This window comes from Bubalus bubalis, chromosome 8, assembly GCF_019923935.1.
Source record: "Bubalus bubalis isolate 160015118507 breed Murrah chromosome 8, NDDB_SH_1, whole genome shotgun sequence".
Lineage (NCBI taxonomy): Eukaryota > Metazoa > Chordata > Mammalia > Artiodactyla > Bovidae > Bubalus > Bubalus bubalis.
In genome coordinates, this window is record NC_059164.1 from 86,021,007 (window position 1) to 87,174,439 (window position 1,153,433).

A 1,153,433-nucleotide genomic window follows, 5' to 3' on the forward strand; every position below is an offset into this window, starting at 1 on the left:
CAAATTTCAGTAGTACGTCTTATCACTTTAGGCAAGTCATTTAACTTTGTGAGACATATTTTCTCTTCTGTAGTCAGAGCTGGCCTAATGATAATTTTGGTCTCTTCTCTATAACCACTTTACGACTCTCCTTATGGAGCAGATACATCCATGACTTGCCTGAGAGGCATGGATCCTTGAGTCTTCCAAATGTATCCAAAACATTGAAAAATATCTCCGAGCTAAAAATATCATTATCTTTAATGTAAATTTCAAGCAAATTGTTATTGAAAAGAGTATTGCAAAAAAAAAAAAGAAAAACTAGTGTTTTTGAACATCTACTAGACATCAGGCTTTTACATTCTCTCAGACCCTTTATAACCATGCTATGGGTTATTGTTGTCCTCAATTTATGGAAAAGGAAAGAGCTTGTATGTGGTAGAAACAATCACATTGCTTCTCAGAGGAACTTCTAGTGTCTCATGAGTCTAGGACAAGGAAAACGGGAAATATAAATACCAGTTTTGTCTGGAGGCCAAAAAAGATAGAAAAATCCGGAAGATGTGAGCATTAAGCCTATCAAAAGCTTTAGACCAGGGATTCACAAATGTAGCTCAAGGGCTAAATGCTCATAATTGTAATCTATCCATCCACCCAGATCCTACCACCACCACCTTTACTACTAAAATCCTTGCTGGACAGCTTTAATTGGAGGATAATTGCTTTACAATGTTGTGTTGGTTTCTGCTGTACAACACAGATCAGTCATAACTATATATATATATATATATATATATATCCCCTCCCTCTTGAACCTCCCCCCATTCCGCCTCTAAGTCATCGCAGAGCACTGAGCTGACTCCCTGTGCTACACAGCAACTTCCCACCAGCTATTTTACACACACATATATATATGTCAATATTACTCTCTCAATTTGTCCCAGCCTCTCCTTCCCTGGCTGTGTGCCCACAACTGTCCTCTACATTTGTGTCTCTATTCCTGTCTTGCAGATAGGTCCATCAGTACCATTTTTCTAGATTTCACCTGTATGCTTTAGTATATGACTTGTTATTGCGAGCCAATGCAGTGTTTCTATCTTCCTTTACTCAAGCTTACTGACGTTTCCTTTTCTAGCACTAGATCCCCCTCTTCAATCCTACCCCCTTATCACTTAAAGCCCAAACCGTTGCTATGTTCTCTTAGTGGGTTCCCCCTCCCACCCTAGTTCCCTGGATCCCATGTCATCTGAGTGCTCTTCCAGACTGCAAGCGGAATCAATGCAACACAGCCGTTGTTGATGTTCATTGCTCAGTCATGTCCGACTCTGTGACCCCCTGGACTGCAGCACGCCAGGCTTCCCTGTCCTTCACCATCTGCCGGAGCTTGCTCAAACTCATTGAGTCGGTGATGCCATCCAATCAGCTCGTCCTCTGTTGTCTCCTTCTCTTCCTGTCTTCTGTCTTTCCCAGCATCACAGTCTTTTCCAGTGAGTCAGCTCTTCACATCAGGTGGCCAAAGTATTGAAGCTTCAGCTTCAGCATCGGTCCTTCCAATGAATATTCAACACAAGCGTTATCTCCTGATTATATTAAAATCAATGTTGTAATTAAAAAAAAAACTGCCATAACAGATATGTCTTTACTTATTTATAGATTATTGATCTCTACATAATTATTTTTGACAAGTGGGACCAGGCCTTAATCAACTTTGATCCTTTTCAAATAGCATAGATATTTTCTCAACTGCCATATGTCCCAAGTATCATACCTGTTTATTTTGACAGCAGAATTAGTTTCATATGCCAGAATATGAGCACAGTCTCACAGAAGGTTTAATTTATATCCCTCAACATAAGCATTTTTCCTTCAAGGAGAAAAATAAAGTTTAATTTGTACAACTTGATAAATAATTCTCACCCCATACAATTCACACAAAGTGCACAGTTCAGCAGTTTTTAGTATAGTCACAGAGTAGTACCTCCATTACCACAAAATCAATTCTGTAACATTTTCATCATCAGCCTCCCCAAAACCCCAAATTCTTTAGCAGTCACTCCCACTTCTCCCCAACATCCCCCAGCCCTAGGCAACCACTAACCTACTTTCTCCATATAGAGATTTAACAATTCTGGACATTTCATACAAATCAAATCACACAATATGTGGCTTTTCCTGCCTGGCTTCTTTCACTTGAAGTTTATCCATGTCGTGGCATGTATTAGTACCCAATTTCTTTTTAATTGCTTAATAATATTCCATTGTCTGGATATGCCACATTTTGTTTATTTGATGGGTATTTGACTTGTTTTTATTTCTGGCTGTTATGAATAATGCCACTATAAACATCTGTTTACAAGTTGTGTGGATGCATTTTCATTTTTTCCTATAGCTAAGAGTGGAATTACTGGATAATATGGTGAAAGTGAAGTCACTCAGACGTGTCCAACTTTTTGCAACCCCACTGTAGCATACCAGGCTCCTCCGTCCATGGGATTTTCCAGGCAAAGGTACTGGAGTGGGTTGCCATTTCCTTCTCCAGAGGATCTTCCTGACCCAGGGATCGAACCCAGGTCTCCCACATCGCAGGCAGACACTGTGCTGCCTGAGCCACCAGGGAAGCCTCACCCTTCACCAGGGATAATATGGTAATTCTATGTTTAACCATTTGAGGAACTGCCAAACTGTTTCTCCAAGCAGCCATACCATTTTATATTTCCACCAGCAGTTTATGAGGATTCCAATTTCTCCACATTTTCACCAACACTTACTATTTTTTCACAATAGCTATCCAGGTGATGTTGAAGTGCTATCTCATTGTAGATTTAACTTCTATTTCCCTGATAGCTAACATGTGTTAAGCATCTTTTCATGTGCTCAGCGGTCTTTTGTGTATCTTCTTTTGAGAACTGTCAATTCCGATCCTTTATCCTTTTTTTTAAATTAGGCTCTTTGACTTTTTATTGAATATAATAGTTCTCTATCTATTCAAGTTCTTCTCTTACCTGACATATAATTTGCAACATTTTCTCATTCTCTGGGATGTCTTTTGCCTTTTTGATGGTATTATTAAAAGCACAGAAAGTTTTAATCATGATGATATCCAATTTATCTATTTTCTTCCTTTTGTTGCTCGTGTTTTGGTGTCATTTATTTCAGAAACCATTGTCTAATCCAAGGTCAGGAAGATTTACACCTGTGATTTCATCTAAAAGTGTTACAGCGTTTGCTCTTATATTTGGGTATTTGGTCCATTTTAAGATAAGTTTTATATGTGCTGTGAGGTAGGGAGTCCAACTTTATTCTTTTGCATGTGGCTATCCAGTTGTTTCAGCACCATTTGATGAAAATACTATTTTTCTCAACTGAATTAGCACCTTTTTCAAAAGTCAATAAGCATTATTTCTGAACTCTCATTCTATTCCTATTCTACACTTTTTTAAGAATTCTTTTCTTAATATCATTTTTGCTTTATTCATTGATACTGTGTACCAGTACAATCAGTTTTTGAATGTTAATCTTGTATCCTGCAACTGATGAACTCATGTATTAGATCTAATGTTTTCTTAGATTATTCTTTTGCATTTTCTATGTATAAGATTATACCATCTGCAAACAGAGATAGTTTTACATCTTTCTTTCTAATCTGGATGTCTTTTATTTCATTTTCTTGCCTAATTGTCCCATCTAGACCTACCAGTACAAGCTGAATAGAAATGGCATGAGTGTACATCTCTGTCTTGTCCCTGATTTCAGGGGAGAATCTGTCAGTCTTTCATCATTGAGTATGATATTAGCTCTGGGTTTTTCATAGATACACTTTATCAGGTTAAAGAATTCCCTTCTATTCCTAGTTTGTTGAGTGCTTTTTATCACAAAAGGATGTTGAATTTGTTAGATTCTTTTCCTGTGCCTAATAAGCTGATCCTGTAGATTTTGATTTAATCTTACCTATTCCTTTTCTCAACATTAAAGAGGAAACTATCAGAAATGTAACTTTCTTAAATCATAATTTTACAAAAAGGCACAAAATAGCATTATTGCAAAAGCTTGTAGACAGGTAATCTAGAAACATTCAGCTGAATCAGTCTGAAAAACAAGAGCAAAACAAAAATAAAGCTGTGTGAAGAAATTTTCTTCTTACTAAAAAGATAAAACTTCACCTGCTAATTATAGGAAAATATATTCTTGTAAGAAAAAAAGTTGCATAATAAGTTAACAAGTAGTACAAGCATTATCATTTTTACATACACATGAAAAAAATACATGATAGAATTACTAAAGTTCTCTGATAATTACTGGCATCTCTCATAACAAATGTTTTCATATTAAAATAGAGATTTATATTTCAAAAACACCATTGTATTGACATATCAAAACATATCATGCTTTATGTTTTAAAATATCACATTAACAAGCATGTTTGCTGCACAGAAGTTCAGAGCTGTGTTGGCTGGGAAGATAAAAACAAAATATAATTCTCAATTATAGTTTGATTGTGCTCTGTGTAGTATACATAATGCCTTCTGCTTTAATTCGCTCCAATATTGGTCCATAGATCTCCTTTGAAAAGGGTCCCATCAGGCCTTTAGCTTGAATTTCACCTAGAAGAAAGTAAGTTTGAAGTTACCATTTGTGGTAAGAACAGTTAATTTCTACAGCAAGAATCACCATATAGCAGTAAACTCCAAGTTAATGAATTGTTGGCAGCCTAGGGATTTTTTTTTAATAGCAGCTTAAATATCTCTTACCAAATTATTACATAATCAACACACTGTAAGGAAAAGGGGTTCATGGATAGCACAGCTGAACTTAGGGGCTGAGTCTGAATTTATACACTTAACTGCATTAACTACCAGATCAGAGAAAAAAGTATAAGAAGAAAGAAAACTTATAAACCTAACTGGTCTGATTTGCTGATGTCATTTTTGAACACCAACACAATGAAATTACCCCAATCTGAGGGAATTCCCTGGCAGTTCAGTGGTTAAGACTCCACACTTCCATTGCAGGAGGCGTAGGTTCAATTCCCAGTCTGGGAACTTAGATCCTACATGCTGCACGGTGTGGCCAAAAAAATATATATATATATATGAAACCAATCTGGTAACTTGGGCACTGGCATCTGTTAGGATGGCTGGAAGAATAAATTTGGGTACTTTCCTTAAAGGCCATGATGACCTCATCCCACATCACTTCTTCACTATAGTTCCTCAATAGCTAGTAGGTAGTTTAACTGGATATAGACTAACATTCCTGGTGGCTCAGTGTTAGAGAATCCACCTACCAGTGCAGGAGACACAGGTTTGATCTCTGGCCTGGGAAAATCCCCTGGAGAAGGATATAGCAAACCACTCCAGTATTCTTGCCTGGAAAATTCTACAGACAGGTGGGGGGGGGGGGGGGTGGGCTGCAGTCCATAGGGTCATGAAGAGTTGGACACAACTTAGCAACTAAACAACAGCAATATGCTACTAAAGATATATCTTCTGTTTATTTCACATTTATATGCTTTGATGGTTTTTATTCCCTTCACACCTTTACAAGGACAAAATGAGGTGTTATATTCAGAGATAATGCTTACTGAAAGCATATATGACCATAAGGAAAGTTGAAATTTGAATTCTTTTAGTTCAAAACATATACTGAGCATTGATAGTATGTTGTGATATGAGGATTAATAAAATATGGCTTATATTTTTGAAGATCTGGAAGTGACTACCCTTTACTATTTCAGTGTTACCACTCCTAAAATACAAAAAAGAAAAAAAGGAAAGAAAAGAAGGCAGTTAATATTCCCTGGGGACCCCTTCTATGTGATAGGAGGTTTATGTATTATTTCACTTCGGTGTCATCAACCCTATGAATCAGTGATGACAATTTCCCCACTTTACAGATGAAGGAACTCTGAGGCAGAGATTCTAAGTAACTGGCATTCCATCACTCAGCCGTCTTGGGGCTTACCTGGAACAGAAATCAGGTCTAACTCCAAAGCCCATAATTTTTACTCATCACAAGGTGATCTCCCAGTCAGCCAGAACTTGGATCTTCTGAACTGGCTCACTTTTAGTGAAAGCCAGTGTCACACTGAAGACTAATTATTTGATTAGTCTTGGTGTCATCCCGGTGTTGAATGACTTGGAGATAATATGGAGACAGACTTGGCCCTTAAACGAAAGAACTTACCATCAAGTAACATCTTGGCTGCCATAGCAGTGGGTAACCCCACAGTTTTAGCCATGGCTGAAAAACCATTGACATCCCCATAAACCACAAGATCAATAGTTTTATTTTCCAAATGTCCAGAAGGATGTCTGATTCCAAAGCTGTCTCTCATCACAATCATATCTTTCTCTCCAGGACCTTAAAATTAATAAATATACATTTGAAAATGTCATTATCATTACAACTCCAATACCATATTTCATCCCCTTGCTCCTCCCCTTCTGCTTTCAAGTTTTCCTTCCCATTATGTATATCCTTAAATAGTTAGATATACTGCTTTGTAGCCCAAGGAACAAATTAAAAATTCAAGGAAATGATAACTCTGACCAGATTCCCCTGTCCAGACCGGTCTCACTGTAACCCAGTCACAGACATGAGAGTACTTCTGGAAAGGCCATCCTCTCCTCCCCAGAGTGCTGCTTCAGCATTCCCTTAATGCGTCAAAAATTAAAAGCAAAACTAATAATGGTTTCCTTTGCCATATTTTCAAGTTCACTCTTACTTAGTAGTTCTCTTATTCTTCCCTCTGGAGAAATAGCCCTAGTGCTCTTTCCCTCATATCACGTTTGTCCATTCCCACTGTGTGACTCCTGCCCTCCAGTCTAATTCACTGGCTCTTAAGATCCTTCTGGGATGTTTAGCTCATAGCCCATGGCCTACCATAGGAAAGTTTCACGGCCAAATGCTTGGAGAGGGCATCCACGAGAGACTCGGCCTGAGGGACTTGTTCATCCCCGAGTAGGCCCAACCTGAGAAGAATAAGAGATGGCTGCGTTAATTCCAAGTCCTACATATACGCTCACCTGGGAAGCAGAAGGGAACACTCATTGGATTTCATCTTGAAAGGGCAGAATCATAAGATGACAGCTCAAGTTATAGGACTCCCAAGTTACTGTTAAATAATAACAGTAATGTTTTCACCTCTAGAATCATCCCCAGACTCTTCCATGAGTGCTGCCTGGAGCCAGACCTGACTCAGTCAGCGCGCACTGTTGCCAAGCTTCTGAGATTAACTTACAGGTTGGTTGTCCTGAAGGATACCAGCAGAATGTGTCACGGCCAGGTGAATAAGTATTTTAAAGTAGTTAAAGAAGAGTGGGAGAATCTCCTAAAGGAGAGAAAAAATGCCCCACCTTTCTGGAAAACTGAGTAGTGATGTTTCTCAAAAATAAGTATTTCCCAAGTTATAATTGCCATTGAATTCCTCTCTCTACCTACTTTTTAATCCCATTATGAACATAGTATGTGGTAATCTCTCTACAACGGGCCAACATTAGAGCAGCAAATTCATCAAAGACAATGTGAAATGTCTGTTTCTATCCTGACCTTTCTTCGACTAGAAAGAACTAAGTGATCATTGATCCAGTGTTTTGCTCTAGGTTGACTGGTGCGTGCCTACCATTCGAGAGCCTCCAGCTGGGTTGTGTCTCCTCCCAGTTTCTTAAAGACAGCTTCCTTAAGCACATCACATTTGAAAGAGGATGAAATCCCAACTAGATCACAGAGGAGTTCTTTCTGATTAGAAAAACAAAGATACAACTTCTAAGTTCCAAATAGAATAAAAAATAAATTTAGAGATTATCCTAGGAAGACACGGGACCTCAAATTGTAAATTAGAGATCATTAGAAACAGTAAATTGTGGCGCACACATGTGCATACATATGTCTGCACACCTACACATCAATAAATGGATGGTATTTTAGCATGATATTTCAGCGATAAAAATGAGTCATAACACCAAATCAACACCAAAAGAGTAATATCATATTTGTGATCACTTTGCCTGCCTTTGCAGATCCTCTTCATCACCTTTCACCCATTATCCCTCGCCCTCCAGAAGTCTAGGATTTGGTATTCTTGTTTTGGCCAGGATAGAGTAAAAGGATCTTTGCTGTGGTTGCTAGTAGCAACCACGATTCTTTTGTAAGTTCAGGAAATGAGGGAGATTGTGCAGATAATAAAATCTCAAAGGAAGAACAGTTAAATGGTGGTCATAGCTTTTTTCACTTTCTAAACAAGACTTTCTCCAGGCTGTGCTCTAGATTAAAGATCAACAAGCTTGCTCGGCAAGGGAAGAAGGTGGACAAATGGGGAGAGTGGATATATATATATACACACACACACACACACACACACACACTATATATACACTACCATGTGTAAAATATACCTAGCGGGAAGTTGCTATATAGCACAGGGAGCTGAGTTTGGTGCTCTGTGATGACCTGGGTGGGGGGATGGGGGTTGGTAGGGAGGGACAAGAGGGAGAGGATATATGTATACATGTAGCTGATTTACTTTGTTGTACAGCAGAAACTAACACAACACTGTAAGGCAATTATCCTCCAATTAAAAATCACAAACCTTCCCACAAAGAGGGAAAAAAAACAAACAAACTAGTTCACAGACCAAATTGAGCTCACCATCTGGTTTTGTAAATAAAAACTTTTATTGAAACATAGTCATGCTCATTTTTTTATAAGCAGTCTGAACTGAGTAATCTGACAGAGACCATGTGACCCATAAAAGCCTTAAAAAGTTACAGTCTGGTCTTTGACCGAAAAAACAGTTTGCCAGCCCCTGTTCTAGACTGTAGCTGCCAAGATAAGGGGACCAGCCCCAAGAATGCTTGTACCAACCTTCCCAATCAAATTGCCTCAATATCAGATTCATTCCATGGATATTTATTCACTTCTGTCCAACAAGTTAATTTATGAAAGCTGAAACTTAGATTGAAAAAACTCTTATATACACAAAAAATGAGAATTTAAAAGCAACCAGCTAACAAGAATACCACAGCTTCACTGGGAGACTTATGGGATTAGCAGTACAGATTCTTATCTCCTTAGGACAGATTTCTGGCATCTCTATTGAAATATGGGCATGTTAATTTAAGTTGGACAACCAGTTGGTAACAAATTAATTCTTGGCAGTTAGTGGAAGCTTTATTTACATTCAGTTCCAAGTCTCCAGGGCTTCCCTGATAGCTCAGCTGGTAAAGAATCTGCCTGCAATGCAGGAGACCTGGGTTCGATCCCTCCGTTGGGAAGATCCCCTGGAGAAGGGAAAGGCTACCCACTCCAGTATTCTGGCCTGGAGAATTCCATGGACTGTATAGTCTACGGGGTCGCAAAGAGTCGGACACAACTGAGCGACTTTCACTCACTCACTCCAAGTCTCCAAAGTTCCTTCTAACCCTGAGACTGTAGGATTTAAATACAATACAGATATGTGCATAAACTCAGTACTTAAAAACTCAAACTCCTCATGGTTACAAATGGTCAAATGAAAGACCTAATTTGGGCATTGGGAATCAGTTCTGGAATACCACCAGGAGCTCTCCTGCCTTCCCAGGTTCAGGAGGCCCTAGTTTAACTCTCGTCAATGGGGCCAGCACTTAGACAAGCGGCAAAGCTCAGAGCCTAACACAGAGGGCAAGCCCATTTCTGCTCAGGGCTGAGGGGGCAATCAAGTGGTACAAGCTGCCACAGGAAATAGGCCCCATGGGTCAGCCTCCATGTCCCCTCCATCCTCCCAAAACAGTGAAGGGAAAGGGGGCTTTGGAACTAGGACTTAACTTCCTGCACATATACCATAGGATGGGTTCTTGCTAGTCAAAACCCAGGTTCAAACCTGACCATTTCAGAAGGCATTTCTGAAGAGCAGCAGACAACGTGTAATTCCAGAGTCACTCACCCAGGTGAGCGGATTGGCATCAGGTTGAAGGGCAGGAAACGCATCTCTGTTTATGAGACCCAACTTCACAAATCCACTCAAAGCTTTGGCATACCCCTGTAATGAGAGTTGGTAAGCAACACATGAAAATGTCTTTAAAAATTTTTTTTAATTCTTTTGAAAAGAAGAATCTATCTTCATAGTTCATTTAGAAAACTGGCAGAAGATAGCCATTTGTATTGCTAGCATTGATGCAGCCACCCTTTGGTTCAAACCAAAATCAGTAGCGTAACAACCATTCCACCGGTTTACTTAAGAGAACAGGGTCTTTACTTTTTCTTGGTAACATGTGAGTGGTGCTTTTCTGACAGCATACAAGCAAATTTCCTCTTGTGTTACACACTCAAGTCAGCAGAATTATATTTAACAGAACAGTTGTCCTCTCTTTTGTAATGGAAGAAGGAGCATGTAAGAATACCCCCAAAGCAGAAAATCCATTCTACTCCTTGAGTCATTATTCTAATGCAAATAAGGAGCAGGGGGAAAGGTAAGAATTTGAAATTTCTAAAATGTCACCACTGATAAAAATTCCTCATGTGTCCTTCATTCTTGTAGGACAGGCCAAAGTTCTTGGCATGAAACCCATGCCAATACACCCCTCCATCCTGACTCACTAATGATCTTCTCCACCACTCACATTCCCTAAATAAGCTGCTGGGCTCTTCCAGAGACATGGGCCTTGATGCACACTGTGCCTATGCCTGGAATGTGGTAACACCTCTTTCTCACCTATGAAATGTTTACTCTTAAGACCCAGTTCAGTGCATCTGAACTCACCACTAGGTAAGTGGGCACTCCCTTCTGCTCTGGGTTCCTGCAGTATTTTGTGCATACCTCTACATGGCACTTAACACAAACTGTAATTCACTGTCTATTCAGCTGCTGAACTGAAGGCATAGAAAGTATGTGTGTCCTTCATCCCCATGCCTTCACCCTATTATTCATCATCCGGTATGCTAAAAACGAATGGCAGCATGCATGGATTCTGAATGATAATAAAGTGAAGGAAGATCATAATGTATGTTTCCTTGTGAGCAAATCATGGTGGGGGGAGGGTGCAATGAGAAAGTCAAAATAAGGGGCTTTATAGCCACTGCAGTTAGAGAGAGAGAAACAGAGAGAGAATAGAAGGAAGAAGAGGAAGAAGAGAAAGGCAGGAAATTATTTCAGAAAGCAATAAAGTTATTAAGATATAGTTTCTGTTGCCATTGGATATTTCATCATTTAATGTGTGGATTTTCACATTTCTGAAAAGCTGTACCACCCAAACTGTTCAAAGGTTACTAATTAAAGAATTCACACTCATTTGCTCTAACCCAATGTAAATACAGTTCAAAGAGGAGAAACAAAACAGCAGTAATTCCAGCTTGCTTCTAGGATCTGATAAATGCCGGAGTGCTTTTCTTCCAAAATCTCAGATACTGAGACATGTCTGAGCCATTTCTCAATCTCAGAAATATATTTTTATGGTGACCTCTTGAGATGAATTTATTATGTGTATTCCTTTATCAGTAAGTCCTTAGCAAATTGCTGTGCTTAGGGCTGAGGCCACAGAGATGAAATATGCATTCCCCACCCATGAAGACACTATAGTCCAGGAGAAGGCTCAGATAAGACAAATGAATAAGGCCTGGTCCGTAGAGAGCAAAACCACGACCACTGGGGACTGCCCTACAGTGGGCTATCATAGCTGTGGGAGCACCAAGGAGAACTCACACAGATGTGGGGGAGGGGAGTCAAGGAGAGGAGTTAAGATCCCATGAGAAGGTGATATTAAGCTGGGTCTAGAAGGACTCATGTGATAAGCAGGTGCAGGGAAAAAGTCAAAGTCTCCCAATCATACTTGGGTGACAGGGTCTCATCTCTAACACTGGAAAGAGCATTCTGGCTACTTGAAGGGTTACTGACATTGCTCAGGGTGGTGGCGCTCATGAATATGAACTCTGGGAGCTGATTGTAGCTCAGATCATGAACTCCTTATTGCCAAATTCAGACTTAAATTGAAGAAAGTAGGGAAAACCACTAGACCATTTAGGTATGACCTAAATCAAATCCCTTATGATTATACAGTGGAAGTGAGAAATAGATTTAAGGGCCTAGATCTGATAGATAGAGTGCCTGAAGAATATGGAATGCAGTTCATGACATTGCACAGGAGACAGGGATCAAGACCATCCCCATGGAAATGAAATGCAAAAAAGCAAAATGGCTATCTGGGGAGGCCTTACAAATAGCTGTGAAAAGAAGAGAAGCGAAAAGCAAAGGAGAAAAGGAAAGATACAAGTATCTGAATGCAGAGTTCCAAAGAATAGCAAGGAGAGATAAGAAAGCCTTCCTTAGCGATCAATGCAAAGAAATAGAGGAAAACAACAGAATGGGGAAGACTAGAGATCTCACCAAGAAAATTAGAGATACCAAGGGAACATTTCATGCAAAGCTGGGCTCGATAAAGGACAAAAATGGTATGGACCTAACAGAAGCAGAAGATATTAAGAACAGGTGGCAAGAATACACAGAAGAACTGTACAAAAAAGATCTTCATGACCCAAATAATCACGATGGTGTGATCACTCACCTAGAGCCAGACATCCTGGAATGTGAAGTCAAGGGGGCCTTAGAAAGCATCACTACAAACAAAGCTAGTGGAGGTGATGGAATTCCAGTTAAGCTATTTCAAATCCTGGAAGATGATGCTGTGAAAGTGCTGCACTCAATATGCCAGCAAATTTGGAAAACTCAGCAGTGGCCACAGGACTTGAAAAGGTCAGTTTTCATTCCAATCCCAAAGAAAGGTCAGGAGGGGCCAACCTTGTCATTTAAGAATGAACTAAAGCTCTCAAGAATGTGTAGGGGTGAGAACCATCCCACCGAACCTGAGAGAATGGATGTTACAGAGTTCATATTCATGAGGGCCACCACCCTGAGCAATGTCAGTAACCCTTCAAGTAGCCAGAATGCTCTTTCCAGTGTTAGAGATGAGACCCTGTCACCCAAGTATGATTGGGAGACTTTGACTTTTTCCCTGCACCTGCTTATCACATGAGTCCTTCTAGACCCAGCTTAATATCACCTTCTCATGGGATCTTAACTCCTCTCCTTGACTCCCCTCCCCTACATCTGTGTGAGTTCTCCTTGGTGCTTCCACAGCTATGATAGCCCACCTGACCTGCCTCTTGAGAAACCCATATGCAGGTCAGGAAGCAACAGTTAGAACTGGACATGGAACAACAGACTGGTTGGAATAGGAGCACATCAAGGCTGTATATTGTCACCCTGCTTATTTAACTCCTATGCAGAGTACATCATGAGAAACGCTGGGCTGGAAGAAGCACAAGCTGGAATCAAGATTGCCGGGAGAAATATCAATAACCTCAGATATGCAGATGACACCACACTTATGGAAGAAAGTGAAGAGGAACTAAAATGCCTCTTGATGAAAGTGTAAGAGGAGAGTGAAAAAGTTGGCTTGAAGCTCAACATTCAAAAAACAAAGATCATGGCATCTGGTCCCATCACTTCATGGCAAATAGATGGGGAAACAGTGGAAACAGTGGCAGACTTTATTTTTTGGGGCTCCAAAATCACTGCAGATGGTGACTGCTGCCATGAAATTAAACGACACTTACTCCTTGGAAGAAAAGTTATGACCAACCCAGATAGCATATTGAAAAGCAGAGACATTACTTGGCCAACAAAGGTCTGTCTAGTCAAGGCTAAGTTTTTTCCAGTGGTCATGTATGGACGTGAGAGTTGGACTGTGAAGAAAGCTGAGTGCCAAAGAATTGATGCTTTTGAACTGTGGTGTTGGAGAAGACTCTTGAGAGTCCCTTGGACTGCAAGGAGATCCAACCAGTCCATTCTAAAGGAGATTAGTCCTGGGTGTTCATTGGAAGGACTGATGTTGAAGCTGAAACCCCAATACTTTGGCCACCTCATGCGAAGAGTTGACTCTTTGGAAAAGACCCTGATGTTGGGAGGGATTGGGGGCAGGAGGAGGAGACGACAGAGGATGAGATGGCTGGATGGCATCACCGACTGGATGGATATGAGTTTAGGTAAACTCTCGGAGTTGGTGATGGACAGGGAGGCCTGGCGTGCTGCAGTTCATGGGGTCACAAAGAGTCGGACACTACTGAGTGAATGAACTGACTGAACTGACTGAACTGACTAACTGATCAGAAAGTCCTAACTTCTGAATCCCCTGAAAAAAATAGTCCCTAATTACTGTCTTAGAACAAGAAGTAAACAGAATCAAGAATCTGCCAGATCTGGGGAGGGCATGACTTCAATTTCCACTAGAATTTGTCCTGTGCCTAAAGGCTTATGAAACATCCATGCTTCTTCTATCTACTTAAGATGTTATCACTGACAATTCATTTAGTTCCCAGTGAGGAAATCATATTCATGAGAGCACAGGTACCAGGAAATCTCACAGGGCAGTGAGATCTGAAATCAGATCCCTAATTTTTAGAGATCTATGTATATTAGGTATGCTAGTAATAGAGGGTTGAATATGTACCCGTCATAATTCAGGGCCACTCAGGACCTCAAAGACCTCATGTAAATCTTTGCAAATGTAATTAGTTAAGGATCTCAGTATTTAGGGTGGGTCCTAAATACAGTGACTGGTGTCCTGGCAAGAAGATGACAGGACACAGTGACATAAGCAGGAGAAGATGATATGAAGATGGAGGCAGAGATGGGACCAGTACGTCTACAAGTTAAAGAACACGAAGAACTGCCTGCAATCACTGGAAGTGAGGCGAGAGTGGCACGAGAAGGTTTCTCCCTGGAAACCTCCAGAAGACACAAACCCTACACACATTCTGTTGAGAGGATACATTTCTGTTGTTAAAACTTTCATAGTAATTCATTATACAGCCCTAGGAAACCATTATACTGATTGTCTTAATCTGGTCACACTTGTAACTATTCTTCTGTGATTCAAAAATGTGTACTGGACATTTGTATTTATGGTCCTAGTATCTACACTCTATTTTGTGGCTAAAAAACATTTAAGATTTGCTCTGGGGAAGGTGACACTGACTACATTATCAGCTCTGGGGATGAAAAACAGGGGCCAAAGCCGATTGGCACCTTTTTTTGCACTGATCTCAGGGGCCCATGAGATTAAAACTCTACTTCTGACTGTGAAGATGTAGTTTTTCATTCTCAGTGGATTTGAACCTAAGATCTGCTACCATCCTGCCATTCTGTGAGGCAGGGGACACAACCAAAGCTTGAAGGAAGAGCTGAGAGGTGGAGAGAAACCAAAGTCCCTGTGAGGTCACTGGACCCCCAAACCTGAGTACATCTGAAGCTGGCCCTTCACCTTCCCCAATTCTCATGAGTCAAAAACTCCATTTTTGCTCCAGCCGCGTTATCTCCTGAAACAATCAATCCAAAGAGTTCTCAGAAAACAGATTCCAATCTGGTTTATCATCTTAATTATTTTGATTATGAAGAAAAATTACATGCTTGCATTACTTACATCAAAACGGGCAACCTGTTCATCTCAAATAGAGCCACTTACCTTGTACCTCAGTGTCCCTCGTAATAAAGTGTGAGCAGATGGAATGCCATAAATCTCAGCATACTTCGTACTGTCTCTGTTAGGATAACCTTCCAAATTTAATCCAGGGAAATAATCCATGGGAGTGACTGCATCCAGAAAGGAGACACCTCCTACAGCATTCACAACCTGGGAACATTGAAAAGGCACATGTGGAGTGAAAACAGTGGATTCTCTCTTTGGACTTATCTTCACCCTTTGTATACAAAAAAAGAATTAGCTTTTACCAAAAAAAAAAAAAAAAAAAGCAATAGGTGATTTGAAAAAAATAATGGCTTCCCTGGTGGCTCAGGTGGTAAGGAATCTACCTGCATTGCAAGAGACCTGGGTTCAATCCCTGGGTTGGGAAGATCCCCTGGAGGAGGGCATGCAACCCACTCCAGTATTCTTGCCTGGAGAATTCCATGGACAGAGGAGCCTTGTGGGTTACACAGTCCATGGGATTGCAAAGAGTCAGACACGACTGAGGAACCAACACTCACCCTGGTCAACACCCCATGTTCAGCCTGTTCCACTAATAACTTAATTCACAAGGGCATTGTTCTCCCAAGCTTTAAAATCTGACTTAAAGCATTTCATTTTTTACTAAGATCTTGTTTCTGATTTCCCCTAGCCCCTGGATAAGATGTCACTGGATTATGTCCCCTAGAGTTCTGTTTTTAAATAGGCACCACACTATACGAACAGATATTCAAGGTGCCTTCTGTGTTCACACAGAAATGGCCACATTCTCACTCTGTTCTTTCTCTTCACTCCCATCCCCTGTCTTGAATGCTCAGGTACCATTCACATCCATTCACACCTGGCATTTACAGAGCACCTGCTATGTGTGTGCCAGGATGTCACCTGGGAATAGGAGAGTGATGAATAAGACTCAGCTCCTGTCTCCACACAGTCCTTTCTTCACTGAACAAACCTTTACTTAATGTCCATCAAGATCCAGGAGCAGCACTGAGCAGCATAAGACACTCACAGCCTAGACCAGTCAACCAGCCTGTGGATGTCGGGAAAGGGAGTCGGGGAGACGCCCTCTCACAAGGACAATGCAATGAACACACAGTGAGACTCCAAAAAAAATAAATAATAAATAAATAAAAATGCTACCTCCTGATCTTACTGCTGGTGAGAAATCACAACACTGATCCCAAGCTCTTCTGGTGTCCTCTTTCCCACACCTCTCCCTGCATCACACACAATCAAGATGCAGTGAAGGATTTTTTTCCCTTTCATCTTGAATAAAGGGCTAATTTCTTCTTTCAACTTGTGAGGCAGGTGATCATCCCTGAGGTCATGGAAAACATTCTGGATGAATACAATCAGAACTGAGCATCTTGGAACTAGATTCGGTCCTGCTCCCACCCCTGGAAGTAATCTCTGACAACGTCTGAGAGCTTCACAAAACAACACTGTTCGAGGCAGCTGGCGATGGACCTTTGGATGGAGTCTGGGGAATTTGCTCAAAGGAGCCTTTGGCTAAACGTAATGCTTCGTGAGGTTTATTTGTAGGGAAGTTTGACGTGTGTCTTGGTATGAAGGGGGAAATGGAAACATATGCATATAGGACTGAAGTCTCAGGAGGAAATGGGCAGTTCTGACCTCAGAGTCAGGCCTGGTGGGGTCTCCGCAGTCAAAGGCTCACTTTAGGGGCTTCCCTGGTGGTCCTGTACTTAAGACTCTGCCCTGCCAATTCAGGGGGAAAGGGTTTGATCCCTGGATGGGGAACTAAGATTCCACATGCCATGAGGCATGGCTATTAAAAAAAAAAAAAAAGCCTCACTTTAAAGAGCATCAGTTCAGTTCAGTTCAGTCGCTCAGTCGTGTCCGACTCTTCGCGACCCCATGAATCACAGCATGCCAGGCCTCCCTGTCCATCACCAACTCCCGGAGTTCACTCAGACTCACATCCATCAAGTCAGTGATGCCATCCAGCCATCTCATCCTCTGTCATCCCCTTCTCCTCCTGCCCCCAATCCCTCCCAGCATCAGAGTCTTTTCCAATGAGTCAACTCTTCGCATGAGGGGGCCAAAGTACTGGCGTTTCAGCTTCAGCATCATTCCCTCCAAAGAAATCCCAGGGCTGATCTCCTTCAGAATGGACTGGTTGGATCTCCTTGCAGTCCAAGGGACTCTCAAGAGTCTTCTCCAACACCACAGTTCAAAAGCATCAATTCTTCGGCACTCAGCCTTCTTCACAGTCCAACTCTCACATCCATACATGACCACAGGAAAAACCATAGCCTTGACTAGACAGACCTTTGTTGGCCAAGTAATGTCTCTGCTTTTGAATATGCTATCTAGGTTGGTCATAACTTTCTTTCCAAGGAGTAAGCGTCTTTTAATTTCATGGCTGCAGCCACCATCTGCAGTGATTTTGGAGCCCCCAAAAATAAAGTCTGCCACTGTTTCCACTGTTTCCCCATCTATTTGCCATGAAGTGGTGGGACCATATGGCATGATCTTCGTTTTCTGAATGTTGAGCTTTAAGCCAACTTTTTCATTCTCCTCTTACACTTTCATCAAGAGGCTTTTAGTTCCTCTTCACTTTCTGCCATAATAGTGTTGTTATCTGCATATCTGAGGTTATTGATATTTCTCCCGGCAATCTTGATTCCAGCTTGTGCTTCTTCCAGCCCAGCGTTTCTCATGATGTACTCTGCATATAAGTTAAATAAGCAGCGTGACAATATACAGCCTTAACGTACTCCTTTTCCTAGCACCATCAAAAATTCCAAGAGGGAGAATCAGAAGGAAGTGAGGAATGCTTTTAGTTTAATTTTCTTGTGAAACTCTCCTGAACTTCACAGTAAACATTTCCCAAATGCACTTTTCTTTAAAGCAAACTTCTTCTATCAGGATTCTAAATTTTTTTTTAAGTCTAATAAATAGGCAAATGTTAACTTTTAGAGTCTTCTTACCTATCTCTCTTCTACAACCTATGACAATTCTAAAATTTGGTTACATGTTTGAAAGTTAGGGATTTTTAAGAAAAAGTCAATAAAGAGCACTATATTCCAGCACTGTACTAGTCAAAAATAAATCAGCTGGTTCCTAAGTCTGTCATGAGATCCTTATAAGGAAAATAGGGAAATATAAGCTGAATGGTAATGATCCATTTATTGATTGAAATGGAAGCAACTGGACCCCAACATTACTGGGTAATTTGGTATCAATTCAGAGTTGTATTTCTAGTGACCTATCATGGGATTCATTCAGAAGGCCTTTTCTGTATGACTTGGACAAGAAAGAAACATACTTATCTATTTGGCAGAGAATATGCATTTTTTTCTGACTCGACAACAATTACATCCAAGATCCACTTCCAGCAGAGACACTGGCTCATTACTCACGGCTGGTGTAGGCTGCTCTAAGTGCAAGACTTCCCCACATGTCACCCACACTGACATGTCTCCCAGCCACTGAGGACCACTGACAATAAGCTTGACTGCTAAACCAACAACACATTTAACACAAGCAGTATGCAGACAAGCATTTATGCAGGGCCCACTGCGTGCCAGGTGCCTTATATACATAACCTTTAATCCACACAAAAACCCATTTTTCAGAGGTGAAAACTGAGGCTGAGACAGTCACTCAGAGGCAGATTTAAACACAGGTCTATTTGAATTTCATTTCATGCAAAGATGGGCACAATAAAGGACAGAAATGGTAGGGACCTAACAGAAATAGAAGATATTAAGAAGAGGTGGCAAGAATACACAGAAGAACTATAAAAAAAAGATCTTCATGACCCAGACAACCACGATGGTGTGATCACTCATCTAGAGCCAGACATCCTGGAATACAAAGTCAAGTGGGCCTTAGAAAGCATCACTACAAACAAAGCTAGTGGGAAATTCCAGCTCAGCTATTTCAAATCCTAAAAGGTGATGTTGTGAAAGTGCTGCACTCAACATGCCAGCAAATTTGGAAACTCAGCAGTGACCACACGACTGGAAAAGGTCAGTTTTCATTCTAATCCCAACGAAAGGCAATGCCAAAGAATGCTCAAACTACTGCACAATTGCACTGATCTAACACGCTAGCAAAGTAATGCTCAAAATTCTCCAAGCTAAGCTTCAATAGTACTTGAACTGTGATCTTCCAGATGGTCAAGCTGGATTTAGAAAAGGCAGAGGAACCAGAGATCACACTGCAAACATTTGTTGGATCATTGAAAAACCGAGAGAATTCCAGAAAAACATCTACTTCTGCTTTTGAATATGCCAAAGCCTTTGACTGTGTAGGTCAAAACAAACTGGAAAATTTTTAAAGAGATGGGAATACGAGACCACCTGACCTCCCTTCTGAGAAGTCTGTATGAAGGTCAGAAAGCAACAGTTAGAACTGAACATGGAACAACAGACTGGTTCCAAATCCAGAAAGGAGTACATCAATGCTTATATTGTCACCCTGCTTATTTAACTTATATGCAGAGTACGTCATGAGAAATGCTGGACTGGATGAAGCACAAGTTGGAATCAAGATTGCTGGAAGAAATATCAATAACCTCAGATATGCAGATGACACCACCCTTATGGCAGAAAGCAAAGAACCAGAGTCTCTCAATGAAAGTGAAAGAGGAGAGTGAAAAAGCTGACTTAAAACTCAACATTCAAAAAACTAAGATCATGGCATCCGATCCCATCACTTCATGGCAAATAGATGGGGAAACAATGGAAAAAGTGACAGACTTTATTTTGGGGTGCTCCAAAATCACTGCAGATGGTGACTGCAGCCATGAAATTAAAAGACGCTTGCTGCTTGTAAGAAAACCTATGACCAACTTAGCATTATTAAAAAGCAGAGACATTACTTTGCCAACAAAGGTCCATCTAGTCAAAGCTATGGTTTTTTCCACAGTCATGTATGTATGTGACAGTTGGACACAAAGAAAGCTGAGTGCTGAAAAATTGATGCTTTTGAGTTGCTGGTGTTGGAGAAGACTCTTGAGAGTCCCTTGCACTGCAAGGAGATCCAACCAGTCCATCCTAAAGGAAATCAGTCCTGGGTGTTCATTGGAAGGACTGACGCTGAAGCTGAAACTCCAATCCTTTGACCACCTGATGTGAAGAACTGACTCATTGGAAAAGACTCTGATGCTGGGAAAGATTGAAGGCAGGGGGAGAAGGGGATGACAGAGGATGAGATGGTTGGATGGCATTACCAACTCGATGGACATGAGTTTGGGCAAACTCCAGGAGTTGGTGATGGACAGCAAAGCCTGGCGTGCTGCAGTCCATGGGGTTGCAAAGAGTTGGATATGACTGAGCAACTGAACTAAACTGAAGTATTTGAATCCAACATCCGTGTTCTTTCTACTATACCATTTGTTGCTGTTGTTTAGTCACTAAATCGTGTTTGTCTTTTTTGTGACCTCATGGACTATAGCCCACCAGGCTCCTTTGTCCATGGAATTCTCCAGACAAGAAAGCGGAGTGGAAAGGTTTCCATTTCCTTCTCCAGGGCATCTTCCCGACCCAGGGATTAAATCCATATCTCCTACACTGGCAGATGGATTCTTTACCACTGAGGGATTCTATAGGGATTCTATACCCCTACTATACCGTGCTGCTGCTGCTGCTGCTAAGTCGCTTCAGTTATGGCCAACTCTGTGCGACCTCATAGATGCCAGCCCACCAGGCTCCCCCGACCCTGGGATTCTCCAGGCAAGAACACTGGAGTGGGTTACTATACCATACTGTCCCCTTAATGGTGCTCATTTGTGGATCAGTGTTTTGAGAAGGATATTGATGAACCAGGTATAGCATTCCTGATCATGCCACTGGTGATGCACCTGAAAATTACATTAAGAATGGCTGCAGGCAGTGGAGAGCTGCAACTACAATGGGGAGGCAGGGTGCTGAAATCAAGAGAGTGGCAGGCAATGGAAAAAGAGGCAGGAAACCCATCTCAAAGCTGTGTTTGCAGAACAAACACAATCCTTACTTATAGTATGTGTTTTGCTTGTGAGTGACTTGGAGAGGAGGCTGAAGGAGATGATGGCAAAGGTCTGCCACGTCACAACCAGATGCCATCAATGTTCCACCACCCATGGAGAGAAGACAACTCAGAGAAGACACAGTCACTGTCTCCAAATGTGTGCAAGGAAATCAGATGTGTTGGAAACAGGATTAGAAGTTAGAAGTGAACAACAGTACTGGTAATAGAGCTCATGGCCCTACATCCTTGTGGTAATTTCCAGTGAGAAACATCTTAAATCTTAGGCTCCTCTCTGAGTTGCTGGAAAAGTTTAAGGTTTTGATTTCAAGCAGAAGCCAAAGAAGCCACCTGGCTCTGTCGTGATGATTCTGTGAATTATGTAAGACCTGCTCCATGGCAGAAGGTGATGGTGACGGACAGGATGGAGGGACAAGAGAGGCTTCAAGAAGTCTAACAATCCAGGTTAGGAGATAGACTGATGCACTTGAATCGCTGAGTGAATAATACAGCATCCGGGAAGTTCTTAGACACAGACAATCAAAGTGTGGGAGTTCAGACAAGAGAATAGCTAACAGGGCCTGGAGTGGTCAGGACAAGCTGCAGTCACAAGAGGAGACCTTGAGAAAAGTATCGTTTTAGCAAAGAAAAGAAAGGCATCGTGTTTTCTCTTGGTGTCCTCCACAGTGTCAGGGAGATGCAAAAAGCACTCCTCTTTTACAAAAGGAGTTCAGGATGAAAGGGGAAAACTTCAAATTCAACAAATACAACTTCTACTGCCTGAAAACAACTCTTGCTTTCCCTGAGTTCTCATCACCATTTATTTCTTTATGCAGCTAATATTTGCTGGGGACTTAAGACATGCCTGACAATCTGCTGTTAAGCAGAGTGTAATTTATATGACCTCACAAAGCCCGACTGCAAGAACCCTGCAAGGCTGGTATGATTATGCTTATCTTCAGGCAGGGAACCCAAAGCTCAGAGAGATGAAATGATGGCTTGAGTACTGCCCAGCCAGCAATGGCAGAGCTAGAGCACCATGCCAGGCCCCATGGCATCAGGCTCCCTGCCCTTTCTGTTGCACATATTGCTCTCCACTGACCTCCTTGCTATAATCTTTATCTGGCCATATAATCTTTATATAGCTTCCTGATAATAAGCATTTTGTGTGACTGTAGCAAGAATTCTTCTTGCATTCATATGTAAGTTTATACCAAGTGTGGGTCAGTCTCTGATCCAACAGGAGATCGGCAGTGGTGTAGAAAAGGATGTGTGCCTGGTAGAATCTCAGACTGGGGCCCAAACCTTCATGATTTGTAGACCTGGGGAACTAGATGGAAACTTAGTGCCCACCATCGGGACACTGATGCCCAGTTGGCCTTTACAACTGCATGGTCTTTGGTGACACTCAGGGATATCAGCACTTGGACCAGAACCTAGGGGTCCTGTTTCATATCCTGAAACATGTGAATGTGTCTTTCCAGAATCAACATAAAGTGTCCTGCTTGCTCTGTTATGTTTTAAGTTCAGCTTTGGTCCTCTGGTCATTAAATCAGTTCACCTCAATTTCAGCTGCACATTAGAATCATTTGGGAGGTTTTTAAAGATCCCCAAGCCCAGGCAAATCAGAATCTCTGGGGAATGTAGCCCAGACATCTGTATTTTTAAAGTGCCTTGGCAATTCCAGTTTGTAGGCAAGGCTGGGAGCCACACTCATCATAGGTACAGAACCTAGTGGTTGATAATAACATTCACCCTAAGAAATTCTTTCAATTTACTTTTTTCACATGAAATACATTTAGATCACAGATACACTGAGAACTTATAATACCGCTGCCAGAATAATCTTTTTTAAGATCCACGTCTGATCACATAATTTGTCACTCCCTGTAGAGGTAGGACTAGCATGAGGTGAGTGAGGTGCTTGGGGCACAAAACATAAAGAGGAACCCTTGGTCCAGTTATATTTGTTCCCAACTGCGAGTCTTTCCTTACAGTCAAGAGCATAAAGTATCAAAGCAGATCAATGTGATTTGGACACTGGCAATCCCTGGTGGCTCAGATGGTAAAGAATCTGGTTGCAATGCAGGAGACCTGGGTTCGATCCCTGGGTTGGGAAGATCCCCTGGAGAGGAGAATGGCTACCCACTCCAGGATTCTGGCCTGGAGAACTCCATGGACAGAAGAGCCTGGGAAGCTACAGTCCATGCCAGGCTACAGTTCATGGGGTCACAAAGAGTTGGACACAACTGAGCAACTTTCACTAATGCCAATTGCCATCTCTAACTGAGGCTGAGTTAGCGCTTCTTATGCCTGTTTCTATCTTGGAAACCTCATCAGTTCAGTCGCTCAGTTGTGTCCGACTCTTTGCGACCCCATGAACTGCAGCACGCCAGGCCTCCCTGTCCATCACCAACTCCCGCAGTTTACCCAAACTCATGTCCATTGAGTCAGTGATGACATCTAACCATCTCATCCTCTTTCGTCCCCTTCTCCTCCTGACTTCAATCTTTCCCAACATCAGGGTCTTTTCAAATGAGTCAGTTCTTCATATCGGGTGGCCAAAATATTGGAGTTTCAACTTCAACATCAATCCTTCCGATGAACACTCAGGACTGATTTCCTTTAGGATGGACTGGTTGGATCTCTTTGAAGTCCAAGGGACTCTCAAGAGTCTTCTTCAACACCACAGTTCAAAAATATCAATTCTTCGGCGCTCAGCTTTCTTTATAGTCCAACTCTCACATCCATAAATGACCACTGGAAAAACTATAGCCTTGACTAGACAGACCTTTGTTGACAAAGTAATGTCTCTGCTTTTTAATATGCAGTCTGGGTTGGTCATAACTTTCCTTCTAAGGAGTAAGCATCTATTAATTTCATGGCTGCAATCACCATCTGCAGTGATTTTTGAGCCCCCCAAAATAAAGTCTGACACTGTTTCCACTGTTTCCCCATCTATTTGCATGAAGTGATGGGACTGGATGCCATGACCTTAGTTTTCTGAATGTTGAGCTTTTAAGCCAACTTCAGTATTCAGTATTTAAGCCACTTCAGTATTCTTGCCTTGAGAAGCCCATGAACAGTATGAAAAGGTAACCTTATAGCATTATTGTAAGAATTAGATGAAATTGACACTCAGCACAGTCATGAGTGGCAGTGTCTCTGCCAGGCTGGCACCTTCTTAACCCTCAAAGCTGAGTACATCTCTTCCTGCTAATTTTCCTCTTCCCAACCTCCTCACCAAAATCAAGTCAATTCCTCTTTCATCTGCGTCACTGTGACATGTTCGCATACTTTGGAACTTCTCTCATTGAATTATACCAATTTTTCCAGTGTCTGCCTTTCCTGCCATGAAGCTATCTGGTAAAAAAGGGGGTAAAAAGGCTTAGACCTGGATTTGAATCCCAGCTAAATGGCTGTGAACATTCTCTTTGAGCCACAGTTTCCTTATAGTAAAATGATGAAAACAGTACTAAACTCAGAGAGCTCTTACATTCTGCCACACAGCAGCTGGGAAAGAAATGTTAGTTTCTTTCCCTCACCCACCAAATTCTCCATCCCAAGAGCCACCCCATTCCAGTCATGAGTTCTCTGAGATCAGGAACTTCATTCAGCATGATAACCTTTAGTGCCTTGGCCCAAGTCTAGCACATAATAGGGACTCAGTAAACATTTGTCATGCTGAAATAAACTGCAAGATGACCAGCAGATACACATGCAGAGAAGCCGAGTGTTTAAACTGCAGAAACAACTTGCAAGAAGGCAAAGAGGAAAGAATGAGCTTTGCTGGGGATGGTGGGGAGAGCACACTGAAAAGAACAGAAAATACACGCCGGGAAACACTGCAGGAGGAGGAAATGAGGACAAGCGGCACAGCCAGCACTGAAGGGCCTTGGAATCAGGGAAAAGGATTTTGGATTTTCTTAGGCAGTTATTTTGGGTTTCTATCTCTAAAGCTTTGATGAGCCTCCTTCACCTTTCCATTGAGCAGGTAGGTAGCGGGCTGCATTATGTTCATCAGAACTCCCACTGGACTCCAGCTAAATTTGTATCTCAAAGGATTGTCTGAACATTCAGGAGCTGGAAGGCCACCGCAGTAGGAAACATAAGATTCAATCTGTAAAATAAAGAATCAGCAATAAGATAGAATAATCTATCCAAATAATTAAGTACAATGACACAAATCAAGTAAACTTGTTAGAGTTTCTCCTTTCTTAAAGTTACAAAGGCTTTCAAAAATACATCCTTAAAGCCAAACACCACTTAAGTCCATTATATTTATATATATATATTTTTTTAATCCTCTAGATACTGTGACTAACATTTTGCTCTATTAAAACTCCAACTGTTAGTTCAATTCTGCTTGATCATTGCCTCCTTTTAATTCAAATTATATATTTGATTATAATTTGGTTATGTGTGCATAATTATTCATACTGATTAATATGTTAATATAAAATATTGTTAATTATATGATACAGTTTAATTAATTAGAATTTTTATTTGATTATATACATATATAATCTATTTTAGGTTATATATAATCTGATTCATCACATTTTATGTCCAATAGCTCCTTCTTATGTATAAAAGATACTTTACATACCAACAGATTGATAATATTATAAAGAATTTTTCTCACTTTTAAAAGTCAAACCATACTACAGAATTTTCAAAGCAGTCTAAAGATCAAAAAGCAAAATATTTTTTGCTGTAATTTATGTCAAAGAGTATTCTGCTGATGTTTTCCTTTAGAAGTTTCATGGTTTCTGGTCTTACACTTAGGTCTCTAGTCTATTTTGGATGAAGTAGCAGTCTAAGTCTTTTATCAAACCAAAATATTATAGTAGCATCTATTTCTCTAAAAATTTATGCTAAGACTTGGAGTGTTTTTAACTACACAAATATTTCTGCAGTTTCAAAATTATACTTGAAATTTCTAGTCACAGTATGAGTTAGAATGCAGCAGCTTTTTCTCAAAATAGACTGAAGACCCAAGTGTGAAACCAGAAACCATGAAACTCCTAAAGGAAACACAGGCAGAACACTCTTTGACACAAATTAGAGCCATATATATATATATTTGGATCCATCTGCCAGTGCAAAGGAAATAAAAGCAAAAATAAACAAATGAGACCTAATTAAAATTTAAAGCTTTTGCACAGTAGAGAAAACTATTGACAAAACAAATGACAATCTACTGAATGGGAGAAAGTATTTGTAAATGATATGACTAATAACACGTTAATACTTAAAATATATAAACAGCTAATTCAACCCAACATCAAAAAAACAAACAACCTGATTTAAAAATGGGCAGAAGGCCTGAACAGGCATTTTTCCAAAGAGGAAATGCAAACGGCCAACAGGCACATGGAAAGATGCTCAACATTGCTAATCATCAGGGAAATGCAAAGTAAATCACAATCAGAAATATCACCTCACACATGTCAGAGTAACTATCATCAATAAGAACAGAAATAACAAACGTTGGAGAGGATGTGAAGAAAAGGGAACCGTATACACTATTGGTGGGAAAGTATATTGGTACAGCTGCTGTGGAAAACAGCATGGATATTTCTCAAAAAACTAAAAATAGAATTACCATATTACATACCATATATATCACTCCTGGGTATATATCTGAAAAAAATACTAATTTAAAAAGATGCATGCATCCTAATGTTCATCACAGCATTATTTATAGTTGCCAAGATACAGAAGCACCTAAGTGTCCATCAACAGATGAATGGATAAATAAGATGGGGTATATGTATACAATGGAATACTACTCAGTGATAAAAATAATTAAATCTTGCCATTTGCAACAACATGGATGGACTTGTAGGGTATTATGCTAAGTGAAATAAGCAGACAGAGAAAGACTGCATGATATCACTTATATGTGGAATCTAAAAAAACTAGCAAATATAACAAAAAAGAAGCAGAGTCACAGATAAAAGAGAACCAACTAGTGGTTACCATTGGGGAAAGAGAAGCGGGGAGGTGCAGTAGAGGGGCAGGGTATTAAGAGGTACAAACTATTATGCATAAATAATACCTAGCACTGTTTATTGGATCACCACTGGTTTCATAATGTAAATACTATATATTGAACAAATTAAATGTCAAATTTTTTATTACCATAGTTCATATTACTAGTGGGGTTTTCAGGGGTTTAGAGATTTCTTTTTGGTTAACATTCAGTGCAAAAGTACTAGATGGTGTATAACTCTAGAGTTGAGTTTTAAGGGATTCCCTAATATGTATACTATCTTTTTATCTGAAGTAATAAACTATGATTTTGAAAGTGCCTGAAAAAAAAAAAAGCTATAAGGAAATATTGTACAACAGAGGGAACATAGCCAACATTTTATAATAATTATAAGTGGAATACAACCTTTAAAAAATATAGCCGTTTCTTTAATCAAAGTTGTAGAAAAATTATTTCCGTACACAAAAATCTAGACCTCTTAATAATTTCCTAAATGGAACTTTGGGTGTCAATTGGGCTCACCGTGGCTCCCACTTCTTTGGCCTTATCTATTGTTTCCATTGCCAACATATGATCAAGACCAGGGTCCAATCCCAATTCGCCAATGACTGTGATGCCAGCATCTTCGACACTAAAAGAGGTAGAAAGAGAAAGAAGGAAACTTCGGATAGAAAAATTTAAAAATTCCATGGAGCTGCTGAAAACTGACTGACACTTACCTCTTTTCTAATTCTTTTAGCGCTGGGGTGATGTAGCTTGCAGTGATCATGTTAACTTTGCTTGCGATGCATGCCTTGGCCACAAGAGGATGCAATACATAAGGCAGTAAGCTTAAAAACAGAGGGAGAAACTCATCAGAACTTTCTTTTCCAACTCTCCTTCCAACACACCTTGACCTGCACTGAAGTGAAGCATCACGCTGATAATTCTCTCAGAGATGATCAATTACTCCTTGAAGACTATCGAATAAATTCATCCTGTTTTTGTATTTAAAGCTCTTCTCAATATGATCTTCAGTTCACCTTTCCATTTTTCCTCCCTTTATCTCCTTTATAAACTATAGAAGCTATTATAATTCTCCACTCACAGCCTTTACTTTTCCATTTCTGAAACTACTTTCACTATATTTTCCACTTAAAATTGTCCCTCACCTGCCCATCCCCATCCAGGTCAAACCTTCCTTAAAGAAAAGTCTGAAAAGGTACATCCTCCAGGAAACTTTCCCAGATTTTCCCAAATCCAGACCTTCCTCTGTATGCACTCAGCTATCCCTTTATAACATTTAATGGAATTTATTTTACTTATCCTTATATTTCTATGATTTTCTGTCTTGAGTTCCCTAATAAAAGATAAGGTTGCTATTCTTTTTACCTCCAAGTATTCCAAACGGCTGTCATTAAACTAAGTCAAGGTAATCCATACTACTACTACTACTAAGTCGCTTCAGTCGTGTCTGACTCTATGCGACCCCACAGATGGCAGCTCACCAGGCTCCGCCATCCCTGGGATTTTCCAGGCAAGAGTACTGGAGTGGATTGCCATTGCCTTCTCCGAAGGTAATCTATACATTACATTAGAAAGGAGAGTCTAGGCAAGGCCAGAGGAGAAGGGGATGGCAACCCACTCCGGTCCTCTTGCCTGGAAAATCCCATGGACGGAGGAGCCTGGTAGGCTGCAGTCCATGGGGTCGCTAAGAGTCGGACACGACTGAACGACTTCACTTTCACTTTTCACTTTCATGCATTGGAGAAGGAAATGGCAACCCACTCCGGTGTTCTTGCCTGGAGAATCCCAGGGACGGTGGAGCCCGGCGGGGTACTGTCTATGGGATCACACAGAGTTGGACACGACTGAAGCGACTTAGCAGCAGCAGCAACAGCAAGCAAGGCCAGAGAAGGAAATGAGTTTTAAGGGTATTGACTGTTGTAAAAGCTATCAAAACAGCTAAAAGTTTATGCACGCGTGCTACGTTGCTTCAGTTGTTTCCGACTCCTTGCGACGCTATGGACTGAAGCCCACCAGGCTCCTTTGTCCATAGGATTCTCCAGGCAAGAATGCTGGAGTATGATGTTTGGCAGAAATCAACAAAATTCTGTAAAGCAATTATCCTTCAATTTAAAAAATAGATAAATTAAAAAAAAAAAAGAAAAGAAAAGAATGCTGGAGTGGGTTGCCATGCCCTCCTCCAGGGGATCTTCCCCACCCAGGGATGGCACCCGCATCTCTTATGTCTCCTGCATTGGCAGGTGGGTTCTTTATCACCTAAGAAGCCCTAAAAGTCTATATGGTGAGCAAAAACAGAAACTGTACTCAAAACTCAACTTTAAGTTTTCTAAGCATCTCGCTCAGATGTTTTACTTTGGTGCTGGGACTACACAATCACAAAAAAATGACTTTCCACAAATATTGATATATATTAGTATATTCATATTCTGCTGCTTCTGCTGCTAAGTCACTTCAGTCGTGTCCGATTCTGTGCAATCCCATAGACGGCAGCCCACCAGACTCCCCCATCCCTGGGATTCTCCAGGCAAGAACACTGGAGTGGGTTGCCATTTCCTTCTCCAATGCATGAAAGTGAAAAGTGAAAGTGAAGTCGCTCAGTCGTGTCCGACTCTTAGGGACCCCATGGACTGCAGCCTACCAGGCTCCTCCATTCATGGGATTTTCCAGGCAAGAGTACTGGAGTGGGGTGCCATTGCCTTCTCCATTCATATTCTATCCAAGGACTAATAAGCATCCTATCAGTCACATAACAATAAGTTCTACTAGCTTATTACCTATTTGGTAAAGCTATCTACACAGTATAATGAAAATATAAATACAAACTTATAAACATTATTATAGTGTATCACTGTTCTTGTTGCGTTCATCCTGTTTATTTCAGATTTTTTGCATTTCACATAAAATCAGACAATAAAATTACCTCTTAGGCACTTATCTCTCCTCAGGTTAACAGAACAGAGTACTGTTACTTAGATTTATTACCATGCAGAACAGAATTATGTACATATCTTGCCAATGACAATATGAAAACTCTTTATCTCTGTATTTCAGCTTTTTTAATCAAAAATAATTGTTACTGAATATAGTAACCTTTCAAAAGCCAATGTACCAAATATCTGCAAAACTCTTTGTTGGAAAAGTATTAACAGAAAATGTTCCATGGCATCATCTTAGGGGTTAAGTGAAGTGTTTCTTTTTTTGTCACATTCTTCACAATGAAAACTTGCCTGATCAAAATTTTATCAAGATCTAAGAATATTTTTTAAATTTTGGCATTATCAGCACTAATCACTAATAATCACTATATTAATCACTATAATCACTAATATGCTGAGAACTAGAACGATAGGACTTTGACTGGTGGTGCCTATATAAGACAAAGGGATTAGAATTCATAATTCGTTATGTATGTAAGACAGCATCTATTCACCAGCACATAACTCAATCCAAATAGTTGGAAATGCCAACACTTGTGCAAACATAGACAAAATATAAATCTAATTCTCAAAGTAATATATCAAACTCAATTATGACTTTTCATTAGCTCATTAAAAACTAAAATGCAAAATACAACCATAAGAACTTGACATATTATTACAAAATCTTGTGAAACATTCTCCATACATTTTACTTTGATAGCCCCTAACATTTTACATCAAAACATTCTTTCTCCAAATTAAAAAATAAAAAGGTATTTAAGAAACACTACAGGATAGCAATGTTTAACAGCATTTCCACTATTCAGCATAGAAACTCAATCAACTAAGAAAAATTAAATATAAAGCAGATTTTGCTAATGTTAAATCTTATTAAAGGTCACAAGTTCAATGAATTTTAAAATTTATACCTATTATTAGCTTATTTTCTGTGTCCATGATTTTGTCATATTTTGCTTCCAATTTTGTTCAAAATGTGTTTTATTATCTTTTCTTTTTTTAATCAAACAACAATTTTATATTTAGGTACCTATGTGTGGCAAAACAAATTCTCTTTATCAGTAGGCTACAATATTCCATTTTGAATAAGGGCTTGCTTTCATAATCATATCCTGAAAGACAAGGTCTATTGGTTATTAATAAATTTTTACTGAAAAATAATTAATGCACATTAAATTTTTATAAATTGAATAATGCTTTTGAGTGTTCAAAGTGATCCTATATGAAGAGATAATGTGAAAGTTCCACTTAGAATTACCTTTCATTGGGTCTGTTTTCCAAGCCCCCCTATCTTTTTTAAGGAGGACATCATAGAACTTCTCCCAAAGATATCATTTGAGTTGGAACTATGAAAGTGATATAATTATGAAAGAGCAGCTTAAGTTCCTTCTGTCTTCTAGGAAAAAAATATATTCTAGGAATAAACAGCTTATTCTCATCACTTTGGTAATTTCAAAATGAAGTATCTAATATCATGTAGCCCTATATCTAGAAGTTAGATCTCTATTTGTATTAGATAGTAATAAATTATATATTTCAAGGTCTGTTTCTCTGCTAAGGCTAAAAATGGTCACAGGGCTAAAGAATCTACTCACTCTAATTTAAGCTTTATAAGTCCAAAGGTTAAAATAGCCACCAAAATATGACTCATGAGTGCCTCATGACCCAGCAATTTCACTTCTAGGTAAATATCCAACAGAAATGCATATATATGGTAACCAAAAGACAAGGACTAAAGTGTTCATAGCAGCACAATTCATAATAGCCAAATTCTGGGAACAACCTAAACATCCATCACTAGTCAAATGGATAATAATAGTATATTCACATAATGGAACATTACACAGCAAAGAGAATAAACTACAGTTACAGACAACAACACAGAGGACTCTCACAGTCACAATACTGAATGAAAGAAGGCAGCCACAAAAGGGGGCACACTGAAAGATTTTGATTGTACAGAATGAAAAGTAGCAGAAATGCATCTCTATGTTAGAAGCCAGGACAGTGCTTACCCTTGAAGGATGGGACTAGTAATAAATAGAGGCACAAGGAGAGCTTCTTGGCTGCTATTATATTCTGTTTCTGATGTGAGTGATGGTTACATGCTGTGTTCACTTTGTGAAAATTTATGGAACTACCTAGCTCTGTGCACTTTCCCAGATGCACACTTCAATTTAAAAGTTTATTGAGAGAAGAGAAAAGGAGAAGAGACAGGAAGGAAGGATAGGGGGAGAAGGGGAAAGGAGAAGACAGAAGAGGAGCGAAACTAAAAAATAACAACGAGACATATGTCAATCATTTCTTGCTACATACTAACCTGATGACAAGATCCTGTGTTGCCACCAAGGAGCTCAACTTCTCTTCTTGTTTACCAACGTGCAGGCTAACAGGATTAATATTATATTTCTTGCCTAATTGTTCAATTTGATTCTTCATGTCAGAACCTGTTTCAAGAATTAAAAAGTCCAAGCTTTAGATTTCCTTTCAATAATCAGAGAGTAAAACACACTTTAACACCTCCAAAAATAATTTTTTGAAGTTTAGAAACAAGACTGTGATTTAAAATTCACAGAGTAACATGTTTTGAAACCAGTTTTACTTCTTCTTCTTTAAAAATCAGGGCTTATTTACCTACTGTGATTTCAATACTGTCATCTCTCAACAGGTATTCCAATACAGGCTCAGATACGTAACCAGATCCAAGAACCAAGACCTTCTTCTTGGTGCCCATTGAAAGTGACTGAGCATGTTCCCTATAAATAAAAGGAGGGGAGAAAATATTAACAAAAAATGTTTTAAATAAAACATTACTGTCCCCAAACCAAACTAAAACTTAGACTGTGAAGCAGGAGGCAGTCCGGAGGCGGTCCTAAGGTGGCGGAGGAATAAGGACGTGGAGACCACTTTCTGCCCCACAAATTCATCAAAAGAACATTTGAACGCTGAGTAAATTCCACAAAACAACTTCTGAATGCCAGCAGAGGTCATCAGACACCCAGAAAAGCAGCCCATTGTCTTCAAAAGGAGGTAGGAAAAAATAAAAATGATACAAAGAGAGACAAAAGAGATAGGGACAGAGATCCATCCTGGAAAGGGAGTCTTAAAAAAGAGAAAAGTTTCCAAACACCAGGAAACACTCTCACTGGTGAGTCTGTGGCAAGCCTTGGAACCTCAGAGGGCAACATAACTGGGAGGGAAAATAAATAAATAATTAAAACCCACAGATTACGTGCCCAACGGTAACTCCAGAGAAGTTACTGCTCTTCTCCAGCAGAGAAGCAGCGCAGACGCCCGCATCCGCCACTAGCAAGCGGGGGCTGGGCAGGGAGGTGTGGGCTGCATTGCTTAGAGTAAGGACTGCTCCTGAATGCCCCAAGGGCAATCTGAGGGAACTAACTTGAGATAGCAAACCAGACTGTGGGATAGCTACTCCAGGAAAAGCCCTAACCTAAGACACTGTCAGGCCCGCTCACAGAACAAAGGACTGAGAAGAGCTAGCCGGCCGTGGACCGGCCCATCCCCCACTGGAGACAGGCAGGCGGGGGCAGCCAGAACCAGAATGGGGCAATTGCAGCCCTGGAGAGGCATCATTCACCAAACTGCAAGCAGGCTTCATTGCTAACCAAGACTTCTTGGGATTCTGGACGGTCGACATTCACCTGAGAAGGTGCGCCAGTTGTACACCCAGAAAACCGAGCGGCAGGGACAGGGGAGGCAGTAAGTTGCAGCAACTGCGCTCGCCAAACACTGGTCACCTGAGCTGCTCTGACCTGGGAAGGGCACAAAATGCAGGCCCAACCGAGTCTGTGCCTTTGAGGACTACCCGAGTCCCTGAACCTGAGCGGCTTAGACCTGGGAAGTGCATACAACCCAGGGCCAGCCTCAGACAGTTCCCGGCAGAGCAACTTAGAGCCTGACCAGTATAGACAGGGAAAGCACAGACGCCATGAGCGGGGGCAAACCCAATGTGGCCGAGAGTCTGCGAGCACTCCCCACACATACCAGTGTTATTTGTTTGCAGCGTCCCTCCCTTCCCACAGCATGACTGAACAAGTGAGCCTAAAAAAGTGTCCACCACCGCCCCCCTTATGTCAGGGCGGAAATTAAACACTGAAGAGACTAGCAAACAGAAGCTAAAACAGAGGGAACCGCCTCAGAAGTGACAGACTGAGAAGTCTTGAGGCTACTGTAAGAATAAGACTGAAAACCAGAGGAAGGAGGCTTAAGTCCAAATCCTGAGAACACCAGAGAACTCCTGACTCCAGGGAACATTAATCGATAGGAGCTCATCAAATGCCTCCATACCTACACTGAAACCAAGCACCACCCAAGGGCCAACAAGAGCAAGACATACCACACAAATTCTCCAGCAACACAGGAACATAGCCCTGAGCTTCAATATACAGGCTGCCCAAAGTCACTCCAAACCCATTGACATCTCATAGCTCATTATTGGATACTTCATTGCACTCCAGAGAGAAGAAATCCAGCTCCACCCACCAGAACACCGACACAAGCTTCCCTAACCAGGAAATCTTGAAAAGCCACCCATCCAAGCCCACCCACCAAGAGGAAACTCCACAAAAAAGAGAACTCCACAAACTGCCAGAATACTGAAAGGCCATCCCAAATGCAGCAATATAAACAAGATGAAGAGGCAGAGAAATACCCAGCAGGTAAAGGAACAGAATAAATGCCCACCAAATCAAACAAAAGAGGAAGAGCTAGGGAATCTACCTGATAAGGAATTCTGAATAATGATAGTGAAAATGATCCAAAATCTTGAAAACAAAATGGAGTTACAGATAAATAGATTAGAGACAAGGATTGAGAAGATGCAAGAAAGGTTTAACAAGGACCTAGAAGAAATCAAAAAGAGTAAATATATAATGAATAATGCAATAAATGAGATCAAAAACACTCTGGAAGGAACCAACAGTAGAATAACAGAGGCAGAAGATAGGATAAGTGAGGTAGAAGATAGAATGGTAGAAATAAATGAAATAGAAAGTAAAAAAGAAAAATGAATTGACAATCTCAGAGACCTCTGGGACAATGTTAAACGCCCCAACATTCGAATCAGAGGAGTCCCAGAAGAAGAAGACAAAAAGAAAGACCATGAGAAAATACTTGAGGAGATAATAGTTGAAAACTTCCCTAAAATGGGGAAGGAAATAATCACCCAAGTCCAAGAAACCCAGAGAGTCCCAAACAGGATAAACCCAAGCCGAAACACCACAAGACAAATATTAATCAAATTAACAAAGATCAAACACAAAGAACAAATATTAAAAGCAGCAAGGGAAAAACAAAAAATAACACACAAGGGGATTCCCATAAGGATAACAGCTGATCTTTCAGTAGAAACTCTTCAGGCCAGAAGGGAATGGCAGGACATACTTAAAGTGATGAAAGAAAATAACCTACAGCCCAGATTACTGTACCTAGCAAGGATCTCATTCAAATATGAAGGAGAAATCAAAAGCATTACAGACAAGCAAAAGCTGAGAGAATTCAGCACCACCAAACCAGCTCTCCAACAAATGCTAAAGGATCTTCTCTAGACAGGGAACACAGAAAGGGTGTATAAACTCGAACCCAAACAATAAAGTAAATGGCAACGGGATCATACTTATCAATAATTACCTTAAATGTAAATGGGTTGAATTCCCCAACCAAAATACAAAGACTGGCTGAATGGACACAAAAACAAGACCCCTATATATGTTGTCTACAAGAGACCCACCTTGAAACAAGGGACACATACAGACTGAAAGTGAAGGGCTGGAAAAAGATATTCCATGTAAATAGAGACCAAAAGAAAGCAGGAGTAGTAATACTCATATCAGATAAAATAGACTTTAAAACAAAGGCTGTGAAAAGAGACAAAGAAGGATACTACATAATGATCAAAGGATCAATCCAAGAAGATATAGCAATTATAAATATATATGCACCCAACATAGGAGCACTGCGATATGTAAGACAAATGCTAACAAGTATGAAAGCGGAAATTAACAGTAACACAATAATAGTGGGAGACTTTAATACCCCACTCACACCTATGGATAGATCAACTAAACAGAAAATTAACAAGGAAACACAAACTTTAAATGATACAATAGACCAGTGAGACCTAATTGATATCTATAGGACGTTTCACCCCAAAACAATGAATTTCACCTTTTTCTCAAGTGCACACAGAACCTTCTCCAGGATAGATCACATCCTGGGCCATAAATCTAGCCTTGGTAAATTCAAAAAAAATTTAAATCTTTCCAAGCATCTTTTCTGACCACAATGCAGTAAGATTAGATCTCAATTACAGGAGAAAAACTATTAAAAATTTCAACATATGGAGGCTGAACAACACGCTGCTGAATAACCAACAAATCACAGAAGAAATCAAAAAAGAAATCAAAATATGCATAGAAATGAATGAAAATGAAAACACAACAACCCAAAACCTGTGGGACACTGTAAAAGCAGTGCTAAGGGGAAGGTTCATAGCAATACAGGCATCCCTCAAGAAACAAGAAAAAAGTCAAATAAATAACTTAACTTTACAACTAAAGCAACTAGAAAAGGAAGAAATGAAGAACCCCAGGGTTAGTAGAAGGAAAGAAATCTTAAAAATTAGGGCAGATATAAATGCAAAAGAAACAAAAGAGACCATAGTAAAAATCAACAAAGCCAAAAGCTGGTTCTTTGACAGGATAAATAAAATTGGCAAACCATTAGCCAGACTCATCAAGAAACAAAGGGAGAAAAATCAAGTCAATAAAACTAGAAATGAAAATGGAGAGATCACAACAGACAACACAGAAATACAAAGGATCATAAGAAATTACTATCAGCAATTATATGCCAATAAAATGAACAACGTGGAAGAAATGGACAAATTTTTAGAAAAGTACAACTTTCCAAAACCGAACCAGGAAGAAGTAGAAAACCTTAACAGATCCATCACAAGCACGGAAATTGAAATTGTAATCAGAAATCTTCCAGCAAACAAAAGCCCAGGTCCATATGGCTTAACAACTAAATTCTACCAAAAATTTAGAGAAGAGCTAACACCTATCCTACTCAAACTCTTCCAGCAAATTGCAGAGGAAGGTAAACTTCCTAACTCATTCTATGAGGCCACCATCACCCTAATACCAAAACCTGACGAAGATGCCACAAAAAAAGAAAACTACAGGCCAATATCACTGATGAACATAGATGCAAAAATCCTTAACAAAATTCTAAGCAATCAGAATCCAACACATTAAAAAGATCATACATCATGACCAATTGGCTTTATCCCAGGGATGCAAGGATTCTTCAGTATCTGCAAATCAATCAATGCAATACACCACATTAACAAATTGAAAAATAAAAGCCATATGATCATCTCAATAGATGCAGAGAAAGCCTATGACAAAATTCAACATCCATTTATGATAAAAAAAAAAATACCCCTCCAGAAAGCAGGAATAGAGGAACATACCTCAACATAATAAAAGCTATACATGACAAACCCACAGCAAACATTATCCTTAATGGTGAAAAATTGAAAGCATTTCCCCTAAAGTCAGGAACAAGACAAGGGTGCCCCCTTTCACCACTACTATTCAACATAGTTTTGGAAGTTTTGGCCACAGCAATCAGAGCAGAAAAAGAAATAAAAGGAATCCAAATTGGAAAAGAAGAAGTAAAACTCTCACTATTTGCAGATGATGTGATCCTCTATATCAGTTCAGTTCAGTTCAGTCGCTCAGTCATGTCCAACTCTTTGTGACCCCATGATTTGCAGCATGCCAGGCCTCCCTGTCCATCACCAACTCCCGGAGTTCACTCAAACTCACATCCATCGAGTCGGTGATGCCTTCCAGCCATTCTCATCCTCTGTCGTCCCCTTCTCCTCCTGCTCCCAATCCCACCCAGCATCAGAGTCTTTTCCAGTGAGTCAGCTCTTCACATGAGGTGGCCAAAGTATTGGAGTTTCAGCTTTAGCATCAGTCCTTCAAAAGGACACCCAGGACTGATCTCCTTTAGAATCCACTGGTTGGATCTCCTTGCAGTCCAAGGGACTCTCAAGAGTCTTCTCCAACACCACAGTTCAAAAGCATTAATTCTTCGATGCTCAGCTTTCTTCACAGTCCAACTCTCACATCTGTACATGACTACTGGAAAAACCAAAGCCTTGACTAGATAGACCTTTGTTGGCAAAATAATGTCTTTGCTTTTCAATATGCTATCTAGGTTGGTCATAACTTTCCTTCCAAGGAGTAAGCATCTTTTAATTTCATGGCTGCAATCACCATCTGCAGTGATTTTTGGAGCCCAAAAAAATAAAGTCTGACACTGTTTCCCCAACTATTTGCCATGAAGTGATGGGACAAGATGCCAAGATCTTAGTTTTCTGAATGTTGAGCTTTAAGCAACTTTTTCACTCTCCTCTTTCACTTTCATCAAGAGGCTTTTTAGTTCCTCTTCACTTTCTGCCATATAGGAAACTCTAAAGACTCTACCAGGAAATTACTAGAGTTAATCAATGAATATAGTAAAGTTGCAGGATATAAAATCAATGCACAGGAATCCCTTGCATTCCTATACACTAATAATGAGAAAATAGAGAAATTAAGGAAACAATTCCATTCACCATTACAACAAAAAGAATAAAATACTTAGGAATATATGTACCTAAAGAAACTAAAGACCTATATATAGAAAACTATAAAACACTGGTGAAAGAAATCAAAGAGAACAGTAATAGATGGAGAGATACTGTGTTCATGGATCGGAAGAATCAATATAGTGAAAATGAGTATACTACCCAAAGTAATCTATAGATTCAATGCAATCCCTATCAAGCTACCAACGGTATTTTTCACAGAGCTAGAACAAATAATTTCACAATTTGTATGGAAATACAAAAAACCTCGAATAACCAAAGCTATCTTGAGAAAGAAGAATGGAACTGGAGGAATCAACCTGCCTGACTTCACGCTCTACTATAAAGCCACAGTCATCAACACAGTATGGTACTGGCACAAAGACAGAAATACAGATCAATGGAACAAAATAGGAAGCCCAGAGATAAATCCACGTACCTATGGACACCTTATCTTTGACAAAGGAGGCAAGAATATACAATGGAGAAAAGACAATCTCTTTAACAAGTGGTGCTGGGAAAACTGGTCACCCACTTGTAAAAGAATGAAACTAGAACACTTTCTAACACCATACACAAAAATAAACTCAAAATGGATTAAAAATCTAAATGATAGACTAGAAACTATAAAACTCCTAGAGGAGAACATAGGCAAAACACTCTCCGACATAAATCACAGCAGGATCCTCTATGACCCACCTCCCAGAATATTGGAAATAAAAGCAAAAATAAACAAGTGGGGCCAAAATTAAAATTAAAAGCTTCTGTACAACAAAAGAAACTATAAGCAAGGTGAAAAGACAGCCTTCAGAGTGGGAGAAAATAACAGCAAATGAAGCAACTGACAAAGAATTAATCTCAAAAATATACAAGCAACTCCTGCAGCTCAACTTCAGAAAAATAAATGACCCAATCAAAAAAATGGGCCAAAGAACTAAACAGACATTTCTCCAAAGAAGACAAACAGATGGCTAACAAACACATGAAAAGATGCTCAACATCACTCATTATCAGAGAAATGCAAATCAAAACTGTAGTGAGGTACCATTTCACGCCAGTCAGAATGGCTGTGATCCAAAAGACTACAAGCAATAAATGCTGGAGAGGGTGTGGAGAAAAGGGAACCCTCTTACACTGTTGGTGGGAATGCAAACTAATACAACCACTATGGAGAACAGTGTGGAGATCCTTTAAAAACTGGAAATAGAACTGCCATACAACCCAGCAATCCCACTTCTGGGCATACACACTGAGGAAACCAGAATTGAAAGAGACATGTGTACCCCAATGTTCATCACAGCACTGTTTATAATAGCCAGGACATGGAAGCAACCTAGATGTCCATCAGCAGACAAATGGATAAGAAAGCTGTGGTACATATACACAATGGAGTATTACTCAACCATTAAAAAGAATACATTTGAATCAGTTCTAATGAGGTGGATGAAACCGGAGCCTATTATACAGAGTGAAGTAAGCCAGAAAGAAAAACACCAATACAGTATACTAACACATATATATGGAATTTAGAAAGATGGTAATGATAACCTTGTATGCGAGACAGCAAGAGACACAGATGTATAGAACAGTCTTTTGGACTCTGTGGGAGAGGGTAAGGGTGGGATGGTTTGGGAGAATGGCATTGAAACATGTATATTATCATATGTGAAATGAATTACCAGTCCAGGTTCGATGCATGATACAGGATGCTCGGGGCTGGTGCACTGGGATGACCCAGAGGGATGGTACGGGGAGGAAGGTGGGAAGGGGTTTCAGGATGGGGAACACATGTACACCCGTGACGGATTCATGTCAATGTATGGCAAAACCAATACAATATTGTAAAGTAATTAGCCTCCAATTAAAATAAATAAATTTATATTAAATAAAACTTAGACTGTGAAGCAATCATTTCCCCCCCACATTTCTTACAATAAGAATCTCATCAGGAGTTCCCAATACCAACATTTTACATTAATTATTTTATATCCCATATAATGAACAATAGATCCAGACATCTTTGATAGGTATGAATTCCCAGTACCACTAGTGAGGTAGAAGTGTTGGACCAATGCCTGGCTGTTCACAACTGAGTCACTTGGTCTCACACTTTATCATTCTAGGGAAGGACATTGATTCAAAATCATGCTAGGGGCCTTTTATCAGAAACCTATTTACTCCTCACAACAATCTGAGGATACTACAATCTGAGCAGGAAGTTATTATCCATATTAGACACAGTCTTGTGATTTATCTTTCAGGTCACTTGAAACCAGTGAAAACCATTATTTTGTTTCTCTCTCTCTTTTTTTTTTTCCCAAACTCTAAACTTTTTATTTTGTATTGGGATATAGCTGATTAACAACGTTGTGATTAAAAAAAAAAAAACAAAAAAACAAAGAAAAAACAATGTTGTGATAGTTTCAGGTGAACAATGAAGAAACTCAGCTATACATATACATGTATCCATTTTCCCCCAAACCCTTCTCCCATCCAGGCTGCCACATAACATTGAGCAGAGTTCCATGTACTACACAGTAGGTCTTTGTTGGTTTTGTTGGTTATCCCTTTTGAATATATCAATGTGTACATGACCTTACCAAATTCCCTAACTATCCCTTCCCTTTGGGAAACTGAATGTTCATTTTCTAAGTTTGTGAGTCTCTTTCTAAAACTATAATCTTGAAATCACAAATGGAATGGGTTAAATGTAGAAACCTAAGATGAGTCACTAGGCAGAACTCTAATTCTTGAATTTCTTTGTTGTTGGAATTTGTACTTGCCTGACAGTTAATGATTTGTCTTTCGTACAAACTCTGACCTCCAAGATAGTGACTAAGTCTTCTCCATCTTTATAAGCCCACTATTGCTCATTGCATTCTGTCTTAAAGATACTCATTAAAAGTCTTCTGAATCAAATTCCCAGATATCAATACAAAACCGTGGAAATGGTTTGGTGCCAGAGACTTAAGCAGAAGGCTCTGTTGCTGGAATCTTTTAGGCTAGGATGTCTCTCAAGCTTTAACCTTAATTTTATTTCACTTAATTTCATTAATTATAAGTAAATAAAAATAAATGTAAATATAAAATTCTCCCACCCCTCTTCACCCCCAACACTCCTATCACTGATGATGGGAGCTTTCATTTAACTTCCACCTCTATCCCATTTCACCTCCCAGAAGGAAGCACTATTATTGGCTATTATAGATCCTTTCTAATAACACCTTCTGTAGTTTGGGTATATGAAACACATTATTTTGATCTCTAAAAAGAAAATGTTCAAAATACATTTTAAAAAACATATTTCTAGATATTAATATTATCTGCCCCATCAGCAACCCCAACTGGTTAATAATTACTGTGCTAAATAAAGGGGCTTCCCTGGTGGCTCAGATGGTAAAAGAATTGCCTGCAATGTGGGAGACCTGGGTCAGGAAGATCCCTTGGAGGAGTGCATGGCAACCCATTCTGGCATTCTTGCTTGGAGAATCCCCATGAATAGAGAAGCCTGGCAAGGTACAGTCCATGGGGTTGTAAAGAATTGGACACAACTGAGCGACTAAGCACAGGACAAGGAATAAAGAGAACAAAACAATAAGGCAGGAATTCAAGGAAACTCTAATTTCCTTCCAAAATGCAATCTTCATTTTCAATCTCTTGGCACAAGATTCTACCTGGGAAGGAAGGCAGGAAGTCCTAGCAGTCACACCTGCTGCTACATGGAATATGGTGTATAAAGTGGGACTAGTCATGTTAGACATGTCATTGAGATTAGTCATGTAAGAAAGAGATCATCAGAATGAAAATCCAAAGATAAAACTATGAAAAACAAATATATGAAGTTTCCCCCAGAAGACACTCACCTATGGAGTTCTATAAACCAATTGCTTTTTCATTAAAAAAAAAAAATTATATACCCCTGGTTTCACGCCAGAATATTTCACTAACACACAAAAGTAAGTATAAGCTAACAAACACACATGGAAAAGGCATAACAATAATACTTGATCTTTTATTTACTTCTTATAGGTGGAATAACAGAGAGAAGATCAGGCAGTTTGTTTCTAATTTTCCCACTCTGGCTTCTCCTGAGAATTCAATGCATGGGTCATTTTGTTAAATGTGAATAGACCAATAGAGCAGGTATAAACACAGACCAAGTACAACCAGCTGGAGACCAGAACATTCCAATGTCGATGTTTATGTTTCCAATTTTGAGTAGTAACGCCAATTATGGAAACCAAGGCCTGAGCTAAGTATCTTCCTAAGAGAACTGTTCTCTCCAGTGGATTTGTCTCATTACTTTTTGACACTTTCCTCCTAATAAGAACCCCAGGGAAAACTGACCTCTCACCATTTTCTTTTTTCAGTACTTTTCTTAATTGCTAACCAAGAGTCCAGTTTGCTAAATATTATCCTAAGCAAAAGAGAATCCAAATCCTCAACTAGAAATCAATCTGAACGTGCCAAGGAAAGGGTTAGCTTGCTCATTTTCCTTTGAGAGAATAGTTGAGACATTACAATATGCAAAATGCTAGAGAAAGAACAGGGACTGAGCTTTTGAAGTTTTGCTTACCTACACACAAGTCTACATGGATATTAGAAAGCCAAAATGATGCTACAATACTGTTCAAAGGAAAATAATTCACATTGGTTTCAGCCAGTCACTTCATTTGAAATTCCTAATATTTACAGACATTAAAAAAAAATACATATTGCATATCCTAGCATCAAGAACTCATATGGAAGCATTTAAAAAATACTCATGAGATCCAAGAATAAATGTATTAAACAAGAAGTTGTAAATGATGCTTACCTGTTCTCTCGGAGTTTCTGGATATATTTATACTTGTTAGACAGCATGCCGTTAGATGCAATCACTGCCTGAATATATATGATACAAGACAATTCTTTAGTCAGCACATTTAGTCCCACAATCATGGGCTCATGACTAACAGAGAAAAGAGAGAGTGACAGAGATGGAGAAAGACAGACAGGGAGGGAAAGAGGAAAAGGGATCAAGGAAAGTGTGGAAAAAATACATTCATGAAAAGAAATACTTTTCATAACTTACATCTCGCACCACAGGAGAAAAATTCTGACTTTCAAGAGGCTGTGTCGCATCTGATAGTATCTGAAAAGGAAATGAAATTGGAAAAAGATAAATGATGTTGCAAAGAAGGCGTCTTGCAATTTTATCTATATTAAAATATTAGTCAAAGGAAAAAAATGTTTAGAAAAGTTTTTTGAAAATCACTGAATTGTATAATTAATTGGCAAAAGGAGTCTTCTGCAAGCAATGAATTCTGCCCCCCAAAACATGTTTATTCAGTACAATTTCCAATTCCAAAACCTTAATCACATTTGCTTACTGGAAACACAAAAAACTTAGACTTCCCCACCAGTTAGATGTGTCATATTGAGTTTATGTTGTTTAGTCGCTCAGTCATGTCCAACTCTTTGCTACTCTTTGAACTGTAACCTGCCAGGCTCCTCTGTCCGTGGGAGTTTTCAGGCAAGAATACTGGAGTGGGTTGCCATTTCATTCTCCAGGGAATCTTCCTGACCTAGAGATCAAACCCTCATCTCCTGTGTCTCCTGCATTGCAGGTAGATTCTTTAACCCCTGAGACACCAGGGAAGCCTGTGTCAAGTTGAGCATGCTGGCAAATATCACCACAAGCTTTATCACCACAGTCCTCACTCTGAGGACCTCCATCCCATCCCAAAGGTTCAGCCTGTTCTATTAGCAATAGAAAATGGGGTATGCTACCATTGGGAGTCTCCCTCAGGTCAGCAATGGTTCCATATATAGACACATCAGCATTTCAGAAGTGTCAAGGAAAATGACTTGACCCAGTAGACTCAAAAAATCCTTCATACCCTGCCCATTATCTCACAAGCATGAGTCGATGGCCAGCAACAAAAGCCACACCTCATACTGACACCCCAGCATTCCAGTCCTTCGCATTTCCTCCAAGGCATCTAACTTTTGAATAGATGCCAAGGGGTAAAGATCTGATAAGTATGACTGCTTCTAAGGGGTGGGGCCTTAAGGCCAATGAGATAATCAAGACCCTACAGTACTCACCTAACTAAGAAAGTGTTAAATGTACCTACCGGATGCTGGCAGAACAGTATTTATTTACTGTATTAAATGAAATACAAAACTACTTTCATGTATCTAAAACATCAGATACCTAGGCTCACTATTCCTGGGAAAACAGCATTTAAAAAAAAAAAAAAAAAAAAGACAGGTATACATATTTATAAGCCAGGCATTCTTAGGGGAATCAATGAAACTGACACTTGGGGTCTTCCCACTGCCTCTTTCTCCCAGCTACCTTTGGAGTATTTCCTTCTCAAGCTGACTCCTCCACCTACCAACCCTGTCAACGAGGCAAGAGCCATTTATAGATAATAAAATGAGTTCATATCTCACTCAGTATATGGTTAAATCACTCAACTCCTATGTATCTTTTTACTCTCTCTCTCTGCTCTTCATCTCTAATACTATAGCCTTATGTAGGCCTTACTGGGACCATGGGAACTACCTCCCACATCTCTTCCCTCCATTTATCTCCAATCTGAAAAACAAATCTGATTGTTTGTATTTAAACAGGCTCCTGTGCTTGTTTAAAATAATTCAGTAGATTTCCATTGCCTTCGAGTTAGTCTCAAGCTCCCTCTATAGTCTGGCTCTGCCTCTCCTGCCTCAACCCCCGCATTGGCCTCACACCCAACACTCCAATCATGTGAACAGCCTGGAGCTGGGTATCCACATCACATCCTCACCTGCCTCTTGGCCACACCATGTAGCCAACTCACACGTTACTCTGCTGCTTCCAACTCCTTCGCTTTGTTCTCCGAGATGCAGCTGAAGAACTGCCTTCTCTGTGAAGAGAAGCCTTTATCAAAGTGAAAGTCACTCAGTTGTGTCCACCTCTTTGCAACCCAATGGACAATACAGTCCATGGAATTCTCCAGCCCAGAATACTGGAGTGGGTAGCCTTTCCCTTCTCCAGGGGAATTCCCAGCCTAGGGATTGAACCCAGGTCTCCCACATTACAGGCGGATTTTTTACCAGTTGAGCCACAAGGGAAGCTTATCAAAACCTGCCCCCTAACAGACCTGGAAAGTAGGAACTGCACTTGGCATCTTGCTATAAGGCTACTAATTGTAAGATGGCAAATATTCAATAAATATATTAGTGGATACATGCAGTCTTTATTGAAAATTCAGAGCATTTTTTCCCCAAGAAACTAATAATTGTCACAAGTCCACCTACAGAGAGACAAATATCAAACAAAGACAAAAGGTTGCTTGGGGACTTCCCTGGTGGTCCAGTGGCTAAGACTCCCCCTCTCCCAATGCAGGGGGCCTGGGTTCGATCCCTGCTCAGGGAACTAGATCCCACATGCCGTAACTAACAGTTCACCTGCCACAACTAAAGATCCTGCATGCCGCAACAAAGATCAAGATCCTTTGTGTCATAACTAAGACCTGAGACAGCCAAATAAATAAAATTAAAAAAAAAAAAAAAAAAAGGCTGCTAAATTACTGCATTTAACTGTTTCCCTTGCTAGAATTCATCCAATACAAAACTGCAAGCACAGCCTCCTGAAGCATATGGTAGGTATTGTCACTTTCACATACAACACTTTTGAGGCTCATCACTCTTTTCTAAATTAATTTCAAGCTATTTTCCCAGTGTTAAGACCCCTTTTAACATGGAACCAATATATTTACCTTAATTCCATCTGATCTGACAGTACACAGAAACCTTATGTTAAATTAGCTCCCACCTTTGCTCCCCCATCTACATCACACAGTATGCCTCCTACTTCCACTGTCCCGACTTCCTCATCTGGACAGATCCTCTCCCTCCACAATGTCATTAGCATCTTCCTGTGACTATCACATTCCATCTTTCAGTAGAATTGCACACGTGTTTTATGCCCTTCTTGGACCTCATGCATCTATAGATCAGCAGCTGTGTTTAAATTCTCTTCATTTAGATGTCTGCCTTGTTCCAATAGACAATAAATATCTACTGAATTCAACTGAAACAAAACTTCCATATTGGTTCAAAAGGATATCCTATGCCCTGGAATGCTATAGGGTCTGTCACGTCAAAAAAGAAAATCAGGGGGAAACAGGACAGTGCATATACAGCTATATCTTGTTTTATTGTGGTTCAACTTACTGTCATTTACAGGTATTGATTTTTTTCTTCATTGAAGATTTGTGGCAACTTTGTATTGAGCAAGTCTATTGGTGCCCTTTTTCCAACAGATTTGTTCACTCTGTGTCTCTGTCTCACATTTTGGTAATTCTCACAATATTTCAAAATCATTATTTTTACTTTTGTTATGCTGATCTGTGATCAGTAATCTTTGACATTACTATTGCCAAAAAGATTATGACTCACTGAAGGCTCAGATGATGGTTAACATATTTTAGCAATATTCTTTTTCTTTTTTAAAATTGAACTATAGTTGATACGGGCTTCCCTGGTGGCTCAGTGGTAAAGAATCTGCCTGAAATGCAGGAGATGCATGTTCGATCCCAGGGTCTGGAAGATCTCTTGGAGGAGGGCATGGCAACCCACTTCAGTATTCTTACCTGGAGAATTCCATGGACAGAAAAGCCTGATGGGCTACAGTCCATGGGGTCACAAAGAATTGGATACAACTGAAGCAACTTAATTGGAGAAGGCACTGGCAACCCACTCCAGTACTCTTGCCTGGAAACTCCCATGGACAGAGGAGCCTAGTGGGCTGCAGTCCACGGAGGAGCCTGGTGGGCTGCAGTCCATGGGGTCGCTAAGAGTCGGACACGACTAAGCGACTTCACTTTCACTTTTCACTTTCATGCATTGGAGAAGGAAATGGCAACCCACTCCAGTGTTCTTGCCTGGAGAATCCCAGGGACGGGGGAGCCTGGTAGGCTGCCGTCTATGGGGTCGCACAGAGTCGGACACAACTGACGTGACTTAGCAGTAGCAGCAGCAGCAGAAGCAACTTAATACACACACATAGTTGATATATAATACTGTATTTCTTAATTAAGGTATGTATGTCATCTTTAGACCTATGGTTATTGTACACTTAACAGACTATAGTATAGTTTAAACATAACATATATGCACTGGGAAACCAAAAAATTTGTGTTACTCATTTTATTGTGATATTCATTTTATTGCAGTGGCCTGAAACTAAACCCCAGATATATCCAAGGTACTTTAAATATAGCTTCATACTGTTATCAAAAGAACATAGATAATATACTTAATTTTTTAGTGTCAAGCAGGTACACATATTATCAAGACTACACAGAGATAGTCATCAGTTTTCACATATGTCCAGTGCTGAGACTGATGCCTCCAAGACAATCCCACCACCCTGTTTGGAAGACCAATCTTCCAGAAAAAGAAATGGCCACCCACTCCAGCATTCTTGCCTGGAGAATCCCATGGACAGAGTAGCCTGGCAGGCTACAGTCCATGGGGTTGCAAAGAGTCGGACACGACTGAAGCAACTTGGCAGCAGGGACATATAAAAGGAAGAAGGTGTTAAAATTTAGAGAAGTTGGCTGTGTCAACAAATCTAAGCACTTTTCTTAGATGTAGCTGCCAATGTGGAAGCAGTGGCTGGGATGCTAAGCAGAGAGAAACTGAGAAGAGCTTGTGGCTGACCACAGGGTAAAAAAAAAACACTGGAGTTTAAGTTCAGCTGAAGGGGATCCTAATAAAGGCCAGATTTCCATTTGGGATCCTGAAGATTATATTCTAAATAAAGGGTCAACTGAAAAATGTAGTTCTCCAAAGGACCAAGACTCAGCTTTGGAATCACTTCCATTCTTAACTAAACGGAGGTGATTTTCTCCTAGCCTCCTTGCCAGAAACAAAGAAAATCTTCTCTGTGACACACACACCACCATCCAGAGCCTATTCAATAAAAAATAAACAGGCATATTAAATAATAAGAACGGACTAAAAACCAAGAAAAAGTAAAACAAAGAACATTAAACAGACCCAAGAAGTTCATTGGAAGTATCAGAAGTGTTTTTAAACTCTGATTCATATGTTCATAAAATAAAATTTTCCCATAAAAGGCACAGCTAATCCAGTTATAAGTCAAGACACTAGGTCCCTTTAGGAAGGAGAGTCGGGATAGTGCTGGGAGAGGCACAGGGGATTTCTGGGATGTTAACCTTGTTCTCAGAGAAGGCGATGACACCCCACTCCAGTACTCTTGCCTGGAAAATCCCATGGACGGAGGAGCCTGGTGGGCTGCCGTCTATGGGGTCGCACAGAGTCGGACACGACTGAAGGACTTAGCAGCAACCTTGTTCTAGTTTTCACCTTGTAGCATTCACCTGCATGTCTTTGTGATCATTTATCATGCTATATACTTAAGTATCACTTATCTGTGACCCTTTAATATTGTATACTATCATATAATGTAAAAAAATTGTATTTGTTCTTTAATAAAATTTTTTTTTTATTTAAGGACTTCCCCGGTGGTCCAGTGGCTAAGACTCCATGCTCCCAATGAAAAGGGTCTGAGTTTGATCCCTAGTCAGGAAACTAGCATAGAACATGCTGTGGGTGCAGCCAAAACAAAAAAAAAGAAAATTTCATTCAAATTTACTTAGCCCTCATCAGTTACATGGGCTAACTCTCAAACACACTTTACTAAGAATTTCATTGAATTGGCTTGTTTTTCTCCTAACATCTGTATGAGATCAACTGTACTCAATGAAAGGCAATTTTGACTAAGGACAATGAAAAACTGTGGTCTAAGGTCCAAGAAAAATAAACTTGTAATTGAAATTTTTAAGCATGATCATTTGTGAATTGAAAATGGCTAGTAGCAACTTCTTAGACGGTAAATGGTGTCAGAACAGCCAAACAAAATGACATTTCAAGAAATAACAGTCAAATCCTTTCATAAAGGCTAATTAGTATGCAACATTTTCCATAATTTGGCCTTAAAGGCTAAGCATTGCACAACAATGCATACCGGAAGGATTCGAAAAAATGAATTAAAGTCAAAAGCTAAGGCTTGCCTGGTGGCTTAGTGGTAGAGAAACCGTCTGCCAATACAAAAGACATGGGTTCAATCACTGGTCTGGGAAGATCCCACATGCCGTGGAGCAACTGAGCCCATGCACCACGGTTATTGAGCCTGTGCTCTAGAGCCAGGGAACAGCAACTATTGAACCCATGTGCCCTCAAACGCATGCTCCACGAGAGAAGCCACAGCAATAAGAAGCCTTCACACTGCAATGAAGAGGAGCCCCTGCTCGCTGCAACTAGAGAAAAGCCCTCACAGCAACCAAGACCCAGCACAGCAAAAAATAAATAAAATTATATTTTTTAAAAAAGGAAAGAAAGCCAAAGGCTCAGCAACAGCTCTTCTAGCTACTCCAAGACTCTGCTGGAGTCAAGTTGATCTAATCAATGCATTATGACTGACGGGTTCTATTTCAGGTAGGGACGAAGTGCTAACTATCCCTTCTATACAGCACAGCTATAAACTCTGGACAAAATACAAGCAAAACTAACTACATGACAGTTTCAGAGAATGAAGAAGAGCAGGCAGTTTAGGGAGAATGTCAAAACTCAGAAGAAATAATCAGTGCTGAAATTGAGCGTGCGGTCCTTTTGGGTATTGCCCTGAGGAGGGGCCATGTGCTGTGAGGAAGTAGAATCAGGCAGCAAGCTCACTGACTTTCTGATCTAAGGGAACAGGAACGAAACCCTGGGCACCACAGCCTGCTCTAGAGTGTGAGCGGCAAATGCCAGAAATGACAGACTCAGATAAAAGTGAAGCCCAGCTTCCATGTCAGCTCTGGGCCGAGTCTGGAAGGACTGAGCATGTGCAGGTCAGACGACAAGCAGCCCAGAAAGGATGAAAAAGCTGAACTTTTACTTGAGATACCTGTCTCAGGTGAGACAGAGTTTTCAGTTTAAGTCTAGCCTCATTAATTGTCTGCTTAAAAAAAAAAAAGCCAAATAAACCAAACAAAATCAACACTTTACAGAGAAATGTAACAATCTGGAATTTCCACAGCATGAGTCTTCACTGTATCCACAATGTACTTCAAAATTATTCAGCTTAAGAAAATCAGAAAACTATGACCCGACTCATTCTCAGGGGAAAAGACAATCACTATATTTCAAGCTGAAGTTTACCCAGAATTTTGGAAATAACAGGTAGACCGTGGAGTGGCTTTTACAACTCTGCTCTATGTGATAAGGAAAACTACACTCAAGATAAATCAAAAGAAATTCTCAGGAGAAAAAAAAAAAGAAATTTTAGAACTGCAAAAAAGAAAATCTGAAACAAAAAACTCATGTAAAGGGCTAACAAAAGTTATTGATTCTTCAGGGAAATGATCCCAGAGGGAAATGAATGAGCATCCCTGCAAATAGTAAACATCTGGGTAAATTACTTTTAAAATATATATGTGCCTTTCAGCCACTTAGACATTTACAGTTACAGAATGTTAGAACTGGAGGGACCATTAAGATTATGTATTATCAGGACTTCCCTAGTGGTCCAGTGGTTAAGAATCCGCCTGCCAATGAGGAAGACGGGGGTTTAATCCCTGGTTAGGGAAGATCCCACATGCCACAGAGCAGCTAAGCGCAAGCGCCACACCGAGAGAAGCCCACATGCCCTGGATCCTGTGCTCTGCAACGAGAGGAGCCACTGTAGTGACAAACCTGAGCACCCAACTAGAGAGTAGCCCCGCTCACTACAGCCAGAGAAAGCCGGCCCGCAGCGACAAAGAGCCAAAAAGTAAAAATAATAACGGCAAATACATTTTTAAAATATTTTTAACGATTAAATATCATTTTATAGGTAAAATATCCGAGGTGCAGAAAGCAAGTGAGTGCTTGACTCAAGGCCATAAAACAAGTTGACGTCTCCAGTAAAATTTGACATTTGTACTATCCTTTCTCAAGCTACTTTAACTCCTCAGAGTCAATTCCAGACACATCACAAGTCCAGCACCAGATGCGTCAGCAGCCCTTCTCAGCCTTCACTTCTTCGTGTGCCTCAGTTTTCTAATCAGTAAAATAGGTTGATAATGGTACCTACCTGAGAGGGTGATCATGAGTATTTAAAAATTAAAATATATAAAGTAATTTGGGGACATCCCTGGTGGCCCAGTGGTTAAGAGTCCACCTTGCAATACAGGGGATGTGGGTTCGATCCTTAGTTGGGGAACTACGATCTCACATGCCACACAGCAACTAGGCCCTTGAGCTGCAGCTAGACAGCTCGTATGCTGCAAGTGCTGAGCCTGGGCGCTCCAGAGCTGAGTGCCGCAACCAGAGGGCTGGTGCACTGCAACAAAGGATTCCCTTGATGCACCCAAGACCCGATGCAGCCAAATAAACAATCTGAACACTGTCTAGAACATAGTAAGTGCTGTACAATATTGTTTCCAACCATAATAATGCCTGCTACCTGCATTTTCTAAAGCCTGTTATATCTCCCTGCTGACATATTCCAGGAGGAAAAATAAAGGGTCAAAATAGAATAGTAAGTGAAAGAAGATAGACTGGAAGCTGCAAGTATTCAGGCCACATTACCTATTGCCCCATCTTAGTTTGAGAGCTCCTGGGTGAAACTATGGATGAAAAGCACAAGAGCCACTCTTCAGACCTTTGGAACCTTGCCAGAGGCAGACAACCATCAGCAACAGAAATAAAGCATGATGGGTGTGAATGTTTAGGATAAATAATGAAACAAGAAAGCCTTTTTCTGACAGAGAAAGTGGAATTTAGATAACACAATACTGGGACTTCCTGGTAGTCCCATGACTAAGACTCTGCTCCCAAAGCAGGGGCCAGGATTCGATCCCTGCTCAGAGAACTAGATCCCACATGCCTGCAGCTAAAGATCCTGCATGCCACAACTAAGACCCGGCAGAGCCCAATAAATAAATAATAAAGGTAAATTATTTTTTAAAAAATAGATAAACCCAGTATTTCAACAATCACTGATCACAGTGAATAATACATGACTAGAACATAGGCTGTCATTTAACTAAGCATTACTGATTAAACTCCAACAAAATATTCCATTTCTGATTTTTCAAATCCATGGTGCAGTGGTAAAGAATCCTCCTGCCAGTGCAGGAGATACAGGAGACATGGCTTCAATCCCTGGGTCAGGAAGATCTTCTGGAGCAGGAAATGGCAACCCACCCCATTATTCTTGCCAGGAAAATCCCATGGACAGAAGACTCTGGTGGGCTACAATCCATAGGGTCAAAAAGAGTCAGACACAACTGAATGACTGAGCGCACACATACACACACACACACATCCAGTCACAGTACAGTAAGAACGCCCTAGTATGAACTGATCTAGAAAGCAGAAGAAAAGTGGAAATAAAGTAAACCTCATCTCCAATGTCAGGAACATTCTTAATAAAGTATGCATAATGAGAGGCAAATGCAATTGTAATGAAGCATGATGGCAGTTACATAATAACATTTCCCATGAAACAAGTAAGAAGAATGGGTGAAATAAGAGTGTCAGTAAGTGCTTTGGGGAAGGGCTGGCATTTCATTTTACAACAGATTTCTTAGGTACAGAAGACCAGAATGCTCATAAGATCACTCCAAAGTTCTACTTAAAGCCACAGAGATGTTGCTGATGCTACCAGTCCACTTACCATTTCTTCAACATAAGGGTAAAGCATGTCTCCAAAGTATTCTGTAGATTCAATTGGAAGCTGTGCTGGCAAATTGTCAATGGAACACATCAGAATCCCAGAGCCTTCCACACTAGGAGAAGCAACATGTTTCATTCAGATGGACAAAATTTATGTGTAAGTTCTAACTTTTCCAGATGTCTGCTCTATTATATATTTGTAATTTTGTGCCATGGTATATAAGAAAATAAACAAGCCTTTTCAAATAAAACCTTTCCCTTCTTCAGCAACCCATTTTGAAATGCAGTACATACATACATGTGTGTGCATTTAAGTGCTCAAATTTGTATGTGGTTTTTCCACCAAGTTTTTAAATATATTTGAGCATATCTCTGGAAACTTGCATTGTTGTTGTTGTGCTCAGTCACTCAGTGTGGGTATTTTAGAGTAGCATATCAAAGGAAGTAAATGATATATTGTTATGTATCTCTCCCCATCTAACCGCTTTAGCAAACTCACCTGTCATGAATAATATGCTGATCTGCATCATACATGCAAAAGGGACGCTCTATGGTCGTACACTCAGTCATAAACTCAATGGATCCTCCTGTGTCCGCTGAAATGTCACATATTGCCACAAGTCTGTAAATAACATCAATACTTAGATGAGAGCATGGATCTCTGGAGTTTCCAACAGAATTAAAAATGAATAAAAATGAAAAGTGCTTAGAAATTTTTTAAAGTAGACGGCAAATATTTCTTAGGCTCTTAGCTCTTTTTCCTATGGCTCATTGTTCAGGAAACAGATCTTCTGGGGTACAGAGAATCTTCCTGATAGGAGTTTTAGTCACCACAAGCAAAAAGAAAAAGAGGAAGACAGGAAACGAAAAGAGATGAAACAAAAAGGAAAAGTCCCTTCCCCATAAACACTGCTATATATAAAATAGATAACTAGTAAGGACTTATTGTACCATGGGAACTCTACTTATTACTCTGTAATGGCCTACAGGGAAAAGAACCTAAAAATGAGTGGATATAGATATATGTGGGCTTCCCTGGTGGCTCAGCAACAGAGAACCTGCCTGCAATGCAGAAGCCACAGGAGACGTGGGTCCAATCCCTGGGTCAGGAAGATCCCCTAGAGGAGGGCATGGCAGCCCACTCCAGTATTCTTGCCTGAAGAATCCCATGGACAGAGGAGCCTGGTGGGCTATAGTCCAGAGTCACAGAGTTGGACAGGACTGAAGTGACTTAGCACGTATGCACACATATGTATTGTATAACTGGTTCACTTGCTGTACACCTGATGCTAACACAACGTTGTAAATCAGCTATGCTTAGTCACTCAGTCACATCCGACTCTCTGCAACCCCATGGACTGTAGCCTGCCAGGCTCCTCTGTCCATGCAATTTTTTTTTCCAGACAAGAATACTGGAGTGGGCTGCCATTTCCTCCTCCAGGGGATTTTCTCGACCCAGGGATAGAACCCATGTCTCCTGTATCCTGCATTGCAGGCGGATCAACTATACTCAATAAAAAGATTTTTTTAAAAAAGCTTTCCTAGAGAAATCACTGACAACAGCCTAAAGCTGAACTACTTAGTTAACTTTAAACAACTTAGATTTTTCAATTGCACTACCTCCACCCTGCTTAGTACTGTATAATTTTACATGTTAATACATGGAAATCTCTGAAATTATGAACAAAAGTTTCAGCCCAGGATTAGAAATCCTTTAGAGGTTGACCACAATTTTCCTGCCCAGTCTCTAGTTTCCAACTGCCCATATAAACCCTATCCTAGGGCTAGACTATCCCACTCACTGTCTTAAATTGTGCTTTGGTGTTTCCATATTTATCAAACACCAACCCTGTGACTTGAAATCCTTGTTCTTACTCCTCTCTAAAGACTTTGCCAAGCCCACACCCCTTCCCACTTTCTTCTAAACTCCTCTGATGTTGATTGCTCCCAGCATTACCGTGGCATTTACCTGATGCCAGCTACATGCGTGAGGGTAACAGTCATATATTTTCTTTATCACTCAGCTTAGCACAGTGCCAGGAAGACCAGGTGCTCCACAAATATGTATGGATTACTTAATTTATTCAACATTAGTTATTATTTGAATGAAATTTGTACTTCAAACAACATACTGGATATCTGTGGTCAAGATAAATAGGGCCCTTATCCTTAAGGAGATTAAGTTCTAGTAAGGCAGGAAAAATCATAAATACAAGAAAATTTAAAATCATAAGCAAAAGAATTCCAGGGGAAAAAACAGTAGCAAACTGAGGAGAGATGGGAATGGGGAAGCAAGTACAGACCTCTCTGAGGAGTTTAATTTTGAGCTACATGTGGATTCATAGAAGTTAAGAGAACAGAATTTCAAGAAGGAGGGAAGGAAATAGACTCATAGACACAGAAAACAAATTTAGGGTTACCAATGGGCACAGCAGGTGAGGGAGGGATAAATTAGGAGTTTGGGATTAACAGATACACACTACTATATATAGAATAGATTTTTTAAAAAGGACCTACTGTATAGCACAGGGAACTATATTTAGTATCTTATTATAACCTATAATGGAAAAGATTCTGAAATAGAATATATATATATATATATATATATATATAACTGAATTACTGTGCTTACACCTGAAACTAACATGGCATTGTAAATCAACTATGCTTCAATAAAAAATAAACTGGCTGCCTAGGGCAAAAAGAAAGGAAGAAAGAAAAAGAAACCTTGTTATATCAGTTCTCCCTAACATGTTATCACAGAGTCCAGTGATCACTTAACACAGAAAACTAAATACAGATCACTTAAGTCCAGAACACTTCTTCTAACTTTGGGGATGTTGCTTTATACATACGTATAACTGAATTACTTTGCTGTACACTTGAAACTAACAACATTGTAAATCATTATACTTCAATTTTAAAAAAAAGAGACAGAGAGAGAGAAGGTTAACTGTCAAATATTGCCAGGATATTAAGTAACGTGGAAGAAGCACAAGCTGGAATCAAGATTGCCAGGAGAAATATCAATAACCTAAGATATGCAGATGACACCACCCTTATGGCAGAAAGTGAAGAGGAACTAAAAAGCCTCTTGATGAAAGGGAAAGAGGAGACTGAAAAAGTTGGCTTAAAGCTCAACATTCAGAAAACTAAGATCATGGCATCCAGTCCCATCACTTCATGGCAAATAGATGGGGAAACAGTGGAAACAGTGGCAGACTTTATTTTTGGGGGGCTCCAAAATCACTGCAGATGGTGATTGCAGCCATGAAATTAAAAGACGCTTGCTGCTTGGAAGGAAAGTTATGACCAACCTAGATAGCATATTCAAAAGCAGAGACATTACTTTGTCAACAAAGGTCCGTCTAGTCAAGGCTATGGTTTTCCCAGTAGTCATGTATGGATGTGAGAGTTGAACTGTGAATAAAGCTGAGCGCGGAAGAATTGATGCTTTTGAACTGTGGTGTTGGAGAAGACTCTTGAGAGTCCCTTGGACTACAAGGAGATCCAACCAGTCCATTCTAAAGGAGATCAGTCCTGGGTATTCATTGGAAGGACTGATGCTAAAGCTGAAACTCCAGTACTTTGGCCACCTCATGCGAAGAGTTGACTCATTGGAAAAGACTCTGATGCTGGGAGGGATTGGGGGCAGGAGGAGAAGGGGGGACGACAGAGGATGAGATGGCTGGATGGCATCACCAACTCGATGGACATGGTTTTGGGTGAACTCCGGGAGTTGGTGATGGACAGGGAGGCCTGGTGTGCTGCAATTCATGGGGGTCGCAAAGAGTCTGACACGACTGAGCGACTGAACTGAACTGAACTGAAGGCAGATAACCAGTTACTAACAGTCAAGTCCTGTGCTATTTGGATCCCTGTGTGATACCCTCCCAGCGGGCCTGCTGCTGAACACTGCTGTCATTGCTGAAGTCCTTACTTGTGTGGCAATGCAGGGCAGCCTTCAACACCAGCAACTGGGGACTTGCCTGGAGCCAGGAGACTCTGAGCATCTTGGCGGGTGAGTAGACGAGGGGTGTTCTGTTCCCAGTAGATCCCGTTAATTAAACAAGTTGTATAGGGTGCAATCTGGAAAGGAAATTCCAAGTTCAACAAGATAGGAAATAGCCCTTTTCGGTGCAGCGTGTTGAAAGAGAACTATCAGTAAAATTCATGAGAAACAACATTACCTCTAACTGACTTTGTTATTTGCGAAGTCAGTGGCTACATTTTGAAGCAAAGGCAATAAATATCCACCCAGATTTTGGTGGAGAACTACCTCATAGAAAAACATATGAACATAAATATAATCAATATCAGTGTTCTACAATATACTGCATAGCCGATAAAAGAGAAATAGAAATTTAAGCAACCAAGAGTTCTATTTCCAGCTCAGCCTCTAGTAGAGTATGATCTAAAGCATTCTACCTCAACTTCCCTGGGTTCTGTTTTCCTTACCTGCCAGATGGGGATAATACGTACCCCATTCCTCAATGGAATGCTGTGAAGATTAAATCAGATAACATCTGTAAGCTCCATGGACAAATGTGCTACATGCATGCATACATGATAACTAGGTCATTATAAGTTTTAGGATGCATCCAATCACCAATACTTCTGTGATTGGGGAAAAGAGAAGGGACGGAAATTTACTAGGTTCAAAATTTTTCAATTTGAAACTAGTTTTTATAATTCCTGTTTCTCAAGCATCTCAAGCATTCTCAAGGTGAAGGTAAAGGTCCTTCTTCTATAACATGCTCTACATGTTATAACACTGAATTTCATACCAAAATCTATAAATGCTATATTTGTTCACACATTTAAAATTATTTAAAACCTGCCTTTCCACAAGAGGTGCATGCATTTTTGTTGGCTGATTTTGAGGAGGACGAATGCATAACCAATGACTACAGAGCACACATATATTATCCCTTTTACAAGATGAGACCATTGTGTCCCCAGCAGAAGGATGTGAATTGGAAGTAGCTTTTATACAGTGGAGACCATACTATTTCACGCTGGTTCCCTGTAATCAAAATGTATTTCAAGATGGCTGGCAGAGATTATGATTGCAACTTGTGGTCATAGAAATGATGGACCAATGTTGAAATCAAAACTCATCCACATTGTGCTTTGTCCAAGTACTAACTCACGATAAATACAGAAAACAGTAACCCACAGGAAATGGTTTAGAGCTATTAGGCATGTGCAGACCTCAAGTAGAAAGGAGTCAGTGAAGAAAAGGGTACACCCACAGAAGCCACAAAGTTACCAGGCAAAGGCCTCTCCAAACATCAATAAAAGCCAACAATTCCTAAGAACAACTCATAATACCCAAAGGACTCACAACAAATCAATACAGGGAACTGAAAAATCAAGGTACACATTCACAATTTCTTGCCTTAAAAACAGCCTAACTATAGTGTATCATGAGCAAGTGACTCAAAAGCTAGGTCTGATACTCACATCAGTATTAAAACGGCTAATGTAGCGCTCGGGGTATTTGTCATACTCTACAGGGTCATATACACCATCTGTTTTCCTGACAAGATGATGATGGCGACTTAACACTGTCCCGTACACTTTTCTCAGGTCTTGCAGAGGAGAAAGAAATTAGTAAAGTGGGTCACAAGTGATATAGGTTTATGATGATAAAATATTATAATGCACAAACTGTTAAAAACAGTCAAAGATACATACACAGTCACTCTCTCCTCCCCCCTCCTCACCTCCATTTTGGGAAACTTCTTTTAATTCATGTGGCTCCACATACTCACAAGGTAATTCATTGAAGATTTCTTGGGCTCCCTGTAAATAATGCATGAGTGAACATTTTAAAATCAATCGGAAAAGAGCCAATATGTTTTCCTCATTTCCTCAAAAGGTTCCAACTCACTTTCCCCACAGTTACAAGCTCTACCTGCCCTGCCCTGCAGCTGGGACCACAACAGGAAAGTACAGAGGAGCTTCTTGCATACGGCCTGCAAACCATTTAAACACCACTCATTGGAGGGGGGGCTTCCCAGGTGGCTCACTGGGTAAAAAAAACATTGCAGTACAGGAGACACAGGACATGTGGGTCTGCTCCCTGAGTCGGGAAGATCACCTGAAGGAGGCAACTGGAGGCAACTTACTCCAGTATTCTTGCCTGGAGAATCTCATGGACAGAGAAGGCTGGCAGGCTATGGCCCATCGGCTCACAAAGAGCTGGACACAATTGAAGGGACTGAGCACGCACGCATGCATGGTGGGCTTTAATTTTTTACTTAAAGTTATTCAGCACAGACACAAAAGTGTTTAGAATTGAGAGTACAATAAAAATATTTCTATTTAACTTTTGTTCCATTGCAGAAATTATTTGAAGTGGGGAAACTGTATTTCCTACCAAAAAAAAAAAAATCACATGGCTATCTCACAGTATACTATAGCGATGTCCTGTTTGTAAAACAGTCTCATGGAAGAAAGATCTATTTTACAATTATAAGTTTCTCTGCTGCTGCTGCTGCTGCTAAGTCGCTTCAGTCATGTCCGACTCTGTGTGACCCCATAGACAGCAGCCCACCAGGCTCCCCCGTCCCTGGGATTCTCCAGGCAAGAACACTGGAGTGGGTTGCCATTTCCTTCTCCAATGCATGAAAGTGAAAAGTGAAAATGAAGTCACTCAGTTGTGTCTGACTCTTAGCAACCCCATGGACTGCAGCCTACCAGGCTCCTCCATCCATGGGATTTTCCAGGCAAGAGTACTCGAGTGGGGTGCCATTGCCTTCTCTGATAAGTTTCTCTAGGGGATCACAAATGCATTCTCAAAACTACCCCAGAAGGAAGAAAATAACAGTTCTAGTCTTATTAGTTTGGAGAAGGCAATGGCACCCCACTCCAGAACTCCTGCCTGGAAAATCCCATGGATGGAGAAGCCATGGCTGCTCCCATGGCTGCGGTCCATGGGGTCACTAGAGTTGGACACGACTGAGCGACTTCACTTTCCCTTTTCACTTTCATGCATTGGAGAAGGAAATGGCAACCCACTCCAGTGTCCTTGCCTGGAGAATCCCAGGGACGGGGGAACCTTGTGGGCTGCCATCTCTAGGGTCACACAGAGTCGGACACGACTGAGGTGACTTAGCATAGCATAGCATAGCATAGTCTTATTAATTATAAGACTATATATATAGTTATAGGTTATAAGACTTATTAATTATGACATAATTATAGCTATAAGACTTATTCTAGTCTTGAATTAAGTTTCTTAGCATCTCATCTTGGGGTTACTTCTAAATTTTGGGACATCTCAGTGACTGAGGTAAAATAGAGCACCCTAAGAACAGAACTTTTCACTGCAAGGAATTATCTGTCTAAAAGGAAAACAAAAAGCATTCAAAGCCCCTGACCGCTTGGAATCAACTAAAAGCAAAGAGAGTAAGTTTGGACCAGTACTGTTCTTTACTACAGGAAAAGTTCATAGGTAAGAAAAGTACCAAGAATAGAATGCCCAGTCATGGAAAAGAAAGGCTCTGAAACATCAACAAAATGCCCACATCCTTCAGGTTAGTGCCCGAGTTCCATACTGCTTTACGGAAAGAAGACAATTGGAATTTACCTTAGATACATTACCAGTCCCTGTGAACACAAATGTTAAGGGCCCTATTGACCTCGGCATCAAACCCAGAGATATTTCATAGCCAGCATCGCGGACAGCTTGCACAGCCTGACCACTGTTCCTGTAGTTATGAGCCATGCCAATGTGCTGCAAACAAGCATATGTGATTCACATTAGTGGACCACCCATGACACGTTTCTATGTTTAAAATGTGACGTGCTTAAAAAAAAAAAATGAGACACAATAAACATCTCACCATAAAAGGTGTGTGATGTCCCAAAGCAAGGAGCCTTAAACCCATCCCATGAAGAATGTTGATTATCCCTGTTGCAGAATCAGACCGACAGAAAGACGGTTAGTTAGGAGAACTGGAAACTCTTCTCTCCGCCAGTTCTCCAACCTGCTCCATGCTCTGAGGAAGCACGGACCACAGCATCTCAGGTTTGGAAGGGGCCCTGGAAGTTATCTATCCATTCCCTCAAATTTCTGCCATCAAAAGTATTAACCCAGCTGCACCCCCCTCCTGTCCCCTCCACTTCCAATCCTGCTAAAATGGAGTGTGCCTCTTCTTCTCTAAGGTTAATCTTTCCACCTTTGCTCCAGATCCCATCCTTCCTGTCTCACTCAGGAATTTACTCTGGAATTATGTCCTCTTTCTAACCCTCTCTATTGGTTAATTCTTAACATTTAAACACATCTCCATTTCTCGGGTACCAAAAACAAATGAACATGTGGAAAACAAAGTCACCATTAACCTTATGACCCCTCCTCCCACCCTCAGCTATTTCAGTGACCTACACAGCTAAACTCGGTGGACACTTTGCAGACCTTGACTTACTTGTCAGAGGCATTTGGCAATGTGTACTTAGTCACTCAGTTGTGTCTGACTCTTTGTGACCCCATGGACTGTACCCAGCCAGGCTCCTCTGTCCATGGGGATTCTCCAGGCCAGAATACTGCAGTGGGTAGCCTTTCCCTTCTCCAGGGGATCTTCCCAACCCAGGGATCAAACCCAGGTCTCCTGCATTGCAGGCGGATTCTTTAGTCTGAGCCACCAGGGAAGCCCAAGAATACTGGAGTATGTAGACTATCCCTTCTCCAGGGGAACTTCCAGACCGAGGAATCATAATGGGGTCTCTTGCACTGCAGGCAGATTGTAGAGCTTCTTTTTGTTGGAACTCTCTTCCCTCAGCGTGCCTGGCTTGAACACACCATCACCCTAAATTTCTTCATGCTCCTCTTTGCATGCCTATTCTTTGTATATTAGTGTCCCCTGCCCCTTGCTTAACACTGTCACCCCCAGGATTTTGTTCTAGGCTCTCTTCTCTTCAATCTTTACATTTTTATTTTCCTGAGCTAAATTCATTCATTCCTAAATTTCAAGTATTCTCTGCATGCTGATGACTACAAGTCTGTATCTCTAACACAGATATTTTATTTCAAGACCCAGTCAACTACCTCATGGACTTCTCATTTTGGATGTCCTTCAATAGCAAAAACTTAGCATGCCCATAGTGAGGACCTCAGCATCCATTCTCCCCTTCTTCTTCCTCGGAAGAGAACTTTCCCTCTCCATATCTCTGACAAATTTTCTTTGATCTTTTTTCTGATGTTTACTTTTAAGGAATAATTTATACACTATAGATCACACCAATTTAAAGTCTAAACTTTGTTAACTGTTAACAAATGTACACACCCATATTCCCACCAACGTAATTAAGATATAGGCTACTCCCATCACCCAGTCAATCCTCCCCAAGCTTTGGTTCCGAACAACTGATTCTATTTCTGTCTGTGTAGCATAGTTTCTTCTATAGTCGCACACAAATGAAATTTTAAATATTTATTATTCTTTTGTCTGTCTACTCTTACTCAGAATAATGCTTTTGAGATTCATGCATACTTTATGTGTATAAGAAGTTTGCTTCTTTTTACTGCTGAGGAGTGTTCCATTCTATGGCTATACTGCAATTTATTTATCCATTCCTCTGCTGATTGCCTGGGCTATTATGAATGAAGCTACTACAAATAATTCTTTACCAATAATAATTTGCTTCTCTTGACAAATGCCTATAATTTATTTTGTACATTGATATTCAAGAATTTTATTTCTTCGTGAGTTGTGTCTTGCAAGGATTTACCTATTTTGTCAACGTTGTCGTATTTATTGGCCTATCCATAATATTTCCTTATCCTTTTAAAATCTGTGACGTATATAGTGATAATTCCTGTTGTACTCCTAATATTGCTTTTTTTAAAATGTGGCTTCTCTGTCTCTTTTCTTAAAAATTAATCTAACTGGACGTTTATAAAATTTACTGATTTTTTAAAAAATAACCAGCTTTTAGTTTTTGCTTTCTTCTTTTCTAATAAAAGGATTAAATGCTATAAATTTCCTTCTAAACAGCATTTTACCTGCATTCAACAAATTTTTGTGTGCTGTTTTAATTCTTCATTCAACTAAAAATATTTCCTAATTTTTCCTGTGAGGTCTTCTGCACTCATGGATTATTTTTAAAAACATGGTTTATCTTCCAAATATTGGAAATTTTCTAGATATCTTTGCATTATAATACCAAAATCAATTTTATTATAGTCAGAGCACATACTCTATGGTTTTTAAACTTTTGAATTTATTGAGGATTGTTTTGTGACCCAGCACATGGCCCATCTAGGCGGATGTTCCACATGACCTGAAAGGAATGTTTATTCTGTTCTGCAAGCTGCTAGGTGGAATGCTGGGCGCGCAAGAACTGTCACTGATGTCACGGTGGTTGATAGTGCTGTGTGTTCTGTTCCTTACAAATTTTCTGTCTACTTATTCTGACAATCACAGACCTTCAAGTAGTCTGCTGCTCCTGCTGCTGCTAAGTCGCTTCAGTCATGTCCGACTCTGTGCGACTCCGTAGATGGCAGCCCACCAGGCTCCTCCATCCCTGGGATACTCCAGGCAAGAGCACTGTAGTGGATTACCATTTCCTTCTCCAATGCATGAAAGTGAAAAGTGAAAGTGAAGTCGTGTCCGACTCGTAGCGACCCCATGGACTGCAGCCTACCAGGCTCCTCCATCCATGGGATTCTCCAGGCAAGAGCACTGGAGTGGGGTGCCATTGCCTTCTCCGATCTTACCTCTCCCATTTCTCCCTTTCTTGCAACCATCAAATTTCTCATCACCAAACTGACCTCTCTTTCCAGCTCCCAAACAGAAAAATTCCAAGCCTATCCATAGCTGTTGTCCTTCTCTCTGTTCCTTTTCTTTATCTCTGTAATATGTGTAGTGTCTCATTTTAGTCCCCTGATATTCATCATCCTTACTCACACTCCCCCATATTTATTTTTATTGGTGGAAATGAACACTCCCATCCCCTTGCCACAGAAAAAACAGTTACTTTTCAGGCAAATTTAGAAAGTGAGCGATGTAGCAGCCTTGGATACCTACCTGCCACACCTGCCCACTGTCCAAATGCCACCACCCGTATTCCTCTATGATCCACCATTTTCTCATAATCAATAAGTCGGATTTCCTGAAGAAATGATAAAAAATGTCTAAATCATCCAGCTTAATTTCAATGGGTAGAACACATATATGAGCAAGTGGGTATTTCACATTTTTCCCTCTTATAAAATATATCTTGACTTGCTAACAGAAGTTACCATGAGGTACACCATGAAACACTTAGAAAATGCTGGGTCGCAAACCAAGGATAGGTTTGCGATGAGAAATGAAAGAATGCTCCTAGCGGGATGCTAATGTCCCTTGATGGCAGGCAATAAAATAACAAAGGCATGATATCTTTTAACTTTTAGCCCAGCACCATCAACCAATATTTCTACATAATGCCCCACTCATCCTCACATCCTTCCCTCTAGTCTCAAAAACAAGTCCTTCCTGAGACTAATCCTTGTGAGCTAGATCCCAGCTTTTTTCTGTGTCCTCCAAGACCACTCTTGAATTTATTCTCATTCTCGCATTGTCTCTCTTTACTGTGTTCCTTCCCCTCAGCCATTCTAAATATGCCCAAGTCTCCCTTATACCTTAAAAATGACAACAAAACACCCTCTCAAGTCCGTACACGCAAATCTATCTCATTCTCTCTCTTCCTCTTCTTCTCTCTCTTTCTGACTCTCTTAGTATCTCTTTCTCTTTCTCTCTGTTTTCTCTCTCCAGGCTTTCACGAGCAAGCTTTATTTAAAAAATAAAACAAACTGCTTGTTTTTCACTTCCTCATTTTCACTAAAATCATATCCTTCCCCTTTCCTTTCCTTCCAAGAAAAGGGAATCTTCCCTTTCTCTTGGAAATCCTCTATTAATTCATACTTAAAAGCTACTAACATATTGTAATTATAGAATGTCTTAAATACTCTATTTCCTCAAAGATAATATAATTTTTACCATGTCCATGTATTTAAGAATATTTAATATTCATCCAACTCCAAGTAATTTGTTTCAAAAATGTTGCCCCAAAGCAGCCCTGCTGGGTCTCTTTTCATTAATTTTCTTGAAATGAACAAAAGTTCATACAACCCAAAAAAAAAGTTTCTGAAGTACTTTTTGAGGAGTTTATCTGCTTAACGTGAAACATTCTTATTATTTTCATTAATTAGTTTTTGAATTTGTTCTTTTGAAACACTACAAATTAACTGTAGTCTCTGTTTAGTGAATTTGAAAATAGTAAGGATGTATTCTGGGTACCTATATAAAATACATTTTCCTCTACTGCTTTTACTGTTCATGAAATTCTCCTGTCCTCTGCCTACTGTCAAATGCTAGTCTAGTTTCTAAGGGCCTAATATCTTTACTCCAGGACTTAGACCTTGGACTTCTCCATCCACACTTACTCCCTGCCCTCATCCAATCTCATGGCTTTAGATATCTTCTAGTCTCTGACAACTGTGTATCAGGAGGAGCTGGCTTCCTGAACTACAGATTCACATTCAATGGCCCACTCAGCTTCTCCCCTTCAATGTTTAATGGACAAATTAAACTCAACAGGCCCTAAACCCAGCTCTTGATCCTTCCAAACAAGCCCGTTCCTCTGGCAGTGGCATCATCTCAATCTAAGGCAACTCCTTTAAGTTACTGAAACCAAAATCCGTTACGAGTCAGCCCTGACTCCTCTCTTTCTCCCATAGTCCACACTCGCTTCATCAGTGGCTCCTGTGGGCTCAGGCCTCTAAAATACACGCAGGTTTTGTCCATGAGTCACAGCCTCTGCTTCTGCCACCTCTGTGCAAGCCACCATCATCGGCAGCCTAGCATCTGGACTAGTCCAGACTAACAGTCTTATTAATTTTGTTCTCCTCCTCTCACTTCCAACTGTTATTCACATAGCAGGCAGAAAAAGCATCTTAGAATATGATTTTCTCTAATCCTCTACTCAAAAAGACTGTCAGGGCTTTGTATTACTATTCTCTTAGCTTAGCAGACTTTGCCCAGATGGATATGGCTTGACCCTTCATCGCCAAAGGTTTGCTCAGTTCCAACTTAGCGAGGAGGCTCTCTCTAGCCATCCTATTTAAACTAGCATTGTCATCTCCCCCAGTGCCCAGCACTCCTTTTTTTCTATTGTATTATATTTACCTCCATTACATATATCACCAAGCAATGTATGAGGTGTCATTTATTTATCATCTGTCTCCTTCCACTCAAATATAAGCTCTGTTCATTGCAGTGATCAGTGTCAGACACAGTGTAGGCACTTGGTAAATACTTGCTGAGTGAATACTCTGTAATTTAAATAGATGCTAGTTTTTCCACAGTATTAATAATCTCAAAAAAGTTTTTTTTCCCTTATGAATATGTAAAAATAAATGTAAAAATAGTCCCCAGTCCAGTTCTGGTACTACAGAGCATCCTCAGTCAATTTGCTTCACCTCTCTGGGCTCCATCTGAAAAATTAGGGTGGTGGGTTGTATGATCCCTAAGGTTCTTTTCAGCTCTTAAATTCTACTCGGCTATATTTGACCAACTAACCTTATAAATTAATGATCATTTGGGACAAATGCTTCTATCATTCTTTGCATTTTAGAATACAAAAGGAATGAAATATGTTTGATTCTTCTTTTTATGACCCTGCCCTGCAGAGGAGCCCTAACAGCAGCAGAACTATTCAAGCACTATCTTACAGATCATCTTTCCTGTTGAGGTGAATAACATGATGTATTTCCTAGATGCTAAAAGAAAACTAAAACTCCACTTGACAGTTAAAAGCAAAAAAAAAAAGTTTCAGTGTTAACATTTATGAATATTGCCCACTAAATACCTGTTTTAGGATCTCATCCAGCAAACCCATATTGGCCTCCTGAGCCTTTATTGTGTGGGAGAAGAATGCATAAGTCTTCTTGGGCATTAATTTTTCCTCTGGCGGTCTTTTAACTCCCAAAATTAGACAAGCTTCAGAAATATCCTCCTGGAGAATGCCACCAGCTTTGACATATTCCTGGGAATGCAATTTTGACTGAAAGTTATTCCCCTGATTTGTTGTATTCATATTTTCTTTACCAAATAAATTTAGCAGTTAAAGACACAAACTTTTGAAAGAATAAAACATAAGGAACAAATAATGGGAAAACGACTTCTAAAATTCTTACTTGCTGACTAAAGACGAATTTAACATGTTTGACTTTTGCAGCAAAAACAAAAATCAGAAAATTCAGCACATAATTTTATTTGAGAACAGTTGACTCATTGGAAAAGACTCTGATGCTGGGAGGGATTGGGGGCAGGAGGAGAAGGGGACGACAGAGGATGAGATGGCTGGATGGCATCACTGACACGATGGACGTGAGTCTGAGTGAACTCCGGGAGTTGGTGATGGACAGGGAGGCCTGGCGTGCTGCAATTCATGGGGTGACAAAGAGTTGGACACAACTGAGCAACTGAATCGAATTGAATAGCCACTAACACACTAGAACACATGATTTAAATATACTTGTAAAATACATGTTTTTCAACAATGCTGTGAAACATGAAATGGTAATAGTAATTTATTGTTGTTATTGTTGTTTAGTCACTAAATTATGTCTGACTCTTTGCAATCCCACAGACAGGAGTCTGGCAGGCTCCTCTGTCTGCAGAATTTCCTAGGCAAGCATACTGGAGTGGGTTGCCATTTTCTTCTCCAGGGGATCCTCTTGATACAGGGATTGAACCCATGTCTCCTGCATTGGCAGGTGGATTCTTTATCACTGAGCCACCAGGGAAGCCCAGTAATTTATTTCTTTAGTATATTTTTAAAAGAAAGACATAAATCTGCAACATTTTCTTTTCTTTCTTTTTTGGGGAGTGGGGTTCAATTAGTATTTACTATTGTCCTACTCTGTATAGTGGATTGTGATAGAGATGAGATAAAACCCAAAGAAAGACAGACAAGCTTCCTCCTGTAAATGAGCTCACAAAATATTGTAGAAAGAATCAGAGGCACAATATATTAGGTTGAATTCAAAAGAATAGTATGATTATTCTTACTTAATATGAATAATCATTACTTAATGATAATTAGTATGATTATTAATAATCTAAATGATATATTAATTTAACAGATATTGAGATAACTCTCAATGGAAATACAGAAATTTAAGTTAATCTAAAAGGCTGAGTTGGATTTGGAGGAACAGAGATAGGAAATACAAGGTGGTAATACCAGTAAGAGGCATTGAAGAAACACATACAAATATTGAGATGGGAAAGTAAGGAGATGTTTAGGGCATAATAAGTGAATCAATTTAGAAAAGTAGATTGAATATCATCATTGTGAATATGAGCTTTATTAAATAAAAATTATAATCATTGATATTTATTAATAAATTACTGTATGCTTTGCTAAGCTCTTTGGGTGAATTATTTAATTCTCAAAACTCCCATGAGGTAGATGCTATTATTATCCCCATTTTATCAATGGGAAACCCGAGTCTTACACATTAAACTGAGATTTCATAACTAGTACATAGAGGCAACAAAGAATTATTTCAGATTTTTAAATAAAGGGGTAGCATAATCCCAGGGATGGGGGAGCCTGGTGGGTTGCCGTCTATGGGGTCGCACAGAGTCGGACACGACTGAAGTGACTTAGCAGCAGCATGATCCAGGCAGAATTTTTAAGGTATCAGAGGTGGCAGTTAAATAAAATGAAGATAAATTTAGTTAGGAATCTACTTGAAAGGAAAGCATAAATCTAGAGGAGAGACAGTAAAAGTAATAAACATGTTCATGTCTGGTTTCTCTGAAAACAATCTGCCCATTTATAGTAGACTGGTTAAATACATCATGATAAATCAGAGAGCAATAATAACAGAGTAATTACTACATAGACATTAAACAGAATGAAGCTGATTTCTATGAACTGACATAGATAGATTTCCAGGATATGCCTTCAGTTCAGTTCGGTTCAGTCACTCAGTCATGTCCAATTCTCTGTGACCCCACGGACTGCAGCACACCAGGTTTTGCTGTCCATCACCCTCTCCCAGAGGTTGCTCAAACTCCATCCATCGAGTCGGTGATGCCGTCAAACCATCTCATGCTCTGTCATCCCCTTCTCCTCCTGCCTTCAATCTTTCCCAGCATCAGGGGATATGCCAAAGAACAAAGCAAGGTGTGAAGGAGTATATACAGTATACAAGGTTTGCATAAGATTAAAAGGAAAATAAGAAAACACATAACACACATTTTTGTAAGAAGAAACAGGAATGATAGATCAGAAACTAATGAAAACAGTAGCCTACAAGGTAGATAGGAATGGGATGGAGGGGATAAAGATAAGAGCAAGACTTCTCTGTGTTGCATCTTTTTATATGGTTTTAATCTTTACGGAGAAGGCAATGGCAGCCCACTCCAGTACTCCTGCCTGGAAAATCCCATGGGCGGAGAAGCCTGGTGGGCTGCGGTCCATGGGGTCGCTAAGAGTCAGACACGACTGAGCGACTTCACTTTCACTTTTCACTTTCATGCCTTGGAGAAGGAAATGGCAACCCACTCCAGTACTCTTGCCGGGAGAATCCCAGGGTCGGCGGAGCCTGGTGGGCTGCCGTCTATGGGATCGCACAGAGTCAGACACAACTGAAGCGACTTAGCAGCAGCAGCAGCAATCTTTAAAGGGGCTTCCCTTGTGGCTCAGCTGGTAAAGAAATCCCCTGCAATGCAGAAGACCCAGATTCGATCCCTGGGTTGGGAAGATCTCCTGGAGAAGGGAAAGGCTACCCACTCCAGTACTCTAGCCTAGAGAGTTCCATGGACTGTATAGCCCATGGGGTCGCAAAGAGTAGGACACGACTGAGCGACTTTCACTTTCACTAGGTGGCTCAGCACTAAAGAATTCACCTGCAATGCAGGAGATGTGAGTTCGATCCCTGGGTGGGGAAGATTCCCTGGAGAAGGAAATGGCAACCCAACCTAGTATTCTTGCCTAGGAAATCCCATAGACAGAGGAGCTAGAGGGCTACAGTCCATGGGGTCGCAAAAAGTCAGATACGATTTAATGACTGAAAAACAGCAACAACATCTTTAAAACTTATAAATATTTAACTTATTTAAAAAATAAAACTAAATCAAAAAGGATTTAAAAGCAAATGTTAAAATTTAATAGAAACAAAAACAAATAAATCCAACTGGATATCACATTGACATGTAGCCACACAGAAAAACTAGTTCAGATATGTTTTGAACACAGCATTCTGAATATTCTTTGTGAGATGCAGTCTAAAGACAAAAAAAAAACATTCTTCTAAGAAATATTAAACTCCATTCAATGTCCTCTTACTGAGGACAGAGGATGAGATGGTTGGATGGCATCACTGACTCAGTGAACATGAATTTGAGTTGGTGATGGACAGGGAAGCCTAGCGTGCTGCAGTCCACGGGGTCGCAAAGAGTCAGATATGACCGAACTGAACATTATATTCATTTCAGGTATATACCAAAGTTAGTTTCAGGTGTATACATTGCAAAAGGATCACCACAATAAGCCTAGTTAACAATAAACCTAGTACTGTTCTAGATTAAAAGAACTAAAGATACATAATAATAAATTCAATGAACCTTATTTAAACCTTGCTTAAAATAAAAACCATAAAAGACATTAGGGACAAGGGGAAATTTGAAATGGGTATGTGTGATGATCTTGTGGAATTATTAATTTCTTAGGTGTGAAAATGAAACGACAGTTATGGTTATGTAGAAAGACTATTTATTCCTAGGAAATGCATACTGAAGCATTTAGAGATAAAGTGTCATTGTCTGCAACATATTTTCAAACGGCTCACAGAAGAAAAACCACATTCGCGTCTCTGAAGTAAAAATAAAAGTTAAATCTGTGTCCTAAGATTATGGTGAAGAATGAAGAGAATGATGAATGTGAGGTGACTGGCAAGGTTAGGACTCGTGAACAAACTCTTCGTAGTAAAGCATTTCCTGGAGACATCGGTCTTCCCAGTCCTAGAACCAGGGTCGCACATGAAAGAATGATGGGAAGGATGTCATCCCTAAACTGGAGAAAGCATGGAATAAGTGAAAACAATACTTATTGGCTAAATTCTGGCTCAAGAAAGTATTCTAACTAGAAGTCGCCTAACTATATAATCTCACTACAACCAAAGTAAAGAAATACTGCTGTGTGGTCCTTAACTGACAGTAGCAAACGTTTTGAGCTTCTCTGGTGGCTCAGACGGTAAAGAATCCACCTGTAATACGGAAGACCTGGGTTTGACCCCTGCATTGGGAAGATCCCCTGGAGGAGGGCACGGCAACCCACTCCAGCATTCTTGCCTGGAGAATCCTCATGGACAGAGAAGCCTGATGGGTCACAGAGTTGGACACAACTGAGCGACTAAGCAAAGCACAGCTAACATTTTATGTTCACTCAGATGCTCTGTAATTTTCATACATAGAGTCATTTCACTTTCACATATCTTTACAAATTGGAAATATTACCTTATCGTGAATGGCTCGCCGATTGGAAGGCTGTATTAAGACCTTGTACCCCAGGTTGGTGATCCCTTTGACGTGCCGGGGAGCCAGAGGAGCCCGCCTTTCCCAGGCATTCACATCCTCCCGCCTCAAGGCCATCACCGCCTTGTGGTGAAGCCCTCTGGAGAGGCTGGGGCTCAGCCTGCCCAGTTTGGTTCTGGACACTTGCAGCATCTTGAAATCTGGTGACTGTAAAGACATTGTAAGAGCAGGACAATGAAAGGCAGGAGGGCTCACAGGTCAGTTCTGGTCTCCTGAGAAATCTGTTGTAAAATCTAACCAACCCAGGTGGTAACACATTCCAGGTGGAGAAGGGAGAGGGAAAACCTGGATGACATTACAGTGTTCCTTTACCCAACCAAATCTGAACTTTCACAAACAAAAGTAAATCCAAAATTAAAAAACAAAGAGTCCCAAGCACTGACAGGACACTAATCAATATTCGCTGTGTCAAAATCATGTTTTTAAAAATATATGTTTTACCAAACCATACATTCAGCACAAAGGTTTTAAGCAAGTTAATCTACAAATACAGGAAGATCATTCATACCAATTTTAACAATGAAAAATTTAGAATCCTTTCATAATGTACAAGATCCTTGACAATCTAGCTCCAACCTCTTTCCAGTTTAATCTCTGATCATTTTCTAAACTGGTTCTACTCAGTGTGTTTTACAGCCTGTTGTCGGTCACCGAACTGCTTTTTACTGGTCCAGGATGAGATGTGTACAGAAATAGAAAGTAGGCACTTAGAAATCTCTATATGACAGGATCATTTTTTCTAGTAATTCATTGGCATTGAATTTTATAAAAGCATTGGTTCTGGCAGATTGGAAAACAAAACAAACATGTTTTTACCACAGGTGTTAGAAGCTGGAAAGCATGCCCCTAAACCCCTGCCCCTCCCGACACCCCTCAGCCTCACTTCGCTGACCCTGTTGTTGCTTTTCGCCTTTCCAACCTGTCCTCTACCCTACCACCCCTCCCTGCTATTACATTAAACCCAGACCTGTCTTAATCAGTTCTCTAACTGCTGTCCCAGATTATATAACTCTATTCATTTGTTCAATTAAGAAATATTTACAAGAGGCTTACTATGTGTCAACACAGAGTAAATTGTACAAAAAATTTTAAAGCATAAATACTAAACAGTTTTCAAATGGGAACATAAACTTAGTCAGAGGTTATTTCAGATCATTTGGATGCTAAACCTTGCTTTTCTATGTTTAAGGTTGGCATCAAAATATAGATCTAAATGATATATCTTCTGGAAATTCCCTAGCATATAGCAAAATTCTTATGGAACACATTGCTGTTACATCAGACTGCAATCTCTAAACCAGACCCACCTTAAAGAGATGGAAGCTTTGTCCAAACAATGGAACATACAAGAAATTTCCTAGAGGCGAACTACTTATCACCCTAGATAGAAAATTTGTAGGATAACTCACAACACAGAGTAAAAGAATAAAGCAAACAGCAAGGAGTCCAGCTAAGAAGGCTTTAGAAGAAGAAGGGCAGGGAGAGAAAACACAGCACACAGCAAGTAAACAGTCTGATCATGAGGAGTTCAGGCTAACTTTTACTCAGGCCAAATACAGATGATCAGCATTTCCGTAAGACTGTTACATACTCTATCTAAGGCTTTGATTTATATATATATAGCTTTATTTTTAAACAGACTATGTTAACTCCAAGCCCATAACATTTATTCTCCCTCAAGCCAAAGGAAAATCGGCAATATTTCATAGAACTTGCAACCATATGTTTACGAATGAAATCAGTTCCAAAGACAAGTGATTTTTCTCAACATACTGACAAGCCCACAAACAGTCCCATCTTCCCAGCAGGGGTTTTATCTCACATACCATGGGTGACCAAGTGATCCTAATCTTCTATACTTAGTAGCAGTTCTTGGCACAAAGATTCAGAAACCTATCCAAGTAATTCAGTCTCTCTCCTCAGCCCAAGTTTGATTTAAAACCACAGCTTCCCCTTTCTCAGAAACACTCTTCTGCCTTCTCTTCCTCCATACCTCCTTTGTTTGGAGTTGGGGGTACGGTGTGGGAGGAGAGACACAGACATATACACTCACGTAATATACACATACGTGTTTGCAAAGGCAGACTTTCCTGGGGAAGAGGAAACGAAAGTAGCAGAGGCTGACCTTCTCTGTTTTATTTAGGAAACTACTTTCACTTTCACTTTTTGTAGGGAATCCTTGAATCCCAATTCCCAACACTTTGTTTCTAAAGAAATAGAACAATAGTTACCACTGATTTAACATTATATGTCAAGCACTATGCTGAGCACTTTATAGACAGTATTTCATTTCCTCCTTGTGGCAGTCTAAGCAGATACTATTATTCTCGTCATTTTACAGATGAAGCAACTGAAATGAAATCCGACTAGCGTGGTTGCTTTTAAGCCAGAGAAGAATCCCTACGTTAACAGTTAACGCTAGGGATTCTTTGCCAAAGCCTGCAAATGCATACCTCTTATATCCGACACATGTTACTCCTGCCAGCTCAATTCAGAAAGAAATCAGATCCATGTGGTATTGGCTATATGACCAGTTCCCCCACAGCATGGGGTGCCTCCATCAACCCCTTTCCTACATGTCACCAAAAATCCATCCTGAGCCCCGGCCAAGGTAAATTTTAAGTTTCTGGATGCTTAGTAAGGAGATGATTATAGAGAGTCTGATTATATCAGTAACTGCTTGAGCCTTGAACCTTGCTCTCAAGTATAGAACTTTCTGGGACCACCATTCATTTCATTCTCAGGTCATCAAGAAATATGTAACAGTGAGAATTTCTGAATTGCTCCAAGATAGAATATGCACAGAGTCGGACATGATTGAGCAACTGAACTGAACTGAGGGTATTATGACTCATTAGAAAAGACCCTGATGCTGGGAAAGATTGAAGGCAGGAGGAGAAGGGGACAACAGAGGATGAGATGGTTGGATGGCATCACTGACTTTATGGACATGAGTTTGAGCAAACTCCGGGAGATAGTGAAGGACAGGGAAGCCTGGCGTGCTGAAGTTCGTGGGGTCGCAAAGAGTTAGACAGGGCTGAGCAACTCAATAATAAAATACAAAACAGAGTTAGGCTTGCTAAGTTGCTTCAGTCGTGACCGACTCTCTGCGACCCCATAGACGGCAGCCCATCAGGTTCCTCTTTCCCTGGAATTCTCCAGGCAAGAATACTGGAGTGGGTTGCCATGTCCTTCTCCAATGCATGCATTCAGGCTAAGTCACTTCAGTGGTGTCCGACTCTGTGCGACCCTATGGACAGCAGCCCACCAGGCTCCTGTGTCCACAGGATTCTCTAGGCAAGAATACTGGAGTGTGTTGCCATTTCTTGGCCCCTTCTAATTTCTGTTGCTTTCATTGGGATATGTAAAAAGGATTACACGCTCTTTATTAAAGAAAATTTAAGGCCATATCATCTATCTCTAGCCCCCAATCAGAAATGTGCTCTTTGTCCATATATTTTAGATCTTTGAAATAATTCCACTAGAATACAATCCAGTGACTCACACTAAAACCACCAAATCACAGGGGGAGATTTCTCAATGTCAAGTTGTTTGCATACAATCAGGCATACATTTTGGTTAAATTCAGAGTGACTAAGGATGGAGTAGCCTTCAGCTGACTAAAATAAATAAAGGGTGAGAAATGCAAATGATTTATACCCTCACTTCCAGTTTATTCAAAACATGCAAGTGTATTTAAAAAGCCACGATGGGACTTCCCTGGTGGTTCATTGGCTAAGACTCCAAGCTCCTACTGCAGGGGGCCCAGGTCTAACCCCTGGTCAGGGAACTAGACCCCACATGCCGCAACTAAAGATCCCACATGCCGCAAAGAAGATGGTAGATCCCATGTGCTGCAACAAAGACCTGGCCCAGCCAAATACATAAATATATTTTTTTAATTAAAAAAATAAAAATAAAAGCCGTAGTTTCCCAGGAAGCCCTGATATAATAAAGGCAAGCAACTTCATGACCACGAGTCTTCACCCACACTACATATTTGGCATCCAGACCATAATGATCCTGAAGAGGTTCATAAGAGTTCCAAATTAACAGAACACCTAGTGATAGCCTAGAACTCCCCCAAGTACCTCCCAACCCCAAGGCTTGTTAGAACAAGACTTGAACATGAACATGAACAAGGCTTGAATGAGGCATGACCATGAGGCTTGAACGCCGTCCTCCATATACTTCTATTTCCTGTTGCATAGCTATATTCTTTTAATGTTAAACTGGTTCCAAAGTGAAAGTTAAAGTGAAGTCTCTCAGTCGTGTAGGACTCTTTGGGACCCCATGGAATATAGCCTGCAGGCTCCTCCATTCATCCATGGGATTTTCCAGGCAAGAGTACTGGAGTGGGTTGCCATTTCCTTCTCCAGGGGGATCTTCCCAATCCAGGGATCGAACCCGGTCTCCCATATTGTAGGCGGACGCTTTTACCGTCTGAGCCACCAGGGGAGTCCAGTTACAAAATAGTTAACTAGAAGTAAAAACAAGTAGACTTGGAGGGAGAGGCATATCTGTTAGTGTTAATTAACCTGATCTAAGATTATCATGTGTTCTCAAGTCTATCAACTACTCAAAGTCATCCAAAGATAATACCACCTACCAGTCTCCTGGTCTTTAGCCTACAAATGTAGCTTCACTGAGATGGAATGCAAAGTTAGTTCTGAATTGGAGTCTTATCCACAATGTTTATTTGCTTAATTTCTCTCTTTGTTAAACTCTATAAATTTTTTGAAGAAATGAATTGTTTTCCTCATCTCTATATTTCTAGTGACTTCCCTACAGGAGAACTTAAATATTTGGCGAAAGAATAAATAAATAAATGAGCAGATTTAAATGAATGTCATAAAGACCAGCAAAGCAAACAAAATAGACTCATGAATAAGAACAGGATTTCATATTTACCACTGGCCCAACAAGGCTCACAAAAGATCTAATCTCCTGTCAAGATCTCATAGATCAATGAATATTATGAAATACAAATAAAAATGGTATTAAAATCCAGATCTGGTTGCTGAGACATATAACTAGATATGGGACTCCTTCCTTGACTTCAATTTCATAATTCAGGCTGGAATATAATGCTAACATCCTTTTCAGCTTGAATATGCTGATTCTATTAAGTACAGTATATAGAGGATGAGATGGTTAGATGGCATCACTGATTCCGTGGACATGAATTTGAGCAAACTCCAGAGACAGTAAAGGACAGTCCATGGGGTCGCTAAAAGTCGGACACAACTGAGCAACTTCACTTTCACTTTTCAACTTTTATGCATTGGAGAAGGAAATGGCAACCCACTCCAATGTTTTTGCCTGGAGAATCTCAGGGATTGGGGAGCCTGGTGGGCTGCCGTCTGTGGGGTGCACAGAGTTGGACTCGACTGAAGCGACTTAGCAGCAGCAGCAGCATAGGGTTATTGAGAAGTTTATTTGCATTAATAGGCATAAAGTGCTGAGCATGTCATAAACACTCAGTAAATACTAAGCAAAAGGCTGCAAAGCTGCCCTCTCCTCAAAGGTAAACACAGCCATCCATCACCCCTGACAGTAGAACATCACTTTCCCTTCCTCTGGGTCACACTGTGGGGAGGCCTTCACAATGACTCTATGTTCATCCCTCCCTCTTCTTACTTCTTTAGAAAAAAAAATTTAAAAAGCCCAGTAAGCCTTCTCTTTACCTTCACCCTTCAGGCATGAGGGTTCAAGATAATAAGTTATCATTTTAATACTATAATTCATCAAATTTAAATTACTTTTTTTCACATTTTAGCATCCTTGAAAGGAGGATACATCTTATCATCGACTATATCTTAATTCTATGAATATGGTAATAACATTGTTGGTTACTTTCCATTCCAGATATACAGCATTTCTGTGATTCCATAAATTCCATAGAATTTTTTGTGGCCTCACCACAGAAACTTGTCACTGTTTGTAGTGTTATCTCTATGAGAAAATTAATACAAGAATATTTGGAAAAAATGAAAATTTTGTGTTAAATGGGATTGGTTACCCACCAAAGATTATTTCCAAAATCCTGCTAATGCTTGAGGACTGGTTAGTTATGGGATAAATTTTCAATTACAAATAAATCAGAGTTCTGATGATGCTCTCACCAATAACAAGCGAGGCTGATAACAAATAGGATTTTCTGGAGAATGGGAAAGTCACTTGGGGACATTGACTTAAACCTTTGTCCTCCTAGCTCATTTTGCAGAAGGGGCCACCACATTACACAGCTAGAACATTCTGTGGCCCACAGGTTCACTCCTCTTTATAGCAAAAAAGGGGGAGGGGGAGTGAGAGGAGTTCACAACACACATACATATATAGAAGCAGTCCACACCAAGTATCATGGTTGGTTTTTTGTTGTTGTTGTTGTTGTTTCAATATAGAGCATATGAAAGCCATATGTCAAAGTCGATGAGCGTTCACTCCTGTGCACAGCTAGGTCGCCCTAATCAATTACATTTTCACATCCGAATAACTGACGACCCACAACATCAAAAAATGTTCGTCTTCGTTCGAGTTATTAAACACACTCTTTCCCTCTCCCCACGCCACAAGCCACTTCCACTCTCCTAAAATCAGTACCTGGAAAGCATATTTCTTCCAGAAGTAGCCAGGGCATTTAGCCCCATTGAGTTAAACAGGGTATTTAACTGCTTCTAACCGCGCCCCCTCCGCGGGCGAACTCTCCCACTGACCCGCACAGCGCCTGCGGGGTCTCAGAAATTCAGGAAACGCTGATATCCAAACATTCAACTTCCGCACTTTTCCTGTCTGTCAGAGGATGGAGGGGGATGGCCCCCATCCCAGAGAAACGTCAGGTCCACATGGGCATTGTGAATAAGTCTGTGATCCGAATTTGTTTAAGCAGGCCAGGGGCTGAAAAGGTCAACCAGTAACTGCGCCGAAAGAAAGCCTGGGGGTGCGAGCGTGCTGGGCCGGAGGGGCGGTGCCCGCCGCCATCCGTCAGCCACCCGCCGCAGCCGTCTATCTAAATAAGCACACAGTCCAAGAATTAAGAGAGGCTTTGTTCTACAACTTCAATACCAATTCTTTACTCCCCAGCAACCGCCACCCACCTCAGCCCTGGCCAAAAAAGAAATCCACATTGCCATCCCTTCTCCTGCCTATACAGCAATTCCGGGGCTACGCCCACTGCTCCCGACTTCCCACCCCTCGTCCGCAGGGAAACGCTCGGAGAGAGGCCTGGAGAGGAGGCCCGAACGCTCTTCACGCTCTTCCCCACTCTTGTCCCGGCAACGGCTGGCGTCCGCAGAGTTCCCGGGTCCCCAGCGCCGCAAGGAGGAGTAGGCAGAACACTCGCCCGCACCTCCCGGCGGATAGGCAGAGCCCCGCCAGCGATCTCCAAACTCATCTCACAGGCTGAGCCCACTGCCCATCAGCTCAGCTCCTCCTGGCACCCAACACGCCCTCACCTCGTCCTGTCCCAGCTGCCTTTGAGCTCCCGGGCCCTGGGAGGGGAAGCTCCAAATTCCCAGCCGAAATTGGGATGCAGGCTGTGAGGAGGAGATGTTTGCTCAACTTCTTAGGACGTCATGACTCCTCCTCCGCAGCCAATCAGCACCCGCCCTGAGGGAACAACCTTCTTCTCCTCCAATCGGCGGCGCTGCCAGGTACTAGTCATACCCTGCCCCAGCTCCACCCCGAAAATCTTTCTGCCTTTTCAGATCTCTGACCTACGTCTGTAGCCGGGGACCTCACGTCCTTCCAGAATGGTTATTGACCAAGTTTGTAACTGTCCGCAGCAGGGGACAGGCGGAGACGGTGAAGGATATAGTCCGAACATTACACGTTCAACAGATGGATGTATCTCCTTGGGGGAGGGCGCGGGGGGAGGGGGAGTAGTTTCAAACTCGTGTATATCACGCTCCTTTAGCAATATGCACTTCTCAAAACATTTTCACAGCCTCACAACAAAATTGCGAAGCCTGGTGACCGTTCTTAGAGCAGTTGTAGAGTCCAGCAAACGGAGACTGAGAAATTAAGTGTTGTGTGTCCACATTCAATGAATATTAATTTTCATTAATGAATTTAATAATTTCACATTGAACTTTATTCTTATAAATAGTGTGTAGGCCCAGAGGTTTTTCGCTCAAATCAATGAGATGATCAGAGTTGCGTGCTTAAGGGAATATGGTCTAGGTAGTGTATAGCAGGGATTTGAGTAAAAATGATAGTAAAAACTTTAAAAGGACAGTCAACACTACGGGTAAGGATGACAGGTTAGAGGAAGAACTGAAGCAAATTTGGTGTTTCAAGCTTGGCTAAGTGGTGATTAGGAAGTGGATGATACTGAGAACAGTGCAGAGAAACATAGCAGGAAGGAAAGGCTTTAGAGGAATGATTAGGAATATGATCTTGGCTATGTAAAGCTAAAGATGCAGAGGGAAAACTCAACTTCCAGAGAGGGCTCTAATTTTCTTCGTAATTGGAGATATGAGTGGAGTTTATAAAAATGTTATAGGTTCAATATTGTTGACATGAGTGTTTAAACCCAGATGTGGCAGGTATGAGAAAAGTACATGTTGGAGAAAATTTTCAAAACAGAAGAAAATATTACCCTCTGGCCACTGACACCCTAGGAAGACCACAGTTGGACTTCGTTTTTCAGCTTCGAGAGCTGCAGCTAGTCTTCACAAAAACGGATATTCTCCTGTCTTCCAGGGCCAATTATCCAGGACTTTCTTTTCTTTTCTTTTTTTGTCTGTACTGGGTCTTTGATGCCCACAGGCTTTTCTCTAGTTAAGGAGAGTGGGGCCTACTCTGTCGTTGAGGTACATGGGCTTCTTCTCTTATTGCAAGCATGGGCCCTAGGGCTCTCAGACTTCAGTAGTTGAGGCACGAGGGCTCAGAAGTTGTGGCTCCTGGACTCTGGAGCACAGGCTCAATAGCTGTGGCACACAGGCTTAATTGCTCTGCAGCATGTGGGATCTTCCCAGACTAGGGATCAAACCCATGTCTCCTACACTGGCTGGCAGATTCTTTACCACTGAGCCACCAGGGAAGCCCTAGTCAGGGCTTTTAAAGAACACTGGACTTTGTCACATATGCATGAATTCTTAATACTCATTGGGTGTGGATATGCTATACTTAATCTTTCAGTCTCAGTTTGCTGAACTCTTTAACTGTTCTGAGCATTGTCTTCTGGCTTCACAGGCTTGTTATGAGGCTGTGAACATACTTTGGAAAGTGCATATCACTAAACAAATGTGATAGTCATGAGTTCAAAACTTTTTTCCAGGAGATACACACATCTGTTTAGTGTATCATGCCCAGACTCTTTTGCCCACCGTCCTTCATACAATGTTTGAGTTCCTTCAAGATAGGGCCAAAATCAGCCATCTCAACTTTATTTCGACAACAACACCAGCCTGAAAAGAATAGTGAACCACAATCTGTCCTTTGTTATCTCCTAAGGATTAAGAGCCTGGATCAGAATCCTTACTTTTCCTCCTCGAAGTATAAGTCAGGAATAAGCTACTTAGTTTTCAAAAAAAACCTAGGTTTCCTTATCTATTAATAGGAAAATAATAGGGACTACTTCAGGGGTTATTGTGGGGATATAAAATGAGATGATGTCCAAAGTGCTCTGCCAAGCATCTAGCTAAGAAACAGACAATTATTATTTATTTTCCCAAAGTCTCTTCTTGTCTATTTATCTTCAGTTCTCTGTTGTTTCAGTTAGGTAAATTAGGAGACATGAAGGGAGTGTATGCAGGGATAAAGGAGGGCAACAGATAAAACATGGTGATGCCCACTTGCTCCCCAGGACTAGAAACAGTGAGACACCTGTAGGCCTTAATAGGTCCAGAGGAAGAGACAGTTACCAGAACACAGAAAGAGCTCTACCTGGGCTGTTGCAGAAGCTATAGGGAAAGCCACCAGACAGTGATGACTTTTGACAGGAATGGAGATGCCTAAGGAATCAATAAGCCTGCCCAGAGAGGGATTTATCTAAAGCAAGGGTCAATAAACTCTTTTTTTTCTGTAAAGGACCAGAAAATTAATATTTTAGGCTTTGCAAGCCATTAAATCTCTGTCACAATTCACCAATTCTGACATTTGGAGACTAAAAGCAGCCACAGACAATACTTAAATGGATGAGCATGGCTGTGTGCCAATAAAACGTTATTTGTAAAAATTAACTGCAGGCTAGATTTGGACCCAGGGTCATAGTTTGCAGAACCCCAGCCCATAGAATGAATAACCTGACTTCCTTCTCCTGCCCTCCCACCTCCTGCTAGTGCTCTCTACAAATTTGACACAAGGAAAGCCAGAGGGCTGGTACAGAGCATAAAGGCCAACCCTTCAGGGACAGAGCAGGTACAGAGGAGACAGGAGTTCTAGAAGGTTCAAAGGAGCATATTCAACACAAAAGGTACTCAAGACATGCTTGTTGAAATGAATGATTGATCACCGTGAATTACCCTGCAAATGGTGGAACACTTATGGGAAAACTATCAAAACTGCATCCCTCAATGGGCACAGCCAGGAAAGGCTCCTAGATTGTGGTGATTCTGGAGCCTGTGATGCTCCGTTAGCTCTCTCTGCTTTATTTTGAAATCCTGTGCACTTCTGACCTGGTAATGAAATATTAACCTGGCCGGAAAAAAAAAAAAAAAAAAAAATCCTTCCTTTGAATTCCAAACCATCACTCAGATGTTTATGGTGCTCAAGGATTTTGCAAAATAGGCACATGATAAATACTCATCCTTAAAATGGGAGAATTCAAAGGTTTTTCATCATAGTGACTGTTGTAATAAGTGTGACAGGTATCAGAAATTTCTTCACAATTGAGAGACAATAGATGCAAGAAAAACAAGGCTTGGATACACCTAAAGTGCTTCCAGAGGACTTCTGCGGTCAATCCTTCAGACTCCTTCAATAGGGGAGAACCCTTCTACCCATGTAGGGTGCTAGGTCAATACTCTTGAAATTGGAAAGTTGGATCTAGGCCACTCAAGTTGCCTCTCTTTCTCCACATTCTTTGACTTTCTTCCCTTGTTCCTTACTTTGGTTCTGTTCTTCCTGAGAGGCCATAAGGGTAGTAGTTAGGCATGTGAGCATTGCAGTGAGCCGGACCTAGATTTCATCCCTCCTTCACCAACTCTCTAGCAAGTCATTTTCCCATCAGGACATTGGGAAACATGATAATGTTCTCAAGAAGTTTAAGTGACGGACATACTCAATATGCATGAACTATTATTGAGATTTACTGTTTTACTCTGTTTCATGCACTCCTTTCTTTGTATTCAGAACTCATTCTCAATCTTATGTGAATTTTGCCATAAAAAGAAAAGAGGTGGACATTTGATCTGTTGATCTCTCAAGACTATATTTCTCACATGAACAGTAAATTTCACAGTATCACCTATATCACTCACCCTAATAAGATATTCAACTTCTTATAAATAAATTTCTTACTGACAGAAAGTACCAAGTCTTATGTTGTTTAAAATAAGAAGTAGTTTAGGAAAGAAAAATATCTAAGTGACAATTACTATTGTTGCCTAACTCCCAAATTATCCTGGGAAGGAAATGTACCTCCTTTACCACCAAGGAATCTAAAAATCTGATTAGGTAAGATAAGAGCAGGAACCATCCACAGAAAAATCACAATTCCTGCAACAGTTTCTGGGTGAAAACAGTGATGTCCTAGGGGATTATATTTGCCCCCACCTTAGATGAATAAAGCAGATAAAACTACTTTTTATTTCACCTCCTCTGCCATTACCATTATCATTATTTCAGGAGCCTTCCTGAAAAAAAGAATTTTTAAGAAAATTTCAAGGCCTAGGATCAACATTTGTTGGTTTCACAAAATCCCCAAGAGTTCACAACATCCCTCAAGAGTTGTGCATCAAGGCTTAACTCACTGGACAGGTTTGCTGCTCACCATCATCTGCTTAGTAATTGTTATTATAAGTCTACCATGATCTCTAAATTTCCAGTTCCACATCTCTGCATTTTATAAATTGAGTAACAATTATATGCTATGGTAATACAAGCAAGTACTGCATTTTGGACTATTTTGTTGACCATGATGGCTACTCCATTTCTTCTGAGGGATTCCTGCCCACAGTAGTAGATATAATGGTCATCTGAGTTAAATTCACCCATTCCAGTCCATTTTAGTTCGCTGATTCCTAGAATGTCGATGTTCACTCTTGCCATCTCTTGTTTGACCACTTTCAATTTGCCTTGATTCATGGACCTGACATTCCAGGTTCCTATGCAATATTGCTCTTTACAGCATCGGACCTTGCTTTTATCACCAGTCACATCCACATCTGGGTATTGTTTTTGCTTTGGCTCCATCCCTTCATTCTTTCTGGAGTTATTTCTCCACTGATCTCCAGTAGCATATTGGGCACCTACTGACCTGGGGAGTTCCTCTTTCAGTATCCTATCATTTTGCCTTTTCATACTGTTCATGGGGTTCTAAAGGCAAGAATACTGAAGTGGTTTGCCATTCCCTTCTCCAGTGGACCACATTCTGTCAGACCTCTCCACCATGACCAACCCGTCTTGGGTGGCCCCATGGGCATGGCTTAGTTTCATTGAGTTAGACAAGGCTGTGGTCCTAGTGTAATCACAGATTACAATCTAGAAAACTAGATTGACTAGTTTTCTGTGAGTATGGTTTCAGTGTGTCTGCCCTCTGATGCCCTCTTGCAACACCTACCTTCTTACTTGGGTTCCTCTTACCTTGGACGTGGGGTATCTCTTCACGGCTGCTCCAGCAAAGCGCAGCCACTGCTCCTTACCTTGGATGAGGGATATCTCCTCACTGCCGCCCCTCCTGACCTTCAACGTGGAATAGCTCCTCTAGGTCCTCCTGCGCCCGTGCAGCCACCACTCCTTGGACGTGGGATAGCTCGTCATGGCCGCCGCCCCTGACCTCCGACGGGGGTAGCTCCTCTCAGCAGTGCTAGGTGTGCTGGTCGCAATCTCAAAAACGACAGAACGATCTCTGTTCGTTTCCAAGCGAAACCATTCAATATCACAGTAATCCAAGTCTATGCCCCAAGCAGTAACACTGAAGAAGCTGAAGTTGAACAGTTCTATGAAGACCTACAAGACCTTTTAGAACTTACACCCCCAAAATATGTCCTTTTCATTATAGGGGACTGGAATGCAAAAGTAGGAAGTCAGGAAACACCTGGAGTAACAGGCAAATTTGGCCTTGGAATACAGAATGAAGCAGGGCAAAGACTAATAGCGTTTTGCCAAGAAAATGCACTGGTCATAGCAAACACCTTCTTCCAACAACACAAGAGAAGACTCTATACATGGACATCACCAGATGGTCAACACCGAAATCAGATTGATTATATTCTTTGCAGCCAAAGATGGAGAAGCTCTATACAGTCAACAAAAACAAGACTGGGAGCTCACTGTGGCTCAGATCATGAACTCCTTATTGCCAAATTCAGACTTAAATGGAAGAAAGTAGGGAAAACCACTAGACCATTCAGGTATGACCTAAATCAAATCCCTTATGATTATACAGTGGAAGTGAGAAATAGATTTAAGGGACTAGATCTGATAGACAGAGTGCCTGATGAACTATGGACTGAGGTTCGTGACATTGTACAGGAGACAGGGATCAAGACCATCCCCATGGAAAAGAAATGCAAAAAAAGCAAAATGGCTGTCTGGGGAGGCCTTACAAATAGCTGTGAAAAGAAGAAAAGCAAAAAGCAAAGGAGAAAAGGAAAAATATAAGCATCTGAATGCAGAGTTCCAAAGAATAGCAAGGAGAGATAAGAAAGCCTTCCTCAGCAAACAATGCAAAGAAATAAAGGAAAACAACAAAATGGGAAAGACTAGAGATCTCTTCAACAAAATTAGAAATACCAAGGGAATATTTCATGCGAAGATGGGCTCGATAAAGGACAGAAATGGTATGGACCTAACAGAAGCAGAAGATATTAAGAAGAGGTGGCAAGAATACACAGAAGAACTGTACTAAAAAGATCTTCATGACCCAGATAATCATGATGGTGTGATCACTCACCTAGAGCCAGAAATCCTGGAATGTGAAGTCAAGTGGGCCTTAGAAAGCATCACTTCGAACAAAGCTAGTGGAGGTGATGGAATGCCAGTGGAGCTATTTCAAATCCTGAAAGATGATGCTGTAAAAGTGCTGCACTCAATGTGTCAGCAAATTTGGAAAACTCAGCAGTGGCCACAGCACTGGAAAAGGTCAGTTTTCATTCCAATCCCAAAGAAAGGCAATGCCAAAGAATGCTCAAACTACTGCACAATTGCACTCATCTCACATGCTAGTAAAGTAATGCTCAAAATTCTCCAAGCCAGGCTTCAGCAATATGTGAACCGTGAACTTCCTGATGTTCAAGCTGGTTTTAGAAAAGGCAGAAGAACCAGAGACAAAATTGTCAACATCCGCTGGATCATCAAAAAAGCAAGAGAGTTCCAGAAAAACATCTATTTCTGCTTTATTGACTATGCCAGAGCCTTTGACTGTGTGGATCACAATAAACTGTGGGAAATTCTGAAAGAGATGGGAATACCAGACCACCTGACCTGCCTCTTGAGAAATTTGTATGCAGGTCAGGAAGCAACAGTTAGAACTGGACATGGAACAACAGACTGGTTCCAAATAGGAAAAGGAGTACGTCAAGGCTGTATATTGTCACCCTGCTTATATAACGTCTATGCAGAGTACATCATGAGAAACGCTGGGCTGGAGGAAGCACAAGCTGGAATCAAGATTGCTGGGAAAAATATCAATAACCTCAGATATGCAGATGACACCACCCTTATGGCAGAAAGTGAAGGGGAACTTAAAAGCCTCTTGATGAAAGTGAAAGTGGAGAGTGAAAAAGTTGGCTTAAAGTTCAACATTTAGAAAACGAAGATCATGGCATCTGGTCCCATCACTTCATGGGAAATAGATGGGGAAACAGTGGGAACAGTGTCAGACTTTATTTTTATGAGCTCCAAAATCACTGCAGATGGTGACTGCAGCCATGAAATTAAAAGACGCTTACTCCTTGGAAGAAAAGTTATGACCATCATAGATAGCATATTAAAAAGCAGAGACATTACTTTACCAACAAAGGTCTGTCTAGTTAAGGCTATGGTTTTTCCTGTGGTCATGTATGGATGTGAGAGTTGGACTGTGAAGAAGGCTGAGTGCTGAAGAATTGATGCTTTTGAACTGTAGTGTTGGAGAAGACTCTTGAGAGTCCCTTGGACTACAAGGAGATCCAACCAGTGCATTCTGAAGGAGATCAGCCCTGAGATTTCTTTGGAAGGAATGATGCTAAAGCTGAAACTCCAGAAGTTTGGCCACCTGATGGGAAGAGTTGACTCATTGGAAAAGACTCTGATACTGAGATTGGGGGTAGGAGGAGAAGGGGACGACAGAGGATGAGATGGCTGGATGGCATCACTGACTCGATGGACGTGAGTCTGAGTGAACTCTGGGAGTTGGTGATGGACAGGGAGGCCTGGCATGCTGCGATTCATGGGGTCGCAAAGAGTCGGACATGACTGAGCGACTGAACTGAACTGAACTGAATACAAGCAAATCGGGGAAATGCAAATTTTGGAATATATTTTGGAATATATCTCCTTGGCAAATAATGAATCTAATATATTCAAATGTAACTAAAACATATTCAAAACAAGGAAGAAAAACCAGTGTTCCTCCTCTCAGCCTTGTTTGAATGAAAATCTCTGAAGAGAAGATCTCTTAAAGGACTGAGAAAAGATTGGAGAAAGGAGAAAGAATTTAAAGCAAAAAGAAAATACGAGTGCAGTTTTTCTGGAGTCATCATCAGTGTAATTGAGCTGGAGATAAACAGAAGGCCAAGATGAGGAGTTAAGAGGGTGAAGGTTTTCTCACTCTAGCCCTGGTTTGGGTTAGAGAAAGGATGAAACCAATCCTTTACTGCAGTCATCTCACTCAAGAGACAGGAAGAAGAAAAGAATATACATATTGTTTTCTGCAGTGTAAGAAGCAGCAGCTAGGAAAAAGAAACTCAGCATAGACAAGGTCACATCAGGAAGCAGGAAGTCAGGTGGAGAATGTATCCCTGACATTGAACTGACTCTCATGATCCTTGCCATCTGTATAGCTCCCCAGAAACAAACACAATAAAATTTGAAAGGGAGAAAGAACATCAAAGGAAGGAGCTCTCATTGAATGGTGTAATGTGGACATTGCCCATGACAGGCACAGGCTTGTCCATCATTCTCATTTATCATTGAATGACCTAAAACAAAACCAAGGCAAAAGCGTGAAAGACAAGAACTTGCTCCATAAAGAGATTATTTCCTGGGCCCATATATGCGGGCTAACTCCAAATATTTCTTAGCTACTTTGTAAACATAGTTTAAATAAACACAATCCCTACCCTAAGAGGCTAAATGCCCAGTGTCAAAGTTGTGTCAAGACAAATACCACAGCAATGAATAAACTCTTAGGAGTCTAAGACCTGTGCTCTGTCTGTGGAAACTTCCGGTGTCCACTGCCGGCTCTACACCCACTTGGGTCTGAGGGGATCTGTGCAGTTTTGTGAAAGAAATAGATTTAGACCAAGGATGAAACAGGAACAAAATGAGGAAGAGTGGAGAAAATAAGGATAAAGAATGAAGTGGGTAGAAAGTGAGACTCAGGAGCAGAAGGCTTAAGGCAAAGTTTACTCATTGGGCACAAGTCCAATGTGAGGGAGACCGGAGAATGAGTTGCCACAGAGAACAGAAAAGAAAGGGGTTTCAGGAACAACAAAGATAGCAAAGGCTGGGGGATGATACCCACATCTTAGAACACCTCTGTTGAATTTTAAGAAGGAATTAAGTTCAAGAAAACTTTCACTGCTAGAAACCACTTCTGCTTCTTTCCTGCCTCTTTCTAGGGCACAGGCTACCTGGCCTGCTTACATACTCAGCTTCTTGGCTGCCATGAAAGCTCCATGGCTGGCAGATGCCTGGCTGTGCCACCTGCGGAGCCCACAACAGGGAAATACCATCTCTCTTGTCAGGGAGGGAACTGCATTCCTAGCACCTAATGGAATTCAGAGTTTTTGTAGTGGATTGAATGGCACCCTCCTGCCCCAAAATTTATGTCCACCCAGAACCTTGAAATGTGACCTTATCTGGAAATAGAGTCTTTACAGATAAAAAGAAGGAAAGAATCAAAACAAGATCATACCTGATTCAGATGGCTTAAATCCATCACAATATGTCTTTAAAAGAAAAGGGTACAGGGGACTTTCCTGGTGGTCTAATGGCTAAGACTCTGGCTCCCAATGCAAGGGGGCCCAAGTTTGATCCCTGGTCAGGAAACTAGATCTCACATCTCACATGCCACAACTTAAAAAAAACCTCATGTGCCACAACTAAGACCTGGAACAACCAAACAAATTAAAAAGAAAAAAAGGAAACATTAAGGGAAGAAGCCATGACAAACAGAGGTGAAGTTCTAGTACTGCAAGCCAAGGAACCCCAGAAATGACCAGGAACTTGAAGAAGCAAGGAAGTATTCTCCCACAGTGCCTACGGAGGGACCACAGCCTGGTCAACACCTTGATAGCAGACTTCCGGTCTCTAGAGCTGTGAAGCAATAAATTTATGTTGCTCTAAGTCCCCTTGTCCCATCACTTCATGGCAAATAGTTGGGGAAAATGTGGAAACAGTGGCAGATCTTATTTTCTTGGGCTGCAAAATCACTGTGGATAGTGACTGCAGCCATGAAATTAAAAGATGCTTGCTCCTTGGAAGGAAAGCTATAAGAAATCTAGACAACGTATTAAAAAGCAGAGACATTACTTTGCCAACAAAGATCTGTATAGGCAAAGCTATAATTTTTCCAATAGTCATGTACAGATGTGAGAGTTGAATCATAAAGAAGGCTGCACACCGAAGAACTGATGCTTTTGAACTGTGGTGTTGGAGAAGACTCTTGAGGGTCTCTTGGTCAGCAAGGAGATCAAACCAGTCAATCCTAAAGGAAATCAACTTTGAATATTCATTGGAAGGACTGATGTTAAAGCTGAAACTCCAATACTTTGGCCACCTGATGTGAAGAACTGACTCATTGGAAAAGACCCTGATGCTGGGAAAGATTTAGGGCAAGAGGAGAAGGGGGTGACAGAGGATTAGATGGTTGGATAGCATCACCGACTCAATGAACATGAGCTTGAGCAAACTCATGGAGATAGTGAAGGACAGGGAAGCCTGGCACACTGTAGTTCATGGGTCACAAAGAGTCGGACACGACTTAGTGACTGAACAACAACAACCCTAGTCATTGCCACTTTGTTACAGAGGGCCTTGGGAACCTAGTACAGACTTAATTCATCAAACAGCCAGATTGTCCCCCAATATTATGGTGATTGCTCATGTATCACTGAGGACCCACACAAAAAAGTAAAATCGTGCAATGAATGAAGAAGGTAGAAACATACAATAACTGTATCGGCAGCAATTTAAATCAAGATCACTTCTTTAGATTGATCTTTCAAAGGTTGTTTGCTCTAAATGTCTAAAGAAGATGAAACTGAGCTACAGCTTCATTGTGAGCTCTAAAATCAACCTGAAATACAGGTACACTGAGACCGGTTGATTCTACTTTTAAAAGACATACGCCTATGGATTTTGAAGAAACGCCCTTATATCTGCATTTTCTACAGACTCATTAGCAAAAGTATTTTGCTTACAAAAATGCCTATATGAAAAGGTGCCAGAGTCCAGCTCCCCAGCAGCCAGGGATTCAACCTGAAGGGGTGAGTGGTGTCGGCGAGAGAGAAACTGAGGCAGCCTCTCAGTTTTCTTGGACTGCCTGTTTATTTCAAGCTTATGATTCTTTTTTATACTTTTACAAAAGCATTAGGTCAGAGGTTTGATATTTTTAGTTCCCATGGACCCAGATTTATTTTTCTCCAAAAATCATTGTTGCCCCTCAAAACAAGTTCCTTCCTCAGTGATTCTCGTATCTACTTTTTCTCATGTGTCCTTGTGAATACACTGTAACTCATGCTAATGTCTGGGCTGCATACCACATTCCTCAGTTTAATTCTTATCTTTCTAAGTCCTGTTTACCCCTAGTATCCTAAGCTCCCTATTTCTTAGAAAGGGCTTCTACCTAATAATATCTCTAAAGTCCCTAATTTCTATAAGCTATAGTAGAATATGCTAACATTACAGCAATCCTTAAATCTTTAGCTTCTAACTATTTTAATTATTCCTAAGCCCTAACTTCAGCAAACTCCTTTGCCATAAACTTTTCTCACAAAAGGGCTTCAGATAGCAATCCCTCCCATGACCTCAAGCTGCGGCCTGTGTGCTCACCCTGGAACACTTTTTTGTAAAAGTCCTTGAACAAATGTCAGTGATTAACTTTATGAATTATTCTTTGAGCACAGCTGCAGAAGGCTTTATGCCTTCTCATGCTCCTCTCAAAAACAATAAGCACCTTAATATTCTCTTCAGTCAACTCAGCCCAAGGAAAGGGAAAAACAAGTCAGAATCACAAAGACTAACTTCTTCATTCTGGGTCCATGCCTACGGAACAAAGGGAGGGGGTTTAGGGCCGTGCCTCTATTTTGTCATAATGCCTGATGCAGCTCCCGACAAAAAGAGAATGGTGGAAACAAACATTTTTAATCACTCATCTCTGACAAGTCTTCTGTAACCCATGCTTCTTCATGAGGTAGATTGACAAAAAGCATATCAAAGTTTTCACTGGTGAGTACTATCTTGAAAATGGTAGTGTTGCTATTATTACATATGGTATACTGGGCACACTAGCCTGACAACATGAGTAAAAAGACAAGGATCACCCTCCAATGAAACAGATGACTAGCACCAAAAGGGAGGTCTTCATTGCAGGGCGTGGGCTTCTCACAGAGGCGGCTGCTCTTGTGGAGCACATGCCCTAGGCTCTCTGGCTCAGTGGTTGTGGTGCCTGGGCCTCGTGGCTCCTGGGAATGTGGAATATTCCTGGACCAGGATCGAACCCATGTCCCCTACTTTGACAGGTAAATTCTTAACTACAAGACCACCAGCTAAGGTGTAGGAACTGTTTTTAAATGAATCACTGAAGGGAGTTTCCAGGTCCCTTTCAGGAGAACCTGTTTTCCTCTCTAGATCTCTATAGGATACAATCCTGTAAACAAGCTGTAACTTGATTGCTTGTTTTCTGCCTGAAGCAATGAAACGATAACCCCAGAACGAGATGCATGGAATCAAAAAGGTAAACAGAATCTTGCCCATGAAAGACAATCATCTGGTCAGGCCAGCAGTGCCCAGATCCCCGTGTTAGAGACGCAGGGACAGATCCAGATTTGGGGGGAGCCTGTTGGAATTTCTTAAATAAAAAAGACAAAATTATAAATTTAAAATTAAGTACAATAATGAATTCTTATTTATACTAAGAAAAGAATTCATGATGAATTATTAGGGGCTTGAAAATTCAGGTCCCATTCTTCTGAGATTTCTTCAGGCAATTTACCAAAAATGTTTACACAGAAATACTTCCTGGTTTCAACTCTGGCTTCCCTTCTCTACTGGGAATAATCTCCAGTTCCCAGTCAAGCCCAGGACTCACAGGGCTCAAGTAAGGGAGGGGCCAAAGCTGAAACCGATTTTCTTGATGCTACATTCAATTCTGTAGAGAGGGTTATGTCCAGCTATAATCAGACTTCCCTGCACAGGACAGAATACACTGTCAGGCAATGACATGTGTATCTTATAAAAAAACAATAATAAATTGACATTTTTGGCTTTTGAGTTCAATCTGTACGAGTCAGTCCCTAAGATCCCAGAGTGCTGATAACAATGATGACAGCTTGAATGTGGAGATTCTTACAAATAATATCATCCTGAGAATCCGTGGTTGAGCAACTAATCACACACTATGTCTCGGACATCGCCAACAAGCACCACCAGCTCCATATATACAACTTAGCAAGAAATACTGGACTCTTCTCCTTCCTGGATATACACAAACACGCATACACTCCCCCCACAATATACAGCTGACTCCTTTCTCTATGGACCAATTATGACCACAGTTTAGGAAGAATTTATATCTAATACAGTAGTTTCTCAACCTTGGCTGCTCATCAGATGCATAAGTAAGAAAAATCCTCTAATAAGAATGTGTACAAAACAGAGTTTAGAAAAAAAAGAAGGACTGATTCCAATGGGCCAAGGGGTCAACTCTGAAACAAGGTCATAGCCATGCTGCTGTTCATGAAATGGAGACTGGAAGAGAGTTGTGCTTTTTAGAAAATAGGGAGTAAGGTTGCATGCATATCTAGTATGAGGTACCTACAGGATATACCCAGAAAAAGAAGTTTAGTAACCAAGTACTAGTTACATTCATACATGTCTTCAGCTCCTGGTAAGTTGTGAATCCCATGAAGTAAGATAATATATTTTACACACATTTATTTATAGCGTTGGTGTCCAACTCAGGACCTGCAGTATAAAAGGAATTCAATACATATTTGATGAATGGATGAAAAAACAAGCTAGTGTATGAAGTAAATGAACAGTGTTTGGTAATCTGTTCAAAAACTGTCATCAAAACCAGAGCTTTTCTGTGCACTTGCTAAGTCCCAAACAGAAATGAGAATTCTGATGCCTGAAGCCCTGACGCCTGAAAATCCTGATTCATTTACTTTGTCCACTTGGCTAGCAGGTTCTTCCAGAGACTAACTTCACTTGGATTCTCACCTCCTTTACCCCACATGCCTATCAGTTAACACCACTACTTATTGCTATGATCTATAATGCTGACTGGTATTCATCTAGAATACCAACTGTTGTCTGTGCCCATATTCTCTGCATTCTCAGCTCTGTTCTCCTAGCCACGTTTTCTCCACCACTTGTAGGTGCATCCCACTGTCAACGGCTATCCTTATCAAGTCCCTCTCAATTTTTTTTCTTCCTTCCGTGGTATATTGTTGTACTAGCAGGAAAGAAATGGCAAACACAAAGACTGTAACTGAAAGAGTTCCATGAAAGAAGTATGGGCAAAGCTTAGTGAAACACTTAGGGATCATCAGCAAGAGTGGCAGATCATTGCTACTTCACAACCAAAGGGACAAAAATGGGAATAGTGTCTCCATAACCTAGAAAAGGTTTGGGACCATAGAAGAGGAACTGAAGGACCAAAGCTGTAGCTATAGAACACAGCCACTGCCACAACTCTGGCCAAGCAAAAGTAAAGGTGCAAAGGGAATAAGTAACCCAACGTGCTTTCCCTTTCACCTCCCAATACCCTGTTATTGTCTCCCTTTGGCCAAACCCAGCTAGAGGCCAAAGGACAAGGGAAGCCTGATAATGGAATCCAATAGAGGTCAGTGTCTGACACACAGAGGGTAAAGAGCATGGTATGGATCAAAGTGTGAGGTGGGGGTATGCAAACAGAGAATAAAGCATACGGTCCATTCATTTTGCTGCTCAGCTTTTACCCTTGACCTTTGCCTAAATGAAGACCTTGTGAACCCTGCACAGGAAATACACAAAATCTCATCAGCCGTAGTGTCATGGTTGAGTGATATCAGTTCTGTCATACTTCGAACCCCTGGAATCTAGACTGTGATGTTAGCCACCACTGACAGTCTTCATAAAATGTAAGAAGGAAAAAGAGGAAAGCAATTCACTTAAAACTGCTGGGAAAGCTTTTTGTAGTTGGCTACAAAACCAATAACAACAGCTTATGTGTTTTACCACTCATTCCTCTACTTTCTACCAGCATCTTGGCTGAACAGAATTCTTTATCTGGTTGAGTTACCCAAACATTTTTGCCTGCAAAATCTGAGTCCTTGGTGTTTCAGGTTTATTGAGCTATTGGAATTTTCCACTGACTAGTGTTTTGAACTGGGAATTCTAGACTTTATCTTTTAACGTACACTCTCCAGAGTACCCAGAAGTGTCCAGTCCATTCCACAATCCACCTCACGGTTGCCATATCAACTAAGTGGAAGACTATTTGGTTCCTCACTACTTTGTTCGCTCCCTGTACTCTATTACATACATGCGTGCTAAGTTACTTCAGTCATGTTCTACTCTTTGTGACCCCATTAACTGTAGCTGGCCAGGCTCCCCTGTCCATGGGATTCTCCAGGCAAGAATACTGGAGTGGGTTGCCATGCCCTCTTCCAGGGTATCTTCCCAACCCAGGGATCAAACCAGAGTCTTCTAAGTCTCCTGCATTGCAGACTGATTCTTTACTGCTGAGCCACTGGTGAAGCTCCATATTCCATCCCATGCCACCTTTAATGATAATTTGAGTAATGTGATGTTATTGTATCCCGTATCCTCCCAATGAGGATGATATCTATGCATTCAAGTATGTGAATGTTGCAATGTGAGAATTCCATTTTGAGGATCACTCTTGAGACCAGCATAAGTCAGGGTCTCAGCCAGGGACTCTAACTCAGAGTCCCTTGATATATTTTTCCTGTACTCCAAACTTTGGCCAGAGTAGCTCATCAACCCAACTCAACAGGAGATCTTAGGGCAAACCCTGGGAATGAAATCCATAGAGGTCAGCCTCCTGGGCCCAGATCAAATAAGAAACCTGGAGAATGGATGTAATGTAGCACTCAGATAATAATCAGCATCTTGGTCACATCGACATTAAAAAGAAAAAAAAAAACTTATTTTTTTAAGTTATAACTCTTGAATTATAAAATTTAAGGTTGGGAAGAGTTTTTAAAGCATCTTTATGGAGCAAACATCAATATTTGTCCCTCTAAATCAATTAACATGAAAGACTAAATGAACGTGTGTATGTAAGACTCTCTGTTATAGAGGCTTGGTACCCTACTGTCTAAATCCACTTCTAAATGGAAAGATTATTTAGCAAATCCCAACATGCCTTGTAATTATTTTACTTTGATTATATTTTCCTTTTGAGGTTTAATGACTTTTAATAACATGCTGATGCAATTTTGTTAGAATCTATCAATTTTATAAATAATTTATTAAAATTATATTTAATATAATTATAACTGGAAATATTCTTCAATAATACTCTACTTGTTTGCCAATGTCATTTGGAGCAAACAAAATTACCAGAGCATATCTGGACATTTTTTTAAATTTCCTGGCACTAATGAATATTCAACTCTTATCCTTATGATAGTAACAGTCCTTGGAACTGACATTCTCTTTGTTGAATTTTTGTGACCTGTTGCTGCTGCTGCTGCTAAGTCACTTCAGTCATGTCTGACTCTATGCTACCCCAGAGACGGCAGCCCACCAGGCTCCCCTGTCCCTGGGATTCTCCAGGCAAGAATGCTGGAGTGGGTTGCCATTTCCTTCTCCAATGCATGAAAGTGAAAAGTGAAAGTGAAGTAGCTCAATCGTGTCCGACCCTCAGCAACCCCACGGACTGCAGCTTTCCACGCTCCTCCGTCCAGGGGATTTTCCCAGGCAAGAGTACTGGAGTGGGGTGCCATTGCCTTCTCCGTGTGACCTGTTATGATGGCTTATAAAGTTGGGAATGATAGGTGTGAGTTATCCATGTAAATAAGGTTAAAATACAGTGTAATGTAAACACTAAGGAATATTTACAGTTGCTAATGAGTTTCAGTTGGAGAATTTATAGAGCTCTGCTACTGATGGATGGAAATGCAGTTTAACAGTACTGATTATACTTAGCCTTGAAATGGAGCAGAGAAGTGGGGAAGTAGAGAGATTGGAAAAAGTAATATTGGGAAAGGAGAAAGATATGTAATTGGAGGAGCTAAAGAATCACCAAAATAAAATCTTATTAAGACTCAGCATCCGGCTCCCCTGGTGGCTCAGTGGTAAAGGATCTGCCTGCCGATGCAGGATACACAAGTTCAATCCCTGGTTCAGGAAGATCCCAGATTCTACAGAGCAAGTAAGCCCATGCATGACTACTGAACCTGTGCTCTAAAGCCTGAGAGCCGTAATTACTGAGCCCACATGTTGCAGCTACTGAAGCCCACACACCGTAAATCCTGTGCTCTACAACAAGGGAAGCCACAGCAATAAAAAGCCCCCACATTACAACAAGAAAGTAGCCCCCACTTGCAGCAACTGGAGGAAAAACTCTCACAGCAAAAAAGACCCAGCACAGCCAAAAATAAATAAATAATGAAATCGGGAATTAAAAAAAAAAGTCTCAGCATCCTGGCTGAAGAACCATCATTTCCATTTAAATGATTTTATCTGTATAATCTAATGTGGACTTGGTTTAACCTTAAGATCTCCAGACTCAGATATAATGGAAAGCATGTAGATTTGTAGAAATACCCCAATATAAACTTCTAGGGATTTGAGCTCTTTCACTTTAATTCTTGTCATAGTATTCCTAACAATATTTTGATGGTTGGCTTATGTTACTTTCATTCCATGGAGAAGACTAATTCCTGTACTGATGTATTTAAAGCGGGAATATAGGAAAACTATTTACATAAACACAGATAGCTAATTCTTACATGAAATCAATGAGTTCCTAAATATTTTCTATAGGATATCAGTGAAAAATATGCAGCAAATGATCCTAAAGTACATGAAAACCATAATCTGAAAGGTTTCCATTAAATAAACAAACAAGTATGAACAACAGAGTAGTGAAAGTAGAGGTCAGAATCTAAGAATATAATATATACTTTAGAAAGTCTTAAAAGAGAAATACAATTCATATTTTATGACAAGAAAAATTTGAACATAAAAATTTTTTCTTGGTCCATTGGCCTCCTCTCCCTGCATCCACTGTGCGCTGTGTATCTCCCTTATGCATCAGCAAAACCTCCCCAGAGGCAGAAATACCTGCTCAACCATAAACAGCAACATTCTCCTAGCACCAATAAGATAATCCTTTAAAAGATAACATTCCTTCTTCATCTTATAAGGGGTCACAATGACCCACCTCTGTGTACTTACAGATCTAGGATTGTGTCAGCTGTCAAGAATATACCATTTAAAGTACAGCTCTCTTCTCAAAAAACTTATATCACTGTGCTTTGACCTCTAATGGACAGGACAGTTCTCAGAGTGCTCTGAGATGCTGTTCCTGGGTGTGTGCTCTGTCCTGTCCAACTCCTTGCAACACTATGAACTATAGCCCAACAGCCTCCTCTGTCCATGGGGTTTTCCAGGCAAGAATACTGGACTGGGTTGCCATTTCCTTCTCCAGGGATCTTCTGGGCACAGGGATCAAATCCACTTCTCTTGCACTGCAGGCAGATTCTTTAGCTCTTGAATCACTAGGGCTTCCCACTGTTCCTGGGTTATAATCTTCAATTTGGCTTGAATAAAATTTTCCTCTTCTTTCTTAGATCAATCAGTTAAATTTTTATTGACACGAGAAATACATTTAAAATACAAATGTATACAGGGGTAAAATGCAAACAATGTGGTAATTATACGGTAATAAAATGGTAATCAGAAAAGTACCATCTTTGAACACCTACATGCCAGATATTGTGAAAAGTGTTAAATCTATGACAGCCCATGCAAGCCATACACTATCCCATGAGGTAGATATTAATAGTCACAATCAATTTGAGAAAACTCAGACTCAGAAAAGTTAAATGAAGACTCACAGATCCCTGCTGAGGAACTAAGCTTGGGTCCATTTCCTGGTGGACTCCAAAGCTCAAGCTCTTAACCACAATGCTGTTATTCTCAGAAAGAATAATTTGTGAATTTGAACCTGGATTAGTGATTAATTTTAGTAAGATGACTGCCTTTCTATACAATTTTCTATCCCAGAATTTGCCTGCTATAAGGTCCTGAAGCATGAAAGCTTTTATCTTCTCTGGGTGGCAGCCTCTCTCACCTTCAAAATCAATAGAAAATATAATCTGAATATACAAGATGATCTATTTATTTCCAAGGCTGTAGACGTCATGGTGTCTGAACAGAAAGAAATGGATAGATACAGGGTAGGGGAGAAGAAGAAGCTGTGTTTGTAATAACCTCAAGGAATTATTTATAGATGGACCAACAGAGAAATTCAGTGCTGTCAATAAGGATCTTTGGAGAAAATGTAGGGAAAAAAGCAGAGGTGTTTGGCTTCTTCTGTGTAAAAACAGCAAATGGCGGATGACGCCGCTGATGCCACGGCAGTACCTGGAAGCCCCAGGGCCCTGGAGCACATTCCTGCCTTTTACACAGTGTGGTGTACACAGTGTGTGTTTTAAACCGTCCTGGGCTTCTCCTTAAACCTCCGCTTCTGGGAGGCTTGGGCACCTGTGTCCATGCCCGGGTCACAGCTGAGGCCAACGCTGCAAAGCTGGCAGAGGCAAGGCCAAGGACATGGACTGGCCTTGCCGCCCCCCACACCCAGCCATCCCACTCCTGCCACGTCACCAAGCTGGGCCACTTGGTCACGACATGAAGATCGAGTCCCTGGAGGAGATCTATTTCTTCTCTCTGCCGATCAAGGGATCTGAGATCACTGACTTTTTTCCCCAGGACATCCCTCAAGGAGAAGGTTTTGAAGAATATGCCTGTGCAAAAGCAGCCCTATGCTAGCCAGTAGACCAAGTTCAAGGCATTTGTTGCCATTGGGAATTACAAGGGACATGTCAGTTTTGGTGTCAAGTTCCCAAGGAGGTAACCACTAACATCTGTGGGGCCAGCACTCTGGCCAAGTTCTCCATTGTCAGTGTGCGATGAGGTTACTGGGGGAACAAGATCTGCAAGCCCCATATTGTCCCTTCCAAGGTAGCTGGTCACTGGAGCTGTGTGCTGGAACACCCACTTCCCTGCCTGCGTCCAGGGGCTCCTGCCTGGTCTCAGCCCCTGTGCCCAAAAAGCTTCTACTGATGGTCGGAATTGACAGAGTGCTAAACCTTTGTCAGGGGCTGCTCCACCATTCTGGGAAACTTGGCCAAGGCCACTTTTGATGCCATTTCCAATCTATAGTTATCTCACTCCTGATCTCTGGAAAGAGACAGTGTTCACCCAGTCTTGGTATTAGGAATTCACTGACCATCTTGCAGAGACCTGCACCAGAGTTTCCATGCAGAGGACCCAGGCTCCAACTGTAGCCACCACATACTTTTCTATGAGAAAAATAAAGTGTACACCCGTGGCGGATTCATGTTGATGTATGGCAAAAGCAATACAATATTGTAAAGTAATTAGCCTCCAATTAAAATTAAAAAAAAATAAATAAATGGAAAAAAATAAAGTGAATGAAACTTGTAAGAAAATAGAGAGAGAGAGAAAGAGATTTGAAGATTGCCAGTAGTGCACAAATGAAAGTAAAATTAGAGTTTTAAGAGGCAAAAGGGCTGGGGAGGTGGATGGGTAAAGCTCAGATCAAGTAACAGTTTGGGTCATACTTCGGACATATCAAATATGAAATGGTGAAGAGATGAAATACTTGAGAAGAAGGAGATTGGGGACCAGTAAAGTGGTTGGAGAAGTTGCGTAAAAACAAACCAATACTTTAATTTTGCCTAAATGAACATAATCAAGATGAGATGTGTGTAAAATAGAATAAAGTACTCACTGCTCATGGACTTCTCCATACCCCTTCACCCCCACCAAATCTGACATCCCCATCAGAAGGAGTATCTGCAGCACTTATCAAAATAGAATAAGCGGGAAAGGGGGGAGGAGGAGAAGAAAAAGGAAAAGAAACATCACTAGATTCAAATTCAGAGGTTTGAGATAGTTCAGAAATAAAGGATGGGACAAGCCATCACAAGGTATGTTGTAGCTCTTGGCTGCCAGCTTCTCACACGTTTAACCCAAAAGCATTAAAAATCATTTTGAGGGATTTGCAGAGGAGTCCCATCACTCAGCAAGGATGGCTTTCTTCCCAGCCATTCATATCCATCTCACAGAGCCAGAGAAAAATTTGAAGAATAGTGGGCAAATGCTTCATCTCTTGTATCTCTACTGTTGCCCAGTGCTGTTGTTCAGTCACTCAGTCTTGTCTGACTCTTTGCGACCCCATGGACTGTAGCATGCCAGGCTTCCCTGTCCTTCACATTCTCCCAGAGTTTGCTCAAACTTACATCCATTGAGTCAGTGATGCCATCCAATCTCATCCTCTGTCATCCCCTTCTCCTCCTGCCTTCAATCTTTCCCAGCATCAGGGTCTTTTCCAGTGAGTCAGCTCTTCACATCAGGTGGCCAAAGTATTGGAGCTTCAGCTTCAGCATCAGTCCTTCCAAAGAATATTCAGGGTTGACTTCCTTTAGGATTCACTGGTTTGATCTCCTTGCTGTCCAAGGGACTCTCAAGAGTCTTCTCCAGCACCACATTCCAAAGCATCAATTCTCTGGTTCCCCATAACTGTTCATTCTGAATCAACAAGAGGAAGCAGGAAAGAGGTGGCCTGTGTTCTGGCTACTGCTGCTGCTACAAAGATAGATAGATTCGTTTCAACATATGTATATTTAAAATGACATTAGCATGGCCAAATTATTACATGTATTATTAGCTCCAAAAATGGGGGGGAAAAAAGAGATGAAAGTGGATAAATGGAATTTCCTTTTTGCTCTACTTCATTATGATTATCCAATTTGTCCAGGGTCTGATGTTTCCCTTGAGGCCTGATCATTAGTATTTATACTAGTTTGTGTGTGCTGTGCTCTGCTTAGTCACTCAGTCATGTTCAATGCTGAGATCCCATGGACTGTAGCCCACCAGGAACCTCTGTCCATGAGGATTCTCCAGGCAAGAATACTGGAGTGGGTTGCCATTTCCTCCTTCAGGTGATCTTCCCAGCCCAAGGATTGAATCAGGGTTTCCTGCATTGAGGCAGATTCTATACCAGCTGAGCTACCAAGGAAGCCCTTATACTAGTTTACAGCTCTCACAATGAATGCATTCCACTGCCTTTGTGGATGGTGTACTAGTTTGCTAGGGCTTCCATAACAAAATACCACAAACTGGGTATTTTAACCAGAAATTAATTTTCTCACAATTCTAGAGGCTGAAAATCCAAGATCAAAATGTCAGCCCATTTGATTTCTCCTGAGGCCTCTTTCCTTGGTTTCCAGATGGCCAGCTTCTTACCACGTCCTCACAGACTTTTGCCTGCACACGTACATCGCTGCTATCTTTCTGTATGTCTAATCTTATCTTTTTATAAGGACACCACTTAAACCAGATTAGGGTCCACTTCACAAGCTCATTTTAACTTAATTATCATTTTGAATAATCTTTAAAGTTAGTCACATCTGAAGTTTAAGGGTTAAGGGCTTCAGCATGAATTTTGAGGTGGGAACAAAGTAACCTCTCAGTTCCGTTCAGTTGCTCAGTCGTGTCTGACTCCTTGTGACCCCATGAATCGCAGCACGCCAGGCCTCCCTGTCCATCACCAACTCCCAGAGTTTACTCAAACTTATATCCATCGAGACGCTGATGTTATCCAGCCATCTCATCCTCTGTCGTCGCCTTCTCCTCCTGCCCCCAATCCCTCCCAGCATCAGAGTCTTTTCCAATGAGTCAACTCTTTGCACGAGGTGGCCAAAGTATTGGAGTTTCAGCTTTAGCATCAGTCCTTCCAATGAACCCCAAGGATTGATCTCCTTTAGAATGGACTGATTGGATATCCTTGCAGTCCAAGGGACTCTAAGGAGTGTTCTCCAACACCATAGTTCAAAAGCATCAACTCTTTGGCACTCAGCTTTCTTCACAGTCCAAATCTCACATCCATACATGACCACATGTATGGTCATGTGGTCATGTATGGAAAAGGAAGAACCATAGCCTTGACTAGACAGATCTTTATTGGCAAAGTAATGTCTCTGCTTTTGAATATGCTATCTAGGTTGGTCATAACTTTCTTTCCAAGGAGTAAGTGTCTTTTAATTTCATGGCTGCAATCACCATCTGCAGTGATTTTGGAGCCCCCCAAAATAAAGTCAGCCACTGTTTCCACTGTTTCCCCATCTATTTGCCATGAAGTGATGGGATCAGATGTCATGATCTTAGTTTTCTGAATGTTGAGCTTTAAGCCAACTTTTTCACTCTCCACTTTCACTTTCATCAAGAGGCTTTTGAGTTCCTCTTCACTTTCTGCCTAAGGGTGGTGTCATCTGCATATCTGAGGTTATTGATATTTCTCCCGGCAATCTTGATTCCAACTTGTGCTTCCTCCAGCCCAGCGTTTCTCATTATATACTCTGCATATAAGTTAAATAAGCAGGGTGACAATATACAGTCTTGACATACTCCTTTTCCTATTTGGAACCAGTCTGTTGTTCCATGTCCAGTTCTAACTGTTTCTTCCTGACCTGCATATAGGTTTCTCAAGAGGCAGGTCAGGTGGTCTGGTATGCCCATCTCTTGAAGAATTTTCCACAGTTTATTGTGATCCACACAGTCAAAGGCTCTGGCATAGAAATAAAGCAGAAATAGATGTTTTTCTGGAACTCTCTTGCTTTTTCAATGATCCAGCGGATGTTGACAATTTCGTTTCTGGTTCCTCTGCCTTTTCTAAAACCAGCTTGAACATCTGGAAGTTCATGGTTCACATATTGCTAAAGCCTGGCTTGGAGAATTTTGAGCATTACTTTACTAGTGTGTGAGATGAGTGCAATTGTTCAGTAGTTTGAGCATTCTTTGGCATTGCCTTTCTTTGGGATTGGAATGGAAACTGACCTTTGCCAGTCCTGCGGCCACTGCTGAGTTTTCCAAATTTGCTGGCAAATTGAGTGCAGCACTTTCACAGCATCATCTTTCAGGATTTGAAATAGCTCAACTGGAATTCCATCACCTCCACTAGCTTTGTTCGTAGTGATGCTTTCTAAGGCCCACTTGACTTCACACTCCAGGATGTCTGGCTCTAGGTGAGTGATCACACCATCGTGATTATCTGGGTCGTGAAGATCTTTTTCATACAGCTCTTCTGTGTATTTGTGCCACCTCTTCTTAATATCTTCTGCTTCTGTTAGGTCCATAACATTTCTGTCTTTTATCGAGCCCATCTTTGCATGAAATGTTCCTTTGGTATCTCTAATTTTCTTGAAGAGATCTCTAGTCTTTCCCATTCTATTGTTTTCCTCTATTTCTTTGCATTGATCCCTGAGAAAGGCTTTTTTACCTCTCCTTGGTATTCTTTGGAGCTCTGCATTCAGATGCTTATATCTTTCCTTTTCTTCTTTGCTTTTCATTTCTTTCTTTTCACAGCTGTTTGTAAGGCCTCCTCAGACAGCCATTTTGCTTTTTTGCATTTCTTTTCCATGGGGATGGTCTTGATCCCTGTCTCCTGTACAATGTCATGAATCTCCGTCCATAGTTCATCAGGCATTCTGTCTATCAAATCTAGTCCCTTAAATCTATTTCTCACTTCCACTGTATAATCATAAGGGATTTGATTTAGGTCATACCTGAATGGTCTAGTGGTTTTCCCTACTTTCTTCCATTTAAGTCTGAATTTGGCAATAAGGAGTTCATGATCTAAGCCACAGTCAGCTCCTGGTCTTGTTTTTGCTGACTGTATAGAGCTTGTCCATCTTTGGCTGCAAAGAATATAATCAATCTGATTTTGGTGTTGATCATCTGGTGATGTCCATGTGTAGAGTCTTGTCTTGTGTTGTTTGAAGAGGGTGTTTGCTATGATGAGTGCATTCTCTTAGCAAAACTCTATTAGCTTTTGCCCTGCTTCATTCTGTACTCTAAGGCCAAATTTGCCTGTTACTCCAGGTGTTTCTTGACTTCCTACTTTTGCATTCCAGTCCCCTATAATGAAAAGGACATCTCTTTTGGGTGTTAGTTCTAAAAATTCTTGTAGGTCTTCATAGAACCGTTCAACTTCAGCTTCTTCAGCATTACTGGTTGGGGCATAGGCTTGGATTACTGTGATACTGAATGGTTTGCCTTGGAAATGAACAGAGATCATTCTGTTGTTTTTGAGATTGCATCCAAGTACTGCATTTCGGACTCTTTTGTTGACCATGAAGGCTACTCCATTTCTTCTATGGGATTTCTGCCCACAGTAGTAGATATAATGGTCATCTAAGTTAAATTCACCCATTCCAGTCCATTTTAGTTCACTGATTCCTAGAATGTCAACCTTCACTCTTGCCATCTGCTGTTTGACCACTTCCAATTTGCCTTGATTCATGGACCTAACATTCCAGGTTCCTATGCAATATTGCTCTTTACAGCATCAGACCTTGCTTCTATCACCAGTAATCTCTACAAGATGGTATATTTTTAATGTAACATCAGTTGTTACAGAATGCAAGTTGGTGAGCCCAACACCATGAGGCCAAACAAATCTAAATGTCCAAGTTTGGAGCAGAGAAAGATTTACTTCAGGGCCAAGCAATGACAATGAGTAGCTTGTGCTCAAAACAAAACCCAAACTCTACACTGGTTTTCAAAGGAGTGTTTTCACAGACAAAATTTGGGGTGAGAGTTGTTTGTTTCCACACTATTATTTCTTGACTATTTCTTCTTCGTTTTTCCATTTCCTCCCTTCCCTAATTAGTAACTTTTGGAATCTGCTCTTTAGAACTCAAGGAAGTTCTGGGAGGCTGAAGCTTTTTTCCTATGAACTAAAAATGGTGGACATGGAAGGCTTTTGTACCTGGGAGGGTCTCACAGGGTCTGACTTAGTTTCAGTCCCTCCTTTTCTTTCATAATCCTCAGTCTTGAGGGAAACAGGTATTAGACAAGAAAGAAAATACTGTTTTGGACAGAGAGTTTAATTATAAAGATGGCAGAGGAACTCAGTTTCAATGCCAGGCTATAGTTACATCTCCTTTCCTTCTCCTCCTTGGCAAATTTTCAGAGTTAACTGACAGAAGTTTTTTTTGTTGTTGTTAAAGTTTGTGATGAAGTAGTCTAGTGACAATATATAATTTTCTGAACTCTCTTGGGATATGTTGATACCTATCAGAAATCACCTAGTCATAAAATTATTGGCATGGGGCTTTGACCGTGTAGATGGTAGAGAACCCTGGGGGAGGCACTTGGACTAGTAGAGAAGAAAAAAGGGGCAGCATGTGGTCTGAAACTAATAGGAGCCAATACAAGAGGAGGCTTGAAGTAAGATAAATAAGAGTGAGCCTGAAGAAGTTTCCAAATCAAAACACAGACAGCTGAAAAGGTATTCTTTCAGTTCTCATGACCACCAGCATGGATATACCTGGGGCATTTCAGAAGCAGAAGAAAAGTACATAGACATGGAAAGGAAGATTACATTGATGAGAAAGATAGTACAGAGGTAGAATAAATAGAACATTGAAAATGCCTGGAAAAGAGAGGAGCCAGAAATAGCAGAACTGGAAACAGTAGAATAGAAGGATAGTAACTAACACAGAGTAGGTGGAGTTGAAGTGTCGGGTTAGATAAATTGAATGCAATATTCCAGCAAGATATCTAAATGAAAGTGTATAGTAGGAACTTAGAAATTAAAGACTAGAGCTGTTAGAGCCTGCTGCTGCTGCTGCTGCTGCTGCTAAGTCACTTCAGTCGTGTCCGACTCTGTGTGACCCCATAGATGGCAGCCCACCAGGCTCCCCCGTCCCTGGGATTCTCTAGGCAAGAACAATGGAGTGGATTGCCATTTCCTTCTCCAACGCATGAAAGTGAAAAGTGAAAGTGAAGTTGCTCAGTTGTGTCTGACTCCTAGTGACCCCATGGACTGCAGCCTACCAGGCTCCTCCATCCATGGGATTTTCCAGGCAAGAGTACTGGAGTGGGGTGCCATTGCCTTCTCCGTGTTAGAGACTAGAGTTGTTAAATACTAGGTTAAAGCTCAGACAGGATTTGGTATTAGTAAGTATAATCAGTGAGGGAAACCACTAAACCATTCAGGTATGACCTAAATCAAACCCCTTATGATTATAACAGTTGAAGTGAGAAATAGATTTAAGGGACTAGATCTGATAGACAGAGTGCCTGATGAACTATGGATAGAGGTTTGTGACATTGTACAGGAGACAGGGATCAAGACCATCCCCATGGAAAAGAAATGCAAAAAAGCAAAATGGCTGTCTGAGGAGGCCTTACAAATAGCTGTTAAAAGAAGAGAAGCAAAAAGCAAAGGAGAAAAGGAAAGATATACCCATTTGAATGCAGAGTTCCAAAGAATAGCAAGGAAAGATAAGAAAACCTTCTTCAGTGATCAATGCAAGAAATAGAGGAAAACAATAGAATGGGAAAGACAAGAGATCTCTTCAAGAAAATTAGATATACCAAGGGAACATTTCATGCAAAGATGGGCTCGATAAAGGACAGAAATGGTATGGACCTAACAGAAGCAGAAGATATTAAGAAGAGGTGGCACAAATACACAGAAGAGCTGTATGAAAAAGATCTTCACGACCCAGATAATCACGATGGTGTGATCACTCACCTAGAGCCAGACATCCTGGAGTGTGAAGTCAAGTGGGCCTTAGAAAGCATCACTACGAACAAAGCTAGTGGAGGTGATGGAATGCCAGTGGAGCTATTTCAAATCCTGAAAGATGATGCTGTGAAAGTGCTACACTCAATATGCCAGCAAATTTGGAAAACTCAGCAGTGGCCACAGGACTGGCAAAGGTCAGTTTCCATTCCAATCCCAAAGAAAGGCAATGCCAAAGAATGCTCAAACTACTGCACAATTGCACTCATCTCACATGCTAGTAAAGTAATGTTCAAAATTCTCCAAGCCAGGCTTCAGCAATACGTGAACTGTGAACTTCCAGATGTTCAAGCTGGTTTTAGAAAAGGCGGAGGAACCTGAGATCAAATTGCCAACATTCGCTGGATCATCAAAAAAGCAAGAGAGTTCCAGAAAAATATCTACTTCTGCTTGATTGACTATGCCAGAGCCTTTGACTGTGTGGATCACAATAAACTGTGGAAAATTCTGAATGAGATGTGAATACCAGACCACCTGAACTGCCTCTTGAGAAACCTGTATGCAGGTCAGGAAGCAACAGTTAGAACTGGACATGGAACAACAGACTGGTTCCAAATAGAAAAGGAGTTCGTCAAGGCTGTATATTGTCACCCTGCTTATTTAACTTATATGCAGGGTACATCATGAGAAACGCTGGGCTGGAAGAAGCACAAGCTGAAATCAAGATTGCCGGAAGAAATAGCAATAAGCTCAGATATGCAGATGACACCACCCTTATGGCAGAAAGTGAAGAGGAACTACAGAGCCTCTTGATGAAAGGAGGGAGAAAAAGTTGGCTTAAAGCTTAACATTCAGAAAATTAAGATCATGGCATCTGGTCCCGGCGCTTCTTGGCAAATAGATGGAGAAACAGTGGGAAAAGTGGCTGACTTTATTTTTGGGGGGCTCCAAAATCACTGCAGATGGTGATTGCAGCCATGAAATTAAAAGACGCTTACTCCTCGAAAGGAAAGTTATGACCAATCTAGATAGCATATTAAAAAGCAGAGACATTACTTAGCCAACAAAGGTCCATCTAGTCAAAGCTATGGTTTTTCCAGCAGTCATGTATGGATGTGAGAGTTGGACTGTGAAGAAAGCTGAGAGCTTGAAGAATTGATGCTTTTGAAGTGTGGTGTTGGAGAAGACTCTTGAGAGTCCCTTGGTCTGGAAGGAGATCCAACCAGTCCATCCTAAAGGAGATCAGTCCTGGATGTTCACTGAAAGGACTGATGTTGAAGCAGAAACTCCAATCCTTTGGTCACCTGATGTGAAGAGCTGACTCATTTGAAAAGACCCTGTTGCTGGGAAAGATTGAGGGCAGGAGGAAAAGGGGACAAGAGAGGCTGAGTTGGAAGGATGGCATCACAGATTCAATGGACAGGAGTTTGAGTAGGGTCTGGGAGTTGGTGATGGACAGGGAGGCCTGGTGTGCTACGGTTCATGAGGTCGCAAAGAGTTGGACATAACTGAGTGACTGAACTGAACTGAAATATAGACAGCAAAAATGAGAGGATACATCTTGTATAGATTCAGGCAACCACCACCACAATTAAGATAAAGAATAGTTATATCATCCTCAGAACTCCCTCCATGTTCATAACATCCTTTGTAGCAACATTGTGCTCCTGTGTCTAACCCCAGGCAATCACTGATTTGCTCTCTGTTGCTATTTTTTTATCTTTGCAGGAATGACTTCCCCAGTAGTCCAATAGTTAAGACTCTGCCCTTCCAATGCAGGAGGTGTGGGTTCCATCCCTGGTTGAGGAACTAAGATCCCACATGCTGTGCAATGTAGCAAAAAACAAAAACAAAAACAAAACCATACAAATGGAATCATATTGTATGCAATTTTGTGATAACCTTCTTCTAGTCAGCATTATATATTCAGAAAACATCTAAGTTGTAGAGTGTATCACTAGTTCATTCCATCTTATTGTTGCATAATATTCCATGGTATGTATGTACTACAGTTTATCCATTCACTCACTAAAGAACACTTCAGTGTTTTGACTCCTGGCAGTTTTGAATAGAGTTGCAAATATCTGTAGAGGTTTTTATGTTTTCATTTTACTACCTAGGAGTGGGATTGCTAGGTTTTAGGGAAATTTAACTTCTTAAGAAACTACCAGGACTTCCCTGGTGGTCTCGTGATTAAGAATCTGCCAGCTAAGGCAGGGGATATGTGTTTGATGCCTGGTCCAGGAAGATTCCGCATACCGTGGGGCAACTAAGTGAGTGCACTGCACCTGCGGAGCTCCAGAGCTGCAGCTACTGAAGCCTGCACGCCCTAGGGCCTGTGCTCGAAACGAGAGAAGCCATCGCAAAGAGAAGCTATCAACTGCAAATACAGAGTAGCCACCGTTTACTGCAACTAGAGAAAGCCTGCATGCAGCAACAAAGACCCAGCAGAAAGAAAAATAAACAAAAAAGTTTTAATTTAATAAGAAAAAAAAAAAAACTGATAATCTGTTTTCCAGAATGGCTCTACTGTGTTTTATTATCACCAGTCCAGAAGAGTTCCAGTTACTCTGCATCAGCATTAGGACTTGGTATATTTACTCATCTTAATTTTAGGTATTCTGATTGAGTTACTATAGTGGTATTAAAATTGTGGTATTAATTTGTGTTTTTCTAGTGGCAAATGGTGTTGGATATCTTTTTATGTGCTATTTATTTGCCTTCTACATAAGCTCTTTAGTGAAGTGTCTTTTCAAGCATTTCCACATTTTTAATTGGGTTGTTTTCTCTTCACTTTTGAGATACTTTATGTATTCTGGTTATAAGTCCTCTGTAGAATATCTGAAGTGCAAATATTTTCTTTAAATCTATAACTTCTCTTTTTTTTTCCCTGAAAAATGTCTACCACAGAGAAAAAGGTTTTAATTTTTATGAAATCTAATGTGTTAATATTTTTATTTTGTGGACTGTGCTTTTGATACCTTGTCCAGAATTCTTTGTTTAACCCCAGTCATGAAGACTTTTCCTAGGTTTACTACTAAACACTTGTAACACTCTTTTTTCCATATACCATGATGTACAGGTTAAAACACCAACCCACTCCAGCAGTATTCTTGCCTGGAGAATCCCATGGACAGGGGAGCCTGACAGCCTGCAGAGCATGGGGTCGTCAAAGAATCGGACACAACTGAAGTGACTAAATAACAATAACAACGGGTTAAAATGGTCTCCACCTGGGGTATTGTAAAACATAACTGTGCTTTCATCAGACAAAAGTCAAGATTTTGCTGAGAAGGGAGGTAAAGGGATTGTCTGGAGTATTTCTGAGCTTGTTGACAACAGAATATCAGTTGAAAGGAAGAGAGGAGCTGTCGTCAGGGGGAAGTTCAAGGAGGCCTGAGAAGGAGGCACAAGAACAATTAAACTGAACTGGATAAAGATGACAAAATGGTGAAAACTAAACTAGAGGGTTTTCAGCAGCATTTTAGTTCCTGTAACTGGCCCCTCCTCACTTCTGGGGCTGCCTGGTGAGAGATGATATTATGAAAAATCAAATAGCTAAGCAAGAATTTATTGCCAGTTTTGTTAACAGGAGGGCAAGTATTCTGTATCTCCATGGTAAAAGATGGATGAGAAAGTCCAGTTTAGCTTTAAGTTGATTTGAGATCTTCTACATGGGAGGACGTTAAGGGAAGAAAAGGCAGGTAGAAGGCCGGTGGTTGTGCAGAGCATACATCTGATCACTAACCCAACCAGCAGCATGGATGAGAAGAAGTGGCCCTACCTCATCTACCCAGTCTTCTGCTTGTTGTGAAGACACTCCAATTTATCTAATTTTTGTTTAAATCCAACAGCATATCAAGCTTAACTGGTAGCTCAGACAGTAAAGAATTAGCCTGCAATTTAGGAAACCTGGGTTCCATCCCTGAGTCAAAAAGATCCTCTGGAGAAGTTAGTGGCTTCCCACTCCAGTATTGTTGCCTGAAGAACTCCATGGACAGAGGAACCTGGTGGGCTACAGTCCATGGGGTCACAAAGAGTCAGACACGATTGACTTAAAACTTTCGCTTTCTTTCAACAGAGTGTCAGAAAGCTGAGTCTGTGCCACCAAAGGGCATTAATTTAGCACAGTGACTCAGGCTCCACTAAATCAGCCTACCACCCCCAACCCACCTGCCCTGCCCTGGCACCACTACCACCGCTACCACAACTGTGGAGAGGAATGCTTATGGGGTGGAAAAAAAGAAGGCCAGAGGACTCACTTCAAACTTCCTGGGAAGTTAAGTATGGAGTAAAGATGAGACCTAAGATGTAGTGAGTTTGGTATTGAGAGCCAAGGACCAGGAGTCATTGATGAGATAACCTCTGGTTAGATAGAAGGCAAGAACAAGATGCTGTCTGAATTACTTAGGAGATAGTCCCTAAAGAGAGCCACCAGGCTTCCATTTATGATACATCTTATTTGTTGCCTTGATCCATTTAAAGAACCTAGAAAACGACCAAATCTGGGACTTAGACATCCACTTGAAGTCCTAAAGACACAGTGGCTGAGCTCTAGTCATATCAACCATGCCATGCCAAACACCCTAACTTTTCACCTGTTTTGTTTCTATGCCTCCCCACTCCCTAAGGTGAAACCCTGTATTAGCATTAACAGGTAGTAGGGCCCTAGTTTAACTCCCCCAGACTTTGCTTAATGGACTCCCTCCATTGCCTCCCCACAGATCTGTTTCAAACCATCTATTGAGAAAGGTAAGGAAAAAGACTTGCTCTAGCTTCAGAGGAGGCGGTCACAAGTTCACATCAATTTATGTCTCCCATAATTCTATTTGTTTCCTTTGCATTAAGTGTTCCAAGATAATAAATACCTCCATAGTAACAAAAGTCTGAAAATAAACTGTTACCTTGATTTTCACATTTTCAAAGAAAAATCCCTCAATGGCAACCAAACCAGAAGTCTCAGCAATGAACATGCAATAATGGTTACAAGGTGAACAGTGTTTTTTATTCCATTTTTTTAAACAATACCACTGAGTGATTCTCTTAGAAAGGGATTTAGATTGGATTAGGTGATTTTTTTTTTCAGCTATATAGCATGTTATTAGCAGTTAACTATGCAGTTACTTTTAAAAAATGTAGGTGATAAGTGACTTTGAAGAACATTTATTATATTGTGATACAAATGCTTTATAAATGCAGTTTTACTCTAAAACTTCCATCCTTTCTGTTTCTCTGGTTACAACTGTCAAAGTATTCTGAAAGCAGAAAGAATGTGCATATCTGGGAAAAAAGTACAAAACATTTCAGACATAATAAATGTCTTACAGGCTTAATTCAAAGGACTACTGTTGCTGCGCTTTTTTTTTTAAACCAATCCCCTTTTCTCTGTGCACAACGTATTCCAGGGACAACCTCCCTTGTACTGTGTGAAACCAGAAAACACTTTACAATAAGCTATTAAAATTTGGAAAGACTCTACCTATCACCCACTCCGCTACTCTTGCCTGGAAAATCCCATGGATGGAGAAGCCTGGTAGGCTGCAGTCCATGGGGTCGTTAAGAGTCTGACACAACTTCACATTCACTTTCACTTTTCACTTTCATGCATTGGAGAAGGAAATGGCAACCCACTCCAGTGTTCTTGCCTGGAGAATCCCAGGGATGGGGAAGCCTGGTGGGCTGCCGTCTATGGGGTCACACAGAGTCGGACACGACTGAAGTGACTTAGCAGCAGCAGCAGCAGCATACCTATCAACCATGAGAAAATTGAATAGGGCAGACAGCAAAGAGGAACAAAAGAGCCTCTTGATGAAGGTGAAAGAGGGAAGTGAAACAGTTGGCTTAGAATTCAACATTCAGAAAATGAAGATCATGGCATCTGGTCCCATCATTTCATGGCAAATAGATGGGGGGGAATGGAAACAGTGACAGATTTTATTTTCTTGCACTCCAAAATCACTTCTGACAGTGACAGCAGTGATGAAATCAAGACGTTTATTCTTCTTTGGAAGAAAAGCTATAACAAATCTAGACAGTGTATTAAAAAGCAGAGACATCACTTTGCTGACAAAGGCCTATACAGTCAAAGCTACCGTTTTTCCAGCAGTCATGTACCAATGTGAGAGTTATACCATGTACCATGTGAGAGTTGGATCATAAAGAAGCTGAGCATCAAAGAATTGATGCTTTTGAACTTTGGTGTTGAAGGAGACTCTTAAGAGTCCCCTGAACTGCAAGAAGATCAAACCAGTCAATCCTAAAGGAAATCAACCTGAATATTTTTTGGAAGGACTGATGCTGAAGCTGAAGCTCCAATATTTTGGCCACCTGATGCAAAGAGCTGACTCATTGGAAAAGACTCTAATGTTGGGAAAGATTGAAGGCTGGAGAAGGGGATGACAGAGGATGAGATGGTTGGATGGCATCATTGACTCAATGGACATGAATTTGAGCTAACTCCAGGAGATGGTGAAGGACAGGGAAGCCGGGCATGCTGCAGTCCATGGAGTCACAAAGAGTCGGACACAACTTAGCAACTGAACAACAATTGCAACTTAAGTTCTGGCAATTTTGAGGGTCTGAGATTCCCAGGGTTCAGCAGCGATATCTTTGTAAGAGTCCAGCTGAACACCTCATATTGAAAAGTTGTTGCTGAGCCTTGAACAACACGGGGATTCTTGGCCTCTGGAGGAGAGGAATTCAATTTGGGGCCAATGACGAGGCTTGATTGCGCAGAGCTTTTCTGTGATAAAGTTTTATTGAAGTGTGTAAGAGATAGAGAAAGCTTCTGACATAGACATCAGAAGGGGGCAGAAAGAGTGCTCCCCCTGCTAGTCTTTAGCAGGAAGCTATATACCTACTGCTGCTGCTGCTAAGTCGCTTCAGTCGTGTCCCACTCTGTGCGACCCCATAGACGGCAGCCCACCAGGCTCCCCCTGTCCCTGAGATTCTCCAGGCAAGAACACTGGAGTGGGTTGCCATTTCCTTCTCCAATATACCTACTAGCAGGCTTCTAATTAGAGAAAGGAAATGTCTCAAAACTCAGAGAGTGGCACCACGCTCCTCACCCACAAGATGCATTTTGAGATAATATTGGCACAAGGTGAGTCATTCCAGGCCACGAAACAACTGACATGAATCTTGAAGAAAGTCAGGTTTCTAAGCAAATACATTAACATAGCTCAAGAAAAACACTTCCATAAGAAAAACCGCACTGGTTAGCTCAAGGTTTGAGAAAAGTTAAGTTCAGGTGGAACCAGGTGTTGTCATGGCAACACAGAATTTTAAAAGAAACCTCCTTTTAACTTTGTATAGAGAAGGGGGGAAAAAATATCTGGCACTTGTAGTTTGTTTCCTCCTGCCACTTAAGAGAGAGATAAAAGAAAGTCGGACACTTGCAGCCTATTTCTTCCATTTGGAGACCCCAGGCCTTCCTGCCTGTTACCCTCTCAATGTAAAATATGGGCATGTGCAAATCAATTCCTATAAACTGAGAGCTTCAGTGAGCTCAGCGTAAGTTCTGAAAGGACAGCTCCCTAAATGTCTACACTGGCTGGATTGGATATAACCTTAAAAATGAAATACTCACATTTATTTCAATGCTCTAGGCCTTGTGATTGTAGCTTAAGAGAGCCAAAAAATATCACTCCACTCTTCCCTACCCCAAGAGATGCAGCAATCTAACAGAGACCAAACCATGATCCTTATTATCAATAAAAGATAGAAGGAGGATGTGGCTTAAATGTTCGACCTCAATGCACTTCCTTACACTTTGTCGCTATGTTAAATTTAGACCCTCTGTGGTGATGGGTGGAAACTGTCAATGGAAAAATTAATCAATCAGTCTAAGAAAGAAATGAGAAACGTTACTGAAGCCAAACTGAGGGTTATAACCTGAAAACAGCCTCCCAGAAAGTTCTGAGGACTGTCCCACCCGTTAGCAGTCAAGAATCATTTATATAAGTTTTTTAAGACAGAGAGCTATACTTTAAATGATGTGTTTTTGAAAGTTTACATAATCCTAGATCTGTAAATATGAAGTGGTGGGTCACTGTGACTCCTTACAAGATCAAGAAGGAATGTTATCTTCTAAGGAGTTACCTTGTTGATGCTCAGAGAATGTCGCTCTTTATGGTTGATCAGGTATTTCTGCTGATGGGGAGGTTTGGTTGATGTATAATGCAGATACACAGTGCATGGTAGAGGGGAGAGAAGAGGCCAAAGAGCAGGAAAAAAATGTTTTGCTTAAATTTTTCTTGTCTTGCCATAAAATGTGAATTTAATTTCACAAAACTAAATTTTTGGTGGTGAGACTGTTGTAGCCACGCATTCTGGGAAACAAACTCACTCAGAAGGACAATGTAGATAGTGGAGTGCAGTTTATTATACCAGCGGGCCCAAGGCAGAGTCTCCTCTTAGCCAAGGACCCTGACCAGTTTTCCTGAAAACCTTATATACCCTAAGTGTACGTGCCCAAACCCACCTCCCCAAATTCCCTGAATCTAGTCTGAACAAAGGAAAAGAAAGATACAATCAAAGTTAACCCGTGATTCATATGACTTAAGCCTCCGTAGTTAACAGTGAACTATTATCAATAGGCCTGTGATCACACCCCAATAAGCATAATAGAATTTATGATTCTATTCGGTTACACAGATAATTAGGGTATTCTTTTAGGCAACAGAAAGTCTAGGTACGAGCCCTGGGGCTCTTCTATCCAGGGGGTCTGGTTTTCCAGTTGGTATGTCATTTCCATAGATACTGGGCATGTAGCTCAAAGTCCACAGTCCGGCCCAAGATGGAGTCCTGCTTTCAAGATGGAGCCTGTTCTGTCTGTTTCCTCCTTCATTCCCTCCTCTTGATGCTCTTAACTCATTCAGTTCAGTTCAGTTCAGTTGCTCAGTTGTGTCCGACTCTTTGCGACCCCATGAATCACAGCACGCCAGGCCTCCCTGTCCATCACCAACTCCCGGAGTTCACTCAAACTCATGTCCATCAAGCCGGTGATGTCATCCAGCCATCTCATCCTCTGTCATCCCCTTCTCCTCCTGCCCCAAATCCCTCCCAGCATCAGAGTCTTTTCCAATGAGTCAACTCTTCTCATGAGGTGGCCAGAGTACTGGAGTTTCAGCTTTAGCATCATTCCTTCCAAAGAACACCCAGGACTGATTTCCTTTAGGATTGACTGGTTGGATCTCCTTGAAGTCCAGGGGACTCTCAAGAGCCTTCTTCAACACCACAATTCAAAAGCATCAATTCTTCGGCGCTCAGCTTTCTTCACAGTCCAACTCTCACATCCATACACGACTACTGGAAATATCATAGTTAACTCATAGTATGAGCATCATTCATAGGGATTTATTGCACCCTGACTCTCCGACCTCCAATTTGGGAGAACGACATCAACCTTTGGGTTACAAAGTTCATAATACATTGTAAAATAAAGGGTCCACAAAGCAGAACTATCAAGGCAACTATAACAATGGTAAATATAGTTTTCCACCAATCACCCTTCACCCAAGATAGGACCAAAGTCCAAAAAGGAACATTATCCTCAGACATAACTTTTACCTGACCTTTCATGTCATCTAGGGTGGCTGATATATAGCCAGATAAAACAGTAATATATACACATCATTCAACTTTAATTATAGCACAGGTCCCTCTTTGTACTGAAACTATGGTTAGTCGCAAGATGATACCAGCAAGTCCTTGAAGCAGCAGTTGATTGTAGAGCTTCATCTCTTTTTCTTCTTTAAGATGATCTTGGTTTCACGGGGATCAGTGGGGTCCTTTTTTGTAGTCTGCTCGGCGTGCCCTGGGTCTGCATGGTATATGCCCTCTTCACCCTCGTGTGGAGGATCCAGGGAGTGACACCTGCAACTTTAACTGCCACAGAGCTGGTCAGAGAAACAGGATATGGACCCTTCCCACGAGGGGCCAAGGAGTCGTCTTGGCCTTGACCACGCCTGATCCCCAGGCACAAATTCGTGAATCTGTTCCCCAAGGGGAAATGACACCCTTTCTTGCACAAACTTAGCTACCTAATTTATTACCTTACCCAGTTGTTCCATATGCTGTGAAATCTCATCTCCCCTTACCTGAGGCAAATTTGTTGACACCTGCTTTATTATGGGAGGGGGCCTCCCATACACAATTTTGTGTGGAGAAGAGCCATGGGACTGTGGGGTCATCCTGAGTTTGAGCAGAGCCATCAGAAACAAGTCCACCCAGGAACAGTCAGTCTCTAAGATCCACTTGGAGGGTGTCTCTTTAAGTGTCCGGTTGGTTCCTTCCACCATCCCAGAACTCTGGGGCCTATATGTTGTATGTAATTTCCACTTGATGTTTAAAGTTTTGCTTACTCGTTGTACTAAATCAGCTACAAAAGCTGGGCCATTGTCTGATCCAATGCTGGTAGGAAATCCAAATCTGGGAACTATCTCCCTAAGCAAGCACCAGGCTATTTCTGATGCTCTTTCAGTCTGTGTAAGAAAAGTTTCTACCCACCCCGAGAATGTACGTACTATGACCAGCAGGTAATGGTAGTGTCGGTGAGGTTTCATTTCAGTGAAGTCCACTTCCAGGTGTTCAAAGGGCAATGTGCCTTTTAGCTGAATCCCTGGAGGTTTCTGTCTGTGCCGAGAGGCAGCATTGACCTGTGAGCAGGCGGTGCAGTTCTGAGATTCTGTCCTGCATAGGGAAGAGAGGCGGGAAACCAAGAAATATTTTCAAATTAGCTCTTCCAGTTTATCATGGCCTAGAGAGTCACTTGGTGTGTTTGGCTTACCAGAGTGGGTGCCAGCTCCTCTGGTACCAATAATTTGCCACTTGGCAATTCCCACCATCCCTTTTCAGTCTGGATGGCCCCTTCTGCTTTGGCTAGTTGGTTTTGGGCTTCAGTGTATTTTGGAGAGTCTAGCGTTAGCTCAAGTAGCTCCGCCAATATGAGAGCTTTAACAGGAGCTTCACTTGTCACCCCCAAGCCCTCGGCTGCTAGTGGTCTTATCTGCCAGTCTGTTCCCTGAGCCCGGGGGGAATCCTCTTTTTGACGTCCTCAGGAGTGTATGACTGCAACCCTTTCTGGTTCCCAGGCAGCATCTAATAGGGTCTTAATTTCTTCTTTATTTTTCATATCTTTTTCACTAGCTGTCAAAGACTTCTCTCCTTATACAGAGCCCTGTAGTGTGGCAAAAGCATACCTGGAGTCTGTGTAAATGTTTGTCTTCTTACCTTTTGACAGCTGGAGGGCCTGGATTAGAGCATATAGTTTGGCCACTGAGTGGAGCGAGCCTCAACGATGGTTTCTTCCATGACTACTGCATATCCCAACAGTCATTGTCCTTGTTTCACCAGGCTGGTGCCCTTGGTGTACAGGAGCAAATCTGGGTCCGGGATTGGCTGGTCTCTCAAGTCAGGTCTGCTGGCATATTATCTTACAATAAGGTGAGGGGCCACCTTCTCCCACAAGAAAGAGAGTGGCCAGATTCAGGGCCTGACAAAGCTCAGTAGTAACATGGGGGTTCTCACATAACAGTCCCTGGTATTGAGTAATCCAGGATGTTGACAGCCATTTATGGGGGTCCCCTTGCAGGAGAGTATTGATCTGATGCGGGACTTTTACGAACAAATCTTGGCCCAAAGTCAGCTTGGTTGCCTCCCGGACCAGTAAGACAACTGCAGCAACTGCCCGTAAGCACCCCAGCCACCAGTGGCAACATTGTCCAGCTGATTAGAGATAAGTCACTGGTCTGTCCCATGTCCCCATAGTCTGGAACAACACTCCCATAGCCACCTTGTCCTTTTCAGTCATGTAAAGAGCAAACAGCTAAGCAAGGTCTGGCAGGCCCAAGGCGGGTACTGACATACTTGTACCAGGTTTGAGTTCTATTACCAGGGGGACTTGTTTTGCAAGCCTGGGGGTGGTTGTCTTCCACCCAGACCTCAGGGAATGGTTGAGTTAACTCTCTCTCTTGACTGTTTAGCCCGTCCGGTTTCCTTTCCGGGAGATTGTGCAACCTTCATTCATCTTGAGGGGTTACTGAGAGGAAGAGTAAATAGGTGGTTGAGCCCACTCAAACTGTGGGTCTTTCGTGGGGGGAAAGGTCACTTGTGCCCCCAATTTAGACAGCAAGTCTCTTCCTAAGAAAGGTACTGGGCATTCAGGGATGTATAAAAATTCATGAGTCACTTGGTGTCCCCCCATCTGACATTTTCAGGGTAGGCTAGAGACACAAAGGCTGCATTTATCACCATCTGAGACCCAGCAGCCTCTGGCTGGGTCTATTGGCGTATAAAGTCTATAGGCCTCGCACAGTCTTTCGCAGAACTCAGAGGGTGATTTGCTTTCCCTTTGAATCACTTCAGAGGGTTTTGCAATACTCATAGCTTTTCGGGCCCCCTTCCTGAGACCTTGTAAAATAGTCACCCGATATCTCTCCAGGTGGCCCTTCCCTTCCTCTGCGTTACAGTCCCAGCTGGGCCTCTCATCGGGGGTGGCTAGTTCTATCCACCGCTGCGGGTTTGTAGTACCCTCAGGTGCCATTTCTCTTAACCATTTTCTGGCCTCAGTTAGGATCCTGTGTCTTTCCTCAGTGCTGAAAAGGAAGACTAGTAGTTGGATTATGTCATCCTATGTCATCCTCAGGGCTGTAGGCTCGAAAAATAGTCTCTATTAGCCTAATCATGGCTTGTGGCTCCTCCGAGTATGGTGGAGGGTGTCTCTGCCAGTTTAATATATCCATAGAGGAAAATGGCTGGTAATAACAGGCTACAGGGGGCTGATGGTAGTGCCCCATGGGTCCTGAACTGGAGGCTGTTGTAGCTCTCTGAGGGGCATCTGTAGAGGGGTTCTTTCCCCCTGTTCCTTGGCAGAGCGCAGCCTCTGTCTAACTGCTGTGTTTTCTTCCCCCTTCCCATCAGTACTCAATGGGAGAGGTGGATACAATCTAGGAGGTCCAGCTGAGGTGGAATTCTGGGGGCATTGACCAGAGGTCTCCATTGCTGGGATTGGAGACTACCAAAACGGCGGCTCTATGAACTCCGGGAGAGCTGATGGAAGAGCATTGGCTGCTGCAGGAACTTCACCTGGCCCTGGATCGGGCAGTAAGGTGGCCTCCTGTCCTGGTGGATCACTGGGAGGCAGGCGCATCATTATCCAGTATGGGGGAGGGGTCAGGTCATCCCCATCCAAATCCTGTAGAATTTCCCTTTTTATCATCAGTCAACTTTTGTGCCATTAATATTTTTCTCTTTCTCTTCTGAATAAAGAACCTTGTCCAAGTAGGAGGGTCTTGAGCTAACCCTAGCCATGAGGAAATATATGGATATTGATCCAGGTGTCCTGGTTCTCCTGTACTACTGTATAGACTGCTTCCACTATTTTTAAGTTCATGGTGTTCTCTGGTGGCCATCCTACTTCCATAGGGGGCCATTCGACCTCACAGAGTATGTGGAGGCGGTTAGGCTTCATCTTCACCCCATAGTCTCCTCCAAATCTCTTCTTTAAATGTTTAATCATGCACTCCAATACAGTTGCCTTAGATTCACTTCCCCCTATCTTGCTTACCTTCTCGGACCTTCTACTTTTCCTTTTCGTTCTGTCTACAAAGTTCTCAGTACCCTACGTACTTCTGATATTTCCATTCAATGACACTTAAATTGCCATTCAGCCTCCTTCCTAATTGGGGTGAGAAGAGCCTTACCTGCCAGATCCCAGAGGGAGAAGGGGGGTCAGCGTGTCTTCACCTGCCCGTCAGCACAGCCAAACCAGAACACCTCATGATCCAAGACTGTTTCTCCCTTAACTTTTAAAGTCCATTCTGCCTTGGTGGGCTTGATCAGGTGTGGATGAAAATACAGATGGGTTAAATATCCCACGTCCCAGCCATCTCCGGAAAAGCCAATTCGTACTCATTTATGTATCCCCCTCCTTCTAGCCTGACAATTCCGAGGGGGTCAAGAATTTCATAGCAGAGAGGACACCTCCTTGGGGAGGGCAGAATACAAGCACAAAAAAACCAAGTTTCTTCTCCTAAAAATCCCCTAGCAATTGCTTGGTAATAATTTTCCCCAAGATGGCGTGGACACCACCTCCTAAATGACCTTCACATATTTCCTTCCTAAGCCCTAACACGCTTGTCAACCTGTGTACCAAGCAATCATTGCCACCTGGCTATTCCAGGCTCCTGTGGGTCTGTGCCCCTTCTAATCCCTCCCAGGGGGCTGATCAGGCCCCCTCTTCCACCCTACCGGGTGGGTTCCTCCTCACCTGAGCGCTCAGTTCCCCTGCTGCCGTCCACTACCTGCTAACATGAAAGGTCCGGGCATTGAGAAGCAGAATCCTTCCAGAAGGGTAAGGCACCTTCCCCCCTCTAGGAGATTCGAGCTGGAAGGCCTCGGAGTAGTCCCAAATGGGACTTGTCTCCTCAAAGTGAGGAGTTTCCCCGCCCATGCACCAAATGTTGTAGCCACGCGTTCTGGGAAACAAACCCACTCAGAAGGACAATGTAGATAGTGGAGGGCAGTTTATTACACCAGCGGGCCCAAGGCAGAGTCTCCTCTTAGCCAAGGACCCTGACCAGTTTTCCTGAAAACCTTATATACCCTAAGTGTACGTGCCCAAACCCACCTCCCCAAATTCCCTGAATCTAGTCTGAACAAAGGAAAAGAAAGATACAATCAAAGTTAACCCATGATTCATATGACTTAAGCCTAGGTAGCTAACAGTGGACAATTATCAATAGGCCTGTGGTCATACCCCAATAAGCATAATAGAATTTATGATTCTATTCGGTTACACAGATAATTAGGGTACTCTTTTAGGCAACAGAAAGTCTAGGTACGAGCCTTGGGCTCTTTCATCCAGGGGGCCTGGTTTTCCAGTTGGTATGTCATTTCCATAGATACTGGGCATATAGCTCAAAGTCCACAGTCTGGCCCAAGATGGAGTCCTGCTTTCAAGATGGAGCCTGTTCTGTCTGCTTCCTCCTTCAAGACTACTGTAGTGTATACGAAAGCAGAAATATAGTGTTGAACACATGAAACTTATAGAATGTTCTAAACCAATTCTACTCCAATTTTTTTTTTTTAAGATATTCTCTAGAGCACAACAAAGGATCCATTGTACTGAGAGGTGAGACTGCACCTGGACACTTTGAGCGCCTCATGACACTGAATCAACAGGCAGAACAAGAAGACTAGAAGGTACTCTAGCAAGTAGTGCTAAAGGCTGATGCATCCTGAGAGAAGAGGGGGAAATTGAAATTATTAGTACACAGTGAGAGAAAAAATCCTCTGCTGCTGAGTCGCTTCAGTAGTGTCCGACTCTGTACGACCCCATAGACGGCAGCCCACCAGGCTCCGCCGTCCCTGGGATTCTCCAGGCAAGAACACTGGTGTGGGTTGCCATTTCCTTCTCCAATGCATGAAAGTAAAAAGTGAAAGTGAAGCCGCTCAGTCGTGTCCGACTCTTAGCCACCCCATGGACTGCAGCCCACCAGGCTCCTCCATCCATGGGATTTTCTGGCAAGAGTACTGGAGTGGGGTGCCAAAATCCTCTAGGACACCTCTTTATTTTATCATATCCTGTGAATAAAAGGGGCTTCCCAGGTGGCTCAGTGGTAAAGAATCTGCCTGCCAATGAGGAAGACACAAGTTTAATCCCTGGGTTGGGAACATCCCCTGGAGTAGAAATGGGAACCCACTCCAGTATTCTTCCCATGGGCAGAGGAGCCTGGCCACAAAGAGCCAGACATGACTGAGCCACTGAACACGCACACACCCTGTGAGTAAAGTCCATGGAAAACAGCAACTATCAATTCAAGCAGAACTTGTAATGATTCAAACCCCTCAGAAATGCAATTTGGGGTCACCTCACCAGGCAAAGATTCATGACAAGTTGAGATAAATTCTCAGGACAAATGAAATATGGAAGGGGTAGTGCATGGATGTCACCATAAATATTAGCTACAATCATGTGACCTGTTGCAGAAAAGAGGACTGCAATAGCTATGAGTGTTTTTACTTATTTTTATGTGAATATTTTTGTTTTCTTACCTCTTTCACCCTTTATTATCTAACATAAGTTGTATGAATAGTAGAAAACTAAGTGTTTAAGTTAACAGGCTATGAAAGAGGGAGTGTAAATCAGATAGGAGAAGGATAAAGATCCAAAGACAAAAAAGAGACTTGCAGCCTCTCCTCAGAAAAGGGTTAGATGGTTTTTCAGTTATATGTGATAGAGTTACAGCAAGTGAGGTGGAAGTATGACTTTCTTATTGTCACAGTTTGAGATTAACTTTGCTTTAAGAAATGTATTTGCATGCCAAGTAAACAGGGATTGGACTGTGATGGTTTGTTAACTTAGGTAGGTTGAATAATGTATCCCAGAATTCTTTTTTGTGTAAGTTTTTGATTAGGGTGGGTCCCAATAGAGTCTTGTGAGAGACATGAGAGCAGAATGATATATGTATATATCTATCTGTATATGGATAGCTATAAATATATCTTTAAATATGTATATGGTTATTTATTATAAATAAATCTCTATATAAATATAGATATAGATCTTCTCATCCTGACTGCCTGAGCTGTGGGCTTCCAGATTCTGTATCAAATGTGATGACGATGATTTTGTATACACCTCTTAACCAGCTCCACAATTGTTTTATAAGGCCACTTCCTTGCAACAAATCCTTCTTAGGTATAGATACAGACATTGAAGGGTTCTGCCTTTCTAACTGAATCCTGATACATTTCAACAATGGAATCAACAGAATTTTCTGAACATACTGAGCTTAGACTACAAGAGGAAGAGAGGAAACAGGAATGGTTCCTAAGTTTTGGTCTCAGAAATTTAGAATGGAGCTGCCAGTTACTATGGAAGAGAAGGCTGAGACTGAACAGACCTAAGGGAGAAAATCAAGACTATGTTTCTAGTGATGTTATTTTTGAAATGCCTTCTAGATAGCTAGATGGAAGTGTCAGGTGACCATCTGGATGTACAAGTCTGAAGTGGTGAGAAGCCCCGAGATATGAGGGCTTCACTGAAGACAAAAATCTTTGGGAAGTCATCCAGTTTTTAAGTACCATAGATTACTTAACCCATGCAAATGGATAAACGCACCTAGGGAGTGGATTTAAAGAAGAAAGGTGATCTGGGAATGGGAAAATGACAGAGGAAAAAGAGTTGGAAAAATGAAGAGGATCCACCAAAGGAAATTAAGAAGGAGCAACCAATGAGGTAGAGAAAGTGATGGCAAATGCTTCTGATAGATCAAGATAAATGAGGACCTAAATATTCCACAGGATTTAGGAATGCTTCTTCCCTGGTAGCTCAGCTGGTAAAGAAGGCAGGAGACTGCTGCTCAATTCCTGGATCAGGAAGATCCTCTGGAGAAGGGATAGACTACCCATCCAATATTTTTGGGTTTCCCTGGTGGCTCAGGCAGTAAAGAATTTGCCTGCGATGCGGGAGACCTGGGTTTGATCCCTAGGTTGAGAAGATCCCCTGGAGTAGGAAATAGCAACCCACTCCAGCATTCTTGCCTGGGAAATCCCATGGACAAAGGAGCCTGGTGGACTACAATCCCTGGGGTCACAAAGAGTCAGACACAACTGAGACTAGGCACAGCACAAAGATTTAGGAATGGGGGGATCATTTCTAACTTTGAGTGGAACAACTCTGAGTACAGTCATGGGAATGAAAGTCTGTTATCATTGTTCATTCGCTCAGTCATGTCTGACTCTTTGTGACCCCATGGACTGTAGCACATCAGGCTTCCCTGTCCATCACCAACTCCTGGAGATTGCTCAAACTCATGTCTATTGAGCCTGTGATGCTATCCAACCATCTCATCCTCTGTCATCCCCTTCTCCTCCTACCTTCAATCTTTCCTAGCATCAGGGTCTTTTCTAGTGAGTCAGCTCTTTGTATCAAGTGGCCAAAGTATTGGAGCTTCAGCCTCAGCATCAGTCCTTCCAAGGAATATTCAAGATTGATTTCCTTTAAGACTGACTGGTTTGATCTCCTTACTGTCCAAGGGAATCTCAAGAGTCTTCTCCTTGAGCAGATTCATGGGAGAATGGGAGGAAGGGAAGTAAGTGTAAACGCTATTAAGCACAGGTTCATATGCCTGGTACACAGTGAAGCCAAACAAACCAAACATCAGAGTTTGGAGGAGAGAAAAGTTTACTGAAGGGCCATGCAAAGAGAATGGGCAGCTCATGCTCAAGAAACACGAATTCTTAAATGTTTTTAGGGGAACTGTTTTTATAGGCAAATTTGAGGTGAGGGCTGCAAGATGTGTAATTTTTTCCTGATTGGTTGGTGGTGAGGTAACAGGGTGGCACTCCAGAAATCTTGTGCTCTGCCTGAAGTTACCATCCTCCACCCAGGTGGGGGCCTTAGTTTCTGCAAAGGAACTCAATGATATATTGTTAAGGTATATCTCTTGAGGAGGAACCAGGACCCTGCTTTGTCTCTGCACTGTTGATCTTGACTGTTCCTCCTGACTGTTCCTCCTTTGTTTCTGTTTAGGGAGGGCCCTTCCCTAATTAGTAACTGTTTGAATCTGCCCTTTGTAACTCAGGGAAGGTCTAGGAGGTGAAAACCTTTTCCTGCAGACAAAAAATGGGGGATGCAGGAAGATTTTGGAACCCTAGAGCCCACAGCATCCTGCTCAGTTTCACTACCTTTCCGAGAAATGTTGTTATCAACAGGAGCAGAGACATGGCAGAAGCCAGTGGAAGATGTGAGATCCAGAGAAACTTATTTTAGATGAGAAATATTACCATATGTTATATACTGATGTGAATAATAATTATTAAAAGAGAAGGGAAGACTTGCTATAGTGATATCCTTGGGAAAGTGAGAAGAAATGGAATTCAGGACACAAGAGGAGAGAGGGACTCAAATGGGACCATAAGCTGTTCATCTCCTTCAAGGGGTAGAAGACAGTCACATGAGTTTGGGTATTGATGCTTTAGTAGATTAGATAGTGGGATCCTGTGTAAATCCTTTGTTAATTACCTCATTTTCTTAGCAAGGAATAAAGCAGGGTCATTAACTGATCATGTAGTTTGGGGAGGGAAAGGTTGGAAATTTGATAATAGAAGAGAAGAATGAAGTGTTCACCAATGAGTAGAAGTGTGACAAGACTAGAAAAATGTGGTAGAATCACTGGGAAGCACTCAGGTCAGTCAGTTCAGTCGCTCAGTCATGTCCCACTCTCTGTGATCCCATGGACTGCAGCACGCCAGGCCTCCCTGTCCATCACCAACTCCCAGAGTTTACTCAAACTCATGTCCATTGAGTCAGGGATGCCATCCAACCATCTCATACTCTGTTGTCTCCTTCTCCTCCTACCTTCAATCTTTCCCAGCATCAGGGTCTTTTCCAATAAGTCAGTTCTTCACCTCAGGTGGCCAAAGGATTAGAACTTCAGCTTCAGCCTCAGTCCTTCCAATGAACATTCAGGGCTGATTTCCTTTAGGATGGACTAGTTGGATCTCCTTGCAGTCCAAGGGACTCTCAAGAGTCCTCTCCAACACCACAGTTCAAAAGCATCAATTCTTCAGTGCTCAGCTTTATTTATAGGTTAACTCTCACATCCATACTTGACTGCTCGAAAAACCATAGCTTTGACTAGATGGACCTTTGTTGGCAAAGTAATGTCTCTGCTTTTTAATATGTTGTCTAGGTGGGTCATAGCTTTTCTTCCAAGGAGCAAGTGTATTTAGTTTCATGGCTGTAGTAACCATCTGCAGTGATTTGGGAGCCCAAACAAATAAAGTCTCTCACTGTTTCCATTGTTTCCCCATTTATTTGCCATGAAGTGATGGGACCAGATGCCATGATCTTCGTTTTCTGAATGCTGAGTTTTAAGCTGGGTTTTCACTCTCCTCTTTCACTTTCATCAAGAGGCTCTTTAGTTCTTCTTTGCTTTCTGCCATAAGGGTGGTGTCATCTGCATATTTGAGGTTATTGATATTTCTCCCAGTGATCTTGATTCCATCTTGTGTTTCATCCAGCCTGGCATTTAACATGATGTACTCTGCATATTAGTTAAATAAGCAGGGTGACAATATACAGCCCTAATGCACTCCTTTCCTGATTTGGAGCCAGTCTGTCTTTCTATGTCCAGTTCCAACTGTTGCCTCTTTACCTGCATACAGATTTCTCAGGAGGTAGATCTCTTTAAGAATTTTCCAGTTTGTTGTGATCTACACAGTCAAAGGCTTTGGCATAGTCAATAAAGCAGAAGTAGATGTTTTTCTGATAGATGTTTTTCTTGAACTCTCTTGCTTTCTTGATGATCCAACGGATGTTGGCAATTTGATCTCTGGTTCCTCTGCCTTTCTAAATCCAGCTTGAACATCTGGAAGTTCACGGTTCACGTACTGTTGAAACCTGGCTTGGAGAATTTTGAGCATTACTTTACTAGCGTGTGAGATAAGTGCAATTGTGCAGTAGTTTGAACGTTACTTGGCATTACCTTTATTTGAATTGGAATGAAAACTGACCATTTCAGGCCAGTGGCCACTGCTGAGTTTTCCAAGTTTTCTGATATGTTGTGTGCAGCACTTTCACAGCATCATCTTTTAGGATTTGAAATACCTCAATTGAAATTCCATCATCTCCACTAGCTTTGTTCATAGTGATGCTTCCTAAGGCCCTCTTTACTTCATATTCCAGGATGTCTAGAATATCCTGGATGATCACATCATTATGATTGCCTGGGCCATGAAGATATTTTTTGTATAGTTCTTCTGTGTATTGTTGCCACCTCTTCTTAATTAATATCTTCTGCTTCTGTTAGGTCCATACCATTTCTGTCCTTTATTGTACCCATCTTTGCATGAAATATTCCCTTGGTATCTCTAGTTTTCTTGAAGAGATCTCTAGTCTTTCCCACTCTATTATTTTCTTCTATTTCTTTGTACTGATCACTGAGGAAGGCTTTCCTATTTCTCCTTGCTATTCTTTGGGACTCTGTATTCAAATGGGTATATCTTTCCTTTTCTCCTTTGCCTTTTGCTTCTCTTCTTTTCTCAGCTATTTGTAAGGCCTCCTCAGACAACCATTTTGCTTTTTTGCATTTCTTTTTCTTGGGGATGGTCTTGATCACTGCTTACTGTACAATGTCATGAGCCTCCGTCCATAGTTCTTCAGGCACTCTCTCTATCAGATCTAATCCTTTGAATCTATGTATTACTTCCACTGTAAAGTAAGCAATTTGATTTAGGTCATAGCTGAATGATCTTGTGGTTTTCCCTACTTGCTTCAATTGCAGAAGACCTGGGTATGCCATGAGCCCTCTTGGAGGAGGTTGCCGTTAACCCCACCATAGAGCCACCAGAACTGACATAGGACTGGGGAAACAGACTCTTGGAGGGCACAAACAAAAACCTTGTACACAACAGGACCCAGGAGAAAGGAGCAGTGACCCCACAAGAGACTGACGCAGACTTGCCCTTGAGTGTCCAGGAGTCTCCAGCAGAGGGGTGGGTCAGCAGTGGCCTGCTGCAGGGTTGGGAGCACTGAGTGCACAGGACCTTTTGAAGGAGGTCTCCATTATCTTCATTACCTCCACCATAGTTTGGTCTCAGGTCAAACAACAGGAAGGGAACACAGCCCCACCCATCAACAGAAAATTGGATTAAATATTTACTGAGCATGGCCCTGCCCATCAGAAGAAGACCCAGTTTCCCCCTCAGTCAGTCTCTCCCATCAGAAAGCTTTGATAAGCCTTTTATGCTTATCCATCAGAGGGCAGACAGAATGAAAACAACCATCACAGAAAACTAACCAATCTGATCACATGGACCACAGCCTTGTCTAACTCAGTCAAACTATGAAGCATGCCATATGGGGCCACCCAAGACAGACACATCATGGTGGAGAGTTCTGACAAAATGTGGTCTGCTGGAGAAGGCAATGGCAAACCATTTCAGTGTTCTTGCCTTGAGAACCCCATGAACAGTATGAAAAGTCAAAAAGATATGACACTGAAAAATGAATTCCCCAGATCAGTAGGTGCCCAGTATGTTACTGGAGATCAGTGGAGAAATAACTCCAGAAAGAATGAAGAGACAGAGCCAAAGCAAAACCAACAGCCAGGTGTGGATATAACAGATGATAGAAGTAAAGTGCAGTGCAGTAAAGAGCGATATTGCATAAGAACCTGGAATGTTAGGTCCTTGAATCAAGGCAAATTGGAAGTGATCAAACAGGAGATGGCAAGAGTGAACATAGACACTTCAGGAATCAGTGAACTAAAATGAACTGGAATGCGTGAATTTAACTCAGATGACCATGATATCTATTACCATGGGCAAGAATCCCTTAGAAGAAATGGAGTAGTCATCATAATCAACAATAGAGTCCAAAATGCAGTACTTGGATGCAATCTCAAAAATGACAGAATGATCTCTGTTTGTTTCCAAGGCAAGCCATTCAATATCACAGTAATTCAAGTCTATGCCCCGACCTGTAATGCTGAAGAAACTAAAACTGAATGGTTCTAATGAAAACCTACAAGACCTTCTAGAACTAACACCCCAAAAAGATGTCTTTTTCATTATAGGGGACTGGCATGCAAAAGTAGGAAGTCAAGAGATACCTGTAGTAACAGGCAAATTTGACCTTGGAGCACAAAATTAAGCAGGTCAAAGGCTAACAAACTTACAGACTTTTGCCAAGAGAACACACTAGTCATAGCAAACACCCTCTTCCAACAACACAAGAGAAGACTCTCTATATGGACATCACCAGAGGTCAATACTGAAATCAGACTGATTATATTCTCTGCAGCCAAAGATGGAGAAGCTCTATACAGTCAGCAAAAACAAGACCGGGAGCTGACTGTGGCTCAGATCATGAACTCCTTATTGCCAAATTCAGACTTAAATTGAAGAAAATGGGGTAGCAACAGCAATAGGGAAAACCATTAGACCATTGAGGTATGCCCTAAATCAAATCCCTTATGATTATACACTGGGAAGCACTGGAGCTTAGCAGATCTAAGTGAAGGACAGTGTTGATCTTAGTGTGCTGCCCTGTGGATAGAAGACCAAGACACAGCTCCTTTTTGCACAAGCAGATCTGAAAAAGAGAGAATGTGACAGGGCAGAGATAAGCAGATTCAATTCCAAAATGGATTAAGAATTTGTTACTGTTTTGTTCAGTCACTCAGTCATGTCCGACTATTTGCAACCCCATGGACTGCAGCACGCCAGGCTTCCCTATCTCCTGGATAGTGGATAGTCCTCCACTATCTCCTGGAGTTTGCTCAAATCCATGTCCAGTGAGTCTGTGATGCCAACCAACCATCTCATCCTCCATCATCCCCTTTTCCTCCTGCTTTCAAACTTTCCCAGCATCAGGGTCTTTCCCAAGGAGTCAGCTCTTCGCATCAGGTGGTCAAAGTATTGGAGCTTCAGCTTCAGTAACAGTCCTTCCAGTGAATATTCAGGGTTGATTTCCTTTAGGATTGATTGGTTTGACCTCCTTGCTGTCCAAGGGATTCTCAAGAGTGTTCTCCAGCACCATAGTTTGAAAGCATCAATTCTTCGGTGCTCTGCCTTCTTTGTGGTCCAACTCTCACATCCATACGTGACTATTGGAAAAGCCATAGCTTTGCCTATACACAGCTTTGTCAGCAAAGTGATGTCTCTGCTTTTTTAATACACTGTCCGGGTTTGTTGCAGCCTTTCTTCCAAGGAGCAAGTGTCTTTTAATTTCATGGCTGCAGTCACTGCCCACAGTGATTTTGGAGCCCAAGGAAATAAAATCTGTTTCTGCTGCCTCCAAATGTGAGTGGTGAAAAGAATCCCTTTGGGAGGACATAGAACTTCCAGTCAGCCCAGAATATACTAGCTGTTGGCCACGGTAGAAAAAGTTATGATTTCTGTCCAACAATAAAACGGTCTCTGCCTGAGACCTTCAAATGACAAAAGCAAATGTTTGGGCATTTCAATGTAATCAAGTTATTGAAAGACAGCTAACAATGAAAACTGTTAGGATATATGTAAAACCAAAGGTGTAAAATGGTAGTTCATTTTATTGTGTATGTTCTGTTTATAGAAGAGTATATTGGTATTATTTTTGCACCAGATGTTTCATCAGGAATGGAACTTTCAGTAGATAAGAGAGTCAGAAGCAGAGTAAGACCCATTTACCTCATTTGCTTCATTTGCTTTCAAAGGTCAAGGGCAGAGAAAGCTAGGGATGAGAAGAGGAGAAGGGCAGCCATCAGAGGTTATGAGATGGAAGCTGCATGTTTAAGGCCAGAGATAGATGGAGTCAGGATCCTGGATGATTGTAGAATGACTGCTCTAAATTGCCTACTCAGACTTTAACATGAGAGAGATCTGTATCTCTGTCTTGTTTAAACTAGTTATTGCTGAATGTTTTTCAACAGCTGAACCTACAATACAAGTCCTAACCAGGTCATTGTGCTATAAATGAATGTCTCATTGAAAAAAAGGATTTTTAATACATATGGCTATAACTCAACCGGTCCTGGTACTTCAACAGAATGCATGTGTCAGCAGGCAGAGTCTCCTACACAATGAGGACTTTCACTCTTATTTTTGGCACCCGGGGAGAGGGGTTTCATATTTTTCCTATGGATGACCGAAAATTTCAGATTTCTGCAAGGCTCGTGTAACTTGAACTAAACATTTTAGAAAGATTTTCAAATTCACAAATATAAAGATTTTATTTAACAGTGCAATATAAAAATCTTTGTCTAATACAGTTGGTGCCAAAGTATAATATGCAAGTTAGATCTTTAAAAAATGTAAGCTTTCCAGCTCTTAGCCATAGTGTAGGAACATATTCCCATTTTATAAATGAAGCAACTCCAGAACATGTTTACCTTCTCTTAATTCAATATTTTTTCTATATTACATTATGCCATATTGCAGTTAAATGTACTTCCAAACTTATGCCATGTTTTTCTTTTATAGTTGCTGGTGTCTCTGTGGGTTACAGGAGATACTAAGGAACCAATTTAGTTTCAGCATGAAATTCTCCTCACAATTGCTCTTATGTGGCAATTCACAATTTTGCCACTAGATGGCACCAAATTTTATCTTTTAAAGTTGCTTTTTTTTTTTTCCCGTTGAAATTGATGCACAAGCAGTAAATATTTAAGTTGCAGAACTTAAATATTCATCAAAAACTAAATACTTCAATCAAGTAAAATCATACCCTAATCCTCTAGTCAACACTACAAAATAACATTTCTGCACCACATGTTTGTAACTGAAGAAACAAAATACGTGTACAAATGAACATAACAATTTAAACTTGGTGACTCAAAGCAAATTGTATGTAACAGCACCAGTGAGGGTTTAAACTTGCTATTACATTAATCCAAAGAAAACTGTTCAAACAAGCTAGGTCACAGCAAACTTGAAGAAACTTGCAATACAGACACAGAAAGCAATGCAAATATGCTCCAGAAACAAGAATTCAGATTGGGAAATACCCAAAGCTTATGATAACCACCTATTTTTCCCAACAGTCTGCTCTAGGAGCTCACTCCAGTGTTTCGTTCCTTTGGTGGATTTTCTCAATCTTGCTGTGGTCTATGAAGTCATCCTTTGATGTCCCCATCAAAGTGACCTTCTCTTAAAGGCAGTGAACCTTCAAGTTGCTCTTGGTTCATGTTTCCAATTTCCTCTGATGGTAATTTACACATCTAATCCACAATTGTACTTTAATCATTTTTCTATGTATGCGCATGTGTGTGCACGCATGCTCAGTGGTATCCTACTCTTTGCTACTCCATGGACTGTAGCTGCCAGGCTCCTCTGTTCATGAGATTTCCCAGGCAAGGATACTGGAGTGGGTTGCCATTTCCTCCTCCAGGGGATCTTCCTGACCCAGAGATCAAACCCACATTTCTTGTGTCTTCTGCATTGGCAGGCAGATTCTTTCTCACTGAGCCACCTGGGAAGCCCCTTTGCAATATGTATTAATATCAAATCATGCCTTAAAATTCCACAGTATTATATGTTAATTATATCTCAAGAAAGCCAGGGGGGAAAAGGTACTTTATCTACTGACTGGTTGGGCATATCATAAGCAGATGCCCACATACCGCCAAGAAAATAATATGCACAGAAGAAAGAGGAAAACTAGAAAAGGATGGTGCTTGAAAGACAAGAAAAAAGTCTTATAGGACAATTCCTTCCTTCCAGTTGCTCAAACCAGAAATACTTGAAATTATCCTTGACTCCTCTCTTTTTCTCATTGAATGTGTATTCAATTCAGTAGCAAACTCTTATTTTCTCTACCTTCAAAACACATACAAGTCTGCTGTGGTCTGAATGTTTGTATCTCCCTAAAATCTGTATGTTGAAATGTCCATTGTGATGATATTAGGAGGTGGGGTCTTAGAGAAGTGCTGAAGTCGTGAAGGCAGAGCCCTTATGAATGGGACCAGTGCTTTTATAAATCAAACAGACAAAGACTTTCCTGGTGGTCCAGTGGCTAAGATTCTCAGTGCAGGGGGCCTGGTCTCTATGCTTGGTCAGGAAACTAGATCCTACGTACTGTTCAACTGAGACCCAATGCAGTCAAATGAATAAATAAATATTAAAAAAAATAAATACATAAAATAAAACAAACAAAACCCACAAAGCTTCCTAACTTATTCTGCCATGTGAAGATACAGTGAGAAGTGTGCAACCCAGAGAAGACCTAGAAATGGAATTACTGAGTCATAGGGTAGAAGAGGGGCTTCCCTGGTGGTTCAAATGGTAAAGACTGCAATGCAAGAGACCTGGGTTTGACGCCTGGGTTGGGAAGATCCCCTGGAGTAGGGAATGGCTACCCACTCCAGTATTCTTGCCTGGAGAATCCAATGGACAGAGGAACCTGGTGGGCTACAGTCCATGGGGTCGCAAAGAGTCAGACGTGACTGAGCAACTAACACTTTCACACTTTCAGGGTGTGAGAGACATAAATTGGCGTCAGAGCCTTGCTTCTCATAGTTGCTACTTCCCTATATACCTTTTCCTAGGAGGAAAAGCTCCTAGGAGCTTCTCCTAGGAGCACCCCAGTTCTCTTGGGGTCTACATGGAGATCACAGTACCTTGATATGACCCTCATGTCCCCTGGCCACAGAACAGATGATCATTTCCACCTTGCAAATGTGAGAAATGAGTCTCTAAGAGCTCTAATAAGATTCCACACATTTAGTAAGTACATAAAATGAAAGTCAAACCTAAGTCTGCATGACTCCAAAGCTGTGTTCATTTTCCTATACTGCACCCTGACACAAATACAAAAAATTCTGAATATGGAAGCTAAGTGGATTTTCTAGGACTCAGCATCTTGACCCTGGTTGGATCTGTGTTGTTTTCTGAGCAGCAAGAGAGGGGGAAATCCCCACTCATCAAACATTGTGTGGCATCAAAATGTTCTGACTCCACAGGACCACACATCCATGCTTCCGGCTCTCTGGACATGGGTTTTGGTAATACTACAACATGGACTGAATGTTTTCTATTTTGTCTGGGTATTTAGGGGCTATAGAGACCAACAGAATCCGATTAAGTACATACAGTGTTCAAAGTGAGATGCTCTGATAATATTAGCATTTCTGATTCAAGGACTGAGGAAAACTGCTATCAATAAAAGCATTCATTTATTTGGACCTGATAAAGCACTCAGATATTATTGATATTTATATGCTTGTAGTGATAAGGAAAAAAGAATGAGGTGGGTAATTTCCTTGAATTGTATGGAACATGTTTCAGTAGCAGATGTCTGTTTCCCTTTGGTACAATTCTCTCGTCTTACTCTCCTCTAGCCTTACTGAGGTCCAGAGCATACATAGCTTTTACATTCCTCACCAGATCCCCATCAGGTTCTCCAGTGGACAGTGCAACCCTAACAGAACATACTTGCCTGAAGCAAACCTGGGAATTAAGTCATGCTACCTTCTTTAAAGCATCTGTCTTTCCTGTTGTAATAAAACCAGTCAATAGCAATGGTGATGAAGAGGACGTGATAACAACAAACATACATTGAGCATCTATGCATACGCTCAGGCTCCATGGTCTATGGCCCATTTTTATCAAATGTTCTTAATGTCATCGGAGGTAGGTATTTTTTATTTTATTTTATTTTTAAACTTTACAAAATTGTATTAGTTTTGCCAAATATCAAAATGAATCCGCCACAGGTATACATGTGTTCCCCATGTATAGGTATTTTTATTACCCTTTCTTAAGGAAAAGGACACTGAGCTCCTAGGAACTGCCAAGGGAAGCGATAGGGCCACAACTCAAACGTTGATCAGACAGGTTCTTCACGCCCTTGTTCTCACAGGCCTCCTATGTAGTCGCAGCAAGCCAGAGGCCACCATAACTGATCCTCCTCTGGATTCCACATTCCATCACCCCTTCTACTTTACTCAGATTAGAACTTGCCAGTTCTGTGCCTTAGATCTTGGCTGGAAAATTTTATTAACCAATCTCAAGGGCAAAAATGCCCTTGGTTTATGGACTCTAGTATCTATTTTAAAAACTATTATAGGGACTTCCTTGGTGGTCCAGTGGTTAAGACTCCACACTTCTACTGCAGGGGGCACAGTTTTGATTCCTTGTCAGGGAGCTAAGATCCCGCATGCTGTGTGGTGCAGCAAAATAAAATAAAATGTCATGACCATAATATTCAAAATGACATGACCTAAAAATACAAAATAAACACAATAATATGTCTTAATGTAATTGCCTTAATTCAAAGATGTTATTTCTTGAAGCAAGAGTTGCTGTGCTCTCTGGAAGGAGATGCTGGGCAGGCAGAGATTTCTAGATTTGCCCAAAAGATATTCCCAGTGAAAGGGAGGGAGCATCAGGGGGCACCAGAAGGAAGCCTCCACTGTGGATCCATCCTACTCCAGAACACTTCCTGTCATGCCTGCCTGCATGCTCAGTTGTGTCCCATTCTTTGCAACCCCATGGACAATAGCCCTCCAGACTCTTCTGTCCATGGAATTTTCCAGGCAAGAACACGAGTGGGCTGCTATTTCCTAGTCCAGGGCCTGACATGCCTAAACATTATCCAACTAGGCCTCAATCCTTCCAATAAATAAATTCTCTCTCTTTCTATTTTTGTTGTCCTTTTCAGGACTTCTCCCCAAGGAAATATGCTGAAACTCTAGGATCCACAATACAAGTTAGTCATAAGAAAGAAAATTTCTTCACATTGAATCTTGGGCTCCATTATCAACAATGAAACCTAAATTTCTAAGGATACTTTTAAAACTTATCCCAGTGCCTACCATTTCCTCCCCAAACTCCTCCCTAGTTTGCATGAATCAAACCTGGAACAGTTAGGCCTAGAAAGAGGAATGGACTTTTCGATTTCCCAAGAAATTAGCTGATAGTTTATTTTACTTGGTAAGCTTTCTTGCATGTTTTCCATGTCTGTATAATATTCCTATATGGTTACAAATCTTAGTTGAAATGAATAGAAAAAAAACTCAAACTAGCACAAGCCAAAAAGGTAACTAGGAAGTTTAAATGATGAACACACAGACAAAGCTAAATTCAGAGGCTCCAATGATGGCATCAACCTTGGTCTCTTCCCTCCATCTCTCAGTTTTGCTACCTTCTACTCTGGCTTTCTTCTCAGGCATTTTTTGTTTGCTTTCTATGAGATGACCCATTGGCAGCCTCAGGTTTAAATTTTGCTAATATAAAATTCATTCAAAGGTTTTCTTTTGCAATAACTCTAGCAAAAGTCTCAGAATTCAGCCTTCCTTGGTGCCTCAATGGTAAAGAATCCTCTTGCTAATGCAGGATACACAGGTTTGATCCCTGGTCCAGGAAGATCAGCCCATGAGCCACAACTATTGAGCCCAGGAACATCAACTACTGAAGCCTATGGGCACCAAGAGCCTGCAACAAGAGAAGACACTGCAATGAAAAGTCCACAAACTGGGCTCTTTAAAGAGCAGCCCCATCTCGTCATAACTAGAGAAAAGCCTGTGCAGCAATGAAGACCCTGCACAGCCAAAAATAAAAATTGAAATAAATTAGTTAATAAATAAAATTACTTTTCAAAAGTCTCAAAATTCACCTAACTAACCTGGGTTCCAAGCCCAGTTTTGAAGCCATCATAATAGTTGGAAAATGAAACTCTCCCAAAGACCAAGCCTGGGACATATATTCCTACTTCTAGGTAAACCCCAAGCCAGCACATGAATTGAGAGTCAGGTGGTCAAGTCCTCAAAGAGTAAGCAAAGACGTTGGATGAAGTTTCCTATACCTTCTGTGTCTTAATCAGACCATAAGCTTATCGAGCAATGACTACATCCTATGATTATTTGTATTCCCCAGATAGAACTCAAAACAGTGCTATACATGAGAGCTCATAAATAGAATTTTATTTACCAAGTTTCTAGCTGCTTGAATACAATGGATTAAAAGGTGCCTTTATAATATATGGCAAAACCAATACAATATTGTAAAGTTAAAAAACAAAAATGCCTTTGTCAAAAGATGGTGACATCCTTCTACTCCCAAAACAAACAAACAAACCCATGAAATTAAAACAATGAAAAGGATTGCCAAGAGGCAGTTGAAAAGATGCTCAACAACACTAATTATTCGGTTCAGTTCAGTTCAGTGCTTAGTGTGTCCAACTCTTTGCGACCACATGAATCCAGCATGCCAGGCCTCCCTGTAGTAATTGTTAGAGAAATGCAAATCAAAATCACGATGAGGTATCAACTCTTACCAGTGAGAATGGCCATCATGAAAAAAATCTACAAACAGTAAATGCTGCAGAGGATGTGGAGAAAAGGGAATCCTGTTGTACCTTTGGTGGGAATGTAAATTGATACAGCCACCAAGGAGAACAGTATGGAGGTTCCTTAAAAAACCACAAATAGAACTACCATATGACGCAGCAATCCCACTCCTGGGCATATACCTGGAGAAAACCATAATTAAAAAAAAATACATGCACCCCAATGTTTATTGCAACATGTTTTTATGATAAATCAGAGACAAAGATACATATATAAATTTATACCTAAACAGTTGACTTTTGAACATCACAGGTTTGAACTGCATAGGTTCACTCATAAGCAAATTTTTTAAAAAATAAATGTAACTATAGCACCATATAATCTGGGTTTAACTGAATGCTCAGAAGCAGAACCACAGATACGGAGGGCTGACTATAAAGTTATGTGTTGGTTGCTCAGTCATGTCCGACTCTTTGTGACCCCATGGACTGTAGCAAGTCAGGCTCCTCTGTCCACAAGATTTTCCAGGCCAGAATATCAGAGTAGGTTGCCATTTCCTCCTCCAGGGGATCTTCCCAACTCAGGGATCAAACCTGTGTCTCCTGCATTGCAGGCAGATTTTTTACCCACAGAGCCATTGGGGAAGCCAGAATACTGGTGGGTTGCCGTGCCTTCCTCCAGGGGATCTTCCAACCCAGAGATCTAACCCAGGTCTCCCACATTGTAGACGGATTCTTAACCATCTGAACCACCAGGGAAGACCATGTACGAAGTTATACATGGATATTTTTACAGCCTGGGGGCGTTGGTGCCCCTAACCCCACATTGTTTGAGAGAGAGAGATATATATATATATATATGCACATACATACAGGGCTTCCCGGATGGCTCGGTGCTAAAGAATCAGCCTGCCAGTGCAGGAGCCGCAGGAGACACGGGTTCAATCCCTGGGTTGCGAAGATCCTTTGGAGGAGGAGATGGCAACCCACTCCAGTATTTTTGCTTGAAAAATTCCATGGACAGAGGAGCCTGGCGGGTTACAGTCCATGGGGTCACAAAGAGTCAGACACGACTGAGCACACACACACATACACACACCCCTCCAATTGGTTCTGTTTCTCTGGAGGACCCTAACACACTATCATTATTTCAAAATAATACATTAAAAAAAAATAAATATATGCTTGCATACTGAGCAAGTTTGGGTAGGGTTTTTTTTTTTTTTTGCTTAAGTGTTGTTATTGTTCAGTCGCCCAGTGGTGCCTGACTCTTCATGACCCATGGACTGCAGCACGCCAGGCCTCCCTGTCCCTCACCATCTCTCAGAGTTTGCCCAAGTTCATGTGCATTGCATCAGTGATGCTGTCCAACCGTCTCATCCTCTGTCGCCCTCTTCTCCTTAAGTTTTCCATGGAACAGCAATGTCAGCACTGTCCAGGATCTGAAACTGACAAAACTGCCCTGAAGCCCCAGTTCCTGCTCTGCCAGCAAATTTCTTAACCCACAACCCTCAGTTTCTCATCTGTAAAATGGACTTTATAATAGCTACTGCTCTAGGGATACTGTGAAAATTAAATGAGTCAACTCCTTTAAGCACACCACCCTGTGCCTGTAAAACTGTAAGTATTCAACATATTTAGTTACAGTTAAAATTATATTCATTCATAGTTAAGTATATTATATATCCATGCCCACATAATTTTTTATTTTTGTCATAGTTTTAAACCTGGTACAAATATAAAAAAATGTTATGGGGAGCTATTTTCAACCTCATTTTTGTGCTAGAAGATAATTTATGAAATCTTTCATGGGAAACCTTGGGAGCTTTAATTTTCTTCATTCTCTATTTCTCAGCATGCTGGAAAGTGTATTATGCCATTGGCTATTTAGTCTTGGAATTTCCTTCACACTGTTCTCAGGAAGTGTTGCCAAGGAGCAAAGATGAAAATCAGAATTGAGAGTCTTTCTTGTCCACATCCCACTGCTAGCTTCATCTCTGATGGCTGATCATATAAAAGACTAAAGTAAGTCTAAATCTGACCTTTGGTTTGCATGATCTTTTTATTGAAAAAAAAAAAACAAAACATTATTTACTCAGATGGCAGCTGGGAGCCCAGAGCCCATGGCTTCTTACAGCATTTTCTAATACAGGCAATTTTCTGCCCTAGAAATAAGACATAAATGGACCAGATACTGGGATGACCAACGGTGGTGAGGGGTCAGAGAGGTATGACAGAAAACTAGGTAAAGGATAAAGACACAATTAAATGTCACTGACCAGTGTCACTATCATCAGAACATCAGATTTCCTGGGGGCATTATTTACATAATCAAATACTGAAAGCTGATTGGTTGAAGATGATCACCACTGGGTAAAATGACAGAGGAAAGAAAATTCAGGAGGTTTAAAATTCTTCATGTAACAAAAGAGACACTGATGTATAGATCAGTCTTATGGACTCTGTGGGAGAGGGAGAGGGTGGGAAGATTTGGGAGAATGGCATTGAAACATGTATAATATCATGTATGAAACGAGTCCCCAGTCGAGGTTCAATGCACGATACTGGATGCTTGGGGCTGGTGCACTGGGACGACCCAGAGGGATGGTATGGGGAGGGAGGAGGGAGGAGGGTTCAGGATGGGGAACACAGGTATACCTGTGGCAGATTTATTTCGATATTTGGCAAAACTAATACAATATTGTAAAGTTTAAAAATAAAATTAAAAAATAAATAAATAAAATAAAATTCTTCATGTAAGTCAATCAGCTTATCAGTCCAAACCATTTTATGACTAAATTTTAAAAAACTGGAGTTAGAATTTGTATTTTTGTTTAAAACTTCAGACAAGAAATGCAAAATATTGATGAGATTTAAAATTAAGTAACTGTCAAAGAGTACATTCTAGGTAATTGAGGCAGAATTTTAAAGCTTCTGTCCGGAACACCAGGAGACTCTAACCAAAGGGATGAATTCTCTGATCAAAGAGGACAATTTGCCTTGAGAGTGGCCTGCAGCAAGAGCAGGGGTGTGATGTCTCAGCTCTAGTAGCGATTATTCCGTCATCCAGGTGTTTGAGATTTGCCACCTCTGATTTGTAAAAGTTGTTAGAGGTCCCCTAAAATCTGATTTACCACAGCTGATCTGAGTGTTATGGTCTTATTAAGGACCCAACTGTGGTCATTCTGGTTAAGCTGCCCTGGGCGCTGCCCCCAGAGCCCACTGAACAATGTCTCTGGTCATGGATGACTCTTATTATTTCCTAATATTAGTCAGGACTCTTCTGATTGTGTGTGACAGGGCTGTTACTCCAACCAGCCTAAGGAATAAAAAGGAAATACATGGGATCATCCAACCATTAGAAACTAATGTTTACTTACTACTTGACCCACTTTCTCATTCTTTCCCCCTTTAATATATAAAATGTCAAAGTTGCTTGATTATTATTCACCAGAATTTTCTATAAATATATGGATTAATTACTTATCATTATGGCATACATTTAGTAAACTTAATAATGATAAAAACTATAGTAAAAGCCCTATAGTAAGCAACTGATCAAAGGGGATTAAAAAAAAGATCTCAAGTAATTGACTCAATTCAGTCCCTTGCCCATCCTAGGCTAATCACGGTGACTAGAGTTGGTACCTGTCATTCTGATTGGCTGTGTTCAAATCATGTGCTCCAATCATGTGCTTCCCAGATGGAGAGGGAGCTGCTAAAACAGACCTAAAAATGTTCAACTTTAAACGTGGCTATCTTAAATGTGCCAGGCATTATAATTAAGATGAAAATAATTACTATGATTATACTTACATATATTTATATAAAATACAATAAATACATCATATAAAATATATATCAATTATTAAACATATTTATAATTATTCTATTATACCTATATTTATATTATAATATATAACAAATTATATATATATACTTATATGAATACTATAATTATAATTAATAAGCATTGTAGTTATAAGATTGCTTCTATCCCTTACCTCACTCCTCAAGAATTAGGTGTTATTCTTACTTTATAGAAAATAACACTGAGGATTCAAGAGTTTAAGTGGTTTCCCAGTCTCACTGCTGGTGAGTGGAGGTGTATGGGTTTGAACCCACACAGTCCAAGTTTCTGCTGGCCGCAGAGTCACAGCCTTTTTTTCCTGATACTTCTTTATCTGGTAAACATCTGCAAGCCTCTGATCTTCAAATATTTGATTTTCCCCTTTTCTTAATGAAAGACTGAGTTCATTTTAGTAGTCAGATCTATCATTATTCAGGATATCATGGCAAGGAGGGAAGGCCTTCAATTACAGAAATGAGGAAACCAAAACACTAAGATGTTTAGTAAAGACTGGATTCTTTTGTCCTCTCAGCAGAACAACACAGAGCTGAGAGCTCACAGAGGCATGAAGAGGGTGTGATAGAAAGGGCCTCCCAACAGCAAGTCCAGGTTAGGGGTAGAACAGTCAATGGTAGTATGGTGGAATAGGTCTTGCTTTCCGATATAATTATTTGCCCAGCACATCCATTCTTGAACTAGCCTGTCCATATTTGTACCCTAGTTCACGCTGACATCAATAATATAGCTCAGATTCTATAAGGCAAAACAGCTCTAGTCTTTTCATTACCTAAGCTTCCCAAACTCATGACTGCTGAAAATGGAGTCAGCATACTGATAATTTGCATCTTGTGAATCAAAGAATTGATGCCCAGGGCATCATAAATAGCACAAGGAGTGGATAAATTCAACCAGAGCTTCCTTGTGGTCAGTCTTTGATCATAACACTGATGCTCATAAGACATGTGAAGGAGTTATTCTCTTATCAAAATTTTCCTTCAATTGTTGCTTCTATTAGCCAATTCTGAATTGGCCTTCCAGAGACGGAAGTATATTTTACTAAATGCTTGTATAGAGCTATAAATTTTATTCAAAATATATGCATAGTAAGGTGATAAATGACTTCCTCAGAAGTGCATCCAAATTAAATTAACATTAGGAGTGAAGTCTTCATTTTCAAGAGAATCCCACACAATCTACTGCTTTCCCCCTGCTGAGAGTGTTAATTTATTTTTTCTTAACTAGAAAACCATAAGAAGATCTCTCTTAGGACTGGGTTTTCTATTTATTAATTTCTTTCATTGATTCTAAGATACTTTAACAACAACTGGGCATCAATGGTTACAGTATTTTCAAGCTATTTAATGTAATGTCAGACAATATGTTTCATAGTAGAATCCCTTTGGAGTGTTAGGCAGTCTGCCTCCCTGTATAAAGCATCAAAGGACAGAGGCAAGTATTTATCACAGCCTCAGAAATCCAGTGATTGGTTGGAATTCTTTGTTCTACAACAAATAGAGATAAATGTTAATATTCCAAGCATTTTATTTAGAAACCAATTCAGGTGACCATGTCCAAAGAAAGTACTTAGTGTTATTAGTGGTTGTCTATGACTTCTCCCTCTATTCACTTAGGAACTCAAAAACTCAGAAAAAAACAGTACTGGCACTGCTCTGCTTGTCAAAGGTAATTTCTATTACAACTATTAAGTAAAAACACCTAGGTTAAATGACTTAGCTATGTCCTCCATACCTAAGACTCCAATTCAAAAACTGTTTCTGCTCTAAAATTAACTTGTAGCTTTAAATATTGTCAGGGTAGGACAGTATAGCTGCACTGATCTTGGGCAAAAAACTTTGTTTCTCTGAATTTAGTTCTTATGCATAAAGGACCTTTCTAGCTTACAGGATTATTGTAAAGATTTAATAAGATAGCAAATGCAAAATATTTAGTATACCTCCTAGCAAACAGTTGATGTTATATGGAACATAGCCCATAAAGGGCAATTTGAACCATTTAAAAAATTGAAAAAAATTATATAAATTAGTATCAAATTCTGGAATAGAGAATATGCAGATTGTTTTTACAAGAAAATTTCTCACTGAAGATGAACACATAAGTAAAGTCCACAAGTAATAAGTATACTGCTCAATAAATTTAAAAATATAAACACATCAAGTAACCAAATCAAGAAATAGAACATTACCAGTATTTCAAAAGCCTATTCCTGCGTTATTTCTCCCAGTCTCTACCCCACTTTCAAGGTTAATCAGTATTCTGACTTCTGACACTCTATAATGGTTTTGTCCATCCTTCAACTTTATACAAATGGAATACATGGTATGTACTCTTGTGTCTGGCTTATTGCCTTTCAGTATTATTGAGATTAATTCCTGTTGTTGTGTGTATCACAGTACTTCATTTTCATTGCTCTTTTATATACATATACCACAATTTACTTTTCCATTCTAATGTTGATGGATTCTTGGAACTATTATATTATGAAATAATGCTATTATGAAGATTCCTAACATAGTATAATGAAAGTAAAGTTGCTTAGTCATGTCAGACTCTTTGCGACCCCATGGACTGTAGCCTACCAGCCTCCTCTGTCCATGGGACTTTTCAGGCAAGAGTACTAGATGGGTTGCTATTTCCTTCTCCAGGGGATCTTCCTGACCCAGGGATCAAACCCAGGTCTCCTGCATTGGAGGCAGACACTTTACCATCTGAGCCACCAGGGAAGTCACTAGTGATAGTATAGAATAGTGTTAAAATGGAAAAATTGAATTTTTCAATTAGAAAAAGCTATTAAAGCTTCTGAGATTATTTGAAAATTTTTATTAGGAATTTGAAGCACAGAATTGATTTAATCATAACAAGCTTGCCCTTTTTATTTTATCTCAAAAACGTAATGAACATTTGGAATTTCACCACCTAATGCAAGAACTGGAATAGTAATAGTAACTTACATTTAGTACTACTAGTGATTAACAGCATGTTAAACATGATTGAAAACAAACTGAAGGACCAAAAAAAGAGAGTTTAGAATTTACCATAATGCCAAGGACCTACTGTATAACTCAATACCCTGTAATAATCTATAAGGGAAAAGAATCTGAAAAAATATACATATATAAGTGAATCACTTTGCTGTACACCTGAAACTAATACAAACCACAGGCAAGACTCAAGAAACTTAAAGAATTGGCATTGTTCAGGCCACATATCAGAAACTACCAAAAGTGACTGAAAATAAGAGTGTAACTAACAACATTTGGAAGATGAAAGATAAGGAAAGAGCTAAGGGAAAATGTAAAATGCAAATTTTCCTATTTCTTTCCAAAAGGAATAGTATACCTTAAATTTGCCAAATTATAAATTTGGAAAATTAGTTCCAAATTTTGGAATATTAATTCCAAAAATTTGGAATATAAAGTTATAAGGGTAAGAAGATGTATCAAAAGAAACCAAAAATTGTCAAAATTATAAAAAAAAAAACTTGCACACATCAAGAAATTCATTTAGCAAAAGAAAAATTATGAAGTATTAATACTTAGCATGACAAAAATAAATAAATCTCAATATATTTGTTATAATAAATATAAACTGTAAATTCATCTGCTAAAAGAAAAAAATTTATATTTGGTAAATTTTTTAAATTATATATTGTATGTAAGAGACACATCTAAAACAGTGTGATTCAAAGTCAAGTGTTCAAGTAAAAATTTTTTTCAGTGAACTATCAGAAAGAGAAATTAAGAAAACTACAATTTACAATTGCATCAAAAAGAATAAAATAGTTGGGAATAAACCAAGGAGATGAAAGATTTGTATACTGAAAACTGTAAGGTATTGACAAAAAAAATTGAAGAAGATGCAAATAGGTGGAAAGGTATTCCTTGCTTGTGATCCAAATTCTACCCAAAGTTAGCTACAGAATTAATTCAGTCCCTATCAAAATTCTAATGGCATTTTTCACAAAAATAGCAAAAAAAAAAAAAATCCTAAATTTAGATAGAATCAGAAAGTAATTTTGAGAAAGAAAACTGGAGGCATCACACCTCTTGATTTCAAACTATATTACAAAGTTATGGGCTTCCTGATGGCTCAGATGGTAAAGAATCTGCCTGCAATGTGAGAGATCTGGGTTTGATCCCTGGGTCGGGAAGATCCCCTGGAGAAGGGAGTGCAACCCACTCCAGTATTCTTGCCTGGAGAATTCCATGGGCAGAGGAGCCTGGTGGACTACAGTCCATAGAGTAGCAAAGAGTCAAACATGACTGAGCAACTAACACTGTCCCTTTCTTCACAGTAATTAAAACAAAATGGCATTGGTGTGAAGATAGATATATAGATAAATGAAACAGAATAGAGAGCCCAGAGATAAACCCATGCATATATGGTCAGTTAATTTTCAACAAAGGAACAGAGGATATACAATGAGGAAAGGATAGTTTCTTCCTTTATAAATGATGTTGGGAAACCTGGACAGCCACAAGCAAAAGAAGGAAACCGGACCCCTATCTCACACCATACACAAAGATTAACTCAAAATGGATTAAAGACTTGAATGTAAGACTTGAAACTACAAAATTCTTGGAAGAAAACATAGGGGGTAAACTTCTTGACATTGGTCTTGGTGATAATTTTTTGGATTTGACACCAAAAGCAAAGCAACCAAAGCAAAAATAAACAAGTGAGACTGTATCTACTAAAAAGCATCTGCTCAGCAAAGGAAAACATTAAGAAAGTGAAAAGGTAAATTTTGGATGGGAGAAAATACTTACAATCCACATATCTGATAATGGTTAATATCCAAAATAGACAAAGGAACTCCTGCATCTGAAAAAAAAAAAAATAATGCAATTAAAAAATGGGCAGAAGACCTGACTAGACATTTTTTTCAAAGAGGACATACAAACGGACAATAGATACATGAAAAGGTTTCAACATCACTAATCATCAGGGAAATACTAATCAAAAGCATAATGATTATCACTTCTCATCTGTTAGGATGACTACTACACAAAACACAGGAAATAACAAATGCTCTCGAGCACTGTGGAGAAAAGCAAACCCTTGTACACTGGTGATAGGAAGACAAACTGCTATAGAGGTTCCCCAAGAAATTAAAAACAGAACCACCATAAGCGTGTAATGAAAGTCACTCAGTCGTGTCTGACTTTTTGCGACCCCAAATGACTATACAGTCCATGGAATTCTCCAGGCCAGAATACTAGAGTGGTTAGCCTTTCCCTTCTCCAGGGCATCTTCAACCCACCATATGATCCAGCAATCCTACTTCTGAGCACGTATTCACAGGGAGCACAACCACTTTCCCAAAGAGATCTCTTTGTGGCCATGTTCGTTGGTAGCATTATTCACAATAGTCAAGGAATGGAAACTAAGTATCTATTAATGAATGAATGGATCAAGAAAATGTGGTGTGTTTTTACAATGTAGTATGCTGCTGCTGCTGCTAAGTCACTTCAGTCGTGTCCAACTCTGTGCGACCCCATAGAAGGCAGCCCACCAGGCTCCCCCATCCCTGGGATTCTCCAGGCAAGAATACTGGAGTGGGTTGCCATTTCCTTCTCCAATACATGAAAGTGAAAAGTGAAAGTGAAGTCACTCAGTCGTGACTGACTCCTAGCGACCCGATGGACTGCAGCCTACCAGGCTCCTCCTTCCATGGGATTTGCCAGGCAAGAGTTCTGGAGTGGGTTGCCATTGCCTTCTCTACAATGTAGTATATTCAGTCATAAAAAAGAAAAATTTTATTTGCGACATGATACAACATGATTTATAAGAAATATATATTTGATCTTGGGACTTCCCTGGTGGTCCAGTGGCTAAGACTCCATGCTCCCAATGCAGGGGGCCTAGGTTTGATACCTGGTCAGGGAACTAGATCTTACAGGCCTCAACAAAGAGTTTGCATGACCCAACTAAAAAAGATCCTTCATGCTGCAACTAAGACCTGGTGCAGCCAAATAAATAAATAAAATAAACATCTTTTAAAAGAAATAAATAGTTGGTCTTCATCCCCATTCTGAGCATAGAGCTCCTAAAACCCTTGGAACTTCAGTGATGTTGCTCTTCAGTCGCCAAGTCGTGTCCAACTCTTTTCAACCCCATGGACACCAGGCTCCTCTGTCCTCTACAGTCTCCCAGAGTTTGCTCAAATTCATGTCCATTGAATCAGTGATGCTATATAAACATCTCATCCTCTGCTGCTGGCTTCTCCAGTGATGAGAGCAATTAAAGTGTCTTTTGTTATGTTAATGAGATCACTTTTGGATAGCTTGTTATCAGGGCACACACCATGTGATTGGAGACTGAGAAACTTTCAGCCCAACTCCCTTGACCTCTGGGAGGGGAGAGAACAGAGGCTGATTAACCACTGAAGTCTCTGTAATGAGGTCTCCATAAAAACCCCAAAGAACAGGGTTTGGAGAGCCTTCCAGTTGGCGAATTTGCGGTATTTGGGAAGAGTGATATACTCAAAGAGGGCATGGAAGCTACAAATCTTTTCCCCCTTCCTTGCCCTAAGTATCTCTTGACATGTGATCCTGTGCTTTATCCTTTTTGTAATAAACAGATAATCTGGTAAGTAAAATGTTTCTCTGAGTTGTGTTAGCCACTCTAGCAAATAAATGAAACCTAAGCAGTGGGTCAGAGGAGCTTCTAATCTATAGTCCATCAATCAGAAACACAGGTGACAAACTTGGACTTTTGATTGGCATCAAATGGGTTGGAGGTTGTGGGACGGGGGGTGGGGGGGGCAGTCTTCTAGGAGTGAGCCCTAAAGCTATGGAATCTGATGCTACCTCCAGGTAGATACCGTTAGAAGTGAGATGAATACTGCTGCTGCTGCTGCTAAGTCACTTCAGTCGTGTCCAACTCTGTGTGACCCCATAAACCCCACCAGGCTCCCCCGTCCCTGGGATTCTCCAGGCAAGAACACTGGAGTAGGTTGCCATTCCCTTCTCCAATGCATGAAAGTGAAAAGTGAAAGGGAAGTCGCTCAGTCGTGTCTGACTTTTCGCAAGATGAATACTAGGACACTCAGTTGATGCCTGAGAACTGCTTGATGTGAGGGAAAAAGCCCCCACACAGGAACTGGATGCACAACTGGACATGTCTGAACCAGGAGGGCTTTATGCTAAGTGAAATAAGCCAGGGAGAGAAAGGCAAACACTGTGTTGTCACTTATTTGTGAAATGTGAAAGAAAGGAAGGAGGGAGGGAGAAAAGGAAGGAAGGGAAAATTCATAGAAGTAAAGAATACAAAAGCAGTTGCCGAAGGTGAAAATGAAAGTCACTCAGTGGAGTGGGTAGCCTTTCCCTTCTCCAGGGGATCTTCCCAACCCAAGGATTGAACGCAGGTCTTCTACCTTGCAGGCTAATTCCTTACCAGCTGAGCCACAAGGGAAGCCGTGCTGGGGGTGGGGGTCCGGTAAATAGGGATCAGTTGGTAAAATGGTGCCAAGTTTCAGCAGTAAGAGGGATGCGGATCTAATGGATAACGTAGTTACATTGTTGATTATACTGTATTGTGTAACTGAAAGTTGCTAAGAGAGTAGAACTTAAATGTTTTCATTCAAAAAATCCCAAAAGGTAATTATGTGACGTGATAGATATGTTAATTAACTCAGTGGGGAGAGACCTTTCACAATGTATATGGATATCAGGTTATCATGTTGTATACTTTAAACGTATTACAATTTTGTGAATTCGGCCTCGATAAAGCTGAAAAATAAATATCTGTTTTACATAAATAAAATTATTGTTCACATTTACTAAATGTTATATCAGAAAAGTATGTAACATAGATAATACATTTAATTCTAAAAACAACCTCTGAGGCTTATTGGCCCCATTTTTATGCAAAAGGAGTTCCCTGGTGGCTCAGATGGTAAAGAATCTGCCTGCAAGGAGGGCTTCCAAGGCGGCAATAGTGGTAAACACCCCGTCTGCCAGTGCAGGAGACTTAAGAGACACTTAAGAGACACTGGTTCGATCCCTGGGTCCAGAAGATTCCCTGGAGTAGGAAAAGGGCACCCACTTCAGAACTCTTGCCTGGAGAATCCCACAGACAGGGAAGCCTGGAGGGCATAACAAAGAGTCAGACAGGACTGAAGCAACTTTGCACACACAGATGCAGGAACTGAAGCATGAAGAGATTAAATAACTCAAAGTCACAGAACTGGTCATCAGAGGAGACAGGATTCCAATCCCAGTTTCTGGCTCTAGAGCTTCATTGCCTAGCAGCCCCATACTGTCTTAACTACAGTACAAAAAAAAAAAAAAGAACTTTTAAAACATGTATTTTTATATGCTTAAGACATTTTCCAGGAAAAATAAACTAGAAATTATGAAAATAATAGTTCCCTTTAAGTTAAGTGCCACATTATGGAAGAGATTTTTTCTTTGTTTCAATCTCTTTATTTTCATTGTTGTTTATTTATTTGAGGGAGGGCTAAAGACCATCATGCATCCAAAAGAATATATGAAACCTCTATTATGAAGCATAACAGTAAAATGAATCCCTGTGAATCACGATATTAAAAAGTATGTTTAGTCTCTCAGTTGTGTCTGACTCTTTGTGACCCCATGGACTGTAGCCCACCAGGTTCCTCTGTCCATGAGGATTCTCCAGGCAAGAACAGCAGAGTGGGTTGCTGTGCCCTCCTCCAGGGGATCTTCCCAACCCAGGGATTGAACCCCAAGAATACTGGAGTGGGTAGCTTATTCCTTTTCTAGGGGATCTTCCTGACCCAGGAATCAAACCAGGGTCTCCTGCATTGGAGGTGGATTCTTTAGCAGAATTCTTTTATTTATTTCTGGCTGTGCTACAAGGGAAGCCCTAACAAACATTCCAATACTGTTACATTTAGACCTCTATTATAACTTCCTACTCATGTAAATGTAGTACTTTAATTTTTTAAGTAAAAAGTTCAACTAGAAGTGTTTGGATGATCAACAGTATCATTTTTCTCACTGGCAAAACCCACTAACATTTCCCAAGAAATAAAAATAGAATCTGGATACTAAAATTAAGTCTAACCAAGTCTAACCTCTTTTTTTTCTTTTCCTTTCTGGATAGTCTAGTTTCACTTGCTCATCGGGTGCCTGCTTCATGCACAGGCCACGCAGCCCACACTTCAGAGCAGAGTTCCTAGCATGAAATGGCTTCACCGACACCTGAGCTGGGCAGGCTGTGCGATGAAGCGTTGCACACAACACTGCAATTCAAGATGGTGGGAGGCAGGCCATGAGCAGAGAGGCTGTGCCCTGGGCCAACCTGGCATTGCAGTCTTGAGCCAGGTGCATCACACATGTGTCTGCACAAAATCAGCAAGGACCCAGTCTTTCCCCCTCCCTAAAAACAGCCCCACTCACAGCCTGCCTGGGGCTTCAGTAAGATCACACCTCTCCATTCTTTTTATTTTTTTTATTTTTTAATTGAAGCATAATTATGGACTTAATTATGGACATAATTATGGAAGCATAATTTACAGACTTTTGCTGTTTTCTGTCAAACCTCAGCATGAATCAGCCATAGGTATACATATATCCCCGCCCTTTTGAACCTCCCTCCCATCTCCCTCCCCATCTCACCTCTCTAGGTTGATACAGAATCCCTGTTTGATTTTCCTGAGCCATACAGCAAATTCCTGTTGGCTATTTATTTTACATATGGTAATGTAAGTTTCCATGTTACTTTTTTCATACATTTCACCCTCTCCTCCTCTCTCCCAATGTCCATAAGTCTATTCTCTATGTCTGTTTCTCCACAGCTGCCCTGTAAATAAATTCTTCACTATCATTTTTCTAGATTCCATATATATGCATTAGAATATGATATTTTTCTTTATCTTTCTAACTTACTTCACTCTGTACAATAGGCACTCGTTTTCATCTGCCTCATTAGAACTGACTCAAATGCATTCCTTTTTATGGCTGAGTAATATTCCACTGTGTATATTGTATATGTACCATGACATCTTTATCCACTCATCTGCCAATGTACTTCTAGCTTGCTTCCATGTTCTATCTATTGTAAATAGTGCTGCAATGACCAATAGGATACATGTGTCTTTTTCAATTTTGGTTTCCTCAGGGTATATGCCTAGGAGTTGGATTGCTAGGTCACATCAGCTGGATCATCAAAAAAGCAAGATAGTTCCAGAAAAACATCTATTTCTGCTTTATTGACTATGCCAAAGCCTTTGACTGTGGGGATCACAATAAACTGTAGAACATTCTGAAAGAGATGGGAATACCAGACCACCTGATCTGCCTCCTGAGAAATCTGTATGCAGGTCAGGAAGCAACAGTTAGAACTAGACATGGAACAACAGACTGGTTCCAAATAGGAAAAGGAGTACGTCAAGGCTGTATATTGTCACCCTGCTTATTTAACTTATATGCAGAGTACATCATGAGAAAGGCGGGCTGGAAGAAGCACAAGCTGGAATCAAGATTGCCGGGAGAAATATCAATAACCTCAGACATGCAGATGACACCACCCTTATGGCAGAAAGTGAAGAGGAACTAAAAAGCCTCTTGATGAAAGTGAAAGTGGAGAGTGAAAAAATTGGCTTAAAGCTCAACATTCAGAAAACTAAGATCATGGCATCCAGCCCCATCACTTCATGGCAAATAGATGGGGAAACAGTGGAAACAGTGTCAGACTTTATTTTGGGGGGCTCCAAAATTACTGCAGACAGTGACTGCAGCCATGAAATTAAAAGACGCTTACTCTTTGGAAGGAAAGGTATGACCAACCTAGACAGCATATTAAAAAGCAGAGACATTACTTTGCCAACAAAGGTCTGTCTAGTCAAAGCTATGGTTTTTCCAGCAGTCATGTATGGATGTGAGAGTTGGACTATAAAGAAAGCTGAATGCCAAGGAATTGATGCTTTTTAACTGTGGTGTTGGAGAAGACTCTTGAGAGTCCCTTGGACTGCAAGGAGATCCAACTAGTCCACCTAAAGGAAATCAGCCCTGAATGTTTATTGGAAGGACTGGTGCTGAAGCTGAAACTCCAATATTTTGGCCACCTGATGCAAAGAGCTGACTCATTTGAAAAGACCCTGATGCTGGGAAATATTGAAGGCAAGAGGAGAAGGGGACGACAGAGGGTGAGATGGTTGGATGGCATCACCGACTCAATGGACATGAGTTTGAGTAAACTCCGGGAGTTAGTAATGGACAGGGAGGCCTGGCATGCTGCAGTCCATGATGTCACAGAGAGTCAGACACGACTGAGCGACTGAACTGAGCTGAACTGAACTGATGGTGGTTTTATTCGTAGTTTTTTAAGGAATCTCCATACTGTTTTCCATAGTGGCTGTATCAATTTACATTCCCACCAACAGTGCAAGAGTATTCCCTTTTCTCCACACCCTCTCTAGCATTTATTTTTTGTGGACTTTTTGATGATGGCCATTCTGACCAGTGTGAGGTAATATCTCATTGTAGTTTTGATTTACATTTCTCTAATAATGAGTGATGTTGACCATCTTTTCATGTGCTTGTTAGCCATCTGTATGTCTTCTTTGGAGAAATTTCTGTTTAGGTCTTTTTACCACTTTTTGATTGGGTTGTTTGTTTTTCTGATACTGAGTTGTATGAACTGCTTGCATATTTTGGAAATTAATCCTTTGTCAGTTGTTTCATTTGCTATTATTTTCTCCCATTCTGAGGGTTGTCTTTTCACCTTGCTTATAGTTTCCTTTGCTGTGCAAAAGCTTTTAAGTTTAATAAGGTTCCACTTGTTTACTTTTGTTTTTATTTCCATTACTCTAGGAGGTGGGTCATAGAGGGTCTTGCTTTCATTTTGGTGTTCTGCCTATGTTTTCCTCTAAGAGTTTTATAGTTTCTGGTCTTACATTTAGGTCTTTAATCCATTTTGAGTTTATGTTTGTGTATGGTATTAGGAAGTGTTCAAATTTCATTCTTTTACATGTAGCTATCCAGTTTCCCCAGCACCATTTATTGAAGAGTCTGTCTTTGCCCCATTGTATATTTTTGCCTCCTTTGTCAAAAATAAGGTACCCATATGTACATAGGTTTATTTCTGGGCTTTCTATCTTGTTCCATTCATGTATATTTCTGGTTTTGTTGCCAGAGCCATACTGACTTGATGACTGCAGCTTTGTAGTATAATCTGAAGTCAGAAAGGTTGATTCCTCCAGATTCATACTTCTTTCTCAAGACTGCTTTGGATATTCAGGGTCTTTTGCATTTCCATATGAATTATGAAATTTTTTATTCTAGTTCTGTGAAAAATGCCATTGGTAATTTGATAGGGATCACATTGAATCTGGAGATTGCGTTTGGTAGTATAGTCATTTTCACAATACTGATTCTTCCTACCTAAGAACATGGACTATCTCTCCAACTGTTTATGTCATCTTTGATTTCTTTCATCAGCTCAGTTCAGTCACTCAGTCATGTCTGACTCGCTGTGACCGCATGGACTGCAGCATGCTAGGCCTTCCTGTCTATCTCCAACTCCTGGAGCTTACTCAGACTCATGTTCATTGAGTCAATGATGCCATCCAACCATCTCATCCTCTGTTGTCCCCTTCTCTTCCCACCTTCAATCTTTCCCAGCATCAGGGTCTATTCCAATGAGTCAGTTCTTCACATCAGTTGGCCAAATGATTGGAGTTTCAGCTTCAGCATCAGTCCTTCCAATGAATATTCAGGGCTGATTTCCTTTAGGATGGACTAGTTGGATCTCCTTGCAGTCCAAGGGACTCTCAAGAGTCTTCTCCAACACCACAGTTCAAAAGCATCAATTCCTTGGCATTCAGCTTTCTTTATAGGCCAACTCTCACATCCATACATAACTACTGGAAAAACCATAGCTTTGACTAGATGAATCTTTGTTGGCAAATTAATGTCTCTGCTTTTTAATATGCTGTCTAGGTTGGTCATAGCTTTTCTTCCAAGGAGCAAGAATCTTTTAATTACCAGTCACCATCTGCAGTGATTTTGGAGCCCCCAAAAATAAAGTCTGCCACTGTTTCCATTGTTTCCCCATCTATTTGCCATGAAGTGATGGGACCAGATGCCATGATCTTAGTTTTCTGAATGTTGAGTTTTAAGATAGCTTTTTCACTCTCCTCTTTCACTTTCATTCAGAGGCTCTTTAGTTCTTCTTCACTTTCTGCCATAAGAGTGGTATCATCTGCATGTCTGAGGTCACTGATATTTCTCCTGCCAATCTGGATTCCATCTTGTGCTTCATCCAGTCCAGCATTTCTCATGATGCACTTTACATGTAAGTTAAATAAGCAGGGTGACAATATACAGCCTTGACATACTCCTTTTCCTATTTGAAACCAGTCTGTTGTTCCTTGTCCAGTTCTAACTGTTGCTTCCTGACCTGCATACAGATTTCTCAGGAGGCAGATCAGGTGGTCTGGTATTCCCATCTCTTTAAGAATTTTCAGTGTCATAATTTTCTCTGTACAGTTCTTTTGTCTCCTTAAGTAAGTTTATTCCTAGATATTTTATTTGTTTTGTTGCAATGGTGAATGGGATTGATTCCTTAATTTCTCTTTTTTATTTTCCCTTGTTAGTATATAGAAATCCAAGTGATTTCCGTGTATTGATTTTATATCCTGAAACTTTCTATTTTTTTTAATTTTATTTTATTTTTAAACTTTACATAATTGTATTAGTTTTGCCAAATATCAAAATGAATCCGCCACAGGTATACATGTGTATATCCTGAAACTTTCTAAATTCACTGATTAGGTCTAGAAATTTTCTGATACTGTCTTTAGGGTTTTCTATGCATAGTATCATGTCATCTGCAAACAGTGAGAGCTTTGCTTCTTCTTTTCTGATCTGGATTCCTTTTATTTCTTCTTCTTCTTTGATTGCTATAGCTATGACTTCTAGAACTATGTTGAATAATAGTGGTAAAAGTGGCACCCTTGTCTTGTTCCTTATCTTAGGGGGAATGCTTTCAGTTTTTCACCATTGAGAATAATGTTTGCTGTAGGCTTATCATATATAGCCTTTACTATGTTGAGGTACGTTCCTTCTATGTCCATTTTTTGAAGAGTTTTAATCATAAATGGGTGCTGAATTTTGTCAAAGACTTTTTTTGCGTATACTGAGATAGTCATATGGCTTTTATTTCAATTTGTTAATATGATGTATCACATTGCTTGATTTGCATATACTGAAGAATCCTTGCATCCCTGGAAAAAATCAAACTTGATCACGGTGTGTGAGCTTTTTGAGGTGTTGCTGAATTCTGTTTGCTAAAATTTTGTTGAGGATTTTTGCATCTAAGTTCATCAGTGATATTGGCCTGCAGTTTTCTTTTTTTGTGTGTTGTCTGAGGCTGGATTTGGGAGTAGTAGGCTGGCTTTGGTATCAGGGTGATGGTGGCCTCGTAGAATGAATTTGGAAGTGGTCCTTCCTCTGTAATTTTCTGAAAGAGTTTTAGAAGGATAGGCATTAGCTCTTCTCTAAATGTTTGATAGAATTCTCCTGTGAAGCCATCTGGCCATGGGCTTTTGTTTTGGGGGAGATTTTCGATCACAGCTTCAATTTCAGTGCTTGTGATTGGTTTGTTCATAATTTCTATTTCTTCTTGGTTCAGTCTTGGAAGATTGAACTTTTCTAAGAATCTGTCCATTTCTTCCAGGTTATGCATTTTATTGCCATATAGTTGTTTATAATAGTCTCGTAATCCTTTGTATTTCTGCATTGTCTATTGTAACCTCTTCTTTTTCATTTCTAATTTTGTTGATTTGATTCTTCTCTCTTTTTTTTCTTGTTGAGTCTGGCTAAAGGTTTGTCAATGTTGTTACTCTTCTTAAAGAACCAGCTTTTAGTTTTGTTAATCTTTACTATTGTTTTTTCCATTTCTTTTTCATTTATTTCTGCTCAGATCTTTATGATTTATTTCCTTCTACTAATTTTGGGGTTTTTTTTGTTGTTCTTCTTCTTTTTCCACTTGTTTTAAGTGTGAATTTAGGTTGTATATTCATGTTTTTCTTGTTTCTTGACATAGGATTGTATTGCTATAAACTTCCCTCTTAGAACTGCTTTGCTGCATCCCATAGGTTTTGAATTGTCATGTTTTCATTATTTGTTTCTAGAAATTTTTTTATTTCCCTTTTGATTTTTTCAGTAACCTGTTGGTTATCTAGAAAAGTATTGTTTAGTCTCCATGTGTTTGTATTTTTTACACTTATTTTCCCCTGTAATTAACATCTAGTCTCATGGCATTGTGGTCAAGAAGATGCTTGATGCAACTTCAATTTTCTTAAATTTACTGAGGTTTGATTTGTGACCCAAGATGTGGTCTATCCTGGAGAATGTTCCATGTGCACTTGAGAAGAAGGTGTGTTCTTCTGCATTTGGATGGGATGTCCTGAAGATATCAATGAGATCCATCTCATCTAATGTATCATTTAAGACTTGTGTATCCTTATTAATTTTCTGTTTTGATGATCTGTCCATTTGTGTGAGTGGGGTGTTCAAGTCTCCTACTATTATTGTGTTACTGTCAATTTCTCCTTTTATGTTTGTCAGTGTTTGTCTTATGAATTGAGGTGCTCCTAAGTTGGGTGCATAGATATTTACAGTTATTATGTCTTCTTGGATTGATCCCTTCATCATTATATAGTGTTCTTCCTTATCTCTTCTAATCTTCTTTATTTTAAGGTCTATTTTGTCTGATAAGAGGATTGCTACTCCAGCTTTCTTTTGCTTCTCATTTGCATGGAATATATTTTTCCATCCTCCTTTTTTCAGTCTATATGTGTCTTTAGATCTGAAGTGGGTTTCCTGTAGACAGCATATATATGGGTCTTGTTTTTGTACCCATTCAACCAGTCTGTGTCTTTTGGTTGGAGCATTTAATCCTTTTACATTTAAAGTAATTATTGATATATATGTTCCTATTGCCATTTTCTTAACTGTTTGTGGTTGATTTTGTAGATCTTTTTCTTCTCTTGTATTTCTTGACTGTATAAGTCCTTTTAAATTTGTTGTAAAGCTGGTTTGGTGGTAATGAATTCTCTTAACTTTTGCTTGTCTGAAAAGCTTTTCATTTTTCTATCAATTTTTGAATGAGATCCTTGTGGGTACAGTAATCTTGGTTGTAGATTTTTCCCTTTCAGTATTTTAAATATATTCTGCCATTCTCTTCTGGCCTACAGAGTTTCTGCCGAAAGATCAGCTGATAAACATATGGGGTTTCCCTTGTATGTTACTTGTTGCTTTTCCCTTGCTGCTTTTTAATATTCTTGCTTTGTGTTTAGTCTTTGTTAGTTTGATTAGTATGTATCTTGGTGTGTTTCTCCTTGAGCTTATCTTGTATGGGACTCTGCACCTCTTGGACTTGATTGATTATTTCCTTTTTCATGTTGGGGAAATTTTCAACTATAATCTCTTCAAAAATTTTCTCATCCCCATCTTCTTCTCATAAACTTCTTCATCTGGGACCCCTATAATTCAAATATTGGTGCATTTAATATTGTCCCGGAGGTCTCTGAGATTATCCTCAGTTCTTTTCATTCTTTTTACTTTATTCTGCTCTTCAGAAGTTATTTCCACCATTTTATCTTCCAACTCTGATTCATTCTTCTGCTTCAGATATTCTGCTATTGATTCCTTCTAGAGTATTTTTAATTTCAGTAACTGTGTTGCTTGTCTCTGTGTGTTTATTCTTTAATTCTTCTAGGTCTTTGTTAATTGATTCTTGCACTTTTTCCATTCTGTTTTCAAGGTTTTTTTTTTTTTATCATTTTTATTAATCATTGTTCTGAATTGTTTTTCAGGTAGTTTGCCTATTTCCTCTTCATTTATTTGAACTTTTGTGTTTCTAGTTTGTTCCTTAATTTGTGTAGTATTTCTCTGCCTTTTCATTATTTTTTTTAAACTTATTGTGATTGAGGTCTCCTTTTCCCAGGCTTCCAGGTTGAATTCTTTCTTCCTTTTGGTTTCTGCCCTCCTAAGGTTGGTCCAGTGGTATGTGTAAGTTTTGTATAGAGTGAGATTTGTGCTGAGTATTTTTGTTTGTTTTTCCTCTGATGGGCAAGGCTGAGTGAGGTGGTTATCCTGTCTGCTGATAATTGGGTTTGTATTTTTGTTTCATTTGCTGTTTAGATAAGGCATCCTGTACAGGGTGCTTCTGGTGGTTGGGTGATGCAAGGTCTTGTATTCAAGTGGTTTCCTTTGTGTGAGTTCTCACTATTTGATACTCCCTAGGATTAGTTCTCCAGTGGTCTAGGGTCTTGGAGTCAGTGCTCCCACTCCAAAGGCTCAGGGCTTGATCTCTGGTCAGGAACAAAGATTCCACCAGAGATTTGTTATGGCATTAAGTGAGATTAAAACAAGTACCCAAAAATGAGAAACCAAAGAGAAACCCCAGACAAATGGCAGTTACAAAATCAGGCAAATAATAATTAAAATAATGGAATATATACATATACCCATAAGCAAAATCAAAACAGTCCAACAAAAGTAAAGTAGGGTAGATTGACCCAAGGAACAAAGGAAATCAAACATTATATCTACCAGTTAAGAACAAAACCAACTAAAGTACAAACTGAAAAACAAAACTAAAGCAAGGTGCCAAGTGGGGAATAAAGCAACGAAAACAAAACTAACAAATATGTTGAAAGGAAAGGAAAGAAAAAAAAGAAAGAAAGAATAGATATGCAAAGTTAAAGTAAAGAAGATTTATATACATCAAAGTTAACTGCAAAGGGAAAAGAATAGTAGGAAAAGCAAACAAAGGAATAAATGTAGAAAAATAATAATAGGTTTTTAAAAATTGAAATTAAAATTAAAAAAAAGAGAAGAGAAAAGAAGAAAAATAGGAAGAAGAAAGGGAAGAAAAAAAAAAAAAAGGAAAACTCCACAGAACTGCAAAAGCACAATGTAGAGGCAGAGGTTTATAACAATAATAAAAAATGAGGGGAAAAAAGCTCAAAACCTTAAATAGATTTCATAGTGCCAATAAAATCAACAATTACAATTTGGGGGCGGGGAGGGAAGAAAAAAAAAGAAAAAACTAAAAAAAATCCAAAAGAATCTACAGAAAAGTCAAAACATAAGAATAATAAATGTTTTTCTTGAGTCACTGCTCTTAGAGTTCTTTCCCTTGCTGGGAGTCACAGTCCACCTCACCTCCCTAGGATGCCCTCCAACACTGTGCTGGTCTCTGGACCTGCTGTGGGGGCAGCTCAGCTTCTAATCTGGTCCTACTCCTGTGTGTTCTTGCCTCCAATGTCCGCAGCTATCAGAATTAGTGTGTTTTCTTTTGTGGGAGCTCCCAATGTCCTTTTATATATTCCATAGACACAGAGTCTCCCCAGTTGATCGTGTGGATTTAATCTGCAGCTTGTACAGCTGGTGGAAGGTTTTGGGTCTTCTTCCTTAGCCACACTGTCCCTGGGTTTCAATTATGGTTTTATTTCCAGCTCTGCATGTGGGTTGTCCACTGGGGTTTGCTCCTGAGGCTGCCCTGGAGGACTTGGGTTTGCCCCAGTGAGGGCCAGGTGTGGAGGTGGTGCAGCTGCTTGGGTTGTAGGGGTTCTGGCAGCACCAGGTACTCAGGGGAGTTGGTGGCTAGGGCAGCAGAAAATACAGTGCTCTAGAAGGGTATGGCAACCAGGATTGGCCAATATGCTCCAGTATTCTTGCCTGGAGAACTCCCCTGACAGAGAAGTCTGGCAGGCCACATTATGGCCTTATCAGAATCTTTTTTCGAGCCTCTTGTAGCTGGTGATCAAAAGGCCTCTTTGACCAGTCTTTCTCTGTAGTTCCGCCTGTTCAGGCACGTAGAGGTCTCCCTTGCCTGGGGTCCTTCTCTATTGTTCGGTGCCAAGCACATAGAGGGGCCCCCCTGACTGGGGTCCTACCCTGTAGATTGCCATGTCAGACACTTAAAGGGCACCCTGGGTGGGATTCTACTCTCTAGTTCAGTGTGTCAGGCTTTTGATGGGCCAGCCTCTCTATTGTCCAGCTGCCGATGCTGGCACGTGGGGAGAGAGAGGCTATGGTGATGGCTCCACCCTCTACACGTGACTCAGCAGTATCGCCTTGCTTCCATGGCTGCCTGGCTTTCCTCCACAGGCATTTCCCGCCATAATCCCCTCCCTCCCATCCCCTCTATCTGTCTCTGCACATTCAACAGCAGCCCTCACCCTGGGATTGCTCCACAATCCCTAAACTCCAGCTCCCAGCCACTGCGCATTCCAGGGGACCTGTGTCCCTCTCCAGAGTATGTATAGCTGTGGCAAGGACTGCCTGATTCTCATTTCATTTAGGCTGCCACAGATCAGCTCTTTCACTCTCAGCCTTAAATGTTTCTCCTCTGACTCAGACAGTTGCCCCACTGTGGGGATCGGAGCCCTGCTTCAGTTCCCCCACCTGCCAAGGGCAGGTCCAGTCCTACTAACACTCGTGTTTCCCCCCTTAGTTCCTTCATCCTACCGAGTTTTGCGTGGTTCTATATATTCTTTTCTGCTGGTCAGGTACCCCTGTCCACTTTCAGCTGGTTTTCTGCATGCACTTCTGTGTCTGGAAGGTGTATTCCTGATGTATCCCTGGAGAGAGATGTACTCCACATCCACCTACTCCTCCACCATCTTGTTCTCTCCTCTTTTTTTTTTAAGTAATTTTATTTATTTATTTCTGGCTGCACTGGGTCTCCTCTGCTGCATGGGCTTTGCTCTAGTTGCAGCAGGGGAGGGCTACTCTCTAGTTGTGGTGCACCACATTGTGGTGCTTCTCTTGTGGAGCACGGGCTCTAGGGTGTGCAGGGTCAGGAGCTGTGTCACAGAGGCCCCATTGTTCCGTGACATGTGGGATCCTCCCAGGTCAGGGATCAAACCTGTGTCTCCTTCATTGGCAGGCAGATTCTTTACCATTGAGCCACCAGGGAAGCCCTCCTCTCCAATCTTTCACCAAAGAATTAAACATTTCTTTGCTTCTGAACCAACCTGGGTCTCCTTCTAATGGAGAGAGCAACACCAGGCAGAAGAACCCTTGTTGGGTACTGACTTGGGAAGGTCAGTAAGACTTTTGTCTTCTTTATACATTTCTAAATATTTTTTAAGGAACCAGAGAGTAAAGTGGGGAGGTGAATCAGAATGTCACATGTTCAAAAATGTAGTGGCTTTGAGTTCCAGTCCCATCCAGAGATGCGACAGCACATGGAGCCTCTCAATGCCCTTGATTAAACCCATGTATACCTCACTTGAGGCAATGTGAAACACTGTTGAAATATCCATTGTAAGTTTATGTAACAGGTTATTTTACAACCTCTGAAAGGGAAGTGAATTCCAAAGGGGGAAAAAAGCTATTTTATGCAAGTACTTTGCTTAAAAATAATAAGTGTATGAAAAAAGCTACCCATGGCTAAACACTCTTATCACTATTAAGGATAGCATGAGAACTCATCTCCGCTGTTACAAGCAGCCTTTGTCACAGCACTCTTTGTCTCTGCCAGCATCACTTTTGGCTTAAAAAAAAAAAAAAAGAAAAGAAAAAAGCACCTGAAAACCTTGAAACCCAACAATCATTCCGACATGATTCTGGGACAAACAAACAAGTATTGTTCAACTGCTCCATAAAAAGGTTAAGGACCTTTAATAACAACGTCAGCACATTGACGATTTTGTCAAAAGCTTTATTCTAATTCTGAACACACAGCAGAATAACTTGTGTCATTGGCGCTTTTAGGTGTTCTTTCAGAAACGTTTAAAACCTGGTAGCATACGAAATCTTAGCACTTAACGGACAAATTTCAATTCTTGAAAATGCTAGTTGCATGAAATAATGTTTTTTTTTTATTAGTAAATTGAGCACCAACAAAAATTTGGAAATAAATTCAAGTTTCTTAGAAATACATTTTATATAATATATCCTTTTCAAGTGATAGTTTGCTTCTTTCATTTGAACTGTTGAAGGGACAGCTCAGGAAATTGGATGTGAAGATGCTATCTGAAACACTACACACACACACACACACACACACACACACACACTCAAAACCTATTCTTTAACATAATCTTAGCACTGTTGGCACAGGTATGACTTGAGCAGGAGGATCTGAAAAATATGAGCCAATGTAAGCCATGTTTCTAAAATAATCTATATGTTAGATAGATAATCTGACACATTCCCTATTGCCCTCCTCCTAGCATATATCTACCGCCTTCACCTTCTCACCCCACATCTGCTTCTTGCTGCTTGGTAGCAGGGTAATATAGTGGCTAAGAGCTTGGACTTTGAAAGCAGACTTTTGGGAATCTAATCCTGACTCTGCAATTTACCACCCTTAGCTCTATGATGATGGATGAATTATATAACCTCTCTGTGCCTGTTTTGTCATATGGAAAACAGAGATGATTGTATTATTACAGATATTAAAGGTTCTGTTCAGTTCAGTCACTTAGTCATGTCTGACTCTTTGCGACCTCATGGACTACAGCATGCTAGGCCTCCTTGTCTATCTCCAACTCCTGGAGCTTACTCAGACTCACGTCCATTGAGTCAGTGATGCCATCCAACCACTTCATCCTCTGTCATTCCCTTTTCCTCCTGCTTTCAATCTTCCCCAGCATCAGGGTCTTTTCAAATGAGTCAGCTCTTCACATGAGGTGGCCAAAGGATTGGAGTTTCAGCTTTAGTATCATTCCTTCCAAAGAAATCCCAGGGCTGATCTCCTTCAGAATGGACTGGTTGGATCTCCTTGCAGTCCAAGGGACTCTCAAGAGTCTTCTCCAACACCACAGTTCAAAAGCATCAATTCTTCGGCGCTCAGCTTTGTTTATGGTCCAGCTCTCACATCCATACATGACTACTGGAAAATCCATAGTTTTGACTAGATGGACCTTTGTTGGCAAAGTAATGTCTCTGCTTTTTAATATGCTGTCTAGGTTGGTCATAACTTTCCTTCCAAGGCGTAAGCGTCTTTTAATTTCATGGCTGCAATCACCATTTGCAGTGATTTTGTGGCCCCCCAAAATAAAGTCTGCCACTGTTTCCAATGTTTCTCCATCTATTTGCCATGAAGTGATGGGACCAGATGCCATGATCTTAGTTTTCTGAATGTTGAGCTTTAAGCCAACTCTTTCACTGTCCTCTTCATTTTCATCAAGAGGCTCTTGAGTTCTTTTTCACTTTCTGCCATAAGGGTGGTGTCATCTGCATATCTGAGGTTATTGATATTTCTCCCAGTAATCTTGATCCCAGTCTATGCTTTATCCGGCCTGGCATTTTGCATGATTTACTCTGCATAGAAGTTAAATAAACAGGGTGACAGTATACAGTCCTGATGTACTCCTTTCCTAATTTGGAACCAGTCTGTTGTTCCATGTCCAGTTCTAACTGTCGCTTCTTGACCTGCATACAGGTCACTCCTGTCTCTCCCGTAATGACATATCCACTATTCCTGCTATCATCATGATCACAAGTTTATTAGGAAGAAAACGAACTTCTTTGGACTTCCCTGGTAGTCCAGTAGTTAAGAATCCACCTGCCAATGTAGGGGACACAGATTCGAACCCTGGTCTGGGAAGATTCCGCATGCTGTGAGCCACCACTCCTGAAGCCCATGCACCCTAGAATCCTTGCTCCTCAACAAGAGACATCACCACAATGAGAAACCCATGTACCACAGCTAGAGAGTAGACTCTGCTCACAGCAACTAGAGAAAGCCCACGCACAGCAATGAAGACCCAGCACAGCCAAGGACAACTTTTTTTTCTTTCAGAGAAAACACAAATAACAGCACTCAGTTATTGCATTCAGAAACAAAATCTACCCCTACTCCAGAATATCCCTCTCATGGGTGTTCCTTTATATCCATCCTGGCCCTGACTCCATTTCTCAGTCTTTCTCTGGGTCCACATGCATTTCCTCAGACAACTACAGCTCTGTTTCTTTCAAGCTTCAGCTAGGTGTTGGGTTCTTTGGATTACTTTAAACTCACCACTTGTTCTCCACAGCCTTTAAAGTTTCCTTCATCACTGTAGTGCCATCCTGTCCTATGTCCCCAGTACCATCTATTCTAGGTGTCTGGATGAGCGAGAGATAAAGGCCAGAGAGGGTTGTTAGGTAATCACCAACCGTCTTTGGCAATAATTTTGTTTTCTTCCAATCAATCATAGATTGCACACCACCGTATTCAACCATATTCAACAGGGTTTTTGTTTTTTTTCCAATTCATACCATATTCTCTAATGGTGACCTACCACAGATGAACTTGTTGGTCACAACTTGTTAATTACAACACAGCTTAGTTCTACTTCTAACCTACCCCCGGCTTAGTGACCAGGCCATCTCCTTCAACTCCCTCAGTAGAGAGAGACTCAAGGGGAGACGCTGAAAGAAATTTTTTTTAAAAATATTTATTCATTTATATTTAGTTATTTGACTGAGCCAGGTCTCAGTGGTAGCACACAGGGTCTTCCATCCAGGGATCAGAGCAAGGCCCCCCACGTTGGGAGCAGGGAATCTTAGCCACTGAACCACCAAGGAAAGTCCCTGAAAGACCTTTCTATTCCAGTTCACCAGGTTCGTTAAGACAACCTTAGGAGTGATGGGATTGAACTTTCTGCTTGCCTGTAAGTTCTAGGCCTGTAGAGAATTAAAGTAAACCAGGTCTTTGGATGGTACCTGATTCCATGAAGCATAGACAGTCCCTTTTCACAGGGGATTCTGATATGAATTCAATTAGAAGCTGCTTTTTCTGGGATCGGTTGTAGATCATCTTGAAACAATTTTAATGAAGTTTCCAATAAAAATCCAACAATACTATTCCTAACTTTAATTGACACTTCTAAGTGTTTAAAAGACATTCAGATATTGAGGAGTTAATTAATTCAAACTCCTAAAGGAAGACCCTTAATAACACTTTAATAACAAGAAAACCTAGTAGACCACAAATCTCCCAATTAAGAAATATGTAATATGGGAAATACATAATATGGGAAAAAATGTTACATATTTAGTAACAGAGTTTATTTTATGTTAACACATTATTGACGGGGGGATTTTCGCAGAAACTAATGCCTGTGTTCAGTGATTTGTTATGCAAGTGAATACTGAAATGTCTCCAGTCAATAATGTTTGGGAAAATGAACTCAAAGTCAGCAATGGAATGAAGCATAAATCTCCCAAAATTAGGTTATCACCTTCCAGCAAATGCTTCATATAACCTGAAATGCAACTCAGGCTCTTTCTTTGATAATTCTTGTTAAACAGGATGAAATGGGAAATGTTTAAATGAGCAATAAAACTTGAACTCTTGTAAATAGATATGTATGTATGTACATATTTATGCATATATTTAAAATGAGGGTAAAAATAAATTCAAGCAATATTTTTTAACTGAGACTGAGTCCTTTTCGAGGTATCAAGACAAATAAATGCCAGAAGATTTTAATTGTAAGCTTTTATGACAATGCACGGACAAACAGCTGGTCTGACTGAATCGTGCCTTAATGGACTTGCTTGACAAGTAAACAGCGAGGTTTCCTGCAAAGTAGATACATCTTGCTGCTGCTGCTGCTGCTAAGTCGCTTAAGTCGTGTCCGACTCTGTGTGACCCCATAGACGGCAGCTCACCAGGCTCCTCAGTCCCTGGGATTCTCCAGACAAGAACACTGGAGTGGGTTGCCATTTCCCTCTTAGACTTTCTGAAATTTTCTACTTATTATCAAAACTACTTTTTAACACTCTTTCCAGTTGCTTGTTTACTTTCCACACCATTGTACACAGCATAAGGAGGCAATATAATGCCAGTTTCCTGCCACTATTTCTTCATGCAGTGTAAAAACTGGCATTGAAAACAACTATATTTTATCCTGAATATAACAGCTTCACTTCTGTAGTCCAGTTAGATAAGTCATGGTGTCTGATATAAGTTTTCCTGCTAATCGAATTGGTAACAATTAAACTGCATCAGTAGGCCTATTCCATATTACTTTAGAAGGTACCATCCAATTTAACCACAGGAAATAGTGCTGTCCTGGAAAGGATTCTCAAAGACAAGGCTACTCTGCAATTACAGGACAGCTTGAAGCTTCCATCTGTCTGCCCTTCTGTATTCAATAATCACAGTCCTTGGGTTTCAGCCAGCTAACAAAAGACAATAGAGTGCCATCCTTCTTATTAGATTATGCTGTTGACAGTATGATAATCCATGTGCCTGAGCGAGGCTGAAAGGACCATGAAGGAGCAGAATTTTCTTTATTCCCAGCAAGCCTGTGAAGAAAGTCATTTGAATTTTGGTAAAAGACACTGCCCTAAGAGCATCCTTAGCTGTCCTTCGGCGTCTGCACTGTTCAGATTGTATCCTCAGAACATCTGCTTTATTTGTTTGCGCCCTGGCTCCACCCCCACCCCATGTTATCAGCTTCTTGGAGGCAGAAAATCCAGTGTGCATTCCTCTGAGATCCCTAGGGAAGTGGTGATCTTCTCTGAACAGTAGGTAATCAATAAGGACTTGTTAGGCTAATTTGTTTGCCACTCCTGTTTGCCAACAGCTCACAGCTACTTCACATTGCTTGAAACAGTGCTTCAGTGAATCCCTTATGAGTCCTTGTAACAGTGTCACATAATGAAATAAAGCAGGGAACAGAGAATTCTAATACCTGGATTTTGGTCCAAATTTGCTGCTAACTTAGGTGTGGGAGATGCTCGGAAAAAATGCCTGTCCATGGGGCTTTCAGATTTTGGGTATCCTCCCACAAGCACCTTTAATGTAATCTTTTAAAAAGAGGCCTTTCCTAACTAGCTTAGTTAAAATTAACACCAGGGCCATCCCTGGTGGTCCCATGGTTAAGAGTCTGCCTTGCAATGCAGTGGACATGGGCTCAGGCCCTGGGTGGGGCACTAAGATCACACGTACTACTAGAGAGTCCGGCACCACAGTGAAGACCCAGCATGTGGGGACTAGGACCCAGTGCAATCAAATAAATTAATTAATTAAAAAAAATTAAAACTACTACCAACTCCAATCCAGAAGCATTTCCCTTCGTCCTTCCTTTATTTTTCTCTGTAACATTTAATTCCATTTCACATATTAATTTATTTTTTACTACCTCCCCTCATTAGAATGGAATCTCCATGAAATCAGGAGCTTTCATCTCCTTTAACCAATGTATTTCCAATATTTGGGACAATGCATGAGTGATTGTAGGCATTCAATGAACATTTGTCAGTAAGCAATAAATAGCTACATTTCACTCAAGAGGCGGAGACGGAATTAACAGATTGGGACTGGAACTAGGATCCATTGCTCTTTGTGGGCTCTTTTCCCAGAAGATAGGCTTCCCTGGCGGCTCAGATGGTAAAGAATCTGCCTGCAATGCAGGAGACCTGGGTTCAATCCCTGGGTCAGGAAGATCCCCTGAAGAAGGAAATGGCTACCCTCTCCAGTATTCTTGCCTGGAGAATTCCATGGACAGAGAAGCTCAGTCCACAGGGCCGCAAAGAGTTGGACACGACTAAGTGACTAACACTTTCACTTCCCAGAAGATAGGCTGTATATTTCAGCAAAGGAAGAGAACATATAATATTGCAAATTTTCTATCACAAGTCCCTGCTTGTTTAGAAATAATGCAAACCTACTCTTGTTTCTTCTGGACAATAGGTAGAAACTTTCCCTTTAGCATTTAGTTTAATAGAAAGTATCAAAAATAATGTGATGATTAGATTCCGGGTTACATAAAACATTTGCTGGAATTTGGCATCCCAGAGAAAGTTAACAAAAACAGATCATAATCACTCCTTTGGGAGACAATACTTCAACACATCAGAGACTCAACTGGAAGTTTCAAGAACCTCTGCTTGTAGTTCATCTCCAATTCTGAGGAGATAATGTCATCTCATGGCCCAGAATCCTTCAGTAATTGCAGAATCCCACCTTTAGGCAAAAGACTGGAAGCAGCAGTTAAACATCTCAGCATTGCTTAGTATCCTATTTGACAGGAAAAAAATGGATTGAAAAACTCTTTAGAATGTTACGTCTCTTGGTGCCCTGCAATTTTCCATTTTATCATCATTTGAACGAGTGAGAAAATAATGTAGTCCAGAGACAGACAGACAGAAGTGCTGTGAGAAAGAGCCTTGCAAAATTCTGGCAAGTTATACATGATAATAATTCCTCCAGTCCTTCCCCAAAGGGTCCTATAGCCAGTTGTTTGGGTGATTGTTTACTGAGGAGAGAGAATGCAAAGTTTGTTTGTTGTTTTGTTTTTTCCTAGGACTCTTGGACAAATGGTCTGGGTTGAAGCTGATCTTCAGAGATCTGAAGTGCCATTAGACCCCAGTTGCTAGAGTGGCGGAGTGGTAAAGAACCTGCCTGCCAATGCAGGACACTCAAGAGACATGGATTTGATCCCTGGGCCAGGAATATCTCCTGGAGGAGGGAATGGCTACCCACTCCAGTATTCTTGCCTGGACAAAGTCCATGGATAGAGGAGCCTGGTGGGCTACAGTCCATGGGGGCACAAAGAGTCAGACACAACTGAAGGACTTAGCACAACAAACACAGAACTAACATAGTAATTCTTTGACATGCAGGATAAAAATGATTGCAGAGAAGAACACCAGGTAGAAGCTTCTGAATCTTCCCTTTTTCTTGCTGACATAGTGGACAAAAAGCAAGAGACTTCCACTTGCAGTTAGAATACAGAAAGTAACAAGAGACCACTGTTCCAACCCTATTGTCAACCAGCTGAAAAAGCTAACCTTCTGCAAAAAAAAAAAAAAAAAAAAAAAAACAACGAGAAAAAGCCATGACATTAAATCAGGTCTTATTTATCATGACACTAAATCATGGCTTTATTTAACAACCAGAGAGCTGACGACACAAAGAAACCAAAGTAAACTAAAAAACATAGTAATGAGTTTCTTCCATCTCTTGCAGAGCAGAGGGAAGAGGTGGAAGGCACCCTTGGCAGTGGTAAAGAGTGACCAGTTGAATCTTCAACAAGCTTCTGGTGGCAGCACGTGTAGATTGGAACTCTAAGGATCCCAAGCCAAGAGTGAATCTGTGCCTACCCCAATTTTCCTATAGGTTTTCACCCAGTACAGAGGGATGATACACAAAAAGATTGGTTACATGTAGGGGAGCCAAGAGAAATATCTCCTGAAGTGCTCTTCAACAACCCAAAAAGCCAGCAACTAGGCTTTAGAGCACAAAGATCTCCAGATATTTGGTAAAAGGGCAACCTTGGTGACTCAGACGTAAAGAATCTGCCTGCAATGCAGGAGACCCACATTTGATCCCTGGGTTGGGAAGATCCCCTGGAGAAGGGAATGGTTACCGACTCCAGTATTCTTACCTGGAGAATCCCCATGGATTCTGGGGAGCCTGGTGGGCTACAGCCTGTGGAACCACAAAGAGTCGGACATGACTGAGTGATTAACACTTTAACTTTTCTTTCAGAAACGAAGCACTGCTGAAGAAAAGTTCTGATGTTGCCCCCCAAGATATTTAAACCAGAGATGAATTGAATGTAAAGCTGCAACAAAGTTGAGATTCAGTTCAGTTACAGATGAGATTACCTTAGTGTTCTATACCAGTAGCCTGCCAGAAAAGATGGGATCATTATATCATTTACTTTAATGTCTACTGTTCTCTTACATGTATATGATATCTGACCATACAATCAAACTATGTAAGACACAAGAAGAAACAAAAAAATACCGTCCATGGCCAAGAGAGGAAAACAGTGAATAGAAGCAGATTAAGAGATATCTCAGGTCATAAAATACCCCATAATTATAACATAGTGATTTTAAAGTAACTATGATAAATGTTCAAAAGATTTAGTATAAAAGACATTGTGTATACATATATAGACAGAGAATGTTAGAAGAGAGATGGAACTGTAAACAAAAATTAAATAAAATCACTAGAAATTAAAAATATGAATCCAAATTAAGAATTCAAGCAATATTGGTCAATTAAGCATCAATAAAAGTAAATTAATTTAATTTTTTAAAAAAGAATTCAAGAAATAGTCTTAACAGCACACTGGGTACTACAGAGGAAAAATAAGTAAACTTAAATATGATGGTGGTGGGTTAGTGGCTAAATCAAGCCCAACTCTTGTGACTCCATGGACTGTAGCCTGCCACGCTCCTCTGTCCATGGGGTTTTCCAGGCAAGAATACTGGGGTAGGTTGCCATTTTCTTCTCCAGGGGATCTTCCCGACCCTACACTGCATGCAGATTCTTTACCACTGAGCCACTAGGGAAGCCCCAAACTTGAAGATAAATCAATAAAAAATATTCGTATTAAAATGCAAAGAGAAAAAAGGTAAAAAATAAAACAGAGCATCTTAAACGTCTGGGACAATAAACATATAAATGGAGTCAAATATACATATAAATGGAGCACCAAAAATAAAAGAGTAAGAAAAGAAACAGAGGAAATATTCAAAGAAATAATGGTAATTTTTCTCTCAAATCATAAAATATATCAAATCATGGATCCAGGCAGTGTAGTGACCACAAGTCGAGTACAAAACACACACACACACACACACACACACGTATAAGTTAAACTGCTGAAAAAATAGAGATAAAAAGAGGATCTGAAAAATCGGCCAAAAGGAAAAAGAAAAAAAAACTGGTGTGGGTTATGACTTACTTCTCATCAGAAACAATAAAAAAAGCTAGTGAAAAGGACCAAAAGAGAATGAAAAAAAAAACTTTAAAATGCTGCAAGAAAAAAATTCCTAGCCTAAAATTCCATTTCCAGCAGAATTATCCTTCAAAAATGAAGATGAAATAAAGTCATTCTCATTAGTGACCACCTGAGGAATTTTGTCTCCAGTAGACCTTTACAAGAAACACTGAGAGAAGTTTCTCAGGCTAAAGGAAAATACTGTCAAATGGAGCACTGAATGAGGATGGGAAAGACAAAATAATATATATATGTATATATATAATTTACTTAAAAGACTTAATTATGAAAAACAATAACTGATAATACTGGGGTTATAGACTATACAAAAATAAAACCTAAAAGAATAAGAGAACATGTGTCAGGAGAAAGAATAAAAGCAGTTGTATTATTATACTTTTTCATGAGGTAATACAATGCTATTTGAAGGCACATTGTGAAGTGATAAAACATATTGTCATATTAATAGATGGTAAGAAAGTATTTGATATCTTAACAAATCAAAAAAATGTATTAATGATAAAAACTCTTAATCATGCTAGAAAGAGAAGGAAATTTCCTAGAGACGCAGAAGTAGAGAACAAATAAATGTATGGACACCAAGAAGGGGAAGGAGGAGTGGGGTGAACTGGGAGATCCTGGGATTGACATATATATACGCTGCTGCTGCTGCTGCTGCTAAGTCGCTTCAGTCGTGTCCGACCCTGTGCGACCCCATAGATGGCAGCCCATCAGGCTCCCCCATCCCTGGGATTCTCCAGGCAAGAACACTGGAGTGGGTTGCCATTTCCTTCTCCAATGCATCCAAGTGAAAAGTGAAAGGGAAGTCGTTCAGTCATGTCGGACTCTTAGCGACCCCAGGGACTGCAGCCTACCAGGCTCCTCCATCCATGGGATTTTCCAGGCAAGAGTACTGGACTGGGGTGCCATTGACTTCTCCGATATATGTACAAAATAGATAACTAATGAGAACCTACTGTATAGCACAGAGAACTCTGCTCAGTGCTCTGTAGTAACCTAAATAGGAAGGAAATCCAAAAAAGAGGGGATATATGTATATGTATAACTGACTCACTTTGCTGTACAGCAAAAACTAACACAACCTTGTAAAGAAACTATGACTCCAGTAATAATTAAAATTTAAAAAAAAGGGGATTTCCTTTTGATAAAGGACATCCATAAAGTACTATTGCTAATGCTAATGCTATACATAATATGAAACACTAACCTCTCTTTCACTAATACTGGGAATGTTGCAGGATGTCTGGTCTCACTTCTTCCATTCAATATTGTACAAGTTCTAGCCAATGTTTCAAAGCAAAAAAAAGAAACATGAAGGGCATAAAAATTAGAAGGAGGAAGCATAATCATCACTACTCTCAGTGAGTGAAAGTTGCTCAGTCGTGTTCGACTCTTTGCGACCCCATAGACTGTCCATGGAATTCTCTAGGCCAGAATACTGGAGTGGGTAGCCTTTCTCTTCTCCAGGGGATCTTCCCAACCCAGGAATCAAATCCAGGTCACTCGCATTGCAGGCGGATTCTTTACCAACTGAGCTATCAGAGAAGCCCACTACTCTCAAATAATGTGCAAATATACATAGAAAACCCAACTGTATCGTCCCAAAGTACTAATAAAATAAAATGCTAATAAATAATGCTATTAAAAATTACTACTACTAAGGAATTTATTAATTTGGTTGAATAAAAGGACAGGATGCAAAAATAGATTGTAATCCAAAACATTTTAAAATTACTTTTTAAAAATATAATTTGCAAGTCCATCAAAAACACCATATAACTAGGAATAAATCCAACAAACAATACAAAATATACCAACATTGGAAACTATTGATAGAAAGCATTACTGAAAGAAATTAAAGAAGACATATACAAATGAAAAGACATAACCCAATTATGGATTGAAGGATTCAATATCATAATATTTCCTCTCTCTCCAAATGCAATGCAATCCCAGTCAAAATTCCAGGAAGGAATTTTACAGAAATATACATACTGATTCTAAAATGTATACAAAAATGCAAAGGACCTACAATATCCAAAGCCATATTTTAAAAGAAGGACAAAGTAAAGAACTTATTCTGCCTGACTCATTGGCTTTATAGCTACAAAAATAAGACATTTATTAAATATTTAATTGGCCTAAGCATCAATGAATACACCAATGAAACAGAATAGTGTCCAGAAACAGATAAACACACGTATGGTCAATTCAGTGGGAAAAGGAAGTCTTTTTAACAAATGATTCTGGAAGGGGATAAGCATGTGTAAAAAAATGGACCTCTACCCCTGAGCAGCCACACACAAAAATTAACTTGAGATAGATCATAGACCTAAATGTAAAAGCTAGATCCATAAAGCTTTTAGCAGAAAATATAGGCATATATCTTCATGAATTTGTAGTGGGAAAAGTTTTCTCAAATCTCAAAAAACATTCATCGTAAAAGAAAAAATAATAGTTTAGATTTCATTAAATAAAAAAAGTTCAGCTCATCAAAGTCACCTTTAAAAATGAATAATCAGGCCATGGTATTCTGGGGATATGCTTTTAAAAAGAAATCATGGCCTTGCTATATTTTTAGCAACTACTACAAACCAACAAAAAAAGAAAAAAAATCCCCCCTTTTTTTTAAATGGGCAAAAGACTTGAATAGACACTTGATAATAGAAAATATAGGTATAGCCTATATTACAAGAAAAAGTGCTCAAAATCATTAATTATTAGGGGAATTCCCTGGTGGTCCAGTGGTCAGAACTCAGGGCTTTCACTGAGCGCCCAGGATCAATCCCTGGTGGGGAACTGAGATCCCCACAAGCTGTGTGGCATGGCCAGAAAAAAAAAAAAAAATCACTAATCACTGAAAGTGAAAGTGAAGTCACTCAGTCGCGTCCGACTCTTTGTGACCCCCTGGACTGTAGTACTGGAGTGGGTTGCCATTTTCTTCTCCAGGGGAATCTTCCTGACCCGGGGATCAAACCTGGCTTTCCCACATTGTAGGCAGATGCTTTACCGTCTGAGCCACCAGGGAATCCCACTAATTGTTCATTTCAGTTCAGTCACTCAGTCTTTGAGACCCTGAATTGCAGCACGCCAGGCCTCCCTTTCATCACCAACTCCCGGAGTTCACTCAAATTCACCACGTCCATCGAGTCGGTGATGCCATCCAGCCATCTCATCTTCTGTCGTCCCCTTCTCCTCCTGACCCCAATGCCTCCCAGCATCAGAGTCTTTTCCAATGAAGTCAACTCTTCGCATGAGATGGCCAAAGTACTGGAGTTTCAGCTTTAGCATCATTCCTTCCAAAGAACACCCAGGACTGCTCTCCTTTAGAACGGACTGGTTGGATCTCCTTGCAGTCCAAGGGACTCTCAAGAGTCTTCTCCAACACCACAGTTCAAAAGCATCAACTCTTCTGCCCTCAGCTTTCTTTATAGTCCAACTCTCACATCCATACATGACCACTGGAAAAACCATAGCCTTGACTAGATGGACCTTTGTTGGCAGAGTAATGTCTCTGCTTTTGAATATGCTATCTAGGTTGGTCATAACTTTCCTTCCAAGGAGTAAGCATCTTTTAATTTCATGGCTGCAATCACCATAAAGTCAAATTAAAACCACAATGAGGTACCATATCCCACCTGTTAGAATGGCTAAAGTCAAAAAGTATTCCGTTATCAAATTCTAATGAGAATGTGGATCAATTGATCCTTCCACATAGCACCAAGTGTGAGTGAAAAATTAGTAAAACCACTTTGGGGAATTGTTTGCAAAGTTTTCTAAAAGAGCTCTAAGTCTGGACATCCCTTGTGACATGCCATTGGCCACTCCACCAACGTTATCATGATAAGTAAAACAGAGGAGCAAAAGTAGCTAGTATGTTGAAAGTTTGGGTAAAGCACCTGTATTTTAGAAGATTTAAAATAGACCTTATGGGACTTCCTTGGTGGCTCAGTGGTAAAGAATCTGCCTGCCAATGCAGGAAGTTCAGTTCAGTCACTCAGTCATGTCCGACTCTTTGTGACCCCATGAACCAAAGAACGCCAGGCCTCCCTTTCCATCATCAACTCCCAGAGTTTACCCAAACTCATGTTTATTAAGTTGGTGATGCCATCCAGCCATCTCATCCTCTGTCATCCCCTTCTCCTCTTGCCTTCAATCTTTCCCAACATCAGGGTCTTTTCAAATGAGTCAGCTCTTTGCATCAGGTGGCCAAAATATTGGCGTTTCAGCTTCAACATCAGTCCTTCCAATGAACACCCAGGACTTATTTCCTTTAGGATGGACTGGTTGGATCTCCTTCCAGTCCAAGGGACTCTCAAGAGTCTTCTCCAACACCACAGTTAAAAAGCATCAATTCTTCTGTGCTCAGCTTTCTTTATAGTCCAACTCTCACATCTATACATGAGTATTGGAAAAACCATAGCTTTGACTAGACAGATCTTTGTTGACAAAGTAATGTCTCTGCTTTTTAATATGCTGTCTAGGTTGGTCATAACTTTCCTTCCAAGGAGTAAGTGTATTTTAATTTCATGGCTGCAGTCACCATCTGTAGTGATTTCGGAACCTAAAAAAATAAAGTCAGCCACTGTTCTGTTTCTACTGTTTCCCCATCTATTTGCCATGAAGTGATGGGACCGATGCCATGACCTTAGTTTTCTGAATGTTGAGCTTTAAGTCAACTTTTTCACTCTCCTCTTTCACTTTCATCAAGAGGCTTTTGAGTTCCTCTTCACTTTCTGCCATAAGGGTGGTGTCATCTGCATATCTGAGGTGATTGATATTTCTCCCGGCAATCTTGATTCCAGCTTGTGCTTCATCCAGCCCAGTGTTTCTCATGATGTACTCTGCATATAAGTTAAATAAGCAGGGTGACAATATACAGCCTTGACGTACTCCTTTTCCTATTTGGAATCTATCTGTTGTAACACAAGTTCAATCCCTAATCTGGGAAGACCCCACATGCCTTGGGGCAACTAAGCCCAAGTGACACAACAATTGAGCCTGAGCTCTACAGCCCGGGAGCCACAACTACTGAAGGCTGCTCGCCCTGGAGCCTGTGTGCTCCCCAGCAAGAGAAGCCACCACAGTGAGCAGCCCCTGCACGACTACAGAGTAGCTCCCTCTCGCGTCAGCTAGAGAAGTTCTCTCACGGCAACGAAGATCCAGCATAGCCAAATTTCAATAAATTTCAATAAATAAATAAACCTTAAGAAGCCTCAGAAGTCAGCCACATCAGTAAAAGTTGTTTAAGATTTTAGTGGTCTGAGGTATGCCAGGATTATCACATGTTAGGTTCTGGAGACAGCACATTTCACACTTGCAAATGCTGCTCCAAACCATTTACTGGATGACATGGAAGGTTGACAGCTTTTAATAAGATCCAGAGAAGTAAGGGGCCCTGGGGCAGGATTAGGCTGTGGGACAAGCAACCCTGTCACTGGGCTGTATAAGCCAGCAGACCCTATGGTCCTAGAGGAATCCGTGATGGAAAAGATGTTGTGTGGATTTATGGCAAGATGCTGTGGGAGAAGCGAAATGTCAGACATGTACAGTTCTGGAGTAAGGCCATGGCATCCGCAGGAGAGAATGAGCGGGAACTAGATGGAAGTGGTGCATTAGAGATGGGGTCTGAGCAAGGCCAGAGGCACAGTTAGCAGTACCAGCAACGGCCCAGACGCCTGTGACATCCATTACTAGTGCAACGGTGCTTCCTGCTCAGCTCACACGTGTAGCTGAGTGTGAGCATAGGCCCTGAGGACAGAGGTGACAAGAGGTCAAGCTGCAGTCGTAGATGAGTTGGCTCAGTACATACACGCAGGACAAAAACTGGCTGCAGTGTCACTCTCTCCTCACCTGGAAGGAGAGGAGGTGCCCGGAAGAAAGTGGCAACAGGAAAATCCTCCCGAAAAGCAGTCTTGCATGTGGGCTGCTCCTGGGGAAGAGGTGTTGGAAGGCTCAACCCCTCACCTCCATTCAGGACATCTCTGAAGACTGATCCTAGCTTCACAGCACACAGAGGGGTCGGGTGAGGCTTCTCTTGGACTGCGTTAACAGTCCAACCTCTCCCTCTGCCGGGTCCCGCTTCCCTCCCATCTTTATAGAGGTTATGCCCAAGAATACATCTCAAGTATCTCCAAGTCAGCCTGTTTCCCAGGAAACCCAACTTGCAAACAGTGGATTTAAAAAATCAGTGAGATAAGTCAGGCTTAAAAGTTCTACATTTAGAAAGTTTGTGGGAGGCAAGGAGGATTGTTTGTTCTGTTTGGAAACTTAAGTTATCAATTTTGAAACTTTTTAAAAGTATTTATCTATTTATGACTGCGCTAGGTCCTTGTTGCTATGCACGCTTTCTCTAGTTGAGGCAAGTGGGCGCTACTCTCTAGCTGTGGTTCGCAGGCTTCTCGTTGTGGTGGCTTCTTCTGTGGAGTATTGGCTCTAGGACACTCAGCATCAGTGGTTGCCGCTCACCGGCTCCAGAGCGCCGTCTCAGTAGTTGTGGCGCAGGCTTAGTTGCCCCATGACATGTGGAATCTTCCTAGATCAGGAGTCAACCTCTATCCCATGCACTGGCACGAGGACTCTGTACCACTGAACCACCATGGAAGACTTTCAACTTGTTTTTTTAATTCTCTTATTTCTGATGGTGGAGACGTACACCTCGACTAGAGCTCTACTAGAATATGGGCTTGGTGAGCGTCCCAGCAGGACTGTCACTCCACTACCTGACAGTAGAGGGCGCTTTTGCCTGGAACATGTGAGAACAAATTTTTTTCTCACTACTTTTCTGCTGCAAGAGGAGGGTAGTTTCCCAAAGGCTTGCTGATGGAATTGAGAGTTCTCTAGTGATCTATCCATCTAAAGGCAAGGTGAATAGTTAATGTCCAGTACTGGGGGGAAAGTGCAGTATGGGAGCAGCCAAGCTTGGAGTATATTACTCAAAGGGCAAATATATATTTCTTTCCTCTTTTCCTTTATCAGAATTATTTTTTGGACATCAAGCACAGATAACTGCACTAACCATAATCCTAAATTCATAACAGGCTTCTATCAGTGATATGCAAAAAGCTCCTATTTATTTATTGTTCATTTGTCAGTTAATTGGTTTCAATAATATAATAAACAATTGTGAAATCACCATCTAAGAGAAAATTTAAATGATGACAACTCACAGTCACATGAGATCTTCACCCATCCTGTGTCCTTGCCTCTCCCCTTGAAACCTGAGTTCATTGTTGTCTTTCTTTTTGATATAATTATATTAAACTCAACTGTATTTATTAATAGCATAAAGTTTTGTTTGGTTGTCTTAAAACTTATAAAAGGATCTCTTTATTCATTTTTAGTGTATTATATGTCACAATGAAAAGGATTATTTAAAGGCGTCATGCAAGATGTAATCTCTGGGCACTTTTCACTTAAAATTATACTCCAAAAATTCACCTATGGATGAATTGTCATTTATGGCTATTGTCATATGTAGCTGTGTTCATTTATTTTGTTTACTGATTTTTTTTCTATCTTAAAGATAATGTGAGAACTTCCCTGACAGTCGAGTAGTTAAGACTTTGCCTTCCAATGGAGGGGGTGAATGTTCCATCCCTGGTCAGGGTGCTAAGATCTCACATGCCTTGAGGCCAAAAAAGCAAAGCATAACACAGAAACAATATTGTAACAGACTTTAAAATATTGTACAGACTTTAAAAATGGTCCACATCAAAAAAAAATATTAAAATAGATAATGTGTTAATTCTGAACAACACAAAAATCTCATCCATTTCTAGAAATGCATCTACAGACAACATCTTTGTCTGCCCCATGCATCCTCATTCACTTTCCTGTGGATCTCATATGTGCCCTGCTGCTTCTTTTTCCAACATGGATTTCAAGGAACCCTGGCATGGCTTGTTTAGTTTCAGGAGGAGGAGTGCTTGTTTTCCTAGAAAACCAGAGCAGAGAAATTCAAAATGCCTTTAATATAAAGCCACATTTGAATGCCCCCTGGGCCAACACATCAACCTTGTTCTTGTAGGTCCCTTAAGCCCACCTGAGACTTTACACCAGTTGAGCTGTTTGTAAAGATTCATTTGATTGGGTATAAAGAAATCTCCCGTGGTATTGAAAACACATCCCTCAGAGAATAAAGGACCAAGCTGTTGGGCATAATGAAAATCAAGTATTAAACATAAGCCCTACAGGCACTTCACACACCTGGAACAACAGCCTCATGGTTGGGAGAGACAATGACAGAAAACAAATCTCATGTGTATTCCAGATGGTTCCTAAGGCTCACAGACAAAAAACGTTCGTTCCACCCCCTTTCAGAGCAGCTCCAATGAAAATGTCCTCCCACTCTCAGCGAAATAAAAAAAGTTAAGTGGTTAAATAAACCCCTGAGTTGTGACAGGTTATCTTTATCCTCCCAACTTGAATATGAACGTGAAGTCATCTTGCAGGAAGAAATGACAAACACCCAAACTACCACGATCACACTGACGTTCCCCAGTGGACACGATGACCAGCAGAACACACAGATCACGATGCTGAGATGGATACAGACAGGAGTTTAACATGTGCTGAGCCCCACGGCGCTGGACAGGCAAGGGGTAGGGAGAGAAATCCCTCGCTATGCGGAGTAATAGCAGTGAATGGTGCAGCCACATTTCTGCAGACAGAAAGAACGCAGTCCCACCATTCACAACAGCTTTTAAAAGAGCAAATATTTTCTATTCATTCTAAAGAAAATTATGTTTGTGAGACTGGCAAATTGTGTGGATGCAGATTCTCCAACCTGGTAATTAGCTCTGCTCCATTTCAATAAGTAAAGGTTTGGGGGGGATTATTCACATCCGAATCATTTTCACTGCTTTATATTTGCAGAATAGATTGGAACTGTATGAATAAAAGACCTTCAACTCCTATTAACATTTTTGCATGCAGTTGAGGCTCTCCAGAAATTAAAAAGACAAACATTGGTAAATCAATAAAAGAAAACATTATTTTATTTCACCTTGGGCTCAGCCACCCACTGCTTAGCTTCTCTCCATCCTTGGAAATTTTTCTTTTGCGCTGACCCAGCTAGAATGTAGACAGGCGGTGAGGAGGCGAGGGTGAGGGAAGTAGGGGGAGCATGGAGGCCGAATGGAGCTGTTTGAACAAAGGTGAAACTTCATGGGGGGGCAGGAAGTGACTTCTTTGGCGGGATTGAAGGGTTCTCGTGTGGAAGCAGTTATAGAGCAGGCACTTTGTGGAGGAATTTGGATGTCACGATAACTGGAAGCCACAGAAGCCATGGAGGTGAGTGAGTGAGCATGTTGGGGAGGGGAAATGGGTGTTGTCCAAGGACTTGGACTGATAAGGGATAACCATAAGTGGCAATGGACTATTAGAGTACTGTAGCAAAACCTGAAGGCTTTGTGTCAGATATACTGCAACTAAAACATTGTCTTAGCCTCTTCCTAACTCTGCCACCTTGGGCAAATTACTTATCTAAAGCAAAATTACCCCCTCTCCAAATGGGGATGATATTAACAATTCCTAATTCATGGGAGTGGTTGAGAGGATTCAATAAAATCATCTCCACAAAGTACTGGACACATTGTAAGGTTAAGTATAAATATTAGACACGATTGTTATTATCATCTTCAGTGTTATCATTGCTCTTTCAGGAAAATTAATTCTCTATGTGAGATGGGATGAGATGAGAAGTATCAAGATGATATTTATCAAAAGTACCAAAATGAGAAATATGCATCTACTACTGCGCACGGCTCTCATAGGGAGAACCCCATTTTTGGCAATGCTGTAAAGCAAGTAAGATACAGGCTGTTTTCATTTTGAACAGCCTTTACACATATACTTCTCAGAATAAAGAAATTCCTTATTAAAAATGTCCTTAGGGCAAAGTGAACTTCACCTCTTTAAATTGCAAACATTAAACACAGGTGAACTTCAACTTAAGTGTCTCTGTAGATTTTTTGTGGGGAAAAAGTTGGCCCAAGTCTAGAAAAAGAAAGAACTAACTTACATGTTTAAGGCAAGTTGGTGCAAAAAACACACAGTAATGGCTGCGTCAACCAGGGCATCACCTCCTTCCCTCGGGGAGGAGCAGGGGAGCTACAGATTGTAGCAGAAGGGGATTATGTTTTCTTTGTTTAGTTTCATAGGTCTGAGGCCAGAGAACACGACAATTCCATACCCACCTAGTGCCTCCAGTTTTCTTTTTATGAAAGGAATGAGGAAATTCAAAGGAACAGCCATGCTTATTTTCTAAATAGGCTACTTAAAAGTCAAGATTTATGTTACCTATTTAAGCGGGTGGCTGTGTGAGGCAGAGGAAAACTTATTGACATAGACATGGGGTAAGTGAGATCAGATTCCATCTCTTTATTTAGGGGGAGAGAGAGAGACAATGTACAACTTCATTTGTAAGAAAAAGAAAGGGTTTGAATTAGATGATCCAAAAGTTTCTCCCAGGTCTCAATTTCTGATTCTACATTAGCCATATTTTACACAGCAGGGTCTCTGAACTCCTCCAAACCAGATGTGATCTTTCCCTCCATTAAAAACCTGGAGAATTTCCCCTTCTTTTAGAATACTTGCTATGCTCCAGCTTGCATTATATTTAAGAGTATACCTGCCTATTTCTCCCTAATTGACTATAAGATCCCTTAATGGAAGAGATATTTTTATTCATATTTGCATAAAACCAATAATGTTTAGAAAGAATTACACACTACAGCCAAGTGGGACTTAGTCCAAGTATCTAAGGCTGATCCAACATTAAAAAATCAATTAATGTAATCCACCATGCATGCGTGTGTGTTCAGTCAGGTCTAACTCTTTGCGACCCCATGGACTGTAGTCCGCAAGGCTCCTCTGTCCATGGGATTTCCCAGGCAAGAATACTGGAGTGGGTTGCCACTTCCTCTTCCAGCGGATCTTCCTGACCCAGGGATCAAACCCATGTCTCTTGCACCTCCTGTGTTGGCAGGTGGATTCTTTACCACTGAGCCACCTGAGTAACCTCTGCAATCCCCCATGTCAATAGTCTAAAAGAGAAAATTATGTGATCATACCAGTTAATGCAGAAGGAGCATTTGGCAGTATCCAACACCAGTTAGTAATAACTCTCAGCAAACTAGGAATAGAGAAGAACTTACTCAACCTGATAAGTACTATCTTTAATAAATCTACAGCTAACATCAAATCTACTGATGAGCAACTGGATGCTTTACCCCTAAAACTGGGAACAAGGCAAGAATGTTCTGTTTTACCATTCTTCTTCAGTAATGTTCTAGAAGTCCTAGCTAATGCCTGGAACATCTTGCAGCGCCACTGTAAAAAAGTACTCAAATACACACACACAGGCATACACACACACATACACACACTGACAATAATGGGATTATGTGTCAAAAGGACCCAGGAGCCAACTGAAAGAAGTTCCAATTGGCTGAGACAATCTGAGCAAAAAATAAAGTGGTGTTTTATTATAACCCAAAGTATAAAATAAACATCCATCAGCCTATACTGATACATATATATATATATATGTATGTATGTGTGTGTGTGTGTGTGTATATATATATATATATATATATGATTAAATAAATAAATAAATGGGGAAAAATAAATCTCTCATGCGGAAAATTTCCAAATAATTTATGCAGCTACTTTGCCTTCAGGGAGGTGGAACTCCCCAGCTGAAATTGAAACCAGTTGTGTACCGTGGCATTAATCCACTCAGTTTTGTGGTTTTCTTTAGCAGTACTTTAGCAAACTGTGTAGTAAGAGAGAAAACAGGAATATGAATTGATTCAAAGTTGAGGCTTGAAGTGGGGGTACAATGAAATAGAAGGAGACTAAGATGCTGAAAATGCTGACAAGCACGTGGCTGAAGTCATGCTGGCTGTAAAATGCTGAGGATCTGGCTGAAGAAGATCGCTGGAATTAATGAATGGCCTGAAGGATGAGGATGACTTTGTGTAAGAGCAAACTGACCAGGCAGACTTGTATTTTGACTATGGCAGGGGATGAGGAGTGAGAGAACAGCAGGATGGAATGGTCTTAAGGCTAAAATTTTAAGCAGGCTGGATGCAAGCTTGAGGGGTGTCAACCACTGAGCTCTCCCTATCCTGGATCCCCCACCAAGGAAGTTATCAATACGTCTGTAGTTTAGTGTCACAAATAGAAGGATAGTGAGAAACTACTTGGCTGTTTTTGAAAAGTTGCAATTGGGAACTTCCTATTTTCATCCACTTCTGAGAAACTGGATATTTCTTGAAAGCATTGGCAATGTCCATCATTGACTATGAGTCTGAGACTTTTTTCCTTCTACTTTATAGAGGTATGATTAACAAATAAAATCATACATATTTAGGTTATACAACATCATGTTTTGATAAACATATACATTGTGACATGATCTCTGCAATCAGGCTAACTCACATGTCCATCACCTGATATAGTAATTCTTTTTGTGTGTGGTGAGAAAAGGTGAGATCAACTCACTTAGTAAGTTTCAAGGATGTAATACACTAACTATAATCATCCCGTTGTATGTTATGTCTCCAGAACTTATTGTATCTTATAACTGAAAGTGTGTACCCTTTGACCAGCATTTCCATTTTCCACTCACTTTATAGCCTTGGTAATCACCATTCTCCTCTCTGTTAATATGAGTTCAAATTTTTTTTTTTCAGATTCCACAGATAAATGATATCATACAGTATTCATCTTTCCTTGACTGGATTATTTCATTTAGCATATTGTCCTCTGGCTTCATTCATGCCATTGCAAATGACAGAGTTTCCTTCTTTCAGGGCTGAGTAATATTCATATATATGCACATATATATAGGATCTTCTTTATTCATTCATCTATTGATGGACACTTAGGTTGTTTCTATATCTTGGCTGTTGGGAATAATATTGCAATGGACATAGGAGTGCAAATTTTTTTTGTGATAGTAGTTTCCATTTCTTTTAGACATATACCCAGAAGTGGGATTGCTGGATCACACGGTAGCTCTGTTAATTTTTTGAGGACCCTCCCATACTGGAGAGTTATCATGTTTGTCTTCGTGTTGAAGAGGCTAAGAGAACACCAGTGTGGGGGTTATGGAGCAAATGAGAGAGGATGTGGCAGACAATTTAGGTGTAATTATTTCACCTTTGATGTACTGGAGAAATATCTTAAGAAAGACAAAAAATAGCTGTTTAGAACTTTCAGAATGTGGGAATAAAGAGTTCAGAAGTCCTGTTCTCCAGCAAAACAACAATCGAACTGGTAAAAACTATATATTTTATATATGCTTATGTAACATATTATTAAATTATTATACTGTATATATTAAATTGGGTTTCCCATGTGACTCGGTAAAGAATCCGCCTGCCAAAGCAGGAGATGTGGGTTCGATCCTTGAGTTGGGAAGATCCCTTGGAGAAGGAAATGGCAACCCACTTGAATATTTTTGTCTGGAGAATTCCATGGACAGAAGGAGCCTGATGGGCCACAGCCCATAGGGTTACAAAGAGTATGACACAACTAAGCAACAACAAATACATTAAATTATATATGTATTCAGTTCAGTTTAGTTCAGTAGCTCAGTCACGTCTGACTCTTTGCAACCCCATGAATCGCAGCACGCCAGGCCTCCCTGTCCATCACCAACTCCCGGAGTTCACTCAGACTCACGTCCATCAAGTCAGTGATGCCATCCAGCCATCTCATCCTCTGTCGTCCCCTTCTCCTCCTGCCCCCAATCCCTCCCAGCATCAGAGTCTTTTCCAATGAGTCAACTCTTCGCATGAGGTGGCCAAAGTACTGGAGTTTCAGCTTTTGCATCATTCCTTCCAAAGAAATCCCAGGGCTGATCTCCTTCAGAATGGACTGGTTGGATCTCCTTGCAGTCCAAGGGACTCCCAGGAGTCTTCTCCAACACCACAGTTCAAAAGCATCAATTCTTTGGCGCTTAGCTTTCTTCACAGTCCAACTCTCACATCCATACACGACCACAGGAAAAACCATAGCCTTGACTAGAGGGAGCTTTGTTGGCAGAGTAATGTCTCTGCTTTTCAATATGCTATCTAGGTTGGTCATAACTTTTCTTCCAAGAAGTAAGCGTCTTTTAATTTCATGGCTGCAGTCACCATCTGCAGTGATTTTGGAGCCCAAAAAAATAGTCTGACGCTGTTTCCACTGTTTCCCCATCTATTTGCCATGAAGTGATGGGACCAGATGCCGTGATCTTGGTTTTCTGAATGTTGAGCTTTAAGCGAACTTTTTCACTCTCCTCTTTTACTTTGATCAAGAGGCTTTTAGTTCCTCTTCACTTTTCTGCCATAAGGGTATATACGTATTACATATACATATATAGATATAGATACAAAATAATCACTTAAAATCTCTGGAAATTATTCTTAAGGGTACATGAGAAGTGCAGAAACATTCATTTAAGAAAATGAACCAAATCCTGTAATTATAGTGAGAGTCAGGGGTGGTTGAACCATGGCCCAGTTCTTTATCATCCTACGCTTAGCTCCACGATACAGAAGCTCAGTCCTGGATCCCTGGGTGCTCTATTGCAGGCAGATACAGTGAAGAAGATAAGTGTTACCCTCTCTCCCACCCCCATCCCCAGCTCCCAGTCTAAAGTACTGGTTTCCTCCTGGAAGGTGCAAGTTGCCTGTGCTTCTCATCCCCTTCTCCCAGGCCCAGGCTGCAGAAACTGGAGATTCCAGGCCCCAGAGTATGCACCCTCCCCCACGCAGCCCCCATCCATAGGGTAGAAGAGCTTCCCCAGGTGCAGCACGGCAGAGAATGCCAGGGATTGGGAGGTGGGGGAGAAAGTGAGTGAGCACCTGTAGGGGTGGGGTTTATTTTTGTGGGGACAAAATTGTTCTCAGCAGTTTTACTAATGATTACATAACCCTATGGATTCACTTTAAAAAATTAGAGTGTATGCTTTAGATGAGTATTTTATATAATATATAAATTATATTTTAATACAGTTGTTGAAGAAGTCAAACTGCTAGGCCCCCTCAGCTGTACTTTGACATTTTGCCAATGGCCCAGGCTGAGCAAAACTACACAAACCAATTTTTAAGAGTTAAGTGTTTACTCAGACATTTTTGAGGATGAAATTCACTGCATCCTCTCAGTGTCTTCTCTCTAGGAAGACCTACCCGTGGAAATTCCTACCGTGTCTCACTACCAGCGTAGTATATTTCTTCCCGACAAATCTTCCCATAGATACAGTCAATCACGACACTGATGAGTTCTCTCTTTTCATGTTTGCTTTTTGAATGCATAAAACAAAATTCGTGTCTCTGTGCCAGGAAACCCCTAAGATCTGGCTATAAGTTCCAGATACTAAACCTAATCCAGGCTTGATTTTATGTTTCCTGCCTCCATTTTCTCACCTGTTAGCTTTAAACTTTATTTTCTTATCATATGTGTGTATTTTAATAACCTATTTTTAATTGCTCCTGGAACAAAACAAAACAAAAAAATAGTTCCCAATACCCTTAAGGAAACCTTTCTTGGAATGTATTTCCAGCTAAATCAAATGAAAATTGTGAGGGTAATTCAGGTGGCCAAGTAGGAGGAAAATGTGTTTCATCACCAGGGTTCTCCTTTAAATGCTACTCTTCAACCTACTCTACCAGTCGTCATAGACTGTTGCTGTGGGGAAAGAAAGAAAGACCTTTTGTAACTCATTTTTTAAGGCTTTTTGATGAGCCTTGAACCTCTAATCTGGGAAAGCTTAGATGGATGGGTAGAATAAACACCCAAACGCCATTCTCTGAGAGGCCAACATGGGATTTCTGGCTGGGATTCATTGTTCTGAGATATTAGCAAAAGGACCCATGGCTGTGATGGAGTCAAGTGTCTAGCACAACGATGCCACTGGCAGCATCCTAGACAGAACCCTGGCTATGCCTTGCCTCCCTTTGTTTCTTTCTGAGTTCAGTGCAAAACTCTGTAACCCAAACTGTGAGCAATAGGATCTGTAAGCCAAATGAATCCTACTCAATAAATTCCTTTTCTTTTCAGATCTACAGATCCAGGTTTGTGGGCTCTTCTCAGAAATCTTGACTAGTACACAGGGCCACTCTCATTTTCTTTCTTTTTTTAATCAATTTTTATTGGAGTACTTGACTTACATCCGTTGGATCATCGAAAAACAAGAGCATTCCAGAAAAACATCTACTTCTGCTTTATTGACTATGTGGATCACCCAAAACTGTGGAAAATTCTTAAAGAGATGGGAATACCAGACCATCAGACCGGCCTCTTGAGAAACCTGTATGCAGGTCAGAAAGCTACAGTTAGAACTGGACATGGAACAGCAGGCTGGTTGCAAATCAACAGGAGTATGTCAAGGCTGTATATTGTCACCCTGCTTATTTAACTTATATGCAGAGTACATCATGAGAAATGCTGGGCTGGATGAAGCACAAGCTGGAATCAAGATTGCCACGAGAAATATCCATAACCTCAGATATGCAGATGACACCACCCTTATGGCAGAAAGTGAAGAAGAACTAAAGAGCCTCTTGATGAAAGTGAAAGAGGAAAGTGAAAAAGTTGGCTTAAACTCAACATTCAGAAAAGTAACATCATGGCATCCGGTCCCATCACTTCATGGCAAACAGATAGGGAAACAATGGAAGCAGTGAGAGACTTCATTTTTGGGGGCTCCAAAATCACTGCAGGTGGTGACTGCAGCCATGAAATTAAAAGATGTTTGCTCCTTGGAAGAAAAGTTATGACCAGCCTGGACAGCATTTTAAAAAGCAGAGACATTTTGGAGCTCCCCCCTCCAAATAAAGTCTGTCACTGTTTCCACTGTTTCCCCATCTATTTGCCATGAAGTGATGGAACCAGATGCCATTATCTTAGTTTTTGCAATGTTGAGTTTTAAGCCAACTTTTTCACTCTCCTCTGGAGTGTGAAATTCTTCAAGAGATGGGAATACCAGACCACCTGACCTGCCTCCTGAGAAATCTGAATGCAGGTCAGGAAGCAACAGTTAGAACTGGAAATGGAAGTTCCAAATAGGAAAAGGAGTACGTCAAGGCTGTGTATTGTCACCCTGCTTATTTAACTTTTATGCAGAGTACATCATGAGAAATGCTGGGCTGGATGAAGCACAAGCTGGAATCAAGATTGATGGGAGAAATATCAATAACCTCAGATATGCAGATAACACCACCCTTATGGCAGAAAGTGAAGAGGAACTAAAAAGCCTCTTGATGAAAGTGAAAGAGGAGAGTGAAAAAGTTGGCTTAAAGCTCAACATTCAGAAAACTAAGGTCATGGCATCGGTCCCATCATTTCATGGCAAATAGATGGGGAAAGAGTGGCTGACTTTATTTTTTGGGGCTCCAAAATCATTGCAGATGGTGATTATAGCCATGAAATTAAAAGATGCTTACTCCTTGGCAGGAAAGTTATGACCAACCTAGACAGCATATTAAAAAGCAGAGACATTACTTTGCCAACAAAGGTCCGTCTAGTCAAGGTTATGGTTTTTCTAGGAGTCATGTATGGATGTGAGAGTTGGACTATAAAGAAAGCTGAGTGCAGAAGAATTGATGCTTTTGAACTGTGGTGTTGGAGAAGACTTTTGAGAGTCCCTTGGACTGGAAGGAGATCCAACAAGTCCATCCTAAAGGAGATCAGTTCTGAATGTTCATTGGAAGGACTGATGTTGAAGCTGAAACTCCAATTCTTTGGCCATCTGATATGAAGAACTGACTCACTGGAAAAGACCCTGATGCTGGGAAAGATTGAAGGCAGGAGGAGAAGGGGATGACAGAGGATGAGATAGATGGTTGGATGGCATCACCGACTCAATGGATATGAGTTTGAGTAAACTCTGGGAGTTGGTGATGGACAGGGAGACCTGGTGAGCTGTGGTCCATGGGGTCACAAAGAGTCAGACATGACTGAGTAACTGAACTGAGCTGATATATAGGTATATATATACCTCTACCTCTTGAGCCTTCCTCCCCACTCCTATCCCACCCCTCAAGGTCATAACAGAGCACCAGGTTGGACTCCCTGTGTTATACAGCAGCTTCGCACTAGCTAGCTGTTTTTCACATAATAGTGTATATCTGTCAATGCTACTCTCTCAATTTGTCCTACCCTCTTCTTCCCCCACTGTGTCCATAACTCCATTCTCAAGGTCTGTGTCATCTCCACTCCATCCCTGCAAACAGGTTCATCAGTGCTATTTTTCTGGATTCCATATATATGCCTCAATATATGATATTTGTAAAACCTTGTTTTTTTTTTAAACTTAACTTTGTAAAATTCCAACCACATTCTAAAGTCCTTTCTCATTTTTTGATGATTTCATGGTTTTTATTATATGAACAAAGTACAGTAAATTTAACCTAGTTCTAAGCATAGATATTGGAGAAGGCAATGGCACCCCACTCCGGTACTCTTGCCTGGAATATCCCATGGATGGAGGAGCCTAGTAGGCTGCAGTCTATGAGGTAGCTAAGAGTTGGACATGACTGAGCAACTTCACTTTCGCTTTACACTTTCGTGCATTGGAGAAGGAAATGGCAACCCACTCCAGTGTTCTTGCCTGGAGAATCCCAGGGATGGGGGAGCCTGGTAGGAGGCTGTCTATGGGGTCGCACAGAGTTGGACACAACTGAAGCGACTTAGCAGCAGCAGCAGCAGGCATAGATATACAAGCTGTTTTCAGTCTTTCCTCTGATAAGTTATACTGAAATAAATTATATAATAAGAATTTTCCAAATATGAGATAAAGTCATAGAAGTAGAATTGTGGTGTCAAAGGCAATGTGCAACCCATAATTGGAATGGTGTTGTCAAACTGCCCTCCACCCATATTGTATCAGTAGTAACTACCGCCAGTAATGCCTGAGTGCCTGTTTCCACAAACCTCACCAACAAAGTGAGCTAAATCTTTGCTAATCAGATAGGTGAAAATTGCTTCATTGAAGTTTTAATCTACAATTCTCTTAATACAGTGAGGTTGAACATATTCTGATGTTTACCAAACATTTGTATGTTCTTTTTAAAGAACTATTTCTATAAACACTTGTTAAGTACATCCTTTTCATAACAAATGTGTCAGGAACTCTCCTTCATACAGCAAGGATATTTGCTCTATGTTTGGTTTTTAAGTTGCAAACATTCTCCCAGTTTGTGATTTTCTTTTGACTTTGCTTCCTTTTTTTTTAGATGTGCATTTTTTTTCATATTTATGAGGTTAGTTTATACACATCTCTTTAATGTAGTCTGAATTTGTTGCCATACTTAGAAAGTTATCCTCACTACATGAGTATTAAAAAATATTCCATAATTTCTTCTATTTCTTTTATGGTTACATATTTTTCATATAAATATTTGTCCTTTTGCAATTTCCCTTGGTTAAGGCAGGAGGTATGAACCATATGTATTTTTTTCCATGACTACTCAGCTGCCTGTGTAAAACACAAAAAAAACCTGTGGAAAATTCTTCAGTTTAGTCGCTTGGTCATGTCTGACTCTTTGCAACCCCATGGACTGCAGCACACTAGGCCTCCCTGTCCATCACCAACTCCCAGAGTTTACTCAAACTCATGTTCATTAAGTCGGTGATGCCATCCAGCCATTTCATCCTCTGTTGTCCCCTTCTCCTCCTGCCCTCAATCTTTCCCAGCATCAGGGTCTTTTCCAGTGAGTCATTTCTTCACATCAGATGGCCAAAAGATTGGAGTTTCAGCTTCAGTATCAATCCTTCCAAGGAATATTTAGGACTGACTTCCTTTAGGATGGACTGGTTGGATCTCCTCGCAATCCAAGGGACTCTCAAGAGTCCTCTCCAATACCACAGTTCAAAAACATCAATTCTTCAGCACTCAGCTTTCTTTATAGTCCAAGTCTCACATTTACACATGAACTACTGGAAAAACCATAGCTTTGACTAGATGGATCTTTGTTGGCAAAGTAATGTCTCTGCTTTTTAATATGCCGTCTAGGTTGGTCATAGCTTTTCTTCCAAGGAGCAAGCGTTTTTTAATTTCATGGCTGCTGTCACCATCTGCAGTGATTTTGGAGCCCCCCCCCCCCAAAATAAAGTCTGACACCGTTTCCACTGTTTCCCCATCTATTTGCCATGAAGTGATGGGACCAGATGCCATGATCTTCATTTTCTGAATGCTGAGGTTTAAGCCAACTTTTTCACTTTCCTCTTTCACTTTCATCAAGAGGCTCTTTAGTTCTTCTTCAGTTTCTGCCATAAGGGTGGTGTCATCTGCATATCTGAGGTTATTGATATTTCTCCTGAAATCCTGATTCCAGCCTGTGTTTCATCCAGCCCAGCATTTCTCATGATGTACTCTGCATATAAGTTAAATAAGCAGGGTGACAATATACAGCCTTGACGTACTCCTTTCCTGATTTGGAACCAGTCTGTTATTCCATGTCCAGTTCTAACTGTTGCTTCTTGACCTGAATATAGATTTCTCAGAGGCAGGTCAGGTGGTCTGGTATTTTCATCTCTTTAAGAATATTCCCTGAGAAGGAAATGGCAACCCACTCCAGTATTCTTGCCTAGAGAATCCCGTGCACAGAGGAGCCTGGTGGGTTGCTGTCCATAGGGTCGGACAGAGTCAGACACGGCTGAAGCAACTTAGCATGCATGCATGCCTTGGAGAAGGAAATGGCAACCTACTCCAGTATTCTTGCCTGGACAATCCTGTGGACAGAGGAGCCTGTTGGGCTGCTGTCTATGGGGTAGCACAGAGTTAGACACCACTGAAGCGACTTAGCAGCAGCAGCATCAAGAATATTCCAGTTTGCTGTGATCTACACAGTCAAAGGCTTTGGCGTAATTAATAAAGCCGATGTAGGTGTTTTTCTGGTATTCTCCTGCATTTTCGATGATTCAGCAGATGTTGGCAATTTGATCTCTGGTTCCTCCAGCTTTTCTAAATCCAGCTTGAACATTTGGAAGTTCACAGTTCACATACTGTTGAAGCCTGGCTTGGAGAATTTTGAGCATTACTTTACTAGCATGTGAGATGAGTGCAATTGTGTGGTAGTTTGAGCATTCTTTGACATTGCCTTTCTTGGGGATTGGAATGAAAACTGACTTTTTCCAGTCCTGTGGCCACTGCTGAGTTTTTCAAATGTGCTGGTGTAATGATTGCAGTGCTTTCACAACATCATTTTTTAGGATTTTAAATAGCTCCATTGGAATTCCATCACCTCCACTAGCTTTGTTCGTAGTGATGCTTCCTAAGGCCCACTTGACTTTGCATTCCAGGATGTCTGGCTCTAGGTGAGTGATCATACCATTGTGGTTGTCTGGGTCATGAAGATCTTTTTTGTATAGTTTTTCACTGTATTGTTGCCACCTCTTCTTAATATCTTCTGCTTCTGTTAGGTCCATACCATTTCTGTCCTTTATTGAGCCCATCTTTGCATGAAATGTTCCCTTGGTATCTCTAATTTTCTTGAAGAAATCTCTAGTCTTTCCCATTCTATTGTTTTCCTCTATTTCTTTGCATGGATCACTGAGGAAGGCTTCTTTATCTCTCCTTGCTATTCTTTGGAACTCTGCATTCAAATGGGTGTATCTTTTCTTTTCTCCTTTGCCTTTAGCATCTCTTCTTTTCTCAGCTATTTGTAAGATATATATGATGGATAACAACAATTATATGCATTGGATTTCTTAGGCATTGCAAATTTCTTTGTACTCACTGGGTGCTTACTAGCCTCATTTTCTTGCTGTAAAATTTCTTAGCCTGAAAATTTAATGTGATAGAAAAGTAAATGAGGAATTTAGCAAATCCATAAATGAAAGTGCTGGCAAAAACACTATGCACAAGAAAGACAAATCTATGTACAGAATATGTATCTCTTCCAGCCAAAAACAACGCACTGTCCTTCAAGAGGAAGGAGTCCAGTGTAATCAATGTACCAGCAGCTAGTCATCTGGTCCCATGGTACCATACCAGAGGCTCCTACATTAGGTCCTATATTAGCAAGGAGGTCTTTCATCCATTTAGATCATATCAGTCTTAGTGAAAGGGAAGTCTGTTGAGCCTACACACAATTTTCTGTTTTCCAAGATAAAATGTGAATTCCAGGAACATAAAAGAATATGAGTGTTAATTCTTATTGGATACCCAGACCCAAGCACTTTGAATGAATCAATGAAATAATGAATGAACACTGGTTTTGGTTTTGGTTTTCTTGGTACTGAGTGGCTACACAATGCTGAGGTTTCCCTTTTTTGTACTACTTTTCACTTAACCCTTGCATATATATATTTCTTCTGACTATCTCAAATATCTTAACCAATATAATCTTTCAATTGTCATTTACTCTCACATTTTGCTTCTTTGGAGAGTAGATTCAGTGGTTCTCTTCCTTTACATTCTCTTCCACAAACTGACAGTTATGTAATTGCTTTATTGTAGAATTATTTAATTCTACAAAATGTTTAAGGTTTTCTATTGTAATGGTATTAATGCTAGAATCAGACTAAAAAGAACAGCATAGACAATTAATGCTTTATTCAGATACACAAGTAACACTTTCAGGTGATAGGAATAGGAGTGTTTAGGGAGAAAATGTTTTATGATACAACTTACTGTAAAATATTTTTAAGTGAAAATTTAAATTTAATCAAAGTATTCAGGTTGTATAATATAGTATTGTTTATCATTATCCAGCTTCAACAAGGATTAATTCATGGCCAACGTTACTCATCTGTACTTATACCCCTTCCCTTCTCCTGCATTATTTTAAAGCAAATTCCCGATATCACTTCACTCTTAAATCATTGAATACAGTTCTAAAAGAACTGTTTTTTTTTTTTTAAACAAAACCACTATTCTTTTTTCATATCTCAAAAAGTAAACATGATTTGTTAATTTTATTAAACAGAGTTCAAATTTCCAATTGTCTCAGATGTTACAAATGACTTTCATTTTTACAGTTTATTTAATTTGGGGTTGAAATAAGATTTATATGTAGCAATTGATTATTAATAGCACTATTTTAGCAACTGTTAAATAGCTATGTTAAAAACATGGCAACCATCTTTAAAATCTCTTTGGGGACTTACCTGGTGGTCCAGCAGTTAAGACTTCCCCTTCTTGCAACTCACAGGTTCAATCCCTGGTGGGGGAGCTAAGATCCTTCATGCCTTTGGGCCAAAAAGCTAAAACATAAAACAGAAGTAATATTGTAACAAATTCGAAAAAGACTTTTAAAAAAATGGTCCACATTAAAAAAATTTTTTTTAATCTAAGTGATAGCTGTTTTCCTCCTTGCCCTCATCCTCTTCCTCCTTGCCCTCAGCCTTTCTACAGGTCCCCGTACCACTTGCTTCTCTTTTTCCGGCTCTCCCTCCCACTCTCTTACTATTGTTTGTTGAAGAAACTAGGCTGTTTGTTCTATAGAGGTTTCTTGCAAACTTTAGTTCTAGCCAAAATTTTAAAAAATGCAAATCTTACTCAGAAATTTGTGTAAACAATTTACATGTGTGGAATGTTTCACCAATTCCAGGTTTTGTTCACGTTTAACTGACAGATTACATTTCTACGTATGCGTGAGTGCTCAGTCACGTCCAAGTCTTTGCAACCCCGTGGACTGTAGCCCACCAAGCTCCTCTGTCCATGGGATTTCCCAGGCAAGAGTACTGAAACGATTTGCCAGTTTCTCCTCCAGTTATATTTCTATGTGGGCTATCAAGAGATATCTCAATATTTGCTACTATGCTTCGAGGGTTCTGCATTGGTCTGAACTTTGATATTTCTCACATAAAAAAGTGTATATTATTGCTATCAAGAAGAAGAACATTCAATCAGACTGGAAATCTGTTCTTCTCTGGGGAATAGATTTGTAGCTTGAGTGAGGAACTGGTACATGATACTGTTTCTCCCTACTCCCATAGCTTTGTACCCATGAGAAACATTTGTTTGTTTGACAGCAAAATACTAGCCCTGGAGACTTGTATTGACAGAATTTTATTTCATCTTTATTTAGTAACTTGATCTTCATAAGACCAATAACAATATGATTTCATTTGACACCAATATCACCTTGGACTTGAACAGAAAATGTATATGGTTATTTGTGATATTTGAATGGTCAAATGCATGATGGATTTTGACTTTTCTTCAAAGTTCATTATGAGCAACATGTTACAATACAAGCAGAAAAAATACAATAGCAGAGGTAGCTTTTCCTATCAAGGTCATTTAAAAACCAAGCTTCCTCTTCTTTATTGCCTGGAGTAAGTAACCTATCCTGGCTTGAACTGGCAATTGCTTCAACACCAAGAGAATATTAATGACCAGTGGGTTGATGAATGTATCTGTTTTTAGTCTGCCTAGAGCTGGAATGGACATATGAATAGAGTTCTAGAAACAATGAAATCTATAATAAGGTATCTTATAATTGCAAATATGATTTATTTTTTGGTCTTTAATTAACCTAATGGAAACAAATTTCTTGTGTGAAAGTAACATGTGTTTTTGGCAAAAATATAGAAAAAGGCAATGTTTCCTGGGACCAGACAACAACTGCATATTCTTACCCACTGAGATTTAGGTTTGTGTTTAATTTTCATGCTTTTGAAAATATACTGTTTGTAACAGAGCAAGTCATGATCCCTTAAAATCAAAAACTTTATGCATCATAAAGGTTTTACCTATTAAAAGGGTTTATAAAGTGACAAAAAAAATGTTTCTATAAGAAATAAACCCTAATTTTGAATTTGAGATCATTTGTATTTTATACTATATATTTGGGGATAAATATTTTGCAAAGACAAAATGTTCCATTACAGTTATAACTTAGTCAATGCTTTGAGTTGTCCCCACATTTAACAAAATTATGATTTCTGACTTATCTGCCACTAACTAAGGGGCAACTGTTTAATACAGTGTTCACATTTCTGGAAATTAGATTCCATTGCACCTGTGGATTCATTCCTTTCACATTTAGAAAGAAGCAAAGTTCTACAAAAAACTCACTAAGTTGCAAACTTCACGAACAAATAACTGCTCTGATGAGCCCCTAAAAATCCTTCCATTTACTATTGAAAAATTGACACTTCAGTCCTAATCTTGCACAATAACAACTTGTTCTCAAACTAAATTTTTTAAAGTTGGAACATTTTATATCCTTTGAAAAGAGATTATTAGAAATCAGAATTTGGGATCTGGATTAAAATAAAATTTGTAGGTGTTAATTACTTATGTTATTAATTCCATTCTACATTGTGATTTCCCAAACTGAGCAAAACATAAGGCCCCAGATCAGTAACTTTCTAAAACTGGTTCCTGCAGTCTGATGGGCCACCTTTCCCTGTACCCAAAGTTATTAATAACTCCTGCTGAGAGTTGAAGATAAACCATTCCCCTCTGCAGATAATCAGAAGAATTTAGGAAGATAATCCTTCCTAAAGGAGAGAATTTGCTGGCTAAAGATAGTGGATTGAGATGTGAGTCAATTTGTGATGCATATCATTGGGGTGCCTATCTTATGAATGAACACAAACATTTATATAAGCACACACAAACACAAACATTCAGGTTAGATAGTGAAAGGGCACCTTTTAATATCTGTTGGAAGTGGGAGAACTGTAAGGTCTTCTATTGACTATTAGCTAAGTAGCCCTTTTCATCAATTTTCAACACCCCCTTCCCCAGCGGCCACCACTCCAACTAATCTCTAAGCTCATCCTGTCTTTAAAGAGATTCTCCTTGATGTTCAGTGAGTTCTAACAGCTTTGTCATAAATCAAAGTTCATCGATGATTCACCTCCTGACAAGTAGTTCTCCTGAGTGCTTAGTTTTGAGAATTTCCTTTTGGCTTCTCCTACTTAATCATCACTACTTCAGGCTACTGAAACCTGTGACCAGACAGACAAGGGTTCCATTGCCTGTCTTCTCTGGAATGGCTGCCCCATCCCAAATCAGACCTGCAAAAGGTCATTCAGATTACAATAACAGATCCTCTATACATCGGCCCCCCTCAACAGACCAATTCTATCCTTCCCTAGAAGACTTCTTTTTCAACACAAGTCAAGGTACACTGGCAGGGGCTAAAAGATGGGAGGACCACTTATAAATACTTCCTAACTATAAGTGTTTTATGGCTCAGTAATTCTCCTCAAATATGCTCATTTTCTTTTCCACCAGTAAAACTGTGTAACCTTGAAAGTCTGGGAGAATTACATCCTGGTTTTGAGAATAAGTTCAAATACTTATTGAGAATAAATTCAAGAGGCAAAGGCCATTTTCTGCCCTTTATAATGACCTTTGACTTCATTCTGTGTACCTAAAGAGAACAAACGCTTTCAAGATTCGACTAAGCCACCTCGATATTCCCCCCAAGCTCCCTGGGGCTCAGGCAGCTGCTCTGAGGGAATGTGGCCAGCACCTCGGACAAGATTTTCCACTTGGCTGAGATATTCAACAGGAATGGCCGTTCTGCCAGCCTCGTAGATTCAGAATTTACCCACCTATGGAATTTCAAAACTCTCCATCTCTTTCTGAAGTTAAATCCAACAGGGATCTAGTCTCAGCAAAGGATAAGGGGAGGTGTGGGGAGGTCAAGAAAAGAGAAAGTTTGGGATTCGATTTCTAGATTGCCGGATTGGGACTTCAGAGTCCCAGTGCCCCGGGGGCGATGGGGTGACTGATGAAGGGCGTGCGTCCCAGCTCAAGGGCTGGGAAGTCTAGACCCGACCTCTGCACGCGGAACCAGGAATTCCTTACTCTGGGAAGCTCTGCTGTCCACTCCGTGGCCGGAGTCTTGGGCTCCCCAACCCGAGAGGGGTTTCAGTGGAACTTGGCTAGGGTGTCCTGTGGGACCCGCTCACCCACTCGTCGGTGGTCGCCTCACCCAGGATGTCTACCACCTCTCTCACTCTTGGACCGCAGAGGAACCCCTCGGGTCGTCGGCTCTTGGATCCTGGAAGCCGTCAATCCTTCCACTACCTGGAAATGCAGGGCTCTGGTTGACAAGGAAATCGCCGTCTCGCCGGGAGGTGTCCCCTGCCTATCTTCCCTTCCTCCAGCCTGTCGTCTTTCGCCGCATTTCCTTCAGCGCCCCTCACGACTCTCTTTGAGGCCTGATCAAAAATTTAAACTCCTTCCCCGAACCTCTCTTGCGACCGTCGAGGCACTAGGAGGGCCGGGAAGACCAACTTGCCCCGGTGCGGGAGGGGATCCTAAGCTCTTGGTGAGGATCCGCGGTGGGTTCTGCATCAAAGCCTGGCCTAGCCGGAGCGCCAGGCCGAGGGAGGGGCCGAGATGCACCCCGAGGCTCCCGGGGTTACAGGGACCCCTGCTGCCCACTCCCCCCACCCCCAGCCTCTCTCCCTAGATGTGGCCCCGCTGCAGCAGGATGGCTGGGCTGGGCTGCGGAGCTTGTCTGGCAGCTTCTACCGAGCAGCTAATAGTATAACAACCCGGCTTTGATAAATCTGAACTAATTACCCCTCTTAATTAAAGTCTTTAGCAGTTGTTTCACTGTTTTGGCAAGAAAACAGGAGAGACTTGCAGTTAGAAAACACCAGAGCCCGAGCTCACAGCGGAGCTGCTGATTAACACTTGAAGCATTTCAAGGACCTGGCACCCGCCACAGTTTGGTTTTCATCCACGTTTCCTCCTTGAATGGAGGTATATTCATCTACAAACATACATAGACACATAAAAACATGCAGGCTCCCTTTGCCAGCTGTGTACAAGTCAGTATGTGCCTTCAGGGTATGAACAAGAGATCCCCCATTTACAAGGCATCCTTGTAATCCTGTGTGAAGGTGCGTATTGCATGCACCTTCTAGATATGTTGTTCCCACTTAACTTTGCACCACAAACACATGTGATGGTCAAGGACAAAGATATGCTTCTGTTAGAAAGCCCACATCTTCTGTCTTTGAACTGAATCAAATTTCCTTACTTTACCAAAGTTGTAACAATTTGCTGTTATTTGGAGAGACTATTATTTGCTCTTGGTGAATTGTTTAGAACATTGGGCAGTACTAATCCATGGTTGAACATTTTAAAAAAGGAGAAGGCTGAGGGGGTCAGAATCAGTGATCTTTAGCTGAAAAACAGCAACAGAACCCTGAAGGTTGTTGATTAAATAAGCATGTTCCAAGGATTTATTTCCAAAGGTCAATGAAGCAGTTTTCACGTGCAAGAATCAAAACCAAAATTTCAACTTCAAATTCATCCATTATGAACCACCCTTATCTAACGTGTATGTGTGCATATGTGCATGTGCGCTTATGAATGTGGCATGTGTCTTAACAGACACACACACATCTATGCGTGTATATATAACATACACACAGAGTTTGTTTTTGACCTCAGGGAAAGAAAATGGTAATAAACAATCGGCAGGCATCTCGAGATTGCAGAATCAACACAATGGGAATATATACAATAATAAAATTAAAACGGTTGCAGCAAGCCCGCGTAGGATAATACATATCTCAATAAATACAGCAGAAAATTTGTTTTAAAAAACAAAAGAAACAACATCTCTCCACCCGAGATGAAAGTCTTTCCAAATTAAAAAAAAAAATCAGAACACAAACAAACCCCCAAGTTTTCTCATAATTGTTAGTGCCTATATAGCATATAATACACGAAACCATGTAGCAGGTGCATGCAAGAGGCGAAAAGACCGGGGAATTCAGAGGCTTCTGGTTGGCGCTAACGCGTGGGGCCCAACATGCCCTGGGTTCTACAGACGAGTTTGGGTAGAGAGGTCCAGCTCTATTCCGCCAGCTGCTTCGGGAGTGAGGACCCCGGCTGGGGCGGGGAAGAGACTTTGGCCTTGATCACTGGTGGCCCGGATGGAGCCCAGGCTGCAGGGGCCCCGGGGGCGGCAGCGGCGGCGGCAGAGGCGGGAGCGTCGCGGGCGGCGGCGGCGGCTGGAGAGGGGGCGACGGGTCCGCACCTGGCTCCCCAGCCGACGGGCGCGGCAGCCCGAGGCCGCTGTCGTGTAGCTTCCGGACGTGCTTCTTGAGGTCAAAGTTCCGGCAGAAGCCCTTGCCGCACGTGGGGCAGGTGAAGGGCTTCTTGTCGTTGTGGGTGTGCATGTGGAACGTGAGGTTGTAAACCTGGTGGAAAGCCTTGTTGCAAATATTGCACTTGAATTGCTTCTCCCCGCTGTGGGTCAGCTTGTGGTTTTTGTAATTCCCTGCAACAGACAAACGACAGGGACGTGGACCTGAAAAGAGAGCTTGAAAAGGGAGAGGCAGACGATGGAAGGACCAGGAGGCGGGAGAAGAGGGGCCACAGATCCGACAGCCCCGGGCAGGACTTAGATGCCCACCTGCACTCGGCTCCCCGAAGTTATTTTTAAATATCGACAATGAGGTCGTTCCCGCCACATTTCAATACAATAGTTATTAATTCATTTCTATAAAACGAGAACAAGAGGTTAAAAAGAAATATCCCCTCTGTGTACGAGCCATGCCTTTGTCTAATCCCACTTACAGATAGGAGGTTGGAAAGGCAACGCAGGAGCTGGTAACTGGGTGCACTTAGAACACATCTTCTAAAACAGCCCCCAGAACTGAGGGCTTTCGGTAAGACTTACGCGAAAGACAACGCCTTCTGGGTTCCATACCTTTTTGATGAAATCCTTTGCCACAGAATTCACACACAAACGGTTTGTAGCCTGCGTGTATTCGGGTATGCGTGTTTAAAGTAGAACTTCTATTAAACGCTTTGCCACACTGGTTACATTTATGGGGTTTTTCCTAAGCGGAAAGAAGGAACAAGCAGAGAAGTGAAGCTACTTTGTTATTGAGTGGAGTCTGAAAAACTCAAAACACTGTCATGCTCTCCCTCATGCTTTTAAGCAGAACAAAGGTAAACAATACCGGCATTTCCCCTTCGTCCAGCCGGCACATTTCAAACAAACCTTAACTGTAGGGAGTTAAGAGTTTATCGGCCATTAAGACAAAAACAAAACCGTTCGGAAACAAACCAGGTGAAACTGACACAGTCGAACACACCTGGGTGTGAATGATCTTGTGTCTGCACAGGGTGCTGGCTTGCCTGAAGCCCTTTCCACACACTTTGCAAACGAAGGGTCTGGCTCCTGTGTGCACCGGCATGTGACGGGTTAAGTTATAGTGCGCGTTAAAGACCTTAAAATTAAACACAAGTACAACAGGTTAGCCCAAACAGCCCTTGGAGATCATCCCCGGGTAGAGGAAAGCGAAGGAGGTGACAACATTCTGACAAGTGTATACAAATAATTACAAAATAAATTCAGTAGGAAGGAAGGAAAGAAGACTCACCGCCCCCGCCCCCCGCCCCCCAGTACTTGCCTTTCCACACACTTCGCAAGTGAAAACTTTGGGCTTGGTGTTAGGAGAGCCTCGGCTGAAGTCAGAGGTTTTGAATGCTATTTTTTCCGACAGAAGCTGGGCGCTTTCTTTCATGTAGTGCTGCAGCTGAGCCTGAGACAAGTCTTTGAAAGCTACTCCCGAGGGGTACTTCTCCACCGCCGGGACCACCAGTTTATTCCTTTCGGCTAAATACGTTTTTGGCTGCGGGTGCAAAGGGGAACTGAGGAAGTAGGAGGCCACCGGGTGGATGTTGACGCCGGCCGCCGGGTGGCACGGGCCGTCACCTCGGTTCAGGTAGCACAGGGCGCCCATGGCGTGGAAGGAGGAATGGTTGACCACCCGCGGCCTTACCAACTTGTACTGCTGCAGCGGCAGCGCGTCGCGGGCCAGGTCACTCTTGAGACTCAGCGCGCAGTTGAGCAGGTCGCTGCAGCTGAACGCGGGCGCCGCGGGTGCTGAGGCCGGGGCCCCCGGAGCCTCGAGACTCGCCTTTCGGGGCTCCGCGCCCGTCATCCCCGCCTTGGGGTTCGTGTCGTACGCCACAGGCACGAAGGGGATCATGCAGGGGATCGAAGAGTTAAGATGCAGCGAGTGCTTGGGGTCCCCTTTGGGCACGGCTCCCTGCAGGAAGTGGGGGACGGGCAGGGCTTTGGGCTCGGGGGTGCGTGCCATGATTCTTTCGATGGAGAAAGCCAAGGGTTTGGAGGTGTTCATCACGTTGCCCCGGGTCGGAGCAGTCGCTAACATTTTGGCAGTCGCGTTGTGGCAGCTACTGTCCATGTCGGAGTCGCCAGCGTCCGTCGTCAGCCGGGGCCGGGTTGCGCCGTCGTTGCCTTGTTCCCTGCTTGTCACAGACCTGCGGAGAGGGGGACGGGCACCATCACCACCAGCAGCCTCTTCCTCCTCCTCCCCAGCATCACCAGCCGAACCTGCCTGCCCAGCCCAATGGACTCCTGCCAGCCCATCGCAGAGTTCTTGGCGCACCAACGACTCGGGGACAATCACTACTTATTTCTATCAATAGAAAGTGTTGTGTCAATAACGCAGCCAAGATCTCGCCAATCGTTAACTTCCAAGAGGAGAAGGTAAACTAGATAATTGCTCAATTCGCTTCCAACAGTCAACAGGAAAACTTTTTCCCCCACCTCGGCAGTCAGTGACTACTTTTCATTGGTGAGTGAGGTTCCCCCGCCCAGAAGAGGCGGGGGCGCTCTCCTCCGCGCGGCGGGCCCTCCCCTCAGCGCACACACTCTTCGGGCGCACACTTCGGTCTCCTCCGTCCGCCCCCCCTCCCCCGCTTTGCTTTTTCCTCTGTCTTTTTAATTCTCAATCTGCTTAACCAGGCTTTAGAGGCCAAGCAAATCTGAGATCAATTTTCTCGTTTAGCTCTAAATGACATCATCTAAAATCATTGTGCAAGGGCTAAATAAGGAAACAGACTCTAATTCAGGGGCAAACGCCAGGCTATATTTATCAAACGCCAGGCTCTAGAAAGCCACGGCCAGGAAGCCTCCGGCAGCGAAATCCTAGCCTTCCCCGCTTGGTTTCTCCGGGCCGGTGCTGGACCTGGGTGGGAGCCGCGCTTCCTCCTCCGCAGTCTCTCTCTTCCTCTGGGGCCCGGGACCGAGGGCTCCCGGAATCCCGAAGTCTCCGCGGCCCGAACCGACTCTGGACCCTTTGGAAGACGCCAGCAGGTAACTGGCCTCCCTAAATGCCTCTGAGAATTAAAGGCCTACCGGAGGCTTGTTTTATGTTTGTGGTTTTGTAAGTGCGATGCCACGACAAAAGCTTGGGAGAGACACACTCCATCCACAAAGTTAAGGAGGAGTTGCAGGGAATACGCGAGAGTCACACCAAAAGAAACTTCGGCTAGGACCGAGTCCACCCCCACCCCCCTCACACACAAATATACGCGCGCGCCCTCCCGGAACGAGTCTTTCTTTAAGTACCTACGCTCAACTAGAGCTCTCTCGGAGCATTTAAAATAACTGTTGGGCAGAGAAGGGGAGCAATGTTATTGATTCCTCCTCCAATCTTCTGATTGCTGGTGTCCGTACGCCTCCCCAAAGAAGCACGGGCGACAACCAGGGTGAGTGTGCAGGGGGGCAAATGGGGGCGATGAGCACAGCGACCTGCCTGCGCTCCGGGAGTGGCCTTAGCCGCGCTTCCGCCTCGGAGAGAACGCTTGGAGACTATGTCCTGCAACGCCCCACTTCCAAGCATCCTCTGGGTGTGGCGTCTGGGCCAAAACTCCCCGGGAGTTGTTGCAGAGCGTAAGGAGTGTTCCCGGAAGACTCCAGGGCCAGCGACTCCGGCAGCGCGGGTTTTCACCGCTCAGGCGGGCCGCGGCCAGGAGCGTTCCGGGAGCAGCGGTGCGCACGATCCTGGTCCCTCCCCTTGGCCAGCCTGCGATCTTGCAGAGCTTAGCCTTGCGACCAGATGTGCTAGTGCCAGGCGTTTACTAGCCGCTGCACCGGGAGGATGTGGGAGCCGGGAGCCCGCGCCGAGAGGCAGAGGAACAGCGCAGAGATGCCAGCTCCCGGGTCTCGCGGCCTGCAAGCCCTTGTGAGTGGCCACCCGCAGCAGCCCAGGGTGCCATCTACCTGGTGAGTTACCCCGAATGGGTGCGTGTAGAACGGGTGGTGGCGGGTGCCAGACATCGGGCCAAGCGGGTGTGGGCGTCCTCTTCCGGTAGGAGCGATGGAAAGGGTCGGCGGTGGGAAGCCGGATGCAAGCAGACTAGAAACCCTGGAACTGTTGAGCCGCTGATCAATTACACACCGAATGCAAAGTTGGACCCCAAGAGGAGGAAATTGACCTCATATACTCCAAAATAGTCCCTTTTTCATACCCCATTGCCCAGAAGAAGCTAGGAGCCACTCCCTCTGTCTTTTGGGGGGGGGGATCTATCCCGCCTCTGCTCGGCGGGCCAAGGAGAGGGGAAACCTCGAGTCTGGGCTGGGAGAGCCGGAGATGCCCAGCCGCGAAACAGAGCAGCTGGATGGATGGGGGTGGGGGTGGGGTGGGGGAACCCGATTGCTAAGGAAATGGGGGAGGAGGCGTGAGTCTTATTGGAAGTTGAAGGTAGCCGAAGGGCCAGGTGGGAGGAAGGTCCAGATGCGACCGGCCTTAGCCACTAGGCCTGCAAGTGCCGGGTTTCAGGTCTCGAGGTGGCGCCGGGCTGCTGAGAGGACAAATACAGCGGTAGAGAAGTGCAGAATGGGGCGAGCGCAGAACGCGGGCCGGGGTTCTGGAAGAGGCACCACGCCCCCGGGGGCACTTTGGAGCGGTCCTTGACCCAAGCGTAGTCACCCAGGGTGTGCCCAGGCTGGAAACTGTCTTTCCGTTTGCTGTTGGGGCCGCCGAACTTGTGTCTTCTCCCCTGCTCAGACAAAGAGCGCCGGACGGCTTTGCTAAGGGAAAGTGGGGGTGGGGGTCCCACGACAGATGGATCGTGGGTAAGACTTTAATTGCTGCCTTTTGGGGGCGGATCAGGTTTCCTTTCCTACCTGCCGCTTCTCAACATCGAAAAATCCCCTTCCTGCTGCACGTCTCCGATGCAGTGCCAGTTTAAAGGAAAAAGCAAAGAAGCACGAAACTGCCCGACTCTGGAAAGCTTTGGAGCGCTTAGCTGACATGTACAACTCACCCGCTTCCAGAACGTTACCTGTCTCCTAGGCTGAATGCCACCAGTTTGTTTTACGTTTGTCGCGTGTCCCTCCCTCTTCTTCCCCTCCCCCACTCCCTCCTCCTTAACGGCAAAGAGCCTTGATTTGACCCCGGTAAATTTCTCCTTCATCGGACACTGAATTGTAAAGGAAAATTATTGGCTAAAGTATGTGTTTGGTAGGGTTAATATTTCAGTGGTTTGCTTTTCACTGGTCTCTTGAAGATCTGTCCATTTGACAAGTGTTGTCTGAAAGTATAGTGTCATTTGAGTAACACAAATATCGCAAAGTAGCAATTATACCCGTCCTTTACTAGACTGGATCTTCCTTACCTTAAAGACTGAGGAGGTGCTTTATAAATCCAGGTCTTGTGATTCTAATACTCCTTGAATATTTTCCATTAAAAAAACTAACCTATATATTAATTTTTAAAAATCTCTATTAAGTTAGGGATCTCTGAAACAAAACGCACAAATTCAGCAAATTCTTCCATTTTATTAACAAATCTACCCAGTACTTTGGGTTTTTTCCAAGCACATTTGGAAAATAACAACAACAAAAACATCACCAATGAAAGCAGAGCTTATTTGACAAATTTAGAAGCTTCTAAAACAGTTCAACACTTTAAAATTGTTTGTTAAAAGAATGCAAAGGAGACCTGTTTGTTTTGTTAATGGCAAAATAGAAACTTGGTTTCTTTGGATTTTCTTGGAGAATCCTATAATCCCCCTTTGCTCACTAGAACTGACGATTAAGTATCCCTCCCCTTCCCAGCCACAGAAAAGCAGTATTCATTTGCCCTACTACTTTAAATCCTCATGGAAGGTGAATTTCAAATGGGTGGTTTATCTTGCATGAGATGTGGAAGCAGAAAAACCTTTGGTAGGAAGAAACCAGATAAAAAACTCTTAACTTAAGACTTTCTGAGAAAAGAAGAAAGAAGTTCTGTTTCGCAAAAGTAATTTAAAAGTTCTCTTCTGTTTTCTAGGGAATCTGATTTTCATCTCAATGCTTCCTAACCTGTGTTCTTGATATTTTTCAAGAACTTGCATAATTTTCACAGGCTTTTCATTTACGTACCTGTCACAAGGAAATGCCATTATGGGTCATGATTAGTGCAATCTGCAATAGAAGACAATATAATAGCACCATCAGTTACCAAATAATCCACAGTCTTTAACCTCTTCTTCTTTGATGTCACAAAATACTGCTGAATATTTAAAAACTAAAAAGTAGACTGGGAAATATTATAATGTACTCATCCTCCTACCAAGTGCCCTATTTCATCCCCAGTCACATTTTTAAGGTTTTTAAGATTTTCAGGGCTTTCCAACATCTACCACCCCCACCTCTTCAGCAAAAGCAACTATCCAGTTTTCTTTTTGCTTCTTATTAGTTACTGAAAGCTGAAAAAGAGAGAAGAGATTAAGATGATGACCCCTTACACTTTCCCAGGCATTTAGATTCATCCCCACTTTTTTCCTATTTAATAAGTAGTACCAAGGGTAATAACATTCATAAATTCTCCTACAGTTTTGCTCAGTCTTTATCTCTGACTGGTCTTTTGTTATTTCTTGTGTGTGATGGAGGTGGGTGATGGAATAGGACACAAATAGGAAGGGTCTGCAGAGTTCAAGGAAAGAGCCTGTTGTGTTCCTCTGATTAGTTCAGGAATATGCTGTGAGAACTAACTTTCCAGGACATTAACAAATACACAGGCCAAGAGTTCAGATTTAAGGCTTCTACTTTTGCTTTAGGTTAGTTTGGTAGCAAATAAGGAATTCTTGCTAATTTCATATAGCACTTGAAAGGCAGTAAGTATCCCAGGTTAGGAGTATAGGAGGTTAGTTAGCTGGAAGACCCCTCCTTTCTTTTGAGGGAGGAGGGGTGGAGATAGGGCTTGTTTATCCCTAGGTCTTTGTTGTTACCCTTTTTTTCATATTAGGGTTTCCCTTAAACCAAATGAAATTACTCCTCTCAGAACAGCATTTGCATATTAGGTCAGTTTGTCAGAGTAAATGAAGAGCCCCAAAGGTGAGAGCTGGTAATGAGCTGGCAGGACACCTGCCCTGGGTTTGTTTCTGCCCTTCCACTAACGCTGGGCTTTTTCTCACCCGTTCCCACAGGCCTGTGAGGTGTTTTCCCTCCAGACTACCAGGCTGCAATTCAGGGTTGGACTTGATGGAAAATGAAGTTTATAAACAAGCAACCCAATTTCTCCAACATATTCGAGGAGCTGCCTAGAAGTTAAGCAACAACAACAACAAAAAAAAACAGCAAAGTTTTGCTGGTAATTTACAGCGATGTTACCGAAACCCGGCAAGTGAACAATGAGAAGAAGGATACCTCAAGTAGGCTCTCTTGTCCTACACTGGTAGTACGGTTATGCAATTTGCCGCTTGGCGTTTTGCCGAGTCGGCATATTTTTTTGAAGGTGCTTTTTTGGTCAAAATAAAAACTGTATTTAACACACAACGCGAACCTTTCCTTGATATTACGCACGAGGTTTAGAGCAGTTTTATTGTCCAAGTTTCTTCCTTATCTCTCACGAAATAAAAGTCGACAGTCACCATTCAAATAACACAGAGCAATGAACGAGCTTAGAAAACCGGAGAAGCAATCGAGGTAAATCAAAATCTTTGGGCGAGACAGAAATCTCTGAGAGTCGTTTATAAATTCAGTTACCTCCCTGGACCCCGGCCGTCCGAGCGCCCCGCGCCGACCTTCAGCGCTCGGGTGCCTGGGCCTCCATCACCGCCTTGACAGTGCCTTGGGGGTGCCTTGGCGCCCCCAGCCCCGGCCTCCGAAGGGGACTGCCTCCCGGTGGCGGTGGCGTGGGAGCTCGGGCGCCGGCCTCACTCCCGACATACAGGCCGGAGCTGAGCCAGGTGATAAAAGCCTGAAGTGAAACACAAAAGCTGACCCAACTCTCCCCGGCCGGACTCTCCACTCATTGGCTCTTGCTCAGAAGTCCCAAACAGTTCAAATGACGTTAGCGAGACCGAGGGCGACCGGGCTCCCCGCGGTGGCCTTGGAGAGGTCTGGGGGCGGTGGCTCCGGCCTCCAGGAGGGGGCTGGGAGCCCGGGGCCGCTCCGACCGCTCGACCCTCCCTCCCCGCCCGCCGCGCGGTGCCGATGCCAGTCCGGCCGACTCCGCAGCCCCGGCTCGGCTTCCTGGGTGCGGGGTCAGCCAGCGCCGCGCGGTCGCCGACCTGATCCCTCTGACCTCGGGCCCTGGGGACCACCACCAGCCCTGGGGGCCCCGCGGCCCCTCCCGGGCGTGATCACTCGCCTCCCTCTCCCCGCGCACCCCAGCGGATCCTGCAGCGGCTGCCCTCCCTCCGGGCCCCAAGGCTGCGAGAAGAAGGGGGGGGGGGTTTCCAAAATCTCCAAAGGATTTCGGGAGGGGGAGGGGGTGCTGGATTGGGTTTAAAGACCACGTTAACAGATGGCAGAGAAATCGTGTTTGTAAAGTTTTTGAACAGAACATTTGCTAATAGACTTGCTTTGACGACTCAGAGTGTAACTGAAGGGTCATTGAATCTAGTTGTCAGGTGAAAGAAAACAGGCCTGACGCGGTGACACGCCCAAGAAGGAACTAGAACATCTTTTTATTAGTTTTGCCCATCATTTTGAGTTTCCCGGAGAACACTTTCTTAAGCCAATTTTATATGGAGACGGTGGGGCGGGGGTATCTCTGAGTTCTCCCCCCAAAACCTTTCAGTCCATTGTCCTGTACTGCACTTTTGTAGCGCCCTCCCCCTCCCCCCCCCGCCTGTCCCCACGAAGAGTCCCTTCGGGCCCTTTTGCTTGAGCTTAGAATGAGTTCGTGTCTTCTGACGGTCCTGGGGAATGCTAGGGAATTTTCCAACTAGATTCTCCTGTTTTAAGACAATTTCCTTCTACCTTCCCCTCTTGCCCTCACCCTCCAATTTGTCCTTTTATTCCGGGTCCTAAACTCTCCCTGTCAAGCCCCTCCTTTTTTCTCCCCTCTTCACAGGAGATGGGACTGCTGTCCACAAAGCACAATGCCCCCGCGGCCGCCTAAAGGTGGCTTCCCCAGTCCTGAAGCTGAGGAGTCGCTCAGCTACTGGCCGGCCCCCTTTTCTCAGTGGGGGCGGACGCTCTTCTGTGATCCCCGCCACCTCCCTCCCTAAGGCCTCTCTCAGACCAGATCCCACAGCTGTTGACCCTTTTCCAAGAGTTGAGCTGTAACACCCACGCCGGGAAGATCCCAAGATGAGGCTTGATCCATCCGTCATTAAGGAATCTGACAACTTTTACCATGTTAGGTTAAATCATTGCCTTCTTAGTTTGAACTCATTTGGAAGTCATTTTTCCTTTTCTCACCGTCTCTTCTTTAAGTTCAATTGAGCCTTTGAATTTCACGAATAGTGGGGCTGCTGCCCTCAGAGATTCCTCTCGGTCTCACAGAGGAAGAGGGTGCCGGAAACCCCGCGAAGCTAAGCCAGCCTCCCGCGTCCATGCGGACCTTGGCCGCAGAGAAACAGCATTCCACGAACCGCGGTGACCTCGACGGTCGGCTGACGTCCGGAACGCGGCCCTCCGCAGCTCCTGGGCCGGGTGGGCGGCTCTGATTCTCTGCAGATCCGCGAGGTCGAGGGCAGGGAGGCAAGCTGGGTCCGGATAAAAAGCAGGAGGAAGAAACAAGGCTGTGAACCGTTCAAAGGCTGAATGGGGTCGGGTTCCTGCTGAAAGTGGAGGCGAGGGTGGAGGGGGGACCCTCTTCTGTCTAACCCTGTGATTCACAGCTTCTCAGAAATTTACATAATACAAGGGCGTCGATGTAAACCTAAAGGACAAAAATAATAATTCGACAGCACATATTCCGTTTTTCGCACCATGGGCCTGGATATGTTCCCGGTGTTGGCACAGTCGCTGATTCTTTGAGCTTTTTGCTCAGGCGGGAGAGTAACTGAAGTTTCACAACAGTGTTGAAAGGCAAGGCAGAGAGGGAGGGAAAAAAAAGGAGAGAAATAGAGATTGGCTTTAGTGATGTTGATTTAGATTTCTCATTGATGGCAAAAGAGTTCTAAAAATTGAGAGCATATGCTGTGTTCAAAAGGCAGTAGACATGATAGTAATTGGGGTCCCTCATTTTCCAAAGGACCTGTTCCCCTCTTATTTGGCTAATGTGGGCCTTTTATTCATAAGGCAAATTCATTGCCCTTTAATATTAATATTAATAGGAAATTTCAATTTATTATTACCCTAGATAAGTGAAGGCCCCACTGTCATCGTGGCTCCAACTGACCAACATAAATGTAAGAGCCAAATGCAAAACACAGGAACTACAAAATATATATAACTGCTGTCTTACCTTTTGGATTAGGTTATTTTCTTTCTGCATTTGAACTCAGATGTGCGTGTTCAGTGGCTCAGTGGTATCCAACTCTTTGGGAGCCCATGGACTGCAGCCCACCAGGCTCCTCTGTCCATGGGATTCTCCAGGCAAGAATACTGGAGTAGGTAATCATTCCTTTTTCCAGGGGATCTTCCTGACCCAGGGATCAAACCCCTGCCTCCAGCATCTCCTTCATTGGAAGGTGGATTCTTTACCACTGGGGATTGTTACTGTTCAGTCTCTAAATTGTGTATGACTCTTGGCGACCCCATGGACTGCAGCATGCCAGGCCTCCCTGTACCTCACCGTTTCCAGAGTTCACCGAAATTCAAATTCTGGAGCCCTACTGGAGGCATTTTCTTAATGATTCCCTGTCAACACGAGGCAAGGGAAAACCTAAGGACAAGGTTTGTGGGATCCCAGCATCCCCTTATTTTAGCAGGTGCTCTTTGGACTGGTCTATGCCTCTGCCAAGTGCTTCCCGCCAGGCAAGTCTAGTTGGTCTGTGGGTGAGCAGTGGCATGCTCCCCTCATGCCCAGTTGCTGAGGTGGTTGTCATTGGAAATTGGCAAGAGGAAAGGCCTTTTTTTTCTCCCATCTCTGCCTTTCTGCATCTGACTGTTATTCCAGCCTCCCCTTTCTCTGCAAAACCTGTGTGCAAAGTTGGCCACATTCTCTAACATTCAGTCCAACCCATTAGCAGTTTACAGTTATTTTAATTTCTAGAGCTTTTAGTTAAACCTGTATAGACAGGAACTTAAGAGGAGAAAACATCTACTTTTTCAAGTATGCAGTGAATTCTGCCTCCACTAAGCGCCCCCACCCCATTGCTGCCCCATAAAGGGTAAATAATAATCCTCTTTCCTTCTCTTTGTTTCTTTCTATCCTTTTATAACTAGTTTCTTCAATTAGCCATTGAAATTGAGAAACTTTCCTCCCCTCTAAGAAACTTCTTTGTAAGTACTCCTACCGATGTGTCCCAGACATTTTCAGGGCAGAAATAAATGATGCTAGTTTGGCGTCCTGCTTTGGCCTCCTAGCCCGGGAGTGCCAGCTTGGGGAGGGCCACACAGCTAGTGGACTCCTTGTTAACCAGAATGGATGGTGGCAGCTCCTCTTTGCCTTGAATTGTTTTTCTGTAAAATGGGACTAAATCAAAGCCCACTTTATTGTTGGGAGGCTTTGAGATTGAAAAGAGATTTCAAAATAAAACTACTTTGCATATGAAAGGCTATCCATCACCTTGTTAAAAAGTTAAGCTATAAACTTTTCCCAAATGTTTTTCAGACAACTGTATTTTAAAACAACTGTCCTGCTCAATGATTTGCTTTCTGGTTATAGACATGGAAATGCTAAAATACACTTGAAGAATCCCATTTGCTAAATTATTTTTTCACAACCTTGAGGACTTTCCTTATCCTTGGGGGCCTCCTCTTCCACATCCAGCCTTGAGTTCCCCAGAGGACAATTTCTTCTGTAGATGTGCGAATTAACCTTTCACAAAAGCCTTTTAAAAATCCCAATTTGATTAAAGCAGATTTCATCTCTTTAGAAGCTGCTATGCATTTCTAAAGTGAATCAAATTTCTGATAGACTGTCCTAATTATATGAAAGAACACACCTAGCAATCACCCAATGTAACAAAACTGCACAGTTTGAATAAATGACTATAAGTAAGCTTCTTCAATATAGCAACTTTGACGTGTGTTTAAAAAATCACTACCCAGTTCTGGGTTTGTATGTGAGGGTTGGGGAGGGATGCTTAACAAAAGCCCTCCCCTGATACAATCTGCTGCTACCCTGGCATTTCTCTGTTTCACTTTTTGACTTTTTGAAATCGAGTCCTGTTGAGTTCTGACCTTTTACTAATATAACCCCTTTTAATGAATTTTTTTTTCTACCTCCCTACCAAAATCTCCTTCCGAAGTTACTATTAGCTTTGCTTCCTTGGCATTTTAAGAAAATACCCTTAACAACAAACTTCAGCATTTAAAGTTTTCTTTCTGGCAATCATACCCAAGAGAGGTGTTACCAGTTGGGTGTCAGAAAGGAGGTGGTGTTAAAAGGCAAACCAGGGACTTTCCTAGTGGTCCAATGGTTAGGAATCTGCTTTGCAACAATGCAGGGGTTCCATTCCCTGGTGGGAGAAATAAGATCCCACAGGCCAGGGAGCAAATAAGCCCACATGCCTCAACTACTGAGCCCAGGTGCTATAACTGGAGAGTCCGTGGGTGGCAACAGAAAATCCTGCAAGATGCAACTAAGACCCGATGCAGATGAATAGATAAATAAATAATTATTTTAACAAAAGAGAGAGAAAAAAAAAGGTAAACTGGAATTGACAAAGTAGAAAAAGAACTTGACACACCACTTTCAGTTTTTCCAAAGGTGCATACCTTGTAGAGGCTTCATAAACAAGCCTGTGCCAGGGCCCAGGAAAGAGTGCCTGATTGTGCTTGAGTTTGAAATCAACTCTTCACTTCCTCTCAGACCAGAGAACCACTGATCCAAGGGATGGACAACACGAAAGGAGATTTCAGACAAATCTAGAAGACGATTATTGGCTGATTTATTTTTTAATCACACTGCAAATAAGCACACAAATAAAGCTAACTTGAATATAAAATGCAAAGTAGGGGAGATAAAAGTCACCGTGGCATTCCGGAGTGGGAAGTTGGAGGTGGGACCATGAAATCGTGTTCCTTAGGTCTGTAACTCAGAAAGCTGCAAGCAGGATATCTTAAAGGGCTGAGGGGACCGAGGAACATCCCTCCAGCATTAAAAAAAAAAAAAAAAAAAAGCAGTTCTAGTCCCGGCACTTTGGTGAGTGATCGGTTTCTACCTCCTCAAGGCCACTGCGTGCCTGGCCCCGGCATCACCGGGGCTCGCGTCTCCCCCACCATGGGCATCCTGGTTTATGACCCTGGGCGCACCCTCGCCCCACGCAGGGTCTCCACGCTATTGGCGTTTTTCCAACAGTCTACAAGAGCTGTCAGTTCAACGCTCGGGGCAAGACTCCATGCTGTCAGTCATCCTAAACGCTGCCGTTTATACTTGGCTGCCAAGGCTGAGGTCACGAAGGCCGAGGTTGGGACGGCCTTTGACCTCCTCTGCCTCTCTCTTGATGCCGCTTCGCATTTTCCAAGCGCTTTCTGTGAGAGCATCTCTGGGCTGACTCAGGACGTCATTCTAGCCTCCTTAAACTTTGGAAAACATTAATGAACAGCAATTTGTCCTTGAAAGTCTCTTGAACTCAACCTACTGGGCACAGGCCGAGGCCTGGGATTCCTTGCTTGTGGTTTGACACCCCCAGATCGGAACCGTACAGTTCCGGAGGCCTTGGCCAACAATATACCCATGTGGACCCCAAGACACGTCTCCAGTGGCCTCCCCTCCCAACAGCGAGGCCGAGGGATGCTGGCGCTCTTTGGAGACAATCGAGTTGACCCACCCTGTCTCCTCCCCTTCTACCAGGCTGGCCGTATAAATAACCCTGGAACTGGATGGTTCTAGCCAGTCCATGGACATGCCAGGGACAGGGCTAAAGGTCCACCGAGACGACTGTGATCTGGAAGGACCCTGAGCCAACCCGGAGGAACTGGGCTGTGGGAGAGTGGTCGTGTATACTGGCAGAGCTGACCTCCTACAATTTTTTCTGAATCCACACCTACATTCAGAAATAGTTAACAGGGGGACTTCCCTGGCAGTCCATCCCTTGAGACTCTGCACTTTCACTGCAGTGGGCCCCGGGTTCAATCCCAGGTCAGGGAAATAAGATCCCACATCCCCTGTGGTATGGCCAAAAAAGAAATTAAAAAAAATTAACAATGGTCACAACTTCTTACATGCCTCTAACTCTCACAATCACCTTCTTTACAGAGAGTTTAAGTAACTTGCCTAAGGAGAAGAGCTTGGACGAGGGGACAACGTGTAGCTGTTGGGATTCAAATCCAGATTTTTCTAGCTCTAAGGTCAGTGGCTCTTAACGGTTTCCTAAAGCTGTGTCACGTGCATTCGCTTCTGGGCAGTTCTTTACACCGGGGTCTTTTTCACCTGGGGAAACACATCGCATTGTTGCCTAGCTTCCTTTCTCTAGGTACATACACTCCAGGGTCTCCTTCTCCCCTAAAACGGTCACGTATTGCACCCCGATTGGAGAAGGCGATGGCACTCCACTCCAGTACTCTTGCCTGGAAAATCCCATGGACGGAGGAGCCTGGTAGGCTGCAGTCCATGGGGTTGCTAAGAGTCGGACACGACTGAGCGACTTCACTTTCACTTTTCACTTTCCTGCATTGGAGAAGGAAATGGCAACCCATTCCAGTGTTCTTGCCTGGAGAATCCCAGGGACGGGGGAGCCTGGTGGGCTGCCGTCTCTGGGGTCGCACAGAGTCGGACACGACTGAAGTGACTTAGCAACAGCAATTGCACCCCGATAGAGGCTGTGGTTGACCCTCCCTGTGACTTCTGGATAACCCCGTTCTCAGAGCTTTGTGCTCACAGCGCCTCTGTTCTCTTCAAGTGTCTTACTTCAACCTTACAGAGATGAAGGCAGGTGCGCTCCGCAGCATCTTCCAGCCCAAACCGGGGTGCGGGTGGGGGTAGGGCACTTGGGAGCTGTCCCTGCTGCTGGGGTCTACCCCGCTCCTCTTTTCGTCTGCCAGGGCCCTAGGCTTGACTCCATCTGCAGCGAAATACCGGGGCCAAGTGAGCCGTCGGCCTTTCCAGAAGGTTCTTGCAGGTCCAGAGAGTCGTACTTGAAGGGAAAAGGAGACCCCCGCCCACGGCGTCTCCCTGCACAGCACCGGGGAAGGGGCGACATAGGGACTCAGCCCCACCCTTCCAAACACGCTAGACCTCGGAGCTCCCGGCTGAGCCCGCGGCGGTGGGATGGGTGGAGGGTTGTCGGCCGGGCGGGGGATGCGGGGAAGGGCGAGCACAGAGGCTCCGGGGGCCAACGGACTACGCGATCTCCGGGCGAGTCGCCGCTCTGCTAGCGGCGCGTGAACAGTTCTCGGGAACATCGATCTGTCACCTCCCTTTAGGGATCCGGACCGGGAAATTTCCATCTTCTGTGTCGGGAGGAAGAAATAAAAGCGATCGAGCTCTTGCTCTAATTTCTTCCATCGGGCCTTTTACCAAAGGCGTGGCGGAAGGGTCTCTGGGAGGCCGCGCCTGGGGTCTCCGCGGGCCTTCGCGGGGTGGCTGCCGGCGCGCCCCTCTTGCGGCAGAGGGAAGAGGTTTCAGGGTTCAGGAATGGCGATGGCTGAGTGGCCGCTTTCCCACTAAGGGCACCTTCCTGGAGCTCAGGGACCCCCTCACCCTCAGTCGCCGCGGGGCCAGACCGGCTGTGCCCCTGGGGGCGCGGCGGGAGTCCCGAGTCGCTTTGCCCGCGTGCTTATTGCAAAAGTAGCAGGAAATCCTTTCTCCAGAGCGAGGGACAATGAACAAGAACTAAAGGGAATTCAAGTGGAAAAATCCGTGAATACAAGAACGACCCACAGCTGGAGCTGCGAGATTTCCATTAAGCTCTGTGTGGTTCTTTCCCTTTCCGGGAAAAAGGCATTATTATTATTATTTTTCTCCAATAAGTGCTTGGAGAAACTTTCCCTCTAGATGTGTTATTTAATAAACCCATTCCGGCTGGATATTAGACTGTATTATTTATTTTCTCCTGTAACAGTCACCGAACTGTCCAAAGGTTTTTTAATCCCCCCGCCCTTTCTCAAGACGTTTAGGAAGGTAGAGAGATTCCTTTTAAGTTAAAAATTATTTTCATTTCAAAAATTGTGCTACATTTGTTAGATTTTCAATTAAATTCTTAATTAAAAAAAAACAACACTTGGCTTCCTTTTAATAGACAGATGCTTTGGCATTCACCTTCACAGTTACACACACCAATGAATAATAATATATGAAGTTATTTCAAGCAATCTGCAGTTATATTGAAGAGCATTTCTGGGCAAAAACCCCAAAATAACTTTTCATTCTTTTTCAGGGTAACTTTATAAATTTCTTTCCACACACCTTTCTGTGGCTCAAAGGTGAGTCCACACAGTCCTTATAAAACCGGGAGCATCTCCACTACCTGCCCTGTTGTCCTCTCTGTGCAAGCCATGGAGACTGGAGTTGGGGAGGAAACTTTCAGAAATCTCCTGGGTGTAAAAGGTAAGAACACCCAAATTGGAGAGAAGCTACAAGAGGCTGACCAGCAAAGAAGGCTAGTGACCAGCAAAGAAGGTGACATAGGTCAGGTCAGCAGTGAGACCCTCCTGGTCCCAACTAATTTATTTCCCCTACAACACATGCTTTCCCCTTTATTTCTGAATTCTATCAGCTAGATAGTCCTTGAATATATATATGGCTAAGAGAGTGGGGTCATCATTCATTTTAGGACAAAATGTACCAATTACTCTTAGATATGCTGTTTCAAGGATTAGTTTGGTAGCTCAGTGGTAAAGAACCTGTCTGCCAGTGCCAGAGACTTGGGTTTGATCCCTGGGTCGGGAAGATCCCCTGGAGTAGGAAATGGCAGCCCACTCCAGTATTCTTGCCTGGGAGATCCCATGGACAGAGGAGCCTGGTGGGCTATAGTCCACAGGGTCACAAAGAGTTGGACAAGGCTTAGCAACTGTGTGTGCTCAGTCATGTTTGACTCCTTGCAACCCTTAGGACTGTAACCCATCAGGGGAAGTTCCCGACCCAGGGATCGAATCCCCCTCTCTTGCTTCGCAGGCAGATTGTTTACCAGACTTAGAGACTAAACAACAAACAAGGTGTGTCAAAGAAACAGGCATTTGACATAAAGGAAAAGAAGTGTGAATAATTTCCAAGTAGAGAGCAATCTGAGCTGTGCAGAGCTACCTTGGGGAGGGTACCACTGGGAATTTGAGGGTAGCATGACTGGACAGTCAAGGACTTGAAAAAAGGATAGTATTGGCATGATGGTGGACAAGAAAGGAAAGGACAGCATGCCAAGACAGACAGACTGCCTGTCAACATAAAGTGGGTCTCTAATCCAGGAAAGAAGAAATTTCCTGTCCTGTTTACCTTGTATTATAGGGTCTCCTAGCCCTAGGACCCAGCACTGAACGAATACAATATTTTACAGTATTTTAACTGTGGCCTAGTCTAGGTCAGGCACCAGAATAAATGTGGAGAGCCAAGAAGTTGTTTCACTTCCAATGCTTCAGAAATTATGTTTACACAACTTCAGGGGTACCTTCACTTATTCTGCATTAACTTACTTCATTTAAAAATTATTTATGGGGACTTCCCTGGTGGTACAGTGGTTAAGACTCTGTGCTTTCCACTGCAAGGAATGTAGCTTCGATCCCTGGTTGGGGAACTAAGATCCCATGTGGATAACATGCAGCCCAAATTTTAAAAAATTTAGAAATTACTTATGAATGAATGCTGACATATTTTTGAAAAAAAAAAAATTCAAAGATAAATAGTAATTCAAAATTATAGCCAGAAAATATTTTGGAGGAAGAAAAAAATGTTGATTACATGTCAATTGCTAGTTAACATTATTTGCATTTCTAGTATTACTCATTATTAACACTAATTGATAATGTTAACTAGTAATACATGATATACGAGTATGTAGTCAACATTACCTTTGCTATGGAAATGTGCTGTCATAGTAACTAGTTCTTTGAACAAGTGTGTGTCTACTAGGTGGAAAGCAGTGTTAATATCTCATACGCATTTGATTATAAATAAACAAAATAAAAACACAGAGCCAAACTGTTGAGATGTTTGTAATACTGCTAACATTTTTTTACTGCATTTAATTTAAACAATCCTAATAAATACAGAGGTGGTTAGGGCCAAGCAGACTTCCACTGCCTGCAAGCTGTTACACCGAGAAGTAGAACATGGTATGTTGAAGGCAGCACGTTTATTACCCACACTTTGAGATTTTTTTTTTATACTGGAAAGAAGACATATTCAGAATGGAACAAGACACAAGTCCATTGGATAATCTAGTCTATATTTGGGTTTGGCAATCCTTTAAGCCCAGGAATACACCTGCAGACCAATTTGGAGTGCTAAGAGCCAAGGTTACACATCACAACAATGATAAATTGACTAGGAGACAAACCTTGCACATAAATGATAAACTGTCAAGTACGCCATTTTAACAAAGGTACGTAAGATGGGACCGGCACAGTGATTAGAAGTGGCTTATTCTCACAATGTTTTATCATGAGAAATACATATCTCACTTCACAACACAGGACATGACTTTGATGTTATTACAGAAAACAAAGGTCAAATCTTCTTCAAAAAAAGATTCATGTTCCAATCACAGAGCCAGCCAAAGGTCATCATTTTAGATCAAGCTACACAAAAAAAGGCTGTTTTTAAAAAAATACTTGCATTTTCTCCTTTAACTCTAATTCCACATTAACTTTTTAACAAGCATTTATATTTGATCCAAACAATCAGTGTAATTACAAGAACAGGTACAAAATAAAGTCAAGGTCCTCCTTCCTTCTGCAGAGCTTCGTGTCATCAGCCTTCTTCTTCTTCATCACTGTCTTTCATCGTGATGCCCTGAAGTCCTCCTCCTTCTGAAACAGAAGCTGTAGCCTCCTCTACCGTTAAACGTCTGTGTAGGGTGTCATAGGTCTTACTGTTCAGGGTGCCTTCCAGCACACCCTGCAGTCGGAAGTCCCTATAGGTTTTCTGGATGAAGGAGAGAGAAACCACTTAGATCCCTTACAGATCATATGTATGGATGTATATGTGTGCATGTGTGCTAAGTTGCTTGAGTTGTGTCTGACTCTCTGCGACCCAATGGACCGTAGCCTGCCAGGCTCTTCTATCCATGGGATTCTCCAGGCAAGAATACTGGAGTGGGTTGCCCTGTCCTCCTCCAGGGATTTTCCTGACTCAGGGATTGAACCTGCGTCTCTTATGTCTCTTGCATTGGCAGACAGGTTCTTTACCACTAGCGCCACCTGGGAAGCCCCTATGGATGTATATGTGTATGTCTAAATGTATATATACTCAGTTGGCATTTCAAAAATGATCTGGTACAATTCACTAATGGATTCAGATTGTAGCTGCCCATGCCAGTCATCCTGTAGGTGTAGTTCCAGGGAGAAAATGAAATGAGAGACTTCTGATAATGCTATTCAAACTAGAATCACTCTAAGTAGATCAAAATGTTGTGACTGTCAGATGACAAATGAGCTTTTTTAACCAAAATATTACTAACTGCACATTTACTATTTGAATAACCTGTAACAAAAGTAAAATGATAAATACTTATGTACATTTTCAATCTGAAGGAATTCTTAGTTTTTCAAATGAGGATTCAAAAATACATTTTATAAACTGCATTAGGTTTTGGGGTGTGTGTGGAGGGAAGAGGATTAATCCTATTATCACTAAAATAAGTCTGCATTTTTAGCATTTGTGAATTATAAAGTTTATTTATAGGTATACTGGGTAAAACTCTGTGAGCACCTAAATGTCCCTATGAATTTTGCCCTTCTGAAATTGCCTTGGAATGTGAAGTGCTAAATTCCAGCATTACGCTTCCTTTGGTTGGCTAATGAAAGACATATTTACACTTTTGTGAAACAGTAAATTATTTGGTGTATTATGTGTCAAAAATAGAACAAATACCATTTTATTGTTTATACAGTGCTTCTTAACAACAGAAATAACTACACAACTCTGATTTCTGTGGCTCTTAAGATATGTAAACTATAGAATTTTCCTTATTTTACTTTTCCCCTTAAGTGAGACTTTCTTCACATGTGACTTTTTTATGACTAAACAAGACTGGCATTTTATTATTGATTTTTAAAGTTGTAGTCAGTTGAATGGGGGATTCTATAGAAACACTTCCAAGGCCATTAAAATGCTGCTGCTGCTAAGTCACTTCAGTCGTGTCCGACTCTGTGCGACCCCATAGACAGCAGCCCACCAGGCTTCCCCGTCCTTGGGATTCTCCAGGCAAGAATACTGGAGTGGGTTGCCATTTCCTTCTCCAATGCATGAAAGTGAAAAGTGAAAGTGAAGTCGCTCAGTCGTGTCTGACTCTGTGCGACCCCATGGACTGCAGCCTACCAGGCTCCTCCGTCCATGAGATTTTCCAGGCAAGAGTACTGGAGTGGGGTGCCATTGTCTTCTCCATTAAAATGCTAAATATCTTTAAAGTTTTTTTTTTCTGTCCTATGTTAGATTTAGAATACTAAACAGCCAGGTTTCAGTGGATTGTCCCAGAGTATCAGTACATATCCATTTGCCAGTTTTTTGTTCTAAATGATTGCTAAAAGTCACTTTTTTGGGAGTTGCAGTTAGTAGAAGAAAAAAGTCAAAGAAGAAGAAGGAAGGTTGTACTTTCTGGCCCAATGTAACAACTCCAATAGCTGAAACATTATGGGATGCCTGATTTCACTCAACACAATTAGAAGGAAAATATAATATTCAGACAGTTGAGCTGAAAGTGCTTATTCACTTGAGGGCGGAAGTGCTGATGGATGGCATCTTAAGCCCCTGCATATATACACCTGGTCTATGAACTTCTGGGAAGGAGCAGAACCATTACCAGGTAGTGGGGTCATTGGTATTTTCACAGTTTATCTTCGTGTCATCTAAGATTTCATTTATGCCCTATGGTATCATTCACATTTCAGAAGTGATATTCTCTTGTCATAAATAAAATGCATATTTGAAAAGTCTACCACATGTCCAAAAAATAAACTGAACTGTGAGGAACACGGACTGTATCTGAGGTCAGCATCTCAACAGCAAAAAGAGTTTAGTGTTTTTTTTTTTTTCTTTAGATGACCAAAACGATTCTAATTTGATTTTAATATTTTATATTAAGACACATAAAACCTACCATCCTCATTGTCTCTTTCTAAACCATTCTGGGCCACTAGAGAAGCCCTCTAAACCATTAAACCTTATGATTACTATGGTGATATTTCACACCAAAGTTTATGTAATTTGCTCCAGAACCCACAAAGTAACTCTGTTAGGCCAATTTTGTCTAGAAAATCTGGTACTAGTTTACATAGTATTGCTACATAAGAGATTTTTCAAGCCTCTAACAATGGTCTAACAGGTTAAAAATATATCAAGCATACAAAATATTCATCTACAGATAAAGCATCTGAAATAAAGTATTATTATTCCACTGACAATTATATACTGAGTTTGTGAGTCCTACTTTATTTTATTGGAATGGCTTTCTTTACATTTACTCTAATTATCAATAAGTTGGCTAGGACAGAGCTATAGTGTGGATTTGCCATATTAAAGGCTTTGTAGTTTGTATAAAATTGGATTCTGCTTCCTTATTTTATTAGGAAGTGATAAGCCATTAGGGGAACTGCAGGGCAGGAACCCTTGCAATCTCTCTCTTTCTCTTTTTTTTAGAATTCATAAAATGTTATTGACACGTAGAGATCCTCTGTGGCTGCCAAGAAGGTCTGCTTGGCTCTTACTTAAGACAAGTGCCTGCCGCGGGGTGCTGCTCACTTGTTGTCTTTTCTCCTGGTAAAAGAGGCAGCTCATTTATGTTAACTGCTTCAAAACGTCAAATGGCCTCTAGGGAGAACAGCAATCCATCAGCCATTTTATTTGAGAATTCTATTTTACCCTTTCCCAAATAAATCATTCTGATATTACAACTTTGTTAATTTCTTAGTCCTACATCTTCTGTGAAAATTTTATTGCAATTTGTTTTTTCTTAGTGAGCAACATGAATGAACCAATGGCTGTCTAGGTGTCTTTGTGGGGCAGAGTTGGTTATCATATACATTTTGATGGCATCCGGGTCTCCATGGGCACAGAAGAATGACAATGCTTGCGAGAACCAGGTTTCTAGGGTCTAGTAGCTGGGCTCCTGAGTAGAATGCACTACTCGGCTGTAACAGGCAGGTCCAGTCCATGTGATGTGGATGGAAGGACAGCCTACTCAGAGCCTGCACAACTCTGTATACGTGCTGTTTAATAGCTGTGTAAATTCACTGGAAAATGAACATTACAACTATATAGGTTCCAAAGAGTGATGAATCTATGTATGAAATTGGCTAGTGTCTGCTTATATTCAAAGTAGAAAAAAAATAACTAGAATACTAAATTAATTCATCCCAATTTTTATTGTAAAAATAATCACTTTTAATTATTAAATAAAACACTAGGACTTGATTAAATGCATCAGCCCAAGAAAGTATTGACTGAGTTTGGGGGCCTGCTTGTGAAAAATAATACCCGGAAAGTCAAACATATATACATGAAATTTTAATCTCATATTATCAGTCTTGATTGCTGGTAGCCATAATGAACACTATATTAAAATAAGATTAAAAAACAAGATAGATTGACTTAGAATAAAATGGAAATGTCACCCTATAATTAACAAAATTATTAATCATTTTTCCTGCTAACTATGTGAACATTAGAATAGGAACGACTTTGAAAGAAAAAATGATGGGTTAATAAAACATGAAGATTCTTATTCTAAAACCAAAAGCTTACCAACCTATCAACTAGTATCAGTTACCTGAGTTTGTAATTTCTGACATCCTGAATACAATATATATTAGCTTGAAAATATGGCTGATCCTAAGGGATATTAGCTGATCCTAAGCTAATCCTAATATTAGTCATATTATTGACTGCAGTCTTAACATGTACATATATTTAGAACATAAACACAGATTATTCTGATTCTCTTTTATGAAAAACAAACTTCATTTGAAAGCTCTCCAAGTCACATTTGTAGAAACAAGGAAGAAATCATAGAGGAGCTAAAGCAAATATGAACATATCGTGGTGTGTTTTCAGTTTTTTTGTAAAATAAATAACACCTGGTAAAAACTGTTCTAGATCAAAGGTAGTTTGTTGATTGAAACGGAATGTGTTTAGTGTATAAAAGTTACTGGATGGCTATAACTTTACTTGCTGTTTATGACTAATCATGATTGCTATCACTGTGACATCATAGGTCTGGTTCTGTTCTAGCAGATTTGCCAGTTTCTGACTTTAGAACTTTCGTCTTGGTGGGTACTTTAATCTATGATAACTTCTGTGTCTATGGTACAAAAGAATCTGCAATCTAATGAGACTGCAGGAACCAAGAGAATGGTGGAAAATATTTTAATATGAATAAAACTTTTAACAATGTGATACAATGGTTCTTCTCAAACTTTATCATCTATCAGAATCCTCTGGAGGGCTTGTTCATGTGCAGATGGCCAGGCGCCGCTCTCAGACACTCTGATTCAGTTGATCTGGGGTGAAGCCCAAGAATTTGCATGTCTAAGTTCTCAGGTGATGCTGGTAATGTTATATCAGGAATGACATTGTCAGAACCACTGCCTAGATGTGTGTATGTACACATACACATACGAATATACATACATATGTATATATGTGCATAAAGATACATGCAAATATATAGGCACACACACGTATATATAAATATATGAGAGTGAAGTGAAAGTGTTAGCCGTTCAGCTGTGCCTGACTCTTTGCGACCCCAAGGACTGTAGCCCAGAACTGCTGATTTGCAATAGCTTAGAGTTGTTTTGGGCCAAAATGTAGAATTTGTCTCAATTTTAAGAAAAAGTTATACCTGTGGTACATTCTGCATTTCTACTAGAATTTATAAGGTGTGAAAAATCATGTGAGTTTTAAAGGTGTGAATAAGATATTATCTTAAAGTCCCTCCTAAGTATACTCTTGAAAAGCATAAGTCAAGACAGCCTTGGTGAACCGAGATTACATCCGTTGGTGGTTAGGGATGGTCCCCAATACTCACACTGATCCTCTCTCACATATTGGGGTATGCTTCCAAAAGAATTCAGGCTGTGACAATGTTTTACTTTCATATCAGGATATAACAAAAATAATGGAGATTCTCCTTGTCCTAGGGGCAAATATAATTAAAAATCCTTCTAATGATATATTAATAAATGTGAAGGAAATGTATGAGGAAAAAACACTGCTGTACCTAAGATAATTAATACAAAATTATTATGGACTTAGTACACTTAGGTAAATATGGTAGGGGCTTTATGTATATTATCTTAAAATGTGATTCCTTTATGGTAACAAAATACTTTTTACTAGTGGAAACACGATTTCGTGGTCTCACTGAAGATGGAATAAACAGCAGTGCATCATTGCCAGCAGTGATGTTTTTAAAGTACTTACATCCACTCGGTTCTATTAAATATGATTTTCTTATATGTCAGTATCCTGCCATTATTCTTTATAGCTTGGTGGGCAATTCACGTCTCAACACATTTTGTTTACCTTCACAATCTTGATGAGTGTCTTCAGTTGGTAAATATGAAGCTGAAGGTCTAATCTATCAGCCAGCCACACACAGATGACTTTCATGGAGCTGCTGTACCATTGCTGCAAAGAAGGATGGGGGCAGAAGGCAGGAAAACAAAACAAGAAAACAACCTCTGCAGTACTTATTTAACAGATTCGGTAATGAGGGGGTAATGAAACACTCCAAAATGACCACAGATAAGCACTTGAAATCAATAATGCTATAATTTTCTGTTAACAGAATTGTATGTTTTGCTAGAAAATCTGCTAAGTTGACCCAGGCTATTCTTTATATGAATTAACATTACAGTCTTTCAGCTGCAACATATTCATGGGAAACAGTATTTTTGCATTTGCAGCCTAGCAGCCTGCTTTGTAATTTATAGGTAACAATGGGTACTAAATACATAATATGGGAGTGAATGGACTGCCAAGCAGCAGGAAAAAAAATGGGTAAATTATTTTCAAAGGGAAATTTCCCATTAATCTCTAGGTTATGTAAAAATCAGTAGATGCCATAATGCATGTAGGCAATACCTAGAAACAGCATTTTAAAGGAGGGATAGCAAAAAACATCTTCAGTTTACTAACCTCTAATCCCCCAAAACACCTTTATCTATTACTGGTTGTTAAGGATTTGCCAAGATGGCTTAAAACCACCTAAAATAAAGATTTCAGATCTTAGAAAGGAATGTTATCAGGATGGAATTCTTGTGTCTTATAAGAATTACAAAAACACATGTCAGTTGACCAAATTTTAAAAGAAAACAATCTGTTTCATTTTGCAAGTGTTTTCGGAGGGTTCATGTTTTCTGTTTATGAAAACTCTCTTGGGAAAACTGAAATTCTCCTCTAATGTACTTTCTTGCTCCTATATAATGTCTGTGAGTATTGTAAAAGAAGAAATTTTGTTTCCATTTTCAAGAAAATGCAATCTGCCATTAGTGATGACATTTTAAGGGAATTGGTACTCATATGCCAGAGCTAGGTTTAGGTAATACTGTAAGAAAATAATGCTATTCATCCAGATAAGTGCGAGAAATATCAATGGCCACGCAGCATTTAGGAAGTGACGAAAGAGTTTTTGAGAGAGAAGGGATTTTGTGCCTTGCTTGAATATACAAAAACAGTGACACCACAGATCACATATGCATGTGCATATGTTAGGTATTCAAACAGAAAAAAATTCTTCATATTTCTTCCACAATAAAGCAGTAAATTCAAATTTCTAAAAGAAATCTCAAGCGATGTAAGTCTGAAATTCACCTGGACTTGTATTTTATAACATGTGCTAATAAAATTTAGTGTAAGGAATGGTAGTTTAAGCCTAATGTAAAAATGAATTGGTTTAAGATTTCATCAGGCTTGTTTCTTATAATCGGTAGATATACTGGACACACATGCATAAAATGAGATAAGCTATTTGAAAATGAATAACTGATCTATTGAATACTGTGATGTCAAATGGATGAATGACCATTCCAGTTTTTAAACTGTGAGATGGGCTAAGGTTTTTTTAAAAAGTGTTATTCATGTACCCAATTTTGCTTTTTCCTAATGATTACTTTCCTAACTTTCAGAACGTGTAAAGGTATCAGATACAAGTTTTATAAAAACAAGATAATCCTAAATTCTTAAAAAATAAACTAATAAATTCAGTACTTCAGCTGACATATTAAATCTTAATAGATTAGTATCTGATATTTAAATCCTCTACTTTCTTATTTTAAATGATAGCCTCAACTTCTTGAGTTCTATTTTAATGCAAGCAAACACTCAGAGGTATTGGTGATGTTGAATATGAGTATACTCAAGTAACGTAACACTCTTACCTTGACTCCACTCTCCAAGTAACTTGAAAGCTAAAATGTAGCTGTAATGGTTATGACTCTTAAATTATAGCGCTTCTTCAAGGGGTAATTTAGTTGGGGGACAAAATATGATATATTGTACTAAGTTTATAACATACGCAATAATCTGGCTGTCAGACTATAAAGTTACTATATATGTGGTAGGTTGTATGAATTTGAGATAAATGAAAATACTTCCTTAAAATTACTCCTTATGCATCTTATGTTCTTAAAAAATCCACAGATAATTTAAAATTAATGTAACTTCATTTTTCTATTACATGTAAATGATACTTATGATTAAGTGATAATTGAAGGGACATCTAATATAACACAGAAACTTATTATTAATATACCTTCTGTAACACAATGCCAAAATTGTAATTTTAAAGAATAATAATTTGGAAATCAAATATCTAAAGTTAACTATAAAATCAGAGAAAAAGAATTAATGTTAATAAAATGCTTAAGCCACTTTATCATCATCTTGCTTTAAAGGCAATCAAATTATTCTACAAGGAACATTCTATAAGGGAAATGATTTCATCCACTAATCATGCATAATTTTAATTCCTAAGTCAAAGCATTTTGAAGAACTTCAGCGAAAGCAAGCAAATGAAGAGAAATAAGCAGCTTAGCTTAGAGTTTATGGTGTTATGAAGAATAAGCTAACAAACCAAAAAAAACCTCACTGGGACTGCTTCTTTCTTGTATACGGTGAAACACACACACACCCCCCCAAAATATGTCAGTAGCATTTCCCTATTTCTTGAGCTCGAATAGAAATGTTCTTCTTTTGGGTGGAGGATGATAGGTCCCATTTTTTTTTTTCCCATTTTGAGAAAAAATTCAAAGGTAAGTTAGCTTCATTCCCCTCACCCACCCACACACTCTACTGAAGCAAACCAATCCCCCAAAACAAAGAAAAAAAAAATTTGAAAGAGGTGAATGTGCAGTGAAGTGTGACTGTTAGAAAATGTGCTTTCAGTTTGGAAAAGTTAATTTTATAAAGCAACTTGGTTGACTATTCACTTTTCCCTTCAGGGGATGACAACGAAGGGGTGCTGGAGCCTGCACTCAAGTCATGGGTATGGCATTACTGCTTTATTCTCTGCTTGGTCTACTTAGGAATAAAGCAGTAAGTGTATATTCTGCACTCTTTTTTTCCCCCTCCATCAATCCATGCCAGCAGCCTACCACTTTAACAAAAAATATGTGGTTTTTTTTTTTTTCTTTTTGTGGTTCATTCAACTCCTGTAAGGGCATGCATTACTCACTTCATTTTCTTGAGATATCTCTTTTAAAGCAAAAATAAAAGAAAAGGAAAGGCTAGGGTTGACTCTGTGAGACCCCTGTATTTATTCACACTTATTGTGCATGACTGTAGACTGGTAAATCATATTAGCGGCCCGTCTCCCCATCAAGCTGCTACTTGCTTTCCAGCCCTGGGAAGGTTCAACAAATCAACAGGAGCACGGAAAACAGAACATCAGTCTAATCTAGTGTTTAAGGTGAAGTTTTCAAACCCAATCTAAGAAGATCTTTAGAGCAAGCAACAAGCTGAAGGGCTCAGAAGGTGGTATTGACAATGAAAGAGTGTTGAAATATTGAGAAGCGCAGCACTTGTGCATTTTTAATAACAAGAGGGTCAACAAGGACACAGCTCCCTTAGTGCCAGGAGTTGCCACTGACTATGGAAATTGCCACACCAGGGCTATAAACGCTTGCAGTTCATCAGCTTTCTTAAACAGTTCATCAGCTTTCTTAAACACCCTGAACCCCCTCAGTGGACCTTTAGTCTTGAATTAACAAACCAAAGCAATGAAAGAGGGTGCATTCTGAATGGCTGGCATTGATCCCCAACTGTGTCAGCACTGCTACAGGCCCTGAAAAACTCTCCCCATTGTCAATAGAAATTGACAAACCTCGTCTCCTAAATAGTGCAGCTGAGCCGGGCGGGATCCACGCAGCTGTAAAGGGCGCTGCTCTTGGGGCCAGGGAGCACTAACAATGGAACAAGCATGAGCTCTTTGTCAGTCCCAGACTCGGCAATTTTCTAACAAGGATTAAAGTTGTTTCTCGGCAGTGCTGGTTGAAAAGAGATTTAGCAACACACCGTGCTTTCTTCATGCAAGTTAAAGAGAAGTAGTTAAGGAATTTCATTATTCCCTTGACTAGTGGAAATACAAAACAAATATATTAAATATGCGCGGCTCCCTTTTCCGTCTAATTTATAACATTTGGAGGCAAGAGGATTCAATGCAATATAACACTTCTTGCTTGGAAATAAGCACTCTTACCTTTATTTTGGAAGTTTTATATATTTTTCTTTTTAAGAAAGTCCAGCCGCTTGCCACCTGGAATGAGGTCTCAATACATACTAATGCACAATGTCTTCAGACCCTCTGGGGCTGATATTCCTAAATCTGAATCACAGGACCCCATAGGGTCCATGTATTACGGCGGCTTCGAGCAAATCATTTGTCATAATGCGGCTTCTGATGATGATGGCTGGGTAAAAATAAGTGCTTTGCTGGGGAACAAATCTGTGATCTATTTTCTGCTTAAGTGTTTAGCTTTTTTATTGATTATGAATTGGTACAACTAGTTGATATATTTTCATTCTTCTCCAGCTAGTCTCGTCTCAATAGGTGAACAACAGAGAAAAAAAAAAAAAACAACCCACAACCAATACTTTTTAGTGCCCCCAGATATGGAATGGCTAAATTTCCACAGTATGTATGTATTTCTTCATTTATTTCAAGAGAAGCTGTCTGTTTTTATCAGAGTCAAGTCACTGCGTTCTAGAAAATCTCATCTGAGGAAGTATGTACCTCTTAAATGTTAAGATGAATTGAATAAAAGAACAAATAACAGTTTTGAAAAGGTGAAGGTTTTGAAAAATCTGATAAATATAAAGCATCCTTTAAGATCATGTTGTGGCTTTAGAGGGCTACAAAATATTTAGAAAAGTGAATACCTTACAGTTTCACCAGTACATTAAAAAGTAAATATAAATGCTTCTTTATATATGGAGTGCTCCTTTGGTCCACAGTACATCTGTTTGACATAATTAAATTTGTAGTCACTCCCTTCTCATTTCTTAACACTAAAATGTACTTTTGGTGTAATAATTCCATCCTTCCCCCCTCTATTCAAGGCATCCCCCAGAAACAATTATATTTGGCTCCACAAAACAGATCCTCAAAGCACAAGCATTTTGAGAGTTCTAAAGTGTGGATTTTTTGTTGGTTTGGAATAGGATTAAGGGCTCTATTTAAGGAAAACTGAAACCAGTCTATTAGGTTTAGAATATAGGAAGTGTTCAACCCAGTCTACATCTATCAACCAGCTGGACCCAGAGGCATGCAGGAGGACTTAGTTGCTGAGGGCTGGTCGTGAACACACCAGAGAAGGACGTCATCAACACAGAAGCTTCGGGGGCTGAGTACACGGAAGTCCTGTGAGGCTACCATTTACCTGACTGAGCCTCTTGCTTTCTGTATGCCTCGGTTTTCTCATCTGGGATATGAAGGGCAGCTGAGATGAATCTAGCTTTACAATAAGATTCTTATACTCTCCAGAAATACTTTGAGATTAGATTTAACTATCAAAGGAAAGGGCGTGATTAGAAGCAATGCAGCTTGTGATTCCCCTAAAAATGAACAGAAGGGAAAAGCCAAATTGTCTTTTTTTTAAAATGCTGGTTAAATATAGCTTTGTTCATCCAAATATGCAACTCTCGAATTATAGATGTTTCTATTAGATGTTATTTTGTTTTAAATTTATTCATTTTGGCCTTTTAATGAAGAATAGATATTCTACAAAAATGAAACAATAAAGTATAAAGAAGAATAAATGGAATTTATTAAGAACTCTGAAGTATTATTACTATGTTTTATATTAATAATGCTACCTATATTATATAATATATAATAATAATCTGACTATAAAAGTATCCAGTGTTTTTTTTTTAAATGCCTCCATGGGAAGTTCAAGTGCATCAGTTCAATTTTCATTTGATTCTTATACCAACCGTGATGAGATGGTTCTTATTTTCATTTTGCATGGAAACTGAGCTCACAGAGGTAGAAAACTGAGTTTAGGTTAAATAATTTACTTATTTAAGTTTATATAAGTGGCAGGGTTAAGATTCATCTTATATCTATGCTTCAAAGTCTGTGCTCATGACTACTAGGTTATTCCATTTCCTTCTACGAAACAGTCTGTTTCATCAATGAGGTCTCTGCTTTTTTCAGAACAGTTTGGTATTTGTAGCAGACAACTAAGAAAATAGCTCTATCATTCCTGGTAATCATTCCTTCATGGTTATGATGCAGGATTATGAAATAATATAGGAGAAGCTTATTGTTCCAAAGAAGTCCATCACATTTTCTTACAAGTTAATGTAATCTACATTACCAAAGGTATTTGTACACCTGACAATGTAATTACACAATATAATAAATTTTTTGAAGAACCAGACTCTGTTAGGATAACTAACCAACTGGCTCTTGTGCTATGCATTTCCCACATGTTTTCTTCTTAAGTTCCATATACTCGAATGCTTTTAAAGTGCCATATACTCTAAAACTTAGGAATGCTGAGAAAATCTTTTTTCACTGCAACAAAACAATGTGGAAAGAAGATCCTAGTTCATTCATGAAGGGATTCGATCTATATGTACAGTTTTCTTATTTTTTAAATACAGAACATAGAAGAACTTGACTCATGCTTTTTCCCCTTCTGTGTTCAATAAACTCACATTTAGGGCGATTTTCATTTTTTAGTTCAATGAAAGTGAAAGTGAAGTCACTCAGTCGTGCCCGACTCTTTGCGACCCTGTGGACTGTAGCCTACCAGGCTCCTCTGTCCATGGGATTCTCCAGGCAAGAATACTGGAGTGGGTTGCCATTTCCTTCTCCAGGGGATCTTCCCGACCCAGGGATCGAACCCAGATCTCCCACATTGCAGGCAGACGCTTTAACCTCTGAGCCACCAGGGAAGCTCTATGAGCTTCTATTAGTTTTATGAGGAAGACTGCAAAGCAGAGTTCATGAACACTATGGTGTCTGTTAAGAAGGAGAAAGTGTAAGAAGTGCAAACATGGGAGGTTTGGCATATAGTTGGTACCTAATAAATGCTTGTTGAATGATGAAACATTTTTCCTACTCTTGAAGTTCAGTACTTTTTTCCATTCTTTTTTAAAATGCATGAATGTAATAACTAATATGCTTCCAGATGCATTCAACCCTCTTCAATCATAAAATAGGGTAAGTTATATAATAGGGTAAGTTCCAGAAACTGGGGGTTGCACAAGCTTTTTTCCACTCACCTCTATTTTATTAACTCCCAAATTTCCTTTCTCCCAAAATATCCTGAAAGTAATATTACTTAACTAGCCTATCTATCCTCACACTACACAAAGAGCATTAAAATCAATACTATTCTTCATTCTTCATTATCATCAAGCAGCCAAGTGCCTTTGTAAATTTATTCTGCGGTTCTCTTCCTTGTGCTAAAACGGCCAGGGATTACAAAGTGAAAATTTCAAATCACCAGTTGTTTCCCTCTCCCCTACTTAATGACAAATGATGGAATGCATACTGGTTGGGCTAATCTTTTGACTAATCAATGGTTTGGCTGAACACAGTGGTCAACCCAGTTATAAGGGTATGTGTACTAGTGTGGGATGCAGACATAGAGTGTGAATGATTTATTTGGGGATAAGACCTGTTCATTTGGTTCAGTGACTCACTTTGAGTACTATACATAAAAGTTTGGTCAATATTGCATTTAAATCAATAATGTAGGATCTGGATAAAAATAAATTAGACTCCTGCAATTTCTATTGAATGGTACAAGTTTGAGATAAAACCTCAGTCTGAGAATGAACAGTTAGCCAGTCTTTTTGCTTCAGTTTCCTTATAAAAAATAGGGAAAAAGTATTCCAAAGGTCCTTTTCCAGAGTGTTGTAGGGACTGAAATAAACAGTTATCCCTCTGTCTCTGACTCATGGTGCACTCTCACAGGAAATGAGTGATCTGCTGCTCTGGTAGATACTGGATTTCTCTATACCTACAAGTTTTGGGTAAGTCAATCCCTCTCTTGGGACTTTTATCCCCACGTACATTTCTTTGGCCAGATTCATGACATTGACGACTCCGTTCAACCATCATTTCTCCTATGAAGCCAACACTATCTCTTACCAGGCAGAATTAGAAGCTCCCGTATTTTCTGCCTTTAAATCTCTGTACATGTGTCTGTAGAAATACTGCAGAACGTGCTCTATATCTGCCTCAACAGGATGTGAGTATCTATAAGGCAGAAACCGAGTCTTTTTATTAATATCTCTAGACCTTAGCAGGATGTCCAGCACATAACATGTGTTACATATTTTTTGAGGGACTGAATGCTTCTAAAATATTTGGAGATATAATAGTGGCAGGGCAGCTTTTCAATAGACAAAGGATAATATCAGAGCCAGAGGAACTGTTGACTTGAATGAAACATTTCATTAATAGCAAAATAATTTAATGAATGCTAAAGTTGCAGGCATCACCAAAAAGTAAACAACTGCAATTGGCTAATGAAATTTAACACACGACTAAAACAGAACTGAAAATGTGACAGTCTAATTTCATTGTAGGAGATGAACTAAGTAAAGGAGAAAGTACTGTAAACTAATGAACCCCCCATGCCTAGGTACATATGAGAGTATCCACATATAGGAAATCAACACTTCACTGGAAGGACTGATGCTGAAGCTCCAATAATTTGGCCACCTGATATGAAGAGCCAACTCATTGGAAAAGACCCTGCTGCTGGGAAAGATTGAAGGCAGGAGGAGAAGGAGATGAAAGAGGATAAGATGGTTGGATGGCATCACTGACTCAATGGACATGAGTTTGAGAAAACTCCAGGAGATAGTGAAGGACAGGGAAGTCTGGAGTGCTGCAATTCATGGGATCGCAAAGAGTCAGACACAACTTAGCAACTGAAAGACAACAACACAACATATACATTCTTACACACAAGGATATGATAACATTATATGTGCTCAGAGGTTGATGTGCTCAGCTCCAGACTGGTTTTTCAGAGTCTCTCATGCATGCAGCGGACAACCTTTCTGGCATATGCTCAGGGGTATTAGTAGCTGTTCATGGAGGGTATCAAAGGCTGTGGGGCTACCTAGTGTGGTGCTGTCAGGGCTGCCTCGTGAGTTTTCACCACTAAAGGACATGTCCTGGGTGCCTTTAGTGCTTGCTGGTCTTGTGAGAGGTGTATAAAAAAGGCAGAGAACCGCCATGCTGTGGCACTGTGACTCAGACTTGAGTCTGAGTGAACATGAAGAGCCCTCCTGGGAGGTGGCATAAGCCTGGGTTTTCAGCAGAGAATCTCTGAAGGGTAGAGAGGGAGAGCGTGCCCTTGTTGCACCGTCATGGCATTTGATATTGTAAGCACTAGAGCTAGGCACAACTGTTGAATCAGCTCTACATCCTGGCAGGTTTCCAATCATCCACTTGCAACAGAGAGAAATAAAAACAAGTTAAAGATAATCACTATCTCCTATTTGAAAGCTTTCTAAATTTTAATTCTCCACGGTATACTATTTGAAAAAAACAACAACAATGTCTATTCAGTAGGTGAAAATGTGAAACATTTTAATGTAGAAGTTAACTTTTCCAAAAGACCCATTTGACCATAAGAATGTAAGTTCCCTTATTAGAGCAGGAACTTGGTCTATCTTACCTAACATTGTATTCTCAGCCTCTAGCAGCAGTATGTGGCTTCGAGAAAGTAAATACTAGTTGTAATTCGAATCCTACCGAGTCATTGTGACAGAGATACTCAGAGATGTGGGACAAAACCAACGCCTGACCTTTTTTATTTTTTTGGCTGTGGAGCATGTGGGATCTTATTAATAGTTCCCTAACCAAGGACTGAACCTTTGTCATCTGCATTGCAAGTGTGGAGTCTTAACCACTGGGCCACCAGGGAAGTCTCTATGCTTAACCTTCCAGTCTCAATACTTACCACCATTTCTTACACATCCTAATTGAGAGATCAACTGGATTTGTTTTCTAGATCTTATGCACCCAAAACATGAAATGAACAATTTGACATTAATAAACATATATTTTATGTGTATAATATAGGCAGTAACTAAGGAGAAAGGAAAGGAAAATGAAGTCGCTCAGTTGTGTCTGACTCTTTGCGATCCCATGGACCGTAAGCTACCAGGCTCCTCTGTTCATGGGATTTTCTAGGCAAGAGTACTGGAGTGGGTTGCATTTCCTTCTCCAGAGGATCTTCCCGACTCATGGATTGAACCCAGGTCTCCCACGTTGCAGGCAGACACTGTACCATCTGAGCCACCAGGAAAGCCAGAACTAAGGAGAAAGTCAACAAGAAATGTGTGGAGTATATGGAGCCAAATTTATGAGGATCAGTAGAGCAAAAGTATGGGAAAACTTTCCATGAGAATGTATAAATAGGAAGGTGTACAGCCACATTCAAATACTACATCCTATTCCTGGCAAATAGAAGGGAAAACAATGGAAAGTAACAGACTTTATTTTGTTGGGCTCCAAAATCACTGCAGATGGTGACTGTAGCCATGAAATTAAGACACTTGCTCCTTGGGAGAAAAGCTATGACAAACATAGACAGTGTATTAAAAAGCAGAGATATCACTTTGCTGACAAAGGCCTGTCTAGTTAAAGCTATGGTTTCTCCAGTAGTCATGTATGGATGTGAGAGTTGGACCATAAAGAAGGCTGAGAGCCAAAGAACTGATGTTTTTAAACTGTGTGTTGAAGACTCTTGAGAGTCCCCTGGACTGCAAGGAGATCAAACCAGTCACTTCTAAAGGAAATCAGTCCTGAATATTCATTGGAAGGACTGATGCTGAAGCTGAAGCTCCAATAATTTGGCCACCTGATGAGAAGAACTGACTCATCTGAAAAGACCCTGCTACTGGGAAAGGTTGAAGGCAAGAGGAGAAGGGGGTGGCAGAAGATGCAATGGTTTGATGACATCACCGACTTGATGGACATGAGTTTGAGTAAGCTTCTGGGAGACGGTGAAGGACAGGGAAGCCTGGCGTGCTGCAGTCCATGCGGTCGCAAAGAGTCAGACAAGACTTAGTGACTGAACCACAATAACGAATTCCTGACTCTAAAAGCCTAAGCATGACACAGAGCATTTTGAGAAGATTCAAAGGACAGCCCCCCAAAAGATTAAAGGGCTAGAAAAGGGGCCTATGATGAAAAGTTGAGCAAATAGGGATTATTTATCCTGGAGTAGACAAGGATGACAGGTGTCTTACTAACAGTCTTCATATATAGGAAGGATTATTCCCTAGAGATGCTGGCTACCTACTTTTTGTTCTCCACTGAGAAGAAAAGGGGAAATGGGCTTAAAAAACAGCATGAAGAATTTAGGTGAGGTAAGGATTAGAACTTGCTTTATTTCAAATAAAACATTTTGCCCATTTTAAGAGAGTGAAATTTAGATGGTGTCTTACTTAGGGCTGGGCTGAGATCAAGAAATTGAGGGCTCTGGAGTTTAGGTAAGTACCTGTGAAAATTGTTTATAGAGTTTCCTTTCAATGAGTTTAACAAACACCCCGTTTTGCCACAATGATGTTGGTTTACTACAACAGCTGCTTCCTGACACAGACTTTGTTTTTAGTTGGACTTAGTCAACGGTGGCATTTTGGCTGCCACTCCTGTGCTCACTTGTGAATGGCACCCACCATGTAGATGAGGCTGCAGGGGAGGCTTGCAGAGGACGTGTTTGATGGAGGAGGAGATCAACAAGCCACCACAGAAAATGGCTTTAAAGCCATGTGTCATTTGCTTATGAAGTCGGGTTTGAAGAGAAGGAGAATGGTAGCCACCATTTCTATGAAAACATCACACTGGCCAACTGATGGCGATGGCTGGTCTCAGGGGAGCCCTGGGTAGTTTCATTAATAGGTCACTGGGAGCCAGCTGCAGTGCAAGTATGCAAAGCCACCGAGGAAAAGCCAGGCTGTGTGTGGAGAAGCAAGAGTTTCCAGACCATCATCCATGTGAAAGCAGCAAGCAATCAATACTAAATAACTTTTGAACTGCTCAACATGTTGCTTGTAATTATTTCAACTATCTTTGATAAAATCAGGAGGGGGAATATTCTGATTTCTTCCATGACTATTAAGTTACTGTCACTGGCTTGGGTGAATGAAAGCAAATACACATTTATGCATTCGATGTTTAGAAAAATTTCTTGAGGAAAATGCAAGTTTTGACATCTTCGGTTCATCAGAGAGAGTTTTACCATGGTGAAGTGATTTTAAGTGATCAACCCCAATTTTTTTTTCTCCTATTCAAGCAAAAACCTCAGATCAGTTCACAAGTGAGATTTTTTTTTTTTTTTTTTTAAATTCTGAGCACAATTAAAGGTGAGTTAAGGCTCTGGTGGAAATCTAAAGAGCATCAGCAAAATCTGAGCACTGCTCAGCTTTTGAATTGCTTTTCTACTTTTTAGTTCTTTTAAATGGTTTTCTATGGCAGGAACATTTTTCTTAATTAGTCACAGCTAATTAGTGTTCTGGCATAGACAAGTAATCAGAAATGTCAGAGCTGCAAGGCTACATCTCCCTAATCCTTTGATAATAATTTAGCCTCCTGGGAGGGCCCCAAGCTGCGGTAAGTAGTGACTGACAATAAGGCAAAATTAGGTGGGCAGCAGACCATTAGGATAGAAAAATAAAAAGCACTACCCGATCCTGCTGAGCACCATCAGGCAACTAACTGCACTGCCAGATGAGGTGCCTGTTTAAGCCTGTGTTGTTAATTAGCCTGATTCTACCAGACCTGCCACATATGTCCAGGTGCCTCATGCAAAGATGTGTATTTCTGGGCATGTGCCAAATGACAATTGTGTCCCGTGATCACATTTCAAGAATCTAAGGGAGAAGTCCACATATTTCTTGAAGATTCTTTTGAATTATCAAAGAAATAAGATCAACCAGCTACAATACATTTTTTTTCTGGTGGAGTTTCTTTTAGGCAATTAGGCATGCTTAGCTCAGGTTTCTTAGGTCTTCATTCACCAACAGCTTAGATTCAAATGAGGGCCTTTGGCCGTGAGGAGCCGCGTCTGGACTTGCCAAAGTTATTCTGGCACACACTGTACATCTAAAGTAGATTCTTTCATAAATTCTTACACTTACAAATGATAACTCAATATTAAAATAAAGATGATTAACTAAAATGAATGAGACAGCTGTAATTTGAGAGCAGAGGTTTTGAAGAGAAATAAACTTGGCGGGGGGAAGCAGTTAAGGAGCAAGGTTTGTATGCCATTTACTAAAGCAGACATGACCATATATAGAACAAGTGTTGACTACAACTGTCTTAAAAAAGGTCAAACAACTTCTATGTGAGTACAAATACTGTGGATAAAATAAAGTGTGAACAAATACATATAATTACATTAAAAAACACCCCCTGGAAAACAGTATATTAAAGCTGCTAAATAAGAAATTGTTAAAATGTAGGAGAGGCGACATGCCAGTCCTATGAACATGGATAAGAAACAGTCAAGCTTCTGATCTACCTTTAGTGCACAGGGTGACCCCAGGGTATTAAACATAACAGTGGGTAGAAATAAATGATCTTAGTCTCAAGTACATCACTGAGCTTACATCATTCATCTTTTCTAGTGATGGAAAAGCAAAATAATGGTTAGGACATGAGAGTGAGAGCAACGTTTGATTTTGATTGTTGATAGGAAAATCATGGATGGGTCCAAGTTAATGTTTTATATTTGACTTCTTTTTACATAGAGACAACATTGAAGAGAAAATACTCTGTAATCAGAATCTATACTGATTTAGTGGTTCCCAGCCTTTTTGGCACCAGGGACTGGTTTTGTGGAAGACAATTTTTCTATGGACTAGGGAGGGGGGTACAGTTTTGGAATGATTCAAGAAGATTACATTTATTGTACCCTGTATTTCCATTGTTGTCACATCAGCTCCACCTCAGATCAGCAGGCACTAGATCCCTGAGGTTGGGGACCCTTGGATGTAACAACTTGTTTGTCACTTGAAAGTGAAATAACATTGAAAAGAGGAAAACTGTTATTTTAAAATCAACAGTCATATATGAGCAAATGTATCTATCATATTATGGAATTATAAGAAATGCAAGAAGGCAAAGAAGCCCTCTGGGTCTTACTGGGTTCCAGCTTTTGTTTATAATGAGGCTGATTACACATACAAAGAAATTCATTCAAGGAATATGACTGAAAAAGTAGATGGTCAGTTCTAATATATTCTACTGTCTATTAATAGCAGCCATTCTTACTCCTGTTTTGTGGATTTCAAGTATTTCTGGCAAACCAATGAAATAAATTTAATTTTTAAATAAGAATAGTAGCATCAATCTTACTGAGGATGAATAAATTCTTGAATCAAAAAGATTGGGCATGGGTGTGAAACACAGAACTCTAAAACTCTGAGTCCACAGTTTTTTTATTTGGGAGTCCAGAGATAAACAAGAGGTAGAAGTGCAAAATTAGTTTTATTTTGAAAAGCATATTCACTTGCAAGAGTTTCATTTTTTTCCCCCCTTACCATATCTTAAAATGGCCATGAAACTCTTTTCTTTTTTTGGAGTCCAGAGATAAACAAGAGGTAGAAGTGCAAAATTAGTTTTATTTTGTAAAGCATATTCACTTGCAAGAGTTTCATTTTTTTCCCCTCTTACCATATCTTAAAATGGCCATGAAACTCACTGACATTTTTGAAGTTAGTTTTACTTAAAATGCTTAGAGTTTCTTTACCAAAAAGAATCCTTTTCAAGGAAAGTCCTGAAAATTAATCCTTTACAAAGCACTATGTGGATGAATATCACTGATTAACTATCATTTAAAGGATTACTTTTAACTTTAGAAGACATCACAACACAATTAAAAAAAAAATCTCGTTGAGATGAAACTCCTCAACAATTAAATATTTAATCAGTTTATAACACAAGAGAATGCTTAATCTGCATGATTTACCAATTAAAGACTGCACCCTGATGTGTCTTCAGCAACATGAGAGCTAAAACAAAATTGTCTCAGAGGGTCTCAAGATGGGCAATGCCTTGTAAAGGCACAAACGTTTAGAGAGTTAGGTAGGTTTAGTGTCTCTCCCAGACAACGGGATGCACTTCTGTTGACCTCTACTAGCCTCAGCATTTGGGATATTCTTGGACATTGTAAGTGACCACAGAGGGCGCTCTTGTGAAAATTACTGTGAGCGTCAGTTTTGATTTCTGAAACTTCACGACTTTTCAGCCCAGAGACTCAAAGCTCTCTGGGAAAGTGTCCAGCCTCTCTGCTGACCCACGGGTACCTGGGGCAAGCTCTGTGTTTCCTGAAACCTGACAGCGTGAGAAGAAAACTCATAGGAGGCATTAAAAATGGGACTTGTGCTGCATGCTCAGTTGTATCTGACTCTCTGCAACCCTATGGACTATAGCCTGCCAGGCTCCTCCATCCATGGGATTTTAAAGGCAAGAATTCTGGAGTGGATTGCCATTCCCTTCTCCAAAAAAAGAAAAGCATTGCCATGGTTTTACATTGGAATCAGACAAGTTGTAAATGGCTTTGATTTGCTAGCATTTTTTAAACAGCTACTGACAATGATGTTTTATAAGTTGGGATAAGAGAGATTACCTCTAAAGCAGAACTTCTTCTGGTAAATCCATATTCTCTTCTGCTAGAGAACTTCCTTTAAATTTCACTGACTCAGATAAGACACAGTTTTTTAATGTGTCTTAAGGTAAATTTAACATGTGAGATTTTTTTTTCCCATTGGCTAAATTCAAAATACAATGATAATCACTAAGTTTAATTATTTTCTTTTTCAAAAGTATAGTCAAAGCTATGGTTTTTTTCCAGTAGTCATGTATGGATGTCATTGGAAAAGATCCTGATTCGGGGAAAGATTGAAGGCAAAAGAAGAAAGGGGTGGTAGAGGATGAGATGGTTAGACAGCATCTTGACTCACTGGACATAAATCTGAGCAAATTCCAGGAGATAGCAAAGGACAGGGAAGCCTGGCATGCTGCAGTACATGGGGTCACAGAGTTGGACATGACTTAGTGACCAAACAACAAAATAGTTGCTATGTAATATTATTTTAAGGCTTCCCAGGTGGCACTAGTGGCAAAGAACTCTCCTGCCAATGGAGGAGACATAAGAGATGTGGGTTCAGTGCTTGGGTTGGGAAGATCCCTTGGAGAAGAACATGGCAGTCCGCTCTAGTATCCTTGCCTAGAGAATCCCATTGACAGAGTAGCCTGGCAGGTTACACACCACAGGGTCGCAAAGAGTCAGACAAGACTGAAGCAACTTAACACACACAATATTGTATATTACAGGTGTACATGTAGTAACTTACAATTTTTAAAGGTTATACTACATTCAGGGAAGCCTGGCTGCTGCTGTCTATGGGGTCACCAAGAGTCAGACATAATGACTGAACAACAACAGATGCTATAAAATATTGGCTTTATTTCCCATGTTGTACAATATAAGCTACAAGAATATATTGTGCAATTCCGGGAATATTATATTCACATATAGATTTCAGTATGTGTATCACTTGACAAGCAAAGACAGCCTCTATTTAAGATATTCTGGTCATTCTGAAAGACTTAACATGAATATAGAATATACGGGTTCCAACTATTTTTCTACCTGTAGGATTCAGAACCATGGTGGTAGCTGTATAGAATATCAAATGACATTCCTTATGTAGAATCTCTTTTCTACTTATCTACTGTAACTGCTACTGCTTCTTGCTTTCACCTGGCCATCACAAAAACACTTTAGAACTGTCTGCTACTCCGGGGTACAAGACTTGGCATGCAAGCAACCCAGTAACTTTTGTCACCACTGCTGAAATTAAAACTATTTAAAATCTGGAGGGGATTTCAGAAACCATCTGGAGTTCTAGACCAACTTCTTTGGTTTACATGTGCTATCTATACTGAGTTTCAGACAGGTGACAGAACTTCTTGAAGTGCACTTATCCAGTCAATGGCAGAACTATGGCTAGAACTCAGGTTTCTAGATTCCTGGTCCAGTCCTCTTCCTCCAAACACTGTTTTATCATTTCAAATTCTGTAAATCTGAAGCTGTTGTTCAGTCACTCAGTCATGTCTGACTCTTTGCGCCCCATGGACTGTAGCACTTCAGGCTTCCCCGTCCTTCACCATCTCCCAGAGCTTGCTCAAACTCATGTCCACTGAGTTGGAAGTATGGTAGGCATAAGATGGACTTTGAAACTAGAGTGACACAATTTCAAAGTCTGATTTAGTATGTAACAAGTCTTTTATCATCTCTGGATGGGACATTTCTTAACCTGAAAATAAGGCTAGAATGGGGGTGGCAGCATCTACCCACATGGCTTCCCAGGTGGCACTAGTGGTAAAAGAACTCACTTGCAATGCAGGAGACAAAAGAGACACAGGTTCAATCCCTGGGTTGGGAAGATCCCATGGAGAAGGAAATGGCAACCCACTCCAGTATTCTTGTCAGAAGAATTCCATGGACAGAGGGGCCTGGTGGGCTACAGTAATAGGGTCACAAAGAGTAGAACCTGACTGAAGCGACTTGGCACGCATGCAAGCATCTACCCAGGTTAGAGATGATACAGGTCAAGAACCTAGCACCTTTCTTGGTACATGGAGGTGCCCTAGGAATAGCAGTGATGACAGGTAAGGCCACAGGTATAATTTTGACACTGAAAAAATTAGGAATCTATTGGGTTGGCCAAAAAGTTTGTTCGGTTTTAAGTAACAATAAAAGTCATATTTTTTCATTTTCACGATGAATTTTACTGAACAATGCATTCACTAACTGAACAACTTTTTGGCCAACCTAATGCCTTAGTCAAACCCAGTACCTTCTGTTAAATATGGTATCTGCCATCATTTACTGAACATTTTTCTGAAGTTATTTCTGTTTAAAACAGAAAGTGTTTTATAAGTTTAACTTGTGGAGCAAAGCAGAATGTCTTGATATCTGTTCTGATATTAATCATGATCTTCAAATGATACTTTAGTTTTAATACTTCAAGATTTGACCTAAAAGTCTAAGATTATCCTATTTATGGCCTTTTAGATAATATATATTTTAGTCACCTCCCTCTTTCACACATTGAAGAAACCAAAAAAACTTCCATAGAAGCTAAAACAATAATCACAGCAATGTAGGATGCTCAGAAAGAAGGGTGATGGCGTATGGCTGTGTGGGCTGCTCATGGACAATGACAGGAGGTACCATTCTCCTTCATGGTACAGCCCCAAAACAATGGACACAAATCTAGGGCAGTGCCCATCTTTTTGGACCTTAGTCAGTGGTACAATTATTTAAACAGAACCCTAAGGTATTTAGTCAGAAATATTAGGAACTATTATCAGGCTTCCCAGGTGGCGCCAGTGGTAAAGAACCTGTCACCCAATGCAGGAGACACAAGAGGTTTGAGCCCCTAGTCAGGAATATTCCCCCGGAGAAGGGAATGGCCACCCACTCCAGTATTCTTGCCTGGGAAATCCCATGGACAGAAGAGCCTGGAAGGCTACAGTCCATAGGGTTGCAAAGAGTCAGACACGACTGAGCACATATCTCCCTTCAAATTAGGAACTATTAAGATGCTTCATTAATCAAAAAGATTTTAAGACCAGGAACACCATGAGTAATTTATTATTACTCTTAGGACAAGTTTCACAGAATTTTCAGCAGTCTTTTCCATGCATGGGGCATCACGCAGAAAAAGATTCTTTAGTAAAACACCTGATTTCTTTTTTAAAGCATTGGTATTGGAGGCAGGATCAGTGCTTTGTAGAATAATTGATTTATATAGAAATATTAGTATATATTCTAAATGAAGCAAATTTCTTTTGGATAAAAAGCATATCCTTTATAAGGAATGAAGCTCTCTTTCTGTAGCCCCTGTACTCTTACCTGGGTTGGTTAAAACCCCTATGTAATGGCTCACTGCTGTGTGTGTGCGTGTGTGTACACATTTTCCTTTGCATCTGAAGGTGGGAGGCTCCATTCCCTTACTTATTCAGGAAACACTTTAATTGGAATAGCAAAAGTTTGTCACTGATGCCTGAATAAAATTGTTCCTTTCAATCTTTTATCTGTAATAGACTCAGGTTGCTAACAGTATTTATAGGGTCATTATTTTCAACTGCTTCTTGACACCTAACAATATTATTTTAAGCTACAGCCAAGTGGATTTCCAATAATTATATAATGTCTCTTGGTAATGATTTGTTGCTTAAGATACACATTCTACTTTACCTTTCAACACATACTTGATAACCTCTCATTTACTAACTGTAATTGAGGCAAATTCAGTCTTAGCTAATTAGGGGCTCTTAGTACCCCCTCATCTATGTTATTCTTGATGACATATCAATAGAATTAGAGTCTACTTTTTTGTTTTTAATTACAGTAATACAAGTGTGCAACTTAAAATTATTAGAATGTTTAAGGACACTGTAACTATTTTACAAATAACAAGTCCAATGTCCTACTGGGGATATTCAAAATGACAAAAGCTTCACAACCAAAACAGAATGGTTTTTGGTTATGGGTTCCTTTTAGAAGCAAACCCAAGCCATGTCTGATGCTTAGGCATTGGAAGGAAAGCGCAATATACACCTACAGCCACGACAATAGAATAAGCACATCATTTTAATGTTGGCCTCTTGGCATCTACTTTAGTTAGCTCCCTTTGTTAACTGCTGCCATACAAAAGTCTCAAAAGAAGTTTGGTGAATGGACGGGAGTTGAAGTGGGAAATATTTTCATGAAGAAAGAAATTCTACCTCTGTTACAAACTGAGGATGAGTTCTGTAGTAAAAAGGTCACCAAGACAAAAAATTGAAGATGTTAAGAAATGTGTAACACACAGAGACACACACACACAGACATGCGTAGTGGGCTATTTGTAGAATGACTCTACCATTTTTTCAACACAGAAAATGTGCTTCCACTATACCAAGAAGAAACATAATGGGAATAACACAAACTCTTCTTTTCTGTTCAACAGTTTTGAAAATTACCACATAAGCAAAAAAAAGTAAAAGAGAACTTGGAAGTGAAACATATGCTCGTAAATTCAGAGCAACACCAAATGGAAGCAGAAGTTGCTAATACGGTTTCAGTATTTTGTAAAAGAGCCAGCTGGATGGATGATAATTTTTCTACCCCTGCAGGGCATCAAAGCTTTTCGGAAATCATTCTCTTCACACATATTAACACTTAGCTTATTAAAACAGATGATACTTTTATTGTAAAACAGCCCGGGTAGAGGCTAGAAACATAAAATACGAAAGAGAAGGCTCATTGTGACCACCCAACCTGACAAACAGCAAACACTGACATGACAGACCATGGTGGAGAGGATGACGTGGCAAGACCTCCTGTAACTGCCACAGCTGAAGTGTCACACGAGGCCTGTGAATTGCTGTTGTGAAAACATTTGCAGTAACTTGCATAATTAAATGAAACTGCCAGAAAAGCATTTCTAAAATGCAGAGAAGATGTACATAAATAAATACAGTTCAGAGCAAATATTACACGTCAGAATCAGCAATGGAATGGATTATGCAAAGTTATGTCATCAGCAAAGTACCATTTCCTTTGAACTGACTGCTGCCTAATTACAAATAAGTGACAACATTGTTATTGAAATGGACTGCTCTCTTAATGAAACTTGTGGATCAAGGCAGCTAAAACTACAACCTCCCCTTCCTAGGAGCTGCCATGCCTCTGTGAAGACCTCCATGAGACCAGAGCAGCATTCTAGCTGTTAGCAGACCTTAGTGCTGGAAAACAAGATGAAAAGGCACACTAACAGTGCAGGGGCAGATATCTGGCTTTACCGAGACTTATTTCTTTGTTTGCATGAAGAATATCATATTGACTTAAGAAAAACTTTTATAGTGGGGCCGAATATATTACAGTATGATTCTGTTTACAGATTGCAGCAAAGGCAATTGATGTAAGCTGTACACAATGGTAAACTGGATATCATCTTGCTTGCTAAAATGAACCTTCAAATGATTTTGAGATTCTCATTCTAATAGAGACAATTTCAAGTATAGGAAAAAAAATCTATTAAGACTTCTGTCAGCAGTCTAAGAAACAAAACAATAAACTATTAGCTGTGTAGAAGAAAAAAAAGGAAAGAAAAAGTGATTTGCAGACACAGCCTCAAAATGCAACTTTTCCCTTCGCAGTACATCTACAATGCCAGCTGGCTCTGGAAGAGTAGCTACTTACATCGAACAACTTTTCTATGTACATTTCCTCATTGACCTTTTCTCGAAGAATGTCTTGATTTTGCCGAACAAACATAATATAGGTATCTGCCAGATCCATTCCTGGTTTCTGTTGTGAGGAAAAAGCACGGGGAATAGAACAATATTAGGTTTTGATTGTGAAAATTTATTTAATCACCACCCTAGAAAAGCATTCATTATATTTCAAAAGTTACACTAGAAAAATATGCTTAAGATCAACAATTGTCGTTGTTCCGTTGCCTAGTCGTGTCCGACTCTTTGTGACCCTATGGACTGCAGCACTCCAGGCCTCTCTGTCCCTCACCGTCTCCTGAAGCTTGCCCAAGTTCATGCCCATTGCATCAGTAATTAAAGAAAAAAGATCAACAATGGACACCTTCAAACTCCATAATTGAAGTAAATAAAAGTTTATTATTGAGGTCTATAACTTGAGGTCATAGTTATTGTTCATCATTTAAATGATTAGAAATATGTGGTTGTAAGATAGTAGATACCTTTTTTAAAAAATGGCTACCTTGCAAAGCCAATACGCTGAGTATAAATAGATAAGCTTTTCTAAAAATTCCCATAATCAATAATCATTTCTTAATTGCAACTACAACTTCTTTTTCATCATTTCTGGCTCATTTATCCATATATATATTTAAAAAATGTTAGCTTTCCTTGGGTTGCATTCCTCAACTACTATGGGTGTTCAAGGAATAGAAAATAAGTTTTCTTATTAGGAAGATATTGAACAAAAAACATTTAATGCATTACAAAATGAAATGCAAATCAAAATTTTGTGGGTTATCCATGGCTTCTGCTCATCCATGTTTATCAATACTACCTCAAGGACTTATTTTAGAAATGTGATAAGACTATGGATGAACTAGTCTCCCATGAAGAGCCAAAGGTGTGGACTGGCTAACTTTCCAAAGTTATCCAACATTTCACATCTTCTAATGTTAGATGAGACAGGGCAGTTAATAAAAGTCCTCCTTGCTATGGAATCTACAAAATCTGCACAAGGAGGGGACAGAACTCTGAATGGTTCCTAAGGAGTATTCCTTCTAAACTTATCTTTAGTTCTTTACAGAGTTTCACATAGCTTGACTAGATGATTTGTATACTCTATACCTGGAGTTGATTCATAGTCTGTACTGAGTTATTCATTTAATTAGAATAGGGCAATAATATGATGAAATGGTAAAACTGATGCCCAAATAAGTCAGTCAGTTGTGCATCATTTCATATGTGTAGGATGCACTTAAATAAGCCATCAATGGACTCTTCACAAAAGTAAATAACATAAGGAAATCAGGTGAAAGAGGATGTGAATCATTTAACTACTCAGGAAGATCCCCTGGAGAAGGAAATGGCAAACCACTCCAGTACCCTTGCCTGGAAAATCCCATGGATAGAGGAACCTGGTGGGCTGCAGTTCATGGGGTTTCAAAGAGCTGGGCATGACTGAGTTACTAACACACTGCAGGAAAGACAAGATATACCTCTGAGTGATGTTAGGACAGTGGTCATGCCTTTTCCTTAAATGAAAGACAGAAAGTTCTTATCACTTCTTTTTTTGGGGGGGAGGGATAATAGTTTATATACAATGATAAAACTGCGCATCTCTTAACGAGTGCACAGTGCAGACATTGGCATATCTCACTGATAAAAATTAATTTGACTTTTTGCTAATGAAGTTATTTCTGGGCAATGAAAATCCCAGGAAGTACTTACTGTTCTTATACTTAGCCTAAAGGGAAATTTATATCACATACACTGAAGGATACTTTCAAACATAACCTTGATATAACAAAATTCACGACCAGTTATAACCAGAAACAACTATTTATATAAACGTCTTTATTAATCTTTCCTTCAAGAGCATTCCTACACAATGCAGAAAATATATTCCAAACTTTCCAAACTCATTTTGCTGTTTTTCTACATAATTCTCACCAGCAATGTTTGAAAGTTTAAATAATTGCAAGGGTACTCAAGAGAAACCTAGGCGATTTTCTTCTTTGGGGGCAAGTGGTGTTATATTGAGATTTCCAGTGAAAAGGCAGGGTAATTTGTACAGGATTATTAGCTACTATTAACAGCTGAAGCCCATAAGATAAGGATCTCTCTCCGTGTCTCTCAAACTTTGTCAAAACACTAAAAATTAGTACATTCAGAAAACATACTGCTGCAGAATGAAAATGACCGAATAATTTTCTATGTATGATAACAAGTCAGTTCCACCTGTGAGTTTCAGTCAAGTGCGTGGAAAGGAAATGCTATGATATGTATAATTCCAAGGCAGCAGGGTTTTGCCCATCTGGACTGAGAGTTAAAGAATAAACACAGGAGAGGCTTGCCTCCTCCACCATTTCTCCTCACCCCACCCCATTTTTATTTCTGCCTTTCAAAAGAGGAGTATGCTTATAAGTTTATACTAGTTAAACACTGGACCCATCAGACTCACTGGAAACTGAGTTATAGCCAGGTGAAATGGAGAATGATGCCTTTATACACCTGCCACAGACTCGGAAGGTAATTTTCTGTTTTCTTGATCACTTTTAAGATAACATTAGACATCATGAAACATTGTCCAAGAAAAACTTATCTTTTGCCACCTGAAACTAACAGACACTTTACAATTTAAGCCTAAAAGAAAACTCTGTGCTGTTCTCTTTGGCAGACCGAAGGGCTGTTAATACTGAAATGTGTAAGCTGAGACAGTTCTACAACTAAGAAAATTAGAATCCCTGGTTGGGGGTGTGAAGTAAGGCTCATTTAAGTTTATTTCAACAAATTAAGTGTCGTCTTTTTCTTCTTGAAATTACATTTTCTCCCCTTTGGCAAATTAAGCTCCGCTTGCCCAGTAAACACAACCTACAATTTTTACATTCCTCATTAGCATTATTTCTTCCTTTATCTTTGAGCTGTTTACCTATTCTTGAAACTGTGACATACGGGAATTTCACACCTAGTGAATATATTTTCATGTAGCTTGTGGCATGAGACTATAATCATTAAAAGAATATACACAAGTAAGAATAACTGCAACAGCTGGTGACATTTACCAATTAGAATTATAGTTCTTTAAAACACTTTATCGTTCCTTTGGTGTATGAAGGGTAATTATCTCTGATAAATTGCTGAAAAAGATATAATTTTCCTTTTAAACAGTTTCTACTTACAGTACAAATGTGTTTGGATAGAAGACATTATCGCTGGCTCAGTGCTCCTTCGTGCTAAGACTCTTGCTTTATGGCAGTAAAATTTACATACTTTGGAAGTCACTGTGTCTCATTCCATTAATACACATTATCTTATTAGGAAATAAAGTTTAGTTAGAAAACAAAAACTGAACACACTTGGTTCAGTTTTCATTTTCTGGTGCGTAAATGAAAGGCATGCATGCAGCCAGACAGAACACTGCTACGCATTTTGGTGCAAGTGGGTGTCCTCAATCTTATCAAAGGAACAGTCAGTTCAACTTCAACAGCTGCAGATTTGGATGAGTTTTTATCAAGAATATTACGTTCTAGAGAGGTACACTTAGAAATGTTTTCTATGTCGGTAATTATCAGTTCAGTTGCTCAGTTGTGTCTGACTCTTTGCGACTCCATCGACTGCAGCATGCCAGGCTTCCCTGTCCATCACCAACTCCCAGAGCTTGCTCAAACTCTTGTCCATCGAGTCAGTGATGCCATCCAACCATCTCATCCTCTGTCATCCCCTTCTCCTCCTGCTTTCAATCTTTACAAGCAGCAGGGTCTTTTCCAATGAGTCAGTTCTTTGCATCAGGTGGCCAATGTATTGGAGTTTCATCTTCAGCATCAGTCCTTCCAATGAATATTCAGAACTGATTTCTGATTTCCTTTAGGATGCACTGGTTTGATCTTGCAGTCTAAGGGACTCTCAAGAGTCTTCAACACGGCAGTTCAAAAGCATCAACTCTTTGGCGCTTAGCTTTCTTTATAGTTCAACTCTCACATTCATACATGACTACTGGAAAAATCATAGCTTAGACTAGATGGACCTTTGTTGGCAAAGTAATTTGTAATTATAGTTTTCTTAACAAAGGAGAAAATAACGATTAAAGACCATATAGTAAGCACACGCGTGTTACATTGCTTCAGTTGGTTCCAACTCTTTGTGACCCTATGGACTATAGCCCACCAGGCTCTTCTGTCCATGGGATTCTTCAGGCAAGAATACTGGGTGGGTTGCCATGCCCTCCTCCAGGGGATCTTCCTGACTCAGGGATTTAACCCGTGTCTCTTACGTCTCTTGCATTTGCAGGAGGGTTCTTGACCACCAGTGCCATCTGGGAAGCCCTGTAGCAGCACATTATGTATAAAATACCGGGTCTTCTGCATTGCAGGCAGATTCTTTACCATCTGAGGCACCAGGAAAGCCCCAAATACCCCTAAAAGAGAGTCAATGTTGTTTTCCATTCTCCACTTAAAACTTTGAGATCCTCAGTTCACTAAGCACTAACTTCTCCATCTTGCTTTTTAGGGTAGTAATCTCTAAATCAAAATAAGACTTCCTGGATTACTTTTAAATTGATTCAGAAAAGAACAGAATGTGGCTAATGAAATGACAGTAAAAGGAAAAACATCTAAAAAATTCCCCCAGGGGCATAAAGAAATCAATACATATGGAAGGGAACAGAGTATGGAAAGGTGAGTTCCTCTGACTTGGGCCGCATAAGAAACAGAATACACCAGTGAGTGAATGTGTTTAAGTAAGGGTGCAGACTCCAGCAAATTTTCTTCCAGTGTTAATCACTAGTTAACTTAGTGAGATGAACATGCCGTTCAAAAAAAGAAAGAAAAAAATTCCTCGTTAATTATATGCTACAAATGCTCTTACTTCCTGCCGCTGCACCTAATTCCACAGGTGCAAGTCTCCACTTTCCTCATTCATGGGTAGGTGGGTGCAGTGCTGCAGACCTTTTTCACAGCTACAGATTTAGATACAGAAGAAGCCGCTTAACCTTCCACGGAAGGTTAACAATACACTATGCAAACACTGTCATGGTGTCTATTTAACAAGGAGACAAATTTTTAAATATACTATTCTCGTCTCAAAGATTAATAGAAGCTACAGTCTAATTGACTTAATTTGAAAGTGCACGTCTCATAACCTAGAAAAGCCTGCCTTGAAGAAACAATCAAGAGTGGAATTCTGATATCTTGATTTATGATAATCTGCCTGCTTCATAAATGAAATACCTGCACCTGGTCATTATTTTAATTTGCAAGAAAAATGGATCTTCTGAGATTTAAAACAATAGCATGTCTCTTCAATTTGAAGTTGTGGTAGGAAAAATTTACATTTCTATTCTGGCATTTCAGATTCAGGAAAAGTCTATGACTGATCATCGAAGAACACAGGACCTAATTGTACAAACACACAACTTATCCAAGGTACTTTAACAACAACATATTTTTTCTTTTATTGTTTAATTTGTTCCTTATTAGTTTGGAATTTATGAAGCAATTTCTATGTTTTATATTTGAGTGAAAATGCTCTTAAAATTAAGCTTCTCAAAAGTTTAGTTTTGGAGTAGTTTAAGAAGTTCAGTTCAGTCCAGTTCAGTCACTCAGTGTGTCTGACTCTTTGCGACCCGGTGAATTGCATGTTACGTACACTTAAATACTTAAAATAAAAAAAAAAGTTTTGAGTATAGCTGTGATGATTATATGTAAAACATATATACACTTTTTAAACCAAATTTTCTAAAAACTAGAATAATTATATTGTATTCATTAATATAGAAAATCAAAAGGAAAGAAACCAAACTAAGGTCTTCAAATTAGATTTATTCCAACTTAAATATAAGCCCAGGATAAGGACTAATTCATAAAAAGGGGCAGAAGAAATGTAAATAATGGAAAAGTCATAAGGATATACAATTTTCGAGATTTTCTAATAACAGTTTATCTTAGTTTTTTAAAACAAATTATTTCCAGCAGCAGCCACAGACACCTTTCCCTTTGTTAAATGTAGAGCTATTCAAAATTCTATTAATTCACAGTATAATGCATTTTGAACCCAAATTAGGAAGTAGAAAATTCTGAATTAGATAATGGCATGCACATCCATTTGAAAACCTCTCTCAGACTTGGAGCATGTAACATGCATGTTTTAAGTATGTAATTTCATTCAGTCCCACATTCTAACGGAGAGGGTTCCATTACTCCAGGATCTTGCTCTGGATAAGGGTCTTCTGTTTGCTCCCTGTAAGCACAGTCAGTAAAAAAGCAGATTCCTATCACAATGCTGTGAGAACATCTTACATCAGAATCTGCTATAATTAACACTCCTATAGTTTATGCAGTCATATTGTTCAAATTCTTAAAATTCACCTGAAAGCTTCACACTATTCCTTCTAAATAGTGACGTATTTTATGTGTTCATTGATTTAAGTGCTAGCACGATTAAACATTTTTGTTGTATCGTGGCAGAAAACCTTCCAAAGAGGAGGTTATTTTAAATATTAAAAGGAATATTGAATAGTAATTTAAAATAATAGCCCAAAGTACTCAAGGAAAAGAGGCAGGTTGATTTTCAACTGAGACTTATGGGCTTAATTTTCATCTTACTATGACTTTCCCACTTGAGGTCACGAGCGTATAGTATCTCTCTTGCTATTTCTGATTGATAAGATCACTAACGTCTCAAGAGTTTTGACGATTGGCTGCTGATACAGAGTGGAAAGTGTTAACATGTATGTCACACATTAGCTTTATACTATTATTTTCATTATTATATATGCTCAATATTATAATATTTCATTATTATGAGTAATAATTAGGGTGATTATGAATATATTAAATCTCCCATTTATAACACTGTTGTAACCTTTCCCCTGTCTGTCTATAGTTGCTATGATGTCAACTACAGAAACTACACTGAGGACTTGAAGAAGTAAAATTTAAATGCTGTGGGTATTATTTCATTTCACCTTTAAAATTCAGATTGCCTGGGGTTGTGTTATTTGGCCCTAATTTGGAACCTTTCAGATTTTGGCCTAAAGGACGCATGAGGATGCTAGAATGTTAGGGTCCGGAGGCAGTTCATGGATTTACCTTCTGTAAGAAGAATGAGACAGACAAGAAAACCAAAGAAATAAAGATGAAAGCAGCAAAGCACTCTCCTAGGAAGCACAGAAGGCAACCTCCCCTGCTCCTCTAACGGCGAGACTCTCAGCCTGGTCCTGGTGCGATCTGCCTCTGCAGGTGAACACGTCCCAGTGGGCCCACGCACCATTCCCCGCGTTCTGCCTGCTCTCACTCTGACGTAAAGCACTGAGTGTTCCAGCGGCCTCATCTAAGTAACAAACAATGTCTGAACAAAGGAAGGAGGAAAGACACGTCTTGTCACTGAACTGACTGGCTGTACTTTTAAAAGTCATCACTGGCACATGCAAGGTGCTTGAGAGTCTAAAATAAAAAGAAAATAAATGCAAAGCAATCTAGTGTTTTTCACCCTGTGGAAAACAAATGGTTTTTCTTTTAGAAAATGGTCATGTTCTGAAGCAGAGGGTGCAGGGCAATGTATGGTGCAGGGAGCATCATTCCAGGTAGAAGGGAAGACAATCCTGTTTATATCAATAGTGTGTGACATTTATAAAGCACATAATATATGCTTTTATTATTTTTATAATATATATTGATTTTATTATTTTTATAAACAAATACGTACTTTTATTATTATTTAATATTATCCACATTAACATGTGCATCAAATCATCAAGAGAGCCTACGGAAGGAGGCAGCACAGGGATGACAGCATTATTGTCACTGCCCAGGTGGGGAGCCAGGGGTCAGCCTGCCAGTGAGGGGCAAAGGCGGGACTGGAACTGAGATCCCGGACTCCACACCAAGCCTGTTCAGTATAGTATGCTGTGTGCTTAGCCGCTCAGTCACGTGTGATTCTTTGCAACCCCATGGACTGTAGCCCACCAGGCTCCTCTGTCCATGGGACTTCCCAGGCAAGAGCGGTTGACTCCAGTGTGAACTGGAGTGGGTTGCCATTTCCTTCTCCAGGGAATCGTCCCAACCTGGGATTGAACCCATGTCTCTTCTGTTTCCTGCGTTGACAGGCAGGTTCTTTACCACTAGGACCACCTGGGAAGCCCACACAGTATAGAGCTGAATTCAAGTCACACTGTGGAGAACTGGAAGGTTAGAAATCTTTGGCAAGTGTTAGAGAGAGAAGGATTGAGAGAACTGTTAATGAAGACGGGAAAAAGATAAGCCATCTCCACCTTCTCAGGGAGGACCACCAGGATCAGGCAGCAGCGCTAAGCAGCCGATCCAGGGGGAGTTTCCTTGTCCTTGGTCACCGTCAACCCCATCTTGTCCTCCAGGTCTCTAGCTGTGTCACCTCACTGACTAGCACAGAGATCATATGTGATGTGTGTAACAGGCACTGTTCACACACACACCCATACCAAAATGCCCGATAACCTAACGACCTATAAAACAAAATTTCAGAATTGGAACTGGAAAGGGCTTTTACAAAAAATTCATTTGGTTCCATCCAGTCTCTGCTGTGGCAGGTGGGGTCTTCATTGCGGTGCGCGGACTCTCTAGTTGTGGTGCATGGGCTCACTTGCTGTGAGGTATGTGGGATCTCAGTTTCCTAACCTGGAATCGAACCTGTGTCCTTTGCATTGCCAGGCAGATTCTCAGCCTCTGGACCATTAAAGAAGCCCCAGAAAGGGCTTTTAAATGTCCCTTTAAATGTTAAATGTCATCTGGTTGTTTTCCCCACATAGTTCAGCAATCTGCAGTACCACACCTGGCAAAGAGTGGAGTTACTACTATAATATATCACCCTTGTAAAGAATTTTAGTTTCTTTTTTTTTTGTTCTTAGTACACTGATTTCAGTTCTGCCTCCCACTGGGTTTTAGTTACTGGTCCTTGTTCTGTCCTCTTGACTGATAAATATTGAGGCTTCCTCTTCTGCAAAATGGGAACTCCATACATTAAACAGGGCTCTCTTAGGTTTTTCCTCCCTCAAGAGTAATATCCTGATTTCCTCCCCCACTTTTTTTTCTCTATAAGCCATTATTTCCAGATTCCCTTAACTATGCTGGCTGCTCTCTACAATAGGAGGTAAACTAAAAAGTATATGTTGGTTTTAAAAGACTATTGATAGATTTGCCACATTAACAGATGTGAACAAGATAGTGTAGAACAAAATGATTATTTTTTTAGAATCTGGACACTAGATTTACTATAATCAATAATAATGTTGTATAATGACAGCTAACATTTATCAATCACTAATTTCATTCTAGGAAATCTTGAAAAGTGCTTAACATATTTGCAACAAGCCTAGAAGTGGTATAATTCTATTTCCATTTGATAAAGTAATTGGTGTTCACACAGGTATATGTGTGCTACGTGTTTAGTCGCTCGGTCATGTTTGCTGCTTTTGCAACCTCATGGACTGTAATCCGCCAGGCTCCTCAGTCTATGGAATTTTTCAGGCAAGAATGCTGGAGTGGGTTGCCATTTCCTCCTCCAGAGGATCTTCCCGACACAGGGATTGAACTGGGTTTCTTGTGTCTCCTGCACTGGCAAGTGGATTCTTTACCACTGCACCATCTGGGAAGCCCACACACAGGTATATGCCTATTTCCAAACACATCTAATTATAAACACTAAATATGTGCAGTTTTTAATATTTTTAATATATCATCAGTTTTTAATATTTTTAATATATCAGTTATGCCTCATAAAGCTGTAAAAAAAAAGAAACTGATACTCAAGATTATACAGATACTGAGCAAAGTGATACAGCAAAGGTTGAAACCAAGGCAGTCTGGCTACTGAGTTTGGTTTGTACTTTCTCTGTTGTGTTCCCTCCAAAGGTCCACACTACCTTGTGGTTTTGTTTTTAGTAGCTACCTTACATTACTGTCTCATACAATTTTTCATCCTACCTTCTAACACACATTGCTATCAGCTATATCTTCCCAACCTTATAGGGTGGCAATATGTCTTTTTGGGGGGAGATCCGCTGGATCATGGAAAAAGCAAGAGAGTTCCAGAAAAACATCTATTTCTGCTTTACTGACTATGCCAAAGGCTTTGACTGTGTGGATCACAATAAACTGTGGAAAATTCTGAAAGAGATGGGCATATCAGACCACCTGATCTGTCTCTTGAGAAATTTGTATGCAGGTCAGGAAGCAACAGTTAGAACTGGACATGGAACAACAGACTGGTTCCAAATAGGAAAAGGAGTTCGTCAAGGCTGTATATTGTCACCCTGTTTATTTAACTTCTATGCAGAGTACATCATGAGAAACGCTGGACTGGAAGAAGCACAAGCTGGAATCAAGATTGCCGGGAGAAATATCAATAACCTCAGATATGCAGATGACACCACCCGTATGGCAGAAAGTGAAAAGGAACTCAAAAGCCTCTTGATGAAAGTGAAAGTGGAGAGTGAAAAAGTTGGCTTAAAGCTCAACATTCAGAAAATGAAGATCATGGCATCCGGTCCTATCACTTCATGGGAAATAGATGGGGAAACAGCAGAAACAGTGTCAGACTTTATTTTTATGGGCTCCAAAATCACTGCAGATGGTGATTTCAGCCATGAAATTAAAAGACGCTTACTCCTTGGAAGGAAAGTTATGACCAACCTAGATAGCATATTGAAAAGCAGAGACATTACTTTGCCAACAAAGGTCCGTCTAGTCAAGGCTATGGTTTTTCCTGTGGTCATGTATGGATGTGAGAGTTGGACTGTGAAGAAGGCTGAGTGCCGAAGAATTGATGCTTTTGAACTGTGGTGTTGGAGAAGATTCCTGAGAGTCCCTTGGACTGCAAGGAGATCCAACCAGTCCATTCTTAAGGAGATCAGCCCTGGGATTTCTTTGGAAGGAATGATGCTAAAGCTGAAACTCCAGTACTTTGGCCACCTCATGAGAAGAGTTGACTCATTGGAAAGGACTCTGATGCTGGGAGGGATTGGGGGCAGGAGGAGAAGGGGACGACAGAGGATGAGATGGCTGGATGGCATCACTGACTCGATGGATGTGAGTCTGAGTCGATGGATGTGAGTCTGAGTCAACTCCGGGAGTTGGTGAGGGACAGGGAGGCCTGGTGTGCTGCGATTCATGGGGTCGCAGAGAGTCTGACATGACTGAGCGACTGATCTGATCTGATAGTTTTTTATTTTTATTTTTTATTTTTACACTTTACATAATTGTATTAGTTTTGCCAAATGTCAAAATGAATCTGCCACAGGTATACATGTGTTCCCCATCCTGAACCCTCCTCCCTCCCCATTCCATCCCTCTGGGTCGTCCCAGTGCACCAGTTTTAATATACTATCTAAATATTTTTTAATTAAAAAAATTTTATTGGAACAATAGAGACACAGATGTAGAGAATAAATGTTATGGACACCAAGGAGGGGTAGGAGGGGTGAGATGAATTGGGAGAGTGGGACTGACATATTTACACTATTATGTATAAAAGAGCTAACTCCTTCTCCAGGGGATCTTCCCAATCCAGGGATCGAACCCAGGTCTCCCCACTGCAGGTTCATTCTTTACCAGCTAGCCATGAGGGATGCTCAAGAATACTGGAGTGGCTAGCCTATCCCTTCTCCAGGGGATCTTCCTGACCCAGGAATTGAAAAGGGGTCGCCTGCATTGAAGACGGATTCTTTACCAACTGAGCTATCAGGAAAGTCCAACTAATGATAACCTACTGTATAGCACAGGGAACTCTACCCAATGCTCTGTGGTGACCTAAAGTGAAGTTGCTCAGTCATGTCCGACTCTTTGCAACCCCATGGACTGTAGCCTGCCAGGCTCCTTTGTCTATGGGATTCTTCAGGCGAGAATACTGGAGTGGGTTGCCATTTCCTTCTCTAGAGGATCTTCCCCACCCAGGAATCGAATCCGGGTCTCCTGCATTGAAGGCAGATTCTCTACCGAGTGAGCTATGAGGGAAGCCTCTTGTCTCCAGATTAGGGCTATTTAATCAAGAAAAAAATCTATCAAACCATCTGAAGGTCACTATTATCACCTTGACTAGGAAGATGAAGAGGAACTAAAAAGCCTCTTGATGAAAGTGAAAGTGGAGAGTGAAAAAGTTGGCTTAAAGTTCAACATTCAGAAAGCTAAGAACATGGCATCTGGTCCCATCACTTCACGGCAAATAGATGGGGAAACAGTGGAAACAGTGGCAGACTTTATTTTTTTGGGCTCTAAAATCACTGCAGATGGTGACTGCAGCCATGAAATTAAAAGATGCTTACGTAATCCTTGGAAGGAAAGTTATGACCAACCTAGATAGCATATTCAAAAGCAGAGACATTACTTTGCCAACAAAGGTTCGTCTAGTCAAGGCTATGGTTTTTCCTGTGGTCATGTATGGATGTGAGAGTTGGACTGTGAAGAAAGCTGAGTGCTGAAGAATTGATGCTTTTGAACCATGGTGTTGGAGAAGACTCTTGAGAGTCCCTTGGACTACAAGGAGATCCAACCAGTTCATTCTAAAGGAGATAAGTCCTGGGTGTTCGTTGGAAGGAATGATGCTAAAGCTGAAACTCCAGTACTTTGGCCACCTCATGCGAAAAGTTGACTCATTGGAAAAGACTCTGATGCTGAGAGGGATTGGGGGCAGGAGGAGAAGGGGACAACAGAGGATGAGATGGCTGGATGGCATCACTGACTCGATGGACATGAGTTTGAGTGATCTCCGGAAGTTGGTGATGGACAGGGAGGCCTGGCGTGCTGCAATTCATGGGGTCACAAAGAGTCGGACATGACTGAGCGACTGAACTGATTGACTGAGGAAGACATCATGGGGGGCCCTACTAGCATCTTTGCTAAGAAATAGGAGATAATAAAGTTTCTTTTTTTTCAGGAATATATTGATGATTTTTCTCTTATGTATGATTTTCTTTTATACAGAAGTATCATGAAAGTACAAAGATACATAAGACTATGTTCATAACATGCTATATTTAAATGACTAGATTTGAATAATTTTCTGTTATTGACACTTATACATCTTTAGCCTGTGCTATAAGGTATATCTGATAATCAAGTATGTTCCAGGAACACGAATTCCTCCTTCTCTTTTGCATTAGGAATACCACTTAATTGTATGGATATACCACTTCTTGTTTATCCATATGCTAGACTGAAAGACATTTTGGTTACTTTCAATTTTTGATGATTATGAATAAAGTTGCTATGAACACTTTTGCAGGTTTCATTGAGGATATATGTTTTCAGATCAGTTGAATAAATACCTAGGAGTGTAATCAGTGGGTTGCTAAAGCCTATATTTAGGTTTGTAAGAAACTGCCAAATAGTCTCCCAAAGTGGCTGTACAATTTTGCATTTCCACCAGCAACGAATGAGAATCCCTTTTGCACTGGATCTTTGTCAACATTTTGTTATTAACAGTGTTAAATTTTAGCCATACCAATAGGTATGTAATGGTATCTCATTGTTTTAATTTTCATTTCTCTAATGATTAATGATATTGAACATCTTTTCATTTGCCTATTTGATACCTATATGTCTTCACTGTAGTATCTGTTCTGATCTTTTGCCCACTTTTTTAATTGTGCTGTTTGTTTTCTTGAGTGTTAAGAGTTGTTTGTACATTTTACATAAAGTCCTTGAGCAAATATATGTCTGTAGCTTGTCTTTTTACTTCCTTAAAAGTGCAGTGTGCTGTGTGCTTAGTCGCTTAGTTGCATCTGATTCTTTGTGACCCCATGGACTGTACCCCGCCAGGCTCCTCTGTCAATGGGGATTCTCCAGGCAAGAATACTGGAGTGTGCCAGCATGCCCTCCTCCAGGGGATCTTCCCAACCCAGGGTCTCTTGCATTGCAGGCAGATTCTTCACCATCTGAGCCACCTATTAAGTCCAACTTACAATGTTTTTCTTTCATGGATGTTTTGGGGCTTGTATCTAAACTTAAGGTAGTATTTTCTCTTATGTTTTCTTCTATAAGTTTTATAGTTTGCATTCACAAGTAGGTTTTTAAATCAGTTGTGAGTTAATTTTTGTGAAAGAAAATTAACTGTTCTTTTTTCTCATAAGGTTCTCTGTAAAAGACTGCTTCAGAAAGGTATCTTGCTGGAGTTTTAGCATAAAAAAATAGTAACAGCGAACAGATCTCATAATTTTTGAAATAAAAGTTTATTTCCAGATCTAAGGGAGAAACTCTAGCAATCTATCATGGCCACACCACATCTATGGTTTAGTATGCTTTGCTGTGTGTGGCAACTTGATATAATAGTGACATTAGTAAGCTGGAATTCATTAGAGAGTGACTGGTATGAAGAAGAGTCTGAGTCCAATTGCTTATGGCTGTTTCCATGATATGTCTGTTTCCCTGATGTGAGAACTGACTCATTGGAAAAGACCCTGATGCTGGGCAAGATTGAAGGCGGGAGGAGACAGGGATGACAGAGGATGAGATGGTTGGATGGCACCACCGACTCAATGGACATGAATTTGAGTAAGCTCTGGGAGTTCGTAATGGACAGGGAAGCCTGGCGTGCTGCCGATCATGGGGTCGCAAAGAATCAGACACGACTGAGCAACTGAACTGAACTATTTCTCTCTCTCTTTTATTCCTAGACACTGAACAGCTTGCAAGCAGGACATATATATTTTCATTGTAGCCCAGAGTCTAGCACTTAGTGAGTGTTAAATAAGATTTAATCAACAAATTTAGTGAAGAAGTTGAGGATGTTTAATGTAGAAAATAAGAATTCCTTAGACAACAAATCCTTTTGAATAGCCATCATATCTCTTGGGAAGAGGATGCATGATAATTATTACCAAATATCTGAAGGGCTATCATGCAGAAAAGGAATTAGAACCAAAATAGAATTCACAGAAGTACAGAATTTCAACTCATTACACATAAGAGGAAGCTTCCTTATGGTGAGTCTACAATCACTGAAAAAATTAAAAGAGCTTGACTGAATCTTTTTGAGGGCTATTAGGTGAGGTGGTTTCTGCATTGAGAAGGAGCATGAATGAACCACTTTCCATGTCTTTCAACAATGAAGCTCTATGGGCTCTAACAGGTCTAGTACAGAGTCAAATTAAGAATTGCAAAAGCCCTAAGAACAGAAATAATTATGGTTTTCCATTCCATTTGTATTTAATAATTCAAAATTAGAAACAAAATCTATATTATAAAGTACTCATTAAGAACAATAGAGTCCATATGTTCCCATGATGACTTGTCCTTTTCTTCTTCAGATAGCAAACATAAACTATCCCCCTTACTGCTTCCTTTCTCTCTTTCGAGCTGCTTTGCAGGACCACACACATGTGATTGTTTTGCTTATTGCCCAGTACTGATTTTCTGATTCTAATACAAGACAAAGAGTATGCCAAAACTTCTTTGGGAATTATTTGTAAAACTAAAATCAAACAAAACCTACTCCCAAGAAACCCTAGGCAAAGATAGGAAAGTTCATGGCCTTTTCATTTCAAATGTTCATTTTTAATAACTATAGCATCGATAAATCTGGGGACTGTCTAATCCATAGTATAAAATGAAGTCATGCAATTTAAAAATAAGAGCCACCTACAACAGATATACAAAGCTTGCCAGCACTAAAAGTGCTAACATTTATAATAATGACTTAGAGATGGTAATGCTATTCAAGCACAGCCTGAATTAAAGATGAGAGGACTTATATTCCACTTAGTTTTAAATTTTATGTTTTTGTTTTTTCCATTGTGCTTTAACTCTGATATACATGCCAATACACATGATTCAACAGAATATCAGAGGCCTTGATCATATATATGGGATTACAGAATTTTAGGCAAAAACTTTGTTAATGATTGTCAACTTACAAATGCTGTACTAATTTGTTGATTATATTTATCATGTAAATTTTTTTTCATTGTAGCTAAGTAAGTTTCTTAGTTTACTATCTTAATTTTTGAACAAATATACAGGTTATGCGTTATTTCCCAAGAATTCTGTGAGAAACCAAATGATAAGTAAGTCAACATTGATTTATTTATAACACTTCTGTATTTAGAAAACTAGTCCTCTGATTTAACTGATTCCTCTTGTCTGTTACTTAAACTCCTATAAGACACCTGTTAGAGCCTTCATGAAAAGGGAAGGAGAGTGAACTTTTGTCTATAAATAATGTGAGGCATTTTCTCCCTGATTCTGGAGCTACCCATGAGCTGGTATGTTCTCACGATGAACTGACCTCCATAAGCGTCCGCAAGTTACAACAGAAAAAGTGCACTGAAATAACCTTGCCAGGTTTTGCTATGAGGGCTAGTCCTCCCTTAAGAAAAATAAACTTCTCCCTGAGGGATTCACACTGGTTTAAAGATTTGAAATAAACCCATGGTGAACCATAAATACTTTTTTAGAAGAATTATATATAGTTTTTAAAAGCAAATAAAAAATACTTACTGGAACATCAACATATTTTGCAGCTGCTTTCACCTTAAGTGGAAAAGAGATAATTATGAGAATTATTTTCTTAACTTATAACTACTATGACAGCAGTCAAAAGACAGCAGAGAACTCATTCAAAATACTCACAGTGAACGACAGGATGGATGAAAAGAAAGTGCCTTCGTCATATCTTGAGAGCTTAGACAACACCCCTTCCAGCACTGAAACAAACTAGAATCCAGTTTACGGTTGAGTATTTAGGAAAGGACTGTACACACAAACATATAACAGGGCAAACAATTCTTGAACCAACTTCTACCATGGCACAAAAACCCCAAACGCACAAACTGACACCTAAGAGGTTGACTTGTGATGTTTATTATCTTATTTTGAAGATGAACTCTAAGGTCCTTTCACTTTTCAGGAAATAATATGTACATTTTTAAAGATAAAAGAACAATGTATAATAGGAGTCTGGTTACTATGTGTGAGATAATTTAAACCACTTAGTAAATAACTTTAAATCCCTGAGACTCTTCCTTAAAATAACTTTCAACTCCAGTATAGATGAGTTCTCATCACAAGGAAAAATATAACTATGAATGGGGATGGATGATGTTAAGTAGGCTTATTTTGGTAACCATTTTGAAATTCATACAGGTATCAAATCATTATGTTGTACACCTGCAACTAATATAATGTTGCATGTCAATAAGACCTCAAGAAAAAAATACAGATGTTTAGAAACAACAATGGTCAAGCGTTCAAATCCCATTCTATCATATATCACTTGACCATTCGCCAACTTTTTGTAACCACAGCAGAGGTTGAACGAAAAAGAGAACAGATAATGAAAAGGAGGTGTAACATCTGAGGCTCTTGTAGCACTAAAATGAAGCCTGATCCATTAGCTCGTGAGTATTCACCAAACAGCTCCAACTGGGACATGTAAGGATCAGCCCTGCTTTCAGAAGCTTACAAAGGAATCAGGAGCTCAAACAGAGACACACATGTCAAGGTACAATGGAAAGAGCACCAGGCTGAGAAAAGAAATCCTGATTCTGTTACTGACTGCAACGTGGGCTCCAGACAACCAGTGCACCAGTTCCCCCATCAGTCAAACAGTGTGTTTGTGCTGGGGGAGCAATATGGAATTTAAATTGTCCTAAGAATTTTACCTTTCTAAAACTTTCAGTTTCTATGAAATGAAAATTAAGATATATACATTATATATATATATATATATATATATACATATATATACTGTAATGTAATTAAAAACGTGAAGCATTTTATTTCATTGAGTGGGAACATTAATATATGGCATGAAGATAAAGAGATGTTAATAAGGATCTCCTACCCTACATCTTTCCTTTTTAGAACTAAAATAATACGCACTGTTGAAAAATTATACTTTCCCAAAGGGAAAATACTGACAAGGTTTTTTAAATATGAAAAGGGAAATTAATGAAGGCTGGTTTTTGTTCACATAGCAGCTTCTTCAACAAAGTGATAATAGTTCCAGGGACACAGCTTATTGGTCTCTGGTGACCAGGGAACTCGCTGAGAGTGCACAGGAGATAATCTTTTCTCTATGGCTGGTCAATTACTGCAAAATAGTTTATGCAAAAGAAACAAAAACTTCCCTATAGGTTTCTCCATCACATCATTTGCGACATGATGTAAGAACACAGAAACAAATTCATGCAAACTGCTGACTAAAATTTTGTTTTTAAAGAACGAGAATTATGTATGGTTGGTTAGTTATCCTAGGGCACACAAACAGCAAATAATACAAAATTACAAATTGCTCACAACTAAAAGTCACTTGAGCACTTTCCTCCTGCTTGCTCAGATTTCTTACCAATCATAGCTGGCTAACTCAACTTGATGTGGTTGGCAAAGACCCAGAAGGCCAATTCTCCAGGGCTGTGTCAGATCAGGGGAAGGGAATTCCAAAGTTAATGGCCCTCTGTGGAAAATGCCTCATCTCTAGTAACTCAAATCCTGAGCGCTAGTGTGAACTGGGTGATCTCATCTGCCACGAGGAGAGCGACCATTGCTATGGTTACCAGACAACCTGAACCACTGAAGGCTCTAGCACAGCACCTGGTTCCTGGCGCCTGCAAGCAAGTACTTGCTTACACAGGTGAGTGATGCTGAGGGGCTAGGCAAGGTAGGGGCCGACCTCGCATGGATTTAGAAGGTCTGAGGTCGAGTTGAAGCTCTGCCTACTCTTTGCCTGTGAGTTAAGAGGCTGGACATTCAGCTTCTCTAGCCTCAGTGCACTCATCAATAAAACGAGGAGGCGGACACTGCTCTGCCCACAAGGATGGGGTGAAGATCAACAGAGATGATTCAGATGAAGGGGCTGTGAAAATGGCAACACTCTAAGAGATGTAAAGAATGAATATTATTGGTATGATTAGCTAAATCACTAGGGAGTATATGTCTAAAAACCTACACATATTAAGTTACAAGTTAGTGCGGGTAACCTTGGGGTTGTTCAGTGGTAAGGAGAAATAATAAATTTGGTTATGAGAGAATGGGTCTTATTCAATGAAATGATATCTGTGGAGGCAGGATAGAGTTGACACCATAAGTCAGAAGACCCAGGTCGGAATACTATCTGCTTCAAGGTCTTGGGGCTGACGGTAGAGGAGGGAGGCTTTGGATACAGGTGGTCTGGCTCCAAAGCTCTGTTTTTTATCATCAAACTACAAAGTTGTAATAATTAAATGATATGACAATTATGTGGCTGGTAAAGAGTTGACTCATTGGAAAAGACTCTGATGCTGGGAGGGATTGGGGGCAAGAGGAGAAGGGGACGACAGAGGATGAGATGGCTGGATGGCATCACTGACTCGATGGACGTGAGTGAGTCTGAGTGAGCTCCGGGAGTTGGTGATGGACAGGGAGGCCTGGCGTGCTGCGATTCATGGGGTCACAAAGAGTAGGACACGACTGAGCAATTGAACTGAACTGAAATGAAATACTATTTCATTATTATTATTGAGCACCTAATATGGGAAATACAAAAAGAAGGAATCTTAGAACCTTCCCTCCAGGAACATACAAACTAGCAGGATGAAAGAGATGTATACAGTTGGTCATGAGGCAAGGCAGGAAGTGAGGAGGGGCAAACAGTGTAACTTAAACTGACTTCCATCGGAGGACAGTGGGTAAGCTTCATTCACATGGTAGCTTGGGACCTGAGCAGGATAGCTGAAATGCAGTGGCTAAAACAACACTGGGAGAAGTCCATCAGCAGATGACCCGCAGGCAGAAGTTTCCCCACTGTGGCAGATGGCAGCCTGTCTAGCTTGTCCTTTCTTTAGAGTATGAAGCAGCACCAGGTCATACCCCATGAAGTCCAATGTGTGGATGGGTGGTCCTGCTGTACGCATGTCACAGAATTCTTGGCCTCCATTTTAACAACAGGGCAGAGTCTCTCCCTGGGATCCTTCCTACTCCAAATGGTCCTGGGGGAGGCCCCATACAGCAGGGACTCTAAGTGCTTACATGGCAGTGAGCAGTGACTGCCCCCCTGGGACCAACCAGGTGAGCCATATGGTTCCAACAGGAAGGTTTTCTTTGTCAAGGCACATGTGGTGGAAGAGTTACCTTAAAACCCCATATCTATTAACATCAACGTTGACTAACAGCGATATAGTTTCTACCTGGCTTTTAACTGTGTAAAGCTGCAAGAATCCAAAAAAATCCGGTTAAATGCTGGATTTAGTTGCTGTGTCTTTAACTGCTTCCTGTGAACCTTCTCTGTACAGCTCAGGGAGTATATAAATACTCACAGATTGCCTTGAGCTCTGTTCTCCTGAGACCGTCGGGTGGGAATGAAACCCTGTAATCTCTTTGTTTCCCTGCTCTTTATTGTGGATGTCATTTACTGGGTTTGTTGGAATAATACTGAGACCTAAACTCTGTCTGGGTGATTACCAACTCTGCCTCATCACGTACACCTCAGGGAAATTAAAGATGAAGGCACACTGAAGTGGCCGGTAGGATGAAACTTGCAGTGTGCCACATGGCATATGGGTTTAAATTTCCTGCTGGGTTCTAACAGGGTTTAAGAGTCATTCAGAGAAGGCAATGGCACCCCACTCCAGGACTCTTGCCTGGCAAATCCCATGGATGGAGGAGCCTGGTAGGCTGCAGTCCATGGGGTCGCTAGGAGTCGGACACAACTGAGTGACTTCACTTTCACTTTTCCCTTTCATGCATTGGAGAAGGAAATGGCAACCCACTCCAGTGTTCTTGCCTGGAGAATCCCAGGGATGGGGAAGCCTGGTGGGCTGCCACCTTGGGTTGCACAGAGTCGGACACGACTGAAGCGACTTAGCAGCAGCAGCAAGAGTCATTTTCTTATGTGTATATAAAGCTATGAAGACATGCCACAGCCAAAAATACATAAATAAACAAATCTAAAAAAAATACTTAATCAGGTTGAGTTAGGGTTGGGGGAGAAGATATTTTAATTATATCATCCAGACAGGTCAAATCTGTCTTCTGTCCCTCTTAAGGGAAATACAGGGGAAAATATTCTAGGTTATCAAGAAGAATAGGTCTTCATGTGTATGTGTATGTATATGTATTCATGGGCTTCCCAGGTGGCACTAGTGGTAAAGAATCCGCCTGCCAATGCAAGAGACCAGGGTTTGATTCCTGGGTTAAGAAGATCCCCTGGAGAAGGAAATGGCACCCCACTCCAGCATTCTTGCCTGGGAAATCCCATGGACAGAGGAGCCTGGCAGGTTGCAGTCCATGGGGTCACAAAGAGTTGGACATGACTTAGTGACTGAACAACCACCATCTAAGACATATTTTAAGACATTAAATATTGATATATCTCACAAACATCATAAAAGTATATATAAATATGTCACAGACATTATAAAAATGCTTGAAAAGTCCCTGCTAGGTGATCTCTGGGCTGTCTTCTAACTCTAGCACATCGTGTATGCTATGCAACTTGAGAGCCTGGGCAGAAAAGATGCAGGCCTCTGAGGCCTCCACACAAAAACATATATAAGGATCTTTGCTTTAGACTGAGAAAAGGCTGTAGATATTTTTCTCATCCAATGCTCCTGCTTTTTTGATGAGGACACTGAGTCATGCAAGGAGACCCAGTTGGTAGCATGAAGCAGGAATCAAGTCTAGCTCTCCTGGACTCCCAGTTTGTCTGAGTTAATTCTAATATAAGCTATGACAAACCTAGATAGTGTATTAAAAAGCAGAGACATCACTTTGCCAACAAAGGTCTGTATACTCAAAGCTACAGTTTTTCCAGTAGTCATGTATGGATGTGAGAGTTGGACTATAAAGAAGGCTGAGCACTGAAGAATTGATGCTTTCGAACTGTGGTGTTGGAAAATACTCTTGAGAGTCCCTTGGACTTAACCAATCTTAAAGGAAATCAACACTGATTATTCATGTTCAGCAACAGTTGCTGAAGCTGAAGCTTCAATACTTTGGCCACCTGATGTGAAGAACTGACTCACTGAAAAGGACCCTGATGCTGGGAAAGATTGAGGGCAGGAGGAGAAGGGGACGACAGAGGATGAGATGGACTCAATGGACACGAGTCTGAGCAAACTCCACGAGATAGTGAAGGACAGGGAAGCCTGGCATGCTGTAGTCCACAGGGTGCTGAAGAGTTGGACACATGACTTAGTGACTGAACAACAACAACAATATAAGGTAGCAATAAATGTGGCATTTCTTGTATGCTTTCCTTGGCAAGATTTAATGTTCCTGCCTTCATTTTTTTTTTCTTGGTAAAAATTATCTAAGTCCTTTTCTGGCTAGAAACTTCAGCCACATTCACATAGCATTTGGGACCTTAGTTCCTCAACCAGGAACTGAACCCAAGTTCCCTGCATTGGAAGCACAGAGTATTAAACCCTGGACTGACAGGGAAGTCCCTAGAAGCTTTTGCTTTTGTTTTAAGGTGGTTTCCATTTCTCTACGTCTTCCTCAGGGGTCCCTGTAGATCACAGTTATAACACATAGGCCTGAAAATAGCAGTTACTGATAGAATCATTTCCAATAGCTGACATCTTATGATTACATCAGTATTTCAATCCCATATCCTTCCTCTGAATTCCAGCCCCAAACACCTAAATATCTGAATGTTCCCTTGGTATCTCCTCCTTCCAGTATTTCAGAAGCAGCTCAACTCCCAAATGGCTGATACTGATAATCACTGTCTTTTCCTCTAAATCTGTTCCTCTCCCAGGGCATCCTGCATCACTGAAAAACATCAACATCCATCTCCTGCTTCAGGCTATAAACCTAGATGAATCCTCAATGTTTTTCTTTCTCTCCCCACTACTAACCCCTTGTCTTAGTCTGCTCAGACTGCTGTAACAGAATGCCGTAGATGGGATGGCTTACAAACAACAATAATTTCTCATAGTCAGGAGGCTATAAGACCTTCTAGAACTAACAACAACAACAAAAAACTGTCCTTTTCATCATAGGGGACTGGAATGCAAAAGTAGGCAGTCAAGAGATACCTGGAGTAACAGGCAAGTTTGGCTTTGCAGTACAAAATGAAGCATGGAGAAGCCTAATAGAGTTTTGTCAAGAGAACACACTGGTCATAGCAAGCACCCTGTTTCAAAAAAAGCAAGAGATGACTCTACATATGCACATCACCAGATGGTCAATACAGAAATCACATTGATTACATTCTTTGCAGACGAAGATTGAGAAGCTCTGCTGCTGCTGCTGTTAAGTCACTTCAGTTGTGTCCGACTCTGTGCGACCCCATAGACGGCAGCCAACCAGGCTCCTCCATCCCTGGGGTTCTCCAGGCAAGAACACCAGAGTGTGTTGCCATTTCCTTCTCTAGTGCATGAAAGTGAAAAGTGAAAGTGAAGTCGCTCAGTCGTGTCCGACTCTTAGCGACCCCATGGACTGTAGCCCACCAGGCCCCTCTGTCCATGGGATTTTCCAGGCAAGAGTACTGGAGTAGGGTGCCAAGATGTCAGCAAAAACAAGACTGGGAGCTGACTGTGGCTCAGATCATAACTCCTTATTGTCAAATTCAGACTTAAATTTAAGAAAGTAGGGAAAAGAACTAGACCATTAGGTATAACCTAAATTAAATCCCTTACAGTCATACAGTGGAAGTGACAAATAGATTCAAGGGATTAGATCTGTTAGACAGAGTGCCTGAAGAACTATGGACAGGGGTTCCTGACATTGTACAATAGGCAGTGATCAAGACCATCCCTAAGAAAAAGAAATGCAAAAAAGCAAAATGGTTGTCTGAGGAGGCCTTACAAATAGCTGAGAAGAGAAGAGAAGAGAAGCTAAAGGCAAAGGAGAAAAGGAAAGAAATATCTATCTGAATGCAGGGTTCCAAAGAATAGCAAGGAGAGATAAGAAAGCTATCCTCAGTGATCAATGCAAAGAAATAGAGGAAAACAATAGAATGGGAAAGACTAGAGATCTCTTCAAGAAAATTAGAGATACCAAGGGAACATTTCATGCAAAGATGGGCTTGATAAAGGACAAAAATAGTATAGAAGCAGAAGATATTAAGAGGTGGCAAGAATACACAGAATTATAGGAAAAAGATCTTCATGACCCAAATAACCACAGTGATGTGATCATTCACCTAGAGCAAGAGATCCTGGAGTGTGAAGTCAAGTGGGCCTTAGGAAGCATCACTACCAACAAAGCTAGCGGAAGTGATGGAATACCAGTTGAGTTATTTCAAATCCTAAAAGATGATGCTGTGAAAGTGCTGCACTCAATATGCCAGCAAAATTGGAAAACTCAGCAGTGGCCACAGGACTGGAAAAGCTCAGTCTTCATTCCAATCCCTAAGAAAGGCAATGCCAAAGAATGTTTGAACTACCACACAATTTAACTCATCTCACACACTAACAGAGTAATGCTCAAAACTCTCCAAGCCAGGTTTCAACAGTACATGAACTGAGAATGTCCAGATGCTCCAGTTGGATTTCGAAAAGGCAGAGGAACCAGAGATCAAATTTCTAACATCCTCTAGATCATAGAAAAAGCATGAGAATTCCAGAAAAACATCTACTTTTGCTTCATTGACTATGCTAAAGTCTTTCATTGGGTAGATCACAAGAAACTGTGGAAAATTCTTAAAAGAGATGGGAATACCAGACCACCTTACCTGCCTCCAGAGAAGCCTGTATGCAGGTCAAGAAGCAACAGTTAGAACTGGACATGGAATGATGGGCTGGTTCAAAATTGGGAAAGAATTATGTCAAGGCTGTATACTGTTACCCTGCTTATTTAACTTACATGCAGAGTACATCATGCGAAATGCTGGGCTGAATAAAACACAAGCTGGAATCAAGATTGCTGGGAGAAATATCAATAACCTCAGATATGCAGATGACACCACCCTTATGGCAGAAAGTGAAGAAGAACTAAAGAGCCTCTTGACGAAAGTGAAAGAGGAGGGTGAAAAAACTGGCCTAAAACTCGTCAACATTCAGAAAACTAAGATCATGGCATCTGGTCTCATCACTTCATGGCAAATAGATGGGGAAACAATGGAAACAGTGACAGACTTTATCTTCTTGGGCTCTAAAATCACTGCAGACGGTGACTGCAGCCAGGAAATTAAAAGACGCTTGCTCCTAGGAAGGAAAGCTATGACCAACCTGCTGCTGCTGCTGCTAAGTCACTTCAGTCATGTCCGACTCTGTGAGACCCCATAGACAGCAACCCACCAGGCTCCTCTCTCCCTGGGATTCTCCAGGCAAGAACAATGGAGTTGCCATTTCCTTCTCCAATGCATGCAAGTGAAAAGGGAAAGTGAAGTTGCTCAGTCATGTCCAACTCTTTGCAACCCCATGGACTGCAGCCTACAAGTCTCCTCTGTCCATGGAATTTTCTAGGCAAGAGTACTAGAGTGGGATGACCAACCTAGACAGCATATTAAAAAGCAGAGACGTTATTTTGCCAACAAAGATCCATATAGTCTAGTTCAGTTCAGTTCGGTCACTCAGTCGTGTCCTACTCTTTGCTACCCTGTGGACCGCAGCACGCCAGGCCTCCCTGTCCATTACCAACTCCCAGAGTTTACTCAAACTCATATCCATTGAGTCGGTGATGCCATCCTACCATCTCATCTTCTGTCGTCCCCTTCTCCTCCTGCCTTCAATCTTTCCCAGCATCAGGGTCTTTTCAAATGAGTCAGTTTGTTGCATCATGTGGCTAAAATATTGGAGTTTTAGCTTCAACATCAGTCCTTCCAATGAATATTCAGGGCTGATTTCCTTGCAGTCCAAGGGACTCTCAAGTGTCTTCTCCAACACCACAGTTCAAAAGCCTCAGTTCTTCAGTGCTCAGCTTTCTTTATGGGCCAACTCTCACATCCATACATGACTCCTGGAAAAACCATAGCTTTGACTAGGCAGACTTTTGTTGGCAAAGTAATGTCTCTGCTTTTTAATATGCTGTCTAGATTGATCATAGCTTTTCTCCAAGGAGCAAGCGTCTTTTAATTTCATGGCTGCAGTCACCATCTGCAGTGATTTTGGAGCCCTCAAAAATAAAGTCAGCCACTCTTTCCCCATCTATTTGCCATAAAGTGATGGGACCGGATGCCATGATCTTAGTTTTCTGAATGTTGAGTTTCAAGCCAACTTTTTCACTCTCCTCTTTCATCAGGAGGCTCTTTAGTTCCTCTTCACTTTCTGCCATAAGGGTGGTGTCATCTGCATATCTGAGGTTATTGATATTTCTCCCAGCAATCTTGATTCCAGCTTTTGCTTATTCCAGTCCTGCATTTCTCATGATGTACTCTGCATAAAAGTTAAATAAGCAGGGTGACAACATACAGCCTTGACATACTCTTTTCCCAATTTGGAACCAGTCTGTTCCATGTCCAGTTCTAATTGTTGCTTCTTGACCTGCATACAGATTTCTCAGGAGGCAGGTCAGGTGGTCTGGTATTCCCATCTCTTTTAAGAATCTTCCACAGTTTGTTGTGATCCACACAGTCAAAGTCTTTGGCATAGTCCATGAAGCAGATGTTTTTCTGGAACTCTCTTGGTTTTTTGATGATCCAATGGACGTTGGCAATTTGATCTCTGGTTCCTCTGCCTTTTCTAAAACCAGCTTGACACGGTTCATGTACTGTTGAAGCCTGGCTTGGAGAATTTTGAGCATCACTTGGCTAGAATGTGAGATGAGTGCAATCGTGTCATAGTTTGAGCATTCTTTGGCATTGCCTTTCTTTGGGATTGGAATGAAGACTGAGCTTTTCCAGTTCTGTGGCCACTGCTTAGTTTTGCAAATTTGCTAGCATATTGAATGCAGCATTTTCACAGTTAGGATTTAAATAGCTTAATGTGAATTCCATCACCGACACTAGGTTTGTTTGTAGTGATGCTTCCTAAGGCCCACTTGACTTCACAATTCAGGATATCTCGCTTTAGGTGAGTAATCATACCATCGTGATTATGTGGGTTGTGAAGATCTTCTTTGTGAAGTTCTCTGTGTATTCTTGCCACCTCTTCTTAATATCTCTGCTTCTGTTAGGTCTTGCTCTGCGGTTTTGTGGTGCCTCATAATGACTGAAGGCAGCCCCCAAAAGAGGAGCCTTGTCAGGGGTTTATACTGACCTGCCAATGCCAAGAGATACCCAAGGTCCCTCCTAGGGGAGCAGCCAGAGGTGGGCAAAGTGTGTGGACTGAACTTTCCTTTCTTGGTCACCTTTTCCTGGACTCTTTGACCATTCTGTAATTGCAGGGGGAATCAGAACTACTAACATAATCTGTTGGATCATAGACTTTCAATGGACTTGTGATTCATGCCGTTACTATATACTTTTACTTAGACCCCAAGCTTGGCAGTCATGGAAGTGCCTAGCCTTGCTAGGAGTTACAAGTTACAATAGCATGTTTGGGAGCGAGGCAGAGCTCTAGCTCCAGGAAAGTCTCAAAGCTATGGTTTTTCCAGTAGTCACATATGGATGTCAGAGTTGGACCATAAAGAAAGCTGAGCGCCGAAGAATTGATGCTTTTGAACTGCGGTGTTGGGAAAGATTCTTGAGAGTCCCTTGGACTGCAAAGAGATTCGACCAGTCAAACCTAAAGGAAATCAGTCCTGAATATTCACTGGAAAGACCCATGCTGATCCCTAAACTCCATTCCTTTGGCCACCTGATGGAAAGAACTGACTTACTGGAAAAGACCCTGATGCTGGGAAAGACTGAAGGCAGAAAAAGGGGATGACAGAGGATGAGATGGTTGGATAGCATTACCAACTCGATGGACATGAGTTTGAGCAAGCTCCAGGAGATGGTGAAGGACAGGAAAGCCTGGTGTGCTGCAGTCCATAGGGTTGCAAAGAGTCGGACATGACTGAGTGACTGAACTGGAGGCTGAGAAGGCAGCAATCAAGGTGCTGGCAGATTTAATGTCTGATGAGGACCCACTTCATGGTTCACGTATGATATCTTCTGGCTGTGTTTTTACCTGGCAGAAAGGACTAGGGAGCTTTGTGGGGTGTTTTATATAAGGAAACTAATCCCATTTATGAGGGCTTTAACCTCATGACCTTATTACCTCTCAAGTGTACCACCTTCAAATACCACCACACTGAGGATTAGGTTTTAATATATGAATTGTGGGAGGACACAAACATTCAGTCTTTAGCACCCTACCCATTGTATATCTTAAATGTCTTTGGATTAGTCCAACAGAGACCAATGTTACAACCTCCTTCCTACTCCCTTTCAATCAGTTTGCTGTGCACAATCAAATGAATCATCTTATAATGCAAATAAATATGATTAATTCCCTACCGCTGCTCTCTGCCACTCCAACCCTTCAATGACTTCTCATTGCTTTTAGGATGAACACACTAAACTCCTCAGGCCCGTAGCTGGGCTTTGCAGCAAGATTCCATACTACCTCTCAGGGAGAGGAGTTTCCCTATATGCTGAGGGAACCGTCAGCGTATAGTTAAATGGGAAGTGGGAAAGTCACAGAAATGTACGGAATAAGTTCAAAAGAAAAGCATAGATGGAAAGTCAAGAATACCACCATTTAGCAGCTAGGTGGAGAGAACACAAGGATGGAAAGCTGAGATCTTTTCCAGGCATGAAAAATGGGTGTGTAGGTGGGACATATGCTGCTGAGTGTTACATGTGATTAACAGCCAATCATCTCAAAATATTTGTGAAGACATGTGGATAAGAATAGGATGCAGAAGCAGAATTGAAGAGAGGAGATAAAAAGAAGGATGTGTTACTTCTTATTCATCCATATGTAATAAACATATTTCTCAATATGCACAGACAACTTAAAGTATGGAACGAAACATTTAGGATATAAAGAATTCACTATTTTATTAATCTACTTTATATTGAATTAATATAATATTGAAATAATTAATATGGTATAAAAAGTCTAGGACAAATCTCTTAGAATTTGCTGTTCATAAAGATCATTAATGTAGAAGTTACATATTTTAATTTTCACAGTCTTTTGCTTTTTACTGATTTCCTGGAGATCTGGAATCAGCAAGTGCATTGGATTGGGAATCTGAAACTCAAAGCTTTGAATCTTGACACTTGCACTTATTAGGTGTGTGACTCTGGTTAGTTTACTCTGCTGGTTTGAAGAATAGATTCCTATCTGTGAAATAGGGTAAGCCCACCTATTTCCTAGGTGCTATGTATGCAGTTTGAATTAAATGATACATGTATAGTTACTCTTTCTCAGTATGTACTTCATAAATATCTCTCTTAAAAAATCATTTCTTCTTTGGTGAAAACAAATGGGAATACACTATCTTGCTAAGTTGCTTCAGTTGTGTCTGACTCTGTGCAACCCCATAGACAGCAGCCCACCAGGCTCCCCCGTCCCTGGGATTCTCCAGGCAAGAACACTGGAGTGGGTTGCCATTTCCTTCTCCAATGCATGAAAGTGAAAAGTGAAAGTGAAGTCACTCAGTCGTGTCCGACCTTCAGCAATCCCATGGACTTCAGCCTACCAGGCTCCTTCGTTCATGGGATTTTCCAGGCAAGAGTACTGGAGTGGGGTGCCATTGCCTTCTCCGTACACTATCTTAGGAGTTGTCTTATTTTTAAATATACTTTAGTCTTAAGGTAGTTTATATAGCCATCTAGGTGCAGGGTCATCAGAGCAGGGGTTCTCAAAGTCTGACTCAGGAACTCCTACAACACATGTATACCTGTGGCGGATTCATTTTGATATTTGGCAAAACTAATACAATTATGTAAAGTTTAAAAATAAAATAAAATTAAAAAAAAATCACCATGATGAATGGTTAAACATGCACAACCCTGTCCTTCTTCCAAAACTTCTGGAAAGCAGGACGTGGGCATCTGCATTTTAAAAAGCTCTCAGGCAATTTTTTGGCACGCTAGCATTTAAGGATTGTAAACAGAATTGTAATAATTTATCTTTGCATAATGATACAAAATTTACTATTTACTGTCATCTTTGTGCAAATAGCATTTTTAAATAAGATGGTTGCCCAAACTACCAAATGAATTTATTTTATACTTTTAAACTAAAGATTATTTAAAAGTGCTATTTGACTATAGGAGAAAGGATCCATAGAGAATAACTACAATCTAGAACTGATTGCTAAATATCATATTAATAGCTAGTTTCAATAGGCTATTTAAAATGAATTAAAATGAAAATTTCAATTCCTCAGTTGCACTAGCCACGTCTCAAGTGCTCTACACCCACATGTTACCATACTGGATGGTGCAGGATAAACATTTATATCATCACAGACAGTTCTAGAGGATGGTGCTGACCTCTGGGACACCATTTCCTGACTCAAATACACTAGTTTTGTGATTATCCAAATGCATTTCATATAGAAAAATTTAGGTTTCCTACTTTGCCAGAAACAAATGCAGAGATGATGTGCAGCCCTGCCTGCCTTTTCTGCACCCCCTCCTCCCCAAACCAAAACTAATTACAGTCTTTTTGCCTTGTTACCTATTTAAACCTTTATGAGCTGCATCTGTGTGAGTGCATGCTCAGTCATGCCTGACTCTTTGTGACCCCATGGGCTGCAGCCTGCCAAGCTCCTCTGTCCATGAGACTCTCCAGGCAAGAATACTGGAGTGGGTTGCCATTTCCTCCTCCAGGGGATCTTCCTGACCCAGGGATTGAACCCATGTTTCCTGCACTGGCAGGCAGATTCTTTACCACTGCGCCACCTGGTAAGCCCTATGAACTGCATGAAAAAAAAGTAAAGTGAAAATGTTAGTCACTCAGTCGTGTCTGACTCTTTGCAACCCTGTGGACTATAGCCTGCTAGGCTCCTTTGTCTATGGAATTCTCCAGTCAAGAATACTGGAGTGGGTAGACCTTTCCTTCCCCAGGGGATCTGGCAGATTCTTTATCTTCTGAGCCACCAGGGAAGCCCTTGCACTTCCAGTAGCTCCCTTTATGTATCATTCTCACGAAAGACAACTTCCACAGAAGAACTGTGCTGACAGTGAGGCTCCATCCGGATAAAATTTCCCTGGATGGCTCACAGGCAATGAAGGTGCTCTGTTAACTATGTCCCTTTGGCGGGCTGGTAGTATACTGCTGCTAAAAGCGACGGCTGGCTAGACTCCTGGGAGGGCAGGAACCTCCTGGTTCTTCCTCTAGGAGCTTCATTCTCCTGCGGTTCACCTCCTCCCCCACCTGCCAGAGGTTTTCCTGTTAACCCTTCTCCGTTGCCCTTGGTGAGTGTTGTCAGTGCGGGTGTTCATTTCTGGGGTGGAAGCCACCAGAGCAAGAGCAAATGGGAGGTGATGTTATTCCAAAATCATTTTTCTTAGTGACTTTTTTCCACCTGAAGACCTGCTACCAGAGAATTTGGAAAACCACGCAAAATAAATTCTAAGCAATCCTCCATACCCTCAAATTAACTATAATCCCACCACCCAGATAAAAGCTCTGTTGACATTCTCAGGTTTATCTATCTTTTCTGTATGTGATAACAATTCGGATCATAGTTTCCACTTCTAAATATTCAGCTTTTTTCCCATTTAACACTATATTATGAAACTTTAATATTCTAGTCTTTGAAAGCAAACTTTCTTAATATAGATGTCCTATAATTTACCACTGATCGCATGTTAGAGATTAAAGTTGATGCCAGTTTTTAATTAGAAATAATGTGACAACTATTAATGTATATAAATTTTGTGCATCTCTCTGAGTAGTATGAAAAAAATATAAAAAGGATTTTAGGTGAATGGGTATCAGTGTACTCGATAGAGTTCTAAACTATCTTCTAGAAAGTTTGTAGCCATTTATACCTTCATATACAGAACATGTGAGTGTACCATTTGACCTTTTCTAAAATCGAGTGATAGCTTAAAAACATCTGTGCTAATTTCTAGAAGAAAATATTATGTAAATTGTAGTTTTTTGGTATTGCTTAAATTCATGAGGCTTAACATTTTTCATGCTTATTGGGCATCTCTAGCTTTTCTTTTCTAAGCAACATGTACTTGGGGACTTCCCCGGTGGTCCAGTGGTAAAGAGTTTGTCTTCCAATGCAGGAAGTGTGAATTTGATCCCTGGTTGGGGAACTAAGAACCCACATACTTTGTGGCTAAAAAACCAAAACATAGAACAGAAGCAATCTTGTAGCAAATTCAATAAAGACCTTGAAAAAATAAACAGCATGTCCTGTGTCTGTTTACTGAATTGAAGGTGGGTTTTCCTTTGTATTTTTTTATTCTTTCACATTCTGTATACACTTCTAATTGTTTTATGAAGTCTAATCTGGGGTTCTTCAATCAAGTATCTGTTCTTATGAAAGTGCCCCTCAGGGACCCATCCGTCCTCCTTCCTCACTCTTTCAGCTCCCCAGGCTCTCAGGCTGTCCATCTCTTTTCCTATCAGCCCCTGATCTCAAATGTCACCTATGGCAGTCTGTTCCACCTTAGTGCTAGTGCTAGTCATTCAGTCGTGTCCGACTCTTTGCGACCCTATAGACAGTAGCCCACCAGGCTCCTCTGTCCATGAGGATTTTCCAGGCAAGAGTATTGGAGTGGGTTGCCATTCACTTCTCTACGGGATCTTCCTGACCCAGGGTTTGAACCCAGGTCTCCTGCATTGCAGGCAGATTTTTACCATCTGAGCCACCAGGGAAGCCCTTAGTGGAATTTTAAATGGAACACTCACTGATGCTTCATCACTACTTATACAACTCAAGGTCATAGCTTTTGTCAAAGATATCTGAAGGAAGTCGTGGGAGGCCTCTGAGTGGAGAACCTCAGACATCACCCTGTCAGCCTTCTTCGTCCAGCTGCCACCACAACCAACAAGCTAATTCCAAGAACCGATGGCCACTCAACTCATCCCTAGAGACAACCAGTAAGAGAATGCGAGTGTGAAAGGGTAAGGGGTTACTGGACAAGAGAGTTATTTCTAGAAGGACAACTGAAAAAAAAAAAAGCCAAAATTAATCATAAACAAAAAACCCAAAAGTTACTGACAAAGAGCATTCATAATTTGATTCTAATTTTTCTTAAAATACGAACTTTTTCACATCTACCTTAAAGTTATTATTTCTCAATCAGGTATTTTGAAACCTAAGACACACATTTCTAAAAATTCAGAGTTGAAAATTATATAAAGAATACCTTACCTTTGAAACTAGGAGTGAAATGATTTCTTTTACAGTGTTGTCAATCAAATCATCTATTTTGGAATGGTACTGCTGCTAGATATTAAAAGACAAAGATGCATTAGCTAAAGTGGACACAAAACTTATTTATGTCATTAGGCATAAATGCTTTAAAGCTACTAGTTATGACATATCAGATTTACACAAAATGACCATTTTGCACCTTAGAAGAACAAAACCTTGAAAATGATCCACCAATCAACACTTTTTACATTGTGGGGTTTGAAAATTTTCCCATGTGCTCTGTTGAGTTAAGCAGCTAATGGGGTTATTATACAGATGAATTGAGTTCTTATTCTTATTCAGACAGAGGAATGTGAAGGATACTTTTTGTCTTCTCCTCTATAATTAAGGTGGCCGAGTATTTTTCTAAAGGGTTGGTTTAGCCGGAGAAGCAAAAAGACTGGAAAAAGATTTAATTAATACAGCATTTCATGTCTGACAACTCTCATTCATAAGTTATTTTAAATGTGCTCTAGAAATAAAATGAGCTCCCAATTGTTCTCGCTGAAAGGACCTTTTTGTCAGCATGGGGAGCCGCAGTTTATACAATTCTTACAATATGCTCAAGCAAGGGCAAAATTAAAATTTCATCAACAAAGGTGATAGATGGTAACAAATTAATAGGCCATAAAAGGTACAATGAAACAGCACTCACTCCCCATAGTTTTTTTTTACTGCTTCCTCATGAAAATGATGCCTTTAAGTAAATGCAAAAAAAAAAAGATGTATTTAAAATAAACCTGAAAGACTCTTTATTTTTTGCCTTCTTTAGAGACTACTAGAGAGTTCTCTTAAATTAGCAGGAGCTTTGGCTTCGGCGGCGTGTGAAGGCACATTCATTGAAACAGTAATTCTTCCTTTAGAAGCATTTATCTGACGGCTGATTGTCCGCAATAGCCACTTCACAGAAAATGTGACTTGTAAAGACTAACCCTATCTTGATGGTTCAAGGCTTCTTGGAACAGCTAACATAATGCATGGAGTAAAAGTACTCAGGTCAGTATAAACATTAGACCAACTTAACAGCTGCTGGTTGAATGGTTTCCAAAGATGTGAGTTTTTGAAAGCTATTTTTCCTTCTGAAAACATGTCTCAAAGTTTCCACACAGAACAAAACATCAACTTAGGTCTGTTCTGGAACACGCAGGAATGAGGTCCCCCCACAGGCTTTCAAAGCGACAAGCCATCATCTACCTGCATAAATAATGAAGAAAGGAGGCAAAATTTTGGAGCACAGGGATTATTTTCTTTTCCTGCTTGTGTGTGTGTGTATGCCTGTGTGTATATGTGTGTGTTGAGAAGAGGTCTTAAATTAAGCACACATATATGAACAGGGAACTTTCTAGGCATGTATTTTTCACTCAGGGAGAGAAAATACTAAGTGTCTATCTCCCCAAATTTGTACTCCCCAAAAGACAAACAGAATGGAAGCCTAGAGGGTGGATTCCTACTGCTGTAGATTTTTTTTTTTTTTTTGCTTTCAGAACAGCTTGAAGAGAAGGAAAAGGAAAAACAAAACAACAAAACAAAGAAAAGCAAGGTAGAAGAGAAAGAGCTTGAAAAACCTGGCCTAAAACCCTGGCTGGTAGTTGAGATGACCAAGGATACCCCAGAGGTATAGGTACAAAAACATCACTTCCCTCTCCCCACTAACGCCCTCCTCCTAACTGAAACTGTTCCACTGACCAGGCAGTGGAGGAGCTTATGCAACTGAGCCCTGCCCGGCTCCCCCTCCACGCACTCTCTTTTCATATCCTTCTCTCTCCAGATTTGCGCCTGTGTAGCAGGAGGAAATAAAAATAGCAGACTGAGGCTTCTCTTTGGGGTAGAAGAGGAAAGGGATACAGGAGACGGGTTTCAAGCTACTCTCCTTCCTCTACACGGAAAGTGCTAGAAAACATTCAGAGTCACCTGAAGCTGCAAAGTTTCATCTTCTTGCACATGCCTTATCCTCAATGTTTATCTCTTTTTGCCATAACTTTCATTTTTAACTTTCATTTTTCATTTTTAACATTATTTTTAAAAAATAATGAAATGGCATCAGAAAGCTATTGGATATAGAACAGCAGAGCTTCTACACATTTGAATTTTGGGTTGCACTGATTTTTGGCAATTTCTTAAAATCAAGAGATGAGCCACTAAAGAGGTCATTTATATCCTTTTTATTGAAAGGCAGGGAAAAGCAGGCTCTAGGAGCCATCCAATTCTCCTATAATGCACACTTTTAGACTGCTGTTTTCTTTCATGTTCAATCCAGCCAAAAGCAGAGGGAGGGAAAGAGAGCAAGTTAAAAAGGAAGAAACAGGGTGGGAGGGAGGCTCAAGAGGAAGGGTACATGTGTATATTTATAGCTGATCTGCATCGCTGTACAGCAAGAACTAACATAATACTATAAGCTTTTGTAATAAATTATAATCAATTGTAATCAATTACACTCTGATTTAAAAAGTATTTAATTTAAAAAGAGGGGAAAAAAAGTATACATTTTAAATGTGTTAACTGGGTGGAGGGGGCAAACCTAAATAGTATAATGGTTGCTCAGTTGTTTTTTTTTTAATATGAGATTTTGGTGGTGCTAATAGTAAAGAACCTGCCTGCTGATGCAGGAGACACAAGAGAAGTGGGTTCAATCCCTGGGTTGGGAAAATCCCCTGGAGTAGGAAACGGGAATTCACTCCAATATTCTTGCCTGGAAAATTCCATGGACAGAAGAGGCTGGCAGGCTACAGTCAACGGGGCTGCAAAGAGTCGGCCATGACCGAGTGACCGAGCAGTAGTTTGCTACTGTCAATGTATCTGATCAGCTCTGACTTCACTGATACTAAATCTGAAAGCAGCTGGGAACTTCCAGAGTCTGCTCTAGCTGTACAGGTAGCAGATGTGGTCTAGGAGTACTCTGAGTGGAAATGTGGAGGTAGCTTCAGAATTCACATTTTACATACATACTCTGCAAAGAGAATAACCCAGAAATGCCACATATAGGTAACAGAAAGTTAGCTAGAAAAAAGTTATTCATTAGGGGATCCAGATAGTTTTCAAAGACAAATATAAACACACAAAGAGATCAAAACAGTTATGAACAGAATTTATCTGGAAACATGGACATTTCCTAAGCTAAAGTTGATAGGTTTTCATTTAGATTAGCAGGCCAAATTTTTGTTCAAAACCTGACAAGTTTTTGTCTGCAAAATAAAAACTTATAAAATTTCTATCAGAATATTTCAAGTTGGATCAATGATTCTACAAACTGGTACTTTCCAGATCATTCTTAGATGAATTCTTTCCACAACTGACCTCAAAAGTAAACTGTCGGTGCCCTGCTTCTCCATTAGGTGACTCTGCACTTGGATTAAGATGAACTTTGATGGTGACTGCAGCCCTAAAAGAAGCTTGCTCCTTGGAAGAAAAACTATGACCAACGTAGACAGCATATTAAGAAGCAGAGACATTACTTTGCCAACAAAGGTCCATCTAGTCAAAGCTATGATTTTTCTAGTAGTCATGGATGGATGTGAGAGTTGGACTATAAAGAAAGCTGAATGTCGAAGAACTGATGTTTTTGAACTGTGGTGTTGGAGAAGACTCTTGAGAGTCCTTTGGACTGCAAGATCAAACCAGTCAATCCTAAATTAAATCAGTTCTGAATATTCATTGGAAGGACTGATGCTGAAGCTCCAATACTTTGGCCATCTGATGTGAAGAACTGACTCATTGGAAAAGACCCTGATGCTGGGAAAAACTGAAGGTGGGCAGAGAAGGGGACGGCAGAGGATGAGATAGTTGGATGGCATCACCAACTAGATGGACATGAGTTTGAGTAAGCTCCGGGAGTTGGTGATAGACCGGGAAGCCTAGTGTGCTGCAGTCCATGGGTTGCAAAGAGTCAGACACGACTGAGTGACTGGACTGACTGAGGAATTTTTACTTCATGGAGCCCAGGGAATTCAGATCAGGCACGGGTCTGAAGTCCTGGCCCCTTTACACATGGGTAAATATCCTCATCTCACCTGACTGTTCTCATGCAGACATGTAAGAAATGAAGACTAGCCAAATGCCAGTGCAATCCAGTATTCTTAAAAATTTTGGTCCTTCTGCTGGGATGATTTTAAAGGTATTGGATTGCTAGGTCTGGAAATGGAAGTATTTTAAACAAATCCCACATATGTAAGGGTCCCTGAGTTGCTCCATTAATGTGTTTTCACTTTCAATGGATGGACCATGAGATACAGTGGGTCTGAGAGCATATGACTGCTGAAGGCCCATGCAGTCATCTGCTCTTTTGCAGGGATGGATAACGAGGATTTCTAAGCACTGGTGGTTTTCGGATCTCCACATCTGTCCCTGAGGGCCTGGCCTGAGATTGCTGACTCATTACACACAGCTGTCACAAGAGCAGATCATTCGATCACTAATTACTCCATTAAATGCTGTTCTGGGCTGTGGCTGAGAGTGTCTGCATCATCGTATGCCACATAAGAAAACAGCATCATAATTCAGAAGTCCAGAAGGGGCTTCACTGTGGGTAAGGAGTTGTTAAGCTTTTGTCTCAGCAATGATGATATGATAAATTTACTAGAGATTGTGCAGAGGTAATTCCCTTAAATCTAGAAAAAAATAAAATCTGCTAGGTTTACCTACATAGTATACTATATATCTTTATGAGTTTCCAAATTGTGTAATAATCTAGTTTTTTCAATAACTTTAATTTGTTGCTTGCTATACAATGGGGTCCTATACATGGGCTCACCTATGCATGTAATATATTCATCACTTTGCAATCATCCCCAAACTTGTCTTAAACACATACAGAGAGGAAAAGCCGGTACAATTACATGTATATATTTCCTGGAGATTAAAAGCAAAGTATAAAATACTTCTTGTGCACAGAAACTCTTGTTTACCACTTTTCAGGGTTGCTAATGGGTTTTACACCTGCCCATTTTGAAGTATATTAATTGTGTGAAAGTTGTGGGGAACTAATTGTCTCTGGTGAGAAGGTACAGGTGCAGACATAATGAACAACAGCAGATTACTCTTCAAAATCATCCACCTATTAATGTAAAGAATCATTTGACAATGCAACAATGTTTTGTCATTTGTGTGGGCGCCTGCTTTTCTTTCAGAGTACTGGAGTGAGTTGTTTCTTACAGGGGAGGATTTTTTTTAAATGGGGATAAGATTTTTAAAGCAGTGACAAAAAATCAGTGTGCTCATTCAACAAACATTTACTATGTATCTATTGTGTGTCAGGTACTGCAGCCTATGTGAAAACAAGAACAAATGGATAAATCCAGTATTAATGGAAGAGGCAAGAGGATTCCATAAACCTGATGAGAAATGGATGTGTGTATAAAGAGACAGACAATGTTCTCAAGCAGACAATAAAAGGTTTACATCTGGCTATAGAAAACCAAGGTGGTTATGAGCCATTGATAGCCAAGCCAGCTGCCTACTCATTCAGATTATTAGAGATAATAAATCACATTTCAAGAGATCAGAGAATGATAAAACTGAACACTCCATAACACGTATTAGCTCCTTACTTTGTCTGTAAGGTTGTATGCTGTGGTATTAGAAATACACTTTTCCTCCCTGAATTGCTCAAAGAATGAAATACGTGGATATGTGAACAAATTATGGCCAAATAGCTCATGTCTATCTCTTGGTTAAATAAGCATGACATTCAAAATAGTGGATCTTCTTATCCTCTTGTGTAGTATTGTGTGTGTGTGCTCAGCTGTGTCCGACTCATGGACTGTACTCAGGCACCTCTGTCCATGGAATTTCCCAGGAAAGAGTACTGGAGCAGGTTGCCATTTCCTCCATCAGGGTATCTTCCCAACCCAGAGACTGAACACATGCCTCTTGCATCTCCTGCACTGGCAGGTGGATTCTTTACTACTCATCACCTGGGAAACCTCTTATCCTCTTAGTGGTTACCTAAGCCCTTCTGCTTGGATTAGAGTTGTTAGCCAGTGAAGAGTTGGTTCTGAGTTTGACTCCCACGTATCAACTCTAAGAGTTGTAAGATTTAACGTATCCGTAGAGCACAGAAGCATTTGACTTATTAAAAAAATATTTATTTAATCTAGTCAATCCTGTAAGGTATGAAGGGTTTTCAAACAATGTTCCTCCAATCTGGGTGGTACCTCAAGAAGACCTGTGTGCGGAAGGGGAAAGGCTTCTGACACAGGTGGGCTGCTGTCTATGGGGTCGCAGAGAGTCGGACATGACTGAAGCAATTTAGCAGCAGCAGCATCAGCCCTTCCCTGAATCTGATGATGGTGCTATCCCAGACCATGAGTAGGAGGAAAGGCTGTTATCACAGTGGGCATATCCCTCACTGAAATTCACAACTGGGTTCTTCTGTATGGAGTGACCTTAGAGTGGTCTCTTGGTCCTCAAATTTACAGGCTACCCTGTATATATGCTATATGTCATCTATAGCCCCTAACTCTAAATTCTTTTAATATTATTAATGAAAGTATACACTACATATATATGCATCTTAAAAATGTTAACAATCACTCTGCTTCTGAATTCATTTAGAATTTAAAGAAGGGTGAATTCACTTGGTTTTAAATAATTTTATCTTAAAAAATTGTAAAATAGTCTGTGATTCTGCAGCTCAACAGGGAGGAAACATTCACTTTGACATTATTTAAGGTGAAAGTATTTACATGTGTTTTAATGCATCTTTGGGTATTGCTATGAAGTATTATACACATACACACCAACCAAAAACCTGAAAATGGAATTATATTATTTTAATTTGAAAAGATGAACATAAAAAAGGTACACTTACAAGAATAATAATTCAAATGAAAATGTGTGTGTGTGTGTGTTTTAAATGAAACTTACCCACTGACTATCAAACTGGATCATGCCATGAGGGAAAATAAAACACGATGAAGGAGAACATAAGGGAAAATAAAGAAATGATGAAAAAGTAATTACAATGGGCAAAGATGCAACAAAATATTAACTTAAAGAGATAATCTAAGAAAAAGAGATCCATTTCACCCAATCACCACTCTCAACAAAAATAAAATCACGGGGTAAAATAAACTCTATTTCTGAATACAGAACCAAACAAAATAGAAATCAAAGTGAAACAATGGGGTATTCATTGAAAAAAGCAAAGACCAATTTTCCAGTGTATTTCTACTTGATCTTTTTTTTTTAAAAAGGAAACTTTTGTGTAAATAAAATATTTCATGGGCTATTTTCTGTGGCCTGTTTTTTGGATGCAAACTGGATACTCTATATTTGTATAAACAAAGCAAGTAGCTTTCTAGCTTTCTCATTTGCTTGTGAAAAGCAAGGTTTATGTAAATACACAACACCTAAGCCATTAAAAGGTATATCTGAAATTCAATGGCCACTTGTAAAATTTGGGGCAGTCTTTGTATTAAAAAGAAGAAACCGATAAGAGCAAAGGATAAAGGGGCATTCCATTATTATAATACAGGAAAGATAAAACACTTGTATGGGGAACTAGGTCTATTTCATCTAGTCAAGTCAGAAACTTCTGGAAACAGCATGTCCTTCTCTGCAAGGGCACCCTACATTACCACATGCGACATTCAATCCACTTACCTCCTGTCCTCCATCCAGGGCACAGAGCTTGGTGCTTTGCTTTTTGGCATCAACTAGCACATTAAACATCGTACACATAGAAGCTGGGATGCGCAAGTCAGTGGTTTTGCTTGCCTTTTGCAGCTTGAGTTCAAATGCGGTTCTTGTTCTATTCATTAAAACATGAATTCAGAGTAAGAAATCTGACATGTCCCCCCTGATTTGTAAAAGTGAAATCAACACTACAAGATGCTAATTTAAAACATGCAAATATGGAGTGTGGCATTGCCTGGGAGCTGGGAGGTGGGATGCTCTTCTTTTTAGGTGTCTTGCATGAAAGATCAGACTGTGATACTACCTGGATACTCACTCAGACAGTTAAGTGAAACCGTGAAGTTTTTCCATTCAAAGTACACACTAGGTGTCTGTGTGAGTATCCAAGTAGTATATTAAAGCAGAACAAATCCTCTGTGTGAGGGTTTACCAAATTAAGGACATGTTTGGGAAACACTAAAACACATAATTAATGTGCAACACAGAATATATAATTCTTTTATGTCACTTAGTTTCTCTTTCAAACACCTGAAGTTGCATTTAGGTTTTTTTTGTTTTTTTTTTTTTTTAAAGAAACTGCATAATAGGTGATTTGGAAATGGTTTTGCTAAAATGTCCAAAGAATATTCATAGATTTGATACATTAGAATCACAGATGCCAAAGCTGATATTTTTTAAACATAATCTAATTCATGACTTTGCTTTACAAAGCCATTAAACATGATTTTAAAGACAGAATTTTTCTTGCTTTGAAGATTTCAGTATTATCCAGTTGCTCCAACCAGAATTTGTTATTCCAATATGCTGCCTGCATTGCTCTTGTATATCTTATGAACAAAGGCAATGGGGAAAATAATGCTAATTAGGATGAAATGCTGATTTTGTAAAAAGTATTAAATACAATGAAAGCGCATGTGGAAGAATTCAAAGCCTCATAACTTATTTCTGGTTAAGTTCTGAAGAATGTAACTGGACACTTGGAACTCATCTGATGTGGATAGAGAATATCAGAAAACAGAACAATTGATAGCAATGATCATCATTGAAGTTTGCCACGCCATTTCACAGCACGTGAACATGGTATGTAATTCATAAAGTACTTAAGAGATCTCCTCCATATGTCTCAGGAAGCAGTGCCTTGGGGATTTAAAGTACAGCATTCCCAGAGATAACAATAAGCACAACAGAAAGGATTAACATGGGCATGGGTACTATGGCTGAGAGCAATGATTTATTGTTTAGTCACTAAGTTGTGTCCAACTCCTTGTGACTCCACGGACTGTAGCCCACCAGGTTCCTCTGTTCATGGGATTTTCCAGGCAAGAATACTGGAGTGAGTTGCATGCCCTCCTCCAGGGGATCTTCCCAACCCAGGGATGGAACCCGCTTCTCTGATGTCTCCTGCATTAGCAGGTGGGTTCTTTACCACCAGCGCCACCTGGGAAGCCCCACCGGCAATGGTTAGGAGACCTGAAAAAAAGTAGTGGGCAAATTGCATCAAGTACATTCATCTTCAGAGTTTAGGTCGAAGTACGTAATGTCCTTTAAATTTTGGAAAAGCTATACATATTGAAACCTTTCTTGTGATAGCTATGTAAAAGGTACTTGGTGAAATGTGGTATTTTGGGTGCTTGGCAGAGTAAGCAGCAACTTGAAAATATATGTCTACCTTTTGACACAGGCTTCTATCATGTCACTGGCCATTAGTTTAAGTCTTTGCTCTAAGTGATGGGCAAATTCTTGTTCTGGCCAGTGAAGATCAAAGACAAACATTTGCAGTGCATCAAGTTTCCAAAAAAGGTCTTCTGATGTTGCTGAACCATTGCTAGAAGAAAAAGGAAGAAGGAACATTGTGAACTTCCACTATTAGCTACATGGATCACCCATACATTATTATTATTATTTTTCTCTGTATCAATTGTTGTCAGTGAAAAAATGCTACATAAAACTTCTAATGATCAATATTTTCTTTGCTCAACCTCATAATTTTCCCTTTTCACTTCTTCTTAATGAATGAGGCAAGGCAAGGAGAACAAAATAGAAATACAGCAGTAAAGTTTCATAAAAAGGGGTCAAATAACGGGTAATGACCTTTACTAAAGAAAAAAATAAAATTATATATATAGGAACAGACAAATGTTCTTTACCAACCTCTAGGATAAACATAAAATGCATACTTTCTCCTAGAAATTCAAAGACGTATGTTTTATGCAAGAAAATCCATATGATGGCAACTACAAGCTTTACTCAACTCATGCATATATGCTTCTGTCATCATGATGGCTTCTGTTTGTCTTCATGTATGTTGCCTTCAGTGTTTAAATTTCTCAGTTTCAGGTAAAGGTGAAACAGGTACCGGGAAGGAAATAATAAAGTGGGTAGGGAAGCAAATCTTGCCTCTATTTTGAAATGCTTTGGACCTTTTCTTGCTCATAATTAAATCTTACTTACTACAAGGTATGGTCTAACAGAGAAAAGATATGCAAGGTGTTCTCAAGTTGGAGCAACAACATATATTTCAGGTCCTTCCATCTATCTAACCAAGAAGCCAAGGTCTGCTATGCCTTCACTACTATGGTAAAGGTTACTCTCCTGCTGCTGCTAAGTCGCTTCAGTCGTGTCCGACTCTGTGCGACCCCATAGACAGCAGCCCACCAGGCTCCCCCGTCCCTGGGATTCTCCAGGCAAGAACACTGGAGTGGGTTGCCATTTCCTTCTCCAATGCATGAAAGTGAAAAGTGAAAGTGAAGTTGCTCAGTCGTGTCCAACTCTTAGCAACCCCATGGACTGCAGCTTACCAGGCTCCTCCGTCCATGGGATTTTCCAGGCAAGAGCACTGGAGTGGGGTGCCATTGCCTTCTCCAAAGGTTACTCTAGGGACCATGTTTTCACACCATGCAAGGAGGTAATGTGTCAGAATATATAATATTTGGGCCAATGATAGTATTATTTACTTTCCATTAACCTAGTATACAGCCTAAGAGGAAAAGAGATGATTTGAAAATAACAGTCCTATGTATACTGCAACTTAATTATAAAAGAGAACAATAGAAAAAGAAACAAAAACTGCTGTATGATTCATTTCTGCTTAGCTTTCCAACATTTAACATATACTAACCTGAAATTTATATTTCAGGTGTGTAAAAGAAAAATTTTAAGATAAACTAATTTATCACAAGGGCACTGTGGAAAATTTTTATAAAGAAAAATTCTTTTAAATAACCACATTGTTTAGCTAAACATATCTTAATTAGTCAGCTTAAAAACAATCACCTCCTGCTCTGGCTAATTAAAGGCTTATTTCTATGCCCTTGCTCCCCCATAGCCTCAGCATCTCAGCTCCATCACCAATCTACTCTGCTCTCCTCCTCCCATTCTGCCAGTAATTCCTCATGATCTCCTCATCTAGCCAAGATGTCCTCAGAGTTAAATTCTCAAGGGAGCAATCACAGCAGAGCAGTGAACATTACTCATAGCACTTTCTTCACTTACTGTCTCCAAACCTTAATATTCAGTGCCCCAAAAGTATCATTAAACAAAAGAACCAGAGAACCATACTGACACTGCTATAAAAAAATAGTTTGAGAAAACACTATATTTAATTCATTTTGCCATTTATATAATAAAAATGAGTGAAAAAGATCATGAAGCAAAATCCTTTGATACAGTGTGCAGTTTGGTAGATTAGAAGAACTATGTTTTAAGAGTAATTGAATGTAATTGGCAAAGAAGCAAATTTATTTCTTATAATTTTTCAACAAAACAACAGCAACAAAACCCAACATTAAGAAAAAACCCCAAATAGTAAAGGTAGAATTCTAATAAAAATTGACTTTCTCATAATATGTGACAAACAAACCTTTATAGAGAGTATGGATATATGTTTTTTGTTCTTTGATCCTGTTACAGAATGATTCTAAATGATACATATGCTTAATTGGGAATGTAATTAAGGTAACAAGTGTTTGTTACAATTAAATAGATGAAAAATGTAAATAGGTTTTCTCTCAAGCTGGCATGTATAACCTGCAATTTATTCATAACTTTTTCATTTTAAAATTACTTCTGATTAGTGACCTATCCCTAAAAGTATTAATCGCAGGTTAAAGAATCCGAATGTGAAAAATGGAGTGTGAGATAATTTCCTGAAAATGCCAGCAGTAACTTACCTTACTGGCATTCACTCCTAGAGCTAAAAAGGCCAGAATTGTATAGACAGGGAGAGATTTGGAGGAGCATCTATGAAGACGATTTACACACATGTGGGTTCAAAGCCTGTCATTTGCTGACTGTGAGCCACTGGCAAGTTCTGCCTTTTAACTTCTTGGTGACTTAGTTTCCTTAACAGGAAAAAGGGGAAAGTGATATTTACGTCACAGGGTTGTCACAAGGCTTAACCAAGATAAAGAATTTGGCCCTCTATCTCACTTAATGGTAGCTAATTTTCTTCTTTGAATTATTATTTTTTCTAGCTAACTTCATGTGAGATCTTGTGCAAAGCATGAGGTATTACTGAGTTCATTTCATTTCTGTGAGGCTCAAACTTTTGGAAACCATTCAGTTATGGGTAATAATGATGACTGGTGATAATGTAATAATAATTATGCTAATAACAATCATAACGTAGATTGTAGTTATATAGTAGTTATCATGCATGGAGACCCTAGGCTGTGCCAGGCTCTTTTCACAGTGTTTTTTTTTTTTTTTAATCCTCCCAAAACATCTTTAAATTAGATGTCATAACCATTTTAGAGTTGAGGAAACTGAGGTTAATGAAGACTTAACGATGAATAAGCTAAGCTAATGATGCATAGGGATCTAAAAGTAAGGCTGATCGATTTCAAAGCCCACGTCCTTTTCACTTTAATGACTCTCATTTACCAAATCTGCAATAGGGAGGCTTGTGACAATCTGGAGTTAATAAATATGGCTTGTAATGATATAAAGATTATTTAAAAATAACAAGATGCAACAAATGGTACATGAAAGGACAAAAGAAGACTTGCTGGTGCTGAGAAACAAGGGACAAACCCTTCTCTGCAACCTGCATGATTGTTTCTTTAAAGGTGAGACTAACATAAAAGCAGGAAAAGATTGTGTTCTTAAAACTGTTCTTACAAAGGTTTTTCTACATAGACAAGATAAATCACACAACTGGAGGCAACAAAGGATCCTGGACATACACAGAGCTAACCACACTGCTTGCCTGAATATGGAACACTCCGGTTATATCACTTACACTAGAGTCCCAACCTAGGGCACAAAATGACCCTGCCCCACAGATCACATATGAACATCAAAGCTGGGAGTACTTTTTTTTTTAAAAGAAAATCTATATTATGTATCATCAATATGCTAAGCTTAGCTTAATAGCTTCAAAAACTCAAACAAATAAAATCAAAACACAGTATTCCTCAACCAATGAAGATAAATGCCATGCAATCTAAACACATTTGCACAGAACACAGCCCAGGCCATGCACCAGCTAACACACCACCAGGAAAGAAGTGAGGGATACACACGTGGACTCATATAAAGAAGCCATCCACGAAGGAGTAGAAAAGCTAGGAATCTGTGGAAGATTAAGAGGCAGACTTGGAACTTTTGGAAGAGCTACATTGGGAAGACTGTTGGCGATATTCCTGTAAAGAAACAGACAACGTGGGAAGGGACCACCATAAGCAATAACTACAGATGGCCATGTGTAAAGTCAGAAGGGCAGGACAGAAGAGACAGGGGCTCTGTGGACACTATTGCAAGATACCTACTTGACAGGCTGCCATGTCTCTTGCTCAAAACCTCTGTGAATTGACTGAGCGATGGAGGACTCCATGAGATCCACGTAGCGGACAACCAAGGGCACAAAGATTTCTTGCAAGTGTTTATGAAATTTTCCATTACATAAAAGTGCTGAAATAGTCAAGCAGAAACAGAGTTTGTCAGAGGGCTTATAGCAGGCATCTGGAAAATACGGATGAAAAACTTTTCTGGAAAGAATATCACACAGAACCAATAAAATACAGAGAATAACGGGCTTTGTTCCTCATACGGGATATCATGCAATGAAAACTAACCAAGAAGTATAGTCACCATCTCCATATGGCTGTAAAAACCATAAATGTATCTCTATAAAATCTTCCTGGCAGGTGGTATGGTTTTATTTTCTAAAAGGATTAGCTCACAAGGCATTTGGCCACTTGTTGGAGATTCAAACGAACTGTGGGGTGCCCTAAAGATCTTGACACATGTAAATATGGCAATTAACCAGAGTTCTAATCCTCATGGGCTTCCCAGGTGGCTCTAGTGGTAAAGAACCCGCCTGCCAATCCAAGAGACATAAGAGATGGGGATTAGATCCCTGAGTCAGGAAGATCCAGGAGGGCATGGCAATCCACTTCAGTATTCTTGCCTGGGAATACTGGGAAAGTCCCTGTAGCTCAGATGGTAAAGAATCTGCCTGAAATGCAGGAGACCTAGGTTTGATCCCTCAGTCAGGAAGATCCCCTGGAGAAGGAAATGGCAACACACTCCAGTATTCTTGCCTGGGGAATTCCATGGATTGAGGAGCCTGGTGGGCTACAGTCCATGGGGTCGAAAAGTCAGACACGACTGAGCGACTAACATACATTCTTGCCTGGAGAGTCCCATGGACAGAAGAGTCTGGTGGGCGAGAGTCTAGGAGGTGGCAGGAGTCAGACACAACTGAAAAGATTTAGCATGTATACATAATCCCTGTGGTATGCTGTGTATCACAGAACTGCTGCTGCTGCTAAGTCGCTTCAGTCGTGTCGGACTCTGTGCGACCCCATAGATGGCAGCCCACCAGGCTCCCCTGTCCCTGGGATTCTCCAGGCAAGAACACTGGAGTGGGTTGCCATTTCCTTCTCCAATGTGTGAAAGTGAAAAGTGAAAAGTGAAGTCTCTCAGTCATGTCAGACTCTTCACGACCCCATGGACTGCAGCCTACAAGGCTCCTCCGTCCATGGGATTTTCCAGGCAAGTGTATTGGAGTGGGGTGCCATCGCCTTCTCCAATCACAGAACTAAACCTATTCAATTAAGTCTGCTTGCTTCTAAGAGATATACTAGTTTAACTCACCAGGAGGGTGACTGTGGCCTTGGGAATGTCTATTCCACTTTATGAACTTTTTAGTTATTTGTGAAATTTTTCTTAATCACTCACTTCTCCATGTGTGTAAGTAAAAAGAGTCAGCATATCACATGCATTTTTTAGTTGTCCATTAGTCTTTAGTGAATTGTGATGAAGTAATAGAACAAACATCCTACCTAATGCCATTGCAGGATACTACTAGGACAGGACTGCTGGACAAGATGCACTTTACCTCCACTAAGAGATGGCTGCTTTCTACGCATAGGTCATAATTGTTTTAGAATAGTCAGTGCTGTGGATGGAATGTCCATGTCCAAAATTCGTATGTTGAAATCCTAACTCCCATTCCCCAATGGCTCAGCATGTAAAATATCCACCCACAAAGCAGGAGACACAGAACACAGGTTCAATCTCTGGGTCTGGCAAATCCCCTGGAGAAGGAGTTGGCAACCCACTCCAGTAGTCTTGCCTGGAAAATCCTATGGACAGAGCAGTGCAGTGGGCTACAATCCTTGGGGTTGCAAAGAGTTGGACAGAACTGAGTGACTGAGGACAGTAAGCACATTAATATGATGGTATTAGGAGACGGGGTCTTTGGGAAGTGATTAGGTCGAGGGCAGAGCCCTCAACAATAGGATCAGGACCCTTCTTAGAGACCCTAGAGACAATCCTTCGACCCTTTCACCGTGTAAAGTTACAGTGAGAAGATGGTTGGTGGTGAGCCAGGAAATCTAGCCCTCCCTAGACACTGAATCTGCTGGTGCTTTGATGTCAGACTTCCCAGCCTCCAGAACTGTAAGGAAGAAATTTCTGTGACTTATAAGCCACCCAGTGTGAGGTATTCTGTTGTGGTAACTGGAACTGACACAGTGTGTGCCCAAGTTGCACCATGAATGAAGAGAAATTCTGTAGGAAAGTAATGCCAAGCAACTGTCAACAAAGAATTTGTCACTTTTTAGATGATAGTACATATTTCTCAAGGGGACATCCTAAACTCAGTTGTGATTACTTTAAATAATCTTCAAAGTGAAAATGTATTCATTTAAAAAAATACTCTGTGGTTAGCAAAGGTATTTCTTAAGAGATGGTATTTTAACTGAGCCTAAAAAGAGAAGAGTGAACTGAACTGAACTGATGCTAAGTGAAATAAGTCAGACAGAGAAAGACAAATAGTATATAATATCATTACATGTGGAATCTTAAAAATGTACTTATCCAGTAGATAAAAAATACACAGACTCACAGATATAGAGGACAAAATAGTAGTTACCAGTAGGAAGGGGAAGAGGACTAAGAGGCGTGTGCATGCTAAATCGCTTCAGTCGTGTCCGATTCTTTGCGACCCCATGGACTGCAGCCCACCAGGCTCCTCTGTCCGTGGGATTCTCCAGGCAAGAATACTGGAGTGGGGTGCCATGTCCTACTCCAGGGAAGAGGTATAAACTACCAGGTACAACATAAGCTCCAGGGGAACAGAGACATTGACGCAGAGAACAGACTTGTGGACACAGTGCAGGAAGAGGAGGGCAGGATGAACTGAAAGAGTGCGGCATACATACACATTTCAGTGCATAAAACACACAGCTAGCAGGAGTTGTTGTTTAGCAAGGGGAGCTCTGTGATGACCTACAGGGGTAGGATGGGGGGTTGCAGGCAGGCTTAGGAGGGAAAGGACATGTGTACATTTATGGCTGTTTCTTGCTGTTGTATGGCAGAAAACAACACAACATTGTAAAACAATTACCCTCCAATAGAAAATAAAAGAGTATGCTCCAGTGATACCTTGCAAAACACAGGAAATATAGCCCACGTTTCATGGTAAAGATAAATGGAGTGTAACATTTAAAAATTGTTAACCACTACACGGTACACCCATGTATGTGTGTGCGTGTTCAGTCACTCAGTCATGTCTGACTCTTTGTGACCCCATGGACCACAGCCTGCCAGGCTCCTCTCTCCATGGAATTTTTCCAAGCAAGAATAATGAAGTGGGTTGCCATTTTCTACTCCAGGGGATCTTCCTGACCCAGGGATCAAACCTGTGTGTCTCGTGTCTCCTGCACTGGCAGGCTCATTCTTTACCACTACCACCACCTGGGAAGCCCTGTACATCTGTAATATATAATATTTTATGTCAACTATATTTCAATAAATAAAAGTGAACTAACACCGTGAAAATATTCAATGTGCTTATAATACACATTGAAAGGACAATTTCATGGACAATTTTACATGGCTGTACAGCTAGACTGTGTGCCTAAGCCTTCATTTATATGGCCTCTGAATAAAAAGAATAAAGAACCTTAGGCTTTGCATCTTGATGAAAGTGAAAGCAGCTCAGTCATGTCCGACTCTTTGCCACTCCATGGACTATACAGTCTATGGAATTCTAGGTCAGAATACTGGAGTGGGTAGCCTTTCCCTTCTCCAGGGGATCTTCTCAAGCCAGGGATCTAACCCAGGTCTCCCATATTGCAGGTGGATTCTTTAGCAGCTGAGACACAAGGAAGGCCCAAGAATATTGGAGTGGGTAGCCGATTGCTTCTTCAGCAGTTGCATCTTGATAGGTACTATTAAATAGCATCATTATTTTGAACTATACCAAAGCCAAAATACTGACTAATGTTAACAAATCATTTCACCTGCAAATGAGCAGTCTACCTCATCAGTTCAAATGCTACTTTACTACACATTTAGAGATTAGGTAAATTGGCTATTCAGCCATACTTAGTTTGTTAAGATGAAAACACACATAAGGAAAATCAGGCTCAGTTACTATTAAATGCTACAGTGATTCTAAGATTAAGTAGCAGTTGACTCAAATGTATTTCTGGCAAGAGCTCTCTCTTATGAAACAAATTTTACATCTACAAATGAGCACTTTACCTCATTAATTCAAATGCTACTTTACTGTACATTTAGAGATTAGATATGTTGGCTATTAAGTCATGCTTAGTTTGTTAAAATGAAGCACATAAGGAGAATCACACACGATTATTATGTTATTATTACATGTTATACTGATTCTAAGATTAAGTAGCAGTTGACTCAGATTATTTCTAGTAAGAGCTCTTTTTTTTTTATATATACTTGATAAGCACTGGATTCATTACCTTGTTAAACAAGCCTGTTTCTCGTCTCTTATTTTGATCCCAGGAATAAAAACAGATCATCCACCTGATCAATATACTGGCAACCTTGAAGTTGTACCAGAGGGCTTTCCTTCAGTTTCAACATCCAATTAGGAGTGAGAACCTGCATATTTTATATCCTTACTATCTTTCTAGCACATCTCATCCTTCTGTTCATCAACACTGCTGTTGTCCTAGGTCCAACCCTCTCATCTCCCGTCTTGGCTAATGCAGTAATTTCCTAACTGGTCTTAGGCACCTAATTTTCCTTCTGCCCATTCATCTTCTTAAAATCTCAAGCAAAGGAGTGTGCTAAAATATGAAACAAAGAATGTATCTCTTAAAGATTATAATTTTTAAATGGATCCTCAAGACAAACTTCAAAAGCCTTAGCATGAAATGAAAGCCATCTATGAGGTATCTTAATATGACCTCTCTGGCTCATTTTGGTTACCTGACTCCCTTACTTCCTGTAGTCCAGTCATGATGATTCTGATGGTTTAGTTCAAGTAGACACTTTCCCGTCTAAGTCTCTCTTGAAATGTTTCATTCTGTTGTCCTTTTGCCAAATTACTAGTTTCCTCTGTTTATTCTTCACCCTGCACAGGCTTCTACTGTGGTCCATGCTATACTTCTGTACTTGATGACGTATCTCTTTCTTCCTATAAGGGTGTAAGGTCCATGAAGAAGGGACTGTGTCTGTATTCTTAGTACTCAACAAAATCCCTGTCTCAGAGCAAGTGTTCAAATCTTTGTTGAATGAATGACTTGGATACTCTATGAAGACTACTATATAGTTATTACATTATTATTCTGTAGAAGAATGTATCAAGGCCTGTGTATCTTTTCATATTTTATATAAAATATACAGTACTAAATACTTTTATAAGAAATCCTATTTTTAGACCAGTATGTTCAATATTAGACCACTAAGGATTCTACTGGATATTCATTGTTGTTTAGTCATTAAGTTGTGTTTAACTCTTTGTGACCCCATAGACTGTAGCCTGGGCTTCCCCTGATGGCTCAGTAGTAAAGAATTCATGGGCAATACAGCAGCCAGAGGAGACACAGGTTTGACCCCTGGGTTGGGAAGATCCTCTAGGAGGGCATGGCAACCCACTCCAGTATCCTTGCCTGGAGAATCTCATGAACAGAGAAGCTTGGCGGGCGACAGTCCATACGGTCACAAAGAGTAGGATGTGACTGAAATGACTTCATGAACTGTAGCTCACCAGGCTCCTCTGTCCATAGGATTCTCCAGGCAAGAATACTGGAGTGGGTTGCCATTTCCTTCTCCAGGGGATATTCCTGACTCAGGGATCGAACATGTGTCTCCTGCTTGGCAGGTGGATTCTTTACCACTAAACCACCTGGGCAAGCTCCTCTACTGGATATAAATGTCAATTTTGTGTCTCTTATTTCATTATTATTATTCCTTTGGGCACGCTTGTAGGATCTTAATTGCCTGACCAGTGACCAAATCCGGGGTCCCAGCAATGGAAGCCTGGAATCCTAATCACTGGACCTCCAGGGAATTCTATGTTTATTATTTTAGTGAATGTACCAAAGGGAGTATTTCTTCTGTTCAATTATGACTTGACAGCAGACTATTACATCCTGCAGAATTAGGAGAAAATGGAGATTTCCCTTATTTCCTAAGTACGGTCACAAGTGTTGAATTCTGGCCAAAAGTTTGCTCACATTTTAGCAGAGCTTTCCTTTTTTATTAAAAATATCAAATTATAAACCCAAGTTCCAAAGTTTTAGAAAATTGGTAACTGGTAGTACTACTTCTTTAGTAAAAGGCAAGGAAGGATGAAGGGAGAGATGGTACAGAGGAGAGAAAGGAAGAGGAAAAATGAGAAGAAATGAAGAGAAAATACACATAGAAAGGTAAAGAGAGAGAGAGGACTCGGTTTCAAAAAGCAAGACTCCCTGGATACAGACGACACTATACTTGTGTATGTAAATGTATGCTCCTTTTCTCAGTTGCCCATATGCCAGTTTGCATCCCACTCCTATCAGACACTGTCAAAAGCCCTCTTAATACATAGCTCCAGGCATCAGAATGAGTGCGTCTATCTTCCCCATATGGTGTAATGAGGATGGGTTAGGATTTGGGACCGCCACCTGTCCAAATCAAGCCTTTACAAGGCATCCACTGCAACAGCTCATTGGAAGAGGCAGGTTCTCAACACGGCATCATTCAAGAGTGTCGTGACCTTATACCAGAGGTGTGGAAGTAGAAAGAACTGCTCAGAAGATTCTCACATAGTGGTTATAAGAACGTAAGTGGAGGACCAGCATCTACTTTGTTGATAAAAGTATTTTTTTCCAAAAGATTCCATGTTTTCCAAATACCACCTTGTCGAAAATAGGGAAGCATCAATGACATCAAGGCCAACAGTACAATTAGAAATGGCAAAAAAAAAGTAAAAGGCTTAAATAAAAGGTAAACTGGGGTGCAGATGTGCCCAATTATTTTGAGCATTAATTAATTAATTCCAATAATAAATTAGTGTTGATTATTTACATACCCCAAAGAGTCTTACATTTACAAAAGTACTCATCATAGGCTTTTAACAGTCAGATTTCAACAGAGAATTTAAACTTGATCCATTTAGTAACAATTACTAAGACAATAATCGCTGGAAAAATTAAGAATATGCAGATAAAGGAGTTCATGTATTGTGTTTAGGGTTCATGTATCTCCTTTAGGGAGAGGGGAAAGGCTACCCACTCCAGTATGCTGGCCTGGAGAATTCCATGGAGTCCATGGAATGCCATGGGGTAGTAAAGAGTCGGACTCAGCTAAGCAACTTTCACTTTCTTCTGTTGACAGAGCATATAACGGGATCCCCATCACAGGAAGTATGAATATGAAGTTCAGGAGAAAAGCCAGGAGGACTGTAGCCTAAAACAGCATTATAGAAAAATAAAACACACACACACAAAAGCAAACCAAATGTACTCCCCACTCAGATACAGGAACAGTACCCAACCAAGAGTCTGGGACATTAAGCAGCCACTCAGTAAATATGTGTTTACTGAACAAGTATCAGTAAAAATCCAACCCCTAAAGGAAACTCAGAGAGCATCCCACTGAAGTTTAAGTAAAATTTGGCAAAACTAATACAGTTATGTAAAGTTTAAAAATAAAATAAAATTAAAAAAAAAAAGAAAACTCTTCAGGTTTCATTCTCCATTAATTAAAAACATGATCAGCAATTTAATATAGTTTGGTAATATTTAATTTATACTATATTGGAATGAGAACCTCCTAAAACCACACCCAACCATCCCTTTCCTCTCAGTGCAGTTTCAAAAAAAATTATTTGTCTATTTGGCTGCTCCAGGTCTTAGTCATGGCAGGCAGTATCTTTTAGTTACAGCACATGGGATCCAGTTCCCTGACCAGGGATGGAACCTGGGTCCTCTGCATTAGGAGTGCAGAGTCTTAGCCATTAGACCACCAGAGTAGTTCAGGGCACTTGTTAAAAAGTCTCTCTCTCCCTAAAGATAGGAGGTTAGAAGGAGTGAGAGCACTGATGTTATAATGTTTATAATTTGGGGGGCAACAAATCCAACAAATCCAAGTTTAAAACTATAATTAAAAATGTCAGAGCACGTAGTACATATAATTGAATTGCAGCTTTATAATCGGTTGCTTTATACTTAGTAGTGCCCATAGTAGCGCCCATGGATGGGCATAGTAGTATATGCCCATCTCCATTAGATTATATCCTTTTCAAGGGCAGGAATTGTTTTTTATTTATGTACCAGTCATGTATGGATGTGAGAGTTGGACTGTGAAGAAGGCTGAGCACCGAAGAATTGATGCTTTTGAACTGTGATATTGGAGAAGACTCTTGAGAGTCCCTTGGACTGTAAGGAGATCCAACCAGTCCATTCTGAAGGAGATCAGCCCTGGGATTTCTTTGGAAGGAATGATGCTAAAGCTGAAACTCCAGTACTTTGGCCACCTCATGTGAAGAGTTGACTCATTGGAAAAGACTCTGATGCTGGGAGGGATTGGGGGCAGGAGGAGAAGGGGACGACAGAGGATGAGATGGCTGGAAGGCATCACTGACCTGATGGATGTGAGTTTGAGTGAATTCCAGGAGTTGGTGATGGACAGGGAGGCCTGGCGTGCTGCGATTCATGGGGTCGCAAAGAGTCGGACACAACTGAGTGACTGATCTGATCTGATCTGATCTGACTGACTGAGAGTTGGTAAATCGTAGGCATTCAGACCCTATTTCTTATAGAATTAACTCAGGGAAAAACAAACTAATATAATCATTCAGCAACTTCTATTTTAGTCCTCAGTCATGTCCAACTCTTTTGGGACCCCATGGACTATAGCCTGCCAGGCTCCTCTGTCCAAGGGATTTTCCAGGAAAGAATACTGGAGTGGGTTGCCATCTCCTTCTTCAGGGGATCGTCCTGACCTAGGGATTGAACTGGTGCCTCCTGATTGGCAGGCAGATTCTTTACTACAGAGCTACCTGGGAACATTCAGCAAGGCTTAAGGCAAAAATAAACAGAAAGTCTTGTCTAGCAATTCTCATGCTGCCTTTCATGAGATTAGTATTAAAGCCAAATGGGAAGGTCTGGAATTTTACTCCAGTTACACGCAGCCTTCTGATCTTTGGGGTTATGTCCCTCAATACCGTCCTGGTAATGGAAACAATTGAATATGGCAGTAACACTAACTTCTAAGAAAATACACAAATAGATTAAAATTTAATGTCTACATGGAGTAAAGATTCTAGAGAAGAATTCAATATAAACAAAACTAGTGAGTCATTGCATTTACGCTCCTTTTACTATACTGATGGGTAAAACAAGTTGTGACACATAATTTTGAATTTAATCAACTTTGGGATCGGAGTCATTTTCGTATCTTAGTGGTCATTTCATCGTTTGTAAGAGCATTATAAATCTAAGTGGGCACACAGCCCTGCTATAATCTAGAAGTTACATTCAACTGTTCCTAGTAGATGCATGTACAGATCTATCTGTAAACACTAATTTGTGAATTTCAGACATACAGCTCATTTAAGCACTGAAGGAAGAATGACATGCACGTGCCAGCCCTCCATATTTCAAAGCTTGAAGATTAACCTAATATACAATATGGTGACCTAACAGTTCTTCATTTGAAAGAAATCTGAAAAATAATCTCTGATACAGCCGAAGTGTGAGAATAACCCAGCGGGATTTCCACCTCTTCATTTCTTAATGAGTTTTTTGATAATGAGAGGTGACTTTGCCAGTCACTCTGGGCTCTATTATGGCTAATTTGACTCCACTTCACTCTCCTTGTTAATTATTAACACTAGCCTTTTTATCCTCATGAGACCACATTCCAATTTTTCTTTTTTCGATTTTTATGAGCCCATCTTTATGAAGGTGAAAGTCTTGGAGAATAGGTTTTCACTTAGTGTAGAACCTGAACATTTATTATTCGTTTAGGCAGAGATGCCGTGACACTGATTATATAAGCACGGGTGTTCTTTGGGATGGCTTTAATGTGCTAGCAATGTGAAAAAGGCTGTTAATTAAAGAAGAAGCACCATGGTATTTTTCACCTGGGAATCAGTTCCCAATAGAATGGTCATTTGCCACTTGCTAGCATATCCACAGATTAAAAGGTGACTAGCTCCAAGGGTTTGCCTTTCAGTAGTCCTGAGAGGAATGATTTGTGCTATTTGCAGATGGCTTTCATTTATCAGCAGCAGTCACTAGCCCTACCTATTATCCACAGGACAATTGTGGAAAATAGCACACAAGGGCAGAGTCTATTTGTACCAGCTTCACAGTCATTCAGGATCATTCAACTATCATGCTAATTGCTTCATTATGAAAACATTTATTTTCACTAATTTTAATACATCTCTTTTTCAAAACTGTTTCCTTAGATACCATTTAAAGTGATTATCCATCTAATTAAGGCTTTAGTTGGGGAGAGTGCATCAGGATGGATGGAGGCAGGGCGGAGAGGCAAGCAGGAGTTCAGCCTTTTTTGGACAGAAATGAAGGAGCCCAAGTTTGTTTTCTTCATCAGTTCTGCTCTGGGAACCAGTGGATGAGCCTGTGAGGGGCAGGAGATTGGGGACAGTAGCTAAAATTGTGGTGCAGCTGGTACTCTTCCCTTGAGGAAAATCACGTTGCATCTCTAAGGATTCTCGAGTCTAAGACTTTCCCTAATCATGCACAACTGGAAGGAAACACACCTACCCCAGACACAATTCTTTGCTTCCGCTCCTTAAAACAGCAACCGAATTTGCTATCTTGAATCTCTTTCCCTCTAATTTGTTCAGTCCCTGGAATTCTTGTCATGGATGTTTTACAGTGGATGTGCTAAGATAATACTTTATCTGGTCCTTTCTGCATGCTTTAACTAACCTACTTCTTCTACCTCTATAATTCAAGGTCCTGATAAACATTTTATTAGACAGGAATATAAGTTTAAATGGGCTTCCCTGGTGGCACAGATGATAAAGAACGTGCCTGTGATCCTGAACACACTGGTTCGATCCCTGGGTCAGGAAGATACCCTGGAGAAGGAAATGGCAACCTATTCTGGTATTCTTGCCTGGAGAACTCCATGGACAGAGGAACCTGGTGGGCTATAGTCCATGGGGTCACAAAGAGTCAGCCATGACTGAGTGACTAACACTTTCACTTTCAAAAGCTTAAAGAATCTACTATCTTTAAAAATATTATCTTACTTTCTAATGTCCCCAGAATTGCATTTGTTATTGCAGACCAAGTGGTCAGGCTCCAACTCACTGCTGTACTGGTTTCCTGTCAGCAAGCTCTAGCCGAGGTACCTTACCTCCCAGGTACCTCGCCTCCTAGATGGAAAATGAAGATGTTTGCCTAAGATCCTCTCCACTCCCCTAAAGATAAACAATTATTTTTAAATATCAAAGCATAAATGTTTTCACAAAATAAAGATGGTAAACATCCAGTGCGAACAGCTAAACTATTCATTAAAAAACAAAGACAACTCAGCTAGAAAGCTTCTAAGCACAAATAAAGCACAAATTCTAACTAATATCTGTGTTAGAGGCACGTTAGTAATTTTTATTTTGGAAAAGCAGACATAAGTATGTGACATCATTAATAATAAATCACAACCATTTAAAATTTCTGTATAATTAGTGGTATGCTACTTGTGGGGTAACAGCTGCTGCTGCTGCTGCTAATTTGCTTCAGTCATGTCCAACTCTGTGTGACCCCATAGATGGCAGCCCACCAGGCTCCCCCATCCCTGGGATTCTCCAGGCAAGAACGCTGGAGTGGGTTGCCATTTCCTTCTCCAATGCATGAAAGTGAAAAGTGAAACTGAAGTCGCCCAGTCGTGTCTGACTCTTAGCGACCCCATGGACTGCAGCCTACCAGGCTCCTCCATCCATGGGATTTTCCAGGCAAGAGTACTGGAGTGGGTTGCCGTTGCCTTCTCTGGGGTAACAGCAAGCACTGCTATTCAACAAATTATCTCACCTAACAAGACTGGACAGTTCAGAGCAATCTGTTCCTATTTACCCCTGACTAGTTAAGGTTGAAATTAATTAGAATTTGGACTATAATTCTAATTGGGTCAATATGGTAAAAACTGTCATGCCATGGCAGTGATATAAGAATTTTTCTTTGGGGATGCAGTGGTAAAAGGGTAGAAATTTTATGTTTTTCCATAAGCTTTCCAAAAGGACAATTTGGGGGCAGCTTTAGGTTGACATTTAACATTTGAACTGAATTCACTAAACGACCATCTGAACATTTCAGAAATTTAATAAAACAAACACATGATTATTAATAATAATCTTCATTATTATTATATTCTTCATTATTATACTACAAGCAAAAAAATTTATGTCTTAGCAGCTAGTGAGATATTAATACTAAGCAGTCTTGGCTTTGGATGATAACTTGTGAGTTTGAGTTGAAAGTTACTGTGTTCTATTTCAATTCCCCAGACCACATCGTTTTCCCAATACCAAAAGGAAATTATGGCACAGGGGAACTTTTCTATTTACTTGACTACACAGAGGAGCTGTTTTTCTCTGAAATAATTGATGCTTTCTAAAATATGTTAATCACTGCAAAATCAAACCTAACTGCAAAATTGCCCCCCAAATGGACAGCACTCAAAAGAGATCATTAATAAGTGCTTCTGTGTGATTAAGTAACATGTATAAAAATGACAAAACACACTATGTTATGCATTTTATAGTAGCCAATATTATATAAATGGTTTAAACAGGAGAGGAATATGACATTCTTTTGAATTAAACATTTGGTTAAAAATCACATTCTCTTTTAAAAATCAATTTTTCCCTTTTAGTGTTTTTTTTTTTTTTTGGACATTTTAAGAGATCTTAAAAATAAAATTTAAAAGATGTTAATTTATTGGCATCATAGCAGAGGTTGCCCAAGAAAATTTCTAAGAAATCTACAACATATTTTGTTTTCACAATAAATAAATTGCAATATATTGAATAAGTTAAATCATCTTTACTGTGAGCATTAATAAGTATTTTCATCTTAAAATAACCCTCTAATAAATTTAAATATGGTTGATTCTTGAATTTTCACGCAAGTGGAGAAAAGCAATGTTAGAAATAATCCTATACTTATTTATTTTCATTTAGGAACTTAATGCATAATATATTCATCATTTTTGGCAGCAGGTTTATTGCTATATATTTATCATAAGAAAATATTAAACCTGACTTGTAATTTCTTAGCAGAAAAAAATGATGATAAGAGGCTGGGAAAGAAGAAGGTTATTTGAAGTCTGCTAGCTGGAGAATCCCAGGGATGGGGGAGCCTGGTGGCCTGCTGTCTATGGGGTCACACAGAGTCGGACACGACTGAAGCGACTTAGCAGCAGCAGCAGCTGGCAGGAGGGAACTAAACTAGAACTTAAAAACTGGTTGAAGACAATTTGCAGAATAAATGATTCGCATATGGATAACTGGGTGTAGCAACTCCTAAGAGCAGACATTGTTGCTGAAACTGAAGTAGAAATTGTAGCTTAGTTCTTTGACTTATTAATAAGATGTTTTTTGAAATTAAATTGGATAAGAGAATGAATAAGATGGCTAAAGGAATCATGATTGAAATTTTAACTGATTAATATCTAAAATATTTGTTTAGCATTCATTATACATGAGTTATTGCCTTCTTTAATCCTCACCACCAATGACACTGCACGTACTATTATTTCTTTATTTTATAGATAAAGAACTTAAAGTTTACCAAGATTAAGTGATTGTCAAAGGTCAGGTAGCAACTAGCAGAGACAGATGTGAATCTGTTGGGCACTAAAGCCCATGTTATTAATTATTACCACATGATGCCCCTATTACTAAAACAAAGGTTCTTACCCTGATATCCAAAATACAGATGTCCATGGGGAGTCCAATATTACACACAATTTCATATCTATGTAGATGTTTTTTCCCAATAAAAGAGCTGTAGTTTTAGCATAGACTCAAAGGGATGAATAACCAAAGGAAGGTAAGAAATGATGGACTAGAGTAATGAACAAAATCAATAGAGTAATTAAAAAAAAAGATAAAAGTCCAAAAAACGATTTAAGTTTAAACCTAGAAATACAGAGTAGTGATATCCTGGAAAGAGAGAAGGAAAAAGATCTGAAGTTTTCAAAGACAGCAAGTGTGAACTGTATCACCAGTGTGACTAAGCTCCTGGGAGAGAGAGGGCAGTCATGGGCTGCAGGAAGACAAGGCAGAAGATGGGCAGCTCTTCTTGGGGCCTGGGTTACTCAAGTCATGTTGTGGGCACTGTGTTCTACTTAGCACCACACTCCAGAGCAATACTGAAAAATGGAGTAAGGTCTTTTGAGAGGAAGCTGATAAGAATGGTAATGGGCATGAAAATGCTAAAGCCTGAGGCCAAGGGTGGTGGCGGGGAGGAGCAACCCCACATCCAAGGAGCCGTGGCTGCGCGGGCACAGGAGGGCCTAGAGGAGCTATCCTACATTGAAGGTCAGGAAGGGCAGTGGTGAGGAGATACCCCTCGTCCAAGGTAAGGAGCAATGGCTGCGCTTTGCTGGAGCAGCCGTGAAGAGATACCCCACGCCCAAGGTAAGAGGAACCCAAGTAAGACGGTAGGTGTTGCAAGAGGGCATCAGAGGGCAAACACACTGAAACCATACTCACAGAAAACTAGTCAATCTAATCACACTAGGACCACAGCCTTGTCTAACTCAATGAAACTCAGCCATGCCCGTGGGGCAACCCAAGACGGGCGGGTCATGGTGGAGAGATTTGACAGAATGTGGTCCACTGGAGAAGGGAATGGCAAACCACTTCACTATTCTTGCCTTGAGAACTCCATGAACAGTATGAAATGGCAAAATGATAGGATACTGAAAGAGAAACTCCCCAGGTCAGTAGGTGCCCAATATGCTACTGGAGATCAGTGGAGAAATAACTCCAGAAAGAATGAAAGGATGGAGCCAAAGCAAAAACAATACCCAGCTGTGGATGTGACTGGTGATAGACGCAAGGTCCGATGCTGTAAAGAGCAATATTGCATAGGAACCTGGAATGTCAGGTCCATGAATCAAGGCAAATTGGAAGTGGTCAAACAAGAAATAGCAAGAGTGAATGTCGACATTCTAGGAATCAGCGAACTGAAATGGACTGGAATGGGTGAATTTAACTCAGATGACCATTATACCTACTACCTTGGGCAGGAATCCCTCAGAAGAAATGGAGTGGCCATCATGGTCAAAAAAAGAGTCCGAAATGCACTACTTGGATGCAATCTCAAAAACGACAGAATGATCTCTGTTCGTTTCCAAGGCAAACAATTCAATATCACAGTAATCCAAGTCTATGCCCCAACCAGTAATGCTGAAGAAGCTGAAGTGGAACAGTTCTAAGAAGACCTACAAGACCTTTTAGAACTAACACCCAAAAAAGATGTCCTTTTCATTATAGGGGACTGGAATGCAAAAAGTAGGAAGTCAAGAAACACTTGGAGTAACAGGCAAATTTGGCCTTGGAATATGGAATGAAGCAGGGCAAAGACTAATAGAGTTTTGCCAAGAAAATGCACTGGTCATAACAAACACCCTCTTCCAACAACACAAGAGAAAACTCTATACATGGACATCACCAGATGGTCAACACCGAAATCAGATTGATTATATTCTTTGCAGCCAAAGATGGAGAAGCTCTACACAGTCAGCAAAAACAAGACCAGGAGCTGACTGTGGCTCAGACCATGAACTCCTTATTGCCAAATTCAGACTTAAATTGAAGAAAGTAGGGAAAACCACTAGACCATTCAGGTATGACCTAAATCAAATCCCTTATGATTATAAAGTGGAAGTGAGAAATAGATTTAAGGGCCTAGATCTGATAGAGTGCCTGATGAACTATGGAATGAGGTTCGTGACATTGTACAGGAGACAGGGATCAAGACCATCCCCATGGAAAAGAAATGCAAAAAAGCAAAATGGCTGTCTGGGGAGGCCTTACAAATAGCTGTGAAAAGAAGAGAAGAGAAAAGCAAAGGAGAAACAGAAAGATATAAACATCTGAATGCAGAGTTCCAAAGAATAGCAAGAAGAGATAAGAAAGCCTTCTTCAGCGATCAATGCAAAGAAATAGAAGAAAACAACAGAATGGGAAAGACTAGGGATCTCTTCAAGAAAATCAGAGATACCAAAGGAACATTTCATGCAAAGATGAGCTTGATAAAGGACAGAAATGGTATGGACCTAACAGAAGCAGAAGATATTAAGAAGAGATGGCAAGAATACACAGAAGAACTGTACAAAAAAGATCTTCACGACCCAGATAATTACGATGGTGTGATCACTGACCTAGAGCCAGACATCCTGGAATGTGAAGTCAAGGGGGCCTTAGAAAGCATCACTACGAACAAAGCTAGTGGAGGTGATGGAATTCCAGTGGAGCTATTCCAAATCCTGAAAGATGATGCTGTGAAAGTGCTGCACTCAATATGCCAGCAAATTTGGAAAACTCAGCCGTGGCCACAGGACTGGAAAAGGTCAGTTTTCATTCCAATCCCAAAGAAAGGCAATGCCAAAGAATGCTCAAACTACCGCACAATTGCACTCGTCTCACACGCTAGTAAAGTAATGCTCAAAATTCTCCAAGCCAGGCTTCAGCAATATGTGAACCATGAATTTCCTGATGTTCAAGCTGGTGTTAGAAAAGGCAGAGGAACCAGAGATCAAATTGCCAACATCTGCTGGATCATGGAAAAAGCAAGAGAGTTCCAGAAAAACATCTATTTCTGCTTTATTGACTATGCCAAAGCCTTTGACTGTGTGGATCACAATAAACTGTGGAAAATTCTGAAAGAGATGGGAAAACCAGACCACCTCATCTGCCTCTTGAGAAATTTGTATGCAGGTCAGGAAGCAACAGTTAGAACTGGACATGGAACAACAGACTGGTTCCAAATAGGAAAAGGAGTTCGTCAAGGCTGTGTATTGTCACCCTGATTATTTAACTTCTATGCAGAGTACATCATGAGAAACGCTGGACTGGAAGAAACACAAGCTGGAATCAAGATTGCCAGGAGAAATATCAATAACCTCAGATATGCAGGTGACACCACCCTTATGGCAGAAAGTGAAGAGGAACTAAAAAGCCTCTTGATGAAAGTGAAAGTGGAGAGTGAAAAAGTTGGTTTAAAGCTCAACATTCAGAAAATGAAGATCATGGCATCCGGTCCCACCACTTCATGGGAAATAGATGGGGAAACAGTGTCAGACTTTATTTTTCTGGGCTCCAAAATCACTACAGATGGTGACTGCAGCCATGAAATTAAAAGACGCTTACTCCTTGGAAGGAAAGTTATGACCAACCTAGATAGCATATTCAAAAGCAGAGACATTACTTTGCCAACAAAGGTCCGTCTAGTCAAGGCTATGGTTTTTCCTGTGGTCATGTATGGATGTGAGAGTTGGACTGTGAAGAAGGCTGAGCGCTGAAGAATTGATGCTTTTGAACTGTGGTGTTGGAGAAGACTCCTGAGAGTCCCTTGGACTGCAAGGCGATCCAACTAGTCCATTCTGAAGGAGATCAGCCCTGGGATCTCTTTGGAGGGAATAATGCTAAAGCTGAAACTCCAGTACTTTGGCCACCTCATGCGAAGAGTTGACTCATTGGAAAGGACTCTGATGCTGGGAGGGATTGGGGGCAGGAGGAGCAGGGGATGACAGAGGATGAGATGGCTGGATGGCATCACTGACTCGATGGACGTGAGTCTCAGTGAACTCCGGGAGTTGGTGATGGACAGGGAGGCCTGGCATGCTGCGATTCATGGGGTCGCAAAGAGTCGGACACGACTGAGTGACTGATCTGATCTGAAATGACTGGGAATAATGGCTGGAGAAAGAACATATGCAACAAAAGAAGGACATTCTATTGACCTAACAGAATAAGTCAGAATCAGAGGTTAGGAGGACACAGAGTTCAACCTGGCTTAAAGTGAGAGGAATGTCCTGGAATAGGGAATTAGTGACTCCAAGACCACTACAAATGTAGAAGCAAAGGCTGTCAGTAGAAACCAAACTTAAGTTGAAGGGAAATTAAAAAAAATTAAATTTTCTAATGGAGTATAATTGCTTTGTAACATCACATTAGTTTCTGCTGTACAGAAAAGTGAATCAGATAATATGTATACATATACAACCTGCCTGTTGAGCCTCCCTCCTACCCCGTAGGTTATCACAGAGCACCAAGCTGAGCTCCTTGTGCTATAGAGCGGCTTCCCATTAGCTGTCTATTTTACACTTGGTGGTGTATATATGTCAATGCTACTCTCTCAATTCTTCCCACCCTCTCCTTGCCCTCCTGTGTCCACAAGTCTGTTTTCTGTGTCTGCATCTAAAAAATCATCATAGGAAAGGCCCACAGGAAACTATATGCTAAGAAATGCCTCCAAAATTTCAGATGAAAACCTGTGTCTATACAATCTGCTAGAAGACCACGGACCAGAATCATGATAAAAGTTATTACTGCATTGGAAAAAATGTCTCAGCAGAGAAACTGTATATTCTCTTTAATTTCTAAATGAGAGAGAGCAAGCCATACCACAGGGCAACATTACTATCATCTGTAGAACCGAATCTGTTCCGCAAGCATTAGCACACTGTGGATTAGCAGAAGCCTTGACATGGCAGGACATCTAGAATAGTAAGTTTCTAGGATGTATTTCAGGGATGTTAGCATTCTCAGGTACTTTAGAAATATTGATCTTTGAAGATTTTCTGATTCACAAGAATGAGAAGGTCCCTGTGCTATCAGTACTCCTGAAGGCAGGAGGGTAGGCATCAGAGCAACTTTGGGGGCCAGTGGAACAATGTGAGAGTGTTGCTGGTCTCCCATGGACCCCAGCCAGATATACCTGGGGAATGAGGAAATGTGTAACCTGGGTCGATCCTTGTTGAGCGAGTGCTAGAACTCTGTAAATACACACTCACACACACAACGTTCTCTCCTCTTCCTCATTTAACACACTAAAAGAAATGCAAATGCTTACCGTCATTTCTGAGGAAATTATTAAGCAGTTGGAAAAGAGGAAAACTGTCCCAGGAGTCTTGTGGTTGTGCTTCAAGTGCTGTATCCATATCCACCGTGAATAAAGCCCAAAATTTCTCTGCATGCTCCGCTAATAAATCAGGCCACCAGGCAAATGCCTGTAAACAAATAAAGAAATAATGTAAACATAGATTACTTGATAGAAACGCACTGTGAAATACTGTGAAATACTGTGAAATACTGTGAAAATGTGACTAAAAGTGAAATTGTAGAACATTATTGTAGAATGATACCAAATGTTTTAATATTTCTAGTCATAGAGAAAAATAATTGAAATAAATACACCAAAATATTCATAGTAGTTATGAATAAATTAAGACATACAAGGAATTTTTGTTTTACATATTTTTCAAATGTTTTAAATTGATGTGTTTTTAGAAATAAAATGTCATTTTGTATTTTAACTCTGTATTAGATTTCATGTTTATCAATACAAAATTTGCTTACTATTTAAATATATATCCATAAAATGATTTCTCATTTAAAGAATTACATTTTACTTGTAGTACTTTTTTATGAATCAAGAGTCTAATACTAAAACACACATTCAGACAGAGGGATTTCCGGTCCCTCCAGTGTAAATTAGGTCCCACTAGATAGGACCTAAAAACTCTCTGCTGTTTAAATGGATGAAAAGAATATTTACTTTTTAGGAAGTTCTCGAAAATAATGTGACCTGTCCATGGAAACTGGAAGCAGGCCCACCAACCAGCCCACCTATGGATCTGACCAGCCAGACTACCTAAAATATCTGGCTGAGCTGACTGGTGAAGGCCTTTCCTTGCTGAAGTCAGTCTGTAAAGAAAGGAGGAAGTGACAGTTTCTTCAAAGCACAACAATAATGCAAGACTACAAGAAATATGAAGAATCTAGAAACAGGACACCAAGCAAAAGAACAAAATAAAGCTCCCATAGCCAATTTCAAAGAAATAGAGACCTATAAAGTTTCTAAAAAAGTTCAAAAACTGTTTTAAAGCACTTTAGTGGGTTATAAGAGAGAGAAAAAAAAAACCCAGATAACTAAATGAAATCAGGAAAATAATATAAGAAAAAAATGAGAAGTTCAACAAAGAGAACAATAAAAAAGAACCAATTATTAATCTGGAGCTGAAGAATACAATAACCAAAAAGTTTAAAGGGTAGCTTCAACAGCAGACTTGATCCAGTAGAAGAGTGAAGCAATGAACTTGAAAACAAATAATTTGAAATTATCTAGTCAGAGGAATGAAAAAAAAAGATCAAAAAAGACTGAAGAAAGCTTATGATATTTGTGGTACATCTTCAAGTGAACCAATCTGATATGTATTATTAGAGTCCCAGAAACAAAAAGAGACAGAAAACTTATTTAAGGAAATAATAACTGAAAACTTCCCAGATCTGGGGAATGAAGTGAACATACAAATTGATGAAGCCCAAAAGATCCAAGCTGGGTTGACTCATAGTGAGACATATTATAATTATAAAATGTCAAAAATTAAAGATAAAGAGAGGATTTTGAAAGCAGCAAGAGAAAAATGACTCATCATATAAAAAAATAAGGCTAATATTATCAGATTTCTCAGCAGAAACCCTGGAGGTTTGGAGGGAGTGGTAAGATACATCCAAAATACTAAAGAAAAACTGCTAACCAAGAATATCATACACAGCAAAACTGTCCTTTAACAATGAAGGCAAGATAATGACTTTCCCAGACTTAGTGAGTTAGTCACCACTAAACCTGCCTTATAGAAAAGTGTGAAAGAAAATTCTCCAAGTTGAAACAAAAGGATGCTAAATCTAACATAAATATGTATGAAAGTATAAATATCACTGGTAAAGGTAAATATATAGACAAATAATACTGTAATGCTGGTACATAAATAACTTTAAACTGTACTATAAAATCCAAAAGAGGAAAGTATTAATAATAACTATAACCATAAAAATTTGTTAAGGGATATATATTAGTACAGAAGAGGTAAAATTTGACACCAATAACATAAAGTGTATTCAGGAAGTAAAACTGCAGGGTTTTGTATGTGACTGGAGTTAAAAATTTAAAATAGATGGTGAAAAGATCTGAAGTCCAGCTGAAAGGTAAGTCTTATCTATCAATAATTTTAAATGTAAATGGATTAAACTCTTTACCAAAAGACACAGAGCGGCTGAATGGATAAAACCACAAGATACAACAATAAGGTTGCTTGCCTATGAGGAAGTCACTTTAAATTTAAGGACACACATAGGCTGAAATTGAAGGGGTATAAAAAATATTCCATGCAAATGAAAACCAAAAATGACCAGTAGTGGCTATACTTACATATGTTAACAATTACCACAAGAAACCAAAAGGTCATTACATAATGGAAAAGGGTCAATTCACCAGAAAACTAGGATAATTATGAATATATAAAGCATGCAAATGGTTGGAAAGATGCCCTGGAGGAGGGCATGGCAACCCACTCTAATATTCTTGCCTGAAATATCCCATGGACTGAGCAGCCTGGTGCGCTATAGTCCATAGGGTTGCAAAGACTCAAACATGACTGAGTGAATGAGCATGCATGCACATACATGGGATATAAAATCAGCGGATTCATTTTGATGTTTGGCAAAACTAATACAATTATGTAAAGTTTAAAAATAAAGTAAAAAAAAATCATGTGCATTTCTGTATACACTAATAACAATCTGAAAAAAATTAGAAATCTAATTAGAAAATCTGAAATTAGAAATTAAGAAACAACAGAGTAAAAATTCCTAGAAATAAACCTAACAAAACAGGTAAAAGATTTGTAAACTACAAATTATAAAACACTGATGAAAGAAACTGAAGTAGTCGCAAATAAATGAAAACTACCCAGTGTCATGGATTGGAAGAGTTTATATTGTTAAAATGCCCATATTACCCCAAACAATCTACAGTTTCAACACAAACCCTATCAAAATTCCATTGAACTTTTTTTTTACAGGAATAGAAAAAAAATTCTAAAACTCATATGGAATCACAAATGACCTCACATAGCTAAAATAATGTTAGGAACAAAGCTGAAGACACCACACTTTCTAATATCAAAATAGGTATATTACTAAGCTGTGGTAATTAAATCAATCTTGCACTGACATCAGTACAGACACCTAGACCAATGACACAGAATACTGATCCCAGAAATAAACCCACACATACATGATCAACTAACCTTCAAAAAGGTTATATTCTTGAGGAATATAAAATGAGGAAAGATCAGTCCCTTCAATAAACAGTGCCAGAAAAACTGGATATTCACAAGCAAAATAATCAAACTGGACTATTGTTTTGCATCACATACAAAAATCAACTCAAAAAGCACCAAATACTTAATCTTAAGACATGAAACTATGAAACTCCTGGGAGAAAACACAGAGAAAAAGCTTCTTAGCTTTGCCTTGGCAATGGTTTCTCAGATATGACAACCAAAAGCACAGACAACATAAGCAAAAACAAGCAAATCATCAAACTAAAAACTTAATGAACAGCAAAGAAAACAATCAACAAGGAATGAGAGAAAATATTTGTAGGCCATATACAGGATAAAGGGCTAATATTCAAAATACATAATACATTCCTACAACTCAAAGCAAAAACAAAACAAAAGAAAAAATAAATAACATGACTAAAAGATGGACATAGGACCAAACGGACATTTTTCCAAAGAAGACCAACAAATGGTCAACAGGTATATGAAAAGGTTCTCAATATCACTAATCATCATTTGATTTTCAAGTGCAAATCAAAATCACAATGAGATATTACCTCATACCTGTTAGAGTGGCTATTACTTACAAAAGCAAAAGATAAGTTTTTTTGAGGTTGTAGAGGAAAGAGAACCCTTGTACACTGTTGATAGAAATGTAAATTGGTGCAGCCACTATGGAAAACAGTATGAAAGTTCCTTCAAAAATTAAAAATAGAACTCTCACATGATCCATCAATCCCATCCTTGGGTATATTTCTAAAGGAATTGAAATAAGAATCTCAAAAGAGATATTTACAGTCACAGTCAATGCAGTACTATTCACAGTAGCTAAGACACAGAGGGCATGACAACTCACTCTAGTATTCCTGCCTGGAGAATCCCCATGGACAGAGCAGCCTGGTGGGCTACAGTCCTTAGGGTTGAAAAGAGTTGGACACAACCGAAGTGACTGAACATGCATGCAAGACACAGAAGTGAGCCATCACTTTGTTGACCAAGGTCTGTCTAGTCAAAGCTATGCTTTTTCCAGTGAGAGCTGGACCATAAAGAAAGCTGAGCGCCAAAGAATTTTTGCATTCAAATTGTGGTGCTGGAGAAGACTCTTGAGAGTCCACTGGACTGCAGGGAGATGAAACCAGTCAATCCTAAAAGAAATCAACCCTGACTATCCATTGGAAGGACTGACACTGAAGCTGAAGCTTCAATACTTCAGCCACCTGATTCGAAGACTTGACTCTTTAGAAAAACCCCTGATGCTGGGAAAGATTGAAGTCGGAGCAGAAGTGGGTGACAGAGGATGAGATGGTTGGATGGCATCACTGACTCAACAGACATGAGTTTGAGCAAACTCCAGGAGATGGTGAAGGAAAGGGAAGCCTGGGGTGCTGTAGTCCATGGGGTCACAGAGAGTTGGACATGACTTAGTGACTGAACAACAATAACAAAAGCCCACAAATGAATGACTGGAAAACAAAGTATGATAGGTACACACAATAAAATAATTTTCACCTGAAAAAAAGAAGGCAATCATGCCATTTGTAGCAACATGATTGAACCTGGAGGACATTATTTTAAGTAAAATTATCCAGACAAAGGACAAATACTTTACATAATCATACTTAATGATTTATATGAGGAATCTAAAATAGTCAGTTTCATAGAAGCAGAGAGTGGAATGGTCAGAGAGTGGACTGACTGGGGAAAGGATCTAAAAGGAGGGTATTCGTGAAAGTGTGGTGATGGTGGTACAAAGATTCAATTATATAAGGTGAACACATCCTAGAGGTCTACTAACAGCACGGTACCTACAACACTGCATTGTATACTTGACATTTTTCTTAGAAGGTATATCTTATTTTTAGTATTCTCATTATGTGCGTGTGTTAGTCACTCAGTTGTGTCTGACTCTTTGTGACCCCCGGACTGTAGTCCACCAGGCTCCTCTGTCCATGGAATTCTCCAGGCAAGAATACCGGAGTGGGCTGGCATTCCCTTCTGCAGGGGATCTTCCTGATCCAGGGATCAAACCTAGGTCTCCTGCATTGCAGGTAGATACTTTACTGTTTGAGCCATCAGAGAATACTCACACAAAAAATAATGTGAGCTTTTCTGGCTATAGTATCTCAGTTTTGTTTTAATCTGAATTTTTCTAATTTTGGATGAATTTAAAATGTTTTAGGGCTCTCTTTCGGAGAAGGCAATGGCACCCCACTCCAGTGTTCTTGCCTGGAGAATTCCAGGGACAGGGGAGCCTGGTGGGCTGCCGTCTATGGGGTTGCAGAGAGTCAGACATGACTGAAGTGACTTAGCAGCAGCAGCAGGGCTCTCTTTACACTGCTTTTAGTGAAATGTCTCTCAGGTCTCCCCCCCCTCTCCTTTTTAAATGTAGCTTTTGATAGCACTATAACTTTTTAACCAAGTAACTATAAAACTATCACACGCATTTGTGTGATACAGATACTTTTGTTATTCTTTCAATTAAAAATAACCTTAGATAAGTTTCATCATACTATACTCAGAGAAGTCCATACTTATTTTGAAGAACTTTCTAAGAACATATGAGATTTGTAGTTGCAAAACTCCATTAATTTCTTCCAATGAAAATTAAATTATAATAAAAAAAAGCCAAACCATAAACCAAAAAAAGTGGATTATAAGATATTGACATATTGAGTATTTTCTTAAAAACTTTTGCCACAGTAATAATGTTCAATATATTTATAAAAAATATTATTGTGTAACTAATTAGTAGGTGGAAAATGAAGAAAACAATAGTTAAATAAAAAGGGTGGTATGGCACAAATAACAGACTCTAGTGTTAGGGACATTTTAATGGTTGACTCCATGCATATAACTTTGACTTTGCTGTTACAAATATATGAATGTAAAAATCTGTTGGAAGCCATATATTTTATGTACATCAAGCTATTGCTCTTTGAAAATATTATATTTGAAATTTTTAAATTTAAATTTCTCTTAGAATGAGTTTATGACAATAATATAAATGCAAAAAAAAAATAAAATAAAGTAGCAGACACAATTTCATTGCATGTATCTTGCTCCTGTCTTTTAGAGCTGTTAATGACACAGATAAGAAGAATTGGATTCTCTCCTCTGAGTACAGCAGGATAGAAATGCTAGGAAAAATGCAGTACTGCAAAGAGAAACATTTTCAAAGTCTCACTTCCAGTTCACAACCAATAGCTTTGTGAAAGGTTCAAATTAAGAAAATAACAGTCATGTTAGGTCACGACTGTCTCAAGACTGAGAAAAATTTCCAAAGCTCTTTTAAAAGTTAACTTGGAAGATAGAGCCATGATGGAGAATGGAAAGCAATGGAATATAATTTTCTTAAAAACAACACACACACACACACACACACACACACACACACACGCACAAAACAACTTCAGGTTGGCAAGACTTTGCTATCGACTTGAAATTTTCATTATGTTTTACGGATGAATATATTTTATGTTTTAAACTGTATTTCTGATAATGTTATTCCTGCTGAACGTAAGACAATCTGTGATGGATACTGATTGTTCTCATGATTAGCTGAGAAAGCTTTAAGCAGCTACTGTCTTTGAAAATGAAAAGCAAGGGTTGCAGGCTGTTACCTTGAGAACACAGGATCAGTTCTACCACCTGTCTGTCCCCTTCTGCATTTTGCCACCCCTCTGGGTGGCAGTCCTCCCACTCTGGGTTGGTAGTAAGAAGAGAGGCTGTATAATTTCCTACCTACACACCATTTCCTGGGGGTGGCTGAGGCTCCTCAGCATGAGGGGCGCCACCAGGGAGGGGAAAACCCTTCTCAGAAACGCGTTCATCTGTAGGGCACCAGTCAGAAGTCTTGGCCCTAAAGCTAAGCCACGAATTAGTGTAAATGAGACAGCAGGAGCAGAAAGCAACGTTTAACTTGATTAAGAAGAAAGTAAAACAAAACTTGATTGCAGTTCTTTAGCCATACTATTTCTATCAAAATTCTAACAATAGATAAATCTTGTATGGTGAGAAAGATATTTGTGGCTGATAATACTCTGAAAGCCATGTTTGTTTACTCAGTGAAGTTGGAAACAGTGGCAAGTAAGACTATCTCTGAAACTGGAAGAGTACTGAGCTTTTGAACTTGGTGAGACTTGAGTGCTCATGGGCAAATCAGTTCGTGGATGGATTTCCACTTCCTCATCTGCAAATTGGCAGTAACAATACTTGTCCTAGCCTCCTCCAGGCTTGTGTGGAAAAGTCAAGGGATATTATCAGCAACACAAAAATGAGTCAAAATTCACACAAATCTTACAATGTTAGTTTTAGATGTTTTAAGAATAGTAATGTCCAATATGAATGGAATAGTTTCTATGTGCTGTTCAAAGACTTTCTGCACATTATTTTACTTAATCCTTTCAGGTAGATGGTACAATTATCCTTATTTTACAGGTTGCATGCTAAGTTGCTTAAGTTGTGTCTGACTCTTTACAACCCTATGGACTGTAGCCCACCAGGCTCCTCTGTCCATGGGTATCTCCAGGCAAGAATACTGGACTGGGTTGCCATGCTCTTCTCCAGAGGATCTTCCCAACCCAGGGGTTTTACAGGTTAGCAAAGTCAGAAAGATTAAGGAACTTGCCCAAAGTCATAAAATTAGTAACAGAGCAATACTTTGAATTTCAGGTCAGCTGGAGTTGTAGAGACCAAGCTCTTACATATATGGCCTCTTCTTAATCAACTCTATATAGAGCACACTGCCTTTCTGTCTTTCTAGTTTCTTAATCAACTACATATTTAGAAGCTGTCTATCTAGTTTCTTAATCAACTATATATATATAGCACACTGCCTTCCTGCTCATCTGTTTGTCTATCTAGTTCTGCAGATCAGACCAATGTTTTTGTCCTCTGAGGATGTTCTTGCCAGAACATCTATTATAGTCTTATTTTAAAAAATATCTTTTCATATTTCTTTGGGGTCTTAGTCTTTTTATTACTTTTACCCTCAAAATGCAGTAAACATTTCATATTTAACAACAACAAAAAAATGATGACTGCATAAATGAGCAAAAACAGCACATCTGATTTTGGAACGTATTACATGCTTCCTTCACACCCCAAAAAGATCAGTTTGTAATCTTGTATTTTGTGGATGATCCTAAAAGCTCTGGACACAGTTCAGTGTCTAGGGTATCATTACACCTCCCAACATACACATACAGTAACATGATGCTGAGAGGCCATATTCCAGAAATATTGAAGCTCTCTTGAGGAGCCAGTAGAATGGATTTGAACCTTCAGAGTGACACCTAAACTTATGCCAAAGGAATCATAGTTTTCTGCAACGCAATTCATGAAAATATCTCCCTAATTTTGTTCCTAGATGAATATAAATATACAAATAATCAAGTGAAACATGGAGCTGAAAATCCTTCAAAAGATATGTCAAGGTAAAGTGCTAGTCTTATTATTACATGTTTGTAAGCTAGTGACTAAGAAACATTTTCGGTAGGGTATTTGTGACCATGCAGTTTTGTCTGCGAGTCCTGCTGCAAGTGGAATTCTTCCTCTATAGCTCAGCCATATGAAAGTCACTTGCTGGTCATCTTTTTCCAAAAAGAGGGACATTTGTTGGACCACAGGCTAATCTAACCCTAAACCTAAACCCATCCTAAAAATGAAAGGTCGATTTATCTCACTGGCTATCCAGATATAGATGCTGTGTAATTAAGATGAACTCACCTGTTGAGATGACTGCAATTACTTAGTAGTGGGTAGTAAACACATCTTGTTTATGAATAAATCACTGGAAAGACTGATTCTAAAGCTGAAGCTCGAATACTTTGGCTACCTGATGTGAACAGGCAACTCATTAGAAAAGACCCTAATGCTGGGAAAGACTGCGGGTGAGAGGAGAAGGGGGCCACAGAGGATGAGATGGTTGGATGGCATCACCAACTCAATGGACATGAGTTTAAGCAAACTCTAGGAGATAGTGAAGGACAGGGAAGCCTGGTGCACTGCAGTTCATGGAGTCACAGAGTCGGACAGGATTTAGTGACTGAACAACAATAAGGATAAGGAATAAACAAAAACAATGGGAAACATTTTTAAAAATCAAACATCCTTTCTCTTTTTGTCAGAATCTATCCAGATGCATGGGCTTCCCTGGTGGCTCAGACAGGAAAGAATTGGCCTGCAATGCAGGAGACCGAGGTTCGATCCCTAGGTTGGGATGATCCCCTGGAGAATGGAACGGCTACCCACTCCAGTATTCTTGCCTGGAGAATGCTATGGACAGAAGAGCCTGGCAGGCTATAAGTTCATGGGGTTGTACAGAGTCAGACATGCCTGAGAGATTTTCACTCACTCACGCACATCCAGACACACAATCTGGCTCAGACACTGATATTTACGTGAATGACCATAATCACAAGTATGCGTGTCCACAATGAACTCCTCTCCCTGCACTCCTCTGCTGCTGGAACAGCCTGGGACCCAGTCAGCTGGAGAGCAGGATACGTCCACCATTCACAGTGAGCCAAGTGGCAAACACCGAATTACTGCCTGACATTTGCCTGACCTACAGTGTCACCAATATGGTGAATGATATCATATTTAAAATATTTTAGGGACCTTCAATTAAGATTCTGCTGCAACAATGAGTCGCAGAGTAATAACCTGAGCTGGGCTCATATCTATCACGCTGTCTCTCTCTCTCTGCCTCTTGCCTAGGGGATATTCCTGACCCTCCATCCCCATAGCCAAGTGCCAGGATCCACCAGGAAAGGAAGAGTCTGACAGGATTGAAAGGGACATCTCAGGCTTGCAGTGTAATCTTTCTCTCTGCATTTACATCCCTGCTATGATGCTGAGTGTCAAACCTGCCAGCAGAACTAAGACAAGAAGCCCATCCCAGCCACTCTACTGAAATTCAGAAATAACAATGTGGCTCCCTGGAAAGTGTAGAGTCTGGAGTCGGCCTGACTGTGTACCTCCGGCAAGTTTTCTCACCAGGAACGTGGTGCATGTGCGTGGAGGCGTGTGCTGGGGTGAGAGCCCAAGGCTTTCCAGAAGGCATCTGGAACTTGCTGCCTTAGTCAGAGTGAGAGGCCTTAGATGGACAGTGGTTGGATCAGTTTGTCTAAATTTCTGGTCAGACACAGTCTCGTCCCAGGAATGTGAAAGAGGGCTTTAAAAATTTTCTGGAAAGGAGCTTAAACTATCTTTCTCAAGAGAAAACACAGAAATTTGGAAGAAAAGCCTGAGGGGAGAGGTTGAGAGGCCCTCAGAGAGAAGGGAGGACTGTCTTAGAAGCAAGTTATTGTGAAAGATCTGAAGGACGTGAAACCTGCTCAACTGAGAAACTGCTGAAGGACAGAAACAACCTCTTGGCCCCGTGAAGTGAACCAGCCCTGAGGAGGGAAGGAGGAGGCGCTGACACACTGCCACTTGAAGGTGTCTCAGACAGAGGCGTTAACCTCCACCTAGGGAGCTGGGTTCTCTTTAGTGCAGTGAAGACAGTCTAGCCTGGACATCCATGGAAACTGTACAACCAAGACTGGTCCATTTAAATACATACAGTCTTTAATTTCAGCTTCCCTGGTAGCTCAGCTGGTAAAGAATCTGCCTGCAAGGCAGGAGACCCAGGTTCAATTCCTGGGTCAGAAAGATCTGCTGGAAAAGGGACAGGGTACCCACTCCAGTATTCTTGGGCTTCCCTGGTGGCTCAGCTGGTAAAGAACCTACTTGCCATTTAGGAGACTTGGGTTTGACTGATCCCCTGGAGAAGGGAATGGCTAATTCCAAGGAGAGGGATTAAGGTAGCTTTAAAACTATAACCCAAGTGGGTTCTATCTTATCTTCACATAAAAGAATTATTCCATGCTAGAAAAATGATGAAAACGATTCTACTCACCTCTCTTCCCTGAGGAATCCCAGGAATTTGGAAGCATTGTGGAATGAAGACATGCCATAGTGTCACAAAGCGTTTTAAAAAGAGGTCATTATAATACTTCTGTATTTTGGCATCTAGTTCAGTGATATTTATAAGTTTTGATTATGTCTGTTCAATAAAATCAACTTTATTTTTGTAGCTTAGAAAATAAGTAATACTTACATTTTAATTGTGTTTGGATATATTGTACTTTAACAAGCAGGTAGTGGTTGCAGGGAGTATTTAACATTATTTACACTTAAAAGACAGAAGAGTTATTATTTTCCTTATTAGTGTAGGAAGATTAAATGTAATTTTTGTGAAATGTAAATTACATGTACCTGTTTAGGTGAAATTGGATAGCCAATCAGAATTTTTTTTTGAATTCAAAAAGGTCTAATATTCTGATGATAACGCCTTTTAACAAAAGACAAAGACAACACATACATACATTTTTATCATATAATCATTTTCATTGTAACACAGCAGTAGTACTAGCCTAGAAAAGCTCCTCCTGGGAATTCATTTCAAATTATTGAAGCAGCTGTTTCTTCAGTTTAAAATAAAATATCCATAACAAGTTCACACATGACAGATGCAAGGTAAAAACTAGATTCCATAGTGTGAGCTAAAAGCAGATGTTTTGAATGATCATATTTATAAGCAGATACAATACATCTTAGTTATCTATAGCAGAGCTCCATGAATATTCTTTTCTGAGAATTTGCTTAAAATGTACTTCCTATAGTTTCTTATATTTTTGAGGACTAGGCTTCATTAAATATAAATATTCTATAAATTCTTCTGTATCTGTTCTTTTTCCTTCTTGCTCATTTCACATACTTTCTCAAGAATAAAAGGATTGCTAGGGCACTGAAATTTATTACATTTACTTAATTTTATACATTTTCTTTACCTAATCCAAAGTCAGAAAACTCCTGTTTTTACAAAAAAATAAACTCATGGCTATTAGAAAGAATGACACTTTTAAATCTCAGAATAAGCAGCTTGCCTGATGAAATACCATTTTATATCTCTACTGAATGTCAATACATAATTAGAACCAGAACTTTTGAAAACTATTAAAAATGCAGGGTTAGTGAAAATTGAAAGAAAAGCTTGATGGTAAAAGTGAAACACTAGAGTTACCAGTGATGCAGTTATGAATGTCTTCAGTGCGATTTTGTTATTGTTCACTACTTCTCCTTGCGCACGTCGACTAACTTACATTTCTAAACTAAAGCCATCAGGATACAGGGAGAAAAGCTGGTGAGTGATCTGGCATCATTAGATGGGGGTCATGTCCCAGCTTTGCTTCTTGCTAGTTGTATACCTTTGGCAGATCTCATAAGCTCTTCCGTGTTCCGCACAGAAAGACAGTTGTCAGGTACAGATACTGAATTACAGACATACACAATTCCTTTGTAACATATAGGAGTTATATTTCCAGGAAAAGCACACACACTCAGTTTACTATAGATAAATGGCCAGGTATGTATCAAAGGCTACGGACAGGCCACATCTTCAGTGCCATTCCCACTGTTGCAAAGCATTATGCGCGGCTTTATGTGACAGTTAAAACAAGTCATCACCTCTGCATGATGCTCTTCATTCTGCTGTAAGACTTCGATGCAGAGCTCCGCTAGATGAAGAACCTCTTCCAGCTTCCTCGCAGGAGTCGCCTGGTTCATGGTCTCTATATTAAAAACAAATCATAATCATGTTACCTTGAAAATAAAAAGCCAAGCAGATTCTAAAAGATGTAATGATGAGACCAGGGTGTTGAAACAGAATGAGAAAGCATATTTTTGAGAAATAAGAGAGACAAGAAATACAAATGAATACATTCTTTAAAACAAAAAAAACAACAAAAAAATCAGTTCACCAGATTGCAGAAAATACTTCACCCACAAAGCAATCACAGGAAACGGCAAGTGCTTTGCCATTTAACATGTTAGAGCTAACAGGTGCATCAGCACATTAGATGCTCAACTTCTGCAACAAACAAGTTATAATTCTCCTCAAGGTCAGAGATACAAAGAAAAGCAGATACCACAGTCTTTTCCTTCTCTCGGTATTGTATTATCAATACAATACCATTCTCACCAGATGAGTCATTCCTGGCATTAGCGAAACCCAGGCTTTTTTGCTGCTATTTAAATTTCCAGCCTGAAATGTCTAAGGTTCATGTTGATCTTAAACTGAAGAAGTACAAAGTCACCTAAAACAACTCTGACAGGCTGCAATTAACTGATTTCCTCCCTTCCAACTGGGGAAGGGTGGGGAGCCGTTCTTTAAAGCTGAAGGTTCTTTTCGTATTACAGCAAACTAGTATGAAAAGGCCAGGCCACAGAGAGATTAAGTGCAGCTACCTGGAATTCAGAAGGCAAAGCAGTTGATTTCAGAGAGAAAATGAACTGGCAAAAATTAGAGGTGCCCTGTGTAATGAGATTGTTTCAAAATAGAGCTTTCAATAAGGATATTAAAGATAAACATTGTCTTAGATTTCTGGACTCTCTCTTTGCCCATATATAGAGATTGTAGGGAAGAAAAGGAAAATATTCAGATAAAAAGCTTTTTCTGAGGAACCTAAGGAGTCTTTTTTTGGGGGGTGGGGAGCACTAATCTAGTCCCTCAGCATCTCCCTATAACCTCAGCCTTAAATGTAGAGGAGACTTTCATTTGCTCTTAATTTGTCCCCAAGTGACATACAATGATGCAGTGAAACACAGCTTGTGGTTGGTGCTTGTTCATTAAACATTTATTATACACTCACTATAGGTTACAGTGTGATGCACGTGGGGGTTCCCATCCTCCAACCCTGGTACCCATCCTCCTAAATTCCCCTGCAGGATGAAAGCCACTGGCCCTTTTGACAAGGATCAAAGAGTAGGTTGATTCTTCAGGAAAACAGTGAGCCAAACACCGCAGAGTGGAGTGTGCCTACAAGGATCTCGGCTGTGAAAAGTGGGAGGAAATACAAGACATGTCCCTGCTTTAAACAGCTCAGACTCCAAAAATCACTCCTGCTAGGACCCTCAGGCATCCATTATCCAATCTTCCCTCTGTTTCATGATCACTTCAACATCCTCACATAAAGGTGAAATCAAGGAGGCTCATGACTTTGCACAGCAGTCTACTCTACTTGGGAACAGTTCTAGCTCTGATGGTAAGGAAATGTAAGAATTTTGGAAACGGTGTCAAGCCAACACAGGTGATGAAGGGGATGTGAGGAGAGACAGCTGAGAGCAGGTGCATGTGGGAGAATCAGTGGGAAGATAATCAGAAACTGAGGCAAGTCCTAAAGGAGAAACCAATGACCTTGGTAAGTAAAAGAAGCGTTTCTAGAAATGACAGAGACATGGTGCATTTCAGAGGAAGGCGAGGATGCAGCTGGCTACAAATGTTATCGTTTGTTGAGAACCAAGGATGTGTCAGGTGCAGCACCAGGCACTTCTTATGTGTCATCATACTAATTTTCCCAACAACTTTAAGCCATTTGGCTATTTATTCATGTAAATCATAGATGAAGAAACAAGCATGGAGAGATGAGATGAAACAGCTAATACATGGTAAAGGTGAGACCTAACTTAGCATGAGCTCTTACCATCTCTGCCCTGCACATGCCTGGATGGAGCAGAAATGTGCTGGGTTATAATGGCTGAGGAGCCTGAGATTAGATCATCCAGGCTTTAAGAAAATAAAAGACTTAGTAACTATATCCTATGGGGCTTCCCAGGTGGCACAGTGGTAAAGAATCTACCTGCAATGCAGGAGACATGGGTTCGATCCCTGGGTCAGGAAGAGCCCCTGGAGGATCAATGGCAATGCACTCCAATATTCATGCCTGGGAAATCCCATGGACAGAGGAGCCTGGTGGGCTGCAGTCCATGGGGTCACAAAAGAGTCAGACATAACTGACCACACACACACACACACACATACATTACACAACTCTATGCTATAGGAAACTTGGAACAAATGTTTCTTCTCTGGGCTTTAGAATAAGTTAATTTTGGGAAAATGAATTTGTGACTGTGCAGAACAAGGAAGGACTGGTGGGGGCCAGGTCTAGTGTATGGAGAATGATTGGAAGATGGTAATGGGAACAGAAAAGAAAGAGGAAGGCGGAGGGACACTTTGAGGAGAGGATTTGTAAGCATTTGTGACTGGAAATTGCAAGCCAGAGAGGACAATGACCCTGAGGTCTGCAAACTGTGTGGCTGAGAATGAAGACGCATGGTTGATGAAACTACCAAACAGGTCTTTTTAGGTCACTCCACACATATTGGGAGTAATTACCATGTACATATAAAGTAAGCAAATTATTCTAAACTGAAAGGAAAGTTGTGCATTGTATTAAAATTTGCATCCACAAGGAGTTAGGTCATTTGGATGCTTCGAGCAGAAAACTACTCATCATTTAAGTCATAACTTTAATGTTACCTTAAGTGTGGGACATCCTCAGAGTTTTGAGGCTGAGTGACTTACTCCTCTCTCTGAGCTCTCCTACTAGAGGCTCACGAACCTGTTATTAGACTGGGCTCAGATCAGTGAGAAACTGGGTCTCAAGATCTTGTGCTCTTACTCTCTTGAATAGATGTTGGACCATGATGGGTACTTAATGAATGTTCACGAGAATGCAGTAGTATAATTTTGGGGAATGTACATGTTAAAAACAGAATCAATACCCAAATTATTTCATTTCACTTTGTGTGGGATTGCAAATAGCTTTTAGTCACTCACACACCAAAGGTTGACGAGACAGAAGCCCACTGATAAAATGCAGCTGTGGTCTGAGGACACTGCTCAAAAATCAATGAAAGCTGTGTTCTTAAATTAGAGATTTTGGGGGGAAGAGTTTTCAAAATAATTTTGAAATTATTTTGGTTCTCAAAGAGCATATCACTTATATTCCTTAATTTTTCCATCTTTAGACTAAGGGTGTCATATGAAATTGAGGATTTCTAACCTTAGGTTTGAGGGAATCCTTAAACCCCTTAAAGTTATATGATAATTTTTGTGTATAGAGGCATTATTTTTGGTAGTGAAGAGTCACGACTCTCAGATTCTCAAAGTAGTCCATGAGCCACACAAATGACAAAAATCACTGAACCATATACTTTCTGAGACTGCTTCCATCTAAGAGAGTCTAGGAGAAGGCAATGGCACCCCACTCCAGTACTCTTGCCTGGAAAATCCCATGGATGGAGGAGCTTGGTGGGCTGCAGTCCATGGGGTCGCTAAGAGTCGGACACGACTGAGCAACTTCACTTTCACTTTTCACTTTCATGCATTGGAGAAGGACATGGCAACCCACTCCAGTATTCTTGCCTGGAGAATCCCAGGGACGGGGAGCCTGGTGGGCTGCTGTCTATGGGGTCGCACAGAGTAGGACACGACTGAAGAGACTTGGCAGCAGCAGCAGCAGCAGCAAGAGAGTCTAAGCTTCCTATTGATTTGCGGCTTTACCTATATTGGGTTATATTATTTCAACTTCATGAGGAAAGGGAAAGGCAACAAAATGTAATTGTCTTGATCACAGAAGGGGAATTTATTTCTCCTACATACTTTAGAACATTATTTACTGAATCCCTAAAACCACTCTGCCAGTTAGGGAATCAGGACCCCCATTTCCAGATTAGGGAAAAGAGTCTTAGAGAGGTTAAAACAGTAGTAATACAATAACTTGAATTCTTTTCCACTCAATTCTCTGAATAGGATTAACATACACATATACACACTCTCTCTCTCTCTCTCTCTCTATATATATATATATATACACACACACACACACACACATAAATATATAAACTCAGTTTATTCAATATAAATAAACTATATTTATTCAATATAAATAAACTTCTCAATAAACTCAGAAGTTTATTTAATATAAACTCATCCACCTTTATTTAATATAAACTTCTGAAATAGCTGAAAGTTTGAGCTTATAAAGTCACCATATCCTTAGCCACAAGTAGGCAATAATGGAAAAGAACCAAGGAAGCTACCAGAAAACTTATTACGTGTGAATATGTCAAAACTACCTTTTACATTTGACATTCTCTTAAGGAAAAACTCAGAGTACCTTGTGTTCTGCTGAAACTTAAAAACAGTCTGAAACATTTTCTTCTAGATTAAATTTACTGAGAGTCTCAAAACTTCGTACTTGAACATAATGGCCACTCTAACACTTTAAATAAATAGCATTTTTATCAAGCACACTATGTATGCCATCTCTGGCTGCCACTCATTTGACTACTGCCAAGAAGTTTAATGCATTTTGTAGTCAGAAGTCTATTAGATAACAAGGTTATCAATAGCACCATTAAAATTCTGAATACTGTGAATATTTGAGAAATCACCCTTAAAATGTCTACTTCCCTCTTTTTGTAACATTTCTACAGCATTATAGATGCCTGAATATTCTTCAAGCTTCAACATCAAGTTGCTGATAGTTGTAATACATTTGAAACAGTGATATTAAAAAAAATAGATACCTAAAGTAGCAAGATTTCTTGATGAATTTCAAAGTATTGCTCTTGGCTAAGATGGTTTTTCATTCTGGAACACTTTTAGTTTTCTATGATAACACTTCTTGGCTCCTCAAAGCAATTCCTTTTAATTATGTGTTGTTGTTTAGTCACTGAGTCGTGTCTGGCTCTGTTGTGACCCCATGGACTGTAGTCCACCAGGCTCCTCTGTTCACAGGATTTCCCGGGCAAGAAAACTGGAGTAGATTGCCATTTTCTTCTCCAGGGGATCTTCCTGAGCCAGGGACTGAACCCGTGTCTCCTGCATTGGCAGGCAGATTCTTTACTCCTGGGTCACCAAGGAAGCCCTTTAATTATGTAATCCCATGGAAGGAGGAGCCTGGTAGGTTACAGTCCATGGGGTCTCAAAGAGTCGGACACCACTGATTGGCTTCACTTCTGTACATTTAAGAGGGGCTTCCCAGGTGGCTCACTGGGAAAGCAGCTGCTGCCAATGCAGGAGACACAGGTTCTATCCCTGGCTCAGGAAGATCCCCTGGAGGAGGAAATGGCAACCCACTCCAACATTTTTGCCTGGAAAATCCGATGCACAAGGAGCCTGGTGGACTACAGTCCAAAGGGTTGCAAGAGTCAGACACAATTGAACATGCCATTTAAAAAGACAGCTTGACCACTGTGCATTAGTATGCTTTAACTCTGCTCCCCTGCTTCAAACAGGGTGCACATTCTCAGCATCCTTTCCTTGGCTGCCTCCCTCCCTGCCACTGCCTGTCAAAGTTCCTTGTGGATACACACTGATGCTCATGGTGAAGTTTGTAAGCGGACATGGGGAGAAGACTAGTCTAAAGATCATTTGGCCCATTTTTCTCCATATAAGATATACAGAGATTTGAAATGTATTTGACCTTAACTTTTAACAGACTGACTATATCTGTACTTGCAGCTAAAGAAATAATAGAACTCAAGATGGTGTTGGATTGAGGGCTACGGTGATAATCCCATCCCAGTACTGCCTTGTCTTTCTCCTTTACATCTAGATCATGACAACTAGCTGGTTCTTCACCATCCCCAGATTTTGTGGCCCTGAATTTGATTCAACAAAGCATATACTGTATGTAAGATATTGTATTAATAACTGAGGGGATAGAATGATGAACAGAACTTCTGCCTTCAATGAATTTATGTATCTCTTTCCCTAATTAGCTTATAAGGTAGAGGACAGAGCTGCATCCCATCCCTTTTTGGTCAATAAGTTCTACTAAAAAAGCTCTGACAGAGAGTGAATTAAATGTATTCACTATGCAGAAAGAAATAGGATCAAAGATGTATCAAAAAGAAGGCTTTTAACTGCTTGTGTATAATACATGGAGTTCCTCAGAATCAAATTATCCTCATGGTGGGTGTGTGTTTGAGTTCAGAAACTTTAGATCAGAGAAAGTTAGCTGCAGGCTGAAACCGAAGTCGCCCATCTTTCCCCTTCTCCCATCTGAAGAAAAAGAACTCACTCACTCTCCTGTTGTTTCTCGTTCCCTCTAAAGGACAGAAATCAGATGAATGAGGAGAAAGCCCTGACATTCAGGGGGTAACTGAGGAGAGAAACTTGTACACCTGACAAGAGATGCTGGGGAGAACTGCAGGTCCTGGGGAGAAAAGGAAAAATAAAGAAATAAAAAGAGAAAGAGGAAAGATGGGGAGGAAATGGAGAAATGACCATCATCTAAAGAAAGGCATTAAAGAAAGGTGTACGGCTTGTTCCAAGTAAGGAGATGGGCAACACAGAAGCATCTACACGGGACACTGTGCAGACCCAGACAGGGAGCCTGCCTTGTGAGGTTCAGCTAAACAAGGAGGCTGGTCCAAGGGTACAACAACTGAGTTCTTCTACCTGAAATCCCACAGGTCATTCAGTAGCAAGGACTGTCGGCACCCTCCCTGTGGACTGCTGATCAGAAAAACTTATCTACCCACAGACCCCACTGAGAAATGGTGGAATGGATCCCTCTATTTCCTTGTGCCCCTCCTCCACCAAAGTATTGAGCTGGCCAAAAAGTTCATATGGATTTCCATAACATTTTATGGAAAAATCCAAATGAACTTCTTGGCCATCTATTGGCCAACCCAAAAGATGGTGACTGCTCCTGTCACCCTCCTCACCCTCTTATAAAAATACAGGGTGGTATCATATTAAGGACATAGGCTGCACACTGCTATGTACACATACATGCTTTATACCAATTAGATCAGAAATTGCTCCATCCGAGCTACCACCTCTATGTTAAATACTTTTTTCCATTCATACACCCTTTAGGCCAGCCCAGCTGGCTTAGGGAATTTCTACTGGCTCCCCAGCCTGTCTTAATTTGAATCTTAATTCTTGTCTGGGGTCAGTGTTCCCCCTGTACATGTGATTCAGATGGAGAACACAATTGGAAAACGTAAATTTTATTGAGATTTTCTGACTTACCCTCTAGCTCCAGGCACAGCAACCTGGTAAGAGATACAGTGCCAGAGTCTAGTACAGCTAGGTCCTTGGGGGGTCCTACCCCTGGTCAGACCTCAATACTCATGGGCCTTTATATCTCAAGAGGGAAGGAGGGCAGGAGATCAAATACTTTCCCATTAAACAAAACAACTGCTCCTCCTCCCATCTGTCTGCCACTTTAGAGCTTATGACCACATGAGATGATTTTGGGGGAAATGCTCTCAACTTAGTGCCCTAGAGGGAAGAGAATACAACTGGCTGGAGAATCCCAGGGACGGGGGAGCCTGGTAGGCTGCCGTCCATGGGGTCACACAGAGTCGGACACGACTGAAGTGACTGAGCAGAGCAGAATCTAGGGGAGAGGTATTGCCCAAATCTGAACCCCACACTCCCAATCTGATCTATATCTGCTTAGGATATGACTCCCCCAAACTTGGCACTGTTAACTGTTGCAAAAGGATGGCTCATTACCGACTCTCTCTTGAACTGTCTTACTGCAACCTATTATGGTTCTATGAGTTCCAGATGGGCTTCCCTGGTGGCTCAGTAGTAAAGGACCTGCCTGCCAATATAGGAGATACGGGTTCAGTCCCTGGAAGATCCCCTGGAGGAGGAAATGACTACACTCCAGTATTCTTGCCTGGAGAATTCCATGGACAGAGGGGCCTGGTGGGCTACCTTCCATGGGGGTCATAACAACTCAGACAAGACCTAGCTACTGAGCATGTACGCACACACCCTAGGTGCCTAGACATAATACATAGCTCTAATCAATGAATTGGATGTCTTCAGTATAGGTCTATGATTCACAACTTCATCATGCACCAGAATCACCTGGAGGGCTTGTTGAAACACAGATTGATGACACCACCCCCAGAGTTTTAGATTAAGTAGCTCTCGAGTGGGGGTCAAATAATTCGCAGGTCCCAGGAGGTGCTGGTCTGGGGAATGCACTTTGACAACTATTAGTGTTTATGAAAAACAAAGATAACCTGTTGAAACTTCAAATTATTTCTTCCTTTACCTGCAGTTAAGCTACATGGTTACATAAATTTCATTTTAGAACAAAAAAATGACTTTATTCCATAAAATCAGAACACACTATCCCTTTCTGTAATGTTATTCCAGATAGGATGAGGTATATTTTTGGACAATCCTTAGGTGAATGAAAATAATCTAGAATGCCTCCCTATAGCCATTTACAATCCCTGAGAATACCAATGCCACAGATGTTTGAAAACATTAGGTCTGTGGCTTCCTAATTCCAAGACTCCCTTTGGGGCCAACTTGTTTAATGACCCTGTCATTTAAAGCAACAGTTGCAGTTAATACCTCCTTGGAATTAATCATGCTAATGATATAGTGCTTTCCAATAATTGTCCTGTGGTCACAGATATATTAAATACTTTACCTGGACTGTCTTTCACATCAATAAATCCATTTTTAAGGAAATGGTTGGCTATAGAGCACAGGAGAATTGACACTGAACTATAGACAACGGCAGCCAAATTGGATCCAATTGAGCAACCTCCATAAGCCACAGCCAGTGATCTATGAGGGACAGGCCAGAAAAAGTCAGATATATTTGGAGGTAAATGTCAGTGACACTTGGTGAAACTTTCTTGAGGAGGAATATGGAGGTACTGTCTCCTCTGAAGATCTTTTTAAAAAAAATTATCTTATTTTTTATTTATTTACTTAGCTGCTCTGGGTCTTAGCTGTGGCACACTGGGTCTTTGATCTTGGTTGCAGCATGCAGGATCTTTAGCTGTGACATGTGAACTCTGACTTGCTGCCTGTGGGATGTAGTTCCCGGACCAGGGATCAAACCCTGGCTCCCTGCACTGGAAGAATGGAGTCTTAGTCACTGAACTGCCAGGGAAATCCCTTTTCTTAAGATCTTAAAGTGAGGAATGTTGTGATGGAATTACAGATACAGGACTATTAAGATCCATGCACAACCAGTTGAGTATTATTTAACATTTGTCACAGGCTTCTAATACGTGACTTTTAAGAGTGGAGAAACAGGGGAGTTGCCTGGTGGCCTACTGGTTTTGGGGTTTCACTGCTGTGGCCCCGATTCCATCTCTGGGCCAGGAACTGAGATCCCACAAGCAGCAAGGCGGCCAAAAAAAAAAAAAAAAAAAAAAAAGGCACGGAGAAACAGATACCCTCATTTGAGTTTTATTCAAGTTTAACTTAGTCCTTTTAGCTATTGAGACTCTGGCTTTCTTCAAATCTGTGAAACCAGAAGATCAAAGATCTTAACCGAAATGAAAATCTGCAATGTTGTTGACTGCAGAGCATATGAAGGCTTGAAAGAAAAGAGAAGAAAATTTTCTTGTGTGCATATTTACTTTGGCCTGGTTAGCTCTCGCTAGAACTATGTGGCAGGATTCTAATGACAGCAGAATTTTTTTCCATTGGCAGTTCTGACAGCTAATAACTGTACAACAGGTGCTTTTCTAAAGACAAGTCTTCAGCCATGAAATTTATCTGCATCTTACATGCACACACATATCAATACATTCAGCAGCTGAAACTGAGAAATGGTCCCTTCCCTGGTTTTGTTTCTGCTTTATTGACTATGCCAAAGCCTTTGACTGTGTGGATCACAATAAACTGTGGAAAATTTTGAAAGAGATGGGAATACCACACCACCTGATCTGCCTCTTGAGAAATTTGTATGCAGGTCAGGAAGCAACAGTTAGAACTGGACATGGAACAACAGACTAGTTCTAAATAGGAAAAGGAGTACGTCAAGGCTGTATATTGTCACCCCGTTTAACTTATATGCAGAGTACATCATGAGAAACGCTGGGCTGGAAGAAGCACAAGCTGGAATCAAGATTGCCGGGAGAAATATCAATAACCTCAGATATGCAGATGACACCACCCTTATGGCAGAAAGTGAAGAGGGACTAAAAAGCCTCTTGATGAAAGTGAAAGTGGAGAGTGAAAAAGTTGGCTTAAAGCTCAGCATTCAGAAAAGGAAGATCATGGCATCTGGTCCCATCACTTCATGGGAAATAGATGGGGAAACAGTGGAAACAGTGTCAGACTTTATTTTTCTGGGCTCCAAAATCACTGCAGATGGTGACTGCAGCCATGAAATTAAAAGATGCTTACTCCTTGGAAGGAAAGTTATGACCAACCTAGATAGCATATTCAAAAGCAGAGACATTACTTTGCCAACAAAGGTCTGTCTAGTCAAGGCTATGGTTTTTCCTGTGGTCATGTATGGATGTGAGAGTTGGACTGTGAAGAAGGCTGAGCGCCGAAGAACTGATGCCTTTGAACTGTGGTGTTGGAGAAGACTCTTGAGAGTCCCTTGGACTGTAAGGAGATCCAACCAGTCCATTCCGAAGGAGATCAGCCCTGGGATTTCTTTGGAAGGAATGATGCTGAAGCTGAAACTCCAGTACTTTGGCCACCTCATGCAAAGAGTTGACTCATTGGAAAAGACTCCGATGCTGGGAGGGATTGGGGGCAGGAGGAGAAGGGGACAACGGAGGATGAGATGGCTAGATGGCATTACTGACTCGATGGACGTGAGTCTCAGTGAACTCTGGGAGTTGGTGATGGCCAGGGAGGCCTGGCGTGCTGCGATTCATGGGGTTGCAAAGAGTCGGATACTACTGAGCGACTGATCTGATCTGATCTGGTTTTATTGCTCTTCACACACACACACACACACACACATATGTATACACATATATATGTATGTGTGTGTATGTACACACGCACACACACACACACACTACATACACACACACCATGGACTTCCCTTCCCTGATGGCTCACCAGGTAAAGAATCCACCTGCAATGCAGGAGACAAAGGAGATGTGGATTTGATCCCTGGGTTGGGAAGATCCACTGGAGGAGGAAAATGTCAACCCACTCCAGTATTCTTGCCTGGAAAAATCCCATGGACAGAAGCCATGCGGGCTACAGTCTAAAGGGTCACAAAGAGTTGTACATGACTGAGCAAGTAAGCACACACACGTATATACCATATTTATTTCTCCTCAATATAACTCAGATTCAGAAACTGAAAACCATCAGAATAATCTCAATTATAGTAACTGTCACACCAATACTAAATTATCATATAATTCAGGCCTGCTGCTGCTACTGCTGCTAAGTTGCTTCAGTTGTGTCCGATTCTGTGCGACCCCATAGATGGCAGCCCACCAGACTCCCCTGTCCCTGGGATTCTCCAGGCAAGAACACTGGAGTGGGTTGCCATTTCCTTCTCCAATGCATGAAAGTGAAAAGTCAAAGTGAAGTTGCTCAGTCGTGTCTGACCCTCAGTGACCCCATGGACTGCAGCCTTCCAGGCTCCTCCATCCATGGGATTTTCCAATTAAGGCCTATAGCATCTTAAATTTCATGCCTAGTCCTTCCAGTCTTCTGATTGAAAGTGAAAGTGTTAAGTCACTCAGTTATGTCAGACTCTGAGACCCCATGGACTGTATCCTGCCAGGATCCTCTGTCCATGGAATTCTCCAGGCCGGAATATTGGAGAGGGTAGCCTTTCCTTCTCCAGGGGGTCTTCCCGACCCAGGGATCGAACCTGGGTCTCCTGCATTGAAGGCATATTCTTTACCATCTGTGCTACCAGGGAAGTCCCAAGAATAAAGGTAATCAGAAGCTATCTACCTAAAACAAACAGCCTTTCCATGGTCATTCATTACATTCCTACATAAAGGGAGTAACTGCATACCTCCATACTCATCCTTCTCCTGGCCCTATACTCTTCTTTCCATTTTCTAGGAGAGTCTGCCTGTGAACAATGTGGGTTAGGTAGGCAGGATCCAGTGAGGCAATGGGGTGAAGATGGTTTGCTCAGCAATGAGCAAGGGCCAAGGAGAAAGGCATCGCAGAGGCTTGCCAGCTGGAAGACAAGCTGAAGGAGAAGAAATGAGAAGTTTTCTAGACACAGCAACCACAACTGAAGATTTGTAGCCTTGGATGCTAAGAAATTAGTGAAAAGATCCTTAAGATATGTTTTGTTTTGATGTTCACCATTAAAAAAAAAGTCTTTATTGACTGTGTTACAATATTGCTGTGCTTTATGTTTTGGGTTTCTGGCCACAAGCCATGTGAAATCTTAGCTCCTTATTCAGGGATTGAACCTGCACACCCTACTTTGGAAGGTGAAGTTTTAACCCTTGGACCACCAAGGAAGTCCCTAGTCAAAAGATTTTGATATCTGTCTGTATGTATGCATGTCTTTGTTTCCTTTGACACATAATCAAGATCTGTTAGGGCAGCCAGCCCATGCATTAGTGGTGATAATGTATCTGAAGCCATGATTTGGAAAAAGTCTAGTTGGGCAAGTATATAGATCAACTGAAGACAGTAGGGTTGGGCTTGGTGACCTCCTGAGCACGTCTACGGTTGCTTGCAACCTCCTGGGTCTGCCTGCCACCATGAATGTGTGTGTACACTGATGCCTTAGGGATATTTTATAGGTTTCCCTTTTGAAAAAAAAAAATCCAGAAATACAAATTCTTTGATTAGGTCTTTTAAATTGAGTGCTTGAAGCTATATGGCCACTTTGCTATGGGCTACAAGATATCTCCCTAATTTCCCAAACTAGTTATCTGTCTAAGGCTTTCAGCACTCACACACCCTGTTGAGAAATAAAGAGAGGAAATCTGTCAGTTTGCATTACTCTGGTTTTGTCCAAGTGGAAAGACTTTTTAGTACATCTAAACTACTCGGATTAACAAGGTGCCACAGGCGCCACACTGCTGCCTGTCACTTGGTTTGCCTGTTGACATGTGTTAGTAAATAAATAAGAGGGTCATCAATCAGCTGGTTTCAAAACCTGGACTTAGAGAATGATAAATTTGACAGAATTGCTCAGGAAAGCTAGTTATTTCAAGACTACATTTATCTGTGAGCCACATTCGATACAAAAATAAAAATAAAACACAAAACAATACACGACACCCTGTCAAGTGAGCTGAATAAACTGACATCCTTTCTGAGACCTTCTAGGTAACAGGTGTTGAACACTTATAATGAGATTTCCATGCATCTTCAGAGGAAGGGGATAAGATTCTAGCAAGAGCTGTTCAGAGTGTTACGGAGCACGGCCAAGGGAATAGTTCTCAGGGAGGAACGCTCTGAAGGAGACATTACATAAACGTTTTGTTTTCTCAGCAGGTGCTTATGTTCTAAGAATTTTTACAGAAGGCAAATATTCACCCAAGAGAAGCTTTTGGAAGGCTGTAACTTTTCCAGATTCTAAGGAATCTGGGGCATATTTAATTAAGTACTCCCGATGTCTTATCTTGGGCATTTACCTCATATTATTTTACAAATCTTCCTTTGAAATGTTGCGAGTCAATATGGTTCATGGAGCACTCAATGTAGCTTTTCAGAGTGTGTGAAGAATTTTTTTTTTTTTCAAGCATAAATGGTTGATTAACAATTCTGCAGAGAAAAATGAAGTTACTAAACTGGAAATTTGGAAAACCGAGGAAGTGAAAATATAAAAATGTTGTCTGATGATAGTTAACAATAAAAAGAATTGAAGCATTTATAATAGTGGATGTTTTCTGTAATACTCTGATGTCTTAAATCTGTCTGGAGACCATGTTTTTTCTTAGAGACAGATTCAGTTTCTCTTAATCCATTTAGCTGCTGCTGCTGTTGTCTTTTTAACATTCCTGGAACAGCCTATCCTTCCAAAGTGATTTGTGGTCCCACTGTATTCTGGATGAAGCACATCAATCTCCCATTTATATACGCCTCTGTCTCTACATTCCTGTTCTGAGTATCTGGTTGATCCTGGGTTTTGGGGATTGTTTTATAAATTGTCTCAGTATGTGGCAAGGCAAGTGTCTATACTGTTTTGCTTTCACCTTAAGTTAATAAAGTTTTCCTGTACCCTGTATTCTTTTATTTACATTTTGAAGTAACTTTTATCAGTTTTCCCTAAAATCCTGGACTTCTGATGGATGTTGCTGTGAAATTATAGATTAACTTGAGGGGCGAGTTTATATATTATTAAGTCATCTCTCTTAAGGACTTAGATTACTCGCTGTGACCTTTATTTAAATTTCAAAGTTTTCTTTATAGAAGTCTAGAAGTTCTGTATAGTCTGGCTGGATATCTTCGAGTTTGGTGGTTACTGTGAAAGGTACCTTATCTATCCATCTATCTACCTAGTAGAATGATGGTGCAAAGTAGTATTTCTGAGCATGGTCCATGAACCACTGTGGATCCCCAACACCTTTTGGGGGCCTGCATAGTCAAGAGTACTTTCATAATAAGATGTTTTGCCTTTAAATTCTGTTGACATTTAGACTAATGGTGCAAAAGCAGTAGTAGCTAAAACTTGTTACCTCACCATGAATCAAGGCTTAAGGTGCTCAATTATACTTCTCATGTATTCTTTATCCCTGTGTATTCAAGAAAAAAATGCTGGTTTTACACAGGAATGTCTGATGGGAGAGTAAACATGATTAATTTTATTGAATTTCTACCCTTGAGTATACCTTTAAAAAAAGATCATCTGTGACAAAATGAGAAATTTGTGTAAAGTGCTTTTGTAGACTGAAGCACAGTGACTGTCTCAGGGAAAAGTGTTTGGACTGTTTCAGTCTGAGGCTGAGCTAACTGCATTTTATTCTTTCACAGAGAACCATTTTTAGTTGAGAACTACTGACAAAGTATGGTTATTCAGACTTGGAAATCTGGCAGATGTTTTCTGAAAAATGAAGAAAACCTGTCACTTTAAGGAAACGAAAGATAGCATTTGATACCAGTGATAAAATGGAAGCTTTCAAGTAAGGGCAGAATTTTAGAAAACATATCTGTCATGAGCTTGATAGCTTCCCAACACTTTTAGGCTTTTTTGATAAGTCAGGGGTGATACTGACAAGGGTGATTTTTTCAGTATTACATAATATTTGTTAATATTAAAAAGATCACAAGTCACTGCATATTTTTCAAGTGATCAATACTTGGTGTTAAAAATTACACAAGGTGAAAGATGTATTCAAAATACACGATAAATCAATGGAACTTAATGAAACATCAGGAAAAGTTTACTGATTTGCTTTCAGATTCCATATTTCAATTAACCTATAATAAACTTCCACTTGCTGAGAAAAAAACTCATATGAAAAGTTTACTAACATTTTTCAACTACAGTAAGTTTGAACACAGATTTTTTTTCCTGTCTTAACCAAAAAGAACACATTGCAATAGACTGAATGCAGAAGTATGTATGAGAATCTAGATGTTTTCAGTTAGGCAAGCAATTAAAAGAGATGTACAAAGAGGTAAGACACTGTTACACTTCTCACAACATAGTTTTTTGTTCATTTTGGACATTTTTTCTTTTCATAAAAATATTTTACGTTAACAAGTAATGGGTTTATGTTTATTTTAAAACATTTTATACGTTTGTTTTATATGTTTGTTTTGCATTAATTTTTAAGAGTATGCTGCTGCTACTGCTATGTCGTTTCAGTTGTGTCTGACTCTGTGCGACCCCATAGACGGCAGCCCACCAGGCTCCCCTGTCCCTGGGATTCTCCAGGCAAGAACACTGGAGAGGGTTGCAATTTCCTTCTCCAATGCAGGAAAGTGAAAAGTGAAAGTGAAGTCACTCAGTCGTGTCCGACTCTGTGCGACCCCATGGACTGCAGCCTACCAGGCTCCTCCATCCATGGGATTTTCCAGGCGAGTACTGGAGTGGGGTGTTTAAGAGGATAATAGGTCCAAAATTATAAAGTTTGAGGATCACTGGTGTAGAGAAAGGCAATTGATTTTAACAGGCTGACTTTATAACCTTGATGAACTCTAGTATATAATAAGTTCTATTTAGATCCTGTAGAATATTCTAGGGAAGATGATCATTTGCAAACAATGGTGGTTTTATCTCCTCTCTTTCCATTCTTTTGATTTACTTTTTTTCATTCCTCTTAGGTAGAGAGTCTGAGACTCAGTATTATGAAAAATTATAATGTATATATTTGTCTTATTTCTAATCCTAGAGAATGACTTTAAATTTTCTTCATTAAATATCCACTGTAGGTATTTTTCTATATGAATTTTACAAAGCTAAGGAATTCTTTCTAAGCTAATGGTCTAATCTTTTTAATGCCTAAGTGTTGAACTGTTTCACCCTTTTAAAAATATCTATTGAGGTCATATGATCTTTTTTTAGTTTTTGATGTTGAATCACTTTTATATATTTGAAACAAATCTCACTGATCATGATATGTTATTTTCCAAATATACTGTTGGATTCGTGAGCTAATATATCTAGGCATTTTATATATATATGCTTATAACAAAAAGGACCTATAATAATTCTCTCTTGTTCTATTGTCATTATCAGGCTTGGGAATCAAGATTATGCTTGTTTTATGAAGTGAACTTCCCTCATTTCCCATTTTATTGAACTTATTTTGGATAGGAATTATTTGTTCCTTAAAAGTTTGGTAGAATTTACCTCTAGAGATGGGGGAGCCTGGTGGGCTGCCATCTCTGGGGTCGCACAGAGTCGGACACGACTGAAGTGACTTAGCAGTAGCAGCAGTTGTTCTTAAGGATTTGGGGATGGGAGATTTTTGACAACTACTTCATTTTCTTTAAAACTTATGGCCATTTAAACTTTGTTTCTTGGGCTGATTTTACCAATATACAGCTTTTTGAGAAATGTATCAATTTCTGACTTTCAATTTTTGTGTTTGTTCACAATACTTTTCGAGTATTTTTTCTGTCATGTATCTCTAGTTCATTTTTATTTTCGTACTGTATTTATACGCATTTTTTCCTAAGTAGTCAGATAGAAGTCTATTTTACTATTTCTATTCTTTATAACACTTATATTTTTCTTTTGTATTGTCTACTTATTTCTCCTTTCTTGCTGCCCTCCTTCTAATCACCTAGGTCACTAGCAAGTTTTTCAGCTATATTCATCCTATATCCTGTTTTTCTTACAACCATATTATTTCATACCCAATATTTCCACTCAGTTTTTCACGACTGCTAGTTGCTGCATCATATTGCTAAGCATCTTCCTGTATTGCTTTGAGAATATTATACTCAGTTTAAATTCTTCCTCCACCAGTTCCAGATAATACATATTACTTATTGTCTTTACTAAGAGCTGCACTCCTTAGGGGTCTAGTAATTTTGGATTGAGAGCTCAAGATCATTTGGAAGTACAGAGAATGGGGTGATGGGTGGGCCTGTGCCCTTTGCAGGGACTTTGAAAGATGAGAATCTTAGTCTTTGGAGTAGAGAGTCTCAGGCAACACAGAACCAATACTGATAGATTCCCTTTCATACTAATCCATCAGGCAACTCCTATGGATAGGGATTCACCATTGATTTGTTAGATTTAAAGCAACAGCACTTGGTTAAAAGTCTCCTTACCTTTAGTTCACCAGGCTAGCAGGTTGGGATGCAGAAGAGTAAAGGGATGAGTGGGGGTGGCTCAGCTCTTTCCTGTTTTCATCAAGCTCTCACTGAATCACAGCTGAGCCCCTGTTCTGATAATACCACAGATCTTGGCCCCCTGACCTACTGCTACCAATCCCAATGACTAGAGGTAAGGCATTGGATGTCTCAAGGCAATGTGGTGGGAGGCAGGAGCAGAATTTAAAAGTTTCCCTCCCTCCCTCTCTCCTTCTGACCAGCCATACACCAGACTAGGGTAACTAACTCCCCACCAGACTGGTGAGACTGCAAGGCAATCTTCTTTGGGCCAAGTAGAGTGAAACTTCTTTGGGCAAAGTGGAACGAAAGTGAGTGAAACGAAGGTGAGATTATACCCTGCTCTTTGGATGGCAGCTGAAAGGAGGCAGAACTCAAGATAAGGTATTTTTTAGGGAGATACCAATGTTATAAAAGGAAGGTAAATAATGTAAAAGAATACAGAGGTACAAGTCACAGGAAAAAGAAGGGATATATGATGGAACAAAATACCTCCAGAAAGGGGTAGGTAGAAATGGGGTCAACATCACAGGTGGATGAGTTGGCCTTGAAGAGAAGATAACTCATCTCATCCCCTGATGATGCAGAAGAGAAGAGACAAGTGGGTGTGAGTAACAGGAAGTTTGCAGCTACAGAGCTAGAAAGCTGAGGCTTACTATGCCCTTTATAAGACTAAAAGGTATTGACTGCCCTTAAAAAATCTTAAATTTAGGTGTCATTGAGACTTAGGGTCATGTTCCTATGATAGCCTAATCCGGAAAGAGAACATTTTTCATGATTGACTCAGGTTTTCATACTTTTATATATGGAATACACTATGACTGTCTCTGAAACTGTCCTTATCTATTGCAATTCACACTTAGAATAAAATGATAACTGAAAAAGAGATGGATGACACATTGACAAAGAGACGGATGATCAAGGAAAAGTTCTGTTCACTTAGGTCACAAAAGACTTTATGGCATGACAAGTCATTCAGCACTGGCAATATTAACCCCAATATAAAGGCCAGAAGCCAAAAGCAGAGGGTAGCATGACAGTGCAGCCAACAGTTGCTTTAGATGGAGCAAAACATACTAATGCTTTCCCAGAACTAAAACGAAGGTCAATCAGAAAGGACATTAGAGGAATGCAGACCCAGGACTAATTTTAGAGGAGACAGGGCTAAGTGTCCTGAAATGTCTCCATGATGGACCTAGAGATTGTCATGCTGAGTGAAGGAAGTCAGACAGAGAAAGAGAAATATCATATGACATCCCTTCTATTTAGAATCGAAAAAGAAATGATACAATGAACTTATTTACAAAACAAAAACAGACTCACAGACTTAGGGAACAAACTTATGGGTGCCAGGGGGAAGAATGGGGAAAAGAGACAGTTGGGGCATTTGGGATGGACATGTACACACTGCTATATTCAAAAAAGATAACCAACAAGGACCTACTGTATAGCACAGAGAACTCTGCTCAATGTTACATGGCAGCCTGAATGGGAGGGGAGTTTGGGGGAGAATGGACGTATGTATGTGTATGGCTGAGACCCTTTGCTGTCCTCCTGAAACTATTACAACATTGCTAACTAGCTGTTCAGTTCAGTTGCTCAGTTGTGTCCGACTCTTTGCAACCCCATGGACTGCAGCACACCAGTCTTCTCTGTCCATCACCAAATCCCAGAGTTTACTCAAACTCATGTCCATTGAGTCGGTGATGCCATCCAACCATCTCATCCTCTGTCCTCCCCTTCTCCTCCCGCCTTCAATCATTCCCAGCATCTTTTCAAATGAGTCAGTTCTTGCATCAGGTGGCCAAAGTATTGGAGTTTCAGCTTCAGTATTCCAATATAAAATAAAAAGTTGAAAAGAAATGTCTCCTTGCTTTGTCAGAACCCTTGTCCTTTGGTAACTAAAGCTGTGGATAAACAGTGGGTGCAGAGGTCCCAGGCGTGTTGAAAGCACTGCCGCCATGCTGCCACTGGCATACAGGGGTGCACCTCAGGTCTTCATTTGACTTTTCACTTAGTTGGTTAGTGACCTGAGTGTACAGAGAGCTAATGAACCACTGTACCACACACTTGTACTCTGTCCTAAGCTGACGGAAGATACACACAGAACATTAAAGCTCTGTTGGATGTAAGCAAATCATGCCTTCGCTTGCCTCTTCTAGTCAATAATCCCTGCAATCCTGCCTGTTATGTTCCCAAACTGGCTTTGGATATATGGAATGAATCTGCCAACTTTGTCATCAGTTGGCTAACTGACATGAACACAAATTTTATATTGCTTATCTTGAGTGCCTAGTGAGTTGGTGCGAGAGAAAAGTTGGGGCAAATAAACATACTAGAAATCCTCATTTATTCCAGATCAGATGTGGAAATAGTCAAAATGAATTTATATTATTTGCATAATGCTTAAAAAAGAATATGGTCTTAATACCTTCTGTACATGCATCATATAGAATAAGGCTAATGGTGTGGCAAGGAGGTATGAGAGACATCAATATATTGACAAGAACATGCTGATAAAAATAGTTTAAAATTAACATTTCAATTGTATCATCCTAGCTGATAGAATCAAAGCAATTTACAGCTATCAGAAAACAATTATCTTCATAGGTAATTTAAATATTTTATTGACCACCTGAAAAATTCTCACAGCTTTTCCTTATATATAGTGCAAAAATGAATTTTAATTTGATCCCTATCTAGATAATCAGCGATACTAAATCAGGGTAGCTCAAAAAAAAAACAAAAACCTTTACAGATTTATATGATTTTCTCAAATATTTTAAAGAAAATGACAACAGGTCATTCTGTTTTAGAGTTAGAAATTGTATCTATCAATTTGTCCCTAAACCATCAGTTGAAATCATCAGAAGTAGAAATGGTCACTGAGGGTTTTACTTTCAGGCCAAGATGCCAGAGTCTAAGTCACATTGTCCTAAAAGGCTGGACAGAAATTCTTCAATACTTTAATTTTATTATTTTCAAGGCAAGGAATTTGGGCTTCCCTGGTGGCTAAGATGGTAAAAAAATCTGCCTGCATGCAGGAAACCCAGATTCAATTCCTGGGTCAGGAAGATCCCCGGGAGAAGGGGGTAGCAACCCATTCCAGTATTCTTGCCTGTAGAATTTCATGGGCAGAGAAGACTGGCAGGCTACAGTCGATGGGATTGCAAAGGGTCAGACATGGCTGAGCAACTAATTGCATTTCCGCTTGTTTCTTTTAGTACACAAATTACCTCTTGAAAAGTGTTGTCAGGGTTTATGGGAATGCAAGATTTCAGGTCTATTACTTAGACATTCTAGCCTGAATTCATGGTAACACATAATCCTTCAAAAATTTTAAAATCAAATTTGTAAGGAAACTCAAAAAACTTTGATGATAGTAAACTGTTATGTTATCCTGGAAATAGTAGAAAGAAACTATTCATTAACAAAAAAATTTTCATCAACTCTGCAGTTTATATACCTACTTCTGTACACACATGTCCTTAAGTAGAATGTGCGTGCGTCCTAAGTTGCTTCAGTTGTGTCTGACTCTTTGTGACACCATGGACTCCTCTGTCCAGGAGATTCTCTGTCCATGGGATTCTCCAGGCAAGAATACTGGAGTGGGTTGCCATGCCCTCCTCCAGGGGATCTTCCACAACTAGTGATCAAACCTGCATCTCCAGGGGCTCCTGCACTGCAGGCAGATTCTTTACTGATTTCATATATTTATTATTTACCGCTCCACTTTGACAATGAAGTGCTAAATTAAAATGCCACCCAGATGGCAAACACATCCTAATGACGTAAGGAGAGCTGCAGTGCAACTTCCCCACTAAAAGAAAGCAAGCAGCCCTCTGGGAAAGCACGTCTCTCCTGTTCAACTGAGACCTTGAAAATGAGAGCACTAGGGGGTTAGAGCCGGGAACCTGGCAACAAGGGCCCAGACAGATCCTCACTGCACAAAGCCTCTGCGTGTTCATTCCATGCTACCTTCTGTTCAGGGCACCTCCACGTATTGAGATTTACAAGGAGCTTAGGTACCAAACTGATGTAAAACATCTCAGGTCAAGGCAAGCTCTAAGAAGAGGTCTTCCTCCTCTTTTATTGTAACTCACAAAATGTTATGTAGTTTTTAGAAGAAAGCAGAGATGGTTATTAGACATTTTATAGTTGTTTCTGTCCATTAAAAAAATTCCTTGAATTAAAGAACAAATGGATTCTTCTTTAAAAATAACTAATTTGCATCAATAAGGCATGGGATTAGAAAAACACACACACAATTAGAAACCTAGTTTCAGTATCATTTTCAACCTTGGATTATCAATAAAAATGATCCTCCTATTATACAAAAAGTTAGGGGTAAAATTAACCAAAGAGGAAACTAGCTGATTTGGTAACAGTGTAAATCTCAAACAACAACAACAAAAAATTGCTTTCTAGAAATTTCAGGTTCTTCAAATGAATTACAAATGTGTTCTCATAAAACTCATATAAGTAATTTCCAAGAAGGAAAGAAGGCATTTAGAGAGGGCTCATCTATTTTATTTCATCTAATATAAAGTTGTAAAATTCCTTTTTCTCTTCAAATCTGTGCTGCCAATGGAAAATTTGAAGAATTCCCAAGGATGAAATTCTGAGGCAAACACTGAACATCATTCTAAATTATAGAAACAACTACTGAAACAGGTTAGATTACTAGCTGTAATTAATACAATTGCTGTCTGTAACTTCTGGCTTGTGTGATCCAAAGCCTCTTCACCACGCCTCCCCCAACTTCCACCCTAATAAAGGGCATGAAATTCTGGTTTAATTTTTCCAATCTTGTTATTTTAAATCACTGGTTCGTTTTTGCTCTATACTGTTAACATTCAGGGGTTGGTTTGAATGACCTTTTGTAAGCCAGCTTGCTAGTTTACAGATATTCTCTCTACTGTAGAGTCTGATCACTGTGCCATAAACTCAATCATTTATTCAATAAAGTTTATATCGAGTAACAACGCACCAGGCACTTTTTTCAGCACTAGAGATACAGCAGTTTTGAAATACACAAGCCCTGCCCTTGAAGGGGAGGGGCTAACATTCTGGGACAATAGCTGGATGAAATAACTCTCTTCCGTGTTAGATCATATGGGTTATAAAGAAAAATAGGGGAGAATCATTCGGGGTTGTAGAGAAGTGGCACATTTTAATTACATTCAACATTTGACACTTTAGAAGTGTCAGGGAAAATAAAGATTTAGTTTCTGGAGTCCTCTTAGCCTTCCACCAGAGACCTGTGCTGTCCAGTTCGGCAGCCACTGGTCACTGTGATATGGATGAGTAGCTACTTCTCATGGAGGTGTGCTGGCAGAGGATCCACTGGATTTCAAAAACATCATAGGAAAAAAAGAATGTAAAATATTGTAATAACTGTGTATACTGAATATATTTTTTGTACGGTAGTATTTGGATATATTGGGTTAATAACCTATAATCTTAAAATTAATTTCACTGCTTTTTTAAATACCTCTTAAAAACAACTACCAAAGAATTTTAAGTTACAAATATGGCTTTCATTGTATGTCTATGGGCAGCAATGTTCCATTTCATATGTCCATTTTAACCACGTGCAAAATGGAGAGGAAGGAAGATGCAGGGAAAATATGAAAACAGCTTAATAGGTAGACAGTGGGTTCTAATCTTCCACTTACTAGCTATGTGACCAGAGACCAGCTCGTAGATAATTACCCCTCTGCTTCTGTTTTCTAAAAGGTAATAAAAGTAATATTTAAAATAAAAGTAATATTTACTGTAAAGAGAGGTTGTAAAGGATAAATGGATCCATGTAAAGTGCTTAGAATAGTGCCTAGCATGTAACTGTTTCCTCTTATTAAATATTATTTTTGGAAAAAGTGATTGTACAAATAACCCTTGGCTTTTGTGATGCATGTGAGTGGTTTCTCAGAAAATGTCATGACTTTGGATCAGACAGCCCTGGAGGCAGGGAAGCCAGAGGAAGAGCATGGAGGGGGCTATGGTGACTGAGGAACATGGGTGCAAATCTCAGGTCTGCTGAATTTTAATCGCAGCATGACCTCATGCAAGTTGCTGACTTCTTCTAAAGTCTCAGTTGCCTCATCTGTAAAATATTTATTTTGAAGAGCAGTTTAAGAAACTATTGAAGCAGTATAAATGAAAAACCCCTGGGGCAACAGGCAGGTCAATAGACGACAAAATGATGACAAACCCTGGATGAATTTTATTCTTTGCGTCGTACAAACTAACTAAGGATAATGATTATAATGCTCAAGAGAGTACTATTTCAAAGTTTTATCAAGCTTTTAAGCTCCTCCACATGCAACTGATACTCTCATTTTTACTCACTGTTAAAAGTACCTCCAAGAACATTTACTAAGCAACCCTGTTAACTTGCAACCCAATGAAACTAGAAGAATATAACTACATTTCTTAAAAACCTCTCTTTTGTTACTTCAGAACAGTCTTTCATGGAGGGTAACTTTCTCTTCCATTCACTTAAACTACTGAGACTATACCGATTTTTTCTTCTCTTTTCTATGCAAGCATTTAAGTTTTAAAAACTCTTTTTCCCAGAGTCTGCAGCCTAGACAGCTGAGAAATGGCAGGGATGTTAAACACAAGTGAAGGGAAGACTGACTTTTATCTGGTGGAAGTGAGTGCACAGGGGACAGCAAGTTTCACAAGTAGGGCAACTGCCTCTGCTCCATTCTTACCAAGGCGAACTGTGACCCCGTCTCATTTCACGGGGGCCGAAGCGTAGCCACTGTAGGTTGGGGATCAGGATACCTGACTCTAGTCCCAGCTGGCTGACTTGTTTACTCTATGGCAAATGGGAAAACCACTAACAACCCTGGAGTTCTTGTCTGCAAACTACGTAAAAACTATTTTCAACAGAAATGTGGGGGATAAAATGCTCTCAAAGGTTTTGAAAAAGTTTGTTAAAGAGCATGGGACTGTGGCTCTCACAATGGGCTGTCATGAGAAGGGAGGAGAGTCTCACATTCTTTTCTGAATTCATTTTTTTCTAAAGTGCACTTCAGCGATCATTGTAGGTGTGTTCTTTCCCCTTTTCTTCACTCTGAGTGTTTTGTTCCTGACACTTTCTGAGGTCAAATACTGGAAGAGAATTGAAGGTAGGAAAAAACAAAAATGAAATAGTGTCCTGAATGGAAAACTTCAGTTAAAAACAACCCAAGTAAACTTGTCTATAAGACCGCATGCAAAATTTGACTAAGATGAGAAAACTAGCATTAGAAAGGTCCATCACTTGTCTCAAGCACCTTTGTTTTCAGGTGGAACTAACTAATGGCCCATTTGTCTCTCTCCAAGTAGTGAGTATCTACTTTGTGTCATGGGCACAGTACTGGGTGTAGGAGACAAAACAGTGAACAATTTCAGTAGAGACATTGCCTGCAAGAATCTGAAGCAGAGATGGATGGGATGAACTCACAATGGCCCCTAATTAAATTAATTACAATGGGAAAAAGTGGTATGCACACACACAAAAGTAACAAAACCTTTAAAAAACCATAGAGACCTGGAGAAGAACTCTTTCCCAGCAATTTCTTGAGAATGGAGTTTTATAACCTCTGCTATGATGAACAACTTGCGAAGGTAAGAGCAGCTTACTTTTTATTTAACAGCATTATATGTTTTTAATCTCAGGTTATCTTCCGGGAATGATGAAAGGAAGATGGTCCTTTTTTCTAGTTGTAAGAGTCCTTCACATATTGGCGACAGCTCCAAATAAGATTAGTGTACATGCTTAAAACCTGATGCATAACATTAACACAGCCTAACATGTATTGCTTTGAACTCATATCAAAAAATATTACTGAACTTTTGCAGAGATAAATGGCCTGTATTTTCCCTACAAAGCATTAGCAATAGCTCCAACAAAAGTCAAAATCTTTTCGGTATCTTATTCAAAGTGATCAAACAAGACCCCTGAAAGGGAAAGAGCTATTCATCCATATCAAAACACAACACCACCACGTTAGAAATAACGGCACATGCATGCACAAACATTTATTACCTGTTTCCTTTTCTGCTGGGCCTAAAACATAAGAGAAGAAAATTAAGGAGAAAAGCAAAGTCTATCCATGTCACTCACTTGCATAATGTAAAAGCAAAGAAATCAGCCCACTTCCAATTTCTAACTTAAAGTTGAGTTTGTTCTTGGTCTGATCCTAAGTATGAAGCAAAACTCTATTTTTGAAGATACAAAAAAAGAGGGGAAAGGGAGAAAATGAAAAGCATAAAAGTTTTCCTTTTCTAATAAGCATGCATTTTTTTTTGAAAAGAGACTGCTCAGCAGTCCTACCTGACAAGATTTCTAAGATCCCTTTTCTAGAATGTTCTGAGAGGGATGACTCCAGAAAGGAACAGGTGGGAGAATTCCCTGCTCCCACCCCACTGGACCCTATTTTAGGCTGTCCTCTAACACAGACTTGTTTTTGTGTGTGATTCAGAATAACCATTTCTTTCTGATCACATTGTTAATGTGTTTATTTAGCTGATTAATGAAAGAAGCCCATGGTTCTGCATAAATAAAAGAAAGTTTTTCATTTGTCCATATTAAAATGGACTCTACAACTAGAAAATAAATACAGAAATAAAATTAAAAATATATGGCATATTTTTTCAATATTGTTGGATAAGGTAATGGTCAAAAATATTAACTAAAATAGTTAAGACCAATGTTGGATAAGATAATGGTCAAAAATATTAACTAAAATAGTAAAAACCAAAAGGATTCTCAAAGTTTTTTTGTACAGGGTTCATAATATTTGGATAAAACAATACTGTGTTTGCTTAGGTTATCCACAAGTTTTTTCTCTTTGCCAAACTTGAAAGTTTTAGTATCTCTATTTTTATATAAATTCTTTCAATCCATGTTCACAAAACCCAAAATATTCCCAAAACATGAAAATTGTTTGGATGAGTATTGAAAATGTGAAAACCAATCTGTTTCTACTTTCCCCAAATGATCTAATATTCATCGCTTTTGCTTTAACACAACATGATATCATAATTAATGATGTTAAACTCGTAACTAAGGAGGTCTCATGTTGTTACTCTCGTGATATAATATTGGTTGCTATAGTGATGGGATGGCTTTTTTGTTAATCACTCAGGAGGTTGGTTATCACGTGCTCGTTAGAAAGCCTGATCAGGTTTGGAGAGAAAAAAGGATATAACACAGCCAATTATAATAATCTATTTCACCGTCCCAATTTTGATGAATCTATCATAATATCAACTAATAAACTTATAATTCATTAAGTACACTTTTATATTAGAAGTCATTAAATTTTTTTCTAATGGACAATTATTTTTTATTTTTAGAGATAACTATTTAACACCATAAACTTTTTCTTCCCTAAGTTAAAGCTACATGTATTACACAAGCTAGTTTTATGATAATTAGAGAATCTGAGGTCATTTCTATTGCTTTTAATTATATCAGTCAAAGGACGGTTAGATAAGAGCTGATTGTGTGACTTCGCCACAAATTTCAATCTATGTAATTCTAAGCATCTTAAACCTTAATGAAGAAAATGAATAATTATCCTTAATGAATAAAACCTGAAGAAAGAGAAAAAATGCACAATCCTCTCAAGAGATCTAATCTTTCAAATGCATCAGTATATTGTAAGCAATTAAAAGTTGCAAGAACATTCTATCAGTTTGTTTCAGCCCTCACCATAATCAACAAGTTTCCTCTTTTCTCTGAGAGATGCTGCAGAAGCGAAAATGAAATTATGTAACACTATACTGTTACAGACCAAGAATGAATACACTGCCCATCCTTTAAATGTTAGACATACTCACTGTAATGTCAAAAAATACAACCCATGAAAACACGTTTTGGTTTCTTCAAAACTCAAAATAAGAACAAAGGACAACTTAAGCACGAATCCCGGGTCTTTCATTCAAGCAGAGTCCCAGGAGGCATATTAAAGCAATGAATAGGAAAAAGCTCTTCAGTTCACCAGCTGAGATTTTAATGAGACATTTCCCTTTGCCATGGCACAGGTTTGTTCAGGGAAGGAAAGGACTTCTCACAGAAAATGCGGTTAATAGGCATTGTTGGCTCTCACGGCCACTTCAGCAATTGCTCACTGCACTGACCTTCTATTTTGGCGTATTCTGTGAGTCTCGTGTAATTGATCAAGGCAGCTTTCTCAAGACATTTTCTGACCACTTTTTTCACCTCTTCTGCTGGTATGGGAGTGGCAATATCTTTCATTAAAACCTAGAGAGAGAAAGAGAAAGACAGAGACTGTATAGAATATGAAAAGCAAGTACACAAATTGTCCTAAACGTTATTAGTAGGAAGGGGTCCTAGGTAACCTCGGGGGAGGCAATGAGTAGGCACTTCACAACTGCGCAGTAACCTCTCAGTCTTGGCTCCTCCTGTCTAAGCCTCATGTAAGGACATCAAAAACTCCCATAGGCCAAGCAACCATTCAGTGTGACTGTCACTCTTCCTCCAGGGAAACACAAAGCCACGAGAGCAGCTGTTTCAGATGAGGGTTACGGTCCTTGGGACGAAACTTTTGTCCTTGTGCAAAGTTTACCTTGTACATCCTTGATTTAAAAGCCTTAAATATTTGGAGCAATATACATGAAAACACAAATTCCATTAAAATAAGCACTATTTACAGACTCTACAAAAATCAAGATCTCTACTCTTACTAATTTTACTTTATTTTGATCTGCTGGAGGCCGGGGAGGGGGGGGCAAAGGGGGAGACTTCTTTGTCTTAGTGAAATGAAAGGACTATTAAATGTCAAAACAAAATGAAGCTTTCTGAAATTTAAAAAAAAAAAACAATAAAAAACTGATTACTTTCCTAAATTATTATTATGGGTTCCTAAATTATACTTTTAGATTTTCCATTTACAAGTATTACTGTTGGCAAATGGAAAAAGCAATTATATACAGAATTCAAAATATAACTCAGTTAAGTACTTTTATAATGACTCCTTGACAGTTTTACTTGAAACTTTCCTAGTGATAAAAAAACTGCTTACAGTAAGTTTTAATTATACAATTAGTCAAACTCTATCTTCCCTATAAGTAATGTGATTTTTCTTGCTTTGCTTCCATTCAAATTCTACAAGATACAGGTATAGTAAAATCTTAACATAAAGAAGACAATACTTTTGTAAATGTTCTTATTACTCTATCAGTCTTTCACTTTGAAAAAAATATTAAAAGAACATGAAGACATCCATTTCATGCTTCATTATATCATTCTATTTTGACCAGCCTTGGCACTAAGGATTTTATAATCTCAAATTCATTCAATTATTCTAGCACTGGTGCCCCTTGACAACATGTTTCCATCTTGTCAGGCAAGGTTTCCTTCTTAAAACAGCAAATTTTATCACTTAAAACTTCCCTTTCCTATCAAATTAAAATTTCTTCATATTCTCATATTAAAAATCTTTAACACACTGACATATATTCAGCACTTTAACTAGAACTGCACATTAGACTCTTTATTACCACACAGAAAAAATCCTTCTGCCTACAGTTAAAGCATTAACAGGCACTATTCTTTTTAATGTGATTACTACTAAAATTTAAGATTAGACTTCACTATTAGACTTTCCCCATGGTGCCAAGCTTTCAAATAACAGGAACAGCCTTAAAATGTTAAAATCAGGCAGTATTTCATAGTATCTAGAAGCTGGACACTGTCTGAGGTGTGTGTGGGGAAACTGAATCTCCTTTCCTGGAGAAGTACAGATAAAGGACTGGCAAGTGCAAAAGGGAGGCACAACATATGTTTCATGCTTCCTCTCCATGTTTATTCAAGGCATTGTAAGTATCGACAATTCACACACAGATTTTATTTTTCTAAGATGTCAGTAAGTACAGACATGAAAATGAAGAAATAGCCCTTACCATTTCCTCAATTCAGTAAGAGACATGATCAGTTACTATAATTGAAATAAAGGTCACTGTTCATTCTGCCACCTGTCAGTGTAGGGCATGAGGGCATCTCTGCTATTACTAACTCTTCCCTGCTGGGGGAAGGACAGTAGCTCTGTCATGGAAACCAGCACATAGCCAGGCTGCGCTGGGTACCCAGCATGGGATGCCGTTCTAAAAACCAAAGCTGCCTTTAAAGACTTCTGTCTCATCAACAATACCTTAATGCATAGGATGAAATGAAAACTATGAAAAGTCTGAGTTATATGAAGCTTTTAATATTATAAACATTCTAGTAAAATAATTATGACAATAATATTCACAGTGATCAAGGATAAGACAGAGATAGACATCAACACTAATCTGTATTCCAAAGATCTCACTTCAGTCATCAGTTCTAGCTCTCCTCTCCTAAACCCTTAAATCACTGAACACTGTCTCCCCTTTTTGCTTTTTCAGAGAGGTGCGAATAAATAATGCATTACCTGGAATTCCTTGAGCAGAAAAATCAGTAAGAACAAGTGCTCTGAAGTCAACAAATCAAGACTAGAATAATCAAATCATGAGACAGAGATGATCGCTAGATATACTTTTTAATATGGATAAGGAATAAAACTTGTCCACATTACTCAACTGCTAGTTTCCAACTAGCATGTGAATAGTTTAATAGATAAATGAAATGATATTTCCCTTTCTCACCTAATCTACCACAAAAAAAAGCAGTGGAGAATATACTTTCATTAATAAATGATTTTTAACATGGATATAAAGCCTTATTTGCTGTTTACTTTTCATATACTTATATAATTTCATGACTTCTATGATCATCAATTTCTGTCATTTGTGAATTCACTCAAAGTAACACATATATTGAATTGAAATAAATTTTGAGACAAATTGAGAATGAAAGAAATGATATGTGTGTGAATATTAAATGCTGAGAACTCTTACAGATATGAGGAATATGACAGGTAGGAGTACAAATAAGGGGGGATAATATAAGACAACTGTAAAGTCTGAGAAACAGATGATTATATTAAGCTGAAATAAAAAATGACTATATTTCCTGAGGGGGTGGGGAAGAGGTAGGAAAAATGGATATTACCAAAAGGATGCTATAAACTCAGGATGGCAGTGGTGTAGGCTTCAGAAAGGTTTTGGAGAAGAAAAGGAGGATATAGAAGAATTTGAATGTAGTAAGAAAAAGTGATAAACTGATGAAATGCAATAAACCTAGAAGATATCACACTCCTAAGCAATGGGGCCGGCGGCCTAGTTCAGTAACTATACAGCCATTGAGAAGGCAAATAGTACTTACAGAGTCATGTTCAAACATACCCTTTCAAGTAATGAAAGCGTTGCTTTCAGCGCACCCTCAGGTCGTCCAAAGGGAAAACAGTATCTTTTAAAAAAGGAACAAAAGAGTCAAACATGTAATATCCAAAAATGCTAAATAATTCCCTTTTCGATTACTTGGCATTAATTGGACAACAGTAAAACATGGTTAAAAGGGCACTGACCCATGCAGGAAATTTTTAACTGCTGAAATTTATATAGTCCCATGATTTAAATGTCTTAAAACGGTAAAGGTATAAACTGTGATGAAAAAGATTCTCAAGTTTCGGTGATACAGGTACATTGAAAAATACGGTAATCAAAGCGGATTCCCTAAGGTCCTATAAAGGAAACTTAAAATGCATTTCCTTCTCATTTCTTGTTTAAGTTTTGTTATTCAAACTCTGTGATAAAATAAAATGATTTCCCCCACTTCTTCGTGTATTTATGTGTGATTTTAAGATGGAAACCCACACCACATATCTAACTTCTGTGGGAAGCAAGGTCCCAGCTCCCCACCTTTCCTCGTATTTACCAGTCTCCGCTGGTTCATTGCATCGTCCCCCCAGCCCACCCCTCCTGCCTTCTGCAGCTCTTTTGCCAGAAGTCATTTATCCAAAGTATTTCTAGTCCCATGTAATCCTCATACACATGGATAACTGGAGGGCAGGCCATGTGGATATTCTGAAATGAGGGTCGGAGCTGGGAGGGTGCGTGGGCTCCTCATAAGTCAGCTGCCACATGGTAAGGGCAGGTTTCCTGCTTTTTACAAGGGGTCCCTCTTAGGGTCACTTTCCACTTAGAGAGCACAGAATGTCAGCCATTTCATCCTGCAGGAGCGCCTCCCTTGGTCACTTAGGTTCAGCAAAGCCTCCTTCCTTGATCTCTTCCACTTTCCACCCACCCCCGCGCCCCTCCCCCAGATCAAGTGCTTGAGGCAGCTGGGCTATCGTGGCGCCATTTTGCTCTGACTTAGACACCTTCAAACTAATAACTTGGAAAGTTTACCCATTTCCATGTCTTTTGCCATTCATTACCCAAGGGCTCAGTAGACATATTTTCTAAGGCATAATTATCATGGGAATGATTATTTTTCACACTGTAATTTGAAGAGGTTTCCCTCCAAAGCACACAGAGTTTAAACTCAAGTTCTTTTATTGGACCCAAATTTTACACGGAAAGACTGATTCCTCACAAAGAAGTAGTTGAATTTATATTCAGATTAGGTTTTAGTTTTGCGAAACTTTCATTGGTGTCAGATAAGTGCAAATAAGTGTCATATAAATCTAGCCACTCACATTTCTCCTTAGAATACTGTGCATTATTTTGTTTACTGTTAAAATTTTCCTTCATTTAATCTTGCCTCTCTGCACCCTCTTAACCCTTTGCCCCACCCATACATAAAAAATATCACCAATTTATTTTGACAGAGTTCCCTGCCCCCCACTCCCACCCCACTGGTGCTTTTCTTTTGAGCATTAGCAAATTAGGAAAGTAGCTTTAGTCATTTTGTATACCATAAACCTTAATCCATGTTTAAATAAAACACAAATTGGGTTCTTGTAGTCCCCTCCTCCTGCTTAAAATCTTTTCAGCATATTTGCATAATCCACCCATTGTCTTTCCTATTGTTTATTTCCATTAACCTGTGGGTGACACATTTTATGAATGGAATGTTACTGATCCGAAGATTACATTTAGCATTTCAGGGCTCTGAGGTCCCACTGGGTATGTTCTGAATTAGCATTAGCTGCCCAGGATGTGTAAATAATTTAACACATTTACAGAGTACAAGTAATCCTGAATCAATAAAATACAGAAAATAACTATACAGAAGCTTAATTAATCCTCACAAAACAAGTTTGAAAAGAAGGGAATCATTTTGTTCTGCTTTTCAGGATAAATATTTTGGGTTTTTACCACTTTGATAACTCTCTAATAGCTAAGCAAAGTGAAAAACACTCAATTATCAAATAAAATTCAACCAAGTTTAATACTTAATCTGAATAAATTAAAGTCACCCTGATTTTCACTTTAGTCAATTAATTACACAGATAAATGAGCCTGCATAGATCTGCCCAATGATTAAACTATTTCTTTTCTTTGAATTTTAAATTAAAAATTTAAATACAGTATCTATTTTTATCAAAGTTACATATGCACATAGCCTAAAAGGAAACTTCTTCTAAGGGGATTTTTATGAAAAACCTGTCTGTTTTTGTCAGTTCCATCCCACTTTTCAAGTAATTTCTCTAGGAAAACATGTTCTAAACTTTTAGCTGATTCTTTTGGTATTTAAATGTCATATCCCTGACCTACATGAAAACATTTCGAATTTTTAATTTTCCAGTTTTAGATATTATCCTACTAACTTCCCACAATGAGAGAGAAGTACTTAACTTAAAAAAATAGATTAAGAGGTATAAGTGATATAGAATGAACTACACATATTTATAAAGTATTCAATTTGATAAATTTTGACAATATGTATGCCTGGCATACATGTGTGAACCCATCACGACAACAAATGCAATATTCATATTCATGACCCCCAACGTTTCCTTCCAACACCTGGGGCCCAGGCAACTGCTCATTTACTGTCATTTAGTTTATATTTTCTGTCATTCCACGTTAAGAGAAATCATACAGTATGAACTTTTGAGGTCTGATTTCTCTCAGCTGTTTTGATATCCTTTCATGCTATTGCAATGCATCAACATTTCATTCCTTTTCATTTCTCAGAAGTAATCTAATACTTTTTTTTATCCATTCTTTGTTGATGGTCACCTGACTTGTTTCCATATTTGGCTATTATGAAAATGCTGGTATAAATATTCATATCAAAGTCTTTCTGTGGGTATATGCCATCACTTCTCTTGCGGAAGTACCTAAAAGTGGAATAGCTGGGTCATACCTTAGGTGTTTCATTTTTTAAAAATCACAAACTATCTTACAAAGTGAGTTGTATCATTTTATAGTTCTGTCAATCAGTGTGGCTTTAGGTTATAGTTCCCTAAAGAGTAATGATGTTGAGCATATTTTTATGTGCCTTTTCACCATCATACATCTTCAATGAAGTATCTGTCAAAACAACTTTCTATTGGGTTGTTTTATTTCTTATTGTTTTAAGAGTTATTTATGGGGAGTTCCCTGGTGACTGAGGAGTCTAGGCCTTTACTGCTGTGGCCTAGGTTCGATCCCTGGTCAGAGAACTGAAATTCTGCAAGTCATGTGGTGTAGCTTAAAAAAAAAAGTGCTATATATTATTGATAGAAGTCTTTTGAGGAATATGTATTGTATAAATATTTTCTCCCATTCTGAGATTCCCTTACAGTGTCTTTGGAAGATCAAAAGTTCTTAATGTTGATAAAATTCAAGGTAACATCTTTCCATTTATGAATCATTATTTCGGTGTTTCATTTAAGCATCTGTGCTTGGTCCAGTGACACAGATTTTGTTTTCTATGTCTATCCATCTTGAATTAAATTTTGGACCAAGTGTGAGGTATAGATCCAGGTTATTATTTTACATTGGGATATCCAATAGTCAGTTTCATGTGTTGAATAAAGTATACTTTGCAAATTATTTATACATTTGTTGAAAATCAACTGACCATATGTATGTGAGTCTATTACTGGACTCTACACCACATTAATTATTGATTTTTGAGTACATAGTCTTGCCTTGCTTTTGAACAAAGGTGGAAAACATTCTCCTTTTCTACCATTAAGTATGATGTTAGTTGTAGGTTTCCCATGATGCCTTTAACAGCTTAAACATATGGCATGCGGTAACACTAATTATTTTAATACTGTTGTTCACTAATTCTATCTTCAGTGTCATTTTCACTTTTGCTTGTATTTATTCTCTTAATTGGTTGTAGTTTACTATTTCTTTGTATGCTGAGAATGTTAGACTGGATGTTAGACACTGTTGCTTTACCATATTGGTGGCTGAAAACTTTTGTATTCCTTTAAATATTCTTGAATTTTGTTCTGGAAGGCAGTTAAATTACTTGAAAATAGTTTTATTATATGAATCTTGGTTTTAAACCTCCTTAGCAAAGACCATGACAGTGTTTATTCCAGGGCTAATTTTTTTTCCACTACTGAGGCAAAATCGTCTGTATTCTACCTGATGCTCATGATTTAGGCTTCTATTTTAGATACTAAAAACTGAAACTAGCCCTAGCTCTGTGTAAAGAAATCCCTTATAATCCTTTCCATAATTCTTTGTCCAACTTTGAACAGTTTCTTCACAGTGATGCACAGATCACTACTTAGCTGAAGACTCCAGGGGGACCCTCAGCAAATAGCTGCAGGTCTGTCTACTCTCTCCTTTAGAACTTTGAGTTGAAAACTCTGGCTGCCTTACACTTCCTGGACTCTCAGCTCTGTCTTCTCAAGTCAGGGTGTCACTGGGATCTGCCCAGATTCCTCCTTCCTGGATCATAATCTAGAAACACTGACTTGGTAGTGAAAGTCTCTCGGTCGTGTTCTACTCTTTGTGACCCCATGGACTATACAGTCCATGGAATTCTCCAGGCCAGAATACTAGAGTGGGTTCAGTTCAGTTCAGTTGCTCAGTGGTGTCCCACTCTTTGCAACCCCATGAACCGCAGCACGCCAGGCCTCCCTGTCCATCACCAACTCCTGGAGTCCACCCAAACCCATGTCCATTGAGTCAGTGATGCCATCCAACCATCTCATCCTCTGTTGTCCCCTTCTCCTCCTGCCTTCAATCTTTCCCAGTGTCAGGGTCTTTTCCAATGAGTCAGCTCTACTTATCAGGTGGCCAAACTTCTGGAGTTTCAGCTTCAACATCAGTCCTTCCAATGAACACCCAGGACTGATCTCCTTTAGGATGGACTGGTTGGATCTCCTTGTAGTCCAAGGGACTCTCAAGAGTCTTCTTCAACACCACAGTTCAAAAGCATCAATTCTTCTGCACTCAGCTTTCTTTATAGTACAACTCTCACATCCATACATGACCACTAAGGTAGGTAGCCTCTCCCTTTTCCAGGGGATCTTTTCAACCCAGGGATCAAACCCAGGTCTCCCACATTGCAGGTGGATTCTTTACCAGCTGAGCCACAAGGGATGCCCAGGTGAAAGTGAAAGTCACTCAGTCATGTCTGACTCTTTTCGACCCAGGCCAGAATACTGGAGTGGGTAGCCTTCCCCTTCTCCAGGGGATCTTCCCAACGCAGGGATTGAACCCAGGTCTCCCGCATTGCAGGTGGATTCTTCACCAGCTGAGTCACAAGGGAAGTCCGTCTAGCTAGGGCAATTAAAGGGCCTCTTCATTGTCTCCCATCTCTTAGGAATCATTGTTATTCATTGTCTTACATTTACTAGCTTGAAAAGCATTTTTTCCCCCACATATTTGATCTTTAAAAAATAGTTTCAGGTGGAAGGTAAATATCATCCCATTATTCCATCTTGGATGTAAAGTTGCTTTTTTTAAAGCCCACTTTGTACCACCCTAAACATAATTTCAGTTCCTCCTACCCTTCTGATGCAGTTACATCATTTCTGTGGGTTAGATCTAAATTCACCATCTATGTTAATTATATAAATGTCCTGGATAACTGAGATGTATTTAATATGATTACTTTCCATGTGCCACTATTTTGTTTATAATTAATACTTTGCTAAATTTGTCTCTTTTAATTTTGTTTTTATATACTTAGTCTAATACAACTTCTCTCGTCATGTTAAAATATCTCCGTGGTCTGTCACTTTGACCTACTTGAAGAATTTTCTGACCTGCTTTGGTCAGAACTATTTCCTTTCTAGGCCCAACTCCACTTTGGGAGTCTCTACTAGCTACCACTATGAAGATTCCTTCCTCTCTCACATTGATTTCGTGTTGCAGGCATCTTAATTCTCCCTCTTTGTCTTGGTAAATTTCATTCTCCAGAAAGGAAATATGGGAAGCACATGTTTTCAAAGTATCATTATTTTATGATATCCTGAAAATATCATTATCCTACCACTACCCTTAATGGCTTCCCTCATGGCTAAGACAGTAAAACTTCTGCCTACAATGCGGGAGATCTGGGTTTGACCCCTGGGTGGGGAAGATCCCCTGGAGAAGGAAATGGCAACCCACTCCAATATTCTTGCCTGGAAAATCCCATGGACAAAGGAGCCTGGTAGGCTACAGTCCATGGGGTGGCAAAGAGTTGAACATGACTGAGCAAATTCACTTTCTTCTTTTCTTTCTACCCTTAATGGAGACATTTACTAGTATAGAATTTTAGGCTGGAAATAATTTTGTTCTCAAAATTGTGAAGTCACTGATGCATTGCTTTCTGAATATCAGTACTGCTCCTCCCATCAAAATGAAAGCTAAAGAAAAGGATCATTTAAAGAAATCTGTTCACTGCCTGGCACATAGTAGGCTTTAATAAGTTATTGTATGCGTCAATGTAATTTTTTAAGTTATCACATAAGGTGTTAATTTTAGATGAACCTGGGAGATACATATACAGGAACTTTCTGTCCTCTCTCTGCAATATTTCTATAAATATAATTTCAAAATAAAACATGAAATAAATGTACAAAACAAAAAACTGTTGTAGAGTAAATCAGTGTTGAGAAGTAATTTTGATTCTTGATTTTTTTGTGCTTGGGGATCCCCATTTTTATGTCCAAGATTGTGAAAATTCATAAGAACATACTCTAATGAGTGTCTATTTTAATTCATTGTGCTTGGTACTCAATGAACTCTTTTAACCTGAACACTTATGTCTCTTAATTCTGGAAAATTGTTTTGAATAACTTTATTGATAATTTCCTACCTTCAGCCTTAACTATTTCTGGAATTCCTATTATTTATGATGATGAAATCATGGGAGAAATATCAATAACCTCAGATATGCAGATGAAACCACCATTATGGCAGAAAGTGAAGAAGAACTAAAGAGCCTCTCGATGAAAGTGAAAGAGGAGAGTGAAAAAGTTGGCTTAAACCTCAACATTCAGAAAACGAAGATCATGGCATCCGGTCCCATCACTTCATGGCAAATAGATGGGGAAACAGTGGCTGACTTTATTTTTCTGGGTTCCAAAATCACTGCAGATGGTGACTTCAGCCATGAAATTAAAAGACGCTTACTCCTTGGAAGGAAAGTTATGACCAACCTATACAGCATATTAAAAAGCAGAGACATTACTTTGCCAACAAAGGTCCGTCTAGTCAAGGCTATGGTTTTTCCAGTGGTCATGTATGGATGTGAGAGTTGGACTGTGAAGAAAGCTGAGTGCAGAAGAATTGATGCTTTTGAAGTGTGGTGTTGGAGAAGACTCCTGAGAGTCCCTTGGACTGCAAGGAGATCCAACCAGTCCATCCTAAAGGAGATCAGTCCTGGGTGTTCATTGGAAGGACTGATGTTGAAGCTGAAACTCCAATCCTTTGGCCATCTGATGTGAAGAACTGACTCACTGGAAAAGACCCTGATGCTGGGAAAGATTGAAGGCAGGAGGAGAAGGGGACGACAGAGGATGAGATGGTTGGATGGCATCACTGACTCAATGGACATGGGTTTGAGTGGACTCCAGGAGTTGGTGATGGACAGGGAGGCCTGGCGTGCTGTGGTTCATGGGGTTGCAAAGAATCGACACCACTGAGTGACTGAACTGAACTGAATGATAATGAAATGCCTAAGCAGATGCTTCATTTTTCCTGTCTTTGTAGAGCTATCCCTCAGTATCTGTGGGGGATTGATTCCAGGACCCCAATGGATGTTAAAATCCACAGATACTCATTTCCTTTATATAAAATGGTGCAGTACAATCAGCCCTGTATACGTGCAGATTCAGCTAATCCAAATCGATCCAGCCAGGGATGTGAAACCTGAGGACAGGAAGGGCCAACTCTTTTCCTATTTTCCTATCCTTCTCACTCTCCTACTTTTTGGAAGGTTTCATTCCCTTAATTTCTCAATAGTGTGTACGTATCGTTTGTGTCATCTGCATCAATTTCTAAGAGCTCTTATTTTTCCCTAAGATTTTTTTTTAAATCTTGTTTTTGTTTCATAAACACTCTATATTCTCAAATCTCTCCAAATATATTAATAATAGATCCCCACCACCTCCTCCACCATTTTTTTCCCCCATATAGTCTGTTTTTTCCCCAAGTTGCTGTTTTGTATTACTTGTTTGGGCTTTGAGTCCTACAGTAAATGCTTTCCTCAAATATCTGAAGCCTTACCTTGGCTGTCTGATCATTTTCAAAACTGCATTATTAAATAACTGAACAGAAGCTATACACACCTAGGTGGATATGTGTAGACTATGGTCTTTGCTGACAGGGACTAGAGCTGAGCTGTTTTGTGGGAGTCTTTATTTTTCACAGCTTTAGGTCTTTTCTCTTGGGCTAGTCAGAGTCCCAGGGGAAGACACTTATAATATGTATGGAAGATGTAAGCCTGTTTGCCTGCCTGCCAGCATTTTGGGTGCCAAGTGCGTGAGGTTGAAGGAGAAGGCTGTGATTCTCAAATTTCAGAATAAACATTTATTTAATCCCCACGTTTCTATATAATCCCGAATTCCAACTGCGCCTGTTTCCTCCCCTCCTCCACCTCACCCCAGGTACCCTCTAATTTTACCCTCTCTAGGGAAAAAACCTGCAGTGCTCTGCTAGGGAAGGGGAGGGGCAGCAGCCTAGCTGATGAGTTAGAAAAGAGATCTGGGGATCTAAGTGTCTTAAGCAGATTTACAGCAAATCGTCCTACTCTTAATTTTCAGGAGGGTTTACAGCGGGCAGTTCCAAATGTTTTGGCGATTATATGACATAAATCAGATTGCTTCTTTCTTTTTCCCTACTTCCAGTTTATGATCCAGTTTTTCCTGGGTGGCTAAATTAGATACCACCCATTCATCTGACTTCCACATTTTAAACTTTTTTCCATTTTTTCCTCGTTTACTCTTGTCTTTGTAGGTTTCTATCTTCTGAAAAATACTGTTCTGTTGTTTTGGTTAGGTTCTGTTAGAAAGCTGAGCCAGACATGCATTTAACCTGCTGTCTTTAACCAGAAGTCCTGCATTTATGTTTAATTTAATTTGCCTTACTTTATCTGTGTCTTTGAAATTCATTTCTGAAACACAGTTGGGCCTGAATAAATTTTTTATGCAAGAGTTATTAATAGTACTCTGGTTACTTCTTTAGTGTGAGCTGATAAGTAATTTATGTTCTCTCTAAATTTTAATGTATTGATAAATGGCTAAGGAAGATCATTTGATAGAATCCTTAGGAAAATCTTCATGGATAATTTAAGTATGCTTCCAAATTTGTCTATATGGAAACCTAAAATTTCCTCTGTTTTATTTTAACCTCATTTCCTCTCATCCAGTTTTCTATGGACTCAGGAAAGACAAAACATAAAATTTATACCAACTCTAGATATATCAAAAGGGAATATTTTCAGCCCAAAATATCTAGAGCAGTTTGGTTTAGCTCTTATCTTTAGTATATCAAAGAAATAAAAATGAAAAAGAATTCGAGTACATCTTTACAGACTTTACACAGAAAAGTAGAGAAATAAAACTGAGAGAGAGAGGAAATGAATACAATAAATGATGTGGACAGTAGTCATTCTGCGGGCTCAGATGGTAAAGAATCTGCCTGCAATGCAGGAGACTTGGGTTTGATCCCTGGGTTGGAAAGATCCCCTGGAGAAGGAAATGGCAAGCCACTCCAGTATTTTTGTCTTGAAAAAGTCCCATGGACAGAGGAGCCTGGCAGGCTATAGTCCATGGGGTCACAAAGAGTCGGACACAACTGAGCAACTGACACTTTCACACTTCACAACTCCTTTTGTGGTGGTAGGCTCCTTGGGGGGCTGGTTCTGACCAGGCTGACTCAATCATGGTGGTCCCATCGCTTGTCAGTGAGTAAGCACCTAGTGCATGGGCTTCCTCTGGCCCCTGGGCTGGGTTAAGGACCAGGCCTATGACCTATCTGGGGCAAATGAGATATGAGAGGTGGTTTGCCAGGATCTTCTAAGGCAACTTTCCATCTTAAGAGAGAATCACAGAAAGAGAGAGCCTCTACTAGCTTCCTTTTAAACCTCCATGTATAAATGTGAGGTCAGGAATTCCTGGTCTTGCTACCCATCTAGGGCTAAAGCTACCCCATGAAAAAAGACAGCCATGTGAGAAACACAAAGAAATGGAGCTCTGGCTACTAACTTCAGCCTGTACTGAAGTTCACCTTATCTGAGAGCTGTGTGTAAGTGAACATATGCATCTATTTGTTTAAACCAATATGAGGTGGGATCTGTTACTTGCACATGAAAGCACTACAAGTAACCATGGAGACTTATACAGCTCCTGATACAGATATTCAACTGAATGGTGAGCTGTGTCTCAATAATGCCAACAACAGAACAACTACATACTTTCATTAAATGGCATACACAATGAATATAATGGTGTCTATACAACCTGAAAGATACTAATTTTGGCAGCAAATGCATAAATATCCTCTGCAAATGTGTTTTCTAATGTGAATTTATTGGCCTTTTGGACAGAATAATTCTCATAATTCTCCAAAAATTCTGTCTCATGCATAGCATTTCTAAATACAGCACTGAATGTCTGACCCAGGCCCAATTATATGAGAAAGTAAATCCTCCCTTATTCACTTACCTTAAGTTGGTGGTACCAGCTCCAGCTGAAATCACTAATGCAGGGAAACAGATGAATAGTATATCCTATGATAATTTTTTCCTTCAGGATCATTTTAAAAAATCACAGAGTCTAAGGTTTTCATATTACAAATAAGGAAACTGAGACTCAGAGCAGCCATACACTGTTCACATGGTTAATACAGTGTTTTCAAACTGTTGAGGGCAATATTAACTAAATTTATTTTTCAATAAGTTCATACGAAATGATTCCAAATTACATATCCACAACATAACAGATGTGCTATAAGATACAATACATTGGCATGGCAGCATTTTACAGGATCTGATGATGAGAGTAATAGAAAAAAGGCATAATTCTGTTTTTGGCTGTTAAGTTCTATTAAGCCCTCTATAATCAGGGAAAAAAAGGAATATTATCAAGATATTTATCTTTCATCCTGCACGTTTCTTAGTGTCAGTACTTCAGTTTTTTGACTGAGAAACTGTGCCAGGTGCACTGTGGTCCTTATTCTCACAGAATGTAAATAAAAGGATAACTAAGGACTTAAGAAATATATGTCCTTACTAGGTGATGGGTGACTAGGGCATAGTACAGATGATGAACAATAAAAGACTTCAGGTTTTCCACTCTCTGCTGGAATAAATGAGAAAGTCTCCTTGCCTGGTGATGCAGGAGGAGGGGGTAAACGTGCCCAGAGCTGACGGAACAGCTTATGCAAAGCTGAGAAGACAGTGTGAGCGGAATGGATATTGCAGGGAGTGGGGGCTACCTAATGAGTTGCGGAAATTGAAAAGGCAGGCTGAGAAGGAGACCACAGATGGAGGAATGTGTAGATCATACCTTGCAAGCAATGGAGGAGAAGCTAACTGATAGTACTTGAGCGGTAGTAGAACAACATAATCCACATTTGTAGGAGATTAGAAGATTGAGTGAATTAAGCAAGCAAACACTTGTACTAATGGAGTACATACCTGAAATGGCTTATCTGATTCTCTAAAAGGGAAGAGAGTCTTTCTTTTATCTCCTCAAATCTCTCTTTTTCTTCCACGGAAACAGTTCCAATTCCATCAGGCCTGAAAGAAAAAGTAGAATCAGTAATTTTAGTGATAGAAAATGAATATATTTTATATTTTTCTATTTCCCTGAAAAATCAAAATAATAAAGGAAAATGCACATTGGCTCACAGTATACATAAAGCTTATTATGTCTACAGTGAAATTTTATTGGAGGTGTTTGCAGTTGTTTGCTCCATATTTTGACCTGGAATGAATGGAAGGCATTTATTCTCTTTTAGAGAGCCTTCAAGGCAAAGGATAACAATAAATAGTTTGCAGATCCAGAAAACAATAACTAGTCCTTGAGAATGGCAATGAAAAGTGTTTTATAGTGATACCAAACAGTTGACCAATTAAATATCCTGAATGGAATTATTATAAAGAATATACTGAGTGTCAGCTAAAATGTCTTAACTGCTTCTCTTCCAAATAAAATTTGAGCTAATGTGAAATTAGAGATTTAATTTTAATTGCTATACAGAAAAGACATTTTGGATGCGTGTAGTGATTTATTGCTCTTTTTGTTTAAATATAAATTAAATATAAACATTTGAATGAAAACACACAGAGAAGAAAGTCTACCTATGTTTCAAGATTTTTGTGCTTAACCAAATAAGCTTATGAAATAAGGTGATGACCGAACAGAAGTATTCTTTTACTAAGAGATTAGAATTGAAAATATAAAATATACCTAATAGCATGGATTCAGAATTTATTCTGTATCAATTTAAGTATCTGGTAGTATAGCACTCATCTAAAATTTTCAATATGTGAATTTAACTGTCTTTGTTAAAAACACAGAAAAAGATACAGGACTTTTGCATTAACTTTACATATTTATACAATTCAACAAAATGAATCTTTCGCATTTCTTAGCACCAATCATTCTTTGTCCAATTAACTTATTTTTTTTAAGATTATATTTTAATTCCCAAAGACTTATCATTTGAACTTACTAATTTTTCATGTTTATGTATAAAATAGGTAGAAGTGAGAATTATGAAAAAAATGGATATTAAAAATAACTTTCCCAACAAGATTTGTATTTGTTGTTCCAATTGTTTTCTACAAAAGGATCTATGCATATGTGTGTGTGTGTATATTTTTGATACTTATAAACTAGTCAAGTAGGATAAAAGCAATTAATTCAAAGATTATATCTGAATCAGACTGGCTTAAAGACCTTCTATTCGTATCAGAAAAAACAGCTATCAGTAAAGTCTGAGAATTTTTTTCTAAAACAGAGTAAATAATTTATTATTTGAGAAAGTTTTATCCTGCTTGAATTTATGTGTTGAAAATATTACCTACAATTATATTTCATTCTGATCCATTGAAATGCAGTTTGAAAGTTAACCAAAAAAAAAAAAAAAAAAACACTAATGGCAAAATATTGGTCTTTCAAAATTTTTAAGAAAGAAAAAAGAAAATCTGATTTTAAATTCTGGAGCAATGAACTATGAGCTAGCCTCAATGGTTTATAATAATTTAACACTGGATTTTTTCACATGTTTACTTTGGAGTTATTACTTATCGAGCAAATTACAGCACAAAACCCAGACTATAACCCAAGAATGACTATTACCAATGATCACAGAAGTTGAATTGGATAGTTTTATCTATATAATTCATTAATTTGGGAATGTGGGTAGACAAAAACTATTAACTACATTGTTATTATTAATACATAGCATAAAAACTCTTACCACCAACTTGTAGGTGATTATTTCACTAAATACACCTATGCAAACTTGATGAAAAAGAGCAAAGCCCTTATCTTTTTTGTTCTGATGACTGACACAGCCCTTGATGTGGCTCTCTGACGGATGCCACGTGATTATATTTGAGTGAATTTTACTGTTTGTTTCAACTATCCAAGGAGACTAACCCACAGTGATAGTATACGTCGTCAGGTGATATGAAACTTCACTGGGGACATCGCCTACTGACTGAATGGAGCCAGGGGTTCAGTCGGCAAAGAGTGAGAAAAGTTAGTCAGGGGGATGTCGCTTGTGTCACCTTCTCTGAGATACAGACAGTTATTCATACTGAAGGGCTGTCATTTTACTGAGCTTATTACTAAGTTAGGTACACATCTGACAGGTTAAATACATTTTATATTTTGGACCTGCTCTTATTCACATGTCCTTATTTTAGTGTATATGTCAGTGAGTGAAAGTCACTCATGGATTGTAGCCTGCCAGAATCTTCTGTCCATGGAATTCTCCAGGCAAGAATACTGGAGTGGGTAGCCATTCCCTTCTCCAGGGGAATCTTCCCAACCCAGGGATCAAACTCAGGTCTCCCACATTGCAAGTGGATTTTTTACCATCTGAGCTGCCAGGGAAGCCCAAGAATGCTGGAGTGGGTAACCTATCCCTTCTCCAGGGGATCTTCCCAACCCAGGGATCAAACTGGGGTCTCCTGCATTGCAAGCCGATTCTTTACCATCTAAACTACAAGTGCAGACCCAATATACCAGACTATGTATACACCAATATACCAGACTATGTACTAAATATCAGGTGTATGAAGTGGCCTTCTATATCTAAAGTATTGAGGCTAAATGGCAACTTTGCTGTAGTCAAGCCTCAAAGTAACAACTCCTTCTAAAATTATTCTTCCCAGGAAATGCAAATACTCTGTGTCATTAATATCTTCTTGTCATGATTGTTATTAAAACAAACACAGTAATGATCAATGCACTGGGTACTGTGCTGTTTTATATGTATAGTAACATAGGCTGAACACAGTAATCTTCTCCCTAGTCCCCAAGAGAGGAGGCTATTGAGGCTCAGGGAGGTTAGGTGACTTCCTTAAGGTCACACAGCTTGTAAGGACAGGATCCTGGACTTGAATCTAGGTCTCTTACATTCCAAATTGTTGGGGGCTGGCGTGAGGCACTCCGCCCATGGCAAAGGTCATGAGGAAGGAGGCTCGACATACGCAAAGGCGGGATCGAGCCTCAGGAGTCCCCCTGGAAATCCTCGAGCATCTACCCCCATAACCAGAGCCTGCCTACTTTACTACTTTGTGCTCTCACCTACACCTCTGACTTTACGGGGGGCTGTCCCCCACCACCTCTTTCGGAGAAGGAGTTAACTTAAAGCTCCAGTTGATAAAAACCCCTGGGCGTGACAAGAGTGTTTTAACCTACAAACTCCTCTGAAGGTTCTCTAGCCTGCCTGACAGGCTTGTCCGGCCACATGTGATTGCTCACAGCCTCCCAACCATGAGAGGCACAAGATGCTTTAAACCTTCTAAAAACAGGTTCCTTAGAAAAGTTAGAAAATTATTAGTATAAGTATAATGGGCTGATTAGAAATCATATCGGTGAAGGGTTTTTCATTTGTTGAGCCAATGTTTACTGCTAAGTCTCCACATCCCCTGCCCTTATACACATTAATGAATATATAGAAGAAATAAGTATTAACCTTTGATATTAATCACGTTAGACCTTAGGCTAAGTAAATTCTTTCCTTAACTAAAACCCACTACACCCTCACCCTATAGGAATGTAACTTTATTTGGGTGGCGTCTGTTTTAAGAATAATCACCCCTGGAGAAATAAGTGTCCTGGTTGACTGACCGCTGTCACAAGGAGAGGGTCGTAAATTGTCAGCAGGCCCCCTGGCCAGAAGATGATGTAACACCCCTAAGACCTCTGTATACATTTGTATGAAGCACCTGACTTTGATAAAAGTCAGGACTGCTGACCCCACGTGACTTTTGCATAACACCTCAGTGTATAAAAGTAGACCATGGAAAATAAAGAATTGGGATCAGTTCCTCGAAAGACTGGTCTCCCCATGTCTCTCTCTCTCTCTCACTCTGGTTGAGTCTCCATCTGGAGCGCGGAACCCACCATGCTTACTAATTATGCCTGGGCTTCTAAGATCCAACCGGGGAGGCCTCAGTGTCTCCTCTCCTTCGGGAGAACGGAAGGACGCCTGCGGCCTACGTAAGTGGTGCAAGCTTCTTGTCTTGAAGTTTTATTGGTCCCCCGCGTAAACCAAGCTACTCAGCCTCTTTTCTCCACTGAATTTTCCTACTGAGCTATCCTTATTCTATTCCTTAATTAATGTTTAATTAAGCAGTTGTTCCCCGACCCTCGCCTAGCCGTCTCTCCTTCGAATACCCTGGATCAGCTGGGGCTGGACCCCGGCACCAAATCTAGGGCTTTTAGTGCCCATGCATTATTGTCTTTCCTCTTTTTTTTTTTTTTTTTTGCTGCATCATGAGGCATGTGGGATCTTAGTTCCCCACCCAGGGATCGAACTTGTGCCTCCCGCAGTGGAAGCATGGATCCTTAACCACTGGACTTCCAGGGCAGTCCTTCCTCTATGTTTAAAAGAAAATACAGAGCAATAAAAGAAACCCCTAATAAAAAATGGAAACTATATTTGAGAAGCAACAACGGTAGAACTTCTTTTCAGTTTCAGTTTTAGTTCAGTCGCTCAGTCGTGTCTGACTCTTTGCGACCCCATGAACCACAGCATGCCAGGCCTCCCTGTCCATTACCAACTCCCGGAATTTACCCAAACCCATGTCCATTGAGTCAGTGATGCCATCCAACCATCTCATCCTCTGTCGTCCCCTTCTCCTCCTGCCCTCAATCTTTCCCAGCATCAGGGTCTTTTCCAATGAGTCAGCTCTTTGCATCAGGTGGCCAAAGTATTGGAGTTTCAGTCTCAGCATCAGTCCTTCCAATGAATATTCAGGACTGATCTCCTTTAGGATGGACTCGTTGGCTCTTCTTGCAATCCAAGGGACTCTCAAGAGTCTTCTCCATCACCACAGTTCAAAAGCATCAATTCTTTGGCGTTCCGCTTTCTTTATAGTCCAACTCTCACATTCATACATGACTACTGGAAAAACCATAGCCTTGCCTAGACAGACCTTTGTTGAGAAAGTAATGTCTCTGCTTTTTAATATGCTGTCTAGGTTGGTCATAAATTTCCTTCCAAGGAGTGAGCGTCTTTTAATTTCATGGCTGCAATCACCATCTGCAGTGATTTTAGAGCCCAGAAAAATAAAATCAGCCACTGTTTCCACTGCTTTCCCATCTATTTGCCATGAATTGATGGCCTGTATGCCATGAGCTTAGTTTTCTGAATGTTGAGCTTTAAGCCAACTTTTTCACTCTCCTCCTACAATCTTCATCAAGAGGTTCTTTAGTTCTTCACTTTCTGCCATAAGGGTGGTGTCATCTGCATATCTGAGTTTATTGATATTTCTCCCGGCAATCTTGATTCCAGCCTGTTCTTCCTCCAGCCCAGAGTTTCTCATGATGTACTCTGCATACAGGTTAAATAAGCAGGGTGACAATATACAGCCTTGACGTACTCTTTTTCCTATTTGGAACCAGTCTGTTGTTCCATGTCCAGTTCTAACTGTTGCTTCCTGACCTGCATATAGGTTTCTCAAGATGCAGGTCAGGTGGTCTGGTATTCCCATCTCTTTCAGAATTTTCCAGTTTACTGTGATCCCCACAGTCAAAGGCGTTGGCATAGTCAATAAAGCAGAAAGAGATGTTTTCCTGGAACTCTCTTGCTTTTTCATTGATCCATCAGATATCACCCTTATTTACATCATACATTTTGTTACTTGTACAAGGCAGAGAGCTTAAATATCACTACAATTTAAAACACCTACTATCACATCAGTAATTCAATTAAAACAGACATTAACAAAGGAAATCCTAAAATTTGCTCTTTCGTACATTACAACATAGGTACTCACAGAAGCCTTGAGAGAGACTCAAACCAGTCATATTTATGAACATTTACCTAGTAGATTCAGGGTAAGGGGAGATTTAAAATACAATAGTTTTACAAGCTCAGTTTATAAATTAATTTGTCAGCTACATGTTCGAAACCTATTCAGAACTGACCACCCCGACCACTTCTGCTGCTCCCCTTGTTGCTGTCATTCATCACAGGCTCTCCCCTGAGTATGACTACAGCAAACACGGTCTCTCTCTTTCAGTCTTTTCTTTATCAGAGTATTGGCTGCATACTCCTGTGAGCCATTTTCAAGCAGGAGTCATATCCCTGCAGAGGTAACACTCATCGTAAAAGCCAAAAGCCCACTCTGCTCTTCTCTGCCTGCTCAAGGCTAGTCCCTCCACTGCAGCCATGCTGGCCTCCCTACCCCAGTTGTCAAACACAGGAAGCGCCCCGTGCCCCATGGCCTTTCATGTGAAGCTTCCACCGTGCAGGAGCCTTTCCCTAGGCACACCCGTGGCTTTCTCACTTCCTTCATTCTCATCTCTAGTGACATGACTCAGGATTAACGAGGTCATCTCTAACCACCCGATGTAAGAGTGTCATCTCCCATTGCCACAGGCATCTCTGTTGTTTGCCATTATATATTAGATGACTGATGTCGTCTAACATGTTATACATTTGTCTTCTCTGTGCTGTACTACTAATGCCCTGAACAGTAGTTGGCATATGGTTAACATTCAATATATAAATGCTAAAAATATGAATGAGTGCAACGAAGAATAGAAAATATCAGCTATATAGGATTATAAGAATTCATGAATTAATAATATCACATATATTATTATTACTTATTAGTATTAATATGGCATGCAGTATTTGGAATGTCTTAATTATATAACAGTAGGTAAAATAGGAAAATTTTGAAAAGCAAACTATCAGGAATTATAGTCAAGAATTCTGGGTAAAAGGATCTCTAACAAAATTTAATGTACATTTATACTAAGCAGAAAATTTTTAGTGTTTACCTAAACACTATTATTAGTAAAATGAAGTGCTTTAAATCTTAAGAAGAGATTTTTTTTCCTGAGATAATAAAAGTAAAAATAACATTGCCTCTTTGACACTGACAATAATGATGTTAAAATGTGGTTATTTAAAATTCTAACAAAGAAGACCAGTTTTCTAATTCGAATGTTAACTGGGGTTTAACTCTCTGTTTCATGTATTAAAGTGGTTCCAATGAGAAGGAAGGGTATGCTCATGTACCAAGAGTTAATATATATTTTCATTTTTTTTCTGAGGTCTGTAGTTATTGAAGTTACATGATTTTAATAAAAATAGAGTGTTAGGAGAAATAAGTTTAAGATATGAATAAATTATAAAGCATAGTTCAATAGTAGACATACTTTTTAAAATAAAAGATACTGCCAAGTGAATTATGACGTAGAACTTCCTTCTGGTATTACATAAAAAGCGACGGAATGCCACAAGCAGTTGCGTCTATGTTAATTATTACCTGAAAGATTCTTAAAAAACAATCTTAGAACTTTCTGCCATTCATTCATGCTTAGTAGACTGATCTTACATCTGTCCATGGGTCATATTCTGTTTTCACAGAAGCCAATACATGTGCACATATGCATGCCTGTGTGTACACACACACACAGAACACCTTTTTTGAAGGGCAGATTCATCCAAAAAAATAGATCCTATACACATATTAAGGCCTGTAAAATTAATTTCACTCAATTCCTTCATGAACTAAGGGATTTTATATTTGTACTATCCATCAATCTGGCACATTAAGCACTTTAAAGCAAACAGAACCCTTTCTGTATATGTGACATCTTGTCGTGATTACCAATTCCTTCCATAATGAGTGCAACATAAACTCTAAGTGAGGTGGTGGTTTAGTCACTAAGTCCTATTTGACTCTTGCGACCCCATGGACTATAGCCCGCCAGGCTCCTCTGTCCATGGGATTTCCCAGGCAAGAATATTGGAGTGAATTGCCATTTTGTTCACCAGGGGATCTTCCCAATCCAGGTCTCCTGAATTACTGCAGTCTCCTGAATCGCAGGCCGATTCTTAACTGACTGAGCCAAGGTCTAAAGTGAGGCAGATGCTCTGAAAAGACAACTGCAGAACAAGAGTGATGTACAGTATTACTCATCCGTTTTCTATAATCTCTGATGGCCTTTGGGGTAGTTCAGGTAATAAATTAGTTTCCATGAAGGGAAAGGATGATTCCACTGTGTTTCAAGAAAGATCTGAGAGGAAAAGAGGACAGAACTGGGTTGCAGAGTTGGATATTTGAGCAGAAGAGAAAATATCACAGAGGTAAGTAAGTGAAGTTGCTCAGTCATGTCTGACTCTCTGCGACCCCTTGGACTGCAGCCTACCAAGCTCCTCTGTCCATGGGACTTTCCAGGCAATAGTACTGGAGTGGATTGCCATTTCCATCTCCAGTGAATCGTCCCGACCCAGGGATCGAACCCGGGTCTCCCGCATTGTAGACAGACACTTTACAGTCTGAGCCACCAGGGAAGTCCTATCACAGAGGGGACCTGACTAAATGTTCAGACATGGACTAATCTGGTAGCTTCCCTTCCCTTGACAGGACAGCAAACAGTTTATGTGTTCTGTAGCCCTTTTCTCAGTATCATACAACATTTCAGAGGCCTGTAAGACCAATACAAATTCTGGCATTTTAATATCCATTTTATCTGCACAAATTTGAGTAACGATGATTTACCAGCTACCACCGTATTTTAAGGAGCAACAGTTCTGTGACAAACCCCAACAAAAAGGGTGAAACAGCCCATGTATTTTATTTTTGAATACCACAAATCATGAGAACTTGTTGGAGGTTCCGAGGGCAACCTTGAGGTCTGAGAAGGTTGACAGTAAAGGAATCGGTTTAATTTGCTGTAATGGTGCATCCGGAATTACTCAATCATGGGATCTTCCCACAATTACCACTTAAAAAACACCATTTGGGGATGAGGAGCATTTGTGCTATTAGTGAAAACCATAACATTTCTATGATTATTTTCTTTCTTTTTATAACTTTTTAAAACTTTATTTTTGGCTGTGCTGGCTCTTTGTTGCTGCACTCGGGCTTTCTCTAGTTGCAATGAGCGGGGGCGGCTCTCTAGTTGTGGTGCTCAGGCTTCTCATTGCAGGGGCTCTTCTTGTTGCAAAGTAAGGGCCCTAAGGCACATGGGCTTCAGTAGTTATGGCATGTGGCCTCAATAGCTGCAGCTCCCTGGCTCTACAGCACAGACTCAACATCTGAGGCACCTGCGCTTAGTTGCTCCAAGGCATGTGGGATCTTCCCAGACCAGGGGTTGAATCCACGTCTCCTGCACTGGCAGATGGATTCTTTATTACTGAGCCACAAGGTCAGGCCTATGGTTATTTCCTTAAGCACCTTCATCATCAGGACAGTGTCTAGATACTTAAAGGATAAATGTGCCCTTTGCTTTATAATCTCTAGCAGTGGGCATACCACCTGCACCAGAGTGCTTGGGAAATCTGTGGGTTGAATAAATACCCCAGGAATTAATACTGCATAGAAAAGTCTGGTAAATTGATGAGATTTCCTTTCCCCTCCTCACACACCTCTTCCTTCCCCAATTCCTCAGGGAAGTTTGCTTATGTTGGCAGTTTGGTGGTTTGTGGTAAAAGATATTTTACAAGTACAGAGTAGGCAAATGATAAAGTTCATGGTGCCTCTGAGTTTCCTACTGGCTGCTTTTCACCTGGCCTCTCTGATGAGGGATATACGACATCCTGGTTTCCACCAGAGAGAGTGAGAAGGGGAGAGACACCTGGAGGGTGGTCTTTCTGAATTGTCAATTCTCCCTGCAGCACAGCAGGTGAAAGTCACTTTGTACTTCGTGTATTTCCCACCAATATCCATTTGTGAACAGAATGAAAAAAAAAAAAAGAAAGACACAGTGCGAGAATGAGAAATGGTAGAAGCTGAGGGAGAAAACAGTAACCTCTCATTTTTGTTCTCTAACCTATAATACCTCCTGTTGTTTCAGACAAAAGGATATATCACTTAGATGGCCATACAATACATAATCAGTGTTCTTTCACTTCCCCTGAAATTTTAAATATCTAGAAGCAGATATTAATTCTACACCTATACATTCACTGAAATAGACGAAACCAATTTTCTAGGTGCAAATATCTTGGAGATTAAATTTAAAAATCATATTCTCTTTTTCCAAACCCTCCTCCATCCTAATCCTTTCCATATTTGAATTTCCAACTTTATGCTATTTTCTTTGGAAGTTTTAGATACTTCTACAAAAAGAGCAGGAATTTGATATGCAATTTTGTGACTTAGTTTTTATGGTAAAGTAGTGATAAACAGGCAAGTAAAGGATAGTTATCAAGTATTTCATAACTGGTCTCTCCTAGAACCAAACTAAAATCATTATTGCACACAATTCTTGAGTTAAAGAAAAATAAAATATTGAGAGGATTTTAAAATAAAAATAAAGAGAATTAAGGTTAACAGTGTTCTCTGATATAAGTATTATATCTAATCAATACCTAATATTATTTTTAAAAATAACTTAAAAATTTTTTTTATTAAAAAATTTTTTTTATAACTTTAAAATATTGTATTGATTTTGCCATATATCAAAATGAATCTGCCACAGGCATACATGTGTTCCCCATCCTGAACCCTCCTCCCTCCTCCCTCACCATATCATCCCTCTGGGTCATCCCAGTGCACCAGCCCCAAGCATCCAGTATCGTGCATTGAACCTAGACTGGCGACTCGTTTCATATATGATATTATACATGTTTCAATGCCATTCTCCCAAATCATCCCACCCTCTCCCTCTCCCACAGAGTCCAAAAGACTGTTCTATACATCAGTGTCTCTTTTGCTGACTCGCATACAGGGTTCTCATTACCATCTTTTAAATTCCATATATATGCGTTAGTATACTGTATTGGTGTTTTTCTTTCTGGCTTACTTCACTCTGTATAATAGGCTCCAGTTTCATCCACCTCATTAGAACTGATTCAAATGTATTCTTTTTAATGGCTGAGTAATACACCATTGTGTATATGTACCACAGCTTTCTTATCCATTCATCTGCTGATGGACATCTAGGTTGCTTCCATGTCCTGGCTATTCCAAACAGTGCTGCGATGAACATTGAGGTACACGTGTCTCTTTCAATTCTGGTTTCCTCTGTGTGTATGCCCAGAATTAGGATTGCTGGGTCGTATGGCAGTTCTATTTCCAGTTTTTAAAGGAATCTCCACATTGTTCTCCATAGTGGTTGTACTAGTTTGCATTCCCACCAACAGTGTAAGAGGGTTCCCTTTTCTCCACACCCTCTCCAGCATTTATTGCTTGTAGACTTTTGGATCACAGCCATTTTGACTGGCGTGAAATGGTACCTCATTGTGGTTTTGATTTGCATTTCTCTGATAATGAGTGATGTTGAGCATCTTTTCATGTGTTTGTTAGCCATCTGTATGTCTTCTTTGGAGAAATGTCTATTTAGTTCTTTGGCCCATTTTTTGATCAGGTCATTTATTTTTCTGGAATTGAGCTGTAGGAGTTGCTTGTATATTTTTGAGATTAGTTACTTGTCAGTTGCTTCACTTTTTTAAAAAATTAAAGAACTATATATACATCATAATTTGGGAGAATTCAGAAAAAAACAAAGACAAAAATTTTTGTAAATGCTCCAATCAGAAACAACTGATAATGCCATTTTGTAAATATAACCCAGTCTTCTTTCTATAAATCTATACATATACTACACATTCTGATGTATAATTTGATTCTTTTAATGAAGTATAAACATTTTCTCACATCATTTAAATATCCTAAGATATGCTTTTTAATGGAAGTATGGTATTTCATTATATGGATATACCACAATCTATTTATTCAATATTCCATTAGTAGAAATTTAGACTTTTTCCATTTTTTTATGACCATAAATACAGCTGCAGTAACCAATCTTACACTACATATTTTTAAGCTCTGATTGTTTCCATAGGATAAATTCCTGAAAGTATATTGTTGGGTTAAACGGTGCTATGGATCAAAATGCATTTCCCTAAAAATTCACAAGCTGTAGTGCCAACCCTCAATATTACTGTATTTGGAGACAGGTCTTTTAGGCAGTACTTAAGGTGGAATGAGGTCTTAGGGCTGGGACAGAAATCTGATTGGATTGGTTGCTTTGTTAAAGAGGAAGAATGAGTCTCTCTCTCTCTCTTCCATAAGAACACAGAGAGAAGGCAATCATCTGCAAATTAGGAAGAGGGTCTTCCTCAGAACCCAAGCACACTGGCATCCTGAACTCAGATTTATAGTCTCTGGAACTGTTAGAAAATACATTTCTGTTCTTTAAGCCATGTAGTCTATGATATATTGTCATGGTAGCCTGAGTTAAGACAAATAAGATGACATTTGCAGGCATTTGATATATATCGCAAAACTGCTTCTTAAGAAAGCACTTATCAGCTTACATTCTGACCCATAGCACATGGAATTATTAATTTCCCTCTGACCTTATCAACTGTGGTCTTTTATCATTTGTTATAATCACTTTCAATTATATATATATATATATATGGGTTTTTCATTGTTTTAAGTCATTGATTTCTATGCAGCAAAATGACACAATATTGATGGTTATATGGGGTCTTTCCAAGGGCCAGAAAACTCACTGTAATTGGTTCATTAAGAACACTTAATTGTGAGCTGTATTTATGAAGTGTTCCAACATGTCACCTATAAAATCTGTAAATAGATGGTCCAATGTCATTCATTTAACTTACTCAACGAATATTTACTGAGTACTGGCCAGGTCCTGGTGACAAAATACAAAGCTAGCAGAAATGTCTCCTGCCTTAGCAGAGTTTATAATAGGGAAAGGCACAAAACAGAAAAATCAGACAGTAAGTGTACCTTACGTTAAGAAGGACATAAACACAAAGCTCTGTTGTAATTTGAATTTTAGGTAAGGATGTAGTTTGGGAATGATATTTAAGCAGAGATGCAATGGATGAGCAGCAGTTAATCAGGTGCTGCTTGAAACAGAAGGATTAGGGAGAAAAGCTCAGGAGGTTCTCCTTAGAGATATCCAAATATTTTTCTCAAAATGCAAGTTTTATCACATAATTTTTGCTCCTAGTAGGCTGACACGATACTCCAAATCCCTCTTCATTGTGAAGCACCTAAACACTGAATAAAAATATAGGTATACTATTAAGTGTTATGTTATACTTACAAAAAAGGAAAAAATTTTCCTAAGGGCAGGAAAATAAAAAAATGAACTAGAAGCTGAAACTGAAGGGGGATGTGAACACCAGAGCTGCTTTAGAGGCAAATGTCAATTTCAAGGAGGTCTATGGCTATGTTCGGGGCTTCCCTGACACCTCAGACGGTAAAGAATCTGCCTGAAATGCAGGAGATTCCCATTTGATTCCTGGGTTGGGAATATCCGCTGGAGAAGGGATAAGCTACCCACTCCAGTATTCTTGGGCTTCCCTTGTGGCTCAGCTGGTAAAGAATCTGCCTGCAATGTGGGAGACCTGGGTTCGATCCCTGGGTTGGGAAGTTCCCCTGGAGAAGAGAAAGGCTACCAACTCCAGTATTCTGGCTTGGAGAATTCCATGGACTATACAGTCCAAGGGGTCACAAAGAGTCATACACAACTAAGCGACTTTCACTTTCATGGCTATATTCAAGGGGATGGATGCACCATGAGTCAGAGACCATCTCTACTGCTGCTGCTGCTGCTAAGTTGCTTCATTCGTGTCTGACTCTGTGTGACCCCATAGACGGCAGCCCACCAGGCTCCCCCGTCCCTGGGATTCTCCAGGCAAGAACACTGGAGTGGGTTGCCATTTCCTTCTCCAGTGCATGAAAGTGAAAAGTGAAAGTGAAGTTGCTCAGTTGTGTCCGACTCTTAGCAACCCCATGGACTGCAGCCCACCAGGCTCCTCTGTCCATGGGATTTTCCAGGCAAGAGTACTGGAGTGGGGTGCCATTGTCTTCTCCGAGAGACCATCTCTAGGGGCTGCTGAACCTGAGATGTTTGCAAAAAATGGGACGCTTGAATGGGCTATACCATCAGTGAAAGGATGGGCTAGAAAATAAATATCCTTGCAAAGGAGAGCAAACAAGGAAATCAGTCTGTTTCTAGCACATCCATAGACTGAATAAAAAGAGTCATTCCTGAGAATATGCCTGGGTACCTGGGTTTATGAATATGCTTCATAAACTGGGTACCACCCATGCAATCGAGGAATTTCTAAGATGAAAAATAAGAGAGCTCCTGTATCACTAAGTGAAAACAATAGCAAGTCCTTTTGGGAAGAAAGCATTCTCAACCTGGGCCTTGAATTAGAATTTCCTCAGATTAATCCAAGAATATGTGCTTACTACAAAAAGTGTTAGTAGAATAAGCAAACAGTGACCATGGCAAAAACATCAGCAGAAACAACAGATAAACACACCTAGAAAATGGAAGTTAACAATTAATGAGTGGATCAAAAGGCAGATGTCACAGCTTATTGAGAAATGTGGAAGTAGAGTAAGGGTCAGAAAACTACAGCCCCCCACCTATCTCTGTGAATAAAATTTGTACAGAACACAAGCCACACTCATTCATTTACATACTGTCCATTGACTCCTTTTGCTCTACAGGAAGAGTAAAGTAACTGTGATAGACACCATATTGCCCATAAAGTCCAAAATATTTCCTATGTTTACTATTTGGCCCTTTATAGAAAAAATTTGCTGAGTTTTGAACTAGAAGATAGAACTAAATATATTACACAGAATGAAGCTAGAGAAATAAGTAGATAGAATATATATTAGACATATTCAGAGATATAGAAGATAAAATGCCTAATACATGGTTAATTGGCATTTAAGAGAGAGCAAGTTTAGAGGGAGACAATACTTAAAGAGATTACAATATTCCAGAACTGATGACAAGCATGGATCTTCATATCCCAATCAAGGTAAAATTCCACAAGAAATTTATACCTACCCAATATCAGGGCATGTGGATCAGAAATCCACAGAAATCCCAAACAGAATTCTTTAAAAAGAAATCCACATGTAGTCATACAACAGTTCATCCACAAAACATAAAAAATCAAAATAATCTTAAAAGTCTTAAGTTAAATTCCCCTTCAAAGAATGGTAATGAAGCCTTCTTAACAAAGGAAGTCAGAAGAAAATGGAGTGCTACCTTCAAAGTTTGGAGAGAAAATAACAAAGTAGAATGTATAACAAGCAAAATTTTCTTTCAAAAATGTCAATGAAACAAAGATGACTCCAAATAAAAATTCGTGATCTATAGGTATTCTATTTTAATAATATACTTTGGGAAAAATGTAATTTATAAATTGAAGCAAGTATTGAGTATAAAATAATAAAAGTAATAAAATAATGTCTAATGCTTAATATTAGAAAACAAGTAAGGATAAAATTAAACTACTAGACAGGATAAGGGTTTAAGTCACACACAAGTATTCTAAGGCCTCTGCACTCTCCACTCTCCAGAATGAGAGGAAATTTGCTGATTAGCATAAGATTTAAAATTTTAGCAATATACAAGGTAAAATCTCAAATGGTGAAAACTGTAAATGAGGAGGAAACAAAAAAAAAAGAAAATAACCTGTATGAAACAAAAAGGAGGCAATAAAGAAACAGAAAACTTAGACTCATGAGCCAAAAAGAGTCTCAAATAAAATGGTAGAAATGCATTTACTTATATCAATACATCTGATAATCGTAAATGAACTAAAATGATTAAAAATAGAAATTATTATACTAGATAGTTAAATCAGAATCTAGTTTGCTATTTATAAGACATAAGAGTACAGCAGTGTCAATACGACACTAAAAAAATAAACATATATCAGACAAATGCCAAAAGAAGGCTATGCTAATAACCATCTAAAGAAACTTTAATGTAAAATGCATTATTAATTATGAAAGGGGTCACTAAATCATGAGAATAATTGCCATTTGCCAAGATTTAATAATTTTTAAACCTGAAAGTACCTAATAAACAGCCTAAAATTAGAAAGCAAAAATCGGTAGAAGCAGAGGAAGAAACCACGACTGTAGGGGCAGCTTTCCATTCACCTTGGTTATAACCTTACAGATCAAGTACACAAAAAATCAGTAAGAGTTTGGAAGATTTGAACCACACAACTCCTGCTTGCCCCACCAAGCTACAAAATATATATATTTTTCAAGCAAGATGAAACATTTATAATATTTAACACATAATTGGCCATAAAGGAGTCTCTAGTTATGAAGAATCAATATCACATGGATTACATTCTCTGAACACAAAGAAATTAAGTTAGAAATCAATTTTCAAGTTTCTAACCAAAAGAGATTCACTTTTGTAGAAATTCTAAAATATACTTATAAATAACTCTGTGTCTAAGAAGAAATTATAATGGAAAGTTAGAATTACTTACAATGAATTTTAATCAGATACATTATCAAAATGCATATATGTAATAAAAGCAGTACTTAGTGGAAATTGAACCTTAAATACTTATTTTAGAAAAAGAAGAAAAGATGACTATTAATGAGTTAAATTTAGGAATTTAATTAGTTAATTTAGGAAGGTAGAAAAAAATAACCCAAGAAAGTAGAAGGAAGGAATAATAAACTTAAAGACAAAATTTAATGAAATGGTTGACTATAGAAGGGAGCACACAGGGGAACTTTTAGGGTGACAGAACTGGCACTAGGGTAGTGAATAGATGACTCAATGTATCTGTCAAAACTGACAGAACTGTAAGAACCATACAGCAAAAGAGTGAACTTTACTGTATCAGTCAGTCAGTTCAGTCAGTCGCTCAGTCGTGTCCGACTCTTTGCGACCCCATGAATAGCAGCACGCCAGGCCTCCCTGTCCATCACCAACTCCCGGAGTTCACTCAGACTCACGTCCATCGAGTCCGTGATGCCATCCAGCCATCTCATCCTCTGTCATCCCCTTCTCCTCCTGCCCCCAATCCCTCCCAGCATCAGAATCTTTTCCAATAAGTCAACTCTTCGCATGAGGTGGCCAAAGTACTGGAGTTTCAGCTTTAGCATCATTCCTTCCAAAGAACACCCAGGGCTGATCTCCTTCAGAATGGACTGTTTGGATCTCCTTGCAGTCCAAGGGACTCTCAGGAGTCTTCTTCAACACCACAGTTCAAGAGCATCAATTCTTCAGTGCTCAGCTTTCTTCACAGTCCAACTCTCACATCCATACATGACCACTGGAAAAACCATAGCCTTGACTAGACGGACCTTTGTTAGCAAAGTAATGTCTCTGCTTTTCAATATGCTATCTAGGTTGGTCATAACTTTCCTTCCAAGGAGTAAGCATCTTTTATATGGCTGCAGTCACCATCTGCAGTGATTTTGGAGCCCCCCAAAATAAAGTCTGACACTGTTTCCAGTGTTTCCCCATCTATTTCGCACGAAGTTCCTCAGTGTGTATTTAAAAGGCCCTCATTGCTAATTGTCTTTCTGCTTCTATACATGTAGCATCTGGGATAAAATCTGTCAGGTCAGCCACATGGTATAAATTTCACCTTGCTATGATATTTTATCTGCTTGCTCCCCTGTCCCAGAAGTGAGTCTCTAGATTCATAATGGGTGTGATATTTACACTTAATTTCTCTAAGTCATATATCAAAAGATCAGAATTAAGAAGTGGTAATGAAAATTCTCCATGAGACTATTTGAGGCAATTTTCTATGATTTGACTCCAAATGTGCACCCCTGTCTCTAAAATGAGAAGCAGGAAGTTGAGGCATGATTTCTGAAGTGACAGGTAAGGGGAAATGTTGTCTCTGAAGACGGAGGTATCCTGATACAATGATTTGACTGATACCCATGAAGGCTGTGTACTACTCTGTGGTATGATCTAGAATCCACTGCAGTCACGTTGTCCTCCCTGGACTTGAAAAGCTTGCAGAGCTGAGCTGGCCTTTGTCGGGTACACAGCAGCTCAAAGATGGCCCTACTGGATCACACAAGAGTCAGGGCCTCCTCTGCATTTCTCACATCAAACAGGGACACAAAAGCCCTCTGTGTTCTTGCTTTAGTTTCTCCACCCTCAGCCTGCTCACAAAACCAGGATGCCTAAGCCCGTACATCAGCCTAGAACTCTGCCCAACATGCATTGTCTCTGAAAGTCCCTTTTCTCCTGGCCAACAGCCCTGCGTGGCGCCGAGGCTGCGGGTGGGGCCGTGTTCTTCATGGCCATGTGAGGCAAGCACGCTGCATCCTGCAGGAGTGGGTCGGTTTTCTGTCCTTGACTCACTTTTCTCTGTCTTCCTTTCCTTCTCTCTCTCTTCCTTGGGTCTTAGTACCAGCCAGATCTCTTCTGTTGAACTCTATTCTCTTACTCCTGAAACACTCAGAGTGCTATTCAGAGATGCTGGGTCTGCTGGGAATGCACACGCCTACGGTGCTGAGTGCCTTGTGACAGCATGGCTCCTGGAAATGGTTCAGAGCCAGACAGCACCGCTGTCGTTTGCGTCCATCCTGAACAAAAGACAGTCTTCCTTTTTTTTGAATTTTGGACAGAGGCAGGTTAGGTAATGAGCAAAGTGACTCTTTGAGGCTGTGTCTTGACAGAAGGAAAAATGATCACAAGAGAATCTGGCCAATGCTGTAGAAAAGTCAGACTTGATGTTGACGGTGTTTTTAATGGAAGTCTGGATAAATATCAGACACCACAGACAGGGATGAGAGAAGTTTATTTTCACAAGAGGAGGTTGCTAAAATCCAGAAACTTCTATCGGTGAAGAAATTAAGAGTGTAATTACATACACACTGAAATATTTCGAGTGAGCCTGCAGTGAAAGTGAAAGTCACTTAGTTGTGTCCAACTTTTTGCAACCCCATGGACTATACAGTCCATGGAATTCTCCCGGCCAGAATATGGAGTGGGTAGCCTTTCCCTTCTCCAGGGGAATCTTTCCAACCCAGGGATTGAACCAGGATCTCCTGCATTGCAGGCGGATTCTTTACCAGCTGAGCCACAAGTGAAGCCCAAGAATACTGGAGTGGGTAGCCTATCCCTTCTCCAGGGGATCTTCCTGACCCAGGAATTGAACCAGAGTCTCCTGCATTGCAGGCAGATTTTTACCAGCTGAGCTACCAGGGAAGCCCTGTATAACTTCTTATTTTTCACATTTTTTTTTTTCCTCTCACAATTCACATGCTTCTGGCTGGCTGACAAAGGCAAACATTAGAATAATGTCCAATCCATATTGATATTGTACTTTGTAATTACCCAGGATCTTCACCTTAGTGTTTCCCTTTTTCCATATGATAATGCCCAGTTTCAGAAAGATTAGATAATTTGCGCAACATGGCTCAGTTTGTAAGTTTCAGAGCCAAGGTTCAAGTAGAGCTCTTCTGCCTCTTATTTCTTTTACTGTGACAGCATGACATTTCTGAGTGACATTTGTTAGACTCCAAACATCATAGTAAGTATTATGTCTTTAAGGTTATCTTGGAACATTTTACCCTAAACTGAGGTTCAAATTTCCCTAAAACCTATACTCTTTCCTTTCTTTTTTCTTAAGATATATCTGACCTAAATGCTGAATCAGAAACTGACTACTGACTATTGAAACTGACTATTCTAAAACCTCACCCAGGGATACCTGCATATGTACACATTTTAACCTGGAAAATGGATTTAATGTGTAATGAAAAGTGAAAGTGTTAGTTATTCAGTTATGTCTCTCTGCAACCCCATGGATTGCAGCCTGCCAGACCCTTCTGTCCATGGAATTCTCCAGGCAAGAATATTGGAGTGGGTACCCATGCCCTTCTCCAGGGGATCTTCCTGACCCAAGGATTGAACCTGGGTCTTTGGCATTGCAGGCAGATTCTTTACAGTCTGGGCCACCAGGGAAGCCCTTAATGTGTAATAGTAAGTATAATATACGCGTGAACATATAAACATACCTTACATTTCACTTTACGGTGTACCACCATAAGAAAAACAATAGTTTATAGAATAGAAGTAACTATAGCAACCTGCAGATTCAAATCACGCTGCCTCCTATGCGGTGACAGGAGCTCCCAGTTACCTCAGCAACTTTCCATTAACATGTGTCTCAAACACATGCATTTTCGGGGGCACATTAGCTAAAATTTCCACTTAATGTTCTCACTTTAATTTCACCTTTCTGTGTTAATGACTAAAACATGCTGATCCTATTGTGCTTTCTGGGCTTGTCTATTTCACAGCAACCTTCTTGTCCTCTTACATTCCAGACTGCTGCCTAAACTTGGAGGCCTAGCTTTTGAAACCCATTGGTCAGGAGAAATTAAGATAGAGCCTGGAGAGAGAAGAGACCGTTTTTACTACAACAGCCCCTTACTTTGCCTATCAAACATTAGTCATCCGGTTATCCTGACTGTCTCATGCTTGCCCTGGCATCTCACCCAATCCCTCAAAGTTTGCTGAGTGCAGAGGGTTTAATTTGGGGTAACAGGAAAAGTGATTAAACTCTGTAGTTAGTGTTAGTCGCACAGTAGTGTCTGACTCCTTGCGACCCCATGAACTGTAGCCTGCCAGCCTCTTCTGTCCATGGGATTTCCCAGGAAAGAATACTGGAGTAGGGTAGCCATTCTCTTCTCAAGGGGATCTTCCCCACCCTGGGATCAAACTGAGGTCTCTCGCATTGCAGGCAGAGCCACCAGGGAAGTAAAAGGAAAAGACAAATGGAAGATGGATAGGCTGTTACTGGAAAAGACATTAACACAAATAATAAAGTCATTCATTCATTCATCAAACGTTTACTGAACACTTAGATTTTGTGCTCAGGTGTTACTTTTTGTTAGGCACTCTGCTAGGAGCTCAGAGAGGTATAGGAGCTGGCTTTATGAGATGATGGATTTAACTTTAAACATGGAGATTTTAAAGCAGCAGCAGAATAGTCAAGCTGCCAGTTGTAGATAGAGACCGATAGCTTAAGAGAATAATTTAGTTGGCATTATCTGTATAAAGAGAGGTCAGCATTAAAGCTGTGGAAAGTGGCAAGACCACAAAGGTAGAATTTTTCATTGAAGTAGAAAAAAATTTTCAGGACAAGAGAGCAAGTTCAAGGACAGATATAAAAACAAAATACCATGCTACACTTGGGGTCTAGAGAAATTATTAAAAAAGAAGTGGCAGAAAAAAAAAAATAAAAAGAGGAGAGCTGAAATAGCTACATTGGGGAAAATGAGCAACCTTTACCAGAAGCACAGGGACTTATGAATTCCATAGCACTGACTTCCCCATGAGAGTAAAGAGGGAGGAGCTGGAGAAGGAGATCCGTTTCAAGTAAGCTCACCAACAAAGTGAGGAGCTGGGAGCCAAATGGGGGAAATGGTGAGAGGAGTTTTGTGGGGAAGATGAAGAGAACAATGGAAAGGTAGCTTGACAGGATAATCATACTTAGACAATGTAAACTATCCCTTAACATGCTTTTCTTTGGGGGGGCTCCAAAATCACTGCAGATGGTGACTGCAGCCATGAAATTAAAAGATGCTTGCTCCTTGGAAGAAAAGTTATGACCAAACTACACAGCATATTAAAAAGCAGAGATATTCCTTTGCCAATAAAGGTCCTTCTAGTTAAGGCTATGGTTTTTCCAGTAGTCATTTATGGATGTGAGAGTTGGACTGTACAGAAAGCTGAGTGCCAAAGAATTGATGTTTTTGAACTGTGGTGTTGGAGAAGATTCTTGAGTCCCTTGGACTGCAAGGGGATCCAACTAGTCTATCCTAAAGGAAATCATTCCTGAATATTCATTGGAAGGACTGATGCTGAAGCTGAAACTCCAATACTTTGGCCACTTGATGCGAAGAACTGACTCATTGGAAAAGACCCTGATGCTGGGAAAGATTGAAGGCAGGAAGAGAAGGGGATGACAGAGGATGAGATGGTTGGATGGCATCACGGGCTCAATGGACATGAGTTTGAGTCAACTCCGCGATTTGGTGATGGACAGGGAGGCCTGGCGTGCTGCAGTCCATGGGGTCACAAAGAACTAGACACGACTGAGCGACTGAACTGAACATTCTTTTCACCACTCCCAAGCCAGGCACTGTTCTAAGTGCTTGATGAATCTCTATCACAACAGGATTTCTGAGAGAGATACTATTCTATCTTTCTTAGAGACAGGTAAGTGGAGACACAACTAGATGAAGCAGCTTGCCCTCCCTCACATGGTTAGTGTTATTGTTCTGTTATGTTGTGAGGCTTAGGCTTGTGGGAAGAATGGAAATAAAATAGAGGGAGACAGGAACTTTCCTGGTGGTCTAGTTGGTTAGGAATCTGCCTTCCAATGCAGGGGATGTGGATTTGATCTCTGGTTGGAGAATTAAGATCCCACATGTCTGGGGGCAACCAAGCCCAAGTGTGTCAAAACTACTGAGCTTGCAACTAAGACCCGACACAGCCAAAACACACACACACACACATGTGTATATATATAAAGAAAATAAAGAGGTGATGATGAAAGAATGGTTGAGGCAAGGTACAATGATAAGAGCTACCTCCTTTACGGGAGGAGCCCCCGCTAGCAGAGTTTCCCTGGAAAGAGACTGGGAGAAGAGAGTAAATAATATAAAAGAAAGACCTAAGTTCAGAGATACATAGTTGTGGGGGCCTGCATTATATAATATTTTGCTATTTTGGTAAAACAAGAGGTGAGGTCACTGGCTCAGAGTGCTAAAAGGGGATACCTGTTCTTCAAGTGTGGATCAGCGAAGGGGCTGGGAGGAGACCTACATCAACCCATTATTTATTTTGCTTTATCAATGAACACATTCCACCATGGAAAAGCAAGAATCATTAGGTATTCACAAACCTGCCCACAAACCCTACCCAAACATATATATGCATTACAATAGAAATCCAGAGGACACTCAAGCTAGGCAGAGCCTAGTACTAGGCGGTGCGTAAGAACTAAAAGGCAACTTCTAATCTCACAGATACTCTGTGTTTCAAGTGGTTTTAATGGCAAAAAGAAACATAAAGTGCAGCCCACCTAAATCAACAGCATATTGATGTACATTTTTCCTTTGTGGGTTATTTTTTTTTCCCTCTTGCAAGAAGTGTTTGCTATTTAAAATCTGTTACTAGGTGATGATGGCAAAGCACGTTTTTCTCTCTTCCCAAGTTCAACCCTCCACATTTCACTGTGTGTTTGCAAGTAAAAATACCTGTTGCCATGCACATGAGAGGCACAGAATGCAAAGCTGTAATGGAGCAGGGTTGGATCAATGACAGCACCGTTTTCCGAATGTTCCATTAGTTCTGTAAGGTAGCAGAGATGTCTGTGACAGCCCCTCACGCCGTAACGGGCACAGTACTCATCCAACACAAAGACCTGGCCAGGGCTAAACCATCCCTGCAAAAGGAAGAACAACAACAGAAAAAAATTATTATTTTTTCTGTACCAGAATTCACTTTTCTGCAGACACTATTAGGTATTGTAAACAGAAAATGCGTTACAGTGTCTTTTGACAATTTTTTTTTCTATCAGCAGTATGGCAAAACCAATACAATATTGTAAAGTAATTAGCCTCCAATTAAAATAAATAAATTTAAATTAAAAAAAAATAAAACAGCAAATGCCATCAATTTTGGAACTGGTTTGGGCCACTGACAGCTTAACACCATCCTCTCTTTACTGCCACAGCGAGGCAGGGGCAATCTGCTCTTCTCCTCTGTCACTCACAATTAGTCAAATTTATTCACGGCATCTAAAATGTGGGTTGCAAAGAATAACCTTCCAACAGACTTCAATCTCTATATGAATCAATTAAAAAGAAAATGGCAAAGCAGACCCGATAACTGAAATCACCTAGTTTCCAAAAGCACTGTATAAAGTGAACTAAGAGAATTTCACTAAGTTTTAGCAGTGGTATTTAAATTATTATATTGGTATTTAAATAGTTTGGATATTGTTCTCACTCTACTGTCTTTCAGTGACAAATATAACAAAGTTAATGTCTTACAGCAGTAGTTTCTGGTTCTCTTGAAAAGAGATGTTAGGGTGGGTACATGAGCTTGGCTAACAAGAGAGGGCCAGGTTAGGGAGAGTCGGTTCACAAAGTATTTCAGTGGATTATATGGATTAATTCAAGATTAAAAAAGAGAAGGGGGGGGGATGGAGAGGTTTCAAAAGGGGCAGTATAATCACGAAAGAGAAGAAAAAGAAGAGTGTTAAATGCAGAAAGATGAGATAAAAATAAAATGCACTAAAATTCAATAAAATTTTTTAAAAGAAGGAAGAGGAGAAAAAATACTGGAATAATACTGTGGTGTGGTGAAGGCACTGTACTAGACACACTGTATATATCTTTACTATTTAGAACTATCATGCATGCTAGTTATTATGATTCCATGTTATAGATACAGAAGCTGAAGTTGAGAGGTGTTCAGAGAATTGCTCAAGACCACAGTGCAAATCAGCTGCTGAGCCCTGTTAACATCCAGGGTCATCTCGAGCGCAAACGCTCTTTCTAACCACACCTGCCCTCGAGGTCCAGTTGAATACACTGTAGTGTTCTCCTCACACTCCATGTGGCCTGTGAGGTCATCCACATGGTCAAAATGACTTTCTGACATTTCAAGAACTAACCCCATGGAGTGGAATCCAAGAGGAAAGTGTTCCTGTTGATGATCAATCTATGTGTGCTTGTCCCCGGAAACACAGATGAGGGTTTTGTGATGACTTGTTTTTTTACTCTCTAATTATAAAGTTTGGGCTGGATTGGGTTTAAGCTACACAACTGCATGCTGAATAACAGGTACTTAATAGTAAGTCTATAAATGAATTAATGAACATCAGCATAATCATGGCAGTAAGTTATTCCATTTCTTCCTGTCTGTTGAAACATCTCTGATGAGCTTAGAGTATGTCCGGTCTAAAATCTTAAAGACAGAGTAACTGTATTGCATGCAGCTACCATGTTCAGTAGCCAAGAGACTAAGTGGTGATAGAAAAATGAAGATTCTGGCCAGAGGAATTTCAGAGGAATTGCCCACCAACAAAATAAATCTTTGGATTTAAAGGCACAAGAGATTTTTAGGCTATAGTTCAATGCACACATTCTAAGGAGTCAAGGATTCCTTCCCTTCTAATTGTAAATTATACCTTGCATTCCAAATTTTGGCTGGTTTAAACAAAAAGTAGCAGTTTAGCTACTCTTAATGTGTTTTTTTAATAAAGTAATTCCAATTATTTTTGGAGGGTTAGATGAAACTAAAGCTTTCCTCTGTTACACACAGCCGTCATAATGTTGTGTATTACACGGTTACTCTCCCCTGTCACTTAGGTAGTCTTTGTAGGAATGAGAGAGAGACATGAATGGTATCACCATTTGGTGAGCAGAATTTAAACCTTAAAATGTCTGTATAGGTGTTAGTAAATACTATCAGAAGTTATTTTTTTAGTCTTTAGTAAAGCCTTCTATTTTCATTCCACCTCTCCAGAGGGACCAAGAAACCACAGTTCAGCGTCTGTTCGAGTCTTTTCTCCTGGCTATTGAGTGGCACAGCAGTGATCTTCAAGTGTATAATTTTCAAATTGGGAAGCAATTGATTGGAATCCTTTATCCCTAACTCCATCTATAGTTATTAAATGAGTCAGGGATAAAAGGCTGCCCCATAACAAGTATTTCTCACTTTAAAAAATCTCTCACTCTAACCTATAGGGGATGAGATAGGTTTGTACTTACCAAGCAAGAATAGGAATCATTCAGCCTATGATCCAAAGTCTGCCTCTGGAGTATTCTAAACAGGAAGGCGTGGTCCAGCTTGCAGGGGTTTGCAGAAATAAACTCATCCATACCATGTTTCTGAAAACGGTCTGCATCTGTGAATTCAGAAAAGCATGAACCTTTATTTTTCTGGTTTAATAATAATAGAAAATGAGGTTTTTGAACAACACAAAATGAATGTCTCATAACAGATAAATACTTTGCACTACATAAAGTATGAGGCCACGAATTCAGCAAAAACCATAAAACACAATATTTTTTGTAGCCTAAATAAAAATGTCAGGGAAAAACCTGCCAATCAGTTGGAAGGAGGAAATTCTATTTTCATTCAAAGCTACTTCAAATATCTACCACAGAAATAATCCCATCCCACCCCAATATTAAGAAAAGTTGATATATTTTAAGTATATATTTACTGAGCTGGAAAACAGCCCAGGTCTATTCATAAAAAAAAAATAACAACGATGGCTAGAAGCCTGCTTTCCAAATGGCAAACTAGGGCAGAAATGAACACACTTGCTTCAGCTGGATCACTTCCAGCCTTTTTTTTGTAGGGAGCTTTTAATGGGACCAACTTTAATGTAGAAATGGCAATGAATGCTTCCAGGCTTCAAGTTTAAGAGACATGAAAAAGGGAACATCATGCTTGTGCAAATATGCAGACAAAGCACAACGTCCCAAATGGCACTTCAATCAAAGGCCCAAATTCATTGTTCTTCACAGATTGCATCTTTCAACGCCTGTAGACCCTGCGGGTTTATCAAAAGGCAAGCTTTTATGATTGCCTTCATTAATGGTATGTTTTGTCAAAGTCTTCAATGGTGAGTCCTTTACTAACGATAGAGACAGCGAGTCACACACCACCCCAAAGGAGTGCTGGGGTGTTACTACATTAGCTCCGTAAGAGATGTTGCGCATATTGGGCAAGCAACCATCTATCAAGCTAAAAGTGGGCTCTCCTCACAATGGTCGGGCTAAGGCTCCATTGTTCCTTAAAATTCACAGAGAGATCTCATTTCTGGTCATCACAAGCAGCACAGTTCTAAATGTAAGCTAAATGTAGTTTTTAAAAACCTAGATGGTCCAACCCTAAAACTGCAATAGGAAAGGAGACAAAAGTTTATTGATTACACCCAATGATAGAGTCCAGCTCATAATAAAACTCAATATTGATCTGTGGACATGATGCTAACATAATCAGTCACATTTAGATATTTAGCCCAGATCATATTGATCCATGTCAAGTTCAACTTTCAGCCATATTTGTGGATGGAAGAAGTATATAATTCAAGCTGAAGGGTCTTCAGAATCACATGTTAAAAAAAAAAAGATACAGAAACTAATTTATATCTCACATCAATGAAGGATATCAAAAGGTGAATGCAGCAAGGAAGCAATGAATGGCCACTCATCAATGATGTGAGGTATGAGGTTCTGTCCTTGGAGGAAGTGGCATATATATTCTTTTACATTTAATAATTGCTTATCTGAATGATTAAATACATTACATGTGGTAAATTAGAATTAGTTGCATTTAACACTGAACTAAACTGCTTTTCCTGAACTGAGAAATGAGACAATCCATCTTCTCCTGTATTTATTCTTAAGTCTGATCGCCTTTTAATATAGTTAAATATATGATAATGTGAAATTATCTCAAATGTGAAGGCAGAATATTGAAAACTGCAAGGCACCCATTATAAAATCATATTTTATATTTTAAAGAATTTATCTTAGAATCTTCATCTCTCCATTTAAAAAAAAAGTTTTTAGCATCACCTTTAGGAAATTATAGTTTTAAAAAATATCTGCTGAATTTTATTCATTATTTCTTTCACCAGAGAAGGTCATAACAAGATGTTAAAAATAACACCCATTAATGGTTTACCTGTTGAGAACATGATATGCAGATATTTCAGAGAAAAAAAAATCCATAATTCCCCTTTTACTATAAAGGTTTATAGAAGGAAATTCTTATTTTAAAATAATAGGTGTACAGTCTTTAAATAAAATATACAAGTTCATGAAAAAATTGAGTCAATAGTTCATTTCTGTAATTAAATCATATTTTCAAAAATGAATTTATGAAGTATTTTTCTCATGAAATATAACTCATATATTATTTAATGTGATAAGCTTTTTCAAATTACACACATAAATGGATAAGTAATTTTCTAGCAAATACTATTACCAGTAAAAATAATACTTACAATAACAATTTAAGCCACAAACAGACTATACATTGACAGTGAAAAAACATACAGGCAAACCTGCTAAAATTTTTATTAAAAAAAAGAAAAAAACCCTACAATCCCTCCAGGGCTATAAATTCGATGAAAGGGAAATGTTCTCTTAGGGATTATCCCATTTTCAAACACAGGCTGCAAAGACCCTGAGTATTTACTTCTTTTCTACTTCACTATTTACTTCTGTCTGATCAGCACAATTCAAAATATTTTATGCAAACATACTTCACCATGTACTACTTTACTATATTTCTTGAATTTATGAATAAAAATAAATTATAAAGGAGACAGTTTTGATCTTTCTGTAGGAAAACATTTCATTTTAAAATTCTCTCATGAACCAAAGTAAAAAAGGAAAATAGTTAGTTCATAGTTCAGTTGCTCAGTCGTGTCCGACTCTTTGCGACCACATAAATTGCAGCACGCCAGGCCTCCCTGTCCATCACCAACTCCTGGAGTTCACTCAAACTCACGTCCATCGAGTCGGTGACGCCATCCAGCCATCTCATCCTCTGTCGTCCTCTTCTCCTCCTGGCCCCAATCCCTCCCAGCATCACAGTCTTTTTCCAATGAGTCAACTCTTCACATGAGGTGGCCAAAGTACTGGAGTTTCAGCTTTAGCATCATTCCTTCCAAAGAACACCCAGGACTGATCTCCTTTAGAGTGGACTGGTTGGATCTCCTTGCAGTCCAGGGGACTCTCAGGAGTCTTCTCCAAAACCACAGTTCAAAAGCATCAATTCTTCAGCACTCAGCTTTCTTCACAGCCCAACTCTCACATCCATACATGACTACTGCAAAAACCATAGCCTTGACTACACAGACCTTTGTTGGCAAAGTAATGTCTCTGCTTTTGAATATGCTATCTCAGTCCAGTTCAGTTCAGTCCAGCTGCTCAGTCGTGTCCAACTCTGTGCAACCCCATGAACCGCAGCACGCCAGGCCTCCCTGTCCATCACCAACTCCTGGAGTTCACTCAGATTCACGTCCTTCGAGTCGGTGATGCCATCCAGCCATCTCATCCTCTGTCGTCCCCTTCTCCTCCTTCCTTCAATCCCTCCCAGCATCAGGGTGTTTTCCAATGAGTCAGCTCTTCACATCAGGTGGCTAAAGTACTGGAGTTTCAGCTTCAGCATCAGTCCTTCCAATAAACACCCAGGACTGATCTCCTTTAGGATGGACTGGTTGGATCTCCTTGCAGTCCAAGGGACTCTCGAGAGTCTTCTCCAACACCACAGTTCAAAAGCATCAATTCTTTGGTGCTCGGTTTTCTTCACAGTCCAACTCTCACATCCATCCATGACCACTGGAAAAACCATAGCCTTGACTAGACTGACCTTTGTTGGCAAAGTAATGTCTCTGCTTTTTAATATGCTGTCTAGGTTAGTCATAACTTTCCTTCCAAGGAGTAAGCATCTTTTAATTTCATGGCTGCAATCACCATCTGCAGATCTAGCTAGTATTAAATATCTAGTTTCTTATTTTTATAAAATTATATTTTCCATATAGTTTTCTCTTGGTATAACATATCTTCAGTTAACTGTGGGGGTAACACAGAGTTATCAATTGGATTAAATGGAAATCATGCTTTCAATCAATTATGTAACCAAATCCAAGGCTTGGGAGGCTTGCTTTAAAACTGAGTTATACTTGATTCTCTTCAGTTAATGTTCATCATAACACAAAAGTATGGTAACTAGTCTTAAACAGAAAGTTAATCATGGCACTAATCAATTCTTCAAAGGTAGTTTAGTTTGTCTCCTGAAATAATATAAGGAAATTATCAAAAGAAACCAACGAGATATGAGATGAAACAATGTACTGTAAAGCTGTCATAAATTGTGATGATTAACCTCTGGACTAAGTACAGATGTTAGACATGGTAAATTGCATACTGGTGGAGAGTTTCTATGGTAACAGTTGGATACACACTCTAGCGTCTTTAGGTAGTACTGTCACCAGGTGTGGTAAAAGTGGATGGAATAAAACTCAAATTGAGAAAGATTACTATTTGCAATAGATTTAAGAAATGTTAGAGGCTTTATTTAAATGGGATCTGAAAATGTAAGTTTTTCATTAATAGCTGTAGGACGTCAAGAGAAAAGATTAATAAGTAGGCTCACAGTATCAATCTAAACAGTTAACACTGACTAGAAAATAGCTAGCATAGAAAACCCTGTGAGGTCTATTAGCAAGCTGGCAGATCCCACTATGCTGGGAGGGCTATTTGGTGGGAGCTGACCACAGTGAACCCAAACCCTAGGAAGGGCACCTAAGTCAGAGTTCAGAATGTGAGAAAGGAAAAAATTAATTGAAATGTTTCTCTTTCCTTTGCAACTAATTTTAAGGATGCTGAATGTTTTTCCTTTCTTTTCTTTTTTTTGTTGTTCCTGGTGTGAGAGATATTAGGGATTAACAGAGCAAAGGGAAGGTAAAATAGAGTTGGGAGAAAGGGCAAGAAGAAGAGGAGGCCATTCATTTGCCTTTTAAGACCATTCTGTGCCCAGGTGTCCAGGCCTGGGACCCAGGTACCAAAAGGACTAGTAAGAGGGTGCTGCTAGCTGAGAGCTTGTCTCTTCTGCAAAATCTTGAGCTAAACGAAGTAGCAAATAAACCTTTGGAAATACAACAACTTGTTTTAGAATTACCCTTGTGTTTAGGGGTTTGCTTGTAGCTCCATTTACCACCTCCCACTCCAATTAAACTTTCCTTTTAGCTTCCAACCTTCATTAGCTTGAAGATTCACAGCAAGTTAAAAGTGACACAAAGAACTACCACTTCCCTTTTTATGGCACACATATAGCCTTTAATAGGAAGAGCTAATGTTTTAAAATTTTATGTAGATTTATCTAGTTGGTATGTTCCTGTATGTTTTATGCTGAAGACCTAAGAGAAAAAGTTGGTAGATACTGTTTCTAGAGGAGTCTGTTCATACCTCTTATTATTAACTCAAATAATTTTTTGGCCTATTTTGGTAAATACATTAAAAATGAATGTACAGATTTATATGTCTTACTTTCTGCAGTAGATAACAAATGATACTTTTACATGATGGCAATTTTAATCAACACATACAGACCTATAATCATAGTAAAGTAAACATTTATTTTAAATAATCTATTCATCATATTTTACCAGTGAAGGGTGAAATTTAACTTACTAGGGTCAGTGAGGAGAAATTAGCTTAAAAAATTAAATATAAGTTTACAATCTGACTAAAGAATTTTTTAAAAATTTGGCTTAACATTGAAAGGACGTACTCAGGTTCATTTTTGACACTGATTTATTATTGAAAGTCAGCTATTACTGTATTGTATTAGATAACAAACACAATATATTATGTTTGTGCCAAAGTGAAAGGCAAATTTTTTTAAAAGGTGCTTGCATAATCTTTTGTTTGGGGATAACAATGAAGGGTAGTTTAACCAAACAACGTCTGGCAGTTTGGCAAAAGACAGTGCACAGTTTGAAGCAGAAAAACTGGATAGCATTCCTTCAGCCTTGCTTTAAGTCACTTTTTTCCTTAGAATTTCCATGTATCTTTGGCAAAACTAATACAATTATGTAAAGTTAAAAATAAAATAAAATTAAAAAAAAAAGTCAATGAAACAGGGAAGTAGAACACATCCACTTATCAGATAAATCTATGAATACACACGATTATTTATATTTCAAAAAAGATAATAATGTTGTTCCTAATAAGTTAGATTTGATAATTATTATTTTGTTCTGACTATTCCTAACCATTCAGTATGGTTGGATTTAAAACTGAGCTTTTCTTTTTAAAGTTATAACATAGATACTTCAAAGAAAATTCAGGAAACAGAGGCAATGAATTAGCAATCAATCCCTCTAATTAAACTCATCCACTGTAAATATTTTAGGTATAATTCTACCTATATTAAAAAAATTTTAACAGTGACAATAATATCACATATATAATTTAGCATTTTCTCACTTAATGTTACAGAGCATTTTGCAAGCTATAGTAACAATTTCATAGCAATTTCCCTTATGCTCACATGAATGAGAGATACTAGGTTGTTTTTACTTCCCTGTTGTGGCAAAAATAAGCATTTCTGTTTCCTAAGTGACAAGGTTACTGTAAATATTCCAGTTCTGCCTAGAAAGCAGTATCATGATACTGTAAATAAGATCATGATATTACTTGAAAAAATTTTATCAGTATAAAAATTTTAATATGGTAAAGCAAAAAAAAGTCATAAAAATACTTACCCTTACCAGCTATAGGCCAGCAAAGAAATGAAAAACATATTTAAATGGGTTAGAAACATTTATTTCTAGTCATTTTAATTTTATGTCATTTTCTCAGTTTCCACTAATGACTCTAGAAGTTGTCTTTCCAAGAGATGATCAAGAAAGAGAGAAAGGAATAATACGGAGGTCAAGGAAGAGAGGAAAATTAAGGCAAAACTACTCTCTGGATCAGTTCAATGGCATCTATGATAAAGGTCATGGTCAGTATCTCATTTAGATAAGACAGAAATACATTTTTCTTTCTTCTTTCCTTTCATTCTAAAGATAAAACATCAGGGTCTGTGAGTAAATAAAAAAAAAAACCTCAACACAACTGGAACAGTTTGGATTTTTAGAACAAATTTAGCTTTTTTAAAGCAAGTTAATCAAGGGGCTAAAAAATTCAGTTCCACTTAGGCTGATCAACACTGCCTTGATAGTACATTGCTATCCAATGGAAAGATTTTGCTGGGAAGACATTATATGGCTCTCTTACTAAACTGATTATCAGATCTTTTATTAAATCCATATCAGGAAGTTATGATTTTAATGTTCTTGACCCAGTGCTTCCCAACCACTTCTCTTTCCACTTTGTGTAAGATGGATGATATCCTTTATAATACAGGCTTCCCTGGTAGCTCAGTGCTAAAGAATTCACCTGCCAATGCAGGAGACATAGATTTGATTCCTGGGTTGGGAAGATTCCCTGGAGAAGGAAAGGGCAAACCACTCCAGGATTCTTGCCTGGGAAATCCCATGAAGAGAGGAGCCTGGCGGGCTACAGTCCATGGGGTTGCAAAATAGTTAGACACGACTTCATTATTGAACAACAACATCCTTTATAACACCAGTACATGTCTTGGGTATTCCTTATACTCAAGATGTGAAGGAAAAAATACTGGAACACAAGTGAATTAGGGAGACATTTTCATAAAAATAATTTCCAAGTCAATGCAACTTGGCAGTTCTTAAATGGTGGTAACCTTCCCCACCTTTGTCTCTGTCCCCTGGAACATTTGACAACATCTAGAGAAAATTCGGAGAAGGCAATGGCACCCCACTCCAGTACTCTTGCCTGGAAAATCCCATGGACGGAGGAGCCTGGTAGGCTGCAGTCCACGAGGTCGCGAGAGTCAGACACCACTGAGTGTCTTCACTTTCACTTTTCACTTTCATGCACTGGAGAGGGAAATGGCAGCCCACTCCAGTGTTCTTGCCTGGAGAACCCCAGGGACGGGGGAGCCTGGTGGGCTGCTTCTATGGGGTTGCACAGAGTTGGACACGACTGAAGCAACTTAGCAGCAGCAGCAGAGAAAATTTTGGTCATTAGACCTGGGACAGTGGAGTCAATTATTACAGGGATCTAGTGGGTAGGAGACAGGGAGGCTACTAATCATCCCATAATACACAGGACAGCCCTCCCCTCCGACCCCTGAAACAAAGAATTATCTAGCCCAAAATGACAGTCTTGCTGAGAAATACTGCTCTAACAAAGAAAACAATCACTCTGCTTCTGGTCAAAACAGTGTAATTAAAAGCAGATTAACCCTCCTACCTGAAACAACTAAAGAAAAAATCATTAAAAATACTTTTAAGAAAGTTCTCAAAATTTTGGATATCCGGCAACATAGCAGAGTAATTTCTGAGAGGCGGGGAAACCAATGAGATGAGCCTTTTAGCTGCCTCAGATTAATACCCAGAGAAACTTTCAAAGCGGTGGCTCTGGGAAGAAGAACTCAGGGAGAGCTAAGGGTCTCTCTGGGCTGAGAAGATGGGAGCTGACAGTTCAGGAAGGTCAAGGCTGCTGAAATTTGCAGGAAAGTTTATTGTTTCTTCCCCCTACCCCACTCCTTATTCAAATGAATACTGACCACATCACTCAATGGAGGCAACAATATGAGGATGAGGAAGAATCCTCAAAGGATTAGAGGGGACAGTGCCCACATGCACACAGAGACTAGAACAGTGCTTGTTTCCAACAGCCAGAAGGTAAAACTTCAATTTTCACTGCTCATCAGTTGGCATCCAGGTGGTGGTGTTTTAGTCACCAAGTCGCGTCCAACACTTGTGACTCCATGGACTGCAGCCCTCCAGGCTCCTCTGTTCATAGGATTTCCCAGCAAGAATACTGGAGTGGGTTGCCATTTCCTTCTCCAGGGGATCTTCCCAACCCAGGGGTCAAACTTGGGTCCCCTGCATTGCAGGCAGATTTCTTTACCCACTGAGCCACCAGGAGAGCCCAGACTAGATGTTATTTGGCTCCACCTAAATGCTAAACCTGAAAGGATTAAATTACTTTTGAGTAATTTAACTACGTCTTAGAATAAAACTCAAGAATATTTTTGTGAAGAAAATTACACCAAAGTACATCATCATTAAATTGCTCAAAACCAGTGTTTAAGCGAAAGGTTTTAAAGCAGCTTGAGATGGGGGTGGGGAACAAACCACAACACACATTATGTACAGAGGAAGAAACAAAAATAATAACAAAATTTTTCATCAGGGAAGAAAAAAAGCAAGTTAGCAGAGAGCAGAGCAAAGTCTTTAAAGAACTGAAAGAAAAGCATCTTTCAAAATGAAGGTAAAACGAAGACGTTTTCATACATAAAAAAGCTAAAAGCTACACACATACTGCAAGAAAAGTCAAAGGACATCCTTCAGGACGTGAAATGTCTCAGTAAGTGAATAAAGACTGCTAGGAATGGTAACTACATGTTTGAGTATATAATATTTTCTCTTATTATTTACATTTCTTTAGAAGGTAATTGACTGTTCCAGGCATAATATCAATGCATTGTGGGATTTATAACATTTGTAGAAGTAAGATGCATGACCAGAATTGTACAGGAGCCAGGAAGGGAGATACAGAAGTCTACAGTTGTGAGGTCCATGTACTATGTATGAAGTACCATAATCGCTTGAAGATGGATCAGGTAAGTTTGAAGGTGTATGCTAAGAAGTCTAAAGCATGTAGGAATGGGTTGAGCTTAAATCCCATCTTTATTTGGCCTAAAGTGCCTTTGTTTAAGATGTCTAAATGTAATACTAATCGGTGTCTAAGCAGAACAGGAAGTAGTTATTTGATGCATGAAAAGTAAGAGAAGTCAGAATGTTGCTCCCCTGGAGATGAAGCTTGAGAATGAAGGGTGTTGAATGAAAAGTCACGATTTAAGCTTACAGTTAAAGACAAACTGATTTATTACATTACAGGAGAAAACAGAGAAGTTTTGGAAAGGAGTATAAGAAGTTAAAACATTTGGTTTAATGATTACTAAAGCTATGTTTGAAAATGTTTCTATCATTATTACATAATTTGCAATTAATTACTTGCAAATTAAAATGAATAATTTAGTTCTTAATGATTTAAATTAGCATACAGAAAGTGACATGAATATAAAGTTATTTAGAAAAAGAAAGTTGCCTTGATAACTTTTGTTTTCCCTACTTACATCAGAAAATAGGCCTGGTATTCTCTTGGTTTGTTAAGAACAACTCTAAAAAACGACAGTTCATTGTTTCAGTGTTCTGGAATCTTATCAATGCCAATTTGATTTTGCAATATGCTTCCCATTTCAATAGAACATATAAGTTAAAATTACATTAAGTTTAAATAAAATTTCTCTTATGCTTTTGAGATTCCCAGAGATACCCCAAGGCCTGGCAAATTCATGACTGAAAACCACATGCACCATTTACTCCAGGTTTGTGTGAAAAGCTAGATAACTTATTCTATGACTACTAAAATGAAATATTTTTATTCAATTAGGAATCAGGTAATGATGCAAACTATAATACTGAGCAAATTTGACTCAGACAATTTTATATCTTATTAAGGTTATTAATTGATAATCAAATTATTTTTCAACAAAACTTACAAAGTTGAGCATCTGCATGGAGACTTCCTCCTTTAGGATTCAGCTTCTGGGCTTGAATTGCAGGAATAGGTTTATATGACTGTCCAGTGGCCCTGTACATGGCTTGAACCCACAGTATTCTATCCTGTTCATCATCACTGGCAAATATTACAGTGTCTCCTTCTTTAACAGCATTGAAGAACATATGCCCACCCTGAAGGCCTGTGGAGGAAAAAAAAATTGTTAAAAATTCACACAGTTGGCAGATTTTAGCCTCTTTCATTAAATGGTCTCATGGAAAAGAACTGATCTGCTATTTGTAGCTCAATGCCTTTGAATCATATCCACAATTGAAGAATTGAAGGGAAAATGATATGAGAAAGATTTATACTTCCATATCACCTTGGAAATTAAAAATAGCCTAGGAAACAGTTCATAACACAGCAGAGTTCTGCAACACACACAAGAATGCATAGCAAAGTCTGGTATTTCATGCCAGAGAAGACACTCCTTATTTGTTAGCACATTTCTCATTCTATATGTAGAAGACATATATGAAAACAATACAGCTAAGACTAAAATGATATTTACATTGTACAGTATTTTACTTTTGCAAAACTCTTTTACAGGGAAGATATTTTGGATTTTAAGTGATTTATTAGTGTATATAATCACTGACTCTTTTTTCATCTCTCTATATTAATTTCTTATTCTATTTATTAGCAGATACATATATTTCTTTTTTGTTGTTTAGTCGTGAAGTCATGTCCAACTCTTGCGACCCCATGACTGTAGCCCGCTCCTCTACTCATGGGATTTTCCCAGGCAAAAATACTGGAGTGGGTTTCCATTTCTGATCTTCCTGACCCAGAGATCAAACCTGCGTCTTCTTCATTGGCAGATGGATTCTTTAGCACTAAGACACCGGGGAAATCCATATATTTCTTTACCTTGCTGGTTAATTTTATTAATCTCCACATAATCATTCATTTACTCACTCATTCACTAATCTCAGACACTGAGTATCCAGTACTATACCCAGCATTAATACATTAGGAGGGAGGGAGAGAAATATAAGTATCCATTGTTGGGGAGAAAATTAGTAGAATATAATATATGGTAGTAATTCATTAGCCATTTCTTTGCCTATTTCTGTCTCTTGTACCTTTTTGCTTTTCAGTAAAGAAGTTTCTGCAAGCACTGCTGATACTTATCCTATAATTTCCAGATTATAGTATCTTTCAGATATTTCATCCTTTCACTAAGTTAACAGAGATGGTGAGTTATGGCTAAAACTAAGTAGCCTCATAAAGATATAATTTAAATCCCATCAAGTCTTATCTAGCTAGGTATATGAATGAAATATGTTCCATTTATGGAATGGAGTTTGAATGGAAAATAGACACAGGATATTTATGAGAATTTCATGAATACAGGAGAGGCATGACAAGTGATTCAACTAGGAATTACCTGGGTGGGGATCTGTGTAATCCACAGTGTATCCTTCAAGCTGCATTAATTCTTGTGGCTCAGACTTTTTTTCTCTATAACTGCACATAGCAAAGGTGTATTGGCTAACCTGCATGAGAAAAAAAGTTTACATATTGGTTGCATTAAATTTATCTTTTAGTTTTTTCTTTATCAGAAGACTGCCCAAGTTTAAAACCATAACATAAAATTTGCATATGTTATTAAATATTAGCATTTTTTAAAACCTTGCTCAGAGATTAAAGCACTTTTTGTTTATCCATCTACAGTTAGGTCTTTTATGCCTATGATCCAGCATTTCCCAAATTGATGAACTCCTGGCCAAAATTCTATGAACTATTAACAGAAGAGCCATTAAAAAACAGTCATATTAAATATAAATTGGGGACCATAAAACTTTTAGAGGAAAACACAAGCAGAATACCCTTGATATAAACCATAGCAATATATTTTTCAGATCTATCTTCTAGAGCAAAAGAAATGAAAGCAAAAATAAGCAAATGGGACCTAATTAAACTTACAAGGTTTCTCACAGCAAAGGAAACCATCTATCAACATGAAATGAAGACAATCTAGTGAACAGAAGAAGATATTTGCAAATGACCAATAAGGGATTTATATCCGACATATATAAATAGCTCATACAACTGAGTATCAAAAAACCAAGTCACCCTATTAAAAACATGGGCAGAAGACTTGAATAGATGTTTTTCCAGAGAAGACATAGAGATGGCCAATGGGCACATGAAAAGATGCTCAATACCTCTAGTCAATAGGGAACTGCAAAACAAAACCATAATGAGGCATCACTTCACACCTGTCAGAATGGCTAGTATCAAAAAGATCACAAATGACAAATGTTAGAGAGGATGTGAAGAAGAGCAACTCGTCTACACTGTTGCTGGTGCCGTCACCATGGAAAGCAGCATGGAGGGTTCACAGAAAACTAAAGCTAGAACTACCATGTGACCCGAAATTCCACTCTTGGGTGTATATATATGGAAAAAAAAAAACAACAAAAACCCACTAGTTCAAAAGGATACATGCATCCTGATGTCCCTAGCAGCACAATTCTTTACTATTTCTAAGATGTATTACAACATAAAGAGAAGATTTAAGAAAATGTAGAGTGCACTTTTTTTGGTAAACACTATTCATACATATGAACACTAGTTATTATTGCAGAGTACAATTATAGGTCATTTAAAGTTTTTTTTTTTTTCAGTGTTTATGAGTGAAGTCGCTCAGTTGTGTCCGATTTGTAACCCCAAGGACTGTAGCCTACCAGGCTCTTCCTTCCATGGGATTTTCCAGGCAAGAGTACTGGAGTGGGTTGTAGTTTCCTTCTCCATCACTGTTTATAGTTTTTCTCAAAGAATATGAATTACTTTATAAGACGACTTTTTCTAATTTGGGAAAACACCCAAAGCTAGGTTTGGGAATAGTGAATCTAATAACTTGAGACACTTATGGTTCTTGCTACTCTAAGATTGTTGACAATTCTGAAAAAGATGAGAATACCAGACCATCTGACCTGCCTCTTGAGAAATCTGTGTGCAGGTCAGGAAGCAACAGTTAGAACTGGACATGGAACAACAGACTGGTTCCAAACAGGAAAAGGAGTACGTCAAGGCTGTATATTGTCACCCTGCTTATTTAACTTCTATGCAGAGTACACCATGAGAAATGCTGGGCTGGAGGAAGCACAAGCTGGAATCAAGATTGCTGGGAGAAATTTCAATAACCTCAGATACGCAAATGACACCACCCTTATGGCAGAAAGTGAAGAACTAAAGAGCCTCTTGATGAAAGTGAAAGAGGAGAGTGAAAAAGTTGGCTTAAAACTCAACATTCAGAAAATGAAGATCATGGCATCTGGTCCCATCAGTTCATGGGAAACAGATGGGGAAACAGTGGAAACAGTGGCTGACTTAATTTTTCTGGGCTCCAAGATTGCTGCAGATAGTGATTGTAGCCAAGAACTGACCCACTCCTTGATAGACTAACGTCATAGAACGTATTGTAACCACAACTGGAAGTACATTTCAGAAGAAGAAATGTAGGACTTATCCACTCTGCCAAGGTGATCTATCCATAAAAATCATCTATTCAACCTCCATAAAAAAGAAAAAAGGTTTTTCTACATTAATATATGTCACCATCTCCCTGGGCTCTGCCTGATTAACTCTGGGCCTGGGTTTCTGACACACGGTGAGCAGTTCAATGTGGCCCAGTGTGACCTGCATCATTATCACTTCAAGGACTGTAAGGAGATGCAATCAGTCCATCCTAAACGAGATCAGTCCTGGGTGTTCATTGGAAGGACTGATGTTGAACCTGAAACTCCAATACTTTGGCCACCTGATGCAAAGAGCTGACTTATTGGAAAAGACCCTGATGCTGGGAAAGATTGAAGGCAGGAGGAGAAGGAGATGACAGATGATGAGATGGTTGGATGGCATCACCGACTTGATGGACATGGCTTTGCGTGGACTCTGGGAGTTGGTGATGGACAGGGAGGCCTGGTGTGCTGCAGTTCATGGGGTTGCAAAGAGTTGAACACGACTGAGCAACTGAACTGAACTGAACTTATAGATCACTAAATTTAGTTTCTCACCATAAGGTCATCAAAATGCTAAGAAAATTCAGGAAAAATAAAATGAAACAACAAATAATAAAGCAAAAAACAATTTGGGAAACAACTGTTTAGGGAGTGATTATTCACATTTTAAAAGAAATTCTTAACCTTCTCAAAAACATGTGGTTCATATAAGTAATGGTATCTTTCTATATTTCATGCATTTCTACTTCAAGAAAAGAGACCAATACAATGAAATGTACTGCAAACCGAAAGCTGTTCGAACAAAAAACAGTAAGCAGCTTCAAAGCTGTAAAGGAACATAATAAAATGTATAACTTCATTCCAAATTCCAAATATTATTTACATGTGTATCAGATACATATTATATAATAACACATAGGGTTGTTGTATTTTTCAACATTACAGATTTACTTTTTGAGAGTACTGTCATAACATTCTACAAGGTATTTTTTTAATCAGTAAAAACTGACCAAGGGAACAAAATATTGTTACATTTGCTAGAATTACAGGTTTCAATTATGTGGTAAGGATTTTAAAATAATACATTGGAAGCTAGAGACTATGATTTCTCACTAAATCAAGTAGCTACTCCCAGAGCTAAGCTTCACTGAAAAGGAAACATAAGATTATTCTCTGAAACATACTGCTATTGAGGGATGAGGGTTTTGAGCCCTTGAGAGTGCGATTTTAACTACAAAGTTCACAGATGTGGAAACTGATTTTCCTAAGGTCACCCAGAAACAGAACGCTATCTGGAATGGAGAACACAAGTCTCTACAATCTAGTAAGTAGTCCTTCCAATGTATCACATTAGAATTCACATTCTGGAACTTACAAACAACTGGATTCCCAAATAACAAGCTGTGCTCTGTGCGGTTAGCTGCTCAGTCATGTCCGACTCATTGCGACCCCTCGGACTATAGCCTGCCAGGCTTCTCTGTCCATGGGATTCTCCAGGCAAGAATACTGGAGTGGGTTGCCATGCCCTCTTCCAGGGGATTTTCCCGACCCAGGGACTGAACCCAGGTCTCCCAGCATTACAGGTAGATTCTTTACCATGTGAGCCACCATGGAAGCCCAAATAACAAGCTAATTGCCTCAAATTCTGGCAAAGCTACTATTTAAGATAGGTGTAAGACATTTACTTAGATATGTCTAAGAATCTATAATCAAAGACTACTAATGGTATGGGAGAGAGGAAAGCGAGTTGAGCAGCAAACAAGTTGAGGCATTATCTGTTTGTTATTTATCTTCTCTCAGGTATATATTTGATAAATCACCCTCATTTGTTTTATAGTAATGTTTATATCTGTAATTGATATAAAAGTATAATCCTTTCATATATTTAATCCTCCTCTTGAATTTAACTTGGTCTGAATTTAACACTGTCATCCTACTTTCTCTCTGTGTTTTAGCCTTTTGTCTGTGGATTCAGAATTTTCTGAATCACAGGAAAATCACATGTGGATTTTGGTTTTTATTCCATTCCAAGAATCTGTCACTAGGTCCATTTAACTCATTTAAACTAAAAATTCATATATACATATACACATATGAATTTTACATTACATTACAATTATACATATGAATTTTACATATATATTTCTGTCTTCTGCTATATGGTCACTAAAAATTCCTTGGTATCCTATTTTTAATCTATACCATTTTACAAGTTTTCAAAGGCATCATTGACCCCATATTTTCTTTACCAACTGTAAGACAAACCTTTTTTTTTTTTTTTTTACTGTATATAACTTACATACAGTATATAACTTCCTTATATAACTTTCACAAAATCTGGAGTTTACAATTTCACATATTGTTATAATTACTTAATTACTTCATAAGCCTGTAACCTATTATAGGAATAATTTTTCAAGTTTTTCTTTGAGTCAAAATATTTTGAAACAGTAATTTAGATGTAGCTATCTTTGTTTCTTAACATTATGCTCTTTAATTCTTCTATATTTTAAGTTTGATATTTCTAAGATACTACAACTCATTTACTCGACTCCTGGTCAGGAAGATTCCCTGGAGAAGGGATAGGCTACCCACTCCAGTATTCTCGGGCTTCCTTGGTAGCTTAGACAGTAAAGAATATGGGAGACCTGGGTTCAATCCCTGGGTTGGGAAGATGCCCTGGAGGAGGGCATGGCAACCCACCCCAGTATTTTTGCCTGGAGAATCCCAAGAGCAGAGGAGCATGGATGGGCTACAGTCCACAGGGTTGCAAAGAGTCGGACACAACTGAGCAACTAAGCACAGCCCTGCACACTGATTTACATTTTAAATATCAGAAATTCCCTTTAAATATTTTTAGGAAAGTGAATTGTGTATTTTCTGAATCCCATATTATAATTATAATATAGATTATAATATATATAACCTATAATATAATATAACCTATTATAACCCATACGGGTTATAATATATAACCCATATTATAATACTGGGTTTGGCCAAAAGGTTGGTTTAGCTTTTTCTGGTAAGATGTTGTTATAGAAAAACCTGAACGGTTTGGCCAACCCAATATTTTTTTCCAGTGCTTTTATTCATGAACAACTTCTTGGAGGTATACTGAATTCTCAAGTCGTACAATTTCCCATCAATTCTCTGCAGCTGTAACTCTACTGACTTCCCCAGTTCGGTGTTAAGGAGAGATCTGAAGCAACATACACAACCTTAATTGAAAAAATATTTTGAAAGAAATGTTTAGATGAAAATCTGTTTTCACTAAACTTCCTGAAATGTGGGAAGTCTGTGTATCTGCAGACTAATATCTTTCAAATTTCACAAAATGTTTCTTTTGTTGTATTTTTTACTTTTATTCTGATTTCTGCTCTGTTCATCTGTTTTGTCCTCTTCTCTTCACACTTAGAAAAGCAGATTTTTGTTTTATTGGATACTTGCTTTCTTTCCTTAGTATCTGCCATTGTGAGCAGCTTTCAGTTCACACTTGACTCAGAAAAACATGAAAAATGATTCCTAAAATGTTACAGGTGTATGAAATAATTAAGTAATTATAACAATATGTAAAACCTAAACTTCAGATTTTGTGAAAGTTATATAAGGAAGTTATATACTGTATGCAAGTTACATTCAGTAAAGAAAAAAAAAAGATTTGTCTTTCAGAAACGTTTCTTCTTCTATAGAACTGACTTTGAAGCAGTGGTCATTCTGTATGTGTGTGCATGCTCAGTTGCTCAGCTGTATCTCACTCATGCCAGGCTCCTCTGTCCATGGGATTTCCTTGGCTAGAATACTGGAGTAGGTGGCCATTTCCTTCTCTAGGGCATCTTCCTAACCCAGGGATCAAACCCGAGTCTCTATGTCTCCTGCATTGGCAGGTGGGTTCTTTATCACTGAGCCACCTGGGAATCTCCTCATTCTGTACATCACTACCTAAAATGTGGGCATCAATTATCTGCTGTTTTTAGTTTTAATCCTTCTGATTTCTCTCAGAACTCTTTCATTAATCTCAGACAACTCCTCGTTTTTACAAACTTTTCAATACAGACCGTGTTTCTCATAAATTTAAAAAATAAAATCAATATATTTGATTTCAATATTATAGAATCTCTTCATAGGTCTCCCTTTGTCCCTCCTCCACTGCTTTTTAAATCTATCCTTGAAAAACAGATTTTTCAAAGTCTGCTATTTGCCAAATGATAGGAGAGCCTCATTGATTCCTTGTAGTTTCCCACTGAAGTAGTGACAGAATTCACCTCTTCAGCCTCAAGCTTGAAAGCAAGTAGAAACTAGCAGCTCTCTCTAACCCAATTTTCATTCTTTAGCAGGCATTTATGTAGCAATTTTTTAAAATTGGGGTACAGTTGCTCTACAATGTTGCATTGGTTTCTTCCCTAAAATGAAGTGTATCAGCTATATGTATACATATATTGCCTCCCTTTAGGACTTTCCTCCCCAATCCTACCCATCCAGTGATCGAGCTGAGCTCCCTGTGCTATACAGCGGATTTCCACTCGCTATCTGTTTTACACATGATAGTGAGGTTTTGACAGACATTCTTCCTGTTGCAACTGTATGGTTCTTTACAATCAGAGGCAAAACAATGTATTTTGAAAGTAACATGGTTTCCATCATTTTTTGTTTTCAGCATAACTGTAGAAGGCTCTAATTCTAAAGCCTTCTTGAATTAGCCTTCTAGTTATAAAATGACCAAATATTAAAAAAAATAAGATATATCACTTTATGGGGCATCTAACTCAGGAATTAGAAAAAAATTTTGAGACAGTGAGAGATATCACTGTGACAAAGGTTCTGTTCCCATCTGCTTATTTAGATAAGCCAGGCTTCCCCGTGTTCACATTTTGGAACGTTATAAGAAAACATCTTGGAAATGCTCATATCTTGGAAAACAAAAAAGGAATTACTGTGAAATCCTTTCTCATTATAGAATAAGTCATTCACAGGTAAACTGGGAAGGGAAGCTATATCCAGCTCATTGACATAGGCATTTCCAGTCAAATTTAACCTTAATAATTATTCTTCAATTACTCATATGTTTTCATAAGCTGTGCGCTACTTATAATTGTAGTTATACTTCAATACAAAATACATTTGTAATACTTAAAGCCTTCTGGTCACAGGAATTTTTATTTACTCTTCCTCTTGTTTCATTTTTTATAATTAAAAACAATTATTTTTGGCTGTGCTGAGTCTCTGTTGCTGCTCAAGATTTGTTCGAGTTGCAGCAAGCAGGGGCTACTCTCTAGTTCTGATGTGCAGGCTTCTCACTGTGGTGGATTCCCTTGTGGAGTATGGGCCCCAGGACGTGTGAGCTTCAGTAATTGCAGCACACACGCTTCAGAAGTTGTGGCTCCTGGGCTCTAGAATACAGACTCAGTAGTTGTGGCACAGGGGCTTAGCCACCCCACAGCATGTGGGATCTTCCAGGACCAGGGATTGAACCTGTGTCTCCTGCATTGGCAGGCAGAGTCTTCACCACTGCGCCACCAGGGAAGCCCTTGACTTTTATTTTTCTTCAGGTGAGGCAGTTTGACTGACTTGGTTTTTTCAAACAGAAGGACAAGGGGAAATAAATCTGGGAGTTTAGGAGAAAAAGATCTAGTAACAAAGATTTTTTAGGCAAAGAGGATTTTTGGCCTTCCTGTGTTATTCTTTATATTGGCTCTCTTTGCTCTCTGGATCTTTATTTGGCTTAAACAACAGAAATTTATTGTCTTGAAGTGCTAGAGGCTAGAAGCTGAACTATTAAGGGGTCAGCAGGTTGGTTCCTTCTAAGGGCTGTGAGGGAAATTTGCTCCTTGTCTTTCTCACTTGTAGTGGGTTGCTGGCAAGTTTTGGCACTCCTTGGCTTGTGGAGGTATCATATCCATCTCTGCCTTCATCTTCACTTGGCATTCTCCTGTGTGTGTATCTGCTTCCAAGCTCCCTCTTTTTTAACACGGGCACTAGTCACACTTGATTAGGGGCACACCCTTCTCTGGTATGACCTCATCTTGATTATGCACACAGTGCTATTTTCAAATAAGGTCATATTCTAAGGAACTGGGGTTTAGGACTCTCCAACACAGGAGAGTTTTTTACTCCAATTTTGTAGACATTTTTAATTGCAGAAAAGCGCGGTAGAGGGATCAGATTCTGATGCATAATGTGTGCTTAGTTGCTCAGTCGTGTCCCTTTGTGACCCCATGGACTGTAGACTGCCAGGCTCCTCTGTCCACGGGACTTCTCAGGCAAGAATACTGCAGCGCATTGCCATTTTCTCCTCCAGGTGATCTTCCTAACCCAGGGATCGAACCTGTGTCTCCTGTATTACAGGCAGATAAGCTAAGCCATCAGGGAAGCCCATTGATGCATAATACTTATTTCCTAAGAATAAAATTCTGTTGGGGATCAGTTATGGAAATAAGAATTCAAGGAGAAAAAGCTAATAGTATATAATTTGCAATGGTTCAGTTCAGTTCAGTTCAGTTGCTCAGTCATGTCTGACTCTTTGTGACCCCATGAACTGCAGCACACCAGGCTTCTCTGTCCATCACCAACTCCCGGAGTTCACTCAAACTCACGTCCATCGAGTTGGTGATGCCATCCAGCCATCTCCTCCTCTGTCGTCCCCTTCTCCTCCTGCCCCCCAATCCCTCCCAGCATCAGAGTCTTTGCCAATGAGTCAACTCTTCACATGAGGTGGCCAAAGTACTGGAGTTTCAGCTTTAGCATCATTCCTTCCAAAGGACACCCAGGACTGATCTTTAGAATGGACTGGTTGGATCTCCTTGCAGGCCAAGGGACTCCCAAGAGTCTTCTCCAACACCACAGTTCAAAAGCATCAATTCTTCAGCACTCAGCCTTCTTCACAGTCCAACTCTCACATCCATACATGACCACTGGAAAAACCATAGCCATGACTGGATGGACCTTTGTTGGCAAAGTAATGTCTCTGCTTTTCAATATGCTATCTAGGTTGGTTAGAGATGCACATAAAATCACAACAATATTCACATTCAATTGAGAATGTTTGTTATTGATTTAATGGTTTTATTATAGAAACTACCTCCATTGTAACTAAATTTATGATGAAAAGTTTACAGTGACCTACAGTTGTAAAATCTAGCAAATTAGCAAGACAGTTTGAAGCCTGATGGGCATGCTCCTATTTCTCTCTGGTGTTTTTTAGGAAGATGCATCTGGTTCTTCCTTGATACCTTTTAGAGATATGATAACTAGTATTTCATTTCTTACTAGTCAGAATGGCAAATAACTAACTGTAGTTCTATGTCCACTTTCAATTTTTATTATCTTCTTCCATGTGTAGTTTTCCCTGTTATTCATTCATTCAACAAATATTTATTGAATATTTACAGTGCATTTTTTCTAGGCCTTGAGTATACAATAATGTCCTTGGCATCAGAATAAGAAAAACAAAATAGAAAAATAATATCAATTCTCACACGGTGATATGGAGAAGACTGGATTACAGACAAACAATACCTACAACAATTTGGGCTGTTCTGAATGAGCTGTTTTGAAGAAAAATAAAACAGAGTAAAGAGTATGACAGGGAAGGGAGTCCATTTTTGATAAAGCATCCAGAAAAGGGCTCTCTGAAGACAATCATATTTCAATATTGGAAGTATTTTGATTGGAAGTGAAGGAGGATAAACCATGTTTAACAAATGAGTCTGCCATTTCAAATCTAGGTCCCACTTTCATTTCTCCCTCAATTACTTCTCCTTATTCTTTTCAGCTTCTGTTTGACAAGACCGGGGACATCTCACTCTAACCCTTGTATTGCTCAGCTAGATTTTTTATAAAACAGAGACAATAACATGTGTTCTACAGGTCTTTGAGAGCACTGTGTGCTGAGTTGGTTCAGTTGTGTCCAAATGTTTGCTGCCCAGTGGACTGTAGCCCCCCAGGCTCCTCTGTCCATGGGATTCTCCAGGCAAGAATACTGGAGTGGGCTGCCATTCCTTCCTCCAGGGGATTTTCCTGTCCCAGGGATCAAACCCACGTCTCTCATGTCTCCTGCATTGGCAGATGGGTTCCTTACCACTAGCACCACCTGGGAAGCCCTTGTGAGCACTGGAGATACTAATGCAGAATAGCTAGCACCATGCCTGCCTGATACGCAGTCATCTCCCAATAAGTCAAATCCAGCTGTCAGGGATCCATCATCCCTCTCTCTCATGTGTCTTTCTAGAGTCATTTCATTGTGGGTTAGAGATACATTTTGTTCTGTAATAGGTAGGAAAGTGTGATGTCAGGATTGACCCCATTTTGAGGCTGTATGTTTCCAGGCTGGGAATGACTAAGGACTGTTGGCCTTCATGCCTCAGGCTTCTGCTTTCCAGCCTCACTGGGTTCTCCCCAACTTATATGTCTACTTCGCCCCAGGCTGATGGGTTGCTTCTTTCCATTAAAAAGATAGCGATCATGGTATTGAAAATACCTGTTGAATATTCAAATACATAAATGGACAAGAAATTGAGGATGAGAAGAAAAATCAGAGATGCCTCTAAATGTAGTTTAGATATTATTCCCTCTATTTCTAATGGATATTATCATGAATATATATTTTAATGTATATATTTTAAAAATGATTCTCTTAAAACAACAAAAGAGATTAATCTCTAAAGGTCTTTATACAAGTCATGTTCATGCTATCGTGCATTAAAGAGTCCAGGCTTGACATGCATAGCATACCTAAAGTGCTAAAAATGTGCTTGCTATTTAAGATCTAGCTTTAAAAACTGCCTGTCAAAAGGCTACTTGTTTTTCATATGCAGTGTAAAATGCTTACATCTATGTTGCTTTTTTCTTTATATAACTTGAAGTGCAGGTTTGGTTGCTGTTTTATGCTTTAAGTACTGTATTTCTAGCTAGCTTTAAATAACACGATTATTTCTTAACATAATGGACATGTTTAAGCACCAATTTCAAAATCTTTGGAGATACCAAGAAAAAAAAAATCCAAGCAAAAAAGCCGCCAGCTTCAGAAAAATCACCTACTTTTGACAACCATGGTGATTTAAGTAAGTATTAAACATATGTTTTATTTTGTACTTCTTTTAATATTGTTTAATATTTCAAAAGTCACCTAACAGTCCTGGAGTTTACCACAGATGATTGGGCCCTGAGGTTTAACGAAGAGCACAGATGGAAGGGAAACAAAATACCAACGACCAACAAAGCTGTCACTGATAATTAGGGAATCTGACCCAGGAGACAATTGAAAAAAGTGCCGTTTGGCTTTTCAATACTTTGGTTCAAGAAGCAAAAAAGTATGAACACCATCCTTTGACTCACTAGCTCCTGGTTCTGCTTCTGTAAAATGACACTGCATTTTATTCTTTTGATTCCTCTAATATCCCCAAGCACCTTCCACTTTTGCCTATTTCTTTTGTAAGGTCATGGTAAATCACCTTACTGAGGCAAACCCTACAATGAACCTGTAGCATAAGATCAAGTGAATCCTTCTGAACAGTGTCAACACCTTGTAGCTACTGGTTTGGCAGCCAGTATCCAGGGTGAGGGTACACTGGAGAAATCCCACTTGGAGATAACTTATTATCAGTTGGCACTAATCTTTAATATATGCTGTGCATGGGTGCTAAGTCGCTTCAGTTGTGTCTGACTCTTGTGACTCTATGGACTGCAGCCTGCCAGGCTCCTCTGTCCATGGGATTCTCCAGGCAAAAATTCTGGAGTGGGTTGCCATTTCCTTCTCCAGGGGATTTTTCTGACCCAGGGATCGAAGTGCGTCTCTTATGTCTCCTGCATTTGCAGGCGGGTTCTTTACCACTAGTGCCACCTGGGAAGCCCTAATATATGCTGCTGAAAGCTAAATGGTAGGGGCCAGGGGTTCCCCATGCTCCCTGTGCTTCCAGCTGAAGGCAGTCTGGCCCATCTCCACATGCCAGGGAATTAGATAGAAACAGGTGGTCGGACCTATTCTGATCTGGTATTTGTTTTCAGGGATAAGCTGACTTATAAGCTTATATAATATACTATATTGCGACTGAAAATCCATTCAGTGGAAAGACAGAGCCATGATAAACATTCAGTATCCTTAACCCAATCTATTCTTAATAACTCCATAAAGAATGGATTTGTTGAGAACTGGGGGATATAAATGTACTTTAATCTGAGGACAGAGTTAAATCAGGCTTTTTTGGCATCACAGGGCACCTTAATTTGCTGGGGTCCCATGAGGTACCAGCATCTGATCTAGGAAACCTCCCATTTTATTTTCAACTGCCAACCTGTTCAACACCTGTCCGTGTCCACACGTGTAAGTGCTAACGATGAGTTCTTAGAGACCACCGCATTCTGGTTTGTATGTTGGGTTCCTACTGCAGGGATCATGTTAACAGCTGGCAGCTTAGCAACTGCCACCGTCTAATTTCAGTAAAGATTAAGGCTTAAAAATCCTTAGCTGGAAATGTTCTTGGCAGAGGCCAAAGGTGCTGCTAGTTATTTAAAAAAAAAAAAAATCCCAGAGCTTAATTTAATCAAGGAAAATGAATATATTTTTCAAGATCATGATGGATTTGAAGGGAATATATATTTACTGTCTTGACCAAATGGCATAAAAAAGATTTAGCAATCAGTGTATAAATTAGAAAGAGGAAAGGCAGTCTTTTAAAAAACAGTGCTCAGAGTGACTCACATATATTCATCTACTGAACAAATATTTAGCCAGTTTCTACTCACAGTAGATTACAAGACAGACAAGGTCTTTATTTTCATGGAGCATATATTCTAGAAGGGATAAAGAGATAATTAGCAAATAAATATATAAGGATGGATAACTCTGATCAGAGAAAAATGTTCTGAGAAATATAAAATTGGGTAATGTGACAGGGAGTCACTTCAGATTGTGTGGGCAAAAAAAGACCCATTTAAGGTGACATTTGACCTGATACCTAAGTGGGTAGGTAGAACAAACTAGTCATGGGGAAAATGTAAAAGCTAGAATAAATGTTCCGAATTTCTTTAGATGCTTAAGAAGCTAAGCAACAACCAAGTGGAAGAAAGGTGTGTGGTATGTTTAGTCACTAAGTCATGTCTGACCACATGAACTGCAGCAAAACCAGGCTTCCCAGTCCTCGGAAGAAAGGTAGGGAGATTTAATTCAAAGGCATATTTGCATAGAGATCACACTTTAAAAAGAAACTTATATTATTATATATTTGAGAGAGGAGGCTGGTGACCTGGAGGTGCTAAACCCCAGTTCTCGGCACTGCAATTAACCTGGACGCAGAGCATTACAAGTCAAGCTGCTGCTCAGTGATAGGCGAGGACTCATCTGAGAGGAAGCTAGAGGCCACAATAGGGACAATATATAGGACTTTCCCTTGGTTATGGCCAGAGGTTTTCTAAGTGTAATAGGCAGTCATGGAAGAATTTACACAGAAAATTGGCAAAACCTGAGTTATGCTTCAAATAGATTATTCTGGCAATGTGAAGAATGGATTGTCAGGAGAATGGTGGAAAGTAGACCCAGAGAGAACAGCTGGGACTCTATTGTGAAAATCCATGTGAAGATAATAACGGTTTCAAATAGAATGAGAGCAGAGAAGATGGAAAGAACTGAATGTAAGCAGGATACTATTCTGGCTGTAGATAAAATAGGATTTTCTGATTGACATGGGGTAATGAAAAAAAAGGGGACAAAAACGACACCATGGTTTTGGTTCAAGTATGCTCAAATATGGGCTTCCCCGATGGCTCAATGGTAAAGAATCTGCCTTCAATGCAGGAGATGCAGGTTTGATCCCTGGGTCAGGAAGATCCCCTGGACGAGGATAGTCCATAGGGTTGTAAAAAGTCAGATACACCTGCGCACACACGCACAGATGCTCAAATATAAATCAAGTTTATGTTTTATATAGGTTTGAGAAGGAACCCAAATTAAAGGTGAGATAATATTTACTTATCTTACATTTACCAGTCTTTATCATGCAGCAGGAACACTCCACATGTATGTGTAAAGATATATATGCATATGAATGCATGCATACATATAAATATATACACATACAGCGTTTTAAAGTTGAGTCTTATAAAACAATCAAGTCCATTAACATTCAATTCAGATAAATACGGTTACAATATTGCACATTCCTCATTCATAGGTCTTTACTCTTTCATGTAGGTGTGAGCTAGAAAAGAAGAGAAACAAATATTTTTCTATATGAACATACCAACGCAAATTTTAAAGGAACACAAGGTACATGGAAAAGAGGAATTTTGGCATTGGGATCATTTCCTGATCCTTATGAGATATTTCTTATCAAATTCAGCTCTACTCTCATTCTACTTTCTTTTATAATTTTAACTCTTGAGACATAGGTAAATGATCATTTCAATATATTTTACAACTATTTTGAAGAGTAAATGCATTATTTCATTTACAGAAAACTTGATTATTACAAAGGCTATCATAAAAAGGAAACTTAAAAAATTCTTTTCCTCTGAGATTTTTTCCCACAGCCAAAACAATTTTCAATTTTCTTTCCTATGTGCATTTTGAAAGATAAAATAATACATGCAACTCGACTCATAATAACCATTAACTATATAAAAAAAGACAAATTAAAAAAAAAAACTAAGTTTCAGTGAATATTTAAATATTCATGAGTCATCAAGTTTTATAAATCTTACTTCATATTGTAGGTATCTATGCCCTGGCTCAGCAATTCCATTTCTATAGGAATACTCTAACACACATGGATGAGCCCAGAGATCAAGCATATATATTCCAGCATCATTTGTTGATTAATGAAAGGAACTTAAATTTCTAAAAACAGGGAACTGTTACGTAAATTATTTTAAACTAAATTATGGAATCCAATCATCCATTAAAAGGAATAAAGTGAATTTTTAGATACTGACATGGTAACTTGATGTTTTATTTTTTATTTATCTTAAATATTTGTTTTAATTAATTTATTTATTTAGCTGTGTCAGTCTTGGTGGCATGTGGGATCTTCAGTCTTCATTGCAGCATGCAGGACCTAGTTCCCTGACCAGAGATTAAACCCAGGCCCCTTGCACTGGAAACGGAGTTTTAGTCAACTGGACCACAAGGGAAATCCCATAACACATTTTAAAAGCGGGTCAAAACAATTCAGAAAACAAATATATATGTGGATGATTCCATTAGGATTGGATTATACTGAAACAAGTTTAAAAGTTCAAACTACCAGCGGTGGCCGCTTGGCCATTGGGGGAAAAGACTGAAATCAGGGGGCCATGCTGGTAGGGGTTCTGATGAGGGCCACAGAGACTTCTGTATGGTTTGAGTTTATCCTACACTGAGCATGTCTTGGGTTTGTACATCTTAAATCAGTTTAAAACGTAAAGCCAGAGAGACACTACCCCATGACTTTCTTGATTTGACAGCGGTATATCTATTCACTTTGCATTACTATTAGCAAACATCAGCTTATGTCCTAAGACTAAACCTAGATCATCTAATTTCCTGCAGTAGTGGCATTCTCAGAAAACGTGACAGCAGTCTGCTGCAGGGTGTGCAGGATATTTCAGATATCAATAGGCTGGTGCAGCCACTTCTTTAAGCTGAGAGCAGATTTTGATGGCATCTCATTAAGAGAGTGGCTCTCGTATGTTTCCAGCAGGTACAGACCACTTAGTGGCATGGCTGACTGTTTATATCCTGTGCCAGCTCAGCTGATATGTAATTAACATTATGCCTTGATAGCCTGCTGTTGTTTGCAGCAACTTCAAGTCATGATTCTGACACATCAACAATAAGCAGAGAACACTTTGATACGAGGCCAAAACAACATAGATGTCTATCTACTTGTTTCCAGTAATGTCCCGCGGTAAGTGGGCTTCATGAGTGCGGGTCTCTTTATGCCATCACTCACTGGCCATTTCTTTAACGTAGTAACACTGTTATGTACCTCATGAAATGAATGTTCCACAGTGATTATGCACATACCTGTTTGTCTTCAGATCAACTGTAGTTGTGTGCATTTATTTGATCATGGCACAGTGACAAAGGATATGGGAGCTTAGCCTCTAGAGACTGACAGAACTGGATCTGATCACCAGACGCTATCTACCACATACTAACTGTATAATTCTGGCCAAATTATTAATATAAAACCTCTTTGTACATCAAGTTAATCTGTACAATGGGGATGATAATACCTATCCTCAAACCTTATTCTGAAGACTAAAAGAGAGTGTGGTGGTAAAACAGTGCTTTGCATAAGTGCCTGCCATATTTGCATAATAAATATTAGATTACAGATAGCAATAATTGTATTAATAGGTGAGTGCTTCAGGAATTTTTATATCACCACAAAATATGCAGCATCTGAGGGCATACAGTTATTTGCAGAGGTATTAGCTGAATACAGATTTATGAAATAATTCAGTTTGCTTAACTTGTAGATACAAATATGGAATTTTAAAGCCATTAAATGGTTTATTACAATGAACTAAAACATACTAATATCATAAGTACTTTACATCAATGATATCCTCCAAATGTAACACTTAAACACTGAATACGCTTAAAAAATTAATAAAAAACATATAAGTTTAATAAAAACACATGTAAGTTTTGGGAAGATTTTCAACATATTCCTCAAAATCACTGTTCTTTCAGTTTGGCTTGGTCCCAAATTTACCTTCATCAGAAACAAATGCAGCCTCAAAAAAAGCATGAAAAATCTTTTTAATACTGTAAGCATACCAGCTTTAGAATGTAAATGGGGTCCAAAATTAATCTTACTTAGCTCAGTTAACACCCCACAATGATAACTAATTCATTTGCCCATTTTCAACTCTGGTTTAAATGTTGATACAAGAGTCTCTGAAAAGTCTCTTCACCTCAGCAACTCCGCAAGTGTTCACTTCTAACCTTAGCCGCTGAGCAAACGAGACCCTCAATCAATTTTTATGAGCACAAATTCTTGGGCTGATGGCTAGACCTCCAGCTCCATCACTCAGATAATACACACTCACAAGTGGTGATGAGATTCACATTATCACCAGAGCACCATTCTGCCGACGGCAGCAGCAGACACAGCAGGGGCACGCTGTCCTCCTGAAACAAATCCCTCACCTTTCAATAGTGCAGCCCGAAGGTATGGATCCACAGGCCACGTGCCAACGGAATGAGCGCTATCCTAAAGATCCTAATAGAATGACCCACTTCTTCCCAATGAGTCCTTCTTGCTGAATCTCCATACACACCCATCTTGATTTTGAAGTGTGTACATCCGTCTTCCCATTACATTTGGAATTGAAAGGATGATTCAATTATATTTAACACTTGAAAAAATTGTCAGAGTACTGGCATGTAAATCTCAATACACTTGGGCATGGGATTCTCTGTGTGAATACGTGTATATACGTATATTTGTATAAAGATACAATGCTTCCCTGGTGGCTCAGACAATAAAGAATCTGCCCGCAATGCAGGAGACCTGGGTTCAATTCCTGGGTCAGGAAGATCCCCTGGAGAAGGGAATGGCAACCCACTGCAGTATTCTTCCCTGGAGAATCCCATGGACAGAAAAGCCTGGCGGGCAACGTCTATGGGGTTGCAAAGAGTCGGACACAACTGAGTGACTAACACTTTCACAATGCTTATCACATCAGATCAGATCAGATCAGTCGCTCAGTCGTGTCCAACTCTTTGCGACCCCATGAATCGCAGCATGCCAGGCCTCCCTGTCCATCACCAACTCCAGGAGTTCACTCAGACTCACGTCCATCGAGTCAGTGATGCCATCCAGCCATCTCATCCTCTGTCGTCCCCTTCTCCTCCTGCCCCCAATCCCTCCCAGCATCAGAGCCTTTTCCAATGAGTCAACTCATCGCATGAGGTGGCCAAAGTACTGGAGTTTCAGCTTCAGCATCATTCCTTCCAAAGAATATGACTTCAAATTTTAAGACGATATGTCAGGTAGAATACATCTGAATTCATGAAAGTTTGGTGGTGTTTATCCTAAATTTTAATTATGGAGTATAGAGGTTAACCTCCTTTGGTTTAAATTGAATGTTCTCATTAAAATGTTAAACATATTTTTGTTATATGGAGAATTTTCCAGCTCTCCAAAGACATGGTTAATGTTCTGTAAAGAACACTTAATGATCTCAAAGCACTGAAATTCTTTTTTTTGAATTTTTTTGAATAAAAGAAGAAAATTCTTTTATAAGTCTCTTATGGGGTAATAATGAACATATATATGGTTGCTCTGTAACTTGATTCTTGTGATCATATATCAAAAAATAAGGTAGGGAGCAAAGGATTATCCTGAACTTTACCTGGCTTGAAGCATAAAGTGTCCATCTGAACTCTCAAAACTGATCTATTAAGGCCTAATTTTCATATTAAAACAATGTATATTAGAAACTCTTTTAGCCTACTGTTACTTTACTGGATCTCTACAGGATTCTTTCTTTAAAAATAATGAATATGATCCAGCAATCATGCTCCTTGGTATTTACCCAAAGAAGCTAGAAAGTTATGTTTACACAAAAACCCGCACACAAATGTGTATAACAGCTCGATTCATAATTGCCAAAATTTGGAAGCAACCAAGATGTCATTCAGTAGGTGAACAGATAAACTGCTTCATTTGGACGATGGAATATTATTCAGTGCTAAAAAGAAATGCGTTTTTAAGCCATGGAAAAAACATGGAAAAACCTTAAATGAAATTCCTAAGTGAAAGAAGCTACTGAGTAACGGCTACACGCTGCAAGACTCCAGCTGTGGCGTTCTGGAAAAGGCAAACCTGCGGTAAAAAGATCAGGGGTTGCCAAAGGTGGGAGGGTGAACAGGCAGAACAGAGAGGATTTTCAAGGGAGTGAAATGCTTTGTATGATATTACAGTAATAAATAGTATGCTTGTTCAAATACACAGATGTACAACACCAAAAGTGAAATCTAAGAAAAAGTATGGACTTTCGATGAAGACGATGTGTCTAGTGTAGTTCACTCTTGGTAACAAATGTACCATTCTGGTGAGATGTTGATAGTGGGGGAAGCTATGTGGGGACAGAGGATAGGTAGGAAATCTCTGTACCTTCCCTTAAATTTTGTTGTGAACCTAAAACTGCTCTTAAAAAACCATATTGACTAATAGGTATGACATGTTGAAATCTGTGGTTACTGGGTGACATTCTCATGTGTTCCTATACTTATTTCCATCAGTTCAACTCTATGCTTACTAAGAATCAGTAGCGTTTGATTAGGCCAATAACATCAGCTACTGATCTTATGGGATGAGAACTTACGATATTTTGTGTAAATGCATGATATATGACCATGAAAAAGAAGCTGCAGTTTTTATGAAAAATCATTTGAATGCTTTGGAAAGATTTGACAAAGACAAGTCACTAACACAAACTTGCTAAATTAGACATAGGTGAGAAAATCTATAAGTGGAAATAAAATAAAAATGTACAGAAAGATATGTGCTCAAACTGCCTAGTAAATGCATTTAAATTTTTGTGCCAGTGTAAAGAAATTAAGCCTAGAAACCAAAGAAGATGCCTTATAGGTGTGACTTTTGGAGGACAGACCATTGAGAACTCCCAACAGGGAGCCCTTACTCAAAGCAAATGTGTGGGTTTTATATAAAATATATTGTCTGTGTGTGTGCAAATGTATGTGCATATTTTATTAATCTGGTTGACCAAATATTGGTTCTATTTACTTACTTATAAATTTTGTTATTATTTATTTTTGACTGCATTGCATGGCATGTGGTATCTTGGTTTTCTAAGCAGGGATTGAACCAAGGGCCCTTGCAATGGAAGCCTGGAGTCTTAACCTCTGGACCACCGTGGGATTCTCAGTTCTATTTACAAAAGAAAAAGTTACACTTTACCCAGGCAGGGAAAAAACCCACTTTTGATTAAAAATTTAAGCTTTCATGAAGTTACCATGCTATTATGGCACATCAATAAAATAATTTTATCCAGCAGTAGATAGATTACTTTATTTCTGGAAGATAGCAAATGATTTTCCTTCCTTGGGATATCACCATGTTAACCTGATCTAGTCTATACTTGCTTAATGCGTTGAGTAGGGCTTCCCTGGGGCTCAAGTGGTAAAGAAGTCACCTGCCAATGCTGGAGATGCAAGTTTGGGAAGATCCCTTGGAGGAGGAAATGGCAACCCACTCCAGCATTTTTGTCTGGGGAAATCCCATGGACAGACAGAGCCTGGGGGGATGCTACTGTACATGGGCTTGCAAAATAGTTCAGATATGACTTAGCAACTGAAGAACAACAATAATGTGTGGATAGGAATTGATAAGATTTTACAGACTGTTTTGTGTTAATGATACCAAGAGAGCTTCTCTTTTCATATATATTCATTGGGAATAAGACAGCTTGAATTTATCATGAACTGGAATGACTATTACTCAAAATTATTCTTTAAAGTAACTTTACTAAATGAGTATATTCTATGAGCAAAGGTCATTCATAATCAAACACCAAAACAAAACAAGAGTCTACTGAACTGTACATTGTAGTACTCTGCCTATATTCAGAATCCTATCTCAAACAAATCCACCAGTCAAGGCAATTAAAAAACCTGTACCTCTGAATAAGTGATATATATGATACGCTTTTTTAAAAGGCATGTTTTTATGAATTAAGTTTTATCTATAAAACATCAGAATAATGCAGTGGTTCTCAAGGTATGGTCTTAGGATCCTGGGGATCTTCAAAATCCTTTCAGGGGACTTGTGAGGTCAAAACCATTTTTAAAGTTATGTTTAAACATCTTTGCCCGTTTCACACTTACTCTCTCAAGAACATATAGTGGAGTTTTCCAGAGGCTAAATTTCACCTGAGACTGCAACAGATTGAAGGCAGAATCTGATTTGAAAATACAGCTGCATTCTATTTTTATTAAGCCAGACATTGAAGAGGTGCACAAAAGCATAAAATAATGCCATTTAGTTCACTAAAATGTTTGGCTTGAAAAAATAGCTATTTTAAATAAAAAGGTTAGTTGCATTGGAATGGCCTTACTACTTTCATTTTAAAATGAATAAATATTTTCTAAATTTCTCAGTTTTAATTTCTAATACAATAGATACTGACAGAATAACCCAAATAAAAGTTTGATTGGCTTAGAGTGGTTATATGACAGGAAAAAAGTGTACTTACCTGAACAAGAACAAAGTAACGTTTTTTCCATCTTTTCCAAACCTTCTGCCCAAGGGCATACAGATATCTGGTAAGAAAAACAAAAATATCTTATATGAATAATGGTGTGGTGCCACATAATCATATTTATTCCACAGGTATTTATTCTCGAGAGCAGCCTGCAAAGTTTAGTTCAATTGGAACCTGTGATAGCACACGACTTCTGTGTTACAAAATGACTGAGTCTGTTCTAAGGCTCTTGAAAGGGAATTGATATATGTGGCTTATCAATTTGTCAGTTCTCTCCACAAATTGAGCCAAGTTGGAAAGGATAATCAAAGAAGCAGTAGGAATTGTATTCTTACACATATTTCTCAGGAGAGACGTATGCTATGAATTGAGGCTAGGGTACCAGATATTTCAGCTTGCAGGTGACAGAGGCTGAGGAGTGTGGCCTGGCAGGGAGCCGGCTGCAGAGTCCAGAACCCAGGATGAAGAGTCTCTTTCCAGCTGAGTGTCCCCAAGATGTGCTTGTACCAATCTCAGTTTCCAATTCCTTAACTATCAAATCAAAGAAGTATATGTGATGATTTCTAAGGTCCAAGCCCTGTAACTTGGAGATTTATCTGACTTATGTGAGCTTCTTAATGCAAAATTTCCTAACTATGAAACTCAGATACTAATGAAAGTGACATTGTATAATTTAATAGTGGTTTCAACCAAGACTTCTGTTTAACTGTGCGTTGCTGTTAGTAACCTGAATTGAAATGATTCAAGTAGTTAATCACTGGAGAACAGAACTTTTGTTCTTACTGAATACACAGATGTAGGCTTAAGGATTGAGGAGGAAAGGGAAGAAATTAAATATTAATCAAGTATGAACATGTCATGGAGAGCTATTTAAAATTATATCCCATACCTCCCACAAAAGTGGAAAACATTTTAGAAGTTAAAAAGTATGGATTCATGTTGATGTATGGCAAAACCAATACAATAGTGTAATTAGCCTTCAATTAAAATAAATAACTTTATATTAAAAAAGTATGACAGAGACCTAATTTTTAAAGTATGATTTTTCAATATTTTATCACAATTCCTTTTTCTGTAGTCAAGATTTAACATTATAGAGGGTATTCAAACTAATTTAAATTATATACAATTCTGAATGATTAAAAAAAACCCTTTAGCTAATAGTTTGTTGACGGTCTTAAAGTCTTTAGATTTCCTCTCGATTTTTTTTTTTTTTTAAATTTTATTTTATTTTTAAACTTTACATAACTGTATTAGATTTGCCAAATATCAAAATGAATCCGCCACAGGTTTACATGTGTTCCCCATCCTGAACCCTCCTCCCTCCTCCCTCCCCATTCCATCCCTCTGGGTCGTCCCAGTGTACCAGCCCCAAGCATCCAGTATCGTGCATCGAACCTGGCGGCAACTCATTTCATACATGATATTTTACATGTTTCAATGCCATTCTCCCCAATCTTCCCACCCTCTCCCTCTCCCACAGAGTCCATAAGACTGTTCTATACATCAGTGTCTCTTTTGCTGTCTCGTACACAGGGTTATTGTTACCATCTTTCTAAATTCCATATATATGCGTTAGTATACTGTATTGGTGTTTTTCTTTCTGGCTTACTTCACTCTGTATAATAGGCTCCAGTTTCATCCACCTCATTAGAACTGATTCAAATGTATTCTTTTTAATGGCTGAATAATACTCCATTGTGTATAACTGAAATCTTAGCTTCAAATTTTAGCTTCTGTTTTATGAAAATAATTATCCTTTGCAAAAAAAAAGCAAACATACTTTTTGCCCCCTTTTAAAAAATATATGGGATATTGGCTAAGGGGTGCTGAAATGATGGGCTTTCCTATTCACTGCTCATGGAGTGTAAAATAAGACCACCTTATTGTAGAATAAGACCACCTTATTGTAGAATACGGAGAAGGCAATGGCACCCCACTCCAGTACTCTTGCTTGGAAAATCCCATGGACAGAGGAGCCTGTTAGGCTGCAATCCATGGGGTCGCTAAGAGTCGGACACGACTGAGCGACTTCACTTTCACTTTTCACTTTCATGCATCGGAGAAGGAAATGGCAACCCGCTCCAGTGTTCTTGCCTGGAGAATCCCAGGGACAGGGGAGCCTGGTGGGCTGCCGTCTATGGGGTCACACAGAGTCGGAAATGACTGAAGTGACTTAGCATTGTAGAATAACATGACATGCAAAGATGCGCTCAATAAAGGATAGAAATGGTATGGACCTAACAGAAGTAGAAGATATTAAGAAGTGGCAAGAATACACAGAAGAACTGTACAAAAGACATCTTCATGACCCAGATAATCACAATGGTGTGATCACTTCACCTAGAGCCAGACATCCTGGAATGTGAAGTCAAGTGGGCCTCAGGAAGCATGACTACTAACAAAGCTAGTGGAGGTGATGGAACTCTCAAATCCTAAAAAGTGATGCTGTGAAAGTGCTGCACTCAATATGTCAGCAAATTTGAAAACTCAGCACTGGCCACAAGACTTGAAAAGGTCAGTTTTTATTACAATCCTAAAGAAAGGCAATGCCAAAGAATGCTCAAACTACCACACAATTGCACTCATCTCACACCCTAAGTAATGCTCAAAATTCTCCAAGCCAGGCTTCAACAATATGTGAACAGTGAAATTCCAGATGTTCAAGCTGGATTTAGAAAAGGCAGAGGAACCAGAGATCAAACTGCCAACACCTGCTGGATCATCAAAAAAGCAGGAGAGTTCCAGAAAAAAATTTATTTCTGCTTTATTGACTGCCAAAGCTTTTGACTGTGTGAATCACAATAAACTGAGGAAAATTCTGAAAGACATGGGAATACCAGACCACCTGACCTGCCTCTTGAGAAATCTGTGTGCAGGTCAGGAAGCAACAATTAGAACTGGATATGGAAAAACAGACTGCTTCCAAACAGGAAAAGGAGTACGTCAAGGCTGTATATTGTTACCCTGCTTATTTAACTTACATGCAGAATACATCATGAGAAATGCTGGGCTGGATGAAGCACAAGCTGGAATCAAGATTGCTGGGAGAAATATCAATAATCTCAGATATGCAGATGACACCACCCTTATGGCAGAAAGAGAAGAAGAACTAAAGAGCCTCTTGATGAAAGTGAAAGAGGAGAGTGAAAACCTGGCTTAAAACTCAGCATTCAGAAAACGAAGATCATGGCATCTGGTCCCATCACCTCATGGCAAATAGACGGAGAAACAGAGGAAACAGTGACAAGACTTTATTTTTTTGGACTCCAAAATCACTGCAGATGGTGACTGCATCCATGAAAATAAAAGACGCTTGCTCCTTGGAAGAAAAGTTAAGACCAACCTAGACAGCATATTAAAAAGCAGAGACATTACTTTGCCAACAAAGGTCCATCTAGACAAAGCTATGGTTTTTCCAGTAGTCATGCATGGATGAGAGAGCTGGACCATAAAGAAAGCTGAGCACCGAAGAACTGATGCTTTTGAATTGTGGTGCTGGAGAAGACTCTTGAGAGTCCCTTGGAGTGCAAGGAGATTCAACCAGTCCATCCTAAAGGAAATCAGTCCTGAATATTCATTGGAAGGACTGGTGTTGAAGCTGAAGCTCCAATACTTTGGCCACCTGATGCAAAAAGCTGACTCACTGGAAAAGACCCTGATGCTGGGAAAGACTGAAGTCAGGAAGAGAAGGGGACAATAGAGGATGGCATCACCAACCTCATGGGCATGAGTTTGAGTAAACTCCAGGGGTTGGTGATGGACAGGGAGGCCTGATATGCTGCAGTCCATGGGGTCGCAAAAAGTCGGACATGACCGAGTGACTGAACTGAACTGATACAAAAATAGTCCCCCACTTGTTCATCATGGAATTAGGGAAACAGACACACACACGTATACATATGTTACATGGATATACAGAACAGTATTATTCATATTATTAAAAAAGGTAACAATGTCCAACAGTAGGTGAATTGTTTAATAAATGCTGGAAAACGCACATAAAGAAATATTATGCTGCCTCTGAAAAAATATTTTTGATAAAATTAATAACAAGGAATATCTCATGATATAATATTTTATGAAAAAAGTTTCAAAAACATATAAATACTTAAGAGATTTGAAATTTGTAAAAGAAATATATGAAATAGATATTTCAAAAATTTTAGTAATAGGGCCTTTGAATCGTGGGATTATGGAAGATTTAATTTTCCATCTTTATTTCCTGTATTTCTAAATTTTCAGGGAAAAAAAAACACACACACAAACAGAAATGGAGTGACTAAAAGTTGACATAAATCCTAGGCTCCTGCCTAGCAAACATCGCCAGTACTGCCCGAATCAATGATGTAGTTTCTCTCTCTCAGACACATTAGTTAACAGGAGTATTTTGTGAACTTCTATTTAGTTTTATAATACTCGGGATATCCTATCGTCTGCGCTTCTGAATGTAGTAGTGATGCAGTTAGAGACTATCAGAAACATCCGTCAGTACTCTTCTCACCTGCTCACTCTCCCCTCCTGATGGCCCCTGAAAACCCTCTGCCCCACCTTTGCTGCAGCCTCTAATTTCTCTTCTATGGTTCCAGTGATAGGTGTTGAGTTGCTCTCTTCCTGTCTTCCCCATGTAATTTTCCTCTTCTGAAAGGCACACACCCCAGTGCTTATTACAGGGTTAAGAGCAATGACCTCAATAGCTATATATACTGTGGACATGACAGATGCTCTCTGTACAAATTCACCAGCAAGATGTGCAGCAAACAGCTGCCAAGGAGTCAAGAGGGCATTTGGAATAACTTCTGCCTGTGACCGCAGGCTGCTTCTTCAACGTGTCTCACTTAGCCTGCTGGTCAGACATAAGCGAAAGTGAATAGTGATTCACAAACCATCAACACCACAAGCAAGTGTAAGTCTGGCCTACAGCGAAGGTTCTGCATAAGGGATAATACTGTCAGCAGCAACTTCATTCAAAATGATGCCTCGACACATTCGAAATGAAAAGGTATGATCTCTGTGAAGAGAGAAAGCAAAAGGGTGGGTGGATGCACGTGGGTATATTGAAAGATGTTGTGAAGAATAGAATAAAAGACAATTCAAGATTGGAACCAAGGTAAGCATTTGAATGTTGGGCCTTGAGGCATTATGGGCTACTGTACTGTAAGAATTCAATAGAACATGCACGGAAGAAGTCACCACTGATCATACATTTCTAGAAAGGAATTCCTCATTAGAGTTTTCGTGGCAATATAAAAAAAAATTATATTCAACAGAAGTAAACATTTCTGCATAATGTAAATGTTACCAATGTTATGAGGGAAAAAGAAAATATGACAGTTTCTTCCTTTAGTTTTCCTTGTAGCCAGACAAAAATTTTACATAAGAAATGAACAGAAATAAAAGATGTCAGAAGCAATAACTGATACTAAATAAGAATACATTAAACTTAATTTCAAATCTAACTTTTTTCCTTATAATCATGCCTTCTAGAATTAGGTATCAATAATCATCATCTGGCTGCTTTTTTACTGGTATAAAATCAGATTCTTAGTATAAGAGACACATGTAAAGTTCAGGGGAGAATGAAAAAAAATGTTCACCAATGTCAATCAAGAGCAAAAAGTCACAACCCAAATAAGAATCAAGGAGTCAAAATGATTAGGTTGTCATTAAGAGTGATGCCAAAAAAAATGACATGGAAATTATAACAATGCTAAGTTTTTAAAAAGCTGTCATGTGAACTCATAGTGTATGTATGGCAAAAAAAAAAAAAAAAATCCAGAAAGATGTATCAAAATGTTACACCTGAAAATTAATACCTGGCTGATCAGATTAAGGATAAATTTCATTTTCTTCTTAATGTCTTTTTGCATTTCCACAATTTCTACATTAATCATGTCTTCATATTTTTTTTGGTTACCGTTTAAGTAAGGTTTATTGTTAGTGTACTTAAAGCAAAATTCACCCATTTTAGATATATAATTTGATGAAAGTTGACATAGGAGGAATGTAACCACCACAATGAATTTATAGAACATCTCCACTCCTCACCCAAAGGTCTCTTTATGCCTTTTTATAATTAGTCTTCTCCTCACACCCCCAGCTCTGCAACCACCGATCTGACCTTAGAGTTCAGTTTTCCAGAAGGTCATGTAAGTGGAATTGTACACTATGCAGCCTTTTGTGTCTAGCATCTTTCACTTAGGAAAAAGTTTTTGAGATTCAGCTTTTGTCTGTATCAGGAGTTTATTCCTTCTTATTTCAATGTATGACTTCAATGTGTTTATCTTTCACCAGTTGGTAGACATTTGTTTCCACCTGTATGCTAAATGCTACGCTAAGTCACTTCAGTCGTGTCCGACTCTGTGCGACCCCATATGAGAGCATACTAAATCACTTCAGTCATGTCCAGCTCTTTGTGACTCCATGGACTATAGCCCGCCAGGCTTCCCCGTCCCTGGGATTCTCCAGGCAAAAACACTGAAGTGGGTTGCCATTTCCTTCTCCAGTGCATGAAAGTGAAAAGTGAAAGTGAAGTCGCTCAGTCGTGTCCGACCCTCAGCGACCCCATGGACCACAGCCTACCTTTATGGCTATCATAAATAAAGGCTGCTATAATCAGTAACATTTGGACTTTCCCAGTGGCCCAGCAGTAAAGAATCCACCTGCAATGCAGGAGCCGAAAGGAGATGCAGGCTTGATCCCTGGGTTGGGAAGACCTCCTGGAGGAGAGCATGGCAAACCACTCCAGTATACTTGCCTGGAGAATTCTATGGACAGAGGAGCCTGGCGGGCTGTAGTCCATGGAGTCACAAAGAGCTGGACATGACTGAAGTGATTTAATATGCTCTCATAACCATTCATATTTAAGACCTTGTGTGAGCACATATTTTCATTTCTCCAGAGTAAATATCTAGGATTGGGATTATTGAGTTATAGTGAAAATGTGTTTAACTATAGAAACTGCCAAATTGTTTTCCAAAGTGCTGTACAATTTTGCATTACCATTAACAATGCATGAGAGCTCATCCTACTAACCTGCTCCCGGCATGCAGCACGTGGGATCTTAGTTCCTAGACCAGGGATCAAACCTGTGCCCCCTACATTGGAAGCATGGAGTCTTAACCACTGCACCACCGGGGCAAGTCTCCTCATCTTGCTTTCATAATTAGGAAAAAAAAAACTTTTATTAAGGATTTGAAGGATGTGGACATTACATAAATAATACAGAAATAAATAATATTTATTCTGTAATATTCATTACAGAAATAAATAATGTTTATTCTGTAATATTCATTACAGAAATAAATAATATTTCTGCCATGATTAAGCTGAATTCCTAAAGACCAAAGATGAGGATGTCTTGTCACTTTATCTTGAGTACTGTGGCAGGCTCCTATAAGCTTTAATGGTTAAATGGGTTTTCTAGTTTTCAAAGCTTTTTCAAGTCTGGTATTTAAAGCAGTCTAAATTCTTTGAAGGTAGGTGGTCTTATCTGGGGATGACTGAAGTGTAGAGAGAGTAAGGAAAAAGGAGCCCAAATCATTTGAATACTTGATTATAATCAGGTAGTCCATTTATTAGAAAGCATCTATAAAAGTGAAAATGCATTCTCTTCGGACTCATCTTTATGCTGAGCACTACTGTTGAATTGAGAGTATGGTGTTTTGTTTTTAATGTTGAGTGTTAGGCTATTAATTATCTCTTTTATGGATAAAAATGCAGTAATTTTTTAATTTCAGAAAAATATACTAAAGTTACATTTAACATACGTTATATTAAGCAAAAAATTCATTTCATTACAGACATATGCTAAAGCTGAAACTCCAGTACTTTGGCCACCTCATGCAAAGAGTTGACTCATTGGAAAAGACTCTGATGCTGGGAGGGATTGGGGGCAGGAGGAGAAGGGGACGACAGAGGATGAGATGGCTGGATGGCATCACCGACTCGATGGACGTGAGTTTGAGTGAACTCTGGGAGTTGGTGATGGACTGGGAGGCCTGGCATGCTGCGATTCATGGGGTCACAAAGAGTCGGACAGACTGAGCGACTGAACTGAATGGAACTGAACACATATAGAAATGCTTAATTACTGAAAAATGAGTTCTTTTAGGGAGACTATATGTACATCTATAATGAATTTTTAAAGAATTTATATACAATAGGTTGACTTGAGTTCAAATAGTCATAAAATATAAATTGATCATTCCTTAATGATTTAGAATAGGACCCTATAAGTATCTCAGGGTGATTACCATGAACATTAATTATAATTGTGCAGTTCTGTAAAAGGAGAAGGTACATCTGATAGGACTAAATCTATTCGACATACAGTGGCAATAGTGTTAATTAAATCCTTGAGAGTTATTTACTTGTCACTTATTTCTGCTTCATAAAAATAGTTTAGAACTTTCAAAAGTCTATTATTAATATTCCATTGCTATGTGAATCTGAACTCTGGAAAAATTCATTTTTTTAATGCTTTATGAAATCTGATTATACCCCAAAAAGGTATAGAGAATATTATCCAAGAGGTGTATTTGTCATCCAGGAGACAGACAGTACCTTGGCTGGTATACTACTCTTAGAGGGGCTGGGGTGGGGGCAGTGGATCTGCTCTGCAGTTGTATTCTCCCCAAATATTCTATAGCCCGTTGAGTCAATATTAGCTTCCTCTAAATACATGATTATCTCAAAAAAAAAAGTTAAGAGTATGTACATCAGACCTGCCAAACAATAGGCAAAATGGGAACAGACATTTAACTGGGTTCTATGTGACAATTTATATAATGTTACCCAATAAAATAAGTGTCACACAGCAGGAGAGCAACATTCTTTAACGAATGAATTTTTTTCACCTTATTTAAAGAGGGTTTAAAGAGCAAAGCAAAAGCAAGTCTTTTGTTTAAGTTTTGGTGGGGCTTTAAACATTATTCATTTTCATCTACCTACAGAACTTGGTTTTAAACAAAACCATGTTTTCTCATCCTGTTAAATAATCTCAGTTAGTAAGAAATGGATGAAGGGACTTCCTTGGTTGTTCAGTGGTTAGGACTCTGAGAATCTAATGCAGGGCATTCAGGCTGGACCTCTGGTTGGGGAACTAAGAGTCCACAAATTGCATGATGTGCCCTCCCAAAAAACCCGAAATGGATAGAAAAGGCACACATATCAGCAGTTTTCACAATCAGAGTCATACTGCATTCTCTTCAGTTCAGTTCAGTTGCTTAGTAGTGTCCAACTCTTTGCGACTCCATGAACTGCAGCACACCAGGCCTCCCTGTCCATCACCAACTCCCGGAGTTTACTCATACTCATGTCCATCGAGTCGGTGATGCCATCCAGCCATCTCATTCTCTGTCGTCCCCTTCTCCTCTTGCCCCCAAACCCTCCCAGCATCAGAGTCTTTTCCAATGAGTCAACACTTCGCATGAGATGGCCAAAGTATTGGAGTTTCAGCTTCAGCATCAGTCCTTTCAATGAACACCCAGGACTGATCTCCTTTAGAATGGACCGAATGGATCTCCTTGCAGTCCAAGGGACTCTCAAGAGTCTTCTCCAACACCACAGTTCAAAAGCATCAATTCTTCAGCGCTCAGATTTCTTCACAGTCCAACTCTCACATTCATACATGACCACTGGAAAAACCATAGCCTTGACTAGATGGACTTTTGTTGGCAAAGTAATGTCTCTGCTTTTGAATATGCTATCTAGGTTGGTCATAACTTTCCTTCCAAGGAGTAAGCGTCTTTTAATTTCATGGCTGCAGTCACCATCTGCAGTGATTTTGGAGCAAAAAAAAATAGTCTGACACTGTTTCCCCGTCTATTTCCCATGAAGTGATGGGACCAGATGCCATGATCTTCATTTTCTTAATGTTGAGGTTTAAGCCAACTTTTTCACTCTCCTCTTTTACTTTGATCAAGAGGCTTTTTAGTTCCTCTTCACTTTCTGCCATAAGGGTGGTGTCATCTGCATATCTGAGGTTATTGATATTTCTCCCGGCAATCTTGATTCCAGCTTGTGCTTCTTCCAGCCCAGAGTTTCTCATGATGTACTCTGCATAGAAGTTAAATAAGCAGGGTGACAATATACAGCCTTGACGTACTCCTTTTCCTATTTGGAACCAGTCTGTTGTTCCATGTCCTGTTCTAACTGTTGCTTCCTGACCTGCATATAGATTTCTCAAGAGGCAGGTCAGGTGGTCTGGTATTCCCATTTCTTTCATAATTTTCCACAGTTTATTGTGATCCACACAGTCAAAGGCTTTGGCATAGTCAATAAAGCAGAAGTAGATGTTTTTCTGGAACTCTCTTGCTTTTTCGATGATCCAGTGGATGTTGGCAATTTGATGTCTGGTTCTTCTGACTTTTCTAAAACCAGCTTAAACATGTGGAAGTTCACAGTTCATGTACTGCTGAAGCCTGGCTTGGAGAATTTTGAGCATTACTTTACTAGTGTGTGAGATGAGTGCAATTGTGCGGTAGTTTGAGCATTCTATGGCATTGCCTTTCTTTGGGACTAGAATGAAAACTGACCTTTTCCAGTCCTGTGGTCACTGCTGAGTTTTCCAAATTTGCTGGCATATTGAATGCAGCACTTTCACAGCATCATCTTTCAGGAGTTGGAATAGCTCAACTGGAATTCCATCACCTCCACTAGCTTTGTTCGTAGTGATGCTTTCTAAGGTTGACTTGACTTCACATTCCAAGATGTCTGGCTCTAGGGGAGTGATCACACCATCGTGATTATCTGGGTCGTGAAGCTCTTTTTTGTACAGTTCTTCTGTGTATTGTTGCCACCTCTTCTTAATAGCACCTGCTTCTGTTAGGTCCATACCATTTCTGTCCTTTATTGAGCCCATCTTTGCATGAAATGTTCCCTTGGCATCTCTAATTTTCTTGAAAAGATCTCTAGTCTTTCCCATTCTGTTGTTTTCCTCTATTTCTTTGCATTGATCGCTGAGGAAGGCTTTCTTATCTCTCCTTGCTATTCTTTGGAACTCTGCATTCAGATGCTTATGTCTTTCCTTTTCTCCTTTGCTTTTCACTTCTCTTCTTTTCATAGCTATTTGTAAGGCCTCCCCAGACAGCCATTTTGCTTTTTTTGCATTCCTTTTTCATGGGATGGTCTTGATCCCTGTCTTCTGTACAATGTCACGAACCTCTGTCAATAGTTCATCAGGCACTCTATCTATCAGATCTAGTTGCTCCTCTTGGCCCACTGCATTCTCTAGTATTCTGCACTAGAGTATGGTGCTAGGGAAAAATTCCCTAATCAAAGTTAAATTTGATTCAAGATTATTATTTAAATAAGGATAAGAGATATATTCTATTGTGTGTAATATATTTGAAAAGCAAGTATTTCCAATGCTACTTTATACTAAAAATAACACTTTTTCCATTGAATATGTCCAATGTGTCACAATACTCATGTAAACTAGAGTATTTTTGGATTAGTTAAAAATTTAGAAAGATGGTAACAATAACCCTGTGTATGAGACAGCAAAAGAGACACTGATGTATAGATCAGTCTTATGGACTCTGTGGGAGAGGGAGAGGGTGGGGAGATTTGGGAGAATGGCATTGAAACATGTATAATATCATGTATGAAACGAGTCGGCAGTCCAGGTTCGATGCACGATACTGGATGCTTGGGGCTGGTGCACCAGGACGAACCAGAGGGAGGGTATGGGGAGGGAGGAGGGAGGAGGGTTCAGGATGGGGAACACAGGTATACCTGTGGTGGATTCATTTCAATATTTGGCAAAACTAATACAATATTGTAAAGTTTAAAAATAAAATTAAAAAAAATAACTGCTCAGATACTATTGTAAAGTGTTTGCTTTCATCAATAAACCCAACTTAAGTAAGGTATTAAGAAGCTGTTCCCTTTGAACAAAAAAATTGCCTGCTCAACTTTAAAATCTTCTCTGTTTACAAAGAAATGAGCAGCACTGACACAAAGCTCGGATTTAACATATAAGAATAAAGCCTTGAAACATTTGGTTTTATAAATCAGTGTACATACAGCAATAATCTTAAAGTATTAATTCCTCTTCTAGGACTATTTCTAATGAAGAATTCTATTTGCTTCCAAGAAACATAGGAATCAGCTAGGAAATAAGGCACAAAATGAACTAAATGTGTATCAATGCTTCATTCACCTATGATTTTTTTTTTTTGTATTTCTAACTATTCCTAGGTCATGCTCTACCCTCAAATATCAAAGCTAAGAGACAATGAACCTCAAGTCTGTTACTTGTGTACTTAAAATATGGTATGGACATGAAGATTACGTACCATGATAACCATGTTGTTAGGGAAAAATGTCAAGAAAAAAGAAAATAAAAAGAGTTTTGGTATAGTCAAACCTTTAAGTCAATATAGTTATTATCAACAAGGCAAACTGGTCATCATTTTCCATCCATTACAGCACAGTTATATATGAGAATCTCAATATTTAACATTAAAAATCATACAACCTCCATGGTCTCAACGTGATCCTTAAAAGCATTATCTGTTAACTTAAGAAGCCAGCTGGGACACAAACCACAGTTGTTCCTTAAAGTTTTCATTTGTGAATAAAGAAAAGCAGAGTCTTAATGAGATCCATCAGAATACTCTCTGATAACAGGAATAAAAACTTTTCTGTAGAGATATTTTGATCTTAACAGCATGTATTACTCTTAACAGCATGTATTACTAATAAAATGATCTCAACATATTTGTTGAGTAAAATGAAGTTTGGTAAAAATCATCTTCAAGCAAAACAAAAATCCACATAATTAAGAAGTTTATTTCTGCTGAATTTTCAAATAGATATTCATATTTTATCACATGTTCACATTGCAATGCCTATAAAAATAAATTATTTTAAATGCTTGTTTTTTCACACAGTACCCCTGTGAGTATTTAATAAAACAGATTTCCATATAACACTGTATGACTTGCCTTCCTTTAAGCCAGAAAACCTCTGAAACTAGTTTTACTAATAAATTAAGCCACTTTCTACAAATGCTATATATCATCTGCTAATATATATATATATATATAAAATCGGAAAAGTCAATGAAATTTCAAGTGCTCATTTGTTGATTACTTTTAAAAATTTAGATTTAACTTATCTACATAACACAATATGTCTGAATTACAATATACTCTATATTATTCTAGTAAAGAAATAGCCAATATTCTCTAACCATGCCATATTTGAAAAAGAAAATGGAATATTAAAAGAAAATACTGGAAAATGAAATCAAGAATTCATTTATCCAAACATTTTAAAATCACTTTATAAAACCTTTCTAACCAGAAAGTTGTTCAAAGAACACTTTAACATACAAATTCTCCAGATGTATTACTAAATATTGTAGTTTAGTTTCAATTAGAGCAGTGGCAGACAGTTCTAAAAGAAAGGTGAATATGACGATTTATTTGCACTGAGTCCATGCTGTGGGAGTTCAGAATTTTACTTTATGATGAAAAATCATCACTAATGAATATTTGAGAAACATAATTGTATACAGAATCTGGGAATTATTTGGCACTTAAGGAAAAAAAAGACTGTTACTTTAGGCAGATCACTTATGACTCTAGCTTTTTATTCAAAGAAATGGAACAATCAATCTACATGTGGAATGATAAAGCCTATTCTTCTATGAGCCTTCATTTTTCAAGGAAAAATACAGAAAGAAAAAAAAATCAATATATAGAGTAGTTTAGTCCTGGAAAGGCCTTTCTTAAAGAGAAACCTCAGTCAAGGTTGAAAGAGCAATTAATGCAGGCTCAAAAATCTGGGCCATTCTGATAGAGTTCGGTTAACATGTGGCAGAAGTAATCATCCACTTGTGAAAATGATTTTCGGTTCATTCTCAAACACCTTTCAGACACTCATGATCCCATTTAACTGACAACAATACAGGCTATCCATGGGCACCACTGCATCTGATGTGAAACCAATAGGGACCAAACGCCCTCAGGCACTTTCAGTCATTCCCCACAAGGTCTTTGCTTGCAGCTCCCACTCTGCTCCAGAATAAAAGGAATCTTCCTTCTTTCACTACATTCTTTCCTTTATTTAACCCCACAAGATTAAGTCTTTTTTTTTTTTTTTTTTTGGTTTTGTTTTCAGCTAAGCATGAGAAAAAGAAACTGATTCAAAACAACAGCGTGACCTGGGCATTAAGATACCTAGAAGTATATACTTGCCAGTTGGCTTTTATAAAACTTCTTGTCTTCTGGGAAGGAGAAAAAGGTGAGGAGGCCAGGGAAGGATCGTCATCAAACAAACCATAGAACATTTTGAAGGAAATGATAAATGATAAATAAAAAAAAACAACCTATTATTAAGTAAGAAGTTAAAATGTGTGTGCTATGTAAACAGGAAACTTGTAATAGCAGAGGAGTAAAATGCAGTTCATTTTCTGTATCACGTTTTGTAGAATCAGTAACATAAAAACTGCCTCTCTTTCTCCCTGAGGAGTCTCATCTCCTGTTAATTTCAGTTAAATCTGAGCTCATATCAGCATTATCAGATTAAGTCTAACAGTCTAAGATATAAAAGCTATCCTTTAAAAACTGGCTTATGGTTAGTCACTCATTTCTGTCTGACTCTTTGCGACTCCATGGACTGTAGGACAACCAGGCTCCTCTGTCCATGGAATTCTCCAGGCAAGAATACTGGAGTGGGTAGCCATTCCCTTCTCCAGGGATCTTCCCAACTCAGGGATCGAACCTGGGTATCCTGCATCTCAGGAGGATTCTTTACCATCTACACCAACACTGTACAAACTGGAAAATGAACACAGGCAAACTTCCAAGATGAGAAGACCTTATAATCATATCCCGCCCTTAGACAAGACATCAAGATCTACAAGTGACCACTCTGAAAGGAGGTGCTCTAAAATAAATGATAATGCACTGTCACCTAGAAACAAAAATGATCTGGGGAAATTTACCCAAGCAGTTCTACAAAAAGTAGTTTTAAATAGCTAAGTACAAGCTAAATCATTCTAGCTGTGCAGAGAAATCTTTTCTTATAGAGACAGTGTTTCCTGTTTTTTTGATAACTGACCATCAATACTCTTTTACATCTCAATTAGCAGAAAAAGTGCCCCAATACAGATGCTTTAATGGTTATCTCACCAATTCTGAAATTTAAAAAGTTATACAAATATGTTAGGCTCTTATTCTAATATACTCTACTACAGAGGGCATATTTTGTAGGCATAGTTTCATGCTTTTCCTCCATTTAAATGTATTTCAAATTACAATGCTTTTCTGTATGTGTGGAAACTTGACTGCCTTGTTAAAAGCTGAAGAAAACTAGTGAACTTACCAAGCTGATTATAAAATGTCTCAGAAGAGAGTAAGAGGAAAACGAATGTTACAAGAATGTACTGAGTAATCTATTCCTATCAGGCAAACTTGCTTAGAGTCAAGCCTATGCCTCCATCCCCTTGGAGGAGGGATACAGGCTGTGAGGATGTGACTCTCTAGGGGTCACGCTATAACACATTTCAAAGGGAACGATACTCTGCACCAGTTAGCAAAAAACTTCTGGTGCACTTAATGATGAAAATGAAATAAATTACTTATGCACTCTTAGATATTTTTGTGACACAATCCATTCAACTTTCCTCTCCCTGAAAATGTAAATGGTTTGGTAATAATGAAACAAAAAGTTTTAGCAAAGGCTTTTATGCATGTATCATACTACATCTTATTTACTAGGGGAAATACTTTTCCATTGGGGGCAAAATACTCCTGCTGCTGCTGCTAAGTCGCTTCAGTCGTGTCCGAGTCTGTGCGACCCCATAGACGGCAGCCCACCAGGCTTCCCCATCCCTGGGATTCTCCAGGCAAGAACACTGGAGTGGGTTGCCATTTCCTTCTCCAGTGCATGAAAGTGAAAAGTGAAAGTGAAGTCGCTCAGTCGTGTCCGACTCTTAGCGACCCCATGGACTGCAGCCTACCAGGCTCCTCAGTCCATGGGATTTTCCAGGCAAGAGTACTGGAGTGGGGTGCCATTGCCTTCTCCGAAAATACTCCTAAAGCAATACAAAATGCTTTAACACTTTTAAACATTACATGCAACACGGGTAACCCTGAGTTAACATGGATATTGTAGCTCTCAGTATCCTCTCTTGTAAGTAGATATATCTGTTCTACCTACTTCATATTCAGCATAAATTCAATGAGATACAAACATAAAAATGACAATTTTTATAAACCATACACGCTCTGAAAAAAAAATGATTGAGAAGATAATATGGGATTCAGTATTGTCCACTGTGTGAGTTTTGGGACATCTGGATAGAAAGTAGTACATGGAGACAAGAATGGATGTGGCGAGCAAATAAATGTGAGAAATACTGAGTTAAGCAAAGCTAACTGCTCTGTGTGTGAGGACTAGTAAAAGGCTGTTACAGACCTGGGAGATGGGATGCTGAAGAGTGGGGACAGGCTAGGGAGAACAGTGTAACTAGTGTCTCCAAAATTACTCTCTCATAGAGGACCATGGAGGAGTCATGTTCTCCAGTGCACACTTTGGGAAATTAGACTAGATGACTAGCGTCTTTAAACACTACAATCTTATAACTCAGTTTTTGCACTCTGTTTGGAATTAACTAATATCCTAATCAGGGCTCAATTGTGTCCAACTCTTTGCGACCCCATGGACTGTAGCCTACAAGGCTCCTCAGTCCATGGAATTTTCCAGGCAAGAGTACTGGAGTGGGTTAACATTTCCTTCTCCAGGGGATCTTCCTGACCCAGGGATCAAACCCGGGTCTCCCGTATTGCAGGCAGATGCTTTACTGTCTGAGCCACCAGGGAAGTCCAATATCCTAATCATGATTACAAATATCCTCTTCATTTCTAATATTGTCTTACTTAGAATCTATAAACATTTGTATTTGGAAACAAAAAGTTTTCTGTAAAATTTGGGTCATAATCACCACGTTCTATTTGATTCCTGAAAGGTCTCTGCTTCTATAACATTATTCTCCAGTCTTAGTTAATGAGGACATTTTTGGAGGGCTCTAAAAATTTAGAAGACATACTGTGTATATCCATTTTTAAAGTAACTTTTCTTCACGTCAGCTATTTGCAAAGGTATTTGAATGCCTCCTGACACTCACATACCCCAACAGCCTTGTTCTACCTAAACTGTATCACTTTGAGCTTCACTTCTGTGTTTTGTGACCAGTCTCACCTGCCATCAAGGTGAGTTCTGGGTCAAGACTTGGATTGAGCAGTGAGATCCCTTCGCTGTCCTGACAGCTCAACCTTGTACTTTGGCCTCAGCATCCTGTCCCTGCCCTGTTCCCTGGAGCTTACATGGTCGTGCTGATGTCACCCAATACTCTAAGCTGAAGATCCAGCTTTGCTCTTGTTCTCGCTCATCTTTCTCTGATACTCTGCTCTTGAATTCTGGTCTGATTAGGTGGGTGCAGACATTTCCATGATCTCTCACATCTGGAACATTCCTGTGCTGAGATCCTCTCATATTCTTCTTGGCTTTTCTGGGGATACCACCTACTCCTTTGTACTAATACTCTGACTTGTCACTGCTGCTCTGCTTGTCTGTGTGTTGGTTGTCTTACCCCATCAGTCCCACACATCTTACAATGTCATCGATTTCCAGCAATTTAAATTCATTTCATTCTTGCCTCTCAGGTTTCCAATTTCTTCTCATTCCTCAGAGTTCAACTATCACTTTCTCGGAGAAGCTCTCCCTGACGTCCCTAATGAGGTCAGATGCCTTCTTAGATGGATTAGGTGAGATGGAGACATTCCTTCCACGGCTCTGCCACAGCATACGGCACCGTGGACGAAAGTCTATTTCCAGCACAACACAGGAAGCTCCGTGGGGCTAAGGACCACATCCGTTACTACTCACCACCCTGTCATAGCACCATGACTTTATACCGCAGATATTTCATTAATGGTTTTGAAATGACTAAACAGCTACTTTTAGTCTTGCCATTAGGAATGATGATAAGAACCTAATAAAGAAAGTAAATCTCCAGCAAAAATTTATATAATATATACTGAGGTAAAAGAAAAAGTCTTAGGTAGACTTTGGATCTTCCAGGAAGTGGGTGGTTTTATATTTATTTAATCAAGAGTATTCAGTGTTTTAGCAGCAGGATTTCATCCTGATATTTAACTTAACATAGGAGCTCAGAACATAAAGGAAAGTGGAGTGGCTGCTGGAGAAGCAGGCACAAAGTTGCAAGAGTCCCAGCTTGTCCAAAAAGCCCATCATTCCTGAAAGGGACTCCTAGGGCTTCCGGCTGAAAACGGCTTCTAGGCCACAGTATCACAGGAACCTTTTAGTCAAACTCAATAAAATATATTCTGTCCAAAGATCTGAAAATATCACCAGATTTCTAACTACCACTAATATACACAGATTTTAACTTTCTGATACATAAACATGGGTGGGGTCTTGAGAAGGCTCAGTAATTCAGTAGCTCTTTCCTCTGCCTGAGTTTTGAACAAACTGGCTAAAGACAAAAAGAGCTGTTAAGAAAAGGCTAAAAGAGCACTTTCTCACTGATAAATACTGAAGAATCTGGCTTATTTCTGTAAGAGTGGGCTCCCTTATGAGGTTCGGTATTATATCAGACATACTTTCCCCACTCTGTCACAGGCAGTGCTGGTCAGGCCTAATGTGTCCACGTGGAGATCCTGCCCCCAACAGATCCAAATGGAAAGAGCTGAACTATGCATGCCCAGGCTCTGCTCTCAAACTAGTTAATTAGATGTATCAAAAAAAGGGGGGTAGAGAGAAGCCAGGAGTTTTACTGTTATGGATATTCCTTGCATGGAAGGAAATAATACGGGTACAGAATAAGAGCTTTTATAAAATAGAGATGAAAGAATTAAAATAATGAGACAGAAGGACACCAGAGAAAGACGGCGTGAGTGGGAAAATGAATGAGTCTCTTAAGTCTCCTTAACTTTTAACTGTTATGCGTCTGGTGTGCCCTTCACAATTTTTTCACCTGTAAAACAGAAATGCAATATTTGCCCTGATGAAAACAGGTGGTGTCATTACAAATACCTAGTTAAATGATGTATGCAAAGGGGCTTTTGAAATTACAAAGCACAGTGGAAATCAAGGCATCATCTTATTATAGGAGTAGTATAAACTGGAAAATATTTCAATTTAACTTTTTAAAAGACTCTTTGGAAAGCTTTGGGAAAGTGGCTATGAATTTTTCAGTTTTTTCCACTTTAAGAAAAAAACTTATAGAGTGGCACAAAAATTTAAGTATACATTTTCCTACAATGAAGGATAACTATGATATCACACAAGTTACGACAAAACGCCTAGCTCTTATTTGTGAGATAAAAGCAATATTTCTATAGAGTACATGTATTATGTTTCCCAGCTACTTAATTCCTTAGGTTGTTAAGAAATTGCCACTTATCCACCTACTAAAAAACCCTGGACTAACGTGAAAAAGTACACTTTGATGTTCAGTTTCACACTTGCATCTATGTGGAGGAGCATGAATAACAAAAGAAAGGCAACAGTAATAAGAGAGCCATGTACAATCAGGTTGGGATTCATTGGGCTACTCTTGTAAAATGGTTTTCCTTCTCCTTTAACTTAAAGCCTAATAATTCTATTTATTTCTATACTTGCTTATTCATAGGCAATGTTTTTGCCTGTGAATGCAGGATACAAAGAGAAATGAATCGAGATAGTCAGTAGGAGAAAAAAAAACAAAACACACCTCTGACATTTACAAAACATATTCAGAATTGAAAGTCTCAGGGGAACATGTATACAACCGTGGCGGATTCATGTTGTTGTATGGCAAAACCAATACAATATTGTAATTAGCCTCCAATTAAAATAAATAAATTAACAAAAAGAAAGTCTCAGATATTTTTGGTTCAAATTGACCTTAGTGACATCTTTGATATTCATATAGTGTTAAACATTAAAGTTTTTCTATGTTAATTTGATAAAATGTCTTGACAAGTTTGATATGTCCAAAATGAACTACCACTTCACTTTCTAAAATTTTCTTACAATTAAAAAAATGTCTTGAAGATTACTTAATATTACTTAAATAACACCACCTTTATTATCAAGTTTTCTATTCAACAGATAAAAACAGTTCTTTTCTGGGGGATGCTTGCGCCATCTACTGGAGAACTATATTACTATTTTTGTCAAATGACAACTTGAACATCATTTCCAAAGGTACTTTGTGAAGTACTGCCCTCTAAAATGCAACACTGGGACAAAATCTGGTCCTTTTCTTTCTTGCACGTGTCAGTACAGGAAATCAGTACTTTTCCCCGCACAATAACACAAACATACATTAGTTCAAGTAATTTGATATTCCCATCTTATTTTGACAGCTATTCGTCCACAGGCAAAAGTAGATGTGGGAGAGAGAAACACAGATGGAGAAAAGAGATTATATAACCCTTTTACTATTTATTTACAAAGTATACAAACATCTAATTTTAAATGAATATAAGCAGAGGTTCTCTCCCATTGAGCCATACAGCTATGGAATAAAGACTAGAATTGATAAATGAATTTGTAGAATGTCAAAATTATTTTAAAGAATTGAAACCATTCTAAAGGTATCTCTGGGTTTTTTCTTAATACATAACCACAATCATAATGAAATGGAGTGTAAAAGAAAAATCACTACACAAAAGACCATGATCTCTAAATAGCTTTTTCCTCTATTCTCTGTATGATGGCACCACCTAAAGCAGAAGAATTTAAGAGCTGTTCATTTTCAATTAAGAAGGCAGGCTATTTTTTTTTCCTAGTAAAAGAAATGAGAATCTTGTTTGAAGGTCTGTATCATAATTACATCTCTGGATGTGGGATATGATTCAGTTACAGGCATATATATATATGCTTTTTAGTGGGATGCTAACATAAATTACTCTGTAACTATAAATGATTAGAATCCAAATAATTTTTGATTTATGAGAAGCCCTTTTCTCTCCCTCTCTCTCTGTAATTAGAGGAAACAGACAAAAAATAGCCCCTCACTGCACAGACTGAAGACATAAGCTGGAGTTGGTACTCCTTGCTGCTGCTGCTGCTGCTGCTGCTAAGTCGCTTCAGTCGTGTCCGACTCTGTGCGACCCCATAGACGGCAGCCCACCAGGCTCCCCCGTCCCTGGGATTCTCCAGGCAAGAACACTGGAGTGGGTTGCCATTTCCTTCTCCAATGCATGCAAGTGAAAAGTGAAAGTGAAGTCGCTCAATCATGTCCTACTCTTTGCAACCCCATGGTCTGCAGCCTACCAGGCTCCTCCGTCCATGGGATTTTCCAGGCAAGAGTATTGGAGTGGGGTGCCATTGCCTTCTCCGTGATTCTCCTTAGGAATAACTAATTTAATATTTTTGTGCATTTTAGGACAGAAGATATGTTCACCATAAACATTAACAAAAGGTAGAAAATACAATGAAAAGTGAACATGAACTACCATGGGAGTTCCTATAACTCAGAGAGTCTCAGATAGATGACCACGGTAAATACATGATCCTTGATCATCAAATAAAATTTAAATGTATTTATGAAACTCTAAAGAGAAATACAGAATTCTAGTAAACATTCAGATCAGATCAGATCAGTCGCTCAGTCGTGTCTCTTTGCGACGCCATGAATCGCAGCACGCCAGGCCTCCCAGTCCATCACCAACTCCCAGAGTTCACTCAGATTCACGTCCATCGAGTCAGTGATGCCATCCAGCCATCTCATCCTCTGTTGTCCCCTTCTCCTCCTGCCCCTAGTCCCTCCCAGCATCAGAGTCTTTTCCAATGAGTCAACTCTTCGCATCAGGTGGCCAAAGTACTGGAGTTTCAGCTTTAGCATCATTCCCTCCAAAGAAATCCCAGGGCTGATCTCCTTCAGAATGGACTGGTTGGATCTCCTTGCAGTCCAAGGGACTCTCAAGAGTCTTCTCCAACACCACAGTTCAAAAGCATCAATTCTTCAGCGCTCAGCTTTCTTCACAGTCCAACTCTCACATCCATACATGACCACAGGGAAAACCATAGCCTTGACTAGACGGACCTTTGTTGGCAAAGTAATGTCTCTGCTTTTGAATATGCTATCTAGGTTGGTCATAACTTTCCTTCCAAGGAGTAAACATTAAGGTGATTTAATAAAGTCTGAAATTTTAAAATGTTTAAATAAGTTAATTTTGCTAGCATTCAGGTTAACCTTTTCAATCAACCTGAAATTAAAAAAAGTCAAAACCAAAACCAGAAAAAAGTAAGATAACAGATTATAATAGTACATCAGAACATATCCTGTCGTAGCCCACATCCTCCACTGAGATCCTTTGAATCAAGTAACTACTCCCATTGCATTTCATGATTGCTTTGTTTATAGCAGGTTATATTTTATTTTAGGGGATTTACTGAATTCCAGTCACCATGCTTTGCATTTTACATATATTACTTTAATACTCATTAATGATCCTATTAGGTAGGTAGAGTTATTGCTACAAACTACAGGAAACACACAGTTTATAACCAACTTCTGATTCTTTCGGTACTATAGAAACTATATATTAAGCACCACCTTTAAGTTTCAATTAGCAACACTCACTGAATATACTTTCTGACTTTGTTACAAGATTCACTTCAGAGTTGTAGTGAATTGTGAGAGAACAGGCCCCTGCTTCTATATACATGGAACGCTTCTCTTCACTCAAGGTTTAACCTTTCATGGAGAAGGTGGTCTTGAGCCCCAGAGAGTAATCTCAAGGCCAGTCCTTGTACACGGGGTGAAGTCCATTCTGTCCGAGTTGCTGAACTGGGTATGAACGGCAGGCTTTGTATTTTACATATATTACTTTGATTTGGAGAAAAGACTAAGGGCAGATGAGCCAGAGACCATGATGAGATGCCATCTAACTCAAGCCAGCTTTCTGGAGAGATCCCCTGGTATCCCAGGACAGCAGATAAACAGGTCAGAATCCACAGAATCATAGCAAGCTTTATGGGTACTTTCTTGTATTTTCTGTGATTACTTTCTTATTTGCAGGGCAGAAGCTCTGCCCTACTCTAGCTGACCAAAGAGAAATTAGGAAGAAAAGCCTATTATAGAAGAGAAAGAGAATGAGATGCAGGCAGGGCACGTCCGAGGTCTAGCGCAGCATGGAGAGAAGATGTAACAGAATCCCTTCAGGAGGGGAAAACTTGGTTCTGACCTCACAGTCCAGTCACCGTATCTCCAGAAGGTTCTCCGTCCTTCCTAAACCACTGGAGGGCTGGAGTTGTTCTTTTAAGGGCAGAGGTGTTCTCTCCAGGCAGTTTTCACTAACTCTCCGAGACAGAGGAACAAAATTAGCTTTTTACAAACAGAATTAGCATAGTGTCCCTACACTAATATAACACTTAGATAAGAATTCTGAAACTGGTCTCGAGCCTCAGTTCTTCCTAACTATAAACGGAGCTAATGACTGGCTTCTTGATTGCCTGAAACGGTTGAGGATCAAATGACCCAACCAAACCCAAGAGATATAATAGCTCTTACAATAAAGACAAAGATGCTATAAAGATGTAAAGAAATACTATTAGCAGTTTTATGTTAAAATCTAGGTCATGTCAAATGACCTAGGAGTTAAATTTGAGAAATCCCATTAATTGCCCTATTTATCTACATAATATAAAATGATTGATTAAAATTGATTTCGTTTTTTGGGGTGGATGAAAGTGGCTAATCTACTAACTGTTCTGATTCATATGGATCCAGCTGTATAATCACGAATGAAAAATAAATTTAATTCTTTAGAATTATTTATTGTTATAGGAGAGAAAACTCTCCTAAGAAACACATTTGCACAACATTTCAAACATATCTGATAAGTTAATTTTCAACATAACAATTTTTAACAGAAAATTTTAAAGTATACAAAAAATCACTTACTCTAATTCAGTGCTCCTTGAATGTTATTAGCAAGCAACAAAATCAGCATAGAGAGCTTGTGACAACACACACGGCTGGGCCCCATGCTCCAAGTTTCTGACTTGGTGCAGTTGGCCTGAAAATCTGTTTCTACAAGTTCTCAGGTGAGGCTGACGGTTCTCATACAGACAACACGCATTAACCACCTATTCTGAAACTTGAACAAAAACTGCAGCCACCTCCAGTTGTAGATTCAAAAAGGTTCTTTACCTAAAAGTATATAATGGGTTACGGTTTCCTTACAGTAGCACTAGGAACACATTTTCTAACTGAAATAAACCTAACAAAATAACATTTTCCCCTTTTCCTCTTAAATTGGATCACAGTGCCCCCAAGTGGATAAAAATGTTACTAATAGGAAAGGAAAACAATTCTTCACTGGGAGGGAATTGTGCTGTGTGTGTTAAGTTGCTCAGTCATGTCCGACTCTCTTTACACCCCATGGACTGTAGCCCACCAGGCTCCTTGATCCACAGGGATTCTCCAGACAAGAATACTGGAATAGGTTGCCATGCCCTCATCCAGGGCATCTTCCCAACCCACGGATCAAATCCAGGTCTCCTGCATTGCAGGTAGATTCTTTATTGTCCAAGTCACCAGGGAGGGCATTACCTGAATTTATCTTTATATTTCCCAGAAGGCCCAACCTAATGCTTTTCCTAGGATATACTCAGTACAGGTTAATGGAATGAATACCCACATGCACTTTAAAAAGGCTTACCACTCATGCTTTCAGTGTTTCATTTATAAAATGCTAATATTGGTCAAGTAATCCCCAAATCTCTTAGTTCTTAAATTCTATGCTGGCAGGAAGTAACCACAAAAACCTAATTAGAATCAAGTAGAAAGTAGAGAAATAACAGAAATACCAGCATTATTCTCTGCTCTCCATTCTCATCATCATATAGCTCCTCGAACTGGTGACGGAAGGCAATAAGTATTCACTTAAGGTTTAAAAAGAAAATACATGTATTTAAATGATTGAATATAATGCTAGGTGGTTAAAGGGGCTCTGGCTAACCAACCTGCCTCCCCAACACGGCTATGCATAGCACATCCTGGAGAAATTCTTTGGAAGAAAATGCAGCCTATAATTGATAGTGTCTTTACAGACACTCCATAGAAATTTGTAGCACTATAATTCATTTACAAATCAACAGGATGGTATTTTTTTTACTTCAGTGGGCACATATGAAACCAATAAAGAGGCCTTGGTCAATGCCATGAAAAGGATACTGCTGATAGGTTAAAATTACTTGTGGCTTAAAGCAGGGGTCCCCAACCTCCGGAATCTAATGACTGATAATCTGAGGTGGAGCTGATACAATAATAATAAAACACACTATAACTGGAATGTGCTTGTATCATCCTGAAACCACTCCCCTGACCCTGGCCTGAGGAATAACTGTCTTCCATGAAAACCGGTCCCTGGTGCCAAACACAGCTGGGGTGTGCTGGCTTAAAGGATTGATATTAAATCTTAATAATTTTCTTACATGCATGTATCTTTCTGCCTATCTCCCTCTCAGTTATTAGCATGTATTTATATACGTGTGTAACTCTGTCTCCTCACTTTTCATCATTCTCTTGATTTCAGAAAAGCGCCTCCTATTTCAAATGTATATCCACAGTCTCATAGTTTTATAAACTGCTCATGTAAATTCATTCTGCCTAAAAATAGGACAGAAATCCAAAGAAGGATGAATACAGGTTTGGTGGCATGATGCTGACATTGGCACATGCTCCAAGGGGGCTAACGCACACGTTTACCTCTTCGCATTTCCCCTGGCTTCCTTAAGTACATGTATTTCTCATATGAAATACACCTAAAGTCTCATGTTATTTCATGCCAATTAACAAATTGCTAACATGTCATGTTAATAAAAAAAGCAATTGACCTAAATAGAAGGGCTAATTAAATGGAGTAAGATAATTAAACGATTCTCAATATGTAATCAAAAATTATGGCTGGAAGTGTTTCACAACGTTGTCTTTTTGTTTTCAAGTATCTGACTATCTGCAAAATTCTAATCAGTGTATCCATATGCATAAAAGACAGATCCAGTGCAGATGTTAATTTGTTGCATGATAGAAATCAGGTGTTCAATTACAAATAATGGGGTGTATGAGAGAACACCCAAGACTTCCATTTAGCTGAACACATGCATCTTAACCAGCAAATGATTGCCGACCATTCATACTGGAATTAGCTACTAACATGCACCCAAGGCACATCACATTCAACTCCTTTATTATCTTCATTATATAATATTCACATCTCCAGCCCTGTGTGTTATCTAATTTGCCACTGATTTAGGAGTGTGAATATTTGGTGATCTAAATTCTCTTTATCGTACCTGAATTCTTTAAAAAGGATGCTTTTGATTTTTATCTAAACTCTAGAGCACTTTAACATGAGCAATTTTGTTTCCTCATATTACATTTTCAACAATCAAAACAATTTGCTTTTGTACTAAGGTAAATTTCTTGAACTAAGAATGTTCAAAGCTGTTAATATGTAAAGCCTATTTCAACAAAGCCCTCTCAACATGCTATCTAAACTTATTTTAGCAAAGTAACCACACAGAGGGGCCAAATAGATTCACTTGGCTAAACGATTTGCTTTTTTAATATAATTTACAACAAAGACACAGGCTTAAAATTTACTTATTAAGATATTCACCATGCCAAGCTCATAGACTGACACAATCCTGAAAGGATGTATAAATACCAGGCTGATGCTGAATTATGTCCTAAATCAAGACCCCTAATATTGAGAATTTGCAAATTGGTTATTCAAGAACTAGCAAGGCTATATACCTCTAAAACTTTTATGTCAGATAATCAGAGGAGACAAAGAAAAAGATATCTGATTAGATGGCAGAATAATAGCAGTGTACTTCAATGGAGACTTCATTGTTTTAAAAGACTATGGAGGAGGTTTTAAAAAAGGAAAGTGCATTAATTTTTAATTCTCTTCATTCTCTTAAAATCAGTTTCAAAATATGTGACTGTGTAAGGTCCCTAACTCATTAAGAAAATAAACAAATGCTATTTCTAAGTATGCGGCAACCAGCTAAGCCTCAACAGTTAAGAATGGTGAGGGATCATTTCTGTAACCAAGACTCAACAATTGTGGCCTGATGAGCCAAATCAGTGGAGAAGGAAATGGCAACCCACTCCAGTGTTCTTGCCTGGAGAATCCCAGGGACGGGGGAGCCTGGTGGGCTGTCGTCTCTGGGGTCGCACAGAGTTGGACACGACTGAAGCGACTTAGCAGCAGCAGCAGAGCCAAATCAGGCCTATAGATGAACTCTGAGAGCTCAGCATCACAAAAAAACCAATTCTGAATTTCTTTCTGTAGGGCATGCTACCTTGATTCCATTAATCCTGACTATTTCACTCTTCATGACCTTATGCTTAATCAATCTACATTTCTGTTTGGCTTAATCATTTCATGTTTTGTTTCATGTTTCACACTTTGGGCCATAGGGTGCCTAGATATTTGGTCAAACATTATTTTAGGTGTTTCTGTGAGGATATTTTTGGATAAGAGTAACATTTAAATCAGCACACTGACTAGACTGCCTTCCCTAATATGGGTGGGCTTCATCCAATTAGTTGAAGACCTGGTTAGAACAAAATGCTAACCCTCCTCTGAGTAAGAGAGAATTCTGTCTGACAGCCTTCAAACTGGAACACTTTCAGACTGGGACACTGGCTTTTTCTGGTTGTACAGCAACTTCTAGCCTTTGGGACATTGATTCTGCAGACTTTGGAATTTCTAGTTTCCATAATCACATAAGCCAACTTCTTATGACAAATCTGCTACTGGTTCTTTTTCTCTGGAGAATGCTAATACAGATTTAGTTCTTCTAACACTGAGAAAAGGCAAGCCTGTCATTAAATAACAGCATTCAAGGCCTAGGCCCATTGTACAAGACAAGAAAAGGAGAGAGCAAAGACAGCAAATTAAGAGGAAAAACTGCCATTATTTGCAGATAACACAATCACCTACAGAAAAAAAAATATGACACAATAAACTATTAGAAAAAGAACTGATCAAGTCAGCTAGTTGTAATCAGTCGTCTGCTTCTATACCACAAAAGTGAAGGTAGAATGACAGACTACTTTCCACACAATACTGTGAAAAAACTTACTTGAAAAAACAAAGTTGGAGGCTTTCCTTATTACAACCTATCTAAATAGGAGCTCTATGTGGGTTAAAGACCTAAAGGTATAAGATAAATCTGTAAGTCTAAAAGAAGAAAATAAAGGAGATTATTTCTATGATTTAGGGGTAAAGGATACCTTTTAAATGACTCTAAAGCACAGATATGAACTTCCCCAGTGGCTCAGATGGTAAAGAATCTACCTGCCTTGCCAGAGACCCAGGTTTGATCCCTGAGTTGGGAAGATCCCCTGGAAGAGGGCATGGCAACCTACTTTAGTATTCTTGCCTGGAGAATTCCATGGACAGAGGAGCCTGATGGGCTACAGTCCATGGGGTCGCAAAGAGCTAGACATGAGTGAGCGACTAACACACATGTACACACACAAAGCACAAATATAGGAAGAAAATGGATGGATTTAAATATCAGGCATTTCTGTTCAACAAGGTTATTCAGCAGGTAAAAGAGATGGAGATGATATCTGGAATAGCAAAAACCACCAGAAGATTATCTACAAGTTATCTCCAGAAGATAAATGTGGCTACTTAAATTGATAAAAATTATATGGAATAAAAATGTTTGTTCTTCAATTCCACTGGTTGCATTTTTTAAGTGCTCAAAAGTCACAGTGGTACCCAAATTGTGATAAATGCTGAAACAAAAATAAAGAAAACACTTGAATACTCCAGAAATCTGAAAGCAAGTTAGAAATTCAATTTGGCAAATGAGATGAACATATGAATCACAAAAGCAGGAGCCTAACTAGCAAAAATGTGTGGGGAAAAGGTACTCAGACTTATTAATCAAATGAAACACCCCCACCCACTAATCAGAAAAAGCAAAAATCTGAAAGGTAAGTTTACTGGATAAGCATAAGGGCAAGTAGAATTGTAAACAGAGACAAATAATCTAGAAAGCAATCCTGGAATACTTAACAAAATTAAGTATGTGTATGTCTGATTCTTCATTATATATGGTGGAGAAATTCTGACACAGGCCTACTAGCGGACATGAACAAGGACAATCAGTGGGGTACTGTGTATGGAGATGGACTGGAGACAGTTTTGGGTGGTCATCATAAGAGAACTGCATAAGTAAAATGTAATAAATACTATGGAATGTACATAATATCAAGAAGCAGTGAGCTAGGAGAATATAAACATAATCATGTGTCTAGGCCTTAAAATAATGTTTAATGAAAACATAAGAAGTTGAATATCTTTAGCACAAAATACATAAATTTAAAACACATACACACACTAAATGTATTTTATAAAATTACCTAACATCAAAGGTACACTATCCAATATAGAATGGATACCTATGCAGGTAGGCACAGAAGAAACCAGGGAAAAAAGGGCTAGAAAGTAAAACAGCTGCTGATGGTGTGCAATGAAATGAGGAATATGAGAATGCAAATTTCTGCACCTCAAATTCTAGAGAGATAAATAATTGTTTAAACTCTTCTCAAGTACATGTCGTTTTAGGTGATTTTATTTTAACCAGAAAATTTTTAGATGTAATCTAGAATTTTAAGAGTCCACTGAACATGACATTTATAAGTTGATACTTTGGCCACCTGATGTGAAGAACTGACTCATTGAAAAAGACCCTGATGCTGGGAAAGATTGAAGGCAGGAGGAGAAGGGGATGACAGAGGATGAGATGGTTGGATGACATCACCGACTCAATGGAAATGATTTTGAGTGAACTCCGGGAGTTGGTGATGGAATAGGGAGGCCTGGCGTGCTGCAGTCCATGGGGTCGCAAAGAGTTAGACACGACTGAGCAACTGAACTGAACTGAATGGAGTGTTAACAGATCATGTAATTTATATAATACTGACATCACTATTTACTGAAGATTTTCCCCAAAAGGCAATAAATGCCAAAACAAACAAACATCAAGAAATCTGAAAGCAATTTAGGAGCTCAACTTAGCGTTATACCAATTTATAAAACATGCTAAGCTTTAAAATATTATAAACTGTGTTAAAGTTCAATAATCAATCCAATAAAAAACGAACTTGTGGCAAATTAAAGAAACATTTCAAATTTTATGATTGTTAACCTTTTCTAACCACAGATCACTCTAACAAAGTCTGCTGTGGGTATGCTCTTGAATTTGGAACTAAATTTATATCTCAGCTCTTATAAATACTCAAAGTAATTATTTCAGAATGAATGTAGAATGACACTTTAATGAGTAATGCATCTCCTGGCAATTAAGATTATCTTGCTTCTCTTGGCAATTAAAATGGCAAGGCATATTATTAAGGTCCCATGATCCTTCATACCTCTTCCTGACAATTACCATAAGAAACATTAAAGGCAAGATCTCAGCTATAATCCATTCACTGAATATTTGGTAGCAGGGTAAACACTTTCTCCTCCTTGCCTAATAATTTTTCATTTCACTCATTACCCATCAATCATTAATGCAATTTGTGCTGTGTCTTACAAAGTTCAATTTTTCATTTTACATAACTTATTACAACCAATTGATTTTGTCGAAATCAAGTATAGGGATACTTTTAATTAAGAAATAATTTTAACCCGTTTATTCATGATATGACTCTAACAATCAGAATATTAAATACACAGAGTGACTGATGCTGGCAGAAAATGTTAGTGGTGGAATATGAGACATCGAAAATGACTGTAAATTGTATATATTAATATAACAAAGATACATGCCCAAAATTATTGATATGGCTGGTGGGGTCAGAGAATAAAGAGTTTTATTTTTAACTTTTAAATACCTAAGATTTTTTTCTCTACCCAGTTTCTTTACCACTTTAAAAAAAAGTTATTGAAGTATAGTTTGATTTATAATGTTGTGTTTATACCTAAGATTTTTTAAAAAGTGGTTTTATGAGGTAACTTTTATGTCCTTGATTCTCTTCTAATTCAAAGTTAAATATGTACTATTACAGTAATAGGAAAATAGTTACATAAATTAAATTTTTATATTATGTAATACTAGTTACATAAAATTAAAACACGGTATTCACATGTGTGTGAAACTTTTGAAAATGGTAAAGCACTATTAAATTTAAAGAACCTTTCATTCAGTAAGGAAAAAACCATGGTATTTAATTGCAAATTAGTGTGAATTAACTGTTTATGATAACAGCTAAAATGTACTGAATGTCAGTTGTGTGCCTGGCACTTTACCGATATTAACTCATGTAACCCTTGCAGCAACCCTGTGAAATAGGCGATTGCTATTCCACTTTACAAGTGAAGAACTGAGGCACAAGGAGGTTAACAAATTTACAGCAAGAGTACACTGTGATGGGGCGAGAGCCAGGCTGCACACTCCAGCCGCTCCAACAAAGCAGTACTGCTATGGCATTACACTGTCCTTTAGAAGCTTTCATTCTGCCTCAAAACGTTTCATCAATTATTCATACATTTCACTATAAACACACCTAACACTGTCACTCTCTCAGATATGCTTAGCAAATCTAACGGTTACACCTCTAAGTGAATAACATACGGCTGTCTATAACTAAGGACAAGTGTTGTTAAGTGTAAGCAGGTCCCGTCAAATGTCCATAACTGTGTCTTGCTTAGTGAAGTCGCTCAGTTGTGTCCAACTCTTTGCGACCCCATGGACTGTAGCCCACCAGGCTCCTCCATCCATGGAATTTTCTAGGCAAGAGTACTGGAGTGGGTTGCCATCTCCTTCTCCAGGGGATCTTCCCGACCCTGGGATCGAACCAGGGTCTCCCGCATTGTGGGTAGACGCTTTACCGTCTGAGTGTCTTGCTTAAGGTCAAGGCAAAAGACTAAACACAAGCAAGCATGTTTTCCTTTGAATAAAAAGGTATATTTGCGTCCAACGCAAAAAGAGGCAAGGTGGGGCCTGATACGCTATCCATGTTCTCTGCCCTAGTATTTGCAACTGTAACATGACTTTCCGATTTTTTAAAATAGCAGTTTTACTCATTTCCAATCCTTATTTATTTCAGTGATTTCGTTTTGCCTTGGTCATCACAGGCTACATCAGTCTAGAAATTTGATCACTCAGGTTTGATCAATTTTCCTGTTATAGATTTTCACATTTCATAAGAGGGGTTGAGCCATTCTCATTCTTCTTAAATATATCATGTTTGTTTAGTTTACTAAATACTCACAAACACACAGTCCTCACAATTACTACCTACACGGACAATATTGTTCAGTCAACACACTGTTCTCAAGTAATCGTTATATCCCCATTCTTTCACTGACAGGACTGACCAATGAAAACTACACTCGCCCAATTTGGGCAATACCTTCGAAAAAGAGTAATAAACGAGCTTATTTTTAAAACTGTTTTGAATTATGATATAAGGGTTTTGGAAACAGTTGCAAACCACCACTTAAAGGGATTCTGCGAACCACTTATTTATGATATGCTTTTAATTAGGTTGTAAAGTCATGGAAGAAGCAATTGATACCTGGTAGTCCATTACATTCTGTATATATGACTGTATTTTACCAGCTTCAGTAGTTTTCCATTTTACAGTTTTATTTTCTAGCCTATGCAATTAGTTTAATAGCTACTCTATTTCAGTGGGAGAAGTAATTACTTCTACTATATCTAATGTATCTTTCAGTGCTGGTTAATATCTCTTTTTAAGCATCAATAATTTTATAGCAAATTTAACCCTTTTATTCATTCTTTCATTCAAAAAGTTTGGCACATGGTAATCAATAAATCTGTACTGAATGACCGATTTGATGAAACTAAGCATGTATTCACTGGCTGGTCAAGCAATGGTAAATAATAAACTCCATTCTACAAGGAGTTAATTTCAGCTGGAGGGACAAACAAAATTGTGGATGACTATTATTCTGTAACAGAGAATGTTCAGTGTACCTGGAACACAAATTTGGGAGACTGAAGTGAAAAGATGAGGAATATGAAGGAATTTTGCATTCGATCTTCATTTGAAAGTACATAAAATCAACCAGTTATCAGCATTTAAATCCTGTGGGAAATGTAATGAACCAGTTGTTCTAAGGATCCCTGCCTCAAGAGACAACAAAAAAGCTATAGATTTAAGACAAAAATGTAAGTGTAAGTAATAAAAGCCAGAAAAAAGAAAAGGACCTCACATAAAGCTGGAGAAGATATATGCTGGTACAACTATTGGTAAAACTTGTAGTATTGTCTTGTAAAGATAACCTGTGTATTCTCATCAGTTCGGCAATTTCACTCTTAGGTACACATTCAAGAGAAACTACATATGTGCAACAGGAGATAGAATAAGCACTGTCTCAAATAGGACAAATCTGGAAATCACACAAAGGTCTATTTGGATAAAATGGATAAATTATGTTTATAGATCAGCATATTCAGGAAATAGCATACATATAATTAAATATAAGGGCTTCTCAGGTGGCACAGGGGTAAAGAATCCACCTGCTAATGCAGGAGACACAGGATAGGGGTTTGATCCCTGGGTTGGGAAGATCTCCTGAAGGACGAAATGGCAACCCACTCTAGTACTCTTGCCTGGGAAATGCCATGGACAGAGGAGTCTGGTGGGCTCCAGTCCACGGGGCTGCAAAGAGTGAGACACAACCGAGCTTGCATGCTACATATACTAATTAATGTGGTAAATGGGACAGGCCAAGAATTAAGACTAATCCAAATTTGTGTATCTAATATATATCAGAAGAGAGGAAAAAAAGTGAATAGGATTTTATAGCAAGACAACAGTGCATAGTATCAGTTAGCCTTTGCTGTGCAATATACCACACTCAAACTTAGCAACTTAAAACAAAAATCATTTATTATTTCTCATGAACACATAGTTAACTGAGCAATTCTACTGATCTGATCTGGGCTCAGCATGACCCACCCATGTGTTTTTACAAGCTGGCTAGTTGGTCTTGGTTCAATCATATGTCTGAGACCTTAGAACAATTGGGTTGATTCAGTTCTGTTCCTCTAGTGGTCTAGCCCACATGTGTCCTCATGATGAAGACAGAGGAAGACAGAAAGTGAAAATGCACAAATGCTTTTTTAAGCCTCTGCTTATGCCAAGTTTGCTACTGTCTCAAGGGCCAAAGTGAGTCACAGGACCAAGCCCAAAGCTGGAGGGGACAATGTAGATACAGGGCAAAGGGTGTGAATTTAGGGAGCCCATTTGTTGGGTCCACTTATGTAGTCAACCCACCACATAGACAATGCATTTTGTAAATAAATATCTCCTCCTTCAATGTAGCAAAGCTCAGGAGGTATGGCCAACTAAAGAGTTTTACATAAGGTCGTAAGGTCGGTCAGTCCTAGGCAGACAGAAGAGGGGTGCTTACCCTCCTGGGGCCTGGAGACTATGTTGAAAGGAAAATGGAGAGGAGGGCAGGCTAGAGGAACACCTTGTACTTAAAGAACACACTAGGGTAGACAATGGAGAAGGCAATGGCACCCCACTCCAGTACTCTTGCCTGGAAAATACCATGGACAGAGAAGCCTGGAAGGCTGTAGTCCATGGGGTCGCTGAGGGTCAGACACGACTGAGCGACTTCACTTTTACTTTTCACTTTCATGCATTGGAGAAGGAAATGGCAGCCCACTCCAGTGTTCTTGCCTGGAGAATCCCAGGGATGGGGGAGCCTGGTGGGCTACCGTCTATGGGGTCGCACAGAGTCGGACACGACTGAAGTGACTTAGCAGCAGCAGGGTAGACAAGGGCTTCTGCCCCACTCCCCACTTCAGATTCTGTGATATAACCTGGTGGGAGCGCTTCCCTGGCGGCTCAACCGGTAAAGAATCCTCCTGCAATGCAGGAGTCCTGGGTTTGATCCCTGGGTTGGGAAGATCCCCTGGAGAAGAGAACGGCTACCCACCTCAGTATTCTGGCCTGGAGAATTTCATGGACTGTATAGTCCATGGGGTCACAAAGAGTCGGACACGGCTGAGGAACTTTCACTTTCAACTTGGTGGGAGGGGTCCTGATGAAGCAGACAGAGGGCTGGAGCTGAGCTGGGCTTATAATTTCGTGGTGTAAAGGATTCAGAAATTCCCTCAAAACCAGAGTCATGGAGATGATGTGATGGGGACTACCCAAGTTTCTGCTCAAGGGCAAGTTAGATTAAGAAGCTATCTTTCTTGGGATGCCTGTACTAGCGTGGGAAAATGTGTAATGCAGAATCAGACTAGTAGGTTTTGTTAAGTGAAAAAGTGGACAAAATAGGATTGCCTTAGTAAAAGCGTATTCAGGGTACATGAACTGACTGATTTGGTTGAAGTTGTCGGGGGTGTTGGGTACAGAGAGGAAAAGAAGTTGTAAAGATGAGATGGGGCCAGGTTTTTGGAGAATTTGAATGCTAGGCTAAAAGTGTGAATCTAATTCCACAGGCAATGGGGAGGCACTAGAAGATTTTTAGTAGTGACATTAAATTGTATTCCTAATTCCTGCATGTGTTGGAAAACAGGTAAAACAAGAAAATCAGTACAAAAGTCATTGAACAGGTTTCTATGTTGTTGCTGCTGTTAGGGCAGAGATTGCACTAGGGTTGGCAGAAGGAATGGATTTATCAGTGGGAAACACTACAGGGAAGCAGGAGCTTAACTACAATGAGTGAAGAAGGAGCAGTTAAAGACGAATATAAAGATCAGTCTAACTGGCAGAAAGGATAAGGCTCTCAATTCCACAAAGCTGGAAACAGCGGATATTCAAATTTTATGACTGCTATGCTCTTCTACTCAGGATTCTGGCCTGGAGAATTCCATGGACTGTATAGTCCGTGGGGTCACAAAGAGTTGGATATGACTGAGTGAATTTCACTTTTGTGCTCTTCTAATCTACTGTCACCGGAGAAGGCGATGGCACCTCACTCCAGCACTCTTGCCTGGAAAATCCCATGGACGGAGGAGCCTGGTGGGCAGCAGTCCATGGGGTCGCTAAGAGTCAGACAAGACTCAGTGACTTCACTTTCACTTTTCACTTTCCTGCACTGGATAAGGCAATGGCAACCCACTCCAGTGTTCTTGCCTGGAGAATCCCAGGGACGGGGGAGCCCCGTGGGCTGCCGTCTATGGGGTCACACAGAGTCGGACACGACTGAAGCGACTTAGCAGCAGCAGCAGCAGCAATCTACTGTCAAAGAAAGTTAAAAAAATTTTTTTCAGAAGTTCTGATACATGAAATAAAGACGCTAAAAGATATTCATACTCCTATAAAGGTAATAAACATGGGGGAGGAAATGATTGACTGAGTTCTAATTTTCCACGGGTCTAAGGAGCCTTCATATTTTCTCGCCCACTCTCCTTCAGTAATTGACGAAACCCAGGCCAAAAAAGATGACTTACCCAAAGTCAGTGACAGAACTGAGACCAAAATACAGGTGTCTTGGCTCTTAAACTAGTTTCATTCTACATAACTATTATCGCACCATCCTCCATCTATGCCACAGTTCAGCTACATGTATCAGAGAAATGAACCAAAAATAGTTATCTTTAAATGTCCAAATTTTTCTTGACCTTCCACCATGCTCAGACCTTTAACAAGACCAAGACTTTTGTTTTATTAATTCAGTGTTAATATTTCCAAACTTCTGGATATATCCAAATAATAAAACATACCACAGTCTCAAGTACATAGTACAAGAATTTTATAGCAAGCCTTCAGTTAAGAGGAAACTATTCCATGATAATTATATATGCTGTTTATAAAATTTTATAGTATTCCTAAATAGTTTTCACTATACCTTTTTGAAAAGTGTCCCAAATTAATTAAGATAACCAATGTATATGATCTGTGGTTTCTGAAATAATGAAAAAGAGAGTTAATCTTCTACCCTTAGTTATTTGACCTAAAATACCATTGTTTAAGATGCCCAGATGTGAAACAAGCATGTCTAAAAGAAAAAAAAAGTTATTTGGTGCATGAACAGTAGAAAAAAATAATGTATGTTAAGATGTTACCCTCCTACAGAAAAATATTGTGTTGAATAGAAATACACAGTTTAAGGTTAAAGTTACAGACTAATTTGTCACAGGAGCAGAGAAGTTTGCAAAGGAGTATAACAATTATACATATAGTTTAATAATTATTAAAGCCATGTTTGAAAAAATTTCTAACGTTATAATTAATCACTAGTTATTTAAAATGAAACCATAGCTGAATGATTTTTATTAGTATATATAAAATGACATGAATTTTAAGGCAGTTGGCAAAATAAAGTTGGCTTTCTGACTTACTCTTATCATTCTACAATTACTAAATCAATGTACCACAGACAGACTTCTATTACATAAATCATATTTAGAAAAAGAATCAATCATTTTTTAAGAATCTAGCAAATGCTTTGTCAGAAGTTTTGGCAAGGCTATAAGGAGTAAGACTTCAATGAAAATAGGGTAAGCCAGAATGAGGTAGTAAATTGGGAACTGGGAATGCAAATAGACATATATATGTGTGTGTGTGTGTGTGCATATATATATTCAGATGAATGAAGGTCAGATGTCAAAATTTTAGACAAGGGCATATAGAAGCATATAGAAAAGTCATGCTAAAAGGTCAATTTAAAATGAGGAATCAATTTTCCCTGGGGAAAAAAAAAACAAAACAGACTTATCTTTTTTATAAGGTACCCTACAAGTAAATGCCACTTTGACAAAGATAAGATTTTCCTCCTTTTGGTCTTGGACTGTCCCCTAAATTACTCAAAGATCATAAACCTTAAATAAAAAAATAATGAAACTTTATTAGAGTACAGTCATTTCACTTTAGGAGCAAATGCCACACTTGAACATTAAGATTACAACTGCAAGGTTCCCTAAGCACCACACCATAGCCCCTGAATGCCTGGCTGGTCCTCTATACAGGGAAGACACAGCCAGCTTGGGGCTTATCCTGTTCTTCCTGCTTATCTGCTGTCTTGCCCCTGAAGCAAGCAATGGGAACAGGGCATTTTATACCTTTACGATGCAAATTAAGGAGTTTTATATATGACAATCTCAAAGTATTTCAAAATGTCTATTCATTTAATAAATGTTCCAACTGTCAAGCATGACTACACACAAAGGATGATGAGATCTATACGGCAGTGATTTGGCTGACAGTTTATCTTATCAGTTTTAACTGTGAAATAATTATTCTACAGTTATATAAAGTTTTCTTTTTTATTTTTAAGGTAAAAAAAAAATCAGCATCAAGCAGACATTTGTAGATTCTAGTCATAATGCTTCTACCTATTTGTGACAATTTAAGTTTCTTCTTTTTCCTTTTCAATTGTAGATTGGTCATAATAATCATTGCTTTATTAGTTCCACTTTATTTTGTCTTTCTTGTGGCTTAAAAAATAACATTTTAATTAGGAAAACATGATTTAATAAAAATGAGGATAGCAGTACTCAGATTTAATACTGTCACTCAGCCACTAGGCTATGCTAAAGGACAATCCATTTGTTCAAAAGCACTTCTGTTTTCCGGCCACCCAAAAAAAGCAGGAAAGTAAATTCTAAAGCTGAATGTAAATTACTTAACCATTTGAAACCTAGACTGAAATTCATTTAACAGATTTATATAAGGGTTTATGTAATTAGTTTATATGACATACTTCCAAAGAATAAATGTACCCAAATTTTATCACGTGTCATATAGTAATGTTTAGTAGGTTACCCAAATTAAATATCCATTTTCATTTGCATATAGTCAGTCCTGTACGGATGTGAGAGTTGGACTGTGAAGAAGGCTGAGCGCCGAAGAATTGATGCTTTTGAACTGTGGTGTTGGAGAAGACTCGTGAGAGTCCCTTGGACTGCAAGGAGATCCAACCAGTTCATCCTAAAGGAGATCAGTCCTGGGTGTTCATTGGAAGGACCATACTTTGGCCACCTCATGCGAAGAGTTGACTCACTGGAAAAGACCCTGATCCTGGGAGGGATTGGGGGCAGGAGGAGAAGAGGACGACAGAAGATGAGATGGCTGGATGGCATCACTGACTTGATGGACATGAAGGAGTCTGGGTGAACTCCGGGAGTTGGTGATGGACAGGGAGGCCTGGCGTGCTGTGATTCATGGGGTTGCAAGAGTCGGACATGAGGGAGCAACTGAACTGAGTCCTGTTTAAAAAAAACTATAATGTATAGACATGGGCTGATTACCAGAAACATGAGTTTTAGATTGGTTTTATTTTTCTTTTTGGTTCAAAAAAGATCATTTTAAAACACAACAGTTAAGGTCCAAACACCATTTACTTCATTTATTTTAGATATTCTTTTACATTAAATTATACACTATCCTCTAAATCACTTCTAAACCTTTAAAGTTCTTTAACTTAGGAATGTATTCATTACTTTTTCCTTAAAACACTAAGGAGCACACTATTATCACTTCCGTCACTATTCCTATTAATATTTTTGCTGGTTTACACATGGTGGGAAGTAATAGGGGTTCAAATGGGTCTAAGAAACTTATATAGTCAGGAACACATAAAATATAGATAACATTAATAAAAATATTTACATAGTGATAACAGGGCCATATACATATATTAAAAAAGGAGAATTCATGTTAAAACAGTTCATATAAGAGAGGGAAATTGATCACTGTTGTCCATACCATTAAAACAGAGAAAAGGTTTTTATGATGAATGTCCCAAAGATGTCTAGCTCTGAAAAGCTCTCCGAGCACAAAAAGCCATAACCCTCCAATTTATTGTTTGATTTGACAACTGTAAAGATAAATTTTTAAACTCTCTTTTAATTATTCATTATTCATCTGTTAATCATTCATTATAGGATTACTTATTGATAGAACATAATCCCGCCCAAAAGCAAAATGCTATTAATCTACTATTCCCATGTATGCCTACATTACCAATTTGGCATATGAAAGAGCACTAGAAAGAAAAAGGTTGGGTGACTTTTGCTTCTTCAATGTAATTAAGTTCAGTAAAATCCATCTATGAAGTACCAAAAAGAAAGGCGAATATGGTTGTGATAGCTATGATTATGCGTCAATTCATATTTTTCCATATATATTTAAACACAGGGTGATATTTGAACTGTTTAAAGCTGTTACCTCAGAGGCACTGAGAAACCTAGACAGGTGCTTGTGGTCTGCCCAGAGCGATAAATTACTATTACAGCAATGATGAAATTCTGGTTGATAATTATTATTATGTTCAATAATGGTCTTATATAGCCTTTTTGAATAACTATTAGGAAATACAATATTCTTAGTTATGCTTCATAACATACCAACTAGCAGAACAACATCACCGATATTTTCATTTCTAGAATTTCTTTTTACATGCCATAAACTGCAGTTACCTGAATGTTTGGAAATGCTTGCCGGTATCTTTTAGTGAAAGTCAAGTGAAAGTGTTAGCTGCTCAGTCGTGTCCGACTTTTTCCAATCCCATGGACTGTAGCCTGCCAGGCTCCTCTGTTCATGGAATTTTCCAGGCAAGAATACTGGAGTGGGTTGCCATTCCCTTCTCCAAGGGATCTTCCCGACCCAGTGATCAAACCTGGGTCTCCCACACTGGGGTCAGATTCTTTACCATCTGAGTCACCAGGAAAGCCCTTAGTAAAGGTAAATCACGACAGTTCTTAAGTTTTGCAGATTACATTCAGAGACTATGATATATTCTCCTTAGTCATCTCCTTCATCTATAGTCTTGGGCAGTAGTCAACTCCAGAACCATTCTGGGGGTCCTAATTTAGCCAGAGGGCTCTAAGATATGATATCAATCAATTCTCCTTCATTGCAAAGGAATGATAAAAAGGGAATATACATATAAAGTCTTGAAAGGCAGGTGGATTGTCTCACCTGACTGGAATATTCCAGAGCAAGAAAATGCCAAGGATGTGAGAGCAGAACTTACTCTCCACAGGAGCTGAAGGCTTCAGAACCTGCCATGTGCTCAACTTCATATTCAGTTTGGTTCTTGGGACAATCTGAAGGTTCTAAGGGTATTCACCATGGTGCTGCCCATGTGTAAATCAGGGGCTATCTTGGTGTAGCAGTATACAGGTTCCCATTTCTTTTTTTAAATATATATATTTATATATAAATATATTTTGGCTGCACTGGGTCTTAGTGACAGCATGTAGGATCTAGGAGGGATTGAACCTGGGTCCCCTGCATTGAGAACTCAGAATCTTAGCCACTGGACCACCAGGGAAGTCCCCAGGTTCCCATTTCTTGTGACATTATTCATCAAGAGACTGAATTCAGAAGAGTAGGGAATTAACTATAAGGTTTGAAACATAATGTGTTCCTTTATATCTCCCTCTAGTATCTATTACTCTGTAAGTATTTTAGAGCAGTAGTACTCTCTCTAGTCTAAGCACTCTCCAGAACCAAAATTGTCATGGTTAGCTAACGGCCCTTCCAGATCTCCTGCCCATGTACACCCTATGCCAGATGGCTGGACTGCCTTTCTTCCCCACTGCCCACCGGCTGAATTTATGCCTCAAGCTTCATCTCAAAAGTCAGCTGTCTTCTGAGACTTCCTTTGACCAGCTCCAGCAAGAATCAGGTATTATTTCCACCAGTTCCCACTCCTCTTTTATGGTGCTTATCACTCAGTATCATCATTATTTGTCTACAAGCCTGAACCCCTGGCTAGTCAGTTCCTTCAGGCCTGGGATGGTATCTCACTGAGGTTTGTTCTGGCTGACACAGAGGAAGGGCTCAATCCATGACTGCTTTGTAAATCAACAGTGAGCAGATAGATGGACGGGGGAAGAAAGAGCCCTAGGTTTTAAATCCCAGGAACTCTATCTGAGTCATAGTTACACTGAGCATCACTGCATTAAAGATACGATACTATGGGATATGTAAATTCTTGTTCTTTCTCAGAGCCTACCCACTGAGGTCTTTTTTGCCCAAATATGACTGGTTCTGACAAAGCATACGCTATTGCCTGCTAAAACCAAGGAAGCCATATGGTCCTTAGAGGCTCATCTCAGCTGCAGAAGGTACCTCTGGGTTGCCTCCTGCTCAGTCTAACTTTTCTCCCTAATGGTCATTTGAAGAATCCTTATCTTGTTGACTTACCAGTTAACTCTGGCACAATGTTAGTGATTTAGCTCCAAAACCAGCAGAGATGCCTCTTTGTACAAGAAGAAACAGAAACTGTTAGGTTTGTGGCTAAACTTTCAGTTCAGTTCAGTTCAGTGGCTCAGCTGTTTCCGACTCTTTGCAACCCCATGAACTCCAGCACACCAGGCTTCCCTGTCCATCACCAACTCCCAGAGTTTACTCAAATTCATCTCCATTGAGTCGAAGATGTCATCCAACCATCTCATCCTCTGTTGTCCCCTTCTCCTCCTGCCTTCAATCTTTCCCAGAATCAGGGTCTTTTCACATGAATCAGTTCTTTGCATCAGGTGGCCTAAGTATTGCAGTTTCAGCTTCAGCATCAGTCCTTCCAATGAACACCCAGGACTGATCTCCTTTAGGATGGACTGGTTGGATCTCCTTGCAGTCCGAGGGACTCTCAAGAGTCTTCTCCAACACCACAGTTCAAAATCAATTCTTTGGCCCTCTGCTTTCTTTATAGTCCAATTCTCACATCCATACATGACTACTGGAAAAACCATAGCCTTGACTAGGTGGACCTTTGTTGGCAAAGTAATGTCTCTGCTTTTTAATATGCTGTCTAGGTTGGTCATAGGTTTTCTTTCAAGGAGCAAGTGTCTTTTAATTTCATGGCTGCAGTCACCATCTGCAGTGATTTTGGAGCCCAAGAAAATAGTCTCTCACTGTTTCCCCATCTATTTGCCATGAAGTAATGGGACCAGATGCCACGATCTTAGTTTTCTGAATGTTGAATTTTAAGCCAACTTTTTCACTCTCTGCTTTCACTTTGATCAAGATTCTCTTTAGTTCTTCTAAGCATTCTGCCATAAGTGTGGTGTCATCTGCATGAGGTTATTGATATTTCTCACAGCAATGTTGATTCCAGTTTGTGCTTCAACCAGTCCAGCACATCTCATGATGTACTCTGCAACTAAACTTTAGTCATGAAAATCGTTCCATTTTTTTTTTTAATTTATTTATTATGGCTAGCACCCTAGGCTAGAATTTGGCTGTAGCGAGTCATAAAGCATTAAGCTGGGAAAAATCTGGGTTTAAATAAAGGCTCACTGAATTGTATTCATGAGTTTAGGCCTATTTCCTCATCAGCTACAAGGTAAAAAGGAACCTCAGAGATAAAAGCTGACACTGACCCATGGCAATCCCCAGGGGCCAGTCCCTGCACTATCCACAGGATCAGCTTCCTCCCATATTGATCTGGTTTCTCACTCACATACTGGATGAATACTCACAGCCTTCCCATCAAATCTTATACAGTCTCTTGGGTTATATGTGAACCAGCATTTAACTTTAGTCTATGTAAGTGTATTTCTGGTAATCTGAAAGCTAGGCGTGTTTGAACTATTACTGTATTTTGAAAAATATGTCTTCAATGTTACTTCCATACATCATTGTTCTTTATCCATGTAAATGATGTGTAATACCAGTGTAACCAAGTACCAATAATATGTTAGCATGCAAACAGTTACACTAACTAAATACTCATATATTTAGCTATAAAAATGTCTATACATTTAAAAAATTAAGTTAACCTAGAATGAAATTTGAGGCTTCCCTGATGGCTCAGATGGTAAAAAATTTGCCTCCAACGCAAGACACCAGGGTTTGATCCCTAGATCGGGATAGATCCCCTGGAGAAGGGAATGGCTACCCATTCTAATATCCTTGTCTGGAGAATTCCATGGACAGAGGCGCCTGGTGGGTTATAATCCATGGGGGTGCAAAGAGTTGCACACTAGTGAGCAACTAATGCTTTCACTTGCACCCTTTTCACGAATGTAATTTTGGTGGGGGGGAATTCCATGTGAATGCCCGATACTTTCTCCGAGGAAAATGACAAAAATGATACCATGAAATTCAGTAATTCAGAAGAAAAACCTCTTCAAGTACACACTCACCCACTATGTTTCATATGTGGTGGTTTATCCATTCGCACTGCCAATTTGATTTTTAAGTCCGAGTCCTGGCTATTTTTTGGAACTATCATTCGGTGCAACTCAGCTGATTTGGAGCTATTGGAAGTTGGGTATAATATCACCTGTAAGGAACAAAAAAGAACACATTTAGGTGTATAATACAGAACTTCTAAGGAGCAGAATTCAATCTTTTCTATACATTTTCCTGTCTGAAAAGTTGGAGTCGCACCTAAATGTGTTTGATAAATCATTTCACTCCCACCACAGCAAATGGGTTTTCAATAAAGACTCCTTTATTTTTTTTTGACAAATATGTGTTTTCATATTATCACATAATGAGTTTTCTTCCTGTGTCACTTCATAATGAATTAATAGCACAGCAGCTACATTGACTTGCAGTTGAAAAATACTTAATAGACACCTATAATTTCAAGACCACTCTAAGGAGTTCAGAAAGAAATGGTCTTTGAAATTACAGATAGCATGCTCAAAAAGCAAAACCAATTATTGGAAGTAGCAAACGTATACCTCATGTTTTAATATTTTCATTGCAAAGCAGTATTAAAGGAAATCAACTCAATTAGAGATGGGAAAGATGGATGACCACACATCCATCAATACCCAGGAAGCTTTTTCCTGACTACATGTTTTCAAAACTATAAAGATGATATTATGAGGACTCTAACAAAATAATTATTTTTCATAAAACTGCCAAACTATCAAGTCATTATTTCACAATCCCACAGTCCCACAGAGACAACATGGGCAAGAAATGCTCTTCAGATGCTAGGTATCAATTAGATAAAAGAAAAAGTATTGTCCCCTTTTCACTCAGTCATGACACCTTTTAGACACAGCCTATATTCAAGTCTTAATGATTATTTTTAAATGGAATAAACATACGGAACTCAGGACATTATATTTTCAGCTATCCTTATTTTAAACTAACGTGAAAAAGTAAATAAACTTGAAGTTTCTAAGTAAATGGGAGAACCATAAACATGCTTAGGTATGATAAAATGTTTTTAAAGCACAACACGGCAACTGAATTTGGTGTACTCTGCAGAAAATAAAAAAATCTTCGTTTCCACATGTAAGTGAAAATATTCACGAAGAAATCTTCAGGCAAGGCTCTTTCTCCAAGAGAGACAACACAGTCATATCATAAAAGCTTCTCAAACTAGTCTCAACTTCCAAGTTGTTAAATGTATCTACTACCTTGAGACTTTTCTCTAGCCCATCCTAGAAGCCATAACCAGGTTCAGTCCAGCATTTCTACACTTGAGCATATGAAGGCTCAGCCAAGAGCAGATTACATGGCATTTGTGATGTTTTCAAAAATTATGATCAGATTCTAGAATTTATTCTTTTTGACTGTTGGAGTAGCCAATGGGATATTTTACAGAAACTTTAAACAAATGGTAAAGGAAAACGAGTTAAAGGTTCCTGGCTCAAACCAGCAGACAAAGGAATGTCATTTTTAATTCAGGCTGCTGCTGCTGCTGCTGCGTCGCTTCAATCATGTCCGACTCTGTGCGACCCCATAGACGGCAGCCAACCAGGCTTCCCCTCCCTGGGATCCTCCAGGCAAGTACACTGGAGTGGGTTGCCATTTCCTTCTCCAATGCATGAAAGTGAAAAGTGAAAGTGAAGTCGCTCAGTCGTGTCTGACTCTAGCAACCCCATGAACTGCAGCCTACCAGGCTCCTCCGTCCATGGGATTTTCCAGGCAAGAGTACTGGAGTGGGGTGCCATTGCCTTCTCCTTTTAACTCAAGAGATGATTCCAAAAAAGAAGCCAAGACTAAGACAGAGCTATACATCCTCTGTAGTTGTAACTGCTGTTTCCCTAGCAAGTCTGGAAAGCTTTTTCTATTTCTCCCTATCCCGTCTTTAAAAAATAAAAATTTGGCATGAACCACCTACAGACTTTATTCCTTTTAAATTCTTCTATGTTGATATGAAATTTGGTATTGTTCCAAACTCCAAACGTCTCATACAGGAAGAGAATATTTAAAACTTTTGACAATTTCTTATTCTTTAAACGCCAATAACAGGTTACTAAAAAGGTCCAAAAATAACTATTTGCAGTTGATTCCCAAATTAAGGATCATCTCAGTACTGAGCACCATAATCTCTGTCACATTTTAATTTTCTCATGAATATCTCTAACTGAAGTCAGTGGAAAGATTTATTGCTTATCTCTGTTCAATTAAACATTTAAGGGCTTACTATGTGAGGACACAAAGATGAAAGAATAAGTGAGGAGCTCATGGCTTCTTCCTATTGGAGCTAAAAACTCAGATGATATATGGTAATATCACTTCTTTCTACCGCCTTTCTATCCCTTGGGGTGCAGCAGTTTACTGATTTTGTTAGCCTCTAAGTTTATTCAACATCATTTGTTTGGTGTCTCTGCTCTATTACACATGTAGCTAATTTCCAGTGTTAAATTTCCTCCATTGAAATAACCTGGGATTTTCTGTTTTTTCTGGGCACACTGTACTTACTAACTGGAGAAGGCAATGGCACCCCACTTCAGTACTCTCGCCTGGAAAATCCCATGAACGGAGCTGCCTGGTGGGCTGCAGTCCATGGGGTCGCTAGGAGTCGGACACAACTGAGCAAATTCACTTTCACTTTTCACTTGTATGCACTGGAGAAGGAAATGGCAACCCACTCCAGTGTTCTTGCCTGGAGAATCCCAGGGACGGGGGAGCCTGGTGGGCTGCCGTCTATGGGGTCGCACAGAGTTGGACACGACTGAAGTGACTTAGCAGCAGAAGCACTTACTAACGGTACGAACACTGTACTTAAGGTGCAAATACTCTCATGTGTAACAAATGAAGGCCCATGGATATGAAATCTACTGCTTCTAAAAATGGTACTGGTGAAGAAACTCTGTGAAATGGTGACCAGATTTCCAAGTAGAAAGTGATCATACTCCTTTACATGATTCAGCCATGGATGACAAGACAAAGAAGTTTCTAAATGTGCAGAGATCAAAGGGCCAGGGAGAATAAAGGATGAAAAAATTCTTTTTAAATGCACAATAATGCAATAATTTCAAATGCATAATAATCAAAAACTCCTGAATACTGCGAGGCATGGAGCCTTCACAGGGTTTGCCATGGCAGCATCTCATTGTTCTCATTGGACAAGTATTGCTCTGTATTTCCCACTTCACATTTGTTTTGAATGAGAAACTTAATTGCAACTTTCCTGCCCCCTAATAAGTTGCTATATATTAGATTTGTGCTTGGGCAGAGTGGGGAGGGGAGGGGGAACAGTAGGCAGTTAACATAAACCCTAGTTTATTGGTCACTAGGCTCCAAAGAGCCACAGCTAGATCTGATTGAGATGCTGGACTTTGGACTGGAAGTAAGGACAGGATGAAATTTTGGGCTGTTTCCCTTGAGTTGAACTGAAAGCATTCTATGGGTGGGAGAAAGGGTAACAATTGTTGTTGCCTTGGCTAGAGGGGTGAGCTATGACAGATCATCTAACTGTCCACCAGGATTCATGCTTTCACTAGTACAGAATTGGTACCAGGAAGCAGCTAGCCAGCCATATCTTCTAGCTCCCCTTGCATCTAAGTAGAAACACATGAAAGTTCCAGCTAAAGGAGTATGAAGACAAGTGGTAAGTCTTTTGGGGTAATGATGATTAAGATATAAGTATGCCTTATTCACTTATTTGCTAGCCAGAAGTAGAGGATTACAATGTTCTAGGAAATGAGACAGCTGTAAGAGGGTGGAAACTAGAGTCCTGAATCACCATATGGAGGAAATCTACCTCAGGAACACCCACAATAAATGCCTGAATAGTCACTGGAAGGACTGATGCTGAAGCTCCAATACTTTGGCCACCTGATGTGACTAGCCAACTCACTGGAAAAGACCCTGATGCTGGGAAAGATTGAGGGCAGGAGGAGAATGGGGTGACAGAGGATGAGCTGGTTGGATGACATCAATGACTCAGTGGACATGAATTTGAGCAAACTCTGGGAGACAGTGGAAGACAGAGGGGCCCGGTATGCAGCAGTCCATGAAGTCGAAAAGGGTCAGACACAACTAAGTGACTGAACAACAACAATTGTTTTAAAATTTTGAAATGTTGTCATTTGTTTGTTATAGCATATAGTAGTATACTAACATTACATTAATAGAGCTTTGCTGCATGAGACTTGCATATCTAGTTGAGTGCTTCAGGATTTTTATTTCATAAGTAGATAAGCAGTTCTTCTTCAATAGGACTTAGTTCATGTTCAGAGAGGGATGTCTGATGTTGCTGTACATAATTAAATAATTATGTACAATAATTAAAATATTTAGTATGCATAACATTTTACTAATGATTCTTCTCATATTTTAGTTAAATCATGTGCTCACTTGCTCAGTTGTGTCCAACTCTTTGTGACCCCAAGGACTGTAGCCCACCAGGCTCCTCTGTCCATGGGATTTTCCAGGCAAGAAAACTGGAGTAGATTGCCCCTTCCTTCTGCAGTGGATCATCCCAACTCAGGGATTGAACCTGTGTCTCTTGTGTCTCCTGCATTGGCAGGCAGATTCTTTACCACTGAGCCATAAAGAAAGCCCAACAATTCTTCTCATATTTTAGTTAAATCATGCTGCTGCTGCTAAATCCCTTCAGTCGTGTCCGAATCTGTGCAACCCCATAGACGGCAGCCCACCAGGCTCTCCCATCCCTGGGATTCTCCAGGCAAGAACACTGGAGTGGGTTGCCATTTCCTTCTCCAATACATGAAAGTAAAAAGTGAAAGTGAAGTTGCTCAGTCGTGTCCGACTCTTTGCGACCCCATGGACTGCAGCCTACCACGCTCCTCCGTCCATGGGATATTCCAGGCAAGAGTACTGGAGTGGGGTGCCATTGCCTTCTCCAAGTTAAATCATAGCTCTGTACAAAATAGTTGGCTTCTCATATTATTTAGCAAAATAGCTTGTTCTTTGCTATTCATTTCTCTTAGCTTTTCTACACACATTTCTGTTTCTAGTCTTCTTAGTTTATTTTTATCACCAACACATGAAATGACTTGTTATTTAGCATAACACAACACATTTTACCATTTATTTTAAATATAAAGCCAATGTATCTTCTTCATAATAAAATGGAAACATTACTTTCCATCTTTGCTAAAGTGTAATGGAAAACAAAAAAGAAGTTTTATTCAGGCTTTGTTTAAAATTGTCAAATTTAATACTAAGGAAGATAAAGAAGTGTAAAAGCATATATACATAATATTTAGAGTAATATGGAGTTCAAAAGGATTTTCCTGTTAAAATATACTTGTACAAGCTGACACCTCTACATTTTTTCCTATTACATTAATTAATTAAAGCCAAGCCACATGCATCTGTACATATGCACATATTAGTGTACATATACACTAATGTGTATATGAATTCACACCTTAATATGTCCCTAAACTGTTTCAAAACCTGAAAAACTAAAAGCTTGGGAAGGGGGTATCTCGAATAACTGAGAGGGAGCTAGGTAGGATCTGAGTGAGATGAAGAACTCACCATCTTTGCCCATAAATCTCTCAGTCCAGAGGAAGAAAAAAGACCACATGACCATAACAACTGCAATGCAGTCTTTGAGTAAAATAATAGTTACATATTTGATATGAATCTAGCTCAAAGGCAGGTGCAATTGACAAATTCTTGAAGGAATCAGAACAGACTTCATGGAAGAATCACCACTTCATTTTGGAGTCTAAAAGAACAGATATGATTTGCAAGAGAAAAACACAGAGGAGGGCCTGCTAAAGACAGGAGGCTGTTGGAACTGAACCACCCTTAGAGTGGCACCCTAAAACAGGCACATAGTCCCATCTTGATACTGACATTCGTCCCACCACCTTTGGTTATTAAGCCCTGCCCCAAGCTTGACTGGTCAGCTCTTTGTTCTCTGGGACCTATGCTTAATCAGTTTACACTGTTTGCCACCAACAAAACGTCAACTGATACAGATGTTCATTACATTTTTTCTGCCATGTCAATTACTCTACTGCATCCAAAGGGAAGGAGAGGACCCTGTGGAACATTAACTTTTAAGGGTGAAGAAAAGAGAGAACTCCATAAGTAAGACCAGAGGTCAAGGAGGCAGAAGAAAAACCAGAAGGGTGGGATTTACTACATTTAAGGCAGCGAGTGTTTTGGGAAATAGGAAGTGGCCATTGATGCCAAGCACAGTGAGGATGGAAAGGCCATTATTGTTTGGTTTAAAAATGGAGAAGTCACTAGAGACATCAACAAGAGAAATTTTAGGTGAGGCACAGTATAACGGTTTGAGGGATGAAATCAATTAGGGATGGGGGAAGACATCACTTAACTATTTCATGAACAAGATGGGACAAGATGAGCCAGATCACTTTGGATGGAAGGGACGTTGTGTGCAAAGGAAAGGGGGTGAGGATATGGCCATGTAGACTGAAGAGGGTAAGGAGATAGGAAGGTTGTACTGATAGGTGAGACTGGAAAGGAAGACTGGGGATAGACTGTAAAAGCATAAGTTTTGCTAAGGAGTTTGTATATTATCCCATAACACGTAGTCAAAAGATGCTTCTAAACCAGAGAATGACAATCAAAATGTCGTACTCTTGTGTAAAGAAAATTTCCACCTATCCAGCTGTATACATTCTGGAGAGGAGTCATGTGCAGTCAAGTGTCTAACATCCAGTTAAGAAATGAAATGGCCTTTAAAAATACATCTTTAAAACAGAGTAAGAAGGGACTGCAAATGCTTTTAGCTAGAATGTTTCAATTTGTGATTAGATTTTTTTTTTTCCCCTGACAATCAGATGTCCTTGAGACATAGGGTGTTTTAAGGAAGTGTCCAAGGGGACGTCACTCCAGACAAGTAGAGCTATCTCTATGGGAAACCTTGACTTTGGGGGTTCAGTTGACATTTTTCTTTCTCCTTCAACTGAGAATATATTTTGCTGTTTAGCAAAGACTCATGATGACTATTCCTGGTGAACCTTTCAAGTACCTTGTTGAGAGCTTAGAAACTTGATAAAGTATGTACTGTGAAAGGACTAACTGGATTTACTTCATTTCAATAAATTTTTTAATTAGCACATGCTACTAACTAGCATATTTTCTCCAATATTCAAGTCCTATATTTTCAGTGTGTGAAGAAGATTTTTCCTAAGAAAAATTTACATCCTTAAGTAACATTTTCCAGTGTTTTAATACACTTGAGGTTGCTTAGTCTAAATTATTTCTCTTTTTATTTAATATCATTGCCTCCTATCCTACTTAGTTGAAACAAAGAGCAACCTGGTCACTTTCACAAGGGGTTTTTGTTTTTTTTTTTTTTTTTGCATATTGAAAGACTTGCATTAAGTCTGCAGTCAACTTATGGTCTATAGGCTAAATCCAGTTTCTTGTATTTTCAAGCTGGAAAGAATCCTGGAATTTACAACATAGAATTGGTCAAACCTGCAAGCTCTTAAAGAAGTGTGCCATTGACCTGACAGAAAATTACACATTTCCTTCCTTCTATATGGTACTTTTTTAAAACAGGAAAAGCCATTTTGAAAAATGAGTTAAACAAGAGAAAAAGAAAGTACTATCTGAACTAGGGGCTTCCCTGGTGGCTCAGACAGTAAAGAACCCACCTGCAATGCAGGAGACCAGGGTTTGATCCCTGGGTCAGGAAGATGCCCTGGAGGAAGGCATAGCTACCCACTCCAGTATTGTTGCCTGGAGAATCTCACGGGGTCTCAAAGAGACAGACACAATTGAGCAAATAAGCATGGACTATCTGAACTATGTGTTTTTTCTTGGCATTAGATTTTTTTTTTTTTTTAAAGAGAGGTATATAAACTTTGGGAGAAGGCAATGGCACCCCACTCCAGTACTCTTGCCTGGCAAATCCCATGGACGGAGGAGCTTGGTGGGCTGCAGTCCATGGGGTCTCTAGGAGTCGGACACCACAGAGCAACTTCACTTTCACTTTCATGCATTGGAGAAGGAAATGGAAACCCACTCCAGTGTTCTTGCCTGGAGAATCCCAGGGACGGCGGAGCCTAGTGGGCTGCCGTCTATGGGGTCGCACAGAGTTGGACACGGCTGAAGCGACTTAGAAGCAGCATATAAGCTTTGATATTTGAATAATGGGGGTGGGGGAGACAGCATGGAAAACAAACATCAAGGTGAGTAAATTATTTTGAAATCTTTTCTGATATCACTACTTAATGAACGATTATATGAAGGGGCTCAAGTAATATATTTAGCAGAGTATGCTCCTTGAGGGCAAGATCTCATAATGATAGAGTGGTTTCTAGGGTAATTTAAGCCAATATATTCAAGTAAGGCATTTTGTTTTTGACAAGTGTAGTTGATTTACAATATAGTGTTAACTTCAGACGTACAGCATAGTGATTTGGTATTTTTGTAGATTCTTTTCTATTGTAGGTTATTATAAGAAAATGGCTATAAACTCCTTCTGTCCTAGAGTATATCCTTGTTGCTTATTTATGTTACATATAATAGCTTGTATCTTATCCCAATACCCCTAATTTGTCTCTCCCCTCCTCCTCTCCCTCTTGCTCACCCCTGGTTTGTTTCCTACATCTCTGAGTGTGTTTCTGTTTTGTATATAAACTAATTTGTACTTTTTTTTTTAGATTCCACATACAAGTGATATCATATAGCATTTGTCTTTTTCTGTCTGACTTATTTCACTAAGCATTATATTGTCTGGGTCTATCCTTACTGCTTCACATCCTAGATACTTACCAAGTATTTGTTGGAAAGATGGGTGGATACTTAGAGAAATGAGAAATAAAGATGCAAAATGCAAACTGATACCTCACTGTGGTGAAAAGAGAAAAAGGCTTGCCAACTAAATTACTGCCAAAACTTTATAACGGAAAATGCCAGTAGCAAATGCCAGAACTTGTATGCCACTTACTTGCCAGTCTCTAAAATATTTTGAAACTCTCATCTTCCCACTTTTCGACTGTAACAGGTAGAACAATTTGTTGTTATTGTTCAGTTGCTCAGTTGTGTCTGACTCTTTGCAACTTTATGGACTGCAGCATGCCTGCCTTCCTGGTCCTTCACTATTTCCCAGAGTTTGCTCAAACTCCTGTCCACCGAGTCAACGATGCCATCCAACCATCTCATCCTCTGTCACCTCTTCTCTTCCTGCCCTCAATCTTTCCCAGCATCAGGGTCTTTTCCAAGAAGTCTGCTCTTCACATCAGGTGGCCAAAGTACTAGAGCTTCAGCATCAGTCCTTCCAATGAATATTCAGGACTGATTTCCTTTAGGGTTGACTGTTTTGATCTCCTTGCTGTCCAAGAAACTCTCAAGAGTCTTCTCTAACACCAAAGTTCAAAAGCATCTTCTTTGGCGCTCAGCCTTCTTTATGGTCCAACTCTACATCCATACATGACTACTGGAAAAACCTAAGCTTTGACTATATAAATCTTTGTCAGCAAAGTGATGTCTCTGCTTTTTAATATGCTGTCTAGGTTGGTCATAGCTTTTCTTCCAAGGAGCAAGTATCTTTTAATTTAGAATAATAGTCTCCCCAAAATGCCTAGTCCTAATCCCCAGAACCTGTGACTATGTTACTTCCCTGGCAAAGGGGAGTTGTGGTAACAGATGGAATTAAGGTCACTAATAATGGAAATAAGGCCTTAAGAAAGGGAGATTATACAAGTGGGCCCAATGCAATTACAAGGGTTCTCAGAGGTGGAAGACGACGAAAAAGGAGTGATGTAGCAATGTGATGTGAGCAACAATCAGCCATTGCTGGTTTTGGAAATGGAAGAGGGCCATGTATGAGCCAAATACAGGCAGCCTCTAAATGCTGGAAGAAGTAAAAAAAAAAAAACAAAAAAAAAACTACATTCTACCTTAGATCTTCTGGATAGGAACACAACCCTGCCAACAGGTTAATTTGAGCCCACCAAGATTCGCTTTGGACCAACACAACTCTAAGATAATAATTCTGTGCTGTTTTAAGGCATGAAGCTTTCCGTAATTTGTTGAAGTGGCAACAGGAAACCAATACACAGGTAATAAAAGCTATAATTTGATCATAACAACATAAAATTTACCTACTAGATTTCTTTAGCTAATTGTGTGACTCAAAGATTTTTACATATAGTTTTCTACCATTATGTGTGATTACTTTAACAAGATGGTTTTATGTATGTGATTATCTCTCTTACTTTCCTGAAGTATTCTGCTTGTATGAAATCTTTTGAAAAAAATGTTTCTCCCTTTGTGTTAAAGCTTTCGCTTATCATAAATCAAAAGAAAAACTTAAAAAGGATTCACAATGAGACAGATTTTGGTGGCTACTAGAATGAAGACCATCATGCCTATATTTTTAGCAAATGTCAAGTTCCACACACCCAAATGCTAAAGGATTACATCTTCCATTTCAAAGTCTTTCTTGAAGACTTTGAAAGATACAGTCAAATTTGTCATGGTATTTTCCATGGCTCAATTAAAGACACTGGCTTAAATAATCTTCATATATCACTGTTATTGCTTGTAGGGTCTCAATTTCAAACTTCTCCTTGAGTGGAGCAATATATTCCATCACAGCTACGTCTGTCTTTAAGACTTAACTAGACAGCAAAGCATTATTATTAGTCTTGATTTATTCCCCTCAGCCATAAATTATGAATAGCAGTAACCTTTATATTTCCTTACCAATACAGTTTCTCTTAGAGGACTCTGCATGAGTAGCTTTATCTTGAGTGTTTCTTTTTTACTAGTCTGGTTATAATAATGCCTGGCATTTATAAAGAACCTTTCAACTCGGTGCCTCGAAACGCTTTGTGGAATTTAAATTAATTCTCACATCACCCTTAAAAGATAGGCATTGCTCTTGTTATGTAAATAACTTGACATTGAAGTTAAATGAATAGCCAAGGAAAATTACTTCAACATAACGATAGGCACTTTCAATTTTACTTCCCCTCCCCAACACATTCCCTTCATAATTTCACAAACTGTATAAGAACTAATTTAGCTTTGTTCTTACTCTTTGGTTATTAAGTACTATAAGAATTCTTAGAGTCAAACCAATTTTATTTCTGTCAATCCATACATACTATGGTGGGATAGGAAGGAGGAAGTTATGATAATGTCTATGCTTGGATTACTTCAGCTGCATCCTTAAACTGAAAACAATTATAGCTAAGGGTTTGGAAACTAATTTACAGATAAGTGTTGGTATTTATATTAAAAACCAACTGCCACCCTGAAGAATGAAGGTGAATTATTATTCTTCATTTGAATAAGATGTCAAAGCAAGGGCTGATAATTACAACCTCACAATCTGCCAAGATGATAAGATTCATGAAAACCTTCCTAATTTGTCATTCTATATGTATGCAAACTAGAAAGAAGTCCTTTAAAGAATGGAAAAAAAGAAGATAGGACAATAGGAGGTTAAGAACTCTTGGTGTTATATTTTCACTTGTTCCAAAGAACTTCATGAATTCAGAGACATAGAAGACGGAAGTGGCGAGGAATAAAGGTCAAGGGAGAGAGCTTCAGTGATTTGTTCATGCCCTATTGTGTATTAAGGCAGAGCTAAAACCACAATTTACATCTTCTGGAAGCAGGTTTCAACTTTTCATTTTGTGATATTCAACAACCAATCTGAATGCTGGATCTTTGACCTAAAGACTTTATTTTTGACTCAAAATACATGTAATAAAAACTAGCAGGAGATAAAAGTACTCAGCTTTTTGGTATTAGTGCTAAAGACAATAAAATAGATGTTCCAAAGAAGCTTTGGGGGGTTCACTGGTGGCTCAGTGGTAAAGAATCCACCTGCCAATACAGGAGACATGGGATCAATCCCTGGGTTGGGAAGATCACCTGGAGAAGGCAACTAACTCCAGTATTCTTGCCTGGGAAATCTGAAGGACAGAGGAGCCTGGCAGGCTACAGTTCATGGGGTCGCAAAAGAGTCAGACGTGACTGAGCAAATGAACAATAGGCTTTGGATAGTTCCCAGATACAGTAACTAAAAGAACAGGTTAGGAACGAATGTGAGGATGTTTCAACCTGCTTCTTCAGTGTATTATAACTAAGAGATGGGCTGAACATCCTAGAATCTTACTTTTACAATCGAATCCAAATCATATATTATTCAGTTATTGCTGTTTAGGCTTATCACTTGGTTAGGGAGCCCAGGTGTTCAAGCAAAACCGACTCACTTTACTGTCTAACCACTCCAGTACTCTTGCCTGGAAAAACCCATGGATGGAGGAGCCTGGTAGGCTGCAGTCCATGGGGTCGCTAAGGGTCAGACATGACTGAGCGACTTCACGTTCACTTTTCACTTTCATGCATTGGAGAAGGAAATGGCAACCCACTCCAGTGTTCTTGCCTGAAGAATCCCAGGGACAGGGGAGCCTGGTGGGCTGCCATCTATCGGGTCGCACAGAGTCGGACACGACTGAGGCGACTTAGCAGCAGCAGCAATAGCACGCAAAGGTGAAATGAAACTGAAATTTCAGGAGATGGTTCATTTGTTCATTCAGCCTTTCAGCAGTAACTGGACATGTACTGTGCATCAGAAACTGTTAGATGCTGCTGCTGCTGCTAAGTCGCGTCAGTCGTGTCCGACTTTGTGTGACCCCATAGATGGCAGCCTAATAGGCTCCTCTGTCCTTGGGATTCTCCAGGCAAGAACACTGGAGTGGGTTGCCATTTCCTTCTCCAATGCATGCAAATGAAAAGTGAAAGGGAAGTCGCTCAGTCGTGTCCGACTCTTAGCGACCCCATGGACTGTAGCCTACCAGGCTCCTCCGTCCATGGGATTCTCCAGGCAAGAGTACTGGAGTGGGGTGCCATTGCCTTCTCTGAGACAGATGCTATTGCTGAAATAATAAGTCCTAGGCCTTACCTTCAATGGGAAATGGAGATATAATATTGCACAGCTCATAAACTACACATGAAATGTTTGTTATATTATCATTTTGAAGTTAGACTAAACTTAAAGCAACATTTAATAGTAATCAATAATAAGCAAACAAAGAAGAAAAATGGAACCAAAAAAATATTGTTAGTCTAAAAGAGAAAAAAAGGAGATATAAAGAACATGGAAGACAGAAAAAAAACCTAAATGACATTTAAACTTAATCATATCCATAATCATACTAAAATACATTTTAAATACTGATTGAAAGGCAGAGATGGTCAGATTGTATAAAAAATAAAGATTCAATCATATGTGGCTTTTAAATACAAAGAAACAAATATATTAAAGGATGTAAAAATATATAATATACTAACATTAGTTAAGAAGAAAGCTTGGATAGCTAAAATAAAGAAGATTTTAAAGCGAAGTATATTACCAGGTATTACAAGGCATAAATGAAATATAATACAAAGTTATTTCAGAGTGACAAAGTGGTCAATTAATGAAGAGGAATAGAAATCCTAAGTATTTATGCAGATAATATTTATCCTAAATATTTATGCATATATCTTCAAAATAAGGGCATCAAAAAATAATAATAATAGGTCCATAATTATACTCAGGTTAATATCAATCTCTCAATAATTGCTTTTTAGAAAGTAGATCCCAAAATTAGTAAAGATTTGGATATTTGAACAACAACTTGAACTAATTGACATTTATAAAATTCTACTGAACACAAGAATATGCAGTTTGTTTGTTTTTTAAACTCTGAATGTGGAATATTCACAGGATAGACCGTATTATAAGCTATAAACTAAGACTCAATAAATTTAAAAAGGATCCAACTTATATAAACTATATTCTCTAAGGCCAATAGACTTCAATTAGACATCAATTAGAAATCCATAACATAGAGAGCTCCAAAAAGCTCTCATATATGTGGAAACTAACACATTTCAAATAACCCATGGGTCAATGGAATCAAAATAAAACAATATTTTGAAGAGAATGAAAATGAGAAAAAAAATATAAAAAATTTTCTGGGCTGCTACTAAACTAGTATTTAGGGAATGGGGACTTAGAGCACTAAATGTCTAGATTATTGGGTTGGCCAGAAAGTTCATTTGCATATTAAGATATTGCAGAAAAATCAAAAAGGACTTTCTGGTCAACCCAACAGAAAAAAAAGATTTTTCTTAAATCACTGGATTCAGTTTAATAAAATGTATCACGAATTAAACTCAAAGTATATAGAAGAAACTATAAAGATTAGAGCCAAAATAGATTAAATAAAAAATAGCAGAAGGAATTTTATCAACTTGAGGAAAGGGATCTACCAAAAACCTACAACTAATGTTATATTTAATGTTCAAAGAGTCATTTTTTTCCCCCTAAGATCAAGAATTAGACTAGGATGTCCACTTTCACTATTTCTATTGTGTTAGAGGTTCAAATAAGTACAATGGGACAACCAAAATACATAAATAAAAGCATCCAGATTGCAAAGAAGTAAAATGATCTCTATTAGTAGACAAGAAAATTGTTTATGGAAACATTGTCCACCAAGATACCAGCAGAACTAGTTAGTGAGTTTACCAAGGTTACAGGATGCAAGATCAATATAGAAAAGTCAATTACATTTCAACATAATAACAATATCTAAATTGAAAAATTAAAACTAACAAAATAATGTCATTTAAGGTAGCAACAAAAATATGAAATACTCAGTGACAGATCTGGCAAAAGAAATGCAAGAAGATCTGTACACTGAAAACTATTAAGACATCACTATGGAGAACAAAATAAGACCTAAATAAATACTGTGTTCCTGGGTCAGAGAACTCAACTCTGTTAATCAATTACCAAATTGATATACAGACTCAATATGATCACAGTAAAAATCACAGTTGATTTTTTTTCCCCAGAAATCCCCCAAATGATTTTAAAATTCAGAGGGCAAAACAAAGGACCTATAATAGCCAAAACTATGCAAGAGTTGGAGAGAAAAAAAGAAAGAAACAGAGCTGGAGAACTATCACTACTTAATATAATAGACTTACGATAAAGTCAAGGTAATCATGGCAGTGTGCTACTGGCATTGAGATAGAAAACTAGATAAATGGAACGGAATACAGAGTCCGGAAGTGGACCCAACAAACATGTGGACAACTGATTTTCAACAAGTACTAAGAGAAGAAAGTCTTTACAATAAGTGGTACTAGAACTTGATACTCCTACACAAAAATGTGAACTCTGATTTATTAGTAGCTCTAGAAATAAAAACTAAAAAGATCAAAGAGCTAAATTTAAAAATATGAAACTATAAAACTTCTAGAAGAAAGCATAGGAAAATTTTGACCCGGGGTTAAGCAAAGATTTCTTACATATAGCAACAAAAGTACAAGCCATAAAAGGAAAAAAAAAAAAAGGACTTCATCAAAATTAAGACCGTCACTCTTTGAAACACACTGTTAACAAAATGAAAAGATGAGCTGAATTCTCAGAGAAAAATATTTTCAAATCATAATTCTGGTAAAAGATGCACAAACAACAGATTATTATGGTCTTTCCAAACTTAAGAAAACAGGCAATCCAACTAAAAATTGGAAAAATGTCTGAACGGATGCAAAGAATGACAAAGTAAATCATTATTACTTAAGTCATTACAAATGACAAGTACACATGCAAAAAAGATAACATGATTAGTACTAGTTGTTACAGAAGTATAAATTAAAACCATAATATGACACTATATCTATTAGAAATAAGGATTTGGTATAGTGTATAGGTTGAATACTTATTCTATCTGGGATCAAGGTTGCTGTTGTTAGCTGTTCAGTCATGTCCAACTCTTTGCAAGTCCATGGGCTGTGGCTCACCAGGCTCCTCTGTCCATGGAATACTCCAGGCAAGAATATTAGAGTGGGTAGCCATTCCCTTCTCCAGAGGATCTTCCTGATTTAGGCAACAAACCCAGATCTCCTGCATTGCAGGCAGATTCTTTACCGTTTCAGCCACTAGGGAAGTTTAACTCATTAGCTAAATGAGAAACTAGATAGGTTACTGGTCATGGATGCAGAAGCCCTAATGGAGGTGACTGTTGAAGATACAGGAGTAGAAATTTTGATGCAGAAGAGGGTCTGGACCCTGATTAAATAAAGATATCAAAAGATAGGAGAATGATAAAAAATGAAATGAGAACGATATAAAAAAATAAATAGAACCCACACAGTAGAGAAGTGTGCTATTTCAAGGGGACAGAGAGTAGTCAAAAAACACAGCAGAAAAAATATTAAAGATTTGATTGGACAATAAAATCCATAATCAATTTAAAGGGGTGATTTTAGTTTAATAGTAAGGATGGATGAGTTAGCAATGGATTAAAGGAAGACTAAGTAGTTAAAAAAAAGAAGTTAGTGCATTTCACCCATAAAATATTTACTGAGGAAAACTTACGGAAAGTGATATGAAAGCTAAGGGGAAACCTGAGTAGGTTTGAGGGAGGCCTCTATTTTTCTGAGGAAACTGAAATGTCAACTGTAATCACCCACATGGACCCACTGTGGAGCATGTCTATTTATAACTTGCTCTTTCAGCACTGAGAAGGAAAGAAAATGCTTTCCTCTCACTTTACTGCGAAGATGATGGCCAACTCCTCAGAGAGGGTCTGAGGGAGACTCCCTAAGGAACAAGTGATTCACGTTATCAGTCTCCTTTCCAAGTCCGACTCAGGATGATTAAGTCTTCTTTAACACTTTACAGATTATGATTAATGAGCCAGATGTAAGCTGCAAAGAAAAATATCTAGAAAGACTTTGCACCATACATGCCTGATCTCTGGCCCATCACCTGTCTGTGGTCCCTTTCCTGTCACTAGAATGGCTTCTGTGATATGACATCCAAGTCTTGTGACAAATGGCTACAGAAAAGGTACACGACTTGTTGTTTGTAGGACTTCCCAGCAAGAATACTGGAGTGGGTTGCCATTTTCTTCTTCAGGGGATCTTTCCAATCCAGGGATCGAACTCACATCTCCTGCACTGCAGGCAGATTCTTAATTGCTGAGCCACCAAGGAAGCCCCGTACCACTTGTTAGAACTACAAAAATAAAAGTTTACTTTGTATGGTGATGTTAGTTAGATATCTGTGAAATGCAAACAAATGTCCATTCCACTTTGCAGCAGATGATATTAATTTGCTGGCTAAAATAGCTGTCATCTAATATCACCTATTTTAATAAAATTGGATATCAAATTTTGCTTTCAAATGGTAAAATATCTATGATTATGATTTCATGAGCAGTTTCTCTAAAGCTGTTTTGATGCATATGTAGATGAATCAAATTTGTATAATGCTGGAAAGTTTAATCCTCAAATATAAACTTTGAGTGAAGGGAAGACCTAAAATGATTTTTAAGATTTTATAATTATTTGTGAAAACTAGGATTGTTAATTAGTCAATAAAACATCTGTAGTCTATTTGTGATTTACTGCTTTGCATGTTGCAATAAGAAGTTCTATGCTGCCTGTCTATAAACCCAGGCATTCAGAGGCATGATTTAAACTCTATAGGTCTTAACCAGTTCGATATATGGGGTGTAGTTAAATATCCTGAACTTAGCTAAAAATATGTTAGCTCTTGAACATTTTAACATAAATGAAGAACTCAGAGGGAACTCAGCTTGGAGAGTACTATATAAATGAGAATAATTAAAAAGGATATACTCTAGGAAAACAAGAGGGGCAAAAAAGAAAATTAGACCAATGAATTAGAGCTTCTGAAACAGTAATTATCCCCCAAGAAAACAGATGTTTGAACACACTGTATTGCTTCTCTCTTAAACAGAAATCATGCCTATTCTGATAATTCTTCAGATGGATCTCCTTCGATACATCAGAAAGCCACGTAAGAAACAAGTTGATGAAAAAAGCATATATATAAGCTAATTTCGGAGAAGGCAATGGCACCCCACTCCAGCGCTCTTGCCTGGAGAATCCCATGGACGGAGGAGCCTGGTGGGCTGCAGTCCGTGGGGTTGCTGGGAGTCAGACACGACTGAGCGACTTCACTTGCACTTTCATGCATTGGAGAAGGAAATGGTAACCCACTTCACTTCTTGCCTGGAGAATCCCAGGGACCAGGGAGCCTGGTGGGCTGCCATCTATGGGGTCGCACCGAGTCGGACACGACTGAAGCAACTTAGCAGCAGCAGCAGCATAAGCTAATTTGTACCTGTTACATTAAGATGTAACAAGACGTTTTAAAGATAATAGCTCATTTTAATGGAATAATCAATTGAGCAAAGCTAATTTATCTTAATATTTTAAATGTACCTGAACTTTCCATATAGTATTTACGTTTGTAAAACATGCATAATGATTGTCACTTTGAATTGTTAGGTTATGACTATCTCTATATTAAGGAATGTTGAATAAAAGTACAAATACTGAAATATCATTCATCAAATAAGAAAAAAAGTGCACTGTTCTAGCTCCACTGTACCATAAAGAAAATAGATTCTGATTTATATGCTTCTCTATCCTCAGGGAGGCAGAAGAACCAGTGCTCTCCTGTGTATACTGATGATGGGGTACCATGACCATGAGCTCCCAGTGTTTGCACAGATAATAGGTTCTTTTTGTAACAATTGTTGGAAAGAATGTGTTCATAGCAACACTTTTAAAACTAAAAAGTTGTCTGGGTAGAAACTTCAAAAACCCATTTTGGACTCAAGAACACCATTTAAGTTAAACAGTACCAAAGAAAACAATAATTCATCTTGAAAGACTCAACGGAAACTGAACTGCTCACAAATAGATGCCTTGTGGGATTATTTAGATTTTTATATGGTTATGTTATCTAAGCCTTGTTTTTAAAGTTTGAGGGGACAATAGATTATGATAAACCGTATATTTTTGGGTGCTTAACTGGTCCACTATTTACCTGCTTGCACATACCCGTAATAAGAAAAATACCCTGTTCTGCCTCTAGGTAGTCCCTCAGCACCCGGTGGGAGGCTGGCCATCAATTCGGATGAAAAATCTCCTTATGCCACCTAGTTTCCATAAATAGGTATTCGCATCTGTCATCTGCTAACAAAATCTACATGCCAAGCATTTGCCAAAGAACATAACCTTCAACTGCCTAATACCTATTTAAATTTCAGGTATCATTTCACAAAACTATGTGGTACAATAATTTGTGGGGTTTTTTGTTTGCTTGTATGTTTGTTTACTGAGTTACTAGTTCTCAACACTGGCTGCACATTAGTACCATTGATACTCTCTGTGCCAATGTTTGTCAACCATATATGCACATGACTAGCTCCTGAGAAGTGTTTAAATGCTCCTTTCTGGATTCATCCTAAACCAACTAACTCTGGGAGTCCAGAACTTGAATCTTTTCAAACACTCCCTGAACCATTCCCTGTGTGAACATAAAGTTGATATGCACCATCATAAATGAAAGTAATAAAAGCAGCCAGAGAGTACCCTAATTGTTTCAAATCACTGTATAAAATGATAGAAAATGACCAGACGGACCTTTGTTGGCAAAGTAATGTCTCTGCTTTTTGAATATGCTATCTAGGTTGGTCATAACTTTCCTTCCAAGGAGTAAGTGTCTTTTAATTTCATGGCTGCAGTCACCATCTGCAGTGATTTTGGAGCCCCCCAAAATAAAGTCGGACACTGTTTCCACTGTTTCCCCATATATTTCCTATGAAGTGATGGGACCAGATGCCATGATCTTCATTTTCTGAATGTTGAGATTTAAGCCAACTTTTTCACTTTCCTCTTTCACTTTCATCAAGAGGCTCTTTAGTTCCTCTTTACTTTCTGCCATAAGGGTGGTGTCATCTGAGAGACTGATCTGATCTGATCTGATGAGAAATATGACAAGGTTGATGCAGAGAATAAAAAGGCTGACATAATGATGGAAGAAAATATATATATATTTCTATACATATACTATACATTTAGTGCACTATACATTTAGTGCAGACTACTAGATTCAAGCATTTTCAATTAGCTGTAAAAAAATGATGCTGTAATAGGAATTAGCAAAATTTTGTTTTCAAATAATATGGAAAGTTCATAGAGAATACATACTCATGGAAAATTGACTAGTTAACAGTTTTATCGAAAAAGCAAGGGAGTTCCAGAAAAACATCTATTTCTGCTTTATTGACTATACCAAAGCCTTTGACTGTGTGGATCACAAAAGACTGTGGAAAATTCTGAAAGAGATGGGAATACAAGACCACCTGACCTGCCTCTTAAGAAACCTGTATGCAGGTCAGGAAGCAACAGTTACAACTGGACATGGAACAGCAGACTGGTTCCAAATAGGAAAAGGAGTACGTAAAGGCTGTATATTGTCACCCTGTTTATTTAACTTCTATGCAGAGTACATCATGAGAAACGCTGGGCTGGAAGAAGCACAAGCTGGAGTCAAGATTGCTGGGAGAAATATCAATAACCTCAAGGCTATGGTTTTTCCAGTGGTCATGTATGGATGTGAGAGTTGGACTGTGAAGAAGGCTGAGCACTGAAGAATTGATGCTTTTCAACTGTGGTGTTGGAGAAGACTCTTGAGAGTCCCTTGGACTGCAAGGAGATCCAACCAGTCTATTCTAAAGGAGCTCAGCCCTGGGATTTCTTTGGAAGGAATGATGCTAAAGCTGAAACTCCAGTACTTTGGCCACCTCATGCAAAGAGTTGACTCATTGGAAAAGACTCTGATGCTGGGAGGGATTGGGGGCAGGAGGAGAAGGGGACGACAGAGGATGATATGGTTGGATGGCATCACTGACTTGATGGACGTGAATCTGAGTGAACTTTGGGAGTTGATGGACAGGGAGGCCTGGCATGCTGCGATTCATGGGGTCGCAAAGAGTCGGACACGACTGAGCAACTGAACGGAACGGATGCATGAAACGGCTTTAGCTTAAATAATATTCAGTCCTGCTTTAAGTCATGAAATTAAATTGGCCCATACTGACACCATGATTTATAAAAGTCACATTTCCTCATCCTATCAAACAGTATTTAATGATTATTTTAGGAAAGACTTTGGACTCAGAAAGCTCAAGTTCAAATCCAGATTCTTGCAATTGCTGAGTGGTCTTAACCTCTAATTATCATTCTTTAACTAAACATGGACGTTACTCTCTTCTTCGAAGAGGATTAAATGGGATATGTGAATAGTAAGCAATCACATACAGCAACCAGTAAAGCAATATAATGGTAGAGAAGGAGAACTAGAAATGACAACAGTATGTGTATTTCACCTAGTTCAATTTACAGACAAGGGGTCAGAGATTCAGAGAGTAAATGCCTCCCAGATCATGCCGAATAAAAAGTCAACCTTACTTAGTATGGCAAAACTGATCTAATAAATCCTTCAGTGAGTTGTTTGGGTGAGAACTATTATCTGATAGATCTGTTGAAGGAAATCTCCATCATGACTGAATTTACAGATATTTTCAGTGATTTTTACCATTTAGAATATAAATAAGATATTTTACCTTTCTATTGCACTGGCTACTTTTAAATAAGGGCCTCCCAGGTGGCGCTAGTAGGAAAGAGCCTACCTACCAATGCAGAAGACTTAAGAGATGGAGGTTTGATCCCTGAGTCAGGAAGATCCCCTGGAAGAGGGCACAGCAACCCACTCCAGTATTCTTGCCTGGAGAATCCCACGGGTAGAGGAGCCTGGGGGGCTACCCTCCATAGGATCACAAAGAGTCAGACATGATTGAAGCAACTTAGCACAATTTTAAATAAAGTAATCAGACATACATCCTTATTGAGATACATTCTAAGGACAAAAAGAACTGCAAAGAAATACCATTACTTTGTAAGTTTTTTGTTGGTTGTGGTACTGGTACAGTATTTCTGGAACAAATTTGTATGTATTATAAAACAGAAAATATTAAATTTATGTTGATGCTGCAGAGAACCTGTAAAGTCATGATTTAAAAAAATATTTATCCCTTAACCTGTTCATTTCTTGTTTCTCCCGTTGTGGTTTGATGATTTTTCTTAGTAGTATGGTTCTGTTTCTTTCTTCTTAGTTTTTGGGTGTCTATTGTGGGTTTTAAATTTGTGAACAACATGAGGTTCACATATTTGCTTGTTTTAAACTAGGAGTCATTTAAGTTTAAACACACTCTAAAAGAGCCACATTTTTTACTTCCCTCCTCTACATGGTGCTTTGATGTCATATTTTAATTTTCACACTTATCCCTTTACAATTTATTATAGCTATAGTTGCTTTTATAATTTTTGCCTTTTAATCTCCATACTGGCTTAATGTAAGCGGTTGAACCTCAGTCCTTAGTATATATTTGCCTTTCCTAGTGGGATTTTCCTTATTCTATTGATGGCAGAATGTGAAGAGGAACTAAAGAGCCTCTTGATGAAAGTGAAAGAGGAAAGTGAAAAAGTTGGCTTAAAACTCAACATTCAAAAGACTAAGATCATAACATCCAGGCCCATCACTTCATGGCAAAGGATGGGAAAACAATGGAAACAGTAACAGACTTTACTTTTTGGGTTTCAAAATCACTTCAGATGGTGACTGCAGCCATGAAATTAAAAGATGCTTGCTCCTTGGAAGAAAAGCTATGACCAACCTAGACAGCATATTAAAGAACAGAGATGTTACTTTGCCAACAAAGGTCCGTCTAGTCAAAGCTATGGCTTTTCCAGGAGTCGTGTATGGATGTGAGAGTTGGACCATAAGGAAAGCTGAGTGCCGAAGAATTGATGCTTTTGAACTGTGGTGTTGGAGAAGACTCTTGAGAGTCCCTTGGACTTCAAGGAGATCCAACCAGTCCATTCTAAAGGAAATCAGTCCCGAATATCCATTGGAAGAACTGATGCTGAAGCTGAAACGCCAATCCTTTGGCCACGTGATGTGAAGAACTGACTTATTTGAAAAGACCCTGATGCTGGGAAAGACTGAAGATGGGAAGAGAAGGGGACGACTGAGGATGAGATACTTAGATGGCATCACCGACTTTTGGACATGAGTTTGAGCAAGCTCTGGGAGTTGGCTGATGGACAGGGAAGCCTGGCGTGCTGCAGACCATGGGGTCACAAAGAGTCAGAAACAACTGAGCGACTGAACTGATAGATTCCTATCTTAAAGACCCTTTAATATTTGTTAGAATAGGTTTACTACTAACAAACTCTCAGTTTTTGCTTGCCTGAGAAGTTCTTTATCTTTTCTATTCTAAATGATAATCTTGCTAGGAAGATATCCTAGGTTACAGGTTTCTCCCTTTCAGCACTTTGAATATACCACGTCACTCTCTTTTGGTTTGCAAAGTTTCTGCAGAGAAGATAGCCTTGTAGTGCTGCTGCTGCGCCTAAGTCGCTTCAGTCACGTCCGACCCTGATTCCCTTGTATTTGACGGTTTTGTCTTTCTGCATTTGTAATTCTTTATCTTTTGTCATTTTAATTATGATATGTCTTAGTGTGGGTCTGTTTGAGGTCACCAAGTTCGAAATCTGCTCTGCTTTCAATATCTGGATATTTATTTCCTTCCTCAAGTTTGGAAAGTTTACAACTACTGTTTCCTCAAATAAATTTTCGAACTCCTTTTCTCCTTTCCTTTCTGGGACCTCTATACTGCAAGTATTGGCAGGCTTAATGTTATCCCACAGATCTCAAACTGTTTTCATTAAAAAAAGAAATTTTTTTTTCTGCTGTTCTGATTGGGTGATATCCATTATTCTATCTTCCAGATGACTTATGTGTTTTTCTGTATCACTTAGTGCGCTCTTCATACTTTCATGTGTGATTTTTTTTTTAACTTCAGCTCTTGTATTCATTTCTGATTGTATCTTTTTTTCTATTTTCTAGTTTCCTGTTACCAGTTTCATTGAATGTATCTACCCTTTTCCCTAATTTATTTAACATTTTTATTACCAGTGCTTTGAATTCTTTATCTGGCAAGGTGTTTATTTCATTATTTGTTCAGAGGTTTTCTTCTGCTGTTTCAATGACAGCAATCCTTCTACCTCCTTTTGGTTAATTTTCTCTGCCGCTATGAATTTAGGTGAAAGTTACCTACTGTGGTCCTGAAGGAGTATTCTTACGTGGGAGAGTCCCTTTGGAGATGTGCCCAATGCCTTTGGTAGGAGAGCTGGATTTGATGTGAACACAAGTCATGTCTTTGCTCAGGGTGTGCTGGCAGCCATGGCCTTGGTAGTGGGTGGGGCTGGAGTTGGCAGGGCAGAGCCAGGTGTGCGGCCGGTCCTCCCCTCTGCTCAGTGACCCTCGACAGCCTACGGGAAGAGAGGTCTGATCCCAAGTTGCTGCAGCAGAATCCCTGAGGGTGAGCCTGAGCTGGCTCTATTCCCTTTAAGGATGGCTTATTCTCTTTCTCTGTACTGGAAACCCATGCCCAACAGTGGGCAGTGCTGAAGCAAATGGGACACATAGTGGCCTCTATGCTCTTGTCTGCTTCAGACAGAGGCCCAAGCTTTCTCTGCTGTGCTGAGTGTGCACCCACAATTGTTTCCCTCACTCTGCTCAGACACAGCCTCAGGTGCAAATCCCTTTGTCGCTCACAGCTGATCACTGCTCCCAGCCTCCGCCGCCCTTGCCCTGTGGTGGAACAACAATGCGGGGCAGGGGAACCCATGTGGTCTTTCAGCACATATGGGGTGGTGAGTGGTGGTGGACTGTCTGCCACAGAGATCTAGGCTGCTTAACTAAATGCTCAACTACGGCCATCACCACCTCACCCAGGCCCTGCCCAGAACTTGGTAGCCTCTGCATCCCACACCTGAGTTTTCTCCCCAGTCGTGGCTGCTTCAGGTCCAGTGTCTTGGGAAACCTGGCAGCCTCCAGGACAGACCTCCCGCCACTCTGACTTGGGGGAGAAGCCAGTGCACTCCTGCTGCTCACAAGCTGAGTTTAGGGTTCCCAGAGTCTACGTGTTTGTCCCAGCAGTTCTCCAGCCAGCTGAGGGGGATCGCCTTCCCTGTTTAGGACGTCAGGACTAAGGTGTGTAATCTGTGGCTCTCACTGCACATTCCCTAGGGCAGGGGTCCAACTGTATTCTCGCTTCTTCTCTAAGTTCCTGTCCAGGGTCACAAGGCTCAACAGGATTGCTTTTCTTCTCTTCGTACTGGATGTTTGTATCTTTTCTACAGCCTTGGCTGTGCAGGAGTCCTTCTGCCAGTTTCCAGTTAGTTTTCAGTGAGAACTGTTGACATGGAGGTCTATTTTTGATGTGTTCAAACACATGTGCACTCCACATTCTCTTACTCCTCCATCTTGACTGATCTCCTGTAATGTACAGTTCTATGTGTTTAGGCAAATGCATACATCCATATACCCAATACCCAGTGTCACACATAAATACTGCTTCACCTTGAAAGATCCCTGAACACCATTTACAGACAACCACTTCCCCCTTGGGTCAATCCCCGGTCAATTCATCTATTTCCTGCTTCTACAGTATTGCCTCTTTTAGAACAAATCATACAATATGTTGTAAGTTTAAGTTTGTTGATCTGCATCCTTGTCAGCATTTGTTCTTGTCAGTTTCTTATATTACAGCCATTCAATGGTATCACCTTGTGTTATCAATCTATTTTAAGGGCTCTTTACTCATCTTTCAAATACCACACTAAATTTTAATTTAAAAACTTCACTCAGCCAAGATCCCCAGATACAGAATTATATAGACTACAGACTTCAGATGATGTAAGGCCTTTTTCTTCAAATTAAACTCTTTATGCTGTTTCTGAGTGTGGTGGTAGTGGTTCAGTTGCTAAGCTGTGTCCAACTCTTGGGACCCCACATGTAAAAGTAGATAAATATATAGAAAACATTACCAACAGCTCTACCATCCAGAGATGACTACCGTTTTCTTCTAATTGTGTGTGAGTGCATATATGGTCATGTCTAAAGACCCAAAGTTTTTTTTAATTAATTAACATGCTTTTGGCTGCACTGGGTCTTTGTTGCTGCATGCAGGCTTCTTACTGCAGCTGCTTCTCTTGTTGCAGAACATGGGCTCTAGAGAACTCAGGCTTCAATAGTTGTGGTTCATGGGCTTAGCTGTCCATGGCATGTGGAATCCTCCTGGATCAGGGATAAAACCCATGTCCCCTGAATTGGCAGGCAGACTCTTAAACCACTGGACCACCAGGGAAGTCCAAATTAATGCTATATTTAATATTCAAAGACTGAGTGTTTCTTCCCTAATATCAAGAATAAGACCAGAATGTCCACTTTCACTATATCCATTCACTGTAGTGGAGAATCTTGTAGATGCAATTGTTGTTAGTCGCTCATTGGTGTCTGACTCTTTGCGACCCCAGGTTCTGCAGCCTGTCAGACTCCTCTGTACATAGGATTCCCAGGCAAGAACACTAGAGTGGATTGCCATTCCCTTCTCCAGAGGATCTTCCCAACCCAGGGATCAAACCCAGGTCTCCTGCATCACAGGCAGATTCTTTACCATCTGAGTCATCAGGGAAGCCCAATAGATGCAATAAAACAGTCAAAATAAGTACAAGCATCTAGATTGGCAGGTGGATTCTTAACCACTGGACCACCAGGGAAGTCTGACCCAAAATTTAAAATCTGATTAGGTTTGAGGAAAGAAAGCCAAGCGTGAAGGAAGAATCATAGTAAACAAGGTGGGTGTAATAGGAGATAAATTTAGAGAGACCTGTTCAGGTGGAGTGGAGTTCTTCAATGTTGATTGTGTCCAATGTTGAGGCCTTGTTAAAAGAGACTGTGGCATCCTACCCACCAAATTTCTGATCCAGCAGAGAGAGATTTGGGCCTGAGAATCTGAATTTGCAACCATCTTCCAGGTGTTGCTGATGCTGCTGGTACAGGGTCCCTTTGAGAACCCTTCCTGGGCATACCATACTACGATGAAGAGTCTGAGTTTTTTCTTACAAATAGATGAGAAGACAGTGTAAGGTTTTAAAGGCAGAATGATGTGCTTCTGTGTTGAATTTTACATAGATAATAGTGGCTGAGGTGTGAAAGCTGAATCAGAGGGGACAGGATGACAAATGAGGAAGCAGTAAGTGGACTACTACTAGTGAGAAATTGTCTTGAATCAGAGTAGAGAAAATGTTCAAGTGTGAACCAACTCAGTATAAATTTAGGAAAAAGCTGACAGAACTTGCAAATAGACTGGATATTAGTCAAAGAAGAAGAAAAAAAGGGCAAGCTGAGGTCACTGCCTTTACAACAGCCTCTATGGAAGACTGGATGGGGTTGCTAATCAAAAGTTCTTATTTCAAAAATATTTAGTGTGCAATATCCATTAATACACTAGAAATACCAAGTATGCAAGTTAGATATACAAATCTAAAGCTCCAAGGAAGACAATTTAAAAATGGGACGCCATTAACCCATGAACACATTTATAATCATGGAACCTACTGAGGTCATTAGTATAGATCAATGGCTTGAAGCAGGTCTGCTCCCAGGGGACACTTAGCAATGTCTGGAGACATTTCTTATCGACTTCTCTTAAGAGCGGATGAGACAACTGGCATATATTGACCGGAGGTCAGGAATGCTACTCAAATATCATAAAATGCACAGGAGTGCTCCCAACAGCAAAGAATTATCTTCCTCAGAACATCAATAGTGCTGAGGTTGAGAAACTCTTATACAGATAGAAAAGTTGGCTTTCGTGTATGATGGGAACACAGGAGTACAAGGCTTTTCTCAGATATACAAACAACTGGAAAATATACCACTTGTGCATGTTATTTAGAAGTTGCATCAGTTCAGTTCAGTCACTCGCTAAATCATGTCTGACTCTTTGTGACCCCATGGACTGCAGCATGCCAGGCCTCCCAGTCCATCACCAACTCCCAAAGCCTACCCAAACTCATATCCATCGAGTTGGTGATGCCATCCAACCATCTCATCCTCTGTCGTCCCCTTCTCCTCCTGCCCTCAATCTTTCCCAGCAACAACGTCTTTTCAAATGAGTCAGTTCTTCACATTAGGTGGCCACAGGATTGGAGTTTCAGCTTCAGCATCTGTCCTTCCAATGAAAATCCAGGACTGATTTTTTTAGGACTGACTGATTGGATCTCCTTGCAGTCAGAGGGATTCTCAAGAGACTTCCTGAACACCACAGTTCAACAGCATCAATTCTTCAGTACTCAGCTTTCTTTATAGTCCAACTTTCACATCCATACATGACTACAGGAAAAACCATAGCTTTGGCTAGACAGACTTTTGTTGGCAAAGTAATGTCTCTGCTTTTTAATATGCTATCTAGGTTGGTCATAACTTTCCTTCCAAGGAGTAAGTGTCTTTTAATTTCATGGCCGCAGTCACCATCTGCAGTGATTTTGGAGCCCCCAAAAATAAAGTCTCTCACTGTTTCCATTGCTTCCCCATCTATTTGCCTGAAGTAATGGGAACAGAAGCAATGATCTTTGTTTTCTGAATGTTGAGTTTTAAGCCAGCTTTTTCACTCTCCTCTTTCACTTTCATCAAGAGGCCCTTTAGTTCCTGTTCACTTTCTGCCATAAGGGTGGTATCACCTGCATATCTGAGGTTATTGATATTTCTCCAGGCAATCTTGATTTCAGCTTGTCCTTCATCCAGCTCAGCATTTCACATAATGTACTCTGCATATAAGTTAAATAAGTAGGGTGACAATATACAGCCTTGATGTACTCCTTTCCCAATTGGGAACAAATCTGTTGTTACACGTCTAGTTCTAACTGTTGCTTCTTGACCTGCATACAGATTTCTCAGGAGGCAGGTCAGGTGGTCTAGTATTCCCATCTCTTTAAAAATTTTTCACAGTTTGTTGTGACCATACAGTCAAAGGCTTTGGTCTAGTCAATAAAGCAGAAGTAGATGTTTTTCTTGAACTCTCTTGCTTTTTCAATGATCCAACAGATGTTGGCAATTTAATCTCTGGTTCCTTTGACTTTTCTAAATCCAGGTTTAACATCTGGAAGTTCATAGTTCATGTACTGTTGAAGGCTGGCTTGGAGAATTTTTTTTTTAATATTTTTTAAAAATTTAATTAATTAATTTATTTTACTTTACAATATTGTATTGGTTTTGCCTTATATTGACTTGAATCTGCCATGAGTGTACATGTGTTCCCCATCCTGAACCCCCCTCCCACCTCCCTCCCCATCCTATCCTTCTGGGTCATCCCAGTGCACCAGCCCTGAGCACCCTATATCAAGCATCAAACTTGGACTGGCGATTTGTTTCACATATGATATTTCACATGTTTCAATGCCCTTCTCCCATATCATCCCATCCTCACCCTCTACCACAGAGTCCAAAAGACTGTTCAATACATCTGTGTCTCTTTTGCTGTCTCGTATACAGGGTTATCACTACCTTCTTTCTAAATTCCATATATATGTGTTAGTATACTGTATTGGTGTTTTTCTTTCTGGCTTACTTCACTCTGTATAATAGGCTCCAGTTTCATCCACCTCATTAGAACTGATTCAAATGTATTATTTTTAATGGCTGAGTACTACTCCATTGTGTATATGTACCACAGCTTTCTTATCCATTCATCTACTGATGGACATCTAGGTTGCTTCCATGTCCGGCTATTATAAACAGTGCTGTGATGAACATTGGCGTACACGTGTTTCTTTCAATTCTGGTTTCCTTGGTGTGTATGCCCAGCAGTGGGATTGCTGGGTCATAAGGCAGTTCTATTTTCAGTTTTTTAAGGAATCTCCACACTGTTCTTCATAGTGGCTGTACTAGTTTGCATTCCCACCAACAGTGTAAGAGGGTTCCCTTTTCTCCACGTCCTCTCCAGCATTTATTGCTTGTAGACTTTTGGATAGCAGCCATTCTGACTGGCATGAAATGGTACCTCATTGTGGTTTTGATTTGCATTTCTCTGATAATGAGTGATGTTGAGCATCTTTTCATGTGTTTGTTTGGCTTGGAGAATTTTGAGCATTACTTTGCTAGCGTGTGAGATGAGTGCAATTGCATGGTAGTTTGAACATTCTTTGGCATTGCCTTTCTTTGGGATATGTATATGCAATTTATATATATACATATATATCTGGAGAGCTGAAGAATAAATTAAATATACCTCAAGTTACATTATAGCATTAGACTTAAATGGCTGGTGCTATTAGACAGTGAAAACACAATAAGGGAATAAGGTAAAATGAATGTAACCATAATTTAAATGAAAAATTTGGCCAGTCAGAATGGCTGCGATCCAAAAGTCTACAAGTAATAAATGCTGGAGAGGATGTGGAGAAAAGGGAACCCTCTTACACTGTTGGTGGGAATGCAAACTTGTACAGCCACTATGGAGAACAGTGTGGAGATTCCTTAAAAAACTGGAATCCCACTGCTGGGCATACACACTGAGGAAACCAGAAGGGAAAGAGACACGTGTACCCCAGTGTTCATCACAGCACTGTTTATAATAGCCAGGACATGGAAGCAACCTAGATGTCCATCAGCAGATGAATGGATAAGAAAGCTGTGGTACATATACACAATGGAGTAGTACTCAGCCATTAAAAAGAATACATTTGAATCAGTTCTAATGAGGTGGATGAAACTGGAGCCTATTATACAGAGTGAAGTAAGCCAGAAAGAAAAACACCAATACAGTATACTAACGCATATATATGGAATTTAGAAAGATGGTAACAATAACCCTGTATACGAGACAGCAAAAGAGACACTGATGTATAGAACAGTCTTTTGGACTCTGTGGGAGAGGGAGAGGGTGAGATGATTTGGGAGAATGACATTGAAATATGTATAATATCATATATGAAACGAGTCGCCAGTCCAGGTTTGATGCACAATACTTGATGCTTGGGGCTGGTGCACTGGGATGACCCAGAGGGATGGTATGGGGAGGGAGGAGGGAGGAGGGTTCAGGATGGGGAACACATGTATGTCTGTGGTGGATTCATTTCGATATATGGCAGAACCAATACAATATTGTGAAGTTTAAAAATAAAATTAAATTAAAAACAACAACAACAACAGAAAAAAAGAAAATTACAACAGAACACGTCATTCAAAATTTTGAAAACTAATGATAGAGGGAAAATCTTTGAAGCATGTAATAGTTTTGATTATGAGTCTGCAGAATTTTATTCTATTTCATAGGCTTTATGGTCATATTATTATTTTATTTGCTTGAAAAAAAATAATCTGGAAGCACTTTGTAAAACACATCACACTTGAAAGAGACTGATTACAAGAACAAAAGGAAGGAGAGACAAATTGGGAGGTTGTGATCAACATAAACAAACAACTATATTTAGAAAAATAGCTAATAAAAACCTACTGAATAGCACAGGGAACTCTATTCAATACTTGGTAATGATCTATATGGGAATACTCTAAAAAGGAGGGGATTTATGTGTATGTGTAACTGATTCATATTGCTGTTCAGCAGAAACTAACACAACATTGTAAATCAACCATACTCCAATAAAATAATTAAAATAAGAATAAAGACTGTGAAAGAGATGATTACTAGCACAAATGCGAGTTAATGGTGATGTATATTGTCAGTAGAAATAAGAAAACATGCTCAGTTTCTTTAATAAAATCGTGTATATCATTTAAAAAAAAAAAAAAGAAAAATTTGGACTCACAAATCCATCACACTATATGGAATCTCCAGGGCTCTTCTCTTAGATTATGCCACCTGTACACCTTTGTTGCATGAATAAATGCACAAATATACAAGCACATGAGTGAATGAACATTATGGTTTAGCTCTCTTAGGTAATTAAGAAATAGATGCAACAGGGAAACAGAAGAGGAAATACAGAATGTAAGTGCAGACTCACGATTTCTGGACTGTGGATAGAGATTCACAAAATCTCTAGAAATGAAAAGAAACTTCAAAGGTGTAGACCGAAAAGGAGGAAGATTCGAAATCAACAGCAATCCTAACTTTAAGGGGAAGAAAATCCAGTATATACACTAATCCTAGTGTCCTTCAACACGGAGCATCACAGCAGCAATCCACCATTACGAGAAATCCCTGAGAGAGATTTCTTGAGGCTTTATCCTCTGCAAAACACCTGAGAAAGCAGCACTCAGGTCTGAGTGAAATAGAGCCACATTACAGAAGATAACTTTGTAGACGACTCATCTTCAGAAACAAGACTGCAGAAAATCTTTCACACAGAGAGGTGTTGAGAGCACAACATGTTAACATTCATGCTTTTACAGTCAGAAGATGCTGAGTATAAGTGAAAGAGACAGGAATTAGAGGGGGCTAGGAAGATCCCCTGGAGGGGGAAATGACAATCTACTCCGGTACCTTTGCCTGAAAAATTTCATGGACAGAGAGGTCTGGCAGGCTGCAATCCATAATGTTGCAGAGTCAGACACGACTAAAGTGACTCAGCACTCATATTCTAGGTATGAGGAGGTGCCCATGGGGGGAAAAATAATTCTGTGTTAAAAGGTGTGTGACAAAAATCTTCACACAGAGAAGAATAGGTATAAGAGAGAAATACACTTGAGATATTCTTTAATCAGTCTAATCACAATATAAGGAACAGATGACTTCAAAGATAAAGAGGATGCTTTTAGTCCATGGACAGAAACGTTTAAATCAGGGTTACCATTCACCAAGAAGGACGAGTCGGTCCATACCACTCCCTTGCTGGCTAGTGAAGTACGTGGGCCAGGAATGACTGTCAGTAACTATGACTTTCTGTGTTTCCCTTACACACCCAAGACCTATCACAATACAGTCTAATTACAGCAATTATGTTTAGTAAATCAGAGATGTAAGCTGGGCTCATAGGAAATTACAAATAAATTACTAATGTAGTTCATACACTGCATGCTGGTCCACTTCAACTCTAAATCAAGAGAAGTTAAAACCGTGCTGCCTGGGACATGTGGCGCTGACCATAACTCACCCTTCCCAGTTCTTTATCTTCAAGAGCCAGGACGCCAGTGCTTTCTGTGAAGAGTTTTACTTTGACCACAGGCCGTGGATGAGTAGTGGTGAAGTCTCCTTGTGTTCCCCACCTGCAACAAAGTACCAAAGTTTCGATTTAAAATGCTGCATTAATTTTTGTCTTCCATATAGATGTGTCTCCTTAGAAGGCACATCAAGCAATACAGAATCTTTCGTGGCTCAGTGAGATTTTTATCTTCCCTTTTGATTCTGACAGGTGGCAGTCAAGAAAGAAAATAACAATAAGCTTTACAGCTTGTAATAATTATTCAGCTGGTCAAAAAATTAGCACATTAGACTATAAAACATAAGAATCTAGATGAAGGTAAGCATTAAAGAATATATATGTAACTGGGTCACTGTTGCACACCTTAAACTAACACAACATTATAAATCAACTATACTTCCATAAAAAAGCAAAGCATTGTAGATATAGCTATTGGTACCTATTTTATTAATTTAAATATAAATTACAATACCATTTTTATGGATGGCTGGGGAACATTTCTAGGGGTTTGAATATAAGAGGCAGTGTCTCAGAAACCATTTTTTCATGTTGAAAATTTCACCCCATCTCTTCTTGTAAAGTCTTTACTAGACATTTTATTTATATTTTTAAAAGTGGAGGCAATTATCTTGTCATTTACTTCATATGATTTTTTAAGTTCATGTCAAAAGGAAAGAAATAAGCATCATAAAATATAGGAGTGTTTTGCCATTGATTTCCTAGTACACTCTCCAAAGAACAGAGTAAATCTGTCTATATCTGACTTTTCAAATCATCATAACAAAATAACTTGTTTCCTTGGTTTATCTTTAAATTAACAGCATCTCATCATTACCACATACCAACTCATTCTAGTCTGTTTACAAACTTAACTGGCATACACTTGATATTAAAAAAAATCTTATAAATGTTTCTCATATTTCTGATAGATGAGACATGAGATTTAGCACAGCATGAAGAAAATGCCATTGGGAAAAATAAGAGGAAGAAAGATGTACGAGACAAAAGAAAGAGAAATTCAATGAAATAAAGATTCCTATTAAAAATAAATCACTAAATAAAAACACCAATCTCTTAAAAAAAAAAAAAGGCAAGCAGTGGCACCGTCTAAAGTTTACTTTATAAAACTTATTCAGAAAGCTGAAATACAGAAATAAAAAAAAAACAAAACTGAGAAACGTATACCAAAATTGAATACTCACAATGTCTTCTCCTATCAATGCAATTTTAATTTTTAACACAGTGATGTATGTTCAGTAAAAGCAGAGGCTGTTTCAATGACTAAAGAAACTAGCATCAAAATGCTAGTTTGTTCTTCTGAAATTAACATAATACTTCAGAGGGAAGGAGGAGATCCATTAAGGATGGAAAACAACTTAATTTCTATCTTAGATTTCTAGAAAGGGATTTGCCAAGAATTTTTTTTTTGCCATTTCATAGAATTGAGAAGGTCTGAGATAAAGTTGAGCTAAAACAGGAATAAAAAATGAAAATAGATTCAGAATCAAAATAAGGAAGGACAGAATGATTTTCAGTTTAGAGTGAGGGGTCTTAAGCCTTAATACAGTCAGGCAATCTGAATGGTAACTCCAGAGTCGATTCCCATGACATACCCCTTTCTTTGTCGAGTATCATGCGGCCAAATTTGGAAAACTAACTTTCTAAACGAAGTTCACCTTTTTTAAGTTCTATGTTTATGCATCATATTAGAGAATAAAATTTGTATGGCAGTAATCTTTTAAAATAATTAAAACCAGCTTCATATTATAAAATATTTATCTGTGTGTCTAACTTTTCCATGAGTACTTGAAAACTATTCTGCATTGCGGGTACAGTGTGATATATATGGATATAAGATCAAGGTTGCTACTGTGCTATTTAAATCTATTTTATCCTTGATGAGCTTTGGTATCCCTTATATAGCAGCATATAGGTATTCAGATCTCCTACCAAGACTGAAATTTTGACACTTCCTTTTATATTTTTGTTAACTTCTGGTGTCCTATTTGGTGATGTAAAGTGTTCAGTGAGGCATCACCGACTCAATGGACATAAGTTTGAGAGAGCTTTGGGAGTTGGTGATGGACAGGGAAGCCTGGCATGCTGTAGTCCTTGGGGTTGCAGAGTCAGGCATGACTGAGCGACTGAACTGAACTGGAAGTGTTCAATAGTAACCATATCCTTTAAGTATGAATAGTTTATTATTTTTCACAATCCTATGGTCTTGTTACTTCTCAATTACTAGACTTGTGTAAAAATAGAGAACTAACACTATGCTAGGAATAGTGATAAGGTAAAAACCAACTTATGCTATGCTAAGTCGCTTCAGTCGTGTCAACTCTGTGTGACCCCACAGACGGCAGCCCACCAGGCTCCCCCGTCCCTGGGATTCTCTAGGCAAGAACACTGGAGTGCGTTACCATTTCCTTCTTCAATGCATGAAAGTGAAAAGTGAAAGTGAAAGTGAAGTCGCTCAGTTGTGTCCGACTCTTAGGGACCCCATGGACTGCAGCCTACCAGGCTCCTCCATCCATGGGGTTTTCCAAGCAAGAGTACTGGAGTGGGGTGCCATTGCCTTCTCCAAAAAACCAACTTAGAGAAGTCAAATAAGGAATCTAATCAACATATTGCAAGTAGAGACAGTAATTAGAAAACAAAGAGCTAAAATTTAATGGGAAATCACTGATAATATATATAACTTGGGAGGGAATCCAGGATATCCAGTCTCAAAATCAGTAACGCCAATAAAGACAGGAAATAGATGAATATCATAGGCCTGGAGGCAATCCATGAGGGTAGGTACATCTCCCTACAAACAAGGTATAGGAACTCTAAGTCCAGAGTATGGAGTGCTAATGGTCAACTCCTGTGAAATGAGGAAAGCTTAAATAACACGCTTTCAGGAAGGGAGAAGCCAAGGCACAAAGGTATCAGCAGATCCTAACTGTAACAGGCAGACGTCTACATTTTTAGAGGCATTCAACAACAACGAAAATGCAATTTTAAAAGGGTGCATAAATAAAAATACTGCAATGATAGTTCTCATAAATTCCAACATTCCAGGATATAAGCAAACTGGCACCACCTTGATAATTTCTCCACTGAAAAATAAAAGTTAAGAAGTTATGTACAGTTTAAAAATGCTGATGAATTCTATAACGAGTTAATGAAAAAACACAAAGTCTCCCTCCCTTTCCACCAAAAAAGGCAGCATGGAAGAAAGGAAAAAGATAATAGGCCTATTTTCAATATTCACCATGATACTTCCTTGCTTTCTACTTAATTGGCATGTTTAAACACTTTCAGGAATTAATACCAGTTATTATCGTCTTGCTATTTTCTCTGTATTATGTGATGAAAGAATACACTACCCTTGCTGTCAATTTGCTTTGACTCAAAATGCATTGCCTTTTCCTTCTTCTATGAATGTATTATGTATGAGGACTCAGATTTCCAATCTAAATCTTCAAATGAATAAAATATCTACAAAGTATCTATGAGGACTGCAGGGTTTTGCAGCCATGAAAACTGGGTAAGTCATATACAAACTGAAATGACTGACATTATTATGTATTTGCTAATAAGCAGAGGCATTACTTTGCCAAAAAAGGTCCGTCTACTTAAGGCTATGGTTTTTCCAGTGGTCATGTATGGATGTGAGAGTTGGACTGTGAAGAAGGCTGAGCGCTGAAGAATTGATGCTTTTGAACTGTGGTTTTGGAGAAGACTCTTGAGAGTCCCTTGGACTGCAAGGAGATCCAACCAGTCCATTCTGAAGGAGATCAGCCCTGGGATTTCTTTGGAAGGAATGATGCTAAAGCTGAAACTCCAGTACTTTGGCCACCTCACGCACAGAATTGACTCATTGGAAAAGACTCTGATGCTGGGAGGGATTGGGGGCAGGAGGAGAAGGGGACGACAGAGGATGAGATGGCTGGATGGCATCACTGGCTCGATGGACGTGAGTCTGAGTGAACTCTGGGAGTTGGTGATGGACAGGGAGGCCTTGCGTGCTGCGATTCATGGGGTCGCAGAGAGTCAGACACGACTGAGCGACTGAACTGAACTGAATAAATAAATATGCTGGAAATTTGTATCAGGAGCCAAAAAAATATGTTCAGTCTATTCACCCAGTAAGGCTATTTCTAGGAATGTATCCTAACAAAACAACCATGTGTAATTAAAAAAAAAAAGTATAAGCAGGAATGTATTCTACCATAGCATTATACATAAATAACAAAAGCAAGCAACCTAAATATCTAATATTAGGGGAAAGATTATGTAAATTTATGTGACATCAATGAAAATTTTTGCTGCTATCTATGACAGTTATCAAGGTGATGTAAAACCATGCACGATGTATTAAAAAAGAGGGGACACAAACCTGAATCAGGTGTTGATGTATGGCAAAAACTATCACAATACTGCAAAGTAATTATCCTCCAGTTAAAATAAATCAATTTTAGAAACAGAATCAGGGCCTTTCATTCATTCAAAAAACTTACTGAGTACCTCTTGTGTGCCAGACATATTCCAGTGTCAGTAACCAAAGTCTAACCTCTTAAAAAATACACTCTAATAGAAGATTATAGACATAAATAATTTTATTATTATATTCTGTAGTATATGTCTCCACTCTTGCTCTGCATTCTCAACAGCTAGATACCTCCCATGGTCTCTTAAAGTAGCTAGAGAACTAGATTTATATTGTGATCTGAAAGAATTCTCAAAAGTTAATAGTGTATTTGTTTTAAAGTACATTGAAAACCATAAGTAGTAAAATAGTTATGTCAAAAAAGTACTCAAATCCCTTAACTCAAAATTCGTATTCATTGTGAATACATAATGTACTGTGTTACAGAAGCTAAGAACTTGAAAGCAGTCTCAATCTATATTTTTCATCTATAACCAGTAGTAATGAATTAAAAATATATGTAATCTCAAAATTATTTCATCCATCAACTACCTTTTCATCTTTTCATCTATCCGACGATGTGACTGGAATTGGAAAAGGTAGCGGGCATTCAAAAAAAAAAAATCAAGATGACAGATCTCATATTAAATGAACTCAGACTAATAGGGGAGACAAACATATAAACTCAAATGTAAACAATAAACCAAATCATATAGAACTGAACAGGGGTCTATAAAGTGCACTTTTAAATTACTTCTGGGGTCAAGCACTGTCTTTTTACTGGTCACCTGCATTTCTGGCTTGCCTTTTTATTACCATTGTCTGTTTCTCTCCTAGGCAATTTTTAAAAACTCTTTGTATGATGGACATTAACTGTTGCCATACATATGGCAAATATTTTCATACTTGGTTATTTTCTACTTAACCCATGTATGGCTTTTTAAAATGCACAGTTTCAAAATATTAGGTAGCCAATTCTGTTGATCTAATTTATAGTTTTTGACATTAACATCCTACTTAAAATTTTTCTTCTTAAAGATTATATAAAATTTAACCTACATTTCTGTCATACATTTCCACTGTTTAAATCTTCAATTTGTCTGAAACGCAGTAGTAATACTAAAATGGCAGTTTCACTTTTCTTTTTATTCCAATATCACTTGGTTTAGAAATCAAATATATTTATTATTATATAAGGTTGAGTTTGGTTTTAAAGTTTCTATCCTAAAAATCTCTCTCTTAATTGTGCTAATCAAACAATAGTTTCATTAGAGCGTCACAAGGTATCTGTTAGAACAAAAAGAATATAGACATTTTCAAATTATATTTGAACTTTGAAATTATATTTGATTTAAGAAAAAGAAAAGTCTCCATTAATTAAAATCTATTCCAATATTTCTTGGTGAAGACTTAAACTTTTTTCACATTCCACATAGGTCTTACACATTGCTTACTGAACTCATCTCACAGTACAGCTGATCCCTGAACAGCATGAGGGTTAATCCCCATATAATTATGGTTGGCCTTCGTATCTAGCTCCTCTTCATCTGTGGATCCAACCAACCACTGACTGCGAAGCACCGTAGGATTTACTACTGAAAAATATCCACATGTAAGTGGACCCATACAGTTCAAATTCATGCTATTCAAGGGTCAACTGTATTTCTTATTTTGCGATTCTAAGGAATCTTTTTCCTTTATGTTGTCTGACTACTGGTGTCATATAAGAAAGTTATAAACTCCTTTTTCAAACAGTTTCACTTTATTTTCAATCTAGTGACTGTTTTTCCAAATGATGTCGTCACGAAATTAACATTAGTTCTATTGCAAAAGTTGAGTTATTAATATAATTAAAAATGACATAATTCTATGCTATACATTGCTAACTTTAAAACAGAAACATTAAATAAGGGTTCAATTACAGAGGTAAAGGTGAGCCTTAAAGAATTATATGTAATTCTTAAGCTGTTTTATGCTGAACTTACTTTACAAAACAGTCAAAGTATAGATAAATTAGCATTCTCATAATTTTGGCATTTTAAGATTAAAATAATGTAATATTTCCCCAACAATCTTTGCCTACATAAAAGTTTCTGTTCATAACTTAAGCATGAAAGTATCAGATATTTGGTAGTTTTGACTTAAACACCATCGTGCAAAGTAAAAAATATTTCCAAGTTTTCTGCAATTGACTTCAAATAGGTCTGAGGTCTCTTTCTGCTGTCCTACAGGGAATTTGCCCAAGAAAATGGATTTGGATTATTTTACTCCTATTTGGTGATAAGGTAGGTATCACTCCTCACATACTCCAAGGATCAAAAAGGAATAAAGATGCTTGAGAATGGGATGCAAAGAAAGAGACAGGGAGAAAGAAATTATGGGTTAAGAAGTGAACAGCAATAGAGAAAAAGGGTAGAGAGGAGGAGAAAAGAAAGAAGGATTAAAAAAGACCAATCTGGAAAGGAGAGCGTTAGAGTACTCTGAATCTTAACCCATTTTTGCACATGATCTTTGATCTTTCTTTTAAAGACCACTTACAGTCTAAAATGCTGTGCCATGCTGTGCTTAGTTGCTCGGCTGTGTCCAGCTCTTTGGGACCCCATGGACTGTTGCCCGCCAGGCTCCTCTGTCCATGGGGATTCTCTAGGCAAGAATACTGGAGTGGGTAACCTATCCCTTCTCCAGGGGATCTCCGTGACTCAGGAATTGAACCAGGGTCACCTGCATTGCAGGCGGATTCTTTACCAGTGGACCTACCAGGGAAGCTGACACACTACAAATCTTAATAATAGAAATGAAAAACATCCTTTAAAGTAACTAAGTTTTATCACTCTAAGTTTTGAGAGGATCTTTCAAAAACATCACACTAAAACTTTTTATAATGATAAAAAGACAATACAAAATTATCTGTTTCTTCAACATGACAAAGAAGAAATCTTGGGGTGTATGTTGCAATTTAAGGTAGAACAATATTTGGCAATGGCTTTGGGTGGGTAATGATCACTTTCATAAAGAAAGAAAAATGCTACAGCCTTCACCTTCATTCTCACTTTTACCATCTGTAGGATTTTTCCCTTCAAAGGACAACTCCATTTTAGTGCTCTCAAGATTGCTAAAGCCTCAAGGAAAACAGGATCTCAAAAGTCTGCATTTCATTTATGAAGTATTCAATGCCATTAAACTTCCATATCCAGAGTACAGAGAATCATTATATTTGTACCATTTTCTTCTGAACAAGTCAAACAAGCATGTTAGCACAAAATCAGGTTTCAGAAAAGAAAGAAGATATAATCTCTCATAAGCATTTTTCGTTTTCTCCCTCATAGCAGGGTAGTCCAGAGGCATTACCTTGAGGCATCTAATTTCAAAGAGAACTATTTGTCACGTCATGCATTACAATTTTACTTGGTGAAGACAGGACAAAAAATAAGTTTTATAAAGCAGAAATCAAGATTTTTAAGAGCCTACATAGAGAAAGACAAACTAAATAATTGATACAGAAGATAAATTAAAGCATAAAATCTGTTATACACATACAAATCCTTAGAAAGAGGTTTAAATAATAAAATGCAATGGTGTATAAATGAGAACATATTGCATAAACCACTAGTCACCTACAGATATTTATCAATATATGTTCATACTGCTCTCATACCTGTACCTTTGAAACTTGTGAGACCATCATCTGATTTTGTCCTGTTTTTTGATATGAAAATAAAAGGTGAATGTGTTATATGAACTGGAATCAGAAAAAAACTGTTTAAAATGTCATAGAATTAATGTATTGTCCTTTAAAGATAAAAGGAAATTTAAACTATTATACTGCTTCCAACTACTAGGTTATAAGTATCACCAATCAGTACAGCATATTGTTATTAGTAAGTTGGAATGTCCATCAGTTACTGGTATGACTGATCCTTGACCACCACAAGGGATGGGGTGCTGACCCTCTGTGAAGTCACAAATCCAAGTATAGTTTATAGTCAGCCCTTCTTATACAGGCATCTGTTTCTGTTATTCAGTTGCTAAGTCATGCTTGATTCTTTGCGACCCCATGAACTGCAGCGTACCAGACTTCTCGGTTCTTCATTATCTCTTGGAGTTGGTTCAAACTCATGCCCATTGAGTTGGTGACGCCATCCAACCATCTCGTTTGTCACCCTCTTCTCCTGCACTTAATCTTTCCCAGCATCAGAGCCTTTTCTAATGAGCCAGCTCTTCAAATCAGGTGGCCCAAGTATTGGAGCTTCAGCATCAGCATCAGCCTTTCCAATGAATATTCAGGGTTGATTTCCTTTAAGATGGACTGGTTTGATCTCCTTGCTGTCCAGGGGACTCTCAAGTCTTCACCAGCACCACAATTCTACAGCATCAGCTCTTCGGTACTCAGCCTTCTTTATGGTCCAACTCGCACATCTGTGGATTTGACCAACTCAAATCAACAAATTCACATGTAAGTGGACCTGCACTGTTCAGACCCATGTTGTTCAAGGGTCAGCTGGAACTCACTTTACCAGATCTTCCCATGATTAATCTCTAATTTGCTAGAACTTCAAGCAGGGGTTAATGTTCTTTGGGGCTAAACATATCGGCATGAAATGTTTTGAAAATTTATACGTATTTTTAATGTGAAAGCCCTGGAATTGCTAGGGTAATACAATGTTAGTGCATCCCATTCTTAGTGACTTAACATTTGAAAGCAAACACTCATCAGTTGTTTCTAGCTGCTCCAAAGGTAAAAGACTCTTGGCTGTGTCTCTGAGCAGCGGGTTGAAAGGGAAACATCAGACTGAATCATCTACAAAGGCCTGTTTTAGTTTTCGAAAAAGTCCTCTTGGGCTCTGTTTGCAGATAAAATTATTATTATTTTTTTCCATTCCTAAATGACTCTTTTAGGTGAAATGAAAATATTTTCCAAGTGCCGAGTAGTTGGGGAGCCAGGGGAGAAGACTCTGAATTACACCAACATCTCAGATTCCAGAGAGGACTGGAGTCAGCTGGGACCATTTCTGATGGGGATTGAGAAGACAGCCAAAAGCACCAAGCGCTCAACAAGGGCACGATGTATGGTGCGGAAACAAAAGTGGATTTAAATAAAGTAAGCGAAATATGGCAGGATCCAAACCGGCCCCAGGAGCATCAGATGAGGACTTGTGCTCCAGACTGTGCTCTACAGCCCAGAGGTGACATCACAGGCGATTCAGGAGGAACCTGGCAAGCAGCTGGATCTGGTAATTTTCACAGACCATAGTTGCCGCTGACTCTTGATGCTTCTAGATCCTATGAGACCTACCCTGTGTCACTCAGCAAGAGAAACCCCCATTTATTGACTTCTGATGGCCAGTGATTACTCAGTTTTGTGATATTCTCCAACTTAAATGAAAAACAGACATGCTTTTAAAAATTAAGGACATTTAAATTGATTTTTTAAAGAAATGTTGGATACTTATGAGATAGTGGAAACTCCGTTAAGGTTTCAAAAGAGTGAAAGTGACTTATGTTTTTCCCTGTAACTTGCCAAGTTGGCACTTGATGAGACATTTTAATAATGAAACTAATTCTTGCTTCCCTTGTGCAACCTCGAGAATGATATTTAATAAGCACCCAGTATGCCCATTATAGGGATGAATGTTAAAAATACAAAGATGAAAGAAAACAGACTCTGGCCTCAGGGACTTACCTTGTGGGGGAAAAAGAAGCATTAGACAGATAGTATTCTTCTGATTAAAGGCACCCACTGGCTTTCACATTAAGACCATAGTCTCCCACCTATGCCATTACCCTTCTATGTTTATGATTTGTCTAAGGAACCACAGTGAGACCCCTTACCACAACCACCACTGGGCACTGGACATAACAAGACCACATTACACATTCAAGAGAGAAGATGATGATGTGTTAAAAAAAATACAGACTTTGTAATCTAAGAGGACTGGGTGTCAATAGCTGAGTTAATCAGGTATGTCAAACTTTTGAGGATCCATTCTCTTCTTTAGAAAGTAGGAATGAGTCTTCCCTGCCAAGGGTTCAGAAGAGTGAATGAAGTTAAAAAGAAAACATCTATCATAATGTCTGGAAAACTAGAAGGGCATATGAAATAAATGATTGTTCCCAATTCACCTGGGAACCCAATTCTCCTGATAGGAGGACAGAGGTCCAAATGACTAATTCCTGACTGATTTCTCACACTGGTGGGCAAGCAGCTGGACAGTGATCTCACATTCTCTTTTTTAGCGGAAAGCAGCAGCAAATATATCAAGTACAAAATAAGACAGGTCCTGAAAACCCTCTAGGTTTTATCCATATTAGGTGGTAACAACATGGGTTTTGCTAATAGCTCTTTGACTTCTGGGAAGTTCATCTGTGTTGACCAGAAAACATGGCTGATGCATGTTTTGCTTTCTGTGCTCCTTCATCAGTGAGAGTTCAGTTTGGTTCAATTCAGTCACTCGGTCGTGTCCGGCTACTTGCGACCCCATGAACTGCAGCACTCCAGGCCTCCCTGTCCATCACCAACTCCCGGAGTCCACCTAAACCCATGTCCATTGAGTCAGTGATGCCATCCAACCATCTCATCCTTTGTCGTCCCCTTCTCCTCCTGCCCTCAATCTTTCCCAGCATCAGGGTCTTTTCAAATGAGTCAGCTCTTTTCATCAGGTGGCCAAAGTATTGGAGTTTCATTTTCAGCATCAGTCCTTCCAATGAACACCCAGGACTGATCTTCAGAATGGACTGGTTGGATCTCCTTGCAGTTCAAGGGACTCTCAAGAGTCTTCTCCAACACCACAGTTCAAAAGTATCAGTTCTTCTGCACTCAGCTTTCTTTATAGTCCAACTCTCACATCAATACATGACCACTGGAAAAACCATAGCCTTGACTAGACGGACCTTTGTTGGCAAAGTAATGTCTCTGCTTTTGAATATGCTATCTAGGTTGGTCATAACTTTCCTTCCAAGGAGTAAGTGTCTTTTAATTTCATGGCTGCAGTCACCATTTGCAGTGATTTTGGAGCCCAGAAAAATAAAGTCTGACACTGTTTCCACTGTTTCCCCATCTATTTCCCATGAAGTGGTGGGACCAGATGCCATGATCTTTGTTTTCTGAATGTTGAGCTTTAAGCCAACTTTTTCACTCTCCACTTTCACTTTCATCAAGAGGCTTTTGAGTTCCTCTTCACTTTCTGCCATAAGGGTGGTGTCACCTGCATATCTGAGGTTATTGATATTTCTCCCAGCAATCTTGATTCCAGCTTGTGTTTCTTCCAGCCCAGAGTTTCTCATGATGTACTCTGCATATAAATAAGCAGGGTGACAATATACAGCCTTGACGAACTCCTTTTCCTATTTGGAACCAGTCTGTTGTTCCATGTCCAGTTCTAACTGTTGCTTCCTGACCTGCATACAAATTTCTCAAGAGGCAGATCAGGTGGTCTGATATTCCCATCTCTTTCAGAATTTTCCACAGTTTATTGTGATCCACACAATCAAAGGCTTTGGCATAGTCAATAAAGCAGAAATAGATGTTTTTCTGGAACTCTCTTGCTTTTTCCATGATCCAGCAGATGTTGGCAATTTGATCTCTGGTTCCTCTGGCTTTTTGAAAACCAGCTTGAACATCAGGAAGTTCATGGTTCACATATTGCTGAAGCCTGGCTTGGAGAATTTTGAGCATTACTTTACTAGCGTGTGAGATATGGTGGAGGTAATTACTGTTTTTCACTTGCTACGTCATGTCTGACTCTTTGTGACCCCATGGACTGCAGCATGCCAGGCTTTCCTATCCTTCTCTATCTCCCAGAGTTTGCTCAAATTCATGTTCATTGATTTAGCAATGCTATCTATCTCATTCCCTGTCACCTTCTTCTTTTGCTTTTAATCCTTCCCAACATCAGAGTTTTTTCCCAATGCTCTTCACATCAGGTGACCCAAGTATTGGAACTTTGGCTTCAAATATTCAGAGTTGACTGGTTTGATGCCTTTACTTGTCTTTCTGCTGAGAACTCAAGAGTTACTTTCTCAAAAAGACTTCCCTAACCATCTCCATCTGCAGCACAGGACAATCCCCCAAAGAAGTAAGATTAGTGTGTCATTTATTTTGCCTAGGATCATATTCCTTTTCTACAAAGCAGTTACTTACTTTGTAATTATATGTTCCTGGATGTTTCCTTGTTAAGGTATATCTCTGCTTTAGATTTCAAGTGCCATTGCTATAGCCATTTTTAAAATTAATATTTTTTATGTATAGTTGATTTACTAGCTATCTCTGATTTTAATAATTTCAAATCCAGTGCCTGTGTGATACTTAGTGCTCAGTAACTCTCTGTTGCATGAATGATACCATATGCTTTATTCTAACCACTCTTCAAAGAACCAGGAAGTAAGTCAGCAGTTGAATAACCAAGTTTGGTCTACAGTATATTTTGCTGGGCTATACTGTTGTCTCTTGGTGTCTGTGCGAGACGAGTCCCAGTGTGTCCGTCAGATACCAGAATCCGTGGATGCTCAAGCCCCTCGTATAAAATTATGCAGGTAGAGTCGACACGCTTGGTATCTGGTGGGTTCCACATCTGCTGATTCTACCAACTGAGGATCTAGTGCGATTGGCTGAAGCTGTGGACATGGAACCCGTGGTTGTGAGGGGATGACTTACATAGATGGAGAATTAAGATCGGGAGCTGTGCTTCTTTAATTACTCCCACATCGGACAACTGGACAATTTACATGTACCAGAGCCTAGACCAGACTTCCAGTGATATAAGCAAAAACATGGAAAATATTTCACGTTTACAGACAGACAGTTCTACGGATAAGGCAGCCAATGCCAAGTGGAAGGGGGTGTTGTTAATCACCTGAGTCTGAAAGCCATTTTTGTACTTAAAGCATAACATTACATTTAACTAAAATATCATCAGTAATTTTAATATATTTATAATGTTTCAGAGCAATTCTCAAACAAGTGGATGTCCATATATCAGAATTGTTGAGACTGATAAACAACACATGTACCTTTTTAAAGTATTTACCTAAGATTACTGTTCATTTCTTAATCTCTGTCTCAGTAAACTGTGAAGATATGGAACTTTCTTTAGCCAAAAATTTTTAATGAGTGACAGGTGTGTTTTAGCAATTTATTCAATAAAAATTTCATTTATTTTTTGAGAGCTGAAATTTATTTAAGCTCTTTTTGGAGCTTGGACAAAACAATTTTGTAGTATTTTACCACTTGTCTTTTTGGGCACACATTTCTTATCCTGTCATCATTGCACCTGTGCCCAACTTAAGGAGAGAATTATTATAGAATACATCATAAGAATTAAAAGCTACCTGACTGCTTAAGCAGCAATCACAGTTTTATCTATGAGGTGAATCTGAGACAGTATTTACTGAAATAAAAATGAAATCCTGAGGAAAGTCTATTTGTGTGCGTGCTCAGTGGTATTCAGACTCTTTGTGACCTGATGGACTATAGCCTGCCAGGCTCCTCTGTCTATGGGACTTTCCCAGCAAGAATACTGGAATGGGTTGCCATTTCCTACTCCAGGGGATCTTCCTTACCTGGGATCAAAACCCCATCTCCTGTGTCTCCTGCATTGACAGGTGGATTCTTCACCACTGTGCCACCTGGGTCTATTTTGTACATATTATAAAACCAAATACTAATTTAAAATCAGAAAACACTTTGTTTCCAGTTTCCTTTTGAAGACTTCACAAACATTAACCAATGAAATCATGTCTGATATGTTTATAACTTCAGAAGAATCACAAAATTTAATTGTGGATTATATTTCAAATTCAACCAGCTAAAGACACATTTGTCATGTTTGTTTTCAATGAAAGCATACAGAAGTTGGGGCTTCCCCAGTGGCTTAACTGATAAAGAACCTGTCTGCCAGTGCCAGAGACATAAGAGATGTGGGTTCAGTCCCTGGGTCAGGAAGATCCTCTGGAGGAGGGCATGGCAACCCACTCCATTATTCTTGTCTGGAGAATCGCATGGATAGATGAGCCTGGAAGGCTATGGTCCATAGGGTTGCTCAGAATCAGACATGAGTGAAGCAACTTAGTATGCACACATAAAGAACTTGTGTAAAGACATATTTCACATATTTTCAAGGGAATAATATGGTTTTAGAAAATGAAATATGATCTGGGTCCTCTGACCACCAAAATCATAGATTTACAAAACAGGTGGAATTCAGTTGCCTGGTTGGATATTTCATTATTTTGGAATTGCAGCTTTCTTCTTAAATAACTATATGTATGTAAATTTCGTGGTTGCCTCATTAATCCTTATTTACATATGCAAAATTAGAAGTAAACAATGTGGGTGGCAAACTTTTAAGTGAAAACAAGCACAGTTGTGTCTGGTTAAACAAAAATATTCTACCTTGTTACAAAAATGTCTTTTTGAAAACTGCCCATGTGCTTTAAAAAATTACTATAATAGTTTTAAAGAACTTTACAATTCCAGCTTAAATTTAAGGAGGATTTTCTTCAAGAAACTTCATTTAATTTTTAGAGGAGATTTTAATTTTATATAATGCTTCTGTTGCTGCACAAATATTCTGGATACACAAGATGGGATGTCAGTGTTGTGCTATTTGCAATTTGTGAAGATCTGGGCCACAGAAGGTCACTGGTACAGTGTCACTTAGCAGACTGTATTTCACTGTACAGTGAGTGGAAATTAGGATGACAACTGGCTCCTAGCTGCTTTTAAGTCTGTTCAGACTCTGGTTCAACACTTGCAAGCACGAATACTAGGTGGTTGTCAGTTTTATAAGCATATCTAATTTATGTTAATCAGTAGTCTCCTTATAGATTACTCTCATGGTTCAACAGAATTTTGTTGCTAATCATTTGAGGTCAAAGGCTTCATCGGCTCCAGGTCAAGCACTGAGCCAGACACACTGGAAAAGCAAAGCTGAATAAGACCTGACCTCTGCCTTTAGGGAACTCATAATTAGGTGGTAGCAGAGAGGCAACTACAACACAGAACGAGAGTTCCAGACTATGTGGTTGCTGTTCAGTTGCTAAGTCATGTCCGACTCTTTGCGCCCCCATGGACCGCACCACACCAGGTTCCTCTGCTCTCCTCTATCTCCCAGAGTTTGCTCAAATTCATGTCCACTGAGTTGGTGATGCTATCTAGCCATCTTATCCTCTGCCACCCCTTTCTCCTTTGGCCTTCAATCTTTTCCAGTACCAGGGACATTTCCAATGAGTTGGTTCCTTGTATCAGGTGGCCAAAGTAATGGAGCTTCAACATCAGTCCTTCCAATGAATGTTTGGGGTTGATTTCCTTTAAGATTGACTGGTTTGATCTCCTTGATGTCCAAGGGACTCTCAAGAGTCTTCTCCAGCACCACAATTTGAAAGCATCAGTTCTTTGGCACTCAGCTTTCCTTATGGCCCAACTTTCACATCTGTACATGAATATTGGAAAAACTATAGCTTTGACTATATGGACCTTTGTCAGCAAAGTGATTTCTCTGTTTTTTAAAATGCTGCCTAGGTGTGTCTAGCTTTTCTTCCAAGGAGCAAGCATCTTTTAATTTCAGTCCACAGTGATTTTGGAACCCAAGAAAATTAAATGTCATTGTTTCCACTTTTCCCCCATCTATTTGCCATGAAGTGATGGAGTAGCCCTCACAGTCAACAAAAGGCTGAAATGCAGTACTTGGGTGCAATCTCAAAAATGACAGAATGATCTTGGCTTGTTTCTAGGAAAACCATTCTATATCATAGTTTTCCAAGTCTATGCCCCAAACACTAATGCGGAAGAAGATGAAGTCAAACCATTCTGAAGTCGCTCAGTTGTATCCAACTCTTTGTGACCCCGTGGACTGTAGCTACCAGGCTTCTCCATCTATGGGATTCTCCAGGCAAGAATACTGGAGTGGGTTACCATTTCCTTCTCCAGGGGATCTTCCCGACCCAGATTTCGAACCTGGGTCTCCCGCATTGGAGGCAGATGCTTTAGCCTCTGAGCCACCAGGGAAGCCCACAAGGCCTAGAACTAACACCAAAAAAAAAAAAAAAAAAAAAAAAAGTCCTTTTCATCATAGGGGATTGGAATGCAAAAGTAGGAAGTCAAGAGATACCTGGAGTAACAAGCAAGTTTGGCCTTGGGGTACAAAATGAAGCAGGGCAAAAAGCTAACACAGTTCCATCAAGGGAACACACTGGTCATAGCAAACGCCCTCTTCCAACAACACAAGAGACTATACATGGACATCACCAGATGGTCAATATCAAAATCAGATTGATTATATTCTTTGCAGCAGAAGATGGAAATGCTCTATACAGTTAGCAAAAACAAGACCTGGAGCTGAGTGTAGCTCAGATCATCAGATCATCAGCTCCTTATTGCAAAATTCAGGCTTACATTGAAGAAAGTAGGGAAAACCACTAGGCCATTCAGGTAGGACCTAAATCAAATCCCTTATGATTATACAGTGGAGGTGATGAATAGATTCCAGGGATCAGATCTGGTAGACAGAGTGCAAGAAGGCAAAGCGGTTGTCTGAGGAGGCCTTAAAAATAGCTGAGAAAAGAAGAGAAGTGAAAGGCAAATGAAAAAAGAAAAGATATACCCATCTGAATGCAGAGTTCCAGAGCAACTGCAAGGAGAGATAAGAAAGCCTTCTTTTGTGAACAATGAATCTGTTTCCTATCTAATAAAAGAGTGATATTTTCTACTGTGAAATTCTTGCTCATTCATGCCATATGGATAAATATTTCTAGATCAGATTAATTATCCTCCTTGTAATATGTCTTAATTTACATAAGTGATGCTATAAAACTGTGAATAATTTTGATCAATTTAGAAGAATGTGCTGTGAAGTATTACATCTTTGGATTGCTTTAAAGAAAAGGATGAGTATAAAATGGATGTAAATTTTTTGCCCAGGCCACCAGAAGCTACATGATAGAAAGAAAATGAAACAACACATGCAGTAGCTAAGTAAAGGAATTAACCTCTCTGTGAACAGAAAGAGCAGCCCTGTGGAGTCAAACTAACAAAGCCAAGCTCAGCTTGGTGTAAACAAGCGTTCTCTTTCTAAAGATGCCACCAACTGAGGAAAAATAGCAAAGGTCACTGGCTAGGTTGGGGACCTTTTCTGAAAAACCAAACCATGAAACATTCACAGATATGCCCAGGGATATTAACAATGAAAATTTAATGTAATCACTCATCTCTCTGATGATGAGAGAAACAGGTCCATCTGTCAGTACGTCTCATCACAAAAGTGATTCATCAACATTAAGCCCACAAACCTGCTCTGAGCCTTCCAGAAATAGTTACTTCTGCAATTTTAATGAGTTTTCATTAGAAATCAAGACCCTTACTTTAAGCCATTAACCATTCTAGTCCTACTGCAAGTAGAGTGTGTGCTTAAGCAAGGAGCTCAAATAAATATTGAAGTCCACCAAGTTCCTGCTATGACATGAATTCACTTGAAGTCAAACTTAGAAAAAAGCATGTGTCTGTCCTCGTCCCAACTTGCCAAGGGTTTTATATACTGAAGAACTCATGAGTCTTTCCCCTAGAAGTTTATTCTGGAGCTTTCTCCTAGAATCGAGTATTTGCAATGAAATAACATGAGGAGGTAACCTGAAACACTGATATTTGTAAAGAAAGTAATTGGACGAAAATGTTTTGAATTTTTAGATGGAACCCACAGGAAAACTTGTTTGACACTGACAGAAATGTTAGCTACTGATATTATGTTAATAAAAACTTAAGTTGTTACTTTAGAACCTGGTTTTCAAATGTGGAAGACAAAAGGTTAAGTTTTTACAACTCTAAGATTATATATTCCTGGGCTTCCCTGGTGGCTCAGACAGTAAAGAATCTGCCTGCAAAGCAGGAGACCCAGGTTCGATCCCTGGTGGGGAAGATTCCCTGGAGAAGGGAATGGCAACCCACCTCAGTATTTTTGCGCAGAGAATCCCATGGACAGAGGAGCCTGGTGGGCTCCAGTCCTGGTATACCCTGGTGGGTTTGCAAAGAGTCAGACAGGACTGAGCAACAAACACTTTCACTTTTCACTTTCAAGATTATACTCATAGTAAATAGTTTAACTTTTTTTCTAGACATCTATCCTATTTAAACATGAAGTAATACAGCATATGAACAGAAGAAAAATGCTTAAGAATTTGTCTCTGCTACTCTTGCAGTTATGTAAAACTTGCGATTCCCCCCCCTCCACATTCAAATATTAAAATCTTTTGAAGATTTCTATGAGAATTTGCCAATTTCAATATGATCCAAATGTTGCCATCTGCCAGCAAAGCTATATTACGGCAAGGAGAGGAAAATTAAAAATTAGAACACAGTGAGAGTTTCACAAAGTTGCTTCAGGTAAAAATTTGCTATTTCATAAGCCAAAGTATCAAATCTTTGCCAGCCAAATTCATCGTGCACTTTGCGTAACAAGGAAATTTGTGCCAGGGTAATGATAGCATTAAAATTAATAATTTACTAATGAACTAACTAAAATTTAAAAATTGGCTAATACTTCACTTCTCTTTTGCCAAACTTACTGGTTTCTTTGGTCATTTTAAGTCAATGAGATTTGCTTTAAGAACAAGAGAAATTTTAGAATAGACTTCTTTCTTCATCTTTCAAAACTCTCTTTAAATGATATTACGTCAGTATCTTTGATGCAGTATTTCCAGAGCTGATACTTTTGAGAAGATGGAAAGTACAAAACAAACAACCCCCAAAAGTTTACATAAGACTTATTGTTTCTATGAAGTAAAAGAAAACTTAAGGGAAAACACTGTCACATCTTCCAGATAACAGAGCTTCCATACATAAAGAGTTCTTTTTAAATTTCAGAAAGAAGCAAAAATACTATGAACAATGGGTCTCATTCAGTAAAAGTTATCTGATAATTATCAATACTTTAGAAGATTTAAGTGTCTACTTTCTTCTATACAGAAAGCCTTAGAATTGTAATTTAAAAAATACATGAAATTAAAAATAATCAACTTATAATTAATCTTACTAAATAATTAGTGACAAAGTATCTTTTAAGTAACATTTAATGAAGAAAGCCAGTCATGAATAAAACTTACCTTAGTAGGGGAAAACAAATGTCACTTAGGAAGTATGAGCAGGAATTTCTTAAATTGACAAACCTTTAGTTAGACTATGTACTATAAAGACAGACTCAAAATTAGAAATGAAAAAAGGACATTACAACTGATGTCACAGGGATTAAAAAGAGTCAAATGAGACCACTAGGAACAATTATACACCAACAAACTGGATAGCCTAGAAGAGATGGACAAAGTTCCTAGAAACATACAATGTACTAACACCAATTCATGAAGAAACAGAAAATCTGATAGACTTGTAACTGGCAAGGAGATTGAATCAGTAATCAAAAACTTCCCCCCAAAAAGCCCAGAATCAGATGGATTCACTGGTGAATTACACCACAATTTTAAGGAGAATTAATGATAATTATTTTTCCAACTCTTCCAAAAATTTGAAGACAACACCCTGAAGCTCACTTTAAAAGGCCAGCATTATCCAGATGCCAAAGCCACACAAAGACAGAACAAGCACAAGAAAAGACTGTGTATGCTCAGTGGGTTCTGACTCTTTGCAACCCCATGGACTGCAGAATGCCAGGATCCTCTGTCTATGGGATTTCCCAGGCAAAAACACTGAAATGGGTTACCATTTTCTTCTCCAGGGGATCTTTCCAATCTTCCTAACCCAGGGAATGAACCCATGTCTCTTACATCTCCTAAACCTCCTGATTGGCAGGCAGGTTCTTCACTACTAGTGCCACCTGGGAAGCCCACAATGAAAGCAACTACAGGTAAATATCACCTATGTATACTGATACAAAAGTCCTCACAACTTACCAGTGACACACATTCAACAGGATGTGAAAAGGTCATAATACACTCCAGGACAAAGTGAGGTTTCTTCCTGTGCCTGACATATACAAATCAATGTGACATACCATATTAACTGAACGAAGGCTAAAAATCACCTGATCATCAAACCAGAGGCAGAAAAAAATCTTGACAAAATTCAGCATCCTTTTATGATAAAAGACTGACAAACTAAGAATAAAAGGAATTTATTCAATATGATAAGACCGTTTATGACAAACTCACAGCTAATATCATACTCAATGGAGAAAAACAGAAAACTTTTCCTCTAAGATCAGGAACAAGGCAAGGCTGTCCATTTTTACCACTTTTATTCAACATAATAACGAAAATTCTACCCAGAGCAATTAGGGAAAAGAAGGAATTTTATAAGCATACAAGTTGGAAAGGGAGAAGTAAAATTATCCAGATGACATTACCTTATCTGTAGAAAACACTAAAGAGTACACAAAAACTCTTGTAACTAATAAATTCAATAAATCTGCAGAATACATAATCAACATACAAAAAAACCAATTGCATTTCTGTACAATAAAAAATGAACTAACCAAAGAAGTTAAGAAAACAATCCCACTAAGAATAGTGCCAAAAGGAACAAAATATTAAGGAATAAACTTAACTAAGGATATGAAAGACTTACAGAAGGAAAATGATATGAAACTGATGAAAGAATTTAAAGATGACAAAAAATAAATTGGAAGAGACTCCATGTTCATGGATTGGAAAAATCAACATTATTAAAATGTTCATACTAACCAAAGCAATCTACAAATTCTTTCAAAATTCCAGTGGTAATATTTTGAACAGAAATAGAAAAAAAAATTCTAAAATTCAAGCAGAACCACAAAAGGCCTTAAATAGCCAAAGCAACCTTGAGTAAAAAAAGAAAAAAGCTGGAGGCATAACACCTTTTGATTTCAAAACACATAACAAAGTTACAGTAATCAAAACAGTATGGTACTGACATAAAAACAGAAATATACACCAATGGAACAGAACAGAGAACCCCCAAATCACTTCAGTTCAGTTCAGTCGCTCAGTCGTGTCTGACTCTTTGTGACCACATGGACTGCAGCATGCCAGGCTTCTCTGTCCATCACTAACTCCCAGAGCTTGATCAAACACATGTCTATCGAGTCAATGATGCCATCCAAGCATCTCATCCTCTGTCGTCCCCTTCACCTTCTGTCTTCAATCTTTCCCAGCATCAGGGTCTTTACCAAGGAGTCAGTTCTTCACATCAGGTGGCCAAAGTATTGGAGTTTCAGCTTCAGCATCTGTCCTTGCAATGAATATTCAGGACTTATGGAGTTTCAGCTTTAGCATTATTCCTTCCAAAGAACACCCGGGACTGATCTCCTTTAGAATGGACTGGTTGGATCTCCTTGCAGTCCAAGGGACTCTCAAGAGTCTTCTCCAACACCACAGTTCAAAAGCATCGATTCTTCAGTGCTCAGCCTTCTTCACAGTCCAACTCTCACATCCATACATGACCACAGGAAAAACCATAGCGGTGACTAGATGGACCTTTGTTGGCAAAGTAATGTCCCTGGTTTTGAATATGCTATCTAGGTTGGTCATAACTTTCCTTCCAAGGAGTAAGCATCTTTTAATTTCATGGCTGCAGTCACCATCTGCAGTGATTTTGGAGCCCAAAAAAATAAAGTCTGACACTGTTTCCACTGTTTCCACTCATTGTTAGAGAAATGCAAATCAAAACTACAATGAGGTATCACCTCACACCAGTAAGAATGTCCATCAAAAAATCTACAAACAATAAATGCTAGAGACCATGTGTAGAAAAGGAATTCTCCCGTACTACTGGTGGGAATGTAAACTAATAGGAAAACAGTATGGAGATGCCTTAAAAAACTAGAACTAAATCTACCATACGACCCAGAAATCCCACTACTGGGCATATAACGTGAGAAAACCACAATTCTAAAAGACACATGTACCCCAGTGTTCACTGTAGCAATATTTACAACAGCCAGGACACGGAATTAACCTAGATGTCCATCAATAGATGAATGGGCAAAGAAGCTGTCGTACATATATACAATGGAATATTACTCAGCCATAAAAAGGAAGGAATTTGAGTCAGCTCTAGTGAAGCAGATGAACCTAGAGCCTCTTATTCAGAGTTAAGTAAATCAGAAAGGGAATGACAAGTACTGTATATTAATGCATATATATATATGTATGAACTCTAGGAAAAGGGTTCTGATGAACCTAGTGGAGAATGGACTTGTTCACCAAGTGAGGGGGGAAGGAGAGGGTGGGATGAAGGGAGGAAGTAGCGCTGACATACATACACTACCATGCGTAAACAGATATAGTCAATGGGAAGTTGCTATATAACACAGGAGTCCAGCCTGGCACTCTGTGATAATCCAGAGGGGTGGGATAGAGGGAAAGGAGGGAAGTATATATACTTCTCTCAAGAGGGAGGGAGGAGATATGTATATAATTATGGCTGATTCGCATTGCTTTATGGCAGAAACCAACACAACACTGTAAAGCAATTTTCTGCCAACTAAAAAAGTAAAAATTAAAATCGCCATCCCCCCATGAAAAAAATGAAATCTGGCCATATGTGACAACAAGGATGAACCCTGAAGGCATTATGTTAAGTTAAATTAGTCACAGAAGGACAAATAGTACATGATCCCACTTACATGAGGTATCTAACAGTCAAATTCATAGAAATAGGGAGTAGAATGGTAACTGTCAGGTCTGGAGTGAAATGGAGATGGAGGTGCTGCTCAACAGCTACAAATTTTCATTTCAGTATAAATTCTACAGATCAGCTGAATGACATTTTGCCTGTAGTCAATAGTACTGTATTGGGCACTCAAAATTCGTTAAGAGGATAGATCTCATATTTTTTGTGTGTGTATTTTTAGAATAAAAACTAATTGTTACTTGCAAAGAATCTCAGTCTTGATCTCATTACAACTATTGCAATGATATCTTATACATTACTCAACTTAAAAAAATCTCCACATAATAATGTGTGTATATAGGTATATATGTTATCAATACATAAACATACACATTATGGATATTACTCCCAAACCCCAAAACTCCTTTCTATGAAGGAGTATATAACTAGTCATTCAGTTCAGTTCAATCGCTCAGTCATGGCCAACTCTTTGCGAACCCATGAATTGCAGAATGCCAGGCCTCCCTGTCCATCACCAACCCCCCGAGTTCACCCAAACTCATGTCCGTTGAGTTGGTGATGCCATCCAGCCATCTCATTCTCCGTCGTCCCCTTCTCCTCCTGCCCCCAATCCCTCCCAGCATTAGAGTCTTTTCCAATGAGTCAATTCTTCACATGAGGTGGCCAACGTATTGGAGTTTCAGCTTCAGCATCAGTCCTTCCAATGAACACCCAGGACTGATCTCCTTTAGGATGGACTGGTTGGATCTCCTTGCAGTCCAAGGGACTCTCAAGAGTCTTCTCCAACACCACAGTTCAAAAGCATCAATTCTTCGGCGCTCAGCTTTCTTCACAGTCCAACTCTCACATCCATACATGACCACTGGAAAAACCATAGCCTTGACTAGACGGACCTTTGTTGGCAAAGTAGTGTCTCTGCTTTTCAATATGCTGTCTAGGTTGGTCATAACTTTCCTTCCGAGGAGTAAGTGTCTTTTAATTTCATGGCTGCAATCACCATCTGCAGTGATTTTGGAGCCCCCCAAAATAAAGTCTGACATTAGGATGAACATAAAATATTAAATATAATATGCTGAATTGTGTTTATGTGTTTATACTATATTTATGTATTATACTATGCTTAAGTAAAAAATGCTAATGAAGAAGAGAGTGTGCTGAGATCAGCCTGGGGGCAAAACCTACACCGAGTTCAACTGATCTTTGAATATTATCCACATTTCTTTGGGCAGAGAAAGGCAGGGGAAAGCACCCTGTTCTCACACAGAGGCAGGCCAGTACTGCATTTCTGACCCTGACTCACCGAGGGTCCCCCTGTCACCAAGGCCATTTGAATGCTCTAATTTGCAGAAATAGCCATCTGTATTCTTTCTTACCAGGACATTTTTACCACCTGTTTTAGATTTCCCTGTATCTGAAACAATCCAGGTAATATAAATTGCACTGATTTTAGGATTACCCTTTCTTTTATGGCTCCACATGTCAATTGTAGTGGGAGTCCCTGGCTGAATTTCTATTCCACAGCTCTAGTACACGTCACAGCTGAGTGCCCCACACATAATGTATTAATATGGTGCCAACATAGAAGACACGGTTGCAAAATTATCATCAACAGTAGTGGGACACTCAGCTGCACAGAGCTGGTGATCCTTTGACAGCTGTGCTTTACCAGAGCAGATATAAATCTTCGATGGCATCAACTGAGAAACAAATCCAATGCTGGTAGCAAACATGTGACAACTGAAGAATGCTGTCCATTCGTGATTGACACTGGGGCATTATTCACGTTGAAAACTACCTCCTTTTGATGGAAACTAACTCATATCTTACCAAAAAAAAATGGTCATAGGATTCGTATCAGATAAATTTAACATGACAAAGAAAACACCCAAGCCAAAAATCAGATGGAACTCAGCGGACCAAAACATATTTGGCTTCAAAATATGTTTGTTCATGTTGTCAAGAGCATTGAATCTTTTTTCAACTATGAGCCCCCTCCTTGAGATTCTTGACTTTAAAACAGGGTGCTAAGAGAAAAGGTTTAAAGAAAGTAGAAAATGAACACAAGGTTAAAGAAACTGAAAATGAACAGAACAAAGGCTAAAACAGAGAACAGTGAGTATATGGGGTGAGACAAAAGCAGAAGAAAATGGGCAAGTGTTCCTATGCACAGTAGGTCAATTATTCACAATATAATCCTTCATACAGGCACCACCGTTCCCATTTTGAGGCTTTCCCGGTGGCTCAGTGGTAAAGAATCCCCTCAGTTTATGCAGGAGACATGGGTTCAATCCCTGGGTTGGGAAGATTCCCTGGAGAAGGGAATCACTACCCACTCCAGTATTCTTGCCTGGAGAATTCTATGGACAGAGCAGCCTGGCAGTTCATGGAGTCACAAAGAGTAGGATGTGACTGAGCAAGCATAGATGTCCCCATTCTACCAATGAAGAAACACCTCACAGACGAAAATAACTAGCCATGATGAGATGGTTAATCTGTGGCAATGCTGAGATCTACACTCTGATCTGTCTCATTCTTTGGTTGACAGCCATGTTGTCCTCATATAGATCACCTTGAAATTAACATTTTAAAATCCTAAAATTTGAATTTTTAAATATCCTACTTTCTTGCCAATTTATCTAATTTCTATGTATTTCTATTTTTAAATATTATAAATTCTGCTCATTAAAAAAAAAAATCAGCTTATTTTACCACTTCACACCAAATGCCATGCAGTTAAATGTAAAATGTCTTTCTTACTTATGGATATTATCATTCTTCTATTTTTAAAATTGTTTTGTTCACAGCAATGTCTAGGTAGTGATTACTGTGCACATGTCTTTTCCCTGGTGGCTCAGACAGTAAAGAATCTGCCTGCAATGTGGGAGACCTGGGTACGATCCCTGGGTTGGGAAGATCCCCTGGAGGAGCTAATGGCAACCCACTCCAGTATTCTTGCCTGGAATCTCCCCATGGACAGAGGAATCTGGCAGGCTACAGTCCATGGAGTCGCAGAGTTTGACACCACTGAACAAGTAAGCACACAGTCTTAAGATGTGTAGTCTTAAGATGCTCATCTGGTCTCCATGAAGATATGTATCAGTGGAATTGAGCCCCAGGGATATCTCCTTGGCCGCTGGTCAGTACTACAGATTTAAGTATAGGAACAGTTAAGAATAAAGGCATCTCTTCTGACTGTCTGAGCTCAGCAGCCTAAGTCTGTAGCACGGCAACAGTAAAGTCTTCTAACCTCAGGACTCAGTCTGGCTCCAAAACACTGCATGTTCTAGAAAAGCAGCCTTCAAAGTTTGTCTCATGTACTTCCTAAAATAATTTTGAAAAATTATGTACCCTCTTCACACATTTTTAAATTGACATATAGAAATTTTAAATATAAATTTAAAGAGTTGCAAAGGGTATGATTTCTGGTGTGTTGGAAACACTGACATTTAACATGAAGCAGTGATATTATTTTTAAGTGGATTCAAGGGAATTTATCACAAAAAATGATTTCATCACCATCCATTAAAAAACATCTCTATAATTCTTCTTTAACAAAAAATTTGATATTGTTTTTTTGCTTTGAATTTTTACTTTGATTCTATTTATTCCTCATAAATTTAGAATTTTACCCTACTATATTTTAATGCTTGACAATAAACTACCACACAAGTACACTCATCTCATATGCTAGCAAAGTAATGCTTAAAATTCTCCAAGCCAGGCTTCAACAGTATGTGAACTATGAACTTATAGACGTTCAAGCTGGATTTAGAAAAGGCAGAGGAACCAGAGATCAAATTGCCAACATCTGTTGGATCATCGAAAAAGCAAGTGAGTTTCAGAAAAATATCTACTTCTGCTTTAGTGACTATGCCAAAGCCTTTGACAGTGTGGATCACAACAAACTGTGGAAAATTCTGAAACAGATGGGAATACTGGACCAACTGACCTGCCTCTTGAGAAATCTGTATGTAGATCAAGAAGCACAGTTAGAACTGGACATGGAACAACAGACTGGTTCCAAATCAGGAAAGGAGTACGTCAAGGCTGTATATTGTCACCCTGCTTATTTAACTTATATATGCAGAGTATATCATGCAAAATGCCAGGCTGGATGGAGCACAAGCTGGAATCAAGACTGCCAGGAGAAATACCAATAATCTCAGATTTGCAGATGACACCACTCTTATGGCAGAAAGTGAAGAACTGAAGAGCCTTTTGATGAAAGTGAAAGAGGAGAGTGGAAACATTGGCTTAAAACTCAATATTCTGAACACTAAGATTATGGCATCCGGTCCCATCACTTAATGGCAAATAGATGGGGAAACAATGGAAACAGTGAGATACTATTTTTTTTTTTTTTTTTGGCTCCAAAATCACTGCAGACGGTGACTGCAGCCATGAAATTAAAAGACGCTTGCTCCTTAGAAGAAAAGCTATGACCAACCTAGACAGCATACTAAAAAGCAGAGAGATTACTTTGCTGACAAAGGTCCATTTAGTCAAAGCTATGTTGTCATGTATGGATGTGAGAGTTGGACCATGAAGAAAGCTAAGCACCAAAGAATTGATGCTTTTGAACGGTGGTATTGGAAAAGACTCCTGAGAGTCTCTTAGACTGCAAGGAGATCCAACCTGTTTATCCTCAAGGAAATCAGTCCTGAATATTCGTTGGAAGGACTGATGCTAAAGCTGAAACTCCAATCCTTTGGCTACCTGAGGCTAAGAACTGACTCATTGGAAAAGACCCTGATGCTGGGAAAGATTGAAGGCGGGAAGAGAGGGGGATGACAAGAGGATGAGATGATTAGATGGCATCACCGACTTGATGGATATGAATTTGAGTAAAGTCCAAGACTGGTGATGGACAGGGAGGCCTGGCGTGCTGCAGTCCATGCAGTCACAAAGAGTCAGACACAACTGAACTGAACATTTTATTGATGCTTTTATAATTATCTGATGCAAACAGCTGACTCATTGGAAAAGTCCCTGATGCTGGAAAAGATGGAAGGCAGGAGAAGAGGGCAACAGAGGATAAGATGGCTGGATGGCCACACTGATTCAATGGACATGAACTTGGGTGAACTCTGGGAAACGATGAGTGACAGAGAAGCCTGGAGTGTTGCAGTCCACAGGGTCATGAAGAGTCAAACATGACTTGGTGATTGAACAACAACATAATTAGCTGTTGTCCAGTCACCCAGTCACATCCAAATTTTAAAAATTATCTGTACCTACCTATATATAAATATGTATATAAACTTTAATTTTCTCTGATCATAAAGCCCTACACGTTGTGGGGGGAGAGAGAGGAAGGAGGGAACGAATGAACGTATTTCCTTCTGGAATATAACTCAACATTATAAAAGCCCACAGATTCATCAGTTCAGTTCAGTCGCTCAGTCGTGTCCGACTCTTTGTGACTCCATGGACTTTCAATTCAGTTCAGTCGCTCAGTCGTGTCCAACTCTTTGCGACCCCATGAATTGCAGCACACCAGGCCTCCCTGTCCATCACCAACTCCCGGAGTTCACTCAGACTCACGTCCATCAAGTCGATGATGCCATCCAGCCATCTCATCCTCTGCCATCCCCTTCTCCTCCTGTCCCAAATCCCTCCCAGCATCAGAGTCTTTTCCAATGAGTCAACTCTTTGCATGAGGTGGCCAAAGTACTGGAGTTTCAGCTTTAGCATCATTCCTTCCAAAGAAAGCCCAGGGCTGATCTCCTTCAGAATGGACTGGTTGGATGTCCTTGCAGTCGATGGGACTCTCAAGAGTCTTCTCCAACGCCACAGTTCAAAAGCATCAGTTCTTCAGTGCTCAGCTTTCTTCACAGTCCAACTCTCACATCCATACATGACCACTGGAAACACCATAGAATTAAAAGACACTTACTCCTTGGAAGGAAAGTTATGTCCAACCTAGATAGCATATTACAAAGCAGAGACATTACTTTGCCAACAAAGGTCTGTCTAGTCAAGGCTATGGTGTTTCCAGTGGTCACAGATTCATAGTTAGCAGCAAAAAACTGAAAGCTTTTCCTCTAAGATTGAGAAGAAGATAAGGGCATCTACCACTTTTAATCAACATAATACTAGAGGTCCTATCCATAATAAAAATGAAAAAGGCAAGAAAAGTGAAAAGCATGAAAACCAGAAAGGAAAAAGTAAAACTGTTGGCATATGACATAATCTCTTCAATAAATGTGCTGAGAAACCTAGATATCCATGTGCAGATGGTACATCTTACACCACACACAAACTCAACTAAAAATGGAGGAAAGACTTATAAACAAGACATAAAATCATAAAACTCCTAAAAGAAAACATAAGGGAACGTCTCCTTGACATTAGTCTACGCAATGACTTCTTAGATATGACACTAAAAGCACAAGCTGCAAAAACGCAAAAATAGCCAAGGAGGACTGCATCAAACTAAAAGTATCTGCACAGCAAAGGAAACAATCAACAGACTGAAAAGGCAATCTATGCAATGGGAGGAAATATTTGCAAACTGTATCTCTGATAATGAGGCCATATCCAAAATATAAAGAACTTGTATAACTCAATGGCAAAAGGAAAAAACCTAATCAGAAAATAGGCAAAGAACAGAAATAGATATTTCTCCAAAGAAGATACACAAATGGCTAACAGATATATGAAAAGATGCTCAACATCAGTAATCAGGAAAGTGCAATTCAAAACCACAATGAGATGTCACATTACACGTGTAAGGATGGCTATTATCTACATAACAAAAGAAAACAAGTGACTGTAAGGATGCGAAAAAGCTGGAACCCTCCTAACACTGTTCATATGTAAAAAAATGATGTAGTTGCTATGGAGAACATTACTGAGGTTTGTCAAAAATTAACAGTAGATCAACCAAATGATCCAGCAATCCCAGTTCTGAGTATATACTCAGGGATATAAAATCTCCATCTTGAAGAGATAGTTGTACTCCTATGTTCGTTGCATTGGAAGGACTGATGCTGAAGCTCCAGTACTTTTGGACACCTGATGTGAAGAGCTGACTCATTGAGAAAGACCCTAATGCTGGGAAAGATTGAGGACAGGAGGAGAAGGACATGACTCAAAGGACATGAGCCTGTGCAAACTCCGGGAGATAGTGAAAGACAAGGGAAGCCTGGCGTGCTACAGTCCATGGGGTCCTAAAGAGTCAGACACGACTAACACATGTTCATTGCAGTATTATTCACAGCAGCCAACATAGGGAAACAAGTACCCATCTATAGAAAGAATATGTGTCATTCATACAACAGAATATTACACAGCCTTACAAAAGAAGGAAGTCCTGTCATTTGCAATAGCATGGAAATATTGAATGCTTGGAAGACATTACATTAAGTGAAATAAGCCAGACACAAAAAGACAAATAGTGTATTATCTCACTTATATGTGGAATCTTAAACAAAAAATCTAACTCATAATGACAGATAGAATGTTGGTTACCAACAGCCTGGGAGGTGGAGGAAAAGGAAAGATACTGACCAAAGGGTATGAATTTTGAGTTATGAAAGGTTCAAGTACAGCATGGTGACTAATAATACTGTGTATACTTGAAATTTCTTAAGACTAGATCAAGGGTTCTCACCACACTCACACACAAAGGTGACTATGGGAGGTGATGAATATGTGAAATGATTACCATAGTCAGGTCAATTTAAAATGTTTGTACATAACGGGAATCACATCGGACACCTTAAATGCATACAAAATTTGTCAAAAATAAAAATCAAAGTAAAATTCCTTCTAAATTTAGTTTATTACAATTACTATTCAAGTGATCCAAAAGAAGTATGACAAATGAATATTAACAAATATGAAAAGTAAAAATATTCATTAGACATGCATGTCTTAATGAAATGCAGAGAGCTATTTTTCCTATTATTTCATGTATATACAAATGATTGTAGCTTAATTCTACACTGAGACAGTTCAACATCAATTTTAACCCAAGTTTTCCTTCTTTCCTAAAATTTCTAAGAAAATAAGTAGATGGGGCATTATTACAGCACTATCAATTTGTCCCCTTCATATTTGAATGTACAAAAATACAGTGATTGATAAGCAAAAACTATTTTTCAATCATCCAGCAGTTTAAAACTTGAATAAATCCATCAACTTTGTTGAAAGCAGAGAAATAGAAGACATGTAATTTGCAGGAGGATTTATTATATCATTGGTCAACTGTTTTCTCAAAACTACCAGGAACATTAATTTTTTTTGCTTTTTGAATGGTGATGTGGAGGTTTTCCACTCTAGGAAAAACATCATGGTAAGATTCAAGTTGGATGAGAGGTGAACCTTTCTTTTGTAAAGTTAAAGAAAGAAGTCTGAAAAGTGGGTTGAGAGAGAACTTGCATTTAGCAGGCTCTTCCCTGAAAAGAAGGGCTTCAGGGAGCAGTACTTATGAACTAGAAGAATCATATACCAATTCTGTTAAAGCTGAACTTGTGCCTCTGTATCCCTTGGCAAGTCCTCTTGTTTACCCAAGTGGTTCCTCATATCAGGGTAGCCAGGGTAACAAAGATCTGAAAGTGCTTTTGAATTCCAGCCTCAATATGGCACACAGAAGCAGAAGAACTGGTCCTTTAAAGAGAATATGTTTCCCAAGGAACTTCTAGATAAATGGGAGCTTGGGGTGTGAGAATGAGGACTGGATATCCTGTTAATCTGGGTAGGTGCTGGCTCAAGAGTTTTACTCTGATACCTACTGAGAGACTGTATTTTTTAAAATAATCTAAATAGTAGAGAAAACATTTTAATTAGATTACAGACCACAAATGGGCCATATTATCTGTGGCTGGTGCTAGACAAGAACGAGGAGGTATCAAGCCTTTGTATTGAAGGAACTTCCATTTTATTAAAGGTAAAGCGGAAATCGCTCAGTCGTCTCCAACTCTTTGTGACCCCATGGACTGCAGCCCTGCCCCAGGCTCCTCTGTCCATGGGATTCTCCATACAAGAATACTGGAGTGGGTAGCCATTCCCTTCTCCAGGGGATCTTCCTGACCCAGGGATCAAACCTAGGTCTCCAATTTACTGTGTTGGCCTAAAAGTTCATTTGGGTTTTTTCATTAACATCTTATGGAGAAAGCTGAATGAAATTTTGTTGTTGTCCAGTCACTAAGTTGTGTCTGATTCTTGATCCCATGGACTGCAGCACGCCAGGCTGCTCTGCTGCTGCTGCTAAGTCGCTTCAGTCGTGTCCAACTCTGTGCGACCCCATAGACGGCAGCCCAACAGGCTCCCCCATCCCTGGGATTCTCCAGGCAAGAACACTGGAATGGGTTGCCATTTCCTTCCCCAATGCATGAAAGTGAAAAGTGAAAGTGAAGTCGCTCAGTCATGTCCGACTCTTTGTGACCCCATGGACTGCAGCCTACCAGGCTCCTCCTTCCATGGGATTTTCCAGGCAAGAGTACCAGAGTGGGTTGCCATTGCCTTCTCTGGCCAGGCTGCTCTATCCTCTACTAACTCTGGGGTTTGCTCAGATTGATGTCCATTGAGCTGGTGATGCTATCTAACCATCTCATCCACTGCCGCCCTCTTTCTCCCTTCAGGCCAACCCAATATGTGAGCCATCTGGTGAGAAAACTAGATTCAAGCAGGAAGAGGACTTGTGGGTAACATTATTAAAGCAGTGGTTCAGGGGAAGAGGAAAGAAGGTGGCTACACAATGCATTATTCTAGAAAGGAAAAGTGTGAGGTCAGAAGTTCTGGGCAGCAGCGGGTGTTTCTCCAAGGAACTGCACCAGAGAAAAGTTAAATGTGGACATTTTCCATGATAGAAGGCATCTACTAACCAAGAGAGGACCACAGAGAGCACTTATATATTAATACAATGGCATTTTGCCCCTTCACCTCTTCCCTCCTCCAGCCTACCCAAAATTGGTAGAAAAGAACATACGAGCAGGCAATAACAAAATGCAAGTGAGGAACAGACAACAGTACCCTTTCCCCAGGACAGGTTTCTGGGCATGCTGGGAGGAAAGAAAGGAAAAGAATGTGACAGTGAAAGCGTTAGTCGTTCAGTCATGTCTGACTCTTTGCGATCCCATGTTCTGTAGCCCACCAGGTTCCTCTGTGAATGGAATTCTCCAGGCAAGAATACTGGAGTGGGTAGCCATTTACCTCTCCAGGGCATCTTTCTGACCCAGGGATTGAACCCGGGTCCCTGCATTGCAGGCAGATGCTTTACCATCTGAGCTACTGGGGAAGCCACCAAGGGAAATCTTACCCTTTTGAAATGGGTAGGTTTTGATTTAAAGTGATAGGAAAATTTGAACACCTAAACATGTTATTTGACACCTGAAAAGTGGTTCAGAGTGTAAAGCATCTGCTTGCAATGCAGGAGACCCAGGTTTCATCTCTGGGTTGGCAAGATACCCTGCAGAAGGAAATGACAACCCACTCCAGTATTCTTGCCTGGAGAATTCCATGGACAGAGGAGCCTGGTGGGCTACAACCCATGGGGTCGCAAAAAGCTGGACACAATCAAGCAACTAACACTCTCACTTTCAAATACGTTATTGGACACCTGAAAATGGGCAGCAAAGCTCTGGTTTCTGCTAAGATCTCTCCCACTAGAACAGGAGGGTATTTCTGGAGCACATCTGAGAGCAGTACCATGAGAGAAGTTGTTTGCTACTTACACTCTGTGAAATGTTTTCCACTCAATAAATTGGCTACATAGATCAAATGATGATGAAAACAGCTCCAAAACATTGCTCTGGAAGAAAGTCAAGGATTATAAGGGGAAGTCAGGGGCTTCCCTGATAGCTCAGTTGGTAAAGAATCTGCCTGCAATGCAGGAGACCCCAGTTTGATTCCTGGGTCAGGAAGATCCCCTGGAGAAGGGATAGACTACCCACCCCAGTATTCTTGGGCTTTCCTTGTGGCTCAGCTGGTAAAAAAAAAAATCCACCTGCAATGCAGGAGACCTGGGTTCGATCCCTAGGTTGGGAAGATCCCCTGGAGAAGGGAAAGACTACCCACTCCAGTATTCTGGCCTAGAGAATTCCACGGACTGTGTAGTCCATGGGGTCGCAGAGAGTTGGACATGACTGAGCAACTTTCACTTTCTTTTCACTTTTACTTACAAACTGTAAATCCCTCGTCAAGATGTTGAGACTCACAGACACACACTTTCTCCTGAACTCTCTCAATGCTCTTTTCCATTAGTGCTTTTCAGCAAGCATCTGGAATCTTAATCCATCATGCTTTCCCTCTAATTCAGATGCCACCAATGATCAGGATCCACACATTAGCTTCTTTTACTTCCAAATAAACTCTCAATGAATGTAATTTCTGTATTTGGCCAATGCCTGTCTCTTTAGGCTTCATTTTCTTCTGCACTAGTAGCATGAGTTTTACAAAAATGTTATTTCTGGCAGATTTATTTAAGAGGAGAGAATATCGTATTTTTAAAGATGAAAATGAGAAAAATGAAATGTGTGTGGTTTGTGTTTTCTTTTTGATGCATTAAGAATAGGCATAATTTTGACAGATGATTTTAAAATGTAGTATATTCTATCTTTCATCAGCAAGAGTAGCTAGATAATGGATAACACTTCAAAACTAATTTTGGCCTTAGTAGGTACTAAAATGGAAACAACTATGTTTTTTTGAAAAAATATGGTTACCTTTCTCTTGGTTTATTTTTATTTAATCTCTCTTAAACCTGTGTCCCAGTAGCTTGTCATTCTGTTAAGCTTCCCTTAAGTGGCAATAATCTTTAAATAGTTTGACAGATTATTATAATTCTGGTTCAGAATTTAAAGTTTCCAGAAGCAAGTACTGAAGTCTGCGTTTCCCATCATTTCCATGAGGTAGAAGAATGTTCTGTTCCAATAAGCATAAATATATTTGTCTAATGACACAACTCAATAGCTTTTCTTACTGTTCCTTGCCTTTCTATTTTATTATTTTCTTTGATGGGGATCAGGGACAGAGACCTATTAACCTTCAAGTGTCTTTAATAAGACAGTACCACTGGATGAGAGAGAGAGAGGGTATTGCAAAAAACAGTGCTGCTTCCCAGGATCTTTTCTGTGTGTGGCAAGAACATTTAACAAGAGATCTACCCCTTAAAGAACTTTTAGGAGAACAATACAGTATTGTTAACTATGGGCACAACTACAGACAGCAAATCTCTTGAATTTTAGTCACCTTGCATATTTGAAACATTATACTGGTTGCATTGGAGAAGGAAAAGGCAACCCACTCCAGTACTCTTGCTTGGAGAATCCCATACACAGAGGAGCCTGGTGGGCTACAGTCCATGGGGTCACAAAGAGGTGGACACGACTGAAGTGGCTTAGCATGCACTCCTTGAAAAGTAACTTCCCATTCCCAGCTCCCAGCAGTTCCTGATTTGTTTTTTAAAATGAATTTCCTTGCATTTATTTCCCCAGAACCAAGATCTACCTTGGCCTTCCATAGGGTATCATTTGCTCTTATGTTTTACGCACTCGAAGAATGCTTATTGTCTGTAGGGAAATTGTGTAAGTGTGTAAAGATCACCACATATGAAGAGATTGGTGACCACTACATGACAACAAGAAGTCACTCCCTGTTCCTTCCAGCATCAGCCTGTTGTCTGACTATCTCTCTACTTCTGTTCAGATGGTATCATTAAGGGTATGGGCTAAAACTGAAATAATGAAATGTCTCAAAATGGTAAAAAGCTATCAAAGTGGAGCAATAATGCTGTACGTTATTGCAGAGAACCAAACTTTCCCAGGTTCACTGAGAGACTATGAAACGACGAATTTTCTCGACTGACGATACCATTTGTCTACATTCCCTCATCTCTATTAAAAAAGAAAACAAAGGTAAAAATAAAGCTTCAATAGATGACTACCACTCTTCATGAATCAGACTTGTCTATAAACATCATTTTTATTAGATCCCAGGTTCCATATTCTAAGTTATGTACCAACCTCACACGCTGTTTTCTACCTAATTGCTGGCAGGAAATTTGAATTACAGGAATGAAATAGGCAATGGCTAGAAATCCTGATTACATTTATTTGAAATATGGACTAAATAAGGCACTTTACTATCAGACAGAAGGATGAATCGATCTCCAACAAAGCACAAATTGTTGAAACAGTAAAATTTAGAAAAATTGTCGGAGGCATAATTCACTATTATGATGGAGGAGATGAATCCCTTTCCTGTTGAGTAAGATGAATTCAAGATAAAAGTAACCACATTGCTGAAAAGCTGCAGTTGGTCAGCATTTAGGAGATACATTCTTAAGGAAATTTGTGCTGGGAACAATAATCAACACATCCTTTAGTTCTTACAAATTAACTCAGAATTCATGAGGAAATGCGCATAAGATATTTCAACCAAATTTCCCTGTGGTAAGAGTAATAAAAGGGACTGTCTGTGCATTAAGTCGCTTTAGTCATGTCTAATTCTTTGCAACCCTGTGGACTGCAGCCCACCAGGCTCGTCTTTCCATGGGATTCTCCAGGTAGGAATACTGGAGTGGGTTGCTATTTCCTCCTCCAGGAGATCTTCCTGATTCAGGGACCAAACCTGGGTCTCATAAATCTCCTGCGCTGGCAGGTTGGATGTTTACCACTGGTGCCACCTGGGAAGCCCCCAACAAAATAGTATTGAAGGCTTACTGTAATATTTTCTAACTCACAAATATTTTAATTCATTTAAAGTGTCCATGTGTAATTTTCCTTGTATAGCATCTCTTTATGAATACAATCTGAATTTATTAGAAATTAAATGGGAAGCATTTTTTGAAAATTTTACTATTTGTGGCACAAGTTATTGTTAAAATAACTATATAAAAATTAACTCATTTCATTGAACAAATATTTAAGTATCAAATTAACTCATTTCACTGAACAAATATTTAAGTATCAATTAAATACACTTTGTAGAGATTATGCCAAGAGGAAAAAAAGCCAGATACAAAAGACTATATTTTGCATATCATTTATATGAAATGTTCAGAAAAAAAATTATAGAGCTAGAAAGCATATGAGTGGTTTCCTGGAACTGAGTAAGACTGCAAATGGGAATGAAGCAATTTTGTGAAATAATGTGTTCTGAAACTGAATTGTGATGATAGCACAAGTGTATAAATTTATTAAAAATCATCTAAGTTTCAATAAAAGAAGAGCCACCAGGGAAGTTTTATGTATAAATTATACATCAGTAAAACTTGAAAAAAAAAAAGATTCTTTAAAAACATCATGGTATTGAGCATCTAAGGGCCTTTGCACTCCCTTAAGAACTCATGCAGTACTAGAGTAGGGTAGTGTTTATGAACTCTCCAAATTAATATGCTAACACCGTAATCCCCAATGTGATTTTACTTGGAGGCAGGGCCTCTGGGAGGTAATTGGGCTCAGATGAGGTCATGTGGGGAGAGACCCATGAAAATATGGCTGTCCTTTAAGAGGATGAAGAGAAATGAGATGGTTCTCTTCACTATGTGAAGACACAGCAAGAAGGCAGCCGTCTGTAAAGCAGGTTTTCACTAAGAACCTAACCTAGCAGGGCTATCATGGTTCATTATGTAATCAGAATTAGTAATCACAAAAGACCTACAGACAAAAATCCAACCCCTGATGGTCCTGTTGGTAATTCTACCAAACACATAAATGATAATTAATACCAATTTTTCATACCCTTCCAAGAAGTTTTTATGAGGCCAATATAAACCCAGACAGAAGTCACCAAAGAAGGGGTACTACAGACCAGTCTCTTAAGAACATAGATTTTAAAAATCCTCAACAAGATACTAGAACACTTAATCCAGTAACAAAAAGAATTACATATCATGACCAAGTGGCAATTACATCAGAAATGCAAGGTTGGTTTAACACCCCCAATACCATATAATGCAATGTACCATACTGATAGAATAAAAGGCAAATATCACATGATCATCTCAACAGAAGCAAAGAAGACAACTGACAAAGTCTAACACTCTTTCATGGAAAAAAAATCCACTCAAACTAGCAATAGAAAAGAGTTTCCTCAAACAGATAAGGGGTATCTATTAAAAAGGCACAGCTAACATCATGTTTAATGATGAAAGACTTTGCTTTTCCCCTATAATCAAGAATGAAAGAATGTACATTCTTGCTACGTCGATCTAACCTTGTACTGAACGAGCTAGGGCAATTACGCAAAAAATTAAAAAGAATTCAGATTGGACAATAAGAAGTAAAAGAACCATTATTTGCAAAGGTCATGTTAAATAGAGAAAAGTCTAAGAAATCCAGTAAAAATTATTAGAATAAACAAGTTCAGTAAGGGTGCATCATATGGAAGTAACATATAAAAATCAACTATTTCTATACACTTGCAATAAATAATTCAAAAATAAATTTAAATGAACAATTCCATTAATAATGACATCAAAAAGAATAAAATACTAGAAATAAACTTAACCAAAGAAGTAAAAAACATATCTTGAAAACTACAAAACACTGTGGAAAAAAATTATAGATTCAGAAATGCAAAGACATCCCATGTTCCTCAGTAGGAAGACTTAATATTGTTAAGATGGCAATACGCTCCAAATTGACCCCAGGTCCATTACGATTCCTATCTGAATCTTAGCTGGTGATATTTACAAAGTTTTTGCAGAAATTGACAGTGATCCTAAAACTAATATGGAAAATCAGAATAGCCAAAATAATCCTGAAAAAGAATGTATTTGGAAGACACACGCACCTGATTTTAAAACTTAATACAAAGCAATGGTAAACAAGATAATCTGATACCAGCATAAGAATAAACATATAGATGTATCATTGGAATAATTTTGAGATTGAGAGTACATAAATAAACCCATATATCTATGGTCAAATGATTTCCAAAAGGGCACCAAGAATACTGAAAGCACAAGTAGTTTCTTCAATAAATGGTGTTGGGACAACTGGATTGTCATACACAAGAGAAGGAAGTTATACCCTACATGAAAAGTGAAGTAGCTCAGTCGTGTCTGACTCTTTGCGACCCCGTGGACTGTAGCCTACCAGGCTCCTCCCTCCATGGGATTCTCCAGGCAAGACTACTGGAGTGGGTTGCCACTTCCTTCTCCAGGGGATCTTCCCAACCCAGGGATCGAACTCTGGTCTCCCGCATTGCAGGCAGATGCTTTAAACTCTGAGCCACCAGGGAAGCCCTACATACCCTACATACTATGTACCAAAATTAGCTTAAAATGGATCAATCACCTAAATATAAAAGCTGAAATCATGACAGTGTAGGCAAAAAAACACAGGAATAAATAAATGTATGTGACCTTGGATTTGGCACTAGATTCTAAGATTTAACACCAAAAGCATAGGCAACAAAAACTAGGTACAACTTATGCTTCAAAAGATTTTTACCAACAAAGTAAAAAGACAATGCATGAATGGAAGAAAACATTTGCAAATCATATATATATATATATATGTATATATATGTTTATATATATACATATATATATATATATATAAAGGGTCTAGTATCTCAGTGATCAGTGCAAAAAAATAGAGGAAAACTATAGAATGAGAAAGACTAGAGATCTCTTCAAGAAAATTAGAGACACCAAGGGAACATTTCAGGCAAAGATGAGCTCAATAAAAGACAGAAATGGTAGGGACCTAACAGAGCAGAAGATATCAAGAAGAGGTGGCAAGAATACACAGAAGAACTGTACAAAAAAGATCTTCTTGACCCAGATAATCACGACGGTGTGATCACTCACCTAGAGCCAGACATCCTGGAATGTGACATCAAGTAGATCTTAGGAAAAGCATCACTATGAACAAAGCGAGTGGAGGGGATGGAATTAAAGTTGAGCTATTTCAAATCCTAAAAGATGATGCTGTGAAAGTGCTGCACTCAATATGCCAGCACATTTGGAAAACTCAGCAGTGGCCACAGGACTGGAAAAGGTCAGTTTTCATTCCAAACCCTAAGAAAGGCAATGCTAAAGAATGCTCAAACTACCACACAATGGGACTCATCTCACCTGCTAGCAAAGTAATGTTCAATATTCTCCAAGCCAGGAGAAGACTCTTGAGAGTACCGTGGACTGCAAGGAGATCCAACTAGTCCATCCCAAAGGACGTCAGTCCTGGGTGTTCACTGGAAGGACTGATGTTGAAGCTGAAACTCCAATATGTTGGCCACCTGATGAGAAGACCTGACTCATTTGAAAAGAAACTGATGCTGGGAAAGATTGAGGGCAGGAGGAGAAGGGGACGACAGAGGATGAGATGGTTGGATGGCATCGCCGACTCGATGGATATGGGTTTGGGTGAACTCTGGGACTTGGTGATGGACAGGGAGGCCTGGCGTGTTGCGGTACATGGGATCACAAAGAGTCGGACATGACTGAGCGATTGAACTGAACTGAGGCTTCAACAGTATGTGAACCGTGAACTTCCAGATGTTCAAGCTGGAATTAGAAAAGGCAGAGGAACCAGGGATCAAACTGCCAACATCTGCTGGATCATCGAAGAAGCAACCGAGTTCCAGAAAAACATCTATTTCTGCTTTATTGACTATGCCAAAGCTTTTGACTGTGTGGATCACAATAAACTGTGGAAATTCCTCAAGAGATGGGAATACCAGATCACCTTACCTGCCTCTTGAGAAGTCTGTATGTAGGTCAAGAAGCAACAGTTAAAACTTGACATGGAACAACAAACTGGTTCCAAAAAGAAAAAGGAGTATGTCAAGGCTGTATATTGTCACCATTCTTATTTAAATTATATGAAGAGTACACTGAGTAACGCTGGGCTGCATGAAGCACAAGCTGGAAATAAGACTGCCAGGAGAAATATCAATAAACCCCGATATGCAGATGACACCACCCTTATGGCAGAAAGTGAAGAACTAAAGAGCCTCTTGATGAAAGTGAAAGAGGAGAGTGAAAAAGTTGGCTTAAAACTCAACATTCAGAAAACAAAGGTCATGGCATCCGGTCTCATCACTTCATGGCAATAGATGAAGAAATAGTGGGAATAGTGGCAGACTTTATTTTCTTGGGCTCTAAAATCACTGCAGATGGTGACTGCAGCTATGAAATAAAAAGATGCTTACTCCTTGGAAGAAAAGTTATGACCAACCTAGACAGCAATATTAAAGAGCAGAGACATTACTTTGCCAACAAAAGTCCATCTAGTCAAGGCTATGGTTTTTCCAGTAGTCATGTATGGATGTGAGAGTTGGACTATAAAGAAAGCTGAGTGCAGAAGAATTGATGCTTTTGAACTGAGGTGTTGGAGAAGACTCTTGAGACTCCCTTTGGACTGCAAGGAGATCCAACCAGTCCATCTTAAAGCAAATCAGTCCTGAATATTCATTGGAAGGACTGATGTTGAAGCTGAAACTCCAATCCTTTGGCCACCTGATTCGAAGAGCTGACTCGTTTGAAAAGACCGTGATGCTGGGAAAGATTGAAGGCAGGAGCAGAAGGGGACAACAGAGGATGAGATGGTTGGATGGCATCATTGACCCAATGGACATGAGTTTGCTTAAACTCCGAGAGTTGCTGATGGACAGGGAGGCCTCACGTGCTGCAGTGCATGGGGACATGACTGAGCGACTGAACTGACTGAATTGAACTGATCTAGTATATAAACAGCTCTTTCAAGCTAATAACCAAAGGGCAAACAACTCAAAAAATAGCCAAGAATTTGAATAGACATTTCTTTCTCTAAAGATGGCTAATACAGGATATGAAAAGATGCTCAAGATCATTAATCATTCAGTTCAGTTCAGTTTAGTCACTCAGTCATGTCTGACTCTTTGCGACCTTATGAAGCACAGCATGCCAGGCCTCCCTGTCCATTACCAACTCCCAGATTTCACCCAAAGTCATATGCATCGAGTCGGTGATGCCATCCAGCCATCTCATCCTCTGTCGTCCTCTTCTTCTCCTGCCCCCAATCCCTCCCAGCAACAGGATCTTTTCCAATGAGTCAAGTCTTCGCATGAGGTGGCCAAAGTATTGGAGTTTCAGCTTTAGCATCAGTCCTTCCAAAGAACACCCAGGATTGGTCTCCTATAGAATGGACTGGTTGGATCTCCTTGCAGTTCAAGGGACTTTCGAGAGTCTTCTCCAGCACCACAGTTCAAAAGCATCAATTCTTTGGCACTCAGCTTTCTTCACAGTCCAACTCTCATCAGAGAAGAGCAAATCAAAACCACAAAGTACTACTTAACTCTTACTAGGACCGCTATATACTTATATTTTTAAAAGGCCAAACAACAAGCACTGGTGAGCATATGAAGAAATTTAACTCTTCATTGCTGGTGGGAAAGTAAAATGGCACACTGTGAAAAGGCATTTTGATGGATCATCAAAAACCTGAATGATATATCATTCAGCAATTCCATTCCTAGCTATATATACCCAAAAGAACTGAAAACAGGAACTCCAATGGATATTTGTATACCAGATTTACTTGAAGCATTAGCCACAGTAGCCAAAAGGTAGAAACAACACAAGTGTCATTAGCCTACATGGATAAACTAAATTTGGCATATACATACAATGGAATACCATTCATCCATAGAAAGGAATGAAGTCCTGACACATGCCACAAGACGGATGAACACTGAAAAACATGCTAAGTGAAAGAAGCCAGTCACAAAAGAACACATATTATATGACATTTACATGAAATGTCCTGAACAGGCGAATCTATAGAGACAGAAAGCCAGTAAGTAGTTGGTTGTGCTGAGGTGATTTGAGGTTGATATGTAAAAGTAAAGGGTTTCTTGGGACTACCTTGGTGGTCCAGTGGTTAAGACCTCAAGTCTCCACTGCAGGAGGCATGGGTTCAATCCCTAGCAGTGGAACTGGAAAAGGTCAGTTTTCATTCCATTCCCAAAGAAAGGAAAGGCCAAAGAATGTTCAAACTATTGCACAATTGCACTAATCCCACATGCTAGCAAAGTAATGCTCAAAATTCTCCAAGCCAGGCTTCAACAGTATGTGAACCATGAACTTCCAGATGTTCAAGCTGTATTTAGAAAAGGCAGAGGAACCAGAGATCAAATTGCCAACACCTGTTGTATCATTGAAAAAGCACGAGAGTTCCAGAAAAACATCTGTTTTTGCTTTAGTGACTAAGCTAAAGCCTTTGACTGTGGGGATCACAATCAACTGTGGAAATTTCTGAAAGTGATGGGAATACCACAGCACCTCACCTGCTTCCTGAGAAATCTGTATGCAGGTCAGGAAGCAACAGTTAGAACTGGCCATGGAACAACAGACTGGTTCCAAATTGCTAAAGGAATAAGCCAAGGCTGTATATTGTCACCCTGCTTATTTAACTTATATGCAGAGTACATCATGCAAAATGCCAGGCTGGCTGAAGCACAAGCTGGAATCAAGATTGCCAGGAGAAATATCAATAACCTCAGATAAATAGGTGATACCACCCTTGTGGCAGAGAGTGATGGCAGAGAGTGAAGAACTAAAGAGCCTCTTGATGAAAGTGAAAGAGGACAGTGAAAAAGCTGGCTTAAAACTCAACATTCAGAAGACTAAGATCATGACATCAGGTCCCATCACTGGATAGCAAATAGGGCAAACAGTGGACACAATGAGACTTTATTTTTTGGGCTCCAAAATCACTGCAGATGGTGACTGAAGTGAAGTGAAGTGAAGTCACTCAGTCGTGTTTGACTCTTTGTGACCCCATGGAGTGTAGCCTGCCAGGCTCCTCTGTCCATGGGATTCTCTAGGCAAGAATACTGGAGTGGGTTACCATTTCCTTCTCCAGGGGATCTTCCCGACCCAGGGATTGAACCCAGGTCTCCCGCATCGGAGGCAGACGCTTTAACCTGTGAGCCACCAGGGAACAGCCATGTAATTAAAAGACACTTGCTTCTTGGAAGAAAAACTATGACCAACATAGACTGCATATTGAAAAGCAGAGACTTGGCCAACAACAGTCTGTCCAGTCTAAGCTATGGTTTTATCAGTTGTCATGTGTGGATGTGAGTTCAGTTCAGTTCAGTCACTCAGTCATGACCGACTCTTTGTGACCCATGGAATGCAGCATTCCAGGCCTCCCTGTCCATCAGCAACTTCCAGAGTTTACTCAAACTCATGTCCACTGAGTCGGTGATGCCATCCAACCATCTCATCCTCTGTTGTCCCGTTCTCCTTTATAGTCCAACTCTCACATCCTTACATGACTACTGGAAAAACCATAGCTTTGACTAGATGGACCTTTGTTGGCAAAGTAATGTCTCTGCTTTTTAATATGCTGTCTAGGCTGGTCATAACTTCCCTGCCAAGGAGTAACAGTCTTTTAATTTTTGGCTGCATTCACCATCTGCAATGATTTTGGAGATCAAAAAAAATGTATGTGAGAGTTGGATCATAAAGTAAGCTGAGCGCGGAAGAATTGATGCTTTTGAACTGTGGTGTTGGAGAAGACTCTTGAGAGTCCCTTGGACTGCAAGAAGATCCAACCAGTCCATCCTAAAGGAAATCAGTCCTGAATATTCACTGGAAGGACTGATCCTGAAGCTGAAACTCTGCCACCTGATTTGAAGAACTAACTCACTGGAAAAGACCCTTATGCTGGGAAAGATTGCAGGCAGGAGGCAAAAGGGATGAAAGAGAATGAGATGGTTGGATGGCGTCACTGACTTGATGGATATAGGTTTGGGTGAACTCCGGGACTTGGTGATAGACAGGGAGGCCTGGCGTGCTGCAGTCCATGGGGTTGCAAAGAGTTGGACAGAACTGAGTGACTGAACTGAAGGAAAACTAAGATCCAACAGGCCACACGGTATGGTCAAGTAATAAAAAATAAATAAAGCTTTTAAAAAAGAGATTTTCTTTTCGAGGTGATGAGTATGCTTTAAAATTGACAGCGGTTGCATAACACTGTGAATATAGTTAAACAGCTAATATTTTAAAACAAATACCAAACCTCTCTCTTGACTCCATACGCCCTCCTAGAAATGGTTCCAATCTCCCTTTCCATCTCACATAGCCTCTTCCTGAGAGGTTTTAACCTCTTAAAAAGCTGTTTATCCCCCTTATTGTCACTTCATTGTCATATTAGAAATCAATTCTATTTGGCTGCAGGAATAAATACAACACCCTTTAATATTTACTATGACAAGGCATAAAAGTAAGCTCAGGCACACAAATTAGTAAATTCTGGCTGAGTGTCTACTAGGTACTAGGATATAAGACTGATAGGACAAGAGTTCTGTTCAAACGGAGAGAGAAGCGACTTTACTGGTGGTCCAGTGGCTAAGACTCCACACATCCAGTGCAGGGGGCTTGGAATCTATCCCTTCTTGGGGAACTACACTTCACATGCAACAACTAGTAGTTTGTGTGCTGTTGCTGCTGCTGCTAAGTCGCTTCAGTCGTGTCCGACTCTGTGCGACCCCATAGATGGCTGGGATTCTCCAGGCAAGAACACTGGAGTGGGTTGCCATTTCCTTCTCCGAAGCATGAAAGTGAAAAGTGAAAGAGAAGTCACTCAGTCATGTCTGACTCTTCGAGACCCCATGGACTGCAGCCCACCAGGCTCCTCTACCCATGGGAATAGTTTGTGTGCTGCAACTAAAAAAAAAAAAAAAAAAAAAAATATATATATATATATATATATATATATATATATATATATATCTCCATCCTGCACACTGCAGTGAAGATTGAAGATCCTTATCTGCCTCAACCAAGGCCTGGTGCAGCCAAAGAAGTTTTTGTTTTTTTTTTTTCCCCAAAATAGACAGAGGAAGGGAAACAATACAAAATACACAGATGAGAAACCATTAATTTAAAAATTATAAAGTGATGAGTCAGAAAATATCCACTTAGCAATGGGTTATCTAAAGGAACGAATTGTGCTCAGCAAATGATTATTTCTCAATACTAAAGATCCAATTTAAAAAGATAAGAGGCAAAGTCACTGCAGGCAGAGGAAAAAGCAAGTGCCATGACGAGAGAAGGCTGAGAGATAAGAGGAACTTCATGAGGTCCAGGGAGGTGGAAGAGTGACTGACCAGAGGAACAGAGGGGTAAGGTGAGGTCCCGGAGGTAAGGAGAGACTGGCCAGGGATAGACCTGTAGGGTTTTGTAAGGCAAGATGAGAAGTTTCAGCTTGCTTCTTCTCAATCCTCTAACACTCTATGCACATCTGCTCTGTTGCTCTTAATCTTCTGAGTACCTCCTTTGACTCCCTCTGCTCTAAGAAAAATCAAAGTTTCCTATTCATCTCTGTCTATGCAGCACCTAGCCAGGGATTAGCCAGAAGCTCAGAAGGTGAGGTTTCCTGAATGAAGACTCCACATATGGACACCATAATAAGGCAAAAATGCCAAGTCCTGTAAAGAAATTCTGAATGAAATTTAAATAGAATAAAAAATGTTATTGAAAGGCAGTGTGCAGATTAAGGCCAGGGGATCTTCATTTGAATTTTTCTGGCCAATGTAAGGTTATTTCTACCAGAGGTTGTGATGTGTTGCAAGTTTGAAATCAGTTAAACAGAACATCTTCCAAACTTAATTACACTCATTCCCAGCATTTGAAACATAAAACTGCCAGCGGTGAACAGCATTAGCATCTCCAGTGACTGCTTGGTAGTCATGAACTGGTTCTTTAACTCAAGCCTACTCACTGGAGCATCCCAAGACATCACCCACAACATCTACCTCAGCACCGCCACTGAAATGGAAAAGCTATAGATTATATTATATTACTAGTAACTGAAATAGAATTGAGCACTACCTTTTAAATAACACATGATAACACATGCTTTCCTTACGAATGACTGACAAACATTTAATTGCCTAATAATTAGTTTCACATATGCATGCTGGATTTTCTGTTTGCACTACACAGGGGATTCTGCTATAGCTCTAATTACAGCCTCATTATTCAGAAAGGCACACACTGATTATAACACAGTTGAGACAAAGGTAGCCAAGTAACAGTTTCAGAGTGCAAAACCACACAATTCTGCAAATCGATAAGGCACGTTTCTTTGGGAGGGAAGGAAAACACATTGTTTTCCCAGCGGGCTTACTGTGGCCTTGAGGCTTCCGCCTGGTCTGTCTGCAGTTTCTCTCCTCCTTCCACTTCCATTGTACAGTAAACAACTCGATTGGGAGCGACTGACCTCAAACCTTGCACTTCCATTATGACAATCTAAAGACAAGAAAAATGTTTCACAGATTTGTCAAATTGACAACATTTAGCAACAGAGACAGCAGCATGAACTACAATGAGAGAGGCCAATTGATATAATTATCTGACAATCTCAATGGTATTTTATCTTCTTTATAATCCATCTTTATTCATGGACGGTATAGTACATAACGTTTTGAAAAAAGGTATCTGAAGATGCATCTCCTACCAGCAATTAAGTTAAAGTCTCTAGATATGAGCCACAATGAAGTGAGATAAACACTCAGATCCTACAAAACAATTTTGGCAGGTCTGCGTGAGGTAAAGCAGAAAGATGAAAATTCAGTAAATGTGTTACAAGAATACAGGTTGATTCCATATAAGGTGACTGGTAGGCACTGTCACCATCACACCAATTCACAGATAATCACACCAATTCACAGATAATCAATACATGGCATCAGAAAATGTCTATACTCATTTATATGACTATCAGCATTTACAAAAGAATTTTCTTTATGGCCAATGTATATCTTATGAAAGTATAAAAAATATAACTTGCCAAGAATATCTTACTATTAACCAGACAAGGGAAACTATTTTCCCAATCCATTAATTTGATAAAGTCTACTGGAAAAGAGTAGAAAGACTGATATTAGCTTATATATTCGTAACTCCTGGGGAGAAGGAAAACATACTTTTCAAGTGTGTTTTTATCTTTGTATAAAAGCCTGCCAATCTTAAAATATTGTAACCTAACATTCTCACTGGATATACATATAAAATATGAATACTGCTGAGTATTATTTACTATAGCCTTTTAAAAATATTTGCATTATGAATTTTCCTAAATTCTCGACATCCATAAAATATATTCAATGGCATTCTTTGAATATATTTATTCATTGAAAAATACATATATTTTATTGATCTCCTGTTGTATATGTACAAACAAGATTAATAGCATTCATGCCATGTAGCTACCAAAATATCCACTAAAAATGAATGTATCATTTACTGATTTTTTAAATACATTACTAAATCAGTATACCTTTTGTAGAGTTATGATATGAACCTTGAGGCAAAAAGTCTCAAAGAAACAAATCATCTTAATAGAACTTTTTTCCTTTTAGTTCTGGTACAAGATTTTTTTGTAAATACAAATACCTACTGTTTTGTTTTTCCATAAAAAACATATTGGGAAACTGATCACCAAAAATACAAGTCAAATTCAGAAGCATTTTCTTCCCTCAGCCATGGCTTTTATCATTTTGTCACACGGAAATGCATACCAACATATGAATAAAAATAAACACAATGAAAACAGACTATGAGAATGAATAGATAATAGTAACAGTGTTCACAGCTGCTCTAACACTCAAGGAAGCTGAGGTGAAGTGCTAAACATGAAACAGAATTGAGTACACTAGATAAATCTAGAAATCTTGATGGCACGAGTTCACATTGTATCTGTCTTGCATCTCTTTCCATTGAGTGCAAGAGAGAACAAAGGAAGCATCTGCTTACCATTATTTCCGTTACCGCTACTACAAGCTATGATATAAACAGGACAACCTAAACCAGATGACTGTGTAACAGTCTTCTGCCCCTCCAAACAATACTCCCTTCTGTGTTGGGAACATTCTCTCCTGCAGGACCGCCACTTTCAGAAGATGTAACTTCTATTGTGAATCCATGCACGCGTGCCTGCTTAGATTCTCAGTTGTGTCCGACTCTTTGTGACCTCATGTAGCCCGCCAGGCTCCTCTGTCCATGGGATTCTCCAGGAAAGAATGGAGACTGGGTTCCCATGCCCTCGTCCAGGGCATCTTCCCTACCCAGGGATAGAACCTGCATCTCCCGTGTCTCCTGCATTGCAGGCAGATTCTTTACCCACTGAGACACTGGGGAAGCCCACACATATAAGTAAATAAAACAACAATATTCTGCAGATCTGACTTTCAAAAGGAATTCGAAAAGCACAGCTAGTTTCAATTATGAAGGATAAAAGCAGCTAAGAATTCCATGGACCATCATCTCCTCTAACTTTAGCTAACTGTTTCAACCAATTCCCAGCAAAACTTGATAATGAAACTGCAGAAAATAAAACTGATCCGCGTCAGTCTTCTCTTCCCATTTCTCTAGATGAATGATGTAATAAGGATAAGACAAAGTTATTCTAGAAGCATAAAGAAGGGAAGAATGTACAAAATATGAAATAGCATGTTTCTGAATAAGACATTGTCCATCCACAGAGTTACGTGGCAACTCAGGCATGTTCAGGTTGCAGTAAGAGGAAGCTGAGCAGTCTGGTGAATAGGGGACCATAAATGTACCTCCAGATACAGAGGAGGTCATGGGGTCTGCTGCCCTATTACCAACAAAAACAGTGTGAAAATCAACTATATTCATGCCACTTACACTATTTCCCTTACAACATACAGACTCATAACTTCCTGGATAAGTATTTTCCTAACTTCACTTGACTATTTAACTTTGACATACCACTGTATAGGTTAGTGTTTTGTGAGTTAGCTTGTCGTTTGCTTTATAATTCTCTCTGAAAACTTCATGAATGAAGAGACCTAAAAGTAATCTTGTGAGGCCAATGGTTGATTTTTGATACCATTCAAGTCCCTAACTCAAAAAACAGTTATTGCATCAACTGAGTGGCCAGGTACTCTTTCAGAAGGCTCTTACCTCAGTAAGCAAAAACAGAAGGAAAAAAGACTTGCTAAATGTTAACTTCCTAAAGTTTACATTTTAGAAAAGAAAACTGGATAATGAATAAGATAATAAATAACTGAATTTTATGTTAGGTGCTGTGGTGGGAGACAGGATGAGTGAGTAGAAATTTTACAGAGATGATAAAATTGAAGCAGTGTTTCAAATCTGCCCTTATTCTTTAGACTGGGACTTCTGTTTCTACGAGAAAAAAAATTCCTTCTCCGTTGAATAGACTCAACCTGACGGATGAAATGTGAAACCCTTAAAATGGATTAACTGCTTGCCTTTCTGAGTTTTCTCAGGCTGAAATCTGGTGTCTGAAGAGGGAAGCCTAGATAATGGTGAAGGATAATTATTCAGTTTAGCTAGGCAAAGGTCAGAAGCCCTGGGGCTGGAGGAGGTACCTAGTCCATTCCCTCCAGAGTTCCACAGACAAGCATGGTGTAGTCTGCCCTTGAAAGTGACCTCAACTTGTTCTGACACACAACTCCTATTTAAAATACTGTAGGCACTATGGAACATATCTGTACTATGCTACGACAGGAAAATATCAGTCTTACACAGACACAGTAACAGAGCATATCAAAATAATTATAAAAATATGGAAGCTTCTTAGACCATGGCTAAATGAAGTTTTAACTCATATTATCCTCCTAACACCATTTTATTATTAACTGAACAGCCCTGTTGAACACACTGACAATAAAGCACAGACTAACAATTCATAGAAAAATGAACTCATGAGCATAATTTTGTTTTCAAAAGGGAGAGAGAATTCACAAAAGCTAATTATTTATAATGGTGTAAGATTTTTAAACAATAGAGAAAAGAGAATGTGTTTGGAACTGTTTTCAGTTCTGCATGCTTACAGAAATAATGGTATGCTTAAACATTACAAAAATAATTTGCTTTTCAAATTATTTTTATCATTAATGAATTTAAATGCCAAACTCTTGGTAGGAAAAGTTAGACTGTCATTAAATGGCTGATTTTGTTTTGTACAAAACCTTAAGAAAAAAAGGAGTTGGCACTTTTCATTTAAGTCCATAGGAAACCTGACTCAGGAATGAATGGGAAATTTTATACATGAGATACTACTTAGGTTCAGATTAAACATTCTTAGGTTATGAGGTTAAAGAGATTGAGAAGAAACCCAAGAGCAAAGCTACTTGGCAAAGTTATTAGCTAATCCCAGAACTGAGTTTGGAGTCAGAAGAAAATCTCCTATTTCTACTCTGATGCTGAATTTAACCTATTAACTTACAAAGGAAAGGTTAGGCTAGAAGTTAAAAAAGAGAGGCAGTTGTCTTCTCTGTAAACCTGAATTTCAAGTTGAATAAGTGGAGGAAGGAACAGAAGCAGACATTTGCTTTTTCTGCCACAAAGGTAACAAGCCAAGTGTAATTATAAACAAATAAATCTAAAACTGTACCTTCTAAGACTACGTACTTTGCTTTGTTAATTAGCAGACTCAAATAGCAATAGTGGGCCCCAGCAGAGAAAGAATAGTACAATGCAAGAAGAGAGCTACAAGCTTTAATTTTTGAGAGGCTATAAATTTAAGCTAGATATTTCGAGCATATGTGTGGATGTTGTGTAAAAACCTATATACAGAGATGAGCAGTGAGGAAATGCATCATGAAAAATATCCACAGAGAGCAGCAGCAGTCAGTGATCAGTTATCTTTGGTTTCCAGTGCTTTCTATACATGGGATGAATTGTGCAGTCTTGGGGAACACAATTTTAAATGAACAACATTAATACTTGCTTTGTTAAAAAAAGAATTTTACTGTACCTATAAGGAAACTGCAAGTCCCAGAAAGGAGGAAGTCTTTACTTCTCATCATCTATAGTACTCAATATTAGACATTCAGTTCAGTTCAGTTGCTCAGTCATGTCTGACTCTTTGTGACCCTATGGGCTGCAGCCTGCCAGGCCGCCCTGTCCATCACCAACCCCTTGAGTTTATTCAAACTCATGTCCAGTGAATCAGTGATGCCATCCAACTATCTCATCCTCTGTTGTCCCCTTCTTCTCCTGCCCTCAATCTTTCCCAGCATCAGGGTCTTTGCAAATGAGTCAGCTCTCTGCATCAGGTCGCCAAAGTATTAGAGTTTCAGCTTCAACATCAGTCCTTCCAATGAACACTCAGGACTGATCTCCTTCAGAATAAACTGGTTGGATCTCCTTGCAGTCTAAGGGACTCTGAAGAGTCTTCTCCAACACCACAGTTCAAAAGCATCAATTCTTCGGCATTCAGCTTTCTTTATAGTCCAACTCACACATCCAGACATGACTACTGGAAAAACCATAGCCTTGACTAGATAGACCTTTGTTGGCCAAGTAATGTCTCTGCTTTTCAATATGCTGTATAGGTTGGTCATAACTATTTTTCTAAGAAGTAAGCATCTTTTGTAATATTATACATTATAGCTGGTTTATGTGATCTGATTCTCATAGTCAAAGTAGATTAACAACAAGAATAACCAAAAGCTCGAAAGGAGTTTTCAAACTACAGAGAATTCAATTGTATATTTTAAATCCTATTTCTACTCAAGTGTGTTTCAGTACTTCTTTTACCAATAAACTTACACTGGCCTCACTGGGACCAAGCGACTTGCCTCAAAGCTTATATTATTTTATTATCTAACTGGTTCCAAATAGGAAAAAGAGTATGTCAAGGGTATTGTCACCCTGCTTGTTTAACTTATATGCAGAGACATCGTGAGAAATGCTGGGCTGGAGGAAGCACAAGCTGAAATCAAGATTGCCGGGAGAAATATCAATAACCTCAGATATGCAGATGACACCACCCTTATGGCAAAAAGTGAAGAAGAACTAAAGAGCCTCTTGATGAAAGTGAAAGAGGAGCGTGAAAAAGTTGGCTTAAAGCTCAACATTCAGAAAACTAAGATCATGGCATCTGGTCCCATCACCTCATGGGAAATAAATGGGGAAACAGTGGCTGACTTTATTTGAGTTCCAAAATCACTGCAGATGGTGACTGCAGCCATGAAATTAAAAGACGCTTACTCCTTGGAAGGAAAGTTATGACAAACCTAGATAGCATATGAAAAAGCAGAGACATTACTTGGCCAACAAAGGTCTATCTAGTCAAGGCTATGGTTTTTTTCAGTGGTCATGTATGGATGTGAGAGTTGGACTGTGAAGAAAGCTGAGTGCTGAAGAACTGATGCTTTTGAACTGTGGTGTTGGAGAAGACTCCTGAGAGTCCCTTGGACTGCAAGGAGATCCAACCAGTCCATCCTAAAGGAGACCAGTGCTAGGTGTTCACTAGAAGGACTAATGCTGAAGCTGAAACTCCAATACTTTGGCCACCTGAATCAAAGAGCTGACTAATTTGAAAAGACTCTGATGCTGGGAAAGATTGAGGGCAGGAGGAGAAGGGGATGACAGATGATGAGATGGTTGGATGGCATCACTGACTTGATGGACATGGGTTTGGGTGAACTCCGGGAGTTGGTGATGGACAGGGAGGCCTGGCATGCTGTGGTTCATGGGGTCGCAAAGAGTTGGACACAACTGAGCAACTGAACTGAACCCTTATACAACTGTTATGTTTAAAGGACAATTTGCATTAATTTGCATTCACAATCTGATTGTCTAGCCAATGAAGAATAATTTAACCTCTTTAAAATATATCATGGTGCTTTAAATGTGAAATGTTATCACAAAGGTCAGCAGAAATTATCCTGCAGCCTCGTTTACGCTGTCAGAAGTGAACGTGGGATAAAGGCACTTACCTCCAAGGTGAATGACAGCACCACGTCGGACTTTGACAGCTGAATCTCAGTCTCATCCCCTATGTCCAAAAAGGCCGAGTTCTGGGAACGTTTTAATTTTTGCAATTTAAATTCTGGACCACCTTTTGAAACTGGAAGACTCTCCAAATTGGCCATTAGCAAATTCACTGAAGACCGCAACTCTTCTATATACACACTCTCCATTTCTTTTGCTATAAACTTGGGGAATCTTCTTTCCTTGAAAATAATTATTAAAATAACAATGTCACACCAGTCAGATCTCAATTTCATCATAAAACACTATATTATGTACATATACTTGACTGTCTCAGAAACTGTGACACTAAATATAATACATTTACCTGATCCTTTAGTCTCCAGGCTTTAAAAGCCTTGTGCTGTGTGCACAGACGCTCAGTCATGTCTGACTCTTTGTGATCCCATGGACTGTAGCCTGCCAGGCTCCTCTGTACATGGGGATTCTCCAGGCAAGAATACTGGAGTGGGTTGTCATGCCCTCCCCTTCAGAGGATCTTCCCATTCCAGGGAACGAACCCACAACTCTCACATTGCAGGTGGATTCTTTACTGTCTGAGGGATGGAATGGGATGATAGCTGTACAAAATGGGCAGGGGAATGATGGCCTAAAGCAGCCGTCATTAAGATGACTGCTTAATGCTCCAGAAAATCAATGCCTTTACTACCCTTTTCTTTGGCATCATTTAAACTGCAACCTAAGACATCCTCATCTCCAGGGTGAATGGAACATGTCCAGAGCATGTTCATCAACTCGTACCTCATCTGACTCTCTCACCCCAGTTTGTCCATGAGGTGGCAAGGAACATCTGGCACCACCTCATGAGTCAGTCCCAGAGCCTCAAACCACCTGTTTTCCTTTCCTCCCAACCTAACCTTGACATATTTCTTTTAAAATAATTTACATATAATCAATATTAAAACTTCAAATGTATTATCATAGTTATTAAATATCTATATCCATTATTAATTTTCCCAGGGAAGCTTCTTAAGTGGCCTTTTAACATTCCTCTATAGTTTGAAGCAGCTAGTAAATAAGTTGCTTACTTACTCCCACATAGTTTAAGTTTGCATCCTCAGAAAAAAACACACAGTTACTCAGTTATGTAATAACTTGGTTTCTTTTGGGGATGGGGGTGGGGAATAGCATTTGGATAGTTTTTCAATACATGCAAAAGAGGAAAAAATAAAGTATAAAAGCATTTTTACATTTGGGAACTGATTTTAAAAGCCATCATAAAAAGCAGCCAAAACTCAGATATTAGGCAAAAAGGTGAGAGAACAGGTCCTTTCAACACCATATGTGAGCAAAGACCATCCAAGGCTCATGCAGGGTAAATGTCCCTAGTTTAATTAACTGTTTGTAGCCTGCCAGGCTCCTCTGTCCATGGAATTCTCCAGGCCAGAATACTGGAGTGGGTAGCTGCTCCCTTCTCCAGGGGATCTTTCCAACCCAGGGATGGAACCCAGGTCTCCCACATTGCAGGTGGATTCTTTATCACCTGAGCCAGCAAGGAAGCCCCCAATGTACTGTTTACTACTGATATAAGATCCCAGATGGCTGAAGCTACATGTTGTTACTTTGTAGAATTTTGCCTGGTGATGATATAAGTAATGTGTGTTTGGTGAGTAAGACAATCCAATGATTATAGTTTTAAATCTGTGTTGGAAATTAGTCACTTTTATTGGGTTTTACTTGGATCTTAACTTTGCCTAAAAACACCTACTTTTCAAATGCTCTTCAGACTACGTTCTAATATCTAACTAGTTTGCTCATTAATTATATACTGAGTACAATCATTGTTTATTCATTTTATATTTGTATGACTGTCAGAGTTTTGCCTTTTAGAAATATTTTAGGAAAGTAAAAGGCAGATACATCATGTGTTTCACAGTTTCGATGTACTGGTTATTTTCCCTAAATTTTCAAAGTGTTATTTCATGGAAAATGTAATATCAGCACATGAAAAAAAATCTATTCTTATGTAGCTTTCATTAAAAATACTTTAAGGAAGAGACTGGCAGAAATCACCTCGACTGTATCAGCATTTTCAAACTTTACAGGAAATAGACTATACTAGATTTTCTTTTTCTCTCTGGGGGAATAAAAACAACAACTCTGTTTTAAAGCTTTGAGGTTTGTTGATAGTATTTCTTAAACTTTATTTAGCCTGCTTATGTTGCCTCTTTCTTGGAAACAAAATCAAATGTACATATTAAATTTGATCTTTTAAATTAGAACAGCATCAGAAATAGCACTATTCTGTAGCTTAACTGTGAGTTGTTCCTATAAACCATTTTAGTGTTCTAATTTGGTCTTCTGTACAGCTTAGCTCATTACCAGCCCTAACACATTATGTACATTAAAAAAATCTGCTCCATAAAATTTCCATTATTCAAATTTAGTCACTCTTTAAGGGCTCTTCACTTTCCAGTAGATGAAGCATGGATCAGTGGTAGGATGAAGAGGGTGACAACCGTCAGACTGTGGAAAGATCTGAAGAGAGATACAAATGGATTCCCTGACAAACGTGGCATGAGCAAAAAAAGGGTCAAAATGATTCCAAGCTCTTACACCTGATGTACTAGAAAGACAGTACTGCCAAGAACTGGCCTACCATGATCACTGGCCTGGAAATTGTCAACACCCTCCTTCACTCCCACATTCCCGACTCCATCTTCTCTGCTTTATTTTCTAAATAGCAAATGATCACCTTCCATAATTTTGTTACATAGCATGTTTGCTGCTTATTGCAAGTCTCTCCCAAATAAAATGTAAGCTCTCTGAGGACATGGAAGGGATACTTTTGTCTGATGTTATCCTAAGACAACTACACCTATCTGGATGTATCCCAAATGCCTAAAAGAGCACCTGATTATTTTAATAAGGTATTCAATATTTATCCACTGAATTTAAGAACAGAGAAATTCCGGCTCCAAAAGGTTAGATAAGTTGTTCATGTTATATATCCAGGAAACACAAACACGGATTTGGTCCACAGGTCTTTCTGGCCCAGTCCACCACATTTTTTCTATCACTACTTCCTAATTATGCCTTGGCTAAAAGGCATAATTTTAGCCAAAGTCAATGTATATATATGGCTGATTCACGTTGTTGTACAGCACAAACACAACATTGCAAAGCAATTATATTCCAATAAAAAATGATAAGAAAAAAAGAAACAACAAAAAAATTTATATCCCTTGAAACAGATTTCTGCCCTGTGGATTTAATGTTATTGTATTGTGTTGTGAAGTGTACTAGTTGCTGCTGTTCTATTGCTAACTCTTTGTGACCCCATGGACTGCAGCACCACTCTCTCCTGGAGTTTGCTCAAACTCATGTCCATTGAGTCAGTGATGCCATCCAACCATCTCATGTTCTGTCACCCCCTTTACCTCCTGCCCTCAACTTTTCTGACATCAGGGTCTTTTCCAATGAGTTGGCTCTTTGTATAAGGTGGCCAAAGTATTAGAACTTCAGCTTCAGCATTAGTCCTTCCAATGAATATTCAGGGTTGATTTCCTTTATGATTGACTGGCTTGATATCCTTGTTACAGTTTGCCCAGGACTGTACAGGAAGAACAGATTCAAACCTCCACTCAGATCTTTAAAACACTAGTTCTCATTGTTCCATGTGGATTTCCTGTAATAATAGGTACCAAGTGTGACGATTGATTGCCAACTTAAAACTATGAATAAACCATGTTTCTGGATTTATGAGACTGAAGAGGCATCAGGGCCTAGAAAAACAAACCCAAGCTCTGGAGTCCAAAGACCAATGTCTGAGGTCTTTTATTAAGTAATCTTGGCTAAACCTCAATCTCCTTGTCTATAAAATAAATTCATTATATCACCTGCCCTTGTGGGTTCAAAGGATTATGGTAAAGATCTAAGACAACAAGGTCAGTAAATTATAACTAGCCTTATATTTTAGGAAGGTGGCTTCAATTTGGTGAAACAAAGTAGAAAGCAATTAAACATCTATTTACCAAAAGACATTATATTTTGAGTTTTTTTTTCATTCCAATCCCATTGGCTTCAATTCCTTCCTTCTTCATGCTTTTTCTATTTTATCAACATTTCTGATGGAATCAGTACGGTCCCCTCAAAGAGAAGCTTCTGGTGTGCATCACTGACCTCGCTCCTCTGACTCAGCTCTGAGGTTGTACAAACACATTCTTCTCCACAGACATGAACTTGAGAATACATCCCAGGCTCTCCATCCTACTCTGGACCCCTCTGGAAATTCATCTAAATTATCACATACCCAGCCAGACCCTTGGAGAAGAACTTGGGATAGTGTGAACAGCTCAGGTACAATCTAAATACAAGGAGACAACTCAGAAATGCAGAGCACAGGGCCAGAGTCCTGCCCACAGTGCCAGGCACATCTCTCTGCATTCTCTCTTAGCCTCAGTTCTTCAAAAAAAGCAATGCCCTTCTGGACAGCTTCCAACACAGGTTAGGATTTGAGGGAAAGCATTTTTCTCCCAAGGTTTTCCCAATGGCTCAGTGATTAAGAATCTGCCCGAAATGCAGGAGATCCAAGTTCAATCTCTGGGTCTGCAAGAGCCCCTGGAGAAGGAAATGGCAATCCACTCCAGTATTCTTGCCTGGAGAATTCCATGGACAGAGGAACCTGGTGGGCTATAGTCCAAGGGGTTGCAAAAAGAGTTGAACATGACTTTGTGACTAAACAACAATTTTTCTTCCTAAAGCTTCCAAAACCCTCAAGCTACTTGATTTCTAGCCAATAAATTCCACATTTGAATCTCTGGAATCATGTAGTGACTCTCCAGGTAAGCAGAAGATAGTAACAAGGTGTGTTGTCCTTTCAACCTCTGCCCTTTGTATGAATTTAACTCCTTAGCCCCTAATTCATATCACTATCCCATGTCTTCATCTGGAGAATCCTCATGCATCTCTTGGCTTGGCTCTCACAACATATTGCCATCTCTGTTACCCAACTTCTCTTTTCTCTGTTTTTCTATTTATCTCCAATTTCTCAATGATTTCTCTACTTTTTAATTGAATAGACATTTATATAATACAACATTAGCTGTCTTAAAATTTACATATTAATAAATATATTTTTCTTGAAAAACACAAAACTTCAATTGTCAAATGCAGTGTGGGACAGATCCTCTTAACTGCTGGTAAAGTTCACTGTCTTGATTTGGGGACTTCCCTGGTAGCTTAGACGGTAAAACGTCTGTCTACAATGCGGGAGACCTGGGTTCGATCCCTGGGTCAGGAAGATCCCCTGGAGAAGGAAATGGCAATCCACTCCAGTACTATTGCCTGGAAAATCCCATGGACAGAGGAACCTGGTAGGCTACAGTCCATGGGGTCGCAAAGAGTCGAACACGACTGAGCAACTTCACTTTGCTTTCACTATATAGGGTGTACACACATTTATCAAGCTGTAAACTAAAGATCTACGTACTTTGCTATATACACATTGTGCCTTAATTTTTAAAATGAAAAAATCCCGAATAGACAGGACTCTTCAGAAAGACAGAGACAGAATCAGAGGGAAAAGGGGGAGAAAGGAGAGTAAGAGTCTCCTTTATTATGTTTGAATAAAACATATTCAAAGTTTTCATTTAGTAGAAGAGAAAAGGAAAAACAAAATCTTATTCTCAGACCCAAAGCATTACAACCTCAAGTCTCTTTTAAGGGACTAGAATTTTACTTTTACCACTGAAGTAAATTAATGCATCAATTTATTAGAGAATGATTTAGACAAAGAGTCCTCAGTATTAAAAACAAGCACAGCTTTTGTTTGAAATCTATTTTTGTTCACAGAAACACAGTGACTGTATAAATAAAAGTAAATAAAATATTGTATTTGATATATCCTGAGATTCTGTACTACAAACCTCAAATTATATTTTTCACCCATTCAAATATTAGTTGACACCACTGTGGGCCAAACACTGTGCCAGATACTTTGGGAGTTATCACATGATTTTTCAGGGAGGACGGTATTCTCTCTGATTATATTATGCTTAGTGCAATATTAAACTTCTAAGTCTGGCAGTTTGAGAAATTTGGGCATTGCTTTAAGAATAATCTGCAAAAGTTATTATTGAATTTAAACATCTCATATAAAGATGGATATGTAAAATAAATAATATACTCCATTTAGATAATATGCATTCATGAATCTGAGCTTAAGAGATATGCAGGGAAACAAGAAAATGATAAAATTACACTGGCTTTGTCTATACATAACTTTCAGCTTACAGAAATCTAAGTACAGAAAGAAATGTGGTTCAGTGTATCAAAGTTAACAATTTACCTTTGCCATTTTCTCAGCCAACTGCAAACGGCCATCAAGTTCCCTTCTGATCTGGGCTGCTTGTTCATCTGCATTATCCAACTTAAAAATAAAACAGAAAATCACACGTACATGATTACTTAATGGCAGTGACCTACAGATTAAAGAAACACTAAAATGACTCCAAAAAGACTTTATAAGTCTTCTCAGCTACCTATTGAGAACACAGAAAAATTGTTTAATTAGATTGACAGTATAATTAAATTTCTTGGACACTTTTTACCATGATTTGCTCACAAAAAAAAAGGTAATAAATCTCTAAGGTTAATAGTTCAGCTTACCAAAAACTCTAATTATAATAATCCTTTGCCAAACATATCCCCAACAAATCTAAGCCAAGAAGTCCTTGTTTCCTTGAGGATGCATGAAGTTGTCATTAAGTTTATTCAGTTCAGTTCATTCTTCTGCCTCCATTAATGTCAGTCTTAAACAGTTCCAAATAGATAAATCTCTTTTTCTTTCAAATTCCCAGAGTGCATTTCTGGAGAGTGAGATACTAATGTTTCACTATTTTCCTTGCTCTTTCAAAAAATATTTCCTTTGTATAATAAGTTTCTGTTAGTGCTAAACTATCAAAGTACTATTTGATTGACTGCTACCACTTTCTACCATTTAAATCTTCATATGCTCCTCATTCTAGTACCAACAGGCTCATACTGCCAAGAAATCCTTTTACAGGCTGGCACCACATTAGAATTCCATTCTCTCATTCTAAATTTGATTGAAAGCTTAGCATGCTAGCCTCATTTTTAAAGATATTTCCATCTACATGGAAAATAACTTCTCCACTGAAATAATCCTTAACTTTTTTCTATAACTTCCTTTAACTTTTGCTCATGATTCCTTTTATCTCTTTATTGGTTCCTTATAAAACCTCTTCCTGTGAGCAATGCACAGTGTGGGAGGCACTGGGTGGGTGACAGATATGGATCAGACTGATGCTTCTCTCCATTTTAATTCATTCCCTTCTCTCACTTCAATCATCAAGAAGCCTAGACCTCACAATACAACCATACTTTAGGAAAAGTCCATCTAAAAATTGGATTAGTACTGAGTACAACATTAGACATCCAGGATAATACAGACTAACTTGTCCATTTGCTGAAGAACTACATATAAACCATGCTACATTTAAAAGGAAAAAAAAAAAGGGGCCTTAAAAAGAAAAATTCTGAACAAAATGAGTAGGTCAGTAGGATGGTCCTGTCAGAAGGCACTATATGAAAAGTCAAGAAGAAGGAAAGATGCTCTAGTAAGAGGGCACCAAACACCTGGATGAGATCAGACATTGGTGTGGGGAATGGATTGGGGCAGGGGGAAAAGGGAAGGGTAATGAGAGGTGGGGCTGGAGAAATGGGGCTTCTTTAAACACCTGAGCCAAATGAAGGAGTTTGGAATTGGTTCATAACACATTGGAAATTCACCAAGAGATTTTAAGCAGAACTTCATAAGTGTCTGTCTCCATCAAAAACAACAGGCAAGATGCACATAAAGATTTTTATCTGTCTGTCCATTCATCTATCTAATTTGTTCATTTAACAGACAGATCTGGGGTTACCTTTCTGAAAAATGTTTCTAAGTTGATTTTAAAAAACTAAGTTCATTTAAAAATGAGATTAACAATAGGATTTTCCTAAACTAAATCCTTGCTATAAAGGAGTTTCTATGTCATCTCAAAAATGAATATACTTTTTATTTAAATTAATATTCATAATTAAACAAGTTTCTCTTCACTGTGTCTAAAGTCAAAATGATTTACATTAAAAACTGATATAATTATTATGGAAAAGAAAATGTGATAACTGTCTATTCCAGGTAACCAAAATCATGGTCCTAAAAACAAAAATTTTGTTTAAGAAAAAAATTAAAAACAAAATTTTGTTTAACTACAGTAGCTCAAATACAGTAAACATAATATGAGATATCTTCTCATCTTTGCTTAAATGCTGATAAATATTTTTCCACAAAGAAACAAAATGGTTCCTCGCATGTAAAGTGTAAGAGTTCTGCCAAGAAATAGCATTTAACATCTTAAAATCTTAGAAATCCTACAAATTTCACCACAAAATATTATTATTTAACATCTTGATCTCTATCTTTATATTAACAGCTCTTACCTAATTTTAAATGGAGTTGTTTGAGTCACTTTTGGGGTTTATCAGTGCTTTCTGAGAGTTTTCCATTACTTTCAAAAAATAGTAATGCCTTGGACTTTTCTTGTGGTCCAGTGGTTAAGAGTACACCCTGCAATGCAGGGGACACTGGTTCGATCCCTGGTTGGGAAACTAAGATTCCGCACACCACAACTACTGAGAGAGTCCCTGCACCGCAGTGAAAGACCCTGTGTAACACAATGAAGGTCACACGTGCTGCAACCAAAACCCGAGGCAGGCAATAAATACAATCAAAAAATGTTAATGCCTTAACTGCATTTGTCTGAAAAAACACAAAGAAAAGCAGAGCACTGCTATACTAAACTGTCTTTTAATAGCAGTCTCAGAGACAGAAACGATACTAACTTTGATGACTACAGTGTTATTTTGTGAAACTAGAAAAACATATTTCCAAACATGTTAAAAAAACAAACAAACAGGAAAAGCTAATACAATAAAGACAACACATGTTAGACAGAATTCAAGGAGGTATTACTAAATCAGCTGGTTGAATTTTTTAAATAAGAATTTTAGTTTACCATTCTATGTTCCATATGGTTTGTCTTTGAGTATTATCTTTGTTTTTCATAACAGGAAAGTTTATATAATTTTTATGAATGGTTTTTTAAAGGTTGATTTCTCAGTTGAGATAACTGTAGTTTCACGTGCAGTTGTAAGAAATAATTGAGAGATATCCATTGTATTGTCCAGTTTTCCCCATGGCAGCATCTTATAAAACCAGACCATCATATACAACCAGAATACCGACTGACACTGTCATCCAGCGTATTCTAGTTTCCTTAGTTTCATGCACAGGTATCTGTGTGTATTGACTTCTATGCAGTTTATCATGCATCTAGGTTTGTACGGTCACCATCACGGTCAAGGCACTGATCAGCTTTAACACCATATTTTGCCCTTTTATAAACACATCCATCTCCCCCAATCCAATCCCGGACCGTTTAGCTTCAACAATGTACCTCATTTTCAGAATTTTCAAAACTAAATTTAATACGGCAACAAAATTTCCTTTTAGTTTCCATTATTGTATTGGAGATGTGCTCCCATGAGAAATTAACATTTATTAACACTGCCTTGGGGCCATAGACCTCTTTAATCCACATGTTCACTTCCTTGGTCCTTTCCTCAAAGCCCATAGCCATAAATAGCCATTTATTCACTGATAACCCTCAAGTATGTATCTATAACTCCAACCTCTCACCAGGGTCCCAGTCTTTTATTTTCAACTGCCTACCAGACTTTATTTTCTTGGACTCCAAAATCACTGAAGATGGTGACTGCAGTCATAAAATTAAAATACGCTTGCTCCTTGGAAAAAAAGCTAGACAGTGTATTAAAAAAAGCTAGACAGTGTATTAAAAAGCAGAGATATCACTTTGCTGACAAAGGTCCATATAATAAAAGCTACGGTTTTTCTAGTAGTCATGTACAGATGTGAGAGTTGGACCATAAAGAAGGCTGAGTGCTGAAGAACTGATGCTTTTGAACTGTGGTGCTGGAGAAGACTCTTGAGAGTCCCTTGGACTGCAAGGAGATCAAACCAGCCAACTCACTGGAAAAGACACTGATGCTGGGAAAGAGCGAGGGCAGGAGGAGAAGGGTGTGACAGAGATGAGATGGTTGGATGGCATCATTGACTCAGTATACATGAATTTGAGGAAACTCCAGGAGATAGTGAAGGACATGGAGGCCTGGTGTGCTGCAGTCCATGGGGTCATAAAGAGTTAGACGTGACTGAGCAACTGAACCACCACCTACCATTTCAATTTGCATGAAGACAAGTCACACTGCATTTAAAATACCCCAAACAGAATCTTGCTTTCCAGCTTCCCACCCCAATCACTCCTTTCATGAGTAATACCATGTCATATAATTGGCATGCCTAATAACCATGTGTTCAAGCCCAAAGTTGATGTGTCGTATGTAATCTCTCTTTCCTTCACAACCCACAACCATCCAACTACTGTCATGTAGTGAAACCTAGAACCACTTCAAGTCCATTTCAGTTGGCCAATACAGTTGTGTACATCATTATGATGAGAATATTATTTTTCTTTCCTGAAAACTTGGTTTTACACACTATCTCCTCTCCTCCTTCTCTTCAAACAAAAAAGGAGAAAAAAAGCCCAAACTGATACTTCAGTAGATGTGGAACATCACATTTTTAAATGCTGGTGAGGCATCCATCTCTAGTGTCTGATTTGGACTCTCAGATCAAGACAATGAGGATAATTTGTGGAGTGTGGAGTTGGTGGCTGGGGCCAAAGACAAGTCTTCACTATACAAAGGTATATTTTAATTTCTTTTTCTTTTCCTTTAGATTCCTGATTTCAATGCTTTATATGACAACTGACTACTTATACCTCCCAGATGTCTTTTCCTGGTACACTATATTCTTCAGGTCTTTACAGAGGGTCATTTAACCCTGACCATAATAGATTCCCATACATATCTTGACTCTGTGCAATACCTCCAATGTCTATCATACAGAACATTTTCAGTTCAGTTCAGTCGCTCAGTCATGTACGACTCTTTGCGACCCCATGAATCGCAGCATGCCAGGCCTCCCTGTCCATCACCAATTCCTGGAGTTCACTGAGACTCACGTCCATTGAGTCAGTGATGCCATCCAGCCATCTCATCCTCTGTTGTCCCCTTCTCCTCCTGCTCCCAATCCCTCCCCGCGTCAGAGTCTTTTCCAATGAGTCAACTCTTCACATGAGGTGGCCAAAGTACTGGAGTTTCAGCTTTAGCATCATTCCTTCCAAAGAACACCAGGGCTGATCTCCTTCAGAATGGACTGGTTGGATCTCCTTGCAGTCCAAGACTCTCAAGAGTCTTCTCCAACACCACAGTTTTGATTCAAAAGCATCAATTCTTCGGTGCTCAGCCTTCTTCAGTCCAGCTCTCACATCCATACATGACCACAGGAAAAACCATAGCCTTGACTAGATGGACCTTTGTTGGCAAAGTAATGTCTCTGCTTTTGAATATGCTATCTAGGTTGGTCATAACTTTCCTTCCAAGGAGTAAGCGTCTTTTAATTTCATGGCTGAAATCACCATCTGCAGTGATTTTGGAGCCCCCAAAAATAAAGTCTGACACTGTTTCCACTGTTTCCCCATCTATTTACCATGAAGTGATGGGACCGGATGCCATGATCTTCATTTTTTGAATGTTGAGCTTTAAGCCAACTTCTTCAGTCTCCACTTTCACTTTCATCAAGAGGCTTTTGAGTTCCTCTTCACTTTCTGCCATAAGAGTAGTGTCATCTGCATATCTGAGGTTATTGATATTTCTCTTGGTGTACTCTGCATATAAGTTAAATAAGCAGGGTGACAATATACAGCCTTGACGTACTCCTTTTCCTATTTGGAACCAGTCTGTTGTTCCATGGCCAGTTCTAACTGTTGCTTCCTGACCTGCATACAGATTTCTCAAGAGGCAGATCAGGTGGTCTGGTATTCCCATCTCTTTCAGAATTTTCCACAGTTTATTGTGATCCACACAGTCAAAGGCTTTGGTATAGTCAATAAAGCAGAAATAGATGTTTTTCTGGAACTCTCTTGCTTTCTCAATGATCCAGCGGATGTTGGCAATTTGATCTCTGGTTCCTCTGCCTTTTCTAAAACCAGCTTGAACATCAGGAAGTTCACGGTTCACATATTGCTGAAGCCTGGCTTGGAGAATTTTAAGCATTACTTTACTAGCATGTGAGATGAGTGCAATTGTGCGGTAGTTTGAGCATTCTCTGGCATTGCCTTTCTTTGGGATTGGAATGACAATGGACCTTTTCCAGTCCTGTGGCCACTGCTGAGTTTTCCAAATTTGCTGGCATATTGAGTGCAGCACTTTCACAGCATCATCTTCCAGGATTTGAAATAGCTCCACTGGAATTCCATTACCTCCACTAGCTTTGTTCGTAGTGATGCTTTCTAAGGCCCACTTGACTTCACATTCCAGGATGTCTGGCTCTATCTAGGTCAATGATCACACCATCGTGATTATCTGGGTTGTGAAGATCTTTTTTGTACAATCCTTCTGTGTATTCTTGCCATCTCTTCTTAATATCTTCTGCTTCTGTTAGGTCCATACCATTTCTGTCCCTTATCGAGCCCATCTTTGCATGAAATGTTCCCTTGGTATCTCTGATTTTCTTGAAGAGATCCCTAGTCTTTCCCATTCTGTTGTTTTCCTCTATTTCTTTGCACTGATTGCTGAAGAAGGCTTTCTTATCTCTTCTTGCTATTCTTTGGAACTCTGCATTCAGATGCTTATATCTTTCCTTTTCTCCTTTGCTTTTTGCTTCTCTTCTTTTCATAGCTATTTGTAAGGCCTCCCCAGACAGCCATTTTGGTTTTTTTTTTGCATTTCTTTTCCATGGGGATGGTCTTGATCCCTGTCTCCTGTACAATGTCACGAACCTCATTCCATAGTTCATCAGGCACTCTATCTATCAGATCTAGGCCCTTAAATCTATTTCTCACTTCCACTGTATAATCATAAGGGATTTGATTTAGGTCATATCTGAATGGTCTAGTGGTTTTCCCTACTTTCTTCAATTTCAGTCTGAATTTGGCAATAAGGAGTTCATGATCTGAGCCACAGTCAGCTCCTGGTCTTGTTTTTGCTGACTGTATAGAGCTTCTCCATATTTGGCTACAAAGAATATAATCAATCTGATTTTTGTGTTCACCATCTGGTGATGTCCATGTATAGAGTCTTCTCTTGTGTTGTTGGAAGAGGGTGTTTGTTATGACCAGTGCATTTTCTTGGCAAAACTATTAGTCTTTGCCCTGCTTCATTCCGTATTCCAAAGCCAAATTTGCCTGTTACTCCAGATGTTTCTTGACTTCCTACTTTTGCATTCCAGTCCCCTATAATGAAAAGGACATCTTTTTTGGGTGTTAGTTCTAAAAGGTCTTGTAGGTCTTCATAGAACCGTTCAACTTGAGCTTCTTCAGCGTTACTGGTTGGGGCATAGACTTGGATTACTGTGATATTGAATGATTTGCCTTTTTACCACTTCAATATTCAAAATATTTCACTGTCTTGACAAATATTTAGTACTTTTATTTTCTTTCTATTCATTACATGGGAATTAGAAGCCTGGTGGGCTGCTGTCTATGGGGTCACACAGAGTCGGACACGACTGAAGTGACTTAGCAACAACAACTGTTTCTACATTCAGAATTCTCTTCGCTAAGATGTTCCTAACCTGGACCATCAGGAGTCTGAACCATCCAAGTTGGGAACAAAATTTGGAGAGGTATGCATTTTTTTTTCTTGAGGAATTGTCTGAATTTCAGAGCTTACCCAAAGGGGTGGTTAACTCAAAAGACATAAAGAACCATGGCTCTAGGAGAATCTTCTTCATAGAAGTCTCTATTCATTTGTTCTAGAAGAGGCTGCATGACTTTTCAAACATTAGCAATAGAAAATGGTCACCTCATATGTACATATTATCAATCTTACTCTTTCAGAGATGTGTTAAATTCTTCGTGAAAGGACAATGGCTCCAGAAATTACATAAGCTCTGAAAAATTCTGACTGAATGATCCACGGATTACTTTACCAACTGTTGTTTGCTCTACACCTACTATACAGCAAGTACTACTGCAGGCTCTTCAGTAGCTACAGAAGTAGTGGCTTTCTATGAGTTCACACTTCATATTGAAAACAGTTTTAAAAAAGAGTATTTAAAACAGAATAGAACTGCCACAAGAAACTACTGATCAAGGACTATGGGAATTCAGTGATGGAAGATATGTCTTTCTGGTTGATAATATCAAAAAGGATTGCTACAGTGGAAATGCAGGTCAGGAAGCAACAGTTAGAACTGGACATGGAACAACAGACTGGTTCCAAATAGGAAAAGGAGTACGTCAAGGCTGTATACTGTCACCCTGCTTATTTAACTTATATGCAGAGTACATCATGAGAAACGCTGGGCTGGAAGAAACACAAGCTGGAATCAAGATTGCAGGGAGAAATATCACTAACCTCAGATATGCAGATGACATCATCCTTATGGCAGAAAGTGAAGAAGAACTAAAGAGCCTCTTGATGAAGGTGAAAGAGGAGAGTGAAAATGTTGGCTTAAAGCTCAACATTCAGAAAACGAAGATCATGGCATCTGGCCCCATCACTTCATGGGAAATAGATGGGGAAACAGTGTCAGACTTTATTTTTTTGGGCTCCAAAATCATTGCAGATGGTGACTGCAGCCATGAAATTAAAAAACGCTTACTCCTTGGAAGGAAAGTTATGACCAATCTAGATAGCATATTAAAAAGCAGAGACATTACTTTGCCAACAAAGGTCCGTCTAGTCAAGGCTATGGTTTTTCCTGTGGTCATGTATGGATGTGAGAGTTGGACTGTGAAGAAAGCTGAGTGCCGAAGAATTGATGCTTTTGAACTGTGGTGTTGGAGAAGACTCTTGAGAGTCCCTTGGCCTGCAAGAAGATCCAACCAGTCCATTCTGAAGGAGATGGGTCCTGGGTGTCCTTTGGAAGGAATGATGCTAAAGCTGAAACTCCAGTACTTTGGCCACCTCATGTGAAGAGTTGACTCATTGGAAAAGACTCTGATGCTGGAAGGGATTGGGGGCAGAAGGAGAAGGGGATGACACAGGATGAGATGGCTGGATGGCATCACCAACTCGATGGACGTGAGTTTGAGTGAACTCCGGGAATTGGTGATGGACAGGGAGGCCTGGCGTGCTGCAATTCATGGGGTCACAAAGAGTCAGACATGATTGAGTGACTGAACTAAACAATGGAAATATTGAAAATGAACTTTGAGGATAGAAAACATGGATTAGTCTTGACTTGCATCTCTCAAATCCTGGGCTCTCTGGGGCCCAGTCCCCTCAAGTTCCATTGAAGCAGTTTGAGAAGAGGTCCTACAAATCAGCGAATCTCCCTTTGCAGAAGTCCTCAGGAAGACGCAAAGACTTCGCTGGAAGACAACTATTTTATAGGTAAGAAAAGTTTAAACAGCATGAGAATAATCTTACAAAGTTTCACCCAACAGCTTCATTTTATAGTACTAATAAGTGATATCATTCTAATGCTTTAAAAGCTGCAAACATCAAACACTTGAATTCATTAAATTTGCTCATATCTTCAAGGAAAAAAAAGTCTTTTATAAAAAGTACTTTTCATAGCACTGTTTAGCATCATTGCCCTCTATGATTAATCTATTTTTGAGAGCCAGGATAATTGTCTTCACATTAATATTGTCAATCACTAAAAAGAAGGATTAATAGCTGTGTTTTTCCATAATGATGTCTTTGTACATGCTAACCCTAGTCAATCATGCCCTTCTTTCTCCCACTGGAAAAAAAATTAGTTTTTTCTGAGTCCCCAGTCAAATTATGGCACATCTCTTTTCAAACAAATTATGTTATTTTCTTGTAATATTCATCTTCAGCTTTTAGTATGAAAAATACAAGTAGACTAGGATTTGCACTGCTATATACACTTAATGTTTTCTCTGAGATTAATTCTTTTGCTGGTTATTCTATTTATATTATCTATATATCTGGAGATATAGAGAAGTAATTGACATAATCATAACACTGATTCCAAAAGGATACTCTACCCAACAATTTATTATATGATTTTCCTTTTTCTGTTTTTTCATACAATTTTCTAATAGCCCAATGATTTATTTGACAGTGCCTAATATGCATGGATTTTGTAACGTAGCTGAAAAACCCTGATCAAAAGTTAAAGTATTAGCAAATTCATTTACTTTATCAACAGATCTGTTAATTTCTTGCCATTACTTGGATCAAATTATTTATCATGAAGATGGTGTGCTACTCCACCTCACTGATTGCTCCTGCTGTTTTCTTTCATTCTCTTCACCCCTTCATTCTCTCAGCCCTTGCTGCTAAGTCACTTCAGTCATGTCCGACTCTGTGCGACCCCATAGACGGCAGCCCACTAGGCTCCGCCGTCCCTGGGATTCTCCAGGCAAGAACACTGGAGTGGGTTGCCATTTCCTTCTCCAATGCATGAAAGTGAAAAGTGAAAGTGAAGTCGCTCAGTTGTGTCCAACTCCTAGCGACCCCATGGACTGTAGCCCACCAGGCTCCTCTGTCCATGGGAGTTTGCAGGCAAGAGTACTCGAGTGGGGTGCAAGGGCCTTCTCCGCTCTCAGCCCTTAAGCACACACAATTGGTTCTTAGCTATTGTCTGTAGTTGTTTCTCAATACAATGTTGCAAGTTAGCACATAGCTCTGCCCTTTCTCCCAAGTCCCAGCTCTTCATCTTCCGTTGATGGCAAGGTCTTTACTTTCAGGCATCCAACAATGGCCTCAACTAAGACTGAATTGCCCTTCTTTACAGTCTACTCTTTATCATGGCTCCCCTACTTCCACATATGATTCTCACTACTGTCGATCAGGCTAACAGCTTAGAAAAGAAGTCGAGGAGTAAAGGGCAGGTGATGGAAGGATGCGGGTAAGTGAACAGGGATAAATGGATATGAATGAACCAATGATACCCAGATAGCTTGGCTTAGTTTTCAGGTCCACCCTATCTTGTACCAATCTCACTTTTTAACCTCCCAGACAGTTACATTATCTATACAAATTCGTTTGCCCATTATACACAAAAAACACTACATTTTCCCAACCATGTAATTTGCTTGTGTTTCCCCTTCCTGGGTTGCTCTTCTTACCTTCGCTGCCCAGATCCATCTCCAGATCTTCTGCGAAGATGACCTACCTACCTACTGAGTAACAAAGCAGGAATTGCCTGATGACATCTCTCTCATAGTTGTCTTCTAATTGTTCAGCTTCTCAGGTATTTATGAACTCTACCTCACACTGCAACATATGACACTTGTTAGCTCATCCTATCACCCTGACAAGAGGCCTAAACCAATCCATCTCCAATGGTGGGATTCAAGTAACTACTCGCAGTTCTAACATACAATAAATACAGAGAATAATACCACCTGTATTTGTAAGGTTTTTGGACCCTAACATCCCTCCAGATTGACTCATCTTTCATGAAGCTGCTGCTGCTGCTAAGTCGTGGCAGTCGTGTCCGACCCTGTGCGACCCCATAGACGGCAGCCCAACAGGCTCCCCCATCCGTGGGATTCTCCAGGCAAGAACACTGGAGTGGGTTGCCATTTCCTTCTCCAATGCATGGAAGTGAAAAGTGAAAGTTAAGTCGCTCAGTCATGTCCAACTCTTAGCGACCCCATGGACTATAGCCTACCAGGCTCCTCCGTCCATGGGATTTTCCAGGCAAGAGTACTGGAGTGGGGTGCCGTTGCCTTCTCCATTTCATGAAGCATCCTCCTTCAAAAAAAGAAACAACAAAAAATCTTCCTCCCTGCTATTCTGATCATTGACAATTAACCAGCAACTACAAGGTAACTAAAACTCTTTGTGCAATTTCATACAACAAAAAGAATATAAGGAAATGAAGTTATTCCCATACTCTGGAGAGCAATCCATTGCCTGTATGATGTTATGTATGAATCAGGTAGCACTCTCTTGCTGGAGGCAAAGCTTTTAGAGAACACTCTTATATCTACTTTCTAAATTATGTATAAGGAACCTGACTCAGAAATAGCAGTTCTGCCATGGATTCTTGTAGCACAGTTCTAAGAGTCTTAAAAATGAATTTCCCAAACTACACTTCCATGTCATTACTACTTAAAAGTAGAAGAAAGATGAATGAGTTAATTAGATATAAATTTGCCCTATGTGATCTGAACTAAACTATATTAAATAATGGATCAAAAAGTTCAAAAGTAAGAACATAAGGAATTTAACCTCAAACATAAAAACCAGAGGACTCTGATAGCCTGGAGAATAGTCATATATATATTCTCTAAAATGGTAGGTAGAACTTTGCAAATTTTTACACATCATGAAATTTTCTTTAGTATTCCATCTGTTATTAACATTTTCTCTTCTAGACAGAAGTCATGAGCTTACATTTTCAAGCAATTATTTACCAACTACACTTCCCTCAATAAAATAAGTAAATATACATTCACATTGATGAAATAACAATGAAATAGATTTTAGCAGTAAGTAAAATAACACAGACACTATCAGCGATTTTAGAGAACTCTGCAGTACAGTTTATAACTTTAGTCTCACCAGGACTAATAAGAGTAAATTTATACAGCACTCTATGTCAGAAACCAATCTAAGCATTCGTAAACATTACTGCATTGAAACCTCAGAGCAACCATATGGAATAGTTGTTATCATTATCCCAGTTTAATGATGAAAAATCTGAAGCACAGATAGGTTTAAGCAGTTTTCTAGGGTAAAGGTCACACAGTTAATACTTGGAAAGGCCAGGGTCTGAATCCTGTAGTTTGACCTGAGGGTTCAATGTAACCACCACTTACTCCTTTCAAGACACCTCACTCCCAGCTTTCACTCTGTTGGTCACTTGCCATGAGTCCCCCAACAGGAGACACATGAAATATTACAGTATAATTAATAGTACAAAGATTCAAATATTTTAATATGTTCAAGTTGTTATAATGCAATAAAAGAGGTGTGTATAGCTATGTTAGCTTCCCTGGTGGCTCAGAGATAAGAAAACCTTAAGTAAACAATGCAAAGAAATGGAGGAAAACAACAGAATGGTAAAGACAAGAGATTTTTTCAAGAAAATCAGATACCAAGGGAACATTTCATGCACAGATGGCCACAATAAAGGACAGAAACAGCAAGGATCTAACAGAAGCAGAAGAGATTAAGAAGAAATGGCAAGTACAAAAAAGGTCTTAATAACCCAGATAACTACTGTGGTGTGATCACTCACCTAGAGCCAGTCATCCTGGAGCATGACGTCAAGTGAACCTTAGGAAGAATTACTACAAACAAAGCTAGAGGAGGTGATGGAATTCTAGCTGAGCCATTTCAAATTCTAAAAGATGATGCTGTTAAAGTGCTTCATTCCATATGCCAGCAAATCTGGAAAACTCAACAGTGGCCACAGGACTGGAAAAAGTCAGTTTTCATTCCAATCCCCAAAAAGGGCAATGCCCAAGATTATTGAAACCACCACACAATTGCACTCATTTGACACACTAGCAAGGTCATGTTTAAAATCCTGTAAACCAGACTTCAACAGTATGTAAACCAAGAACTTTCATATATACAAGCTGGATTTAGAAAAGGCAGAGGAACCAGAGATCAAATTGCCAACATCCGTTGGATCATTGAAAAGGAATGAGAGTTCCAGAAAAACATCTACTTCTGCTTCATTGATTATGCTAAATCCTTTGTGTGTATCAGAACAAACTGTAGAAAATTCTGACAGAGATGGGATTACCAGACCACCTTACTTGCAGGTGTATGCAAACTTGTATGCAGGTCAAGAAGCAACAGTTAGAACTGGACTTGGAACAATGGACTGATTCAAAATTGGGAAAGGAGTACATCAAGACTGTATATTGTCACTCTGTTGTTTAACTTATATGCAGAGTTTATCATGCAAAATGCTGGGCTCAATGAATCACAAGCTGGAATCAAGACTGCCAGGAGAAATATCAACAACCTCAGATAGGCAGATGACACCACTTTAATGGCAGAAAGCAAAGAGGAACTAAAGAACCTCTTGATGAGGCTGAAGTTGAGAGTGAAAAGGTTGGCTTAAAACTCAACATTCAAAAACTAAGATCATGGCAACCAGTCCTATTACTTCATGGCAAATAGATGGGCAAACGTGGAAACAGCGACAGCCTTTATTTTCTTGGGCTCCAAAATCACTGCAGATGGTGATTGCAGCCATGAAATTAAAAGACATTTGCTCCTTGGAAGAAAAGCTATGATAAACCTAGACAGTGTATTTAAAAAGCAGAGACATTACTTTGCCAACAAGGTCTGTCTAGCCAAAGCTATGGTTTTTCCAGTAGTCATGTATGGATGTGAGAGTTGGATCATATAGAAGGCTAAGCACCGAAGAATTGATGCTTTTGAATTGTGGTGTTGGAGAAGACTGCTGAGAGTCCCTTGGACAATCCTAAAGGAAATCAACCCTGAATTCTCATTGGAAGGAATGATGCTGAAGCTGAAACTCCAATAATTTGGTCACTTGGTGGGGAGAGTTGACTCATTGGAAACAACCCTGATGGTAGGAAAGATTGAGGGCAGGAGGAGAAGGGGGCGACGGAGGATGAGATGGTTGGATGGCATCACAACTCAATGGACATGAGTTTGAACAAATTCTGGGAGACAGTGAAGGACAGGGAAGCCTTGTATGCTGCAGTCTATGGGGCTGCAAAGAGTCAGACACAGTAATGACTGAACAAGAACTGGTGGCTCAGACAGTAAAGAATCTGCCAATAATGCGGGAGACCTGGGTTTGATCCCTGGGTCAGGAAGATCCCCTGGAAAAAGGAATGGCTACCCACTCCAGCAGTCTTGCCTGGAAAATTCCATGGACTGAACAGACTGGAAGGCTACAATCCCTGGGGTCGCAGAGAGTCGGACCAGACTAAGCAACTAACACTAATACACATGAGTATGATAGGGAACTGTATATTCCTCATGGAATTTCCCCACCTCTTGTGATATTTAAGAAAAGTGAGTGAGGGCAAGATTTGTGGAAGTGGAATTTGTCTTGCATTTTCAAGAATGGAGAAGAAGGATTACAAGTGAAAAGAGTAAAATGAGACAAAATGAAAAGTCAAGGCAATACAGGGTGTTAATGAGGAACAGGGAGTGACTTGGCTTACGTTGCAGAGGAGATATGTAAAGAATAGTTACAGGGGGAGAACCTGGGAAAAAATCTAAGAAGGCCAGGTGGGGGCCAGATGAACACCACAGATGATGAACGCTTGGCCAGGGGTGAATCTCATTCTGCTCATAGCCACCATATTTTTTCCCTATTCAAAGCTGGATCATGAAGAGAACAGGTTGGTGAAAAGTGAAAGTCGCTCAGTCATGTCTGACTTTTTGCTACACCATGGACTGTAGCTCACCAGCCTCCTCTGTCCATGGGATTCTCCAGGCAAGAATACTGGAGTGGGTTGCCATTTCTTTCTCCAGGGGTTTTTCATGGTCTGGGGGATTGAACTTGGGTCTCCTGCATTGCAGGCAGATTCTTTACTGTCTGAGCCATGGGTTATGATGAAAACAGGATGACACTTCAATAATATTAATCTGGCAAAAAGATACATAGGATTGGAAGAGGGAAGCAGGTGAAAAGTTACTGTCATGCTACATATAAGAGGTACTGAAGCTTCCAGCTATGGGGATGGATGTGGAATTAAGACAGGAACAGACAATACAACACAGAGAGAAAATAACAGTGCCAGTCCATTGTCTGGACTGAAGGCAGTAAAAAAGGAGCAGCTCCTGGTTATGAGTTGGAAAGATGAATATACATAAGTAGAACCAGGTTTGAGATGAGAAAAAAATAGCATTTTGAATCTACCGATTTTGAGAAGTTTCAGATACAGAAGTCTGCCACAAAAAGAGTAGAAAGAAGAGCTGATCCATGTGAACAGGGTGAAAGAAAGTGATATTCAAAATAAGCATAGTGAAATAAAAAAATCACTGCAATACTTTCAGTGCAACAGTCCTAACACCATCTGATTTCTCAAACAAACAAACAAGGTAGCAAGTCTATTTATATTTTTCAAACACTGTTCCTCTTGGTACCATACCATGTACATAGTAAGTTCACACACGTCTGATGAGGCTTCATAAAACAAGATATAAAGGCCATTCATCTGGAGACATTCACATCAGAATCATGAAAACACTTAGCAAATAGGATACAACATCATTTTTATACATTTAAAAAGAAGCCTTTCTACCAGTCTGTAACAAATATTAATAGCTAGAAACATCACTGTTACCCATTACACAAGGAAAATCTTACTAAGATAATGATAAACTGGCCCTGTTCTATCTAAAGTGATTAGGGTAAATGGAGGTATTTCATCTCTTTCTGGTCTTAAGCAGAGGATTCAGGATATCATGACTCCAATAATCAGCTAAAAGTATTAAATTCACAGAATACTCTTTGTAAGCATACATCAATCCCTTTTCTTTAGCTTTTTCAAGTTTCATTTTTTAAAAAAGTGCTTTGTAAGAACAAGTTTTCCTGACTACCTACCAGAAGAAATCAAGGTTCTGTGGTCCTTATATTTCTAAAAATCTGAAAGCAATAGACAACTAACAGTCAAGTCTGATGCTATAAGCCTGACACATAGCAAGCACTCAGTAAATTGTTTTCTTTTAATAAAATGATTCAATATACTAGATAGCAGGAATTTCTTGACTAATATTCTTCACTGCTAGCTGATTCCCTGAAGTTTTCATGGTTCTTCTCTTAATCCACTCCAATTAGGTTTGCTCCCCAACACTCTAGATAAGCTTCCCATGTCAACAATGTCTTCCATTTGATAAACTCAGGGGTCACTTTGTTGTCATGTGGCATGGGTAACCACTCTCCTTGAAATGTCTTTCCGTGACTTTCCTGACACCACCTTTTCTGGTTTCCTCCTCCACCTCTGGCTCTTTCCCCTTTGTGCAGCCTCTAAATCCTGGTGCCCGTAGGCTTCTGTCCTGAGCCCCCCTTTTTTTGGAGGTCCAAATTCTACCAATATGATTTCATCATGTCTCATGACTTAAAATCCTACCTTTATCAAAATGATTTCCAAATCTTTATCTCCAGCTCTGATCTCTTGTTTAAATTTCAGGCTTCAACTACCATCTACCATCATGGACACCTAACATTCTGATTTCATCAGGTACACAATGGAATGCTTGATTTTCCCCCCACATATGCCTCCACCCCACAACATTGCTCCATAGGAAGAGGGACCGCCATATACAGATAGCCTGGATCAGTATCTGAACAGAATGGGTACTATGTTGAAAGAAACCTGAATCAGCGATGCCCCTATCAGACCAGGGTTAATATAAATGCTGTGTCAGATAAATATAGACAATGTAAATGGAAGAGAGCCATTAAAGCATACTATTTTTTCTATAAAATGTGAGGGAGAAGAATAGGTAGACAGTACCCATAGTTCTTGAGAATAGTATGTCTTAAACTACAGACTCAAGTTGGTCCCATTTTCTGCTTGAATTCCTGGGCTTTCATCATATCCCTTCTAAGACAAGGGCTTCTCAGGTGGTGCAGTGGTAAAGAATCTGCCTGCCAATCCAGGAAATGTGTGTTTGATTCCTGGGTTGGGAAGATCTCCTGGAGGAAGAAATGGCACCCCTCTCTAGTATTCTTGTCTGGAAAATTCCATGACAGAGGAGCTTGGAGGGCTACAGTCCATGGGGTTGCAAAGAGATGGACACAACTGAGCATGCACAGGTGCCTTAAGGCGAGCAGGTGGTCGAGTGCTCTGACTCAGGTTAAAGCTCCAAGTGCAGGAACAGAGGAGGATTCTGAAGCCCAATACAGGGTATGGATCCAAGAGAATATGAAGAGAGATGCCCAAGTGAAATCCAATTGTCTAGAAACTTCATAAGCCAACAGAGGAAAACAGGAGCACAGTAGGGCAAGAAGCAGAGCCTCAAATCTACTCGAATGATTAACATGTAGGTCATGTTCCATTTTTGACTCTAGCAATGCTGGCCATGCCCACAAGTCAGGTGAGACAGGGGATGGGCCACATGCAACCCATTCTTTAGAACACAGAGAGCGATCTTTGCAGCGATCATAAGCCAACAGAGGAAAACAGGAGCACAGTAGGGCAAGAAGCAGAGCCTCAAATCTACTCAAATGATTAACATGTAGGTCATGTTCCACTTTTGTCTCTAGCAATGCTGGCCATGCCCACAAGTCAGGTGAGACAGGGGATGGGCCACAGGCAACCCATTCTTTAGAACACAGAGAACGATCTTTGCAGAATCTCAACTCGCTCCTGTCATTTCCTTCGCTCACAGACCAACAGTGTTCCCTATTATGTGATAATCCCAAGCTCTTCCAACTAGCATACAAGGTCCTTAATATTCATGTCCTTTCCTAACTCTGTAGCCTCATCTGTTAGTTCAGCAAGACACAAACCCCACAGATACCAAGCCATTTCATTCTCCTCGTGCCTCTGTGCGTGTCGTTTTCCTCCAGCTCACTAAATTTCTGTGCAGCTTCCAAAATTCAGGAACTGTCCTCCTAAGAACCTTCACTGAAGCTCCAAAAGAAGACTGAGTTTCCATTCCTCCAAATCCTTTCTTCTTCTGGGCACACAGCTAGACTCTTTCCCAGCCTACTCTACAGTTAGATGTGACCATGGCATGAAGTCCTCAAATGAACTGTCAGGTCCCCAGGGGTCCTTGGGTCTCAGCCATCACACGGGAAAGCTGTTACAAAACAGACACTAGGCCCCACGTCCACAGGCTGTTTCACTGAGTCTGAAGTGGGGCTCAGGAATCCAGTGGCTTTTAAAGCTCCTCAGGCCATTCGAACGTGGAGGGGAGGAGCACTAAAGAAATCCATGCAGACCATCCAGTACCAAATTAAGATACTGCCATCCACGTGCTCACATTCTGCCTCATAAATAACCTCAGAGACACACTGATTAACTATACCACTCATCCTTTTTCGTTTACATACCTGTCTCCTGACCACACCAAACACTGTGAGGAAAAGAATAAAATCTTGTCATTTTACCTTGAGTGAAAGGATAAAATCTTGTCATTTTTGTATCTTCATTGTCAACTGGTATTTTTAGAAGGAATTCAACAAGCGTTTTTGAGTGTATAAAAGAAATATGTTTATCACATATTTCATTTTAATTTTGATAGGATATTTCATTAACATATTTTCATGAAAAATTGAGAACAGCAATCATATTATACTTGTAACAATAGATTCATATAATTTTTTATTCATGAATAGATGAAAACAGGTCACAAAGCGCATTGGCAAATACACTTTTCCCTTCTATTACTATTACAAAAATGCCTTATCTCTGTAGATTTCTGTTGTCTTATCATTTAAAATAATGTGGAAATATTGGAATAAAATCTTAATTTCAACAGGCTAGATCAAGGTAAAGAATAAAAGCCTAAAAATAATGCACAGAATGTCTGATGGTAGGCTATATTTTTATCTGATGAGATTTGGGAGAAAGCAAAAGGAAATTAAAACATTTTAGGAGAAATCTTACTTAGAAATATTTTTATGTAGCTCCTCTACACATGAGTGAAAGTGACAGTCACTCAATCATGTCCCGACTCTTTGTGACCCCTTGGACTATAGCCCACCAGGCTCCTCTGTTCATGGGGATTCTGCAGGCAAGAATTCTGGAGTGGGTTGCCATTCCCTTCTCCAGGGGATCTTCCCAACCCAGGGATTGAACCTGGGTCTCCCTCATTGCAGGTAGATTCTTTACCATCTGAGCCACTGTATACACAGAGGCCAAAGATTAGAAAAAAATAATAATAATACAAGTCAAATGAAGCAACACTGATAAAAGCTATAAATTGATTTAAGAATATAATACAGTAGTATTCACAATTTTTAAGCCTTAATTTTTAGAGAAGAAATTGATTCAGTATTATTAACCAAACTCAAATTCATTTAACGGAAATCAGATTCATCAACTTATATCATGATACCTTGACTTTTAAAAGTGAATATGTATATAAACTTTATAGCTATTCCAATTATTAAATTCAGGATTTCAAAAGTCAGGTATTATAAGATCCAATCGGTCTCAAGGTCTTCAGTTGCTTCTTGCTGTTTCCTAAAACATGACAATTGCCATTTAATGACATTCACTTGAATATTTCCCTCAAGCATTTTGAGATTTAAAATTACACTCACAAGGAAAGATATACCTTGCTAACAGTCATTTCCTCAACTTTATTTTCCTATCTAGCAAATGACTGTTATCAAATGTAATTGTCTCTATAGAATGTGTTCTATATTTGCCAAAGTAGACAAATTATGTTAAAATGTATTATCAGCCACATGCTACTAGTTGAGAAAAAAGATGACAGTGGCGAAAGGCAGATATCAATTTCCTCTGAGAATGCACGTCTCTATTTTCCCTTTACAACCTTGAGAGTGGGTCTTCAGAACAGAATGCCTCATGGTTTCTGCACTTTCAAACGAAGACTCTCACAATGAGAGATGCAAGAGGCATTGCAACTGCCTCTGTTGATTATTTTATTTTTTAATTTCTAGACCTGAAGTGCTTAATCTCCAAAGCTGAGAATTCTTAGTGAAAGGAAATCATAAGATCGAACACAATACTTGTTAACTATTCATAAATATTCCTGTTTATTCCTTACAAACATCCAAACAATTCAGGAGTATTACTTTACACAGTTCTTAAGAGTCTGCAGGATATAAGGAACTTGGAGGAGGAGTGGGGGGCTGTATTTAAAGGGGAAGATTTCAGTTAACTTTGCTTTGACTCTTGGGTAAACATGGGTGAGACTTTCTGCAGTGAATGGAATGAGATTATGAAAGATTAATGAAGATTGCCTTTGGCAGAAAAGATCAGGATTTAGATGGCTGTAAAATTCAGTTAATTAATCCTCTTAAAATACAGAGGTAGAAGAGGGAGAATGACAGCCTGTATATGGGACTGTGTATTCCACTGCTCAGACTCTGCTTATTTTCATTTAGGAGTGTGTCTCTGCAATCTACAACAGCCTTACTCACAAGTGCTAATATCACCTTAAACCACAGCCCCAACCCCTCCTTATGCTAGCAGCTCCCCGTGGCGCCAGGGTCTGCTTACATCTCCATACCTGCACATGTTCCCCCCTCCCCCAGAATACACAGCATCTTCTTGTCCTCCTGACCCTCTTTCATGACACACCTGAAGATTACACAGTCCTCCCCAACGTGGCATCTTCAACCTCAAGAAGGTGTATCAGGGACTGACCACATCATTGAGGCATGTACAGCAGTGCTTTTCTTTTCTTTTAAATGAAAGCTAGCAAATGACTAGATCTCATTTCTATGTTCCCATCTGTATTCCCTACAGGATTACACAGAATGGGTTAACTAATTGATTTGAACAAACCACACCTTCCTTTGTCATATTTTTAAATAATCTTTAAAAAGCATTTCATTTCTGTTCAAAGAAAGGCAGCTGATTCATTACTAGTACCACTTACGCAACAGTATTTTAATTCAAAAATAGGTGATTAAAAGGATAAAAATTATACCCAAGACTATAAAACACACAGCTTTAATATCAACTAGCTTCATTTTCCCAAAAGTATAACTGTATTTACTTGAAGTCCACTGCATTTCCTTAGAGTTACCCTGAAATTAAACCTTCTACTGACAGACTGGGCTTCTTTCACCCTTGTTACTTTAATACCCTGATTCAAGTAAATGACGGCTAATGGTGTCAGATTGTGGTATTGTTATGTTGCTCATTGCTGAATGTACACTTTGTGCTCTTTTCCATCTTTTTTCCTTAGCATTTTGTGCTCCAGTGCAAACACGATATTCTCAAACCAAAGAATCCAAAATCTGACAGTTTTAATAGCACAATCACTCATCTATGTCATATGTGGGTTGTTCTTATGCTTTATTTCTGATACAATGTAAATAATTTTTCTTTTGATTATCTCTGGTTTCATAACTTAATTATGATATGAGAGTTTCTTTTATGCCTTCATTCTGAATTTATTAAGTTCTTGGCTTTGACTGGAAGTCATAGAAACACCTATGTTTTTTCAGAAGATGGCTTCCTATTTTTCCATTCTAGATGCAATTCCCAGGGCTCTGGGACAAGGGTTATAAAACCATGTGGGGTTCTTGCTGGTTGTGTCTCTCATTCATATCCCTTCCTTCCCAAGTCCCCAGGGGCTGTCTGGCTGTAGACTTCCTGCATGTCCTAGCAGAATAGCTTCCTATTCTGAACTTCTGACCCTGAAGCAACAACACGTCTTTGAGATCTCCTAGGAGGGCACTCCTAGGAGCATTACTGACTCAATGGACATGAACCTGAACAAACTCCGGGATATGGTGAAGGTCAGGGAAGCCTGGCATGCTGCAGTCCATGGGGTCACAAAGAACTGGACACGACTGAGAGACTGAACAACAACAAGGAGGATGCTGTTGGCAAAAACAAGGGGTCAGACAAGGGTAAATAAATACAGAAGCAAGAGTGTTACACTTAGCAAGAGCCTCAGAGCCTTTCTTGAGACCCAGGGAAAGTGGAGAAAATTCCACCGATGTATACCCGGAGCCAGGTGCCAGCCACTCAGCTAGCTTTAGACCCTCTCTGCTTCTCCAAGCCCTGCTCTCTGGATTTCTCTCCTCACATCATTCCTTTCCTATACTGGGCAGGCTATTTTCTGTGGTTTCTATAATCTTTTCTTTTTTGAATTCTGTTGAAAGACAACAAAGGAACAGATAAGATAGATTGGTTCTTGACGGGGAAAAAAAAGAATCTCAGCTGTTTTTCTCAACAATCCATTTTCCTCATTTCCAAAAAGTGATTGTCATTCCAAAGGAAAGCTCTTTGCTTATGTATGAGTATTTTTGTAATTTAAGTTAATCAAAAAATCTTCAAGCTTTTCTTTCAAATCTTAGACGTGAAGAGAACTCCAATTTCAGCTCAGACATGTAAAGAGCTTGGAAGATGTCATCCTTCTTGTCCTTACAATAAGAGTTGGAGAAGCTGAAAAGCAATGACTTTTCTTCACTTATGGAGAACTGAGGTTTAGGGGCAAACCACTAACCCAATATCTGGAAACACAGGCAAAACAGAGAGATACTACATTTAGAGCAGAAGTCAATGGATGCCAGAAATATAGAATCATTTATCTGACAAGTAATTTTGGGCAAATAACTAGAAGCTGAGGGCCGAGAGTGAGAAACTCCTGGGGTTGTAACCATAAGGGAGCTTCCATGATTTCCTGGGCTTTCTTCCAGTAACCTCATCAAATTCTCATGATAAGGATCCAAGAAGGTTTCACATGTGGACCTGGCAGGGAGAGGGGAAGAAAAGCCATTGTTATACCTTCCTGATTCTTCTCCCTAACAAAGGGGGAAAGACTTGGCTAGAGGAAAATATGGAAAAACAAATCCCAGCTAGAGGAGGAGGAGGCTGCCCTCTCTAGTCCTCTGCAGTCTTTCTGTCACGTCTATAGCAAATAATAACAAAAAACCCAGTGTGAACAGGGTCAAGATTTCAAGAAAATACATAGTGATGGTTCAGCTAGGGAAGGAGATAAAGGGATGTAGAAAGAGGAAAAACAATATTCATGGACAAAGGATAGAAACATCTGTGAAGTTTACTGCGCTGAGATACTGTTGTTGTTGTTCAGTCCCTAAGTTGGGTCTAGCTCTTTGTGACCCCATGGACTGCAGCCCACCTGGCTCCTCTATCCTCCTCTATTCCCCAGACTTTCCTCAAATTCATGTCCATTGAGTCAGTGATGCCATTCAACTACCTCATCCTCTGTTGCCCCCTTCCTCTTTTTGCCTTCTATCTTTCCCAGAATTGGGGTCTTTTCTTGTGACATAGATCCTCTGAAAGACTGAGACTTTATCAAATTGTAGAACAAACACACTCCCTTTTCCCCAACACCTTACCACACTACCAGTGGCTCCAGAATAACATCTGACCATGCCTAAAAGAGCTGCAAGATGCACTCTGAAGAGGAATACTCAGGGAAGACCAAGTCAAGACAAGAGATAAAGGCAAGGGCACTAGAAGAATTTAAAGCTTCTTATACCTGTGGCTACAACAAATATTAAACCCAACCAACCTCCCAGTCAGACTAACATAAGTGCTGACACTAAAGGCAAATATATCACAACATGTATTACCTGATACTACACGTCTGGCTTTCAACAAAATGTTACAAAGCATGTCAAAAGGCAAAAAAGAAAAAAGAACAGTCTGTGGAGATAAATCATGCCTCCAAACCAGATTAAGATGTGACACAGATGTAGTTAAGAAACATGGAATTTAAGTAACTGTAATGCAAAAAAGCAAAATGGCTGTCTGAGGAGGCCTTACAAATAGCTGTGAAAAGAAGAGAAGTGAAAAGCAAAGGAGAAAAGGAATGATACACCCATTTGAATGCAGAGTTCCAAAGAATAGCAAGAAGAGATAAGAAAGCCTTCCTCAGTGATCAATGTAAAGAGACAGAGGGAAAAAAAGAATGGGAAAGACTAGAGATCTCTTCAAGATAATTAGAGACACCAAGGGAACATTTCATGCAAAGATGGGCTCAATAAAGGACAGAAATGGTAGGGACCTAACAGAAGCACAAGATATTATGAGGAGGTGGCAAGAATACACAGAAGAATTGTACAAAAAAAGATCTTCACGACCCAGATAATCACAACGGTGTGATCACTCACCTAGAGCCAGACATCCTGGAATGTGAAGTCAAGTGGGCCTTAGAAAGCATCACTACAAACAAAGCTAGTGGAGGTGATGGAATTCCAGTTGAGCCATTACAAATCCTAAAAGATGATGCTGTGAAAGTGCTGCACTCAATATGCCAGCAAATTTGGAAAACTCAGCAGTGGCCACAGGACTGGAAAAGGTCAGTTTTCATTCCAATCCCAGAGAAAGGCAATGCCAAAGAATGCTCAAACTACTGCACAATTGCACTCATCTCACACGCTAGTATAGTAATGGTCAAAATTCTGCAAGCCAGGCTTCAGCAGTACACGAACCGTGAACTTCCAGATGTTCAAGCTGGCTTTAGAAAACGCAGAGGAACCAGAGATCAAATTGCCAACATCCGCTGGATCATCGAAAAAGCAAGAGAGTTCCAGAAAAAACATCTATTTCTGCTTTATTGACTATGCTAAAGCCTTTGGCTGTGTGGATCACAATAAACTGTGGGAAATTCTGAAGGAGATGGGAATACCAGACCACCTGATCTGCCTCTTGAGAAACCTATATGCACGTCAGGAAGCAACAGTTAGAACTGGCCATGGAACAACAGACTGGTTCCAAATAGGAAAAGGAGTATGTCAAGGCTGTATATTGTCACCTTGCTTATTTAACTTATATGCAGAGTACATCATGAGAAACACTGGGCTGGAGGCAGCACAAGCTGGAATCAAGACTGCTGGGAGAAATATAACTAACCTCAGATATGCAGATGACACCACCCTTGTGGCAGAAAGTGAAGAGGAACTAAAGAGACTCTTGATGAAAGTGAAAGAGGAGAGTGAAAAAAACTAAGACCATGGCATCTGGTCCCATCACTTCACGGCAAATAGATGGAGAAACAGTGGAAACAGTGGCTGAGTTTATTTTTCTGGGATCCAAAATTACTGCAGATGGTGAATGCAGCCATGAAATTAAAAGATGCTTACTCCTTGGAAGGAAAGTTATGTCCAACCTAGATAGCATATTAAAAAGCAGAGACATTACTTGGCCAACAAAGGTCTGTCTAGTCAAGGCTATGGTTTTTCCAGTGCTCATGTATGGATGTGAGAGTTGGACTATAAAGAAAGCTGAATGCCAAGGAATTGATGCTTTTGAACTGCGGTGTTGGAGAAGACTCCTGAGAGTCCCTTGGACTCCAAGGAGATCCAACCAGTCCATCCTAAAGGAGATCAGTTCTGGGTGTTCATTGGTAGGACTGATGTTGAAGCTGAAACTCCAATACTTTGGCCACCTGATGCGAAGAGCTGACTCATTTGAAAAGACCCTGATGCTGGGAAAGATTGAGGGCAGGAGGAGAAGGGGATGACAGAGGATGAGACGGTTGGATGGCATCACTGACTCAATGGATATGGGTTTGGGTGGCCTCTGGGTGTTGGTGATGGACAGGGAGGCCTGGCATGCCTGGGGTCGCAGAGAGTCAAATTGAAGACTCTAATGGAAAAAGTTGAAACCATGCAGCTGAGTAATATAAGTAGGGAGATGGAAACTCTAAGAAAAGAGTCAAGAGGAAATGCTAGAAATCAAAATCACTGGCAAAACAATGCCTTCCTGCGGATTCTTTCTTTAGAATCAGAATTCTTATGAAGAAACAATCAGCGAACCTGAAGGTCAGCTGCAACTTTCCTCTCTGAAATGAGAAGAGCAAAAGAAATAAAAAGCAAAGCAAAAACAAAACACACACACACACACACACAAAACAGAACATTCCAGAACTATGAGGAGTAACATAGCTAGATATAAAAAAAGATAACTAAAATACTAGCAGGAGAAGGTAAAGATAGGATATAAGGAACATCTGAAGTTAATAATGGATGAGAAATTTCCAAATTTAATGACAGACACCAACCCTCAAATTCAGAAAGCTGAAACAAACTCCAAGGAAGAAAAATATTAAAAACTCATACCTAGGCAGGCATATCATATTCAAGCTACAAAAAACTAAGATAGGGAGAAAATATTAAAGGAAGCCAGAGGACAAAAACAAACAGAAACACAAAAACAAAACATCTTACTTAGAATCAAGTATAAGAGCTTCATCAAATTTCTCAGAAACCACACAAGCAAGACAATGGAATAAAATCCTGAGTGTTAAAAGAAAAAAAAAAAAAAAAGCTGGTAAGTCTATATCTAGGGAAATTATCCTTTAAACATAAAGGAGGAAGAGACTTTATCAGAAAAACAAAAACTGGGTGAATTCATTATCAGTAGTCATGCCTTTCAATAAATGTTAAGTTTTTCTGATAAGGAAAATGATGCAGGTCAGAAACTTTTACATGAAGAAAGAAAAGTGTCAGAGAAGGAATAAATGAAGGTGAAATTATATATGTGTGTATCTTTTATTTTTATTATTCTTAGTTGATGTAAAAGTTATCTGTTAAAAGCAATAGTAGTAACCATATGATGGGTGAATAGAACATACTATAGGTGAAATAAATGACAGAAATTTCAGAAGGAATGGGAGTGAGGAATTGAGAATTCTCTACTATGGGAGAACTCTACTACACTTGAAGCCCTATAGTGTTATTTGAAGATGAGCTTGCTGCTAAGTCACTTCAGTCGTGTCCGACTCTCTGCGACCCCATAGATGGCAGCCCACCAGGCTCCGCCATCCCTGGGATTCTCCAAGCAAGACTACTGGAATGAGTTGCCATTTCCTTCTCCAATGCAGGAAAGTGAAAAGTGAAAGTGAAGTCGCTCAGTCGTGTCCGACTCTTAGCGACCCCATGGACTGCAGCCTACCAGGCTCCTCCGTCCAAGGGATTTTCCATAGATTATGTTAAAATGCATATTGTAAAACCAAGGGCAATCACTAAAGACACTTTAAAAGGATAGGCAGTACATCAAAATAGGCTATAAAATGGAACAACACAAAAATCCAGTTAAAATTAGAGAAGGCAACAAAAAGAGGGGAGACAAAGAACAAACACAAAAAAGTGCCAGCGCTTACAAGTAAGACTGGAATTTGATCCAATTCCATCACTTTAAATACAATGGTTGAAACACACCCATTAAAAGACAGGTTGTCAGACTGGATTAAAAACAAAAACAAGTAGTAGTGTGCTGTTTATAAGAAATCCACTTTAAACAAAGGATCATAGGCTAAAAGTAACATAGGCTAAAAGTAAACAGATGGAGGAAGATACACCATGCTAACCTTAACCTAAAGAAAGTTAAAGTATACTCAGCCATGAAAAGGAATGAAAGAGTGCCATGTGCAGAGACGTGGATGGACCTAGAGACTGTCAAACAGAGTGAAGTGAGGTCAGAAAAAAAAAAAAGACTGTATAATATCGTTTATATGTGGAATCTAGAAAAATGGTACACATGAAGTTTCTTGCAAAATAGAAGGAAGATTCACAGATGTAGAAAACAAACTTATGGATACCAAAGAGGGACGTTGGGGGGTCGGGGGTAGGATGAACTGGGAGATTGGGACTGACACACGTACACTGCTATGCATAAAATATACAACTAATGAGAACCTACTGCATAGCACAGGGAACTCTAGTCAATGCTCTGTGGTGACTAAATGGGAAGGAAATTTTAAAAGAGGGCATATGTATGCATATAACTGACTTTGCTGTACAGCAGAAACTAACTCAACACTGTAAAGCAACTATACTCCAAGAAAGATTTTTAAAAGAGAAAGCTGAAGAAGCCATATGAGTTTGAGACAAAGCAGACTTTGGAAAAAAGAAAAAAGATTATCAAGGACAAAACTGGAGTTTATATGAAGGGGTTAATTTCACAAAAATACATAAAATGCTAAATGTATGAACTTAAAAAGCATCAAGATACAGGAGGTTAAATACCAATGCTAAATGTATGAACTTAAAAAACATCAAGATACAGGAGGTTAAATACCAGTAGAACTGAAGGTAAAAAATACATGTATTATTATAGATGGAGATTTAAACTAGAAGTATGTTCCAGACCATAGAGGACAGAAACCAGGGGGTCAAAAGTTAAAACCCTTACTGTAGAAGTCATCTGCAAAAGTAAGCAGAAGATTAAATTTAACACATCTTGAATCAATTTAAACTCACAGGTCCACAGGAATTTATGTGATGACCCTGTAAAATTCAGGATAAATTCTAAATCATTTGTAATAATGGATTTTAGAGGCCTATCTGCTCTATTAAGACTTCAGTACATAGAGAACAAATATTTTATTTGGTTTAGATTGGTTTCCCCAACACCTAGCAAAGTTTTTGACTTGAATAGTTGGTAAACATCTACTGAATGTCTAAAGCTGACTCTTACTAATAAATTATGTTCATCAATATTTAACTATACAAGTGAGTTACTGTTTCATTAAAAATACAAAGTCCCAGTTGTGCTTCTTTTACAATGGAAGATTTTAGCTTTACAGGCATCCTCCAATATTATCAAAACCACCACCTGGTTTAATAACAAGTGAAAACAATTACAGTGAATGCATGAATTGTTCACAGGGTTAAGGTTCCACATTGCTTGTCTATTAATTAACTCTGCTAATTTATTCACTGGAAATGATTCACAAATTAGTAATGCAAAGTAAATGACACATATAGAATACAGAAATTGAGAAGATTTGCAAAAAGATTTAAAATAAATGTAAACATATGTACATTATAGAAGTATCACTCTTAATGAACACACAAATTTTAAAATGCCAGAATTTTGTCAACTTAAATTGTTTATTAGGGTACAGTTCAATCATTTATACCACTAAAATAAGCAGACAAAATACAACTATGGAAGGCACACATTTAGACAAATCATAGGCTCTAAAGATGAAAGACATGGAGCAAACTGGACATTTTATTCAATTTTTGATATTCATGATTAAAATAACAACTGAAGAGCAAATATATTATTTATTCTGTCACTACTAAATTATGATATTTAGCAACCTTCTTCAATTCATTCTATCTGGCTGCGTTAAGGAAGGAAAATTTTGAAATTTCAGTCACTGCCATACAACTCTGAAGATGAGTATCATAACTTTACGAAAAATTATTTTGCAGTGAGGAATACCTATTTATTATAAATTGCCAAGCTTCTTCAGATAACAAATGATTTTCACTTTACTATTCAGGGCATGCCCCATATATACCCAATAGGTACAAATCTGATGGTCTAAGATAGGGCACATGAGAACAATTACTTGTTGAATAAAATGCACAGATATTCTTCTTCTCCTATCAAATAAGTCTTTAAAGCTTCTTCCAAATGTCATTATCTGACTTATTGAAATTCAGTTTCACTCAAATTTTCAAACAAAGTGATGAGAGAACGTAAAGTACTTCTTTATAGGCTTGCAAACACTTGGTATTCATTTTCTGAGTCAGACAGCAGAATAGGAAATAGCATAATCACTTACCTGACATGCATTATAAAGAAGTTGGTGTTCTAGTTTTTTAATCCCCAAAATCTGTTGAAACATTTCATAGAGTTGTTCCTTGCTCAGAATAAGTTCAGACACAGCACTCAGGGCCATTCTGTTTGGCGGTTTACACAAGTCCTCTTCACCCCTGTAAATGGCATCATACTTGGCTATCCAGGAGCTCAGCACTGTCTCTTTGCTCAAGCCATCGATTTCTGGCAAACTCCGCACACGTTTTTCTATATTTTTCTTAAACACCTCTCTGAAGTCATTGGCAGAACATCCTCCACTTTGAACCATTCTGGCCACTCGATCACTCTTGAGAAAAACCTGAAAACAAAACAAAAAATAAATAAAAAATAAAAACCCACTTACAATTAGGTGGGGCCACTAACACCAACTGCTTTTAGCAATCCAAGAGTTATGACACCAAACATTCTTCAGTGGTTCAAATGTTTTGTAAAACATGCCAACTCATGACAAAATGCAGGCTCCAAATCATCTCTCTTAAAATGCTGAAATATTTAGGAGAAAAAACAATGAGTTTTGAGGACCTCCTAAGATGATCCATCCTTGACTTAACAGACTCCCCACATGAAGGTCATGTGGGGGGATCTCTGCAACTGATACCCTTAAGAGTTGATTGAGAAGGTAATTGGAGAGATGACCCAGCTTATCTATCTGTACTTGGGAGTTCTGAGTAGTTCTTCAGTAAGGAGAAGGTTTGAGAAACTGAAAGCTATCAGTGTCGTAAGTCTAGTATCTAAGTCAATATCCTCTGGGTACAATCATTAATCACCACCCCTGTACAGATGGGGGTGGGGTACACCTGTTCCCATCCATGACTTCACCAGCTCCCCAATTTCTCATACACTTCTCACAGCTGCGAAGAATTCACGATGGAAAAGCAAAATCTAAGAAATGTCTAGCTGTCCATGAATGCCAGGTAAGAAATAAAATACAATGACAACTAGGGAGAGAGACACTTTTGAAATGGGTAGGAAGAGATGGGTGACAAGTAGTAAGGTCATCCTGTGTGGGAGACATCAGACTTGGCCTCATATCTCTCCTTTCTTATAAGTCAAAGACCCAATTGTCAACAAACATCAGTCAGGATTCATGAAACATTGATTCCGTTATTAATATTCCTCTGAATCCTCTATAGGTCACAAGAGACTGATTTCATTCCTGTTTTCTTCCTATAATAACAAAATATTCTTCCAAAGAGCCTGCTGGACTATTTAACATAGCCCCCATGAGTTCCATCTGTTGCTAAGACTTCTGGAACACACGTTATATCAAACATTTTCCTAAGAACTGACTCAGGATTACCAACATGCTCCTAAATCAAGACCCCACTCCCTGTTCTCTGCTACTGCGATGTCTGTCTGCATGCGGGCCAGCAGCACACACAGTCCATGCAAAATAGCCCCAATGACTGCCATCTGAGCTACCATGTCCTAAACCTTGGCCCCACTTGATTTCTCCCTTTTTCAGACCATTTGTACAAAATGCTGTTTCCTATCTTTGCTCATTGGCCAGGGGGTATTCCTGACTTGAATATTTTGGTTGACTAAATTAGGATGGCATCACTGACTCAATGGACGTGAGTTTGAGTGAACTCCGGGAGTTGGTGATGGACAGGGAGGCCTGGCATGCTGCAATTCATGGGGTCGCAAAGAGTTGGAGAGGACTGAGTGACTGAACTGAACTGAACTTACTAACTTATGGCAGACAGTGAAGAGGAACTAAAGAACCTCTTGGTAAGGGGAAAGAGAAGAGTGAAAAAGCTGGCTTAAAACTCAATATTCAAAATACTAAGATCATGGCATCCGGTCCCATTGCTTCATGGCAAACAGATGGGGAAAAAGTGGAAACAATGACAGGCTTTATTTTCTTGGGCTCCAAAATCACTGCAGACAGTCCCTGCAGCCATGAAATTAAAGAAGCCTGCTCCTTGGAAGTAAAGCTATGACAAAACTAGACAGCATATTTAAAAGCAGAGACATTACTTTGCCAGCAAAGATCTGTCTAGTCAAAGCTATGGTTTTTCCAGTAGTCATGTATGGATGTGAGAGTTGGACCATAAAGAAGGCTGAGTGCCAAAGAACGGGTGCTTTTGAACTATGGTGTTGGAGAAGACTCTTGAGAGTTCCTTGGACTGCAAGGAGATCCAATCAGTTAATCCTAAAGGAAAACAATCCTGAATATTCCTCAGAAGGACTGATGCTGAAGCTGAAACTCCAATACTTTGGCCACCTGATGTGAAGAGCTGATTCTTTAGAAAAGATCCTGATGCTGGGAAAGATTGAAAGCAGAAGGAGAAGCGGACAACAGAGGACAAGATGGTTGGATGGAATCACCGACTCAATGGACATGAGTTTGAGCAAACTCTGGGAAATGATGAAGGACAGAGAAGCCTGGCATGCTGCAGTCCATGGAGTTGCAAAGAGTAGGACATGACTGAACAACTGAACAACAGCTTATAAGGGTTGTGAATTTTATAGCAGGCAAACATATGACACATATACACAATGTTTCCTCTTTTTTTTTTTTTTTTTTAACCAGCTATGGCCCAATTATGGTTAATTCTTAAGCCACAGGTATAAGAAGAGTGCATTTATTTAGATCAAGGAAAATAAAATTAAGATACTTAACAGTATATTTTACCTAAAAATGCCTTTAACTATTATACATCTAAATACACCGGGGTGTCTCCATCTCTTTTCTCCTCCTCCTCTAACTGCACTGCCAGTGGCAACCCACTGCTTTCCAGTCTGGCCTTCTATGGCCCTGCCTCTGGCAGCTGGCACAATTTTAGAGGGTGCTGGAGGGACACTGGAGGAAGAGGGCTCTAGTTCTTAATTCTTTTCATCTACCTACAGGAACATGGTACCATCCTTGGGGCAGCTTCTCTGCAGACCCCAAGGCTGGCTTAGAGAGGCACCCCTCCCCCTGGCAGGTTCCTGGGCATTTGTGTAGTGTGGCACTGCAGGAGGCAGACTCCGGTGGGTCCCACTGGTACAATACGGCAGTGAATGTCTGTGTAGGACACACCACATCTCCTCCAGTGAGATGTGGCCCCCAGCCTTTGGGATGAAGGGAATGGGACCCTCCTCCATATCTGTTGCTTCCTTGGGGGCTCTGCTGCCTGTGTCTGCTACTCCTATATTGCTTTACTACTCCTATCTTTTCTTTACCCACTGTAGCAAATCTCTCATTGTTTATAATACATTTTCCTGTTCAATTATTGTGTGGTTTCTATCTCCAGATTGCACCATGATACAGAAATACTGAAATGTTACATGGAAGACTACTTCTAAGGGGAAGATATTTGAAATTGAAACAATTTTTTAAAATGTAGTAATCATATAAAGCTGGAATGGCAAGATATTTTTAAAGTACAACATAAATACCTTATGACTGGCTTCAGAAAAACATTTAATTACTTTGATATCTAATGCTTTTAGCTGGCAGGGGTTTCAGTTTTGTTTTTTTTTTTCCTCCAATCTCTTCTGCTTAACAGTTAGTACTAAATTCTACCAAGTCACCAAACAGTGTTGCTGAAGCAAGGGCACTGATGAACTTAGGTTTATAAAGTCTTAATTTCCCCTATAAAACGATACCTACACTCATACTGACTCAATCCAATTTCATGTTACTGAATCAACATTTCCTAAGTGGTAACAATGTGTCAGGCATTTTGCTGAGAGTTGGGGACACAAAGTGAACCAAAGACCTTGCTCTCAAACAGCTGGTAACACCTGAGAGAGAGAGAGGACACACAGAAGCCTAGAGGACTAAAGCTACACAAAGGGAGGGAAGAGGAGGAGGTTATAAACTCTGTTATCTGGGGGGCAAGCTTGGGGAGGAGGGAGAAACAGGAAAAGGGCCTATGATCTGAATGACCTGTGGGTTGAGTAAGGAGAAAAAGGAGACATTTCAGAAAGATACAACATAAAAAGCAAAGAAGTATAAAATCGCAAGACCTTTTGAGGGAAATACAAGAATTTCTATACTTCAGAAATGTTAAATATAAGGGTGAAGGGAGCAGAAGTTGTGCCAATCACACCAACAGAGACCAGATGGCCGGATGCAGTTTGTGCCAAGCCAGGAATCTGAGCTCTGCCAGAGGGTCAGGATGATGGTTGGGTATCCTCGTTGCTCAAACACTGAGAAGCATAGTTTAGACAAATGATTGGTGGTGACAATCAGCCAGAACAGAGATTGGGATCAGCTACCAAGAGAGCACAGGAGACCAGGCAAAAAGCACTAAGGCCTTGATCTAGGGCAAGCATCGTGGGCTAGAGAGAGAGGCAGAAGGGAGACAATTAACACATCGTGATGAGTTCTAGGACATGTAAAGGCAAAGAAAACACGATGATTCAGTTTTTACTGGGGTGTCTGGATTCCACTAGCCACAGATGAATACAGGCAGAACAACATGTGGAGGGCAGGGGTTGCAGATGGTGGTGGGTAGATGGGGGGGGCATGGTCATTGATTATTAGTTTAGTTTTGATAATGGCCAGCTTTGAAAACCAAATAAAACAGTATCAAAGTATGGAACAAAACTCTCTGAAATACCTATATTTACAAACTGGGCAGAAGAATGGGATTGAGAGGAAGGCGGGTAGTGTTACAGAAAAAGATGGAAAAAAATATGACACGTCAGCAGTCAGGAGAGAGAGAATCAAGTACCACAAAGACTGGCAGAGATTTGTCTCTACCACCGTCAAGTCACCTGTGGCAGAGAAGACAGGTAAAGAGTAGGGAGTGATCTTCAGCAGGAGACGACACCTTGTAACCAAGTTAAGACAGCAAATATAAACTGTCCTTCTAGAAAACGTGGGTGAAAAGGAAAATGAGAGGGAGGGGAAAAGCTGAAATTGGGAAATGACATATAGGCAGTGAGGGAGACCAATCAGGAAACAAGGGCGGTGTGAGGTCTGGACGACAGAGAACAGTGAAGTATGTCACTTGTGAGACTAGTATATGGAAGCCTGCCATGCGCTCTCCCATCCTTGCCCAGGGTGGTTGGGGCTGGATGTAAGATGCTCTGAGGCAAGGAACCGAGGTTCTCCGTCTAATAGTCCCCTGCAGGCAGCCCAGAACCAAGGGAGTGGGCTGGAAAACAAATTCTTTAGCCCAGTTGAGCCACAGCATAAGTGTGGTCTCCGTGGACAGCTTGATGGCAACTTCACGAGAGACTCAGGAGCTCTCCTTACACATCCCACTGAACCCTTAAGCTCTCCTTACACATCCCACTGAACCCTTAATTTAACAAACTTTGAGTGGGATTCATGACTTTCCCATTATTTGCTCACCCTCTGCCCGTCTGCTTCAGTGAGCAGCAATACCTCCCCCTCCCTTCTGGAGAGACCTGGAAACTCTTCTCAACTCCACCATCTCCTCCATGTTTATTTCCCAACATACACCTTCTCACTGAACCCTGCTGACCCTACCCACCCCCAAATCCTTCTAAAATCCCTCCTTACCTCTTCATGCCCCTCACTGAGTCTAAGGGTAGCTGCCTCTTAATTGGCCTTCCTGCCTTGGAAATTTTCCTGACAGCCACTCTCTACTCTGATCTTCCCCCCTACTCTGATCTTCCCCAAGTTGTGCTCTTCACTGATAAAAAAAAAAAAAAAAAAAAAAAGTTATTTTTAGTCTGATCATTTAAATTTTTATCTAGCTTAAAAATTCTTCTCTGACTTGCCACCAAAAGTCATCAGCAAGGCCTTTGAGGTCCTACACTTCAACGGGTCCCAAACTACCTACCACTCTGGCTTCATTGCAAATGGCTCTGTCACTCAGTCTCCATACCCTGCCTCCACCATCTTTCCTTCAAACTCTTCCCATTATTCATCTCACAACCCCCAAGTCACCTCTAAGCTGCTCTCCAGATCCCCACTAATGCCTTGAATCATCCATAACCTATATTGTTTGTATGCAATCCTAGCACCCTTTCTTTTTCCTTCAAAGTCACTTTGTAACTGTAATAGGTAATTGTAAATTCTATTATATTTTACTCACATGAGGCTAAGTTCCATGAACCCAAATACAGTTTCACTCACCATTGTATTTGTGGCACTTAGTACTGGGTTGGCCAAAAAGTTAATTCAGGGTTTTCCCATAAAATCTTACTTTTTGGCCAACCTAATACCAAGGCAAGCACTTACAGAGTATCCACTGAATGAGAGAATGAGGGGGGAATAAACAGTTTGGATGGTTAAACTAATAATTCAATATTTCCCCTCCATGCAACTGTATAATTTAATTAGTTAACCAGTATGGTTTACTGAGTTTCAGTTATATTTACAGAAGAAAGAAGTATAGGAAATGGACCCTGTCCATATGATGGGAGAAGGAAAGACATCTCAGGGAAAGAGGCACAATAAGTGATGTCACAGAGAACCAGTTCAGTGAGAAAAATAAGATGTATGCTGTCTAAAAACCATACTATTGTCTAATTCTCAACCTGTGCTGTTTTTGCAGAAATGATAGCTTAAAATTTTTCAGATGTTGTAAATTATGAAACTATAACAATGATAGGTTTAGTCTCATTAGGTTGCAACTATCTTGATTCCTGTGTCCTTTCATAATAACACTTATCAAGTTAAAGGCAGGTAAAGTGTGACCCCGTGCCGAGGCCAGTCCCAGATGCTCGTCTCTGTGTCTACGGTGCCTTCCTCTCTAATGAAATTCTGTCTGAAGAACATGTAACTGGGGGCTATCCTGGCACAGAAGTGGCTTCAGGAATTTAGTTTACAAACACACCCACTGATAAGCAGATTTTGTCTCTCCAGAGCTCTTAGTATATTATCTCCTTTCATCCTCATCATTCCTGTGCCTTATTGCACTATCAGTCTCTTTGACAGATCAAGTGGGTAGGCAGAGAAGTGACTAGCTAAAAATCACAAAGTTACTGGGAGAATAGAGACTGAATCCCCACCTTTGGAATTTAAAAGCAACATCCCTTTGCTTTTTCTTCTTTCCCACTCTTCCACCCGACTGTACCCCTCCTCCTCCTACCAAGGGTTCACCCTGAGAGCCATATAGTATGCTGGGTGCTGGCCAACACTTATGGAATTACCAACCAGTGATCTCCTTCTGAAAAAGCCACTGAACACATCAATTCAGCATGGCGGGGTGGGGGTGGAGGTGTGATGGTCCTGACATCAGAAAGCTAACACCGTACGCATGCTGCCTTTCTCCACATCTTAGGGACTTTTAACTTGTACATGGGTCCTCTGATCACCACCAACTGCCACCCTTTCCATTCACCTGCTAAGTTTGTAGACCACAGAAGTTACTATCTTCAAGTCATGGTGAACTAACAACAAAATTGAAATGTGGTGACTGCAACAAGCAGCTATATCTGCAAAGGCTAAGTCTGCTCAGCTGTCCAAATAAAACTTCAAATACACTTTTTTTTTTTTTACAAAAGTACTTATTGTTCACATATTGCTTTTGATCTGAAACATGCATTGCTTCTTGATTCAAAAGGATTGTATAATGATGAGAAAAACATTATCTGCTTGCCAAATCATTGTGGCTATCTCTGAGATGGTTCCTGGGAAGGCTGCCAACATGTTTTCAGCCAGAAAAACACTGAGAAAGAACAAGAGCCCAACTTACAAGAGATGCCTTTTTCTCCTTAATAATAACAAAGAAAACACTGTTTAATAATTTCAATAACCTATGTAGCCCGTGGATAAACCTTCTTAAACTATTTTTCAGGTGTTATCAAATCCATGATTAATTTTTTTGGTAAAAGGGATGAATTTAATTTTACTAGATATCAAGTAATTCCCAGTTTTCCAGTATTAATACCATTATTTCTTATCAGGTCACATCTCATGCCTAAAGCTAGTTGACAGATTATTCCCTGTTGGCACTATATAATTTCAGGCATACCATCCATCCAAGTCTCCCTCAAACTATCTTTCCAGCATTCTCTTCCACTGCTCCCAAAAACATACTTTCTATTTCAATAAAGAAAAATACTTAACCTCCAACAGTCTCCACCCCAATAGCACATCCATTTGTTCCATAAATATTTAACAAAACATACTCCATGCTGGGCAACGTGCTCAGTGCTGGGGATTTACTGGTGAGCAAAATGGTATAGGTTTGCTGCCTTCACAGAACTTATAGTGGAAGAAACAAACGACAGAAACTAAAATGACTGTGGAATGATGAATGTTACTGAGAACTGAGCATTTTGGGCATGATGAGAGTTTGTAGCAAGGCTGTGAATCTACTGGAGGAAGTCACAGATCTTCCCTGAGGAGGTGAATGAGGGGTGAAGACAAAGAAGAAATCAGTTGAGACGTGAGGGGAGATCAAGGGAGAGTGGGGTGAGTGCGACACAGCTGGTCTCAGTGGGCTTTGGTGAAGGGAATGAACCTACAGTGATGAGAGAGAAGGGACTATAAGTCCTCAAAAGGTGTCTAGTCTTTATCCCCAGAGCATGGACTGCCATCCAAATGCTCAAGTCAGGAAGTCACATGAGAAAGACTGCATTTGAAAACAGCTGAAATTTATTCCAGGGTCTTTATTTATATTAACCTTGAAACATAAAGTAGGTGGTGGTATCTATTTTAAAGGTAAGAAACTAAAGCACAGAGAGGTAAAGACACTTGTCTGAGGTCACACAGCCGAACTGTAGAGGACTGAAAATTTAAGCCTAGACCATGCAATCAAATGTGATGATTTATCAACTTATGGCTCATTAAACTGAAGGGGAAAAAGTAAGGAGCAGACAGAATGAAGAGAATCAGGCAGAATATACTCCTGCCACTCCTTCCTGCTCTGTGAAGCTGTCCACAGTTTATGCCACATGTTCATTCTGGGCCTTCTTGCTGCTGCTGCTGCTGAGTCGATTCAGTCGTATCCGACTCTGCGCAACCCCATAGACGGCAGCCGACTAGGCTCCCCCATCCCTGGGATTCTCCAGGAAAGAACACTGGAGTGGGTTGTCATTTTCTTCTCCAATGCATGAAAGTGAAAAGTGAAAGTGAAGTCGCTCAGTTGTGTCTGACTCTTCGCGACCCCATGGACTGCAGCCTACCAGGCTCCTCTGCCCATGGGATTTTCCAGGCAAGAGTATTGGAGTGGCTGGGCCTTCTTAGCGTTGTCCATTCTCTCTGAAGGTAGGAAACATACCTGTTCTCCAGTGAGCAAATTCTGTACAGCATCATTATATCTCTCTCCTGCTTAGACTATGAACTTCTTTAGAACCACACCTTTAAAAATCCTCTGTAAGGTATGGTATCATTTGATAGGCAAATTTTGAAGAAAATAATGAGGTCCCTGTAGTCCTAATGGATTTTGGAAAGTTATTAAATCCAAATGGGGGTGTTTTGACCAGTGTGGGATGAAGTTTTCACTGATTCAATGTAAAGAAATGAACACTGAAAGTAATTTTAATAAAGCTCAATTTATTCCATATATTATTTGTAGAAATCATAGATACAAGTCACTTCTCTGTAATACAGTGCTGTTAACAGTAGATGGTGGGTTAGTTTTGTTTGTTTTGTAGTGGTTCATGACCTTTCTTGGCAAAAAATATTTGACCTCGGTGGTTTTTCCTTTCTTCCTTTCTGATCCATGAATTTTCAAGGTTTAGAAATCACTCCTTTAACCAATCCCATTCCCTTCAAAGATGTTAAGAAACTGTAACTTAAAACTGACAGGAGGGAGGAGGGTTCAGGATGGGGAACACATGTATACCTGTGGCGGATTCATTTTGATATTTGGCAAAACTAATACAATTATGTAAAGTTTAAAAATAAAATAAAATTAAAAAAAAAAAAACTGACAGCAAACTTAAAAAAATACCTATATATATATATATCTATATATAAATAAGTGTAAGTGATATGTCTAGACCTTTATAAACTGGGAAGCAGATGCTCTCAAAAGATCCTGCCTTATAACTTACCTAAATTCCTTATATCAACTCTTAAAGCCCTTAAAGCAGATCTAAACCCCTTAAACTACCAAAGGCTTCTCACTTTGTCTGCAGTAGGAATTGAGATGACTTTGCATTCAGATGAACTTAAATGTGATTTGAAAAGTATAAAAAAACTCTTTTTTGGGGGGAAAAATATGCATGCTATTCCTGTCATCAATATTACAAATTTTTATAAAGCTTTTTTCTTCTAATATGAGCTAATAGCAGATCCTTTAGTATTCCTTTATAGGTATTTTCCAGCTCAATGATTAGTTTAAATCTCCCTAAGCTGATGAAGAAAATCTCCTTAACCCTGTAACTATAGAGCAGGAAATGAAGTCTACCAAGTCACTCAATCCAAGCACAAATAAAAACAGAGAAGCATGATGACTGACTACTAGCTGGGCTTCTGATCTGTACAGACTGAAAGTCTTAAGGGCAAAAAGGTCAACTCCTATATGCATATATACAGTGAAAGAAAGGCATCACCCTCCCACTTTCCAACCCATTCCCTCACTCTTCCCGTTTCATTCAACGTTTCACAGTATTATAGAAAATTAAAGAAAACTTTGAAAGCTCCTTAAAGAAGGTTGAGCACTGAAGACTGACACTTTCGAATTGTAGTGCTAGAGAAAACTCTTGAGAGTCCCTTGGACAACAAGGAGATCCAATCATTCAATCCTAAAAGAAACCAGTCCTGAATATTCATTGGAAGGACTAATTCTGAAGCTGAAGCTCCAATGCTTTGGGCACCTAATGCAAAGAACTGACTCATTGGAAAAGACCCTGATGTTGGGAAAGATTGAAGGCAGGAGGAGAAGGGGATGACAGAAGAAGAGATGGTTAGATGGCATCACCTACTCAACGGACATGAGTCTGAGCAAACTCCAGGAGATAGTGAAAGACAGGGAAGCCTGGAGTGCTGCAGTCCATGGGGTCACAAAGGGTTGGACATGACTGAGTGACTCAACAGCAGCAGCAAGTTCACAGGTTGAGGTGCTTTATTCTGCCTATATTATGGAGAGGTTTGCTTGTTTGGAGATTTTTTTTTCCCTGTATTATAATGATATAGAAAATAAATTTTTAAAATGTGTATTACTTTACAGTCTTAGTATCTAATATTCAGTAAATCCTTAAAATCATTTCTTTCCATTGTATGGAAGAAAATGTGGTTTCCAGGTTTACAATATTCCAACTTTGTGTAGTGCTTCTTATCTCATCCTCATGTCTGCTGCACTGCTCTTGGCCATGAAAGAATGTACCAAAACCCAAAAGGAAATCAGACCTGAGTGTCCAAAGTGTGACCCAAGCTGAGAGACTGAGCTGTACTGTGTCAGTTTCCTCGCTGGAGGAATAGGAATAAATATCACTTTTTCTCACACAGTTTTTTGAGTATTACATGAAATAATACAGTAAAATGTGCTCTTAATCAGTTATGCAAACTGTGAATCTGTGGACCAATGCAAGCACCCGAATCATTACCTGTCCCTTAAGAAGTAGAGAACATGTCTTTAGAAACTTGCAGTGATGAGACATTGCCCTTTCATTCCTGTACCCTATTTTATACCAACATCATGTTACAAAAATGTGCAAACATATGGAAAACAGAAGAAAGTCTGTAGCGGTTTGAAAATCACTGATTTAACCAATCCCATTACCAAATGTGAAGAAACCGTAAGTTAAAATAAACAGCAAACATTCTCTTTTGTTCTGAAATTTACTTCCTGCCCTGTTTTCACAAATAACATTTTTTAAATTAATTTATTTTTTATTGAAGGATAATTGCTTTACAGAATTTTGCTGTTTTCTGTCAAACTTCAACAAGAATCAGTTTTTCTTTCATGTAACTATCTGTCTTCTCCACTGACTTAAATTATTTTCATTATATATTTCAGAGTTAGTGAAATACACGATCTTGTGTTTTAACAAAATAATCCACAATGGATTGAAAATAATATGAGTCCTTTGCTGCAGATACATCATCAAGAAAGTTTTCTGAGAAGATGTTGACACAGAAATTGGGAGAAGATATTTCTAAGAATCAAATTATATTTTCCACAAGACTATCAGTGCACTGGAAAATAAGCTACTGCCCTTTCAAACGGCAGCTAAGAAAACATGAATCTTGAGGACTGCAAGTCATTTACTCTTGATGAGCCAAGAGCCTACACGCAGACGAAGTTCCAAAACTAAGAAAGAATTTCTGGAAAGTAAATCAATCTTAAAAGCAACATTGAAACGAGTTGCCAGTCCAGGTTTGATGCACGATACTGGATGCTTGGGGCTGGTGCACTGGGACTACCCAGAGGAATGGAATGGGGAGGGAGGAGGGAGGAGGGTTCAGGATGGGGAACACATGTATACCTGTGGCGGATTCATTTTGATATTTGGCAAAACTAATACAGTTATGTAAAGTTTAAAAATAAAATAAAATTAAAAAAAAAAAGGCAAACATTCTTTAAGTCAAAGAAAAATGAACCCCACACCTTTAGAACCACATCTCCCTGGCAAGTAACGACTCTAAATAAAAACGTGTTGGATGAGTTCTGCAGTTTGTACTGTGTAATTATTTGTTTTTCCACCAGATGGCAACTATGGGTGGAATAATGATATTTTTTAATCTCAGAATGTCATTTTCAGGATTGCGCAAGACTTCAAAGGTATAAATCCAATCACCCTTTCAGAGCTTGAATTCTCTCACGACCGTGGCCACCATCATTAAAACGACATCCAAACCACCAAACTCCTTAAGGGAAGAGAAACCCCCAGTTCATGGGGGGACAATAACCTGTGTGTGCATGCTTGCTAAGCCAATTCAGCTGTGTCACTCTGTGAGACCCCATGGTCTTCAGCTCGCCAGGCTCCTCTGTCCATGGAATTCTCCAGGCAAGAATACTGGCGTGGGTTGCCATTTCCTCCTCCAGGGGATCTTCCCGACCCAGGTATCAAACCCAGGTCTCTTGTCTCCTGCATTGGCAGGCAGGTTCTTTACTAGTGCCACCTGGGAAGCTCAACCTGTCTATGGACAGGACCAACTACCGGAAAGTCCTTTGTTTCCACAGGTAGCTGTCACTTTCTCACCTACTTCTTACCTCTGTGATAGTAGAGGCTATCTAAATTCTCCCCAAGGCCATTCTTCAGGTTTTAACAGCAGCTAATGCTGTCTTCTGGAGAAGGCAATGGCACCCCACTCCAGTACTCTGGCCTGGAAAATCCCATGGATGGAGGAGCCTGGTAGGCTGCAGTCCATGGGGTCGCTAAGAGTTGGACATGACTGAGCGACTTCCCTTTCACTTTTCACTTTCATGCATTGGAGAAGGAAATGGCAACTGCTGGGAGCCGGCATATTGCATATTGAGTGAGGATCTGTAATAGCTCAACTGGAATTCTATCACTGCCGAGAGCCAGCGTGAGGCACTCCACCCATGACAAAGGTCATGAGGAAGGAGGCTCGGCATACGCAAAGGCGGGATCGAGCCTCAGGAGTCCCCCTGGAAATTCTCGAGCATCTACCCCCAAAACCAGAGTCTGCCTACTTTCTGCTTTGTGCTTTCACCTACACCTCTGACTTTACGGGGGGCTGTCTCCCACTACCTCTCTCTGAAAAAAGAGTTAGCTTACAGCTCCAGTTAATAATTCTTGGATGTGACAGTGTTTAACCTACAAACTCCTTTGGAAATCCTCTAGCCTGCCTGAATAGGTTTTTCCGGCCACATGTGATTGTTCAGAGCCTCCCAACTGTGAGAGGCAGGAGATGTTCTAAACTGCCTAAACACAGATTCCTTTGAGTAGTTAAAAGATTGATTAGAAATTGTATTGGTGAAGGGTTTTTCACTTGTTGGGCCAATGTTTGCTGCTAAGTCTCCATACTCCTTACCTACTGTGTCCTTGGCAGTGTATTGATTGATATAATGGGTGTATAGAAATGTAAAATGCAGCTTTGTTCAATGCTTTTTAGAAGGCTGGCGCCTGACTTTGGAATAATCACCTTTAGAGAAAGATAAGTTTCTTAAAATGTTAACAGGCCTCCGGGCCAGAAGATGATGTCTATCACCTGAACTTTTGCATATGATAAGTTTACAGGAAAAAAGCCTGGCTTGCTGCATGACTCTACCCCTTCCCCCATTATCCTCTATGCATAACTTAAGGTATAAAAACTACTTTGGAAAATAAAGTGCGGGCCTTGTTTACTGAAACTTGGTCTCCCCATGTCATTCTTCCCTTTAACTTCCGGCTGAGCGTCCATCTGGAGCGTGGATGTCCTCTGCGACCATTTATTTGCCTGGGCTTCTAAGACCCACTCGAGAAGGTGTCTAAGGTGGGGCACCTTCCGCTATTCGAGAGGGCGCCTGCGGCCTCCGTGGTCAGAGCTAACCTGGTGTCACGGGTTATATTGATTTTCCGCGTAAACCAAGCCACTCAGCTTCTTTTCTCCACTGAATTTTCCTACTGAGCTATCCTTATTTCAGCCGCTTTTCTCCACTGAATTTCCTCACTGAGCTATCCTTATTCTATTACTCTTTGTATCCTTAATTAAAGTGTAATTAAGCAGTTATTCCCTGACCCTCGCCTAGCCGTCTCTCCTTCGAATACCCTGGATCAGCCGGGGCTGGTCCCCGGCAGGTGGCGCCCGAACAGGGACTTCGAAGGTAAGCTCCCTGCAATTAGGGTCATCAGCCCTTTTTGCTCCCCCGTTCTCGGAACAACTGGGTCATCAGCTCTCTTGTTCCCCCACGGAGCAGTTTGGGTCATCAGCTCTACTGCTCCCCCCTCGAAACAGTTTGGGTCATCAGCCTTCTGTTTCCCCCCCGGGACAATCTGGGTCATCAGCCCCTATTGTCCTTCCAATGTTCGGGACGGCTAGGACCCCACTCAAGGGTGCCGCGGACCCCCCTGTAGGATAGACAGGGCTGAGGAGTGGGAAGTGTTGAAAGTGTTGAAGACTTAGAGAAAACGGTTTCTGAAGTTAAAAGGCCAAAGAAAAGCCTGATCTTTTAAAAGCTAAAAGCTTTATCTTCTATTATACTTAATTTTCTGACATGGGTAACACTGAAACTAACAATGGCAACTCTTTATACAAGTAATCTTCAAACTGATAAAGAGGCTACTGTTAATTTAGATACTTGGGTGAAGGTAAAAAACAACTAAAAACTTATGCTATAAATATGATTAAAAATGTTCTGGACCCTCGCCTAGCCGTCTCTCCTTCGAATACCCTGGATCAGCCGGGGCTGGTCCCCGGCAGGCGTCATGAGGCTGTGGGATAGCCTATGGGAGAGGCTATAGCGGTGGATGGTAGTGGGTCTCCACCTTCTGCGCAGATCATATTTTCTGCCATTGACAAAAAAAAAAAAGGAGGGAGACTGTGCTCTACCTCCCGACAAAGGAGAGGGCTTACAGGACGCTGCGGCCGGGCGCCCTGGCGAGCCCCCTCCCCCTCTACACAAACCTTTAAAAATTTATCCAACAATTTCTGATTTAAGGCAGCTACCCCACCTCCGCTTGCACCTCCCAGGGCCTAGGAATTCCCCAGTTTACATCCAAGCCTCCCAGAGCATTGCCTAAGGCTAAAAAAGATTTAAAAAAAAAAAAAAAATTCTTTTAAACAAAGGAGCTTTTAAAGAATACACAATATACAGAGCCTGCTCATTGCAGAAAAACCCCTGGGGGGGGGGCCTCACCCAAGCAAAAATAAAAACAAAACAAAAAAAAAAAGTAAAAAAGGAAAAAAAGTAGAGAAAGATGTAAAGATAGAGAAAGAGCTAAAGACTGAAAAAGAGGAACGGAGAAGGAAGGAATCAGGGAACGCATCAAGATAGAGAAAAGAAGTTAAAAAAAAAGAGATAACAGAAAAAGATAAAAAGAAAAAAAAAATTAAGGAAGAGAAGAGGATAAAGAGAAAGAAACGAAGGAAAGAAGGGTAGCGAAAAAAGAAGGGTGAAAAAAAAGTGAGAAAGGCAGGAAGAGAGAGAGAAAGACAGTAAGAGACGCTGTGACCAGGTGCCCTGGCGAGCTCCCTCCCGCTCTGCACAAACCTTTAAAAAACAAAAAACTTATCCACCACTTTCTGATTTAAGGCCATCGCCGCCGCCTCCGTTTGCGCCTTTCAGGGCTCAAGAGTTCCCCACTTTGCCCCCAAAGCCTCTCAAAGTGTTACCTAAGCCTGAAAAAAAAAAAAAAAAAAAAAAGTTTTTTAAACAGTGGAGCTTTTAAAACAGACTGCCTGCACGATATGCAGAGCGTGCTCCTTGGAGAAAACCCCCTCAGGGGGGTCTCACCCAGGCTAAGAGAAAAACCGTAAGGGGATTTAACAACAATATTAACCCTTGACTAGCTGGTTACTCCAATTCCAATGGGAGTGGCTGGCCCCCTGCCTGAGGGCATTGTAGGACTTGTGCTAGGGCGAAGCTCGCTTTCTTAAAAAAAAAAAAAAAAAAAAAAAAAAAAATTCGGTGGTACATGGTGTAGTAGATTCTGATTATATTGGAGAAATTAGTTTTGATCTCACAGCCTACCAAAACTGCAAATTAATAAAGGTCAAAGAATAACACAGTTTTTGCTTTTACCTTATCAGACAGGAAAAAACTTGACTTCTCAAGCTAAGAGCCACAGAATATTTGGATTTAGTGATCTAGCTTTTTGGGTGCAGAAAATTACAGCTCCAAGGCCTTTAAAAGATCTTTTAATTCAAAAAAGTAAAATCTCAGGGCTATTAGACACAGGAACAGACGTCTCTTAACATTTCTGGGAAAGACTGACCCAGCTCCTGGCCAACACATACTACTGAAAATGAGTTGGTGGGATTAGAAAAAGCAGAGTGGGAATGCTATAGAGAAAAAGGTGAGAGAGCGTTTAAAACCTTGAAGAGTAGTGAGTTCCCCGTTGCTGGAAGTATTCAAACAAAGATTAGATGGTTACTTGTCATCTAAAAAGCTATAGACCAGATTTAGTTTACAAAACGATAACTGGAGAAGCTTATAAAGATATTGTACAACACCTCTTTACTTGCTTCTCATATTTAGGTGCCAAAAGTTTTAAAAATTGATAATGCCCATTTAAAGATTGTTTACTAACTTTAAATGATTTCCAAAAATTATTAGGAGACAGTAATTAGATACACCCACATTTAAAACTGACTACTGCAGATTTAAAGCCTTTGATTACTTAAAAAGCAATCCTAATTCCAGTTCTAAGAGAAAGTTGACTAAATGAGACAGTCAGCTCTTGTTAAAGTAGATGAGACTTTAAATGATCAGTTAATTAGGATTAATATTACCAAAAGATGAGATTAAACTATTCTTGCCACAAAACATACACCTACAAGGCGCTTGTGACAAAAAGGCCCATTGGTTCCATCTATCAGTGACCCCAAGAAAAATAGTTTTATCTTTTCCCAGCCTGGTGACACAATTAATTATAAAAGGAAGAAAAAAGAAGTGTAAAACTTTTTAGAAAAAAAGTAACAAATATAATAATTTCACTCAATAAGGATCAACTGCAAGTCTTTTACAAAATAGTGATGATTGGCAAGTTGCCCTGATAGATTTCAAGAGTCAAATTTTGTTTCATTTGCCCTCAAGCCCCCACAGTAGTTAAAAGTTCAAAAATGTTAGATTGGAAGTTTGAGGATACCTGTGAAACTTTCCAACCCTATGTAGTTCCTATGCTCCCCTTTACCCTATGGGGGAGGGACGTGCTGTCTCAAATAGGAGATACTCAGAGAAGGGTTTTCTCAATTTCTTAGTTGTCAACAGGCGGTACAATTAACAATACTTTATATGTTGTTATAAATACATAATATAAATATATTTACATAATTACAGTTTGCCTAGTTAGGTATGGGTATAAATAAAATATAATAAAGGTATACCTAATTCTATTTATAGATCTATACTTGATTAATTTGTATATAAATATGTATGCCATATATGCATATTATATATATACTGTATAATTAAATATGTATTGCAGTAATATAATGTGTGAGTGGCTGATATTAATTGGTATAGATTGATGTGCTGTGATGATATATGTTCTATATACCGTATAATTATATATGTGTGACATGTATTATTGCAGTACATTGGTTTGTGTTGGTTGGTATTAGCTGTGTATGTATTGTATTGCTGTAATATATATATTAATATATTATAAAGATTAATTCAAGTATATCGATTTATATATATTATATGGTAACAAGTATAAACTATATAAATACATTTTACATTTAGGTATATCTGTATACTAAAATGAGATAAGGAGGTTATACATTTATTTTTTAAATTTATACAAAGACCTAAACTAAACATTAGACCTAAATTAACATATCTTTAAATTCATGTTGTTAAAATGTAAATTTTAAAAATTAAAAAATTAAATTGACAACTGCTTGACAATTCCTTTGCCATAAAACCCCCATAGGTGTAATTGGGGAAGCCAGGCAAAAAATTGGTTTTATGGCAAAACGGCTCCCTAGAGTGGGTCCATCTTCCCGCTCAAACTAAAAAAGTAGTGGCTTCTTATCTAGGATTAATAGCTACTTTGATATTAAAAGAAAACGGAACATTGAATTATTTGGTAAAGAGCCATCAGAAATTGTAATTCCATATAATAAAAAACAACTTGATGTGCTTCTAATGTTTGAAAATTGGCAGATTACTATAAGAAACTATTTTGGTCAAAATTTTTGCATCATTTTCCTTCACATGTTTTGCTGAATTTTATATCCAGACATCCAGTTATTTTTCCTGTCAGATGTAAACAGTCTCCTATTCCAAATGCTCAGATAGCCTTTACTGACAGGTCAGCAAATGGTAAAGCCTCCATAGTTACTAAAAATCACCAAAAGGTTTTAGAAACACAGGAAACTTCAGCTCAAAGAGCTGAACTAACAGCAGTCATAGAGGCTTTTGCTATGTTTACAGATGAGGAATTTAATCTTTACTCTGATTCTCAGTATGTGGTCAGGCTGATTCCACACATTGAAACTGCGGTTTTGCCTGAAAATAAAACTACCATATTTCATTTGTTAACTAAGTTACAGCAACAAATTTGGAAAAAAAAATATTTTTCATTGGACACATTCGGGCTCATTCCAGATTGCCTGGCCCTTTAAATGCCTTTAATGATTTGGCTGACTTGTTAACCAGAAATACAGTGGCTACTGTGATTGAGGAGGCCAGAGCCTCTCACTCACTTCATCATCAATACGCTACTGCTTTAAGACATCAATTCCAAATTCCCAGAGAGACTGCTCGAGAGATTGTGCGTTCTTGCTTACACTGCCCCACTGTTTATAATAGTCTACCTATGGAAGTTAATCCTCATGGTCTCAAACCTAACGTACTCTGGCAGACAGATGTAACTCATGTTTCTTCATTTGGAAAACTGTCCTTTGTTCATGTAACTGTAGATACCTTTTCTCACGTTATTATTGCAACTGCTCGTACCAGAGAGGCAGGTAAAGATGTGATACAACATCTCTTTACTTGTTTTTCATATTTGGGCCTGCCAAAAGCTCTGAAAACTGACAATGCTCCTGCTTACACTTCTAAGTCTTTTCAGAAATTTTGTATAAAGTTTCAAATTAAACATAATACAGGCATCCCTTATTATCCACAGGGACAAGCCATTGTTGAAAAAACACATCAAACATTAAAAATCCAAATTCAAAAACTAAAAGAAGGGGAGTTTAAGTATAGTTCTCCCCATCAAATCTTGCAACATGCTCTTTTCGTAATAAATATTTTAAATACTGATTTCAGCCAGAACTATTGCAATGCTTCGTCATTGGTGCCTGGAGCAATTAAATGCAAAACCATTAGTCAAATGGAAGGCCCTCTCAGGACAATGGAAGGGTCCTGACCCATTATTAACTATCGGTCGAGGATGTGCTTATATTTTTCCACAGGATGCAGATTCTCCAATTTAGACAGGCTGATTCACCATGTTGCAGACCCCCAGACATCCAGTTCACCCATTGCTTCGATCACAAAAGAGGAGCCCGCCAGAAGGGGAGGCAAGATAAACATCGAGATCCCGGCGGGACGGACGGGGCTGCTGCAGCGCGAACTCCAACCAGAAAATAATTCTACTTATTCTGATTTGGCTTGTCTACCCTCTCCTTATGTTTTTCTCTTTACCAATGATTCTGGAAAACTTAATGTACATGTGACTTTAAACTGGTGGACCCAATGTAGTGACCTGTGAATAATGTATGCTTTCATCTTGTTTAAACCCTCAATATAATGTTTGCTCCTTTGTAAGTGTTACAACGCCCACCTTATCTTATAATGTAACCACTTATTGATATAACTATAGTCTTGCCGTGTTACAACAACTTCAGGATTTAATGCGATTGCGACGATTTGTGGGCTTACTTATTTTAGGAATATCAGCTTTAATAACCGCAATTACTTCTGTTACTGTGGCAGCAATATCATTGACTCAACAAGTACATACTGCCCAATATGTTGATACCATGTCTAAAAATGTTTCTTTAACTCTAACAACACAGGAAGCTATAGATAAGAAATTAGAGATGAGAGTAGACGCCTTAGAAGAGGCAATAATGCATATTGGGACTGATTTACAGGCTTTAAAAGTGAAAATGGCTCTGTCTTGCCACGCTGATTACCGGTGGATATGCGTGACATCTTTAAAGGTAAACGAGACAGATTATAAATGGGAAAAAATCAAAAATCATATCTCAGGTGTTTGGAACAGCTCTGACATTGGCCTGGACTTAGGGAAACTTCATAATCAAATACAGACCCTGAAACACTCTTGACTGGATTTTACCGCAGCTAATGACTTTTTTCACACCTTCTCTAACTTTTATTTCAGGAAAAAACATTCTGTCTAATATCCTTGGATACATCGCTGCTGGTGCTTTAATTTTGCTTCTCATATTCATTCTTCCTTGTATTGTCAGGATTCTTCGGCAGAACATTCAGAAGCTCGCGACTGAGCTGCATCTGGCTGTTTTAAGAAATAAAAAAGGGGGAGATGCTGGGAGCCGGCATATTGCATATTGAGTGAGGATCTGTAATAGCTCAACTGGAATTCTATCACTGCCGAGAGCCAGCGTGAGGCACTCCACCCATGACAAAGGTCATGAGGAAGGAGGCTCGGCATACGCAAAGGCGGGATCGAGCCTCAGGAGTCCCCCTGGAAATTCTCGAGCATCTACCCCCAAAACCAGAGTCTGCCTACTTTCTGCTTTGTGCTTTCACCTACACCTCTGACTTTACGGGGGGCTGTCTCCCACTACCTCTCTCTGAAAAAAGAGTTAGCTTACAGCTCCAGTTAATAATTCTTGGATGTGACAGTGTTTAACCTACAAACTCCTTTGGAAATCCTCTAGCCTGCCTGAATAGGTTTTTCCGGCCACATGTGATTGTTCAGAGCCTCCCAACTGTGAGAGGCAGGAGATGTTCTAAACTGCCTAAACACAGATTCCTTTGAGTAGTTAAAAGATTGATTAGAAATTGTATTGGTGAAGGGTTTTTCACTTGTTGGGCCAATGTTTGCTGCTAAGTCTCCATACTCCTTACCTACTGTGTCCTTGGCAGTGTATTGATTGATATAATGGGTGTATAGAAATGTAAAATGCAGCTTTGTTCAATGCTTTTTAGAAGGCTGGCGCCTGACTTTGGAATAATCACCTTTAGAGAAAGATAAGTTTCTTAAAATGTTAACAGGCCTCCGGGCCAGAAGATGATGTCTATCACCTGAACTTTTGCATATGATAAGTTTACAGGAAAAAAGCCTGGCTTGCTGCATGACTCTACCCCTTCCCCCATTATCCTCTATGCATAACTTAAGGTATAAAAACTACTTTGGAAAATAAAGTGCGGGCCTTGTTTACTGAAACTTGGTCTCCCCATGTCATTCTTCCCTTTAACTTCCGGCTGAGCGTCCATCTGGAGCGTGGATGTCCTCTGCGACCATTTATTTGCCTGGGCTTCTAAGACCCACTCGAGAAGGTGTCTAAGGTGGGGCACCTTCCGCTATTCGAGAGGGCGCCTGCGGCCTCCGTGGTCAGAGCTAACCTGGTGTCACGGGTTATATTGATTTTCCGCGTAAACCAAGCCACTCAGCTTCTTTTCTCCACTGAATTTTCCTACTGAGCTATCCTTATTTCAGCCGCTTTTCTCCACTGAATTTCCTCACTGAGCTATCCTTATTCTATTACTCTTTGTATCCTTAATTAAAGTGTAATTAAGCAGTTATTCCCTGACCCTCGCCTAGCCGTCTCTCCTTCGAATACCCTGGATCAGCCGGGGCTGGTCCCCGGCAGGCAACCCACTCCAGTGTTCTTGCCTGGAGAATCCCAGGGACGGGGGAGCCTGGTCGGCTGCTGTCTATGGGGTTGCACAGAGTCGGACATGACTGAAGCGACTTAGCAGCAGCAGCAACACTGTCTTCAGCCTTCCAGGTTAAACACTCCTGAGGTGACAGGGGCTCTCCTGGCACACACTCCACTTTTCTTTCTTTTAGCATGGGACCCTTGTTCCTTTCAGCCCTCTGCCCAAGTAGTCATCTTCTTGACAAAACCTCTATTTAAAACTGCCAACTCTGCCTCTGACAATTCCATCCTATTTTGTTTTCCTACACAGCACTTACAATTATTCAATAAATTATATTTATTATAATTTCTTTCCAGTAGAAAGAAAGCTCTGAGGGCGCTGGGTTTACTCACCCCTGTGTTTCCAGGGCAAATCAATATTTAATGAATGCATGCATGAAATGCTTCACCAATGAATATGCCATATGAGAAAAATATATTAATGCAAATGGACAGCAATTCTAGTTACAGAAGCAATGCTTCTATTAACGCAGTGTGTTGTGTGTTAGTCATTCAGTCCTGTCTGACTCTTTGCAACCCCATGGACTGTAGCCCCATCAGGCTTCTCTGTCCAAGGAATTCTCCAGGTAAGAATACTGGAGTGGGTAGCCATTCCCTTCCTGACCCAGAGATTGCACCCTGGTCTCTTGCATTGCAGGGACATTCTTTACTGTCTGAGTCACCAGGGAGGTCCATTAATGTACTAGGAAAGGCCAAGCACCTTGAGATGAACTGCTTAGATGCTCAATGACTCGTCTTGTACTTACTTTCAGCTACAATTTTGAAGACACTGACTCTCCCTCCAGTGTTTGTGAAGCTGGTTTTATGGTCCCAAACCTAAGAATTTATGTTTCTTTTCTGAATTCCATGTACATCCCACTGTTTTCATATGTTATTTTCAGACCATTAGTGAATGAAAGAAAGTGAAAAGTGAGCTCCTCCGTCTGTCCATGGGATTTTCCAGGCAAGGGTACTGGAGTGGGTTGCCATTTCCTTCTCCAGGGGGATCTTCCCAACCCAGGGATTGATCCCTGCTCTTCTGCATTGTAGGCAGATGTTTTTACCCTCTGAGCCACCAGTGAAGTCCAGGATTTAGTGAATAGGTGGTGTGAAATACTATCCTTTCCAATGTGGGCTGCCTAGTCCAGTGCATGGACTCCCCAAGCTGTTTCAGCTTCTCATTTTCCTCACCTTTACTGTGAAATTAATAAGCTGCTATCTACTATCTATTCATTTCCTTACAACTCTCTTCGCAATGTGAGAGTGGTGGTAAAGAAGCCAGAACTGGAAAAGGAAAGGAGCAAGCATTAATGCACAAGCTATGCATAAAATCTGAGAGCAGCAGCACCTGAAATGCACCTAAACATGTGTCTTGGAAAATTTAACAACTCTTATTTGTGCAAGGTTTTAAAATTTACAATTATTTTCATTTACATTATTTCTATCTGATTACAACTGTGTGATGCATCCGTTTCTGAGAATGAACTGACCCTCTGAGACAGGAGAGGTTCTTAAACTTGAATGTCCATCAGAATCAAATAGAAGACTTGCTAAAATAGATTCTGGGTCCCCCAGAGTTTAGGTCTGCAGTGGGGCCTGAGACTGTGTAGTTCCAACAACTATATGAGTTCAGGTGAAGCTCATGCTGCTGGTCTGAGGACCACTGTTCCGAGATGTTCTGCCCTGGGGCAAGGATATGAGTGTGCAGGTCATCGAGTGGAAAAGCATGATGTTCTTTTCAATAGGGCAAGTGTGCTTCCAAGGCCCAAACTTCTAAAACAAACTGATGTTATTAGGAGAATTATAAAAATTTCTTTTTTGTCCCTTTCCAACTTCAGAGGAAAGGAAAGGTATGGAAAACCCCTCTGACTAAAGTTTTTACATGAGGGAATGACTCGTTTTCAGCATCAGTACCTCTAATTGGGAGTGGCCATTCCTAGAGCTTAATTTTGCTTTTTCACTCAATCAGATATACCCTTCCCACACCCTCGTCTACCCACACGCCTCTTGCCTAATTACATCTCATGAGTTACTACTTTAACCCCCTCCTGTTAGCACTTTCAGGCCCTATAGTTAAGATTTTTCTTCTAAGGCCCAATCCTTTAAGTCCTCAACATTAGACTCACCTAAACATGTTCCCCATTACTTAAAAACTAGCTTTTCAAGCCACCTGTAGTGTAGTGGTAAAGATCAGGAGCTGTGGAACCAGACTGAGTTCAAATACAGGCTCTGCCACATACTGACTGTTTAACTTTGGGCAAGTTACTTAGCCTGGCTGGGCCTCAGTTTCCTCATCTAAAGAATGGGGGTATTGATAACACCTACCTCAGAGTTACTGTTTGGATTAGTGGGTTTCTACCTGTGAAGCTTATATAATGGTAAGTGTACTGTAGCTCTTGTTATCACTACCACCCTCATCATCATTTTGACAATCATCAACTTTACTCAGGCTGTCACACATTTTTGAGAGAAAAAGGCCTATTACTACAACTTTGCAAATGGAGATAGGGGTTCAAAGTAGTAACATTAAATTTCATTTAATAGTAAATTACAATTAATGTGAAAGTAAACAGATGAATTCTGATTAATAAATTACTACAATTAAGCACTTAGCATATATCATGTCTTTTGCTGTATTTTACCTTAATTAGCACAGACCTATACTTTGAGTCATGTAGTAAAGCACCTGTAAGTTCTTTGGGTTCCTCAAATTGTGCATACTAAAAATTGGAACTCCCCTTCTACCCTAAACTTGCTTCATCTAACTATATTTTCTACCTCAGTGAATGATATCACCTCCTATAGGCCCAGGTCAGAAACCAAGGAGTCATCCTTAACTCTTCACTCCTCCTCAACTCCTTCTAGACCACCCCCTTCTCTTTTGCATTCACTCTGCAGGTTGCTAAACTGCAGATGAAAATTACGGGTAGAGGTAAGTTTTGAAATCACTGCTACTTTGGTCAGTAAGAAATGAAGTAGAAAATTCCCATCAGCAAATAAAATCAAAGAATATTATCTGGGACATGACCCACCTTTGATTCATCTCACCCAATTCACCTGCTGTTTTTGTTCATATTTTCACCTTATCAACTCCTGGGTTATTACAACCACCTCCAAAATTCCCGTTCTTCATTTTCCGTAACCAAAATTCTACATGACATTCAAACTTCTTTAAAATACACTGTTGTTCACTGTTTCTTCCATGAGAATGTCCTCTTCCACACTGAGCAGTTCCATTTCAAATGTTATTTCCTTATTTAAGAGTTCCTTGCTTCTCTAGTTGAAATCCACTCCTCCATACACCCAGAAATCTTTATCAATTTCTCTCCATGAAATGTAATCCTTTATAACTTGATATTTAGATGTTTATCTACATATTTTCAGGAAAATGACAATAAGTAAATCTGAAGGAATCAGAGGATGAAATTGGGAACCCAACTAACATAAAGGCCTTTTGGAACAGCCTTATTTTTGGCAGTGGTTTTCAAACTTGTCTGCACGTTGGAAACACCTGGGTACCCAGTACCAAGGCCCTATCCCAGAGGTCTTGGGTACAGTCAGGGTACTGAGCATTTTAAAAACTCTCCAGGAGGTTCTGATGTGTAACCATGGCTAAGAAGTACTGGTCTATGGAGGAATAGAAATAGCTGAGATTAATATAAGAATTTTTAAACAGAAGTAAAGATCTGGTGGATATCAACAGAGACAAATCAGGGTAGGCAAATGATACTATAGAAAAAAAGTGTGGAAAACAAGAAATTCGGTATCACTTGGTACACAGAATAAGACTGAAATGTCTTACAACTGGTTCTAGGCTGAAGCTGGAGAAGATAAGATGGGATGAGAAAGCATGGTTACGGGCAACTCTGCTTGGGATGAGAACAAAGAGCAAATGGTAGGAAGGTCAAGAGGATTCAGAGAAAGAATGCTGAAGAAGTCGCCGTTAAGTTGGGAAGTTTTTAGAACTGACAGAACTTATGTGGCAGCAATGAAAGTGGAAGTGTTAGTCGCTCTGTCTTATCTGACTCTGTGACCTCATGGACTGTAGCTGGCCAGGCTCCTCTATTTATGGAATTCTTCAGGCAAGAATACTGGAGTGGGTAGCCATTGCCTTCTCCAGTGGCTCTTCCCAATCCAGGGATAGAACCTGGGTCTCCTGCATTGCAGGCAGAGTCTCTACCATCTGAGCCACCAAAGAAGCAGCAACAGTGCTGCTGAATTAGGAGATAAATGTTACTAATGTAGGAACGTCCCCAAATCAGTTACCCTGGGCGTCAACAATGAGAAGAAAAATTCCTACCAGCAGCTGAAATCAAAGAAAACATCTTAGAGGCCTGACAAAAATGACAGCATAATCGTAAAGACAGATATTATAAGCTGTGGTGTCGCTATTAAAAAAAAAAGGGACATTTTGGTTGTGAGGTTATGATGATATTTGAGCTTAATATATACATTAAGGAGATCAAACCAGCCAATCCTAAAGACAATCAGTCCTGAATCTTCATTGGAAGACTGATGCTGAAGCTCCAATACTTCGGCTTCCTGATTCGAAGAGCGGACTCATTAGAAAAGACTCTGATGCTGGGAAAGATTGAAGGTGGGAGGAGAAGGTGATGACAGAGGATGAGAGGGTTGGATGGCATCACCGACTCAATGGGCATGAGCAAGCTCTGGGAGATGGTGAAGAACAGGGAAGTCTGGTGTACCTCAGTCCATCGCATCACAAAGAGTTGGACACGACTGAGCAACTAAACAACAAATATACACTGAAGTATTATAAAATGTGCAAGTGTTGTAGAGTGTAAAGTGTACATACAACTCTAACACCCGTGCCCAGGGACCAGATTATGTCTCTAACTTAAAGTACATTACTCAATCCCTCTTCTCCCCCCCAAATTCTTAGTTTAGAAAACTAGGTATGCATATTTCTGTATTAATAATTATAATAACCCATAATCCTTATTTTTCATTACTAAGCACTAATCATTAAAAAAAAAGAAGTACAAAAACCAAATAAATTCTAAACTACAAAAACTAGTGCTCACGGTAAATGATGGAGCAGGAACATGAAGCTGCCATTAAATGGACTTCACAGTATCAATGTGTGAAGGCTTCCTCTTTAATGCTTCTTCAAAGTCTGATCCTTTCTCCCACTTGTTCATGCAAGCTGCTTCAAAAACCAGTGAGTTGTGTGATAGGAGAAAACACTTTATATACTATGCTTAAATACCATCAGAAATGCCAGATCCTGGCTCACTAAATCCTTTGAAATACATTACTGTAAATATTATGGCTGACCAACATCTCTCTATAGGATGACTAGAGTAAATCTATAGCCAAGAAACAGGGATACATACTATAAACATACTGTGCCTTTGAATATGAGGCAACACTTATGATTTACTGTATAGGTAAACTTACCTGTAGCTTCACTCAATCAGTGGTCAAGTGCTTTAGAATCATTTTCATGTCAGTAAACATTAAGTCCAAGTTATCCCCATAATAAACAAACAAGTGTCATTTTTATAAGGAGTGTCAAACCCCTACCTAGTGAGGTGAGCATGGGGAATCAATTACCAGAGAAATGCAAAAATATATACAAAGGAGGAATGCAAGGGAAATTCATATGACACTGGTATTAGGGGCAAAATAATTCATATTATGGTCCCACGCCATTATGGTAAAATACATTTGCATCACTAGGTATAAGAGAAAACATGTAGCCCAAAGAATAGGTATAAAAAACTATTACAATGAATAATACCTGACATTTGACACAGCAGTGCTATTTCCAGGTTCTGGTTATTAAACCCAGAGTAAAAGTGGTTTATTGATCTGTTTACAGCATTCTAAAGACAAGGATTAAAACTGCTGTTTTGTTCTGACATACGAAACAGCTAGGCAAAGAACTCAGGCCGCTCGCTTCCTGCCACCTGGTAGGCACTAAAGCAATCATAGCTCCCGAGTTCCCTGATGGGACCTTTTCCTTCTGTTTCAAACAGACTCTAACTATCCTCTAATGAACATCTGTTGAAAATCTCAAATCAAGATCATAGGCACATTGTGTTCAATGTTTGATGTCCACATTAACAAATAAATGCTTGATTATAAAAGCATATTCATGCCAATTTCTCACACAAGAAGGTAAATCAGATCTAAGATGGACAATAATGAATCAAGTGGAGGCATGGGAGAGAAAGGAGAAAATGTGTGTAGTGGAAAGATGGACAAGACAATTGTCAGTATCAGTGTGAAGAGCAAACAACAAATTTCCCAAGTGTTTGGTCTAACATGGAATACACACTCCACATGAATTTGCCAAGAGTACACAGAACGATAATGACCTGAGAACCCTGGGTCTGGGGACTGAAAGCACCTGGCCATCTGCTTAGATTTGTTCTGTGTCTCAGTTCTCTCTGGTCTTGGAGGAGTGTACTTCTTCCTTTAAACAGTCTTCCTTGGCATTGCAGTTAGAATCAACTACTGCCTTCCTGCCTGGCTGTGCATTCCAATATTGATAGCACACAACAACTCACAAAATTCCTCTTAATAGAGCTCTCTCTAGGGTCGTACAAGAATTCAAATCCCCATGTCAGCCTTGGAGAGTTCAAGGCTCTTAAGTAAAATTATCCATGCTAAATTGTGATACTGAATCCTGCCTGGGCTAAAAATTAAATTTTTGTTTCATCCAAGTGATTTGGGATGAAAATTTTCAGGATTAAGTTTCCACTATTTTCTGTGATTTAGATAAACAGTCCAGTTTTTCAGATTAACACATAATAATTACATTATTCAAAAAATAATTATTCATTTACTCAAATATTTGAGTCAGGCGTCGTGCTGGATCCTGGGAATACAGAGTGAACAAAACTAACAATCCCAGCAAGTCATTAATAACTTCTACATTCTAGTACTTATCTACAAAATAATGACATAGTTACAGTGTTTTAATGACAAAAAATTAACTAGGGAGTGGGGTAGGGCATAAGTGAAACAAATACACTATGACTAACCACAGCAATTCTTTATTTAAGTCTTTCTATACATTATGAACATGTAACAATTATGATTAGCAATACTCGGTGCTGAAATATCTGCTATTCCCTTAAAGAGTGCTGGTATTTTAACTCTAAAGTTCCTATCACCGTATATACACAGATCACATAAAATATACTAATGGCTTGAACAGAATTATGTGTCAAAACAGTACAATTCCATACAGCAAAATTTTCACACCAAGAATGAAGAGAACACAGCACAAAGACTTTCAAGTTAGCATATTGTACTAAAAATATCAAAAGATAAATTTTATTCTCCCTAGCTTATAAAAGCTCATTTATGTTTTTCAAATTCCATTGATAGTTTCTGTACTATAAGGAACATGTAAATATATTAACAATTTTCCTACCAAAATAAAGCCCAATATATATGCAAAAAAATTCAGGAATAAATTTTGTCCTTGGTTGGGAATTCCCTGGCAGTCCAGAGGTTAGGACTTAGTACTTTCACTGTGGTGGCCCGAGTTCAATCTCTGGTCAGGGAACTAAGATCCTGCAAGCCACATGGGGTGACCAAAAAGTAAAAAAAAAAAAAATTCATGTGCACACAGAAATAAACATAAATACTCACAGGAGCAACATACACTGACAAAAAAATTACATTTAGTAAAGGTGAGAAACAGGAAAAACAAAAACAAAAAAACCCTGCTAGGGCTTTTTCTTTTTTCTGAGACTTGACAAATGCAGAAAATTACCAAAGTAACAACAACAAAAAAGACACGAAAATCACACCTTGGACAAACTGCTTGTCAGTATTTAGGACCTGATTTCACAAACAGGTTTAATTCACTTCCTCGAAGGCCATGCTGTCAAGGCGGAGGATGGATGTCCGCTGCTACTGAATTAGACTGGCCGACATCCTGAGAAGGAAGGGGCTCCTCCTCCTCCACGTGTGTCACTTTATCTGACCTTCCTGAAGGAGGAAGTTCATTATTTGTGCCCTCTTCACTAGATGACAGGATATCAGCCAATTCGTTGGACATTAGAACTTGCAAAGACTCTGTTCCATCTTCAACATCCATCTGAATCCCCAAAGCTTTAAGAATATCACATTTGCACATGGGGCATGTCCCATGGGCTAAGATCCAGGGGTCAATGCAATTCTTGTGGAAAAAATGTTTACAGGTCAGAACACGAATTGTATCGTTAGGCTTATAGAGTTCAAAGCAAACTATGCAGCTATCTCCATTGCCGCTTACTTCCTCGTCCCCCTCTTTCAGTACCCGAACCTGAAGCTGGCCAAATGCTTTCTTGAGATCATTTGTTAACCGCTGCCACCTCCGGTTCTGAACCCTTGCTACCCACAGTCTTCGAATATGATAAAAGATGAAATACACTAACGTAGCGGTTGTGACAATCACAAAAGAGACAAAATAGTGATTCATCCAGATGATGTGTTTTCTTCCCACCTCAATCGTGACGGTCACATGAACGCCCTTCTGAATTAAATGCAAAATCTCCATGCCTTTTAAGTTACCAATCATCACCACAACGATGTCTTCAAATATCTGATGAGACATGGGAAAGACCTGATTGCCAGTTCCTGGAAAGTTATAGATGATCACTCCACTGGCTCCATTCTCCACCGCCACCTTGATCTTCTGGGTGAAGGTACAGCCTCCCCGTTCGACAAGAGCGAGCCATGTCTGCGAGTTCTTCAGCTTCCTGAAACTGGTATTGGGGCTGCAGGCATTTTGCGTTTTTCCCTCTGGAGGCACGATGACTCCTGCCACTCTCTTCAAAGTGGAGCTTCTTCCAAACACGCCAGTCTCCCCCAACTCTGACAACATGCGATTCCCAACATGAAACGATATGTTCATGTAAGCAGTCCAAACAGCGCTGGTTCTGCCACAGTGCTGGCTAAGCAGCCAAAGGAAGCTGAATTTCATGAGCCAGGAAGAGGCAGCATTGTTTCTCTGAGTGCCAACCTTGAGTAGATGCATCTCTCTCTCTGCTTAAGTGACTGAAGAACCAACCCAACAAAAGGATGTGGCTTCCACATCTGTTGATGATCAGTGTAAACTATTAAAATGAAAAATACCTTCTGGGTGAAAACAAGTTCCACTGTCTTCCAGCATGTTTTTGTAAGAAATTCTTAAAGAAGTCTTATGAGTTTCGGATTTTTTTTTTTTTTTTTTTGAGAGAGAGAAAGAGGAAAACTTTAGATTGAAAAAAAAAATCCCAGTCTCACTACTGTAACTCTAGATACTGTTTACTGTTGGGTGATATGATTATGACATAAAAGACGACACAGCCAATTAGGTAAGAGCTTACAGCATGCTGTATATTTATTGGTTGAATGCCTTGAATGTTGCTATGGGTAATTTCAATGTTACCAGACAGATTCAGCCCTTGAGTTACATGTTATGATACCAGGTATCACATTAAAATAAAAAATATAAAAATTATTTAATGCATGAATTTTAAAACCTGAATACATATGCAAGAAAAGCCATACAATTAACACTTTCCTTCACAATCAGTGAAGTAAATATCTGTTACAAAACGCCAAGTTTTAACCATGAATGTTAATTAAAAATTAGCACTATGACCAGATATGAGTAGAAGTGGTGAATAACACTGTTTTTAACTCACGTTTTCACCATACAATATATAATTTTAATCTAGCATGTAAAATTTTGAACTTTATTTAATAAACCTTGCTCAGAAGTTTGTTGGATCCATTTGGTTTTAATTTTTAAAAGCAGGGTATCCCATTCAATTTCTTCAGCCTCACTACCCTCACTTTTGGCAGCACTAAAGACAGAAAAGACCAATGTCATTTCTCTGCAGACCTTGACATCTGTTAGTAGCTTAACAATATTTTGAGGAAAGAAGAGGAAAAGTGTAGGGGAAAAGATTAAATAGAGCAATATTGGTTTACCACAGTTTACTCTGAACAAAAATGTAGCTATAGATTTTAGAAAGACAAACTTTGAGGTCCTCAAATTTAACCACTGACATCAGTGACTGTTAAAGGTCATCAAATCTTTTAACAAAATGTTTGCCTAAATCAGCAAACATCCTTGGTGGAAGACCCCACATACACTGTTAGTTCTGCCTGTTTTTTTGCTACACTGAGGCCAAGAGCACAATATAACTTCAAAGCCAAAAGAATGACATGTGAACTAACAGGCATGGGCAGTCACTGGTACTGCCATACACTTTCTTGGGAGAATTGCTCAGTGGTTCTTATTCACCAGCTAGGAAGCCAAAGCCAAGAATTTTGACCTTGTACATAAATGTCTCTGACCTCTATGCATAGGGTACTAACAGATACTTCAGGTTCCGTCTTGCCAGAACTACAGAAGCTGCTGCTGCCGCTAAGTCACTTCAGTCGTGTTCAACTCTGTGCGACCCCATAGACGGCAGCCCACCGGGCTCCCCCGTCCCTGGGATTCTCCAGGCAAGAACACTGGAGTGGGTTGCCATTTCCTTCTCCAATGCATGAAAGTGAAAAGTGAAAGTGAAGTCGCTCAGTCGTGTCTGACTCTAGCGACCCCATGGACTGCAGCCTACCAGGCTCCTCCATCCATGGGATTTTCCAGGCCAGAGTACTAGAGTGGGGTGCCATTGCCTTCTCCTAGTGTATTCTTATAAAATATCAATTAGCAACATGACAACCTGAAATAGGAAAGACAAAGGAGAAAAGATTTCTTATGGGCCCATCAAAAAGTAGCATTAAAAGAAAAACACTGATGTGACACCTTCAGCTCACAGTGGTCTATCCCAAAGGCCGTTAATCTGATTTCCACACACCCACTCTTCAAAACAGACAGTGAGGTACACAGTGTGTTCACTCACAAAGTGCCACTTGAGTTGGACATCAATGCTTTTGCATATTATCCAGAGATTTTCATCAAAGCAACAAAACCCACATCTGTAGGCCTCTTATCATTACACAGATATCTATCAGAAGAAAAAAAAAAAGGTAAGAGATACAATTTTGAAAAGCAACTGAATAAAATTTTACTTCTGCTTTAGGTCTATATTTTCAAAATGTCCCAAATAAAGACATACTGCTGCTGCTGCTGCTGCTGCTGCTAAGTCGCTTCAGTCGTGTCCGACTCTGTGCGACCCCAGAGACAGCAGCCCACCAGGCTCCCCCGTCCCTGGGATTCCCCAGCCAAGAACACTGGAGTGGGTTGCCATTTCCTTCTCCAATGCATGAAAGTGAAAAGTGAAAGTGAAGTCGCTCAGTCCCATTTAGTATTTCCTAGAGTCAATTCTAGAAGGAAAACCTACAACCATAGTTGATACATTATGCTAGGGTTTAAAGGGGTCTGGCAAACAAAGATACATTTTTTAAAATATATAATGCTGCCCTAAATGAGGCTTATAATAATTTAAAATATTTTTAGATATATAACCAAAAGTGCTGGCATCTAAAATAATTATTCAGAACACATTTCCTTCCCAGTCAGTAGATTTGGCAACCAGATTTCCTGGGTATTAATAAAATTAACTGTGAAAAATTAAATCAAGATCTCAGCCTTTAATTAAGTTTACTGAACAGAAGTATTATTAGATACCAAAAATTAAACATATGGAAGCAAAGTATAAAAATTAGTATAAAGAAACTTTAAAATATTATGACTAATTCTCCATGGCATCAATATCACAATCATTGTAATTTGAAAATCAAGGCTTAACGTATACTAAAGCCCTTACTTAGATAAGGACAAAAATGTATAACAAAACATTAGAAAAACAAGTTCAAATAGCTGGACATGATACGGAGTTTTATTTTTAAAACCAAATTTCACCCTCTTTAGTACTTGTGTAGAGAAGTTGCAGTTGAATTTTCTCTCTACATAAAGTGCTAAAAGAGAATTCATCTTAACTTTAATCACTGGAAAGACTCAGTTACGTCTTCAGGAGATCCCCTGGGTTTCTTAAGTTTGCAGAATGTCACACTTGCACATGGGGCATGTCCTATGGGCTAAAAGCCAAGGGTCGATGCATGCCTTGTGGAAAATATGCTTGCAAGTTAAAATACGTACTACATCTTGAGGCTTGTAAATGTCAAAGCAAACAACACAATTGTCTTCATCTGGCTCTAGCTCCTTGTCCCCTTCTTGGAGCACTCGCAGTTGAAGCTTCCCAATGGCTTTCCTCACATCTGCCTTCAGCTGCCTTTGCCTCCTGGTGGAAAAATTGGGCCCTCGAGGTCTCCAGGCACAGTACAGGAACAGGTATGCCACGGTGGCGGTCAGGAAGGTGAATAGAGACATGACGTAATGGCTTAGCCAGGGCATGTGCATTCTCCCCACTTCAATGATGATCTTCACATAGACTCCTTTCTGAATCAAGTGCAACAGTTCCATGCCTTTCAGGTTGCCTATCATCACAGCAACTATATTTTCCGTTCCCTGGTGAGACATGGGGAATACCTTGTTGCCTGTACCTGGGTAGTTATAGATGATCACCCCATTTGCTCCCTTCTCTGCGGCCACGTTGATTTTGCGTGTGAAGGTACAGCCACCCCGTTCAATGAGGGCCAGCCAAGGGTCTGCTTGCCCAGGCCTGCTGAAGTTTGTCATAGGGTTACAAGCATTCTGATTCCATCCTTCGGGAAGTACCACCACACCAGACACCCTTTCCAGAGGAGAATGATTCCCGAACACTCCACTCTCTCCCAATTCTGATATGAGGCGACTTCCTACCTGAAATGTTATATTCAGGTGGGCTGTCCAAATGGCTTTTCCTTTTGAGTCAGGAAGGCTTAGTAGTAGAAAGATGCCAAGCCTCCACAGTCGAGATGAAGCAGAACTGTGAGCTGAAGAAGTAATTTTAAGTAGGCTCATTCCTTCATTTGCCTATTTACAGACAAATGTGAAAAACACAACAGCATCCGTTGTGGAAGAAAGTTAGGAAGTTAGCTTCAAGGGTTGGTAGGAGATAATTAAAGTACAGGACTGGAAAAGGTCTGCATGGATCAAAGATATCTTGCTCCTTCCAGCATTTTTATTTTTGGTAGATTATCTTTCTCATAATGAAACAGAATAACAGGATTTGTTATTAGCACAATGTGATTTCAAGAAAACTGTGACTTCCTAATGGGGGAAATTGTGACATCAGAACCAGTTAAGCCAATCCAAGAGTTTATATGAATGCACTGCATACTGAAATCCTATTGGCCAAAAAGCTAGGCAGCCATGACTCATGACATATGCTAATATGAATAAACTCTAAAGCAAAAAACAGATAATTTTTTAAATACCTGAGTTTCTTTCCTAGTTCTGGAGAGACTGAAAGCTGTCTAAACACTTTTTGCTCATTGTTTTCCCATCTGTGAGGCAAAATAGAAATCATTCATATATGACTGTATGTTTCTGGCCAGTCATCAGTTCTCAGGTATGGTTTTATGCTACCCAATATGCCAGTCAGTCCGTGGGAAGCAGAAACAAATCATTCCCTCTGTCTTGCAACATTAAATGCTCATCCCAGGCCTAAAGATTCAATATGCTGCTGCTGCTGCTGCTGGGGGATGTAAACTGACATTTATTAACACTGACAAAATAAAGCCTTATCAAGAAGACAGTTATCATCATATCAGAGGCTGTTAAACATGCAATTATTTAACAACTGAAGACAGGATTTTAAAAACAATGCAATTTAGCTTGCTAAAGATCAGTTGCTGATCTTGAAAGCTGAAGGAATTTAAGCGGTAGCTATATTTTAGCTCAAGACATCTCAAATCTAAAGGCTCATCATATGGTTGAAAAGACCAATTTGAAAAACTTAGTATTAATAATTCATTGTCTCTTTCTCATTGTATGATGAACTGCTTAGGCAATGGCAGCCAGAACGTCCCCACTCTCTTAAGACAAACGCACTGGTAAGAAACAATTTTTTACCCCCAACATAGCAGTTCTCAAGTGGGGGATAATTTTGTCTCCCAAGAAATATTTGGCTGTTTCTGGAGACACTCTCGATTGTCACAGTGTGAGAGTACTACTGCATCCAGTGCGTAGAGGACGGGGATACTGCTGGATATTCTACAAGCCACAAAACAGCCCTGAGCAGGAAGTAATTACCTGACCCAAAATGTCAATAACAGCCTTGGGAGGGAGAACTCATCCCCAAATTCACCTCTCCCTGAGAAATCAGGTCCGAGCTCTTATCATGAAGTTTATAATTGGCAATACATCCAATAAGGAGGAGTCCCCAACCTGTCTCCCTTCCCTGATCTCTTTGAGATTGAAACAGCAGACACTTGCACAAATGCCTATGATCCTATGAAGCCTGATACAAAACTGCATCCATTTTATCAGGACCAGGTCCAGGGGTCTTCTATCCTGGGGCCAGGATGTCTGAACACGACAGAAGGGAAGTTGGGCAGTGGGGGTGGGGGGAGGAGAGGAAAACAGATGACTAATGTTAATTTCTGACTATTAGACCATTTATTCAATATCTAACCTTTCTATCTTTTTAACTTCCAAGAATTAAAGAGGCTTTCATTAGCCTGCCTGCAAAGTTCAACCAAAGGAGACTGAAATACACAAAGGTGGGCTCATTCCATGCTCCAAATATCCCTGCCTGCCCTTCCATGTTGCCACCCTACGTCTAAGTATAGTAAGTTGATTTTTCTCATCTACAGGCTCATTTCATTATCCCCCAGGCCAGCTACTGTTGTTCCAGGTTTCAATGGGAAGAATGACAGATCACATTCAGAGGCACAAAGAGACTGTTCTCACATCTCTCCATAGAAGAGCAAGGCAATTTTATTTTCCAGAAACCTAACTAAACTTCCTTCAATGTCTCCTTGGGTAGCAGTGCTTTAGCAAACCCACACTGAATGGACCCACTGGTAACCAGGGTAGAATTATCATGTTTGGCTCAGGTTAACCATGATTTATCCTGCTATGGAAAATCCCTTCCCTGATTGAGCACATGGCAGGAAGGAACATAAAGTCAGTCAGTGTCCTGCCACCAAAGGGAACGGGTACCAACTGGAAGGTGAGTAGCTAAACAAAGTTCCTGAGATTTACCCAGTGGAATTATACCTATATAACCACTAACCATGATAAATGTATTATTCACTATACACAAGGTACTGATGTGAGCCAGAGCCTATGTCACCAGGGACACAGCACCATTGTTCTCAGAGGGTCATCATCTAGGTGGAAGAAGAGAGTTGTACACCAATTAGGTACATGCATGTATATGTCCTAATTTCTAGGTTCCAAATAAGTTCAAGAAGTTTATAATTTTCATTAACCTGATGGAGAGAAATCACCTGATCTCTATCCCTCCACTATTCATCAACCTGTCAAGAATGATCAAACATCCAGAAATCTCAACTTTGATAAGAAAAATAGCTAAATACTATCTGGGCAATACTGTGTGGATGTATCTCTAAATGCAGAGGATACTGAAAAAGCTTCAATAAACTACCTCACAAGTTGCTTTATCCAAGTATTATCAGAGATCTCTAGGAATCCACAAAACACACTGGATTTGATTTTAATCTCAAGAATAACAACTGGATAGGGTTTCTGTCGAAGAAGGCAATGGCACTCTACTCCAGTACTCTTGCCTGGAGAATCCCAGGGACGGAGGAGCCCGGTAGGCTGCAGTCCATGGGGTCGCTAAGAGTCGGACATGACTGAGCAACTTCACTTTCATGCATTGGAGAAGGAAATGGCAACCCACTCCAGTGTTCTTGCCTGAAGAATCCCAGGGACGGGGGAGCCTGGTGGGCTGCTGTCTATGGGGTCGCACAGAGTCGGACACAACTGAAGCAACTTAGCAGCAGCAGCAGCAGCAGGGTTTCTGTGAGTAATTAAATGCATCATAATGGGATTTAGCAGGAACAGAATACTGATTCTAAGTAGACTAAGAACAAGAAAAAGTGAGTAAGGCTAATGATAAATACTTTCTGAAAGAGGTATCTTTATTTCTAAAGAATTCTAACAGTAAATTATTTTAAGATGTTATTACATTTGATTGCAAATTGGTAAATCCTTACATTTTTTTCAAAATTTCTCCCATAAATTAATCACTACTGCCACATATTCTCTCAGACACATGCAACAAAATTTTTTTCACATACAAATACATTTTCCACTTATTTCTGAACCCAGGAAAGAGCTCTGAATATGCTAAAATGGAATACGGTAAATTTAAAAACTAATATATGAGCTTTTGAATTACATTGACAGTCACACACTATACTGGGGGCAGATACAGATGTGAGAAAGTTACAAAATTTACTCCTACTCCTCACTCACTGGAAACTTGGGCAAACTCCAGGAGATGGTGAGGGACAGAGAAGCCTGGTGTGCTGCAGTCCATGGAGTCACAAAAATCAAACACAACTTGGTGACTGAACAACAGAAACGCCTCATTCAGTATTCTTTATATTAAACAATACAATAATTTTCAATATCACTAAAAGCTCTGGTAACTAAATATATAAGAAAGAACAGCCAAAACAGACATTTTAAATTACCATCTCACTAGCCATCACTTCTTCACTATGTAAGCCAGGATCACTATTCTCAATTATCTGCACTCCTAACAGTGCGATGCATGAGAAAGGGGTAACTTGTCTAAGAGCTTCCAGGAGCCCATAGCTCCAAGAAGCCTTTATAACATTAAAGGGGATTCTCACTAGCGTTTCTCAAACACCTAACACAGCACCTGCGTCAAAAGAGTTTGTTTGAAAGAATGATCAACATGGTCAGCTTTACCACATGTGAGTGAGTACTGTTCACTGGCTTCATCGTCATCATTCCACAGTCTAGAATTTGGCAACAGCATCTAATCTCCAGCAATATTTTGCTCACCTTGAATTCATTCTGTTGCCAGAGCAACCTATCAAAAAAAGTAATGAAGTTCACGATGGCATTCCTATTTGTCTAAAACCTTAGATGGTTCTGTCTATCCAAAGGATAACATCCAAGCTTCTAGAAACTTCAACAGACACTTCTCCAGTCTGGTCCTCTCTCCTTCAATTCAACCTCATTTTCCACTATTATCAGCCTGAAATGTACGCTTCTTCAACTCACAGGGCTTACAGCTTCCTGGGCTCCTATTGCAGCACTCATTTTATGGAGACGTTAGACAGACTTTTTGTTCCTTTTATGAAACTGTACCTACAGTAGGAACACTAATTACAAAATGGGCCTAAGTACTTCCCTCCTGATGATGCCTTTGCAATGTTACTTGCCAGGTCCTTCATCAGGAGGTGGAATTTATTTCTACACCTCTTGAAGCTGGATAGATTGGCGACTCAAATTGGTGAACAGACTGGCACAGATGTGATGATGTGCCAGTTCCAAGCCTAAGCCTCAAAGGCTTTGCGCTCCCTCCCTTCCCTCTTGAAATCCTGCTATCCTCTAGCACAGAAGGCTAGCCTGATAGAGGAAGGCACAAGTGTACCAGCTGAGGCGACCTAGGTAACCCACAGATGGACAAATATGTGCGAACACCCACGATGAGCAGAGATGTCTCCCTAATGCTGAGGTGATGGCACAAATACGACTGAATCCAGCTGAGACCACTTGCTGAGCCCATCTAGACTCCTGAGCAGTGACAGACACTGACCTTTTAAAAAGTAGTTTATAAAAAAACACTGCCCTTGAACAGAGATGCAGACATAGAGAACAGAGTTGTGGACACACCGGGAGAAGGAGAGGGTGGGATGAATTCAGAGCGCAAGCACTGATGGAAAAATGACCATGTGTGAAACAGACAGCTAGTGGGAAGCTGCCGTATAACACAGGGAGCTCCACCTGGCGCTCTGTGATGAGGAGACGGTGGGGAGGGGAGGGAGGTTCAAGGAGGGGACACATGTATACTGATTCACACTGTTGTATGGCAGAAACCAAAATTGCAAAGCAGTAATTCTCCAATTAAAAATGAAAAAAATCACTGCCCTTACATTGAGCTTTTAGATAGCAACTGATATACTTCCCTCTACAAAATGCTCTTCTCTATTAATCTCATGGTATGGGACTAAATCTTACTCCCATTTTTTTCAATACTCAGCTTCTGGCATATCATAGGTTCTCAATGAAGGTTAATTAAATTGCCAATGTCTTATCCTCCAGATTCTAACCTGTAATATTACTCACACAATAAGGCTGATCCAGTTAATTTTATCTTCGTAAGGGTGATCATTTAGTTCAAGCAACAGAATAGTTAAATACACATAATGTGGTTAACCTTTAATTCTTCTCCAGATTGAACACTCATAAAACAGAATTTCTTATAGCCATATCTGAGTGCTAAGATAAATGAGCATTTGGAATATAACCAAATTCATTTATACTTTAACAGGCAGAAATCAACCTACATAAATTATACTTTCTTCCACATTCTGAATTAAAACATTTGAACACCAAATTGAGAACAACTTTTCTTTCTCAGTCAATCTACTAAGTTAGAGGACAGAATGACAATCAACAAAGAGAAACACATTACTAGTAGTTTGGAAAGTAGTTGGGGGAAAAGCCTCACACCACAGCCTGTGCATTAAGAGGGCAGAAAAAGGAGCTGAACATCCTTAAGAACAAGATTAAGGACAGTAATTGGTGATACTGTTATCTTTCTCTGAGCCTAGGGGAAAAAATACATTTTAATATTAACTCAATCATTTAGACTCAATTTTTGTTCCAAGGGGTGGAGAAGAGGCAATATACTCAAAGCAGGGTAGGGGGCGGGTACAGAATCTTTTTAATAACCACAAGAACTTTCCCTGTTCTATTAACGGACAATTTTGCTCCTATAGTTAAGAATCACTGAGGATGAGGAGCCTGCTTTTGGAGCTCTGTTGTTTCAAAGTTGCCCTAAAACCATGAAGAAGACTGGAGACCTTCTAAGGCTGCCATCGGTCATCAAAGGCCTGTATAAGCTTTGTCTTTCTAAGACCAGTTCCCCGGAGTGCGGTTAACTCAGAGTGAGCTCTCAGCAGTCAGAAATAGCAAGGCAGTGGTGTTTAAGAGGATTTTCCCCCTTAGATCCTTTAAGTTTTTCCAATTCACAGGTCACAAACCCTTACTTATTTATTAGGGAATTTAATCCCTCCTGGGAGACAGCAGAGAAGAATAAAAACAGCAATAGAGTCATCACACTAGCAGAAACGGTACTAAAGCACAAGGCTACGTGAAACAGATCCGCCACGAAACCCTGTCTTTGCCATGTGCTAGCTGTGTAAGCTAAGTCACCCTGAGACTTGGCTGTCTTGTGTGTAAGATGGGGGAGTAATACTTGCCTTCCTGGCCATGCTGAGTATCAGACGATCCATTTCACATCTCTTTGTAATTCACCAAGCACACTGCTAGCATGGTGGGAGTTCAATAAAAGGGTCCTCTCCCCATTCCCCATTTGATGAAGGCTCTTTCCTGTTTTCTACCTAGGAACATTCTGTCATCCTTCAAGACTGACCCCAGGGACTTCTCTGGTGGTCCAGAGGTTAAGAATCCTCCTTGAAATGCAGGGAACATAGGTTCGATCCCTGGTCAGGGAACTAAGATCCCACAAGCTTCGGAGCGACTAAGCCCATGAGCTTCACCTACTAAGCCGGCGCTCTCAAGTCTGCATGTCAGAACTAGGGTGTCCTTGTACTGTAATGAAAGATCCCACACGCCACAATGAAGAACCCACATGCTGCAACTGAGACCCAACACAGCCAAAATGAATGAATCAATCAATGTTAAAACAAAACCAATGATCCCCATCTTTTTTGCAGTCACTCCAGTTGAAATATCCTGCTCCTATTCTTTCTGTGGGTTTCCCAGGTAGCTCAGCTGGTAAAGAATCCTCCTGCAATGCAGGAGACCCCGGTTCAATTCCTGGGTCTGGAAGTTCCCCTAGAGAAGGGATAAGCTACCCACTCCACTATTCTTGGGCTTCCCTGGTGGCTCAGACAGTAAAGCATCCACCTGCAATGTAGGAGACCTGGGTTCGATGCCTGGGTTGGGAAAATCTCCTGGAGGAGGGCATGGCGACCCACTCCAGTATTCTTGCCTGGAGAGTCCCCATGGACAGAGGAACCTGGTGGGCTACAGTCCGTGGGGTCACAAAGAGTCGGATATGACTGAGAGACTAAGCATATTCTTTCTGCACCTACTTGACATTCATTTAATTTTGCTATATGTTACATAGTGTAGTTGGACGCTTTATGTTGGCTATACTTTGGATGTAGAATGTCTCGAGAGGGGCAGTGTCCTCTTACTTCTCTAAACTCTGTTTCCCCACCTTGTCCCAACACCAACACAGTGCAATTTGCTCAAGGTACCCAACAAATGTTTGATTTTTCAAGCACTTATTCTTCAAAACATTAAGACTTATCAGCAGCTTTTGGCAACCTCTGTATTATACAGTCATCCATTAAAAAAAAAATAGAACAGGCAATGATTTGACATGTCTTCCCTCCGCTAGGAATTACTTTGACAACAGTTGTCCAGAAAAAGGCTTATTTAATATCGCAGGATCAGAGGCCATCTGTCTCACATTTTCTCTCCAAAAGTCAAGAATAAATTCCATCCACATCTCTGAATCTGAAAAAATGGGAGTAATATACAGCCATAAAGTAACAACTATTTCTAATATATAAGCAACTTGACCCTACAAATTTTTAAATGCTCCTTTAATTATCTTTTGTATATCAAGATATATACACACACACATATATACTTATATAAATATGTATCAGGTTGTAAGCCAAATAGATATTATCTAAAGAAAAGTACCAGATTTTGTTCATTTTGGTACTTCAAAGAAGGCCCTATTATCATATTAGCAGTAACAGTTAAAGCAAAAAGTTTCTAAGTGCAACTGTCTATCTCAACAACCCATAGACCTTCTCTTCCCAGCTCAAGACACACTCAGATCCTGCAAACCCAGAAACCACCTGCTACTGCTGCTAAGTCACTTCAGTCATGTCCGACTCTGTGTGACCCCATAGACGGCAGCCACCAGGCTCCCCCGTCCCTGGGATTCTCCAGGCAAGAAACACTGGAGTGGGTTGCCATTTCCTTCTTCAATGCATGAAAGTGAAAAGTGAAAGTGAAGTCGCTCAGTCATGTCCAACACTTAGCAGCCTACCAGGCTCCTCCATCCATGGGATTTTCCAGGCAAAGTACTGGAGTGGGGTGCCATTGCCTTCTCTGAGAAACCACCTAACCCAATACAAATTATATTCTGTCTACTCTGAACTGTCTCTGGCTTTTTATCATTAAAAAGTTTTGCATTTATGGTTACCAGGATATATAATATATGTACCTTTTAAAGTAAAAATAAGTGCTAGCTACATTTTAAAGAAATAAATAGTATTTTCTTCATTTTCTACATCCTTTCTTAGGAAATTATATACTATATGGGTATATTTTTATGCAGGTGTTGAAAACATTAACTCTTACCTCTAATAAAGGCTTTTTGATTCTCAATTCTAAGTTCTTTGAGGGTAGGATTTTATTATATTTGTTTGTCTTCCTTCAGAGCCTAGCACACTGATTTGTATAAAATCAAGTACTGATCTGATTTTTCATAGTAAAAGTGATTCTCTGGCATAAGAGCTTGGCACTGCCTGTTCTTCACATATGCTCCAGGAGGACAATCCAAGAACCATCTACTCAATATCTACATTATTCTTTCATTCATTCATGCAAATATTTATCAAGAACTGACTTATGTGCACAGTTCTGGGTACCAGAGGAGTGATTAAAAAAAAACCCCATTTTGGGGAATTTCCTGGTGGTCCAGTGGTTAGGACTCAGCACTTCCACTGGAGGATGTTAGGGTACCCAGATCCCACATGCTGCACTGCGTGGAGGGAAAAAAACAACTTTTTTTTTTAATATATTCATGAATCAATTGTTTCTGTGTATCCAGGAATTCAAAGATGAAGTCAAGGTTGTACCTCACTCAAGAACTCTGATGTGACAAATAAGTAATGTAAACTAAGTGGCAGAGAGGTATGATAGGAAAAATCCTGCCCACCGATAGATCAGTGTATTCACACACAGCCAAATACCCTATGCTAAGGTACCACATTCCCTAGTGTGTTTCATGCAGTTGATGATAAAGCAGCCCAAATGGCACATCTGATCACAAAGCTTCTTTGACTCGGGTTCATGAAGCTCATGGAGCTGTGACATTTTTATATTTAAGAACAAGTCTTTGTTTCATATCACATTTCATAGTATTAGATAGTTCTCATTAGTTTTAACACGAATAGGAATTGTTACATTTCACATGTGGTGGTTTAGTTACTAAGTTGTATCTGACTCTTGTGACCCCATGGACTGTAGCCTGCCAGGCTCCTCAGTCCATGGGATTCTCCAGGCAACAAAACTGGAGTGGGTTGCCATGTCCTTCTCTAGGGGATCTTCCCGACCCAGGAATCAAACCCGGGTCTCCTGCACTGCAGGCAGATTCTTTACTGACTGAGCTATGCGGGAAGCTTCAGGTTTAGTTAATTACACAGGTTTAGTTAATTCTGAAGCCAAGCTTCCCAGGTTTGAATCCTGTGCTTATACTAGTTCTGCAGCATTGAACAGATTACTTGAAATTATGTGCCCTGGCTTCTTTACTTGTCAAATAGGGAAAGAAGCAGCACCCACCTTTTAGAACTCTTATGAGGATTAAATGAAAAAAATGTACAGTATCTAAAGCATTTAGAACACTGCTCAGTTCAATATACAGTCCAATATGTGTTACCACCACTATTACCATCTTTACCTTGTAGTCTTAATTCACTTATTTTATGAGATAAGAATGATAGGGTCTTTAAGGGATTTTCACAATCCTTTAATTCTAATAAGTCTCTATGGACATAAAACATTCAGTATCATTTTTTCCATATATAACATATATAACTGCTGATCAATTTTTGTGCATGTTAATATCTCCAGCTAAACAACTAATAAGTGATTGCCCATTACAGAAAGTGTTTCATGACTCATAAAGGATACATGCAAATATAGCTGGATTATGATTATCATCATCTTAATGTATATGCCAACTTCAGAAAAATAGCTTTTGTTCCTTCACACCCACAAACCTCCCATAAAAACAAGATCAAAACAAGAATTTGATTAGCTCTCCTGGCATGATTTTTTCCATTTGATACAGATTATACTAACAGGTTATACAGGCAGGAAAACTATATGACTGATTTCATATAACTCAAGAGGAAAAGTCATACAGTCTATCCAAAAATACATGTGACAACCTCTTAACCTGTAAGTATATAAAGAGGAGATGGAATTCACCATTCCTTTCTTCTCTACAACTTTTGAGTTGTTGCTAGATGATATAAGTTTTTAACTTGATTTTTCTCCATCTCTCTTATCCATGGACTGAAGAACGGATGTTGTGTTAGCAAGTGTGAAAACATTTTGTAGTATATCCTTAAAGCTCCTGGGTGATCAGATGCACTATCAGTGAGCAGTTAGCATCTTGAAAGGAATTTTCTGAGCAGTAGGTCTCAACATTAGGCTTAAAATATTCAGTAAACCATGTTGTAAACACATGTGCTGTCATTGAGGCTTTGTCATTCCATTTACGGAGCACAAGTAAAGTAGATTTAGCATAATTCTTAAGGACCAGGGATTTTCAGAATGGTAAATGAACATGAGCTTCAACTGAAAGTCACCAGCTGCATTAGTCCTAACAAGAGATCCAGCCAGTTCTCTGAATCTAGGCACTGACTTCTCCTCTCTAGCTATGAAAGTCCTAGATAGCATCACGTTCTGACATAAGGCGGTTGTACTATGTTGAACATTTGTTGTTTCGTGTAACCACCTTCATTGTCTGAGAGAGACTTTTGGTCTCTATCTAGGATAACGAATGATCCGCCATAGCTTCTACATCAGCACTGGGTGCTTTCACCTGGCACCGCTGGGGAGATGGCTTCTTTCCTTCATCCTCATGAACCAATCTCTGCTGGCTTCAACCTCTTCTTCTGTAACTTCCTCACCTCTCCTAGCCCTCACTGAATTAAAGAGAGTTAGTGCCTATTTCTGGCTTAGGTTTTGGCTTAAGGGGATGTTGTGGGTAGTTTGATCTTCTGTCCAGACCACTTTCTCCTGTCAGCAAGGCTGTTTTGCTTTCTCATCCTTCATAACAATGAGTGATACACTGGAGGAGCATTTTTGATATCCTTCAAGAACTTTTTATTTGAATTCACAACTTAGCCAACTGGTTCAAGAGTCCAGCTTTTGGCCTATCCTGGTTTTCAATATGCCTTCTTCATTAAGCTTAATCACACCTTGTTTTGATTTAAAATGAGCAACGGGTAACTCTTCCTTTCATTGAATACTTAGAGACTACTGTGGAGTGAAGTGAAGTGAAAGTCACTCAGTCATGTCCAACTCTTTGTGACACCATGGACTGTACAGTCAGTCCATGGAATTATCCAGGTCAGGATTTTGTAGTAGCCTTTCCCTTCTCCAGGGGATCTTCCCAGACCAGGGATTGAACCCAGGTGTCCCACATTGCAGTAGGATTCTTTACCAGCTGAGCTATCAGGGAAGTGCAGGGGTTTTTAATTGGCCTAATTTCAACATTGGTGTTTCCCAAGGAATAGGGAGGCCATTTTTGTTACATTAATAAAATGATATGATTATTCTCTTTTACCTCTTAATATGATCAGTGATATTAAGTTTTTCTAATACTGAATCATTCACACACTCATAGGATAAAACACATTTCATCCTGATGTGTATCACTAAAATTTAATATTTTATTAAGGATTCATGCAGCTACAGGCTTTTCTGTGACTCAGACAGTAAAGTAGCCACCTACAATGCAGGAGACTTGGGTTTGATCCATGGGTTGGAAAGATCCCCTGGAGAAGGGAATGGCAACCCACTCCAGTATTCTTGACTGGAGAATGCTATGGACAGAGGAGCCTGGCAGGCTACAGTCCTTGGGATTGCAAAGAGTTAGACACAACTAAGCAACTAACACACACATGTACCCACATAAAATGAGACTGGTCTTTAGTTTTTTATTACATTTTCCAAATTTGGTTATTTGCAAAAATATACTAGCTCCAAACAAGCTTTCTCTTCCTAACTTCTGAGACAACTCTTAGATGTTAACTTTCCTTGAAGGTTTGGTAAAACTATTTGAGCTTAGTCTCTTTTGGTAGTACAGACTGGATTATCACTTCACTATCTTAATGGGTAACAGTTCAGGTTTCTTATTTCTTCTTGGGTCAATTGTTTAAGTTTCCTAATCTACGGCATAGCATTATTGAAAGTAATTTTACAATTTTTAAATTATTCTATCTGTAATTTTCATTTTATATTCCTAATTGTGTTTATTTGTACATTTTTTCCCACTGATCTTGGTAGCATTTGTCTCAGTAAGTCTCCTCATATAACTGACTCTTTTTTTTAATTTTATTTTATTTTTAAACTTTATATAATTGTATTAGTTTTGCCAAATATCAAAATGAATCTGCCACAGGTATATATGTGTTCCCCATCCTGAACCCTCCTCCTTCCTCCCTCCCCATACCACCCCTCTGGGTCATCCCAGTGCACCAGCCCCAAGCATCCAGTATCATGCATCGAACCTGGACTGGCAACTTGTTTCATACATGATATTTTACATGTTTCAATGCCATTCTCCCAAATCTTCTCACCCTCTCCCTCTCCCACAGAGTCCATAAGACTGTCCTGTACATCACAGAGTGAAGTAAGCCAGAAAGAAAAACACCAATACAGTATACTAGTGCATATATATGGAATTTAGAAAGATGGTAACAATAACCCTGTGTACGAGACAGCAAAAGAGACACTGATGTATAACTGACTCTTGAGGTAATTCTGTTTCTTTACTTTCTAAAAATTTCTATTTTATTTTTATGTCTTTTCACTTCTCATAAGTTGGTGAACACCCAGGCTGAGACAGCAATAGTTCTCTCAGACAATGGTCTATTCAGCAAACACTATAGCAAAGACTGAAGAGTGTAAGTTTAAAAAGGTAAACCAACAGCCTTGCTTTTGGCTTCACCAAGATGCTAGTCCGTTCACAGGACTGTTCTGAATTTATGATCTATGAGCCTAAACACCCCCATCCAGAGGCTAATTGTGGCACTATGAATTTACCAAGTCCGGGTGGTGAACGAACCGACCTATACACATCCTCTCTGAAATGGCATGAGACTGCACCTCCTTCCTCACAAGGGTGACTGCCCCTGTTACTATGTTCTATCTGAGGTTCTTATTCTCTTCCATCCCATACCAAACCTCTTAACCTTTCATCTCTCCAGTGCTGAATAGCCAGGAGTTCTCTCTAGTGACTGGACACCACTCTTAAGTGAGGACATGTTACTGGACTACCTCCCGACTGCCACTTAGGACTGGTCAGTCCTCATAACTTTCTGCTGGAGGTTTCTCTCTCCTGAGCCAAACTGGTGGGGGGCGATTTGAACTTCTGGACAAGCCCCGTGAATCAAGTTTGGCTCCTCAATAAGTCACAGAAGATTTCTGTTCCCTGAAATTTCAAAGCAGCAAATATTGTTCTGCTGACATCTAGAAGACATGAAAGGATTCTCTTCCACACACCTTGTTGTTCAGTCGCTAAGTCGTGTCCAACTCTTTGAGAATCCATGGACTGTAGCACAGCAGGCCTCCCTGTCCTTCACTATCTCCTGGAGTTTGTTCAAACTCATGCTTGAACAAACCTTGAGTTGTTCAAACTCATCACCTTGAGTTGGTGATGCCATCTAACTACCTCATCCTCTGTCATTCCCTTCTCCTCCTGCTCTCAATCTTATCCAGCATCAGGGACTTTTCTACACACCTATTCCAAGAAAAATGCCAGTGTCCTTCCATGCCTGTGGACCAAGGCTAACTGCATGGCCCACATGCAATTCAAAGAGTTCATGCTCCTTTCAAGATCTGGAGTCCAGTGTTGGTCCTGCATCTAAAAAAAAGAGTTGCTTTCCCAAGGACGAAACCAGCTATGATCATCTGCTGTGGTCAAAATTCTCCAGCATCTAAGGCTTAAAAATGAACACAATCTGTGAGAAAAAGCAAGCAAGCTGTATGACTGTAAAAACCAACCACAATACAAAGTTCTAAAATAAAAGTCGCACATGTTCTGCTCTTAGTAAGTTGCTGTTGAAGCTTAAAGTCTGCCCTGGTCCTAATACAAACTTCAACAAAAACATATGATTGGGCTCCCCTAGATTTTACAAAGGGCCATAGGCTTTTACACACAATTCAACATGAGACACCCTAAGAATTATTTTTTTCCCAAAAGTTTGCAGCAAACTCATTTGAGGCCAAAAACCTGATCTGTAACAGTTACAGTCTATTTATAATCATTTAGTGCCCAAAGGAAGTCAAATGGAGTTTAGTCTTTACTTGGAATTTGCACATGCCTTCACCATACCAGAACAAAAATAATGGTTCAAATACTGACAATCTCCAAACATATTTATTGGACCTGACCTTCAATACATCAACAAAATTTGCCACTAAAGGAAACTTTGTAGCTAACTGGCAAAACAAAGACCCATTCAGTTCAGTTCAGTCGCTCAGTTGTGTCCGACTCTTTGTGACCCCATGAATTGCAGCACGCCAGGCCTCCCTGTCCATCACCAACTCCTGGAGTTCACCCAGACTCACGTCCATCAAGTCAGTGATGCCATCCAGCCATCTCATCCTCTGTCGTCCCCTTCTCCTCCTGTCCCCAATCCCTCCCAACATCAGAGTCTTTTCCAATGAGTCAACTCTTCACATGAGGTGGCCAAAGAACTGGAGTTTCAGCTTTAGCATCATTCCTTCCAAAGAACACCCAGGGCTGATCTCCTTCAGAATGGACTGGTTGGATCTCCTTGCAGTCCAAGACTCTCAAGAGTCTTCTGAACACCACAGTTCAAAAGCATCAATTCTTTGGTGCTCAGCCTTCTTCACAGTCCAACTCTCACATCCATACATGACCACAGGAAAAACCATAGCCTTGACTAGATGAACCTTTGTTGGCAAAGTAATGTCTCTGCTTCTGAATATGCTATCTAGGTTGGACATAACTTTCCTTCCAAGGAGTAAGCGTCTTTTAATTTCATGGCTGCAATCACCATCTGCAGTGATTTTGGAGCCCAGAAAAACAAAGTCTGACACTGTTTCCACTGTTTTCCCATCTATTTCCCATGCAGTGATGGGACCAGATGCCATGATCTTCATTTTCTGAATGTTGAGCTTTAAGCCAACTTTTTCACTCTCCACTTTCACTTTTATCAAGAGGCTTTTGAGTTCCTCTTCACTTTCTGCCATAAGGGTGGTGTCATCTGCATATCTGAGGTTCTTGATATTTCTCCCGGCAATCTTGATTCCAGCTTGTGTTTCTTCCAGTCCAGTGTTTCTCATGATGTACTCTGCATATAAGTTAAATAAGCAGGGTGACAATATACAGCCTTGACGTACTCCTTTTCCTATTTGGAACCAGTCTGTTGTTCCATGTCCAGTTCTAACTGTTGCTTCCTGACCTGCATATAGGTTTCTCAAGAGGCAGGTAAGGTGGTCTGGTATTCCCATCTCTTTCAGAATTTCCCACAGGTTATTGTGATCCACACAGTCAAAGGCTTTGGCATAGTCAATAAAGCAGAAATAGATGTTTTTCTGGAACTCTCTTGCTTTTTCGATGATCCAGCGGATGTTGGCAATTTGATCTCTGGTTCCTCTGCCTTTTCTAAAACCAGCTTGAACATCAGGAAGTTCACGGTTCACATATTGCTGAAGCCTGGCTTGGAGAATTTTAAGCATTACTTTACTAGCGTGTGAGATGAGTGCAATTGTGCGGTAGTTTGAGCATTCTTTGGCATTGCCTTTCTTTGGGATTGGAATGAAAACTGACCTTTTCCAGTCCTGTGGCCACTGCTGAGTTTTCCAAATTTGCTGGCATATTGAGTGCAGCACTTTCATAGCATCATCTTTCAGGATTTGGAATAGCTCAACTGGAATGCCATCACCTCCACTAGCTTTGTTTGTAGTGATGCTTTCTAAGGCCCACTTGACTTCACATTCCAGGATGTCTGGCTCTAGGTCAGTGATCACACCATCATGATTATATGGGTCATGAAGATTTTTGTACAGTTCTTCTGTGTATTCTTGCCATCTCTTCTTAATATCTTCTGCTTCTGTTAGGTCCATACCATTTCTGTCCTTTATTGAGCCCATCTTTGCATGAAATGTCCCTTTGGTATTTCTGATTTTCTTGAAGAGATCTCTAGTCTTTCCCATTCTGTTGTTTTCCTCTATTTCTTTGCATTGATCCCTGAGGAAGGCTTTCTTATCTCTCCTTGCTATTCTTTGGAACTCTGCATTCAGATGCTTATATCTTTCCTTTTCTCCTTTGCTTTTCGCTTCTCTTCTTTTCACAGCTATTTGTAAGGCCTCCCCAGACAGCCATATTGCTTTTTTGCATTTCTTTTCCATGGGGATGGTCTTGATCCCTGTCTCCTGTACAATGTCACGAACCTCATTCCATAGTTCATCAGACACTCTGTATATCAGATCTAGGCCCTTAAATCTATTTCTCACTTCCACTGTATAATCATAAGGGATTTGATTTAGGTCATACCTGAATGGTCTAGTGGTTTTCCCTACTTTCTTCAATTTAAGTCTGAATTTGGCAATAAGGAGTTCATGATCTGAGCCACAGTCAGCTCCTGGTCTTGTTTTTGCTAGTACAAATAATCTTTCCCAATATTATCTACTCTATACACTCACACTTTTGAATTCAGAATATGACTGATCCCAACCTTATTCTTATATCTGGCATTACATTGTGCATGAGTGCTCAGTAGTGTCCGACTCTGTGACCCCATGGACTGTAGCCCACCAGGCTCCTCTGTCCATGGAATTTTCCAGGCAAGAATACTGGAGTGCATTGCCATTTCCTACCCCAGGAGATCTTCCTGACCCAGGGACTGAACTCACATCTTCTGCATTGGCAGGCGGGTTCTGTACCACTGTGCCACCTGGGAAGCCCATATTTGGCATAACCTATCACTTTTTTACCATTTTGCATCAATTTTCCAAACAGGCTTGTCAGAACCCAATTAAACACTTTTCTCCTTTACTCAGTTTTGTCCCTCCAAGCAAGAGAGAATGACAGATATCTAGTAGCAATGCCTGAATAGTCTGGCAACTTCAAAAATGTGTAAATTGAAGGTACCAAGGCATAAAAACCGCCCACAAATAGTTCTCACCAACAAGATTAAATTTTGAATAAACAAAATATTAAATGGGTAAGACCACATAAAATTTTACAAAAATAAGTCATATTAACATTTAAAAAGCAGAACCTTTTTCTCCCAATAAATATTAGCTACAAACACAAAATGGCAATCCACTCCAGTGTTCTCGCCTGGAGAATCCCATGGATGGAGGGGCCTGGTGGGCTACAGTCTATGGGGTTGCAAACAGTTGGACATGACTAAGCAACTCACACACACACACACACACACACACACACACACAAACACTTTACAGATAATACTGCTCAGATTTTCCACCAGAAATTTATCTTGCAAATGAAGAGGTAACAACTTTCATACCCAAAAGTTAATAGTAATAATGAAGTGTTTAAGATTGGGGGGAGAAAATGACTGTCTACTGTAGAAAATCTTATACAACATTTGGCAACCGCAATCTTTCCAAGCCTTTCATCTCTTAGTTGAAGAGGCCTTAAATTTAAGAATGCCCTGGAGAGGGCATAATCATTTTCCCCATGAAGTAAAATTACTGGGCAGAAAATACTAAAATACTACTTCATAATCTCACCACAGCAGTATACCCCACATTTTTTACTTTAAAAAAAGACAATATTTAGTGTTTGCTAAATAGAAGCTTTGTATGTGCAGTTGATATGACTGTCATTAAGCAATTCAACCATTACACTTTTTTTTTGGTAGGCATTCAATGGAACAGAATTTTAATTCTGCTATGTTTTACTGATAGCTTTCCTAACAAGTCTGGCTATACATTGATACTTATACACTACTAACTTGAGAGCTTTTTCCTTCTCTTCCATCCTGCACATAAAACAATTATATTCAGATGGCTAAATGCTGATTTAAAAGCAAATCCCAATTACATATCAACTATACTTCAATAAAAATAAATAGTAACAATAAAAAATCTCAGCAATTACTCTGATCTATTACACCACCATTGGTAGAGAAGTCCTACCATTACGTTTTAATCTGACTACTCAAAGCACTTCCTATCAACACTCTCCATTACATTTCTACATAGTTAGAATCCCAGGGATGGCAGAGCCTGGTGAGCTGCTCTCTATGGGGTCGCACAGAGTCGGACAAGACTGAAGCGACTCAGCAGCAACAGCAGACATTTTTTGACATGGAAAAATCATGGTGAGGGGGGAGTAAGGGGAGAAGGAAAAGAGGGGAGGAAGGTAAAAAGAAGGAAGTGAAAAGGGAGGAGGAAGGAAGGGTTGTGGAAGGAGAGAGAAAGATGGAAGAAGAATGAGGGAGAGGTGGAGAGAGGAGGGAGGGGGACTAGGCAAGTTACCTGGAGGATGTAGCCAGCGGGCTCAGTCTTACAGGACAGATAGAGTAGATGGCAGGAACATTTACTTTTAACTTCTGTTGTAGTGTAGTTTCTTTAAAATGTTGTGTTAGTTTCTGTTTTACAGCAAAGCGAATCAATTATACATATACATAGTTAGTGTTAGTTGCTCACTTGTGCCCAACTCTTTGAGACCCCATGGACTGTAGCCCATCAGGGCTCTGTCTGTGGAGTTCTCCAGGCAAGAATACTGGACTGGGTTGCCATTTCCTTCTCCAGGGGACCTTCCCGATCCAGGGATAGAACCTGGGTCACTTGCATTGCAGGCAGATTCTTTACTGACTGAGCCACCAGGGAAGCCATACATATACATGTATCCCCTCTTTTTGTTTTCCTTCCCATTTAGGTCACCACAGAGCACTGAGTAGAGTTCCCTGTGTTATACAGTAGGTTCTCATTGGTTATGTATTTCATACATAGTAGTAGTGTATACATGTCAATCCTAATCTCCCAATTAATTCCATCCCCCTTCCCTCCATGTGTCCATACATTTGTTCTCTGTCTGTGCCTCTGTTTCTACTTTGCAAACAGGTTCATCTGTGTAATTTCTTAGATTCTCTCTCTCTATATATACATTAATATACAATATTTATTTTTCTCTGGGCACATATATACAATGGAATATTATTCAGCCATAAAAAGGAACTAAATTGTGCCTTTCATAGAGACGTGGATGGACCTAGAAATTGTCACACACAGTGAAGTAAGGCAAGAGCCTTTGAAAAAAAAGTCACAGAATAATGAAAAGCAAGATGTGTATAATATATTTAGGTAATCACATTTCCCCCGCCATCACTTACCAGTCAAGTATATATGAGGAAGTTGAATGAAACAAGGTGCTGTAATATATTTGGGTACTTCCAGGATTCAAAGGTTGACATCCCAAACATCCACAATGTGAGAGTATTAGAAGGTAGGGTATTTGGAAGTGTTTAAGTCATGAGAGTAGAGTCCTCACAAACAGTATCAGAGGTCTTATAAAAAAGCCACCATGCAGCTCCCTAGCCCTGCAGCCATGCCAGGACACAGAGGGCAAGTGCCGTCTATGAGCCAGGAAACAGGTCCTCACCAGACACCACACTGCATCCACCAGAACCATGATCTTGGACTTCCCAGAATCCAGAACTGAGAAATCTGGTTTCTTATAAGTCACCCAATTTGATGATTTGTTAAAGCAGCCTGAATGGACTAAGACACAAAGGTCTAAATGTTCACAAGGAACTTACCGTACATGTATAATCTGAGCATCACAACACAACACTCAGGGAGAAAACACTTCAGAGCAGAGAAGCTGATGCAGTGACCATGGACGACATCTCAGAAACAATGCAAGGACCAAGAACTCTGCCAGCTGGTCTGGTGTAACAGGGAATAGAGAATGAAACGAACCTGTTTCTCAATCAGAGGAAAACAATCTAAGGTCATGGTAGACTCTCTTTCTGCTTTCTCCAAGCCTGCAACATTTGTATTATGATCACTTGCCAATTATTATTTCAATAATAAACCTTTCAGGAATGGTTACCTTATGCCATTACAAGTGTACACAACTTTGAAGAGCCATGAAAAGGACAAATCAAAATATCAATCTCTCCATGTTATTCAGACTCTCAGCTCTCTTTGTACTCCTGCTAGTCATGAGCAAGTTGGGATTCAAGTGCAGGAGGAAGCAACCTCCACAACCCACCACTTCATGGCGCCCCAAGGGGCCAGTCTGGGTGCTGAGAGTTCTGCAAAGCAGGGCAGGAAGAGGAAGGGAAAGGAGGAAAGGGAGGCAGAAGGAAGAGAAGGGACAAGGGAGTCGGGGAGAGAAGACGCCAGCCTGATGGGTGTGTGGAACTCTGCATGGAGGGGAGCAAGCTGCAAGCCCCCTAACACAGCCCTTCTCTGCTCTCTCACTTGCTCTCTCACTTCCAAAGAAGAAAGGCCGGATTCACACCTAGCCTATCATGTGTGAGTGCACCAAAGTATGAAAAGGAGCCAGTTTTCAAAAAAAAACAAAGGCTACCAGGCACAGGGAGAAAGAGGAAGGCTGGTCTCCCTTATCCCTTCCCAGTATGCCCGGAACACAGGTTAAGTATATTTAATCTCTTTCCCTTTGAATGCCCCTACATATTCATTTGTGATTGCCACTAGCTTAATACCTTCTGTCCGTGCTACACTATCAGACCTGCACATAATTTTATGAGAAACAAAGGTAAGCTAGGAAGGAAATTAAATTCCTCTATATGACAGAAACTTTTAGAACAGAGAACAAAGTTGTCAAGCTAAAATCTTAATCTCAGCAATTTATAGAGGATTAAATATATTCCAGTGTGACAAATACGTCACAAAAGTAGAAAAATCATTACTTACTGCTTCATCAAAACATGTAGAGATTAAAGGCTATTGGAGAAGCCACATAATAATAATAATAGCAGTTCACATTAAGCATTGTGCTTAGCAACCTAAATTCATTACTTGTTTTAATCAACAATCCTGAGAAGTAGGTACATTATCATCTGTATTAAAGATGAAGAAAATGAAGAGTAGCAATATCAAGTTCCCTGGTCACTCAGTGGTGAAGAATCTCCCTGCAATGCAGGAGATGCAGGTTCAATCCCTGGGTCGGGAAGATACCCTGGAGAAGGAAATGGCAACGCACTCCAGTAATCTTGCCTGGAGAATCCCATGGACAGAGGAGCCTAGCAGGCTACAATCCATGGGGTCACAAAGAGTAGGACACAACTTAGCGACTAACAACAACAAGATCCAGTTCCAGAGTCTCACAGATAAGAAGTGTTAGGGTTGGAATTCCAACACGGATAGAAACGACTTTGTTCCGCTTGTTTCCCCCTTGTGTTTAAACTCATCTCCTCTATGATGAAGCTTCACAGGTCCTTTAAGTCAGAGGTAGCTAACCATTTCTGTAGCATGAATTTTTAGCATTTTGGTAAAGTCTATGACTACCTTCTCAGAATAACGCTTTTAACAGCATAAAAGTAATTCATAGGAGTATGAAGGAATGCAGTTTTAGTGCAGTTATAAAAATGTTTTTAAAAACAAATTTGTGCTGTAGCAATTTATGTGCATCTTTCAGAAGTCATCAGCAAGATGTAATAAGGGATTTAAGAGTACCAGTTTCAGTGGAGTTCATGTATATAAATAGTATTTCAAGACAGCTGCAATAAAATTCATGATATCAAAATATACCAATTTTGATTGGTGATAAAGACAACAGATACTGCTAGAACTACTCTGGTTTACTGCCTATATTCCTAATTCTAAGACAATGCTAAATTTCAGTCAGAGGCTAGTGAAAATTAAAGCTGTCATGTTTGCCCATCGGAGTTCACAGATTTTCTGAATTCCACTCAGATTAAGAACATCAGCTGTATACTGCAACTCATCACTTTCTCTCTGAAACCAGCCCTGTTCCTCTTGTAGAGCTCATCTTGGTCCCTCCTCACACCATGGCTAGAATGTTGGGAATGTGCCTTAATCTTTAAGGGACTATCATCTTCCTTAGGAGCAAGGGATGACCCTCGTACCTGGGGGTACCACCAGCACCTCATGCAGAAGGGATGGTTGAAAGTTTATGGTACACATGCATACAAATATGACATTATACTTTCAGCTAAAAATAGTAGGCACCTACTGAACAGCTTACATTTTTAAGAAACAGCTGTCCTCCTCCAGGACGCCAATTCTTACCTCACTAGCTCAATCACTTTTAACTAAAACTCCCATCTCAAACCAGGATTTGGATGCAAAAGAGGGGCACCTCTTTATGAAAACAAGATTATCCATTCTAGGAGTTCCTCCAGTGACCAAAAAAAAAAAAGAGTTGTTTCAACTGTAAAATGGTAAATATTCAGGACTATGTCTTAGCGTGTTTTATGGGGGTACCAAATGAAAACAGGTCTTTCAACAAGTATTCTGAAGGTGTTACATAAGCTAAACCAAAACTGTACTAAGGAACTGACGATCGATGACTATCTGAGATAATCACAGTCTTGCATATTTTACCTGTTTATTTTCAAGGCTCTAAACATTTTTATGGCTATGTGAGAGAAAAGCTTTAAATATACACCTTTAAATATAAAAGGTGAGTCCAGCACCCACTGGGACTGTACTAACAAGGGTACATATGGTCCCTCTAGAGATTTTACCACTGAAACCAAAAACAAGACAAAAATCTTTAAAGACAGAAGTTCAACAGGAAAAAAAAAAAAAGGCAGAAGAAATATCTTTGACTAAGTGAAGTGCTAGTTGCTCAGCTGTGTCCGACTCTTTGCAACCCCATGGACTGCAGCCCACCAGGCTCTTCTGTCCAAGGAGTTCTCCAGGCAAGAATACTGGAGAGGGTAGCCATTTCCTTCTACAGATGACCTTCCTGACCCAGGATCGAACCTGTATCTCTGCTGCATTGCAGGCAGATTCTTTATTGTCTGAGCCACCAGATACTTAACAGTGACATTTAAATAAGCAAAAAAGTTCATAATTCTTTCAGGGTCATAAAGTCAAGGAAATAAAATATTTACCCTGAAAACTTTTATAAACTGAACAATGCTCAAAGTAACAAATGAAAAATTTAATCCTAAAATTAGAAACTTTGATACCAAAAAAAAAAAATCCATATAAAATATCATTTGCCTAATACAGTTCTTCAAAGAAATTTTACTTAACCTTATGGTTACAAGAAAATTTAAAATAAATGAAACTAAGCAACTTCTTGAAGATGTTTAAAGTTAAAGAGCATTTCCCCTTTTAATTAGAGAAATCTTATAAGAAGTAATCTGTGACCAAACAGCTTACTCATCAGGAAGCCGAAGCGTGACTGCTCAGAAGAGATCCTGGAATCACCAACCTTGCACTTTCCCTGAAGAAGGATATCTCTGTGCTCTGAATTTATTCAAAGAGCCAAGAGTCTATGAAGGGCCAGGTATGTCGAAACTTCCTGAATCATGGTGTCAGAAAGGCTTGTAGCACAGCACTGAAATATGCACCACAGATATGGTAAACCCTACCTTGGCTATACGGAGACCCACCCTTGAGCATCTGCCCACTGGATTTGAGGATTATAGAATGAGACAATGAAGTAAGATTGAGGATTACAGAATGAGACAATGACATGCTTCTGCCCTTTGTGGTGACCTTGTTTGGATTTAATTTCCATATCGTCAGCCAAACTTGAAATCTGTACTAGGTCGACTAACCCATGATCCACTGTAAAGATACAATACCCTTATATAAAAACATAGATGCAGAAGAAAAGATTTAGTTAACAAAGGACTAAAACATGTCCTGAGCCACAAAAATTCACTCCATGGGCTTGGGAAAAAAAAATCTCAATTTCTGCTGAAAATACATGAAGCAAGAAGAAAAAAAATGCTCCAACAAGATTTCCTTAGCTATCTCAAACAACAAATTTCTACAATCTATAGATCAGGTCTTCACAAAATGGACAGCATGAAGAACGCAGGCAAGTCTACAAAACACAGACAGGCAGCAAAAAAGCAAGCTACCCTAAATAGAAACAGGACTCTCAGACATTTTCAAATACTTGATTTGAAATGCCATCCTTAGAATTTAAGGAAATGTGATGTGAAACAAGATGGCTAATATCAAAAATAACAAACACAATGTGATCTGCAGAGCTGCAAGAAAATTTAAACCCTCACTTCTCATTACTGGTTACTGGATTTCATGTGTGAACACAATGACCTTTCTTCATACCCTCCTGACACAGGATGCCAATCCTGGTTTACTTAGCGATCATCAATTCATTCTGAAAAAATAGCCTTTTCATGGTATTTTTTTTTCCAGAGTTCAAAAGAAATTTCAACAGGTCAAACAGCCCTTGGAATATGAACAGTAAATCTTTCCCTCCCAAAATAAAGTGCTAACAAAAAGCTGACACCAAAATATTGAAATGCAAACCTTACCAGCCCTGCTTCCTCTATCTTGGCATACACAAAAAACTAAGACCCTTGGGTGGTATTTTTTAATTTAAAAAAGGTAGTTACAAAAAACAAAGCAAGAGAGACTTAAAAGACTCAGTTTTCACAAATCAACTGTTAAACAACTGTATTTATTTTTTAAATAGATATTAAAGGACAGGGCATAAAGTCAGGGAAAGAAAGTAGGTAGAAGAAAACGAATGGTGTGAAACTGAGTGCTGGTAGTGTGAAGCTGGTAGGGCTTCCCTGGTGGCTCAGTGGTGAAGAATCTGCCTACAGTGCAGGAAACCGGGTTCAGTCCCTGGGTTGGGAAGATCCCCTCAAGAAGGGCATGGCAACCCACTCCAGTATTCTTGCCTAGAGAATCTCATGGACAGAATCTCATGGGCTGCAAGCTGCAGTCCATAGGGTCACATAGAGTCGGTCACCACTGAAGTGACTAAGCAGCAGAAGCAAATACGAAGCTGAGGCAGCCACTCCCAATTTCTTTGCAAGAACTGATGCTTTTGAACTGTGGTGTTGGAGAAGACTCTTGTGAGTCCCTTGGACTGCAGGGAGATCCAACCAGTCCATTCTGAAGGAGATCAGCCCTGGGATTTCTTTGGAAGGAATGATGTAAAGCTGAAACTCCAGTACTTTGGCCACCTCATGGGAAGAGTTGACTCAGTGGAAAAGACTCTGATGCTGGGAGGGGTTGGGGGCAGGAGGAGAAGGGGACAACAGAGGATGAGATGGCTGGATGGTATCACTGACTCGATGGACGTGAGTCTGAGTGAACTCCGGGAGTTGGTGATGGACAGGGAGGCCTGGCGTGCTGTGATTCATGGGGTCGCAAAGAGTCGGACATGACTGAGTGAGTGAACTGACTGATTCTACTCTGAGAGTTACTAATCCAAGAAGGGTTGTAGATGGAATGAGGGGAGGATGAAAAGCATGATGCAAACCACTGTCATGAATAATTTATGAAGAAAATAAAATTGAAAGGAAATGTGGTGCAGTCTCTACTTGGAATATGAACATGTCTTTCATTCTACCAGAACAGGAAACAAATGAGTATCAGAGGGAAGGTAACTTAACAAAACTGCAAAATGGGGGGTGGGGGTGGGGTAGGCTCTGAAAATAACTGCCGTATAAAAAGGGATTAACATTCATCTTAATGTATGAAGAACACTTGTAAATCAGTATTTAAAAGATGAACATCCAAATGGACAAAAAGGACTTGAACAGATAATTCAGAAAGATATAAATACGAATGACTGGTATGGAAATGCTGAACTTTGCTAACAGTAAAATAAAAATCAGTTGGCATTTATTTTATGATAATACCAAATATGAAAAGAGGAAAAAAAAATAGCACTCTCATATGCTGTTACGGTAGCAAAAACTGTTAATACTTTTGAGAACAATTTGGTAATCTGTATAAGAGTTTAAGGAATATTTATCTTCCATCATCCAGGAATACCACTTGCAGAAATTTATCAAAGATGAATTTATGTAAGAATACAAATGACCATCTCAACACTTATTTTAACACTTTAAGAAAACTTAAGTGTCTAAAAATAAAATTGAGACTCAGGCAGACAATGGTCTATTACACAGCTACTTAAAATCATACTCGTGGAGAATATTTAAAGAATGCTCATGACATACGTTAAAAAAAAAAAAAAAACTGAAGTAATTCCAGTTTCACATATACAAAAGAGAAACAACAAACTGAGTTGTCTATAGGCTTTGGAATAATAAGGCATTATTTAATGTCCTCTATTAATATTTTAGGGCTTCTCCAGTTGTTCAGACAGTAAAGAATCTGCCTGCAATGCAGGAGAAATGAAGTGAAGTCGCTCAGTCATGTCCAACTCTGCGACCCCATGGACTGTAGCCCACCAGGCTCCTCCATCCATGGGATTCTCCAGGCAAGAATATCGGAGTGGGTTGCCATTTCCTTCACCAGGGGATCTTCCTGATCCAGGGATCAAACCCAGGTCTCCCGCATTGCAGGCAGATGCTTTAACATCTGAGCCCCCAGGGAAGCCCAATTCCCTGGTTGGGAAGTCCCCTGGAGAAAGGAGTGGCTACCCACTCCAGTATACTTCCCTGGAGAAGTCCATGGATAGAGGAGCCTGGTGGGCTATATTCCATACAGTTGCAGAGAGCTGGACAAAACTGAGCAACTAACACTGCCCTTCTTAACAGTGATTATTTTTAGAGCAGTTTAAGCATTGCATAAACTTCCTCTTTAATGTTTTAAAAATTCTCTTAACAATCATATTATACAATACATCTATTAAAATGTTCTTAAAGTGTTATTAATGTAGAAAACATCTGAATCCCAGAATAAAGTGTTTCAAAATGAAAATATACAATAAAAGTGCCAAGTTCAGTTCAGTTCAGTTGCTCAGTCGTGTCCAACTCTTTGCGACCCCGTGAATCGCAGCACACCAGGCCTCTCTGTCCATCATCAACTCCCGGAGTTTACCCAAACTCATGTCCATCCAGTTGGTGATGCCATCCAGCCATCTCATCCTCTGTTGTCCCCCTCTCCTCCTGCCCCCAATCCCTCCCAGCATCAGGGTCTTTTCCAATGAGTCAGCTCTTTGCATCAGGTGGCCAAAGTACTGGAGTTTCAGCTCAGCATCAGTCCTTCCAACAAACACCCAGGACTGATCTCCCTTAGAATGGACTGGTTGGATCTCCTTGCAGTCCAAGGGACTCTCAAGAGTCTTCAACACCACAGTTCAAAAGCATCAATTCTTCAGCACTCAGCCTTCACAGTCCAATTCTCACATCCATACATGACCACAGGAAAAACCATAGCCTTGACTAGACGAACCTTTGTTGGCAAAGTAATGTCTCTGCTTTTGAATATGCTATCTAGGTTGGTCATAACTTTCCTTCCAAGCAGTAAGCGTCTTTTAATTTCATGGCTGCAATCACCATCTGCAGTGATTTTGGAGCCCAGAAAAATAAAGTCTGACACTGTTTCCCCATCTATTTCCCATGAAGTGATGGCACCAGATGCCATGATCCTAGTTTTCTGAATGTCGAACTTTAAGCCAACTTTTTCACTTTCCTCTTTCACTTTCATCAAGAGGCTTTTTAGTTCCTGTTCACTTTCTGCCATAAGGGTGGTATCATCTGCATATCTGAGGTTATGGATATTTCTCCTGGCAATCTTGATTCCAGCTTGTTCTTCTTCCAGCCCCGCGTTTCTTATGATGCACTCTGCATATAAGTTAAATAAGCAGGGTGACAATATACAGCCTTGACATACACCTTTTCCTATTTGGAACCAGTCTGTTGTTCCATGTCCAGTTCTCACTGTTGCTTCCTGACCTGCATACAGGTTTCTCAAGAGGCAGGTGAGGTGGTCTGGTATTCCCATCTCTTTCAGAATTTTCCAGAGTTTATTGTGATCCACACAGTGAAAGCCTTCGGCACAGTGAAAAAAACAGAAATAGATGTTTTTCTGGAACTGTACAAAAAAGATCTTTATGACCAAGATAATCACGTTAGTGTGATCACCAACCTAGAGCCAGACATCCTGGACTGCGAAGTCAAGTGGGCCTTAGAAAGCATCACTACAAACAAAGCTAGTGGAGGTGATGGAATTCCAGTTGAGCTATTTAAAATTCTAAAAGATGATGCTGTGAAAGTGCTGCACTCAATATGCCAGCAAATTTGGAAAACTCAGCAGTGGCCACAGGACTGGAAAAGGTCAGTTTTCATTCCAATCCCAAAGAAGGGCAATGCCAAAGAATGTTCAAACTACTGCACAATTGCACTCATCTCTCACGTTAGTACAGTAATGCTCGAAATTCTCCAAGCTAGGCTTCAGCAATACATGAACTGTAAACTTCCAGATGTTCAAGCTAGTTTTAGAAAAGGCAGAGGAACCAGAGATCAAATTGCCAACATCTGCTGGATCATCAAAAAGGCAAGAGTTCTAGAAAAACATCTATTTCTTCTTTACTGAGTATGCCAAAGCCTTTGACTGTGTGGATCACAATGTATTGTGGAAAAAGTGCCAAAAATAGGGCTTAATATTTTGGGATGAAAATGAGTAATTTTTCCTTTAACATGAGATTTGTAATTTCACACTTAAGAGTGTTTTTTTCCCTTACAGAAGGAATTCCCATTTGTATCATCATAGAAGTAGAAAATCTGAAAAGCAAGTGGTTGTCATGGTAATGATGGGGGCAAGACTTATTTTAATACTACTTTGGTAATTTTTAAAGATTAAACACTTATAACTCTCATCCATTCTGAGGAACCAGAAGAGAACATAAATTAATGGAAGTAATCTGAAAAATACACATCCTTTCCAAAAAGTTGTTGAAGGGCTTCCCTGATAGCTCAGTTGGTAAGTAATCACCTGCAATACAGGACACCCCGGTTTGATCCCTGAGTCAGGAAGATCCCCCTGGAGAAGGGATAGGCTACCCACTCCAGTATTCTTGGGCTTCCCTTGTGGCTCAGCTGGTAAAGAATCCACCTACAATGTGGGAGACCTGGGTTCAATCCCTGGGTTGGGAAGATCCCCTGCAGAAGGGAAAGGCTACCCACTGCAGTATTCTTGTCTGGAAAATTCCATGGACTATATAGTCCATGGGGTTGTGAAGAGTCAGACATGACTGAGCAACTTTCACTCACTGACTTCTGAAAAGTTGTAAACAAAGCTAACCCAACAAAAAGGTGGGGCAGAAGACTATAACATTCATTTTTGGCACAGTAATAGAACTTGAATGTTTGTTACACTAAAAGCAGCTAGTAAGCAATTATATGCTGTCTTTCGGAAATCCAAAAAGGAAAGGCCATTTTCTTTTCCATCTATCTGTTATAAATCATACTGTCACTGGTTACATTTGGGTGAAGTCCACCTGAATTTTGTAAACAGAAGCCAATATCTGATGGGAAAAACAACTTGGAAAGTAACATACTACAATAAACCTATGTTTATCCATCCACAGAATCAGCTGAAGTCTCCTAAATGGAAAAACAGAACAGGGGAAAAAGATATGGCTAGGAAAAAAAAATACTTGTAGAACTACTCTCCACTTTATGTCTTCCTCCACACAGTGAGTTACTTTGGGGGTCAGGTGAGCTTGAAGAAAAAAAAAGAAAACTTCTATAAAGAAAAGAAGATGAAGGTACTACAGAATCAAATAGTAATTAGCAGTTATAAAATTATCAAGATTGTTACTGCTAACTTTTATTAAGCAACTGAGTATGTACCTGCCATTTCTTTCTTCTTTTCCTATTGTGATTCCTCTCTATCATCAAGTATGCCCAGTTAGGTGGTTTAGACACTTGGGTCCACATTTTTCCCCTAACAATGCTACTAACTATGAAGAAAAAGACTGAATTAATTTCAAAATCAAATTTCTTTATTATTCTTATTATATTATAGGGTGATATTCAAACCAGAATATTTCATGCAAAGATGGGCAAAATAAAGGACAGAAATGGGATGGACCTAGCAGAATTAGAAGACATTAAGAAGAGGTGGCAAGAAAACACAGAAGAAATATACAAAAAGATATTCATGACCCAGATAATCACAGTGGTGTGATCACTCACCTAGAGCCAGACATCCTGGAATGCAAAGTCAAGTGGGCCTTAGGAAGCATCACTATGAACAAAGCTAATGGAGGTGATAGAACCCCAGTTGAGCTATTTCAAATTCTAAAAGATGATGCTGTGAAAGTGCTGCATTCAATAAGCCAGCAAATTTGGAAAACTCAGCAGTGGCCACAGGACTGGAAAAGGTCAGTTTTTATTCCAATCCCAAAGAAAGACAATGCCAAAGAATACTCAAACTACCACACAATTGCACTCATCTCACATACTAGCAAAGTGATGCTCAAAATTCTCCAAGCCAGGCTTCAACAGTACATGAACTGTGAACTCCCAGATGTTCAAGCTGGTTTTAGAAAAGGCAGAGAAACCAGAGATCAAATTGCCAACATCTGCTGCATCATCAAAAAAGCAAGAGAGTTCCAGAAAAACATCTATTTCTGCTTTACTGACTATGCCAAAGCCTTTGACTATATGGATCACAACAAATTATGGAAAATTTTTTGAAGAGATGGGAATACCAGACACCTGACCTGCCTCCTGAGAAATCTGTATGCGAGTCAAGAAGCAACAGTTAGAACTGGACAGGGAACAGTAGACTGGTTCCAAATCGGAAAAGGAGTACGTCAAGGCTGTATATTGTCACCCTGCTTATTTATCTTGTATGCAGAGTACATCATGAGAAAGGCTGGGCTGGAAGAAACACAAACTGAAATCAAGATTGCTGGGAGAAATATCAATAACCTCAGATATGCAGATGACACCACCCTTATGGCAGAAAGTGAAGAAGAACTAAAGAGCCTCTTGTTGAAAGTGAAAAAGGAGAGTGAAAAAGTTGGCTTAAAGCTTAACATTCAGAAAAGTAAGATCATGTCATCACTTCATGGCAAGTAGATGGGGAAACAGTGGAAACAGTGACAGACTATTTTGGGGGGCTCCAGAATCACTGCAGATGGTGACTGCATCCATGAATTTAAAAGACGCTTACTCCTTGGAAGGAAAGTTATGACCAACCTATACAGCATTTTAAAAAGCAGAGACATTACTTTGCCAACAAAGGTCCATCTAGTCACAGCTATGTTTTTTTCCAATAGTAATGTATGGATGTGAGAGTTGGCCTATAAAGAAAGGTAAGAATTGATGCTTTTAAACTGTGATGTTGGAGAATTCTCTTGAGAGTCCCTTGGACTGGAAGGAGATCCAACAAGTCCATCCTAAAGGAAATCAGTCCTGAATATTCTTTGGAAGGACTGATGCTGAAGAGGAAATGCCAATACTCTGGCCACCTGATGCGAAAAACTGACTCATTTAAAAGACCCTGATGCTGGGAAAGATTGTAGGTGGGAGGAGAAGGGGACGACAGGAGATGAGATGGCTGGATGGCATCACCAACTCAATGGACATGAGTTTGAGTAAACTCCAGGAGTTGGTGAGAACGGGGAAGCCTGGCATGCTGCAGTCCATGGGGTCACAGAGAGTTGGATACAACTGAGTGAATGAACTGAACAGAACTGATTCAAATCAAAGTTAAGACATCCGATAAAAATGGGTGAGACAGAAATAGCACTGTCATATAAAAATTATCTACACAGTAAATGCTGTATTTAATAATATTCATGACAAATATTCAATACTGACACAGATATACAAAAACACAGGAATATACACCCAAGAAGGCACCACATATTGAAAACCTAGAAAGACTGAATCCTGTCATGATCTAGTTGAAATTACTTTGGTCAAATAATGTGGAGAAAAAGAAATATCTTGAGTTGCCCAGCAAGATGACACCTATTAAAGAGTCGTAAATTAAACCAAATATTCCAAGGTACAACCAATTCAAGAAGAGATAAATGATTCTTTATTGTCTATATAAAATACAGACATACAACCAAGATGGAAAAGACTATACATAAAATCACTGAAGCAATAACATTTATAAAGCTAAAAAAGTTAATAACAAGCAGACTTTAGGGAACTTGTAAGCCCTCAGTATTAAGAAATATTTTCAATATAATTGATAATTCACATTTACCAGGGTTTCCACACATATGGATATATTCCCACACATACATATCTTCATGGTTAAAAATGGCCATCACAACTAACAAAAATCTAATATATTAGAAACGCACCACTGATAGACTGTTGAAAAGAGCTCTCTACCGCAAACATGTAACATCTCTGAAAAGACAGATTTTGAAATATAGAAGCCAAAAAAGACAATAAAATCAAAGAATACTAAGTTAGAAATAACATAAGCCCAACCATGCTTCTGAAGCATCAGCCATCTTTGAGAAAGCACAAAACCATGAAACTGAAATCTCAATAGGAAGAAATCCCATGGCAGTATTGAAGTGATACTTTAAAATATTATAAAGAAAAAACAAAATACATAATTTTTACACAGAGAAGTAAGTGCTATGATACTCATCCACTTAGTCAACAAGTCAACCTGTTTAAAGCATTTGTGTGCCATAATAAGTGCTATATTTGTGGAATAAGATGATAACCAGGATAGAAATGTTTCCTTCATGGAACATATATTGTAGAAGTCATTAAGATCTAGGTCAACATGTTTCTCAAAATATAGAGTAAATCAAAATTATCCCGGTGCAAGTTCAAAATTCTGATGTCCATCCCCAGAAATTCTGATTCAATAGGTATTGAACAGAACTCAAGATCTGTTTTTAATAAGCTTTAATGGAAAGAGAGATGTTTTAGCTCTGCTACTAATAGGTAGCAGCTTTGGGCACTGGTCACTTATCCTCGTTTCTAAGATGGGAATGAAGTGAAATGAAGTCAGCATCACACAGTTGTGTCCGACTCTTTGTGACCCCATGGACTAGTCCATGGAATTTTCCAGGCCAGAATACTGGAGTGGGTAGCCTTTCCTTTCTCCAGGGGATCTTCCCAACCCAGGGATCAAACCCAGGTCTTCCGCATTGTAGGTATACTCTTTACCAGCTGAGCCACAAGGGAAGCTGAAGAATACTGGAGTGGGTAGCCTATCCCTTCTCCAGCAGATCTTCCTGACCCAGGAATAGAACCAGCATCTCTTGCATTGCAGGTGAATTCTTTACCAACTGAGCTATCAGGGAAGCCCAAGATTGGAATAATTCTGCTTAAAAGGTTTACTCTAAAGAATAAAAACATTTTTGAAGTGTTTTGCACAGTACCTGACACAAGTGTATTCAAAATGGCACCATGAAAGTCAGAAAATCTGGATTCACACTGAACTAAGAAACCTACCAAATATATAACACTGGAAAAGGCACTGAACCTCTGTGAGCTTCAGTTTCTCTTTATGTAATTTGTGGGTAATAATGCCACTGATTAACACAAAGTTACTAGAAGAAAAAAATAATATTTTGGTAAGCTATAAGAAATACTACACAGAGGTAATTATAGTAGAGGCTACCAGCAGTTTTTTTTTTAATTTTACTGATGTATATATAGTTGATTACAATGTTGTATTTCATTTCTACTACACAGTAAAATGACTCAGTTACATGTATATATATTATTTCCCATTGCAGTTTACCACAGGATAATGAATACAGTTTCCTGTGCTATACAGTACAATCTTATTGTTTTTATATACTAGTTTATATCTGCTAATCTCACACTTTCATTCCTTACTCCCCCCACCTGATCTCCCCCCTTGTACTTTATGTCTGAATCTGTTTTTGTTTCCTAGATATGTTCATTTGTGTCGTGTTTGGGATTCCACATATAAGTGGTAGCACATGGTTTGTGTCTTTTTTCTTTCTGACTTCACTTGAGACTACCGGCATTCTTAGTCATAGCAAAGTATTATGAAAATATAATCCTTGAAAAAGAGGGGAAAGTCTTATGTGAAAAAAATGGAAAAAAAGGCTTTTTTTTTTACCTTATTTTCCCAACAAAGGGCTTCCCTGGTAGCTCAGCTGGTAAAGAATCCACCTGCAATGCAGGAGACCGTGGTTCTATTCCTGGGTCAGGAAGATCCACTGGAGATAGGATAGGCTACCCATCCTATTATTCTTGGACTTCCCTGCAGGTTCAGATGGTAAAGAATCCACCTGCAAAGTGGAGGACCTGGGTTTGATCCCAGGGTTGGGAAGACCCCTGGAGAGGGGAACGGCTACCCACTCCAGTCTTCTGGCCTGGAAAATTGCATGGACAGAAGAGCCTGGTGGACTACAGTCTATGGAGTCTCAAAGAGTCGGACATGACTGAGCGACTTTCACTTTCCCAACAAAATGTCCTTAATCCATTCAAGAGTTTGAGTAAGAATGTGTACCACCTGGGAAATGGTAACCCTCCAAATGTAAATCAGGTATATAGACTCCATACACATTAATAATACAAATCTTAATTCCTATGAGAACTCCACAAAGCCAAGTTGGATATAGTTTCACAAGCCAACAGTTGCTGGAAATACTACCCAAAGAAAAGAAAACCCTTGATTACTTAGTTCACTACTTAAGCATTACTACTGTATGAGCCACCAGGGAAGCCCAATGACATAAACAGAAACACAAGCTCACAGAGGGTCAATGACTTGTGTGGTGTTACATATTTAGTACACACATGAGTCTGATATGAAGCCACATTTTGTGACTTTCTAGTAGGCTGGTTGTTTCCCAGCAGCCATTTTGAATACACCTCTTCAGCATTTACATCTCTTTCTGTAACAATCGCCGGAGAAGGTAATGGCACCCCACTCCAGTACTCTTGCCTGGAAAATCCCATGGACAGAGGAGCCTGGTAGACTGCAGTCCATGGGGTCGCTAGGAGTCGGACATGACTGTATAACTTTCAAGTAGACAACCTGAGCGACTTCACTTTTTTCACTTTTCACTTACATACATTGGAGAAGGAAATGGCAAGCCACTCCAGTGTTCTTGCCTGGAGAATCCCAGGGATGGGGGAGCCTGGTAGGCTGCCGTCTCTGGGGTCACACAGAATCAGACACGATTGAAGCGACTTAGCAGCTGTAACAATCGCAGCCAAGCAATCATCTAATTCCGTTGGTCGGCAATCTACCAGTTGAAAGGAAATCGCCTGGAAAGCTTTTAAAAGGTGTAGAAAAGGTATTTAAAAGGTATCCTGAAATTCTGATTCAGTGTGCCCAGGAGAGGGCCCTGGGACCCATCTATGCAAAATGCCTCCCAGGAAACTGTGACGTGAGCCAGAACCTGGTCGCCTGTGATGCTGCGCTCTCCAGTCCACTCAGTATGTTGGCTGTGCAACCAAACTCCAATGATGTGAGGCTAAAATCTTGCCCACTTCAGTTTCCACGTTAGGCCTAGTTTTTTATTCTTGGGGCCACACACAACACAAGCCTAATCTGTCTCCAGGCCCTTCAGGTGACTTATATGATGTTTCACGACCCTAAATTTATCCACATCTTTTCATTTATATTTAGTACCCAGAAGAGAGCACAATTCTCATTTAGAAACCAATGATGGGCTTCCCTGGTGGTACAGTGGTTAAGAATCTGCCTTACAATACAAGAGACATGGGGTCAATCTCTGGTCTGGGACAATCCCACGTGCCATGGGGCTACTCAACCTGTGCACCACAATGATTGAGCCTGTGCTCTAGAGCCCCCTCATGCCGCAACTGCTGAAGCCCAAACACCTTAGAAGCCGTTCTCTGCAACAAGAGACACCACTGCAATGAGACCTCACACCACAACTACAGAAACCCCACACAGCAATGAAGACCCACCACAGCCAAAAATAAATATTAAAAAAAAAAACAATGATGATACTCCTTCATTAAAGGAATAATATTCTCATTAACACAGTTTAAGTGTGCCTTTTACTAAACTGACAACAACATATTATGCTTACTTCTTTGTAATACCCTTACTAAAAATACTTACTTTGGAATATATTTATTTTGGAGCAATTTTAGGTTTACACAAAAGTTGCACATGTAGTACAAACAGCATCCATGGACCCCTCACCCAGCTTGTTTTCCAAATGTTAACACATACAGTACCACAGTACATCTACCTGAACCAAAAATGAGTTTTCTTAATTACATCTTTTCCCAGAAATTACTTTCCTCAACACCTTTCTTTCATTCTAAACAGACTTTGACTTTTGTTTCATTTTATGATGCAAGTATAGGCCCTTACATTTCCTCTATTAAGATTCATAGCCATGATTTCATCTTGCAAGACTTTGACACAAAGACTCAAACCTTGAGTTTTACAAGATAGAATGTAATGCCTTATACTTGTTAAGATATTCTGAGTCAAGGTCCAAATAGACAGCATCTACTATTGCCTCTAGATTCATGCCACACAGTGATCTGGTAAGCAACACTTCTATACTTTTATCTTGTGCGACAGGTTTGGGCTTGAGTAAGACAGAGGAACCAGGGATCAAACTGCCGACATTCGATGGATCATTGAAAAAGCAAGAGAGTTCCAGAAAAACATCTATTTCTGCTTTATTGACTATGCCAAAGACTTTGACTGTGTGGATCACAATAAACTGAGGAAAATTCTGAAAGAGATGGAAATACCAGACCACCTCACCCGCCTCTTGAGAAAGCTGTATGCAGGTCAGGAAGCAACAGCTAGAACTGGACATGGAACAACAGACTGTTTCCAAATAGGAAAAGGAGTACGTCAAGGCTGTATACTGTCACCCTGCTTATTTAACTTATATGCAGAGTCCATCATGAGAAACGCTGGGCTGGAGGAAGCACAAGCTGGAATCAACATTGCCAGGAGAAATATCAATAACCTCAGATATGCAGATGACACCACCCTTATGGCAGAAAGTGAAGAAGAACTAAAGAGCCTCTTGATGAAAGTGAAAGAGGAGAGTGAAAAAGTTGGCTTAAAGCTCAACATTCAGAAAACTAGGATCATGGCATCTGGTCCCATCACTTCATGGCCGATAGATGGGGAAACGGTGGAAACAGTGTCCGACTTTATTTTTCTGGGCTCCAAAATCACTGCAGATGGTGATTGCAGCCATGAAATTAAAAGACGTTTACTCCTTGGAAGGAAAGTTATGACCAACCTAGACAGCATATTTGGAGAAGGCAATGGCAATCCTGTGGATGGAGGAGCCTTGTAGGCTGCAGTCCCTGGGGTCTCTAAGAGTTGGACACGACTGAGCGACTTCACTTTCACTTTTTACTTTCATGCATTGGAGAAGGAAATGGCAACCCACTCTAGTATTTTGGCCTGGAGAATCCCAGGGACAGGAGAGCCTGGTGGGCTGCTGGCTATGGGGTCGCACAGAGTCGGACATGACTGAAGCGACAGCAGCAGCAGCAGCAGACAGCATATTGAAAAGCAGAGACATTACTTTGCCAATAAAGGTCCGTCTAGTCAGGCTATGGTTTTTCCAGTGGTCATGTATGGATGTGAGAGTTAGACTGTGAAGAAAGCTGAGCACCGAAGAATTGATGCTTTTGAACTGTGGTGTGGGAGAGTCCCTTGGACTGCAAGGAGATCCAACCAGTCCATTCTAAAGGAGATCAGTCCTGGGTGTTTATTGGAAGGACTGATGCTGAAGCTGAAACTCCAATACTTTGGCCACCTGATGCGAAGAGCTGACTCATTGGAAAAGACCCTGATGCTGGGAGGGATTGAGGGCAGGAGGAGAAGGGGATGACAGAGGATGAGATGGTTGGATGGCATCATCAACTCAATGGACATGGGTTTGGGTGGACTACAGGAGTTGGTGATGGACAGGGAGGCCTGGCGTGCTGTGGTTCATGGGGTCGCAAAGGGTCGCACATAAACCTCTCTAGAGTTGCATTAAGCAACTTCTGAGGCACACACACCATCAATTAATCACTAACCTCAGAAATCTGTACATCCAGTTACTCTGTTATTCTTGCAAAGATATTTCCCTACCTCAGAAAAGTTCAGACACATTGTAGCTCTACATTTTTCATCTGTACTAGCCTAATATGGCTTTGTGTGTTGTTCTTCAGTTGAGAGGTATAGTTATGTGCACAGTGGAAGAAGTCCATGCCCAAAATGAGTCTGAAGGCCTTAGGGAAAAAAAGGAAACTATCTTAACAACTACTGGCCATTCACTGAAGCAATTAATGACCCTGTGTGAAAACTGATGCCCATAGGAAGTCCACAGAGAATTCCTGATGAGTCACAAGCTAAAATCAGAAGAGAGAGAAAGTTGGGATTGTAGTATTTCTCTGTCAAGGAAAGAGTTCCATTCATCCTCATAAAATTAGTTACTGGCTTTAATTATTACAAAAAGTTTAGTGAACAGAATGGCTCATGTACTATTAGCAAGTAATATTTAAGGGCTTATTAACTGCTATTTAAGATAGGAATTTACTATTGAGATTCTGATTAAAAAGGATAAATTAGACACGCAGACCCACAGATAGCTAAGCTCAGCTCTATCAATCAGTGCCAGAAGATTTTTCTAAACAGCTTAGTTCTCCACAAAAGATCTGAATAATTTCCAATTCTGTTTATCTCTCAAAACCAGGCTGTGGAATTAGTTTTTAAATTGCAAAAGAGAATCAACAATGATTTCAAGGAAGGCTGCAAACTCACAGCCTTCCTATTATACGTGTGAGCTTCTTAAAACGGGAAGCCATTAAAAACATCTTTTAAAAGGCATCAGAATGCCAGAAACAAAGCTCTTCAAACTCACCTCATAGTAACTCCGAACCGCATTGCAAAATGCTTCGTCGGCTACAATCTGGGTTTCCCCATTGAGGAAGGCCTGGAACCGTTCTTTCAGTAACTGCAACTGCTGCTTGTTAAGCTGTAAGAAAAAAAGAAGGGGGGGTGCAATCAAATTAAAAAAACTGGCTAATCCATGACACATAATGCTTTTTAAGAGTTATATTTGCCAAGTGTGTCTAAGATGCGATACTCAAAATTCACTTATGGGTCAATTTTTAAAAGCTTGTAAGTTACTGCCCCCGGAGAAGGCAATGGAACCCCACTCCAGTACTCTTGCTTGGAGAATCCCATGGACGGAGGAGCCTGGTAGGCTGCAGTCCATGGGGTCGCTAAGAGTTGGACACGACTGAGCAACTTCACTTTCACCTTTCCCTTTCATGCATTGGAGAAGGAAATGGCAACCCGCTCCAGCGTTCTTGCCTGGAGAATCCCAGGGATGGCGGAGCCTGGTGGGCTGCTATCTATGGGGTCGCAGAGAGTCGGACATGACTGAAGCGACTTAGCAGCAGTAGCAGCAGCAAGTTACTGCCCCACGAACTTTGGAATACCTGATACTGAAAACGGAATCCAAATTTCTGCCCCAAACAGCATTTTTGTGATTACTACACTCCAATCTCTTTGCAGAGAAAGGGGAAAAAAATCTAAAATTCAAATGAGAACTGCCTGCCAGCTGTCCTGAACAGAGGGCAGAGGGATAAGAATTCTTGGAGGTGAGTGGACAACCAACAGCTCTGAACAGGACAGGAAAGACAGAGGCTCAGAGAAAGAATTCTCTAGAAAGGACATCTGTTGGATGCTAAAAGCTTGGATTATCATGAAAAAACACACCTCAGTGCTTGAGCTGAGATAAAGGGATGATGAGGAGGGGAACAGAGGCAATGGGGGCAGTGAGTGCATCTCCAGGCAGGCTAGGGGAAGTCAGTGACTCAGGGAGAGGAGTGTAAGTGTACAACCACGTTTGCTCACCTGGAGCTATCTACCACGGTTACGGAGGGTAGGTTAGACACGGACCATGACTTACTAACCACATCTACTAGTCATCAACTACAAGCAGAAGCAGCTATTTCATTTCTACAGCTCACTGCAAAACTGAGAGCAAGGAGCCCCTTATTGAAAAAAACTAATTTCAAGACAGCCGCAAAAGAGCGTTCAACCCGGCATGGGACCCTTCTAAGCAGGAGCCCGTGTGGCCGCTCTAAACACAGCTCACACACACATAAAAAACATATACATACATATATATATATACATATATATATGTATATATATTTAAAGCTTAACTGGAGACAGAATATAGTCTTGCAGAGAAAACAACAAATCCTGAGATATATAGGGACAAGAAAGGGAGTGATCTCTCCATTTCAGTCATCCTCATCAGACTGTTAAAAGAATTCAGCCCAGTTCTGGATTCTATGGAGAGTTGTGAAGCATTTGGAATTGTGCCGAAGACAAAATGATTAAAGGATTAGAAAGACTAAACAAACTGGGATGATTTGGCTTCGTAAAGAAGGCTGATATGAAGTAAGTTTAAAACTGTTCAAAAGGCTTGTTAAAATGCCATTCAAATTGGAGAGACATGCTCTTTCAAAACATGGGTTTTATTTAGGAGTCTAACAAACAAGACAGCCTGTGAAAAAAACCACTGCTGGTAGAAACAAATTGATAAAGAAGTGTCCTACTGTGGTCCAGTGTAAAAAACCTCTTGCCCTGAGCAGTGGAGAGAGAAGCTGCTGCTACTGCTAAGTCGCTTCAGTCATGTCCAACTCTGTGCAACCCCATAGAGGGCAGCCCACCAGGCTCCCCCATCCCTGGGATTCTCCAGGCAAGAACACTGGAGTGGGTTGCCCTTTCCTTCTCCAATGCATGAAAGTGAAAAGTGAAAGTGAAGTCGCTCAGTCCTGTCCTACTCTCAGTGACCCCATGGACTGCAGCCTACCAGGCTCCTCCGTCCATGGGATTTTCCAGGCAGGAGTACTGGAGTGGGGTGCCATTGCTTCTCCAATGCATAAAAGAGAAAAGTGAAAGTGAGCATTCCATTTTTCAGGTTATCTTCTTCATTTTAGGGAAAGCTAAACCAAGCTGGAAAGCAGGAATATCAACATCATATTACATTCTCCATTTCTATATAATGTACAGAGAATGAAAGGAGGTACCTTGTGTGTGTGTGTGTGTACTAGCAAGGCAAATTAAGCCCATGCCTTTCCTTCTCTAAACACAGTTCACCAAAGGGACCAGATGGAAGAAGGATAGCAATTGCTGAGAGCGAGACCACTGATAGCACTCTAGTTGCCAAGCACTGGGAACCGCCAAGGAGGGCTTCAATTTGCAAACCAAGTGTCCAGGTATTCAGAAAATAGTGGAAAGGGACTCGGGACGGATGATAACGACCTGGAGAGGATGTCAATGATCATTTGTCCCATCTCCCTTGTTTGAGAAATAAATATTATTCAAAACCTAGAAACTGGGGCATCTTTATTCAGTTTTCTTCTATCAGAGGCATTTGTTCTGTAGGAACTCCTTTAAATCTCTGCAATTTCTAGTTTGCCAGTGTTTAGGTTTAGTCATTGTTGCGATGAGTTATGTTCTGGTGATTATGACATGGAACATTCCTGAATACAAATGGAGAGAAGGAGATTTGCATCTTCTTAGAAACTCTTAACAATGCTCATGTCCTTCACAAAACATGCCAGAGCATTAGGTTTCAACTTTTTTATAGATAAAAATTACTGCAGTTACATTTAAGACATAAAATGATAGCTATATTATAACAATATACGAACAGTCAATCAGAGGATACTTTATTAGCACAGAGAAAAGGTCTACAATTCCATATAAAAGAGATATGGAGGAAAAAAGGCAATTTAAAATCTATCAGTGGGAAGGCAGAAAGCAGAGTTTCCAAAAAGCTATTTGCATTATCAAAATAAACTGTATTATAAATCAATAGATAGAGACCAATGTAAGAGACCCAAGAAATAGATTCAAATACAACTAGAAGTATACTATAAAATACTTTTATGGCACCTCAAATCAGTAGTAAAAGATGGTTTCTTCAATCAATGGTGTTAGAATAACTAGGTAGCCATGCAGAAAAAATTAAATTGAACCATAACACAAGGTTACAGCCCAAATGAATTACCTGTAATTTCTTATACCATAAAGGTATAAAGAAATGGGAGAATTCCTTTAAACACTGATATGAGAAGGTTTTTTTTAAACCATGAATCAAAATCTACAGGTCCTAAATTTAACTGCATAAACATTAAAAATAAATTAAAAATAAATTGTGGTAATCATTTTTCCACATAGATATGTGTCAAATAATTACATTATATACTTAAACTTACAAAATATTATAGGTCAATTATATCTTTTTTAAATAAATAAATTTAGCATTAACAAAATCACTGAGGGAAAAAAAGGCCAGGAAAAAAATACTTGCAACTCATATCCTAAAGAACTAATTTTCAAACACACATATCTTGGAAATTGACAAGAGTCTAACCTATAAGACAACAGAAATATAGACTAAATGGATACACTCAGAGAAATGAATCAAGTTATGAAAGCATGCCTAACAATTTACATTTTTCTTTTTCCAACTGAAGTCTACATGAGAGCAGAAGGATTCGGGAAGATGATGGAATAGGAAGCACCAGAAATCTGTCTCCCACCTAAACAACAACTGCATTGGCAGTATGTGTCTGATGTAAATATTTTGGAACTCTGGAATCCCTTTAAGGCTTTCAACATGACAAGGAAGCCTTGAGTTAAAACTGTAGTTAATTTTAACCAATTTCAGCTCTGCACAGTAGCACTTCCCACCCCCTCAAGACCCATAGTATCTTAAAATTTAAAAAAAGCGAACAACCCAATTTTTCATAAGTTACTGTTTTCAGTCACTAAGTCATGTTTGACTCTTTGCAACCCCATAACTGCAGCACGCAGGGCTGCCCTGTCCTCCACTATCTCCTGGAGTTTGCTCAAATTCATGTCCATTGAGTAGGTGATGCTATTTAACTATCTCATCCTCTGTTGCCCCTTTTTCCATTTGCCTCGATCTCTCTGATCATCAAGGTCTTTTCCAATGAGTCAGCTCTTCACATCAGGTAACCAAATTATTGGAGCTTCAGCATCAGTCCTTGCAATGAATAATCAGGATTGATTTCCTTCAGGATTGACTGGTTTGATCTCCTTGCAGTCCAGGGGACTCTCAAGACTCTTCTCAAGGATCACAGTTCAAAAGCATCAATTCTTCAGTGCTCAGCCTTCTTTATGGTCCAACTCTCACATGTGTACATGACTACTGGAAAAACCATAGCTCTGACTATACAGACCTTTGTCAGCAAACTGATATCTCTATTTTTTAATGCTCTGTCTCAGTCTGTCATAGCATTCCTTCTAAGGAGCAAGCATCTTAATTTCATGGCTGCAGTCACCATCCACAATGATTTTGGAGTCCAAAAAAAAAAAAAAAAAATCTGTCCCTGTTTCCACTTTTTTCCCCTTTATTCGCCATGAAGGGATAGGACTGGATGCCATGATCTTAGTTTTTTGAATGTGAGTTTCGAGCCAGCTTTTTCACTTTCCTCTTTCATGCTCATCAAGAAGCTCTTTAGTTCCTCCTCACTTTCTGCCATGTAAATAACACTACATCCAAATAGTGGTAATCCTATTAGCTTTATGAAAAAAAAATATGACCAAGTTCTCCTATGTACTGATATGAAAAGATCTTCAAAATATCTTAGGAAAGGAAACAATATAGAAAAGTACATAAAATAAGCCACCACTCCCATTTTTATTCTGAAAAATCAGAACATATATTTGCTTCCATACATGGAAACTATGGAAGAAGGATGTCCTTGGACACTGGACATATGGAGAATAAGGATGAAAAAAATTTTCAACTTGTATCATTTTATTCATTTTAAGTTTTAAATCACAGGATACTTTTTATATACTCAAATTTTAATTTTCTTTTTAAATTAAGTTTTAATAGCCACTTTACACATTTTTAAACTCAGAACAATTATAACCCCCTGCACATTGTTTAAATCAGATCATCCTGCAGAAAGGCTGAACAAACCAATTGACTTTTTTCATTTCTCCTTTCAGGTATAAGATTTGAACTTTACTGTATATCCCCCACACCTTTTTTTTTTTTTTTTGAATTTCAAGGTTGAGAACTTCAAAGAAACAGAAAAAGCTGTAACAATCATGGTACTCAACAGTCTGCTTAATGCATTACCATATCAAATAGTTGCTCAGTTTCCATTTGAGCCTATTAAAACTAAAATAGACACACACATACACACACTACCTTTATACCTCACTATGAAACTCATTTTAATTTTAGACAGCTATGAAGGAAAAACTGTGGTGTTGGAGAAGACTCTTGAGAGTCCCTTGGACTGCAAGGAGATCCAATCCGTCCATCCTAAAGGTAATGAGTCCTGAATATTCATTGGAAGGACTGATGCTGAAGCTGAAACTCCAATACTTTGGCCACCTGATACGAAGAGCTGACTCATTTGAAAAGACCCTGATGCTGGGAAAGATTGAGGGCAGGAGGAGAAGGGACGACAGAGGATGAGATGGTTGGATGGCATCACCAACTCAATGGACATGAGTTTGAGCAAGCTCCAGGAGTTGGTGATGGACAGGGAAGCCTGGCTTGCTGCAGCCCATGGGGTCACAAAGAGATGGATATGACTGAGCGACTGAACTGAACTGATGAAGGAAAAAAAACCTGGTTCCCTATGCCTTTCATAAATCCTAGTTCTATACTATCTAAGACCAAACATACTAAATATTACTTCTTTTCTTCAATACAGGCATTCAGGAACTTGGAGACAGGTACTAGAATAAACTTTAGAATAAACTTCTATTCTAGAATTAAACTCTAGAACAAACTTTCCCAGTTCCCTCCAACATCCTAAGAGTACTCTTCAGTTTGTCTGTAAATTAAGCATTACCTAGTTAAGCAAAACTTACTTACATAATACTAAATATAAGACAGCACTCTGAACACCACAACATCATGACACTCATTAGAACAGCAATGTCCCTTCTCAAATATACTCAATAGACTGATCACAATTATCCTAGGGTCGTGTGGCCAACACAGACAAGTGGGAGAAACACTTCCCACATTCTAAGCACTCTGTGTCTATTAGTTCAAACTAAAACAAGTGAACTCCTCCTGGCAGTCACATCAACTGACTCATATATCATGCTTATAATCAACAAAAATTCTAAAATATTCTTATGTGTGTTTCATCAAGCCATGTTTCATCTTAACTCCATTTACTTGATCCATTGATCCAGTTGAATTTTTTTCTTTAGGATTGATTCCTTCACCCCATGACCAAAGAACCCTCCCAGTTGTTATAACACTAACATAATAAGATGTTATCTGCAGTCTTCAGATAATTATAAAAATCAGTTCAGAATTAAGCAAAGGGGGAAACCTGGCATATGCATACCTCCTATTTGACATAATCGATTAACATTTTGGAGGGCAGCCAGTTTTATTTGTCAGCCTATATTTTAGTTTCATCCATGTCTGTCTTCACACTAGTCTATTTACTAAAAAAATGAATATTTTTCTAAAGTAAAAAAAAAATTGACCACCTGAAATTATTTAATGGGAATTTAGAAGAGCTTTTTATATGAAACTAAACTAGAACATAAATATCCTTGCTAGAAATCAGCCTTATATAAAGAACACTTAACATACTAACAGTAACAGCTAAGTTTTATAAATCTGGGCTGGCAGTGATAATTTATTCATAATAATGGTGGCCTCAGAAAAAATACTTGTAGAGTTCGGCGATGGTATATGTTCCTTAGAGTGTTGGGGTTTTTTGGTTTGTTTTTTAGGTTTTATTTTTCTCCCTGTTCCAATTATATCCTAGTCTTTTCATTCTAAGTCATGACCAACTGAAGGATTAGCCCGAATCCTGGCTACAGCTGGAGCCCAACCATTATGCTACTCAGGAACTGGACAGCCACCACTGTGTGAGCTTGCCTTGACCTGCAGTCCTCATTATGAGTGTTAACACTCATGGCAGGCACTGCATGACCTCCTGGTGAGTGAAGGAGACCAGCAGCAGACTCTACAGCAGACTGGCAGGTGACCAGTGGCGGGGGTGGGGGGTGGCAGTGGGTTGGTGTGCACAAAAAATCTTAAATAAAGTATAAAAACACTCTTCAAGGAGGTAAAGAGTTTATTCCATGCAAAGATGGTCTCAGAAATGCACAAAGGCATAGCTTTAACTCCCGTTAATGAAATGAAGGAAAAGATATTAGCTGGAGATTATGGGACAGGTTTTGCTTTTTCCTTTGCTATGGACACTCTGCCAAAAATATTTGCTTAAAACCACTGGAAAAATAGCCGTCTATGTTTTTGAAACAGACTTCCCCAAACTGCCTGTCAGAACAGAGTAACAAAGGAGTTCCAGCCCATCTCATACATTATACAATCCTGTAGGAGTCACTGCTATTAACAATTTCCTATCCAAAATCACTGCAGATGGTGACTGCATCCATGAAATTAAAAGATGCTTACTCCTTGGAAGGAAAGTTATGACCAACCTAGACAGCATATTAGAAGGCAGAGACATTACTTTGTCAACAAAGGTCCATCTAGTCAAGGCTATGGTTTTTCCAGTAGTCATGTATGGATGTGAGAGTTGGACTATAAAGAAAGCTGAGTGCCAAAGAATGGATGCTTTTGAACTGTGGTGTTGGAGAAGACTTTTGAGAGTCCCTTCGACTGTAAGGAGATCCAACCAGTCCATCCTACAGGAAATCAGCCCTGAATATTCATTGGAAGGTCTGATGTTGAAGCTGAAACTCCAATCCTGGGGCCACCTGAGATGAAGAACTGACTCACTGGAAAAAACCCTGATGCTGGGAAAGATTGAAGGCAGGAGGAAAAGGGGAAGACTGAGGATGAGATGGTTGGATGGCATCACCGACTCAATGGACATGAGTTTGGGTAAGCTCCAGGAATTGGTGATAGACAGGGAGGCCTGGCATGCTGCAGTCCATGGGGTCACAAAGAGTCGGACACGACTGAGCGACTGAACTGAACCAAATGACTTCTCACTCTGTTCTATCACTGCAGGTATTTCAGACATGTGAATACGTGAATATGCCCAACTAAGACTACAAATACCATCCTCACCTGACAATGGGCATAGTCAAGTGACCAAATGAAAGCCCATGAGATGTAGGCAAAACTGTGTGTGACTTCTAGGAAACCATAAAGAATAGCTGAAGCAAGCCCCTCCTTGCCTCTTTCCTCTGTTTCCACTGGCTGAAATTGGACCTGCTAACTAGAACTGTCACTTAGCCCAAGATGATGGTGAAGCAATAAGATAAAAAGAGCCTAAGACCCTCCCCAATGCGGAGCAGTCACTACAACCCAGGACTGCCACCTCCCAACTTCCTTTTATACGAAAAAGAAATGAACATCTCTATGAATAGATTGGGATTCCCAGGTGGCACCAGTGGTGAAGAACCTATCTGCCAATGCAGGAGATGTAAGAGATGCGAGTTCAATCCCTGGGTCAGGAAGATCCCTTGGAAGAGTGAATGCAACCCATTCCAGTATTCTTGCCTGGAGAACCCCTCGGACAGAGGAGCCTAGCAGGCCACAGTCCACAGGATTGCAAAGAGTCAGACATGACTGAAGTAACTTAGCACACACACACAAACAGATCACTCTTTTGGGGGAGTGGGGGTAGGATAACTGGTCATATGGCTGAACCAAATCCTAACTGCTAGAAATCTCAATGACATGCCCCATCAAGAAGGCAATGCCCTAGCACTACCATCCCTGGCTAGTAAAGCTTATCCTGATTCACTCTAAACCAAAATATTCTTTCCATATGCTATATTATATGAAAAACTCCTCATTCAGTGAACTTGCCCCAGTGAACAGTGAATACCAGACTCCAAGTGCCTGAGGCAGCCTAAAAATAAAGTTATTTGGACAGACAGTTGTACTGGTCCCACAGTTATTGAAACGGGGAACTTTTAAAAGCCCCAGGTTTGCAAATACTGCTTTAACATATTTTATAATAGCACGTATACTAAGTGATGAGTACAGAGTAGAAAAATCCATTGCATCGTGGACAATGGGCCCCAGGTGAGGCTTACCAAGCTGCTAAATATGACTTCTACCCACATTCTCACTGACCTCCTAGTCAAATTCAAACCCCGGCAAGATTACAAGTCATTATAGGGGATGGTCTTGGGGGAGGGGAGCTTCTAGTAAACATGGAAACTAGGAAAGTTAAATCCATGATTTTATGAATTTCCTTGCTGCATTATACTGAGCACATTTCACATATCTCATTAAATCCCCCTAAATCTTCTAGGAAGTTCATTCTCATTTCACAAATGAGGAAGTTAAGCATCTTGCCTAATTGCACATCTAGGAAGATATGGAGCAAAATCTCAACCATTATCCTGATCTAAAGGGTACATTCTTTCCAACCTCCATATTATCCTGTTTCCCTCATAGCCACATTTTTTTCCCAATAAGAAGTATGTCATTCCTGTATGTATTCACTTATTAAAAGTCCCCTCTACACTAAAAGCAATTTGAGGATGAGAACAGCACTAATTACTTACTAAAATAGTGCCTCAAACCACCACAACGGATGAGAAAATAGCCTATCATAGTTATCGTCACTCACTTCATCAATTAACAAGGTTATATATGACTTGGAACTATGACAAATCTAGACACCATATTAAAAAGAAGAGACATGACTTTGCTGACAAAGGTCTGTATAGTCAAAGCTATGGTTTTTCCTGTAGTCATGTACAGATGTGAGAGTTGGATCATAAAGAAGGCTGAGTACCGAAGAATTGATGCTTTCGAACTGTGGTGCTGGGGAAGACTCTCGAGAGTCCTTTGGACAGCAGTGTGATCAAAACAGTCAATCCTAAAGGAAGTAAACCCTGAATATTCATTGGAAGGACTGATGCTGAAGCTCCAATAATTTGGTTACCTGATGTGAAGAGCCAACTCATTGGAAAAGACCCTGATGCTGGGAAAGACTGAGGGCAGGAGGAGAAAGGGGGTGACAGAGGATGAAATGGATGAATGGCATCATCAATTCAATGGACATGAGTTTGAGCGAATTCAAAGAGATGGTGAAGGACACGGAATCCTGGTGTGCTGCAGTCCATGGGGTCACACACCGAGTTGGACACCACTTAGCAACTGAACAACAATATATAATGAGCCACTAGAGTGAGTAATTTGGAGAAGGCAATGGCACCGCACTCCAGTACTCTTGCCTGGAAAATCCCATGGATGGAGGAGCCTGATAGGCTGCAGTCCATGGGGTCACTAAGAGTTGGACACGACTGAGCGACTTCACTTTCACTTTTCACTTTCATGCATTGGAGAAGGAAATGGCAACCCATTCCAGTGTTCTTGCCTGGAGAATCCCAGGGATGGGGGAGCCTGCTGGGCTGCTGTGTATGGGGTCACACAGAGTTGGATATGACTGAAGTGACTTAGCAGCAGTAGCAGCAGAGTGAGTAATTAAGAGCACAAGCTCTAGCTTAAGACTGCTGTCGGTATTCAGGATACTCCACAATCTGTAGGGTCTTCCACAGGTCACTTCTAATGGTCCCCATTTTAACATAAGCTCATCAAAAGCAAAACCAAAGGCAATGATTACTTTTGTGTGTCAGCTTGACTGGACCAGGGGATGCCCAGATGGCTGCCAGTTATTTCTGAGTGTATATCACTCAGTGTTTCTAGAAGAGATTAGCATTTGATTCAGTAGACCAGATAAAGAGATCCACCCTCACTAATGTGGGCAGAAATCATGTAATTCATTGAAGACTGAATACAGTGAAATAGGCTAAGGAAAGGCAAACTCTTTCCTTGAGCTGATAGGTCCATCTTTTCTGGCCCATGGACTTTGGAGCTCCTGGTTCTTGGGGTCTTTGGACTCAAGATTGAAGATACCACATTCCTTCCTCACTTTTCCAGCTTGCAGAGGCCAGACTATGGGACATTCTGGCCTTCATACTGCTTGAACCAATTCCTGTATTATATTTACACATATAATCTGCTATTGGGCCTGTTTCTCTAGAAAACTCTAATACACCAATCACCACAAATAATAACAGCTTTAGTAATCTGGTGCAATCAAGCAATTTAGAGATGACTGGGGTCATGTATGGATGTGAAACTTGGATTGTAAAGAAAGCTGAGCGCTGAAAAATTGATGCTTTTGAACTGTGGTGTTGGAGAAGACTCTTGAGAGTCCCTTGGACTGCAAGGAGATCCAACCAGTCCATTCTAAAGGAGATCAGTCCTGGATGTTCATTGGAAGGACTGATGCTGAAGCTGAAACTCCAATACTTTGGCCACATCATGCGAAGAGTTGACTCATTGGAAAAGACCCTGATGCTGGGAGGGATTGGGGGCAGGAGGAGAAGGGGATGACAGAGGATGAGATGGCTGGATGGCATCACCGACTCAATGGACATGAGTTTGGGTGAACTCTGGAAGTTGGTGACGGACAGGGAGGCCTGGCATGCTGCAATTCATGGGGTCGCAGAGTCAGACATGACTGAGCAACTGAACTAAACCGATCTGGGGGCTGGAGGTAGGGAGCAGGGTAGAAAGTTCAAAGAGAAACCTTAGGACCCACTCTGAGATGTTCTTACTCTAATGAAAAGTCTCTCCCTCCCCCATTAAGGTCTGACAAAAATCAACAAGGCTTCCTCAAAAATCCAATTTTGGAGGTTTACTATGGAAAAATAGTAGGAATAGGAAATAGTTCAGGGTAAATTTTGCTACCTTATAGTCCGACAAAGTTTGAACAGTCTGCCATGAGCCATCTTTCCAACTCTAGCCAATGGTTTCCTACAAATAACACTAGTGAATTATGTCAAGACACATCATAAAGGAACTGCCTTTTTGAGACAATTTAATTTCCCCCTGACCAAAACTATTGTGTAATTTAATACCCAGTACCTTATACTAGCTGACTACTTATACATAGCAAGCACATTACAAGGATTCTAACCTCATTACAAGGATTACTTTAAACTTTTTATCAAGGTGGGTTACTTGTTTAAAATTGGAGGAAACAGACTCAGAGAAGTGAATAAAGTGGTCCAATTCATACAATTTGGGGGCAGAGACAGGTACATTCACTGGCAAACCTTGGGGTTTCTTCTGGAACTCCCCAAATCCCATTCTTCATACTCATGTCAAGACAGGGCTATCAGAGGCTAGGAAAGCCAAGAATGATTTGATCAGACTGAAGAGGCAAGGAAAAGCTCCTCGTTTTCCCCTTTACCTCAAAACATCTCATCATTCTCCTCCACATTACTGAGCATTTGAAAACACTTCCCTCTGCCTGGAATATCGTTTCATCCTTTATGAACATAACTCAGATGAAACCTCCCAGAAATCATCTTCCTTCTGCTCCCCCCATATTAAGTCATCCCATCCTCTCTGTCCCTTTTGCACCTCATACACACACGTATCATTTGCTTCACATGGCTTTCTCCTTGCTAAGGGGTAGACTCCTTAAACAGCAATGGCAGTTACCTCTATACGTCCCCTTTCCCCACTAAGGAAAATGTTTATTGATTATGAATTTATCTAGAGGGGAAGAAAATCCAGAGTGGAAGAAAATATTACCATTCACTACTGCTTTTCTGGAAGTGTATCCTATCACAACCATGACAGAAGACACTGGCGGAGATAAAACTGAATGAGGAAGAGGGAACAAACAGTCTTAGAAAAGAATTCCAATAAGTGTGTCCAATAAGTTCGTGGCCAGACTTGGTGAGGCATGAAGGAAGGCAAAGGGTTTCTTTGTCAAGCTGTAATGTGAGTGGTTCTGTTTTGCAGAGGATATTGTTCTCAGGCGGGAAGAACTTTGTGCCTGAGAACCATCTGGTATTTCATCGCAAAGTTTCATATGCTGAAGACATATTTGCAAGAAACAGTGATTTTACACTCATTTTAAAGAATTCAGACAGGCTCAGCAGTAGACACAGGATGGCCTAACAGCTCAGACACACTGACCAGCTCCAAGACACAGAATGGCCTTTTTCAGTAGATAGTAAGTAGTCTGAGATAGTTTCTTTTGAAAGAAGAAAACATGATATAAATTTGCTTTCCCCAGAAATGTTTGCAGTTTTACTTTCTTTCTAAAGGAGGGGTGTCATGGATGAGAAATGGCTCTCTGTAAAGAAGACAAGACAGACTAGCAAGGAAGGTAAGGGATTTTCAGCTTGTCATCTTTGTGAACCCATCCTTCTGACATAAGTACACATAGTAGACTCTATTAAGAAAAATATTAAGTCTACTCCATTAATTTGGTGAGGGTGCGTTTGACTGAAAGCTGAAGAAGCCCCAACTCAAAACAGCCTGTTAAACAATAAGAAGGATTATTATCACATATCTCAACAAGTCCAAAGGTGAGAGGGTTCCAGAGTCAGTTAACTTGGTGACTCCATAAACTCACAGAGGACCCAAACCTTGTCAGTAAGTCTGTATCCCCCTTGTGTTTGCTTGTTCACAGATTTATTGTCTCCAAAGAAATGTATGTCAAATCTATGCAAGGCATCTTCATGCAACAATAAGGAAGAATGGAAGAAAATATTTCCATTCTGAAAAAGAGACAGAGGGAGAAGAAAAGATTTTCCCCCACAGGTCACAGGCCAGAAATGATTCATGCATCCATTCCTAAAGAACTCACTAAAGGAAAGTAAAGGAAATATTATGGCTGACCAATGAAAAGTCACTCAGAGACAAGAAGAAACCAGTCAATCCTGTTTTAAAAAAACAGGAACCATGTATCTGAATAAAATCAAAATCTGTTAAGGAAGAAGAGTAGATAGAGGACAGCTACCATGTGGTCAACTAGCTCTGCTGTCTGTCCTGACCTTTCCAATAAGGAGACCTGAATCAAAAACCACATAAAAAATAATCAACTAACATCTCATAATGCCTAACACAATTTCCCTCAGTTCAGTTGCTCAGTGGTGTCCGACTCTTTGCGACCCCATGAACTGCAACACGCCAGGCCTCCCTGTCCATCACTAACTCCCGGAGTTTACCCAAACTCATGTCCATCAAGTCGGTGATGCCATCCAGCCTAAGAAATAACAAAATTCTGTCTCTACCTAGGACAGAAATCTTAGCTGCAACAACTTTAAAAATGTCAAATAAACTAAATCATACTGATTATTGCATTTATACTATGTACTTGGGGACAAAAATGCAAGGGTTACATTACTCCCTTAACAATGAAGATTATCTCACATTTCCTTAACTTTATAAAATTTAGCCAGCAAAAAAATGCCATACTACCTATAAGCCATCATACATATTGGCAAACTCAAGGATCTGTGAAGATTAAACAGATAAAAACCCTCTTCAAGATTAACATTAAAATAACTGAACCACCTAGACTAACATAATATAAATATTTGCTTTAGATTTTTGGATTCTAAAAGCAACTCTGAATTCAAATACAAAAGACTGCTCCTAGGTAAAGGCAAATGCTTAGCACATCTGTTCACCAAGTGAGGTCAAAAAAAGAGAACATAGTGATTTTCTGCTTAAGAAAGTGAAGTTGCTCAGTCATGTCCGACTCTCTGCCACCTCATGGCCTGTAGCCTACCAGTCTCCTCCATCCATGGGATTTTCCAGGCAAAATACTGGAGTGGGTTGCCATTTCCTTCTCCAGGAGATCTTCCCGACCCAGGTACTGAACCTGAGTCTCCAGCATTATAGGCAGATGCTTTACAGTCTGAGCCACCAGGGAAGTCCATTTCTGCTTAAGAGGGAACAACAAAATAAGTGTCCATTCTATCACAAAGTTAGCTTTCAAGTAATTAATACACACACACACACAGAGGAAGTTTCAACAACGGCAGAGAGTGTAAAGGCCCTGAGCTCACCTCCTCTCATAGGCACACCAAAATTATAACTATTTATAGAACAACTGGGGACAGGCCCCACCCACCAGTGGCTCAACACCCACTCTGGGACATCCATGCCCTGCAGTCAGATGTCAGCACATGGCTCTGCTCACTAGTGGGTGGGCACCAACCCCAGAATCGCCTGTACCCCAACTCTGCCCTCCAGTGAGCCAGCACTAGTCTCAGGAACCCCCAGGGTTTCCCAATCAGCCATCTCATGAACTAGTTCACCCATCAGGTGGCAGCCTTAGAACAAGGCAGGATCTAACAGCCAACCAAACCAGGAGCTAGCCATGTCCTCCCAGACAACCTACAGTGGTCAGCCTGTCATAACAGAAGGACCCACACAGCCCACTTAGAAGGCAACCCTGGAGCATATGGCTCTAGGAATTAGAGGGTAATGCGCTGCTGGGACTCATAGGATGTCTCCTACAAAACTGTGCTTCTCCAAGACCAGGAAATATAACCAACTTTCCAGATACACAGAAATAAAAAAAACAAGCTAGGCAAAACGAGGCAACAGATGTCCAGGTCCCAAATGAAGAAACAAGAACTAAGTGAGGTAGACACAGGCAATCTACCCAAGAAAGAGTTCAAGGTAACGGTTGTAAAGACGATTGAAGAACAAAGGAGAAGAAAGGATGAGCAGGGCATGAAAGGTAGGGGAAAAAAATTTTTTTTAACAAAGAGAAAATATAAAGGACAACCAAACAGATGAAAAACACAATAAATGAAGCGGAAAAGACACTAGAAGGAATCAGCAGTAAACTAAATGACAAAGGAATAGATCAGTGAGCTGGAAGACAGTGAAGGAAATCACTGAAGCTGAACAGAACAAAATAAAAAAGGAAACTAAAAACAAATGAGGGCTATTTGAGACTGCAGGGACAACATCAAATGTACCAATATTCATGTTATAGGGGTTCTAAATGGAAAAGAAAGAAAGGGGTAGAGAACATATTTAAAGACATAATAGCTGGAAATCTCCTTAACTTGGAAAAGGAAATAGACATCCAAGTCCAGAAAGCACAGAGTCCCAAAGAGATTAGCCAAAGAGGGCTGGCTATACCAAGACACACTGTGATTAACACAACAAACACATTTCTTGTAAAGCTGACTGGGTGGTGCTGCTGAACTCTTTCAGCTTTTGCTTGGCTATATGCTTTTGATCTCTCGATCAAACTCAGTGAGGGCCTTGCTGAGTAGAGTCATCTTAATGCAGGTTTTCCTTCTCATCACTTTAAATATACAGTGTTACTCCCTTCTGGCCTGCAGAATTTCTGCTGAAAAGTCAGCTTATGGGAGTTACCTTGTTTGCAACTTGTTATTTTTCCTTGCTACTTTTAATATGTTCTTTTTCTTTAAAAATGAAAAGATCTGTGGCGGATTCATTTTGATATTTGGCAAAACTAATACAGTTATGTAAAGTTTAAAAATAAAATAAAATTTAAAAAAAAATGAAAAGATCTGAAAAGACATTTTTCCAAAGATGACACACAAATGGCCAATAGGCATATGCAAATTTGCTCAGTATCACTAATCAGAGAAACGCAAAGTAAAACCACATTGAGCTATCACCTCACACCCGTCAATGGTTATCATCAAAAAGATCGTCATTAATAAATGTTAGTGAGGATACAGAGAAGAGTAAATCTTTGTGCACTGTTGGTGAGAATGTAAACTGGCGCAAGCACTATGAAAAACAGTATAAAGGTTCCTCAGTAAACTAAAAGCAGAACTACCATATGAACCAGCAATTCCACTCCTGGGTATGCATCTAGGAAAAAAAAGAAATCAGGAATTCAAAAGGATACATGCACCCCAATATTCACAGCAGTATTATTAACAATAACCAAGATATGGAAGCAACCTGCCCATTAACAGAGGGATGGAGAAAGGAGATGTGGTATATACACAATGGAATACTACTCAGCCATAAAAATGAAATTCTGCCATTTGCAACAACATGGACAGACCTAGAGAGTATCATGCTTAGCGAAAAAAGTCTGAGAAAGACAAATATTGTATATTATCAGCTATATGTTGAATCTAAAAAACTAATGAATATAACAAAAAAGAAACAGAGTACAGATGTAGAGGATAAAAAACCTAGTGATCACTAGTGGGACAGGGAAGTGGAGAAGGGCAGGACAGATAACAAGATTAAGAAGTACAAACTACTAATTGTAAAATAAGCTAAAAGGATATATTGTCCAGCACAGGGACTTATAGCCAATATCTGCAGTATAAAGTCTAAAAATTAAGAATCACTACATTACACACTTGAATATACTATAAATATATCTCAATAAAAATTTAATGTCTTCATTTCAGATCAAAAACAGGTATTTTAAAATAAAGCCTGCTCTTGGGGCTAGTTAAGCTGAACAGCTAGCTGTTTTGTGTTCCACTTCATCTGAGCAGGGTACCTTGTCCTCCTTCCAGACTGTGGGCTTCCAAGGTGTGTGTGCACTTGTGCGTGCTCAGTCGCTTCACCTGTGTCAGACTGTTGGCAACACTAGGGACTGTACCCTGCTAGGCTCCTCTCTCCATAAGATATGTCAGGCAAGAATACTAGAGAGGACAGCCATTTCCTTCACCAGGGGATCCTCTCAACCCCAGGACTGAACCTTTGTCTCCTGTGTCTCATGCACTGCAGGTGGATTCTTTTATCCATTGAGTCACCTGGGAAGCCCTAGGATTCCAAGGTAGGGCTGCCAAGCTAAACACAGGAGGTCCCATTAAATTTCAATTTCAGATAAATAGGTAATGATTAAACATTTACATTAAACATTTCAGATAGATTTTACTATACCATGAAATATTTGGAACATACTTGCAAATAAAAATTATCCATTATTTACCTAAAATTAAAATGTAACTAATCATCCTATATTTCATTTGTAGTATAGCTTTTGATCTTAACTCTAAGTCTTTGATAATATCTTTCTTTTAGTCATCAGGTTGTCTGTTTCTGTCTAGTTATCTTTGCCTCTTCGGACTTGATAATGTCTTGGGACATTGGTACTTGATAGTCCCAGTCACGTCCAACTTCTTAATCTTTTCAGTGCTGCCTGAAAAGGAAACTCAGAGGAAATTTCCACAGCAGAGCTCAAGCTGCTGTGCAAGACTAAATCCAGGCAAACAGATGAGATGCCACAAAGAGGCAAGTCTGGTTATTTCCCTATAATAAAAAACCATCAAGTTTCCCAGATCTGGCTAATCATAAACTTTGAGAAGCTTTTTCAAAAATGTACATACTGAATACCTAACCTACACCGACTATTTCCAAATTCTGAATAGAGGGACCTCCTGGAAAGCTATTCAGTTTTTAAGCTCTGAAGGGGCTGATATTCAGCTAGGTTAGAGATTTGCTGAACCTGGTATTCATTAGTTAAACAAATCTACTCAACTAAATCAAATGGTAGGAAGGTATCAATGAATTGATTTAGATGTCTATGGCATAATACTTGGCTACAAACTTAAGAATTTTAATTTTTGACCCACCTAAGATGGAATGATAGATACACATGATACACAGGATAGGACTGAAAGAAATTTTTAAATTAGGCTTTTACCCATGACAAAAAAATAAGAGCAGATTCATCCTCTGGTTAGTGTGATGATAAATTGTATTTTACGATATAAGCGCTTCTTAGGTGTTACATCCTGCCTGCTAGAAAAACTTAGAAACGATGACATCTGAAGCAAACTTCTCACTTAGGACAACCTAACCTTAACTTGTCTGGATCTTACAGAAACTGGTGAGTTTACACTAAACATATAAGCTTAAAAAAAAAAAAAAAGAATATAGAGAAATTAAAGCAATTTGAACAAACACAGAAAGGCTCTGGTTACACAAACAGAACAAACCTCCAAATACAACAAAAACCGCAGGGGTGGAGCCGAATTACTGCAGAGGCCGCTCACCAGTGACCAGATGTCCCATGTATCACCACACAATACACGGTTTAAAGAGAGAGTCTAAAATTATACTAAACATACATAAATAAAGACTTGTAAACAGTGAAATGCTGTGTCATTCTGGTTATGGCCTATGCGTTTTGCTCCTGAAACTCTGTCACCTGGTACAGGGGCTTTTGGTTCCACTCCATCTGCTGCCCACCTACTGGGAGACACAGAGCCAAGCCAGCTTAAAGGAGAGTCCTTATTCACTTCATTAATATTTAGAAATACTATCAGTTCCATTTTATAGAAGAAAACTTAAAATCACAAAACAGATGTCCAAGAAAACTCAAAAGGAATTCAAGATGCCAAAAACTAAAAGATATTCTAGGATGTGAATATATAGAACAGAAAACTTAAATATTTTGTGCTACAATGGATCTGAATTATTTTTTTTTCATACTGAAGAAATTATCCTAGGGTTAGTTTCTTTTCAGTTAATTTCTCTCATGAAAATCCTGTTAACAAATACCACTGATCCTATATCTATTTACATTGCTAAGTTACAGAACCACCCAAATTTGTTTTTGTAGCAAAGAACAGCACATTCCACACTTTCCAAAACAACTTTCTGAAGTCCTGAGTATGACAAATTCCTGAAATGTATCTGAATATCACAGTGAAATTTAGCTACAAAGGGAGGTGAATAAATATAACATCAATACAAGAAATCAATATATTAACAATCACAAATATAATTTAGCATCAAAATCATTAGTATATCTCAAGGAATTACATGAGGTTATCAAAGTGAAAAATTGGTGGGTAAATTTTAAACAATTTAAAAACTTCCATGAGACCGTTTTGTGGTTCATCACATCTTCCAAATATTAGTCACTCGCCCTATTCTTTGTCATTATAGAATGCAGACAGTTTGGTAGGCAAATACTTTGGAGTATAGTACTGTTGGCAGGACCCCTCTCTTGTAAATATTCCTGCAGTATGTTAGTATGTAAACCCATCAGTCCCTTACAACACAAAAGCAGCATAAATGCAGGAGAGGGTGTGGAACAAAGGGAACCCTCTTACCCTGTTGGTGGGAATACAAACTGGTGAATAGAAGCGCCATATGACCCAGCAATCCCACTCCTAGGCATACACCCTGAGGAAACCAGAATTGAAAGAGACACATGTATCCCAATGTTCACTGCAACACTATTTACAATAGCTAGGACATGGAAGCAACATAGATGTCCATTGGCAGACGAATGGATAAGGTAGTCATGGAACATATACACAATGGAACATTACTCAGCTATAAAAAGGAAAGGAACACATCTGAGTCAGTTCTAATGAGGTAGATGAATCTGGAGCCTATTATACAGAGTGAAGCCAGAAAGAGAAAGAAAATACTGTATATTAATGCATAAATATGGAATTTAGAAAGACAGTACCAACGATTCTACATGCAGGGCAGCAAAAGAGACATAGATGTAAAGAAAAGACTTTTGGACTCAGTGGGGCCTAAAGCCTTAAATGGTGCTTGCTTCTCTATTACTGCATCACCCTACAATTTTCTAAATGCATGCAAACAGGAAACTAAACTTTAGAGCATTAATTGTCTCAACTTTTTAACATTTCTTCATATACACAGCAAATGAGCGATTCAACAAATTGAGAACCTTCTATATTCCAAGTACTGCGACAATGATAGGGAAGACAAGAAAGAAATGCCTACTCTCAAACAATAGAGAGATTTTATTTGGGGGGTGGGGGAAATCCTCATTTTCTAATACTTTGTAAAATAACCTAATACTTTGAATGAAATGTTCGAATACAGTTATGGTTGAAGAAAGCAGAATTTTTTCTTCCTATGGTCTTGGATTATAATATAGCATGTTAGCTAATAGCAATGGCCGTCAAAAATGATGAATAATTTAAAATATACTCAGTTGAGTACATACAAACACAAATGCTTGCATGAATTTGTGGACGTATATACACCCCTACCCATCTACTGGGGGTTATATTTTACACGGTGGAGCATTCCAACCAATGTACTGCAGGTGGCCCTTTTTGTTATTCTTAACCACTATTCAAACCACTATTTAAACTGCTGGATCATATTTAAATATTATTTCAATAGCTCAACTTTCTTAATGAAGTAACTGTCATTTTGGCAGATAAAACTTGATGCAGAGCAGTCCCCATCAAGTGCTGGACAGTCAGTTCAGTTCAGTCACTCAGTCGTGTCCGACTCTTTGCGACCCCATGAATCGCAGCACGCCAGGCCTCCCTGTCCATCACCAACTCCCGGAGTTCACTCAAACTCACATCCATCGAGTCGGTGATGCCATCCAGCCATCTCATCCTCTGTCGTCCCCTTCTCCTCTTGCCCTCAATCCCTCCCAGCATCAGAGTCTTTTCCACTGAGTCAACTCTTTGCATGAGGTGGCCAAAGTACTGGAGTTTCAGCTTTAGCATCATTCCTTCCAAAGAAGACCCAGGACCGACCTCCTTTAGAATGGACTGGTTGGATCTACTTACAGTCCAAGGGACTCTCAAGAGTCTTCTCCAACACCACACTTCAAAAGCATCAATTCAGTAATACACAAATCTCTCTCTCTGCGTGTGTCGGACTCTATGACCCCATGGACTCCCTGACCTCTGGCTAAATCTGTCAGTAAAACAAATTTAGTCACAATCCTTTCATAATCAAAAAGTGTTCAGTATACACATAAAAAGTGCTTAGTTCTCATTTCATTTAATTTGCTTCTCTTTCACAATCTTTCCTTCTAACAAATAAAGATGTTACGATTGCTACATCATTATTATTGTTTAATATTGTCTTCATCGTTATTTCCTTCTTATTTTAGTACTTCTAAGTTGAGTTTGTGTGAATTTTATCAACTTTATTATCTATAACTGGTAATAATAAAGTGAAAACAAATTGACTCAAGGGAATTGGACAACGTGAAAAATGTTTGCTTTTAAAATAATAAATGCAATTTACTTAAAAGGACTAAGCAAAAGAATCTTGAAAGTTTTGAAATACATATTTAAAAATTTTAATCTTATGCTTATAATATCTGTATCATGGGAATTTCTAAATTTTAACTACTGAATTAGATAAAATTCATACCTCAGTTCAGTCGCTCAGTCGTGTCCGACTCTTTGCGACCCCATGAATTGCAGCATGCCAGGCCTCCCTGTCCATCACCAACTCCCAGAGTTCACTCAGACTCACATCCATCGAGTCAGTGTGATGCCATCCAGCCATCTCATCCTCTGTCATCCCCTTCTCCTCCTGCCCCCAATCCCTCCCAGCATCAGAGTCTTTTCCAATGAGTCAACTCTTCGCATGAGGTGGCCTCAGTACGTCCTAATCCTATTTTAAATTTTTTGAATAGGCTGTTTTACACACTCTTCAGGAAACAGGTTTCATTTTTGTAAATCAATTTTCTAAATTCCTCACAGCTCAGTCTCCTTCAAAAGTTTGTATTCAAATAGATTTTTATGGATCTGTTTCCACTAAAAAGCACTCTTTAAATAAAGACTGTCCTCTCATGATAGTTTTGCCACTAATTAGGCAATATGATGAGGACAATACAAAATCTAGATTTGTGTACTATCAACAATTTTCTGCAAAAAAAAAAAAAATGTCTCATGTAAACATTATCAAGTTAAGCAAAAAAACCAAGCTAATCATGCTGATACCTTTACATAATACATCCATCTTAAATACTAAAAACCTATGAATTTTAATAGCTTAGCAACAATTTCACGAGCTAGGTTACAGGACTATCATACTGAACTCATGGACTCAAGGTCATGCAATAAGAGCTAAAATCAAATCTCTCACCAAAACCTATTTCATCAGCTTACACATATGATCAATACCATGTCATGAATACGGTATTGTATGGACACTGTATTGTATAAGGGATGAATGAAGCAAAGGATAATGGAAAGGTGCCAGTTGTCAAAATTCTTAGTAGAAACAAAGATGTCAGATGACAGAGACAACACAAATGCAAATTATTTTATCAAAAGAACTCCCATTATATATTAGTGAATACCCAGTCATGAAAAATATTTTATAAAAAATTAAGTCACTGAGAAGTAATGTTTGGAATAACACTACTTGCTTTGTAGAGAAATATACAAAATACTGGGTATAAAATATATTGTACGGTAGAATAAAACCATGAAATCAATAAGACATTACACAAACAAGGCCTATGTTTATGTTCTACACTGACAGGAATATGCAAAGGCTTTGACACCAAGAGTTGATTCTGAAAACATTTCAATTAACACATCATTTTCTTCCAAACAAGGCTTCCTATAGAAGATCGCCTGGATTCTACATGAAATTATGTTAGCAAAAGAGTGAATATAATATAATTCAAGCTGCATTGTCCCATCTGTTTTCAGCTTTTATGTGAAGAAACAGGATCAGTGCATCGTTTGTTGCCTACCATACTGTACTAATGGTACAAAAAAGTTTAGTAATGAATTTTAAGCTGAAAGTATTTTTATCTTTAAGAAAATTATTAATGCTTTATTTTCATTTTGTGGATTTGTTGCTGGATGTGAATGGATTTAAAAGATGACTAACTTAATGGACACTACAGAACCAGAATGAACTAACTGAAAATTATAAGGAGTCCATAAACATAGCTCAGTGCATACTGACAAGGTCGATGGTTTCAAAATAAAAAAGCAAAGTCAGAAAGTGAGTTTAAAACAAGTCCCTATTACTCTGCCAACAAAGGTTCATCTAGTCAAGGCTATGGTTTTTACAGTAGTCATGTAAGGATGTGAGAGTTGGACTCTAAAGAAAGCTGAGCACCAAAGAATTGATGCTTTTGAACTGTGGTGTTGGAGAAGACTCTTGAGAGTCCCTTGGACTGCAAGGAGATCCAACCAGTCCATTCGGAAGGAGATCAGTCCTGTGTGTTCTTTGGAAGGAATGATGCTGAAGCTGAAATTCCAATACCACCTGATGGCCACCTGATGCGACGAGCTGTCTCATTTGAAAAGACCCTGATGCTGGGAAAGATTGAAGGCAGGAGGAGAAGCGGACAACAGAGGATGAGATGGTTGGATGGCATCACTGAATCAATGGACCTGAGTTTGGGTAAACTCCAGGAGTTGGTGATGGACAGGGAGGCCTGGCATGCTGCCGTTCATGGGATCACAAAGAGTCAGACACGACTGAGTGACTGAACTGAACTGAAGCCCTGTTCAGCTGCTATCATTTGTACCTGAATACCGCAAAACAGCATCTAAGTAAACTTAGAAAAGTGAAGTGACTCAGTCGTGTCCGACTCTTTGCGACCCCCATGGACTGTAGCATGCCAGGCTCCTCCATCCATGGAATTTTCCTGGCAAGGATACTGGAGTGGGTTGCCATTTCCTTCTCCAAGTATGTTTAAGGAATAATTTTGAAATTCTTGATCTAAGGAAGTTTATTTATATTACAAAAGAAACTTGTACATTTGTTAATAAATGATTTGGTTTTTAAATATTTATACCTTTAATATATAACTGAGTTTCCAAACACTTGCAAATAGTCTCATATCAGAACGATATATGATCAAGTCATAGGTTCTTTCATCAAACGCCATTCAGGTACCCCAATCCCCTCCAGCTGGTGCCTCACAGTGCGGTACCCACAGTCCTGTCAACCTGCACACCTCCAGGGAATACCCTCTGTGCTGAATAAATGTGAGCAGTACCTCCTGGAATCATGCTGCAAAGCAGCGCGTCCCCCTACCCCTTTCTTCCTCTTTCCATATATTTGTATGTGTGCTCAGTTTCTTAGTTGTGTCCAACCTTTTCCAACCCCGTGTGCTGTAGCCCACCAGGGTATACTGTCCATGGCATTTTCCAGGCAAGTATACTGGAGTGGGCTGCTATTTCCTTCTCCAATGTTTATATGTATGTATGTATTATAAATGTCCTGTTTTAGTGTGTTTCAGCACACTGGTGGGAAAGCTCTGAAACATGGCCAAGGGGCAGTATTTTGAAACCCTGCTGTTCAGCTTCTGTTAGCATAAGTTAAACAATTATTTTTGAAAGTGCTCTCTGTAGCAACACAGGAAGGGGATAGCAATGCCCTGGTTGAGGCTCACTTGGCCAAATTCAGAATTCCAGTTCCTGGTTTAGATGGTTTGTAGTAATTTATAATTCTAGATAATCCTGACATACATGCCCCAATAAATCGGCTCAAATTTCAAAGGATTCAACAGTTCTTTTATATAACACTCTTTTTTTGGACATTCAATCTCTAGTTGCACGTTTTAAAAGTAACTAACAACTACTAAGTACATGGATGTGTATGTGCTGAGTGGCTTCAGCCGTGTCTGATTCTCTGTGACCCTAAGGACCGTAGCTGTCAGGCTCCACTGTCCATGGGATTCTACAGGCAAGAATACTGGAGTACCCACTATCCTCCTCCAGGGGATCTTCCTGCCCCAGGAATCAAAGCCAAGTCTCTTATGTCTCCTGCATTGGCAGGTGGGTACTTTACCACTAGTGCCACCTGGAAGACCCCATAAGGTACTTGCAGATTAGGAGAAATAAATTATAACTGAAGGAAAAAAGAAAACCCCACAGGTAGCTATTACTCACATCATACTGCTGACACAGAGTAGAAATCCATTTTAAAAGTTTTTATAAAAGGTTATCTAGGCCAGATTCTATTAGCCTGCCCATCTTCCTGAGTATATTGACATAGTTCAGAGAGAAAAAGACTGACAGAAGTATGAGGTACAAGTGCAGTCATGATTTCCCAAAATGATTGCTTTTCCTACTTAAAATGCTAAAGTTTAAAAAAAAAATCACATGACACTTAAAACCAAACATTTTTCCAAGAGAGAAGCATAAAATCTGTTCTTAAAAACAAATGGAACCCAAAGAAGATACACCTGCTTCCCTTTATACTTTGTTAATAACTTCCTTGTAGTGTTTATACACTTGGATTATAATCTCAGTTGTTTAGGTACATGTAAAAGCACCCTAAGTGAGGTGAAGTTGCTCAGTCGTGCCCGACTCTTTGCGACCCCATGGACAGTAGCCTGCACCAAGCTCCTCCGTCCATGGGATTTTCCAGGCAAGAGTACTGGAGTGGGTTGCCATTTCCTTCTCCAGGGAACGTTCCCGACCCAGGGATCAAACCCAGGTCTCCCGCATTGTAGACAGACGCTTTACCGTCTGAGCCACCAGGGAAGTCCTCAAAAAGCACCCTAAATCCATGAAATTAGGAGTTGCTTTTGGTCAAGAACAGCCAGGGCTTATTGATTTTTATAGTGTGTGGTGGTGGTGGTTTGATCGCCAAGTCATCGCTAAGTACAATTCTTTGCGACCCCATGGACTGTAACCTGCATGACTCCTCTGTCCATTGGATTCTCCAGGCAAGAATACTGGAGTGGGTTGCTGTTTCTTTCTCAATTTATAGGGTGTGTCACCTCTCAAATAAATGAATTCGGAGTAAGCAACCTTAGAAAAGGGTCAGATTGCAAATAAAGCAAACATTTTAGACAATGAAGTAAAATATACTTAAAAAATGCTTTCTGAGCATTCACATTAAGACTTGTAAATGTTTTCATATGTATTTCAATGACCACAGAGGTGAGACAGTAAATGCAATTTCACATTTGATTTTGAAAGCCTCTTCTACTGGAGTAAAACACAAGGACTGTAAAATAATGTTTTTGTGATGTATCCCAAGTGGTGAAATCAACAGCCTGATTTGAGTAGCAATGACATGAATTTTAGTATCTATGTCTCTTAAAAGGATTTCCTACTCAAAATATGCCAAGTTATCTCCTCCTCCAGGGGATCTTACCGACCCAGGGATGAATCCACGTCTCTTATGTCTCATGCACTGGCACGTGAATTTTTCACCACTAGCACCACCTGGGAAGCCCTTTTAAAAGGGGGCATCACATCAAATCATCTTTTGTTGTTGTTTAGTTGTTAAGACATGTCCTACTTTTTGCAACCCATGCACTGCTGCCCACCAGGCTCCCCCTGTCCTTCACCATTTCCCGGAGTTTGCTCAAACTCATGTCCACTGAGTTAATGACGCTATAGTATCATCTCATCCTCTGTCACCCCCTTCTCCTCCTGCCCTCAATCTTCCCAGCACCAGCGTCTTTTCAAATGAGTCAGTTTTTCATATCAGGTGGCCAATGTACTGGAGCTTCAGCTTCAGCATCAGTCCTTCCAATGAATATTCAGGATTGATTTCCTTTAGGATTGACTGGTTTGATCTCCTTGCAGTCCAAGTGCCTCTCAAGAGTTTCCAACAACACAGTTCAAAAGCATCAGTTCTTTAGTGCTCAGTTTTCTTTATGGTCCAGCTCTCACATCCATATACGACTACTGGAAAAAACCGTAGCTGTGACTATATGGAACCTTTGTCATCAAAGTGAGGCCTCTGCTCTTTAATATGCTGTCTAGGTTTGTCAGAGCTTTCCTTCCAAGGAACATCTTAATTTCATGGCTACAGTCATTGTCTGCAGTAATTTTGAAGCTCAAGAAAATAAGATCTGTCACTGTTTCCACTTTTTTCCCCTTCTATTTGTCATGAAGTTACGGGACCGGATGCCATGATCTTAGTTTTATGAGTGTTGAGTTTTAAGTCAGCTCTTAAAATAGTATATGAAATCAGACATGCAGGGACATGGGGCAAAAGCTTCTTAAATTCAACAGAAGGTAGGATTTGCATGTTTACTGACCTTTTGCTAAGCAATCTTCAGAGCTGATGCTAAGCCACCCTTCAGAGTGAGAAAGGAGTTCAATTATTTCTTTTTTATACCATGAAAGCCTTTGGGATTAAAAAAAAGTGATAGCTACAAACCATCAGTGTTTCTTAAACCAATCTTTATCAACAGAGTTGGGGCAGTGGGATGGCCAGAAAAATAAAAAGGCACTAAAGTTAACACATTTAAAGAGTGCTTTTGTTGGAAAGAAAATTTTTACTTTTCACAAACTAACAATAGTTTATAAGAACTTCCCTATTTCAGGGGGGAAGATCCAGGAGATTTTAAAAGAAAAATAACAGGTTAAGGAATTCAGATAGTTTTAAAGGAGGAAACCATTATTTCCACAAAGACAAAAAATTCACTATTTTTTCACCCGATGGATTATCACAGTCTATATAGTCTTCCAAGGTACTGCCAAAACCAATGTGGAGCTTGTCTCATTTAGGTTTGATTACTGTCTGAAAATGAAGATCTAGTGACATAATAAGTTAGGGTTCTTACTGAGTAAAAGGTTTCCCAACTGGCTCAGTGGTAAAGAATCCACCCACCTAAGTAAGAGATGCAGAAGACGTGGGTTCAAGCACTGGCTTAGGAAGATTCCCCTGGAAAGGGAAATGGCAACCCATTCCAGTTTTCATGCCTGGGAAATGCCATGGACAGAGCCTAGTGGGCTACAATTCATGGGGTCGCGAAGAGTCAGACATACATAGCACCAACGCTTGAGCACACATGCAGAGTCATGAACAGTTATTTTATTGAAAAGGCATACATTCTTACAAGTTATAAAGCATATGTCAGTGGACAAAAAGCAGGATTAAAACAAAAGACAAAGTATGGATTGAAATGCAAAGGTTAAAAAACAAAATGAAATAACATTTTAATAAAGTTACATTTCTGATTTTTCAAAAGTACAAATGGAAAAGAATTACTAACTTGGTACATTTCATTAAGCAAATCACATTGCAGATTAAAGGAAAATGATAGGGATATCGCTCCTCAAATCTTAGAAAGTTGGGGTTTCACTGCAAAAAGGCTTTTGAAACTCCTAGATTCTGTAGAAGAGCTTAATTTCATTCGAGTACACAGTCATTACACTGATTTATAGAGGGCTTTAATGATTTTAATGGATAACTGATTATTCAGAAATGAGACTGTAGAAATGCAGAATTCCTTCATGCCTAGACCTTTGCTATTAATCTGATTGTCACCATTTCTGAAGAAAGCTACTTATCTTTGTAATTTGATATTAGTATTATTTTGCCTAATTATATTCAACTGATATGGCAAACATTTAAGGCTAGTAGCAAATGAAAAAATAAAAATCTAGACTGGATTAATGCCTAAAGTGAGCTTATAAAGAGAAGATAACACATATGAATCTTTCTCCAACTAATTCAGAATTTGTCACAAGATTGATTTGTGTGTATATCTGTATAATTGGCAAATATATGAATACAGGTAGATATGTACAGTGAATAACTTCATAGAGAGAACATAATAGAATCAGTATGTATATGCATATTGTGTATTTAAGTATCTACAGGTATATTTGGGAGGATCCCCTGGAGAAAGGAATGGAAACCCACACCAAAATTCTTACCTAGAAAATTCCATGGACAGGGAGCCTGGTGGGCTACAGTCCCTGGAGTGGCAAAGAGTCAGACACCACTGAGCAACTAACACCTTTCACTTTCACAGGTGTATATATATGCTATGTAATTATGAATTTGTATAATTAATCAGCAGTATATAAAATGTATTATTAAGCAAACAAGTCATCATTCTCAGTTGTACCTGTAAATACATAGATATTTTGATAAGATATAATTACATATACTCAACCAAGGATTCCCAGAGAGGTAAGGGTCTCTAACATAAAATAAAATAAAAACAAACAGAAAAAGGCAGTTTGGAAGAAACAGACTATGGAGAAAGACAACAAATCTATCCCTAATACTACCTGAAAAATAAAAGATCCAACATGAAAGAACATAAAGCTATTAAAAAAATTCAGCAAAAAATGCTCGTGAAAAATACGATAGCAGAGATGAAGTACTCCACAGGGAGGCTGGGGGGGAAAAATTCAAAAACTCCCCGAGAAAGCAGAGAAAAAGAGATACAGAACACAGAAGTGACAGCTGGAGGACTAGCTAAGCAGCCAGGCTAACTGGAAATCCAGACAAAGAGCAGGGAAAGCTGAAAAGCAAATGAACAGATAATTTTTAATTCAAGAAAATCTCCCAAGAAGGAAATTTATGAATTTCCAGATTGAGGCTGAGTTCCCAGCACAAAGGTGAAATAAACAGGAAACAAACACATCACTGTAATAAAGAGAGGAGGAATTAGAATGCCTTCAGACTCTTCACTAGCAACTTTGACAACTGAGCCAGGGCTTCAAAAATTTCCAGGAAACTGATTATTTAAAATTCTTTACCCAGTCATCCTATCAACTGAGTGGGTGAGTAAAAAGGACATTTTTCAGTGTTTAAGAATTTCAAAAATATTCCTCCCATGCACCACCATCTCTCAAGAAGCTTTTGGAAGATGAGCTTCATCAAAAGGAGATTCTGTCCCGAGAAAGGGAAGGACAAGGTCATAAAAAACAGAAGCTTCAACTAGGAAGGTGGAGAAAACTTAGGATATGAGAGATGCATGAGCCACAGAAAGCACCCCTGCCCAGACTGGAGCACCGCAACTCAAAGGGCAGATCTGTTAAGGGTTGTCATCACAATGCACTTTGCTCTCACACCTTCTTTTTAACCTGATGATGCTATGAGAGAATATGTCCTGACCTAACAAAGGAAAGACAAAGAAAAACACAGGAAATCTAGATTGCAGGAAAAATGACTCAGAAGAGGCAAACTGAATAACTAGAACAGCAGCAAAGGAAGGTTCTAGGAAGGAAGACCTAGGAGACTGCCTAGGTCTTAGGCAGAGCAATCAGGCCAGTTAGTAAGATGGAGGTCTCCAGAGATTAAACCACGAAAAGTAAAAGGGATGTCCTGAACATGGATCAACTTTGTAGAGAGCAGTGTTGAGGGGCTTTCGGATCGTGGGGGAAAATGTGCAATTGGTAAAGTGAAAACTAAGAAACAAACAAATCACCACTGGCTTCAGGAGAAAGAAAAGGAAATATAATTGTACTACATAACTCCCAGTGGTGAACAGTATTGGCATTTACATAATATATAGTGATTTGAGAATAAAGTTTCACACAACTCTATGGGAAGAGTGAAAAGAGGGAAGGGAAACTTAGGAGATGGACGGGTACCAGCACTAAGCCCTACACCTTGATGATAGGAAATCAACAAATAAGGGCCCAAACTCATCAATACACCACTACTGACAACAGCAACATTATTTAGAAATACAGGCTTAATTAACTGTCAGAAGAGGGAGGAACAAAAATGGTTCTGAATGTTATGCAGATAGAGATAACACTGTGCAACACCACACCTATATTCAAAAAGCACCTTATCACCAAGATCCAAACTGTAAACTCCATCCATGAGAGGAAAGGGGTTTTGTCCATTTTTATTCACTGTGCCTGGTATATGATGGCCCTAGCAACTACGAATGAGCTCTGGAGAACTCTGTTTGAAAACACCAAAGGGGTTCTATTCAATACTGACATGGAAAATACACACTAAAAGTATAAATAATAACTATTAAAGCAGGAAAAGCAAGGTTTTCAAAATTACTTTATATGAAATGAGATTGAGTGTAGCCAAATATTATGAATATGTATTTATTTCATCAGTATATCTAAAGATCCAGAGTTCCCTCTCCCTGGTGTACCCCTCATGACCCCTCCCACACTTTGCTTCATTCAAGCTGCTTCTAAGACAGCTCAGCTAAGATAATACATTTCCCAGGATACCTTCTCCGATTCCCAAGTCTGGAAATCTTATCCTAGGTGTTCCTACAGAAGCCTATTCATATCCCTCAGTTCAGTTGTTCAGTCGTGTCTCTTTGCAACCCCATGGACTGCAGCACACCAGGCCTCCCAGTCCAACACCAATCCCTAGAGTCCACCCAAACTCATGTCCGTTGAGTCAGTGATGCCATCCAACCATCTGTCGTCCCCTTCTCCTCCTGCCTTCAATCTTTCCCAGCATCAGGGTCTTTTCCAAGGAGTCAGTTTTTCGTATCAGGTGGCTTAAGGATTGGAATTTCAGCTTCAGTCCTTCCAATGAATATTCAGGACCGATTTCCTTAAGGATGGACTGGCTGGATCTCCCTGCAGTTCAAGGGACTCTCAAGAGTCTTCTCCAACACCCTTCAAAAGTGTAAATTATTTGGTGCTCAGCTTTCTTTATAGTCCAACTCTCACATCCATACATGACTACTGGAAAAACCATAGCTTTGACTAGACGGACCTTTGTTGGCAAAGTAATGTCTCTGCTTTTTATGCTGTCTAGGTTGGTCATAACTTTTCTTCCAAGGAGCAAGTGTCTTTTAATTTCATAGCAGCAGTCACCATCTGCAGTGATTTTGGAGCCCCCAAAAATAAAGTCCATCACTGTTTCCATTGTTTCCCCGTCTATTTGCCATGAAGTATTCATTTTTTTTTTTCATATTTCTATCAGAACATAAAATACACCAATTTCCTGGTTTTTACTCTCTTGCATTAGACAATAAGATCTTGATTACAGTAACTCTATCCTATTTATAATTGTATCCTTGGCAACCAACATGGTAATCATAAACACATACATTCTGATTAACAAATACATTTGTTCATTAATTTAAGTAATACTTATTTAGCACCTACTATGTGCTAGGCACTTTCTAGGCACTGGAAATAAAATTGTAAAAAGAAAAAATAGCCTACCATCGTGAAGCTTACATTTTACATAGAGAAACTGAAAGATGCGGGAAAAAAGGGCTCCTCAGTATCTGTGGAGGATTGGTTTCAGGAAACCCCCAGATATCAGAATCTGCAGAAGGTCAAGTTCCTTATATTAAATGGGGTAGTACACTCAAGGCTTCCTAGGTGGCACAGTGGTAGAGAATCCCTCTGCCAATGCAGGAGACACTAGAGACAGGGGTTAATCCCTGGGTTGTGAAGATCCACTGGAGTAGGGAATGGCAACCCACTCCAGTATTCTTGCCTGGAAAATTCCATGGACAGAGGAGCCTAGAGAGCTACAATCCACGGGGCCACAAAGAGCTGGACATGACTGAGCACATATCAACACAAGTACAGTTAGCCCTCCACATTCCTGGATTCAGAGGGCTGGCTGTATATATGTATTTGTATAAAACACAGTGGAAGGATGCTGCTTGGTGTTATTAAGCAGGGTCAAGAGATAAAAAGAGATAGGACAGAATACTATTTAGAATGATGACCGAAGGAAGGATTAAGAGTAGAGATCTAAATGGAAAAGTCACTTAAATCAACGGCAAGACTATTCCAGGAAGGAGAATAACCAAACAGCACAGCCCAGAAAAGACAATGTACTGGATGCATTCGAGGCAGGCATAGGCATGCCACTCACTGGTTAAACCGAGTGCACAAAATAATTTCACCCCATCAAAGCCTTATTTTCCCCATTGACACAATCTGGAGTCTATTAAACTAAAAGCAACACTTGCTGCCTAGACTCCATCCTACTACGTGGTTTCATGGCTTCTTCACCTCCTTCCACAACCCAGCCTGGGGCAGATGGCTGGCCAAGTGTGCCGGCTTTCTGAGACATACAGAGTCCCTCACTGACTCTGTCTCTCATGAATCTAATCCAAACAGAGGGGCTCATCTGACACTGATGGATTATACCAATTGAAGGCTACATGTTCTGGCATGTAACAGAGTTCACGTGCTCCAAACAGTACACTGGCCAGATCAGGATTTAGAAGGCTCACAGTTAGATTTTACTCCAGCAAAAAGTCAGGGCTCAAATTAAAATTATATCAAGTAGGATCTCAATTTCTCTAAATCAAGGATTTTTAGTTCAAGCTTAATAGTATATATAATTCTCCCTCTTCACGGACAACTGATTACAGTGGCCAAAGAATTCTAGTCACTTTACATGGCTTACTTCTGACCTGTGTTAAAAATAATAATAAACCCAGGAAGCTAAGGTTGGAGAGCGAGTACCTAGAAGAGCGCCCAGAAGATATAAGAATCTAAATATCCAATTAGCACCTAGATAAGTGACTGCTAGCTACTCCCTGGTTGGGGGAGAGGGGCCGGGGGGCAGGAGCAGGGAGGAACCCACGGATCAGTAGTACCCAAACTCTCTTTCTACAGCATCCACTTCAATATCTATTTAAAGCAAAGCTGTCTTGGATATTTCTAAAACTAAATACAGGAGATAAAACCAGTCCATTCTAAAGGAGATCAGCCCTGGGTGTTCACTGGAAGGAATGATGCTAAAGCTGAAACTCCAGTACTTTGGCCACCTCATGCGAAGAGTTGACTCAGTGGAAAAGACTCTGATGCTGGGAGGGATTGGGGGCAGGAAGAAAAGGGGATGACAGAAGATGAGATGGCTGGATGGCATCACCAACTTGATGGACATGAGTTTGAGTGAACTCTGGGAGTTGGTGATGGACAAAGAGGCCTGGTGTGCTGCGATTCATGGGGTCACAAAGAGTCGGACACGACTGAGCAACTGAACTGAAAACTAAATACAAATACTCTCTGTTAGAGATATAAAGTGCCCTCTATGTAAAGAAAGGTATCAAATAACAATAAAAATGATCATAGTTGAGGCAACAGCTATCAACTGAGAGCCCAGAATGTGCTCTGCTACCTGAAACGGAAACCCACTTTCTCACGCAAATGAACCTACAGGGTAACCCTTATTGTCTCCAATTTACAGCTGAGAAGGCATACTCCAACTAGCTGATGTTTCCAAGGATAACTAAAGAGCTGGATGGGTGTGGAGCTAATCCCAGGTGTTTGTCTTCTGGGCTCATTTTCTCTATCTCTTACGAAGGTAAACCAACAATATGAAGGTTTTTTTGAAATGATCTGAACCGCTGTCACGTAAATGCAAAAGAGTCTTTGTCATCCAGCTGTAATTTAGAAATATTTTATAAAGATTTCAGAGTATTCTTGTATCTCATCATTTTAACCAGCATGTCATTTGGCTCACTCTTCTCAAACCCAGTAATTTCTCTTACGTGTCCCATAGACCATGCTCACTGGGCCACGGGGTAGGGAAACAAGACAGACTGTTCATTCCTTTCCCTTTCAATATACAGACAGATTCAGCTAAGAAAAAAACATGCCCTTTAACACCAAGGTAATTTTGAAAAGCCATCCCGCTAACACCTTTTCTTAGGTGTTAGCAAGGGTATGTGCCAGTGCAAGACAATAAATCTCAAGCAAGAAAGGGTTATTTCAAAAGCTTTTAAAAGGGCTTTTCGGAACATTGAGATGTGGCAGAAGGTTCTTCGGCAGATGATATATCCCAGCTAACATGATAGGGAGTGACAGGTAAACTCAGGCCCTATTGATGGAGCTGAAGCTAAAACCTCACTCCCCCGTTTGCTGGTTATTGGAAAAGGAACACCCCTCTTCTCTCTACAGCTCCCTTTCTTATCTGGAAAGTGGAGATAATAGTAGTCTCTACTTCCCAGGACTGACATAAGAATGAAGTGAACTAATACATATAAAGTACAAAAGACAAATGTCTGGCATTTATTGACTACCTAATTAAAAAAAAATAGTAATTAGCCCCTAGACAATGTAAGAAAAGATTCGGGAAAAGGCTACCTGCTGCAGCAGGTTTTCAATGCTTGTCAAACATAGACTGTTTTCAAGAAGAACTTTTAGAAGTTTGATTTAATGGGTTTTTAAACATGCCTTTGATGTCATTTTAACTCTTTTCTTAGATAGTTAAGACATCTTTCTGTATTGAATGTTTCCCAGGTTTCCATGCTAAACAGTGCTCTCATCTTCAAGACTCTTGTGACAAAGATATTATCCCCATTTCATACATAGGAAACTGTGGACTTAGAAGTTAGGGCACTGCCCGTGCCAACAAATGATACAGCCAGGATTCCAAACTTGAACGTCTGTTTGATTCTAGAGTTTATGCTTTTAAACATTATGTTACACTAACCCTCTCTTTCCTTGGAGACCATGGCTGTGCCAACCACAGTGCTTTTCAGGAAAGTTTAACTTCCCAGTTGGAGAGGGATTACCGTGTGGTTATTTCTAAAAGGAAAAGTGGATAGTTGAGAGAGACATTCAAAAGTGTGCAGTTAGACCAACAAAGGCTTCAATTCTACACAGCTGGCACATCCATTGTGCCTTTTTCTTATTCCCTCTGCCTTACCTCTAGACAGTGTGGTGTGTAAATAATTTTAGTAACTGTAAATTAGTCATGGACATTCCAAATCATCTAACTCCAACTACCTTTAGGAAAATATGATGGTGGAAGCTATTATTGATTGAAAGAACTTCCAGATTTTCAGATATTCATGCAATGATAGTTAAAAGAGGTGAAGGAAACATTTCCTAAGAGAACTTCAATAATCTGTACGGCAAAGCTTCTGGTATTCTGATACCCTTACTGGAACTAATCTGTTGCCTCTTGTTTTCTTATGTCACTGGGGAGACATAAGCTTACATTGCTTTTTGCTCACAAATCTAGAAAATAACTAAAGACTGGGGGGCAGAGAAAGCTTTTACTATATACAGATTTTCTTAAAGTCTGTAGCCAGCTGTCCATCACAAATTAACGAAGGAAATGTGATAATTACAGTCAAATTTGTCTCTTAATAAAGGATGGTTTAAAGCAGGCACCTTCAAGAGTCTCTATTGCCGACCTGGCTGAGTGAGACAAGCACCTGACAGATTAGTCACAGAAACAGGTGATACTGGCAAGCCCAAATCTAGAGGCATGACCTTCATTTGCTAGTCAATGTTCTAGCATGCTTGAGTAGTGAGGGTGAAGGTATAACACAAGGATTGAGTTACCCATATCGGAAACATGTAACAAATCGTTATAAGTCTAAGGAAAACAGAAATTTTTTAAATTCCTACTTTGTTCCCATGGGCTTCCCAGGTGGCTCAGTGGTAAAGAATCCACCTGCCAATGTAGGAGTCGCAGGTTCAATCCCTGGGTCACTGGAAAGATCCCCCAGAGGAGGAAATGGCAACCCACTCCAGTATTCTTGCCTGGAAAATTCCATGGACAGAGGAGCCTAGTGGGCTACAGTCCATGGGGTCGCAAAAAGTCAGACATGACTTAGGGACAGAGCACACATGCACTTTGTTCCTATAACTATTTAAAATATTTTAAAACCAAATATAGGATCCAAATAGACAGCTACTTAATCCTAAGGTCAAATAAAAGGGAACCTGAAAGGTTTCTGAAGTAGCTAACCCACTGGTCCTTCACTACTGATCTTTAAAACAGTATCAGTCACAGAGAATTGTGATTGTTTTTACATTGAAAACAAAATGCCAAAAAAAAAAAGGACGGTTCTGCAAAAAGAAATAAACTGCATGCTATTTTTAAGGTTTCTGCTTAGATGTGAAGAAAATCATATTGTGGATAATTATGTAAGTAATAACAGTTCCTTTGGAAGCCATATGTTTAGACTTATAAGCAAATATTTTGCCTTTTATGTGTTGTATTTCAGTACTGAATAGCCCAAAGATCTCATGAATATAAAGTCACAAGAGCACAGAAGATGTACTTTATTCTAAAAAGAAAACCCAAATGAGGAATGACAACCAAGCTGCAAAGCACAGAGCTTATGATGGGAAAATGTAGATAACCTGAAAGACAGCATATGCTGCTAAGTACCACTATCAAAAAAAGTCACAGCTGCCATAAGTATGTATTTCCAGATTACAGCAAGGCTGCCATTCAAACTGTACTGTCAAATTGAATCTACTTTTAATATGAGATACATACTGCATACTTACTGGAGACCTCAGTAGGTAACTGAGTGAGACATCTAATGTGACTTTCTGCTTTCTGATTAGCACTGCCCTTCAGACAATTCAGCTTAGTTTTATGATTCCTGGATAGATGACACTTAGCTCTGTCCTTCTGCCAACAAATGGTTTTAAAATTCATAGGTCAAAAACTAGAGTCCAAATCTCACTCTCCCCCTTTTGATGAGGCTTTGGCAGCATCTCTGTTCCCATCAAAGCCTTTGACTGTGTGGATCACAATAAACTGTGGAAAATTCTGAAAGAGATGGGAATACCAGACCACCTGACCTGCCTCTTGAGAAATCTGTATACAGGTCAGGAAGCAACAGTTAGAACTGGACATGGAACAACAGACTGGTTCCAAGTAGGAAAAGGAGTACGTCAAGGCTGTATATTGTCACCCTGCTTGTTTAACTTATATGCAGAGTACATCATGAGAAATGCTAGACTGGAAGAAACACAAGTTGGAATCAAGACTGCCAGGAGAAATATCAATAACCTCAGATATGCAGATGACACCACCCTTATGGCAGAAAGTGAAGAGGAACTCAAAAGCCTCTTGATGAAAGTGAAAGTGGAGACTGAAAAAGTTGGCTTAAAGCTCAACATTCAGAAAACGAAGATCATGGCATCCGGTCCCATCACTTCATGGGAAATAGATGGGGAAACAGTGTCAGACTTTATATTTTTGGGCTCCAAAATCACTGCAGATGGTGACTGCAGCCATGAAATTAAAAGACGCTTACTCCTTTGAAGGAAAGTTATGACCAACCTAGATAGCATGTTCAAAAGCAGAGACATTACTTTACCAACAAAGGTCTGTCTAGTTAAGGCTATGGTTTTTCCTGTGGTCATATATGGATGTGAGAGTTGGACTGTGAAGAAGGCTGAGCACCAAAGAATTGATGCTTTTGAACTGTGGTGTTGGAGAAGACTCTTGAGAGTCCCTTGGACTACAAGGAGATCCAACCAGTCCATACTGAAGGAGATCAGCCCTGGGATTTCTTTGGAAGGAATGATGCTAAAGCTGAAACTCCAGTACTTTGGCCACCTCATGCGAAGAGCGGACTCATTGGAAAAGACTCTGATGCTGGGAGGGATTGGGGGCAGGAGGAGAAGGGGACGACAGAGGATGAGATGGCTGGATGGCATCACTGACTCGCTGGACGTGAGTCTGAGTGAACTCCGGGAGTTGGTGATGGACAGGGAGGCCTGGCGTGCTGCGATTCATGGGGTTGCAAAGAGTCGGACATGACTGAGCGACTGAACTGAACTGAACTGTTCCCATCTGTGACATGGCAGAGCTCTCCATACCTTGGGGAAGTAGCCCTGGGATCCACAGCTTCCAGTGGCACAATTCTGAGGACTCCTTGACATCTCCAGGCCACAGTGTCCATGCTATTCCTCAACTCTTATCACTTTGTTCATTCAAAACCCATCATACCTTACAGTGATAATTCTCTGCCCTACAAAAGCCCCTTCCTCCTCTAAATCTTTTATACATGAAGCCTAATTTTCTTGAAATACTATCAGTCCCTCTGCCAGAGGTCAATATCGTTAATGGTCTCTAAGATAAAATAAAAACTTCCTAATCACAGACTTCAAAATACTAATGGTTTCAAATACCCTTATCTTGTTCAGGGACTCTATGGTATAAAATAAATGGTTTGAGCTTCACAGTAAGACACATGTGAGTCTAAACTTGATACTTGTTAACTGGGTAACCTGGAACAAGTAATTTAACATCAGAGGCTGTTAAATCATTTTTTTCCTCCTCTAAAACAGGGATAGTAATGGAAATCTCAATTGGCTCTTTTAAGAGTAAAATTATCATAATTGTCACGCGCTGTGTTAAGTTGCTTCAGTTGTGTCCGACTCTTTGCAATCCTATGGACTGTAGCCCACCAGGCTCCTCTGTCCATGGAATTCTCCAGGAAAGGATACTGGAGTGGGTTTCCATTTCCTCCTCCAAGGATCTTCCCCACTGAGAGATTGAACCTGTGTCTCTTATGTCTACTGCATTGGCAGGTGGGTTCTTTACCACTATCATCAGCCGGGAAGACCTGTTAAGCACATTTATATGTCAGATAGTTTTCTAAGCACTTGCATAATTAACTCACTTAATCTGCAAGGCTACCCAGGAAATGGGAAATAGTATCCATTTTACAAATCAGGAAATTGAAGCACAGAACTGATGAGACAAGAAGTGGAACTCAGGGTTTTCTGCAGAACTCTGAACCCTCGGAGAGGCGCCTTGCCTCACTCAGTGAGAATGCCATGTGTAACAAGTCTGCACACAGTGCCAGCCACACAAGGAGATGCACATTTCTCTTCCTTCTTTCCTATCCATCTTTAAATCACCCTACATCATGGAGATGGTGAAATGAATTTAATAATTTAAGTGTGAAAATAAAACACTGTTATAGAAAGTTTACTTAAAATAGGAGAGACTAAGAGAGTCCTCTAGGGAAAAAGAAAAAAAGATTCACCCTAAAGGAAGAGAAGGCTTCCTTAGTGGCTCAGTGGTAAAGAATTCACCTGCCAATGCAGTATTCAATCCCTGGGTCAGGAAGATCCCCTGGAGAAAGAAATGGCAACCCACTCCAGTATTCTTGCCTGGGAAACCTCATGGACAGAGGAGCCAGGTGAGTTACAGTTCTTGGAGTCACAGAAGAGTTGGATATAACTTAGCAACGAAACAATAACAAAAGAGAATTAGGCGAACATTATGGCAAATGACAAAGCAACCTACTCCAAGGCAAATACTCACACACACAGTATCCAATCCACAGGACCACTGGTCCCACACTACGGACTGAACGTGGCAGCAGCTGGAAATTCTGAAATTATGGTCAAGGCAAATTTTTGCTTTATGCACATTTGAATTAGGGAGTTTTTGCAAGTATTCATACTAAGGCCCAACCCCAGGGATTAATGTAACCGGCCTGGGTCAGAGCCCAATCCTAAAAGATGATGCTGTTCCCGTGTGCACTCAATATGTCAGCAAACTTAGAAAACTCAGCAGTGGCCACAGAAGTAGAAACAGTCAGCTTTCATTCTAATCCCAAAGAAAAGCAATGTCAAAGAATGCTGCGCTCCTTTCACACATTAGCAAGGTAATGCTCAAAATTCATCAAGCTAGGCCTCAGTAGTACGTGAACCAAAAACTTCCAGATGTACAAGCTGGATTTGGCAAAACTAATACAGTTATGTAAAGTTTAAAAATAAAATAAAAAAAAAAAAAAAAAAAAAAAAGAAATGGCAGAGAAACCAGAGACGAAACTGTCAACAACCACTAGATCCTAGAAAAAGCAAGGGGATTCCAAAATAAAACATCTATTTCTGCTTCACTGACTATACTAAAGCCTTTTTAATTTAAGGAGATGGGAATACCAGACCACTTTCCTGTCTCCTGAGAAACCTGCTTCTTGTCTTGCATGCAAGAGTTAGAACAGGACATGGAACAAGGGACTGGTTGCAAATTGGGAAAGGAGTATTTCAAGACTGCATATTGTCCCCCTGCTTATTTAACTTCTATGCAGAGTACATCATGTGAAATGCCAGGCTGGATGAAGCACAAGCTGGAATCAAGACTGGGGAGATATATCAATAACCTCAGATATGCAGATGACACCACCCTTATGGCAGAAAGCAAAGAGGAACTAAACGGTCTCTTGATGAAAGTTAAAGAGAAGAGTGACTTAAAACTCAACATTCAGAAAAAGAAGATCATGGCATCCAGTCCCATCATTGCATGGCAAATTTTATTTTCTTGGGCTCCAAAATCACTGCAGATGGTGACTGCAGCTGTGAAATGAAGAGATACTTGCTCCTTGGAAGAAAAGCTATGACAAACCCAGACAGTGAATTTTAAAAGCAGAGACATTATTTGGCTGACAAAAGTCCATCTAGTCAAAACTGTTGTTTTTCCAGGAGTCAGAACATGAGAGTTGGACCATAAAAAAGGCTGAGCATAAAGAAGGCAGAAGAACTGATACTTTTGAACTGGAGTGTTGGAGAAGACTCTTCAGAGTCCCTTGGAACTGCAAGGAGATCAAATCCAGTCAATCCTAAGGGAAATCACTCCTGAATATTCATAGGAAGGACTGATGCTGAAGCTTCAATATTTTGGCCATCTAGTGTGAAGAGCTGACTCATTGGAAAACACCTTTTTGCTGGGAAAGATTGAAGGCAGGAGGAGAAGGGGATGACAGAGGATAAGATGGTTGGATGGCATCATCAACTCAATGGACAAGAGTTTGAGCAAACTCTGAGAGATGGTGAAGGACAGGGAAACCTGCTGTGCTGCAGTCCATGGGGTCATAAAGAGTCAGACAGGACTTAGAGACTGAAAAACAACACATTTTGGAAAATCAGTGAATCAACTTCAGTAGTATAGTGAAATAGTTTTCCATGAAGGTTAGGTCATATTTCTTCAAGAATAGTTTAAGACACAAATTTGATTATTATGTCACTTCAACAGGTCAAACTTTTGGAAACCATATAATGATCTTGTGTGTGTGTTCAGTCACTCAATGGTATCTAACTCTTTGCCACCCATGGATGTAACCCACTAGGCTCCTCTGAAAGAAAGGGAAGTAAAAGTTGCAGTCACGTCCAACTCTTTATGACCCCATGGAGTATAGCCTGCCAGGCTCCTCTGTCCATGGAACTCTCCAGGCAAGAATCCTGGAGTGGGTAGGCGTTCCCTTCTCCAGGGGATTTTCCTGACCCAGGGACTGAATCCAGGTCTCCTGCATTGCAGGCACACTCTTTACCGTCTGACCCACGAGGGAATTCTCTACCATCTGAGCTGCCAGCCACTCTATGCATGGGATTTTCCAGGCAAGAATACTGAAGTGGGTTGCCATTTCCTACTTCAGGGGATCTTCTGAAACCAGGGATCAAACCTGGGTCTCTTGCATTGCAGGCAGATTCTTCACCACTGGGCCATCTGAGAAGCCCCCTATAATGATCTTAACATGTTTCAGTTCAGTTCAGTTGCTCAGTCATGTCCAACTCTTTGCGACCCCATGAATCACAGCACGCCAGGCCTCCCTGTCCATCACCAACTCCCGGAGTTCACTCAGACTCACGTCCAGCGAGTCAGTGATGCCATCCAGCCATCTCATCCTCTGTCGTCCCCTTCTCCTCCTGCCCCCAATCCCTCCCAGCATCAGAGTCTTTTCCAATGAGTCCACTCTTCGCATGAGGTGGCCAAAGTACTGGAGTTTCAGCTTTAGCATCATTCCTTCCAAAGAAATCCCAGGGCTGATCTCCTTCAGAATGGACTGGTTGAGTCTTCTCCAACACCACACTTCAAAAGCATCAATTCTTTGGCACTCAGCTTAATATATGCTAAAAAAGGTTTTTGTCAAATTCATGGACTGATTTTCTTTAATTAAATAAATCTTAAGAGTCACATTACAACCTTTCTCTCAAAACAGTAAGTATTCCTTCAGTGAAAATTTGAGAATATCCCATTAAAAGTCATACAACAAAAGAATCACTCATAAGAATATCACTTTACTTTGATATTACTTTCCATCTGGGAAATCTGAGCTAATTGAATAACTAAATTAAATGATAAATAAGGGAGTTCAGGAAATCCAATAGATAGAATCAAAACGTCCCCTCAAAAAAAAAAAAAAAAATCAAGCTTTCCTAAATCACAAAGATAATTTTCAGTGTAATAGAAAATTCCTCTGGTAAATATAATCACAAACTAAAACAGGAAAAAAAAAATGTAAGGGTCAAAGACCTATATAGGGACCACAAGCTTTTACTAACAGATTTTTAGGAAAGTCTAAATAATTGGAGAAACATACCATTTGTTTCTGGATGGGAAGGCAAATGCCAGTTCTTCACAAATCCACATGCAAAATTAATAAAAATCCAGTACAGACAAGATCCTTAAACCATATAAAGGTATAAGAAAACAATGGTAAAAATCGAGGCTCTTGACCGAGAACAACTTTCCAGGCAAAGGAAATAAGAATCAATGATTTTTAATGTACAAGATATATGTCAAAACAGATACTAAGGAAAATTAAAAAGCAAACAAACTGAAAGAAAACTGCATCACACGAAATAGGCAAAAGTTAACTTCTAGAATTAGAACTGAAATAGAGGATATGAACAACTCATATAAATTAATACTTTTAAGTGCTCAACTGCTCTATTAATAAAAAAGAATACTAAATTGTAAGTTTTTTGATTAGATTAAAAATTTCAAAATTGTGATGTTTGATGCTGGAAAGGACGTGGAGGTATGGAAGCTTTTCAACATTTGTGATGAGTATGAAAACAGGCAGAGCATTTCTGAAAAGCTAGTTGGCCTAAGCCTCACTCATTATTTATTCTATTTATGCAGCTCCTCTTCTAAAATAAATCAGCCCCAATAATTCAAAAATCATTGCTCATTTACTGAGCACTATTAGTGACAGCACTAAATTGTTGATATTAAAAAAAAATGAAGACTGTTTGAACTTTAAGGCTATCTATTTTAATAGGAAAATAAAGATAAATCCATAACTTTATTACTGTACATTAAACCATGAAAGAAGACTGAAGAAGGTACCTCGGACACAAGATGAACAAACAGAATCCAGACCAAAAGTTTGGGAAAGGATTCTGCTGACAAAACATTTCTATATATTTACACACATGCTAAATGCTACACAATGAACAAATATTACTTTTACTAGCATTGCTTTAATATCTGCAAAAGGTTAGCATACAAAATTTAATTTTCTTTTCTACTTGTAGCAAACCAAAATTTCTATGACTGTATTTCCAACTCCTTTTCTTAGGCAGTTTCCTTAAATTACTTTATACATTTTAGAAGAACGAAGACAGATCTCACTAGTTGTGTTCTGACTTCTAGGGTTCACATTTTGTGAAAACCTGTTTGCTGTGCATGCTATATAGATTAAACTTTTGGCTGCTTAGTTTTGTTTGGTGCAAACTCTGAATATTACAGGTCAGGTTTTTTTTAGTGAAAGGTGTGGAAAAGAGACAGCCAGAAAGAAAAAAAAAATCAATGTAGTTTACAGATACTGATTTAAAGTCGCATAAACATTTTAAGATTTTAAAAGAGAAAACTTCAATTTCACTTAATTTCAACCACTGCCTATTGAAATAAGTATTCATCTCTCTAAGAGTAGGTCTGAGTTACTGAAAGTTGTTTTCTGAAGATAAAAAATTAACTTTCTAAATTTTTTGATCTTTCTATAAAATTCAAAAACACAGTGGAAACATACTAACTGACAAAAAATTCATCAAGCCAATTTATTTCCTTCAAAGTGAAAGAGCTATATTTTCTTTTCTAAAAATGGAACAATGTGTGAGCACAGGCTTATATTTAGCAATAAGAACCAGAACCATTTCCAAGGGAAATGGTTTAGTTTAGACTCCCTAGTTTCCAGGCCTAAATTCATTTATTTTCAGGTCATTTTGTTTGATAAAAGCACAGGCTAAAAATTTTCTATCAACTATGGTCTATCCACTTACCATAACCTTTGCCTCAGAGCATGTCTCTCATCATTCCCACAGTTTAATTTCCTGTTTCATATTCTCTTTGATCCCCAAGTTAGAAGAATGTTAATTTCTGTTATAATTTTTTTTTGTCCCAAACTTCTAATTTAAGTGGATTTAAGCAAGCAAATAAAGACTGAACTGTTTCTACTCTAATATGTATTGAAATGTCCTTTGAAGTCTACTATATTTAATGCTTTAAACTGTTTCATGGACACTTAATTTATGTTACTTTTTAAATATGGTACATGCACCTCTATACATATTCAATATATATACTTACTCCAGCTTTTAGAGGCTGATAGGCAAATATAAATTTCGGGAGATTTGATGAGTTGTTAAATTTTGAAAGAACTGGTTAAAGTCTCTCAACTATGACTTAAAATACTAAATAACCTACAGTATTCTAGGAGTTTCCATCTTATATATTCAGTTGCTGTGTTGTTTTGCATTATAAAAGTTTGATGACAATTATACTCAGTCTCATTATACTACTACTTTTTACCTAGGTATGATATAAAAAATTAAACAGTACAGCACAATGTCTGTGACGAGTCTGAGATTTCACTCTATCTGCAAGCTAACAAATACTGGCGCAAGACATGAGACTCCTGGATCAAAGATAAAGGATGTTATTATTCACAACACAGAAGGCGGCATTAGCTTCATGTTCTCATGGGTCCTCCTTGCCCTCAAACCCCAAAGGGGTAACACAAGGTGGCTCAACGGGATGCTGCACACACAGCAGGTTTGTATTACAGCTGAAGAATCCTGCAGTTTAAGGAATGTCATTTTCTCTTTGTTTTTAAAGATGCTACCAGAACATCTACCCAAACTTTCTTCCAGAGAGAGGCAATTTATTACTCTGGTTAGAAAATAAATCTGCCCCCCGTGTCAGAAGGAGATACAGTATTTTAAGAAAAAGATGCAGTGTGTCTTTCTTATTAGTGGTTATCCTTTTTTTAGCATATCTGAACCCACGTTTGCTTATCACCATCAAGAATTAATACTATATATGATCTTTTCCCCTAATAAAACACAACAGTAAACAAGGTTTTCACTTCTGTTCCAGATCAACATAAACTTTACTGACAGTAGATTCCTGATGTTCTTTCCAACAGGACAGCTTGTACATTTTGAAAATCCTTCCCTAGCTGCATTAAGATTCACAACCTTCTTATGAACAGATATTAAACTTAATTGTAAATTTTTACTAGCCTCAGTTTTCATTACTATTTCTTCCATTCCACTTCTTTCCTCATTAGGATTTTTTTTTTAACTAGTGCTTTTTCCAAGTTCAAATTTTTTTTTCCCTCTAGTTTTTAACTGTAGAGGAACATATAGTTGCAAGGACTGTAAAACAATTTTCCTCCTATTGAAATGGTCTCATTTCAGCTACTGTTGTGTGACAACCACAGACTTCTCCATGCACGGAAGAAGAATTAATTTTCATGCTCGCTGGTCTTCAACTGGAACAGCTCTGCTCAGGTTGGGGTGGACCAGGGTGGTGAGTGTTCTACTGGTCTCATGCTGGGGCCAGGCTCAACGGACAGACGCTACTAAGACACAGTCTCCTCATGCTGGAGTCCGTAACTCTCAGTGGGCCAACCCCAGCTCGACGGCACATGTCAAACCTCTGCTTATGTTACACCCACTAAAACAAGTCAAAAGGCCAAGCTGAAGTGAACAGGCAGGACTACACTCTGCCCAGAGTGAGCAGAGAGGAGAGTGAGCATTTGCTAGACAACAACCTAAATACTCATCTACAATATGCAACTGAATAAAGGCTCCTTGGTTCCCTTCCCCCTCTCCTGGCCCCAGTAACAATTCCTTCCAGGTCTTCAAGATCCAAGGCTCAAGGAAAGCAAAGCCCACTGTGGCCAATCTCCCATTCACTCTATCATCCGTCTTCAGTGAGGAGTCATATGTGCAGAATTTGTTGATACGTGTCCAAAGCCTTCATTTTACCACCCGCCGCACACCTTCCTATGATGCTCCAATATCCTGGTGCTCAAACTAAAGACTTAAGTCTTCGGGGTGAAATGCATCCACTGACTGGTTACTCACTTGACAGTCCCATCCAGTGCACCTGCTGACTAAATGGCCAGTCAACATCTCCCTTTATCTGATCCTATCTGCTGTGGAACTGCTACAAATTCCTCAATGTCTCAGGCTACTTGGTGGCATCCTTCCATGTTTTCCATCAGTACTGCCAAGTTTTTAAATTTTTAGATATTTGTTGGTCCTTTCAATGTTTTGGGGAGAAAAAAGTGTGTAGGCTCAACTTATCTTGACATTGGAAGTCCAAAAGAGACTATGATAATTTTAATTCATTTCTGTATACATTACATAATTTTACATAAATACATGAATATCACAACCATTTTTTTTTCTTTTCTGTTTGATTCCACACTACTGCCTCATCAGCCTTCTCTTTACATACTGAGTCTTATAACCAACCTCTGAGCACCACCTCCATGCCACCCTGCCCCTAAGTGAGAACTGATAACGTTTGGACTATTTTTCCCTATACTCATAATGCCTTAGATGCAAATATGCACACAACTACATGAACTGCACATGAAGGTATTTTAAATCATGGTTGTTTTTGGTTTTACAAAAATGGGCAATTGTATAGTTTTTGGTAGGCTGTATTTCTCACTCAACTGTACCTCCAGGGAAACCTCCCCTCCTCCAAGAAATCTGGTTGAAGCTCTAAGCCATTCTTTTAGGGGCTGAACAACAGTCCACGATATAGGGCTTCACTGTAATTTACATGGCCATCCCCTCTCTGACAGCATTTACACTGTCTCCAGCTTTATGACATTGCAAATAATATACCAAAAACCATTCTTATGCATATATCCTTACTTAACACTGTTTTGACTCTACCAAGTAGACTCCCATGTGTGTGAATGCTGAGTTAAAAGGTACATTTAATTTTAATAGATTTTGAAAGATCACTCTAGAAGTGATCCAAGACTAACCCTTCTAGCCACACCAGTGAAACAAAGCATTAGTAGAAAGCAGTATTTTTACCACTTTGATTTTCATCTTTTCATAAATGTGTTCATTTCAACTTGGTCTTCTCTGAACTGCATTTATTTCTTTATCCATTATCCTGTTGTCTTTCCTGTCTTTTAAGTAAAAGGATTTTCCACAGGATTGCTACAGATACCTTACCATCTGTACCATATTTGCAGAGGGTGGTGACTTTTGACATTATGGTATCTGCTGCTACTCAGAAGAGATTTCATGAAGTCAAATGTTCTTTTCTGTATTTCTAGTCTTGGTTAAGGAGGTCTCCTCTACTTCTAGGCTTCTATTTTTTATATTATGTCTTATCCCCTTTGTGCCTTATTTTATTCTAATACACAAGAGAATTCACATCTCCTTTGACTATGCCAGTACCATTCAATAATCTAGCCTTTCATACTTTCATAATGAATCATCACTATCCTATGTGAAATTTTGTAAAATATATTTCTAGATTTCACTTTGTTCCACTGACTTAACTATTCTTAATACTATATTGATAATTTATAGTACTGGATTTAGAGATATTCCAACTTGAGTAGCCAGTTTCCTCCTCAGTAAGTTTTCTATTCTCAAGCACTTATTTTTCTATATAAACTGTATAATTATTTCTTCCAATCAAAAAAAAAAAAAACAAAAACCCAGCAGGATAGGATCTGAAGTGAAAAGGCTTTTAAGTCTGTATATTTTGAATGACTTGATATTTACATACTGAAGCCATTGAACCTTTCATCTAAGGACAAGAAATGTCAATCTATTTGTTCAGATTTGATTTCATGTTAGAATTATAATTTTCGTCTCACGTCTTAGGTTTATCTTGTTGACTTTATTACTAACTCCACTTTTGTCTTTCTTCCAAATTATTTGCATTTCTAGATGTTTAGTTCAAAGAAAAACTATTAACTTTAGTACATTTAACTTAATTCTAGCAACCTTATCAAATACTTTAACTACACTCTTCAGTTTCCTAGGTAAAAAATAACATCTATTAGCATAAAGATAATCTTCTCTTTCAATACCTTTGCAGGATATTTTGCTACTAAAATTTACTAAAATCTTCCAGAACATGTTAAATACACTATGACTAAATAACTTGGTTGATACTAAAACAACACTCAGTTCAGTTGCTCAGTCGTGTCCGACTCTTTGCCACCCCATGGACTGCAGCACGCCAGGCTTCCCTGTCCATCACCACCTCCCAGAGCTTGCTCAAACTCATGTCTACTGAGTTGGTGATATTTATTCTAAACTTTAAGGACTGGCTTCAAGTTTGTTTCTTTCTATTCCTATTTTAATTTTAATTGGAAATGACTGAAGAAGTCATTGCATATCAATAGATGCTTTTCCTATACCTTTTGTATTGGGCCATCCACACCAAATGTGCTGATATAATCAATTATGTGCAAGGATTTTCTGTTCAAGTCATTTCTTCATTTGCTGTTTTATATTTTAAACTGATGTTTCTTGGTGCATCTATGTTTTTAACTTACCCTCAAAGTAAACTTGCATTTTCACTCTGTCCTAGCCTCTTTCCCTAATATTAATACTGCTCTCTTAATATATTTTGCATTTCCTAGTAACATTTTAATCCATCTCTGTATTTCAAACATTCTTGTAGACATATCAACAACAAAGCAATAAATAGCACCTAGTTGGGTTTGCTTTTCTAAGCCAGTTTCATGGCTTTTGAGTTTATAACTGAATTTGTTCATTCTTAATATAATGACTGGTATTTTAGTCATTTTATTCCTTAAATTATTTTGTATTTCAGTCAGTTTATATTGCTATTTTTGTTCCATTTCCTTATTTTTGAGGGGCTGGTCAAGTTATTTTCTCCCTCATTGGTTTAGAAATTCTGCTATACTCTTCCATCTGATGAGTAGTCATCTTCCTTTTTCCTATTCTCATAATCAGATGACAATTCTTTGGAAACAAGATTACAAATACTCTGTTTAAGAAACTGAGTTTGTCAACTATAATCCTCTGTTTACCCTCTTTTATCCCCTAGTAAGTTCGCTCGTATTTTTCTCCTCATTCTCCTAAAATCTTTTCAGAAAGCTTCTCCTCTGCCCACCACTTCCACCACTTAGGGTGTCTGATGAAGTTTATTTTTACATTTTTAGAGAGGCTTACTGTGTCCTGGGGCTTCCCTGGTAGCTCAGTTGGTAAAGAATCTTCCTGACAATGCAGGAAACCCTGGTTGGATTCCTGGGATGGAGAATATCCCTGGAGAAGGGATAGGCTACCCACTCCAGTATGCTTGGGCTTCCCTGGTGGCTCAGTGGGTAAAGAATCCACCTGTAAAAGCGGAAGACCTGAGTTCAATCTCTGGGTCAGGAAGATCCCCTAGAGAAGAAACTTGCAACCCACTCCAGTATCCTTGCCTGGAAAATCCCATGGACAGAGGAGCCTGGTTGGCTGTAGTACACAGGATCACAAAGAGTTGGGCATGACTGAGCAATTAACACTGTGTCCTTATTTTGCACTAGATTACAAATCCCCGGACAGCTATCTCCATCCATTGAGGTTTAATTTCTTGGTATCTTGAGTACTTATAATGTTAAGGTTTACTGTGAATACTTCCTTACCTTTTCCCATCTTGAAATCTATTCTAATTCATTTACTATTTGGTTAGCATCTGTTCTTAGGTGGGGCAGGTGAGTGATACTCTGAATTCCTGCATAGACTCAAGTATCTTTCTTTTAACCTAGGCAGGTAAATGATGTAGGCTGGAAGTAAAATTCTTGAATTGTGGTACGTTTCTCTCAATAATGTATAGATACCCCTATCTCATCTCTTTCTAACTCCCTGGCAGATGAAAAAACCATGGCCAGCTAGAAGCCACCTTGCACCATTATCTTAAAGTTGATTTTTTTTTCTTGTATCTGTATGGCTGGGATTTCCCAGGTGGCACTAGTGGTAAAGAACCCATCTGCCAATGCAGGAGACATAATGAGACATGGGTCCGATCCCTGGGTTGGGAAGATCCACTGGAAGAGGCCATGGCAACCCACTCTAGTGGTCTTACCTGGAGAATCCCATGGACAGAGGAACCTGGAGGGCTACCGCCCACAGGCTCGCAAAGAGTCAGACACAACTGAAGTGACTTAGTACACACTCAGTGGCTTAGATGGTAAAGAATCCACCTGCAGTGCGGGAGACCTGGATTCGAATCCTGGATTGGGTAGATCCCCTGGAGGAGAGCATGGCAACCTGCTCCAGTATTCTTGCCTGGAGAATCCCATGGACAGAGGAACATGGTGGGCTACAGTTCATGGGTTGCGAGAGTTAGACGTGACTGAGAGACTAAACACAGCAGAGTACATATGGATAGATAAAATGGGAATTTTGTCAGAATATATGTAAACCTTTCTCATCAGGTGAGCCTAGACCTTACTGAGCCCTTTCAGTTTGCAGGCCCAGTTCTCTAGCTCAGGTCAGGAAGATTGTCCCCTATTATGTAATTATCTCCTTTCCCATTTATGTGCCTTACTAACCACGCTAACTCCAATTAGTTTCACTTACAGTCTCAAATCTACTCTCCAACTCTCACTTTTGTCTTCATGATTTCTATTTTAGCTTTTCATATCTTTCCTTTATGTTTTGAGATTTTTTGCACTGAATCTTCCAGATACTGAATCAGGTCTCAACAGTGACCAACCAACCTCCCTCTCCTTTATTTGGAAACCATTTAATTGGGAATTCATGATTAAGATTTTTAGATGCCACAGTTAAATCTACCTCACTTCATTTGTTTTGATTTTCCTCTCTCCAGCTACAGGTCTTCTGCAGATTGCTCTTTCGGTTCCAGTCTGATATAGGATCTCTAATTTGCACATTAGATTCACCTGGGTGGTGGGAAGTTTAAGACTCCTAGGGACCTATGCCTAATTTAAATGAGAATTGACAGAAGTACTTAGGCATCAGTACTTATGTAAATTCCCCAGTAAAAATCCAGCTAAGAGACTAAAACCCTAATGCTATTCTGAATTTCACTCATTCCAGCTCTTGCAGAGACAGCAAAGGGAAGCCTCTTTGTTCTCAGGTCTACTTGTCCTCTCTTGGGCTCAGGAGCTTGGGTGACTCAATCCAGACATTTAGCTTCTTCTTGGATATTTGGGGAGTCAAATATCCAGCACCCTATTTTTCAACTGAAGTTAAGCTGATTTACAACATGTTAGTTTCAAGTGCACAGCAAAGTGATTCAGTTATACACTTTATATGTTATATATGTATCTACTTTTTCAGATTCTCTTCCCATATAGGTGAGCACAAAATCTTGAGTATAGTTCTCTTTGCTATATAGTAGCTCCTTGTTGTTTATCTATTACACATAGTAGTGTGTATATGCTACTCCCAAATTCCTAATTTCCCCCTCTCACCCTTATGTTTCCCCTTCGGTAAGCATTAATTTACTATTTCTGTGCTGTACATAAGTTCATTTGTATCTTTTTTTTTTTAGATTCCACATATAAGTGGTATCATATGATATTTGTCTTTGTCTGACTTACTTCACTTAGTATAATCATTTCCAGGCCCATCCATGTTGCCACAAATAGATTTAATTCTTTTTTATGCCTGAGTAGTATTCCATTTTATAGACATACACCCCCCCACATCTTTATTACCCATTCATCTGTTGATGGACATTAAGGTTGCTTCCGTATCTCGGCTATTGCAAGCGGTGCTGCAATGAACACTGGAGTGTATGTATCCTTTCAAATTATGGTATTCTCTGGATACATGCCCAGAAGTGGGACTACAGGATCATGTGTTAGCTCAATTTTTAGTTTAAGGGAACCTCCATACTGTCCTCCATAGTGACTGTACCAATTTACATTCCCACCAACAGTATAGGAGGGTTCCCTTTTCTCCATATCCTCTACAGGATAAAACATCCAGAAATAAATACATGCAGCTATGGTCAATTAATCTATGGTCAATTAATCTATGTCAAAGGAGGCAAAAATACACAATACAGTGCAGCAGACAGTCTCTTCAGTAAGTGGTGCTGAGAAAACTGGACAGCTACATGTAGAAGAATGAAATTAGAACATTCTCTAATACCATACACAGAAACAAACTCTAAATGGATTAAAGACCTAAATAAGACCAGATACTATAAAACTCCTAGAGGAAAACCTAGGCAGGACACTGACATAAATCACAGCAAGATCTTTTTTGACCCATCACATAATGAGAATAAAAACAAAAACACAAAAATTGAACCTAATTAAATTTAAAAGGTTTTACACAGCAAAGTAAGCCATAAACAAAGTGAAAAGACAACCTACAGAATGGGAGAAAATAATTGCAAAGGATGCAAGAGACAAGATATTAATCTCCACAATAAACAGCTCATACAGCGCAATATTTAAAAAAAAAAAAAGAAAACAATCCAAAAGAGGACAGAAGATATAGACATTTCTTTGTAGATGACATACAGATGGCCAAAGACACAGATAAAGATGTTCAAAATCACTAAGTTACTAGCGAGATGTAAATAAAAACTACAATAAAGTATCATTTCACATCAGTCAGAATGGTCATCAAAAAGTCTACAGATAATAAATCCAACACAATTTCATACCCCTACTTCCAGGATTTCTGAAGACAAGGTTTTCTTCCTAAGATATGCCTCTTTGGTGCTCTTTATTCTGGGGTTCCAACACTGTTCTTCCAGCAAGCCCCCCATCCCCAAACACATGACCGATTTCCCTTCCTTGAAGCCCCACCTGGCACAAGGTCTCCTTTAACCCAGTTGTTTCTAAGTCCTCCTGGGTCAGAAGAGTCAAGTAACAAGGCTCCAGAAGAAATAAACCTTATCTTTTAGAAGGGATCATATCCCTTTGATCTTTTGTCTCCATCTCTATGCTGCTGCTAAGTCACTTCAGTCGTGTCCGACTCTGTGTGACCCCCATAGACTGCAGCCTATCAGGCTCCTCTGTCCATGGATTTTCCAGGCAAGAGTACTGGAGTGGGGTGCCATTGCCTTCTCCGGTCCATCTCTATAGTCAATATCTAACTACAGTTTTTATTCCTGTATGTGGTAAATTAGCATCACTGGGTGACAGATGAGAGGAAGAACTGCAAGTCTGCTAATAATGAGCATAAGAATGCCAAGAGTAAATTTCAAAGGGGAGGGCAGAGGATCAAGCAGTCAAGAGACTGTGAGAACGGACTGATAATGCCTAAAGTCAACATTATTTACAGACACATACAAATCGATAAGCAATATATTTATAGATTAGGTTTACACAAGGATGTTCATCTGGAGGTGACTGAACAAGGACTGACATTCAGTTCAGTCCCTCAGTTGTGTCCGACTCTTTGCGACCCCATGAACCACAGCACGCCAGGCCTCCCTGTCCATCACCAATTGCCAGAGTCTACCCAAACCCATGTCCACTGAGTCAGTGATGCCATCCAGCCATCTCATCCTCTGTCGTCCCCTTCTCCTCCTGCCCCCAATCCCTCCCAGCATCAGGGTCTTTTCCAATGAGTCAGCTCTTTGCATCAGGCGGCTGAAGTATTGGAGTTTCAGCTTCAGCATCAGTCCTTCCAATGAACACCCAGGACTGATCTCATTTAGGATGGACTGGTGGCATCTCCTTGCAGTCCAAGGGACTCTCAAGAGTCTTCTCCAACACCACAGTTCAAAAGCATCAATTCTTTGGCGCTCAGCTTTCTTTATAGTCAAACTCTCACATCCATACTTGACCACTGGAAAAACCATAGCCTTGACTAGATGGACCTTAGTTGACAAAGTAATATCTCTGCTTTTTAATATGCTATCTAGGTTGGTCATAACTTTCCCTTCAAGGATTAAGCGTCTTTTGATTTCATGGCTGCAATCACCACCTGCAGTGATTCTATCTCTATTATTTGTCAATTTGGGAAATTTTGACTGTAAGGATTTATCAAGAACTTTTGATAGATTTATCAGTGAGTGTATGGTACTGTCTAGGTAAGAAACATATAGCACAACTTTTGTGAATAATTTTCCCTTCCAATTTGAGATGTAAGTGCTTCCACTAAGGGTGATAGTCAACAATATGATGTTATATTCAAGACAGGATTCCAACCGCTACTTTCAGAGCTCTGGCCTTACATGAAAAAAGCAAAAGGCAATGAAGCATCACCAAACTCAATTTTTTCCTTCTATAAAAGTGGTTTTCCAACATGTTTTGGCCACTTTTTTCCCCAAAAGTGTTTAAATAAAAGTTCACACTGGAAAACAGAACCCTGTTTATGACCCAGTGCTCCCAGCCCCATCCATTCTCCCCAATTGAAACAGAGTTCCTTAGGAATGAAGCCTTTATTTTTCTCAGAGCTATATTACCATTGCTAGAGAAAGCAGGTCTAGTTTAATATTTAAGAATTAAGCCCCCTAAGAATATGAAGGACTAGTTAGAAACCACCATTCTTGACTCTTTTGCGTAAATAGTCTCTGGGTAAATCATTCCAGAAAAAACTTTAAGCAGAAGAACAGGCCATGCTCTACCAGTTGAGTGATTTGAGACAAAATATCTCACCTTCCTGCATTTCACAAGGGCTTTACAACGTGCCTCCCCTCAAAAAAAAAAAAAAAATCTGAAAGTCTGGTCACTTGTGTTTCAGCCCATTTGACAGCAAAGTATTGAGAACTTGTGCATACACTTCCTTGCATGCCACGTCACTTCAGTCGTGTTTGACTCTTTGCAAACCCATGGACTTATAGCCCACCAGGCTCCTCTGTCCATGGAATTCTCCAGGCAAGAATACTGGAGTGGGTTTCCATGTCCTCCTCCAGGGGATTTTCCTGATCCAGGGATAGAACTCATGTCTCTTAAGTCTCCTGCACTGGCAAGCAGGTTCTTCACCACTAGTGCCACCAGGGAAGCCACACTTCCATGGGGCACTGCAGAAAGGACTATAAAAACCCCAGGACTATCAGCTATTTAATCCTTATTACAAAACTTTCGGAATGATGTACACACTCTGAAAATTGACAGTTGAACTCTCATCTCTGAGCCCAGACTTTGAGCCCAATGTGAGGCCCAAACTCCAGATGACTGAAGATTTATTACAGTTCAAACAGACATTTGGAAACAGCCAATTAATCATCACCAGCTGTGTGTCCCCAAGACAGGTGGTTCAGCTCTTCAATGCTAACTATAGCACACTGTAACAATTTGCTTCCACATCCATCTCCTCCAATAGAGACGGGCTCTGCAAAGAAAGTGATGTTGTGTTCATATTAGTAATTAATTGAAGCACCTAGTACATTGCACAGCTCATTACAGGCTTCCACTTACTTGTCTGAGACAGGGAAATGGGAGGATATACAAGCCAAGAGAAGTAACTGCATTCCAGGAAATCTTCTGGTCCCAGCAGGTAGGACAACTTTCTGGAATATCTTAAGTCATTTGGCTGATTTTATTTTCCTGGGCTCCAAAATCACTGCAGATGGTGACTGCAGCCATGAAATTAAAAGACATTTGCTCCTTGGAAGGAAAGCTATGGCAAACCTAGACAGCATATTAAAGAGCAGAAACATCGCTTGCCAACAAAGGTCCATCTAGTCCAAGCTATGGTTTTTCCAGTAGTCATGTGCAGATGTGAGAGCTGGACCATAAAAAAGGCTGAAGGCTGAAGAATTGATGCTTTCGAATTGTGGGGCTGAAGAAGACTCTTGAGAGTCCCTTGACTCAAGATCAAACCAATCAATCCTAAAGGAAATCAACCCTGAATATTCATTGGAAGGACTGATGCTGAAGTGGAAGTTCCAATACTATGGCCACCTGATGCGAACAGCCAACTCACTGGAAAAGACCCTGATGCTGGGAAAGATAGAAGGCAAAGAAAGGAAAGGGTGGCAGAGGATGAGATGGTTAGATAGCACCACCAACTCAATGAACATGAATTTGAGCAAACTCTGGGAGATACTGGAGGACAGGAAACCCTGATGTGCTGTAGTCCATGGGGTCACAAATTGCTGGATATGACTTAGTGATTGAATTGACTAAACACACTCAAAGACTGGATGGCATAGATGCTCTACACATGGCACAGCAAGCTACAGGAGACTAAGCAGCACTCACTCACTCAAAGAAAGGAAAAATATGCCCAGTCATTCATCAGGTTGGAGTAACAGACAGGAGGCTATATTTTTGTCAAGGACATTCTTCTTCCTCATGGAGAAACCTCATTCTCTAAAATCAAACTATCAGGAACTTTGCTGCTTGAAACTCTAGTTATAATGAAGCCTTTCCTTCTTGCCTGGAAGATGTAAGTTGTTCTTCAAACAGAAGTCACCTTGATTTACAGCCCCGGTGCAGAGTTTCTGAAAGAGGCTTCTGGATACAACATTCCAAACTGCTCTCAACTTTGTTGTTTCCTAGGAAATAGGACCATGGTCCACTTTGTAGGCATGTTGACCCATTTCAGACACAGTCCTGTTCTGCGTTGAACCTATCAAAATGTTACTTCATTTAAATTTCACCTGAATTCCCTCATCCTCCAAAATTCTGTAACTCTATTTTCCTTTCATTGGGAGGAAGACCATGAATGGTTCCTCTAGTGTGTGGTCACCCTCACTGCAGTGAGTCAATGATATGGTTGGACTAGAGCTATGTCCCAGATGATCTTAGGCTAAGAGGGCTAAGGCAAGATTTTTACGAAGTCTTGTGGTAACCACCCTTTCCATGATTCAGGATGACTTTAGACTCAAGCAAACCCTTGTGCAATGAAACTAGTTTACTGAGATGTCACCTGTGTTCAGTCAGGCTTAAGTGGACTTGTCCTCCCCATAGGACCTAAGTCCTCAACCAGTCACCAGGGTTGTGCAAATGCCTGCTGCAGCAGAAGCAGTTCATTACTTCCCTTTTACTAACCCTTACTGTTTCCAAAACTCAGAACACCTTGGCTCCTATCAGACATTGACCATGAAGGAGACAACAATACCTTCCCTCTCCAACTCTTGGTCCCAACAGCTCAGCATCCATGAGTTCTCAGAGAGGGAAAGTCTCAGATGGTAGAGGCGATGATAATAGTTCTCTTGGACCTCAGCTTGGCCACACTGGTTACCACGTGAGGAAGGATGGTAAGGACGTGAGGTAGGAGATTTCACTATTAGGGTATCATTCATACTGGAAGGAATGCCAACGACAGGACCTAGATAATATTCAGGGCTTAAGTGTTTTTATAACCTCTTCCTCATCTGTCAGAAAGGAAGGCATACTGCTTTACTACCCAACTTCCCCAAGGCCTGAACATTTCAAGGAAGGTTTAGCCTCTAATTGGTTCGTTGACTCCAAAGGCCCAGTAATTAGAAGTGAGAGCTCCTATTTAATTGCCTCAACCACTTTATCTTGACTTTGGAAAACACTCAAGAGAAAAAAGGTCTTGCAGGGGATAACTGCTAAGGAATACAAAAAGCTCAGCCACTTACTAGAAGTATGACATCCTAACCTCAAAATGTCTCTAGTCTTCCAGCCCAGAGGACATCAATACTAATCCATCCCCCTCCCACAGAAACCAAATAGTCATAACAGTATGCTCTAAGAAGTTAACTTACAGCTAAAGATACCTAAAGATAAATGTGTACATTCAACAAATGCCTTCAAAGGTTATTTGCATATAAAACCTAGAGGCCAAAAGGAAAACACTGATAATTTGACTGTATAAAACTTTAAAATGTGTGAGGACAAAAAATAAAAACACCATTTAGAAAGGCAAAAATGTGCAGAGAAGTATCTGCAGTGCTAGGAGGTAAAGAAGGATCTTCCTTAACAAAGAATATTCAGTTCACAGGAAAGGAAACAGAAATGGTACTTACCCATTTTCCTACAAAAATAAACTACAGTTGAAGGTAGAATGCTAAAGGAAGACAAAGTCTACATGTTCACATAGTGGGAAGGTTTGAGGAGAGAAACACAGGTCCCATTATCTAAGTTTGCAAATGAAAAAGCTGTGGATTAAAAAGAGAAAAACCTGTCACTGTGGATGAGTTTTTCCTCAAATGGGATTTTATCAAAGTTCTTATAACCCAAGACAATACTAATAGTTCCTTGTCCAATTTAACTTTTGAAAATGAAGACTTTATATAGAAATGAATTCAAAACAGGAACTGTAAGACTTTAAAATATCAAAGGCATATAAAGATCAAACTAGCACTTATGAATAAAACATCCATCTTAATCCACAGGAAATTGTTTTTTAAAATAAGTATCTAAATCTAGTACTCACATCCCTCAGTCACTCTTCAAATTATAGCTCATGAACACCATTCGGGTCTGAAATTTGTTTCAAGATGGCTCTTAAAGATTTCCTAATGCATGACTAGTTCTGCCTAACTGAGTCAATACTTTTAAGTTCACAGGCATATAATCCAAGCTTTAGTGGACTCAAGCTCTCACAGTCCATCTTTATAACATTTCCTAGCCATCAAGTCTTAACATTAAACGCCAGGAATAGTAACTATGAGAAAGTACATAAGGAAATGGCAGCACCTAAAATAAAAAAGCAAGCATTTTAATTCAGAGTTCAATATGTAGTATGCCCCCAGTGCCTATACAGGTGCAATTCTCCCAGATGTCTGAGTTACATTTTCTTCTGCACTGCAGACCACGATGGACCAAGCAAAATCAGTTGTAGGAGACAATGCTGATGGGGAAAGAAAGAATACAAATGACCAATCTGTAATGTATGTATAAGGTTCAGATGCTGAAGTTCTTACCTGTACTTGTTTTATACAAGAAATTCTCTTAGGCAGTAAACAGTGTCTAACTTCTAGACTTTATACTACAGAAAGAAACACTGAGGAAACCAGAGATGAAACAAGATGGGGTTCTTTATAGACATTCACACACACACACAACAATCAGTTCTTAAACCTTAACTATTCTTGGTTCTTCTTTCAAACATTCTCATCTTCCTTGGGTCACTTTATTTGACTCTCAATGTGAACTAAAACTTGAGTTTGTCATGAACCGGGAAAGGACAAAGAGCACACAGGGATATACAGCAGCAGAGCAATGGATAGCAGCTGCCAGGTTAACAGCAGCTTTTCAAACCATCTGAAGACAGACTACACAGGATGCCATTAACAAGTAAATATGATTTACCAACTTAAACATTATTCCATTGCTATTTAATTATTCTAAGCATAGCAAGACAGAATGAAAAACATTTTTTTTTTTTAACAAGAACAGTCTGTCTTGGAAGTTTTTCAGTTTGAGAGTAAATTTTAAATTTTTTTGAAATGTACTCAATCTAATTATAATCCATAATCTAAAATGTTTGTGCAAAGTTAAAGACATGAGTATTAAGATTACCGAATAGGTTGATTAAATCACAAATGCAAAATTTTCATTAAAATAAATGATTCATATGCATCTAATTGTGTCTCAAAATAATCACTGGTAAAGAAAATACATTTTATATTAATGTTGATGCCTTAAAGGTAACTAAATCATATAGGAAAGTCAGTCTGTAAACAGACCAATTCCCACGTACCACATTTGCTTTCTGTGTTGAATACTAAAAAGGAAGGAACCTGAAACAAAAGGCAGACTTATTGTCTGCCAATCAAATGAACACACTATACCAAGGAAGATTTAATTTTCAAGCACATCTTTTGGTAAACAGACATGATTATTCTGATAACACCAGTTCAGTTGCTCAGTCGTGTCTGACTCTTTGTGACTCCATGGACTGCAGCATGCCAGACTTTCCTGTCCATCACCAACTCGCAGAATTACTCAAATTCATGTCCATCAAGTCAATGATGCCATCCAACCATCTCATCCTCTGTCGTCCCCTTCTCCTCCCACCTTCAATCTTTCCCAACATCAGGGTCTTTTCCAATGAGTCAGTTCTTTGCATCAGGTGGCCAAAGTATTGGGGTTTCAGCTTCAACATCAGTCCTTCCAATGAACACCCAGGACTGATCTCCTTTAGGATGGACTGGTTGGATCTCCTTGCAGTCCAAGGGATTCTCAAGAGTCTTCTCCAACACCACAGTTCAAAAGCATCAATTCTTTGCTGCTCAGCTTTCTTTATGGTCCAACTCTCACATCCACACATGACTACTGGAAAAACCATAGCTTTGACTACACGGACCCTTGTCAAAACATAAAAGCTAGTGTAGAAAAACATACCGTTTTAAACTAACTTTAACTGTTAAAAATGCAACAGTCTTTAAAAGAAGCACTCTTACGATTCTCAAAAGTATTTAATGGCACGGCGTTTTGAATTTTAAGTAAATTAGATATGATGATCTTTCAAATAGTCTATTTTCTTTAGAAAGCAGAGAAAGTGAACCAATTACATGATGGTCTGTCTTAATAGGAACAAAGTGAACAAATAAAGGTAGATGGCTCACCCCACACCAGGAAACAACTAACAGCAAGCATCTGGTTTCTCAAGATCAACTGTTTACCTAATAGCAGCCTGCCTCTGTTAGCTTCTAGTCCAATACGCCATGGATAGGATCTGAGCAGTTCTAATGTGATTCATGTACAAACTAGAATATTCCTACTGGATTGTTTTTAAGTGAATTCTGAGTGCAGAGGAAGAAATGTAAACAACTCTACCTTTCAGTCATACCATTACATGTGCTAAAATTCTCCCTTAAAAAAAAAAGAGCTCTCAAGCTCCTTATGATTTTACAAGGTTTCCCCCATCTGTACTTCACTGATTAAAACTCCTCAGTCCATCCCACCTATCTGTGACCTTTGAACATTATGCTTTGAAGTTCAAACCCAGAATTCTCATTTTTACAATCCCTTCAAGTACATCTACAAAAGCACTCTAACACTATGGGGAAGCGCTAACCAAAGAGTTCTCTTTCCTTCCCTAATTATTTAATTACCAAGGGAAAAAGAAAAACAGAAAAAGATCCTATAAAACTCCTCAAACACATCATCTTGCTTTTTGACACTACCATCCCTGCCTGCCCAGGGCTGTAGCTCACCTAGTCCTGGGTCAAAGTAAAAATGCCCTCCTTGATGAAAAGTCAAAATAAGCATATACACTTTCCCATAGACTAACCAGATTATTTAAGGTGTGACATACTAGTTGAAACAATGCAATTCTTTAATTTAACCTGGAAACACACCTAGCAAGAGGATATTTACCGCTTGTTTACATCAACCTGTACATATATTCTCTATTATCTCAAATACTGCAAAGCCAACCAAAGACTAGTCTTCACAAAGCCTACTTTTACTATAGTTTCAATGTGTAACAGAAGAGTCTTTCTAACTAATAACTTAATGAAGATCTTATTAAAATCACTATAGGAAACTGGGCTTCCCTGGTGGCTCAGATAGTAAAGAACCTGCCTGCAGTGCGGGAGACCCAACTTCGATCCCTGGGTGGAGAAGATTCCCCTGGAGAAGGGAATGGCTATCCACTCCTGTATTCTTGCCTGGAGAATTCCATGGACAGAGAAGCCTGGTGAGCCACAGTCCATAGGTTTGCAAAGAGTGGGACACGACTGAGTGACTAACACTTTCACACGAAGTTACCACTGCTTTCATCACAGGTTTTTTTGGACTTGATTGTAGAGACCTCTGTTTTATTATAAACTGTACTTCATGAAGTGCTTGTCCCCAGGAGGAAAATAAAAGAACAATACTATGAGTAGAATGTTTGAGGCTTCCCAAGTTTGTAGATTATTTATGCAAATTTGCCTAATTTGCTCAATTGTTCCAAGACCCAGCATGGGGAAGGGGAGAAAACTCCCTTTGCAGAAGGCACTTGTTAACAGTTACTATGGATGGCTAGGTGTGACCCAATGAAGACCCCTATACCCATGGCAAGGAAGACATCACCTGCCCAGGTGTACCTCACATTTAGAAAATGGTCTTCCATTGTGAAAATACTATTTCATGTTCACTCATTCACAGGGTACATAAATCACAAATGGCTTTACAAGCATCTTAAACAGATTCAAATTTGTTAACTTCCTACCATCCAAGAATACTGAACTTTCCCTTTAAATGCCAGCTTTGAGATATTGCCAATTTATCTAAGACTATTACCTACAAAATTGGTGACTAAATAGTGCAAGAAATCAAACACAAGACACATTCTTTTCTTTTTTTCCTTTGATTAACAGACTTGCATTTTAAATGAGTACAGCTCATTAAGATACAATATATGCTGCTGCTGCTAAGTCGCTTCAGTTGTGTCCAACTCTGTGCGACCCCATAGACGGCAGCCCACCAGGCTCCCCCATCCCTGGGATTCTCCACACAAGAACACTGGAGTGGGTTGCCATTTCCTTCTCCAATGTATGAAAGTGAAAACTGAAAGTGAAGCTGCTTAGTCGTGTCTGACTCCTAGTGACCCCATGGACTGCAGCCTACCAGGCTCCCCCACCCCTGGGATTCTCCAGGCAAGAACACTGGAGTGGGTTGCCATTTCCTTTTCCAATGCATGAGAGTGAAAAGTGCAAGTGAAGTCACTCAGTCGTGTCCGACTCTTTGCGATCCCATGGACTGCAGCCCACCAGGCCCCTCCGTCCATGGGATTTTCCAAGCAAGAGTACTGGAGTGGGGTGCCATCGCCCTCTCTGAAGATACAATATATAATTAAACCTAAAGAATTAAAAAGAGAACCAAATGCAAGCCTGAAATCTATGTAAGAGCCAAAAAGGAGTCCGGACAAGGCGATTAAAATATTAACAGTGCATTTTCCAACTAGTGAATATATACTACCAACTGAATCTTAAATAGGTAGTTGTTTGCTTTGTCTTATGGAGGATTTGGTTCACAGCTCTCTCAGTCAACACATTTACTGATGATAGGAGAAAAAATTTACTGAAACACAAAATCAAGAGGTGAAATGACATCTTGGTTGTGTCCTTTAGAAGCTTCAGGAAGACTTCAGAATGGATGTGTCTAGATCCTCATCAGTATAACTCCTCTCAGTCAGTTATCCCCAGAGGTACACAATACTATATGCAAACGGTGCTCCATAAATGGCATATACACAGAACATTATTATTTACTGTTGAGGCCAATACCTGGAAAATATTATGCATTCAATAATACATGAATACATCAAGTCATAATACTAGTTTTATTCCTACCAGAAATTTGATTCACAATGTAAATATTATTTATGAAATGTTGGAAATTTAACACACCTCAAGATTTTCAAAGTAAAGAGCACAGAGTGTTCAACCTAACAACTTGTCAAACCAAATTAGAGAAAAACTTTTACCTCACAGATAATATGCTTTTTTCCCCACAACACCCATATAACCTTTACAAACACTGATCGAGTTCCAAAGCAGTGATTCTTGAACTTTAACATTCATAGGAATCATCCTGGAGTCTTTTTAAAATTCAGAATCTGAATCAGGAGACACAGATGGGGCCTGAGAGTCTGAGTTTTTAATAAGCTCCCAGATGATAACAATGCTGCCCAAATCCACTAAGGTTTATGCCAGGAACGCATAGGTGGTCTAACATGGAAAAGATGTCTGAATAATCTGTTACATAAGCAGATTAAAGGGCAAAAGTCATGTCATCATATTCATGTTTGAAAAGATTCAATCTACCCTCTGCTATCAAAAATACTAACAAGTAAGGAACAGTGTTCAAGATAGGTGCTTCATTTAGTAGAGTATCAAAGTATATCTAGCACAAAATCCCACATATAATAGTTAATAGTAAAATATTAGATATGTTCCCATTTGATCAGGAAAAAGACAAGGACAACTATTATCACTGCTGCTTATAAGACACATACTGGATGCTTTAAATGCAATAAAATGAAAATGTTAATCAAAAAATATACATAGGGAAGGAAGAAAAGTTTTAGTTAACTAAAAAATTGTATAGCGGTTTACATGTAAACACTAAAAGAATCAATTTAGTAACTATTATAAGACTCCAGTAAGAATTAAAATGTAAAACATACAATTAACTAAAAATCTCCAGAAAAAAAGTTTAAAAGTCTAAAAATTGTCACAGTATGAAAAAAAAAATCCACCTTTTAAAGAAATCCTTGAAGGACAAAAAAAAATAAACTGAATAAATGGAGTAAAAATTTGTGTCTATTATGGAAGAATCTATACTGTAAATAAGTAAAATACCTCCCAAATTACCCTATAAATGCTTAAAAAAAACTGGCTTTTTAAAACTGACACTCTATCTACAGTTCACGTTCAACAAGAAAAAACGAAACAGATGATAAAAGATCTTTAACTTTCTCCAATATGCTGAGTACGTTCCTGCCTCAGGGTCTTTGCACATCCCACTCTTTTGTCTCAAATGTTGTACTCTTAAGTCCTCTCACTCACTAAATCTCAGCTCAAAAATGCCTTTTTTTGTCTAATGTAAGTATGCACATGTGCCCAGATGCACCCCAGGTGTAGGTCTGTCCCACTGTGAATCTCAAACCATAACCATGTCAGTCTGTCCACCTGCCCACTGCCTGGCACCCTGACCAGAACATGAGGTCCACCAGTGCAGGAATCCTGTCTCTTTAAGTCTGCAGGGACTGACTGGCATGATACCTGACAGGCAGGCTTGTTGTTCCTTTTTTTTTTTTTTTTTTAAAGACTCTAAACAAGTTCCTGGAAACAGTTTCATTTTTCACTACTCTCAGCCATATCAAAGTCTCAGTTCAGTCCTTCAGTTGTGTCCAACTCTTTGCAACCCCATGGACTGAAGCATGCCAGGCTTTCCTGTCCATTACCAACTCCCAGAGTTTACTCAAATTCATGTCCATCAACTTGGTGATGCCATCCAACCATCTCAACCTCTTGTCATCCCCTTTCTCTTCCTGCCGTCAATCTTTCCCAGCGTCAGGGTCTTTTCCAATGAGTCATTTCTTCACATCAGGTGGTCATAGTACTGGAGTTTCAGCTTCAGCATCAGTCCTTCCAGTGAACATCCAGGACTGATTTATTTTAGGATGGATTGGTTGGATCTCCTTGCAGTCCAAGGGACTCTCAAGAGTCTTCTCCAACACCACAGTTCAAAAGCATCAATTCTTTAGCACTCAGCCTTCTTTACAGTCCAACTCTCACATCCATTCATGACTACTGGAAAAACCATAGCTTTGACTAGATGAACCACTGTTGGCAAATTAATGTCCCTGCTTTTTAATACACTGTCTAGTTTTGCCATAACTTTTCTTGCAAGGAGCAAGCGTCTTTTAATTTCATGGTTGCAGTCACCGTCTGCAGTGATTTTGGAGCCCAAGAAAATAAAGTCTGTCACCATTTCCACTTTTCCCCATCTATTTGCCATGAAGGGATGGGACCAAATGCCATAATCTTAATTTTCTGAATGTGGAATTTTAAGCCAGCTATTTCACTGTCCTCTTTCACCCTCACCAAGAGGCTCTTTTAGTTCCTCTTTGTTTTCTGCCATAAGTTAGTCAACCAAATATTCAAGTCAGGAATCCCCCCAGCCAATGAGTAAAGATAGGAAACAGGACGTCAGCATAACTGATGTTCTTCTAAGAAGAGAAAACTCGTGACTTTGTTTTTAAATGACTTCTTATAAGCCATACAAGGCCTATCTATAAATTGTGATTTGGATAGAAGTATGGAAGACTTCACAACATGGAAGACTATCATGTTGCATTTTCACAACCACAAGTATAAACTATGTACTAGTTATACTTTTATTCTTTCAGGAAAATAGTTTTGATAAACATCCAGCATCTCTGAAATACTATGCAGATGAATGACAATTTTAGAATCATGATGAGTTGTGTTTAAAGACAAAAGATCACCCAGTTTTACCATTTTCATAGAATATTTTTTTTGATAGCATTCAAAGGAAATACCAAGGATTTTGGACTAACCAGAGTATGTGGTACCAAGACAATGAAACAGAAAATATTTAAGCCTTTCTTAAACTCCTTATTATCATGAATGGCAATTATTACTCTCAATCATAGAGAGAAAGGCCCTCAGGGCACAATATACCATAAAAGGTCTGTTTCTCTAGATTTCCTGGATTGCTCTCCAGATTTTCTAGATTGACACATTTTTTACGTTCTCTAGCTCCTGCCTTGAAGTCAACCACCAGTTTTCATTCTAATCACTATGCTGTCTGTAGAATCTCTTACCCTCACCTATTTGCTATTATTAACATCATACACTTAAAACAAAAAGCTAGGCCACCGAGTTTGTTAGAACCCCATGAGAAACAATGAATAACCTCTGGGGATTAGAAAGGAACATTCTTATCAAACACAAGCTCTGTACCTCAGTGGGAGGACCTGGTTAGGACCCGTTGTTAGGAACAGGTTGTTGTCGTTCAGTCACTAAGTCGTGCCTGAGTCTCTGTGATCCCATGGACAGCAGCACACCAGGCTTCCCCGTCCTCCTCTATCTCCTGAAATTTGCTCAAGTTCATATCCATTGATGCTATGATGATCAATGGATCATCATAGCATCCGGTGATGCTATGGACTAGCAATAGGTTATCCAGTTAATATTAGTGCTGTGGGTCTTATCTTCCATTATTAACTACAAGTTCCTCAAGGGCAAAAAGCATAGGGTATCTCCTTGTGTTCCCAAAGCTACCACTCAGCAGAGTGCTTTGACTAACAATGAAAGAATTCTCAGACACTTATTACTTCCTTTATACTTTACACAGTTTAGGTCCAGATGGGTTAAGACTCATTTGATCTTTGTAGAAACAAAGATCAAAACTCTCCACCACTTATGAGCTTGCAAGCTAAATTGTAGTGCTTCTAAATCTTTTACCCTGCCATGTCACTTAAACACCTTTCCCAATTATGAGTCAAGCCATCAGACTTGTACCCGGGACAGGTATGAGGAGAAGTCACACTGAGGTTCTCAGAACTCTGAAGGACTAGTGAAAGTCCAACAGCGACGACCTGACAACACAGCCGTCACCAGGAAAATGTGTGCCCTGTAACTCAAAGAATCCCAACCCCCAACAACAGAGGAAAGGGAAAAAATGCAAAGTTAGTTAAGTCGCTCAGTCATGTCTGACTCTTTGCGACCCCATGGACTGTAGCCCACCAGGCTCCTCCGTCCATGGGATTCTCCAGGCAAGAATACTGGAGTGGGTTGCCATTTCCTTCTCCAGGGGATCTGCCTGAACCAAGGATTGAACCCAGGTCTCCTGCATTGGAGGCAGACACTTTAACCTCTGAGCCACCAGGTCCTCAAAGATAGTACTAATTTCCTACCAGTGCTTAAGCTTCAATAGCGTGATAAAAGGAGACACACTGACCTGTGACACTAGTGTTTTATGGATGTTTTATGCAGTTTTAAAGTGTCTTCTCCAACAAAACAGTAGTTTCTCATTTAAGTAGGAGTCATGCCTTTTCAACTATATTAACATTTGTATTAGCACTCTGGATATGCAAACCTTGGCTGCATGATCACTTCTGAAAGTAGTAAGAGCAGCTACTAACTGTAGCATCTTCAGGTTTTTGGATATTCCTGCTGTGGTCAACTCACCAGATGAGACTTGGGTTGTCAGAAGCTATTCATAATGAAGATCACTTACAAAATTATATTGAAGCTATAAAAACTGATTCTACATCAATGCTTTCTTATTTCTGTGGCTGTACAAGATTAGTGTTCTCTTTTGAGTGAATAAATAACTTTGGTGATGATCTTAGTTTTATGCTGAAACAAAGCTGCTTAGAACTAGCAATAAAAAAGTTTGACCTGTTATTTTTTCCCTTTTCCTGCACCCAAACTAAAAAAGGACACATCTAACAATGTTCTGATTGGGAAATAAAGGCCAGAATCTAGGATTTATTGCCCAGTCAATTCCTCCTCTAGTAACTTCATTCTACTGGCAAGGACAGTTAGTGGATTTGTAAATGCTACTTTAACACTGACTTAAATAACTTAATATGCCTAGATATACAACTTGATCATCCGGAGTCCTGTCATCTATTAACCACCCTAATCATTTTCTCTTTCTCTCACAGCTTACCATAAAGAAGCCTGAAATAGTCTAATACGGCAATCTCAGTACACATAATAAAGATAAAACCCTGAGTTACTTAAGATTAGCACAAAGAATTTTTGCCAAACCTACTCCCTTACATAATCCTTCCCTCTGTGGTATTCATAACTGTATTCAAGTCTAGAAACAAATATGTTAGTTTAGCCTATGATCTGAATATGGGGAATATTAGAACCAAAGAAGTCAGCTGAAAGTTTTTTTTTTTTTTTTTTTTAATGATTTCCTCCAAAAATTTACAGACAGTATTAGTTTCTAGGAGAGGGAGAATTTAACCATCTGTCAATCTATCACTCCTTGGCTCCAGATCCACCCTTCTTTGCCTGTCCTTAAAGACAGCTGAACACTGGGAAGCATTCCTCCTTTGCACTAAAGGTGATGTTAAGCTCTGTCTGTGGTGAAGGCCAGAGGAACACTGCAGAAAGAAGGAGCTTTCTCTCCCTAATTCAAACATGCCTGCCTTGGCTGAAAAGACTCTGAGGCTGGGAAAGATTGAGAGCAAGAGGAGAAGGGGACGACAGAGGATGAGATAGTTGGATGGCATCATTGACTCAACGGACATGAGTTTGAGCAAGCTCCAGGAGATAGACAAGGACAGGGAAGCATAGTATGCTGCGGTCCATGGGGTTGCAAAGAGTTGGACACGACTTAGCGAATGAACAACAAAAGCGCCTTCTGGGTACTATGACTGAGCAATAAACAGCAAGCATACGGGAGGCACGCAGCACTCCAGCCCATACCTGAAGCCACAGAACCTCAGTGAGACCACAGATCCACCCTGGCCCGCTAAGCACAGCACCATGGCCCCGACACTGCACACCCCAGTGCTTTGCCCTACTCAGCCCATGATCAGGTTCCCAGTCTGAATCTCTCTGTGCATCCACCCACAAGTCTGGGTCCACCCGAGCTCCTGAGAGGTGTTGCCTATCTACCAGTCTCAAGCTGCCTTTCAGCTGGAGAAGTTTCCTGCTTGCCTGGCAATGGTGAACCAGCTCTGGCATGGACAACTCTGTCAACTTCTGACACCCAATGGACTGCATCCATAGCTCCTAGAAGGAGGTCTGAATCTCAGCCTTAGAAAAGGGGCTCCCTTTCTAAGTTCACTCCTGCCCTGGTTTATTAGCTTGCAAGGGCTGCCATAACATACATAGATTATGTGGCTTCAACAGCAAACTCATTTCCTCAATTCTAGTAGCTAGCAGCTCAGTTTCTCCTCAGACCTCCCTCCTTACCTTACAGAAGGCCACTCTCATACCGCATCCTCACAGTCTTTCCTGTGTGTATACGCTACTGACTCTATGCACTCATCTCCCACTGTAAGGACACCAACCAAATTGGATTTGAGCACATCATAACAGCCTCATTTTAATTTAATCCCCTCTTTAAAAGGTATCCAGATAGTCACATTCTTAGGTACTGCAGGTTAGAAGTTCAACACATGAATTTGGAGAAGTTCAGAGACAATGCAGCCCATAATATTTGGGGGTGTGAAACTTGTTAGCTCCACAGTTGTGTCCCACTCTTTGTGACCCCATGGATTGTAGCCAACCAGGCTGCTCTGTCCGTGGGATTTTTCAAGCAAGAATACTGGAGTGGGTTGCCATGCCTTCCTTCCAGGGGATTTTCCCAACCCAGGGATTCAACCTGGGTCTCCTGCATTGCAGGCAGATTCTTTACCATCTGAGCCACAACAGAAGCATAAAGCATATCAAATTCAGATAGCTCTGAAAAGAGGCAAACTATCCATCTAACATCTTTTGTTGCTCTAGCATTTGCCTCAATAATGTTCTACAGGTCAACAAATTATAAGATACTGGATGAGTCTGTGGAAAGCCGTATTTAAAGACCTCAGTCTTGGTACTAGGGATACTACACTCATTTGGTTATTGTTTCTATGCTTGTTCAGTAGAAAGAGGAAAGAGTAGAAACTAGGGGCTTATCTACCTTTAGTTTCATGTAGATATATATATATACACACACACATATATGTATGTATGTATGTGTACATATGCAGGCCAATTCATTCTGATAATTCTAATTTAAGTTTAGGACTATGGTTGCTTATCTTAATAGGAGAGGACACTGGCAGGTTTCTGGGTACCTGGCAAGGCCTTATCGCCTTGTCACCAAGACAAGGGCACTTGCCTTTAATAATTAATTAATCTCCATATTTATTCCATGTGGTTTTCTGAATGCATATTAAATATATGCTATTTCATATCATGAAAAATGCTTAAAATTGCAACATTAAAAGATGGCAATGTCTTAAGATAAAAATATGCTCCCTCACATCCTAGTATAAAACAGCTTTTTAATATGGTATTTTAAAGTACCCACAATAAGAACTATCAAGCCATGAAAAGACATGGAAAAATCTTATTGCTAAGTGGTTTTTTAAATAGCAAGATAATTTTTTCCTAAGAACATTTTATTACATTGCACTGTGCTAATAAGCAGGACTAACTACTGATTGGGGAGAAAATTTGCTAAACTCATCTTTTATTTATCTACTCAGTCATTTAAATCATTTGCTGGTACTTTTTCCTTTTCTAAGATTCTAGTGTTCTTGGTCCCCAGTTAATTGGAGAGTTCACTGATTGCTTTCCCTCCCGTGTATTTCAAGGAACTCAGTAAACTGAAGTCCCGAAAGATGACATATTCTATTTGTAACAGCAGCTTACTCAGTGGTTTCTTAAGCAAATCAATTCCTCATGTATAAGATGGAAATGATGTATACATGGAGGTTACATGTTGAAAAGCATTATTCTAAAGGATTTTCATGGCACTGATAAAAAATAGAACTTCAAAAAATGGAAAGAGCATTTACTTCTAGTTAGCTACAGATGCCAGAGAAGGCGATGGCACCCCACTCCAGTACTCTTGCCTGAAAAATCCCATGGATGGAGGAGCCTGGTAGGCTGCAGTCCATGGGGTCACTAAGAGTCTGGGCACAGCTGAGCGACTTCACTTTCAGTTTTCACTTTCATGCACTGGAGAAGGAAATGGCAACCCACTCCAGTGTTCTTGCCTGGAGAATCCCAGGGACAGAGGAGCCTAGTGGGCTGCCGTCTATGGGGTCGCACAGAGTAGGACACGACTGAAGCGACTTAGCAGCAGCAGCTGCAGCTACAGATGCAAAGCTTAGAATAGATGCTAAAAGCTCAAAGTCTATGAGATAATAAATGTTCTAGTAAACGAAAAAGAAAACTAGTGTAAAAAGAACTTTCTAACATGGGAATTACAAGTTAAAACACTTTAACAGAAAACACTTTATTGAACATAAAGTGTTAAAACACTTTAACAAGTTTAATACATTAACATAAGTTAAAACACTTATGATAAGGCACTGGCCCTATCTTCATGATCTCTCTACAGCACCTACTGCATAGCATTTACACATTCCGTATTTTAGTGCTTACTCTCTTCCAGGTATTACAGTAAATTCAAAACTAAAAATAAAACCTAACTCTATCAACATTACTATAGTTGTTTTTAAAGTACAGTGCCCTCTAACAGTGAAGTTACAGAGCCAATGCTATGGTTTGATGCACCCTGGAAAGTTACTTGCAGTTGGCTCTCAATGTACTGTTTGTCATAAAGTTAGAATTCACATACTTTGGGGGGTTATATCCACGTGGAATGCAACAGGGAAAGCTATGATAAAAGGACCAATGGGCAAAGGTCTATCACTGCCCATTCCTCTTTGCCCACAGATTTCAAAGCAACATATGCCAGAAAAAACTTTAAAAGTCAATGTTATTCATTACCTTAGAGAAACAAGCAAGCTGATTATGTCTTTATACCACCAAGTGACTTTTGACCCTTCCTGCAAGATGTAAATCAATAACCTGCATTTACATTTAATTTCTATTCTTCCCACTTCCAACTTAAAGACATACTTAAAACAAAATCAAGAAACACGTTCATTTTCTATACAAGTATTTTAGACTTACCTATATTAAAAGTCTAATTATAATGCTTAATTATGCTAATTTGTAATGATTACATTTAAGTCTTTTTGCTAGTGTTATTGTGAAATTAAAACTCATCATTTCAAATTATTTATTAACCAAAATGGAGTTCTTATAGTTCTCTAGTCAGAAAACACTCAGAACCATCTTCACTTGTAAATTACCTTGCTTGCTTATGCCTTATCAAAGTGCAGAAATTGTCTTAGAAACTGTATTTCATCATAAAATGTTGAACTTAAGTAAATACCTGGGAGTGCATGGTGGCCTCAAAGAGGCATTCTGACAACGTCACTACATGGTTGTTGTTGCTTAGTCTCTAACTCCGGTCCAACTCTTTGCAACCTCCATGGACTGTAGTGTGCCAGGCTTCCCTGTCCTTCCCTGTCCCTGTTCCATGTCCCCAAGTTTGCTCAGATTCATGCCTACTGAATCAGTGATTTCTAATCATCTCATTCTCTGCTCCTCCTCCTTCTGCCTTCAATCTTTCCCAGCATCAGGGTCTTTTCTCAAGAGTCAGCTCTTCCCATCAGGTGGCCAAAGTACAATGAATATATTCAGGGTTGATTTCCTTTTGGACTGACTGCTTTGATCTCCATACTATGCAGGGGACTCTCAAGAGACTTCTTCAGCAAGACAGTTTGAAAGAATCAAATCTTCGGTGCTCAGCCTTCTTTATAGTCCAACTCTCACATCCATACATGACTACTGGAAAAACATTAGCTTTGACTATATGGACCTTTGCCAGCAAAGTGATGTCTTTGCTTTTTAATACCATACAGTTCTGAAGAACAGTCTCGTCTCAACTACTTTTTAGTGTTTTAATTGGTAACACCATTTTTAGTATAGCACAAAAAGCACAATGGGTACCGGGAAATACTGGGTTGGCCAATATGCTTGTTTGGCTTTGGGAAAACGAACATTTTGGCCAACCCAATACTTAAGGAATAGTCTTTCTTTTCAAGTTACAGATGCACTAGCTTTTAACACTTCCTTAATGATAGCTAGGGAGAAGTGAGATCTGACCCAGTTTTAAAAGTAGTATTTTCTTCCATGCAAACTTTCAATTAATATTTTTTAGATTCACAACAGGATTGAGTGGAAGGAACAGATCTCCCATACACCCTGGTCCCAACATACACAGCATCAGTTTCAACATCCTTCAGAGTGGTAATGTTTGTTACAATTGTAAGCCTATACTGCCACATCAAAATCAGCCAAACCTCAGTTTACCTTAGGGTTCATTCTTGGTGTTGTCTCTGGGTCTGGACAAACACATAATGACATGTATTTATAATGATGGTATTAATATCACACAGAGATTTTCACTACCCTAAAAATCTTCTCTTCTCTGTCCATTCATTATTCTCCCCTCTCCTAACCCCTGACAACCACTGATCATTTTACTTTCTCTATAGTTTTGCCTTTAACAGAATTTCATAGTTGGAATCATACAGAAGCATTTTCAGATGCATAGTAATATAAATTTACTTACGTTCAGTTCAGTCATTCAGTTGTGTCTGACTCTCTGCAACCCCATGAATCTCAGCATGCCAGGCCTCCCTGTCCATCACAAACTCCCAGAGTTCACACAAACTCATGTCCATCGAGTCAGTGATGCCATCCAGCCATCTCATCCTCTGCCATCCCCTTCTCCTCCTTCCCCCAATCCCACCCAGCATCAGGATCTTTTCCAATGAGTCAACTCTTCGCATGAGGTGGCCAAAGTATTAGAGTTTCAGCTTTAGCATCAGTCCTTCCAAAGAATACCAAGGGCTGATCTCCTTTAGAACGGAATGGTTGGATCTCCTTGTAGTCCACGGGACTCTCAAAAGTCTTCTCCAACACCACAGTTCAAAAGCATCAATTCTTCGGTGCTCAGCCTTCTTCACAGTCCAACTCTCACATCCATACATGACCAATGGATAAACCATAGCCTTGACTAGACGGACCTTTGTTGGCAAAGTAATGTCTCTGCTTTTCAATATGCTATCTAGGTTGGTCCTAACTTTCCTTTCAAGGAGTAAGCATCTTAATTTCATGGCTGCAATCACCATCTGCAGTGATTTTGGAGCCCCCTCAAACAAAGTCTGACACTGTTTCCAGTGTTTCCCCATCTATTTTCCATGAAGTGAGGAGACCGGATGCCATGATCTTCGTTTTCTGAATGTTGAGCTTTAAGCCAACATTTTCACTCTCCTCTTTCACTTTCATCAAGAGGCTTTTAGTTCCTCTTCACTTTCTGCCATAAGGGTGGTGTCATCTGCATATCTGAGGTTATTGATATTTCTCCCAGCAATCTTAATTCTAGCTTGTGCTTCTTCCAGCCCAGCATTTCTCATGATGTACTCTGCATATACATTTACTGAGTAATGCATTTAAAGGCCTCTTTTACTTAATAATATGCATTTAAAGTTCTATCTTAGTCATGGCCTGATACTTCACTTTTTTTAAAGCACTGAATAATATTTCATTGTCTGGATGTACCACAGATTATTTATCTATTCATTTACTAAGGCCATCTTGATTGCTTCCAAATTTTGGAAATTATGATAAAGCTGTTACAAATATCCGCAAGCAGGTTCCTATGTGAATGAAAGTTTCTGGGTCAAGACCAAGGAAAACAATTGCTGGATTGTATGATAAGAGTATGCTTAGTTTTGTAAGAAATTGCCCAACTATCATCCAAAGTGGGCTATACCATTCACACTTCCACTAGGAAGGAGACTTGTATTAGGCAGAGTGTATAAGCAAAATGACGACATGAAACCTTCTCAGAGAAGCCCAAAACGAATGCAGACTTTTGAAACAAATACTCTAATAACCATCTTAACTGCATAAATATAACAGTAAAAATTATAAAATCTACAATATAGGGGTTGGCAAATATTTTCCATGACCTGTGCATTAAGACAGATATTCTAATATATAAATGTTTAAACATCAGAAGTATATTGCTCGTGACATGTCAGAATTATATTGAATTAAAATTAGTGTAGACAGTTTTATTGGAATACTGCCAAACCCATTCATTCATGTACTATGAATGCTTTGTAGTATATACTATGACACAAGAGTAGTTGATACCAAGATACCATGGGCCCATGAAGCCATAAGTATTTTCTATACATATATGTACTAAAACATATATGTAAAATGAGCCACAGTCTTGTCTAACTCAATAAAACTATTGCCATGCCATGTAGGGCCACCCAAGACAGCTTATGGTGGAGAGTTCTGACAAAGAGTGGTCCACTGGAGAAGGCAATGGATAGCCACTTCAGTATTTTTGCCTTGAGAACCTCATGAACAGTACAAAAAGGAAAAAAAGATATGACACTGAAAGATGAACTCCCCAGGTCCATACGTGCCCAATATGCTACTGGAGAAGAGTGGAGAAATAACACCATAAAGAATGAAAAGACGGAGTTAAAGTGAAAACAACACCCAGTTGTGGATGTGACTGGTGATGGAAGTAAAGTCTAATGCTGTAAAGAACAATACTACATAGGAACCTGGAATGTTACGTCCATGGATCAAGGTAAATTGGAAGTGGTCAAACAGGAAATGGCAAGTGTGAACATTGACATTTTAGGAATCAGTGAACTAAAATGGATTGAAATGGGTGAACTGAACTCAGATGACCATTACATCTACTATTGTGGGCAAGAATCCCTTAGAAGAAATGGAGTAGCCATCAGAGTCGACAAAAGAGTCTGAAATGGGGACTTAGATATTGTCTCAAAAATGACAGAATGATCTCTATTCATTTCCAAGGCAAACCATTCAATATCACAGTAATCCAAGTCTATCCCCTGACCAGTAAAGCTGAAGAAGCTGAAGTTTAATGGTTCTATGAAGACCTACTAGACCTTCTAGAACTAACACCCAAAGAAGATGTCCTTTTCATTATAGGGGACTGGTATGCAAAAGTAGGAAGTCCGGAGTTACCTGGAGTAACAGGCAAATTTAGCCTTGGAGTACAAAATGAAGCAGGGCAAAGGCTAAGAGAGTTTTTCCAAAAGAACGCACTGGTCATAGGAAACACACTCTTCCAACAACACAAGAGAAGACTCTACACGTGGACATCAACAGTTGGTCAATAATGAAATCAGACTGATTGTATTCTTTATAGCTAAAGACGGACAAGCTCTATACAATCAGCAAAAACAAGACTGGGAGTTGACTGTGGCTCAGATTATGAACTCCTTATTGACAAATTCAGACAAATTGAAGAAAGTAGGGAAAACCACTAGACCATTCAGGTATGACCTAAATCAAATCCCTTATGATTATACAGTGGAAGTGAGAAATAGATTCAAGGGATTAGAACTGATAGAGAGCTGAAGAACTACGGACGGAGGTTCCTGACACTGTACAGGAAACAGTGATCAAGACCATCCCCAAGAGAAAGAAATGCAAAAGGGCAGAAGAGTTGTCTGAGGAGGCCTTACAAATGGTTGAGGAAAAAAAAAAGGATTGAAAGGCAAAGGAGAAAAGGAAAGATATACCCATATGAATGCAGAGTTCCAAAGAATAGCAAGGAGAGATAAGAAAGCCTTCCTCAGTGATCAGTGCAAAGAGACAGAAGAAAACAATAAAATGCAAAAGACTAGAGATCTCTTCAAGAAAATTAGTGATACCAAGGGAACCTTTCATGCCAAGATGGGCACAATACAGGAAAGAAATGGTATGAACCTAACAGAAGCAGAAGATATTAAGAAGAGGTGGCAAGGATATACAGAAGAACTGTACAAAAAAGATCTTCATGAGCCTGATAACTACAGTGGTGTGATCACTGACCTAGAGCCAGACATCCTGGAATGTGAAGTCAAGTGGGCCTTAGAAAGCATCACTATGAACAAAGCTAGTTGAAGGTGATGAAATTCCCGTTGAGCTATTTCAAATCCTAGAAGATGATGCTGTGAAAGTGCTGGACTCAATATGCCAGCACATTTGGAAAACTCAGCAGTGGCCACAGGACTGGAAAAGGTCAGTTTTCATTCCAATCCTAAAGAAAGGCAATGCCAAAGAATGTTCAAACTACTGCACAATTGCACTCCTCTCACATGCTAGTAAAGCAATGCTCAAAATTCTCCAAGCCAGGCTTCAGCAATATGTGAACCGTGAACTTCCTGATGTTCAAGCTGGTTTTAGAAAAGGCAGAGGAACCAGAGAATAAATTGCCAACATCTGTTGGATCATCCAAAAAGCAAGCAAGTTCCAGAAAAACATCTATTTCTGCTTTATTGACTACACCAAAGCCTTTGACTGTGTAGATCACAACAAACTGTAGAAAATTCTTCAAGAGATGGGAATACCAGACCACCTTATCTGCCTTCTGAGAAATCTGTATTCAGGTCAAGAAACAACAGTTAGAACTGGACATGGGACAACAGACTGGTTCCAAATCAGGACAGGAGTACGTCAAGGTTGTATACTGTCACTCTGCTTATTTAACTTATATGCAGAGTATATCATGAGAAATGCTGGGCTGGAAGACTCACTAGCTGGAATCAAGACTGTCGGGAGAAATATCAATAACCTCAGATATGCAGATGACAACCACCCTTATGGCAGAAAGTGAAGAGGAACTAAAGTGCCTCTTGATGAAAGTGAAAGTGGAGAGTGAAAAAGTTGGCTTAAAGCTCAACATTCAGAAAACGAAGATCATGGCATCCGGTCCCATCACTTCATGACAACTAGATGGGGAAACAATGGAAATAGTGGCAGACTTTATTTTGGGGGGGCTCCAAAATCACTGCAGATGGTGATGGCAGCCATGAAATTAAAAGATGCTTTCTTCTTGGAAGGAAAGTTATGACCAACCTAGATAGCATATTGAAAAGCAGAGACATTACTTTGTCAACAAAGGTCCAATTAGCTATGTTTTTTCCAGTGGTCATATATGGACGTGAGAGTTGGACTATAAAGAAAGCTGAGTGCAAAAGAATTGATGCTTTTTAGCTGTGGTGTTGGGGAAGACTTATGAGTCCCTTGGACTGAAGGAAGATACAACCAGCCCATTCTAAAGGAAATCAGTCCTGAATATTCATTGGAAGGACTGATGCTGAAGCTCCAGTACTTTGGCCACCTGATGTGAAGAACTGACTCATCTGAAAAGACCCTGATCCCAGCAAAGACTGAAGGCAGGAGGAGAAGGCGATGACAGCAGATGAGATGGTTGGATGGCATTGCCAACTCAATAGACATGAGTTTGAGCACGTTTTGGGAGATGGTGATGGACAGGGAAGTCTGGTGTGCTCCAGTCCATGGGGTCGCAAAGAGTCAGATGGGACTGAACTGAACTGAATGTACTAAAACAAATTGAATCTATTATTGTGTGATTTTGAAAATAGTATTATGTTCATAATAAAAGAAACTGAATCAATAAACAATGTCAATTACAAACTAGAACTGCTGTTTAACTAAGTTTGTTACATTCTATTTTTCTAGAAACCTCCTTTGGACACTTTTAATTAAAGGGCTACATACTGTAAGGGCTTTCCTGGTGGCTCAGTGATAAAGAATACACCTGCCGATGTAAAAGACTCAGGTTTGATCCCTGGGTTGGGAAGATCCCCTGGAGAAGAAAATGGCAACCCATTCCAGTTTTCTTGCCTGGAAAATTCCATGGACAGAAGAGCCCGGTAAGCTACAGCCTATGGAGTTGCAAAGAGTGGGACATGACTAAAAAGCCACTAAGCCGAAATATACTGTAACAGGCTAGGTGGGAACACTTCCTAGGTCAGTCCCACAGAGCTCTTACACAAAGCTCAAAATTCAAATTAGAAAGCATGAAAGGGGGAAAAAAAATGAAGCAGGCAGTTTTCTATGCAAAAGCCAAGACATAGTTAAGATATAAATGAGGCTAAATAAAGAGACTGTTCTGCACAGACTTTGCAACACAGCTACAAGAAAGAAAGTGATTTGGGTACGTCACTCTCACAACTCATTAAATTATTCTACATGGAGCATATGGTTTGCTTTCCTAATCAAAACTATAATTGAGTTGATCTGCAAAAGTTCACCTACTGGTGATGCAACTCCTAACAAACCCAAAATGCCAGCTAATTCCCTTCTAGCAAGAGATGTGCTCAAGGTCCCATGTAATGCCCAAACTCATGAAGGTGTTCAAATGATTTTGCTTTGACCTCACATCTGGAAAAACTGACAAGGTAACTTTGAAAAGCTGTACCCCAGAAAAGTTCAACTGCAATTTGTAACAAAAGATCTAAACATTTACCCTCATTTAGAAGTCAACGAAACTGTGATTCTAAAAGTTATTCTCCATGTTGGGCTGGAGCAAGAAGCAGTAAAGGAGGGGGGAAGTATGGAGAAATACAACAAATAAACAGCCATAGCTAATCATGAAATAGTCTCCCAAATCATGGACTGTTCTAGACAACCATTAGACTGTGATGAGAGTAATACAGAGTAAGTCTGTATGAGTTCCCACATGATAACAGTCAATCATTACCTCTAAACTAGCAACCATTAATAGAAAAATGTTTCCTTTTAATTCCAAAGTAGCTCCAGTTGAAATTATTTAGCTTAGAAATTAACTGAGTTATTGTTAGCAGAAAGAAAAGATGAAGTTCTACTTTCCCAAAGGTTAAAATTTAAATTTAATAAATTTTAAATCAAGGAGTGTGCTCCTCCAAAATCCAATCCTTATCAAGTACAGAAAACATCTGATGCTCATCTCAAATTTCACACAGATTTGATCACTGGGTTGGGAAGATCCCCTGGAGAAGGAAACAGCAACCCACTCCAATATTCTTGTAAGGAAAAGTCCATGGACAGAGGAGCCTGGTGGGCTACAGTCTGTGGAGTTGCAATAGAGTTAGACACGACTTAACAACAAAGAACATCACCATCCCATTCTAGGGAGAAAAACTCCCCTTGCCTCAGTTTCCCCATCCACAAAATGGGTAGACTAGAACCTAACTCAAGTATTAAATGACAATGTGTATACAGTGTTTAATATCTTAGCATATTAGATGATTAGTAGGTCATTTCCGGAGAAGAAAATGGCAATCCACTCCAGTATTCTTGCCTACAGAATCCCGTGGACAGAGGAGCCTGCTGGGCTGCTATCCACAGGGTCACACAGAGTCGGACACAACTGAAGCGACTTAGCATGCATGTAAGCACTGGAGAAGGAAATGGCAACCCACTCCAGTGTTCTTGCCTAGAGAATCCCAGGGACAGAGTAGCCCGGTGGGCTGCCGTCTATGGGGTCTCACAGAGTCGGACACGACTTTAGCGACTTAGCAGCAGCAGCAGCAGCAGGTCATTTCCACTATAAAGTCTCAATACTGGGAATGAAAAGGTAGCCAAATCAGGTAATAAAAATTTTAATTAGGTATAGTTTCTCATAGCTTTAATTGCGGTATTCAATATGTCAGCAAATTTGGAAAACTCAGCAGTGGCCACGGGACTGGAAAAGGTCAGTTTTCATTCTAATCCCTAAGAAAGGCAATGCCAAAGAATGCTCAAACTACCACACAATTGCACTCATCTCACACGCTAGTAAAGTAATGCTCAAAATTCTCCAAGCCAGGCTTCAGCAATACATGAACCATGAACTTCCAGATGTTCAAACTGGTTTTAGAAAAGGCAGAGGAACCAGAGAACAAATTGCCAACATCAGCTGGATCATGGAAAAAGCAACAGAGTTCCAGAAAAACATCTACTTCTCATTTATTGAATATGCCAAAGCCTTTGAGTGTGGATCACAGTAAACTGTGGAAATTCTGAAAGAGATGGGAATACCAGACCACCTGACCTGCCTCTTTAGAAACCTGTATGCAGGTCAGGAAGCAACAGTTAGAACTGGACATGGAACAACAGAGTGGTTCCAAATAGGAAAAGGAGTACGTCAAGGTTGTATACTATCACCCTACTTATTTAACTTACATGCAGAGTACATCATGAGAAACGCTGGGCTGGAAGAAGCACAAGCTGGAATCAAGATTGCCAGGAGAAATATCAATAAGCTCAGATATGCAGATGACACCACCCTTATGGCAGAAAGTGAAGAACTAAAGAGCCTCTTGATGAAGTGAAAGAGGAGAGTGAAAAAGTTGGCTTAATGCTCAACATTCAGAAAACTAAGATCATGGCAGCCAGTCCCATCACTTCATGGGAAATAGATGGGGAAATTGTGGAAATAGTGGCTGACTTTATTTTGGGGGGCACCAAGATTACTGAAGATGGTGAACGTAGCCATGAAATTAAAAGACACTTACTCCTTGGAAGGAAAGTTATGACCAAGCTAGACAGCATATTAAAAAACAGAGACATTACTTTGCCAACAAAGGTCCATCTAGTCAAGGCTATGGTTTTTCCAGTGGTCATGTATGGATGTGAGAGTTGGACTATAAAGAAAGCTGAGCGCTGAAGAATTGATGCTTTTGAACTGTGGTGTTTAAGAAACTCTGGAGAGTCCGTTGGACTGCAAGGAGATCCAACCAGTCCATCCTAAAGGAGATCAGTCCTGGGTATTCATTGGAAGGACTGATGTTGATGCTGAAACTACAATACTTTGGCCACCTGATGCGAAGAGCTGAGTCATTTGAGAAGACCTTGATAATAGAAAAGATTGAGGGCAGGAGGAGAAGGGGACGACAGAGGATAAGATGGTTGGTTGGACCGACTCAATGGACATGAGTTAGAATAAGCTGAGAGTTGGTGATGATCAGGGAGGGCTGGCATGCTGCAGTCCATGGGGTCACAAAGAGTCAGACCTGACTGAACTGAACTGAACCCAATAGAGTGCTTCTAACTGATATGCATATAAATCTTCTGAGGATCTTGCTAAAACACCAATTCTAATTCAGTAGGCTTTTGGTGGAGCTAGAAATTCCAAATTTCTAACAAGCTTTGATCCTCCTGCCTGTCCATGATCTTTAAGTAACAGGATTCTGTAACTGAGTATGGATGGAGACTGGCTGCAATTAGAAGGGCTATTTTGGCTGTAAGGAACAGAGACTCCACCGAGTCCATTCCAGAAATTTAAAGCATAACCTGGAATAGACCTAACTGGAGCTGGGCCTCTGGGATAGTCTCTTTCCCATCTGCACCTAGTTCCATTCTCCTCTTTCTCCCCTTCTCCCCAGGTCCCTACTCACCATCTACTCCAGTAGGTTTCACACTGCGGGTACAGGTGGTAGATCTATGTTTTTAAAAAGCTCTCTGGGGGTTCTACTGGACCTGCCTCAGCAGGGCAGGTAACAAGCTCAGGCAAAAGGCATCAGAGTTACCCAATCTCAACCTCCAAGTGGGCTTCCCTGGTAGCTTAGCTGGTAAAGACCTCCTGGAGAAGGAAATGGCTACCCACTCCAGTATCCTGGCCTGGAGAATTCCATGAACAGAGGAGCCTGGCAGGCTACAGTCCATGGGGTCTCAAACCTCCTGCTCCTTATTCTTCAGGTAAACGAATTACTCTGAACTTTCCTGGTCCCTTAAGGATTAGTACCCTTTGTTTAACATAAACATTAGGAAACAGTGACAATAATAAAGGCAGCGATGAAAACTGAGTGTATCTATGTATCATTCAACTCTCACAGCAACCAACCCAAGGTAAATATTTTTACCATCCTCACTTCATTGCCAAGAAGACTGAAACTTAAGAGAGGTTAAGAAGTTTGAGCAAGGTCACAGAGCTAACAGGAGCAGAGGCCCACCTGGTTATGATACCCATGCTCTTTACAACACCCTGAAACAGCTCTTGCCCAGGAACGGTGACTCTGAACTCACAGGCAATGTCTGAGTACTGTTGTCCTCCAAGCTTTGCCAGGCGAGAAATATAAAATGGAATTTTGCCACTGACAGTGATGAATGCCCTTTTTTTTTTTACATTTACTTATTTATTTGGCTTCTCTCAGTGTTAGTTGCAGAGAAGGCAATGGCACCCCACTCCAGGACTCTTGCCTGGAAAATCCCACGGACGGAGGAGCCTGGTGGGCTGCAGTCCATGGGGTCACTGAGAGTCGGACAGGACTGAGTGACTTAGCAGCAACAGTGTTAGTTGTGGCATGAGGAATCTAGTTCCCGGACCAGGGATCAAACTCGGGTCCCCTGCATTGGGAACATGGAGTCTTAGCCACTGGATCACCAGAAATCCCAGAAATGACCTTTTAAATTACAGATTACATGTACCTGCATAAGTTTAAGGACTATTTGCACTTATTTCCTCTTTTGCCTTTGGTCTAATGAGCTTCATTCACTTTTCAGTTAGTAGCTCTTACAAATCAAGATTAGCCCTTATTCTGACACATAACAAAATTTTTAACCTGTCTGGGTATTTTGACTTTGTTCCTGATGTCTTTGGTCATGTACCAGCTTCTGGGGTTCGAATCTGGCACTGGAATGTTTTTCTCCACTCCTAAGTGTTTATACTATTTCATTTTCAGTATTTACAATTTATTCTGAATTTGGAATTTATTCTTGTGTATTATGTGAGGAACAAATCTAATTTTATATTTCCATATGGCTATCCAATTGTTCCAACACTATTTATTAAAGTCTATCTTTCCACGCTGATTTGATATGCCATCTTTTTCAGATACTAAATTTTGACTAATAAAACCATATAATGTAGGTGCAATCCAATAGCCAAAACAGTCAAGATGCCCTTTCAAGACTGATTTAAAAGTTCAAGGTGGAAAAATAAATAGCAAGAACAGCCAGGAAAAGCACAGTAATTTCATAAACAGGAAGGCAGTCCAGCCATAGCAGATATTAAATGTTTTATAACATCTTTAGAATTAATTCTGGAAATAATACAAATATGTTCACACTTGATCCAGAAATCCTGTCTTTAGTATATTCTAAAACACACTGGCAAGAATACAAAACAACCCAAGCACAAAGATATTGTGTCATTACTTGTAAGAGCAAACAAATATGGTTCATCCATGCAACCCACTGATGAAGGTCTGAGCTCCCTACAGAGACCAGTCTACATACAGTGATCAACAAAGGCTGCTAAGCGAAAAGCATAGTGCAGAATAACATTCTCATGATTCTTCCTGAGTGGGCATGGGGGACGCAAAATTAATGGAAAATATGTTTCTCTAAAGCAACAATACAAGGATAAAACAAAAACTATTAACATGGTTACCTACAGCAAGAGGGAGGGCCCAGGGTTGGAAACAAGACTTCTATGAATATTACCTTACTATACACTTTCAGCTTTGGAAACAAAATTTCTATTTTGAATCATTAACTTATTTTTAATTAAAATTTTTACTGAGTTAAACACAACATCACAGTTACAAGAAACAATACAAAGAGATCTAATGCCCACTTTGCCAGTTTGCTCCTATGGTAACATTTTGCAAAACCATCCTATGGTATCACAACCAATGCTTTAACAGATAATCCATCTATCTTATTTACTTTTGCCAGGTTTTATGTGTGCATAGTAAGTTGTACCTGATTTTATCATCTGCGAAGGTTCCTACATCCATCCTGTAGACACAAAACACATAAGGATTTGTCATGTCACCAGTTTACACATCACCCATATCCTTTCTGGGCTTTCCTGATGGCTCAGTTGGTAAAGAATCCACCTGAAATGCAGGAGACACCAGTTCGATTCCAGGGTTGGGAAGATCCACTGCAGAAGGGATAGGCTACCCATTCCAGTATTCTTGGACTTCCCTTGTGGCTCAGCTGGTAAAGAATCCACCTGCAATTCGGGAGACCTGGGTTCAATCCCTGGGTTGGGAAGATCCCCTGGAGGAGGGAAATGCTACCCACTCCAGTATTCTGGCCTGGAGAATTCCATAGACTGAATAGTCCATGGGGTCACAAAGAGTCAGACACAACTAAGCAACTTTAACTTTCATATCCTTTCTGCCACTCCTCACCTGGTCCCTAACCCCCTTACAAGCTAATCTGTCCATGATTTCTAAGACTGTGTCATTTCAAAATGCTATACAGTACTTTTTCTTCTTGGAAGATTGAGTAGACATACTTTTCCCACCATTAAATACAACTGAAAATATCTGCTATCATATATAAAACAAGCATAAGACTGGTAAAGAGAAAACAGCAGACAGGATAGAAGCTATGCAAACCAAGGAAGGACATGGGGGTTGTATCTGCCACCTCATATATCCCTGACTTGGAGATGAAGATGTAGGAGACCTAGAAACACCAACAGGCCCAAGTGAAAAAATTAGTAAAAAGGGCTTCTCTCATCTCACATGCTAGTAAAGTAATGCTCAAAATTCTCCAAGCCAGGCTTCAGCAATACGTGAACCATGAACTTCCAGATGTTCAAGTTCAAACTCCAGTACTTTGGCCACCTCATGCGAAGAGTTGACTCATTGGAAAAGACTCTGATGCTGGGAGGGATTGGGGGCAGGAGGAGAAGGGGACGACAGAGGATGAGATGGCTGGATGGCATCACCAACTCGATGGACATGAGTTTGAGTGAACTCCAGGAGTTGGTGATGGACAGGGAGGCCTGGCGTGCTGCGATTCATGGAGTGGCAAAGAGTCGGACACGACTGAGTGACTGAACTGAACTGATGCAGCCTAAGGACCAGGAAATGTGCGCCATAACAAAAATGAAAACACTTAGGTAACAGCCTCTCTATTCCACCAGTCACCACAGAAAACCTTTACCCCTACCCCCTCATGCCAGCAAAGAAAAAGTGCAAACCTAGAATTCCACCCTCTTTAGATGAACAATGTTCCTTGTGCCCCTGCCTGGGTGATGCCAAAGAAGGCCAAGTAAAGAGTCAAGATTATTATGCCCACTATGCAGTAACAGGCACCCCTACCTTCTGTCTCAGTGGAGGCAATATGGGAGCTTGCACTTTAGCCCCCAACACAATAAGGTGGGCCCCTCCTCCTCCAAGGTAGGGGCAGAAAAGGCCTAGTGGAGACTAAGGACTTTTACCATCAACCAGTGGGAAGCACTATGCAGTCCATGGTGAGGGAGAAACTGAGGCAGAAATCCCAGCAGTAAATAAGAATCCCCTCCTCCTTGTCAACTGAGGAACCTGGACTTACATCTCCACTGGCAGTAATGAGGCAGGATCCCTCTCTCCCACCACAGCCCCATTAGAAACAGTTAATACAAAGGTTAAACAACATCCAGAGTCTCTTAACATGATACAAAAATATCTAAGTTTCAATAGAAAAAAAAAAAAAAGCATAGCCAAAAACCAGGAAGATCTCATAGATACCAAATACTGAAATGACATGTTAGACTTACCAAACAAAGATTTTTAGAGCAGCCAACATAAAAGTACTTCAAGGAACATTTGTGACTACGTGGGGAAAAAATAGAAAGCCTAAATGACATGGGAAGTCTAGGAAGGAAAGAAAACCCATAGGAAAAAAATAGAAAACCTCAAAGACATGGGAAATCTAGAAAGGAAAGACAAAAAAGAGAAATTTTAGCAATGAAATATATAGTAACCAGAATTTAAAACTCCACAGATGGACTCAAAGGCAGAATGGAGGGGACAGAGCAAAGAATCGGTGAACTGGAAGACAGCAGAAAATACCAAAGAAAATACTGGAAGAAAAACGTAGTGACCTGTGGGACTGTAACAATCTAACATTCATTGGAATCACGGAAGCAGAGGAGAAACAAGAGTGGGTCTGAAAAAGCACTAGAAGAAATAATGGCTAAAAACTCTGAATTTTCCATCAGACAAAGTTACAAATTCAAGAAGCTGAGAAGATCCTATGTTGAAGAACCCCAGAGAAATCCATGCCAAGGCACAACATAATTAAAATTCTGAAATCTAACAGTAAACAAACAAACAAAGCAGCTGAGAAAAATGATGCCTTAACTATAGGGGGGAAAAATGATTTCTCATCAGAAAATAAGGAGGTCAGAAGAGGCACAATGTTATACAAGTGCTGAAACAAAAACTGTCAACCTACAATCTTACAACACAATAGCCTCAGAAGATAAAGAAAAATCAGGGATTCCCTGGTGGCTTAGTGGGAAAGAATCTGCCTGCCAGTGAAAGAGATGCAGGTTCGATCCCTGGGTCGGGAAGATCCCCTGGAGAAGGAAATGGCAACCCACTCCAGGATTCTTGCTTGGAAAATTCCATGGACAGAGGAGCCTGGTGGGCTACAGTACATGAAGTTGCAAAGAGTTGGACACGACTAAGTGACTGAGCACACACGCACATATCTCTGGTGGATTTATCCCTTTTATCATTAGTTAACATCCCATTAACAACTTTTTTTCATTTTGGAATCTAACTCTTCGGGTACTGACATGTCATTTCTATTATTTTCTTTTTATTAATGATAACATGGTATAATTTTTCCATCCTTTTACTTTCAACTTACCCACAGGCACAGAATTTGAAGTGCATTTCTTGTAAGCAGCGTATAATTTTTTTATCCACTATGCCGAACCCTGCAAATGGTTGGTATAGCATCTAATTTTAAAGTAATTGCTATGTCAGTGCTTAAGTCTGTCCTGTTATTTGTTTCATACTTGTTTTCTTCATTCCTCTGATCTTAAGCGGTTTCTCTTTTGCCTTCCTTCAGGTTACTTGGAGTTTGGTTTTTTTTTTTTTTTTTTTTTTTTAGAATTCCTTGATTTCTTCAGTGTGCTCTGGGTATTATATATATGAATTGTAACAATTTACTGATTCCAACATTTTGTCACCTCCAGCATGGAGATCTCCCTTTCATTTAGGTCCTTTGGCCTCCCCCACTTTTAAGTATCATTGTTTTACAAACAGATGTGATCACTTGTTTCAATCATCAAGTGTTTAAGTCATGAGGAAATGTTTAGTTACCCCGGAATGCACTCATTATGATGTTTTGTCTTCCTTCCTGAAGCACCAAGATTCCTGCTTACATTACTTCCTCTCTATTTGAAGAACGTTAGCCAGTCTTTGAGCAAAAGTCAGTTAAACAACTAGTTCTTCATTTTTCTTCATCTTAGAAGGTTCTTATTTCCCTTTATCTTTCCAGAACGATAAAACTTGTAGTAGATAGTTCTGTTTTTACTAGCACTTGAAAATATTCCAAGCTGTAGGTCAAGATGTGCTATTCCAGGCTGCAAGTAAGATATGCTAAGAGCGGGTGGTCTTCGGTTGGATGCAGGGGACACAAGACACTTGCCACTGTGCTGTTCCAATTTTGTTCACCTAACTACATTTTAGAGTTTCCCCTGGGTTGTCTCCTATACCATCTTTTCTAGAACTAAAGTGTACAAAAAATTTAAATAGTTCTTAAGTGTCCATCTCCAAACCACCACTTTAACGGCAAAAAAATATGATAATGGTGTATTGTGTCCTTCCTCAAGAACACGGCCATTACAACCTTGAGAGTCCAGCTGAAGGCCAGGTGCAGTAACACCTAGGTACTCCCCTGGTCAGAGAGCACTGTCTTCCACTCTCTCTAACCTGATTGATTTCACCCACATTTTGAGGTTATGTATGCAATTTACATTACTTGTATTCATCAATTTTAACATGTTTTATTTTTCTTCAACACAGAGAAATTCAAAAGCAAAACTTAAGTTTTCTTCCCTTCACATGCTAAAGAGATACTAGATCAAATTTGTTAACAATGTTTTTCAAAGCAAAAGAAATCTTCTGAACAACATTATAAAACCAGCCTCCCAGATTCCTGCCCTTGCATGCAAAAGCCACACTGAAAACTATCTTTTAAACTATTCTGTGGATGAAGAATGATGGTTAAACTGGTAAATAAAGCTATCTTCATCATAGCTCAAGAAGAGCCACCTTTTCAACTATGTAAAAACTGTGACATACAGCAAAAACACTTATGAATCTGTAAAACAAGGCATTCTATACAACAATCCATTATACTTCATAGCAGTGAACGTAATAGTGTAAAATAGTACCGATAGGAACTATTATCCCTATTTCAAAGTAAGAACACTTTCAACACAGAAATGTTAACCAGCTTGCTCAAGGTCACACCATAGCAAGAAGCAGAATCACTATTTAAATCCAGGCAGGCAGTTTTCAGAGTCCCTGGCTCCTAACCTAACACTACACTGCAGAAACACTCCAGTCCTGGGAAATAAAAGAATTCACAAGATTGTCTACTGCAAGACTAAAAAGGTAAAGTAAATATAAAATCTGTAAGATTCTATTCTAAGTGAAATAAGGACAAATAGCATTCATTCACTGACATTGCTATAGAAACAGCATAAAATCAAAACTTTCTTATTCTGATGCTGCTAAAATCAGTGGATGTAAACAATCACACTGATTTCAAAAGATCTGCAAAGATGACAAACAATTCAGGAAAATACGCAGCCGTTTAAAAGCAAGCACTAAACACTGAAATAAACTAAAAAGAAATTTAATTGCTCCCATATACAGTGCATTATCAGAGGACAACCAACCAACCAACCAAATAGGCTTAATAGATTTTTTTCAATAATTTCCATTTTTTTCATTTGTAATAACTGCAAAAAATCTGCACCTGGAAACTGAGGAATCTTCAATTTTTATCTAATAAGTCAGGAAAAAAAAAACAACACAAGAAAAGCTAAAGATCACAAGGCAAAAAACTTGTAGATGGCAAAAGTAAAAAAAAAAAAAATTATATTTCCAAGTTCAATAAATACCCTCTTTAGTTATAAAATAACTTCATTTATTTAAAAAGTCATTTGATGTTTTCTAAGTTTCAGCTATAACACAATGAAGCTCAAAAGAACGTAGTTCTAAAATGTCATCAGTAAAAGAAAGCAATCTGGACTTTCACTGGACAGAACTTATAATAATAATAAAGAACCAGTTTAAGATTTAAATGAAAATAGAAAAATTCAACATCAGCAAGGTTTTGTTTATATGTTTTTTTTTTAATGGAGAAATTAACATTTAAGCTACTCCAAAAGAAATTCAGAAGCTGGAAGAAATACCAGGCAAAACTCAATGTTCTAATAAGAAGTAGAAAGCAGGCCTCATCCCTCGCCTCCAGTAAGATCAATTGGAGCTGTTATTTGGCTCCTCTGACTGTAAAAGGGAAACCAAATTCAATATTACACAATTAAGAAAGGTTTGGAGCCTGGGAGGCTACAGTCCACATAGTCACAAAAAGAGTCGGACATGCCTTAGTGACTAATTAACAACATGCAACTCAGACACGTATTACATCATCACCTTGAGCAACAAAATATGATGCCTTACTGGTGTTACTTGGGGTTCCCCCCAGCAATAAAATAGACATGTAACTCTGCCATCCATACCTGAAAAACAAACATCCCTATCTCCAAAATCCTAAGTATCTTCAATCACAGATTTTCATCAGAACTTAATATCAAATTTGTATTTCAAAGGAATATATACAGATAAAGCTCATTTTTTAAAGTAAAAAAGACTTAAGATCTGGGAGTTACATGCCCAAGTAGGGAAGTACTTCTACAATTCCTGCTGGAATGAGGATGGGTGTGGCTGTTGGTTTACATTAAGTCCCTGGGATTGCTGCCAATAAAATGTCAGTCACAAACTTCACTAATTTTCCACCTCAGCACCAGGCAAAGTCTGAACTTCTCAGAAAACCCACTCTCACACTAAGCAATTTCGCCGAAGATCAAAGATCCCTTTTTACCTGACAAAGTGCTGGACAAAGAGGTTGGTAAGAGGGCACCATACAGAAGAAAAGCATACGCTGGGATTACCACTGTAGCTTTCAAATATTAAGAGACTGAAGTTTGTAATAAATGATAACCTTTCCCTTTCAAAACTAATCCCTTTCAAAACTAATGAAAATCTGTCTAGGAAAACGGAAATGCTAACAGAATACAAAGAAAGCTATATTTAATCATTCCAAAGATAAAAAGATGGTTCCATTCTGGCTAGAGATCATGAATGTAACAAACTATGCTATAAAATACTCACTGTACTGTACAGGGTTGCTTATGTACGTGTGTATATTTCCTTTACTCTGAAGTCATTCAAAACTGCTGTGTGCTTATTTGCTTCAGTGGACTCCGACTCTTTGTGACCCCATGGACTGTAGCTTGCAGGCTCGCCTGTCCATGGGGACTCTCCACATAAGAATACTATAGTGGGTTGCCATGCCCTCCTCCTCCAGGGGATCTTCCCAACCCTGGGATCAAACCCAGGTCTCCTGTACTGCAGGCAAATTCTTTACCATCTGAGCCACTAGTGAAACTACTTACTATGTAAGTAGTCAAGCATAGTTAAAATATATACATGAAATATTGGTTCTGTCTTTCATGGAATTCTAGTCAGGGCCAGTGGAGGATGAGAGGTAAATAATATCATTCCCTTGAAAACATCTACAAGTCACTTTCTGAAAAATACTTTGGCAAAGCTATTATTTGCAAGATCATGGTCTTAAATAAAACAAAGTTAGACTAATATAAAAAGTAAAAAAATCACCTATGTTTGCATACATGCAATTACTAAATAAAAGTGTAAACTTAGAAAAGAATCCTGAATCACCATTTAGAAATCTGGTCTTGCATGTGGGCCCGTTGCCTGCACCACTCGCCAAAGCAAATGTGACACACATGGTTGTGAAAGCCTATTTACCCATAAGTTAATCTTATCCTACCACAAATGTCCAGAAGTCATTTGAAGACGTAAGGACATGCTTCTCTGAGTCTAGTCTTCCATCTGAATTAAGGGGAGATGGAACATAAATAGACCTCTTCCTGTGTTACTAGAAATCTACCAGCATAAGCCATGGGGGATGGACAGCAGTATTATTGTCTGGTCTCAGCTGCCATTTAAAGACCAGTGAAGTAATCACCACATATGTAAAAGAATAGATGTTAAAATGCTGCTATATATCCAAAACCACAGCTAAACTGTAGAAGAAATCACAGTACAATGTGGAAACCACCATATTGTAGCTGAGACCATAAACATAGCTGAGACATAAACCACCACTCAAAGTCCCCTTTTCCATGAAATTATGCAATTTTGATAATGAGAATGACAGTTGAATTTTAAAGATAATTTGGGCTTCCCTGATAGCTCAGTTTGTCAAGAATCCGCCTGCAATGCAGGAGACCCCAGTTCGATTCCTGGGTCAGGAAGATCCGCTGAAGAAGGGATAGGCTACCCACTCCAGTATTCTGGACTAGAGAATTCCATGGACTGGAAGGAATGATGCTAAAGCTGAAATTCCAGTACTTTGGCCACCTCATGCGAAGAGTTGACTCATTGGAAAAGACTCTGATGCTGGCAGGGATTGGGGGCAGGAGGAGAAGGGGATGACAAAGGATGAGATGGCTGGATGGCATCACTGACTTGATGGACGTGAGTCTGAGTGAACTCCGGGAGTTGGTGATGGACAGGGAGGCCTGGTGTGCTGCGATTCATGGGGTCGCAAAGAGTCGGACACAACAGAGCGACTGATCTGATCTGATAGTCCATGGGGTCGCAAAGAGTCGGACATACTGAGAGACTTTAACTTGCACTTCACTTTGGACAATAAAATACTATGATATCATAATAGTGGATATATGTCATTTCACATTTGTCCAAATCCAGTGAATGCAAAACACAGAGAAGGAACCCTATGGTAAACTATGGACTTTAGAATGACTATGTGTCAATGTAGGCTCACAGTTAACAAACGTACCACCCTAATGGTGAGGCATGTGTATGAGTAGAGGGTATTCGGGAAATCTCTGAACCTTCCCCTCACCTCAGTTTTGCTGTGAACCTAACACTACTCAAAAAAAAAAAAAAGTCTTAATTAAAAAAAAAAAAAAACAGTTTAGTTAACTGAAATAATGCATTTTCCTTCTCAGCTTATGATGGCAGTATGGTATTACAGAATGGCTACTGCTGCTGCTGCTGCTAAGTCGCTTCAGTCTGTGCGACCCCAGGGATGGCAGCCCACCAAGCTCCCCCGTCCCTGGGATTCACCAGGCAAGAACACAGAATGGCAGTAGGGTACTATTTCCTATCAAAAAATGGGGTAAACAATCCAGAAAGTTGTCTATGCACAATTCCTAGTAACATTTTCATTTATTTCCTTCCAACTTTTGTTCTGTCCATAACACTTTTATTTTACTTAACTGTACTCATGAGATCCTACTTTATTAGCAACATGACAGGATCCAAAATCTTTGCTAATAGATGAAAATGTATCTAGTTTTTTTTCAATGTGTTAATTCCTACTGAAATTGACCATTTTCCACTATACTAAAATTAAATTGGGAATTCAAGGAACAATTATTGATATGTATCATGCTTTAAGTACTAAAGTGAACAATTTTAAGGAACAAAACATTAAAAGTATTTTCCACTTCTTAGTTACTGGTACCCAAAGACATTTCCCTTAAAAATTTTGCTTCAAGAGCTAAAAGGAATTTTTTTACAGAATAGTTAGAGTTAACAATAAGTCCTTGATCCATTCATGGCCTTAAAATTACATGATGTAAGAAGTGCTGTAAAAATTCAAGAAATATCAGATTAGAGTGCTCTGGGAAGATTTCGGATGGCAAACAGCTTTTAGCTGGTTCTTAAAGAACAAGGAAGGTTTGAACCTGTGGTGGGGGGGGGGGGGGGGGCGGGCGGGGAAGACAACCAGGAAGCAGAGAATAACTTGACAAACAGGTTAGGCTAAAAACAATACTTATAAACTATTCAGGGAAGTGTGCCCTTGAAGATAACAGCCAAGATAGCCCTAGAAGAACAGAGATGACAGCAATATGACAGAAATAGGTGACATATTTGAGGTAGAACAACTAAACAGACATTTACTGAAAAGTGAAGGTCTAACCCTTGGGAAATTACCCTAAAGAGTTGAAGAATCCAAAGTGCTGCTAAAAAAATAAAAAGAAAGGAAGGAAAGAAAAACAGAAGAGCCATCAAAGCTTCACAAACACAACTCATTTGTGGAATTAGAGTAGGGTGGAGTAGAGTGGAATTAAGGGCTTCCCTTAAGGGAAGTGGTAAAGAATCCGCCTGCCAATGCAAGAGAAGCAGGTTCAATCCCTGGATCAAGAAGAGCCCCTGGAGAAGGAAAAGGCAACCCACTCTAGTATTCTGGCCTGGGAAATCCCATGGACAGAGGAGTCTGGCAGGCTACAGTCCATGCGATAGCAAAGAGTCGGACATAAATTAGTGAGTAAAGAAGCAGCAAGTGAGGAACCAGTTTTAAGTTTCTCCTGCTACATAGGGCAGGAGAACATCAACTGAGAAGACACCAGTGGATTTATGGATTTAGTGGTAAAGACATTCAAGAACGCAATGTCTATAGGAAGGGCAAGCTGAGATACCTTGCAGATTTTGTGCTTCATCTTTTTCTGAAAAAGATGAGAACACACCCAAGTTCCCCATTAGCTAACATGAAAATATACAGGGAAGTGAAAGAAAAAAAAAAATCAACAAATCCATTTTCGAAAGAGTGGTCAGGTTGGTCTCAGACAAAAGGTTACATCTGAGCCAGACCTTGAGGTGGTAAAGGAATGAGACATGACGCATCTGGGGAGGAGCCTCTCAGGGCACTGGCACGTGAGGCAGTACAAAGAGGCCAGTGGTGAGTGGAAAAGAACGGGAGGCAGAGATTCCTAAGGCACAAAATCAAAGGGCCAACACCTCGGAGGTCACTCTAAGCACTTCAGTTTTTCTTCTGTGAATATTAGGGAGCCACTGGAGAGTTTGGAGAAGAATGAAAAACCATCTAAGGCAGAGACCTCAGCCAAGAAAGAACACTTCAGTGACTGGACCTATTCCTATAGTGCTTTCTGTGTTTAACAGTCTTGAACTTGCATTCACTATGCTGGCTAAATTTGTATTGAGGTCTGCACTAGACTCCACAGCGTACGTGCCATGAACCAGAATAAGGCTAGGCCCAGGGTAGCAAGAATCACCTGGTTCTATCAACTCAAATGAGGGTAGCCTTTCCGGTTACCTGGAAGTACACAAAACCGGAAGTACACAAATACCGTATCTCCAAGTATAACATAACATGGAAAAAATTATGAAGCACTTTTCTATAGATAGGCAAGAATTAATTATCAGTGTAAGCAATTTCAATTTTAAAGGAAAAAACCAACCAAGAAATAGAACTATATTTTTATAAATTTTACATTATGGGAAAACAAATACCTTAAGTGTTAGAATGCATGTTACCTTTGATTTTACATTTTGGCAAGATACAAAATAAAGACAACAAATGGAAGACTTAGGCTCTTCCATTATGTCTACTTGAGCTGATAAGAAATGAAAATTACCTAATCCCTCCATTTGTTCAATAGCAATACTGCATGTGAAAATGAATTTATACATAGTATTAGATTTGATATAAAACAGATTATCTTACATCTTATACTATTATTCACTTTCTGCATAGACCATTTTTCAAGGATAAACAATTCAGTTGTAGTAAAGATAATTAACAGCATCCAGTTTATAAAAGTACCAATAAAAATTTCACTAATCAATTTGATTTTATTTACAATAAAGATTATAACACTGTTTTGTCAGCCAAGAGATTAAATATTTATCACATGTTTACATAGGTATATATGTGCCAGGCTTGTCTTATTTGTATAATACATTTACTCTGATAACTGTAGATCCACTTTCCAGTTGTAATATTGACCATCTCCGCCACCACCCCACATCATCTCCAACCATCACTAAATATTTTAAAATAACACCAGTACAAGCATTAAGAGGAAATTTATTCTTAATTCTGGATAAAAGACATACAATTGCATATATAATCTAGCATGGCATTCTACAAAAATGGCACTGAAAAGAAAAATCCACAGTCACCATCTTCCAGATTCCTTTGGTTTTCTTTGCTTCACTCTGTTCTGTTCTACTGTATATCAAAGTAGAGAGTAGGCTCAAGGCAGCCAAAGTGATACCAAAACTCCTTAAGGGAGAGATGTAAACAACAGAGATTCCCTGGACTAGCCTATCTGAGAATGTAACACTAGCAGGCATGCTGAATCGCTTCAGTGTGTCTGACCTTTGTGACCCTATGGACCATAGCCCACCAGGCTCCTCTATCTGTGGGATTCTCCAGGCAAGAATAGTGGAGTGGGTTGTCATGCCCTCGTCCAGGGCATCTTCCTGACCCAGGGATCAAACCTGTGTCTCTTACATCTCCTGCATTGGCAGGTGGGTTCTTTACCACTAGCGCCACCTGGGAAGCCAACAATAGCATACATAAGACTAATAAAAGTTACCCCCAAAAAGCCACATACCACACACAGAGGCAGCTTCCAACTTAAGGGCGGTTTTGCTACTGTACAAAATATCTAGGGGAAAAAATGATAAAACAATTTTCCCATTATTTTTAAAATTAAGATATTTTAAAAATAGAAGTTGATAAACATGGTTAAATGTATTATACCCAAGTTAAAACATACTTCATCAGGGAAAACTGCAGAACTTCTCTTCAAATATATCAGCTTCAAAAAGAAGTCTACTACCATCATTAATACTCCTTTGAAAATTCTCATTACTATGCTATGAAAGATGTACCAGAGTAAGAAATAACATAAATGACTATTATTCGCAGACATAATATCTACAGAATAATGGCAAAATGGACAGTATTTAGTGAAGCCATGTATACAGTAAAAACTGCATTCTTGTATACCAGCAAGTAGGTAGACATCACTGGTGGCTCAATGGCAAAGAACCTGCCTGCTAAGCAGGAAACGCGGGTTTAATCGCTGGGTTGGAAAGATGCCCTGAAGAAGGAAATTGCAACACTATTCTTGCCTGAGAAATCCCATGGAAAGAGGAGCCTGGCAGGCTACACTCCATGGGGTCACAAAAAGTTGGACACAACTAAGCAACTAAACAAGGCAGACATCACACAAAACACACAAGACCAAGAAAAATGATAAAATACGGAGTAAGATTTGCAATAAACAGAATTATGCAACATTATGAGAGTGTAAGAAATAATGCAAATGAATGTCCCTTTATGAAAAAACCTGAATATCCAAAATGTCAATTATTTCAGTTAATTCTATATTTTCTGGAATATTAATCAACTATCAATAAAAATTTAATTTCAAAGAATAAATGTTATCTAATACTCTCAGCCCTGGGATTTCTTTGGAAGGAATGATGCTAAAGCTGAAACTCCAGTACTTTGGCCACCTCATGCAACGAGTTGACTCATTGGAAGGGACTCTGATGCTGGGAGGGATTGGGGGCAGGAGGAAAGGGGGACGACAGAGGATGAGATGGCTGGATGGCATCACTGACTCAATGGACCCGAGTATGAGTGAACTCCAGGAGTTGGTGATGGACAGGGAGGCCTGGCGTGCTGCGATTCATGGGGTCGCAAAGAATTGGACACAACTGAGTGACTAAACTGAACTGAACTGAATACTCTACAAGAAAAATGAAAGAGATAAGTCAGTATATCCCTACTTGATACATTTATTACAAATTGCAATATTGTAGGCAGATCCTTTATCAACTGAGCTCTGAGCGAAGCCTTATTACAAATTAACAGTCATTAAAACCCAAGCTCACTACCATAAAATTGGAAAAGCAAACCTAATTATATAAAATTTAATATGATACATTTGATATTAAACTAAAAGATTGGGAAGAATTACATGATTATGTAGATATCACCATAGAAAATTTTCCATTTAAATCTACACCTCCTAGAAAAACACATTTTCTTTTAAATCATTTTATCAAAAGAGATAGAAATGAAAACTGAGTATTTATTAGGTTTTTGAAGGAATATTAATTTCCTTCAAGCTTTGCTGCAAGCAGCTGGTGAAAATAAAAGAGAAGATCCAAAGATCTGAATGTACAAAAAAAACCAACTATCCTCTCTGCACACCATAAAATAGCCCAAAAAATTGACCTGGATTCCCGTCTATCCCTTCTAAAACCATCATAATAAGGAAGAACTGAATAACCTCAGCCAGAGTCAACTAAACCCAAATTTAAAGAGCGTAATTCCTATTAAGTGGTACCCAGAGGGCTTCCCAAGTGGTGCTAGTGGTAAAGAACCCACCTGCTAATACAGGAGACCTAAGAGACTGGTCTCCTAGTTCAAAAGAACTGGGTTTGATCCCTGGGTTGAGAAGATCCCCTGGAGGAAGAGAGGGCAACCCACTCCAGTGTTCTTGCCTAGAAAATCCCATGGACAAAGGAGCTTGGAAGGCTGCATCCATACGGTTGCACAGAGTGAGACACAACTGAAGCAACTTAGTATGCACACATGATACCCAGAATGTTCTTCTAAGCAAAATATCCAGTATAACCAATACATCAGTCAGGGCCACACGCACAAGAGACTCAGAATGAGATAATATGAGGAGGATTTATTTACAAAAGGGTGATTGACAAGGAGGGGGTGTAAGGGAACCAAGGGATGGTACCCTGACCTGTGCCAGCAGCCCTGGAGCTCTTACCTTCCCCAGGCTGAATAGGTAGCTGGGAAGCAGCAGTTGCTGTAACCCATGGGATTATCACACACTTGGTTATTTTGTGCAGAGCAGTGAATTTCAGCTAAGGCATACTATTTCCTCCAGATGACCTTCATGGGGAGACAGAGAATGAATGCTTAGATGTCTTTCCTCCCTCTACCTTCTGCCAGGTTCCCATGGGCCAGACTCCAACCCGAAGCTGGGGGGCACACGTCCACACAGGTCAGCCCCTGGGGCAGAGAGCAGACTGGAGAAGAGTAGAAGGTGGGTCTAGGAGAGCAAAGGAAAGAAATCTGGTGTAGCAGGGTAAGCCCACACTCACGACCTCTCTTCTGCTTAAAGCTCTGCTTTGCAGCTTTGTTCTTGCCAGTTTCAGGCCTTGCCTTGAAACCCAGTGAAAGGCCCCTGATAACATGAAGGTTTTCCCTTGTCCTCTTTAGCCATCTTGGAAACTTTGATGCTTAACATCAAAATAATCACAACAACTAGAAATATGACAATATGGGAAAGTCAATTAAGCTCATTACTAAGTCCAATGTAGACAATGCTAATAACGTGGCATATGAAAAATAAAGCACATCCTTTATATGTTAAGGTTATGTGAATATATACATTAAAATGAAAAGAAAGAAAGCTGATATGTTGATAGTGTTATGTCAACATACTCTCTAGAGGTTCAAAGGCCATTGTACAAACAAATACAGATAGAGGCATAAAGGGGGAGAAAGAAAAGGAGGAAAGAAAACACTTGTCTACATTATCCAATAAGGGCCTGGGGAATGCTTAGTTTGAAAACAATCATAATTTTGCTCTACAGACGATTAAGAGGAAATAAACTAGAGAGACTGCTAAGCTTTTTAGTAACCACAACACCAGGGAAGTTTTTTAAAAGGGAACCACAATCAGGGGCAGAAATGAAAAACACAGCTATCACATTTGAGTGTGGAAAAAGGCACAAAGGAAAACAATGCCTTCATTTCATATGACTAAAGTACTTACGAGATTATGTTGATTTTTAGAAATGGCTAACGATACTGTAGTTGGAAAAACAAAAGGCTTCATTAAAGGAACGATGCTTTCTGTGAATACCAGATGACTCATTTCTGAATGAATTTCGCTAGGCAAAAGACTGTACTCATTCAGTAAACAAGATATTTTTCTTCCATACCAGAACACACAGAAGAAACTTACCCTCAATATATAAGGATGGAGAGAGGATGAAAGCCACCCACTTATATACATGTATCTGCCATAACGGAAAGAGCTATTAAAAAAAAATGTTAAGTTTAGAAGGAATATAAATAGTCTGATAGTACGGCTATAACGTTTTGACCTATGAAATGTCACTTTCTACTGTCAAAAAGTTACAACACAAAGAGATGACAAACTTGAGATGTCCTACTGATTAACAACAGTATCTGGTAGCTCCAGGTGAAGGCCTCCAAAGACCTTTGGTTGTTAGGTAAATTGACTCAGATCTAGTGAACTACCTCCTCTAACCAGATATGACCCTCTTTCAAAAGGAACAGGATATCATCTCCCTTTGGAATCTTTATCTTGAGAAAAGAAAACAGAGCTAGAAGAATCTGGCTCCCTGACTTCAGTTCAGTCCAGCCGCTCAGTCATGTCCCACTCCTTGTGACCCCATGGACAGCAGCACACCAGGCTTCCATGTCCATCACCAACTCCTGGAGCTTACTCAAACTCATGTCCATAGAGTCGGTGATGCCATCTAACCATCTGATCCCTGACTTCAAACTATACTACAAAGCTACAATGATCAAAACACTACTGTTTTGGCACAAAGACTTAGAGATCAATGGAACAGGATAAAAAAAAAGCCCAGAAATAAACCCACATAACTACGGTCAATAAGGGAGACAAGAACATATATTGGAGACAAGACAATCTCTTCAATAAATGGTGCTGGGAAAACTGGATAGCTACTTGTAAAACAGTGAAATTAGAACATTCTCTAACACCACATTCAAATGGATTGAAGATCTAAATGTAAGACCAGAATATAGAACTTCTGGAAGAAAACACAGGCAGGATGCTTTGATATAAATCACAGAAGTTCTTTTTGGATCCGTCTACTGGAGTAAAGAAAGAAAAAACAAATGGAACTTAATTAAACTTAAAAGCTTCTGCACAATGAAGAAAACCATAAAGAAAATGAAAAGACAACCCACCAAATGGTAGAAAATACTTCCAAATGATGTGACCAACAAGGAATTAATCTCTAAAATATATAAACACTTCACATAGCTCAATATAAAAAGAAAAAAAAAACTCAATCCAAAAAAAAAAAAATGGGCAGAAGATTGAAATAGGCATTTCTCCAAAGACAACATACAGATGGCCAAGAGACAAATGAAAATATGCTCAGTATCACTAATTATTAGAGAAATGTAAGTCAGAAGTACAGTAAGATACCACCTCACACCTGTCAAAATGGCCATCACCAAAATGTCTACAAAAAAAAAAATAATGCTGCAGAGGGTATGGAGAAAAGAGAACCCTCCTACACTGTTGGTAGGAATGTAATTTGGTATAGCCACTAATGGAGAAAAGCTTGAAGGTTCCTTAAAAAACTAAAAAATAGAGCCATATGATCCAGCAATCCCATTTCTGGTCATACATCTGAAGAAATGATAATTGACAAGATACATGAACCTCAATGTTCACACTATTTACAACAGCAAAGACACGAAGCAACCTAAATGTCCATTGACAGAGGAATGGATAAAGAAGGTGTGGCACATATATACAATGGAATACTACTCAGCCACTAAAAAGAACAAAATGATGCCGTTGGCAGCAACATGAAGAGGCCTAAAGATTATCACACTGAGTGAAGTGAGTCAGAGAAAGAAAAATATCATGATAGCACTTATATATTGAATATTAAAAAAATGATACAAATGAACTTATTTACAGAACAGTAATAGACTCAGAGACTTAAGAAGAAACCTATGGTTAATAATGAGGAAGGGCGGGGGATAAATTAGGTGGTTGGGGTTAACATATACACATTACTATATATAAAACTGATTATCAAAGACCTACTGTAGAGCACAGGGAACTCTACTCAATATTCTATCAGAGCCTAAGTGGGAAAAAAATCTGAAAAGGAATAGATGTGTATTTGTTTAACTGAATTACATTGCTGTACACCTGAAACTAACACAACATTGTTGCAACTATATACCAATATAAAATAAAAATTAAAAAAAAACTGCACCTCTGCTTATAACACTATTAGCTTCCGACTCTTCCAAGGGGCTTAGTTTGAATCAGCCTAGGCTTCAAGAGCCAGTGAGTCCCAACAAAATGCCCCGATTACACTAGTCTCAGATTCAACTCTGCTTTGTCTGCATTCCCGAACTTGAGGAAATCCACCACCATTCACCATCAGTCAATCCAAAACATGGCGGTCACCGTAAATCCCTATCTTTTTCTTACACTCATCCAATCCATGATCAAATCCTATTCATCCTGTCAACACGGTAAATCTTTAATCCACCTACTCAGCAACTACTTTAGTTCAGGTGGTCATGTTTTTGCCAGGACTTCCCCAGATACTCACCTTGCCTTCCTCTCATCTATCTTCCTTTTTTTTTTTTGCCCAAAAGAATCTTTCTAAAAGCACTCACCTGATCTTGCTATACTTCTCTCTTTAAAACTCTTCACTAGATCTCATTTTACAGGATAAAGCCCAAAGTCCTGCAAAAGGCTCTGCATATCTAGTTCCCATCTGTCAAGTTTCATCTCTTATATTTGCTTAACAAGTGAATAAAACCTTTTATCCATACAGCCAGCACATTTTAGATACATAGATTACCCAGAAATCTTACCAGAACATAAAAGCCTTAGACAGAACAATGCACCAGCCTACAAGTGGAACAAGAAAGGATAGAGAAGTCATCTCTCATTGTGACTGATGTTAGAATTACCTACAGAGCTTAGAAAAAGGCCAAGCTCCAGAGTTCTGATTCACTTGGTCTGGATGAGGCTTTTCTTAAAGGCTTATCAGATGACACTAATGTGAAACCATGGTTGTGAACTATGGGGCAGCAAAAATGTTTGTCTCCTTCTCCAGCCCTGCCTTGAGTGAGAAATGAAGGAAGCCGCATGGATTTCTCACACTGACTACATCCTAGTACTCTTCCACTGAAGAGCTGAGAGCTACTAAACAGAACAGTATTTTGTATCCCTTCTTGCCAGATTGGCTCAGACAGTAAAGAATCTGCCTATAATGCAGGAGACTTGGGTTTGATCTCTGGGTCAGGAATATTCCCCTGGAGAAGGAAACTGCCACTCACTCTAGTATTCTTGCCTGGAGAATTCCATGGACAGACAGCCTGGTGGGCTACATACAGTTCATGGGGTCACAAAGAGCTGGACACAACTGAGCCACCTTCATTCTTGCCAGAAGTACTACAGTACCATTCTTCCTGGCTCAGCTACCAGATGGACATTATCTTGCCACCCTCAGTCACTGGTGTTCTACAGGACCAACAAGACAGTTTCAAACAGTGTAGGTATCCAAGGACAGTTCTATTGTTTATCATCAGGTATGAATGGAAGACACCGAAAAAACATTTTTTTTCACCCACAGGCCCTATAGATCCCACTGTGGATTCTGACTTCATATAAATAAGGGCAAGAGAGGCAAAAATCAGTTTATTCAGAAAAAAAGAAAACACACATGGTCTGTCTGCCCTATTCATAGCAGGTCCTTTCGAGAATTCCTTTGTTCTGGCCAGAGGCAATGCCATGTGTATCCCATGTGAATCTTTCACACTTTTATCACACTTCTCAGCACACCTGCCCTAAGCTAGGTCAGAGTTTCCCTCTCCAAGGGATCCAGAACCACCTCTTCTAGTCAGTCTGTTGGTAGGCAGTTTAATAACATGTCAAGTCCAAGGCTGTATCATAGTCTTAGGCATGAAGAAACTGAGCGTATCAAACTGCAGTACCAAGAATGAGACCAGAGACAAATGGGAGAGGTCATACAGCCCCAGACAGAAAAACAAATCTGGCTGTCTTTGTTCCTAAGAGTTTCCAGTTCGCAAGTCAAGGCTTTCAAGAGGCCTGGCTGATTATCCTGCCCTTGAGTACTTTGAGACATTTCCCTTATAATAATATCACTACCCCTTTTGTTTCTTAGCTCCTTCAAGTAGATTTTATTACTTGCAGCTAAAAAACATCTTGACCAGGACACCTTTAGTCCAGCTTGATCTGCTGAATGCAGTACTTGGCAGAATCAAAGATTATGCCCAGCATAAATTAGGGAGGACCCTACTCTAAAATACAAATTGTATCAGTGAATTGGAGGTTGCAAGTTAACAGGAGACAGAAGCAGAAAAGGCCTCGGTTGTTAAATGCAGTTAACATTTTGGAAGTGAAGAGAACAAGGCCAAAGTTTGAAACAGAAAATAAGTGATGGGTGAAAAGAGCTGAAGACACAGATTTTGAAAAGGCTGGAGAAAGTTCTTACGGTCACAACTAACATTTAGCCAGGTTATACTCGACTATTCTGACTTCAAATTTAATATTTGTTCCACTATATGACATCTTTCTCGTGGTAAAGCCCCACCGAGAAGTTACACACGATTATGGAGAGCTGGAGATTGAGTTGTAACAAAGTCTACAGTGAAGCTGTCATGCTTGGCCAGATGGTTCTAACAAAGGCCTATTGTTTTCGGGAACTGAAAGCAACAGACTATAAAGATGTTACTAGAAGCATCACAGAGAGGCAAGAGAAGGGAAGGAACTGTAAGATTTTACACCTCAAGGGAGAGGGATTAGGGAGACGGCCATAGTTTTGGCAACCAAGAAGAGTGGGTATAGAGAGAAAACAAGAACTAAGCTTTTATTGCACACAAATATGTATCGATTAGCTTTGACTGTGTAACAAGTCATCTCAAAACAGTAGCTAAGGAACAATTCTGTAATAGCTCACAATTCTGTGGACTAACAATTTGGGCAGCTGAATGGTTCTGCTGTTCCTATCTGGACTGATTCTTATACTAGTCAGCTTGAGCTATGTTATACACTGCTCTAAAACTTAAGGGACTTAAACGAGAAATATTATTCCTCATAACCCTATGAACCAAATGTACAGTTTTTCTGGTCTGGATCAGCCCAGCTGTGACCGGATTATTTGGTAAAATCCTATTGGACAAAGACAGTCACATGCACAAGGCCATCATGTGGTAGCAGAAGGAACTTCTTCCCAGTGCCCACACACTGGGAGTGTGACTGCGTGTTTTAAGGAAAAAACCTCAATCTACACTGGACGCCTAAGTATAAATCAATCCATACCTAAGACTTAAGGGACTTCTCTGGCAGTCCAGTGGTTAAGGCTCTACTTCCACTGCAGGGGGCTGGGGTTCAATCCCTGGTTAGGGAACTAAGATCCCACATGCCACATGGTGTGGCCAAAATGTATAAATTTGAAAAACCTAAAAAAGGAAAAATTGTAAATATACACACCCACCCACCCTATCCTGGAACCCCACTCACCCTATCCTGGACTATCCTGAAACCACTAGCTCTGCTCCTTTCTAGAAGTCACTGCCTCACCACACAAAACTTTAACCCTAGAAGTGCTTCTAATGTAACATATAACCTACCTTATCCAGATTTTAGCTCTAATGTCAAAGTTTAAATTTCTACAGCAGAACTCACTACTGGAGAGAAAAGTAAATACTATTATCAAGAATATGATGCGTACTTGAGACACTGACGTGTAGAGGGCCTTGGACTCATCTGGTTTCAGGGACATTCTCACACTGAGAGTCACGGGGGTCCTCACCCACCTCTTCCTGCCCCAAGGCAGCTCCCCAACAGGTAAGCCCCAGCCAAAAGACAGGATCAGAGGGTCTCTAAGGTGGCCATATCCTACTTTCATTGAGAGATAGTTTGGAAATCTGTGGGGTTATTTGTGGTTGTCCCAGTGATGAGGGGTACAGCTAGCATTAGGTAAGAGGAACTTAGAGTTACCAGATGATCTGCCACATTAAGGACACTCTGGGGCGTCAAGCATCTTCCAGGACATTCTTGTTAACAGAAAATTCACCTACTATTTGAGCCTAACACTAAGCCAGCTTTATATAAATGAAGTATTTTTGCATGGTTTTAATATACAGTTTTTCAGAAATACAGATCAGATCAGATGCTCAGTCGTGTTCGACTCTTTGCGACCCCATGAATCACAGCACGCCAGGCCTCCCTGTCCATCACCAACTCCTGGAGTTCACTCAGATTCACGTCCAGTGAGTCAGTGATGCTATCCAGCCATCTCATCCTCTGTCGTCCCCTTCTCCTCCTGCCCCCAATCCCTCCCAGCATCACAGTCTTTTCCAATGAGTCAACTCTTTGCATGAGGTGGCCAAAGTACTGGAGTTTCAGCTTTAGCATCATTCCTTCCAAAGAAATCCCAGGGCTGATCTCCTTCAGAATGGACTGGTTGGATCTCCTTGCAGTCCAACGGACTCTCACGAGTCTTCTCCAACACCACAGTTCAAAAGCATCCATTCTTCGGCGCTCAGCCTTCTTCACAGTCCAACTCTCACATCCACATATGACCACAGGAAAAACCATAGCCTTGACTAGATGGACCTTTGTTGGCAAAGTAATGTCTCTCCTTTTGAATATGCTATCTAGGTTGGTCATAACTTTCCTTCCAAGGAGTAAGCGTCTTTTAATTTCATGGCTGCAGTCACCATCTGCAGTGATTTTGGAGCCCAGAAAAATAAAGTCTGACACTGTTTCCACTGTTTTCCCATCTATTTCCCATGAAGTGATGGGACCGGATGCCATGATCTTCGTTTTCTGAATGTTGAGCTTTAAGCCAACTTTTTCACTCTCCCCTTTCACCTTCAGCAAGAGGCTTTTTAGTTCCTCTTCACTTTCTGCCATAAGGGTGGTATCATCTGCATATCTGAGGTTATTGATATTTCTCCCAGCAGTCTTGATTCCAGCTTGTGTTTCTTCCAGTCCAGTGTTTCTCATGATGTACTCTGCATGTAAGTTAAATAAACAGGGTGACAATATACAGCCTTGACGTACTCCTTTTCCTATTTGGAACCAGTCTGTTGTTCCATGGCCAGTTCTAACTGTTGCTTCCTGACCTGCATACAAATTTCTCAAGAGGCAGATCAGGTGGTCTGGTATTCCCATCTCTTTCAGAATTTTCCACAGTTTATTGTGATCCACACAGTCAAAGGCTTTGGCATAGTCAATAAAGCAGAAATAGATGTTTTTCTGGAACTCTCTTGCTTTTTCCATGATCCAGCGGATGTTGGCAATTTGATCTCTGGTTCCTCTGCCTTTCAGAAATACAACCACTATGCAAATCCATGAAAGGCAGTATTCTGTTCTACAAGAAAATTTATCAGTGGTTATCTGCTGGCTCGGAAAATCGTGTTACTGGCCACAATACTGGAATCAACAATAGCACATAGTTATAGCAGTCTGCACTGGTGATTGCCAAACAGTCCTTCAATTTAAATATGAAATGCATCCGTTTTAAATGTTGTCTTCAGGGTAGTTATGCCCAAGTTAACTGAATACTGATTTACACATTACTTTCTAAAATCATTTGTACTTCTTTATGCTATAGATAGGCTATCACATTGATTTATAATGTATTATATTGATTTATATTATATATTTTACATTTATTTAAATATGCTTAAATAATTAAATATTATAGATCATCTAATAATTCTATTTCAGGATAGAAATGGTGTTAATGTAAGTTGTTTTTTAAAAAGGGAGCACTAGTCCTACTAGTAGACTTAGTAAGTGATTCAATGTTCTCACTTTTTATTTTAAGTGTCTGCTTTAAAAAAAAAAGTCTGCATACTAGTTCGTCAATATTACTTTTTAGTTACTTTCTTTAGAAATTTAGGTTCTAATCATTCACATATTTGGAAGGTATTTCCTTCTGCTCTCATGGCTCAAGAAGAATTCTCATCATTGCCCTATATTCCATGGTCCCTAAGCCTCCAGAGAGCAACTACAATAGCCCCATGGCAAATAAAGTCACTACTCAGCCATTGAAAGCAGAAAGCTATCATGAGAATCAGGCTGAGCTTATACAGGACAGAGGTACTTCCCAGGGGACAGAAGACAAGGAACAGGGATGAAGATCATCAGCTTACTCACTACCCCACATTAATGGGTTTTGCATTAGCATCAAAAAACCAAAAATAATTTCCAAAAAAAACTGTTTTTTTTTAAAAGATTCTTCTTAAAAAGAGGTACATGAATCAAAGACTAGCAGGGGCTAGGACATGTAGTCTTAAGTTTTGTCTCTGATTCTCGAATGTGTCCTTAGTTAAACTCTTGTGTGTGTGCTCAGTTGCGTCTGACTCTTTGCAACCCCATGGACTGTGGCCTGCCAGGCTTATCTGTGGAATTTTCCAGGCAAGAAATACTGGAGTGGGTTGCCATTTCCTACTCTAAGGGATCTAAAAGAGCTTTAAGTTATTCAGCTGCAGACCTGGCATATACACACATATATACATACCTTGGTCTGAAATCATGAAACAAGTTGTGTCCGGATAATAAAGTGATACCCTTTGGAGAGGGAAACAATGAAGGAGACAAAGCTAGTACTCGATACAAAGGATGTGTGTGTGTGTATATTAGTCACTCAGTTGTGTCCAACTCTTTGGGACTGCATGTACTGTAGCCTGCCAGGCTCCTCTCTCCATGGAATTGTCCAGGCAAGAATATTGAAGTGGGTTGCCATTTCTTTCTCCAAAGGATCTTCCCAACCCAGGGATCAAACCTGGGTCTCCTGCATTGCATACTAATTCTTTACTATCTGGGCAGTTGGTAAAGAATCCGCCTGCAATGCAGGAAACCCTGGTTCAATTCCTGGGTTGGGAAGATCTGCGGGAGAAGGGATAGGCTACCCACTCCAGTATTCTTGGGCTTCCCTTGTGGCTCAGCTGGTATATAATCTGCCTGCAATGCAGAAGACCTGGGTTCGATCCCTGGGTTGGGAAGATCCCCTGAAGAAAGGAAAGGCTACCCACTCCAGTATTCTGGCCTAGAGAATTCCATGGACTGTACAGCCCATGGGGTTGCAAAGAGTCAGACATGATTATCCAGGAAAAGTCATGGTACCCAGATGTTTAAAGAGACAAAAGTATTGCACATCATGGTAGTTAAAATATCAAAGGAGACAACTGGAGTATGTATGTATTTGAAAAACTCAGGAGTAAGGAAATATGGTGAGTTCCCATATTGGGCTTCCCTAGTGGCTAGATGGTAAAGAATCCTCCTGCAATGCAGGAGACCTGGGTTCGATCCTTGGGTTGGGAAGATCCCCGGAGAAGGGAAGGGCTACCCACTCCAGTATTCTTGCTTGGAGAAGTCCCATGGACAGAGGAACCTGGTGGGCTACAGTTTGTGGGGTCACAAAGAGTCAGACATGACTGAGCGACTTTATGTATCTGCAGGAATTTCACAATTAAGTTTTTGGAACATTTACTGTAAAGCAAGGTAATAAATGGCCAGCACTGCATCTTACATATTCCATTTAGTCATATTAAAGTTCTGAGGATGTTCAAATATTAAGTGATAAAGGTACCATAAAATCTAGTAAGCAAAGTTTATTCACCCCTACTCTAAGGAATAAAAGTTATAAAGGAATAAAAAGATATAAAATTGATTTAACAACCTCGTGGAAGAAAAATTGCTTCATACGCTAAAAAGATAGTATACTGAATTTAGCCTAAAGCAAAAGGTATAAATCTCTCAAATACCAATGAAAATAGTTAATATTTTATAAATGTTGAGAACTTTTTAATATAAATTTATGTATTTTAATTGAAGGCTAGTTACTTTAGAATATTGTATTGGTTTTGCCATACATCAACATGAATCCACCATGGGTATACACGTGTTCCCCATCCTGAACCCCCCGCCCACCTCCCTCCCCGTACCATCCCTCTGGGTCATCCCAGTGCACCAGCCCCAAGCATCCTGTATCATACATCATACCTGGACTGGTGATTTGTTTCATATATGATATTATACATGTTGCAATGCCATTCTCCCAAATCATCCCACCCTCTCCCTCTGCCACAGAGTCCAAAAGACTGTTCTATATATCTGTGTCTCTTTTGCTATCTCGCATACAGGGTTATCGTTACCAGCTTTCTAAATTCCATATATATGTGTTAGTATACTGTATTGGTGTTTTTCTTTCTGGCTTACTTCACTCTGTATAATAGGCTCTAGTTTCATCTTGATAGGTATACTTTGTAAATCTCAAAGGTAAACTGAGTTTGTTGTTCAGTCACTCAGTCGTGTCTGACTCTTTGGCAACTCCATGGACTGCAGCCTGCCAGGCTCCTCTGTCCTTAGGATTTTTCAGGCAAGAAAACTGGAGTGAGTTGACATTTCCTTTTCCAAGGGATCTGCCTGACCCAGTGATCAAACTCATATCTCCTGCATTGCAGGCATATTCATTACTACTGAGCCACCTGGGAAGCCCAAGTTAGAGGTAAAAAGAAACAGGAAACCTATCAGGAGGGGTTTGAAATGCCACATCAAGTTTTTAAATCAGCTATGTATATTCAGAAATTCAGCCCAAGAATCATTATAGAAGGGAATTGTGATATAACTTGTGAAACAGACTCTGCTGGTAGCCCTTCAAATACATAGCCAGTACATACCAGTGACTTACATCTTGGTAAGGAACAGCAAGATCAGATAGGCTGAATGCAATAAAAAATGAGGTCCCAAGACACAGAACACAAAAAACACAAAAGGTGATGCAATGATTAATTTTACATGTCGACTTGACTGGGCTCAGAAAAGGCTAATAAGATGTATTCCAGGTGTGTCTGTGAGGGTGCTTCCCAAAGACATTAGCATTTGAACCAGGAGACTGGGTAAAGACTGTCCTCACCACTGCTGCTGGGCATTGGATCCCAGTCCACTGAGGATTCAAGGAGAATAAAGAAGGTGAAAAACAAATTTGCTCTCTGTACCTGTGCTGCGATACCCATCGTTTTCCTGCCTTTGGACATCAGAGTTCTTGGTCTTTCGGTCTCAGACACACACCAGCAGCCCCTCAATTCTCAGGCTTTCAGACGTAGAAGTACATCTCCAGCTCTGCCTGATGCTCAGGTGACTAGCATGCTGCAGTTTGAGGACCACTATTCTAAAGACCAGAATTTAAGTCTCTCTTCTCCATTATTCCACATATTCACCTCTTCTAATCTAGTTCACTCACCTCCTACCAGAAGGTGTCTATGATAAACTCCTTTCAAACTCTGATGGATCTTTTACTTTCTTCAATAATTATGTATACAACTCTATCTTTTCTCATTTTATTGCACTTACTGTTTTTACATCATTCTACTTGCTTGAAAAATGGCCAACACATACTCAGATTGACTTAAAAATTTTTCTTCTCTTCATTGAATCATTAACAACAACCCTATAGGAAAGAAACTCTCATTTTGCCAATTTAACACATGGGAAAACACTTTCAAAAATACTTTTGCTTCAACTCACACTGCCAGAAATGAGTAAAATTATATTCAAACTCAGACAGCATTATCAGTTATTGCTCTTAAGTATTATTTACTTAATCTCCCTGAAGCAAGTTTTGCTTACCAATACAGAAAGGAAGCAAACAGCATGTTCATGGCATGGAACAGGAGTAGCTGCAGTGAGTGGTAAAGGCTTTAAGTGCTGATTAAGGGGATTTCCCTGGTGGCTCAGCTAAAAGGTGCCTAGAGAACAGAAGTATAGCTGGGAATAGAAGGTAACTACTGTGGTCCAGTGCTCCAGGGTAATTTGCCATGAGATGATCTCAGAGTACCAACTATAAATTGGCACTTGCCATCTACCTCCTCAAAAATTAACTCATGTGCTTCTGCAGCTGCTGACCTTCAATACCTCCTGAAAGGAGTGCAGAGTAGAGGGCAGAAATGAGGCATGCTAGCACCAAAGAATTGATGCTTTTGAACTGTGGCATTGGAGAAGACTCTTGAGAGTCCCTTGGACTGCAAGGAAATCCAACCAGTCCATCCTAAAGGAGATCAGTCCTGGGTGTTCATTGGAAGGACTGATGCTGAGGCTGAAACTCCAATACTTTGGCCACCTCTTGCGAAGAGCTGAGTCATTGGAAAAGACCCTGATGCTGGGAGGGATTGGGGGCAAGAGGAGAAGGGGACAACAGAGGATGAGATGGCTGGATGGCATCACCAACTAAATGCACATGAGTTTGGGTGAACTCCGGGAGTTGGTGATGGACAGGGAGGCCTGACGTGCTGCAATTAATGGGGTCGCAAAGAGTTGGACACGAGTGAGTGACTGAACTGAACTGATGCTTGGGGTTGTCAGGGGGAATTGTCAAGATACTGAGGTATTTTCACAATTCAATTTCACAAGCCCAATTCTTGTATCTCCTCCCATCTAGAAAAGTACTAAAATCCTTCATGGTGATGACTGTGCCTCGTAACTAGGCAGAAACCTTCTGGAAAAATATGTACTTGATGGCATTTACTCTCCCTTCACCAAAACCACATATATACTGACCTGCCCCCCTAACCTCCCCCCTGATCTTTGGAGCAGTTTCTCAAAGGTGCTGTCTCCCAGGCTGCAGTTCTCATTTTGCCTCAAAAAAAGCTCAGTCATAACTTGTGCATTTTTTAAATCGACATCAGAATACCTCAGTATTCGCCTAAAGCTAGGCTCTGGTTTTACAGACATCCCAGAAGAGCAATGCCTTTATTCTTCAGCCCAGTAGCTAGCATGACTAAGACAGAAGTCCCTGCTGAGGCTGTGTGCCAGGACAAGCCCTTCCTCAGACAGAGCCCACAGACACCGAGTCACTGACGGGTCAAAGAGGACAAGGGAGTCTGAATGTCTCGTCAGTTTACACAGAAAGAGAGCAAAGGACTGAAAGTTTCCTTTCAAGCTGGCAAACGCCTGTGCAACCTCAGAGAACGGAGACCCTGTGTCTATAGGCTATCATGCACCCAGTCTATGCTCTGCTTTCCTCCGAGGGGAGCCAGGGCTCCCCAAGGCTCAAGTGAAAAAGTCCAAGTGTTGGTTGCTCAGTTGTGTCCAAGTCTTTGGGACCCCATGGACTGTAGCCCGCAAGGTTCCTCTGTCCATGAAATTCTCCAGGCAAGAATACTGGAGTGGGCAACCATTCCCTTCTCCAGGGGATCTTCCCGACTCAGAGATTGAACCCGGGTCTCCTGCATTGCAGGTGGATTCTTTACCATCTGAGCCACCAGGGAAGCCACCAGGGAACCAAGGCTCAAAGGTCTTCAAGATCAGATTCAGAAACCCAGCTCTACCACGTCTCACAGAAGCCAAGTCCCGAGTGCCCTTTGTTCTCTCTGCCCTCCACAGCACTTTGTTTTACTCTGAGATCACTGCAAGTTAAAATATTTCCAAGTTAACAGGCCATATACTCTGCATTGGTGTCTAAAATGTGATGCTCTTACTTTTCCTTCAAGAGTTTGACACACCAAGGCAACCAGTAGCTTCAAGCAAGCCACACTAGACAAACTCAGAAGCGGTGGATGGTGGAAAAGAGAAACTACATCTAGGAAATCTGTAGAGTTATACCCAGAAGTTACGGAGGGGGAGAATATATCACCCCAAAAATATGCTTCTTTGGCATAAGGATTATCTTGAGCTGATTTTTTTAAGAAATAGCAGAATCTTCTGAAAACCAAGTCGAAGTTACCCTTCTGAAAGACATATTTATAAGGGAAATTTCCAATTGCAAAAGGGTGTCTCCCTCTCTATTCCAGGAAATAAGGAGGGGATCAGGTTTCTGAAACTCTTACCAATGAGTTTATCATTGAGTTATCAATGGATAAAGCAACTAACTTAAATCTAAGTAATAACCATCCCCTTGTATACTGTGCTTTGCCTGAAAATCTCCCATAACTGGCTTCTCTCCCTCAAGTGTGTTTTGTCTTCAGATGGAAATGATATTTAAGACAGGAGCTTGGGTCATTTCAGGGCGTGACTCGGGGAGTTTTCTGGAGTCTTTTCCATGTATATAGGAAGCATGAAAAAATGAAAGTGTTAATTGCTCAGTCGTGTTCGACTCTTTGCAACCCCATGGACTGTAGCCCACCCGCCATGCTCCTCTGTCCATGTCCATAGGAAGTATACGTGATATCAGAACTTCTGTTTGCTTTTCTCCTGTTAATCTGTCTTTTATTACATGGACTGTCTCAGCCAAGAACCTAGAAGGGTAGAAGGAAAATTATTTTTCCTCCCCTACACTGTGTTTCTGAAGAATTCACAGGGAAAAAAAAAATGCTTCTTCCAAAGTCTCTTACAACAGCTTTTCATGTTCTATTAAGAGTTTCAATGCAAGAGCATGGAATCTGCTTTCCAAAGTCCCAGTCAGGTTAACAAATAATTATTAAATCTTTCACAACCTTCTGCATCTACAGTTTTCATTTGAAGGCTAAGAAAGAAATTCAGTCTAAACTCCATCTCCTTACTAAGCTATCTAGAGACAATGCAGAAGTTCGTATTTCTATCAGTGATTAACAAGTGTGTTAGTTGCCCATTTTTTTCATAAGCACAAATCCAGCTTGTGTTTATCAAATTCTGGAAAAGCTCTGTTTACAAAGTACGTTAGTGCATTCTGAGGTTCTCAATCTGTAAAATATCTGGGGGAAAACTTATTTTCATTACATTTAATCTGCTTAGTCAAAGAATATCTAAAACCAGTTTAGTCTGCATTTTACTAAGCCTCTTTAAAAGTACACTTAGAGCACAGATGAATCCTAACAGCTTGACTATTTGTATTCAGGACAGGCAGAAATGCCATTGCTATAGATTTCCAAGGAAGTTTCCTGGTAAAAATTTCAGATTTCATGAACCTCAGAGCTCTTCAAACTCTGCCTGCCCTCCCCTCTACCTGCCCCTTTCACAGGTAGTCTTCCTGGATAGACTGGCGGCTAGTGGGAACTGAGGGGGAGAATGAATACTAAGGAGGGAAAGTTCAGGGTATTTCTACCCCCATTTCCTCTCCTGCAGGTAGCACCCCCAGCAGTCACATTTCCTTTGTTGTTTGTATATATATATTTTATTGATGGATAGTGGACTTTCAATGTTTCAGGTGTGCAGTAAGGTGATTCAGCTTTATATATACATATATTATTGAAATTATTTTCCATTATAGGTTATTGCAAGATATTGACTATAGTTCCCTATGCTATACAGTAAACCTTTGCCTCTTGTTGCATATGTCTTAACTAGGAATCTAGCATTCTATTCATGCCAAGTCAAGTAAGTGGAATCAAAATGTCAATTTTTTAGTTAGGTAAAAATTCACAAGCTTTCTAAAATAAGCCTTTATCAAATGTAGCAGAAAAGCTTTTGTATACATACAGATAAATAATATGTATAATATATATATATATTTTAGCAAACCACATCTCCTTTATTGTTCCACCTGCTGCGGGCAACCCAAGATCCTGAGCTCTGCTCTCACCAGGCAGCTCCTCTGCCTCAGTCCAGCCCCCAGCAGGCAGCTCCCCTCCCCAGCTCCAAGACACACCAATTCCTTCCTGTGTCCCTTTAGCCCAAGGGACAGGAGCAGCTTCCTGGAGTTGGTGACCGCTGCACTGCATGACACATCCACTTGTGCTCTTCTGGCTTTCCCATACCTTCAGGGTTCCCTCTACTCAGTTCCCACCATTAAACCGCTTGGGGGTCACTGTATTCCTAAGTGGATCCTGACCAGTGAACTCCTACATCAAAAGATACACAAATGTTCCTATTGTGTTAAAATCTTGACAGTATCATGTATCATCCTGCATGATCCACACCGTTCATATCAAATCCGTCCCAAGGAAATCAGGCTGGAGGGATGGCAGGGAAGAAGGAAGAAATGGGAGAGACAGGAGACAAGGGGACTTACCGTGGGGGGAAGAAGAGGTGGAGGGCAGGCACTGGGCATCAGGTTTCATGCTTTGTAAGCGTTTTCCTATAGCTTAAGGGAGAAACCCCAGAGGTGCCTCCTGGCACACAGCTCTGGTAGACCACTCCACTGCAGTCCTTCTGGAGAGCCTGCTACTATCAGTCAACACAACTGAGCTCCAGGCACTCTGATGCAATGTTCTAGGAGCTGCCAGAAATGAGGGGCTTGCTTTCTTTCACCAGGTCCGTGCTTTGCATGTAACATATAATAACTGGAAAGTCAGGAGAGGATGCATATGCATAGCAAAGGGAGAGAAACTCAAGCCATTAAGGTGTCAAGACAAAGCCACCACCCACCTTTGCTACAGAACATCAAACAAGCACCCCACACCACCACACTGCTCAGCCATGCTGGCACAGGCACGCTCCACACAATCAAGGGCCCAGAACTCCCATGAGCAACCTTGGGGCTAAAGCTTATTATCACTGCAGATAAAAGAATATGCATCAACAACTGCAAAAAATTTAGCTGAATGTGCAGAGAGCGACAAGTTCCATAGCAAAACACTTAAGATTATATTGTGTTGCATAAGTGTTTGGTATGAAGGGAATGCTGAATTGACCCTGGGGAAGACAGGTACCCTCTGAAGAGAGTACTGAACAGAGAACTCTGGCTTTAGCACTCCAGCTATTAGTCACCACTTTGTTTAATTCAAAAAAAGGAATCATGTCCTTGAAAATCATGGTACAAAAGAGACATCACTATATTTATACAAAGTCTAAAAAAATTAGATAATGTTTACTGACTTGTTATATATGAAAATATAACTCATATAAATATAACCTATAAAAGCTCTGAATGACTTAAAAGCCTTTCTCCCTAGAGAGGAAGTAGTTGGTTGTGGAGTCTGAAAGCTTTTTCAAGTGTGACTTTGATCCCCATCTGCTTGAAATCAGGGCAGGAGAGAAAGACTGATGGGAAAACAAGCATGATGCTAGAGAAAGAGGTTGCGAATTTCATGCAGGGGATCACTTTCTTATTGGTGTAAGTAGTATTCCTTAGCAGTATTCCGCCTGGATGCTAGCCTAGCCCTCCTCTCAAAGTCGTGGAGAGGGAGAAAGGAAGGCAGCCATCATTGGAAGTGAGTTACTAGACACATTTTATTTAGTCCTAACAATCTATTTCATCAGATACAAAAAGGTATATAGAGGGTGATTGAAAAATGTGGTTATTGTCATATCTGATAAATCACAGACTGGAATTCCACTTCCAAATGTGGACAAAGGACCCTACCACTAACAAGATAAGCATACTGAAGAGAATTCTGAGGGCAATGAAGAACAGTAAACTGAACCAGAATTATGGGATGTCATGAGAGTTTGGCCTTATAGTTGGAAGGTACGGAGGGGGGTCCTTGCAAAGAAAAACCTTGAAACAGGAATTTGAAGTCCTTTAGTTACAAGATTGAATGTGAAGCAAATGCAGACTGCATCTACCTTTGTCCCTAAATCCTGAGAACTTCTGAAATCTTCATGCTGTTTTCCATTCCATAAAAGCCTTTTTTACAAACATGACTAAAATATATATTTGTATTCTGCTCTCTTGTTGGCAGACTGTCAGTGGCTTAACTCCCATTCCAAAGCCCTCTCTCTCTCTGCTTTTCTCCAGCACAGAGATCAGTAAGAAAAAAATTACTATCCCAGCCTTATTTATAGCTACAGTTTGCCAATAAGGTATAGAAAGAAGTCAAGATGGAGAGGGATACTCCTCTCCTGAAAAAAGTCTCTCCACAGCTCCTCCTTCTTTCCTGAAATAAATACCGGACCTGCAGGTAGCTGCAACCATGAAGGCAAAAGCCTCATGCCAGGGATGGAGTCCTTTGGACAACAAGAAGAGCAAATCAGTCAATCCTAAAGCAGATTAACCCTGAATATTCACTGAAAGGACTGACGCTGAAGCCAAAGTTCCAATACTTTGGCCACCTGGTGCAAAGAGCCGACTTACTGGAAAACACCCTGATGCTGGGTAAGATTGAAGGCAGGAGGAATAGAAGGAGGCAACAGAGGATGAGATGGTTGGATGGCATTACTAACTCAACAGACATAGAGCAAACTCTGAGAGATAGTGAAGGGCAGGAAACCCTGGCATGCTGCAGTCCTTGGGGTTGCAGAGAGTCAGACAGGACTGAGTGACTGAACAACAAAGGATGGAAGAGCAGCAAGCAAAAGGAGGCTGCACGATGATGGCATCTGAGCCACCAACCCAGCCAACACGTCTTGTAAAGTGAGCTAAGTAAGTCCAGTGGTTTAAGCTATTAGGTGTTCTGTTCAGGGCCAAGATAATCTTCACAGGACTACACCCAAACCTTTCTCCTGTTTCTCATCTTGGTAATGGCTCCTCATCCCACAAGTGGCACCAGCAAGATCCGAAGAATCTTTAAATCCTCCTCATCCAATCAGTTTCTACCTGTTTGCTTCTCATTCTACTTCTTACACATCTTTTACAACCCTCCTGTTGTAAAAGGAGGGTTTTACATCTTTACCTTCACCACTTTCATGCTCTCCTAGACTAAAGAAACATTACCAAACTCCTCTCCCTATCACCAACCTGCTAATCTTCTTACAAATACAAACCTTAGACTTTTCAGACACACCAACATGAGTTCTTGGCCCTTAGCTTGCCTCAAGAGCCTTCACAATATGGGGCTCAATGATGCCTGAAAAACACATGAAAAGTGAGCATCTTAACATTAAAAAATAAAACAAAAAAACAAGTCACCATGTGTGTCAAATATACAAAGCTCTCTAACTATGGAGCAATAGTAAGGACTAGATGTCTGTTAAAAAAAATTTAAAGACAATGTTCAAAGTCAGCAAGGACACAGTGAGATAAGTGTATTTGTTATAAACTATTCATAGGAATATGTGTGTACATTTGTTCAAGAATTATTCAACACATTACAAATCTCAATATGTGCATTCTTTATTCTCATACTAGAAACATTGTGAAATCCTTCCCTCATCCCATAAGATACACACAGATGCTCATCACAGCATAAATGTTATGATATGTATTTAAGGAAAGAGTACACAACTGTTAAAAAGTATTAAGAGAAGCGTTTTGAATAGGAAAGTGTTCAGGATCTAGTGCTTCTTTTTCAGGAAAAGGCAAGGTACCAAACTGTGTTTATAGCATCATCAACAGGGGAAAACAGAAGTGTGAAGGAGAAGGATGAACTGCTCAGGACTCATTGCCATTACCCTCTGGGTAAAGCATAAGTACTTCAGCCCAGTTTATGTTTCTGGACTTTATTATAAGCACATATTTCTATATTCAGAATATAAAAAATTCTGGAAATTGATAAGTAATAGAGAAAAAGACAGTAAAAGTTGAAACAGTAAAACAGAAACCTGGGTTGAGCTATTTTAAATGACAACTTTCCCTAGCCAGATTCAGAATGAGAAGAACTGGGTACAGGTGCCCCCCAGAGCAGGCACTTAGAATCGAGATCAATAACCTCCTTTGCAGTTTGACAGACTCTATTACAGTTTATGTGAATTCAGAATTCCAATTATGAGGTCCTGACATTTTTAGATTTCCTATTCAGTTTCCCACACAATCCCCACAAACTTCCCTTTAAAGCCACTGCTGAAGATGACAAAAATGCTCCAAGTTATCTTATGTCAGGTTTTCACTCTAGACAGTAAAGTTCCAGGGGCATGTGATTTGACCCACGTACTCCTGACTTCAGTATAACCTAATAAGAGAGTTTTAAATAAGAGCTCTTATCCCAGGGACAGGGGAGCCTGGTGGGCTACCGTCTACAGGGTGGCATAGAGTCGGACACGACTGAAGCGACTTAGCAGCAGCAGCAGACCAGAAACAGCAGTTCTAATCTTGCAAGGGAAAAAAAAAAAAAAAAGACAACTTAGGAAGTGCCTGAGTAAAGATCCAAGGGTTTGGAGACAGAGATCTGAGTTAGAACTCAAACACCATCATTTACAAACTGAATGACCTTAAGCAGATTGCTTACATTCTCTGAGCAAATATAGAAAAAGAAGTAAGAGGAGCTCAAACTTCAAACACTTAAAAATGCCATTTAATCCTTCTCATTTCTTTCAAAAACCATCATGAGTGTTATCCCTTTTTAACCTTCATGCTCTGAAGAACAATATCTCAGCACCTGGTAAACATTAATATTTCAGGCACATTATGTACAGTTGACATTTTAGACTACGTATTTTTGTGAAGATCGAGATTATTCTGCTGTAAGGACTCTGAACAGCAATATATAATTCAGGAATTAATGAAAACATTGGCCTGGTAAAGTCCCTGGTGAAGGAAAAAAACCCAAGTCAAAAGTGTAGTACTTTAGCAAATACGCTAAAGAAGAGCCATCTTTAATGAGAATACAAGAAGCTGGTTTGCAAAAAGTGTGAATGTTCTCATTGTCAGTCACTTGGACCTTGGTTGGGGAAAAAACACAGATGGTACTCCCTACTGAAACCATTATATATTGATATGGTCAGGGAGCAGGGCCTGGGGGTCTTGCTCTATAAAAAGAACCAACTTCTGCCAAAAAGTTACTAATGAAATTCAGGCCTCTCTCTCTGACCTTAACATTTACTTCATAAGTTAATTCCCCTCATTACTCCCTTATTGGTTTTGTCCTAAAACTGCTTAAAATATTCAACTTAACCTGGTTTTAGCTGAAAATTTATACTATTTTGCATTAAAGAAAATATCCCAAACTCTTGGACTGCAAGGAGATCAAACCAGTCAATCCTAAAGGAAAGCAGTCCTGAACATCCATTGGAAGGACTGATGCTGAAGCTGAAACACCAATATTTTGGCCACCTGATGCGAAGAGCTAACTCATTTGAAAAGACCCTGATGCTGGGAAAGATTGAAGGCAGGAGGAGTAGGGGATGACAGAAGATGAGATGGATGGATGACATCACCAACTGGATGCACATGAGTTTGAGCAAGCTCCGGGAGTTGGCGATGGACAGGGAAGCCTGGCGGGCTGCAGTCCATGGGATCACAAAGAGTTGGACACGACTGAGCGACTGAACTGACTGACTGAAGTCATATACATACACACACAGACAGGTTAAAATGAGCTGGATAACTAATTAGGTGAGAACCTTTCATTTTATTCTTATCTTTACCATTACGTGAATGCCTATAGGCAAAAATGCTGAATGAGAACATTTCTTTTGAAAATTCCTTTCTACAGCCAGATGTTTATATTTCATCATATCAAGGTCATTTTAGGATCTTTGGGCCTTATTCCCGTTAACAGATTCATTAATGCACAGGAGAGTCAAACATAAAACGAAGTTATAGAAAATTATATAATAAGGAATATGCACATAATATAAATACTGTCATGTTCTTTGATTCTCTTGAATTTTATATTACTCTGTGTTCCTGAAGTAAAGCCAAGAGGCAGATGAAAAGAAAGTCACTTGTTTGTTAATCACAATCTCAAGATTATGATTAGAAAATGCATCCAAATAGAATGCTTTAAATGTTCTAGTAAAGACAGCAGGAAGATTAAGAAGCTGTCTCAACCTAAAGGTAAACAAACACCACCCTTTACTGCCTAGCCTCCCTACCTTTCAAGTTCACAAAATATAAGAATGTCCAAGAGTTGAAAGATACACTCCTACAGCCATATTGAGAGTAAATAAGTACCCAGCACAATAAATTCTTTAAAAGCTAAAAAGACTGTTATAACATTTTAGAATCCCCTCAAAATAAAGAACAGTAGAAGCATATGAGACAGGGAAAAAATGGGTCATGTGAAAATGAAGCCAGACTTCAAACTTTTCATTAGCAACACCTGTGAAGCAATGCCTTTAAAGGTCTGAGGGAAAATGATTTCATCCCAGACTTCTATGGCCAGCCCATTTCTCCATCACAATAAAGATAACTACAGACTTGTATGGATTTGAAAAATTTATCACACTCTTTCTTACATAGGTGCAAGTGGAAAAGGTTCAAACAAAAAGTGTCACCAAATCAAAAGAACAATGAAAGGAGAATGACAATGCAGCCTGCTGTCCAAACACCAGTTCAGATTAGAGAACCCCAGAGGAAGACCACACGAGGGACAGATCTGGGGTGAACTGGAGAGAGAGAGATGAATGTTCTGCGGAATCGTGACTCTCAAAGCTAATCAGACACAACATTCCCTGTGCTGGCTGTTCCCCTTCACCCTCCAGGCCTATTTACCCTTACCATCTACTCTGCCCGGTGCCTTGGGGCCCCAGTGACTCACACCAGCAAGCACTTGTGCTCCCCACCTTCTTTCCGGGTTTCCTCTCCGGTGAAGGACCAGCATCAGAGGAATCGGAAGGATGGAAGACAAAGACAAGGGAGAGTCACACTTCTAGCTCTCTCCATGCCAGGCATAGTCTCAGTGACTAGAGGCTATCCACAGCCTCAGTTAGACAGCCTTCCTCCTGCCCTTGGAGGCCCAGGGGTAGTAAGGGCTTCATCGTTCCTTTCACTGGCTCCCTTAAACCTGTCAGACTCTCTCATTTGTGAACTGCCCCTTGGAGTGCACTCGCTCTCTCCTGCTGGGCACTAACTGATAGAGTCCTATAACTGCAAATGACAACAGAACAATCATCCTTTTGCTCTGCAGCAATGAAATTTATACCTAGGTTATATTATCTGCAGAGATGTTTTCAAAAGTATAAACATCCTAACTGGAACAGAAACAATAAAATATCAATAACTGAAATAACACGGCTATTAGTATGTAAATGTTTAGGCAGAGCTGGTCTACAAGACAGTGAATGTATGCATCTAGCCTTATAAAATGAAGAAGTCAGAATTTAAGGGAAGTCAGGCAATATTTAACTGAAAGATGTCAAAAAAACAAAGAACAGTGTTGACATTTTGAAATGAGGGCTAAATAGTTTTTATATACAGACCCATAAAATCAAAGAGAATGTGACAACTGAAAATGAAGGCTGACACAAGCATTGTGTATTGCTAACACAATATCAGAAGCATCGCTGCTGTTGGTGACATTTTTCAAAATGGTGAGCAAGTCTCAGGAAAGTTCCTACTGGAGTCCAATCTTCCTTCAATTTACTCAGATCTTGTAGTTCTAGAAAAATAATTTATTAAACCCATGCAAAAAAATACTTTGCATTTTGAAATGAAGAGTTATGCTCTAGGCTCAAATAAGTATAAACCAGCTTTACCTTACAGAAATGTGCAACTGGGCATTCAAATGCCATGTATGATAGACAACACAGCATGCATTCCAGGATTTCTAGGATCCCTGGAGCCCACCCACTAAACAGCAGTGACAACCCCCTAATCACTGAGAAAACCGAAAAACACTACATTTTCTTTAAATGTCTGCCACGCATTATTACCATCCCTGCTGATAAGCTCCGGTTTATAATATGGAACAACTTAAGGAAGCACTGAAGGGAGACAAGATGGGTAGAGAAGAAAAGACTCCAAAAAAAATAATTTTATAAGAAATGCAATCAAGTGTATTATGGGGTTTCACAGTGAAAAACAGTCTTGATGATGTCAACTCCATTAAGCAGCCTTGAATTTCTAGAAGCAACTACTCAAAGAGCAGAGAACTTAATGATTCTTACAAAATGTGAAATAAGATTAGCAACCTGGGGAGGTTATTTTCCTTACAGAAAAAGTCTGGATGCTGGTGCTGCTGGCAACGGTTTCAGAATCAAGTGTGCCTTACCCCCACATCTCAAATTCCCTTAGTGTTTTCCTCAGCCACAAGAGCATTGTCTCCTGTCTCCTACCCCAGAACCTGTGACATGGCCACAAAGGTCTCCAGGGAAGCTAGGTTAGAAATGTAGCAAAGAGGAGGAAATGAACAGCAAGTAATTAACACTAACAGCAGGAACAGTACAGCTATAAAGGCTATAGATGGAAAACTGAGAAATAGAGGGATGAGTGTATTACATAAATTAAAAAGGCTAATTGTAGATATGATGTGGATACAACGGAGATTATTTGTTGCTGCTGTTCAGTTGCCAAGTCATATCTGACTCTTTGTGACCCCAGGGACTGTGGTCTGCCAGGCTTCTCTGTCCTCCACTATCTCCCAGAGTTTGCTCTAAGTCATGTCCATTGAATCCGTGATGCCATCTAACCATCTCATCCTCTGCTGCAGAGACTATAACCAAAATCAAGTCACATAAAATTAGCACAAACATGACAGAAGTTTGTTTCTCTGAGATCTGAGCATGTGGCAGCTCTTCCTTGCAAAGTTATGAGGGCCCCAGTTTCCCCAGACATGATGCTCTGCGATTCTCAACAAGTAGCAATTATGTCCTCCTCATCCACATGGCTGATTGAGTGGCTGATTTGGGAATTCCAGCCTGTGGGAAAAAGGGAGAATGTGTCCCTCTTCTGAAGGCCCAGAAGGTTTGCAGAGATTACCTCTATTCTTACCACTCTTGCCTGAACTTAGTCTTCTGGCTCTATCCAGCCACCAGAAGCCGGTACAGAGAAAAGACCCCCCCCCCCCCCACTTTTTTTTTTTTTAACCATTTGGCTGCATCTCTCAGCTTGTGGGATCTTAGTTTCCCAACCAGGAATGGAACCCTGGCACAGCAATCAAAGTGGCACATTACATCTAACAACTGGACCACGGGGGGGATTCCCTGCTTGTTCTCCTGATGGCCACTGACAACCCTAACTATTCCTGGCAACAATCTGTCTGCCACATACTTGCTTCCAGTCTGCCAAGACTCACTGTCTGCTCTTCTCAGCAAATCTCAGCTACTCCTGGCCTGACTTTCTGAATTCTGTAAGGACAAAGACACTGCCTGTGTAATTTCTCCTGAAGACCTATGGTCTCATGGGACCCAGTCCCGTTCTCCTGTGTGAGAAATAAAGTCAACATTCCCCTGGGCTGTGTTCTTGTCCAACACTCTCTGCAGATAATCATGCTCAATCCCACGGTTAGCCAAAAAAAAAAAAGAACAACATGAGAAAAGGTAGCCATGCACCTAGCTAAGAAGTCTGTGGACTTATTGGGGTCAACTATCAGAAACCAATAATGGTAAATAACCACATCCCATCTAGAAGCAAGTGAGCCAGGTGCTTGCAGGTGAGCTCGACCTCTCTGACTTCCTCCCCACCCTTATACAGAAAGGAATGGCTGACATTTTAGGAGGCTGGAGGAGGAAAAAGTGGTTTGTACATCTTAATCCAATGTATAAAAGGATGCACCAGAAGAATTAAAAACATCAGAGTGAAGAGTCAAAGGATGCCCATGGAGACTGTAACTGGGGTTGGGGAAGAGTGGGAAAGGAGACTGCTTTTTATTGTAAGTTTTGAAAGGCTTGGATTTTTAACCACATGAACAAATTTACTTAAACAGATACAACACCTTATAATTTTCAAAATAACACTACTTCTGTATTGTCCATTTTAATATAAAACTTTAAAAATGGTGAGCAAATACTACCAATATCTTCTACTCCCCTTTAGGCTACCACCTTCTTCAAACCGGAACCACTGCCAGACCTCCACTCTTGCCTTGACAGTCTGTTCTCAAGGCTGGACGACCTCGAGGCATGGTCTTAAATTCTGCATAAATGATGGTCCCTGGGACTGTGCAATGCAGTGGCACTGGCTATTCTCAGATACAGACTGTTTTAGAATGTGAATCAGATCACTTGCTGAACCTGCTCAGTTCTCAACAGCTTCACACCTCACTTAAATTCTGACCTTACCATGGCCCAAGCAGGGCTCCCCAACCTCCAGGCCATGGAAGAGTACCTCTTGTCAGATCAGCGACAGCATTCTAAAGTGCACAATAAAGGCAAGGCGCCTGGATCATCCGGAAACCATTCCCCCGACCCGCTACCAAAAATCTGTCTTCCACGAAATCGGTTCCTGGTGCCAAAGAGGTTGGGGACCACTGGCCTAAAAGAACTTACACAAGCTGACCCATGCCAACTTCTCCAGACTCATCACTTCCTACTCGCCCTCTCTCAATTCCACCTTAGCCACCCTAGACCTCAAGCTGGTCTTCATAAGACAAGTTTATTCCCCGGCAAGGCTGTTTGCACTTGCTGTGATTGCCATCTGGATGTCCTTCTCCCTTCTATGCCCCCATCATAAAGTGGCTCAGTCCTTCACTTCATTCAAGTGCTGCTCAACCACTGTTGGCTCCTTAGAGGCACTCCCTGCCCACCCTACCCGAAATAGCTGCCAATGCCTCCATCCCTCCCCACAGTCAATATCCCTTAATATGAACATACACATGTTAATGATCTGTCTCCTCTACTATAATACAAGTCTCATGGGAGCTGTCCTGTCTACACCTGTACTCTCAATGCCTAAATTTGGGCCTAGCATACAGTATCTGTTCAAACATAGCCTCGGTATTTGACAGCTAAATGAAATACACTTTACAGAATGAAAATTCCTTACTGAATGAAAATTACGAGAAAGGAAACTCTGCAGATCTACTCCACACCAGGTAATGTGCTAAGGACTTTTCAGAAATTTTATGTAATCTTCACAGCATCTTACTGAGCAATTATGACTCATTTTACAGATAGTGTTAGTCACTCAGTTGTGTCTGACTCTTTGTAACCCCAAGGACTGTAGCCCACCAGGCTCCTCTGTCCATGGAATTCTCCAGGCAAGAATACTGCAGTGGGTTGGCATTTCCTTCTCCAGAGGATCTTCCCCACCCAGGGATTGAAAGCAGGTCTCTAGCATCGCAGGCCGACTCTTTACCGACTGAGCCACCAGGGAAGCCTCATTTTACAGATAAGGAGACAGCAATTTAGAGGATGAGGAAAGGCTGAACCCCACTCCTCTCAGACAAGGTTCCCATAAACATGACAGACACCGGAAGTGGGAAAGTAAAAGAAAGAGGAAGGGGACAACAGGGGAGAGATAAATTACCATCAGGCTAAAAAATATTACCAGCCTGATTTCATCCTACTTTTTAACTATGTATTTGGCTGTGCCAGGTCTTAGTTGTGCCATGTGGGATCCAGTCCATTGAACAGGGATCAAACCTGGGCCTCCTGCATTTGGAGTTCAAAATCCTAACCCCTGGACCACCATGGAAGTCCTCTATCCCACTTTCTACACATTCCAGCCTTTGCACAAATTCTGAGATCATTTCATTCAAAACAGATGAACAGCTAAACTAAGTACCCAACTAATGTCAAAGATTTACTAGTTGCAGCATATTTCGTGATCTGTATTTATCTCTCCCCTGTTGTCCCCTTCTTCTTTCTTTTACTTTCCCACTTCTGGTATCTGTCATGTTTATGGGAACCTTGTCTGAGAGAAGTGGGGTTCAGCCTTTCCTCATCCTCTCAATTGCTGTCTCCTTATCTGTAAAATGAGGCTTCCCTGGTGGCTCAGTGGTTCCATATTTGAAATCTAGGTTTATCACTAATAATTTCATTTCACTTCTATAAAACAAAAGCACAAATACATATGCATGTACACGTACACATTTATATTTGTACAGTGTCCCGCACAAAAGAGTCTATGCAAACACTGAACCTTTTGTGTGGCAAAGTCACTGTGTTACCACTCAAGCTGTTCATCAGATGTGAATTCAGCATACAAACTATAGTTTAGAAATCAACATTTGAGAAACTGGGCTGTGAAATTCAGCTTCTGAGTTGCAATACTGCAGTCATCTCCATACTGCTAAATTAAATTAACATTTTCAATCCCTTTCTTATTACACTTGACCTCTGAACATCCGATCATCGTTTCCTACCTCTTTCTATTGGACTAGCTCTTCTTAGGTTCTGTGACAAAGGTCATCCTAACTTTCTTATAGACCTGGCTGTTCCTTCTTCATTTCCTTTGCCAATTCAATCTTCCCTCCTATCTTTTCAATCCTGAAGTTCTTTAAGACTAAGTCATTAAAACCTCTTTACTGGATTCTATTTCGGCCACAGCCATGCCCATGACTTCGATTACTACCCACAGGACAGTTTTCAAGTCTACCTTTTGAAACGAAATCTTTCCCTGAACTCCAAACGACTGTCCTTTGATCTCTACTTATTTGAAGGACCACAGATTCCACACCTCACTGATTAGATGTATATTGGATTAAACCATACATCCTCCATCTCACATATGTGTAAGGAAATAAAAGGGAAAAATAAAATCGAAAGCCTAGGATTCTAGGACGTGGTGATCAAACTCGTGAAATTCTTATGGGATTTTACACTCAAATCACAAAATTTTTCATAATTAGACAGTTCATCCTCCCCTTCTGTCATTTTAGGTGTGTTGTTCTAATATGTAAAAGCAGCGTGACCATGGGTGAAGCCGAGATGGAATAACAAGAATGTGCTTTATCTCGGTCTCCTTACTTAACCACTGCCCAACAACATACGCAATCCTTCTGGTTAAGGAAACCAGAGCTCGCAAATGTAGGTTAGATTCATCCTGTTATATTTCAGAACTGCTCTTGATGACATTCAGTACTTTGTAAGCCTACAGTAGCATTTTAGTCTTCAGCATTTTTCTAGAGAACCAAAATACATTCTCACCTCCTTAAATAAGATTTGGAATATATTTCCCTAAATTTGTTAAAATAGTAAGAATACAGGTTTCATGGCAGAATTTAATTTTTCCCATCTTCCAATGAAATATACAGATCCATAAAATTTGTAAAAACACTGCAGACTAAATATAAAAGGAAAGCCTGATTTTCAGAGGAATGTCCACTAGCTTCAAAATCCATGAAGAAAACTGGAGACACAGCCTCTTAAAACAAGTGTGCTCTGCCCAGTGAATCAAAACATTAAGCACAACCATAAGGAAGGCAAAGTTGCTCATGTCCAACTCTTTGCGACCCTATGGACTATATAGTCCATGGAATTCTCCAGGCCAGGATACTGGAGTGGGGTAGCCTTTCCCTTCTCCAGGGGATCTGCCTAATCCAGGGATCGAACCCAGGTCTCACACTGCAGGCAGATTCTATACCAGTTGAGCCACCAGGGAAGCCCATAAGGAAGACAAAAAAAGATTTATATCATGTCACTCTACCTGTCCTTAGCTCCAGAATAGGAGAGCTGAAATGCCACACAGCAAATACAAAATAAAAGGTAAAGGAAACAAAACATTAAAAATAGAAAATAAGATTAAATATATCATAGTGGCAATGACCAAAAATGTTTAAAACATTTTTATAAAAAGCAAAGACTAGGTAAAAATTGTAATAATTTTTAATACAAAATAACCTCAAAATGTGTACATACATACATGTGTGTGTCCATTTGTTTAGTCGCTCAGTCATGTCCAACTCTTTGCAACCCCATGGACTATACCCTGCCAGGCTCCTCTGTCCACGGGGATTCTTCAGGCAAAAACACTGGAGTGAGTTGCCATGCCCTCCTCCAGGGGATCTTCCCAACCCAGGAATCGAACCCAGGTCTCCTGCATTGCAGTCAGGTTCTTTACTGACTTAGCCACCAGGGAAGCCCACATATATACATACATATGCAAATAATGTGTATACAAATGCTTATAAGTATATATAGGTTAATGTATGAGTGTGGATGTGTATGTATTAAGGATACCTACAATATATCTGATAAACTCTTCAAAAGAAAGTTGTTTCAATGCTAAAATTGGATAAAACATTGAATAGAAATTTTATTCAACACACTATGAATCAAAGGGAGTTACTTTTCACTGGTAATAGTATAAAAATTCCTAAGTATATAAAGAATCCAACATTAAAATTCATGAATACTTCTAGAAATGCAAGATAAATTGAAAATACAGTCAACCCTGGAACAATGCTGGGCTTAGGGGCACTGACCCTTGGCACAGTAGAAAATCAGCACATTATTATAGACAGCACTCCAACTCTCCATTCCTCCATATCCGAGGTTCTGCATAGGCCAATGGTAAATCAGGTAGTACAGTAGTATTTACTACTGAAAAAACTGTGTACAGATGGGGCCTGTGCAGTTCAAACCCATGTTGTTCAAGGGTCAGCTGTCCACATAATTATAGGATAATTCAGTTACCGCAAAGATGACCGGATAGGAAGGGTTACTACAGTAATGCTGATTTAGATATAAAACTTTACATCTTAAAGTCAGACTATATATATACTAATTTGTAATGTAAAAATACTAGTTAGATACAGTGAAATAGCTCAGTGAGCCACACTGACAGCATAATAAAAGTAGAAATATCCTTAGAAGAAAAGCTATGATCAATCTAGACAGCATGTTAAAAGCCAGAGACATTACTTTGCCAACAAAGATCCGTCTAGTCAAAGCTATGGTTTTTTCAGTAGTCATGTATGGATGTGAGAGTTGGACTATAAAGAAAGCTGAGCGCTGAAGAATTGATGCTTTTGAACTGTGGTATTGGAGAAGACTCTTGAGAGTCCCTTGGACTGCAAGGAGATCCAACCAGTCCATCCTAAAGGAGATCAGTCCTGGGTGTTCACTGGAAGGACTGATGCTGAAGATGAGACTCCAATACTTTGGCCACCTGGATGCAAAGAACTGACTCATTTGAAAAGACCCTGATGCTAGAAAGATTGAAGGCAGGAGAAGGGGACAACAGAGGATGAGATGGTTGGATGGCATAACCAACTGGATGGACATGAGTTTGAGCAAGCTCTGGGAGTTGGTGATGGACAGGGAAGCCTGGCGTGCTGCAGTCCATGGTGTCACAAAGAGTTGGACACAAATGAGTGACTGAACTGAACACCTTAGTAATGAAAATAAAGCTTAATCAAAAGTTAGGCTTCAAGAATAGCTGAGCTATTTGGGGAAAAAAGCAAAGTCAACTCCTTGATTCAAACTTTAATTCAAAATGGGAAATTGATTATCTAAGAACATAAATGAGAAATAAGTTTTTAAGAAACTTAAAGATCAATTGAACTATATCTAAAAACAAAATGAAACGCAGACTACATAAACAGTCTCCCCAAAGGAATACTATCTTCAACATACTGATGAAGGGGACACATTAATAAGTAAAACCATGATCTCAATAGAAAAGTGGGAAAAGGATATCAGATCATATACATTCATCACCCCCCAAGCAATCAGAAATGAGCAAATTAAGTATCATCTCAGCTATCAGATTGAGAAAGATGGCCTTTTAATTATTCATACCCTTTGCCCCAGTAACATTCTCATCATAAAAATTCATTACTAACTTGGAGGTTATAAAATGAAAATATTCAAACCATAAAGTTTACAAAGTGATGTGATAAAATCTCAAGAAGCAAAGCAAAGCATCAATGATGCTCTACAAAGTCAAAGGCTCCCAAATGCAAACCAAAGACTTAAGTTACACAGTGTGAGGAAAATGGAGGCTTTCCTTACCTGTCCACCTAATGTTATAATTTTGGAAAAGAGTACAAAAATAAAGACACTCTCAGCTAAGTCCTTAGTTTGTAATTACTTCACTTAAAACAATTACTTGAGAATGTTTCCTGAAGTTTACTTTTTGAAAAACCCATATACATTCTTAGTACACACACTGAAGAAAAATGCCACCCACTAATGGAGAGTCCCATGGACGGAGGAGCCTGGTAGGCTGCAGTCCATGGGGTCGCTGAGGGTCAGACATGACTGAGCGACTTCACTTTCACTTTTCACTTTCATGCATTGGAGAAGGAAATGGCAACCCACTCCAGTGTTCTTGCCTGGAGATTTCCAGGGATGGGGGAGCCTGGTGGGCTGCCGTCTATGGGGTCGCACAGAGTCGGACAGGACTGAAGTGACTCAGCAGCAGCAGCAATGATCTCCTAGGAGCAAATCGTTGTGAAATTCACTCAGGCATTCATGCTCAGTTGCTCAGTCATGTCCAACTCTTTGCAACCCCATGGATTGTGGCCTTCCTCTGTCCATAGAATTTTCCAGGCAAGAATACTGGAGTGGGTTGCCATTTCCCACTCCAGGGAATCTTCCTGACCCAGCAATCTTACCTGCATCTCTTGTGTCTCCTGCATTGGAAGGCGGGTTCTATCCCAGTGAGCCAACTGGGAAGCAGTTAGTCATTGCTCAGTGTCAACTCCAACTTAAGGTTTCACTATATTCTGTTTTCCAGTTCATTTTTTAATAAAAAACACTCAGGTTTACCCTGCTGTATTTTCTGTTGTGAACCTGGCAATCTATCCATAATTTTGTAATAAATAAATTATACAACTGTTAATGCAGTTTAATGGTCTACAGCATTTCATCATATTAAAGACCTTTTAAAAGTCCAAATATGCACTGCCCTCCTACTATTGATTCAGTAAAGTCTAAAATACTGATGTGTTTTTTGTTCCTTGCTTACAGCATCCCTATTACCTTTTCCTTCATGTGTAATATGGGTTTAATTACTGAGCAATCTAACTCACTACTGCAAATAACTTCACCTTGCCCAGGTGACACAGACACAAGCTGTAAGTCATTTCCCTGTAGTTTCCCTTTAAAACAGGGCATCTCGTGTCTGATGGTACATTGGAATCACCTGGAAAGCTTTATGACTATAACCCCAGAGACGGATTCAATTAGTCTGCAGTACAATCTGAATAACAGGATTGTTGAAAAAGCTCTCCAGTTGATTCTAGCGTGCAGCTAAGGAGAAGAATCCCAAGTTTTGCTTTTTTGTTTTTGTAAAGAAAGGAAATTGTATCTTTCTGCCTTTCCATAAAGAAGGCTGAACGCCAAAGAATTGATGCTTTTGAGCTACGGTGTTGAAGAAGACTCTTGAGAGTCCCTTGGACCACAAGGAGATCAAACCAGTCAATCCTAAAGGAAATCAATCCTGAATATTCATTAGAAGGACTGATGCTGAAGCTTTAATACTTTGGCCACCTGACACAAAGGGCCAACTCATTGGAAAAGACCCTCATGCTGGGAAAGATTGAAGTCAGGAGACAGGGACGACAGAGGACAAGATAGTTGGATGTTACCATTGAGTCAATGGACATGGGTTTGAGCAAGCTCCAGGCAATGGTGAAGGACATGGAAGGCTGGCATGATGCAGTCCATGGGGCTGCAAAGAGTCAGACATGACTGAACAACAACAATAAGGAAATCATATCAAAATATATAAGTCACTTAAACACTGGTCCTAAAAAAATGTTATAGATTTGGGACAGTTTCATGATTTGATTTTTGAATACTGTTAAAACCTTGGGACTATATCATCTAATGATATCATTAGGGTTTTTTTCCCTAGGCTAAAAACTGAAATGGCAGTAACACATGACAATGAGACCCACCCTCTTTCCCAAAAAAGGCCTAATTTGAAATGCATAAAAAGCAGCACAATAACTCAAGAGGCTTGTCTCATAGAAAATTATAACTGATGGGATTTTCCATTCATAATTCCCATACTTAATAACCTGGCAACTGGCTTTAATTCTGTTTTGAAGGTCTTTAATGACTTTACAAACTATGCTATTTATCTTGTGAGTGTAGAAATGGAGGAAACTGCTTCCATTCAAAACTGAAGAGGGGACACACACAATATTTTATTTCACTTTATAAGCAATCAATGTATATCAGAGATTACTGCTGATTTCATTTTTGAAAGAAGCAAACTCCAACATCACTCAATCCATTTGAGTTCTCATTAGCACAATTCATTCCACCAAGTGGAATTCATTCCACTAAGTGCTGCGGTCCCAAGATACCCTCTGGAGGGATAGATGAATCAGTTGAAACCAGTGGCACTTTTTTCTCTGAGATACTGTATAAGTCCAGTCCAAGGCTTCACTTTAATGTGTGGTTTCCTACTTACTCCCCATAGGACAATGTACTCCCTATTATTAAAAGCAGCAAAAACAACATAACCCATCCCTTCTGTGTTTGCCCCATAAAGAACCAAAGCCTGAGTAGTAAAGCATGAATTATCCCAATTCCCTGAGAGGCTGGGCTTTTTAGACTATCACCGTATCTCCTGGAACCCTGCAAGCAAGAAAGGCACCTCATGGGGCTTCCACACTGCCTGTCCCCCTGGATTTGGTAGTGGCATTGGGAAAACCCCTGTGAAGTCATTAGTTATACAGCAGCAGGTATTATCATTTTCATGGCTTTCTTTAGAGACGGTGGGGTAACTCTCCTGGTGGTCCAATGGCTAAAGACTCCATGCTCCCAATGCAGGGGGCCTGGGTTCAATCCCTGGTCAGGGCACTATGGAGGGTGGGGTGAGTCCAAGAGATCTCAAAACATGTTTAGGAAGATTAATTTCCAAGAAGAGAAGTCGACTCTTTCCCTCTATATTCTTTCTGCCACCCTATACCTCACTGAGGTATATCGGTGATAAAGAATCTGTCTGTCAAAGCAAGAGATGCAAGAGACTGGAGTTTAATCCCTGGATCAGGAAGATTCCCTAGAGGAAGAAAATGGAAACCCACTCCAGTATTCTTGCTTGGAAATTTCCAAGGACAGAGGAGCCAGGCAGGCTATAGTCCATGGGGTCGGAAAGAGTCGGCAATGACTAAGCCCACACACCTCACTAGGTCTTTGAAACATGGACTAAACCTGATACTTCATGTATCCAACAAGCATTTACTAGGTTCTTATACCCTAGGCCTCAGTCGTATCTTAGGTCCTGCAGATGGCACAACACAGCACTAAGGCACAATGACGTCTAGCGTAACGTATGTGATTCCTGGAGTTTATAAATCTAGCTTTTTTTTCCCCCCCATAAAATTGGCTCTTTCCCCAAGCTTGGATATCATCTAAGCAGTGAGAAACGGTTTTGTTTTGTTTAAGCCACAAAAATACTCCCATTTCCAAAGAGGGCTAAAAGCAGCCACTTATTGCAGCCTGACACTCACATGTGAGACATGTAGGCAAGAACCCACCGTGTGTCACTCCACCCAATACTATTTCCCCGTGATGCTCTCTCCTTGATCAGTTTTACCAAAGGAGATTACTTCCCCACCATCTGCGATTTCACACTATTTGTATACATTTCTCAAACTTAATTACTGTGGAAAATTATGCAAAGTGGTGGGAGTGATTACATAAGGAGGTTTAAGGAGTTTAGTAAGATTACAGGGACACATAAAAATGCAAAGAACATGGGTATATGAATCCCATGGAGAGTTATCAGGTACCATTTTAATCTTTTAAATTCCCTCTTCATTATTTCTAGTTTAAGATAGTTGGCTTTAGTATCTGTCACTAAATTTAATAATGAAAAAGCAACTTACTGACTATAAACTTATGGAGTGGACAACTAAAACTTCACATACACACCTGAAATTTCTTTTAAATTGAGACCTGCAATCTGTAAGCCCCCAGTTATGGAATGTGCTTAACCTCTTCTATGGCGGTCATTATATTCATCAGATTCTCCCCTACCTTTTAACAACTATGGACTGTATTTTTCCTTTAGGGTCTCAATGTTTTCCAAAGACAACCTGCCTTTATGAAGTAAAAACTGATGTCCAAAGACAAATTGCCTTTATTAAGTAATAACTGTTAATAGCTTTATCTGTTATTGTTTCCTACTTTCAATACTGATTCCACCTTTAACCAATGATCTGGAATCATCCAAGGTTCATCATTATCTGTTAATGGATGGAGCAAAGATTATGTAAATAAGCAGAGACTGAAGCATTAGCCACAACTGAAGTCATTCTGCCACTGGCTGCTTGTTACTTCACATTCGTATCATGTGCGAACCATTTAGGCAGTGTGACCACCTCGTGAAAGTTTCGTCAATGTCTATACACTCACTTCCAGAATTTTCTGTAAAGTCCTAAGTTAGACTGGTATAAGCCAACCACCATTATTATTCTAAGCTGAAACTTACAAGCCAAAAGCAAAGATAGCCATGTTTAAGTCAACTGAGTTTAATGCCACTACGATTTTTCAATTCACGGATACAACCTCTTGATAGCTTTGTGGGCCATTTTAGCCAAGTAGGAAAACAAAAATCACTGCAGCTCAGTTGGTTCACAGAAACTCAACCTAATAGCAAGAGAGCTTTGACCGCCAGAATAAGGCTTCTACCATCCTGTGATTAGTTTTCTTCTTTTAAAGATGAGGACCCTTTCAGATCTCAATTTCTGTTTCTAAATTCTCAAGTTAGGAGGAGTAAGCAGCAATATGCACTTCAATGACAACAATTTAAGCCATTAAATCCTTTTACTAGATGTTTGACTACCTCAAGATACAGAATAAAAATATACAATGGATTAGTGATTTTGCAATTATCCTGGTACTTCTTTTATATAACCCAACTGTATAATTCAAGACAAAGTTTTGGGCATTAATTATTGGCTTGAGCATCAAATTCACAGGAATACAGTTAAATTCTCATTTCATTTTGTCCTAGGAGGGAATCCAACTGCCAAGAATTACTCCAGCTCCCTTCAGCAAGCAACATACTTAAAAGAAAAAGTGTGGGGCTTGTTGAATAAGGCAAAACACTTAAGTTGTTTCGGGGCCTCCCCCCCTTAAAAATAAGAATACTTTGCAAAACTTCATCTGACAGCATTCAATGCTCAATATCTGGGAAACAAATTTTCAAGTGTTCTTGCACAGAGCACAGGCAGAGTTCTGCTTCTTTTTCTGCTGTTTGTAATTCTTTTTGATGACGTCTGAATGATGTTATAAAAAATTATTTCCTCAGCGGTATTGTGACTGCACCTGTTTGCCAATTCAAATAATTTCTGGAAAAACATTCTATTTAAACAAGGAGTCAGAGAAATCTGTACTATTTGAACAAGCAAGGGAGTGTTTGTTTTATTAACAAAATGCAACGAGTATGCACGGTAAGAATCAGCTACCAGCAAGTGACTTTTTGCAAAAGCATCTTCAGTGATAATATTCCAGATAGGAATAGTCTCTTAGTTTCATTACACATTATTTTTATACTTTAATACCAAAAATAAGGTTAAATGCAATATGAATGGAAGTACTGGAGACTGGATGATAGTCATAAACTTAATATGACTAAACAACATACATCAAAATTTAGGAATAATTTTAGAGTAGTTACTCAAGTTGAAAGTCACTTGACCTACAGAGCTGAGAGGCAGTGAGTGACTGCAGTGCAACCCAATGCAAGCAAAAGAGAACAGTGTGGTCCTCACCTGAGAGCAGAATGGAAGCTCCAAGAACTCCATGGGACACTGCCTCCAAACTGACCTCAGGAATGGTGGCTCTGATCATGCCAGTTGTTTAGGGAATAGGAAATGTTACTCAAATACGTCTCCAAAATGAGAGGCCTGTCCAGATCCCAAGGTTTTTTTTCCCAGCTCTAGCATTCTGTGACTGAGTTACCCAGAGGGTTAGGCACCTGAAGGGTCTGGGTAATTAGCCTCCAGGTGTACAGAATCATCCCATAAGCATGCCCAGAGAGTGATTCAAGACAGCTGCTTGGTTTAGGCTTGTTTTAGAGAAGCTGGGTAAATGGGGGTGAAGGGTAATGGGGAGACCGCATTTATTCTGAAATACAGCTTTCCACAAGTCAACTCAGAAGTGCTCCAAATTTCTAAGAAATGCCTCACATTCTGAGGTTAATGCTTCAGAAAACAAATCTCTGTGCAACCAGGCATGCTCTGGGCAAATTACAGTCTCTCTGGGTCTTCATATCCTGTCCCAAGCTAAGGCGACTGGTGAAGATTTCCAGCGAACCTCTAGGTTCACACTCTGTTAATGAGGGTTTCTTAGTTTCTATCAAAAACATATACCCAATTAGGGCAATTTGAGTCATTACTTTTGTCTGCTACAAAATTAGACTCCTGGGGGTCTTGTTTCAAAACTAAAGTTGGCATGCATTTCACCCGAAACAAATGCCTTACCTCTTTGGGAATGGCGGTGTGTGTAGTACGTTGTTTTGAAGTGGTCATGAACCAATCCTATTTTTCATCAATAGCGCGTTTCATTAAGGCCTGCCGGGACTAGTAATTACTAACCCACAGCCACTCTCCAACCTGCACACTATTCCGCCTTAGGATTTGATGTCCTAGTTGCACAGCAGTACAGGAAAACTTGTCAGGTTAGGTTTGTTTTGGGGAACATTTCTACACCTTCTCCCTAGAGAAGACTTCCCTCTTGCTCAGATCCCACACTCATTCAGATCCAGGGTAAAGCCCTGCTCTAGCAGAACTAAGTGGACAAGAATGCACCACCGCTGTTTTGAAATTAAAGTTGATAGGAGTTGCGTCCGGATCCGGCCGGGGCCGAGCCCGCCGGGTGCAGCAGCCGCACCGCCGGGCCGGTATCGGCCCCATGGATGCCAAACTGACCGCTTCTGCCAACAGTGGGGGAGAAGGCGAGTCCGCGGCAGCCCGATACCCGGCGGGCTGAAGAACTGTACCCCTCGACACACACACACACACAACCCCAAAAATTCCTTTGCCCTCCAAGAGTAACAAAAACACAGTTTCCTGCAGAAGGACAGCGGGCAGGGGCCCCAGAGTTCTACCAGGAGAAAAGCCCAGGGAGGAAGAAGTGGAGGTTGGAAACGCCGGGTCCTGCAAGCAACTCACCTTCTGCTGTCTCCGGGCCATATCGGTGGGCTGCTTGGCATTGAAGGGGTACGCGATGCACCTCACGACGAAAACGTACAGCTGCAAACGGATCCTCCGCTCCTGCTCCTCGTCCAGCTGCCGTTCAGGTTCGTCTCGCCCCTCGCTCAGCATCGAGGGGCTCGGGCTCACGGGTCTGGCCGCGCCGCCACCTGCGCGCCCCGCCGCGTCCCGCCGCCCTTCCCGAGCCGGGGCCGGCGGCGCTCGCTGCGAGCCGCCGGCCGCCACCAGCACATCGCGGATCTCCTCTTCCAGCCCCTCGTCCGACTCCTCTTCGCTAGAAGACGGGTCCAGCATGGTGCTCCGGACGCCCTGCCGCGGGATCCGCGGCCCCCCAGGCGCCTCACTCTCGGCGGCTGCGCCCGCAGGTCTGCACGAGCTGAGCGGCTGGCAGCTGCTGCGGCAGAACGAAAGGGAAACTGACCGAGGCTTTCCGGACACGTCGAGTTGGACCCAGGAGTGTTTCCTACCACCAGGGCGAAAGGGAGGGCGGGGGCCGCCCGGATTAAATAGGCGGAGTTAGCGCCGGGAGTGAGCCCGAGCGCCTAGTGAACTGCTCAGCGGGCCGGGGCCCCGCCGCCCTCTTGGTTCCTCAACCTCCGCCGGCCGAGGCGCGGCCGCCAGAGCGCCCCGGCGCAGGTGGGGAACCTGTGGCGCCTACAACAAGCAACACGTGGAATGGAATGTTGAGGAGCGGGCGCGGGGCCGCGGAGTGCGCGTGCGCGCGCCGCCGCCGCGACCCGGGCAGAGTGCTTGGGTGCCAGGCGGGCGGTTCGCAAAGATACAGAGGCGCTCAGCTTAGTGGTTCTGCGTGCGCCGACCTGGGATCTTTAGATGGCCGTGACCTCACCATCACCACCTTTCTTTTCTTCCGCAAGATTTCTGAGGCACAGGCGGACAGGGAGCCAGGAGAGCTGTCCCCTTCTACCTCCCCAGGTGAGGGGAACGGCCATAAGGGGCGTCTCCGACCTGAAATTGATACCTAGGATTGAACCCCAGAGCGGAAAAGTGCGGCCGGAGCCGTTTACCTCCAAATAACGTTGGGAAGAGACTTTATAAAGTCTCTTGCTCTGCTGCTGTCCGATGCTATGGTGAAGTCCATATTGTAAAAGTCAGAGAAATGTTCTTGAAAAGAAAAGCAAAAACAAAACGCGAGAGGCTTTCTTTTTAAACCGTCTTTATTCCTGTAGATGCATGAGCAAGATCGGTTTTGTATTTGCGAAATGGCAGTCTGATTCAGCTCTATAATAATCACATAGCTTGATTATTTTCTGGGTGGGGATGCATTTGACTCAAGACAGGTTGTGCAGTGTAGACATTTATTTAGTAAATATTTGGGCGCACGCCGGGTGTCCAGTGCTGTTAGCGTTTGGAAGAGCCCGCAGCGCATGGAAGCACACACTTGGTCACCGTTGGTTCCGGCCTCAAGTGGGCATCTCGTTGCAGCACCCGAAGCCTGTCTTATCTGCGCAGATTTCTCAGTCCCGGTGTTAGAACCGCCTAGGAATTTCTTTCTGTGATTTTTCCGGTGTTCTTAATCCGGACGAAGAAGGAAATAGGGAAAACAGTGCCTTCAACTCAAGGTGCAGTGTGCAGTGGCCAAATTGGCGGGGAAGCAACTGAAGCTCAGGGCAGTTACCACCGGGCAGGTAAAACTTCCGGCTCTGAGCTTGTCTACCCCGTGGCCAAATAGGAGCTTTTGGTTTTTGCAGCCACTTCCACAGTTAGGTACCCATGAGAGAGACTTTCCTTCAGCATTTACCCATAGTCTCCTTAGACGTAGAAAAACAAAGAGGCATTTACTCTTGGGGAAACTTGCCTATTTATCAATCCTTGATGACGCCCACAGTGATAAAAGATGTTTCCTGAGGGTGTGACACCTCAGGTGCTCAGCTGGCTGAGCTCCAACTGCCAAGAAACACAAATCTCAAAAACTGATTATTTAAAGACAGTGTTTCATTTTTGGCAGGGTAAATCATAAATAACAAGCTTATTTAAGTTATAGTGTCTAATGCTGTATACATTACATTTGGTAAAGTTTTGTACATGTGCTTGGCGAATAATGTCACCAAAGTAGCCTTTTGAGATAGGTGATGAGGATTATTATTCACAGTGCTTTGTACCAGGTACTACTCTAAGCCCTTTACAAACCTGATCCCATTTATTTTTAGTTCCATTGTACAGATAAGGATCCTGAGACTTAGACAACCCTTTCATGCAGAACCAACAACTAATAAAACAAGGACACAACATACTGAATCTTTTCTAGTTCCAAATAGTAGCTTTTATTATAATTTGTCTAATTATAAATTAGTATATTAAATATATGATGTTTATTAAATGGATAACAAGAATTTAATTCCTAGGCACACACAAGTGTAATTTATATAGAGCAGCTTTATTGCCCTTCCTTTTCTTGCCAAGGAAAGGTATTTTTTTGTTTCCTTTATTAGTTAGTTAAAATTGCTTGATGTTATAGCTTATTATTCTCTTCCTATTAAAAAATGGTTATTGAATTAAAGATTCTCCAAGCCTTGGAAATCCCACTGGAAAATACCTAATAATTTGTAGAATAACATACAATGTCTATAAACATGAAAATGGCTTAAAGGGCATAAATTAAAGAAATATCTAAAACAACAAAGAGAAAGTTTAAGAATTTAATTAATGAAACTTATATTGGGTAAGAAACTAACATTGTTAAAACTATGCAGGGTATATTTAGAAGAACCAGAGATAGTCTTTAGAAAATTTCAGGTTAGAGAATGACAGAGGAAAAAACGTTCATTGAAAAAAAAACAGAAAATAAATATTAGAACTGTAATCCAGTGATAGGTCTGATAACCTGGGAGATAATGGTAATACAGAGAAAAAGTATCTTATTCAAGTTTGAGTAAGGGAAGGCTTCCCGTATGCTTGATAGATGTTTTGAAGAATGATTTATAGCTATTGGAGTGAGGGCACTATAGACCATGCAACCACATTTGCAAAGGTATGAAATTGTTTTCCACCTCTGGAGAACTGCAAACTAGCATGCCCTAAATAAAGGCTACCTATGAAGATGGGGAAGATGAGGCTAGAGAGCAGACAGAGGCAAATTCAGACTTGAGCAGAAGGACAGTGGGCGGGTGTCCATGCCCTTGTATACCATGCTTTGGAATTTAAACTATGTCCTGAAGAAAATGGGAATACACACAAAGTAAACAGTAAGGTACAACACGAGGTGATCTGCAACTCTTAAGAGTCAATCTGGAGCAATACAAGGGCAGTAAAACAAGATGCAGGATACCATTGAGATTAGTTACTAAAGAAATCTGGGACAGATACAATGAGGGCTTGAATTTAAGATGGAAATGAGCAAGGGAGGAAAGCCTAAGAGATGGACAAAGGAATTAAGGGAACATGTATGAGATGCTGAGGAAGAGGGTCAAGTGTAGACTATGATTCCCAGGATATGACAAACTGAGAAGAGATGAAATATGAACTTCTAAGGGACATGTAAGTACAGAGAAACATCAGGTTTTGAGGAGCTTATCGGAGTGCTCCTAGACCCATTTGGAAATGCAAACCTGTTACTCACACCTGGGCAATGAAATCATCAGCATGTTGGTGGTAGTTGAAGCTGCATGTATGGATGATGAGGTCCAGAAAACACATTCATGGTGAGAAGGTGGCCAATGATGCATCTATGAGGAACCCTCCCTACCTCTCCTCCAAAATAGAGATGGTTTGAAGAAAAGGAATCTGAAAAGAAAACCTGATTATTAAGAATAAACAGAGCCCTAATAATTTTTAATTAACATTTCCAACTCTGTGCTTACACTAATGTTCTTGCCAAATTTCTACCTTAAATATTACCTTTTCAGGTAATTATAACATCAGTTGATGCTCTGGGATAATTGAATAAATGATGCCTAACATAAGACTATGATTGCTTTATGCCATTTCATAAATACACAAAATACACTGTAGTCAATGATTCATTTTTATTTTTGTCAAGGCGAGCATAAAAACAAATGGAAGTTATACTGCTTTTTAATGAAACACTTATAATGCTAGGATAAGATGGATGTACAGTAATAAAATAGAATATCAAATGTGTTTTGGAAACGATATTTAAGGAAACAGGTGTGTGACCTGAATAGCTATAGGTGGTCTGTTTTCTAGTTGAGAATTTATTTGTGCATTTGACCTGAAAGAAAGGTATTAACTCTTTCAAGTCACAGATGAAATCATAATTTCACCGAACAGACATTTTGAGGGCACCCACTCTAGGCTATGCACTATTCTGAGTAGATAGAAACAGTAAAATTTAGTCCCTGAGGGGGTGCATGTGAAACAGATATGAACAAAATAAGAAGTTATGGTAATATATGCTACTGTGGTAATAGAGAAAAAATTCACAAAATATTCCTTAAGTCTATGATTTTTTGTAGTTATAGCTAAAATTATATTACAACAGACAGAGGAATCTTTTTCAGGTCAAATGGAAGGACCAGTTTCATAAATATGTATGAGAAAAATGTCAACTCACAAACCTAGCTAATAAAAAGGTATGCATTTGTAAAAGTGAGATAAAATAACACATTTTTTGAAACTTTTAAGATGAGTATATCTTATGAGGCAGTAATCCTCCTGGCAACTTCATTGAAATCCCTCTACTTACTTTGCTTTTCCTTTTTCTTTTTTCCAGCTTTTTCTTTTCCACCTTTCAAGTTAGAATTTGAATCCTAGCAAAGATTGTTCTGTGACATCCCCCCCCCACTTTTTACAAATAAAGGATAGAAATATATGCAGATGATCAGCACAAATTGATCAGAAAAATTAGTAGTCCATACTGTTACACATGCAAGATACAGTTAAACTTTTGTTGTGAAGATTAAATAAGATAATATATCCAAAGTACTAAAAGATTATCCAGTATAGAGTAAATGGGCTTCCCTGTGACTCAGATGGTAAAAAATTCGCCTGTAATCCTCAAGACCTGGGTTCAATCCCTGGGTTGGGAAGATCCCCTGGGGGAGGAAATGGCAACCCACTCCAGTATTCCTGCCTGGAGAATCCCCATGGACAGAGGAGCCTGGTAGGCTACAGCTCAGGGGTCACAAAGAGTCGGACAGAACTGAGAGCCTAAGCGGCAGCATAGAGTAAATGCCAAGTACTTTATTGTTATTGTAATTACTTTATTATGTAGCTCACTTTGTAGAACCAAGAAATAAATTGTAGATAAACGAGTAAATGATTCAATGCATTTATTTATTGATTTTTTTAACATAGCTTATAGTTTGTATGTCTAAATTATTTGCCTTGAAACAACCGAACTAAAAGAACTTCCAAATATGGTAAGGGGTTTTATTAAAATCTTAAAGATTTCATAATTTTTATAAGAAGGTTTGAGCCCACAATAAGAAGTTACTTTCTTTCTGTTCCTATTCAATCTGTCAGCATTCAACAATGATTGATTACAGTTCCATTTTTTTAATTTCCATTTTATAAGAAATTTGGAGGAGGTAACAGAAATGAGCTTGTTGTAAAGTACAGGGAATAAAGAAAGGTAAAAGCATATTGTGACCTATGGGCCCAAAATGTCATGAAAAAAGTTTTGCATTAATTCAAGATGTATAATATATGTGATGATAATTAAGATCTCCTAGAGAAGCAGGTACTTATCCTACAAGAATGTGTTTGTGTTTTAAATGTTAATAGAGATACAAACTATTTTGTGGGAATGGATAAAATCTAGTAATTATGTTCATAAATGGATAAAGCAATAAATGGAAATTTTTTCCCTCTAGCTTTCACAGTTTTTTTTTTTCACTTTTATTGACTTTGTTGTTAAACACATTTTCTGCTAGTCAATGCAATTTATTGAGTGCCTAGACTATATTAAGCACTGTACTAGGACACTGTAAAGAAAGCATTGTGTTGATTGGCCAGGAATTCAACCAGTGTCTCCAGGGATGAAGATTCTAGTCCTACCAAAAAAAAAAAAATACTTTTAACTGTTTCAACAATAATGCTCAAGAAAATTAAATTGAAATCAAGTTTTTAACCAGAGAAAATTATAAGGGATAGTCTACTGATATTGAGCAGGGAGAGTAAGAATATGTCTTTATTAACTATTTACTATTACCATGGTCTCTAACAGTGACCAGATGTTCCAGCTGGTTTTAGAAAAGGCAGAGGAGCCAGAGATCAAATTACCAACAAATGCTGGATCATCGCAAAAGCAAGAGAATCTCGGAAAAACATCTATTTCAGCTTTATTGACTATGCCAAAGCCTTTGTGTGGATCACAATAAACTGTGGAAATTTTGAAAGAGATGGGAATACCAGACCACCTGACCTGCCTCTTGAGACCCCTGTATGCAGGTCAAGAAGCTGCAGTTAGAACTGGACATGGAACAACAGATTCTTTCCAAATAGGAAAAGGAGTATGTCAAGGCTGTATATTGTCACCCTGCTTATTTAACTTATATGCAGAGTACATCATGAGAAACACTGGGCTGGAAGAAACACAAGCTGGAATCAAGATTGCCGGGAGCAATATCAATAACCTCATGGCAGAAAGTGAAGAGGAACTCAAAAGCCTCTTGATGAAAGTGAAAGTGGAGAGTGAAAAAGTTGGCTTAAAGCTCAACATTCAGAAAACAAAGATCATGGCATCCAGTCCCATCACTTCATGGGAAATAGAAGGGGAAACAGTGGAAACAGTGACTGACTTTATTTTGGGGGGCTCCAAAATCACTGCAGATGGTGATTGCAGCCATGAAATTAAAAGACGCTTACTCCTTGGAAGGAAAGTTGTAACCAACCTAGACTGTATATTAAAAAGCACAGACATTACTTTGCCAACAAAGGTCCATCTAGTCAGGGCTATCGTTTTTCCAGTAGTCATGTATGGATGTGAGACTGGATTCTAAAGAAAACTGAGCGCTGAAGAATTGATGCTTTTGAACTGCAGTGTTGGAGAAGACTCTTGAGAGTCCCTTGGACTGCAAGGAGATCCACCAGTCCATCCTAAAGGAGATCAGTCCTGGGTGTTCATTGGAAGGACTGATGTTGAAGCTGAAACTCCAATACTTTGGCCACACGATGCAAAGAGCCAACTCATTTGAAAAAACCCTGATGCTGGGAAAGATTGAAGGAAGGAGGAGAAGGGGACAATGGAGGATGAGACGGTTGGATAGCATCACCAACTCAATGGACATGAGTTTGGGTGAACTCAGGGAGTTGGTGATGGACAGGGAGGCCTGGCATACTGTGGTCCATGGAGTCACAAGGAGTCAGACAAGCCTGAGCGACTGAACTGAACTGAACTAACAGTGATTAACACGTTTGTTTTCAGGTATGAGAACCATTTACCCTCTTAAAAGTTATTAAAGTTCCCAAAGATCTCTTGGTTATGTAGGTTAAATTTATTAGTATTTCTAATATTAGAAAGATAAAACTAAAGAAATTTAGAAATGACTATTAATTCATTTAATAATAATAACCTGTTATATAACATGTTACATATTTTATGGAAAAAACACTATATTTATAAAATAAAAAGGTGGGAATAATTGTGTTAGTTTACACTACAGAAATCTCTTTAATGTCTGGTTTGCATGTGTTTCTACATTCTTCTATCTACTTCTATACTCAATCTGTTGCAATATATTGCTTTGTTTCAAAAAGATGAAAAATAACCATGGATATGTGGTTGAAAAGGAAGGAGTTGAGTATTTCAATAGCCTTTTCACACAATGGTGGATATTCTTCTTTGATATTAAACCAAAACTAAATGAGTGGTAGTTTCTTTAAGATTAGTTGCAATGTGGAATGTACAACCACATAAATAAATTTTTCTTACTCTATGGTTCTAAAAAATCCATTAGTCTATCTTGAACTTTGAATGGATCTTTTACTGATACATAATTTCATACTATCATTGGTCATTTGGAAAACACTGGTTCATTGGGCAATGTAGACTGTCAAAAAGTTGACACATTTAATTTTATTATATAGTATTCAACAATTTACATTTGTCAATAATCTCATCAAAAGGTCATTAACTACTGGAAAAATGTCTGTTTACTTTGGCAGATAACCTTTTACAAAATTCTAGTTTCCACTTGAAAGCTTGAATTTATCATTTGGACAACAAAAGGTGTCAGCTGTTTTCCTCAAAGTGAAAAGCTAATCACACTCATTTGAGAAAGTGTCTGCCAAATATCTAACTATTTATAATTTGTTTGTTGAGTTGTTCTCACAAGTAAAAACAGTGTTCCATGAAAAAAGTGGATAGCTCGGCTTGCAACTCAAACAGTTCTCTAGACACCATCGTACTTCATTATATGAAAGTGAATGTCACTCAGTTATGTCTGACTGTTCATGACCCCATGGACTAAACAGTCCATGGAATTCTCCAGGCCAGAATACTGGAGTGGGTAGCCTTTCCCTTCTCCAGGGAATCTTCCCAACCCAGGTACTGAACCCAGGTTTCCCACGTTGCAGGCAGATTCTTTACCAGCTCAGCCACCAGGGAAGCCATTCATTATATAGCAAAAGTGTTTTATGTATACTTCTCATTCCATATCACCTTACTTTTTAAATGTGTACCCAAGGATTGAGGTTTTTTTAAATCAATATTTTTTTACTTCTTAATCAGAAATATTCATAAGTGAATCTGGCTTTTTTTTTTTCTGTGAGTGTATGACAGTGAACACAATGATTACTAGTTGATTTTGGTGCTAAAGCTCTAGCAGGAATCCACTATTTCTACTGCACCATAGATTTTTTTTTTTTTTTTTTTGACTGTTTTGACATTGCATTGAGAATCCTTAGTCTTCAAGGTTTGGTCTCCAATTTTACTATTGCAGCTCACTCATTTTTTTACTCAGCGATTACTTAACTCTCAAATATTCTTCTTTCCTCCCAATTTAAGGACAAAGTACTGCTGCTAAGTTGCTTCAGTCGTGTCCAAGTCTGTGCGACCCCATAGACGGCAGCCCACCAGGCTCCCCCGTCCTTGGGATTCTCCATGCAAGAACACTGGAGTGGGTTGCCATTTCCTTCTCCAATCCATGAAAGTGAAAAGTGAGAGTGAAGTCACTCAATCGTGTCTGACCCTCAGCGACCCCATGGACTGCAGCCTACTTGGCTCCTCCATCCATGGGATTTTCCAGGCAAGAGTACTAGAGTGGGGTGCCATTGCCTTCTCCGAAGGACAAAGTGAGTATTACACTATGTAGAGCAGATAAATCCATCCCATGGATCTTATTACAGTGAAAGGTATAGGTTGTGAAAATATTTTCATTTCTATTTTAAATTCTCAGATATCTAAATTTTTCATGAATTTTTATCAAATATGCCCTTAAAAAATAAAACATTGTATTAAGTTAGGAAGACGGTTTTAGGATACCAATAAAATAACTTTTATATTATGATAATTCTGCAGTTGATAACATGAAAAATTAATTTAACATCTAATGTTAATGTAGAGTCTTGGATCTGAATTTAAATATAATACTACTATTATAAATTTATTAATTCTCCCTGGTTTACTTATTAAGCTATAAACTACTTATCCACATCTCAGAAGTGAACATAAAAATATATATATGGTGTAGTTAGAATTTTTTAACTTTATGTTGCATTTTTCTATTAATATGGATATCCAGGAATAACTTAATTTGTTACATCAATTCATTTACATTTGAAGCACAATTTAGAAATTTAGAGTCTAATCTCAATGACAGAAAACTATTCATAACAGGACATTATTGGAACTTGTAGTACTCCATGAAGATAAAACCAAAAATTCTTTATTGTTGTAGTATCATATAATACATCTCACTCTAAAGTAAATATCATGAAAATAAAATGTGTATAAAAATAAACGAACAAGAACTTTTTTATTTACACTGGTCTTTTAGTATAATTTAGTTGTGGGAGAAAATGAGTTAAAGCCCAATAGGAGTGTGTGTGTGTGTGTGTGTGTGTATAAAAGTTATGTATCATTTCTACCACAAGAAAACTTGGCATTTTTGTGATAAAGCTCCTCGGTTTTACTTGTCAGTATTACATCTTAAGGAAAGAAATATTAAAATAAGGAGAATAATATTTAAAATCATAGAGCATGGATGAGCTCCAGGGAGTCCAAAAGTCCCTAAAATTGTGTGCAAAATGTGTTTTATATATGAACTTTTTGAAGAAGAGAGACTTCAAAGCTTTTATCATGAAGGTCAAGACACCAAAAAGTCAAGAACCACGGAATCTGTGTTTTGGGTCAGCATAGAGTACTTTTACACGATATTAACTGGGTAAATCATGTAGAGCCTTAAGTCTTTGTGATAGCTAAAGTGAGCTAAGTATTAAGGATATGAACCATATACTTATAATTCCACCTTAATAATTAATAGGGGAGCTTTGTTCATCAATTTTTCTATAATCTCCTTAAAATGGTTGTGTTTTATATTAAAATAATAATGATTATTAGGAAGTGTTTATACAAAAATATCTGTACCTAAAATTGGAACAAAATAATGGACATAAATTACTTATGAAAACATTTAAATGCTGCTGCTGCTGCTGCTAAGTCGCTTCAGTCGTGTCCGATTCTGTGTGACCCCATAGACGGCAGCCCACCAGGCTCCCCCGTCCCTGGGATTCTCCAGGCAAGAACACTGGAGTGGGTTGCCATTTCCTTCTCCAATGCGTGAAAGTGAAGTTGCTCAGTCGTGTCTGACTCTTTACGACCCCATGGACTGCAGCCTACCTGGCTCCTCCATCCGTGGGATTTTCCAGGCAAGAGTACTGGAGTGGGGTGCCATCGCCTTCTCCGATTTAAATGCTAGATAAATATAAGGAGAGTTTATTACCAGTTCTGTAGTATCAGGAGGTAGTTAAATAGGTTTATTATCATACCTAAATTTTTTATCACTCTCTAAAAAGTGTGGTTCATGTATTTATAAGAATATATCTTTGCAAGGTGATAATAGGTGATGTCCCAGGGTCATTTAGAGACTGACAGTATTCTGAGCTACATGTCTTATTTCACAAAGCTATGAATTTGTATTGTGATGATGGTTTATTTTTCTTCTTCAAATTCTGAATTCTGACAGGAAAAAAGAATTTCAAATCTCTTTATTTACCATGCCATCACAAACACACACATTCATACCTGCATGCCCACATACACATTCAAGTTATTTAATATTGCATCCCTTATCCTTGTTACAGTAAAATATTCTCCTCCTACAATTATTTTACTAATAAAGCTTTTCTGTTCTCAAACTCAAAAGATTTTTATATTTCCAAAATTTAAAAATATAGATATATCCATAAGATGGTGCTGTATCTTTAATTTGATGAGCTAGTTGAATGCTAAAATATGTCTATTACATATGCAGTTAAAAGACTAGGTTATAGAGTTTGATCTTTAAAGAGTCTTATGCTGTAAAAATGTCAGTATAAGTATAATTAGAATCTTTACATAATTATTTTTCATATATCACAGAATGTTAAAGCCTCTTTGCCCAGATTTAGTTGCCAACCATAGGGGAAAAAAAAATAACTGAAATTCTCATTTCAACTAACATTTTCTGAACAGCCACTTCACACATACTACATATGACAAATGAAACGGTTGAATTATATACAGTATCAATTTCTACCAAGGTCAATAAGAGTCTTTAAAAGTCCTTTGAAACATCCAATTTGATGGAAATTAAAAATGACATTGCATGCAAGAACTTCCTTTCAAATGTTGAGAAACTGTAGGGGAATTAACTCAATCATTTTCTCTACCTAGTACGATTATATACCTAGTGAGGGAAAAGTAATTTAAGATATGCTAATTATAGAATGTATTTCTGATTCAGGCTGATGCAGTCAGGAGAGGTAATATTTCATATCCCATTTAATTATCACTTATAAACAGATTTAATAAACAGAGTGTTTAAAATTGGTTATAGGATATTTTATTTTTAAGATGAACAATCTTATGCCAAAGGAATAGAAACCATTGCAGTGGAGGTGACAAAGTAACAAGGGCAAATGTGGAGTCAGGAAGGTTGATACGGGTGAATCCAAGACAAGAACCAAGTCTTCATTACATAAGCACATGAAAATCTCTAATAAAATATTTACTGCTATGATTTGGGGGCATATTTAATTTTATAGATGTGCTTTTCTAGCAACTGCTTAAAATGTTCTCTTCCTTTGAACAGTGTCATCTTCTGTATTACACCATTATTACATCTCTTAATTCAAGCTGATGCAGTAGTTTTGCAGAAAACGCAAATTAGTCATTATGAAGTACTGATAAACAGAGAATCCCCTATAGCATTATATTACAAGATAGCAAAATCTATTGACCAGTTATTATTAAGAATTATACATTTAGGTTAAAATTTTCTGTCAACGAAATATCAAAATATGCTATTGTCTTAAAGAGCTATAAAATAATTCCAAGAAATTATGAATTTCTTAGAAATATGTAATACCAGACTCGTAGGGGCATTTTTACCTTTTCAAAAACTTCCCAGAATTTCACTTTCTTAATTTTTCTTGATATATAGATTTTCTTATATTAAAACATAGAATCCAAATAATATTGGCATTTATGTAAATAAAGTAATACAATAAAACTTACATTCGTATGATCTAAAATTTTAAAAATTAAGAAACTAAGATCAAGTAATGTTGTTGACAGTCATTTTCATTAAGATAATCTATCAGCCCCATCAATGAAATATTTTTCCTCTCAGTTGATATAGTGTTGATTATACAATGATACATAATAAACATTTATGTTGATGGCATCTTCCCAGAATGCTTTCTTTGAAATAGTATTCAGTGGGGAGAAATAGTATTATGATGTAAAAGCTAGTGAGCATTAAAAAGATAGAGAAAATAAATGTTACTTATAAGTTTTGTTTGCATGTTCATTTTGAAAATAGGACCAACTGCATCTGTTGGTAAAGTAATACCTGGTCAAGGGCTTCAAAAGAAATCAAAGAGAGGATAAAAGTCTCTATAGGGAGAGACTAAAGGTACCACACGGCAAGGGCTATGTGCAGGAAGTCTTTTGCTGTTAAAAGACCATAAAAGGGACCTTCCTTGGTTGTCCAGGGGCTAAGACTGTGGGCTCCTAATGCAGGGGGCCCAGGTTCGATCCCTGGTCAGGGAACTAGATCCCACAGGCCCCAACTAAAGATTCCACATGCCATGATGAAGATCGAAGATCCTGTGGGCTGCAGTTGAGACCTGGCACCTTCCAATAAATAAATATTTTTTAAAAAATAAAAGACCATGAAGAATGCTAAGAAGGCAACAATGGACAGAGTTCTATTATGACAATCCCCACAGCTTAATTAATGGATATTTGTTAAGAATTCACTCTGAGAAAGGCACTGTGAAAGTAGAATAATGAGCAAAAAATACACAATTTCTCTCTCTTGGAACCTTAAGTATAGGGTGAAGATAGACATTAAAAACCCATACACATAAATATATAATTACATACTGAAATAATAGCATTAAAGTAGACGCACTGGGTACAATGAGACCATATGACCAAAAGGTATGACTTAGAAGGCAGAGGGATGGGGGAAGCAGCTGGTGCTTGAGCAGAGATCTTCAGGGTAAGTGTGAGTTAGAAAGTCTTTATTACGTGTCTGGGATTTGCTTCAAAATTATCTGAGGTGGAAAGTTGCTTAGTCATCCCGCCTCTTTGCAACCCCATGGACTATACCATCCACAGAATTCTCCAGGCCAGGATACTAGAGTGGGTAACCTTCCCCTTCTCCAAGGGATCTTCCCAACCCAGGGATCCAACCAAGGTCTCCCACGTTGCAGGCAGATTCTTTACCAGCTGAATCACCAGGAAAGCCCAAGAATACTGGAGTGGGTAGCCTATTCCTTCTCCAGAGGATTTTCCTGACCCAGAAGGTAGGGGGAGTGATACCATAGATGAAATAAGATGAGACATGTATTATTAATATGAATGTTAGACCATTTCAATAAGAAGCACTTTATGTGTTTATATGTAATAAATATATATATATATTTATATAGTTATTATATAGTATTTCAGGCAGAAGGTGGAACATATTTGAAAACCTTGAGGCAAGAAGGAGTTTGGTTTGTTCTAAATGCCAGAAAGAAGGCCAGGGTGGCTGCAGTTCATAGAAGTGAAGCCAGATAAAATAGAGTGCTGTAGACCATCCTAAAGGTGTTGACCTTTATCCGAAGAGCAATGAAAGGTGTTAGGCACCAGGGTTATATTCACATGTTTTATTTTTTACAATAAAAATCACCCAGGTTGTACTACAGAGATTAGAGTATGGCAAGAGTAGGCGAGGGTAATGGAAATGAAGAAAAGGAAGTGACTGGAAAGAAATAGAGGAAGTACAACTGAAATAGCTTGAACATCTTGAAGATATTAGGCAAAGATGAGAGAAAAGTGTTAAGAAATTCTCCCAAATTTTGTAGTTTGTGCAGCACTCAGCTTAAGAAATTCTTTTAATTGAAAATTTTTTGTTTTTATCAGATTTCAAAACTAACATTTTCAACTTGCTATTGTTTTCATACCGCAGAATCCTGAGCCGTTCTATCCCTTTTGTCTCTTTTATAAGATTGAAGTCACTGCAAGGGGCTTGCCTGGTAGCTTAGTTGGTAAAGAATCCGCCTGCAATGCAGGAGACCCTGGTTCAATTCCTGAGTTAGGAAGACCCCTGGAGGAGGGCCTGGCAACCCACTCCAGTATTCTTGTCTGGAGAATCCGCATGGACAGAGGAGCCTGGCGGGCTACAGTCCATGGGGTCGCAAACAGATGGACACAACTTAGTGACTAAGCACAATCAATATTGATATGAGCTTCCCTCTTAGCTTGGTTGGTAAAGAATCTGTCTGCAATGGGCTTCCCTCATGCCTCAGTTGGTAAGGAATCTGGCTGCAGTGCATGAGACCCAGGTTCAATTCCTGGGTCGGGAACATCCCCTGGAGAAGGAAATGGCAATCCACTCCAGTATTCTTGCCTGGAGAATCCCATGGACGGAGGAACCTGGCAGGCTACAGTCCATGGGGCTGCAACAGTGGGACATGACTTGGCGTCTAAACCACTACCTCAATCTCTACAAGAGTGCTAAATTCTTTCTATTTAGTTTCTATTTCATCTAGAGTGTGGAGACTAAAATTAGGTAAACTTTTGTGAGTAGAATAAAACCAACTTTTTTGCTGGGGGAGAGGGGAGTATAATTGCTTTACAATGCTTTGTTAGTTTCTACTATATAACAAAGTGAATCCGTCATATGTATACATATTTCCTGTCCCTCTTAAACTGCCCTGCATGGCTCCATCCCACACCTCTAGGTCCCCTCAGAGCACTGAGCTAAGCTCCCTGTGCTATACAGCCACTTCCCATTAGCTATCTATTTTACGCATGGTAGTGTATATATGTCAATCCTAATCTCCCAGTTCGTCCCACCATCCTCTTCCTGCCCTGTGATCATATGTCCATTCTCTATGTCTGTGTCTCTATTCCAGGGAAGGAATAAAACCAACTTTAATACTTTGGATCCTGTCAAGGAATCCAGGATATCAGTTATATTTGTATTTCTGATGTTTATTTCCCTCCTGTCATCTTCCATCATTTCAAAGAATTATAAATATATGGCCTTCGCACAGATACAATAAATTTTGGATGAATAAAACAAAGAAATCATTATGATGAAAATTTACAGCCAAAATGAGAAGATTGATCTTTTTCTTCCTTTCTTTCAATACTCATAATAATGACACCAATAGATTTAATCACATTCCTAATTCATATGGACAGGAGGGCAGAAATGGTTCAGGATTGGCTATTAAAAGATTTTAGCTTAGACAGAAAGTTTCATCCAAAATCCTCACTGGAGAATATCTGTCACAGGATGAAACACTCACTACAGTGAAGGATACTTAGGTGAAATTTATTGCTTCCAGACTGTTAGTTTCATGTTGGTGATGCAATACTGTTCAAATGTTCCTGTTTAATATTTTAACAGGAAAGTTTGGAGCTGATGTAACTCTTTATCTACATCACCAAAAATTTTTTCAGGAAATCATGGGAGAAGTTTTGGGACAAAAAGGCAGCCTATGTTACAATAGAAAGTAGAAAAACCTAAATGGCACCTCTAAACCTTGAATTTCTCTGTGATTTGGTATGAGGAACAAACTTCCTCCTAACCTGAACCCAAACTAACCATTATCTTGGCCTGAATCCTAAGTGAATAAAATGTGAAATGTATTAAAAAGGAGACATCTCATTTGGCTATATCTTGCTTTATGGTAATCAGAGAAGGAAAAAGGATAAATGAACATTTTCTTCCTATCATAGTGACCTAGCTTTGGAATTCACTAGCTCCTTTGGTTGTTTTCTGAATTATCTGTATTTTAAAATAAAACTCAATTTTTAAACTGCAGAAAATATATTAAATTCAAATATTTTCCCTTTAATAAAACACTCTTTGGAGCAAAAGGCATCCTGTTAGAAGACTGCAGCAACATTCTCATTAGTGTTAGGATTTATACAATGTCAGTCTGGGTACCATTAGTTGGGTAGTAGAGGTCAGAAATGACATCTTCTGTATGTTCCATATGGGTCAATTGCTATAAGAGCAAGGGACTTCCTTGACATTTTTTTCCTGCTCTTGTCAAGAATAGAAATTAATTACTCCCCTTATAATAAACATGCTTTATGTCTTTGTTAGTTATGAACTGAGAATGCTGTTTGCAAAGAATTTACTTCAATTTATTTTAACAAATGTACTTACACTTATGACAACAGGCATTGAGATTCTGCAGGAAACAAAATAGACTTAAAGGCAATACTACAGTTTCCATAACACTTTTAACATGTTCAAAGAGCTTTGACAGCGATCACTTTATTTTTCACAATAGTCTTTCAAGGAAAATACAGAGAGATTAAACGATTTGCCAAGATATAGTTATTTAATTGATGAAATTTTCTCTTAATTCCTGATTTATTTTACTTTCTCCTGAGTTATGGACCTTTGCTTTGTCCTCCAACTAATTATCTTTACCTGAACATTTGAAAAGAATTCATTATTTCTTGTACAGGTAGAAGTATGATAGAGATTCTGTACCCATATTGTCAGTGTTCAAATTCTTTCTGCCACTCACTTAGGTGGCTGAATAACAAACCACCAAAACCCCCTGGAGAAAACAACAGTCAGCCATTCTCCCTCACCTTTCTTGTGTTGTTGGAAGAGGGTGTTTGCTATGACCAGTTTGTTCTGTTGGCAAACACCCTCTTCAACAACTCGTGAGAAGATGCTACACATGGACATCACCAGATGGTCAATACCAAAATCAGATTGATTATATTCTTTGCAGCCAAAGATGGAGAAGCTCCATACAGTCAGCAAAAACAAGACCAGGAGCTGACTGTGACTCAGATCATGAACTCCTTATTGCCAAATTCAGACTTAAATTGAAGAAAGTAGGGAAAACCACTAGACCATTCAGGTATGACCTAAATCAAATCCCTTACGATTATACAGTAGAAGTGACAAATAGATTCAAGGGATCAGATCTGATAGACAGAGCACCTGAGGAACTATGGATGGAGGATTGTGACATTGTACAGGAGACAGGGATGAAGACCATCTCCAAGAAAAAGAAATGAAAAACAGGAAAATGGCTGTCTGAGGGGGCCTTAAAATAGCTGTGAAAAGAGAAGCAAAAAGCAAAGGAGAAAAGGAAAAATATACCCATTTGAATGCAGAGTTCCAAAGAATAGCAAGGAGAGATAAGAAAGCCTTCCTCACTGATCAGTCCAAAGAAATAGAGGAAAACAATAGAATGGGAAAGACTAGAGATCTCTTCAAGAAAATGAGAGATACCAAGGGAACATTTCATGCAAAGATGGGCTCAATTAAGGACAGAAATGGTGTGGACCTAACAGAAGCAGAAGATATAAAGAACAGGTGGCAAGAATACACAGAAGAACTGTACAAAAAAGATCTTCATGACCCAGATAATCACAATAATGTGATCACTCAGCTAGAACCAGACATCCTGGAATGTGAAGTCAAGTAGGCCTTAGGAAGCATCACTCGAACTAAGCTCGTGGAGGTGATGGAATTCCAGTTGAGCTATTTCAAATCCTAAAAAGATGATGCTGTGAATGTGCTGTACTCAATATGCCGGCAAGTTTGGAAAACTCAGCAGTGGCCACAGGACTGGAAAAGGTCAGTTTTCTTTCCAATCCCAAAGAAAGACAATGCCAAAGAATGCTCAAACTACAAGACAATTGCACTCATCTCACAGGCTAGCAAAGTAATGCTCAAAATTCTGCAAGACAGGCTTCAACAGTATGTAAACTGTGAACTTTCAGATGTTCAAGATGGTTTTAGAAAAGGCAGGGGAACCAGAGATCAAATTGCCAACATCTGCTGGATCATCAAAAAAGCAAGAGAGTTCCAGAAAAACATCTATTTCTGCTTTATTGACTATGCCAGAGCCTTGGATTGTGTGGATCACAATAAACTGTGGAGAATTCTGAAAGAGATGGGAATACTAGACCACCTGACCTGCCTTTTGAGAAACCTGTATGCCAGTCAGAAAGCAACAATTAGAACTGGACATGGAACAACAGACCGGTTTCAAATCAGGAAAGAAGTATGTGTAGGCTGTACATTGTCACCCTGCTTATTTAACTTACATGCAGAGTATATCATGAGAAATGCTGGGCTGGAAGAAGCACAAGCTGGAATCAAGATTGCCAGAAGAAATATCAATAACCTCAGATATGCAGATGACACCACCCTTATGGCAGAAAGTGAAGAGGAACTAAAGAGCCTCTTGATTAAAATGAAAGGGAGAGTGAACAAGTTGGCTTAAAGCTCAACATTCAGAAAACTAAGATCGTGGCATCTGGTCCCATCACTTCATGGCAAATAGATGGGGAAATAGTAACAGACTTTATTTTTTTGGGCTCCAAAATCCCTGCAGATGGTGATTGCAACCATGAAATTAAAAGACTCTTGCTCCTTGGAAGAAGAGTTATGACTAACCTAGACAGCATTTTAAAAAGCAGAGACATGATTTCACCAACAAAGGTCTGCCTAGTCAAGGCTATGGTTTTTCCAGTAGTCATATATGGATGTGAAAGTTGGACTGTAAAGAAAGCTGAACGCCAAAGAATCGATGCTTCAAACTGTGGTGTTGGAGAAGACTCTTGCGAGTCCCTTGGACTGCAAGGAGATGCAACCAGTCCATCCTTAAGGAAATCAGTCTGAATATTCATTGGAAGGACTGATGCTGAAGCTGGAACTCTAATACTTTGGCCACCTGATGCAGAGAACTGACTCATTTGAAAGGACCCTGATGCTGGGAAAGATTGAAGGCGGGAGGAGAAGGGGACGACAGAGCATGAGATGGTTGGATGGCATCACTGACTCAATGGACATGAGTTTGGGTATACTCTGGGAGTTGGTGATGGACTGGGAGGCCTGTTGTGCTGCATTCCATGGGGTCGCTTTGAGTCAGACACGACTGAACAACTGTACTGAACTGATTCTCACCTCTCTGTGGGTTACCTGATCCAGGCTGGGCTGTGCTCCAAATTACAGGTCAGTTCCAGGTCCATTCCACTTGTCTTTCATCCTCTTTGGACCAGGAGGCTATCCTAGGGCGTGTTCGCCTCATACCTAAAGCAGGGACATAAGAGGTAAAGCCCTCCACGCATGCATATTTCAACCTGTTCTTGTGTTATGTCTGCTAGCATCCCATTGGCCAAAGCAAATCACACAGCCAAGCCCAAAGTCTAAGCAAAGGGACCAGGAAGTACACTCCACAGCCAATCACATGACCAACCCAAAGATCAGTGGATGGAACAGTGATGGTAAGGGAGGGTGAATATTTTTGAACCATAATTTAATCTACCATGGTGGCCTTAACATTTGTTGCCTTAATTTCTCTCTTTGTAAAGCTTCCCTAAGGATGCTGTGAGAATTCAATAAAGCAGTGAGGATGCTTAGCTCAGGGTGAGTATTAGGCAAACAGTAGACACTGCCTGTTTCAATATGTCTCTTCTTATTTAATGGAATCCTACCTCCAGGCCTTTCATAGCCATCCCATTTCCTCTAATATTCATTCTTTTTCTTTTGTGCAGTCCAAGACAGTTTGCACTTGGGTGTGGCTAGCTCTAGTAACCAAATCAATAAATGACTTCTCTATAGGGAAGATCTCTCAGGCAAGCTGTACAGGTTTCCCTTCTTTATTTAAGGCACACCTCACCATTGAGCTTTCTGATCCAGATGAGCCTCCTAACATCCAAAATCCAGATTAATGAGGTAAATATCCTTTTTTATACTCTAAATTTTCTGTGATGAATGTTTCTTTTTCAAAACAAGGCAAAAAGTACTATAATAAAGATAAACTAATTCAAGCAATACCATCTCTATGAAGTTTTCTCTAACTTCTCTTTTCTCTGTGATTGTCAATATATATTTTCTTAACCCTTATTATAGCAGTGACTAGATTGTATGTGACGTTTTTACTCCTAGTTCTTAAAATGAAATCTCCTAGGAAATGGTTTCTTATTCTTGTCTCTTTCCTAACACAGTACATGATACAAAGAAATGATCCATAATTTTCATTTAATAAAATTAGGGAGAAGCCAGCAATGGAACAGAACAAAAGATCACTGATTTCACTTCTGACTCAACTTCAAAAGTGATGTTTAGTAAAAGTCTGCTGTATGTAAACTACACCTCAATAAAACTTAGTTTTGAAAAAAGATTCCCCAAAGACAAAGGATAAATGCCATATGGAGTATTAACCGTTTCCTGGCAGATGATGATATTTATTATAAAATAGGTACAAAATAATATTGCTGAACATTTGAAAATTGAGCTTTGGTTAGTACTAGAAAATCAGCATTGTGAAAAATATAAACGGTAGCACAAAAATAATCTTTTCAATAATTGGTGCTAGATTAACTCAATACCCATACAAAAAATAAGTATCAACCATCATCTCCTATCATACACAAATATTAAGTCAAATTGATGGTACACCTAATAGAGAAGCTAAATCTATAAAAATTTCTAGACAAGCAAAATCTTCCTGACATTAAACTATGTAAACATTTCTCTGATTAGAGGCAAAAAAGTAAATCATAAAAGAAAAAATGATAAATAGGTTTCCACCAAAATTAAAAACATTTTCCCATACAAAGACACTATTCATATTGGAAAAAAATTTAGCAATAACACACATATCTGGCAAAGGACTTGGACCCAACATATATAATGGACTTATACAACTCATTAATAAATGAAATAATACAACATAAAAATAGGCAAGAGATTTGAATAGATATTCCATAGAAGAGGATATATGAATAGCAAGTGAACACATGAAAAGATACTCAACATCATTAACCATTAAGAAAATTTAGATTAAAACCACAATAAGACAACACTATATACCCACATCCTGGAATGTGAAGTCAAGTGGGCCTTAGGAAGCATCACTACGAACAAAGCTAGTAGAGGGGATGGAATTCCAGTTGAGCTATTTCAAATCCTAAAAGATGATGCTGTGAAAGTGCTGCACTCAATGTGCTAGCAAATTTGGAAAACTCAGCAGGGGCCACTGGACTGGAAAAGGTCAGTTTTCATTAGAATCCCAGAGAAAATCAAACTACCGCACAATTGCACTCATCTCACACGCTAGTAAAGTAATGCTCAAAATTCTCCAAGCCAGGCTTCAACAATATGTGAACCGTGAACTTCCTGATGTTCAAGCTGGTTTTAGAAAAGGCAGAGGAACCAGAGATCAAATTGCCAACATCTGCTGGATCATAGAAAAAGCAAGAGAGTTCCAGAAAAACATCTATTTCTGCTTTATTGACTATGCTAAAGCCTTTGACTGTGTGGATCACAATAAACTGTGGAAAATTCTGAAAGAGATGGGAATACTAGACCACCTGACCTGCCTCTTGAGAAACCTGTATGCAGGTCAGGAAGCAACAATTAGAACTGGACATGGAACAACAGACTGGTTCCAGATAGGAAAAGGAGTACGTCAAGGCTGTATATGTTACCCTGCTTATTTAACTTATATGCAGAGTACATCATGAGAAATGCTGGGCTGGAAGAAGCACAAGCTGGAATCAAGATTGCCGGGAGAAATATCAATAATCTCAGATATGCAGATGATACCACCCTTATGGCAGAAAGTGAAGAAGAACTAAAGAGCCTCTTGATGAAAGTGAAAGTGGAGAATGAGAAAGTTGGCTTAAAGCTCAACATTCAGAAAATGAAGATCATGGCATCTGGTCCCATCACTTCATGGGAAATAGATGGGGAAACAGTGGAAACAGTGGCTGCCTTTATTTTTTTGGGCTCCAAAATCTCTGCAGATGGTGATTGCAGCCATGAAATTAAAAGACTTACTCCTTGGAAGGAAAGTTATGACCAACCTAGATAGCATATTCAAAAACAGAGATATTACTTTGCCAACAAAGGTCCGTCTAGTCAAGGCTATGGTTTTTCCAGTGGTCATGTATGGATGTGAGAGTTGGACTATAAAGAAAGCTGAGTGCCGAAGAATCGATGCTTTTGAACTGTGGTGTTGTAGAAGACTCTTGAGAGTCCCTTGGACTGCAAGGAGATGCAACCAGTCCATCCTAAAGGAGATCAGTCCTGGGTGTTCATTGGAAGGACTGATGTTGATGCTGAAACTCCAATACTTTGGCCACCTGATGTGGAATGCTGACTCCTTTGAAAAGACCGTGATGCTGGGAAAGATTGCGAGCAGGAGGAGAAGGGGACAACAGAGGATGAGATGGTTGGATGGCATCACTGACTCTGTGGACATGAGTTTGGGTAAACTCCGGGAGTTGGTGATGGACAAGGAAGCCTGGTGTGCTGTGGTTCATGGGGTTGCAAACAGCTGGACACGACTGAGTGACTGAACTGAACTAAACTGATATACCCGTTTGAATTAAAGTTAAAAAGACTAACAACAGCAATGCTTGGAGAGAATGTGGAACTCATGAAACTTATATTTCACTGATGGGAATGTGAAATGGTGCAACCACTTTGAAAAATTATTTGACAGTTTCTAATACAGTTAGACATATAAGGTTAACGTGCCTGCATGCTAAATCACTTAAGTCATATCCAACTCCTTGCAACCCCATGGACTGTAGCCAGCCAAACACCTCTCTCCATGGAAATCTCTGGGCAAGAATACTGGAGTGGGTTGCCATTCCCTTCTCCAGAGGATCTTCCTGACGTAGGGATTGAACCCAAGTGTCTGAAACGTCTCTTGCATTGGTAGGACGTTTTTTTACCACTATGGCCCATGGAAAACCCATAAGGTTACTGTATGACCATTCGTAAGTTACCCTAAAAGAATGAGAACTTGTGTCCACACAAAGACTAGTATATGAATGGTCAGATCAGCATTATTCATGATAGTTAAAACCTGGAAGCTATCCAATTGTTTATTGGGTAGTGAATGGATTTTTTTTTTAAGTGGTGAATTGATATAATTGAATATTCCTCAGTAATAAAAAGGAATAAACTCCTGATACATGCAACATGAATCAATCTCAAAAATATTATTATGGGTGAAAGAAGCCAGACACAAAAAGTACATATGTATCTATTAAAATTAAAATTTTAGAAATTGCAAACTAATCTATCAGTACAGAAGGCAAATCAATGGTTGCCTGGAGCCAGGAGCAGAGAGAAAAATAAATTGCATGGGGCCATGGGGAATATTTGGGGGGTTATTAAAGCATTCCATATCTTGATGTGTAGCAGTAGTTTATCAGATACATATATATGTCAAAGCTCAAGAATTTTATCATTAATATGCAGTTCATCATTTATAAATTATAGCTCTATAAAGTTGATTTTAAAGATAAAAGGCTTCCAAAAGGCATGGGATGGAATGACCTATAGAGAATTAACATTTTATTGGCAGATAATTTATTAAAAAATAGAAAAAAAAAGTAATACTGCTGAATATCTGAAAAAAATTCTTTAGTGCTTAAAAAAATCAACATTTCACAGATCTTGGAGGGTCACATAATCAAATTATTTTATACATTATTTTTATCCTGCTTTCTGAGTCTATGAATTCTTCCTCCTGCCTCATCTCTACTCTACTCCCCCTACTTCCTTAGCTGAACAGATGGATATTGTTTCCCTTCTTCTATCCTCTCTCCTTATTTCTCTCTTCTTCCTATGTTGAAAAAAGATCTTTTATTTTAGGCAACGCTGATTACACAAAAGGATTAATTTGAGGGAGGAGGGAGAATATTTTCAGGTGTAAAAATACAATATAATATTAACAGTAGTGCTTGTAATCCCATTAAATTGGAAGTACTGGCTAAAACAAACAAACAAACAAGGATTAAATATTTCACATGCAGTCGTGAGAGTTCAGGGAAAGTACTCCCAAGTCATGGCACAGTATAAGTGCTTACAAAAGCTCATGAAATTCAGACCTAATTGAGTTGATCTCTGAGGAGACTGTTGCTGCTTTTTAGTTGCTATCCTCTCACAATTGGCACACTTGAATCTGCAAATTGATCTTACACTTTGTTTTTTCTTTCCTAAATATGACATTTACAAAGAACAGAGTAGGGTTTATGAGTCTGTTTCCAAAATAAACTCAATTTTTCTGTAGTCCAAGAAAAAAATCACAGCTAAACTTTGTTACAGGACAATTTCTATAAGTTCCAACTAATTTAATTTTTTCAATTTGATTTCGGAGGGCTAATACTAAAGAGCTATAATGTAGTCAAGTGAGATTCTTTGGAATTCTGAAGGAATCTGTATATTTGGGGATTTTTTTTTCACTAGAAGCATTGGCATTTATATAATTAAATTTTCCTATGGCAAATATATACCTACACATATTTCCACCACATTCACGAACTTTCAAGAGCTGAAACTAGGAAGAAAAATTAAAGAGTTAGTGGGACAATACCAAATAACCAGCATTTTTAGTTAATGGTCAGTTTTCCAAATCTTTCATAATCCTGACCTATCCACAATGATATCTTGCTTGAAAATATGGGAAAATTTGCAGCATTTTGAATGTACCACAAAATATTATTAACATTTTTCCCTGACACTGCCAACTCTTTATTTGAATTTTAGAGTTTGTATAATAATATAGACACTTGCTAATAACCTGAAGATAGTCATCAGTGAATTCAAATGATGAGTTGAAGACTAACTAGAAATATAAAACTTGCTTTCCTGCAAACAGACAGCCTATGAACAATAGAGTACAATCCTGGCATGAGTGCATCTTGTTGATACTGTTAATTTTCAGCCGTAAAATGATCTGGAATTTTTCCAAAGTTAAGTCCATAGCTCTCCCTTTAGTAACAAAATTCCATTATTATTTGAAATATGATATCTAATCATACTGGAAGTAAAAAATTTAAGGGGCTAATAATATCAATAGTAATAATAACAACTTAAGTTACACCCCCTGGAGAAGGAAATGGCAACCCACTCCAGTATTCTTGCCTGGAAAACCCCATGGATGGAGAAGCCTGGTGGGCTACAGTCCATGGAGTCACAAAGAGTCAGACACGACTGAGTGACTTCCCTTTCCCTAAAGTTACACCCAGAAGCATTGCCATCTACATAAAGGTGAATATGTGCATTATAACCCAGCATTTTACTAAGACCTTAATATGAATTTTCTTACTGAGTTTGTACAAACTCCCACGAAGTAGTTTCTATTATTATGTCAAATTTGCAGCTAAAGAAATTGAGACTTGGAGATGTTAGGTAACTTCTTCAAGGTAGTGCTAATTGTAAAGAATCTGCCTACCAATGTAGGAGACAAAAGAGAAGCAGGTTTAATCCTTAAGTCAAGAAGATCCTCTGGAAGAGAAAAAAGGAGGAGGAATAAGTATTTTTGCCTGAAAAACTCCATGGACAAGAAAAGCCTGGCAGGCAACAATTCATGGCCTCTCTCAGGCTACACAAAGAGTCTGACATGACTGAACAACTGAACACACACACACACACATCTAAAAAAGACCCAGGGTTGAGGAACAAATGCCTTCATTCTCACTCTCTCAAGGCTGTTCAGTTAGTACACAGCTGAGCTGAAATTTGAATATAGATAGTCTACCTGCAGAATACAGTCTCTTAATACCGCACAATTGCACTCATCTCACATGCTAGTAAAGTAATGCTTAAAATTCTCCAAGCCAGGCTTCAGCAATACGTGAACCGTGAACTTCCAGATGTTCAAGCTGGTTTTAGAAAAGGCAGAGGAACCAGAGATCAAATTGCCAACATCTGCTGGTTCATCAAAAAAGCAAGAGAGTTCCAGAAAAACATTTATTTCTGCTTTATTGACTATGTCAAAGCCTTTGACTGTATGGATCACAATAAACTGTGGAAAATTCTGAAAGAGATGGGAATACCAGACCACCTGACCTGCCTCTAGAGAAACCTGTATGCAGGTCAGGAAGCAACAGTTAGAACTGGACATGGAAAAATAGACTGGTTCCAAATAGGAAAAGGAGTATGTCAAGGCTGTATATTGTCACCCTTGCTTATTTAACTTATATGCAGAGTACATCATGAGAAACACTGGGCTGGAGGAAGCACAAACTGGAATCAAGACTGCTGGGAGAAATATCAATAACCTCAGATATGCAGATGACACCACCCTTATGGCAGAAAGTGAAGAGGAACTAAAGAGCCTCTTGATGAAAGTGAAAGAGAAGAGTGAGAAAGTTGGCTTAAAGCTAACGAAGATATGGCATCTGGTCCCATCACTTCATGGGAAATAGATGGGGAACAGTGGAAACAGTGTCAGACTTTATTTTCTTGGGCTCCAAAATCACCACAGATGGTGACTGCAGCCGTGAAATTAAAGGACGCTTACTCCTTGGAAGGAAAGTTATGACCAACCTAGATAGCATATTCAAAAGCAGAGACATTAGTTTGCCAACAGAGGTCCGTCTAGTCAAGGCTATGATTTTTCCAGTGGTCATGTATGGATGTGAGAGTTGGACTATGAAGAAAGCTGGGCACCAAAGAATTGATGCTTTTGAACTGTGGTGTTGGAGAAGACTCCTGAGAGTCCCTTGGACTGCAAGGAGATGCAACCAATCCATCCTAAAGGAGATCAGTCCTGGGTGTTCATTGGAAGGACTGATGTTGATGCTGAAACTCCAGTACTTTGGCCACCTGATGTGAAGAGCTGACTCATTTGAAAAGACCATGATGCTGATAAAGATTGAGGGCAGGAGGAGAAGGGGACAACAGAGGATGAGATGGTTGGATGGCATCACCGACTCAATGGACATGAGTTTGGGTGAACTCTGGGAGTTGGTGATGGACATGGAGGCCTGGTGTGCTGTGGTTCATGGGGTCACAAAGAGTCAGACACAACTGAATGACTGAACCGAACTGAATTGAATACCATGACTTGCAACTATTTGAAGTATATAGAGGAGTGAAAGGTAACTATTCCTAATCTTTAAGTAGAATGGCATAAACTAGGCACCTTCCTTAGAAGATGTTAATAACCAGGGGTACAAGAAACATACTAATTGCATGTGTGTCAGGTTTTATAGCAGGCTCTAAAGTCCAAAATTCTATAATATTGGGAGTCTATTATTGAAGACTACACAGACTAGCAAAGGAGGCAGCTATATAAAAAGTTAAAAATTTTGTAAATACAATGTTAAAACAGAGGTAAAGAGAACAAAAGAATTAAGGCAAGTACTTACCTTCCCTCTTGGCTGTGTATTAACATATTTTTTTACAACGTCACGGTATTTGCTACATTATTATTTTTAATAACATTTAATAAGCAACTACTTCCTTCTCTATAATAGTCTCAAGTATTTTAATGTACCATTATTTTTCTCATTCATTGCAATTTTGTTTTCATTTTCTTTCTTAGGTTAATTTTTATTTATTTTTTTTGTTATTAATTATTTCATAGTTTTTTTTTTTTAAACCTCAAACACTGTATTAGTTTTGCCAAACATCAAAATGAATCCGCCACAGGTATACATGTGCTCCCCATCCTGAACCCTCCTCCCTCCTTCCTCCCCACACCATCCCTCTGGGTCGTCCCAGTGCACCAGCCCCAAGCATCCAGTATCGTGCATCGAACCTGGACTGGCAACTCGTTTCATACATGATATTACACATGTTTCAATTCCATTCTCCCAAATCTTCCCACCCTCTCCCTCTCCCACAGACTCCATAAGACTGTTCTATACATCAGTGTCTCTTTTGCTGTCTCGTACACAGGGTTATTGTTACCATCTTTCTAAATTCCATATATATGTGTTAGTATACTGTATTGGTGTTTTTCTTTCTGGCTTACTTCACTCTGTATAATAGGCTCCAGTTTCATCCACCTCATTAGAACTGATTCAAATGTGTTCTTTTAATGGCTGAGTAATACTCCATTGTGTATATGTACCACAGCTTTCTTATCCATTCATCTGCTGATGGACATCTAGGTTGCTTCCATGTCCTGGCTATTATAAACAGTGCTGCGATGAACATTGGGGTACACGTGTCTCTTTCCCTTCTGGTTTCCTCAGTGTGTATGCCCAGCAGTGAGATTGCTGGATCATAAGGCAGTTCTATTTTCAGTTTTTTAAGGAATCTCCACACTGTTCTCCATAGTGGCTGTACTAGTTTGCATTCCCACCAACAGTGTAAGAGGGTTCCTTTTTCTCCACACCCTCTCCAGCATTTATTACTTGTAGACTTTTGGATCGCAGCCATTCTGACTGGTGTGAAATGGTACCTCATAGTGGTTTTGATTTGCATTTCTCTGATAATGAGTGATGTTGAGCATCTTTTCATGTGTTTGTTAGCCACCTGTATGTCTTCTTTGGAGAAATGTCTATTTAGTTCTTTGGCCCATTTTTTGAGTGGGTCATTTATTTTTCTGGAGTTGAGCTGTAGGAGTTGCTTGTATATTTTTGAGATTAGTTGTTTGTCAGTTGCTTCATTTGCTATTATTTTCTCCCATTCTGAAGGCTGTCTTTTCACCTTGCTAATAGTTTCCTTTGATGTGCAGAAGCTTTTAAGGTTAATTAGGTCCCATTTGTTTATTTTTGCTTTTATTTCCAATATTCTGGGAGGTGGGTCATAGAGGATCCTGCTGTGATGTATGTCGGAGAGTGTTTTGCCTATGTTCTCCTCTAGGAGTTTTATAGTTTCTGGTCTTATGTTTAGATCTTTAATCCATTTTGAGTTCATTTTTGTGTACGGTGTTAGAAAGTGGTCTAGTTTCATTCCTTTACAAGTGGTTGACCAGTTTTCCCAGCACCACTTGTTAAAGAGATTGTCTTTAATCCATTGTATATTCTTGCCTCCTTTGTCGAAGATAAGGTGTCCATATGTGCGTGGATTTATCTCTGGGCTTTCTATTTTGTTCCATTGGTCTATATTTCTGTCTTTGTGACAGTACCATACTGTCTTGATAACTGTGGCTTTGTAGTAGAGCCTGAAGTCAGGTAGGTTGATTCCTCCAGTTCCATTCTTCTTTCTCAAGATCGCTTTGGCTATTCGAGGTTTTTTGTATTTCCATACAAATTGTGAAATTATTTGTTCTAGCTCTGTGAAGAATACCATTGGTAGCTTGATAGGGATTGCATTGAATCTATAAATTGCTTTGGGTAGTATACACATTTTCACTATATTGATTCTTCCAATCCATGAACACGGTATACTTCTCCATCTATTAGTGTCCTCTTTGATTTCTTTCACCAGTGTTTTATAGTTTTCTATATATAGATCTTTAGTTTCTTTAGGTAGATATATTCCTAAGTATTTTATTCTTTCCGTTGCAATGGTGAATGGAATTGTTTCCTTAATTTCTCTTTCTGTTTTCTCATTATTAGTGTATAGGAATGCAAGGGATGTCTGTGTGTTGATTTTATATCCTGCAACTTTACTATAATCATTGATTAGTTCTAGTAATTTTCTGGTGGAGTCTTTAGAGTTTTCTATGTAGAGGATAATGTCATCTGCAGATAGTGAGAGTTTTACTTCTTCTTTTCCAATTTGGATTCCTTTTATTTCTTTTTCTGCTCTGATTGCTGTGGCCAAAACCTCCAAAACTATGTTGAATAGTAATGGTGAAAGTGGGCACCCTTGTCTTGTTCCTGACTTTAGAGGAAATGCTTTCAGTTTTTCACCATTGAGGATAATGTTTGCTGTGGGTTTGTCATATATAGCTTTTATTATGTTGAGGTATGTTCCTTCTATTCCTGCTTTCTGGAGAGTTTTTATCATAAATGGATGTTGAATTTTGTCAAAGGCTTTCTCTGCATCTATTGAGATAATCATATGGTTTTTATTTTTCAATTTGTTAATGTGGTGTATTACATTGATTGATTTGCAGATATTGAAGAATCCTTGCATCCCTGGGATAAAGCCCACTTGGTCATGGTGTATGATCTTTTTAATGTGTTGTTGGATTCTGATTGCTAGAATTTTGTTAAGGATTTTTGCATCTATGTTCATCAGTGATATTGGCCTGTAGTTTTCTTTTTTTGTGGGATCTTTGTCAGGTTTTGGTATTAGGGTGATGGTGGCCTCATAGAATGAGTTTGGAAGTTTACCTTCCTCTGCAATTTTCTGGAAGAGTTTGAGCAGGATAGGTGTTAGCTCTTCTCTAAATTTTTGGTAGAATTCAGCTGTGAAGCCGTCTGGACCTGGGCTTTTGTTTGCTGGAAGATTTTTGATTACAGTTTCAATTTCCATGCTTGTGATGGGTCTGTTAAGATTTTCTATTTCTTCCTGGTCGAGTTTTGGAAAATCGTACTTTTCTAAGAATTTGTCCATTTCTTCCACGTTGTCCATTTTATTGGCATATAATTGTTGATAAGAGTCTCTTATGATCCTTTGTATTTCTGTGTTGTCTGTTGTGATCTCTCCATTTTCATTTCTAATTTTATTGATTTGATTTTTCTCCCTTTGTTTCTTGATGAGTCTGGCTAATGGTTTGTCAATTTTATTTATCCTTTCAAAGAACCAGCTTTTGGCTTTGTTGATTTTTGCTATGGTCTCTTTTGTTTCTTTTGCATTTATTTCTGCTCTAATTTTTAAGATTTCTTTCCTTCTACTAACCCTGGGGTTCTTCATTTCTTCCTTTTCTAGTTGCTTTAGGTGTAGAGTTAGGTTATTTATTTGACTTTTTTCTTGTTTCTTGAGGTGTGCCTGTATTGCTATGAACTTTCCCCTTAGGACTGCTTTTACAGTGTCCCACAGGTTAATTTTTAAATATAGAGATTGTTAAAATTTTTTTCAATTTATTTTCTAATTGTATTCCATTTCAAATTATGATGTCCAAAATTCTTAGCCATTTTTCAACTGAAACCAACTAAAACTATTGACTGCAACCAAGAGGAACCAATAATATGTTCACTAGACTTCTATTTATATTTTTACCATAAAAGCTAATCATTTTTTGTTATTTTATTTCAGGTTAGGGTATCTTCAGTATAGTAGTTTTCTAGTGGAAATAACACATTTGAATTTCCACATATTTTCACAACGGATACAGGTTTGGTTGAAGCTGCAAATTAATCAGATAGAGATTCTGGTTTATTGTCCCACAGCTTGAATGGTGCTTTTCCTCCTATTAGGAAAAAACTCTCTCTTCCTCAAGACAAGTACAGACAAGTGTAGCAGTAAACACACAAGTCCAGGGCAATTGTGAAGGTAAATGACACTCCCTGGAGCTGTGCATGACCAACCAGAGACCCTGGCCCTGAGAGAGACCCCATCACTGCTTCTCTTCATTTCAGTGAACTTTTTCTGACTGCACCTGGCCATTCTGGAAAAGAACTGAAGTAATCAGACATGGTTATTTGAATTTTTTGCAACTGAGAACCAGGATTACTAAAGCAAGATAAGAAAATAATTTGATATTTTACTGTCCAGGGCATGTCAATTTCTACTGCGTGCCAGTGAATCCTCCTATTTGTCAGAGTCTTGCTGTTTAAACAATTTAAACCCAAATTTCTCCTCCTGTCTTGATGTTTGAATGTAGCATTTCAACACCCTCTAAGACAACATGAAATGAAATTACATTTTAACTGCTAAATATAATTTAGCTACTTAAATCACAAAATTTTATTATTTTTTATGAAATCACATTTTTTATGATGTGATCATATAAGTAATTTAATGGAAAGAATCGTGTTCTCTGTATATAATTGCTGATTAGCACTGGAAAGAATAAGACAAAATAGATGATAAGATCTTAATTACAAGTTCTTCCACTTGAAGAATAACTAAAAATCAGATGGGTTTGTTTGGAGGTAGAGATGGGGATTTTATTTTAAGTGCTTTATTTTTAAGTGAAATTTATGAACTTTTATTGGAGAAGGCAATGGCACCCCACTCCAGTACTCCTGCCTGGAGAATCCCAGGGACAGGGGAGCCTGGTGGGCTGCCATCTATGGGGTCGCACAGAGTCGAACATGACTGAAGTGACTTAGCAGCAGTAGCAGCTGCAGCAGCAGCAGCATCTACATATCTGAGGTTATTGATATTTCTCCCGGCAATCTTGATTTCAGCTTGTGCTTCCTCCAGCCCAGCGTTTCTCATGATGTACTCTGCATATAAGTTAAATAAGCAGGGTAACAATATACAGCCTTGACGTACTCCTTTCCCTATTTGGAACCAGTCTGTTGTTCCATGTCCAGTTCTAACTGTTGCTTCCTGACCTGCATACAGGTTTCTCAAGAGGCAGGTGAGGTGGTCTGGTATTTCCATCTCTTTCAGAATTTTCCAAAGTTTATTGTGATCCACACAGTTAAAGGCTTTTGCATAGTCAATAAAGAAGAAATAGCTGTTTTTCTGGAACTCTCTTGCTTTTTCAGTGATCCAGTGGATGTTGGCAATTTGATCTCACTCTGCTTAATTTCCATTAAAACTTTTAATGGAACAAGAAGATTTTGAAGAAAGTCTATGAACTAATTATGCTTGCCATTTTCAAATGCCCATTTTTTGTACATTTGTTGTTTTTCACTTTTGATGAGTATGACTAACAATGATTATATGTTTTATACACTTCAAGACTAAAGTTGGGATAAGGCTTTGAGATTAATAGACTATTCATCTAATGCCTTTTTTCTTACAAAACATGGGAACTAGGGATGAGATTAAAATGTAACTAGCTACTATTTTCATAAATATTTTAGTTTTTGGATGGTATTGAGGTGAATAATTGAATATTCATTTTTTGAATAATAAAATTTAGTTATGGGCATACCTCCCTAATGTGTCATATTCAAAATTTAAGCTAGTCTAAAAATCAGGGACTCGAAAACTAAAAAGTTTCCTAGTAAACAGTGATTTAAAAACAGATTATTTATCTAGAATCAAAATTAAGTACCTCAAATTTCAAGTGAACATAAATCTCAGTGATTTTACATCTTAAGGAATTTATAGTGTCCAACCCACTCCAGTGTTCTTGCCTGGAGAGTCCCAGGGATGGGGGAGCCTGATGGGCTGCCGTCTCTGGGGTCGCACAGAGTCGGACACGACTGAAGCGACTTAGCAGCAGCTGCAGCAGTAGCCTAGTGAAATACATCCATAGTGTTAGGTTGTACATAGTCCAGAAAAAGGATGATATACTGAAGATAAGCTGCTCTGAGAAAATGTGCCGGCATATTTAGAGGCTATATGACAAAATGAGCATGGGAAGAGTAAGTAGAAATGAGAGCTTGTTATTAGAACTTCAAGCAAAGGGATCCAAGTGTGTTATCTAGTTAAAAGATTATCTAGCTCAAGATAATCAATGGTATCTTGAAATTTCCAAGAAAATTGTTTCTTTCAGTTTCTATGCTACCTAAGAACTGTTGTTGTTGTTCAGCCATTAAGCTGTGTCTGACTCTCTGCCACTCCATGGACTGCAACACGCCAGACTTCCCTGTCCTTCACCATCTCCTAGAGTTTGCTCAAACTCATGTCCATCGAGTCAGTGAAGCATGTGAGTATTTAACAATAATTTTCAAGAACTAAAATTGTCAGAGATACATACAATAAAACCTCCATAAATCACAGAGTATCAGGCTCCCCAAATGGTGAAGTTGTTGACTTAAAGAACAAAAATGAAAGCTCTACACTATTGTAGATGGGGAGCAGTGAACCCTAATGCTAAGGTCAAAATAAAGAGGATTTTTTGGTGTTTTCCATCTGCTGTCTACCAAGCTCTGTGTCTGAGAGATGTTAAAACAGGGACACTGGAACATAATGTTGTAGTTGTTTTCTTAATTCCTTAATAGAATACCTGTTCCTTTCTACCTTAAAGAATTCACAGAAACAGAGTTGAAGCCTTCCTAATAAGTACCTCTTTTTAGTCTAAAGCCTAGAGCAAGACCCGAATAGACGGCATTTATTTTAACATTTAGCAACTCTTGCTAGGGAGTCAACTTTTTCTGCTGCTAAGTCACCTCAGTCGTGTCCGACTCTGTGCGACCCCATAGACGGCAGCCCACCAGGCTCCCCCGTCCCTGGGATTCTCCAGGCAAGAACACTGGAGTGGGTTGCCATTTCCTTCTTATTTCTGAAGAAATTTTGCATGTCTAAAGGAATTCACTAGGGAAGGCTGTTGGTTGTTTGTTGTGTCCTCAAAGAATAGCATTAATTTTAGCAATTCATCAGGAATTGGAGGTTGGTCTCAGGTTTTCAAACCTGAAATCTTGATAGCATCTTAACAATGGGCTCTTGTTTGAGAGAGTGATGACAATAATCAAACTCATAGAGACTGATGTGTGTAATCAAATGTTTGTTATTCTATAATGAGAAGAATAATCTTGCAAATCAAAACTCCTGCACCTATTTAATGCATTAAACTCAGACTTTTTAGGGACAACCATTTATAATAAAGAATTTGTAACAAGCATAAAATCAAAGCAAAGGGAGTTATATCAGAAAAACATAATCAGAAACAAAATCCTCCTGTCTTGGAGAACTTCACCACAAAGGTAGAAAAGAAAGAAAGCCATTTTATTATTGAATAAGCATTCATCAACAATGTGATGCACATCACAGGCAATATGCTAATGAGATTGCAAAAATGAAAACAATTTTCTCCCTTCAGTGTAGCCAAGTGGGCATGATGCATTACATACTTGTTCTCAAGGTGTACAGTAAGTTCTTCAGTAAAAAACTTAGCACCACGTGTCACACAGAGTTCATCTTCAATCCACTTGGTAATTGTGGTGACCAGCAGTGGCAGTGAATTGGCCTTATCCAAAGAAAAATAAATTTCTCATGTTTATGACAGGAGGTAGTTTTGCAACTTGAAATGAAGCTTCCACTGAAGTTAGGCCACGATTCTCCCACAGAAGCTGGGAGATAGGGATGCTATCTTCCTTGATTAGTACAATTCCAAGACATGAGCCCTAGGTCCTTGAGAAAAACATTCTTGGGTCTTTAAGCTGGCAAGAAGCTAATTTTTAACTTTTGAAAAGACTTATGAGGGAGTGGTGGGAGGACAAGTTATGATAGCAAAGCCAGAAGACACTGACCTCACCTTTTCCCACGGGTACACCAAAGTTGCAACTATCCAAAATAGCTGGGCGACTATCCACAATAGCACTCTGAAGACTAGCAGAAAAGATCTTCTACAGCTAAAAAGATAAAGACAGAACCACAGTTAGATGGGGTAAGAGAGGTGAAGACATAGTACAGTCAAGAACCATACCACCAGGTAGGTGATCTATAAGCAAGAGAATGACTATAATTGTAGAGCTTCTCCCAAGGAGTGAGAGATCCAAGCTCCACACTGGGTCCCATAGCAGGAAGATGAGCCCCAAGAATGTCTGGCTTTAAAAGCCAATGAAACATATTTTCAGGAGAGAAACAGGGCTGTGGGAAATGGAGATCTGACTCATAAAGGGCACACAAAAATCTCACACACTCTGGGACTCTCAGCAGAAGCAGTACTTTGAAAAGAACATGGATCAGACCCACTTACTGATCTTGGAGAACCTCCTGGAGAGGTAGGAGGCAATTGAAACTCAGCCTGGGGATGTAGAGTCTGGCAGTAGCTAGCTGGGAGAGTGCATGCCACCACAAGGACACTGGAGCTGATGAGCACCATTTTGAAATCCTCTCTCTAATTTATTAGTGCCAGAACTGGCCCTGCCTACAAGCCTGTGGGCACCAGTCCTGGGATGCCCTAAGCCAGGCGGGGCGGGTAGCTAGGCAGGGACACAGCCTCACCCACCAGTAGGCCAGCTGTCCTAGGTCCCCCTGAGCCCATAGCTGTCTGTGGACTTAGTCCCACCACCAGAGGAACCCAGGATGCAGGAACATCCAACAGTGGGCTGACATAACCCCAGGACCCCTGGGGCTGCCTGCAGCTGGCTGTTGGACCCAGTCCTACCTAACAGAGGGCCAGCACTAGCCCTGGGGTCACCTGGATCTTGGCTCTGCCCACCTGCCAGTTGACATCAAAACTGAGACCCCCAGTGCCCCTTAGCCAAGGATCCTGGGTTCATCAGGGCCTATCAGTGTGCTGACAATAGCCCTGGGTCTCCCTGGGCTTCAGAACTACTGACAGGTGGGCTGGAACCAGCTCCAGGACCCTTCCTCTTGTAGCCTGAAACCCCAGGATCTGGCCTGCCTGTCAGTGGACTGGCACTAGCCCCAGGACCTGGCCATATACACTGATAGGTGGGAACTACTCCAGGACTCCTGGCCACTGTTGGGCTCTGATCCCACCTAACAGCAATCAAAAGGTATAAACTTCCAGTTTAAAGATAAATAAGTATTAAGGATGTAATGTATAACATGACTAAGGTAATTAACAGTGCTGGACACTGTAAATGAAAATCATTAAGAGAGTAAATTTTTTTTTTTACTTTATTTTTTTTTAATTTTATTTTATTTTTAAACTTTACATAATTGTATTAGTTTTGCCAAATATCAAAATGAATCCTCCACAGTTATACATGTGCTCCCCATCCTGAACCCTTCTCCCTCCTACCTCCCCATACCATCCCTCTGGGTCGTCCCAGTGCACCAGCCCCAAGCATCCAGTATCGTGCATTGAACCTGGACTGGCAACTCGTTTCATACATGATATTTTACATGTTTCAATGCTATTCTCCCAAATCTTCCCACCCTCTCCCTCTCCCACAGAGTCCATAAGACTGTTCTATACAACAGTGTCTCTTTTGCTGTCTCGTACACAGGGTTATTGTTACCATCTTTCTAAATTCCATATATATGCGTTAGTATACTGTATTGGTGTTTTTCTTTCTGGCTTACTTCACTCTGTATAATAGGCTCCAGTTTCATCCACCTCATTAGAACTGATTCAAATGTATTCTTTTTAATGGCTGAGTAATACTCCATTGTGTATATGTACCACAGCTTTCTTATCCATTCATCTGCTGATGGACATCTAGGTTGCTTCCATGTCCTGGCTATAGTTCTCATCAGAAGAAAAATAAAACTTTTGAATTGCTTTAATGTATCTATATGAGCTTGTTGGAGGAGTGTGTAATTTCCTCCGTTCTGTCTCATCGCAACAAAAATTTGAACCAATGTATGGACCGGTGTTACAGCCCTGTGTAATTTCCTCAGATGGACCATTGTAACAGCTGTGTTACAGCTCAGTTTTATTGGAAAGCAAAGGAAAATACATCCTCGATGTGTGACGGTTGCTGCTGCTAAGTCACTTCAGTCGTGTCCAACTCTGTGTGACCCCATAGATGGCAGCACATCAGGCTCCCCTGTTCCTGGGATTCTCCAGGCAAGAACATTGGAGTGGGTTGCCATTTCCTTCTCCAATGCATGAAAGTGAAAAGTGAAAGTGAAGTCACTGAGTCGGGTCCGACCCTCAGCGACCCCATGGACTGCAGCCTACCAGGCTCCTCCATCCATGGGATTTTCCAGGCAGGAGTACTGGAGTGGGGTGCCATTGCCTTCTCCGTGTGTGAGGGTGGGTTGACCCAAAAGATGCGAAGAGAAGCCCTGGCCCAATTTTGGCTCCTCTTTTTATACATTTTGTTCTCCTCCCCCTGGACCGGCCCTATGTAAATTGGACTAGCCAGGAGTGCTGTTTGTTTTACCTGAGCTCCTCACTCTGGTCCTCGGACCTTCCTTTGTTCTATTTTCACGGGCTTTTCCCTTCTGTCTTTTAGCCACTGCCATTCTGGACTCCTTTTTCCTGTTCTGCCTAACAAGATGATAAATGTTTACTATACCTATTGTGGTAACTATTCCATAATGTATGTAAGTCAAACCATTAGGCTGTACACTTTAAACTTACACAGTGCTGTATGTCATTATATCTCAATAAAACATATTGGGAAAAGAAGACATATACTGTATTTTGTATCTGTGAACAGTAATGGATATTACCTAGACTTATTGTGGTGATAATTTTTCAATACAGTCATCCTTGGGTATCCTGGGGATTGGTTCCAATGAATTGCAAACTCCAGGGATATTCAAGTTCCTTATATAAAATGGCACAGTATTTGCATATAACATACACATCTTCCTGTATACTTTATTTTTTATTTTTTTTAAGGGAAAGAACAGTTTGTATACTTTAAATCACCTACAGATTACTTATAATAGCTAATATAATGTAAATGCTACATAAGTAGCCATAAATACATAAGTCGTTCGCAGAGCATGGCAAATTCAAGTTTTGCTTTTCTCAACTTTCTGGAATGTTTTTTCAAATATTTATGAGCCTCAGAAATGTGGAACCCATTGATGTGGAGGGTAGAATATACATACAAATATCAAACCATTATGCTATATACCTGAAGCTAATATGATGCTGTTGATTAAAAAATACATGCAACCTAAAAGTTGAGAGTTAGGTTTTATTCTATGGGAATGTTATGACTCTAGCCTGGAAGACAGTATCTCAGGTGACCCCAAGAGAGCTGACTCTGAGGAAGCAGAGGAGGAGCCAGGCTACATACAAGTTTGCAGCAAGGAGCAGGTAATCTGAATATTAAAATATTACTGTTAATTAAGAGAAAACTAAATCTCACATGTATGGGAAGAGGAAAGCATCTGGGTTTGCTGAAATCATACCTTTCATGTGCATCTATTTATCTGGGGCCAATCCTGCTCTCTTTATTGTTCACATATGAATTCCTTATTTACCATGAGAGAAGGCAAATGTGGTGGATGGTTACCTCTCACATCCCCCAGCTCCTCAGCTCTTATTGAGGAGGAAGTAGCTGATGGCTTCCAAATAGCTGGCTTTGTTTCACCTGGGCTCAGAAATTTATGTTTGGAAAAGACTAGCTTACTTGTGGCAATGGCAACCCACTCCAGTACTCTTGCCTGGAAAATCCCATGGATGGAGGAGCCTGGCAGGCTGCAGTCCGTGGGGTCGCTAAGAGTCGAACACGACTGAGTGACTTCACTTTCACTTTTCACTTTCATGCATTGGAGGAGGAAATGGCAACCCACTCCAGTGTTCTTGCCTGGAGAATCCCAGGGATGATGGAGCCTGGTGGGCTGCCGTCTATGGGGTCACACAGAGTCGGACACGACTGAAGTGACTTAGCAGCAGCAGCTTACTGGTAGAGCATAGAGTGGAAAATATTTCATTTCACAAGGTCAAATATATCTATAGGTCAAATAGGTCAAATATATCCAATTTTAAAAAAATTACAAAAATGAAAAGACATACATTTTGAAAAGGAGAGAACTTATAAACTTTAGTGTAATTACCCTAGGAAAAGGGAAGAAAGAAAAGTTCTTATTTACAATAGGAAGAATTAAGCCTCCTATTATTGATTTGTGTTGGTCCTCAAAGGTAGAATATTCCAGTATTAAATTTGCCTCAGACTTGCTTTGACCAGATTCCTTTTCCTCTGGATGTTCGGATTTTCACTTCCTTCCTTTGTTTCCCCCACCTCCCTACCAGCAAACTCATTTCTTCATTCATTAATACGTTCTTCCTTTAAATAACTTGCTTTTTCTTTCAATCAGGTTACAATTAGCCAGGGGAACCATTCAATCTCTTGGAGGCAAATTTGCTCATTGCTGCTTAATATGTTGATTTCAAAGTTTAGCTCTTAAAGCAAACTCATTTCCCTTCCCTCCAAGTTTTTGAGAGGCACTCGGTGTAGCTCTCCATAGAAAATCTAACAACCTGAGTTTACCTGGAGGAGTATCCTTGGAGCTGTCGCCCGGCAACTATTGTTGATTGATTGAGAAGCCTAATTAAATGAAAAGCTAGCATGCTTTCATTCCAGTTCAACTGGATTCTGTTTTAAGCCGGGGACTGGCAATTACAGGAATGGCTTCCATTTCCCTTTGTTGTTAAGGAAACTGGCAGAATTAAGCAATCAATGTCATTACCAAAACAATGACTATATCTAAAATAGAGACATTCCAACTGGCTTGTGAATCGTTTATTCAGCCTCTTGAGATTTACCTGCACTTGTATAATCACTTTGTTGTGAAAATCGAGAATAGGAAAAAATCCCCAGGTTTAACTAGGACTAGCGACCTATTCGACTTCTCTTTTCCAATATGTACATCCAGCTAATTTATTACCATGTTCCTTGCTGTGGGTTCCGTTATTGCCTTTGGCACTGTGAGGCATACTTAAATTAACATGAAACCTTTGCCTCAGTTCCCTGAGGGTTTCATTGGACCAAAATTACCTTTGGAGGCAGCTCTGCTGATCTGTGTCCACTGATTTAATAAGGAACAATCACCATTCTTTAAGAGTAAGAAACTTTTGGCTGCTAAGTTAGTTGTGCTGCTTGCTTCTGAGGCATCTTCCTCCAAATAAAATCGTAAACTGCTAGCTTTAAACAGCTCCTAAATTAGTAAACAAATATTCTATTTCTGCTAGATATTCTAGTAAGACAATTTTTACAAGACTACTACCAAATGCACTTATGGATTTAGAAATGAGAGCCAGTTTGCTCTTTATGTCAAAATTTCATACACTCCACCACATACTAAAGAATAAAAGCTGCAACTCCTCAATATTCTTTCGGCATTTTTTTTTATAGACTTTCCCTCATTTGGTTTACTTGATTTTTATGAAGTAAAATCTGAGATTTAAATGTGACAGAGGTGTTTCACAGGGAACATAGCACTCCCTTTTTGGAGATCACAAAAGGTCATGGTCTCAAAGTGAAATGACAGGGGAATCATAAGATCAAAGAGAACTGAGAATGGATCCATGTCTGCCAATAACCAGATCTGTGAGTTGTGTTATTTATCTATTTGAGCCCTAATCGCATCATTTCCTCATACATAAGTTTTAGCGGGTGGTCACTACATACAATACTGCCATGTGGTTTATAATAGAGTGTTACAGAGAATATACAAAATAGCTGTCACATAGTATATGTTTAATAAAGGGTTATTATTATTATCTTTCTATCCAGGGCTCTAAAGCATCCTTTTTAGAGTTCACTGAGAAAATGACAATTATCATTTGCTTGATTCTATTCTCCTGGACTCTAATGCATGATTACTGTACTTCGTGTTAGTGCGACATGTTTTCATGAGCTCTAATCTATTCCTAACACATCATCCTTTTCTTGTAAAAGCATCCAAGTCACGTGTTAGTCAGGTCAGAGAAATAATCCCATCAAAATATGAATCTAGACTTCCATAAAAAATTTTCCTTATATATTTGTCATTAAATAGTACAGCTCTGATTTTACCAAACCTTAATATCAGACAATAAAATTGTTCCCATGGCATATATGTCACTCATAATTGGGAAGCCTGCCATATTAAAAATATCCATTTCTTAAAAAGAAAAAGGAAAAATGAATTTTTGTAATTAAAAATCTTGAAAGATCAAGAAGCATAGAATTTTGATAGTGATAGAGTTTTTGATACTGTAGATCTTAGCTTATTCAATTCTTTCTCTCCTTGACCTTCCCCTCCATTTTTAGAACGAGAAAACTTGTTTACCTAGGTACTAAATAATTCTGTTGTGATATTGCTAAGACCAAAGCTAAGATTCCTCACACTTCATTATATCACAGTGGTCATTTTCTTTTTTGTATTTACATACAGAGTTTCAAGTAGAAGAGATAATAAATGGCAGATTTTCAAAACTTAAATCTTAATTCCCGTTTTTCTGTGCTTATACAGATTTTGAAAATAGTGGGATGGCTATTTTCTGCTTTTGCCTCAAAAGGTATCATTCTTCTGGTAAGAGAACAATCGTTCCTAAGGTCATCATTCCAGCCCTCTATTTGTTTCACGTGATGAGATGGATTGAATCCCCTTAACAAAAGTTGAATGAGTAAAATAATGAAATAAGCTGTATTTTATTAGATCAGCAGAGCATCTACACATTTTAAAAACAGCAGTACATAGATGGAGAAGGCATATTGTTTATTCTGTTCTAAAGATAATTTTGAGTGTGTATATGTATTTTTGGCCTCAAGTTTCCCAAAGACTCTCAGTGGTAGTGCCAAACAAATGGTATTTTCAAGATACTGAAAAGCAGCAGAAGGCATTTTGCAGAGCATTTTGTACAAAGTAAACAATAAGGACTGGAAGGAGCACAGATGGAAACTTGGGATCCCCTAGTGTCCTCGTGTACTATGGTGTTCCCTAGAATTAATGGAACATTATAGCATTTTCACCCAGGCAGGATCATCCGTTGTTCACTTCTGTAATGATTGAAGTTGATCCTCTTTGTCAGTCAGAAAGTCTTAATGAGCTGAGGTGGTGGCTGAAGACAAAGGCAATACTGATTGAATAGTGTGGAAGGAAGTCATGTACACCAACTAAGGTCTAGTGATTATTTGTAGAAATGAAAATGGTACTTAGAGTATTAATCAAGTGTTATTTCCCCCATTTCATCTAGTATTTTATATAGGGTTTGTGGCTGGTGATTATTTTTAGAATTTAGTTGATAAATTATAAAATATAAAAATAGCACTGTAACTGCATGGTGATGGGTACCCGCTAAACTTATTCCATTGTTCATTATGCAATATATACAAATATCAAATTATTATGTTGTATGCCTGAAACTAACATAATGTTATACGTTAATCATATCTTAATTTAAAAAACAACAAAATCATCATTGTGAGTAATCCTAAGGAGGAGAGCACATGACCTAGGAATCAGAAATTGGAGTTGGAGGCAATAACTAATAAAATTTATGTATTGTGCCTTTTTAGGAAGTGTGGGAGAAAGAATTTTCCTCCATCCTTACAAGGTTCTTTCAGCTGATCTAATAATCAATTGGCATGAGACAGATTAACTGGAAAAAAAAAATTATGCCAAGACAGAAGCGTAAAATGAGGTAGGTATGCCATCCTGAACCAAGGAATGGGGAAAGGGCCTGGGGTTTCAAAGAGGAGGAAGGCAATTCACAGGACAATAAAAAGATCAAATGCATAATAATTTGATGTTTGCCCTGAAATACAGATAGGTCACTCAGATAAAATTTGTCTCTGGTAATAATTCTCATTCTGCAAAAGACTCCTCAAATTCTTCTAAGTAGTTACAGGAGAAACAAGTTTCACTTGAGCCCACAGGGTCTTGATTGCCTTTAGCTCATGGCAATCATGATTGCACATGCCAAAGTGGCACTTTAGGGGGAGGCTTTTTCTGAACCTGTTTAGGGAGGAAATGAGCATATTTTATTTTGCTTTGCTTTTGTTGAAGCAGCATTCTTCTGCTGGGGTGAGAGAACGAATATTTGGATGTCTAGCACACTGAGGTTGGGCAATCAAGGGATGAGATTTAGAGGATATTCATTAGATGGAGCTGTCCAACATCTCTGAACATTCTTCTTACTTTTTGGCCATTTTCTACATTGTAAATTAAGCCTTTCCAAGAAGTGAATACATTCACATTCCCAGATTTACTTTATTCTAGGGTACAGGCATGTGGTATACATGTCTAGATTGAAAGATATTTTCCCACAGTTTTCTGGCTTTCAGGATAATTGTCATTCCTTTTTAAGATAATTTTTCTATCTCTTGCTGCTTAAATTTTGAGTGTATGTATATAGGTGTCTGTTGGTGTTTTGTATTTCGTTACACTTGAAGTGTGTGTTGGTTTTTATTTATCCTCATTTGGATTTCTTGTGGTTCTTCAAACTGAACATTCTAATTTTTCATCAGCTTTAGTAAATGATGAACTGTTACCTTTTCCAATATGAGTTTTCCCTTTCTATTGTATCCTTCTGAAATACTATTTTATATACATTGTGTGTGTGTGTTAGTCACTCAGTCATGTCCGATGCTTTGCGACACCATGGACTGTCAGCCGCCAAGGCTCCTCTGTTCATGGGATTCTCCAGGCAAGAATGCTGGAGTGAGTAGCCATGCCCTTCTCCAGGGAGACTTCCTGATCCAGGGATTGGACCTGGGTCTCCAGCATTGCAGGCAGATTCTTTACCATCTGAGCCACCAGGGAAGCCCCCATTTTCTATACATTAGCACATGTCATTTTACTGTCTGCATCTTTTAATTGCTTCTATTTGTCTTCTGATTTTATCAAGTTTCTTTGGATCTGTCTTCCAGTTATCTCATTATTCCTCATTTCTCTTTAATTAACTGCTTAGTGCTTCCATTCAGGTTTGCTAAGGCAAATATGATTGGATTATAACAGACATTTTAAAAATACACAAATCAATACATCTTAAGCTATTAAGAGTAGCTTACTGTGTTTTCGGAGAAGGCAATGGCACCCCACTCCAGTACTCCTGCCTGGAAAATCCCATGGATGGAGGAGCCTGGAAGGCTGCAGTCCATAGGGTTGCTGAGGGTCGGACACGACTGAGCGACTTCACTTTCACTTTTCACTTTCATGCATTGGAGAAGGAAATGGCAACCCACTCCAGTGTTCTTGCCTGGAGAATCCCAGGGACAGGGGAGCCTGGTGTGCTGCCATCTATGGGGTCGCACAGAGTCGGACAAGGCTGAAGGGACTTAGCAGCAGCAGCAATGTGTTTTCACAAAGTGAACACATGCACATACTCTGCACTTTACCAGGATCTCAGGGCCTCTTTATGCTGCATCAAGCCTCTCTTCCCATTACAAGGGCAATCAATATGCTGACTAAAAAGAACTGGTTAGTTTTGTCTGGTTTTTTCTTTTTCTTTTTGACTTTTTATGAATGGAAGCTTAGCATATATTCTCTTTTAACAATATAGCAATATATTTAGACTGTTGCATGAAGTTGTAATTTGATCATTGTCATTGTTCTGTAGTGTTCCTTTAAAAAATAATACCACAATTTATTTATCAATTTTATTGCAAATAGACATTTATATTTGTCCAATTTAGGGCTACTAAAACAGCACTGCTATGAATAATTCTTATATATGTTCTTCATATTAACATTCATAACATGGTGGCTACATATCAAGGAATAGAAGCTTGATAATGTGTGTGTAAATTTCACATTAGTAGGTATTGCCAAACAGTTTTTCCAAGTGGTAACATCGCTACTGCACTGTATGACAGCTTCAGTTGTTCCGCATCCTTGTCATCTTAGTCTGTTCTTTTCATGTTGACATTTAAAATTGAACATATTTTTATACATTTATTAGTCATTTCAATTTCCTCTTTTTGTAATGCCTGTTTTAGTTTATGGCTTGATTTTCTCTTGGGTTATCTGTCTTTATACAGATAACCCTAACCTAACCCTCATTTTTTTTTTTGAGTTCCTAAATATCTTAGATACAAGCCCTTGACAGTTAGACAAACTGAAAATATCATTCACCAGTAACGCTTTCATATCATATAATGGTATCTTTTGATGATGATTACAAGTTCTTAATTTTAATGCAGTCCAACAAATCCATTTTTTAATTGCTACTGCTCTTTGTGTGCAATATTAAGAAGTATTTGTCTATCCCAAAATACTAAAGATACTGTCCTCTATTTTTTTCTATTTGCTTTATTTATTTACCTTTCACATTTGCCTTTGATACATCTATTTAATTTTTATATAGTTTATGAAGTAGGAAGTTAAGGGCTTTTAAAAATTTTATATAGATATCCAATTATTCAGAACAATTTATTGAAAAACTATTCATTTCCCACTGAATTGCTGTGGTGCTAATGGCTATTTGATTCCCCTGTTCCATTTATTTTCCCTTGTACAATGCCACATTTTTAATTATTGTGGCATGATAATAAATCTTGAAATAATATAGTGAAAGTTCTCCAAGTTCCTTTGCTTCAAGTTTGTCTTGTCTATTCGTTTCTTTGAGTTTTTATGTGACTCTTAAAAACACCTTGCCAGTTTACACCCTGACAAACACTCACACACCTTTCTACACTTTTGGATGGTATTGCCTTAAAATCATGGTTGATTTGGGGAGGACTGACATCCTAAAAATATTGTCTCCCAAACTATAAATATGGTGAATGCCATGCTTAATTTTTTCTTAATAAAGTTTTAAAATTTTCATCATAGAGGTCTTTCACAGTTTATGTTAGATTTAATTTTAGGTATTTGATGTTGTTGTAAATGATTTTGATTTAACATTTTACTTTCTACTGATTCACTGCCAGAAGATAAAATTGATATTTGTTTATTAACCTTGTTAATCCTGCAACTTTGCAAAACTCATTTATTAGTTCTAATAGTTTTTGTATATGTTTTATCTGGATTAACAAATATATACACATATGTCATGTGCAAATAAACAGTTTTGCTCCCTCTTTTTTGATCTTTGTATCTTTTATTTCTTTTACTTGTCTTTTTATACATGCCAGGACCTCTAGTACAGTGCTGAATAACAGTGGTGAGAGTAGGCATTTGAATCTTATCCCTGACTTCAGATTGAAGCATTTACTTTTTCTAATAGTTTTTGCAATATTTGCAATATTTCCAATAAATTTGCAATATTAGTTATGGGGTTTTCATACTGCTGCTACTGCTAAGTCACTTCAGTCATGTCCGACTCTGTGCGACCCCATAGACGGCGGCCCACCAGGCTCCTCCGTCCCTCGGATTCTCCAGGCAAGAACACTGGAGTGGGTTGCCATTTCCTTCTCCAGTGCATGAGAGTGAAAAGTGAAAGTGAAGTCGCTCAGTCATGTCCAACCCTCAGCGACCCCATGGACTGCAGCCTACCGGGCTCCTCCGTCCATAGGATTTTCCAGGCAAGAGTACTGGAGTGGGGTGCCATTGCCTTCTCTGTGGGGTTTTCATAGACAATCATTATAAGTTTAAGAACATTCCTTTCTAGTCCCAGTATGCTAAGATTTTTTAAAAATCACGAGTAGGTGTTGAACTTTATCAAATACCTTTTTCATATCTCTTAAAATTATCATTTTTTTTCTCCTTCATCCTGTTAAGGTAGAAAATACATTAATTAATTTTTAATGCATTCCTGGGATAAACCCCAGTTAGTTATGATGCATTATTCTTCTCATATAAGCCTATATTTGATTTAACAACTTTTAAAAGGATTTTTTCATCTACATTTGCAAGGGAGTGGTCTATACTTTCATTGTTTTGTAATATCTATGTTGGTATAAAGTATATGGAAAATATTTACTCTTCTGCTCTTTTAAAGAGTCTATCTAAAATTGATTAATATTATTTCTTGCCTAAATACTTGGGAATTGTCACTAGTGAAGTTTTTGAAGAATGTAATTTTATTTTATTAAAGTAATTGATTCAATTTCTTCAATAGATTTAGGAGTATTTAGTTTTTAATTTTTTTATGAATAATTGTATATATTTAAGGAATACAATGGATGTTTTGATATATGCATACATTGTGAAATTATTACCATAATCAAAGCAATTAACATCATATCCATCATTAATACATCCATCATCTCACATAGTTACCATTTAATTTTTGACTTTCTGGTCTTATACTCATTTTGGTACTACTGGAATTCAATGCGAACAAAAAGTTATCAACTTATTTTTTCATTTTTATTCAACTGAAACATGCTACATTGCTTCTAAACTCACAAACTTGATTATAGTTAGGGCTAAACAAAGTTAATTAAAAGACTTTTAGTAGGACACAGGCTGCCAAAATAGCAAATTTTCCCTGAATTTTTTCATTTATCTATTGAGCAGTTCCTATGATTTCTCTACAGAGTTATTCATTCATTTTGAAAGTATTTTTAGACTGTGTATTTGGCATCAACATAAAATCAAGAAGCAAAATAAAATGTACTTTTACCATAGTTACTTGTTATTAAGTCATCTTGTTTCTGTTTTAAACCGACTCTTTTATACTCTGCCTTGTCTTACTAGGGCCGGGGCTCTGCAAATCACTTCTCTGTTTTGACGATTGTCTCCTTGTCTTTGGAGACTGGAGCAGAAATGGGGGCATGTTCTTTCCTATCTTGCTTCTTGTGACTGTCAACATCACCTGAGCAATGATTTTTCACCTTGGCAGTAGGTACAGCAGCAGTTGGTTCTAGTTTCTACATCTCCCCAGATTAAGCAATCTGCTTCATTTTGCCTTCTCCGGGAGACCAGCACCAGCTGGCTGGCATCCTATCCTTGCATATCTGAATCTCAGCTCCTTGACATCTATCCTCTAGGATTGTGAGTTACAAGCCCCAGCCAGACAGTCTGTCCTCAAACTACTTGTTTTTCTAGGATTCCCACTCTCTTCTTTCTGTCATCTCAGCTCTAGGGGTGGTAGCTTCCTCTATCATACTCCTGCTGCTGCTAAGTCACTTCAGTCATGTCCGACTCTGTGCGACCCCATAGACAGCAGCCCACCAGGCTTCCCCGTCCCTGGGATTCTCCAGGTAAGAACACTGGAGTGGGTTGCCATTTCTTTCTCCAATGCATGAAAGTGAAAAGTGAAAGTGAAGTCGCTCAGTCATGTCCGACTCTGTGCGACCCCATGGACTGTAGCCCACCAGGCTCCTCCATCCATGGGATTTTCCAGGCAAGCGTACTGGAGTGGGGTGCCATTGCCTTCTCCGTACCATACTCCAGTGTTCCTTTACTCATCTTTCAGCTCTCCACTATCTTTTAAGTCAATTCCTTCTGTTACATTCTCTTGTTCAAATAGTTGGTATGATTCCTATTTTCTTAACTGATAGACCATTTCTTAACTTATGGTTTTTCTTTGCAAGTAACAAAAACTCACTTAAACTAGGTGAAGAACAAAATAGACTATAGTGGAATATAGATTTTTTCCTGGAATCCTGGAACAGGAAGTACAATCAGGCCTGATCAGCTTTAGAAAACAGCCTGAAACTAAGATTAGTCGTTTTTTTCTTTCTGGTACGTCTTCTCTACTCTTTCTTCACCTTCTTTCTCTCTTAGTAAATTTATTTTCTCTACCTTTTTATATAACACACCTGCTTTGGGGTCAATATGAATTCCAGTTTCCAGAAGAGGAGGAAACCTTGAGTGGCTTTGTTTGCACAATATCCACATTTGGTAACAGCAGCATTAGCCATTATAAATACAGTAGCTGGGCTCTACCACCTGGGTGAAGAAGAATAATTGTCAGAGATGAGGACAATACACTGAGTGTATGGCTTAAAGAGTTTCTAATATATTTTCTAATTTTCTTTCATTAAAAAGGATCACAACTTGAGATCTTTTGGGAGGGGCATGATATATTTAAGGTATATTCCATTTGTATATAATAATTATTAGATTACTTAAAAAAACTTGAAGTACATGTTCATTGAACAAAATTATAAATATAGATGAACCAAAGTAAAAAACAAAAAAGATGTTACACAAATTCCCACCACACAGGTATGTATTCCCCAAATTACATCTATTTATATTTATATGCATAGATATTTATATTCTTTTAAAAATGATTTTTTTCACATTAGCAATTTTAAATAATTTTACATGCCAACAAATACGTTTCATCAGCAAATATGTAAACATCATTTTAAAAGGCTGAAAGTGAAAGTGTTAGTAGCCCACCAGGCTACTAACATGTCCATGTTACTAACTAATGTCCATGGAATTCTCCAGGCAGGAATACTGAAGTGAGTTGCCATTTCTGTCTACAGGGGATCTTCCCAACCAGGGATTGGACCAGGTCTCATGCATTGCAGGCAGATTCTTTACCATCTGAGCCTTTAAAAGGCTATCCAATAATTTATGACATAGTTACTCACCCAGATTATTTACAGAGTTTAACATGGCTACATTTTTGCGGATTCATTATTTCTTCAGAATAGCTTTATTGGGAGAGGTATTTCTGACTTAATAAACATGTATTTCAAGTTATTTGGTATGTATTTTTAAATTGCCAGTAAGTTTGTGTACATATTTATCATCCAGTTGCCAAGAAGGCTATATCAATTAACATTCCCTCCATCGATGTAAGGCATACCTGTTTTTTTCTCAGTGCAGTTGTTGTCTCAACTTTTAAAATATGACAAATTGAGGTAGAAACTTCACATTGCTGTCTTAAAGTACATTTTATTTTTAAAAACTTAGTGGAAAATTTTTAACATTTGTTGGTTCTGTGTGCATGCATTGCTTCCTTTCTTTAGTTGTTCTTTACTTGAGTAATTCGTAACAGTTGAAAAGAGTTTATTAAATTTCCATTTTAGGTTTTAGTGTTTGATTCTTGGACCTACCAATTAAGTTCATATTACATTTATTTTGTAAGTACCATTGAAATTTCAGTTAATTTTCCTGCCTCCTCCTCTCAGCCTTCTATTTTATTTTTTTAAAAAGTCTGTAACTGAAATATAGACCTCACAGGGCTTCCCTGGTGGCTCTGATGGTAAAGCGTCTGCCTGCAATGTGGGAGACCCAGGTTCCATCCTTGGGTTGGGAAGATCCCCTGGAGAAGGAAATGGCAACCCTCTCCAGTACTCTTGCCTGGAAAATTCCATGGACAGAGGAGCCTGGTAGGCTACAGTCCAAGGGGTCACAAAGAGTTGGACACAACTGAGTGACTTCACTTTATGACTGAAATAAGTGTTCATTAGCCTATCCGGAATTGCATATAAATCTGCTTTAATTTGGTTGAAAGCTAAAACACAGTTTTCTTAATAAATATCACTAAAAATAATAAATTCATGAAAAGATGAATTCAATACATTATAAAACTTACCTACTTAAGATTCCATGAACTATGCATATTTACTAAGTTGATTACAAGGTGAGGTAGTGACTGAGTGATAACAACTTAAAACATCATTTATTCTAAGCATCATATTTGAACTTTAGTAGAGTAATGGATATGAAATGTTTTAATTTTAAAAGAGTAGAAAGTTCATGCAATGAAGGAATAAATGGGGCACTTATATATTCTCTATAGTTCAAATATCATCAGCAGTTATTCACCAACCTTACCTGCAGGTGACAATTCAGTAAGGAACTGCCTAAGCCATAAACATAGAAGATGAAAACAAACATAAATAAAAGCAAAATAAAATTCTGTAGAACATAAAATAACAGATTAAACTTACAGTTAAAAGAATTCAACATGCAAGGGAAACACTTAAGCTCTTGCTATTACTGGAAGATTATTGTACAGTTGTAATTCACATGGTTTGTAGTCATTAGATTCTAATATTTAGATTCATATCACATGATCTCTAGTAATTTGCAGCTCTTTTACCATTTCCCAAGTACATATGGGAGAGATGACATGAATGATAATTTTTTTTTTAACTTTATGGACTTCTTAGGGGAAAATCACCCTGAAGCATTCTAGTTGTCTTTTGTTACATATCTGTCAAATTTTTGTTATAGTAAACAGCAGAAGAATTGTGTATATTAATGTTTAATATGTAAAACATATCCTGATGCTACTTGAAGAACTCTGGGTCTATAGTGCTGTCAAAGGCTCTGATTTATTTCTTATAGGGATTTGACTAATTGTGAAATAACCTCAGAACTCAATGAGAATGAAGTCAGGGAAGGCCTGAGGCCAGTATTGATTCCATGGAGAATGGTGACTTGATGATATAACATAGGGAACAAAACATATTGCTCCATTAGGGAGGAACCTGCATGAGTCAAGTATATGTTTGAGGATGATGTCAGCAGTGTGGCTGGCTAAGACTCTCGTTATATCCCTCGCCCTCAACAACCACAACCTGGTATCAATCCACAGATCAAAGTGCCTTTGTCTGTGCACTCCAGCCGTGGCCTGTGAACTGGCTCCAGCCCCTCTTTACTGCAGTTTGGGAGTTCCTGGAGAACAGTGTCTTGGACCAGTCACGGATGGATGAGAGAGTTTTTGTTTTCTAGGTTTCTAGTGGAGAAGTTCAGCACACCACTGGAGAAAAACAATGTAAGTCTGGAAGCATTATAGAGGATAGGAGGAAATTTACCTGGCTCACTCCCTAGACCCCATGCCAAACCCTGCCAAAATTGGCACAGATTAGGGCCAAGTGGGAACTTCTTGATCCATGATTTCTCCAATGGGGGAATGTAGAGGCATGAGTGAGACACAAGCTTCATAGAGCACTGAGTCAGAAGCTGCAGGACAGGAGGGAGAAAATGAGGGAGGGAGAAGAAGAGAGAGGACTCTCAGAGGGCAGTAAGGAGACTTGGGTGCTACTGACTCCACCAGGAACCCCACACACAAGGCCCCGGAATACCTCACCCACAGATCCCCCAACTGGCCCTTGAGCACCCTCAGGGCTCATTAAAGACAATGTGGTTTCCATTGTATTTACTATATGTCTGCACTGTTTGAAAAAAACAGTGTATATGTGGAATGTACACCACTGTATGATGTTCACCAGTTGCCATTATTTTCAATAAACAGCTCAGAAATCATGTTAGTTAGTTCCTAAATTTCTGATTTGACCACTATGGATTCATTGAGCACTAATGTTTAGTGAATACTTAAAATGGGTAAAAGATTTGCTGGGTTTGTGAGAATCTAAATATGTCTAAGGAGATCAGTCCTGGGTGTTCTTTGGAAGGAATGATGCTAAAGCTGAAACTCCAATACTTTGGCCACCTCATGCAAAGAGTTGACTCATTGGAAAAGACTCTGATGCTGGGAGGGATTGGGGGCAGGAAAAGAAGGGGACGACAGAAGTTGAGATGGCTGGACGGCATCACCGACTCAATGGACGTGAGTCTGAGTGAACTCCGGGAGTTGGTGATGGACAGGGAGGCCTGACGTGCTGTGATTCATGGGGTCGCAAAGAGTCCGACATGACTGAGCGACTGAACTGAACTGAACTGAACTGTACTGAAAACCAAGATTAGACTAAAGTAAAATCATGGATTATAAAACCCAGGGTTCAAAACTAATATTCTGATAGCCTAATACAGAAGCAGACTGTAGATGACTTTGATTTAGTAGATTAGACCTTTTCTCAATCTTTCATTTTACCTCAATATATAGTAAGAAACACAGAGGTAAGAACACCTTTCTTATGTATCTCTTGTACATCAGTGAGTCTCTATGCTTTACTGGCCTAAAGATGGATTAAAAGAGTTTCCCTAAACCACTTTGATTTGGAGTAACCTCATTGATTGTTTCCTTCCTGACATTACTTTGTGAAATTAGATTGGGACACATTTTCCCCTAAAGAGCTCTACATCCACAAATGTTTCCGATTGCATGAAACTATTCAGAGTGTGAAGGGTCATCATGCAGAGAAAAGTGTCTGGCTAATCCCTATTGCCATAAATGACAGAATAAGAGAATATGAGTTTAAATTGAAAGAGAAGAAGGGATTTGGCTTGCCTATGGGGAAGGTTTTATTATTTAAAACCCCTGTCTTAGAGTAGCAGGAGTCTCCTGTTAATAATAAGAGCCAAGAGCTACTTGAAACTTACTATGTGTCAGGCTCTGGCTTAAACTCTTCACCAATGTTGGCTCATTGATTATTTGCAGCAGTCCTGTGAAACAGATACTGTTATTATCACTGCTTTAGAGATAGGGAAGAGTTAGGATTATAAAACTGGGAGGGCAGGGGGAAGAGAGAAAAAAATATCTATGCTCTCAACCACTCTGTTATTGGGCTCCTGTGCTATCTTAGTTCTTAATCAACTCTAGTTTCTTTCATGCTCAGCCTTTCTGATCTTTTCTCCAGTGCCCATCTTCCCATCTTGCTGACAAACATTGCTTCTCCAAATCCTATATGCTGAATCACCTAGTTTTAATTAAACCTTCTATAATATTTTAGGAGTATTACCCATTTAATCTTCTAGGTCCAGTTACATGTAGAGAAGAGATCACCTCTACTGCTTCCTAACAAACGATTCATAAGTTTTATATGACTACCTAGCAGCAAAATTTCCCGCTGATGTTTTATAAACACTTACCCTTTAAACAGAAGTAATCGATTAAAAAGTATTGCAAGAAAAGCTTGGTAATGAAAATATCTAACCATACACATAAGAAGACAAATCATTATCTTTAAGTTCTTTATAAAAGAAATGGTCTATTCTTGTTAGGCAAAGTTTTTTTTCTTTTTTTTCCTAACACTTGACACAACCTAATACTGAAGGCTTAGACAGGTTTAGTTAAATGAACTTAATTTCTCATTAGTTAGTTAAGGATCATGGTGTGTTACCTCCTAGTATGAACCCTCATTTCCAGCTATCATTTAGTTGTGCTTTGCATTATTTTCCATGCTACCATCTGTCACTGGGCTACGATCTCATCAAGTTTCCAAGTCCAGCTGGATGGAGTCTTCTAATGGCCCCCATTCTAACAGCATCTAACAGTTTAGAAGTGCTGATGATGGTGAATTATGGCCACTTTGCACAGAATCATTTCTGATATATAATTTTTTTCTAATCTTGATGTGATAGGTAACATCTAACACCCCCCCCTTTATTTCTCTCTTCTCTTTCTATGGGTATCTAAAGTGTTTCTGTGGAGAAGACAATGGCACCCCACTCCAGTACTCTTGCCTGGAAAATCCCATGGATGGAGGAGCCTGGTGGGCTACAGTCCATGGGGTTGCACAGAGTCGGACACGACTGAGCTACTTCACTTTCACTTTTCACTTAAATGCACTGGAGAAGGGAATGGCAACCCACTCCAGTGTTCTTGCCTGGAGAATCCTAGGGACGGGGGAGCCTGGTGGGCTGCTGTCTATAGGGTTGCACAGAGTTGGAAATGACTGAAGCGACTTAGCAGCAGCAGCAGCAGCAGCAGCAAAGTGTTTCTGATTCCTATTCTGAAGTGTTTAAAGAATCTTAGGGCAAGATTATATGACAAAATTAAATTCTGAATAACTTCAATTGAATTCTGGACAAAGCAAAGCACACCAAGAAAACATCAAATCCTGAGTCTTCTCTATTAGGAATTCCTCAAAGTATGGCCCTCTACTATCTTCATCAGCTTCATCAAAGCACTGGAGGTGCTTTTTAAAAATGGACACCCTTGTTTCCCTCTAGATCTATTCAATAAAAACATCCAGGCACTGTGGATCGACATCCACATTTTAAATAAACACTACAGGTTAATCTTACATATTCATGTTTGAGAACTGATGTTTTGTTATTTAGACAGCACCTACCTCCAGAAGCAATAAAGCCAGAGAAGAATGGTGGGTACGTATAGCTTTCAGACCCTTTCTAAGGAAATGAGTTTCTGTTTAAGAGACCATGGTTTATGCCAGGTGCATAAAATTAAATAGATACAGCACCCAGGGATTCAGCCACAGATAGCCTGCATAAAGTAAATTTATATGGTTTGGACATACGGTATGCCATCTGCTACTGAGATAGCTTGGTACAAAACTCAGCCCAATTGGGGTGTTCCATATTGGATAACCTCATTAATGGGAGGCTGCCTCAATAAGAGGTGGGTTTCTAGGCCTCAGTCTGAAATATCCTGAGTGAAAACGGGCCTTTGTTCTGGTTCTTCATGGACTTCAATGTCACGATGCACTTCTGAATAAATATAGCTGCTGTGATGGGTTTCCATGCTTTTTTACGTTCTAGGGTATCTTTATAATAACCTAATATCTAATTTGTCTTTCCCTTGCAACCTCAGAGAGCTTAGCAAAGAATTCATATAAAAAATCAGTTAATAGTTGCCATTCAGTACCAACAAAAGGAGAGAGATCATCAGTAACAGAAACAAGGCAATATTCATTTTATTAGAAATATTGTACTTTCTAATAATGTCTGCTCTCTCCTAATAGTAAAAGAGGAAAACTATGAAACCAGAAACCTAATTTGTGTGAAAACAAAATCTTGATAATAAACACCTGGACATCTTTTACTGAGCATGCTTACTGGGCATTTATTTGAAATTTTGATTTTTTTCCAGGAGATGTGTATAGGTCTGGGGCTCAGATGCCAGTTAATTGAAAGTTACTCAATGAAAGCAGCATTAGTGTAGAAGTTTGAAGAGGACTCCTCCTTGCCTCCTCTCTCTTAGAATTCTTAAGATGAGGAAAATAAGTGAAAATAATAAACAAACTTAAGCTATGTCAAGGCTATATTGAGTTTTTAGATTGACAGTAGAAATAACAAAGTGGAAGAAAAATGTTCAAGAAAGAAAAGCTTCCCTTCAGTTGGAAGTCTCTATAACTTTACTTAACCTCATAATGTCAACTAGCAAAAGAAAGGAGCACTTCTTAAATCTTTCCATTTCTTCCAAACCCGAGATTGCATGGTATCAATGATATTTCAATTTGGGATTTATATGTGTAGGTTTTTAAGACTTTGTTAATGTGAATGTAGCTTGCTATTGAACTGGAAAATTGCTATAGTCTGGAAAATTATGTTTCATAATTGAGATTACTGAGTATACAGCATAATTTAGTACCAAAATCATGATATTTATTGTTAAATATTCAGTAATCCAAAATGCATGACTGTGATCTAGTGCAATACTGCATACTCAAGAATACAGTTAAAACAAAAGTTTATAAGAATGACAAAGCCAATCAAGGTGAAGGAATATATAATTTTCTACCATGTTCAGCTTTCTTTCTACTCCTGAGGTGCCCGTCTGGGCAAACATCATTGATTGTGGCTCCTAATCTTTTTTCACTCGTCCACATCTCCCAGTACCATAATGATAAGCCAGCTGTTCTCCAGGGACATACCTATTATTCATGCACCCGCCTGTCCTCAACTTTGTCCCTATGCTTGTGCTTCCTGCTTTCTCTTTTGTTGTTGTATCTGTCCTCCATCACTTCCTGTCCTGCTATATGCAAACACGTGGAGGTATGGCTTCTGTTCCTTATGTACCCAAATTGTATGCTTTTAGTGGGTTGGCCAAATAGTTCAGTTGGGTTTTTCCATAATGTCGTACAGAAAAGCCTGAATGAACTTTCTGGCCAATCCAATACTTTCTCTGTCCGTTTTATCTTGATCAAACAAAATATTCCTGCAGTCACTTCCTACTTTTTTCAAATTTTGTGGTTCTTTATTGGGATTTCCACTGTTTCCATTTTACAGAAAACATTTCAATTAAAAAGTGACCAGACATACCTAAATCAGTGTATATTCTTATCCTCCTTTCTCCATATTTGACAATACTGCCTGGTTTGATACAATAACTTTTTTCTTGTTTCTCCATTTATCTCTTTAAGTTTCTTGTTTCTCCATTTATCTCTTTAAGTTTCTTCTTTGTTGGCTCCTTTTGCATAATCCCCTTTAATGTGATTAAAATCCTTTCTGGAGGACTATTTCCTTGGGATCCTAAGTACCTCTAAGAGCTCCTTATGTTTCAAATATATATCTATCTTATATTCATAGGCACCTCTCAAACTGCATTACATCTCTCTGACTTCTCTATTTCTGAAATTTCTCTTACCATCCTCTAAGAAAATTTTAGTTTTCAAGCTTAAATTCACTTGAAGAAGCAGCGCTCTCACCCTTCATGTCCATGGTTCCCCTGCTGCCTGTTTGTTCCTGAAATCTAAAAATTTGGACTTTTTTTCAGCTTTGTGCCCCAGTCACAACACCTTCCTGATAATTTAATTTAATCCAACAATTCCTTTGTGTTCTATTCCCAAATCCCCTGTCTAGGCCCTAGTTATTTCATGCTTGGACTCATTCCATAAAACCTTATTGACATTTGCTGGGAATGATTCTGGGCATTACAGAGCCAAAGGAATGAACATGTCACAGTCTCTGTTCTCAGAGTTCTCAAAGTAATGGGGAATGGTAGTAGAACTTTAAAATTTTCTTTGTGAGAAAGATTCCATTTCAAATTGCCAGCAACATATTGACTTAATTGGAGGTAGTAAGCTGACTTGGAGCAGCGTTTACTTGCTCTAAAAGAATAATTTCAACAGTCTGCCTTGTTTGCATTGATTTAACACAAGGCACTACACATTGCTCTGGGAATACGTGGTAAAGCAGCTTAAAGTAGTCACTCTTTTCTATTACTGTGATTTCAGAGAAGAGAACATTAAAGAAGAGGCTGGAAAATTTGGTTAGGAGGCCATGTGTCCCCTGGGAGCAAGGAGATCAAGATATCAACCCTGCATTTGGGGTGTTCAACATTCTTAGAACTTCTCTGATTGATTGGTATAATTCCAATTAAGGCTTTCTGGCAGGAAAGGACATAGATTAGCCATTTCAGTTTGCCTGGGACTGAGAGGTTCTCAGGACACAGGATGGTTAGTGCCAAAACTGAGAAAGTCCAGGGCAAACTAGAATGAAGGGATCATGGAGTGCTCTTCAAAAGGAAGGGTAGGTCTGGACTGTTATCCAACTTCACCGCTAGGGCCAACAAATGCAAGTCTCTTCAGGGGTCCAGGCAGGTAAAGTAAATATGTACAGCTACTGCTTATAAGATTCAAGAAAAGGTATAATTTGTAGAGAGGGTGAAGGTGTTAATTGCTCAGTCATGTCTGACTCTGAGACCCCATGGATGGTAACCTTCCATGTAGCCCTCCTCTGTCCATGGAATTCTCTAGGCAAGAGTACTGGAGTGGGTTGCCATGCTCTCCTCCAGGGGATTTTCCTGACTCAGGGATCAAACTCAAGTTTCCTGCATTGCAGGCAGATTCTTTACTATCTGAGTCACCAGTGAAGCCCAACTGGAGGTGCTTGTAGAGAAGCACATACCCGCTATGTTAGCTTGCTAGAACTGCCTTAACTAAGTGCCACAGACTGGGTGGCATAAATAGCATACCTTTACTGTCTCAACATTCTGGAGGCTAGAAGTTCAGAATCAAGGTGTCAGGTGGGTTGATTCCTTCTGTGCGCTGTGAGGGAAGAATCTGTTCTAGGCCTCTCTCCCGGGTATGGTTGGATGACATCACCAGCTTGATGGACATGAGTTTGAGCAAGCTCCAGAAGTTGGTGATGGACAGGGAAGCCTGGTGTGCTGCAGTCCATGGGGTCGCAGAATCAGACACGACTGAGCAACTGAACTGATCTGAACCCTGACTTGTAAGTGGCCATCTTCTCCCTGTTTCTTCACTTTGTTATTGAATGCAAGTGAGTCCAAATGATATTAAAATGTTGGAGTCTGGAGTAAAGAAAGGTTTCATGATGTTCCTGTAAACCTCCACCAAAACCAATGTTACTGTTATTCTCTGGTCTAATAAGAAAGGGCAAGATCCCAAGACTTGAATTTTGCCCTCCAAGGTCCAGGTCCTGGCTGAGAGGAGGGGATTTACTCATGCCAGGAGTATTTGTCCAGCACCCAGTCCGAGTCTTTCTGCCAGTTCCAAGGCCCAGCTAAAGAGGCAGATTTCAGGGCCTTCAGGGCCAGGCCTCCAGACCCTGCCCAGCCATCACCACTGAGAGAACCAGGCACCCAGGACCCAGCCAAGCTTCTCAGGCTGCCCAAAGTGGGCTGGGTCCCTCTGATCACAACCCATGGAGACCAATCCCACCTTTAAGGCACAGAGGTGGGGATGGGAGAGAAGTTTACCACTGATTCAAGGCCTGAGCACGGCCAGCCATGGCCGGGGCTCTGGAGTTCTGTGGGACACAGCCTTCAGCCTGCCCCCAAACCCTCCAGCTTACCTGCCAACTGAAGACTAGAGGGCTCAAAGGGCCCCTGGGAGAAGGCAGCAATCCTTCTCTCACCGCGCTCTCCTCCTCGAGGACCACCTACTATTGGCTAATGGTCTCAAGGTCTTGCAGTCTCCTGGTCTTGCAGTCTCCCAGTCTTGTGCTGTCTTGAGATAATGATCTCAGGATAACAGCCAAGGGCTAAAGGCTGCAGGCCTGACCTGCCCCTTTGCAATAAGGGAACCAGTCATATTGCCTGGGGGCCCAAACTAATGACCTTAATTTAGGTCTTGATTACTTCTTGATTAACTTGATTACTTCTCTAAAGACTGTATCTCCAAAACAAATATTATATGTTAATGAATATGTATGGAATCTAGAAAGATGGTACTGATGAAACTATTTATTTGCAGGGCAGTGATGGAGATGCAGACATATGAACACGGGGAGGAGGGGAAGGAGAGGGTGCGGCGAATGGAGAGAGAAGCATGGAAACATATGTACCGCCTAAAGGAAATCAGTCCTGAATAATCACTGGAAGGACTGGTGCTGAAGCCGAAACTCCAATACTTTGGCCACCTGATGCGAAGAACTGACTAATTGGAAAAGACCCTGATGCTGGGAATGACTAAAGGTGGGAGAAGGGGATGACAGAGGACGAGATAGTTGGATGGCATCACCGACTCAATGGACATGAGTTTGAGCAAGCTCTGGGAGTTGGTGATGGACAGGGAAGCCTGGTGTGCTGCAGTCCATGGGGTTGCAAAGAGTTGGACACGACTGAGCGACTGAACTGAACTGAACCATATGTAAAATAGATAGCCAGTGGAAATTTGCTGTGTGACTCCAGAGCTCAAACCAGTACTGTGTGACAACCTAGAGGTGTGGGGTGGGGTGGGGTGAGAGGTGGGAGGGAGATTCAAGAGGGACAGGACATATGTATACCCATGGCTAATTCATGTTGGTGTATGACAGAAACCAACACAGTATTGCAAAGTAATTATCCTTCAATTAAAAATAAAAAGATCATATCTCCAAATGAGGTCACATTCTGAGGTACCAATGATTAGGACTTCAACCTATGGATTTGGGGGTACAGAATTCAATACCTGCCATTCATAATAAACAACATTTAAGTGTGATGGCAAATCAAAACCATTCTGCATCTTGTGTGACTAACAGTTTCTTGCCACTGTCCTAGACCAGTTGAGAACTGAGATTCTAGCACAGTTGTGGCTGCAGTTAGAAGGACTTCTGGACTAAGCCACCTTCGAGTAGTAGCATTCTTCAAAAAACAATGACTCAGTCGGTAAGTACAATCTTCAGTTGTAATTCTTTAGTTATTAGCTTGTGAGCTCGAGCTTTCCTTAAGAATAATAATGCTGCTGTGAGAATTGGATGAGATATGTTTCACCATACTGGTGGGTAAGGATGTGTTAACAGTGCAAGATGAGTTATTTTCAATAACAATAGTGTACACGTGTTAACAGAAGCAATGACAGAAGAAAACTACTATGTACAAAGGAAATAAGGAAACAATTAACTCCTCTAGCACTTTCTCTGGTATTTGGACTCAAGAATGGTCCATATATATATATATATATATATATATATATATATATATATATATCTCCCCCCTATATCTGTGTAACAAATCACCACAAACGTAGAGATTTAAGCCATACTCATTTATTAGCCACAGTTCTGTAAGTCAGAAGTCTGACTACAGCAAGACTGGATTCTCTGCTCAGGGTCTCAGAGACTGGAATCCAGGTGTTGACCAGGCTGGGTTCTCATCTGGACGCTCTGGGGAAGAATCTGCTTCTGACCTCATTAGAGCTGTTGGCAGAATTCAGTGCCTTTCAGCTATAGGACTGATTTCCTGTTTCCTTGCCAGTAATTGACCAGAGGGCCTCGTTCAACTTTTTAATTCACTCTCTTTCTCACATGGCCCCTCTATCTTCGTACCAGTAATGGCATGTCAGGTCTTTCTCATGCTTTCCACTTTGCTTTCCTCTTCTGCTTTTAAAGGACTGATGTTAGACTCAGCTGGATAATCCAGAACACTGTATCTTAAGGTCAATCAACTAATTAATAACCTAAGGTCAACTAATTAGTAACCTTAATTTCATTGCAAAGCCCTTTTGACACACAACATGATGTATTTATAAGCATAATATTTTATCATATTTGCAGTCCCTGGTGTTAGGAAAAGAAATCTTGGGGGAATACTTTTAGAATTCTTTCTACTAGAGCCCCTTTGGGATAAGCAAGCCTCTGGGGCTCTTGGATAGTTCAGGGGATGCAGGTCCAAAGAGAGATATGAGAGACTTGACCCTCTGGGAATGTGGTTGCTCAAGTGATTGTCTTCAATATTAAAAAGAGATCACTTACTCAATTCATTAATTCAAAAGTATTTATTGATTACCTATTAGGGGCCAGGCCTCTTCTAGGTACCAGAGACTGAATCAGGGGGATAATGTCAGGCAAACAGATATCTATTAGAATAAGACATAGTTGGGTGCTATCAGGACTTTGGGTTTTACTCTAGCTATTAAGGCACTATTAAAATAGTTTAATAGTGCATTAAACTATTGGAGAGTTTAATGCACTGAGTGTTACAATCAGACTTAAAATTTAAAAGACACAAGCTGAATTTCCCCTTCCAGGAAGATGAAGCTTATGTGATTTTTTCCCTCTATTCCTCCTATTAAGTACAAATGAAAAATCCTAAACTTTATATATAAAATAAATATAAGAATTCCATCAAAGGTGGAAATAAGGCTGTCTAGGGACCTTGGTACTTAAGGAATAACATAGTGGTGAATTCTCTAGGTTTTATACTTGTCTTATGGATCCCAAACTTAAAGAATCAGTGACCTGGAAATGCTAACAGGCACAGATAATGATAACTCCAACAAAATCTGTTTCAGCTCGTCAAAGTACCAGGAAAGAGGTATGCCAGCAAGACAGAAAACTTGTGGATAATAACTGTTCTACTCCAACTAAACATCATGGGGAAAAGCTATGGTTTCATCCTCCTTCCTCTTACAACAGCAAATGCCTGGAACTCTGCTATTGTCATGCTGTAAGGAGGCATTCCAGTTCCCTGGCTGGGGTAGTGTCAGAGGAGGCTAAGCAGGGAGTGAGGACTTTCATTTCCAGGAGTAATGAGAATAAGACATCCCACCCCAGGGTGTCAGTGGAGACTTCATGGGTGAAATAGATTCCACAGCACCCAGCAATAAAGAGGCACTCATTCCTTTCCCTGCTGGGATACTCAGAGGAGGCCTAGTGGACAGTAATGACTTTCATCCCTGTTTGTTGGTATTGAGGTTGCCCCTTCCATGGTATCAGCAGAAGCCATGTGGGAGGTTCCTACTGCTCCCAGGCAGAGATGTGGACCATATGAACATCCTATACAATAGCACATTGATCTGTTACATTGACGACATCATGCTCATTGGACAGAATGAGCAAGAGGCTAGCTTGCTGGAAGCATTAATAAGGCACATACTCTCCAGAGTATAGGAGATAAATCCAATGAAGATTAAGAAACTTGGTATATCATAAAGTTTTTAGGGGTCCAGTTGCTTCCTGTTGGAATAGGAGTTGAATAATATGGATGCACAGGTCTACAAACCAAGGGATAGAAGCAGGGTTGGCTGCACTGACTCCAATGACCTGCTGGAAGATTTTCTGCCTCCCATCTCAACTCTAGTCTCTACAAAGTAATAAGTCCTGGTCCCCAAATGATGGTTACTGTTTCTGCAAGACACAACAAAGGTCTCACTGAGCTATAACCATGGCTACCATTTGAGCACTTTGGATTCCTTGTGTTTTTGGACAAGCAGAGAAGGGTAGCCAACATCTTAGCGGGGATAATTGACTCTGATCAGAAGGAGGAAGGGGAACTGCAGTTACACAGTACAGGCAGGTAGGAATAATTACGGGACCTTGTTGGTCCACTTGGATACCTCCTGACTTTTGGATTATAAATGAACAAAGGACACTATCTATGCCTAAAAGTATATGCGAACAGGGGTCCAGAACTGTTAGGAAGAAGGTATATGTCACACTACTAGATAAGAAGAACTGTCAAGAGGATGAGTAAGGGTGAAAAAAATTTAGACTAAATAGTGGGGAAAGAAGATATTGAGTACCAGCTTCAGACAGAAGACCAACTTCAGTGATGAGGGCTAGAGTTCATTCCACTAATAAGTTTTCTCTCAAGGGAAGAGGCTCACCAGACCCATAGAAGATCTTCTCTTGAATGTATATGAAGAAATGTGTCTGCACAGTGTGGTGGGTGGACTGTTGCAGTCATGGAGATGAAACACTCTGGTTTGCTTCAAGAGACAACCTGCCAGAAGGAGTGCAGTGAGCTGACAGCCTCCAGCTGTAGCACCTTCAGGATCTGCTACAGCATTCAGACTCAGGCCATGCTCTTCCAGGGAGCTCCCAGCCCATAACTGAGCATCCTGGGGTATGAGGGCCTGACTATTTGGCCAAATAAGGGACTCCTGTATAGGAAACCTTTGGCTAAACTTCCCTATGGGGCTAACCAGGACTTTCTCAAGCTGACTCATAGTAGGAGGCTTGATCTACCAGTCTCCCCTCACAGATGTCAGATCTGAATTATGGTCTGAAGCTTTCCTTGTCTATTCCTGTTTCCTTTCTCCTTAAGTTTTCTCAAGGAATATCCTTGTTAATTCTTTTGCATTTCCAACTGTGTATTAGTGTATGCTTTCTAAATGATTGAAACTCCATCCATGCTCTTAAGATCTCCTGAATCCTTACCTAGTCTATTGTATAAAAATCAAACCCCCTCCCCACAATTGTCCTTGACAAATAGGATTAATAACCCCAGATGGAGCTGTAACATGTGTTGCCTGTTGGTTCAGCTGTATATGTACTTCAACATGGCCAGGTGGCACTCTCAGCTTCCAATTTAATGGAACAATTGTTGTGTCCCCTTATGGAAGCACACATATCTTGAGAACTAAGATTATTAAACTGTCAGACTACAAAGTTGTGATGATGAAAAGCAAAACTTTTTCTGGAGGGTCATTAAGGGTAATAGTGAGAGGAACCGATCTCATTTTTACCTAATGATTTCGGGACCTAGGAATCCTTGCTGTAAGGAAATCCCCACCATATACCGATCACTGTTTAGAGCATTACCTCATGCTAGAAGATATTAGCTATGTCCACGATGCTTTGTCACCTGGCTGGCACTGTAACTGAGTCATCCAAAGTCCATTACACTATAGTATGAGGCCAACTCTGTGGATTCCATTAGCATAAGCCATTGATGAAATCTGTTTGCTTTAAAATGAGTTCCTTGGTCAGGAGCAATGCTGTGTGGAATACCACAGTGATGAATAGGATTTTTGTAAATCTTTGGATGGTGTTTCTGTCAAAATAGTGCATGCAGGGAAGGAAAATACATTTTCAGAATAGGTGTCTGTCCAAACGGGAACAAAATGCTTCCTTTTCCACAGGTGCCATATTTCCTAGGGAATTTTGCTATTTCAGGGAATCAGTCTTGGTTGTTGCTACTGACAGGCTGGGAACCCAAAAGTAGTAGAGACATATTGGCTTTGGGGATTAAAAGTTCATAAAACTGAGTGAAAACATAACCTCCATTCCTGCTGTCATGACCCCTTTATTGGCAAGGTTGGAGTGGTTTTCAAGAGTCTGACTGACATCTACAGAGTGATTTATCTGCTCCATTTGATCATTAAATTTCTCTTCTGCTGAAGTTATTCATTCACGTGATTTTACATATGATATAAATATCCTTTAGCCTTATCTGGTGGCTCAGTGGTAAAGAACTTGCCTGCCAATACAGGAGACATGGGCTTGATCCCAGGGTCAGGAAGATCCCCTGAAGGAGGAAATGGTAACCCTACTCCAGTATTCTTGCTTGGAGAATCCCATAGACAGAGGAGACTAACTGGCCACAGTCCATGGGGTAACAAAGAGGCAGACACCACATAGCAACTAAACATCAACATAAATATCCTTACACTCCATGCTCATTCAGAGAGATCACTATCTCATCCCCAGGCATTCTTGCTATCAATTTTCTAACTGTGTTTCTTCCAAATTTTTGACAGCTAGCCAAACCATTACCATGCCTATAAGCCAATGTAGATACATGGATTAGACTATCTTTCCAGGCAAAATGAAAAATGAAAAGTACTATTCTAAATCCTGCCAAATGGGAGAATTTCCTTTCACTCTTGTACTTCAGGGTTACCCATGCAATGGAGTTGCAGAGCTGCAACTCTTCCATTTGGCTGGTTCCAGTGTAGCCTGCGAAACCATCTGAATATTTTCTTCATCATTTGGTTGTTGTGAACTTCCCATGAGGCTGAGATAAAGATGTGGCTCCAGTAGGAGTTACAGGAATCTGAGTCATTTGCTATTTGTATTTTGGGACCTATCTAATTCTCATCTCCTTTATACTACTTTTTCCTGATGAGGATTGTTTCTGTGCACATTCAACTTTCTGACTCAAAGGTCAGACACCTTCCCATTCAGCATGGGCAACTTAGAAAATATGGCAACCTGAGGGTGAATGATCAACCATTCAGTCTCTATTTACCCTCACTGGCAAGTCATAAGATTTTTTTTTTTTTTAGGAAAATTGTTATCTGCAGATGATAACATTTGTTGTTGTTCAGTCACTAAGTTGTGTCTGACTCTTTGTGACCCCATGAATTGTAGCACACCAGGCTCCCTTGTTTTTCACTCTCTCCCAAAGTTTGCTCAAACTCATGTTCATTGAGTTGGTGATGTTATTTAACCATCTCATCCTCTGTCGCCCCCTTCTCCTGTTGCTTTCAATCTTTCCCAGCATCAGGGTCCTTTCCAATGAGTCAGCTCTCTGCATCAGGTGGCCAAAGTATTGGAGTTTCAGCTTCAGCAACAGTCCTCCCAGTGAACATTCAGGGTTGATTTCCTTTAGGATTGACTGGTTGCCCTAAAATCTGAAATATCTGTGATGTATTTTAATTACAGGGTCTGACCAAAGATTCCATATAGCATTCCTATCTGCCACAAACATTTGAAACACAGATGGATCTGCTGGGTTGTATGACCAAGTGGCAGAACAATTTGCACAGCAGCCTGGAACCATTGCTGAGCTATCTTTTGCTCTGGACCCACTTCCCATTTAAACTTGCAGCCGGGGGCTTCCCTGGTTGCTCGGTGGTTAAGAATCCATCTGCCAATGCAGGAGACATTGAATGCAGGAGAATTCAGTCCCTGATCTGGGAAGATCCCACATGCTGCAGAGCAACCAAGCCCATGCACCACAACTATTGAGCCTGTGCTCTAGAGCTCAGGAGCCACAACTACTGAAGCTTGCATGTCCTAGAGCCCACACTCCGCAACAAAAGAAATCACTTCAATGAGAAGCTGTGCACCCCAACTAGGGAGTAGCCTCCACTTGTTGCAACTAGAGAAAAGTCCATGCAGTAGTGAAGACCCAGCATAGCCATAAATAAATAAATAAAATTAAACGAAACAAAAACAAACAAAAAATGTGAAGCCCTTCTGGTTTCTCGGTAGATGATTTGGAACATTACACTCCAATAAAATATACAATACCACCAAGAGATACAGAGAATCTAATTAGCCTCTTTCTTCGTAGCTAAAGAGGACTTCTCACCATGGAAGGCTATACCAACATGTCCCAGACTATTGGACTCCCAGAAATTTCACTGAATTGTCCACCCCTGAATTTTCCTGGGTGATATTTCCTACTCTCTGATCCTCATGTGACATACTAAGGTTTCTACTTCCTGCTTACCAGGAGGGTCCAATCAATGTGATAGCATTGCTTTAAATCAGCATTATATACTATGGGATAGATAGGTTTTCAAAGTCCCTGAAAACTAAATACAATGGGGATGGAGAGTTGAAAGCAAGCTACTCTTGATGGTTTCTAAGAAGTATAGAAAAAAGACATGACCAATTCAACACCCGTATACCACATTGAATGCAGAGAATCTATTTCAATAGCAGCATTTCCCACTCTGTTAATCCTGGCCTCCAGAAGACTTCAAAGATACTTGTGCTCCCTGCCCTTACCGTGATTCTCAGAGCCTTTATGAAAGAGACACCCTCCAGACCTTCCCTAGGGACATAATTAGAAGATGGGTGATTAAAAATCACCAAAGCATTCCAATTACCTTAAATATTTGATACCTTTCACTAAAAGATAGTAGCTTAGTTCTGATTTTTCAGCCCCAGTTAGCACAAACCATATTTGATTCTAAATCTTAGGCAAACAATCAAACCAGTCAATCCAGGCTACTTTGTTTAATGCCTTTAATTCAAATTTTCTGGTAATTCCTCTTGTATCAATAAATTTGGCTTCATCCAATATTGCCTTCCTTCTACATGATTCTAGCCCCTGAGAATGCATTATGATGAGTATTCCCCAGGCTTCAGTTAATGAATATTGGCAAAGTCTTACAATATTGTGTGTACTACTTCCTCTTCCTTTGTGCCTAACATCTTGGATCTTAATAAAATTATATGTCAGGAGTAACAAGAAGAGGAAGATTAAAATTTCCCTGCTAGAAAACTCTCTTGGAAAGATCATTATTGGTTCTTTCGGTGAGAAGAGTCTAGCCTCTTTAGACAGCAAGAAAGGGCTGCTTCCACTGGCAAAGGTGGCAAAGCAGAATTTGGAAGTTCAAGCTCCCCAGTTTCTCTAGAATTAATCCAGTTGCTCTCATTCCCATTTTCATGGTTCTCATTCTTTTCCAATCAATGCTTCAACTTTAATGTAAGAGGATATATGGCTGTGAATTCCACACACATTATCATTTAGCTGCTTGCAGGATTGGACTTTAGGTTTGTTTTTAGAAATGTTCAGTTCAGTTCAGTTCAGTCGCTCAGTCGTGTCCAACTCTTTGTGACCCCATGAATTGCAGCACGCCAGGCCTCCCTGTCCATCACCAACTCCCGGAGTTGACCCAAACTCATGTCCATCGAGTCGGTGATGCCATCCAGCCATCTCATCCTCTGTTGTCCCCTTCTCCTCCTGCCCCCAATCCCTCTCAGCATCAAAGTCTTTTCCAATGAGTCAACTCTTCACATGAGGTGGCCAAAGTATTGGAGTTTCAGCTTTAGCATCAGTCCTTCCAAAAAACACCCAGGACTGATCTCCTTTAGAATGGACTGGTTGGATCTCCTTGCAGTCCAAGGGACTGTTAAGAGTCTTCTCCAACACCACAGTTCAAAAGCATCAATTCTTCGGTGCTCAGCTTTCTTCACAGTCCAACTTTCACATCCATACATGACCACTGAAAAAACCATAGCCTTGACTAGATGGACCTTTGTTGGCAAAGTAAAAGTCTCTGCTTTTTAATATTAAAAAGTCTCTGCTTTTTAATATGCTGTCTAGGTGGGTCATAACTTTCCTTCCAAGGAGTAAGCGTCTTTTAATTTCATGGCTGCAGTCACCATCTGCAGTAATTTTGGAGCCCCCAAAAATAAAGTCTGACATTAAATATCAACCATTTTGCTATACAACCTAAGGAAACATGCTGATTCATTCTTTTGATCTTGAGCTGGGAATTTAAAGCTCTGAGCAGAACAGCTAGGCTCTAAGAAAGGACAGAGGCTCTACTTATTCTGCAGTTATGTGTGAAGCTATACCCAATACCCAGTTAAGCTAATTTTCTCAGCATTACCTTTTAAAAAACTTTATTGGAGCACAGTTGATTTATAAAGTTGTGTTAGTTTCAGGTGTACCTCAAAGTGATTCAGTTATACATTTACATATATTCATTCATTTTCAGATTCTTTCCTGCTATAGGTTATTACAGAATATTGAGTATAGTTTCCTGTATCATATAGCAAGTCCTTGTTGGTTATCTATTTTAAATACTAGTGTGTGTATGTTAATCCCAAACTCCTAACTTGTCTCCCTCCCACAGCCCAGTTTTCCCCTTTGGTAACCATAAATTTGTTTATAAAATCTGTGAGTATGTTTCCATTTTGTAAATAAGTTCATTTGTATCATATTTTAGATTCTGCATGTAAGTTGATGGCAGGTATAATCATCAAGCTGTACATTGCATCCCTATTCTTTTTTAAAAAAGTATAATTTACTTACAATATTATTTTAGTTTCAGGTACACAACATAGTGATTTGAAATTTTTATACTTTTGAAAATGATCCTTATGATAAGTCTGGTTACTGTCTCTAATTACACAAAGTTATTACAATATTATTGACTATATTTCCTATTTTGTATATTACAAATGTCACTGGGAGGTGATATTCACCTTATAACCTGAAGTTTGTGCCTCTTAGTTTCCCTCACCTGTTTCATGTTCTTCCATCCCTCACCCCTATGGCAATCAATAGTTTGTTCTTTGTATTTATGAGTCTATTTCTGTTTTGTTATGTTTGTTCATTTGTGTTTTTTTTTTTTTTTGTAGATTCTACACATAAGTGAAGAATTATTTGTCTTCCTCTGTTTGACTCATTTCACTTAGCGTAATACCCTCTAGATCGATTCATATTGTCACAAATGGCAAGATATCACTCTTTTTATGGTGAGCAATTTTCTATTGAAATATATGTACTGCATCTTCTTTATCCATTGGTTTATTGATGTGCACTTGGGTTGCTTCCATATCTTGGCTGTTGTAAATAATGCTCAATGAACATAGGGTTGCATATATCTTTTTGAATTAGTGTTCTTGTTTTCTTTGGAAAAATACTCAAGTAAAATTGCTGGGACATATGGTGTATGCTAAGTTGCTTCAGTCATGTTCAACTCTTTGCAGTCCTATGGACTTTAGCCTGCCAGACTCCTCTGTCCATGGGATTCTCCAGGCAAGAATACTAGAGTGAGTTGCCATGCCCTTCTCCTGGGGATATTCGCAATAAAAGGATCGAACCTGTGTCTCTTACATCTCCTGCATTGGCAGGTGGATTTTTTACCACTGGTGCCACCTGGGAAGCCCTTGGGTCATATGGTGGTTCTATTTTTAATTTTTTGAGAAACTTCCTTACTGTTTTTCATAATGACTATACCAATTTTAAGTATGTTCTTATATTCAGATATCATTTGAACAATGAGTAATAATGTAACTCTGTTCTATTAATCATTGTTTCCACACTATTTTCATTTTTATACTGGACTGAAAGCTATGTTACTCTTTGGAGAATATGGCTAAACTTTCTATTTATCACATGTCACAATTATTTCCAGGATACTGAAAGTTTGGGAGTTATTTTCCCAATGGTGGTATCATGATGATGAATATTATTTAATTATTATCTCTAGAACAGATTTCAGGGACTTCCTATAAATTTAGTTATGTGATTTTGGGGCCTCCTACAAAACGTCCCAGTGTTGGCAAATGCTAACCAAGCCTCCTGCGGCTCCCCAAACCCTGAGCATTTTCTATGAAGACTCTGAATCAAGTTTTTGGATTCTTATGTAGACTTAAATTGGATGAGCTGGGTAAGAGAAGCATCTGGCTTTAACTTCTATTTTTCTGAAATTCTACCAGAGGGATTTTTATAATGATTCTGTTTAACCTCATTTTCATTTGTCAGTGTCAGCCTCTTCTGTGGGAGTCTTAAGTTTACCTTCTGTGACCTGCTGGTCATTTAGCAGAGCTAAAAATATAAAAATACCTTTCTAGGCTTTAGTGGTGGTTAACATCTTTACTAAATAAACCCTATATGCATGCTCTCTAATGCTCAAATTCCCATCTTGCTTAACTATCAGGTTCACCCAGATAGAGTCAGTCTATAGTTTTTACAGTTTTTGAAAAAGAAGCTGCTCTAACTTCTTGCCTTTTCAAAGTTTTTTCAGGTTAGTGCCACATTTTTACACTGTGGACAATGATGAAGGTTCTTTAGCTTTAGGCCAAGGTGTTTGTATGTAACTTGATATGGAACGGAACAGTAAGATACTATAAACTGCTGCATTGATAAAATAATACTAAATATAATTTCATCTTTTCTGTTCTGAGAAATCACTCAGATCTTTAGACAGACTGCTATTTGTTCATCAACATCCTCTTCTATATGAATGGAGTTTTCAGGGGACCGTATGGCCAACCAATCAGCCTCCTTTAAATGTATATGCGGCCATTCTGAGTTAGTCCTTACAAAGATGTAGCACCGTAGCACTTACAGAGAAGGAGCTTTCGTTCTTTTGGTCTCTTCCTTAATCCTGCTATGTGGACAGGATGTGGACAGGGTGGTGAGGCATCTTTGAACCTCTAGCTGCTCCAGGGATGGAAGAGGAACAAGAAACATGAGACTCTCCTGGATCACTTGTAATATGAATTTTAGAGGAGAAAAAAGTAAACCTTACCCGTGGATTCTTTACCGACTGAGCTACCAAGGAAGCACTGTCTAATAGCCAAGTCCATCCGCTTTAATATGTGTAAATAACTATTCCTTAGCATGGAATGTCCCCTATGAAGAACAATACAAACTGTGAATATAATAGTTTGTAGTTTAGTACAAAGAAAATGGCCTCTTATATTATAGCCTCTTTTTGCGTGTTACTTACAGCAATGACAACTATAGATACAGTTGAATGTGTGCTGCATAATTTCCCCATACCCTGTTTCCCAAAGTTTTTCGTTCTTGTACCACCCTCAGAATACTTGCCATACCCATGTCCACTTTTGATATTACTTATTTAACAAGTAACATTTTGTTTAAATTGACTTCTTATAGTGGATATAAATAGAAAATTAATATGACTTGGAGTTAAGAGGGCAATTATAAAAATAACTGGACTAAAATACTAAAAAAAATTATAGACTCTGATTTTGTTTCTTATCGATAAATAAAATATAGCAATGATCAGAAAAAAATGTTGAATCATGGGGTACCAGATGTATTCTAGCTTGTAGTATAGTTCTGTTCCTGTGTCAGTTTCTTGCTTTGAAAATAGATAAGAAGATAGGCAACCGCTTGAAGACTTGAAGTCTTTGCTACCTGTCATATCTCCTTATATTTTTGCTTTTGAGCTAGGCATCAAATATTTAAAAAAAATAACTTCAGTAACTCTTCCAACTCCCAAGAGTTGACATCATGACCTCCTTGGGGTAAAGTCTGAAATGAACATCAGGAGCAAACTGGTTAAGCCTGAATGGACATTTAACCTTGGACATGAAAATAATAAGCCTCATTAAAGAACACGATGAAAAGAGAGGGGGTCATTTTACAAGCAAATACAGATTTGCTTAATTTGAATGGTTTCTGATTACAGAGCAATCTTTTCAAACGTCTGAGGTTCTTGTTTGGGAACTGTAGGCACACAATGATGCATTTCTGAAGAAATGGTGTGTAAATGTCCTGCCTAACAAAGTGGCAGCTTACAAGTGCTGCCTATGAAAGCAAGCACAGTGTGGACAGATGTCATGGGAGCTTCCCAAAAGGAATTCTCGTATGCTCCAGGTCGTCAAGAAAGGGTTGATAATTTTACTGGCATTCATTTGCCATTAACAGGAACTTTAGCATGTTCTGAAGCATTTTCAACATCCATAGTACATCTTATGAACATTTCTAGTTGTAACTGAAAACTTTGCATTGACACAAAAAACAACAAGTAGGAGTTTCATTTGTTCAGTTCTCCTTTTAGCACTCAATATTTGGTGTCCCTTAGGCAGGAATCTTGAAAAAAATTCTTCTCTCTTTTCATTCTAAAGGACAACTGGATGAATTCACCTGGATTTGAACAACACCATGATGCTTCCCTGTTTCAAAGATTAGGCAGTGTGTCAGATAGCAGAATCTTCACCACAATCGATTTCCTTTTTCTTTCAGCATCACAGATAGACCTTCTTTCCCATTCTTTAAGTGTAGCAGATACAGCTGAGTTCCAGCCAAATGGAAGGCAGAAGGGTTATATGTCATTTTCAGACTGGTGCAGAAGGGGCAACTGTGTGATTTTCCCTGTTTTCTCTCTCCTTCTGTCAGCCAAATGGCTTTGGAGAATTCAGTGGAAGCCTATGAGTTTCTAACAGATGGTGGGACTACAGAATGTATAAAGCCTTTGTTCCTGAACGACTTCATGGAGCAAATCGGCTCCCATCCCCAGCCTCTGCTGTTTGGACTTCCTGTGAGTAAAGAAATACACTTTTATTGTGTTAACCCACTGAGGTTATCCACGAATGAAGGCAGGTTGATCTGACCTACTACCAATAATTTGCAGAAACCAGTAATCAAGAAACCAAGCACCATACTCGGAGAGTTGGAGAACTCAGGTTTATTATGCTGGTGGACTCAGAGGAATTAACACTCTAAACTCTGAGCCCCTGAGCAAAGGGGTTACAGAATTTTTATAGACAGACTATAGTGGGCAACACTAGCTGTTAATTGGCTGGTTTAAACTAAGGGGTTTTGCGCGCACAGGAACAGCAGTCAAGATAGGGAGGGGAATACCTGACCTTTACATGGATAGGCATGATTAAGCAGGTTTTCAGGGGCTGGGCAATTGCAAAGAGCAGGACAAGGGTGAGTGAGATAAGCTCCAGTTCCTAGTATTATAAGTCCCCACTTTCTGAGACTACGTGACCTACATGATCCAGACTTTGCAAGGAGCAAGTTGAGTTTCAGAGGCAGAACGAGCAGGAGGTTATGTAAAATTTTAACTTTTCCTCTTCAATACCAGATGATAATTCTAAAGCTGAAGTGGAGAGAGTGACCATTTAAAGCAAGGCACCTACTTGACAGATGCTTTTGTGGTCCTGCCAACACACAGCCCCATTGCTGCTCCAGGTGGGCAGGAAGGAGAGTGCTGCCCTCTCCTAACACTGCTCTAGGACTTCAGTATCAGCATCTCCAGGCATCATCTCAAGATTTCCAGAGTAAAGTCTAGGTTAACATAACCCAACATTCTTTTATAGGTGAAAAAAAGTTGAGACTAGAATATTTAAATGATTTGCTCAAAATTACTTAATCATTAGGGCTTCCCTGATAGCTCAGTTGGTAAAGAATCTGCCTGCAATGCAGGAGACCCTGGTTCGATTCCTGGGTCCAGAAGATCCACTGGAGAAGGGATAGGCTTATCTACTCCAGTATTCTTGGGCTTCCTTTGTGGCTCAGCGTGTAAAGAATCTGCCTGCAATGAGGGAGACCTTGGTTCGATCCCTTGGTTGGAAAGATCCCCTGGAGAGTGGGAAAGGCTACCAATTCCAGTATTCTGGCCTGGAGAATTCCAGTATTCTGGCCTGGAGAATTCCATGGACTGTATAGTCCATGGGGTTGCAAAAAGTCAGACACAATTGAGTGACTTTCACTTCACCTCACTTAATTATTAAGTGAGGACTGTAAACTAGGTCCCCAACTTGTCATCAAGGTAATTCATATTTATAGGTCATTAAAAGCAGTTCTATTCTGAAATGCATGAAGATAATTACGAGCTATAAGTTCAAGGAACTAGTTTGTGATTTTAGGCATGTCAGTATGTGTAGATTAAAAGTAGATGAAGAATGGTCTCGAATTTTTAGCTGCTCTTCTATTGAGAAGTAGACTCTAAATCTCCTCCCTTTGAATTGGGCTGGCCTTTTCAAGTTGTTTGACCAAGAGAATATAGAAGAAGGAATTTCTAAGATTAAGATATAAAAATCCTTGAAGTTTCACTAGGTTCTCTTGGAACACACTCAGGTGCTATTTTTTTCTTGAATACTTTTTAAAAAATATTCAAGTAATACAGAGAAGTACAAGGGAAAAATATTTTTGTGAATAAAGGTGAACAACTTGGAAATCACTATTTCACAACTTGGAAATCACTATTTTAACTTTAGGTGAATATCACTCCAAACAATACACAGGTAACTAGGGGGGGAAAGGGTGATTTAAAGGGTTAAAATATTTATGAAAGGATAGATTCATAGATAGTTATATGGAAAACATTCCATATACTTGAAGGCAAGAAATTAAGCTAAGGATAAAATTTGAAGTTATGTGTTTTTTTTTTTTTAACATCAGAACTTTGTAGAACTTCACTGACTTCTTTTGTTATTAAACAATTTTCTTCCCCTTATGGTGACATGTGAGAGTGTGTGTTTGGAGTAACTGAAGAACTCTCTTTTTAAGACTTTATTTTTTTAGAGCAGTTTTAGGTTTGTATCAAAATTAAAAATAATGTAGAGAGATTTCCCATATACTTCCTGCTCCCATGCATGCATCAGTTTAGTTCAGTTCAGTTTAGTTGCTCAGTCGTGTCCAACTCTTTGTGACCCTATGAATTGCAGCATACCAGGCCTCCCTGTCTCTCACCAACTCCCGGAGTTCATTCAAACTCATGTCCATCGAGTTGGTGATGCCATCCATCCATCTCATCCTCTGTCGTCCCCTTTTCCTCCTGCCCCAATCCCTCCCAGCATCAGAGTCTTTTCCAATGAGTCAACTCTTCACATGAGGTGGCCAAAGTACTGGAGTTTCAGCTTTAGCATCATTCCTTCCAAAGAACACCCAGGGCTGATCTCTTTTAGAATGGACTGGTTGGATCTCCTTGCAGTCCAAGGGATTCTCAAGAGTCTTCTCCAACACCATAGTTCAAAAGCATCAATTCTTCGGTGCTCAGCTTTCTTCACAGTCCAACTCTCACATCCATACATGACTACTGGAAAAAACCATAGCCTTGACTAGATGGGCCTTTGTTGGCAAAGTAATGTCTCTGCTTTTGAATATGCTATCTAGGTTGGTCATAACTTTCCTTCCAAGGAGAAAGGAACTCTATTTTTGAAGTACACAGTTTAACCAGAACATATTTATATAGATAATCCTACACTCAATTTTTTCTTAGGTTACAATGTACTCATTTGATCTATGTACTTGGATTTTCATTTCAGGGAAATTATTCTTCAGACCTCTACTTTTAGCAATGCAATATATGTATTATGTTTTAGCTAATTATTTTAATTCCTTTTTCACCTTTTGCATTTATTGGGATTATCTCAAGCTTTTCTTCTGTATAATTAATAGATTTTCAGGCACGTCAATTTTGTTCCTTGCTGATTTCAAGTTAGTGATTAGCTCTGAAGTAATGTTATTTCTTAAGCCATTTATATAACTGCTTTATCATCTTTTTTTATTTTATTTTTTATTGAATTACTGTTCATATGTTATTTTTCTATGGTTCAGAACACTTTGGGGAGCTTTTCTTTACCTCGGATAATGTTTTCTTCCATATAAGGTTCTTCATCTGTCTTTACATGCTTTGTCCTCATCCCTCTTTTTCTCTCATTCTCTCTCTAATATCTTTGCTTGTTTTTTCTTTGTGGTTGTTTTTTGCTCTTTTCCCTCAGCTTACTGATATTTAATATGGGCAGTTGTATCCAGATTCTCAATGTTTTGATATAAAGTGGTTGGGTTTGTTTTTGGCAGCCTTAGCACTTTGCTTAAGACTGATTTATCTTCTGCTTGAAGACTGGGGATGTATTTTATCTCCTTTGTGAAACTTGAAATATATGTGTGAGCTGGAGCCTTCTTCACAGGACTTGAGAGCTGAGTTCTTACTTAATATTTTGTTCACAACTCACTCCTATCTTTGTAGAGTCTACATTATTTAGTTCAAGGTTTGTTGTATTTTCAAGAGACAATGGTTTCAAGCTTTAGATTGTTCCCTTGTTTTGAAATTAACCCCTAGACCGCGTGATCCATAATAATTCTTTCTGCCTCTTCTGAGCTTCTAAAACCCTGATGTCAATCATTGTTTCTTCTACTCTCAAAGCTTTCCTCTGCTCCACCAACTTTATAGTACATTTCTCTCTATATTGATCATATTAGTGAGAATTCTTACAATTTCATCAAATTTACTTTTTCCAAAACAAATTCATTAATATTTCTTGGAGTTCAGAGGTATATAAAAAAAACCCTAGAATTTTCTGTTTTTTTCTTTAATTGTAATGGGTTTGTAATTTTTGATTGTTGTTTAATTTGCATTTGGGAGCAGGAGATCTTGTAATCCAGTTTTGCTTTGTTACCGTTAAAAAGACTTTTGACAACACTTTTGAAACAGTATTGTCAATCTGGAACTGATTTAGAAGAAAACAATGGAGATAATAAAGTGATTCAAAACTTTGACAGCTAAGAAACACTTTAAAAATGTCATTTAAAAAGGAACAGAAGATCTTTATTTACGGAAGACTCAGACACAATCAGTCATTATTAAAAGCTTTGTTTTAGTGCAATGAATAGTTTTAATGTGTGTGACCCCAGAGACAGGAGAAGTATCAGTGGGTTGAAATCACAAGGGAACTGATTTCAAATTGATTCAGTGCAGACACTTCAAAAATAAAAGCATGACTACCTCTGGGTCTTAGCTCTTGTTTTTCACTTTCTTGAAACTTCCTAATCCTGTTGTATCTGTTGGAGGCACTGCATTATTCTCATCAATCCATAGGGATTTTCCAGATCCTCCTATTATTATTTTAATATCTCCTACATCTATTCTCCCACTGTATTGTTGAACTATCAAAGTGTACATAAAAGCAAATGTAGTTTTGCAATTATTTGTATTTTTGTTTCTTACATAAAATATTTTGTCCACCTTAGTGCCTAATTCAGGCTTCCCAGGTGGCTCACTAGTAAGAATCTGTCTGCAATACAGGAGGTGCAGGAGATGTAGGTTTGATCCCTGAGTCAGGAAAATCCCCTGGAGTAGGAAATGGCAAACCATTCCAGTATTTTTGCCTGGAAAATTGCATGGATATGGGAGCCTGGTGGGCTACAGCCCATGGGGTTGCAAAGAATCAAGCACTTCTGGGCAGGCACACAGAGTGCCTAATATAGGGTCTTAAATAAAGAGGAGATGATCAGCAATTTTGACTGAATTATATATTTAAAACATATTTAGGTCCCTTTACAGATTATTGAATTAGTTCTAACACAGTTGTCCTATTAATAAAATTTAAATTTACTGCTAGCCTCTCTAGGTATCCTAAAGTATGATTTACTCAATGAAAAAAATTTACCTGGTTATATTCCCACTTCTCTGAAAATGTATTCTTTAGAAATTTCACAAGATAATTGGATATACAACAATCATACAATCTATTGGGTATAATCAAATTAAAAAAAGATAACATCCTCTAGTATGGCATTATATTGAATACAAGTAGATATTTGGCAGTATTTCAGTCCTTAGTTTTTTATGTTTTAACAGACTGCAAATCTCATCTTTGCTTAAACTTAGAGGATTTTAAAATTCTCTGTAAGAACATATCATAGAAAGAAACCAATTTGAACGCCTTTCTATCCCTCTACTAACCTTCATAATTAATGAAGTCTTTCATTATTTAAATAAGTGTGCTGAAGCCATTTGTCTGAACTAGCAGCTACATATTAAACTGAATTATTCATAGTTTTGAGTGGGCAATATTTAAGAATTTATATATGCCGTACATTTAAGTGTTGCTAATATATTTTTAAAACAAGGTACTTAGCTGCAATTTCAGTTCTTAATTGGTATGTCATTTGATACTATTAGAATAAAAGCCTTTATAATGAATTATCATATTTTGCTTTAATAACTGAGCATTGAATACAAATTTTAACAATCCAATTTACACATTTTCCTGCTTGTATTCATGACTAATCCTAATCTCTGCCCTCTTCATGGACACCCTTTCTTATTCTTCTCTGTTGATCCCCCATATTTTGACTGCATCCCTTCTTAGTGCTTCAAGCTTAGGTCTAATTGTCCCCAAACGTCACTGGCTATTTTTCTGTGGAAGTTCTCTTCTCCTCCTCCTCCCTCCCCCTTCCTAGTCTTCCCTCTCCACTCCTCCTTGTCTTCCTCTTCCTCCTCATCTTCCTTCGTCTACTTCCCCACTTTCTTCTTTGTTCTGTTTTTGCGGACGATAAGAGGAGCAGAATCGAGCAGATCCCCTAAATGTGCCTCTGTGTGTCAGTCCTTCTGTGTGTTTGTCAATCTTTCCACATTGCATGTTTCTGATGATTAAGGGAAGAGAAGTAAGAATTAGAGGAAGAAAGATAAGACAAGAAGGAAAAGCAGTGTAGAGAATCAAGAAGAGTGGAGGGACAGATATGGAAAGTTGGAGGCAAGGGAAACAAAATTTGGAAAGGGGCTATAGGAAAAGATAAAGTTGGTGTTCAAAGGGAGATCCAACTGTTCTGATAAAATATAGGCAGAAGTGGAATGGAAGCTGGCAACCAACTCCTCCTTCCCATTTCAAATCTTTGTAGATTTTTAGTATTTTCTTTTCTATCACATTCAGTTTTCTATCTCTCTGACTTCTTTTTCTTTATTTTATAAAATGAAGCAAGAAAACCCTAAGAAAACACACACACCACAGACATAAAAACAGTTTGTCATGCTTCAAAAGCTCTCTAAATCCAAGTCTGCAGTGACTGGTGCCCATTTACTCCTACTACACCATGTACAGCAGGCTGCATCCACAGATTCAAGGAGATTGCTGTTCAGTTGCTAAGTCATGTCTGACTTTACAACCCCGGGGACTGCAGCATGCCAGGCTTCCCTGTCCTTCACTATCTCCTGAAGTTTGTTCAAACTCATGTTCATTGGGTTCATGCCATTCAATCATCTCATCCTCTGTCTCCCCCTCCTCCTCCTGCCCTCAATCTTTCCCAGCATCAGGGAGATATAATATAAACTTATTAATAATTTTCTTTTTAGGCTTTTAATTATCTGTAGTACCTTTAAACAAGACTCAATTACAGATTGTTAGTACTCACAGTTTCATAAGACAGAATTTAACATTCTCATTTTGGTTTGACAAGACATCTTATGCTTGCTTTTTCCTCCTCTCTTAATGGTAAGCAAAAACTGTTTTTCTTAATGTTCGTTGTGACTTCAGCTTGGTTAATCCAGTTTAAACAAGTAGGGTTCCATTCTTATTGCATCCTTCCTTCCTTCCCCTTGGATGATTTCTTCCTGACATGGTAGAGAGCTTCCTAGTCCCTTGGCACAGAAGAAATAGGTATTATTTCCTGAGGGAGAGGCTGTAGCAACTTCTAGTGTTTACATACCAATGCATCACATTGTATATAAATACAAACTGTAATAATCCACATAAACACAAGGACCTTTACAAACTCGTAGAGCTGTTTATTCAAAATGACCGAAATATGTATTTTTAGATGGCTAAATATTTTACTCATAGTCCTGCCTTTAGTTTATAATCATTTTCTCCTGTCCCATCCCTCTCCTATGTAGATGGGGAAAGACTAGGGAGACATTTTCCACTAAGAATGCAAATATTGACAATAAATTTTAAAGTGTCTATCTGAGGTTTTAATAATGACTGCTATGTGCAGTCTGAAGCACAAGCTAAATAGGTGATCAGCAATGGTTGAATGCAGCACAGGAGGGACAATATTAGGAAATATTGTTGTGTTATATAATCTTCCTGCTACACTTTGAGAAAAGCAAATTCTAGCTGGAGAACAAAATCCAAGCACCAGAGCAAAAGTTAATCTCAGTTTTCGCATGTAAAATATTCATGTTTTAGTGAAAGGTAAGTTCTTATCTGTACTTTCCTCCTGGCCTTCCCTGTCTCCAAGATGTTTTATCTTTGAAATTAGCGTCTGTTTTAAGAATGAAAGAACAATCACTTTGCAAAAACCCTTCTTACATGGTTTATCTCCTGAAATGATCAGCTCCGCGGGGCCCTTCAGTTCGTGGAGATTTTATGTGTCTCATGCAAATCAACCTGTAACCCGGGCAACAGTGCAGCCATCCTGGGCTGTGCTATTATAAGGTGAGCAATGGAAGACATTCAGCTTCACAGCTCCCCTTGGAAAGAGCTCACAGGGCATGGAACCAGAGGCCACGAAACTGCTGGTACTCCTCTGGCCAACACCAGACCAGACTATGAGGAGAACAGGCTAGGAAAATGGATTGTAATCCAAATGTGTTGTATTACTGTTTAACCTGAAAATCAAATCATTGACTTGAGGATGAGAGTTTTTAGCTCCTGATGGGGGCAAGGAGGATAGCATACATGGAACATCTTGGGGTATTAAGACATCATCTTAGGGTGAAGGATAGGGTAGAGACAAAAAGGTATGGAGAAGAAAATATACAGATGACTACTAATAGGTACATGAAAAGCTGTTCAACTCACTAATTATGAGAGAAATGCAAATCAAAGCTACGATGAGATATCACTTCTCACAGGTCATTTCTCACTTCTCAGAATGGCCATTATTTAAAAAAAAAAAAAATCCACAAATAACAAATACTGCAGAGGCTATGGAGAAAAGGGAACCCTCTTACACTGTTGGTGAGTGTGTGTGAAGTCACTCAGTCATGTCCGACTCTTTGTGACCCCATGGACTTAGCCCACCAGGCTCCTCTGTCCATGGAATTTTTTAGGCAAGAGTACTGGAGTGGGTTGCCATTTCCTTCTCCAGGGGATCTTCCCGACCCAGGGATTGAACCTGGGTCTCCCGCATTGTAGGCAGATGCTTTACCATCTGAGCCACCATGGAAGCCCACACTGTTGGTAGAAACGTAAATTGGTGCAGCCACTATGGAAAACAGCATGGAGTTTCCTTAAAAGACTAAAAGTAGAGCCACCATATGACCTAGCAATCCCACTCTTAAGCATATATCTGGATAAAACTATAATTTTAAAATTATATGAATTTTATATGAATTTATGAAATTTTAAAATTATATGAATTTTAAAATTATATGAACATTGCACCCCAATGTTCATAGCAGCACTGTTTACAATAGACAAGATATGGAAGAAACCTATCCATCATATCCATCAACTGATGAATGGATAAAGAATATGTGGAATGGAATACTGCTGCTAAGTCACTTCAGTCGTGTCCGACTCTGTGCAACCCCATAGACAGCAGCCCACCAGGCTTCCCTGTCCCTGGGATTCTCCAGGCAAGAACACTGGAGTGGGTTGCCATTTCCTTCTCCAGTGCATGAAAATGAAAAGTAAAAGTGAAGTCACTCAGTCGTGTCTGACTCTTCGCGACCCCATAGACTGAAGCCTACCAGGTTTCTCCGTCCATGGGATTTTCCAGGCAAGAGTACTGGAGTGGGTTGCCATTGCCTTCTCCAGAATGGAATACTACTCAGCCATAAAAAGGAATGAAATAATGCCATTTGCAGCACAATGAATGGACCTAGAGATTATTATACTAAGTAAAATCAGTAAGAAAGAGAAATACAAATACCATATGATATCACTTATGTGTGGAATCTAAAATAAGCTAAAAAGAAAAAAGCACTTCATTATGACTAGTGCATCTGAGTTTTCTTATTAAAAATGCAATTAGGTTGTTACTTTCTTTTTAATAGACAACACAAAAACATTCTAGATAAAAGTATAATTTGGTTTATACCTCTAGCTAAAGGCATTCTAAAACTATACTGTCTCCACAAAAGATTAAAAAATTGAACTGCTTATATGATCCAGCAATCCCACTTCTGGATGTTTTCCCAAAAGAATTGAAATTAGGATCTTGAAGAGATATCAGCACTCCTATGTTCATTACTCACAATGGCCACAATATAGACACAACATATGTTCCATCTACAGATGAATGGATAAAGGAAATGTGGTGTATACAAACAATAAAATAGTATTCAGTCTTAAAAAAGAAGGAAAACCTGTCATTTGTGATAACATGGACTGGCCTGAAGGACATTATGCTAAGTTGCTAAGTGAAATAAATCAGACATAGAAAGACCAATAGCTTATGATTTCATCTACATATGGAAATCTAAAATGAACAAACTGATAGAAGTAAGAAATAGAAAGGTGGTTACCAGGATCTGGGGGGAGAGGAAAATGGGGGAGGTGGTGGTCAAATGGTACAAAGTCTCAGTTATGCAAGATAAGTAAGTTCTGGCCATATAGCATAGGGCCTAAAACTTATCGACATTATTTTATACACAAAATTTTCTGTGGGGATAGAGCTTATGTTATGTTCTTATCACACATGCAAAAACAATGATAATAATAATGATAAGGGGAGCATGGGAAACTTTAGGAGGTTGAATGAATATGGCTATATTTATGGCCTTGTTGATGATACCAGGGGTATACACTTACCTTAAAACTCATCAAGCTATACATAATATATATATAAATATTTAAATACATACCACTTTTTACATGTCAATCACAGCTCAAAAAAGTGGTTTAGAAATAAAATAAAATACTTAGAAATGCTTTTTTCTGGAAAAGATTTGCTGATCTCTGCTTAAGGGCACTCATTTTCCAACCTCAATGTTCTTTTTTTTTTTTTTTAATTTTATTTTATTTTTTAAACTTTACATAATTGTATTAGTTTTGCCAAATATCAAAATGAATCTGCCACAGGTATACATGTGTTCCCCATCCTGAACCCTCCTCCCTCCTCCCTCCCCATTCCATCCCTCTGGGTCGTCCCAGTGCACCAGCCCCAAGCATCCAGTATCGTGCATCGAACCTGGACTGGCAACTCGTTTCATACATGATATTTTACATGTTTCAATGCCATTCTCCCAAATCTTCCCACCCTCTCCCTCTCTCTCAGAGTCCATAAGACTGTTCTATACATCAGTGACTCTTTTGCTGTCTCATACACAGGGTTATTGTTACCATCTTTCTAAATTCCATATATATGCGTTAGTATACTGTATTGGTGTTTTTCTTTCTGGCTTACTTCACTCTGTATAATAGGCTCCAGTTTCATCCACCTCATTAGAACTGATTCAAATGTATTCTTTTTAATGGCTGAGTAATACTCCATTGTGTATATGTACCACAGCTTTCTTATCCATTCATCTGCTGATGGACGTCTAGGTTGCTTCCATGTCCTGGCTATTATAAACAGTGCTGCGATGAACATTGGGGTACACGTGTCTCTTTCCCTTCTGGTTTCCTCAGTGTGTATGCCCAGCAGTGGGATTGCTGGATCATAAGGCAGTTCTATTTCCAGTTTTTTAAGGAATCTCCACACTTCTCCATAGTGGCTGTACTAGTTTGCATTCCCACCAACAGTGTAACAGGGTTCCCTTTTCTCCACACCCTCTCCAGCATTTATTACTTGTAGACTTTTGGATCGCAGCCATTCTGACTGGTGTGAAATGGTACCTCATAGTGGTTTTGATTTGCATTTCTCTGATAATGAGTGATGTTGAGCATCTTTTCATGTGTTTGTTAGCTATCTGTATGTCTTCTTTGGAGAAATGTCTATTTAGTTCTTTGGCCCATTTTTTGAGTGGGTCATTTATTTTTCTGGAGTTGAGCTGTAGGAGTTGCTTGTATATTCTCGAGATTAGTTGTTTGTCAGTTGCTTCATTTGCTATTATCTTCTCCCATTCTGAAGGCTGTCTTTTCACCTTGCTAATAGTTTCCTTTGATGTGCAGAAGCTTTTAAGGTTAATTAGGTCCCATTTGTTTATTTTTGCTTTTATTTCCAATATTCTGGGAGGTGGGTCATAGAGGATCCTGCTGTGATGTATGTCAGAGAGTGTTTTGCCTATGTTCTCCTCTAGGAGTTTTATAGTTTCTGGTCTTACGTTTAGATCTTTAATCCATTTTGAGTTTATTTTTGTGTATGGTGTTAGAAAGTGTTCTATCAATGTTCTTCTAAATCATTTGGAATACTTTTTAAAAAATGTAGCTTCCTGGGTTCCATCCTTGAAATATTAATTCAGTGAATCTATAGAGGCCTAGGAATTAGCATTTTAGACACTCCCATCAAATAGTGCTGATTCAGATAGTCTTGAGCCAAACATTAAGAAACACTGCCTGAGGGTCAGCGATGAAAAGTCAAGAGGTAGTTTGCAGGAAAATTCAAAGAGCTCTCTACAGTCTTATCAGCCCTTTCCCCCAAATTAAAATCAAGCCTTGGTGCTTTTTGTCTTTCACACAAAGGACAAAGTTCTCCTCATTAGAAACTCTCACTTTCTTGTAAAGCAAATACATTTCCACTGAAGTATGTAGCCCTGGATATTTCACAAAGAAGCTCTCGAAGCAGATTCCATCTGAGACATATTCTCCAGAGGTTTCAGCAATGATTCTACCCTCTGTCAGTCATGTCTTCATGAATAAATTTTGATTTGTTCCTCCTCATATAATTTTACCTGCCTTGAAATAATTCCTTTAAAAAGATTATCTCTTATCCTTGAATAATTTTCTAAAGGAAATTATCCAGGCGAAAAATAAAGAAAATACATGTTTGCTACCAGCTTTTCACTAAAATTTACTATAAGGTGAATTCAATATTAAGTTTCTTCTATTTATACTTTGAGAAAGGAAATTATAATTTAACCAGCACCCAGGCAGCTCCTGGTATTTAATATTTTATTGTTAAGCATCACATTGATCATGCCTTGATCATCAGCAATGATTAGCTAGTAATAAAAAAATGCTGATTAGGATGAGAAATTGTAAGAGAATGTATTCTAATACTGTTTCCCTAATAATTCTGATCCAAGAAATCCCATGAAATTTGGTTAAAAGTGCACATTGTAGCAGCTTCTCCAGGAAACTCTGATTTGTTAGTCTGGAATTGTTCCCAGAAATCTTTCTTTAAAGAAGCTAGGTCATCGACCTTCTTCTAATCAAGAAGCTAGCTACTTGATCTTCTTTAGATCAAGTAAGGTCAGAGGACATTGCTACAAGGTTAGATCTTCCTGATCGGTGGTCATGATTATAGGCTTTTTTTCTTAACATTTAGGAACTATAGAAAAGGAAGAAGGGCTGTGTTCTTCAGGCCTCACATTGTGGATGCTTCTGATTTCTTCTTTACATAGATTCCTGCCTCTGGTAAAAGGATAGACATGCTTGATTTAAATCTGTTCCATCACCTTGGTTCTTTGACTGGTGTTTAACCATTCTTGGCTTAGATACACTGAATCCTTAGATGGGTCAGTTCTGTTTTATACAGCCGATATTTTAGCCTCCTTGCAAAAAATATATCCCTGACCTCCCCCACTCTGCCCATTTTATATATTCCCATCCTTGTGATTACTAAGTTGATGTGTTAGTAGAAAGAATTTGATGCATAATACACTTCTCTCTATAGACACATGTGCTGTGCTCCGTCACTTTGGTCATATCCTACTCTTTGTGACCCCATGGACTGTAGCCTGTCAGGCTCCTCTGTCCTTGGGGATTCTTCAGGAAAGAATACTGGAGTGGGTTGCCATGCCCTCCTCCAGGGGAATCTTCCTAACTGAGGTCTCCCACATTGCAGGCAGATTCTTTACCATCTGAGCCACCAGGGAAGCCTACAGGCACATAAATAGAAAAATAAAATTTGTGATGAGTGTTTGGTACAGTAGATAATTTTCAAACTGAGGTGAGGGAGATTCCACATGGTAGTTTTTAAAATTTCATTTTATTTATTTTTGGCTACCCTGGGCCTTTGTTGCTGCACACGGTCTTTCTCTAGTTGTGGGGAGCAGGGGCTGCTCTCTGGTTGTGGTGTGCAGGCTTCTCTCGTTGCAGAGCACAGACTCTAGGGCAGGCAGCTTTCAGTAGCTGCAGCACTCAGGCTCAGTAGCTGCAACTCCAGGGCTTTAGAGCTCAGGCTCAGGAGTTGTGGTGTGTGGGGTTAGTTGTCCCTGGGCATGTGGAATCTTCCCAGAGTAGGGTTTGAATAGTGTTCCCTGCATTGGCGGGCAGATTCCTAACCACTGGACCACCAGGGAAGTGCTCCAGATGGTGTACCAGAATCAAGAAAGGGGTACACAGTTCGAAAATACTCTCAATATTAGAATATGATTTTTTATTTGTAAAAAATAAAGTTTTAAAATTTATTTTATAAATAAAAATGATTTCTGTGCCTTTCATATCAGCTGAAAGTGCAACAGATAATTTTTGACTGGTGGAGATATGCAGAAGATAAAGTGATTTTTAGCAAGAGATCTCCTTCTAGAGGAAATATGAGGAGTGAAAATTTAATTTTAACAAAAGAAGATATTTAAAATCAAAAAATTTTAAATCTAGGATAGACAGCTTCTAATAATTCCTTTCAATGTTAAGGTTATGTGATTTTTCAAACATTCAGAATCTCTTGTTTGTTTTTTTTTCTAAATAGTATTCTAATCCCTTTCCTGCATTTCATTCTTCCTACATGCATGTTTGACTGTAGTATACATAGAGTTAAGAAGGAAAAACCTTGATGTTCTGCTTGATTCTAGAATGTAGGAAGCAGGAAAAAAAAAAAAAAAAGCCATGCTCCCATCTATCAATGGGAAAAGCTGGATAAATGGCAAAGTTGTAACTTTCTCTGAACTTATCAGAGAACTACAGATACAAGGAAACTGAAAAATCTAAACTGATGGAGGGACAACTTCCTCCAAAGAGAGAAGGAATGTGTGGAATGGATCACTTGTGCAGAGCAAGGCAGGAAGAGATGCCAGCTGCCATTCTTATACCCTGACAGTACAAATGGCATAGCTGTCTCCAGACACAAATGTTACTTACCTCAGCCTCTACAAGTCTATGCAAGATGTCTGGCCTTCAATAAAAAATTACAAAACACACAAGAAAAATGAAATCATTATCAAGAGACAAAGAAATGACCCAAATGTTGGAAGTATTGGACAGGGAACTTCAATTGCCGTTTAACAATAAACTTTGACTTAAAAACACTTTTAGATTTACAAAAGAGTTGCAAAGATAGAACAAAGAATGTGAATACCTGTTTTCCCTGATTGTTTATTAGGATATATAGGGAACATGTATACACCTGTTGGAAAGAAAGAAAGAAAGGGAAGTCGCTCAGTCGTGTCCGGCTCTTTGTGACCCCATGGACTGTAGCCCACCAGGCTCCTCCATCCATGGGATTTTCCAAATGAGAGTACTGGAGTGGGTTGCCATTTCCTTCTCCTGGGGATCTTCCCCACCCAGGAATCAAACCCAGGTCTCCTGCATCGTAGGCAGATGCTTTACCATCTGAGCCACCAGGGAAACTAAGGGTCTAATGTTAATGATGCACTACTATTAACTAACTTCTGAAGCTTATTCAGATTTCACTAGTTTTTCCTTAATGGTTTTTTTTTTTTTTTCCTGTTCCAGGATCTTACCCACAATAGCACATTGAATTTACTCATTATGCTGTCTTGGTCTCCTCTGGTCTGTGACAATTTCTCCAACTTTCTGATAAACTGGACAGTTTTGAGGAGTACTGGTTGAATATTTTGTAGACTGTCCCTGGACTTGGGCTTGTCTATGATGTTTTTCTCATGGTTAGACTAGAGTTTTAGGAGGAACATCACAAAGTTTAAGTGTGGTTCTCACTTTTTTATAACAAGGGCCCATACTATCAACATGCCTTATTGATGAGATTAGCCTTGATCACTTGGCCTATGTAATATTTTTCAGGGCTCAGTTGTTTAGCTTTTTACTTGCTGTTCGGACAGAATATCAACTTTCAATCTCCTTACATGTGGAAGAGAAAACTGGAAGTTCCCATTTTATTTTTCTAGAAAATAATTTATTTCATCTTTATTTTAAAACTGTTTGCTTAGAGTTTTGCAAATGGTCTCATAATTTTTATTAAAAAGTTCTTATGTTTTAGTGATTACTTCTTTTTTGCTATTTAAAATTTTGTATAATTTTGTCTTTCCTTTTATTTCTAGATTAAGTTAGCTAGTGATCCGTGTACTGTGTTAAAATTGTCAACTAACAGTTTTCAACTTTATAAGCATTGCTACTGCTGCTGCTAAGTCGCTTCAGTCGTGTCCGGCTCTGTGCGACCCCATAGACGGCAGCCCACCAGGCTCCCCTGTCCCTGGGATTCTCAAGGCAAGAACACTGGAGTGGGTTGCCATTTCCTTCTCCGATGCATGAAAGTGAAAAGTGAAAGTGAAGTCACTCAGTCGTGTCCGACCCTCAGCGACCCCATGGACCACAGCCTTCCAGGCTCCTCCATCCATGGGATTTTCCAGGCAAGAGTACTGGAGTGGGGTGCCATTGCCTTCTCCTTATAAACATTACTGTGTATAATATATAACCAAAAAAAAATGTACTGTGCAGCACAGGGAATTATATGCAATATTTTGTAATAATCTACAAGGGAAAAGAATCTGAAAAGGAATATATATGTGTGTGTGTGTGTGTGTGTGTGTGTACATATATATAATATCTGACCATGCCTCTAAGTGGATATAAAAGGGAAATTCCTTTTATTGAAGAACATATATATTCTTCAATAAAAAAGAAATGGACTCATACTACTGAAACTGACACAAAGACAAATGAGGTTGAGGTGAGCATAAGCATGCATGTTAATTAAATAATCAAGATGTCAGGGAAATTTCACCCTAAACTCAAACTATATGATCTTAAGTCTGGGTAGAGACAACTGGGACTGAGAAAGAAGATGGGAGAAATGAACCTCATAGAAATCAATATGTTAATATTTATCAAGTATCAAAAGCATGATGATAACCTCAGCTGCACAGTAGCCTTGCAGTCTCTCGTCTGTGTCTCAGGGGATGCTCTCAGAATGCAACAAAGGTGGCAGAGCAGTTGGTGTGGGTATCAGACACTTGTCCTAATATCCAGGACCTTTCCTGAAAGTGTTGCCATGCTATACTCATGTATGTCATGGATCCTCTTCTTACTTGTACCCATATTTTAGGACCTATAAATTTTCCTTTTATGTCCACTTAGAGGCATAGTCAGAGACTATCATAATATAAAATGCCAAATCATAATAATGAATGAGCAAGAGAATATAGAGGAAAAACTGGAGGGATTTGTATGACCTTGTGACAAATCTCTCAGATGATAGCTTGAAGGACTTATCAATAGGACTAGAAAGCTTCAAGTTGGTTGACCAAACATGCCCTGTCCCACTGTGGGCAGACCTGGAATAATATCATCAAGTTCAAATCTCTTACCTATTTTTTCTCTACTTACCTATTTTTGTTTGTTTGTTTGTTAGTTTATTTTGAGACATGTTTTATTTCTCATTCTGAGTAACATGTTACAATCTGGACTTTGTCTAGACATTAATCTTGAGGTTTTATGGGAGCACATTCTACCCACCCTTTTTCTGGTTAATTCTTAGGTTCCTACATTTAGAGCAGAGGTAGGGAGCAAAGTTGATTTCTTGATTTATCCTTCAGAAGACAGTCTTATTTCTAAGTTCTTGGAGTGGATCTCATTCAAACCATCAAATACTGACAACACCAATCTGCCAATATTCTCAAGAAATATCTACCTACGCGCTCTATCTTTAGACTTTAAGAATGAGGGCTTGTGAAACTTATCTTCCCTCTAATTTTAAACTTAAATTTTAAGATCTATTTTTTCCTGCAAATGCAAGTGATTATTCCCAGTCATTTTGACTATATCTTGGCTGTGTTTCACTTATTAAATTAGCATATTTTAATAAATGTTAATCTTAAAAAATCTAACATTTAAATCTTAGTTTAAGATTTAAAGGAAAATTTCAGTCATGATATAGGATTTATCTTTTATCTAACAAAAGTGACCTGTCATTTTTGATATATTCTATCTAAAAAAAATATTTGAAGAAACTTGGCTCTGCAAAAAATATAGTTTATATAATTATATCTTTGCCACCAAACTAGCAAAAAGTCAATTCACACTTAGTATCAATTTTGTAAGCTTTATTAAAAATAGAACATAATCCTAAACAAGTGTTGTTTGGGAAGTTTGAGATATAGCTAAAAGATGGTGAATGAATCTCAAGGATTCTCTTAAAAGCTCTGTCTAGGAAAATCAAAGATGATGCTTTTCCCCCTCCTATTAGGAAGCATTTTGACATTATGAATAGTCACAGGAATAAGTTATCTGGTACTGATTGTAAAATATATTGTAGATACTCCTGGGGGCTTTATGGGAAAGTTTCCCAACTCTCTCCCCTAATATGTGTTTCTAGAATTGAAGTAAATCTGGATAATTTTTTTTAAAGATTTACAATTCCAGGTATGTTATGATTGGTTTTTGACTACAATACTTCTCATGCTGTTACCTTTGATGGTCTTTATTTCTCTTCTGCACCTTTAGCTTTATCAAGAACAATTTTGGAAAGAACTGGACATAGTTTATGATAGAAATGCAAGAACAATGGGGGCTTCATAGGTGGCTTAGTGGTAAAGAATCTACCTGGTCAATGCAGGAGACCAGGAGATGAAGATCCAATCCCTGGGTCAGGAAGATCTCCTGGAGTAAGAAATGGTAACCCACTCCAGTATTCTTGCCTGGTAAATTCCACAGACAGTCTGGTGGGCTATAGTCCATGGGGTCGTAGAGTCAGATACAACTGAGCTTGCACACGCACAAGAACAATGAGGACCATTAACACAAGGACAGTGACACCTTTAACAAAGTATAAACACAAACACCAAATGGGAAAAAGAGCAGAACGCAGAGTTCTACTCATGAGTAGAAACTGAAACTTATTGTGCTCAAGTCCAAAATTTAAGGTCACTCTGTCTGGATTCAAGTAAAGGGAATCATGAAAACTGTGGTGGCGGTAAAACAAAGGATAATCAGAGGCAAGCCTTTACCTTGGCCTTTGGTTTAGTTCCTTCTGAGAAAGGAATTCATCTCAGGGTCGATTTATAAGGAGAATGTAATACACAGCACCTGATAATCTCAGAAAATGTAGGGGCATTTAACATCTTATTGACTTTTATGTCTCCTGTAACAATTTGATTGAATAGACAGCTCAGAAGAAACAAGTTTTTATCCAACCTTGCCTTCAAACATGTACCAGAGAGCATCATTTCTCACCTCTTCTGAGTATTATAGATTCCACAGGTTCCTAAGAATAGCTCCATTTTGATTTATAGTATGAAACTGTAAATCAACAAGTAGAAAGCTGGAAACTTTAGAAGCATGCAGGAACTAAACAACATATACCTGAACAACAAATGGATCAAAGAAGGAATCAAAAAGGAATTTAAGAAATATCTTGAAACAAATGAAAATGAAAACACAATGACCAAAATCTATGGGATGCTGCAACAGCAGTTCTTAAAGGGAAATTCACAGTGATGAATGTATATGTTTATGAAAAAGAGCAATGCTAAATAAATAACCTAACTTTACATCTCACAGAGCTAGGAACAGAACAAACTAAGCTCAAAGTAAGTAGAAAGAAAGTCATAACAAAGATCAGCATGGAAATAAATGAAATAGAGATTAGAAATATAATAGAAAAGATCAGCAAAACTATTAGCTGCTTTTTAAAAGATAAAATTGACAAACCCAAGGGAGGAAAAGACATGAACGAAATCAGAAATGAAAGAGGAGACACTACAAATGACATCACAGAGTCACACAGGCTCATAAGAGATTACTATGAACAATTACATGCCCAAAATTACGTAACCTGGAAGAAATGAATAAATTTCTAGAAACATAAACGTATCCAAAACTGAACCATGAAGAAAGAGAAAATATGAACAGATCAATAATGATGAAGAAGATTAAATCAGTAATTAAAAACCTCTCAACAAGAAAAAACCAAAGACCAGATGATTTTACCGGTGAAGCTTATCAAACATTTAAAGAATTAACACTAATCTTTCTTGAACTCTTCTAAAAAAATTAAAGAAGAGGAAACACTTTCCAAGTAATTTTATGAAGCTAGCTTATACTGATACTGAAGCTAGACAAGAACACTGATGCACACAAATGTTGAAACCCTCAACCAAATATAAGCAAATCAAGTTCATCAGTACATTGAATGAATCAAACACCACAATGAGGAGGAATTTATCCCCAGATACAAGGATGATTCAGCATGCACAAATCAATAAATGTGATATTAATAGAATGAAAGATAAAAATCAAATGATCATCTCAGCAGGTGCTATAAATAATGAGTGTTATATGGGATAGCCCCCTGGTGACTGCTAATTTAAGCTCTCAACGGTATCTTTGTTCTTGCTCCAAACACCTCTGTTATTCTTTGTAAAGTATCTCCCTATTAAATCCTAACCATCTTTTTCCAAATTAAAACTCTTCAAGCCTTTAAAACTTACCTCTTGGTTTCCATCCCTTTTCCTTTAATTCTTAGGTCTGGTATTAGCTAACAGTATGAACTTAGGTAAATCACATGACTTTTGTAGCTCTGTTTCCCAGGATTGGATTATCATGACCTACCTTGTCCAGTTGAAAATGATTAAATACATGTGGAAGCTCTTTGTGAACTATTAGGTGCTACAACGATAAGGGGAGGTTGTTATTTCTGTGTCTTCATTTTATTTTATTAATTTCTGGATCCCTTCCACTGACTCTTATATCTCCACCTCATGCATATCCTGGATACCTTTTTCATTGCATCTTCTTCCGAAGAAGACAGTGAAAGTATTACAGATATTTAAGAGCTTCTAGAAGAATATCTCTGTATTTGATAGTTGGGAGCAGAGGAAGGCTTTTATTTTGTCCATTTTCTCTACTTACATATATATGAGGAATACAGTTTCTTTTAATTTTCTGAGACTTTAGAACATGCAATATGTGGATACAAATGACCAATAGCAATCAGTCAAATCTCAGCTGATTTTTTGTCCCACTTGTTCTGGTAGGTTCCCAAACTCTAGCAACACACCAGCCCATCAGTCTCCTAAGCATTCTTGGGGTCTCTGATCAGATAACACAAAGTTGATTTCTACCTTCTACTTTTCTTTTTTCTACCCAGTGCCATTTCATCTGGTTATGACTCTGCTCAATTGACATTACTGCATTCACTGGGTTCTGTCCCACTTTCTGCTACAGTTGAACCACTGGGCTTTGGGAAATGCCAAATGCAGCAGCAGAAATGTTACTGAGACATATCAGATGGAACAGAGTCTTTGGAAAGAGTTCTTTCAATTTGTACTTACATTTCACACCCTTGGTTTCAAATATGAATTCAAGAGATGATGAGACAAATCAGAGTGATAGACCCAAGACCAGGTCAGAATTTCCATTTCTTTCCAGGACTAAGCCTTCTTTTGTAGTCAAACTTGAGATACCTACTTTCTTAAGTCTTCTCATGGCAGAACCAGAAGTTCAGTTCACCAGACATCCCTAATATGTATGAGGTGAACAAAGTGTATTCTTAACTCTGACATCAGAAAGCTTTAGGAGATGAAGCTGTCCTTAGGAACAATATCTGGATAAGTGCCAGAGCTTATGGAAGCTGAGACTCAAAGGTCAGTGAGCCGTCAGTTACCAATTTTGTTGCTGGTGGGTGAGGGTGGAGAGGAAAGAAAGAAGGAGATAGATGCCATAAGGGTAAGCTAAGACTTGGTCCTACAAAGATAAGAGTATGGGAGAAACCTGTGGGATTGGGGAAGCTGAAAAGGACTTAAGTCCTAAAGGTGATTTTAACTAGATTCCTGCATAGTTCCTATATTCTTGTCCATTTGGAAAGAACTTTAGACTGTCAGAGAGCAAAGAAGATTATAGAAGGCTTTACGCCAATGTCACTCAGATTTTATGAAGAGGAGTTCCTGCTGACATCTGGGTTACACATGGAAGAAAACCAGCTAAGCCTCAATCTGGGAATATTTCTAGAAATTTCATACTGTCTTGTAGTACACTAAAGAGGCAAGAATCCAGCCAATAGAAACTGTGTGTGTGTGTGCGCGTGTGTGCACACACGTGTGTGTGCTTAGTTGCTCAGTCGTGTCTGTCTCCTGTGACCCCATGGACTGTAGCCTGCCAGACTCCTCTATCCACAGAATTTTCTAGGCAAGAATACTTGAATTGGTTGCTGATTCCTACGCCAGGGAATCAACCGGTCAAATTAAATTGCCAATATTTGAACAAATTCCAAGATGAACCTAGATTGGGTAAGTCATCTCCTTTTCTGGGAAAAGTGTAATGTCTTAACAAATGAAAATGAAAGAGTTAAAATTTGATTTGAGTATTAAAAGCATAAAGCCATTAAAAAGAATACATTTGAATCAGTTCTAATGAGGTGGATGAAACTGGAGCCTATTGTACAGAGTGAAGTAAGCCAGAAAGAAAAACACCAATACAGTATACTAACGCATATATATGGAATTTAGAAAGATGGTAACAATAACCCTGTGTATGAGACAGCAAAAGAGACACTGATGTATAGAACAGTCTTATGGACTCTGTGGGAGAGGGAGAGGGTGGGAAGATTTGGGAGAATGGCATTGAAACATGTAAAATATCATGCATGTAACGAGTTGCCAGTCCAGGTTCGATGCATGATACTGGATGCTTGGGGCTGGTGCACTGGGACGACCCAGAGGGATGGTATGGGGAGGGAGGAGGGAGGAGGGTTCAGGATGGGGAACACATGTATACCTGTGGCGGACTCATTTTGATATTTGGCAAAACTAATACAATTATGTAAAGTTTAAAAATAAAATGAAATTAAAAAAAAATAAAAGCATAAAGGAAGAGACACAAATTTGGAAGAGACACAAATAAGGAAAGTCATATTATAGGATAAAAGTTCAGAAGCAGCAGAGAGAGATATTCAAGATCTTTTCCTGACTAAAGTAGGGAAGGTAAATTAAGAGGTTAGTATGGAAAACATTGAGGGTATGGGCAATAAGCTTTTATAGGGAAGAAACTCATATTAGTAAGTGAAGAATTGGCAGTCATAGACTAGGTCAAATAAAAACAAAATGGGGACACCATGATTTCGGGTCTCTTGTGTTGAATATACCAGGAGAAAGATCCCAGAGATAGAGAGGTAGGGGAAGCCATGGGAGAGTTTGCACCAACCTGGGGATTGTGGACAGGAGAAGGGAGCAGTGGCACAGAACAGAAGAGCTTGGTTGTTTGGAGATAGATGGCTGTGGGCAAAGAGAATGAGGCTGATATTTATGGTTTCTCATTGTCACACAGGGGATTCTCAAAATCCTGCCAGTTGGGTTATTGGTCTTAGTTGTATCAGTGCAAAAGCTCATTTGCACAGAGGTCTTATCCGCTATGCCTCAGGCAGCTTCTAGGCTCCAGCACCTTGCCTTTAAAACTCTTTTCAGTTTGGCACTGCTCAGCATTAGTAAAGTAGAATGAATAGAGACTAATGCATAGATGATAGCTTCCCAGGCCCAGAACCAGGACTCTTTATTAAATAGGACATCCAATATGGAGAGGAGCACAGTCAGAAAGTAAAAGGTGAACAAGATGAGGAAGATGGCAAGGGACCTCAGGGCGGCAGAGTGAGCTTCCAGGCTGGAGTTGGAGCAGCCTGTGTGAAGGTCTTTCATCTGCTTCAGATGTCGGGATAATAAGGCCATGAGCAAGATTGTGGAGGCCAGGAACAGGAGGAAAGGAATAACCAACACAACTACTTTGTACAGTGTGGTAAAATCCCACAGGAACGCCTCAAGTCTCTCAAGCATGGTGCTGTTTCTAGGGAAATGCTTCATGGAGATGAATTGAATATCAATGTAATAACTAGTAGCTGGAAAGATGGTAGATGCACAAGAAATCAGCAGAGAGCCCAGCAACAGCCGAGGAACCCATCTCACAATTCTCCACTTCAGCCAGAGGAAGATGGGGTGGCTGAAGAAGGAGACTTTGACACAGTAGAAGACAGCAAGCAAGCTGGTTAACCAGAAGGAAAGGATGTTAGTAAATTCCCAGATGATTCCAAAATACCAAAAATTGTAATTAGGGTAGAAGTGGGAGCCAAAGTTGTACAGCATCGATGACCACAGTTGACAGAAGCGGCAGATGCCCAGGCTGGTGAGAATCATGTCCACAGGTGGCAGCCTTTGAGTCTGCACCCACTCTCTGCCCAGCGCTACAACAATCAGGCTGCTCTGCCCAGTTATTGTCAAGAACTCGAGCATATAGATGATCATGAAGAAGACAGAGAGTTGGCTGGTTGTCATCCTTCTATTTCCAAGAAACTTCCTGGGCATGTACTCAGAATCTCTGCCACAGTTTCCAGTTTGGGACTGGGTTCCTGGCCCCATTAGTGTTTCACTCAAGAAAATACTTCCCTCCTGATGCAAATTTTCCCTGGCTCATTTTTGACTGCCATTTTCCTAGCTGCAGGATTTGCTTATGCTTTGCTTGCTGGTTTGTTATCAGGCCTGGATGCAGGGAAATGTGGTTGGAATGTGGACTCTTGCTTCTGAGGTGATTTGATTATTCCCATGTAAGACATCCCTATTTCATAATCATGCTGTTTATATCTTTGGAGGTGTCTTTAGCTTATTTCTCCATCATTTCAATAGCATAGTCTCATTCTTTATACCTAAAACTTGAACTACAGGAAAGATAAAGTCTTCTCTGTCCATTCATGTCCCAGGTAATATTTCTAGTCTGCTCACTGAGTGCTGTAACAAGGTCAACTTCAAAAACCCCGCCTCCCCAGCTTCTGCAGCTGCTGGGCACAGATGCCACAATCAAAGTTTCAACCTCTCTAATGTGTGCATTCAGTCACTCAGTCATGTCTGAGCCTTTGTGACCCATGGACTGTAGTCCTCCAGGCCCCTCTTTCTGTGGGATTTCCCAGGCAAGAATACTGGAGTGGGTTGCCACTTCCTTCTCCAGGGGATCTTCCTAATCCAGGGGTGGAACCTAGGTCTCCTGCTTGGCAGGAGGATTCTTTATCACTGAGCCACCTGGGAAGTCATTGAATCTATGTAAGAAACAATAAAGAAAATCTTTGCTGTGAGAGTCCACCCAAGAAATTGCAGGAAGCTGAGACCTTCAAGTCTCCTCCTCTAAGATGGGCAATTTTCTTCGCTGCCCATTGGACTTCTTAACTCAGAGAAATCACCGCACAGTGCCCACTCACTCGCTAAAATTGAGAGGTGGCTTCCTTGGCTATTGTTTTGCTGATTCCAGTACCTTGAGCTCAGGTTTTATATATCTTTAGGATATATAAAAGCTATATATATATATCCATTTGTTCCATTATCATCACTGTTTTTTTTTTTTTCCTTATGTGGTGAGGCTGTTTGTCACTGCTCCCACTGCTCAAGATGAATTGAAAGAGGGTCCTCTTACCACGAGTAAAACAATTTTTAAACTTGATATCTACTGAAGGGAGCAGCCTAAAGGATTTGCTCTCTTTGTTCGTTTGTTTCTGTAGTTATTGTCATCGAGCTTCCCCTTCCCTGACCAGCCTGTGGAAACAAAGGGAATTGCTGATGAGCATGACTGCGAATGTCCCTGACTCTGGTATAATCTGGTTTCTGTGAAATTGTAACTCGCTGTAAAGTCCCCACTAGATATTTCTGGAGGTGACTCCTGTGGGCTCGCAATCGAGTTTGACCCCAGGGGATGCAGGATGGGCTGCTCTGCCAGGCACCTGCTGAGGGTAGCCTCCTGGCGGTGCTTCCCTGTCCAGCTGTGGGGCCAGCTTTGGGCTGCACCACCTCTAGCTTGTGCTTTTGCTGCTCAGAACTCCACCCCTAAAGGCCGTGAGGCTGAGGGACCTAGCGGGCTGTCTGTGGGGGAGCAGCCCAGTATTCACGCTGAGCTGTTTAAGGAAACTTGGAAGCTTAACTCTGCCCTTCTATCTTTGTAGTCTCACTGGAAGCAAATTTGATTTGCAGCTGTCCAAACAGCTACAATGGTGGCTCAGACAGTACAGAGTCTGCCTGCTAGGCAGGAGCCCTGGGTTAGATTCCTGGGTTGGGAATATTCCCTGGAGAAGGGAATGGCAACCCACTCCAATACTCTTGCCTAGAACGTCCCTTGGACAGAGGATCCTGGCGAGCTAAAGTCCACTGGGTCGCAAAGAGTCGGACACGACTGAGCGACTAACTCTTTCACTTTCAAACAACAACAGTAGCACCCACTTGAGGCAAGCTCTTTTTCTATCAAGAGTCTAGGCCCACATTCCAAGTTTTCAATGTTGCTACTGTGGAACTGAATGGCTGGTGGAGGGTGGCACCTTGGACTATGAAGACAGTAATTAAAAACCTCAGAGATTCATGTTGATTATGGCAGAAACCACCACAATATTGTGAAGTAATTATCTTACAATTAAAAATAAACTAAAAAAAAAGAAGAAAATCCAATTTTTCTAGGCTATTAGTTTATAAATCTATCCTTTTCCTGTTGAATTTCCTTAGCACCTTTATTGAAAAATATAAATGTTGGTTTACATGGAGTCTCTAGTCTTCTCAACTTACCTATGTGTATAAATGTTCACCAGGCTTCCTCAGTGGCTCAGCAGTTAAGAGGCTGTCTGTACTGCAGGAGATGTGGGTTCAATCCCAGGGTTGGAAAGTTCACCTGGAGAAGGAAAGGGAAATTTACTCCAGTATTCTTGCAAGGAAAATCCCATGGGCAGAAGAGCCTGCTGGGTTACAGTTCATGGGGTGAGTGGCTGAGGACACATAAATGTTCACCAATACAATTTAAAAAAAAGAAAACCTCAGAGACAAAAAGAGCCTTATAAGCAGGGAACTTGTGAATTTGTAGTCTTTTGATGCTATTTTGGACAACCGATAAACTACACATTGGGCTTCCCTGGTGGCTCAGGGATATAGAATCCACCTGCCAATGCAAGAGATGTGGGTTCAATCCCTGAGTCAGGAAGATCCCATGGAGAAGGAAATGACAAGCCACTCCAGTATTCTTGCCTGGAAAGTCTCATGGACAGAGGAGCCCGGTGGGCTACGGTTCATCCGGTCACAAAAGAATCGGACTCGACTTAGTGACTAAACAACACAGAGACATCAAAACTACACATTGCTTCTAAATATCTAAATATTTAGGAATCCATAGCTATGTAGGCAGATCAAAAAATGAATTCAGAAAATAAGTTCTGGAAAACTACACCAGGTAGACACCAAATATTTAATTAGCCCCTTCAAAATTGAGAGGATAATTCTGATAATTACAGTTGACAAAGGAGACAAAGTGAAAGTCATCGACCCTATGTGTGATAAGCACCAAGTCTGTATGCACTTTTGGTCATTCAAGGAAGAAAAAAGCAGAAGTAATCCAATATGAACCTTAGCATCCTTGAACATAAAACAAGAAACCACTGACGCAAAGGTAAACTATACTTAAAAATTACACTAGGAAACAGAATATTAGAAAGCATCTGATCTACATGCTTAACAAAATGAAAGAAGCAGGAAATTTTAAAAGGGAGATGACAAAACAACAGTTTGCAATTAAAAGGTGAATTTTGGTTGACATGGATCCAGATATAAGAGGGGAGAAAGATGAGAGAAAGAATGATGGTAAGTGAAATATGCAACAAAAGCATTACTATCTGTTTTCTTCCCTAGATACACCAGGCAGATTGCCTTCTGTATACACTGCCTTATTCTGAGAACCCGCAGGACCCAGGACTACTGAACTCCACAGGGGTACTCTCTATAATGATAGTGACCACTCAAGTAACCCAGATTCCCTTTGTGCAAGCTTGAATGTGAGACATATAAAGTGAGTCCCTAAGTGGTGGTTGAGGTTCCCTGGAGTTAGCAGTTCAAAGGCTGGCTCTTTTCTTGTGTGTGCATGTGAATCCTGCCAAGCAAACTCTGGAATCAGCAACTAGAACACGGCAGCCCCTACTAGGTACTTAGAAAACAGCTGTTGAATGCAGGATGAGTACAAGGAGAGCAGAGCATGCGTCCTACTGTATCACAAGAGCAAAGGCCTTGAAAATCATAAAACCAACCTCCCAGCATAATCGAGAAATGCACACATGTGATTACAATCTTATGTCATTCGAATTATTGAAATTGACAAAGATGCTAAATCGGCAGCTAGTTTTTAGGGAAACACTTGTGGCTTGGGCATTTAATTTGAACTAATGCATCAAAATTGAATGGGACAAAAGGTGATTATAAGTTCCCCGTAGATGACTTTGTGGACAGTGGTTCCCATGATCAGCAGGTCTGTGAATGCACATTTATTGATCAGTGTTTGGACCAGTGGGAATGTCAAAAGGACCCCAAGTTAATACAATATGAACTCAACAATGTGACTGTCACAATGTGAATACAATGTGGTAGTTTATTTACATTTTAACGTCTTCCTCCCAGAATATTCATATCCTAATGCCCTAAACCTGTGAATATGTTACTATCTGTGGCAAAAGGGACTGCAGATGTGAATAAGTTAAGGACGCTAAAATAGGGAGATTATCCCAGGAAACCTGGGTGGGCCCAATGTAATTACAAAGGTCTTTATAAGAGGAGGCTTTGGACTTCCCTGGTGGCTCAGATGGTAAAGTGTCTGTCTACAATGTGAGAGACCTGGGTTCAATCCCTGGGTTGGGAAGATTCCCTGGAGAAGGAAATGGCAACCCACTCTAGTACTTTTGCCTTGAAAATCCCATGGACGGAGGAGTTTGGTGCAGGCTACTATCCATGTGGTCGCAAAGAGTAGGGCACGACTGAGCGACTTCACTTTCACTTTACTTTCAAGAGGAGGCAGGAGGGTAAAATCAGAGGAGACGATGCAATCGGAGAAACCAGAGTCCTGAGTCAAAGAATCCAGGGGAAGCTTCTTTTCAGTCTGCTTAGTCTCATTTTTCCCAGGATGTATTTATTCTGGGGAGGAAGATTGCATCCATCCTTGAAGGCTGTGGGAGACATGATTTTGTTCTCATCTTAAAATGAAGAGCACACTTTTGTTTACCTGTCTCCCCTCTTCCGCTTCCTAAAAAATAGGACTCCTTTCCTCATAGGCTTGTCATGAAGTTTCACCTTTGACCCTTGTTAAAGCAATACCAAATCAGATCCCCCAAAGGTAGAATCAGATGTTCCCCAATTAGCCAAATACATTTTCTTCCTTGTGTTACTGGCATTTGGGAAAAGTCAGAATTGAATTTTTCTGGTGTGGCAATGGTTCCCGAAGGGTCAGCATTTGAAAAGAATATTTAATAATAACTAATGTGGTCCAAGCATAGGATCCAAATTCATTCTCTCTTCTATTTCGAATTCTGCCACCAACCTGTGCAGCCTGAAGCAAGTTCATTTTTTTTTTCTCTGCTTTTTATCACATTCTTTAAATAAGAATCAGAGCATTAATTTGTTTAGTCTTCAATTTATTGAATGTACACATTACTGAAACCCTGGGAGCATGTACCCGGTCAACTGGCAAATTGCAAATTATAGAAGCTACAAGAACTTTAATTTAATACTAAAATGATCCCATCCAAAGGCCTTAGGCAAAATTCTGACAAAAAGGAGTTAAAGACCATCCTCGCCATCAACAGCAAGACGAGTGATTCAGGTGATATAACTGCGCTCACCACTGCCTCCGCTTTCATCGCTTTTCCCATGCACTGGCCGTGATGCTTTAGAACACTTCAAGACTCAAGAAAAAAAAGAAAAACCTCAAGGTGCAGAGCCTCTGGTGGTCTGAGATAATGTGCAGGAGAATAACTCTCTCCTGCTCCTGTTACATTCAATTCAGTTCAGTTCAGTTCAGTCGCATCAATTAGAGGGGAACAAAAGCCAAGCACACCTCCAGAGCCTCAGAGTTGCTTTGTCTCTCTCCCTAGGACATAGCACAACTCCACGAGACTGGGTGGGGTTAAGGCATAAAGATTAAGTACCATCCTCAGAGACACTCCTCTATTACAGGGTCTAAAGCCAAGATTCCTTGGATTAACAGTATTAGAATCTCTTGGAGAATAGTTAGAAATGCAAATTCGTGAACTCTACCCACACATACTAAATCAGAGAGTCTGGGAGTAGGGCCCAACAATCTGAATTTTAACCAGCCTGCTTAGTGATTTTGATGCTTCATACAGTTTGAGAATCATTGATTAAAAACACTTCATGTCTGGGACTTCCCTGGGGGCCAGTGGTTAAGACTCTGCACTTGCACTGCAGGGTTCAATCCCGCTCAGGGAACTTCCAAGTGCTATGCTGTGTGATATGACCAAAAAATAAAAAAATAAATAGAGAAAACATAAACAGGTCATGCCTGCTTTCTTCTAACCTGGGGAGTACTCAGGGTAATAGGGTTTAGGAATGGGCTACCCCATGGCTACTCCTCTAGAAACTCCAGTTAAATAGACTGACTTCAATGGAAGGTACCACGTTGCCCCAAGCTGAGACTTTCTCAACATATAAAAGAAGTGAAGTCTTTGATTTGGTTTTTAATAAATGCTATCCCACTGTGAAAATTTTCTTGTTCTAGTTTTGGGGCAGCATATGATTTTCAAAGGTTGAAAAGAGAGGTTCTGGAATAAATCTTTAGTAAAAATATGTGGTAATGGGAAGTGAGAGGTAGGTTGGCTACAGGAGAGCTGTAAGAACCCTCCACTTGGTTACCTTCTGGATCTTTCTCAACTACAGCTACAAGGTCAGTAACTCATCAGCCACCACTAGGTGCACATCGTGGTGCCATCCTCAAGGATCCCTTGGGTGGTCTGGACCACCAGAGGATCTGATTAGGAAAAAACAACAACAACAGGGAAAGTGAAATGGGCAAGATGGAAAGACAGGAAGATAAAGAAAAAAGGAGTGAGAACTGAAGAGAAAGAGGACATGCATTCTCAAATCTACTGCCTTTGTTCCATTTTAGAATTAGGAGCTGTTCACAGGCTGTCTAGACCCTATTTGTAGAGGTTAGAAAGGACTATATTCCTGGAGTTTGCAAACAAGCATTTCTCAAGGATAAAGAGGTTAACCACATGTGACTATCCTGCTGGGAGCAGCCACTTTCACCCATGCTCATAAATTCATACATTTTTAAAAGATCAATAATAGCAAGCTTTTGTATGGTGTGAATGACCTAGTAGAGGAGGGAAGTTGATTTCAGGAGAGAGATAAAGAGAGAGAATTAAAAATTCTGGAGCTTTGTTTTTAGTAAGCAAGAGGTGGTACGATTTGGTCAAGTAGAAGAGTTGGTTTTGCTCTATGAAAGGATATTTTCCCCCAGAAGCAAGAGGAAAAGAAGTGTACACATGGTGATAATATGTAGAAGTTCCGTTCTTATTATGCCTACCTGCCCCCCTCCCCCACACCCCCCCACCCCCACCCCAGTGAAGTAGGAAGCAAGGTTCCCTGATTTTAGAATGAAGAGGGGACCAAAATGTTGGAATTTATTTACTTATTTTTTATTTATTTATTTTTTTGGCCACACCACGTGGCATGTGGGGTCTTGGTTCCCCAACCAGGGATTGCACTTGCCTTGCTCCCTGCATGGGAAGCCCAGGGCCTTAACCACTTAGCCATCAGGGAAGTCCTAAATGTTGGAATTTAAAGACAGAGGCTAATTTGTGCAGTAGATACTAGGAGTCAGAGACACCTTTCAGAACTCTAGAGGGCAGTATTTGCATAGACTAGTCAGTGAGGAGCTGTGGCATCCATGGTTATGAAAATGTGCTCCTCATGTTTCCTGCTGCTGAGAGCGTAATGGACTGGTGGCCCCACTTCCGGGTCCTCAATCACGTTTGCAAGAAGAGCCATGCTTCCCATGGGCTGCACTCACCCAGTGATGGAGTGTGGCAGCAGTAAAAGGAGGAATCGTGCAGATTCATTCCTGTGAGATGAGGGACTCCTCAATTGTGACTTTGGCTCAAGGACACTCTTTATTCGAGCCAGAACTTTCTTAGAACCGCCCTGCAGTCTAAAATGGAGAAGGCAATGGCACCCCACTCCAGTACTCTTGCCTGGAAAATCCCATGGACGGAGGAGCCTGGTAGGCTGCAGTCCATGGGGTCGCTAAGAGTCGGACATGGCTAAGCGACTTCACTTTCACTTTTAACTTTCATGCATTGGAGAAGGAAATGGCAACCCACTCCAGTGTTCTTGCCTGGAGAATCCCAGGGATGGCGGAGCCTGGCAGGAGGCCGTCTATGAGGTCGCACAGAGTCGGACATGACTGAAGCGACTTAGCAGTAGCAGCAGCAGCAGCAGTCTAAGAAGCCTACTACATAACCCTCTTTCTTCCCTCTACCCCTTCACAGAGGTCAAGACTCTTCTCAGTCTGGATTCTATCTTTGTCTTCTCCAGCTTCATCTACTTTTTGTTTCACAGACATTTCTCCAATAAATCTCTTGCGCATCTAATACTATTTTTGAGTCTGCTCTTTGGAAGTCTGAACTAATTTATAAGTGGTACAAGGAATGGTATGAGAAACAGGTCATCAAGTTGGGGTTTGGGCTGACTCACTCATATCCAAGCAGGCAAACAGAACCTCAATATGAGGGTTATTTAGGGCACAGATCCCGGGGTCGGGGAGATCCCCTGGAGAAGGAAATGACAACCCACTCCAGTGTTCTTGCCTGGAAAATTTCATGGACAGAGGAACCTGGTAGGCTCCATGGGGTTGCAAAGAGTTGGACACGACTAAACTTGCACAAACACTAGGGCACAGATAGTCCCTGGCAGGATATGGTAGCCTGGATGCTAAAGATTTCACTAGTTGTGAAATAAGTTAGACAGAGAAAGACAAATATTGTATAACATATGTGAAATCTAAAAAAGCCGACTTCATGGAAATAAGAATAGAATGGTGGTTGCCAGGGGTTGAGGGGCGAGGAAAATGGGGCTATGTTGGTGAAAGCAGATAAATGTCCAACTCCAAGATGGATAAGTTCTGGAGATCTAACATACAGCATGCTGACTATAATTAACAACACTGTATTATATACTTGACAGTTGCTAAGAGACTAGATCTTAAATGTATCACCAGAAAAAGAATGGTAATTGTGTGAGGGGATAAAAGGGTTAATTAACCTTATTGTGGTGATCATTTTATGATATACACTTGTATCAATGGCACCCCACTCCAGTATTCTTGCCTGGAAAATTCCATGGATGGAGGAGCCTGGTTGGCTACTGTCCATGGAGTCGCAAAGAGTCGGACACGACTGAGCTACTTCACTATCTACTATTACTATCTACACCTTAACTTAGATACATGTTTATAATATTTCAATAAGGCTGGAAAAAATAATAGATTCACTCCTCAGATGAAAAGATCAGTGAACTTGAAGAAATAACAATAGAATATACCTGAAACCAAACTCAGAGAGAATAAAAGCTAAGCCAAAGAGAGAGAGAAAACAATGCTATAGAACAATTTCCCATAACCTAATATACATGCACCTGGAGTCCTTGAAGGAGATGAGGTGGGGGAGAGGGGAATGAACAGAGAAACATTTGAAGATGTATTAAAAAAAAAAAGAAAAGAACAATAGTAGTCTCTGTAGAAAAGTGGAAAATAAAATCTAATACATCCAAACAATGAAATTTATTCACTACTAAAAATACATGCATTATTAAGTCATGAAAAGAAATTAAGAAACCCTAAATGGATATTAAAAGCTCAACATTCAGAAAACTAAGATCATGGCATCTGGTCTCATCACTTCATGGCAAATAGACAGGGAAACAGGGGAAACAGTGGCTGACTTTATTTTTGGGGGCTCCAAAATCACTGCAGATGGTGACTGCAGCCATGAAATTAAAAAACGCTTACTCCTTGGAAGGAAAGTTATGACCAACCTAGACAGCATATTAAAAAGCAGAGACATTGCTTTGCCAACAAAGGTCCGTCTAGTCAAGGCTATGGTTTTTCCAGTAGTCGTGTATGGATGTCAGGGTTGGACTCTAAAGAAAGCTGAGCACTGAAGAATTGTTGCTTTTGAACTGTGGTGTTGGAGAAGACCCTTGAGAGTCCCTTGGACTGCAAGGAGATCCAACCAGTCCATCCTAAAGCAGATCAGTCCTGGGTGTTCATTGGAAGGACTGATGTTGAAGCTGAAACTCCAATCCTTTGGCCTCCTGCTGCAAAGAGCTGACTCACTTGAAAAGACCCTGATGCTGGGCGAGATTGAGGGCAGGAGGAGAAGGGGACGACAGAGGATGAGATGGTTGGATGGCATCACTGACTCAATGGACATGAGTTTGGGTAAACCGCAGGAGTTGGTGATGGACAGGGAGGCCTGGCATGTTGTGGTTCATGGGGTCGCAAAGAGTCAGACATGACTGAGCAACTGAACTGAACTGAAATGGATATTACTAAGTGAAAGAAATTAATCTGAAAAAGCTACATAGTCTGTAATTCCAATTGTATGACATTCTGAAAAAGGCAAAATGATGGCAGATCAGCAATTATCAGAGGTTGGGGGAGTATGGAGAATTTTTAGGGCAATGAAACTATTCTGTATGATATTCTAATGGTAGATACATGTCATTGTACATTTGGCAAAACCTACAGAATATATATCACTCCAAGTCAACCTTGATGCAAGTTAAGAACTTTGGATGGTGTAGATTCACTGATTGTAACAAATGTTACTCTGGAGCAGGCTGTTGACAGTGGGGGAGGCTGTCCATGTCGGGGGGCTGGGATGGTGGGGTGACAAGAGGTGTACAGGAACTTTGTGCTTTCTGTTCAATTTTTATGTGAAACCTAAAACTCCTCTAAAAAGTAAAATCCATTAAAAGGATAATGGTCAGAAAATTTTCCAAATTCATAAAAATTGTAAACTTACAGATCTAAGAATTTTGATGAACTCTAAACAAAAGAAACATGAAGATAATTATGCCAAAGCTTATAATAATGAAATTACTTAAAACCAGCACTAAAGAGAAAACATAGTAGCCAGGGGGAAATGATGAATTAAATAGAGAAGAAAACTAAGCATGATGAAAGACTTCCTGTAGGAAACAATGAAATCCAGAAAGTAGTGGGGCAAAATTTTAATGCCCTGAAAGAAAATTAAAAACTTTCAACCATAAAGTCTATAACCATAGAAAAATATCTTTTAAAATTTCAGATAAAATAAGTACTTTTTCAGACATGTGAAAGCTGAAAGAATTTGTCATTAGCTGACTGACCAGATCCAGTGCTGGCATTAACATGGAGAAATTGGAGCTCTTCTGTATTATTAGTGGGAATGTGAAATGATGTTTTCCGAACACTTGGAAAACAGTTTGGCAGTTTCTTTACAAAGTTAAGCATACACCTACCATGTTGTTTGCTGTTCAGTCACTCAGTCATGTCTAACTCTTTGCAACCCCATGGACTGCAGCATTCCAGGCTTCCCTGTCCCTCACTGTCTCCCAGAGTTTGCTCAACTTCACATCCATTGAGTTGGTCATGCTATCTAACCATCTCATTCTCTGATGCTCCCCAAAAGAAGCGACCTCACTTTGCCAACAAAGGTCCATAAGTCAAAGCTATGGTTTTTCCAGCAGTCATGTACAGATGTGAAAGTTGGACCATAAAGAAGGCTGAGCATCAAAGCATTGATGCTTTTGAAATGTGGCCCTTGAGAAGACTCATGAGAGTTCCTTGGACAGCAAGAAAATCAATCCATGTAACCCTAAAGGAAATCAACCCTGAATATTCACTGGAAGCACAAATGTGGAAGCTGAAACTCCAACACTTTGGCCACCTGATGCGAAGAGCCAGCTCATTGGAAAAGACCTTGATGCTGGGAAAGATTGAGGTCAGGAGAAGGGGATGACAGAGGATGAGATGGTTAGATTATTGACTCAATGGACATGAGTTTGAGCTAACTCGGGGAGATAATGAAGGACAAGGAAGCCTGGCGTGCTGCAGTCCATGGGGTTGCGAAGAGCCAGGCACGACTCAGTGACAGAACAACAACACAGCAAGGGGAGCAATTAGCCTTATGGCCATGGCTCCCCAACCCCCAACCCGAGGTAGGGACTCTGGCTGAGAAGAGCCTCTCTTAAGGCCACAAGTGGTAGTAGCATCCTAAGAGCCAAAAGGTCATATGGGCTGGTGCCTCTCACTCCTATTTTGTTCTTTGGAGCAAAATGAATTGGTTTTTTCTTCAAGAGTCTGGTTTGATGAATATTCAGTGTGGCTGGATTGGGATAAATGATCCTCAACCACTTCCTCATTCCTCTAGGTAATCAAGCCATCTGGAAGAATTACGTGGCAATTCTTACATTTCAATTTATCGTCTTTGAACCTCCCATCAGTAGAGAAGCTGCAAGCTTGCTCCTTGGGCAATTACCTCCATGGCCCTGAATGGCAATGCCAGCTTTTCATTTGTTCATGGCAAAAATGTTGGAGTCACTGCTTATTCTTTTATTTCATATCTCACATCCCATCCATTAGCAAATACAGGTATTCGAAGCCTATCACTTCTTATTACCTTTGCTACTAATATTCTGGAGCAAGCTGCCATCCTTCCTTACCTCAAGAATGCTGCAATAGCCTTTCTACCATTTCTGACTCTACTGTTGCCATCCACTATTTCTTCTCAACACAGTGTCCAGAGTGATCTATTAAAAACATAAGTCCTACTGTGTTACTCCTCTGCACAAAATCCTCCAATAGCTTCTCATATTATAATGGTCTACAAGACCTTACAAGGTTTTTTGCCTGAGTGATGATTATATAACTATTCACTGTAATTTACAATATATATATATATAATTGCATATAATATATATTATATATTTCTCTATTCATGTTTTATATTTCACAATAAAAAGAGCTTTTAAAGGAACATTTTAAAAATCTAATAGGAATGTTGATAACAATTAACATCAAATCTAGGGAAATTTGTCTGGAAAGAGATCATCTAGGGTGGACCACAGCTCTGAAAATTGGAGAAAAAGGATTAAATAATACTAACGCATATATATGGAATGTAGAAAGATGGCAATGCTAACCCTGTATGCGAGACAGCAAAAGAGACACAGATGTATAGAATAGTCTTTTGGACTCTGTGGGAGAGGGAGAGGGTGGGATGATTTGGGAGAATGGCATTGAAACATGTATAATATCATATATGAAATGAATCGCCAGTCCAAGTTCGATGCATGATACTGGATGCTTGGGGCTGGTGCACTGGGATGATCCAGAGGAATGGTATGGGGAGGGAGGTGGGAAGGGGGTTCAGGATGGGGAACACATGTATACCTGTGGCAGATTCATGTTGATGTATGGCAAAACCAATACAATATTGTGAAGTAATTAACCTCCAATTAAAATAAATAAATTTATATTAAAAATAAATAAAATAAAACAAATAAGGCATTGAAATGTAAACTGCAAAAAAAAAAAAAAAGACTCTACAAGAATTTTTCTTTTTCCAACCCCATCATTTTTCTGACTATGCAGGCTCCATCTTCAGAGTCTCTTGGGGTCTTTTCATCATTATTCCCAGTCCCACTTAATTACTTCTCCTTTTCCTCTTCTTCCTCCTCCTCCACTCTCCCCACCTTCTTCTGGTTTCTAGTTTTTTGTCTCAACTTCTCCTGATCTTTACTCAGATATCCCCCTCAACAAGGAGACATTATTTATCCTTTTTATTTAAGATTGCAATTTCTTTTTCCTTAGCTTCATTGGAGAAGACCCTGATGCTGGAAAGGATTGAAGGCAGGAGGAGAAGGGGATGACAGAGGATGAGGTGGTTGGATGGCATCACTGACTTGATGGACATTAGTTTAAGCAAGCTCTGGGAGTTGGTTATGGACAGGGAAGCCTGGCATGCTGCAGTCCATGGAGTCTCAAAGAGTCAGACATGACTGAACGACTAAACTGAATTGAACCGAAGCCCTATTTCACCAGTGCTATCCTACCTTCAGGCTTCCTTGGTGGCTCAGCTGGTAAAGAATCTGCCTGCAGTGTGAGAGATCTGGGTTCAATCTCTGGGTTGGGAAGATCCCCTGGAGATGGGAACAGCTACTCATTCCAGTATTCTGGCCTGGAGAATTCCATGGACTGTGTAGTTCATGGGGTTGCAAAGAGTCGGGCATGACTGAACAACTTTCATTCATCCCCTCTTTCTTCCTTTTTTCTCATGGTACTTCTTCCCAACTGATATTCCGTATACTAAATTACTTGCTTCATGTCTGCTCTCTGCACCAGAACGGAAGTGTCATGATGACAGAAACTTTGTTTTAGGCACAGCTGTATTCCCAGTGCCCACAGCAGCGGTGGGTTCAGAATAAGCCCGGTGAATATTTCCTTGAATGATCTATTGAATTTTGCTAATGCTGGTTTTGGAGAAGGCAATGGCACCCCACTCCAGTACTCTTGCCTGGAAAATCCCATGGACGGAGGAGCCTGGTGGGCTGCAGTCCATGGGGTCGCTAAGAGTCGGACACGACTGAGCGACTTCACTTTCACTTTTCACTTTTGTGCATTGGAGAAGGAAATGGCAAGCCACTCCAGTGTTCTTGCCTGGAGAATCCCAGGGATGGTGGAGCCTGGTGGGCTGCCATCTATGGGGTCGCATAGAGTTGGACACGACTGAAGCGACTTAGCAGCAGCAGCAGCAGCAATGCTGGTTTAAGCGTAACTCCTCAGAAATATTTTCTCATCACAGAGGACCCTATGAAGGAATGTGTATTGGAAATATACCTCATGTTGGGGAAATAATTAAACACAAATGCTAAACAGTATTGAAACCATAAGGATCTTTTCATGGAGATAACCAGCATCGGCATTTACACAGCTGAAAGTTGCCACTGGGGGCAGTTTGGCCTTGTGTCTGGAGAATGTACCCTTTGATGAGTTATTTCACGGAGCAATAGTTCAAGATCTCATTTCACCAAAGAGATAAATTTGTAAATAGTATCAGAAGTCAAAAGGAGAGGTGGTGAGGAAAATAAAGGGAGTACTTGACAAAAATGTCAGGTGGGTATAATAACTCTGTGATTATGAAATACGATAAGAAACAATATGCTGCTGCTTTGAATATCCCCAAAGAATAGATCTGTACAAGATGTTCTTTTCCTCTTTTGTTGTCATGTGCTAAAATAGCAGATTTCTTCAAATTACTCTGGAATGCAATGACCTGACGAGAGAATGTTTATCAGAGGAGAAGTCCACTCATCTCTCACCTCCCCTGCTTACCTCCGTCTTTTCTTTCAGATGCCCTCACCCAGTTGGGGTTGGCTTTCAGTACCTTTATTTTCATCCATTGTATGGGCTCCACTTCCCTGGTGACTTCTTCCTGAGCCTTTCAGTACATCTTTTGCCACCATCCTGACTTGCTCATCGGTAGCAGTGCTCTTTGATGACCTTTCTGTGCCTAAGCTCCCATGTCTAGGTTTTAGGTTACTTCATGGCTCAACACCAACATTTTCCCTCCTTTATCCTTTTGATTCAATTTTACTTCCTACTCTTTTTTTTTTTTTTAATTCATTTATTTATTTTTATTTTGGGCTGTGCTGGGTCGTCGTTGCTGTGCAGGCTCTTCTCTAGTTCTGGCGAGGGGGGTTGCTCTCCAGTTTGTGGTACACGGACTTCTGATTGCACTGGTTTCTCTAGGGCACCTGGGCTCAGTAGTACAGCTCCCAGGCTCTTGAGCACAGGCTCAAGAGTTGTGGCACACCACTTTAGTTGCTCTAAGGCATACACTGAGCCACCAGGGAAGCCCCTCTCCTTCTCTTGATTTTTCAATTAACAATAGAGCCTAACAAAATCTTTGTAAAGGACATTATTTATTGATCCTATGTCTTGATCCTTTTATGCAGCTCAGGAAAATGGATTTTTCTCTCCTCACTGAGACTCTGCTCCTCATGTTACCCCTTCATCTCATCCTGTCCTACTTTCTTCAGAGTTATTTTCATATTTTTTCCTCTCCCTTACCAATATTATCATTCTGTCTCATCAGGCTTTTTATACCCTTAAACATTCTCAACATTCCCAGGTGACAAAATCAAAACAAACAAAAACTAAATGATCAGAATCAAAATTGCACAAAATCCTGCTAGTCCTTGTAGCCTTTTTTCAACCCATAATGTTTTAATGCAAAACTTCAGAGTGTAGACTTGCCCAATTTCTGTTTTCTATTTCTGCTCATATGTTATGATCTATTTCTTCCTGAACAATTTGCCTCCAAACCAGTCACAAGTATATCATCCATTACTTTCTGTTATTCTGTCCCTAATTATTTAGCAACACCTTCTTTCTGCAAGGGTCTATGTTAGGCAGTGTGGAGGCTGGATTAGACAATAAGCACACTAATTTACTCAAGATTGCATCTCAGTACACAGCTTAGGTTATTTACTGAGTGCTGGTTAGAAAATGAGCGGAAAAAGGTAATTGGACATAAAAAGCAGAAGGTAAGGGAAGTAAGAATTGTACATAGAAGTAGCACAAGAGACAAGCGCTAACATTTAGTGAAGAAGGCCATAGTATAGTGAGAAAAGAATTCCCTGGTCAGATGAACTGGGTTAAAGTTTTGGCTTCCCCACTTAATAGTTCTGTGACTTTGGCCAAATTGCATTCCTCCTTAAATTTGTTTTCTATAAAATGGAAAGAAAACTATTACAGTCTCATCAAAAGGTTGGCTTGAGGGTTTAAAAAAAAGTCCATGTAAAAAATTTAGTTCATTGCCTAGAACTTAATAAATGCTCAATAAATGTCAATTATCTTTACTGTCAAATGGTACCAAAGACACAGGTGACACTGTCAGAGATGAGAAGGGGGAAAAGATTAAAATTTAATTTTTCAAATATTCTTTTGTTTTAAGGAATTTGAAATACTGTGTGTGGTGCTACAAAGCTTATTTTAATATGATTTATGTCCGTAGTGCATATTGTCTACTGTATTCTTTATGCTTTTAAAGCTATATATTTTAAAATTTGTGGAAAAGACTGCTATTAGAAAACAGGGAAATATCAATTTCCCTCTTCCTCTGTAGTAACAGAATTAGCTGGTTACATTGTAGTCTAGTTAAAAGACTACATTTCCCAAACTCCTTTGCAACTACATGTAACCAGATAACCAAGTTCTGGCCAAAGAGATGTTAAGTACACATGACATATGAAGTTTCAAGGAGTCCTCCCTTTTTTCCATCTTGTTGCCTGGACTGTGGATATGAGAGCTGGAGCTCCAGCAACCACACTGAATCATAAATCAGACCACTAAGAATTTGGAGGCATCAGGTACAAGAACCCTGGATCCCTGATGGCTATGGAGTTGCTATTGTTTCCATTGACAGCCAGCTTTTAGGATTCTTTTGTGAGAAAAATAAATTTCTATTTTCCTTAAGATGAGATTATTTTCTTGTTATTTTTGTTATGGTTGTTACATGATGACACAGACTACTTTTCAGTTACCTTCCTTTGATAATATATTTTAAGTTTCTCTATTTTACTTGCATTTCTTATCTAAGATTTTCTAAAACATACTCACAAAGTGTAGTAGGCACTCCAAATGAATTGAATTACATTTTTATTTTCAGAAAAATTTCTTTTAATTAGTATTATAACGTTCTACTAATTTGGTGACACAATCTCATTATCTTCTATTTTACATTAATCCATTCATTACCCTGGTAAGAAACAAACATGCAAATAATAGTTTTGCTAAGTGGAAAGGTAGACCAGTGGGTGGTTAATCATCCATTGGAGAGAATAGGGAAAGAATAGCATTGTTAAGAGGGATTTAGAAAAACATTGCTTTCTTCAAAGAGTAACTTGAAAATGGGCTAGTTATTTTAGTGTGGACTTTGCCATGAGAGGTGAAAAATATTGAAAAAGGGATGTTTGTGTTCAGGTGTTTCAATCACGATGTGGGAAGACTGTCTCCTTTAGAAGGGATTGTAGTGTATAAATAAGAGGCTGACACAGAGAGAACATAGTAATCAAGATTTAATAAGCACAGGTCACAAAGCCAGGGTAAGTCATTGAGGCTGAATTCGGAAGATGAACAACACAGACCTGTAACCATGGAAACACAATGGGCCAAGGATAATTCTAAACCTCTGATCAGTTTTTATTTAGTATTAAATGCCACTTGGAAAAGAAGGAAAATGAAGTGCTGAGGATACCCAGACATACACTTCACAAACCTTTTTAAAGCCAAATAAGCAGAGAGTTATTGAATGTTTGCCGTGACTAAAGGCAGATTCATATGCCAATACTTGCCTAATCAGAGAAGTGCCAGGACTAGCACAGTTTTTATTCTTTTGTTAATAAAAAGGTAGAGAATCAAAGTTACTAAAGGCATGTGGCCAGTTATGTGAAGTGATTGATAGAAATAAAACAATGTGAACATTTATAGACTGTTTAGTCTGTAACACTGAAAAAAGGGCCATAAATGTTACTAAATTTCAAGGTAATTCATTTCATTCAATTAACAGCCATCTATTGGCATCTTGTATGTACACAGGACTGCAGTTAGCAACCACAGCCTGCTTGAGAGTTGTGATGGGGATAAAGTGCAGAGTCAGGAGGCATGTGAAGATGACCTTTGGAAAATAAAATGCTTCTCACTGATGTCTTGGTACTCAAGCTCAATATTACATAAAGAAAATCTTCCAGATTCTCATCACAATATATTTATCCTTATTTTATACACAATTGAGTTAAATCTGAATTTCTAGTTACCAGGCACCTAGCAGATTAGAAGTAAAATCCAAGAAGGAACAAAACCCCTACAATGGTCACTTTGTCACTGGTAAGGATGACAAGAATGACTCTTCAGTCCATGATTGTTGAATAACAACAAAGTAAGAGACTGGAAAACATTTTTAAAAGGGATGATGAAAATCTTGAGGATATAAATTGCAGTGTCTGAATTTAGGTTTTGATGACTCTATTGAACTCATCAGCCATCAAAGTAAAATATAATAATATTATATGATATATAATAGAGAATCGGAGAGGGCAATGGCACCCCACTCCAGTACTTTTGCCTGGAAAATCCCATGGACGGAGGAGCCTGGTAGGCTGCAGTCCATGGGGTCGCTAAGAGTCGGGCATGACAGAGCGACTTCACTTTCACTTTTCACTTTCATGCATTGGAGAAGGAAATGGCAACCCACTCCAGTGTTCTTGCCTGGAGAATCCCAGGGGTGGGGGAGCCTGGTGGGCTGCCATCTATGGGGTCGCACAGAGTTGGACACGACTGAAGTGACTTAGCATAGAATAATAGAGAATAATGTGTTGGGTATAGCATAAGTCCTCTTGGAGGATGTTGCCATTAACCCCACCATAGAGCCACCAGAACTTACACAGGTCTGGGGAAACAGACTCTTGGAGGGCACGAACAGAACCTTGTGTACACAGGGACCCAGGAGAAAGGAGCAGTGACCTCACGAGAGACTGACCCAGACTTGCCCATGAGTGTTCAGGAGTCTCTGGTGGAGGCATGGGTGGGTGGTGGCCTGCCGCAGGGTTGGGAGCACTGAGTGTAGCAGTGCTTGCATGAGACCATTTGAAGGAGGTCACCATTATCTTCATTACCTCCACCATAGTTTGGTCCCAGATAAATAACAGGGAGGGAATACAGCCCCACCCATCAAGAGAAAATTGGATTAATGATTTACTGAGTATGGCTCTACCCACCAGAACAAGACCCAGTTTTCCCCTAAGTCAGTCACCCCCATCAGGAAGCTTCCATAAGCCTTTTATCCTTATCCCTCAGAGGGCAGACAGAATGAAAACCACAATCACAGAAAACTAACCAGTCTGATCACATGGACCACAGCCTTGTCTAACTCAATGAAACTATGAGCCATGCCATGTAGGGCCATCCAAGACAGACAGATCATGGTGGAGAGTTATGATTAAACATGGTCCACTGGAGAAGGGAATGGCAAACCACTTCAGTATTCTTGCCTTGAGAACCTCATGAACAGTATGAAAAGGAAAAAAGATAGGACACTGAAAGATGAACTCCCCAGGTCCATAAGTGCACAATATGTTACTAGAGATCAGTGGAGAAATAACTCCAGAAAGAATGAAGAGATGGACTCAAAGCAAAAACAATATCCAGTTGTGGATGTGACTGGTGATAGAAGTAAAGTCTGATGCTGTAGAGAGCAATATTTCTAAGGAACCTGGAATGTTAGGTCCATGAATCAAGGCAAATTGGAAGTGGTCAAACAGGAGATGGTAGGAGTGAATGGTGACATTTCAGGAATCAGCAAACTAAAATGGACTGGAATGGGTGAATTTAACTCAGATGACCATTATATCTACTACTGTAGGAAAGAATGCCTTAGAGGAAATGGAGTAGCCCTCATAGTCAGTCTGAAATGCAGTACTTGGATGCAATCTCAAAATCGACAGAATGATCTCTGTTTGTTTCCAATGCAAACCATTCAATATCAAGGTAATCCAAGTCTATGCCGTCACCAGTAATGCTGAAGAAGCTGAACAGTTCTATGAAGACCTACAAGACCTTTTAGAACTAACACCAAAAAAAGATGTCCTTTTCATTATAGGGGACTGGAATGCAAAACTAGGAAGTCAAGAAACACCTAGAGTAACAGGGAAATTTGGCCTTGGAGTACAGAATGAAGCAGGGCAAAGGCTAATAGAGTTTTGCCAAGAGAACGCACTGGTCAAAGCAAAAACCCTCTTCCAACAACACAAGAGAAGACTCTACACATGGACATCACCAGATGGTCTACACCGAAATCAGATTGATTATATTCTTTGCAGCCAAAGTTGGAGAAGCTCTATACAGTCAGCAAAAATGAGCCCGGGAGCTGACTGTGGCTCAGATCATGAACTCCTTATTGCCAAATTCAGACTGAAATTGAAGAAAGTGGGGAAAACCACTAGACCATTCAGGTATGACCTAAATCAAATCCCTTACGATTATACAGTAGAAGTGACAAGTAGATTCAAGGGATTAGATCTAATAGACAGAGTGCCTGAAGAACTATGGACAGAGGTTTGTGACATTGTACAGGAGGCAGGGATCAAGACCATCTCCAAGAAAAAGAAATACAAAAGGCAAAATAGTTGTAAGAGGAGGCCTTAAAAATAGCTGTGAAAAGAAGAGAAGCAGGCAAAGGAGAAAAGTAAAGATATACCATTTGAATGCAGAGTTCCAAAGAATAACAAGGAGAGATAAAAAAGCTTTCCTCAGTGATCAGTGAAAAGATAGAGGAAAGCAATAGAATGGGAAAGACTAGAGATCTCTTCAAGAAAATTAGTGATACCAAGGGAACATTTCATGCAAAGATGGGTTCAATACAGGACAGAAATTGTAGGGACCTAACAGAAGCAGAAGATATTAAGAAGAGGTGGCAAGAATACACAGAACTGTACAAAAAAGAACTTTGCGACCCAGATAATCACAATGGTGTGATCACTCACCTAGAGCTAGACATCCTGGAATGTGAAGTGAAGTGGACCTTAGGAAGCATCATTATGAACAAAGCTAGTGGAGGTGATGGACTTCCAGTTGAGCTATTTAAAATCCTAAAAGATGATGCTGTGAAAGTGCTGCAATGTATATGTCAGCAAATTTGGAAAACTCAGCAGTGGCCACAGGACTGGAAAAGGTCAGTTTTCATTCCAATCCCAAAGAAAGGCAATGACAAAGAATGCTCAAACTACTGCACAATTGCACTCATCTCACACACTAGCAAAGTAACACTCAAAATTCTCCAAGCCAGGCTTCAGTAGTACGCAAAACAATGAAATTCCAAATGTTTAGGCTGGATTTAGAAAAAGCAGGGGAACCAGAGATCAAATTTCAAATGTATGTTGGATCATGAAAAATGTAAGAGAATACCAGAAAAACATCTACTTCTGCTTTATTGACTACACAGAAGCCTTTGACTGTGTGGATCACAGTAAACTGTTTAAAATTCTTAAAAAGATGGGAATCCAGACCACCTGACTTGCCTTCTGAGAAATCTGTATGTAGGTCAAGAAGAAACAGTTAAAATTGGACATGGAACAAGAGACTGGTTCCAAATTGGGAAAGGAGTACGTCAAGGCTGTATGTTGTCACCCTGTTTATTTCACTTATATACAGAGTACATGATGAGAAACACTGGGCAGGATGAAGCAGAAACCAGAATCAAGATTGCTGGGAGAAATATCAATAACCTCAGATATGCAGATGACACCACACTTATGGCAGAAAGCAAAGAAGAACTAAAGAGTGTCTTGATGAAAGTGAAAGAAGAGAGTGAAAAAGTTGGCTTAATGCTCAACATTCAGAAAATTAAGATCATTGCATCTGGTCCCATCACTTCATGACAAATAGATGGAAGAACAATGAAAACAGTGAAAGATTTTATTTTCTTGGGTTCCAAAATCACTGCAGATGATGACTGCAGCCATAAAATTAAAAGATGCTTGCTCCTTGAAAGAAAAGTTATGACCAATATAGACAGCATATTAAAAAGGAGAGACATTACTTTGTCAACAAAGATCAGTTTAATCAAAGTTATGATTTTTCCAGTAGTCATGTATGGATGTAGAGTTGAACTGCAAAGAAAGCTGAGTGCCAAAGAACTGATGGTTTTGAACTGTGGTGTTGGGGAACACTCTTGAGAGTCCCTTGGACTACAAGGAGATCCAACCAGTCCATCCTAAAGGAAATCAGTCCTGAATATTCATTGGAACAACAGATGCTGAAGCTGAAACTCCAATCCTTTGGCCACCTGATGCAAAGAGCTGACTCATTTGAAAAGATGCTGGGAAAGATTGAAGGCAGGAGGAGAAGGGGATTACAGAGCATGAGATGGTTGGATGGCATCACCAACTCGATAGAAAGAGTTTGAATAAGCTTTGGGAGTTATTGATGAACAGGAAGGCCCGGTGTACTGCAGTCCATGTGCTCACAAAGAGTCGGACACAACTGAGTGACTGAACTGAACTGAATAATTGTTGATAACTGACATTTATTGAGCTCTTATTATGTGTTAGGCACTGGTTAGGCATTTTTAATACATTTATTATCTCATTTAATCCTTGATACAACTATTTCCTATAGATATTATCCTTGCCCCTATTGTACAGATGAGAAAGATCTCAGATATTTTGATTAATCTGCAATAGATTGGTAAGCTTTGAGGGGCTGAAATGTGATTCAAACTCTGGTCTCTGGGATTGCAGTCTATGCTTTTAAAATATCTTTTTGTCACCCTTCACTATCCTATCAGTTCAGTTCAGTCACTCAGTCATGTCTGACTCTTTGCGACCCCATGAACCGCAGCACACCAGGACTCCCTATCCATCATCAACTCCCGGAGTCTACCCAAACGCATGTCCATCAAGTCAGTGATGCCATCCAACCATCTCATCCTCTGTTGTCCCCTTCTCCTCCTGCCCTCAATCTTTACCAGCATCACTGTCTGTTCAAATGAGTCAGCTCTTCGCATCAGGTGGCCAAACTATTGGAGTTTCAGCTTCAACATCAGTCCTACCAATGAACACTCAGGACTGATCTCCTTTAGGATGGACTGGTTGGATCTCCTTGCAGTCCAAGGGACTCTCAAGAGCCTTCTCCAACACCACAGTTTCAAAAGCATCAATTCTTAGGGGCTCAGCTTTCTTTGTAGTCCAACTCTCACATCCATACATGACCACTGGAAAAACCATAGCCTTGACTAGGCGGACCTTTGTTGGCAAAGTAATGTTTCTGCTTTTTAATATGCTGTCTAGGCTGGTCATAACTTTCCTTCCAAGGAGTAAGCATCTTTTAATTTCATGGCTGCAATCACCATCTGCAGCAATCTTGGAGCCCAGAAAAATAAAGTCAGCCAGTGTTTCCACTGTTTCCCCATCTATTTGCCATGAAGTGATGGTATCAGATGCCATGATCTTAGTTTTCTGCATGTTGAGTTTTAAGCCAACTTTTTCACTCTCCTCTTTCACTTTCATCAAGAGGCTCTTTAGTTCTTCTTCACTTTCTGCCATAAGGGTGGTGTTATCTGCATATCTGAGCTTATTGATATTTCTCCCAGCAACCTTGATTCCAGCTTGTGCTTCATCCAGCCCAATGTTTCTCATGATGTACTCTGCGTATAAGTGAAATAAACAGGGTGACAATATACAGCCTTGACGTACTCCTTTCCCTATTTGGAACCAGTCTGTTGTTCCATGTCCAGTTCAAACTGTTGCTTCCTGATCTGCATACAGGTTTCTCAAGAGGCAGGTCAGGTGGTCTGGTATTCCCATCTCTTGAAGAATTTTCCACAGTTTATTGTGATCCACACAGTCAAAGGCTTTGGCATAGTCAAGAAAGCAGAAATAGATGTTTTTCTGGAACTCGCTTGATGTTTCTGTGATCCAGCGGATGTTGGCAATTTGATCTCTGGTTCCTCTGCCTTTTCTAAACATCTGGTAGTTCACGGATCATGTATTGCTGAAGCCTGGCTTGGAGAATTTTGAGCATTACTTTACTAGCATGTGAGATGAGTGCAATTGTGCAGTAGTTTGAGCATTCTTTGGCATTGCCTTTCTTTGGGATTGGAATGAAAACTGACCTTTTCGAGTCCTGTGGCCACTGCTGAATTTTCCAAATTTGCTGATGTATTGAGTGCAGCACTTTCACAGTGTCATCTTTCAGGATTTGAAATAGCTCAACTGGAATTCCATCACCTCCACTAGCTTTGTTCGTAGTGATGCTTCCTAAGGCCCACTTGACTTCACATTCCAGGCTGTCTGGCTCTAAGTGAGTGATCATACCATCGTGATTATCTTTTTTGTACAGTTCTTCTGTGTATTCTTGCCACCTCTTCTTAATATCTTCTTATTCTGTTAGGTCCCTACCATTTCTGTCCTGTATTGAACCCATCTTTGCATGAAATGTTCCCTTGGTATCTCTAATTTTCTTGAAGAGATCTCTAGTCTTTCCCATTCTATTGTTTTTCTCTATTTCTTTGCATTTATCCTATGCTGCTTATCAAAAGAAAAAAAGTTATTTTGAAACTATTTTCTTTTATCTAGAAGAAAATTGAGGTAATCAAGTTTTTTTTTTGCAATAGCTATATTTATTGAAAATTTAGCTTATGCTAGACACTGAATTACAGTTATCATTTCATTCACTAGCACAGCTCTAGCAGGGCAGCACTATTAGTATTCCTATTCAACTGCTCAAGAAACTAGTCTTAGAGATGTGCTCACTCATTCACAGTCATGCAACTTTTAGTTAGCAGAGTGAGGTTAGTGGGATCCAAATTAGTGGAATCTAGAGCCAGATATTCCTATTTGCAGAGCAGAGGGTCTGTGGCTGGATGGAGAAACATGGGTTCTCTCCTCCACCTGAATTCAGAATTCAATCTTAGTTTCTCTCAGTTTTTTCCACTTATCTCTTTATTTTTTTCACATAGGAATTTCCTTGCATTACATTCCTTGCATATTTAATCCTGCTGATATTGATTTCTCAGAGAATCTAGACAAGCAGAAAGTGGAATGTTATTTTGAATTAGTTAGTAAGTACTGGTGGGTTAGTGGCTCAATGGTAAAGAATCTGCTGCAATTCAGGAGACGGAGGTTCAAGCCCTGGGTCGGAAAGATCCCCTGGAGAAGGAAATGGTAACCCACTCCAGTATTCTTGTCTGGGAAATCCTGTGGACAGAGAAGCCTGGTGGGCTACAGTCCATGGGGTTGCAAAGAGTTGGACAAGACTTAGTGACTGAACAACGATAACGATAGGTACTGAAAACTGTAAGTTGACCAATTCCTTTAACAGAATTCCATTCCGTGGCATCCAAACGCATCCATCTCATTGTTTATATTTAAAAATCAATTCAATCAGACCTACCTGAAGTAAGGTGTCATCCCATTTTGGCCAAGTCCTAAAAGAAGATGGTACAGAGCATTGCAAGGTACGCATTGCAAGGTACTGAGTGATTCCAAAGCAGTATTCTGCCACTGGAGTTGGTCCAGGTGTACCTGCCTGGGCACTCTACTCAGTGTCTGTGAAGTAGAGGCTGGAGACTGTAGGATGTATGGTCTCCATGTCCTTTCTGTTTCACAAGGAAAGCCTGAAAAGTACTGGTTGTTTCCTTTCTCAATCAATTATTTAGTGTGACTCTATCCTAGGTTCTGGCCAGTTTTCCCACCTGTCTGAGTGTTGGGAGATGCTTTGACAATATTTTTCTGTTTTCATGTCTATTATAGCAGGCAAGCATGATTCTGCTAAGCTAAGAGCTTAGCTAATAGCTGAGACCTAGTTAAGATTCTGCTTAGCTAATAGATAAGACCTATTTTAACATCAATATGATTTGAAGTACAGTAGTCCTCATGAAAAAAAAAAAAGGAAGGATTTAGTTTTCATGGGGCTATGCTGCTATAGAGACCTTAAATTCACTTGGAGAGCTAATGATCTTTGAGTCTATGTGTCTCCAAATATGTGAGTGAAATCTATCTCTTCTGTTGATGGAAGACCTATGATTTTATTCAATTGGGTAGTAACCACAGATGGGCCTCAGATTTTTGTCAAGCATTTTATATGTTCATCAATGTAGAATGGGCTAGGGTAAGAGAGCCCGAAGAATATAGCCAAATGCCAGGCAGATTGTCCTACACGGAGAGGGTAAATGGCATATATAATTTGAATCTGAGAGGAAGAAAATACTGACTCCACAAAAGATAAGACAACTCACACTAACAGTGGACCAGGCTGCCATAAACAAGATGGAATGTTTCCTGGCATTGCTTTTAAGAAGAATCCAGAGAATTTGATATGTTGTGGAAAAGATTTATGGATAGAGTTACAGACTTGGCTATAAGAATTTTCTAACTTTTAGAGGCTATTTTTCAATGATCAGAACAGTAGTATTTTATTTTAAGAATGAAGAGTAGTAGACTTAGTTATATATTATTTTATTTTAATTAGAAAAAAATAGTTTGGAGAGTAAAAATCAATGACTGCTTTAGTCAAAGTTTTGATTCTTCTTAATGAAGATTTGCCTTGATAAAGATACTTGAAGTCTCTTACATTTCCTCATTGGTCATATCTTCTAGCTATGTACTTCTTGAATTCCTTGTGAGGTCAAGTTAGATAATACACATATATGAAGCCTACATGTGAAACCCCTTTGTACTGCTGAAACTGCTAGACTATCATTTACTTCCTGTTATTACTACTTTTGTTATAATCTTTTTTATTCATCATGTAATAGGACCTTTCTCTACTCTTGCAACCACCCTAAAAGATTTCAGTTCAGTTCAGTTCAGTCGCTCAGTTGTGTCCAACTCTTTGAGACCCAATGGACTGCAGCACACCAGGCCTCCCTGTCCATCACAAACTCCCGGAGCTTACTCAAACTCATGTCCATCAAGTTGGTGATGCCATCCAACCATCTCATTCTCTGTTGTCCCCTTCTCCTCCTGCCTTCAATCTTTCCCATCATCAGGGTCTTTGCCAGTGAATCAGCTCTTTGGATCAGGTGGCCAAAGGATTGGAGTTTCAGCTTCAGCATCAGTGCTTCCAATGAACATTCAGGACTGAGTTCCTTTAGGATGCACTGGTTGCATCTCCTTACAGTCCAAGGGACTCTCAAGAGTCTTCTCCAACACCACAGTTCAGAAGCATCAAGTCTTCGGTGCTCAGCTTTCTTCACAGTCCAACTCTCACATCCATACATGAGTACTAGAAAAATCATAGCTTTGATTAGACCAACTTTTGTTGACAAAGTAACATCTCTGCTTTTTAATATGCTGTCTGGGTTGGTCATAGCTTTTCTTCCAAGAAACAAGTGTCTTTTAATTTCATGACTGCAGTCACCATCTACACTGATTTTGGAGCCCAAAAGAATAAAGTCTCTCACTGTTTCCATTGTTTCCCTGTCTATTTGCTATGAAGTGATGGGACCGGATGTCATGATCTTAGTTTTCTGAATGTTGAACTTTAGGCCAACTTTTTCACTCTTCTCTTTCACTTTCATCAAGAGACTCTAGTTCTTTGCTTTCTGCCATAAGGGTGGTGTCATCTGCATATCTGAGGTTATTGATATTTCTCCCAGCAACCTTGATTCCAGCTTGCACTTCATCCAGGCCAGCATTTCATATGATGTACTCTGCATATAATTTAAATAAGCAGGGTGACAATACACACCCTTGACATACTCCTATCCTGATTTGGAACCAGTCTGTTGTTCCATGTCCAGTTTTAACTGTTGCTTTTTGACATGCATACAGATTTCTCAAGAGGCAGGTCAGGTGGTCTGATATTCCCATCTCTTGAAGAATTTTCCACAGTTTGTTGTGACCCACACAGCCAAGGTTTCGATGGAGTCAATAAAGCAGAAGTAGATGTTTTTCTGGTATTCTCTTGCTTTTTTTTATGATCCAGTGAATGTTGGCAATTTGATTTCTGGTTCCTCTGGCTTTTCTAAATCCAGCTTGAACATCTGGAAATTCATGGTTCATGTACTGTTGAAGGCTGGCTTGGTGAATTTTGAGCATTACTTTGCTAGTGTGTGACAATAGTCCTAAGAGGATTATTCATTCCTATTTCATAATTTAGAAATGAGACTAGATGCAGGTTAAATTACTAGTCATATCTAAACCCAGAATAGGATATAGACCTTCTTCCCAGCATAAAAATTAAGATGCTCTTCTCAGGCAAAGGAGACATTTCTATGAGCTTCTTCATTCAACTTATTGTACTTGAAATTGATTTTCAGGATTACTGATGGCTGCTGTGTAATTTGATCAGCAAATGGGTGAAAGCTGAAAAATGACAGAGAAGTAATGGGACTGAAATTAAGGGGTCAACTCACAGGGAAAAAGTAGAGAGTATTTGTAAATTGTACAAAATAAAGTGGCTCCTGAGTAATACTGAGTGAGTTCAACTACTTGATGAGCAATTATGGAATGGTGTATCACTTAATTTGATGTAGATTTTATCAGAGTTTAAGCTGTCTCTCAAAAGGTTAGATTTTCAATTTCTCCAGTGGGTAAAAGAAAAATTTCCTTTCATTAACTGCAGATATTTTTCTATCCACTTTTTGTGAAGGATTGAAAATTTGAGAATGAAAGTAAAAGACACATTCTCTATGTCCTGGCTGTTGGAAGTAGAAAAAGAAAATAGAAGGCAGAAGGAACAATAAACCCAAAAAAAGATCATACAAGTTCTGCCAAAAGCACATACCAAAAAAAAAAAAAAAAAAAAAAAAAAAAAACCCTTTGAAAACAAAACAAAAAACCAAGAAAGATTACCTGAGCTGCTAGGAATATTTACCACATTAAAAAAAAATGCAGTCATTATTATTAATGAATTACAGAATGTGAAGCACCCAAATGACCATTAAGATGTGGTTAACTCAGAGAGGTCTGGACATGTCGTCTCTGAGGTGAGAGAATACACGCAGATATAAAGAATGGCTCCATTTCCTGAACTACCGTAATTTTTGGATGATAAATTTCCCTTTCACAAGAAATGAAAACTCTCACAATGGAGGTAAATGGAAAACAAAAAAATTACAGCTTCTGTGTAGGATTATTTTCATGAGATTGTCACGGCAGTTATATTTTTTTTTTCTAGAGTATTAATTTACCTTTTAAGGTAAACAGGACAGTAATTGAAAAAGAAACGTATAAGTCACCAAAGGAGAAATGTTGAAAGGAGTAGGGTAATTGATGGATATATTTTTTAAAACAGAAATGTCAAGAGTTTGTCTGTTTATATTATAATCATGACCATAATAAGTGATTTTTATTTAATGGGCAATTGCTTAGACAAAGAATATTAAAAGGTTTTTTTGGAAGGGTATGCAATATTCAGCAAATTTTGTTATTCTACTAATAACATTTGCCCTTGAGGACCCTGGATTACAGATTAAGAAAATTGATTTATAAGGCATGTTTACCAGCAAACAAGGGCTTCTCTGGTGGCTCAGGTGGCAAAGAATCTACTGGCAATGCAGGAGATATGGGTCTGACCCCTGAAGAAGGGAATGGCTATACATGCCAGTATTCTTGCCTGGAGAATTCTGTGGACAGAGGAACCTGGAGGGGTACAGTCCATGGGATCACAGAGCTGGACACAACTGAGCGACTAACACATTTCACCAGCAAACAAACATTCCAAGTGGACAAAAGCAAAGGAAGTACCACTAGGAAAAAGACTGCCCCTAAATGAAGCTACCTTTTTTTTCTTTCTGGAATTAAAAGAATCCCAAACAACTCTTCTTTATTCTATTTCTCTTAACTTTTTCTGATCTTCTATAAATGTTGGCAAGCTTCTGAAAAGTCCCAGAGAAAATATCTGAGCTCTAATCTGACCAAGAGGGTGGAGATCGTTCTAATTTTTTCTCATTTTGTGATCTCTTTATGTAGTCCTGTGTTCAAGTCCTAATTTCTCTGAATATTGTTCCCAGCTACACCAAGATGTTTAAATTCATTGTCAGCTGGGAAGGACCTCTAATCTCAGAGATAGCAAAATACTTAGTGCATTTGTTTAAATGCATTACAGGCTGATTCAGATGCAAATGAAGACGCATAGGTGGATAAAATTTATTTGTGTGTGTGTGTGAAACAGAGAAAAATTTATTGCAGGGCCACACAAGGAGACAGGTGTTCAAGCTCCCTGAAAGCTAAAACTTAACTTTTCATACCAAGTTGTCTTGCCATACACACTGAGTCAGCTTCTTATGCAGATTCTTTCTCCAGCCTCCTGTTCTTCTCTTCCTTTAGAGTGCCCCCTGACTTCTCTAGGCTTCTGTCACCCTTACAGGGTCCATCTTTATCCCAGAGGCAAGTTTCAACATCTTTGGGGTAAGGGTCACTGTCAGTTCCTATGGCTAGATCATGATGGGTTCTCATCATCTCTCAAAGCAAGAGCTTCTTCTTTCCAGTCTACTCAGAATGGACCATCTACAATATACACATTCAGTCGTGTCTCAGGGTAACAGTTTATTAAATGAACAAAGTATCTGCATACTGAAGCCCCTTGATCACAGTAAGAAGCAAGAAAGGAACAACGGGTCTAATCATTCATTCTCCTGACATCTCCTTATCCCAATGCACACTTTTGTTTTTTTTAAGATTTTTTTTTTTAATGTGGACCATTTTTGAAGTCTTTTATTGAATTTGTTACAATATTGTTTCTGTTTTATGTTTTGGTTTTTTGGCCATGTGGGACGTGGGATCTTAGCTTCCTGACCAGGGATTGAACACATACACCTTGCTTGGAAAGCAAAGTCTTAACTGGACCACCAGGGAAGCCCCCGCTTCCCCAACCCCAATGCATATTTAAAGGGGCTTTGTGATGCCATCCTAATGTAGACCTGGAATTGTTTAGGCAAATGGTAGACTACTTTTTTCCAAGTTGATATCAACTGGAAAATAAACTACTGTAATTTGCCATACCTTCTGAAGGATGGAGAGAAACATTGGGCCAACCTAATATTAAAGATATCCTGTCAATTCAGTTGCAAACTGATCAGTCTTGCTCCTTATAACCACGGCAGAAACTCTAATCTTATAAAATTTGGCATCTTGTTTTATTTTCACTGCTTACTAGCTCTGGTTTTTTTGTTGCTTCTTTAAAATAAATGACAAAACATTACTTCCCACCAACTTCACTGGATGGTTGTGAGGATCATGTGAGATGTCTAAGAAAGTGCTTTGAAAAGTGCAAAAAAACAAAAAACAAAAAACAAAAAACTTTTGTGCCATTGTGGAGTAGCATGGTTTCAAAATAAGAGTTCGAATGATATTTTCCTCTTTTTAATCTAGTAGGTTGAGTGCCAGGGACTACTATGGTAATGCACCCAGTATTTAATCCCCTTATTTTCTTTCTGACTGATCTAAGATTTAGTTGGGATAGTAACATGCACAACTGAAAAATCACATTCCCAGGATTTTTTTTTTTTGCAGAAATGGGCAGCCACATGTAGACAATTTTTTTTTGTTTTTTAACATGTCACCATTTTGATTACCCAGGTACAGATAGAAGTTAATGGCTAGGATCTGGGGGAAGTCCTAAAAGAGTGACTAAACTCAGCTGGCCTGTGGCCTTGGTTGTCTCCTCTTGTTTTTCTTTTGTGGATTGTGAATATTTTAGTTAGAAAAATGGTGGCCATTTTATGGCCTTGCCATATGACTTTAAGGCTGGACACCATCAGAAAGCATAGATCAGTGGAAAAGCTTGGGGTGCCTGGATCATTGTTTATATACTGGAGCTGAGTCATCCAGCCCAGGAATACCCAGCTCCAGGTCAGTTGTGCTACCTGGGGAAAAAAAAATCTCTATCTTGTTGAATCCAATTTTTCATGTATTTGTTATTCATAATCAGGGTAGATTTGAACAGGAGCTAGATAATTATATCTATAGTTTCTATTATTTGATTTTAAGTACCCATATACCTACTAGCAATATTTGATATTTATATTGACATCGCACAGGTATCTTACATGTCCCACTGGCATTTGACATGTGAGGACTCTACTGTGCAACTCATCCTTCTCACAAAAAGCTCTCTCTTATACTTTATTTTTCAACGCAGTGAAAGGCATCATTATTCTCTTCATCAATGAAGCCAAAATGTGGGTGTATCCTTTTACTTCCTTGGACATATTAATGATACTTTCTTGTTAGCAATTCTCAACTTTGCATTTGGACTTTAAAACTACTTTATCTTTTATGCAGCTGCTACTGAGCCTTGTAAACTGCATTTAATTTGCTAGTTTAAAAGTCTAGATAAACAACAAAGTCCTACTGTATAGCACAGAGAACTATATTCAATATATCCTATGATAAACCATAATGGAAAAAATATTAAAAAAGAATTATGTATATGGATAACCGAATCACTTTACTGTACAGCAGAAATTAACACAGCATTGTAAATCAATTATACCTCATTAAAAAACATTGGAAAAAAGTCTTAACTAGCTCCTTATTATCTCGACAGAAGTATGTCTCTATTTTTCCCTTTTCATGGAACACATGGAAAATTATCTTGGGGCAAATGGATGAGATGATTTGTCCACAGTTATTTCGTTGCACCCTCAGACACCCCAGAGCTGAGTTGTTCTTGGAATGGGTGCCTGGAATAGAGTCAGCCTATGAATTGGACATTGTTTGGGAAACTTTGATTTAGAAGATACAAAGTCAAGATACCTACACATGTCATATAAAGCTCACCCAGTCTTTGCCTTCCCTTCCAGCCTTATCCAAGCTTCATTCCTTTTCTGCTCTTTCCCTTACCCTTGGTAGTCTATGATTATACACACATACACATATGATGTATTACACATGTGTCACAAATATAGATATATGATGTATTAGTATTATATGTGTGTAAATATACATGCATATGTGTATGCTGCTGCTGCTGCTAAGTCGCTTCAGTCGTGTCCGACTCTGTGCGACCCCAGAGATGGCAGCCCACCAGGCTCCCCCGTCCCTGGGATTCTCCAAGCAAGAACACTGGAGTGGGTTGCCATTTGTATACATGCATACTAATATATGTGTGTGTTTCTATCTCTATCTCTGTCTCTATAGCTTTTTTCCTCTGGTTATTCTGAATTTTTTCATGGAACATACCAGATGTTTTCATCCTCTGGCCTCTACCTTCTCACATCATCCCCTCTCCAAAACTGCGTGTTGAATATCAACTCATCCTTTCAGACTCAAGTGATGTCCCCTTTGTGAAGTCTTTCCTTCTCTATCCAAAGTAATTGATCTTTTCTTGTGTGTGTCCATTGATCCTTGTTAACACTTCTGTAACACTTCACTGCCTTTTTGTTAACATATTGTTCTCCTTGTACAAGGCTATAGAAAAATAGAAGTCAAAGGCCATGAAATATTCATGGCTGTGCCCAGTAACTATTTACAACAGTGCCCTGGCTCATGATAGATACATGTCAATAAATATTTATCAAGTAGTTTGTTGACTTAAATAAATACTTTGAGAAAATGTTCAGAAAAATTATTAGACCATATTTATATATCCTACTGACAGAAAAATTTCCCATTTACCTTGCTTAAGATTTTAGTACTAGTAAAAATAAAAGCCCCAGAATTTTTTCCTTGACAATTATACTCTATGGACTGTGGCTAATTTTGAAGACAGATGCTACATTTAAAATAAGTCTTGAATAATTTTGGCTTTACCACTCTGGTTATAGATATAGTCTGTAAACTTAAGACTTCAAACCACCTGGCTCTTGCATAATAAAACAGATGTTTTTCTTGCTTGAAGATCTATGTGTCCCTGGTATTTCTTGACCATTATGAACTTTTCCAATGACACTTTGCAAATATAATTTGGCAGTGCTCTAACATCTAAAGCCTACCTCAAAAATGATGATGACTCGACAATCAGAGTAAAAAGCAAGGAGAATTTGATAATCCACAGAAACATCTGCATGTTGAGTTAATTAATTTTTATACAATCGGTGGGAAACAGTAATTTTCTTTTCCCCTTCCCCCTCCATAGTTTTTTAAAAACACATTTTCAACAAATTTACTACACCTCAAGTACTCCTGCTCATTAAGACAAGAATGTTTACATCCCTAAGGAACAAGTGGGTTCGTTATGTTAAGGTAGAGATACCTTCCATGGATTTGCTATTCTCCTAAGTGGATTTGCCATTAAAGAAGTTTATTGTTGGAAGGAAATTGACTGCACCTATCAAAATTTAAAATGTACCCAGCAGTTCCACTTTGTATGTGAAATGTATGTACAAGGATCTTCATGAAAACATTGCATGTGCTTGCAAGAATTGGAAAATAACTAAATGTCCTTCACTGGGAGCTGATTAAGAACATTATGGCATATCCACTTTTACATGGACTAATATAAAAATAGCATGCATATCATAATAACTCTAGGTTATGATATTTAGTGAAGGGACAAGAGTGTGTATAGTATGCTGTTATTTATATAAAAAATCAGAGTATTTATGTTTAGTTTTCAAATTAGAACACTTCTATAGAGACATATACAAGAAATAGGTTAAAGTATTAGCTTGGAGTCAGGGGCGGGGCGGTGGGGGTTGTAACTATGGATGAGAAAAGAGATTGAGATTTATCCTTCACTGTTTATATTTTACCTTTTGAATATCCTACCAAGTGAATACATTATGTATCAGAAAAAAACCCATCAAGAATATATTTCAAAGAAAACATGTTTTTGGTTCAAAAGCAATGCTATATTATTCTTGTATACCATATATCAATAACAAGGTCTCAACATAGAGATTTTATGTCAAAAGATGAGGACCACAGAAGTTATCTCTGAATAGTTACTAGCCAAGAGTCTGTGCTCTTGTATAAGCAGAGTGCCTATTTTTAAAGAAAGTTCTAAATCTCCATAGCTTTATCAATTCTGCAAATTTGGAATATAGCATATGGTCTTTTATATATATATATATATATATATATATATATATATATATTCTTCCCAAGCTAGATATTATCTTCAAGTCAGTGACTTTATTTTTATTTTTTTAATGCATCAAAATACCCGGCAAGAGTTTCTTATATATGACAGGAGGCCAAAAATGTATTTATTGATTGTACAGGAAAGAGATTAGTAATAGGGCTTAGCACCTTTAGTAATCCTTACCTCAGGCTGTGTGAAATCAAAATGTCATATTTTATTTCAGTGCCTGCAAATAAAAACTTAGCATGTGCCACCTTTTTAGCAACTGAGTGATCTTAGAGAGTTATTAGCTATTAACTGGGTTTATGGAGTGTACACCTCAAATAGGCCTCTAGATATATTCATAAAACTATGAAATAAAGATGAAATTGTTGCTCTTAAGGTTTGTAACCAAGTCATCTAGAGGCACTTCATAAAAGCAGGTATTGGGTGTAATCACACTTGGACACCTACTGCTACTAAACTAGCTTAGCAAGAGAAATGCTCCTCTTACTTTAATGAGCTTATCTTCCTAACATCCTGTCATTACTCTTCATCCTATAGAGGTTTTTCTTTTGCTAACGTACTGAAAAATTTGAAAACTCTCAGTAAAGGCTTGCTGAAGAAATGAATATGTACCAGCTACTCTACCTGTGACTTAGAGGTTCAGCAAGACTTTTGGGTAGAGTCTAAAGGGACTGATCTGAGTGGGTTGTGTGTGTGCAGCCTTCTGTTTATGACATTAAAAGAGAAAGTACTGGAAGGACTCAGGTAGCAGGAAAAGAAAAGGAGAAGAGGAGGAGACAGTGGCCTACATGTCTCCAGCCAAAAGTTCTATGGGAGAAAGGATATGCACAGTGAAGGATATCCATTTTCAGGAAGAGCATATGAACTGGCTGAGCCACAGCACGGTGAGAATATTAGTGTCCAGTGGTCCTACTGGTCCTTCTTAGGGAAGGTTTTTGGAGAAGGCAATGGCACCCCACTCCAGTACTCTTGCCTGGAAGATCCCATGGACGGAGGAGCCTGGTAGGCTGCAGTCCATGGGGTTGCCAAGAGTCAGACACAACTGAGCGACTTCACTTTCACTTTTCACTTTCATGCATTGAAGAAGGAAATGGCAACCCACTCCAGTGTTCTTGCCTGGAGAATCCCAGGGACGGGGAGCCTGGTGGGCTGCCGTCTATGGGGTCGCACAGGGTTGGACATGACAAGCGAATTAGTAGTAGCAGGGAAGGTTTTAAGGGGAAGAAATGTGGTGGGGAAGGAGTGATGTCTTACAGAATTAGACTGGAGAACATATGTGATTCATGGGAATCTCCAAAGTAATTATCGGGAATCTGCATGGCTAAAGTTTGAGTTAATGGGACAATAAGAGCGAAATGAGATATTACCATTACTCTGTCTCTATCAAAATCATAGGTCTGGCTTTTATAAATTAATGTAGATAAGTCATACTCAAACTTACATGACTGAATTTGATAAGGAAATATCATTATGGGCAAATATTCATAACATGGGAGCTGTTTCTTTTTTTTTTTTTCCTGGACTAAAAATATTAGCCTGTTATTTTGACATGAGATCAGGATAAGCTTTCTATTGTTCACAAGTTTTAAAGCTCATGATGATTTAATATCATTTTTGTGACTAAACTTCATAGTGTTTCCCTACAAAGAATGTCTTTGTGTTCATAGGAACAGATGCAGTGAAAAGAGATCTTGAGTTTTTCTAGGTTCTTCTATTAAAAAACACTGCTCCTACCCAAGTTCTTAGCACCTTAGGAAAAGGTGAAAGCCAAAAGTTTCGGTTTCAGTTAAGACAATGGAATTCTTTATTTAAACTTCAACAATGACCTTCAGAGAAGGCAATGGCACCCCACTCCAGTACTCTTGCCTGGAGAATCCCATGGACGGAGGAGCCTGGTGGGCTACAGTCCATGGGGTCGCACAGAGTCGGACACGACTGAGCTACTTCACTTTCACTTTTCACTTTCATGCATTGGAGAAGGAAATGGCAACCCACTCCAGTGTTCTTGCCTGGAGAATCCCAGAGACGGGGAAGCCTGGTGGGCTGCTGTCTCTGGGGTCGCACAGAGTCGGACACGACTGAAGCGACTTAGCAGCAGCTGCAGCAGCAACAATGACCTTATTAGCATAACACATTTTTGTAATTTTATAATAGTTGATAGTTAATCAGTTCCTCAATACAGACAAAAGCTTTAAAAAATACTATGTATGCACACATTATTTAAACTGTGTGTATATATTCCTTCATTTACAACCTGGGAATATATAACATTTACAATCTATCCTGAGATCTTGGGTAAAATCCTCTTTACAATGTGAAAGGAGTTGCTTTCAAAGCATTGTTGTATTTTTCTTATTTAACCACCAGGCATTTAATGTTTGCTTGAATCATCGAAAAATTTATTTCAGACAGCAACTGACATTTTCTCATATTAAAAAAATAAATCCTTGAGTTGACAGACATCCAACAGTAGGAGGGAAAGCTTGAGCTGACAGTTGCTTCCTCGCACAGGCTTTTAATTACAGAGTCAGCATGCGAGCTTCAGAAGCCTCCAGGAGTTGGTAGCTAACATTGACTGGCGTTCAATTCATTGCTAGAACAGTAACAGGAAGAAGTGTGGCAATTACTGTGTTTCAGTGGGAACATGGAGAGTATATATCTGCTCTGTGTCCAGGAGTCTTAATTTCATATAGAAAGAGAAAAAAGAGACTATCATCTATTTAACTTTATCAGAAAATGAGCTGTTTTCCCATAATTAAAATTGCTTTAAATAATTCAGGCTTAGAATTTATTCACTGTAATATTTAACCATTTAAATATTTAAATCACATCTTTTAATGCACATTAATATTTTCCTGTCTTCTTAAGCCCATTATTTTAAACAAAAAATAAACTTCTCTTATGCAACTCAGTGATAAATTTTAACTGTTTCAGTTTTACTGTGAACACAGTGAGACCCTATTTTTCTAGCTCTGGGTCTTATATCAGCTGTTCTTTCTCAACATCAGCATCTAGCACAACAGTCTGGCCATTCTTTCCAAAATATTGTTTTTTTCTGTGATCTAGGGACACAGATGACCAAATTTGTTAAATTAAAAAAAAAAATTTCTTCATCATTGTAAATCAATGGAGTTTTATCTATGACTCAAAAGAGGACTTTTCCTGTGGAGTCAAAGATTTTATTATTGCCATTTTTACTAATCAATTCCCCCAATATTTATAGAGCATCTATTATGTGCCAGGTGTTGGGTAGGTTGCCAGAAATGTGACCTTTGGCTGAGCAAAATGCAACTGAATTCAAATACTTTGGAAAGTAGGGTGTATGGGTTTTGATATTTCTGCCCAGGCCTTCCACACCTCCAAGCCTGATTCTTCTCTCTTGGTTCTTAAGATTGTCTATCTTCTTCTGCACCAGCAGAGGATCAGATGTCCCATTCTGGAATCAGAAGCATAGTGTATTCTGTGGCTTGTCACCCTTTACAAGGCTTTAGATTCTACAGGCTAAAGTCCTAAGCTGACCATATAAAGAGCTCTGGTCCAGATCGCCATCTAAGGAAACTTGTCTGTGAGTTTCACATCTAAAGTAAGATGGCTCATTCTTAGTTTCGTTGTTAAGTTTCCTGTCCCCATATGCTTGGTCAAAAATAAAGGCCCTGCATGAATTTGGGTGGGCCAAATTTAAGAAAATGTATAGGAATAGCAAACATATGGAAAGAAAGAAGGGATTTTTGTAACATCCGTTAGCCTTAAATCCTCTATGGACTCAAAAGATACAAACTAATCCCATGGACAGAGGAGCATGGTGGGCTATAGTCCATGGGGTCGAAGAGTCACACACAACTGAACACATACACAGAGGAGTCTATGTGTGGTCACAAAAAAACAGTAAAGATAAAGCAATGTACAAACTGACACCTAGTCTTACAGTTTCTCCTGACTCTTCAGTGTTCCCTTTGAGGAAAAAAAATCAGTGGTCAGTCGGTCAAATCTTGGTTCATTTTGAAGCTCTGCATGCAGGCACACTAAGTCGCTCCAGTTGTATCAGACTTTTTGCGAACCTTTCAGACTGTAGCCTGCCGGGCTCTTCTGTCCATAAGATTCTCCAGGCAAGAACACTGGAATGGGTTGCCACTCCCTCCTCCAGGGGATCTTCCCAACCCAAGGATTGAAACCGAGTCTGTTACGTCTCCTGCATTGAGTTCTTTACCACTAGCACCACCTGGGAAGCCCTTTAGCCCTGCATCAGTGCGTGCTCACTCGCTTTTGTCGTGTCCTACTCTTTGCGACCACATGGACTGCAACCTGCCAGGCTCCTCTGTCCATGGGGATTTTCCAGGCAAGAATACTGGAGTGGGTTGTCATGCCCTCCTCCTGGAGATCTTCCCAACCCAGGGATCAAACTCAGGTCTCCTGCATTGCAAGAGGATTCTTTACTGTTTGAGCCACCGGGGAAGCCCAACTCTCTTGTCCAATTAAATTAAAATCTTTTGTTTCCTCTACTATTATCAAAAGGAAAACAAAAACCCTTCCCAGGTGACTTAATTAATGTATGGCACTGAGTTTGATTCATCTAAAAGGCACAACAATGAATAGACATTGCTTTTGCAAAGTCCCATTCCACACAGGCATCTGGTATTCTAGTTAATCTGATTTCTGAGACAATGTCACTTAAGCAGAAAGTTGGAGCAAACGTGATTTAAAATAATCTTTGGAAAATTTGTAATTCAAAGGCAACATGTTAGGGACACACTTTTCCTCCAAATGGGCTAATCACAGCCATAAGATGTGAAAAGAATGTGTCATGCTTTGACATTTCAACAATGGCTATTAATCATAGACATATTTTTCTACTAAAATTTCCATTTAAATACTGTTTGTTAATGATAATTTTTGGAAGTCTATTCATGTGTAACCTAACAGTGAAAATAGTTCATAGACTATCTTGAATTATACACCAAATTGAAAAAGCTCTTACTAAAAATAATCTGGAACAGAGAAGATATTGTGCAAGACACTAAAAATGTATGCTTTGGAAAGGAAACTAGGTGAGCTAGTTTCTACCTATTTTGACTTTTTTTTTCTTTACAAAGTTTTCATGTAATAAAAGGATAATTTACTTTTAAAAAATATCAGGAAATAAGAAAGCTACATTAGTTCCTTTTGACAAATATGGAAACTTTAAATGAAAGCGTTATAACTTTCTCCTCCAGGGTGTCTTGAATTTCCTAGAGAATAAAATTTTAAAACCATTTGAATTGAGAAAAAATCACTTTCAAAATGACTGAAATTGAGAGACAGTCAGTTTCTTGGTTCTTTAGAGAAATCTGTAATGTAACCTTAAAATTTTTTTTTTAAAAAAGATGACATTATGAAGCATCAGAATTCTTTTTACAATAATTTATTTCCTTTCTGATCAATTTTTGAGCACTGTTCTGGATAAAATTAAAGTGGTTTCATACATTGAAGAAAAATTTTGTCTGAGTGCATTCCAGAGTTTTTCATATGAACAATAGTGTCTCAGAATCTTTAAAGTTGCAAGGAAGAGATGTGCTCGGGTTAACCTAGCAATGAGGCTTTATCTACAGACAAATAGGGGAGAGTGCCAACACAGGAAATAGCAACCCACTTCAGTGTTCTTGCCTGGAGAATCTCAGGGACGGGGGAGCCTGGTGGGCTGCTGTCTATGGGGTTGCACAGAGTCAGACACAACTGAAGCGACTTAGCAGCCAACACAGGATGTCATCCCAGGCAGGTGAACAGCTATCCTGAGGCCACTGCATCCAGTCGACCATCATTTCTGGTACAGAAATGAGTCACAGAGCCCTGGCTAACTAACCTTCAGGGAGCCTGGACACACAGAAGGTGCCTTCATAACCATGGAACCTCATTGCCTCTGCCAAGTCTCAGGGAACCAGAATCAGAGAACAGGAGAGCCTCCAGGGAGCCTAAGAAAGCCTAGGTCTAGAAGTGAACTGTGAAATCCACTTGGGTGCCAGGACACCAACTGTGAAACTTTAGAATTTAGTTTTAGATCTTTACACTTATCTTGTGTATTTCCCTTATCTAATTTCCTGAAAGCATTACTTTTGCAGTAAATAAAAAAGAAGAGAAAGTAGTTACTTTACAAATATGCTGTTATAAGCCACAGTTGAATGAGGAGAAAATATTCCCTATCAGGACCATCTGGGGTGGCCTCAAGGCAGAAGGAGTGATTGGGTTTCTCCATATTTCCTGAAAGGTCAATAAGAATAGTCTTTACACTTGACTCAAAATGGCCAAAATCTAAACTCTGCTTCACACATTGAAGCTGGGGAATTCCAAGGAGGCTGCTTTTTTCCTCCTTTTCTTCTTTCCTCCCTCCCTCCTTTCTTTCCTTTTTTCTTTCTTTCCATGAAACCCAGCCCAAGCAGAAGGTAGTTTCTCCTACCAGGGCAAGAACTTGTTGCAGGAGGATGGCTTACAGGTTGGCTAGGGCTCTAAGGAGGAGTCCTAAAAAGAAAGAAAGCAAATGGAAGAAGCAAATCAGGCCTTAAAAAGGATTGTGTGGAAAGAGAAATGGATCAATTTTTGACTACCTATATCCAAAAGTATCTGGAGAAGGGATAGGCTACCTGTTCCAGTATTCTTGGGCTTCCCTGGTGGCTCAGATGGTAAAGAATCCACCTGCAATGCAAGAGACCTTGGTTTGATCCCTGGGTTGGTAAGATCCCCTGGAGGATGGCATGGCAACCTGCTCCAGTATTCTTGCCTGGAGTATCCCATTGAACAGAGGAGCCTGGTGGGCTACAGTCCATGGGGTCGCAAAGAGTCAGACACGACAGAGCAACTAAGCACACAGCACATTCAAAAGTAGAAATATAAGGAAAAATATTTAGATAGATCTCTGTGGAGTGTCAGGCTTTCCTGGTGGCTCAGACAGTAAACAATCAGCCTGCAATGCAGGAGACCTGGGTTTGATCCCTGGGTTGGGAAGATGCCCTGCAGAAGGAAATAGTAACCCACTCCACTATTCTTACCTGGAGAATTCCATGGACAGAAGAGCCAGGCAGGCTATGGTCCATGGGGTTGCAGAGATGCGTGAGCGACTAACTCTTTCTGTGGTGTGTATATATGTGTTTTGCTGATGTGTCAACGCCATGTCTCGTGGTCATATTAAAATCTAAGATCTTTTATTTGCTTTGCCTCTCTACAACTCTGATCAAATTGGTAGCCTCTAACATCACATTTTGCAGGCTGCTTGATTTTCGGTTTTAAAAGAATAGAAGGCAACCACCTGAGAACAAGAGGGAGATTATGGAAGCATATCTAGAACAGGAATTACAACCCTTGTGATAAGGCAATGTCTGGAATTAAATGTATTAGAGAACTGAAGAGGGAACCAAACCACTTGTAATCAACAGGACTTTGTCACGCTTTTTAAATGTAAAAAACACAATGAAAATATTCCGAATGGTGTACTCATTTGGATAATCATCAAAACCTTTACATAGACCTCATCTTTGGTCTTTAATTTTTCTGGCTCTCTTTCTTCTCATATATATACCTGAGTCTCTTTAGAAACATAATGGCCTTATGAAGTTTGTTCTGTTTTCATTAAAGGCTCAGCTGCCACTGTGGATCCTAAAGCAATTCCTGAGGATGTATGTGGGGGAAACTTGGGTTGAACTGTATACTGATATGTTAAGAAATGAGACTTGTCAGTTCCTGGTCTCTGATTGACGATCTTCTCATTTCTTCCTAAATACACATAAAAGTTGTATTTCAAGTTTTCTGGTCTGATTTTCCCACACACAGCTGAGTTAGATTTAGGCAGTTTTATGTGAGATATCCAAAGTGAAAGATGTAAGAAGTTTTACTTCAGACTTGTAGGCTGGAAACACGTTTTTATCTTTCCTTCCCCACACACACAATTTATTTAGGAATTAGAGTCCCTCCCAGAAATTGAATCGAGGTCTCTGACACTCATTATTACACTGGAACCTTGTCAGTAGCTGAGACCATCCCATAGAGACTCAGCTGCCAAGGTTTGGTTAACACTGCTCTAAGTTGTATACTACCAGGAATTTCACAGGTATCATCACTGTGTCAGGTCTGAGGCAAGAGGGCATTGTTTCATGCTTAGAAAATGCTGAATTGTAACAGTGTCTGCAGACTTTGGGGGTTAAACAGAGACTTAGGTTAATGGGATGGTCTGCAGGATCCAGCATTAGGAAATAATTATGTCCACTTTTATTCTTGTAGCAGGATGCTCTTCAGTCACAGAGGAGAAAGCAAAGAGTTAGTTACCGAGTTCACATGTTGAAATCATACCTGCATGTCTACAGAAAGGTCAGAACGTGTTCTGCCTAGGCTTAGGGGGAATTGACAGGCGTCCAGTCAACCAGGTGTTGTAAAGTGCAGTTTAGTAAAACTGAAATATCTGCATTAAGCCAGTGTGGGTCTCAGAGATGACCCGGAGTTCCTACCAAACTTAGATATTCCTCAGACCCTCTGAATTCTGGCTACAAGTAAAGTTACCAATGAAGTATAAACATAAAAGCAACGCCTCAGACTAAACTGGCCATTATGACCAGAGCTTTGGTGTGAACTTGAGGGCAGAAGTGAGGCAGACACAAGGAGGGACACTGAAGCCAGGCCCTTCAGCCAGACACTGAAGCAAGTGCTAGGTGAGCAGAGAGGTAGGCTCTTCCCCAGGTGACTACCCCCTCATTATCCAGCATCTGAGTCCTACCATGTACCCCCAAATTTGCTTTCTTAATAAAGGAACGTTTTCCAAATGAGATCATTGATAGCACTTCAGCAAGAGCTCTTTGGCACTCGCAGACCTCAGTGTGATTGAGACATTCAGAATTAAATCCAGAAACACCGAGACTTCAGGGAGGAAATATCTCTTCATCCCATGCCCAATTTGTCCAAGCTGCAGTAAGAAAGGAACACTGATGGCAGAGTGCAGTCATGAGGATAAAAAAAGGTAAATACCCTGTTATCCTTCTCAGAAGAAGTTGGACCCATGGGGCAGCAGGAAAAGAGAATTCAATTCTGAGGTTGCTGTGTTGGTTTTTGGATAGTTACCAGAATTCCATCTTAATGTCATGCTGGTTCTAAACACACACATGTACATACACACTCAAATATGGACCATATATACCTGTATTCATACCTATGTATGTTGGACATGTGTACAGCAATACAGATTATATATGTTGCCATATATAATAGCATATTATTTAATATTTATCAAAACTGGATAGTTTTCAAGGTAACAGAAAAGAATTTATTCCTTCATGTTTTTCAACAAATATTCACTGAACACTCACAGTGATTCAGATACTGTTTTGGGTGGTAGGAATATGTCAGATAAAGTCCTTCTTCACCTGGAATCTATTTTTCAAGCTTGGAGAGACATAAAGTAAACAAGTAACAGTACAACTAATCCTGAGTAATAATAATTGATATGAAGAAATTAAAACAGAGCAATATACCCAAGACTGTCTGGAGTGAACTGGGCAGGTTAGATAAGACCTTGCACAACAAACTTTTATTGAATTCAGAGTCCAATCATACAAATGTCTCGAGGAGACAAGAAGATATGCAAAAGTCTGAGGCAGCATTGAGCTTGGCATGTTTCAGGAACTGGGGGAAGGCTTTGGAGAGCAGGAAATTAGCGAGAAAGTTGAGGTAAAAGAGGTTGGAAAAATCAAGCCATTCACATTTCGTAGACAATTATAAAGAGGAAGGATTCTATTCTCACAGCCATTAGAAGCTACTGGTGAACTTAGGAAGGGGAGTGATATGTTCTTATTTATGTTTTAACAAGTACGTTCTTCTAGGCATTGCACAAATAGGGTAGAAAGAGTGGAATCAGGGAGATAGCCTTTGGAGTTTCAGAACCACCGAATGAGAGGGGTTTGGGAAACATTTTGGGCATTCTATTATATATGCAAAACAAATGTAAGAGCAAGCCTTTTCAAGTTCAAGGTGATCATCTTATAATGGAACTGTCTATTCACAGGAAGAATCCAGAGTCTCTATAGCATTCATCCTCAAAGTCACTGAAGTACACAATAAAAAATTATTGAGCATGCAAAGAAGCAAAAAGACATGACTCAAAATCAAGGGGGAAAAAGTCATTAATGCTCCACCCCTCCAAGACAGGCCACACATTGGATTTAGCAGGCACATATTTTAAAGTAAGCTTACCAAAAAAATATGGAAACTGTATTCAAATGACTAAAGAAAAGTATTTTCTTCATAAGGGAACAAAGAGGAGGACAAATGGAGAAAGTAGCATTGACAGATATACACTATCAAGTGTAAAATAGATAGTGAGAATTTGTTATATAACACAGGGAGCCCAGCCTGGTGCTCTGTGATAGGTGTGGGGTGAGGGGAGGGGAGGGAGGCTCAAGAGAGAGGGGGTATATGTATAATTATGACTGGTTTGTGTTGTTGTATGATAGAAACCAACACAACTTTGTAAAACAATTTTTCTCCAATTAAAAAAAATTAAAAAAGGAAATCTCAGCAGGGACATGAAATCTATAAAAAAATTACAAATCCTAACAATGCAAAGTACAGTACCTCAAATGGAAAATTCATTGGCTAGAATTAGCAGAAGATTTAGGGGAGTGGAAGATGAATTAGAGACCTTGAAGGTATAGCAATAAACATTTTCCAGTCAGAAAAATACCAAGAAAAAGATTGGAGAAAAATGAATTGTCCTTCAGGGATTTGTGAGACAACAGCCAATAATTTGACATACGTGTTCCTGAAGTATCAGGATAAAAAAATGAGAATAGGGACTTCTGTAGTGGTCCAGTGGCTGAGACACTGAGCTTCCAAGGCAAGCGGCCTGAGTTCAACGCCTGGTTGGGGGAACTAGATCCCATGAACCACAATTGAGAGTTTGCATGGTGCAGCTAAATGAGCCTGAATGCTGCAACGAAGACTGAGTGCAGCCAAATACATAAATAAATAAAAATAAGTAGTAAAATAAGAAAATGGGATTAGGTAGGAGAAAATACTTGAAGACAATGACCCAAAGTCCTCAATCTTGATGAAATCCTGAAAATGGAAGTCCAGTGATGTCGAGCAAGATATTCTTTCAGCTACTGATTCAACAATATGTATTGAATGCTTATTCATTTACTATTTATCAAGTACTTTCTGCGTTGGGCAAGAGGGAATATACATCTAAATATGGCACAGTTTCCACCATGTTTAACAGTCTAGATCTGTGATACCCAGTTCCCAAACCACTAGTCACCTGTGACGATTAAGCACGTACTTGAAATGTGATAGGAGGATGGATTGTATAACATGATGAAGTGGCAATATTTTGGATTAAATAAAATATATGATAGAAATTCATCCCACCTGTTTCTATTTCCTTAAACTATATGAGTAGAAAATTTTAAATTACACATGTAGCTTGCACCATATATGTATTAGAACTGTTCTAGGTGATCATAATCTAGTTGCTAAAATAGGGTCCATAGGGGCTTCCCAAGTGACTCAGTGGTAAAGAATCTGCCTGCCAAAGTAGGAGATGCAGGTTCAATCCCTGGGTCAGGAAGATCCCTTGGAGAAAGAAAATGGTAATCCACTCCAATACTCTTGCCTGGGAAATCCCATGGACAGAAGAGCCTGGCGGGCTACAGTCCATGGGGTCGCAAAGAGTCGGACACGACTTAGTGACTAAACAACAAATGAAAAATAGAGTCCATATGTATATATATACTAAGTAGCTTAAGTTTCAACTTAGATGCACTGGGACTAGATACTTTTTGTTAGCATCTTTTATTTTACAGTTGTTGTTCAGTATCATTTTTAATTATTACTATTTTGCTTTCTTTTGAAGTTTAATTTGTGATTCTCCAGAGGAAGCAGAAACATAGTAGGTATAGAAAATATCTCTCATCAATCATTAACAACAGATCATTCTGAATTCAGTAGGAGAACCCATTTGGGGTTTTAAGGTTATCAGTCTGGACAACTTCAGGTCTTTATCTCATGAGCCACATTAATAAAAGGAGGTATGATTTGGTCTGCTTAGTATGTATTTCAGATGGTTCCTTCAAATACAAAATGAGGAACATTAAAAAATTTTAAAAACTCAAATGTTATATACAATGGAACCTACTTAACGTAGTTTGAAATAGAGTAGACTTTATGTTTTACTCACTGAACATCCTTTTTAACTTTTATTTGGTAGACATTAACCTAAGGGGAAAGCATTTTGCCTCTAGCTTTTAAAAACTGTCCAATAAAACATTTTTAATTGAGTTAGGTTTCATAGGTATTCATTATTACACTGTTAAATTAAAGAGGAACTATTAAAGAGAAGGAGAAGGCGATGGCATCCCACTCCAGTACTCTTGCCTGGAAAATCCCATGGATGGAGGAGCCTGGTAGGCTGTAGTCCATGGGATTGCTAAGAGTCGGACACGACTGAGCAACTTCACTTTCACTTTTCACTTTCATGCATTGGAGAAGGAAATGGCAACCCACTCCAGTGTTCTTGCCTGGAGAATCCCAGGGACAGGGGAGCCTGGTGGGCTGCCGTCTATGGGGTCGCATGGAGTCAGACACGACTGAAGCAACTTAGCAGCATTAAAGAGAAAATAGTGAAGTGACTGATTTACTCATTGGAGCATGTGCTATATGCGGAATAGTACATTAGACACCACAGTTGACACAATCTGTGTGATTCTTGCCCTGAAGGAACTAATAGTCCTGGGTATGGTTATTTTCTTTGTAGGGTTAGATTTTCTCCTTCCCAGATGCTCTGCTAAAGTTTGGTCTTTGATCTTGTAGATTCCAACTTTTAAAAACTGCAGAGCAGTAAGTTCTTTGTTTGGAAGCTTCCTCTTTTGCCTCCTCAGATATGACTCAGATGAAGTCATATGACTCAGATATGTCCATTCTCGGATGAAGCTGTGGGTTAGCAAGTTAGTCCCAAAGGGCAGTGGGGCTGCGGAAGCTAGGAGGTGGTGAGATGGCTCAAAGAAAGAGGGTTCTTGAAATCTATCAGAAGTGGTGAGGGCTAAAAAGGCTCATGCTGATGATTTGCATAATGACTAAGATTTCCTGGTGTTCATAGCTTGTCAAACTATGAGATATTCGGGAAACCATCACTGCAGATCTTGCTGCCCCTGGCAAGATAACAAGGTCAAACTTTCACTAAGATGCCTTTGTTGAGAATATTTGTTCAAAGAGACACTCGGTTTCTATCTCTGCAGCACGCTTTGGTCCAGATAGTGTCTATTTCCAGGAAGACATGTATTTATAAAGGGCACTGCAAATCTGCTGCTGTAATACCCAGAACTATGAAGAGTGTTCCAAAAGGTGAACAGGGTAGGGGAATCTATAAGGAAACTATCTAAATAGGATTAGAAATTGAGCTGCCCTAGAATCAAAGTGTTACATAAAAGACATCCATGTAAAGCTGGGTGGGAAAAATGAGCAAAGGTATCTTTCTCTTACACTCCTAAATTTTCAACAAAAAAGACCAAGGTCATGTAAAATAGAATTAAAATCATATAGGCTAGAAACTAAGAAGTATCATCCATGTGACAGAAACATCAAAGGAATTCTACTGGATATAAATGCTAACTATACTTGGTTATTCTGAGAAACAATGACATCAGTGGAAGGAAATAAAGGGGACACTTTAAGAAAACACCCACACTTCCTGAGGAGCAGACGCTATATGGACTCTAATTAGCCAGTATTACACACTCATATTTGGAAACAGAAGCACCGAAGTCCCAAGTTTAATTACACCAAGGAGGCAGTTTGAATGTAGGTAGCATCACACAGAAAGTGTGGGCTAAGGAACAGCTAAATAACTGAAGAAAAAGCCTGCTGTACATCTGCACAGTGGAATATTATTCAGCAACAAAAAGGGGTGGATTACTGATACACAGTACAAGGTGGATGAAAGCCAAAAACATTGTCTGAAGTGAAAGACGTCAGAGGCAAGATACTATCTCTGGTACTTCCATTTATATGAAATGTCTAGAAAATTCAAATCTCCAGAGGTGTAAAGCAGATGAATGTCTACCTGCAGTGGCATTTAGGATGAAAACTGACTGACAACCTGCAAAAGTTATCTTTTGGAAATGATGGGAATGTTCTCAATCTGGATTGTGATTATGGTTGTGCAGTACTGTAAATTAACTAAAAATTATTTTATCATACACTTAAAACAGTTCGACTTTATGATCTATAACAGCCAGCCCCAAATATCTGCTCAGCAGTTGAAGCATTTCCTTCAGAAGAGATGGCCATTATCTTAACTATCCCAGAAATGTTAAGACTTGAGTTAAGAATAAATGTGGGAAATTAGAGTTTTCAAACTGTTGATGACTTAGAGCGGTGGGATGGAGGCTCAAGGGGGAGAATGTATATATGTGTGTGTGTGTGTGTGTGTGTATACTTATGACTGATTCACTTTGTTGTATGGCAGAAACCAATACAGCATCATAAAACAATTATCCTCCAATTAAAATTTTTTTTAAAAAGTTGCAGTCTGGTTCACTTAACTCAATTGAGTAGCCAAACATGTGCCAAAGGAGCATTATCTCCTCTCAAAATTCATGGAGTGTGAGGGAAATGGGGTGACATCAGTCTATTAATGAATTAAAAATTTAAGTTGTAAGATAAATAAGTTCTTGTGATATAAGGTGCAGCTTGATGACTACAGTGAGTGAACAAAACTGTATTGTGTACTCAAAAGAGAAGATTTCAAATGTTCTCACCACACACACAGCACACACACACATACACACACACAGAGGTAACTATGTAAGATGATGGAGACACTAACTAGTACTATGTGGTCATCATTTCACAATATATACATATATCAAATCATCACCTTGGATACCTTAAATTTACACAGTGTTACATGTCAAATGTATCTCAATAAAGCTCAGAAAAGAAAACGAGAAAGCACATAGGAATTCTAAGAAACCACATTTCTTAGAAGAAAGCAGTTCAGTGAATGCTTGGCTCTGAACTATTTCCTAGAGAAGTAGCAATTACAGCAATATTCTAATCTTGAGATTGGGTTATTTTTGATGACTGATGATAGTAGCAAAAATATGATGAGGCACAATTTGTGTGTGTATGGGTGATTAATCCAAACGGCCTTGAGGGTGAGTGTTAGGAAATCAAGATTCGACCATGGCGAAGTGAGCTTCTTTCTAACATGCTTGCTTATGTGACAATAAGTATGATTAGAAATACACAGGGAGATTTATCTACAGAAAACTGTTCTTTTAAAAACTGTTCTTTAAAAGTTCTTTTGTTTGTTGGGACTGATGTTCCCAGTTACAGTGATGAGAGTTGATTTCCACTTGGAAGGAATTCATTTCAGTTTCCATTAAGCAGCTTAGAGCCTGGTTCAAAATGCAGTTAATTTTATTATATGATGCTTTCTGGCTTCCGGGTGCCTAAAGAAACTCAAACTGTGTTTAAAGAGCAAGATATTAAATAAACTCCTCAACTTAAAAAATGTCAAGGGTGTGAGTTGCGAATGAAAATCAAAGTCCTTAATTTTTTATAAGAAACTTTATTCTGATGTACAAAAGTGGAGAGAAGCTAGCAACTTCATCACTGCACATTATTAAAAAGAAGCACAGGGTCCAAGGATTCTTTTACATGTCTGTGCATAAAGCAAGTGCCCAGAAACTAATTACTGTTTCTTCAGGTCATTTAAACCACATATGTGACTCGATTTTATGAAAGTGAGTATTATGCTTTAATCACAATAGTTGGGAAGACTGGAAAATTATGCTGGCATCACGGAGTTTTCAACATGCGCTTGGTGGAGATCCAACTTAGAGGAGCAACTTCTCCCAGTGAGGTCATTCTTTGACCAAACCTTCTTGTGTGAAGTTAAAAAGAGTCCATTATCCACTACATTTTGTTTTGCCAAAAATTATACGGTGGAGACATTCTAGTTCAGTAGTACCTAAAATGGCCTGGGCGTTCAGTCACTTCAGTCCTATCCGACTCTTTGTGACCCTATGGATGAAAGCCTGCCAGACTCCTCTGTCCATGGGATTCTCCAGGCAAGAATATTGGAGTGGGTTGCAGGCCCTCCTCCAGGGGATCTTCCCAACCCAGGGATCAAACCCACGGTCTCTTACATCTCTGCATTGGCAGGCGGTTCTTTACCACTAGAACTACCTTGGAAGTCCCATTTATCATCTATGGCTGTGTTGTGGCTCAGTCATGTCTTATTCTTTGAAGCCCCATGGACTGTAACCTGCCAGACTCCTCTGTCCATGGAATTCTCCAGGCAAGAATACTGGAGTGGCTTGCCATTTCCTTTTCCACAGGATCTTCCCAACCCAGGAATCGAATCCAGGGCTCCTACATTGCAGGCAGATCCTTTACTGTCTGAACCACCAAGTATGGGTGCCTATTAGCAAACACAGATGGCATAATCACAGAGAAAAATATTTATTTGCAAACTGAGGAATAACTCAATGGCTCCAGACATTGCATTAACCAAACTTTCCTGCGATGTCCTCCAATACCCTTCCATAATTTCACCTCATCGCTTAAAAACTCTCCTGCCTTTTGTTTCAGTAGCAATGAATTCAGACTCAGATCTGGCCTTGTGCAACTGTTTTAATAGCTTTGAATAAAATCTTCCTTATGTGTTTAATTTGACTCGCAGAATTTTTGCTTTGACGCCCAAATGTGAATGTCTGTGTAGGTATGAAATCCTCTTTTGTTCCTATAAGCTGCTTCATAGAACTAGTGTGGTTAACAGGTGTTTTCCTGGAGGATGGGGACAGGGTGAGTGAAGGGAAACTTGGGATGAAAATTTTCAAGACAATGTATCTTCTCTGAGAGGTGAAAGTGAAAATCGCTCAGTCAAGTCCAACTCTTTGCAACCCCATGGACTATACAGTCAATGGAATTCTCCAGACCAGAATATTGGAGTGGGTAGCCTTTCCCTTCCCCAGGGGGTCTTCCCAACCCAGGGATCAAACTCAGGTCTCCTGCATTGCAGACAAGTTCTTTACAACTGAGTTATCAGGGAAGCCTCTCTGAGAGGTGAGTATGATACAAGGTTGAGGTTTACAGAAGTCTTTCCTCTGGCTTATCTCAAACTACTTCTGATTCATTCATTACTTTTAAAAAGACCAACCTTCATCTTCCTAGTGCAGACACTCCATCTCCATCTCGAAGTTCAAATATGATGTTAACATGCATATCAAGGGTTAGGCGGGGGTGGAGCATGGGAGCCCCTGTTGCTTAGGCTGCTACAGAAGGGAATTCCTCAACTTTTGAGTAATTCACTAAATGCTTACATGCTCCATAAGAATTCTTATGTTGATAACCTATTGGTGTTTAGAATCATATCTAACAAACATTAAAAATATTGTTTTCAAAACTATTTATTGATAGTACCTTATATCTCTATAATACCTAATCACTTAGAAAATATTTTATATAAACATTATTTCATAACTACTACCCACCCATATGTTTTTATATTTATTCCATCAACATATAATTTTGTGTAATTATTAAGTGCCAGATGAAACCATATAACTACATACTTATAAATGTATTTTTAGATTGAGGAAATTGAAAGTAAGGGAGACTAAATGAATAGTTCAACATCACAAAATAAGAATTTTTAGATCTAGGGCTTACACCCAGTGAGTAAAATGAATCCAGCACCCTTCTCACTCTTTTTAGGTTTGGAAAGGTGTTTTATTCCAGCAGTGCAAATGACCAAGACCTTTTTTAGTTTGAGCTGTAAAGTGTGAGGGTTTTTCCCCCCTGAAAAATAAATCTCTGTCTTGTAGGTGGGAAGGCCAGCTCAGGAACTGGAGAAATATTGTGATATCTGTATTTTATCATTGCTAGAAGGAGAGGAAGTAGAAGAAAGAGCTAAGTCAGGTATATAATGTCAACTTGTATCACCTTACAATGCATATATGTGTCTAAAATGATGTAACCACCACTTCTTTGTGCCTTGGAAGATCAGCTTCAGTTAAAACTTATGCTGTCATTTGTTAAGTGCTTTCTTCTGAAAAGCTTACACTATCCAAAAACTAGTTAATTTTCTAATTTTTATACCATTATGTTGTGAGAATAGTGGTGCAGGGAATTAAAATTATGTGGACAATGTCAGAAAAAGTGTGACACAGAAGAGATGTGTCTGTACACAGAAACTAATTTAAATACATTTGAATTCAGTCAAAACAGCAAATAACAGTGGTAATACTAATATTAAAACTTTACTATGTTAATTATTTATTATATTAATTATGTATTCAACTTGTTCTTTTAGAGAATCCCATCATGTTTCATTAGGATATAGTTGCAATTGACTTTCCTTGCAATATTTATATAGTGTGAGCAAGGAAGCACTGGCATATACATTAGTCAGGATAAGATAGGTTATACCGTGATAAAACATTAGCCATGAATTCCAGTGGTTTAATACAATAAAAGTTTATTTCTGTATCATGTCATATGTTCAGAACTAGACAGAGGCAGGCTCTGCTCCACAAAGTCACAACAAATCTCTCCTACAAGGGGCATTGACATTTCAACATGAGGTTTCAGTTTGTTGCAGGAGAGGAAAAGGATGACTGGAGAATTGCCCAGAGAGGTTTTCACTCCTTCATCCTGGACATGACACAGTCCTTTCCATGCACATTTCTTTGGTCAAGACCAGTCACTCTGATGCCCCTAACTGCAAGAACTCCTAGGAAGTTTAGTTTCCCATGTGTCCAGGAAGGAAGGAGAGCTGAGTATGTAGTATTTATCTCAGCATGTTTGTGAAACTCACAGCATGTATGATGGGATCTGAAAGTAGAGAAGATAGAAAAAATATGTAAAATAATAGTTTGAATAAAAGAAACCACAACTAGCTGCTCAACACTGTGTCTAATTCTGCCTAGATCAAAGTATTTGTTTATCCATCTATCTTTCTACATGTTGCTTATACATCATAAATCACTTCTTTACATATTGTATTATTCAGGATTCTTCAGAGAAACAAAATAAATAAGATGTATATATAACTTGGAAATAAATTTATTTTAAGGAATTGGCTCATGTGTTTATTGAGTTTGGCAAATCTAAAATCCGCAGGTGGGCTGGCAGGCTAGAGACCGAGAGAAGAGCTGATACAGCAGTTCAGATGCACAGGTCATCTGCTGTAGAATTCCCTCTTGCTCAAAAGAGGTCAGTCTTTTGCTCTATTTAGAACGTCACCTGATTGGATGAGGCCCACCCACACATTGGAAAGCAATCTTCTTTATTCAAAGTTCCAATTTAAATGTTACTTTCATCCAAAAACACTCTTATAGACATAGCCAGAAAAAATATTTATCCACAGATTGGGACTCTGTGGTCCAGCCAAGCTGACATATAAAATTAACTATGACCCATTCTCAAGTATACCTCCACCCACCAGCTATGAGAACAAGGATGATGGACTTGCCTTTACAACCAATAACCTCAGCATGAAATATTCTTTTATAGCCACATTCAGATATATAGTTCCTTAAGAATCATCAAACGTTTTCATAATAATCCCTTCAGAATTCCTGCAAAATGTTTTGCTTTCAAACGTAAAGTTTTGAAATGAAGTCTAGTGAAATCTAAAATCTATTGGCATTGTTTTATCTTGATTAGTAAATTTCTTTACAATATCTGCTTTCTTGGAGGATTCTAATTTCTAAACCATTACAGTTTGCCAGTCCAGGTTCTATGCACGATACTGGATGCTTGGGGCTGGTGCACTGGGACGACCCAGAGGGATGGTATGGGGAGGGAGGAGGGAGGAGGGTTCAGGATGGGGAACACATGTTTACCTGTGGTGGATTCATTTTGATATTTGGCAAAACTAATACAATTATGTAAAGTTTAAAAATAAAATTAAATTAAAAAAAATAAAAATAAAAATTTTTCCTTAGAGTTTCATTAAAGCATAAAAATATTCTACCCATCAAAATAAAAATTTAAAATGTGTGTTAAAACTAGATTCCTTTCTGTGCTAAGAATTAGGGTCTTAGAATTCAATAGCATGCTGAAAAGTAGGAAGAAAAATTTTGCCTGAAAAATAGTCATCCAGCTTTTATAAGCAGAAGAAAGGAAGGGAAGATCAACTACCACATAGAAAACTGCATGAGATACATTTTTTCAGCACTTTTTCTTTTGTAATGAACACTAGTAAAGCTCACTGAATTGATAAAAGCAGCATAATCAAGTTATCACCTATTTCTAGAGCACTGGATCAGGATTAACAAGATAATGTTGGTAAATTGCTTTCAGAATCTCAGGTAAAGGGCACTGAGTAAGAAAGTAGTTGGCCAAGTACTGATTAAAATACATTCACACACATACACACACAAACATATACAAACACTGATATGTATGTGTGTGTCATAATGGGTGCTACATGTCCTTATGTTATCTGAAATAAAGATTTGCAACCTTGGCGGTATTGACATTTTAGGTTGAATAGAGTGTTGTGGAGGTTGCTCTGCGCATTGTGGAAAGTTTACCAGCATCCCAGATCTCTATCCAATAGATGCCAGGGGCATTCTTTACTCTAGTTGTGACAACCAAAAATGTCTCCAGATGTTGCCAAATGTCCCCTGGAGGGCAAAAATCACCTCTAATCTAGAACCACTGCCTTAGAGGTCAAGACAGAACTAAAGTGAGGGTGTTTCAATATGACACAATTCATAAATCTGACTAAAAGGAGACTTTCACATTTAAAGGAGAGTAAAATCGTTGATATTTAAGGTGATAGTTTAAAGAGGACTTTTTTTTTTTAACTTTATAAGCTGCCTCAAAAAAAAAAAAAAAAAAAAAAGAGAGAGAGAGAAAAGAATGAGATAATTTCAAACAAAATAGGTGGAGGAATTGCTCTTTTGATTAGCTGTCATTTTGCTTAAGCCAGTGTGCTATTAGAACAGGAGCAGACAAATAGACCAACGGAACAGGACAGAAAGCCTAGAAATACACATGGACACAGAACATTCCTAACATTAGTGGGGCCTGAGGTTGCAAATGGAAGCCCATACTAGTTATCCATCCACCAGATTGGTTTATTGTTAAGTATTAACTGTTGCAAAGAATGAGAGGGAAATTATCAGTAATAATTTGGAGTTGAAATTGATGTAACTACTTTCAAGGATCCTTGGCAACATGTAGTAAAGATGAAGATGGTCATATAGCACTAAACATCTACAGAAAAGAAATTTTCACACAAGTGCACAAACATTGCAAATGTTCTCGATGTTGATCAGTGGAGGAAATACAAATACTTCATGGTATGGTCAAACAAAGAATCTACATTCATAAAAATGAATGAAATGCATGTAATATTAGGTTATGCTTTGAATATATATATAATATTAAGGAAATATGTAAATTGAATAAAAGTATATATTTGTGGACAAATTGTGAGCCAATTTCAAATCATGTTTTTCTAGGCATTAAAATTGATTTCTAAAACTTTGAGGTGGCAGATTTTTATTCGTTTGAATAACACGAGGAAATGAGAAAAGAAGACTTATTAAATAATTTTTGAAAACTAAACAACAGCTTTTCCTTTGCTCAATAAAATTAGTGAAATTTTACTGTTTATAGACACCTCAAGGCACATAGCAGTTTGGCAAAAACTGAGAAATTGACAAAATTTAGAATTAAACTTTTATTCAATACAATGCTTATATTCTTTAAATTTATGAAGATTACATCTTTAGAAAAACTACCCTTGAAAACAGCATTTTACTTGAAAAAAAGGACTGTTTTGCTTCATTTCCATTGCTGGAATCTCTGTCCTCTGCACAGTTTCTAGGGCAGGGAAATCACTCCATGATTGCTGCAGGAAAGAATGAGCAGTGTAGGGCTTCCTTGATGGCTCACTGGAAGAATCCGCTTGCCAGTGCAGGAGACATGGGTTCTATTCCTGATCCAGGAAGATTTCACATGCCGCAGAGCAACTAAGCCCATATGCCACAATTATTGAGCCTGTGCTCTAGAGGTTGGGAGCCATAACTACTGAGCCCACAGGCCCTAGAGCCCATGCTGTAGAACAAGAGAAGTCACTGTAATGAGAATCCCATGCACTGCAACTAGAGGGCAGCCCCTGTTCTCCACAACTAGAGCAAAGCCCCTGCAGCAATGAAGACCCAGCACAAGCAGTAAATAAATAAATAAAATCATTAAAAAAAAGGATGAGCAGTGTATTTCAGTTACTATTATACAAATGCCTTACAGCTAGCTGTTATACCCAGGTGGCTATAATGCAACATTCTTGATCATAAATTATTTAACCTTTTTGTCAATATGATCAGTAAAAAGTATTCTATTTGCTTTTAAATATAAAAATTTAAACCATATTTTGTTATAACAGCCACTCTGATCTCTGTAATTATTTATCTTCTATGCTACAGTCTATGGGGTTGCAAAAGAGTCGGACACGACTTAGCAACTAAACAACAACAACAAAATTAGGTTGATATTGTCTATAATTGCAATTACATGTATACATAATTAAATATAAGTCAGCGGTTCTTAGCCTTGGGTAATTTTGCCTGTGTAGGGGCATTTCACAAAGTTCAGAGATATTTTTGGTTGCCACAAGGGAGGGCATTAGCTACTGGGATCTAGACAGTAGATCTAGAGGGTGTGCCAGACATACCCACAACACACAGGACAGCTCCTCACACACGTGCACAAAACACTTAGCTGAACTAAAATGTCAACCATATAGTTTTTGAGAACCCTGATTTGAAGCTCTATACAGTCAGCAAAAACAAGACCCAGAGCTGACTGTGGCTCAGATCATGAACTCCTGATTGCCAAATTCAGACTTAAGTTGAAGAAAGTAGGAAAAACCACTACATCATTCAGGTATGACCTAAATCAAATCCCTTATGATTGTACAGTGGAAGTAAGAATTAGATTCAAGGGATTAGATCTGATAGACAGAGTGCCTGAAGAACTAAGGACAGAGGTTCATGACATTGTAGAGGAGGCAGGGATCAACACCATCCCCAAGAAAAAGAAATGCAAAAAGGCAAGATGGTTGTCTGAGGAGGCCTTACAAATATCTGTGAAAAGAAGAGAAGTGAAAGGCAAAGGAGAAAAGGAAAGATATACCCATCTGAATGCAGAATTCCAAAGAAGAGCAAGGAGAGATAAGAAAGTCTTCCTCAGTGACCAGTGCAAAGAAATAGAGGAAAACAATAGAATGGGAAAGACTAGAGATCTCTTTAAGAAAATTAATGATACCAAGGGAACATTTCATGCAAAGATGGGCAGAAATAGTATGGACCTAGCAAAATCAGAAGATATTAAGAAGAGGTGGCAAGAACACACAAACTATACAAAAAAGATCTATCTTCATGATCAAGATAATCATGATGGTGTGATCACTCACCTAGAGCCAGACATTCTTGAATGCAAAGTCAAGTGGGCCTTAGGAAGCATCACTACAAACAAAGCTAGTGGAGGTGATTCCAGTTGAGGTATCTCAAATCCAAAAAGACCATGCTGTGAAAGTGCTGCACTCAGTATGCCAGAAAATTTGGAAAACTCAGCAGTGGCCACAGGACTGGAAAAGGTCGGTTTTCATTTCAATCCCAAAGAAAGGCAATGCCAAAGAATGCTCCAACTACCACACAATTGCACTCATCTCACACAATAGCAAAGTAATGCTCAAAATTCTCCAAGCCAGGCTTTAACAGTACATGAACCATGGACTTCCAGATGTTCAAGCTGGATTTAGAAAAGGCAGAGGAACCAGAGATCAAACTGCCAATATCCATTGGATCATCAAAAATGCAAGGGAGTTCCAGAAAAACATCCACTTCTGCTTTATTGACTATGCCAAAGCCTTTGACTATGTGGATCACAATAAACTGTGGAAAATCCTTAAAAAGATAGGAATACCAGACCACCTGAACTGCCTCTTGAGAAATCTATATGCAGTTCAAGAAGCAACAGTTAGAACTCTTAGGACAGTTAGGACACAGAACAGTTAGGACACGGAACAGACTGGTTCCAAATCGGGAAAGGAGTATGTCAAGGCTGTATATTGTCACCCTGCTTATTTAACTTATATGCAGAGTACATCATGAGACACGCTGGGCTGGAAGAAGCACAAGCTAGAATCAAGATTGCCCGGAGAAATATCAATAAGCTGAGATATGCAGATGACACCACCCTTATGGCAGAAAGCAAAGAGGAACTAAAGAGTCTCTTGATGAAAGTGAAAGAGGAGAGTGGAAAAGTTGACTTAAAACTCAACACGCAGAAAACTAAGATCATGGCATCTGGCCCCATCACTTTATGGCAAATGGATGGGGAAACAGTGGAAACAGTGACAGACTTTATTTTGGTAGGCTCCAAAATCACTGCAGATGGTGCCTGCAACCATGAAATTAAAAGACATTTGTTCCTTGGAGAAGACTCTTGAGAATCCCTGGACTGCAAGGAGATTCAACCAGTCCATCCTAAAGGAGATCAGTCCTGGGTGTTCATTGGAAGGACTGATGTTGAAGCTGAAACTCCAATACTTTGGTCACATGATGCGAAGAGCTGACTCATTTGAAAATACCCTGATGCTGGGAAAGATTGAGGGCAGGAGGAAAAGGGGACGACAGAGGATGAGATGGTTGGATGGCATCACTGACTCAATGGACATGGGTTTGGGTAGACTCTGGGAGTTGGTGATGGACAGGGAGGCCTGGAGTGCTGTGGTTCATGGGGTGGCAAAGAGTAGGACACAACGGAGCAACTGAACTACTGCTCCTTGGAAGAAAAGTTATGACCAACCTAGATAGCATATTAAAAAGCAGAGACATTACTTTGTTAACATAGGTCAGTCTAATCAAAGCTATGGTTTTTCCAGTAGTCATGTATGGATGTGAGAGTTGGACTATAAAGAAAGCTGAGCACCAAAGAATTGATGCTTTTGAACTGTGGTGTTGGAGAAGACTCTTGAGAGTCCCTTGGACTGCAAGGAGATCCAACCAGTCCATCCTAAAGGAAATCAGTCCCTAATATTCATCAAAGGAATTATGCTGAAGCTGAAACTCCAGTACTTTGGTCACCTGATGTGAAGAAGTGACTCATTAGAAAAGACTCTGAAAATAGTAATTGAAGTGTGGAAGGAGAAGGGGACAACAGAGGATGAGATGATTGGTGGCATTACTGACTCAATGGACATGAGTTTGAGTAAACTCCAGGAGTTGGTGATGGATAGGGAGGTCTGGCGTGCTGCAGTCCATGGGGTCACAAAGTTGGACACAACTGAGCAACTGAACTGATTTATACTGAATGGAGAGGAAGGCCATTCAAAGATGATTTACTAAACTAATTCTTCAAAGTGAGCAGATGTGTAACAAAGAACAGGGTCTCCTCAAAGAAGAAATTCTAAAGCATGTCATTGGCTGCATGTTTTATTTTACTTCTTCTCTTCGTTAATGGTTGGTGGAGGGGCCCCTGCCTCTTCACTTAGCTGTACAAGCCCGGATGTGGGACAGATCCTGGCTGAAAGCAAACATTTATTTTTACATTGATCTGAAAAAAGGAGTTCTTGCCCATGATAGAGAAGACCAAGAGTAAGCTGGAAGAATTTGACTCACCCTTCACTGTTCACATGAAACTGTCACAACATTGTTGAAAAGCTATACCCCAATACAAAATTAAAAGTTCAAAAGAACCAAAAAAGAAGAGAATTTGACTCAAAAGAGAGTTAAGGGACTTCCCTGGTGGTCCAGTGGTTAAGGCTTCGCCTTCTCATGCAGGGCTTGTGGGTTCCATCTCTGGTTGGGGAGCTAAGATCTCACATGTCTCGTGGCCAAAAAAGCAAAATGTGAAACAGTAAAACAAAAGCAATATTGTAACAAATTTAATAAAGACTTTAAAAATGGCCCACATGAAAAAATGAAAGGTTAAAACCCTGGACTTGGTGGTTCTGCAACCAATAGACACATCATGTAGTTTAACAAAGAAAGGCAAGTACATGGTTACCAACATTAGGAAACAGTCCCCTGATGGAGATATCAGTTTTCAGGAAAGCACAATAAAGCCAGATCCTGTCTCCACAGAATGTATGAGGACTATATACGTAATTTGCCCTCATCTATTTGAACGTGAACAAAAGCCATTAAGTAAGCACACAAAGGCAGTGAATATAGCATTAGTAAACAGCATCAAATGAATACAGAAGAAAATAATAAAAAATATCATGAGGACTATTTATAATCTTCTATAGTCAATGGGACAATACTTTAAGTATATTAAAGGCCAAATAATTAAATTATGCTTTATTGACTTTGAATTTTTTCATAGTCTATGCAAATAATAACTGAAATTATGTTAATCTAATACACTGTGGCAATCTTAATCTTAACCAAAAGGGCAAGAGGAAAATGATGAAAACTTGTTTATAACTAGCCCTGTGGACACTGAGTCTGAACTAAATTAAATTTTCCACTTTTAACAAATTGGGAAGACAAACATCAGATGTATCTCACCGTAGGGAGAAAGTGAAGTGTTGTTATGATTTATTGGGAAATAAAATATCCACATCTCATATATATGAGCAAGCGTGAGTACGTGTATATCCCCTAGAACCATGCCTTGCTACACAATAAACACTAAGTATGAGACACTGTTTTTATTAATGCTAAATCCCAATCCGACTTTAAGTCTAATAAGTATTTTGTGACTAACCAAATAAAAGAAGCATAAGTGCAGTCTTCTCAGTCCAGAAGTATCCATGTTGTTGATTCTACACATTAGGGGAAAATATCTGGGGGAAAACCTATTTACCTGTAAGAGGACTATATTTTTCTGAGATACCAGTAAGAGCAATACACAACGGTTATTCTTCATGTCCAGCAAATGCTATTCAACCAACCTCTTTTCAGTCAGAAAAAGCATAGGCAATCTGAATATGAACAGAAATCTGAGTAAGAAAAATCAATGATACATGCCATCTCCCAGGAAGAACAGATGGAATGACAGTTTTTAGCCATGTTGAGATGAGCAAAGGGAGGTGTGTGCTGATTATGGTGAATTGGTGGAATGTTGTATGGAATTTCACAGAAAGAGTAGCTCAGCTGAAAAGTGTTTGTTCTGCTGATAATGACATCAATAACATAAAACCAGCATGGAACCTATAAGAATAAAACTGTAGAGGCTGATTAAAGTGCATAAAATGAGATCTGAGCAAATATAGTACAAAAGAAAATGCATATTGAATATAATCACAGATCAGATAGGAGCAATAAATGCTGAGAGCATAAACCTGTTTCTGGCAAGTAACATATAGAACATATATAGCACACACAACCACTTAATATGCAATTCATGTTGCATTAAAATTTATTAGAAGTGCTTTTAAAATTTCTAAATGTGGAGTTATTTTGAATTACCTCTTTGTTATTAGCTACTTATTTTATGGCCTTGTGGTTAAAATACATTGTCTAAAATTAAGTTTCTGTAATTTGTTCAAATTTGTTTTGTGAACTAGCTTATGATCAATTCATAAAAACAAAAAAGAGAGCTAGAGCATAGGTACAAATACCATAGACAAAATAACAAGGATAATGTTAAAAACTTTATTCCAATAATTTTTAAAACTAAAGCAAAAGTCACTCATAACAAACTTTTAAAAATTTGATTTGATTTATAACATTAAAACATCCCTGTACCTACCACATAGATTCTACCATTAATGTTTTAGTCCACTTGCTTTATATTAACTGGAAATCTTATTGGATAGAAGGGTGAACAGACATATGTGGTAAAGCAAGTAGACTAAAACATTAATGGTAGAATCTATGTGGTAGGTACAGGGATGTTCACTAAAACTCTTTCAGCTTTGCTGTTTATTTGGCAATTTTCATAATAAAATTTTGGAAGAAAATTCTAAATATGTAGCAAATTTTTCTGATTCTTAGAAGAATGACAATCAATGTTTAATATAAATGATTCCAGAGAATAGAAAAAGTAGAAAAGATACTCAACTCATGTAATATGAGTAATATAACCTAATAAAATTGGACAAAGATAAAAAGAAAAAAATTATACACTAATTTTATGTTGCTTATGTGAGCATTGCTGCAAAACATAAGAGAATAGCTCTATGGCATTGTGGGCAGGGATGTTTTTCTTAAGGAAGTTGCATAGAGTATATCCATAAGGATCAAAAAAGGCAAAAAAGCACCACTGCTAAAGGAAAGAGCACATTTTACTATATTAAAATTGACAATTTCATTCAGAGATAATACACCATGAAAAGCTTTTTAAGTTTCCAACCAGAAGGATTATTATTTAAATAATTATTAGAAATGCAAAAAAGAAATATTAGGAAATTGGGGAAAATACAGCTACAGACAATTCTAAGAACATGAAATCCCAAGGGCTAAAATGTATATGAAAAAATGCTCAGCCTCACAACACAAGAGGGAAATGTTAATGTAACATCAAGATAAAATTTCTATGTGAATGGAAAGCATTGAAATGTCTAACAATAAATGTTGACAAAGATGTGAGAGAATAGAAAATTTCATACATGGCTATTGGGAGAATAAATGACTATAGCCACTTTTGAAAGCAACTAGGTGATATCTAGTAAAACTGGACATGTTTACACTCTCAGTTCAGTTCAGTCACTCAGTCATGTCCGACTCTTTGCGACCCCATGAACCGCAGCACGCCAGGCCTCCCTGTCCATCACCAACTCCCAGAGTCCACCCAAACCCATGTCCATTGAGTTGGTGATCCCATCCAGCCATCTCATCCTCTGTCGTCCCCTTCTCCTCCTGCCCTCAATCCTTCCCAGCATCAGGGTCTTTTCCAATGAGTCAGCTCTTTGCATCAGGTGACCAAAGTATTAGAGTTTCAGGTTAATAGGATAATAGCTTTGCAATATTGTGTTGGTTTTGCCATACATCAACATGAATAAGCCATAATTATTTATATGCCTTCCTTCTTGAACCTGCCTCCTAGCATCCCACCCATCTAGATTATTACAGAGCCTAGTTTGAGTTCCTTGGGTCATAACAGCAAATTCCCATTTGGCTATCTATTTTGCAACAATAGTGCATATGTTTCCATATTACTCTCTCCATTCATCCCAGTCTCTTCTTCCTCCCCCACCTCTGTGTTCTTAAGTCTGTTCTCTATGTCTGAGTGCTCTGCAAATAGGTTCATCAGTACTGTCTTTCTAGATTCCATATATATGCTTTAATATATGATATTTGTTTTCCTCTTTCTGACTTACTTTACTCTGTACAATAGGCTCCAGATTCATCCATTTCATTAGAATTGACTCAAATGAGTTCCTTTTTATGGCTGAGTGATAGTCCATTGTATATATGCAGCACAGCTTCTTTATCCATTCATCTGTGGATGGACATTTAGGTTGCTTCCATGTCCTAGTTATTGTAAGTAATGCTGCAATGAACATTGGGGCACATGTGTCTTTTTCACTTTTGGTTCCCTCCAGGTATATACTGAGTAGTGGGATTACTGGGTCATATGGTAGTTTTATTCCTAGGTTTTGAAGGACTCTTCATACTGGCTTCCATAATGGCTGTATCAATTTACATTCCCACCAACAGAGAAGAGGATTCTCTTTTCTCCATACCTTCTCCAGCATTTATTGTTTGTAGATTTATTGATGATAGCTATTCTGGAAAGTGTGAGGTGATATCTCATTGTAGATTTGATTTGCATTTCTCTATTAATGAGCGATGTAGTTAGGGGGGCTTTAGTTGCTTATTTCTTTGGGGAAAATATATGGAACAAATATTTAAAACAATTTAATTATTAATTAATTAATTAAGTTCTTAAGCTTTAACATTTGCACAATAGGTCCATGGGATGGTGGATACACTATTGTTGTTAATAGTACTTTTCTATATGTTTGGAGTATTTCATAATTAAAAATTTTAAATAGATAAAATTGATATATATGGAATGTATAACACTACAATGAACATAAGGGTGCATATATCTTTTAGAATTTTGTTCTTTACCTTCCTAACCTTAAATCAGATAATCATACTAAGTACGGGAAAGCCTGGCATGCTGCAGTCCATGGGGTTGCAACGAGTCAGACACGACTGTGTGACAGAACAGCAACAACTTTGACAATAAAAGTAAATGTAAAGAATTTTGATAATATTTAGATAAAACTGTGCAAAAATCTTACTGCACTTTTTACATAAGTCTCTTTTAACCTTACTTCCCCACTCAGGCTTCCACAACTCTACTCATATGATCATACCTGGTAATATCTTCAATAAAGTTAACTGATCAATGAATGAAATTTTCATATTAAAGATCTCTATGAGCTCATATTTTCCCCAAAAGTGAAAATGTGGACTAAATGGTCTTTTCCAGAATATCATTGTTGATTTTTAACATTTTCCCCTAAGAAAGACAGTAATATATATTACAGTGATGCATTTTCATGAAGAAATCCTAGAACCCATCACAAGGTCTTGCTTTGGGTTTATGTTTTGTTCAATGGGTTAAATCATCCCACAGCTAATTCTAACCTCTGAGAAACAGGAAACAACTGAGTAAAGGTCCACATAGTCAAGGCTGTGGTTTTTCCAGTAGTCATGTCTGGGTGTGAGAGCTGGACCATAAAGAAGTCTGTGCATTGAAGAATTGATGCTTTTGAATTGTGGTGTTGGAGGAGACTCTTGACAGTCCCTTGGACAGCAGTGAGATCAAACCAGTCAATTCTATAGGAAATCAACCCTGAATATTCATTGGAAAGACTGATGCTGAAGTTGAAGCTCCAATAGTTTGACCACTTGATGCGAAGACCTGGCTCATTGGAAAAGACCCTGATGCTGAGAAAGATTAAGAGTAGGAGGAGAAGGGGACGACAGAGTTCAAGATGGTTGGATGACATCACCAACTTAATGGACATAAGTTTTAGCAAACTCTAGGAGACAGTGAAGGACAGGGAAGTCTGGCGTGGTGCAGTCCATGGGATTGCAGAGAGACAGACATGACTGAGCAACTAAACAACAACAAAAGGGAAATAGCTGGTTTTCCAACTCTTCTGAGAATTTTTAAACTTACCTTTACAGGAATTCAGAACAATACTTGGAGAGACAGAGGGTGTGATTAAATTGTCATTTGTTATATTTTTTTTTAAGAGAGCTGAAAAAAGGGATTATAAATTGTCAACAAGAAAGTATTGAATCTCCTGACTCACAAGCTGACATTTCTTCATGGTGAAGAGTTAGAAGATATACTGGTGATGATTGCTTTGATAATTCTGATATTGTGGCTTTGTCTCTTAGGGGACACTTAATCAGACTCCAATAAAAGTTAACAATATGAAAATTCCTTGAGAACATGCAATTATAGTGTGATGCATCTTTCAATTCACACACTGACATTCTGAGTGCTTTAAAAAGGTACTCCATCAGCCATTCAGAGAGTAGAAATGAAAAACAGATGGATTGTAAAGAATAAAAACAGGAAGAGAAAAATGAGGCTCAGTATCACTCTGCTTCTGCAGAGCACTGCTTGCACCCCTTCAGTTCACCAAAGCTCAGGTGTAGACGGAAAGTGATGCCTGTACCTCTAGAATCAATCTGTCAACAGCATCTGCCATCCCAATCTCCATCTCCACATGTGCTGTGTTTTTTTAACCATAATTTACTCTTATTAGAGAGAGGCTTTAGAAGACTGTAAGAAATATTTACAGCTACTCCACAAAACTCTTAACACTTAGTTAATGCCAAACATCACCGATGCTGAAGAGTCCCTCAAATTACACCTGACCAACTTGTGTTACTAGAGACACTAAGAATCCTACTGGAACTAAGATCTTTCTTCAAAAACTTGAGATATAATGCATTTGGAACTGAGATATTAAAAGAACCCAGCTCAGGGAAATAAAAGATGGAAGGCTGTACTTTGTAATTAGCAATTAATAAACAAGGCTGATCATCCAGGAAAACGTCTGCAAACCTTGAAACTTTCTACAGTCTTCATTATGTTTTCTCCATTGATGTAGACAAAGGACAGGGGTACACTAAATATTTGCATCCTGAGTTGAAGAGGAGGTTTTAAAGACACTAGGCACCCTAGGAGAAGGAAATGGCAACCCACTCCGGTGTTCTTGCCTGGAGAATCCCAGGGACGGGGGAGCCTGGTGGGCTGCCGTCTATGGGGTCGCACAGAGTCGGACACGACTGAAGCGACTTAGCAGGCACCCTACTGTCTATGGAATAACATTTTAAATACTCTTAATAGGTATGAGTTTTTCCTTTCTGTCTTGACACTCAAAAACATATATTTTGATTAGGTTTAAAAAGCATTCTCACCACACACATACACAACAGGCGCATACACATGCACAAGCAAAGTTAACTACATGAGGTAATAAATGTGCTAATTATCTTGACCTTGGTAATCATTCCACAAAGTATATGAAAATCAACTCATCACACTGTACACTTTAAAAATGTATCTTTTTAAGTTAAGCTTTTTTACCTTGACATAATTACTTTGTCTATTTAACGTGTCAAATTGGATAAACTATGCTGGCTCTGTCTTGTCACTAAATTATATCTAAATTTGAAGTCTACTTTAAACTTCTTTGAATACTCTTACTGTATCCACAGAACCACCTAACTACAGATTCAGTATCCATGTTTGGCAAATAGATTCAGAGGCAGCTGCACAAGATGGAATAGCATATTATAGCAACCAGTACTTGATTGTTTAGTTATCATGCCTGCTTTCCATATAGGTTTTCCATATAGGTTTTTTTCAGAATAAACATGAAGGATTGCTAGTTTAAAATACTCTTTCTTGAAAGCTTGCTTTACATTTTGTAGAGTACTTTACTATCAGATTTTAAAAGGTAAGCTACTAGAAGTGTTCAAAAGTGTTTTAGGGAATTGTATAGAGGTTTTTTGTTTGTTTTTGTTTTGTTTTGTTTTTTTTTGCTTATATTATTTAGTCAACTGAATATATGAAGATTAAAAAAAAACAGAGATAGGATGTAGAATGTAAATCATGGCCAATGAGACTTCTCTTCCTGTGGGAAGACTGAAGTTCTTTACAACCACACAGTTCTGGCTTTGAAAAATAAATGAGGAAGTAAATATGAGTAACACTGGCCTTCTGGAATGTATTAACTGTAAAGCTGGCTTTAATATGAAGTGTAAATTGTCTAGCACATTAAATCTCAAATACAGCCGCAACCACAGTTGCCGTAATACAAACTGTCAAATTCCAGTTCTGAGGAAGAATTCTGACCCTTTTCAAATTGTGAGGAGGACCCATGAGGAGGTTCTATATGAAGGACGTTCAGGGCATCCCAAAGCAACGTCCCAGATACCTGAGGACAGAACTATTCATACCCAGTAGACCCCCCCAACTCTGGAAAATGGCCAGTATATCCCAACTCTGACCGGAAGCAATTACTTTCCCAGTTGACATGGAGAATAAAAGTTTATGGAGAGGAATGTCAAGGACTGTAGTAAAAATGACTTCCCAAAACCCTGAGGAATAACCTGCCATTATTTATTATTCATTTAACATTTGTTAGATGAACCACAAAAAGTCTTTTTACTGAGAAGATAAAGTATTCCTGTTCGACCATAGCTTCTGTCAGAGACTTGCCTCCTCAGGTGGAACTAACTTGGAGGTTGACTTATTTTTCTAAACAATTTTTCCAAGATTTAAATCTCTACATCCCCTAATTCTTTTTACATAAAACAAGAAACTATATTTGTCCTAAGGTACTTTCAAATATGGCCATGAAATCTTGTGTTCTAAATTAAAATAATAATTTAAAATTATATCAGGAGGAGGAGCTAAGATGGCGGAGGAGTAGGACCGGAGAACACTTTCTCCCCAACAAATTCATCAAAGGAACATTTAAACGCCAAGTAAATTCCACAAAACAACTTCTGAATGGTGGCAGAGGACATCAGGCACCCAGAAAAGCAACCCAAGTCTTCGAAAGGAGGTAGGAAAAAATATAAAAGACAAAAAAAGAAACAAAAGAGGGAGGGACAGAGTTCCATCCCAAGAAGGGAGTCTTAAAAAGAGGGAAGTTTCCAAACACCAGGAAACCTTCTCACTGCCGAATCTGTGCCGAGCCTTGGAAGCACAGAAGGCAACATAACAGGGAGGAAAAATAAATAAACAATTAAAACCTGCAGATTACGAGCCCTACAGCAACTCCCCCAGTGGAGAAGCAGCGCAGACGCCTGCACAGGCCACTAGCAAGCGGGGGCTGGGCAGGGAGGCGCGGCGCGGGCTGCATCGCTTAGAGTAAGGATCTGGCCTGAATACCCTGAGTGCTATCTGAGTGAAATAATTTGGGCTAGCAAACCAGACTGTGGGATATCTACCACGCGAAAAGTCAGCCCTAACCTAACACACCACCAGACCCGCGCACGGAACAAAGGACAGAACAGAGATAGCCGGCTGCAGACCATCCCCCTCCAGTGACAGGCAGCCAGAGCCGGAAGGGAGCAATCGCAGCCCCAGAGAGACATTATCTATAAAACTGTAAGCAGGCTTTTTTGCTAACTAAGACTTCTTGGGGCTCTGGACAGTCAACATCCGCCTGAGAAGGTGCTCTGGTTGTACACCCAGATAACTGAGCCGTAGGGAGGCGATAAGTCGCAGCAATTGCGCGCGCCAAACACCTCATCACCTGAGCTGCTCGGACCTGGAAGAGCACAAAACGCAGGCCCAACCGAGTCTGCGCCTCTGAGGACTTCCCGAGTGCCTGAACCTGAGCGACTTGGACCCGGGAGGTGCAAGCAGCCCAGGGCCGGCCACGGATGGTTCCCGGGGGAGCAACCTAGAGTCTGAGCAGTGTGGGCAGGGAAGCTACATGCGCCGTGAGTGGGGGCAGACCCAGTGTGGCTGAGGCACTGCAAGCACACACCAGTGTTATTTGTTTGCAGCATCCCCCCCTCCCCCACAGCGCGACTGAACAAATGAGCCTAAAAAAAAAAAAAAAAAAAAAAGTGTCCACCACCATCCCCTTTGTGTCAGAGCGGAAACCAGACACTGAAGAGACCAGCAAACAGAAGAAGCTATAACAGAGGGAACCGCCTTGGAAGCTACAGGCAATAGATTAAACCCTGTGATGTTTTATCAATGGTGCTGTATAGAAGGAGAAGTTTTGAAACTACTGTAAAAATAAAACCAATAACTGGAAGCAGGAGGCTTAAGTCCAAACCCTGACTCCAGGGAACTCCTGACTCCAGGGATCATTAATTGACAGGAGCTCATCAAATGCCTCCATACATACACTGAAACCAAGCACCACACAAGAGCCAACAAGTTCCAGGGCAAGACATACCAAGCAAATTCTCCAGCAACACAGGAACATAGCCCTGAGCTCCAAGATACAGGCTGCCCAAAGTCACCCCAAAACCACAGACATCTCATAACTCATTACTGGACACCTCATTGCACTCCAGAGAGAAGAAATCCAGCTCCACCCACCAGAACACCGACACAAGCTTCCCTAACCAAGAAACCTTGACAAGCCACCTGTACAAACCCACACACAGTGAGGAAATGCCACAATAAAGAGAACTCCACAAACTGTAAGAATACAGAAAGGACACCCCAAACTCAGCAATTTAAACAAGATGAAGACACAGAGGAATTCCCAGGAAATAAAGGAACAGGATAAATGCCCACCAAACCAAACAAAAGATAAAGAGATAGGGAATCTACCTGATAAAGAATTCTGAATAATGATAGTGAAATTGATCCAAAATCTTGAACTCAAAATGGAATCACAGATAAATAGCCTGGAGACAAGGATTGAGAAGATGCAAGAAAGGTTTAACAAGGACCTAGAAGAAATAAAAAAGAGTCAATATATAATGAATAATGCAATAAATGAAATAAAAAACACTCTGGAGGCAACAAATAGTAGAATAACAGAGGCAGAAGATAGGATTAGTGAATTAGAATGGTAGAAATAAATGAATCAGAGAGGAAAAAAGAAAAACGAATTAAAAGAAATGAGGACAATCTCAGAGAACTCCAGGGCAATATTAAACGCTACAACATTAGAATCATAGGGGTCCCAGAAGAAGAAGACAAAAAGAAAGACCATAAGAAAATACTTGAGGAGATAATAGTTGAAAACTTCCCTAAAATGGGGAAGGAAATACTCACCCAAGTCCAAGAAACCCAGAGAGTCCCAAACAGGATAAACCCAAGATGAAACACCCCAAGACACATATTAATCAAATTAACAAAGATCAAACACAGAGAACAAATATTAAAAGCAGCAAGGGGAAAACAACAAATAACACACAAGGGGATTCCCATAAGGATAACAGCTGATCTTTCAATAGAAACTCTTCAGGCCAGGAAGGAATGGCAAGACATACTTAAAGTGATGAAAGAAAATAACCTACAGCCCAGATTATTGTACCCAGCAAGGATCTCATTCAAATATGAAGGAGAAATCAAAAGGTTTACAGACAAGCAAAAGCTGAGAGAATTCAGCACCAGCAAACCAGCTCTCCAACAAATACTAAAGGATATTCTCTAGACAGGAAACACAAAAACGGTGTATAAATTTGAACCCAAAACAATAAAGTAAATGGCAACGGGATCATACTTATCAATAATTACCTTAAACGTAAATGGGTTGAATGCCCCAACCAAAAGACAAAGACTGGCTGAATGGATACAAAAACAAGACCCCTGCATATGCTGTCTACAAGAGACCCACCTCAAAACAGGGGACACATACAGACTGAAAGTGAAGGGCTGGAAAAAGATTTTCTATGCAAACAGGGACCAAAAGAAAGCAGGAGTAGCAATACTCATATCAGATAAAATAGACTTTAAAACAAAGGCTGTGAAAAGAGACAAAGACGGTCACTACATAATGATCAAAGGATCAATCCAAGAAGAAGATATAACAATTATAAATATATATGCACCCAACACGGGAGCACCGCAATATGTAAGACAAATGCTAACAAGTATGAAAGGAGAAATTAACAATAACACAATAATAGTGGGAGACTTTAATACCCCACTCACACCTATGGATAGATCAACTAAACAGAAAATTAACAAGGAAACACAAACTTTAAACGATACAATAGACCAGTTAGACCTAATTGATATCTATAGGACATTTCATCCCAAAACAATGAATTTCACCTTTTTCTCAAGCACACATGGAACCTTCTCCAGGATAGATCATATCCTAGGCAATAAATCTAGCCTTGATAAATTAAAAAAATTGAAATCATTCCAAGCATCTTTTCTGACCACAATGCAGTAAGATTAGATCTCAATTACAGGAGAAAAACTATTAAAAATTCCAACATATGGAGGCTGAACAACACGCTGCTGAATAACCAACAAATTACAGAAGAAATCAAAAAAGAAATCAAAATTTGCATAGAAACTAATGAAATGAAAACACAACAACCCAAAACCTGTGGGACACTGTAAAAGCAGTCCTCAGGGGAAAGTTCATAGCAATACAGGCATACCTCAAGAAACAAGAAAAAAGTCAAATAAATAACTTAACTCTACACCTAAAGCAACTAGAAAAGGAAGAAATGAAGAACCCCAGGGTTAGTAGAAGGAAAGAAATCTTAAAAATTAGGGCAGAAATAAATGCAAAAGAAACAAAAGAGACAATAGCAAAAATCAACAAAGCCAAAGGCTGGTTCTTTGAAAGGATAAATAAAATTGACAAACCATTAGCCAGACTTATCAAGAAACAAAGGGAGAAAAAATCAAATCAATAAAATTAGAAATGAAAATGGAGAGATCACAACAGACAACACAGAAATACAAAGGATCATAAGAGACTACTACCAGCAATTATATGCCAATAAAATGGACAATGTGGAAGAAATGGGCAAATTCTTAGAAAAGTACAACTTTCCAAAACTGGACCAGAAAGAAATAGAAAATCTTAACAGACCCATCACAAGCACGGAAATTGAAACTGTAATCAAAAATCTTCCAGCAAACAAAAGCCCAGGTCCAGACGGCTTCACAGCTGAATTCTACCAAAAATTTAGAGAAGAGATAACACCTATCCTACTCAAACTCTTTCAGAAAATTGCAGAGGAAGGTAAACTTCCAAACACATTCTATGAGGCCACCATCACCCTAATACCAAAACCTGACAAAGATCCCACAAAAAAAGAAAACTACAGGCCAATATCACTGATGAACATAGATGCAAAAATCCTTAACAAAATTCTAGCTATCAGAATCCAACAACACATTAAAAAGATCATACACCATGACCAAGTGGGCTTTAACCCAGGGATGCAAGGATTCTTCAGTATCCGCAAATCAATCAATGTAATACACCACATTAACAAACTGAAAAATAAAAACCATATGATTATCTCAATAGATGCAGAGAAAGCCTTTGACAAAATTCAACATCCATTTATGATAAAAACTCTCCAGAAAGCAGGAATAGAAGGAACATACCTCAACATAATAAAAACTATATATGACAAACCCACAGCAAACATTATCCTCAATGGTGAAAAATTGAAAGCATTTCCTCTCAAGTCAGGAACAAGACAAGGGTGCCCACTTTCACCATTACTATTCAACATAGTTTTGGAGGTTTTGGCCACAGCAATTAGAGCAGAAAAAGAAATAAAAGGAATCCAAATTGGAAAAGAAGAAGTAAAACTCTCACTGTTTGCAGATAACATGATCCTCTAGATAGAAAACCCTAAAGACTCCACCAGAAAATTACTAGAACTAATCAATGATTATAGTAAAGTTGCAGGATATAAAATCAACACACAGAAATCCCTTGCATTCCTATACACTAATAATGAGAAAACAGAAAGAGAAATTAAGGAAACAATTCCATTCACCATTGCAGCGGAAAGAATAAAATACTTAGGAATATATCTACCTAAAGAAACTAAAGACCTATATATAGAAAACTATAAAACACTGGTGAAAGAAATCAAGGAGGACACTAATAGATGGAGAAATATACCATGTTCATGGATTGGAAGAATCAATATAGTGAAAATGAGTATACTACCCAAAGCAATTTATAGATTCAATGCAATCCCTATCAAGCTACCAACGGCATTCTTCACAGAGCTAGAACAAATAATTTCACAATTTGTATGGAAATACCAAAAACATCGAATAGCCAAAGCTATCTTGAGAAAGAAGAATGGAACTGGAGGAATCAACCTGCCTGACTTCAGGCTCTAATACAAAGCCACAGTCATCAAGACAGTATGGTACTGGCACAAAGACAGAAATATAGATCAATGGAACAAAATAGAAAGCCCAGAGATAAATCCACGCACATTGGACAGCTTATCTTTGACAAAGGAGGCAAGAATATACAATGGATTAAAGACAATCTCTTTAACAAGTGGTGCTGGGAAATCTGGTCAACCACTTGTAAAAGAATGAAACTAGAACACTTTCTAACACCATACACAAAAATAAACTCAAAATGGATTAAAGATCTCAACGTAAGACCAGAAACTATAAAACTCCTAGAGGAGAACATAGGCAAAACACTCTCCGACATACATCACAGCAGGATCCTCTATGACCCACCTCCCAGAATATTGGAAATAAAAGCAAAAATAAACAAATGGGACCTAATTAACCTTAAAAGCTTCTGCACATCAAAGGAAACTATTAGCAAGGTGAAAAGACAGCCTTCAGAATGGGAGAAGATAATAGCAAATGAAGCAACTGACAAACAACTAATCTCAAAAATATACAAGCAACACCTACAGCTCAACTCCAGAAAAATAAATGACCCAATCAAAAAAGGGGCCAAAGAACTAAATAGACATTTCTCCAAAGAAGACATACAGATGGCTAACAAACACATGAAAAGATGCTCAACATCACTCATTATCAGAGAAATGCAAATCAAAACCACTATGAGGTACCATTTCACGCCAGTCAGAATGGCTGCGATCCAAAAGTCTACAAGCAATAAATGCTGGAGAGGGTGTGGAGAAACAGGAACCCTCTTACACTGTTGGTGGGAATGCAAACTAGTACAGCCACTATGGAGAACAGTGTGGAGATTCCTTAAAAAACTGAAAATAGAACTGCCTTATGATCCAGCAATCTCACTGCTGGGCATACACACTGAAGAAACCAGAAGGGAAAGAGACACGTGTACCCCAATGTTCATCGCAGCACTGTTTATAATAGCCAGGACATGGAAGCAACCTAGATGCCCATCAGCAGATGAATGGATAAGAAAGCTGTGGTACATATACACAATGGAGTACTACTCAGCCATTAAAAAGAACACATTTGAATCAGTTCTAATGAGGTGGATGAAACTGGAGCCTATTTTACAGAGTGAAGTAAGCCAGAAAGAAAAATACCAATACAGTATACTAACACATATATATGGAATTTAGAAAGATGGTAACAATAACCCTGTGTACAAGACAGCAAAAGAGACACTAATGTATAGAACATTCTTTTGGACTCTGTGGGAGAGGGAGAAGGTGAGATGATTTGGAAGAATGGCATTGAAATACGTATAATATCATATATGAATGAGTCGCCAGTCCAGGTTCGATGCATGATACTGGATGCTTGGGGCTAGTGCACTGGGACGACCCAGAGGGATGGTATGGGGAGGGAGGAGGGAGGAAGGTTCAGGATGGGGAACACATGTATACCTGTGGCAGATGCATTTCGATATTTGGCAAAACCAATACAATATTGTAAAGTTTAAAAATAAAATAAAATTTAAAAAAAATTTCACCCTCTAAGACACTTATACAAACCACTGGACCAACCTTAGAGGGCAGAAACCAAAAGGAAGAAAGAATTCAACATTGAAGCCTGGGAAAAGGAGACCTCAAAAACAATAAGTTAAAAAAATAATGAAAAGGCAGAGAAATACTACAGAAATAGAGGAACAAACTAGAAACACAGAAGTCCAAATGAATGAAGAGGAAATAGGCAAACTACCTGAAAAAGAATTCAGAATAATGATAATAAAGATGATCAAAAACCTTGAAAGCAAAATGGAGAAAATACAAGACTCAATTAATAAACTTAGAAGAATTGAAGAATAAACATGCAGAGACAAACAACACAATTACTGAAATTAAAATACTCTAGAAGGAATCAATAGCAGAATATCTGAAGCAAAAGAACAAATCAGTGAGCTGGAAGATAAAATGGTGGAAATAACTTCTGAGGAGCAGAATAAAATAAAAAGAATGAAAAGAATGGAGGATAGTCTCAGATACCTCAGAGAAAATATCAAATGCACCAACATTTGAATTATAGGGGTCCCAGAAGAAGAAGAGGAAATGAAAGGACATGAGAAAAAAAATTTTTTTAATTTTATTTTATTTTTAAACTTTACATAACTGTATTAGTTTTGCCAAATATCAAAATGAATCCGCCACAGGTATACATGTGTTGAAGAGATTATAGTTGAAAATTTCCCCAACATGGAAAAGGAAATAGTCAATCAAGTCCAAGAGGCACAAAGAGTCCCATACAGGATAAAACCAAGGAGAAACATGCCAAAGCACATACTAAACAAACTAACAAAGACTAAACACAAAAAAGAAAATTAAAAGCAGCAAGGGAGAAGCAACAAGTAACATACAAGGGAAACCCCATACGCTTAACAGCTGATCTTTCAGCAGAAATGCTGCAGGCCATAGGGAATGGCAAGGTATATTTAAAGTGCTGAAAGGCAACAATCTACAATGAAGATTACTTTACCTGGGAAGGATCTCATTCAAAACTGATGGAGAAATAAAAAGTTTTTCAAACAAGCAGAAGTTAAGATAATTCAGTACCACCAAACTGGCTTTACAACAAATGTTAAATGGACTTATATAGTCAAGAAATACAAGAGAAGAAAAAAGATCTACAAAATCAACCCCAAACAATTAAGAAAATGGCAATAGGAATACATATATCAATAATTACTTTAAATGTAAATGGATTAAATGCTCCAACCAAAAGACACAGACTGGCTGAATGGATACAAAAACAAGACCCATATATATGTTGTCTACAGAAACCCACTTTAGACCTCAAGACATATATAGACGGAAAATGAGAGGATGGAAAAATACATTCCATGCAAATGGGAAGCAAAAGAAAGCTGGAGTAGCAATCTTCATATCAGACAAAACAGACATTAAAATAAAGAAGATTACAAGAGATAAGGAGGGAATGATCAATGATCAATCCAAGAGGAAGATATAGCAATTGTAAATATCTAGTCACCCAACATAGGAGCACCTCAATACATAAGACAAACACTAACAGACATAAAAGGAGACATTGACAGTAACACAATAATAGTAGGAGACTTTAATGTCCCACTCACACCAATGGACAGATCATCAAACCAGAAAATTAATAAGGAAACACAAATCTTAAATGATACATTAGATGAGATGGATGTCATTGATATCTTCAGGACATTCCATTCAAATGCAGAAGAATACACCTTCTTCTCAATTGCACATGGAACATTCTCCAGGATAGACCACATCTTGGGTCACAAATCAAACCTCAGGAAATTTAAGAAAATTGAAATTGTATCAAGCATCTTCTCAGACCACAACACTATGAGACTAGGTATCAATTACAAGGAAAAAAACTGTAAGAAACACAAACACATGGAGATTGAACAACACCTTTCTAAATAACCAACAGGTTATTGAAGAAATCAAAAGGGAAATAAAAAAATTTCTAGAAACAAATGATAATGAAAACACGACAACTCAAAACCTATGGGATGCAGCAAAGCAGTTCTAAGAGGGAAGTTTATAGCAATACAATCCTACCTCAAGAAACAAGAAAAACATCGAAAAGACAACATAACTTGACACCTAAAACAACTGGAAAAAGAACAAAAATGCCCCAAAATTAGTAGAAGGAAAGAAATCATGAAGATCAGAGCAGAAATAAATGAAAAAGAAATAAACAATAGTAAAGATTAATAAAACTAAAAGCTGTTTCTTTGAGAAGATAAACAAACCTGACAAACTTTTAGCCAGACTCATCAAGAAAAAAAGAGAGAAGAATCAAATCAACAAAATTAGAAATGAAAAAGGAGAGGTTACAACAGGCAATGCAGAAATACAAAGGATTATAAGAGACTATTATGAACAACTATATGGCAATAAATTGGATAACCTGGAAGAAATGGACAGATTCATAGAAAAGTTCAATCTTCCAAGACTGAACCAGGAAGAAATAGCAATTATGAATATCCCAATTACAAGCACTGAAATTGAAGCTGTGAGCAAAACTCTCCCAAAAAACAAAAGCCCAGGACCAGATGGCTTCATAGGAGAATTCTACCAAATATTTAGAGAAGAGTTAATGCCTATCTTTCTAAAACTTTTCAAAAATTGCAGAGGAAGGAACACTTCCAAACTCATTCTATGAGGCCACCATCACCCTGATACCAAAATCAGACAAAGACAAGACAAGGAAATAAAACTACAGGCCAATATTACTGATGAACACAGATTTAAAAATCCTCAACAAAATTTTAGCAAACAGAATTCAGCAACACATCAAAAAGCTCATACACCATGATCAAGTTGGGTTTATTCCAGGAATGCAAGGATTCTTCAGTATACGCAAATAAACCAATGTGATACACCATATTAGCAAACTGAAAAACAAAAACCACATGATACTTTCAATAGATCCAGAAAAAGCCTATGACAAAATTTAGCACCCATTTATGATTAAAACTCTTCAAAAAATGGTCATAGAAGAAACCTACCTCAACATAGTAAAGGCCACATATGATAAGCCTACAGCAAACATTATTCTCAGTGGTGAAAAACTGAAAGCATTCCCATTAGATCAGGAACAAGACAAGGGTGTCCTCTTTCACCACTGTTATTCAACATAGTTCTGGGAGTCCTAGCTACAGCAATCAGAGAAGAAAAAAAAAAGGCAATCAAATCAGAAAAGAAGAAGCAAAGCTCTCACAGTTTGCAAATGACATGATACTGTACATAGAAAACCCTAAAGATACTATCAGAAAATTACTGGAGCTAATCAGTGAATTTAGCAAAGTTGCAGTACACAAAATCAGTACACATAAATCACTTGCATTTCTACATACTAACAATGAAAAATCAGAAAAAGAAATTAAGGAATCAATCCCATTTACCATTACAACAAAAAGAATTAAATATCTAGGAATAAACTTACCTAAGGAGACAAAAGAACTGTACACAGAAAATTATAAGACATTGATGAAAGAAATAAAAATTTCATAAACAGATGGAGAGATATTCCATGTTCCTGGGTAGGAAGAATCAGTATTGTGAAGATGACTATGCTATCAAATGTAACCTATGGATTCAATGTGATTCCTATCAAACTGGCAATGGCATTTTTCACAGAACTAGAACCAAAAATTTCACAATTCATATGGAAACACAAAAGACCCTGAATAGCCAAAGCAGTCTTGAGAAAGAAGAATAAAGCTGGAGGAATCAACCTTCCTGACTTCAAATTATACTACAAAGCTGCAGTCATCAAAACAGTATGGTTCTGGCACAAAAACAGAAATGTAGACCAATGGAACAAGATAGAAAGCCAAGAAATAAACCCATGCACTTATGGGTACCTTATTCTGACAAAGGAGGCAAGAATATACAATGGGGCAAAGACAGTTTCTTCAATAAATGGTGCTGGGGAAACTGGAGAGCTACACGTGAAAGAATGAAATTAGCACACTTCCTAACACCATAGACAAAGATAAACTCAAAATGGATTAAAGACCTAAATGTAAGCCCAGAGACTATAAAACTCTTAGAGGAAAACATAGGCAGAACACTTGATGACATAAATCAAAGCAAGATCCTCTATGATCCCCCCACACCACCCAGAGTAATGGAAACAAAAACAAAAGTAAACAAGTGGGGCCCAGTTAAACTTAAAAGCAAAGGAAACTATAAGCAAGGTGAAAAGACAACCCTCAGAATGGGAAAAAATAATAGCAAATGAAACAACTGACAAAGGATTCATTTCCAAAATATATAGGCAGCAGATATAACTCAATACCAGGAAAACAACCCAATCAAAAAGTGGGAAAATACCTAAACAGACATTTCTCCAAAGAAGACATACAGATGGCTAACAAAACACATGAAGGGATGCTCAGCATCGCTCATTATTAGAGAAATGAAATCAAAACCCCAAAGAGATAGCACCTCACACCAGTCAGAACAGCCATCATCAGAAGTCTAGAAATAATAAGTGCTCGAGAGGGTGTGGAGAAAAGGGAATGCTGTTGCACTGTTGGTGGGAATGTAAATTGGCAGGGCCACTATGGAAGATGGTATGGAGATTCCTTAAAAAACTAGGAATAAAACCACCATATGACCCAGCAATCCCACTCCTAGGTATATACACTCAGAAAACCAGGGTTGAAAAAGACAGGTGTATCCCACAGTTTACTGCAGCACTATTTACAATAGGTAGAGCATGAAAGCAACCTAGACGTCCATTGAATGGATAAAGAAGTTGTGGTGCATATACAGAAAAGAATATTACTCAGCCATAAGATGGAACACATTTGAGTCAGTTCTGATGAGGTGGATGAACCTAGAACCCATTATACAGAGTGAAGTGAGTCAGAGAGAGAAAGATAAATATCACATTCTACCACACATATACGGAATCTAGAAAAATGGTTCTGAAGAATTTATTTACAGGGCAGCAATGGAGAAACAGACATAGAGAATAGACTTATGGACATTGTCAGAGGGGAGGAGAGGGTAAGATGTATGGAAAGAGTAACATGGAAACTTACAAACCATATGTAAAATAGATGGCCAACAGGAATTTGCTGTATGGCTCAGGAAACTCAAACAGGGGCTCTGTATCAACCTAGAGGGGTGGGATGGGGAGAGAGACAGGAGGGAGATTCAAAAGGGAGGGGATATACATATACCTGGGATTTCTTTGGAAGTAATGATGCTAAAGCTGAAACTCCAGTACTTTGGCCACCTCATGCGAAGAGTTGACTCATTGGAAAAGACTCTGATGCTGGGAGGGATTTGGGGCAAGAGGAGAAGGGGACAACAGAGGATGAGATGGCTGGATGGCATCACTGACTTGATGGACGTGAGTCTGAATGAACTCTGGGAGTTGGTGATGGACAGGGAGGCCTGGTGTGCTGCGATTCATGGGGTCTCAAAGAGTCGGACACGACTGAGTGACTGATCTGATCTGATCTGATCTGATGGCTGATTCATGTTGAGTTTGACAGAAAACAATAAAGTTCTGTAAAGCAATTATACTTCAATAAAAAAATAAAAAATAAATTATATCATTAGTTCATCTGTCAATGGACATGTAGCTTGCTTGCATGTATTGACCATTGTAAATAGCACTGCCATGAACATTGGGGTGTGTGTATCTTTTCAAATTACAGTTTTCTCCAAATGGATAAAGAAGATGTGGTATATTTATACAATGAAATATTACTCAGGCATAAAAAAGAATGCAAAGATACCATTTGCAGCAGCATGCATGGACCTATACAATATCATACCAAGTGAAGTAAGACAAAGACAAATATCATATATTGTTTGTACGTGGAACTTTTAAAAAATGATACAAATAAACTTACTTACAAAACAGAAATAGATTCATAGACATAGAAAACAATTTTATGGTTACCAAAGGAGAACAATGTGGGAGAGATAAATTAGGATTTTGGGATTACCATATACACTCTACTGGGGCTTCCCAGGTGGCTCAGTGGTAAAGAATCTGCCTGCCAATGCTGGAGATGTGAGTTTGATCCCTGGGTTGGGAAGATCCCCTGGAGGAGGAAATGGCAACCCATTCCAGTATTCCTGCCTGGAAAATTCCATGGACAAAGGAATCTGATGGGCTACAGCCTATGGGATTGCAGAGCATGCATGCATACACACTACTCTATATAAAATAGATAAACAAGGACATACTGTGTTTAAGCACTCCCTTAGCCTTAGAGCTTTGCTATACTTTAAACTCTGAGCCTTTACACAGGCAAAACAATAACAGTTTGCACCCCACTCCAGTACTGTTGCCTGGAAAATCCCATGGGTGGAGGAGCCTGGTAGGCTACAGTCCATGAGGTCGCTAAGAGTCGGACATGACTGAGTGACTTCACTTTCACTTTTCACTTTCATGCATTGGAGAAGGAAATGGCAACCCACTCCAGTGTTCTTGCCTGGAGAGTCCCAGGGACGGGGGAGCCTGGTACACTGCAGTCCATGGGGTCGCACAGAGTCGGACACAACTGAAGCAACGTAGTAGTAGTAGTAGTAGTAGTAGTTATTAAACAAAATCAACGACCTTTAGTTAGTCCTGAAGGACTGTAGGTAGTATTCTGAGCCATACTCTATGAGCTGTTTTGCAGATACTGAAGCCCCTACCAGGTGGAGAAAGATGAACACATTGTAGCTATGACAGAAGCTTTTCTGTTTCATATAATCTGAGAACTGATCTCAAAAAATGGGAATTAATCCTAGAACTGAAGATTAACTGTACTTGAAACAATCAAGGTGACACTGATCAGACCACGACATTACTGATTTTGAGATGATTCTCAGAGCTGACTATTCTTCTCTGCCCCCTCCCTCTGCCAATACACCCTTGCTGCTGCTGCTAAGTCGCTTCAGTCGTGTCCAACTCTGTGCGATCCCATAGACGGCAGCCCACCAGGCTCCCCCATCCCTGGGATTCTCTAGGCAAGAGTACTGGAGTGGGGTGCCATTTCCTTCTCCAATGCGTGAAAGTGAAAAGTGAAAGTGAAGTCGCTCAGCAGTGTTCGACTCTTAAGGACCCCATGGACGGCAGCCTACCAGGCTCCTCCGCCTATGGGATTCTCCAGGCAAGAGTACTGGAGTGGGGTGCCATTGCCTTCTCCGATACACCCTTGAAGTTCCCCTTTAAAAGCTTTTGCCCTTGAGGTGGCACTAGTGGTAAAGAATCCACCTGCCAATGCAGGAGATGCAACAGTGGATTTGATCCCTGGGTTGGGAAGATACCCTGGGAAGAGGAAATGGCAACCCACTCCAGTATTCTTGCCAAGAGAAACTCAGGGACAGAGGAGCCTGGGAAGCCACCGTCCAGGGTGTCACAAAGAGTCAGACATGACTAAACGTCATGCCACTCACACACATGCTGCCTGAGTGGCAATTGGGAGTTGGTTTTTGGACATGAGTCCACCTTATTCCTTGGTTACTGGCCTCCAAAATAAAGTAACCTTTCCTTTCTAACACTTATCTCTCAAGTATTGGCTTTTGAGCAGTGAGCAGCTGAACCTGGATTTAGTAATAGTATTGCACAGGGAACTATAATCAATATTTTATAATAAACTATAAGGGAAAAGAATCTGAAAAAAACACACATGCATATATAACTGAATCACTTTGCTGTATACCTGAAACTAACATCTTGTAAATCAAATATACTTCAATTAAAATAAATATCTAATAATTTAGGATATAAATATTAGGTAGCTATCATAGTATTGAAGTTGAAGAAAAAACAGTTTCTTACATGTTGTTTTTGTATGTTCTAGACTCACTTCATCTTATAGAAACATTGTATTTTAAGCTAAAAACAAAGGTCTGACCACAGTCCTCAGCTTCACATTTGGACTATTCAAGTGAGTTTAGTCAGTTTTTCTTGACTCGCTCATAAGTGTTGAATAAATCTCAAACTCAACAAATTCAAAATTGCTCTCACAGAAGAACCTTTTCTGCCTCCAAATGCCACTTTAGAGGCTTCTTATCTACCATTTACTCTCTTATTTAAGATTGCACTGTACACCAGTGATTAAAATTGGAGATTTCAGAACCAGCCAATTAACTTAGTTTGTTCTGATTCCAAGTTTACTAGGGGGGAAAAGGGGATAATTTAAATTTGGCTCTTCTAGAGACCTCCACTCTTATCAAGATGCAACATTAGGAAAAGGATTTACTCTTATGCCTGAAACATCTAAGAAAAATAAAAATTTTATGAAATAACAGTTTTCAGACATTGGCTATCAGGCAAAACAGGACAGTGATCTCTAAAAGGAAGGAAATAGTTGAGCCCTATGATTGCTTCAACTTATAGCACAGGGAAGGTTTCCAGGCAGCAGCTTAAAGAAGGGGGAATCCAGGCAGAACCTGGTGATGATAACCTGAGTTGAGGAGATGGAGTTGGGAGTCTGGGGAGGACAGGTGGCTATAGTTTGCAGAGCAGAGTATCAGAGAGGAGAGACATGCATAGACAGAAAGATCTCCAGAAATCCTGTCCCCTATTCTGTTGAATACTGATCAAAGCATATTTGTCAGGAAACTATCTGAAGATAAAGAAATAATCACAAAATTATTGGATGAGGTGACCACAAGGGCTCACACAGTGCTGGGAACAATTCATGCTCCAACCAGAGTGTGTGTGTGTTACTTGCTCAGTTGTGTCTGATGATTTGCGACCTCATGGATTGTAGCCCACCAGGCTCCTCTGTCCATGGAATTCTGCAGGCAAGAATACTGGGGTGTGTTGCCATTCCCTTCTTCAGGAGATCTTCCCAACCCAGGGACTGAACCCGGTTCTCCCGTATTGCAGGCAGATTCTTTACTATCTGAGCTGCCAGGGAAGCCCTCCAATCAGAGTGGAAAACCTCAAAAGTAACAGAGCATCAAGTAAAACACTGAGAAAGATGCTGCCTCCGTAGTGAGGGAAAGGCAGTCCCAGTACATGTTGTTTTCATCTTACCCAATAAATCTTAAGAGCAAATTGTTTCCAAGTAACTGTACCCCAGAATAACACAATAATATTTATAGAAATAAAAATATACCTTAAACATACCTAGTATTTAACAAAGTAAAATCAATAAGGTCTGGCTCTCAAATGAAAACAAAACAAACAAACAAAAAAATAAATAAATAAAACAGTACCAGTGGATGAAACTGGAGCCTATTATACAGAGTGAAGTAAGCCAGAAAGAAAAACACCAATACAGTATACTAACGCATATATATGGAATTTAGAAAGATGGTAACAATAACCCTGTGTACGAGACAGCAAACGAGACACTGATGTATAGAACAGTCTTATGGACTCTGTGAGAGAGGGAGAGGGTGGAAGATTTGGGAGAATGGCATTGAAACATGTAAAATATCATGTATGAAACGAGTTGCCAGTCCAGGTTCGATGCACGATACTGGATGCTTGGGGCTGGTGCACTGGGACGACCCAGAGGGATGGAATGGGGAGGGAGGAGGGAGGAGGGTTCAGGATGGGGAACACATGTATACCTGTGGTGGATTCATTTTGATATTTGGCAAAACTAATACAGCTATGTAAAGTTTAAAAATAAAATAAAATTAAAAAAAAAAAAAAAAAAAAACAGTACCAGGAAGAAAAAGAACAAAACTACGGCTCTTAAATGAGAGGAAAATCAAGCAATAAGAAGCAGCAGAAATGACAGAAATGATAAAATTAGTAGGCAAGAACAGCAAAAGTTATGAAACCTATATTACATATGTTCAAACTTGCCTCATCCAGGGCGAGTTTCATATGCAAGGTTCACAGAATTTAGATAAAAACTGCAAGAAAGGAATAAGCTATGGGATCTAATTAACAAAAACCTAAGTTGACTAAGTTAAACACTGAAATAGAGAAAAAAACCACTGAAATGACTAAGTTGACTTGGATTTAGTTAAATTAAGTTTTCTGCTCTAAAGAAAAAATGGAAAGTTGAGAGCTACGTTAGAATACTTTGAACTTGCATTTTTATGCTTTTTCAGTACTTTAATTCTAGCTTTTTTCTTAACCCACACATTTGCCGATTTGGTTATTCACCATTTCTTACTGTGTCACACACCTTCAGTGTTGAATTATTTTTCTTTTCTTTTTGATATATGGTTTAGAAGTATCTTCATGAGCCTTGCATGTGGTAAGCTCCCTTAGTTTTTGTTGGTTTGAAAACTTCTTAGTTTTCATTCATTCTTGAAACATAGATTTTTCTAGATATACCATTCTAGGTTGATAGCTCTTTGTTCTAGCTCTTGGAGATTCTTAACTGTTTCCAATTGTTCTTGATGATGTAGCCTTGGTTTAATTGTCTAACTATAGTTCCTTGGGTGTAGTCTGTCTTCTTTCTCTCTTTATCATCTTTTCTTTCTTTTGGCTATGCCAGGTGGCATATGGGATCTTAGTTGTACTGGGGATCCTAGTTCCCATATGAGGGATTGAACCTGCTCCCCCTGCAGTGGAAGCATGAGTCTTAACCACTGGACCACCAAGGAAGTCCTTCTTTTCTTTCCTTTGCTGCTGTTGTTGCTCAGTCTCTAAGTCATGTCTGACTCTTTGCAACCCCATTTATTGCAGCACGCCAAGCTTCCCTGTCCTTCACTGTCTCCTGGAGTTTGCTCAAACACTCTTTCTTTTGAGTGTTCTACTATTTCACTATCATGTAGGTGAGGGCATATTTCCTTTCTAAAAATCCTGCTTTGGATTCATTACGCTTTCTAAAAAACTTGATTTGTTTCTTTCATTAATATTGGAAAATTGTCACCCACTGTATCTTCAGTGACAGCATTTCTCATATTCTTTTTATTATCTACTCTTGGTGAAGCTCAGTTGTGTCTGACTCTTTGTGACCCCATGGACTGTAGCCTACCAGGATCCTCCAACCATAGGATTTTCCAGGCAAGAGTCCTGAGGTGGGTTGCTGTTTCCTTCTCCAGGGGATCTTCCCGACCCAGGGATCGAACCTGGGTCTCCCACATTGCAGGCAGATGCATTACCATCTGAGATCTACTCTTGGAATTATGATTAAATATATTTTACATTCGGAGAAGGCAATGGCACCCCACTCCAGTACTCTAGCCTGGAAAATCCCATGGATGGAGGAGCCTGGTAGGCTGCAGTCCATGGGGTCGCTAAGAGTTGGAAACGACTGAGCGACTTCACTTTCACACGCTGGAGAAGGAAATGGCAACCCACTCCAGTGTTCTTGCCTGGAGAATCCCAGGGACGGGGGAGCCTGGTGGCTGCCGTCTATGGGGTCGCACAGAGTCGGAAACGACTGAAGTGACTTAGCATAGCATAGCATAGCATATTTTACATTTCTCATTCTAGCTTGCATTTTTAAACTTCCCTTCAGAGTTCTGAATATCTCTGTGTTGCATTCTAAATAGTTTTTTAAAAAATATTTCTTGCAGATGACATGATCCTCTACATAGAAAACCCTAAAGACTCCACCAGAAAATTACTAGAACTAATCAATGACTATAGTAAAGTTGCAGGATTTAAAATCAACAAACAGAAATCCCTTGCATTCCTATACACTAATAACGAGAAAACAGAAAGAGAAATTAAGGAAACAATTCCACTCACCATTGCAACGGAAAGAATAAAATACTTAGGAATATATCTACCTAAAGAATCTAAAGACCTATATATAGAAAACTATAAAACACTGGTGAAAGAAATCAAAGAGGACACTAACAGATGGAGAAATATACCATGTTCATGGATTGGAAGAATCAATATAGTGAAAATGAGTATACTACCCAAAGCAATCTATAGATTCAATGCAATCCCTATCAAGCTACCAACAGCATTCTTCACAGAGCTAGAACAAATAATTTCACAATTTGTATGGAAAAACAAAAAACCTCGAATAGCCAAAGCGATCTTGAGAAAGAAGAATGGAACTGGAGGAATCAACCTACCTGACTTCAGGCTCTACTACAAAGCCACAGTTATCAAGACAGTATGGTACTGGCACAAAGACAGAAATATAGATCAATGGAACAAAATAGAAAGCCCAGAGATAAATCCACGCACATATGGACACCTTATCTTTGACAAAGGAGGCAAGAATATACAATGGATTAAAGACAATCTCTTTAACAAGTGGTGCTGGGAACTCTGGTCAACCACTTGTAAAAGAATGAAACTAGAACACTTTCTAACACCATACACAAAAATAAACTCAAAATGGATTAAAGATCTCAACGTAAGACCAGAAACTATAAAACTCCTAGAGGAGAACATAGGCAAAACACTCTCCGACATACATCACAGCAGGATCCTCTATGACCCACCTCCCAGAATATTGGAAATAAAAGCAAAAATAAACAAATGGGACCTAATTAACCTTAAAAGCTTCTGCACATCAAAGGAAACTATTAGCAAGGTGAAAAGACAGCCTTCAGAATGGGAGAAGATAATAGCAAATGAAGCAACTGACAAACAACTAATCCCAAAAATATACAAGCAACTCCTACAGCTCAACTCCAGAAAAATAAATGACCCAATCAAAAAATGGGCCAAAGAACTAAATTGACATTTCTCCAAAGAAGACATACAGATGGCTAACAAACACATGAAAAGATGCTCAACATCACTCATTATCAGAGAAATGCAAATCAAAACCACTATGAGGTACCATTTCACGCCAGTCAGAATGGCTGCGATCCAAAAGTCTACAAGTAATAAATGCTGGAGAGGGTGTGGACAAAAGGGAACCCTCTTACACTGTTGGTGGGACTGCAAACTAGTACAGTCACTATGGAGAACAGTGTGGAGATTCCTTAAAAAACTGGAAATAGACCTGCCTTATGATCCAGCAATCCCACTGCTGGGCATACACACTGAGGAAACCAGAAGGGAAAGAGACACGTGTACCCCAATGTTCATCGCAGCACTGTTTATAATAGCCAGGACATGGAAGCAACCTAGATGTCCATCAGCAGATGAATGGATAAGAAAGCTGTGGTACGTATACACAATGGAGTACTACTCAGCCATTAAAAAGAACACATTTGAATCAGTTCTAATGAGGTGGATGAAACTGGAGCCTATTATACAGAGTGAAGTAAGCCAGAAAGAAAAATACCAATACAGTATACTAACGCATATATATGGAATTTAGAAAGATGGTAACAATAACCCTGTGTACGAGACAGCAAAAGAGACACTGATGTATAGAACAGTCTTTTGGACTCTGTGGGAGAGGGAGAGGGTGGGAAGATTTGGGAGAATGGCATTGAAACATGTAAAATATCATGTATGAAATGAGTTGCCAGTCCAGGTTCGAAGCACGATACTGGATGCTTGGGGCTGGTGCACTGGGACGACCCAGAGGGATGGAATGGGGAGGGAGGAGGGAGGAGGGTTCAGGATGGGGAACACATGTATACCTGTGGTGGATTCATTTTGATATTTGGCAAAACTAATACAGTTATGTAAAGTTTAAAAATAAAATAAAATTAAAAAAAAAGAAAAAAAAAAGAAAATATAGGAAAGTGAGTATAAAAAAAAATATATTTCTTCAAATTCACATACTTCCTTTTCTGGTTTGTATAGTGCTATTTAACCTATTCATTAAGTTTTTAATTTAAATCACTATACTTTTTCTATCTAAAATTTCTATTTGACAACTTTTCATATCTATCTTGGAGAAGGCAATGGCACCCCACTCCAGTACTCTTGCCTGGAAAATCCCATGGATGGAGGAGCCTGGTAGGCTGCAGTCCATGGGGTTGCTAAGAGTTGGACACAACTGAACGACTTCCCTTTCACTTTTCACTTTCATGCGCTGGAGAAGGAAATGGCAACCCACTCCAGTGTTCTTGCCTGGAGAATCCCAGGGACAGAGGGGCCTGGTAGGAGGCCATCTATGGGGTCGCACAGAGTCAGACACGACTGAAGCGACTTAGCAGCAGTAGCAGCATATCTATCTGGTTACTTTTTGCAGTCTCTTGTTCCTTATTGTATTTGTCTTTTATTGTTACCAAAACAAACTACCACAATGTAGTGACTTAAAACAATACTCATTATTATCTCAGTACTGTATAGATGAGCAGATTTTTCCAATACAAGTCTCACTGGACTAAATCAAGGTGTTTGCAAGGCTGTGACCCTTACTGGAGGCTCTTAAAAGCAATTTATTTCCAAGATTAGCATGTTGGCTGAATTCAGTTCCATGCAACTGTAGGACAGAGGCTTCTGTCTCCTTGCTGGGTTTTAACGAAGGGCCATTCTCAGATTCTGAAGACTGCCTGCATTCTCTGGCTTGTGACCCTTTTCATCATCAAAGCCAGCAACAGTGTGTGGGGCCGGGGTCGTCCAATTCTCATGTTTCAAATCTCTCTGACTTCCCATTCTGTCTCATCTTACCACCTGACTATTCTGCCTTCCTCTTCTGTTTTTAGGAGGCTCATATAATCACACTGAGCCCTCCTGAATAAGATTACATGGAATGAGATGGTTGGATGGCTGGATGGCATCACTGATTCAATGGACATGAACTTGGGCAAACTCTGGGAGATGGTGAGGGACAGAAAAGCCTTAGGTGCTGCAGTCCTTGGGGTTGCAAAGAATTGGACACAACTTGGTGACTGAACAACAACAATCTAAGATAATCTCCCTATTTTAAAGTCATCTGATTAATAAGCTTAACTACATCTGCAAATGGCTCAGTGGTAAAGAATCTGCCTGCAGGAGATGTGGGTTTCATCCCTGGGTTGGGAAGATCCCCTGGAGAAGGAAATGGCTACCCACTCCAATATTCTTGTCTGGGAAATCCCATGGACAGAGGAGCCTTGAAGGGCTACAGTCTATGGGATCAGAAAGAGTCGGACACAATTTAGCAACTAAACCACCACCACCCACATCTGCAAAATCCCTTTATATTAGTACATAAATTAATATTTGACTGAATAATTAGAAGACAGAAGTCTTGAGAGGACATTTTTAGAATTCTGCTTACCATACTTATAATATAGATCCAAGACCCTCTTTTATATTTTCAAACATTATGCATCTTCACTTTATATTCTTTATTTGGTGATTAGAATATATGCTGTCTTTGCACTTTGGATTCTATTTCTTTTGTTTATGTTATTTCTTGCACAAAACACTTTATGTCTTGGCAGAATTTATGAGTTTTGATGATAAACCAAAAAGTTCTTTGAGCTTCAAGTTGAAAAAAAGTGTTCCTTTTTTTTTTTTTTGCCAGGTACCTGGGAATACTATCAACCTAGTATTGCTTTAAAATGCAAATTCAGGTTGAAGTCTCCTATATAACACTGATACTCAGACTTTAGGCCCCTAACCTGTATGGTTATACATTTTCAAAGGAGATTTTACTGCTCCCAAGTGCATAGGCCAAAACATTAAAATTTCCTTATGCTTCCCTCCATAAAGTCGGTTTGTTTGGTTTTTTTCTCATTTTCACTGAGACGATATCCTATCTTCACGTAATTTTCCATTTAACCCCTAACTTGCTTGGGTCTTAGTTTGGTCTCCCATCCCTTGTACCCTGTATACTTATTCAAAGAAAATTTCAAGATCTCTAGGGATTAGCAGTTTCTGTCTTCAGTCCTTGCCTAAGTATCTGGATTTTTGCTGGTTCTTTAAATCAAACTTGTCTCTTAGGGACTTCTATTATTATTATTTTGCTGACACAGTAATGCATTTTATAAAATATTTATTATTATTTGCTCTTAAGAAGATGTTCCCCACCTCTGTCCTCCAATACACCATACTGTCACTAAGAAAAGTCCTTTTCTTTCTTTCTTTCTATAAAACCCCATGTCTTTTTCTTTCTAGACAAATAAAGGTCCTCATATTTGGAAAAAACTTTCAATTTCTACTTTATTTTTGTGCTGTTTTTAGTGTTTATTCGTGGACTAGTCTGATCTTGCTCTGTACTGGGGACCTTTATTTTTGATATTTGCATGCCTTAAAATTTACCTCGTATATTATTACTTTGCCTAAAGTACTTCATTTGGGAATAAGATAGCTGATGCTGCCCTGAGGTAACAATTTAAACTACTTTTATTTGTATATTATGTCACAGTAATAAAACTGACCATTTGTTTGAGTTTAGTTTTTCATTGCTAGTACAATCCTCTCCCTTCTAAAAATAAAAACGCTTACCTGGGAAAAATCCACACATAAGTAAAGATAATAGCCATGCGTTAGCTAAATCAAAAAAATTTTGGAACAAAAGTGTCATCACCAAGAATCACATACACAATGGAATATTACTCAGCTATGAGAAAGAATGAATTTGAGTCAGTTCTAATAATGTGGATAAAACTGGAGCCTATTGTACAGAGTGAAGTAAGTCAGCAAGAAAAACACCAATACAGTATATTAACGCATATATATGGAATTTAGAAAGGTGGTAGTAATGACCCTATATGCAAGACAGCAAGAGACACAGATGTAAAGAACAGACTTCTGAACTCTGTGGGAGAAGGCAAGGGTGGGATGATTGGAGAGAATAGCATTAAAACATGTATATTACTATATGTGAAATAGATGATCAGTCCAAGTTCAATGCATGAAACAGGGCACTCAAAGCTGGTGCAGTGGGACAACCCTGAGAGATGGGATGGGAAGGAAAGTGGGAGGGGGGTTCAGGATGCGGGACACATGTACACCCACGGCTGATTCATGTCAACGTATGGAAAAAACCACCACGATATTGTAAAGTAATTAGCCTCCTATTAAAATAAATAAATTAATTTTTTTAAAACTTATTAAATATTTAGTCATGGCAAAGATATAATAAAATATCTAATAATAACATTTGATATATAATAATATATAGTACACATGTCCAGACACAATTAGTGTGCCATGATATTGTTTTATCAAGTTTTGCTAATAAATTCAGTGCATAATACTGGTTAAAAGTTACCTTCCCATTTCCTAGGCCGAAAAAGGAGAGAACCAAGACTTGGAGACCTGGTAGGGTGAAAGTGCACACATTTGAAAGGAAGGAAATCTGAATTCTGGGTGCTGACATGTTACAGTGGCAGTTGAGGTAAGCAAAGGAAACACGTGTGCCTGGGAGCCCTCCAAGCACTTGCAGAAACAGACAGTAAATAGGCATTCAGTGAAATTGCCCCTATTATCTAGACAAGATCCAAACCCTGAGCAAGATGCAGAGATTTAAAGTGACAAAGATTTCTAGTTAACCTCTAAGTAAAGCTCAAGAAAATAACAAAAATGATATCTATTTTTGAGTGGGAGGACAAAGATTTGTTTGATCATCTGTTTGGGCTGTCAGTTGGAAACTTTCAAAGACAGTGCATACCTCTCAAACTAAAAGAGTTGAGAACTTTGATATAAATGGGACAAATGCGAAATGGATGAGTTAAGTCATTTCTGATATATCATCTAGACATAAAGATGTAACAAGAGAACCATATGGCTCACTTAAACAAATTTTGACTAAGTATCATTTTTCTTACTCAGCTAGCAGCTGTTGGAAGCAATTCATTAAAATGATTCAAGCTGAAATGTTTATATTATTTTCTTGAAAGCAAAATGTACTCATTATAATTTGAAAAGTCGTTTCATTTCTTCATAATGAAAATATATTCGTCATATAATTCAACAGTGATAAATTGAATGACTAGCAATAGGCAAAAAAGTAATAAATACTGTGGATCATAAATAAATGTGCAACATATGATAAGTAAGGGAACAAATAAATAGGGTGAACAGAGATGATACACACAAAGCAGTAATATTATATTGTAATGATTAAATGGACACATTTTTTATTGAAAAAATGATAAATTTTGCATTGACTAATAAACAAATAATTAACATGAATTTTGAATTTTATATGTATATAGAATTATATATAATTTTTTAAAAATGTATAACTTAAAAGATCCTCTTTATCATATTTAATTTTCAAGAATAACTTTATAAATAATGTTATTTACACACACAAAAAACCAAACCATCCCTGAGGACTTCTATGAAAATTAAAGAAGCTATTAAAGGTGTGTTTTAACCTTGTCTTCTATTTTATTTTTAACATGAGAATTGCTCTGTTTTAATTTTTCCATATTTTCCTAACTGTACACATTTCTGTTGCCTTTGTGAATTGTTTCCCTTTAGTTTAATTTTAGAATGCCAATAGACCTTGATCTTTCATATCCCGAATGCTAGGAGACTATTTTCTTCTTACTTTTGTTTAAATGTTCCATTCTTTTTCCATTTTGGTTTCCCCATAGATAACTTATTTTTCTCTTTTGTGAATATATCAACAGTTTCAACTTTTATTCTTTAATTTTCCTCTGGTATTTCTTTTCAATATTGATGTAATGGATTGGAATTATATGACTTTTTTCTAAACTTGTATAAACAGTGATAATTCATGTAAATTTCTGAATCTTTTGTTTTTACATATGACATTATGTTGCTATGAAATAGGGCAGACAGACTGAAACCCACAATCACAGAAAACTATGAAATAAAATAAATGCTTAAGCAAAACTGCTACACAAATAGACAACTGTGTTAACAGTTTTATACTGGTTAGCTTTCTTGTCTAACTATACTGTGCTAATGGTGGAAATCATAGCAAGCCTTAGCCATAGAGCAACAAAATGCGTTTCTCAGTGCGCTGAGATCATACAAGTATGAACCATAAAATCAAGTGGAAATTCTTATCTGTTTTCTGTTGTTTAGTGGGTTCAGTTATATATATATATATTTACTTTCAATTGTTATACTACATGGCTACATCAAGAGTAATCTGATTGGAATATTTTTTAGATGATGGGATGTACACCTTATTTAGATTAAACTTTTCTTTTGCACCACTAGATGACCACAGCTTTGATTTTTTTCAGGAAATTCCCTTGGACAACACTATAGAACACTACAGAAATGATTTAAACAAGTACCTAATTAACTTGTATATTTTATTTCCTATTTCTAGCTTTATGGAAAGTTTTTGAAACAATAAATGGACATCTGAAATGTTATACTGAACCCAAAGTGTAAGATGAAGCAAATGACCTCATTTCTTTGAAGGTCAAGTTATAAATTATTCTTGTGATTAAGTAGGATGCATATGGTCCTTAAGCGAAATCTCAACTGAAGGCTTCTTGATGAAGGCACATAGATGCTCTTGGTTGCATCTTAAAACAGATTTTTGGGTGTTCACTGGAACTACAGCAACTACACCAGGACTGATTTAAGAATTATCAATTTTCTAGAGCCAAAGTTTGCAGTGAAGGCTTTTTAGTGGTTTCTGAAACTCACCACAGAATAGTCATGCTTGTCATGGTGTTGTCTCATTACTAATTGGAGGAGCCCAGGAAGGATAAGTGTGGAGGTCAAACATAGGTACAATCCAGGTAAACATGCCAAGCATCACCACAGCGACACCCACAATATTAACGCCAAGTCCAGCTTTAACCTTGAATATGAAAGAGCTTGAATGTTAGTCTCAAAAAAACTAAAACAAAACAAAACAAATTGGGAGAATTGGAATACTATTGCAGAAGGCATATGCAGATTTACATGCATCTTAAGTGACTGGTATCAATTATTTGTTTCATAAGACAAGTCCTTCCATTTATGCCAAAAAAGAATCTGTTCCCAACTAAATGTCATTTAGTTGGAGAGCATCAGAGAAGTTTCTCTTAGGAATGTACTCAAGTCATTACAATTAGAGAAAAATCCCTTAAAAAATCTGCCAATTCAGGTCAAATCAAGATTTGAGTTTTGTGGTTTGGTATTTCAATGAATATGTTTCAGGTCACTATATGAAAACTGAATCCTTCATATTCATTTCAGGATTCTCTTACCAGAGATCTAATATCTCTTCTATTCATCTTTCTCAAAGTTCCCATTCTTCTAGCTCTGATGTCATTATTCTGGTATCCACTAAACCATATCAAATTGCAGAGATTGGCCAACTCTTGCCCATAAACTGCTTTGTAAACCAAGTTTCCTGGGACCACAATTTTGCCCATTTGTGTACATACTTTTGTTGGCTACTTTTATGATGCAGTAGTTGTTACAGAGACCCCCTATGGCCCAGAGTCTCAAATATTTACTCCCTGGATATTTACAGAGAAAGCTTGCCTATCTCAGCATTCTCTGTGTTAAAACATGAAGCCCCAAGGCAAAATGGGATGCCTAGCAATGAATTTTATAGAGTTTCTGTCCATGCAAGCCACTCATTTATTTTAGAATCTTGTTTTTTTTTTTAAATTCACAAACCTAGCACATTGTTTATATTGTATATTATGCACATTTTAAGCCCACAGTAATTTATGTGACTTCTGCATAGAGGCATTTACAGAAGTTTTATGTTACAGGGGCCTAGGAACAGCAATCTGTGTAGAAGGAAGGAACTGGGGCTTAACTGGGAACTGCATTTACACAGCAGGCTCACTGAAGAGCCTTTAGTTATATTCTTGCTTAGTTTGGTTCAGAAGTGGGTGATCAAGTTTGAGAGAAGACCAGGATATTCTCAAACTAGTTCTTCACTACCATGACTTTTGTATTTGGCAAAATGTGCACATTTTGTCACTTACATTTTCTATTATTCCTTGCTATGCTAATTTCACTTCATTTCATTTTATTTCAGGTGTCACTATGAGAATCAGAAAAAGAAAGATGACTTTCCATCAGTCAGGCACTGAGCCCAACATTTTCTTCACAGCAAATGTCAGTTGTGTAAATATTTGTGATAGAAAACCATAGTGCTTGATTGCTAAACTTCATTAACCCTACTTCTTCTATTTGGCCAGGTCAAGTTGGATCCCAATCTTGACAAGCCCTAAGCTTAAATCATTGTGTTGAGTATATTCGATGCTCTCTTCCTCTTCCAGTGTATTACTGAGGCATTCAATATCTCTGTATTTGTGACTATAAATATTAATGGCATATTTGCTCCAGGTTATCACTCTTAAAAACAATTGTAGGGCCAGTCACATGCACTCACATTCAAAGCAGGACTCAAACTATACATTTCCTAGTGGTTGATAAGTTTATAAAAGGATAGAAAACCCAAGACATCACAAAATAATGTCTACTGGACCCGATAGCATTCTTTCAGTTCACTCACCATGTCCATAACTTTTAGATGGCCATATGAAAAAACAATAGCGTTGGGTGGGTTTGCTACTGGTAGGAGGAATGCAAATGAGGTACACAGAGTAGAAGGTAACAAAATATACAGAGGGTTGATGTGAATGGCTTCAGCCTATTGGAAAAGATAAAAAGAAGTCTAAGTAAAATTTTGAGATAGGCATCAAAATGAGCAAAATTATTATTTTTTTTGCAAAATTATTATAATAAATTTCCCAGAAGCAGGTTGAAATATAAAGACAAAATTATACACATAAATACACTTTTTAAAATTTTTTAGAAAACGTATCTTCTTCTTTTGGTTGTTTATATGGTGATTGGTATCCATTTAAGCATTATAATTCAGCTCATTAGGAAAGTGAAGTATCATTTATTTCAGAAACAAAATGAAAACAGCAACTGTTTGTCTAGTGCTAAGTGCCACGCTGTTTATATACTTTACTACATAATATGTAAGTATTTATATATGAAAGTGAAAGTTGCTCAGTCATGTCCGACTCTTTGTGACCCTCCATGAAATTCTCCAGGCCAGAATACCAGAATACTGGAGTGGGTTGCCTATCCCCTTCTCCAGGGGATCTTCCCAACCCAGGAATTGAACTGGGGTCTCCTGCATTGTAGGCAGATTCTTTACCAACTGAGTTACCAGGGAATCTCAAATATATATGTGTATATATATATACACACAGTTATATTATATATTTATATATAATATATTATTTATATATATTATTTATAATATATTAAAGTTATATATTTATATATACATATAAAGTTTAATGGTATATAATGTATAGCATAATATAATAACTTCATATATTTGTAAATACAACTTAATTTTCACTATGGCCTTAAGAGATGATAATTATAGCCCCAAATAGCAGATGAAGAACCTGAGGTCCATAGAGGCTAAAGTAATCTGTAAAGTAAACTGATCCAAAAACATAGCTGGCAAGCAGTTAGAGCTTATTAGGCTCTCAGGTTCCTTTGGCTCCAAAGTTTCTCATCATTCCATTAACTTACTGCCTCTGTGAGTTATATAATTTAAAACTTACTTAGGGATCATCACAGAAGAGTTACTACTATTCTTAATTATTTAACTGCTCCCTGTTGAGAAATAGACCCCAGAAAAATTCCAAATTGTATTTCACTAATATCCACCTTCCTGCATTTCTTTTCTAATCTGAAGCCACTCAAGAATGCCAGTGTCTGCACCTTGAGCTGGCAGCAGAACAACTCCAGAAGGGCAATCTTTCTGCATCTAGAGTGTTTTCCTTTCACCAAAATCATCTGCCCAGGGAAGAAAAACATTTTAGTTGAAGCTATTTCTGGTAATTGCCATCCAGTTGTGGAGAAGAGAGACAGTTTCCCCCTCTCTCTCTTTGCAAATCTGCTTCTTACTTATCTTTTAACATTTTTCTTAGGCTGTACAGAGCTGTGTCGGAGACATTCAAGCTTGAAGCCCGAGGTGTAAACCTGGCTTTTTATCCCCTTGCAAATCACTTATATGAAGTACTTCTCAAAACATCAAGACATCTTCTGGAGGGAGAAGTATCAGTGTTAGAGACCTAAATATGAAAGTTGTCAGGAAGCACTGAATCCCCAAATCTTCTAGAGCTGGAAAGGGTCTGGGTTGACCCTCCCATTTATCTGTAAAGGAAAACTATGGTCAGAAAGAAGGTAGAGGGTTCTCTTAAGATCCTGCTGCTTGAACATGGAAGAAAAGAGTTCTCCTGAGTTGAGGTCTCCTGAGAAAATATCAATGTGAATAAGGACCACCTTGTAAGTTCCCTATGGGGAACCATTCAGGCCCCAAATGATTCTACACCACAATATGAGAACACGCAAAGTAGAACTCTATTCTTTCAATGAAGAGAATAAATAGGATAAATGAAATACTCACCAATGGAGATAGTATTGGAAGAAGGAGGGTAATGGTAGCTGGATTGCTGGCTACCTCTGTTAAAGATGTGACGAGCAGAGAAGATATCAGAATTATTAACCAGACTGGTAATGAACCTAGAGGAGATAATTTATTTCCTATCCACTTAGATAGTCCTGACTCCTAAAAAAGAAATTTGCAATATGTGTTATTCATTAATAATTCATTTAATCAGATAATTTAAATATATTAAAAAGCATTATTTGACCTAAGGACTCAGTTTCTAAATTATTATTTTAATCTTTCATATTTTTCTGTGGTTTGTTAGATCTAGGTGACTATGACATTGTGAAGTTTTTAGTTATTCTTATTTTAACACTACTAACAAGCTTTAAGAAGTTTGGATTGTCTTCCCCCATTTTTTCAGTTAAATTTTAATTATATATAATTACTATATATGGGTATAAAAAGCCATGTAGTACTACAGGGCTTTAAGAAAAAGAGCATCTTTTCTGGTCTTCCTCTTCCCATATTTAAGCTGTGTTCCTCAGAGGCAACAACTTTCATTCACATTAGCTATTATTCCTACATTTATGTTTATGATAGCTATTTTACAAAATTCTACTTTTTCATATTTGTAAATTTTCAAATTTAGACATTATTTGGAGCAAGCATGCTTGCTCAGTTGTGTCTGACTCTTTGCAACTGCTTGGACTATAGCCTGACAGGCTCCTCTGCCTGGGGAATTTTCCAGGCAAGAATACTACAGCAGGCTGCCATTTCCTACTCCAAGGGATCTTCTTGACTCAGGGATGAAACACTGATGTTCTAATATGTACACGAAAATTCAGTTTTCTAAAACCTTCCATCATACATATATTTCCTGTCCCTGCTCCCCATTCCCTTAAGTTCATATATCAACATTTTAGGTTAAATCAATATTTAAAATTTGCCATTATGATCATATGAATGTGGTTTACAACTGAGCCACTTAGTGAAGTGTGATTGCTTTAGCTGTTTTGTTTTAGTTTTTGTTTGTTTTTCCAAGAAATGATTTCCCTATTCTTTTGCTTGCTCAGTTTTTTAAGCACCCATCACTAATCCTCCAGTACACTTTCCAGTAAAAGCAGAAAACTCCTCACAAGTAGATAGATTTTCAGGTAATTGTTCTTTTTCATTTTCCCTAATGGAGATGTCGATTTTGGAGTATTTCCTCCTCTTGCTACACTGGGACTAGTTGCTGTTTAGATCTACTTTACTGTTATAAAGAGACTTCTGTTCACTAGATTACTTATGGGTCCCCTTCACCTCTTTCTGCTGTGGGAATCCTGTCTTGTTAACTCCTTTGTGTTGATGGCCCACAGGACCACATCTTTTGTAACTTCCTGATAATCGGTGCCTGGAAAGTAAATTTCTTTACTCTCTGCATGTCTGAAAACCTCTTTCTTTTCTTTTCACATTACTTTGATATATCAACCTTTTTAGAATTCTGGATGTACAAATAATTATTGCTCCATTTCCTGTGGCTTCCAGTGGGTTCTTTAGAAGTTTGATGTTTAGACCTTGGATACACTGTACATAATACAGGAAAATCAGTCACACTCAGATGAACAGATACGTTATTCTGTTTTTCTCCTACAAATGGAAGGGACAATCCTCCATTTGTGAGATTTCACTGAGCTCCTGCGTGTGTGAATTTGTACACGCATGACAAAGTAGTATGGACATCAGAAAGGCTCTAATGACAAGATCAGAAGCTGGCAAAAACATCCCCAGATCTGATAACCAGATGTTATATATATTATTTCTAGTTTTGACTTATATTTTTGTTTGGGGTTTTGATTTTCCATTGAAAAAGACTATTTACCGTTTAAATCACATTAGCACAAATTCTTCTTTAAATACATCAATATTTAAATAATGGATTTTACCTATGTATTAGGTAAAATTAGAATTGATTTTACCTATGTATTAGATAAAATTAGATTACCTAATCTTATTAGGTAAGATTAGATGCAGTTGGAAAAGATTACATTACATACAGTTCTTCACCTCAGGAAGCCACTGAGATCATATCATCGTGCTCATGGCTTCAAGCTGACCACTCAGAGGTAGGGTGATTTTGGGTATCCCACAGAAATCTGAGGCTTTGTGCTATGATTTTCATAGCCAAGTAGAGCCCCTCTAAGGTTTCCCTACTTCTTCCAGAGAGAGAATCTAGTGAATCAGTCTAAGTCCACACCTTATCATTTCCTTCGACTGCAATTCTAGGGTCTGGCCAATGCTTTTAAAACCACTTTGAGTGACAGATATTCTGGGAAGGAGAGATGAACATGTTGACATCAATACAAGAATTGCTGATTCTGATTTCCTCACAATTCAAATTAACCGATACAGGAATGGAAGTTATTTATTCTGAGAAACCAGATCTCATTACTACTGAGCTAGTAGAAAAGTGTCTTTGTCTTCTTTTGTTATCATTTGTACTTGAACAGTCTATGAAGCAAATCAAATCTAGACTTGAAACGATATTGTAAGTGGTGCACAGAGTTAACACAATTTTTAAGACTTTCACGTATTACCAAATTGCTGAAAACTCAGTATCCAAATCTCATACGGAAAAACTGACAATAAAGTCAGAAGCAAAACACGGTCTTTCCTTAGACTGTCAAGAATAGGACAGAACAGGTACCTATTTGTCTTGAAAAACAGAAAAATTTAACTTTAGGGAAATTGAAGGGCTGGACATGATATTTCTCTTACCATTGCTTTTACTTTGATGCCTGAATAAGGAAATGGAATGTTCATGAGTTTTGAGTGTTTCATGGAAGGCTACTAAGTCCAGAATAATTAAAGAGTAGAGAATTTTTATGGAATTTCAGGGGAAGATATTCTTCTTCTAGCAACCCTATAACCAGGGCAATTTCAAGGGACAAAGGTTTCCCCAGACTTTTACTTTACATCAGTTGCATAGATGATGGGCCAAAGAAATAGCCAACTTTATTTCTCATGATGATTTCATTTCTTCCTAAAATTATACTATACGGTCCATGGAATTCTCCAGGCCAGGATACTGGAGTGGGTAACCATTCCCTTCTCCAGGGTATCTTCCCAACCCAGGAATTGAACCGGGGTCTCCTGCATTGTAGGTGGATTCTTTACCAGCTGAGCCACCAGGGAAGCCCTCCTAAAATTAGACATAATAAATATTAAACATGGCTATCTGAAATTCTTTCTGGACTTCATTGAATAAGCATATATGAAGTAATTTTAATGTATTTAATATGTAACAAGTAATGTAATGCAGTTCTATTGTTTCTCATTCTTCTTTGGAAATATTAGGACCATGACATACTTCAGTATTCTTGCCTAGAGAATCCCATGGACAGAGAAGTCTGGCAGGCTACAGTCCATAGTGTCGCAAAGAGTCATGACTGAAGCAACTTAGCATAGCACATAATTGCAGAGAAATCTGAGAGCTACTTAAATTCATCATGAGATAAGGTAAGGGTGTAAACAAAAAAAAATGTTTTACAAGGAATCTCTATATAAGTGACTTTTATATGTTATTTTTCTTATTAAGCTTCTCTTCTAATCCTATTTCATGGATTAAGAATTATATTTATTTTTCTTTTGATATGCTGGGACATCATAAAAGTGATGATTTATGCTCACAGAAATTCTTGAACTCTGGACTCACCTCATTTGTGTGGTATAGTTACTGCTTGGCTACTGAAATCTGCATCATTACAATGATAGATTGAAGTTGAGCATTCCAAAAGCTTGACTGTCCTTGTGTCCTTCTTTTGAATAATTTAGTTAACTGCTAAGTATCTTAGACACAGAGTATTACCTCACAGCCATCTGCCAAGGCAAACCCTCCACCAACAAGAATGGCTATATCCCAGGGCATGAATGACTGGAATTCTTTCCAAGTAATCAGTGGAGAGTAATCAAAAGCAACTGAAAAACAAAAGTCCTACAGTTAAACATTGCTTAAATATTACAATATGACATTTCTTATTATCTTAAATAGCCATCTCATAAAAAGTTTTAAATATTTCTGTATTATTCTTATATAGGAAACTTGATCTGGACTTTGAATAATTTCTACCTGGCCTAGGTAAAACATTATCTTATAAAAAAAGAAAAATGCCATAACTTGGAAAACTCTTTTGCATTTTATTATAGAAAAAATTTAGGTAAATGATAACATCATATATAATACTCTTCGTTCATTCATTCATTCATTACACTAACATCTTTGCCTACCATGAGTAACAAGTGCATTGGGCTATCTGCAATCCACCATTGATACAACAGCATCTGTGGAACATTATCATTCACTCATATTTATTTGAATATTTTATTTTTTTCAAATCATGAGGAGGGTCATGATAGATTCACCAGAATTTCAGTTTAAAATAATTCAAAGTTCAGATTAAATAATTTTCTTATTATTCAGGAAACCCTTAAAATGCTCATAAAGCAATAATCGCAAGGATTTCTCTTCATATTTGGGTTCTGATAACTCCATTGATTTGCTTAGAAATAATGTCATCCATGAACATGGATTTTGTGCCCATTTAACTTTTGTGTGTATCAGGCAAACTTCTACATCGTAAGCTTTTAAGATTACTAAGAAGTCTTCTTCCTGTTTCCTTCCCACAAACTTAAACCAAGCCAACTCTCATTGTTGATGGAAACTTTGGTATTTCCTGCTTGAATTAAGACCATATATCCTGTTAAACACTAACATCTCTGACTGTTCTTCTCATGTAAAACTGATTGTTTTGTGTCTTCTTGTTGTTTAGTTGCTAAGTCATGTCCAACCCTTTTTTGACCCCGTGGATTGTAGCCCACAAGGCTCCTCTGTCCATGGGATTGGAGTGGATCCACACTGGCGTGGTTTGACATTTCCTATTCCAGGTGATCTTCCTGACCCAGGGATTGAACCCATGTCTCCTGCATTGGTAGGTGGATTCTTTAGGCTGAGCCACCTGGGAAGTCCGTTTTATGTCTTATCTTGCATTTTAAAACCTAATGTGAATCAGTTTATCAGGGAGAAGAGGAGTTAAAGAATGAGAAAAGAGGGTATGGTGGAGAGGGCAAAGCTCTTTCTGAGAGGAGGACTCAGAAGTAGGGGTCAGAGAAGTTGAGCCATGCAAAACACACTACTGCAAGCTCTTAGGGCTTTGACTGCAATGGTCAGAGACCCCGGGGTCTCATAGGAATCTCTGCTCTATATTACACAACCTTCTTATAACACATTTGAGATATGCTAGTCTCAAGTGAAGAACAAAAGGCATTTATTTCTATGCTATACTTTTTACTTATATCATGTCCTGGAAATCTGACTCATCAGTCACTCATTTATTCTGACTCAAGAAGTCAAGTGGGCCAGTCTAACTGCATGGCAACCAGTTCCATCCCAGCAAATAAGTCAATGAATAATGAATGAATAAACAACAAAACCCCACAACTCTACCAGCCTATTTCCAAACAATTTTAAATCATCTTCCCATATTGACAACATAGGAATTTGATTACCCAAAACATTGTTTTAGTATAAGCATAGGCATGGATGAGAAGAAGTGTGTGTGTATTTATACTCAAATAAGCAGACACATTTTCTTGTCCATGTGTTATGAAGACAATGAAATCTCCCATTGAATATGGTTTCTTTCTTCTGTGACACCAGGTTATGGCTAAGTGTGGGGTTGATCTGCATTTTTTCCAAGGCTACTATGAGGCTGTAAATACTCTTCCCTTGAAATTCCTCACATTTTTAGATCCTCAGCATTTATTACCGAAGGCTCATCTTGAAGTATAACTTTCAAGTTCTTGTTCCTGTATTTGTCAATAATCAGATTATTTCTGATTATGACCAGGACAATGAGCTTATGATAGACCAAATAGTATCACCCATAGTAGAATTCTAACTAACCATGGTATGTAAAGAAATCTACTTCTAGCTTCTACAAAGTAAGATGGTCCTTCGTATGAGGAGAGAAAGTGTGTGGTCTGAACAGGGGTTGCAGTGTGTAAACAGGAGATGTAAACCAGCAGCTGCGTTCATGTCCATTCCTTCTGTTCTACAAGTTAACTGAAACCAAGGGAATTTTGTACTTTTGCTCTTCTGTCAAATTGATTCAGAATTATAAATAATACTCAACCAGTTTCTCCTGTAGACGTAGTTTTGGTCAATCTCTTAGCTGGGATAAGAAAGAATAGGAGTCCTATAAGTAAAGCAACAGTTGAATCTGTAGCAAAACCGGGATACCTAAAAAAGATAAGTGTGTGCATTAAAAAATGCCATCAAGGATTTGTATGAACTAAGCACCAACTGATTATGCTAACAGCATAGAAGTAGGAGTGGTGGTATTGGTTATTTATTCTGGATAATCCTCTCTAAAGTCTATGGATTCACAACTAAAAATGAAACTTAGTGAAAATGAAAATCTCAGACCACATCCCCATTATTTTCATAGGTCTCCTTATTTTTAAAAATCAGGTTTACACATGTTGATATGCTAGGCCAAAAGTTCCCTTTCAGGTTAAGCTGACAGATCTGGTAAATAATTTCTTCATTGAATTATTTCTTTTAATCATATTGACAAAGCATTGAGGTTGAAACAATAGGCCAAGTCCTATATAATTGTCTATAAAAGGCTACTATTGAATTGTGACAAGGCATGGATGTTTCCCAAGTCTTTTAAAACTCTTCTGTAAATTATGAAAAGGAACTGATCTGTTTTTCTAAGATAAAACATCTGTTTCTGTGTTTATAGGCCTTGGCCATATCATACCAATGAAATAGACTCATTTGAAGCTTTGTACCCTATGAAACTCAATCAGGAATATTAATTATCAGAATGGCTTTGAGATGCTCATAGATGATCACCGTACAAATTAAGAGTTATTCAGGAACAGATGGGGTCTTAGAAATACCATGCCATTCCTACAAGTAAGACAAGTTTCCAGAATCCCCAACAGTTAAAAAGCACCTGGAGACCAGATATGAATGAAACAGGAAGAAATAATTAAAAATCAGTTTTAAAAGTCAGCATATTAATTAGTGAATCTTTGAGTCTGAAAAGCAGAGTGTGTACCCTAAGATTATTTTACTACCTTGTAACTCAGCAATGCACATATAGTAAAGAGGTTCTTTATTCCTGTAATTTACTTGAACAATCTAGATAATCAAGGAAATCCATTATTTTATTCAATCTGACAATTTTATAAAGCAGTCTTTTTTCCCTAAATATAGATTTTCTCTCATTGTGGAGTGAAATGTTGCCTTGGTATAATTTATTCAAAAAATATAACCAATATTATTTTATAGTTCCTTATTTCTTTTATTTCAGTTATAATTTTTGTTGGATTTTTGCCAAATTAGGTCAGGCATCATGTAATCTGATTTTGTTTTATATGAAAAGACATATTGAAATCTTTCCAGGTTCAAACAGATGGAATGAAAACATGAGGTGGTAGCAATTAATCTTGATTTATCATTCTAGCTTTGGAAACTCTAAATGTCTAAAATCTCTACATTACAAATATATTCTAGAGTATATATACTTCATATAAAATCAAGCCATAAATACAGAAATAATTGATCTTTAAAAGACTTTTTAAGCTATTATCATTTTATATTTAGTTTATTATGAACTAAGGTTGTCTCAATATTACAAAATATTAAGCTTAGGTAAATTTTATTTGCTCTGGCAATTTAAAAACATAATTGCCAATTAGATGTATATATGCAAATTCTTTCCTCTTTCAAAGCTGTTTTTCTTTCCTTATTGTTTTCTCTCAGAATTTGAGACAACATGGGTGCCTCCTCAAAGCAAATACACTTTGTTTTCCTGCTACAGACAAAACATAGGAATTACATTTTCCTCCCATAAGGAGGAGAATTAGAAACTGATTATACTGAATTTCCTATTGGGGTTTCTGCCTGGTTTTTATTTGCCATTGTCTGATTTCATTTGGTTTTTACACATTGGGGTTTAGGACTCTCCCCACCTAGAATGATAGGAGTGGCGTTTTTAAAAGGAGAAAGAATTATTTTTTCTGTTGGTCTAGGTCTTATTACAAAACCATAAAGTTTAAATCAAACTATTAAACAACAGTTTGCTATGAACAGCTTGCTGTAAGTGATTGGATATTGCCTTTTGTTTAGACTTCTTGAAATGAAAAGTTTTCACCCTAATGGAAAGAAAAAGTCTATGAAGCTGCAGCTGATCCTTGAAAACATGCACCACCCTGCATTGTTGCACTTGTGTGCTCACTAGGAATTGGCACGCACACTTGGTGGCTTTAAAAAAATGTTGGCAATACCTACATAACCAGAAGGCTCTGCTGCAAGAATTTCTTCAGTCCGTGTGGGTAGAATAGATTTGACTCAAACATTTTTAGTTTCTACCCCCACTACATGGATTTTTGTGAGGGGATGTAAGACAGGAAGTTCAAATCAGAGATCTGCTGAATTTAGGATACAGAGGACTTCAGTGAAAGACAGATTTGGAAACGTGAATCTCAAACCAAGGTATTTATATGAACATGTAGGATGGTCCTTAATTTAGCAAATTATTCTACAATCTTCCCCCTCACTTCACATGACTCAGCAGTGTCTGCTGGGATATAAATCACTGACAGATAAAGTTAACTCTGACCCAGCTTCTAACAGTAGCTTGTAAAGTCAGTCTTCTTGCTTATTCAGAGAATTCCTTGTTTATAAAATAGAGGCAGGGATAGATTTATAGGGAAATAGTACAAAAATGGACATCAACAGAGGAAAACACAAAATATGAACTAAATAAATAACCCTTCATAGAAATAAAAACAGGTTGGCAAAAATCACAGAATATGAGTTCATATCAGGTTATTAAGAAGCACTGAGTGGTATTCAGTGCACATAATAAACACTTGTATTGCACTTTTTGTGGGAAGAATACAGCACTATTCTAAGCGCTATTATTAGCCTCAGCTTACAGATGGAGAAACTGAGAGGTAGGTGACTTGCCCAAAGTAAGTGGAAGAGCCAAGAATAGAACCAAAGCAGTGCGGCTCCAAGGTCTATACTCCTGACCATCTTAAAACATGGCTTTCCTGCAAATCATCCTTCTAATTTTGTAAGGAAGAAAATAATCTTGTCTAAAGAAGCCTTATCTTAGTTACAGGGCAGTTTGGTTCCCGGGCTTGCTGCCTTACCCTAAATTTCATTCTTTATCACTGTTTTTTTTCCTGAAAAGATTAGAATTTTAAAAATCTTTTCAATGGAAAGGAAGAAAAGCAAATCTCATACAGTCTTTCAGAGTTATAGGAACCACTTAGGAGAAAAGCAGAGTATAAAACAGGAGGTGACAAATATAACAAGTAATGCTTACTCTGAAAAAAGTGCAGACCAACCAGAAACAAATCCAGGATCTCGGCTGAACCATAGCAGGGCCATTACAATGAAGAGGACTAAGGTCACAATTTCTTGATATCTGTGGGAAAATTCCAATTTTCATTTATTTTCTCAGTCAGAACATTTGCAGAAGCTCCCTGAACTGTTGTCAGGGAGAATGCAAACTCTGTAAAAACTGGATGTATCAATTATTTAAGAGAATCTGCAGTTAGAAGGGGGCTTTACTCCTCAGTGGGCCTTTCAGCTTCTTGTCCTTCTACCTGGTAAGTTTTAGTTAGACATGGTCTGTATTTTATCATGTGGAGCTATATTTATAAAGGTTAGAACACTTGGGGCCCTTATCAAGTATAATAAATACATTATAGATAATTATGCACATACTTGTCTTTAAACAAATACTTGCAGTATAAGCTGCATCCCTCTGTGTGTGTGTGTCCATGTGCATGTGTATCTTACCTTATTGGTCCAAGTTTCTGGTATTCTTGTTTAATAAATGCAGCACAGGCTTTTTGTTTGGCTGTTGGGGGTTTGCCACATTGGAACATCTCCTTAAAGCTAAAAAGAAGAGTGTGGGATTATTTGAGAGAATAGCATTGAAACATATATATTACCATATGTAAAACAGATGACCAGTGCTTGTTTGCTGCATGAAGCAGGGTGCCCAAAGCCGATGCTCTGGGACAATTTGGAGGGATATGGTGGGGAGGGAGGTGGGACCAGGATTCAGAATTCGGGGCACACATGTACACCTATGGCTGATTCACGTTGATGTATGGCAAAAACCATCACAATATTGTAAGGTAATTATCATCCAATTAAAATTAATTAATTAATTTAAAAAGAATAATTAAGCTTGTTAAAGAATTTTCCCTTTATAGAAGATATGTGTGTGAAAGTGTCAGAAAATATAAAGCTCCCCGCTAGTAACAAAAACCTGTGCTTTTTGCCTATCCCTCTGCCTCTTTCTCTGAATTTTCTCTCCCCTCTTTTCTGTTTTTTCCTGGTTTGCTTAATTTTCGATGCCTAACTGTCATTCCATAACTTCCATGACATCATCTGCTAAGCTCTTCCAAGTCCTTTGGCATCACTGGAATTTTGCTATGTGCCACTCATCTCTAATTTAATACTTTATTACATACTTGACCATTAAATATTTTAATATATTTCTTAAGTGGGATTGTTAATTTTCATAGAAGAGTTTTATCTCACTAGTGAGAATTATTAGAGAATGGGGGCTGTAGCATGTATTTGGGGGTGGGCAGTAATTCTAAACACTGGCATATACAGTAAATACTTGACTCATTAACTCTATAGTAGCTTTGTCAGGCTTACAAGATAGTTGGTTGTTAGATCCATCGATTTTCACACAATATGCTAAACTCCAGTTATACTTTAGGCACACAAGTCACATACACTGATCATGAACAGAGTCCAAACTAGGTCTATTTTCAGAAATAAAACCTATTCTATTACATTTGTCTTTGCATTTCTTTACTCCTTATGTTCTAATGGCATCAACCAGATAATCTTCCAATTTACTTCTAACAGTAACGGTCAGTCTCTATTTCTTTTAGCTGCTTACTTTTAGTGACCCATTTCTCCTGTGACTAATTCTTCTCTCCTGAAGTCCAGGGTCTTCAAAACCTTGAACAGCATTTTGTGAAGTGTTGCTCTAAATCTTGATTTAAAAATATCCCTCCAGAGGAAGAAACAAATGGAAAACTGGCCAGACTCTCATGGATTATCTTTTGGAAAATATGAGTAGCTCAGTTAGATTATGTTATATGTTGGTATGGAAAGCATTTGTGGGTATATATCCAAAGGGAACTGACATCTACATTTTTAATAAATATTTGCATTCAAATGTTCATTGCAACATTATTCACAACAGTTGAGATATGGAAACAACTCAAATGTCCTTGATGGACAAATGAATAAGAAAAAGAATAAAAACTATTCCACATATATATAGTGAAATATTATTTAGCTATGAAAAGGAATGAGGCATAGATACATGCTACAGTGTGGATGAACCTGGAGAACATTATGCTTAATGAAATGTCAGACACAGAAAAGAAAATACTGCATGATTTTCCTTCTATGTGGAATCTAAAATAGTTAAACACATAGAAGGAGAGAGTAACATGGTATATTCCAAGGGTTAGGATAAGAGGAAAATGAGGAGATGTTGGCTAAAGGGTACGAAGTTTCAGTTATGCAGAAAAAGTAAGCTCTGGATGCCTCTGTGCTAAGTTGCTTCAGTCATGTCCAACTCTTTGCAACCCTATGGACCATAGTCCTCCAAGTTCTTCTGTCCATGGGATTCTCCAGGCAAGAATACTGGAGTGGGTTGCCATGCCCTCCTCCAAGCTCTGGATATCTCTGTACAAATAGAGACTATGATGAACAGCAACAATAATATACTTAAAATTTTGCTAAGAGGGTTGATCTTACGTGAAGAGTTTTTATTACAAAAGGAGGGGAAAAAAGCAAAAGGGGTAGGGATAAACTTTTGGAAGTGATGGATAAGTTTATGGCATTGATATTGATGATGGTTTCATGGGTGTATGCTTATTCCCAAACACAGTAAGTTTTGTATACATTTAGTAACTACAGCTTTTTGTATGTCAAGCACACCTCAATAAAGCAGTTTTAAAAAAAGAAAGGAAGCAAAGACATATTCTTCTGTAAAATTGCTGAGGGTAAACATGGCTATTTATGAAAGAGTAGATGGGAAGAGGACTGGGGGAGGAGGGTAGTTATCACACGAAGACACGTTATATTTATTTTTCTGCAGTTCTGTTACTCAGATATGTTTGGACTGTTATTACCTTTGCAGGGGCAGAAATTCCTCAATTCTTAAGTCATCCATCCTACACATTCATAATCACCCACATGTACCCCCCACCCAATGAACATGATTAGATGATCATTGTTGCATTTAGGATCAAAAAAGTAATATTTAATTTTTATAGCCTCCATTAAATGATTGACTAGTGCCAGTCTTGACATTTTCCTCTTGTCAGAATATAAATTCTACCATTAAAAGAAACTAACCTGTGGACCGCCTTGAGAGCCATCAATAGAATTTTTTTTTTAAGTAGATTTAAAGAAGAGTCTCCTTAGAAACTGTTTTCTACCCAGTAGACTGCCTATGTTCTTTGTCACTTTGCTTGGGGACGATCAATAGTTAAGTCAAAATCCAAAGCGTCTTTGCTACAAATGAAGGTTAATGCCTTCGCAATGGAACTGATGAAGCATATGACAATGCATCAACCTCTCCATTGAAATAAATCCTGTGGCACTGACAGATGAGCTTCACTTCCCAAATAGGTTGGGGTCATTTATAATGGGTGAGTTAACTGTGTTAATACCCAATGCGCTCATCAGAATGTCTGGTGGCCGGCCAGGGGAGGGGCTGATCATTTCTGTTTGTTGATCTAAAACCTCTGGAGGTGAACACCCTGGCAGATCGAAAAGGACACTGAAAAATTAGCGGGAGCATAAATCTGTGCCATGTGTAACCAACACTGGACAGCAAGGGGACTGTTTCAATATGCCACTGATCATGATTTATGGACTTGGCTAATATATGCACTTTACAGGATGTTTTTCCTCACGGAGAAACACATTTCAGTGCCTCTGCCCATTATCTTCTTAATTTCTCCTTTTTAAGTGGTGGGCCACTTCAAAATGATAATAAAGGTCGCCTACATATTTTATAAAGTCATTATATGTAGCCAAAAAAGAACAAAACAGCTGGGATCTGAGACTGGATGCTTTCTCCTTTGGTCTGGGATTCCAGTCCCCTGCATCCTGTGTTGTTACCTGCGCAATTGAATAGACCCCCAAAGGCCTGGATTTCCAGGAAGTGGCATTTAGTATGCAGCTGGCCTCTTCCCTCTGATGCCCACCTGCCGTAGGCAGTGACATTCCACACATTGGCTCCAGCGGGAGTGCGGCCTCACGCTGGTCCCGCAATCTGGACAAATAGATTGTTCAAAAAAACCATCAGTACTATCTCCCCACTACTAACAAAACTGGCAGTTCCGGAGAAAAACCAGGAAGAGGAATGGAGAAGGAAGAATATCAGTTCTTACATGATGAAGCTTGGAAAATGTGGGCATGGGTATGGAACATGACTCCACAGGAGTGTTTGGCTATTCAGAGGAAGTACAGAAAGCTGACTTCAGTCTCCCCTGCAGTGGATAACATGCTGTTTCATTCATAGGTCCTTGAAGTTATTTAAATCAAACCTTATAAAGATAAAGTTGAGTAACTTCCCTGGAGGTCCAGTGGTTAAGATTCCGCATGTCCACTGAAGGGGGTGTGAGTTCCATCCCTGGTTGGGGAAATGCCTCTCAGGGTGGCCCCCCCCAAAAAATGAAGTTGAATTGGCTTGTTTCTTCATGAAAAAAATCCTGAAGATTTGATAAACAGCCCTTTCCCCTTTCTTTGTGGGTATTGTTATATGTGTTGAATCTCTGAGGCAGCATTTTAGATTTTGCTGTAGAACCCTGCATAATTTGAAATGCTTGGCAGGCATTTGAGTCATGTAACTCATTGGTACTTATGAACCACTAACTTCAGTCGCAGCCAAGGTAACATCTGCAAATTCTCTGGCTCTTGATTGATCAGTGTTTCCTACTTTGACTTCTTTATATTCAACTAGGGCCCATACATATTAGAATTACAGAGTTGCAAGTGAGCTTACCCGTCTTCTGGTTAAATTCTACTGACTTAGTTGAAGATATTGAGACTGAGAATGGATCAGGACTTGCAAAGATCACTCATCTGTCTTGTGAGAAGCCACAACTTTGTCCCTGGTCTCCTGATTCTCAATCCAATGTTCTTTCCACGGAGCATGCTCTCAGATTTTTGTTTTAGTTTTTCAAGGGCATGTCAATGTTAATACAATGTTAGGATGAAACAGGAAGCTCTGCATGCTACAGTTTAAAGTTACTTGCTAGCTTGAGGAAATCCACACGTTAAACCAAAGAGAGGAGGAAAATTTCTTAAAATTCTGCTTTAACAGACGGGCTGGGTCCTCACCGTAACAAGCTTCATATGTCCTTCTGGCTTATTAATATCTTAATGGCTTAGGATCAGAGGAGACCAAGATAGACTTTCTGTCTACAAACTCTCTTCCATAGATGATATTCTAGAGTATCCATAATGCATGTGTTCATACGTATCAGTTTTGTGGGGAAGAAAAACACAGAAATGCAGCATGCATGAAATAGATGTAAAAGCCCTGGATGAGGGGCTGAGAACATGGAACCCAGACACCAATAAATAAAGACCTGATTAACATGGAATATGTACTCACTTGAATCCTAGGAAAAACCACTGAAGCCAGATCCAAGACAAGAGGAGAATAATAATGGCAGCCGGGAAGGACATTATAAACCATGATCCAAAGTTGATGCAACGGCAGTCAGGATAGCGCCTGTGTGAGAATACAGAAAAGTGTTCACGGGAGGAGTACAAGTGGAATCGTTTCTGATGGTCCGTGAGAAGCAGCACTTCCCGTCTTTCCTGAGATAGCAGTCAAGAAAAGATGTTGGGTGGTGGGGGGGTATTCCCTACTAAATACAGGAGTTAGCTTTGCTCCTCATCTCTTGATTCTGTCACTGCATGGTTATTCATGCTTCTCACAAAAATGAGAGCAGATATGTTATGACTTTTGATCCCTTTAAGAAAGTGTTTACCAAAGAACCTAGCACAGTACCTGATACTCATGGAATTGCACAAGAAATGGGGACACATGGGTGTGTGTGTTTTGTTATTTATATTCAAATCATCAGTACCTGAGTGAAGAAAGACAAACAAGCAGACCTGGGAACAGGTGAAAATTGACTTAAGAGAACTGCATGTGTCCATCACCATTGCATCTTGAGAGCTGACATCCCAGACTCTGACGGGACTCTGATCTGACCCACACTGTCCCTCAAAGCTGTTTTCCCCTCTTGTTTCTTCTGCCCCAAAGCAACTACAACCATCTTATCAGACACATTCTAGACCTTTCTTCCTAGAATTAGACAGGGCTTTGGGGCTCAAATGGAATAAATCAGGACCAGATAAAAATAAGTAAAAGTCCTGTGAAAAATATCAACTTTTCCATTAACTCTCTTATTTTCAGCGTTCTAGCTGGCATAATAAAGCAGTAGCAACAAAAAAGGTCAGGTACAAGCACAGTTTCTTTGGTAACCTCACAATCATTGTTTTGAAATGTAGTCTAAATTCTCATATAGTTATCTATTTTATGACTGTGGGGAAAAGGAAATTCAAGAAACAGTTATCTTTAATTTTTCTTCTTGAAGCAGTAACACAGAGTCAGAAATGAGAAAAGTATAGAAAATAATACAGAATTAATAAAAAAACACCATTCACATATTTTTATTATGTTTGAAATCACAAAATAGAAAGAATGTAATAGAAATGCTAGATTTTCAGTATTTTTTTCTACTTAGATCACACTGTATTTTGCCACTTAAAAAAGATCATGTAAATAAATGAGATGTTTCATGCTACACACAACATAAGCCAAATTTATTTATTTTAGAACACTGCTATTTTAGCCTGGTTCCTAAGAAATGCAAAGGCTGTTAAAAAAAAAAAAAATTAAGCTTTCAAAACTGCAGATTTCTCTTATCTGCAATTTCTATGAGCTGATCTCCCTGGGTCCTAGAATTAGCACTGGCAACTTGAGGATGATTTTATCTACCTTGAAGAGATCCTATGATTAGCTTATATGGTTTTGCCATTGTTACTGCTGTTGTTTAGTCACTAAGTCATGTCCACCTCTTAGCGACCCCATGGACTGGAGCCTGCCAGGTTCCTCTGTCCTTGGGATTTCTCAGGCAAGAATACTAGAGAGAGTGGCCGTTTCCTACTCTAGGGGATCTTCTTCATCCAGAGATTGAACCCACGTCTCCTGAGTCTCCTGTATTGGCAGGTGGATTCTTTACCACTGAGTCACCTGGGAAGCTCAGTTTTGCCATTTGTATAGAACAGTCTTATGGACTCTGTGGGAGAGGGAGAGGGTGGGAAGATTTGGAGAATGGCATTGAAACATGTAAAATATCATGTATGTAACGAGTTGCCAGTCCAGGTTCTATGCACAATATTGGATGCTTGGGGCTAGTGCACTGGGACGACCCAGAGGGATGGTATGGGGAGGGAGGAAGGAGGAGGGTTCAGGGTGGGGCACACATGTATACCTGTGGCAGATTCATTTTGATATTTGGCAAAACTAATACAATTATGTAAAGTTTAAAAATAAAATAAAATTTATAAAGTAAAAAAAAAAATTGTTCAAGGCCATCTGTTAGGGATAACTTCCTGTCAATCCAGTATACCTTTTTTCCTTTAAAAATGAAAGCTTATCCAAAAAAAATAAATAAAATAAAATAAATGAAAGCTTATCAAATAACAGCAGAACTCTTCTCTAACAGCTGCTTTTATTCTTAAAAAAAAATGATAAAGAATACATAAAATTGATGAATGTAAAAAAAAATGCTTTAGCAACTTTATGAGGCTCTATAGAGAATTGTCTGCTTAAAAACAAAACAAAACAAAAAAAAAACAGTGTTTTCAGTTGGAAAATAAGTGAGAAAAGGCTTAAGCTTATCTTCCATCAATTTACTAGACTTGGATTACAGGTCAGTGGCCTGTGTTGTTTTGTTCAGCCTAAAGACAATGAGAAATGCTGCATGGATTAGGCTCAAAACAATGCCCCAAACCCACTTTCATTTTGCACCATCTGTAGCTCATACCTTGATATCAGGCTGCTTTGTTCTCCCCACCCATTGCAGAGAATTCTGTGAGATTTGAGGGAAGTGGGGCTTTTCAGAATTTTTGCCTGGAGGGATAGGCCATTTAAAAAAATGAAAGTTTAAAAAAGCTAAACTCTGGGATATTTTTTTCTTTTTTCTTCCTTTTTTTTTTTTTTTTTTTTTTTTTGTTCAGTAGTAAGAAAGTAAACACTATGAGGTATAAATATTTTGAATGAAAATGGAATGAGTGGCACCCTAGAAGGGATTAGTTTCACAGTGGTGGTTCTTTTCCCACTTCCTTCATATTCCATAACAGGCTTCCCTGGTGGCTCAGACGTAAAGAATCTGCCTGCTAATGCAGGAGATGTGGATTCAATCCCTGGGTCAGGAAGATCCCCTGGAGGATGAAATGGCAACCCACTCTAGTATTTTTGCTGGGAAATCCCATGGACAGAGGAGCCTGGAGGGCTCTAATCTGTAGGGTAACAAGAGTTGAACATGACGGCGTGACTGAGCATGCATGCATGTATAGTCCATAAATGAAGGGACTGCAAGTATCTGCCTAAAGCAAATAGAGATTTCTTCTATCATAAACCATGCTGCTGCTGCTGCTGCTGCTGCTAAGTCACTTCAGTCGTGTCCGACTCTGTGCGACCCCATAGATGGCAGCTCACCAGGCTCCCCCATCCCTGGGATTCTCCAGGCAAGAACACTGGAGTGGGTATAAACCATGCTAACTACATTTAATTTGGATGGAATCCTTTTCTTTCACCTGACAGTATGTTTTGTGTCTACCATGGACTGGGTACTCTTGTAGCTACTGGGGATATAGCAATGAATTAGACGGACACAGTTCAGGCTCTCACAGTTTACATTAAATGAAGAACACAGGCAGAAAAACAGGTAAGCATATCATGAATTGGAAAATAGAATAGTGTGATAAAAAAGAGATTAGGTGGAGGGAGAAATTTTACATAGCATGACCAAGGAAAATGAAATTTGAGATGAGATCTAAATGGCAAGAAGGAGCTAGTCATGTAAATAACTGGGAAATAGTATTCCAGACAGAGGAAATATCAAGTGCAAAGGCCCTGGGGTAGGAATGATTTGGGGATGTTTGAGGATTAGACAGAAGACCATTGTGGCTGTGTGTGGTGAGCTAAGTTCACAGTCACATGAAATAAAGTCCAAGAAGTAGCCACTAGGGATCAGTTCATATACAGCCATGTAGGCCAACAGAAGGAATTTGGATTTTAATACTAAGGCAATTGGTCTTCCCTGGTGGCTCAGATGGTAAAGAATCAGCCTGCAATGCAGGAAGTCCAAATTCAATCTCTGGGTCAGGAAGATACCTTGGAGAAGGGAATGACAACCCGCTCCAGTATTCATGCCTGGAGAAATCCATGGACAGAGGAGCCCACAGGGGTGCAACGAGTCAGACACAGCTGAGCCACTAACACTTTCACTTTCACTAATGCAATTAGGAGTAATAGAAACATAGTAAGTAAGCTAGTGACATGATCTAATTTAAAGTCTATGTAAACTTATGAATTTCATAAAACATGTTAGCCAAATGGATTGTGAAGATGGATGGTAACAAGAGTGGAAGCCAAGTGTAGTAAGCAGAGCTCCAAGATGACCCCCAAGAACCCTGCCCTTGTCATACATACTTAGTATATTCTTTTCCCCTTCTGTGTGGACAGAATGTGTAAAGACGGTGAGATTTTATTCCTGAGGCTAAGTTCTTTAATGGGTAGAGTGAAGAGAATTTGCAGAGGTTCCCATCAATAGACTGACTCTGAGTTAATCAAAAGGGAGATTATCTTGGGAGGGCCTGATTTACTCAAGGGAACCCTTAAAAGAGAGTTGTTCCTGCTGGCTTCCAGATGCCAAAGGAAGGGGGGGCATCTAGCAAGGATCTTGGGGTATCCTCTAGTTGCTAAGAGTGACCTTATGCCAACAGACTGCAATAAAACAGGCACCTCAGCGATTCAAACACAATGAATTGAATTCCGTCAACAACCTGGATGACCCTGTACTAGGACTCTGAGCTTCTGTGGAGATTGCAGATCCCGTTGGCACCCTGACTTCAACTGAGCAAAGGACCTGGCTAATCCGTGCCTAGATGCCTGACCTACAGAAATGATGAGGTCATAAATTCCTGCTGTTTTAAATTGCTAAAGTTTATGGTAATCTGTAGCATAGCAGTAGGAGACATATACACGGAATCTGTTAGAAGACCAAGGCAGGTTTGCAGAGGAGTAGGGAGATAAGTAGATTTTAGCTTCATTTAGATTCGTAGCAACATAGATGAAGAGAAGGCAGTGGATTTTACAAATATTTGGCATACAATGTAGGAAAAGGTACTATTCATTGACATGAATCTGAGGGAAGGGCAGGTTGGCGGATCGGAATGCTGCTGTGAGGGTGTTCATGTGAGGTGCCCTTTAGCTTTCCTGGTGGCTGTGGTGGATAGTCAGTTAGATAGATGAGTCTGGAATTGAGAGAGCAGTTAGAGATGTGAAATTGATGGTTACCCACACACAGGTAGCTTTAGAAACCATGGAAATGGGTGTGTCAATTTCAGGAATCAGTGGAGATGAGTGGAAAAGGAAATACACCAGGGCACTTAGAGGTCAGGCAGAGGGGCAGGAATGAGTTAAGCACATTTAATTCTAACAAAATTTCTGTAGGCATGTATTATATTTTTATTTTACACAGAAAACACAAAGTCTCAGAAGGTTAAGTGGATTGCTCAAGGTCACAGAGTGTACAGTCAAGCTGGATATTTAAACCCAGGAGGACTGTTGAAAACACAACCTCTCTTCTTTAAAGCCCAGTGGGAACACATGTATACCTGTGGCGGATTCATTTTGATATTTGGCAAAACTAATACAATTATGTAAAGTTTAAAAATAAAATAAAATTAAAAAAAAATAATAAAGTCCAGTGTCCTCAATGTCCTCCCAAGTGAAAAGAGAAAATTCCATATATATTTCAAAATATCCATAAACTAGAGTGCAGACTTGATGTTTTAAGGACATTTTAGAACCCCACAGGAATGATAATATAGGAGAGACATGCTTTGACCTGAAGCATACGAGTGTGTCAGTGTTGAAATTTAGGAAGACAGTGCTATAGATGCAGTTCTTAAGTCCAAGTACAAAATCATAAATAATGCTAATTAAATACACAGCACTGATCTCAAAAGAATGTGTGTGATTGTGGATATTTATTGCCTTGAAACAGGTATTGGCCACTAAGGGCAAGATCAGCTGATATCCACGCTGATTACAGTCCTTTTGATTAATGACTATTTTGATTATTTCTGAGTCAAAGCCACTTTTCAGATTTGCATTTATGTACCTCCAGAGGTTTCTTTTCAAATATTAATTACTTTCTACGCATGAACCAGACTTAGATTTCTAACAGCAAGAGCAAAAGTTGAAGCAGCGGCAATGACAGTGTCTGGGGTTATTGACAATTTCCTACCTGCCAGGCCCTCTGCTAAGAGCCACGAATGCAGTATGACTTTTAATCTTCATAATAGTGTTGTATGTTCTAGTTTTGCCTCCATTTTACAGATGGAAGAAACTTACATTTGTAGAAGTTAAGCTAATATATGGCAAAGTTGAATCTGAATCAACTAAGTCTAAACTTTGCAATACCCAAATTTCTTCTGTACTATTTGCCAGAGAAATTCTTTCTTAGAAACACATATTACGCTTTTCTGCAGGAGAAAATCATGGTGAGCTTTAAAAGTGGCTATTGCTAGGTAGCTGGCTTACCTTCTTCCTCTGTAATTAGCTAAGCAGAGAGGTTAGGGAGGTGGGCTTTGAATTTAGAGAGCCTATAAACATATTTCTTGGTTTGTGAAGCAACAATAGTTATTATTTAACATATAATTAGCAACAGTGACTGTGCTAATTATTGATAATTCAACTTCCTTCCAAGCTGCTTTGTATACCCACACATTTCACAGCTGACGCCCACAAGCTGAATAATATACTTTGATAATCAGCAAGCTGTGAAATTTTACTTGTGATAATCTTGTATTCTTAATATGATAGATTGGCTTTTTGTGTTTAACTAATAGCTGGTGTATTTGTTAAGTGATATCGATGCAGCAAAACTCCTCTGTTATGAAAGTAATAATTGTCCCTAATAATATTTCCCTTAATAAATTTATTTTAATATCAAAAGATTATTCAGTTACTTAGATGATTCCCAGGAACAATCAGCACCTCATTCATGTCTTGGTTCAGTTCATCTTAACCAATGTTTATTGATCACCTACCTGTGCTCCTTGGGGGCTAAAAGAAGAAGATAATAATTCAATAATTATTATAATTCAATAATTCATGAAACCTTTTACAAGCTTGCAATCAGGTGTGCTGGTTATAGGTGTGCGTGGATAAGACAAATTTATAGAAATGTGAATATAGCTTTGATAAGAAGAGATGGGACTGGAATGTAAGTTTTGGAGTAACTGAACAGTTTCAAATGATACAGCATCCACACAAGTAGAGAAAAGCTGGCAGAGTTGGAGGTCTTTAAAGAACCAGAGTAGGAAGAAGTGGGCTAATTACAGGGTGATATTTATTAACAACATGTTAGGAAAGGAGGAGATTGGATGGCAACTGGAAGAGTGTATCACTGCAGCAGAAGGGGCAGGTAGAGAACAGCAAGCAAGCAGGATTTCTTTAATGGGAGCCAATAAAAACCCAAAGAATCTATAAGATTATAACAGTAAGTATAGAAAACAAAGAATATTTCCATAATGCTTTATTCCAAGGGTAAGTCAAAAACTAATGGTGAATTAATCACAAGGGAGTCAGAATCTAGGTGCCACACACACTAGATTCAAAGATTAAGGATGCAAGAAATTTCATACCTTGTGGTTGAGTTAGATAATTGGCTCAGTCTTATTAGTATTGTTCTGAAAATCACCTGCTAAGCTATGTATCAGCTTAGGATGACAAGGGCTTCCCTGGTTCCTCAGTTGGTAAAGAATTTGCCTGCAGTGCGGGAGACCCGGGTTCGATCCCTGGGTTGGGAAGATGCCCTGGAGGAGGGCAAGGCAACCCACTCCAGTGTTCTTGCCTGGAGAATCCCCTGGACGGAAGACCCTGGTGGGCTATAGCTCATGGGATCACAAAGAGTCAGACACAACTGAGCAACTTAGCACACAGAACAACAAAGAGATGGTTCAGTCAAAATAGCCATGTTTTCAGCATTGCAACTCTTTCAAATAATTCTTATGTGTGCATGTTTATATTTTATAAAAAGAAAGTGCTATGCTGCTGCTGCTGCTGAGTTGCTTCAGTCGTGTCCAACTCTGTATTACCCCATGGTCTACAGCCTACCAGGCTCCTCTTCCCATGGGATTTTCCAGGCAAGAGTACTGGAGTGGGCTGCCATTGCATTCTCTGAGAAAGTGCAATACTTGAATGCAAATACCAATGCAGTCTTTACTTGTCACTGGCAGCAAACTTGATTTTTAAAAATTTTGCCAACATGCCCCCCTCCCAGATGGTGGGAGAGGTAATGAGGCTGCAGAGCAAAAATGGAACCAGGATTCAGGCCATCTGCCTACACCCCCCAGTGCCTCCACTGACTGGTGATCATCGTTTAAACTCTTGGAGCCTTGGTGTTCTCATCTGTGAAACAAGGGTGTGTATATACAAGATTTGAAATATCTCTATCTTCACTTGTCCCCTCTCATTATCACTCAGGAGCACACATCTTTCTTTTCCAAGACTGACATTTTTACCCTTGTTTCTATCCCATTCCACCTCCATTAATTGACTGTTAGCCAGTTAATAATTTTTTTCTCTCTCTCTTTCTTTTCCCTGCAAACCTCACAAAGCTGTTTTTACTGTCTCCTTTGCCTGAGTGTAAAACCAAACTGATACCTCCCTTATTCTAAAGGAACACTCTGCCTCTGGTTACACCATGCTTGTTCTTTCTTTCTCTCTTTTTTTGGGTTAAACTTGAAACAATCATTTAAACTAGCTGCCTTGTTCTCTCACTATGGCCTCACTCCTTCACTCTCTTTTGTCTGAATTCTGCCCTAATCCCCATTGTTCCCCTGCATCTGCCCTCCTGGAGGTCACTGATGAAAACTAAAATCCTCTTTTCAGCCATCATCTTACCTGACCCTTCCACCACATTGTGCGCTCCTGACTTATTCTCTGCTTGGAAAATGGTCTTCCCCTCCATCTGTCAAAATCCCACATGCTCCTGGTTCTTCACCTACCTTGATTAACTTTTCTCATCTTCCTTTTTGTCAGTGTTTCCTAAGAATATTTCCATGTTTCAATTCTCTTATCTTTTTTGTCCCTATATTTCCCTTGCTACACTCAAGATTTTAATTTCTATGTATATATATACATACACATGTGTGTATGTATGTATATATATATATATATATATATATATATATCTTCTTTAATGGCTCAGCAGGTAAAAATCTGCCTGCAATGCTGGAGACACAGGAGATGCAGGTTCGATCCCTGGGTCTGGAAGCTTCCCTGGAGAAGGAAATGGCAACCAACTCCAGTATTTTTGCCTGAAAAATCCCATGGACAAAGTAGCCTGGAAGGCTACAGTCCAAAGTGTCACAGAGGCAGACACAACTGAGCAACTAAGCACACACATACATATATATAGTCCCAAATTTATAACTAACTGGAACAATGAATTTGTAAATGCCTGCTGAAAATCTCCTTGTGGATAGATTCTGAGCAGTTCACTTCACTATATCCAAAATAAAATTTATTTATTTCTCTAATGAATGTGCCTAGTCTTCTCTAGAACTTTATGAAATCACCATCTATTGACATATAGCCCTAGCGTCAAAATTTCCTAGAGTTGCCTTAACCCTTTCTTACCCTTATAAATCCTCATGCCTAGTCACTCACCACCTTCTGACTGTATGGCACCCTGAGTCTAAATCCACCCATCACTTCATGACTCACCTGCTTGTGCCTCTCATCATTTGTCAACAAGTTGGTCATAGACTCCTAGTTGGTCTCCTGTCCCCAAGTTCTTAGAATGCCAATCAATCTGCACACTGTTCTCAATTGTGTAAAGACATGCACAGGCTATTCTACTACTTCCCGGAAAAACTGATTACAGAATTTATGTACTTTGATTTTCTGGATTATTTGCATTCATTTCCTCCATAAGCATGGTGTTTACTGTTTACTTTGTTTAAGACTGAGCCAGGTTACGCAGACGAATTTTCTCTAGTGATTAGAGGTACTGCACACAACTAGAGTCTTCTTCAAAGACATATGTTCAAAAGTTTCTAGGGAGGTAATATTTTAGGAAGATAGACTTTGGGGTCTGACTGATCTTGATCTGCTCTGCAAACTACCAAGCTAAACATCAAAATTTTCAACTCTACTAATAATAGCCAACATTTATACAGCACATGCTTTATGTTAGGCACCATTCTAAGTGGTATTTATTTTATGTAAAACTTGAAACTATGAGAGAAAGAGAGAGATATTATTATCCTCATTTTTTTTTCTGGCAAAATAACAGGCTTAAAGACATTATTTGTCCAAGAGCTGGTATTTGAATATAGACATCTGAATCTTAGAGTCAATGCCTTTAATCACCACTGTATACCATTTCCACAGCAAGAATATAAGGGTTCGTGTGCACTATAATATATGCAATTCATCTGGCAAGGGCTCAATACTTGTCATTTGTCACTTTACCTTCTTCTCTGTATGTCAAAAAACAAGTTATTCTGTTTTAAAATTGTTAATGGTTTCTGTATATGTATGTTTTGCCTAGGCAATGAGCTAGAATCTTCTTTCTGGTAGGTTTTATTTTTTGTATTCTTCAAAAGAATTCAAAACCATGCCTTGCACATTGTCAATTCTCAACAAATGTTTGTTGATTGAGTGGATGAAGATCTGTTTTTATTTGCACAGGATAAAATTTAGGTTTCTCAGAATTTGTTGTTCTTATTTTTCATACGTAAAAAAGAAAACAAAAGAGTACATGCATAAAACATAAATATATTTTATATTTAAGTAAATAGATAAACAGTTAGATAGATAAGGCTTTGAAATGTATTATCCAGTTGCTTCCTCTCTTAGATTACTTGTAAGATAGCACCTTTTTCTAAGTGTCAAAGGTAGGAAATCATTGACTCTCAGGCTAATGTACCCTTCAGAGTTTGGTAAGACCCAAAATGAACTTGTACAAATGATCATTGGTATTGCTCAAAAAGATGGCAGGAAGTGTCAGGAGAAAAGGTGAGATTATTGTAGTGGCTATGGAAATAAAGGATGATTTCTCTCTGGCTCCAAACATCTGAACATAGAACATAAACCTTTTTTTTAATTGCATGTAGTTTTAAGTTTCTGGAACTTTTTTCAATGAAATTGAATGCATTTCATTCCAATGTTGCTTTGGGTTGCTATTGTATTTTTAGGGTCAATATTTAAGAAAACATTCATTAAATACTTAGTCTGTTTATTTACTATTTACTTTTTATTATACAAATTACTATATACTTGTAAAGCTATTTACTTTTTATTGTTCAAATTCACAACATAAGTGACTGAAAAGTAGAATTTTTAACTCAAGTGCCCTGACTGTATCCACACTTCCCCATTTTCTGCACTGAAGGAACATCACAGCACTAACTTATATTCAGATTCATACATCTGCTCTCAATTATACATAAGGTTGTTTTGCCCCTTCTCTTTCAATATTTTCTATCAAGAAGGGATATTTTGAGTTTTCCAGTTTTCATATAACTCTTAATGCTAAAGAAAACTTGAAGGAAAAAAAATCACTAAATTTCTAATTATATTTTAAGCATTTTCTAAAAAAGAATGTTTTGGCCAAATTCCCATGATTAGGAGAATTACAAGATCAGACAATTAGGGAAAATAGTTACTGAAACATTTTGCTCCAAGTGCTACAATGCCCTCAATCTGTCATTGAAAAATGGATGAATACATTCAAAGAGTCCAGGGAACAGTTAAATAAAAGAAAGAAAATTTTGTTGATGCATTGGGCAAGAACACAAAGACCAAGGGCAAACTCAGTATGGTTATTTTGACGATATCAAGTAATTTCACAGGAATGGTGGAAACCAGCAGTTCTCTAACACCAACAAAGTAAAAAAAGTAAAAATAAAAACTTGGTCTAAATTTCAGAAAAAGATTTATAGAGAGGACTGAGGTGTAGAATCTCTTTCTTTGGGGGATTCATGAGAAAAGATACAAGTCTAGCTTTCAGAAAGGGATTAAGTGCATTTCCTGCCTTGAATTAGGAGATGCATTGAATAAATCCTTTCTGGCACTGGGAATTTCAGAAGTCTCTCACTTATAAACCAAATGTCTTTCTAAGGTTCTTTTCTAAGTCAGTCATTGGAGTACACATGATGGACGTATACGCATAGACATAGTAAATGCACACGGTGGTCTGTGTCACATTGTCCCTAAACTGCTCTGTTAGGGTTGTTTTTTGTATATAAGTTCTCATTCTTTCCAGAATGGAGGGTGACATTTTTTGAATCTTGAATTTCTTGGAACATCTTGCAAATAACTCAGAAAGTTCACAGAGTTTGTGACTCTGCTTCCTAGAGTATGGTTTTCCCTGAATTTTTCTATGAAAAATCTTGTTAATCTTGTTCCATGGCATCCTCAACACTGCCCACCTCCCAGAAACTCTGACAATTATCTGTCCTTAGTCCTTGAAATTATACCTTGGGTGTAGAATCAGATTGAGCTCTCACAAAACACTGTGGACTTTCAAACTATTGTTTCAATGATTCTTACATAGTACCAAATATTTTTACATAGTTTACTTTATTTAATTCTTATGATATTCACATAAACTGTGACTATTTTAGATATGAGAAAATTAAGTCTTGGAAGAACTACTTATTATTGTGACTAAAAAGTGGAATTTTTAACTCCAGTGTCCTGTGTCCAAGATTCTCAATTTTCTGCACTGAAGTAGCATCACACCACTCATATTCAGATTCATATATCTGTCCTTAGAATACTTTGTTACTATTTTTTGTAATTGCCCAATTCTTCAAATATTTTTCAATCCCAACACCAAATCTTCTGTAATGAGCAATCCTGTTTACTAGTCATCATTTAAGTTTAAATGTCAGTTGATAAACCCTACACAAATTGTCCCATGTAAATAATCCCTTTCACTTTAGGTAACTACCATTTGCAATATTATTTATAATAAAAAGTGTCTTCTGTGTTTCGAGACATAGGAGAGGTGGGCTCGATCCCTGGGTTGGAAAGATTCCCTGGAGGAGGAAATGGCAACCCACTCCATATTCTTGCCTGAAAAATCCAATGGAGAGAGGAGCCTGCTGGGCTACAGTCCATGGGGTTGTGAGGTGGACATGACCGAGCAACTGAGAACCCACGCATGTGTTTGGTGAGAGTGATTACCCAGGGGTTATTTTATCCAAGCTGACCTTGGAATCTACCAACACCTGTTAATTCACTATGTCCTACATATCTAACTCTATTGGAAGGAGCAGAAGGAAGGTTTCTAGACCTATAGAAGTCCTGGTGGGGATCAAAGGAGGATTAACTCAACATAGCTCTCTCTCTCTCTGGATTCTCTGAAACAGGTAAGAATAATTCTTATAATTTGTGTGCTGTCCATTTACCAAATCATCAACCCAATCATTTTACTTACATATTGAAATGCTCAGCGAAGATCAAGTTGGTAGAGGTACCAGTGATTGTTGTCAGTCCACCAATGGTCGAAGAATAAGCAATGCACAAGCACATAAGTTTACACATCATGTGGTCCTTCTTTGTTCGATACTTGTTTCCAGAATTTGTGTCTAAATTCTGTTCAACAACAAAATGTACCATGAGAAGAGCTCTGTTTGTGATCATAAGAAGCAGTCATAGCATTTGTTATGGACTGAATATTTATGTCCATCCCACCCCCAATTCAAATGTTGAAGCCCTCACTCCCAATATGATGGTATTTGGAGACTGGGACTTTGGAAAGTAATGGGGTTAGAGGAGATCATCATGGTGGGGCCCTGGCATGATGGGATTAAAGTTCTTACAAGAGGAGACACCAAAGAGCTTGATTTCTCTCTCTTTCTTTCTGCCATGTGAGACCACAGAGAGAAGGCAGCTGTCTGCAACCTAAGGTCACAGCTCTCATCAGACACTAATCCTGCTGGTTTCTTGATCTTGGATTTTCAGGTTCTAAACCTGGGAGAAACAAATTCCTGTTGTTTAAGTCACCCAGTCTATGGTATTTTGTCAGAGCAGCCCAATAATGCAGCATTTATCTTTCCATCAACAGAAATGTTAACAAGAAAAAACGCGTAACCACTGAAATAAATACCTTTATGTAGTTTCATTCACTCATCCTTCTTCCTTATTCCTGAGCCAGCTCTTACCTACTTTCCTCCCTTCTCACCAGTGCTCCCAAATCTTTCCAGGGTTTTCCCTCCGAACTGGTGGTACATGATCACTGAATTCCTAATCTCTTTTGGGAGTGTTTCTCAACTTTGGCATCTTAACTGGTCCTCTCCAGAGGATACCACTACTTCTGAAATTGAACGTTTTCAACCCCTTATGCTTCAGCATTGAGAGATGGAGTCAGTGTCCTCTTTGTTCCCCACCCTCTTTCAGAACATTAATCTCCTACTGACATGAGAATAAATCAATTTTTCTTTAAGCTCATGTCATTTGGCTATCTCTTTCCCTGCCCATTCTTCTAAATAGGATGTTCTGATCTCCTGATCACCCACTGCTATCAATTAAGATGACATTCCCATCTGGCCCACAACACTCCTCCATCCTGAAAATCTTATCAAGCATCTGGATAACTGGACCATCTTTATGAATACCCCTCAGAGATCCCAGCCTTACAGATTTTTTTAAAAAATCTCATTTTCAGAGACCTTCAATCTGCTCTTCCTCAGTCAACCTGTGCTCTAATTCCTGGACATCACATCTTACAGTGGCTCCATCTGAAAAAAAATCACTATTTCTAATTTTTTTTATTTTTAGGATAGAACTTCTTAAGGTGCAAGACAAAAGCAACTTCATTCCTTCTCTCACTTGTGCCCCATTTAACACACTCTCTTGGTCTGATTGTTGCTATCCAGATTGTTGAAATCTGGAATAGAATCTATAACTTTTTGGGTCACTTCATTTAGTCAAGAGTTTTTCAGTCACGTTTAGCAAAAAAAAAAAAGCAACCTCATTTCATTAGCTGGAATGAAGACTCCTCTATTTAATTACAAAAGTCCATTTTCACTGTCAAACTACACAAAAGAATTGCCTGTATTCACCTATCCCATTTCTTTAACCTTTCTAATCTGGCTTCTTTCTCTTCAATCAACTCAACGTGCACTTGCTATGATTTTTTATAACCTCCATATTACAAACTCAGTAGCTATTGTTCAGTGCCAGGTTTGTAGACTTCTCCTGTGCATTCACACTAAGTCACTTCAGTCATATAACTCATGAAGCCCCTCTGTCCATGGGATTCTCCAGGCAAGAATACTGGAATGGGTAGCCATTTTCTTCTCCAGGGGATCTTCCAGACCCAGGGATCGAACCTGTGTCTCTTAGGTCTCCTGCATTCCCAGGCGGGTTCTTTACTACTAGCGCCACCTGGAAAGTCCCTGGAGACTTGTCAGCAGCACCTAAAAGAGCTGATGACTCCTCCCCTGGAGAAGGAAATGGCAGCCCACTCCAGTATTCTTGCCTGGAAAATCCCATGGACGGCGGAGCCTGGTAGGTTACTGTCCGTGGGGTCGCAAAGAGTCAGAACACGACTGAGTGACTTCACTTTCACTTTCTCTCTGGAGAACTCTTCTTTGGGCTCTGTGATATTTCAGTCTTCTGGTTTTTCTTCTTCATCTCTGCCTGTTCCTCTGTCTCCCTTGTCTGTTCATTCTCCTTGATCCATCCTTAAAACTGGAGTTTCCTGGGCTTCCCTGGTGGCTCAGTGGTAAGGAATCTGCCCACCAATGGAGGAGACTAGAGTTGGATCCCTGATCCAGGAGGATGCCACATGCCTTGGGGCAACTCAGCCCACTGGCCAAAGCTACTGAGCCTGTGCTGTAGAGCCTGGGAACCGCAACCATGGAGCCCATGTGCTGCAACTACTGAAGCTCGGTGCCCTCGAGCCTGTGCTCTGCAATAGAAGAAGCCACCGCAATAAGAATCCTGTGCAATGCAATGAAGAGGAGCCCCCACTTGCTGCAACTAGAGAAAGACCCTCGCGGCAACAAAGACCCAGCACAGCCAAAAACAAACAAACAAACAAACAAACCCTGGAGTTTCCTAAAACCCTGTCACAGGTACTTGCTTATCTCTTCTCACAGTAATATTTCTCCTTAGGGATTTTCATACATTTCACTGGCTTAATGAAAGAGAAAATCACACCACCTAACTTGTTTTCAGCCAGGCTTCTCCTTTTACCTATGAATCCAACAGACTGTCCAACATAATTTGAATGTCTCAGATAAAACTCCAATCCCCAAATGTTCAAAACCGAACTCATTCTTTCCTTCCTCAAATCCTCTTCTTCAGGATCATCTACAGAAGATAATAGCATTACCACCCCCATGATTACAAACACTTAGAGTGTGCTGAGTATATAAAAAACACTGCTTTAAGTTAAAATCAAACAAATGCTTTAATTCACATTTTTCTTACAACATAATGAGAGCAGTACTGCCATTATCCGACTTTACATATGAAGATGTGAAGCACAGAGAGGCTGAGTGGCTTGCTTATGGTCACAGAGCCTGGAAATGGCAGACTTAAGTTTGGAGACCATGCAGGTCTCATACCACAACACTCTCAGCCACTATACTACATTACTTGTCCTTAAAATTCTCCTTATTCTCATCCCACTAAATTCTATCAATCTATCTACTGAAAAATGTCTGGACTCTGCTGGTTTTTCTCATCTCCACGATCACTTCCTCTAAGTCATCGTTATTTCTGATTTGGGTTATTGTAAGAGGAACCAGAGATCAAATTGCCAACATCCCTTGAATCACTGAAAAAGCAAGAGAATACCAGAAAAACATCTACTTCTGCTTCACTGATTACGCCAAAGCCTTTGACTGTGTGGATCACAACAAACTGTGGAAAATTCTTAAAGAGATGGGAATACCAGACCACCTGACCTGCCTCCTGAGAAATCTGTATGCAGAAATCTGTATGAAGCAGCAGTTAGAACTGGACATGAAACAACAGACTGGTTCCAAATCAGGAAAGGAGTATGTCAAGGCTGTATATTGTCACCCTGCTTATTTAACTTATATGCAGAGTACATCATGAGAAACACTGGGCTGGAAGAAGCACAAGCTGGAATCAAGATTGCCGGGAGAAATATCAATAACCTCAGATATGCAGATGACACCACCCTTATGGCAGAAAGCAAAGAGGAACTAAAGAGCCTCTTGATGAAGTGAAAGAGGAGAGTGAAAAAGCTGGCTTAAAACTTAACATTCAGAAAACTAAGATCATGGTATCTGGTCCCATCACTTCATGGCAAATAAATGGGGAAACAATGGGAACAGTGACAGACTTTATGTTTTGGGGCTCCAAAATCACTGCAGATGGTGACTGCAACCATAAAATTAAAAGACATTTACTCCTTGGAAAAAAAAAAAAGCTATGACCAACCTAGACAGCATATTAAAGAGCAGAGACATTACTTTGCCAACAAAGGTCTATCTAGTCATAGGTGTGGTTTTTCCAGTAGTCATGTATGGATGTGAGATTTGAACTATAAAGAAAGCTGAGTGCCGAAGAACTGATGCTTTTGAACTGTGGTGTTAGGAGAAGATTCTTGAGAGTCCCTTGGACTGCAAGGAGATCCAACCAGTCCATCCTAAAGGAAATCAGTCCTGAATATTCATTGGAAGGACTGATGCTAAAGCTGAAACTCCAGTACTTTGGTCACCTGACACGAAGAACTGACTCACTGGAAAAGATTCTGATACCTGAAAGATTGAAGGTGGGAGGAAAAGCTTGAAAAGATGATACTGTAGTAAGGTGCAAAGATTGAGAACCATAGAGACAGTAGTAGAGAGCAATGGGCAGGAAAATAGAGCTGTTAAGAAAGCCTGAAATGAGCCACTAATTAAGACAATGATTGGTACAGAAACTCTAAAAAGGAGTAGGAGAGTCCTTAGCAAATTGACCTGCTCAAGACAGTTGTTTCAAGAGTGTTCGACCCTAATTTTAGAGTGTTTGACCCTAATCTTAAAATGACTTGGAATAAGTCACTCAGGGTAGACAGTAAGATTCAGACCCTGGGAGTACATGTTTGCAGATTTATCTGAACTAATCACTACATTTATCTACGAGAGGAGCAGGAATTTATGTGGTGTGAGATATCTTTTCTTCCAAATTGGGATAGGAAAAAAATGAAAGCAAAGAAGGGAGAAGCAAAGCATCTAGGGTATGAAGCTGGAGACATTCAGGGATGAAGTGGGCAGAGGAAACCACTCACGCTGGTGACAAAGGACAGAGACAAGGATATATTGTGAGCAGGAAAGGGCTTACTTTATGTTTCTTGATGAGAGATGTAGATGAAACTAAATGTATAGAATGATGTAATTTTTTAAAAATAAAAAAATTATCCACAAATACACATGTGCCAAGAAATTATACTGAAATGAAATATATCAAGATATGAGAGTGCCTGCTACTTTCTTGATGCTGTTTGTATCTTCCACAATAATAAAGAATTTTTTTAATATATAAAAGAATCATAGAGTACAGATATTTAGAGATAATCTGGTACAAAGACCTACATTTTCAGAAGAACAAAATAAGTCTCAATGTGACGTAACAGTCACAGCAGAAATGAAGCAGATTTCTGTGTATCTGAGTTTCCTTTCAGTGATTTCCCTTGTGTCATCTTGCCTTCCAGAACACACTTTTCATTTATGTTGAGTTTTTTAACCTATACCCAAAACTTTACCTCTAATTGCTTTTCATATTGCTTTCACAACAGCCAACAGCAACCTAGTGTATTTTTATTCAATCTCAAGTCTGTCATCATACATTTGTAGTTCCCACAATATATAACATCTAAGACTAACCTTGTGAGTACGTCTTCTACAACTTCTTTCAAGTAACTGAAAACATTTTGTCCAGGACATGACCAAATTCAGAATCCTAAGACACCGCGAAATGGGTAGTACTCTAGGGACCTTTCAGAACAGAAATCCTGCAGGTGCAGATATAACTCACTATTGCCACCTGGTGGCAGTGATTGTGGATGCCGGGGGCATGTCATACACCGACCCCAGGTGCTTTTGTAATAATGCGTAAGGGAATCACTATGGACTATACCAGTCTCCAGGAGAAGGCTATGGCACCCCACTCCAGTACTCTTGCCTGGAGAATCCCATGGACGGAGGAGCCTGGTAAGCTGCAGTCCATGGGGTCGCTAAGAGTCAGACAAGACTGAGCGACTTTACTTTCACTTTTCACTTTCCTGCATTGGAGAAGGAAATGGCAACCCACTCCAGTGCTCTTGCCTGGGGAATGCCAGGGACGGGGGAGCCTGGTGGGCATCCGTCTATGGTGTCGCACAGAGTCGGACACGACTGTAGTGACTTAGCAGCAGCATACCAGTCTCCATTGCTCTGTACAAAATAATTCAACTGGGTGAGTGTGGTAAAAAACCATTATGGGTTATATGTATATTTAAATGTTTATGCAAGGCTAATTGCACAAAATATTAGTTCCTGCTAATCATTTTCTGCTTGTGAAAGTTTAAAATCTTCCAGCTCTTTTTGAACATTTTTTGCACTTTAATACTATTCCTATGGTACCATTTCTTAATTTCTCAGTTGAAGGTATTAGAGCTAAAATTCCACTATGTTACATGATGAGAATTAAGCTTTCTTTCACAGCCTCCTCCACTGAACACACTTAAGACTTCTCAAGTCTCCATCACCCGCCAATTATGGCTATCATATAATTTTGCTTAGAGCAGAGTTCAGCATTCAGAATGTTGTCTAGAGATCTACTAACAACTGAGAAATCAGATATATACTACTTTTCCTGTTTTGTGCCCCCTGCTTACTTGATTAGTTTTCTAAGTGGATACCACTAAATCAGCCCAAAATATTCCCTGGTTACTTAAATGTTTTCTCCGAAAAAGAAAATGATGCGATACCTAATCTACAACACAGTGAAGTGAAAGTCGCTCAGTCATGTCTGACTCTTTGTGACCCCATGGATGATACAGTCCATGGAATTCTCTAGGCCAGAATACTGGAGTGGGTAGCCTTTCCCTTCTCCAGGGGATCTTCCCAACCCAGGGATTAAACCCAGGTCTCCGGCATTGCAGGCGGATATTCTACCAATTCCATTGTCGTAGAGACATCTCCTCAGGGCTTTCCTGTCTGTCCTACATCTAGTCACTTTCTTCCTCTAGACCTGCAAGGAGTGATCTAGACTTAAGTCTACTCTCTTCCTTCATTGATAGTTCGACTGGGTATTGATTTCTAGGTTGTAAACAATGTTACTTAGATTTTTGAAGGCATTCTCCCCTGATTGCCTGTGAATTTCCAGGGTTGCTCGAAAGAAGTCTTCTGTTATTTATGTTTTCTATCCAAATGAATCGGTTTTTCTCTCTTTCTGGAAACTCTTAGGGTCTTCTCTTCATTCACTGTATTCTGAACTCTCAATGTCCTTCCCTATGTGTATCTGTCCCATCCATCTTGCTGGTACCCAGTGGGAGCTTGTCATAAAAATTATATTTTTCCATTATGGAAGTTTTCTTGAATTTTGATAGAATCTTCTCAGTTTTCTCTACTCTTTTCCTGAAACTCCTATCTTTTCTCATCTTGCTTATTCTTTTTATGCTAAAGTTTCTACATATATTTCATATCTTTACATTGTATTTAGTATTTTATAAATTTATTTCCTATTTTATTTATATTTGTTCTGCTTCTTGTTCCTCTATTATAGAATGTCCTTCATATTTCATGAATGCAGATTCTTTGTTTCCCTCTCTGAATATATTAATGATAGCTTCTTTTCTTCTGTTTTCATCTTTTTCGCACAGTCTGTTTCCTGCAAGTTTCTGTTTTCCTTTTCTTTAAGTCTCTCCCTTCCATGCCTGAGGCTGTCTTCAGATATCCAGGAACTTTGGTGCTTTGCTCATATTTAAAGCAGTGAAAAGCTGGCTGGAATCCTTGTACATGTGCTTTGGGATTTGTTGGTGAATGTGGGCTCATATCTAGTATCATCTGATTGGGGCATTTTTGGGAGAAAACCCAATGCCATATATTTTCATTTTTTCTCTTATGCTGGCTGCATTGCCCAAAGAAAAACCTCCCTGTTCTCTTGCCTACTGACACGAGGAGGGAATAGGTCTGGTTATTGGGGCTAGCAGCGTAGAAGGCAGGCTTCTCACCATTCAACATATAAATGGTCAGTCGGTACCTCTGTTTTCATCATGAAATTATCCCCGATTCGAAACTGCATCGAGTTCTCCTTACCCTCTGTGTCACCTGTCTAAAGATTACACTTCTATTTGGTGGAGGAGGAACAGCTGCATCCATGGAGACTTGGGGAAGAAAATTGTGTATTTAACTGTTTCTTAAACAATTTTTTAAGTACCCTCACTTCTCAACATTTTAAAAACTTTGAGGGCTACTGGTAGGTAAATTAGATTGCTTATTTTCTTTCCTCACTGTTGACCAGAATTCCACTTTCATTGACTAATTGAGGCATTTCCCACCTATTCTTTAACTTTCCAGGTTCCAAAGTGATTTTGCTGTCATCTTCTCACTTGACATTTTTATAATTGTGACTTTACCTTAAAAAGTCTGTTCTTTTTTTAATGAGATTCAGGATAGAGTGAAGGTAAATGGACCTATTTAATCTGCCATCTTATTGGAAGAGGCGATATTTCTCTTTTAACTTTAAAATACAAGTAAATAAATGATTCTTGACTAATAATTCTTGCACAGATTGACCGTCGTGGCTCAATGGGATCCACACTAGGGGATGATGGAGAAAACAGGGAAAGGAGAGGAAAGCCCCAGAGTGCATAGACAATGGCAGCAGGGCCACGCAACCCTGCTCACTCTTGACGTGCTGAGTTTATACGGTCTTGGTTGAGGGGATGACAAATGATCCTTTCTAGCTTTAATTCAACCAGTCCTTCCACAATGTGCTTCTGGCTTTAAGTGATTTCTACAGGAAGTTACTTAAAAAAACCCAAGAATGAAGACAACACAAGAAAATGTAAGAGGACATCTTACATTCTCCTGCCCTTGATGTAAACTCTTCATGAAGATCTGGTGAGGATCTAATCAGCAATAACCTGAATGACTCAGAAGAGCTGGTAACAAATTTGAAGCTATCAGTAAGATTCCTTGAATGTGGATTTCTATCCATTATAGTTATTAAAGAATTATGATGCATAGTGTGAATCAAGATGTTAGTTTATACATGAATAGTAATAGTATAATGAATAGATATTTAAAATTTAGCACACAAAACAGGACTTTTCATAAAAATTCTGTTTCCATCAATGCTGAAAATCAATTAAATCCATTATTTATTTTACAAAATGTTATATCCTCTTAAGTATTTAGAAACTTCCTTTGTAATTTCTTAGTGAAGAACAAAAAATCAAAACATACATGCTATTGAAAAAAAGATTCTGCTCTTTTATAGTGGTAAAAAATGACTGAAATATAAATAACATAGCAGCACAGGACATTAGTACAAGTGTGTGTGTGTGTGTGTCTGTGTAGGATTATATAAAAAAAACAAAGAACAAAAAGATAACAACTGCAAAATAATGCAGGAAAGAGAGATGGAAAGAATAATTACTTGAAAAACATAGAAATCTGGCACTAAAAATTACTCTAAACTTATAAAGTCACAGAAAGTTCAAGTGGATCAATCTTGTCAGGCAAAATTTTCTAACCTGAATAAAAATGCAAAAGCCAATAATATGCTTTTTATAAGAGAAACATCTAAAGTATAAGGACATAGACCTATTGAAACTGAAAGGACTGAAGTAATGCCAAGTAAACACTAGCTTAAAGAAAGCTAGTATTGCTATTACACTTTCATCAGACAAACGCTAAGATTCCATAATATTACCATTGATTAAACTGCTGCTGCTGCTGCTAAGTCGCTTCAGTCATGTCCGACTCTGTGAGACCCCATAGACGGCAGCCCACCAAGCTCCCCCGTCCCTGGGATTCTCCAGGCAAGAACACTGGAGTGGGTTGCCATTTCCTTCTCCAATGCAGGAAAGTGAAAAGTGAAAGTGAAGTCGTGTCCGATTCTTCGCGACCCCTTGGACTGCAGCCCACCAGGCTCCTATGTCCATGGGATTTTCCAGGCAAGAGTACTGGAGTGGTGTGTCATTGCCTTCTCCAACCATTGATTAAAAGGGACAGGCAAAATGGTAAAAGCCATTTAGCCATACTTAGCCAGGAATATATAAATATTCTAAACTGATAGGGATGTAATAACATAATCTGAATAATCTAAAATTACACAGAAACCAAAACTGACAGATCAGGAGACATAGACATATTCACATCATAGAGGGAGATGTTAACAAAACAGTTGCATTCGTTGCTGGCTAGCCAGACAAAAATTGTTAGGTCACAGACAACTTGAAAATCACACTGGCAAACTTGATCTAAAAGGCTTAGAAAATACTGCACCCAATAAGTTGAAAATATGCAGTTCTTTTTAAGTAAAATGAAATATTTATCACAATTGGCCATGGCTAGTCCACAAATCTGCCTCAGCAAGTTTAGAACTGATGTCATACAGACAAGCTTTTGACCACAGGGAATTTATGTTAGAAATAAACAACAAGAAGTAGCTACAAACGTTTCATTTATTTCAAAATTTAAAACATACATCTAAGCAGCCCATGGATCAAAGACTAATATAATGGAAATCAGAAGACACAAAAAACTGAAAAATATAGAATACAAGTAAAGTGGAAGAAATGGAAGAAAGTTTGTCTCCTCAAATTTTTACTTTGGAAGAGAAGAAAAAGTTCAAACAAATAATGCAAATTTATATTTTAAAAGTAGCGAAACTAAATGGAAAGATGAAGTAGACAGAACAAAGTAATAAAAAGAAGAAACTAATAATGTATAACATGAAATAGAGTCAAAAGAGCCAAAAGTTGGTTCTTTGGCAGACTTATAAAATGTACACCTTTGGAAAAAAATATTCCAATAGTAGGAATGAAAAGATATATAACTAAAAACATATAGAAATTAAATAGGTAATAAGAGACTATTAAAAACAACATGCAACTAAATTTGAGATGGCTGCATAAGTTCCTAGAAAAATACAACCAAAACTCAAGGAGAAATTAGAAATGTGACTAATTCTAAACCCAGGAAAGTAATGGAAGAATTGCTAAGTATATGTCTGTTATGCCTTTCGCATTCTCCTTTCTGTTTCCCAGTATCTGGAACAGAGAATGGACAGAGGGCAAGGAGGCAGCCGTCTTGAGCATGAGGTAGCCGTCAAGTGCTGATGACGGCAGAGCAGAAATAGAAAGAGTCAAGGTCATCATGATTGTGGAACCATTATACCAGCCTATTTCTATCTTATTAAAACTATTGTTATTTTGGGTGTTTGTTGAGATGAAGAAGTAATTAATAGAAGTGGTAATACTGAAAAGAAAACAAGAAAATGATTAACTTGAAATTCTGGAGACTGTGGCTGCCTCCATAAGGGGTTGGATATGATTGTGTGAGGAAAGGAAATGGAATCAAAGAAGAGCTTATGGGGATTTTTAGAAATTGTTATGTCCTTTTTCTTAAGCTGGGGTGTTGATATAAACCATTTTATCACCTTCTTTAAAATTTTTGTTACATTCTTTAAATATATATATATTAAAATATTTCACAATCAAGATACGTGAAAAACAATTTGGGAACAAAATAAATGTACCCTTTTGTTAGGGAATATCATTGGACTATGAAAAGAAAAATATTGTTGAGAATTTTAGGAGACAAAACAAACACAGTATTAGAATAAATTCTATGGGAGGTTTATTTTATGGAGGGTTACTGTACAGTTAGGGGAAAGTACAGTTGCTTCCAACATGGCTAAGTTCATGTTACTTGCTAGATAATATTTCCACAATATACAAGGTGAAGAACCATGTTTTTGTGGTTCAAAATTAAATGATATATAGAAGAAAATGCATTATCAATAGTCAATTATTTCTTTAATAACAAAATGTCTTGTGGAAACCCAGCTAAGTAAACCAATGGAGCCCAGCTAGGGTTTTGACTACAATAAACGTTAAAATCTTGAGTGAGGCTGTGCTCACAGGCTGCTGCTTTGATTCTTCTTTTTTTATGAATGTTAAGATAAATTATTCAGAAGTGAATTCACCTCACCACCTATTGTTTATTGTTGTTATTTAGTCTCTCAGTTGTACCCAATTTTTCTGTGACCCTATGGACTGTAGGCCATCATGCTCCTCTGTCCATGGGATTTCCCAGGCAAGAACACTGGAGTGGGTTGCCATTTCCTCCTCCAGGGGATCTTCCAGACCTAGGGATTGAGCCTAGATCTTTGAGTCTCCTGCATTGCAGGCAGATTCTTTACCACTGATCCACCAGGAAAGCACCACTTGCATGGTGAATCCCAGTACCTGAATCAGCACCACCTGAATCCCACTATATGTCAGAAATATCATCCCTTGTTCCGATTTAATACCATTGATAATGAGGGTTCCAGATTCTCAACTGAATGGCATGAGTTCTCATAAATTGGATTAGTGAGTAGAATAGTTATAATTTCTTTTAAAACTTCAACTTCATCTTGTGTTCCCAGAGGTGCAGAAAACTGCCAAGTTAAAAAAAAACAAGTAAAATGTATAAACTTTCAGCTATGAGTAAGGACTGAGAAGCCATTGACTAGACACGGTGACTAGAGTTGACATCACTACACTCAACAATTGAAATTTGCCAAGAGTAGAACTTAAATGCTCTCAAAAAAAAAAAAAAAAAAGATAAATATGTGAGGCAATCAATATGCCAATCAAGCAGATAGGGGAAACCATTTCACCATGAATACTTCTTCAAATCACCAATGCATACTTTAAATAACTTATGATCTCTTTCAACTTTATTGAGGTATAACTGACAAATAAAATCATAAGATATTTAAAGTGTACATCATGATGATCTGATCTACATATGCATTATGAAAAGATTATTTCCACCCAGCCCTTAAATACTTCAGTTACAGCATGGGTCCCCCACTTCCTCTCTCTCTCTCATTCGTGACACATTCAAGTATCAGTCCCTTAACCAATCTCAACCATACAGTAATAGTATCACCTCTAGCCCCCATGTTTTATATTAGGTCCTTAGACCTTATTTATCTTATAGCCAAATGCTTATACCCTATTGCTAATATCTCCCTATTTACCCACTCCAACCCCCTGGCTCCTGGGAACCAATTTTCTATTCTTTATTTCTATGAGTTTTACTTTTATTTTCAAGATTCAATATATAAATGAAACCATGCAGTATTTGTCCTTCTATGCCTGGTTTCGGAGAAGGCAATGGCACCCCACTCCAGTACTTTTGCCTGGAAAATCCCATGGATGGAGGAGCCTGGAAGGCTGCAGTCCATGGGGTCGCTGAGGGTCGGACATGACTGAGCGACTTCACTTTCACTTTTCACTTTCATGCATTGGAGAAGGAAATGGCAACACTTCATTGTTCTTGCCTGGAGAACCCCAGGGATGAGGGAGCCTGGTGGGCTGCCATCTATTGGGTCGCACAGAGTTGGACACAACTGAAGTGACTTAGGAGGAGATGCCTGGCTTATTTTACTTAGCATACTGCACTCAAAATTCATCCATGTAATTGGAATGGCAGAATTGCCTTTTTTTTTTCTCTCATGGCTTAATAATATACCATGGTATATGCATACCACATCTTCTTAATCCATTCATTCATTTTTTCCATATTTTGGCTATTGTGAATAATGCTACAGTATGAGTGCAGGTATCTCTTCAAGATCCTGTTTTCATTTCCTTTGGATATATACCCTGTAGTGGGATTGCTAGATCCTGTTTTAGTATTTTGATCCATTGTTTCCTATAGTGGTTGCGCCAATTAATATTCCCACCAACAATCCATAGGGGTTCCCTTTTCTTCAACAACCCTTGTTATCTCTTGCCTTTTGGTGATGCTGTGATTCCTAAAGGGTATGTGATAGCCTTTCTCTTTCTCTCTGCTCACATCTTTATAACCTGCAGAATTTGGCTGGATGGGTAGAGGAAACCCATAGTAGGTTGTGTCAATTGAGGTCTCAGCAGTGCTAAAAACTGGCTCTGCTGGCCAACTAACTTCGCCTGGTCTAGGAAAAGGGGAAAGCAATTTAGAACTTTTGTTTGTAGCACCTACCTGACCTAATTTAAAATGCCATTTCCGCATTTGATCTAGGGGCCAGATATTCTAGAATTGGTATCTCCCTACTTGGCAGAAATAACACCCCTAGTCCATGATATTATGAACCATGCTTATTACTTTTATAGCGCTCTTAGAATTCTTAGAGAATATTAGAGAGTGCTGTTTCATAGAACTCGATTTCGAATAATAAGGATTTCACCACCAAACTAAACAACATCTAATTAAAAGCAAGATTCAATTTGTTCAAGGAAATTTTCCTTTGAACTTTTCCTTTTGGGAAAACTACAAATTATATAAGATGAATGGAAAACAATTATTTTAGGCCTTTCATTAAAAACATACTGAATTTCCAATTCCTTTCATTCAAAGATGCCTGGAGGTTTAGAAATTGAGCTAGTGTAAAAACCTGAGATATTTCTTTGATTAATACCAGTGCTTGAAAAAAGGAAAAAACATAGCAACTTGATTCTTATTTTGGTATGTAAAAATTCATTTCTGGATACCTGAAATTCATTTCTTATGGAAATAATATGAGTGATGATTGGTCTTCCAACTGCTCCACTGGAACTTGACAAATTATTCCCTCATATATGTCAGTGTCTTTTGGGATCTTCCTTTCTTCTTGTTCCTTTTCTTCTCTAAAAATATTTCAGGTACTTTTGGAGTAATAAAGAATTTATGGGCTAAATACCTACCTATCATTTTTATTCTGGGCATACGTAGGGAGCTCTGCTAATGTTTGGGCCATTGCCTATGGTGAAAAGGGAACACTGTGAATCTTTTTCACATATGCAGCTTAGGAATGAGACTCAGATAGGAGTGCTCCTGAATCATTTCTGGAATCTGAGGAACTGGTGAATATCCATCAGGTTCAAAACTAACATATAATCATCACCATTGGCTGCTGTAGCAGCAGCAATAGGAAAATTATCATCAAATTATCATTATCATCTATACCAATACTTTGCAATTCTAGTAACAAGAATTTTAGGACTGATAACGTTTACAAAGAACTCATACAACTCACTAGCAAAAACAACCAACCAATCGAACAAGCAAACAGAATAACCTCCTAGACAATCCAACTGAAAAACAGGCAGAGGAACTGAAAAGACAGGTTCACAAAGAAGACATCCAAGTGGTCAACAGGTACATGAAAAGGCGCTTAACATCACTAATCATCAGAGGAATGCAAATCAAAAGCACAGTGAGTTATCATCTCAAACTGTTGAAATGGCAATCATTATAATAGCTTTATGCTAAGTGAAATAAGTCGGGCAGGGAAAGACAAATACTGCATGGTATCACTTTTACAGGGGCTTCCCTGGTGGCTCAGTGATAAAGAATCTGCCTGCCAATGCAGGAGATGTGGGTTCGATCGCTGGGTTGGGAAGATCTCCTGGAGAAGGAAATGGCAACCCACTCCAATATTCTTGCCTGGGAAATCCTATGGACAGAGGAGCCTGGTGGGACAAAGTCCATGGGGTCGCAAAACAGTCAGACAGGACTTAGTGACTAAACAACAACAACAATCATTGATATGGGAAATCCATAAAAGCTGAACGCATAGAATGGAGAGTAGAGTGTTGCTTACCAGGGGTTAGAGGGGAGAGCAGGGGGGATGGGGAGATAAAGTTTAAAGGGTACCTGCTTCCAGTTTTAAGATGAGTAAGTTCCAGGTATCTAATGCAGGATTATTATAATTAATAACATTATATACATTAGTTGAAAGTTGCTAAGAGAGTAAATTTTGAATGTTCACACTGCAATAAATGGTAGTTATATAATATGATGGAGGTGTTAAATAAAGCTATGGTGGTAATCACTTTTCAATATGTAGGTGTATCAAACCAACACGATGGTGATTTGAATGTGTAAAAACATGGCAAAATGGTATAAATTACCAAAAAACTCTATGCCCTTTTGTTTCTTCTTTTTCTTCTTTGAAATTTATTTTAAACCATCCTCTCTCAAAAAGAGTAATATTTGGATCTTTTTTGACTTGCTGTTCACATTCAAAGCCAAACCACACAGGATTTAATTTAATTCAATAAAATGTCTTATCTACTTGATGAAAAAAGCAGAAGACTGAAACATTATGAATATAAATATTCCTTCCATTTTATAGCTAGATTAAGTGGATACAAGTAGATACATACATAATCAGTTAATCTTTAATTATCCGGTTTAAATCTGGGAAAGAACAGGTGCAGTTTATTATAACAACATGTTATAATAATCTACTGTTTATATCTGAGATTTTAATTGTCAAAAATAAAAATCTATCTTAAATGTACAGTATGTGAAAAATACTTTCATGTGACCCCCTATAAATAGCACTTTATTAGAGCAAAAAGTTGTCCCTTAATTTTTCTTTTACACCAAGCTAAAATTTTATATATGAAGTTATAGAATGACCATAGAATCATTGTTCAAAGGCCTAGCTCTTCTCTACCAAACTCAGAACTTATTATCTTTACTGCCTAAAATAGACCCCAGTTATCTCACATTTCCCTGTTGAAAACTTAATCCTCCCTCAGTGGCATCACAAACCTCCTTTTATCTATCTTTCTGTAGCAGAGGCATCTTCCATGCTTTTATCACTCTCATCCACAAAGTCATATTAATCAGAAAGTCCAGTTAGGCCCATACCCTCTGTCCTTCACTTTGTTTCCACAGTAAGCTTCTCAAAGGGCAGAATTTACCATACTGCCTCCTGGCTTCAAAGCTCTCCATTTCCCTTAAGATAAACTAGGATCCTTTGCATGGCGCAAACTACTATTTTTCACCTGGCCCAACCTCTCCAAACATTTCACTTTCCACAGCTCATCCCTGGCACCTACACTGGACGTGCTTCCTGAAAAATCCCCTGTCTACATTTTGGGGTCTTTGAATTTTATGTATTCTCTGATTACATTACCTCTTCCTTTTTCATTCCTTCATTAATTAGCCAAGATAATTATCTATTGAATACTTACTCTCCATCAAGCAGTAGAATGTGGTAGGGTGTTAAATGGGGAGCCAAGTAGGCCTGGTCCTTGCACACATGAAGGGTGCATATCTCTGACTGTGAGTGCCATCTTCCCTCCAGACTCAGATTTCTTGACCTCACATGCCCTCTTGGCAATATTCCCAGACTGAGCTAGTTGTTTCAGCTTCTGGGAGATCTGGTCTCTGTGTATACCCTTGGTGTGGTATTTATGTCACAGTTTCTTGTTTTTAAAGTCCATCTTCCTCATTAGACCCTGAGCTGCCCGTAAAGAGGAGGTCTTTTCATCCATAGCCTTTCCTACCACGCCCGGGACAGTGCTGGATAACCAAACCATTGGAAAGGTCTTGATCTCAAATTTAAGCATCACACCAGAAAACTGGGTTTCTAAAGATGACCACAAGAGAGTTACCAAGTGAGTGCAAGTATACCCAACAGTTTTTAAAGCTCATTTCTGATGCATTTTTCTGTAATACACCTGGCAGACTGCTGATTTTCTATGTCCTAAAAGAATTATTTCCCTCCCTAAAGATGATAATATTTTCAGAAATATGTATTGAATTCTCATCTTAAAAACTCTTAAATACACTGTAGCTAGTGGTTTAAAACTTATCACTACGTTAGTTTTCTCTTTACATAAAAATCACTCTTCCTTAAAGATTTCTGTAAATAACAAGATGGTTTTCTTTTTCCTATTCAGTTGCATGCTAATGCATTATAGCCTGAGGAAGGAACATATGCCCCACTCTCATATTTCTAATGCCATTGTTACCATAGGACTATTTCTGTGCAGGTTTACTTTTCAGTGGTCTCGAGATATATTCTCCTAATAAAACCTAGTATAGTATTTTTATATTGATCTATTCTGGGAAAATGAATTCTACGGGATAGTTTACAAAAGTCTTCTTCCTTCCTTTAATAGCCAGAATGGCTACAAACAATGCCTCCATCTTCATTTGACGGTGGCAGCTTATGAATTCTACTAGAATTTACTAGCAAGAAGGACACTAAAGATAACTGGGTTGTAATTACACGAATAGGAGTTGCTGTAAGTTCATAACCTGGAAGTAATAGACTGTGCTTAATAAAAAGGCAGCAAGATTTTGATAAGAAAATTAAACAATATTCTGAGGCTAGCATTATATTTCTTTAAATTACATATGCAAACTGCGATCACTATGGTATCTGTTAAAAGGAGAAAATGATGCTGATTTCAGAGCCTAAAACTTTTTCTATGAGGATTTTGATTTCAGTCCATCCATGAAGGCTTATCAAACCATCACACCATGCTTTGACATAGGCAAGTAAAGTAATTCTTAGACAAGGAAGCAAGTAACAGATTTTAAAATGCATACATAGCTAACTGCAGATCTAATATAATTTCATGTAGAATTATTTAGAGAGAATCAAATTTAATATACCTTTTCCAGCTCCATTTTGCTTGAAATTTTCCCTGCATCATTACTGTATCTGAAAAATAAATTTACCCAGTTTATAATTTCATTAAAATATAATTCTGAAAATCCTAATCAAAATAATATTCTTTACCCTGGAACTGGTTTTGTTTTCTCTTTTCTCTCATTTGCTTCTTGTCCATTAATACTTTCTGCAAAACATTAAATAGAAAAAAAATTAAAATGAAGGATTATCAGTGTATGTGTGTGTGTGTGAAGGTGGAAGCATTATGAGAGGCTGAAAATAAACAAATTCACTTTGTACTGACATAACCTTCATCATAATAAAGTGTTTTACAAACACCAATATCCTCCCAACATTTTTCTCACTAAACCAAAGCAGTTTATCAGAACCAGAAATAACCAAGGTAGAATGTGATGCTGTCTCCAGATAGAATATAGGAATTAAAGGTTCACAAATTATGCAGGAAAGTCATTTCAGGGTAAAAGAGTAACCTGAGTCTACTGATAAAGACATAAAAGAGAGTTTTATCAGATTGGTTGAAGTATAGAAAAGTCATTCTTTTTCTTCCCCTTTTGTCAGAGAATGTAAATTCAACCATTAATTGAAGGTAAAATATTTGGGTAATATAATTCCCTTGTATAAATACTGGGAAATAGAGGTAGAGTAAGGTTGAATTCATATCATGCCTGTATGGATAATTAATTCAAAATATAATCCTTGAGTTTATCCCATTGCCCAGATAGCTAGATCCCACCGTGGCCAAAGCAAATGTGGTACCATCTATTTCCAGTGCCTGGTTGGTAGATCCACTGAAGTAAGTCATCTGAGTAGCCTCCACCTCTGCTTCTGCACTGATGACCTGCTGGGCCACAGCCTCCACGATGGGCATCACCATGGCAGCAGTAGAGGTGTTGCTAAGCCACATCGACAGGAAGGCGGTACTGCTCATGAACCCCAAGGACAGCCTGAAACAAGAGGGCCTTCAGTATGAATTGTGCTCTCTAGCTTCACCAGCTCTGTAGTACTTACCTGTAAAGGATGTTGTTTGTGAGTTGAGAAGTCGTTTTTACAAAACATAAAGACAGTTAAGGTTCCACCCAGGTAAAGAACTCTGAGAACAGGATAGACAGGTAGAAATCCAAATGGCACATGTAAGACAGGACTTATGATGAGGTTGTCTCCCTGGAAACTGTAAGAGTCTTCTCTCCAAACCAGAAAAAATGATAAAACTTATAATCAAACTGCAAGTTGGTAGATGGTGTAACAGCTTATAATATTATACCAATATTCAAATGCCCTTTAAAGATGGCTCATCTTCAAATACTAGTAAAATAAGGTGAAATTGGCTTTTGCATTTAGGATCCCTTATTCTTTCTTTTATATTTGAGACATATCTCTATTTGTATATGTGCCAAGGAAGAACAAGGGCAAGGAGGGAGGTTAATATTTATAAATCTGCTTTTTACTTGTTTATTACTCTGGTTCAGTATATGGTGGGTGGAGGAAATGGTTAAAATCACTAGCTAAAATGAGGTCTCAGAATTTTCTGTAGATTCAATTATTCATGCTCTCCTGAATCTGACATTCCTGCCTGTTGTCAAGAGCTGGATGTATTACATTGTCTCCTCATACAAATAGAGTAATCCTTCTCCCTTAAAAAATAACATACCTAAAATTATAGGATTTTAAACCATGTCTATAAGCTTTCAGAGTCACAACTGGGGGAAAAACACGATCTCTTTTGAGTAGGAGGTCCAAGAATATCATTCAGATGCATGTCTTTCCATATAGAACCATTTATGAATTTCTCTTTCTTTTGAAATAGATCTATAAGAAAAATTCCACATTCTACATTCCACCTACAGATAAGATGGATATTTTCTATGTGAAAAATGAAACAAAACTTTTAAGAAAACTGCTTAAACAATAAACTATTCTTAATTAAAAAATAGAAACAATTTCAACTTAAGGCATTGGCAAAACAATCTCTCAATACAAATCTCTCAGTACAAAAAGATTGGGAACTGGTAAAACTTTTGTGTGGTGAAAATACCTTAACTTGAAAAATCACTTAGTGGTATAATGGACAGGACCCTGTCCCACTGTGCAGACTCCACCACCTGGAGCCAGTGAGCAGATGGCCAAGGAAAAGAGACACATTTCTGTAGCACTTCAAGAGGCATGGGACACCATTTCATTTTAAGAGTAAAACGTCCTTAATACATACATGTTCTAAAATTTTTAAGTTACAGATTTTTGTACAAAATAGGCTTCATCTAAGATATTGAATACTTTTTCTATTTACAAAAGAGTGTGCTCCATAAATGATAAAACACAGACATTGTTATACCCTGACATGAATTATGCAGCATAATTCAATAAATTTTCTTATGTTTAAAGAAAGATGAGCTGGGAAGAATCACCTAAGGTTTTAAAGCATAATGCCATTTTGTAAATGATTTTGACACTGGATTTTTTTTGTTTGTTTTTTTTTTTCCTTAGTTTCCATCTATGTTCTTAACAAGAGCTAGAATTAAAACCAAAATGGCCAATTAATTTAATAGATTTTGGTGGGCAAAATTTATTTTAGTGGGCAAAATTAGTCCAATGAGTGATTTCACATTCTATAGACGAAACTTCTTAATTGATTGTTTTACTCTGGAACAATTCATTTAAAAAGAGAAATGTTCACCTCGGAATTTTTCTAAACATATTTGTATTTTGTCAGTAAACGTCTTTGTCTTTGGTTCTTAACATCCTTCCTGATGATCAAGGATACTCTTGAACAAGTCTTGAATGTATAATCAGCCCAATAAACAAGATAGTACTGAAATCTACTCTGAAGTCTATCAATCTTGTTTGTTGAGGTTCAGGCTTCTCTCAGCTTTGACTATTACAGAGCATAAAAGGTGGAAGAGTTGTGTGCACTTATTCCAATCTCCCTGTAATTAGACTTGCAGTGAAATTAAAGTTTGTTTCACCTCCAATTCAAGTACCCTTTATATCACCTTCATTTTTGCAGAGGGAAAAAAAAATCATGAAATTACACTGTCATACAAATGATTGCCTGGATATGCATTACTTATCTGGTTATTTGCTCTGTACAAAAATGGTCTGTATGGAATGTAAACCTGGAGCAGTAAACACAGTACTTACCATGCTGGGTTCACACCCACCATCATCACCATTCTCAGAGCAATCCTTTTGTGCAGATTCCATTTTTCTATGGATGTTGCTAAACAGATGACTCCAATCAGCAGTAGGTGAAAATCTTTGAAATAAGCAGATGCCACCTGAAATTACAATTAAACCCATGAGTATTTATGCTGACGAGGGAAAAACAACATTGCACCAGAAAGGCATTATTTTGCTGCTCCTAACTTTGACCTTCAACTACATAATCTTTCTATTTTGTTGGAAGAAATGCAGGTGTATGTGAATACAAATGTAAATCAGTTCCACATCCTTATCCAGAAAAAGTAGTATAAAGAAAAAATATACATAGAGAGAGGGTACCCATTACTGAGTTTTTAAAGACCTGAGTAACCTCAGGCAAGTGCCTTCTATTCCTTAGTTTCTCCATCTGTAAACTGGGGCTAATTAGTTTGCAATCCTATAGCAGACTGGCCATGGCTATGATGAGGAAAAGTCTCAAGTCAAACTCTGGCTCACCAATATCTTCATTATGCCCAGACTGCAGTCATTCTTCTGTATTTTGAATGGCGATTAGTAGAGCATTACAGACACTTGGGCAACCATTTGTAGCAGGATTTACAAAAGAATTCTCTGAGAGGTACATTAATATTTTTCTTTTTCAAAAAAAGTTTCTGTGGCCGAATAAGTTTAGAAAACAGAATTTCTTAAGAGTCTAGAATTTTATTTCTTGTAGGCCTTCTCCAAATCTTTAAACACCAGTGTAAACTCTCACTCTCAAAGAGGGGGATACCCTATGCTACATAGTTTTCAAACTTATCTAATCATAGAAACCTTATTTTAAATTACCTCATGGTGATATTCAAGAGTCCTGACTTTACAAAATACTTGGCTTAAACTGAATCACAAGGCTGTGTTGAAATCCTCTCCCATGGAGGGCAGGGGACACAAAAAACTGTGGGTTTTATTTCAACTACGAAAAAAAAAAAAAAAGAGAGACCTGTGTCATGGGTTAGTTTTTTAAAGAAGTCTCCACCCACAGTATTGGACAGATGAACTTTATGATAGCGGTACTGTACCCAAGCAGAAGACAGAAATCCAGGGGATAAATTACATGCCTGGCATTGGAATGTGCCATCTTTCCTGAGAATGTTTCAGCTGAGGTCTAGGCAGTTGTGTGCTGAGTGGCAGAGACTTGCATGGAGACAGATATTCTGGCTTCAGTGCATTTCATGCTTTTAATGGGAAACTGAATCCATTTTCTTCAGATGGGTACCCTTAGATTGTATAAAGGTAAGAAATACCTCTCAGCATGAATAAACTCCTCTCAGTAAGAACAAAAAGGAAATACACATGAAAGTTAATTTGGCTTTATCTTCTGAAATGGCAGGTTTCTGGAAAAGCAAACAGGGAAGCTTTTTCTTCATTAAAAAAAAAAATTACTTTTCCAACCCTGTATGAGACCGAATTTTGTTGACTAGAAAAAGCTGATGCAGGATGTGAAAGAACTGGCCCTTTTGCTAGGAGGGAGGCACCGGGCATAGATCACAGCCTGGAAAAATCAGACATGCATTTCTTCTACTGACACTCACAGCTCAAGTAACCACGGCCTGTGTTTTGCTTTTGTCCACGTGAAGGTGGACACACATGCAGAATTCTAGAGGCAAGGCATAGCTGGAAGTCTGGAGGACTTATGTGGAAGCCTTACCAACAGGATGTTTTTGTAGTTCAGTTACTAAGTTGTGTCATAAAGTCGTGCTTGACTCTTTGCAACCCCATGGACTGCAGCACGCCAGGCTTCCCTGTCCATCACTATCTCCCTGAGTTTGCTCAAACTCACATCCATTGAGTTGATGATGTCATCCAACCATCTCATTCTCTGTCACCCCCTTCTCCTCCTGCCCTCATTCTTTCCCAACATCAAGGTCTTTTCCGAGTCAGTTCTCATCAGGTGGCCCAAGTATTGGAGCTTCTACTTCAGCTTCAGTCCTTCTAATGAATATTCAGGTTGATTTCCTTTAGGATTGAGTGCTGCTCCTTTTAAATACAACTTTCTCACTGGAAGTATCAGCACAAAATAGGGAATCTAATTAAGTCAAACAGTCACAGGAAAACTTACTTCTTTGGAAGCCATGATCCCAAACATCGGGAACATTAAGCCAGGCAGCAACGCTGTTATCGACAAAGGCAAAGCTTCTGTCAGCCAGAATATGGCGATGACAAAGAGGGTGTAGGCACATTCTGCTTCCTGGACAGAACAAAAGCAAGACCTCAGGTGAAATAACAAGGCTGAGAAATCATTGTTCAAATCGCAGTCACACTTGCTGAATAGAGAAAGTAAGAAGAAACTCTGCAGGTCTCTGCACCTTAGAATAGGGCAGCAAATGGTTATTTCTGAGGGTCTCTAAGCCTTGGAAGAAAAGTTATGACCAACCTAGATAGCATATTGAAAAGCAGAAACATTACTTTGCCAACAAAGGTCTGTCTAGTCAAGGCTATGTATGGATGTGAGAGTTGGACTGTGAAGAAAGCTGAGCGCCGAAGAATTGAGGCTTTGGAACTGTGGTGTTGGAGAAGACTCTTGAGAGTCCCTTGACTGCAAAGAGATCCAACCAGTCCATTATAAAGGAGATCAGTCCTGGGTGTTCTTTGGAAGGAATGATGCTAAAGCTGAAACTCCAGTACTTTGGCCACCTCATGCGAAGAGTTAACTCATTGGAAAGGACTCTGATGCTGGGAGGGATTGGGGGCAGGAAGAGAAGGGGATGACAGAGGATGAGATGGCTGGATGGCATCACCGACTCAATGGACGTGAGTTTGAGTGAACTCTGGGAGATGGTGATGGACAGGGAGGCCTGGCGTGCTGCGATTCATGGGTCGCAAAGAGTTGGATACGACTGAGCAACTGAACTGAACTGAAAAGTCAAAATTTAATACACATAAAAAACCAGTGACATAAAAACATCCTCATTTGTTATATTTTCTTCACATTTCCTTCAAACTAGGTAACAGCATGTAGTCAATTTTCTATGCTCATATCAGCGTTTATGGGTGTTTGCCCTTACTTTCCTGTGGCTTATAAAATTCACACCCTTCCTTTTAACTGCATTTCCTGGTTTCTAGTTGGGTGGGACTCATGCACACCAACTTTCCTCTCTCTCTACTAAAAAGGGAAGTCAACCCAGAAGAAAAAGTTAGGTGTACTTTTTTGCAGAGAAAGAAGGACACTGCCTAGTTATGTGCATGGATAAGACTGAATTTGCTCCTAAGTGATGCAGACCTGGAGGTGAAGAGCCTTCTGTTTGGCTTTTTTAGAAAGACAGTTGAGCTTCTATGGAGACACAGGGAACTAAATAGGATAGAGGCTCTTAATGTAGTTTTTTGCTTTGCCAGGTATAAATCTGTGGGTTTCTGGCTTAGGGCATTGTTAAGGAATGGTTAAAATTTATCCTTATATTGGGCCTCCCTGGTGGCTCAGATGGTAAAGAAGCTGCCTGCAATGCAAGAGACCTGGGTTCAATCCCTGGGTCAGGAAGATCCCTTGAGAAGGGCATGGCTACCCAACTCCAGTAATCTTGACTGGAGAATTCCATGGATAGAGGAGACTGGCATGCTACAGTCCATGGATCACAAAGAGTTGGACATGACTGAATGACTAACACTTTTACTTTGGCTTACATAAATAATTTTTATATGATACCACTATGTACTAAATGATTAATAAAGAGCAGCATATCTTACATGTTTGCTCTCACACTGCTTAATCTCTGCAAATTCTGAGCTGCATTTGAAAAATTTAGAAATTTATAAAACTCAAAATTTACAAATTAAAAAAACTCAAACTGCTGTCTGAGTTTAACAAGGTCTTTTATTTAAGGTTTTCCCAAAGCAGTAGCATTTCTAGTTTTGTTGCCTTCTGATTCGTCTACCTCATGGTGAGTCCTCTGGGCCTGGTCTTTAACTCACCCAGCATTCCTGCACTTTCAGGGAGTTTCTAAGAAATTCTTAATAAGACACGATTGTGTCATATCTTTATTGTGCTGTCTTTTTCAAGGAGAAAGAATAAAGGTGTTTTGATGTTGACAATTTTATACAAAGTCTACCTCTATAATCTTGACAAACAATAAAACAGTGGAACAAAGCTGAGCCTTGACTAAATCTTTCTGACTTGCTCTGGAGAGAATCTGTGAATATGTGCTTAACTTAAAATGCCAGTGTTGGAGAAAGACCAGGTCTGCTTTTTCTCTTAGTTAGAACACACGTGTGTGTGCTCAGCCTCTCAGCCGTATCTCTGACTCTTTGTGACCTCATGGACTATAACCCGCCAGGCTCCTCCTCTATGGAGATTTCCAGGAAAGACACTGGAATGGCTTACCATTTCCTACTCCAGGGACCTTCCCAATCCATGGATTGTACCCACATCTCTTGCATCTCCTGCATTGGCAGACAGATTCTTTACCACTGTGCCACCTGGGAAGCCTATTAAAACACGTGTATAACCCCCAAACTCTTCATTGTGACTCTATGTTTTCTATCATACTTACAAGGACCTAGATTTCAAAGATAAAATGGACCTTTTTACTATCTTGCCTTTTAATCACAGCCAACCAGTCTCTTGGGCTTCCCTGGGGGCTCAGATGGTAAAGAATCCGCCTGCAATGCAGGAGAGCCAGATTTGATCCCTAAGTCACGAAGATCCCCTGGAGAAGGAAATGGCTACCCATTGCAGTATTCTTGCCTGGAGAATTCCATGGACAGAGGAGCCTGGCAGGCTACAGTCCATGGAGTCGCAAAAGAGCTGGACACAACTGAACGACTAACATTTCCACTTTCAACCAGTCCCTTGATCTGATATACCCCACTGTCATTTTACCTCTGCCCTTCAGCCTTTAGACTCTGCCCTTCAGCCTCCACTCCAATTCCTCCACTATAGGCAAAGCTGCTCCAAAACCAGTTGATTTTCCAAAAATTTAATTCATTTTTTTCATTCCCTTGCATGAGGCTGGATTGGGACTAGCTACCCTGACAACTGTCTGGAGCACCCTTCTACAAGGAATTGCTAAAACATCAGAAAAATAAAAAGAACATGATGCCAGCAAATTCTGTTTGCCACACAAAATCACTGCCATAGTGTTGAAATTTCATTTCCACATGGGTCTACTTCATCTAGACATTGATAGTCTGCTCAGATGGGGCAAATTTGGGGGCAAAATTTCAAGTGTTAAATCTTTAGCTTGTCAAGACAACTTTCATGTTTTAACTGGCCCATACATAATTTAAAATGGTCATGTCAGTAATTTTTGAATTGTTTACTGAAAAGAACCCAAAACTTGCATTGAAGGCCACCTTCACTTTAACTATAATATGACTCACTCCAGTACTTCCTAAAATATTTCTAAAGAGTCTTATCTACATTCCTTCTTCATATATGAATTCTGATCCCTGCTCCTCATACACTGGTTTTCTAAACTCTAATCCTTAACAGGTAGTCATCCCAGTGAGCCTCCAATACTCTTAAGTGATAGCTTCTACCTGCCTGTGACCATATTCTGGAATGGACACTTTAAACCTAGTTTGATTATGTAGACTAAACAGTTGCAAACTGATGACCACATCTAAGAAGAAAATGCAGTTTATTTGACTTAAAACTGTGTGTGTGTGGTGGGGGGTGGGGGGTGGCGTGTGTACATTTGAGTCAAGATTTGCAAACCAGCAGATTTCATATTAGAAACAAAACTCAAATTTTTGGCTCCTCTCGAAAAACTGAGGATTTTGGTAACATTGGGATCATATTCTTCCAGGTCAACAATTCTCCAGACTTGAGGACTCCAATAATTCCCCTTTAGAGACTGACTTGTGCTTCTCAGTTTTTCCTGGTGCCTCTGCACCATCTCATGAATTCTCTTCCCTGTTTGGCCTTAGATGTCATTTGAGTAAAATATCTGGTAATAAAAATGCTGCCTACCTGCTCTTCCTTGCAAATCTTACTTTACCCTTCCAGAATCAACCCTTGATTGCTCATTTGGGTTTCTATCCATGCATTCATGATTTTATTACATGTAGACATTACTATATTAATAAACAACATATGGTTTTGAGATTAAAAAAGATTTTTGGTGTGTATGACATGAGATGCCAGTTCAATCCCTGGGTTGGGATGATCCCCTGGAGGAAGACATGGCAACCCACTCCAGTATTCTTGCCTGAAAAATACCAAGTATTGGGCTGCAGAGTCAGACATGACTGAAGTGACCTAGCATACATACATATTTAAAAGCATTTTATTGGAATATTGTGTGAGTTTCTACTGTATAGCAAAGTAAATCAGCTATACATATACATATATCCCCTCTTTTTTGAATTTCCTTTCCATTAGATCACCACAGAGAACTGAATAAACTTCCCTGTGCTATACAGTAGGTTATAATTAGTTATCTGTTTTATACATGTTATCAGTAGTGTTACATGTCAATCCCAATCTCTCAATTCATCCAACCACCCCGCTTGGTAGCCATACATTTGTTCTCTACAACTGCATCTATTTTTCTTTTGTAGATCAGATTGTCTATACCAGTTTTTCATATTGCACATATATGTGTTAATATTTGATGTTTATTTTTCTCCTTCTGGCTGATTTCACTCTGTGTGATTTTTCAACTTGCTTTTTCACTCAATGTTTTATTGATTTCAAATGTGTTCATGCTGATACATATAGACTTACTGTTAATTTTTTTAAACAGATATAGCATTTCTTTTTATAAATATCTTACAGTTCATTTGTCCATTTTTTCTATTGATGGCTGTTTAGGGCTCTTTCCCTCAATTTTTCATTATTATAATGCTAAGAACATCTTTATACCTAGTTACATGTGAATATAAGAAAGAGATTGTCTAAGCTATTATATGAAAGTAATTATCAAAATTGCTGAGTGGAAAGGATGCATTGGAACCTTACCAGTATTGCCCAACTGCTATGGAAGACGGTTGCATCAGTTTATACAGTATTAGCACCAACAATGTGAGAAAGTTCCATTTAACCAGCCACTGGTATATTGGAGTAATTTATTTATTTGAAATCTGATAGTATGGAAAGTTCTTCTTAATTTAATTTGCATTTGCTTGAATACCATTTTTTCATGGTTGTTGAACATAATTGTTCCTCTCCTGAAAATTACCTTGTTTATAGTGTTTTCTCGTGTTTCTGTTGTTTCTTTTTATTGTGAATTTGTGAGGTTATTTTTAGGTTCTTAATATTTCTTTATATATGTATATTTATAAATATTATTCTTAGCCTCTGACTTATCTATGACATTTGATTTATTGTGTTTCTGGGTGATAAGATTTTAATTTTGACTCAGTTATTTTAAAGTCCTTTCTGTTATGTTTTGTGTTTTTACTATCCTGTATGAGAAATTCTTTCTATACATATTGCATTCCCATATTTTTTTTCTAAAATTAAAAAAAAATTTTTTTTCAAATGTGGACCTAAATTGATTTGTATAGGAGTCTGATGCCTTTTTTCTAAATGGATAATCAAAATGTCCTGATTTCTTTTTAATTAGATGGTCCATCTTTGCCCACTAACTCATGCTACTACATATTTCCTGTGGCAAATTTCTACAAATGCAGACACATGCATTTATGGACTCTGTATCTCAATCACTTACACCCCCACCACCTTTCAAAAGGTGGTGAACTGCAGAATTATTAAACTCTTTTAACTACTACAGCTTTTCAATCAGTTTTATAATTGGTAACTCAGGTCCCATATTTTATAATTTTTCAAAGTTGTCTTGATAGTTTTAGGCTTCTACTTTTGGAATTTTAGATTTTTATTCAAATTACATGAAATTTATAAAATAAGAAATGGCCTTAAAATATTCTCATCTATGAACTCTTCTTTCATTTAGGTATTCATTAAACTCTTTTTATAATATTTTGTAGTTTTCTCCATAAGGGTCTTGTATTCTCCAAGCCAGGCTTCAACAATATGTGAACTGTGAATTTCCAGATGTTCAAGCTGGTTTTAGAAAAGGCAGAAGAACCAGAGATCAAATTGCCAGCATCCATTGGATCACCAAAAAAGCAGGAGAGTTCCAAAAAAACTTCTATTTCTGCTTTATTGACTATGCCAAAGCCTTTGACTCTGTGAATCACAACAAACTGTGGAAAATTCTGAAAGAGATGGGAATACCAGACCACCTGACCTGCCTCTTGAGAAACCTGTATGTCCAATTAGAACTGGACATGGAACAACAGACTGGTTCCAAATAGGAAAAGGAGAATGTCAAGGCTGTATATTGTCACCCTGCTTATTTAATTTATATGCAGAGTACATCATGAGAAACGGCTGGGCTGGAAGAAGCACAAGCTGGAATCAAGATTGCCGGGAGAAATATCAATAACCTCAGATATGCAGATGACACCACCCTTCTGGCAGAAAGTGAAGAACTAAAGAGCCTCTTGATAAAAGTGAAAGAAGAGATTGAAAAAGTTGGCTTAAAGCTCAACATCAGAAAACTAAGATCATGGCATCTGGTCTCATCACTTCATGGCAAATAGATGGGGAAACAGTGGAAATGGTGGTAGGCTTTATTTTGGGGGGCTCCAAAATCACTTCAGATGGTGACTGCAGCCATGAAATTATAAGACGCTTACTCCTTGGAAGGAAAGTTATGACCAACCTAGACAGCATATCAAAGAGCAGAGACATTACTTTGCCAACAAAGGTCTGTCTAGTCAAGGCTATGGTTTTTCCAGTAGTCATGTATGGGTGTGAGAGTTGGACTATAAAGAAAGCTGAGCACCAAAGAATTGATGCTTTTGAACTGTGGTGTTGGAGAAGACTCTTGAGAGTCCCTTGGACTGCAAGGAGATCCAACCAGTCCATTCTAAAGGAGATCAGTCCTGGGTGTTCATTGGAAGGACTGATGTTGAAGGTGAAACTCCAATACTTTGGCCACCTGATAACGAAGAACTGACTCATTGGAGAAGACCCTGATGCTGGGAAAGATTGAGGACAGAAGAAGGGGACGACAGAAGATGAGACAGTTGGATGGCATCACCGACTCAATGGACATGAGTTTGGATAAACTCCGGGAATTGGTGATGGACAGGAAGGCCTGGCGTGCTGTAGTCCATGGGTTCGCAAAGAGTCAGACACAACTGAGCGACTGAACTGAACTGACCTAAACTGAATCCTTACTAGATATCTTCATTACTGTTGAAAAAAATAAGAAATTAATTATCATCCTTTTGTATACATTTTTTTCTCTTTATAGTATGGTAGCTTTAAATTTTTCTCCTTCAATGGTTTTCTCCTTCAAAGTTTCCTTTATGATGTATCTAAACATGGACTAATATTTAATTAAATTATTTTTTACTTGGAAATAGTCTGTTTGAGGATTCATATCTTTTCTAATTCTGAAAAATTTAGCCATTATTACTCTGAATATAATCTCTCTTCTAGTCTCTATTTTTCAAGAATACCTTTCACATGTGTGTTGGGGATTCTGAATCTACCTTCAAATCATTCTTTCGTGTAAAACATATTTACTTATTATGTCTAATTTTTAGGTGAATTCCTAGTATTCTTTCTTAGTTCACTGAGTATGTCTTCAAGTATACTCAGGTTAAAGTTTACAGTTTCATCTTAAGTTTTTAAATTTTGAATTCTTTTTAATTTCAGAGAAGACTTTTTCATTTCCATGATTTCTAACTAGCCATTTTTTTTATTCTCCTGTTCTTGCTTTATATTTCTTTTAAAAATGAGGATTAACTGATGCACAAAATACTGCACATGTATATTGTATACAATTTGTTGAGTTTTGGACATTTGTGGATACTTGTGCAACTATCACCACGATCAAGGTAATGAACATATCCATCATGTCCAAAAGTTTCCTCAGGCCCCATTTTGGGTTTTGTTTGTTTCTGTGTATGTGTTAAAGACACATAACATGAGATCTACATTCTTAAAAATTCTAAGTGTACAGTACAATATTAACTATGGATACCGTGTTGTTCAGCAGATGTCTAGAACTTACTCATCTTGCATAACTGAAACTTTCCCCTTTGAACAACTCCCCATCCATTCAACTTTTGGCAACCACCATTCTACCCTATATTTTTAGGGGGTTGTCTATTTCATATGCCTCATAAAAGTGGAATCATGCAGTATTTTTTCCATCATTGGTTTATTTCTCAGCATAATATCCTCCCAGTTCATCCATGTAGCTGCAGATGACAGGATTGCCTCTTTTTCTTTAAGACTGAATAATATTCTTTTGTCTGTACATACCACATTTCCTTTATCCATGCATCAGCCCATGGACATTTAGGTTATTCCCGTGTTTTGGATACTGTTAACAATACTACAATGAACATGAAAGTACAAATACTTCTTCAATATCCTGATTTCATTTCTTTTGGCTATATATCTATAGGTGAGATAGCTGGATCATACATATGGTAACTATTTTTAATTTTGTGAGAAGCCTCCATACTGTTTTCCATAGTGACAGCATCATTTTACATTTTCATTAGCAGTGTACAAAGGTACCAATTTCTCCACATTATCACCAACACTTATCTTTTTTTTTTTGAATAAAGTAAAAGCAATCCTAACAGATGTGAGGTGATAGCTTGCTGTGGCTTTGATTTGCATTTCCCTGGTGATCAATGATGTTGAGTACCTTTTCATTTGTCTGTTGCTTGTTTGTATATTATCTTTGGAGAATGTGCATTCAAGTTCTCTGTCTATTGCATATTCTTGATACTCTTGTCAAAGATCAGTTGACCCTATATGAATGGGTTTATTTCTGAGCTCTCTATTCTGTTTCAGTGGTCTAAGTATCTGTCTTTATGCCAGTATGATACTGTATCATATTTATTTGCTGTAGTGTTGTCATGTATTTTGAAATCAGGAAGTGTGGATGCCTCAAGCTTTATTCTCTTTGCTCAGATACCTTTGGTTATTCAAAGTTTTGTGGTTACATATGAATTTTAAGGGTGTTTTATATATTTCTGTAAAAAAAAATATTTGCAATTTTGATGTGGATAGCACTGAATTTGTAGATTGCTTTGGGTAGATGGACATATTTTAGCAATATTAAATCTTCTAATCCATGAAATGAGATGTCTTTCTATTTATGTGTGTCTCCATTCATTTCTTTCATCAGTGTTTTATAGTTTTCGGTGTAGAAGGTTAAACTCCTTGGTTAAGTTTATTACTAAGTATTTTATTATTTTTGATGCTATTTTAAATGGGATTGGTTTCTTTTTTTTTTAATTTAATTTTATTTTTAAACTTTACAATATTGTATTAGTTTTGCCAAACATCGAAATGAATCCGCCACAGGATTGGTTTCTTAACTTTCTTTGCTGATAGTTGTTAACATGTAGAAAACAACTGATTTTAACATTGGTTTTGTATCCTGCAACTTTACTAAATTAGTTTATTAGTTCTAACAGTTTTTTGTAGAGTATTTATGGTTTTCTACACATAAGATCATTTACGTCTTTCCAATTTGATGACTTTTATTTTCTTTCTTGCCTAATTGCTCTAGTTAGGACTTCTGCTGCTGCTGCTGCTGCTGCTAAGTCGCTTCAGTCGTGTCCGACTCTGTGTGACCCCATAGACGGCAGCCCACCAGGCTCCGCCGTCCCTGGGATTCTCCAGGCAAGAACAGTGGAGTGGATTGCCATTTCCTTCTCCAATGCATGAAAGTGAAAAGTGAAAGTGAAGTCGCTCAGTCGTGTCTGACTCTTAGCGACCCCGTGGACTGCAGCCTACCAGGCTCCTCAGTCCATGGGATTTTCCAGGCAAGAGTACTAGAGTGGGTTGCCATTGCCTTCTCCAGTTAGGACTTCTAGTACTGTATTAAATAGAAGTGGTAAGAGTGGGCATCCTTGTCTTACTTCTAATCTTATAGAAAAGCTTTCAGTTTTTCACCATTGAGGATGGTGTTGTATGTGGGCTTGTTATATACATCCCTTATTATACTGAGGTTCATTCCTTGCACACTCAGTTTGTTGAGAGTTTTTTTTTTAATCATGAAAGGATGTTGAATTTTATTAATGATTTGTCTGCATCTATTATGATGGTCATGTGATAATTATTTTTACTTTGAAAACCCCATGTATTTGGAAAGTAAATGTCTACTTTAAATGATGGGTGTATCTAAGTCATAACCAGGAAAATTAGAAAATATTTGTAACAGAAAAAAATGAAAGGAGAATTTACCAGAATTTGTTGCATGCAGCTGGAGATGATAGTGTAATTTTTTAAAAAAATTCCTTCAGTCTGTTAATGTGATATACCACATTAACTGCTTTGTGTGTATTGAATCATCCTGGTATCCCAAGGATAAATCCCACTTGGTCATGTTGTATGATCCTTTTAATGTGCTAGTGAGTTTGATCAGCTAGTATTTGTTGAGGATTTTTATGTGCATGTTTATAGGGATATGAACCTGTGATTGTCTTTCATTGTATTAACTCTTTGCCTGACTCTGGTATCAAGATGTTGACCTCATAGAATCAGTTTGGAAGTGTTCACTCCTCTTTAATTTTTTGGAAGAGTTTGGAAAGGATTGGCATTAATTCTTTCAAAAAATATTTGGTAGAATTTACCAGTGAAGCTCTGAGCCTGGGCTTTTCTTTGTTAGGAAGTTTTTGATTATGATTCAAGCACCTCACACTCTTTATTGCTCTGTTGAGGATTTTCTGTTTATGACTCCGTCTTCATGGGTTGTATGTTTCTGGAAACTTATCCATTTCTAGATTATTTAATTTGTTGGTGTAATTGATACATTTCTATTTCAAAAACAATGTGTTACTTATTATGGATCCCTTCCCCCATTTCTCTTCTACTGATTTCCCTATTACTTTTATCCTGTTTGGAGTGTTTCCATCTCCGTGTTGGTTTCATCCTTAGATCTTCTTGATTGTCTTACTGCATTTTGAAACTTTGTTTTCAGATTGAGCCTGCATGGTAGTTGTTTTGTTTCTGTATTGTTTCCTTCTGTACTCCTAAAAGTTTTACAGTTGCCTGCAGCCAGTCCCCAGCTTGCAGTCCAGTATGTGCTCTATCTTTGTCAGCCTGAGGTTCAGTCCTGCCAGAACAATGCAAATCCGGCCATCTCACTGGATCAGGAAGTTTGGGTCAGTCCTGGCTGGGGGCTGGGCAGAAACTGCTTCCTCTGAATGCTTCCACAGACAGCGGTCAGCCTAGGTTTTTTGTTTGGTCATTCATAGCTGCCAAGAAAATCACTCTCTAGCACTTAGTTTGTGACACTGAAATTAATTCTGACCCCAGAATGACGTGGGAGCACTTTAGATCACAACTTCTCATGTTTGCTCTCCTTGCTTGCTTTTCTGATCCATTTTGGTTTATCGAAATGTTTATCAGCGTTGTGTTTATGGTGGAGAATAGGATGGAGGGGACTTCATTGTACAAATTTCATCCAGACTGCTGACCATAGTCTTTATAGATAGGAAACCTTATTTCAAAGGTGAAGATATTTGCTGAGTAAAGAGACAAATCTGTTCTTCTTAATTAAGACTTAATTAAGAGGAGGGGACAATAACATTTATGAATGCCTGTGACATACCAGGTTAAATACTTGTTTTGTGTAGTCCTTCCCCAAATTCTATAAAATAGGTATTTTAATTCCATGTTGAATTAAGGATCAACAATCACATTGCTAATAATATGTAGTAGAGTTCTACCCAAGTATATTCATGAGAGCACATCTTATATCTCATTTACTACCCTGTTCCAAGCACTTAAAACAATGGTTGGCATATAGTAAGTGCCCGGTAATATTAATTAAATGATTGAAGCTTTTTTCCTCTGTGTCTTTTCCACCACTGTTTTTATTCAGATATCTGACCCCTGGGCTTTTTCAGTGCCTCAGTGGTAAAGAACCCAACTGTCAATGCAGGAGATGAGGGTTCAATCCCTAGGTTGGGAAGATCCTTTGGAGAAGGAAATGGTAACCCACTCCAGTAAACTTGCCTGGGAAATCCCATGGACAGAGGAGCCTGACAGGCTACAGTCCAAGGGCTACAGTCCAAGAGTCGGACACTATTGAGTGACTAAACAACAAACCTTGATCCCTAGATAGAAGATCCCTGTATTCTACTAGGCATAAATTTTTTAGTCTAGGAATCTCTTTTCTTTTCCTTGTTCTCTTTTCTATTTTCTTTTCTACTTGAAGAAAAGAAATATCTACTGGATATTTTGATGCCCACAAGTCGGACACGACTGAGTGACTGAACTGAACTGAACTGATGATGGGTAAATCGTCTTTATAGTTCTCCTGAGGTTTTCATCTCTTTTGCTAATAAGCTTGAATTGGAACTAAACCTTTTACTTGCCTGGGTCACTTCCTCATTTCACAATATCATCGTTGTATCTAGTTTTAACCACCCCAAGTGAGTACAGCCAGGAACTTGCTACAGAGGCAGAAAAGGCAAATGCTACTATGACAAGGCAATGTGGATAATGACTCCCCTCTGACTAAAGTTCTGAGTGTCAAATTATCCTGGGAAATGTAGTTGATTATATTTAAAAATCACCTCAGTTCTCTTTTAAATTATAGTTCTGGATAGAATTGAAATATAAATTGGCCTTTAAAATACAGTTTTTCACCTCTTCTCCTTTTTAACGACACACTGACTGATATTAGGGAGTAATTTGGCATATGTGGAATTAGTACATAGGTGGGTACGGTCTCTCAGCACAGCTTGAGAAAAGTAGGACCGATCACAAGCCTCAGTCACAGCATTTGATTTTCAAAGGGAACGCACAGCAATTAAGATGGGAGAAAGAAAAATCACGCATTATGAATCTGTGTGCTACAAGAAAAACACTATTATTATATGACAGAGCCTGTACAGGGCTTTGCATTTTTGCAAAGGGCTTTGCAATTCCTACTGTGGCAAGAATTTCTCAAGACTCAATCCATATTAACTGAAAACCTTAAAGTGACTCCAACTGGCCTCAGATTGGAAGACGGAGAGTAAGAAGCTCAACTACAAAGTTAAGGAAAAATAATTAGCATTTCTTATTCGTTTTCAGCCCAATGGGTAGCGAGGGAAGGCAATTAGTGGTTCCACTATGTCAATTATAAGGGAATTTTTATTTCCTTTTCATTTAACTTCCAAAACCAATTAGCAATGGAGATGTTCTGTGTTCACATCCCACGCACACAGCAGAACTGGAAACAGCCAGAGATCACCTTGTTCTCCAACCTGACGACACGCTAGGGTGTGATTAAAAATGCTGGCCATGGGTTAACTGCTTCAGTGTCACGATGTGTCTTAACCGTGCAGCATCCTGGACTTCACACCCACAAGTACCTCAGGTGACCCTGGGGCAGCCAATTCACAGACAACATTCAAAACTCTTGTAAGAGTCTTCTTCAATTTACAGATGAGGACATGGACCAGGGGGCAGTGTGACAGAACCAGTTAGGGAGTTTTTCAGAATATGCTAGATAAGATGGGACAGCCTAGGTTAAATCTCAGCAACTTGAAACAACCAATGTTTATTTCTTGCTCACATGATCTGTTTACCCTGTGTCATGGTTGCTCTGCCATCCAGTGGGAGACCTCATCTCAATATGTGTTCTAGTAATTACAAATGCAAGAACAGCAGTACACAAGCTTTTAAAAATCTGATGTAAATCCCAGTAAGGAAGCAATAGCATCGATGCATTTGGGAGTCAGACAGCTTGTCTGTAAATCCTCACTCCCCTTAGAGACCATGTGACTTTGGGCAAATTGATTAACCTCTTTGAGTATCTGCTTGCGCATCTGTAAAATGGGGATAATATTGACTACTCTAATGGTTGTTGGAGGCTGATAGTAGACATTCACTTATATTATCATTACCAAACAGAGTATAAAAGTGTATCTTGAAGAGAAGAGCTTCGTGGAAGAGACACATCCCCATTCCCCGGATACACCTACCTACATCTCTACATTCTGACCCTTAGTGGCTCTTACACTCTATTTGAAGTTCCTTCCTTTCATCATCTCCTTTCTCCTATATCCTCTGTTTCTTACACGATCTAGCTCAGGTATCTTCATCCTTCTGCCATGAGAGATCTTTAATCCATTCGTTCAGCACAGTCATCAACCATCTACTGTAGGTCAGGCATTGTGCTTGGCCCAGAGGAAACAAGTAAATAGCATGTTCCGTGCTCTTGAGGTATCTGCAGTGTAGAGGGGGAAGTGAAGATAAAGGCAAAATGGAATACATGGTACAGTGGAGGCTGATGCCTTCACAATCATGCAATGAGAGCATGCAGAATGATTCTTTTTGTATCCCAGCCTGAGCTGCCTTTCCTGGCAAGCACAGCGTGAGAGGAGTGGGCACTCCATGAAGAGGACACAGCACATGAAATTCAGAAAGGCAAGAATAGTCATGGGTACTCTAGGGGCATAGATAGTGAAATGTGAATGAAGGAGTTAGATATTGGGGGCTTTGGGGAGGGCTACTAGGACAAAGAAATGGCAAAATCCCAAGACCCATCATATCTACAAGTTCTGTTAGATATTTCCCCCTGTCCACAAAAGGGAGCCACAGAAGAAGTAGTACCGGTGAGTGTGCAGTCCTTTCACTTGCGTCTGACTCTTTGCGACCCTACAGACTGTATCCCACCAGGCTCCTCTCTCCGTGGGATTCTCCAGGCAAGAATACTGGAGTGGGTTTCCATGTGCCCCTCCAGGGGATCTTCCCAACCCAGGGACCAAACCCACATCTGCCTGTGTTTTTACCCACTGAGCCACCTGGAAAGCCCATGGAAGAATTAGGAGCAGTGGTAAATGCAATAGGATGAGGCTGACTTTTTAAAAATAGTCCTCTGGCAGGAGACTTCGGGGGAAACAGTATGAAATGGTCTATGAAAGAGAGAGATGAAGGCAACCTAGAGGAGAACAGTGCCAGCAGGAACGGAAATGAAGATTCAATGGGAGGCAAGTGGATTCAGGAGGTAAAACAACATAGACAGAGTGATGTGGGCTTAGGAAGAGCTGAGGGATCTGACGTGACGCACAGATTGCAGACCTGGATGAGGGGTAGCCGATTCTCTGACATAAAGAACATAGAAGGAGCAGCTCGTTGTAGGCAAGTGGAACTGTGCACGGTAGGGGAACGGAGTGGGTGGTGAATGTTGCTTCCCTAGATACATTCACCCTTTAACTACACGCCGATAAAATACCTGATTTGTTTCCATCACTGGCATGGATTTATATACAACCTTATTTTGTGATGAATGCTGGCCATGGTATATATTAACTTTTCAGCAACCTTGCAAGCTACTTGAAAGCAGAAACATTAATTTAAGCTGCATAAGATGCCACTGTTCACTGAGCACCATACTTTGGGCCTCAAAAGTTCTCATCAAATATTCATGAAATAAATATTTATCACATTTGGATTTCCTGGTTTTGTTCATCTCCTACCACATTACCATCAGCATGATTCTATGTTTTCTTTTTTTCCTTGCCCTCCATCATTCTGATGCTCTTTTGTATCTAAAATATTCATTTTCTTGGCATTTATAGCATCTACTTCTTTATCTTGGGCTTCCCAGGTGGCACTAGTGGTAAAAGAACCTGCTTGCCAATGCAGGAGACATAAGAGATGTGAGTTCCATCCCTGGGTCCAGAAGATCCCCTGGAGAATGGCATGGCAAGCCACTCTAGTATTCTTGCCTGCAGCATTCCATGGACAGAGGAGCCTGGTGGGCTACAGTCGATGGGATTGCAAAGAGTCAGAGGCGGCTGAAATGACTTAGCATGCACACACCCCTTTATTTTAAATCCCTACAATATTTTAGGCCAACATTGAAAACAATATCCAATTTCATTTGCCCCTTTAGAAGTTCTTTATGTTTTCTCAGAGTTCCTTTCCTCCCTCTTCTCTCACTTGTGGTCTTTTAAAATTCTCTCCCACTCATTTTCCTTTCCTTTGTCAGGCTTCTCAACCTATCACTTCCCCTCTTCCATCAGAGCCTTTATCCCTTTAAGGTTTACATTTCTTTACAAGTGCTGTATTTCTCCCATCTGTTTAGTTTTTCTAGATGGAGCACCTAAGTCTCTCCTTATGTATTATTTCTTTTACTTATCATAATTTCTATTATAACTTTGAGTTCATGATGCATCAGAGGCATAGACTGTGGAGGAAACAGAAGCAGCCCACGACAGCCACAGACACAGAGGTGGCCCTCTCAACCGTGTTTCTTCCATCACTGACTGGGGCTGGTACAGCGTACTAAGACTCTGTTCAGCTGACTCTCCCTCTCCTCTCTTCAACTTTCTCTTGGCATAAAATATTTTCCCAAGAAATCCTGAAGTATCTGACAGAAACCTGAAATCTGGTCTTGGATTTACAACCAATCAACTAGGGAATGCTGCTCAATATCTGTGGGACTGTCTTCCTGAAAAAAGCGGGGGTCCATAATGAACACATAAACCAGGGGGGCTGACATGCCAGTAAGAGACGCACTCTGCAAACAGAAAATATTATTGTTCAACTTTCTTCCCTTACAACTCGTCAGACAAACCTGGCCTTCTTTTTATCATGTTGTTCCATCACAAGAAATACAAAGAGCCAAGAACTAGAAAAATAAGCAAAGAAATAGCACAGAGTTCTGAGAAGAATAAAATTAACAAGCTGCTAAAAATAGTCGTAAAAGAATAATGTTGCAAGGAGAATATCAGTGGAACTAAGGCATGTAGCCTAGGCCAATTTTAACAAGTTTTTATCTGGAAATATTTAAGATAGCTCCTCTCCAAAGAGAGAAAAATTCAGTTTCAATGATTAATTTTACTCATTTACATAAACATCAATTACATCACAGGCTTCTTTTACTGACCACTAACTACTAATTGGGAGCTTCCCAGGTGGCTCAGTGGTAAAGAAACTACCTACCAATGCAGGAAATGCAAGAGACATGGGTTCGATCCCTGGGTCAGGAAGATTCCCTGGAGGAAGAAATGGCAACCCGTTCCAATAGTTTTGCCTACAAAATCCCATGGATAGAGGAGCCTCGAGGGCTACAGTCCAGGGGCTTGCAAAGAGTCAGACACAACTGAGCAGCTGAGCACAGAGCACACAACTACTAACTGGGGAAGGACTGGGACTACCTTTACACTTACATGATGATTAAAAGGACAGTATTTCTGATGTTTCATGTAAAGAAATAAGAAGATGAAATTCCTTCAGCAAAGTGACTTTTATACCAATGTATTAGGAGTATACTTATTCCCCTTGGAAGACATAAGGACACAGATATTTAGCTGTGGTTGAGATCATGGCTCTGGAGTCAGACAGATGTTGGCTGGACATCTGTAGAGCCACGTATTAGTAAGCTATTGACTTGTTTCTATCTCCAATTCTAATCTTCAAAATTTGACCAATAATACCTAATTCATAAGGACTCAATTTGAATTTCTGTCTGACTTAGACCCATAGGTTTCTGGGGTGATGCATATTTTCTTTTGCTATAAAATATTATTTCCATGAAAACATGAAAATACACAGTTGCAAAATCTCTTCCATCTAAAAATTTTAAGATGCCAGCTTAATGCCATGACTCATGGTAAACATCCAGTGTAAAGGGAAGGGGGATCACATCCTGAGAAGTTGATTGCACCAGCTTGTAGAGCTGGGACTCTGGGACATTCAGCAGATGACATACATGAGACCCTTCCTCCAGCTCTCCTAGGTCCATCCCCAGGGTTTAGAATTACTGCACTTGTCTACCTTCAAGAAGTTGAGTTGCCTGAGGTTAATCAAGGAAGTGGCTAATATACACCTCTTCTCTAAAGCATTATGGTGAGGTGTTATGCCTGAGTTGTTGCTAAATGAGTATCAAGCCACAAATTTTGTGACTATTTAAAATAAAAGGCAAGTCTTCAAAAATACAAAATACAGAAAAGGGTAAAACCAAACCATTATTAAAGCATGAATTCTGAGTTCTGACAGAACCTGAGTTCAAATCCCATTTCAACCCCATCCCTGTGGCCTTTACTGGGTCACATGTCTTTGAACATCAATTTCTGCAAATGTAAAATGAAAATGCTAGGACATTTATGATTGTCTTCTTGGTTTGTAATGAAGGTTAAATAAGATAACTTGGATAAAGCAGCTGGTAGAATGCCTGGAACAGAAGCAAGCTCTGCAAAGCAAAGCCCTTCCCCTCCTTTTTGAACATTACATGGTAAAGCCACTTACGGGCTCTCATCTTTGAAGCTCCATTTTTTAATTAAGGTTGAATTAAGCTAAGGGTTAAGGCCTGTCTACAAAAGCAACTCAAAATTCAGCAGGGAAATGAAAAAAAAAAAATCAGTCAATAACTTATTGTTTATTAGTTCCACCATCATACAGATTTATTGTGTTTTTATGAAGCAAAATTGACTTTTTGTTTGCTTGAACTCTTTAGTTGTTCTGTTACTATGTGTTTAGAAGTATAGGCTTCACAGTTTGGTAGCCTGAAAGTTACAATACAATGATTTCAACCCATATCAAAGTAGCCTCTACCTAAATTTTATACCTTCTAAAGTCCTAAGTTCTCTGAAAGAAAGTTCTGCTTTCATTGTAAGCAATAGTTAAAATAATATACTGCGAGTTTAATTAACAGTTGATTGAATGGTTAAATATGCATTTAAAGTAGCAAAAAAAGAGGAAATTATGTTATTGTACTTGGAAAAATCCTCCCAATAATGTTAATTGAGTTTTAATAAATGAGTTGATTAGAGGGAAAGGAAAGAGGACAGAGTTCATCAAATGCAACTTGATGCCAGGTTTCCCCACAGACCTAATGTACTCTTGACATAGCACTTTGGAAAAAAAAAAAATCAATGACTACATTGCTTAGCAAGAGTACACTTTTTCTGGTTAATGAATCATGCACAGAGAACGTTGCTTTTTATTTATTTACTTGCCCTTCTCTTGCAAAGAGTTTATATTCATTTTCTCTGAAAATTTATGTTAAGATAAGCAAAGTGTCAAGCATGTATATGTCAAAGGAGCAGCACAGATGATACGCAGTCATGGACAAAGTTTGTCTTGACTGGTTTAACTTACTTTCTCAGCCATAAGTAAGGACTTCATGCTGAGAGTAACCAGAAATATTAAAATATCGCAGGGGTCCGGATATGAATCAGGAGGTACTCATGGTAAGAGTCAGCCAGGTCTGGGGGACATGTAGGACCAGGGGAGTTGGAAAAAGAAGGCCATCATGAACACTAAAAGGAGTAATGATCTTTGAAGGTGGTGGAGGAGGAGGCATTCAGATGAGAGACTTGTGTCTGTACTTCACATTTGTCGTCTAGTGGCTGCCAGAGACTCAGAGGAGTCCTCAGAGCTAGCTGGGGTAGGAGGGGCAGAGGAAAGATGGGAGGATGAATCACATGGAATTTGAAAACAAAACCCACCAAACCGAGGACAATGGAGGCTGCCTGCTGTTTTCACTAGAAATTCTCTAAGAATCTGGAGGTTCAGAACAATGTCTGATAAAAAGTGGGGGAGGGGAGTTCTTCCCTCCCACCTCAGGGTGCTGTGAGACCTCAGTGCTGAGAGAGACCCAGCCTGAGAGGTTGTAGCCCCTGGTGGTCATTCTTTCTCCCACCACCCCGCACCAGGTGACAGCTTGAAGCTGTGGGCAGCCAAGGCCAGGCCCCTCACCAGCTTTGTTGGTAAAGAAGAACTTGGCAGAGCCAAAAAGGACTTTTCATTATCTCATCTCACTTTCCTTCACACTGTGAATGAAAAAGGCTTAGAACAAAAGCTGACCAAACTAGACAGCTTATTAAAAAGCAGAGACATCACTTTGCCAACAAAGGTCTGTATAGTCAAAGCTATAGTTTTTCCAGTAGTCATGTACACATGTGAGAGTTGGACCATAAAGAAGGCTGAGCACTGAAGAATTGATGCTTTCGAACTGTGGTGCTGGAGAAGACTCTTGAGAGTCCCTTGGACAGCAAGGAGATCCAACCACTCAATCCTAAAGGAAATCAACCCTGAATATTCATTGGGAAGGATTGATGCTGAAGCTGAAGCTCCAATCCTTTGGCCACCTGGTGCAAAGAGCCCACTCACTGGAAAAGACCCTGATGCTGGGAAAGATTGAGGGCAGGAGGAGAAGGAGGGTACAGAGGATGAGATGGTTGGATGGCATCACTGACTCAATGGACATGAATATGAGTAAACTCTAGAAGATAGTGAAGGACAGAGAAGCCTGGCGTACTGCAGTCCATGCAGTTGCAGAGTCAGACACAACTTAGTGACTGAATGACAATTTTCCTTCAGACCAGTGGCAGACTGCTGAGGAAGGCTGGAGTATTACAATCACTGTGATTCTATTTTTACCCAGACTCATATAACCTTGGTTAATGCTTGTTAGAGAAGAACCTCAGGAAGGTTTTCTTCTACTCAGAGAAAAGGCATCATAGGGTAGGAACTGCATCATTGTAGAGTTAACAGATTTGGGGAGATTCTCAGTAACCCACGTACTGTGTGCCAGCCATAGCTCCAAGTAAGTTCCTGATGAGTGCTCATTCACTTAATCCTTACAACAAGCCCATTACAATCCCAATTTTACATAGGAGAAAATAGAAGCACAGAAAGGGCAATTAATTTTTCCAGGTCACACAGCTTCTAAGTGGAAACCTGGGACCTAAAGCAGAGACCCTGGCTCTGGGGACTGTTCTCTTGCCACCAAGAGACCCTTGTCACACCTGTCACAAATAAGGTATTCACTAAATGTTTCCAGATACAAATCATTTTACCAAGGTAATAAAAATGCATTGGGTTTATATTTCCACACTTAATAGATTGACCATACTTAAAGGAAACCGAAAAATCCCTACAAGAACACACACAAAAAAATAAAATCTCAAATGATCAGAACATGTGCAATAATGTGTTAGATTTTCTGACTAAACAAGGAAAATTACTTTATGCTTTCAGTGTCTTCTCTCATGTTCTTGTGTTGTTCATTTGCTAGGTTGTGTCCAACTCTTTGTGACCCCAAGGGCTGCAGCACTTCCAGGGGGTTCCATGGCCTACACCAAAGCATGGAAATGCCCAGTAAATTAATTTGCACTAGATCACCTTTCTGGGAGAATGCCATGGACGGAGGAGCCTGGTGGGCTACAGTCCATGGGGCCACAGAGTTGGACATGACTGAAGAGGCTAAGCACATAGCACAGATCACCCCTAGTAATTCCATTTGCCTTCTGAGCTCTTTCCCCCAATGCCACATTGCTGCCTAGTCTCAGGGCAAGGGGCTGTGTTAACCTGAGATGCTCTCTGGAGATTGATAACTAGACCAACAGGATCTCAAGGGTCATGATTCTTTTTTTTCTTCTCCTCATCTGGTCGCCAAGTAGAGAGCAATTCTGATTGAATATACTATTTAATTATTCTAGTTAATCACACTGAGAATCAACAGCATTAATCATTAAAAGGGAGAAAAATGGACAAAATACAATGTACAACCATCCTGATTTCAAGCCCAAGGTGTCACCACCCTTTCAGACAGATAATTACATAGCAACAATAAAGGACAATTAGATACCTCAGAAAGCCCACCAGCCTGTTCTCCAGGTTCCCTTACCTTCGAGCGGAGGATGAGTGGCAATGGCAATAAAATCAACAGAGTGAAAACTATAAGGAGAAGCCGGCGATAAACTAAAATATAACTGAAGAATTTCATTGTCTTGCACAGGTGCCTTCAATAGTGTTCTCCTCAAATAAAGGGCAGGCATTAAATAACCGACCTGGCTTAATATTTCTCTAGCTCATCATCTTCATTTACTGCCCCAGACTCACCAACATGAGTTAAAATTAAATCTCAATTTTTATTGTTTTACTGTCACAATTCACATGGAGAGATAAGCCCAAGACTGTGAGAAATCAAAGACCATTTTCTGCTAGGGTTCTTGAAAGGCAAAAACTGTCCTTATTTAGTTTGTGTATTGTAACTGGAATAGAAACTGTCTAAGTCTAGGAGGCAAAACCATGAGATGGATTGAGTCTGCCCACAAGGAGGTCCCTCCCCACCTTTTGATGTCCCCTGATTTTGAGGCTCCACCCTTGGGTGGCACCTTGAGCAAGGCTTTACTGGGTGCCTCCAGTATCCTTTCCAATGAAGTACATTTTCAGTTTGTGAATTGAAATAGCAACCCCAGGAGTAGGAATTCCAATGTGAAAGGCAAGTTTTGGGTACAGATGGGTTTTTCCTGGGCCTGCTCAGATAAGATATTGAAAGTCCACTGGCTTTGTGGAGTTTGGCTCCGAGGAGAGCTCCTGACTTCTCATTCAGAACTTCTCTGTTCTCATTCAAAAGATAAATACCGATGCTTCTGATAGCTAATACATCCCCAATATCACACCTGTGCATACATACTATGTAGAAGCTTCAGTTGTGCCTGACTCTTTGCAACCCTATAGACTGTATCCTGCCAGGCTCCTCTGTCCATGGGATTCTCCAGGCAAGAATACTGGAGTGGGTTGTCATGTCCTTCTCCCGGGAATCTTCCCAATCCAGGGATCTAAGCTGTGTCTCCTGTGTTTCCTGCATTGGCAGGCAAGTTCTTTACCACTAGCATCTCACCTGGGAAGCCCCAATACCACACCCAGGTACACAATAATTTTTTCACTGTTTAAATGCACAGTTCTATGTATTTCTTGGACACTATGTCCTCTTTGGATAGGAAACCAAGTTATCATAAAGTTTTACAGCCCTCACCTGTAAGACTTTTTCGGGATTGAGTTGATACTATTGTGCTGATATACTGGCTGGATTGACTAGATAATTATAAGGAAATTTGTACAGAGATGAGTCATTAGGATCATCCAAGGAGAGAGAGAGAGAGAGAGAGTGTGTGTGTGTGGATGGGAACTGTTCTGACAGCAATAGCAAGGATATGTTTTGGAACACCTTAGGGCTAGGGAGTCATTGATTAGTTTCTCATTGTTTGGTAAATTAATCATCCAGTGAACCTCAACTAAACTAGCCCTGGGTATAAACCAAACACATTTCCTTCTGTGTGTGTTGTGTGCTCAGCTGCTCAGTTGTGTCTGACTCTTTGTGACCCCATGGACTGTAGCTCACCAGGCTCCTCTGTGCGTGGGATTCTCCAGGCAAGAATACTAGCGTGGGTTGCCACTTCTTACTTCAGGGTATCTTCCCCACCCAGGGATCAAACCCACATCTCCTGCGTCTCTTGCATTGGCAGGCAGATTATTTACCACTGCACCATCCTATACTCAATTTCTCTTGTGACAAATAACTTTACTTTTATGCAATCTATGATTAACATGTAGATCTTATTTCTAATTCCCCACTAATGTAACTCTGCTTTTTTTTCCCATCAAGAAAGAGAATTCTTTCAACAAAACTCACCTCACTGTATTGTTAATGTAGATGGGAAAACACCTTTTCCCTCTACAAGTCTAAATTTCTAAAGATATATCATCTATAGTGATTCAGGAAAATCAGAATAGTAAACAGAAAAAAAAGTTTGCAAACCAGAAAGGCACATTACATCTTGAGTTTCTCAGGTGAAAAAAAAGGAGAGTAATTATAAATAATATAGTAAATAGTGAGTAAAGGAGCAGCAATCATAGTGTTAAAAATCACGTGAAAGGAATGAGTTACTTCAAACACCTTTGATACTTTTTTTTCCTATATCATACTCTGCGCAGTTCATTGCATGCTTTTTTAATATATGTTTTTTGGAGAAATCATTTCTGTTCTCAGATTTCCTTTGGCCACCTGATGAGACCATTTGAGCCTCACTTTCTCATCATAGAAGATTTTGCTCTGTGAGATGACACCAAAAAGGAAAAGGCATTTGTGTGATATTTAATAGAAATGAAGGCCTGTGCATGCAGGGAACGGTGGTACTCCCGTGAGAAGGAGGCTACAGGAAAAACACTTGATGTTTCATCAGGGCCTTCATTCTTTGCGTCATTTTCTTATTCTGGTTCCCATTTCTCACCAGACCAGTTTTTGCAGGACCTCCCCTATGATGGCCTGAGGATCTAGCCAGCTTCATCTTCTGTGGCTGCTCCTTATTACAGAATGGTTCTATCTTTTCTTTACATCCAGCCAATCTCCTGTTTCAGGAGTTTTCTCTCCACCGTTACTAAGTCAAAAGATTTGACCAAACAATTCACACTAACCACAAATGACTGATGTGACTGGATACCTCTGTGAGCACCAGCAGGGAGTGAAGCACTAGTGGGAGACTTTGGGCCCTTTAGAAACGTATCTTAAGGTGTATTTCACAACACATCACATTGCTAAATAGTTATACAGTTGTAAATTTCACCTCTTATTTGCACAGAAAAGCGTAAATCTCTTTTGAAAATGAAAGTGAAGTGAAAGCGTTAGTCTCTCAGTCATGTCCAATTCTTTGTGACCTGGTGGACTGTTGCCCGTCAGGCTCCTCTGTCCATGGGATTCTCTAGGCAAGAATACTGGAGTGGGTTTCCATTTCCTTCTCCAGGGGATCTTCCCAACCCAGGGATGGAACCTGGGTCTTCCGCATTGCAGGCAGATTCTTTACTGTCTGAGCCTCCAGGGAAGCCCTATATCACAATTGTGATGTTTTCTCTATCTAATCTAAAACAAATCATATCATTGTATAACCATGGATTAATCCATTTAAAACATCTTTATAAATAGAAAATATTACAAATATTGTTCATTCATTCACTGCCAGCTACTTTGTCAGATTTACCATCCATTCAGTCTTCAAAATCCAATACATAGGAATTATATGTGCTTTTATAATTCTCTTCGACAGATTTGGAAATTAAAATTCCAAAGAGGCCAACTTTAATGTCTTCACTAGTAAGTGGTATGACAATGATTTAAATTCAGTTATTTCTGGCACCTAAGATGTGGGTTTGGTTTTTTTTTTTTTTTTTTTGGCGGGGTACTATGCCATTCTTCTGCCATAATAACTATTAATTTGACACTAAACATTAATCCATCAAATCTAGCATTTGTCTACAGGTACACAATTTGGTTGGCTTAGCAATCTTAGCTCTAGGGCTTCCATTCTTAATGCCCATCAAGCCTTATAATTGGGCATAACACATGAAAATCAGGCTTCTCTGGTGGCTCAGATGGTAAAGAATCCGCTTGCAATGCAGGAGACCTGGCTTTGATCCCTGGGTCAGGAAGATCCTCTGGAGAAGGGAATGGCTACCCATTCCAGTATTCTGGCCTGGAGAATTCCATAGACAGAGGAGCCTGGCAGGCTACAGTCCAAGGGGTCACAAAGAGTTGGACATAACAAAGCGATTAAGCACATATGTGAAAATCAGGTTCAGGCATAAAGAGAAAGAAAGATTCCTTCTGTATATATTCTGGTTATGTTCATGTAGACGTTAGACACCTGAGTTGTGTAGATAATTGATGTGAGGGGAGTGGAAACCAGCTTTTAGTGCCAACTTTCATACTTCTCTTAGGCTTGTTTTCTGGTTGGCCCTTTATTATGCCACATTTACTCTCAAATTTGTGCTCTTCTTCAGGCCTTTCCCTCTTCTAAGAAAAGAGTTTCCTCTCTGTCTTCGCTGCTTTCTATAAATCCATCCTGACAATTTCTGAGTCTTCATGGACTCACCTGGGAAGCTCCTCCAGCCAACTGTATTCAAATAACCTAGAGTGCTTGACAAGAGTTCAGAGTCCCTGCCCTATTGGGTCATGTTTTGTTGGCTCCCTGCATGCTAAAATTTTAGAATCATTAACATAGTACCTGTAAGATGCATTTTAGCCTGTGAGTAGAAAATCTGACATTAATTACTATTTTAATAATGCATATCAATCTCAAATCCTCAATAAATTTGCTAACTCTGTGAATAAACGGGGATATTAGTTTACTTACTTTATGTCCCTAGCAAAGTGACAAGCAAAGGGACTTTTGCTTGACTCAGTGAAAAATTTCTCTATATTGGCCTATAAGTACAGATAAATAGGAAGCAATTAACCTCATTGCTTACATAGTATGGATTACAGGAGCAGTTCTTCAGTTAAGTATTTAGATTTTCAAAGAAAAACTACATATGGTGTGTGCAACAGGGGAATATTTCCCCATTGCAAATGTACCCATAAATACTTAGATAAAAAGTGTGTATACTTAGTGTATGCTTTGACTAAGGAAAAATAATCAACATGCTTTTATTGTTGGTGAATGAAGTCAGGCATGCTGCTACTGCTGCTAAGTCACTTCGGTCGTGTCCGACTCTGTGTGACCCCATAGACGGAAGCCCACCAGGCTGCCTTGTCCCTGGGATTCTCCAGGCAAGAACACTGGAGTGGGTTGCCATTTCCTTCTCCAATGCATGAAAGTGAAAAGTGAAAGTGAAGACACTCAGTCGTGTCCGACTCTTATCGACCCCATGGACTGTAACCTACCAGGCTCCTCAGTCCATGGGGTTTTCCAGGCAAGAGTACTGGAGTGGGGTGCCATTGCCTTCTCCGAAGTCAGGCATATTTGTATATAAAAATATTGCATTTCCTTCAATTATGAGTGCCCGTTTTCATTCTTAAAATTTGTTGAGTTCAAAGTGCATGCCAGTTTTACTTAATTGCTCTTTCTTACACTATCGAGGCAGGTATGCAAGTATTTTCTCTTCACAGTCATTTGCTTCTATGCCTTGACTAGTTTCTCTTTTTGAAACTCACTTATCATGCATCCCATTTATGTATTCTAGTTATTATCATAACTTCTATCATTTCCAGACACCGCACTGTGAAGTGTTTACTCCCTGAGTTCTGTATGTGAGCTGTGCCCTAAAACCTTTTCAGATACTGTGAAAACTAAGATAATTTTCCCCCTCCTAATTGGCGTCCAGTAGTCATTTACTTGGAGAAGGCAATGGCACCCCACTCCAGTACTCCTGCCTGGAAAATCCCATGGATGGAGGAGCCTGGTAGGCTGCAGTCCATGGGGTTGTTGAGAGTCGGACACGACTGAGTGGCTTCACTTTCACTTTCCACTTTCCACTTTCCACTTTCATGCATTGGAGAAGGAAATGGCAACCCACTCCAGTGTTCTTGCCTGGAGAATCCCAGGGATGGGGGAGCCTGGTGGGCTGCCATCTATGGGGTCGCACAGGGTCGGACACGAATGAAGTGACGCAGCAGCAGCAGCAGCAGCAGTCATTTACTTTGGCACTTTTTAGCATTTTTTATTTCTTCATGCTTACTTTTCTATTCTTTAAGGTGATGAACTATCTTGATGAAAGTGAAATTTCCAGGTCCACATCAATTAACTGTATCAGTTTTGATTTTCATTTTCTAAACTAAAGGATAAAGGCATTATCCAGGATAGGGTAATCTACCCTAGAGACTCCAAGTTCATGAACCACTCCCTGGACTCCTAAAATGGTATCATTCATTATTAACCACAACCTCAATAATCATTCCTCTAATACCATGAAGTAAATGCCTGACTGAACAGATGAAGATTGAACTGTGTCCCATGAGGTGGTGACCTGAACTCCCATGAACTGAGAAGCAAAGCAAATTCCACAAGAGGAGGATCTATTTTTGGCAAGAACAGCAGCTGCCTGAATACTTTGGTACTCTTGCTCAGACACAACCTGTCACACCCTCCACTGGGGTGGATGGGAGGTTTTTCCTCTTGACCAAGCTTGACTATGTCTTTATCTTGAGTTCTCTGGGGGATGAGAGGGGAAAATTCAGGAACAGAGGGAGGAGGCAGGGGATGCTGGAAAGAGAGGAAGAGAAAAGACATACCAGAATACTTAGCCCATTGTTAGAAAAGGAGACCTAATCAGGCTACTCAAAAATGTCTAGAACTCTGAGTCCTCCTGCTCCCTGCTTGTCCCTCACCACCCTGCCTTGTTACATTATGTAATAGTCCTATTCCAGCAGCCTTCACATAGGAGACAGTGTGGGACTCCTTATGAGAATTTCCAGGGAATTCAGAGGTGAACCAGGACTCCCAGATATAGCCTTTCTCGTCAGTCCCTGGGTGGAAGGCAGATCAGAGTTTGAGGTGCTGTGAGAGGACTGCTATAACTCTAGGACTCCAGAAAAAAAATGGAAGCTGAAGATTCAATGACATAAATCACATAGAACCATGCTATGACCCTGGCTGATCCAAGCGTTCTCTCCTTTTGTGAAGTCATAACAATTTCATAAGGTTAAAATAGGCAATCAGAAACTGCTTTTGTGTAAAGCCAGAGAGACCATGGGGTTGCTAAGAGTCGGACACGACTGAGTGACTTCACTTTCATGCATTGGAGAAGGAAATGGCAACCCACTCCAGTGTTCTTGCCTGGAGAATCCCAGGAACTGGGGAGCCTGGTGGGCTGCTGTCTATGGGGTCGCACAGAGTCAGACATGACTGAAGAGACTTAGCAGCAGCAGCAGCAGAAAGACCAATTTAAAGCAACTAAAAAGGTCAAGTTTTTCCCCTAGGAATCTCAGTGCTGCTATGAATTCACTGTTTTGTTGCTCATAGACAAATGGGTCCATTTTTATCTCTTGGGAAAAACGTTGGTATTTCTCCCTTCATTTTTGCCTCCAAACATATTGTCCATTTGAGCTTGATGCATCTCCTGGCCTTGATGACAAGGAAAAGATAAAGTTTCTAACAGCGTTTTCATTTTAAGTGTAGTGAGTGGCATTGACACAATCCAGCTTACTGTCAAGCTGACCCATCTTCTTCAGAAATTAATTTTTACCTAAGTGTGGAATATTTCATTTTTTACCTAATTTTTATCTAAGTGTGTCATTAACATGAATACAGAAAGTCAGCCAGGGTGCCCTCCTGCAGTAAATTTCTGTTGGCATAGCTACAGCAGTCACGGCTCTTTACCACTTGACTTCTCCATTACTATTTGAGTTTGGTGGCTTTTGGTCCAAATAGCTGCTTATAGAGGAAACTTCTTGCTTAGGGGAAGGAAGTATGTGTCTTCTGACTACTTACAGCTTTATGAAGAAACATACCAATGTTTATTCTCATAAGTTATTTCAGTTCAGTTCAGTCACTCAGTCGTGCCCGACTCTTTGTGACCCCAAGGACTGCAGCACGCCAGGCCTCCCTGTCCATCACCAACTCCTGGAGTTTACTCAAACTCATGTCCATTGAGTCGATGATGCCATCCAACCATCTCATCCTCTGTCATCCCCTTCTCCTCCTCTGTCATCCCCTTCTCCTCCGGTCCTCAATCTTTCAGGCATCAGAATCTTTTCCAATGAGTCAGTTCTTCACATCAGGTGGCCAAAGCATTGGAGTTTCAGCTTCAGCATCATTCCTTCCAATACCACAGTTCAAAAGCATCAATTCTTCGGTGCTCAGCTTTCTTTATGGTCCAACTCTCACATCCATACATCACTACTGGAAAAACCATAGCCTTGACTAGACAGGCCTTTGTTGGCAAAGTAATGTCTCTGCCTTTTAATATGCTGTCTAGGTTGGTCATAACTTTCCTTCCAAGGAGTAAGCATCTTTTTAATTTCATGGCTGCAGTCACCATCTGCAGTGATTTTGCAGTGATATACCCATTTGAATTCACAGTTCCAAAGAATAAGAAAGCCTTCCTCAGTGATCAGTGCAAAGAATAGAAGATAAGTTATTTAGGCTTTCTCCATTTTTCAAAGACTCACAGAGGTACATTTTCAGAACAACATTCTCTTCTTCATTTGTAGGACTGTAGAGTTAAACCGGAGAAGGCAATGGCAACCCACTCCAGTGTTCTTGCCTGGAGAATGTCAGGGATGGGGGAGCCTGGTGGGCTGCTGTCTATGGGGTCGCACAGAGTCAGACATGACTGCAGCGACTTAGCAGCAGCAACAGAGTTAAACCACATCAGAGGACAAACCATGAGGGTTCAGCTTAATTAACACTTTTGACCTGGATAAACATGATATAAAATAATACGGGTGAGGAATGGCTTGAATTCTAGGAGGTTTTAAAAGAAATGGGACTGATAAAAATGGACTCTTGGAGTGAGCACATTGATGTGAATGAGAGACTGTGTTTTCTTCACAAGGGACCTGCTATCCAATGGGGAAGGCAGTGTGTACATAGCCAAGAACAAGACAAGTGCTATTGGAGAGCAATTAATCCTGAGTACTCTGTTGTCTTTCATAATAATGTCCATGTTCATAGTCCCTAAAATAAATTATAAAATTTCACAGCGAAAGTCTTGATCAAATGTGTTTTTCTCTACTTTTAGAGAATTATAGCATCTCTGGTTGGGAAAATTCTTCTAGTCTCACAGGAAATATTAGTGCCAAAACAAACAAACAAACAAACAAAAAACCCATTCTTTCCCAGCCCATTCTTGAATGCCTCTAATGATGGATGATTCACCCCTCATTCCATATTTAAATAACCCCACTCTTCTCCTTAGATTTCTCCCCTTGGACAATGAGCCAAAATTTGCCTTCCTGTAGCTTCTAATATTTTGAACTTGCTATACCATAAATTTGGATATGTGCTGTAGCTAAGTAATCTCTAGCTTGTCATCTTAATAAACATTGTGAATTTTCCCTACTAATTTCCATCTTGTTAGATTTTTACACATACTTTAAATTGCCATGACTTGGGCCATTTATCATATGCATGCTATAAACATATTTAATGATAGTGTCCTCCATGTTTTTATTCAAAATAATTGATAATGTGTTCAACAGATTCCCTTCTCCAAGTACCTTCCTTCAAGTTGACACTCTTGCAGTGGAAAGTAGCTTTTGGATACTGTCCATGAACTCAGGCCTACTCAACTGTCTCCCTTTCTAGAATGTCTCCATCCTAGAATCTGGTTCAATATTGACATCTCACTTACTGATATAAAGTTAATAGTAATGACTTTTGCCTTGTTGACAATCAGGATGGTCTTTTCCTGTCTTTGAGCATAAAATCACATTTCCTATAAAATTGTTGAAATTGTCCTTCACAGAAATTTAGATTGCACATATGAATATGTCTACCTTTCTACTTCTTGGCTGCATAAATGGTAAAAAAGACATAAATGGTGTTTTCTAAGGTGTAAGTTACTTTCAACTTCACCAATCAGTTCTTCTATACTTCAAAATATGCATTTGTCTGGATAAGAAGCATTAGTTATTATTGTGTCACTGATTTCACCAAAGAAAAATGGATTATTCATCAATCATTATTTAAGAATTAGAGACGCTCATGTTTTCTAGAACAGACATGTTATCAATATTAAACATGTGTGAATTCCTATGTGTAACTCTATAAATAGACATCCAGAAAATCACATGTGGAGTCAGTGTGAACCTAATAGTACTGGAAACTCCTAACGTATTTCCTCCAGGCTTTTCATTCTTTTCTTTACTCCTGTAGGGATGTTACCTCTTGGGCAGATTCAACAGCAGCCACTCAGTGATTCCAGTAGAGTCTGCTGGGAAAATAGAGAAGCTTGACCAGGAAGCACCAAGGCTGACAGTATGAATTTAACCTCAGCCTCTCTCCTCAGGGGGAGACATCACCTGAAATTATAAAGACCAAGGAAAAAGAAATCAAATTACTGATGGCTAGTATTTTATATTTTGTCATGCCTTTGATTTCCAACAATAATCTCATTGTTACAGATGAGGCTCCAAGAGGTTACGTCAATTGCTTGAGGTCGCTCATATGAAGTTCAGATCCAGATCTGTGTGATTCCAGAGGTGGTGCTTCCCCCGCCCCCAAGTCACCACTAATCTGACTTCCCACAGACAGCATAATTGGGTACCATGATTGAGCAGAAGTAAAGAATCCATCTTCCAATGCAGGAAATGCGGGTTCAGTCCTTGGTTGGGAAGATCCCCTGAAGGAGGATTGGCAACCCACTCCAGTATCTTGCCTAGACAACCCCATGGACAGAGGAGCCTGGCAGGCTATATAATCCATGGGGTCACAGAGAGTTGGACATGACTGAGCCACTGAGCACCCACATACACAGTGAGGAAGGCACAGGGCTCCAAGACTGAGGCCACCTAAAGACACAGGGGCCAGTCACTTCTGAGCATCCTGACTTGTTTTCTATTGGGAATGTGGTAAACAGGGTGCAGCCACTGAAAGGAGGGTCTACAGCCAATTCGTCCATGAGCTGAGGCAGCTGTCCTGCCCAGATGAGTAATCCGTTCCTGGATCAGGAACTGTGAGTGTGATACAAATACATTAATTTAGAAAACTTGGCAGAGATTGAGGGCAGAGTGGCAGTTTAGTGGCCATGAAGATGTTTGTGGTAACCTGAGGGGCCAGCATATCAGGCTCATAACTAAAGTGACAAATTGTACCCGTTTTCCCAGGACTGAGAGTCTTCTGTGACATGAGACTTTCAGTACTAAAACTAGGAGAGTCCCAAACTAGAACATAGGGTCACTTTGTCATGGCATCAAGAAGGCTCCCAGTCCCCATTAACCAGGGATCCGGACATTATGTCAATTCTATTCTCTCATCCCCATTCCCCACTGCGTCCATCATGGAGCCTCTTCTCTATCCCTGCAATGCTCTCAAATCTCATGTCTGCCTCATCTCCATGACCACTGCTCTCTGTTCAAACTCGCCTTCCCTTACTATCACTGGCCTCATAACTGATCTATGTTTCCATCCCTAACACCTTCTCCAATGATACATCCTCTACAATGACACCAAAGAGATCTTCCCAAAAGAATCTGACCACATTTTTCTCCTGTTTTGACATATCAGTGCCTCTTCACTATGGGGAAAAAAAAATGTCCAATATCCATACATAATTTGAAAGGCCTTACAGAATAGAATGCCAGTCTGTGTTTGCAGCCTCATCTTTCTGCACTGCCCTGTTTCATCTTTGATGTTTTTCTGTAAAGCAGTTTCCCAACAAATTATCTGCAGTCTATTCTCCCCCCCCCATAAAACCCATATTCCCTTTCTTTTTTAAATTAACTTATCTATTTAAACTGGAAGATAATTACTTTACAATATTGTGATGGTTTTTGCCATACATCGACATGAATCAGCCGTGGGTACATAGTGTTTCCCCATCCTGAACCACCCTCCCACCTCCCTCCTCACCCCATCCCTCTGAGTTGTCCCAGAGCACTGGCTTTGGGTGCCTTGCTTCATGCATCAAACTTAGTGCAAGCACTGATCATCTGTTTTATGTATAGTAATATACATGTTTCAATGCTATTCTCTCAAATCATACCACCCTCACCTTCTCCCACTGAGTCCAAAAGTACATTATTTACATCTGTATCTCCTTTGCTGCCCTGCATGTAGGATCATTGTTATTGTCTTTCTAAATTCAATAAATATGTGTTAATATACAGTATTTGTATTTCTCTTTCTGACCTTCATCTCTCTGTATAATAGGTTCCAGTTTCATCCACCTCATTACACCTGGGTCAAATGCATTCCTTTTTATAGCTGAATGATCAGCCACTAAATTAAAAGACGCATACTCCTTGGAAGGAAAGTTATGATCAACCTAGATAGCATATTGAAAAGCAGAGACATTACTTTGCCAACAAAGGTCCATCTCATCAAGGCTATGGTTTTTCCTGTGGTCATGTATGGATGCAAGAGTTGGACTGTGAAGAAGGCTGAGCACCAAAGAATTAATGCTTTTGAACTGTGGTGTTGGAGAAGACTCCTGAGAGTCCCTTGGACTGCAAGGAGATCCAATCAGTCCATTCTGAAGGAGATCAGCCCTGGGATTTCTTTGGAAGGAATGATGCTTAAGCTGAAACTCCAGTACTTTGGCCACCTCATGCAAAGAGTTGACTCATTGGAAAAGACTGATGCTGGGAGGGATTGGGGGCAGGAGGAGAAGGGGACACCAGAAGATGAGATGGCTGGATGGCATCATGGACTCGATGGACATGAGTGAACTCCGGGAGTTGGTGATGGACAGGGAGGCCTGGTGTGCTGCGATTCTTGGGCTCACGAAGAGTTGGACACGACTGAGCAACTGAACTGAACTGAATATTCTATTGTGTATATGTACTACAACTTAAGGATCCATTTGTCTGCTGATGGACACCTAGGTTCCTTCCATGTCCTAGCTACTGTAAACAGTGCTGCAATGAATTTTGGGGTACATGTGTCCCTTTCAATTCTGGTTTCCTTGGGGTATATGTCCAGCAGTGGGATTGCTGGGTCAATGAAAAGATGCTCAACATCACTCATTATTCGAGAAATGCAAATCAAAACCATAATAAGGTGTCATCTCTTGCTTCTCAGAATGGCCATCATTAAAAATCCAATAAATTCTGGAGAAGGTGTGGCGAAGAGGGAACCCTCTTACATTGTTGGTGGTAATGCAAACTGGTACAGCCACTATGGAGAACACTGTGGAGATTCCTTTAAAAATTGGAAATAAAACTCATGGTCTCTTACACCTTCAAGTCTCTGCATCTGATTTTCATGCTACTTGGAGCATCATTCTAAACTTTGGATGTATATAAATTTTGTCTTTTAATGGTCAATTTAATCTCTTTCAACGTCAAGCTTCACTCCATATCTAAAGGATCAAAGGCAGCCATCTGCCAGTCCCCTATCCATGCTTTTATAAAAGACTAGTGCTTGATTTTCATCTCTTTTAGTAACACTCTCTTGGTCTGGCAGCTTCATGATAACTCTTTACATCTTACCTTTGCTCTTTAAATTTTTCCTGTTGGCTTAGTTAATATGTCATTGAGACAGCTGATGGGTCAACTTTTTCATGTTGAGAGAAGCACTCCAGTTGCTTACTAAATATGTATTGTAGCTGCATAGTTACTACAAGTTTGAAAGTTCCTTCCATTTTTCAACTCTTTTGTGACTGTGGCTGTGTGTGAATGCTCAGTCGTGTCTCACTCTCAGTGATCCTACGGATTGCAGCCCTTAAGGCTGCTCTGTCCATGGGATTCCCCAGGCAAGAATACTGGAATGGGTTGCCATTTCCTCCTCCAGGAGATCTTCCTGACCCGGCGATCAAACCCGAGTCTCCTGTGACTCCTACATTGGCAGGTGGATTCTTTACCACTTGAGCCATGTGGGAAGCCCCAGATGACTATGACTAGAGCCTCTCATCCTTCCTCATTGCCTAACGAATTCTCTGTGGGCAACCTCCAAATAAGTAAACTTGGCCTTGCAGGCTTCATTATTCATCCTTTAAAAGTCAAAGGTTTATATTACATGATCTCATATCTCTTCCAGCTATTACATTCTTTATCTCCCTATATCTCCAGTCCTGATTTAGAGTTTCTTTTCAGAACACATGTTAACTTTTTCCTTTGAAAAAATGTTGAAGCCTCAGAAATTTCTAGAAAAACCTAGAGATTTCTAACCTTTGAGGCTATGCTTCTCCTAAAAACAAAACAAAAAATACCATTAAAAAATAAAAGAAACTATCCAAAATCAACCTAAATAAGTATTCAAGTGATTTGCTACCTAAAATAGGTACCTAATAATACCTAATTGCTACCTAAAATAGCACAATCTATTGTTATCAAGAAATCCAGTCTAAATAATACACAGGAAACTTTAAGATAATTTTACACAGAATCATTCAACTTCTCATATATTCAAGCACTTGCTGTGAACACTCATCTGGAAGATGTTTTAATAGACCTTGAGAGAACTGTTTCTCAGGATTGACTTCTGTGTCATATGTTTTCACTAATTATATAGCAGCCCGTGCTTAGTCTGGGAATGTGCACTTTGAACTTGGGTAAAAGGAACAATTAGTCAAGACTAACTTAGAAGCAAGAAAAAAATCAGGCAAAAGTAAACCTATTCTCTAAAAATAGAAACTACCATATGACCCAGCAATTTGACTCCTGTGTGTATATCTGAAAAAACAAAAACACTAATTCAGAAAGACACAGGTACCCCAATGCTCACAGCAGCATTATTTATAATGCCAAGTTAAAAAAACAACCTGAGTGTCCATAACAGAGGAACAGATAAAGCAGATATGGCATTGAAATATGTATAATATCATATATGAAATGAATCACCAGTCCAGGTTCGATGCAGGATACAGGATGCTTGGGGCTGGCGCACTGGGATGACCCAGAGGGATGGTATGGGGAGGGAGGTGGGAGGGGAGTTCAGGATGGGGAACACGTGTACACCCATGGTGGATTCATGTTGATGTATGGCAAGACCAATACAATATTGTAAAATAATTAGCCTCCAATTAAAATAAATTTAAATTTAAAAAATAAAATATAAAATATAAAAAAAGCAGATATGGCATATAAAAACAATAGAATATTCAGTTCAGTTCAGATAGTTTGGTCACTCAATTGTGTTCGACTCTTTGCGACCCCACTGACTGCAGCACACCAGGTCTTCCTGTCCATAACCAACTCCCGGAGTTTACTAAAACTCATGTCCATTGAGTCGGTGATGCCATCCAACCATCTCATCCTCTGCCATCTCTTTCTCCTCCCTCCTTCAATCTTTCCCAGCATGAGGGTCTTTTCAAATGAGTCAGTTCTTCACTTCAGGTGGCCAAAGTGTTGGGAGTTTCAACTTCAGCATCAGTCCTTCCAATAAATATTCAGGACTGATTTACTTTTTAAGATAGACTGGTTGGATCTCCTTGCTGTCCAAGAGACTCTCAAGAGTCTTCTCCAACACCACAGTTCAAAAGCATCAATTCTTCAGTGCTCAGCTTTCTTTATAGTCCAACTCTCACATGACTACTGGAAAAACCATAGCTTTGACTAGATGGACCTTTGTTGGCAAAGTAGTGTCTCTGCTTTTGAATATGCTGTCTAGGTTGGTCATAACTTTTCTTCCAAGGAGCAAGCGTCTTTTAATTTCAAGGCTACAGTCAACACCTGAAGTGATTTTGGAGCCCCCAAAAATATAGTCTGTCACTGTTTCCACTGTTTCTCCATCTATTTGCCATTAAATGATGGGACCAGATGCCATGATCTTAGTTTTCTGAATGTTGAGCTTTAAACCAACTTTTTCACTCTCCTCTTTCACTTTCATCAAGAGGCTCTTTAGTTCTTCTTTGCTTTCTGCCATAAGGGTGGTGTCATCTGCATATCTGAGGTTATTGATATTTCTTCAAGCAATCTTGCTTGCAGCTTGTGATTCATCCAGTCCAGCATCTCTCATGATGTAGTCTGCATATAAGTTAAATAAACAGGGTGACAATATACAGCCTTGATGTACTCCTTTCCTGATTAGGAACCAGTCTGTTGTTCCATGTCCAGTTCTAACTGATGCTTCTTGACCTGCATACAGATTTCTCAGGAGGCAGGTCAGGTGATCTGGTATTCCCATCTCTTTCAGAATTTTCCACAGTTTGTTGTGATCCACACAGTCAAAGGCTTTGACATAGCCAATTAAGCAAAGGTAGATGTTTTTCTGGAACTCTCTTGCTTTTTCAATGATCCAACCGATGGTGGTAATTTGATTTCTGGATCCTCTGCCTTTTCTAAATCCAGCTTGAACATCTGGAAGTTTTCAATTCACATACTATTAAAGCCTAGCTTGGAGAATTTTGAGCACTACTTTGCTAGTGTGTGAGATGAGTGCAATTGTGCAGTAGTTTGAACGTTCTTTGACATTGCTTTTTTTTGGAGTTGAAATGAAAGCTGGCCTTTTCCAGTCCTGTGGCCACTGCTGACTTTTCCAAATTTGCTGGTATATTGAGGCAGCACTTTCACAGCATCATCTTTCAGGATTTGAAATAACTCAACTGGAATTCCATCACCTCCACTAGCTTTGTTCATAGTGATGCTTCCTAAGGTCCACTTGACTTTGCATTCTAGGATTTCTGGCTCTAGGTGAATGATCACACTATCATGGTTATCTGGATCATTAAGATCTTTTTTTGTATAGCTTTTCTGTGTATTCTTATTTTTTCCCATTATATTTGATGTTGATAAAAAGAAATCTTTCTACTCAAAGAATCTGATATGTAATAAGAAAATTGTAATTGCTAAACTCTAGAACATGGGCCCTTCTGTGTTATGATCATCACAAACACAGGTATCACTATGGACTGAGGTTGCCAGGGGTAGGACTCAAACATGGACACTTTTGAGAACAATAGAAATGCTGTTAATAATTCCTCTGGGATTGTCACAGACAAATTGAATCATGTTGTCCCCTTAGCCAGGGCAAAAGCTGAGAATTAAACTGAGTCTAAAAAGAAAGATTGTCTAAAAAGAAAGATTCTGAATATTTAGAGGGCCCAAGGAGACTGTCCTGCTTGGAGGGATGACATGGCAAAAGGAGTGGAGGCTGACATGGATGGATTAGCTCACAGTAGAGAAGACTTTAGAAATCCTGAGAGTCCACAGAATCTTAAGATGAAGAATTTTACTAATTATTTTAATCATTTGAAGTACTCTATTTTCTGAGTGTCAAAAATTAGTTTCTGAGTGTCAAAAATTAGTTGAGTTACAAGAATGTCTTTGACATAGACAGATCTTCTCTATGAACCTAATAGACTTGCTGATTCACAAGCTACAGGGCTTAATCCCAGTAAGAGTATAAAATGCATTTCTGGTGAAAATAACTGGGAAATCTGTGCCTCTTCCATCAGAGAGGACCACTGGATGGAAGTAATTTAATTAAGGCCAATGTCTTTCCATGGATAATAAATAAAACAGCCTGTAAGCAGGGATTGCAAACCAAATGCTTTCCAACACCAGACAGTTAGATATGAAAGGGAAGGGTAGGCTGGGGACCTCAGTAAAAGTAAAAGTAGCTGATCCTCTGAAGGAGGCAGCCATCCTCAGACCCAGCTGGCATGAGACGTGATGAATCTCAAGCTTTCTGATATTTTTTTTTAGCTCTTTCAAAAAAAAGTCAGATACATATTATTTTATGTGAAATCTCCTGATATTTAAATATTTGCAACAGACTCAATATACTAATAGAATTAAAGGCATGCATGTGATCCTGTTTGTGATTCTTCCAATCAAAATTCTATCCTGTAACCCACAGCACAGGATCAGTCTAAACCTGCTGCTGCTGCTGCTGCTAAGTCGCTTCAGTCGTGTCCGACTCTGTGTGACCCCATAGACAGCAGCCCACCAGGCTCCGCTGTCCCTGGGATTCCCCAGGCAAGAACACTGGAGTGGGTTGCCATTTCCTTCTCCAATGCGTGAAAGTGAAAAGTGAAAGTGAAGCCACTCACTAGCCAGCTACATATCACAGGAAGCACAGATGCCTCAAGCCTCCCTGGGGCTTAGTGGTAAAGAACCCTCCTGCCAGTGAAGGAGATGCAGGAGACACAGGAGACACAAGTTTGATCCCTGGGTAGGGAAGATACCCTGAAGAAGGAAATGGCAACCCGCTCCAGGATTCTTGCCTGGGCAATTCCAAGGACAGAGGGGTACAGTCCAAGAGATCACAAAGAGTTGGACATGATTTAGTGACTAAACAACAACAAAAAACAAGGATGCCTTACAGCACAAATCTGCCCCATTAATCAAAAAAAAAAAAAAAATCAAAGGCCTATCTAATTGAGGGTCAAAGCATCCTCATATCCCAGGAGGAGCACTGTTTATTGTACACTGTAGCTAAGTAATCTCTGGAATATGAAATGAATCTCCCAAGAGCTGTGCTTGAAGGACATACTTAAAGATGCATTTATTATTGCAGCTTTAAGGTGCCTTAACCACATGTTTTAGAAACCAAATTGAAGTTGGACACTTGCATCTTCTAATTCAAATCCTGGTATCAGAGATGAGCCATTGAACTTCCATGGATGAAAGCTAACTTAAGCTATAGACACCCTAAGACAATGCTTTTCTTACCTCTGCATTCCACTGTAACATAGCATCCCATTGTTATGTAAAACACAAACAGAATATTCTACTTTTTGTAGCAAAAAAAAAAAAAAACCTTCTGCAACACTGACTTTGTCCAAAGATTGCCGTTCTGATCATTTCTCCCAGATGATCTAGGACCTGGAACACAATGTTCCTTTCTCGAAGGTCAGTATTTATCACAGCAACAGTAGGATGCAGCTACTTCAGGGAGGTAGACAGACTCAGATGGCCAGTGAATGTGATTATCAACTAGGGTCAGTGCTTTGAAACTAGTCCCTACAGGAGAATCTGAGTGAGGTGATCTATGAAATCCCTATGCCACCAGGAGTTTAGAGAGGAAACTGTTCTGCCCATGTCACTCAACTTAAAAGGAACAGGGAATGAAAAGGAGAAAACAGACTGAAATCCCAATGACAGAATCATTCAACTCAAATAATTTCAGACTGAAATCTTTGCAGATGCTCAAATGAACTCTTTGGAAGCTCTCTTTAGAATTCTGTAAAAATACCACTGTAGAAATTGAAAACACAACAAGCCCTGCATGGGGGTTTTGCTGCAAGGCCCTCGGACCTGTATCCCTATGTTCAGCCAGGCTTGGGACACCTGGGCAGTGAGTCTTGGCAGGATACTTACAGGATACTGGATGATGCACGGGACGCCTGGAGAGGTGAAGAAATAGGCTCAAGAGTACTTTTAAGAATGACACTCTGCATCACACACAAAACTGGCTCCCCAGAAGATGACCACATGAATTGCTGCTGCCACTGGAAGCTAAGATTTTTGGCCACAACATCTACTAGAGAAATGGAATTCACACAGAGTCTCTTCCTCCATCACCCTCTTTGGAATCCAAGTATTGCACGGGTGAACCTAATTCACAGAGCCCGGGGCTCATACCTGTGCCCCTGCTACCAAGCACCAGAAAGGTCAATTTTGGACGTCTACCTTAGGAAGGTGGATTCCATAATGTTGGAAATTCACCAAGCGTAGTAAGCCTGGCCCCATGTGCTGGGTTGTCATTGGAAGATGGCACGTCATCTGGCAATAGAGTTAATGTTGAGTTGGAAGCAGTCAACCCTGTAAAGAGTTCAAAACACTTTGCAATAATTCAGGGGATATGTAAATTCTGACACCAACAGTGGGAAGGGAAAATAGGAATCAAAACTAGATACGTGAACTTTGAGGAGGTGGAATCTATCAAACCAGAAGACAGATTGGATAAAGGATCTGAGAAACAAAGAGCCATGGGGAGTCTGCCTTGAGGGACAGGGTAAAAAGAAGGAGAAATATATAAAGGATGGTAAATGTGAAAATAGGGGAATATATATGTTGACATTTCAAGTTTTTGCTTTTAGTGATCAGAAATTCACTTTTTTGGATATTTCTTTTCCTAACGATACTGACCTAATGAGATAATCATGAATTTATAAACCCCTTGAATGTATTCAAGCAATTGAAAGGCTCACCCAAATTCAAAACAATCTGGCTTCTATTCTCTGAAATATGTATGTATTATATTATTGTAAATTCAGGATACAGATTGAGAGATATATGAAATAATTGATATTTCTAGCAAGTCATCAGATGTTACATTTCCTGGCATTTAGTTCTAACTAGTTAGTGGTTTGCTTAGTTAAATACATAGTTTATGTCCCAAGTTCCTATCAATAGGGAACATTTCTCTCTGAATCATTTTGTGGTGATAGCTGCTTTAGTTTATCCCGTCTGGAGGAAAAGTGCCAAAAAGAATAACTTGCTATATGTCTCTTCTCTACCATGAATCTTTTCCACTCAGGCAGGTACTCTGTAGATTCCTTGGGGGTGTCACTGGAGGGAAGTGGTCCCACCAGCAAAATGGCAGCCAGTTAGCATGCTCTGTGTGTGGAGGCAACTTTAGCAGACACAGCTTTCTTCCTGGCTGGATACACGAAGCGTGAGGGCCTTGAGCAGGGCAAAGAACGCCCAGATATGTTGGCTGCGTTCTCTGAGCTCCCACAGGTTCCTTGGAACTTCAGTTTGACAAACCAGAGCTCTTTTTTTTACATCAGTAGAATGCAGGTAGTGAGAAGCCTCTCTTTTCTTCACATTTCATCCTAGAGAGTGTAGGTTTCATTTCTTCTTGGACACATTTACTGAGTAAATAACATACCTCCAGCTCTAAACAAAGATCTATCTTCATAGTTTCCTGTCATCTAGACAGTTCTCCCTAGCTACCGCTGTGTGGCCTGAAAAGTCTGCCCTTCCATCTTTTGATTTTATTATTCTTACAAAAACAAACAACAAACCACCAAGTGATCCTGACATCTTTGTACTGTCATAAAACTTAGACAAGTGATTCTAGACATATCAGCACAATCTTAGCTGCATAAAACACGACATCTCATAAAATATTTTCTGTGATGTGATGGAAGGGGGCTCAGGTTTGGAGTCACCAGCCTTGGGTTCTAAACTTAGCTCTTCAAATTGATTTTAAATGATGCAAACTTGGACAAGTCAGTTAGCAACTCTGGACATTAACAAAGAGACAGGACTTCTTCAGGACCTTGAGATTCTTTGTGTAGACGTTTTGATAATCTCCAAGAGATACAAACCAGTGGGTTGCTGATGGTGTACAGGAAAGAAAGGATGTGAAGTCCTCAGGAGCACGGTCCCCAAAGTTCTGGATGGTCTGGCCACATGGAGGAAATGTTCTCCTTCTTCACAGTCCCCAATCACCCTCCCCTAACTCATTGTGTTTGACCACTCAATGACCCTGCATTTATATCAGGGCTTTTTTTCACAGCTATTCTGCCAGCAGATTTTTTTGCATTGAATTCTTACTTCTGCTGACTACATCTTGCTCATCCTTCAAATTTCAGCCTAGATAACAATTCTTCAGGTAAACCTTCCTGGCTTCTCCAGAATGAGTGGGGTCTACCCTCATAGTTCCTGCTTTACAGTATTTCTCAGAATTGTAATTTAACAATCATTTATACAATTAATAGTATGATGCTAATATTTCTATCACTGTTTATTGTTGTTTAGTCACTATATAGTGTCCAACTCTTTGGGATCCCATGGACTGCAACACACCAGGCTTCCCTGTCCTTCACCATCTCTTGGAATTAGCTCAGACTCTTGTCCACTGAGTTGATTCCATCATACTATATTTTTACAAGAGCTGGGGTGATTTGTCTTGTTACTATGACCTAGCTCTTGGGGCCTTTGGATAGTGTCTGCTCTAAGAAAGGTGCTCAGTATTTGGTGAGTGAAGGAATAAATAAACCCATTCTGTACCCTCCCACTTTCATGCCTTTGCAGGTTACTGACGTATCTGTTTGGGATAGCCTTCTCCCTATTTCAATTAAATATTCCTTTTTCACTAAGTGAATCAATTCAGACATACAATTGAGGTCCTATATAATACCTAAATGTTTCCACAGTACTCTATATTTTCATCATCACAGATGTTATTACATTTACCTGGGTGCTGTTAAAAAATGCTGTTGTCCAGGCACTATCTCAGAACAATTAAACCAGTATCTCTTGGTCAGAGACCAGAATCATCATTTCTGGAGAGGTCTCTCTGGGGATCCTATTATGAAGTCAGGGTTGAGGACCACTGATTATTATACCATATCTTTAATCTATTGACATGTCTATCTCTGCCAAATGACTCAGGACTTTGAAATAAGAATTTTAACTAAGACTTTGTCTTATTCATCTTACCAATTCTCTAGATCTAGCATAGAACTGAGTATTTTACTGAGTACTCAAAAAATATCTTTGAATGGGTTAGATGAATATATATCATAGGAATAGAAGTAAGCTCACATCATTATCAGACCACTTTTACAGAAGACATGAGTGTTAAGGGAATGTTTTAATAAAGACAATGACTTCTAAGTATTGCACCAAGGCATTCTCTGCTAAGTGAGAAAAATCTATAGTAACCTGTTGTTGACAAAATTCAAGATGCGTTTTTCCCCTCTTGGATAATATAACAGTATTTAAGTCACTTTGACAGCTTTCCAAATGTATTTGTTTGGAAGAGAGAAACTGGATGAACTACTGTGAATTGATGCTGCCACGTGTACAAATTTCAGACAAAAAAGACCAACATATGCCTGTAGAACAATCACTGTGCTTTCTTTTTAACAGTAAGTGTAGAGTAGCTGAATAGGATAGTATTTGGAAAAAATAAAAAATAATCAAGTTCAGTTTTTGTAAAACTTGATTATTAAGAACTATACTGATTGACTTAGTGAAGGCTTCTGGCCAAAGTACAAACAAATAGGTTAATGGGTGGGGTGTTCTTACTTTTTGCAAAGCTTGGTGCTTTCCATAATTGATTTTTAAATTTTAAGTGAGTAGTGAAAGTCACTCAGTCGTGTCTGACTCTTTGTGATCCCATGGACTACACAGCCCATGGAATTCTCCAGGCCAGAATACTGGAGTGGGTAGCCTTTCCCTTCTCCAGGGGATCTTCCCAAACCAGGAATTGAGCCCAGGTCTTTCTACAAGGGAAGCCCAAGAATACTGGAGTGGGTAGCTTATCCCTTCTCCAGTGGATCTTCCAGACCCAGGAATTGAACCAGGGTCTCTGCCATTGCAGGCAGATTCTTTACCAACTGAGCTATGAGGGAAAGTGATAAGTGAAAGTGAAGTCACTCAGGCATGTCCAACTCTTTGCAACCCCATGGACTGCAACCTACTAGCCTACTCCGTCCATGGGATTTTCCAGGCAAGAATACTGGAGTGGGTTGCCATTTCCTTCTCCAGAGGATCTTCTCAACCCAGGGACTGAACCTGGGTCTCCTGCATTCTAGGCAGACGCTTTACTGCCTGAGCCACCAGGGAAGTTATGAGGGAAGCATTTATTTATTTGACTGCACCAGGTCTTAGCTGTGGCACACAAGACTTCTTGTTTTTTAGTTGCAGCATGTGGGATCTAGTTCCCTGACCAGGGTTCAAACCCGGGGCTCTCTGCATTGGGAACACATAGTCTTAGCCACTGGATCACCAGAGAAGTCCCTTTCCATATTTGAGGGTAAGGATCTGTGAACTTCTTGTATTCATGTCTATGGACATGTATGAGTTTCCCTAGGAAGACAGAACATAACTTTCATCATATTCTTGAAATTTCATCATCCAAAAAAGATCACTATCAGAGGGAGTTCAGGATCCCTACTGGCTACTGTGGCAAAACCCTGAGTGTGCCAAGAAACCTGGTCAGCTCTCCTGACCCAACATGGGCAGACCTGAGAATCTATGGCCTTGTCCACAGTCTTGTTCACTCACACAGGGACCCTGCAAATTAGCCTGCCTTCCCATGTCTCTATTCAGTTTAAATCAACTTTATTTCATTAAAAGGTCTCAGGACTGTCATCATTCCAACACGACCCTCTCTTCATCATCTCTTCATTAGCATTTATTTCCTGACCATTTCAGTCTCTTTCTTCAAGCTTGCTTCATTTGAATTATGCTCATAATATATGCAAAATGTTCCAGCTTGAAGCCACAACAGGACTCCTGGGGACACTGGCTTTTGTTGAGAAGATGGGACAAGATCATGTAGAAGAGATGGAGGTGGATCCATCAGAGAGACTGGAGAATAAGCATAGAGAGAGAATGGTGTCAAGGGCAGAGTGAGATACAAGAGGATTAGTCCTTGAATGTGTCCTTGAATGGAGGTCATGACTGACCTCACATGAGAGCACTTTCCTGGGGATGAGGGCATGGAAATCAAATTGCAGTAGGTTGAAGGGTGGGTGGAAGATGAGCCAGTGAGATGGTAATCTCTGAAAAGGAGGAAAGAAGGAGAGCACACAGCTTTAGAGGACTTATTTATTTGGATAGAAGGCCTTTATAGGCTGAAGGAGGAGAATATTTAGAGGCAAGACCGGATATTTGATGGAACAATATCTCAACATGAGGAAAAAAGTCCATTTTGGTGTTTGTTTGTATTTCATTGTATAATCTCTTTAAAGATGATTTGTTTATTGTTCTTAGTAGAGTGATATGTAGCAAAGCACAGTGTCCATAAAGCATAGTTTGGGAAATCAATAGTAGAAATATATCTAGAAAATAAAGATTCCTGATTCTCCACTTCAAAAATATTTATCTTCATCTACACTCCTCCCCTTTGATGTTAGTGGGAGACACACCTGTTCTTTCTAGAGAAAATGCTTTCACCACTGGTCTTGGTCACAGGGGTCAGCCCCCTTTCTTCCAGCCTTTTCCTTATCTAGTTATAAACATGTTTAATTCACTCCTGCCTCTCTCAAACCTTAAGCTAATTTTTAAAATCAACATTCTATTGCACTCAACCCTTTTATCTCTGAAGTCCTAAAGAGAGTAATATTTGCTCTTTTTCTGCATTTCTATTCATTCATTCCCCCTTTGCACTCACCCTTGCATGGCTCCTCACTTCCAGGAGAAGGAAGCTTTTTCTCCCACACTGCCTGCAGTTTCCAGACTCTGGAGCCAAGTCTCAGTGCTTCTGCCCTATGGAATTCCTCCTCTGTTTTCCAATATCATTGTTTCTGAGTTTGGCTGTTGCACACAGCTGGTATTCATAGCTGTATAACCCATGGCGCAAAGGTGAACGTTGTCATGGAGGCATGGAGTTACTATGGTATGCTCTAGCAGTGAACAAAAAGTCCTGGGATGCTGTGATTTCTAATAAGAAATATATATTTGGTCTCCCTTCTGGTTTCTGGCACCGAGTTCCTAAAATCCTTGGGATTTCGAATTGAGAACAGTGACAAATATACATTGTTACGTAAACAAGATGATTTTTGAAAGCTCCTGAGGAGGGGGCTGCTTCCCAGGAGAACCTCAATATCAACTCATTTCCTCAGGAAGGCATGCACTGACCTTACACTGTGAGGTCATCTTATTAAAGTCTATCCTTTATCCATATCTAAGTTTAACAATTAGGGTTAGGAGATCTAACCAGTCCATCCTAAAAGAGATCAGTCCTGAGTGTTCATTGGAAGGACTGATGTTGAAGCTGAAACTCCAATACTTTAGCCACCTGATGGGAAGAGCTGACTCATTTGAAAAGACCCTGATGCTGGGAAAGATTGAAGGACGGAGGAGAAGGGGATGACAGAGGACGAGATGGTTGGATGGCATCACCGACTCAATGGACATGAGTTTGGGTAAACACCAGGAGTTGGTGATGGACAAGGAGGCCTGGTGTGCTGCAGTCCATGGGTTTGCAAACAGTGAGACATGACTAAGTGACTGAACTGAACTGAAGTTTAACAAGAACTTTGTATTTTCCCCAACATGTAGTATGAGGTGTGTGCTCATAAAATAGTTATTAAACCAGTTCAGTTCAGTTCAGTCACTCAGTCATGTCCAATTCTTTGCGACCCCATGAATCACAGCACGCCAGGCCTCCCTGTCCATCTCCAACTCCCGGAGTTCACTCAGACTCACGTCCATCGAGTCCGTGATGCCATCCAGCCATCTCATCCTCTGTCGTCCCCTTCTCCTCCTGCCCCCAATCCCTCCCAGCATCAGGGTCTTTTCCAGTGAGTCAACTCTTCGCATGAGGTGCCAAAGTATTGGAGTTTCAGCTTTAGCATCATTCCTTCCAAAAAAATCCCAGGGCTGATCTCCTTTAGGATGGACTGGTTGGATCTCCTTGCAGTCCAAAGGACTCTCAAGAGTCTTCTCCAACACCACAGTTCAAAAGCATCAATTCTTCCGCGCTTAGCTTTCATCACAGTCCAACTCTCAGATCCATACATGACCACTGGAAAAACCATAGCCTTGACGAGATGGACCTTTGTGGGCAAAGTAATATCTCTGCTTCTCAATATGCCGTCTAGGTTGGTCATACCTTTCCTTCTAAGGAGTAAGCGTCTTTTCATTTCATGGCTGCAATCACCATCTGCAGTGATTTTGGAGCCCCCAAAATAAAGTCTGCCACTGTTTCCACTGTTTCCCCATCTATTTGCCATGAAGTGATGGGACCAGATGTCATGATCTTAGTTTTCTGAATGTTGAGCTTTAAGCCAACTTTTTCACTCTCCTCTAAGAGGCTTTTTAGTTCCTCTTCACTTTCTGCCATAAGGATCGTGTCATCTGCATATCTGAGCTTATTGATATTTCTCCTGGCAATCTTGATTCCAGCTTGTGTTTCTTCCAGCCCAGCGTTTCTCATGATGTACTCTGCATATAAGTTAAATAAGCAGCATGACAATATACAGGCTTGACATACTCCTTTTCCTATTTGGAACCAGTCTGTTGTTCCATGTCCAGTTCTAACTGTTGCTTCCTGACATGCATATAGGTTTCTCAAGAGGCAGATCAGGTGGTCTGGTATTCCCATTTCTTGAAGAATTTTCCACAGTTTATTGTGATCCACATCATCAAAGGCTTTGGCATAGTCAGTAAAGCAGAAATAGATTTTTTCTCGAACTCTCTTGCTTTTTCCATGATCCAGTGGATGTTGGCAATTTGATATTAGTTAATATCACTTAATGAGAAATATCAATAACCTCAGATATGTAGACGACCCCACCCTTATGGCAGAAAGTGAAGAGGAACTAAAAAGCCTCTTGATGAAAGTGAAAGAGGAGCGTGAAAAAGTTGGCTTAAAGCTCAACATTCAGAAAACTAAGATCATGGCATCTGGTCCCATCACTTCATGGCAAATAGATGGGGAAACAGTGGAAACAGTGGCAGACTTTATTTTGGGGGGCTCCAAAATCACTGCAGATGGTGATTGCAGCCATGAAATAAAAAGACGCTTACTCCTTGGAAGGAAAGTTATGACCAACCTAGATAAGATATTCAAAAGCAGAGACTACTTTGCCAACAAAGACCCATCTAGTCAAGGCTATGGTTTTTCCAGTAGTTGTGTATCGATGTGAGAGTTGGACTGTGAAGAAAGCTGAGCGCCAAAGAATTGATGCTTTTGAACTGTAGTGTTGGAGAAGACTCCCGAGAGTCCCTTGAACTGCAAAGAGATCCAACCAGTCCATTCTGAAGGAGATCAGCCCTGGGATTTCTTTGGACAGAATGATGCTAAAGCTGAAACTCCAGTACTTTGGCCACCACATGCAAAGAGTTGACTCATTGGAAAAGACCCTGATGCTGAGAGGGATTGGGGGCAGGAGGAGAAGGGGACGACAGAGGATGAGATGGCTGGGTGGCATCACGGACTCGATGGACGTGAGTCTGAGTGAACTCCGGGAGTTGGTGATGGACAGGGAGGCCTGGTGTACTGCAATTCATGGGGTTGCAAGGAGTCAGACAAGATTGAGCAACTGAACTGAACTGAATGAATAAATTATGAATAAATAAATGAATAAATTATTTCTGTGACTGAGCCATCAGTCCACTCAGAATGCGTTAGTCTTCCTTCAAAGTTCTTTTCCCACGTGGAACTTCTCTGGTGGTTCAATGGTTAAGAATCTGCCTTCTAATGCAGGGGACACAGGTTGAATCCCTGGTCAGGAAAGTATTAAGATCCCAAATGAAATCAGGCAACTAAGCCCGAGTACTGCAATGAAGAGCCCTTGAGCCAGAACGGAAGATCCCACACTCCCCACCAGGATCCTGTGTGTCACAACTAAGACCCAATGCAGCCAAATAAATAAATATTTCTATTAAAAAAAAAGAACTTCTCCCATTCCATTTTCTCCTGATTCTTATACACTTTAACAACTCCAGCTCAAGACACCCCTGTTTAGACTGCAAACTGCTTCAGGAAAGAAAGCCTGCCTTTATCATCTCCTTAATTTCCACAGTGCCTTGTGTAATGTTTTGAGTGTTGTGGGTACAACCCTGTGGGTGAATGAAGGGAGAGTGTGAATGAACGCATGACCTACTCTATTCTTGTTCTGTTACTCTGATTCTTGTGGACCTGAGCCTCTTGGTCAGGTAATTTGATGTAAAGTTTTTGCTATCTAACATTATTCTAATTTCTTAATAGTACCACCTGTCTTCTGTCTGACTCAACTTCAATCTCCACACCTTGGTTTGTGCAGATTCCCAGCATAGCGCTATGCAAAGCAGACCCACTCAGCCTTCACAGTCCTTTATGCCACCGCCTTTCTGCTCTGGACATGCTGTTTTCCTCTGTCCCTTATAGACCTCATGCTCCTTCTTGTATTTAGCTAGGTGTGTATGTTATTCCTCCTGTTGAAATGCCCTCCCTCATTCTCTGCTGCCTTTTGGAATCAACATATATTTTTTTAAGACTGACTTCATGGACTTCCTCCTTCTACAAAGAATGGCAATACATATTGTGCTAATATGTATACTGGTTGGGGGTCAGACAAATTTGCAGTCTAGTATGAATTCTGGCCCTGTTAACTCTGTGACCATGGTTGAATTTGTGTAACCATTTTAAGATTCAGTATCTGCATGTATAAAATATGAATAATAAGAGTATGTTGTTTTCTCCTTTAAGTGGGAATAATTAAAAGGGCTGTTGTGAGGATTAAATCAGAGACGGCACACAGAGTACTTTGCACAGTACCTGGCATATGGTGAGCAGTTAATGCTCAATAAAAGCTGGCCATTGCTGCTATAATGATAGTCATTGATAATAATAATTTGAAAACCTTTGGCTATTTAGCCCACACTGATCTCTCCTTGCTCTGAGTTTCTATTGTGCTGTCAGCTCCACCCGGTTTGGCCTTTGTTGTTCCCTTATTATTTCATATGTGTAGGTTTTGTGTTTTCAATTCAATCGTGGGCACTTGGAGAGCACCTAACACAAAGCCAACTGCATAGTAGGGATGCTGTATCAACTTGCTGATTGGTTGATGGGTTTCGCCTCTGGGCTGCTGACATAAAATCCAATAATGTCACCAAGGGAAACGATTCAGATCAGGCGTGGGCCCTTTCTGAACCCTCTGAAATCTAATTAAGGGAAGAAGGGTTGTGCTGTTGCACCAGACACAAGGCAAGAGAACAATTAATGCTCTTGTTGAAATCAAAATGGAAAACATTTCTCATATCATATGTCCTAAATCTGGCCTGCAGAAATGACATGCACTGTTCCCCCTATAAATTGGAGAGTAATACCCTTGAAATATCTATTCTGTTTTTGTAAACATTCATTTGTCTTCAAACTGGAACTTCCTTTTCTGAAGCCACAGATTTGTCTGCCGTCAACACCTGTGATATGAAACTGTTTCATCATTCTGACGACGACAATTAAGAACATTCACCATGTCTCATTGCAAACAGAGTGGAGAATGATCACAAAACATCCACAAAATAATGAGGAATATAAATGCACAATGGAATACAAATGTACAAAAATGTCTTCATTTATTTATTCTTTGAACTTAATATAAACACTCCCACCATTTACCTTTTAGTATATATGATTCAACAGGCATAAAATTTGGCTTTAAAAGGATGAATGTATTACCTAAAGCAGTTATGGAAAACTGAATTGCAGCAAGAGCAGAAAAGAAGTAAGCAAACCTCCCAAGGATTTTGTGAGTGCTTTGGAGAAATTTATTCTCCTTTTCAAGCAACATTTGAATTCTCCTTTCCCAGTCACTGTGACCACCACCATCTACTATTTCCTGCTTGTTCTGCTAGACTCACTTTTGTCTTCTAGATGTCTTCAACTACTCATTTATATTTTTCTTCTTTATCTTCAAACTTAGTTTTGCATCTCCAAATTCCATGATGATTTAACACCCTAATATCAACATGTCACATTCCTCAGTAGCATTTGTTGAACAACCACTCAACAAGCATTTGCTGTGTGCTAATACCCTTAGACAGAAAAGGCAATGGCAACCCACTCCAGTACTCTTGCCTGGAAACTCCCATGGATGGAGGAGCCTGGTAAGCTGCAGTCCATGAGGTCGCTAAGAGTCGGACACAACTAAGCGATTTCACTTTCGCTTTTCACTTTCATGCCTTGGGGAAGGAAATGGCAACCCTCTCCAGTGTTCTTGCCTGGAGAATCCCAGGGACAGGGGAGCCTGGTGGGCTGCCATCTATGGGGTCGCACAGAGTCATACACGACTGAAGTGACTTAGCACCAGCAGCAGCAGCAGCAATACCCTTAGAGGGTCTTCACTGTAGCTCAAACAGTAAAGAATCTGCCTGCAACACAGGAGACCCGGGTTCAATCCCTGGGTCAGGAAGATCCTCTGGAGAAGGGAATGGCACTCCACTCCAGTATTCTTGCCTAGAGAATCACATGGACAGAGGAGCCCGTCAGGCTATAGTCAATGGGATTGCAAAGAGTCAGACATGAGTGAGCGACTAACATTACTATTAATACCCTTAGCACAGGCAGATTCTTTATCATCTGAGCCACCAGGGAAGCCCATCTCTGAAGTAATCATTCTTGATTCTTCTACACAGATGCAGTTGTTTATCTCCATGCCACATTAGCCACTTGACACCCCAAGCTAAACACTGGATCTAAGCAGCTTGAGCTGTTGTAACAAAATACCATAGACTGGGTGGCTTAAAATAATATTCATTTATATCTCTGAGTTCTGAAGCCTGGGAAGTCTGAGATCAGGGTGCCAGCATGGTGGGGCTCCTAGATGTCAGATGGCTGCCTTCTTGCAGCATTCTCACATGGTGGAGAGAAGGATTATCTCTGTCATATCTTTTATAATAAGGGCACTAATTCTATTTATGAGGGCTCCACCCTCATGACCTCTCAAATGCTCCATCTTCAAATACCATCACATTATAGGTTGAGGTTTCAACATATTAATTTGGGTAGGGGGGCACAAACATTCAGTTCATAGTACCCCTCATCTTAAATCTGATGTTTCTCCAACTTGAGTTGCCTTTAACTTAATCTATTTAAAGCTGAAACTCCAGTACTTTGGCCACCTCATGCGAAGAGTTGACTCATTGGAAAAGACGCTGATGCTGGGAGGGATTGGGGGCAAGAGGAGAAGGGGACGACAGAAGATGAGATGGCTGGATGGCATCACTGACTCGATGGACATGAGTCTGGGTGAACTCTGGGAGTTGATGATGGACAGGGAGGCCTGGCGTGCTGCAATTCATGGGGTCGCAAAGAGTCAGACACGACTGAGCGACCGATCTGATCTGATCTGATTTTTTCTTAAATTGGTACTCTCTAGGTTTACCTTTCAAACCTCTTATTCTTCTATCTTTCCCCCTTTAATGATTCCATTGGTTCAGTTTGGAAGACACATTATTCCATGGCTGAATCCTCCAGTGCTGTTATCACCAGCCTCTCACATAGTCTGCTCTTGATGTTCTGCATTCCAAGCCTGGTGCTACTGTAAAGCCATATATCAGCTGGACAGGATTAGACCCCCAAATAGAATAATATATACATTTGTTCAGCTCTCACCAACCTCACTTGGGCCTTTGAGGCTGTTCAGCAAATCCATTTTTCCAGCTTTTATTGATTTTCTAGTATCCTCCTTGCTTCTGGCCACACAGAAACTTGAAATTAGTGGGTTTTTAAGAAATATCTCTTTGGATTGAGAAAAGAAACTACTTTGAATTCTGTACTGCTTTTAAGATACAACTTATGAATCACAAAAATATAGCAGAAATGCATGTAAACATATTATCTAGTTTCTAGACAATATATTATATTTTATATAACTTTTTTAAACTTCTTGCAGTAACTCTGAGTTCCACAGATGGAAAAACCACTGGAAAATAGACAATACTATTCACTTTGTCTCATTAATTATCCTGTTATCTATTTCATATGCTTGTGTAATACTTCCTAACATAACTATTGCATTAGGAAGCTTCTTAATAACAGGAATGGTTAGGAAAATAGGCTCTTGAATCAAAATGTTTCTGTTGAACATTCTGGTTCAACACACACTATCTATGTGACCTTAGGTAAGTTACTTATCACTCTGTGCTTCTATTTCTTCTTTTTTTTTTTTAATCTATATAGAGACAGTAAGAGTGTTTTGTAAGGTTGTTGTAAAAATTAAATGAGTTAATTATGTAAAGTGTCTAGTGTATTACCCAGAACATAGTAATCACAAAATAAATATTACCTGCTAAAATTACTGCTGTTCTTATTATTATCATTGCTACCATCATCATCATTGGTGAGTCTACAATGGTTGTTCAATAAATACAACCCAGGTGGAATGCAAAATTATTCATCTCGCCTCAGATTCGTCTTCTACAGTAGTCATGATGACCCATTATTAGGTATAATTTTTTATTCAAACTGGTATACTGTGGAGAGTTAAAGGAGAATCCATTAATATCATATCGGGACAGCAGTCATAAACTGATTCTGTTCTCTGAAAACCAGAATGTCTGGTAATGGTTAATAATATCCTTTGGAAATGGTTCACCATAGTTCTACTAAATGCTTCTGTGTCCTCATTTTCCATATTAATTTTAAAGATATAACAACTTACTAGCAGGCCTGAACTTAACATTGCCTACAATTTTATTATCCAATATCAATTATGATGCCAAATTATTAACTCTAAAATCAGTAATTATTCAATTATATATTCCTTGGTGTTCTCATCATGGGTAGTTGTTTATGCATGTTTATTTATAACTGAAAGCCTTGCCAAAGTATCTGAAGAATCAAAAGGTGAACTCCTTAGCCAGTACTGGGAGGTCCAGATTTCTGTCATAATCCATACGTGATAATGGTTCCTATGGACTGTCTGGAAACATCCAGGTATATACATGTTATTTTTACATTCCTCTGGTACTTTTTTTTTTTTTTTTGTCTTTCTGGCCTTTCCTTTTAGAGTAAATTCTACCTGATTGTAAAAGCCAGATCTTGCGTGAAGAAAAAAAAACATGGACAGGTGCTCTCTAGTAAGAGTAAAGCACTGGTGGGTTGATACCATATCGAGTCTTATTAGGTCTACGTCTTTATTCCAATATCCTTCCTTTCCATTCCTGCCCAGTTACTTTAAGCACAAGACACAATGAGGACTTAATAAATATTTGTTAACAGACACCATCATCCTGTCATTGGAAAAAAATTAGGTTACAAGCAACAAGAAATACCATCCAACTCCTCCTGCCTTGTTTTCTGGAGAATCATTTTCATTCCTGTCACATTGAATGAACAGAGCAATGGATTCTTTGAGTCTCCCTCCACGTACAATTTTCCTAAAGGGATATTCATTTGCAATGCCAAAAGTGAAAGCAAAACAAATGATTTTTTTTTCTCTTACAACAGCTCATTTCAGAGAGTGCCAAAAGACCATTTCAGCTTAACTAGTAATCTGTAAATTTTGAAAAATTTCCTTCCTCTCCACACATCTCCATTTTGTCCTGATTCCAGTCTTACCACCATCAAAATAATAAAAAAGGGGAGCCAATGAGGGGTAGCCTTTTCCTGACAATTCTTGGATTCTTGTCCTTACTTTTACTGTTAACACAGGGGGAAAATGTAATTTTCCTCCGCATAACCAGTGCTGCCCTAGGTCCTACTTAAAGCTTTCTTTGGGGCAAGAGAGAGAGAGAGAGTTGCAGGTTCATTACAATGAAATCACAGATGGATGACTTGTGCTTTTTCACTCACTTCTTGCAGAAATAGATCTAGCTTCTGTGACCAGTGTTTAGGATTGTCATCAAAAATAAAATGCACATTTTCAGATATTTTTAATCAACAGCAAAATATTTTCCCTGTTTTTATTGATCAAACTATTAACCCACTACTAACTACTAATGGATGGAAAGTCTTGTTCCTGGAGTCATTTTTACTTGGAGTTGAAATAATGGTCCTCCACCAACAGCTTCTCTTCAGGGCTCTGTTGTGGCTGAACGCAGAGCATCCAAGGATAACGGCTAGTTTTAAGGCCACTCTGCACAGAGGCATCTCAGTATTAGAGATACAGCTCATAACTCACTGTACTCATGGTAGAACTTCAGAACTTGAATGCCGCAACACTAATAATTTGTAAAGAACAGAACATCTGAGCAGGTGATACTGAAATTGAATTGACAAATCCAGGGGAAATAAACACAAACAATCCAGATAGGCACCTACATCCTCTAATTTTCTGTTTTGAGCACTGTAAAGTCCTGATCCTGTGCATAATTTCTTGTTGAGAGTGGAAATCCCTTTTCTGCATCTTTAAACAATCAACCCTTCATGTAGACTACAGTATATATTAAGGTGGAGATAGGTGGGCTTCCCAGGTGACACATTGTTAAAGAATCTGCCTGCCATTGCAAGACATGCAAGAGACACTGGTTTGATTTCTGGGTCAGGATGATCCCCTGGAGAGCAGCTCACTCCAGTATTCTTGCCTGGAAAATTCCATGGACAGAAGAGCCTAGAGAGCTACAGTCCATGGGGTCGCAAAGAGGTGGACATGACTGAGCATATACACACACACAGAAAAGTGTATAATGACCTAAAATAAGACCTCACACCCATCTAGGACATCCCCTAAACCAGATTCCACCCACATTCCCATGCTATTTCTGACCAGTTCCTGTTCATCTTCCCTGCTCGAGCTAAAATATTGCCTCTTCTGGGAAGTCTTCCCTAAGCCCAACCAAGATATCAGTCACTCCATTATGTGCTTCAATATACTACCTACTCCCCTTCTTTGTAATTCCTTGTGGAACCACCAGGGCTATTATAGCTCAGGCATCTCAGAAGTATTCAGATGAGGGACCCCAAAAATATAAGTATGGCTCTTCTTCACTCACTACCCACTTGATTTTCAGGTTCTCTCCTTTAGACTCCTAGGTGCCCTGGTGTATAATTTGTATTTAGATGATCAGATTATCTAGTAAGAAGACTAAGGAACTACTAAAGGCATGAACAAAGTAAGGTCACATGGCAGAGATAGTTCAACTTCAATTCAATTATCTAGAATTTTACAGTCAAATGTCTGATCTTCTGATTCAGCACATGTATAAGTTTGAGTCATTAAAATATTTTGATTAGAATTACATTAAAGGGATACATCAAAATCTTGTTATTTTGAGGGGTCTCTCAACATCTTCATCTGGTCTTCAAGGAGAGCTGGACAGAGGCCTGGCTCCCACTGGCCAGGCTATGGTGAGATATTGGTGTAACAGTGTCAGCCAGGGAACTTGTTGGCATAGGTCTTAGGGTAGATGATAGGCCACTGTCTCCTGGGTACAGGTGGAAAAGGACTTAGCCTCTATAAGGCTCCTGGACTCTTGAGTATACTCTTTGTGGAGTTATTCCCTAAATTCACTCACTCTGTTCTTCTAAAATATTCTTGGGCAATTCCTCAGGAATTTCTCAGGCTTCTATTGAGCATCCTTCCCCTAGTTTGCCCTTTCACCCTCTCCCCTTTGCTCTTTCATTCCTGGCCCATGTCTTCTTTATCCTTCCAACCCCCCACTATTCCTTTGTTCATTTACAACAGATCACACACCACAATGACTGTTACATTTTAGGCCCTAAGCAATGTTTCGGAAGAGGTCATTTGGTAGGCATTTTTCTTAGTAAGTAGAAATAAAAACTAGAGGAAGCTTATTGTTCTTCCTCTGAATATTTTTTTTTCCTGATGCATCAGAGGAAGAACACCTCACACTCTAGTCTAGCAAGTATACTTCACTGATAAGCTAAGTGAACAGCTACCATGTTATATGCAGAATTCATTATTTCAATACTTATTTGAGAAAATTACTTGAACCCTTTCTTGCTCTCACAGAAAGTACAATCTTGTAAGACAAACTATAAACAAGTAAAGAAAAAAACTAATACATATTAGCTGCAAATAATGATAAAAATTAGTATAGCAGATCTGAATTATAATCAGGTAAGCCTGCAATGTCAGATTAATTTGTTTTCTTCAAACAAAATTAAACCTACCTTTGAATTTCCAACCTATCAGACTGGCAAAAAAATCAATCACAGTCATTTTGAGGGGCCACCCCTTTCTCTTCCTTAGGTTACAAAGAAATCCCCAGGGAAGCTTTTCAATGATCTGGAATATGGGGAGGAATCTTCATTTTGGGTCGGCATGGCTGGGATTGGTTTGCTGAGGTCACTGTGGTCACTGATCCAATATGGTCCTAGATGGGCAGGCTGCCCCCATACCACATTTGAACCCTGAACTCTTAGCTGAGGCAACAAGTCCAGTTCCAAGGTATCAACATTTCCAGAGATACAGTAGAATTCTGAACCTTTTCTGAAATACTGCCAGCAAACTGGACCTGACCCCTGCCGATGGACTCATACTCTCTTTCTATCCCAAGCTTGGAAATGTTTTCTTCCGTCCTCCAATCCCCAGCTTCCCAGGCATAAGCCTCTCTTCTCTCCCCTCTGGAGTACCTAGCTTAATATCCTCTTTGAAATTAAGCAAACAACCTGGAGAGAAACATTAAAAAACAAACAAACAAAACCACACTAGATCTCATCATTTTGCTTCTTCTATACCAGCAAAAGAAAATGTAAATTAATACAACAGCTCATTCTGATACAAAATTCAAGAAACAAATGTGGTTTCAATGGAAGACTAGATAAGGTGGAGTCTATAGTATAAGAAGTCAGACATGGTCTAGCTGGAGGCTGAGAGAGGAGAAGACACAACCATGGAAAGATGGGTGTCAGGGGCACTCCCGGCAGGGAGGCAACTATGCAAAGACCTGAGTGTGGACCAGAGCTCTTAGGGCTCCCAGACTGAAAGACCAGTTGTAAAGAAGCTTCTTAGATGAAACAGAGTGTTAGAGAATCAAATTGGAGAGATAATAATAAGAAATCTTTTTTTATTATAAATTTATTTATTTTAATTGGAGGCTAATTACTTTACAATATTGTTTGGTTTTGCCATACATCAAAGCCACGGGTATACACGTGTTCCCCACCCTGAACCCCCCTCCCACCTTCCTCCCGTACCATCCCTCACGTCTTGTACCTTTGGGCTTCCCTGGTGCTTCAGACATAAAGAATCTGCCTGCAATATAGGAGACCTGGGTTTGACCCCTGTGTCAGGAAGATCCCTAGAGATGGGAATGGCAACCCACTCCAGTATTCTTGTCTGGAAAAGTCCATAGACAGAGGAGACTGATGGGCTATAATCCATGGGGTCACGAAGAGTCGGACACAACTGAGCAACTAATAATTTCACTTTCTTGTACCTTTAAAGGTACCATCCCATATAATCCTCACAACTGGTCTTTATGAGGAAACTTCTAGGTAGCTAGCACAAAGACATAAATCTTACCCTTAAGACGTTCATATCCAGAGGAAGCAACACACGCAAATAAACTATAGAAGGTGAGTTGAAGGTGAATGGCACAGGCATAAGAAATGATAGAACATAGAATGACACTTAATCCAGACTGGAGGAGACAAAGGAGGCTTCTTGCCGCCTACTGGGATGTGTCATAAGGATAATGCCAGGCAAAGAGAGCAAGACATCTCATGTAGTGTGATTTACATGTATGGGGGGTCAAAAGATGAGTGTTCCTTGTCCACTTGGGGATGCTGGAACTTTCTCATAAGTACTGTTCCTTAGGGCTTGGTCAATTCACCATCTGGTATAGCGTGGACTCTGAAGCCGGTCTACCTTGGATGAAGCCGTGGTGCTTCCATTTCTTAGATGGGTGATAATGACAGTCTCCTCAAACTCCTGTGTCTCAGTTTCTTCAACTGTAAAACGGGGCTAATAAAAAGTTGATGACTATAAGGATGAAATGAGTCAATCAAAGTAAAAAGTGCCATACGAGTATTTCGTACTATGTATTTCTGATACTTAAAAATACCCACAAGCAGATCCTAAAATATTCTTTGTCATTCTTTATTTTTTTTAACTATCATACTCCCTTCTTATATTGCTTCATATCACCACAGTTGTTAAGTTATTTTAGGGGAAAATAAAGTGGAATATTCTAGGTCTCCCCTCTTTTAAGAAGTCAAGTAAGAGATGCTCCCCCTACAGACTCTCCAGTACTCTCTCATAAGTCCTCAACTCCTTGAACCATCATAATGTATTTTAGTGCCTAAGATAGTAGGAGCTGAATAATATTGTTAGATCAATAAATGAATAGATTCGGTAAGTACAACCTTGTATTCTGAGGAGAAAAACAGGAACAAACTGTTTTTCTTAACTGGTACCCTCATCAATCATAATTTGTAGCATTTTGGAATAAGAAATTCATGGCTAGTATAGGGGCTATAGGTAGGGGCTTCCCTGGTGGCTCAGTGGTAGAGAATCTGCCTGCTAATGCAGCAGACATGGGTTCAATCCCTGGGTCGGGAAGATCCCCTGGAGAAGGAAACAGCAACCCACTCCAGTATTTTTGCCTGGAAAATGGAGAGAGGAGCCTGGTGGGCTACACAGAAACTAAAAAATAACAACATAGCTAGGTAACAGAAGTGAGGTTTCATTTAAAATATAATCCTTGAGGATCCATCTGTACTTCATCCCACAGTCAGATTTGGAAGTCAAGCTTCACCCTGCTGTGCTTCTCCAGCTTGAAACCAACCCTTTCAGAACTTTGTCACACATCATCTTATCAAGATCTTGCTCTGCTTTCTTCCTCATGTGATGAGAGTTACCATTCCCACCCCAAGGAAATCACCAGTGAGAGCATCAGCGTTGTGGGGCTCCAGCCTGAACTTTACTCTCACATCTTAGGATCCTGTGTGAGGGTAACAGGGAATCACCCAAGGTCCTATTCAATGTGGTGCGTTGTTCCCCTTGCATTGGTTATTGTGAGGCTTCTCCTTTTTGTTTCTCATGTTAACCTCTTTCTCTAACCTAAGGAAATGAAAGATAGAATTCAAATTGAAAAGGCATGATACACGTGCTAGTGTGTGTTTTCAATAGTATATATTCTGGTTTAAAGAGTCTCAAGGAATAAAGTCTATTGAGAACCTAGTGTAAGCTGTCGGAGAAGGCAATGGCACCCCACTCCAGTACTCTTGCCTGGAAAATCCCATGGACAGAGGAGCCTGGTGGGCTGCAGTCCATGGAATCGCGAAGAGTCTGACACAACTGAGTGACTTCACGTTCACTTTTCACTCTCATGCATTGGAGAAGGAAATGGTGACCCACTCCAGTGTTCTTGCCTGGAGAATCCCAGGGGCAGAAGAGCCTGGTAGGCTGCCGTCTATGGGGTCGCACAGAGTCAGACATGACTGAAGCGACTTAGCAGCAACAGCAGCAGTGTAAGCTCTGTGTGTGTGTGTGTGTGTGTGTGTGTGGTTATGAAGCAGGCAATGTTTGTCTGACACTTCCTCCTTATCTCTGCAGCCTTGCCTCCTGTCCTATGCCCCCTAAACCCTAACTCTACCTCTAGTTATCCACGGTTGCCCTCCATGTTGTCCAACATAGGTCTGGAGTTCACCGCTCACCAGCCTGCTCTTCATGCTCTGGGTCCTATTCCTCATAGGTTCATTCATTCATTCTCCAAATATTTGCTGAGCACCTAGGCACTGCTCTAGATGCTCTGGATACTGCAGTCTGTAAGAGCATGGCCTTGCCTTGTGGACTTGCACTGGGGGAAGGAAACAGCAAAAGCAAGTGTACAAGATAACTAAACTGCTGTGATGCTATGAGAGAAACAAACAGGATGAAGAGAGAAAATAGTGAAGAGAAGGCTACCTTAAGATGGTCTGTTAGATCTTTCTGAATCCCAGGGATGGGAAATGGCCAGCCATAAAAGGACAGAAAAGGAAAAAAAAGACACATTTGAAGGCTTGAGAGAGGAAAATTTGAGCAAGTTTGAGGGTTCCAAAGAATATCAAGGTGGCCAGAACCACACTGAGAAAACGAAGTGAGAAGGGTAAATCATACAGGTCCCTGGGTCTTGGCCAGAAGGTCAGATTTAGGGTCTCATTCTCATCTACTAATTGTACTGAATTACTTAATTCTGAAAGCATTTAAGAGCACTGGCTTTGAAGTCATAAAAGGCTGGGCTCAGTTATTTGCTCTGGACTTCCCTCGTGGTCCCCTGGTTAAAACTACACCCTTCCAATGCAGGGGACATGGGTTTGATCTCTGGCCGGGGAACTAAGATCCTACACACCCTGTGGCACAACCAAAAAAAATTAAAAATACACATTTTAAAAAATATTGTCTCTGACATTAACTATATCCTGTTCCGAAATTTAGATGTCTAACCCAGAGGCTTAAGGTAAGAATTAAGTGGGACAATATGTGTATAGCACCTTAAACCAGTCAATGTCCAATTAACAGTTGTTATTGGTTTTGTTGTTGTTGTTGCCAGAAGTACCCAACTTATTTCAGCTCCATGGACCGTAGCCCACCAGGCTCCTCTATCCATGGGGTTTTCCTGGAAAGAATACTGGAGCAGGTTGCCATTTCCTTCTCCAGGGGATGTTCCTAACCAGGGACTAAACCTGTGTGTCCAAGTCTCCACCATTGCAGGTGGATTCTTTACCACTGAGCAACCCATGTTGCTATTATATTTGTTAGCCCTTTTTATATAGCAAACCACCTAGAAACATAAAAGCTTAACAACAAACTTACAAACATACAAACAACTTACAGCCTAAGGTGGCTGGCCTAGGCTAGACTTCATTGCTCCTGGGCTCTGGTCTCCACACATGTTATTCTGGGGCCTAGGGTGAAGGGACAGCAGCCTCCTGGGGCTAGTTTGACAATGACAGTAAGAGATCAAGGCCAATGATGCAATCACAGTTCAAGTCTGCTGATAACCCTCTGGACAAAGCAAGACATCATCTGAGCCCAAAACTAAAAAGCAGGGTATTATATTCTGCCCACCCTGAGTCCTAAGCCTAGTATGTAAATATTGTAAATAATCTATCACAATTATTGTGGCTGATAATAACCTAATATATTACCTTACTCGAGAATGCCACTGTTTCCACAAGACTATTATTAACACACAGAAACAAATGAATGGAATCTATAGCAAATACTTGCTACAGAGTAAGGAACAGCTTCTTATTCGATAGCTGACTGACCACACCCCCAATCTATTTGTTTTATACATTTGGAAATTAGTACTCTATTCCATTTCTACCAGAAAGGTATTTTCTTTAAAAAATATTATTATAGAACCACTGAGGTTGAAAATCATTTTGTTGATTGATCCAAATGTAGGATTTGGCATTTTCCAGTAGTGACTTATGCCTAGGCCAACAGAAACAAAGTACTGCAGTAACAGAAACAATTTTTTTTTAATATTCAGGGGATTTTATTGAATTATAACTGTTGGAAATTGCTTTGCATTGTAACTTTTCTTTTTGCAGAGTAATTGTTTTACAATTTGGTGGTCTCTGCCATACATCATCTTGAATCAGTCATCATCAATTTAATCGTCTCTAGAAACCAAGTAGAGAGGTGAACAATCAGGAAGGTGGTTGTGTAAACTTGCCTGTCTGTAACTTCAAGGCAGCCACTCAGACTCATTTCCCAGAGGAGGAAATGAAAAAATAGAGAGTTGCACACATAAGTAATAACCATTAAGGAGTTGGGACCTGTGCCCACTCTCCATTTGCGGTGGGGGGCGGTGCTGAGGATACTAAAATACTTTACAGCTCTATTCCTGATGAAGTCAATCCAGCCAAATTGCCTTATATTGGTGCCATGATGGCTCAGGGAGAAAGGCATCCCATGTGCCAAGATCCAGCATGGGAGCAGCTTTCTGTGGCTCCCCTCACAAGACATGTCAGAGCCTCAGAGCTGCAGAGTGAGCGGAAAGATTGTCTGGAGACTAAACAATTACCCCTCCCACACTGTTCTTGCTGTTATAAAAAAGAAAATAGGACCTAAAGTGAACAAAATTGCAAAAGTTCATATTTGAGTTTTCATTCACAGGGTTTGGAGGACTGTTTATCCCAGGGATGGATATTACCTTGATTTTATAAGGGACTAAGCCGAAATCACTTTATATTTGATCTCAGTAAAGATGCTGTTAATTTTCAATTATTCCTCAGTGAGGAGAATGAGGAGAAAAATCGGCATCATGCTTTTTAAATTCTAATTATGTTCAAGGAAACAACTTGCCTACTTAGAAATCTCTCTGACTCCATCACTCCATCACACATCCCTTCCCCACCAACCCTATCCCAGAAGTGTTTTTAAAGTGCAAAACAAAAGTTCTCTGATGCTGAGAAGACAAAGGTAAAACCAAAAGAGGACATCCATGTGATATTTGAGGTTTTAATGACAATATTCTGAGAGGAGTAATTGGTTTTTTTTGTTTTGCCATATTTTGCTCTCTTTATCCTTCCAGCTCAGAAAATATACACTTGATTTGTTTTGTTAACCTGGAAACTACACCTAAAGTGGTTAAGTTAATTTTCTGAATGGAGGCGATGATATATCGGAGGGTATGTGTGTGTTTGGTCGTCTAGGTATGAGGCGGGGGTGGAGGTAAGGAGTAGAAGCTGAGGAGTCCAGCCAGCAATGGAGTTAGAAAGCCGCAGAAATTACCTATCACCAAATGACAAAGAAGTTGGTGAGCTTTCTGCAGAATTTAAAATTTTCTCCTCAGGACACTATGAAGCCACATTATAAGAAGGCTGGGAAATTTCTCATGGCTCAAAGGAATGAGTATGTAATAGGAAGGCACTACGAATTCAATTAAGATGTTTCTTCTGACCTTAAATAGATGTTGCACGGGATCAAAGCGCCTTAAGAGAACTCTTGTGGAAAGAGACTTCTTATAAGAAGAGGAAGCTGGGAGTAATAACACCAAGTTCAAAGCCACGCGGCAGCCCTGTAGAGGCTGTCTCCCAGCTTTCAAGAGTGTTAAATGAGACAACCTACTAATACACAGATGAAGTTTTGTAACCTGTGACAAGTTGATCCAGCCATGAATCCTGTCAGCTCTGCCTTCACACCCATGGCTGATTCACGTCAGCAAATGTATGGCAAAAACCACTACAATATTGTAAAGTAATTAGCTTCCAATTAAAATAAATTAATTAAAAAAAAAAAACACCCATCCAGAATCTGATCCTGTTTCACGACTTCCAGAGGCTTTCACCATCAACTCTGGCTGGATTGTAGCCATTACTTCCTAATAAGGCTCCCTGCTTCCCATCCCCCCACCCCCCACCCCAATTCCCCTGCCCACTCCCTTCAGTCTGCTCTCCACAGTACTCTGTGGAGGGACCCTCAATCCAGCAATCAGATCACACCACTCCTCCACTCAAAAACCCTCCGCAGGCTTCCCGCTTTCATTCCAAATTATAGTCAGGCCTCATCAGATAGACCATCCTATGTAAAATCCAGGACTTCTTTTACATAATTATTCAATGCAATCAATTCCTAAGTGTCCATTCTAACGCAAACTTAAAGTTGTCTTTCTTTCCTTCTGACTCTGCTGAGCTTCATATCTGGAAAAGCAACTTTGTGTTAGGAAGTGCTAGAGGGCACAATTCAGTTCATTCCTCTAAATTCCTTTCTAGCATTGCTCTTTCTTTAGCTACTACACTTTAGTGTGTCTTCCCTGAGCTTCTCAGGTGGTTCAGTGGGTAAAGAATCTGTCTCCAATGCAGGAGATCTGGGTTTGATCCCTGGGTTGAGAATATCCCCTGGAGAAGGGAATGACAACCCACTCCAGTGTTCTTACCTGGAGAACTCCTTGGACAGAGGAGCCTGGTGGGCTACAGTCTATGAGGTCGCAGAGTTCGACACCACTGGGTGACTAACACCTCACTTAGTGTCTCTTATGTATTTCATTAGTACACTGCTATATTCTCAGAAATTCCTCAAGCAAAAGGCTGTTGTTTTTGCTATGTGTCCCACCTGACAGTCCAAGATTATCCTATACCCATCCCAGCTGATTTTATTGAGATGTCCTGTTACCTGCTGCTGATCTGCTCTTCTGATGGAACTAATAAACATGAGTTAGGCAGGAGTCTTCCAATTAATTAATTAAGAAATAAAAGGACAAGAGGAAATTCAACATACCTCATCTTGCTTTGTTTTTCTCTATTCCACTCATCGCAGTCTGATCCACTGTATGTTTACTGGTTTATTTACCACCTGCCACCCTCCCCTAGGAACTTTGTGTTTTGTTCATTGTTCTATCTCCAGTGCGTGGAACAGTAGACATAGTAGACACTCAGTAACATATGTCAAAATATTTTAAATAAATGAATACATATGATTTATGAATGGAAATTTGGGGGAAGCCAACACGTTAGCAATTAGATTTTTATAAATCCTTATATGCAGACATCCCACACTTTAAAAGGACCTGCCCCCACATCTGTTTTATGCTTTCTTTGGAATTGTGCTAGAGATCACCCTTGAAGGGAAAATTAAAGCATACATACATATCCCCATATAGAAACACTCCCAGAGATATAGAACAGAATCTTCACTTTGATCTTCCAATCATAGCATGCTGAAAATACAGTAGGTACTGTGCTAAACAATTTACATGGATGTTTCAATAGCATCTCTAGTAAAGAGTGAATAACTTCCCCCAGAGTTACACCTAGCACAGATTTGAACAAGGCAGTCTGACCCCACAGTTCATGCTTTTAACTTCCATTCATGCGTCCATCATGTCTGACTCTTTGCAACCCTATGGACTGTGGCCCACCATACTCCTCTGTCCATGGGATTCTCCAGGCAAGAACCCTGGAGTAGGTTGTCATGCCCTCCTTCAGGGGATCTTCCTGACCTAGGGATCAAATCTGGGTATCCTACACTTCAGGCAGATTCTTTACCATCTGAGCCACTAGGGAAGCCCCTTTAACTGCCATATGCCTACTTTAGTCTTCATCATGTGTGAGATCTCTTCTCAGATACATAGCAAGAGTCCACTGCATTTGTCTCATGCAGTGGAGCTGAAGAATCATTAGCAATTAGAGGGTCTGCATATATGTGGCTTGTTCTTGATTTGTGTATACCACACTTAACCAGGGAACCAAAATTAATGATTTGGGAATTTATCAAATCCGTGCTCAAAACGTGGTTTTAACTAGTTAATTCTCATACTAGGATTGTATTTGTCAGCCATTCTGTACCGGGAGGAAAGATAAAAGCTTCTTATGGACTGAAGGGATGACAGGGAAAGCAAACTGTTAGAAAAGTAAGGAGCTCTTAAACCAGAAACTTGACAGATTACACTGGCAGGAGAATGGGAGGGTGAGACCCAAGCAAATGTAGTGCTTTGCTAAGAGAGAGGAATAGAGAAGGAAATGCTTAGAGAGGTTTCCAACAATTATAACTGGAGAAATCTGTGTTAATAACTTGAGGAGAGAAGTAAGGAGGGACTTTGAGGTCTCTCAGAGGCCAAGAGGATTCTACTCTTGGTGGGTGTCTGGATGGTGCCATCAGTTGAGCTGAAGCAGATCCTGTTTATTGAGTTCAAATTCACTGATGTCAAGTAGTTACTCATCTAGTTATAAGTTCATCACCCTCATTTAATTTACATGAATATTATGAAAGCATCTCTCAAAAGTTAGCCGAAATCTAGATACCGTCTGTCCACTCATCCCTCTTGGGTACCAGTCAATAAACGGAAATAAAAATTACTTTATAAGAATAAAATATCATTTAGTCTCATGTAATATAATTCAATATAACATCTTTTTATTAACAGTAATAGATAATCATTGTTTAGCACTTCCTGTGTGCCAGACCTGTTGTCGACTTCTAGGCAGACAGCAAACACGTGAGTTAAGTGCTGCTGAAATAAGGCTTTGCACAGTTCGATAACTTGCCCAGTTCACATACAAATAACTGAGCCAAGGTTTAAACTCATGTTATTTGATTCCAGAGCCAAAACCCCTAACAACAAAGGCATCTTGCTTTTCTCTTTGTATTTGGTCTCTCCAAATCACTTGTTACAGTACTTGAGACTCTTCAACTCCAGCAACTATTTTCATGTACTTCCTACTGACTATGCTTGCTTTTAAAGTGTCTGTGGACAAAGCACCATTTAAAATTACATGAAAAGCAAATTTAATCTTTTACTTTGGTCAACAAATTATAATTATATAGGTAGGTTAGCCAATTGGTATAATAAGAATATTTCTTATCCTTCCTCTCTAAATTTTTTCTTATTTCTTGTGATTGAAATTGTCACACTTAAATATTTGTCTTGACACACAGAATTAAATTCAGAACAGTTCAAGCTTAAATGGCTAAATCTTGGCAGCATTAAATTTAACGCATGAATTATGGTGATGGACTAAGATGGAATATAATTTTTGAATATCACAACTGAAACGCCATCTCTGTTGTCTGAGCCCACCATGCTAATTTGATAGATTTAAAAAGATAAAGGTCTTTGATTTGGAAAGGCACAGCAGAAAATTGATGAGCGCGAATCTGGCATTTTGTCAGTCAAGTGAATATGATAATGATGGTATCATTAGGCAAAATAATAATGTGACAGTTTCATATGATGAAGGAACACTTCTGCCACAGAGAATTTAAATGTCGAGCACCTGGATTCCCAGATGTTTACCAGTTTCAACCACACAGATCCTCTGCTAACCTGTGCTCTTTGAATAATAACTTTGAAAGGTTTTGGGTAGTTACAGAGCAGAGGCCAAAACACATAATCATTGCTGGTGGTAGGGAGAATAATATTTCTCTATTCATTTATTAAAATGAATCTCTATTTACTCAGTTAACACAGCATAATTTGGCTTACTCCAGAAAGACTGAGAAAAACAAATTCAGTTGTGACCTTCATCTTCAAATAGTTTTTAATTATTCCTTTATAAAGAATATTTTTACCTCCTGTGCACACATGTCCATTTCCCCAGATGGAAACAGTCTTGAGTGTGTGTTGGAGTGGGAGGGTCTTTCTGTTGGGAGTGGATTTTTGTCTTCAGTTAGAGACAATTCCTGCTTCCTCCTTTTGTCCTGTGATTATCGGTTTACAGAAGCCCTGGGTTTTGTATGGAAGCCAAGTTCTGGAGAGGCCAGTGTTTGTTCATCCACTTACTGTGATTCATAGGTGTCTTGGCACCTGGCGGAACAGGTAAGTAATCACTAAGCTTCCTCTTTCATTGTCCTCCCAAGGTCTTTCCTTCTTTTTAGTTAAGAAGCACCACTTAATAACTGGGTGGGTTTGACCTATCTAGAAGAAGGCTTTGTTTAGATAATGCTGAGCTCTTTTCACCCAGGTCTTCAAAGCAATCATTTGGTTCACACCTGCTTACTGACAGGAAGCAGTAAATAGTGCCAACTTTTCTGTGCAAATTCACCAAATAACTTCGCATCCTGAGAGTTTCAAATTCATGTAAGTTTGGAGAAAACACCCAAGTAACTCTGATGCATCAGTGGTTTCACCATGGCTGCATCTGGGGATTGCTGCTGCTGCTGCTGCTGTTAAGTCGCTTCAGTCGTGCCCGACTCTGTGCGACCCCAGAGACGGCAGCCCACCAGGCTCCCCCGTCCCTGGGATCCTCCAGGCAAGAACACTGGAGTGGGTTGCCATTGCCTTCTCCAATGCATGAAAGTGAAAAGTGAAAGTGAAGTCACTCAGTCGTGTCTGACTCTTAGCGACCTCATGGACTACAGCCCACCAGGCTCCTCCGTCCATGGGATTTTCCAGGCAAGAGTACTGGAGTGGGGTGCCATTGAGAACCTCAAAAACCAGAGGTTCTTCTAAACTGGTCTGGTGTATAGCCCAAGATTCAGCATTTTTCAAAGCTTCCCATATGAATCTCATGTCCAACCAAGGCTGAACTCCTCCAGTCAAGAGACTTAGAGGTCATTCAGTCAATAGGAGCTCAGTGCTTGAATCATCTTCTGGCCATTGGCTCTGATTTTTCACATGTATATGGGCTACTTTACTGACCTAATTACTTACTTAAAATTCTCAGAACGCAGGAATAGCACTCTCTGTGAATGTCAATTTGTTCAAGAGTACTGTGGTAAGGGAAAAGATTTGATTTTTGCTTAGGTTAAAAAAAATCAATCTAAGCTTATTTGAAAGAGATTTAGAAAGGATATTCAAGTTTTCTTTCTTGTTACCATTCTGTGATTATCATTTTTAGAGGTGAAAAAAAAGCAGCAATTCTTTACTTATTTGCCTATAAGGAAAGAATATTTTATGGAAGAAAAATGATTAAATTTACCAATTGGTAGTTAGTTTCTTCTTACTTCTAATATAGTGATCAGTGAGTGATTTATCAGCCTTGGTTATCATCCTTAAAAGGGGGCCTCAAACCCTGATGTTCAAGGGAATATGAAGATAAACAGGAAGTCAGGAGCTTGTATAGAACTCAAAGAATTTCTGTCTAGATGTAAAAAGTTTATGGCTTTTTGAAAAACCAGGCTTCCTCTGAGGTATTTCTATAAAGAATAAAATGAAACATATATTTGAAAAATAAATGTTAGTATTAGCCAGAAAATGTCAATTGGATGGGGGAACCTTGGCATCTGATGCTCATAGCCTAGGTCAAAGAATCCTGTATCAACATTTCAATATCTGGATCCTTTCTTGCTTCAAACAGAAATTCAAATGAATTGAAATTCAAACATATGAAGTATGTTTTGCTTAACCAAATGGTCCAGATTTTCTTAGGCTTGAGATGGCATCATTTAGATCTCTGTGCCCAGGATAAATTCAATAAAAAACTGTAAATTTTTTTTACAAGTCAAGATTCACATGCTAACACTCTTACTGGGTTTCCAAGTTTTTCTAGAAGGGTTCACAGGTTATAGGTATTCACACCAGAGCCTAGGGCAGGCAGGAATCTGTCTGCTCTGATTGAGTGGTCACATAAGAGTCAGAGCTCCAGTACTCTGAACAATAGGAGAAGGGACATTCTGAAGGATGAGGCAGAAGGGGGTGGATATCCCCCAGCTTTATTGGGGATCCAATTCTAAGCTTGTAGCACTGAGGAAAGGCAATAAGTCTTGATTTAAACATTGCCAAGAGGGCTTCCCTGGTGGCTCAGTGCTAAAAAAATCCACTGTCAGTGCAGGAGACACGGGTTTGATCTCTAGTCTGGAAAGATCCTGCATGTCATGGAGCAACTAAGCCCGTGGGCCACAGCTATTGAGCCTGCGCTCAAAAGCCCAGAAACTGCAAGTAATGAGCCCATGTGCCCCAACTATTGGAGTCCCCGTGCCCTAGAACCTGTACTTGCAACAAGAGAAGCCACTGCAGAGGGAAGCCCACATGGAAAAACCCATGCAGCAGTGAAGACTCAGTACAGCCAGAAATAAAAATAAATAAGTAAAGTTATAAATGTGGCCAAGATCACCGTACTATGTATACCTCAGCTATGACTGTTAGGGCCTCTTGTCTTGGGTTAATGTGATTAATGTCAGATTTATTGTTATTGTTCATTCACTCAGTCATATCCAACTCTTTTCGACCCCTTGGACTACAACAATACAGGCTTCCCTGTTCTTCACTCTCTTCTGGAGTTTGCTCAAACTCATGTCCATTGAGTCAGGGGTGCCATCCCACCATCTCATCCTCTGTCACCCCCTTCTCCTCTTGCCCTCAGTCTTTCCCAGCATCAGGGTTAGAACTAGCTCTTTTCCCATGAGTTAGCTCTTCTCATCAGTTGACCAAAGTATTAGAGCTTCAGCTTCAGCATCAGTCCTTCTAATGAATATTAAAGATTGACTTCCTTTAGGATTGACTGATTTGAATTCCTTGCAGTCCAAGGGACTCTCAAGAGTCTTCTGCAGCACCACATTTTGAAAGCATCAATGTCAGATTATAGGCTCCCAGTTATATTGAATAACCTGAATATTTTTCCCAACATAATGTCATAACACTTCCTTTAAGGTCTGAATAATACACTCTGAATCTGAAGTATATCCTGGTTCCAGTCCTTTCTACCCAGTTTCACTGCTACCACCTTAGTCTAAGTCACCACTCTGCTTGAACTGCTAACATGGCTTCCTTATTGATGGTCTTCTTAATCCACATCTTCAGCCTCCCTCCCCCACCTCAATCTATTCTGTACACAGTAGTCAAGTGATCTTGGCTCTAATTATGTTGTTGCTTAACTCTCTCCCCTTAGAATTAACCCCAACCTCTTTATCACAGCCCTGCTTTCCTCTGCAAGCCTGACCTCTTCTCTCCCCTTTCTCCTCCCAACTAGGCAGGTTTTTCAGTGTCTCAAACTTGCATCCATTAAAGAACCTCTAGCCCTCACCTTCAGAAATCTCTGAAATTTATCATATTGGCCAATATTTCAGACATGCTAAAATGCCAGCACCCATAGGGGGTTCCTTGGTGAAAGTTTCTAAAGCTGTATAATTGTTATTTTTATCACGTATTCAGACTGTGCCCCTACTATTTCCACTTCCCTGGGAGGAGGAGGTGGATGCTAATAGCAAGATGGGATCACCCAGAGATTTCCCTGATGAAGGCCTCCCAAATGAGTGAGTCCACATTTGACAACCTCCTAGCCCAGCAGAGGTTGGGTGGCCCAGCAGAAGGGTGTCCAACATAAAATCCAAAGACTATACAGACGCTTACTCCTTGGAAGAAAAGTTATGACCAACCTAGATAGCATATTGAAAAGCAGAGACATTACTTTGCCAACAAAGGTCTGTCTAGTCAAGGCTATGGTTTTTCCTGTGGTCATGTATGGATGTGAGAGTTGGACTGTGAAGAAAGCTGAGTGCCGAAGAATTGATGCTTTTGAACTGTGGTGTTGGAGAAGGCTCTTGAGAGTCCCTTGGACTGCAAGGAGATCCAACCAGTCCATTCTGAAGGAGATCAGCCCTGGGATTTCTTTGGAAGGAATGATGCTAAAGCTGAAACTCCAGTACTTTGGCCACCTCATGTGAAGAGTTGACTCATTGGAAAAGACTCTGATACTGGGAGGGATTGGGGGCAGGAGGAGAAGGGGATGACAGAGGATGAGATGGCTTGATGGCATCACTGACTCGATGGACGTGAATCTGAGTGAACTCTGGGAGTTGGTGATGGACAGGGAGGCCTGGCGTGCTGTGATTCATGGGGTCGCAAAGAGTCGGACAAGACTGAGCGACTGAACTGAATACATTAGAAACCAAGGGCTTCCCTGGTGGTTCACTGGTAAAGAATCTGCCTGTCAATGCAGGAAATGTGGGTTTGAATCCCTGGGTCAGGAAGATTCCTTGGAGAAGAAAATGGTAACCTGCTCCAGTATTCTTGCCTGGGAAATCCCATGGATCAGAGGAGCCTGGTGGGCTACAGTCTGTTGGGTTGCAAGAGAGTCAGACAAGACTTAGTAACTAAACAACAACCACAACACATTAGAAGCCACATGTTTACTGTTAAAAGTAAGACTGTAATTCATCCCGAGAGCCCAAGTTCCCAATCAGTATGCAGCAGTGTATGCTCTACAAAGGTACCAAAATATCAATCTCTTTAATTTTGGTGTGTACTCTATACATGATCAGTTTCCATCTGTATTACGATACAGGAGAAAAAAGCTAGAATATTGCAAGGTCAGCTATTGTGTTCATGATTCCCCTTACCCCCATGTCAGCAACCTCAGAGATTGTCCAGGGCCTTCTGGAGCACTCCAGCAGTTTCTGATGGAAACTTTGCTTCTCACCTGTTCATACCCTCTTCTTTTCAATACTACTACATGTACTGCATTCTCCTATGCCAATAATTCTACTAGGAAACATAAAAGAAGTCTGTACCAAGGAGGTCACTTTGATATGATTCATTGGGTTTCCATCAACCCCAAAGACTTGCAGTCACTATCTTCAGATCCTGAAGCAGTTAGTGATGCTGGTATTTTAGTCATGTGAGCAAACCAGAGCTGAACTATCTTTGGATAAACGCTGTTACAGTCTACTCCAGTACAGTACAGTCTACAATGTACTCAAGTACACGCTCTTCTTTAAGTCCTTTTCCCCACAATTTTAGTCTTTCACTGACATAAAGAACAGAATATAAAGAACAGAAATGACAAGTTACTTATTCAACAGTAAATGAGGCCATTTTTATCACTGTTTTTGAGGACATGCTACTTTGGAAATCTTGCCTTTAAGGTCCAGATTCCATAATCACCATAAAAAAAACAACTCCAAATGAGATCCAAGTGTATATTGAGGGTATATAATTTCTATATATGTTTCTGCCTCCAAACTCCTGCTGAGTAGTTTGCTATTATTATTAAAGAATGCAGTATCAGCCCTCCCTAGTGACTTGTCTTAAGATGTAAAATAGCTAACACTTTCACTCTAAAAGCTTCCTGCATAAAAGCAGCAAATTACCAACCGATCATAATGATCACTTGGGGGCATATGTATGCATGCATTTATGTTCATACATATGTATTATACGCCTAGTGAACATTGGAAAAATAAGAAAACACATTTAACAGAAAAAACTTGTTTAGCCCCACCTCCTTAACTAAGGTGGTTAAATGAATGCATTGTAGCTGATTTATGAGTTTCAAGTGTGCTTTCATATCCTCAGATACATTTCTGGGATACATCCAAAAAGTAAGCTTGCATTCAGACTCATGCCCGGTTCACCTTAGCAGCAGGCAACCTACCAAACTTCAAATTGAGTTTCCTCCCTAGATTCTAACTTCTGCATTTCTGTTCCCCGTGCAACTGTTATGGAGAATTAGGTATGAGATTCTTTTTTTTTTTTTTTCCTGCACCCTCCTGTGAAATATTGTGCTATGGAGGGAGTAACCCAAATCCTTCATCACTGCTCAAATACCAGGAATGAAATTCTATACCAAAGGGAAATTACCGAGGAGGAGAGCAAGTCTATTTCTGTGTTCTATTTGGGAGGGATGACAGAGGACAGAAAAAAAAAAAAAAAATGCAGCTTTCCTATCTCAGAGACAGCAAGAGGAAGAAGGTTGCTCTGGACATTAGTGAGGAGCCAAAATGACCCAGCATGAGGCTATCACTTTGTTGTGAGTCTCAAAAGAAGAACATTTGGGAATCCTACATAATATTCTCATACGAGTATGTGGCACAAAGAGGTTAATTTGTTCTTTCTAGGATAGGAAAAATTATCTAATTATTATAGAAAGAACAAAAAAATACCTTCAAATTTTTGGTATAAATGACAGGACTTGAGAGAGTAAAAGAGATAAATATTTAAGGAAATGACAGGGGTTCACTATGAAAATATGGTTGTGGTTGCTGTTGTTCAGTCACTCAGTTGTGTTCAACTGTTTGCAGTCCCATGGACTGCATCACAGCACACTCGCCTATCCTTCACTATCTCCCAGAGTTTGCTGAAATTCATGTCCACTGAGTCGGTGATGCTATCCAAGCATCATGATTAGGTAAACCCTATCATTCAGAATTTCACTCTCTAAGCCCTGGTACCCAAGAGGCTTTCCCTTAGAGAAGGGGTAAAAGTCAATTTCTTTCGAGTTTCACCCTTTTCCTACAGAGTATTAAATAATGCATTTTAAATAGCTTGTTAATTACTTTTAAGAATCTAATTTTTATGTAAGCCTTTTTTCTCTGACCTGCAAAGTGCTTCAGAACTGAGGGCATCAGTAAACATAATTTGAAATGTAATCTCCACTACTTCTTTGCACTGCAGTGAAAAGAATCAGACCAAAATGAAAGATGCTGTCAAATACCAGACTGGATGTGTTTTCCAAGCCATTTCTTTAAAAGAATAAAAAAAAAAATACACATTTTACAAAAGGCCAAGCCCAGTTGATTTCAACAGATGGGCACTGAGAGTCTGGGATGTGGTGGCACAGGTTGGAGCCTGTGGTCCTCCCTTCCGATCTGGTCTCCCTTACTTGCAATGAGATTCTGGGCTTCAGCATGCTATTTATGAAAATGAAGGGACTGAATTAAAGATTCACTAGATTATTTTTGGCTCAAAAATGAAAAGATTCTATGACAGCTAAAATTTGTTTGCCTCCAACCCACACATGCACAAGCATAAGCAGGCAAGAAATCTGGCTTTTACACAGTGTCATTGATTGGGATTGTTTGTGATTTCAAACCTATGAAAATCCCCAGGAACACTGAATTAGTGATGGGATTAGGAAATTTGTCAGCAGTTAAAATAGCCATTTGGGAGAGTTTCTGGAAAAGAGTTTACCCATCAAACCATAAGCACTGGGTAGGATGGAAAAATAAATTTCCACATTCAAGAGTAGAAGAAGGATTGTCAAACAGGTGATTTAGACCTAATGATAAGAGAGAAGGGATAAGTGGAAGAGTTTTGGGGACAAAAGGAGAGATTGGAATGGACAGGAAATAAGACAAATTAGGACTGTACATGGCTGCATCAAAAGACATCAATAGAAAAAGTTGAGTGTGTCTTTGCATTCCTCACTTGGAAGACAGTGTTTCTCAAACTGAAAGAAGTAACTGTATTTCATGTACTTTCACTAGTCGGGGAAGGAAAGATAACATTTCTAAAGACCCTTCAATTATTAAAAAATGAAGATCACTGTCCACCAGAAACTATGACAACATTGTCAATCAACTGCACTCCAATATAAAATTAAAAGTTTTTAAAAAGAAGAAGAAAAGGAAGATCAGAAATGAAGTAATATCTAAGCAGAGTCTTAAAATGATAAATTGAAATTTGAAGGAAGCCTGGGTGGGAAGTTTATCATCAAAAGTGGTCAATTTGCAACTCAATCAATACATTTTAATGTATCCTGAGCTTTCTATTAATACCTTCTTAATTAAAATGCTTACATTTGCAATATATATGACAAAAAATCCTGAAATATGCTTAGAGAAAAATAGTTTCATTAGACAAATATCTTTAAGAGTGACAAGCAGAAAACAATGAGAAATCATCCTCAATTCTCTTGATGGATTTATCTTGCCATAAAAGGTCTTGCAAGTGTATATCCTCTTGAGAAATCAGAAGCTTGCTTTTAAATTAATACTGCTAATACAAAAATAAAAAATCACTTGTTTTAGAGGAGTGATCAGTTTTCAGACAAGGCAATTTTGTTTTTCTATTTTCTCTTCACATAATATGTTAAAATCTCACTTTTATTCCCATGGTTGAAATCAGCTTCCCCTCCCAGACTGCCCGGAAAAATTCAATTCACCCTTCACATCTCTGTTCAGCCAATACTTCCTGTCAGACATTACTTCCCTGACAACTCCTAAAGCCCCCCAATGAGAGGCCTATCCTACATTTTTATTTGTCATTATTTGTTTATCATCTCACCCCTTCAATTGTGAGCAACTTGAAGCCAAGGAAGATATTTTACTCTCCTCTGTATCTCTATTACTTGCCATGGCACATGGTCAGAGTTGGTGTCAGATAAGTGTGTTTTTTGAATGAACAAATGAATGTAAAATAACACATGGGCATATTTGCCATATGTTTTTGGTAATCTCTGAGACTTTGATACAGCAAAATACACAAAGTATAAAATAATTATCAGTCCAGGGCATCGATAGAGGCAAGACAAACGTCAAATATGATAAATTTTCCATTGAAAGCACTAAAAATTATTGGTCAGTTTCATCATTCCATCATTCTCTCAAAATCCTTTTGTCCCTATTTCCTCACCTATAAAATGAAGCTAACACCTATATAAAGGGCTACTGTGAGAATTAAGTGAGATATATATATAAATATATATATAAAATGTATGTGGAGCCTGATAGGTTACAGTCCATGGAGTTGCAAAGAGTCGGACACAACTAAGAGACTTCACTTTCATTTTCATATATTACATATTGGGTTGACCCAAAAGTTCATTCAGATTTTCTAAGTGCTTATAGAAAACCCTGAATGAACTTTTTGGCTAACCCAATATACATTGTGCATTATATTGCCCAGCACATAGAAAGTGCTTTAAAAATGGTGGTTATCAATTTTTGCAAATTACAGTAGAAGAATTTATCCTGAACCAAAATCTACTGCATCTCCCTTTCTGCTTGTACCTACTCAGGAAAAACAGTTCTCAGTTATTTTCTCTGTGCCTACTTAAGTATTAAAGGCTTCTTCGTACCTGGTGGAAACGTGATATATTACCACAATAATCATCATTGTTAGATAGTGATCCTCTATGTACAAAACCAAATAAATTGCCATTGGCCAGATAAAACAAACAGAACAGTTAACATTACCAGCTATGCAATTGGAGGTAAGTTACTTAAACTCTGTTTCTTATAAATAGGGAGTAATAATAGTACCTATTTCACAAAGTGTTGTTAATGATAAAATAAATGAAAACACATACACATCTCCTAGAATACTGCACTACATAAATATTCATTGTTATTATTATTACTATCATTAAATCAATACTGAAAGTACTAAAACACAAGGACATACACCATAGTCCAGTTATCAGTAGCTCTCATTTCTCAGTACTCTAACTGTGGGAGCCAAAGAGCCAAGAGCAGTGAGATGAGACCCTGATGAGTGTACTCTTAGAACCATAGCTGGGCTCTAAGAATATTACCTTGCACCGGAGGCTACATGTTTGCTTAAATGAGTCAGAAGTGATCAGCCTGCTATATTTTGTTATCCCCAAAATGCTTCACTCTGCAAAAGCCAATTATTTAATAGAGAGAAAAAAGAATAACTGGTATATAAAATTTAAGAGCCATGGTTACAAATGACTTTCAAAGAGGAATTTCACATTAAGAACAAAGGTGAAAGAGGATATTTAAAATAAACTAATTTTCTTACTTTGCTAGTAACTTTATAAACTCCCATTACCATATCTCTGAGCTATTTTTGATTTTTCCATCAGGTTTGATGCTTATTACATCAGAGCCTGTTGCTATGGAGATGACAAAGATGGCACAGGTTCACCAGCATGGACCATTTTCCAAACAACTAAGTATCTTTCCTTACCATAAAAGAAATATGCCTGTCTCAGACATTTCTCATGTTTTCATTTTGAGAAATAAAATATAGGTATCACATTTTCCATTTAATAGTGAAGATAAGCTATTGGGGTCATAAATTTCTTAATAAAATATTAGTTATATTTGGAGAAGACAGATCTATTGAAAAATACTTTATTTTCAACATAAATCCTACTAATAATAATATTTAATAGTATTTTTGCAACTCACAAAATTATAATCACATATGCTATATTATTTGATTTATGCAGCCTCTAGTGGCCTGAGAAGATATGGTTTTATTTTCATATCTTATAAATAGCACAAAGAGCCCAAAGAGACTAATATGCCCAAGAAAAAGTGGCAAATATAGGTACCTGCACCCAGATCTCTTGATAGTTCCCCTTCAACTTACTGTATCACTCCATATCTCAGGGTACAATGTTATTTTCAAATCTGGTAATAATTAAAGCTTTCTGACTTCATCTTCCTCTTGTAACAGAGAACAAAACTGACTCCATATTGGACCTATTCTCTTTTATTTTTTTTAATTAATTTTTTATTGAAGGATAATTGCTTTTCAGAATTTTGCTGTTTTCTGTCAAATCTCATTGTCTGTGCTTAGTCATTCAGGCTCTGCACTTTTGTAAAGAAGGTTGCCCATAACTTGAAATATACATAATAACCCATTCTCAAATCTCTGCCAACCAGGCTAGACCATTAAAGGTGTAACACTTCACAATTCACATAAATATTAAAAACTTGCAAAACAGAACATTTGTCTTGCTGGAGGTTTAAAAGAACACTGCAACCAGACCTACAAGGACAGCTTCAAGAACAAAGACATTGGCAACAGCCAATCACATCCCCTCCCTTTTTAGTGTAAAATAAGCCAGAATTCTCACACAGAGAAAATGGTTCTTTGGGACATTAATCTACCATGTCCTTGGTCTGTGGGCTTTCTCAGTGAAGTCACTATTCCTTGCCCCAACACTTCTTGATTTATTGGTCTGTGGTGTGGTGAGCAGTATAAGCTTGGACTCAATAATATTTTTCCTCCTCCTCATTCAGTTCAGTACAGTTCAGTCACTCAATCACGTCTGACTGTTTGCAACCCCATGAACCACAGCATGCCAGGCCTCCCTGTCCATCACGAAATCCCAGAATTTACCCAAACTCATGTCCATTGAGTCAGTGATGCCATCCAACCATCTCATCCTCTGTCGTTCCCTTCTCCACCTGCCCTCAATCTTTCCCAGCATCAGGGTCTTTTCAACGAGTCAGCCTTTCGCATCAGGTGGCCAAAGTATTGGAGTTTCTGCTTTAACATCAGTCCTTCCAATGAACACCCAAGGACTGATTTCCTTTAGGATGAACTAGTTATATCTCCTTGCAGTCCAAGGGACTCTCAGGAGTCTTCTCCAACAACACAGTTGAAAAGCATCAATTCTTCAGTGCTCAGCTTTCTTCACCATCCAACTCTCACATCCATACATGACTACTGGGAAAACCATAGCCTTGACTAGATGGACCTTTGTTGACAAAGTAATGTCTCTGCTTTTTAATATGCTATCATTACTTTTCTTCCAAGGAGTAAGCATCTTTTAACTTCATGGCTGCAATCACCATCTGCAGTGATTTTGGAGCCCAAAAAATAAAGTCAGCCACTGTTTCCATTGTTTCCCCATCTATTTCCCTTGAAGTAATGGGACCAGATGCCATGATCTTAGTTTTCTGAATGTTGAGCTTTGAGCCAACTTTTTCACTCTCCTCTTTCACTTTCATCAAGAGGTTCTTTAGTTCTTCTTCACTTTCTGCCATAAGGGTGGTGTCATCTGCATATCTGAGGTTATTGATATTTCTCCCAGCAATCTTGATTCTAGCTTGTGCTTCTTCCAGCCCAGCATTTCTCATGATATACTCTGAAAATAAGTTAAATAAGCAGGGTGACAATATACAGCCTTGATGTACTCCTTTTCCTATTTGGAACCAGTCTGTTGTTCCATGTCCAGTTCGAACTGTTGCTTCCTGATCTGTATACAGGTTTCTCAAGAGGCAGGACAGGTGGTCTGGTATTCCCATCTCATTCAGAATTTTCCACAGTTTATTGTGATCCACACAGTCAAAGGTTTTGGCATAGTCAGTAAAGAAGAAATAGATGTTTTTCTGGAACTCTCTGGTTTTTTTCGATGATCCAGCAGATGTTAGCAAGTTGATCTCTGGTTCCTCTGCCTTTTCTAAAACCAGCTTGAACATCTGGAAGTTCACGGTTCACGTACTGCTGAAGCCTGGCTTGGAAAATTTTGAGCATTACTTTACTAGTGTGTGAGATGAGTGCAATTGAGAGATAATTGATAAGAGGTAAATGAGATAAGGCCTCCTCAGACAGCCATTTTGCTTTTTCACATTTCTTTTTCTTGGCAATGGTCTTGATCCCTGTCTCGTGTACAATGCCATGAACCTCCATCCATAGTTCATCAGGCACTCTATCTATCAGATCTAGTCCCCTTAATCTATTTCTCACTTCCACTGTATAATCATAAGGGATTTGATTTAGGTCATATCTGAATGGTCTAGTGGTTTTCCCCACTTTCTTCAATTTAAGTCTGAATTTGGCAATAAGGAGTTCATGATCTGAGCCGCAGTCAGCTCCTGGCCTTGTTTTTGCTGACTATAGAGCTTCCATCTTTGGCTGCTCATTACTAACTTCTATTGATTGGTTCCATATTAAATTACTATTTCAAGTGCTATTTCTGTATCACATGGAAGTAACGTCCGAGGTCAGGGGCGGCCGCCCAGAGTGCCAGGCTGCGATAGCGTAGGAGCAGCCCAGAGGAGTTACCCTACGTCTGAGGTCAGGGGCAGCGGCCAGGAGGAGCAATCCCATGTCCAAGGAGTGGTGGCTTGCGGGGGCACAGGAGGTCCTAGAGGATCTATTCCACATTCAAGGTCGGGGGGGGCGGTGAGGAGATACCCCTCGTCCAAGGTAAGGAACAGCGGCTGTGCTTTGCTGGAGCAGCCATGAAGAGATACCCCATGTTCAGGGTAAGAGAAACCCAAGTAAGATGGTAGGTGTTGCAAGAGGGCATCGGAGGGCAGATACACTGAAACCATACTCACAGAAAACTAGTCAATCTAATCACACTAGGACCACAGCCTTATCTAACACAATGAAATTAAGCCATGCCTGTGGGGCCACCCAAAACGGGCGGGTCATGGTGGAGAGGTCTGACAGAATGTGGTCCACTGGAGAAGGGAACAGCAAACCACTTCAGTATTCTTGCCTTGAGAACTCCACGAACAGTATGAAAAGGCAAAATGATAGGATACTGAAAGAGGAACTCCCCAGGTCAGTAGGGACCCAATATGCTACTGGAGATCAGTGGAGAAATAACTCCAGAAAGAATGAAGGGATGGAGCCAAAGCAAAAACAATACCCAATTGTGGATGTGACTGTTGACAGAAGCAAGGTCTGATGCTGTAAAGAGCAATATTGCATAGGAACCTGGAATGTCAGGTCCATGAACCAAGGCAAATTGGAAGTGGTCAAACAGGAGATGGCAAGAATGAATGTCGACATTCTAGGAATCACCGAACTAAAATGGACTGGAATGGGTGAATTAACTCGGATGACCATTATATCTACTACTGCTGGCAGGAATCCCTTAGAAGAAATGGAGTAGCCACCATGGTCAACAAAAGAGTCCGGAATGTGGTACTTGCATGCAATCTCAAAAACGACAGAATGATCTCTGTTCATTTCCAAGGCAAACCATTCAATATCACAGTAATCCAAGTCTATGCCCCAACCAGTAACGCTGAAGAAGCTGAAGTTGAATGGTTCTACAAAGACCTACAAGACCTTTTAGAACTAACCCCCAAAAAAGATGTCCTTTTCATTATAGGAGACTGGAATGCAAAAGTAGGAAGTCAAGAAACACCTGGAGTAACAGGCAGATTTGGCCTTGGAATAAGAAATGAAGCAGGGCAAAGACTAATAGAGTTTTGCCAAGAAAATGCACTGCTCATAGCAAACACCCTCTTCCAAACACAAGAGAAGACTCTACACATGGACATCACCAGATGGTCAACACCGAAATCAGATTGATTATATCCTTTGTAGCCAAAGATGGAGAAGCTCTATACAGTCAGCAAAAACAAGACCAGGAGCTGACTATGGCTAAGATCATGAACTCCTTATTGCCAAATTCAGACTTAAATTGAAGAAAGTAAGGAAAACCACTAGACCATTCAGGTACGATCTAAATCATATCCTTTATGATTATACAGTGGAAGTGAGAAATAGATTTAAGGGCCTAGATCTGATAGATCGAGTGCCTGATGAACTATGGATGGAGGTTCGTGACGTTGTACAGAAGACAGGGTTCAAGACCATCTCCATTGAAAAGAAATGCAAAGAAGCAAAATGGCTGTCTGGGGAGGCCTTACAAATAGCTGTGAAAAGAAGAGAAAGGAAAAGCAAAGGAGAAAAGGAAAGATATAAGCATCTGAATGCAGAGTTCCAAAGAATAGCAAGAAGAGATAAGAAAGCCTTCCTCAGTGATCAATGTAAAGAAATAGAGGAAAACAAGAGAATGGGAAAGACTAGAGATCTCTTCAAGAAAATTAGAGATACCAAGGGAACATTTCATGCAAAGATGGGCTCAATAAAGGACAGAAATGGTATGGACCTAACAGAAGCAGAAGATATTAAGAAGAGGTGGCAGGAATACACAGAAGAACTGTACAAAAAAGATCTTCACGACCCAGATAATCATGATGGTGTGATCACTCACCTAGAGCCAGACATCCTGGAATGTGAAGTCAAGTGGGCCTTAGAAAGCATCACTATGAACAAAGCTAGTGGAGGTGATGGAATTCCAGTTGAACTATTTCAAATCCTGAAAGATGATGCTGTGAAAGTGCTGCACTCAATATGCCAGCAAATTTGGAAAACTCAGCAGTGGCCACAGGACTGGAAAAGGTCAGTTTTCATTCCAATCCTAAAGAAAGGCAATGCCAAAGAATACTCAAATTACCACACAATTGTACTCATCTCACACGCTAGTAAAGTAATGCTCAAAAATCTCTAAGCCAGGCTTCAGCAACACATGAACCGTGAACTTCCAGATGTTCAAGCTGGTTTTAGAAAAGGCAGAGGAACCAGAGATCAAATTGCCAACATTCGCTGGATCATTGAAAAAGCCAGAGAATTCCAGAAAAACATCTATTTCTGCTTTATTGACTATGCCAAAGCCTTTGACTGTGTGGATCACAATAAACTGTGGAAAATTCTGAAAGAGATGGGAATACCAGACCACCTGACCTGCCTCTTGAGAAACCTGTATGCAGGTCAGGAAGCAACAGTTCAAACTGGACATAGAACAACAGACTGGTTCCAAATAGGAAAAGGAGTATGTCACCCTGCTTATTTAACTTATATGCAGAGTACATCATGAGAGATGCTGAGCTGGAAGAAGCACAAGCTGGAATCAAGATTGCCGGGAGAAATATCAATAATCTCAGATATGCAGATGACACCACCCTTATGGCAGAAAGTGAAGAGGGACTAAAAAGCCTCTTGATGAAAGTGAAAGTGGAGAGCGAAAAAGTTGGCTTAAAGCTCAACATTCAGAAAACGAAGATCATGGCATCCAGTCCCATTACTTCAAGGGAAATAGATGAGGAAACAGTGGAAACAGTGTCAGACTTTATTTTTGGGGGCTCCAAAATCACTGCAGATGATCACTGCAGCCATGAAATTAAAATATGCTTACTCCTTGGAAGGAAATTATAACCAACCTAGATAGCATATTCAAAAGCAAAGACATTACTTTGCTAACAAAGTTCCGTCTAGTCAAGGCTATGGTTTTTCCAGTGGTCATGTATGGATGTGAGAGTTGGACTGTGAAGGCTGAGCACTGAAGAACTGATGCTTTTGAACTGTGGTGTTGGAGAAGACTCTTGAGAGTCCCTTGGACTGCAAGGAGATCCAACCAGTCCATTCTGAAGGAGATCAGCCCTGGGATTTCTTTGGAAGGAATGATGCTAAAGCTGAAATTCCAGTACTTTGGCCACCTCATGCGAAGAGTTGACTGATTGGAAAAGACTCTGATGCTGGGAGGGATTGGGGGCAGGAAGAGATGGGGACGACAGAGGATGAGATGGCTGGATGGCATCACTGACTTGATGAATGTGAGTCTGAGTGAACACCAGGAGTTGGTGATGAACAGGGAGGCCTGGCATGCTGCAATTCACGGGGTTGCAAAGAGTCGGACACAACTGAGTGACTGAACTGAACTGATAAAAGCAACGCACTAAATAAAATACATTTGTAGTATATTTTGTTTGTTTGCCACTAAGTAAGGATACCAGAAACACAAAGTTAAAAATCAAAAAGATCTGTAAATAAAAGTATAAAGAAACTAGACTCTAAGCTGTTGTTGTTTTATTTATTCCTTTTTCACCAACATCTAATATAGTACCTGGCTTATCATAAATACTTAATAAATATTTGTTGAGCATTAGGTGTGTCACAATTAAAAAATTAATTTATACAGTTTCCCCACCATGTATGTGTTTGTACAGCTCTTGGTCCTAGAGAAATAAATGATTCTACGTATTTGAAAGCAAAACTCCAGGCAGTACATGTGGATGTCTGAGATGGTTTATTTGGCTGGTTTCAGCTAGTCTGCTTACTTGGAAAATCAATAGAGAAACATCACTTGGGAAGAAAATATTTGGTTGTTGCAGACTTCCATTTCTCTTTCTGTGTCTACTCTTTCCTTTCTGTACTTCTCATCTCTGCTCCAGTAACTTTTCCTTCATGAACCTTGGAATATTGGAAAGATTCTGCGGAAAGCTACTTATGGCTGATAATAGAGTGAAAAACGAGACCAGATATTAACTTAGTTTTAAGGAGAGAATTTAAAAGAGATCAAGAATGTCCTTGGCCCATTTAGGGAATGGGAGAGGAGGGAGGAGATTCAAGCTTGCATCAAAAGTGTCAAAGAAGGAACACTTCAGACTGAAGAGCAGAAGAAACGTGAGCGATGAAGAGGAAAGAATATAGTTCTTATACTTTCAGGGTGACCATAGGCTATTTAAGGAGAGGAGGAAGAGCTTGGAAGGAGCAGAGCTGATGCAGGACCCTGTATTGGATTACCTCTTCTCCTTAAAAGCTTTCTGAGCTTACCAGCCCATGCTCAGTGCTTGGTGAACATCACCACATTCTATTTGTTCCCTTGCTTGCAGCTTTTACGTTTTTCATCATCAGTTTTCAGTAGATCTTTTTGGAAATCTGTGAAGCCAATACAGCAAGAGCCATTATCTTACTTTTTATGAGTAAACCCAGCACCTCAAAGGTGACATAGTGTGCTCAAATTGCCATTAAGTATCTGAATCAGGTACAACCAAAGCATCATTTCATACATTCTCCTGGGGAAATGGAGGTGAGCAGAATAGTAGCCAGACCTATTCGGAACAAGATGAGAGAAAAGGCTTAGAAAATCAACAGGCTATCTGGAATATGACAGGATAAAACAAAGTAATCAATGAGTTGCCAAAAGTTATGCTAATTGTTCTTTCATTTGCTGAATCAACACCTTTATTTTACTTGAAGCTATAGGCCACTATACCCATATACACAGGGGAATATAGTGATGTTAACATATTCTGGCTCCTACCAAGAAGGATGTATGTTTCAGAAATAGATTGAAATTCTACAGGAGGGCCAATCTGTGTTTTGAGACTCTAGAATATTGTTTGAGAGGCTCAAGGTTACTTACTGTAAGGAAAATTCATGATGACTGCATAAAAGAAGTCATGTCACACAAGTTCCAAATTCAAATAGATCTTTAATTTGGTTGGTTCTTGAGTTCTTTTTTCCCTTGAAATTAAAAAAAAAAAAGTAAATGAACAATTTTCTTTGATGGATTGGTGTATACTGCTAATCCATATTATGCTTATCTCTGGAGGCAGATGCCATGGATAGATCAACAGCAGCCACTTTGGACCTTGAGTATGAAGGTAACACTCTAGCATGTCTAGGTAGTGATTTTAAAGGTATATGGGTCCCCAGCTTGTTGGTGTAACTTCTTCCAGATCAATCTGGACAGTCTATCTCCCAAATTTATTTACTTGAGAGAAAATAAGCCTATTGTTTACTTAAGCCTGTTTTCTTTTGTATTTTTATTTTATATACAGCCAAACCTAATCCTAACAGACTCACTGATATGGCACACTAACACCGTGGTACTTATCTCTCCTTTCTTCATCTTCCCAACTTACTTACATCTCAATTTTTTACTAATTGAGTATTAATACTTACATGACCATTAGTACTGAAATACTAAAAGAAAATATACTTCGTTATCCATGGCGCAGCACAGATTAGAAAATTTGTTCACTTCCTTTATGGCCACACTAATGCTTTGACCTTCGACTAGCTCTAGTTATGGTGTTCTGTAAAAAAAATAAACCAACTTAATTTTGGTGCCTAAAAACTATCAGGTCAGATTGTAGGCTCACTGGTGGAAATGGGTGGTCCTTGAAGTAAAAAAAAAAGGAAAAATTTAAGAATTTAAACTTCATCACAGCCCATGTGCCAACCATGGTCTACACTTAAGACTGCCTACTCATTGAAAATGAATTTACCATAAGGTATCCTTGAAGGTAATACAATGGTTTTTATAAGGATGTGAATGAGAACAGAAGCCTTTGTACTCAAAGTTAGAAGATTGTCAAAACAAATCATGATATATCAAAATATCACAATAAGAAAATATTGAAAATGATATTGTAGAGTATTCAAGGACTCAAAAGAAAGCTTCATATATGAATTTAAGTGAAAAAATAATTATAAAACAAAAAATGTTAATTAAGAAATGAAAGAATATATACTCCTAAGGTTATATTTAATTTATACTTCCTTGTTATGCTTTTTTTTTTACATTTTCTAAATTCTTTACAGTGTAATTATTTTCCATTTGAAATCAGAAGAATGTGTTATCGCAGAAATTATGAAAAGAGACCTCAAGGCTGATATAGTCACTTTGGGCTCCCTGGCAAAATAAGAGAAAAGACTGAAACATTGCTCCTGTATAACTACTTATGTGATGTTATATGATAATTAGAAAATAGCCAAGAGAAAATATTTAAATATCTTGAAACAAAAGCAATTAAAATCTTAAATGCCAGGATGGAAATGCTCAATTAACTTGAAAAGAAACTTCCCCATTGAATTTCATATTGTGATTAGAACAAATGTAATCCTTATTGTGTGCCTGGGATTTAGAAGACATACTGCAGCATCCTAAATTATAAAAACAGTGTTAATTCAAATTAATTTGCATAAGTACATGTGGAAAACACCAGCTGAAAGACACTGAGAAGAAGAAAACCACAAACGATGTGTTAGACTGAATGGCAATATTTCAAGTTCTAAGGAGGCATTTTCACAGTCTACCACAAAATCCATAATAATGTAATTCCCTACTAAATTCCTACTGTGTGGAAAATTTTTGCTAGTCCTTATGGAAAATATAAAATTGTGTCTCTTCTGCCCCAAAGACATTTAAATCTAGTGGGAAAATGAACACAACTAATCATACTTAGAGCTGTCTGGGAAGTGATAAGAGAGGTGTAAGGAGAAGAGAGGAAAAGACTTTTTGTTTATTAATAATCTGAAATAGGAAATGAACTTAAAAACCATGTTGGCTAATGATTTCAAATTGGAAGTTACTCAACAAACTTAGTGTGGAAAGAAAGATGATGAAAAGGAAGAAAGATGATGTAAATTTCCCCAAAGACTTGGGAAATAAGAACAGAAATGAACAAAATGAGATTCAGCTTTAAAAAGCTGGGGGTAGGGGGAGCAGAGAAAGCGTATAGACATGGAAAACCAATCACTCAAAAGCATTAGGTATCCAGCGGGCAGAAACCTGGCCCTAGCATATGGGCTAATGGATCCCACAATCGTTGCCACTCAGCGTCACAGCTCAAAGGCCTGGTCAGAGTGTTCAGTAGGTGAAGGAGACAAAGGGGGCCTCCATGAACAAAGAATGGAAAGAAGATTTATTCTAGTGAAATCACAGGGAGAAAAGAACATTCCATTAACTCAGAGAAAAAGATAATAACCACCTGTAAGATACCTGAAAAAAGCATTCAAGGTCTTTATGAAATCAAAAACAGGGAGGAAAAGAAAACCCAGCTCCTCACTTAAATACCAATATCACTTAAGTAAAAACAGTCAGTATAGTGGAAAGGAAAAGTTAAAAAGGCAGAATTATATGAGGAAGAAAGAAAACTAGCCATGGTATTATGCCTACCAGCTAAGACAACGACAAAACCACATACCACAACATGGTTAATTCAGGAACCATAGCTTTATTAATCATTGACTAAATTGGACTGCCATTGAGTTGATCAAATTAAGGCCAGAACAAATCAAATCTACTTCAGTCTTACTGATTAAACCATTTTAAGTAGGGTTTTGATGCAAAGTCAGAAAGATACCTGAAACAAAAGCTGGATTAAGCTGTCCTTTAACCACGGTGTCTAAGGGTGTCTGGAATAGTTCTTGGCTGGTAAGTAGCTATTTTCTTTAGAGCACCTCAATGCTCATTACTCTGTGTGTGTGTGTGTGTGTGTGTGTGTGTGTGTGGGCGCGTGCGTGCACACGCGCACACTAAGTCACTTTAGTCATGTCTAACTCTTTGCGACCCTATGGATTGTAGCCCGTCAGGCTCCTCTGTCCGTGGGCTTCTCCAGGCAAGAATACTGGAGTGGATTGCCATGCCTTTCTCCAGGGCATCTTCCTGACCCAGGGATCAAACCTGTGTTTCTTATGTCTCCTGCATTGGCAGGTGGGTTCTTAACCACTAGGGCCACTCTGTGGGTCACTTTAATTCACTGTTATATGGCCACAGGTTTTTAGTCCTGGAAAACATGCTTACAAGGTATTGGTTGATCTTTTTGACCAAGTAAGTGTAGGGAGCTCAAGCAATCTATCTTCTTTATTGAGCAGCCAGCAAAAAGTGTAATATGCTTGCTCCAATAATTACAGATTAGGGCCTGAAGATGCTAACCAAACATTTTAAATGTGTTTTTAAAAATTTATTATTATTATTTAAATATTTATATATTTGGCTGTACTGGTTCTTAATTGTGGCACATGGGATCTTCAATCTTAGTTGCAGCATGTGGGATCTAGTTCCCCACCAGGGATCAAACCTGGGCTCCTTATATTGGGAGCAAAGAGTCTTAGCCACTAGCCCACCAGGGAAGCCCCTGCTAAGCAAACATTTTTTTTCCTTCTCTCTTTGCTCTGTAATTTACTCCTCTTCTCAATACTATACTTCTTTATTGAAAATTACTGTTAGTTTAATTACCATATATTATTTAGGGGAAAAAGTTAAACTCATACTTGAGGTTTAAATATCTTCTGAAAGTAAGTTAATCATAAATGACATTCAGTGAAATGTTCTTCATACTCAGGCTGATACCTGAGCTCATTCATTTACCAGCAAAGGAGAGAGATTTATAAACCAAACTTTAGGTGGTGTCCAAGTTTAGGAAAGATAAATAAAACTGAAGCTCCTCTGCATACTAGTTTTATCCTCTGATCACCAGGACTGGGACTCTGAACCACGGGACAAATCCCAAAGCATCAGTTACTTAGAGCAGAATTGAACAGCTCTTTGAGAGCTGGATGCCCCAAATTTCATCCAAAATCAACTCAGTTTGGTACATTCTTTTCCATATTTTAGAAGAACCTGAAGGACCATCCTACTTTCTGCTTCTGCTTTTACTGCATTCTTTTGTCTAGTTGCTCACCTCTGAACCTCTGATTCTGCCTCTTATCTGGGGCACCTTTATATCACACCCCCAGAACATGCCCAGCTATGTTCACACAGCACTAAATTCATAATTAGGAGATGGCTCACAAGGTTTAATAACAGTATTACCAGTTCATAGTGAGTCCTTAGCATATACCTATTTTGCAAACACAGATGAGAATACAGTCACACTCCACATTTTCACAACCCTAAAAGGGTAAAAACTGACTGTCTTGTGTGTGTTACTTGCTCAGTTGTGTCCAACTCTGTCCAACCCCATGGACTATAGCCCACCAGGCTCCTCTGTCCATGGAATTTTCCAGGCAAGAATACTGGAAGGGGCGGATATTTCCTTCTCCAGGAGATCTTCCCAACCCAGAGACTGAACCCAGGCAGGTTGTAGGCAGATTCTTTATCATCTAAGCCACCAGGGAAACTTAAAAACTGGCTTACCACTTTAATTCTATTAAGTCAAAAGTAAGATTTAATTAAAAAATAAAAATAAAAAATATGTTACAGATTTCTTAACATTCAACTTGAAAAAAAATGAGGAGTCTTTACTACATTACAGAATACATGTAGTCACAACAGAAGCTAATTTATCCCCAGATGCCGCATCCTGGGATACCACTTTGTAGAAAAGAAGACCTTAATTCTGGAGGCCAAGACTTGGTTGAAATTACAACACAAAAAGACTAGATAAGCCAAGAGAAATGCAGAAATAAACTCAGGTCGTGAACTAACGCCAGAGAGTATCGGTTTACTGCCCACCCAGTGGTCTTACAAGGCCAGTGTCCTGCCTGCACAGGGACAGATCTGGACACTAGTCTCCATTGTTGTCACAGCTCAACCTTTTCTTAACTGTCTGTCTAAATTTTCCTTTTCTGTTCCTCTCAAACATGAGTGTTTTCTCCTTCTCACATTTTGTATTTTGCTCACTGCATTCTGATGCTTCCAGTTTTAAATATCACAAATCTTTATAAATTTCCATCATTGTTGCTTTGAATTTACATTTTAAAAAACTATCCAGGAGTTTGAATGTGTTCCAGCAAATCATTTGTTAGTAAAGATCTTATTTTCTATGACATAAAAGCCCTTAAAGGCATTAGTATCTCTGATCATAGAAATAAATCTATGGGCTAAGCACACAACTGGTCATTTTAATAAATGACTAGATTACTGTAGCCTGCCAGGCTTCTATGCCCATGGAATTCTCAAGGCAAGAATACCAGAATGGGTAGCCATTCACTTCTCCAGGGGATTTTCCTGACCCAAGGAATGAACTGGGACCTCCTGCATTGCAGGCAGATTCTTCACCATCTGAGCCACCTGGGAAGCCCAAGGTTAAGGAAGGCCATGGACTTATTTCAGGCCTTTATCTCAGACTGTGATTAACTCTTGGGTAACAACTGGAGAAGGCAATGGCAACCCACTTCAGTACTCTTGCCTGGAAAACCCCATGGACAGAGGAGCTGGTAGGCTGCAGTCCATGGGATCGCTAAGAGTCAGATAGGACTGAGCGTCTTCACTTTCACTTTTTACTTTCATGCGTTGAAGAAGGAAATGGCAACCCACTCCAGTGTTCTTGCCTGGAGAATCCCAGGGATAGGGGAGCCTCTTGGGCTGCCATCTATGGGGTCTCACAGAGTCGGACACGACCGAAGCGATGCAGCAGCAGCAACAACTGGCCAATTATTGTCATGACTGAGAGGTTATCATTGTAGAGTTACACTATGGCCAAGATCACAGTGTTTCTATACCTGACTTTCTAGGACTTTAAGTTCATACGGAGGAGGCAATGGCACCCCACTCCAGTACTCTTGCCTGGAAAATCCCATGGACGGAGGAGCCTGGTAGGCTGTAGTCCATGGGGTCGCTAAGAGTCGGACACGACTGAGCGACTTCACTTTCACTTTTCACTTTCATGTATTGGAGAAGGCAATGGCAACCCACTCCAGTGTTCTTGCCTGGAGAATCCCAGGGAAGGGGGAAGCCTGGTGGGCTGCCATCTGTGGGGTCACACAGAGTTGGACACGACTGAAGCGACTTAGCTTAGCTTAGTTCATAAGCATTTAAACAATATAGTTTTGCTCTTCAATATATCAGACCAAAGAAACAATATGCTGATTTGCAACACAATACTAAGAAACTGTGCACAAAGATAAGTCAGATAAAACTATAGGTTCTGTCCAAGGTGTGTCTCCTGGGTCATCTAGTCTATAGCCCGCTGTGAAATATACGATCGTGTGGATCATATACATCAGGCTCCAAAGTGAATTTATTAATGTTCTCCAGCTATTCAGACATCAGGAGAGAGGAAAGAAAGTCAATGCATATGAATACAAAGTGGTTTTGATGGTTTTTTACACCAAAGCCTGAAATCTACAAACAGAAACGGTCATGGAGGCACAGAAAGATTCCCAGGAGGTTTTGCTCTGCTTGTGTTAGTTTTATAAATAAACACTACAGAAATTCTTTTTCACTTCAGTCAATTTCTTTCCCTCGGAGGAGGTACAGATCTTTACTAATACAATCTTTGTTTACCAGCTGCTCTATCCATTTTGCAAATTTAACCCTGTTGAAATATAATGCCGGGGAGAAAAATACTGACGAAATTTCTGTACTCAGTTAATAGTCAGTATTTTCTTGAAGCCAGAATGGAAGTCACCATCTGTAAATGCTAGGGAAACATACAAAAATAAAATTATCAGACCATCAGTCAAAGCTACTAGAAAGCTTGGTAATTGTCCTATTAGAAGTGACAAGACAAGGTAATAATACCAGAGCAGAAAACAGGCTCTGCTCTGGAAAACAGAAGGGGAGTTTCTATCTTCTCAATCCTGAAATGTTGCTCTGTCTTCCTCTCTTTGGTTTACAGGCAAGAGTCACTGTGCTTCTAAGACTGTGTCAGTGAGAATTATGCTATAATCTTCTATCTATAGATTCAAGGGATAATTAAAATATGAGTAAGAGTTTATCTTTATTATGAGTAAGGCCTTATATTTCTAGCTCTCACATTGATGAAAAGCAGTGCCTGGCAGAGAAAAACCCTACTTACTCTAGTAATAAGATGAAACATAGGGAATCATCAATATTCCACCATTTCTCACCTACAAAATTGGAAATTTCCTAGAGTTCAACCCAATAGGTGAAAGCAATTTTTCTACAAATCTTTGTTTTAAAAAACAGACTTTTCTAAATGCTGATATGAAAATGTTCCCTCACTCTGAGAACTCTCAAATGCCTTTCCAAAACTTGACTTCCCTATAGTCTGTCCATCTGCTGGTGGACACTCTAAGTGGTCATTGGGATATCATTTGTGAATGGTGTGGATTTTAGGCACACACAAGAATGTTGTCATAAATAGTCCAGAACTTCCAAAACGAAACCAAAAGATCATAAGCCTTGTGTGCTTTGAATTGAATGGAGCAGCTTGTCAGGGATTCTCACATCAAAACTTATTTGCCAACTCTACAAATCTGGAGGAGGCAAAGGAAAAATTGAAAGGGAAGAAAGTTCAAAATATGTACAGTACTTATAATATTACATGTATATTAAAATAGACACAATATTATAACAGAGGTATAGTATAAACCTCTCTCAGATGGACTTGCATGACTGGAAATGATGCAGTCTTGGTATAAAGCAGAATCAGAAGCACTGATTGTAATCTCTGTATGTACAGTGCTCATTTGGTGGTAGTAACATAACTGAAGTTAATCATGTTAAGAAGGGTCTACGTGTTTTAATATATAGATTTATTATTATTACTATCAGGTATGGCAAGGCAAACAGATGTGGAGATCACTGCTCTTGAAAAGTTAGCTTGTTATACTTATAAGTCACAAGAAATGAAGACATTGCCATGTAATGGTGAGGGGTGGGTACCACCCAGGGAAGCACCAGGATCAGACAGGAGGTAGAAGGAGGGGGGAAATACGGGGACACACCTTTACTGTGATTTCCACAGGGAAGAACAGGAAGACAGTGTCAGCAGGCTTAAGATTAGCCAGTTTGAATAATTTCAGAGGGCTCCAGGGCAATAGGGACTGTCCCCAGTTAACTGGTACCTGGTCCTAAGGTGATTAGAGCAGATGGATAATGACTGGGTGTGTGAAAGTCCATTGAAGAAGTTGTTAGGGAGGTGGGCTCTGGATTGATCGGTTTGCCATCCAAAAGTTTTCTGATGAGCAAGTTGTTTACCACCTCTAGGAGCTGGCTAATTCTGAAGAGGGTAGCCCCTCCAGACCAGAAAGGCCCCAGATGTCAAAGCATGAGAACACAACAAATAAGAGACATGGTTAATCCATTACACCGTCTAATAGACTCCCTAGGTGTCAAGTCATAGGTTTCTATTACAGCTCAGTCAGTAATTATCTGTGTAATGTTAAAAGGTCACTTTTCTAGTCTTAAATTCTTCCACTGGTAATTTAAAGATGATTTGACTGGATAAATCTTAAATATATTAGGTGCATATTTAGCATTCTTTGAGTTATGGTCATATGACAAAGGGGCTTCCCAGGTAGCACAGTGGTCAAGCATCAGCCTGCCAATTCAGGAGATGCAAGAAACATGGCATTGATCCCTGGGTCGGGAAGATCTCCCCGAGTATGAAATGGCAACCCACTCCAGTAGTCTTGCTTGGGAAATCCCACAGATAGAGGAGCCTGGCATGCTACAGTCCATGGGGTCACAAAGAGTCAGACAGGACTGAGTGACTGAGCACTCAGCACCCCACATGACAAAAGGAGATGCGTTATTAATATTTAACAGGATGAAACTTATTCAGGGCAAGAATTTAGTAAATTCAGTTTGATATAGGAAAATTAGTCTTGAATACACCTTTATTTTAGGCAATCTCTAAAACAGACAAGTTGTTACTGCAACATGCAGTCTAAAAAGCTGCAACTTAAAAGCTAGAATGTTTGCTTATGCTTCAAGGCTTCTTCTAACCACATTGAAGTTGGCTTCTGGAATCTGTAAGCACTGCCAAGTCCAGGACTCCAGGAGAACTATTTCATTTTTACTGATTGATGACATAAGCAGCAACTGCATTTTATCTTCCTCATATTCACCTTTCATATAGCAACAAGGATATGGAGAGCACACCATATAGCTGGTAGACAATAAAATTATGCATAACTTGGTAACCAGCCCACTAATAAAGTGTCTTAAAGCAAAATACCAATATAGACTTGACATTGTAAGATGAAAACTGGAATGTTGTTCTTAACCATATGGGAAAATGCCACCATATTTCTGCAGCATACCTGAAATGACATATTTCTTCAAACTGCCTTGGTGCCTCTGTCATGTTAAGCTGGGGATATGATCCTTATGAAACACATACACTTCTGATATTTCTAATTTATAAATAATCATCCTTTACCTTTCCTGCTCTTAAATAGAAAGCCCTCTGATTAGACATTATTCAACATATTTATTATGCTTTGGTTGCTGTTCAGTCGCATAGTCGTGTCTGACTCTATATAAGCACATTTTTGAAACAGAAAGATTCTAGTGGTATGTGTGCTTGTGTGTGAACATGTGTGTGTGTGCTTCTGGGATTAGGGGATCAGGTCTATAAAGTATGATCATATATTTGTAAAAATAAATAGATATATTTAAAGGTATGGAAAAATATATATAGTCAATTGTAAGCAGATTTCATCCTCCAGTGATGAAATTGTAGTGATTTTAATTTTCTTCTTTGTACATTTTGGATTTTATGAATTACTTGCAATGAACATGCATATATTCCTTTTACAATGGGGGAAAATTAAGTTACTTCTATTTTGCAAAACAAATATTCCTACATCTTTAGATATTTTTTTGTGAATATATAATGATCACTCATTTAGATTTATAGATTCACCATACAGGGTTTTTCCCCAATTTTTAGGACCCTCAGTTTCTAAATACTAAAATCTTGGCATATTATATAGATATGGAGCCTGCCAATCTACAATCCATAGGGCCGCAGAGTCAGACATGAATAAGCCATTGAGCACACAGCATATACTAGGCAATAAAACCAGCCACCTATGGTGGAGACTGTAAGTAAAGATTGCTTCTGATCATAGCTCAGTAAAGCCACCCTCTATTCTAAAGGCCACAAGAGTTAAACTAAAAGGAGAATATTTCAGTATTCAAAAGAATTAAAATAGTTCATCAGCCACTGCCTAGATCTCAGTCCAGAAAATATCTCAGCCTTCAGAGAAATTGAGGTTCACTGTGTAGGCAACTGAGTTTGACGGTTCCGTTTTAAAGGTTTCCTTGCTTTATTAGAGTTTCATAGTCATGAGACCATGGTCCCAAGAACATTCCTCTTACCAAATAGTTTTACATAAGGACCAATTATTTTGTAGCCACAGACTGTGCCAGTATAACAGCCAGGCTTTCTGCAGAAGCTAGGTTCACAAACAGAGGAAACAGCATAAGCACGTGGCAGTGTGTGTGTTCCGAGGCTCAGTCCTCACCGACTCCTTGCGACCCCATGGACTGCAGCCTGTCAGGCTCCTCTGTCCATGGAATTTTCCAGGCAAGAATATTGGAGTGGCTTGCCATTTCCTTCTCCAGGGGATCTTCCCGACCCAGGGATCCAACCCATGTTGCTTGCGTCTTCTGCATTGGCAGGCAGAGTCTTTACCACTGGCTCCACCTGGGAAGCCCAGCACATGCCTAAAGCAGCACAAATTTATGAGTATGTTTTCAAAAGCAGCTTAAGTTTGCTTCTGTGATAACAGGTCAATAACAGCTTTAAACAGAAATACTAGGAATTCTAAGGTGGGACTAGCGTACAGACTAATCATTTTAGGTGTCTTTTAAATAAACCTCCTGCTCAAAGCAATGGAGAAGCTCCTGTGATTCTGATATCAAAGGGGTGAAATAACTCTGAGCTTGATGCTTTGATTTCACTCCTCAAGTGAAAAGTGAAAGTGTTAGTCACTCAGTCATTTTATGACAGACTCTTTGCAACCCCATGAACTGTAGCCAGCGAGGCTCCTCTGTCCATGAAATTCTCCAGATAAGAATACTGGAGTGGGCTGCCATTTCCTTCTCCAGCGAATCTCCCTGACCCAGGGATTGAATCTGGGTCTCCTGCATTGAAGGAGGATTCTTTACTGTCTGAGGCACCAGAGAAGCCCAATTTTCCAAGCCCTAGAATATTAAGATGGTATGTAAAATCTGAAAAGTCAGAAGGAAGACCAGACCAAGATTCTCAATAGGTAATGAAAATGGCAGTCATTCTTGATGTCATTGTGCTCATTCCTGTTTGTTATCTATGTCAGACTGTGTGGTTCTCACTTATTTCCATGAATAACTACAAGAGAGACTAATTTAAACTGGGTGAAACTTTTGCAAGGAGCCATATTAAAAAATTATCATGGTCTTTATAGAAGCACTAATTGAGTTGTTGCCATTGCCTACAACACAGGAAACTCCCAAAGTCTGTACTTTAACTGTTAATCATGTCAGTAACAGATATCACAGATATTTTATCAAATATGCTAAGGCTGAAATTATTTTCATTAATTAATTACACTTTGAAACCATCAGTTAAAACTTCATGCTAAGAGCTAAAACACTGTCAAATACACTAATCCCCACCATTCTCCTTTAAGTGAATATTATTAGCCCTGTTCAAAAGTCAACTCATCTGAAAAGCCATAAAGGACTGTGATTTGATAGGCAGAGCCAAGGCTACAATGAAGACGTAATAATTTATAGACCATGGTGTTAAGTTTAACCCAGTCAGTATGTTTATATGTTCTAAGATTAAAGGTCATATATCTTCCCTTTGATATATCAACCATAGCATGATTTTACCAGATGGAATGAGAAGTAATTGACTGGTGTTGATAATTAAACTCTAAATATCCACCAATAAACTCAATTTATGATGTGGAATGTCAGTGTGGTACAAGATCATTACCTGCCAAGTAAAAATGTAAATGCTTTCATTGGAATTGTTTGGATAATACAATGGCTGACCAGATTAAATAGAATACCTGAAAATGCTGATAACAAATGCAAAGGAAAGATCTACTTTTAACTTTAAGTTCTTATGAAAAATTTCAAACCAAAAAGCATGATGAATCCCCATGCTCTCAAGTCTCTGATGTAAAAGTCATCAACTCGTGGCCAGCTCTGTTTCATCTCTCCCCTTCTCCTGTACTGGAAGATAATACATACATATCCCTAAAAACTAAGGACTATTTTATATACAGTGCCATAATGCCATTGTAATATCTAAAAATGAGGTAACAATATTTCAATATCATTAAATATCTTGAAAGTTTCACATTTCC

At 39.5% G+C, this 1,153,433-nt stretch overlaps 6 protein-coding genes, 2 long non-coding RNA genes and 1 pseudogene across 29 annotated transcripts; 2 read left to right on the top strand and 7 right to left on the bottom strand.

Moving 5' to 3' along the window:
* Positions 1-3,251: 3,251 nt before the first annotated feature.
* AASS (aminoadipate-semialdehyde synthase) lies at positions 3,252-79,954 on the bottom strand. 3 transcript variants are annotated; one of them, XM_025291417.3, is made up of 24 exons: positions 79,805-79,954; positions 72,273-72,497; positions 67,609-67,785; positions 64,785-64,869; positions 61,602-61,669; positions 61,346-61,492; positions 59,478-59,556; positions 59,215-59,342; positions 57,689-57,837; positions 54,248-54,370; positions 53,750-53,861; positions 44,123-44,182; positions 43,865-43,932; positions 33,021-33,142; positions 32,707-32,833; positions 28,164-28,274; positions 27,967-28,075; positions 25,426-25,566; positions 15,471-15,638; positions 9,899-9,994; positions 7,601-7,716; positions 6,862-6,950; positions 6,163-6,339; positions 3,252-4,580 (listed from the first exon to the last, which is right to left on the bottom strand). In XM_025291417.3, the coding sequence occupies exons 2-24, from the start codon at positions 72,480-72,482 to the stop codon at positions 4,462-4,464; spliced, it is 2,781 nt and encodes a 926-aa protein (XP_025147202.2). In that variant the 5' UTR covers positions 72,483-72,497; positions 79,805-79,954; the 3' UTR covers positions 3,252-4,461. The 3 variants fall into 3 exon arrangements, with proteins under 3 accessions (XP_025147202.2, XP_025147201.2, XP_025147203.2); XM_025291416.3 differs by lacking the exon at positions 79,805-79,954 and adding an exon at positions 74,177-75,218; XM_025291418.3 differs by lacking the exons at positions 61,602-61,669; positions 72,273-72,497; positions 79,805-79,954 and having other exon boundaries at positions 67,609-67,747.
* Positions 79,955-99,749: 19,795 nt separating this feature from the next.
* On the top strand, positions 99,750-117,641 carry LOC102390559 (annotated as a pseudogene).
* An 82,483-nt stretch (positions 117,642-200,124) lies between these two features.
* FEZF1 (FEZ family zinc finger 1) lies at positions 200,125-203,509 on the bottom strand. Its single transcript, XM_006072425.4, has 4 exons — positions 202,384-203,509; positions 202,066-202,200; positions 201,675-201,807; positions 200,125-201,242 (listed from the first exon to the last, which is right to left on the bottom strand). The coding sequence occupies exons 1-4, from the start codon at positions 203,182-203,184 to the stop codon at positions 200,881-200,883; spliced, it is 1,431 nt and encodes a 476-aa protein (XP_006072487.1). The 5' UTR covers positions 203,185-203,509; the 3' UTR covers positions 200,125-200,880.
* Positions 203,510-203,652: 143 nt separating this feature from the next.
* LOC123334785 lies at positions 203,653-208,544 on the top strand. The gene is made up of 2 exons (XR_006552911.2): positions 203,653-205,010; positions 208,199-208,544. It is a non-coding gene; the product is annotated as an uncharacterized LOC123334785 (long non-coding RNA).
* A 10,648-nt stretch (positions 208,545-219,192) lies between these two features.
* CADPS2 (calcium dependent secretion activator 2) lies at positions 219,193-811,131 on the bottom strand. Of its 20 annotated transcripts, none has more exons than XM_045166434.1 (30): positions 806,924-808,832; positions 667,979-668,092; positions 593,883-594,215; positions 563,944-564,024; positions 557,600-557,836; positions 551,008-551,129; positions 503,862-503,973; positions 470,984-471,123; positions 426,872-426,938; positions 405,589-405,697; positions 404,140-404,340; positions 393,720-393,856; positions 391,197-391,384; positions 368,115-368,216; positions 356,489-356,552; positions 353,339-353,462; positions 351,240-351,260; positions 325,345-325,448; positions 323,735-323,743; positions 312,558-312,714; positions 293,514-293,655; positions 289,415-289,570; positions 287,713-287,860; positions 286,975-286,989; positions 280,072-280,143; positions 263,560-263,643; positions 263,428-263,460; positions 246,954-247,061; positions 225,733-225,837; positions 219,193-220,134 (listed from the first exon to the last, which is right to left on the bottom strand). In XM_045166434.1, the coding sequence occupies exons 1-30, from the start codon at positions 807,257-807,259 to the stop codon at positions 219,961-219,963; spliced, it is 3,795 nt and encodes a 1,264-aa protein (XP_045022369.1). In that variant the 5' UTR covers positions 807,260-808,832; the 3' UTR covers positions 219,193-219,960. The 20 variants fall into 20 exon arrangements, with proteins under 20 accessions (XP_045022369.1, XP_045022368.1, XP_045022384.1 ...); XM_045166433.1 differs by having other exon boundaries at positions 280,072-280,146; positions 806,924-808,831; XM_045166449.1 differs by lacking the exon at positions 806,924-808,832 and adding an exon at positions 805,523-805,660 and having other exon boundaries at positions 280,072-280,146.
* On the bottom strand, positions 623,203-626,681 carry RNF133 (ring finger protein 133). Its single transcript, XM_025291445.3, has one exon. It carries the CDS (start codon positions 625,192-625,194, stop codon positions 624,061-624,063), a length of 1,134 nt encoding a protein of 377 aa, XP_025147230.1. The 5' UTR covers positions 625,195-626,681; the 3' UTR covers positions 623,203-624,060.
* Positions 727,239-753,766, bottom strand: LOC123466062. The gene is made up of 2 exons (XR_006641329.1): positions 753,542-753,766; positions 727,239-727,806 (listed from the first exon to the last, which is right to left on the bottom strand). It is a non-coding gene; the product is annotated as an uncharacterized LOC123466062 (long non-coding RNA).
* Positions 811,132-903,761: 92,630 nt separating the features above from the next.
* TAS2R16 (taste 2 receptor member 16) lies at positions 903,762-904,667 on the bottom strand. Its single transcript, XM_006052611.2, has one exon. The coding sequence runs from the start codon at positions 904,665-904,667 to the stop codon at positions 903,762-903,764; it is 906 nt and encodes a 301-aa protein (XP_006052673.2).
* Positions 904,668-958,241: 53,574 nt separating this feature from the next.
* Positions 958,242-1,076,615, bottom strand: SLC13A1 (solute carrier family 13 member 1). Its single transcript, XM_025291447.3, has 16 exons — positions 1,076,496-1,076,615; positions 1,054,979-1,055,107; positions 1,052,863-1,052,999; positions 1,050,484-1,050,671; positions 1,049,836-1,049,893; positions 1,049,709-1,049,757; positions 1,031,537-1,031,694; positions 1,018,384-1,018,503; positions 1,013,511-1,013,609; positions 1,013,032-1,013,133; positions 1,009,816-1,009,922; positions 1,007,493-1,007,602; positions 1,003,661-1,003,822; positions 1,001,735-1,001,872; positions 999,919-1,000,075; positions 958,242-958,614 (listed from the first exon to the last, which is right to left on the bottom strand). Exons 1-15 carry the CDS (start codon positions 1,076,592-1,076,594, stop codon positions 999,938-999,940), a joined length of 1,794 nt encoding a protein of 597 aa, XP_025147232.3. The 5' UTR covers positions 1,076,595-1,076,615; the 3' UTR covers positions 958,242-958,614; positions 999,919-999,937.
* Between the last annotated feature and the right edge of the window lie 76,818 nt (positions 1,076,616-1,153,433).

Bases quoted from the DNA above. Each gene is read 5' to 3' on its own strand.
- SLC13A1 (XM_025291447.3), bottom strand. From the start codon at position 1,076,594: ATGAAATTCTTCAGTTATATTTTAGTTTATCGCCGGCTTCTCCTTATA. The intron at 1,018,504-1,031,536 runs GTAAGTAAAATG...ATTCTCACACAG, and splicing joins TTCGCTGAGCATTTCAATAT to GCGCTATCCTGACTGCCGTT. The intron at 1,013,134-1,013,510 runs GTAAGATACACA...ATTTTCCCACAG, and splicing joins CAGAAACTTGGACCAATAAG to ATATCAAGAAATTGTGACCT.
- CADPS2 (XM_045166433.1), bottom strand. From the start codon at position 807,259: ATGCTGGACCCGTCTTCTAGCGAAGAGGAGTCGGACGAGGGGCTGGAA. The intron at 353,463-356,488 runs GTATGTTTGAAC...TTCTCTCTCTAG, and splicing joins CGCTTTCATTACTTGAAAGG to GTTTTAATGAAAGATATTGC. The intron at 287,861-289,414 runs GTAGACATATAT...TTTAATGAATAG, and splicing joins ATAGAAGCCTGTGTCAAAAG to AACAAGAACCGCATTTGAAC.
- AASS (XM_025291416.3), bottom strand. The intron at 59,557-61,345 runs GTAAATTCCAAT...CATTATTTACAG, and splicing joins GGACTGGTAATGTATCTAAG to GGAGCCCAAGAAATCTTCAA. The intron at 32,834-33,020 runs GTAAATAAGCCC...TTCTTGAAACAG, and splicing joins CAGTATTGAAATCACAGTAG to GTTCTGACATGAAGAATCAA.
- FEZF1 (XM_006072425.4), bottom strand. From the start codon at position 203,184: ATGGACAGTAGCTGCCACAACGCGACTGCCAAAATGTTAGCGACTGCT. The intron at 202,201-202,383 runs GCAAGTACTGGG...TTTAATTTTAAG, and splicing joins CTTGCGAAGTGTGTGGAAAG to GTCTTTAACGCGCACTATAA. The intron at 201,243-201,674 runs GTATGGAACCCA...TGTCTGTTGCAG, and splicing joins CAAAGGATTTCATCAAAAAG to GGAATTACAAAAACCACAAG.
- TAS2R16 (XM_006052611.2), bottom strand. From the start codon at position 904,667: ATGACAACCAGCCAACTCTCTGTCTTCTTCATGATCATCTATATGCTC.
- RNF133 (XM_025291445.3), bottom strand. From the start codon at position 625,194: ATGCATCTACTCAAGGTTGGCACTCAGAGAAACAATGCTGCCTCTTCC.